Source organism: Haematobia irritans, chromosome 5, assembly GCF_050003625.1.
Source record: "Haematobia irritans isolate KBUSLIRL chromosome 5, ASM5000362v1, whole genome shotgun sequence".
Lineage (NCBI taxonomy): Eukaryota > Metazoa > Arthropoda > Insecta > Diptera > Muscidae > Haematobia > Haematobia irritans.
The window spans coordinates 132,617,481-133,770,913 of record NC_134401.1 but is presented as its reverse complement, the minus strand read 5'-3'; the positions used below and the strand labels follow the sequence as shown (position 1 = coordinate 133,770,913).

The following is a 1,153,433-nucleotide window of genomic DNA, read 5'->3' as shown; positions in this document are numbered from 1 at the left end:
CTTTTTCCGTTCAATCGCCCAGAGGTCTACTGGGATCATTCCTGCTATTATTAATGCGGTCTCCTTTGTTACTGTGAGGTATGCTGAGGTGATACTAAGGACTGTCGTTTTCTGTACTGAAAGCAGTATTTTCGCTCCAGTTCATCATACCGCCCTACAGTCCTGATAGCTTCTTCAAGTCTTGGTTTGATGACCCACTCGATTAGTTTTCCAGCTGTGTCCAACATGCACAATGGTCTGTAAGATGATGACGACGCCGAGTCGCCAGTGCCCTTGCCGATTAGAACTAAGCTTTATTCTTTCTTAAGGGCTCCTAATGTCGATTTTCCATGGTTGAATCACGAACAGAACCTTAAGAGCGGAGTTTGACCCATCAAGTCTTGGCTTGATGAGCCGTTCATATAGTTTTCCTAGTGTGTTCTGCAGGCACGATGGTCTATACGACGATAGTGACGCTTGGTCGCCCTTGCCCTTGCTGAACAGACCTAATCTTTGTTCTTTCCACACATTAGGGAAGTTGAACATAGCATAATACATCCCGTTCGAACTTATTGACGTTCCATCTCCAAGAAGTCTCACGAATTTCTCTCGGTCGTGTAACAAAGTTCGCCTTGTATTCGGAAAGAGATGTATCGATAGTTGCTTCCTGTGTATGTCTTTAGTACATTATTGTGAGGACACCATCTCGGATGTTGCTTTTGTATCAGAGGACATTATTAAGAAGATAAGATATGTTGCTTTTGTATCTGAGGATAAGAGAATGGGTCGCTGATATGTTTTTGTTTTTTAATATTTTCCGGGTTAGGATGGGAAAATGCTTTATGCACCTGACAGTGAGCCCGACTACATCACAATCGTTTATATCGGCGACAAACCCATCCCTTTTCCCAAGGTACGTGACCGCTTACTTTTAGTCCGCATCCAGAGTAAAGCTTAATTGGTGGATTGGTAGAATGCTTGATGTATTGGTTGATTTTGCAAAATCTCTCCAACTAAGAGGTACATTAATTTTCAATAGAAATAAAATTTTCACAAAATTTTCTATAGAAATAAAATTGTGACAAAATTTTCTATAGAAATAAAATTTTGACAAAATTGTCTATAGAAAAAAAATTTTGACAAGTTTTTCTATAACAATAAAATTTTCACAAAATTTTCTATAGAAATAAAATTGTGACAAAATTTTCTATAGAAACAAAATTTTGACAAAATTGTCTATAGAAAAAAAAATTTGACAAGTTTTTCTATAAAAATAAAATTTTCACAAAATTTTCTATAGAAATAAAATTTGCACAAAATTTTCTATAGAAATAAAATTTTGACAAAATTTTCTATAGAAATAAAGTTTTGACAAAATTTTCTATAGAAATAAAATTTTGACAAAATTTTCTATAGAAATAAAATTTTGACAAAATTTTCTATGAAAATAAAATTTCGACAAAATTTTCTATAGAAATAAAATTTTGACAAAATTTTCTATAGAAATAAAATTTTGACAAAATTTTCTATAGAAATAAAATTTTAACAAAATTTTCTATAGAAATAAAATTTTGACAAAATTTTCTATAGAAATAAAATTTTGACAAAATTTTCTATAGAAATAAAATCTTGACAAAATTTTATATAGAAATAAAATTTTGACAAAATTTTCTACAGAAATAAAATTTTGACAAAATTTTCTATAGAAATAACATTTTGACAAAATTTTCTATAGAAATAACATTTTGACAAAATTTTCTATGGAAATAAAATTTCGACAAAATTTTCTATGGAAATAAAATTTCGACAAAATTTTCTATAGAAATAAAATGTTGACAAAATTTTCTATAGAAATAACATTTTGACAAAATTTTCTGTAGAAATAAAATTTTGACAAAATTTTCTATAGAAATAAAATTTTGACAAAATTTTCTATAGAAATAAAATCTTGACAAAATTTTCTATAGAAATAAAATTTTGACAAAATTTTCTATAGAAATAAAATTTTGACAAAATTTTCTATAGAAATAAAATTTTGACAAAATTTTTTATAGAAATAAAATTTTGACAAAAGTTTCTATAGAATAAAATTTTTACAAAATTTTCTATAGAAATAAAATGTTGACAAAATTTTCTACAGAAAAAAAAATTTTGACAAAATTTTCTATAAAAAAAAATTGACAAAACTTTCTATGGAAATAAAATTTTGACAAAATATTCTATAGAAGTAAAATTTTGACAAAATTTTCGATAGAAATAAAATTCATCCAGAGTAAAGCGTATTTGGTGGATTGATAGAATGCTTGATATATTGGTTGATTTTGCAAAATCTCTCCAACTAAGAGGTAAATTAATTTTCTATAGAAATACAATTTTGGCAAAATTTTCTATAGGAATAAAATTTTGTCAAAATTTTCTATAGAAATAAAATTTTCTATAGAAATAAAATTTACACAAAATTTTCTATAGAAATAAAATTTTGACAAAATTTTCTATAGAAATAAACTTTTGACAAAATTTTCTATGGAAATAAAATGTTGACAAAGTTTTCTATAGAAATAAAATTTTGACAAAATTTTCTATAGAAATAAAATTTCGACAAAATTTTCTATAGAAATAAAATTTTGACAAAAGTTTCTATAGAAATAAAATGTTGACAAAATTTTCTATAGAAAAAAAAATTGACAAAATTTTCTATAGAAATAAAATTTTGACAAAATTTTCTATAGAAATAAAATTTTGACAAAATTTTCTATAGAAATAAAATCTTGACAAAATTTTCTATAGAAATAAAATTTTGACAAAATTTTCTATAGAAATAAAATTTTGACAAAATTTTCTATAGAAATAAAATTTTGACAAAATTTTTTATAGAAATAAAATTTTGACAAAAGTTTCTATAGAATAAAATTTTTACAAAATTTTCTATAGAAATAAAATGTTGACAAAATTTTCTACAGAAAAAAAAATTTTGACAAAATTTTCTATAAAAAAAAATTGACACAACTTTCTATGGAAATAAAATTTTGACAAAATATTCTATAGAAGTAAAATTTTGACAAAATTTTCGATAGAAATAAAATTCATCCAGAGTAAAGCGTATTTGGTGGATTGATAGAATGCTTGATATATTGGTTGATTTTGCAAAATCTCTCCAACTAAGAGGTAAATTAATTTTCTATAGAAATAAAATTTCGACAAAATTTTCTATAGAAATAAAATTTTGACAAAAGTTTCTATAGAAATAAAATGTTGACAAAATTTTCTATAGAAAAAAAAAATTGACAAAATTTTCTATAGAAATAAAATTTTGACAAAATTTTCTATAGAAATAAAATTTTGACAACATTTTCTATACGAATAAAATTTTGTCAAAATTTTCTATAGAAATAAAATTTTTACAAATCGTGCTATAAAAAAAAATTCACAAAATTTTCTATAGAAATAAAATTTTCACAAAGTTTTCTATAGAAATAAAATTTTCACAAAATTTTCTATAGAAAAAAAATTGACAAAATTTTCTATAGAAAAAAAAATTTGACAAAACTTTATATGGAAATAAAATTTGGACAAATTTTTCTATAGAAATAATATTTTTACAAAATTTTCTATAAAAGTAAATTTTTGACAAAATTTTCTATAGAAATAAAATTTTGACAAAAAATTCTATAGAAATAAAATTTTGACAAAAAATTCTATAGAAATAAAATTTTGACAAAATTTTCTATAGAAATAAAATTTTGACAAAATTTTCTATAGAAATAAAATTTCGACAACATTTTCTATGGAAATAAAATTTTGACAAAATGTTCTATAGAAATAAAATTTTGACAAGTTTTTCTATAGAAATAATATTTTTACAAAATTTTCTATAAAAATAAATTTTTGACAAAATTTTCTATAAAAGTAAAATTTTGACAAATTTTTCTATAGAAATAATATTTTTACAAAATTTTCTATAAAAGTAAATTTTTGACAAAATTTTCTATAGAAATAAAATTTTGACAAAAATTTCTATAGAAATAAAATTTTTACAAAACTTTCTATAGGAATAACATTTTGACAAAATTTTCTATAAAAATAAAATTTTGACAAAATTTTCTATAAAAATAAAATTTTGACAAAATTTTCTACAGAAATAAAATCTTGACAAAATTTTCTGTAGAGGATTTTTTGGTAGATTTTTCTCCAAATTTTAGTAGATTATTTTTGGTTCGAGTGGCAACCGTGGTAGAATTCCTTCAATATAGTGCATTACCAACTCGCCTACACCATTTCTTTGTAGTGCAAGTAGTATCATCTCTACTCTTGTGTTATTGACGAAGCGCCTTCAATATCCAGGAATGCCACTAGTGTTTTTTCTCCGCAAACTGTGAATTTCTCAATGTAGTGCACTACAAAGTGTAGCGCAGAATCCATAGATTTGTCCTTTAAATAGACACGTTGACAGTTTTATAGCTTTTATAGATTTTTTATCCAGCCGGAATGTAGCTGCCAATATTTGCAACACTCATGGTTATCCTTGCGAGCATATCTAGATTTCTTCTTTTTCTTAGGTCCGTAGTTCCCATTCCCCACTTAGTAGAACATGTGTCCTTCCTTTCAAATTATTGGAATTTTTGAATCTTCAGACATATTCGATATACCCCAAATTTTTCTTTTTAGTTTTTCCGAGTTACTCCAGTTAACTTTAGTTTATAGGTTCATGAAGAAAATCTGTGGTTTCTTTCCCTTTTCATATGAAGTTTATTTCTGCATTGCACATTTGTAAAATATGTTACCAAATAGTAACGAATTTATAATGCGTCCAAATGAGCAAAGAATGCAACCAGACCAGTTTAAGTTTTTTTGTTTTTATTTCGTTTGCACCACCGCCTGCCATTGAGACGAATGAACCACAACAAATAGCACACGTTTGTTGTAATCCTACATACTATGGACGGACGTACCAGAAATAACCGTCATACAAAAAACCCCATTGTGGGGACATGTACATACATGGATGGATAGATGGTTTGGACGGGCTCCCAATCGTATAGATGTATGTGCATGTTTGTGGTACTTGTGGGCATATGATTCCAATGCAATGTGAGACCACGAGTCGAAGACATCGAGAGACTTGTTGATCCATTTGATCTGAAATGCAGAAGTAAGCAGTTAATAGAAGAACTTACACAGCAAAAAAATGTATCACCAAGATATTACCAATTAATAGCTTAATTGTATATGTTAAAATAAAACAAAAAATAAAAATGTTTGTATATTTTTTTCCACAGCATTATCAACTCATTCCACTCCATTTCATAGGCTTGAATAGATAATCCAAAAGTCAAGAAATCTTAAGATTTTAGTTTCCGTTGTTTTTTTCAAACACTCTAAACGAAATTTACCAAGGAAGATTATATGAAAATAAAGGAGAAAAGAAGAGGAAACTACTTCAAAATGATCATTAAATCATCAAAATTGATTATGCCCCATTTGCCTAGCTAACTAAACCACTAAAGAAGGTTGATAGTGCAACCAGTAGCATTTCTATTGAAGAGTTTTATTGTATTATTATCTCATTTACAGGAAATATCCATCCTTGTAAGATTAGAGCCTGGAAAGAAGTAGAATAATTGGAGTAATTCATATGTGGTGGTTGGAATTTATCGCTAAAGATAATTCTAATGGATTAGCAAATTTATAATGACGTGAGACTTCATATTTTCGAAAGACTTTATCTTAAAGCCTTTAATACTGTGAAGTTTATTACGCAATTGATGCTTGTAAAAAGATACAAAGATTTTTGTGTAGCTATTGCATTTCAAGGAAATATCGGAAGTAACCAACCATTATCTAGAAAATCAAAATGGCAAAATTTTCTATATAACTAAAATTTTGGCAAAATTTTCTATAGAAATAAAATTTTGGCAAAATTTTCAATAGAAATAAAATTTTGACAAAATTTTCTATTAAAAATAAAATTTTGACAAAATTTTCTATATAAAAGAAAATTTGACAAAATTTTCTATATAAATAAAATTTGGGCAAAATTTTTTATAGAAATAATATTTTGAAAACATTTCTATAGAAATAAAATTTTGACAAAATTTTCTATAGAAAAGAAAATTTGACAAAAATTTCTACACAAATAAAAATTTGGCAGAATTTTTTATAGAAATAATATTTTGAAAACATTTTCTATAGAAACAAAATTTTGACAAAATTTTCTATAGGAAAGAAAATTTGACAACATTTTCTATAGGAAAGAAAATTTGACAAAATTTTTTATAGAAATAATATTTTGAAAACATTTTCTATAGAAATAAAATTTTGACAAAATTTTCTACAGAAATAAAATTTTGACAAAATTTTCTACAGAAAAAAATTTTTGACAAAATTTTCTATAGAAACAATATTTTGACAAAATTTTCTATAGAAATAATGTTTTAACAAAATTTTCTAAAGAAATAAAATTTTGACAAAATTTTCTATAGAAACGAACATTTGACAAAATTTTGTATTGAAATAAAATTTTAGCAGAATTTTTTATAGAAATAATATTTTGAAAACATTTTCTATGGAAATAAAATTTTGACAAAATTTTCTATAGAAACGAAAATTTGACAAAATTTTCTACAGAAATAAATTTTTGACAAAATTTTCTATAGAAACAATATTTTGACAAAATTTTCTATAGAAATAATATTTTAACAAAATTTTCTATAGAAACGAAATTTTGACAAAATTTTCTACAGAAATAAATTTTTGACAAAATTTTCTACAGAAATATAAATCAAAAATAAAATTTTGACAAAATTTTCTGTAGAAAAGAAAATTTGACAAAATTTTCTATAGAAAAGAAAATTTAACAAAATTTTCTATAGAAATATAATTTTGAAAATTTTTTCTGTAGGAATAAAATTTTGTCAAAATTTTCTATAGAAATAAAATGTTGACAAAATTTTTTATAGAAATAATATTTTGAAAACATTTTCTATAGAAATAAAATTTTGACAAAATTTTCTATAGAAATAAAATTTTGACAAAATTTTCTACAGAAATAAATTTTTGACAAAATTTTCTATAGAAACAATATTTTGACAAAATTTTCTATAGAAATAATATTTTAACAAAATTTTCTATAGAAACGAAATTTTGACAAAATTTTCTACAGAAATAAATTTTTGACAAAATTTTCTACAGAAATATAAATCAAAAATAAAATTTTGACAAAATTTTCTGTAGAAAAGAAAATTTGACCAAATTTTCTATAGAAAAGAAAATTTAACAAAATTTTCTATAGAAATATAATTTTGAAAATTTTTTCTGTAGGAATAAAATTTTGTCAAAATTTTCTATAGAAATAAAATTTTAATAAAATTTTCTATAGAAATAAAATTTTGACAACATTTTCTATAGACATAAAATTTTGACAAAATTTTCTACATAAATAACATTTTGACAAAATTTTCTATAGAAACAATATTTTGACAAAATTTTCTATAGAAATAATATTTTAACAAAATTTTCTATAGAAATAAAATTTTGACAAAATTCTCTTAGAAACAAAATTTTGAAAATTTTTTTATAGAAATAAAAGATTGACTAAATTTTCTATAGAAATAAAAATAAATAAAAAATAAAATTTTGACAAAATTTTCTATAGAAAAGAAAATTGGACAAAATTTTCTATAGAAAAGAAAATTTAACAAAATTTTCTATAGAAATATAATTTTGAGAAATTTTTCTGTAGAAATAAAATTTTGTCAAAATTTTCTATAGAAGTAAAATTTTGACAAAACTAAAATTTTGACAAAATTTTCGATAGAAATAAAATTTTGACAAAATTTTCTGTAGAAATAAAATTTTGACAAAATTTTCTACAGAAATAACATTTTGACAAAATTTTCTATAGTAACAATATTTTGACAAAATTTTCTTTAGAAATAATATTTTAACAAAATTTTCTATAGAAATAATATTTTGACAAAATTCTCTTAGAAACAAAATTTTCTATAGAAATAAAATTTTGAAAATTTTTTTATAGAAATAAAAGATTGACTAAATTTTCTATAGAAATAAAAATAAATAAAAAATAAAATTATAACAAAATTTTCTATAGAAATATAATTTTGAGAAATTTTTCTGTAGACATAAAATTTTGACAAAATTTTCTACAGAAATAAAATTTTGACAAAATTTTCTACAGAAATAAAATTTTGACAAAATTTTCTACAGAAATAAAATTTTGACAAAATTTTCTATAAAAACAATATTTTGACAAAATTTTCTATAGAAATAATATTTTAACAAAATTTTCTATAGAAATAAAATTTTGACAAAATTTTCTATAGAAATAAAATTTTGACAAATTTTTTATAGAAATAAAACATTGATTAAATTTTCTATAGAAATATAATTTTGACAAAATTCTCTATAGAAATAAAATTTTTACAAAATTTTCTACAGAAATATAAATCAAAAATAAAATTTTGACAAAATTTTCTATAGAAAAGAAAATTTGACAAAATTTTCTATAGAAAAGAAAATTTGACAAAATTTTCTATAGAAAAGAAAATTTAACAAAATTTTCTATAGAAATATAATTTTGAGAAATTTTTCTGTAGGAATAAAATTTTGTCAAAATTTTCTATAGAAATTAAATTTTAATAAAATTTTCTATAGAAATAAAATTTTGACAACATTTTCTATAGAAATAAAATTTTCACAAAATTTTCTATAGAAATAAAATTTTGACAAAATTTTTTATAGAAATAAAATGTTGACAACATTTTCTATAGAAATAAAATTTCGACAAAATTTTCTATAGAAATAAAATTTTGACAAAATTTTCTATAGAAATAAAATTTTGACAAAATTTCTATAGAAATAAAATTTTGGTAGATTAATTTTGGCTCGAGTGGCAACCATGATTATGAACCGATATGGACCAATTTTTGTGTGATTGGAGATCGGCTATATATAACTATAGCCCTATATGGACCAATTTTGGTATGGTTGTTAGCGGCCATATACTAACACCATGTACCAAATTTCAGGCGAATCGGATGAAATTTGCTTCGCTTAGAGTTTCCGCAAGCCAAATCTGGGATCGGTTTATATGGGGGCTATATATAATTATGGACCGTTATGGACCAATTCTTGCATGGTTGTTAGAGACCATATACTAACGCCACGTATCAAATTTCAACCGGATCGGATGAATTTTGCTCCTCTAAGAGGCTCCGGAGGTCAAATCTGGGGATCGGTTTATATGGGGGCTATATACAATTATGGGTCGATGTAGACCAATTTTTGCATGGTTGTTAGAACCCATATACTAACACCATGTACCAAATTTCAACCGGATCGGATGAAATTTGCTTCTCTTAGAGCAATCGCAAGCCAAATTTGGGGGTCCGTTTATATGGGGCCTATACGTAAAAGTGGACCGATATGGCGCATTTGCAATACCATCCGACCTACATCAATAACAACTACTTGTGCCAAGTTTCAAGTCGATAGCTTGTTTCGTTCGGAAGTTAGCGTGATTTCAACAGACGGACGGACGGACGGACATGCTTAGATCGACTCAGAATTTCACCACGACCCAGAATAAATGGGGTCTTAGAGCAATATTTCGAGGTGTTACAAACGGAATGACAAAATTAATATATCCTATGGTGGAGGGTATACAAATTTACTGATCTAATTAAAAAATAAATTGATGCAATTAATTTTTATAGTTGATATTTGTTCTAATTACAAAACTTTGTTGAATCAATTAAATGTTTAACTAGTTCATTTTTTTTTTAATTAAATTAAAATTTTAATTGGGGTTTTTTACTAAAGCTTAAAAAAAAATAATTTTGAATTGAAATTTCTTCAGTCACTGAATTGACACCAACAATAATTAATAAATTAATTGAAACCATTAATAATATAATTGCTTCTAGTAAGTTTTGGGATAATTTTTTTTTTCGATTAAAAAATCAATGGAATGAATTAAATTTTAATTGGCAATTTTTCAAATTCAAACAAAATTTTAATTGAGGACATATTTTATTTTCAATGTTTTATTTATTTTTAATGTTATTTTATCATAATGAAATTTATTTTAATTTTGTTTATCATATTTATTTATCCATATATTATGTAAAACCCTTTTTTCATTGACCATCTCTTACAGATTTTGACGAGGAGGAAAAAAACATCCATTTCCAATTTAATCAAATTTTATAATCAAATATTAACCTTTGACTTTTAATGGTGTGTTAATGATTTAACACAAAAATACCTTTGACATAGCTTGACTTGAGTAACATTAACATCTGATGATAGATAAAGTAGATCTCGATTAGAATTTCAAATTGATAACTGCTATATATGGAAATTCATTTAGGTTATTTACACCAAAAAATCTATGATGGTCCATAATTTTATTTATGGTTTACAATATTCTGCCCGTCTGTTTCTCTCACTCACTCAACTACTCTCTTTTATCTTACACTTTTTCCTAAAGACTCTCTTTTTCCGTTTTTTTTAATTTAATTTTGTTTTTCAGCATTTGTGGATTTAGTGGCAGTGATTTTTTATGGTTAATTATGCAAATTTGTTTTATTTAAATAAATTTTGATTTTTATATAGATTTTATAGCTTTTTTATCTGAGCTTTAATCTTGATTAGGCCTTTGTCTTAGTGGATGCTTCATATCTGTCTGTTTAGCTCCATCCCTGTCTGGCTGGTAATATAAAGTCATCTATGGAGGATTATCGTCATCATAAGTCGAGCCATCGTTGATGGCTTCAATCATCAACCACATTTCGTTAATATCTTAATAGACGCTTCAGTTTTATTATTATTATTTTTTTTTTTTTTTGGTCGAAATAAATGTGTGCGCTTGGTCATAAAATCGACTATGACTAAATGATTGAAATTTTTGATTTTTTTTTTTGTACTTTTTATACTCTTAATTTTTATGGGACACGGATTGACTAAAAAGTCATAAAATTGAACTAGTTTTCTATGGAAATATTTGAAATTAGAGAATTTCTATAATTTGTTGTTATTGGTTTTGAATATTTTCGATTTAAAAATTTTAAGGTCAATTGAAAGGTGGCCGCCCTGACTCATGCAGGGCGTTACTAGATACCAACCAATATTATTTTAAGTAAGCAAATTAACTTTTGTTAAAGTTAAAACTTGGAGTGATAACAAGTTTCCCGATACAAGCAAACGATCAAGAGTTGGGCCCCTAGGTAGACGAAAATCAACTAACCGTCTTTTTGTAAAAACAAATTCAAAATCGATTTTTTGTAAACTTTAAATTCGACGAACCGAAATTTGAATTCTTAGAAAATCAATTCATGCTAGCAAAATTGACTTTTACTAAAAAATCGAAAATTCTAATTTCAATTAATAATTAATTAAAAAGTTGAGATGCGTCAAGAGTCAATTTTTCGATCATCAAAAATTGAGAATTGATTTTTTCTAAACGAAAATCGAGTTGTCGACTAACCGTCTTTTTGTAAAAACAAATTCAAAATCGACTTCTTGTAAACTTTAAATTCGACGAACCGAAATTTGAATTCTTAGCAAATCAATTCATGCTAGCAAAAATTACTGTTGATAAAAAAAAATGGAAAAATCTAATTTGCCTCAATAATTACTCAAAAAGTCGAGATGCGTCAAGAGTCAATTTTTCGATCATCAAAAATTGAGTATCGATTTTTCTAAAAGGTAAAAATCGAATTTTCCAATTTCGGAAGATTGTTTTCCCAAATTTGAAATAGTCGAAAATTTTTAAAATTGAAATTAGTTTTTAATTAACTCTTTTTATTTTTTTTTTTAGTTTTTAAATTAATATTATTTTTTATTAATTAATTCTTTATTATATTATTTATTTGTTATGTATATTATTTTGTCGAAAAATCAACTTTTCCAATTTTGGCAAATGTGAAAAAGTCCACTTTTGAAAGACTCGTTTAGTTGAAAATTGACTTTTTCAAATTTTGAAAGATTCTAAAATGTTTAAAATTCAAATTCAAATTTTCCAATTTCGAAAGATGTGGAAAAGTCGTCTTGAATAGTTGATTGTTATTTGTTGATTTTGGAAAATGTGAAAAAGTCCACTTTTGAAAGACTCGTTTAGTTGAAAATTTACTTTTTCAAATTTTGAAAGATTCTAAAATGTTTAAAATTAAAATTCAAAATTAAAATTCAACTTTTCCAATTTCGGAAGATGTGGAAAAATCGTCTTGAATAGTTGATTCCCAGCAAAAAAGAGCTTCCAAAAAAGTAGTTTGGATCCCCAATCTGTGATCCGGAAGTAGTGCAAACTTGGATCATCTCCAATGAATTTTACATGGGCTTGTCATAGGATGGAAGTACTCCCTTTTTGGATCCTTTGCATTGCTTTAGAAGTTGTGCCCTGGAAGTTAATTTGAATGAAGAAATTTAAAAAGCAAAAAAAAATTTTTTTTTCAACCAATTTCACTTTTTTTCATTCATATGTTTTATTACACAATTATTTTCCTATTATCTAATTTTTACAATTTGAAAAACTTTTTCGCTCCGACAGGGGTTGAACCTGGGTTTGCTGGCACTATAACAGAACGCCTTAGCACACTCAGCCACACTCTTAGAAAAATATGTTTTTCATATGTTCCGATATAAACAAAATGTGTTTCGGGCACAATTTTAAAACACAATATATTTAAGTGCAAACATGTAATGTTCCTAAACTAACACTAAATGTTTGGGACATCTATGTTAATATGTTAGAATATATTATGTTTGGGACATGAATGTTTCATAAAAATCATATGTGTGAATGCAAACATATATAAATTTACAAATTTCGACTAAACATACATATGTTGTGATATTTTATTCAAAGCGACAGAGAGTATACAGAAAGAAATAGAGATGGAAACCGGGAGAGTTGACGAAAGATATCAACATAACACAGTGAAAGAATCAAAAGAGAACAATTTCTGTGAAACCGCTTGTATGTTGTTTCGGAAAACTGTTTTATGATAAGGCCAAAAATTTGATATGCTTAAGTCTTAATATTATTTAATTTGAATAAAAAGAATAGACATTCGGAACCAGGAGAATAGAAATCAGGGGTCTTCATAAAAATAACGAAAGGGCACTATACTCTTTTTAGAGTTGGGACAGTAAAATGAAATAAGGAGGAAATAGTGAAAAATTACACAGTAAAATGTATAAAAACAAAGTTTAGTTCCTCTTTATTAATAAGTAGTCCACGAGGAGTTGACGGACACATTCAAATATAAAAGCGGGCATTAAGTTCGAGTTTTGCAGCTAAAACAATTTAAAAAGTTTATTTTTATGAATTTTTTATTTATGAATTTTTAAAGAAAAATAAAAGGTATTTTAGAGCGATGGTGTTAAATGCTAGTAAAAAACTGTTCACGCCTAAATAAATGTATGTTTATATTATAAAATTATATATGTATATTTATACTCGACTCCACGTTCTTCTTTGAATTCCTTACAAATTTTAAAGTTTTGTACCAAAAACAGTGTTTTGTTACAAAATTGTTATTTTTGCAATAAAAACATAATATTTTATCAATTTCGTTTATATCAAGCACTGTTACTGACTATAAATCTTTAATAACCCACATTTCGAAGTTTCATTATAAAAATTTAATATAGTATAAATATAAATGTGTAAATTAAAAAAAAAGAAAAGTGTTCGGTCGGAGCAGGGATTGAACCCACGACCCTTTGCATGCAAGGCAGACATGCTAACCACTGCTCCACGTGGCAAACAAATGTATGTTTCTGTTAAACAATGTTATGTTTGCATAGGCTCGTGGGCGCTGCAAACTATGCTATATAAATGTAACTTATAACGATAATTATCTGCTGGTGACCATAACAGCTACGTAGCCCAGTGGATAGTGGGTTGGCTTACAAACTGTATGGTTCTCGGTTCGATTCTCCGTGCAGGCGAAAGGTAAAATTTAAAAAATATATAAAAGTGAATAATTTCTTCAACATTATTTGTATTACAGAAAAAGGTGCCAAGAACTAAAATATTTCGTGGAAGCGAAAATTACAAGTATGTTAGGCAATGAGCACAATCGTCTTTGGGAAAAATTCTTCCAAGCATATAATATTTTTTGGGCTCAAAATGCTTCCAAACATATAATATGTTCACATAAAACAAACATATTAATGTTTCGCCAGTATCCAAATATATATGTACTTCCTGCAAAATATGTTTGGAACATATGTTAAAGAAGCGATTTTTTTTGAGGGTGCACAAACGCCATTGAACATAAAGCGTCGAAAGGTCAATTCAAATGTTTGTGATATGATCGTAATACGACACCAAGGAATAACATTTTAATTGCTTCTCGAGATGTTCTTTATTTGTATGAACGAAAAAATAAGAAACGCAGGTTCAAATCGCACCAGCGGCAATTTTTTATCAAATATTTTTCTAAAAAATTATTTTTTTTATGTCATGTCGTTTTTATTTTTTATTTTCGGCATATATTTTCGTATAAATATATTTTTTCCATTAAAAATCAACAAAAAATTAAAAATTCTCGTAATTTGCAAAACCTTCTCAAAAGAACTTCCATGGAGCGAAAAAGTCAAACGGCACAGGTTCAAATCCCAGCTGGGATTAAATTTATTTTTATTTTTTTTTATTATTTTTTTACTTTTTTTATTAATTTCTATTTTTTTTTTTTAGTTTTTTTTATTAGTTTTCTATTTTTTTGTAAAATTTAATTGTACAAAATTTGCACTTAAAATAGCCTAATTGCGTTCTTTCTAATACTTGTCCACAAGGACTGCATCGGAAGTAGAAAAAAATCATTGGGGGATCCCAAGACTCGCTTTAGAAGAATTGTTTGTGCACTTGTCCAAAAGGACAGCATCGGAAGTGGAAAAAAATTGTTGGAGGATCCCACGATGCGCTTTAGAAGAAATGTTTGTGGACTTGTCCAAAAGGACTACATCGGAAGTTGAAAAAACTCGATGAGGGATTCTGGGATGGGCTTTAACAGAAATGTTTGTGGAACAACTTCCAATTTTTTTTGCTGGGTTGTTATTTGTTGATTTTAATTTTTTTTAATTTAACAACTTTTTTAATTTATTTTTTTTTATTACTTAAATAAATTATATATTATGTCGAAAAATCGACTTTTCTAATTTTGTAAGATTTGAATAAATCGACTTTTGAAAAACTTTTATTTTATGAAATTAGTTTGTCAATTAAAAAAAATAAAATAAAGTTTTAATTTTTTTATTTTTATTTATTTATCATTTGTTGGCCGATATTTGTTAGTTGCTTTTTTTTATACATTTATTATAATTTGTAATTATAATAAAAATTTTAATAAATAAATAAATTTATCATTTATTTTATTTTGCCGAATATTTAATAAATCAACATAATTTGTTTTAACATATTATTTATGCTTTAATTAATTTATCATTTATATGATTTTGTCTATAAAATCACGTTTTTTCAATTTCGGAAAGAGTGGAACAGTCGCTTTTGAAATTTTTTGAAAGAGTCCAACAATTTTTTTTTATATTAAAAAAAATTTTAATTATCTTTAATTTATTTATTTAGTAATTATTGTTGTTGTAACAGTTTTTAATGTAGTTTCATCAATTTTGTTCCATGCTAATGTAGTTCAATTAGTAGCCAGATCAAGGAACTCTACGATAGGGATGGGGTATGTCCAGAGTGATCTGGTAGTGAGACGGGTAGGCTTAGCTGGGCCAGCAAAAAGGTGACGGGTGTCATGTGGCCCTTGATTACAGAGGGGACACACGTCAGCTACGCTGCTATCAATCACTGATAAGTAGGAATTGAGACGGCTGCACTTGCCTGATCTTAGTTGTGCCAAAACTACCCTGGTCTGCCTAGGGAGGTCTCTCCCCTCCTGTGCTATGGGCGGTGGTCGGACTCCGAGAACAGGATTAACCTTGTAGCTTCTCACCGCTTCAGCAACAGTATCCTCATGAATCCTGTTCAGACCTGTCTAGTGTGCTGCCTGATATAGAGGCTCTCTTTTATAACGCTAGAAGGTGAAGATCAACCCTTACATTCCTGGGTGGAGGTTGTCTATCCACAAGATGGTGATTTGGATGACTGCTTCGATAGCAACCCAAAAGGTACTGCTTTGACAACATGTCATTGTGTCGACGCACTGGGATGATATTGGTCTCCGCATAAAGGTGATCCAGGGGTGTATTGCGGATACATCCTGTTGCAGTTCTAAGGACAGCGTTCTGACAGGTCTGTATGTTATTCCACTGCGTGTCGCTCGTTTGAGGTGTCCACACTGGCGCAGCATAGTTTACCACTGATCGGCCAATTGCCTTATATGTAGTCAACAAGGTTTCTTTGTCCGCACCCCAAGTGCTGCCGGCAAGCGACTCGAGGACCTTGTTTCTACCGCGGAGCTTATCACAAATTACAGTGGCATGGGCGGACGACTTAAAGAGGCTGTCGAATGTGACCCCGAGAATCTTGGGGTAACTTGTGGTCGGAATTATTTCGCCGTCGACTCTGACATTCAACTGCCTGCGTACTTCCGCCGTCCATGTGGTGAATAGTCTGGCTGAGGATTTGGTGGGAGATATCCTCAAATTTCTTGCAGTGAAATAACTGGTAAAATCAGTGAGGTAGACGTTTAATCGATCGCATATGTCATCAACAATGGGCCCGGATGCCATAATTGTATAGTCGTCCGCATATGATACAATCTCGATGCCGTCAGGAGGGGGTGGAATGGAGGACAGGTAGAAATTAAACAGTGCCGGATATATCACCCTACTCTGGGGAACTCCCTGTTTAACTCTACGGGGTTTTTGACTTCTTGTCCCTGAATTCCACGTACGACTGGCGTCCGCACAGATAATTCAGAACCCAACGTTTGGTTCCTGTCGGTAGGGACGTATTCTCGATGTCCTCGAATAGTGTGGCATGGTTGACCGTATCGAATACCTTCGATTGGTCACGAGGACCGTCCTGTGACACGGCTTGGGCTGATTGAGTCCCATATTAATTTGTGCTGAAATGGCGTGCAAAGCTGTCGTCGTATTATGTACCACGGAATCCATGTTGATGGTGGGCACCTGGAAAATTCTCCACAAGGCCGGGGAGGAGTAGTGTCTCAAGTGTCTTGGCTACTGGCGAGAGAAGGGATATCGGTCTGTACGATTCACCTTTACTCGAATCTTTGCCTGGCTTCAGTAGTGGAATCACCCTACCCATCTTCCAGACATCGGGTATAATAAGTGATTCCAAGGACAAATTGAGGAGTCTGGTCAGGTACTCAACTCCCAGTATTCCCAGATGCTTCAGCATTAGCATTGAAATTCCGTCGGGGCCCAGCGCCTTGGATGGTTTCGTGCTGTTAATGACATTAGTAACTTCGGCTGTGGTAAATTGTGGTGTGTCATCAGCTCGGAGACCACGTATGCGACGAGTGGCTCTCCTTTTCGCTCTATTACACTCGGAATGCTCGACAAACTGTCGGTTGAAAAATCTGGCGTATCTCTTTGGATCAGACACTGTCACGTCAGCAAAGATGACTGCGATCCCATCATCCCTTGTGGTGGGGTTCGAGAGGGCTCTCTCTCTTGACCACCATTTACCAGTTCCTGTGCCTAAGTTACATTGATTCAGGTGCTCTAACCAAGTGTTCCACTTGTTCTCGTCGACTATCTTACTAATCTCTAGATTTTGTTTCCTGATTCTAGGATCAGCAGGGTTAGCACGACGGCATTCATCACGCTCGTCTGCGAGTCCTGCCGCTTCGGCTAGGAAGTTGGGTCTCACTTGGGCAATTCGACCAGCGGGTATGAAGCGAGCGGCTGCTGCGTTGATGATGTCCAGGAACACCCTCTGGGCAACATAAACATGAGAGGGGGACGGGAGCTCACTGAAGCGGCGATCTGTGTATTCTCTGAAGCCTTCCTACTACAATACCACGGCGGCAGGTTCTTTGTACCGGATTGACCCTATGGATTCCACCCATTGGCCAGCGACTGCCACATCAGTGTACGTGTTGTGTCGTCCGCATTTTTGTTTTGAAGAAGGTGCATCCCGGGAAGCCTTCTCCGTTTACTGTTGGTCCGAGCCGGGATAGAGGAAAACCCCCGACCATGGGACTGTTCAGTCTGCCGAAACCCCATCCACTACCATTCGGTTTCGGTGAGGTGTAACCGGTGCTTGGAGTGGGTACACTTCCGGAACTTCTCCGGCCTAATATCGCTGCGGGAGTATAGTCATACTGACTACGTGGCAGGATGCTGTGCCAACGACAGCAGCAGTGGGTCGTCAGACTATGAAGCGGCTCACTGAAGCGGCGATCTGTGTATTCTCTGAAGCCCTCCTACTACAATCCCACGGCGGCGGGTTCTTCGTACCGGATTGACCCGATTGATCCCACCCATTGGCCAGCGGCTGGCACATCAGTGTACGTGTTGTTTCGTCCGTATTTTTGTGTTGAAGAAGGTGCATCCCGGGAAGCCTCCTCCGTTTGCTTTTGGTCCGAGTCGGGATAGTGTAAAACCCCGGACCATGGTACTGTTCAGTCTGCCGAAACCCGATCCACAACCGTTCGGTTTCGGTGAGGTTGCTCCGGCATAACATCTTATGTTACACCCAATATTGTTGTACCAATTCCGGATAGTGCATGGTTTTTGTCATTTAATTGCAACGGGCTCCGAGGTTAGATTAGTGAAATCGTGGACTTTATGAATCGGAAAAAAGGGTTGCGGCAATCCAGGAAACTAAGCTGAATTCCACTTGCAGTCTACGATTGTGGTGCGAAAGGATCGCACAAGAAATGGAGGTGGTGGCTTGGCCTTCATATTACACCGTTCCTTGCATTATATAGAATGTATGGGGGTAGCAGTCAAGTCTGGGACGGCCTAGATAGAACTATACAATGTGTATATACCGCCGGGTGGTAGCTGTGCTCCAGGTTATAGCCCAAACATTGAGTGGCTGTTGTGTGGACATAGCCGATTGGTGCAAGGAGACCTTAATGTCCACCATGAACTTTGGCATTCTCTCCTAGGTAATGACCAGAGAGGCATAGCTTTGGCAGAGCAGATAGATGACCCCACATTTTGCACGATGGACGAAGAGGCCCCCACGAGAACCGGGACACCCCACCTTTCGATTTCGGTGAAGTGTAACCGGTGCTTGGAGTGGGTGCACTTCCGGAACTGCTCCGGCCTAACATCGCTGCGGGAGTATGGTCATACTGACTACGTTGCAGGATGCTGTGCCAACGACAGCAGCAGTGGGTCGTCAGACTATGTGACCCCCCGACATCTCCCGTACGGCTAGGCTTAGCTGGGCAAGCGAAAAGGCATAACCGATTGGTTCTAGGAGACTTTAATGTCCACCATGAACTTTGGCATTCTCTCCTAGGTAATGACCAGAGAGGCATAGCTTTGGCGATGAACGAAGAGGCCCCCACGAGAATTATGGGTGACTGCAGCACTTCGCCAGATTTATCTTTAGCGTCGCCTCGTCTGATAAATGAAGTTTCCTGGCAACTCATCATTTCATTGGGATCAGACCACCTCCCCATAATTCTCACCATTAACCGACCCTCCGATTTCTTAACCTCTGAACGCCGGACGTTTATCAATTATTTTATTTTATGTTGTCGAAAAATCGATTTTTCCAATTTTGAAAATTGACTTTTTCAAATTTTGTTAGATTCAAAAAATTTTTAAATTAAAATTAATTTTAAATTAATCATTAATTATTCGGTTTATTCAGTTTTTCTTTAATTTTATTATTTTATCATTTCTTGATTATTATTTTTTTATTTATTTTTCAATATTATTTATTTATATTTATTTTTTTCAAAAGTATAATAATTTTTTATTATTTCATTTTATTTAAACGAAAAAAACACAATTTTTTCAACTCCGGAAGATATATATCATATATATATATCATACATATTTCATATATATATAGCAACGTCCCAGATTCATTTTGTAGAAATTTTTATTTTTTTTTTTTGCAAAAATGTTTACATAGAAAAACAAAATTTCTTTGAAATATATATTATCATATAAATGCACATTCCTTTCCATTATTATCATAAATTTAATAAATATAATAAAGATTTCACAAAAGAATTTTAAAAATATTAAAATTTTGCATTGGCTTTGTTTTCAAATTCCCAAACAGATTTGAAGATATTCTAGAATCCAATAACGAGGCCATGAAGTCTATAAATAAATTAGAAATTTATTTTTATTTGTTAATAATGTCTAACAATTTTGTTAATGTCAATCATAACAATGTTGTGATTATAAAAATGTTAAAATCCAAACCCAAAAAAAAAAAAATTGAAGATTTGCAAATCAACATAAACAAAAATGAAGAGAAGCACTGCAACAGCTTTAGATGAAGCAATTCAATCCAGTTTAAATTAGTTTTAACACGTTCCAATATATAGTTACCGGCAAAAGAAACTTTGTGGCAAATAAAATTATTAAAAAAAATGAAAAACAATAAACAAAAAAATACATAACATTTGAATTTTTATTGATCTCAGCTGTGCACAATCCTCAAATAAAATATAATAAAAATTTTAAACTTAAGGTTTTTGTGTGTGTGTTGTTTTTTTGGATAACAGCTACCAGTTTTTTCGTGGCTTAAATTCTCCCACAATTTAAGCCACAAATTTTCGAAAAACATAATTAAATTCAGGAAAAAAGAAATCGTTTTTTTTTTTGCTTATATTGTTCATTTTTTAAAATGTTAAAAATTATAACAGAAAATTTTATAATTTTACTGCCATTCAACTAATTTTAATTGCTACTGAGAATATATAACAAAGTCGTAAAAAGTTAAATCAGAAAATTAAGTTTGAATAAGCGTATTAATATTCCCAATTATAGAATCTATGTTATATTGGTGATGGGCTAATTAAAATGAGCTTAATATATTAAAGCAGTTAGACAAAGAATTGAAACAAGGCAGAACAAGTATATATGGCCGAAACTTCGGTCAAGTTAAATCTTATGTGCCCTTCACCATGGATTACGTACAAAGATCTACTAAAGACTATCATCCACTATCGAATTACTTTGATTTGGACATAAATTGCGATAGAAATACAATTTTCGATAGAAATAAAATTTTGGCAAAATTTACGATAGAAATAGAATTTTGACAAAAGTTTTTATAGAAATAAAATTATGACAAAGTTTTCTATAGAAATCAAATTATGACAAAATTTTCGATAGAAATAAAATTTTGACCAAATTTTCTATAGAAACAAAATTGTGACAAAATTTTCTATAGAAATAAAATTTTGACAAAATTTTCTATAGAAATAAAATTTTGACAAAACTTTCTATAGAAATAAAATTATGACAAAATTTTCTATAGAATAAAAATTGTGACAAAATTTTCTATAGTAATAAAATTTTGACAAGTAATAATATATAGTAAAAATTTGCCAAAATTTTCTATAGAAATAGAATTGTATCTAAGATTGTTGTTTGACCTTTTTGTTTATTACCTTCTGTTTTTTTTTTGTAAATTCAAGCTCGAGGTCAAAGTTTTATTTTTATTTTCTGTTTTATTTTTTTATAATTCGATATTTCGATCTCCTTCGGAAATCATCGACGGGAATAAACTAAATAAATAAAATTATAACCTATGTCACTGGTGTTGTCCTCTCATTTCTGTTGCTATTGGTAGCAGCTGTTTTCTATAAAAATAAAATTTTGACAAAATTTTCTATAGAAATAAAATTTTGACAAAATTTTCTATAGAAATAAAATTTTGACAAAATTTTCTATAGAAATAAAATTCCCCATAGTAATAAAATTTTGACAAGTACTAATATATAGAACAATTTTGACAAAATTTTCTGTAGAAATAAAATTTTGACAAAATTTTCTATAGGAAATAAAATTTTAACAAAATTGTCTATACAAACAAAATTTTGACACAATTTTCTATAGAAATAAAATTTTGGCAAAATTATCTGTACAAACAAAATTTTAACAAAAATTTCTATAGAAATGAAATTTTAACAAAAAATTCTATAGAAATAAAATTTTGACTAAATTTTCTCTAGAAATAAAATTTTGACAAAATTTTATTTAGAAATAAAAATTTGACTAAATTTTCTATAGAAATAAAATTTTGAAAAAAATTTCTATAGAAGTAAAATTTTGACAACATTTTTTATAGAAATAAAATTTTGACAAACTTTTGTATAGAAATAAAGTTTTGTCAAAATTTTCTATAGAAATAGAATTTTGAGAAAATTTTCTAGAGAAATAAAATTTTGACACAACTTTATCTAGAAATAAAATTTTGACAAAATTTTCAATAGGAAATACAATTTTAACAAAAATTTCTATAGAAATAAAATTTTGACCAAATTTTTTATAGAAATAAAATTTTGACAAAATTTTCTATAGAAATAAAATTTTGACAAAATTTTCTACAGAAATAAAATTTTGACAAAATTTTCTAAAGAAATAAAATTTTCTATAGAAATAAAATTTTCCATAGTAATAAAATTTTGACAAGTAATAATATATAGAACAATTTTGACAAAATTTTCTATAGAAATAAAATTTTAACAAAAATTTCTATAGAAATGAAATTTTAACACAAATTTCTATAGAAATAAAATTTTGGCAAAATTTACTATACAAATAGAATTTTAACAAAAATTTCTATAGAAATGAAATTTTAACACAAATTTCTATAAAAATAAAATTTTGACAAAATTTTCTCTAGAAATAAAATTTTGACAAAATTTTCTTTAGAAATAAAATTTTAACAAAATGTTTCAAAGAAATAAAATTTTGACTAAATTTTCTATAGAAATAAAATTTTGACAAAATTTTCTCTAGAAATATAATGTTGACCAAATTTTCTATAGAAATAAAATTTTGGCAAAATTTTCTATAGAAATAAAATTCTGACAAAATTTTCTATAGAAATAAAATTTTGAGAAAATTTTCTATAGGAATAAAATTTTGAGAAAATTTTCTTTAGGAATAAAATTTTGAGAAAATTTTCTATAGAAATAAATTTTCCATAGTAATAACATTTTGACAAGTAAAATTATATAGAGAAAATTTTGACAAAATTTTCTATAGAAATAAAATTTTGGCAAAATTTTCTATACAAATAAAATTTTAACAAAAATTTCTATAGAAATGAAATTTTAACACAAATTTCTATAGAAATAAAATTTTGTTTTTTGTTTAGTTTTCTTAGTTGACCTTTGGAATTTTATAATTATTGGGATTCTTTTTGGCTTGAGGTCATGATAAATGAAAAATGCTGGTGTAGTTGCTTTTTTCAATGTTTTATTATTGAAATATTGCTATTTGAAATAGCAATATTTCAATAATAAAACATTGAAAAAAGCTATTTGAAATAGCAATATTTCAATAATAAAACATTGAAAAAAGCAACTACACCAGCATTTTTCATTTATCATGACCTCAAGCCAAAAAGAATCCCAATAATTAATAAAATTTTGACAAAATTTTCTCTAGAAATAAAATTTTGACAAAATTTTCTATAGAAATAAAATTTTAACAAAATGTGCTAAAGAAATAAAATTTTGACAAGATTTTCAATAGGAAATAAAATTTTAACAAAATTTTCTATACAAATAAAATTTTGACCAAATTTTCTATAGAAATAAAATTTTTACAAAATTTTCTATAGAAATAAAATTTTGACAATATTATCTATAGTGAAAAAAAATTTTGACACAGTTTAGCTAGAAATAAAATTTTGACAAAATTTTCAATAGAAATAACATTTCTACAAAATTTTCTAAACAAATAAAATTTTGACAAAATTCTCTATAGGAAATAAAATTTTAACAAAATTTTTTACAGAAATAATGCAATGGTTAGCATACGCGCCTGGCATACACAAGGTCGTGGGTTCGATTCCAGCTTCGACCCAACACCAAAAAGTTTTTCAGCGGTGGATTATCCCACCTCAGTAATGCTGGTGACATTTCTGAGGGTTTCAAAGCTTCTCTAAAGTGGTTTCACTGCAATGTGGAACGCCGTTCGGCCTCGGCTATAAAAAGGAGGCCCCTTGTCATTGAGCTTAGCATGGACACCACATTGGTGATACCACCAATGTGGTATCACAATGGACTGAATAGTCTAAGTGGGCCTTATACATCGGGCTGCCACCTAACCTTCTATAGAAATAAAATTTTGACATAATATTTCGTGAGAAATAAAATTTGGCCAAAATTTTCTAAAGAGATAAAATTTCGTTTTGTTTGTTATTGTTGGTTTCAACCATTATTGTCTCTTCAATCATTATTGTTGTTTTTGATCTCAGCTTAAAACCATGCATTGACTAAACTACAAGTGTAGCTTAACCAACAGAGGAAAAGTATGCTTGTAAAATTTATTTGGGCAATGCCCTATAGACTGCAAGATGGTTGGATGCACAGCTGTTTCGGAATTACCACATTCCTCATCAGCATCCTCTACTTGCAGCAAAACTATCAACCAATTATGAGAAAAAATTCGGGTAATTCACTCAACCCAAAGTGAACTACACTTGAACCTTCCGAAAAAAGGTTTGATAGTCGGCTACTGCCTAAACAAATTTACAAGCATATATCTTTGCCTTTGCCAAACTCAAATCATCGATATGAATGTAGTTGGCTGGGTTTGTTTTTGAGCGTGCTTCCTCTATCTTCATTAGTACCTTTTGCAAAATATACCTATTATAAATTTTCTATAGAAATAGAATTTTGACAAAATTTTCTATAGAAATAAAATTTTGATAAAATTGTTTTTGAAATAAAATTTTGACAAAATTTTCTATAGAAATAAAATTTTGACAAAATTTTCTATAGAAATAAAAATTTCACAAAATTTTTTATAAAAATAAAATTTTAACAAAAATTTCTATAGAAATAAAATTTAGACAATATTTTCTACAGCAACAACATTTTCTATAGAGATAAAATGTTGACATATTTTTCTATAGAAATACAATGTTGAAAAAATTATAGAAATAAAATTTTGACAAAATTTTCTATAGAAATAAAAATTTAACAACATTTTCTATAGAAATAAAATTTTGACAAAATTTTCTATAGAAATTTTTTATTGAAGTAGAGTTGAAATAAAATTTTTACAAAATTTTCTATAAAAATAAAATTTTGACAAAATTTTTTATAAAAATAAAATTTTGACAAAATTTTCTATAGAAATAAAAATTTCATAAAATTTTCTATACAAATAAAAATTTCACAAAATTTTCTATACAAATAAAATTTTGACAATATTTTCTACAGCAAGAAAATTTTTACAAAACTTTCTATAGAAATAAAATTTTTTCTATAAAAATAAAATTTTGACAAAATTTTTTATAGAAATAAAATTTTGACAAAATTTTCTATAGAAATAAAATTTTTACAAAATTTTCTATAAAAATAAAATATTGACAAAATTTTTTATAGAAAAAAAAATTTTGACAAAATTTTCTATAGAAATAAAAATTTCACAAAATTTTCTAAACAAAGAAAATTTTGACAATATTTTCTACAACAACAAAATTTTTACAAAACTTTCTATAGAAATAAAATTTTTTCTATAGAAATACAATTTTGACAAAAATTTCTCTAGAAATAAAATTTTGACAAAATTTTCGATAGAAATAAAATTTTGACAAAATTTTCTATAGGAATAAAATTTTAACTAAATTTTTTTATAGAAATAAAATTTTGAAAAATTTTTCTATAGAAATAAAATTTTGGAAAAAAAAATATAAATAAAATTTTGACAAAATTTTCTATAGAAATAAAATTTTGACAACATTTTGTTTTCGTTATTAAAAAAAAATATAAAAAAGCTGAAGATAGACCACATTTATCCTTTGTTTGATATGTATTTCTTAACATACGCTCTTCATTTTTCTACATCATATTTTAGAGTAATATAAAAATTCCCAGCATCCCGGCAATTATTTTTTCGGCAGATTTTTTTTTTTTGGTATGATCATAAGTAATTGTAATAATTTTATTTTGTAAATATATTTTTTGATTACTTTACATTTTTGTTTGGCGATATGAAAAGGGTTAAATGATGGAAACAACAAACGAATTGTATATCTTCATTATTAGTTTATTTTCTATAAATCGCATTTCTTTGAATATAAAACTCATTAAATTCCTCATGGATATTATTCTGGAATTTGATACTGAGGTTAGGGTTGACACAGTTTATTTGAGCTGACATATATATCTCCTATTTATATGCTAAGTGAAATATTTTCTGCTGATTTTTGTAAAATTTGAATTAAAAAGAAAAGAAAGAAAATAGATGGAAGACATTCATATCATTCATTTTTTTTATTATTTTTTTGTTTTAATCGCATGATGTACTTGATGTAACTCTTTCTCTTAATATAGAAATTTATCAAATCTTTCGGGGGAACGAAAATATTTGCTAGTCAGACATTTGGGCGGCTATGATTCAATAAAGAAGGAAGCTAACTACTGAGCACTGGAAGTAAATAAGTACTACCTAAATTATTACACTGAGAAATGGCTTACTCACTGTCAGAGATATTGAAAGATTTTTGCATGCACAGAAAAAAACTAAATATCACCAAAATTTTCGGTAAAACTGGTTAATATAGAATTAATATAAAATTATCATCCGGACAGACAGAAAAACGGTTAGGCTCCACTCTACCATATACCTCATGAAACGAATTTTATTCATACTTCATATATTATTTAGCGAGATTATTAAAATTAAATAAATAATTTAACTTTGAATTTCTGTTGGCATCAACTTCAATTGCATATGAAAAATGTAACTGCCCAAAAAAAAAAAAAGAATTAAAAAGTAGGATTCCTGCAGTGTCATTGGTTTGCATGGTCACTGTTCCATATCGAGCATATGAATAAAACTGTCATTGAAATTGAAATGACAAATCAAAGGAAGGAAGATCTACATAAAATATAGAAATAGAGGACAAGAACAGAAAAAAAAAACAATAAAAAATCCACAAAAAAAAACCCAAATGCTTCACTTAAATATGTAGAACAAATTACATTGGAGTACAACAAATAAATAAACAAATGGCAAATAGTAATAACATACTTTTCACAGTATTTACGACCATGGCCGAATCGAGTATCGCGTACGAATGAGATATTCACATAGATACACACTCACACACAAACGCACTAAGTAGAAACTGTGTTTTATTTACTTAAGTACACAAACAGGGTGATCACAAAATAAAAATTCGATATATGTAATCTCACTCAACATTAAATGGCGACTTAATGTTAATAATTTTTTTTTTTGAAAATTTTCCAATCAATTCTAGTATGGAAAAATTTTTGTTTTAATTTTTTATTTATTTTTTGTAACTTTTGTATGTGTATTTTTTGTATTTTTTGTAACTTTTGTATCACCCTGTATCATGTATGTACATTGTTATACATATGTAACTATTTGTATACAAGCCAAAGTGGAATTTATGTCGTAATTTTGAGCCAAATAAATATAAACTTGGTTAAATGTTACAAGAACGCGGACCAAAAGTGCAGCAACCTCTCGCTTCCATAAGGCACAATGCATTAAGCCATTACAGCTGTGGTCTAAAAAGGCCAGTAAGAAGGAAACTTAACAAAAAAAATTTATATAGCGATTTTTATTTTAAAAAAATTCAGAACAATTTTTGTTAAGATTTTATTTCTATGGAAAATTTTGTCAAAATTTTATTTCTATATAAAATTTTTTCTAAATTGTACTTCAATAGAAAAATTTGTCAAAATTTAATTTTTATAGGAATTTTTATCAAAACGGTAGTGTTATAGAAAATTTTGTCCAATTTTTTTTTTCTACAGAAAATTTGTCAAAATTTTATTTCTATTGAAAATTTTGTCAAAATTTTATTTCTATAGAAAATTTTATAAAAAATTTATTTCTGTAGAAAATTTTGTCAACATTTTATTTCTATAGAAAATTTTGTCAATATTTTATTTCTATAGAAAATTTTGTCAACATTTTATTTCTATAGAAAATTTTGTCAAAATTTTATTTCTATAGAAAATTTTGTCTAAATTTTATTTCTACAGAAAATTTGTCAAAATTTTATTTCTACAGAAAATTTGTCAAGATTTTACTTCTATTGGAAATTTTGTCAACATTTTATTTCTATAGAAAATTTTGTCAAAATTTTATTTCTATGGAAAATTTTGTTAATTTTTTTTCTATATAAAATTTTGTTAAAATTTTATTTCCATAGAAAATTTTTTCAAAATATTATTTCTTTAGAAAATTTTCCAAAAATTTTATTTTTATTGGAAATTTTGTCAAAATTTTATTTCTATAGAAAATTTTGTCTAAATTTTATTTCTATAGAAAATTTTGTCAAAATTTTATTTCTATAGAAAATTTTTCCCAAATTTTATTTCTATAGAAAATTTTTTCACAATTTTATTTGTATAGAAAATTTTCTCATAATTTTATTTCTACAGAAATTTTTATCCTTTTGACTGTCGTTCTACTCACCTTGAGTAGTTCTTGCGTTTTCTTATCTGGGTAACACTTTTTGTGCCTTTGCCTCTATTATTTTTATAGAAATTTTTGTCATAATTTTATTTCTATAGAAAATTTTGTAAAAATTTTATTTCTTTAGAAAATTTTGTCAAAATTTTATTTCTATAGAAAATTTTGTCCAAATTTTATTTCTACAGAAAATTTGTCAAAGTTTTATTTCTATAGAAAATTTTGTCAAAATTTTATTTCTGTAGAAAATTTTGTCAAAATTTTTTTTTATAGAAAATTTTGACAAAATTTTATTTCTATAGAAAATTTTGTCAAAATTTTATTTCTATAGAAAATTTTGTCAACATTTTATTTCTATAGAACATTTTGTCAAAATTTTATTTCTATAGAAAATTTTGTCAAGATTTTATATCTATAGAAAATTTTGTCAACATTTTATTCCTAACGAAAATTTTGTCAAAATTTTATTTCTATAGAACATTTTGGTAAAATTTTGTTTCTATAGAAAATGTTTTCAAAATATTATTACTATAGAAAATGTCGTCTAAATTTTATTTCTGTAGAAAATTTTGTCACGATTTTATATCTATAGAAAATTTTGTCAAAATTTCATTTCTATAGAAAATTTTGTCAAAATTTTATTTCTATCGAAAATTTTGTTAAAATTTTATTTCTATCAAAAATTTTGTTAAAACTTTATTTCCTTAGAGAATATTGTCAAAATTTTATTTCTATTGAAAATTTTGTCAAAATTTTATTTCTGTGGAAAATTTTGTCAAAATTTTATTTCTATAGAAAATTTTGTCAAAATTTCATTTCTATTCGAAATTTTGTCAAAATTTTATATTTATAGAAAATTTTATCCAAATTTTTTTTCTGTAGAAAATTTTGTCCAAATTTTATTTCTACAGAAAATTTGTCAACATTTTATTTCTATAGAAAATTTTGTCAAAATTTTATTTCTTTAGAAAATTTTGTCAAAATTTTATGTCTATAGAAAATTTTGTCACAATTGTATTTCTATAGAAAATTTTGTCAAAATTTTATTTCTACAGATAATTTGTCAAGATTTTATATCTATAGAATTTTTTGTTAACATTTTATTTCTAACGAAAATTTTGTCAAAATTTTATTTCTATAGAAAATTTTGTCAAAATTTTATTTCTATAGAAAATTTTGTCAAAATGTTATTTCTATAGAAAATTTTGTCAAAATTTTATTTCTATCGAAAATTTTGTCAAAATATAATTACTATAGAAAATTTTGTCAAGATTTTATATCTACAGAAATATTTGTCAACATTTTATTTCTAACGAAAATTTTGTCAAAATGTTATTTCTATAGAATATTTTGTCAAAATTTTAATTTTATAGACAATTTTGTCAAGATTTTATTTCTATCGAAAATTTTGTCAAAATTTTATTTCTATAGGAAATTTTGTCAAAATTTTATTTCTATTGAATTTTTGTCAAATTTCCATACCAAATTTTGACAAAATTTTATTTCATTGGGATTTGTTTTTTTTTTTATTTATTTACTCAAAATTTTATTTCTATAGAACATTTTCTCAAAATTTTATTTCTAAAAAACATATTAATTTATAATTAAGTATTATTCGAGCTGTATTCCTTAAAATATTAATTATTAATTCAATTAAGATATCATGCATTTGGACGTCAGTATCAGGCTAACATGAAAAAAGAAAATTATTTTATTTGTATAAAAAAGGCGGGGAATTAGATTAATTACATTTTATTTCTATAAAATTTATGTCAAAAGTTTATTTCTATAAAAAAAAATTTGTCAAAATTGTTTTTCTGTAGAAAATTTTGTCAAGATTTTATTTCTATGGACAATTTTGTCAAAATTGTATTTCTGTAGAAAATTTTGTCTAGATTTTATTTCTGTGGAAAATTTTGTCAAAATTTTATTTCTATAGAAAATTTTGACAAAATTTTTATTTCTATATAATAATTTGTCAAAATTTTATTTCTATCGAAAGTTTTCTTAAAAGTGTTTTTTTCTATAGAAAATTTTGCCAAATTTTATTTCTAAGAAAATTTTGTCAAAATTTCATTTCTATAGAAAATTTTGACAAAATTTTTATTTCTATATAATAATTTGTCAAAATTTTATTTCTATCGAAAGTTTTCTTAAAAGTTTTTTTTCTATAGAAAATTTTGCCAAATTTTATTTCTAAGAAAATTTTGTCAAAATTTTATTTCTATAGAAAATTTTGGAAAAAATTAAATGTAATTCAATATTTTCAGCTTTGCCGTCTCCTTTACATTCAATCACTTTACCATAATTATCCAGATTCCCTCTTAAACGCTGACATTCTTTGATTTCATGCTCCATTTTAGGGTTTTTTATTTTGCCCATTGATATCACGAGCATGTTGGTTCTTTTTGTTTTTGCTCTTACTACACAAGCAGACTTTGTGTCACCACCGACAACTAAATTCGAAATATAGACCCCACATAGCATAAAAAGCAACAAAAAAAACATTTAAATAACATCAGAGGGCAAGAGGATATCAACATAATCGGAGGCAAAATCTTAATGTGAAATAAAAATAGTGGAGCACATTTTTTGTGTACATTTCTTTTAAATTTTCGGAATAGTTTGTGGTATTCAGTTACAACATATAATTGGAAGTAATGAAGTTTAGACATGTCCTATATGGGAAATACTTTATGGACCTAAAATACCCGATGTCAGGAAAATCCTATTATAATTGCAAATCAAGAGAGACAAATCGGGAGATCGATTTAAATCGGGGCTATACGTGGAACATGGATACTTATTTTTGGACATAAAATATCCCAGATTTCTACATCCTCCAAAACACACCCTTAATGCACCATCCTCTGATGTTCCAATTCGGCACATATAACTCTCAATTTTAGGATAGTGGGTAATTCATTCCCACTATCCTTCTGACTGTCGTTCTACTCTCGTTGAGAAGTTATTCAGTTCTCCGTTTTCTTATCTAGGTAACCCCATATTAGTCTCGTCATCTTTCTGCATTGATGCACATCGCTTCTTGCGCCTTTGCCTCTATTATATTTATAGAAAAATTTGTCAAAATTTTTTTTATAGAAAATTTTGTCAACATTTTATTTCTATAGAAAATTTTGTCAACATTTTATTTCTATAGAACATTTTGTCATAATTTTATTTCTATAGAAAATTTTGTCAAAATTGTATTTCTATAGAAAATTTTGTCAACATTTTATTTCTATAGAAAATTTTGTCATAATTTTATTTCTATAGAAAATTTTGTCATAATATTATTTATTTATTAAATTTTGTCAAAATTGTATTTCTATAGAAAATTTTGTAAAAATTTTATAGAAAATTTTATCAACAATTTATTTCTATAGAAAATTTTGCCAAATTTTGACTTCTATAGAAATTTTAGTCATAATTTTATTTCTATAGAAAATTTTGTCATAATTTTATTTCTGTAGAAAATTTTGTCATAATTTTATTTCTATAGAAAATTTTGCCAAAATTTGATTTCTATCGAAAATTTTGCCATAATTTTATTTCTATAGAAAATTTTGTCATAATTTTATTTCTATAGAAAACTTTGTCATAATTTTATTTCTATAGAAAATTTTGTCAAAGTTGTATTTCTATAGAAAATTTTGTCAAAATTTGATTTCTATGGAAAATTGTGACAAAAATTTTATTTCTATAGAAAATTTTGCCAAAATTTGATTTCTATCGAAAATTTTGTCACAATGTTATTTCTACAGAAAGATTTGTCATAATTTTATTTCTATAGAAAATTTTGTCATAATTTTATAGAACATTTTGTCAACAATTTATTTCTATAGAAAATATTGCCAAAAATTGATTTCTATCGAAAATTTTGTCACAATTTTATTTCTATAGAAAATTTTGTCATAATTTTTTTTCTATAGAAAATTTTGTCATAAGTTTATTTCTATAGAAAATTTTGTCACAATTTTATTTCTATAGAAAATTTTGTCATAATTTTTTTTCTATAGAAAATTTTGTCATAAGTTTATTTCTATAGAAAATTATGCCATAATTTTATTTCTATAGAAAATTTTGTCATAATTTTATTTATACAGAAAATTTTGCCATAATTTTATTTCTATAGAAAATTTTGTCAAAAATGTATTGCTATAGAAAATTTTGTCAAAATTTGATTTCTATCGAAAATTTTGTCACAATTTTATTTCTATAGAAAACGTTGTCAAAATTTTTTTTCCTAAAAAAAATTTATCAACATTTTATTTCTATAGAAAATTTTGTCAAAATTGTATTTCCATAGAAAACTTGGTCAAAATTGTATTTCTATAGAAAATTTTGTCAAATTTGTATTTCTATAGAAAATTTTGTCATAATTTTATTTCTATAGAAAACGTTGTCAAAATTTTATTTCTTAAAAAAAAAATTTATCAAGTTTTTATTTCTATAGAAAATATTGTCAAACATTTTATTTTTATAGAAAATATTGTCAAAAATTTTATTTCTGTAGAAAATTTTGTTAAAATTTTATTTTTATAGAAAATTTTGTTAAAATTTTATTTTTATAGAAAATTTTGTCATAATTTTATTTCTATAGAAAATTTTGTCAAAATTTTATCTCTATAGAAAATTTTGTCAAAATTGTATTTCTATAGAAAATTTTGTCAAAATTGTATTTCCATAGAAAATTTGGTCAAAATTGTATTTCTATAGAAAATTTTGTCAACATTTTATTTCTATATAAAATTTTGTCATAATTTTATTTCTATAGAAAATTTTGTCATAATCTTATTTCTATAGAAAATTTTGTCATAATTTTATTTCTATAGAAAATTTTGTCAAAATTTTATTTTTACAAAAAAAAAAATTGGTCAATATTTTATTTTTCAAACATTTATTTCTATAGAAAATTTTGTTAAAATTTTATTTCTATTGAAAATTTTATCAATATTTTATTTCTATAGAAAATTTTCTCAAAATTTTATTTCTATAGAAAATTTTGTCAAAATTTTATTTCTATAGAAAATTTTGTCAAAATTTTATTTCTATAGAAAATTTTGTCAAAATTTTATTTCTATAGAAAATTTTGTCATAATTTTATAGAACATTTTGTCAACAATTTATTTCTATAAAAAATATTGCCAAAAATTAATTTCTATAGAAATTTTGTCACAATTTTATTTCTATAGAAAATTTTGTCATAATTTTTTTTTTTCTATAGAAAATTTTGTCATAAGTTTATTTCTATAGAAAATTTTGCCATAATTTTATTTCTATTGAAAATTTTGTCATAATTTTATTTCTATACAAAATTTTGTTAGCAATTTATTTCTATAGAAAATTTTGCCAAAATTTGATTTCTATCGAATATTTTTTAAAAATTTAATATCTATAGAAAATTTTGTCATAATTTTATTTATATAGAAAATTTTGCCATAATTTAATTTCTACAGAAAATTTTGTCAAAAGTGAATTGCTATAGAAAATTTTGTCAAAAGTGTATTGCTATAGAAAATTTTGTCAAAATTTGATTTCTATCGAAAATTTTGTCACAATTTTATTTCTATAGAAAACGTTGTCAAAATTTTATTTCTTAAAAAAATTTTATCAAAATTTTATTTATATAGAAAATTTTGCCATAATATAATTTCTACAGAAAATTTTGTCAAAAGTGTATTGCTATAGAAAATTTTGTCAAAAGTGTATTGCTATAGAAAATTTTGTCAAAATTTGATTTCTATCGAAAATTTTGTCACAATTTTATTTCTATAGAAAACGTTGTCAAAATTTTATTTCTTAAAAAAATTTTATCAAAATTTTATTTCTATAGAAAATTTTGTCAAAATTGTATTTCTATTGAAAATTTTGTCAAATTTGTATTTCTATAGAAAATTTGGTCAAAATTGTATTTCTATAGAAAATTTTGTCAAAATTTGATTTCTATCGAAAATTTTGTCACAATTTTATTTCTATAGAAAACGTTGTCAAAATTTTATTTCTTAAAAAAATTTTATCAAAATTTTATTTTTATAGAAAATTTTGTCATAATTTTATTTCTATAGAAAATTTTGTCAAAATTGTATTTTTACAAAAAAAAATAAATGGTCAATATTTTATTTCTATAGAAAATTTGGTAAACATTTTATTTCTATAGCAAATTTTATCCAAATTTTATTTCTATAGAAATTTTTATCAAAATTTTACTTCTATAGAATATTTTTTCAAACATTTATACAAACTTTTGTTAAAATTTTATTTCTATAGAAAATTTTCTCAAAATTTTATTTCTATAGAAAATTTTCTCAAAATTTTATTTCTGTAGAAAATTTTGTCAAAATTTTATATATATAGATAATTGCAATGGCTCTTAGTTGAATAGAAATGTTTTACAAGATCTATCTAACAGTAAAATATATACCATTTTGGTAGAATTTTACCAACTGTGGCAACCGTGATCACAACAGACAGGCATACGGATTTCACTAAACCATCTTAGAATTTCTCCTTGATATGTTAGTTAGTTGCAAATTGATATTTCGATATGTTACAAACGAAAAAGCAAATCTTCATCCTATATGTTATATATCCCTTAGCATCCTATAGTTGTGGATACGAAAATGAACTGATTATGTTCTTAGGTTTCCTCTTTGTATATTTTTTTGTGCTTTACCCCATCTGATTATAGGTTCAATGTAAATGGATGTTTAAAGAAAATCCGCCACTCCATCACAATGGCCCCACAAACACATCTGCTGGTAGTTCCAATCATTGTCGTCATCAGTAGCACTTGAAACTATTTTCCATAAACGAACACAAATACCCCGCTCTCTATTACGAAAGTAACGTAGTAAAATTTCTGTTTTCGATTAACCCCGCCAAATTCATTTGCTTTCATTCTAATTTGTGATAATGAATTGAAATCGAAGAAAAAAATTAAAAAAAAAACTAAAATATATACGTAGAGCAATAACAACAACAACAACAAATATTGAAATATTATCGTATTAGCGTAGTTTAGTAAAACTAAAAAATTAAACAATTCACAGTTTCTCAGTTCCAATATCAGTGAACAAAAACACAAGAAAAGCTGGATGCTAGAATCGCCACAATAGTTAGTTGTCGACAACAAACACCTACTATGCCGATGGCGATGACAGCCAACAACATTTTGTTGGTGGGCCTCAAGTAGTTGTTGGTGGTGGTGTTGTTGTTGTAGTTGATGTTGGTGTTTCATTCATTATTTGTTTAGAAATTGAAATGTTTGCAAAATAAATATTTCAATGTTTCAATGTTTTTATACCTACCACCATAGGATGGATGGTGATGGGAGTATGATATGTTTGTCATTCCGTTTGTAACACTGTCTTCTAAATTGTAGGTTAGTCAAGTCAAATACCTAAATAAGTCAATTCAGTTAATTATGAAGATATGAACCAATTTTTGAATGGTAGTTAGAGAGCCAAATTTCAACCGCATCGGATGAAATTTATTTCTATATGAGGCTCCAGAAGTCAAATTTGGTGGTCGATTTATATGGGGGCTATATATAATAATGGACCGATTTGGACCAATGTTTGCATGGTTATCAGAGAGCATATACTAACATCACGTACTGAATTTCAACAGGATCGGACGAAAAATTTTAGCAAATTTTTTTTTTATAGCAAGAAATAGAAAAAAAATTTCTAAAAAAAAATTCTATAGAAATAAAATTTCAACAACATTTTCTTTAGAAATAAAATTTTCACAAAATGTTTTATACAAAAAAATTTCGACAAATTTTTTTATAGCAATAACATTTCCACAAAATATCTTAAAACTGAAATTTTGACCAAAATTTCTATAGAAATAAACTTTTTACAACATTTTTTATAGAAAAAAATCGGCAAAATTTTTTATAGGAATACAATTTTGACAATATTTTCTAAAGAACTAAAATTTTGACCAAAATTTCTATAGGAATAAAACTTCGACAAAAGTTTCTATAGAAATAAAATTTTGGCAACATTTTTTTATGGAAATAAAATGTTGACAATATTTTCTAAAGAACTAAAATTTTGACCAAAATTTCTATAGAAATAAAATTTCGAAAAAATGGTTTATACAAATAAAATTTCGTCAACATTTTTTATAGAAATAAAATTTTGGCAATAATTTAAAATGAACGAAAATTGTGACCAAAAATCGGCAACATTTTTTATAGGAATACAATTTTGACAATATTTTCTAAAGAACAAAAATGTTGACCACAATTTCTATAGAAATAAAATTTCGACAAAATTGTTCATAGAAATAAAATTTCGGCAACATTTTTTTATAGAAATAAAATGTTGACAATATTTTCTAAAGAACTTAAATTTTGACCAAAATTTCTATAGAAATAAAATTTCGAAAAAATGGTTTATACAAATAAAATTTCGTCAACATTTTTTATAGAAATAAAATTTTGGCAATAACTTAAAAAAGAACGAAAATTGTGACCAAAAATCGGCAACATATTTTATAGGAATACAATTTTGACAATATTTTCTAAAGAACAAAAATGTTGACCAAAATTTCTATAGAAATAAAACTTCGATAGAATTTTCTATAGAAATAAAACTTCGACAAAATTTTTTATAGAAATAAAATTTTGGCAACATTTTTTTATAGAAATAAAATGTTGACAATATTTTCTAAAGAACTAAAGTTTTGACCAAAATTTCTATAGAAATAAAATTTCGAAAAAATGGTTTATACAAATCAAATTTAGTCACCATTTTTTATAGAAATAAAATTTTGGCAATAATTTAAAAAAGCACGAAAATTGTGACAAAAATTCCTATAGAAATAAAAATTCCACACAATTTTCTATAGAAATAAAGTTTCGACAAAATTTTTTATAGTAATAAAATTTTGGCAACATTTTTTTTAAAGAAATAAAATTTTGACAATATTTTCTATAGAAACAAAATTTTCTAAAGAAATAAAATTTTCACAAAATGTCTTACAGAAATAAAATTTCGACAAAAATTTTTCTTTAGAAATTAACTTTCGACAACATTTTCTACAGATATAAATTTTTGACACAAATTTCTATAGAAATAAAATTTAAACAAAATTTTCTTTAGACATAAAATTTCTACAAAATTTTCTATAGAAATAAAATTTTGACAACATTTTGTATAGAAACAAAAATTCCACAAAATTTGTTATTGAAATAAAATTTTGACAATGTTTTAAAAAAGAACTAAACTGTTGACCAAAAGTTCTATAGAAATAAAAATTCGACAGAATTTTCTATAGAAATAAAATGGTTTCTACAAATAAAATGTCGGTAAAATTTTTTATAGAAATAAAATTTTGACAATAATTTAAAAAAGAACGAAAATTGTGTCCACAGTTTCTATAGAAATAAAAATTCGACAGAATTTTCTATAGAAATAAAATGTCGACAAAATTTTCTTTAGAAATAAAATGTCGACAAAATTTTCTTTAGAAATAAAATTTTAACAAAATTTGATATAGAAATAAAATTTCGACAATAGTTTCTAAAAACTAAAATTTTGACCAAAATTTCTATAGAAATAAAATTTTGACAATATTTTCTAAAGAACGAACGTTTTGATCAAAATGTCTATAGGAATAAAATTTGGACAAAATTTTCGATAGAAATAAAAATTTAGGCAAAATTAGGCAAAGTTTAGGCAAAATGTTTTTAACAAAATTTTCTATAGAAATTAAATTTCGAAAAAAATTTTATTTAGCAATAAAATGTCGACAAAATTTTTTATAGAAATAAAATTTCGGCATAGAAGTAAGAAATAAAATGTCGACAAAATTTTCTTTAGAAATAAAATTTTGACAAAATTTTCTAAGGAAATAAAATTTTGATAAAAATATGTACAGAAATAAAATTTGGACAAAATTTTCTATAGAAATAAAATTTTAACAAAATTTTCTATAGAAATAAAATTTTAACAAATTTTGATATAGAAATAAAATTTCCACAACATATTTTATACAAATAAAATTTTGACAATAGTTTCTAAAAGCTAAAATTTTTACCAAAAATTCTATAGAAATAAAATTTTGACAATATTTTCTAAAGAACTAACATTTTGATCAAAATGTCTATAGAAATAAAATTTCGACAAAATTTTCTATGGAAATAAAAATTTAGACAAAATTTTCTATAGCAATAAAGTTTAGGCAAAATGTTTTTAACAAAATTTTCTATAGAAATTAAATTTCGACAACATTTTATTTAGCAATAAAATGTCGACAAAATTTTTTATAGCAATAAAATTTCGGCAACATTTTTTATAGAAATAAATTGTTGACAATATATTCTAAAGAACTAAAATTTTGACAAAAATTTCTAATTTTCTGTAGAAATAAAGTTTAGGCAAAATTTTTTTAACAAAATTTTCTATAGAAATTAAATTTCGACAACATTTTATTTAGCAATAAAATGTCGACAAAATTTTTTATAGAAATAAAATTTCGGCAACATTTTTTATAGAAATAAATGTTTGACAATATATTCGAAAGAACTAACATTTTGACAAAAATTTCTACAAATTTTTCTAAAGAAATAAAATTTCGACACAATTTTCTATAAAAATAAATTTTAGGCAAAATTTTTTTTATAAATAAAATTTCGACAACATTTTCTATAGAAATAAATTTTAGGCAAAATTTTCTATAGAAAAGAAAATTTAAAAAATTTTTCTATAGAAATTAAATTTCGATAAAATTTTCTTTAGCAATAAAATGTCGACAAAAATTTTTATAAAAATAAAATTTCGGCAACATTTTTTATAGAAATAAATTTTCGACAAGAACTAAAATTTTGTCAAAAATTTCTATAGAACTAAAATTTTGACAAAAATTTCTATAGAACTAAAATTTTGACAAAAATTTCTATAGAAATAAAATTTGACAAATTCTTCTAAAGAAATAAAATTTTTTTTACAAAATTTTCTTTTGAAATAAAATTTCGACAAAATTTTCTATAGAAATAAAATGTTCATAAAATTTTTTATGGAAATTAAATTTTTACAAAATTTTTTATAGAAATAACATGTTCACAAAATTTCTTAAGAACTAAAATTTAGACCAAAATGTTCTTAAAATTTTCTGTAGTTTATTTTTGGCACGAGTGGGTCTCCAAACTGTCACACAATTTATTTACATTTGCAAAATGGGGAACCGATTATTTTATTCTTTTAATAAATATGACCTTAATAAATAGTTTCTACAGCAGAGTATAAAGATTTAAACAAACTCAGGCTATTATAAAAAAAAATTAAATAATTGATATTAAAAATCCATTTTGTATTTAATTTGTATTTTTTTTTAACACCAGAGAATTGAACGAAGTGGTGACCTTGACCTAAGACTAATAATAATAAATTTGAATCAAAATTTGTTATAATTTGTCATGATTTATGAATTTGCATACATTTCTCATGCTCTCTCTCATAGTATATGCTTCGGCATATAAAATTAAAAAAGATTTCCATTTTAATGGAAAGCAACTTTTTTTTGTTATTTTACCATTTTATAGCCAAAATGTCTACTCTACTGCACTCATGCAATAGGAAATATTGCACTATAAAAAACCACTCAACCCTGACGTTGAAAAAAGGAATCGAAAAACCAAAAAAAAAAATTATACGAAATTGAAAATTCTAATAAAATGTCTCTCTATCTGTCTACCTACTATCATTCCATTGCAAAGATTCCAATAACTAAGGTGGCTATATACATAAGTATAGTAAAAGAAAATGCTTGGTATTTTTGTGTCTACACGAAGAAGCAAAAGAAGAACAAGAATTCTGGCAACATAATCGCGACAAAAAAAAAAACATCCTCAATGGCATGTTTGTCACTGTAAATGCAAAAATTAAAAATCCATTCAAAGAATACTTCGCCACCGTTTTATTCTTCTTTGCTATGTGCGGAGCTTGATAGCTATCTGCTATACTCCATAGTGAATCTTGGTTGGTATCTGCATTATAAGCCGGCATTTATGATGCTGTGAGTGCATATGTGTGTGTGTGTGTGTGTTTTGTCTCTTTTTATCAATGCCCAAGCGCCTGGCTTTGTTTGTGTAGAATTTATGGTTAGTACACAACAGCAAACCCATTAAAAAACTATAACAAATTTTGAAACGACCCCATCAGCATTATTATGTTTGTACATTTACGACTATGTACATACATATTATGTAGGAATGTGTGTTTGCGTTTGTTTGAATGCTGTGTTTAAGAGAACCACTCACTAAGCACACCAACAATGAGAGTGGAGAGCAGCCAAAATGTTAACATCATAGACCACAGTGTTGCAACAAGATGTAGTTATTGTGGTATAAAAACACGGTTACCACAGTTGGTAGAATTCTACCAAAAAGGTAGATTTATTTAATTTTTGGTAAATTGTGAGAATTCATGATGTTGTTTTTTGGTAGATTTTGCAAAATATTCCTCTCCACCTAAAATGTACTTCACAAATTTTCTACATGAATAAAATTTGGACAAAAATTTCCTCTATGAATATAATTTTGACAATATTTTCTATAGAAATAAATTCTTGACAGACTTTCTCTAGGAATACAATTTTGACAAACATTTTCTATAGAAATAAAATTTTGACATTTTTTACAGAAATAGAATTTTGAACGTTTTGTCAAAATTTGACAAATTTGATTTGTTTTGATAAAATTTTTATAGAAATAAAATTTTGGCAAAATATTCTATGGAAATAAATTTTTGACAAAATTTTCTATAGAAATCAAATTATGAGAAAATTTTCTATAGAAATAAAATTATGACAAAATTTTCTATAGAAATAAATTTTTTACAAAATTTTCTATAGAAATAAAATTTTGGCAAAATTTTCTATAAAAATAAAATTTTGACAAAATTTTCTATAGAATTAAAATTTTGACAAAATTTTCTATAGAATTAAAATTTTGACAAAATTTTCTATAGAATTAAAATTTTGACAAAATTTTCTATAGAATTAAAATTTTGACAAAATTTTCTATAGAATTAAAATTTTGAAAAAATTTTCTATAAAATAAAATTTTAACAAAATTTTCTATACAAATAAAATTTAAACATTTTTTTCTATAGAAATAAAATTTTGATAAAATTTTCTATAGAAATAAAATTTTGACAAAATTTTCTATAGAAATAAAATTTTGACAAAATTTTCTATAGAAATAAAATTTTAACAAAATTTTCTCTAGTAATAAAATTTTGACAAAATTTTCTCTAGGAATAAAATTTTGACAAAAATTTCTTTAGAAATAATATTTTGACAAAATTTCCTACAGAAATAAAATTTTAACAAAATTTTCTCTAGGAATAAAATTTTAACAAAATTTTCTCTAAGAATAATATTTTCATAAAAATTTTCTATAGAAATAAAATTTTTACCATATTTGCTTTAGAAATAAAATTTTGACAAAATTTTCTATACAAAAAAATGTTGACAATTTTTTCTATAGAAATAAAATTTTGACAAAATTTTCTCTAAGAATAATATTTTGATAAAAATTTGCTTTAGAAATAAAATTTTGACAAAATATTCTATAGAAATAAAATTTTAACAAAATTTTCTCTAGGAAAAAAATTTTGGCAAAATTTTCTTTAGGAATAAAATTTTGGCAAAATTTTCTCTAAGAGTAATATTTTGTTAAAAATTTTCTATAGAAATAAAATTTTCACAAAATTTTCTCTGGGAATAAAATTTTGACAAAATTTTCTTTAGAAATAAAATTTTGAGAAAAATTTTCACTAGGAACAAAAATTTGACAAGATTTTCTCTAGGAATAAATATTTGAAAAAAATTTCTATAGAAATAAAATTTTGACAAAATTTTCTATAGGAATACAATTTTGATAAAATTTTCTTCCAAAGATGTTATTTATTTTAACTACACAAGAAGTTCAAAAATTTTTTTCAGCTTGCTTTTTTCATATAATTGGGTAATTTTAACTTTTTTTGTTTCAAATTAGTTAAAACCGAGTAAGAATTTATAAAATGGTACAAATTATTAAAATTTTGTCAAAACAATGCTAAATCCAATTTAGAAAAATTGGGAATTTGTGAACATATTGGACGTTAAACGTTTCAGACAAGCGTTAGAATGCATTAAAAATAATAAAATATTATAAAAAGTATTTATTTAGCAAAATAGTACAAAAGCTTCACATCCAAAACATTGAATTCGAATTCGAAATTCAGTGTAACGGCTGATGAAATGGTGGACATCCGTCCTATGACAAAAGCATGTTAAATTCATCGCTTCTGCGCTAATTTTGCACCACTTCCGGATCCAAAAATAACATTTTCACTACTTTTTTAGCGACGCTTTGTTTGCTGGGATGTTTCATCTTCAAAATTAAATTGTGTATTTTATTTTGTATTTAATTAAACTTTAATTTAATTTATGTGATCACCTCGCCCCATGGTTATTATAAGTCAAAAACTCTTCAAAATCTTATGAAGTAAACTCCAAGGGCTATGTTGTTATCATTGAACTGCAATCTAAACACACAGAACTACATACACATGTACTAACAAGAAAGTTGGTTGTAATTATATTATCACGAGCCACAGGAGACATTCATCACAAGTAAACAAAAACAAAATCAAAGATATACTTATTCCAAAGAGAATGAATAGGAAAATCACACAAATCCACATATTCAATTATACGGATCTCTCCAACATTCATTGAAAGCAGCATGCGTCACAAACATACATACTCTCATACACACACACACACCCATGTTGTTATGTCCAAGTTATGTGTACTGTTAATGCACAGGTATCTCTAGCCATGTTGTGAGAGGTTAGCATAAAGCAACAGGTGTTTGTTTGTTGTATGGTTCAGAATAAATCAACGATGACTAGAGAGCGTAAGTGTGTGAGAGTAAATGAAAAAAAAAAAATCATTGATACGTAGCCCATTAGTGGACAAACAAAAAAAGAAAGGCATAAGAAATGCAGCAGCCATATTTCTATCAAAGAGACGATGTTGACTACAAACCTGCCTAAGAGTTAACAACATCATGAATTATGCGGCTGCTGCTGCTGCTGCCGCTGCCGCTACTACCATTGCTGTTGTTAACCATGCTCTCGTGTCTTCAAAGAGGAAGAAAACTAAATGAACGTCATAGACTCGTTTATGGCCGATTAATAAAATGCAAACAAATAAAAATAAAAAACAAGACAACACCGTAGACAATTTGGTAGTGAAGCGTGCCCCATAGCATAGAGGACATTTAAAATGACAACAACAACAATAGCAAATTTACGATGAAGATGCGGATGACGACGAAGAAGATGTTTGATTGTTTTTCTCTGGTAAAATTATGTTTGAGATCATAACAAATACTTGTATACGCACTGAGAGAAGAGTATCACACAATACCAATAACAACAACAACAATGATAACAACAAGAAATACCAAACACGATTAACATCAACGACGACGCTGATGACAACGTCAACTGCGAAGACTACAAAGAATTTAACGTCGGCGTTGTTGTTTAAACGCCATCCCAAAAAGAAATCAATACAAAATTCACTTGCGACAGCGTAACACAAGAGTTCGCATCGTGTGGTCGTGGTCGTCATAGTCGTTGTTGATATTGTCGGTTTCTTAGAGCCTGGCGGTTTCTACTCGTATTGTAAATGTAAAACGAAGCGGAGTCCGTTGTTATTGGCAGGCAAAATAACGGTCGAATCGGGCAATTAAAAAAACTATCTTGATAATTTCAAGATTTACGATATCCACGGTTTGTGTACGGGGAGTGAAAATGAAGATTTGTATATCTAAAATTTTAAAATAAATTAGAAAAATATATATATTAAATTGTAGAAAAAAAAAATAGCCATAATTAGGATAAGATCCACTTCAATTTTTTAATGACGAGAAAGGAAAATAAACTTCTCAATAAATATCCAAGTGAAAATTCTTAAAGATGTTTTTATGAAAAACAAAACAACACACACACACACACATACACCATCAGAAAATAAATGAAAGAAAGATCAGTGACATCCGGCAATGCATTGCAAATGCCATCTTCTCCTCCTCCCTATCATTTGTTGGAATATTAGCAACGATTATAGCGATAACACCATGAAATATCTACACCTGATCTACCATCTCTAAAATGTCAATTCGAAAAATCATCTCCCCAAAAACCACACACACACACACACACATACACATACAAACCGCAACGATAACAATAAGAATACCTACATTGCTACATTTACCAGCAGCTATCGCATTCCACCAATAAATTGAAACAAATCATTTTAAAACGAAAAAATATCGTCTTATCGTTTGACCGAGAGCATCACAACAACAATAAAAACAACAACAGCCAAAAAAGCCAAAACAACATTTTCGGTGCAAATCGAGAATGTAAAGAATTGCCGCTATTCGTTTGCTTAGATTTGTTTGTTTTACACGAAAAAAAAACCCAACAAAAATGTCTCATCATCATCACCGTCAAGATGATCAAAGACGGATCAATCAATAATCTTGCCAGCCGTGTTCGGTAATCTCAAATGGTCTAGCCGCCGGTATATAGAATAAAGTAAAAAATAAGAATTCATTTGGTAAAGTGTAACAATTCTTTAAAATTATCTTAAAATAAAACATAAAATTACAAAAAAAAAAAAAATAAAATAATTGCAACTAAGCAATTTTCGTAAAAGTGAATCATCAGTAATTAAACAAAGTCATCATAGTCTATTCTAAGAAAAAAAAAAAATAATAAAATAAAACATTTTTGTCAATTAGACAACAAATTTGAAGGTATTTTCTTAAAAAAAATGATTAGGGGGTTTCTTTCTACTGGATAAATATGTAATAATGTAAGTGAAGAATTATACAAAATATAAGAAAGAGAGTAACAAATTCCAAACAAGTAAATAAGTAGAAAAAAATTGGTGAAATATAAAGTGTAGAGACCTTTGTCCAATGGTAGAAATAATTCAAATTTTGTCGACAAAAATGATGAATCGCTTCTAGAAAAATTGCAAATTTTTGAAAATATTTGAGGACAAACGTTTCACACAAGCTTTAAAATGCATTAAAAATCATAAAAAAATATAATAATAATTTATTTGGCAAAATATCACAATATTTTTTTATTTACATACAAAACACTGAATTCTAATCACACCTTAAGAAGTGATGAGAATTCAATGCAACGGCTGTTGAAATGGTGGACATCCATCCTATGACAAGCCCATGTTAAATTCATTGCTTCTGCGCCAATTTTGCATCACTTCCGGATCCAAAAAGAACATTTTCAGTACTTTTTTGGCGACTCTTTTTTTTTGCTGGGATGTTAACGTAGGCAATTTGAAAATATTTGAAACCATTTATAAAATTCTTGCATGCCATCAAATATTTGATGGGCACGATATAAGCTTGCTTTTGAGTTTTGAATTCATCCATATAAACTCTTTTGCAGTTAAGAAACAAAATTTTAACAATTTTTAATTTTTCCTCTCATTCCAGATTAAATACTAAATTAAAAAAAAAAAAATATATATATATAGTAACATCTACAGAATTCCATAAACTAATAATTCCACATGATCGGTATAATATTGGGACATAGTCCTTAGTGTAATACAAAACAAAAAAAAAACAATAATTTGATAGTGTATGTGTAAACAGTGTTATTTTAACTCCAACCTAAATAAAATAAAATAAATGCAAATAGCTCAACACAATATTTTAATACCACATATTGAATCTTTTAACTAAATAACACCTGCATATTCCAACCTTCTAAAAGTGAATAAAGAAATGAAAGGAAATTCATTACATTCAAATAAATGACCAATTGTATTTGTAAACCAGTAACGAATAAGTGAAATTTCGAATTTTCGAAATAATGGCGACCTATAAAAAGCTTTAAAAGAACCAATAAAATAAAAGTTCAATATTTTTAACTTAAGCGTCATAAGGAAATGATTAATCTCAAAGGATATCTCACAGAGGAATTCACTACAATGATCCATCAAATAATCATACATTGGGGAAGGATTTTTTAATCCTTGAGAAATAAATAGGTAAGTGAATTACAAATCAATTTCTAATTAAAAATATAAACAACCAATATATACGGCCGTCAGTTCGGCCAGGCCTCCACCACAAATTACTTGGGTTGCGGTAACACTTGCCGTAAAACTTCCTAACACCGTCTTCTAAATTGCAAGGTAGTCCATACGTGGTATATATTAAACAAAACAAGGCCGATTAAATACGTATATAATTTAGTTTGACAAAATTTTCTATAGAAATAAAATTTTGACAAAATTTTCTATAGAAATAGAATTTTAAAAAAATTTTCTATAGAAATAGAATTTTCAAAAAATTTTCTATAGAAATATAATTTTGACAAAATTTTTTATAGAAATAAAATTTTAACAAAATTTTCTATAGAAATAAAATTTTGACAACATTTTCTATAGAAGTAAAATTTTAACACAATTTTCTATAGAAATAAGATTTTGACATAATTTTCTATAGAAATATAATTTTGACAAAATTTTCTATAGAAATAAAATTTTGACAAAATTTTTTATAGACATTTAATTTTGACATAATTTTCTATAGATATAAAATGTTGACAAAATTTGCTATAGAAATAAAATTTTGACCAAATTTTCTATAGAAATAAAATTTTGACAACATTTGCTATAAATGTAAAATTTTAACAACATTTTCCATAGAAATAAAATTTTGACAAAATTTTATTCCTATTGACAAAATTTTCTATAGAAATAAAATCCCGACAAAATTTTCTATAGAAATAAAATTTTGACAAAATTTTCTGTAGAAATAAAATTGTGACAAAATTTTCTATAGAAATAAAGTTTATAAAAAAATAAAATGTTATTTTGTCAACAATAAAATCCCGACAAAATCTTCTATAAAAATAAAACAATTGACAAAATTTTGTATAGAAATAAACTTTTGGCAAAATTTCCTAAAGAAATAAAGTTTTGACAAAAATTCCTATAGAAATAAAATTTTGACAAATTTTTCTATAGAAATAAAATGTTGATATAATTGTCTATAGAAAAAAAATCTCGACAAATTGTTTTACAGAAATAAAATTTTGACAAATTTTTCTATAGAAATAAAATTTTGACAAAATTTTCTATAGAAATAAAATTTAGACAAAATTTTCTATAGAAATAGAATTTTGAAAAAATTTCTATAGAAATAAAATTTTAACAAAATTTTCTATAGAAAAAAATTTTGACAAAATTTTGTATAGAAATACAATTTTGACAAGATTTTCTATAGATATAACATTTTGATAAGATTTTCCACAGAAACAAAATTTTGACAAAATTTTCTATAGAAATAAAATTTTGACAAAATTTTCTATAGAAATAAAATTTTGACAAAATTTTCTATAGAAGTAAAATTTTGACAAAATTTTCTATAGAAATAAAATTTTGACAACATTTGCTATAAATGTAAAATTTTAACAACATTTTCCATAGAAATAAAATTTTGACAAAATTTTCTATAGAAATAAAATTTTGACAAAATTTTCTATAGAAATAAAATTTTGACAAATTTTTGTATAGAAATAAAACTTTGACGAAATTGTATAAAGAAAAAAAATTTTGACAAAATCTTCTGTAGAAATAAAATCCCGACAAAATTTTCTATAGAAATAAAATTTTGGCAAAATTTTCTATGGAAATAAAAATTTTGACAAAATTTTCTATAGAACTAAAATTTTGACAAAATTTTCTATAGAACTAAAATTTTGACAAAATTTTCTATAGAACTAAAATTTTGGCAGAATTTTCTATAGAAATAAAATTTTGATATAATTGTCTATAGAAATAAAATTTTGACAAAATTTTCTATAGAAATAAAATTTTGACAACATTTGCTATAAATGTAAAATTTTAACAACATTTTCCATAGAAATAAAATTTTGACAAAATTTTCTATAGAAATAAAATTTTGACAAAATTTTCTATAGAAATAAAATTTTGACAAATTTTTGTATAGAAATAAAACTTTGACGAAATTGTATAAAGAAAAAAAATTTTGACAAAATTTTCTGTAGAAATAAAATCCCGACAAAATTTTCTATAGAAATAAAATTTTGGCAAAATTTTCTATGGAAATAAAAATTTTGACAAAATTTTCTATAGAACTAAAATTTTGACAAAATTTTCTATAGAACTAAAATTTTGACAAAATTTTCTATAGAAATAAAATTTTGATATAATTGTCTATAGAAATAAAATTTTGACAAACATTTCTATAGAAATAAAATTTTGACAAGATTTTCTATAGAAATAAATTTTTTGCCAAATTTTCTATTTAAATAAAATTTTGACAAAATTTTCTGTAGAAATAAAAATTTTACATAATTGTCTATAGAAGTAAAATTTTAAAACAATTTTCTATAGAAATAAAATTTTTACATAATTTTCTATAGAAATAAAATTTTGACAAAATTTTCTATAGAAATATAGGTTTGACAAATTTTCCTATAGAAATAAAATGTTGACTAAATTTTCTCTAGAAATAATATGTTGACATAATTTTCTATAGATATAACATTTTAACAAAATTTTCTTTAGAAATAAAATTTTGACAAAATTTTCTATAGAAACAAAATTTTGACAACATTTTCTATAGAAATAAAATTTTGACAAAATTTGCTATAGAAAAAAAATTTTGCCAAAATTTGCTATAGAAAAAAAATTGACAAAATTTTCGATAGAAATAAAATTTTGACAAAATTTTCTATAGATATAAAATTTTGACAACATTTTCTATAGAAATAAAATTTGACAAAATTTTCTATAGAAATAACATTTTGACAAAATTTTCTATAGAAATAAAATCCCGACAAAATTTTCTATAGAAATAAAATTTTGACAAAATTTTCTATAGATATAAAATTTTGACAACACTTTCTATAGAAATAAAATTTGACAAAATTTTCTATAGAAATAACATTTTGACAAAATTTTCTATAGAAATAAAATCCCGACAAAATTTTCTATAGAAATAAAATTTTGACAAAATTTTCTGTAGAAATAAAATTTTGACAAAATTTTCTATAGAAATAAAATTTTGACAACATTTTCTATAGATATAAAATTTTAATAACATTTTCTATAGATATAAAATTTTGACAAAATTTTCCATAGAAATAAAATTTTGACAAAATTTTCTATAGAAATAAAATTTTGACAAATTTTTCAATAGAAATAAAATTTTAACAAAATTTTTTATAGATATAAAATTTTGATATAATTTTCTATAGAAATATAATTTTGACACAATTTTCTATAGAAATATAATTTTTGACAAAATTTTCTATAGAAATAAAATTTTGGTAGATTATTTTTGGCTCGAGTGGCAACCATGGTTATGAACCGATATGGACCAATTTTTGCGTGATTGGGGATCAGCTATATATAACTATAGACCGATATGGACCAATTTTGGCATGGTTGTTAGCGGCCATATACTAACACCGCGTACAAAATTTCAACCGGATCGGATGAAATGTGCTCCAATTATTTTTTTAATTGAAATGTCTTCAATCACAGAAATGATAGTATCACTTAAAAAATTAATTGAAGGTCAATTAAAAAATTAGTTGATCCAACCAAAAAAAAATAATTGATACTATTAATTTTTGTTTTAATTAATAAACAAGACAATCAATTAAAATTCAATTACATTTTTAATTGAATATTTTTTAAAACTAAATTCAGACTTTAATGGGAAAATTTTTCGAAAATTTTTTCTGTATAAAATCAAATTCAAAATCAAGTTTAATTTTATAATTAAAAAATAAATATCTAAATTAAAAAATTTAAGTAATTCAACTTAAATTACAATCAAAATAACAATTAACATTCGATTATATGACATTAAATTTTATATCCGTTAGATTAGCAAATAATGTCAAATTCAAAATTAAATTTAAATTTAAAATCACATCAAAGAAACTAGAAATACAAATAATATTCTAATTAAAATTGAAAGTTATTTATTTTAAATTAAAATATAATCAAAATAAAGACTAACATTCAATTAAATGACATTAATTTTATATAGCTATGTCTATGAAATACAAAATTATCTACTAATTTGCGTTAGATTTAAAATAAAAATTTAATTTAAAATCAAGAATAATTTTTCTTAATAAAATATACAAAAAATCAAAATAAAATTGTAATTGTAAGTTTAAATTAAAGTTGAAATTTTAAATTAAAACATAATAAAAAAAAAATAAAATTACTTTAAATAATATTAAATTTAATATAGCTATATGTATAAAATATTATGTACATATTTCTATAATATTTAAGATAAAAATTTAATTTAACAATAAGAATATTTTTTGAATACAATTATAAAATAAAGTTTAATTAAATTTTAACATAATCAAGTTTAATTTTATAACTAAAAAATAAATAAATATAAATAAGAATAAGTATCCAAATTAAAAAATTTAAATTTTAAATAAAATTCTAATTAAAATTGAAAGTTATTTATCAACGAAATCGGAATCCATCTATAATTGATTTAGTAATTACCAATTCGAACCTTAAACTCTCTGTTGATGTGTTGGAGTTTGGAATTCCGCTGACCATCGTCCAGTTATTTGCTCTATTGATCGTTCTGTTGCGAATACTATCGAATCGTGCTTCTATAACTACAAACGTACAAACTGGAATAAATTCAGAACTCTTATTAATAACAGTATCTCGATACGCAGCGAGCTTTTCAGCAGTAAGGCATCAGTTTCTAAAGAAATCGAAAACTTTACTTCCTCAGTTTTGCACGCAAGGGACTCTTCTACTCCCAAAGTTAACAGTTGCTTCAACTACAATTAGCCAGCTGAAATAATAAAATTCATAAAGGCCAGAAGGTCATACAAAAGAAAGAAACAACGTGCAGGAAATGCTACGGAGCAAATTCACTATGAACAATGTGTTAAATTGTTAAGCAAAATTATTGACCAGAAGATAAAACTTCATCGTAATAAAGAGTGGTCGAGCTTTCTAACAAAAATGAAACCTGGAGACAAATTTTTTTGGAGAGTTAGTAGAAGTCTTCGAGGTAAAGGTAAAAACAAAGTCCCTCCATTAAACCACTGCAATAATAAAATAGTAACTGATATGGAAAAGGCGGAGTTACTTGCAGAAACCTTTGCTAAATCCAAAGGTATCACTTCACATTTCAAACATTCAATAGATAAAAAGGTATATTCATTGGTTAAAAAGGTCAAAAATGAAAACCCGGATATAGATTCCATCATACCAACTTCCTTAGCTGAAATTCGCGGAATTATTTCTACACTAAAGTCCTCAAAATCCCCCGGATTCGATGGTATTTCCAATGTGTTGATTAAAAATTTACCTGAAAAGGCTCTTAAAGTTATTGTAAATATAATAAACAGTTGTCTTCGGCTGAATTATTTCCCTGAAAGCTTTAAGGTTGCTAAGGTAATCGCCATTCACAAACCCAATAAACCCAAAACGTACCCCTCAAGTTATAGACCTATTAGCCTTTTAAGCAACTTGTCTAAAATCTACGAGAAAGTGATTCATACTAGACTTTATGATTTTTCTGCCGAAAATGCTTTGATTTCTGACGTTCAGTTTGGTTTCAGAAAAGAGCACAGCGCTGTCAACCAAGTTCACCGAATAATTAATTTAATTAAACGCAATAAAAGTGCCAAACGATCTACAGGTCTTGTGCTTTTGGACATTGAGAAAGCGTTTGACACTATTTGGCATAATGGACTAGTATATAAATTGCTAGTTAACAATGTTCCCAAATATCTATGCAAAGTTGTTTTAAACTTTCTGGAGGCACGATCATTCATTGTGTCAGTCAATTCAGCCAATTCGTCTCCAAAACTACTTAACACTGGACTTCCCCAAGGATCTGTACTGTCTCCATTATTATTTTCCATTTTCACATCTGATTTTAAAACACCATCTTATATTAAAACGGCTTACTATGCGGACGATACGGCTTTAATCACCTCCAGCAAGCTTACGAAAGCCTTACTAACAAAGATGGAAAAAGGATTAACAGCTTGCAGCAAATACCTTACTAAATGGAAAATAAAAATCAATCCAGCCAAAACCCAGGCAATTAAATTCCCTTTTAATAAATCTCCCAAACGTCTGCCCAGACGTTGTCTAAACTTTGGTAATGAGAGAATTACTATATCTGGTAGTGTAAAATACCTAGGCGTCACACTTGATAAAAAACTCACATTTGGTAAACACATTGATGATATCCGCCAAAAGGTGCTCAAAACTATCACTGCTTTATGGTCACTACTTCACAGAAACTCGTATCTCAATCACGAAAATAAAAATCTGCTATTCAAAAGTGTAATTAGACCTTCTATTACATACGCGTGTCCAATTTGGTGCATAGCAGCAAAATCGCACTTGAAAAAGTTGCAAGTTCTTCAAAACAAATGCCTAAAGATGATAAATAATAAGCATTGGAGATACTCTACATCTATACTCCACAACGAAACAGGATACATGAAATTGGAAGAATTTCTTGCCATGCTTAATTCTAATTGCATGAACAAAGCAAAATATTCTCCTTATCCGCTGATAAGGTCTTGCAGCGAATAAGACTTTTATTAATACTTCGATCATTAGAATTATCAAATTGGAAGTCGTATGTTTATCGTGGCTATTCCCGCAATATCCCTGTATAGTCATACATATTCCAAAATATTTGAACTGATTATGATAATGTATATAAAGGTTTTATCCTAATTTTCCCTTTAAAAATATATAGATAAATATAGATTGAAACATATTGTTAATATCTCTAATGAATAATCTTATTTGTAGCAATATCTAAAAGATAAAATCTCATCCAAACATTGTAATTATAATGAGAAATGAAGACTAATAAAGACGAATTCAAAAATTGAAAATTGAATTGAAATTTAAAATAAAAATTTAATTTATAAAATTTAATTAAACTATAAAATAATTAAATTTTTAAATAAAAAATTTAAATGAAAATTGCATGTGCATGTAATTTAATTTAAATTAAACTATCATCAAAATAAAAATTAAAATTCAACTAAATGACATTAAATCTAGATACAGCAGATTTAATGTCATTTAATTGAATTTTAATTTTTATTTTGATTGTAGTTTAATTAAAATTAAATTACATTCAAATTCAATTTTGTATTCAATTTTTGTATAAAATATTATCTACCAATTTCTATTAGATTGAAAATTAAAATCAAGATTATGTTTTTAATTAAAAATAAAAAATAAAAAAATGAAAATAAAAATAAAAATTCAAATTAAAATTGAAAGTAATTTAAAATAAATAAAAATTAATTAATAAATTATAATAAAATGATGTTAAATTTTATATAACAATTTCTATAAAACATTATCCACCAATTTTTTCTAGATTTTTTTTTTACTATTATCATGTCTGTCATGTTGCGGTTCTCTATAAAAACTGGCCCATATAAAATGTTGACCGTCATATATATTCAAAAATAAAAATTCGTTGACTTAAACGTGATTTTAGATGTCTGGATATGTCACACTATGTGATAATAGTTTCTTGTTTTTTTTTGTTCAGCATTTCTATGAGGAATTTAGTTAAATCATTATAAAATTTGGTGTTTTTGTTTTCACGTTTTAGTGTGTCAATATTATATTTAACTTTTTCTTTATATTATCGGTATTTCTATACAAACAGCCAAATAAATACAAAAGCTTAGGTAAAATGATAAAAGGGGTAACAAATATTTTTTCAGGAAACTACGAAAATTAAAAAAAAAAAAATTAAAATTAAATAAAATTCTTAATTCTGACAATCTTAAATTTCTACAATAAAAACAAACAAATATATTTTTTTAAACTAGGCAATATATTTGTTCTAATTATTATATGTACTTGTGCAAGTTAAATTTTAATATCTTTATAAGTTTTAAATTAACAAAAAAAAAATAATTATTAAAGCTAGACGATAAATTTTTTTTTCTTTGAATTATTATATTTTTAAATTCTTGTTCTAAATTTTGCTAAATTTTTCAATTAAAAAAAATTAAATAATTATTAAAACTAGGCAATAATATTTTTTTGTTTTTTTGAATATTTATATATTTTTAAATTCTTGTGCATGTCAAAAATAGATAAAGTTCTACATTCGGATATTCTTATGTATTTTTTGCCATTAAAACAAACTTAATAAATTATAATTAAAACTAGGCAATATATTTTTTAATTATTTTAAGTTCTTGTGCATTTTATTTAATTCAAAAGCCTAGACTTTAAGATTTACTATGATTTTTTTTGTTTTTTTTGCTTCATCATTCAAATATTAAAATAAATTATTTGCTGTGAATAGTTCTTATCCGATTTTTTATTTATTTAAAACAAACAAGTCGTATTTTATAGCTTAGAAGAAAGAAGAGGTTTTGGTTTTTTGTGATGCAAAAAAAAAGGAGACTGACACCAACATCCATCGTTACCAAGTTTCTGGCGTCATTTTTGCGGAATTCCCATTTCAAATAAAAAAAAAATAAATTGCTAAATATTTAACAATTTTTTTTCTAAGTTATTTTTTCTAGATCTAAGGTCTTGCGTGAGATATGTTTTTTTTTGCCGAAGCCGGGTATGGATTCTGTAAAAAAAAAAAAAAACTGCACCCCTTCTCAGATCCATCGTTCATCTTTGACAACCAGTTTAGATTTCTTGATTATTTTTACTGTTCGATTTTTTTTCTTCTTCGTTTTGTTTTTTTTTTATACCCTGGTTGTTTGCAGACTATTTTACTTTCATTTTAATTAATCCACACAAAAAATACAAAGACAAAGCTTTAGCTGCTGACGTTATAAAATGACTGGGTTTTTAATTTCATTTCACATCATTTTAGATTCCGTTGTATATGGCTTAAATTGGATTTTTTGGCACTTATTTTTAATTGCGGAAATTATAATCAAATAAAATTTTGTATTTTTTAGATTATTAGGCTAATGAAAGGCATTAAAAAGTGGATAATTTATAGAGATTGATTCGAAGAATATGTGAAAAAATTATGGTCTTGTTTTTTTGATTTCTTAAAATTAAAAAAACAAGTATAAACGGCCGTTAGTTCGGCCAGGCCGAATCTTATGTACCCTCCACCATGGATTGCGTAGAAACTTCTACGAAAGACTGTCATCCACAATCGAATTATTTGGGTTGTGGTATCTTAAATCGTTTTCTAAATTGTGAGTTAGTCCATACGTGATACAAAATAATACAAATAATTACGAATCGATATGGACTTTTTCACGGTACGTAGGGATCCAGAATTGAAATATGGGGGTCGCTTATATGGGGGCTATATACAATTATTGATATGGACCAATTTATGTGTGATTGGGGATCGATTTATCTGAGGGCTATATATAACTATAAACCGATATGGACCTAGTTAGGCATGGTTGTTAACGGCCATATACTAGCACAATGTACCAAATTTCAACTGACTCGGATGAAATTTGCTCCTCCAAGAGGCTCCAAAACCAAGTCTCGGGATCGGTTTATATGGGGGCTATATATAATTATGGACCGATGTGGACCAATTTTTGCATGTATGTTAAAGACCATATACTAACACCACGTACCAAATTTCAACCAGATCGGATGAATTTTGCTTCTCCGGAGATCAAATCTGGGGATCGGTTTATATGGGGACTATATATAATCATGGACTGATATGAACCAATTCCTGCATGGTCGTTGGATACCATATACTAAAATCACGTACCAAATTTCAACCGAATCGGATGAATTTTGCTCTTCCAAGGGGCTCCGGAGGTCAAATCTGGGGATCGGTTTATATGGGGGCTATATATCATTATGAACCGATTTCGACCAATTTTTGCATGGGAGTTTGAGGCCATATATTAACACCATGTACCAAATTTCAACTGAATCAGATGAATTTTGGTCTTCCAAGAGGCTCCGGAGGTCAAATCTGGCGATCGGTTTATATGGGGGCTATATATAATTATGGACCGATGTGGACCAATTTTTGCATGGTTGTTAGAGACCATATACTAACACTATGTACCAAATTTCAGCCTGATCGGATGAAATTTGCTTCTCTTAGAGGCCTCGCAAGCCAAATCGGGGGATTGGTTTATATGGGGGCTATATATAATTATTGACCGATGTGGACCAATTTTTGCATGGTTGTTAGAGACCATATACTAATACCATGAACCAAATTTCAGCCGGATCGGACGAAATTTGATTCTCTTAGAGGCCTCGCAAGCCAAATTTGGGGGTCCGTTTATATGGGGGCTATATGTAAAAGTGGACCGATATGGCCCATTTGCAATACCATCCGACCTACATCAATAACAACTACTTGTGCCAAGTTTCAAGTCGATAGCTTGTTTCGTTCGGAAGTTAGCGTGATTTCAACAGACGGACGGACGGACGGACGGAGGGACATGCTCAGATCGACTCAGAATTTCACCACGACCCAGCCCAGGGTCTTAGAGCAATATTTCGATGTGTTACAAACGGAATGACAAAGTTAATATACCCCCATCCTATGGTGGAGGGTATAAAAAATATGGATGTCAATCTTGTTTTATTGGTCCAAAGAGGGATAACATTTTTTATACCCTCCATCATAGGATGGGGGTATATTAACTTTGTCATTCCGTTTGTAACACATCGAAATATTGCTCTAAGACCCCATAAAGTATATATATTCTGGGTCGTGGTGAAATTCTGAGTCGATCTAAGCATGTCCGTCCGTCCGTCCGTCTGTTGAAATCACGCTAACTTCCGAACGAAACAAGCTATCGACTTGAAACTTGGCACAAGTAGTTGTTATCGATGTAGGTCGGATGGTATTGAAAGGGCCAGATCGGTCCACTTTTTCGTATAGCCCCCATATAAAGGGACCCTCAGATTTGGCTTGTGGAGCCTCTAACAGAAGCATATTTCATCCGATCCGGCTGAAATTTGGTATATAGTGTTGGTATATGGTCTCTAACAACCATGCAAAAATTGGTCCACATCGGTCCATAATTATATATAGCCCCCATATAAACCGATCTCCAGATTTGGCTTGCGGAGCCTAAAATAGAAGCAAATTTCATCCGATCCGGCTGAAATTTGGTACATGATGTTGGTATATGGTCTCTAATAACCATGCAAAAATTGGTCCATATCGGTCCTTAATTGTATATAGCCCCCATATTAACCGATCCCCAGATTTGGCTTGTGGAGCCTCTAAGAAAAGCATATTTCATCCGATCCGGCTGAAATTTGGTATATGGTGTTGGTATATTGTCTCTAACAATCATGCAAAAATTGGTCCACATCGGTCCAATTTTATATATAGCCCCTATATAAACCGATCCCCAGATTTGGCGTGCAGAGCCTCAAAGAGAAGCAAATTTCATCCGATCCGGCTGAAATTTGGTACATGATGTTGGTATATGGTCTCTAACAACCATGCAAAAATTGGTCTACATCGGTCCATAATTATATATAGGCCCCATATAAACCGATCTCCAGATTTGACTTGCGAAGCCTCAAAGAGGAGCAAATTGCATCCGATCCGGCTGAAATTTTGTACATGGTATTGGTATATGGTCTCTAACAACCGTGCAAAAATGGGTCCACATCGGTCCTTAATTATATATGGCGTCCATATAAACCGATCCCCAGATTTGGGTTGCGGAGCCTCAAAGAGAAGCAAATTTCATCCAATCCGGTTGTAATTTGGAACATGGTGTTAGTATATGATCTTTAACAACCGTGCCAGAATTGGTCCATATCGGTCCATAATTATATATAGCCCCCATATAAAATATTCTCCAGATTTGATCTCCGGAGCCTTTTGGAGGAGCACAATTCATCCAATCCGGTTCAAATTAGGAACGTGGTGTTAGTATATGGTCGCTAACAACCACACCAAAATTGGTCCAATCACACAAAAATTGGTCCATATCGGTTCATTTCTATAGAAAATTTTGTAAAAATGTTATTTCTGTAGAAAATTTTGTCAAAATTTAATGTCTACTTTGTCAAACTGAATTATATACGTATTTAATCGATCTTTTTTGATGTAATATATACCACGTATGGACTTACATACAATTTAGAAGATGGTGCTAGGAGGTTTTAAGATACATTGCCCTGCCTAATTCGATTGTGGATGGCAGTGTTTAGATGAAGTTTCTACGCAATCCATGATGGAGGGTACATAAGCTTCGGCCTGGCCGAACTTACGGCCGTATATACTTGTTTTTTAAATTAAATACCCCCATAACTTCTCATTACACAAATATCTTATGGGAGTTAACATACTTCTACCTCAATGAGTCTAGACATGGACTGGACGTTGAGGTTTGGTAAGGTTAGGTGGAAAAGAGGCCAGTATTCGGCTTTTTGTGTGCTCTAACTAGTTTTTTCCCATTGTATCCTTCTTTTGTTCCAGGAACTGTGTGTCCTTAACGAATTTCGTAATTTATTTCTAGTCTCAATTTCTAAGCTGGGCTGGGTTCCTAGTAGTGGTGTGCACGTGACACAAAATTGTCGTGACTCACGAAAATTTTTGTGACTCACGCGTGAGTCACGCTCATGGCAACGTCGTGAGTGTGCGTGAGCGTGATTAACAAACTAAAATGTCGTGCGTGAGCGTGAGTCACGAACATAATATCTTCGTGAATGTGCGTGAGTAACGAACTACGATCACGAAAATAATCCCGCTCACCAACATAAAACGCTTAAGAGTTAAATTAAGTTACAATTTTAGTGACACCTACGATGTCAAGAGTTTATTAACGCTCTTGATCTTAATCGTGCTAATGATTTCAGACACGTCCCTCAGGAAAATTACACATAAAATTATTCGTGAGTCACGACATTTTTCGTGAGTCATGATATTTTTCGTGAGTCACGGTATTTTTCGTGAGTCACGGCATTTTCGTGAGTGAGTGTGCGTAAGAATTTTCTTTTCGTGAGTGTGCGTGAGTAAAATATTACTCACGTGCACACCTCTAGTTCCGAGTCACCTCTTTACCGAAATGTTAACTTTTTGCCTCGTATAGGTAGGGCAGTGCCTAAGGTACTGGTCCATGGTCTCATTATCTTTAAAACATGCTCTACATAAACCATCATCTACTGCTCCCATTCGACATAGATGTGCTCTCAATTCTTGGTGCCCGCTGATTATTCCCACAACCCTCCTGAAACGTTGAGTTTGGACGACAAGAATTCGTTGGACTTTTGCGCCAGATGAATATTGGAGAGTAAGGTTGGCACTAAGGAATAAAGAGTCCATCATTTCAAGTCTATGCTTCGCTGGGAATGGGTCCAAAGTACCTCAGAGCCTCTTGTAGCGCGTGATAGCTTTGTCGGCCGCTTGAAGGTCATAATTCTTGCCACAGGCAGCCAATTCGAACAAACAAAAACTGATTCTAAAATTTTATGTTATTTCCGACATACTGACCTTTGAAGAATAAAACAAACAAAAAATTAAAAAAATTATAACGATTCACTTTATTGCATTACATGTCAACCACCCTGTATTGACTAAGACCAATTTAAATGTTTTTGCATCATTGGTTTAAAGTTTGGTTTTATATAGAACGTTGATGGGGTTTAATAACATAACTTGTCTTTTCGTTTGATCATGGATAAATTCTTAGACGATAGTGCCATGTCCGTCTGCATATCTGTCTTTTGTAATCCCGCTACAGCCTTCAATAATGGCGGTATAGTGCTGTAATTTGGCACAGATTCGTTGTTTGCTTGCAGGCAGATCAAATTCTATGATGGACTACATGGGTGCAGGTTTGGTCGTGGGTCTATATTGGACTATAGAAATATAATTTTGACAAAAGTAACATTTTTGACAAAAGTTACCTTAGAAGTAAAAATTTTGATAAAATTTTCTACAGAAATAAAATTTTGACAACATTTTTTATAGAAATAAAATTTTGACAAAATTTTCTATAGAAATAAAATTTTGACAAAATTTTCTATAGAAATAAAATAGTGATATATTTTCTATAGAAATAAAATTTTGACAAAATTTTCTATAGAAATAAAATTTTGACAAAAATTTCTATAGAAATAAAATTTTGACAAAATTTTCTATAGAAATAAAATTTTGACAAAATTTTTTATAGAAATAAAATTTTGACAAAATTTTGTATAGAAAAGAAATTTTGACAAAATTTTCTATAGAAATAAAATTTTGACAAAATTTTGTATAGAAAAGAAATTTTGACAAAATTTTCTATAGAAATAAAATGTTGACAAAAGGTAATGTAGGTAAAAAATTTTGACGAAATTTTCTATAGAAATGAAATTTTTACAAAATTGTATTTCTATAGAAAATTTTGTCAAAATTTTATTTCTATAGAAAATTTTGTCAACATTTTATTTCTATAGAAAATTTTGTCAAAATTTTATTTCTATCGAAATTTTTGTCAAAATTTTATTTCTATCGAAAATGTTGTCAAAATTTTATTTCATTGTTGTTGTTTTTGATTTCAGCTTAAGCTACAAGTGCAGCTTAACCAACAGAGGAAAAGTATGCTTGTCAAATTTATTTGGGCAAAGCCCTATAGACTGCAAGATGGTTGGATGGACAACAGTTTCGGAATTACCACATTCCTCATCAGCATCCGATACGGCTGTCCAACCATCTTGCAGTTTGTAGGGCTTTGCCCAAATAAATTTGATAAGAATACTTTTCCTCTGTTGGTTACGCTACACTTGTAGTTTAGTCAATGCATGGTTTTAAGATGGAATCAAAAACAACAATAATGAAATACAATTTTGACAAAATTTTCTATAGAAATAAAATGTGGACAAAATTTTCTATAGAAATAAAACTTTGACAAAATTTTTATAGAAATAAAATTTTAGCAAAATTTTCCATAGAAGTAAAAATTTTAGCAAAATTTTCTATAGAAATAAAAATTTTGACAAAATTTTCTATAGAAATAAAAATTTTGACAAAATTTTCTATAGAAATAAAATTTTGACAAAATTTTCTATAGAAATAAAATTTTGACGAAATTTTCTATAAAAATAAAATGGTTACAAAATTTTCTATAGAACTAAAATTTTGAAAAAATTTCTATAGAAGTAAAAATTTTAGCAAGATTTTCTATAGAAGTAAAAATTTTGACAAAATTTTCTATAGAAATAAAATTTGGACAAAATTTTCTATAGAAATAAAATTTTGACAAACTTTTCTATAGAAATAAAATTTTGACAAAATTTTCTATAGAAATAAAATTTTGACAAAATTTTCTATAGAAATAAAATTTTGACAAAATTTTCTATAGAAATAAAATTTTAACAAAATTCTCTATAGAAGTAAAAATTTTTAGCAAAACATTCTATAGAAGTAAAAATTTTGACAAAATTTTCTATAGAAGTAAAATTTGGACAAATTTTTCTATAGAAATAAAATTTTTACAAAATTGTCTATAGAAAAAAAAAATTTGACAAAATTATGTATGGAAATAAAATTTTCGCAAAATTTTCAATAGAAAATAAAATTTTCACAAAGTTTTCTATAGAAATACAATTTTGACTAGATTTTCTTTAGTAATAAAAATTTGAGAAAATTTTCTATAGAATAAAAATATTGAGAAAAGTTTCTATAAATAATAAATTTTTGACAAAAATTTTGTATAGAAATAAATTTGACAAGCATACTTTTCCTCTGTTGGTTAAGCTGCACTTGTAGCTTAAGCTGAAATCAAAAACAACAACAATGAAATAAAATTTTGACAAAATTTTCTATAGAACTAAAATTTTGAAAAAATTTCTATAGAAGTAAAAATTTTAGCAAAATTTTCTATAGAAGTAAAAATTTTAACAAAATTTTCTATAGAAATAACATTTGGACAAAATTTTCTATAGAAATAAAATTTTGACAAACTTTTCTATAGAAATAATATTTTGACAAAATTTTCTATAGAAATAAAATTTTGACAAAATTTTCTATAGAAATAAAATTTTGACAAAATTTTCTATAGAAATAAAATTTGAACAAAATTTTCTATAGAAATAAAATTTTGACAAACTTTTCTATAGAAATAAAATTTTGACAAAATTTTCTATAGAAATAAAATTTGGACAAAATTTTCTATAGAAATAAAATTTTGACAAAATTTTCTATAGAAATAAAATTTTTACAAAATTGTCTATAGAAAAAAAAAATTTGACAAAATTATGTATAGAAATAAAATTTTCGCAAAATTTTCAATAGAAAATAAAATTTTGACAAAATTTTCTATAGAAATACAATTTTGACTAGATTTTCTTTAGTAATAAAAATTTGAGAAAATTTTCTATAGAATAAAAATATTGAGAAAAGTTTCTATAAATAATAAATTTTTGACAAAAATTTTGTATAGAAATAAAATTTTTACAAAATTTTCGATAAAATATTCTATAGAAATAAAATATTGTCAATATTTTCTATAAATTCAATATGTTTAAGTTGCGTGTTGTATCATACTATCGAAATCCACTGTAAGTTTTGCAATTTTGCAGAAGTAGTAAATTTCCCTTGTTGGTACAAGCTAAAATTGTTATAACATTTAAAATTCGACATATATGCAATTCAAGGGATATTGAGAATTTTCGCTAATATGATAAATCAAAATATATGATAGTAAAACCTTTCTTTCGAAGAAAAAACATATCATACTAACAATAAAAATTGGATCAAAAGCTTCTGATTTTTAGTAAGATATTCTTCAAATTTTGGTTGATTATTTTAGGGACGAGTGGCAACCCTGTAGTCTGGTTAACATTTTCGAATGTTAAATTTCGAATTTAAAAAAAGGTCCATCGATGCTTTCCTTTGTTTTCATTCATATATGTATGTATGTGATGTACACCAAATTAATACCATACACCTCCTCCCCTTTTTTGCCACTCTTCGCATCCACGAATACAAGGAGATTGCAATTACAATCTACAAAAATCAACATCTGGTCATTCACTGATGGCCTGTTGCCGGCATCACAACAGCTGGTGTATGCAGATTCTGTTAATGACCAAACTGGTGGCAAATGGATTGATTAACATTGAAAAGTGCACAAATATTTGTTTACCTCTCTAATGAACAACAGCAGCCAGTGTAGTGTAGTCGACATCAAACAACAACAACAACACACACACACAACGAATATCATCAACCTAATGCTCTCTATACAGTCATTTTGGGGTCAATGGGCCAACAGAACAAATGATTGACATTCGTATTGCACTTCACGATGTATGTAGAAGCTCTCTGTTACAGGCATTCACATTCCCATTCACACACACACACTTCTGAGTGACTACCTCCTGACACATTACCAAAGCCAAAAAATCCCCAAACGTCAATTCAAATAAAAAATTACCACATGAAGATATCACTCAATTCAATTCGATTTGAAAACAAAATTTCAATATGTATTCCTTTTGTTTAAATTTTGTTCTCTTTTAGTTTTGTTTGATATTTCTCTATGGCTTTTTGTGTGAAAAAGCAAAAACAGCACAATTGAAAGGAGAGAGACGACGAGAAGAGACAAAGGAATAACAATCACCTGCAATGAATTCTAATTTTGATTGACTGGCATAGGGTCTTACAAAATATTTCAATTAAATCAAACTCGGACAAAAACAAAAATCGCTAAATTGCAATACCCCCAGATTGTGTCTACACGCTTCTATCAAATCTATTTGATTGAAATGCAAAATCTCTTAAGAAGATAATGCCTATTCAAATGACTGAAACATGTCATCTTTCACATGATTATAGGGAAAAAAATCATCAGATCTAAGCGACTAAGACTTGATCGTTTATAAATTAAATTTTTTATAGAATTTACAGAAATTTTAAAAACAAATAAAATATTAAATACAAATATTAAATTTAACTGAAATTAATTTTTTATACAAAAAAATCCATTTGCATGAAACTTCCATGGACAAATTTAATTTGAAAATATACAAATTAATAGGAAGTTTCATTAAATGAAATTTCCTTAAAATTAAATTTGTAGAAAAATATTTGAATCAAATTTTTATAGAGAATGTCATTCAAATAAAATTTATATATAAAACAAGTATATACGGCCGTAAGTTCGGCCAGGCCGAAGCTTATGTACCCTCCACCATGGATTGCGTAGAAACTTCTTCTAAACACTGTCATCCACAATCGAATTACTTAAGTTGCGGTTACGCTTGCCGATGGCAAGATATATTAAAACCTCCTAACACCGTCTTCTAAATTGTATGTAAGTTTGTAAATTCAGTTTGACAAAATTTTCTATAGACATAAAATTTTGACATAATTTTCTATAGACATAAAATTTTGACATAATTTTCTATAGACATAAAATTTTGACATAATTTTCTATAGAAATAAAATTTTAACCGAATTTACTATAGAAATAAAATTTTGACAAAATTTTCTATAGAAATAAAATTTTTAACATAATTTTCTATGGAAATAAAATTTTGACGAAATTTTCTATAGAAATAAAATTTTGACAAAATTTTCTATAGAAATAAAATTTTGACAAAATTTTCTATAGAAATAAAATTTTAACAAAATTTTCTATAGAAATAAAATTTTGAAAAAATTTTCTATAGAAATAAAATTTTGACAAATTTTTCTATAGAAATAAATTTTTCACAAAATTTTCTATAGAAATAAAATTTTGACAAAATTTTCTATAGACATAAAATTTTGACAAAATTTTCTATAGAAATAAAATTTTAACAGAATTTACTATAGAAATAAAATTTTGACAAAATTTTCTATAGAAATAAAATTTTTAACATAATTTTCTATAGAAATAAAATCTTCACAAAATGTTCTATAGAAATAAAATTTTGACGAAATTTTCTATAAAAATAAAATTTTGACAAAATTTTCTATAGAAATAAAATTTTGACAACATTTTCTATAGAAATAACATTTTAACAAAATTTTCTATAGAAATAAAATTTTGAAAAAATTTTCTATAGAAATAAAATTTTGACAAAATTTTCTATAGAAATAAATTTTTCACAAAATTTTCTATAGAAATAAAATGTTCACAAAATTTTCTATAGAAATAAAATCTTCACAAAATGTTCTATAGAAATAAAATTTTCACAAAATTTTCTATAGAAATAAAATTTTCACAAATTTTTCTATAGAAATAAAATTTTAACAAAATTTTCTATAGAAATAAAATTTTAACAAAATTTTCTATAGAAATAAAATGTTGGTAGATTATTTTTGGCTCGAGTGGCAACCATGATTATGAACCGATATGGACCAATTTTTGTGTGATTGGAGATCGACTATATATAACTATAGACCGATATGGACCAATTTTGGTATGTTTGTTAGCGGCCATATACTAACACCACGTTCCAAATTTGAACCGGATCGGATGAAATTTGCTTCTCTTAGAGGCTCCGCAAGCCAAATCTGGGGATCGGTTTATATGGGGGCTATATATAATTATGGACCGATGTGAACCAATTTTTGCATGGTTGTTAGAGACCATATCCATGTACCAAATTTCAGGCGGATCGGATGAAATTAGCTTCCTTGTGAGGCTCCGCAAGCCAAATCGTGGGGTCGGTTTATATGTGGGCTATATATAACTATGGACCGATGTGGACCAATTTTTGCAGGGTTGTTAGAGACCATATACCAACATCATGTACCAAATTTCAGGGGGATCGAATGGAATTTGCTTCTCTTTTAAAAACATTTTTTTTTAAATTTTTATTGCAAAGAACTTTTTACAGAAAATTTCAAAAAAGCTTTTTTTTTATGAAAATATTATATCAATTAAATATCATTAAAGGAAAAAATCAGGAAATTTAATTTTGAAGAAATCTTTTGTAAATATTTCATTGCGAAGAAATTTTTATAGAAAATTGTATTGCAAAACAAATTTCGTGCAAAATGTCACTAAAAAAATAAGAGGCAATATTTTTTTAAATAAAATAAATTTTGCTAGTATACGAGATGCTGATGAGGAATATGATAATCCCGAATTTATCGTCCTTCCAATTTTAGTTTAATGAAAAACACAAATCATTGCAAAGGAATTTTTATAGGCAATTTCAGAAAATAAAATGTTATAGAATATTTCATATAATTTAAATATTTATAGAAAAATTAAATAAATTGTAGAAAATTTCATTTCAGGGAAACTTTTGCCAACGAATTTAAGTTCAAGGAATATATTGCAGAAATTTTAAATTAAATGAAATTTTTATAAAAAAAAAAAAAAAAAAAAAAAAAAAAAAAAAAACACATTCTATTGAACTATATACAAAAACTATATATTTTTTAAAGAATATTTTTTTTTTATCGAAAATCACATTTTATAGAAAATTTCAAGGAAAATTGTAATGCAAATTTTATTTCAATTACATTTGTATGGGATTTTTTTTTTTTGCAAAATGTCATTAAAAAAAATATGGGCAATATTTTTTTAAATAAAATAAATTTTGCTAGTATAGGATGCTGATGAGGAATATGGTAATTTCGAACTGATCGTCCATTCAATTTTAGTTTAATGAAAACATGTAAGGAAAGTCTAAAGTCGGGCGGTGCCGACTATATTATACCCTGCACCACTTTGTAGATCTAAATTTTCGATACCATATCACATCCGTCAAATGTGTTGGGGGCTATATATAAAGGTTTGTCCCAAATACATACATTTAAATATCACTCGATCTGGACAGAATTTGATAGACTTCTACAAAATCTATAGACTCAAAATTTAAGTCGGCTAATGCACTAGGGTGGAACACAATGTTCCACGTTTAAATCTGAAGCAATTTTAAGGAAACTTCGAAAAAGTTTATTTATGATTTATCACTCGATATATATGTATTAGAAGTTTAGGAAAATTAGAGTCATTTGTACAACTTTTCGACTAAGCAGTGGCGATTTTACAAGGAAAATGTTGGTATTTTGACCATATTTGTCGAAATTAGAAAAACATATATATGGGAGCTATATCTAAATCTGAACCGATTTCAACCAAATTTTGCACGCATAGCTACAATGCTAATTCTACTCCCTGTGTAAAATTTCAACTAAATCGGAGTTAAAAATTGGCCTCTACGGTCATATGAGTGTAAATCGGGCGAAAGCTATATATGGGGGAGCTATATCTAAATCTGAACCGATTTCAATCAAATTTTGCACACTTGACTATACTACCAATTGTACTCCTTGTGCAAAATTTCAAGCTAATCGGGATAAAACTCTGGCTTCTGGGGCCATATAAGTGCATATCGGGCGAAAGATATATCTGGGAGCTATATCTAAATCTGAATCGATTTCAACCAAATTTGGCACACATAGCTATAATGCTAAATCTACTCCCTGTGCAAAATTTCAACCAAATAGGGCCAAAACTCTGGCTTTTAGGACGATATTAGTCCATATCGGGCGAAAGATATATATGGGAGCTATATATAAATCTGAACCGATTTCAATCAAATGTTGCACACTTGACTACACGACTAAGTGTTATGTTTGTACAAAATTTCAAGCAAATCAGTATAAAACTCTGGCTGCTGGGTCCATATTAGTGCATATCGGGCGAAAGATATATATGGAAGCTATATCTAAATCTGAACCGATTTCATCCAAAATCAATGGGGTTCTATTCTGACCCAAATTAGGATCATTTGAAGGCGATTGGACTTAAATTGCGACCTAGACTTTGATCACAAAAATGTGTTCACAGACAGACGGACGGACAGACGGATATGGTTATATCGACTCAGGGACCCACCCTAAGCATTATTGCCAAAGACACCATGTGTCTATCTCGTCTCCTTCTGGGTGTTACAAACATATGCACTAACTTATAATACCCTGTTCCACAGTGTGGCGCAGGGTATAAATATGGGAAACATTTAAATCTGAAGCAATTTTAAGGAAACTTCGATATATATAGGTTAGGTTAGGTTAAAGTGGCAGCCCGATTAAGATTCAGGCTCACTTAGACTATTCAGTCATTAGTGTCATACCACACTAACTAAAAGTACCTATTACATATGGTCACTTCTAGTCTTAACCACTGAATCTTCTCTATTATTTACTTTTGTGGAACCAACCAGATTGCTCCAAAAATATTAACAAACTCCTTAAGTTAACGTTTTCCAGGTCCGCCAGTAATCTAAAGCTATATGCTCCTAAAATTCGCTTACGCCTTACACAAAAAGCAGGACACTCACACAAGAGGTGTTTTATTGATTCCTTTTCCTCCGCATCATGACAGCTCATACAATAGTCATTATACTTCGCACCTATAGTTTTTGCAAATTCGCCTATCAGACTGCGACCCGTTGGAGCAGATATCAGGAGTGCTATCTGACGCCTTGAGAACACTAGCATATCTAATGTGCGGTTTAAGTTTAAATGGGGCCATATTTGCTTGGTGTCGTTACAAGCCTTGCAATTCTCCCATCGAATATTGGCCATCATAACAACCTTCTCACGCAGTAAGAGCTTGCAGGTGGCCAGAGGCATACCAACAGATTCTAGTTCCCCTGGAATATGTAAGGTAGTTCCTAGCCTTGCTAACACATCTGCTGCGCAGTTCCCCGGTATGTTCCTATGGACAGGCACTCAAATTAGGTGAATATTGTACTGCTCAGCCATCTCGTTGAGAGATTTGCGGCAGTCTATGGCCGTTTTCGAGTTAAGGAACACAGAGTCCAAGGATTTTATTGCAGGTTGACTGTCTGAGTATATATTAATGCCAATATTTGTTGGAACATTACTTCTCAGCCAATTCACCACCTCTCTTATTGCCAAATTTTTCAGCCTGAAAAACACTACAGTGATTAGGTAATCTTTTCGCTATTCGAATTTCCAGATCTTTAGAATATACTCCGATCCCCACTTGTCAATTCAGTTTGGAGCCATCAGTATAGAAATCTATATATCTTTTATTCCCCAGGGTCTGTGTACACCACGCCTTACTGTTGGGAATTAGAGTTTCAAACTTTATCTGAACTTTATCTAAACAAGTCGGTTTCTGAAGTGCCGGCCACCAGACTCTACAACACCATATAGCATTATAGGTCTAACTACTGCCGTGTATAGCCAATGCACTATTTTTGGTTTTAGTCCCCACTTTTTCCCTATTGCCTTTTTGCACGAGTACAAAGCTATCGTGGCTTTTCTCGCCTTCTCTTCAATATTAAGCCTAAAATTCAGCTTCCTGTCCAAAATAACGTCAAGGTATTTTGCACACTCACCAAAGGGAATTTCAGTACCCCCTAAGGAAATCGGCCTAACCGTGGGAGTTTTGCGATCTTTGCAGTACATGACTATTTCTGTCTTTGCTGGATTTACACCAAGACCATTATCTTTCGCCCATTTCTCAGTCATCCGGAGAGCTCTCTGTATAATATCTCTGATTGTGGATGGGAATTTTCCCCTGACTGCTAGCGCCACATCATCTGCGTATGCCACCACTTTTATCCTTTCTTTTTTCTAGGGAAACCAGAAGGTTGTTTATAGCAACATTCCAAAGTAGAGGTGATAGAACTCCTCCTTGGGGAGCGCCTCTGTTCACATACATTTGTATGTTTGCTTGCCCTAGTGTGGCTGAAATGCGTCTCTTTATTAGAAGTTCGTCTACCAGCCTAAGTATACCTGGATCAACATTCAGAGTTGTCAGTCCATTTAATATCGAGCTCGGATGGACATTATTGAACGCCCCATTCGATGTGTAGAAACGCCACGATTGTGTATTCTTTGATAGATAGTGAGCTTTCAATAAAGCTGACTAGTTGATGCAATGCGGTCTCAGTAGACCTGCCCTTCGAGTATGCATGCTGTCGTTTCGAGAGCAAACTTGAATCCACGCTAGTTCTAAGATACATGTCTATCATCCTCTCCAGGGTCGGAAATCTTTCGCACTCGAGTGAGAGACTTTTCCTGCTTTAGGTATGAAAACGACTTTTGTTTCCCTCCACTTTTCTGGAATATATGCTAAGTTTACACATTGTCTATATATCACCGTCAACCAGGGGATAATTCTATCAGCCACTGCTTGTAATTCCGCCGGAGTAATTCCATCAGATCCGGGGGATTTGAATGGTCCAAAGCTATTTAAAGCCCATTTTATTCTAGATTGTGGCCATGCAAAGTAATTTTTAATGAGATTTTTGTTTTTTCAATATAGGAAATTAATTTCATTGGAAAGAAATTGATACAGAAAAGTTTTGTGTTCATTTGTGTCACTGTATAGACGGCTTTAATGAAATGTTTGTTAATTTATTTTTGTTTTTATTCGCACAAAAAGCAAGAATAGACTCTACGGCTTGGTTAATATGGCCCCATAGTTTGGCGCCAATAATGTCTTGCTTTTAGCTCATTTTTGCCTTTATGTGTGAAGGACAAATTTCGTAAAGGGTAGTTACATAAATATGTAAAAATAAATTTTAGTTGAATGTTCGCACCAAATGGTTAATTTAAAATTATAAAAAAAAATAATAATTTTTTTTCTATATTTAAATATTTAATTTATTTTCAACGAAATCCAAAATTTAGCTGGCAAAGTCAATAAACCTTAGAATTGATATGCGAAGACAATGTTTTTTTCTGATATTTTTTATTGATTGTTTTTTTACCCTCAGTCTCTAAGAAATCTCACTCTCATTCCCCATATGTCACTTGATCGGTCTTTATCAACAAAATTTATAGGGACGTGCATTGCAAATTTGATGTGAAACAAAGAAAGCAAACATGCAAAATACAACCAAAATTAATGTTAAAAGAAATGTGATTGTATTTGTAGCATGGCAAATTATTTCATTGAAAAAATATGTGGCAAGTTCGATTTGACAAGAACAAATTAATTTCATTTATTGTCGATAAATGAAACAAATCTTCCCCCTTAAGAGATTTTTTCCATTAATTTCCAATGGCTTCATGGTCTGGCTTTGCCTCGGCAAAATGATTTATATTCATTCACACTCCAATTTTCAGACAATTTAAATCCAAACACACCAGCAAAGCCTTTTGTGTCACATAGACGTCATCTCCTTCTGCGATCATATCTGTCAGTGGGTCGTTTGCTTTGCTGCTTTGTATTTTACCCTCCAATCAATGGCCAAATTTGGGCATTAGTCATATTAGGAACAAAACACGATGACACATGCTTAAATAGGGATCACGACATTTAAATTTCTGATTTCGAACAAACGATCGAACGATTAACAACTGGCGACTGCTCAGCAATCTTAGGCTTAAGCTTTAGAACACTAACATTGGCAGATGACATGATTAAAAAATGTTTGCAAACACTACATTCACATTATGGTCATTGTCCAGACAAGCAGCCAGCCAGTCAGCCAGATAGCCAAGCAGTTATGGTGCGCCTCACGCTACGACATAGGCTGACAGGCAAAAATTGAATTGCAAGTGTTTTTGTTTTGTTATAAATGAAATAAATTCGTTATCCATTCATGATATCATGAAATATTCATAATCATAAATTTATTCGTACACCGAGAGAAAGCCATTGTTAATTTGATACTAAATTTAACGGGAAGGTCTTTGTACTGTAGAAGGGTTCAATATTACAACCGATATCGGTAGGGAGTTGTAAACAGATAGTACTCTCCTGTTAAGCAAAGGTTTAAGAACGGACTCATCGTCCGAAAAGGTTGCTGCCCTCTTGTGTGGAGACACCGATACAGGTATGGGAAACTTCTCACGATTGCAGAAACTTCTCACGATTTCGTGCTCAGAGTACAGATTTCACGAAATTCTACTCGGGATGTACTTTTTACTGTAAAAGGGTTCAATATTACGACCGATATCGGTAGGGAGTTGTAAAAAGGTAGTACTCTCCTGTTACGCAAAGGTTTAAGAACGGACTCATCGTCCGAAGAGGTTGCTGCCCTCTTGTGTGGAGACACCGATACAGGTATGGAAAACTTCTCACGATTGCAGAGATTCTCTCTCGCGATTAAAAAGGTCTCACATCTTTCGTGCTCAGAGTACAGATTTCACGAAATTGTACTCGGAAAAAAGGACTCACACTACTGGCCATACTACAAAGATCGCACATTTCTTCAAGACTACGGAGGAAAGTAAAAATTCGTGAGAATGGAAATTACATTACTCTAATTTTGCCATTAAAAAACAAGTATATACGGCCGTAATTTCGGCCAAGCCGAATATTATGTACCCTCCACCATGGATTGCGTAGAAACTTCTACGAAAGACTGTCATCCACAATCGAATTACTTGGGTTGTGGTATCTTTAAACTTCTTAACGTCGTTTTCTAAATTGTGAGCTAGTCCATACGTGATATATATTAGACAAAAAAGTTAGGTATAGTTAAGTCTACAAATAATTACGAATCGATATGGACTTTTTGCACGGTACGTAGAGAGCCAGAATTAAAATATGGGGGTCGCTTATATGGGGGCTACATACAATTATGAACTTGATATGGACCAATTTTTGTGTGATTGGAAATCGATTTATCTGAGGGACATATATAACTATAGACCGATATGGACCTAGTTAGGCATGATTGTTAACGCCCATAGAGCCACCGTGGTGCAATGGTTAGCATGCCCGCCTTGCATACACAAGGTCGTGGGTTCGATTCCTGCTACGACCGAACACCAAAAAGTTTTTCAGCGGTGGATTATCCCACCTCAGTAATGCTGGTGACATTTCTGAGGTTTTCAAAGCTTCTCTAAGTGGTTTCACTGGAATGTGGAAGGCCGTTCGGACTCGGCTATAAAAAGGAGGTCCCTTGTCATTGAGCTTAACATGGAATCGGGCAGCACTCAGTGATAAGAGAGAAGTTCACCAATGTGGTATTACAATGGACTGAATAGTCTAAGTGAGCCTGATACATCGGGCTGCCACATAACCTAACCTAACCTAACGCCCATATACTAGCACAATGTACCAAATTTCAACTCACTCGGATTAAATTTGCTCCTCCAAGAGGCTGCAAAACCAAATCTCGGGATCGGTTTATATGGGGCTATATATGATTATGGACTGATATGGACCACTTTTGACATGGTTGTTAAATATCATATACGATTACCACGTACCAAATTTCAAGCAGATCGGATGAATTTTGCTTCTCCAAAAGGCACCGGATGTCAAATCAGGGGATCGGTTTATATGGAAGCTATATACAATTATGGGCTGATAGGAACCAATCCCTGCATGGTTGTTGGATACCATATACTAACATCACGTACCAAGGGGCTCTGGAGGTCAAATCTGGGGATCGGTTTATATGGGGCCTATATATAATTATGGACCGATACCGACCAATTTTTGCATGGGAGTTTGAAGCCATATATTAACACCACGTACCAAATTTCAACTGAATCAGATGAATTTTGGTCTTCCAAGAGGCTCCGGAGTTCAAATCTGGTAATCGGTTTATATGGGGGTTATATATAATTATGGACCGATGTGGACCAATTTTTGCATGGTTGTTAGAGACTATATATTCATCCGGATCGGATGAAATTTGCTTCTCTGAGAGGCCTCGCAAGCCAAATCGGGGGATCGGTTTATATGGGGGCTATATATAATTATGGACCGATGTTGACCAATTTTTGCATGGTTGTTAGAGACCATATATTAACACCATGTACCAAATTTCAGCCGGATCGGATGAAATTTGCTTCTCTTAGAGGCCTCGCAAGCCAAATCGGGGGATCGGTTTATATGGGGGCTATATATAATTATGGACCGATGTGGACCAATTTTTGCATGGTTGTTAGAGACCATATACTAATACCATGTACCAAATTTCAGCCGGATCGGATGAAATTTGCTTCTCTTAGAGGCCTCCCTAGCCAAATTTGTGGGTCCGTTTATATGGGGGCTATACGTAAAAGTGGACCGATATGGCCCATTTGCAATACCATCCGACCTACATCAATAACAACTTCTTGTGCCAAGTTTCAAGTCGATAGCTTGTTTCGTTCGGAAGTTAGCGTGATTTCAACAGACGGACGGACGGACGGACATGATCAGATCGACTCAGAATTTCACCACGACCCAGAATATATATACTTTATGGGGTCTTAGAGCAATATTTCGATGTGTTACAAAACGGAATGACAAAGTTAATATACCCCCCATCCTATGGTGGAGGGTATAAAAAAAGACTAGGAACTGCGTCAATATTACGGCCGATTTCGGTTGGATGAGGTGGAGTAGCTGAAAAATGTGTACTCTCCTATGTTACGAAAAGAATTACGAACGAACACAATGCCTGGGAAGGTTGCTGCTCTTTAGTGTAAATACACCTATACGGGTATGGGAAACTTCTCAAGATATCATAAATCCTAGAGAATACGGAAGCGAGTAAAGAGGTCTCACATGTGCCATGCTTAGATGTGTATTCCCGTAAATTGTACTCTGAAGTGAAGGACTCACATCGAGCAACTCCTCAAGGTTACGGTTCCTTTGGAAACAGAAGACAATAGACTACTTCTATATTACGACCGATATCGGTTGGGTGTGGTGGAATAGCTGGAAAAAATGGTACTCCCCTATGTTACGCAAAGAATTGCGAACGAACACATGTTTGGGAAGGTTGCTGCTCTTGAATGTAAATACACTGATACGGGTATGGGAAACTTCTCAAGGTTTCAGAGATCCTAGAGAATATAGAAGGAAACAAAGGACTTGCGAGTAAAGAGGTCCCACATGTGCCGTGCTCAGATGTGTATTCCCTTAAATTGTTCTCTAAAGCAAAGGACTCACATCTCGCAACTCTTCAAGGTTCCGGATGGAAGCAAAAACTCTTGAGAATGGAGGTCACATTACTCCAATTGAGAATTTAAAACAAATGACTAGTGACTGTTTCAATATTACGCTCGATTTCGGTAGGGCTAGATGCAGAAGCATAAAAAGATTACGAAATGAATTACGAATGGACACATCGTGTGGGAAGAATGCAGGGATACTTGAAATACTTTCAGAGATCCTAGAGTACACGGAGGAAAGCAAAGGACTAGCGAGTAAAGAGGTCGCAAATCTCCGGTACACAGATGATAAATCACCAAAATTGTACTCTGAAGCAAAACGGGAGTCAACTTATTCTTCTAGTTTACTGACGGAATTGTGGATTGCATCCTGAAGAATGAGATACTCAAGTAGAGAGAATTAATTTCCCTTGATTACTGACGAAATTGGGGACAGACGCAAAAAAATCGCATTCATCCCTAGACAGATAGTTCGTTCCAAGGTTACGGCCGGAAAGAAAGACCTGTGACAATTAAGGTCGCCCTACTCTTATTTAGGAATTCAAGAAAAAGATTAGGGACTACTTTATTACGACCGATATCAGTAGGTTAAAATAGAGAAGCTGAAAAGATTGTAGTCCCCTCTTACGACCAGATTTACGAACGGACTCATCGTCTGGAGAGGTTGCTGCCATCTTGTGTAAAGTCACCGATATGGGACTACCGAGTAAAGATCTTCCGAGCATAGATACAGATTCTCCTATATTGTACTCTGAAGCAAAGGATTGACTATAAGAAATCTTTTATCATTTAGGTTATTGACGATCCTATGGATAGGCGTAAAGACTCGCGACGGTCGCACCCACGCCCAAAGAGAAAGAAAGGAAACGCATGGAAAGAAGCGTGACAATATAGCTCGCTCTACCCCAGTTTCGGAATTAACGCAATATTGATTACAGATGGGATTATGGACAGAAGCAAAGTCTCCGACTTATAGAGTCCGCAAGTCTCTAATCCGCTCAGGGAAAGCGAACACCTCAGAGTAACTGACGGAGAAACAGAGTAACGGCTTCATTGGTCACATTATCTCAGTGTTGATGAGCGGATTCAAGTCTAACAAAGCTCTTCGACATTCCGTCCTTATTCTCTAGGCATCCGATGGGCGCAGTAACTCGCGGCCAAAGAGGTCAGAAAAAAGGTGTCACACTTTGACAGATTGCAATACAAAGATTTTGGTCGAAGGCAAACGCGATTAAAAACCAAATTATTCGTCTCAATCAAGGCCCTCGCGACTAAAGAAATTCTACTCTTCTAGACTAAGGACATAAGTAAAGGCTCGTAACTAATGATGTGAACTATGAACAGACCAAAAGACTCGAAACTAGAGCCTCCGCACTCCCTTATTGTAAGGTCGTGGATACCAGTCAAAAAAAAAAAAGCTCTCGCACATAAGTTGGCCGAGCTCTCCTAACCTGCCAACAGAATTAGAAACGGACGCGACACTGCATTAGGTTAGTGACATAATTACTCAGTCAGAAGCACAGTTCTCTTACCCAGAGAGATGGTAACCTCGAAAGGCTCTAGATAGGAGCAGTACCAACTACTAGAAAGATCGCACACCTCTTGGTTACTGGCGACACTATACACAGATGCAAAAACTCGCGAATAGAGATATAGGTAATACATCTCTAATGTAAAGACGGAGACAAAGTTTTCTTGCTTAAAAAATTCGCACTTGCTAAGTAAGGACAGCAGCATCAAGTCACAAGCAAAGAAGTCAGAAGCAAAGACTCGCGGTTAGAGAGTTTGCTCTCCTCTAGCGATATTGAACGTCTCATTGTTACCACCTAAATCGTGGATGGACTTGACGCACTTATCTGGCATACCCATGTATACTTTGGTCAAACAAACCTGTCAGGCTTAGAGAGAGCGAACTCCTCAAGCTTACGAACGGAGGCAAAGACTTACATCATGACATATTAATCCCAACAAAGCAGTCAATCAAGTGCTTGGGATTAAAACTGGACTCAAAACTAATATACTCCAAGCAGAAAATGTACGCAACGGAAAAAGCTACTATGATAACGCCGCGACTGAGCAGCCTGATGGCAAACATAGGAGGCCCTCTTCCAAGCAGAAGCAGGATACACATGGAGATGATTAACAGGCGTCGACCCACAGAGACGAACTAGAACAAAAACAGTTTTTTTCCAGCATGTGGAATTGAATCAAATTAAGCTCTCTCGCATAGATAATATACGCTACCCCACCTAAGAGATAAAGGTAGGGGCTGTAGCATTAAGGCGTATCTAAAGACGTCTCAAGAAAAGGACTCGCGACTAGAATGAATGATTTCCTATAGGCTCTGAACGCAAACAAAGGGCTCCCGACTTGAGGGGAATACATGGGAGGCCCTCTTCGAAGCAGAAGCTGGATACTCATGGAGAGACTAAGAGTATACTCCTCTATGAATATGAGATCTGGGCGTCGACCCCACAGAGACGAACTAGAGCGAAGCATTGGTTTTTAGCACGTGGAATTGAATCAAATAAAGCTCTCTTGGATAGATAATTACGCTACCCCACCTTATAGATAGGAGTAGGGACTGTAGCATTAAGGCACAACTAAAGAGGTCACAAGCAAAAATAACTCGCGACTAGAATGGTTGATTTCCTGTAGGATCTGAACAGAAGAAAAGGACGGACTCTCGACTTAATTTGCACTACCCCACCTCACAGAGGAGAGTAGGGACGGTAGCATTAAGGCGCAACTAAAGATGTCACAAGCAAAAATAACTCGAGACTAGAATGGTTGATTTCCTTTAGGCTCTGAACAGAAATAAAGGACTTGAAAGGTAAACTGTTTACCTTTCAAGTCCTTTATTTCTGTTCAGAAGAAGCTTGATACTCGTGGACATGACTAATAGTATACTCATCTATGGATGTGAGCAAAAGGTTGACATGGTAACGATAACATAAATAATGTGAGCTTTAGTCTGGGTGCACATTAAAAGAAGACAGTAGCGAACCATGTGGGGTCCACCTCCAAGTAATGCAAAAGCGGTTCCGATGGGGTAATCATTCCCCGAGCGAACTTATCTGGCATAATGACGCATACTTATGTCAAACAAACCTGTCACGCTTTGACGGACAGCGTTTCGCTGGGTTGCTGATGGAAGTAGGATCGAGGAGGTAAGAGTCCACCAAGTAAAAGTCGAAAGCAAAGGACTCACGACTAGAGATACCTTATCTCTCTAGGATACAATTGGAATTGTGAACAAACGCAAAAACTCGCTACAGTAAAGGTCACACTCGTTTTATTTCAAAGTCGTTGGTTCGAACGGCTAGAGAGATCGCACACCTTAAAGCTACGTGTGGAAGCAAAAACTCCTGAGAATAGAGGTCGCATTCTGCTCTAATATAAACAGCTGAAATTGAATCAAATAAAGCTCTCTCGCATGGATAATTCACTTCACTCGACCCTACCTTACAGATGAAAGTAGGGACTGTAGCAATAAAGGGTGATACGGTCAAAATTTGGTCAAGGGAAAACGCGTGTAAATCGGTGAAATCGTTTATTTAAAAAATCAAATTAAATTTCTTTTTCAAGTTCAATTAGTATAAAATTCAGGAAAAATATTCAGTTAGGCTTTCGCTTTTCCAAATCCGAATTGCCGGGCCTCACGCTTGACACCTGCCATCAGATTTTGTACAGCCACCTTCTTCGCCGCAGAAAGCCAGTTTGCCTTGAACTGCTGCTCGTCCTTAGCAGTTTTTTTGGTCTTCTTCAGGTTTCGCTCGACAATAGCCCAGTATTTCTCAATTGGGCGGAGCTCTGGCGTGTTGGGAGGGTTCTTGTCCTTGGGAACCACCTGCACGTTGTTGGCGGCGTACCACTCCATGGCCTTTTTACCGTAATGGCAAGATGCCAAATCCGGCCAAAACAGTACGGAACAACCGTGTTTCTTCAGGAAAGGCAGCAGACGTTTATTCAAACACTCTTTCACGTAAATTTCTTGGTTGACAGTTCCGGAAGCTATGAAAATGCTGCTTTTCAAGCCACAGGTACAGATGGCTTGCCAAACCAGATATTTCTTTGCGAACTTTGACAGTTTTATGTGCTTGAAAATATCTGCTACCTTTCCCCTTCCTTTTGCCGTATAAAACTCCTGTCCCGGAAGCTGCTTGTAGTCGGCTTTGACGTAGGTTTCGTCGTCCATTACCACGCAGTCAAACTTCGTCAGCATCGTCGTCTACAGCCTCCGGGATCGCGCTTTAGCCGTCGTATTTTGTTTATCATCGCGATTTGGATCACTACCTTCTTGTAAGTCGATAGTCCGGCTCGTTTTTTGGCTCGATGCACGGTTGTAGACGATACACCCAGCTTATTTGCGGCATCTCGGAGAGAGAGGTTAGGGTTTCGCTTGAAACTACCGGCAACTCTCTTTGTCGTCTCAGCGGATTCCGGTTTTCGATTTCCCCCCGATCCAGACTTCCTGGCTGTCGACAAACGTTCCCCAAACACTTTAATTACATTTGTAAAGGTTGATTTGGCAACTTTTAGCGATTTTGCCAGCATTGCGTGCGAGTAGCTCGGATTTTCGCGAGCAAAATTTTGATACGCTGCTCTTCTTGCTTGGACGGCATTTTGACAACTGAAGAGTGAATTCCAAAATCAAAATAGGAGCAACATTCTACACACACACACCTTCAAAATGAGGGGTGTTCAGGTTTTTTAAATGCAAAATTGAAAGAAATACGTCAAGTTTATATTGACCAAATTTTGACCGTATCACCCTTTAGCACAGGATCCACTACTACATTGGTTCCTTTCCTATAGGCTATGAATTGAAGCAACGGACTCGCAACTAGAGAGATTAAAATCCTCATTGCTACCAGTTAAATTGTGGATACGGATGGAATTTGTATCGGACGTAAAGACTTGTGACAATAAAAGTCGAATATCTTTAGGATATGGATGGAAGCAATGAGTTAGCGAATAGAGATATCGCATCGATTTAGATCGGGGACAACCTAACAATTGTCCTGATTTTGGGCAAACCAGGCTACCACGCCTGGAGATTTCGCATTTCCCAGATTATGGACGTAGGTTAGGTTAGGTTAGGTGGCAGCCCGATGTATCAGGCTTACTTAGACTATTCAGTCCATTGTGGTACCACATTGGTGAACTTCTCTCTTACCACTGAGTGCTGCCCGATTCCATGTTAAGCTCAACGACAAGGGACCCCCTTTTTATAGCCGATTCCAAACGGCGTTCCAAATTGCAATGAAACCACTTAGAGAAGCTTTGAAACCATCAGTAATGTCACCAGTATTACTGAGGTGGGATAATCCACCGCTCAAAAACTTTTTTGGTGTTCGGTCGAAGCAGGAATCGAACCCAATACCTTGTGTATGCAAGGCGGGCATGCTAACCATTGCACCACTGTAGCGTAGTAAAGGACAAAATTCGCGACTAGAGATATTGTTTTTCTCCATTTCATATATATGGTTTTGAATCAATCAAGGTTGCAATGATCGGGGCTGCAAAGGTAGACGTCTCTAGATTACATACGGGGGTAGAGAGATGAAAAGTAAAAATAGATTGAAAATTAAATTCGCTCTCTTCAATGCTTCCTTATTAAGAACTGTTGACCAGCTGACATTGGTCTTAGATTTCAAATTTTGTTCTCCAATCTTTATACTTTTAAGTATTTTGTAGACAAGTGCCTTGGGAATGTATGGTATAAAGTTTCGCTCTGGCGATATTAAACGGTGTTTACTTGTTTGTGTTTTTGTCTCCTAAGCTGTTTACAAAAAAAGAAAATAATATATAAATTGGATTTTTTTCAAATATTTCTTTCATAACACCCATCAATCTACGGTATCAATACAAAAGTGTTATATTATGTGAGAGTTCAATAGTCCAATGTCTTTTGATGAGTAAAATTTATTTAGACCACACTCACTATATAGATGAAGTTTGAGATCACGTTTCTATTTACATTCGATTTTGTCAGGCAATAAATTGGAATTCCCCATTAATTTGTTCATCTGTGACATTCCAATCTCACACCACCAGCAACACCACCAAATATCAGCATCATCATCCATTGTCTTGGGTTTTTAAATGATTTTATTGATGCGTAAATAAATCCACAAAAAATTAACATATGGCCTAAACCGTCTATTAACTTTTGTCACCGCTATCCCGGCAGTATTGTGACTTGTGCTTTGATTGTCATAAAAGAAAAATCTATGAAATGTGAATGAGAAGAAGTGTTTCGTCGACAAAAATAAAATATTGAACTTGCATGATTCCACTAATTGAGGTCTAACCCAGTAAGACCATACAGAAAAACACTTAATTTAATTTGTTTTTGCGGATGAGGATGGGAAAATGCTATATGTACCACCTGACACTGCGCCCATATGTCGAGTGCCGGACTCTGGCACAGTTGACGACACCAGCCAAAAATCCATCCCGCTTCACCTTGGGGTATACTTTCCACCTCGGAACCGCTTTCGTTTTGACAAATTTTTCTATAGAAATACAATTTTGACAAACTTTTCTATAGAAATAAAATTTTGACACAATTTTCTATGGAAATAAAATTTTGAAAAAATGTTTCTATAGAAATACAATTTTGACAAAATTTTCTATATAAATAAAATTTTCTATAGAAATAAAATTTTGATCAAATTTTCTTTAAAAATAAAATTTTGATAAAATTTTCTATAGAAATAAAATTTTGACAAAATTTTCTATAGAAACAAAACAAACACAATTTTAACAAAATGTTCTATAGAAAAAAAAAATTAACAACATTTTCTATAGAAAAAAAAATTAACAAAATTTTCTATAGAAACAAAATTTTGACACAATTTTCTATAGAAATAAAATTTTGAAAAAAAATTTCTATAGAAATAAAATTTTGACAAAATTTTCTATAGAAATAAAGTTTTAACAAAATGATCTACAGGAAAAAAATGTTAACAAAATTTTCTATAGAAATAGAACTTTAACAAAATTTTCTATAGAAATAAAATTTTGACAACATTTTCTATAGAAATAAAATTTTGGCAAAATTTTCTATAGAAATAAAGTTTTAACAAAATGTTCTACAGGAAAAAAAAATTTGAAAAAAATTTCTATAGAAATAAAATTTGGACAAAATTTTCTATTGAAATAAAATTTAAACAAAATTATCTATAGAAATAAAATTTTGATTAAATTTTCTTTAAAAATAAAATTTTGGTAAAATTTTCTATAGAAATAAAATTTTGACAAAATTTTCTATAGAAACAAAACAAACACAATTTTAACAAAATGTTCTATAGAAAAAAAAATTAACAAAATTTTCTATAGAAACAAAATTTTGACACAATTTTCTATAGAAATAAAATTTTGACAAAATTTTCTATAGAAATAAAATATTGCCAAAATTTTCTATAGAAATAAAGTTTTAACAAAATGATCTACAGGAAAAAAATTTTAACAAAATTTTCTATAGAAATAGAACTTTAACAAAATTTTCTATAGAAATAAAATTTTGACAACATTTTCTATAGAAATAAAATTTTGGCAAAATTTTCTACAGAAATAAAGTTTTAACAAAATGTTCTACAGGAAAAAACTTTCTATAGAAATAAAATTTGGACAAAATTTTCTATTGAAATAAAATTTAAACAAAATTATCTATAGAAATAAAATTTTGACAAAATTTTCTATAAAAAAAAAAATTGACAAAATTTTCTATAGAAATAAAATGTTGACAAAATTTTGTATAGAAATAAAATTTTGGCTAAATTTTCTATAAAAACAAAAATTTGATAAAATTTTCTATATAAATAAATTTTTTGACAAAAGTTTTCTATGGAAAAAATTTTGACACAATTTTCTATAGAAATAAAATTTTGACAAAATTTTCTATAGAAATAACATTTTGACAAAATTTCTTATATACATAAAATTTGGACAAAATTATCTATAGAAATAAAATGTTATCAAATTTTCTGTAGAAATAAAATTTTGAAAAAACTTTCTATAGAAATAAAATTTTGACAAGATTTTCTATATAAATAACATTTTAACAAAATTTTCTATAGAAATAAAATTTGACACAATTATCTATAGAAATAAAATTTTGACAAAATTTTCTATAAAAATGAAATTTTTCCTCGTATATTCACGTATTCGAATTGCATTTCCACATAGGGTTCAAATATTTACGATAATAGCCGTGACCAGTAGGTAGGATCTGGGTTATGTAATTTTAAATTTTATTTTTAATTTTAATGTAAAATAAAATTTTAGATTTAATTTTAAATTTATTTTTTTAATTATATTTAAATTAAAATTTAATTTTGAATTTTTGATTTAAATTTATTTTAATTTTTTTTTATTTTTATTTTTATTTTTATTTTAATTTTAATTTAATTTTTTTTTTTTTTTTTATTTTTTTATTTTAATTTTAAATTAATTTCAATTAAATCGACCCAATTGAAATTCCATCTTTATTATTAAAGGTACATCACTGTATGCCCTAATATTATCGTTTTGCCTTTTCAGCATTGTACGGATGTGTTAAATGTGTCCCCATATACATAAAATGACCACAAACAAAACAAAACAAAAAAATAATAAACAAATCGAAGAAGTTAGCACAAACCCAATACGAAGAGCCTTTGTTTCCTGAACAATGATTCAGAAGCACTGTGGTTATTTTTCATTTTTTTTTTGTTTTTTTTTTGGTGGGGTCCGACAGACGGTTTATTTCGTTTTTTTGTGTTTGTATTCTTTTTTGCTGTTCAAATAGCTCTTGCTGTGATTTTGGACTTTGTCCGGTATGGTGTTTTTTGGGTGTTCTTCGGTTTGTTGGCATAAGGAAGCAATTAAGGTCGAGTGCCACAAAGCGATTATAGGTGCTGACCAGACAAACGAATAAGCCAAGAGACCATAAGATTCGATAGAGTCACATCGAGAAGGAACCCAATGGACTTTTGTGACAAAATTTTGTTGTTTTATTATTTTCCCATTGTGTGGTGTCACCAAGGGGTGATTTTTGTTTCCACTTCATCAGTGGTAGCAAAATGTGTCTCAAAATTGGCATTTTAGTAGAAACCACATTTGGGCATAAAAATGATCGAAAAATCAATACGAAAATCTATGTGCAAGTAGAATACATTTTTTATTGACCCTAGTTACAAATCTCAATCGGAAAAGGTGAACAATTCATATATAATTATTATTTTGATTCGTTCTTTGCATTGTCCATCAACCATTTAGCCCATCCGTTTATATTCTTATGTCCGTCCAACATCTGTCTGTCTATCATAATTTTTGTGAAGCACTCTAGACCAGTCCTATTGCTGTAGTTGGTTGTATCTTTCTTGTCCATCTGGTAAATGTCTGCAGTAGAAATATGTAAATGTCTATGGTTATTAATTATTTATAAATTTTAAAGTTTCATGCTGTCCTTGTTGTTTTGAAGATATTGTTATTGTTTTATTTATTTGTGAGTTTTTAGTTTCTATCATAGAAATGAAGGGTATACCACGGCAGTTGGGTAGTTTGTAACATTTTCTATAATTTTTGGGAGAGTAATTAATTTCCCATTATAATTTTTAGTTTAGTTTTAATTCTGATTTAATTTTTTTAAAATTAATTTTAATCTTTCAAATTAATATTTTTTTACGTAAATTTAATTTTAGTTTTGTTTTTTTGTTTTTCAATTTTAATTTGAATTAAAGTGTTTTATGTTAATTTTAATATTATTCATTTTAAATTCAAATATTAGAAATTTGGTCCTGTGTGCTAATTTGTGGTGTAGAGAACACTTGAAAATTTTCTTCCCAAACTGAATAAAAGTTAAGGGTATACCGACACAGTTGTGTAGTTCATAACATGTTCAATAATTTTAAGGCAATTTACTTATTTTAATTTTTTATTCTATTTTGAATTTTAATCATTAAAGTTAATACTGTTTTTTTAATTGTAATTTTAATTCTGAACCATCATCAATCCCATGTTACCATATTAATTAAAATCAAAATTTTTAGTTTTCATTTTAATTTTAATCAAAACTTAAATTTCGATATTTATTTTTTTAGTATTAATTTTAATTTTAATTGTAATTTGAAGGCTTTTATATTTTTAATTTTTTATTTGAAATATACTTTTAATAAATTTAATTTTACATTTAATTTAAATTAAATTCTAAGATTTTTTTAAATATTTGAAATTCAGATTTATGTACTGACTTGTTGTACAGAAAGCATATGCATTAATGCTAATATTGTTTTTTATTAATGTCAATGTTTAGTTTTATTTTTTATAAATATAAATAAAAAATTAAATTAATTTTAATTTTAATTCTGAACCATCTTCAATCCCATGTTACCATATTAATTAAAATCAATTTTTTTTTTGTTTTTCATTTTAATTTTAATCTAAACTTAAATTTCTATATTAATTTTAATTTTATTTATTAATAATTTTAATTTTAATCGCAATTTCAATTGAAGGTTTTTATATTTTTAATTTTTTATTTCTAATATACTTTAAATTAAAGTAATTTTTTTTTTTTAATATTTGAAATTCAGATTTATGTACTGACTTGTTGTAGAGAAAGCATATGGAAAATTTTCCTCATAAACTGAATAAAAGTAAGGAATATACCAAGCAATTAACTTATTTTAATTTTTTATTCTATTTTGAATTTTATTCATTAAAGCTAATATATTTTTTTTTAAATTTTAATGTTTATTTTTATTTTTTATGAATATAAATAAAAAATTAAAATAATTTTAATTTTAATTCTGAACCATTTTATATCCCATGTTACCATATTAATTAAATTTTTCATTTTTCATTTTAATTTTAATCAAAACTTAAATTTCGATATATATTTTAATTTAATTTTGTTTAATATTAATTTTATGTTTAATCATAATTTGAAGGTTTTTATATTTTTAATTTTTTATTTCAAATATACTTTTAAAAAATTAAATTTTACACTTAATTTAAATTAAATTCTATGGGTTTTTAAATATGTTAAATTCAGATTTATCTACTGACTTGTAGAGAAAGCATACGAAATTTTTTTTCACAAACTGTATAAAAGTAAAGAGTATACCAAGGCAGTTTGTAGGTTGTAACATAGTCAAAAATTTTAGGGAAATAATTCAATTTAGTTTCATATTTTAATTTGAATTAATTTTTTTAGAATTAATTTGGTTTTTTAATTCGGCTTTTTAATTTTAATTTTATTTTTATATTTCTTTAAATTCATTTACACCAAATAATAAATATAAATAAAAAATTATTATTAATTTTTATTTTATACTTAATCTTCCTTAACCGCATTTTCCATATTAATTTAACCCATGTACAAATTGGCGGATCTAATCAGATATGAGTAGATTTCAAAATTGACCCCTTTAGATATATGATGAGATAAAACTAGATATAAAATTATATAATTCCATATGGATCTGATATATGACCACATCTAATATCAGATCCAATTATATATAGAGATAGATATAATTATATCTACAACATTAGATCTAGGCCAATATTGAGATCTTGTAAGATCTATTTCCATAGTAATTAGATGTGATTAGATCTTAACATTTTTCGGATCTAATCATATCTAATTGTATCAAATTAGATCTCAAAATTGTTACTAGGGAAATTAAAAATCTTAATTTGCATTTTAATTTTAATTATATTCTAAATTTAGATATTAATTTTAATTAAATAAATTAATTATTTAATTTTTAAAATTAAATTAATAAATTAATTTTTATTTTAATTTTAATCATAATTTAATTCATTTCTTTAAAATGAACCATTTATTACGCTAGTTTTAAAATTTATTTTAAGTTCTCAGTAATTTTTTTATATCTTAAAACTAAATTTGATTTTTTGTTTTCAGTTTAAATTTTAACCATATTTTTTTAATTTTATTTTTTGCCTTTAATTTTTTTTTTCAATTTTAATTCTATTTTTTAATTTTTTTGTAATTTAATTTAAAGTCTAAGGAATGTTTTGCAGTAGATGAAATTCAGACCTATTGCTAATTTTTTCCCCCAAAAATGGTAGTTCTTACTCTCTTTCTTAAATTTAATTTAATTTCTAAGATAAGTCTTTGAAAAGTGGTCCTATGTACTGTCTTTTAAAGGTCCTAAGTGCCAATTTCTAATGGAGAATCTCTAGCCCAATTTTCCATTATAATTTAAATTATTATTTTTTTTATTTTTTTGTATTAAATTTCTTTTACTTTTAAATTTTTTTACATTATTTTAAAATTTTATTTCAATTTAAATTGTATTTTTAATTTTTTTGTAATTTAACTTAATTTTTTAACGATTTTGTATTTGAAGACGGTCTTATGTGTTAATTTCTAATGGAGAAAACTCAAGACAATTTTTCTTTCCAAACCAAAAATTCAAAATTTTTTTTTACATTATTTTAAAATTTTATTTCAATTTAAATTGTATTTTTAATTTTTTTGTAATTTAACTTAATTTTTTAACGATATTGTATTTGAAGACGGTCTTATGTGTTAATTTCTAATGGAGAAAACTCAAGACAATTTTTTATTCCAAACCAAAAATTCCAAATTTTTTTTTACAATATTTTAAAATTTTATTTCAATTTAAATTGTATTTTTATTTTTTTTTTTTTTTTGTAATATAACGTAATGTTTAACGATTTTGTATTTTAAGTCGGTCTTATGTGTTAATTTCTAATGGAGAAAACTCACTACAATTTTTCTTTCCAAACGAAACCTAATTTTTTTCATATTAATTTAAATTTAAATTTTTGATTTTTTTAATTGTATTCAAACTTAAATTTTGATTTTTAAGATTAATTTTGTAATTTTTTTTATTTCAAAATTTTAATTTTAATTTTAATCATTGTTAAAATGTTACTTTCGATTTTAGTATTAATTTTAATTTTAAATTTAAATTAAATTTTTTGGTTTGGTATTTTTTATACCCTCCACCATAGGATGGGGGGTATATTAACTTTGTCATTCCGTTTGTAACACATCGAAATATTGATCTAAGACCCCATAAAGTATATATATTCTGGGTCGTGGTGAAATTCTGAGTCGATCTGAGCATGTCCGTCCGTCCGTCCGTCCGTCTGTTGAAATCACGCTAACTTTCGAACGAAACAAGCTATCGACTTGAAACTTGGCACAAGTAGTTGTTATTGATGTAGGTCGGATGGTATTGAAAATGGGCAATATCGGTCCACTTTTACGTATAGCCCCAATATAAACGGACCCCCAAATTTGGCTTGCGAGGCCTCTAAGAGAAGCAAATTTCATCCGATCCGGCTGAAATTTGGTACATGGTGTTAGTATATGGTCTCTAACAACCGTGCAAAAATTGGTCCATATCGGTCCATAATTATATATAGCCCCCATATAAACCGATCCCCCCATTTGACTTGCAGACCCTCTAAGAGCAACAATTTTCATCCGATGCGGCTGAAATTTGGTACATGGCGTTAGTATACGGTCTCTAACAAACATGCACAAATTGGTCCATATCGGTCCATAATTATATATAGCCCCCATATAAACCGATCCCCCGATTTGGCTTGCGGAGCCTCTAAGAGAAGCAAATTTCATCCGATCCGGCTGAAATTTGGAACATGGTGTTAGTATATGGTCTCTAACAACCATGCAAAAATTGGTTCATATCGGTCCATAATTATATATAGCCCCCATATAAACCGATCCCCCGATTTGGCTTTCAGACCCTCTAAGAGCAACAATTTTCATCCGATCCGGCTGAAATTTGGTACATGGCGTAAGTATATGGTCTCTAACAACCATGCAAAAATTGGTCCATATCGGTCCATAATTATATATAGCCCCCATATAAACCAATCCCCCGATTTGGCTTGCAGACCCTCTAAGAGCAACAATTTTCATCCGATCCGGCTGAACTTTGGTACATGGCGTTAGTATATGGTCTCTAATAATCATGCAAAAATTGGTCCATATCGGTCCATAATTATATATAGCCCCCATATAAACCGATCCCCCGAATTGGCTTGCGGAGCCTCTAAGAGAAGCAAATTTCATCCGATCCGGCTGAAATGTGGTACATGGGGTTAGTATATGGTCTCGAACAATCATGCAAAAATTGGTCCATATCGGTCCATAATAATATATGGCCTCCATATAAACCGATCACCAGATTTGACCTCCGGACCCTCTTGGAAGACCAAAATTCATCTGATTCAGTTGAAATTTGGTACGTGATGTTAATATATGGCCTCAAACACTCATTCAAAAATTGGTCGATATCGGTCCATAATTGTATATAGGCCCCATATAAACCGATCCCCAGAGTTGACCTCCGGAGCACCTTCGTAGAGCAAAATTCTTCCCATTCGGTTGAAATTTGGTACGTAATGTTAGTATAGGGTATCCAACAACCTTGCAGGAATTGGTTCCTCTCAGTCCATAATAATATATAGCTCCCATATAAACCGATCCCCAGATTTGACCTCCGGTGCCTTTTGGAGAAGCAAAACTCATCCGATCTGGTTGAAATTTGGTACGTGGTGGTAGTATATGATATTTAACAACCATGTGAGTTGAAATTTGTGGATGACAGTCTTTCGTAGAAGTTTCTACGCAATACATGGTGGGGGGTACATAAGATTCGGCCTGGCCGAACTTACGGCCGTATATACTTGTTTTTTTATTAATTTTGTTTAGCTATTAAAATTATAATTTAAAATTTTTAATGTTTCAATTAATTAGATTTCAAAGAGGGGTTTTTTAAGTATTTGAATGTCGATTCTATGTGGGAAAAGAATGCAAGAATTTGTTTCATCATAATTTATCATCTCTTTTTCTCGGTTTTTATTTTAGTTTCACTGATCCTATGTGCTCATTTCTAATACAGAAAGCACACTAGATTTTTTCTTTCCAAAAACAATATCCAAATTTATCCATATTAATTTAAATTTAAATTTAATTTTTTTTTTAAATTTAAATTTAATTATAATAAGATATATATTTTTTAATTTTAAATTATATTTAATTTTTTTTATTTTAATTAAAAACAATTGCATTTATAATTTTTTTATTTTATTTCATTCATTTTCGTTCTTCTTTATTAGTTTAATTTATAATTACCATTCATTTATTTATTTAATTTCTTTAATTTTAATAAAAATATTCCGTTTTTTTAATGTTATTTAATTTTAATTTATTTTTTATTTAATTTAATATTTATTTATTTTATTATTTAATTTAAAATCCCAAATTATCCATATTAATTTAAATTTAATTTTTTTAATTTAATTTTAATAATATATTTTTTTCAATTTTAAATTATATTAAATTTTTTTATTTTAATTAAAAACAATTGCATTTATTATTTATTTATTTCATTCATTTTCATTATTCTTTATTAGTTTAATTTATAATTACAATTCATTTATTTATTTAATTTCTTTAATTTTAATCAAAATATTCCGTTATTTTTAATTTTATTTAATTTTTATTTTTTTTTTCATTTAATTTAAATTCAAAAAAATTTTCTCAAATATTTGAAAATCGACTTAAGTGAGTTTGGTCAAACGGGCAATTGTTTTTACATCAACTCCAACGATTTACTGTGGTCCATTGATTATGATTTGCTTGATGTAGCTAACAACTGGCGCTCCAAGACTACCTCCAAGTCTTATTGCCTTCGTATAACTGCTTGTATGATTGGAATAGCGTTAGTAGGGGGGTGAGTTTGTGGCTATAATGGTACACTGACAACTATTTGTTTTTGTAAATTATTTATACTTAATATTATAGATTTTGACATATATGCGAAGTTTATGATAAAATTTTGACTGACTTTAAGCGTTTGATTGTCATTCAATTTTAGCCACCTTAAACAAAAAATTGTTTATCGTTCCTCATACATGCTTTGGATTATGGTGAAGATTGGGTTTGAGAAGCTTATTTCGTTTCTGGAAATTAAAAATTTCACAATTTTTTATTTATATTTATTGGAGACACTACAGCAGCCTTGCTTTGCTTTTGATGGTTGAAATGTCATGAATGTGCTACTCTTATAGGCCCCCAACAAAAAGGCAAGAAAAACACAGTCAACATTAATTTGGAAGCATCGGAAGACAAACGGAATTATGGGGATAGCTATTCGTAGAAATAAAAACATAAATTTTGTGTTAAATTACATGAAACACGTGGCCACAATAGGCCAAAGCTTGATTAGATTGGATAGATAGATAGCATATAAGGGCATAAATTAAAGATTCATTTGCATAAATACGACAGCCTACCATAAACGAGCATAAGACGACACTAAATATCCAATTTCATCCAGATTCCAGCTTCAAACGAGATTTGGTTTTTCTATGAGTACGCTATTTTTTATAGGTTTCCCCCCAGTGGGAAGTCACAAAATCACATGTCTATGTAAAACTTATTTGACTTTTATTCAGTGTAATTTTAGCCATAATGAAACTGGATTTTTTTTACAAACAAAACAACCTAGAAACCATATGTTAGAGATGATAAGTTAAATGTTATTCAGCCAAGCTGAACTGAAGTTTTCCTATAGAAAACTTTATTCAGCCTAGCTGAATTGAAGTTTTCCTATAGAAAACTTTATTCAGCCAAGCTGAATTGAAGTTTTCCTATAGAAAACTTTATTCAGCTAGGCTAAAGGGAAGTTTTGTCTATAGAAAACTTTATTCAGCCAGGCTGAATTGAAGTTTTCCTATAGAAATCTTTATTTCGGCAGAACAAATTCTAGTTTTGTTTGTAGAAAACTTTATTCAGCCATGCTGAATTGAAGTTTTCCTATCGAAACTTCAAAAATCGACCTACATAAAACATTTTACAGTCTAGCTGAATATACGTTTTCCTATAAAAAACTTTAGTTAGGCAGACTAAATTCGAAGTTTTTCTACAGAAAACTTTGTTCAGCCAGACTGAATTGAAGATTTCCTATAGAAAATATTATTCAGCAAGGCTGAATTGAAATTTTTCTATAGAAAACTTTACTCAGCCGGGCTGAAGTGACAGTTTCCTATAGAAAATTTTATTCATCTCAGCTGAAGTGAGGTTTCCTATAGAAAAATTTGTTCGGCCCTGCTGAATTGATGTTTTTCTAGAGAAAAGTTTATTCAGCAAGACTGAATTGAAGTTTTCCTATAGAAAATTGTATCTAGGCAGGTTTGTTTTCTACAAAAAACATTATTTCGCCTGGCTGCATTGCAGATTTTCTATGGAAAATTTATTTCAACAGAGTTTTCCTGCAGAAAACTGTATTCTGGCTAAATTGAAGTTTTCCTATAGAAAACTTTACTGAGCCAGGCTAAATTGAAATTTTCTTATAGAAAACTTTACTCAGCCGGGTTAACGCGATAGTTTCCTATAGAAAATTTTATTCAGCTCAGCTGAAGTGAGTTATTCCTATAGAAAACTTTATTCAGCCAGGCTGAATTGAAATTTTCCTATAGAAAAAATTATTCAGCCAGGATGAATTTATGTTTTTCTAGAGAAAAGTTTATTCAGCAAGAATGAATTGAAGTTTTCCTATAGGAAATTGTATCTAGGCAGAAAACATTATTCCGCCTGGCTGAATTGCAGATTTCCTATGGAAGATTTATTTCGGCAGAGTTTTTCCTGCAGAAAACTGTATTCAGCCTGGCTAAATTGAAGTTTTCCTATAGAAAACTTTACTGAGACACGCTGAATTGAAATTTTCCTATACTCAGCCGGGATGAAGTGATAGTTTCCTATAGAAAATTTTATTCAGCTTAGCTGAAGTGAGGTTTTCCTATAGAAAACTTTATTCAGCCAGGCTGAATTGAAATTTTCCTATAGAAAACTTTATTCAGCCAGGCTGAATTGATGTTTTCTTATAGAAAACTTTATTCAGCAAGGCTGAATGGAAGTTTTTCTATAGAAAATTGTATTTAGGCTACAGAAAACATTATTCCGCTTGGCTGATTTGCAGATTTCCTATGGAAAATTTATTTCGGCAGAGTTTTTCCTGCAGAAAACTGTATTCAGCCTGGCTAAATTGAAGTTTTCTTATAGAAAACTTTATTCAGCCCAGCTGAATTGAAGTTTTCCTATAGAAAACTTTACTCAGACACGCTGAATTGAAATTTTCCAATAGAAAACTTTACTCAGCCGGGCTGAAGTGATAGTTTCCTATAGAAAATTTTATTCAGCTTAGCTGAAGTGAGGTTTTCCTATAGAAAACTTTATTCAGCCTGGCTGAATTGATGTTTTCCTAGAGAAAACTTTATTCAGCAAGGCTGAATGGAAGTTTTTCTATAGAAAATTGTATTTAGGCTGTTTTTTCTACAGAAAACATTATTCCGCCTGGCTGCATTGCAGATTTCCTATGAAAAATTTATTTAGGCAGAGTTTTGCCTGCAGAAAAATGTATTCAGCCTCGCTAAATTTAAGTTTTCCTATAGAAAACTTTATTCAGCCAGGATGATTTACGTATTCCTATAAAAATCTTTGTTCAGTCACGCTGAATTGAAGTTTTTCTTTAGAAAGTTTTATTCAGCCAGGCTTAATTGAAGTCTTCCTTAAGAAATCGTTATTCAGCCCAGCTGAATTAAAGTTTTTCTTTATAAAACTTTATTCAACTTAGCTGAATTGAAGTTTTCCTACAGAAAAAGTTTACCTTTAGGCTTGATTGGAGTTTTCCTTTATAAAACTTTATTCAGCCCAGCTGAATTGCAGTTTTCCTACAGAAAACTTTATTCAGCCCAGCTGAATTGCAGTTTTCCTAAAGAAAACTTTATTCAGTTGTCATGAAGTTACGTTTTCCTTAGAAAAGGGTCGCTGCCAGGGCCTTTTTGTAATCAAAATATCTAACACCACTGTTTTAAATCATATTCGAATTGCCATTAAAATCCAATAATGATTGAAATATCCCTTGGCCATAGAATATAAAATAAAATTCTAATCAATCCATACTATGTTGTATAATTTCTCTTCGATTATTTCATTTCCATTTTGATTATTTCCTTTATGGGAATCGACCATTAATAGGCGATTTGGAATTGGACGCTTATTTGAATGTACATTTTAATTAACACTTTGGACGTTTATCACCAACAATCTCGTCGTTGTCCAGCGAAGAGCCATCCAAAGTCATAACGTGAAATATCGAATGGTTTGTGTTTTTCCTATGTCGACGTTGTTTTTTTTTTTGGTTTTTTCAGTTTTGAAGCCTCATTTATTTTTAGTTACAATTCATTGATAGACACTTGCCTATGTTTGTTGTTGTTCTTGTTGTTGCTGCTGTGGTTATTAATAAAATTTTACTCACGTTACTTTGCCATACCCGTGGTAGATCGAGTGAGCGGATCAATCGATGCAGTCAGCCGCATTTAAAACGACAACGAAATGTGAAAATGATAGGCCCTCGGCTGCATGGCTGGCTAGAAGGTGGCTTACTTGGCTCTTGGGTGAGGGGAGGTGGGTTGTCTATAGAATTTTTGTGGCGTTTCGTTGTTGTTATTTTTCCGTTTTCACAAAAGGAATTTGGTTGTATAATTTAGAATTAAATATGAATTGCGTATTTTTGCTTTTCGAAAAGTGGATGTCATTGTAATAAAAGTGTGTACATGTTATGACCAATAATTACAAATTGTCCATGGGTGGCCTTCACATTAGGGGGTAAAAAAAAACCAAACACGGATATAGAAGGTGTGGTTTAGGAAATATTAATTGTTTTTCTATTTTATAATGGATTTTAAATATTTTTCCTAGGCTTTATAAATAATTAATAAACAATTAAAAATTTCAAAATAACTGAATTTTGCCCAGGCTATTCTTATTGTCTTTTGATTGTAAATGGCATACAAGAAATTCTTCTTACTTATAGGACTACAACATTGTTGCACGAGATGAGGTTAGGTCTTCGGGAAATAAACCCCCAAGTAATAAGGCTACGAAATGGAAATGAAATTTTTATTTTTGTTATTTTTGCTGGGGGCTTTAGTTTATTTCCCTATTGGGGTTCTTTTTCTAGTTTGACCTAATAGGATATTTTGTATTTCTATAGAAAATATTGTCAAAATTTTATTTCTATAGAAAAGTTTGTCAAAATGATATATCTATAGACAATTTTTTAAAAATTGTATTTCTATAGAAAATTTTGTCAAAATTTTATTTCTATAGAGAATTTTGTCAAAATTTTATTTCTATAGAAAGTTTTGTCAAAATTATATTTCTATAGGAAACTTTGTCAAAATTTTATTTCTATAAAAAGTTTTGTCAAAATTGTATTCCTATAGAACATTTTTGTCAAATTTTTAATTCTATAGAAAATTTTGACAAAATTTTATTTCTATACAAATTTTGTCAAAATTTTATTTCTATAGAACATTTTGTCAAAATTTTATTTCTATAGAAATTTTTGTCAACATTTTATTTTTAGAGAAAATTTTGACAAATTTTCATTTCTAAGAAAATTTTGTCAAAATTTTATTTCTATATAAAATGTTGTAACAATTTTATTTCTATAGAAAATTTTGTAAATTTTTTTTTTTTTGAAAAGTATGTCAAAATTTTATTTCTATAGAAAATTTTGTAAAAACTAGTCCTATAGAAAGTTTTGTTTAAATTTTACTCCTATAGAAAATTTTGTCAAAATTATATCTCTACAGAAATTTTTGTCGAAATTGTATTCCTGTAGAAAATTTTTGCAAAATTATAGTCCTATAGAACATTTTGTCAAAATGTTATTCCTATTTTGTCAAAATTTTATTCCTATAGAAAATTTCGCTAAAATTTAATTTCTATAGAAAATTTTGTCAAAATTTTACTGTTGTAGAAATTTTTGTCAAAATTTAATTTCTATAGGAAATTTTGTCAAAATTTTATTGTTGTAGAAAATTTTTTCAAAATTTTATTTCAATAGAAAATTTTGTCAAAATTTTATTTCTAAGAAAATTTTGTCAAATTTTTTTTCTATAGAAATTTTTGTCAAAATTTTATTTCTATAGAAAATTTTTGTCAAAATTGTATTTCTATAGAAATTTTTGTCAAAATTTTATATATTATATTTCTATAGAAAATGTTGCCAAAATTTCATTCCTATAGAAAATTTTTAAAAAATTTATTTCTATAGAAAATTTTGATAAAATTTTATTCCTATAGAAAATTTTCTTTGTCCTTGTTTATAGAAAATTATATCAAAATTCTGTTCCTATATAAGAAATTTTGTCAACATTGTATATCTATAGAAATTTTTGTCTACATTTTATTTCTATTGAAAAATTTGTCAACATTTTATTGCTATAGAAAATTTTGTCCAAATTTTATTCCCATAGAAAAGTTCGTCAAAATATTCTATAAAAATTTTGTTAATATTATATATGTATAGAAAATTTTGTCAACATTTTATTTCTATAGAAAATATTGTCAAAATTTTATTGCTATAGAAAACTTTGTCAAAATATTGTCAAAAACTTTTTCAAAATTTTATTCTATAGAAAATTTTGCCAAAATTTCATTCCTGTAGAAAATTCTGTAAAAATTTCTATAGAAAATTTCGTTAAAATTTTATTCCTATAGAAAATTTTCTCAAATTCTTTGCTAATAGAAAATTATGTCAAAATTCTGTTCCTATATAAGATTTTTTTTCAAAATTTTATTTCTATAGAAAATTTTGTCAAAATTTTATTTCTATAGAAAGTTTTGTCAAAATTGTATTCCGTCGTTGTTTTTTATTGCAGCTTAAAACCATACATTGACTACTCTACAAGTGTAGCTTAACCAACAGAGGAAAAGAATGTTTGTCAAATTTATTTGGGCAAAGCCTTATAGACTGCAAGATGGTTGGATGCACGCTATCAATGTAAAACCTTTTTTCGGAAGGTTCATGTGTGGTTCATTGTTGGGTTTAATGAACTGCCTGAATTTATTCTGATAATTGGTTGATAGTTTTGCTGCAAGTGAGGAATGTGGTAATTCCGAAACGTGCGTCCATCCAACCATCTTGCAGTCTATAAGGCTTTGCCCAAATAAATTTGACAAACATTCTTTTCCTCTGTTGGTTAAGCTACACTTGTAGCTTAGTCAATGTATGGTTTTAAGCTGCAATAAAAAACAACAACAATGTTTAAAGAACAAAACCAACAATAACAAAAATTGTATTCCTTTTAAAAACTTTGTCAAAAATTTTCCTTATAGAAAATTTTGTCAAAATTTTAATCCTATAGAAAATTTTATCAAAATTTATTTCTGTAGAAAATTTTGTTAAAATTTTATTTCTATAGAAAATTTCGTCAAACTTTTATTTCTATAGAAAATTTTGTCAAAAATTTATTTCTATAGAAATTGTTTTCAAAATTTTATATTTATAGAAAATTTTGTCAAAATTTTATTTCTATAAGAAATTTTGACGAAATTTTATTCTATAGAAAATTTTGTCAAAATGTTGTTAAAAAAATATTTCTACAGAAAATTTTGTCAACATTTTATTCGTAGAATATTTATTAGAGAATATTGTACACATTTTATTCCTATAGAAAATTTTGTTAAAATGTTATTTCTATAGAAATTTTTGTCAAAATTGTATTTCTAAGAAAATTGTCAAAATTTTATTTCTATAGAAAATTTTGTGAAAATTGTATTTTTATAGAAAATTTTGTCAAAATTTTATTTCTATAGAAAATTTTGTCAAAATTGTATTTCTAAGAAAATTGTCGAAATTTTATTTCTATAGAAAATCTTGTCAAAACTAGTCCTATAGAGAGTTTTGTTTAAATTTTACTCCTATAGAAACTTTGCCAAAATATTATTTCTATAGAAAATTTTGTCAAAATTTTATTTCTATAGAAATTTTTGTCAACATTTTATTCCTATAGAAAATTTTGTCACAATAATAGTCCTATAGAACATTTTGTCAAAATGTTATTCATATAGAAAATTTTGTCAAATTTTTATTCCTATAGAAATTTCTTTAAAATTTTATTCCTATAGAAATTTCTTTAAAATTTTATTCCTATAGAAATTTCTTTAAAATTTTATTTCTAAAGAAAATTTTGCCAAAATTTTATTTCTATAGTAAATTTTGTTATAATTTTATTTCTAAAGAAAATTTTGTCAAAATGTTATTCCTATAGAAAATTCTGTCAAAATTATAGTCCTATAGAACATTTTGTCAAAATTTTATTTCTATAGAAAATTTTGTCAAATTTTTATTCCTATAGAAAATTTTGTCAAAATTTTATTTCTATAGAAAATATTGTCAAAATTTTAATTCTATAGAAAATTTTGTCAAAATTTTAATTCTATAGAAAATGTTGTCAAAATTTTATTTCTATAGAAAATTTTGTCAAAGTTTTATTCCTATACAAAATTTTATCTAAATTTTTTTCTTATAGAAAATTTTGTCCAAATTATAGTCCTATAGAACATTTTGTCAAAATGTTATTCCTATAGAAAATTTCGTCAAAATTTTATTTCTATAGAAAATTTTGTCAAAATTTTATTTCTATAGAAAATGTTGTCAAAATTTTATTTCTATAGAAAATTTTGTCAGATTTTTATTCCTATAGAAAATTTCGTTAAAATTTTATTCCTATAGAAAATTTCGTTAAAATTTTATTTCTAAAGAAAATTTTGCCAAAATTTTATTTCTATAGAAAATTTCGTTATAATTTTGTTTCTAAAGAAAATTTTGTCAAAATTTTATTTCTATAGAAAATTTTAGTCCTATAGAATATTTTGTCAAAATTTTATTTCTATAGAAAATATTGTCAAAATTTTATTTCTATAGAAAATTTTGTCAAAATTTTATTTCTATAGAAAATGTTGTCAAAATTTTATTTCTATAGAAAATTTCGTTAAAATTTTATTTCTAAAGAAAATTTTGCCAAAATTTTATTTCTATAGAAAATTTCGTTATAATTTTGTTTCTAAGGAAAATTTCGTCAAAATTTTATTTCTATAGAAAATTTTAGTCCTATAGAATATTTTGTCAAAATTTTATTTCTATAGAAAATTTTGTCAAAATTTTATTTCTATAGAAAATTTTATCAAAAGTTTATTTCTTAGAAAATTTTGTTAAAATTTTATTTCTATAGAAAATTTTGTTAAAATTTTATTTCTATAGAAAATTACGTTAAAATTATATTTCTATAGAAAATTACGTTAAAATTATATTTCTATAGAAAATTTTGTGAGAAAATTATTGCTATAGAAACATTTGTCAAAATGTTGTGTCTATAGAAAGTTTTGTTAAAATTTTATTTCCATAGCAAATTTTGTCAAAATTTAATTTCTATGGAAATTTTTATTTCTATAGAAAATTTGGTCAAAATTTTATTTGTTTAGAAAATTTGGTCAAAAATTTTATTTCTATAGAAAATTTGTGTCAAAATTTTATTTCTATTGAAAGTTTTGTCAAAATTTTATTTCTATCCAAAATTTTCTCAAAATTTTATTTCTATAGAAAATTTCGTTAAAATTTTATTCCCATAGAAAAATTTGTGAAAATATTTTATATTTTATAATTTTGTCAATATTTTATTTCTATAGAAAATTTTGCCAAATTTTATTCCTAGTAGAGTTGTGCGCGTAAGTGTTATTCCACTTTCACTCACGCACGACCTATTTTGAAAGACTCACGCTCACGCACGATTCACGACAATTCACGTGACTCACGACAAATTTACGATACTTACAACATTTTCTAACCGGGAATGGGCAAACGTAACAAAATTCATGAATAGAATATAGTTCGACAGATAAATTAATTTCAATTAACATACGAGTTAGAATTAAATCTTGATTTTTTTTCGTGAGCGTGAGTTTACAGACATTTGATTCACGCACATTCACGATCCGATTTTATTTCTCACGCACGACATATGTGCTTTAGTCCCATTCACGCACATTCACGACTCACGTTTTTCACGCGTGAATCGCGCGTGTCACGTGCACACCTCTAATTCCTAGACAAAATTTTGTCAAAATTTTATACCTAGAGAAAATTATATCACGATAAAAAATTTGTCAAGTACCTCTTAGGTGGTGAGGAATATTTTGCAAAATCTACCAAAACATCAAGAATTTTACCAAACTGAAAAAAAAATCTACCATTTTTGGCAGAATTCTACCAACTGTGGCAACCGTGCTTGTTTTTCACTTTAACTTCTTATTTCCTCGTATCTTTCTTTTATTCCATGAAATCTGTGTCCGTAACGAATTCGCTTAGTTGTTTACAGTCCCTGTTGCCAAGCTGAGCTAGGTCCCAAATAACCAATTTGCCGAGATTATTCGTGACCAGCTGCTATTTCCCTCTGATATCAGTTCTGGGATCCCATTCGTCCATGGCCTTCTTATTTACACACTCGGTAGCTATGGCCACCTCAGGTATACGATCATGGATTGGCGTAGCTTCGGTCATTACACCCTCTGTCTTCCCTATTATCCTTTAATCTCATCGCAGTCATGGCGGCTTCGCTTTTGATCTGAACTTTTATAGGTCTGAAGTCCAGTATCGTTTCCAAGGCTCTTGTTGACGTGGTCTTCATTACATCAGTTATGCCAATACAACACGTTCATTGGACTCGTTGTCAAAATTTCTATTTCCTCTCCATCGATGTCTGTATATCGTTGCTAATTTCAGGATTGGGCTAATTACCTGTCGAGTGCGTCACCTTTGGATTCAGGCCCTATTTGAATCACCCCATTACCTCAGTGCTCTCTTTGATGTGGGTCTTCCAATTAAGTTTTCTCTCTAAAGTTACTCTTTTTATCAGACACTGGTATCATGTTTCCCCAAAAAAAATCATTTCGGTGGCTCCCTTATATGGCCTAGATTTTTAGCATCCTAGTCTTTGGCTCGAATTCAATATCAAAAATCTTAAAGGGAAGGTACAAATCTTTGAATTTAAGTAACTTGATTTTTGGGTGTTGTTAACGTTGTTATGCTTATGTTGAAGAAGCCAAAATGTGTTATGACTAACATCTGTTGGTCACACCAGATGTGTGATTAAATTAAGAAATTTAGTTCAATTGAACTGATCCCAAAAAGAAAAAAAAAATGAATACGATTTTTTTGTCTATCAACATCAACCACTTTGTTTTTTGGCAATGATTTTTAAATGCTCTCGCTTGCATTTGTTCATTCGGCCAACAAAAAGTTTGCTTCTATTGCCATTCGATTGCAATTTCGATCAATCAAGACATAAAAAAAAAAATCCAACAAAATTCAATGAAAGGCTTAATTAGAAATTTGAGGATTAATTTAAAGATTAATTGGAGATTTTCGCTGATGGTGTTGTAATTTTCATACCATCCATACGAGTAATAGGTAAGGCGATTATAAAAAAATTGTCATTTCGTTTGTTAAGCTTCAAGTTTTCAACCATTAAAAAGATAAGTTTATGATACGTGCTAATTCCGTATGACCTCTATGTGGACCGCATGTAAAAATAAATACAGTGAAAATCCATGAATACAAGATCAAAATAAAAAATGCAGGTGTCATTTCTGAGTAATCAGCGTTACAGCAATGTGGAACACCATTCGGTCAACAGTGAGGGCTCTCTCGAACCCCGCTACAAGAGATGATGGAATTTGAGTCACCTTTAGCAGCGTGACAGTGACTGATCCGAAGAGCAGCGAAATTTACCATAGCCAATGTTACCAATGTCATCAGCATTGCAAAACCATCCAAGATCCTGGGCCCCAACGGAATTTCCATGTTAATGCTGAAACATCTGGGAATGCTGAGAGTTGAATACCTGACCAGATTCTTCAATTTGTCCTTGGAATCCCACATAATGCCCGAATTCAGTATACATAAAAAAGGGGACTCAATCAGCCCAAACCGTGTCACAAGACGTCCCTCGTGGAGCTAGACCTATCGAAGGCATTTGATACGGTCAGCCTGTCAGACTTTCCGAGGACAGAGAAATCTCGTCCCTACTCGCAGCACCCAGACGATGGTTTCTTCCTCTATCTGTGCGAGCGCCAGTCGTTTTTAATGTTAGGTGGATTGGTAATATTCTCAATGTTTTGGTAGATTTTGCAAAACATTCCTCTCCAACTAAATAAAATCTTGAAAAAAAAATTTCTATAGAAATAAAATTTTGGCAAAATTTCTATAGAAATAAAATTTTGGCAAAATTTCCTGTAGAAATAAAATGTTGGCAAAATTTTCTAGAGAAATAAAATTTTGCAAAATTTTCTATAGAAATCAAATTTTGGCAAAATTTTCTATAGAAAAAAATTGTGGGAAAATTTTTTATAGAAATAAAATTTTAGCAAAAGTTTCTATGAAAATAAAATTGTGACAAAATTTTCTATGGAAATAAAATTTTGGCAAAATTTTCTATAGAAACAAAATATTGGCAAAATTTTCTACAGATAAAAATTTTGGCAAAATTTTCTATAGAAATACAATTTTTCAACAATAACAAACAAACCGAATGAATATAGAGGAAACACGCTCAAAAGCAAACCCACCCAACTACATTCAAATCGATGATTTGAGTTTGCCAAAGGAAAAAAGATATGCTTGTAAATTTGTTTAGGCAGTAGCCGACTATCAAACCTTTTTTCGGAAGGTTCAAGTGTAGTTCACTTTGGGCTGAGTGAATTGCCCGAATTTATTCTGATAATTGGTTAATAATTTTGCTGCAGTAAAGGATGCTGATGAGGAATGTGGTAATTCCGAAACTGCTGTACATGCAACCATCTTGCAGTCTATAGGGCTTTGCCCAAATAAATTTGACAAGCATAAAATTTTCTATAGAAAAAAAATTGTGACAAAATTTTCTATAGAAATAAAATGTTGACAACATTTTCTATAGAAATAAAATTTTAGCAATATCTTCTATAGAAATAAAATTTTCTGTGGAAATAAAATTTTGGCAAAATTGTCTATAGAAATTTTGGCAAATGTTTTCTATAGAAGTAAAATTTAGCAAAATTTTCTATAGAAATACAATTTTAGCAAAATTTCCTATAGAAGTAAAATATTGCAAAATTTTCTAGAAAAATAAAATTTTCTATGGAAATAAAATTTTGGCAAAATTTGTTATAGAAATAAAATTTTTGCAAAATTTTCTATGGAAATAAAATTGTGACAAGATCTTCTATAGAAATAAAATTTTGGCAAATATTTTCAATAGAAATCAAATGTTTGCTATTGATATAAAATTTTCTATGGATATAAAATTTTGCCAAAATTTTCTTTAGAAATACAATTTTGGCAAAATTTGTTATAGAAATAATATTTTTGAAAATATTTTATATAGAAATACAATTTTAACAAAATTTTTTTATAGAAATAAATTTTTGGCAAAATTTCCTATAGAAATAAAATTTTGGCAAAATTTTCTTTAGAAATAAAATTTTGGCAAAATTTTCTATAGAAATAAAATTTTCTATAGAAATAAAATTTTGTGAAAATTTTTTATTGAAATAAAATTTTGGCAAAATTTTCTATAGAAATAAAATTTTGGCAACATTTTCTGTAGAAGTAAAATTATGGCAAAATTTCCTATAGAAATAAAATTTTGGCAAAATTTTCTATAGAAATAAAATTTTGGCAAAAATTTTTATTGAAATAAAATTTTGGCAAAATTTTCTATAGAAATAAAATTTTGGCAACATTTTCTGTAGAAGTAAAATTATGGCAAAATTTCCTATAGAAATAAAATTTTGGCAAAATTTTCTATAGAAATAAAATTTTGGCAAAATTTTTTATTGAAATAAAATTTTGGCAAAATTTTCTATAGAAATAAAATTTTGGCAACATTTTCTGTAGAAGTAAAATTATGGCAAAATTTCCTATAGAAATAAAATTTGGCGAAATTTTCTGTAGAAATAAAATTTTGGCAAAATTTTCTATAGAAATAAAATTTTGGCAACATTTTCTATAGAAATAAAACTATGGCAAAATTTTCTATAGAAATCAAATTTTAGCAAATGTTTTCTATAGAAATAAATGTTTGGCAAAATTTTCTATAGAAATACAATTTTAGCAAAATCTTCTATAGAAATAAAATCTTGTAAAAATTTTCTACAGAAATAAAATTTTGGCAAAATTTTCTATAGAAATAAAATTTTTGCAAAATTTTGTACTGAAATAAAATTTTGGAAAAATTTTCTATAAAAATAAAATTTTGGCAAAATTTTCTATAGAAATACAAATTTCGCAAAATTTTCTATAGAAATAAAATTTTGAAAAAAATTTCCATAGAAATAATATTTTGACAAAATTTTCTATAGAAATAAAATTTTGGAAAAATTTTCTATAGAAATAAAATTTTGGCAAAATTTTTTATAGAAATAACATTTTGGCAAAATTTTCTATAGAAATAAAATTTTGTGAAAATTTTCTATAGAAATCAAATTTTGGCAAATATTTTCTATAGAAATCAAATTTTAGCAAATATTTTCTATAGAAATAAATGTTTGGCAAAATTTTCTATAGAAATAAAATTTTGGCAAAATTTTCTATAGAAATACAATTTTGACAAAATTTTCTATAGAAATAAAATGTTTGAAAATGTTTCTATAGAAATAAAATTTTGGCAAAATTTTCTATAGAAATAACATTTTGGCAAAATTTTCTATAGAAATAAAATTTCGTGAAAATTTTCTATAGAAATAAAATTTTGTGAAAATTTTCTATAGAAATAAAATTTTGTGAAAATTTTCTATAGAAATAAAATTTTGGCAAAATTTTCTATAGAAATAAAATTTTGGCAACATTTTCTATAGAAATAAAATTATGGCAACATTTTCTATAGAAATAAAATTTTGGCAAAATTTTCTATACAAATAAAATTTTGGCAACATTTTCTATAGAAATAAAATTATGGCAAAATTTTCTATAGAAATCAAATTTTGGCAAATATTTTCTATAGAAATCACATTTTAGCAAATGTTTTCTACACGCAGAGAAGGAATATGATCACCTCAACCATGTTTCAAGAGCAAAATGTTATTTTTGGATGGTGACCATGTAACATGTTTAAGGCAAAAATGTTCTTTTCTCGCCAAAAATAATATGCTTGCCGAAATCAGACACATAATCTCCGAGAAAATAACATGGTTGCGACAAACATTTTACATGGTCACCATTCAAAAATAACATTTTGCTCTTGAAACATGGTTGAGGTGATCATATTCCTTCTCTGCGTGTATAGAAATAAATGTTTGGCAAAATTTTCTGTAGAAAAAAAATTTTGGCGAAATTTTCTATAGAAAAAAATTTTTACGAAATATTTTAGAGAAATAAGATTTTGGCAAATTTTTCTATAGAAATAAAATTTTGGTAAATGTTTTCTACAGAAGTAAAATTTTGGCAAAATTGTCTATAGAAATAAAATATAATTTTAGCAAATGTTCTAAATATAATTTTAGCAAATCTTCTAAAGAAATTCAATGTTGGCAAAAATTTCTCTAGAAATAAAATTTTGACAAAATTTTCTATAGAAATTAAATTTTGGCAAAATTTTCTATAGAAATAAAATTTTGAAAGTAGTGAATCGGATGGCGATTTCGATTGGGAAAAAAGGTATCACGTTCTCGATATTGATTGCAAAATATGAAGGACACTGTCATAGATTTTGTATCCGGTATTCCTCACAATATTATGAATTAACAATAACTTTGGAGTGACACTATCATTTGGGCGAAAATACAATGAGGGCAAAATTTTATTTCATTTACCCTTAGAGTAAATGGCGAAACAATTCCAACACCAAAACTCGAACGATTATTGTGGTCAAATTTGGAAGCTTTTTGAAGTCGTCTGCCCATGCCACTGATATGCTCCGCGGTAGAAACAAAGTCTACAATTCGTTTGTCGGGTTTTTGATTTCTAGAGCCTTACTATTGGTGTCGATCTTTTTAAAGATGAGCACCAAGTCTATTTGAAAATCAAAGAAGTCGTATTGGGAACAGCATGAACTTTAAGCCCAAGTAGTCATCTTTCTCTTCTCTTAATAAAAAAAAAATAATCATCAGGAAAAACTATAACACGAACCACTGTAATACATATATCGCTAAGTTCCTCATAAAGCTTAAAACGTCACATAAAATAAAAACCAAAAACAAAAAAAAAACGTGTTTTGACACTTATGACAAATCGCCTGTTAATAATCTCACCCAGAAGAGAAAACACTTCCCATACCATTCCATGTAAGCTCTATTTGGAGAATGGATATTATTCGACCTCCCCCCTGTCTTACACATAAAGAGGGGTTCGTCTTACATAGAGAAAAGGTGTCATTCTATATTAAAAATCCATATATCATAATTTTATGAATTTTACGTGAGCTTACATATAAAAATGTGGCCATCAAAGAATACAAGTAAGTAAGTGAGTAGTGAGAAGGAATTTTCAAATAAAATAGCCTAAGTCAACAATTTTAATTTCCCGGAAAATTAAAACGTATTTATAATTTTCATAAACTTGAAAAATCGTTTTTTAAGTTGTGATTTTAAAATTTCAAAAAAATCATTTTTCTCCCAACAACTCATTTATGTCATTTTGCTTTTAATCATAAGCTATCTTCATCTTTAGAGTATAGTATAGAAAAGTTTCCACATACATATTTGTATGTATATATTAACTTATGCGAATATTTTTAGTTCAACAATAAATATCTGTTAATTATTTATATTCGTAACTAAAATCAAAAAAAAAAAACTTACTAAAAAAATAGCAATATATTTAATGATTTTCGACTGGCGCCAGTTACTATTTTTTTCTTATTTCTTTTTGTTGAAGATTTTGTGAAAACAAACAAACCATACCCATATTTCAATAGGATTTTTTGTTTCGTTTCTCTCTACCATTTCATTAGTTATTTATTAATTTCTATTGATTTTTTGATTTTTGCAACTAATGAAGTGATTTGAACTAGTTAATGTTTCTTTTAGGCATATTCTCTCTGCCACTGTCCGTCCTCTGTGTCCAATCGCATAATTTAACTAAAACTGCCAATAGTTGGAAAGCCAATCAATTGCCAAAGTTTTGATTATATGACAATTTTTCTAATGTACTCTCTTCATGAGTTTTTTGTTGGGAAATTGAGTGTGAAACTAATTTTGGACAAATAGAATAAATAAATAATAATAGAATAAATAATAATTAATATTAGATATATTTATAAGTTCACAAATCTATTTCAACAGGGTGTATGCCATGTAATGCAATAAAATAAAGGTCTATATTTTTTTATTTTTTAATTTTATTGTACAAAAGCACAACTTGTTGGAAATAATATAAAATTTTAGAATCAGTTTAGATTCGTACGAATTGGCTACCTTTGGCCCAAATTATTTCTATAGAAACTTTTGTCAAAATGTTATTTCTATAGATTTTTTTTTTCAAAATTTTATTTCTATAGAAAATTTTGTCAAAATTTTATTTCTATAGAAAATTTTGTCAAAATTTTATTTCTATAGAAAATTTTGTGAACATATTATTTCTATAGAAAATTATGTTAAAATTTTATTTCTATAGAACATTTTGTCAAAATTTTGTTTGCATAGAAAATTTTGTCAACAGTTTATTTCCATAGAACATTTCAAAATTTTATATCCATAGAAAATTTTTTCAAAATTTTATTTCCATAGAAAATTTTGTCAACATTTTATTTTCTATAGAAAAATTTTTATAAATTTTATTTTCTATAGAAAATTTTGTCAAAATTTTATTTCTATAGAAAATTTTGTCAACATTTTATTTATATAGAAAACTTTTTCTAAATTTTACTTCTATAGAAATTTTTTCAAAAATTTATTTCTATAGAAAATTTTCTCAAAATTTTATTTCTATAAAAAATTTTGTCAAAATTTTATTTCTGTAGAAAATTTTGTCAAAATTTTATTTCTATAGAAAATTTTGTCAACATTTTATTTCTATAGAAAATTTTGTCAACATTTTATTTCTATAATTTTTTTTCTAAATTTTGCTTCTATAGAAATTTTTTCAAAACTTTATTTCTATAGAAAATTTTGTCAAAATTTTATTTCCATAGAAAATTTTGTCAATATTTTATTTCTAAAGAAAAATGTTGGCAAAATTTTATTTCTATAGAAAATTTTGTCACAATTTTATTTCTATAGAAAATTTTTGTAACATTTTATTTCTATAGGAAACTTTTTCTAAATTTTACTTCTATAGAAATTTTTTGTCGAAATTGTATTTCTATGGAAAATTTTGTTAAAATCTTATTTCAATCGAAAATTTCGTCAAAATTTTACTTCCTTTTGTCAAATTTTATTTCCATAAAAAATGTTGGCAAAATTTTATTTTCTATAGAAAATTTTGTATACATTTTATTTTCTATAGAAAATTTTGTCAAAATTTTATTTCTATAGAAAATTTTGTCAAAATTTTATTTCTATAGAAAATGTTTTCAAAATTTGATTTCAACAGAAAATTTTGTCAAAATTTTATTTCTATAGACAATTTTGTTATAATTTTATTTCTATAGAAAATTTCGTCAAACTTTTATTTCTATAGAAAATTTAATCAAAATTTTATTTCTATAGAAAATTTTCAAAATTTTATGTCTATAGAAATTTTTGTCAAAATTTTATTTCTATAGAAAATTTTGTCAAAATTTTATTTCTATAGAAAATTTTGTCAAACTTTTATTTCTATAGAAAATTTAATCAAAATTTTATTTCTAAATTTTGTCAAAATTTTATTTCTATCGAAAATTTTGTAAAACTTTTATTTCTATAGAAAATTTAATCAAAATTTTATTTCTATAGAAAATTTTCTCAAAATTTTATGTCTATAGAAATTTTTGTCAAAATTTTATTTCTATAGAAAATTTTGTCAAAATTTTATTTCTATAGAAAATTTTGTCAAAATTTTATTTCTATAGAAAATTTTGTCAAAATTTTATTTCTATAGAAAATTTTGTCAAAATTTTATTTCTATAGAAAATTTTGTCAAAATTTTATTTCTATAGAAAATTTTGTCAAAAATTTATTTTCTATAGAAAATTTTGTATAAATTTTATTTTCTATAGAAAATTTTGTATACATTTTATTTTCTATAGAAAATTTTGTCAAAATTTTATTTCTATAGAAAATGTTTTCAAAATTTTATTTCTACAGAAAATTTTGTCAAAATTTTATTTCTAAAGACAATTTTGTTATAATTTGATTTCTATAGAAAATTTTGTCAAAATTTTTATGTTTGTACGAATTTATTTCGGCATAAGCCGGCTATCATGTAAAACCTTTTTTTCGGAAGGTTCAAGTGTGGTTCATTGTTGGGGTTAATGAACTTCCTGAATTTATTCTGATAATTGGATGATAGTTTTGCTGCAAGTAGATGATGCTGATGAGGAATGCGGTAATTCCGAAACGTGCGTCCATCCAACCATCTTGCAGTCTATAGGGCTTTGCCCAAATAAATTTGACGAGCATTCTTTTCCTCTCTTGGTTAAGGCACACTTGCAGTTTAGTCAATGCATGGTTTTAAGCTGAAATCAAAAAAACAACAATAATGATTAAAGAACAAAACCAACAATAACCAAACAAAATTTTATTTCTATAGAATATTTTATCGAAATTTTACTTCTATAGAAAATGTTGTCATAATTTCATTTCTATAGAAAATTTTGTCAAAACTTTATTTCTGTAGAAAGTTTTGTCAATATTTTATTTCTATAGAAAATTTTGTCAAAATTTTATTTTTATAGAAAATTTGGTCAAAATTTTATTTCTATAGAAAAATTTTGATAAAATTTTATTTCTGTAGAAAAATTTGACAACATTTTCTTTATAAAGAACATTTTGTCAAATTTTTCTTTCTAAAGAAAATTTTGTCAGAATTTTATTTCTATAGAAAATTTTGTCAAAATTCTAGTTCTATAGAAAATTTTGTCAATATTTAATTTCTGTAGAAAATTTTGTCAATATTTAATTTCTGTAGAAAATTTTTTAGAAATTCTATTTCTGTAGAAAATTTTGTCAAAATTTTATTTCTATAGAAAATTTTGTCAAAATTTTATTTCTAAAGAAAATTTTTCAAAATTTTATTTCTATAGAAAATTTTGTCAAAAATTTATTTCTATAGAAAATTTTGTCAAAATTTTATTTCTATAGAAAAAATTTCTATAGAAAATTTTGTCAAAATTTTAGTTTTATAGAAAAGGTTTTCAAAATTCTATTTCCGTAGAAATTTTTGTCAAAATTTTATTTCCATAGAAAAGTTTGTAAAATTTTTTTTTCCATAGAAAATTTTGTCAATATTTTATTTCTAAAGAAAAATTTTGTCAATATTTTATTTCTATAGAAAATTTTATCAAAATTTTATTTCTTTAGAAAATTTTGTGAAAATTTTAATTCTATAGAAAATTTTGTCAAAATTTTATTTCTATAGAAAATTTGGCCAAAATTTTATTTCTATAGAAAAGTTTGTCAAAATTTTATTTCTATAGAACATTGTGTCAAAATTTTATTTCTATAGAAAACTTTTTCTAAATTTTACTTCTATAGAAAATTTTATCAAAATTTTATTTCTATCAAAAATTTTGTCAAAACTTTATTTCCATAGAAAATTTTGTCAATGTTTTATTTCAAAAAAAAAATGTCAAAATTTTATTTCTATATAACATTTTGTCAACATTTTATTTCTATAAACAATTTTGTCAAAAAATTATTTCTAAAAAAAAATTGTCAAAATTTTATTACTATAGAAAATTTTGTCAAAATTTTATTTCTATAGACAATTTTGTTGTAATTTTCTTTCTATAGAAAATTTTGTCAAAATTTCATTTCTAAAGACAATTTTGTGAACATTTTATTTGCTATAGAAAATTTTCTCAAAATTTTATTTCTATAAAAAATTTTGTCAAAAATTTATTTCTATAGAAAATTTTGTCAAAATTTTATTTCTATAGAAAATTTTGTCAAAATTTTATTTCTATAGAAATTTTTTTTCAAAAATTTATTTCTATAGACGATTTTGTTATGATTTTATTTCTATAGAAAATTTTGTCAAAATTTTATTTCTATAGAAAATTTTTTCAAAATTTTATTTCTATAGAAAATTTTTTCAAAAATTTATTTCTATAGACAATTTTGTTTTAATTTTATTTCTATTGAAAATTTTGTTAAAATTTTATTTTTAAAGAAAATTTTGTGAAAATTTTATTTCTATAGAAAATTTTGTCAAAATTTTATTTCAATAGAAAATTTTGTCAAGATTTTATTTCTATAGAAAATTTTGTCAAATTTTTATTTCTATAGAAAATTTTGTGAAAATTTTATTTCTATAGAAAATTTTGTCAAAATTTCATTTCTATAGAAAATTTTATCAAAGTTTTATTTCTATAGAAAATTTATGAAGTATCTCTTAGTTGGTGAGGAATGCAAAATCTAAAACACAATTTTTGGTAGAATTTTACTAGATATGGCAATCGTGGTTCAATCCCCTTAAGAAGTAAAATAGGGATATCGCTCTATATGGCCACTTTACTAAACAAAAATGGACTGTGGGTCCGAAATTTCTAGATTTATAATTTCAAGAAAATCGGATAAAAAATAGAAGCCCAAGTGCCATAAATCGTGAGCCGGTATAAGTGGGGCATATACCATAACATTGACCGATACACATCATATTGGACACACCCTTTTTTGGTCCAAACATACCTCAAATATTTGCAGTTTTAGTTAAATCGGATAAAAACTACGATTTCTAGAAGCCCAATAATTCAAATCAGGAGATCGGGATTATACTAAAACATGGACCGATAGGCACCATGTATCGCCTACCCTGTACAATGCATAATCTTATGGGAAATCACCCACGTTTTAGAATAATTACCCAAAGCTTATAAAGAAATTGTTTTTTTTTTTTTCAGCTCAAAAAAAAAAAAAAACAACACAACAAGTCCATTGCACTGCATTCAATTGATAACACCACCAGCAATTATAGTTCAATCTAAAATTCTGTTGATTTTTGTATTGAGTATAAATCGTGATTTTTATGAGTTTTAAATAATTTATTGATTGGATTATAGCATGCATTTATTGAGGTGTTAAATACCAATAAATACTTGTTTCTTGTCAATACTTTTGGTGTTAACAGCAATGACCACAAAAACAAAAACGGCCACCAACCATAGTCACCTACCTTACGCCCCTACAACATGGTAAATGGCAATAGAATGTGTCATTAGTTTGCTTGACATTTTTTTTTTTGTTTCTGTCTTTCTTCAAATTTGGTCTAAGAACCAGACGCCAATCAAACGACCATAGACGAGAAAATCACATCACAGAGACCCCAACTACTCAAAGCCCCCTATTATAGAATAAAGAAAAACACAAAAAAAAAACACCAAACTCCAAATTAGCAAAATACGTGTATGCACGACAAGCATTCTAATGAAAAAACCCCCTCTGTCCCACTCCACTCATAAAAAGTGCACAATATTTGCCGCCCTCTCTGACTCTTTTATATACGAATAATATATTGATTGGTTTATCTGGTTCCATGCTACAATTTCAATTAAAATAAATTTGTCTATTTTATGTTCAACACTGTGATTGACCAGCCACTCGATGTCATTGCTACAATGTAGTGGGACCCCATATGACCATGTGCTCAAGACAGAAAAAGGAAATTCATATATTTTATGAATAGAGTTTGAATTTTTTTTCTACAATAGAGGGGAAGGAATTGATAAAATTAGACACAAATGGGAAAAAATCATATTAGAAAAAAATTTATTGTAGAAATATGAATTTGTTCATAAATATTATGAATAAGATATTCGAAATTTTTAATAAGAGAAAAGATATAAATGAAGTTATAAAACACCTGGGAAGTAATCAAAAGAAAACCAAAGGCAATATTAATTATGTTTTTTAATAATTGAAGTTATAAGAATTTATTCATAAATATTATGAATATATTTTAAATTTAATCTGAGAAACAACATTAACACCCAATAACAATGCCCACAAATATTTGATATTACTTTTTGTGGCTTGATTTGATATTTTGTATAAATATTTTTTTTTATTATTAAAGATATATGGATTTGTTCATAAATATTATGAACAAGAAATAATATTTTAATTTTAATCATAAAAAAGACAATAAAACATATGGCAAGCAATCAAAAGAAAAACAATAGCTAAAATACATAAGTTTTTATGATTGAAGAATGTTCATAAATATTATGAACAATATAATATATTTAAAATTTTATCTATGAAAAAATATTAACACACAATAATAATGTCCAAAGTATATTAGATATTGTTTGTCTCTTGACTTGATTTAATATTTTGTATAAATAAATAAGTTTTTATGGTTGAAGATAAATGAATTTTTTCATAAATATTATGAATAGCCAATAATATTTGAAACTTAATCTTAAAAAAATATATATAAAACGGAATAATAAAAGATATACATAAGTTTCTATGATTACATAAGTTTTTATGTTTGAAGAAATGTGAATTTGTTCATAAATATTATGAACATGATGTTGTAGTCCAATTTTAATCTTAGCAAAAATATGAACATCCACTAACAATGTCCAAAAATTAGTTGATATTATCTTTTTGTAGCTTGATTTAATATTTTGTATAACTATCTACTTTTTTTTATGATTGGAGATATATTTTCAAATTGTTCATAAATATTATGAACAAGAATTATGTATTTTATTTTATTAATCTCCGAATAGATATGAACCGAGTTTTAAAACATATGCGAATAACTGAAAATCTAATAGTGAGATTAAATAAATTTTTATGGTTGTAGTAATAATAATTTGTTCATAAATATTATGAACAAGATATTATAATTTAATTTTAATCTTAGAAAAAAAAATTTCAACATTAAGGGAAAAAATCAATAGAAATATCAACAACCAAAATCAGAGAAAATTTGATAATGTCCTTTTGTGGTTTAATTTATAAATAAATAATACATAAATAAATAAGTTTTTTTTATGATTTAAAATATATTTTGAATTTGTTCATAAATATTATGAACAAGAAGTAATATTTTAACTTTAATTTTAGAAAAGATATGAACCCATTTACACAACATATGAGAAGAAGTTTTTTTATGATTGGAGATATATTTTGAATTTGTTCATAAATATTATGAACAAGAAATATTATTTATTTTATTATTCTTCGAATATATATGAACCGAGTTTTAAAACATATGCGAAGAAATGAAAAGAAATCTAATAGTGAGATTAAATAAATTTTTATGGTTGTAGTAATATTAACTTGTTCATAAATATTATGAACAAGATTTTATATTTTAATTTTAATCTTAGAAAAAAAATTCAACGAAGTTACAACATTAAGGGGAAAAAATCAATAGAAATATCAAAAAACAATATCCAAAGAAAATTTGATATTGTCGTTTTGTGGTTTGATTTATAAAAAAATAAGTTTGTTTTTACGAATGAAGATATATTTTGATTTGTTCATAAATATTATGAACAAGAAATAATATTTTCACTTTATTTTTAGAAAAGAAATTAACCAATTTACACAACATATGAGAAGAAATCAAAAGAAAGCCAATAGCAGTATGGATAAATTTTTTATGATTGAAGAAATATGAATTTGTTCGTAAATATTACGAACCAGTCATTATATTGTACAAGTACTACAATGAATTAATTCAAAAATATTATGAACAAGATAAGCAAAACACATTAACACACAACAAAAATTTCCAAAAAATATTTGATATTGTCTTTTTATGGCTTGATTTAATATTTCGTATAAATTAATAAGGTTTTTTTTCAATGATTTTTTTTTGTATTTTTTGATGTATTTTAATTTTTTTTCATAAATATTATGAATAAGAAAGAGTATCTTATGTTTTAATCTTAGAAAACATATAAACCAATTTATACCAAATAGAAAAACATAAAAAAAATAAAAGCAATATTATATAAATTTTTTGATTGAAGAAATATGAATTTGTTTGCAAATATTACGAACCATACTGTAATTTTTTATCTAGCAAAATACTTTAATGAAGTTAAAAAAGAAATGGGGAAAAATTAATAGCAATATCAAAAAATGTTATATTATTGAAGATATATGAATTGATTCATAACTACTATGATGAAGAAAATATATTTTAAATTTCGTTCTAAGAAACAAATATTTACATACAAATAAAATTTTTCCAAAAATATTTTATGTTGTCTATTTGTGTCTTGATTTAATATTTGGTATTTTCTTATCTTTTCAGGTACGTCAATAAGATAATTTTCAACAGATATGATTTTGGGAATGATGGTAAGATATAAATTTGCAATTCGAATATGTCAAATATATTCTTGTCCTTATGATAAATATATCTCGGTTCACTTAGCCCTTAGCTTTTCCTTAATTCATTAGGAATGTCTCCATACAGACCAAACAAATATTTTTTGTCTTCTATCATGAAATTAATTGATTCAATTCTTTTTTTAATTGTAATTTCAATTAAAAATTAATCAATCACATAAATGATAGTATCAATCACCAAAGTCATTTAAAATGTTAACCCTTCGTTACATGACATTGCATATATGATATGTTACTTTTTTGCCTATATGAAAACAAATTTGGGCACTGAAGCAAAGAATCTCTATTCGAAGTCATTCTTGATCTTGTTGGTTTGTGGCCGAAATGTTTATCTGCTCAGAGCTTCAATATAGTCTTAGGTTAGTAACTGGTATCACTCCAAAGAAATCCAAAATCCATACAAATCATAAAAAAAACTCGACTTAGTATATACGGCCGTAAGTTCGGCCAGGCCGAATTTTATGTACCCTCCACCATGGATTGCGTAGAAACTTCTACGAAAGACTGTCATCCCCAATCGAATTACTTGGCTATCTTAAATCGTTTTCTAAATTGTCCATACGTGGTCAATTGACCCCGAATTAACGTCCTTTTTGCTCTAAGATGAATAATTTAGCAGATATGCGCAAGAGACGTTTTACGATTTTTATACCCTCCACTATAAGATAAGAGGTATATCAACTTTGTCATTCCGTTTGTAACACATCAAAATATTGGTCTAAGACCCCATAAAGTATATATATATTCTGGGTCGTGGTGAAATTCTGAGTCGATCTGAGCATGTCCGTCCGTCCGTCTGTTGAAATCACGCTAACTTCCGAACGAAACAAGCTATCGACTTGAAACTTGGCATAAGTAGTTGTTATTGATGGGCCATATCGGACCACTTTTACGTTTAGCCCCCATATAAGCGGACCCCAAATTTAGCTTGCGGGGACTCTAAGAGAAGCAAATTTCATCCGATCCGACTGAAATTCGGTACATGGTGTCAGCATATGATCTCTAACAACCATGCAAAAATTGGTCCACATCGGTTCATAATTATATATAGCCCCCATATAAACCGAACCCCCGATTTAGCTTGCGGAGCCTCTAAGAGGAGCAAATTTCATCCTATCCGGCTGAAATTTGGTACATGGTGTAAGTATATGGTCTCTAACAACTATGCAAAAATTGGTCCACATCGGTCAATAATTATATGTAGCCCCCATATAAACCCATCCCCCGATTTGGCTTGCGGAGCCTCTAAGAGATGCAAATTTCATCCGATCCGGCTGAAATTTGGTACATGGTGTTAGTATATGGTCTATAATGACCATGCAAAAATTGGTCCCTATCGGTCCATAAATATATATAGCCCCCATATAAACCGATCACCAGATTTGACCTCAGCCGCCCCTTGGAAGAACAAAATGCATCCGATTCGGATGAAATTTGGTACGTGATGTTAGTATATGTTATCCAACAACCATGCAGGAATTGGTTCATATCAGTCTATAATTTTATATAGCCCCCATATAAACCGATCCCCAGATTTGACCTCCGGTGCCTTTTGGAAAAGCAAATTCATCCGATCTGGTTAAAATTTGGTACGTGGTGGTAGTATATGATATTTAACAGCCATGCCAAAAGTGGTCCATATTAGAGGTGTGCTCGTGACACGAAATTGTCGTGACTCACGAAAATTTTCGTGATTCGTGCGTGAATCGTGATTCACGCTCATGACAACAGCGTGAGTGTGCGTGAGCGTGATTAACAACCCAAAATGTCGTGCGTGAGCGTGAGTCACGAAAATAATATCTTCGTGAGTGTGCGTGAGTAACGAATTACACTCACGAAAATATTCCTGCTCACCAACATAAAACGCTTAAGAGTTAAATTTATTTACAATTTTAGTGACACCTGGGATGTTAAGAGTTTAATAACACTCTCGATTTTAATAATGCTCATGTTTTCAGACACTTCGGTAATGTAAATTAATCATAAAATTATTCGTGAGTCACGATATTTTTCGTGAGTCACGGTATTTTTCGTGAGTCACGACTTTTCGTGCGTGAGTGTGCATGAGTACAAATTTTCTGTTCGTGAGTGTGCGTGAGCGTGAGTCCTACCAAAAAATATCGTGCGTGAGTGTGCGTGAGTATGATTTTTCAGTCGTGAGTGTGCGTGAGCGTGAGTAAAATATTACTCACGTGCACACCTCTAGTCCATATCAGTCCATAATCATATATAGCCCCCATATAAACCGATCCCGAGATTTGGTTTTGGAGCCTCTTGGAGGAGCAAATTTCATCAGAGTCAGTTGAAATTTGGTACATTGTGCTAGTATATGGCCGTTAACAACCATGCCTAACTAGGTCCATATCGATCTATAGTTGTATATAGCCCTCAGATAAATCGATCCCCAATCATATCAAGTTCATAATTGTATATAGCCCCCATATAAGCGACCCCCATATTTCAATTCTGGCTCTCTACCATGTATGGACTAACTCACAATTTAAAAAACGATGTTAAGAAGTTTTAAGATACCACAACCCAAGTAATTTATTCTAACTTCCCTTTTTGAAGAGATTCAAACAATTCAGTACTCTGGGCCAAAAAATGTTTAATGCGCTGAAGTTACGAATCGAAGAGAGACGAGATAAAAAAACTATTCACATTGGTTAACTATTTGAAGTACTCAGATTATTTTGATGACGACGACGAAAATAATAAATTTTTACGCGCATCGAAAAATGCAGTGATAGCCTTTGCAGAAAATCTTTTTGAACGTCTGTTGTTTTCTGAACCGTCTTATGAAGAAAATCAGAATGATTCGAATAACGAAAATATTGAAAAACGAGCATTCGAAGACATCTTAAATGCTGCAATTAATAAAGCAAATACAACACCAGAAAATAAAGCTAATGCACCAAGGAAATGTTCAATAAAAAAGATTTGAAATTTTTAGAGGGTAGTGGAGAAAAGTCACAGAACATTTTGAATCTGTATAAGGCTCTTTTGACCATTCGTCCAACATCTGTGGAAAGTGAACGCGCTTTTTCTGTGTCAGGCCAACTTGTAAATAAAATCAGAAATAGACTTTCTGATGAAACTATAAATGCTATAACTGTGCTCAAATCACATTTTATGAATACAATTTAATATTTAATGAAATTTTTATAAATGTGTTCAATTGGATCTCTTAGCTCTTAAGAAATATTGAATTTTTAAGTTATTTTTTTAAATGTTGTTTTTACAAAGTAAGTAGAGTTTACTTTTTATGGTATCTGTTTCGTTTTTCCAATAAAATGTTATTTTAATTAAACGTTTACATATTTTATTATTTTCTTTGACCGGGATCCCGGGAAATACAAAAAAATTTCCAGCTTTCCCGGGAATGGAAAAAGTCCGGGGAGAAAACCCTAGTCATGAGAGATCCTCCTATTTTGTAAAGATTTTTGGCTTTACAAAACAGGAGGATCTCTCATGACTTTATTGCTCGAAAATTGGGAGCCATCGTGGTGCAATGGTTAGCATACCCGCCTTGCATACACAAGGTCGTGGGTTCGATTCCTGCTTCGACCGATCACCAAAAAGTTTTTCAGCGGTGGATTATCCCACCTCAGTAATGCCGGTGACATTTCTGAGGGTTTCAAAGCTTCTCTAAGTGGTTCCACTGCAATGTGGAACGCCGTTCGGACTCGGCTATAAAAAGGAGGTCCCTTGTCATTGAGCTTAACATGGAATCGGGCAGCACTCAGTGATAAGAGAGAAGTTCACCAATGTGGTATCACAATGGACTGAATAGTTTAAGTGAGCCTGATACATCGGGCTGCCACCTAACCTAACCTAACCTACTCGAAAATTGACATAATTTATAAATCGGCTATATTTGTATGGTTCCAATATAATTATAGCCGCTTTATAAATTATATAAATTTTCGAGTAATAAAGTCATGAGAGATCCTCCTATTTTGTAAAGATTTTTGGCTTTACAGTCAATTTAAGAAAAATCATCCAATTTGAAGTCGACTTCATTGATATTAAAGTTTTTTTTTGAGATTTTTTTAAAGTCAACTTCAGCTCAGTTCAAGGGAAAATGCCTTCAATAAAAAGTTAATTAACAAAATAAAAAGTTTTTTTTTTTTTATCAGAATAATGCATCCTATGCTACGCAAAAATGGTATTCGTATTTTAAGGACATTAAGTGCTTCGGAATATATTATTTTTGTTTTTCTTTAGTTCAGAAATAAAATAAAGATATAAAGGTTTATATCTTCATGTCTGAGTATAGCCCACCCACTAATCGCCTTCCCTGCATACAATATATTATAGTTTCAAAACTTGTATTCTCATGAGAATATTTTATTTCTTGTCTAGTGGGGTCCTTTGTCAACAAGTTTTGTGTGTGTGTGTGTGTTTTTTTTGTTATTAATTCTTTGACCAGATTGTTGATGTTTTAAGCAATGAGCTTTCATACACTTACATCAATAAATGTCGAAATAAAATATATTTATTTGTTATTTTGTTAAACTAGAACCATACAATGGACAGACAATGGGGGCGGTCTGGGTAACTACAACGATAAATCCACGAGAAACTGCATGACAGACAGCCAACAATTCATTGAGATTTTTCCCACCAACAGCAAGACAGGCTATAGCTCATATGTGCGTGTGTGTGTGTGTTGGGTGTCGGCATGTGCAGAATCATAGTAAAACGGGGTTTCTAAACAAATCTAGCTCTATTTGTTTTATTGATATCAATAAATTAGAATTTTTAATTAAATTATATTGTGGCGCATGGGGGTGTTAAGGCATGACGTTGTAATTTTTCTTCACCGATTTGTGAGTTGAAACTACCAATTTTACGGTAGAGTATGCGCATGTTACAGAATATGCCTTGAGGCTAGAGATCTCATAAAGAAAACGCTCATATTGTGAATATAAGATTGTTTAGTATTTCTCACTCTCCCCCATCTCTTTTCTCATCCGTGGTCTTTTAGGTATAGGAGACTTGGGTCACCTTATAGTTTGGTTTTTTTTTTCTCTCCTCCTCTCTCTTCTGCCATCAGTGTTCTTATAGGTATATGAGACTTGGGTCACCGTATAGTTTAGTTGTTTTTTACACTCCCCCTCTCTTTTCACATCAGTGGAGTCTTGGACAAAACCAAAGTCTTGTCATATCAAGTCAATTAAATATGAGACAATTCGTGTTACTCATAAGAGATCGAATAAACTGCAAGCCTTGTTAGTAGTCAAGTTTTTTTGTTTTGTATTAATATTTAGATTAACAGGCTATATGTTAATATCTCTCTCTCGTCCTCTCCCTCTCTAACCCTCTTTCATGCGAGAGTATTTACACTTGATTGATTTGCTAATTGCAGAAATTAATTCAAGTGCCATAAATAACTCAATAATCAGTTGCACGTATTCACTTCGAGTGAATGAATGAAGCACAAAAAAAAAACACAAAATGCCTTAGAGGGATTTTTCTTCATTATTGTTATTATTCTGAATATTAGTCGAACAACTTTGGGGGAGGATTTTGATTAATTATTCTATAGCAATTTCAATTGAAATGAATATTTAATTGTGTAATTTTAAGGGATTAAATTGTGAGTTTATGTCATTGAGATTGTATATGAGAAAAATTATACATTGTACCGGGTATAAAAAGAAAATAATATATCATTTAATTGTTAAGCGATATAAATAGGTAACAATTTTAATAAAATCAACGATATATTGATTAGTTGTTTGTTTATAGATTATATGGACACAAGGGCTGGCTATAGAGTATCCAGGTCCAGGCCCAAACAAATCTTCCACTAGAAAAAAAGAAAACATTGAACCCATCTTGAAGAAACATTTTATTATACCCACCACCATAGAATAGTGACGGTGGTATAATATGTTTGTCGTTTCGTGTGTAACACATCGAAATATCGATTTCCGACTATATAAGATGATATAATCATGTCCGCCTGTCTGTCTGTTTATCTGTTGTAATCACGCTACAGTCTTCAATAATGAAGGTTAGGTTAGGTTAGGTGGCAGCCCGATGTATCAGGCTCACTTGGACTATTCACTCCATTGTGATACCACATTGGTGAAGCAATCGTGATGAAATTTTGCACAAACTCGTATTTTGTCTGGTCAAGTTCGAAGAAGGGCTATATCGGTCCAGGTTTTGATATAGTCCCGATAAAGGGTGATACGGTCAAAATTTGGTCAATATAAACTTGACGTATTTCTTTCAATTTTGCATTTAAAAAACCTGAACACCCCTCATTTTGAAGGTGTGTGTGTGTAGAATGTTGCTCTTATTTTGATTTTGGAATTCACTCTTCAGTTGTCAAAATGCCGTCCAAGAAAGAAGAGCAGATTATCAAAATTTTGCTCGTGCATATCGAAATTCCGAGCTACTCGCACGCAAAGCTGGCAAAATCGCTAAAAGGTGCCAAATCAACCGTTACAAATGTAATTAAAGTGTTTGGAGAACGTTTGTCGACAGCCAGGAAGTCTGGATCGGGGGGAAATCGAAAACCGGAAGCCGCTGAGACGACAAAGAGAGTTGCCGGTAGTTTCAAGCGAAACCCTAACCTCTCTCTCCGAGATGCCGCAAATAAGCTGGGTGTATCGTCTACAACCGTGCATCGAGCCAAAAAACGAGCCGGACTATCGACTTACAAGAAGGTAGTGACTCCAAATCGCGATGATAAACAAAATACGACGGCCAAAGCGCGATCCCGGAGGCTGTATACGACGATGCTGACGAAATTTGACTGCGTGGTAATGGACGACGAAACCTACGTCAAAGCCGACTACAAGCAGCTTCCGGGACAGGAGTTTTATACGGCAAAAGGAAGGGGAAAGGTAGCAGATATTTTCAAGCTCATAAAACTGTCAAAGTTCGCAAAGAAATATCTGGTTTGGCAAGCCATCTGTACCTGTGGCTTGAAAAGCAGCATTTTCATAGCTTACGGGACTGTCAACCAAGAAATTTACGTGAAAGAGTGTTTGAATAAACGTCTGCTGCCTTTCCTGAAGAAACACGGTTGTTCCGCACTGTTTTGGCCGGATTTGGCATCTTGCCATTACGGTAAAAAGGCCATGGAATGGTACGCCGCCAACAACGTGCAGGTGGTTCCCAAGGACAAGAACCCTCCCAACACGCCACAGCTCCGCCCAATTGAGAAATACTGGGCTATTGTCAAGCGGAACCTAAAGAAGACCAAAAAAAACTGCTAAGGACGAGCAGCAGTTCAAGGCAAACTGGCTTTCTGCGGCGAAGAAGGTGGACAAGGTGGCTGTACAAAATCTGATGGCAGGTGTCAAGCGTGAGGCCCGGCAATTCGGATTTGGAAAAGCGAAAGCCTAACTGAATATTTTTCCTGAATTTTATACTAATTGAACTTGAAAAAGAAATTTAATTTGATTTTTTAAATAAACGATTTCACCGATTTACACGCGTTTTCCCTTGACCAAATTTTGACCGTATCACCCTTTATCAACCGACCTCCCGATTTGGGCTCTTGGTCTTATAGGAACCGTAGTTTTTATCCAATTTGCCAATTTTGGAAATCTAGAGGTATTTTAGAACCATAAAGAGGTGTGCCAAAAATGGTGAATATCGGTCCTTGTTTTGATATATACCCCATATTGACCGATCTCCAGATTTTACTTCTAGGGCTTATTGAAAACGTAGTTTTTACCCAACGTGGATGAAATTGAAAATCTTGAGGTATTTTAGAACAATATAGGGGTGTTTTGGTAAAATTTACATTTTGTTGGGAGTCACGAATTTAGTAAAAATTATTAAAGTTAAGAAAACTTTCTTAAAACATAATGATACCATGAACAAAAATAACATTAAATTGTTTTTAGTGCCATATAAGGTTCACTGAGTGCGTACGTGGATTGCGTACAAAATTCTACTAAACACTGTTACCAAAATTGAATTACTTGGTTTTTATTAAAATTAGCCAAAGGCAAAGTATAATTTCATTCCTTATGGAGTCTGTGTTGGATAAAAACAAGTATATTCGGCCAGGCCGAATCTTATCACCATGGATAGAAAGTTCTACTAAAGACTGTCATCCACAATCGAAATACTTGGGCTGTGGTAATACTTACCCCGCAAAAAAGCGTTGCCAAAAAAGTAGTGAAAATGTTCTTTTTGGATCCGGAAGTGGTGCAAAATTGGCGTAGAGGCGATGATTTTAACATGGGCTTGTCATAGGACGGATGTCCACTATTTCAACAGCCGTTGCACTGAATTTACATCACTTCTTAAGGTGTGACGCGAATCCAATGACTTGGATGTGAATAAAGAAATTTTGTGATATTTGGACGACTTAATAATTTTAAAATTTTTTTATTATTTTTAATGTATTATAACGTTTGACATCAAATATTTTTAAAAATTGGCAATTTTTCTATAAAGGATTTAGCATTTTTTTTCGGCAAAATTTAAATAATTTGCACTATTTTAATCTGTTTCTAACCCATTTTAAATAATAAAATTTTAAATTTCCCATTAAAAATATGAAAAAAGCGAGTAATAAAAAATTGACTTAAATGAACTTCCTGTGCAGTTAAAATAAAGAACATCTTTGGGAGGACATTTTTTGAAGTGATTTTAAAGTTGTGCCTTAAGAAGAACTTCCAAAAATTTTTTTGCTGGGTACCGAAGGTATCTTAAAACTTCTTAACGTCGTCTTCCAAATTGTAAGTTAATCCATACCGGGTATACATTAAACAAAAAAAGGCCGATTAAATACGTATATAATTCAGTTTGACAAAATTTTCTACAGAAATAAAATTTTGACAAAATTTTCTATAGAAATAAAATTTTGACAAAATTTTCTATAGAAATAAAATTTTGACAAAATTTTCTATAGAAATAAAATTTTGGCAAAATTTTCTATAGAAATAAAATTTTGAAAAAATTTTCTATAAAAATAAAATTTTGACAAAATTTCCTATAGAAATAAAATTTTGCTAGATTATTTTTGGGGATCGGCTATATATTTATAACTATAGACCGATATGGACATATGTTGGCATGGTTATTAGCGGCCATATACTAGTGCAATGTACGAAATTTCACCATGTACCAAATTTCAACCGGATTGAATGAATTTTGCTCCTCCAAGGGGCTCCGGAGATCAAATCTGGGGATCGGTTTATATGGGGGCTATATATAATTATGGACCGATGTGGATCAATTTTTGCATGGTTGTTAGAGATCATATACTAACACCACGTACCAAATTTCAACCGGATCGAATGAATTTTGTTCCTCCAAGGGGCTCCGGAGGTCAAATATGGGGATCGGTTTATATGGGGGCTACATATAATTATGGACCGATATGGACCGATATGGACCAATTCCTGCATGGTTGTTAGAGATCATATACTAACACCACGTACCAAATTTCAACCGAATCGGATGAATTTTGCTCATCCATGGGACTCCGGAGGTCAAATCTGGGGATCGGTTTATATGGGGGCTATATATAATTATGGACCGATGTGGACTAATTTTTGCATGGTTGTTAGAGCCCATATACTAACACCATGCACCAAATTTCAGCCGGATCGGACGAAATTTGCTTCTCTTAGAGGCTCCGCAAGCCAAATCTGGGGATCGTTTTATATGGAGGCTATATATAATTATGGACCGATGTGGACCAATTTTTGCATGGTTATTCGAGATCATATGCTGACACCATGTACCAAATATCAGCCGGATCGGACGAAATTTGCTTCTCTTAGAGGCTCCGCAAACCAAATCTGGGGATCGGTTTATATGGGGGCTATATATAATTATGGACCGATGTGGACCAATTTTTGCTTGTTTGTTAGATACCATATACTAACACCATGCACCAAATTTCAACCGGATCGGATGAATTTTGCTCCTCCAAGAGGCTCCGCAAGCCAAGCCTGAGCGTCGGTTTATATGGGGGCTATACGTAAAAGTGGTCCAATATGGCCCATTTGCAATACCATCCGACCTACATCAATAACAACTACTTGTGCCAAGTTTCAAGTCGATAGCTTGTTTCGTTCGGAAGTTAGCGTAATTTCAACAGACGGACGGACGGACATGCTTAAATCGACTCAGAATTTCACCACGACCCAGAATATATATACTTTATGGGGTCTTAGAGCAATACTTCGATGTGTTACAAACGGAATGGCAAAATTAATATACCCTCATCCTATGGTGGAGGATATAAAAAGGCAGATTAAATATCCATATAAGCCTCTTTAATTCTTGATCGGCTTATATGGAGGAGGAGTCTATATGTACCGTATTATGAACCGAAGGGGCCACATTTCGCATGGTAATTGTATAAAACGACCGATGTGGATCAATTTTTGCAAAATTTTCTATAGAAATACAATTTTGACAAAATTTTCTATAGAAATAAAATGTTGACACAGTTTTCTGTAGAAATAAAATTTTGACGAAGTTTTCTATAGAAATAAAATTTTGACAAAATTTTCTATAGAAATAAAATTTTGACAAAATTTTCTATAGAAATAAAATTTTCACAAAATTTTCTATAGAAATAAAATTTTGATAAAATATTCTATAGAAATAAAATTTTGACAACATTTCATATAGAAATAAAGTTTTGACAAAATTTTCTATAGAAATAAAATTTTGACAAAGCTTTCTATAGAAAAAAATTTGACAAAATTTTTTATAGAAATAAAATTTTGACAAAATTTTCTATAGAAATAAAATTTTGACAAAATTTTCCATAGAAATAAAATTTTGACAAAATTTTCTATAGAAATAAAATTTTGACAAAATTTTTTATAGAAATAAAATTTTGATAAAATTTTCTATAAAAAGAAAATTTTGACAACTTTTCGTATAGAAATAAAGTTGTGACAAAATTTTCTACAGAATAAAATTTTGATAAAATATTCGATAGAAAATTTTATTTTCCGATTTTCCATCGACTTTTTGCAAGTTTTACAATTTTTTTTTCTTCCATACAACATTAAGCTCTTAAAAATAAAAAATCCATGATTGCCCATATCATAGCATCCATTCACATACAAAGATTTTCTTTACCATTGTTTTACCTACCGCAAAGTTTTACGTTTTTTTTTTTTGACGATAACTGCTCTTGGAGTAACAATTTGATTTCATGAGGGACATTAATTTATTCTCCACATCCTTTAGTACCAAAACTCTTTAATGGTTGCGGTTGTCGGTTGGCATTGCGTATGGGTCTGTCTCAAGCTTTGACGGTGGTAGATGGTAGAATATCCTGTTAGACGATGTTATCGACAACAAAATTACAAAATGCAAGAACATTGTGATAAATAAAAGACTGGCATTGGCAAGTACTTACTTGAATCCAATTTGACATGGACTTTTTGTTTTGTTTTTGGTATGGGGTCTTATGTGGTGAGACTTTAAAAATCAATGACTCAACTGATGCAACAGTAAAACGATGCAGTTTCATGATCATGGTTGCCATTATTCAGTTGTGTGCGTGTTTTTTTTTTTTTTTTTGATTTTTTGTGATGTCTCTCCTTGTATGCAGGAGTTTTTTAATGGATTTTTATGTAATGTGGTAGTCTTCGTTGGACAACTTCCACTAGTACATCTTCCTTGGGACAAGTTTTTTTTTTGGTTTTGATGATACGCATAATACTTCTCTTCAAAAGACGTCAACCTTTTTCGAGGGCTCCATTTTATTGATTTCATTGTGAATTGCTGTATGTTTACGACCGAAAAGATGGAAAACATTGATTTTGGACAGAAAGATTTATAAAGCCCCAATTGCAGTTAGTGGTTTAGCATGGTGTGTGGTTTTTGTTTTGGAGGATGTTGTATATAGTTTAGGAAAATAAAGACAATTACTTACAATATAGAAATAAAATTTTGACGAAATTTGTATAGAAACAAAATTTTGATAAAATTTCCTATGGAAATAAAATTTTAACAAAATTTTCTATAGAAATAAAATTTTGATAAAATTTTCTATGGAAATGAAATTTTGACAAAACAAACTTTTCGATAGATAAAAAATTTTAAAAAAATGTTCTATAGAAATAAAATTTTATATTGAAATACAATTTTGACAAAATTTTTTATAGAAATAAAATTTTGACAAAGTATTGTATATAAATAAATTTTCTATAGAAATAAAATCTTGATATATTTTTTATAGGAATAAAATTGTGACAAAAATTTCTACAGAAATAAAATTTTGACAAAATTTACTGTAGAAATAAATTTTTTACAAAATTTTCGATAGATAAAAAATTTTGACACATTTTTCTATAGAAATAAAATTTTGATAACATTTTCTAGTGAAATAAAATTTAGACACAATTTTTTATAGAAATAAAATTTAGACAAAATTTTTTACAGAAATAAAATTTTGACAAAATTTTTATAGAAATAAAATTTTGACAAAATTTTTATAGAAATAAAATTTTGACAAAATTTTTATAGAAATAAAATTTTGACAAAAATTTCTATCGAAATAAAATTTTGTAAAAATTTTCTGTAGAAATAAATTTTTTACAAAATTTTCGATAGATAAAAAATTTTGACACATTTTTCTAAAGAAATAAAATTTTGACAAAATTTTCTATAGAAATAAAATTTTGACAAAATTTTCTATAGAAATAAAATTTTGACAAAATTTTCTATAGAAATAAAATTTTGTAAAAATTTTCTATAGAAATAAAATTTTGTAAAAATTTTCTGTAGAAATAATATTTTGTAAAAATTTTCTGTAGAAATAAATTTTTTACAAAATTTTCGATAGATAAAAAAATTTGACACATTTTTCTATAGAAATAAAATTTTGATAAAATTTCCAATTAAAAAAAAAATTTGACATTTTTTGTAGAAATAAATTTTTTACAAATTATTGTATAGAAATAAATTTTTGACAAAATTTTCTATAGGAATAAAATAGTGATATATTTTCTGTAGAAATAAAATTGTGACTAAAATTTCTTTAGAAATAAAATTTTGACACAATTTTCTATAGAAATAAAATTTTGACAAAATTTTCAATAGAATAAAAATTTTCTATAGAAATAAAATTTTGTACAAATTTTCTGTAGAAATAAAATTTTGTAAAAATTTTCTGTAGAAATAAATTTTTAAAAAAATTTTCGATAGATAAAAAATTTGAAACATTTTTCTATAGAAATAAAATGTTGATAAAATTTCCAATTAAAAAAAATTTTGACAAAATTTTTATAGAAATAAATTTTTGACAAAATTTTCTATAGAAATAAAATTTTGACAAAATTTTCCATAGAAATAAAATTTTGACAAAATTTTCTATAGAAATAAAATTGTGTAAAAATTGTCTATAGAAATAAAATTTTGACAAAATTTTCTATAGAAGTAAAATTATGACAAAATTTTCTATAGAAATAAAATTTTCACAAAATTTTCTATGGAAATAAAATTTTAACAAAATTTTGTATGGAAATAAAATTTTGATAAAATTTTGTAGTGAAATAAAATTTTGACAAAATTTTCTACAGAAGTAAAATTTTGAGAAAAGTTTCTATAGAAATAAAATTTTGACAAAATTTACTATAGAAATAAAATTTTGACAAAATTTTCTATAGAAATAAAATTTTGTAAAAATGTTCTATAGAAATAAAATTTTGTAAAAATTTTCTGTAGAAATAATATTTTGTAAAAATTTTCTGTAGAAATAAATTTTTTACAAAATTTTCGATAGATAAAAAAATTTGACACATTTTTCTATAGAAATAAAATTTTGATAAAATTTCCAATTAAAAAAAAATTTTGACAACATTTTTTGTAGAAATAAATTTTTTACAAAATATTGTATAGAAATAAATTTTTGACAAAATTTTTTATAGAAATAAAATAGTGATATATTTTCTGTAGAAATAAAATTGTGACTAAAATTTCTTTAGAAATAAAAATTTGACAAAATTTTCTATAGAAATAAAATTTTGACAAAATTTTCAATAGAATAAAAATTTTCTATAGAAATAAAATTTTGTACAAATTTTCTGTAGAAATAAAATTTTGTAAAAATTTTCTGTAGAAATAAATTTTTAAAAAAATTTTCGATAGATAAAAAATTTGAAACATTTTTCTATAGAAATAAAATTTTGATAAAATTTCCAATTAAAAAAAATTTTGACAAAATTTTTATAGAAATAAATTTTTGACAAAATTTTCTATAGAAATAAAATTTTGACAAAATTTTCTATAGAAATAAAATGTTGACGAAATTTTCTATAGAAATAAAATTGTGTAAAAATTGTCTATAGAAATAAAATTTTGACAAAATTTTCTATAGAAGTAAAATTGTGACAAAATTTTCTATGGAAATAAAATTTTAACAAAATTTTGTATAGAAATAAAATTTTGATAAAATTTTGTAGTGAAATAAAATTTTGACAAAATTTTTTATAGAAATAAAATTTTGACAAAATTTTTATAGAAATAAAATTTTGACAAAAATTTCTATCGAAATAAAATTTTGTAAAAATTTTCTGTAGAAATAAATTTTTTACAAAATTTTCGATAGATAAAAATTTTGACACATTTTTCTATAGAAAAAAATTTTGACAAAATTTTCTGTAGAAATAAAATTTTGACAAAAATTTCTATAGAAATAAAATTTTGACAAAATTTTCTATAGAAATAAAATTTTGACAAAATTTTCTATAGAAATGAAACTTTAACAAAATCTTCTAAAGAAATAAAATTTTGACAAAATTTTCTATAGAAATAAAATTTTGACAAAATTTTCTGTAGAAATAAAATTTTGTAACAATTTTCTGTAGAAATAAATTTCTAAAAAAATTTTCGATAGATAAAAAATTTGAAACATTTTTCTATAGAAATAAAATTTTGATAAAATTTCCAATTAAAAAAAATTTTGACAAAATTTTTATAGAAATAAATTTTTGACAAAATTTTCTATAGAAATAAAATTTTGACAAAATTTTCTATAGAAATAAAATGTTGACGAAATTTTCTATAGAAATAAAAATTTGTAAAAATTGTCTATAGAAATAAAATTTTGACAAAATTTTCTATAGAAGTAAAATTATGACAAAATTTTCTATAGAAATAAAATTTTTACAAAATTTTCTATGGAAATAAAATTTTAACAAAATTTTGTATAGAAATAAAATTTTGATAAAATTTTGTAGTGAAATAAAATTTTGACAAAATTTTCTACAGAAGTAAAATTTTGAGAAAATTTTCTATAGAAATAAAATTTTGACAAAATTTTCTATAGAAATAATATTTTGACAAATTTTGCTCTACCGTGGAGGAAAACGTTATGGTCGGTGGCCGATCTGCTATAATAGGATTAGCCCTTGTAGCTTCTCACCGCTTCAGCTACCGTATCCTTGTGAATCCTGTTCAGACATGCCTGGTATGCTATATTTCGATGGATGGATTTCGCTCTCTAGCAAACGAAGGTAAAGTCATACATTCCTGAGAGGAGGTTGTTTATCCCCACAGTCTATTCCTCTCGATCTCGATTTTAAATATTTTACCACTGTTTTATCCACCATCGAAGCGATTTCTTACTATTCTAGCACTAAATTTTAAAACAGTCGTATTAAATTATTTACCCCCATATAATAGCAAAACATCAATCGATGTTATATTATGGCTGGTTTGGAGGAACTGCTCACAAACAACACTTTTCGATAGATAAAAAATTTAAAAAAAAATTTCTATTGAAATAAAATTTTATATTGAAATACAATTTTGACAAAATTTTTTATAGAAATAAAATTTTGACAAAGTATTGTATAGAAATAAATTTTCTATAGAAATAAGATCTTGATATATTTTTTATAGGAATAAAATTGTGACAAAAATTTCTACAGAAATAAAATTTTGACAAAATTTACTGTAGAAATAAATTTTTTACAAAATTTTCGATAGATAAAAAATTTTGACACATTTTTTATAGAAATAAAATTTTGATAAAATTTTCTAGTGAAATAAAATTTAGACACAATTTTTTATAGAAATAGAATTTTGACAAAATTTTTATAGAAATACAATTTTGACAAAAATTTCTATCGAAATAAAATTTTGTAAAAATTTTCTGTAGAAATAAATTTTTTACAAAATTTTCGATAGATAAAAAATTTTGACACATTTTTCTATAGAAAAAAATTTTGACAAAATTTTCTGTAGAAATAAAATTTTGACAAAAATTTCTATAGAAATAAAATTTTGACAAAATTTTCTATAGAAATAAAATTTTGACAAAATTTTCTATAGAAATGAAACTTTAACAAAATCTTCTAAAGAAATAAAATTTTGACAAAATTTTCTATAGAAATAAAATTTTGACAAAATTTTCTATAGAAATAAAATTTTGTAAAAATTTTCTATAGAAATAAAATTTTGTAAAAATTTTCTGTAGAAATAATATTTTGTAAAAATTTTCTGTAGAAATAAATTTTTTACAAAATTTTCGATAGATAAAAAAAATTGACACATTTTTCTATAGAAATAAAATTTTGATAAAATTTCCAATTAAAAAAAAATTTGACAACATTTTTTGTAGAAATAAATTTTTTACAAAATATTGTATAGAAATAAATTTTTGACAAAATTTTCTATAGAAATAAAATAGTGATATATTTTCTGTAGAAATAAAATTGTGACTAAAATTTCTTTAGAAATAAAATTTTGACAAAATTTTCTATAGAAATAAAATTTTGACAAAATTTTCAATAGAATAAAAATTTTCTATAGAAATAAAATTTTGTACAAATTTTCTGTAGAAATAAAATTTTGTAACAATTTTCTGTAGAAATAAATTTCTAAAAAAATTTTCAATAGATAAAAAATTTGAAACATTTTTCTATAGAAATAAAATTTTGATAAAATTTCCAATTAAAAAAAATTTTGACAAAATTTTTATAGAAATAAATTTTTGACAAAATTTTCTATAGAAATAAAATTTTGACAAAATTTTCTATAGAAATAAAATGTTGACGAAATTTTCTATAGAAATAAAAATTTGTAAAAATTGTTATAGAAATAAAATTTTGACAAAATTTTCTATAGAAGTAAAATTATGACAAAATTTTCTATAGAAATAAAATTTTCACAAAATTTTCTATGGAAATAAAATTTTAACAAAATTTTGTATAGAAATAAAATTTTGATAAAATTTTGTAGTGAAATAAAATTTTGACAAAATTTTTGAGAAAATTTTCTATAGAAATAAAATTTTGACAAAATTTTCTATAGAAATAATATTTTGACAAATTTTGCTCTACCGTGGAGGAAAACGTTATGGTCGGTGGCCCATCTGCTATAATAGGATTAGCCCTTGTAGCTTCTCACCGCTTCAGCTACCGTATCCTTGTGAATCCTGTTCAGACATGCCTGGTATGCTATATTTCGATGGATGGATTTCGCTCTCTAGCAAACGAAGGTAAAGTCATACATTCCTGAGAGGAGGTTGTTTATCCCCACAGTCTATTCCTCTCGATCTCGATTTTAAATATTTTACCACTGTTTTATCCACCATCGAAGCGATTTCTTACTATTCTAGCACTAAATTTTAAAACAGTCGTTTTAAATTATTTACCCCCATATAATAGCAAAACATCAATCGATGTTATATTATGGCTGGCTGGTTTGGAGGAACTGCTCACAAACAACACAAAACTGTCGTATGTAAATCAAAGATCATTGATTTGCTTGCCTTCATCGTCAATGTCGGTATTTTTTGTTTGTTTGTTTCTTCATAGTTCAGCATAGCGAAACTCTCCTTTAACATGGAACAAGAAGATCGGTCTGGACTTGCCTTGATATGGTCATGTTGTAACAAAGATTATTCTTGAGAGCCATGTGTATCTGCCATTCCTAAAGAAATTGGTAAAACTTTTCCAATTGATAATTGTTGATAAAAACGAGCTCGAGGTCTGTATGTTTAAGTTTTATTTATTCAAAATAAAAATTATACATATAGATCTCGAGCTCGTTTTTATCAACAATTATCAATTCTTTATACAGGTCGAATATAATAAGAACATCCATAATATAAGAAATTGGTAAAACTTATAAAGGCATTGATTACTGATAAGGGTTTTCCATGGACGGGATCCCGAGAATTCCCGGAAAATTGCTATTTTTTCGCTCCCGCTTTCCCGGGAATGAAGTGCGGGAATTCCCGGGAAATTTTCTTTACAATATTTTATGTATAATAGAGGGTGTTATATGGCAAATGACAGTTGAAATCTAGTTAGTGTGGATTTTTGGAAGTGTAATGTGAATAACTATGGTACCATGTCGTAGTAGTTGCCTTGTGGAACATACATAGTCGTGGGTTCTAATCCAGAATTCAACGGGCTACCAATTGTTAAAAAGAAGTTTGCACTTCCTAATTTATGATTTGCCACATTTCTGTAAATCGACATTCCGATAGACTGGTAGCTGAGTAAACCTTTAAAAATAACGGGATATTTTACCTTATGTAACCCACGTTGGCAATTGCATAATTTCAAAATTTCATAATTATTGCAAGTATGGTTCTTATGAAATAAGAAAATTACGATCTTTTTTAAGATAGTTACTTTAATTTCATATATATACCTTATACATATTAGGGTTGAAATCTATTAAAATTGTGTGTTTAAAGCCCTTATTTATAGGGCATACGACAACTGATATCTAGTTAAAGTGGATTTTGGAAGTGTAATGTGAATGCCGTATTACATGGTAGTGTTTCCCTTTTGGGAATATTGACTGAACATGTGCATTTAGTGACCCCGTTTAACGATGTTGAAATCGAAATAAGTTTCTCTCATTTCCAAACAGTTTGTAGTGTTACAAAAAATCCCACTATATTAATAGAGTGTTCTTCTGAAAACTATACCGAAAGAGACTGCCTTAACCATTGTCAAAATGTTTTGTATTACAAAATATTTCGTATTTTAGTATGATTTATGGCTGATGTAAGAGAACAACATAATATATATTGTTAGTTGTCCAGAGAGCGCCTTATAACCGTAGCTTTAGGCGATTTCTAATTTATTCAAATGTCTAAATATATTCCACATCAAAGAAGGTTTCCCTTTGACCGGGATCCCGGGAAATCCGAAAAAAATTCCCGCTTTCCCGGGAATGCAAAAAGTCCGGGAAAAAGAAAACCCTAATTACTGAACGTCTTGACTTTTGAGTTTAGGATTTCCATTGTGCAATTTTCATAATACTCCCCTTGTATCGACTGTCAATACTTTATTTCTATATTTTAATTCTCTAGAAAATTTTGTCAAAATTTTATTTCTATCAAAAAAATTTCTCAAAATTCTATTTCTATAGACAATTTTGTCACAATTTTATCTCCATAGAAAATTTTCTCAAGACTTTGTTTCTATAGAAAATTTTGTCCAAATTGTATTTCTATAGAAAATTTGGTCAACATTTTGTTTCTATAGAAAATTTGCTCAACATTTATTTCTGTAGAAAATGTTGTCAAAATTTTATTTCTCTTTTTTTTATAGAAAATTTTTACAAAATGTTATTTCTAACGAAAATTTTTTCAAAATTTTATTCCCTTAAAAAATTTTGTCAAAATTTTATTTCTGTATGAAATTTTGTCAAAATTTTATTTCTTTTAGAAATTTTGTCAAAATTTTATTTCTATTAGAAATTTTGTAAAAATTTTATTTCTATTGACAATTTGGTCAAAATGTCATTTCATTTCATTTTTGACACATTTTGACAAAACATTCTTTAGAAATAAAACTTTCTTTATTTCTAAAGAATGTTTTGTCAAAATTTGTCAAAATTTTATTTCTAACGCAATTTTTTTTCGATTTTTATTTCTATAGAAAATTTTTTCAAAAAGTTATTTCTAACGAAAATTTTGTCAAAAAGTTATTTCTAACGAAAATTTTGTCAAAATGTTATTTCTAACAAAAATTTTGTCAGAATTGTATTTCTATAGAAATTTTGTCAAAAATTTATATCTATACAAAATTTTGTTAAAATTGTATTTCTATAATTTTTTTTTTCAAGATTATGTTTCTATTGAAAATTTTGTCAAAATTTTATTTATATAGAAAATTATGTCAAAATTTTATTTCTATGGAAATTTTTGTCAAAATTTTATTGCTATAGAAACTTTTTTCAAAATTTTTTTGCTATAGAAAATTTTGTCAAAATTTTATTTCTATAAGAAGTTTTGTCAAAATTTTATTTCTCTAACAAATTTTGACAAAATTTTAGTCCTATAAAAAAAATTTGTCAATTTTATTTCTGAAAAAATTTTGTCAAAATTTTATTTCTATAGAAAATTTTATCAAAATTTTATTTCTATAGAAAATTTTGTCAAAATTTTATTTCTATAGAAAATTTTGTCTAATTTTATTTATATAGAATATTTTCTCAAAAATTTATTTCTATAGAAAAATTTCTCAAAATTGTATTTCTATAAGAAGTTTTGTCAAAATTTTATTTCTCTAACAAATTTTGAAATTTTATTCCTATAAAAAAATTTGTCAATTTTATTTCTGAACAAATTTTGTCAAAATTTTATTTCTATGGAAAATTTTGTGAAAATTTTGTCTAAATTTTATTTATATAGAATATTTTGTCAAATTTTATTTCTATAGAAAATTTTGTCAAAATTTTATTTCTATAGAAAATTTTGTCAAAATTTTATTTCTATAGAAAATTTTGTCAAAATGTTATTTCTATACAAAAAAATTTGTCCAAGTTTTATTTCTATAGAAAATTTGCTCAACATTTATTTCAAAATTTTATTTCTTTAGGAAATTTAGTCAAAATTTTATTTCTTTTAGAAATTTTGTCAAAATTTTATTTCTATTAGAAATTTTGTAAATATTTTATTTCTATTGACAATTTGGTCAAAATGTCATTTCTATAGAATGTTTTATTTCCAAAGAAAGTTTTGCCAAAATTTTATTTCTAACGCAATTTTTTATAGAATTTTATTTCTATAGAAAATTTTTTCAAAATGTTATTTCTACCGTAAATTTTGTCAAAATTGTATTTCTGTTGTTTTTTATTTCAGCTTAAAACCATATATTGACTAAACTACAAGTGTAGCTTAACCAACAGAGGAAAAGAATGTTTGTAAAATTTATTTGGGCAAAGCCCTATAGACTGCAAGATGGGTGGTTAAGAAGTTCTGTCAAAATTTTATTTCTCTAACAAATTTTGTCAATTTTATTTCTGAAGAAAATTTTGTCTAAATTTTAATTCTATGGAAAATTTTTTCAAATTTTTTTTCTATAGAAAATGTTGTCAAAATTTTATTTCTATAGGAAATTTTGTACAAGTTTTATTTCTATAGAAAAATTTGGCAAAATTTTATTTCTATAGAAAATGCTGTCAAAATTCTATTTCGCTTGAAAATTTTGTCAAAACTTTATGTCTACCGAAATTTTTTTTCTATAGAAAATTTTTTCAAAATGTTATTTCTAACGAAAATTTTGCCAAAATATTTTTTCTAACAAAATTTTTGTCAAAATTGTATTTCTATAGAAAAGTTGGTCAATATTTTATTTCTATAGAAAATTTGCTCAACATCTTTTTCTATATAAAATTTTGTCAAAATTTTATTTATTAGAAAATTTTGTCAAAATTTTATTTCTATAGAAAATTTTGAAAAATGATATTTCTATAGAAAATTTTGCCCAAGTTTTATTTCTATAGAAAATTTTGTCAAAATTTTATTTCTATAGAAAATGTTGTCAAAATTTAATTTCTATAGAAAATTTTTTCAAAATTTTATTCCTATAGAAAATTTTGTCCAAGTTTTATTTCTATAGAAAATTTTGTCAAACTTTTATTTCTATAGAAAATTTTGTCAAAATTTTATTTCTCTAGAAAATTTTGTCAAAATTTTATTTCTCAAGGAAATTTGTCAAAATTCTATTTCGCTTGCAAATTTTGTCAAAATTTTATTCCAATAGAAATTTTGTCAAAATTTTATTCCAATAGAAATTTTGTCCAAGTTTTATTTCTATAGAAAATTTTGTCAAAATTTTATTTCTATAGAAAATTTTGTCAAATTTTTATTGCTATAGAAAATGTTGTCAAAATTCTATTTCTCAACGAAATTTGTCAAAATTTCGCTTGAAAATTTTGTCAAAATTCTATTTCGTTTGAAAATTTTGTCAATATTTTATTTCTACCGAATTTTCTTTTAGAATTTTATTTCTATAGAAATTTTTTTCAAAATTGTATTTCTATAGAAAATGTTGTCAAAATTCTATTTCGCTTGAAAAGTTTGTCAAAATTTTATTTCTATGGAAAATTTTGTTAAAATTTTATTTCTATAGAAAATTTTGTCAAAATTTTATTTCTATACAAAATTTTGTCCAAAATTTATTTCTATAGAAAATTTTGTCAAAATTTTATTTCTATAGAAAACTTTGTCAAAATTTTATTTCTATAGAAAGTTTTGTCAAAATTCTATTTCTATAGAAAGTTTTGTCAAAATTCTATTTCTCTAGTAAATTTGTCAAAATTCTATTTCGCGTGAAAATTTTGTCCAAATTTTATTTCTACAGAAAATTTTTTCCAATTATTATTTATATAGAAAATTTTGTCAAAATTTTATTTCTATAGAAAATATTGCAAAAATTTATTTTGACAATATTTTGTAGAAAATGTTGTCATAATTTTATTTCTATAGAAATTTTTGTCAAAACTTTATTTCTATAGAAAATGTTGTCAAAATTGTCAAAGGCAGATGAATAATTAGACCAATAGAGTTTTTCTAATAATTTCTAATTTTTCTAATAATTAAAATAAATGTACTCTAACCTCATTTGCTCTCCTAATATCGCTTTACAAAAATAGGTATTCTTCATAAGTTTTAGTTAATTTATGGTGAAATGATCCATCTGCCGCGGTTGTCTTCATCTCTCATGGCCATAGACCAAGACAATGTGGAAAAGATCGAACTTTTTGTTTTTTGTCTCAGATTCATTTACAAGTTGCCTTTATGAACTCTTGAGGAGCTGATGTTTGTCTTTCTTCTTCACAAAATGAAAAAAAAAAAAAAACAGAAAGCAAAAAATCATTCAGTCCAGAGATTGCCTTCCTTGTGCCTCATGTCATTCGGAGCATCTTCTACACAGATTCCCAATGCTTGTCAATGGCCATATATTTGATGTTTTGTTTACGGGCTCCTTGGGAGCCGTTTTGTTTGTTGCACTCCAGTGGAAAGTAAATATTTGTTGGCGCCATTTGTTTATTATCGCTACTCAAGGGATTACCACACTCTGATCTTGGTTTAATGACTTGTTCGTTTGCTTGTCCCTCCATCCAAAGGATCACAACATTCACATAACATTTAAAGGTGCAGTGTCGGAACAATATTTGTTGGCCTTTTTTGTTTGTTTGTTTTTTTTTTTTTTTTTGTATGGCAATGGCTAATAGCGTTTAGGCCACTTGGTATGGTTTTTGGTATAGAGTCTTGTTGTTGCTGGTTGTTGGTATCTTCTTTTGTAGTGGCTTCATTCCTTTAGCTGATCTATGCGAATACCTTTCAATAAAGAGCGACAAATCTTCATTTTATTGTTGCTGTAAATGTTGTTAATTGAATTAAGGAAAAGACGAAGAAAAAAAAACAAAAAAAAAACATACGTAATGAAAAACAATGGCAAACCTTTTCAGTAGATAGGGATTTCGGTTTGAGTAATAGATTTTTGAAAATAATCCCAGAGTTTACTCTCAAAAAAAGTGTACCCTAAATTTCACTAAAGCCAATTTAACTTTATTTTAGTCAGTGGAATTATTATGTTTGGAGAAAGAGTGCTTTACTCTAATAATTTTTTGCGAACGTTAGTTAAATGACCCTAAAAATGGAAAAAATTATACACAAATGAAGCATAAAGATTTACTAAATTCTTACTTCTCAGAAAACTGTTCATTATATCTTTAAATTTGTTAATTGTATTACAAATGCGCCCATCTTGAACTTCGTATGGCGCTAACGACATTCTTGTAATTTTAAACTCCAATTTTTTCCTTCAAACTACAAAATTTTCTTTAAGAAGTGAAAAAAAAATTAATTATGTCCAATAAATTTTCGTGAGTTTGTCCGAAAATATTTTCTTATTTTTGTGATATCGGTGTGGTGTCAGCGTTTGTAGTACTGTTTAGTTAAAATTTTAATCAAAATTTTTCTTCCTGGTGGGTAGGAGTGCCTTCATTGGTGTACTTCGTTTCACAACGACCTCAGACGATAGAAAAATATACTCAAGCAGAGAAGGAATATGACCACCTTCTAGAAAAAAGAAACGGTTGTCGAAATCAGATACATAATGTCCTGGAAAATAATATGGTTGCGACAAAAATGTTATATGTTCACCGTCTAAAAATAACATTTTGCTCTATGAGGGAAAAGCTACAGCTAGCTGATACCCCGCGTTTACACGTTTAGATTTCTAACCAGTTTTATTGCTAAGTTTATATTATTTTAATTGTATTTGTAATTTTATTCGTAATTTCAATTTAAATTTTTAATTTTTAATTTATAGTTTTAACTTTAATTTTATTTGTAATTTAATTTTAAATTTAATTTGAATTTTATATTTAATTGTATATTTAATTTTAAATTTTATTTAAAATTTAATATTAATTTTAATTAAATTTTAATTTCAAATATAACTTATAATTTTAATTTTATTCGATTTTAATTGTAATATTAATATAAATTTAATTTTAATTTTAGTTCTAATTTTAATTCTATTTATAATTATGTTTGTAATTTTGATTTTAAATCTATATATATATATATATATATATATATATATATATATATATATATATATATATATATATATATATATATATATATATATATATATATATATATATATATATATATATATATATATATATATATATATATATATATATATATATATATATATATATATATATATATAATTTGATTTTTTTTTATTTCAAACTTCAATGTAATAGTAATATTAATTTTAATTTAATTTAAATTTTAATTTTAAATTTAATTTCAAATATAACTTAAATTTTAATTCGATTAGATTTTAATTTTAATATTAATTTTAAGTTAATTTTAATTATATTTATGATTTTAATTTTAATATTATTTTGATTTAATTAAATATAATTTAATTATATTTTAGTTCTAATTTCAATTCTGTTTATAATTTTGTTTGTAATTTTGATTTTAATTATATATTTAATTTGAGTTTTTTATTTCAAACTTAGATTTAATAGTAATATTAATTTTAGTTTAATTTAATTTAAATTTTAATTTTAAATTTAATTTCAAATATAACTTAAATTTTAATTCGATTAAATTTTAATTTTAATATTAATTTAATTTTAGTTCTAATTTTAATAATATTTTATTTTTTTTTATTTAATATTTTAATTTTCATATTATTTTGATTTAATTAAATATAATTTAATTATATTCATTTTAATTTACAAACTTATTTTATTTTAATTTAATGTTATTTATTTTTTTTTTACCCACATACATTTACGAACACTCATCTTTTTATACCCTCCGCCATAGGATGGGGGTATATTAACTTTGTCATTCCATTTGTAACACATCGAAATATTGTTCTAGGATAAAGTATATATGTTCTGGTTCGTGGTGAAATTCTGAGTCGATCTGAGCATGTCCGTCCGTCCGTCTGTTGAAATCACGCTAACTTCCGAACGAAACAAGCTATCGACTTGAAACTTGGCACAAGTAGCTGTTCTTGATGTAGGTAGGATGGTACTGTAAATGGGCCATATCGGTCCACTTTTGCTTATAACCCCCATATAAACCGATCCCCCGATTTGGCTTGCCGAGCCTCTAAGAGAAGCAAATTTCATCCGATCCGGCTGAAATTTGGTACACAATGTTAGTATATGGTCTCTAAAAACCATGCAAAAATTGGTCCACATCGGTCCATAATTATATATAGCCCCCATATAAACCGATCCCCCGATTTGGGTTGCGGAGCCTCTAAGAGAAGCAAATTTCATCCGATCCGGCTGAAATTTGGTACACAGTGTTAGTATATGGTCTCTAACAACCATGCAAAAATTGGTCCACATCGGCCCATAATTATATATAGCGCCCATATAAACCGATCCCCAGATTTGGGTTGCGGAGCCTCTAAGAGAAGCAAATTTCATCCGATCCGGCTGATATTTGGTACATGGTGTTAGTATCTGGTCTCTAATAACCATGCAAAAATTGGTCCACATCGGTCCATAATTATATATATATCCCCCATATAAACCGATCCCCAGATTTGACCTCCGGAGCCTCTTGGAAGACCAAAATTCATCCGATTCGATTGAAATTTGGTACGTGATGTTAGTATATGGTATCCAACAACATGCAGGAATTGGTTCATATCAGTCCATAATTATATATAGCCCCCATATTTACCGATCCCCCGATATGGCTTGCGGAGCCTCTAAGAGAAGCAAATTCCATCCGATCCGGCTGAAATTTGGTACATGGTGTCAGCATATGATCTCTAACAACCATGCAAAAATTGGTCCACATCGGTTCATAATTATATATAGCCCCCATATAAACCGATCCCCCGATTTGGCTTGCCGAGCCTCTAAGAGAAGCAAGTTTCATCCGATCCGGCTGAAATTTGGTACATGGTGTTAGTATATGGTCTTTAACAAACATGCAAAAATTGGTCCACATCGGTCCATAATTATATATAGCCCCCATATAAACCGATCCCCAGATTTGACTTCCGGAGCCTCTTGAAGGAGCTAAATTTATCCGCTCCGGTTGCAATGTGGTACGTTGTAATAGTATATGGTCTCTCATAACCATGCAAAAATTGGTCCACATCGGCCAGTAATTATATATAGCCCCGATATAAACCGATCCCCCGATTTGGCTTGCGGAGCCTCTAAGAGAAGAAAATTTCATCCGATCCGGCTGAAATTTGGTACATGGTATTATTATATGGTCTCTAATAACTATGCAAAAATTGGCCCACATCGGTCAATAATTATATATAACCCCGATATAAACCGATCCCCCGATTTGGCTTGCTGAGCCTTTAATAGAAGCTAATTTCATCCGATCCGGCTGAAATTTGGTACGTGGTGTAAGTATATGGTCTCTAACAACTATGCAAAAATTGGTTCACATCGGTCAATAATTATATATAGCCCTGATATAAACCGATCACCAAATTTGACCTTCGGAGCCTCTTGGAAAACCAAAATTCATCCGATTCGGTTGAAATTTGGTACGTGATGTTAGTATATGGTATCCAACAACCGTGCAGGAATTGGTTCTTATCAGTCCATAATTATATATAGCCCCCTTATAAACCGATCCCCAGATTTGATCTCAGGTGCCTTTTGGAGAAGCAAAATTCATTCGATCTGGTTGAAATTTGGTACGTGGTGGTAGTATATGATATTTAACAACCATGCCAAAAGGGGTCCATATCAGTCCATAATCATATATAGCCCCCCACACCGAAAGAATTTTCTTCGTAAAAAGAACGAAAAATTTCGTTAAAAGTACGAAATTTGTCATTGTTTTACAACCAAAGAAACTTTTCATTAAAAGTACGAAATATTTCGTACTTTTTACGAAGAAAAGTTCTTCCAAAATTTTCGTAGTTTGTAAGAAAAAAATTCGTACTTTTTATGAAGAATCTTCGTACTTTTTATGAAAAATCTTCGTACTTTTTATGAAACAATTTCGTTCTTTTTATGAAAATGTTTTGTACTTTTTATGAAAAATTTTCGTAGTTTTTATGAAAAATTTTCGTACTTTTTATGAAAAAATTTCGTACTTTTTTCTGAAAAATATTCGAACTTTTAGAAAAAAAATTTATAGTCGAAAGTGCATTTGGTTGTAGTTGCAAGTGTGAAAAATGACATCACTACTTTACATCTTAAGTTTTTGAATAATTTTTAGTTTTATTGCTTCACTTTTATTCATAGCGCGCTATCACCAAAATGAGAAGTAGCATAGACTTGCATAAAAAAATAGAATAAAGGAATACACTCAAGCACATTATAAAAGACAATTTAATGCCGCGAACGTAAATTTTACAACTTCAATGAAACTTCTTCGTTATTTCAAAGAAAATGTTTCGTACTTTTTATGAAGAAATTTTAACGCAGAATGTTTCGTAAAATATTCGTAAAAACTTCTTCACAAAATTCATGAAATGTGAAGAAAGTTTCGTTAAAAGTACGAACTTTTTACGAAGAAAAGTTAATGTAGAATGTTTCGTAGAAGTTTCGTATATTCGTAAAATGTTCTTCGTAAAATTTACGAAAATGAATGAAAATTTCGTTATTTTAATGAAGAATTAAGGAAGAATAGTTAATGAAGAATTCTTCGTAAAATTATCGAAGAGAATTCTTTCGGTGCATATAAACCGATCTCGAGATTTGGTTTTGGAGCCTCTTGGAGGAGTAAATTTCATCCGATCCGGTTGAACTTTGGTACATGGTGTCAGCATATGATCTCTAACAACCATGCAAAAATTGGTCCACATCGGTCCATAATTACATATAGGCACCATATAAACCGATCCCACGATTTGGCTTGCAGAGCCTTTAAGAGAAGCTAATTTCATCCGATCCGGCTGAAATTTTGTACATTGTGTTAGTATATGGTCTCTAACAATCATGCAAAAATTGGTCCACATCGGTCCATAATTATATATAACCCCGATATAAACCGATCCCCCGATTTGGCTTGGGAAGCCTCTAAGAGAAGCAAAGTTCATCCGATCCGGCTGAAATTTGGTACATGGTGTAGGTATATGGTCTCTAACAACCATGCAAAAATTGGTCCACATCGATCCATAATTATACATAGCCCCCATATAAACCGATTCCCAGATTTGACCTCCGGTGCCTTTTGGAGAAGGAAAATTCATCCGATCTGGTTGAAATTTGGTACGTGGTGGTAGTATATGATATTTAACAATCATAAAGGGTGGTTAAAATTTCAAGGGCCGATGTTGATTTTGAATAAAACACAAACTATTTAGGAAATTATTGTAATTTTATTTTATTATGATATATTGGTATTATTCAATTATGTATGGAACAAAATATCGGCCAAATGGGCGACGCGACCTCGGTGGCTCACCTTCATCCGATAGTCCAAATTTTCGATGACGCTGATTCATAATGGAGGTTCTATGCCGTTAATGTGCCGAATTTATCTCATCCTTTAGCTCTTGAATTGTTGCTGGCTTATCGACGTACACCTTATCTTTCAAATAACCCCAAAGAAAAAAGTCCAACGGTGTCAAATCACATGATCTTTTCGGCCAATTGACATCGCCATTACGTGAGATAACACGGCCATTGAATTTGTTGCGCAAAAGAGCCATTGTTTCGTTAGCTGTGTGGCAAGTATCACCGTCCTGCTGAAACCACATATCGTCCCCATCCATATCTTCCAATTCGGACCATAAAAAGTTCGTTATTATCTCACGAAAGCGAACAACATTCACAGTAACTGCCTGACCGGCCTCATTTTGGAAAAAATACGGCCCGATGATGCCGCCAGCCCATAAACCGCACCAAACAGTCACTCTTTGTGGGTGCATTGGTTTTTCGACAATCACTCTTGGATTCTCATTCATCCAAATGCGGCAATTCTGTTTATTGACGAATCCACTGAGGTGAAAATGTGCCTCATCACTGAAGATGATTTTCTTCGAAAATTGATCATCCACTGTTGCCATTTCTTGGAACCATTGTTGGGCTGTGTATCTCTCCATGGTTCAAATTGAGTAAGTCTGAAATAGAGAAATGTCAAATAAAATTCAGAAAAAATCTTGGCGTTTAGGTGTGGTTCACATTCAACATCGGCCCTTACAATTTAACCACCCTTTATATAGCCCCACATATAAACCGATCCACGGATTTGGTTTTGGAGCCTTTGGAGGAGTAAATTTCATCCAAGTCAGTTGAAATTTCGTACATTGTGCTAGTATATGGTCGTTAACAACCATGCCTAACTAGGTCCATATCGGTCTATAGTTATATATATCCCTCAGAAAAATCGATCCCCAATCACACAAAAATTGGTCCATATCAAGTTCATAATTGTATATCGCCTCCATATAAGCGATCCTCATATTTCAATTCTGGCTCTCTAAGTACCGTGCAAAAGTTTATATCGATTAGTAATTATTTGTAGACTTATCTATACATACCTTTTTTGTCTAATATATACCACGTATGGACTAACTCACAATTTAGAAAACGATGCTAAGAAGTTTTAAGATACCACAACCCAAGTAATTCGATTGTGGATAACAGTCTTTCGTAGAAGTTTCTACGCAATCCATGGCGGAGGGTATATAATATTCGGCCTGGCCGAACTTACGGCCGTATATACTTGTTTAATTTTTTGATTTTTCTCTTTGATATATCAGACAGATATAAGTGATTACCTTTTTCGAAAATCTATAACTTAAGCTTGTCACAAAACATTATGATGTTCGTTCAAGTTTTCCCTCTAATCGCAAAAATGTGTTTTTTTTTTTTTTGCAAAATCATTTTTCTGCTTTTGCTCATTTGTAAATATGCATGTTGTTGGTTTATTACTGCCGCTGATGCCAATAATAAAATAAAATATAAAAATGTATTCCAATAATGTTCATGTACTCTCGGTCGTAAGTATCATGTTCCGTCTTAGTGGCGACAATTTTTGAAGTTTAACACGTACGTATGTTTTTGTTTTTGATGTTTTTGTGTTGACTTTTTTTTGCTAACTGCAATCACTTGTGCAAAAGTTTCCTAGTTATACATATGCAGCCCTCTAGCATATACAAATGTGTGAATATTAGATTGTATCCATTATAATGTGATAGGGCAACTGCACTGTTAGAAAAATATGTTTTTCATATGTTCCGATATAAACAAAATGTGTTTCGGGCACGATTTTAAACCACAATATATTTAAGTGCGAACATGTAATTTTCCTAAACTAACACTAAATGTTTGGGACATCTATGTTAATATGTTAGAATATATTATGTTTGGGGCATGAATGTTTCATAAAAATCATATGTGTGAATACAAACATATATAAATTTACAAATTTCAACTAAACATACATATGTTGTGATATTTTATTCAAAGCGACAGAGAGAGTATAGAGAGAAATAGAGATGGAAACCGGGAGAGTTGACGAAAGATATCAATATAACACAGCAAAAGAGTCAAAAGAGAACAATTTCTGTGAAACCGCTTGTATGTTGTTTCGGAAAACTGTTTTATGATAAGGCCAAAAATTTGATATGTTTAAGTCTAAATATTATTTAATTTGAATAAAGAGAATATACATTCTGAACCAAGAGAATAGACATTTGAAAAACAAACAGCTTATGTTTTCGCCTTGAGAGCAGCATTTTATGTATGTGTGGACATGTGTTTTGTTTATCATTTTGGCATTATTTTTTTCTTGGTTCGTTAAAAGAAATCAGGGGTCTTCATAAAAATAACGAAAGGGCACTATACTCTTTTTAGAGTTGGGACGGTAAAATGAAATAAGGAGGAACTAGTGAAAAATTACACAGTAAAATGTAAAAAAACAAAGTTTAGTTTCTCTTTATTAAAAAGTAGTCCACGAGGAGTTAACGGACACCATCAAATATAAAAGCGGGCATTAAGTTCGACTTTTACAGCTAAAACAATTTAAAAAGTTTATTTTCTTTAAAATGAATTATTAAAGAAAAATAAAAGGAATTTAAGAGCGATGGTGTTAAATGCTAGTAAAAAACTGTTCACTCCTAAATAAATTTATGTTTATATTATAAAATTATGTATGTATGTGTATACTCGACTCCACGTTCTTCTTTTGTTAGTTTTTGAATTCCTTCCCAATTTTAAAGTTTTGTACAAAAACAGTTTTTTATTACAAGATTGTTATTTTCGCAATAAAAAATAATATTTTATCCAAAAATCATTCAATTTCGTTTATATCAAGCACTGTTACTGACTATAAATCTTTAATAACGCACATTTCGATGTTTCATTTAAAAAAATTAATATAGTATAAATATAAATGTGTAAATTAAAAAAAAAAAAAAAAAAAAACAAAAAAAAAATGTTCGGTCGGAGCAGGGATTGAACCCACGACCCTTTGCATGCAAGGCAGACATGGTAACCACTGCTCCACGTGGCAAACAAATGTATGTTTCTGTTAAATAATGTTATGTTTGCATGGGCTCGTGGGCGCTGCAAACTATGCTATATAAATGTAACTTAAAACGATAACTATCTACTGGTGACTATAACAGCTACGTAGCCCAGTGGATAGTGTGTTGGCTTACAAACTGTATGGTCCTCGGTTCGATTCTCCGTGCAGGCGAAAGGTAAAATTTAAAAAATTTATAAAAGTGAATAATTTCTTCAACATTATTTGTATTACAGAGAAAGGTGCCCATAACTAAAAAATTTCGTGGAAGTGAAAATTACGAGTATGTTAGGGAATGAGCACAATCGTGTTTGGGAAAAATTCTTCCAAGCATATAATATTTTTGGCTCAAAATGCTTCCAAACATATAATATGTTCACATAAAACAAACATATTAATGTTTCGGCAGTATGCAATAATATATGTGCTTCCTGCAAAATATGTTTGGAACATATGTTAAAGAAGCGATTTTTTTTGAGGGTGTGATCAGATGAAATTTTCCCCTTTACCAGGCTTCGGAATTCAAAACTAGAGATCGGTGTATATAGAGGCTAGATATAATTACGGACCGATATGGACCAATTTTTGTATCCCGTACCAAATTTCATAAAAATCAGTTGATTTTTGGGACACCCTAATAACAAAAAAATATTACCTTACATACTCATACATGTATGCATGCTGCATGTCATGAACACCAGTAATTTTGTAAAGCTATAATCAAATCATGTCTTATGTTCGAATAGAGCGATCAAATTGATACGATTTTTTTTACCCCCTAACCGCCCCACCATCACCCTTTTAATGTTGGTTTTTGGTGTTAATGGTGGTGCTGCTTGGATGTGGTGAGCTCTAGGGGGGTGATGTCTGTGTTAATTGACCAAAAGAGACCGCCTGGATAAACAAACATTTGAGGTAATTTGCATTGATTTCTATATATTCCATGCCATACTCGTATATGTGGAGTAGGTGGCATTTGAATTGCCTGTAAAAAAACAAATGTTGACATGTTAATTTTTGGTTAATGCTTTAGTGGAGTTTTCAAGATAATGGGGGAGGGGTACTCTTAAAAACTAATGTAACAAGGCTTATGGTGGAAAAATTGTCATTTAAAAGGCTTGGAGTCAATTAAATCCAACTGCCATTTAAACGAAAATCTTTTCTAAAGTGTATTTATTGGATTAGATGATCTTAAATTGGCTTTATAATAATTCCGAAAAGGCTGACTTATTTCAATGTTTATGATATTTCCTCCACCATAATGTGGATGGTACACTTACCATGACCATTCATTTTGTTACATATGAAAATATTTGCTACTAACAACAGAGAGCAATGAAAGTGTAGTTCAATATCAATAACCATTTTTATACCCTCCACCATAGGATGGGGGTATATTAAGTTTGTCATTCCGTTTGTAAAACATCGAAATATTGCTTTAAGACCCCATAAACTATATATATTCTGGGTCGTGGTGAAATTCTGAGTCGATCTGAGCATGTCCGTCCGTCCGTCCGTCTGTTGAAATCACGCTAACTTCCGAACGAAACAAGCTATCGACTTGAAACTTGGCACAAGTAGTTGTTATTGATGTAGGACGGATGGCATTGCAAAAGGGGCATATCGGTCCACTTTTACGTATAGCCCCCATATAAACGGACCTCCAAATTTGGCTTGCGATTGCTCTAAGAGAAGCAAATTTCATCAAATCCGGCTGAAATTTGGTATATAGTGCTAGAATATGGTCTCTAACAACCATGCAAAAATTGGTCCACATCGGTCCATAATTATATATAGCCCCCATATAAACCGATCCCCCGATTTGGCTTGCGGAGCCTCTAAGAGAAGCAAATTTCATACGAACCGGCTGAAATTTGGTACATGGTGTTAGCATATGGTCTCTAACAACTATGAAAAAATTGGTCCACATCGGTCAATAATTATATATAGCCCCCATATAAACCGATCCCCAGAGTTGGATTGCGGAGCCTCTAAGAGAAAAAAGTTTCGTCCGATCCGGCTGAAATTTGGTACATGGTGTAAGTATATGGTTTCTAACAATTATGCAAAAATTGGTCCACATCGGTCAATAATTATATATAGCCCCCATATAAACCGATCCCCCGATTTGGCTTGCGGAGCCTCTAAGAGAAGCAATTTTCATCCGATCCGGCTGAAATTTGGTACATGGTGTAAGTATACGGTCTCTAATGGCCATGCAAAAATTCGAAATCGGTCCTTAATTATATATAGCCCCCATATATGCCGATCCCCAGATTTAACCTCCGGAGCCTCTTGGAGGAGCAAAATTCATCCGATCCGGTTGAAATTTGGTACGTGGAGTTAGAATGTGGTCTCTAAGAATCACACAAGAATTGGTCCATATCGGTCCATAATTATATATAGTCCCCATATAAATAGATCCCCAGAATTGTCCTCTGGAGCCTCTTGGAGGAGCAAAACTCATCCGATCCGGTTGAAATTTGGTACGTGGAGTTAGAATGTGGTCTCTAAGAAACACGCAAGAATTGGTCCATATCGGTCCATAATTATATATAGCCCCACATATATGCCGATCCCCAGATTTAACCTGCGGAGCCTCTTGGAGGAGCAAAATTCATCCGATCCGGTTGAATTTTGGTACGTGGAGTTAGAATGTGGTCTCTAAGAAACACGCAAGAATTGGTCCATATCGGTCCATAATTATATATAGCCCCCATATAAACCGTTCCCCAGATTTGATCTCCGGAGCCTCTTGGAGGAGCAAAATTCATCTGATCCGGTTAAATTTGCAACGTGGTGTTAGTATAAGGCCGCTAATAACCATGCCAAAATTGGTCCCTATCGGTCTATAGTTATATATAGCCGATCCCCAATCACATGGTTTCCACTCGAGCCAAAAATAATCTACCAAAATTTTATTTTTATAGAAAACATTGTAAAAATGTTATTTCTATAGAATATTTTGTCAAAATTTTATTTCTATAGAACATTTTTTCCAAATTTTATTTCTATAGAACATTTTTTCCAAATTTTATTTCTATGGAAAATTTTGTGAAAATTTTATTTCTATAGAAACTTTAAACTTAATTATATACGTATTTAATCGGCCTATTTAGTTTAATATATACCACGTATGAACTATGTGGTATATATTACGGTGTTAGGAAGTTTTAAGATACCTTGCCATCGGCAAGTGTTACCGCAACCCAAGTAATTCGATTGTGGATGACAGTCTTCAGTAGAAGTTTCTACGCAATCCATGGTGGAGGGTACATAAGCTTCGGCCTGGCCGAACTTACGGCCGTATGTACTTGTTTTTAATTTTTATACCCTTCACCACTACTGTGGTACAGGGTATAATAAGTTTGTGCATTTGTATGTAACGCCAAGAAGGAAAAGTCTGAGACCCATCGTTTAGTATACCGATCGTCTTAGAATTAAATTCTGAGTCGATTTAGCCATGTCCGTCTGTCCGTCTGTCTGTCTGTTGATGTATTTTTGTGTGCAAAGTACAGCTCGCAGTTTTAGTCCGATTGTTCTAAAATTTGGTATAGGGTCCTGTTTCGGCTCAAAGACGATCCCTATTGATTTTGGAAAAAATCGGTTCAGATTTAGATATAAAGGGTGATTCTTTTGAGGTTAGGATTTTCATGCATTAGTATTTGACAGATCACGTGGGATTTCAGACATGGTGTCAAAGAGAAAGATGCTCAGTATGCTTTGACATTTCATCGTGAATAGACTTACTAACGAGCAACGCTTGCAAATCATTGAATTTTAGTACCAAAATCAGTGGCAGAAAATCCGCTTTTTTATCGACAAATTTTGTTCAGCGATGAGGCTCATTTCTGGTTGAATGGCTACGTAAATAAGCAAAATTGCCGCATTTGGAGTGAAGAGCAACCAGAAGCCGTTCAAGAACTGCCCATGCATCCCGAAAAATGCACTGTTTGGTGTGGTTTGTACGCTGGTGGAATCATTGGACCGTATTTTTTCAAAGATGCTGTTGGACGCAACGTTACGGTGAATGGCGATCGCTATCGTTCGATGCTAACAAACTTTTTGTTGCCAAAAATGGAAGAACTGAACTTGGTTGACATGTGGTTTCAACAAGATGGCGCTACATGCCACACAGCTCGCGATTCTATGGCCATTTTGAGGGAAAACTTCGGAGAACAATTCATCTCAAGAAATGGACCGGTAAGTTGGCCACCAAGATCATGCGATTTGACGCCTTTAGACTATTTTTTGTGGGGCTACGTCAAGTCTAAAGTCTACAGAAATAAGCCAGCAACTATTCCAGCTTTGGAAGACAACATTTCCGAAGAAATTCGGGCTATTCCGGCCGAAATGCTCGAAAAAGTTGCCCAAAATTGGACTTTCCGAATGGACCACCTAAGACGCAGCCGCGGTCAACATTTAAATGAAATTATCTTCAAAAAGTAAATGTCATGGACCAATCTAACGTTTCAAATAAAGAACCGATGAGATTTTGCAAATTTTATGCGTTTTTTTTTTTTAAAGTTATCAAGCTCTTAACAAATCACCCTTTACATGGTGTAAGTATACGGTCTCTAATGGTCATGCAAAAAAAATAAGAGAAGTAAATTTCATCCGATCGGGCTAAAATTTGGTACGTGCTGTTAGTATGTGGTCTTTAACAACCATGGAAAAATTGGTCCGCATCGGTCCATAATTATATATAGCCCCCATATCAACCGATCCCTCGATTTGGCTTTCGGAGCCTCTAAGAGAAGCAAATTTCATCCGATGCGGATGAAATTTGGTACATGGTGTAAGTATATTGTCTCTAACAACCATGCCAAAATTGGTCCATATCGGTCCATAATTATATATAGCCCCCATATATGCCGATCCCCAGATTTGGCTTGCGGAGCCTCTAAGAGAAGCAATTTTCATCCGATCCGGCTGAAATTTGGTACATGGTGTAAGTATATTGTCTCTAACAACCATGCCAAAATTGGTCCATATCGGTCCATAATTATATATAGCCCCCATATATGCCGATCCCCAGATTTGGCTTGCGGAGCCTCTAAGAGAAGCAATTTTCATCCGATCCGGCTGAAATTTGGTACATGGTGTAAGTATATTGTCTCTAACAACCATGCCAAAATTGGTCCATATCGGTCCATAATTATATATAGCCCCCATATATGCCGATCCCCAGATTTGGCTTGCGGAGCCTCTAAGAGAAGCAATTTTCATCCGATCCGGCTGAAATTTGGTACATGGTGTAAGTATATTGTCTCTAACAACCATGCCAAAATTGGTCCATATCGGTCCATAATTATATATAGCCCCACATATATGCCGATCCCCAGATTTAACCTCCGGAGCCTCTTGGAGGAGCAAAATTCATCCGATCCGGTTGAATTTTGGTACGTGGAGTTAGAATGTGGTCTCTAAGAAACACGCAAGAATTGGTCCATATCGGTCCATAATTATATATAGCCCCCATATAAACCGTTCCCCAGATTTGATCTCCGGAGCCTCTTGGAGGAGCAAAATTCATCTGATCCGGTTAAATTTGCAACGTGGTGTTAGTATAAGGCCGCTAATAACCATGCCAAAATTGGTCCCTATCGGTCTATAGTTATATATAGCCGATCCCCAATCACATGGTTTCCACTCGAGCCAAAAATAATCTACTAAAATTTTATTTTTATAGAAAACATTGTAAAAATGTTATTTCTATAGAAAATGTTGTCAAAATTGTATTTCTATAGAAAATTTTGTCAAAATTTTATTTCTATAGAACATTTTTTCCAAATTTTATTTCTATAGAAAATTTTGTGAAAATTTTATTTCTATAGAAACTTTAAACTTAATTATATACGTATTTAATCGGCCTTTTTAGTTTAATATATACCACGTATGAACTATGTGGTATATATTACGGTGTTAGGAAGTTTTAAGATACCTTGCCATCGGCAAGTGTTACCGCAACCCAAGTAATTCGATTATGGATGACAGTCTTCAGTAGAAGTTTCTACGCAATCCATGGTGGAGGGTACATAAGCTTCGGCCTGGCCGAACTTACGGCCATATGTACTTGTTTTTAATTTTTATACCCTTCACCACTACTGTGGTACAGGGTATAATAAGTTTGTGCATTTGTATGTAACGCCAAGAAGGAAAAGTCTGAGACCCATCGTTTAGTATACCGATCGTCTTAGAATTAAATTCTGAGTCGATTTAGCGATGTCCGTCTGTCTGTCTGTCTGTCTGTCTGTCTGTCTGTCTGTCTGTCTGTCTGTCTGTCTGTCCGTCTGTCTGTCTGTCTGTTGATGTATTTTTGTGTGCAAAGTACAGCTCGCAGTTTTAGTCCGATTGTCCTAAAATTTGGTATAGGGTCCTGTTTCGGCTCAAAGACGATCCCTATTGATTTTGGAAAAAATCGGTTCAGATTTAGATATAGCTGCCATATATATTTTTCACCGATCTGGTCATAATTGGCGTGTATATCAACCGATCTTCCTCAAATTCCGCACATCCGAATATTTTATGAGTCTCGAAAAACTTGCAAAATATCAGCCACATCGGTTCAGATTTAGATATAGCTCCCATATATAGCTTTCGCCCGATTTACACTCAAATGACCACAGAGGCCAATTTTCTGCTCCGATTTAGTTGAAATTTTGCACAGGGAGTATAATTAGCATTGTAGCTATACGTGCCAAATTTGGTGGAAATCGATTCAGATTTAGATATAGCTCCCATATATAGCTTTCGCCCGATTTACACTCATATGACCACAGAGGCCAATTTTTAACTCCGATTTAGTTGAAATTTTGCACAGCGAGTAGAATTAGCATTGTAGCTATGCGTGCCAAATTTGGTTGACATCGGTTCAGATTTAGATATATCTCCCATATATAGCTTTCGCCCGATTTACACTCATATGACCACAGAGGCCAATTTTTAACTCCGCTTTAGTTGAAATTTTGCACTGGGAGTAGAGTTAGCATTGTAGCTATGCGTGCCAAATTTGGTTGAAATCGGTTCAGATTTAGATATATCTCCCATATATAGCTTTCGCCCGATTTACACTCATATGACCACGGAGGCCAATTTTTAACTCCGATTTAGTTGACATTTTGCACAGGGAGTAGAATTAGCATTGTAGTTATGCGTGCCAAATTTGGTTGACATCGGTTCAGTTTTAGATATAGCTCCCATATATATGTTTTTCTGATTTCGACAAAAATGGTCAAAATACCAACATTTTCCTTGTTAAATCGCCACTGCTTAGTCGAAAAGTTGTAAAAATGACTCTAATTTTCCTAAACTTCTAATACATATATATCGAGCGATAAATCATAAATAAACTTTTGCGAAGTTTCCTTAAAATTGCTTCAGATTTAAATGTTTCCCATATTTTTTTAATAACATTGTGTTCCACCCTAGTGCATTAGGCGACTTAAATGTTGAGTCTATAGATTTTGTAGAAGTCTACCAAATTCTGTCCAGATCGAGTGATATTTAAATGTATGTATTTGGGACAAATACACATTTGACGGATGTGATATGGTATCGGAAGTTTAGATCTACAAAGTGGTGCAGGGTATAATATAGTCGGCCCCGCCCGACTTTAGACTTTCCTTACTTGTTTTTTTTTATGATTTTTAGTGCATTATAACGCTTGTCTGGAACTTTCGACATCAAATATTTTCAAAAAATCGCAATTTTGCTAGAATAGATTGAGCGTTTTTTTTTTTTGCCAAAATTTGAATATTTTGTAGAATTTTATTAATTCTTATTCTGTTTTTAACAGGTTTCATACAAAAAAAGTTAAATCTACCCATTAAAAATATGAAAAAAATAACGAACATTTTTCTGGAAGTGTTTTTAAAGTCGTGCCTTTAGAAGAACTTCCAATTTTTTTTTGCTGGGCTATTGAAGTTCCAAAAAAGTGCAAGAGCTCACCGACACACAAAAAAAAATCAGACCGAAAGGAGCCAAGGTGTTGGTTTTCTACGATTAGAAGCCATTCCATATTGAGCAGACAAAATGATAGGGTTTATTTGCCAGCAGAAAATTTTCACCTTCGATTGGCCACCAGAACTTAAACGTCAACGATGGTAATGATGTGCGACCGATGATAGCTTCACGCTAGTATTTATCGACCATGGAATTGGGCTCAGATTTTTTTTGGGTGTTTGCAAGCTGGTCAAGTTCTAAGATGGGCTATATCGGTGATCTCCCCGATTTAGAAACTTTGGCTTCTAGTAACCGTAGTTTTTATGCGATTTTCCTGAAAATTTACGTTTAGAGATATTTTTTTGGGGCCTACAAATAGGTAAAATTTCCAGCTTTTACGTCTCGTGCTGAATTGAATTATGTAGGTAAAAATTTACAGAATTTAGATTTTAAATCGAGATGTTTACTATTCCAAAATGGTTCGAGAATCTGTTGTAGTCTGTACAAGTACACTGAAAAAATATATACGTGATATTAAAGATTACGCAAAATATTAAGAACAAATTTCTTTAAAATAATGAAATTTTTATTAGATTAAACTTTATAATCTTTGCTTCAAAAAAATTTTTTTTTCATTAAATTTAGGAGACAAATTTTATAAATTTGCGTCCCACCGTTAAAGTCGCATGTCTTTGAACTAAGACTAATTTTCCTTTTTGATTTAAAGAAATTGTCCTCATATTAACTGAAATATAACTGAAATTTTAGATTTAAGATAAAAATGCTTAAAATGAAGTTAAGGCTTATTTGGAGGATTTAGCGTCTTTAGTTTGAAGTTTTGTTTTTTTTTTGGAATTTTTTACTTTGAAGTATCCATTATAATTTAGATTTTTAAACTGGCATTTGTTTGTATGTGAGTACCTTTATTACTAAACCGCGAAAAGAGAATGAAAATTAGATAAATGAGATCTGTATCCTAATTTTGATTTTATTGGTCCTATATTTAAAGACAGGTAGGTCGCTAAAATTTTTATACCCTGTGCCACACTGTGGAACAGGCTATTATAAGTTAGTGCATATGTTTGTAACACCCAGAAGGAGACGAGATAGAAACATGGTGTCTATGGCAATAATGCTCAGGGTGGGTCCCTGAGTCGATATAACTATGTCCGTCTGTCCGCCCGTTCGTCTGTCTGTGAACACATTTTTGTGATCAAAGTCTAGGTCTCAATTTCAGTTCAATCGCCTTCAAATTTGGCACATGTTCCTAATTTGGGTCAGAATAGAACCCTATTGATTTTGGAAGAAATCGGTTGAGATTTAGATATAGCTCCCATATATATCTTTCGCCCGATATGCACTAATATGGACCCAGCAGCCAGAGTTTTATACCGATTTGCTTGAAATTTTGTACAAACATAACACTTAGTCGTATAGTCAAGTGTGTAAAATTTGATTGAAATCGGTTCAGAGTTAGATATAGTTCCCATATATATCTTTCGCCCGATATGGACTTATATGGCCCCAGAAGCCAGATTTTTGGCCGAATTTGGTTGAAATTTTGCACTAGGAGTACAATTAGTAGTATAGTCAAGTGTGCAAAATTTGATTGACATCGGTTCAGATTTAGATATAGCTCCCATGTATATCTTTCGCCCGATATGGACTAATATGGTCCTAAAAGCCAGAGTTTAGGCCCAATTTGATTGAAATTTTGCACAGGGAGTAGATTTAGCATTGGAGCTATGCGTGCCAAATTTGGTTGAAATCGATTAAGATTTAGATATAGCTCCCATGTATATATTTCGCCCGATATGGACTAATATGGTCCTAGAAGCCAGAGTTTTAGCCCAATTTGTTTGAAATTTTGCACTAGGAGTACAATTAGTAGTGCAGTTAAGTGTGCAAGATTTGATTGAAATCGGTTCAGATTTAGATATAGCTCCCATATATATCTTTCGCCCGATATGGACTTATATGGTTCCAAAAGCCAGAGTTTTTGCCCAATTTTGTTGAAATTTTGCACAGGGAGTAGATTTAGCATTGTAGCTATGCGGGCCAAATTTGATTGAAATCGGTTCAGATTTATATATAGCTCCCATATATACCTTTCGCCCGATTTACACTCATATGACCACAGAGGCCAATTTTTTACTCCGATTTAGTTGAAATTTTGCACAGGGAGTAGAATTAGCATTGTAGCTATGCGTGCCCAATTTGGTTGAAATCGGTTCAGATTTAGATATAGCTCCCATATATATGATTTTCTGATTTCGACAAAAATGGTAAAAATACCAATATTTTCCCTTTTAAAATCGCCTCTGCTTAGTCGAAAACTTGTAAAAAGGACTGTAATTTTCCTTATCATCAAATACATATATATCGAGCGATAATCATAAAAATTTTTTTGCGAAGTTTCCTTAAAATTGCTTCTGATTTAAATGTTTCCCATATGATTTACTAACATTGTGTTCCACCCTAGTGCATTAGCCGACTTAAATTTTAAGTCTATAGATTTTGTAGAAGTCTATCAAATTCTGTCCAGATCGAGTGATATTTAAATGTATGTATTGGGGACAAACCTTTATATATAGCCCTCAACACATTTGACGGTTGTGATATGGTATCGAAAATTTAGATCTATAAAGTGGTGCAGGGTATAATAATATAGTCGGCCCCGCCCGACTTTAGACTTTCCTTACTTGTTTTTATTTTAAAGAAGCCGCATCTTTGGCTCGGAATCAATACCAAAATCCTTATGGGAAAGTCAAAATCATTGAATCCAAGTAAACTTGTTTTGAGTGTAGAAACTATAAATTTAACTTCGAGAAGCTTATCACTTGTGCCGATATTCTTCGTCGAAGATAACTACTGCTTGCTCTGCCATTGCATTAATTATAAAAAATCGGATCGCCCGAGTTTAACCGACTATATAACAGACGATTTGTAGCCGGAATGGAGATGAACTCTGAATTTCAAAATCAAGGACCAAGAACCAACAAAAGGTCCAAGTTAGCCTACCATTTTTCTATTATAGCGGCTAAAAATATGATTCCATGTTGTATCCTGTTATGTATATATTTTATTTGCAGTAAATTCAAAACGAAAATCTATCTTGCTTCGAAAACGCATATAATTTACAGCCTACTAAAAAAAATATGAAATTAAAAGTGCATAGTTTTTTTTTAATAACGGCTATTTGCTGGAGACTATTCACATATTACGGTAGTAAAAATATTATTTATGTCATTAAAAATGTCTGGTACTAGGCGAACTGCATGACAAAACTCCTCAGTGCCAATGTGTACAACGTCACATGTTAAAATGCCATAAATGTTAAATGCAATAAGCAAAAAAACACACACACACACACACACAAAACACACTAAAAACGAAATAAGGCAGTTATATTTCCTATATATACCCCCTTCTCTTTAAGAGCGATTTTTTATATTTACGTTCTTTCCTTGATTTAAATATTGAAGTGGTTGATTATGGTTAATAACATTTAAAGTGTACAGAAATTAAATAAAATAATACAGCAACTTAATAGACTCGTTCAGACAAACGACATTTGAAGGATTGAAAACTGACATTAACGCCAACCACATCACCAACAACAACCCTTCTCTATGGCTACTAAATAATATCGTGCACCAATAGAGTAGTGCACAAATATTTATGACTGTTGTTACAGCTGCGAGATAGTAAAACAGTAGTTATGAGTGACCATTTAGTCACTGGTGATAATGACACCAACGCATAACAATTTTCAAATGACTACGAGTGACTACACCCAAGCGTACTGACTTTTAATTCGGGGGGATCAGTGAATTGAGCGATTGCAAAAAGTCTATTATGAGGGAATTATTAGAAGAAAGCAAATGTAATTCAAGAACCTCTTTAACAACACAATATTCACCAGAACTCCGGAGGTGTAGGACTAGTAGAACCTAGAAGGGAGAATGATTACTGTAATAACAATGAAAATTTTATTCCTGTAGAACATTTTGTTAAAACTTTATTCCTGTAGAAAATTTTGTCAAAATGTTATTTCTATAAAAAATTTTGTCAACATTTTATTTCTATAGAAAATTTTATCAAAATTTTATTTCTATAGAAAATTTTGTCAAAAAAAAAATTTTGTCAAAATTTTATTTCTATAGAAAATTTTGTCAAAAAAAAATTTTGTCAAAATTTTATTTCTATAGAAAATTTTTTCAACATTTTATTTCTATAGAAAATTTTGTCAAAATTTTATTTCTATAGAAAATTTTGTCAAAAATTTATTTCTATAGAAAATTTTGTCAAAATTTTATTTGTGTTGAAAATTTTGTCAACTTTTATTTCCATTGAAAATTTTGTCAAAATTTTATTTCTATAGAAAATTTAGTCAACTTTTATTTCTATAGAAAATTTTGTCAAAATTTTTATTTCTATAGAAAATTTTGTCAAAATTTTATTTCTATAGAAAATTTTGTCACAATTTTATTTCTATAGAAAATTTTGTCAAAATTTTATTTCTATAGAAAATTTTGTCAAAATTTTATTTCTATAGAAAATTTTGTCAAAATTTGATTTCCATAGAAAATTTTCTCAACTCTTATTTCTATAGAACATTTTGTCAAAATTTTATTTCTATAGAAAATTTTGTTAAAATTTTATTTCTATAGAAAATTTTGTCAAAATTTTATTTCTACAGAAAATTTTGTCAAAATTTTATTTCTATAGGAAATTTTGTCCAAATTTTATTTCTATTGAAAATTTTGTCAAAATGTTATTTCTATAGAAAATTTTGTCAAAATTTTATTTCTATAGAACATTTTGTCAACATTTTATTCCTATAGAAAATTTTGTCAAAATTTTATTCCTATAGAAAATTTTGTCAAAATTTTATTTCTACAGAAAATTTTGTCAAAATTCTATTTCTATAGAAAATTTTGTCAAAATTTTATTTCTATAGAAAATTTTGTCAAAATTTTATTTCTATAGAAAATTTTGTCACAATTTTATTCCTGTAGAACATTTTGTTAAAACTTTATTCCTGTAGAAAATTTTGTCAAAATTTTATTACTATAGAAAATTTTGTCAAAATTCTATTTCTATAGAAAATTTTGTCAAAATTTTATTTCTATAGAAAATTTTGTCAAAATTTTATTTCTATAGAAAATTTTGTCACAATTTTATTCCTGTAGAACATTTTGTTAAAACTTTATTCCTGTAGAAAATTTTGTCAAAATTTTATTACTATAGAAAATTTTGTCAAAATTTTATTTCTATAGAAAATTTTGTCAAAATTTTATTTCTATAGAAAATTTTGTCAAAATTTTATTCCTATAGAAAATTTTGTCAAAATTTTATTTCTATAGGAAATTTTGTCAACATTTTATTTTTATAGGAAATTTTGTCAAAATTTTATTTCTATAGAACATTTTGTCAAACATTTATTTCTGTAGAACATTTTGTCAAAATTTTATTTCTATAGACATTTTGTCAAAATTTTATTGCTGTAGAAAATTTTGTCAAAATTTTATTTTAATATAAATTTTTGTTAAACTTTTACTTCTATATAAATTTTTGTTAAACTTTTATTTCTATAGAAAATTTTGTCAAAATTTTATTTTTATATAATTTTTTGTTCAACTTTTATTTCTATAGAAAATTTTGTTAAAATTTTATTTCTATAGAAAATTTTGTCAAAATTTTATTTCTATAGAAAATTTTGTCAAAATTGTATTTTGATATAAATTTTTGTTAAAATTTTATTTCTATAGAAAATTTTTTAAAAATTTTATTTCTATAGAAATTTTTGTCAAAATTTTATTTTTATATAAATTTTTGTTAAACTTTTATTTCTATAGAAATTTTTCTTTAAACTTTTATATCTATAGAACATTTTGTCAACATTTTATTTGTATAGAAAATTTTGTCAAAATTTTATTTCTATAGAATATTTTGTCAAAATTTTATTTCTATAGAATATTTTGTCAAAATTTTATTTCTATAGAAAATTTTGTCAAAATTTTATTTCTATAGAAAATTTTGTTAAAATTTTATTTCTATAGAACATTTTGTCAAAATTTTATTTCTATAGAAAATTTTGTCAAAATTTTATTTCTACAGAACATTTTGTCAAAATTTTATTTCCATAGAAAATTTTGTCAAAATTTTATTTCCATAGAAAATTTTGTCAACTTTTATTTCTATAGAAAATTTTGTTAAAACTTTATTCCTGTAGAAAATTTTGTCAAAATTTTATTTCTATAGAAAATTTTGTCAAAATGTTATTTCTATAGAAAATTTTGTTAAAATTTTATTTCTATTGAAAATTTTGTCAAAATTTTATTCCTATAGAAAAATTTGTCAAAACTTTATTTCTATAAAAAATTTTGTCGAAATTTTATTTCTATAGAACATTTTGTCAAAATTTTTTTCTAAAGAACATTTTGTCAAAATTTTATTTCTATAGAAAATGTTGTCAAAATTTTATTTCTATAGAAAATTTTGTCAATATTCTATTTCTATAGAAAATTTTGTCAAATTTTGATATCTATAGAAAATTTGGTCAAAATTTTATTTCTATAGAAAATTTTGTCAAAATTTTATTTCTATGGAAAATTTTGTCGCAATTTGATTTCTATAGAAAATTTTGTCAAAATTTTAATCTATAGAAAATTATGTCAAAATTTTATTTCTTTAGAAAATCTTGTCAAAATTTTATTTCTATAGAAAATTTTGTCAAAATTTTGTTTTTATATAAAATTTTGTCAACATTTTGATTTCTATAGAAAATTTTGTCAAAATTATATTTTTATAGAAAATTTTGTCAACATTTATTTCTATAGAAAATTTTGTCAAAATTGTATTTCTATAGAAAATTTTTTTTGTCAAAATTTTATTTCTATAGAAAATTTTGTCAAAATTTTATTTCTGTAGAAAATTTTGTCAAAATTTTATTTGTATAGAAAATTTTGTCAAAATTTTATTTCTATTTCAAAAATTTTATTTTATAGAAAATGTTCCCAAAAATTTTATTTCTATAGAAATCTATGTCAAAACTTTTTTTCTATAGAAAATTTTGTCAAAATTTTATTTCTATGGAAAACTAAAATACCCAAAACTACTTAACATAAATTTTATTACGATAGCAAATTTTGTCAAAATTTTATTTCTATATAAATTTTTATATCTATAGAAAATTTGGTCATAATTTTATTTCTATAAAAAATGTAGTCAAATTTCTATAGAAGATTTTGTAACATTTTATTTCTAAAGTTCATTGTTGGGTTTAATGAACTGCCTGAATTTATTCTGATAGTTGTGATAGTTTTTCTGCAAGTAGAGGATGCTGATGAGGAATGTGGTAATTTCGAAACGTGCATCCATCCAGCCATCCTGCAGTCTATAGGGTTTTGCCCAAATAAATTTGACAAACATTCTTTTCTGTTTGTTAAACTATGCATGGTCAATGCATGGTTTTAAGCTGAAATCAAAAAACAACAACAAGATATAAATTTTTGACAAAATTTTCTATAGAAATAAAATTTTGACAAAATTTCCTATAGAAATAAAATTTTGACAAAATTTTCTATAGAAGTAAAATTTTCACAAAATTTTCGATAAAAACAAAAGTTTGACAAAATTTTCTTCAGAAATAAAATTTTGACAAAATTTTCTATAGAAATAAAATTTTGACAACATTTTCTAGAGAAATAAAATTTTAACAAAATTTTCTATAGAAATAAAATTTTGACAATATATTCTATTGAAATACAATTTTGACAACATTTTCTATAGAAATAAAATTTTCTTTAGACAAAATATGGAAATAAAGTTTTGACAAAATGCTGGCGATATTTTTAAGTGTTTCAAAGCTTCTCTAAGTGGTTTCACCGCAATGTGGAACGCCTTTCGGTTTCACTTAGACTGAATATTTTAGGTAGCCTGAAATATTGGGCTAACTAAACCTAAACAAACCTTTCGCTCCACCCTATTCCTCGACCGTGGAGTCTTGGAGTTCCTTCACTTGCGCCAAAGGGGCGATTTACCAAATTTGTTTTTCTCCTATGAGAATCCATTCCATATCGAACAGACAAAATGATCGGGTTTACTTGCCAAAGAGTTCAGCTGAAATTTTGCACCTTCGATTGGCCACCAGAACTCATTTGCCGTCGATGATAATGGTGTTGGCCACGGTAACGGCCGATGTTTTCTCCCTGCTCGTATACCTCGACCGTGGAGTCAGAGTAAATACCGAATAGGAATATATCCTAAAGGCAGCATTGAAGTCCTGAGCAGACAAGCATTTGGACCGCTGACCATGGACCGAAAAAAATACCGCAGAGCCACATTCGTTTTATGATTTTGTCCGGCAGTTAGAAGCCCATAAGTCCTTTCAAGGGTATTTAATTCGAAAAAATCTAAACGGATTCTAAAATTTGATGTTTTTTTGGATTTGAATAATAAAAAAAATTAAAACGGTATATAGCTTTTTTACTTTTTTGCTTTACACGTTATCCACCCTGTATACAAATATTTTATTTAAAAATAAAATCCAAAAGGAATTACCATTTCCTCTAACATTTATGAATTATTGTGTCCAATAAGAAATTCTCTGTACTAAGCCCTTAACCACTTGACACGCCCCCTTGCAGAAAAATTCTCTCACAGAACTCAGCGTTTATTTAGCGCAAAATTTTTATGACATTCTATGAATTAGAAAAAAATTACTAGGAATTTCTCAACTGTTTATAGAATAGCGCCGTCATAAAATCAACCAAAAATAGTGGCAAGCTACACAGCCATACAGGTGTAGGGACATACAACACGCTATAATGCAAAAACAAACATAAAAATTTACCTCAACTCAAATCAAATTTATAGCAAAATTCTTTAGAAAACAGAAAAACATAGGGGAAACAAATCTAATAATCAATATTTATTTTCTATTTTGAAAATTCCAGGTAGCTGAACAAATCCCAAATAGAACATTCGACAACTCCCCTAAATCACAGGTAATGACCATCGCATTCAATTGCAATTGAATTGTGGCAGTGGAAAGACCAGGAAATTTTTCGGAGACATTTGGAAAACGAAAGAAGATTGTTTCAATTTTTTTTGATTTTACGGAAAAATGTTTACTTTGGAAAATTATACAAATCTCAAATCAAGACGACGGAATAAAATCCATCATCAAGAACAACTCCAGTCAAAGTCCTCCTCTTTGGCCAATAGAGGAGAATTTCGAACGACAACAACATTGCCATTGCCACCAACCTGCTCAGCAGCATGTCAATTGACCACCACAAAAGCCATGTCTCCTCTAACAGACGATGCTGATGATGTGGCTGCTGCTGTTATTGATGACGAAGAACGCCTGCTGCATCAGCAATATCAAGGATGTCATCACAAATCTCATTTAATCGCTAGAAAATCAATGAAAAGTATTAAAAACTATTTTTTCCATTATATGCCATCGTGTACAAGAATATCGGGTAACCGGGACCACGAGGATGAAGACCAATGGAGGAGATGCACAAATCGTTCAGATACAGAAAGATCAGCATTAAAATTAACCTCTAGTAAATGTTTCACCACGTCATCGTCCTTTCCATCCATAAGATCCGCAACAGCATCCTCACCACCATCTTCGCCATCATCACAATCATCACCATTGTCGTCACGATCTTCAGTGAGAGCAAAGTCATCGTTAGCACCAACAACATTCCCTAGCACAACAACAACAACAACAACATCAGCAATCACCACAAGAACAACTCGTGCCACAATCCGGCGGCAAAAAGAAAATGAAACCAGAGGAATCATTCCAACATCTCCGGCCATCCGTATTCGTCGCCGTCATCGACGGCACATGTTGTTGACTTTGATGCTGTTGCTGTTTGTCTGCATTGTCAACACCTCATCGGCAAAGGCTGCTGACAGCTTACTTGGTAAGTGTTAAGAAAATCACACAAAATCTTAATCGCGCGCATTGGTCTTCGAAAACTAAAAGATGACAAAAAAAACTGAAACTCAAATCGATCTACTCCACTCACTTGGGGTATATCAAGCAATCGTCCATACTGACGACATGTACTACTACCACTCCATCAACCACAAAACATAGAAATCTTTCAAATACAATTACAAAAACAACAAAAAACTCTGCTAGGAAGCCAGATTTTAAATTTCGAAATGAAAAAAAAAAACCAAATGAAACTCCATAGTCGTAGGAATATGATGAGATGAGGGGAAGGGAAAACAAAAACTGGTCTGTGAAATCTAACACTTCATTATCGCCACCAATCGCAATCTAATCGTCTAAAGTGTCTTGGAAAATTGTCACTCCATCACAACGTGTCATTGCGTTAATATTCCATTGGAAATTTTCAATGCTTGACAGATTTGTGTATAAACTAAGCTAACCTATATGGATTAATTTAAAAATTATGAAATGGGAAATAAGAAGAAAAAATTAAATGAAAAATTTAAAAAAAGTTCATTTTCAATGCCCATAAATTTAGGTCGGAAATTGGGATTTTACCGGGAAGCGGGCTCCAGGCAATTCGCGGGATTCTACAATATTTTCGCTTCCGCTTCTCCGAAAACAATATGTGTGGTAGTATTGGTTTAATTTATTCTAAGTGGAGGGGAATATACTTTTTTTTTGGTATTTTGGTTTTGTTAAAAGTAACTATGAAATAAAATAATTTAAGTAAAATTTCGAAATTGTATTCTACAATTCTGGGCTATGGTGTCTCAATATATTGCTGGAGTCCGAGTCTTAATAATTTTCCTCGATTCCGACAAAATTTTATAACTACAGAAAATTTTATCAACAATTTATTTCTATAGAAAATTTTTGAAAATTTTATTTCTAAAGAAAATTAAAAAAAATATTTCTAAAGAAAATTTTCTAAAAAATATTATTTGTAAAGAAAATTTTCTCAAACGTTTACTTCTATAGAAAATTAGTTTATGTTTTTGATACTGTATAAAGTTTTCTCAATTTTGTCAAAATTTTATTTCTAAAAAAAAATTTAAAAATTTTGTTTAAAAAACTTTGTCAAAATATTATTTCTATTAAAAATTTTGTCAAACTTTTATTGCTATAGAATATTTTATTTCTATAGACAATTTTATCACAATTTTATTTCTATAGAAAATTTTGTTAACATTTCATCTCTAAAGAAAATTTTGTCAAAATTTTATTTCTATAGAAAATTTTGTCAAAATTTTATTTCTGTAGAAAATTTTGTCAACATTTTATTTCTATAGAAAATTTTGTCAAAGTTTTATTTCTATAGAAAATTTTGTCAAAGTTTTATTTCTATAGAAAATTTTGTGAAACATTTTTTTCTATAGAAAATTTTTTCAAAATTTTATTTTTATATAAATTTTTGTTAAACTTTTATTTCTATAGAAAATTTTGTCAAAATTTTATTTCTATAGAAAATTTTGTCAAAATTGTATTTTTATATAAATTTTTGTTAAACTTTTATTTCTATAGAAATTTTTATTAAACTTTTATTTCTATAGAAAATTTTGTCAAAATTTTATTTCTATAGAAAATTTTGTCAAAATTTTATTTTTATTTAAATTTTTGTTAAACTTTTATTTCTATAGAAGTTTTTGTCAAAGTTTTATTTCTATAGAAAATTTTGTCAAAATTTTATTTTTATATAAATTTTTGTTAAACTTTTATTTCTATAGAAATTTTTTCAACGTTTTATTTCTATAGAAAATTTTGTCAAAATTTTATTTCTATAGAAAATTTTGTCACAATTTTATTTCTATAGAAAATTTTGTCAAAATTGTATTTTTATATAAATTTTTGTTAAACTTTTATTTCTATAGAAATTTTTGTTAAACTTTTATTTCTGTAGAAAATTTTGTCAAAATTTTATTTCTATAGAAAATTTTGTCAAAATTTTATTTTTATTTAAATTTTTGTTAAACTTTTATTTCTATAGAAATTTTTGTCAAAGTTTTATTTCTATAGAAAATTTTGTCAAAATTGTATTTTTATATAAATTTTTGTTAAACTTTTAGTTCTATAGAAACTTTTTCAAAGTTTTATTTCTATAGAAAATTGTGTCCAAATTTTATTTTTATAAAAAATTTTTGTTAAACTTTTATTTCTATAGAAAATTTTGTCAAAATTTGATTTCTATAAAAATTTTTGTCAAAATTTCATCTCTATAGAATATTTTGTCAAAATTTTATTTCTAAAGAAAATTTTTTCAAAATTTTATTTCTATCGATAATGTTGTCAAAATTTTATTTCTATAGAAAATGTTGTCAAAGTTTTATTTTTATAGAAAATTTTGTCAAAATTTAATCTCTATAGAATATTTTGTCAAACTTTTGTTTCCAAAAAAAATTTTTCAAAATGTTATTTCAATAAAATAAATCAAGTTAAAATTTTATTTCTATAACAATTTTTGTCAAAATTTTACTTCTATAGAAAATTTTGTCAAAAGTTTATTTCTATAGAAAATTTTGTCAAAATTTTATTTCTATAGAAAATTTTGTCAAAATTTTATTTCAATAGAAAATTTTGTTAAAATTTTATTTCAATAGAAAATTTTGTCAAAATTTTCTTGTATAGAAAATTTTTTAAAAATTTTATTTCTATAGAAGAATTTGTCAAAATTTTATTTCTATAGAAGAATTTGTCAAAATTTTATTTCTACAGAAGATATTGTCAAAACTTTATTACTATAGAAAATGTTCACAAAATTGTATTTCTTAGAAAATTTTGTCAAAATTTTATCGCTATAGGAAATTTTCTCATAATTTGATTTCTATAGAAAATTTTGTCAATATTTGATTTCTATAAAAAAATTTTGTCATGATTTTATTTCTATAGAAAATTTTGTCATCATTTGATTTCTGTAGCTTATTAAATCAGATAGATTAGATAGATTAATGTTAGTCTGTAAGGTTTCAACCATATATGAAAATAAAAAAAAAAAAACGTTTAATTACTATAGAAAAATTTTCTTAAATTTTTTTTCTACAGTAAATTTAATTAAAATTTTATTTCAATTGGAAAATTTATCAAAATTTTATTTGTATAGAAAACGTTGTCAATATTTTATTTCTATAAAGAATTTAATCACAATTTTATTTCTGTAGAAAATTTTATCAAAACTTTATTTTTATAGAAAATTTTGTCAACATTTTTTTGTTTATATAGAAAATATTCTCAAAATTTTAGTGTAATGGAAAATTAGCAAAAATTTGTGCTTCTATAGACACTTTTCTCAAAATTTTATTTTTATAGAAAAAATTCTCAATGTTTGTGTTTTAAAGAAATTTGTTTGAAATTTTATTTTAAGTCATTTTTTAAACACTTCATATTTTTTATACCCTTCACCACTACTGTGGAACAGGGTATAATAAGTTTGTGCATTTGTATGTAACGCCAAGAAGGAGTAATCATAGACCAACATTTTAGTATATGGATCGGTTTAGAATTAAATTCTGAGTCGATTTAGCGATGTCCGTCTGTCTGTCTGTCTGTCTGTCCGTCTGTCTGTCTGTTGATGTATTTTTGTGTGCAAAGTACAGCTCGCAGTTTTAGTGCGATTGTCCTAAAATTTGGTATAGGGTCCTGTTTCGGCTCAAAGACGATCCCTATTGATTTTGGAAAAAATCGGTTCAGATTTAGATATAGCTGCCATATATATTTTTCACCGATCTGGTCATAATTGGCGTGTATATCAACCGATCTTCCTCAAATTCCGTACATCTGAATATTTTACGAGTCTCGAAAAACTTGCAAAATATCAACCAAATCGGTTCAGATTTAGATATAGCTCCCATATATAGCTTTCGCCCGATTTACACTCAATTGCCCACAGAGGTCAATTGTTTTGCTCTGATTTAGTTGAAATTTTGCATAGGGCGTACAATTAGCATTGTAGCTATGCGTGCCAAATTTGGTTGAAATCGGTTCAGATTTGGATATATCTCCCATATATAGCTTTCGCCCGATTTACACTCATATGACCACAGAGGCCAATTTTTAACTCCGATTTAGTTGAAATTTTGCACAGGGTGTAGAATTAGCATTGTAGCTATGCGTGCCAAATTTGGTTGAAATCGGTTCAGATTTAGATATAGCTCCCACATATATGTTTTTCTGATTTCGACAAAAATGGTCAAAATACCAACATTTTCCTTGTTAAATCGCCACTGCTTAGTCGAAAAGTTGTAAAAATGACTCTAATTTTCCTAAACTTCTAATACATATATATCGAGCGATAAATCATAAATAAACTTTTGCGAAGTTTCCTTAAACTTGCTTCAGATTTAAATATTCCCATATTTATACCCTTCACCACTACTGTGGTACAGGGTATAATAAGTTTGTGCATTTGTATGTAACGCCAAGAAGGAAAAGTCTGAGACCCATCGTTTAGTATACCGATCGTCTTAGAATTAAATTCTGAGTCGATTTAGCGATGTCCGTCTGTCTGTCTGTCTGTCTGTCTGTCTGTCTGTCTGTCTGTCTGTCTGTCTGTCTGTCTGTCTGTCTGTCCGTCTGTCTGTCTGTCTGTTGATGTATTTTTGTGTGCAAAGTACAGCTCGCAGTTTTAGTCCGATTGTCCTAAAATTTGGTATAGGGTCCTGTTTCGGCTCAAAGACGATCCCTATTGATTTTGGAAAAAATCGGTTCAGATTTAGATATAGCTGCCATATATATTTTTCACCGATCTGGTCATAATTGGCGTGTATATCAACCGATCTTCCTCAAATTCCGCACATCCGAATATTTTATGAGTCTCGAAAAACTTGCAAAATATCAGCCACATCGGTTCAGATTTAGATATAGCTCCCATATATAGCTTTCGCCCGATTTACACTCAAATGACCACAGAGGCCAATTTTCTGCTCCGATTTAGTTGAAATTTTGCACAGGGAGTATAATTAGCATTGTAGCTATACGTGCCAAATTTGGTGGAAATCGATTCAGATTTAGATATAGCTCCCATATATAGCTTTCGCCCGATTTACACTCATATGACCACAGAGGCCAATTTTTAACTCCGATTTAGTTGAAATTTTGCACAGCGAGTAGAATTAGCATTGTAGCTATGCGTGCCAAATTTGGTTGACATCGGTTCAGATTTAGATATATCTCCCATATATAGCTTTCGCCCGATTTACACTCATATGACCACAGAGGCCAATTTTTAACTCCGCTTTAGTTGAAATTTTGCACTGGGAGTAGAGTTAGCATTGTAGCTATGCGTGCCAAATTTGGTTGAAATCGGTTCAGATTTAGATATATCTCCCATATATAGCTTTCGCCCGATTTACACTCATATGACCACGGAGGCCAATTTTTAACTCCGATTTAGTTGACATTTTGCACAGGGAGTAGAATTAGCATTGTAGTTATGCGTGCCAAATTTGGTTGACATCGGTTCAGTTTTAGATATAGCTCCCATATATATGTTTTTCTGATTTCGACAAAAATGGTCAAAATACCAACATTTTCCTTGTTAAATCGCCACTGCTTAGTCGAAAAGTTGTAAAAATGACTCTAATTTTCCTAAACTTCTAATACATATATATCGAGCGATAAATCATAAATAAACTTTTGCGAAGTTTCCTTAAAATTGCTTCAGATTTAAATGTTTCCCATATTTTTTTAATAACATTGTGTTCCACCCTAGTGCATTAGGCGACTTAAATGTTGAGTCTATAGATTTTGTAGAAGTCTACCAAATTCTGTCCAGATCGAGTGATATTTAAATGTATGTATTTGGGACAAATACACATTTGACGGATGTGATATGGTATCGGAAGTTTAGATCTACAAAGTGGTGCAGGGTATAATATAGTCGGCCCCGCCCGACTTTAGACTTTCCTTACTTGTTTTTTACTAACATTGTGTTCCACCCTAGTGCATTAGCCGACATAAATTTTGAGTCTATAGATTTTGTAGAAGTCTATCAAATTCTGTCCAGATCGAGTGATATTTAAATGTATGTATTTGGGACAAACCTTTATATATAGCCCCCTAACACATTTGACGGATGTGATATGGTATCGAAAATTTAGATGTACAAAGTGGTGCAGGGTATAATATTGTCGGCCCCGCCCGACTTTAGACTTTCCTTACTTGTTTCAACTAAACAAATTTTTCCACAAGTTATATTCCATAGAGTTTTCGATGAAAATAGGATTCGAACAATACAAAATGTATTGGTAAGGGTTGATTTACACGGCGTGACGGGTTAAAAGTAATTGCGCTGCAACGTTCTAGATTTGCGCTGCAACGATGTAGATTTTTCACAGACAAATCGATTCAGTGTCTGGTCCTGAGCATTATTGCCAAAGACCCCATATGTCTATCTCCTCTCCTTCTGAATGTTGCAAAAATATACGCACTAAGTTATAATACCCTGTTACACAGTGTAGGGTATAAAAGAGAACATTTTTGTATTTTAAATGGAAAATTGACTCCTGACTCGTTATACCTCTAAAATTTTGACAAAATTTTCTATAGACATAAAATTTTGACAATATTTCCTATAGAAATAAAATTTTGACAAAATTTTCTATAGAAATAAAATTTTGCTAAATTTTCTATAGAAATAATTTTTGAAAAAAATTTCTACAGAAATAAAATTTCGAAAAATTTTAAGACGATTGGATTGGACGATTGGACCAAAAAATTGATCATTAAAATGTGTTCACAGACAAATCGATTCAGTGTCTGGTGCTGGTCTGGTCTGGCGTTATTGCCAAAGACCCCATATGTCTATCTCCTCTCCTTCTGAGTGTTGCAAAAATATACGCACTAATTTATAATACCCTGTAGGATATAAAAGAGAACATTTTTGTATTTTAAATGGAAAATTGACTCCTGACTCGTTATACCTCTTCCATTCCTCAGTTACGAGAAGACCACAGTTTAATATTAATAATTATGTCTCGGAATTCTCCCATGCAAAGTAGGAAGCAATTCTTCACTTTCTCAGTGGCTACAAATATATGATATTTTACACGGTTAGACCTAATGATCTCATCCCGGGTTATGTTGTCATACGATTACAACTGGATATAAATATTAGAATTTTTATGACATTCGTAAAACACATTATATTTAACTTTTATTGTTTAATATGAAATGACAGCGTTTGCAAACGATTTATTATTCATAAATAATACAATTTACAATGAACTCCACAACACATTGTAAGGGGCAACTAAGTGTTTTGGTGTGAATGCTAAGACACTCCTTTACCATTAATGATAGCTACCGAATGGATGGATATTCGTGGTACTTGGAATCCACTCCGTTATACATCTGTTAATGTTCAACCATCAGAAGATATCAAAATTAGCGTCATTATCCAGCATATCAATAGACATGGACATGGACAACGATTGTTTCGTTTTTTTTTTTCTTTTTATTCATTCGCATCTATTCAAAAGGTCTATAAATTCTATAAAGAAAATATCTGTAGCCATTGTTATTTACAAAATCTATAGGAAATCTTTTGATATTTATTTTAAGTGTTCCAATGTCTGTATATTTTTTTTCTAAAATGTAATGTGAGAATAATAGCTTAAGACTTTCCATAGACATTTGAAAAATTGCGTATTTGCATCAAGAAAAAAAAAAAAAAAATAATGGAATATGGCATGGTGGAATGTTTTCTTTCCAAGTCAAAATGAATTATGACAATTACCAATAGAGGAGCAGAGCAATCGCGAAGATATATGGAGTAAATTTACAATACGGAAATGATAGTGTTTTGAAAATAAAATGCAACCATAAAATCGTTTGATGTGGAGTTTGATTAATGTTTGTATCAAAGAATATTTTAATATAAATAGCAGTAGACATTCGATTTTAAAAATAACTTTTATTGTATGTGCTGAACAATGCTGCTTTAAATTTTCAACTAATATGTGTTTTTTTAGGATCTGTAGAAAAATTAAAAAAAGACAAATAAAATACCGATAAATTCGTAAAATTTGTATTCAAACTGGTAGTATGGTCCATAAAATGTAATGTTTGTTTATTATTTTGCTTAGTGACTTCTTCTCGTATTTTGATGACATGAAATCATTGACCTCACGACAATATTTTTTTCAGTGTGACGATTCGCATCACTATGAAGAAATACGATCTAATGAAGCCAACAGCCAATATACGGCACCAAAGTGTGACTTTATCTGGATACATATATAGAGTTGCAATGTTTCTAGATGCAATGTTGCCAGTATTAGGGATATTTCCCCAAATTGGGGATTTTCTTTCGCAAATGGGGATTACAATTTAGAGTTGAGAATTTCTAGAAATTTTAAGATTATTGTGGGAATTTTAAATAGATTCTCTGAAGCGTGTGGAATAGAAATGGATACAGGGGCCAAAACTATCACTCACCCTTTACTCTGCTTGGCCAAGACTTTTTCCTACTATTATGAAATCGTTTCGGGAGGGATTAAGCTTTGAATGTTGTCGGCTTCCCCTCATATATCCTGACTACATATATCCCTTAAAAACAGAGATGATGAAGGTGGTCCATCGACACGGTTGCCACAGTTGGTAGAATTCTAACAAAAATGGTAGATTTTTTATGGTAGACTTCTTGATATTTTGGTAGAGTTTGCAACATATACCTCTCCAAGTAAGGTGTACTTCAATTTCCTATAGCAAAAATAAATTTTTGCAAAAATTTTCTATAGAAATTAAATTTTGCAAAAATTTTCTATAGAAATAAAATTTTGCAAAAATTTTCTATAGAAATAGAATTTTGCAAAAATTTTCTATAGAAATAAAATTTTGCAAAAATTTTCTATAGAAATAAAATTTTGCAAAAATTTTCTATAGAATTAAAATTTTGACAAAATTTTCGTTAGAAATAAAATTTTGACAAAATTTTCTATAGAAATAAAATTTTGACAAAATTTTCTATAGAAATAAAATTTTGACAAAATTTTCTATAGAAATAAAATTTTAACCAAAATTTCCTATAGAAATTAAAATTTTTACAAAATTTTCTATAGAAATAAAATCTTGACAAAATTTTCTATAGAAATAAAATTTAAAAAAAAAAATTATGAAAATGTAATTTAACCAAAATTTTCTATAGAAATTAATTTTTCTATAGAATAAAATTCTGACAAAATTTTTTATAGAAATAAAATTTTGACAACATTTTTTATAGAGATACATTTTTTACAATATTTTCGATAGAAATACAATTTGGACAAAATTTTCTATACAACTAAAATTTTGACCAAAATTTTCTATAGAAATAAAATTTTAACCAAAATTTTCTATAGAAATAAAATTTTAACCAAAATTTTCTATATAAATAAAATTTTGACAAAAGTTTCTATAGAAATAGAATTTTGACAAAAATCTTCTATAGAAATAAATTGTTGACAAAATTTTCTATAGAAATAAAATTTCGATAAAAATTCTACAAAATTTTCTATAGAAATAAAATTTTGACAAAATTTTCTATACAAATAAAATTTTGACAAAATTTTCTATAGAAATGAAATTTTAACAAAATTTTCTATAGAAATAAAATTTTAACCAAAATTTCCTATAGAAATTAAAATTTTTACAAATTTTTCTATAGAAATAAAATTTTGACAAAATTTCTATAGAAATAAAATTTTGACAAAATTTACTATAGAAATAAAATTTAAAAAAAAAATTATGGAAAGATAATTTAACCAAAATTTTCTATAGAAATTAATTTTTGACAACATTTTCTATAGAATAAAATTCTGACAAAATTTTTCATAGAAATAAAATTTTAAGAAAATTTTCTATAGAAATAAAATTTTGATAAAAGTTTCTACAGAAATAAAATTGTGGTAAAATTTTGACAAAATTTTCTATAGAAGTAAAATTTTAACAAAATTTTCTATAGAAATAAAATTTTGACAAAATTTTCTATAGAAATAAAATTCTAATGTATAGAAATAGAATTTTGACAAAATTGAAAAAATTGTCTATAGAAATAAAATTTTGACAAAAAAAGTTAAAACGACAACATTTTCTATAGAAATAAAATTTTGAAAAAAAATGCTATAGAAATAAAATTTTGAAAAAAAAATTGCTATAGAAATAAAATTTTGACAAAATTTTCTATAGAAATAAAATTTTGACAAAATTTTCTTTAGAAATAAAATGTTGACAAAATTTTCGATAGAAATAAAATTTTGACAAAATTTTCTATAGAAATAAAATTTTGACAAAATTTTCTATAGAAATACAATTTTGACAAAATTTTCTATAGAAATTAAATTTTAACCAAAATATCTTAACCAAATAAAATTTTGACAAAATTTTCTATTGAAATACAATTTTGACAAAATTTTCTATAGTAATAAAATGTTGACAAAATTTTCTATAGAAATTAAATTTTGACAAAATTTTTTATAGAAATAAAATTTTGACAAAATTCTTATAGAAATAAAATTTTGACAAAATTTTCTATAGAAATAAAATTTTGACAAGAATTTCTATAGAAATAAAATTTTGACAAAATTTTCTATAGAAATAAAATTTTGATAAAATTTTAACAAATTTTTCTATAGAAATTAAATTTTGACAAAATTTTCTATAGAAATAAAATTTTGATAAAATTTTAACAAAATTTTTTATAGAAATAAAATTTTGACAAAATTTTCTATAGAAATAAAATTTTGACGAAATTTTCTATAGAAATAAAATTTTGACAAAACTTTCTATAGAAATAAAATTTTGACAAAATTTTCTATAGAAATAAAATTTTGACGAAATTTTCTATAGAAATAAAATTTTAACAAAATTTTCTATAGAAATAAAATTTTGACAAAATTTTCTATAGAAATAAAATTTTGACAAAATTTTTTATAGAAATAAAATTTTGACAAAATTTTCTATAGAAATACAATTTTGACAAAATTTTCTATAGAAATAAAATTTTAACCAAAATATCTTAACCAAATAAAATTTTGACAAAATTTTCTATTGAAATACAATTTTGACAAAATTTTCTATAGTAATAAAATGTTGACAAAATTTTCTATAGAAATTAAATTTTGACAAAATTTTCTATAGAAATAAAATTTTGACGAAATTTTCTATAGAAATAAAATTTTGACAAAACTTTCTATAGAAATAAAATTTTGACAAAATTTTCTATAGAAATAAAATTTTGACGAAATTTTCTATAGAAATAAAATTTTAACAAAATTTTCTATAGAAATAAAATTTTGACAAAATTTTCTATAGAAATAAAATTTTGACAAAATTTTTTATAGAAATAAAATTTTGACAAAATTTTCTATAGAAATACAATTTTGACAAAATTTTCTATAGAAATAAAATTTTAACCAAAATATCTTAACCAAATAAAATTTTGACAAAATTTTCTATTGAAATACAATTTTGACAAAATTTTCTATAGTAATAAAATGTTGACAAAATTTTCTATAGAAATTAAATTTTGACAAAATTTTTTATAGAAATAAAATTTTGACAAAATTTTTAAAAAAATAAAATTTTGACAAAATTTTCTATAGAAATAAAATTTTGACACGAATTTCTATAGAAATAAAATTTTGACAAAATTTTCTATAGAAATAAAATTTTGACGAAATTTTCTATAGAAATAAAATTTTGACAAAATTTTCTATAGAAATAAAATTTTGACAAAATTTTCTATAGAAATAAAATTTTGACGAAATTTTCTATAGAAATAAAATTTTAACAAAATTTTCTATAGAAATAAAATTTTGACAAAATTTTCTATAGAAATAAAATTTTGACACAATTTTCTATAGAAATTGAATTTTGACAAAATTTTCTATAGAAATAAAATTTTGATAAAATTTTAACAAAATTTTCTATAGAAATAAAATTTTGACAAAATATTCTATGGAAATAAAATTTTAACAAAATTTTCTATAGAAATAAAATTTTGATAAAATTTTGACAAAATTTTCTATAGAAATACAATTTTGAAAAAAAAAAATCTATAGAAATAAATTTTTGAAAAAAATTTCTATAGAAAACCAAATAAAATTTTGACAAAATTTTCTATTGAAATACAATTTTGACAAAATTTTCTATAGTAATAAAATGTTGACAAAATTTTCTATAGAAATTAAATTTTGACAAAATTTTTTATAGAAATAAAATTTTGACAAAATTTTTTATAGAAATAAAATTTTGACAAAATTTTCTATAGAAATAAAATTTTGACAAGAATTTCTATAGAAATAAAATTTTGACAAAATTTTCTATAGAAATATTTTGACAAAATTTTTTATAGAAATAAAATTTTGACAAAATTTTCTATAGAAATACAATTTTGACAAAATTTTCTATAGAAATAAAATTTTAACCAAAATATCTTAACCAAATAAAATTTTGACAAAATTTTCTATTGAAATACAATTTTGACAAAATTTTCTATAGTAATAAAATGTTGACAAAATTTTCTATAGAAATTAAATTTTGACGAAATTTTTTATAGAAATAAAATTTTGACAAAATTTTTAAAAAAATAAAATTTTGACAAAATTTTCTATAGAAATAAAATTTTGACAAGAATTTCTATAGAAATAAAGTTTTGACAAAATTTTCTATAGAAATAAAATTTTGACGAAATTTTCTATAGAAATAAAATTTTGACAAAATTTTCTATAGAAATAAAATTTTGACAAAATTTTCTATAGAAATAAAATTTTGACGAAATTTTCTATAGAAATAAAATTTTAACAAAATTTTCTATAGAAATAAAATTTTGACAAAATTTTCTATAGAAATAAAATTTTGACACAATTTTCTATAGAAATTGAATTTTGACAAAATTTTCTATAAAAATAAAATTTTGATAAAATTTTAACAAAATTTTCTATAGAAATAAAATTTTGACAAAATATTCTTTGGAAATAAAATTTTAACAAAATTTTCTATAGAAATAAAATTTTGATAAAATTTTGACAAAATTTTCTATAGAAATACAATTTTGAAAAAAAAATCTATAGAAATAAATTTTTGAAAAAAATTTCTATAGAAATAAAATTTTGACAAATTTTTCTATAGTAATAAAATTTTGACAAAATTTTCTATAGAAATAAAATTTTGACAAAATTTTCTATAAAAATAAAATTTTGACAACATTTTCTATGGAAATAAAATTTTGACACAATTCTCCATAGAAATAAAATTTTGACAAAATTGTCCATAGAAATAAAATTTTTGGCAAAAAAATTTTTAAAAAATCTAGAGAAATAAAATTTTGACAAAATTTTCTATAGAAATAAAAAAGAGAAAATTTTCTATAGAAATACAAATTAAAAAAAAATTATAGAAATAAAATTTTGACAGGTATCTCTGCCAGCGGAATTAGAATAGGTTTATAAACCTCTAGTTACCTTTAAGTTCTAACTGCATGAGAAGACAGCAGTACGTCTCTATGGTTCCAAAATAAAACAATAAAATCAGCCAATCTTGGCCCATCTTTAGTTTAATTTAATCAAATTAAAATAACAACTAAATTTTATTCTGTTTTATTAACCTAAGCTACATAAAATTATATTTATGAGATCAGTCCGTAAATGGTGATAATATGACATTGTGTTGGCAAAACGAGAGATTGATCTAAATCTGAATTTATATGACTGATATTTGTTTGCCTCTAGAGAAACTATTATAGAGGATTAATTTTTCTTAAAGTTGAATAAAATTGTTTAACCAATTTCGAACAGCTACATACCATCAGAAAAAAAAAACTATGAAGCTAAAAATAGATTATAAAAATATTTAAATAAAATTTAAAATTTATAATATCGACATATTTGTAAAATCTCCCACCCACATTTTCCAACTATTACTTGTCAATTTTAATCGAATTATTCATACTTTTCATGGTGGTCTTTATTTTGATTTATTTTGACATGATCTCAATTCATTCTCAATGTGTCTGCCAAAGTCCATACAGAGACGAAGAGTACAAGCTTAACGCCATCTACATACAGTATGTGCTTAAAGTTTAACGCCAATTTTCTTTTGTGTCAATATCCATTTTAGAGACATCGAATAGATGACGTTGACGATTTTGTGTTATGACACTTTAGGCCTCTTATAACAGTCGAAAGAAACCACTTTCATGTTTGACTGACATTTCTTGGCTAGGGCTAGGGAAATTACGTGAGCTAAAATTATAAGAGACCATATGTAGTTTTAGATTTTATGGGGAGAGGTAAAAAGAAACAGTGGGCTTAAAAATCGTAAAAATAGAAAATGTGTTTTAAAATTCAACTTGTATCAAACCAATACCACTTCATCATCATCATCATCTTCATTTATACATTCCTTTTTATGTTAACTTTGTACCAATTTATGTTAACTTTTTATCAATTTATGTTAAATTGCATTGGCAGAGATCATTCATGTTAAACATGCATTACGGTGCTAAGCAGTCATTGCTATGCTAGTGATCATCTACATGAACAAAAGCTTTAACTCTCTTGCTCTCCTTAGTTATGCTTATGGTAATCACTCAACATCTCTGTTGTACTTGAATTGTATATGATACTAGAGGTCTGCATCGAATAACTTTTCACTACATGTATGCAATTCGCTGTCGAATATAGTACATACACTGTCTTTCTCTCAGAGCGCAAGTAGTGAAGTGAAGAGAACACTTGCTTGTCAAATACCACCAAGTACTTATCCGAAACAATATGTGTTCCGAAAAAAAGGAACAATAAAAATGTAAGTACTTGAGAAAAAGTACAACATGGATTCTCTTCACTTCACGTGGTACCACAAGTATTGCTCAGTTATGTGCGAAGCAAAACTTTCCATTATTATTAATCATAGATATGTATGTATGTCACATATTTCATATATTTATGTATGTCATACGCTTACCTTAACGTTTGCCGTTCTTTATATCGATCCGAAAACATATATTATGGAGATTAACTGTTTTCTTGTATTTCTGAAACTGCACGTGGTACATGGAGTACTCTATGAAGTTTTGTTCTCGCAACATACTCGACGTGATCACTCTGAGTACACTTCAATAAGAGAGAAAGAGGAATATGTGTTTGTTGGTAGTGACGACGTCAGAGTAGCAACAAGAAGTTACTCGTGGCTTTTGGTGTTCATTAAAATGTGTACCAATTGTTTTGCGACTCTATCAAATAGATGTACTCATTTAGCAAGTACACGTGTACTCTGCATTTACAAATGCAATTGTGCAGACCTCTATATGATACCAATGATAACTGTTTTTCTCCTGCTCTCAATTGTATTTTTTTATGTCACTCTCAAATACTCACTCACAATCACAATGCAAAATGTATTGACTGATCTCATCATTAAATACTATAGATTACATATTGTCGTGAGTGCTGCTAGTATTTTCTTGCTCTTGTCCCCAAATTATTATGGTTTCGTCCCCAAAAATCCTCACTTTAAACTTAAATTCTTCACAAAAGTCCCCAATACATATTTGGCAAGTTTGTTTTGAAAAAAAAAATAAAAAAAAATAAAGCAAAAGGCACTGCTGTAGAAAATCAGTAAAAATTTAAAAATTAAAATTTTATCAAAACCAGCACGCTGCAATAAAATCAAGATTTCGAACCACAACACCAAGATTCTTCCAAACGGTGGAAATATGAAAATGGGTTGGTCACCTTGTATGATCGAAAATTTACTTATAATTATTCAAGTAGTAAAATTGGGTGGTAGATACGTTGATAAAGTTGGTAGAATTCTACCAGAAATGTTAGATTTTTTATTGTTTGGTAGATTGGTCGAATTTTTAATGCTTTTGTAGATTTTGCAAAGAGGTACTCGTAAATTTTGTACAGAAATAAACTTCTGACAAAAATTTTGAAAAAAATAAAATTTTGAGAAAATTTTCTATATAGAAATAAAATTTAGACAACATTTTTTATTATATAGAAAAAAAAAATTCTGTAGAAATTAAATTTTGAGAAAATTTTCTATAGAAAAAAAAAATTAGAGAAAATTTTCTATAGAAATAAAATTTTGACAAGATTTTCTATAGAAATAAATTTTTGACAACATTTTCTATAGAAATAAAATTTTGACAAAATTTTCTATGGAAATAAAATTTTGAGGAAATTTTCTATAGAAATAAAATGTTCCATTCGTTTTGTTTTGTTATTGTTGGTTTGTGTTCTTTAAGCATTGTTGTTGTTTTTTATTGCAGCTTAAAACCATACATTGACTAAACTACAAGTGTAGCTTAACCAACAGAGGAAAAGAATGTTTGTCAGATTTATTTGGGCGAAGCCCTATAGACTGCAAGATGGTTGGATAGACGCACGTTTGGGAATTACCACATTCATTACCACTCATCAGCATCCTCTACTTGCATTAAACCCAACAAAAACCACACTTGAACCCTCCGAAAAAAGGTTTTACATTGATAGCCGGTTTGACAAAATTTTTTATAGAAATAAAATTTTGAGAAAATTTTCTATAGAAATAAAATTTTGACAAAATTTTTTATAGAAATAAAATTTTGAAAAAATTTTTTATAGAAATAAAATTTTGACAAAATTGTTTATAGAAATAAAATTTTGTATACAAATAAAATTTTTGACAAACTTTTCTATAGAAATAAATTTTTCAAATGGTAGATTTTTTATTGTTTGGTAGATTGGTAGAATTTTTAATGCTTTTGTAGATTTTGCAAAGAGGTACTCATAAATTTTCTACAGAAATAAACTTCTGACAAAATTTTCGAAAAAAAAATAAAATTTTGAGAAAATTTTCTATATAGAAATAACATTTTGAGAAAATTTTCTATATAGAAATAAAATTTTTACAATTTTTTTTATTATATAAAAAAAAAATTCTGTAGAAATTAAATTTTGAGAACATTTTCTATAGAAAAAAAAATTTAGAGAACATTTTCTATAGAAAAAAAATTTTGAGAACATTTTCTATAGAAATAAAATTTTGACAAAATTTTCTATAGAAATAAAATTTTGACAAAATTTTCTATGGAAATAAAATTTTGACAAAATTTTCTATGGAAATAAAATTTTGAGAAAATTTTCTATAGAAATACAATTTTGACAAAATTTTCTATAGAAATAAAATTTTGAGAAAATTTTCTATAGAAATAAAATTTTGACAAAATTTTTTATAGAAATAAAATTTTGACAAAATTTTTTATAGAAATAAAATTTTGTATAGAAGTAAAATTTTGACAAGCTTTCCTATAGAAATGAAATTTTGTATAAAAATAAAATTTTGACAAACTTTTCTATAGAAAAAAATTTTTCATTTCTCGAAAAAATCCCCAAATTAATGGAAATTTCCTACTAAATCTCCAAGTCACCAACTCAGAAATATCGTCCCCATTCACAAAAAAAAATAAATATCCCCAATTTGGGAAAAATCACCAATACTGGCTACATTGATTGTAGTAAAACTTTCGGATTTTTTCAAAAATCCTCCTTTGGAAAGTATAAGGTACATAGAATAATTGAGGATTGTCCAAATATGAAAGTCCTAGAAAAATACGGGTTTTCTGCAAAAGCTCCTACCATAAATTGTCCATCATTTTTCATACACAGAAAAAAGTCCTTAGTTAAAGGAACACAAAATTTGACTTATTTTTATTGCAATAAAATTATTTGTTTGTAGTTAAATTTTATAATTTTTTTTCGAAATGTTCTATAGCTTAATGAAACCTCACTTTTCTTAAGTGTATATTTCTCAAACTTTTTATGAAATAAACGTGAGTATAGAGTTCAATGACCGTAGGCATAAGAGAAAGCAAACGATTCCCAAAAATAGTAAGAATGAATTACTGCATGATTATAATGGTAATGATTTGACGCCAATGATTTTCTTCTTTACTTTTCGTTAATTTTTTTCTTCTATGAGAGAATGTCATTTCTTGAACTGCAGTTAAAAAGTACAACAGGGCATTATATTGTCCTAATTTAAATAACGCTTTGTGGAAATATCAAAATGTGGAGTACAATTTAGATCAAATTTCTTTCAAGACAGTTTATTCTTCCTATAAAGCAGCTTACTTTTGTTTTGGTGTAGATTGCTGATTTTTTGAAAATTTTTATAATTTTCTAGAAATAAATTTTGGACTTTTGCAATAATTTTTTTCACAGTGCATATTTTCTGGCCACAAATGTGGATATAAAAGTTCATGTTCACCTTTTTATACCAAAATGTTTTCTGTTTTCTTTCAATCACGAAATTGATAGGTCCAATTAAGTTTTAATTTTTTATCAATCACTAACGTCAATTAAGAAATTAGTTGATTATTTTTCAAAAGTCATTTAAGATTTTATTATTGTTTTTTTTTTCTTGTATGTCTCCTTATGGTTAAAACATCTTTGTATTTTGGATCATATTTTTTGAGTGTATATTAAAATAATATAAAATCCTACCAACTGCAAAAACACACCGTCTCCTTCTAATTCCTCTCTCTCGCTTTCGCTGTCATGGCCTATGATATGCAATGGCTCTTTACCAGTCATCGGTTATATTTCTTATGATTTTGTTGTTATTTGAAAAAGATACAAATGTTTGAAAAATTTTCCCTATGATATGCCGACCACCCGCCATAAATGCACTGAGAGTCTTAGAGTGGTACAAACGCCGTCTTGTTTGTTTAGTGTTTTGTCAAAGAATCTTAAAATGTTGGGTTGTTGTTTTTCTTTTGTGAAGTGGCGCTTAATTTGTGTTGTTTATTTGCATAGAGTACCGTTATAATCATTGCTCTAGTCACAATGCTAACAAGCTGGCAGCCGGCAAATATTAAACGAATGAAATATCTTCGTTATCCCCCACAAATGAAGGCATCGTTAAATGCAACACTAATACCAGCATTGAAAATCAAACAAACAGAAAATAGATCATAAAACAAATTTACATACGTGGTACTCATGTAAAGCATGAACTCTTGGAGACATACTTAGTGCACTCATTTGTTAAGAGCAATGGTTTGTTTGTGTTGTCTTTCAAACTACAAACATTGTTGTACCATGGTATGATTAGTGTGGCTACATTATGATCTTATTATCTTCTCGGAGAGCCTATTTGAAATGCATATAGAACTCCTTCATAAATATTTTATGTATACGCTGAAGGTAGAGAGCATTTTTCAGATTATACTAAAATGACGATCAATTTGACAATTTTAAAGCTCAAACAGTGAAAATCATGGTGAGTTTAATTGGGAATTATGATGAATGACGTTTTTTTGAGATAAAACATCTATACAGAAAAAAGTAAATTGTTTCACACACTTAATGAACTACGTCGTGCGAAAATTGAACTAAATTATACTCCACATTTGGAGATTTCCACAAAGCGTTATTAAAACCAGGAAAATGTATTGCCCTGTTGTTTTTTGTAACTACAACTCACGTATCCACACCCTCTCATAGAAGAAAAAAAATGAACTAAAAGTAAATCAGAAAATCATTGGCTCCAAATTATGACCATTTTAATCATACAGTAGTTCATTCTTTCTATTTTTGGGACTGGTGCGAAAATTCTCTCCTGCTTTAGTTTACATTGAACTTATGGGTACGGTTATTGAACTTTATACCCACATTTAGTCTTATTCTTCTTGATCGTCTTTGGCTATCCGAAGTTCAAGACAGGTACAATTTTAGTAAAATTTACTAATTTGAGTGACTTATGAACTCAATTTAAGCAAATTTCCCCCATTTTAGGGAAATATTAGGTATTTTATGTTTTAGTAACATTGTTTACTATATTTATATGCACCTTTTTTACATTTTTAGTTCACGTCATTAAAGTAAGAAAGACATTATTCAAATAAGGAACATTTGATCACATTGGACAAAATTTAACTAAAATCAACTAATTACAAAGGCATTTCGTAAGAGTGTCAGAGAAAGAAGAATAGTACTCATGAGAGAGTATATCCCAACATTCACTCATATTCGGAGATGTAATCATATATTATAAATGAATTCAATCGAATATTATAAATTACATAGAACGAAACAAAAGCAAATTACTCTCTGGAACTGACGCTTTCAGAAAAAAAATCACTAGAAAATATCATGGAACTGACAAATCTATGTAATCACCTATGCTTTATGTGAGTAGCATGTACATCAGTACACATACTCGCTACGCCATGTGTATGTTGGGTAGATATTAATGTATACCGATTTGCGAACACAAAAATATCATTTGAAAAAGAGAGAGAGAGAGAGAGAGAAGGAGCTACCAAGACCCAAGACTCTATGTGGAAAACTAACAATGATTTTGATTTTTTGAACTTGAACATATTTTTTTAAACTAAAAAAAATGTATATACGACATGTATTTAGCTCGTAAAACAGAGCCAGTTATAGTTAATATATAAATGTACATTTAAAATTAAATTAAATTATAGCTGTCATCATAAAGGATGGCACTTTCATATTTCATAAAAACTACCTGGCAATAATTAGAAAAAATTTTAAAATTATGCATTTGCAAAAATTATTTATAAAAGTCTCTTTAATCTAATAGTTAATCGAAATATCACGATCTTACCATAGAGGGATAAACGTCTCTTTACATAAATTAAGAGTCATTGGAATCTGGGCTTGTTTGTAGTATTGCTACTAATATTTTATATGAAATATTTTACGCCTTCTGATATTAATCCCGCATCACTAAAATCTAATTAATAAAAAATTCCCACAATTTGCTGAAATTTGCTACCGATTGTTAGTGACTTCTAGCAGATGGTCGCTATTAATTTAACAAGATCACAAATGTGGTAAACATAGATTTCTTTATAATTTCAAATTTGGCAATTTTCAATATTTCTTTGTCGATTAGATGAAGTTTGTTTGTTAACGTTACCACAAAAAAAATGCAAGATAGACACAAGCCAACAGACTTGGCGCGTGTATTGGCCAACGCAGGTGGTCCATGTCGGTTAATCTAACAACCCACGCATATAACAAAATTCAATTGGAAATTCCCCATATGATGAGAAGTGACTCCTTCATCAAAAATGTTGCGGCAAGCCATAAAAAAGCACATATAATAAAAAAACAATAACAAAACAAAAATAATAATAACAAAAAAGTTTATGTACACACTTATTTTACGGATAATTTGTGAAGAAACAAAAAAATACAAAATTGAAAAGAAAAAAAAAAACACAAAGACGGAACGATGACGATTGACTTTGTTCAATGGCTGTTTGTTTGTCTGTTCTTTTTTATTCGTTTGTTTCTCAAGAGTATGGATATGTGAAAATTACAGTGAAACCTTTCAAAGGTAGACACCCACGATCGCCTAAATTTGGTCCACAATTGGGAGCTGCCCAGTTATAAGAGATAAATTTAAAATTTGTTAATACAACAAGCGTTTGATGAAAATTGCCTACTTTTGAGAGGTGTCCGGTTTTCAGAGTGTACAAGTTAGAAAGGTTTCACTGTATTTCATGAATACGATTATATTTATTTTTATTTTATCAAAGCTAACAGAAACGGAATAACATTAATCGTTTACTCTATGGGACTTTTGTTAAATAGTAATTGCTGACATAATTTAAATATACTTCCATTAATCCCTAAGTACCGTCAGTGGATTAAGATTTTGACAATATTCCCAAGAGATGCAATATGACATTAAGGGAATCTGTACCTGGAATACCAATAAAAAAAACAAATTCGAAAAAATTTTCTATAGAAATAAAATTTTGACAAAATTTTCTATAGAAATATTATTTTGACAAAATTTTCGATAGAAATAAAATTTTGACAAAATTTTCTATAGAAATATAATTTTGACTAAATTTTCTATAGAAATAAAATTTTGCCAAAATTTTCTATAGAACTAAAATTTTTACAAAATTTTCTATAGAAATAAAATTTTGACAAATAAATTTTGCCAAAATTTTCTATAGAACTAAAATTTTTAAAAAAATTTCTATAGAAATAAAATTTTGACAAAATTTTCTATAGAAATAATATTTTGACAAAATTTTCTATAGAAATAAAATTTTGACAAAATTTTAGATAGAAATAAAATTTTGACAAAATTTTCTATAGAAATAAATTTTGACAAATTTGATCTTAGAAATAAGATATTGACAAAGTTTTCTATAGAAATATAATTTTTTCAAAATTTTTGTAGAAAAAAAATTTTGGTAAAATTTTCTATAGAAATACAATTTTGACGAAATTTTTTATAGAAATAAAATTTTGACAAAATTTTCTATAGAAATAAAATTTTGACAAAATTTTCTTTAGAAATAAAATTTTGACGAAATTTTCTATAGAAATAAAATTTTCACATAATTTTCTATAGAAATAAAATTGTGACAAAATTTTTTTTATAAAAATAAAATTTTGACATAATTTTCGATAGAAATAAAATTTTGACAAAATTTTCTATAGAAATAAAATATTGACAAAACTCTCGATAGAAATAAAATTTTGACAAAATTTTCTATAGAAATAAAATTTAAAAAAATATTGTGTAGAAATAAAATTTTGACAAAATTTCCTATAGAGATATTATTTTGACAAAATTTTTTATAGAAATAAAATTTTGACAAAATTTTCTATAGAAATAAAATTTTGACAAAATTTTCTATAGAAATAAAATGTTGAAAAAATTTTACATAGAAATAAAATTTTCTATAGAAATAAAATTTTGACAAAATTTTTTATAGAAATAAAATTTTCTATAGAGATAATACTTCGACAAATTTTGTCTATAGAAATACAGTTTTGACAAAATTTTCTATAGAAATAAAATTTTGACAAATTTTGTCTATAGAAATACAATTTTGACAAAAACTTCGATAGAAATAATATTTTGACAAAATTTTCTATAGAACTAAAATTTTGACAACATTTTCTATAGAAATTAAATTTTGACAAATTTTTCTATAGAAAATTCTATAGAAAATTTTGCAAGATTTTGTTTATTACACAAAATTTTTTTCAAAATTTTATTTCTATTGATAATTTTATTTCTATCAAAATGTAAGTCAAAATTTTATTTCTATAGAAAATTTTGCCAAAATTTTATAGTAATAGATTTTTTTATTAGAAAATTTGGTCAACATTTTATTTCTAAAGAAAATTTTTTTCCAAAATTTTATAGTAATAGATTTTTTTTATTAGAAAATTTGGTCAAAATTTTATTTCTATAGAAAATTTAGTCAAAAGTTTGTTTCTGTAGAGTATTTTGCAGAATTTTATTTACTACACAAAAATTTTCTAAAATTGTAATTTTTATTGATGATTTTTTCAAAATTTTATTTCTATAAGAAAAAATTGTCAAATTTTATTTCTATAGCATATTTTCTCAATTTTTTTTTCTTACTGATACTCACTGTATATAAACAAGTAAGGAAAGTCTAAAGACGGGCGGCGCCGACTATACTATACCCTGCACCACTTTATAGATCTAAATTTTCGATACCATATCACACCTGTCAAATGTGTTGGGTGCTATATATAAAGGTTTGTCCCAAATACATACATTTAAATATCACTCGATTTGGACAGAATTTGATAGACTTTTACAAAATCTATAGACTCAAAATTTAAGTCGGCTAATGGGCTAGGGTGGAACACAATGTTATTAAAAAAATATGGGAAACATTTAAATCTGAAGCAATCTTAAGGAAACTTCGCAAAAGTTTATTTATGATGTATCGCTCGATATATATGTATTAGAAGTTTAAGAAAATTAGAGTCATTTTTTCAACTATTCGACTAAGCAGTGGCGATTTTACAAGGAAAATGTTGCTATTTTGACCATTTTTGTCGAAATCAGAAAAACATATATATGGGAGCTATATCTAAATCTGAACCGATTTCAACCAAATTTGGCACGCATAGCAACAATGATAATTCTACTCCCTGTGCAAAAATTTCAACTAAATCGGAGCAAAAAATTAGCCTCTGTGGTCATATGAGTGTAAATCGGGCGAAAGCTATATATGGGAGCTATATCTAAATCTGAACCGATTTCAACCAAATTTGGCACGCATAGCTACAATGCTCATTCTACTCCCTGTGCAAAATTTCAATTAAATCGGGGTAAAAGATTGGCCTCTGTGGTCATATGAGTGTAAATCGGACGAAAGCTATATATGGGAGCTATATCTAAATCTGAACCGATTTCCACCAAATTTGACACGCATAGCTATAATGCTAATTCTACTCCCTGTGCAAAATTTTAAACTAAATCGGAGCAAAAAATTGGCCTCTGTGGACAAAGGAGTGTAAATCGGGCGAAAGCTATATATGGGAGCTATATCTAAATCTGAACCGATTTGGATGATATTTGGCAAGTTTTTCGAGACTCATAAAATATTGGGATGTACGGAATTTGAGGAAGATCGGTTGATATACACGCCAATTATGACCAGATCGGTGAAAAATATATATGACAGCTATATCTAAATCCGAACCGATTTTTTCCAAAATCAATAGGGATCGTCTTTGAGCCGAAACAGGAACCCATACCAAACTGCGAGCTGTACTTTGCACACAAAAATACATCAACAGACAGACAGACAGACAGACAGACGGACAGACAGACAGACGGACATCGCTAAATCGACTCAGAATTTAATTCTAAGACGATCGGTATACTAAACGATGGGTCTCAGACTTTTCCTTCTTGGCGTTACATACAAATGCACAAACTTATTATACCCTGTACCACAGTAGTGGTGAAGGGTACAAAAATGTATTCAAAATTTTATTACTATAGAAATATTTTTTCTATATAAAATTTAGACAAAATTTTATTTCTATAGAAAATTTAGTCAAAATTTTGTTTCTATAGAATATTTTGCAAAATTTTTTTTCTATAGAAAATTTTGCAAAATTTTGTTTGCAACACAATTTTTTTAATTGTATTTCTATTGATAATTTTTTCAAACTTTTATTTCTAAGAAAAAAATTGCCAACTTTTATTTCTATAAAAATTTTATTTAAAATTTTATTTCTATATATTTGGTCAAAATTTTGTTTTCTATAAAAAATTTTGCCAAAATTTTATTTGTATAGAAAATTTAGTCAAAATTTTGTTTCTGTAGAATATTTTGCAAAATTTTATTTCTATATAAAATTTTGCAAAATTTTATCATTGGACAATAATTTTCCAAAATTGTATGCTCACTCATAATCACGGCTAAGTCGAAAACTTGTAGAAATGACTCAAATTTTCAAATTTGAAATTTTCAATGAATGAATCATAAATGCATTTTTGCGAAATTATAAATTATAAAAATTTCCCAAATATTGCCCGAGATTTTGTAGCAGTCTGATTTGAGATTTTATCAAAATGTAGATCTAAATACAAAGTTGTGCAGAGTATATTATAATCGGCTCGCCCGACTTTAGACTTTCCTTGCATTTTTATTTTTTGTTAAAATTGTGTTACGTCCCATAACGTTAGATTTAATTTAAGTATATAGATTTTGTAGAAGTATATACAATTTTGTCTAACTCGATTTAGGTTTATATTCGATGGGAGTATAAACCTTTATATAGCTCGCAACAAATTTAAAGGATTTGAGATAGTATCAATAATTTTGGTCCACAAATACATATACTGTTGTTATCTTTTTCATATTATGATGGGTATTTATACCACTATTTTATTTATTAAACATTGCCCTAAATTTGAAATATAGAGTTCAATTGGCATCTAATGTGAAATTAAGACCTTTTTTGTGCACACATATAAATACGATACTTTATATCGATCCACTTACGGTACCCCCACAATAGAACTACAAATTAGTGGTATTAAAATGAGATTTAGTTATATTACCCGGAGTCGAGCTGATGAAAAATGCTGGAGTCGGATTCGAACAAAATTGGCACGACTCCACAGCCCTGGTTCTGACTCGATATAGCCTTGACCATTTGTCTGTGCACATTTTTTCAAAGCCCAGGTCGCAGTTTAAGTCCAGTCGACTTCAAATTTGGCTCAAGGGTCAGAATAGAACCCTATTAATTTTGGATGAAATCTGTTCAGATTTAGATATAGCTCACATATATATCTTTCGCCCGATGTGCACTTATAGGGTGTGACGAACGATCTATTCGGTCCTATTTCCTTCGGCATTGGCTATCTCCTGGCCCCAGCCGTGCTCAGTCATGGGGATGATTCTTTGCCGTTAGAAATAGGATTGAGCCCGTTCACATAAATGAGAGTACTTGACATAGCTCGTGTGTGGGTATTAAAAGGATAGAGAGAGAGAGAGAGAGAAAAAAATAAAAATTGGCGAAGTTAACTGAGAGTGCCAACTTAAGGTGTTTATCAGCCCTACCTTGTTGAATTCGAGGAATATTCAGCCCATCGCAGTGTTTCTCTACTTTGGCCCCCCCACCTTTCGTGATATATTGGAAAACTTAAATTTTATAAAAATTCATTATAATATATTTAATTATTAATTGGATATATAATACATTAACAAATGGTGTTGTGAGTAATACACTTAAATGAATAAATGAACTGGACTAATATGAGTGAACATAAAGGATAGGATGTAAGTATAATAATGATTGGTTCTTATGAGCAAAAAAAATGTTTAAAATGCACTCACCGATATTCTCCTCCTTTTTCCGATTTGGACAAAAGTGGCCAAAATACCCACATTTTTCCTGTAAAATCGTCACTGCTAAGTCGAAAAATGTATTGTGCGTTAGTTTATTTTTAAAATATTTGGTACAAAAAAAAATTTCCACAGACCAACGAATTTTTCTTTATTCCAAGTATGTCACAAAATTTTTTATAAACTTTATGTCAGTAAAATTTCAATGTCATACAAAATGGTTCACTGCTAACTAAAGCAAGATAAGTTTTTCGTAGACTTCTCAAAGAAAAAGTAAAAATTAACTACAGAGTGGTTAAAATGCCAATGATCTGGCGCCTAAGAATGTTTTTGTTTTCAGTTAATTTTTACTATTCGAAAAGGATGCATTTCATAAATGATAATTAAAAAATCCAAAAATGTCAGAAATTTTTTCTTAATTTAATTAATCTAAAAATTCAGTTTAGTTCACTTTTCGCACGAGATAGTTCATTTTTTTTTTTTTTTGCCATAACATAGTTTACATTTTTTCTGTGTATACTTCGTCCTTTTTGCAGATATAATAGTTGCCCAATATCAGTCCATATCATTGGTACATTTTTCGGGTATCAAGTGAAAGGGTATTTTCAAACTACAGTGAGGTTATACATATGCCCTCAAATTCTTGTTTAGTCCCAAAGTTCTTAGTTATGCAGTGTTTTATAGTATGAACACATCGATAATTGTTTTAATTTACCGGTTTTCCTTCGTGCATATGTTATCACATTGGTCCCATTAGTATTAATTGCACCACCCATGGTTTAAATATTTCTCCAGCTGTTTCAATTCAATTATCATCAAGTTGGTGTAACCTCACACAATGGATATGGGCATAAGAAAAAAATAAAATCATCGCTAATAAAATCAGCACTCTAGGTCAATCTGTAATGGGTCTCATGTACAAACAACTCAATAATAATTGAAATTTTGTTGTTCAATACATTAACATTAATTAGCTCCAAGGGATTGTTGTTCAAATCTTTTTTTCACAGCAGGCAGTCCTTTGATGAGAATTCCATAGACATATTAATATGCTAAAAAGCGATGTCTTACTGTGCCACGTTGCGAGTGCTAGCAATGGATCGTGTTTTAGAAATAGAATATTATACCCTCCACCATAGGATGGGGGTATATTAACTTTGTCATTCCGTTTGTAACACATCGAAATATTGATCTAAGACCCCATAAAGTATATATATTCTGGGTCGTGGTGAAATTCTGAGTCGATCTGAGCATGTCCGTCCGTCCGTCTGATGAAATCACGCTAACTTTCGAACGAAACAAGCTATCGACTTGAAACTTGGCACTTGGCACAAGTAGTTGTTATTGCAAATGGTCCATATCGGTCCACTTTTACGTATAGCCCCCATATAAACGGTCCCCAAATTTGTCTTCCGATTGCTCTAAAGAAGCAAATTTCATCCGGTCCGGCTGAAATTTGGTACATGGTGTCAGTATATGGTATCTAATAACCATGAAATAATGGGTCCATATCGGTCCACTTTTACGTATAGCCCCCACATAAACAGACCCCCAAATTTGGCTTGCGATTGCTCTAAGCGAAGCAAATTTCATCCGATCCGGTTGAAATTTGGTACATGGTGTTAGTATATTGTCTTTAACAACCATGCCAAAATTGGTCCATATCGGTCCATAATTATATAAAGCCCCCATATAAGTCGATCCCCAGATTTGATCTCCGGAGCCTCTTAGAGTAGCAAAATTCATCCGATCCGGCTGAAATTTGGTACATGGTGTTAGTATATGTTCTCTAATGACCATGCAAAAATTGGTCCATATCGGTCCATAACTATATATATCCCCCATATAAACCGATCCCCCGATTTGGCTTGCGGAGCCTCTAAGAGAACCAAATTTTATCCGATCCTGCTGAAATTTGGTACATGGTGTTGGTATATGTTCTCTAATGACCATGCAAAAATTGGTCCACATCTGTCCATAATTATATATATCTCCCATATAAACCGTTCCCCAGATTTGATCTCAGGAGCCTCTTGGAGGAGCAAAATTCATCTGATCCGGTTGAAATTTGCAACGTGGTATTAGTATATTGTCTCTAACAACCATGCCAAAATTTGTCCATATCGGTCCATAATTATATATAGCCCCCATATAAGCCGATCCCCAGATTTGACCTCCGGAGCCTCTTAGAGGAGCAAAATTCATCCGATCCGGTTGAAATTTGGTACGTGGTGTTAGTATATGGTATCTAACAACCATGCAAGAATTGGTCCATATCGGTCCATAAATATTTATAGCCCCCATATAAACCGATCCCCGATTTGGCTTGCGGAGCCTCTAAGAGAAACAAATTTCATCCGATCCGGCTGATACATGGTGTTGGTATATGTTCTCTAATGACCATGCAAAAATTGGTCCACATCGGCCCATAATTATATATAGCCCCCATATAAACCGATCCCCAGATTTGACTCAGGAGCCTCTTAGAGGAGCACAAGTCATCCGATCCGGTTGAAATTTGGAACATGGTGTTAGAATGTGGTCTCTAACAAACACGCAAGAATTGGTCCATATCGGTCCATAATTATATATAGCCCCCATATAAGCCGATCCCCAGATTTGTCCTCCGGAGCCTCTTGGAGGAGCAAAATTCATCCGATCCGGTTGAAATTTGGAACATGGTGTTAGTATAAGGCCGCTAATAACCATGCCAAAATTGGTCCGTATCGGTCTATAGTTGTATATAGCCGATCCCCAATCACACAAAAATTGGTCCATATCGGTTCATAATCATGGTTGCCACTCGAGCCAAAAATAATCTACCAAAATTTTATTTTTACAGAAAACATTGTCAAAATGTTATTTCTATAGAAAATTTTGTCAAAATTTTATTTCTATAGAAAATTTTGTCAAAATTTTATTTCTATAGAAAATTTTGTCAAAATTTTATTTCTATAGAAATTTTTGTCAAAATTTTATTTCGCTAGAAAATTTTGTCAAAATGTTATTTCTATAGAAAATTTTTTCCAAATTTTATTTCTATAGAAAATTTTTTCCAAATTTTATTTCTATAGAAAATTTTGTCAAAATTTTATTTCTGTAGAAAGTTTTGTCGAAATTTTATTTCTATAGAAAATTTTGTCAAAATTTTATTTCTATAGAAAATTTTGTCAATATTTTATTTCTATAGAAAATTTGGTCAAAATTAAATTTCTATAGAAAATTTGTCAAAATTTTATTTCTGTAGAAAATTTTGTCAAAATTTTGTTTCTGTAGAAAATTTTGTCAAAATTTTATTTCTATAGAAATTTTTTTCCAAATTTTATTTCTATAGAAATTTTTTTTCCAAATTTTACTTCTATTTCAAATTTTATTTCTATAGAAACTCTAAACTTAATATATTTAATCGACCTTTTTTAGTTTAATATATAACACGTATGGACTATGTGGTATATATTACGGTGTTAGGAAGTTTTAAGATACCTTGTCATCGGCAAGTGTTACCGCAACCCAAGTAATTCGATGACAGTCTTCAGTAGAAGTTTCTACGCAATCCATGGTGGAGGGTACATAAGCTTCGGCCTGGCCGAACTTACGGCCGTATATACTTGTTAGAACTATTAATCAAATTAATTTGAAATAACTCGCTATATTTATTCTTTATAAGAAATAATAACGAAGATTCCAGCGACACGTGCCTTTGCATATAAATAAAAAAATATTTAAAAGAAATTTTATAAATTTGCTTAAAAAAAAGTAAATAATAATTACCCAGCAAAACAAGAGCTTCCAAAAAAGTAGTTTGGATCCCCAATTTGTGATCCAGAAGTAGTGCAAACTTGTATTTTATATGAGCTCCGATGAATTTTATATGGGCTTGTCGTGGGAAAGAAGTACTACATTTTTGGATCCTTTGCATGGCTTTAGAAGCTGTACCTTGGAAGTTCATTTGGATAAAGAAATTAAAAGAAAAAAAAACTAAAATAACAAAATTTTTTTCCAATTTCACTTTTTATTTTTATTAGTATTTTTTGCTACACTTTTATTTTCTTATCATGTAATTTTTACAAATTGAAAAACTTCTTCGCTTCCACCGTGGGTTGAACCCGGGTCTGTTGGCACCATAACAGAAGGCCTTAGCACACTCAGCCACAAACGCTATTGAACACAATGCGACAAAACATCTATTCAAATGTTTGTGATATGAAACTAATATGACACCACGGCATGACATGTTGACTACTTCCTGAGATGTTCTTCTTTATTATGAATGAACAAAATAAAGAATGCTGGTTCAAATCTCACCAGCGGCAATTTTTTTATTAAATATTTTTCTAAAAAAAATAATTACGTTATACATCGTTTTTATTTTTATTTTTTGGCATATAAAATATAACCCATTATAAAATTTTCCAATTAAAATTTTAATTGAATTTAAAAAAAAATTCAATTAAAGTTTAATTGGAACATTAATTTCGTGATTGAAGACAAATTTTTTTTTTTTTGTGGTATGTAAGAGCATACGGAAGTCACATCTGAGGATTTATATGGGGGCTATATGTAATTAAGGACCTGCTTTACATGGCTTTAAAAGGGTATTTGCTAACATTACAAAACAAATTTAAACCGGATCAGATGAAATTTGCTCCTCCAAGAGGCTGAAAAAGTCAAACCTCGAAATTATCCGATATAAGTATCATCCTACCTACAGCTACTTGTGCCAAGTTTCTTGCCAATAGTTTGTTTCGTTCTGAACTAAGCGTCTGGAAAAATTAATGATTTTAATTCTTATTTTTATATATTAATACGCTACACTTTTTTTTGGGTACATATTGTGGGCGTGTGAGAGGGTATTGTGTGCTAAATTTGGTATCAAATGAAAGGTAATTTTCTGTAAATATGTAGAATCGTTTTAATTTTTTAAATTAATGCATTTTTAGTGCATTTTTAGTTGCATTTTTATTATTTTTATTATTGACGTTGTTGTCGTTGTTGTGTTGTAGTTTGAGAGTGAGAGCGAGAGTTCTTATTTGGTTTGTTGTAGCGTGTGGGTGTGGGTGTAGTTTTTTTATGCTGGCATAGGGAATTATGCTTGAGAGTCATTTGGAGAGCAGTGACAGTGAGAAGAAAGTGAGTTAAAGCTATGGGAGTAATATAATTGTATTTTGTATACGTAAACGATGGAAATAGTTAGAGTGGGTGGGGGAGTGTGGTGGGTGGTTGCATTTTTTACGTGTTAATATGATCAGTAGTAAATTTTCAAAGTAATATTTTGTTTAAGAAAATATAAAACAATAAATTACACTGCTTCGATTAAATTTGTATGTGATTGCTACTATAAAAATGCAATATATGGATATGCGGCTGATATAATAATAACATATTTTGGATAACTGGAAAGTCATTACATTACTGTTTTTCCTTAATATTCAAAATTATCTTTTTACCAAAACTTTTGAAGTTTTCTTTTGTTATGAAGCCATATCTTTGACTTTGAATCAATAGCAAAATCCTTACAGAAATAAATTTCAAATTCTCTGGATATCAATATATTTTTTTAAAGTATGATTTTTGGACACTAAAGTATTTATTTTGCATAATTTTAAAGATATTCAAAATTAATACATTAGTGTCAAAAGAAAGTTTGAATTCCAATTTTTTTTATTAGTTTCGTATAACATTTACCATCTTTGTATTTTCTTTTCCAGGTGTTCTCCAATCATGTTCCAATGAAAATGAGGAAATTAATGTTACTGTGCGAAATTCCAAATGCTTTAAATGTTCCTGCCAGGTGAGTTAGTTTATTCTTTTTGTTGTTATTCATAAAAAATAAATACTTGAAGATTTATAAAATCCTAAATATCTCAATAAGTCTCTTTGCCAAAGCCACATTTATACTAGGATATCAATTTCTAATATAAAATATAGTAAGAAAAAAAAACAACAAAATCTATAATGGAATTTTGAAAGGAAAATCTATAAAGAAACTAGAGACATGGCCAAAATGTCCATACATTTAGTAGAACATGAATGCTTGAATATGAAACAGTAGAAAATGAGATAAAGACCTCATAACTTATGCAGTAAGGCCTTTTCATAGATTAAAGATCAATGATAGATGAATATGACATAATGTTGTCGGAAGTGACATAATATATTTTATTGACATTTTGGCGAATTTTTGGGCAACATATTTAGAATGACGACTTAACATATTTTGTCCTGAAATTTTTAATTTTCCTTTTTGGAAATGAAAATGCTTTATGCCTCTTATATTTAGTGTGTCCATCCGTGTGCCGAACTCGATCAAAATCGACGATATTGACTCGACGATATTGGTCCATATCGGTCCATAACTATATATAGCCCCCATATTAACCGTTTTCCAGATTTGTCCTCCGGAGCCTCTTGGAGGAACAAAATTCACCCGATCCGGTTCAAATGTGGAACTTGGTGTTGGTATATGGCCGCTAATAACCTACCAAATTGAACCATATCGGTCTATCACCGATCTCCAATCACACAAAAATTGGTTCATATCGGTCCTTAACCATGGTTGCCACTCGAGCCAAAAATAATCTACCAAAATTTTATTTCTATAGAAAATTTGTCAAAATTGTATTTCTATAGAAAATTTTTTCCAATTTTATTTCTATAGAAAATTTTGTTGGAACAATTTTGGAGGAACAAAATTCATCCGATCCGGTTCAAATGTGGAACATGGTGTTGGTATATGGCCGCTAACAACCATACCAAATTGGTCCATATCGGTCTATCTCCGATCTCCAATCACACAAAAATTGGTCCATATCGGTTCATAATCATGGTAGCCACTCGAGCCAAAAATAATCTACCAAAATTTTATTTCTATAGAAAATTTTGTTAAAATTTTATTTCTATAGAGAATTTTGTTAAAATTTTATTTCTATAGAAAATTTTGTTAAAATTTCATTTCTATAGAAAATTTTGTTATAATTTCATTTCTATAGAAAATTTTGTCAATATTTTATTTCTATAGAAAATTTTGTGAAAATATTATTTTTATAGAAAATTTTGTTAAAATTTTATTTCTATAGAAAATTTTGTCATAATTTTTTTTTTTTAGAAAATTTAGTCAAACTGAATTATATACGTATTTAATCGGTCTTTTTTGATTTAATATATACCACGTATGGACTGACTTACAATTTAGAAGACGGTGTTAGGAGATTTTGAGATACATTGCCATCGGCAAGCGTTACCGCAACTCAAGTAATTCGATTGTGGATGGCAGTGTTTAGAAGAAGTTTTTACGCAATCCATGGTGGAGGGTACATAAGTTTCGGCCTGGCTTACTTACGGCCGTATATACTTGTTTCTGTAGAAAATTTTGTCAAAATTTTATTTCTAGGCAAAATTTTATCAAAATTTTATTTCTATAGAAAATTTTGTTAAAATTTTATATCTATAGAAAATTTGTCAAAATTTTATTTCTAGGCAAAATTTTATTTCTATAGAAAATTTTGTCAAAATGTTATTTTTATAGAAAATTTTGTCCTAATTTTATTTTCATATAAATTTTTTTCTAAATTTTATTTCTGTAGAAAGTGTTGTCAATATTTTATTTCATTATAAAATTTGTCAAAATTTTATTTCTGTAGAATTTTTGTCAAAATTTTATTTCTATAGAAAATTTTTCTAAATTTTATTTCCACAGAAAATTCTCAAAAATTTTATTTATAAAGAAAATTTTCTCAAAGTTTTATTTCTAAAAAAAATTATCAAAATTTTGTTTCTATAGAAATTCTGCCTAAATATTATTTCTATAACAAACTTTTTCACTTTGTCAGAATTTCATTTATATAGAAAATTGTGTCTAAAATTTATTTACATAGAAGAGTTCCATAAAAATTTTTCTTGAAATTTTTTGTTGAAATTTTTTTCTTAATTTTATTTCTACAAAAGATTTTGTCAAAATTTTATTTCGTTATTGTTGTTTTTGATCTCAGCTTAAAGCCATGCATTGATTAAACTACAAGTGTAGCTTAACCAACAGAGGAAAAGTATGCTTGTCAAATTTATTTGGACAAAGCCCTATAGACTGCAAGATGGTTGGATGTACAGCTGTTTCGGAATTACCACCTTCCTCATCAGCATCCTCTACTTGCAGCAAAACTATCAACCAATTATCAGAATTATCATAAATTTTTTTTCTATAGAATATTTTGTCTTTATTTTATTTCTATATAAAATTTTATTTCTATTGAAAATTTTCTCAAAATTTTATTTCTGTATAAAATTTTGTAAAAATTTATTCTAAGTTTTGTAAAAATTTTATATATATAGAAAATTTGGTCAAAATCTTAGTTCTATGGGTAATTTTTCATTTTATAGAAAATTTTGTCAAAACTTAGTTGGATAGAAATAAATTACAAAAACTAACAAAAATATCAAAAATTATACCAAACAGTAAAAAATCTACCATTTGTGGTAGAATTGTCTCTAATATTCTACCGAATATTAACATATTAAAGGCGCCACTTATTACATGGCCTATGGATGCCTGCAATTGTACTTCTTTTTGTCCTGGCCGCTAAAAATACTTTTTTTTTTTGGAAAAGCCGTAGGCTTTTTCTATTTCTCTCCATATTTCTTGGCATTATTTGGAAATAAAATTATGGCTACAATATCACTTGACCTGGCCTCTTGCCATCGAACTATGGCCTTAGGGTAAAAACCAATACAGACAGTAATATCTGTCTCTCAGAAAGGATATTTTCTTTTTATTTATGTTTTTCTTTTCTATATTATTTACAATTATAAATATGTACAGAAAGTTTTCATTTGTTTTACATTTTATTTGTACTAATAAACATTTTTCCCTGTCTACTTTATTTGGATAATATTTCCAAAAATAATTTTGATTAAGAAACTTTTTGTGTTGCAATATTTATGAAATTACATTTAAGCAATTTAAGTAGATTACTAATTAAAACTTTGATCTAAAGTTTTGTTTCCGCTTTAATTGTAAAAATTTTGTTTGACATTTTTCTTATTATCTTTTTCTTTTGGTAATTTTCATCTTTGGTAATTGAAAAGTTATACCAATGAATGTATAACGTTGCTTTATTTATTCTGTACAAAAAAAATCGTAGATTTGTTGCATTGACTTGATTTGCTGCAGCTTCTTTTTTTATGTTGTCATGTTAGCCCTTACGAGAAGAGACATTTGATATTTTATGTATTAATATTGCCAATTTAATCCTTTGGGGGATTTATGGTATACGAGTTAAGCTATGTTTGGTTAGTATATACTTGTTTTCATATATGTGGCCCATAGAGCGTATGAGCGTTGGAAATTCGATTGAAGCTAATATAATTACTCATACCTCCAGAGGGACAACATAACGCCAATTCTACCAAAAATAGTACTGTTTGGTAGATTGTACTGGATTCTTGATATTTTGGTAGGTTTTGCACAATCTTTCTCTTCATCTATTTAAATTGTCGTTAGGCATAAAATTTTGACATAAAATAGAAAAAGTACGCAACTTTCTATAGAAATAAAATTTTGATAAAATTGTCTATAGAAATACGTTTTGAAAAAATTTACGAAAATTTTCTGTAGAAATTTAATTTTTACAAAATTTTCTATAGAAATAAACTTTTGACAAAATTTTCTATAGAAGTAAAATTTTGACAAAATTTTCTATAGAACTAAAATTTTGACAAAATTTTCTATACAAATAAAATTTTGACAAAATTTTCTATAGAAATAAAATTTTGACAAACTTTTCTATAGAAATAAAATTTTGACAAAATTTTCTATAGAAATAAAATTTTGACAAAATTTTCTATAGAAATAAAATTTTGACAAAATTTTCTATAGAAATAAAATTTTGACAAAATTTTCTATAGAAATAAAATTTTGACAAAATTTTCTATAGAAATAAAATTTTGACAAAATTGTTTATAGAAAACAAAAAAAAATTTGACAAAATTTTCTATAAAAATAAAATTTTTGACAAAACGTTCTATAGAAGTAAAATTTTGACAAAATTTTCTATAGAAGTAAAATTTTGGCAAAATTTTCTATAAAAATAAAATTTTGACAAAATTTTCTATAGAAGTAAAATTTTGACAAAATTTTTTATACAAATAAAGTTTGGAAAATTATCTATAGAAATAAAATTTTCTATAGATTTTGCAAACATTTTTTATAGAAATACAATTTTGGCAAAATTTTCTATGGAAATAAAATTTTGGCAAAATTTTCTATGAAAATAACATTTTGACAATACTTTTTTAAAGGAATAATATTTTGACAAAATTGTCCATATAAATAAAATTTAGACAAAATTTTTTAAAGAAAAAAATTTAGAAAATTTTCTATAGAAATATAATTCACACGAAATTTTCTATAGAAATATAATTCACACGAAATTTTCTATAGAAGTAAAATTATGACAAAATTTTCTATAGAAATAAAATTTTGACAAAATTTTCTATAGAAATAAAATTTTGACAAAATTTTATATAGAAATAAAATATTGACAAAATTTTCTATAAAAAAATTGACAAAATTTTCTATAGAAATACAATTTTGACAAGATTTTCTATAGGATTAAACTGTGAGAAATTATTCTATAGAAATAAAAATTTGACAAAAATTTTTGTAGAAATCAAAATTTTGGCAAAATTTGACAAAATTTTCCATAAAAATAAGATTTTGAGAAAATTTTCTATACAAATAAAATTTTGACAAAAATTTCCTGTTGATATAAAATTCTGCCAAAAATTTTCTATAGAAATAAAATTTTGACAACATTTACTATAGAAATAAATTTTTGACAAAATTTTCTATAGAAATAAAATTTTGATAAGATTTTCTATAGAAATAAAATTTTGACAAAATTTTATATAGAAATAAAATATTGACAAAATTTTCCATAGAAATAAAATTTTGAGAAAAATTTCCATAGAAATAAAATTTTGAGAAAATTTCAATAGAAGTACAATTTTGACAAAATTTTTTATAGAAGTAAAATTTTGACGCAATTTTCTATAGAAGTAAAATTTTGACAAAATTTGTCATAATTAAGATTATGACAAATTTTTCTATAGAAATAAAATTTTGCACACATTTTCTGTAGAATTTTGACAAAATTTTCTATAGAAAGCAAATTTTGCAGAATTTTCTTAAAAAAAAATGTACACAATTTTCTTTAGAAATAACATTTTTTACAAAATTTTCTATGGAAATAAAATATAAACAAAATTTTCTATAGAAATAAAATTTTGAGAAAATTTTCTATAGAAATCCAATTTTGACAAAATTTTTTATAGAAGGAAAATTTTGACACCATTTTCTATAGAAATAAAATTTTGACAAAATTTTCTATAGAATTAAGATTATGACAAATTAATAGAAATAAAATTTTGCACACATTTTCTGTAGAATTTTGACAAAATTTTCTATAGAAATAAAATTTTGACAAAATTTTCTATAGAAGTAAAATTTTGACAAAATTTACTATAGAAATAAAATTTTGACAAAATTTTCTGTTGAAATAAAATGTTGACAAAAAATTTTCTGTAGAAACAAAATTTTGACAAAAGTTTCCATAAAAATACAATTTTGACCAAATATGTTATTCCATAGAAATAAAATTTTGCAAAAACTTTCTATAGAAATAAAATATTGACATAATATTGATAGAAGTAAAATTTTGAGAAAATTTTCTATAGAAATACAATTTTGACAAAATTTTCAATAGAAGTAAAATTTTGACACAATTTTCTATATAAGTAAAATTTTGCAAAAATTTTATATAGAAATAAAATTTTGTCAATTTTTCTAAAGAAATATAATTTAAAAAAATTAGAGAAATAAAATTTTGACAAAATTTTCTTTAGAAATAAAATTTTGACAAAATTTTCTATAGGAATAAAATATTGCCAAAATTTCCTTTTCCATTATGACCCCATCACCGTTCGGTAGTGGTGGGAAAAAAATAATTTGCTTTATATTAGAATACCAGGGAGCGTATAAGTGATTTACTTTGTTCTTGCTAAATAAAATTACTCATACTTCCGGTGGACCACAACAGAGCCAAAGTAAAACAATGCTGCCCAATTTCTCTCTCATTCGCTTTTCATTCGTTACCACCATAAATTTTACAACCATTGTTGGCCTAATTTTTATCTGAGAATTTTCTCTAAGGTCATTTCTAAATTTATATTAACCCCCAACCATGGGTTAATGTAAAATCCTATTTTTGGCCATCATATTGTAAGCCAAATATTCGTAATGGTCAGTTGATTTTGGAACAACAGAAAGAGCTGTAAAAACAGTGGCCAAAAGTTATTGACCTGTTTTAAGTAGTTCACAGCTCAAAACTTAGCCTCGAATCCAAATGGTGGAGGGGGGATGCCAACGGAATGTCGTAAAAATAAAATAACAAATGACAATTTTTTTCTTTATGTCCAATACCAACAACTATTATGGCAAGTAGAAGGAAATATTGCCAAAAAAAATTAAGAATCATGTCCATGTCCCTTGTATAAAAGAAAAATAATCGAATGATCGCAACAATATTTCAGTTTAATCTAAAACTTTACACCACTTATCATCATCTTCATAAAACATACGCATTTCCCTTTTGTGAAAATGTCTCAGTATATTCCCGTCGCAACCCTTGGGCTATGAATTAAAAGACATGCAATGACATCTAAAAAAGGAAAGAGTATAAAGAGGAAGAAAACTTTAAAAAGCTTTTTCTCGAAAAAAAAAATGCAATGTTCTCATGCTGTTTTTTTGTAATGAAAAAAAGTTAGGCGCCATATCTACCAACATTCAATGATGGAATTGAAATTTTCAATTCTCTTACTCAGTAATTGAAATGAAGAGCAATGGTCTCAATAATGGATGGAAGAAAAAGTTTTGTATTTATTATAGTAAACTGTCAAAACTCATAAATACCATGTCAAGAGATACAATTAATTTGCTGAAAGTTTTTTTGAACACAATTGCTAGGGAACAAATATTCACGACTGCTTATAAGGGTATGGTCACAAATATGAGACCACAATGAGTATCTCCTTTTTTTAATAACGTATCAATTAGAAAAGTCTGAAAATTTAATTCCATTGAGGAAACCTCTTGAAGTTGCTACCTTTAAAAAAAAATTAACAAAAAAATCTAAAATTGTTCATCACTAATTTACAATTTTCCTTAAATCTCACTTTGCCTTTGACATAGTTTCTTTTCGTGCAAATAATCTATGAACCATTCTAACTTTATGGCATCATAAATAATGTCTACATCCCATTTTACGAATAAGTTATTCAATCTTTCCGCATATAATACCAAACAATAATTTCACATTTTATTTGACTTTACCCGTTTTGTGGTAGAACTAACTATTGTTGGCTAAGTACTCTAACTCTGTATGAGTGGCTAGTACTTGAATAACAATTTCACTAAAATGTATCTCCATCAGTTCCATGTAATTCCCCAGTGTCATTTGCATTTTTAAGACATAATTTTTATAGTTAAAAGTATCATAAATATGTTAGCAAATGTTTCGTTTATACTTTTCTCATTTTTTTGTTTCGTAAAAAATTATTTCCAAAACGAAAAAAAAACTTTATAAATTAGAAAACTCATTTGTGTTATTTCAAAAACTGCTAGAAGGTCACATTTATTAGATTGAATAGAAAAAGAAAATAGTATTTCATCTGTAAATAAATTAAATATTCTATTGCTTCTAATAAAAAGGAAATTTCGAAACTTCTATAGAAATATTTGAAAATTTTTATTTTTATAGGAAATTATTGCAAAATTTTATCTTTATAGAAAATTTTTTTATTTCTATAGATATTTTTTTTGCAAACTTGTATTTCTATAGAAACATTTTTGCAAAATTTTATTCCTATAAGAAATTTTTGCAAATTTTTATTTCTATAGAAAATTTGTTGCAAAATTTTATTTTCATAGAAAATTTTGTCAACATTTTATTTCTATAGAAAATTTTGTCAACATTTTATTTCTATAGAAAATTTTGTCAAAATTTTATTTCTATAGAAAATTTCTTGCAAAATTTTATTTCTATAGAAAAATTTTTGCAAAATGTTATTCCTATAAGAAATTTTTGCAAATTTTAATTTCTATAGAAAATTTGTTGCAAAATTTTATTTCTATAGAAAATTTTTGCAAATTTTTAATTCTATAGTAAATATATTAAAATCATAAATCAAAATTGTATTTCTATAGAAAATTTTGTCAAAATTGTATCTCTATCGAAAATTTTTTCTATGGAAATAAAAAAATTTTATTCCTATAGAAAATTTTTGCAAATTTTTATTTCAATAGTAAATTTGTTGCAAAATTTTATTTCTATAGAAAATTTTGCAACAAATTTTATGTCTATAGACAATTTCGTAAAAATTTTATTTATATAAAAATCTTATTCAAAATTTTATTTCTACTGAAAATTTGGTCCAAATTTTATCTCTTTAGAAAATTTTGTCAAAATTTTATTTCTATAGAAACTTTTGTCACAATTTTACCTCTATAGAAATTTTTTGTCGAAATTTTATTTTTACAGAACATTTTTTCAAAATGTTTATCTATGTAGAAGATTTTGTCAAAATTTTATCTCTACAGATAATTTTGTCGAAATTTTATCTCTATAGAAAATTGTGTCAAAATTTTATCTCTATAGAATATTTTGTCAAAAATTTGTCTTTATAGAAAATTTTCTCTAAAGTTTATCTCTATAAACAATTTTGTCAAAATTGTATCTCTATAGAAAATTTTGTCCAAATTTTATATCTATAGAAAATTGTGTAAAAATTTTATCTCTATAGAAAATGTTGTCAAAATTTTGTCTCTATAGAAAATTTTGTCAAAATTTTATCTCTATAGAAAATTTGTTGCAAAATTTTATTTCTATAGAAAATTTTGTCAAAATGGTATCTCTATAGAAAATTGTGGAAATTTTTTTGTCTCTACAGAAAATTTTGTCCAAATTTTATCTCTATAAAAAATTGTGTAAAAATTTATTTTTTTAGAAAATTTTGTCAAGATTTTATTTCCATAAAAGTTTTATCTCTATAGAAATTTTGCTCAACATTACCTCTATAGAAATTTTTGCCAAAATGTTATCTCTATACAACATTTTGTTAAATGTTTATCTTTATAGAAAATTTTTTCAAAATTTTGTCTCTATAGAAAATTTTGTCAAAATTTTACCTTTATAGAAAATTGTGTAAAAGTTTATTTTTTTTGGAAATTTGGGCAAAATTTTATCTCTATAGAAAATTGTGTCAAATTTTTAGCTCTATAAAAATTTTTGTAAAAATTTCATCTTTATAGAAAATTTTGTCAAAATTTGATCTCTACAGAAAATTTTGTCAAAATTTTACCTCTATAGAAAATTGTGTCAAAATTTTATTTCTATTGAAATTTTTGTCAAAATTTTATTTTTATTGAAAATTTTGCCAAACTTTTATCTCTATAGAAATTGTGTCAAAATTTTATCTCTATAGAAAGTTTTGTGAAAATGTTATCTCTGTAGACAATTATGTCAAAATTTTATCTCTATAGATAATTTTGTCGAAATTGTATCTCTATAGAAAATTGTATCAAAATTTTATCTCTATAGAAAATTTTGTCAAAAATTTATCTTTATAGAAAGTTTTCTCAAAATGTTATCTCTATAGACAATTTTGTCAAAATTGTATCGCTATAGAAAATTTTGTCAAAATTTTATCTCTATAGAAAATTTTTGCATAATTTTATTTCTATAGAAAATTTTGTCAAAATTTTATTTCTATAGAAAATTTTGTCAAAATTTTATTTCTATAGAAAATTTTGTCAAAATTGTATCTCTACCGAAAATTTTGTCACAACTTTATTTAGAAAATTGTGGAAATTTTTTTGTCTATATAGAAAATTGTGTAAAAATTTTATCTCTATAGAAAATTTTGTCAAAATTTTGTCTCTATAGAAAATTTTGTCAAAATTTTGTCTCTATAGAAAATTTTGTCAAAATTTTTTTTTAGAAAATTTTGTCAAGATTTTATTTCCATAACAATTTTACACCAGTAGAAAATTTTTAAAAATGTTATCTCTATAGAAAATTTTTCTCAACATTTTATTTGTTATCTCTATAGAACGTTTTCTCAAATGTTTATCTCTATAGAAAATTTTCTCAAAATTGTGTCTCTATAGCTAATTTTTTCAACATTTTATTTCTACAGAAAATTTTGTCAAAATTGTATCGCTATAGAAAATTTTGTCAAAATTTGGTCTCTATCGAAAATTTTGTCAAAATTTTACCTCTATGGAAAATTTTGTCAAAATTTTACCTCTATAGAAAATTGTGTAAAATTTTATTTTTTTTTTTTTAGAAAATGTCAAAATTTTATCTCTATAGAAAATTGTGTCAAAATTTTATGTCTATAGAAAATTTTGTCAAAATGTAATCTCTATAGAATATTTTGCCAATATTTTATCTCTATAGAAAATTTTATCTCTATAGAAAATTGTGTCAAAATTTCTATAGAAAATTTTGTCAGAATTGTATCTCTATAGAAAATTTTGTCACAACTTTATTTCTATAGAAAATTGTGGATAATTTTTTGTCTCTATAGAAAATTTTGTCAAAATTTTATCTGTGTAGAAAATTGTGTAAAAATTTTACCTCTATAGAAAATTTTGTCTCTATAGAAAATTTTGTCAAAATGTTATCTCCTTAGAAAATTGTGTAAAAATTATTTTTTTTTTTAGAAAATTTGTCAAGATTTTATTTCCATAAAAATTTTACACCAGCAGAAAATTTTGAAAAATTTTTATCTCTATAGACATTTTTCTCAACATTTTACCTCTATAGAAAATTTTGCCAAAATGTTATCTCTATAGAACATTTTCTCAAAATTTTATTTATACAGAAAATTTTGTCAAAATTTTATCTTTATAGAAAATTTTGTCAAAATTGAATCTCTATTGAAAATTGTGTAAAAATTTTATCTCTATAGAAAATTTTGTCAAAATTTTGTCTCTATAGAAAATTTTGTCAAAATTTTGTCTCTATAGAAAATTTTGTCAAAATTTTATCTTTATAGAAAATTTTATCTTTGTAGAAAACTTTGCCAAAACTTTGTCTCGATAGAAAATTTTGTCAAAATTTTATTTTTACTTTTTGTAAATATTCAATACGTAATCTTCATTCTAATGTATACAACTCACAAGAAAACTTTCTCATCCATTTCTTTAAATAGCACAGAAAATGTAAGCTTCTCATGCAAATTGCTTCGAACACCCAAATCCAGAGATCAGAAAAGTTTTTTAATGAATCTCTCATAAAGTGTGGTGAAAGTATTGACTTTTTCAATTACAATTTTCTTTTTGCATGGAGGACATTTGAAGACTATGTTAGCAAGAATATCAATGTTTCCATATTCAGATATTTTCTGTTTTTTTTTTACGATACAAGAAGTTGGGGGTGAAGCACTTCAATTAGTTAAAAGCAATCAAGGATATAAGAAAAGAAACTTTTGAGTACTCTTCAAAGTTTCTTCGATTGAAAATATAATCAACTCTTGTCAATTGTTCCTTTATACAAAGATTCATTTTTGACCATGGGTAGATGATGTTTTATGTAAATTATAACAAAAAATTTTGTTGTTGTTTAACCTTTGAGCGATAGACAACTTAGTCAATCGCTAGTTTGATTACCATAAATATTTAATAAAGAAATAGGATTTAAAAAAAATCTATGGAAATGAAATTTTGAAAATTTTTCTACGAAAATTAAATATTGACAAGCCATTCTAACAAAACACAATTTTAGAAAATATATTCTAAAAATTCTACGGAATTTTTTAAAATTTTTTTTATGGAAATAAAATGTTACAAAAGTTGTCTACAAAATTTAAAAAAAAAAAATTCTAAAAAAAAAAATTTTGACGAAATATTCTATAGAAATGAGATTTGTACCAAATTATCAATAGAAATACAATTTTGCAAATATTTTGGTTGTGGATATAATATTTTGCCCAAATTTTTTATGAAATTAAAATTGTTCAAAAATTTTCTACAGAAATAAAATTTTAACAAAATTTCTATAGAAGTAAAATTTTAACAAAATTTTCGTAGGAACAAAATTTTCTATAGTAATAAACTTTTGCAAAAATCTTTTCTAGAAAAAAAATTACAAAAATTTTGAAAAAATTTTTAGAACATTTTTTAAGGAAATTAAAATTTGCAAAAATTTTCTATAGAAATTAAATTTTGACAATATTTTCGATAGAAATAAAATTTTGACAAGATTTTCTATAAAAACAAAATTTTCTATAGATATAAAATTATGCAAAAATTTTGTTTAGAAATGAAATATTGTCAGGAGTAAATTTATTTTTTACTTTTTTCGTTGATTTATCGCTACACCAGATATACTTCTAAAGATAATATTATAAAAATCATATTTCTCTTCATTTCTTTTCCTACTGTCTTAATGGTCCATCTAACGGCATTTTGTTGCCAAATTTATTTAAATATTATTTTTTTCAGTGTTTTAAAAAGTGTGATATCTGAGAATCTAAAGATATTCCAAATATTCACAATTAGAATATCGCATAGTAATAAAAATTATAAAAGTCTTAACATAAAATTATTTATTTAAAATTAGCAGCGGTGCTAAGGCAAAGCTAACAGCGACGTTGGTTGTAGCTGGAGCTGCTACTGACGCCGCTGCAGCAAACCAATCGATATCGAACATTCAAAACTTTTGAAATTGATTTTTACGACTCAAGGTCGTCAAACGAGTTAGACACAAATACCCTCTAAGCTCTCATCAAATGGTGATCAACGTTCTGCTATTCTCTCATGAAGGTTGGCTGTGGCGAGAGGGGGTAGGGTGGGAGAAAGAGATCTTATTATCATCATGCGAATTCATCTATCCAAGAGATAGAAGGAGATACCACAGAGCTAAGTTGTACCGTAATCAACGTCACATCTGTACTAGATTCAGGGGTTGTCTACTAAGCGGCTTTCATTATTCACGTATATTGAATTGGTTAATGTGTGTGTGTGTGTGTGTGCGAGTTACTAACTGAATTGGCCATCTGACTGGGTGGCTGACAACTGTCAGTCGTTTGTTATCATCTCCTCTGGCAGTTGTCAAATGTAAACGTAAGCTTAACTGAACCTACCTTCGGCTACCCCGGGGCAGCAGACGTAGCACAATTAAACCGCAAATGCACAAAATGAGGAGGAATAATAGCAGCAAACTATCCCAACCGCGACGACGATCATTTGGTACACTTGGCGCCGTATTAGAAAAAATCGAACAGAATCAAACGACATGTACAACATCAGCTATACCAGCAGAAAATGTTGCCCCTAACCAAATACAATCAATTGACGCCATGCTATAGGATTACGAATTAGTTTGGGATTTACATTAAGGGAGGTTCGAATGGCAACGAAGTTGGATGTACCCTATATAGAAAATTTCAAATGATCATCATATCAGAAAGGCTATGAAATAATCAGGAATGACACCAGTGTTACGCTGAAAAAGAATTGCTGAGCTGTAGAGACTGGGATTGAACCCTTCACTTTTTGTATCCCAAGCGGGCAAGGTGGCTTGCACAGTCAACTTCTTCAAAAAAAAATTCGAAAAGTCTAAGTCTTTTTTATGTTGGTCAAAATCGACTAATAGGCTTCTTATAGAAATCAAAATCTAATGAATTGATGCAGGATTTTATTTCATCTTTGATGAAACTTCATCAAAAAATACAAAGTTCCAACATCAATATTCGACTTTTCAATAATGGCAAAATCTGAAAATCGACTTTTTCAAATTTTAGTCGAACAGTCCATTCTTCCCCTCATTTTAATACATAGCCTTGACGAAATTCACTTTGAAACACTTAGTAATGTCACCAGCAGTAGGCTGAAAAAAATGTTTGGTCGAAACTAAAATTTAATTGGTCATACAAGCAAGGTTGCCACTAGTGCCAAAAATAATTTACCAACATTTGAAGAAAAATTTACCAAAAATTTACCAAATTTAAAAATATTATTTTGATCAAATTTTTTCTTCGAAAACAAAAAATTTTATTATTTTATTTTAGAAGTTTATTTATTATATATTTTGTTTCTCTCCTACTAGCGATAATTACTTTTATGTTATAAGGATTTTTGCTTTCCCCATCAAGGGAAAGTTACTACTTCTACAAAAAAAGAAGGTCTTACAGTGGATTATGACAACGCAAATTAAAAATTTAACTTCCATAGCAAAATTTGTCAACATTTTTATTTTCTCAATATTTTTACTTCTACAGAGAACTTTGTCAACATTTTATTTCTATAGAAAATTTTGTGAAAATTTTTACTTCTACAGAACATTTGGTCAACATTTTATTTCTATAAAAATATTTCTCAAAATTTTACGTCTATAAAAAGATTTCTCAAAATTTTACGTCTATAAAAAAATTTTGTCAAAATTTTATTTCATCTTTTTGTTGTTTTTTTTCGATCTTTATTTTTCAAATAAAAGTTTTTCTGTTTTTTTTCGAGCTTGAGATATATATATGTATTTTTATTTTCCTTCAATATTTCGCAATTTTCTTTGAATTGCTTCTTCAGGAAGTAATGATCTATAATAAGTATATTATAATAAATTAAATTAATAGCATAAACTATATGATAACAATCTATTTTTTAATATTAAATACATTTACAACATAATAATATTCCTGAAGAAGCAATTCAAGGAAATTGCGAAATATTGAAGGATAATAAAGATACATATAGATCTCAAACTCGAAAAAAAAACAGAAAAAGTTTTTAAAATTTTGTTTCTATAGAAACTCTTCTTAAAATTTTATTTCTATAGAAAATTTTGTCAACATTTTTACTTCTACAGAATATTTGGTCAACATTTTATTTTTTTTAAAAAGATTTCTCAAAATTTTACGTCTATAAAAAAATTTTGTCAAAATTTTATTTCTACAGAAATGTTGTCAAAATTTTATTTCTATAGAAAAATTTTGTTACATTTTCTTTCTACAGAAAATTTTGTCAAAATTTTTGCTTCTACAGAACATTTGGTCAACATTTTATTTCTATAGAACATTTCGTCACAAATTTAATTTATACAGAAAATTTTGTCAAAATTTAGTTCTAAGAAAGATTTTCTTAAAATTCTATTTAGACAAAATGTTATTTCTATAAAAAAAAATGTTGTCAAAATTTTATTTCTATAAAAGATTTTGTCAACATTTTATTTCTATGGAAAATTTTGTCAACACTTTATTTCTACGAAAAATTTTCTCAAAATTTTATGTCTATAGAAATTTTTCTCAAATCTTTATGTCTATAGAAAATTTTTGCCTATTTTTATATAGAAAATTTGTAGAAAAATTTCACAAAATTTTATTTCTTAAAAAAATTTGTCAAAAGTTTTTTCTAAAGAAAATTTTGTCAAAATTTTATTTCTAAAGAAAACTTTGTCACAATTGTATTTCTATAGAAAATTTTGTCAACATTTTATTTCTAAAGAAAACTTTGTCACAATTGTATTTCTATAGAAAATTTTGTCAAAATTTTATTTCTATACAATTTTTTCTCAAAATTTTATTTCTATAGAAAATTTTTATCAAACTTTTACTTCTATAGAAAATTTTGTCACAGCTTTTATCTATAGAAAATTTTCTCACAATTTTATTTCTGTAAAAAAATTTATAAGAATTTAATATCTATATTCGACCAATTTTAATTTCTATAGAAAATTTTATTAATTTTTTTCTATAAAAAATTTTCTCAAAATTTTATTTCTATAGAAAATTTTCTCAAAATTTCATTTCTATACAAAATTTTGTCAAAATTTTATTTCTATAGAAAATTTCTTTATACTTTATTTCTATAGAAAATTTTGTCAAAATTTTATTCCTATAGAAAATTTTGTCGAAATTTTATTTCTGTGGAAATTTTTGTCAAAATTTTATTTCTACGGAAAATTTTCTCAAAATTTTATGTCTACGGAAAATGTTTGCATACTTTTAATTCTATAGAAAATCTTCTCAAAATTTTATTTCTTTAAAAAAATTTCTCAAAATTTTATTCCTATAGAAAATTTTTATCAAACTTTTACTTCTATAGAAATTTTCTCAAAATTTTATTTCTATAGATATTGCGTCAAAATTTTAGTTTTACAAACAATTTTGTAAAAATTTTAGTTCTATAGAAAATTTTGTCCACATTTTATTTCCATAGAAAATTTTGTCAAAATTTTATTTCTATAGACAAATTTTGCAAAATTTTATTTCTATAGAAAATTTTATCAACATTTTATTTCCATAGAAAATTTTTGTCAAAATTTTATTTCTATAGAAAATTTTCTCATAATTTTATGTCTATAGAAAATTTTCTCAAAACTTTATGTCTATAGAAAATTTTTGCATACCTTTATTTAGAAAATTTATATAAAATTTTATTTCTAAAAAAATTTTGTAAAAATTTTATTTTTAAAGAAAATTTTATCACAATGTATTTCTGAAGAAAACTTTGTCACAATTGTATTTCTATAGAAAATTTTGTCAAAATTTTATTTCTATAAAAATTTTTCTCAAAATTTTATTTCTATAGAAAATTTTTACCAACTTTTACTTCTATAGAAAATTTTGTCAGAGCTTTTATCTATAGAAAATATTCTCACAATTTTATTTCTGTAAAAAAATTTATCAGAATTTAATTTCTATAGAAAATTTTCGACTAATTTTATTTCTATAAAAAAATTTTCTTAAATTTTTTTTCTATAAAACATTTTTTCACAATTTTATTTCTATAGAAAATTTTCGACCAGTTTTATTTCTATAAAAAATTTTCAAAAAATTTTTTTCTATAAAACCTTTTTTCACAATTTTATTTCTATAGAAAATTTTGTCAAAATTTTATTTCTATAGACAATTTTGTCAGAATTTGATTTCTATAGAAAATTTTGTCAAAACTTTATTTCTATAGAAAATTTTGTCAAAATTTTATTACTATAGAAAATTTTGTCAAAATTTTATTTCTATAAAAAAATTTGTCAAAATTTTATTACTATAGAAAATTTTGTCAAAATTTTATTTCTATAGAAAATTATGTCAAAATTTTATTCCTATAGAAAATTTTTTTCGAAATTTTATTTCTATAGAAAATTTTGTCAAAATTTTATTTCTGTGGAAAATTTTGTCCAAATTGTATTTCTGTGGAAAATTTTGTCAAAATTGTATTTCTGTGGAAAATTTTGTCAAAATTTTAGAAATAAAAAACAAACAAAAAAATTCTCAAAATTTTATGCCTATTGAAAATTTTTATAAAATTTTATGTCTATGGAAAATTTTTGCATACTTTTATTTCTATAGAATATTTCCTCAAAATTTAATTTCTTTAAAAAAATTTACTCCTATAGAAAATTCTAAAAAAATTTCTCAAAATTTTATGTCTACTGAAAATTTTCATAAAATTTTATGTCTATGGAAAATTTTTGCATACTTTTTTTTCTATAGAATATTTCCTCAAAATTTAATTTCTTTAAAAAATTTTACTCCTATAGAAAATTCTATAGAAAATTTTTTATCAAACTTGTACTTCTATAGAAAATTTTCTCAAAATTTTATTTCTGTAGATATTGCGTCAAAATTTTATTTTTACAGAAAATTTTGTAAAAATTTTATTTCTATAGAAAATTTTGTCAACATTTTATTTCCATAGAAAATTTTGTCAAAATGTTATTTCTATAGAAAATTTTTTCAAAATTTTATTTCTATAGAAAATTTTATCAAAATTTTATTTCCATAGAAAATTTTTATCAAACTTTTAGTTCTATAGAAAATTTTCTCAAAATTTTATTTCTATAGATTTTGCGTCAAAATTTTATTTCCATAGAAGATTTTGTCAACATTTTATTTCTACTAAAAATTTTGTCAAAATTTTATTTCTACGAAAAATTTTCTCAAAATTGTATGTCTATAGAAAATTTTCTCAAATATTTATGTCTATAGAAAATTTTTGCATACTTTTATATAGAAAATTTATAGAAAAATTTCACAAAATTTTATTTCTAAAAAAATTTTGTCAACATTTTATTTCTAACAAAATTTTGTCAAAATTTTATATCTACAGAAAATTTTGCCAAAATTTTATTTCTAATTATTTCTAATAATTAGAATAAAGAAAATTTTGTCAAAATTTTATTTCTAAAGAAAACTTTGTCACAGTTGTATTTCTATAGAAAATTTTGTTATTCCTATAAAAATTTTTCTCAAAATGTTATTTCTATAGAATTTTTTTCAAAATTTTATTTCTATAGAAAATTTTATCAAAATTTTATTTCGATAGAAAATTGAAGAGAAAAAATATATGCAAAATCTGCTAAAACTTCAAAAAATCCACCAATGTGTAAAAAATATACCATTTTTGATAGAATTTTACCAACTGTGGCAACCGTGCATGCAAGCCTCACAATCGTCTCTTTGGTGTACGGTCGATACTGGTATTAAACCCATGACTCTTTGTATGCTAAACGGACATGCTAGCCATTGTACCAGGTGGCTGGCATGGTCGACTTTTTGTAAAAACAAAGTCAAAATGTGTAAGTCGATTTTTTTAAATCTTCAAAAATCAAACCGTTAATCGACTTTTAATGTTGGTCAGAATCGGCTCCTTATATTAAACAAAATCTGCTAAGAGAACTTTAATAAAACAATTGCATTGAAGCAGGATTTTTATTCAATGGTTTTATGTGATAAAAATTTGTCAAAAAAAATCGAAAGTTGTCTTCCCAATAATCTTAAAATTTTAAACTCAATTTTTCATATTTCCAAAAAGTCGACTTTTTTCAATTTTTTAAAAAGTATCAAAGTCAAACATTCGTCTCTTATCTCTTATTTTCATTTGTATCCTTAATCTTGGTGGCATTCGTTTGAATCGGTTGACTTAAGCGTGCCGACCACATTATTTGCAAGTTCCCGCCATTCGAATTCCAGTATATGGCGAATAGCTTGGAATATTGGCTTCTGGGTAACACACATATATGCTATGACATAGATAATGACGCCGTCTAAACAATCTCTACTATGAAAGTTAATTTTTTTATCAGCTATACAACAACAGCAATAATAATAACAAGCATCCCGCTAACGCCAGATTTAAGTGAGGCTTAAAAGAGCGTTAACTTTCGAAGCCGTTAAAAAGCAAGGAATTCAATGATAGGAAAAAATATCGACGTTGTTGTTTTGTTTTTGTTGAATCAAAACCAAATGAAACAAAATCTCCTCAATACCAGTCACTGACGGCATTGCAACGTCACAGATGTCTGCCGCCGGTAGTTAGCCAAGAACAAGAAAAACAAAAAACACAAACATACACAAGCTCTGAGAATACCCTAAGCAGGCAGAAGCACAAAAACAGTGGCAGCTTAAGCAAATAGCCGAGACAATCAATGCAGCTAAAGAATTTTTTACGCTCTTCTTTAATAACAAAGCAAAACAAACAAAAAACACAAACATACTCCCCATCTGAGATCAGAGAGAATTGAGTCTCCATGGGCTAGAGATGGCAAAGCAGCATTTTGATTATTCTCTCGTGCAGAGCTGTGACTGATCGCTGACGTTGCAGATATGCTAGGAAACTATTGGCGCCCGACGTTGGCAACTCAATGACTACTCTATAGTCATTGTACCTGTTGTTGTTATTATTGCCTGGTGATGGTGATCATAGCCCGGGGCTTTGATGGCCACAAATAACAAGCGTTTGTCTATTTAACTGTCGCCAGCCAGTCAGTCAGCCCTTAGGCCATATCGTTGTGTGTGTGTGTTTTGTTGTTTTCTTCACATAGTCCCATCATAGATATCTTCAAACAAACCCCCCCATCCCCCACCAAAATCCCATAGAAAGGGGTGAGCTGAAATATTGGCAAACACACGCTTCAAATGAAGCAATGAATATAGCCATAATAACAGCGACAACAACAAACGTGACAGCAAACAAACAATAATTAGAAACTATTAACTTTAGGACGTTGGATGTGATGGTGATGTTTGGATGTCGATTCATCTATAGATCGATATGTAGTGGGCCGGGAGGGTGGGAGGGTTTAGGTTTGCCTCAAACGGGTTAGAAAAATTCATGCAAACCACACAAAACACAGAAATAGCAAAAAAAAAAAACTTCCTAATATCCATCAAACATTGATTTTTGGCTTGTGGGTTGTATTTTTCCAAAACGATTAAGGCTTCCCCGAGGAAATAAAAATCTGGATAAGATTGTCGTTACTTCAAAGAAAGTCAAATATTTAGAGAGCGTTTAATTAATGATCGTCTGCTAACATTAGAGCACAAACATAAATCAAATTCGACATTAGTTTGACATCAGTCAGTTAATGTTAACCAACAATATTTCCGTAAAAAAATGAAGGCAAATTTTGCATATGTTTTCTTTTTTTTGCTTTATAAAGGGCTAGGCCTAGTGACAAAGAAAAGGATTATATGGCCAGTTGAAATAGGGATTTTATGCGAATAAAAAAATTCTTAGCCAAAAAATTTAAAAATATTAATTTTTAAAAATCATTCATTTCTCATACACCAAAAAAAGAATTAAACGCAACTTGAAACAAAATGCAGACCTATTCTAAAAACTAACAAGCCACAATTATAATAAAATAATATTTTTTTTCAGTAAGAAAATTTTATATTTTGAAGAAAATAATTTGGAGAACAAATTGCTTAAATATCAGTAGAGCTATATGAAGTTACTTTTTAGTCAAATTGTGAACTTCGTTTGTTGAAAATTTATTTTTTTTTTATCATTTTTAGTTTTCGCCATTAAGCAATATATTATTAAAAAATTTATATATTTAGAAAAAATAAATCGGTTCGCTTTTCTCTGAGGGTAGAAAAAAAGTTTAAGAATATTTTCTATAGAAATAAAATGATGAGAAAATCTTCTATAGAAATACAATTTTGACAAAATTTTCTATTGGAATACAATTTTGACAAAAATTTCTATCGAAATAAATTTTTGATAAAATTTTCTATAGAAATAAAATTTTGACAAAGTTTTCTATAGAAATAAAATTTTGACAAAATTTTCTATAGAAATGAAATTTTGTCAAAATTGTCTATAGAAATAAAATTTTGACAAAGTTTTCTATAGAAATAAAATTTTGACAAAATTTGCTATAGAACTAAAATGTTGACAAAAATTTCTATAGCAATACATATTTGATAAAACTTTCTGTAGAAATAAAATTTTGAGAAAATTTTCTATAGAAATAAAATTTTGACAAAATTTTCTATAGAAATAAAATATTGACAAAATTTTCTATAGAAATAAAATGTTGACAAAATGTTATATAAAAATAAAATTTTGACAAACCTTTCTATAAAAATACAATTTTGACAAAATTTTCTATAGAAATAAAATTTTGACAAAATTTTCTATAGAAATAACATTTTGACAAAATTTTCTATAGAAATAAAATGTTCACAAAATTTTCTATACAAACAATATTTTAAGAAAATCTTCTATAGAAATAAAATTTTGACAAAATTGACTATAGAAATAACATTTTGACAAAATTTTCTATAGAAATAAAATTTTGACAAAATTTTCTATAGAAATAAAATTTTGACAAAATTGTCTATAGAATTAAAATGTTGACAAAATTTTCTATAGAAATAAAAATTTGACAAAATTTTCTATAGGAAAAAAAATTGAGAAAATTTTATCTATATATAAAATTCAATCTATGTTTGTTTATTTGTTTGTTTGTTTGTTTGTATGAACCGAGTTGGCTCCGAAACGGCTGAACCGATTTACTTGAAACTTTCAGAGATCATAGGGGACGTTCATGTGGTGAAAATAGGGTACCTCATTTTTTGACACCTGCTCGCGGAGGGGGACCTCTCCTTTGTCGGACTTTTTGAAAATTGGACCAAAGTTGACCGATTTGCTTGAAATTTTCATTGAAGGTTGGGATTGGCAACTAGACAAAGATCCGCTACTTTATATTTCGATATTTGGTGGCGGAGGGGGACCTCCCCTTTGTTCGACTTTTTTTAAAGTACAGTGAAAAAACTAAAATTCTCTAAATTATCTGAGATTTAAAGAGAACATGCGGTGAGGTTATGGAATTATTATGAGGTACCTGATGATTTCATATGCGGACGGGGAGGGGACATCCCCCTTGCCTTACTTTTTGAAACTTGGAACAAAATTATGCGATTTGCATGAAATTTTCATTGAATGTTGGGGTTGGCATCTAGACCCGCTACATTATTTTTCGATATTTGGTCGGGGAGGGGGCCACCCGTTTGCCCGACTTTTTTTAAAGTACAGTGAAAACAAAACTAAACTCCCCCGACTGAAATTTTACGGAAAAATGGGTGAGGTTATGAAATTTATATCAGGTTCCTGATTTTTTAATAAAAATAAAAGGGCATAGGGAGACATCCGCTTCTCTTAAGTACATACAGAGAAACAATTAAACTTTACCGAGTTACTTGAAATTTACAGAGGACTGGGGAGAGATCCGTAATAGTTGATACCTGATTTTGTGATTTTTGGACGGAAGAGAGGCCGCCCCTTTAGGCTTATAATTTGCTTGACATTTTCTGGGACGTTTACAAAAGATACGCTTTTCGACATTTGGTCGGGGAGGAGGTCCTCCTCTAAAACTGCAAAAAAAAATGGCTCTATTAACCATGTTCCTTAATCTATATCTGTCCATAAAGCTCGAAAAATAATTGTATAATTAGATATAATGCATTTGGACGTCAATTGCCTGTTTCGGTATCAGGCTAACATGAAATATAAAAAAATTTAAGTTTTCTTGAAATTCACAAAGGAAGCGGGGGAAAAGGTTATAAATGAAGAGGCAACCTTCATTGCCCCACACTTGAAGGAAAGTTTCAAGAATTTTCAGGGAAGGTTAGGGTGCTCGATATTGTATCGGGGAAAGTGACGTCCCTTTAAAACAATAGAGCAAAAATTAAACATCTCCGATCTACTTGAAATTTACAGGGAACGTGGGAGGAGGTGATGAAATTTATACATGATTTTTAAATTAATATATGATTTTTCGATATCTGGTTGGGGAAGGGGAAAATTGAAATAAACTTTGTCGATTTACTTGGATAGAATTTATAGGGAGTAGTTGCGAAATTAATATAGGGTACCTGATAGTCCGATATCAGGTCAGAGTGGAGCGAAGGTGGGGAGAGAGTTCCCTTTTGTCGGTTTTTTCTTTTAAATTAAAAGTGGAGGGTTGTCCGTAAATGGGAACTCGATATATAATTTTATGATTTTTGCACAGGCTTCTTTCTTCCAGACTTCTTAGTAGTAAAGAGAGAGTTCCCTTTTGTCCGTTTTTTTTTTTTTTTCTTAAGTTGAAAGTAGAGGGTTGTCCGTAAATGGGAACTCGGTACATAATTTTATGATTTTTGCACAGGCTTCTGCCAGACTTCTTTTTAGTAAAGAACTTAAATTTACATGAAATTGGCAGCCAACGTAGAGGGTGCATTATTTTCCAATATTTTAGCAAATGTTAATGTGGTAAATTTTTTTACTACTTTTGCCTTTTCCGATTTATTGGATGGGAAACAGTAATTCTTTGTATGTTATTATAATATAATGCTTAATTTTCAGATATGTTGAGGAGAAGGATACCTTTCCTTGACAAACCACACCACACCGTATTTGTACCTATAAACGAAAAATCAAATAGTCCGATTTGTTTAAAAGAATTCAAATCTTTTCGAATTTGTTTTCAGCACGAAGGATATAGTTGACTAAGTTAACGCAAAATGTTCTTCCAAATACGCTTCGGAAGGCGCAGCGAAGCGGGCCGGGTTACGCTAGTATATAAATAAAATTTAGACAAAATTTTCTACAGAAATAAAAATTGACAACATTTTCTATAGGCTCTTTGTACAGGATGCTGATGAGGAATGTGGTAATTCCGAAACGTGTGTCCATCCAACCATCTTGCAGTCTATAGGCCTTTGCCGAAATAAATTTGACAAAATTTGGACAAAATTTTCAATAGAAATAAAATTTTGACAAAAATTTTCTATCGAAATAAAAATTTCACAAAAATTTCTATAGAAATAAAAATTTCACAAAATTTTCTATAGGAATAAAATTTGGACAAATTTTTCAATAGAAATAAAATTTTGACAATATTTTCTATCGACATAAAATTTGGATAAAATTTTCTATAGAAAAAAAAGTTCACAAAATTTCCTATAAAATTAGTATCTATAAAAATTGGACAATAGGAATAAATTTTAGACAAAATTTTCTATACAAATAAAATTTTGACAAATCTTTCTATAAATTAAAATAAAATTTTGACAAATCTTTCTATAGAAATAAAATTTTGACAAAATTTTCTATAGAAATAAAATTTTGACAACATATTCTACAGAAATAAAATGCTGACAAAATTGTCTATAGAATTAAAATTTTGACAAAATTTTCTATAGAAATAAAAATTTGACAAAATTTTCTATAGAAATAAAAATTTGACAAAATTTTATATATAAATAAAATCTTGACAAAATTTTCTACAGAAATAACTTTTAACAACATTTTCTATAGGCTCTTAGTACAGGATGCTGATGAGGAATGTGCTAATTCCGAAACGTGCATCCATCCAACCATCTTGCAGTCTATAGGTCTTTGCCCAAATAAATTTGACAAAATTTGGACAAATTTTTCAATAGAAATAAAATTGTGACAAAAATTTTCTATCGAAATAAAAATTTGACAAAATTTTCTATAGAAATAAAAATTCAACAAAATTTCCTATAGGAATAAAATTTGGACCAATTTTTCAATAGAAACAAAATTTTGACAACATTTTCTATCGAAATAAAATTTGTACAAAATTTTCTATAGAAAAAAAAGTTCACAAAATTTTCTATAAAATTATTTTATATAAAATTTTGACAATAGAAATAAGTTTTAGACAAAATTTTCGATAGACGTAAAATTTTCAACTTAAAACTGAAAATTTTATTTCTATACAAAATTTTGTCTAAATTGTACCTCTATAGAAAATTTCGTCAAAATTGTATTCTTGTAGAAAATTATTATTTTTTTTCTATGTAAAATTTCGTAAACATTTCATTTCAATAGAGAATTTTGTCAAAATTTTATTTCTATAGAAAATTTTGTCAAAAGTTTATTTCTATAGAAAATTTTGTCAAAATGTGATTTCTATAGAAAATTTTGTCAGAAGTTTATTTCTATAGAAAATTTTGTCAAAATTTTATTTCAATAGAAAATTTTGTCAAAATTTTATTTCTATAGAAAATTTTGTCAAAATTTTATTTCTATAGAAAATTTTGTCAAAATTTTATTTCTATAGAAAATTTTGTCAAAATTTTATTTCTATAGAAAATTTTGTCAAAATTTTATATCAATAGAAATTTTTGTCAAAATTTTATTTCTATAGAAAATTTTGTCAAAAGTTTTTTGCTATAGAAAATTTTGTCAAAATTTTATATCAATAGAAATTTTTGTCAAAATTTTATTTCTATAGAAAATTTTGTCAAAATTGTATTTCAACAGAAAAATTTTTCAAAATTTTATTTCTATAGAAAATTTTTCAAAATTTTTTTTCTATAGAAAAATTTGTCAAAATTTTATTTCTATAGAAAAATTTGTCAAAATTTTATTTCTATAGAAAATTTTGTCAAAATTTTATTTCTATAGAAAATTTTGTCAAAATTTTATTTCAATAGAAAATTTTGTCAAAATTTTATTTCTATAGAAAATTTTGTCAAAATTTTATTTCTATAGAAAATGTTGTCAAAATTTTATTTCTATAGAAAATTTTTTCAAAATTTTATTTCTATAGAAAATTTTGTCAAAATTTTATATCAATAGAAATTTTTGTCAAAATTTTATTTCTATAGAAAATTTTGTCAAAAGTTTTTTGCTATAGAAAATTTTGTCAAAATTTTATATCAATATAAATTTTTGTCAAAATTGTATTTCTACAGAAAATGTTGTCAAAATTTTATTTCAACAGAAAAATTTTTCAAAATTTTATTTCTATATAAAATTTTTTCAAAATTTTTTTTCTATAGAAAAATTTGTCAAAATTTTATTTCTATAGAAAAATTTGTCAAAATTTTATTTCTATAGAAAATTTTGTCAAAATTTTATTTCTATAGAAAATTTTGTCAAAATTTTATTTCTATAGAAATTTTTGTTAAAATTTTATTTCTATATGCGGTTTTATTTCTGCAAGGCGGTTATATCAACGATCGTTTCGGAACTGCCACTTACACAGTCTCACATAAGTTTACATACCCTTGAGGTTTTTACCTTATAACTAAACATGTTTCTTGTTGTTGTTTATAATCCAGACTAAAAACATCTTCTTGAAAATGGACAAATACTTTGTTTTTCAAATTAATTTACAAAATCTAAAGCATATATATGCATATTTTATTATATTTTAATAATTAAAGAAAATACAATTTCTTAAACCGTATGTAAACTTGTGTAAGACTGTGTACCTCATGAGCATACTCTACTGGTAGTGAAACCATCAATCAATTATCAGAATAAATTCAGATAAATCACTAAATAAAATTTACACTTGAATCTCCCGGAATTTTTTTTTTTTTTCGATAGTCGACTTTGTCTTCATCAATTTATACGAATATTTCAATTTTCCTTTGATAAAATTCTATATAGAAATAAATTTCTATAGAAATAAAAAAGGAAAAATGTTTAATAGAAATATAATTTTCATATATTTTTTATAAAACTAAAACGTTGAGATAATTTTTCGTAATAACAATAAATGAGCTCAAAACCATTTCTTAAATAAACTACAAGAGTATTCTATACAACAAAGGAATAAAATGTTCGTCAAATTGTTCATCTTGCAGTCTAAAGGGTTGTTTGCAAATCAAATATTGTTAAATTTTTATTTCGGTAAAAATTTTCGTACACATTTTTTGCAAAATTTATAAATGAAATTTTTTTATGAAAAATATTGTGTTTTCATACAAACATAATAATCTTACTGTAATTGAAAAACCCTAATTGATTCGAATCACGATGAATGGGTTTTCGTACGATTTTCAGGTATTGTGGGACTCACCCTATAATTCGTGCCAAAAGTAGTTAATTCGACCAAATCTAATTCTAAAATTTGACATTATTTCCGATAATTTTGCTTTTAAAAAATAAAATTTATCAAAATTTAGAGTTTTACTTTGTTGCATTGCAGATCAGCACCCTGTTAGTAACTTTATTAAGTTGTTGTTTAACCGCTTTCTAACGTCTTATTCCAAGATCAACTATTTCTAAAATTTAAAACTTTTTTTAAGTAAGAAGCCGTTTGTGATGAATATTTAATTTTAGCCACATTTAATTCAATAAGAAAAATTCATATGTATATTTTTTTTTTCTCAAAATATTTTTTTAATTCAACCAAGCCCCCAAATATAAAACACATTAGGAAAATTGATTAAGTGATTTTCTAAGTGGATATCTACTTTGTACATTACTGTATTTGTGTGTGTGTTACTACTGCATTCAATTCTCTTCATCTGTCTATTTAATGATTGATGAGGATTTAATTCTCTTTTGAGATGACTTAAAGGTTCTTGCTCTCTATTCGAGCATACAAGTATGCAAGTAAAGATCTTTTTTAACTGAACATCGTATTCATGGACACTTCACTGTAGAAATCTGGCAAGTTTGAGTGACTTACATATATAGCTGTATTGTTGATATTCGTCTTGATGTCGTTGTTGTTGTTGTTGTTGCTGCTGTTGTTAGTGTTTCGTTTTCTTTTCAAGTGGGCGTAACCGAAAAAATTGTTGGCGCCACCTTACTTTTAGGTAACGTCAAAGTCATTGTTGTTTCTTTGGTTGTTTTTATTGTTGCGACGAATGTTTATTGCCATCAAAGTCTGGCTTCAATGTTTCTCGCTATTGATGTTGTTGTTGTTATTATTTGTGTTTCTTTGGGATGTTTTTGTGTTTTTTTTTTTGTGGTTATTCACTTCCCAGCTCTTGCAGTTTTTTTGGTGGTTTTTTTTTTTTTGCTGGTCTTGTCTTGTTATTGGAGGGTATTTGAATGATGTTTTGATTTTAGGTTTGTGTTTGCGTAGCTCACACAACTCGTGTTGTTTTTTTTTTTCTTTAATTTCTCAAATCAAAATTGTCAAAACGTCATCATGAACTCTTCGCTTTGCCATAAGGGTAAATATTTATGGGTTTGCATTAATGAAACCCCGCGAGAGATACTCACACGTATTCGAAAGCATTCATAGCCATTCGTGTAAATCGGGAGTTTTAAGGCCTTTTATGAGAGATTGGTTTTTGCATCTTCACGGTAGCTAAATTTTTTAACATAAGCCAGTTGTTAAATTGTTTAAACCATTCAGGATTGATTGGGAGGATTTAATGGAAAAGACTGGAACGCCCTAATGAAATAGGCATTTTTAGTTACCAGTTCGGTTCAATTATTACTACAAATAATAACTAACATTGTGGAAAATTTAAATCGCTAGGGATCATTTAAAAAGATTGAAAGTCGTAGCCGAATTTGAATCTGACGAGACGGTGAAATTGTGAAAGGTATACGAATCACGGTTGCCACTCGAACAAAACATAATATAAAGGGTGGTTAAAATTTCAAGGGCCGATGTTGATTTTGAATAAAACACAAACTATTTAGAAAATTATTGTAATTTAATTTTATTATGATATATTGGTATTACTCAATTATGTATGTAACAAAATATCGGCCAAATGGGCGCCCCGACCTCGGTGGCACACCTTCATCCGATGGTCCAAATTTTCGATGACGCTAAGGCATATTGGAGGTTCTATGCCGTTAATGTGCCGAATTATCTCATCCTTTAGCTCTTGAATTGTTGCTGGAGTATCGACGTACACCTTTTCTTTCAAATAACCCCATAGAAAAAACGTCCAACGGTGTCAAATCACATGATCTTGGCGGCCAATTGACATCGCCATTACGTGAGATAACACGGCCATTGAATGTGTTGGGCAAAAGAGCCATTGTTTCGATAGCTGTGTGGCAAGTGGCACCGTCCTGCTGAAACCACATATCGTCCACATCCATATCTTCCAATTCGGGCCATAAAAAGTTCGTTATGATCTCACGATAGCGAACACCATTCACAGTAACTGCCTGACCGGCCTCCTTTTGGAAAAAATACGGCACGATGATGCCGCCAGCCCATAAACCGCACCAAACAGTCACTCTTTGTGGGTGCATTGGTTTTTCGACAATCACTCTTGGATTCTCATTCGCCCAAATGCGGCAATTCTGTTTATTGACGAATCCACTGAGGTGAAAATGTGCCTCATCACTGAAGATGATTTTCTTCGAAAACTGATCATCCACTGTTGCCATTTCTTGGAACCATTTAACACGTTGTTGTAAGTCTGAAATAGAGAAATGTCAAATAAAATGCGAAAAAAAACTTGGCGTTTAGGTGTGGTTCACATTCAATATCGGCCCTTACAATTTAACCGTTTACAAAAATGTAGAGAAAATTCTATAAAAAATAAATTTTTTTTAAAAAATGTTGTCAACATTTTATTTCTATAGAAAATTTGGCAAAAATTTTATTTCTATGTAAAAAATTTTGGCAAAAATTTTATTTTTATAGAAAATTTTGCCAAAATTTTATTTCTATAGAAAATTTTTGCAAAAATTTTACTTCTAAAAAAAATTATTTCTTTAGAAACTTTTTTCAAAATTTTATTTCTTTAGAAAAATTTTATTTCTATAGAAAATTTTGGCAATATTTTATTTCTTGTTTCAAATGTTGATTTGGCAAACATTTTATTTCTAAAAAAAATTTATTTCTTTAGAAACTTTTGTCAAAATTTTATTTCTTTAGAAAATTTTGTCAAAATTTTATTTCTATAGAAAATTTTGGCAAAATTTTATTTCTATAGAAAATTTTATTTCTTTAGAAAATTTTGTCAAAATTTTATTTCTAAAGAAAATTTCGGCAAAATTTTATTTCTATAGAAAATTTTGGCAAAATTGTATTTCTGCAGAAAATGTTGGCAAAATTTGTTTTCTATAGAACATTTTGCCATAATTTTATTTTTATAGAAAATTTATGCAAAATTTTATTTCTAGATGTTCAGGTTCTTGTGTTATTTCTATAGAAAATTTTGGTAAAATTTTATTTCTATAGAAATTTTTCCCAAATTTTATTTCTATAGAAAACTTTATTTCTTTAGAAAATTTTGTCAAAATTTTATTTCTAAAGAAAATTTCGGCAAAATTTTATTTCTAGACGATGAAAAATAGTTTCACAAAACCAGCTACCGTATGTTCAGGTTCTTGTTTCAAATGTTGATTTGGCAAAAATTTTTCTAAAAAAAATTATTTCTGTAGAAACTTGTGTCAAAATTTTATTTCTTTAGAAAATTTTGTCAAAATTTTAGTTCTATAGAAAATTTTGGCAAAATTTTATTTCTATAGAAAATTTTATTTCTTTAGAAAATTTTGTCAAAATGTTATTTCTAAAGAAAATTTCGGCAAAATTTTATTTCTATAGAAAATTTTGCCAAAATTGTATTTCTGTAGAAAATGTTGGCAAAATTGTTTTTCTATAGAACATTTTGCCATAATTTTATTTTTATAGAAAATTTTGTCAAAATTTTATTTCTAGACGATGAAACATAGTTTCACAAAACCAGCTACCGCATGTTCAGGTTCTTGTTTCAAATGTTGATTTGGCAAAAATTTTATTTCTAAAAAAAATTTATTTCTTTAGAAACTTTTGTCAAAATTTTATTTCTTTAGAAATTTTTGTTAAAATTTTATTTCTATAGAAAATTTTGGCAAAATTTGATTTCTATAGAAAATTTTGGAAAAATTTTATTTCCAAAAAAAATATTTAGAAACTTTTGTCAAAATTTTGTTTCTTTAGAAAATTTTGTCAAAATTTTATTTCTAAAGAAAATTTCGGCAAAATTTTACTTCTAGACGATGAAAAATAGTTTCACAAAACCATCTACCGCATGTTCAGGTTCTTGTTTCAAATGTTGATTTTTTTATTTCTAAAAAAAAATTATTTCTTTAGAAACTTTTGTCAAAATTTTATTTCTATAGAAACTTTTGTCAAAATTTTATTTCTATAGAAAATTTCGAAAAAATTTTATTTCTATAGAAAATTTTGGCAAAATTATATTTCTGTAGAAAATGTTGGCAAAATTCTTTTTTCTATAGAACATTTTGCCATAATTTTATTTTTATAGAAAATTTTGTCAAAATTTTATTTCTGTCGAAAATTTTGTCAAAATTTTATTTCTATAGAAAATTTTATTTCTTTAGAAAATGTTGTCAAAATTTTATTTCTATAGAAATTTTTATCGAAATTTTATTTCTTTAAAAAATTTTGTCAAAATTTTATTTTTATAGAAAATTTCATCAAAATTGTATTTCTATAGAAAATTTCATCGAAGTTTTATTTCTGTAGGAAATTATTAGAGAGGAATATTTTGCAAAATCTACTAAAACATCAAGAATTCTACCAATCTACCAAATAGAACAAAATCTACCATTTTTTGTAGAATTCTACCAACTGTGGTAACCGTGATAAGGATGCGTCCTACACAGGAAGCAAAAAACTTTCCCTCAGGAACGAAATTTTAGACTCTCCAGTGCCTTCTACACAAAAAGAAAAAATACTTTCCTCAGGATTATCTCAGAACTTGTTTATGTGCTCTTAAAAAAATTTTTCTACACAGAAAAAAATTTCTGTAGTTAAACTAACGCTAAATTTAACTTATTGTTATTGGGAAAAATTTATTTGCTTGTAGTTAAATTTTATTATTTTTATCAATATTTTCCACAGCTTAATGAAATCTAACTTTTTTTAAGTCTGTCTCAAAAATTTTATGAACTAAACGTGAGTATAAGGTTCAATGACCGTACACATAAGTTCAATATGAACTAAAGCATACGAAGATTTTCGTACGATTCCCAAAGATAGTAAGAATGAACTACTGTATGGTTAAAATGGTCATGATTTGGCGCCAATGATTTTCTTCTTTACTTTAAGTTAATTTTTTCTTCTATGAAGTGATGTAATTTCGTGAACTGCAGTTAAAAAGTACAACAGAGCATTAAAATTTCCTAGTTTTAACAACTCTTTGTGGAAATCTCAAAATGTGGAGAAAAAATTTAGTTCAATTTTCGTGCGAGGTAGTTCATTCTTCCTATAAAACAGTTCACTTTTTTTCGGTGTATTTAGGGTCAAAAGAAAATTTTGTTTCCCTAAAATATTGTTCGTCAGATAGAAAACTCTTCTTTCAATATAGGAAAGGTTAGGTTAGGTGAGGTGGCAGCCCGAGGTAGCAGGCTCACTTAGACTATTCAGTCCATTGTGATACCACATTGTTGAACTTCTCTCTCTTATAACTGAGTGCTGCCCAATTCCATGTTAAGCTCAATGACAAGGGACCTCCTTTTTATAGCCGAGTCCGAACGGCGTTCCACATTGCAGTGAAACCACTTAGAGAAGCTTTGAAACCTTCAGAAATATCACCAGCATTACTGAGGTGGGATAATCCACCGCTGAAAAACTTTTTGGTGTTCGGTCGAAACAGGAATCGAACCCACGACCTTGTGTATGCAAGGCGGGCATGCTAACCATTGCACCACGGTTGCTTCCTAACATAGGAAAGAAAACAAATTCACACGGGATCAATTAAGAAAAATGAGACAGTAATTTATAGCCCAATTTATGGCGCGACGATGAAATCGAAGGCCTCCCTATGTCTTTTAGAAGACCACAAAATTATCTCAATTTATCCTACTGGTATTAGATATACATACATATGTGTATATTTGTATATTGGTCCATAAGTAAATTCGATCTGATCTCATATTTAATATATCTAAATGGATTTAGTGTCAACTGTAATTAAAATTAATTTAAAACAACCATTTTTGATCAGTGGATAATTGAATTCAATTAAATACTTCAAGGTTACCACATTCTTCAATACAACAACAAAAACACATTGACATATAAATAATCCGACTTCATGGCTTTTATGGATTTGAAGTAGTTATTTATATTTCTTAGATTGCTAGAGAGATTGCATATATTACATATAGATTATAAAAAAAAAAAAAAAAAAATAATACTACAAATTTAATTAAATGTCATATCATTTAAGGAATTCATTGGGAAATTATCTTGTCAATAAGACAGAAATATATGTATGTGATTACAATGAAGGAGTTGGAAGAATAAAGGACTAAAGATATTAATCTAATACGATTATAAATAAAATGGAATGGAAGCAAAAAGTTTAGTTTGAACTACTATAATAGAATAAAATTGAAACTTACGGTTAATGAATACTTATTAAAATGGAAGTTCTTAGAAACTTCTTAAGAAATTAAATGTGTGGTGGTCTTACTCCATGACTCCACAATTAGATTTTAAAAAATATCAAAGGTCGATAAGTTGAATTTGAAGATCACAAAAAGTCTCAAAAAAAAAGTAAAGTCTAAGTTTACTTTTTTTTTGAGAAAAAATCTAATAGCCTATCTTTGTATCCTAGACTGAGTGTAATCCCAATAGTCCACAAAGATCCACAAAGATGAAATCACATTAAGAATTCCATCCCATCAAGAACGTTGGTTATCTTTTTTATGAGCAATTTATTCGCGAGAGCTATATGTCCAAAAAATCATATTTTTATATGCTCCAGCTCTTCTCTACCTCTCTCACTTTCCCATATTTGTTACGATAGTCCATTGACTGAATGGATTACATGTGATTTGGTTTGATGTTAGTTTTATGCAAAACGGCCTTTAACGACCTTGCGTGTCTAAAGTATGGGGCTATATAAGATTTCTTTGGCACAGTATCCAAAGAAGACTATAACGATATGGAGATGACGACCATACCAAAAACAAACAAAAAAGAATAAGACGATGAAAAATAGTTTCACAAAACCAGCTACCGCATGTTCAGGTTCTTGTTTCAAATATTGATGTTAGTCTCATGTTGTTGTTGTTGTTGTTTTTTTACCACACAAACAACAGACCATCTTCTTCTTCATTTCTCACCACACTCTACTCTAAGTATTGTCATAAGAACTCTCTCATTCTTTCTCTTTGTCTCTTTGGTGTTTACTCATATTACCTAGACATAAAATGAACATGAAAATTGTACTCTTTGTATGTACGATAAATTATGTAAATTGTATGTGGTTTCTCTGCATATAAACCACAAAGTGATCTTCATTCAGGATTATTTCTATGATAGAGGGGTGTCTTAATTTAAATCCACGAGACTTTATTAGACAGCATGTTGCCATTTTAGACTTTATGATCTAGTTTATGGAATTTATGTAGTTCTTCTTTATCTAACAAGTCAACTAAATGAAACTAGATAATGACAAAGCATATGGATGAGCTAGATGATATGAGGAATATATTTAGCAAAGCCGGTAGGCTTAACTACAATCCAACATTATCTTTTTTAGAGCTACAGAGTAAGTTCATTCGTTCAATTATGGGAAAAACAACAGGGCTACTGGGCAATCTTCAGATTATTGTTAGAAACGGCAGGCACAATAGAATACTTACTATCTAGACCCTTTTTTCATATTCCTAACACTGCCACTTGTGCCACAAATAATCTAAAATTGTACCAAAAATATATCAAATTAAAAAAAATATTTTAAAGAAAATTTTGACAAAATTTTATTTCTATAGAAAATTTTGTCAACATTTTATTTCTATAGAAAATGTTGACCAAATTTTATTTCTATAAAAAATTTTGTCAAAATTTTATTTCTATAGAAATATTTTTCAAAATTTTATTTCTATAGAACATTTTTGAAAAATTTCTCTACGAATTTTTTTTCAAATATTTATTTCTATAGAAAATTGTGTCAAAACTTTATGTCCGTAGAAAATTTTATTTCTATCTTCTATAGAAATAAAATTTTGAGAAAATTTTGTCTAAATTTTATTCCTATAGAAAATTTTGTCAAAATTCTTTTTCTATAGAAAATTTTATTTCTATAGCAAATGTTGACAAAATTTTATTTCTATACAAAATTTTGTCAAAATTTATTTCTATAGAAGATTTTGTCAAAATATTATTTCTTAGAAAATTTTATTTCTATCGAAAATTTTGTTAAAATTTTATTTCTATAGAAAATTTTGTTAACATTTTATTTCTATAGAAAATATTGTCAACATTTTCTATAGAAAATTGTGTTAAAATTTTATTTCTATAGAAAATTTTGTCAACATTTTATTTCTATAGAAAATTTTGTCAAAATTTTATTTCTATAGAAAATAGTGTCAAAATTTTATTTCTAAAAAAATTGTCAAAATTTTATTCTTATAGAAAATTTTGTCAAAATTTTACTTCTATAGAAAAATTTGTCAAAATTTTATTTCTATAAAAAATAGTGTCAAAATTTTATTTCTATAGAAAATTTTGTTAAAATTTTATTTCTATAGAAAATTTTGTCAAAATTTTATTTCTATAGAAAATAGTGTCAACATTTTATTTCTATAGAAAATTGTGTTAAAATGTTATTTCTATAGAAAATTTTGTTAAAATTTTATTTCTATAGAAAATTTTGTCAAAATTTTATTTCTATAGAAAATTTTGTCAAAATTTTATATCTAAAAAATTGTCAAAATTTTATTCTTATAGAAAATTTTGTCAAAATTGTATTTCTATTGAAAATGTTGTCAAATTTTTATTTCTATAGAAAATTTTGTCAAAATTTGATTTCTATAGAAAATTTTGTCAAAATTTTATTTCTATAGAAAATAGTGTCAAAATTTTATTTCTAAAAAAAAAAATGTCAAAATTTTATTCTTATAGAACATTTTGTCAAAATTTTACTTCTTTAGAAAATTGTGTCAAAATTTTATTTCTATAGAAAATTGTGTTAAAATTTTATTTCTATAGAAAATTTTGTCACAATTTTATTTCTAAAGAAAATTTTTATCAAAATTTTATTTCTATAGAAAATTTTGTCACAATCTTATCTCTATAGAACATTTTGTCAAAATTTTTTTTTCTATAGAACATTTTGTCAAAATTTTATTTCTATAGAAAATTTTGTCAAAATTTTATTTCTATAGAAAATTTTATTTCTATAGAAAATTTTGTCAAAATTTTATTTCTATAGAAAATTTTGTCAAAATTTTATTTCTATAGAAAATTTTATTTCTATAGAAAATTTTGTAAAAATTTTATTTCTATAGAAAATTTTGTCAAAATTTGATTTCTTTAGAAAATTTTGTTAAAAAGCACGCCCAAAAATAAACCCAGCCAACTGCACTTAAATCAATGATTTGACGGTGGCAAGGGAAAAGAGTTATGTTTGAACGAATTTATTTCGGCATAAGCCGGCTATCATGTAAAACCTTTTTTCGGAAGGTTCAAGTGTGGTTCATTGTTGGGTTCAATGAACTGCCTGTATTTATTCTGATAATTGGTTGATAGTTTTGCTGCAAGTAGTGGATGCTGATGAAGAATGTGGTAATTCCGAAACGTGCGTCCATCCAACCATCGTGCAGTCTATATGGCTTTGCCCAAATAAATTAGACAAACATTTTTTTCCTCTGTTGGTTAAGCTACACTTGTAGTTTAGTCAATGCATGGTTTTAAGCTGAAATAAAAAAACAAACTACAACAATGATTAAAGAAAAAAAAACAACAATAACAAATTTTATTTCTTTAGAAAAATTTATCAAAATTTTATTTCCATAGAAAATTTTGTCAAAATTTTATTTCTATTCTGAGACCCCAGCACAGCAGTAAGTACACGTCCGTTCGCCATTCTAATAAAACTGCTCCAGCTTTTTATTACGACATACAATTTTGTCAAAATTTTATTTCTATAGAAAATGTTGTCAAAATTTTATTTCTATAAAATATTTTATTAGTTTTATATTTGATTTTTGGACGACCTTTTGTTAGAATAATAAATTCATGTTTTTTTTTAAGCTCGAGGTCTTTTTTAAATATTTTATTTATTTTGTCCAAAATTTCGCGATTACGACATTGAATCGCTTCCTTAGAAATTACTTTTCAAAAATATCACAGTGTTAACCATTTTATAATTTGTATAATTAATATTTAGACTTATTTAAATTATAAAATGTTTAATACTGTGATATTTATGAAATGTAATTTCTATAAATCTATTGTAGACCCCTGAGGAAGCGATGCAATAACGTGATCGCGAAATATTGGGAAACATAAATAAAATCTTTTAAAAAGCCCTCGAGCTTGAAAAAACGTGAATTTATTATTCTAACAAAAGATTCGACCTAAAATCAAATAAAAAACAAATAAAATATTTTATAGAAATTAAATTTTGACAAAATTTTCTATTGAAATAAAATTTTTAGTAAATTGTATGTCGTAATAAGAAACTGGAGTAGTTTTATTAGACTGCTGTGCTGGGGTCTCAGAACAATACTTGATGTGGAATGGACGAACGGACATATAGCGATTGCTATATTTTAGGGTCATATTCCTCTCTAACTAAGATATACTTCTATTTTCTATAGAAATAAAATGTTTACAAAATTTTCCATAGAAGTACAATTTTGACAACATTTTCTGTGGAAATAAAATTTGGACAAAATTGTAGTACATTTTAGTTAGAGAGGAATATGACAACCATGACTCCGAACCTAAAATATAATGGTTGGGATACGTCCGTCCGTCCATTACACATCAAATATTGTTCTGAGACCCCAACACAGCGGTGATTATACGTCCGTCCATCTGTCAATCTGATGAAACTACTCCAGCTGCGAAATGAAACTAAATTTGCATATTCATTTCTCATAAACATTGGTAGGATTTTGAGAAAACTAAAATTTGGCCTAAGACTACAAGTCTATAAAATTTAAACTAAGCTGAAATCTTAAGTCTATGATTCATTTGAAAATGCCAAGTTCATTTAAGCCTTTTTTATCTTATTATTTGTTTGCAAGACAGCTACATAAAATTTAATTAAATTCCACTTGAAGTTTGAGATTGATGTAAACTATGCCATTTGTTACATTATGATTTATGCAACTCATAAGCAATTTGTTCTATAGCCTGTGATCAAAATGTGATCATGGTTTATGATTTGAAAATATTTTTAGTTTTTTCGTTTTTGTCTCAATATTGCATTGCATTATTCTATCATTAGCTAACGCCCCAAGGTGAGCTACACTGCAAATAACAATGAAAATTGAAATAATGGCACATGCACAAAAACAACAAAAAAACAACGACCTAAAATTAGAGCAAAACCTCAAAATATGTTTTCCATCAACAAAAAAAATCAAAATTCATAATAACAATAATGAATAGAAAAAATATCATAACATAAAATCTTTCCATGATTTGGGGAAGAAAAAACAAAAAACAAGCGCTTGGAAAACATTTATATGTTAAATTATGCATATTTATGCAACTAAATCACAAAAGAAAATTGCCGTTCTAAGATATATCTGTTTTTAACAATAGATTTTGACAGTAAGTCATACTGAAGTCAAGTATTGGATTATTATGACTCAATATGTTATGGATACATTACTGGTAATATTTTCATATAAGAATTGAAAAAGTCTAATGATTAGAAAACAACTAAACAAAGGAAACCGACTTAAATATACCCTCAGTCAGAAATCTTCTAATTCTAACAAGCTGATTTAATTTAAAACTTATTTGACAAAATTTTCTATAGAAATAAAATTGTGACAAAATTTTCTATAGAAATAAAATTGTGACAAATTTTTCTACATAAATAAAATTTTGACAAAATTTTCTATAAAATAAAATTTTGACACAATTTTCTATAGAGATAAAATTTTGACAAAATTTTCTATAGAAATAAAATTTTGACAAAATTTTCTATAGAAATAAAATTTTGACAAAATTTTCTATAGAAATAAAATTTTGACAAAATCTTCTAAATAAATAAAATTATGACAAAATTTTCTATAGAAATTAAATTTTCACAATTTTTTTCTACAGAAATAAAATTTTGACAAAATTTTCTATAAAAATAAAATTTTGACAAAATTTTCTATAGAACTAAAATTTTGACAAAATTTTCTATAGAAATAAAATTTTGACAAAATTTTCTATAGAAATTAAATTTTGCCAAAATTTCCTATAGAAATTGAATTTTGCCAAAATTTTCTATAGAAATAAAATTTTGACAAAATTTTCTATAGAAATAAAATTTTGACAAAATTTTCTATAGAAATAAAATTTTGACAAAATCTTCCAAATAAATCAAATTATGACAAAATTTTCTATAGAAATTAAATTTTCACAATTTTTTTATAGCAATAAATTTTGACAAAATTTTCTATAGAAATAAAATTTTGACAAAATTATCTATAGAAATAAAATTTTGACAAAATTTTCTATAGAAATAAAATTTTGACAAAATTTTCTATAGAAATAAAATTTTGACAAAATTTTCTATAGAAATAAAATTTTGACAAAATTTTCTATAGAAATAAAATTTTGACAAAATTTTCTATAGAAATAAAATTTTGACAAAATTTTCTATAGAAATAAAATTTTGACAAAATTTTCTATAGAAATAAAATTTTGACAAAATCTTTTAAATAAAAAAAAATTTGACAAAATTTTCTATAGAAATTAAATTCTGACAATTTTTTTGTTTATAGAAATAAATTCTGACAAAATTTTCTATAGAAATAAAATTTTGACAAAATTTTCTATAGAAATAAAATTTTGACAAAATTTTCTATAGAAATAAAATGCTGACACAATTTTCTATAGAAATAAAATTTTGACAAAATCTTTTAAATAAAAAAAAATTTGACAAAATTTTCTATAGAAATTAAATTTTGACCATTTTTTTTATAGAAATAAATTCTGACAAAATTTTCTATAGAAATAAAATTTTGCCAAAATTTTGTATAGAAATAAAATTTTGACAAAATTTTCTATAGACATAAAATTTTGACAAAATTTTCTATAGAAATAAAATTTTGACAAAATTTACTATAGAAATAAAATTTCGACAAAATTTTTTATAGAAATAAAATTTTGACACAATTTTCTATAGAAATAAATAATATAAATAAAATCTTTTAAAAAGCCCTCGAGCTTGAAAGATATATCTAAGATATATCTGTTTTTAACAACAGATTTTGACAGTAAGTCATACTGATGTCAAGTATTGGATTATTATGACTCAATATGTTATGGATACATTACTGGTAATATTTTCATATAAGAAGTGAAAAAGTCTAATGATTAGAAAACAACTAAACAAAGGAAACCGACATAAATATACCCTCACTCAGAAATCTTCTAATTCTAACAAGCTGATTTAATTTAATTTAATTTAGATGAACTTATTTGACAAAATTTTCTATAGAAATAAAATTTTGACAAAATTTTCTATAAAAATAAAATTTCGACAAAATTTTCTATAGAAATAAAATTTCGACAAAATTTTCTATAGAAATAAAATTTCGACAAAATTTTCTATAGAAATAAAATTTTGACAAAATTTTCTATAGAAATAAAATTTTGACAAAATTTACTATAGAAATAAAATTTCGACAAAATTTTCTATAGAAATAAAATTTTGACAAAATTTGCTATAGAAATAAAATTTTGACAAAATTTTCTATAGAAATAAAATTTTGACAAAATTTTCTATAGAAATAAAATTTTGACAAAATTTTCTATAGAAATAAAATTTTAACACAATTTTTTATATAAATAAAATTTTGCAAAATTTTATTTATATAAAAACAATTTTGACAAAATTTTCTATAGAAATAAAATTTTGACAAATTTTCTATAGAAATAAAATGTTGACAAATTTTCTATAGAAATAAAATTTTGACAAAAATTTCTCTAGAAATGAAATTTTAAGAAAATTTTCTATTGAAATAAAATTTTGACAAAATTTTCTTTCAAAAAAAAAAAATTTACAAAATTTTCTATAGAAATAAATTTTGACAAAATTTTCTATAAAAATAAAATTTTGTTAAAATGTTCTATAGAAATAAAATTTTGACAAAATCTTCTAAATAAATAAAATTATGGCAAAATTTTGACAAAATTTTCTATAGAAATTAAATTTTCACAATTTTTTTATAGAAATAAGTTTTGACAAAATTTTCTATAGAAATAAAATTTCGACAAAATTTTCTATATAAATAAAATTTTGACAAAATTTTCTATAGAAATAAAATTTTGACAAAATTTTCTATAGAAACTAAAATTTCACAATTTTTTTTTATTAGAAATAAATTTTGACAAAATTTTCTATAGAAATAAAATTTTGACAAAATTTTCTATAGAAATAAAAGCTTGACAAAATTTTCTATAGAAATTAAATTTTGACAAAATTTTCTATAGAAATAAAATTTTGACAAAATTTTCTATAGAAATAAAATTTTGACAAAATTTTCTATAAAAATAAAATTTTGACAAAATTTTCTATAGAAATAAAATTTAGACAAAATTTTCTCTAGAAATAACATTTTGACAAAATTTTCTATAGAAATAAAATTTTGACACAATTTTCTATATAAATAAAATTTTGACAAAATTTTCTATAGAAATAAAATTTTGACACAATTTTCTATATAAATAAAATTTTGACACAATTTTCTATATAAATAAAATTTTGACAAAATTTTCTATAGAAATAAAATTCTGACAAAATTTTTTATAGAAATAAAATTTTGGCAAAATTTTCTATAGAAATAAAATTTTGACAAAATTTTCTATAGAAATAAAATTTTGACACAATTTTCTATCGAAATAATATTTTGACAAAATTTTCTATCGAAAAAAAAAATTGACAATAAAATTTTTACAAAATTTTCTATTTAAAACAATGTTTTGAAAAATTTATGTACAAAGATATAATTATGACACAATTTTCTATAGAAATAAAATGTTGACAAAATTTTCTATAGAAATAAAATTTCGGCAAAATTTATAGAAAATATTCGCTCCAAGTTTTAATTTTCTCAAAATTCTATCTACGTTTATAAAAAATGTATATGCAAATTTAGGTTTGTTCCGAAGCTGGAGTAGTTTAATCAGATTGATGGACGGACGGACGTGTACTCACCGGTGTGTTGGGGTCTCAGAACAATACTTGATGTGGAATTGACGGATGGACCTATACCGACCATTATATTTTAGGGTCTGAGTCACGGTTACCACATTCAGTAGAATTCTACCATAAATGGTAGATTGGTAGAATTTTTAACGTTTTGGTAGAGGTTGCCAAATATTCCTCTCCAACTAAGAGTTCTTCAATTAAAATTTTGGCAAAAAATTCTTTAAATTAAAATTTTGACAAGAATTCTATAGAAATTACATTTTGACAAAAAATTCTTTAGAATTAAAAATTTGACGAAAATTTCTTTAGAATTGAAATTTTGACAAAAATTTCTTTAGAAATAAAATTTCGACAAATTTTTCTATAGAATTAAATTTTTGACAAATTTTTCTATAGAATTAAAATTTTAACAAATTTTTCTATAGAATTAAAATTTGACAAAATTTTCTATAGAATTAAATTTTTGAGAAAAATTTTCTATAGAAATAAAATTTTTACAAAATTTTCTATAGAAATAAAAATTTTGACAAAAATTTTCTATAGAAATAAAATTTTGAGACAATTTTTTATAGAAATAAAATTTTGACAAAATTTTCTAAATAATTAAAATTTTGACAAAATTTTCTATGGAATTAAAATTTTGACAAAATTTTATATAGAAATAACATTTTGACAAAAAATTCTATAGAAATAAAATGTTGACAAAATTTTCTATAGAAGTAAAATTTTGACAAAATTTTATACAGAAATAAAATTTTGACAAAATTTTCTATACAAATAAAATTTTGACAAAATATTCTAAAGAATTAAAATTTTTACAAAATTTTCTATAGAATTTAAATTTTGAGAAAATTTTATATAGAAATAACATTTTGACAAAAAATTCTATAGAAATAAAATGTTGACAGAATTTTCTATAGAATTAAAATTTTGACAAAATTTTCTAAAGAAATAAAATTTTGACAAAATATTCTATAGACAAAAAATGTTGACAAAATTTTCTATAGAAAAATTTTTTGGCAAAATGTTCTATAGAAATAAAATTTCCACTAAATTTTCTATAGAAATAAAATTTTGACAAAATTTTCTATAGAATTAAATTTTTGAGAAAAATTTTCTATAGAAATAAAATTTTGAGAAAAATTTTCTATTGAAATAAAATTTTGACAAAATTTTCTATTGAAATAAAATTTTGACAAAATTTTATATTGGAATAAAATTTTGACAAAATTTTCTAAAGAATTAAAATTTTGACAAAATTTTCTATAGAATTAAAATTTTGACAAAATTTTCTATAGAAATAAAATTTTGAGAAAATTTTCTATAGAAATAAAATTTTGAGAAAATTTTTTATAGAATTAAAATGTTGACAAAATTTTCTATAGAAATAAAATTTTGACAAAATTTTCTATAGAAATAAAGTTTTTGACAAAATTTTCTATAGAATTAAAATGTTGACAAAATTTTCTATAGAATTAAAATTTTGAGAAAATTTTATATAGAAATAACGTTTTGACAAAAAATTCTATAGAAATAAAATGTTGTCAAAATTTTCTATAGAATAAAAATTGTGACAAAAAATTCTATAGAAATAACATTTTGACAAAATTTTCTATAGAAATAAAATGTTGACAAAATTTTCTATAGAAATAAAATTTTGACAAAATTTCCGATAGAATTAAAATTTTGACAAAATTTTCTATGGAATTAAATTTTTGAGAAAAATTTTCTATAGAAATAAAATTTTGAGAAAAATTTGCTATAGAAATAAAATTTTGAAAAATTTTATATAGAAATAAAATTTTGACAAAATTTTCTAAAGAATTAAAATTTTGACAAAATTTTCGATAGAAAAAAAAATACATATTTTTCTATAAAAATATAATTTTGCAAAATAAGATTTTTTGTTTGATAGTTTTTTGGTAAAATTTTCTGCAAATGTCAGATGGGCAAACCCCCATAAATACGTGTCGGAGAGCAGTTCTGATTATTCCGTATATGATTCTGATTGTTCGTAATGATCCACCAGAGTGGGCATTCATATGTAGCTACTGGTTTAGAGTCAAAGACAAATCCCAAGTACCAAACTGGCTCACATTTGTCTCTTGAAATTCGGAGTCTTACTTGAACTTTAGCAGACTTTTTTAAATTTTTTTTAATTAAATTTTTAATAAAATATCTGTTTCTGTCTCAAATCAAATGGCGAATTTACTACGTCTATTCTATAGGGTACAAAAACCTATTTAAATGTTGTACGAATTATAAGGAATTTTAGTTTATTGCTTCTACCTGTAGTGCTGCTCACGGAGTATAATGCCATAGATTTGAAATAAAAAATAATTTTGTGTTACTTCAATAAATCTTTTTGTAGCTGGCAAAGTATTCGCTATTTTTTGTTTTTAGTTTCTTCTCTCAAAGTTTGTGGTGTTATGGACGTGGAACGAATGGTATTTTCGCTTTTAGAGTTGATCGATTACCACAAACAAGTCAATAGAACAACTGCATGCATAAACCAAAAACAAAAAAAAAATAAAATAAAACAGCTAACACTTGGTTAATGTGGCCTAAACTCAATCGTATAGATCATGGAAGTGCAGCAAGTACCAGTCAACAGCTACCCAGCACCCATACGTGCTCTAGAGCATTCATTTGCCCCTGTATTTATGTGGCAATTTCGCATTGCATTGAATTTAAACTTGAGAATTTGGAATTCATTTTTGCACCTGACTGACTGCTCCAAATATGACGAAAAAAAAAACGACAACCTCCAAGGCCCCTCCCCACCAATCCTCGTAGCGAATAGACATTGCCACCTAGGCAGGCTCCTCTTAACTATGCTTCCAAAACACTTGATCTCGGGCTTGGACTATTGCTTTATTTTATTATGTAGGTTTTTTTTTTCGATTTGGTTGTGCCTTTATGCTTTGGGAGACTAAGTGACTGACTTTGTTGCCATATTTAACAGTGAAACCATAATTAAGCGTTGAAATCCATAGTAGAGTCATAATAAATCTGAAACGACAGTTGTTTAAGATTACCAGAGAAATCGTGGTAATAGCAAAAATAAAATAAAACAAATAAGTACAGCAACAAATAGATATTGCAATTTTTTTTAAATATTTAATAAAATGTCCATTAATATTTTAATCCATTAATAAATTGCTAAGTATTTTTATTGTCGTTATTTTTTTTTTAATTTAAAGTGGAGAAATCTATAGGGGAGCCAGGGGACCTCAACAAAATAGCAGGGATTTGTTTGATTATTTTTATCACGGAAAGACTATGAATTGAGGTTACATGAAAAGTTTCCGCGCTAGGCCTAAATGTATTAAGTGGAAGAATTGTTAGCCAAAAGGTCTCAGTAGTCAAACTGTAGGTCCAAAGGTCTAAGTGGTTGGAACTGTATGTTTGTAGAAAATATTTTTATATTTTGAATTTCAGAACTTGGGGTGTCTAGACCCCCAAGAATTTAAATCGGGAAATCGGATCTATACCAAACCATGTACCGATACACACCATATACGGTACACCTATTTGTGGACCTGCAGTCACGCTAGCTACAGTTGGTAGAATTCTACCAAAAATGGTAGATTTTTTATTGTTTGGCAGATTGATAGGATTTTTGATGTTTTGGTAGATTTTGCAAAATATTTCTCTAAGAGGAACTTCCCACATTTTCTATAGGAATACAATTTTGACAAAATTCTCTATCGAAATAAAATTTTGACAAAATTAGCCATAAGAATACATTTTGACAAAATTGTGTATATGAATAAAATTTTGCGAACATTTTCTATAGAAATAAAATTTTGACAAAATTATCTAAGGAGTAAAATTTTGACAAAATTTTCTATCGAAATAAAATTTTGACAAAATTTTCTATCGAAGTAAAATTTTGACAAAATTTTCTATCGAAATAAAATTTTTATAAAATTTTCTATAAGAATCAAATTTTTCAAATTTTCTATAAGAAATAAATGTTGACAAAATTTTCTGTAGGAATAAAATTTGGCAAAATTTTGTATATGAATAAAATTTTGACAAAATTTTCTATAGAAATAAAATTTTGACAAAATTTTCTATATGAATAAAATGTTGACAAAATTTTCTATAGAAATAAAATTTTGACAACATTTTCTATAAAAATAAAATTTTGACAGAATTTTCATGGGAATAAAATTTTGACAAAATTTTCTATAGAAATAAAATTTTGCCAAAATTTTCTATGAGAATCAAATTTTGTCAAATTTTCTATAAGAAATAAATTTTCACAAAATTTTCTATAGAAATAAAATTTTGACAAAATTTTCTATAGAAATAAAATTTTGGCAAAATTTTCTATACAAATAAAATTTTTAAATAAAATTTTGAAAAAAATTTCTATAGGAATAAAATTTTGACAAAATTTTCTATCGAAATTTTGACAAAATGTTCTATCGAAATTTTTACAAAATTTTCTATAGGAATAAAATTTTGACAAAATTTTCTATCGAAATAAAATTTTGACAAAATTTTCTATCGAAAATTTAGACGAAATTTTTTATGGGGCATAAAATTGTAAAAAATAACAGAAACAATGGAATAAAATTTTGAAAAAATTTACTATAGCAATAAAATTTTGACAAAATTGTCTATAGAAATAACATTCTGATAAAATTTTCTATCGAAATAAAATTTTGACAAAATTTTTTATAGAAATAAAATTTTGACAAAATTTTCTATAGAAATAAAATTTTGACAAAATTTTCTATAGAAATAAAATTTTGACAAAATAAAATTTTCTGTAGGAATAAAATTTTGACGAAATTTTCTATGGGAATAAAATTATAAGAAATAACAGAAATAATGGAATAACATTTTGACAAATTTTTCTATCGAAATAAATAAATAAAATATAAAGACAAATAAAAATAAAATTTTTACAAAATTTTCTATAGAAATAAAAATTTGATAAAATTTTCTCTAGGAATAAAATTTTGACAAACATTTCTATAATAATAAAATGTTGACAAAATTTCTATAGAAATAAAATTTTGACAAAATTTATTCTCGAAATAAGAATTCTTAAAAATTTTCTATAGAAATAAAATTTTGACAAAATTTTCTATCGAAATAAGATTTTTATAAAATTTTCTATAAGAATCATATTTTTTCAAATTTTCTATAAGAAATACATTTTGACAAAATCTTCTATAGAAATAAAATTTTGACAAAATTTTCTATTGAAATAAAATTTTGACAAAATTTTCTCTAGGAAAAAATTTTGACAAAATTTTTTATAGGAATAAAATTTTGACAAAATTTTGTATATGAATAAAATTTTGACAAAATTTTCTATAGAACTAAAATTTTGACAAAATTTTCTATAAGAATCAAAATTTGACAAAATTTTGTATAGAAATAAAATTTTGACAAAATTTTCTAACGAAATAAAATTTTGACATAATTTTCTATAGAAATAACATTTTTACAAAATTTTCTATAAGAATAAAATTTCGACAAAATTTTCTATCGAAATAAAATTTTGACAAAATTTTCTATAAAAATAAAATTTTTTATAGAAATAAAATTTTTACAAGATTTTCTATAAGAATAAAATTTTTACAAAATTCTCTCTAGGAATAAAATTTAAACAAAATTTTTAAATGAAATAAAATTTTGACAAAATTTTCTATAGGAATAAAATTTTGACAAAATTTTCAATAGAAATAAAATTTTGACAAGATTTTCTATCGAAATAAAATTTTTATAAAATTTTCTATAAGAATCAAATTTTGAAAAAATTTTCTATCGAAATAAAATTTTGACAACATTTTCTATCGAAATAAAATTTTGAGAAAATTTTCTATAGGAATAAAATTTTGACAAAATTTTCTATCGAAATAAATTTTTCTGTAGAAATAAAATTTTGACGAAATTTTTTATGTGAATAAAATTGTAAAAAATAACAGAAACAATGGAATAAAATTTTGACAAAATTTACTATAGGAATAAAATTTTGACAAAATTTTCTATAGAAATAACATTCTGACAAAATTTTCTATAGAAATAAAATTTTGACAAAATTTTTTATAGAAATACAATTTTGACAAAATTTTCTATAGAAATAAAATTTTGACAAAATTTTCTATAGGAATAAAATTTTGACAAAATTTTCTATAGAAATAAAATTTTGACAAAATTTTCTATCGAAATAAAATTTTTCCAAAATATTCTATCGAAATAAAATTTTCTGTAGGAATAAAATTTTGACGAAATTTTTTATCGAAATAAAGAAATAAAATATAAAGACAAATAAAAATAAAATTTTTACAAAATTTCCTATAGAAACAAAAATTTGATAAAATTTTCTCTAGGAATAAAATTTTGACAAACATTTCTATAGTAATAAAATGTTGACAAAATTTCTATAGAAATAAAATTTTGGCAAAATTTACTCTAGACATAAAAATTCTTTAAAATTTTCTATAGAAATAAAATTTTGACAAATTGTTTTATAGGAATAAAATTTTGACAAAATTTACTCTGCGGATAAAATTTTGACAAAATTTCTATAGAAATAAAATTTTGATACAAATTTTTATAGAAATGAAAAACTAGAAATATAATTTTTTATTTGGTAGTTTTTGGTAAAATTTTCTTCAAATTTTTGTAAATTAAGTTTGGATTGAGTGGCGACCGTGCCTTGAGTACCTCTACATTTGAAATATCTAGCAAATCGCATAAACATTTCGGTGTCTAGAAGGCCAAGAAGTCAAATCGGACGATCGGGGGCTATACCAAAAAAAGGACCGATATATACCATATTCGGTACATCTCTATGTGGACCTAAACTAGTTCTAACAGCCAAAACGAAGAAATATTGAGGTGTCTCCATGAAGTCAAATCGAGAAACCGCTCTATGTGAGGGCGATTGCACAACATGGACCGATTCACACTATATTTGGCACATCTCTTTGTGGATCTCAAATAGCTCCAGATTTCCAATTTTCGTGATAGGATAGCAAAGTTTCTTCACTTCAGACCATAATGTTTGGTCGTTTCGTGACAGTCGACGAAATATGGAACCCCCGGTATATACCAGAGATCAAGGAGCAGTCCAAACCTTCTCGACTGATTTCTAAGAATTTACTCAGCGGAAGACTTTACCGGATGATGACCATAATTTTTTCGGGATAACATATTTTAATCCCGATCACAGATTTTCTATTCAAATATTTAAAGTTGTTATTATTGGTGCAATTGCTAGTATGCCTGCCATGTATGGGTTCAATCCCAATTTCGCTCGAAATTGGGATTGAAAAAGAAGTAGCCAAACTCTGTGCGCACTCGGGTATAAAACGGAGGGCCCTTGTCATTGAGCCAAGAGAGAAGTTCACCACTGTGGTATCACAATGGATTGAATGCAGGCCTGAAAAGGGCAGCCAATATAATTAACCTAACTTAACTTCAGTGTATTTTATGAAGAAAATCTCTAGTCAACTACATAGCAGACACCTCGCCATAGTGATAAGGACATCTGACTCTGAATAAATATTCCATTCTTATGTTTCATTTCGTCTTATTAAATATATACGCATATATTTTTTCATTCGCTAGTTTTTTTTTTTCATAACAGCGTCCCAGTTTCCATAACAATTTCCATATCACCTATGTCGTTAGCTTATTTCGACCATTTACAAAAATGATTTATAGTTTCGTTGAATTTTTCCTAAGCATATTTGAATAAATTCATTTAATTATGAAATCAAACATTAACCAAATTCATATCTCAACATACACGCACGAACTAATCTCTGCTAGTGGAGTTGTTTTCCAGATCATTTGAAGTGGTTTCGATTTTTTTTCGTTGTGTTTTTTTCTGCTAGACGGCTTGTATTTCTTATCATATTTTTGTGAATATTATTTAAGACATAAACTCTAGGCATCTATCAAAATTTATTTATGTGGATTTTGTTCAGCAGAAAAATCATTTGCAATTTGCATAAATCTTATTAAACGAGCTCTGGTTGAAATTGAACTTAGATCTCTTTTTTTTTGGTACGTCTTTCGTCTTCTAAGCGTCTTTATCTCACCATATTTCTCAAGTGGCCGTCTGGCGATCGTATATCATACAAAATAGTTATCGTTAGAGTTTTCAGATTTTGTTTCTAGCTTTTTGTTTTTTGGTAATAATTTCTTATTAAAGTGTAAAACGGGCACAGTGGAATTATTTACATGTTTTTTGGGAGGGATTTCTATGTTCTTTATAAAACCAAAAAAGAAATGAGTTTTCTCTGAATTGAGGGAAATTATCTTCGAAAATTCAGAAAGTGATGAATTCGTCCATCATTGTGTATCATCAATTGGTGTATACGCTGATTTGTGGATGAGGGCATTGTAAACAATACACTACTCTAAATTTAAGACAACAATTTTAAACATAAGAATCCAACATTTTATGAAAATATTTTTTAAAGCAAATACCATTAACATCTTTTAATAAAAAATTCTTTATTGTAAAGAAGTCCTTTAGATTCCAAAATCTTTAATTTTATTTCTATAGAAAATTTTGCCAAAATTTTCCATAGAATAGATATTGTATATCTATAGCCAATTTTACCAAAGTTTTATTTCTATAGACAATTGTGCTAAAATTTTATTTCAATTGAAATTTTGCCAAATTTTTTTTATAGAAAATTTTGCCAAAATTTTATTTCTATATAAAATTTTGCCAAAATTTTATTTCTATGGAAAATTTTGGCAAAATTGTATATCTATAGAAAATTTTGCCAAAATTTTATTTCTATGGAAAACTTGCCAAAATTTTATTTTAATAGACAATTTTGCCAAAATTTTATTTCTATAGACAATTTTGCCAAAATTTTATTTCTATAGAAAATTTTGCCAACATTTTATATCTATAGAAAATTTTGCAAAAATTTTATTTCTATAGAAAATTTTGCTAAAATTTTATTTCTATGGAAATTTCGCCAAAATTTTATTACTATAGAAAATTTTTGCCAAATTTTTATTTCTATAGAAAATTTTGCCAAAATGTTATTTCTATGGAAAATTTTGGCAAAATTGTATATCTATAGAAAATTTTGCCAAAATTTTATTTCTATGGAAAACTTGCCAAAATTTTATTTCTAAAGACAATTTTGCCAAAATTTTATTTCTATAGAAAATTTCGCCAAAATTTTATATCTATAGAAAATTTTGCAACAATTTTATTATTATTATTTTTATTATTATTTTTATAGAAAACTTTGCCAAAATTTTTTTTCTATTGAAAATTTTGCCCAAATTTTATTTCTATTGAAAATTTTGCCAAAATTTTATTTCTACAGAAAATTTTGCCAACGTTTTATTTCTATAGAAAATTTTGCCAAAATTTTATTTCTATAGAAAAGTTTGCCAAAATTTTATTTCTACAGAAAATTTTGCCAACGTTTTATTTCTATAGAAAATTTTGCCAAAATTTTATTAGTATAGAATTTTTATATTATTTTTATAGAAAATGTTGGCAAAATTGTATATTTATACCAAATTTTGCCAAAATTTTGTATCTATAGAAAATTTTGCTAAAATTTTATTTCTATGGAAATTTTGCCAAAATTTTATTACTATAGACAATGTTGCCAAAATTTTATTTTTATAGAAAATTTTGCCAAAATTGTATTTCTTTAGAAAATTTTTTCTACAGAAATATTTTGCCAAAATTTTATTTCAATAGAAAATTTTGCCAAAATTTTATGTCTTAGAAATTCAAAATTTTACTTCTTAGCAAAATTTTTTCAAAATTTTACTTCTTTGGAAAATTTGTTCAAAATTTTACTTCTATGGAAAATTTTTCCAAAATGTTATTTCTATAAAAAATCTTGCCAATATTTTATTTCTTTAGAAAATTTTGCTAATATTAGATTTCTATGGAAATTTTGCCAAAATTTTATTACTATCGAAAATTTTGCCAAATTTTTTTTATAGAAAATTTTGCCAAAATTTTATTTCTATAGAAAATTTTGCCAAAATTTTATTTCTATAGAAAATTTTGCAAAAATTTTATTTCTATAGAAAATTTTGCTAAAATTTTATTTCTATGAAAATTTTACCAAAATTTTATTTCTATGGACATTTTGCCAAAATTTTATTTCTATAGAAAATTTTGCCAAAATTTTATTTCTATAGAAAATTTTACCAAAATTTTATTTCTATAGAAAATTTTGCCAACGTTTTGTTTCTATAGAAAATTTTTCCAACATTTTATTTCTATAGAAAATTTTGCCAAAATTTTATTTCTATGGAATTTTTTTCAACAGAAATATGTTGCCAAAATTTTATTTCTATGGAAAATTTTTGGCAAATTTTATTTCTTTAGAAAATTTTGCCAAAATTTTATTTCAATAGAAAATTTTTCCAAAATTTTATCTTTATGGGATTTTTTCTTCCAAAGTTTTACTTCTATGGAAAATTTTTCCAAAATGTTATTTCTTTAGAAATTTTTTGAAGTACCTCTTAGTTGGAGAAGAATACCAAAACTTCATGAAGTCTACCAATTTAACAACCAGAAAAAAAAACTAAAATTTTTGGTAGAATTTTCCAATTGTGGCAACCGTGGTCCGCACCCAATTGTCTAAGCCTAACAATTATTAATTAATTATCAATAGTGAAAAGTATTGTTCGTAAGAAATAATATTTTAACAAAATTTTCTATAGAAATAATATTTTGGCAAAATTTTGTATAGAAATAAAATTTTTGGCAAAATTTTCTATAGAAATAAAATTTTGGCAAAAATTTCTATAGAAATAAAATTTTGACAAAATTTGCAATAGAAATAAAGTTTTTACAAAATTTTCTATAGAAATAGAATTTTAACAAAATTTTCTATATAATTAAAAGTTTGACGAAATTTCCTATAGAAATAAAATTTTAACAAAATTTTTTGTAAAAATTTTATTTCTATAAAAAATTTTGCCAATATTTTATTTCTATAGAAATATTTGGAAGTACTTCTTAGTTAGAGAGGAATGCTTTGCAAATACAAAAACATCATGAATTCTACCAATTTACTAAACAGTAAAAAAAAACTACAATTTTTAGTAGAACTTTCCAACTGTGGCAACCGTGGTCCACACCCAATTGTCTAATCCTAACAATTATTAACATATCGGAACAGAATTTCAGCAAATCGGGAAATAATTATTTAATTTACAATAGTGAAAAGTATTGTTTGTAAGTAATAATATTTTCGCAAAATTTTCTATAGAAATAAGATTTTGGCAAAATTTTTAATAGAAATAAAATTTTAGCAAAATTTTCTATAGAAATAAAATTTTGGCAAAATTTTTAATAGAATTAAAATTTTAGCAAAATTTTCTTTAGAAATGAAATTTTAGCAAAATTTTCTATAGAAATATAATTTTGACTAAATGTCCCATAAAAATAAGATTTTGACAAAATGTTCTATAGAAATAAAATTTTGGCAAAATTTTCTATAGAAGTAAAATTTTGGCAAAATTTTTAATAGAAATAAAATTTTATCAAAATTTTCTTTGCAAATGAAATTTTCGCAAAATTGTCTATAGAAATAAAATTTTGGCAAAATTTTCTATAGAAATGAAATTTTAGCAAAATTTTCTATAGAAATAAAATTTTGGCAAAATTTTCTATAGAAACACAATTTTGGCAAAATGTCCCATAAAAATAAGATTTTGGCAAAATTTTTTATAGCAATTAAATTTTGATAAAACTATGAAGAAGTTAATTTTTGCAAAACAATATTTTTGTTTGGTCGTTTTTGGTAAAATTTTCTCCAAATTTTGGTAGATTTTTTTTTTGGCTCAAGTGGCAACCGTGGTGTGGACTTCAAAATTATAGATTGTTTTTTTTTTGTTCGAAATTTTTAGTACACTAAAAAAGAATCCAAATATGTTGACCTAACGATAAGTATTTGGTTTTGGATTTTGAGTCAAAAATGTTTTTAAAAAAGGACCGTTTTTTAGGTTCATGCTCTATAATATAAAATATTAGGATTCCGATCTAACAATGAGGCTTTCGATTTCTAAAAGCTGTTACACTAAGAGAAATAATTTTGGACTTTAATGTTATTGGCTTTAAATTTTTGTTTTTGTTTTTTTATTTTCTTCATTTCATACCACTGTGCCCTTGAGCTATAATCACCGAATATATGACGGCTTGTTAGGAAAAACGAAATAACGGCTTAAAATTTAAATTAAATGAAGTGCGTCATGCCAGCTGCATTTGGCCTTTTTGTTAGTCCAACAAAAAGAGATACCCCTCCCTCTATCATCCATATATATGAACATATAAGTAATACTCTTTTTTTTATAAAAAAGTCTAAGGAACGCAATAGAGGAATCTTTCCAAGAGTTTTACATTTTTGTATGTTGGTCTAATGCTTGCAGCAATTGCAAAACAAATTTGCTAGTTGGTGTAATAGTAGACAAAAATATAAAGTTTTCTACACTCAAAAAAATAATTTACTTGGATCCAAAAATTGCGACTTTCCATTAAGGATTCTAGTATTGTTTTGGAAACAAGTATTCGTTTTAAAAATAAAGACGTTTTTTGGGAAGCTATCTAGCTCTAAAAAATTAATACCCGTTATACTTAAAAAACATAAGACTTTAACTAGGGTACCTAAATTTAATACAAAAAAAAAATAATTTTAAATCAAAGATTATTAACTTTATTGTAATTAAAATTTCTTTATTTTAAACAAATTTATTCTTAATATTCTGTAAATTGTTCTAAAATTTAGATTACATACTCCTTCATATTTCCTCAACATTTTTTCCAATGTAGCAACAAAACCAAGCATATGTATGAGTTTTATGCTTATTTGTGTGTGTGCATTTTTTTGTTGTTTCCTAAGTTTCAGTAGTTTTATGTGTACTCTAGGTTGATCGGTACCTACCAATTGGTATGGAGTACCATTTGCGTACGTTGAATTTTGAATATTGTTTACATCGAAACAAATTATTTAAATTATGATGATTTTAAAAGAAATCTTTTGGCTATAACATTTAAACACTTTGTTTCGTTGTTTTGTATTTTATGATATAATAAAATATGATTTCACTTGGTTATATCTTTCTTGGCAATTATCTTTAAGTCTATAAACCTAACACGAAATGTGTGGTTAGTTGAAGTGAATTTATGATCATTTGATTTGCGGGCAAAATTTATTTTATATTGAATTGGTTTGGGGTGATAGACCTAAAGGCAATTTTTTTTTTTGGTTAAGGATTATAAATGAAATTGGATTACTTTTTCTTGCAAGTTGAATCGTTGTAATCATAAACAAGAATATGCAAACTGGCAGCATTTTTTGAATCAGATTCACTTTGTCGCGATCATATTCGAAGTTTTTAATGGCGACCATGCAAAAAAAATTATTTCTATAAAAAGTTTTGCAAAAATTTTATTTCTATAGAAAGTTTTGCAAAATTTTATTTCTTAAAATTAAAATTTAATTAAATTAAAATTGTATTTCTATAGAAAAATTTGTCAAAATTTTATTTCTATAGAAAAATTTGTCAAAATTGTATTTTTATAGGAAATTTTTTTTTAAATTTTATTTCTATAGAAAATTGTATTTGATGTTTTGATCTCAAGAGTATGAGTAGCTTAACCAACAGAGGACAATAGACTGCAAAATGGTTGGATGGACGCACGTTTCGGAATTACCACATTCCTCATCAGCATCCTCTACTTGAAGCAAAACTATCAACCAATTATCAGAACAAATTCAGGTAGTTCACCAAACCCAAAGTGAACCTTCCGAAAAAAGGTTTATGATAGTCGGCTTTTGCCGAAATAAATCTTTGTGCAAACATTTCTTCTTTCAGTTGTCAATTTAAAATAATCGATTTGAGTGCAGTTGGCAGGGATTATTTATTGTTAAAATTTAGTTTCTATAGAAAATTTTGTCAAAATTTTATTTCTATAGAAAATTTTGTCAAAATTTTATTTCTATAGAAAGTTTTGCAAAAATTTTATTTCTTTACAATTTTTGCAAAATTTTATTTCTATATTAAATGTTGTCAACATTTTATTTCTATAGAAAATTTTGTCAAAATTTTATTTCGATAGAAAATTATGTCAAAATTTTATTTCTATAGAAAATTTTGTCAAAATTTTATTTCTTTACAATTTTAGTCAAAATTTTATTTCGATAGAAAATTATGTCAAAATTTTATTTCAATAGAAAATTTTGTCAAAATTTTATTTCTTTACAATTTTAGTCAAAATTTTAGTTCTATTGAAAATGTTGTCTAAATTTTATTTCTTTAGAAAATTTTGTTAAAATTTTAATTCTTTACAATTTTTGTCAAGATTTAATATCTATAGAACATTTTATCAAAATTTTATTTCTATAGAAACTTTAGATGGTTAAAAAAATTATGAACAAATTTTGTCAAAATTTTAGTTCTTTACAATTTAATCAACATTTTATTTCTATAGAAAATGTTTGTTAAAATTTTAGTTCTTTAAAATTTTTGACAAGATTTTATTTCTGTAGGAAAATTTGTCAAAATTTTATTTCTATAGAAACTTTAGCAGGTTAAAAAAATTGTCAACAAATTTTGTCAAAATTTTAGTTTAACTTTGTCAACATTTTATTTCTATAGAAACTTTAGCAGGTTAAAAAATTGTCAACAAATTTTGTCAAAATTTTAGTTTAACTTTGTCAACATTTTATTTCTATAGAATGTTGTGTCAAAATTTTATGTCTATAGAAAATTTTGTCAAAATTTTGTTTCTATAGAAAATTTTGTGAATTTTTTATTTCTATAGGAAATTTTTTCAAAATTTCCCATCTATAGAAAATTTTGTCAAATTTTCCTTCTGTAGAAAATTTTGTCAAATTTTCCTTCTATAAAACATTTTGTCAAATTTTCCTTCTATAGAAAATTTTGTCATTTCTGTAGAAAGTAGAGGTGTGCGCGTGACACGAAATTGCCATGACAAGCGTGATTCACGCATGACTTACGTGAGTCGTGAATAAAATTTGAAGCAAGTCTCGTGAAAGGGATTAAAACAAATATGTGAAATATGTGAAATTTCACTCACGCGCACACATCTAGTAGAAAGTTTTGTCAAAATTTATATAGAAAATTTTTCAAAATTTTATTTATATAAAAAATTTTGTCAAAATTTTATTCATATAGAAAATGTTGTCAAAATTTTTCTTCATTAGAATATTTTGTCAAAATTTTATGTTAAAATTTTATTTCTTTACAATTTTGTCAAAATTTTATTTCTTTACAATTTTGGTCAAAATTTTATTTATTTATAACTTTGGCCATAATTTTATGTCTGTACAAAATTTTGTCAAAATTTTGCTTGTATATGTAAAATGTTATTTCTATAGAAAATTTTTGTTCAAAATTTTATTTGTCGAAATTTTATTTCTTTACAATCGTCTAAGCCTAACAATTATTAACATATCGGAACAGACTTTCAGCAAATCGGGAAATAATTATTTAGTTATCAATAGTGAAAAGTATTGTTCGTAAGAAATAATATTTTGGCAAAATTTTCTATAGAAATAAAATTTTGGCAAAATTTTCTATGGAAGTAAAATTTTGGCAAAATTTTCTATAGAAATAAAATTTTGGCAAAATTTTTAATAGAAATAAAATTTTAGCAAAATTTTCTTTAGAAATGAAATTTTAGCAAAATTTTCTATAGAAATATAATTTTGACTAAATGTCTCATAAAAATAAGATTTTGACAACATGTTCTATAGAAATAAAATTTTGGCAAAATTTTCTATAGAAGTAAAATTTTGGCAAAATTTTTAATAGAAATAAAATTTTATCAAAATTTTCTTTACAAATGAAATTATAGCAAAATTTTGTCAAAATTTTATTTCTATAGAGACTTTGTCAAAATTTTATTTCTATAGAGACTTTGTCGAAATTTTATTTCTTTACAATTTGTGGTCAAAATTTCATTTCTATAGAAAAATATGTGAAAAATTTATTTCTATCGAAAATTTTGTCAAAATTTTATTTCTACAGAGACTTTGTCAAAATTTTATTTATGTAGAAAATTTTATCAACACTTTATTTCTATAGAAAATTTGTCAAAATTAAATTTTTATAGAAAATGTTATTCTATAGGAATTTTTGCCAAAATTTTTACTTCGAAAGAAAATTTTGTCAAAATTTTATATCTATTGAATATTTTGTCAAAATTTTATTTCTACAGAAAATTTTGTTAAAGTTTTATTTCTATAGTAAATTTTGTCAAAATTTTATTTATATATAAAATTTTGTCAAATTTTTATTTCTATAGAAAATTTTGTCAAAATTGTGCTTCCAAGGACTGGTGTTAAATTAAGGGTGGTTAAAATTTCAAGGGCCGATGTTGATTTTGAATAAAACACAAACTATTTAGGAAATTATTTTAATTTTATTTTATTATGATATATTGGTATTATTCAATTATGTATGGAACAAAATATCGGCCAAATGGGCGCCGCGACCTCGGTGGCACACCTTCATCCGATGGTCCAAATTTTCGATGACGCTGAGGCATAATGGAGGTTCTATGCCGTTAATGTGCCGAATTATCTCATCCTTTAGCTCTTGAATTGTTGCTGGCTTATCGACGTACACCTTTTCTTTCAAATAACCCCAAAGAAAAAAGTCCAACGGTGTCAAATCACATGATCTTGGCGGCCAATTGACATCGCCATTACATGAGATAATACGGCCATTGAATTTTTTGCGCAAAAGAGCCACCTTTTCTTTCAAATAACCCCAAAGAAAAAAGTCCAACGGTGTCAAATCATATGATCTTGGCGGCCAATTGACATCGCCATTACGTGAGATAACACGGCCATTGAATTTGTTGCGCAAAACAGCCAATGTTTCGTTAGCTGTGTGGCAAGTGGCACCGTCTTGCTGAAACCACTTATCGTCCACATCCATATCTTCCAATTCGGGCCATAAAAAGTTCGTTATCATCTCACGATAGCGAACACCACGCACGTAACTGCCTGACAGGCCTCATTTTGGAAAAAATACGGCCCGATGATGCCGCCAGCTCATAAACCGCACCAAACAGTCACTCTTTGTGGGTGCATTGGTTTTTCGACAATCACTCTTGGATTCTCATTCGCCCAAATGCGGCAATTCTGTTTATTGACGAATCCACTGAGGTGAAAATGTGTCTCATCACTGAAGATGATTTTCTTCGAAAATTGATCATCCACTGTTGCCATTTCTTGGAACCATTCTGTCCATTCACGACGTCCATGGTTCAAATTGAGTAAGTCTGAAATAGAGAAATGTCAAATAAAATTCGGAAAAAAACTTGACGTTTAGGTTTGGTTCACATTCAACATCGGCCCTTACAATTTAACCACCCTTTATAACACCAGACTGGAAATACTTCGTTAATGTTTGTCAAATGTGTTTTAGTCTTCCATAGTTTATATCTGCTCACGACAATATTTTTTCAGTGTATGCATAGCATCACCATAATTTATGGCTCTATTTTATGTTTTCTTTCCTTTTTTATTTTGAATATTTTTTATTAACAATATATCGCATTTTCTTTTTTCTTGCAGAATGGTTTTGTCAAATGTGAAGGCAGTTGTCCGCCCATGGATGAATGTTATTTACTGGAAAAGAAAACTTCCGATTCGTGTTGTAATAAATGTAAAGGTTCGTCACAAATATTGTACTATTATATGGCCATTTTTAATTATTAATATGTTCCATTTCTTTTATTCTAGGATGTATGTTCCATGGCCAAATGTATCCCAGTGGTTCTGAATGGACCGATCCAAAAGATCCTTGCAAATCATACAAATGTGTAGGCAGTGTTGTGACTGCAACCGAAATGAAATGCTATACACAGTGTGATAATAATCAATGGACGAAACCCAGACCTGGAGAATGTTGTCCGTCATGTCAAGGTAAGAAAGAAGAGATGAACAAGAGACGATAAAAAAATTAAAAATTAAATAAATTCAATTAATCAAATATCAATCATATAAATTAATTGAATCGCTAAAAAGCACTAATTGGATTAGCCATATAAGAAAATAAACAAACTTACCTAGGAATTTCTCTATTATCACATTGAGTGCCATGACCTTATTCTCTTAACTTTTCGACAAACCTCAGCTTATAATTGTTTTTTGACCCCTCTTTGATTTGTCAATAATGTATTACTCCATAATTGATTTTTTGATGTAGTCCTTGACAGTTTTGCAACCTTCCTTAAAATAGTCCATTTAAATTCCTAAAAGGGGTATCTTAAAGTTAGTCTCTTGTCTTGTAATAACACCCCAAAAAACTGTAACCACAAGTGGCTGGAAGTTCCGTATAGTCTTGTAGTCTTTTGTCACACATTCATGAGGAGTAACAACAACCGAAAAATACTTTTGAACATTCTTGACAAAAAAAACAACAACAACACCAAAACTCTTAAATAAACCAGCTCCCTTGGCCACGATGTCGTTTTCATTCATGTCCATGTTTCTTCCAGCAAATATTTGTGTGGTCTTTAATGCCCATTGTTAGTTTGTTTGTTGCTTGGTTGCTTGTTTTTTTTTTTTTTTTGTGAAATTTTTTTGCTGATGTTGATTGTTCTGTGCAACTGCTGGAAAACAAGGGAACATTAAAATCGTGATTTCATCATGGTATGAAAAAAATGTGGCAAATGGTACTCTACACTCTACGTAGAAATATTTCATTTCTTTAAACGATTTGGTAAAAATATAAGGGATTTGAATTTTTAGACTTTCATATACAAAAAATATTGACACATAAATACAAAAAAAAAAGAATACAAAATTTTCGAAAACTGTACAAGGTGGCTGAAATGTTATGTCTCACATTAAGGTGCTATATTTTTTTAATTTTATTCTTTAAAAGCAAAAAATGTCATAAGTAACATCAAAATTTATAATCAGCTTAGATTACTTCGTATTGGCTACCTTTGGCACGAATTATGGCCTTCAAATGGCCCACAAATACAGTTGCCACAGTCAGTAGAATTCTACTAAAAATGGTAGATTTTTTACTGTTTGGTAGATTGGTAGAATTCTTCATGTTTTAGAAGATTTTGCAAAATATTCCTTTTCAACATAGAGGTACAAAATTTTCTATAGAAATATAAATTTTGACAAAATTTTCTATAGAAATAATATGTTGACATCTATATATATAAAATTCAATCTATGTTTGTTTGTTTGTTTGTATGTACCGAGTTGGCTCCGAAACGACTGAACCGATTTACTTGAAACTTTCAGAGATCGTAGGGGGCGTTCATGCGGTGAAAATAGGGTACCTCATTTTTTGACTCCTGGTCGCGGAGGGGTACCTCCCCTTTGTCGGACTTTTTGAAAATTAGACCAAAGTTGACCGATTTGGTTGAAATTTTCGTTGAAGATTGGGGTTGGCATCTAGACAAAGATCCGCTACTTTTTATTTCGATATTTGTGGCGGAGGGGGGCCTCTCCTTTGTTCGACTTTTTTTAAAGTACAGTGAAAAAACTAAAATTCTCTAAATTATCTGAGATTTACAGAGAACATGTGGTGAGGTTATGGAATTAATATGGGGTACCCGATGATTTCATATGTGGATGGGGAGGGGGGCCTCCCCCTTGCCCTACTTTTTGAAACTTGGAACAAAATTATGCGATTTGCTTGAAATTTTCATTGAATGTTGGGGTTGGCATGTAGACAAAAATCTGCTACATTATTTTTCGATATTTGGTCGGGGAGGGGGACCACCCCTTTGCCCAATTTTGGTTTTTTTTTTTTTGAAAGTTCAAACAAAACTAAACTCCCCCGACTGAAATTTTACAGAAAACATGGGTTACGAAATTTATATCAGGTTCCTGATTTTTTAATAAAAATAAAAGAGCATAGGGAGACATCCGCTTCTCTTAAGTACATACAGAGAAACAATTAAACTTTACCGACTTACTTGAAATTTACAGAGGACTGGGGAGAGATCGTAACCTCCGTCAACCGTAATAGTTGATACCTGATTTTGTGATATTTGGACGGAAGAGAGGCCGCCCCTTTAGGCTTATAATTTGATTGACATTTTCTGGGACGTTTACAAAAGATACGCTTTTCGACATTTGGTCGGGGAGGAGGTCCTCCTCTAAAACTACAAAAAAAATTAAGTTTTCTTGAAATTTACAAAAGCAGTGGGGGAAGGTTATGAACGAAGAGGCAACCTTCCTTGCCCCACACTTGAAGGAAAGTTTCAAGAGTTTTCAGGGAAGGTTAGGGGTGTCGATATTGTATCGGGGAAAGTGACGTCCCTTTAAAACAATAGAGCACAATTTAAACATCTCCGATCTACTTGAAATTTACAGGGAAGTGGCAGGAGGTGATTTATACATAATTTTTAAATTAGTATATGATTTTTCGATATCTGGTTGGGGAAGGGGAAAATTGAAATAAACTTTATCGATTTACTTCGATAGAATTTATAGGGACCATTGAGTAGTTGCGAAATTAATATAGGGTACGTGATAGTCCGATATCAGGTCGGAGTGGAGCGAAGGTGGGGAGACGGTTCCCTTTTGTCCGTTTTTTTTTTCTTAAATTGAAAGTAGAGGGTTGTCCGTAAGTGGGAACTCGGTACATAATTTTATGATTTTTGCACAGACTTCTGCCAGACTTCTTTTTAGTAAAGAACTTAAATTTGCATGAAATTGGCAGCCAACGTAGAGGGTGCACAATTTCCAACATTTTAGCAAATGTTAATGTGGTAAAATTTTTTACTACTTTTGCTTTTACCGATTTATTGGATGGGAAACAGTAATTCTTTGTATGCTATTATAATATAGTGCTTAATTTTCAGATATGTTGAGGAGAAGGATACCTTTCCTTGACAAACCCCACTTAAAATTCACAAGAAATATAGAAGATTGTCCAACTACTTGAATACAGAACATTATTAAAAAAGTTTGGAGGAAAGGGTACACCCTCTCCCGCCGTATTTGTACCTATAAACGAAAAATCAAGTAGTCCGATTTGTTTAAAAGAATTGAAATCTTTTCGAATGTGTTTTCAGCACGAAGGATATAGTTGACTAAGTTAATGCAAAATGTTCCTCCAAATACGCTTCGGAAGGCGCAGCGAAGCGGGCCGGGTTACGCTATTTTCTATAGAAATAGAAATTTACCATAGAAATACACTTTTGAGAAAATTTTCTATAGAAATAAAATTGTGAGAAAACCAAAATTCTTCCATTTCCATGAAATTTACAGAGAACATGCCGGGATGTTATAAAATTAATGGGGGTTACACATTTTAATAATTGGCGGGGGGGTGGTGTTGGTCAGAAGATGACCTCCCGGAAACATGCCGGGATGTTATGAAATTAATGGGGGTTACATATTGTAATAATTGGCAGGGGGTGGTGTTAGTCAGAAGAGGACCTCCCCTTGCCCGACTTTTTGCAAATTTGACCAAATTTCTCCGGTTTGTTTGAAATTTTCAGAGAAAGTTGAAGAGCGTGCCTTTATTTTTCGATAAATGGTCGTTGAGGGAACCTCTCCTTTGCGCGACTTTTTTTGAAAGTACACTGAAAACTAAAAATTTCCGATGTACTGGAAAATTACAGAGAAAAAACAGTATATACGGCCGTAAGTTCGGCCAGGCCGAAGCTTATGTACCCTCCACCATGGATTGCGTAGAAACTTCTACTGAAGACTGTCATCCACAATCGAATTACTTGGGTTGCGGTAACACTTGCCGTTGGCAAGGTATCTTAAAACTTCCTAACACCGTAAAAAGGACGATTAAATACGTATATAATTAAGTTTAAAGTTTCTATAGAAATAAAATTTTGACAACATTTTCTATAGAAGTAAAATTTGGAAAAATTTTCTATAGAAATAAAATTTGGAAAAAATTTTCTATAGAAATAAAATTTGAAAAAAAAAAATTCTATAGAAATAAAATTTTGACAAAATATTCTATAGAAATAAAATGTTGACAAAATTTTCTATAAAAATAAAATTTTGGCAAAATTTTCTATAGAAATAAAATTTTGACAAAATTTTCTATAGAAATAACATTTTGACAATGTGTTCTATAAAAATAAAATTTTGGTAGATTATTTTTGGCTCGAGTGGCAACCATGATTATGAACCGATATGTACCAATTTTTGTGTGATTGGGGATCGGCTATATATAACTATAGACCGATATGGACCAATTTTGGCATGGTTAATAGCGGCCTTATACTAACACCACGTACCAAATTTCAACAGGATCGGATGAATTTTGCTCCTCTAAGAGGCTCCGGAGGTCAAATCTGGGGATCGGCTTATATGGGGGCTATATATAATTATGGACCGATATGGACCAGTTTTGGCATGGTTGTTAGAGACAATATACTAACACTACGTACCACATTTCAATCGGATCGGATGACTTTTGCTCCTCTAAGAGGCTCCGGAGGTCAAATCTGGGGATCGGTTTATATGGGGGCTATATATATTTATGGACCGATATGGACCAATTTTTGCATGGTTGTTAGAGACCATATACTAGATTAGGTTAGGTTATGTGGCAGCCCGATGTATCAGGCTCACTTAGACTATTCAGTCCATTGTGATACCACAGTGGTGAACTTCTCTCTTATCACTGAGTGCTGCCCGATTCCATGTTAAGCTCAATGACAAGGGACCTCCTTTTTATAGCCGAGTCCGAACGGCGTTCCACCTTGCAGTGAAACCACTTAGAGAAGTTTTGAAACCCTCAGAAATGTCACCAGCATTACTGAGGTGGGATAATCCACTGCTGAAAAACTTTTTGGTGTTCGGTCGTAGCAGGAATCGAGCCCACGACCTTGTGTATGCAAGGCGGGCATGCTAACCATTGCACCACGGTGGCTCCATATACTAGCACCATGTACCAAATTTCAGCCGGATCAATTGAAATTTGGTTCTCTTAGAGGCTCCGCAAGCCAAACCGAGGGATCGGTTTATATGTGGGCTATATGTAATTATGGACCGATATGGACCAATTTTTGCAATGTTGTTAGAGACCATATGCTATCACCATGTACCATATTTCAGCCGGATCTGATGAAATTTGCTTCTCTTAGAGCAATCGCAAGCCAAATTTGGGGGTCCGTTTATATGGGGGCTATACGTAAAAGTGGACCGATATGGACCAATTTTTGCATGGTTGTTGGAGACCCTATACTAAAACCATGTACCAAATTTCAGGCGGATCGGATGAAATTTGCTTCTCTTAGAGCAATCGCAAGCCAAATTTGAGGGTCCGTTTATATGGGGGCTATACGTAAAAGTGGACCGATATGGCCCATTTGCAATACCATCCGACCTACATCAATAACAACTACTTGTGCCAAGTTTCAAGTAGAGGTGTGCACGTGACACGAAATTGTCGTGACTCACGAAAATTTTCGTGATTCGTGCGTGAGTCGTGAGTCACGCTCATGACAACAGCGTGAGTGTGCGTGAGCGTGATTAACAAACCAAAATGTCGTGCGTGAGCGTGAGTCACGAAAATAATATCTTAGTGAGTGTGCGTGAGTAACGAATTACACTCACGAAAATATTCCTACTCACCAACATAAAACGCTTAACAGTTAAATTAAATTACAATTTTAGTGACACCTGGGATGTTAAGAGTTTAATAACACCCTCGATTTTAATAATGCCCATGTTTTCAAACACTTCGGTAAGGTAAATTAATCATAAAATTATTCGTGAGTCACGTTATTTTTCGTGAGTCACGGTATTTTTCGTGAGTCACGACGTTTTCGTACGTGAGTGTGCGTGAGTACAAATTTTCTTCTCGTGAGTGTGCGTGAGCGTGAGTCCTACCAAAAAATATCGTGCGTGAGTGTGCGTGAGTATGATTTTTCAGTCGTGAGTGTGCGTGAGTAAAGTATTGCTCACGTGCACACCTCTAGTTTCAAGTCGATAGCTTGTTTCGTTCGGAAGTTAGCGTGATTTCAACAGACGGACGGAGGAACATGCCCAGGTCGACTCAGAATTTCACCACGACCCAGAATATATATACTTTATGGGGTCTTAGAGCAATATTTCGATATGTTACAAACGGAATGACAAAGTTAATATACCCCCATCCTATGGTGGAGGGTATAAAAACACTTCTACGATTTACATTAAATTTACAGAGGACATTGGGCGAAGTTATCATCAGGTATTAGCATCCCAACAAAAACATTTTAAAAAATTTAAAAGCACTTCCAAAATGTTCTCCCTAAGATGTTCTTTATTTTAACTGCACAGGAAGTTCATTTGAGTCAATTTTTTTATAATTCATTTTTTTAAAGGGAAATTTAAAATTTTATTGTTTCAAAGGAAAAAAACGGATTAAGAATTAATAAAATAGTGCAAATTATTTCAAATTTGCGGGAAAAAATGCTAAATCCTTTTTAGAAAAATTGCGATTTTTTTGAAAATATTTAATGTCAAACGTTCCAGACAAGCGTTATAATGCATTAAAAATCATAAAAAAATTTTAAATTTATTTATTCGTCAAAATATTACAAAATTTCTTAATTCACATCCAAAACATTGGATTCATTTCACACCTTAAGAAGTGATGGAAATTCAGTGCAACGGCTGTTGAAATGGTAAACATCCGTCCTATGACAAGCCCATGTTAAATTCATCGCTTCTGCGTCAATGTTGCACCACTTCCGGATGGAAAAAGTACATTTTCACTCCTTTTTGGCGACGCTTTTTTTGCTTGGATGGGATATCTGATTTTATGTATTTTGTCGGAAGGGAGACCTCCCCCTTGCCTTGCTTTTTGAAATTTTCGCTTATGTTCTCTGATTTGCTTGATGTTTTCCGGGAAGGTGGCATTTAGTAAAAGATACGCTACATCATTTTTCGATAGTTCGTCAAGGGAGACCTCTTCTTTCCCCGACGTGTTTAATATATTGAAAGAACTAAAAATCTCATATTTACTAGAAATCTACAAAGGGCGTACAAAGAGGTTATGAAATCAATATGGTGTTCTGATTTTTGAATATTTGGAAGGAGACCTTCTTTTTGCCCCACATTTTGAAACTTGAAAAAAATTCCTAGGTATTCTTGAAATGTTCAAGAAAATTTGAGGGTTAAATCCTTCATCGATTTACTTGGAAATTATAGAAAACGTTGAAAGGCCTATGAAATGAATACAAGGTGCTTAGTTTTCCGGTATGTTGAGGAGAAGGATGGCTGCCCTTAACAAATAACGCATGAAATTCACAGGAAATGTGGGGAATGGTCTTAACAAACAAATTGAGAAGGTCTTAACAAATCACGCCTGAAATTCACAGGAAATGTGAAGAATGGTCCAATGACTTGAATACAGAAAATAATTAAAAAATTGTGGAAAGGGACCATTTTACTCCTGCATATTCACCGTCTTTCTGTATATAAACAAAATGCAAATTGTCCGATTGGTTTGAAATATAAAGGACACGTGTGTGAAAAGGAATTCTTCAGTTTTTATGTCAGACTCGCCTGACGCTTCTCATTAAGAGAATTCATATCGTTTTTGTTTTTTTTTTTTTTTTCAAATAAATTATCTCTATATCTCGCCGCCCTTAGGATATGGTTGACTTAGTTAACGCAAAATGTTTTGTTCGGAAGGCGCAGCGAAGCCGGCTGGGTTTGGCTAGTGTTCTATAAAAAACAAAAATTTTCCATAAAAATAAAATTTTGACAAAATTTTCTATAAAAATAAAATTTTGACAAAATTTTCTATAAAAATAAAATTTTGACAAAATTTTCTATAAAAATAAAATTTTGACAAAATTTTCTATAAAAATACAATTTTGACAAAATTTTCTATAAAAATAAAATTTTGACAAAATTTTCTATAAAAATAAAATTTTGACAAAATTTTCTATAAAATAAAATTTTACAAAATTTTTCTATAAAAATAAAATGTTGACAAAATTTTTATAGAAATAACATTTTGGCAAAATTTTCTATAAAAATAAAATTTTGACAAAATTTTCTATAAAAATAAAACTTTGACAAAATTTTCTATAAAACTAAAATTTTGACAAAATTTTCTATAAAACTAAAATTTTTAACAAAATTTTCTATAAAACTAAAATTTTGACAAAATTTTCTATAAAAATAAAATGTTGACAAAATTTTCTATAAAAATAAAATTTTGGCAAAATTTTCTATGAAAATAAAATTTTGACGAAATTTTCTATAAAAATAATATTTTGACAAAATTTTCTATAAAAATAAAATTTTGACAAAATTTTCTATAAAAATAAAATTTTGACAAAATTTTTATACAAACACAATTTTACAAAATAAAATTTTGTTTGGTAGTTTTTTTTGGTAAAATTTGCTCCAATTTTTGGTAGATTATTTTTGGCTCGAGTAGCAACAGTGCCCACAAAGCTATCACAAGTTGCACGAAAGTGGCTCTGCAGTAGTCGGAGCTCGTTCACTGCAGATCCAGTATCTTGAGATGATGGTCTCTTTAGTATGTTTTAGTGCCCACCCTAGTGCCCACACTCAAAAATACGGCAGGCCCCAAAAGTCCAACGGATTGATATACGGAAATTTTGCTGACCATTTACGGTAGAAATTAAGCGAGGAACCTCGTTAGTTTAGGGAGTTACAGTGGTGCAATGGTTAGCATGCCCGCCTTGCGTACACAGGGTCGTGAGTTCAATCCCTGCTTCGACCAAACACCAAAAAGTTTTTCAGCGGTGGATTATCCCACCTCAGTAATGCTGGCGACATTTCTTAGTGTTTCAAAGCTTCTATAAGTGGTTTCACTGCCATGTGGAACGCCGTTCGGACTCGGCTATAAAAAGGAAGTCCCTTGTCATTGAGCTTAACATCCCAGCAAAAAAAATTGGAAGTTGTTCCACAAACATTTCTTTTAAAGCCCATCCCAGAATCCCCCATCGAGTTTTTTCAACTTCCGATGCAGTCCTTTTGGACAACTTCACAAACATTTCTGCTAAAGCGCATCGTGGGATCTCCCAATAATTTTTTCCACTTCCGATGCAGTCCTTTTGGACAAGTGCATAAACACTTCTTCTAAAGCACATCTTCGGATCCCCCAATGATTTTTTTCTACTTCCGATGCAGTCCTTGTGGACAAGTATTAGAAAGAAAGCAATCAGGTTATTTTAAGTGCAAATTTTGTACAATTAAATTTTACAAACAAATAGAAAACTAATAAAAAAACTAAAAAAATAGAAATTAATAAAAAAGTAAAAAAAAAATAATAAAAAAAAAATTCATCCCTTCTGGGATTTGAACCTGTGCCGTTTGACTTTTTCGCTTCCATGGAAGTTCTTTTGAGAAGGTTTTGCAAATTACGAGAATTTTTAATTTTTTTTTTGTTGATTTTTAATGGAAAAAATATATTTATACGAAAATATATGCCGAAAATAAAAAATAAAAACGATGCATGTCATAAAAAAATATTTTTTTAGAAAAATATTTATTAAAAAAAAAATTGCCGCTGATGAGATTTGAACCTGCGTTTCTTATTTTTTCGTTCATACTAATAAAGAACATCTCGAAAAGCAATTATAATGTTATTCCTTGGTGTCGTATTGCGATCATATCACAAACATTTGAATTGACCTTTCGACGCTTTATGTTCAATGGCGTTGGTGGCTGAGTGTGCTAAGGCGTTCTGTTATGGTGCCAGCAAACCCAGGTTCAACCCCTGGTCGGGAGCGAACAAATTTTTCAAATTGTAAAAATTAGATAATAGGAAAATAATTGTGTAATAAAACATATGGATGAAAAAAATGAAATTGGTTGAAAAAAATTTTTTTTCGCTTTTTAAATTTCTTCATTCAAATTAACTTCCAGGGCACCACTTCTAAAGCAATGTAAAGGATCCAAAAAGGGAGTACTTCCGTCCTATGACAAGCCCATGTAAAATTCATTGGAGATGATCCAAGTTTGCACTACTTCCGGATCACAGATTGGGGATCCAAACTTCTTTTTTGGAAGCTCTTTTTTTGCTGGGATGGAATCGGGGGTAGCACTCAGTGATAAGAGAGAAGATCGCCACTGTGGTATCAGAAAGAACTGAATTGTCTATGAAAGGCTGAAATATCGGTCTGTCCTATGCCTAACCTAAGGCCCTTAGAAACCACACAGGCACGTTTATATGAACGGGCAAGGAGATCTTGGTAATTCAGAAATCGGACTAGAAATAGGAGCTAAAGACAAAGTGAAGAATTCCTTAAGTTTCTAATAAAAAGAGAAGGACACGATGAAAAGAACAATTCTGGGACAACATGAAACCAAAACGTGATTTAGATGTATATCAACCGACTTGAGACAGTGAATCCAGGATTCTCTTTCCAATCTAACCAAATCATTGCTTATAGCTCACCATAATTTCGTCCTTACTGTATATTTCCTTCAACAAATGGTCCTCCAATGTAGCACTTGCTCTCGCTCATTATCCCCCATAATTAACTTTGAAACAGAAATCAAGTAATTTCAACATGTTCACCAACATGTTGATGTTGTTCGTTTATTTTTGCTTTTTTTTATCCAATTGCCATTGTTTATTTATTCTTCGTTACTTTACATTTTAAGCATGTCATTTGTTAATTGTTTTCTTTTCTGTTTCATTCAACATTTCTTACTTGATATTTTTTTTATTCTATTTTTTTTTTCTTTTGCAGGTTGCAAAATCAATGGACAAATCGTTTTGGAAGGCCAAGAGGTTGTCGGCTCAATCGATGATCGTTGCATGGTATGCCAATGTAAGGATAATCAACTCACCTGTGCCAAGAAAACATGTCCAGTTATACAATGTCCGGTATCAAAACAGAAGCTCTTACCCAACGAATGTTGTCCACGGTGTACCGAACAAAGGGAATTTGTGCCACTGCCGGGTAAGTTGAAAGATGAATTTTGGCCAGTAAAGAAATACTGAGTAGCTGAAAATAAATGGATGGAAGGAAAACGAAATTTATAACATATGTTCTCGAATTGGTATCGAAATTTGGATTGTGAATATTTATGTAAAATCCCATATGTAGAACTTGTTGAGAAGAAGCAAATCTTATGTTGTGACTAAAACCATTTTTATACCCAAAATCGCATGCAGGCTGATATGTAATGCAACAAAGTAAAGCGCAATATTTGTTTCTCATTTTTTTAATTTTCATTGTTCAAAAGTACACAAATATCGGAAAAACATCAGAATCAGTTTTATGTTATTTGTTCGAATTTGCTACCTTTGGCACGAATTATGGCCTTCACACATCCAACAAAGCCATTATATGGCGCACCAAAGTGTCTCTGAGGTATTTTGATCCATTCCCGACAAAGCGCCGTTTTAAGATGATCGACACTTTTGTTATTGACATTTGGTTATGGCCGCCTTGCATACACAGGGCCCAGGGTTCAATCCTAGTTTCTACCGGATCGTGGATTATATCTTCTCAGTAATGTCGACATCGACACGACCCCGTATATACAAGGCTGGAATGCACAGACAGAGTCAAACATTTTTTCAGCGGTGGTAATGCTAGCGACATTTACGAGTGTTTCAAAAGCTTCTCTAAGTGGTTTCACCGTAATGTGGAACGTACTCGGCTATGAAAAGGAAGTCCCTTGCCATTGAGCTAAAAAAAGAATTGAGCAGTGATAAGGAAGAAGTTCACCACTGTGGTATCATAATGAACTGAATAGTCAGGCTCACTTAGACTATTCCTAAACCTAAACTAACCCAGACGAGCAGGCTAGAAATTATAGCAACCTGAAATTGCACGCAGTGTCATGGTTTTGGTGTGGGTGATATGTATCGCAACCACACCCAGAGAAGGAATATGATCACCTCAAACATGTTTCAAGAGCAAAATGTTATTTTTGTATGCTGACCATGTAACATGTTTGTCACTAAAATGTTATTTTCTCGTCAAATATAACCTGCTTGCCGAAATCAGATACATGATTTCCGAGAAAATAACATGGTTGCGAAAATCATGTTACATGGTCACCACCCAAAAATAACATTTTGCTCTTAAAACATGTTTGAGGTGATCATATTCCTTCTCTGGGTGTGGTTGCAATAGATATCACCGACACCATAACGATGACACTGCTTTGAAATCAATAACCGTGTTTCAGAGTTCTTATTCCTATCACTTTTCTAATATCGCCTTACTTACAATGGTCTCACCTCCCCATTTGAGCCCCCATTTAAAATCTTTGAATTAAAACCCTGGTTGGCATTCGAGCCAAAAATAATTTACTAAAATTTATAAAAAAAATTTAACAAAAAACTAAAAAAAATCTTACTTTGGAAAATATTATTTTTATAGAAAAATTTTTTGTTTCTATAGAAATTTTTCTCAACATTTTTTTCTATAGAAATCAAAAATTTAAAAAGAAAATATGGAAAAATTTTAGAAAACTTTATTTCTATGGAAAATTTTGTAAAAAATTTTATTTTTTTTTTTTTCAAAATATTTTTTTCAAAATTTTATTTCTATAGATTTTTGTTCTTCAAAATTTAATTTTTATTGGAAATTTTTTTCAAAGTTGTATTTCTATAGAAAATTTTGTCAAAATTTTATTTCTATAGAAATTTTTCTCAACATTTTATTTCTATAGGAAATTTTGTCAAAACTTTATTTCTATAGGAAATTTTGTCAAAACTTTATTTCTATAGAAAATTGTATTTCCATAAAAAATTTTCTCAAAATTTTATTTCCATAGAAAATTTTCTCAAAATTTTATTTCTATAGAACATTTTGTCACAATTTTATTTCTATAGAAAATTTTCGCAAAATTTTATTTCTATAGAACATTTGTGCAAAATTTTATTTCTATAGAAAATTTTCTCAACACTTTATTTCCATAGAAAATTTTGTCACAATTTTATTTCTATAGAAAATTTTCGCAAAATTTTATTTCTATAGAACATTTGTGCAAAATTTTATTTCTATAGAAAATTTTCTCAAAATTTTATTTCCATAAAAAATTTTCTCAAAATTTTATTTCTATAGAAAATTTTGTCACAATTTTATTTCTATAGAAAATTTTCGCGAAATTTTATTTCTATAGAACATTTGTGCAAAATTTTATTTCCATAGAAAATTTTCGCAAAATTTTATTTCTATAGAAAATTGTATTTCCATAAAAAATTTTCTCAAAATTTTATTTCCATAGAAAATTTTCTCAAAATTTTATTTCTATAGAAAATTTTGTCTCAATTTTATTTCTATAGAAAATTTTCACAAAATTTTATTTCTATAGAACATTTGTGCAAAATTTTATTTCTATAGAACATTTTCTCAAAATTTTATTTCTATAGAAAATTTTCTCAACATTTTATTTCCATAGAAAATTTTGTCACAATTTTATTTCTATAGAAAATTTTCGCAAAATTTTATTTCTATAGAACATTTGTGCAAAATTTTATTTCTATAGAAAATTTTCTCAAAATTTTATTTCTATAGAACATTTTCTCAACATTTTATTTCCATAGTAAATTTTGTCACAATTTTATTTCTATAGAAAATTTTCGCAAAATTTTATTTCTATAGAAAATTGTATTTCCATAAAAAATTTTCTCAAAATTTTATTTCCATAGAAAATGTTCTCAAAATTTTATTTCCATAAAAAATTTTCTCAAAATTTTATTTCCATAGAAAATTTTCTCAAAATTTTATTTCTATAGAAAATTTTGTCTCAATTTTATTTCTATAGAAAATTTTCACAAAATTTTATTTCTATAGAACATTTGTGCAAAATTTTATTTCTATAGAAAATTTTGTCAAAATTTTATTTCTATAGAAAATTTTGTCAAAATTTTATTTCTATAGAAAATTTTGTCACAATTTTATTTCTATAGAAAATTTTCACAAAATTTTATTTCTATAGAACATTTGTGCAAAATTTTATTTTTATAGAAAATTTTCTCAAAATTTTATTTCTATAGAACATTTTCTCAACATTTTATTTCCATAGAAAATTTTTTCACAATTTTATTTCTATAGAAAATTGTATTTCCATAAAAAATTTTCTCAAAATTTTATTTCCATAGAAAATTTTCTCAAAATTTTATTTCTATAGAAAATTTTGTCAAAATTTTATTTCTATAGAAAATTTTGTCAAAATTTTATTTCTATAGAAAATTTTGTCACAATTTTATTTCTATAGAAAATTTTCTCAAAATTTTATTTCTATAGAAAATTTTCTCAACATTTTATTTCCATAGAAAATGTTCTCAAAACTTTATTTCCATAGAAAATTTTCTCAAAATTTTATTTCTATAGAAAATTTTGTCACAATTTTATTTCTATAGAAGATTTTCGCAAAATTTTATTTCTATAGAAAATTTTCTCAACATTTTTTTTTCTATAGAAAATTTTAATAATATAGAACACTTTTAGAAAACTTTATTTCTATGGAAAATTTTGTAAAAAATTTTATTTTTTTTTTCAATTTTTTTTAAATATTTTTTTAAATTTTATTTTTATAGATTTTTTTTCTTTAAAATTTAATTTTTATTGGACATTTTTTTCAAAGTTTTAATAATATAGAACACTTTTAGAAAACTTTATGTCTATGGAAAATTTCGTAAAAAATTTTATTTTTTTCAATTTTTTTTTTTTAAATATTTTTTTCAAAATTTTATTTCTATAGATTTTTTTTTCTTTAAAATTTAATTTTTATTGGACATTTTTTTCAAACTTGTATTTCTATAGAAAATTTTATCAAAATTGTATTTCTATAGAAAATTTTCTCAACATTTTATTTCTATAGGAAATTTTTGTCAAAATTTTATTTCTATAGAAAAATATAAAATTTTATCAACATTTTTTTCTATAGAAAAGTTATTTCAAAATTTTATTTCTATAGAAAATTTATGAAGTACCTCTTATTTGGAGAGGAATATTTTACAAAATCTACCAAAACAAACAAGAGTTCTACCAATCTACCAACAGTAAAAATTGCAACATTTTTGGTAGATTAGGATTAGATTAGGTTAGGTGGCTGCCCGATGTATCAGGCTCACTTAGACTATTCAGTCCATTGTGATACTTCTCTCTTATCACTGAGTGCTGCCCGATTAAGCTCAATGACAAGAGTCCGAACGGCGTTCCACATTGCAGTGAAACCACTTAGAGAAGCTTTGAAACACTCAGTAACCAGCATTACTGAGGTGGGATAATCCACCGCTGAAAAACTTTTTGGTGTTCGGTCGAAGCAGGAATCGAACCCACGACCTTGTGTATGCAAGGCGGGCATGCTAACCATTGCACCACGGTGGCTCCCGTGAATTCAATCATGATTAAAACCCTGCTAGTCTTTATCCTTAAATATCGCATTAAATTACTGAGTTGTAACTTTCTCTTTCTCTCTTTTGCTCCTTTTTCCAGGAAAATGCTTTTTCACCAATAAAGTTTTCCACGATAAAATCCAATTTATGCCCGATCGTTGTACCAATTGCACCTGCAGTAACGGCACGAGTATTTGTGATCGTAAGACCTGCCCCATACTCGAATGTTCACCCGAATATCAGGAAATGGATGGCTGTTGTCCGCGCTGTATAACATCTGAGGTACGATCTGAATGCATCTACAATGGTGTAACGTATCAGACAAACGACACATGGAATGTAAGTCCGTGTCGCTCGTGTCGTTGTACGGGAGGTTCTATACGATGTTCCGAAAGACGATGTACAGCTGTGAAATGTCGCTCAAATGAAGAGAAGAAGGTATTGCCGGGTGAATGTTGTCCCAAGTGCATAGAAACTGCGGGGACATGTACCGTTTTTGGGGATCCCCATTTTAAGACATTCGATGGAAAATTCTTTAGTTTCCAGGGGTCATGCAAATACCTTCTGGCCGCCGATTGCCACGATAGGACATTCGCCATACGTCTAACCAATGATGGACGCGGCACAAAACGATCATCATGGGCCAAAACTGTTACGCTAAAAATGAAAGGTATCCGTGTGAATTTGGGTCAAATGCAACGTGTTAAGGTCAATGGAAGTCGTGTCAGTTTACCCTATTCCTCTGGGCCGATAACCAGCATAGAAAAACTCAAAGAGACCATTATGCTGAAAACGGAGTTGGGTTTGGCCATAGAATGGGATGGCAACAATTACCTACAGGTCACTGTACCCTCAAGCTACAAGAATCATATGTGTGGCCTTTGTGGCAATTACAATGGATGGATTCGTGATGATCTCACCAGTCGTGATGGTGTCAATCATACAGAGGCTTGGCGTTTTGCCAATTCCTGGAAAGTTGGTGGACCCAAGGCCTGTTCAAGACGCAAAGAAAACATTGCCGTTCAACCCACCTGTAAGCAGCGTAAATCGAATGCCCTGTGTCGTCCATTGCGTGAGTCTGAAGTATTCGGTTACTGTGATAGTAGAGTTAATCCCAAAAATTATCATGATTCGTGTAAAATGGATGTGTGTGATTGTCCCACCGGTATGTGTCATTGTGACAGTTTTGCTGCCTATGCTCGTGAATGTCAGCGTTTGGGCGTTAAGTTGCCCGATTGGCGCACCTCGACATTCTGTCCCCATGGTCAATGGAAGCGTGACTTTAATGTCACTCTCAAAATGCTAGCGAATAATTACTACTATGGTGATTTACGCTTTCTACAGACTCAAAATAAAATGCGTCCCAGAGATCGACGTCGTAAATTGGAGGAGCAACAGCATCAGCATAATCAATTGCTGCAAAGGGATCTACTAACGAAGCATGTCCCCAAAAATCTTTTGATTTCGAAATCACCAGATCGAACACCACCGCCATTACATTAGGCAGTTAAAATTTTGAGAATATGAAATTGAAGATGGTGAAGAAATAATGGCTGCAGCCAATGTTATTAACCGCGATGGAGGAAGGGAGGATGTAAAAGCTTGAAAAAAGCTTTACGGTTTTGTAAACTATTTCAGTAGCTATAGATGAATATGTTTGAATTATTCCATAATTTCTAGGGAGGGAGTAAACGATGAAACATATATGTATTCATATTCTTCTTAAAAGCTTATTGAGAAGCTTTTATAGTTAAGAGTGTTTTGTTTTGTTATGAAATTGAGTTTTAGAAAAATCGAAATCTAAATTCACGGTTGGTTTCCCAAGCTTTTATTATCAAAAGCTCCGGAGAATGGTGTTATAAGGAATTATTTAAAGATCTTACGAAAAAAAACAAAATCCTTAGGATGGAGGGTCGCTGATATGCAATTTAACAAATTTAAAAAATATATTTTGTAAATTTTATTCTTCAAAAGCAAAGAATCTCAGAAATAACATCAAATTTTAGAAGCAGTTTACCAAAAGTGTTCACTAATAAATTACGTTCCAAAATCGTGAACGGACGGTAACAAAATGAAACGGAAACGGAAAAGTTCACGAAAAATCAAAACGGAATGTTCACGATTTCGTCCACGGACGTTAACGATTTCATGAACGTCTTTCGTATTTTTTTGGTCATGGAAAGTATTAAAATATTCGCTAAATGTTAACGCGTATGGGGCAGACATTCCACATTCGAGTCACGGAAGCGGCATTTTTTATAAATTCGTAACCATTTCAGATCATGAACGCTGGTTGTTGTTTTGACAACGCATGGTGTCATATCGTTGTCAGAATGACACCTTCTCCGTTTGACACCACATGTGTGATGATTCACTTTCATGGGCGGATCGTTTTGAAACATGCACGCCGTTTATGATTTTTTCTATGTTGGTACCCGACTCTATCGTCGACATACATAACCCTGGCTGTTCGTCAGTCCGTCCGTCTTTTCATCTATTTCAAAATATACAAGTCGGCTGATATGCAATGCAAAAAAGTAAAGTGCTAGTTTTTTTTAATTTTTTCTTTCAACATCAAAAATAAAATTTTAGAATCAGTTCAGATTTGTTAGAATTGGCTACCTTCGGCACGAATTATGGCCTTCTTTGATGGTCGACAAAGCCATCACACGCTGCACGAAATTGGCTCTGCGGTGAAGAACCGCCATTCCCGGTGATGAGCCATATTGAGTTGATCGACACATTGGTATCTTTTAGAGCTGACCTTACTCGACAAAATGTCTCAGGCGCGAAAATCCAACGGATTGAAATACGGAGATTTTGGTGACCATTATTCATTAGGAATGAAGCAAGGAAACTCCTATCTAAGCCATTCATAGTTGACGGATGCTGAGAACGATGGTGCTGAGTCCTGTTGGAATGACCATGGGCTGAGGCCGAAATGTTTGTCTGCCCAGGTCTTCAATACTGCCTTTGCAACACTTTTTCCGATATTATTCGGCATCCCTATCCCAGATGTCCCAGAAGCAAAAGTCCAACAGATTGAGATCCGGCGATTTTGGTAGTCATTATGCGCTAGAAACAAAGTGAGGAACCTCCTTTTTAAACCTTGGGTGGAAACACAAAACATGACGACCCATCAAAGGACAATAAAGGAGATGGTCGTTGAACAGGCGAATCCATGATCGTATACCTGAGTTGGCCATAGCTAGCAAGTGTAACATTCTGTCGCCTGTAAAATAGTCCTGGAAGAATGGGTTCCTAGAATAGATACCAGAGGGAATTAAATGCTACACCAATGAGTGGGAAGACGGTACAATGAGTGGGAAGACGGTACAGTTATTCTATTCCAATTACCGAACTACAGCACAATCCTGCAGGTAGACACGCTGCACGAAATTGGCTCTCCGGTGAAGAACCGTCATTCTCGGTGATGCGCCATATTGAGGTGATCGACACATTGGTATCTTTTAGTGCTGACCTTACTCGACAAAATGCCCCAGGCGCGAAAATCCAATGGATTGAAAAAAACGGAGATTTTGGTAACCATTATTCATTAGAAACGAAGCAAGGAACCTGCTATCTGAGCCATTCTCAGTTGACGAGTGCTGAGAACGATGGTGCTGAGTCCTGTTGGAATGGCCATGGGCTGAGGCTGCCCAGGTCTTCAATACTGCCTTTGGAAAACTTTTTCCGATATTATTCGGCATTAATTTCGACCTATCCCAGATGTCCCAGAAGCAAAAGTTCAACGAATTGAGATCCGGCGATTTTGGTGGTCATTGTGCGCTAGAGACAAAGTGAGGATCCTCCTTTTTAAACCTTGGATGGAAACACAAAACATGACGACCCATCAAAGGATAATAAAGGAGATGGTCGTTGAACAGGCAAGTACCGGTAAAATCCATGATCGTATACCTGCGTTGGCCATAGTTGACAAGTGTAACATTCTGTCGCTTGTAAAATGGGCCTGGGAGAATGGGATCCCAGAACTGATACCAGAGGAAAATAACTGCTACACCAATGGATCGAAGATGATTGAGAAGACGGGATTGGGGTATATGTGGAGGGCTTGGATACCGTTATACTATTCCATTTACCGAACTACAGCACAATCCTGCAGGTAGACGTGCGTACCATAAAGTTATGTGTTATACCACAAAACGTTAACATTTTCACCAGAGGCCAATGAAGGCAATGTCAGACATTACGCTTCGATAGCGATCCGTATTGGAATACAAAAGTATGATCGAGGAATACTCCAAATGCAGTAGGATCCTCAGTAGGGTGCCGGGACATGTCGGAATAAGAGGAAACGTAAAGACTAATGAACTGATGATAAGAGCTGGGTCACGTAGGGGAGTGAAGTGAAGAGAACGCAAAACCGAAAGAGGCCACAGAGACAGAATTGGAGGAATGGGTACGAGAAACACATAAATCGATGTGGACCAATGCAACGATCGGAAGGACGTCGAAAACACTGTGGGGTGTCTCGATAAGAAAAAGACTTGGAGAACTTCTTAAGGAAAGTAGGACGACAATCAGGACGACCGTGGGAATAATGACCGGGCACCTAGAATTGGGAGCACATCTGTGCCCAGCGGAGGATGTACACGCAGCATCCGCCGTGTCGTGTTTTGATGATGATGATGAGACCTTGGAGCACTACCATTGTCACTAACCTGTCTATACTCTACAGCTTGGAAACAGGGACTGACAAAAAAATTAGGAAATTCATTGGGGACACTGAGTTTCTGGAATAAAAGGAAGGGACAGCGAAAAGAAGAATTTAGATTGCACAAAAAAAAACTATGTCAGCCAACATTTTTTCACCGGGAGCCAGCGTGGTGTAATGGTTAGCATGCCCGCCTTGCACACACAAGGTCGTGGGTTCGTTTCCTGCTTCGACCGAACACCTCATTTCTGAGGGTTTCAAAGCTTCTGTAAGTGGTTTCACTGCAATGTGGAACGCCGTTCGGACTCGGCTATAAAAAGGAGGTCCCTTGTCATTGAGCTTAACATGGAATCGGGCAGCACTCAGTGATAAGAGAGAAGTTCACCAATGTGGTATCACGATAGACTGAATAGTCTAAGTGAGCCTGATACATCGGGCTGCCATCTAACCTAACCTAACATTTTTTCAACCTAAAGACTGTTGAGTGCAATGGCGATGGAGTTCAACAGAAATCTTTTTTTTTTCTGTCCAGGACTTTAATACTGTCTTTAAGACATTTTGGCGTTACGACGGCTCACATCATTACCACGGGTGGCACTTGAACTCTTGGGGCCAATCGAATGTGTAAATTTTCAGCCGACCCGATCATTTTGCTTGTTCACAAACTTCTCAATTTGGTATCATTTCACCTCAGAGAAAACTAAATTCGTTAACAAGCCACTTTTGGGCAAGCGAAGCCAACATTTTTTGTGCATCGTTGAACTCTTGAGATTTTTGGAACTTCAATGGCTTTGATCCAAGCTTTGATTCCAATATGTGTTGCATTCGTTCTCGCAATGTGTTCAGCTCACGAACAAGTTTTCTAGCACTGCTGCATGGATTTCGATCAAATCTGGCCTTCACTTTTCGGATCATTTCTAGTGTTATTACCGTTTTTTGTTGACTTTTTGGACGCGATGTAAAATTCACGAAAATTGTTCCAATTAAAATTTTAATTGAGTTTTAAAAAAATATTCAATTTAATTGATTCAACAAATTTTTTTAACTGAAACAAAAATCAATCAAAAAAATTAATAGTATCAATTAATTTTTTTATTGGATCAATTAATTTTTTAATTGATACTATCATTTCTATGATTGAAGACATTTCAATTAAAAAATTAATTGGATCACTTAATTTCGTGATTGAATTAAAATTTTTTTTTTGTGTGCACTATCACGGTAAACAAAAAATTTATTGACATTTAAATGCGGAAGAGTTCCAACGATAGTTACTTGTGATTTTCGAGCCAATAAATAAGAAGCAATCAAACTATCACGCTTGAATTCCATTAATAATAAATTTTCTGAATGCAAAATGCTTTTATAACATTGTAAACAATAAAATTAATTTTCGCTACAATAAATCTGTGAACTGTCAGACGTGCAGCTTATAAGCTAAAGTTGGTTACAATACATATCAGCTACCCTGTATAGTAAAGGTGCAAGAGGTGTAAAATTGGGAAGCTTCTGATGTTGAATAATTTAAAAACAAAGCGTTATGTGAGAGCAAAATCAATTTTACAAAAACGTACACAGAAAAAAATAAATTTTGTCTTTCAATAACGAAACTATTCAATCCAATTAATATTTAATAGAAATTTCTGCAATCACAGAAATATCAGGATCAATCGCGATGGCCAATTAATAAATTAATTGATCCAATTAAAAAATTAATTAATTAATTCTGTTCACAGAAAAAAATTGACAATAAAATTTTTTCAATTAAAATTTTAATTGAGTTTTAAAAAAATATTCAATTACAAATGATTCAACAAATTTTTTAATTGAAACAAAAATCAACCACAAAAATTAGTTGTTTCAATTAATTTTTTAATTGGATCAACTAATTTTTAATTGACTCTGATGATTGATACTATCATTTCTGTGATTGAAGTGATTTCAATTAAAAATTAATTGGATAAATAAATTTCGTGCTTGAATACAAGAAATAATATTTTTTTGAAATTCAATTAAAATTTTCAGTGAAACAATTTTGGCAATATTATTTTCTTTGTAGACTGAAGGCATAGTTTTCTATTTGGCGGAACAAAATTTTAGACAAACGAAAGATTTTATTTTAGACTAAAAAATTTATTGCAAATATTGTCAAAAACAGATTTATTTTTTCTTAAAGAAAATATTTTTATTTATTTTTTTTTTTTTGGTTTAAAGAATTTCGGTTGTTTAAAATTTTGTTCCGGAGGAGATTATTGTTATATAAACAATGATTTTTGAATTTATACCCACAGCACCATCTACAATAAACCTTCAAACTATTTTATCATCAAATCAAATTTCAAAGAAATTACAAAAGATCTTTGACAAAAATCCTAATAAACCATATTTCCATTAAAGTGTGAACAAAACTAGAATCCCTTCTGATACAGGGAATAATTCAAACATTTCAAACTTGAAAAAAAGAGCATATTGCTTTTTTGTATAGTTTTTTTTATTTATATATAAATATAAGCTGTTTTCATATAATTTTATACATTTTTTTTTTGTAATAGCTAAAGTTTTTGTTTTTATTTTTTTAAGCTATAGATGTATATGAATGTTTCGCATTGACTCTCTTATAAATCGAATTGGATATTTTTTTCCGCATAAAATTACTGGCTGGTCTAGTGGGAAAGTGAAATGAAAAAAAGAGTTTTCTTTTTGTAAGAAATAAAAAAAAAAATAATTAAGACAAACGAAATTTCCTTTTTTCGTAAAAAAAAAATATTTTCTTTTAAAATAAATAAAAAAAAAAATTGGAGACAATCGTATGATTGTTTCATGATTTTGAATATTTGCTACTGAAAATAATACTTTCTAATATGGGAGAATTTCGTCTATAATTTCAATGAAGAATTTTATTTTCTAAGGAACAAAAACAATTTTGACAAACAAAGTTTCCTTTTTTTTGTTAAAATAATTTCTTTAAAAATGTTTTCTTTAAAAATAAATAAAACAAATTAGAGATTGTATTATCGCTTGTCATGAATTCCAGTTTAAGATAATATTTAGTAAAAAAGGAGAATTTCGTTTATCTAAAATTTCGTTTCGGAGGAAAGTATTTTTTCGTTTGGCTGTATTCAAACTATTACAAAAAGTCATCGCACACAAAAAATACTTTTCTGATTCAATCAAGAAATTAATTGATCCAATTAATTATAATGTCTTCAATCACAGAAATGATAGTATCAATTAAAAATTAATTGAAAGTCAATTAAAAAATTAATTGATGCAATTAAAAAAAAAATTGATAATATTATTTTTTTTTGATTGAGTTTTGTTGCAATCAAAAAACTTATTGAATCAATTAAACTTTTAATTTAATATTTTTTGAAATTCAATTAAGGGTTTAATTGGAAAAATTTCGGTGAAATTTTTTTTATGGAAAAGGAAAAATTTAAAATTGTAAAATTCGTTTATAGAGTACACTGAAAAAGAAAATTTCTTTTCTGAGAAACGAAATTTTAGACAAACAAAGTTTTCTTTTGACACTAATAAATTACGTTTAAAAGCTAATTAGAAATGATTGGAGGCCGTTGATGCAACGAATGTCATAAATTCGAATTTAAGAAATTTTTTTTTTACAACAAAAAGGAATTGTTTTTTTTTTGTATAAAATTTCGCATTGAAGAGAAAAATTTTCTTGTTTAGAATTTCGTTTGTCTGAAATTTAATAATTATGTGGAAAATAATTGTGGAATTTCGTCTGTCCGTTGCAGAAGATCACCAAGAAAAAATTATAAAAATTGGCTCGTTACACAGAAAACAATTTTTTGAAAAATGATTGGAGACCGTTGATGCAACGAATGTCATAAATTCGAATTTAAGAATTTTTTTTACAACAAAAAGGAATTGTTTTTTTTTTTTTTTTGTATAAAATTTCGCATTGAAGAAAAAAGTTTTCTTTTTTAGAATTTCGTTTGTCTGAAACTTAATTTGGAGGAAAATAATTGTGGAATTTCGTCTGTCCGTTGCAGAAGATCACCAAGAAAAAATTATAAAAATTGGCTCGTTACAAAGAAAAAATTTTTTTTTAAATTTTTCCAATTAAAATCTTGAGTTTTAAAAAATATTCAATTAAAAATTTAATTGATTCCACAAATTTTTTTTTATTGAAATAAAATATTTCTTTTCATTGAAGACATTTCAATTAAAAAATTAATTGGATCTATTAATTTCGTGATTGAATCAGAAAAATATTTTTTTTGTGTGTACAATTTCTGTTTTCTTTATGAGTAAATATATCTGAATTTATGACATTCGTTGCAACGAAAATAAATCTTTTAGCTTTAAAGAAATTTCCCCCAAAATGAAATTTTAAACAAACGAAATTCCTCCCAAATGATATTTTAGAAATATCATTTGGGAGGAATTTGGTTTGTTTAAAATTTCATTTTGGGGGAAATTTCTTTAAAGCTAAAAGATTTATTTTCGTTGCAACGAATGTCATAAAATCAGATATATTTACTCATAAAGAAAACGCTTTGTAACAAAGGGTATTTCGTTTGTCTAAAATTTCCTTTCGGAGGACAATATATTTTCTTTGAATGCAGATCGTGGTTACGATCTCCTAAATTATCCTGACTTTCTAAAATTATATCAAAAATTTTTATTTTTTTTGTTTTCATTTAAACTACAAACAGCCAAATATTTAAAATCGAAAAAGAAATTAATAAAATATATATATTTTTATTTAAAACAAAAAAAAACTAAGTGTTCTTAAATATTACAAGAAGCCTACAATATATACTTATTAACTTTAAGCGAAACATATAATAGATCTCAATTAATATTTAATTAATTATTATTTTCGAAATATACTATAAAAAATTTAATATTTAAAACATTAATACAATATATATAATTTAAATAATTTAGGCTTAATTCATCAAATAATTTGTACTTATTCTATACACACACACACACACATACACAATTATTTTCATAAGAAAAACAAACAAATTATATTTGTGGTTAATATACAATAAAATAAATATACATATATTTTCTTTTTAAATAAAATATTATGAAAAAAACTTTAAAATATTTTAGAAAGACTTAATAGTACAATGGGGACAAAAACTAAATAATCATTCATATGTTATTATTTTGCAGGAAATTAAAATTTGTTTGCAGATTATCACAAGCCAAGAAGGAATATGATCACTTCAAAGATTTTTCAATAGCATATTTCTTTTTTGTTGAAAAATTATTTTTTTTAATGTGCTTGGCGAAATCATATAGTTTAATCTGCGAGCAAATAATATTGTTGCGACAAACATATTACATGGTCAAATTTGACAAATCAACTTTAATTTACTAATCGATTTTTGACATTGGCCTAAGTCGACTGATTGACTACTAAATAAAGAAAAAGTAAAAAAATCGAATTGGAATGCATACAAAGGGAATAAGATGCAAATATTTCTGGTAACTCTGTTAACTGAGAATATATATTGACGACATTTAAACAAAACAAATTGCTTGAAAAAACATATGTAGTTTAACCTAAAAAAAAAAACAATCTTTTAAAAATCTGAATGTCAAATCGACGTTTCCAAAAAATCGAAATCTCGAATTTTTTTTCAAATTCAATATATGAAAAAATTTGAATAATCGAAATTTTAATACCGCGCAGAAAAAATTTCACGAAAATTTTTCCAATTAAAATTTTAGTTGAGTTTTAAAAAATATTCAATTAAAAATTTAATTGATTCAACAAATTTTTTAATTGAAACAAAAATCAATCACAAGAATTAATAGTATCAAATAATTTTTTAATTGGAGCAATTAATTTTTTAATTGACCTTCAATTAATTTTTTAATTGACCTTCAATTAATTTTTTAATTGATACTATCATTTCTGTGATTGAAGACATTTCAATTAAAAAATTAATTGGATCAATTAATGTCGTGATTGAATCAGAAAAAAAAAATTTGTGTGCGATTACAATCCCAAGTAGAAAGGAATCTATGTGCATTGTTACAAACAACGAAAAATTCATTAAAGCTGAGCCAATCATCATCAATTAAATTTTTAATTGAAGCAATGAAAAAAATAATTGAAATTTGCAAATCAAATCAATTAATTTTTTAATCAAGTACGTTTTTAATGTCCAATTAAATCTGTAATTGATACTAACATTTTCGTGATTGAAGACATATTAATTAAAAAATTAATTGGATCAATTAATTTCGTGATTGAATCCGAAAAAAAAATTTTTTGGTGTGTAGTTCCGTTTTTTATACTCTCATTATACACAGAAAAAAAATTCACGAAAATTTTTCCAATTAAAGTCTTAACTGAGTTTTTAAAAAAAAATATTCAATTGAAAATTTGTTTGATTCAGTAAATTTTTTAATTGGTACTATCATTTCTGTACTTGAAGACATTTCAATTAATTAATATAATAATTTTGTGATTGAATCAGAAAAAAATTGTTGTGTGTAGTTATTACAATTAACTACAAAATACAAAAAAAGTCAACTACACACAAAAAAATTTCACGAAAATTTTTCCAATTAAAATTTTAATTGAGTTTTAAAAAATATTCAATTAAAAATTTAATTGATTCAACAAATTGTTTTAATTGAAACAAAAATCAATCACAAAAATAATAGTATCAATTAATTTTTTAATTGGATCAATTAACTTTTTAATTGACCTTCAATTAATTTTTTTATTGATACTATCATTTCTGTGATTGAAGACATTTCAATTAAAAATTAATTGGATCAATTAATTTCGTGATTGAATCAGATTTTTTTTTGTGTGTACACAGAAAAAATATCACCAAAATATTTCCAATTAAAAAGTTAATTGAAGTTGAAAATATTTTCAATTAATAAATTAATTGATACAATTAACTTTTTAATCAAGATAGAAACATTAAGTTAATTAACTAAATGATTGGAAATTTTAAAATTTTTAATTAAAAAATTAATTGATACAATTAACTTTTTAATCAAATTCGGAAGACTAAGTCAGTTAAAAAAAGTGATGGACATTTTTTTATTTTATAATTAAAAATGTATTTCAAACAATCAATTTTTATTCCAAACAAAAACTCTAAGCCAATTCAGAAAGTAATTGAAAATATTTACCTTTTTTAATTAAAAAAATTAATTGAGTTTTGCAAACAACATCAATTAAATTTTTAATTGAATCAATTAAAAAATTAATTGAAATTGAAAAAATCACTTAATTTGTTAATCAAGAATTTTTTCTATGCCCAATTAAAACTGTGATTAATACTATCATTTTCGTGAGTGAAGACATTTCAATTAAAAAATTAATTGGATAAATTAATTTGGTGATTGTGTGTAAACACCAAAAATTTTTTTTCTGATTCAATCACGAAATTAATTGATCCAATTAATTTCTTCAATAACAGAATTGATAGTATCAATTAAAAAATTATTTGATACTATTAATTTTTGTCATTGATTTTTGTTTCAATTAAAAAATTTGTTGAATCAATTAAATTTTTAATTGAATATGTTTTAAAACTCAACTAAAAATTTAATTGGAAAAATGTTCGTGAAATTTTTTTCTGTATATCGATTTATCTAAAATATGAAAAGTACTATTTTCATTTTTTTTAATGTTTTTAAAATCAACATTGGACATAATGGCAAATATGCCCTTTTTCAAAAATTTGGAAATTCAATTTTTTCAACATTTTAAAATGTCCATATTTTGAATATTTCTTGAATTTCTTGAATTTAAAAATTTTAGGAATATAAATATTCGACTTTTGTAATTTTTTACATGTTTACCTTGATCTTATCCAATTTCTTAATGAAAAAGACTATTAGATAAACTCAAAAATAATGCTATGAAATTTTCATATAACAATTTGTCTTCATGTATATTTTTAAAGTTTTAATTTCTTCATGTATATTTTTAAAGTTTTAATTTTAATTTTAATTACCAGTCAATCCAAATTCAATTTTTTTTAATTTAAAAGTCGATTTAATAAACATTACAATTCGATTTGAGTGTATTTCTAAAAAATATAAAAGTCAACCTTCTTTGCAAAACGTCAACTTGAGGCAGTGTTACCGGTGGCAAACTTGTCACTTTTTTTTTTTTTTTTTTTGAAGCGTTCACACTTTTGTGCAATTTCGTTTTCTTGGGCCAAAACGTCGATATTTTCAATTTCTTTAATTTAATTCGACTTCTGTGGTTTTAATATAAAGTCAAAAACATTTATCACAAATTTTCACATACACGGACGAAACAGACTGTTTTCCATATGTTTGGGTGTAAAAAATTATATGTTCGGAACTAAAATTTTTTAACACAATATTTTTAAGTGCAAGCATATAATGTTCATAAACTAGCATAACATGTTTGGGACATATATGTTAATATGTTAGAACATATTATGTTTGGGACATAAAATGTTTGTAAATATAATATGTTTAGATGCAAACATATATTAATTTGGAAATAGGCTATAAACATATATGTATTTAGAAAGAGAGACCTTGGACGACTACACACAAAAACAATTTTTTCTGATTCAATTACGAAATTAATTGATTCAATTAATTTTTTAATTGAAATGTCCTTCAATCACAGAAATGATAGTATCAATTAAAAAATAAATTGAATTGAAAGTCATTTAAATTATTTGATCAAAATTAACAAATTAATTAATACTATTAATTTTTTATGATTATTTTTTGTTTCAATTTTAAAAATTTTTTTGAATCAATTAAAATTTTAAATGAATATTTTTTAAAACTCAATTATAGTGTATATAGTGTGGCTAATTTTTTAATTTTTTCAAGCGATAATACTTTTGGGAATTTTTTTCTTTTGCCAATTAGTGCTAAGCTTTTCTCATTTTTATGCAATTTTTACGAAATCCTTGTATAATCCCGATATTGGAAATTGCAAAATATTCGTTTTGCTATATTCTTATAATCCTAAATTATACAAATTTAAAATTTGGCATGATAAGTCAAGTTCCAGTTTATATCGATTTTTTTTATAAGAAAAATAAATTCTTGCCATTTACGATTTCGAATATCGGACCATAGGGCAATATATTTTGTACATCTTGACTGATCCCCGGATATTGTTAAAATCACGGATGTGATCAGTGCTTTAGAATATAATCGAAATTATGAGTTCAATACAACATTTTTCAAAACCTTTTGTTTTCATACCAGAAATTTGTACCGCCTGAATGTATGCAACGAAATATTTACAAAGTAGATAAACCGAGTTGCTATTCTGCACTGTTAATTATAACGATTATTTTCGATTAAATTGTGATAAAATGATGGTTTTGGTTAATTTAAATCTAAATAAAAAGAAATTTAAATAAGCAAAGTTAAACCGGTTTCAATTCCTATTTGTTGTTCTTTATAAAAACAAAGTGAGCCACTTTTTGTGCCACCTTTTTTCAACTTTATAAATATTCTCCCCGGTAATTATTGACAAAAATCGACTCTTGATAGTGATTAGTGACTAAGCGATCGTTAACATAAATTGTCGTTCTTGGTCGAGGTTGTAAAAGCTCACTTTCTTAGGATGGTATGCAGTGAAAACATGCTCATATACCACCAACATCAATAACATTCTGATTCTCGAATATAGAGATATAAGGTTTAACAAGATATTCTATACAAATAAAATTTTAACAAAATTTTTTTTAGAAATAAAATTTTAACAAAATTTTCTATAGAAATAAAATTTTAACAAAATTTTCTATAGAAATAAAATTTTAACAAAATTTTCTATAGAAATAAAATTTTGACAAAATTTTCCATAGAAATAAAATTTTGACAAAATTTTTTAGAGATATCAAGTTTGTCAAAATTTTCTATAGAAATACAATTTTGACAAATTTTTCTATAGAAATACAATTTTGACAAAATTTTCTATAGAAATACAATTTGGACAACATTTTCTAGAGATATAAAGTTTGTCAAAATTTTCTATAGAAATACAATTTTGACAAAATTTTCTATAGAAATAAAATTTTGACAAAATTTTCCATAGAACTAAAATTTTGACAAAATTTTTTAGAGATATCAAGTTTGTCAAAATTTTCTATAGAAATACAATTTTGAAAAATTTTTCTATAGAAATACAATTTTGACAAAATTTTCTATAGAAATACAATTTTGACAACATTTTCTAGAGATATAAAGTTTGTCAAAATTTTCTATAGAAATACAATTTTGACAAAATTTTCTATAGAAATACAATTTTGACAAAATTTTCTATAGAAATAAAATTTTGTTGTTGTGTTTTATTGCAGCTTAAAACCATACATTGACTAAACTACAAGTGTAGCTTAACCAACAGAGGAACAACAATGCTTAAAGAACAAAACCAACAATAACGAAACTAAAAGAATGGAAATAAAATTTTGACAAAATTTTCTATAAAAATAAAACTTTGACAAAATATTCTATAGAAATAAAATGTTTACAAAACTTTCTATAAAAATAAAATTTTGACTAAATTTTCTTTAGAAATAAAATTTTGACAAAATTTTCTATAGAAATAAAATTTGGACAAAATTTTCTATAGAAATAAAATTTTGTCAAATTTTCTATAAAAATAAAATTGTGACAAAATTTTCTATAGAAATAAAATTTTGACAAAACTTTCTATAGAAATAAAATTTTGAAAAAAAAATTCTATAGAAATAACATTTTTAACAAAATTCTCTATAGAAATAAAATGTTGACAAAATTTTCTATACAAATAAAATTGTGACAAAATTTTCTTTAGAAATAAAATTTTGCCAAATTTTCTTTAGAAATAAAATTTTGCCAAATTTTCTATAGAAATAAAATTTTGACTAAACTTTCTATAAAAATACAATTTTGCCAAATTTTCTATAGATATAAAATTTTAACAAAATATTCTATGGAAATAAAATTTTGCCACATTTTCTATAGAAATAAAATTTTGACAAAATTTTCTATACAAATAAAATTGTGACAAAACTTTCTATAAAAATAAAATTTTGACAAAATTTTATAGAAATCAAATTTGGAATAAAAAAAAAATTAGAAATAAAATTTTGTCAAATTTTCTATAGCAATAAAATTGTGACAACATTTTCTATAGAAATAAAATGTTTACAAAACTTTCTATAGAAATAAAATTTTGACAAAATTTTCCATAGAAATAAACTTTTGACAAAATTTTCTATAGAAATAAAATTTTGACAAAACTTTCTATAAAAATAAAATGTTGAAAAAATTTTCTATAGAAATAAAATTTTAACAAAATTTTCTATAGAAGTAAAATATAGAAAAAATTTTCCATAGAAATAAAATTTTGACAAAATTTTCCAAATATGCTATGGAATTTTTTAAAATTTCATCAAGAGAATCCTATTTGAATGATATTGGAATTAAAAATGAAATTTTAGATAAAAATAAAAATGATTGCTGCAAAAATATAAAAAAAAAAAATTACTTATTAATGTTATATTATTCGATAAATACATTAGCTGCGATAGAGTTATTGCAAAGCTCTTGTTAAAAAATATTGGCATTAACTAAATAAATGAATAAAACAAAATAGACATGATAACTTTGGAATAATACACAAAAACAAAATTCACCTCATAAGCCTTATTTATTTTCATATAGTTTATAAGACTACATACATACATAAAATATAAAAAAATAAACTCGAAATTTTTATTTACATTTAGCCTAAGACTTCAAAAGTAATTTTACACAAATTATAAAATATAAAGTAAAACTAAAATTGACACTAAAACAAAAAAAAAAACATTCTTTTTATTGTGGTATATGTGTTAAAAATTAGTAATATAAATATACATAAATAAAAAAAAAATAATATGTAGCTAGAAAGGAAATAATTTAGAGTATCATAATTTTATTTATAATTTGCACAAAACAGTATTTTTTGCTTAATTGTAAAAATAAATTTAATTTTGTTGTATTTTTGTCATAATCTTTTTAAGATTTAAATAATACTTAACTATAAATATATTGAAAACAAAAAAAAAACATTTCAATTTATTCTATCCACTTACACATAACAAAAAAAAAAAACAAATATATAAAACAAATATTTATATAGTTAAATATAAATTATCTCCAAGAAAACGTATGCCATGTTACTTAAATATAATAATTCAAATAAAAACTAAAGTTAAAATTCCATTAAAAATTTTATAAATTTTATGAAAAATTTATATTTACAATATTTTTCCTTTTGAATTTTATTAAAAGGCTTATTAAATTAATACATCCATGCCTGCATCCACATTTTTGTAATAATTGTATACTTAAAATATTCCATTTAATTAAAAAAATAAAACACAAAAAAACATTCAAAAATTTCGTAAAACATACTAAGACCATATAATGAAAATTACAAGTAAATCTAGATTTCTCTGCAACATGGAGAAAATAAAAATGATTAAAATATTTCCAAATAAACAAAATATGAAAAAACTTTTAAATTTATTTAAAATCGTATTTTATTTCATTGGAATAAACGTGAGAACGGTAAGTGATTTTAGGAAATTTGTATCTAATTGCTAAATTACGCTGTGTGGAACCTTTGAGAATTTTTAAAATAACAAACGTATTAAACATGTTTGAGACTTTTTGATAAAAAAAAAAACAAATTAAATGCTTTTATACTAATTATTTTTCATATAGTTTACCAACATATTTCAATTTTTTTTTATAAGTTTTAAATTAATTTACTATAGAAAATTTTCAAAAATGTTTGCATATCTTAAAGCGTTTCACAAATCTACTCCATACAACAGGGATGTTAAAAAAGGAGACAAAATTGTTGACAAATATTTTATTGAAGACGAGACCTCCTAATTATTCAGGCACAGATCACACGGTGGATGTCCTCCAACACGTATTGGAGTTGGTACCACGGTAGTCACATTTGGTAGAATTGACAAAATTTTCTATAGAAATAAAATTTTGAAACAATTTTCTATAGAAATAAAATGTTGACAAAATTTTCTACAGAAATGAAATTTTGACAAAATTTTCAATAGTAAAAAATATTTTCAATAGAAATACAATTTTGACAAATTTTTCTATAGAAAAAAAATTTTGAAAAAAATTTTCTATAGAAAAAAAAAATTGAAAAAAATTTTCTATAGAAATAAAATTTTGACAAAATGTTCTATAGAAATAAAATGTTGACAAAATTTTCTATAGAAATAAAATTTAAAAAACAAATTTTCTATAAAAAAAATTGACAAAATTTTCTATAAAAATAAAATTTTGACAAAATTTTCTATAGAAATAAAATTTTGATAAAATTTTCTATAGAAATAAAATTTTGACAAAATTTTCTAAATAATTTTTTTCTATAGAAATAAAGTTTTGACAAAATTTTCTAAATAATTTTTTTCTATAGAAATAAAATCTTGACAAAATTCTTTATAGAAATAAGATTTTGACAAAACTTTTCTATATAAATAACATTTTCACAAAACTTTTCTATAGAAATAAAATTTTGACAAAATTTTCTATAGAAATAAAATGTTGACAACATTTTCTACAGAAATAAAATTTTGACAAAATTTTCTATAGAAATAAAATTTTCTATAGAAATAAAATTTTGACAAAATTTTCTAAATAATTTTTTTCTATAGAAATAAAGTTTTGACAAAATTTTCTATTGAAATAAAATTTTGACAAAATTTTCTAAATAAATTTTTTCTATAGAAATAAAATCTTGACAAAATTCTTTACAGAAATTAGATTTTGACAAAACTTTTCTATAGAAATAAGATTTTGACAAAACTTTTCTATAGAAATAAAATTTTGACAAAATTTTCCATAGAAATTTGTACCGCCTGTACAAATCTATAGAAATAAAATTTTTACAAAATTTTCTAAATAAATTTTTTCTATAGAAATAAAATCTTGACAAAATTCTTTATTAAAATAAGATTTTGACAAAACTTTTCTATAGAAATAAGATTTTGACAAAACTTTTCTATAGAAATAAAATTTTGACAAAATTTTCTATAGAAATAAAATGTTGACAAAATTTTCTACAGAAATAAAATTTTGACAAAATTTTCTATAGAAATAAAATTTTGACAAAATGTTTTAAATAATTTTTTTCTATAGAAATAAAGTTTTGACAAAATTTTCTATTGAAATAAAATTTTTACAAAATTTTCTAAATAAATTTTTTCTATAGAAATAAAATCTTGACAAAATTCTTTATAGAAATAAGATTTTGATAAAACTGTTCTATAGAAATAAGATTTTGACAAAACTTTTCTATAGAAATAAAATTTTGACAAAATTTTCTATAGAAATAAAATGTTGACAAAATTTTCTACAGAAATAAAATTTTGACTCAATTTTCTATAGTAATAACATTTTGACAAAATTTTCAATAGTAATAAAGTTTTGACAAGTTTTTCTATAGAAATAAAATTTTGACAAAATTTTCTATAGAAATACAATTTTTACAAAAGTCTCTATAGAAATAAAATTTTTACAAAATTATAGAAAAAAAATTGACAAAATTTTCTATAGAAAAAAATTGACAAAATTGTTTATAGTAAAAAAATATGACAAAAAATAGAAAAAATATTTTCTATAGAAATAAACTATAAACAAAACTTTCTATAGAAAAAATTGACAAAATTTTCTATAGAAATAAATTAACAATACTTTTTATAGAAATATTTTTTTTCTTCTATAGATAAAAAATTTTGAAAAAAAATTCTATAGAAATATAGAAACTTTTACTATGGAAATACTATTTGGACAAAATTTTGTATAAAAAAAAATTGTAAAAAATTTCTACACCCTCAAAAAAAATCGCTTCTTTAACATATGTTCCAAACATATTTTGCAGGAAGCACATATATTATTGCATACTGCCGAAACATTAATATGTTTGTTTTATGTGAACATATTATATGTTTGGAAGCATTTTGAGCCAAAAATATTATATGCTTGGAAGAATTTTTCCCAAACACGATTGTGCTCATTCCCTAACATACTCGTAATTTTCACTTCCACGAAATTTTTTAGTTGTTGGCACCTTTTTCTGTAATACAAATAATGTTGAAGAAATTATTCACTTTTATAAATTTTTTAAATTTTACCTTTCGCCTGCACGGAGAATCGAACCGAGGACCATACAGTTTGTAAGCCAACACACTATCCACTGGGCTACGTAGCTGTTATAGTCACCAGTAGATAATTATCGTTTTAAGTTACATTTATATAGCATAGTTTGCAGCGCCCACGAGCCCATGCAAACATAACATTATTTAACAGAAACATACATTTGTTTGCCACGTGGAGCAGTGGTTAGCATGTCTGCCTTGCATACAAAGGGTCGTGGGTTCAATCCCTGCTCCGACCGAACATTTTTTTTGTTTTTTTTTTTTAATTTACACATTTATATTTATACTATATTAATTTTTTTTAAATGAAACTTCGAAATGTGTGTTATTTAAGATTTATAGTCAGTAACAGTGCTTGATATAAACGAAATTGACTGATTTTTTGATAAAATATTATTTTTTATTGCAAAAATAACAATTTTTTAATAAAAAACTGTTTTTGTACAAAACTTTAAAATTTGGAAGGAATTCAAAAACTAACAAAAGAACGTGGAGTCGAGTATAAACATACATACATAATTTTATAATATAAACATAAATTTATTTAGGAGTGAACAGTTTTTTACTTGCATTTAACACCATCGCTCTAAAATTCCTTTTATTTTTCTTTAGTAATTCATTTTAAAGAAAATAAACTTTTTAAATTGTTTTAGCTGTAAAACTCGAACTTAATGCCCGCTTTTATATTTGATGGTGTCCGTCAACTCCTCGTGGACTACTTTTTAATAAAGAGGAACTAAAGTTTGTATTTTTACATTTTAGTGTGTAATTTTTCACTATTTCCTCCTTATTTCATTTTACTGTCCCAACTCTAAAAAGAGTATAGTGCCCTTTCGTTATTTTTATGAAGACCCCTGATTTCTTTTAACGAACCAAGGAAAAAATTGTGCCCATAATGCCAAAATGATAAACAACACATGTCCACACATACATAAAATGCTGCTCTCAAGGTGAAAACATATGCTGTTTGTTTTTCACATGTCTATTCTCTTGGTTCCGAATGTCTATTCTTTTTATTCAAATTAAATAATATTTAGACTTAAGCATATCAAATTTTTGGCCTTATCATAAAACAGTTTTCCGAAACAACATACAAGCGGTTTTACAGAAATTGTTCTCTTTTGATTCTTTCGCTGTGTTATGTTGATATCTTTCGTCAACTCTCCCGGTTTCCATCTCTATTTCTTTCTCTATACTCTCTCTGTCGCTTTGAATAAAATATCACAACATATGTATGTTTAGTCGAAATTTGTAAATTTATATATGTTTGCATTCACACATATGATTTTTATGAAACATTCATGTCCCAAACATAATATATTCTAACATATTAACATAGATGTCCCAAACATTTAGTGTTAGTTTAGGAACATTACATGTTCGCACTTAAATATATTGTGGTTTAAAATGGTGCCCGAAACACATTTTGTTTATATCGGAACATATGAAAAACATATTTTTCTAACAGTGTAGAGAAATAAAATTTTGACAAAATTTTCTATATATATATAACATTTTGACAAAATTTTCTATAGAAATAAAATTTTGACAAAATTTCCAATAGACATAAAATTTTGACAAAATTTTCTATAAAATAAAATGTTGACAAAATTTTAAATAGAAATAAAATTTTATCAAAATTTCCTATAGAAATAAAATTTCTTAAAATATTTTTGCTATTAAAAAAAACTCGTCTTTAATTTGCAAGTTATAGTATTTACAACTATACTGATAAAAGCTATGGATCCATTTGTTAGGAGCATTTAGGAAACCTTAAAAACTCTATCTCTGGCAAAACGCCCTTCGATACCGTCAATGACCCAAACTATATACACACTCTCCTGCTAAAATAAACATTGAAATATATCTTTATGCACAACAGTGAATAAATCATCTCATTCACTTTTGTTTTCCTTCACTTTTCTTTGTCGCAATATAATTATGATCCAATTTAGTTTTGTTACTTAAGCCAGTTGCTCTTGAAATCGAGACAAGATTGCTCTCAGAAAACCCACACAGTATCTGTTTTCAGGGATAGACAAACCAGACAAAACCTCACCACTTTGTTTCAGCGAAATAGAATGCAAATTTTATGTTTCTTAGAATTCAGCAGTGTTGCTGGGGCTCGTTAAAATTTCAAATGTCACCATTTAAAAACAAATCTATCAACTTTTTTTTATTGTAAATTATTCATATTTTACACGGTTTATTTGTTTTTGTTCTTCTGGGTTTCATTAGTTGGAAGTTGGGAAAGTTTGTTGGTTGTATTAATGGGATTGACATTAAATTGCAATGTTGTTAAAATTATTTATGACTCTTACAATGACCAACCAAATTGTAGTTGTATTTAGCACACGGTAGTGATCTAATGTCTGTTAGTTCATTTTTTGTGTTTTTTTGTAGTGGAATAAAATATTTGCAATATTTTTATTGCAACTTTTTATTTGTTTGTTTTTATGGAGACAATGATCTACGATGTATTGGTTGTAGCATGTACATACTATATAACTTTTTAATTACCTTGAAGATTATTTTTTGGTATGCACCAGGGCTGTGGAGCACGGTTGTCACTTCAGCAAAAAAAAATCTACCAAAATTTTTGAGAAAATTGCACAAAAAATGATGCCAAAATTTTATTTCTATTGGATTTTTTTTTTAATTTTATTTCTTATAAAATTTTGTCAAATTTAATTTCTACAGAAAATTTTGTTAAAATTTTATTTTTATAGAAATTTTTGTCAAAATTTTATTTCTATAGAAACTTTTTTCAAAATTTTATTTCTATAGAATATTTTGTCAACACTTTATTTCTATAGAAAATTTTGTCAACACATTATTTCAAAGAAAATTTTGTCAAAATTTTATTTTGTATAGAAAATTTGGTACAAATTTTATTTCTATAGAAAATTTTGTAATAATTTATTTCTGTAAAATATGTTGTAAAAATTTTATTTCTATAGAAAATTTTGTAAAAATTTTATTTCTATAGAAAATTTTGTAAAAATTTTATTTCTATAGAAAGTTTTGTAAAAATTTTATTTCTATAGAAAATTTTGTCCAAATTTTATTTCTATAGAAAATGTTGTCAACACTTTATTTCTATATAAAAGTTTCTCAAAATTATATCTCTATTGAACATTTTGTCGAAAATTTTATTTCCATTGAAAATTGCGTCAAAATTTTATTTCTATAGAAAATTTTGCCAAAATTTTATTTCTATTGAAAATTTTATTTATATAGAAAATGTTATCAAAATTTTATTTATATAAAAAATGTTATCAAAATTTTATTTCTATAAAAAATTTTGTCAAAATTTTATTCTTATAGAAAATTTTTTCAAAATTTTATTTCTATAGAAAATTTTGTCAACACATTATTTCTATAGAAAATTCTGTCAAAATTTTATTTCTATAGAAAATTTTGTCAAAATTTTATTTCTATAGAAAATTTTGTCAAAATTTTATTTCCATTGAAAATTGCGTCAAAATTTTATTTCTATAGAAAATTTTGCCAAAATTTTATTTCTATAGAAAATTTTGCCAAAATTTTATTTCTATAGAAAATGTAGTCAACACTTTATTTCTATATAAAATTTTCTCAAAATTTTATCTCTATTGAACATTTTGTCGAAAATTTTGTGAAAATTTTATTTTTGTAGAAAATTCTCTCAAAATGTTATTTCTATAGAAAATTTTGTCAAAATTTTATTTCTATAGAAAATTTTGTAAAAATTTATTTCTGTAGAATATTTTGTACAAATTTATTTCTATAGAAAATGTCGTACATGTTTTATTTCTGTGGAGAATTTTGTTAAAATTTTATTTCCATAGAAAATTTTGTCAAAATTTTATTTCTATAGAAAATTTTGTCAAAATTTTATTTCTATAGAAATTGTTTTCAAAATTTTATTTCTATAGTATATTTTGTCAACACTTTATTTCTATAGAAAATTTTGTCAAAATTTTATTTTGTATAGAAAATTTGGTACAAATTTTATTTCTATAGAAAATTTTGTAAAAATTTATTTCTGTAGAATATTTTGTAAAAATTTTATTTCTACAGAAAATTTTGTAAAAATTTTATTTCTATAGAAAGTTTTGTAAAAATTTTATTTCTATAGAAAGTTTTGTAAAAATTTTATTTCTATAGAAAGTTTTGTAAAAATTTTATTTCTATAGAAAGTTTTGTAAAAATTTTATTTCTAGAGCAAAGTTGTCAAAATTTTATTTCTATAGAAAATTTTGTCAAAATTTTATTTCTATGGAAAATTTTGTCAAAATTTTATTTCTATAGAAAATTTTGTCAAAATTTTATTTCTATAGAAAATTTTGTCAACATTTTATTTATATAGAAAATGTTATCAAAATTTTATTTCTGTAGAAAATTTTGTCAAAATTTTATTTCTATAAAAAATTGTGTCAAAATTTTATTCCTATAGAGAATTTTTTTCAAAATTTTATTTCTATAGAAAATTTTGTCAACACATTATTTCTATAGAAAATCTTGTCAAAATTTTATTTCTATAGAAAATTTTGTCAAAATTTTATTTCCATTGAAAATTGCGTCAAAATTTTATTTCTACAAAAAATGTTGCCAAAATTTTATTTCTATAGAAAATTTTGCCAAAATTTTATTTCTATAGAAAATGTTGCCAAAATTTTATTTTTTATAGAAAATGTTGTCAACACTTTATTTTTATAAAAAATTTTCTCACAATTGTATTTCTATTGAACATTTTGTCAAAAATTTTGTGAAAATTTTATTTTTGTAGAAAATTTTCTCAAAATGTTATATCTATCGAAAACTTTGTCAAAATTTTATTTCTATAGAAAATTTTGAAAAATTTATTTCTGTAGAATATTTTGTACAAATTTTATTTCTATAGAAAAATTTGTCAAAATTTTATTTCTATAGAAAATGTCGTACATGTTTTCTTTCCGTGGAGAATTTTGTCAAAATTTTATTTCCATAGAAAATTTTGTAAAAATTTATTTCTGTACAATATTTTGTACAAATTTTATTTCTATAGAAAATGTTGTACATGTTTTATTTCTGTGGAGAATTTTGTACAAATTTTATTTCCATAGAAAATTTTGTCAAAATCTATAGAAAATTTTGTTAAAATGTTATTTCTATAGAAAATTTTGTCAACATTTTTTTCTATAGAAAATTTTGTCAAAATTGTATTTGTATAGAAATTTTTTTTACAGTTTTATTTCTATAGAAATTTTTTTTTTTAAATTTTAGTTCAAAAATTTTATCAAAATTTTATTTTATTTAGTAGATAAAAATTATCTTACTTATTTATGTGTACAAAAGAGAGAACTTTGCCATTTGACGTCAATTGTATAGCGCCAAACCTTTTCATTTTGATAGATATGAACAAAAAATGTATATATCAAATTTAAGGCCAATTGGCTCTGCAAAATTTCACGTAAATTGGAGTAAAGCTTTGGCCTCCGTGGTCATACGAGTGTAAATATGGGATCTGTATTTATACTTCAACCGATTTTAACAAAATTTGGCATACTTGAACGACACCCTTGTGCAAAATCAAGAGGAAATTCATATGAATGCATTATAGGGCTTCCAAAACATTCAGATGTATCAAATTTGAATTTGTATTTAGTTCTAAATCGATCGGTATACTAAACGATGGGTCTCAGGTTGCTCCTTCTTGGTGTTACTACAAATGCACAAACTTATTATACCCTGTACCACAGTAGTGGTGAAGGGTATAAATAGGCAGAATAATTACCTACATAAGCCTCTTTAGTTTTGGATCATTTTTTTTCTTAGAATCTATAAATAATTATGAACCGATCTGAACCAATTTTCGCGTGGTAATTGGAGGACCAAATTTCAACAGCATTAGATTGAAAATGTTGCTCTATGAGGCTTCCGCAGCTAAATCTTGAGGGTCGGTTTATATGGGAGTTATAATTATGGACAAATTTTTGCATGGTTTTTAAGAGGGCATTCAAGTCGATAGCTTGTTTCGTTCGAAAGTTGGCGTGATTTGTACAGACCGACGGACGGACATTGCTAGATCGACTCAGTATTTTACCACGACCCAGAATATATATACTTTTTGGGATCTAAAACCAATATTTCGATGGGTTATAAACAGAATGACAAAGTTGGTATACCCCCCAATTCTATGGTGGAGGGTAGTAATAAAACTCTAATTTATACCACTGACTGATTACACTGTAGTCTACTAATCACCTTCCATTTGCTCTGAATCTGATAATCCTACACACAACCATACATACATTCCTTATAGAGTCTGACCATAACCGATATTATTCGTTTATGAGAAATTGTAATTGTTTTTTAAATAAATTTCCCGTATGAGTGAATACGTGATTTAAATTATAAAACCGAATTGCAAAATACATAAATAAAAACAAATTGTAATGATCTTTTGTCTATTTATGAGAATTTTTATGGGAGAAATATGCGAATGCGTTTTTTATAAACTAAACAAAAAACACTATGTTTATATGCAATCATGTTTACTGAGGACATCACATAGTCGTATTGCATTCCTATATATTGGCCATCATCATAAGTGCTGTCATTCATATAAGTTGACACATAAATGTCTCTACACAGAGTTGTTAATAACTACAAAAACAACAAACAACAACATCAACAGAACAACAACGCAATTGCAACGGTTGCAATATTTCCTACAATCCACAAGAAGTTAGCACGTGTTTTTTCATACTCTCCTCTATACGATGGGGAGTATAATAAGTTTGGCATTATTGATTTCCGGTTCAATGAGATATTATTTTCACTAACAATGGGTCGCCAAAGCTAATTTAACTTCATTTAATTTATAGAAATTATGATGCTTTAAAATGCCCTCAATAAGAAAATTGAATTAATTTTTAAAATTTTAAATTTTTGTTTTTTATTTTCATGACCCAATAGTAAATTCTAATTTGAAACTAAATAGTTCAGAATTTTGACAAAACTTTGTATAGAAATAAAATTTTTACAAAATTTTCTATAAAAATAAAATGTTAACAAATTTTCTATAGAAATAAAATGTTCACAAAATTTAATACAAAAATAAAATTTTAGCAAAATTTTCTATCAAAACAAAATTTTGGCATAATTTTCTATAGACGTAAAATTTTGACAAAATTTTTTATAGAAATACAATTTTCTAAAAACTACATTTATGAAAAAAAAATCTGTAGAAATAAAATTTTGAAAAAAAAACAAGTTTATACGGCTGTAAGTTCGGCCCGGCCGAATCTTATGTACCCTCCACCATGGATTGCGTAGAAAGTTTTACTAAAGACTGTCATCTACAACCGAATTACTTGGGTTGTGGTCATAAGAACCGATGGTAAGATATCTTAAAACTTCTTAACATCGTCTTCTAAATGTAACTTGGTCCATACGGGTTATATATTAGACAAAAAAATGCAGATTAAATACGTATATAATTCAGTTCTTGATCGGTATATATAGGGGAGTCTATAAATAATTACGAACCGACATAATATATTTATATATCGTATATAGCCCCCATATTTTATATGGGGGCTATATACGATTATGAACCAATTTGGACCAATTTTTGCATGGGTGTTAGAGGCCATATGCTAACATAACATACAAAATTTCAAGCGCACAGAAAAAAAATCCACAAAAATTTTTCCAATTAAATTCTTAATTGAGTTTTAACCCTTTCACTACCGATGTCCACCTAGAAGGACATTCGAAAACGATACCAAACTCTATTTCCCCACTTAGTTTCGATTTATTTCTCGATGCTATTTTAAAGTAAAGACTTTAATCTACTTAAGCTATAAATATTTTCCATATTGGTGAGCACTAAAATGCATTTTTATAAACTTCTTTAACAATCAACAAAAAATATGGAATTTTAAGTCCCTTTTTCTACTGTATGTCTCTAGTAAATGGACATTCATTTTCAAACTATAGTTGATACTTTCTCGGGCTCTTTTTTGTATTTTTTCTAACACTTCAAAAGATATTATAGATCAAATAGCGCTTATTTTCGTCAGGCCATTAAGATACAATTCAAGAATCAAATTTTCAGAACAAACTCATATAGCTCTTGAAGTAATTGAGGTAGGTCCTCAAAATTACAATTTTTGTTCTACATTATGCTAGTACAAATAAACCCAGAAGAAAAATTAAAGCTTTTAACTATAGGTTTATTTCGGCAGTGAAAGGGTTAAAAATAATTCAATTAAAAATTTAATTGATTCAAGAAATTTTTTAATTGAAACAAAATCAATCACAAAAATTAATAGTATCAATTAAGTTTTAATTGGAACAATTATTTTTTTAACTGACCTTCAATTAATGGTTTAATTGATACTACTATTTCTGTGATTGAAGACATTTCAATTGAAAAATTAATTGAATCAATTAATTTCGTGATGGAATCAGAAGAAATTTTTTTTATGTGCGGATCGGATGAAATTTGCTCCACCAAGAGGCTTCGGAGGTCAAATCTGGGGATCGGTTTATATGGGGGCTACGTATAGATATGGACCGATTTGGACCCATGGTTGCGTGAATATTAGAGGCCATATATAAACACCACGTACCGAATTTCAACCGGATCGGATGAAGTTTGTTCTTCCAAGAGACTTCGGAGTTCAAATCTGGGGATCGGTTTATATGGGGGCTATATATAATTATGGACCAACTTTAGCGTGCATGTTAGAGACCGTATACTAACATCACGTACTAAATTTCATCCGGATCGGATGAAATTTGCTTTTCTAATAGGCTCCGCAAACCAAATCTCGGGGTCCGTTTATATGAGGACTATACGTAAAAGTGGTCCGATATAGCCCACTTGCAATACCATCCGACCTACAGCAATAACAACTACTTAAGCCAAGTTTCAAGTCGATTGCTTGTTTCGTTCGGAAGTTAGCGTGATTTCCACAGACGGGCGGACAGCCGGACAGACGGACGGACATAGTGAGATCAACTCAGAATTTCATCACGACCCAGAATACTTTATGGGGTCTTAGATCACCATCCTATGGTGAAATAAAATTTCTATAGAAAAAAAAATTTGACAGATTTGAACCTTTTTACGGAAGGTTCAAGTGTGGTTCATTGTTGGGTTTAATGAACTGCCTGAATTTATTCTGATAATTGGTTGATAGTTTTGCTGCAAGTATAGGATGCTGATGAGGAATGTGGTAATTCTGAAACGTGCGTCCATCCAACCATCTTGCAGTCTATAGGGCTTTGCCCAAATAAATTTGACAAACATTCTTTTCCTCTGTTGGTTAAGCTACACTTGTAGTTTAGTCACTGTATGGTTTTAAGCTGAAATAAAAAAAAAAAAACAACAACAAACAATGCTTAAAGAACAAAACCAACAATAACAAAACAAGACGAATGGAAATACAATTTTGGGAAAACTTTTCTACAGAAGTACAATTTTGATAGAATTTCTTATAGAAATAACATGTTTACAAAATTTTATATATAAATAAAAATTTGACAAAATTTTCTATAGAAATAAAATTTTGACAAAGAATGCTGTAGAAATAAAACCAGTTTTGTTTTTTAAATTTGGTAGATTTGTGGTAAATGTTTTTTAAAATTTTGGTAGATTATATTTGGAACGAGTGGCAATCGTGGTGCTGAGTCCGCTTGGAGAGTTCATGGTCTGCGGCCGAAATGTTTTCGGCATGGTAGATGAATAAGGGCGGGGAGCGGCGGTGACGAACTGGTGACGCCCGAGTTCTGGTGGCTATTCGAAGGTTTAAATTTCCAGTTGACCTCTTTGGCAAGTAAACCTCATCATTTCGTTTATTCACACCCTCAAAAAAAATCGCTTCTTTAACATATGTTCCAAACATATTTTGCAGGAAGCACATATATTATTGCATACTGCCGAAACATTAATATGTTTGTTTTATGTGAACATATTATATGTTTGGAAGCATTTTGAGCCAAAAATATTATATGCTTGGAAGAATTTTTCCCAAACACGATTGTGCTCATTCCCTAACATACTCGTAATTTTCACTTCCACGATTTTTTTTAGTTATTGGCACCTTTCTCTGTAATACAAATAATGTTGAAGAAATTATTCACTTTTATAAATTTTTAAAATTTTACCTTTCGCCTGCACGGAGAATCGAACCGAGGACCATACAGTTTGTAAGCCAACACACTATCCACTGGGCTACGTAGCTGTTATAGTCACCAGTAGATAATTATCGTTTTAAGTTACATTTATATAGCATAGTTTGCAGCGCCCACGAGCCCATGCAAACATAACATTATTTAACAGAAACATACATTTGTTTGGCACGTGGAGCAGTGGTTAGCATGTCTGCCTTGCATGCAAAGGGTCGTGGGTTCAATCCCTGCTCCGACCGAACATTTTTTTTTTTTTTTTTAATTTACACATTTATATTTATACTATATTAATTTTTTTTAAATGAAACTTCGATATGTGCGTTATTATAGATTTATAGTCAGTAACAGTGCTTGATATAAACGAAATTGACTGATTTTTGGATAAAATATTATTTTTTATTGCAAAAATAACAATCTTGTAATAAAAAACTGTTTTTGTACAAAACTTTGAAATTTGGAAGGAATTCAAAAACTAACAAAAGAAGAACGTGGAGTCGAGTATAAACATACATACATAATTTTATAATATAAACATAAATTTATTTAGGAGTGAACAGTTTTTTACTAGCATTTAACACCATCGCTCTAAAATTCCTTTTATTTTTCTTTAATAATTCATTTTAAAGAAAATAAACTTTTTAAATTGTTTTAGCTGTAAAACTCGAACTTAATGCCCGCTTTTATATTTGATGGTGTCCGTCAACTCCTCGTGGACTACTTTTTAATAAAGAGGACTAAAGTTTGTTTTTTTTTACATTTCACTGTGTAATTTTTCACTATTTCCTCCTTATTTCATTTTACTGTCCCAACTCTAAAAAGAGTATAGTGCCCTTTCGTTATTTTTAACGCACCAAGAAAAAAATTGTGCCCATAATGCCAAAATGATAAACAAAACACATGTCCACACATACATAAAATGCTGCTCTCAAGGCGAAAACATAAGCTGTTTGTTTTTCAAATGTCTATTCTCTTGGTTCAGAATGTATATTCTCTTTATTCAAATTAAATAATATTTAGACTTAAACATATCAAATTTTTGGCCTTATCATAAAACAGTTTTCCGAAACAACATACAAGCGGTTTCACAGAAATTGTTCTCTTTTGACTCTTTTGCTGTGTTATATTGATATCTTTCGTCAACTCTCCCGGTTTCCATCTCTATTTCTCTCTATACTCTCTCTGTCGCTATCACAACATATGTATGTTTAGTCGAAATTTGTAAATTTATATATGTTTGTATTCACACATATGATTTTTATGAAACATTGATGCCCCAAACATAATATATTCTAACATATTAACATAGATGTCCCAAACATTTAGTGTTAGTTTAGGAACATTACATGTTCGCACTTAAATATATTGTGGTTTAAAATCGTGCCCGAAACACATTTTGTTTATATCGGAACATATGAAAAACATATTTTTCTAACAGTGCACAAACTGCTCAATTTGGAACGGCTTCTCATCGGAGAAAACCAAAATCGGCAACTGGTCACTTTCGTGCAAGCCAAGTAAAATTTTCCAAAGTTCAAGAAGTTATCCGTTTTGGGTCGTGATGATGCATTTTTTATTTGATTTACCTGTAATTTCAGATCTGTTATTTTTACAAGTCAAACTTAATTATGTTGTCATTCTTCGGAACTTCGCAAACATCCTTGATTCTTCATGATGTTATTGCGTTTTTCACGGCCTAGGTTAGGTGGTAGCCCGATGTATCAGGCTCACAGACTATTCAGTCCTTTGCGATACCACATTGGTGAACTTCTCTCTTATCATTGAGTGCTGCCCGACTCCATGTTAAGCTCAATGACAAGGGACCTCCTCTTTATAGCCGAGTCCGAACGACGTTCCACACTGCAGTGAAACCACTCAGAGAAGTTTTGAAACCCTCAGAAATGTCACCAGCATTACTGAGGTGGGATAATCCACCGCTGAAAAACTTTTTGGTGTTCGGTCGAAGCAGGAATCGAACCCACGACCTTGTGTATATTCACGGCCTAGTAAAAGTATTAACCATATCGACCTGATATTGCTCTTCACTTTTAACGGCATAACTTCATATTTATTATAAAAAAAAAATCGATTATTTAATTAAACATTTTATTTGTATACCAAAATAACATCCACTTATTGGAAAACCTTTAATAATGCAGAAATAAAAAAAAAATCATGTAAACCATTATTTTCAATCTGATTTATTATATTGAACCGATTTCGAAAAAATTCCAACAAAAATACCCATAATTTTGGAAATTACCCACCAAATCCTCAATTTTGTCTCCATCCTGAAAAAAATTCCTCAATTTGGGGTAAATAAATCCCTAATACTGGTAACACTATAAGGGGGTATTAACATGAGTACATGCCGTTAATGCTTACACATATTACACATCTCTACACTTCCTTGTAAGCATTTCCTTATTATTCTTCAAAAGATCACCAACATCACCACCTTCGTATTAGTCCAACTCAACAACAACATTGTGAACTAAGTTCAAATAAAACAAAATTCTTCGACGTTAGAGTCAAGTTAAGAATTAAATACAAAAAGCAAAAAAAGGAAAATTATACGCCCAAATTTGGCAAACAATGGCGCCAGTGAACACTTGTACGTCTCTATGTTGGGGCATAGAAAACGCCAATAAATCGATTTCTTAACATATTTTCTTTTTATTTCTTGTTTAGACACGCGTACGTTTAACCCTATCCAGCCAGGCATTTGCAACGATCTGTGCTATGATGATATACACAAGAGATCCACAGGAGCGTATGATACCACCAATTAAGTTTTAAACACCCATTACAAAATAAACAAAACCCAATGGATAGTGGTGTCAAAATTTATTTATTTTATTCACCACATTAAAGAAAATTTTCGTGTAAAAAATAATAGGAATTAATTGATCGAATTAAAGTTTCAATTGAATCACAAAAATGAAATTATCAATCACATAATTAATTATAAATAAAAATATTCTTGATTATTTTTTTTTAATTTCCTCGGCACTTTCAATTAATTTTATTATTGGTTCAACTAAACATTTAATTAATATTGGTCGGAAAATCACGTTTTTTCGCATAAATAAAAGATTTGTTCACAGTTTTTTTTTAGATCAAATTGATCTCAACTCAATAGAAATCCTAGGGCTGGTAGAGAGAAGTTCACCAATGTGGTACCACAATGGACTGAATAGTCTAAGTGAGCCTGATACATCGGACTGCCACCTAACCTAACCTAGGGCTGGTATAGGACTGGACCCATGAACTGGTTGGCATGAACTAGTCTTTCTAGTCACTTTAACATGGTTTTTTTCCTTACAACGCGTTTTGGCTACTCATGGTTTCAATAATATGTCCAATGACAATACAGGGTGGCTCACATACAATGCAACAAAGTGAAACGCTATATTTTAAATTTTTATTTTTCAAAAGCAAAGTTGTCAGAAATGACATCAATTTTTGGAATCTATATAGATTTGTTTGATCCATTCCCAACGAAACGCAATCTTGAGATGATCGACACTATGCTATTTTTTAGTGCAAACCATGTTTTCTATCAATAGAAAATTATGTCAAAATTTTATTTATATAGAAAATTTTGTCAACATTTTATTTCTTTAGAAAATTTTGTCAAAATTGTATTTCTATAAAAAATGTTGTCACAATTTTATTTCTGTGGAAAATTTTATCAACATTTTATTTCTATCGAAAACTTTTATTTGTCAAAATTTCATTTCGTTTTTCACTTGAACTTTCCGAAAAAAGATTTATGAGAGTCGGCTTTTGCCAAAATAAATCTTGGTACAAACATTTCTTTTTTGAAGGTTCAAGTGTGGTTTACTTTGGGTTAATTGAACTGCCCGAATTTATTCTGATAATTGGTTGATAGTTTTGCTGGAAGTAGAGGATACTGATGAGGAATGTGGTAATTCCGAAACCTGCGACCATCCAACAATCTTGCAGTCTATAGGGCTTTGCCCAAATAAATTTGGCAAACATTCTTTTCCTCTGTTGGTTAAGCTACTCTTGTAGTTTAGTCAACGCAATGGTTTTTAAGCTGAGATCAAAACAACAAATAAAATTTCATTTCTATAGAAAATTTTATCAAAATTTTATTTCTATAAAAAAATTTTATCAAATTTTATTTCCATAAAAATTTTCATCAAAATTTTACTTCTTTCGAAAATTTTGACAAAATTTTATTTCTATAAAAAAAATTTTTTAAGCATTTATTTCTATAGAAAATTTTTTCAAAATTTTATTTCGTTAAAAACTTTTGTCAACTATTTAGTTCTATAGAAATTTTGTAAATTTTTTTTTTCTATAAATAGTATTACTATAGAAAATTTTCTAACAATTTTGTTTCTATAGAAAATGTTGTCAAAATTTTATTTCTGTAGAAACTTTTGTCAAGTTTTTTTTTTTTTGTCAAAATTTTCTTTCTATAGAAAACTTTGTAAAAATTTTATTTGGTCACAATTTCATTTCTATAGAAAATTTTATCAAAATTTTATTTCTATAAAAAAATTTATCAAATTTTATTTCCATAAAAAAATTATCAAAATTTTACTTCTTTAGAAAATTTTTTCAACATTTTATTTCTATAGAAAATGACACAATTTTATTTCTGTGTAAAAATTCTATTTTCTATAGAAATAAAATGTTGGCAAAATTTTCTAAAGAAGTAAAAAATAAAATTTTTTATAGAAATAAATAAAACTTTGTAAAAATTTTATTTGCCAAAATTATATTTTTTGCCAACATTTCATTTCTATTGAACATTTTGTCAAAATTTTATTTCTATAAAAATTTTTGTCTAAACGATACCTCTTTAGATAATGTTGTCAAAATTTTATTTTGTTAGAAAATTTTAACTAAATTTTATTTCTATAGAAAATTTTGTCAATTTTTTATTTCTATAGAAAATTTTGTCAAATTGTTTTTCTACAGAAAATTTTTCACAATTTTATTTTTGTCAAAATTTTATTTCTATAGAAAATTTTTTTAAAATTGTATTTCTATGAAATGTTTGTCAAAATGTTATTTCTATAGAAAATTTTGTAAATTTTATTTCTATGGAAAATTTTATCAAGCATTTATTTCTATAAAAAAAAATTTTTAAATTTTATTTCGTAAAAAAAATTTTGTCAAATATTTATTTCTATAGAACATTTTGTCAAATTGTTTTTCTACAGAAAATTTTTTCACAATTTTAATTTTGTCAAAATTTTATTTCTATAGAAAATTTTGATAAAATTGTATTTCTATGAAATGTTTGTCAAAATGATATTTGTATAGAAAATTTTGTCAAAATTGTATTTCTATGGAAAATTTTATCAAGCATTTATTTCTATAAAAGAATTTTTTAAAATTTTATTTTGTAAAAAAAAATTTGTCAAATTTCTATAGAACATTTTGTCAAATTTTATTTTTGTCAAAATTTTATTTCTATAGAAAATTTTGTTAAAATTTTATTTCTATGAAATTTTTGTCAAAATTTTATTTCTATGAAACTTTTGTCAAAATGTTATTTCTATAGAAAATTTTGTTAAAATTTTATTTCTATCGAAAATTTTGTTAAAATTTTATTTCTATGAAATTTTTGTCAAAATGTTATTTCTATAGAAAATTTTGTTAAAATTTTATTTCTGTAGAAAATTGTGTCAAAATTTTAATGCTATAGAAAATTTTGGTAATTTTTTTTAAAGAAAATTTTCTCAAAATTTTATTTCTATATAAAATGTTGTAAAAATTTTATTTCTGTAGAAATTTTTGTCCAAATTTTATTTCTATAGAAAATTTTGTCAAAATTTTATTTCTATAAAAAATTCGGTGAAAAATTTTTATTTCTATATAAAATCTTGTTAAAATTTTATTTCTATAGAAAGTCTTTTCAAAATTTCATTTCTGTAGAAAATTTTGTCAAAATTTTATTTCTATAGATATTTTTGTCAAAATTTTATTTCTATAGAAAATTTTGTCAAAATTTTATTTCTATAGAAAATCTTGTCAAAATTTTATTTCTATAGAAAATTTTTTCAAAATTTCATTTCTGGAGAAATAAAATTTAGATTATTTCTATAGAAATTTTTGTCAAAATTTTATCTCTATAGAAATTTTTGTCAACATTTTATTTCTATAGAAAATTTTGTCAAAATTTTATGTCTATAGAAAAATTTTTTCAAAGTTTTATGTCGTTAGAAAATTTTGTCAAAATTTTATATCTATATAAAATGTTGTCAAAATTTTATATCTATACAAAATGGTGTCACAATTTTATGGAAAATTTTTTCAAAATTTTATTTCTATAGAAAATTTTATTTTGATGGGATATTTTGTTAAACTTTTATTTCTATGGAAAATGTTGTCAAAATATATGGGATATTCCAATAGAAAAAACCTGATTATTCGTTTTCACCTATTGGCAACCCTAAATATCCTAGTATTAAAAAAATCCTATTCCATAGAAATAAAATAAAAAACTAAAAGAAATGCCCCTACCTAATAAAGATGATAATCATCACCATCGTCGTCGTCGTCATCATCATCATCATAATCTTTCAAATGTTCACAATGGTCTTCATATTTCACCGAACAAAATGTAATGAATGCGTATCAAAATCACATTGGAATTAAATCCAAAGAAATTTATTATTTGGAATTGGCACGAGTCAATCTTATGGCGCTTGCAATGTACGGTGATTGTGGTGTGGCGTCTATTCCATATAGGGATAAAGTGTGCGTCTGCCAGCCAAATGACTCGAATGGTATTTGATTTTGTTTGAACTTCATAAAAGGAGCGAGAGACATAATGCCGCTACAGGCCACAAGCCTCGGTAAAACATTTGCCATTGTATACGGATGAATTAAATCCGATGCAAGAGTTTCAATGTGTGTGCGTGCTGGTGCATCAATGCTGGAATAAATTAATTCAGTTTTCACTCACGTTCCATGACCATGATATTCTTGAAATATTTTCTGTTACAAAAATGGCAATGGGGAAGTATGTTAACATCTGATCTTATGAAGGCATTGACGAGAAAGGCTATCGAATGAAGCAACATAAAAACGATATAAACTATTTTCCTTAATGTATATTTTATTCCAACAACGTCCTCTTTGGGGGATAGCATAAATATATGTCTTGGGTCATTCCATTGGCATCGGAGGTGACACATTTCATGTCAAGAGAAGGCAAATAATGAGCTCTTTAGTGCGTATTTATTTTTTAAAATTGGTACTGGGTTAGCTAAGGGTCCCATATAAATGTGTCGCCTGATTTGGGCCAAGAAAGTTAAATCCCATCGAAAATTTAATATATTAAGACAATGGGAGAGACTATTTGAAAATCTTTTTTAAGTAGGTGCAAATTTTTGAATCCTCTCAGAAGTTGACACGATGCCTAAATTTTTCCACATTTGGGAGGTGTCCACCTAGGCATACAAACGGGCGAAAAGCCAGGGCTATATCGCCTTCAAAAGTGATTTTGAATCAAACATACACTATCGCAGTAACCACGAGAGCCCTAAGCCAACCCCCGAAAGTAGTATGATAGTAATCAGTATCTAAATTTCGACTTTTCGATATTTTGAATATTTGAAAAAGTGGAGTATTCGGTTTTTTGAAAATTTGGCAAAGTCGACATTTGGAATTTGAACACACCGGTCGATGTATAGCCATGAGATAGTCGAATCGGGGAGTTGTTATCCGCCGACCGTTCAGTTATATTAAGATGGTTCCTCAATATAAAGTTGGCAATCATAAATGGCGATCTGAAGTGGCCACGACCACCGAATGTAACATTCCGACCCCAAAAAGACTATTATGGGAGAAAAGACGATGAGGTGAGTTAAAACAGAAAAAAGACTGGAAATCATCTTCAGGAGAAAAGGAATGCGGTAGTAATCAGTGCTCGCATTTTGCTTCAAATTAGCTCAAAATGGATATACAGTGAAACCTCTCAAACTTTGACACTCTGAAAACTGGACACCTGCCAAAAATCGACAGTTGTTAGTTGGGGACGTTTGTTATATTAACACATTAACCTCACGTACCAGGACACCTGTCAAATGTGGACAAAATTTAGGCAACCTTGGGTGTCCACCTTTCAGAGGTTTGACTGTATATACAGTGTCCAAGTTTGATAGGTTTCACTGTATATTCAAGGGCTACACATATTTTATTTCTTGTTGCCCTGCGATCAAGGGATGATAAACAGAACAACGCATTTTCAGAAAGGACTGAGCCGATTCATGATCGGGCACCTAAAGTAGAGGACACATTTGTACTGATATACTTTAACGAAGGACATATTTTGAAGAGGAGATTAACTTTGAACACTATCTATGTCAAGGTCCTGCTTTTGTGAGATGTAACGCGAAGTAATTTTCCAACTTAAGTGATGATATGGTCATCAAGTTAAAGCGACTACTATCAAAAATAGTAGATTTTGATGTTTTGGTAGATTTTGAAAATTATTCCTCTCTAACTAAGGGTACTTCAATTCTCTATAGAAATTAAATTTGGGAAAAATTTTATATAGAAATAAAATTTTAATAAATGTCAATTTTGGAAATTTTTACTATAGAAATAAAATGTTGACAACATTTCCTATGGAACCAAAATTTTCATTAAATTTTATAAGAATTAAAATTTTGACAATATGTTCTATATAAAATTTTTGATAAAATTTTCTACGGAACTAAAATTTTGACAAAATTTTCTATAGAAATAAAATTTTGACAAAATTTTCGATATAAATAAAATTTTGACAAAATTTTCCATAGAAATAAAATTATTACAAAATTTTCTATAGAAATAAAAACTAATTTCTATGGAAATAAAATTTAGGCAAACTTTTCTATAGAAATACAATTTTGACAAAATTTCTCTCTGTTGGTAAAGCTACTCTTGTAGTTTAGTGTAATCATGATTCTAAGCTGAAATCAAAGCACTAAGAAATAAAATGTTGACAAAATTTTCTATAGAAATAAAATTTTGACAAAATTTTTTATAGAAATAAAATTTTGACAATATGTTCTATGGAATCAAAATTTTGATAAAATTTTTTATGGAACTAAAATTTTGACAAAATTTTCTATAGAAATAAAATTTTGACAAAATTTTCTATATAAATAAAATTTTTACAAAATTTTCCATAGAAAAAAAATTATGACAAAATTTTGTATAGAAATAAATTTTCGGAAAAAATTTCTATGGAAATAAAATTTAGGCAACATTTTCTAAAGAAATGAAATTTTGACAAAATTTTCTATAGAAATAAAATTTTGACAAAATTTTCTATAGAATTAAAATCTTGACAAAATTTTCTATAGAAATAAAATATTGACAAAATTTTCTAAAGAAATAAAATTTTGACAAATTTTCTATAGAGAACAAAATTTGACAAAATTTTCTATAGAAATAAAATTTTGACAATATGTTCTATGGAATCAAAATTGTGACAAAATTTTCTACGGAACTAACATTTTGACAAAATGTTCTATAGAAATAAAATTTTGACAAAATTGTCTATAGAAATAAAATTTTGACAAAATTTTCTATATAAATAAAATTTTGACAAAATTTTCCATAGAAACAAAATTGACAAAATTTTCTATAGAAATAAAAAAAATTCTATGGATATAAAATTTAGGCAACATTTTCTAAAGAAATACAATTTTGACAAAATTTCTCTCTGTTGGTAAAGTTACTCTTGTAGTTTAGTCAAATCATGATTATAAGCTGAAATCAAAGCACTAAGAAATAAAATTTTCTATAGAAATAAAATTTTGACAAAATTTTCTATAGAAATAAAATTTTGACAACATTTTCTATAGAAATAAAAATTTGACAATATGTTCTATGGAATCAAAATGTTGATAAAATTTTTTACGGAACTAAAATTTTGGCAAAATTTTCTAAAGAAATACAATTTTGACAAAATTTTCCATAGAAATAAAATTATGACAAAATTTTCCATAGAAATAAATTTTCGAAAAAAATTTTCAATGGAAATAAAATTTAGGCAACATTTTCTAGAGAAATAAAAGTTTGACAAAATTTCTCTCTTTTGGTAAATTTACTCTTGTAGTTTAGTCAAATCATGATTCTAAGCTGAAATCAAAGCACTAAGAAATAAAATAAATAGAATAAAAATTTGACAACATTTTCTATAGAAATAAAATTTTTAGTGTTTGCTTAGCTTAACCATTAGAGGAAAAGAATGTTTGTCAAATTTATTTGCAGTTTTTTAATTTGGTAGATTTGTGGTAAAATTTCCGTCAAACTTTAGTAGATTATTCTTGGCGCTAGTGGCAACCGTGCTTACTGTACGGAAAATATTTTGGAATCTTCTTTGAAGTCAAATAAGACTTGTTAAAAACATCTAACAAAAATCATTGTCCATCCCACATTTTTTCCATACATTAACTTCCAATTCACCAAATACCATTGAGATGGCCATTATTTTAGTACAATGTAAGGATTGAAAATATTTCCATATAAAGTTATGCGAAAAACGTTTTTCATAAAAATATTATGCGTATAGTTTTTAATAAAATAAAAACATTGTGACATTATCCATTCTTCATTTAATAACTAATGTACTAAATTATCCTTGATTACAGTCGTTGTTCACAATTTGTTATTGGCAATAGGTCATGGCATGTAATTGTAAAAGCCAGAATCTAAAACTGAAGCAATATATTAAAAAAAAAACAATTTCCTTCAGTAAACACTTAATTGCCACTTATCGTAGAGGAAAATTCCAAAAGAAACAAAAATAGTTATCTACTTACTCTTGCCTTTTGACCCTGAGCAACAATCAAATGATGGAACAACTTTCAAACTACATCCATTAAATATTACACAAAATTTTGACATGGCTCAAGTTCGCAAATAAAAAATAAACGAAAAACAAAGTTTGCAAATAGTTTTCGTTACGCTCAATTTAACAATTAATAAGTCCTTGAACTTTAAAGTCGACATTACATTAGAGGCCAACAAATCATTTAGCATGTGGTCGCACCAGTGACCAATATATGAGGATTTCCATAGTTAATAAAAAAATACTTTTCAACAAAGAAAAAAATTAAAAAAAATCAAACAAAATCTCAATAGATGTGAGCCATTCCCTTATTAATAAACAATCTTTAGTTAACAAATTCAGGGTACTCAGTTTTCTTCGCTGCCATTAAAATTGTATGTCTTTGAAATAAGGCAAATTTTATTTACTCTACAGAAGAACATTTATTACTTAAAAAAAAACCATCGTACAATATATTTCATTCGGTATGAAATGTACTATAAAAAAAGCTTCAAATATAGACAAAGATTTATTGATCTAACCAAATTATGAAATTAAGAAAATGAATTGAATATGAATAATTTTAATATAATTCATTGCAAAAATAAAATGAAAAAATCCATTAAATGTGAATTAATTCTTCACACAAAAAAAAAATATTTTTTGTCTTCTATCACGAAATTAATTGATCCAATTAATTTTTAATTGAAATGTCTTCAATCACAGAAATGATAGTATCAATTAAAAAATTAATTGATCCAATTAAAAAATAAATTATCCAATTAAAAAATTAATTGATATTATTAATGTTTGTGATTGATTTTTGTTTCAATTAAAAAATTTGTTGAATCAAGTAAATTTTTATTTGAATATTTTCATACCCTCCACCATAGGATGGGGGTATATTAACATTGTCATTCCGTTTGTAACACATCAAAATATTGGTCAAAGACCCCATAAAGTATATATCTATTCTGGGTCGTGGTGAAATTCTGAGTCGATCTGGATATGTTCGTCCGTCCGGCTGTGTGTCCGTCTGTCCGGCTGTCCGTCCACCTGTGAAAATCACGCTAACTTCCGAACGAAACAAGCTTAAAAATTGGCACAAATAGTAGTTATTGATGTAGGTCAGATGGTATTGCAAATGGACCCTATCGGACCACGTTTCCGTATAGCCCCCATATAAACCGACCCCCAGATTTGACCTCCGGAGGCTCTTGAAGGAGCAAAATTCATCCGATCCGGTACATTGCGCTAGTATATCCGATTGGTACATTGCGCTAGTATATGGCCGACAACAACCATGCCAAAATTGGTCCGTATCGATCTATAGTTATATATAGCCCCCATATAAACCGATCCCAGATTTGATCTCCGGAGCCTCTTGGAGGACCAAAATTCATCCGATCCGGTTGAAATTTGGTACGGAGTGTTGGAATATGGTCTTTAACAACCACGCCAGAATTGGTCCACATCGGTCCATAATTATATATAGGCCCCATATAAACCGATCCCCAGATTTGACCCCCGGAGCCTCATGGATGAGCAAAATTCATACGATTCCGTTGAAATTTGGTACTTGGTGTTAGTATATGGTCTCTAACAACCATGCAAGAATTGGTCCATATCGGTCCATCATTATATATAGCCCCCATATAAACCGATCCTTGATTTGACCTCCGGAGCCTCTTGGAGGAGCAAAATTCATCCGAACCGGTTGAAATTTGGTAAGGAGTGTTGGAATATGGTCTCTAACAACCATGCAGGAATTGGTCCATATCGGTCCATCATTATAAATAGCCCTCATATAAACCGATCCCAGATTTGACCTCCGGAGCCTCTTGGAGGAGCAAAATTCATCCTATCTGGTTGAAATTTGGTACGGAGTGTTGGAATATGGTCTCTAACAACCATGCCAGAATTCAACCTATCCGGTTGAAATTTGGAACGGAGTGTTGGAATATGGTCTCTAACAACCATGCCAGAATTGGTCCATAATTATATATAGCCCCATATAAACCGATTCCCAGAAAAAATTAATTGAAGGTCAATTAAAAATTAATTGGTCCAATTAAACAATTAATTGATACTATTCATTTTTGTGATTGATTTTTGTTTCAATTAAAAAAATGGTTAAATCAATTAAATTTTCAATTGAATATTTTTAAAACTCAATTAAAATTTTAATTGGAAAAATTTTCGTGAGATTTTTTTCTGTGTACTTGTTTAAAACTTACTCAAGATTTTAATTGGAAAAATTTTTGTGAAATTTTTTCTGTATTGGTTGCGTCCTTTGGTGGTGATAAAAATATTTAAATCCCAGTAAACTTATATTTGAGTATTCATAGCGTATAATTAACAAATTCATCTTAATGCAGCTCTTTTGTAAAGACCCATATATCCATCCAACCTTCATCAGATGGCTTAACAAAAGAAACTATAATTTTACAACATTTATATGTATATTATTTGAAAAGTTACACACAAAAATATTTTATGTGTTTTTGGAAAACTTTTTGCCGGACAATTTTCATATTTAGCCAAAAGTTGCAAAAAGCCATAAGAATAGCAGCTCATTATTTCTATTACTTTTGCAAAGTTTCATAAATCAAATTTACTACTTGAACAAAAGAGGGAGTCGACTTGGAAATGTTAATATTATATATTTGTTTAAGTTTATATACCCTCATTAAAAATATATATTTATATATAATTATATACAAAAAAAATGTTTTGCCATAAGGAGTTTACAAAAAATAGAATACTGTAAATTTTTTTACTAGAAAGTAGTAGATTGACGGACGGACAGACAAACCTGGTCGATCTCCTTTATCCCGATATTATCCGGATATTATTTCTGATCTAGGAATAATATTTATGATAGAAACATTTATGTTGTAGACACAAAATATTTTTTTTTGTCTTCAATCACGAAATTAATTGATTCAATTAATTTTTAATTGAAATGTCTTCAATCACAGAAATGATAGTATCAATTAAAAAATTAATTGAAAGACAATTAAAAAATTAATTGATACTATTAAGTTCTATTATTGTAATTGGATCAATTAATTTCGTGATTGAAGACAAAAAAATGTTTTTGTATGTACAACATAAATGCTTCTATGTTATCATAAATATTATTCGTAGGTAAGGAATAATTTGTTGAATCAATTAAATTTTTAATTGAATATTTTTGTAGTTGTTGTATGGTTGGCCTTTTAGTATAATTAACAGATTGGCAGATAAGTCCCCGGTCTGACACATAGACGGCGTCGCTAGTATTAAATTCATATTATTATACCCTCCACCATAGGATGGGGGTATATTAACTTTGTCATTCCGTTTGTAACACATCGAAACATTGCTCTAAGACCCCATAAAGTATATATATTCTGGGTCGTGGTGAAATTCTGAGTCGATCTGAGCATGTCCGTCCGTCCGTCCGTCCGTCTGTTGAAATCACGCTAACTTCCGAACGAAACAAGCTATCGACTTGAAACTTGGCAGAAATAGTTGTTATTGATGTAGGTCGGATGGCATTGCAAATGGGCCATATCGGTCCACTTTTACGTATAGCCCCCATATAAACGTACCCCCAAATTTGGCTTGCGATTGCTCTAAGAGAAGCAAATTTCATCCGATCAGGCTGAAATTTGGTACATGGTGTTAGTATATAGCCATGCACAAATTGGTCCACATCGGTCCACTTTTACGTATAGCCCCCATATAAACGGACCCTCAAATTTGGCTTGCGATTGCTCTAAGAGAAGAAAATTTCATCCGATCCGGATGAAATTTGGTACATGGTGTAAGAATATGGTCTCTAACAACCATGCGAAAATTGGTCAACATCGGTCCATAATTATATATAGCCCCCATATAAACCGATCCCCCAAATTGTCTTGCGGAGCCTCTAAGAGAAGCAAATTTCATCCGATCCGGCTGAAATTTGGTACATGGTGTTGGTATATGTTCTCTAATGACCATGCAAAAATTGGTCTACATCGGCCCATAATTATATATAGCCCCCATATAAGCCGATCCCCAGAATTGAACTCCGGAGCCTCTTAGAGGAGCAAAATTCGTCCGATCCGGTTGAAATTTGGTACGTGGTGTTATTATATGGTCTCTAACAGCCATGCAAGAATTGGTCCATATCGGTCCATAATTATATATAGCCCCCATATAAATCGATTCCCAGAATTGTCCTCCGGAGCCTCTTGGAGGCGCAAAATTCATCCGATCCGGTTGAAATTTGGAACATGGTGTTAGAATGTGAGCCACCGTGGTGCAATGGTTAGCATGCCCGCCTTGCATACACAAGGTCGTGGGTTCGATTCCTGCTACGACCGAACACCAAAAAGTTTTTCAGCGGTGGATTATCCCACCTCAGTAATGCTGGTGACATTTCTGAGGGTTTCAAAGCTTCTCTAAGTGGTTTCACTGGAATGTGGAACGCCGTTCGGACTCGGTTATAAAAAGGAGGTCCCTTGTCATTGAGTTTAACATGGAATCGGGCAGCACTCAGTGATAAGAGAGAAGTTCACCACTGTGGTATCACAATGCAATGAATAGTCTAAGTGAGCCTGATACATCGGGCTGCCACATAACCTAACCTAACCTAGAATGTGGTCTCTAACAAACACGCAAGAATTGGTTTATATCGGTCTATAATTATATATAGCCCCCATATAAACTGTTCCCCAGATTTGATCGCCGGAACCTCTTGGAGGAGCAAAATTCATCCGATCCGGTTGAAATTTGCAACGTGGTGTTAGTATAAGGCCGCTAATAACCATGCCAAAATTGGTCCATATCGGTCTGTAGTTATATGTAGCCGATCCCCAATCACACTAAAATTGGTCCATATCGGTTCATAATCATGGTTGCCACCCGAGCCAAAAATAATCAACCAAAATTTTGTTTTTATAGAAAACATTGTCAAAATGTTATTTCTATAGAAAATTTTGTCAAAATTTTAATTCTATAGAAAGTTTTATTTCTATAGAAAATTTTGTCAAAATGTTATTTCTATAGAAAATTTTGTCAAAAATTTATTTCTAACGAAAATTTTGTCAAAATTTTATTTCTATAGAAATTTTTTTCCAAATTTTATTTCTATAGAAAATGTTGTCAAAATTTTATTTTTTCAAAATTTTATTTCTATAGAAACTTTAAACTTAATTATATACGTATTTAATCGGCCTTATTTAGTTTAATATATACCATGTATGGACTCTGTGGTATATATTACGGTGTTAGGAACTTTTAAGATACCTTGCCATCGGCTTCACTAGAAGTTTCTACGCAATCCATGGTGGAGGGTACATAAGCTTCGGTCTGGCATAACTTACGGCCGTATATACTTGTTTAAAACTCAATTAAGACATTAATTGCAAAAATATTCGTGATTTTTTTTCTGTGTATATCAATGTAATAGTACCCTAACCAAACTGTGGCGAAGATGATAATATTCAATTGAACAAAATTCTACCCACTCCAATGTCTACGCAAATACTATAATTGTCTATGCATACTTAAGAAAGTAAATGATTGACTTTTTGCCAAAATAAAAAAATACGAAAATTACTTGGCAACAAAACATTTACTTGGACTGAATATTTTGACCATTTTATTCTAAATATGAATATCACATATGACACGATACTCGTATGTGTACATATTACGCAGGATATGCCAACCACAGGATACTAACATTCAATGCCAAATACTAGACAAAATGCTAATAATTTAATTTTATTATTTGCAGTAACTTTTTACTGCAGTTAAAAAAATTTTATTTATTTATTTTTATTTACTAATGACGATGTCAAAAGAAGAAGTCGTGAGAAATATTTTACCCTCCTTGCTTGCAAATAGCCAAAATTCGATTCATTCAATTCTGGCAAACCAATTGAAATTCATAAGCTTTATTACTATGCGTTGTATTAGGCAGACGGACGGAGTAACTAATAATACCTGTATGTCAAAAGTAGTTTCCGCCAACGCCATAACACAAAAATTAACCAGCAACAACAGCTTGATCCCATATCAATCGAGATCTTATGCGTCGTTCAGACTCTAAGTTTATCCGAACAATAATGCCCGTGTCCAAAATGTCGAGACAGATCCCATATTTTGGCCACAATATAAGTTATACGAACGATGGCATAATCGATATTGCTGCTTGTTAATGGGATCGACAACACATTTATCGATCATTAAGTCATCGCCGACAATTCCCAGCGATTGGCCAAACTGTAATGCGCCGTCCAGATTATAAGTTTATGTGGACGGAATGTCTATGTTTGTTACGATCCTACAGTGTGCCGAACGCTAAGAATTGTAGGAGCGATTGTAATAAGCTGCAGTATCGATTATATCTTCGAACATAACTTATAGTGTGGCCAATAACTGGGTTATGTTTGACATGAGCACTGTCGTCCGGTTGTTACAGAAATTTATTGGGGAAGTGACAGTGCAAGAAATCGTCAATGTTTTGAATTTGTTCTCTATTAGTTTCGATAACACAGGAATGGATCTAATGATGCTGAGAGCTTGTCCTGCTTGATTGATTGCTGGATAATGCAGGTCAGGATGCGGGAATATGGAAACGTTTTGGCTGACAGTACGATGCCTTTGGGAGGCGTGAACAGTAGAGTGGTTGGCATAGAAGGTACTGTAAAGATTGACGGGACGTTGACCTAGATCGGAGCACTGATGGAATTTGAAAACTGTGGTGGTGGGATCCTGTCAGTGACCGTGGTCGGAATATGGACAATGTGAAGGCGAGAAAGAACACGAGGCATGTTCCAAGCTATAACGCAAGACGAACGGAGTTGACCTTGGCTGATGACGAGGTACCTAGTAGGAGGACGTAATTGTGACCGAGGTCGGAACACAGTTGAAACGGATAGAAAAAAGGATGGGGACTTGGCCCAAGTCGGAATACGTGTTGGCCATGAAGACAGTGGTGATGGCATCCTATCCGTGATCGGGCTCGGAACACAAACTTGCGTAGACATGAAGGCGGGACGGATAACCTCGTGATGGTGACCGTGTTCGGAGCTCAGGGTAACGCAGCCTTGGGTGATGCTCGGGCTAGAAATCGCTTAATGGTAAAAAACCTAATCGCAGTGTAACCATGGAAAAAACGTGTATTATCGCTGGATGATCTTGGCAGTGACCTCGACGGGCAACACAACAATTAGGACAGAACCGTGGACTGTAACCACGTTCGGAAAGCAGTGAGACAAAGGGTAAGCAAGTTGGCTGTGACTGAGTTCGGATTGACGGGACGTTGACCTAGATCGGAGCACTGATGGAATTTGAAAACTGGTGGTGGGATCCTGTCAGTGACCGTGGCCGGAATATGGACAATGTGAAGGCGAGAAAGAACACGAGGCACGTTCCAATCTATAACGCAAGACGAACGGAGTTGACATTGGCTGATGACGAGGTACCTAGTAGGAGGACGTAATTGTGACCGAGGTCTGAACACAGTTGAAACGGAGAAAAAAAGGATGGGGACCTGGCCCTAGTCGGAACACGTGTTGGCCATGAAGACAGTGGTGATGGCATCCTATCCGTGACCGGGCTCGGAACACAAACTTGCGTAGACATGAAGGCGGGACGGATAACCTCGTGATGGTGACCGTGTTCGGAGCTCAGGGTAACGCAGCCTTGGGTGATGCTCGGGCTAGAAATCGCTTAATGGTAAAAAACCTAATCGCAGTGTAACCATGGAAAAAACGTGTATTATCGCTGGATGATCTTGGCAGTGACCTCGACGGGCAACACAACAATTAGGACGGAACCGTGACTGTAACCACGTTCGGAAAGCAGTGAAACAAAGGTTAAGCAACTTGGCTGTGACTGCGTTCGGAACATAAGTCGAAGCAAATATGTTACTGTGGCAAAGAAAGGTTAAACACATAAGTGGGACCGCGATCGGAACATGAGTCGAGGTAAATTCAATAGCTAGAAACGGGTAAACATGTAACTGTCACCGTGATCGGATCGTGAGCAAATGCGATGGCGAGGAATGGGTAAACATGTGGCAATAACCGCGATAGGAACACGAGTCGAGGCAAATGCGATAGCTAGAAAAGGTGACGGGACTGTAATCGCTTTCGGAACATAGAACATCGCAGCCGTGAGTAGTGACAATGAACGCAGGGGCAAAACAAATGTTGCTCTGCGGATGATTGGCGGGGAAAACAGACCGTTACCGCATTCGGAACTCTAGTCAAAGCAAAGGTGAACACGAGAAACAACTAACACGTGACTGTGACCACGATCAGAACAAATTTGGGCGCAAGGATTAGGTTAGGTTAGGTTAGGTTAAAGTGGCAGCCCGATTAAGATTCAGGCTCACTTAGACTATTCAGTCCATTGTGATACCACATTAACTAAAAGTACCTATTACATATGGGCACTTCTAGTTTTAACCGCTGAACCTTCTTGATTATTTTTCTTTGTTGAACCAACCAGATTGTTCCAAAAACATTAGCAGACTGCTTAAGTTAACGTTTTCCAGATCCGCCTGTAATCTGAAGCTATATGCTCCTAAAAGTTGCTTGCGCTTTACACAAAATGCAGGACACTCACACAAGAGGTGTTTAATTGATTCTTTTTCCTCCGCATCATGACAGCTCATACAATAGTCATTATACTTCGCGCCAATAGTTTTTGCAAAATCGCTTATCAGGCAGCGACCCGTTATAGCAGATATCAACTCATCCGCTTCGCAGTTCCCCGGTATGTTCCTATGGCCAGGCACCCATATTAGGTGAATATTGTACTGCTCAGCCATCTCATTGAGAGATTTGCGGCAGTAGATGGCCGATGGGCGCAAGGATTACCGGTGCCTTTGAGGAGTCACGAATTGTTGTCGTTTGGAAACACGGCATAAGCCTTCACTTAACATGTTGGCTGATAAGTCCCCGGTATGACACATAGATGGCGTCGCTAGTATAAAATGCATATTATTTTCAAATGATTCGTGTCAAAATTTGACGTCTGTAAGTCAATTAGTTTGTGAGATAGAGCGTCTTTTGTGAAGCATCTTTTGTTATTGTGAAAAAAATGGAACAAAAGGAATTTCGTGTTTTGATAAAATACAGTTTTCTGAAGGGAAAAATACGGTGGAAGCAAAAACTTGGCTTGATAATGAGTTTCCGGACTCTGATCCAGGGAAATCAACAATAATTGATTGGTATGCAAAATTCAAGCGTGGTGAAATGAGCACGGAGGACGGTGAACGCAGTGGACGCCCGAAAGAGGTGATTACCGACGAAAACATCAAAAAAATCCACAAAATAATTTTGAATGACCGTAAAATGAAGTTGATCGAGATAGCAGAGGTCTTAAAGATATCAAAGGATTGTGTTGATCATACCATTCATCAATATTTGGATATGCGGAAGCTCTGTGCAAAATGAGTGCCGCGCGAGCTCACAGTTGACCAAAAACAACAACGTGTTGATGATTCTGAGCGGTGTTTGCAGCTGTTAACTCGTAATAAACCCGAATTTTTCCGTCGATATGTGAGAATGGATGAAACATGGCTCCATCACTACACTCCTGAGTCCAATCGACAGTCGGCTAAGTAGACAGCGACAGGTGATTCGTCTCCGAAGGGTGGAAAGACTCAAAAATCCGCTGGCAAAGTAATGGCCTCTGTTTTTTGGGATGCGCATGGAATAATTTTTATCGATTATCTTGAGAAGGGAAAAACCATCAACAATGACTATTATATGGCGTTATTGGAGCGTTTGAAGGTCGAAATCGTGGCAAAACGGCCCCATATGAAGAAGAACAAGTATATACAGCACTAAGTTCGGCCGGGCCGAATCTTAAATACCCACCACCATGAACCAAATATTAGGGTTTCCTTTGAAATTTCAGGAGGGCTAGAGGACTTGAGGACACTTCCCGAAGATAAATTTAACGATTTCACCTATGAAGACTATATCAGATTCTGGATTTATAAGAACCATTTTTGTTTGAGTTTTAGAGGAATCATTAACATCTCTTGTAAGTGTGCAAGAAAATTATAAAATAACGTCTTGATTTGAAATCTTAAATCTGTAGAAGAAAAATCTGGAAGTTTTACATTGAGTTTCAAGCAATTTTCATGATCAGTGCGCCTTCTACACCCTCAAAAAGTGAAGTCGGTCTATATGGAGGCATTGCCAAATGGACCGATAAAAACTTAATCCGATACACGTTTTTGTGAGCCTAAAATACCAGAATATTTACAATTTCAGGCAAATCAGATAAAAACTACGGTTTCTAGAAACCCAAGGAGTTAAATCGGGAAATCGTTCTTATGGGGGCTATACTAAAACACGAAAATACCTCTAGATTTCCAATTTCAGGCAAATAGGATAAAAACTTCGGATTCTATAAGCCCAAGAAGTAAAATCGGGAGATCGGTCTATATGGGGGCCATACCAAAACATGGACCGATACTCACCATTTGTGGCACACCTCTTTATGGTCATAAAATACCTCTAGATTTCAAATTTCAGACAAATTGGATAAAAAATTCGGATTCTAGCAGTCCAAGAAGTAAAATCGGGAGATCGGTCTATATGGGGGCTATACCAAAATATGGACCGATACTCACCATTTTCGGCACACCTCTTTGTGGTCCTAAAATACCTCTAGATTTCCAATTTCAGACAAATTGGGTAAAAACCTACGGTTCCTATAAGCCCAAGACCCCAAATCGGGAGGTCGTTTTATATGGGGACCATACCAAAACATGGACCTATACTCACAATTTTTGGCACACGTATTTGTGGTCGTACAATACCTCTAGATTTCCAATTTCAAGTAAATTGAATAAAAACTGCGGTTTCTATAAGCCCAAGAAGTAAAATCGGGAGATCGGTCTATATGGGGGCTATACCAAAATATGGACCGATACTCACAATTTTCGGCACACGTATTTGTGGTCCTACAATACCTCTAGATTTCCAATTTCAGGTAAATTGAATAAAAATTGCGGTTTCTATAAGCGCAAGAAATAAAATCGGGAGATCGGTCTATATGGGGGCTATACCAAAACATGAACCGATACTCACTATTTTTGGCACACCTCTTAATGGTCATAAAATACCTCTAGATTTCAAATTTCAGGCAAATCGGATAAAAACTACGATTTCTATAAGCCCAAGACCCCAAATCGGGAGGTCGGTTTATATGGGGACTATATCAAAACCTGGACCGATATAGCCCATCTTCGAACTTGACCTGCCTGCAGACAAAAGACGAGTTTGTGCAAAATTTCAGCACGATTGCTTCATTATTGAAGACTGTAGAGTGATTACAACAGACAGACAGACAGACAGACAGACAGACAGACAGACGGACAGACGGACATCGTTATATCGTCTTAGAATTTCTCCCTGATCAAGAATATATATACTTTATATAGTCGGAAATCGATATTTCGATGTGTTACAAACGGAATGACAAACTTATTATACCCCCGTCACCATTCTATGGTGGTGGGTATAAAAAAGTATTGCTCCACCAAGACAACGCACCGTGCCACAAGTCATTGAGAACGATGGCAAAAATTCATGAATTGGGCTTCGAATTGCTTCCCCACCCACCGTATTCTCCAGATCTGACCCCCAGCGACTTCTCAGACCTCAAAAGGATGTTCGCAGGGAAAAAATTTGGCTGCAATGAAGAGGTGATCGCCGAAACTGAGGCCTGTTTTGAGGCAAAACCGAAGGAGTACTACCAAAATGGTATCAAAAAATTGGAAGGTCGTTATAATCGTTGTATCGCTCTTGAAGGGAACTATGTTGAATAATAAAAACGAATTTTGACAAAAAAATGTGTTTTTCTTTGTTAGACCAGGGACTTATCAGCCAACCTGTTATTGTGTGGTAACTATGTGGTAATGCTCGGAATCAATAACAAATTCCTTAAGGGAATCTTTGGATACAAATAAACTTTATTTAAGTGAGATGGAAAGGTAATTTAAAATAATGTACAGATCAGATTCGTAAACTTTTTCAAATTCTGGAACAGCATTAATATTTGCTGAGATTTCATCCTAAAGAACCCTTCATAAAATGTTGTTGTTTCAATTTTCAATGATTCATTTACCTCCGTTTCATCGCAAATCATATTCTCTATATTTTGACATTGAATCTAAGCAATTTGATTCAAAAGTAAGTGCTTTTTAAGGATGACAAAAGGCGTGTTGGACAAAAGGGAAAAAGAAGTCAATCACAGACACACACACACATACTCATTGGTTACTATGAAGAAATAATAAATTTTGTTGACTTGATTTCGTGGTTGTTTTCCAACCAAAAAAAAAAAAAAGCAACAAAATCATATGTCATCATCCCACGGCCAAATGCATTACTTTTTCCTTCAGTAACCAAAACAAAAGCTATTTACATCATTGGCCAGGCCTGGACACACAGACAGACCCATAGCATCGTAGCCCGGCAACAGTTAACTCTCCACTAAAGTAAACCCAACTCAGCTAACAGCCATTCATCCATGGTTTCATATCCGTCCGTCCATCCGTCCGAAAGGTCTGTTCAAGCATATGTCTGCACTGAGTCCGCTGAATTTGAAGCACTCAAGGGCCATTTAGCCAAAAGTAATCCAATACTCGCATTTTATGGACTAAAACTAAACAAATTGCATACATGTGTTGTACGAGTATTATATGTATGTGCCATGTTTGGTATGGGTACAACTGTCATTTTGGTATACCGCGATTGTGAGAACAGTGGTTTTTACAAAATCTTTGGATTAGGAACGCGTTTTGACAGATTAAATATTTGACTAAGCAAAGATATTTTATTTAATTATAAGTTCCTTCGGTAAGATGAACACATTCATAAATAATATGAAATTGTTCGTACAGAGAAAACTATTTTTTTGTTTTCAATTCAAAAAATTTGGAAAATCATGAGAATTTCTGCGGTGTTTTGTGATCCTAAATGCCTACCGTAAATGTCTGGTGCAAATATTTTCCATTGTGAACGTGAGTAATCAGTAGACTTTACATCTACAGAGATATCAATCAAATGTGATACCACTATTATGGTGATGCGATTGAAGATGTTGGGATAGAAAATCAAAAATAAAATAAATCCATCAAAGGGAGTCGTAAAACCTAAATGACCACAAACTCTGATTGTGAATTATGCCAGAAAATGGTCTTGTGGCATTAGATCCCCAGACCAGATAACTGAAGAGAGTAGGTTAGGTTAGGTGGCAGCCCGATGTAGCAGGCTCACTTCGACTACTCAGTCCATTGTGATACCACATTGGTGAACTTCTCTCTTATCACTGAGTGCTACCCGATTCCATATTAAGCTAGATGACAAGGGACCTCCTTTTTATAGCCGAGTCAGAACGACGTTCCACATTGCAGTGAAACCACTTAGAGAAGCTTTGAAACCCTCAGAAATGTTACCAGCATTACTGAGGTGGGATAATCCACCGCTGAAAATTTTTTTGGTATTCGGTCGAAGCAGGAATCGAACCCACGACCTTGTGTATGCAAGGCGGGCATGCTAACCATTGCACCACGGTGGCTCCCTGAAGAGAGTAACCGTTGCACAGATGAGTCCAATTATGTATAAGATGACGGGACTGCACTCATAGACCAAAAGACCGTGATTTATTCCGATTTCCAGAACATAGCACTATTCTAAAGGCAGCAGCAATAAGGAAATCCAGGAAATTGCTTAGTAATAACACGAGGCCATCGACTTAGTTTTGTTAAGTTAGGTATTGCCCAATATTATTAAACGAGTAAAGATTGTCCAATATATCGAACCGAGATTTTTGTGCAAGACCAGTGTCTGATAAAATAGAGTACTTAGCAGTAACCTAAACTAGGAAACTGAATTGGAATAGCCACATCAAAGAGAGGACTGAGAAAAACTACAGATGTTGGACTACAGCAGACCCTGTGAGCGGTGAGCTCTAAATGGTGTCTGAATCCAAAAGAGACACACTGGACATATGTGGGCGTAATTAGGTCAATCCTGACATACGCGTCGATAGGCTGGTGGACATTTATTGAGAAAAAGTGCAACATAAAAACTTTACAACGGCCCCAACGGTCTTGGCACAACTGGGGCTCTAAAGACCCCGTCAACCAGATCTTTGAATACGATAGTGGACTGAAGACATATAGAGGTTCCGATGAAAAGCGTACCCGAAATTGCTGCGATGAGATTACAAATGTTAGGATAATGGACGGAAACACAAAAAATAACGAACCATCGAAGGATAATAGGAGATACATAAGTTGAAATGGCGGATGCAGCAACAATTCATGATCGTATACCTGAGACCATACAATAAGCCCGGGGGACACATAAAACGATGTGACCAATCCCATGTCGGAACGGCGATGAAAATACTACAGGGTGACCTAAATAAGAAAAAGACTGGAGAACTACTCAAGGAGAGTCAACAGAATTGAGAGCACATCTCCGCCGAATAGAAGCAGCAGAGAATGGCGCATTTAGGGCGTGTTTTTTGGGGACAATGAGACCTTGGAACGCTACCTTTGTCACTGTCCTGCCTTTACGAGACAAAGAGTGAGCTTTAGGGATATATCGGTGGTTTATTCGATTCTGGTGTTTGGAATGTAAATCACAAAATGAAATCAGAGATTGATATAGGTTGACTCTTTTCCTTCCAAACATGGTTTTGAGAGTTAGTTTAGGTTAGGTATAGTGGCAGCCCGATATTTCAGGCTCACTTAGACTATTCAGTCCATTGTGATGCCACAGTGGTAAACTTCTCTCTTATCACTGAGTGCTGTCCGATACTATGTTAAGGAGAAGAGAAGCTTTGAAACACTTAGAAATGTCACCAGTATTACTGAGGTGGGATAATCCACCGCTGAAAAACTTTTTGGTGTTTGGTCGAAACAGAATTTGAATCCACGACCCTGTATATGCAAGGCGGGCATGCTAACCATTGCACCACGGTTGCTCCCTGATTTTTAGAGTTGCAAGAGCTTTGAAAATATCTACCAGGGAAGATACAGTGATAAAAATCCACTATCTCATATTGTTAGACAAAGATTTTAGGGGCCCGGGATAGCAGGCATTTCAAAAATTCGCGATGGCCATATATTGCATCAAATATTTAGGGAGAGTGTGTAACACATTCAACTGCTCGCGCCTAACGTTCTCCCAAGAATGCGAAGACAATTTCATCGGCCGAAGCTGCTCGAAATAGTGGATATTTCACAAAATCGCGTTTGGGGTGGAGAAGCTAACGGTCTGCTATATTCTGCCTTTGCTAGGTTAGGTTAGGTGGCAGCCCGATGTATCAGGCTCACTTAGACTATTCAGTCCATTGTGATACCACATTGGTGAACTTCCCTCTTATCACTGGTTGCTGCCCGATTCCATGTTAAGCTGGTCGAAACAGGGTTTGATCCCTCGACCCTGTGTATGCAAGGCGGCATGCTAACCTTTGCACCACGATTGCTCCCTGGTTTTTAGAGTTGCAAGAGCCTTGAAAATGTCTACCAAGGACGATACAGTGACAAAAATCCACTATCTCATATTGTTAGACAAAAATTTAGGGGCCCGGGATAGCAGGCATTTCAAAAATTCACGATGGCCATATATTGCATCAAATGTTTAGGGACAGTGTGTAACACATTCCACTGCTTGCGCCTAACGTTCTCCCAAGAATGCGAAGACAATTACATCGGCCGAAGCTGCTCGAAATAGCGGATATTTCACAAAATCGTGTGGATATTATGCCGCATGAAGGTTTGGAGTGGAGAAACTAACGGTCCGATATATGCTGCCTTTGATAGGTTAAGTTAGGTCGCAGCCTGAGTGCTGCCCGATTCCATATTAAGCTCAATGACAAGGGACTTCCGTTTTATAGCCGTGAAACCACTTAGAGAAGCTTTGAAACCCACAGAAATGTCACCAGCATTACTGAGGTGGGATAATCCAACGTTGAAAAATTTTTGGTATTCGGTCGAAGGAGGAATCGAACTCACGACCTTGTGTATGCAAGGCGGGCATGCACCACGGTGGCTGCGTTTGTTAACTGTATGCCAAACAAGCGCAATTGAAAGACCATTTCGGGCCGATCAAATACTTTTCCAAGAAAACGAAAACTGTTCCTTCAGCCGAAGAATATTTGGGGAAGGGTACAATGAAGGCTAAGCTGATCCATTTTATTTGGTCATTTCAATGTAAAAATGGAGCAACGGCGGACCTACTAGGTCAAAAATCACTACGGTCAAACTGGGCTTTGAACTGATGATCCAACCACTCAAAGAAATCACTCACTGAGTACCAATTCCAGTCAAATTAAGAGATCACGGAGCACCTAGTCAACAGCAGCAGGCTCACTAGAGTGACCGCAACTTATATGGGGCAAAAAAAAAATGTCGGAATCTTGTTCGCCTTAACCCCACAAAACGAATCCCCTTTCCAGATATTGGGATAGCCAATATTTGAGCCCGATTAAACGACGTTAACACGTGCTCAAATTTTGGCTATCCCAATATCTGGAAAAGGGATTCGTTTTGTGGGGTTAAGGCGAATGCTGCTAGTGGCACCAGGTCGCGTTTTTGAAGCTAAAGGCTGGCGTAACTCGGTTTGACTCAGCGACGAGCGGAACGTGTTAACGTCGTTTAATCGGGCTCAAATTTTGGTTATCCCAATATCTGGAAAGGGGATTCGTTTTGTGGGGTTAAGGCGAACAAAATTACCACATTTTTTTTTTTGCCCCATATAAGTTGCGGTCACTCTAAGGCTCACACGGTCTCGATCTAAGCTCAAGTCCCAGCCGAATGAAGAGGACATTGTCGTCTTGGAAACCTAGTTTACAGACTTTGAGAAAGATCTATTTTCTATGCAGTAAAAAAAAATTGTTTGTCCCTTTTTAAGCCCGGCAGTAAAAAGGTTGAAGTATAGCCAAGTGTATCGAGAAACAGAACGCCTCCTTAGACTAAGTATTTCTCATACCGACCTCGTACTAAATATGGTTAAATTGGTTGGAAGTTTTGGTATAGTCCTTACATATGGCAAACGATATTTGACGTTTTTAAGACTCTCAAAATGCCATAACAAAATGGTTCCTACTTGACGAAGAAAAATTCTATCATTGATATGGTGGATTCTCTGTAAATGGAGTCCCATACAGTCGAATTTCGCCGTTTGATATCTACATTAAAAAGGCATTGCATTGCACCAGAGAGGAAAATAGAATAATAACGTAACCATCAATAAGACAGAAATTTCCCTGGTATCTTCTGGGACGTTTGCATTAAATATTTAATTCTGAACGCTTCCCATCTTCTATAGCGATGGAATCCTTCGTCATTGAGCTAACAATGAAATTAAAAACTTCCTGTGATAGTTAAAAAAATATTTGCAGTTCAGAAGATCATTAGATAAGATCTAAGGCGAGCCAACGTAGTGCAATGGTCAGCATACCCGCCTTTCATACACAAGGTCGTGGGTTCGAGTCTTGCTTCGACCAAACACCAAAAAGTTTTTCAGCGGTGGATTATCCCACCTCAGTAATGCTGGTGACATTTCTGAGGGTTTCAAAGCTTCTCTAAGTGGTTTCACTGCAATGTGGAACGCCGTTCGAACTCGGCTATAAAAAGAAGGTCCCTTGTCATTGAGCTTAACATGGAATCGGGCAGCACTCAGTGATAAGAGAGAAGTTCACCAATGTGGTATCACAATGGGCTGAATAGTCTAAGTGAGTCTGATACATCGGGCTGCCACCCATAAGCGTAGGAAGGCCTCTGGGGAGGGGGCTTAGACCCCCCCAGAAAAAATTTAGCCCCCCCCCCAGAATTTGAAAACCTATTTACGATTTTACATTTTTATAAAAATTAAACAAGTATATACAACCGCACAAAGTTCCGCTAAAGACTTTCATGCACAATCGAATTACTTGGGTTGTGGTAGCAGTTGCCGATGGCAATGTTTGAAGTCTGATATTTGTGAAATAGAGCTGTGATTGAACTTATGGTTTAGTTGACTAACTAACAGCATGTTTCTGTATGTCGAACGAGTTCAATCGATCGACTGAAATGCATAGAAACAGCTGTTTTTGGTTATAAATTCTGCTGTTTGTTTCCATTTTAGTCGACATACAAAAACAGGTTGTAAAGCTCCTTTATTATATTGTTTAGTCTGCTTTAGTCATCTTAATTAAAAAATAGTAATTAGTATTAAAACTATTCTTCCATAAATTAATATCTTAATAATGCTGCAAAAAAGCGTCGCCAAAAAAGAAGTGAAAATGTTCTTTTTGGGTCCGGAAGTGGTGCAAAATAGGCGGAGATGCGATGCATGTAATATGAACTCGTCATAGAACGAATGTCCACCGTTTCAACAGCCGTTGCAATAAATTTTCATCACTTCTTACGGTGTGATTCGAATTCCGAGTTTTGAATGTGAATTAAAAAATTGTGTGATATTTTCCCAAATAAATAATTTTTATTTATTCGTTTTTTATTAATTTTTGGTCGACCTTTTGTTAGAATTATATAAATATTTATAAAGACCTCGAGCTTCAAGAAACATTAGTTTATAATAATTTTTATATTTTTTTATGATTTTTAATGTTTTAATGTAATTATTGATTTTTCTATAATGGATTTAGCATTTTTGTGGCAAAATTTGAATAATTTTTACCATTTTATTTATTCTTACTCTTTTTTTAAACTATTTGAAAAAAGAAAACAAAAATTACGCATTAAAATATGAAAAAACTGAAGTAAAAAACTTCATGTGTAGTTAATATAATTAACTTCTTTGTGAGGACATTTTTGGAAGTGCTTTTAAAGTTGTGCCTTTAAAACAAATCCCAATTTTTTTTTGCTGGGAAAAGTGTGGAACTACTTCTAGTTGCTTTATTATATATTATTTTGATGTCTATTTTTGTATTCTTTTTTATGAAATAAAACAATAATTGAACCTATAAGTTCAGTCTATAAATTTTTAGCTAGGGGGGCTATAGCCCCCCTAGGAAACTGGTCTAGCTACGCTAATGCTGCCACCTGACCTAACCTAAGATCTAAGGCGATCACATTATCGCCACAAAGACTCGAAATGAATTTTCTCCACAATTATTGGACCTTACTATGGATGGGTAGATAAAAGCAGATAATGACTATCTCAAACCTATAATGGAGGACACATAGAAAAAATTACTTTTGATTTCAATTTCAATTAATTAATTTTTTTTGTTTATTTTCAAATTAAATTTAATTGAATTACGAAACGAAATAAATCACTGTATTTCCAGAGGATGTACTCATAAATTCTACTTCTTCTGCCTTTACATTCTTGGTGGTCAAGCAATGATGGAAGAACCAAAAAGCGATCATACACCGCCTCAACCTCCAACAGTAAGTCGTCGTGGTCATCCATTATTCCGATTCTTTTCATTTTACTAGAATTGGAGATTCCTATTTAATAATGATGTTCATGTTCCACACGTGTTGTTGTTGTTGTTTGTGTTTGTTGTTACTGTTGTAGGTACTTTGATACTTTAATAATTCAGGCAACCAAAAGCAAAAAAAACTTTTTTGGGGAAGGAGTTGCAAATTATGACTTCTTATAGTTGGGTTTTTTTTATTTCTTGGACCTCTTTTGTGTCGCTGATGTAGTTCTCGCCAGTCTGTTGACGGTAGCATAATTCGTTTTGTTCGGAAATTGTTTTCCGTTTCTTCTTTTTTCTTTTTCATTCATCCATTTGACATGAAAAGGCATCAAAATACGATACTCCAGCTTCCAACAAAGTAATTGACTCTCCCTTCGTGTTGTTTAGATGATGAGTCGTCTCAACAAAAGAACCCATTGGACCACCACATTATTGGACGACAAAGGATGGCTGGCATGTACACATGTTAATGCGACTCATTGTCATATGAAATTCTATATATGTTAGCTCTGAAAAAAAAAACGGAAAACATGGTCAATGTCTGTTAAAAGGCGATCAAAGATCCATTTTCAGAGAAAATATGCCGGTAGTTGTAGGTGGATGTGGAGAAGGAATATTAGGGAACCTTATCATATCCTCAGTGGAGAGTAAAATAAGGTCGAGTAAGGTTAAGAAGGAATATTATGGAATAGGTTGTTCCATAATAGTCCTTCCTAACCAGGTCAACATTTTAGGGATACTCTTAGTTTGTGAAACGATCGCTGAGGAAAATGAATTAATGTCGTCATCTCCGTACATTAACTCAGGGTGTCAGGTGGCTCCATGAAATTAAGCCCCAAAGAGTAACCGAAAAAAGACCCCAAGTGTTTATACAAATAGCAAAAACAACAGTTTTTAAGAATTTATTTCATTTTATGGGGGTTTGTTTCATTATTTATTTTTTTTATTTTCATTATTTCACAATGAAACAAATAAATAAAAAAAAATAAATAATGTTCCAAAAAATATTTTAGGGTGTTATTTCATTTTAAAAAAACATTTGCAATTGAAAGTTATTGATATTTATTTGCGGTATGAAATTGGGCCCCAAAACCCAACTGTAAGAGGTCAACAAATGGGGCGATGTTGAACAGGAGTACCATGAAAATGAACCCCAACAAAATGTAACTGAAGCATGAAAATCTACCCCAAAATAAAATTAGTGCTCATTTCCTATTCGAATTAAAGGGCCGTGTGAAAATGAACCCTAACTTATGGAAAAAATTTAATATGAGGAACTCAGTACGAATGTTTTTGGGATTTCGTTTTTTATTTCTATACAAAATTTTCTCAAAATTTTATTTCTATAAAAAAATTGTCAAAATTTTATTACCATAGGAATTTTTTTTAAAATTTCATTTCCATAAAAATTTTGTCAAGATTTTATTTCTATCGAAAATTTTGTGTAAAGTTTATTTTTATTAAAAATGTAGTCAAAAATGTATTTCTATAGAAAATTTGTCCAAGTTTTATTTCTCTAGAAAATTTTGTCAACATTTTATTTCTATAAAAAATTTAGTCCAAATTTTATTTCTATAGAAAATTTTGTCGAAATTTTATTTTTATAGAAAATTTTGTCAAAATGTTTTATTTCTATAGATTTTTTTTTCAAAATTTTATTTCTATAGAAAATGTTGTCAAAATGTTATTTCCATAGACAATTTTGTCAAAATTTTGTGTCTATAGAAAATTTTTATTTAATTTGGTTTCCATAGAAAATTTTGCCAAGAATTTTAGTTCTATAAAAAATTTTGTCAAAATTTTATTCTTATAGAAAATTTTGTCAAAATTTTCTTTCTATAGAAAATGTTGTCAAAATTTTATTTCTATAGAAAATTTTGTCAAAATTTTATTTCTATCGAAAATTTTGTCAAAATTTTATTTCTATAGAAAGTTTTGTCAAAATTTTATTTCTATAGAAAATTTTGTCAAAATTTTAGTTCTATAGAAAATTTTGTCAAAATTTTATTTCCATAGAAAATTTTGTCAACATTTTATTTCTATAGAAAATTTTGTCAAAATTTTATTTCTATAGAAAATTTTGTCAAAATTTTATTTCTATAGAAAATTTTGTCAAAATTTTATTTCTATAGAAAATTTTGTCAAAATTTTATTTCTATAGAAAATTTTGTCAAAAGTTGATTTCATAGAAAATTTTGTCAAAATTTTATTTCTATAGAAAATTTTGTCAAAAGTTGATTTCATAGAAAATTTTGTCAAAAGTTGATTTCATAGAAAATTTTGTCAAATTTTTTTTATTTCTATAAATTTTTATCTCACAATTTTATTTCTATAGAAAATGTTGTCAAAATGTTATTTCCATAGATAGTTTTGTCAAAATTTTGTGTCTATAGAACATTTTTACCTAATTTGGTTTCCATGGAAAATTTTGCCAAGAATTTTAGTTCTATAAAAAATTTTGTCAAAATTCTATTACTATAGAAAATTTTGTCAAAATTTTATTTCTATAGAAAATTTTGTAAAAATTTTATTTCTATAGAAAATTTTGTCAAAATTTTATTTCTATAGAAAATTTTGTGAAAATTGTAGTTCTATAGAAAATTTTGTCAAAAGTGTTTTTCATATAAAATTTTGTCAACAGTTTATTTCATAAAAAATTTTATCAAAATTTTATTTCTATAGAAAATTTTGTCAAAATTTTATTCCCATAGAAATTTTGTCAAAATTTTATTTCTGTAGAAAGTTTTGTCAAAATTTTATTTCTATAGATTTTTATTTTATTTTGTCCAAATTGTGTCCAAATTTTATTTCTATAGAAAATTTTGTCGAAATTTTATTTCTATAGAAAATTTTGTCAAAATTTTATTTCTATAAACAATTTTGTCAAAAGTTTATTTCATAGAAAATTTTTATTGATTTCCATAGAAAATTTTGTCAAAATTTTTTATTTCTATAGATTTTTTTTCAAATATTTATTTCTACAGAATATGTTGTCCAAATGTTATTTGCATAGAAAATTTTGTCAAAATTTTATTTCCATAGAAAATTTTGTCAACATTTTATTTCTATAGAAAATTTTGTCAAAATTTTATTTCTATAGAAAATTTTGTCAAAATTTTATTTCTATAGAAAATTTTGTCAAAATTTTATTTCTATAAAAAATTTTGTCAAAATTTTATTTCTGTAGAAAATTTTGTCAAAATTTTATTTCTATAGAATAGAATTTTGTGAAAATTTTATTTCTATAGAAAATTTTGTGAAAATTTTATTTCTATAGAAAATTTTGTCAAAATTTTATTTCTATAGAAAATTTTGTCAAAATTTTATTTCTATAAACAGTTTTGTCAAAAGTTTATTTCATAGAAAATTTTTATTGATTTCCATAGAAAATTTTGACAAATTTATTTTTATTTCTATAGATTTTTTTTCACAATTTCATTTCTATAGAAAATGTTGTCAAAATGTTATTTCCATAGATAATTTTGTCAAAATTTTGTGTCTATAGAAAATTTTTACCTAATTTGGTTTCCATAGAAAATTTTGCCAAGAATTTTAGTTCTATAAAAAATTTTGTCAAAATTTTATTCCTATAGAAAATTTTGTCAAAATTTTATTTCTATAGAAAATTTTGTAAAAATTGTATTTCTATAGAAAATTTTGTCAAAATTTTATTTCTGTAGAAAATTTTGTCAAAAATTTATTTCTATAGAATAGAATTTTGTGAAAATTTTATTTCTATAGAAAATTTTGTGAAAATTTTATTTCTATAGAAAATTTTGTCAAAATTTTATTTCTATAGAAAATTTTGTCAAAATTTTATTTCTATAAACAATTTTGTCAAAAGTTTATTTCATAGAAAATTTTTATTGATTTCCATAGAAAATTTTTTCAACATTTTTTATTTCTATAGATTTTTTTTCAAATATTTATTTCTACAGAATATGTTGTCAAAATGTTATTTGCATAGACAATTTTGTCAAAATTTTGTGTCTATAGAAAATTTTTATTTAATTTGGTTTCCATAGAAAATTTTGCCAAGAATTTTAGTTCTATAAAAAATTTTGTCAAAATTTTATTCCTATAGAAAATTTTGTCAAAATTTTATTTCTATAGAAAATTTTGTCAAAATTTTGTCAAAATTTTATTTCTATAGAAAATTTTGTCAAAATTTTATTTCTATAGAAAATTTTGTCAAAATTTTATTTCCATAGAAAATTTTGTCAAAATTTTATTTCGAAAGAAAATTTTGTCAAAATTTTATTTCTATAGAAAATTTTGTCAAAATTTTATTTCTATAGAAAATTTTGTCAAAATTTTATTTCTATCGAAAATTTTGTCAAAATTTTATTTCTATCAGAAATTTTGTCAAAATTTTATTTCTATAGAAAATTTTGTTAAAATTTTATTTCTATAGAAAATTTTGTCAAAATTTTATTTCTATAGAAATGGGTGTCAAAATGTTATTTCTATAAACAATTTTGTCAAAAGTTTATTTCATAGAAAATTTTGTCAAAATTTATTTCATAGAAAATTTTGTCAAAAGTTTATTTCATAGAAAATTTTATCAAAATGTTATTTCTATAGAAAATTTTGTCAAAATTTTATTTCCATCGACAATTTTGTCAAAATTTTATTCCTACAGGAAATTTATGAAGTACCTCTTATTTGGAGAGTAACATTTTGCAAAATCTAACAAACCATAAAGAAGTCTAGCAATCTAAAAATCTACCATTTTTGATAGAATCTACCATTTTTGATAGAATTCTACTAGCTGTGTTAACTGTTAGTAGAATTCTGGACCCGGAAGTTATGGGTCCAGTGTTTAGCATTATCCTTGAGAAGAAACAAAATATTGGGATCCTTTTTCTTTCACGCTCTCACCAATCTGCGGGATTGTAGCCTAAAAACTATACTCGTCTTCACCAGGGCCTCTGGTTTGATGGTTTAAACAACTTTAAAGCAGACCGAAAAATGGAAGTTCTTGATCACCATTAAAGGAAACCACCTCACGAAGAAAAAGTTGAGAAAATTGCTTGGAGGAATCACACTGGACCTATAGTGGTTTAAGTGGACATCAATTCGATTGAAGAACTGTTGTCATCCCCTACAGCCCAACATGACCTAACAAAGCTTATCAACCTCGTCTGCAAGTTCCCCTTCTTTTTGCTGGCTAGTGCGGAGCTCTGATGCTTTTAATATTGCGGAACTTCCCCTCGGCAGTGCTAGCATGGCCGGAGCGATATCTTCCAGGATGAGTGTAGTTCTAAGACCGTTCGAATTGTGGGAATTTTGGAAAAGTGGACTTCACTGAAATGTTTATGGACCTGTTGTCCATTTAACAATTTTGTGTATCCTAGTAATGTGTCTTCTCTTCTAAGCAAATGACTCATTCGTATTTTAAGGATAAGAAATCTTTGTGCTTACGATAATATTTCTTTCAGGGTGATCCCCCTCTAATTAATAGAATAACTGTTGTATATTAACAGAATAACAACACACTCCCTATGGCTTTTGTAAACATCTCGGCGATAAAGATCCCTAGCAATTCCCTTCTCTAACGAAGACATCACTTATTTGTGTTTACAATTTGCCTTGGTGCGGAATATTTTATATCCAATCTGGAGGAAGAAAAAAAAGCTACGCCATCATTATTCGTTCGTCTGCGACAAAAGAAGACATGTTTATGTACGTGCCAAAGAAATCAATGCCATTCATGAAATTCAATATTCATACCGCCGCGTCCCAAAGACCGATTATGACTCCGTGGTTATACTCCATGTATAGGAGAACCTCCAAAGAACTCACACAAATCATATTTTGCAAATTTTCCGACAGACAGACCGATTTTGCTTGGTCATTTTAAGTCAATGTGAAAAAAGAAACCAAACTCCACTACAAAAAGTCACTACTAAATAAAATGAAAAAGAAGGATGAATTGCATGCGGATGGTGGTAGAAAAAGGGCAATTAAATTAATTTATTGAAATCGAAAGATTATTTTAAGCATCATGGCTAGAATCTGTGGGTTGATCATAGCCATTTGAATGTCCGACGAATATTTTATTTTCATTTTTAGTCCTTCTATTATCCTTTAATTTATAACGCCCCACCCTCCGCCCTCCCTTCAAAGGACATAAATGGTTATTATTGTCTTTAGTATATTTGGATAAAAAAAAATGTGAAAGTGTATGAGTGTCTGCTTTCTTCCATTGAATGTTCATTCGAATATATTCCATATTTCCATAAATTATGATGAAATTATTTATACACCCACATTGCTTGGACCAGCAGCTAAGGGTCATTGACTTTTTTCCTATTACAATTTGGGAAGACCACAAATCAACAAATGTAATGGCCATCATATATAATTTTTTTTTATAAAACTTAATAAATGTCCAAGGAGAAAAGAGAGGAGGGGGGTTTAATTTTGCCAATTTGTAGTTTTTCGTTTGTTAAATAAGACTCTAATAATCAAATTTAAGGAAAAGTGTTACAGCCTTATGCAAAAACAAAAAAGTGTTTAATAGCTAAAATAGTTATTTTTTTAATGAATAATTATTTTTTTTTTTCGTTTTGTTTGTTATTGTTGGTTTCTCTTCAATCATTATTGTTGTTTGCGATATCAGCTTAAAACCATGCATTGACTAAATTACAAGTGTAGCTTAACCAACAGAGGAAAAGTATGCTTGTCAAATTTATTTGGGCAAAGCCCTATAGACTGCAAAATGGTTGGATGTACAGCTGTTTCGGAATTACTACATTCCTCATCAGCATCCTCTAGTTACAGCAAAACTATCAACCAATTATCAGAATAAATTCGGATAATTCACTCAACCCAAAGTGAACTACACTTGAACCTTCCGAAAAAAGTTTAGTTTAGTCAATGCATGGTTGGGAGCAATATCTAAATCTGAACCAATATCAACCAAATTTGCCATGCGTACACGCAAAAAAATAATTCTTTCCTCCCAAACGAAATTTTAGACAAACAAAGTTCGTTTCTCATTTGCTTTTCGTTGAAAGGAAGTACATTTGGAAGAAAAGTATATACTTTTTGTGATAAACGTTTATTCTTTTCCAGGATGTAAAACAATTTCATAAAGACTAACTCAAAAAAATTTTTTTCTGGCTAATTGCATTTTCCCTCACATCTTTCTCACTTCCACGAAGTTTTTTTGTTCTTAGCACCTTTTTCTGTAATACCAACAATGTAGAAGAAATTATACGATTTTATAAATTTTTTAAATTTTTTTACCTTTCGCCTGGACGGAGGATCGAACCGCGGACCATGCACTTTGTAAGCCAACACACTAACCACTGAGCTATGTACCTGTTATGGTCATCAATAGATAAATATCCATATAAGTTATATTTATATAGCATAGCTTGCGGCGCCCACGAACCGAATAAACAAAGTTTATTTAACAGAAACAAACATTTAGTTTGGCACCGTGGAGCAGTGGTTGCTACGTCCGACTTGCATGCCAAGGGTCGTGGGTTCGATCCCCGCTTCGACCAAAGTTTTTTTTTTTTTGTTTTTTTACATATATTCCAGATATGTTCGGAAGATTCCGAAAAAATGTTCAACATTACATTGTAGTATATTAAATTTTGAACTGTAAACTGTGTCTTATTAAAGACCTAAAGTCGGAAAAGAACAGTGTTTGATATAAACGAAATGGACTGTGTTGTTGTTTCAAAAATAACTTTTTTTATTGAAAAAATAAAAATTTTGTAACAAACGAATTTTTTTGGTGATAAAAGTTTAAAATTTTCGAAGCAATTCAAAAAACTCTAACAAAAGAAAAACGTTTTCGGTACACGTTTTCCAAACGTTTTTTTCTTTGCGTGTAGTTACAAAGGTTAGGTGTGATGTTTAGACAAAGACCTGATACTTTATTTTTCGATATTTGGTCGGGGAGGTTGACCTCCCCGTAGCCCCTCGTTTTTTTAATACGATACAGTGAAAACCAGGACTGTGGAGTCGGAGCCGGAGTCGGAGTCTGAAGATTTTGCTGGAGTCGGAGCCGGAGTCGTAGAAATTTTGCTCGACTCCGACTCCGGCGAAACAAACTGAAAACACTTCCTATCTTAGTAACTAAAGAAATATTTCGACAAATTAGATTCCATTAGGGATTTTAATCGAACAACGAAAACGAAGTAATGGATTTCAGGCCATTCAACGTGTATTTGTATGAGTGAAATTTCACGGTGATATAAAAAGTAGGTTTTACTAGAATATGGGCCGAATAGATCAATTGTATTGTTCATTTTTTAAATTGTCCATTTTAAAATATCGATTTTTGACCATATATGTACTCTTGATAAAGGTACAATTTTAAGACAATATAGCAGTAGAACCTAAGGTTCTAAATTTTTTGGTAGGCATGTCGAGTTCGAAGATGGGTCATACAGGACAATTTTGTGATGTAGCACCTACATATAAACCCATCTTCCGATTTGTTTTAAGAAGTTTTTCCCAGTCTAAAATTTTCTTAAGATTTGTCAGAAATTTTGAATTTAGAGTTATTATCCATAAATAAATGCGGAAATTTCCAGTCTGGAGTCTCCATATACTGGAGATACCATATACAAAATCTGCATTTACAACCGATGTCCTTGAAAGCTGTAATTTTAAATTAAACCTCTGCCAACGTGCCATCTGAGCCGGTCTTTTGGGATAATGTTTATTTCATCAAAGCCACTCGAAATTCTTTACATTAAATTAATGGCCTCTAACAGGAATGATAAATTATGTTGACGAAAAAGTACTAAAAATGTATTAAAAATTTACTTTTCGAAGCCAAAATGTGTTAAAATTACATAATATTAAATTTAAAGACTATTGTAAAAGTTTATGTATATTAAAATCTAGTCCGATTTGGACAATTTTTTTTAATTTTTCTAAAAAAAATCTTATTTTGCAAAATTTTATTTCTGCAGAAAATTTTATTTCAGCGAAAATTTTGTCAAAATTTTATTTCTGTAGAAAATTATGTCAAAATTTTATTTCTATAGAAAATTTTGTAAAAATTTACTTTCTATAGAAAATTTTATCAACACTTTATTTCTAAGAAAATTTTGTCAAAATATTTCTATTGAAAATGTCAAAAATTTCTATAGATTTTTTTTTTTTTTCAAAATTTTATTTCTGTAGAAAATTTTGTCACAAAGAAGTACCTCTTTGCAAAATCTACCAAACGAATGTGGTATAGACAATATTCTTCTAAAAAATGTTGAGATCCTGTAATAAAAACTAAAATATCCTAATTTGAGAATATGTATATTTTTTCAATGTCCCCTTTTTATAATTTTTAGAGTTAAGTTGATATGTGAGAAACGTTCGCATTTAGGGCAGAATAACTTTATATAGAGTAATTGTGATGAAAAAGTACCAAATGACTCGCGGTCGTGCCACGGTGCTTTTGGCAGTCGAAATGAATAAAAAAAGCACAAAGTGTCAACTTTATCAACCCTGGCCTCTAATGTCCATAACTGATAGACCATTTATAAATCGATGTTTCACAATTTTATTTCTATAGAAACAATATTCGTAACTGTCCAGCTATTCCTGTCATCTGTTGTATGGTAGTAGTTATTTAAAATTCCGCCCGTCCTAATTTTTGGCAGTCTATATTTGTTTTCCATATCCGACACATTACATTTTTTAACATCTAAACTTTCTTTCTGATTAGCCCGACATTTTGATTTTTGTGTATTTTTCTTTTTTATATAGATTTATTTTTTATAAAATGCCTATATAGATTAATTCCAGGATTTTACTTCTCAAACTTATGGAAGCCTAATTATTTTTTTTTTTTTTTTTTTTATAAATACATATTCTGTAAATACATATTCTGTAACATCATATATTTTGATGTGGTCTCTATATTCTTTACATCCCTATAATGTGGAGTTTTGTCGTCGATTCGTATAGAAATTTAATTTTAGGGTTCATTAGTACATATAAACACATATGGCAAAATAGAATACTTCTATCGGTCTATTTTTGGAACACTACACCTTAAAATTATAAATGGAATACTGCTAAAATGAGATTTAGGTACACCACCTGGAGTCGACTCTGGAGTCGGAGTCGAGGCTAATTAGAAATGCTGGAGTCGGAGCCGGAGTCGAGCAAAATTGACTCGACTCCACAGCCCTGGTGAAAACACTAAAATTCATCGACTTACTGGAATTTACATAGTGCAAGGGGCGGGGTTACGAAATTAATATGGAGTACCTGATTTTTTAACAGTTGGTTGCGGAGGGGTCCTCCCCATTGTCCTACTTTTTTTTTAAAGTACAGTAAGAAAAAACTAAAATTATCTGATTTACACCCCGTTGTCCGACACCCCGTTGTCCGACTTTTTTTTTAAAGTACAGTGCAAAAATAAAATTCTCCGACTTTCTGAAATTTTACAGAGGACCTGAGTCGGGAAAAAATAAAATGGCACAGGGAGACATCCGCTTCTCCTTAAGTACATACAAAGAAACAATTAAACTTTTCCAAGTTACTTAAAAAATTAGTAAGGATGTGGGGGGAGGTTATGAAATTAATGTGGGACAGCTGATTTTGTGATATTTGGACGGGAAGAGGGGTCTTCCCTTGACCGGCATTTTGTAAAGTGGATTTATAATTTGCTTGACAATTTCTGGGACGCCTATACAAGAGGGTGAGGGGTCCTCTTCTAAAACTGAAAAAATTAAAATTCTCAAGCTTACTTGAAATTTACAAAGACCGTAGGAGAAGGTTATGAAATCAATATGGCGTGCTAATTTTTTGATATTTGGAGGGGACGAAACCTTCTCCTTGTCCCACACTTTGAAACTTGAAGGAAAGTTTCTAGATTTTCTTGGAAAATTCAGGGAAGGTTAAGGGTGCTATCCACTTCTGTATTTCTCGATATTTGATCGGGAAAAGTGACGCCCTTATAAAAATAGAGCAAAAAATCTAACCTTCGCCGATTTATTTGAAATTAATCTGGCTGGGGAAGGGGAATAGTGAAATAAACTTCGTCGGTTTACTTGGAATTTATAGGGATCGTTGGGTAGTTGTTTCATTAAATTATTTTATAACTGAGCTTCGCTTTTGTTGGACTTGCTCTATGAAGACGCCTTTACTATAGACACGTGGGAGTCAATTAACAATTACAATTTTTCTCTTCGAACTTGCTCTATGAAGACGCCTTTACTATAGACATGTGGGAGTCAATTAACAATTACAATTTTTCTCTTCGAAAAAATAACTACTTTATACTCGTAATACTCGAATTGATAATAAACATGCATCTTCCAATTTCATGAATGAAGAGCTGCATTTTATTTACAAACTATTGATTTTGTTGCCAAGAAAATTAAGTTCGATGTGTGGGACTTTAGAAGAATATTTTCGTTTTTTTCTCGCCCATGCAGTTTTCGTTGAAATATTAATGCCTTTATGTAAAGACAGGACTATTTATAAGGGTTAGACAACAGAGAGCGAGAGAGAGAGAGAGAGTTGTTCTATTTTGATTGTTATCATTTGATGCCTACACATGGTAATTTGGCAAGGATAGTAACACTCACGCTCAAGATATTAAATGATGTTGCGGGTAGAAAGCAAAATGATACAACAACACTGGAGTTAGTGGAGAAGGAAGACTTGCCGGCTAAACCATACCAGGGATGGAAAATACAATAAAGTACAAAAAAGGTATTTTTTTGAGCAAAAAAAGTACATTTCACTAAATTTTAACAAAAAATCCATTGGAAGATTATTGCCAAGAATACCTTTAGACTGAATTTTGTTTGTCAACTCCTCAATTTTAATTATTTTTTGGTTTTGGCAGATTGGTAGAATTCATGGTATTTCATAAATTTTCTATAGACAAATAAAAATAAATTTTTGACGAAATTTTCTCCAGGAATAAAATTTTTGACAAAATTTTCGAGCGAAATAAAGTTTTGACAAAATTTTCTATAGAAATAAAATTTTGACAAAATATCCTATAAAAATAAAATTTAACACAATTTTCAACAAAAAAAAGTTTGACTAAATATTCTATAGAAATAAAATTTAAACAACAATTCTAAAAAAATAAAATTTTGACAAATTTTTCTATAGAAATAAAATTTGACAAAATATTTTATAGAAATAAAATTTTGACAAAATTTTTTAAAACAATAAAATTTTGCTATAGAAAAAAATTTTGACAGAATTTTCTATAGAAATAAGATTTTGACAAAATTTTCTATAGAAATAAAATTTTGACAAAATTTTCTATAAAAATAAAATTTAACAACATTTTCAACAGAAATAAAAGTTTGACTAAATATTCTATAGAAATAAAATTTTGACAAAATTTTCTATGGAAATAAAATGTTGACAAAATTTTCTAGAGAAATAAAATTTTGACAAAATGTTGTATAGATATAAAATTTTGACAAAATTTTTCAAAAGAAAAAAGTTGACAAAATTTTCTGTAGAAAAAAAAATTTGACATTTTTTTCTATAGAACTAAAATTTTGACAAAATGTTTTATAGAAAAAAATTTTGACAAAATTTTCTAGAGAAATAAAACTTTGACAAAATTTTCTATACAAATAAAATTTTGACAAAATTTTCTATAGAAATAAAATTTTGACAAAATTTTCTATGGAAATAAAATTTTGACAAAATTTTTTATAGAAATAACATTTTGACAAAATTTTCTACAGAAATAATATTTTGACAAAATTTTCTATAGAAATAAAATTTTGACAAAATTTTCTATGGAAATAAAATTTTGAAAAAAAAAATTTTGACAAAATTTTCCAAAAGAAAAAAAGTCGACAAAATTTTCTGTAGAAATAAGATTTTGACAAAATATTCTATAGAAATAAAATTTTGACAAAATTTTCTATGGAAATAAAATTTTGACAAAATTTTCTAGAGAAATAAAATTTTGACAACATGTTCTATAGATATAAAATTTTGACAAAATTTTTCAAAAGAAAAAAAGTTGACAAAATTTTCTGTAGAAAAAAAATTTTGACAATTTTTTCTATAGAACTAAAATTTTGACAAAATGTTTTATAGAAAAAAAAATTGACAAAATTTTCTAGAGAAATAAAACTTTGACAAAATTTTCTATACAAATAAAATTTTGACAAAATTTTCTATAGAAATAAAATTTTGACAAAATTTTCTATGGAAATAAAATTTTGACAAAATTTTTTATAGAAATAAAATTTTGACAAAATTTTCTACAGAAATAATATTTTGACAAAATTTTCTATAGAAATAAAATTTTGACAAAATTTTCTATGGAAATAAAATTTTGAAAAAAAAAAATTGACAAAATTTTCCAAAAGAAAAAAAGTCGACAAAATTTTCTATGGAAATAAAATTTTGACAAAATTTTCTATGGAAATAAAATTTTGACAAAATGTTTTATAGAAATAAAATTTTGACAAAATGTTCTAGAGAAATAAAATTTTGACAAAATTTTCTAGAGAAATAAAATTTTGACAAAATTTTCTAGAGAAATAAAATTTTGGACAAAATTTTCTATAGAAATAAAATTTTGACAAAATTTTCTATAGATATAAAATTTTGACAAAATTTTCTAAAAAAAAAGTTGACAACATTTTCTGTAGAAATAAAATTTTGACAACATTTTTGCTAAATAATATCTGTTAAAGACTTTTTTCATAATATTTAAATATTTTGTCAAAACTAGTGTACAATAAATCTGATATCGGCACAAAAATGTATACACAAAAGGTACTAAATCATTTGCAGGGGTACTACGGTACCGACCAGGGTGTAAAAGTATTGAAAAAAGTACTATAGTACTGCATTTTCCATCCCTGAACCATACACTATCGAAACAAATATATACAGCAGTAAGTTCGGCCAGGCCGAATCTTAAATACCCCTTCGTTGTAGCCTGTTACTTGATAATATATAATGGGTTACTTGATAATGTATAGAATGATAATATATAGAACTGATTAAATAACGCCTAAAAATCTATAGATTTAGAAATTTTACTTTTAGTTTCAAGCAATCATCATGATCAGTGCGCCTTTTATACCCTCAAGAAGTGAAATCGTTCTATATGGAGGCCTTACCAAATAGAGCGATAAAAACTAAATCCGTTACAATTTCAAGCAAAATTTGATAAAAAAAATACGGTTTATATAAGTCCAAGGAGTTAAATCGGGAAATCAGTCTATATGGGTGCTATGCCAAAAATATGCATCGATACACTCCATTTTCAACACACCTATTGGTGGTTCTAAAATGCCTCTAGATTTCGAATTTCAGGCAAATCGGATAGAAAACAAGTATATACGGCCGTAAGTTCGACCAGCCCGAGTCTTATGTACCCTCCGCCATGGATTGTATAGAAACTTGTACTAAAGACTGTCATCCACAATCGAATTACTTGGGTTGTGGTATCTTAAAACTTCCTAACATCGTTTTTTAAATTGTGAGTTAGTCCATACGTGGTAGTGAGCTAGAATTTAAATATGGGGGTCGCTTATATGGGGGCTATATACAATTATGAACTCGAATGGACCAATTTTTGTGTGATTGGGAATCGATTTATCTGAGGGCTACATATAACTACAGACCGATATGGACCTAGTTAGGCATGGTTCTTAACGGCCATATACTAGCACAATGTACCAAATTTCAACTGACTCGTATGAAATTTGTTCCTCCAAGACGCTCCAAAACCAAATCTCGGGATCGGTTTATATGGAGGCTATATATGATTATGGACTGATATGGACCACTTTTGGCATGGCTGTTAAATACCATATACTACCATCACGTACCAAATTTCAACCAGAACGGATGAATTTTGCTTCTTCAAAAGGCACCGGAGGTCAAATTTGGGGATGGGTTTATATGGGGGCTATATATAATAATGGACCGATTTCGACCAATTTTTGCATGGGTGTTTGATGCCATATATTTATACCACGTACCAAATTTCAACTGAATCAAATGAATTTTGGTCTTCCAAGAGGCTCCGGAGGTCAAATCTGGTGATCGGTTTATATGGGGGCTATATATAATTATGGACCGATGTGGACAATTTTTTGCATGGTCATTAGAGACCATATACTAATACCACGTACCAAATTTCAGTCGGATCGGATGAAATTTGCTTCTCTTAGAGGCTCCGCAAGCCAAATCGGGGGATCGGTGTATATGGGGGCTATATATAATTATTAACCGATGTGGACCAATTTTTGCATGGTTGTTAAAGATCATATGCTGACAACATGTACCAAATTTCAGCTGGATCGGATGAAATTTGCTTCTCTTAGAGTTTCCGCAAGCCGAATATGGGGGGTCCGTTTATATGGGGGCTATACGTAAAAGTGGACCGATATGGCCCATTTGCAATACCATCCGACCTAGATCAATAACAACTACTTGTGCGAAGTTTCAAGTCGATAGCTTGTTTCGTTTAGAAGTTAGCGTGATTTCAACATGCGGACGGACGGACATGCTCAGATCGACTCAGAATTTCACCACGACCCAGAATATATATACTTTATGGGGTCTTAGAGCAATATTTCGATGTGTTAGATTTAGATATAGCTCCCAGATTTAGATATAGCTCCCATACATATGTTTTTCTGATTTCGGCAAAAATGGTCAAAATACCAACATTTTCCTTTTTAAATCGCCACTGCTTAGTCGGAAAGTTGTAAAAATGACTCTAATTTTCCTAAACTTCTAATACATATATATCGAGCGATAAATCATAAATAAACTTTTGCGAAGTTTCCTTAAAATTGCTTCAAATTTAAATGTTTCCCATATTTTTTTACTAAAATTGTGTTCCACCAACTTAAATATTGAGTCTATAAATTTTGTAAAAGTCTATCAAATTCGGTCCAAATCGAGTGATATTTAAATGTATGTATTTGGACAAACCGTTATATATAGCCCCCAACACACAGAAAAAAATTTCACGAAAAAATTTCCAATTAAAATTTTAATTGAGTTTTAAAAAATATTCAATTAAAAATTTAATTGAATCAACAAATTTTTTAATTGAAAAAAAAAATCAATCACAAAAATTATTAGTATCAATTAATTTTTTAATTGGATCAATTAATTTTTTAATTGACCTTCAATTAATTTTTTAATTGATACTATCATTTCTGTGATTGAAGACATTTCAATTAAAAAATTAATTGGATCAATTAATTTCGTGATTGAATCAGAAAATTTTTTTTTGTGTGCACATTTGACGGATGTGATATGGTATCGAACATTTAGTGGTGCAGGGTATAATATAGTCGGCCCCGCCCGACTTTAGACTTTCCTTACTTGTTTTTATTATGTATTTACTTTTTTATTGATTTTCTATTCTTTTTTGCGAATTTGAATTGTCCAAAACATAAATTTTCATTTAAAACGGTCTAATCCCATACTTTCCAAGACTAGTCCAAAAGGACTGCCAAGGAAATGGAAAAAATCGATGGGGGACCCCGGGAAACTCTTTAAAAAATGTTTGTGGAAAAACTTCCAATTTTGTTTTTGCTGGGATATAGTACAGTTTTTCCAACGAAAATTATTTCCAATCAGCATTACACCCCCATATAAAATTAATACGGTCACAAAAGTTTACATAGCTCAAAGGAGAAATCCTTGTCAGTCTATCTTGTAAAGAGTCAGTTTGTTCACAAAATATAACAAATCCCTTCGAGCTAAAACTATAAAATACAACTTACAACACTTTGCCATTTACCATAGCCAATGATTCATTTGAGAGAGAACACCAACACACACGTCCCATAATATTCTCAACTACGCGAATACGAAACATTAAATCCAATTTTTTAAAGCATACTTTTAGTTGCTGAATAGTAAACGGAATCATTACATTTAAAATTCAAAACAAATATGAAGGTTGTGATCATGGCTAAAAACAAAAATTATTTAAAGTTTTATCGTAAAAATAAACCATATAAAATTAAGAAAACAAAAATTCTAATATATATATATATATTTTTTATTTTGAAAATCAATCTTAACAAAATCGAACTTTTAGATATAAATAATGCGAACGGGTACATAATGACCTAGTTTATGAATAAATTTTGGAGAAAAACAAAATAATAAAATTTCAATTTTCAAAAAGGAAGGGGTTTTGGGAAAATCACAAAAAGGATTCATCAATTGGTCATTTGTTTCTTGTTTTTCACGGTATTTTTATGGTCACAAATGAATGAATATTCCGCAAGACACAAAAAAATAACATCACAAATTTCTCTGATTGATTTCTGGTCATAAAATTCATCTAAACTCGTAGCAGAAAGTCATAAAGACATACGTCAATAATTCCACCACCATACTAATGGCCAATATGACCAACAAGCTGGGGCGACTCGATAGCAATAGAATTCTCTCATCTTTGCATTTCTTTTGCTGTTGAAATTGTGTGGGTTGGTGAATGATGCCAAAGTGTCTAGAAGTTATTTTTTGTGATTTCCGCTCGCTCTTGATTCTATTTGATGGTAAAAAAAAAAAGAATGACTATAAAATGATTCTCGACCGGTTTCCAGTGGGCGATGAATAGATAAATGAATGGCTATAAAGATGGATAATATTGGCTTAAAGTGTGAGAAACCAAACACAAATGAAAAAGTGTCTCATAAAATTATCTAACACCTATATGCAAACTAAGTTCGTCCCATCCTTGCGTTCCCAAAAAAAAAAAAAATCTCCTTAGTACTGAATATTGTTGTAAAGTATTCTTGGTGAGGGATTATGGAATAAATACAAATATTAATCATCGAAAATTGCTTTATGGTTTTTCAAAATATTCCTCATTTTGCAAGCATTGGAACCAATTGTCGAAGCCCTTTTGCCACTCTCCAAAACAAAGCATTCTGAACGCATCAACCGCTTCTTTTGCTATCGAAAATCTTTGACCTCTCATTTTATTTTTTAGGGGAATAAAATGAAGTCATACGCTGTCAGGACTATGCGGCGAATGACCCATCAAATCAATGTTTTGTGTGCTCAAAGTTGGTTGAGTCGATGTGTTAGAAATCGCATTATCGTGGTGAAAAGTGATCCGTCTTCAGCGGTTTGGTTTCCAAATTTCTTGGAAAACAACTGGCAATAAATTGTTGTGTACTACCCAGATTGGACTGTTTTACATTTTGCTAGTGGCATGATTGCGACATGTCCAGTTTTTTTTTTTTTTTTTTTTGAAAAAAATAGGCGAATGGAAAATGCTTCATGTGCGAAAAACTTTTGTTGAATTTCGCTTATCTTGAAATACCCAGAGAGTCGGCTGTGGTTTATTTTCGGACTCAAACGCATAAATCCACGATTCATCACTTGTCACGTCATAAACGTGTTTCGAACCACTGCGATCGTACTTATGGAGCATATCTTTCAACAAATTGACACAAGCCTTTTTTTGAACGATTGACACATGTTGTGGGATCAAACCCCGGTTGCAACAGTTGGTGGAATTCTATAAAAAAAATGGTACATTTTTTTCTGTTTGGTAGATTGGTAGAATTCTTGATGCTTTGGTAGATTTTGCAAAATATTCCTATCCAACTAAGAGATTGACAAAATTTTCTATAGAAATAAAATTTTGACAAAATTTTCTATAGAAATAAAATGTTTCCAAATTTTCTATAAACATAAAATTTTGACAAAATTTTCTATAGAAAAACAATTTTGACAAAATTTTCTATAGAAATAAAACTTTGGCAACATTTTCTATAATAATTAAATTTTAATACAATTTTCTATAGAAATAAAATTTTAACAAAATTGTCTATAGAAATAAAATCTTGGCAAAATTTTCTAAAGAACTAAAATTTTAACAAAGTGTTCTCTAGAAATAAAATTTTGCCAAAACTTTCTTCAGAAATAAAATTTTGACAACAAATTCTATAGAAATAATATTTTAACAAAATGTTCTATAGAAATAAAATTGTGAATAAAATTTTGACAAGATTTTCTACAGAAATAAAATTTTGGCAAAATTTTCTATAGAAATAAAATTTTGGTAAAAATTTTCTTCAGAAATAAAATTTTGACAACAAATTCTATAGAAATAATATTTTAACAAAATGTTCTATAGAAATAAAATTGTGAATAAAATTTTGACAAGATTTTCTACAGAAATAAAATTTTGGCAAAATTTTCTATAGAAATAAAATTTTGGTAAAATTTTCTATAGAAATAAAATTTTGGTAAAATTTTTTATAGAAATAAAATTTTGGTAAAATTTTCTATAAAAATAAAATTTTGGTAAATTTTTTTCTAGAAATAAAAGTTTGACAAAATTTTCTATAGAAAAACAATTTTGACAAAATTTTCTATAGAAATAAAACATTTGGCAACATTTTCTTTAATAATTAAATTTTAATACAATTTTCTATAGAAATAAAATTTTAACAAAATTCTCTATAGAAATAAAATCTTGGCAAAATTTTCTAAAGAAATAAAATTTTAACAAAGTGTTCTCTAGAAATGAAATTCTGACAAAACTTTGTATAAAAATAAAATTTTGACAACAAATTCTATAGAAATAATATTTTGACAAAATGTTCTATAGAAATAAAATTGTGAATAAAGTTTTGACAAGATTTTCTACAGAAATAAAATTTTGGTTAACTTTTCCATACAAATAAAATTTTGGTAAAATTTTCTATAGAAATAAAATTTTGGTAAAATTTTCTATAGAAATAAAATTTTGACAAAATTTCCCAAAAAAATAAAATTTTGAAAAAATTTTCTATAGAAATAATACTGTGACAAAAATTTCAATAGAAATAAAATTTTGACAAAATTTTTTACAGAAATGAAATTTTGACAAAATTTTCTGTAGAAATAAAATGGTGAATAAAATTTTGATAAGATTTACGACAGAAATAAAATTTTGGTAAAATTGTCTATAGAAATAAAATGTTCATTAGTTTTGTTTTGTTATGTTGGTTTTTTTCTTTAATCATTGTTGTTGTTGTTTTTTTTTTTTTTTTTTTTATTTCAGGTTAAGCTACACTTGTAGGTTTTAAGCTGAAATCAAAAAAACAACAAAAGTGAAATAAAATTTTGGTAAAATTTTCTATAGAAATAAAATTGTGACAAAATTTTCTATAAAAATAAAATTTTGACAAAATGTTCTATAGAAATTAAATTAAGAATAAAATGTTGACAAGATTTTCTATAGAAATAAAATTTTGGTAAAATTTTCTATAGAAATTAAATTTTGGTAAAATTTTCTATAGAAATAAAATGTTGGCAAAATTTTCTATAGAAATAACATTTTGACAAAATTTTCTATAGAAATAAAATTGTGAATAAAATTTTGACAAGATTTTCTATAGAAATAAAATTTTTATTCGTTTTGTTTTGTTATTGTTGGTTTTTTTCCTTTAATCATTGTTGTTGTTTTTGATTTCAGCTTAAAACCATGCATTGACTAAACTACAAGCGTAGCTTAACCAACAGAGGAAAAGAATGTTTGTCAAATTTATTTGGGCAAAGCCGTATAGACTGCAAGATGGTTGGATGGACGCACGTTTCGGAATTACCACATTACTCATCAGCATCCTCTACTTGCAGCAAAACTATCAACCAATTATCAGAATAAATTCAGGCCGTTCACTAAACCCAAAACCTTCCGAAAAAAGGTTTTAGTAATAGCCGGCTTTGCCCAAATAAATTTGACACATTTTGACAAAATTTTCTATAGAAATAATATTTTGACAAAATTGTCTATAGAAATAAAATTTTGATAAGATTTTCTATAGAAATAAAATTTTGGTAAAATTTTTTATAGAAATAAAATTTTGGTAAAAATTTTTATAGAAATAAAATTTTAACAAAATTTTCTTTAAAAAAAATTTTGATAAGAAATAAAATTTTGACAAAATTTTCTATAGAAATAATTTTGACTAAATTTTCTATAGAAATAAAGTTTTTTTTATTTCAGCTTAAAACCATACATTGACTAAACTACAAGTGTAGCTTAACCAACAGAGGAAAAGAATGTTTGTCAAATTTATTTGGGCAAAGCCCTATAGACTGCAAGATGGTTGGATGGACGCCCGTTTCGCAATTACCACATTCCTCATCAGCATCCACTACTTGCAGCAAAACTATCAACCAATTATCAGAATAAATTCTGGCAGTTAATTAAACCCAACAATAAACCACACTTGAACCCTCCGAAAAAAGGAGGGTTCATTGATAGCCGGCATAAGCCGGTAGAAATAACACTTTGACGAAATTTTCTATAGAAATAACATTTTAACAAAATTTTCTATAGAAATAAAATTGTGAATAAAATTTTGAAAAGATTTTCTATAGAAATAAAATATTGGTAAAACTTTCTATACAATTTTGACAAAACTTTCTACACGCAAAAAAATAATTCTTTCCTCCCAAATGAAATTTTAGACAAACAAAGTTCGTTTCTCATTTGCTTTTCGCTGTAAGGAAGTGTATTTGGAAGAAAGGTATATACTGTTTGTGATAAACGTTTATTCTTTTCCAGGATGTAAAAACAATTTCATAAAGACAAACTCAAAAAAAACACATTTTTTCTTGGTAATTGCATTTGCCCTCACATCCTTCTAACATCCACGAGGTTTTTTAGTTCTTAACACCTTTTCCTGTAATACCAACAATGTAGAAGAAATTATACGACCGAATAAACAAAGTTTATTTGACAGAAACAAACATTTAGTTTGGCACCGTGGAGCAGTGGTTGCTACGCCCGACATGCATGCCAAGGGTCGTGGGTTCGATCCCTGCTTCGACCAAAGTTTTTTTTTAAATATATTGTTTTTTTTTACATATATGTTCGGAAGATTCCGAAAAAAAATGTTCAACATTACATTGTAGTATATTAAATTTTGACCTGTAAAATGTGTCTTATTAAAGACCTAAAGTCAGAAAAGAACAGTGTTTGATATAAACGAAATGGACTATGTTGTTGTTTCAAAAATAACTTTTTTTATTGAAAACATAAAAATTTTGTAACAAACGAATTTTTTTGGTGATAAAAGTTTAAAATTTTCGAAGCAATTCAAAAAACTCTAACAAAAGAAAAACGTTTTCGGTACACGTTTTCCAAACTTTTTTTTTTCTTTGCGTGTATAGAAATAAAATGTTAACAAAAAATTTGTATAAAAATAAAAATGTTAAAAATAAAAAACATTCTACAGAAATAAAATTTTTGCATTTTCTATAAAAATAAAATTTTTACGAAATTTTTCTATATCTATAACATTTTGACAAAATTTTCTATTAAAATAAAATTTGGATAAAAATTTCTACTAAATAAAATTTTAACAAAATGTTCTATATAAATAAAATTTTGACAAAATTTTGTACAGTTTTCTTGTTTGGTAGTGTTTTTTTTTTTTTGTTTTGTAAAATTGTCTCCAAATTTTGGTAGAATATTTATGGCTCGAGTGGCAACCGTGGATCCAACGGCAAAAACATTTTTTGGCTGTCAAATATTTATGCAATATTGAATGTATGCTGGTCCGACTAATACCTAAGGTTGTATAAATCTCACGATAGGTCACATGACTATCTTGCCATATATGTTATGTTAGCGCAGGAACAACTACAGATTTCGGACCACCTTCACTAAATTCGTCTTGGAGTGAACTACGAGCTCGGTTAAATTCACCACACCATCGATAAATACTGGTCTTTGACGGAGGTTCATCACCAAAATTAAATTAAAGTCATAGATGCAAAAGTTGTTGAGTCAATCCACGTAGAAAGTTCTAAAGAATAATCGCACGAAAATTTTCACAATTTAATTCCATATTTTGGGCGAGATGAATCTTTTAAATTGCTGTAAACAACACAAAAACCACTCGTGTGTTCAAACATTCTGAGTACACACAAAAAATTTTCACGAAAAATTTTCCAATTAAAATTTTAATTGAGTTTTAAAAAATATTCAATTAAAAAATTAATTGATTCAACAATTTTTTTTAATTGAAACAAAAATCAATAACAAAAATAATGGTATCAATTAATTTTTTAATTGGATCAATTAACTTTTCAATTGACCTTCAATTAATTTTTTAATTGATACTATCATTTCTGTGATTGAAGACATTTCAGTTAAAAATTAATTGGATCAATTAATTTCGTGATTGAATCAGAAAAATTTTTTTTGTGTGTACGCATAACTTCAAAGATGTCAAGCTTTACGCTATACCCTCAAAAAAATCGCTTCTGTAACATATACCACAAACTAATTTTGCTTCAATCATATATATTTTCAGGATTGGTTCAAACAAAATATTGTTTGTATTGTTCAAACATATTATGTTTCACCTTAGGGCATACACTGGTAGTAACAAATATTAATGAAATTTTATTTGTGTGGATATATTTTTAAGTCGCCAATGGGTTACTTCCATTATTTTACATGCAGCATAATCTCTAGGACTCTCTTTCTAAACACATATATGTTTTAATGCTATTTCCAAATTAATATATGTTTGCATCTAAGCATATTATATTTACAAACATTTTATATCCCAATCATAATATGTTCTAGCATATTAACATATATGTCCCAAACATGTTATGCTAGTTTATGAACATTATATGCTTGCACTTAAAAATATTGTGTTAAAAAATTTGAGTTCCAAACATATAATTTTTACACCCAAACATATGAAAAACAGTTTTTTTTCGCCCGTGTATATCTGTTAGCAGATTGCAATACTAGGATTGCCCAATCCCTTCAAATTGTATAGGTCCAATTTTTAAATATATTTTATATTAAACATGTTCCAAAAATAAGATACGATAGATTATTTGTATTTGGTTTTATTTTTATTTGGGTGTTTTAACGGGGACAAATACAATAGAGGACAATTCGATATGAAATAAATTATTAAAAAAAGCTTTGGCTTCGGTTAATCGACCTCTTGACGCTGAAGACCGATTATCAATTTTTGACCGAATGCCGAAGCTAATTCTTCGGCCCAGCTCTAATATCAACATTTGATGGAAATCGGCCCTATACCGAATCCCATGGTGATAGGAGTAGTATTGCGACCTTTATCTTTCGAACAACAAGTATATGGATATATTGACGTATGGACAGACAGCCATGATCAGGTAGAGGCAGGAGATGATTTTATCTCACATGTTATGTGGTGTCAAGGGTTAATATTATTGACACTTTTGAAGCATATCAATACAATCCAACCACAACAACATGGACGTTTAGAATATAATGCAAATATCTCATCATAAATCTCACAGTGTGGGGTGTTATCTTCCTGTCAAGATTATATATTGAGAATGTGATGAGTTGTGGTTCATCATCATATTACACATTAATACACAATCATGTATAGTAAGTGCTGTATGTTCATTTTACCAACATTTCATGAACATGACAAGCTATCGGATTTACTTGTAGTATATCACACAGTACAAATTAATGCCGGTGTTAGATGGATAACAACAGGAATTACAGCTTAGCATGTTATTTCAAAAATGACAATAGAAACTTTGATAAAACAAAGGAATTACTTATTGGTGATATTTAACTTAAAAGAATAACTGTTTAAATATAGAGGGTACCGACTATATTATACACTACACCGATCTGAACAAACAAAATGGTTGAAATATGTAGAATTGAATTTTATAAATCCAGATTTATTTTATAAATACAGATTGGAATAATCTAAATTTGCCTGAAAATAGGCCTACCAGATATATGTTACTGAGACCAAACTTCATTCCTTATATATTGATCGACCTGAGTTGTCTGTCAAATAGACTTCAAACATCATGGAGGCTTTAAAATCCAAATGAAGATTTTCTAAATTGGTTTAGTCAAATTTGCCATTATCATTTCTTTACTATGAATTCTTGCATTTGTAATTTGAATTAATTTTGCCGTTAAACTATTGTAAATTAAATAAAACAAGTATATACAGCAGTAAGTTCGGCCGGGACGAATCTTAAATACTCACCACTATGAATCAAATATATTAGTTTAACTCTTCGTCGTAGCGGGTTACTTGATAATATATAGCATTTTGGGGGGCTTTGATGACAAATCTTCTCCCAAGGAAATCAGTTAAACCAGTAAGCTTCCCGAAGAAAAAATTTAAAGATTCTACCTATTTTTTTTTATTTCTTAAACTTACCACAACTGCTTAAGTATAATACTACGACTAGTCCTTAGTATATAAGACTAACTAGTAGTTTTTATACCCTTCACCACTACTGTGGTACAGGGTATAATAAGTTTGTGCATTTGTATGTAACGCCAAGAAGGAGTAATCATAGACCAACCTTTTAGTATACGGATCGGCTTAGAATTAAATTCTGAGTCGATTTAGCGATGTCCGTCTGTCTGTCTGTCCGTCTGTCTGTCCGTCTGTCTGTCTGTCTGTCTGTATGTTGATGTATTTTTGTGTGCAAAGTACAGCTCGCAGTTTTAGTCCGATTGTCCTAAAATTTGGTACAGGGTCCTGTTTCGGCTCAAAGACGATCCCTATCGGTTCAGATTTAGATATAGCTGCCATATATATTTTTCACCGATCTGGTCATAATTGGCGTGTATATCAACCGATCTTCCTCAAATTCCGTACATCCGAATATTTTATGAGTCTCGAAAAACTTGCAAAATATCAGCAAAATCGGTTCAGATTTAGATATAGCTCCCATATATAGCAAAAATGCTCAGGGTGGGCTCTTGAGTCTATATAGCGATGTCCGTCTGTCCGTGAACACATTTTTGTAATCAAAGTCTAGGTCGCAGTTTTAGTCCAAACGACTTCAAATTTGGCACAAGTATGTGTTTTGGCTCAGAATAGATCCTTATTGATTTTGGAAGAAATCGGTTCAGATTTGGATATAGCTCCCATATATATTTCGTCCGATATGGACTTATATGGCCCCAGAAGCCAGAGTTTTACCCTAATTTTCTTAAAATTTTGCACAAGAAGAACAATTAGTACTATAGTCAAGTGTGCCAAATTTTATTGAAATCGGTTCAGATTTAGATATAGCTCCCATATATATCTTTCGCCCGATATGGACTAATACGATCCCAGAAGCCAGAGTTTTATCCCAATTTGGTTGAAATTTTGCACAGGGAGTAGAATTAGCATTGTAGCTATGCGTGCCAAATTTGGTTGAAATCGGTTCAGATTTAGATATATCTCCCATATATAGCTTTCGCCCCATTTACACTCATATGACCACAGTGACCAATCTTTTGCTCCGATTTAGATGAAATTTTGCACAGGGAGTAGAATTTGTACAAGAAGAACAATTAGTACTATAGTCAAGTGTGCCAAATTTTATTGAAATCGGTTCAGATTTAGATATAGCTCCCATATATATCGTTCGCCCGATTTACACTCATATGACCACAGAGGCCAATTTTTAGCTCCGATTTAGTTGAAATTTTGCACAGGGAGTAGAATTAGCATTGTAGCTATGCGTGCCAAATTTGGTTGAAATCGGTTCAGATTTAGATATAGCTCCCATATATATATGTTTTTCTGATTTCGACAAAAAATGGTCAAAATACCAGCATATTCCTTGTAAATCGCCACTGCTTAGTCGAAAAGTTGTAAAAATGACTCTAATTTTCCTAAACTTCTAATACATATATATCGAGCGATAAATCATAAATAAACTTTTGCGAAATTTCCTTAAAATTGCTTCAGATTTAAATGTTTCCCATATTTTTTACTAACATTGTGTTCCACCCTAGTACATTAGCCGACTTAAATTTTGAGTCTATAGATTTTGTAGAAGTCTATGAAATTCTGTCCAGATCGAGTGATATTCAAATGTATGTATTTGGGACAAACCTTTATATATAGCCGCCAACACATTTGACGTATGTGATATGGTATCGAAAATTTAGATCTACTAAGTGGTGCAGGGTATAATATAGTCGGCCCCGCCCGACTTTAGACTTTCCTTACTTGTTTTTTCTCTAAAATTTGCTTAGACGATTGTGGCCAATATAAAAACTCGTTTCAAGGACGACTTACGACTTTTACAATTATTGACGTTTGACATCGAGGCTTTGAACTTTTTGATGAATTGTCAGCATAAAAAGGTCTACATAATGCCCCATCTTCGGAGTCGACTTTTCGATTTTTTCATTAAAATTCAATTGATTGATTTTGGTTACTACCAAGAATCGATAAGAACAATTTGAATATTACAAAAAGTAGACATCGACAATTTGTTGAAAAAAGTGACTTTTGTATACCTATACGCGAATATGTAGATTTCCATTACATCGGCATGGACTAAAATAGAAAGATGATTAGTCGACAATTTGGTCTCGTCTTTTGTGACCTTATTTTTCTTAACCAAACGCATGTGCGAGAGCCTTCGCAAAGCCACCGGAGGTAATTTCTGATCTATAGTGAAGGTATGTGGTACTGTGACTACCGATGGTAATTATCAGTATACGAAGATCTAAATAACGTTCCCTTTTCAATGCAAATACAACTTTTTCAAAGTTATAAATGTCGATCGATACAAATTGACTACTACCAATTCGGGTGGATTGGTTTAGGGTATTATATTGTTTACTCAGATCAGGGTAGGGTATTATATTGTTTACTCATTTGTTGAGTGTTGATTTTAATGTAACCCCTCATCATTCGGAATTAATTTCACCCTAGATGCTCATTTTTTGGAATTAATTTTTATAATTTTCTCATCAGATTACATCAAATGATAACTTCAGCTAAATAATTTTTCGCATGGATAGTAATCTAACAAATAGAATTAAAGTTTTATATAAAGATTAATTTTATATGTATACAATTAAGGCGATACATTTCACTTTCCGGCATAACAATAACTTTCAATTATAATTGATTTACATTTTAAATTACTATTGATGCAATGAGTGATCTCTCCAGAGATTCTGGACATAGTTTTGGATTAGTTTTAATATTTTCAGTTAACATAGCATCCAAGATCATAATTTAATTTATTTAATACAAATATAAATATATATTAGAAGTTAGTTCTAGTACCTTAACCCTCCAATGCCCAAATCCTTCATTTAAACGGGAAGCTTTTAGTAAAAAACACCTACAGACAATAAAAATGGCTAAAATAAAAACAAAACTTTGTTAAAACTCTACAAAAGACTTTGCAGCATATACTGGATTTTACCGTTTTTTGTTGTTTGATTTTCTTGCTTTTGTATCATAAACTGTAGACATATTTCCAGCTCCTAAAAAAATGGAGCATTAGAGGGTTAAATTTGATCAAAGAAAGGGTAAATTTTTATTTGAGTAATGATCAGTAAAAAGTATAAATAAAACTTGATTATTATGCCATATATACCATAATTTAACAAAAGACTTAAGAACCAAACGTAATTAAATCGTATATCAAACCAAAGACTTAAGACACAAACACCTTCGATCAAAGAAAGGGTAAATCTATATTTGAGTAAAGATCAGTAAAAACTAAAAACCAACAATTTCTGATTATGGTAAATATACCATATTTTAACAAAAGAATTAAGAACCAAACCTACGATTTTGTTCTAAAACCAAAGACTTAAGCACCAAACCTACGATCTTGTTCTATAACCGAAGATTTAAGACACAAACACCTCATGCCTACCACACTAATTTATGTAGGTTAATCATCCATATCAAATATATAGCGCTAATAAACAGATCATTAAAGTATTTCCAAACACACGCGAAAGCTATCAAAGTGTTTATATTAATATCAAAGTATTTATATAAAAAAATCGTTTATTTTGCTATTTAAAAGTCCTCACACTTAATCAATTATTTCTTTCTAGCAGGTTAAAGCTATCTATAATAACATTGGAATATCTAAAAATAATCACAGTCGACCTAATTAATCAACTTAACTAACGTAATTTAGTATGGGAGAAAAAATTTATTACAATCTTTAAAATTGAAATATACATATTTTTCGTTTTTTTCTATACAAAGTAACTAAACTTTATTCCCATAAAAAATGCCCAAAAAAGGTTCAAGATTTTATTTCTATAAATAAAAGATTAAATTTAAATAAATTTAAAATTATATATCTATGGAAATTGTTTAACATTTTATTAATTTTTTAATATTATTTTTAATATCATTAATTAGACAATTTTCTAAGCGTTTGAGATGAAATAATTTTGTATATAAAAGTGCACAATAATTTGGTTCTATTTTATTCAATAGAAAATTCGGTAGAAAAAATATATAATAAAATAATATCATGTCACTCCAACTAAACTATCAGAATATTAGTTATTCAAATTAAGATGTTAAGAGATTGTGTCTTTAGTTTTAATAGCATTGAAATATTTAATTCATTGACTATGAAAAAAAAAACTATGCCAACTTCTTTCGGAACAAGCTTTGAGATGAGACTGTGAGAATATCACTTAGTCACCTAAAGTTATCTGGGCCACTAGGGTAGCCCATATCAACCAATTCACAAACAAAAATAACTTTTTGTCTATTAAAAATTCTAAACATAATTGAAATGCTGAAATCGTTTATTAATTTAAGTTACAAAAGAAATTTCGCCCAAAAACCTATTGATCTTTGCGACAGTATTTCATTCTCTGAACAAGAGAAAGAAACCAAATGAGCCATCTATTGCCTCCAATAAAATTAAATAAAAACCTTTGTTTATTCAATATAAAAAAGCCGAACAGAAACAAAAACGCTTACTAGAAACTTGTTCTAAAAAACATTGTTTTTTTTTATTGTTTTTGAAACAACAAACAGAAGCCAAAACGTACGCAGAAATGCAAATTAAAACAAAAACCCACTGTGGAAAAAGCTTGAGTGTTCATCTTTCATCGCAACTCGAATCATTTCAGATTCACGGCTCGTTGATATCTAACAAACTCTTAGCGAGTAAACGATCGCGCGCGTGCATCTCACCTCCTGAATAGATAGATAAGAGCCAGCCAAAGGCTCATCATTTGATTTGGGTGAAGTGAAATACACGAAGTGATTGAAAACAGAAAGGCTTTGAATATTACAAAGCAATTTTAACAAATAAATAAATAATAAAATCAAAGAAAAAAAAACAAAAATATTTGCAATCAGTATTCAATTAATTTTATAATATATAATAAATTAAAAATATTTAAAATAAATATATTTAAATTAAATTTTGTCGTGATTTGTATAAAAAAAATGTTGGTTGTTGTGATTTTATTGAACATACTCTCATTTGCCTGGAGCCAGCTTTCATGGTGTGATCCGGAAATTTGTGGGGGAGCAACAGATGTTCGTCATATAGCCTGCGAGAATTATGGTGTATGTGTTACCCAATTATTATCTATTAAAATTATGGACAGTTTTTATTAAGGCACTCGCTATAAAAAAAAAATAAAACATTTACTTACATTGAATTAATAGTCAGTGATAGCATTATATGTTATAAAACAAAAGACTTAAGGAACAACCACAACATTGGTGTAACTTTAATATATGGGCTGATTTACAACTACAACCCCGGTAATCATTTGAACAAATCAATGTAAAGCTTTGACTATTCATTGAAGGAGTCCAGGTGTTTATGGTACAGGATTTGAGTTATCTAAAACAAAAGACTTAAGAAACAAACTCACTATTGTAATATACAAAGAATAATGAACTAAGGCCTAAGTTTAATTAATATGTATTATCCCAAAGATGTTTTTTCTTGAAGTGTGCTGAGTATTTTGAAACACTTAAAACGTTGATTATCCAAAAAGCGTAGAGTATTCTAAAACAAAAGACTTAAGAAACGAACTCACCATTGCTTATATGCAATTATAAAACAAAAGACTTAAGAAGCAAACGCAACATTGGCATGATTCTAATATATGGGTTGATTACCAACTATAACTCCGATAATCAATTTTACTAATCAATCTAAAGCTTCGACTATTCATTTATGTGGCCCACATGCTTGCGCCACAGGAATTGAGTTATCTAAACAAAAGACTTAGGACACAAACTCATCATTGCAATATACAAATAAATTATGAACTAAATACATATCCAAGATGGATATGTATTTATTATTTCAGTGTGTTGAGTATTTTGAAGGAATAAAAACATTGATTGTCTTACAAGTGATGAGTATTCTAAAACAAAAGACTTAAGCAACAAACTCACTACTGCGTTGATCCTAATGCACAGAGAAGATATGAAGTAAGAAACGAGAGGACTAATATGTATTATCCCAGCGTAATTATGAAAAATAAAAGACTTTAAATACAAACTCAGTAATTGGCATTGGTGTGGAGGTTCTTAAAACAAAAGACTTATGAAACATACGTAACATATTGGTATGAACAAATACAAAAAAACAAATTAAAAACCGTAAACTAAACCAGTTAGGAGGACTCTGGGATCGGTTGGTCCAAACCTGATATAACGGTGGATTTCTATCACCAGACCATTCTATAAAAAAATTTAAATCTTTAAGTCTTAAAGTCCATCACTAGACCATTCTATAGAAAATTTTTAAAACTTAAAGTCTTAAATGATCAACGAATTAAATATGAGCATCGATCTTTACTGCGGATCTCGCACAATTTTAATACATTATCAGAAAGGGAATAATCAAATCCTCAAAGTCTCTATTTAAATTTCCTTCATTTGCAGTGATTAGACATCACTTCTCAAGGTGTAATGCGAATTAAGTGGTTTTTACGTGAATTAAAAAATTCTGCGATATTTTACCGAAAAATAATATTTTTACGAATTTTAATGATTTTGAATACATTCTAACACTTGTCTGAAACGTTTAAAAATATTCGCGATATTTTTGAATATAAAATTTGCTATTTTTTCGACAAAATATTAATATTTGTATTTTAATTTTTACTTTCTTTTTAAGGTATTTGCAAAAAAAAACACAATTAATCCTTAAATCATTAAACCACGTTTGCACCACATCCAATTTATATTGTTAAAAATTTATAATTAGGAAAAAGATAGTCTATGTTTTTACTTCTGTTTGAAATTTATCGAAATATATATCTGCCACCATGAATTACTACTCATCCTCATAATTTTTTTATAATTGTATTATTTTAACACTTTATTGCAATCAATATCAATTTGCTTATTTACAGACTATAGTGCGTATGAGTATTAATTAGTTTTTCTTCAATAATTTTTCCACCTTAGGCATTCGCTCCACGCTGTCAACCAGATGCCAAAGTCATCAATATAGATGCTTTCAGTGAACTTTTTGTTGATGAGCACAACAAACGACGCAATTTGATAGCATCAGGTCAATTACCTGGCTACTATCCAGCCACACGAATGGCCACAATGGTAAGTGTGATTATACAAACATTTTGCGTTTTTTTCTTTTTTCCTGTGTCGTGATTGAGTAATCATGCAAAAACCATATAAAGCAAAGAACAAGATAAATATAAAAAATATTTATTTATTTATTAAATTTAACTTAGCTTATATAAATATAAGGCAAGTATAAAGAAGAGAAGAAATAGCATTAGCTACAAAGGCTATCAGCTAAAAAAAATATTTAATAGATATAAAATGATTATAAACATGCTGCATAAAATCAAAATATGGGCCATCATTTAAAACATAATAAAAAATACAAAAAAAAAATAAAAAAATTATGCAAAAAACCTAAAAGACTCAAAATATTTGGTTCTTAGCCATTCAACAAACTCTATGTTTATAGTGAATTCTTATATCAGACTGACATCTATTAACAGCATATAAATATTTATAGAAATGTTAAATTAAAACAGCAGCAAAATTTATCTACTATAAAACAAAACTTCAGCAAGTCAAAATCATTTCTTTCCGCCAAAACAAAAATCATAAAAAATCTGAGTATATTATCCACTGAAAGGTGATAGCGATTAAAAATAATCAGAGAATGAGTTTTTGTATATTCCCAAAAATTAGAAAAAATATGTATATGAGGAAAGGAACTATCATTAAGAACAATACAGTGGGGCAATGTGAGATAAAAATGGCAGGCAGATAAAAATGGTATTACAGCATACTTTCATAAAAGCCAAGAAACTGTATCAATGTAATCGTTGTCATTAGCGTTCTGACCACGGTTTCCACTCGAGCCATAAATAATCTACCAACATTTGGAGAAATGTTTACCAAAAAAAAAACTACAAAACAAACAATCTTATTTTTTCAGAATATTTATGTCTATAAAAATTTTTTGTCAAAATTTCATTTCTATAGGAAACATTTAATGTCTTTACACAATTTTGGAGATTAGAGAGTCAAGAAACTGTATCGGTAAATGTTATCATTGTCATAAAACCACGGGTTCCACTCGAGCCATAAATAATCTACCAACCTTTGGAGAAATTTTTTACCAAAAAAAAAAAAAAAAACTACAAAACAAACAATCTTATTTCTTGGAAATTTTATTTCTATAGAAAATTCTGTAAAATCTTTTTTTCTATAAAAAATTTTGTCAAAATTTAATTTCTATAGGAAACATTTAATTTCTTTAGAAAATTTTGGAGATTAGAGAGTCAAGAAACTGTATCGGTAAATGTTATCGTTGTCATAAGCCTTCTGACCACGGGTTCCACTCGAGCCATAAATAATCTACCAACATTTGGAGAATTTTTTGCCAACAAAACTACAAAACAAACAATCTTATTTTTTTTTTGTATTTCTATAGAAAATTATGTAAAATTTTTTTCTATAAAAAATTTTGTCAAAGTGTCATTTCTATAGTAAACATTTAATTCCTTTAGAAAATGTTTTCAAAATTTTATTTCTATAGAAAATGTTGGTAAAATTTTATTGACATAGAAAATTTTGTCAAAATTTTATTTAAAAAAAAATTGTCAAAGTTTATATCTTGGAAAATTTTGTCAAAATTTAATTTCTATAGGAAATTTTGTTAACATTTTATTTCTATAGGAAATTTATTTAAAATTGTATTTCTAGAGAAAATTTTGTCAAAACTTTATTTTTTAATTTTGTCAAAATTTTACTTCTATAGAATATTTTTTCAAAATTTTATTTCTATAGAAAAAATTGTTGACAACAATTTTGTCAAAATTTTACTTCTATAGAAAATTTTCTCAAAAATTTTGTTAAAATTTTATTTATATAGAAAATTTTGTCAACATTTTATTTCTTGGAAAATTTTTTATTTCTAGAGAAAATTTTGTCAAAACTTTATTTTTTAATTTTGTCAAAATTTTATTTCTATAGAAAACTTTCTCAAAAATTTTATTTCTATAGAAAATTTTGTTAAAATTGTATTTCTATAGAAAATTTTGTCAAAATTTTATTCCTTGGAAATTTTTTTATTTCTAAAGAAAAGTTTGTCAAAACTTTATTTTTTTAATTTTGTCAAAATTTTACTTCTATAGAATATTTTTTCAAATTTTTTTCTATAGAAATTTTTTTTTTAAATTTTATTTCTATAGAAAATTTTCTAAAAAATTTTATTTCTATAGAAAATTTTGTCAAAATTTTATTTCTTCGCAAATTTTGTCAAAACTTAATTTCTATAGAAAATTTTGTTTAAAATTTTTTCCTATAGAAAAATTTGTCAAAATTTTATTTCTATAGAAAAATTCTTCAAAATATTATTTCCATAAACAATTTTGTCAAAATTTTGTTTCTATAGACAATTTTGTCAAAATTTTGTTTCTATAGACAATTTAGTCAACATTTTGTTTCTATAAAAAATTTTATCAACATTTTATTTCTATAGAAAATTTTATCAAAATATTTTTATAGAAAATTTTATCAAAATTTTATTTTTATAGAATTTTTTTCAAAATTTGCATTCTATGGAAAATTTTCTCAACATTTTATTTCTATAGAAAATTTTCACAATATTTTATTTCTATAGAAAATTTTGTCAAAATTTTATTTCTTGAAAAATTTTTTATTTCTAGAGAAACTTTTGTCAAAACTTTATTTTTTAATTTTGTCAAAATTTTACTTTCATAGAATATTTTTTCAAAATTTTATTTCTTTAGGAAAAATTGTTGACAAAAATTTTGTCAAAATTTTATTTCTATAGAATTTTTTTTTTTCAAAATTTTATTTCTATAGAAATTTTTCTTAAAAATTTTATTTCTATAGAAAATTTTGTTAAAGTTTTATTTCTATAGAAAATTTTGTCAAAATTTTATTTCTTGGAAAATTTTGTCAAAACTTAATTTCTATAGAAAATTTTGTTTAAAATTTATTCCTATAGAAAATTTTGTCAAAATTTTATTTCTATAGAAAAATTTTTCAAAATTTTATTTCTATAAACAATTTTGTCAAAATTTTGTTTCTATAGACAATTTTGTCAAAATTTTGTTTCTATAGACAATTTAGTCAAAATTGTATTTCTATAGACAATTTAGTCAACATTTTAATTTTTATAAAAAAAATTTTATTTTATTTCTATAGAAAATTTTATCAAAATATTTTTATAGAAAATGTTGTCAAAATTTTATTTTTATAGACATTTTTTTTCAAAATTTGATTTCTATGGAAAATGTTCTCAACATTTTATTTCTATAGAAAATTTTCACAATATTTTATTTCTATAAAAATTTTTGTCAAAATTTTATTTCTATAGAAAATTTTGTCTAAATTTTATTTCTATAGAAAATTTTGTCAAAATTTTATTTCTATAGAAAATTTTGTCAAAATTTTATTTTTATAGAAATTTTTGTCAAACTTTTATTTTTATGGAAAACTTTGTCAAAATTTTATTTCTTTGGAAAAATTTGTCAATATTCTATTTCTATAGAAAAGTTTGTCAAAATTTATTACTATAAAAAATTTTGTCAACATTATATTACTATAAAATATTTTGTCAAATTGTTGACAAAGCTTTATTTCATAAAAAATTTAGTCACAGCTTTATTTCAGAACCAAAACTCAAAAAAAAATTTTTTCACACGAGTCTTTGACGCAGTATGGAAGATAGGGAGAATTTGGACAAAAGGGAAATGTAAGCTACAAATTTCCGCTTTCGTCCCTGAAAATTCAATATTTAAAAGTGTTAGTAATCAAATTTTTATACCATGGATTACTTCACGATCCACTGTCTATAGCCGTAGAAGACAGTTATCTTAAGAAATTTAAATTTCTTGTATAAAGTATAACATAACAAACGAAAATTATATACAAGGTGGTGATAGTATCGGGTTTATCTATCATTAGACAAGAGATTATTATGGGTCATTATTGCAAAAATGATTGCTAGAATTTCTCACCGATGGTTTCGGCACAATATTTGCGTGTCTATTGTTTCTACCAAAGATTCATAAGGGATTAATAACAAGTTGGTTTTTATTCAATCATTTGATTGTTCAATATTAATAATATAATGAGAATTATTGGATTTTTATACAAATTTGTAAAACTGGTTTTTATGGACATCATAATTTCATAATTTGAAACAGGTATCAGAATCTGAAATTGAAATTGATTTCAAAGGGAATATTAATTTATTTATAGTTGTGGAATAGCAGAGGATCTTGCAATTAATGGAGTAAAAACAAACAAAATTTGAGTAAATGGCAATTATTTAAACAATAATTCCCAATACGAAAGTTGGCAAGAACAGGGAAAATTATTGAAGTACTAAAGTGATTACAAGACTCGTATGTATAAATAATCTGGGTTCCCGGTCCCAACAATTTTGTCTTTACACTAATGATTTTGGTATTGATTCCGAGAAAAAGAAGCGGAGAATTGGAGCAGAGATACATTTTTACAGTTTGGAGTACTCGATACTAGGTGATAAATTTTAATAAATTAATTTTTTCTGTCCTTTAAAAACAAATTAACGAAACCTTCAATTTCGAAATTCAAACTATGTCATATTTTTGAACACTTTTTTGCAAAAAGACAACCACTTTGAAGACGAATTCATGAATTTTTAAGAACTTTTCTCACTTAATTATAAGGACAAAAGCCGCATTATGTATCTGATATTATAACATATTTTTGTAATTCATGGTTTAGTCTTGGAAAAATGTTTAGCTTTTAAAATGTTCGCCAAAGGATTTTCAGGAAACAAAATAAGACTTTTGTATATTCTATCCCTCTAATATCACCAACTATTTTGTTTGATGTTATGCCTTTGAGAAGAAATACAATTTTGGACCAAATGAAAGAAATATTTCTAATATATTGTGTAACGATAGACCCAAAACAATCTACCAAAATTTGGAGAAAATTTTACCAAAGCGCTACCAAACAAAAAATATTTTTAAAAACATTATTAATATAGAAAATTTTGCCAAAATTTTATTTCCATAGAAAATTTTGTCAAAATTTTATTTCCATAAAAAATTTTGTCAAAATTTTATTTCCATAGAAAATTTTGTCAAAATTTTATTTCTAAAGACAAATTTGTCAACTTTTTATTTCTATAGAAAATTTTGTTAAAATTTTATTTCTATAGAAAATTTTGTAAAAATTTTATTTCTATAGAAAATTTTGTCAAAATTTTATTTCTATAGAAAATTTTGTCAAAATTTTATTTCCATAGAAAATTTTTTCAAAATTTTATTTCTATAGAAAATTTTTCAAAATTTTATTTCAATAGAAAATTTTGTCAACATTTAATTTCTATAGAAAATTTTGTCAACATTTTATTTCTATAGAAAATTTTATCGAAACTTTATTTCTATGGGAAATTTTGTCAAAATTTTATTTCTATAGAAAATTTTGTCAAAATTTTATTTCTATAGCAAATGTTGTCAATTTTTTTTTATAGAAAATTTTGCCAAAATATAATTCCTATAGAAAATATTGTCAAAATTTTATTGCTATTAAAAATTTTGTCAAAATTTTATTTCTATGGAAAATTTCGAGAAAAATTTTATTTCCAGAAAATTTTGTCACTATATTATTTCTACAGAAAATTTTGTCAAAATATTATTTCTATAGAAAATTTTGTGAATATTTTACTTCTATAGAAAATTTAGTCAATTTTGTATAGAAAATTTTGTGAATATTTTATTTCTATAGAAAATTTAGTCCACATTTGATTTCTATAGAATTTTTTGTCAAAATTTTATTTCTATAGAACATTTTGTCAAAATTTTCTTTCTAAAGACAATTTTGTCAAAAGTTTATTTCTATATAAAAAACAATTCTTGGAAAATTTTGTCAAAACTTAATTTCTATAGAAAATTTTGTTAAAATTTTATTTCTAAGGAGAATTTTGTCCAAATTGTATTTCTATAGAAAATGTTGCCAAAATTGTATTTCTGTAGAAATTAATGTCAAAATCTTCTTTCTGGAGAAAATTATGTCAAAATTTCATTTATATAGTACATTTTGTCAAAAATTTTATTTCCATCGAAAATTTTGTGAAAATTTTATTTCTAAAGACAATTCTTTTATTTCTACAGAACATTTTGTCAATTTTTTTATGTCTATACAAAATGTTGACAAAATTTTATTTGGAGAAAATTTTACCAAAGCACTACCAAACAAAAAATCTTTTTAAACACATTATTAATATAGAAAATTTTGTCTAAATTTTATTTCTATAGAAAATTTTGTCAAAATTTTATTTCTATAGAAAATTTTGTCTAAATTTTATTTCTATAGAAAATTTTGTTAAAATTTTATTTCTATAGAAAATTTTGTCAAAATTTTATTTCTATAGAAAATTTTGTCAAAATTTTATTTCTATAGAAAATTTTGTCAAAATTTTATTTCTATAGAAAATTTTGTCAAAATTTTATTTCTATAGAAAATTTTGTCAAAATTTTATTTCTGGAGAAAATTATGTCAAAATTTTATTTCTATAGCAAATGTTGTCAATTTTTTTTTATAGAAAATTTTGCCAAAATATAATTCCTATAGAAAATATTGTCAAAATTTTATTGCTATTAAAAATTTTGTCAAAATTTTATTTCTATGGAAAATTTCGAGAAAAATTTTATTTCCATAGAAAATTTTGTCACTATATTATTTCTACAGAAAATTTTGTCAAAATATTATTTCTATAGAAAATTTTGTGAATATTTTACTTCTATAGAAAATTTAGTCAATTTATATAGAAAATTTTGTGAATATTTTATTTCTATAGAAAATTTAGTCCACATTTGATTTCTATAGAATTTTTTGTCAAAATTTTATTTCTATAGAACATTTTGTCAAAATTTTCTTTCTAAAGACAATTTTGTCAAAAGTTTATTTCTATATAAAAAACAATTCTTGGAAAATTTTGTCAAAACTTAATTTCTATAGAAAATTTTGTTAAAATTTTATTTCTAAGGAGAATTTTGTCCAAATTGTATTTCTATAGAAAATGTTGCCAAAATTGTATTTCTGTAGAAATTAATGTCAAAATCTTCTTTCTGGAGAAAATTATGTCAAAATTTCATTTATATAGTACATTTTGTCAAAAATTTTATTTCCATCGAAAATTTTGTCAACATTTTATTTCTAAAGACAATTCTTTTATGTCTACAGAACATTTTGTCAATTTTTTTATGTCTATACAAAATGTTGACAAAATTTTATTTGGAGAAAATTTTACCAAAGCACTACCAAACAAAAATCTTTTTAAACACATTATTAATATAGAAAATTTTGTAAAAATTTTATTTCTATAGAAAATTTTGTCAAAATTTTATTTCTATAGAAAATTTTGTCTAAATTTTATTTTTATAGAAAATTTTGTTAAAATTTTATTTCTATAGAAAATTTTGTCAAAATTTTATTTCTATAGAAAATTTTGTCAAAATTTTATTTCTGTAGAAAGTTTTGTAAAAAAAAATAAAATTAAGACAATTTAGTAAAAATTTTATTTCTATAGACAATTTAGTCAAAATTTTATTTGTATAAACAAATTTTGTCAAAATTTTATTTCTATAAAAAAATGTTGTCAAAATTATATTTCTATAAACAATTTAGTCAAAATTGTATTTCTATTGACAACTTAGTTTAAATTTTATTTCTGGTAGAATTCTTGATGTTTTGACAGATTTCACAAATTTGTAATAGGAATAAAATTTTGACAAGCTTTCCAATAGAAATAAAATTTTGACAAATTTAGAAGTAAAATTTTTACAAAATTTTCAAAATTTTATTTCTATTGGAAAGCTTGTCAAAATGTTATTTCTATTAAAAATTTGTGAAATCATCAAGAATTCTACCAGAAATAAAATTTTAACTAAGTTGTCAATAGAAATACAATTTTGACAAAATTGTTTATAGAAATATAATTTTGACAACATTTTTTTATAGAAATAAAATTTTGACAAAATTTGTTTATACAAATAAAATTTTGACAAAATTTTTTAAATATAATGAATTTTTTTTCTGTTGTTTAAGAAAATTTCGTATGTTGAGAGAAAAAATTGGATTTAAAAATTATTAAAATGTCTTTGGCACTGTACGAAGTTCAAGACAGGTACAATTTTAGTAAAATTTACTCATTTGAGGGACTTATGAACTCAATTTAAGCGAGCTTCTGCCATTTTAGAAAAAATTTGAACTATTATATTTTTTAGTAAAATTGTTTATTTCACGTCATTAAAGTTAGCAAAAAATTATTCATATAAGGAACATTTATTCATATTGTGAAAATTTTAACTAAAATTAACTAATCTTGATGAACTAAAATAAAGTTCAGTTGGCATTAGAGCCCCTTTTTTCTAGGTGAATATGATCACTTCAAACATGTTTCAAGAACAAAATGTTATTTTTGGACTGGGAACGCAAAAACGGTATCTGAGCACTTTTTAACGAATATGTTCCCATTTCAACATAGTGTTGCAGAAATAATGGTATTTAAAACTTTTAGCTAAAGTGAGAGTGTAAGAGATTGAATTAAACTAAAATTGCTGAAATCATATACACTCAGCATCAGTTCTAATCTAGATTTTCAGTTTCCAATGTTACTACATATTGAAGTATTTGATTTGGTGTATGATAAAAGGGGTTGAGATACATCCTCCATTAGAAAGTGGGCGTGGCAGTGGCCGGTTCGGTCCGAAATGTTGATCATACTTTATTCTCATCCCCAGTGGTACATGTACAAAATTTTAGAGCTCTAAGCGCTTCCTTTGGGTTAAAATAGGCCTTCATATTAAAGTGGGCGTGACAGTAAGCGGAACGGTCCAAATCAGACTTTATTCTAATCCCCAGTGGTATATGTACAAAATTTCAGAGCTCTGGGTGTTTCCGTTGATTTAATGCGTCAATAACCTGTCATTTGACCCACTGTGCAATCTACCAAACAATAGACCATTTTTGGTAAAATTTTACCAATTGTGGCAAGCGTGGATGTTAGAGAAACAAACGATTTATGGTATTCACATTGTGGTTTTCTAGCCACATATAATGCAATCACGCTACCACGCTTGAATTCTTGTTCACGAATAAATTTATTTCTGAATGCAATAGCTGAAAATAGGTTTGTAAACTTGTAACAAATAAAATGGACTGTCACTGGCATAAATATGTCAGCTATCAGACGAGCGGTTTAGAAATTTAAAAAAATTATTAACACAAATTTTATTAAAACTAAAAAAACTAATGAAACAAGTTTTATCAAAATTATTGGCTTTTTTGGTATTAATTATTTTACATTTTTCCCTAGCGATTTTTTAATATATTAAGTAAAAAACAAGTATATACGGCCGTAAGTTCGGCCAGGCCGAATCTTATGTACCCTCCACCATGGATTGCGTAGGAACTTCTACTAAAGGATGTCATCCACAATCCAATTACTTGGGTTGCGATAACACTTGCCGATGGCAAGGTATCGTAAAACTTTTTAACACTGTCTTCTAAATTGTAAGTTAGTCCATAAGGGGTATATATTAAACAAAAAAAAGGCCGATTAAATACGTATATAATTCAGTTTGACAAAATTTTCTATAGAAATAAAATTTTGACAAAATTTTCTATAGAAATAAAAACTTGACAAAATTTTCTATAGAAATAAAATGTTGACAAAATTTTCTATGGAAGTAAAATGTTCTAGTATGTGTTGTAAAAGCAACAACAGTACTTTCGATCAATTTCATCCCGTATTACTACAAAGATGTTTGTAATGAACGTCAAATAAATGCAATTAAACGATCTTATTTATATTTAATTTTTTAGTTTTCTACACTGAAAAAAATATTGTCGTGAAGTCAAAGATTCCATGTCCTTAGAATAAGAATGCAAATTTGCTTAACATGGAAGACGCATTTCTCTAAAATAAAGTTTTTTTCTTGTCCAAAAGGCAATAAACTTTTGAATGAAGTTGTAATGTCCTTATAATTAAGTGATTTTACTTAAATATGTGTATCATAACATGAAAGATAAAATTTTTGAGGTAAGGTCAACGTGACTTTAATAATTAAGAAAAATTCTTTAAAATTAATAAAATTGTCTTTCAATTTGTTTCCTTTTTGCATCTTGCCTACAAAGCAAAAAATCGTTAAAAAATAAGACATGTTTTTCAACACTTTATTTTATACTTGAAACATAGCATAATTTCTACTGGAAGTCGAGTCTTAATATGGAAAAAAAATAACTCATTAACTCGTTTTTAAAGGATTTTCATAACAACTGACGAAAAAAAATCTAAAAAATGAAAAATTAACATTTGCTTCCTAGAAGCAAGTACATAACCCCCAAATTTAGAAGAGAATTACGTCTGTAAAGTATCCTTACTTGCTTCTTTGGCTCGGAATTAATACCCAAACTGTTAAAGTAAAGACAAGATCTTTGGAACCGGGCATGCTTTTTTTCATTCACATTTGCTTTACTATTGTACTATATCCTAGCATTCTCTGATATTAGTTCTCGAAAATTTAATTAAAATTATGGATAGTTTCAATTTTGGTTGAAAAATGTGCGCATATACATTTATTATACAATAAAGGGGAAAAAGCGAAATTAGGTAACACTAGATCTGAGTAAAAATATTCGTAGGTATACCACGGACTGATGTCGATGGAGGTTGTTGCAAACATAAACATACACACACACATTACAAATATAACAAAACCTCTTCTCTACGTCTGTTGCAAAACAAAAAAAAAACTTTCGGAGAGTAGTTACTTCTACTCTGTGTATAGACTTTCAATTCCAATCAGCGTTGCCGTTTTGGTCCGATCGGACCAAAATTGGTCCAAAAGATTTCTAATTTTTAAATTTGGTCCGATGGTCAGACCAATCAGAATTTGGTCCATTTTGGTCCATTTTCATAAATTTGGTTTCTATCACATATTAAATAGTAGATGGTGCACCGCAAAGAATATTGTCGGGAGGCCAAATATTTCACATGCTTAAAACACGAATATGAATTTTGCTTAGAATAGAAGACGTATTTCTCTGAAAAAAAAGTTTTTCCTTGTCTAAAAGTCTCTAAACTTTTCAATGAAGTCTGTTTGTCCTTATAGCTAAATGGTTCGACATAAAAATGTGTATCCTAACATGAATGCAAATTTCGTTTTAATGAAGTCAAAATGGATTTAATATTTCTGAAAAAATCTTCAAAATTAATAAAATATTTCAGCACATTGTTTTAAAGTCATTATACCCTAAACCACATAGTGGTTAGGGTATAATAAGTTTGATCTGCCAAAAAATGTGCCTACAAGAAATATTGATTTTAGACCCCATAAAATATATACCGATCGACTCAGAATCACCTCCTGAGTCGATCTAGCTCTTCGCGTCCGTCCGTCCATCCGTCCGTCTGTCCATGTATTTGTTGTTCACAGGATTTCGGTCGCAATTATTAACCGATTTTGATGAAATTTGGTACAGGGAGTTTTTTTGGGCACAAGGACGAACGTTATTGAATTTGGAAGAAATCGGATCAAATTTAGATATAGCTCCCATATATATGTATTGCCCGATTTCGACGAATGGGGTCACGTTGCACTTTTTTACTAACCGATCGTCGTCAAATTTAGCACAAAATAATCTTCTGTATCACCCTTTAAGTCTGAAAATTTCATCGAAATCGGTTCAGATTTAGATATAGGTCCCATATATATGTATAGCCCGATTTTGTCAAATTAGGTCATAAAACCCTTATTTATCAACCGATCTTACTCAAAGTTGGCGAAATGTAATCTTCTATAGCACTAACTATATGTGCAAAAAATCATCGAAATCGGTTCAGATTTAGCTATAGCTCCCATATATGTACCGCCCGATTTTTCTAAATAAAATAAAACTCAATTGAACAAATAATACAATGTTTGTACTATAATTTTCTCGAAGAGGAGCGGAGCGGAGCGATTTTTTTTTCTCGGAGCGGAGCGGTTTTTTTTTTCTCCGGAGCGGGAGCGGAGCGGAGCGAAAAAAATGGACCGCTCCGGATCCCTGGACAAAATGTTCTATAGAAATAAAATGTTGACAAAATTGTCTATAGAAATAAAATGTTGACAAAATTTTCTACAGAAATAAATTTTTTACAAAATTTTCTATAGAAATAAAATTTTGACAAAATTTTCTATGGAAATAAAATGTTGACAAACATTGCTATAGAAATAAACTTTTTACAAAACTTTGAAATGAAATTTTGACAAAACTTTCTATAGTAATAAAATTTGACAATTTTTACATGGCTGTTAGAGGCCATATACTAACGAAATGTACCAAATTTCAACCGCATCGGATGACTTTTGCTCCTCCAAGAGGCTCCGGAGGTCAAATCTGGGGATCGGTTTATATGGGAGCTATATATAATTATGGACCGATATGGACCAATTTTTGCATGGTTGTTAGAGACCATATATCGGTTTATATGGGAGCTATATATTATTATGGACCGATATGGACCAGTTTTTGCATGGTTGATAGAGACCATATACTAACACCACGTACCAAATTTCAATCGGGTATGATGAAGTTTGCTCCTCCAAGATGCTCCGGAGGTCAAATCTGGGGATCGGTTTATATGGGAGCTATATATATTTATGGACCGATATGGACCAATTTTTGCATGGTTGTTAGAGACCGTATACTAACATCAGGTACCAAATTTCAACCGGATCGGATGAATTTTGCCCCTCCAAGAGGCTCCGGAGGTCAAATCTGGGGATCGGTTTATATGGGGGCTATATATAATTATGGACCGATATGGACCAATTTTGGCATGGTTGTTAGAGACCGTATACTTAGACCACGTACCAAATTTCAACCGGATCGGATGAATTTTGCTGCTCCGGAAGGCTCCGCAAGCCAAATTTGGGGATCGGTTTATATGGGGGCTATACGTAAACGTGGGCCGATATGGCCCATTTTCAATACCATCCGACCTACATCAATAACAACTACTTGTGCCAAGTTTCAAGTCGATAGCTAGTTTCGTTCGGAAGTTAGCGTGATTTCCACAGACGGACGGACAGCCGGACAGACGGACAGACGGACGGACGGACATGCTTAGATCGACTCAGAATTTCACCACGACCCAGAATATATATACTTTATGGGGTCTTAGAGCAATATTTCGATGTGTTACAAACGGAATGACAAAGTTAATATACCCCCATCCTATGGTGGAGGGTATAAAAACACAGAAATGAATGGCAAAAAAATATTTTAATCGCCACATCAATTAAATTTAATTTCAATATAATTAATAATATTCATTAATTTAGTTTATGTACACAAGGGAGCTTAGGGAGCTTAGGGAGGTTACCTGGTTTAAACCAAAATAATTATTTAATTATGCATGACAATTATTATATAATTTTTTATTACATATTAATTTTTCATTAAACTTGTTTGTTTTTTATATAAGCAAAGCAAACATGATCAATCAGTTACGAATATCAAATTCTTATATAAGAAACAACCATGTGATTCAAATATTTAATGGGGTTAAAGAAAGTAATTATGGCAGTTATATTGAACCAAAAAAATAATTTAGGCTTGTATAATTAATTGTCATAAAAATAAATAAAAAAAGTGTGGTTATTTATAGATTTTTTTTTTTGCTAACTAAATAATGGAGAATTCATTTCTGTATATATATATATTTTGTTTTGAATTTCATAACATTAACAAAAACCCTCAATACAATATTCAAATGCAAATTTTTTGGTCACTCGATGATGATACAATAACATTATCGGGTGGTATCGATTAAAATAAGAACACAATAACATAATTACTTTAACAACTGCAGGCGTATATATTTACCTGTTTTATATAAAAACGTCCAACCAATTGCGGTTTTCATTCACAAAAAATCCGGAATTTCCGTTACTGCGTCTCAATGAGTTACAAAATAAATTTCATTTGCTTTATTCATTTGTTTAGGCTTTAGCGCTACTATTGATTATATTTTAGGGTATATGTTTGTAACTAGCAAGGAGCAAATGATAATCGAACTACTCAGAAATCTTTAAAAATCTGTGGCTCGAAATAAGATCAACCAATATGAGACTGGAAGATCTGTGCATGTAGGATATTCCTCAAAAATAACTCGGAAAAAGGCTTGATCAAAATATTCATTTCGAGTTCTGAAATAAATTGATGAGACAAGCTCAAGAAGTCAAATCGGTAGATGGGTCTTTACGTAGATTATACCAAAACTTGCACAGAAGCATACCATATTCGGTACACCAATTTGTGGAATTAAAATTCCTTTAAATTTCAGTCCCAGTTAAATCGGATAAAAATTACTGTGTACAGCCAAGAATTCTAATCGGTATATCGATCTACATTGGTGCTATAACAAACCAAAAAGCGATATAAACTCTACCTCTAGGATAAATGCGTACGGAAAATTTTTTGTTGTGCCAAAAAAAATCCTGTGTTAAAATATCGGGCAAAAATTTACTCTCAGCTTTGGGGTTCAAGTCCATTTGACTGACTTATAAAAATATATTTTAAGTTTTTGGTTTAAGTGAAGTTTTTATTGGATATAGGAAAGTAGTAAAGAGCACTAAAACTCTACAATGATCTGTAGAAAATTTTGTCAACATTTTATTTTTATAGAAAATTTTGCAAAAGTTTTATTTCCATAGAAAATTTTGTCAACATTAATTTAATTAATTTTGTTAACATTATTAAAAAAACTTTGTAAAATTTTTTTTCGACAGAAATGTTTGTCAAAATTTTATTGCTAAGAAAATATTGTCAAAATTCTATCCGTATAGAAAATTTTGTCAAAATTTTATTGCTAAGAAAATTGTGTCCAAAAATTTTTTCTAAAGAAAATTTTATCAACATTTTATTTCTATAAAAAATGTTGTCAAAATTTTACTTCTGTAGAAAATTTTGTCGAAATTCTATTTCTATAGAAAATTTTTTCAAAATTTTGTTTCTAAAGAAAATTTTGTCAAAATTTTATTTTTATAGAAAATTTTGTCAAAATTTTATTTCTATACAAAATTTTATCACAATTTTATTTTTATAGAAAATTTTCTCAAAATTTTATTTTTAAAAAAGTTTTGTCAAAATGTTATTTCTATAGAAAATTTTCTCAAATTTTATATCTATAGAAAATTTTCTCAAAATTTTATTGCTTATAAAATTTTGTAAAATTTTTATTTATAAGACAATTTTTTCAAAGTTTTATTTCTCTAGAAAATGTTGTCAAAATTTTATTTCTCTAGAAAATTTTGTCAAAATTTTATTTCTATAGAAAATTTTGTCAAAATTTTATTTCTATAGAAAATTTTGTCAAAATTTTATTTCTATAGAAAATTTTTCAAAATTTTATTTCTATAGAAAATTTTTCAAAATTTTATTTCTGTAGAAAATTTTGTCAAAATTTTATTTCTATAGAAAAATTTGTCAAAATTTTATTTCTATAAGAAATTTTTTCAAAATTTCATTTCTATCGGAAATTTTGTCAAAATTTCATTTCTATAGGAAAATTCTCTCAAAATTTTATTTTTATAGAAAATTTTGTCAAAATTCTATTGCTAAGGAAATTTTGTCAAAATTTTAATTCTATAGAAAAATTTCTCAAAACTTTATTTCTAAAGAAAATTTTGACAAAATTTTATTTTATGTAGAAAATTTTGTCAACATTTTATTTCTATAGAAAATTTTGTCAAAATTATATTTACGAGGGCGGTTCGGAAACTTCTTAGCCTATCAATGAAAGAGAATAGTTAGTTTTTCAAAAATATTTTTGTTTTTCAATATAATCTCCTGAAACTTCAATACACTTAGTCCAACGATTTTCTATCAATTATATCCCTTGATTAAAATAGTTTACCTCAAGGTCTTCAAAATAGTGGTTTACAACTGCAATTGCATTTCTATTTGAGGTAAAACGCTTGCCAGCAAGGATTTTTTTTAGATGTGGGAACAAGTAAAAGTCACTGGGAGCTAAATCAGGAGAATAAGGTGGGTGGTCAAGCAACTCGTACTTTAATTCGTCAAAATTTTATTTTTATAGAAAATTTTGTCAAAATTTTATTTCTATACAAAATTTTGTCACAATTTTATTTTTATAGAAAATTTTTTCAAAATTTTATTTTTAAAAAAGTTTTGTCAAAATGTTGTTTCTATAGTAAATTTCATCAAATTTTATATCTATACAAAATTTTCTCAAAATTTTATTGCTTATAAAATTTTGTCAACTTTTTATTTCTAAGACAATTTTTTCATAGTTTTATTTCTCTAGAAAATGTTGTCAACATTTTATTTCTATAGAAAATTTTGTCAAAATGTTATTTCTAGAAAATTTTATTTCTATAGAAAAATTTGTCAAAATTTTATTTCTATAAGAAATTTTGTCAAAATGTCATTTCTATAGGAAATTTTGTCAAAATTTTCTTTCTATGGAAAATTTTGTCAACATTTTAATTCTATAGAAAATTTTGTCAAAATGTTATTTCTAGAAAATTTTGTCAAAATTTTATTTCTATAGAAAAATTTGTCAAAATTTAATTTCTATAAGAAATTTTGTCAAAATGTCATTTCTATAGGAACTTTTGTCAAAATTTCATTTTTATAGGAAATTTTGTCCAAATTTCATTTCTATAGGAAATGTTTTCAAAATTGCATTTCTATAATTTTGTCAATTTTTTTTTATAGAAAATTTTCACAAAATTTAATTTTACAGAAAATTTTCTCTCTTTTATTTTTAATAAAGTTTTGTCAAAATGTTGTTTCTATAGGAAATTTTCTCAAAATTATATTGCTAATAAAATTTTGTCAAATGTTTATTTCTAAAGACAATTTTTCAAAGTTTTATTTCTCTAGAAAATGTTGTCAAAATTTTATTTCTATAGAAAATTTTGTCAAAATTTTCTTTCTATGGAAAATTTTGTCAACATTTTATTTCTATAGAAAATTTTGTCAAAATGTTATTTCTAGAAAATTTTGTCAAAATTTTATTTCTATAGAAAAATTTCTCAAAATTTTATTTCTAAAGAAAATTTAGTCCAAATTTTATTTCTATAGAAAATTTTGTCAAAATTTTCTTTCTAAAGACAATTTTGTCAAAATTTTATTTCTATAGAAAATTTTGTCAAAATTTTATTTCTATAGAAAATTTTGTCAAGATTTTATTTCTATAGAAAATCTTGTCAAGATTTTATTTCTATAGGAAATTTTGTCAAAATTTCATTTCTATGGGAAATTTTGTCAAAATTTCATTTCTATGGGAAATTTTGTCAAAATTTCATTTCTATGGGAGATTTTGTCAAAGTTCTATTGCTAAGGAAATTTTGTCAAAATTTTAATTTTTTAAAAAAAATTCTCAAAATTTTATTTCTAAAGAAACGTTTGACAAAATTTTATTTTTATAGAAAATTTTGTCAACATTTTATTTCAATAGAAAATTTTGTCAAAATTACATGTATATAGAAAAATTTTTTAAGAAAATTTTGTCATAATTCTATTGCTATAGAAAATTTTGTCAAAATTTTATGTTTTTTTTAATGTCAACATTTCGAATATTTTAAAAAATCGAAAATTCAAATTTTTAACTTCCTCTAAGTTTAAATTTTTCTAAAAAGTTGATTTGTTCGCTGTTTTGTCTCATAAAAAATAGAAAAAGACGGAACGCCCTAAAATTCCGTCACTTTCCAAATTTCTGAAAGGTGTTTTTTTCTATTATTTAATTTTTTTTTATATTTGTAAATTTGATTGATTTTGATTTTTAAGTTGCGAATTTCATTTTTGGTAAGTTCTCAATACAAATTCGAATTTTCACTGGAGTTTGATTTGTCGACTTATGTCATTATGAAAATTCGATTATTCAATTTTGAAGATAACAAAAATTTGACTTATCTTCCGTATAGGATTCTATTTATATGTATAATAATATAGGTCCTCAAAGAATAAACTTTTTGCCCTTAAAGCACTACAAGTACTTAACTCCCAGTAAATACGGATTTAAAATTCATTATAAATTAATACGAAAGAAAGTTGTCTAATATTTTATCTTACATAACTGAAGCTGTGCAAATTAAGCAGTTGCCATCCATCCAAGGTTAACTTCAACAAATCTCAAAATATCCATAATTTACATTGTTCCACCCAGTTTTGTCGTAGATGGTGTGGTTACATTAATCAATACTAGAACAAAGCATCGAAGTCTGTAACGATATGCGGGTAATGTTACTCATGCGCGCAAATCTCACAATTTATCAAATTGCAAGAGCTGCAAGTGTAGAAGAATGGAATAAAGTAATAACAAAACTTATTGGACAAAATATAAGGAGAATCTTCATCTGTTGAATCTTCACAACGGATATTTTAATACAGGTATGCTAATTAACTGCTAAACGACTAATCACTGTCACCATATGGGATATGGGTATCTTTGACAACGACGAGTATATTATTTCCGATGATAGATTTAACACGATGCTTCGACAGCAGTTCGTATATCTTTCCGCCATCACAAATGGTTTGTGAATGTGAACTATGATGTGAATTTTTTGCCCGCTTTGGCGATATAAACAATTAGCCATTACCTGGCTGGTGGACAGAGTTTTTAGCAAACATACATAAATTGCGCAATTAAGTTGTAATAAACAATAATCAATGCGATGATTTCTACGATGGGAGGCATTCTTAATTTATGTTCGCAGTAAATTCTATTATTGCACAATGGGATGGGAGGAGTTGATTTAAATACCAGCACATAGTAAGATTGATGTAAACCTTTGATTTTCATTAAAAATGAAAAATTGGGATAACAAGTTTAAAATCCACTACCTGTATATTAGGAGGTCTAAATAAAAGCCACAGTTAAATTTAAAATGCATTGTCTTCACAGCTATATATTATATTTGATATTAGTAAAAATTTAAATCTAAATTTGTAATAATTCGATGGGTTGGTAATACGGTTGCCACTCGAGCCAAAAGTAATCTACCACCGTTTGGAGAAAATCTCACCAAAAAAAGTACCAAACAAAAAAACTATTTTGTCAAAATTTTATTTCTTTAGAAAATTTTGTCGATATTTTATTTCTATAGAAAATTTTGTCAACATTTTATTTCTATACAAAATTTTGCCAACATTTTATGTCTATACAAATTTTTATCAAAAATTTATTTCTATAGAAAATCTTGTCAAAACTTTATTTCTATAGAAAATTTTGTCAAAATTTTATTTCCATTTTTTTCGAAATTTTATTTCCATTTTTTTGAAATTTTATTTCTATAGAAAATTTCGTCAAAATTTTATTTCTATAGAAAATTTTGCCAACATTTCGTTTCTAAGAAAATTTTGTCAAAATTTTTTTTCTATAGAAAATTTTGTCAAAATTTTATTTCTATAGAAAATTTTGTCAAAATTTTATTTCTATAGAAAATTTCGTCAAAATTTTATTTCTATAGAAATTTTTTTCAAAACTTTATTTCTATAGAAAATTTAGTCAAAATTTTATTTCTATAGAAAATTTTGTCAAAATTTTATTTCTATAGAAAATTTTGTCCAAATTTTATTTCTATAGAAAATTTTGTCAAAATTTTATTTCTATAGAAGTTTTTTTAAATTTTATTTCTATAGAAAATTTTGTCAATATTTAATATCTATAGAGAATATTGTCAAAATTTTATTTCTATTAAAAATTTTGTCAAAATTTTATTTCTATAGAAAATTTTGTCAAAATATTATTCCTATGGAAAATGTTGTCAAAATTTTATTTCTATAGAAAATTTTGTAAAAATTTTATTCATATAGAAAATTTTGTCCAAATTTTATTTCTATGGAAAACTTTGTCAAAATTTTATTTCTATAGAAAATGTTGACAAAATTTTATTTCTATAGAAAATTTTTTCAAAATTTTATTTCTATAGAAAATTTTGTCCAAAGTTTATTTCTATCGAAAATTTTGTCAAAATTTTATTTCTATAGAAAATTTTGCCAACATTTTGTTTCTAAGAAAATTTTGTCAAAATTTTATTTCTATAGAAAATTTTTGCAAAATTTTATTTCTATAGAAAATTTTGTAAAAATGTTATTTCTATAGAAAATCATGTCAAAATTTTATTTCTATAGGAAATTTTTTCAAAATTTTATTTCAATAGAAAATTTTGTCAAAAATTTATTTCTATAGAAAATTTTGTCAAAATTTTATTTCTAAAGAAAATTTTGTCAAAATTTTATTCCTTTAGAAAATTTTGTCAACATTTTATTTCTATACAAAATTTTGCCAACATTTTATGTCTATACAAATTTTTATCAAAAATTTATTTCTATAGAAAATCTTGTCAAAACTTTATTTCTATAGAAAATTTTGTCAAAATTTTATTTCCATTTTTTTCGAAATTTTATTTCCATTTTTTTCGAAATTTTATTTCTATAGAAAATTTCGTCAAAATTTTATTTCTATAGAAAATTTTGCCAACATTTAATATCTATAGAGAATATTGTCAAAATTTTATTTCTATTAAAAATTTTGTCAAAATTTTATTTCTATAGAAAATTTTGTCAAAATATTATTCCTATGGAAAATGTTGTCAAAATTTTATTTCTATATAAAATTTTTTCAAAATTTTATTTCTATAGAAAATTTTGTAAAAATTTTATTCATATAGAAAATTTTGTCCAAATTTTATTTCTATGGAAAACTTTGTCAAAATTTTATTTCTATAGAAAATGTTGACAAAATTTTATTTCTATAGAAAATTTTTTCAAAATTTTATTTCTATAGAAAATTTTGTCCAAAGTTTATTTCTATCGAAAATTTGTCAAAATTTTATTTCTATAGAAAATTTTGCCAACATTTTGTTTCTAAGAAAATTTTGTCAAAATTTTATTTCTATAGAAAATTTTTGCAAAATTTTATTTCTATAGAAAATTTTGTAAAAATGTTATTTCTATAGAAAATCTTGTCAAAATTTTATTTCTATAGGAAATTTTTTCAAAATTTTATTTCAATAGAAAATTTTGTCAAAAATTTATTTCTATAGAAAATTTTGTCAAAATTTTATTTCTAAAGAAAATTTTGTCAAAATTTTATTCCTTTAGAAAATGTTGTAAAAATTTTATTTCTATAGAAAATTTTGTCCAAATTTTATTTCTATAGAAAATTTTGACAAAATATTATCTCTATAGAACATTTTGTCAAAATTTTATTTCTATAGAAAATTTTGTCAATATTTTATATCTATAGAGAATATTGTCAAAATTTTATTTCTATTAAAAATTTTGTCAAAATTTTATATTTATGGAAAATTTCGTCAAAAATTTTATTTCTAACAAGATTTTGTTAAAATTTTATTCCTATAGCAAATGTTGTCAAAATTTTATATCTATAGAAATTTTTGTCCAAATTTTATTTCTATAGAAAATTTTGTCAAAATTTTATTTCTATAGAAAATGTTATCAGAATTTTATTTCTATTGAAAATTTTGTCAAAAGTTTATTTCTATAGAAAATTTTGTCAAAATTTTATTTCTATAGAAAATGTTGTCAAAATTGTATTTATATAGAAAATTTTGTCCAAATTTTATTTCTATAGAAAATTTTGTCAAAATATTATCTCTATCGAACATTTGGCAAAATTTTATTTCTATAGAAAATTTTGTCAATATTTTATATCTATAGAAAATATTGTCAAAATTGTATTTCTATTAAAAATTTTCTCAAAATTTTATTTCTATGGAAAATTTCGTCAAAAATTTTATTTCTAACAAGATTTTGTCAAAATTTTATTTCTATAGAAAATTTTAACAATTTGACAAAATATGAAAATTTTGACAAATTTTTCTTTCTATAGAAATTTTTTATTTCTATAGAAAATTTTGTCAAAATATTATCTCTATTGAACATTTGGCAAAATTTTATTTCTATAGAAAATTTTGTCAATATTTTATATCTATAGAGAATATTGTCAAAATTTTATTTCTATTAAAAATTTTGTCAAAATTTTATATTTATGGAAAATTTCGTCAAAAATTTTATTTCTAACAAGATTTTGTTAAAATTTTATTCCTATAGAAAATGTTGTCAAAATTTAATATCTATAGAAATTTTTGTCCAAATTTTATTTCTATAGAAAATTTTGTCAAAATTTTATTTCTATATAAAATGTTATCAGAATTTTATTTCTATTGAAAATTTTGTCAAAAGTTTATTTCTATAGAAAATTTTGTCAAAATTTTATTTCTATAGAAAATGTTGTCAAAATTGTATTTATATAGAAAATTTTGTCCAAATTTTATTTCTATAGAAAATTTTGTCAAAATATTATCTCTATTGAACATTTGGCAAAATTTTATTTCTATAGAAAATTTTGTCAATATTTTATATCTATAGAGAATATTGTCAAAATTTTATTTCTATTAAAAGTTTTGTCAAAATTTTATTTCTATGGAAAATTTCGTCAAAAATTTTATTTCTAACAAGATTTTGTCAAAATTTTATTTCTATAGAAAATTTTAACAATTTGACAAAATTTGAAAATTTTGACAAATTTTTCTTTCTATAGAAATTTTTTATTTCTATAGAAAATTTTGTCGAAATATTATCTCTATTGAACATTTGGCAAAATTTTATTTCTATAGAAAATTTTGTCAATATTTTATATCTATAGAGAATATTGTCAAAATTTTATTTCTATTAAAAATTTTGTCAAAATTTTATATTTATGGAAAATTTCGTCAAAAATTTTATTTCTAACAAGATTTTGTTAAAATTTTATTCCTATAGAAAATGTTGTCAAAATTTAATATCTATAGAAATTTTTGTCCAAATTTTATTTCTATAGAAAATTTTGTCAAAATTTTATTTCTATATAAAATGTTATCAGAATTTTATTTCTATTGAAAATTTTGTCAAAAGTTTATTTCTATAGAAAATTTTGTCAAAATTTTATTTCTATAGAAAATGTTGTCAAAATTGTATTTATATAGAAAATTTTGTCCAAATTTTATTTCTATAGAAAATTTTGTCAAAATATTATCTCTATTGAACATTTGGCAAAATTTTATTTCTATAGAAAATTTTGTCAATATTTTATATCTATAGAGAATATTGTCAAAATTTTATTTCTATTAAAAGTTTTGTCAAAATTTTATTTCTATGGAAAATTTCGTCAAAAATTTTATTTCTAACAAGATTTTGTCAAAATTTTATTTCTATAGAAAATTTTAACAATTTGACAAAATTTGAAAATTTTGACAAATTTTTCTTTCTATAGAAATTTTTTATTTCTATAGAAAATTTTGTCGAAATATTATCTCTATTGAACATTTGGCAAAATTTTATTTCTATAGAAAATTTTGTCAATATTTTATATCTATAGAGAATATTGTCAAAATTTTATTTCTATTAAAAATTTTGTCAAAATTTTATTTCTAACAAGATTTTGTCAAAAATTTTATTTCTATAAAAATTTTAACAATTTGACAAAATTTGAAATTTTTGACAAATTTTTCTATACAAATAAAATGTAGATGGTCCAAATAAAACGCGCTATTTATCAAAATGTAAAATTATTTATTTTAAAAAATTAATTTAAAATAATTTGAATAAGTAAAACAGAAGTGAAGAAATAATTTTATATAAAATATAAAACAAATTATAAAATGAAATTTAAAATCGAGTGTCGCCACAAAAAATAAAATAAAATTTTCTATAGAAATCTTGTCAAAATTTTATTTCTTTAGAATTTTTTTTTTTTTTGTGGAAAATTTTAGCAACATTTTATTTTTATAGAAAATTTTGACAAATTTTTCTATACAAATAAAAATAAGACAAACGTTTCTGATGAAATTTTGTCAAAATTTTGGAACTGGGCATGTTTTTTTACCTGGATGTTAGAGGATATATAGGGAAAGAGGGTTTATTTAATACCAAAATTAATTTCCATTATTCGATTTATACGAAATATTCCTTTTTTTTTAGCCACCACCATAGAGTGGTGTGTATAAAAAATCTAAGACGATCTAAGGATGTCAATCTGTCTGTCTGTTGTAATCACGCTGTATCCTTCAAAATTAGGATATCAATTTGAAATTTGGCACATATTCCTCTTTTTGTCTGCAAGTTTATTAAATTGGATGGTAGGCTATATTGGTCTAGGTTTTAAACCCCTATATGGACCGATCTCTCGATTTGACTTTTTTTTGGTGTCTGGATAACTTACTTTTTATCCAATTTGCATGAGAAATCCACAAATATATTGCCGAATATGCTATGTATCGAGCCACGTTTTTGTGTAAACTGGTCTTCTGATTTGATATCTAGGTACCTTAATTTTATCCAAATCATTTTAAATATATTAATTCTGACTAATTTTAAAAATTTTCTTTAATTTTTCCAATTTCAGGTGTGGGATGATGAACTGCAATATTTGGCCAATTTAAATGTACGGACATGTGTATTGGAACACGACGATTGCTATCATACATATCGATTTAAAAATTGTGGACAAAATTTATGTGCCGTCTCGCGTCTAAAAACTACACCACTAAATGTAACAAGTTTGATTAAACAGACGCTACATTTGTGGTTTGATAAAGAGCATCAATTGGTAGATAGGTCATATGTGGAAGCATTTCGGGTGGCCCCACATTTGTAAGTACACGCAGCCCAAATTCCTATATAAATCCGAAAATTCTTATGTATTTCCCTTTTTTTCATATTCCAGTGAACATTATGGTCATTTTACCGAAATCATTGTGGATCGTAATATTCGTGTCGGATGTGCTATCTTACAATACACTCGTCCCGATTTCCTACATGTCAATGTCTATCATGTTGTTTGCAATTATGCTTCGGTATATGCCTTGGGTGCCCCTCTATATAATGTGGGGGCGCCTGGTAGTGGTTGCATTACCGGTGTCAATCCCCAATATCCTGCCTTGTGTTCAGTCAATGAAGTGTTCGATCCAAATTATTGATATTTGGACAATATGTTTAATGATTTCTAATGTTAATATTATGTTATGTAAATATTGTAATGTTAATTTAATTAGTTAAATTCTTTTTTGTAGATAAGATCAATAAAATATAATAATTTAAATTTATAGGAAAAATTGAGATATGACAGCAAAATATTTATCTATAGAAAATTGCTTAAAAAGGTAGGTAACTACCAAAAAGTAGTTAAGTTTTTGTAAATCCTGAGTATCGCAAACAAATTTCATAAGGGGATTTTCAATAAGAGCTATCATTTTGAATCACCACTATTTCCAATGAAAAAGTTGGATGATATAATTAAATTTTTATTCACAATAAAAAAAATATTTCTATAGAAAACTTTGGTAAAATTTTATTTCTATGGAAAATTTTCTCAAAATTTTATTTCTACAGAAAATGTTGTCAAAATTTTATTTCTATAGAAAAAGTTGTCAAAATTATTTCTATACAAAATTTCAACAAAATTGTATTTTTATAGAAAATTTTGTCAACATTTTCTTTCTATTGAAAATGTTCTCAAAAAAAATTTTTTTTCATAGAAAACATTTTATTTCTATAGAAAATTTTGTCAAAATTTTATTTATAGAACATTTTGTCAAAATTTTATTTCTATAGAAAAATTTGTCAACATTTTACTTCTATAGAAAATGTTGTCAACATTTTGTTTCTAAGAAAATTTTGTCAAAATTTTATTTCCATAGAAAATTTTGTCAACATTTTATTTCTATAGAAAATTTTGTAAAAATTGTAGTTCTATAGCAAATTTTGCCAAAATTTTATTTCTATAGAAAATTTTGTCAAAATTTTGTATCTATAGAAACTTTTGTCAAAATTTTATTTCTATAAAAAATTTTGTCAAAATTTTCTATAAAAAATTTTGTCAACATTTTATTTCTATAGAAAATTTTTGCAATATTTTATTTCTATAGAACATTTTTGGAAAAATTTATTTCTATAGAGCATTTTTGCAAAATTTCATTTCTATAGAAAATTTTGTCAAAAATTTATTTCTATAGAAAATTTTGTCAAAATTTTATTTCCGTAGACAATTTTGTCAAAATGTTGTTTATATGGAAAATTTTGTCAAAATTTTATTTCTATAGAAAATTTTGTCAAAATTTTATTTCTATAGAAAATTTTGTCCAAATTTTATTTCTATAGAAAATTTTGTCCTAATTTTATTTCTATAGAAAATTTTGTCCAAATTTTATTTCTATAGAAAATTTTGTCCAAATTTTATTTCTATAGAAAAATTTGTCCAAATTTTATTTCTATAGAAAATTGTCAAATTTTTGTTCTATAGAAAATTTTGTCAAAATTTTATTTCTATAGAAAATTTTGTCGAAATTTTATTTGTATAGAAAATTTTGTCAAAATTTTATTTCTATAGGAAATTTTGTCAAAATTTTATTTCTATAGAAAATTTTGTCAAAATTTTATTTCTATAGAAAATTTTGTCAAAATTTTATTTCTATAGAAAATTTTGTCAACATTTTATTTCTATAGAAATTTTTGTCAACATTTTGTTTCTAGGAAAATTTTGTCAAAATTTTATTTCTATAGAAAATTTTGTCAAAATTTTATTTCTATAGAACATTTTTGCAAAAATTTATTTCTTTAGAACATTTTTGCAAAATTTCATTTCTATAGAAAATTTTGTCAAAATTTTATTTCCGTAGACAATTTTGTCAAAATGTTATTTATATGGAAAACTTTGTCAAAAATTTATTTCTATAGAAAATTTTGTCAAAATTTTACTTCTATAGAAACTTTTGTCAACATTTTGTTTCTAGGGAAATTTTGTCAAAATTTTGTTTCTATAGAAAATTTTGTCAAAATTTTATTTCTATAGAAAATTTTGTCAAAATTTTATTTCTATAGAAAATTTTGTCAACATTTTATTTCTATAGAAAAATTTTGCAAAATTTTATTTCTATAGAAAATTTTGTCAACATTTTATTTCTATAGAAAATTTTTGCAAAATTTTATTTCTATAAAAAATTTTGTCAAAATTTTATTTCTATAGAAAATTTTTTTACAATTTTATTGGAAAATTTTGTCCAAATTTTATTTCTATAGAAAATTTTGTCAAAATGTTACTTCTATAGCAAATTTTATCAAAATTTTATCTCAATAGACACTTTGTAAAAATTTTATTTCTATAGAAAATTTTGTCAAAATTTTATTTCTATAGAAAATAGAAATTTTTTCAAAATTTTATTTCTATACAAAATTGAACAAAATTGTGTTTTTTTATAGAATATTTTGTCAACATTTTATTTCAATAGATAACGTTCTCAAAATTTTATTTCCATAGAAAATTTTGTCAACGTTTTATTTCTATAGAAAATGTTGTCAAAATTTTATTTCTATAGAAAATTTTGTCAAAATTTTATTTCTATAGAAAATTTTGTCAAAATGTTCCTTCCTTAGAAAATTTTATCAAAATTTTATTTCAATAGAAATTTTCTCAAAATTTTATTTCTATAGAAAATTTTGTCAAAATTTTATTTCAAAAAAATGTTCTCAAAATTTTATTTCTATAGAAAATTTTATCAAAATTTTATTTCTATGGAAAATTTTGTCAAAATTTTATTTCTATAGAAAATTTTAACAAAATTATATTTTTATAGAAAATATTGTCAACAGTTTATTACTATAGAAAATTTTGTCAAAATTTTATTTCTATAGAAAATTTTGTTTTCTTTAAACTCAGGACACGAATGACATATGTCGTAAAGCAAAGTTCCTTTAAAAAACGAAAGACATTGCTATAAAGAATTAATGTCGAATTTAACTGAGATATTGAATATTAGGATTAAAGATACAAAATAATACTTATTTCGTGGACTTTGCATATGCAATTTAAAGTTTTTTTGAAATTAAGAAAATATTTACTGAAAAAAAAACATGAACCCACTAGGAGGGAAAATTTGGTTTATTTTGGAAAAGTTTGTTTAAGTTTTTGAAATTATAACTAAGCTGTATAATAAATGCCGAAGTCACGCCGATTTCACAAAAATAAGTAAATATTTTTTTACAAATTCAAGAAAATTTATTAAACATAATTAAATGTTTTCACTTGTTAAAGAAAATTTCTTAGTTTGAAGGAAAAAATTGGTGTTAAAAATTGCAAAAATGTTTTTAGTGCCATACGAAGTTCAAGATGGGTGCACTATTAGTAACATTTACAAAATTTAAGAAATTCTGAAATATTTTGTTGGAGACACGAATTTAGTAAATCTTTATGCTTCATTTGTATATAATTTTCCCTTGGTCTTGATCATTTAAGCAACTTACGCAAAAAATTATTGAAGTCAAGGAAACGTTCTCAAAACATAATAATTCCATAAATAAAAATAGAGTTAAATTGGCTTTAGTGAAGTATAGGGTTCACTTTTTTTGAAGTATCTGTTATAATCTGGATTAGCAAACTAACATTTATTTCTTCATGAATACCTTTGTTTATATACAGCAAAACGAGAAGGAAAAATAGAATTCACGAGGCTATAGAGAAAATTAGACAGCCACTTTGCGATTTATTTTTGGCATTTATTGATTTTCATTATAAAATAAACTCTGTGAATACCAAAGTAGCATTTCTTATTAGAAAGCCCATTATCACTGGCCATTCTCTATGAAATTTTCAATGAGAGATTACTAAATCTCTCACTTTGGATATTCCTACCTCTCTCTCTCTCTAACCTGGTTATGAAATACACCAATACACACAGTTTCACCTAGTAGCATAGTCTGGTTTCAATTTCCGGTTTCCGGTTTGATCCATCAAACTTTCTATAGCAACATTTGTGGTGAGATTAGCCAATAAATTTATGTCTTTTCTTTACGCTTATAATAATCATTAACAATTGATTTGTTTCAATTATCAAATTGTCAAGCTCCAGTTTTGTTCTTGTTATCAAAAGCCTGTCTTTTGTTTCAATGGTGGCAGTTGTGGGTTTGTCATTTATTTTCAATTTTTTGTTTTTTTGCTATTATAAAGCCACGTTCATCTCTTACTCACGTTTCTTCAGTATGGTTGCTGACTATTGTTCCATTGATTTGAATAAATTTATGAATTGAAATTTGCCATTAAAAAAATGTTAAAGAATATGAAAGACATGAAAACAAGTTTAATTAAAATCTTTATAGGGATTAAAATGAACACAATTTTTGGCATATTGTGATTGTGAAAATCGATTAAAATGTTGTTACAATCGATTTAATATTTTACAAACAAATCATTTCAAATTGAGTTTTTGTGAAATAAACTGTAGGATTAGCTTTTATATGAAAGTTTAAATTGTGAATTTAATTGTCAATAAATGATGAAAAGTTATTAAAATCAAAATTAATACTGTAAAATTTTAATAATGAATATCACGTTTCAGCCCATCATTGGTGCTAAGTACAAATTTGTTCAGAATTACCAGCCTGACTCAGACTAAAAACAAATCGGGAAAACTTCATGTTGAAAAGGGAGTTTCTTAGGATTCTTCAGAAAAAAAGCAATACTCTATCACTTATTCCATTCTTGTTTTTTACAGTATATCGAGCAGCAAAATCGTTTGGATGCTGTTCACAATTACTCAGCAATTAGGATCGGTGTTGCCAGTATTATTAAGATGTTTTCATACCCAAAAATCCCCAATTTAAACTTTAATTCCTCACAAAGAACCCCAATACATTTTTGACAAGTTTTTATGAAAAAAATAGTAATAATTTAAAAATTAAAATTTTATCAAATCGAGCAAACTGCAATCAGATCAAGATTTCGAACCACAACACCAATGGACTTGTGATCGCCTTCCAAATGCTGGAGATATGCAAATGGCAGTTCGGTCACCTTGTATTTATAAACGAAATTTTACTTCTAAATATTCAAATAGTCAATTTGGGTGGTAGATATGTTGCCAAAGTTAGTAGAATACTACCAGAAATGATAGATTTTTTATTGTTTGGTAGATCGGTAGAATTGTTGATGTTTTGGTAGATTTCCAAAGAGGTACTTCATAAATTTTCTATAGAAATAAACTTCTAACAAAATGTTCTATATACCAACAAAAATTGAGAAAATGGTCTATATAGAAATAAAATTTTGACAAAATTTTCTATAGACATAAAATTTTGAAAAAAAAAGTTTCTATATAGAAATAAATTTTTGAAAAAAGTTTCTATATAGAAATAATTTTTTGAAAAAAAGTTTCTATATATAAATAAAATTTTGACAAAATTTTCTATAGAAGTAAAATTTTGACCAAATTTTTTATATAGAAATAAAATTTTGACAAAATTTTCTATAGAAATAAAATTTTGGCAAAATTTTCTACATATTAATAAAATTTAGACAAAATTTTCCATACAGAAATAGAATTTAGACAAAATTTTCTATATAGAAATAAAATTTTGACAAAATTTTCTATAGAAATAAAATGTTGACAAAATTTTCATATAGAAATAAAATTTGACAAAATTTTCGATATAGAAATAAAATGTTGACAAAATTTTCTATAGAAATAAAATTTAGACAAAATTTTCTCTCGAAATAAAATTTTGACAAAATATTCTACAGAACTAAAATTTTGACAAAATTTTCCATAGAAATAAAATTTTGACAAAATTTTCCCTTGAAATAAAGTTTTGGAAAAATTTTATATAGAAATAAAATTTTAACAAATTTTTCTATAGAAATAAAATTTTGACAAAATTTTCAATAGAAATAAAACTTTGACAAAATTTTCCACATAGAAATACAATTTTAACAAATTTTCTGTTGAAATAAAATTTTAACAAAATTTTCTATAGAAATAAAATTTTGACAAAATTTTCCATAGAAATAAAATTTTGACAAAATTTTCCATTGAAATAAAGTTTTGGAAAAATTTTATATAGAAATAAAATTTTAACAAATTTTTCTATAGAAATAAAATTTTGACAAAATTTTCAATAGAAATAAAACTTTGACAAAATTTTCCACATAGAAATACAATTTTAACAAATTTTCTGTTGAAATAAAATTTTAACAAAATTTTCTATAGAAATAAAATTTTGACAAAATTTTCTATAGCAATAAAATTTTGACAAAATTTTCTGTTGAAATAAAATTTTAACAAATTTTCTGTTGAAATAAAATTTTAACAAAATTTTCTATAGAAATAAAATTTTGACAAATTTTTCAATAGAAATAAAATAAAATTATCTATAGGAATAAAATTTTGACAAAATTCGCCATAGGAACAAAATTTTCTATAGAAATAACATTTTGACAAAATTTTCTATATTTTGACAAAATTTTCAATATAGAAATAAAATGTTGACAAAATTTTCTATAGAAATAAAATTTAGACAAAATTTTCTCTTGAAATAAAATTTTGACAAAATATTCTATAGAACTAAAATTTTGACAAAATTTTCCATAGAAATAAAATTTTGACAAAATTTTCCATTGAAATAAAGTTTTATAAAAATTTTATATAGAAATAAAATTTTAACAAATTTTTCTATAGAAATAAAATTTTGACAAAATTTTCAATAGAAATAAAATTTTGACAAAATTTTCCACATAGAAATACAATTTTAACAAATTTTCTGTTGAAATAAAATTTTAACAAAATTTTCTATAGAAATAAAATTTTGACAAAATTTTCCATAGAAATAAAATTTTGACAAAATTTTCCATTGAAATAAAGTTTTGGAAAAATTTTATATAGAAATAAAATTTTAACAAATTTTTCTATAGAAATAAAATTTTGACAAAATTTTCAATAGAAGTAAAACTTTGACAAAATTTTCCACATAGAAATACAATTTTAACAAATTTTCTGTTGAAATAAAATTTTAACAAAATTTTCTATAGAAATAAAATTTTGACAAAATTTTCTATAGCAAATTTTTCAAAAAAAAATAAAATAAAGTCTTCTATAGAAATAAAATTTTGACAAAATTTTCTATAGGAACAAAATTTTCTATAGAAATACAATTTTGACAAAATTCTCTATATAGAAATAAAATTTTGACAAAATATTCTACAGAAATAAAATTTTGGCAAAATATTCTATAGAACTAAAATTTTGACAAAATTTTCCATAGAAATAAAGTTTTGGAAAAATTTTATAAAAAATAAAATTTTAACAAAATTTTCTATAGAAATAAAATTTTGACAAAATTTCCAATAGAAATAAAATTTTCTATATGGACATAAAATTTTGACAAAATTTTCCTTATAGAAATAAAATTTTAACAAATTTTCTGTTGAAATAAAATTTTAACAAAATTTTCTACAGAAATAAAATTTTGACAAAATTTTCTATAGAAATAAAATTTTGACCAAATATTCTACAGAAATAAAATTTTGAGAAATTTTTCAATAGAAATAAAATAAAATTTTCTATAGAAACAAAATTTTGACAAAATTTACTATAGGAACAAAATTTTCTATAGAAATAAAATTTTGACAAAATTTTCTGTAGAAGTAACATTTTGACAAAATTTTCTATAGAAGTAAAATTTTTAAAAAATTTTCTATAGGAATAAAATTTTGAAAAATATTCTATAGAAATAAAATTTTGACAAAATTTTCTATAGAAATAAAATTTTGTTGAAAAAGATTTAATCCATTTCTCGAAAAAATCTCCATAAAAATCCCCAAATTTATGGAAATTCCCCACCAAATCCCCAAACTTCCAAATCAGAACTTTCGTCCCCATTCCCCACAAAATATCCTCAATGTGGGGAAAAATACCCAACACTGACCTAAGATGGGGGATGGGCATTTCAAAATATGACATTAATTTCCCCATACAAAAATTGTACTTTTTACTATATGCAACTTAAAGTAGACTATATGAAATCAAAAACGACAAAATTCATAACTTCCAATTAATAGCAGATATTAATTTAAACGCAAATCTGCAATTGACATCATCAAAAAACGATTTATGTAATCCAAAATTTTTTGGGATCCTCATATGTTCACTTAAAAAAAAAAATAAAATCATTTAAAATCGATTAATTTCTGCTAAAACACACAAAACAAACAAATATATTTTATTTTCACACTTGGAACTGGTTTGAGGTGTTGAGTTGCACAATTCAGAGCGATTAAAGGAAGTCGACTGTGATTTCACGGAAGATTAATTCGAAATAAATCATCGAATCATTCACCTGAAAACTTGGAGTGCATCACCATAATAAAATTAATTAATTCTTGGTTGCTATACGAAAATTTAGAATTTCTTTAAGACAACGACAGTAGGTTAGGTTTAGGTTAGGTGGCAGCCCGATGTATCAGGCTCACTTAGACTATTCAGTCCATTGTGATACCACATTGGTGAACTTCTCTCTTATCACTGAATGCTGCCCGATTCCATGTTAAGCTCAATGACAAGGGACCTCCTTTTTATAGCCGAGTCCGAACGGCGTTCCACATTACAGTGAAACCACTTAGAGAAGCTTTGAAACCCTCAGAAATGTCACCAGCATTACTGAGAAACCTTTTGGTGTTCGGTCGAAGCAGGAATCGAACCCACGACCTTGTGTTTGCAAGGCGGACATGCTAACCATTGCACCACGGTGGCTCCTGTGCACCTAAAAAAAGAACTTCTTTGGGAGGACATTTTTGGAAGTGCTTTTGAAGTTGTGCCTTTTTACTGGGGTATTAATAAACCGCGATAAGAAAATAAAAATACGATAAATGACATCTGTATCCTAATTTTAATTTTGTTGGTTCTAGATTTAAAGACAGATAGGTCGCTAAAAAATTTCTTTATTTTAAAGAAGCCGCACCTTTGGCTCGGAATCAATACCAAAATTCTTAAAGGATGGTCAAAATTTTTGGATCAAAGTAAACTTTTTTTGTGTGTACATTGCCAACTTAATGGACACAGAGTGAGGTACCAATCAATATCAAAATCCTTAAGAGAAGGCGGTGGATGTTAAGACATTAGCTTGAAACAATTTCCTTGAGATTCCACGCCCAGACACTCAGGTAACAGAATGCAATAACTGTCGGTTCGCAACTTCTACTCTCATTATTCACGTTTCCAGATCAACACAATTATTGCTTTTTCTTTGATTGATCGTACACTGAAAAAAATATTGTCATGAGGCCAAAGATTTCATGTCCTTAAAATACGAATGCAAATTTTGCTTAGCGTTGAAGACGCATTTCTCCAATATAAAGTTTTATTCCTTGTCCAAAAGTCGATACACTTTTCAAATAAGCAGTGTTGACCTTATAATTAAGCGGTTTGACTTAAAAATGGATATCATAACATGAAAGAAAAATTTTTTGAGCTATGGTCAACTTGACTTTATTAATTCAGAAAAAATGCTTCTTGACACCAACGCAAAAAATCGTTCAAAAATAGGACATGTCTTTCAACACTTTACTTTAAAGACGTTTTTTACTTGACATATAGCATTATTTTTACGGGAAGTCGAGTCTGAATTTGGAAAATAAAGTTGTCGTTAACTTGTTTTTAAAGGACTTTGAAGAAAAAAAAGCTGGAAAAGCGAAAGATTTAAATTTGCTTCCTAGAATCAAGTATATAAAGGGTGATACGGACAAAATTTCAAGGGAAAACGCGTGTAAATCGGTGACATCGTTAATTTAAAAAATCAAATTAAATTTCTTTTCCAAGTTCAATTAGTATAAAATTCAGGGAAAATATTCAGTTACAATTTCGCTTTTCCAAATCCCAATTGCCGGGCCTCACGCTTGACACCTGCCATCAGATTTTGTACAGCCACCTTGTCCACCTTCTTCGCCGCAGAAAGCCAGTTTGCCTTGAACTGCTGCTCGTCCTTAGCAGTTTTTTGGCCTTCTATATGTTCCGCTTGACAATAGCCCAGTATTTCTCAACTGGGCGGAGCTCTGGCATGTTGGGAGGGTTCTTGCCCTTGGGAACCACCTGCACGTTGCCAAATCCGGCCAAAACAGTACGGAACAACCGTGTTTCTTCAGGAAAGGCAGCAGACGTTTATTCAAACACTCTTTCACGTAAATTTCTTGGTTGACAGTCCCGGAAGCCATGAAAATGCTGCTTTTCAAGCCACAGGTACAGATGGCTTGCCAAACCAGATATTTCTTTGCGAACTTTGACAGTTTTATGTGCTTGAAAATATCTGCTACCTTTCCCCTTCTTTTAGCCGTATAAAACTGTCCCGGAAGCTGCTTGTAGTCGGCTTTGACGTAGGTTTCGTCGTCCATTACCACGCAGTCAAACTTCGTCAGCATCGTCGTGTACAGCCTCCGGGATCGGGCTTTGGCCGTCGTATTTTGTTTATCATCGCGATTTTGGAGTCACTACCTTCTCGTTTTTTGGCTCGATGCACGGTTGTAGACGATACACCCAGCCTATTTGCGGCATCTCGGAGAGAGAGGTTAGGGTTTCGCTTGAAACTACCGGCAACTCTCTTTGTCGTCTCAGCGGCTTCCGGTTTTCGATTTCCCCCCGATCCAGACTTCCTGGCTGTCGACAAACGTTCTCCAAACACTTTAATTACATTTGTAACGGTTGATTTGGCAACTTTTAGCGATTTTGCCAGCTTTGCGTGCGAGTAGCTCGGATTTTCGCGATGCGCGAGCAAAATTTTGATACGCTGCTCTTCTTGCTTGGACGGCATTGTGACAACTGAAGAGTGAATTCCAAAATCAAAATAGGCGCAACATTCTACACACACATACCTTCAAAATTAGGGGTGTTCAGGTTTTTTAAATGCAAAATTGAAAGAAATACGTCAAGTTTATATTGACCAAATTTTGACCGTATCACCCTTTACAGCACTAAGTTCGGCCGGGTCGAATCTTAAATACCCACCACCATGAACCAAATATTAGGGTTTCCTTTGAAATTTCAGGAGGGCTTGAGGACTTGAGGAAACTTCCCGAAGATAAATTTAAAGATTTCACCTATGAGGACTATATCAGATTCTGGATTTATAAGAACCATTTTTGTTTGAGTTTTAGAGGAATCATTAACATCTCTTGTAAGTGTGCAAGAAAATTATAAAAAAACGGCTTGATTTGAAATCTTAAATATGTAGAAGTAAAATCTGGAAATTTTACATTGAGTTTCAAGCAATTTTCATGATCAGTGCGCCTTCTACACCCTCAAGAAGTCGGTCTATATGGAGGCATTACCAAATGGACCGATAAAAACTTAATCCGATACACGTTTTTGTGAGCCTAAAATACCAGAATATTTACAATTTCAGGCAAATCAGATAAAAACTACGGTTTCTAGAAACCCAAAGAGTTAAATCGGGAGATCGTTCTTATGGGGGCTATACTAAAATATGGACCGATACTCACCGTTTTCGGCACACCTCTTTATGACCCGAAAATACCTGTAGATTTCCAATTTCAGGCAAATAGGATAAAAACTTTGGATTCTAGAAGCCCAAGAAGTAAAATCGGGAAATCGGTCTATATGGAGGCTATACGAAAATATGGACCGATACTCACCATTTCCGGCACACCTCTTTATGGTCCTAAAATACCTCTAGATTTCCAATTTCAGACAAATTGGATAAAAACTACGGTTTCTATAAACCCAAGACCCCAAATCAGGAGGTCGTTTTATATGGGGACCATACCAAAACATGGACCGATACTCACAATTTTTGGCGCACGTATTTGTGGTCCTACAATACCTCTAAATTTCCAATTTCAGACAAATTGGATAAAAACTACGGTTTCTATAAGCCCAAGAGTAAAATCGGGAGATCGGTCTATATGGGGGCTATACCAAAATATGGACCGATACTCCCAATTTTTGGCGCACGTATTTGTGGTCCTACAATACCTCTAGATTTCCAATTTCAGGTAAATTGAATAAAAACTGCGGTTTCTATAAGCCCAAGAGTAAAATCGGGAGATCGGTCTATATGGGGGCTATACCAAAATATGGACCGATACTCACAATTTTTGGCACACATAATTGTTGTCCTACAATACCTCTAGATTTCCAATTTCAGGTGCATTGAATAAAAACTGTGGTTTCTATAAGCCCAAGAAATAAAATCGGGAGATCGGTCTATATGGGGGCTATACCAAAATATGGACTGATACCCACAATTTTTGGCACACGTATTTGTGGTCCTACAATACCTCTAGATTTCCAATTTCAGGTAAATTGAATAAAAACTGCGGTTTCTATAAGCCCAAGAAGTAAAATCGGGAGATCGGTCTATATGGGGCTATACCAAAACATGGACCGATACTCACCATTTTTGGCACACGTATTTGGGGTCCTACAATACCTTTAGATTTCCAATTTCAGGTAAATTGAATAAAAACTGGGGTTTCTATAAGCCCAAGAAGTAAAATCGGGAGATCGGTCTATATGGGGGCTATACCAAAACATGTACCGATACTCACCATTTTTGGCACACCTCTTTATCGTCATAAAATACCTCTAGATTTCAAATTTCACGCAAATTGGATAAAAACTACGACTTCTATAAGCCCAAGACCCCAAATCGGGAGGTCGGTTTATATGGTGACTATATCAAAACCTGGGCCGATATAGCCCATCTTCGAACTTGACTTGCCTGCAGACAAAAGACGAGTTTGTGCAAAATTTCAGCACGATTGCTTCATTATTGAAGACTGTAGCGTGATTACAACAGACAGACAGACAGAAGGACAGACGGACATCGTTATATCGTCTTAGAATTTCTCCCTGATCAAGAATATATATACTTTATATAGTCGGAAATCGATATTTCAATGTGTTACTAACGGAATGACAAACTTATTATACTCCCGTCACCATTCTATGGTGGTGGGTATAAAAAAAGAATTGTGTCTTAAAAGTATCCTTACTTGAATTCTATGCTTCCTTGGCTCGGAATCAATACCAAAATTGTTAAAGTAAAGACAAAATCTTTGGAACCGGGCAAGCTTTTTTTCAGTGTATATTGTTGCCTTTTTGTAGCACGACCACAAACTTCGCCTATCTTGGTTTAAAAACTGATTTCATTAATTTACTTGTATAACGAATCTGACAATACGACCACGTTTATACTCATTTTCATCACTGGCACTTTTCAAAAATCACAAATTTCTTTAACCCAAATAATTTGCAGAACATCATCTAAAAATATTGCCAAGGTCAATATCATTTCTTTTATCGACTCTAAAGAAATTTCGAATTACCGATCTGCAAGTAAATAAACCATTATTGACACATATTCGTTGAATATATTATTAAAAAATAAATTTAATGCTACTGTTTTAAAAATCGTTCATTGATAATTGAAATGAAATTCACATTAAAATAAAAGCAAACCCACACGCCTGTCACACTTTAGCGAGGAAGTCCCATGTTTCATTATTTCGATTAACTCTTGTTTGTGTGTTTGTGTGTTTTTTTTTTAAGATTAAATTGGGTTTCGAATTACATAATGCTCTGGTTGTTTACTCACTTTTAAAAGAAAATGCAATTATTTCCTAAAAATACCAAATAACATACGGATGCGTTATATAAAAATCAGGGTTAAGGTGAGAGAAAATTGTATTGCGAAAAGAACTGTTGAAGCCATAACAAGGCCACATTTAAAGCTTGAATTTCGGAAAAATCGCACCTGCAATCTTTCCGTTTTTTTTTTAATTGTGAAAATAAGCCATTATTTTTGAAAACTTCCAATTAGATGTATAAACAAGGCTTAATTCTGTTCATTTGTTTGATAGGCATCAATTGCTCTAAACTTGACTGGTGTGATCCTGAACTATGTCCAAACGGAGATGAACACATAGCTTGTGGGAATAATGGGGTAAGTATTACATCCCAGCAAAAAAATTTGGAAGTTCTTCCAAAGGCACAACTTTAAAAGCACTTCCATAAGATGTGCTCCCAATGATGTTGTTTATTTTAACAACACAGGAAGTTCTTTTAATTCAATTTTTTATAATTTGCTTTTTTCATATTTTTAATGGGTAATTTTTAATTTTTTTTTTTTATGTTTCAAATTGGGTAAAATCAGTTTAAGAATTCATAAAATGATACAAATTATTTAAATTTTATCGAAAAAATGCTAAATCCAATCTGAAAAATGTTTGAACATATTTGAGGTCAAACGTTTCAGACAAGCGTTAGAATCCATTAAAAAATATAAAAAAATATTTATTTGACAAAATATCACCGAATTTTTTTAAATTACATCCAAAAAATTAAATTCGGATCACACCTAATAAAGTGATGCAAATTCAGTGCACGGGCTGTTGAAATGGAGGACTTCCGTCCTATGACAAGTCCATGTTAAATTCTTCGCTTCTGCTTCAATTTTTCACCACATCCGGATCCGAAAAAAACATCTTCATTGCTTTTTGGCGACGCTTTTTTTGCTGGAATAGAGAAGGGAGAACTATGTCTGAAATCTTCATAAGAGTAGGAAGAATCCAAAAGATTGAATTAAAGAAACGTTTTTTTTTTTAATTTTTTAAAGCTAAACTCATTTTTTTACAATTTTAATACGAGTTTATTGGACATGAAAGATGGAGAAATTGATTGATTATGAAGCTATTGAAAGAATTTTTTTTTTTGAATTTTTTTATTTATTTGTTTTTTTTTTCAGGAATTCCATGAAAACTGTGAACCTGATGTACAAATGATTGATTTGAAACCATATCGAAAATTACTTTTGCATGAGCACAACAATCGTCGAAATTTCATTGCTGCTGGACATTTGCCTGGCTATTATCCCGCTGCTCGTATGGCCACTCTCCAATGGGATGATGAATTAGCCTATTTGGCTGAATTGAATGCTCGCACCTGTGTTGTGGATCATGATCATTGTCGTAATAGCTATCGTTTCCGTAATATCGGACAAAATTTAGTTGGCATTGCATATCCCAAACATGAATTTCAAAATATCACAGAAATCCTTTTGAAGGATATATGGTTGTGGTATCGTGAGCATTCATTGATCGACAGCAGTTATATAACAAGCTTTAAAGTTGTTGGAGACTTGTAAGTATATTTAGTGGTGAAAAGATGATATTCATAGTTATAGCGTTGGATTCAAGATATGGTGAAAAATGGATCCATGTGCATATATCAAATTGCTAAATACATTGAAAAAAAATATTGTCTTGCTTCGGCAGAACATATACTAAAATTGGAACGATACAGAGAAGAGTAGCATGGCCCTGCGCAAGGATGACACGCAAAATCGTGAAGCGTTCCACATTTTTTTTATCACGATGGACTGAATAGTCTAAGTGAGCCTGAATCTTAATCGGGCTGCCACTTTAACCTAAGGTTAAAGATTTGATATCCTTGGAATACGAATGCGAATTTTGTTTCGCATAGAAGACACACAAAAAACTATTTTTTGTTTTCAATCACGAAATTAGTTGATCCAATTAATGTTTAATTGAAATGTCTTCAATCACAGAAATTATAGTATCAATTAAAAAAAAATAATTGATAGTCAATTAAAAAATTAATTGATACCATTAATTTTATGTGATTGATTTTTGTTTCAATTAAAAAGTTTGTTGAATCAATTAAATTTTTAATTGAATATTTTTATACCCACCACCATAGAATGGTGATGGGGGTATAATAAGTTTGTCATTCCGTTTGTAACACATCGAAATATCGATTTCCGACTATATAAAGTATATATATTCTTGATCAGGGAGAAATTCTAAGACGATATAACCCTGTCCGTCGGTCTGTCTCTCTGTCTGTTGTAATCACGCTATAGTCTTCAATAATGAAGCTATCGTCCTGAAATTTGGCACAGATTCGTCTTTTGTTTGCAGACAGGTCAAGTTCGAAGATGATCTATATCGGTCCAGGTTTTGATATAACCCCCATATAAACCGACTACCCGATTTGGGGTCTTGGATTTTTAAAAACCGTATTTTCTATCCGATTTGAGTGAGATTGGAAATCTAGAGGTACTTCAGTAAAACAAATGAGTGTGCCGAAAATGGTGCCTATCGGTTCATGTTTCGTCCTGAAATTTGGCACAGATTCGTCTTTTGTTTGCAGGCAGATCAAGTTCGAAGATGGGCTATATCGGTCCATGTTTTGATATAGCCCCCATATATACCGACATATAAAGCCACTACACGCCACAAAAGTGACTCTGCGGTCCATTGTTCGCGGCCGAAATATTAGCTTCGTAGATCACTGCAAGACGAATTTCGTGAAGGTCGTCTTGTTGTTGCGGAAACCAGTGATGCTGTGTGCCAACTGCAAGATTGTAAACTGACTTATCGTAATATTGAGACAATTCTAGGCATTACTAGGACCAGCATAATTCAATATTGCAGGAACATTTGACCATCAAAAAAATTGTTCGCGTTGGATCCCACACAATTTGTCAATCGTTCAAGAAAAACCACGTGTCGATTGGTCGAAAGAAATGTTCCAAAAATACAATCATGGTGCTTGGAAACACGTATATGACATAGTCATAGGTTGTGAATCGTGTATCAGTCACGGTTGACACTCGAGCCAAAATTAATCTACCCAAATTTGGAGAAAATTTTATCAACAAAACTACCAAACAAAAAATCTTATTTTGCAAAATTTTATTTCCTTAGAAAATTTTTTCAAAATTTTATTTCTATAGAAAATTTTGTCAAAATTTTATTTCTATAGAAAATTTTTTCAAAATTTTATTTCTATAGAAATTTTTATCAAAATTTTATTTCTATAAAAAATTTTGTCAAAATTTTATTTCTATAGAAAATTTTGTCAAAATTTTATTTCTATAGAAAATTTTGTCAACATTTTATTTCTATAGAAAATTTTGTCAAAATTTTATTTCTATAGAAAATTTTTTCAAAATTTAATTTCTATAGAAAATTTTGTCTAATTTTGTTCAGAAACTTTTGTCAAAATTTTATTTCTATAGAAAATTTTGTCAAAATTTTAGTTCTATAGAAAATTTTGTCAAAATTTTATTTCTATAGAAAATTTTGTCAAAATTTTATTTCTATAGAAATGTTGTCAAAATTTAATTTCTGTAGAAAATTTTGTCTATTTTTTTTCAGAAAATTTTGTCAAGATATTATTTCTATAGAAAATTTTGTTAAAATGATAGTTCTACAATTTTTTTTTTCAAAATTTTATTTCTATAGAAATTTTTCTCACAATTTTATTTCAATAGAAACTTTTGTCAACATTTTATTTCTATAGAAAATTTTCGCAAAAATTTTATTTCTATAAAATTTATAAAATACTTCTTATTTGGAGGCAATAAAAAATCTACCATTTTTGGTAGACTTATACCAATTGTGGCAACCGTGGTATCAGCCAACTGTTCTGAAGAAGCGGTTGATGCATTTAGAACAGGGTTGATAAAATTTTTGTACCGTTTTTGATACTGTGTGAGCATAAAAAGTACGTGGTACCTCCGCGACATATTTGGTACCTTTTTCGACCTTCATTAAGTTCATAAATTAAAATATGAACACCAATCCAAATCAGTTTATACTCACAGACAATTATAACATCTCTCGCAAATCAATTAGAAAATTTTATGTTTGGACGACTAAAGCCTTTGAAGGATGATTGTCTACACAGAAAAAAATTTCAGGAAAAATTTTCCAATTAAAATCTTAATTGAGTTTTAAAATATATTCAATTAAAAATTTAATTGAATCAACAAATTTTCTAATTGAAATAAAAATCAATCACACAAATTTATAGTATCAATTAATATCATAATTGAATCAATTAATTTTTTAATTGACTATAAATTATTTTATTAATTGATATTATCATTTCTGTGATTGAAGCCATTTCAATTAAAAAATTAATTTCGTGATTGAATCAGAAAAAATTTTTTTTGTGTGTATGCAGAGAATTTAAAATATAACGGTAAGAAATACGTCTAAATTCGAATGAGGCCGATCCTATTGCTGGATGTGAGAATCACCAACCGAGTCACTCATGTCTTGACGTGTACAAGATAGCGATAAGATTTTTGTTCCAACCTTCATGAAATTTGATATTGCCAAGTTTTTGGTACAATGTACTATGGGTAATTTGACACATTTTTGTGACAAAAATTCATAACAGTTAATAAAAATTAATAAAAGTAATTTAAAGGATTTTGAAATTTATAAATTTTTAACCCTCTTTTGCAATTTTTTTACCCTAAGCCACATAGTGGTAAGGGTATAATAACTTTGATCTGCCAAAAAGGTGCTTACCAGAAATATTGATTTTAGACTCCATAAAATATATACCAATCGACGCAGAATTACCTCCTGAGTCGATCTAGCCCTTGGTGTCCGTCCGTCCATGTATTTGGTGTTCGCAGGATTCCGGTCGCATTTATTTACCGATTTTGATGAAATTTGGTCCAAAGTGTTGTTTTGACACATTGCAATGGAAAAACTCAAACAACAACTCATTCCAATTTTAGGTTGTTTTCACACGTTATATTCGAGATCGCATTGTCTGTTTTGAGCAATTTATGAATTACAGTATTATTTCAGGAAGAACCACATTAAAATCATGACAATCTATATGGCATGTAGGCCTGTTTATCATTTTATCCTGGCAGATCACTTTTGATAAACAAAAAGGAAAAGACATTCACCAAAATGAAAATAGAACCTTTTGGTTTAAAAAAAGTATTTTTTCGAATCGAAGTTGATTCCGTACAATTTCAATAATGCTATAGTATTTATCATTCCTGGTTCAGAACCTCTTTTAATTCTGTGAAACAAATAAATAAAACTTTTCTCGATACTCTAATTCATATTTTTAATTACAAATAATTGGATTTTTTAAATATAAATTATATTCACCTTTTTATACCCTCCACCATAGGATGGGGGTATATTAACTTTGTCATTCCGTTTGTAACACATCGAAATATTGCTCTAAGACCCCATAAAGTATATATATTCTGGGTCGTGGTGAACTTCTGAGTCGATCCGAGCATGTCCTCCGTCCGTCCGTCTGTTGAAATAACGCTAACTTCCGAACGAAACAAGCTATCGACTTGAAATTTGGCACAAGTAGTTGTTATTGATGTAGGTCGGATGGTATTGCAAATGGGCCATAAGAGAAGCAAATTTCATCCGATCCGGCTGAAATTTGGTACATGGTGTTAGTATATGGTCTCTAACAAACATGCACAAATTGGTTCACATCGGTCCATAATTATATATAGCCCCCATATAAACCGATCCCCCGATTTGGCTTGCGTAGCCTCTAAGAGAAGCAAATTTCGTCCGATCCGGCTGAAATTTGGTACATGGTGTCAGCATATGATCTCTAACAACCATGCGAAAATTGGTCCACATCGATCCATAATTATATATAGCCCCCATATAAACCGATCCCCCGATTTGGCTTGCGGAGCCTCTAAGAGAAGCAAATTTCATCCGATCCTGCTGAAATTTGGTACATGGTGTCAGCATATGATCTCTAACAACCATGCGAAAATTAGTCCACATCGGTCCATAATTATATATAGCCTCCATATAAACCGATCCCCAGATTTGACCACTGGAGCCTCATGGATGAGCAAAATTCATCCGATTTGGTTGACATTTGGTACGTGGTGTTAGTATATGGTCTCTAGCAACCATGCAGTAATTGGTCCATATCGGTCGATAATTATATGTAGCCCCATATAAACCGATCCCCAGATTTGACCTCCGGTGTCTTTTGGAGAAGCAAAATTCATCCGATCTGGTTGAAATTTGGTACGTGGTGGTAGTATATGATATTTAACAATCATGCCATATCAGTATATAATCATATATAGCCCCCATATAAACCGATTCCGAGATTTGGTTTTGAAGCCTCTTGGAGGAGCAAATTTCATCCGAGTCAGTTGAAATATGGTACATTGTGCTAGTATATGGCCGTTAACAACCATGCCTAACTAGGTCGATTTATATAGCCCTCAGATAAATCGTTCCCCAATCACACAAAACTTGGTCCATATCAAGTTCATAATTGTATATAGCCCCCATATAAGCGACCCCCATATTTCAATTCTGGCTCTTTACGTACCGTGCAAAAGTCCATATCGATTCGTAATGATTTGTATACTTAACTATACATAACTTTTTTGTCTAATATATACCACGTATGGACTAACTCACAATTTAGAAAACGATGTTAAGAAGTTTTAAGATACCACAACCCAAGTAATTCGATTGTGTATGACAGTCTTTCGTAGAAGTTTCTACGCAATCCATGGTGGAGGGTACATAAGATTCGGCCTGGCCGAACTTACGGCCGTATATACTTGTTAAGCTAATAAATCAATCGTTTCTCATTTTTGTATCACTTTCTCATTGCAGTGAAAAATATGGTCATTTTGCTGAATTCGTTTTGGATCGCAATACCCATGTGGGCTGTTCCATGATACGCTATACCCATCGTGAATACTCGCATCTATATATTTACAATTTGGCCTGTGATTATGCCAGTATTTATGCCTACGATATTGCTGTTTATGAATCCGGAAAACCAGGTTCCGGTTGTCAAACTGGAACAAATCGCAAATACCCTGCTTTGTGTTCAACGCGAGAATCTTATAATCCAAATTATTGAGAACTGAATGCTGACTTGGTCACTGGTGTAACCGATAACAGGTGGCTTTGTTTTTCATGTTAAACATGAATGTTGTTGTTACTGTATTGTTGTATTAATTAATATTTATTAAACAAAAAAAAAACAAATCAATTGATCACACCTCCAATTTTATAAACAAAAATATAATTAAAATAAAATATACTCATATAAATATGGGGAAAGAAATTATTTAAAATGTATCTCCTTTGTTTGATTTTGAAATTTGGGTTAAATGATGTAAGTAAATAACCGGAGTGGTGAAATATACATTAAATATATATTGTTGTCAAGTGCTTTGATGTAAACCTTATTTCATCTTGCAATGAGAATTGATTTACTTCCGTTGTTGTTTCTGTTTGCTTTTTTTTAACCAAATTAAAGAGAAATTTATGTTCAGTGTTTCGAATTTGACAGAGATGATATTTTTGTAAAAAAAGGTTTCCCTTTTATTTGGAATGACTACGGCATAAGGTCAATGTTTCTCAATAAATCGGTATTGAAAATCTATTTTTAAATTAAATAGAAATTGAGAAAATCAAAAATTAAGACCTAATAGAATTTAAACAAGTATATACCGTAAGTTCGGCCGGGCCGAATCTTATGTACCCTCCACCATGGATTGCATAGAAACTTTTAGTAAAGACTGTCATCCACAATCGAATTACTTGGGTTGCGGTAACACTTGCCGATGGCAAGGTATCGTAAAACTTCTTAACACCGTGTTCTCAATTGTAAGTTAGTCCATACGGGGTATATATTAAACAAAAAAAGGCCGGTTAAATACGTAAATAATTCAGTGTGACAAAATTTTCTATAGAAATAAAATTTGATTAAATTTTCTATAGAAATAAAATTTGATAAAATTTTCTATAGAAATAAAATTTTTACAAAATTTTCTATAGTAATAAAATTTGATTGTTGTTTTTGATTTCAGCTTAAAATCATGCATTGACTAAACTACAAGCGTAGCTTAACCAACAGAGGAAAAGAATGTTTGTCAAATTTATTTGGGCAAAGCCCCATAGACTGCAAGATGGTTGGATGGACGCACGTTTCGGAATTACCACATTCCACATCCTCTACTTGCAGCAAATAAATAAAATTTTGACAAAATTTTGTATAGAAATAAAATTTTGGTAGATTATTTTTGGGGATCGGCTGTATGTAACTATAGACAGATATGGACCAATTTTGGCATGGTTTTTAGCGGCCACATACTAGCGCAATGTACCAAATTTTAACCGGATCGGATGAATTTTGCTCTTCCAAGGGGCTCCGGAGGTTAAATCTGGGGATCGGTTTATATGGGGGCTACATATAATTATGGACCGATATGGACCAATTCCTGCATGGTTGTCAGAGACCATAATATACTAACACCACGTACCAAATTTCAACCGCATCGGATGAATTTTGCTCATCCATGAGGCTCCGGAGGTCAAATCTGGGGATCGGTTTATTTGAGGGCTATATATAATTATATACCGATGTGAACCAATTTTTGCATGGTTGTTAGAGACCATATACTAACACCATGTACCAAATTGCAGCCGGATCGCATGAAATTTTGTTCTCTTAGAGGCTCCGCAAGCCAAATCGGGGGATCGGTTTATATGACAGCTCTATATAATTATGGACCGATGTGGACCAATTTTTGCATAGTTGTTAGGGACCATATACTTACACCATGTACCAAATTTCAGCAGGATCGGATGAAACTTGCTTCTCTTAGAGGCTCCGCAAGCCAAATCTGGGGATCGGTTTATATGATCATGGACCGATATGGATCAATTTTTGCAAGTTTGTTAAAGACTATATACTAACACCATGTACCAAATTTCAACCGGATCGGATGAATTTTGCTCCTCCAAGAGGCTCCGCAAGCCAAATCTGAGCGTCGGTTTATATGGGGGCTATACGTAAAAGTTGTCCGATTAGGCCCATTTACAATACCATCCGATCTACATCAATAACAACTACTTGGGCCAAGTTTCAAGTCGATAGCTTGTTTCGTTCGGAAGTTAGCGTGATTTCAACATACGGACGGACATGCTTAGATCGACTCAGAGTTGCACCACGACCCAGAATATATATACTTTATGGGGTCTTAGAGCAATAATTCGATGTGTTACAAACGGAATGACAAAGTTAATATACCCCCCATCCTATGGTGGAGGGTATAAAAAATGTATTAACTCCGAATTATGATAAATTTATAATATAACAATATTCATCGAATACAACAATACATAGAACAAGTATAGGCAGCAGTAAGTTCGGCCGGGCCGAATCTTAAATACCCACCACCACCATGAACCAAATATTAGGGTTTCCTTTGAAATTTAAGGAGGGCTTGAGGACTTGAGGACACTTCCCGAAGATAAATTTAAAGATTTCACCTATGAGGACTATATCAGATTCTGGATTTATAAGAACCATTTTTGTTTGAGTTTTAGAGGAATCATTAACCAAGAAAATTATAAAATAACGTCTTGATTTGAAATCTTAAATCTGTAGATTTTCACCCGAGAATGAAAATCTGGAAATTTTACATTGAGTTTCAAGCAATTTTCATGATCAATGCGCCTTCTATACCCTCAAGAAGTGAAGTCGGTCTATATGGAGGCATTACCAAATGGACCGATAAAAACTTAATCCGATACACGTTTTTGTAAGCCTAAAATACCAGAATATTTACAATTTCAGGCAAATCAGATAAAAACTACGGTTTCTAGAAACCCAAAGAGTTAAATCGGGAGATCGTTCTTATGGGGGCTATACTAAAATATGAACCGATACTCACCGTTTTCGGCGCACCTCTTTATGGCCCGAAAATACTTCTAGATTTCCAATTTCAGGCAATTTGTATATAAACTACGGATTCTATATACTCAAGATGTAAAATCGGGAGATCGGTCTATATGGGGGCTATACCAAAACATGGAGCGATACGGACCATTTTCAGCACACCTCTTTATGGTCCTAAAATACCTCTAGATTTCCAATTTCAGACAAATTGGATAAAAACTACTGTTTCTATAAGCCCAAGACCCCAAATCGGGAGGTCCATACCAAAACATGGGCCGATACTCACAATTTTTGGCACACGTATTTGTGGTCCTACAACACCTCTAGATTTCCAATTTCAGGTAAATTGAATAAAAACTGCGGTTTCTATAAGCCCAAGACCCCGAACCGGGAGGTCTGGGCTATACCAAAATATGCACAGATACTCACAATTTTTGGCATACGTATTTGTGGTCCTACAATACCTCTAGATTTCCTATTTCAGGTACATTGAATAAAAACTGTGGTTTCTATAAGCCCAAGAAGTAAAATCGGGAGATCGGTCTATATGGGGGCTATACCAAAACATGGACCGATACTCACCATTTTTGGCACACCACTTTATGGTCATAAAATACCTCTAGATTTCAAATTTCAGGCAAATTGGTTAAAAACTACGATTTCTATAAGCCCAAGACCCCAAATCGGGAGGTCGGTTTATATGGGGACTATATCAAAACCTAGACCGAGATAGCCCATCTTCGAACTTGACCTGCCTGCTGACAAGAGACGAGTTTGTGCAAAATTTCAGCACGATTGCTTCATTACTGAAGACTATTGCGTGATTACAACAGACAGACAGACATTATTATATCGCCTTAGAATTTCTTCCTGATCAAGAATATATATACTTTATATAGTCGGAAATCGATATTTCGATGTGTTACAAACGGAATGACAAACTTATTATACCCCCGTCACCATTCTATGGTGGTGGGTATAAAAAAGCTGAAAAAACGATAAAATAAAATTTGCTTCCTAGAAGCAAGTACACAAAACCCAAATTTAAAAGAGAATTGTGTCTTTAAAGTATCCTTACTGGTATTCTCCGCTTCTTTGGCTCGGAATCAATACCCCAACATTTTTAAAGTAGAGATAAAATCTTTGGAACTGAGCATACTTTTCTTTCAGTGTAATCAGTTTCAACATCTTTGAATAAATCATTATGAAGATGTATGTGATATCAATTAGTCCTATATTCAGTATTAAATTTAGAACGATATTATATGAGGTAAAAAAGTCAATGCCTTAAATTAATTCTTGTAAAGATATTCCTGACCTACATCGACGATTTATTTAAAACAAACTGCAATGAATTTCAATACGCACATGCGCAACGTCTCATTACAACAAGAGTATTATTACTTAAATGCATATTAAAATTTTTAAGTGTTTTTAATCGTTTGTTATGTGACGTTTGACGAATTGCATTTCTTATTGAATAATAATTTATAATTAATGAAATATTTATTTATTTATTTATTTATTTACAAAATTAGACTCATAGTATAATATAAGAATAATATTACAATAGTAGCATGAAATATTAAACTGAGTTATTTTTTTTATATTGACAAAAAAATAAGGAAAATTTCCTTTATTGCGGTGGCGACAAATTATTTTAAAATACTGCAAACGTACACCCTCAGGGAGCCACCGTGGTGCAATGGTTAGCATGCCCGCCTTGCATACACAAGGTCGTGGGTTCGATTCCTGCTTCGACCGAACACCAAAAAGTTTTTCAGCGGTGGATTATCCCACCTCAGTAATGCTGGTGATATTTCTGAGGGTTTCAAAGCTTCTCTAAATGGTTTCACTGCAATATGGAACGCCGTTCGGACTCGGCTATAAAAAGGAGGTCCGTTGTCATTGAGCTTGACATGTAATCACCAATGTGGTATCACAATGGACTGAATAGTCTAAGTGAGCCTGATACATCGGGCTGCCACCTAAACTAACCTAACCTACACCTCAAGAAATCGCTTCTGTAACATTCTGCTTCAAGCATATACCATATATTTTCAGGATTGGTCCAAACAAAATATTATGATTTATCGCTCCATATATATGTATTAGAAGTTTAGGAAAATTAGAGTTATTTTTACAACTTTTCTACTAAGCAGTGGCGATTTTACAAGGAAAATGTTGTCCAAGGTGGGCTAACGCGTTTCCGAAGAGATTCGTACTATGTTTATTATACCCTCCACCATAGGATGGGGGTATATTAACTTTGTCATTCCGTTTGTAACACATCGAAATATAGCTCTAAGACCCCATAAAGTATATATATTCTGGGTCGTGGTGAAATTCTGAGTCGATCTGAGCATGTCCGTCCGTCTGTTGAAATAACGTGAACTTCCGAACGAAACAAGCTATCGACTTGAAACTTGGCACAAGTAGTTGTTATTGATGCAAGTCGGATGGTATTGCAAATGGGCCATATCGGGGGTCCATATAAACCGATCCCCCGATTTGGCTTCTGGAGCCTCTAAGAGAAGCAAATTTCATCCGATCCGGCTGAAATTTGGTATATGGTGTTAGTATATGGTATCTAATGACCATGCAAAAATTGGTCCACATCGGTCTATAATTATATATAGCCCCCACATAAACCGATCAGCAGATTTGACCTCCGGAGCCTCTTGGAAGACCAAAATTCATCAGATTCAGTTGATATTTGGTACGTGGTGTTAATATATGGCCTCAAACACACATGCAAAAATTGGTTTAAATCGGTCAATAATTATATATAGGCCCCATATAAACCTATCCCCAGATTTGTCCTCCGGAGCCTCTTGGAAGCACAAAATTCATCCGATACGCTCAAAATTCATTGGGACATGATGTTAGTATATGGTATCCACCAACCATGCAGGAATTGGTTCATATCAGTCCATAATTATATATAGCCCCCATATAAACCGATCCCCAGATTTGACCTCCTGTGCCTTTTGGAGAAGCAAAATTCAAATATGATTTCTAATAACCATGCAAAAATTGGTCAACATCGCTCCATAATTATATATAGCCCCCATATAAATCGTTCTCCAGATTTCACTTCCGGAGCCTCTTGGCGGAGCAAAATTCATCCGATCCGGTTCACATTTGGAACGTGGTGTTAGTATATGGCCACTAACAACCATACCAAAATTGGTCCATATCGGTCTATAGTTATATATGTTATAGCCGATCTCCAATCACACAAAAATTGGTCCATATGGGTTCATAATAATGGTTGCCACTCGAGCCAAACATAATCTACCAAAATTTTATTTCTGTAGAAAATTTTGTCAAAATTTTATTTCTATGGAAATTTTTGTCAAAATTTTATTTCTATAGAAAATTTTGTTAAAATTTTATTTCTATAGAAAATTTTTGTTAAAGTTTTATTTCTATAGAAAATTTTGTCAAAATTTTATTTCTATAGAAAATTTTGTCAAAATTTTATTTCTATAGAAAATTTTGTTAAAATTTTATTTCTATAGAAAAATTTGTTAAAATTTTATTTCTGTTGAAAATTTTGTCAAACTTTTATTTCAATAAACAATTTTTTTTTAATTTTATTTCTATATAAAATTTTGTTAAAATATTATTTCTATAGAAAATTTTGTCAAACTGAATTATATACGTATTTGATCGATCTTTTTTGATTTAATATATACCACGTATCGACTTACATACAATTTAAAAGATGGTGTTAGGAGGTTTTAAGATACCTTGCCATCGGCAAGCGTTACCGCAACTTAAGTAATTCGATTGTGGATGGCAGTGTTTAGAAGAAATTTCTACGCAATCCATAGTGGAGGGTACATAAGCTTCGGCCTGGCCAAACTTACGGCCGTATATACTTGTTTTTTCTTAAAACTTCATATTTTTTCTATCATTTTCATACGGTCTTTTAAATCAGCAGATAAAATTAGCCCTAAGTTCATTTTGTGTCGATATTCATTATATCGCCCCATATTTGTGGCCTGTTCATTTAGGTTTTGGGGCTCATTTCCCTAGGGACCATGTTCAAAAAGTCGAGAAAATCGTTTGTCTAAATTTCTTTCTAGAGAAAAATTTTTCTGTTTGGTTGTGCGTACATTAAATCGAACTAAACCAATTCGACTTAAAACTAATATCATATAATTCTATCCCACTGCATCTGCGAGTTAAGACCATAAAGAATGTGGGATCACTTTTATAATTTCAAGTAAATTTGTTAGGTGAAATTCCACTGCTTTGGGTAGTCATTTCCTGAGAATTAAAATTCTCTGATTTAATAAATTCTTTAGAAGTCCTATAACAGCCATATGTTTCAATCTGTGAAATGAAATTCCACAGGAATGTTAACAAAAAGAAATCGATCATTTGTTGAAAAGATCATTAATTGAAATGAAATAAAGTTACGGAAGCCTCAAATCTTTCTTTTTTAGCTTTTTGTATTCATTTCTTAATCTTTTTTTATTATGGAGTTAATTTACAATTGAAAACAACGTAAACAGCATAAAACCACCATTAACAAATAATTTCAGCAACATACAATAAAACCAAGAACGTGGAGGTTTAAGCGCCACATTATCCAAAGGCTAATCACATCACAAGCATCACAATATTTTTTGAGCGCAATATTTTAGCACCTGCTTGCTAATATTTTTCTTCGGCGAAAAAGAAAATTTTTAAAATATTAATAAACTAAAAAATATAAATTTATAAAAACATGTTTTCGAAAATAATATGGTTTTTAAGTGCATTCGTTATAAGCTGCACAAATGGAGCATTGGACTGGTGTGATCCCAAACTATGTCCGAAGGATGTAAAACATACAGCTTGCGAAAATACTGGGGTAAGTTACAACGGTAGCCACTCGAGCCAAAAATAACCTACTAAAACTTGGAGAAAATTTTACCAAATTTTATTTCTATAGAAAATTTTGTTAAAATTTGTTCTATATAAACTCTTATCAAAGTTTTATTTCTGTAGAAAATTTTGTTAAAATTTGTTCTATATAAAATTTTATCAAAATTTTATTTCTATAGAACATTTTATCAAAAATTTATTCCTATAGAAAATGTTACCAATAATTTATTCCTATAGAAAATTTTATCAATTTTTTTTTTATAGAAAATTTTGTCAAAAATTTATTTCTATAGAAAATTTTATCACAAATTTATTTCTATAGAAAATTTTGTAAAAATTTCATTTCTATAGAAAATTTTGTCAAATTTTAGTGATATAGGAATTTTAAAGATTTTATTACTATAGGAAATTTTGTCAAAATTTTATCGCTATAAGAAATTTTGTCAAAATTTTATCACAATTTTATTTCTATCGAAAATTTTGTCAAATTTTATTTATATAGGAAATTTTTTAAAAATTTTATTACTACAGGAAATTTTGCCAAATTTTATCGCTATAAGAAATTTTGTCAAAATTTTATTTCTTTAAAAAAATTTGTCAAAATATTCTTTCTTTAAGAAATTTTGTCAAAATTTTATTGTTGTAGGAAATTTTGTAAAACTTTATTTCTAGAGAAAATTTATTTCTATAGGAAATTATGTCAACATTTTGTTTCAATAGAAAATTTTTATTGTTTTAGCAAATTTTGTCAAACTTTTATTGCTATAGAAAATTTTATCAAAAATTTATTTCTAGAGAAAATTTTGTAAAAAATGTATTTCTATAGAAAATTGTATCACAATTTTATTTCTATAGAACATTTTGTCTAAATTTTATTTCTATATAAATTTTTCCCAAAATTTTTTTTTCTGTAGAATATTTTGTCAAAACTTTATTTCTATTTAAAATTTTGTGAAAAATTTATTTTATATAGAAAATTTTGTCAAAATTCCACTGCTATAGGAAATTTTGTCAAAATTTTATTTCTATAGAAAATGTTGCCAAATTCTAGTGATATAGGATTTTTTTTTTTTTCAATTTTATTATTATAGGAAATTTTGTCAAAATTTTATTTCTATGGAAAATTTTGTCAAAATTTTATTTCTATAGAAAATTTTGTCAAAATTTTATTTCTATAGAAAATGTTGTCGACATTTGGTTTAAATAGAAACTTTTATCAAAATTTTACTTCTGTATAAAATTTTGTCAAAATTTTATTGCTTTAGCAAATTTGGTCAAAATTTTATTGCTATAGGAAATTTTGTCAAAATTTTATTTATATAGAAAATTTTGTCAAAATTGTATTGTTATAAAAAATTTTGTCAAAATTTTATTGCTGTAAAAAATTTTGTCAAAATTTTATTTCTAGAGAAAATTTTGTCAACATTTTATTTCTATAGAATATTTTTTCAAAACTTTATTTCTATTTAAAATTTTGTGAAAACTTTATTTTTTATAGAAAATTTTGTCAAAATTTATTTCTATAAAAAAATTTGTCAAAATTTTATTGCTGAAGGAAATGTTGTCAAATTTTATTGATATACGAATTTTTTAAAAATTTTAATACTATAGGAAATTTTCTCAAAATTTTATTTCTATAGAAAAATTTGTCAAAAGTTTATTGTTGTAGGAAATTTTGTGAAAATTTTAGTTCTATAGAAAATTTTGTCAAAATTTTATTAATTTAGCAAATTTTGTCAAAATGTTATTGCTATAGAAATGTTTATCAAAAATTTATTTCTATAGAAAATTTTGTCAAAAATTTTTTTCTATAGAAAGTTTTATCACAATTTTATTTCTATAGAAAATTTTGTCTAAATTTTATTTCTATATACATTTTTGTCAAAATTTTTTTTCTGTAGAACATTTTGTCAAAACTTTATTTCTATTTAAAATTTTGTGAAAAATTTATTTTATATAGAAAATTTTGTCAAAATTTCACTACTATAGGAAATGTTGTCAACATTTTATTTCTATAGAAAATTTTGTCAAAATTTTATTTCTATAGAAAAAATTTTCAACATATTCTTTCTATAAGAAATTTTGTCGACATTTTATTTCTTTAGAAAATTTTGTCAACATTTGGTTTCAGTAGAAAAATTTATCAAAATTTTATTTCTATAGGAAATTTTGTCAAAATTTTATTGCTATAAGAAATTTTGTCAAAAAAATGTATTTATACAGAAAATTTTGTCAAAATTGAATTTCTATAGAAAATTTTGTCAAACTGTAAAAAATCTACAATTTTTGATAGAATTCTACAAACTGTCGAAACCATGTGAATTATTCTTTCTATTTTAGAGCAAATTAATCTAACTTGCCCCCATCAACGAAGTGAGATGGTTTCGTGCATTCGAGTTTTGCACGCTTAGGGTCCTAACCTCAATCCTATACTCGGTCGACAATCCAAAAATATTTCTAAAGATTCGTTATTTTAACAACGATGGAAAAGTCGACTTTCTGCTATTGTATCCCAATGGCCCCCAATGAGTTTCTCAAGTTTCCTTTTTTTCTTCTTAAAATTGAAAAAAGTTTTAATATTTTATTGTTACTGTTCTTCCAGGAATTCCATGAAAGATGTCCATCCGACGCAATTATGATCGATTTGGAGCCATATCGCGATTTCATACTACACGAACACAATAAACGACGCAATTTCATAGCCAGTGGTCTTTTACCTGGCTATTATCCCGCATCACGTATGGCTGCCCTTGTCTGGGATGAGGAGCTGGAATTTCTGGCAGAATTGAATGTCCGAACATGTGTTGTGGATCATGATGAATGTAAAAATACCTATCGTTTTCGCAATGTGGGACAAAATCTAGTTGCCATAGCTCGCCTAAAGCAGGAACGTCAAAATATAACCGAAATTCTATTGACAGACCTATGGCTATGGTATACGGAACATAAATTAATTAACAGCGATTTCATGACGGAATTTAAAGTTAATATGAATTTGTAAGTATTTCATTCATCAAATGGAGCATACTAAAAATGAATATTTTCTTAAATTGTTAGGACATGGTCACACTAGGCAAATATTTGACATAAAATGAGTGTCAAACTTTTTTCTAGAAGCAAACATTGGAAATCGCTCCTATCCTCATGTTATGTATCCAATACGAGCTAAAAATGTTTGCAGGTTTTGCTATGGTGACGTTTTTTTACCTACACTGAAAAAAATAGTGTCGTGCAATTTTGCTTAGCATAGAAGACGCATTTCATTAATATAAAGTTTTTTTCCTTGTCCATAAGTCGATAAACTTTTCAATAAGGCGTATTGTCCTTATAATTAAATGATTTCACTTAAAAATGGGTATCAAAACATGAAAGAAAAAATGTTTGGGCTAAGGTCAACTTGACTTTAATAATTCAGAAAAAAAATTAAATCTAATGAAGTTGTCTTTAAATTTGTTGTCTTTTTGCATCTTGACTACAAAGCAAAAAATCGTTCAAATATAGGACATGATTTTCAACAATTTATTTTAAAGACGTTTTCTACTTGAAACAAAGCATGATTTTTAATGGATGTCGAGTCTTGTAAAATAAAGTTGTTGTTAACTCGTTTTTAAAGGACTTTCATATTAGATGAAGAAAAAAAGCTGAAAAGTGAAAAATTAAAATTTGCTTCCTAGAAGCAAGTACACAAAACCCAAATTTAAAAGAGAATTGTGTCTTAAAACTATCCTTACTTGTATTCTCCGCTTCTTTGGCTCGGAATCAATACCAAAATTTTTAAAGTAAGGACAAAATCTGTGGAAACGGGCATGCTTTTTTTCAGTGGAGTGTGACCGCACCTTTAAAGATATTTTGATATGAATTTTTAAATATTTACTGTAACCTACACCACTGTACTGGAAATGTTGGTCCTAATATGAAAGAATAGGCAATTTGAATTTTAGCACAAGCAATTTACACTATATTAACGACACATTTCTTTAAAATAAAGATATTGTATTTAAAAGAATGCTCGTAATCTTTGATTAATTTTTTCTTTTAATTTAGGACACAAATCTTAGGAATTTTACTTCAAAGACATATGGCTTAAGGGAGCCATATGTCCTTAAAGTACGGCAATATTTCCTTAAAGTAAACAAAAAACATTTTAATTTAAAGAAATAATTCTTAAAATAATAAAATAATAAATTATAAAATATATAATTATTAGATTACAGTGTGGTATATTAATATACCATCCTGTAAATATTTTATATATTTTTTTATTTTATTGTTTAAAACCACAAAACGTCGGAAATAACATCAACTTATAGAGGGGTGTGCTCTGTTATTTAAAATCGCAAAACCCAAAATAAAGATAAATAAATAAATTTACATTTAAAAATTATTGATATAAACGTCAAAATTTAAATAGAAAATTTTGTCAAAATTTGGTTTCCATAGAAAATTTCGTCAAAATTTGGTTTCAATAGAAAATTTCGTCAAAATTTTATTTTCATAGAAAATTTTGTCAAAAATTTATTTCTATAGAAAATTTTGTCAACATTTTATTTTTATAAAAAATTTCGTCAATATTTTATTTCTATAGACAATTTTGTCAAAATTTTATTTTTATAGAAAATTTCGTAAAAATTTTAATTCTATAGAAAATTTTGTTAAAATTTTATTTCTATAGAAATTTTTGTCAAAATTTCATTTCTATAGAAAATTGTATCAAAATTTTATTTCTATAGAAAATTTTTTCAAAATTTTATTTCTATAGAAAATTTTGTCTAAATTTGGTTTCTATAGAAAATTTCGTAAAATTTTATTATTTCTATAGAAAATTTTGTCGCAATTTTGTTTTTTAGAAAACTTTGTTAAAACTTTATTTTTATAGAAAACTTTGTCAAAACTTTATTTTTATAGAAAATTTAGTCAAAATTTAATTTCTACAGAAAATTTTGTCAAAATGTTATTTTTATAGAAAATTTCGTCAAAATTTTATTTCTATAGAAAATTTTGTCAAAATTTTATTTCTGTACAAAATTTTGTCAAAATTTTATTTCTATAGAAAATTTTGTCAAAAATTTCTTTCATTTTCTATAGAAAAATTTTATTTCTATAGAAATTTTTGTAAAGCTTTTATTACTATATAAAATTTTGTCAAAATTTTATTTCTATAGAAAATTTTGTGAAAATTTTATTTCTATATAAAATTATGTCAAAATTTTATTTCTATAGAAAATTTTGTCAAAATTTTACTTCCATAGCAAATTTTCTTAAAAAAAAAATTTGGTCGAAATTTTCTCAAATTTTGATTTCTATACAAAATATTGTCAAAAATTTTATTTCTATACAAAATTTTATTTTTGTGAAAATTTTATTTCTATAGAAAATTTTATCAAAATTTTATTTCTATGGAATTTTTTTTTCAAAATTTTATTTCTATAGAAATTTTTATCAAAATTTTATTTCTATAGAAAATTTTGTCAAAATTTTAATGCTATAGAAAATTTTATCAAAATTTTATTTCCGTAGAAAATTGTATAAAAATTTTATTTCTATAAAAAATTTTGTCAAATGTTTATTTCTATAGAAAATATTGTCAAAATTTTATTTCTATACAAAATTTTGTTAAAATTTTACTTCTATAGAAAATTTTCTCAAAATTTTATTTCTATAGAAAATTTAGTCAAAATTTTAATTCTATAGAAAATTTTATCAAAATTTTATTTCCATAGCAAATTTTCTTTATAAAAAAAAATTTTTCGAAATTTTCTCAAAATTTTATTTCTATAGAAAATTTTGTCAAAATTTTATTTCTATACAAAATTTTGTTAAAACTTTATTTCTATAGAAAATTTTGTCAACATTTTATTTCTATAGAAATTGTGTCAAAATTTTAATTCTATAGAAAATTTTGTTAAAATTTTATTTCTAAAGAAAATTTTGTCAAAATTTTATTTCTATCGAAAATTTTGTCAAAATTTTATTTCTATAGAAAATGTTGTCAAAATTTTATTTCTATATAAAATTATATCAAAATTTTATTTCTATAGGAAATTTATTCAAAATTTTAATTCTATAGAAAATTTTATCAAAATTTTATTTCCATAGCAAATTTTCTTTATAGAAAAAGAATATATAAATAAAATTTTATCAAAATTTTATTTCTATAGACAAGTTGTCAACATTTTATTTCTATAGAATTTTTGTTAAAATTTTATTTCTATAGAAAAAAATAATCTTATTTTAAATTTTCTGGATTAAAGAGTAAAAAAATTTCCTGTTTTTTTTTAATTTTTCATTTGATCAGAAATAACCTTCTTTTTTTGTTTTTCTCTTCCTTTGCAGTGAAAAATATGGTCATTTTGCCGAATTTGTTTTGGATCGTAATACTCATGTGGGTTGCTCCATGATACGTTATACTCGTCCAGATTTTCCACATGCGTATATTTATAATCTGGCCTGTAATTATGCCAGCATTTTTGCTTTGGATGTACCTGTCTATTTGGCCGGTAAACCCGGTTCGGCGTGTAAGACGGGCCGGCACAATCAATACCCGGCTTTATGTTCTACACAGGAAGTTTATAACCCAAATTATTGAAAAACTTGGTCAGTGTGTAACTGGTGAAGAGGCGGAAATGTGGAATTACACTTTGCGAGTACTTTGCTTTAATCCGACAATTGTTATCCATTTATTTATGAGATTTCCCACGGCAAAATAAAAAGACTGTTTTAATTTTATTTGACCCATTGATTGAGTATTGTTTAAATTTTTTTTTTTGTTTTTGTTAATGATTTTGCTGTCGTTTGTAATGAATGGGAAGTTTTTGAACTTTATCTGGTAACAAAATAAGGAGAGAGTTTAGTAATATTTTTTGTTAATTATCATATTACTATGTGGGTTGTTAAGCAGCTGCGCATTGTGCTTTTTTGTGAAACGCTATAATAGCTGGAAATCAGAAATACGACAAACACTAAAAATCATTTCTAAAATGTATAGGATGTATAATATAATGTTGCCAGTTCGCCACTTCGCCCTATTTTTGACCCCCCTTAAAAACAAACTAGATTTGGCACAAAATCGACTTAGCATACTTTGCAATTAACGTATCAACATTAAGATGTCGAAATCCAAAATATTTCTTCAGTTAGATAGCAACAAAAAAAATAAATGCTACAAATTTTTTTGATATTCAGAACATAAAAATATTTTTTTTTTTTTTGCTATAACATTAAAAACCAGTTCAATAATTTAATGACCTCTTATTAAAGATGCAAGCATAATGACATATGGAAGATGTCAAACTTAATTATGATATTTTTTATAGAAAAAGACACAAAACCGCTCATCTTCACATTTTTACTGTCATTGTGAAAACGGAAAATCCAATATTCGATTACTACAACCAGGTGAAGTGTAACAAAGTTAAATGAGCCCTTGCCTTGCGATTGACAAATGTCAAAGCAAATTCATAATAAACTTGTGCTCAGAAGCTCTTCAACAAAATATCCACAATAGGTTTCAATTACAAATAGCTATGTCAAGATCTCATACATTGTATTTTTGAGATGTAATGGCAGAAGCTTGAGAAATAATGTATAGTCCTACACGCAAAAAAATGTTTACTCCATAATACATAAAAAATATTTACTCCAAATAAAATCCAGTTAACTCACTTGTGCCCCAAGTATATTATTCGCACGACCATTTACGAATGGCCGAAACTCATATGCCATCGTGGTTTTGAAATATCAATCGGATGTATGGTGTGTACGATGACTATTTTTATTGATAATCCCCCTATCAAGATGGGCGAAAATAGATTGACAAAAATTGATGAGAATTTCTAAAAAGTTGCACGAAAAATGTCATTCCCAATAAACGGTGGCACACTATCTCTATAAAATGGCACACAAAATGGCCTACATTTTTATAATAAAAAACCCGAATTCTACGAATTTATTTAGGTTTTTTTCTACGAAATTGTAAAACCACCTCAAATTGGATATAATTTAACCTAACAATCGCACCCTTAAAAAAATCGCTTCTGTAACATATACCCCAAACTCAGTTTGCTTCAAGCATATATATTTTCAGGATTGGTGCAAACAAAATAATTTTGTATTGATCGAACATATTATGTTTCACCTTAGGGCATACACTGGTAGTAAACAATTTTAATGAAATTTCCTTTGTGTGGATATAGTTTTAAGGCACCAATTGGTTACTTCCATTATTTTACTTTCAGCATACTCTCTAGGTCTCTCTTTCTAAAAACATATATGTTTTTAGGCTATTTCCAAATAAATATATGTTTGCATCTAAGCATATTATATTTACAAACATTTTATGTCCCAAATATAATATGTTCTAACATATTAACATATATGTCCCAAACATGTTATGCTAGTTTATGAACATTATATGCTTGCACTTAAAAATATTGTGTTAAAAAATTTGAGTTCCACACATATAATGTTTACACCCAAACATATGAAAAACAGTCTTTTTCGTCCGTGCGGTTTATCACAATTTCATCGAAAATTAATCCTGTAAATTTTCAACCAGTAACTTGGATTAACTTTGTTTTTATTTTTACAATATTTTCTATAGAAAAAAAATTGACAAAATTCTGTATAGAACGAAAATTTTGACAAAATATATAGAATAGAAAATTTTGTCACAATGTTGTTTTATAGATAATTTTGTCAAAATGTGGTTTCTATAGCAAATTTTGTCAAAATTTTATTTCTATAACAATTTTTGTCAAAATTTCATTTCTATAGAAACTTTTGTCATTTTCTTTCTATGGAAAATTTCGTCACAATTTTCGTTTTATAGAAAATTTTGTCAAATTTTGTTTCTATAGAAATTTTAGTCAAAAATTTCTTTCTATAGAAAATTTTGTCAAAATTTTATTTCTATAGAAAATATTGTAAAAATTTTATTTGTATTGAAAATTTTAAATAAATATAAAATAAACTAAAAATTTATTTTTATTTTCTTTTTTTGTCAAAACATAATTTCTATAAGAAATTTCAAAATTTTCTTTACAGAGAAAATTTTGACAACATTATCTATAGAGAGAAACAATTTTGACAAAATCTTCTATAAAAAGAAAATTTTGACAACATTTTCTATAGAAAGAAAATTTTGAAAACATTTCTATAGAATTAAAATTTTGACAAAATTTTCTGTAGAAAAAAAATGTTGACAAAATTTTCTATAGAACGAAAATATTGAGAAAATTTTGTATAGAACGAAAATGTTGAGAAAATTTTGACGACAATTTCTATAGAAGGGAAATTTTTAACAAAATTTTCTATTGAACAAAAATTTTGACAAAGTTTTCTATAGGAATAAAATTTTGACAAAATTCTATACAAAAATAAAAAGATTGGTTCAAAAATAAAAAGTTCACACAATTTTCTATAGAAAGAATAGTTTGTCAAAATGTTCTCTCTATATAGAAAATGTTGTCAAAATGTTCTATAGAAAGAAAATGTTGACAAAATTTTCTATAGAAATAAAATTTTGATAAAATTTGCTATAGAAATAAAATTTTGACAACATTTTCAATCGAAATAAAATTTTCTATAGAAATAATATTTTGACAAAATTTTTTATAGAAAAAAAATTTGACAATTTTTTCTATAGAAACTAAATTTTGACAAAATTTTTTAGAGAAATTTTTTCTATAGAAATAAAATTTTGATAAAATTTGCTATAGAAATAATATTTTGACAACATTTTCAATCGAAATAAAATTTTGATAAAATTTTCTATAGAAATAAAATTTTGACAAAATTTTCTATAGAAATAATATTTTGACAAAATTTTCTATAGAAATAAAATTTTGACAAAATTTTCTACAGAACGAAAATGTTGACAAAATTTTGTATTGAATAAAAATTTTGAAAAAATTTTGTGTCGGAATAAAATTTTGATAAAATTTTCTATAGAAATAAAATTTTGGCAAAATTTTCTATAGAAATAAAATTTTGGCAAAATTTTCTATAGAAATAAAATTTTGACAAAATTTTCTATAGAAATAAAATTTTAACAAAATTTGCTATCGAAATAAAATTTTGATAAAATTTTCTATCGAAATACAATTTTGATAAAATTTTCTATAGAAATAAAATTTTGACAAAATTTTCTATAGAAAAAAATGTTGACCAAATTTTCCAAAGAAATAAAATTTTGACAAAATTTTCCATCAAAATAAAATTTTGATAAAATTTTCTATAGAAATAAAATTTTGATAAAATTTTCTATAGAAATAAAATTTTGATAAAATTTTCTATAGAAACAAAAATTTGACAAAATTTTCTATAGAAAATTTCAACGAAAGTGTTGACAAAATTTTGTATAGAATAAAAATTTTGACGAAAATTTCTATAGAAGGGAAATTTTGAACAAAATTTTCTATTGAAGAAGAATTTTGACAAAATTTTCTATAGGAATAAAATTTTGACAAAATTCTATACAAAAATAAAAAGTTCAAACAATTTTCTATAGAAAGAATAGTTTGTCAAAATTTTCTCTCTATATAGAAAATGTCAAAAATTTCTATAGAAAGAAAATGTTGACAAAATTGTCCACAGAAATAAAATATTGATAAAATTTGCTATAGAAATAAAATTTTGACAAAATTTTCTACAGAAATAATATTTTGACAAAATCTTTTATAGAAATAAAATTTTGACAAATTTTTCTATAGAAATAAAATTTTGACAAAATTTTCTATAGAACGAAAGTGTTGACGAAAGTTTGTATAGAATAAAAATTTTGACAATTTTCTATAGAAAGAATAGTTTGTCAAAATTTTCTCTCTATATAGAAAATGTGGTCAAAATTTTCTATAGAAAAAAATTTTGATAAAATTTTCTATAGAAAAAAAATTTGATAAAAATTTCTATAGAAATAAAATTTTGACAAAATTTTTTATCGAAATAAAATTTTGATAACATTTTCTATAGAAAAAAAAATTTTGAAAAAATTTTCTATCGAAATAAAATTTTGATAAAATTTTCTACAGAAATAAAATTTTTATAAAAGTTTCTACAGAAATAATATTTTGACAAAATTTTCTATAGAAATTAACATTTTGACAAAATTTTCTATAGAAATAACATTTTGACGAAATTTTCTAAAGAAACAAATAAAATAAAGAATAAATAAAATTTGACAAATTTTTCTATAGAAATAAAATTTTGACAAAATTTTCTATAGAAATTAAAATTTTGACAACATTTTCGATAGAAATAAAATTTTGACAAAATTTTCAATAGAAATAAAATTTTTACAAAATTTCCTAGAGTAATAAAATTTTGTCAAACTTCAAAATAAGTGGTTTGATTAATTTGTTAGATTTTTAGTAATAGTTTTTTTTTGTAATTTTGGTAGAATATTTTTGGCACGAGTGGAAACCGTGTCAAATTTCAACCAAATCGGATGAGTTTTGTTTCTCCAGTTTCAAGCCAAATATCTGGTTTGTTCTGAAGTTAGCGTGCTTATAAAGTGCTTTGATGGGACTTTTTCTGAGTGAACCCTTATAAAGTTTTTGCTCCGTCGCCTTATGATATATTAACCACTGATGACAATCAAATAAGAAAACTAATTCCTGCAGACATTATTGGGATCACATTCGCTACGAGCATTCGTACTATGCGAAAGCCAATCATTGATAGTGTACCAAACCTGAAGCATTATAATAATATTATTATAAGAAAAAATTAACACATAGACATGATCATAGCAAACGTTTTAAATATAATTGGCGTAGAAAATAGTTTCATAGATTGTTGCATTAGTCAGCCTTATAGTTTAAAAGTCGAAAGTAAATCTAAAGAAAAGTTATATTCCCAAAAGGAGAAAATGTCTCTCCTTGCAATCTAATGTCTTTTAATCGACTTTTGATGTTGATCAAAATCAAAAATTCGAAAATCTATTTTTTCCAAATTGTGAAAAAGTTGAATATTCCAAAAATACGTGTTATTAAAGTTTTTAATTCTCGAAAAGTTGAATTTTCATAAATTTAAGAAATTTAAAATTGGACTTTTTCAAATTAAAAAAAATGGCTGCTTGATTTTTAAAAAAAAATTGAATGGTCAAAAAGTAAACTTTTCCCAAGTTTAAAAAGTCGTAAAGCGGACTTTTCGAAATTTAAAAAACAAGTCGAAAGCTCAAAAGACGACTTTTCCTAAATATTATGAAAACGAAAATCCAAAAAGTCGACTTTACCAAATTTTGAAAAACGCGAAAGGTTGAATTTTAAATAAATTTGAAAGGTTAAAAAGTCAACTTTTCCTAAGTTTAAAAAGTTGAAAACTCGAAAAGTCAGCCTTTTAAAATTATGAAAAAGTCGAAAGATGGAAAAGGCGACTTCTCCTAAATTTTTTGAAATTGAAAATTCAAAATGCCAACAACATTTCCAAATTTTGAAATAAAAATCGACAGAGGGAAGATTTTTCCTTGTATCAATCCATACATCCATCCAGATCCATGTTTCAATTTTGACTCTCCGCTTAGGTATATATCTAAACATGAACATCCCTAATCTTCAATATTCGCCAGAAATTCTCGCCGTTGCAGCTGTATATAAATGCAACAGAAAACAAAGCGATAACCGCAATTCAAGAAATCAGTATTTCTTTCAAAGCGATCATATTACATTACCATCTTACAGACTAAATGTCTTAGAAATTATCGTTTGGTCTTCTCGGTGTCGAAAGACAAACAGATGACAACGTCAAACTGTCTATGAAGACTTAAAGAAAATTTGCCGATGTCACACCAGGAGTTTGTGGTCAATTTGTTGTATAAACACTAGCACCATACAGCTGGTTCATAGAGTCATGAAGTCACAATGCACAGTGATTGCAGAAGGCGAAAAGGTGTCAATATATTTTTTCAATCATAAAATTAATGTTGATGTTGTTGGAACCCCTGGGGACACGTGCAAGTCTAGTAGAAGGACGAAAAAAGAAAAGAATTTTAAATGACGTGAAGAGGGTGTACATCCAGTTCAGGGAACCGAGCAGCATCGACTGGTTTATTCGAAAGGATCTATCCTAGTTAAGACATGGACTCGTTATGGAGAACAAGGGTAATCGAATGCCACTCCAAGAATTTTTCTTGATTCTTCACAGTGTATTTCCTCTGTAGGGATATCAAGGTACCAAAATCGAAATTTCGACTAATCAGCCTTTAAAACGAAGAAAATTGAAAACGAGTTCTTGTCACGGTTGTCACTGTTGGTAGAATTCTACCAAAAATGGTAGAATTTTTGTTTGTTTGGTAGATTTTGCAACTTTCTCCTCTCCCACTAAAAGGTATGTCACAAATTTTCTATAGAAATAAAATTTTGAAAAAAATTTCTTTAGAAATAAAATTTTGACAAAAACTTCTATAGAAATAAAATTTTGACAAAAATTTCTACAGAAATAAAATTTTGACACAATTTTCTATAGAAATAAAATTTTGAAAAAAAATCTAAAGAAATAAAATTTGGACAAAATTTTCTATAGAAATAAAATTTTGTATAGAAATAAAATTTTGACAAAATTTTCTATAGAAATAAAATGTTGACAAAATTTTCTATAGAAATAAAATTTTGACAAAATTCTCTATAGAAATAAAATTTTCACAAAATTTTCTATAGAAATAAAATTTTGACAAAATTTTCTATAGAAATAAAATATTGACAAAATTTTCTATAGAAATAAAATTTTGGCAAAATTTCCTATAGAAATAAAATATTGAAAAAAAAAATTTATAGAAATAAAATTTGGACAAAATGCTATAGAAATAAAATGTTGACAAAATTCTATAGAAATAAAATGTTGACCAAATTTTCTTAGAAAAAAAATTTTGGCAGAATTTTCTATAGAAATATAATTTTAACAAAGTTTTCTATAGAAATAAAATTTTGACAATATTTTATATAGAAATCAAATTTTGACAAAATTTTCTATAGTAATCAAATTTTGACAAAATTTTCTATAGAAATCAAATTTTGACATAATTTCCTATAGAAATAAAATGTTGTCATAATTTTCCATAGAAATAAAATGTTGACAAAATTTTCTGTAGAAATAAAATTTTCTATAGAAATAAAATTTTGATAACATTTTCTATAGAATTAAATTTTTAACATAATTTTTTAAAGAAATAAAATTTTGACAAATTTCAGAAAAATAAAATTTCGACAAAATTTTCTGTAGAAATAAAATTTTGACAAAATTTTCTGTAGAAATAAAATTTTGACAAAATTTTCTGTAGAAATAAAATTTTGACAAAATTTTCTGGAGAAATAAAATTTTGACAAAATTTTCTGGAGAAATAAAATTTTGACAAAATTTTCTATAGAAATAAAATTTTGACAAAATTTTCTATAGAAATAAAATTTTGACAAAATGTTCTATAGAAATAAAATTTTGACAAAATTTTCTATAGAAATAAAATTTTGACATAATTTTCTATAGAAATAAAATTTTGAACAAATTTTCTATAGCAATAAAATTTTGACATAATTTTCTAAAAAAAAAATTGACAAAATTTTCTATAGAAATAAAATTTTGACAAAATTTTCTATAGAAATAAAATTTTGACAAAAATTTTCAATAGAAATAAAATTTTGACAAAATTTTCTATAGAAAAAAATGTTGGCAAAATTTTCTATAGAAATAAAATTTTTACAAAATTTTCTATAGAAATAAAATTTTGACAACATTTTCTATAGAAACAAAATTTTGACAAACTTTTCTATAGAAATAAAATTTTTACAAAATTTTCTATAGAAATAAAATTTTGACAAAATTTTCTATAGAAATAAAATTTTGACAAAATTTTCTATAGAAATAAAATTTTGACAAAATTTTCTATAGAAATAAAATGTTGACAAAATTTTCTATAGAAATAAAATTTTTACAACATTTTCTATAGAAATAAAACTTTGACAAAATTTTCTATATAAATAAAATTTTTACAACATTTTCTATAGAAATAAAATGTTGACAAAATTTTCTATAGAAATAAAATTTTGACAAAATTTTCTATAGAAATAAAATTTTGACAAAATTTTCTATAGAAATAAAATTTTGACAAAATTTTCTATAGAAATAAAATTTTGACAAAATTTTCTATAGAAATACAATTTTGAACAAATTTTCTAAGAAATAAAAATTTGACATAATTTTCTAGAGAAATAAAATTTTGACAAAATGAAAGAGGAATGTTATGTATCTCTTTTTATGCTAAAAAATGTCCAAAAAGTCGCAAGTCGCAACGTTAAAAGCCGAAATTTCAACAACCATAATTTTTTTTTTTTGAAATTTATACATGTCGAACTCGGAATGATCTAGAATTTTATAAAAAATCTAGAATTTTAAATGTTGAAAGTTGACTTCTTGTTTCTTATTAGAAACCCAAACTGATGGGTGCTTCCAGAGTGAAGTCGGAACAAGCAAGAAAGTCAACAAAGTCGACTTCTTGAAAATATCTAGATTTTTAAGAGCCGAAAGATAAATTCCTGATTCTCATAAGAACTCTTAATCCTCTGGTCAACATCTAGCTGGCCAGAGGATGGAAGCATCCATCGAGCTGCCACTGATCGTTGCTTTCAGTGTGAAATTGGTGTCAGGCCTGACGAGTTCACGACATAAGCACATCACCAATGGCTTAACTGAATTTTAACAAAGCAAAGGAAAAATAGATTTTCGAATTTTGCGATTATTACACTCTTCAATAATCAAAAAAATCGAAATCCATTTTTTTCAAAATTTTACTCCGTTCAGGAAAAGTCCAACCAGACATCTTTTTGGGTGATGGCTTATTATGAGTAGCGAAGCCACTGTAAATTCCAATTCCAAACAAATTGATTACAGTACACACGTCTTCAAAACCACAACTTCTATTAGTCAAACTAGAACTATTTGGAAGAAGACGGGCACGAATGGAGTCAATGATCACAATTCATTATGCCTATTTTCTGGATTTCTTTAAAGAAAAGTATATATGGAGTAAAAATCACCTCTGCCCACCATAAAATATTTGCATAACTATGTGAGATATGGTCTATGGACATTAGCATTTAACATAATCCAGAATTGAACCCCCTTTGTGTGAGAACATAGTCTCTTGCATAGCAAAAATCTGAAATGATTTAAGGTGATGCTGGACACTATAGAGTTACAATTTATTAGTGTAGCTAAGTAATATTGACAAAAATCTTAGGAATTTTAAAAGCTTTACTATAAAATGAAGGAAAACCATATTTGGCGTGTAGTAACTCTACTGAAATTGGCTTTAGTTTGCAATTTTCTCTCTGGACAAAATAAAACTTAAACATATCCTTTAATCCACCCTATTCAATACACCCTTTTATACATTCATCCATAGAAACACCCTACAAAATATGCGCGTGCGATTAAAATTTATTACCATCCATTGTTGAATAAGAAATTTCTTTCAGTTGGCCATAGCTGGACTTCTGATAATGGTGTTAATATGCAAATTTTCAACAGGACTCGTATTGTCGTATTGTCGTCTAGATAGGGAGATTTTGAAGATTAGCAAATATTTAATTTAATTTATGATGACCATACTATAGGAAATATGTTGTCACATTTATGCAAAACTGCCATCAAAGAACATGAAAATCACAAAAACTGACCATAATTCATGGTTTATGTTGGTCATAAGGCAAAAAAATGCTTAAAAACTTAAATCCCCCATATTATGCATGCATCCTCCGCATAAATTCTTCTTGAATGTCCTAGATCTAAATAGATGATTGTTTCTAAACATAATGGATCAATATATTTATATTTTTATTTAGAGCATAGTATGCATTTTTTCTCTTTTAACTGAAACAAGAACATATATATTATCACTGCCACACACCATTCATATCACAAGAAAATGAAACAATAAATAATTAGTTACAATAAGGAAAATGAAAAGTGTTAATGTAAACCAAGGGGAATAGACTATAATAGATTGGGAGGAGTCATCAAAAAAACAAGTAAGTAAAGTAGAAAGTCGGGCGGGGCCGACTATATCATACCCTAAACCACCATTACAGAATTAGTAATCACAAGCATTTGTGGGGTAACATATAGGTCTGGGAGATAAACCGTAGTTGCATATTTAAGAAAATTAAGGGGTACATGTCTATGGGTGCTTTGTGTCAATCTGACTATAGCTCATAGTCAATGTTGCCACGGAAAATGTTCGGTTTACCCTACAAGGACAAAAAAAGTTCCCTACTTTCCCATACATTACCAAACAATTTTCCCTACTATATTTGTCGTTAAATTTAAAAAATTTTATATAACAAAAATGATTCTAAGTACTTTATTATCTTAAAACATGAATATGCAACGTATATAACTTAGAACATAAATTTGTATTACTACCACGGTTGCTACAGTTGGTAGAATTCTACCCAAATTAGTAATCTTTTTTGTTAAATCTCTATAAAAATAAAATTGTGGAAAAAGTTTCTATAAACAAATTTTTGTAATTAATTTTTCTATAGAAATAAAATTTTGACAATAAATTTTATAAAAATAAAATCTTGAGAAAAAAATACCACAGAAAAAAAAAATTTTGAAAAAATTTTTTATAGAAATAATATTTTGAGAAAAATGTCTATAGAAAAGTTTACCACACATTGTTAAAGATTAAACCTTGCCGGCTTCTAATTTCCTCCTCTAGAGCCACCAAAATGTAAAAATTATTACAAATTGTGTTGAGTGAAAATGTCCTACATTGTGGCCCTACGTCCCTACAAGACGCTAAATATTAGAAAAACCCTACATATAGGGAATTTCCCCTACTTCTAGCAACACTGGTTGTGTTGATATTGCACCTACGGAGTTAGTTTGCCACTAATATTGAGCCCATTATTAAAAAAGAGAAAATCGTTAAATTAGTGTGGGTAATAAATACAAATTTGTAAAAATCGAGCAATATTCTTATGTAAGAGCTACAAGTACGTATAAGTACGATCGGCTAGTACATCATAATTTGAAATTTGGGTAACATTGGTTAATAAATAAGAGTACTATGGCCAAATTTGGGAAAATCGAGCGATGCCTATATATGGAAGCTATATCTAAATCTGAACCAATTTGCATAATATTTTGCGGTTTTGATTAATACTACAAAAGGCTACCTTGTGCAAGATTTCAGTAAGATCAGTTAAGAAATGAGGCCTGTATGGTCAAATATAAGGTTATTAGGGGCGAATTTTTCAAAATCGGGTGATACATATATGGGAGCTATATCTACATCTGAACCGATTTCGATGAAATTTTGCACATATAGTTAGTACTATAGAGGTCTGGATCTAGCCAACTTTTAGTAAGATCGGTTAATAAATAAGGGTTCTATGGCCAAATTTGGGAAAATTGGGCTATACATATATATGGGAGCTATATCTAAATCTGAACCGATTTCGATGATTTTTTGCACATATAGTTAGTGCTATAGAAGATTATATTTAGGCAACTTTGAGTAAGATCGGTTGATAAATAAAGGTTTTGTGGCCAAATTTGGGAAAATCGGGCGATACATATATATGAGAGCTATATCTAAATCTGAACCGATTTGGATGAAATTTTGCAGACTTGAAGAGCGATGGAATAGATTAGCTTTTGCCAAATTTGGTGACGATCCGTTTGAAAAAAAGCGCAACGTGACCCCATTTGTCGAAATCGGGCGATACATATATATGGGAGCTATATCTAAATTTGATCCGATTTCTTCCAAATTCAATAGCGTTCGTCCTTGTACCCAAACAACTCGCTGTACCAAATTTCAATCAATATTTCTGATTGACCACTATGTGGTTTAGGGTATAATAATAACCACTTATTAATTGGCATCGCTTCGGATTACATTTACATACGCATGTCCTAGGAGGAAAGTACTTCTCCCCAGGCATACTTTCGGCCATAAAATAAGTAGTGCATTTAAAGCATATAATCACCTAATATGTAATGACTTATTCGTATATACACCAAAGCTTGCAAAATAACCACTTATTGTCTCAGGCAACCAAATCTCGAAAATATTGATTTCTATCGCCGATTACAATGGATCAAAATATGGCAAGTGGTGCTGTAATAGGAGAACTACTTGAATAGAAACGAATATTGTATAAATAAACAAAAAATCTAATAAATAATCTAAATAAGATTACACTCAAATTAATTTCACACTTAAAATAGAAATAAATGTAGGTTGTTTAAGGGAGTTGGATTCGTGAATTACGTTATAATATATCCAATTCACATAAGGTTCGAAATCTACTAAAAGTGGATTTTAAGTCTCTTTTTTATAAGGCAAATGGCATTTGAAATTTAGTTTAAGCGCATTTTGGAAGTGTAATGTGAATGAGGTATAAAAAAGCATTTATTTAAAACATAATATGATAATGTAATTAAACACAATTATTATGAAATATTTGTGATAAAAAATTCTTAACGGAAAAATCTTCAGAATTACCGTTACATTACATATTCTCGATTATGTGAATAATTATATTAACTACAACTGCCTAAAAATTTGAGAACAACTACCGAGAAGTATTTATTTTTGTCATTACAAGTTAGTCATTATAACTCGCCGCAATGTAATGCAACGTGTAATGACAGCTTTACTAATGAAATGTGATTACCTAGTTTTTGCTGGGGGGTGCCGCGCGAGCTCACATTTGACCAAAAACAATAACTTGTTGAGCGGTGTTTGCAGCTGTTAACTCGTAATACACCCGAGTTTTTCCTTGACATATGTGACAATGGAGGAAACATGGCTCCATCACTACACTCCTGAGTCCAATCGACAGTCGGCTGAGTGGACAGCGACCGGTGAACCGTCTCCGAAGCGTGGAAAGACTCAAAAGTCCGCTGGCAAAGTAATGACCTCTGTTTTTTGGGATGCGCATGGAATAATTTTTATCGATTATCTTGAGAAGGGAAAAACCATCAACAGTGACTATTATATGGCGTTGTTGGAGTGTTTGAAGGTCGAAATCGCGGCAAAACGGCCCCATATGAAGAAGAAAAAAGGGCTGTTCCACCAAGACAACGCACCGTGCCACAAGTCATTGAGAACGATGGCAAAAATTCATGAAATGGGCTTCGAATTGTTTCCTCACCCACCGTATTCTCCAAATCTGACCCACAGCGACTTTTTCTTGTTCTCAGACCTCAAAAGGATGCTCGCAGGGAAAAAAAATTGGCTGCAATGAAGAGGTGATCGCCGAAACTGAGGCCTATTTTGAGGCAAAACCGTAGGAGTACTACCAAAATGGTATCAAAAATTGGAAGGTTGTTATAATCGTTGTATCGCTCTTTAAGGGAACTATGTTGAATAATAAAAGCGAATTTTGACAAAAAAATGTGTTTTTCTGGGGACCGGGGACTTATCAGCCAACCTGTTATAAGAAATTTTGGCAAAATTTTATTTCTAAAAATTTAATTTCCATAAAAAATTTTGTCAAAATTTTCTTTCTATAGAAAATTTTGTCAAAAATTTATTTCTATAGAAAATTTTCTCAATTTTTTCTGTAGGTTAGGTTAGGTGGCAGCCCGAAGTATCAGGCTCACTTAGACTATTCAGTCCTTTGTGATACCACATTGGTGAACTTCTCTCTTATCAATGAGTGCTGCCGGATTCGATGTTAAGCTCAATGACAAGGGACCTCCTTTTTATAGCCGAGTCCGAATGGCGTTCCACATTGCAGTGAAACCACTTAGAGAAGCTTTGAAACCCTCAGAAATGTCACCAGCATTACTGAGGTGGGATAATCCACCGCTAACCATTGCACCACGGTGGCTCCCAATTTTTTTTGTAGAAAATGTTGTAAAAATTGTATTTCTATAAAAAATTTTGTCAAAATTGTACTTCTATAGAAATTTTTTCAATATTTTATTTCTATAGAAATTTTGTCAAAACTTTATTTCTATAGAAAATGTTCTCAATTTTTTCTGTAGAAAATGTTGTCAAAATTCTATTTCTATAGAAAATGTTATCAAAATTTTATTTCTTTAGGAAATTTTGTCAAAATTTTATTTCTATAGAAAATGTTGTCAAAACTTTATTTCTATAAAAAAAAGTTGTCAAAAATTAATTTCTATAAAAAATGTTGTCAAAAATTTATTTCTATAGAAAATATTCTCAAAATTTTATTTCTACAGAAAATTTTGTCAAAATTTTATTTCTATAGAAATTTTTCTCAAAATTGTATTTCTATAAAAATTTTTTTTCTATAGTAAATTTTCTCAATTTTTTTCTGTAGAAAAAAATTTATTTCTTTAGAAGATTTTGTCAAAATTTTATTTCTTTAGAAATTTTTTTCAAAATTTTATTTCTATAGAAAATTTTGTCAAAATTTTATTTCTATAAAAAATGTTGTCAAAATTTTATTTCTATAGAAAATGTTGTCAACATTTTATTTCTAGAGAAAATTCTGTCAAAATTTTATTTCTATTTTTTCAAAATTTTATTTCTACAGAAAATTTTGTCAAAATTTTATTTCTATAGAAATTTTCCCTTAAAATTGTATTTCTTTAGAAAATTTTCTCAAAATTGTATTTCCATAAAAATTTTATTTCTATAGAAAATTTTCTCAATTTTTTTCTGTAGAAAAAAATTTATTTCTGTAGAAAATTTTGTCCAAATTTTATTTCTATAGAAAATTTTCTCAAAATTTAATTTCCATAGAAAATTTAGTCACAATTTTATTTCTATAGAAAATTTGGTCAAAATTTTATTTCTATAGAAAATTTGGTCAAAATTTTATTTCTATAGAAAATTTGGTCAAAATTTTATTTCTATAGAAAATTTTCTGAAATTTTAATTTCCATAGAAAATTTGGTCAAAATTTTATTTCTATAGAAATAAAAATTTTATTTCTTTAGAATTTTTTTTTCAAAATTTTATATCTTTAGAATTTTTTTTTCAAAATTTTATTTCTTTAGAAAATTTTTTTCAAAATTTTATTTCTATAGAAATTTTTTTCAAAATGTTATTTCTATAGAAAGTTTTGTCAAAATTTTATTTTTATAGAAAATTTTATTTCTATAGAAAATTTTGTCAAAATTTTATTTCTAAAAAAATGTTTGGTCAAAAAAAAATTTGGTCAAAATTTTTTTCTATAGAAATAAAATTACCAATTCTCAATGAAACGTTAAACAATCTTTTGTAGAAGTCGAAAAGTCACAATTTTATCTGAAATAGTTTAACGTGATAACTGTGACAATGTATATGTAAATTCTCACTGAATATTAATCATTTTAATTTTCGAATATACTTTTAAAAATCAACCAGACCATATTTGCCTTTAAATATGGGAATCGACGTTACAGTCATAGCTTAAAATCCCCAGGGCGCATGAACCCTTCTGCCACAACTGCCACAATCTCCATGGGAGTTGCTTAGCAACGATCACTAGGCACACATAGCCAGTTCAACTTCAAGGGTTTTAGTATGAAAATAAAAACAAATCTGTAGTAAAGTGAATTTTGTGGAATCTTAAAAAGAAAACTAAGACACTACGATGTCCCTATTCAATGTTTGCAGTTGGTGGGAGTCACAATGTCCAGACTTGAATGAAAACTATGATGTGGCCAGTTTACTATGTGCTCGTTTTGGTTTGGAGGAACAAGAAAAGGACTATGTCATAGTGGGTTCACACACAGGCCAATTGAGTATTTATTATCCCAGTTATGAGCAAGATGCCAATGGTAATACCGTGGGTTATAAACCCACTGATTTACTCTTGGAAATTCAAACTGAAAATCCTATTCTGGGTGTATATGCAGGACGTTTTAGTTCGTAAGTATGCGGTGACACTTTCCAGAGTATATAAATCTGCTACTACAACTGCAACATTGATTACAGTAACAATCGCAAAGAGAATACCAATCAATTGGCCCTGCTACATCCCAATTCGTTGGTCATCTATAACATCGTCCATGTTAGTGGGGTAGCCGAACATGGGGCCCAGCTGAATTTACAACAACTCACCGAATATCGTTTTGCCCGTACAGCCTTTTCATTTTGCAAAGGTCACTTTGGCAAAGTTAAGGGTAGGGAATTCTTTTGTGTTGTCCATTTGGATGGTTCGTTGACTTTCTTCGAACAGGATGGTATATCGTATGAATGTAAATTTCCCGGTCATCGTGCATTGCCAACGCCAGTGGCTTATTGTGAGAGGACTGATTGTTTCTTTCGTCTGGCATCGGCTTGGAATTTGGAATGTTATACGTAAGTACAGAGTTTATGGACATTTTGTAATAATTGGGAAAAATTGAACTGGACACCAAAAAATTGAGGTAACAAAATCTTACAAACAATAAATGAACTGATGGACGTATATAAAGGTAGGCACATGTTCACGCTGATACACCCAGAGAAGGAATATGATCGCCTCAAAAATGTTATTTTTGGATGGTGACCATGTAACAGTCTCTCATATTGATACTGGTTTGTAGTCCCTCATTTGCAAATTTGCGGTAGTGAGTGTTGGATGTGCTCTTCATCCCTCAGAGACTTTGGTTTTTAATTTCCCCAATGACTGAAAAAATACGACTTGAAGTTCTTCCACTTAAAATTCGGTTTAATGAAACATCGGTTTGCAATTCCATCGACTAAGAATTCGGCCTGATTTGCTGTTTCTCCCCTGCAATTTGGTTCTGTAGTTTCTTCACTGAGAATTGGTAACACTGCAGTATGCAGTTTGCAGTCCCTTTTACTTGAGCTTTTGTAGCTGCTTCAATTCCTCCCAAACAGAAAATTCACAAAATTTTTAAGGCTAACATTTCCCTTACTGACAATTTGGTCTACATGTCTCCCACGAAATATTCGGTCTACTGACATTGTTTGTTTGCTACTTCTCCATTGCAACGTCAATGCCAAGTTTCCGTACTGAGTTGTCGGCCTACAGTTCCCTCACTAGGGCTTCGTTTTGCAGTTTCTGCATAAATACTTCGATCTTCAATTCTTCGATATGTAGTTCTTCGCATTCGGCCTGTAGTTCGTTTCGGCCTGTAGTTCGTTTCGTTTTCGTTTTGCAGTTCCTACATAGATACTTTGGTCTGCAGTTTCATCCCTAATACTCCGATATGTAGTTACAATAACAAAATTACTTCGTTCTATAGCACAGTTCTACAAAATTTCTACACAAACAACATTTTCAGAAATTTTCTAATAGAAATAAATTTTTGCAAAATTCCGACAAAATATTCTATAGAAATAAAATTTGGACAAAATTTTCTATAGAAATAAAATTTGGATAAAATTTTCTATAGAAATAAAACCTTGACAAAATTATCTATAGAAATAAAATATTGACAAATTTTTCTACAGAAATAAAATTTTACCAAATTTTCTATAGAAATAAAATTTTTACAAAATTTTCTATAGAAATAAAATTTTGACAAAATTTTCTATAGAAATAAAATTTTTACGAAATTTTCTATAGAAATAAAATTTTGACAAAATTATCTCTAGAAATAAAATCATGACAAATGTTATGATTTTGACTAAACTTTGTGTAGAAATAAAATTTTGAGAAAATTTTCTAAGAAATAAAATTTTGACTAAACTTTGTATAGAAGTCAAATTTTGACAGAAAATTTTCAATAGAAATAAATTTTTGACAAAATATTCTATAGAAATAAAATTTGGACAAAATTTTCTAGAGAAACAAAATTTGGACAAAATTTTTTATAGAAATAAAATTTGGACAAAATTTTCTATAGAAATAAAATCTTGACAAAATTATCTATAGAAATAAAATGTTGGCAAAATTTTCTATAGAAATAAAATTTTGACAAAATTTTGTATAGAAATAAAATTTTTACAAAATTATCTCTAGCAATAAAATTTGACAAATTTTTCTATAGAAATAAAATTTTGACAAAATAATTTCTAGAAATAAAATTTTGACAAAAATTTCTATAGAAATAAAATTTTGACTAAACTTTGTATAGAAGTAAAATTTTGACAGAAAATTTTTAATAGAAATAAATTTTTGACAAAATATTCTATAGAAATAAAATTTGAACAAAATTTTCTATAGAAATAAAATTTGGACAAAATTGTCTACAGAAATAAAATCTTGACAAAATGATCTATAGAAATAAAATTTTGACAAGATAGGAATAAAATTTTGACAAAATTTTCTATAGAAATAAAATTTTGATAAAAATTTTCATAAATATAAAATTTTGATAAAATTTTTTATAAATATAAAATTTTGAGAAAAATTTGTATAGAAATAAAATTTTGAGAAAATTTTCTATAGAAATAAAATTTTGAGAAAATTTCTATAGGAATAAAATTTTGACAAACTTTCCTATAGGAATAAAATTATGACAAAGTTTTCTATAGAAATAAAATTTGGACAAAATTTTCTATAGAAATAAAATTTTGACAAAATTTTCTATAGAAATAAAATTTTGACAAAATTTTCTATAGAAATAAAATTTTGACAAAATTTTCTATAGAAATAAAATTTTTAAAAAATTTTCTATAGAAATAACATTTTTACAAAATTTTCTATAGAAATAAAATTTTGACAAAATTTTCTATAGAAATAAAATTTGTACAAAATTTTCTATAGAAATAAAATAATGACAAAATTTTCTATAGAAATAAAATAATGACAAAATTTTCTAAAGAAATAAAATTTTGATAAAATTTTCTATAGAAATAACATTTTTACAAAATTTTCTATAGAAATAAAATTTTTACAAAATTATCTCTAGAAATAAAATTTTGACAAATTTTTCTATAGAAATAAAATTGTGCGAAAATTTTCTCAGAAATAAAATTTTGACAAAATTTTCTATAGAAATAAAGTTTTGACTAAACTTTGCATAGAAGTAAAATTTTGCAAAATTTTCTATAGGAATAAAATTTTAACAAAATTTTCTATAGAAATAAAATTTTAACTAAATTTGTATAGAAGTAAAATTTTGACAGCAAATTTGTAATAGAAATAAATTGTTGACAAAATATACTATAGAAATAAAATTTGTACAAAATTTTCTATAGAAATAAAATTTGGACAAAATTTTCTATAGAAATAAAATTTTGACCAAATTTTCTATAGAAATAAAATTTTGACAAAATTTTGGATAGAAATAAAATTTTGACAAAATTTTCTAAAAGAATAAAATTTTAACAAAATTTTCTATAGGAATAAAATTTTGACAAAATTTTCTATAGAAATAAAATTTTCACAAAATTTTCTACAAAATAAAATTTTGACAAAATGTTCTATAGAAATAAAATTTTAACAAAATTTCCTATATAAATAAAATTTTGATAAAAATTTTCATAAATATAAAATTTTGATAACATTTTTTAAAATTTTGAGAAAAATTTGTATAGAAATAAAATCTTGACAAAATTATCTATAGAAATAAAATGTTGACAAATTTTTCTATAGAAATAAAATTTTTACAAAATTTTCTATAAAAATAAAATTTTGACAAAATTTTCTATAGAAATAAAATTTTGACTAAACATTGCATAGAAGTAAAATTTTGGCAAAATTTTCTATAGGAATAAAATTTTGACCAAATTTTCTATAGAAATAAAATTTTGACTAAATTTTCTATAAGAATAAAATTTTGACAAAATTTCCGGTAGTAATAACATTTTGACAAAATTATTTCTAGAAATAAAATTTTGACAAATGTTTCTATAGAAATAAAGTTTTGACTAAACTTTGTATAGAAATAAAATTTTGAGAAAATTTTCTACAAAACAAAATTTTAACAAAATTTTCGATAGAAATAAAATTTTGACAAAATTTTCTATAGAAATAAAATTTTCACAAAATTTTCCACAAAATAAAATTTTGACAAAATGTTGTATAGAAATAAAATTTTAAAAAAATTTCCTATATAAATAAAATTTTGATAAAAATTTTCATAAATATAAAATTTTGATTAAATTTTTTATAAATATAAAATTTTGACAACATTTTCTATAGAAATCAAATTTTTAAGAAATTTTCTATGGAAATAAAATTTTGCCAACATTTTCTATAGAAATAAAATGTTGACAAAATATTCTATAGAAATAAAATTTTAAAAAAATTTCCTATAGAAATAAAATTTTGATAAAAATTTTCAAAAATATAAAATTTTGATAAAATTTTTTATAGATATAAAATTTTGAGAAAATTTTCTATAGGAATAAAATTTTGACAAAATTTTCTATAGAAATAAAATGTTAACAAAATTTTCAATAAAAATTTAATTATGACAAAGTTTTCTACAGAGCAACAGTGCTGACTATTAAATTGTTGGGAAGGTTGATATTTCGATTTTTTTTTTCAGATTTGGAAAAGTCGGGGTTTCGACTTTTTAAATGATTGAAAAAGTCGGTAGGTCTCAATTCCGTTCCGTGGTTAAGTATTGTGGCTGCCCGATATTTCAGGGTCACTTAGATTATTCAGTTCATTGTTATACCATGATGGACTTGTCTCTCATCAATGAGTGCTGGCCGATTATATGCTTACATCAATGACAAGGAACTTCCTTAGGAGAGGATATTTCTGAAAAAGTTTTTGATGTTTGGTCGAAATTGCTAACCATTGCATCACGGTAGCATCCTGTGAATAGTCTAAGTGTCCTAAACGATCGATTTCCCATTATACCTAACCAAATTATCGATTTCCCCACTAAAACTTCGGTCAGTAATGTCTTCACTGCGATTTCAGGTGACAGCTCATCACTGAGATTTCAATGCATTAATATTTTGTCCGCACTGATCCTTTCCTTTTTGCAGGTTTTCAGTTTTCCACAGAAATGTCGCCTTAATCCCCCATAGACTTCGGTTTACAATACCTCCACTGACTTTGGTGAATAGCTGAGACTTTGAACTGTAATTCTTCTAATCTGTAACTCCAACACTGCTACTTCGTTTCCCAAAGTCCGACTTTTTCAAATGTGACTCTTTCGATATATTCACATCTTCACATTATCTTAAATCATATTCAAATTGTTTGTTTTGCAGCTATCAGGACCTCTCTCATTCCTCAATTAATAAATCCCATTATCAACCTATATGGTCGGTGTGTTTGGGGGAAGGTATACTGGATATGAGTGTAGTACAAGTAAAGGCGTAAGTCCATCAAAGAATCATAATCTAACCATAGAAATTAAATATCTTTCACATTCAGAGATTACGCTTCCATAATGATATTGGGAGAACGGAATTTTATATGCATCTCGGATACTGGAAAAGTCGAATTTATACTCAAATTGGATTATGCCCCAAAATGTTTTCATTCCTTTGTGGTTGGCTATTACTGGGGTAGGTAATGTCACAAACAATAATTAACCCTTTTCTAATAGAATCCCCTCCCTATTCGTTCTAGAGCCCACAGCCCGTTTGGTCACCATCATTGTTTCGGAATCATCAAAAGTGTTCATCTATGAGAATGCCAATATAATGTGGGCTGCCCAATTCAAACATGAATCCCCAGTAGCCATACAAAGATCAAATCTTATGGGTTTGCCGGGAGGAATTGTTACCTTGGGCCCGAAGGGTAAATTACGCATAGGTTATCTTGGTTCAGATCCCTATATATTTCAAGTCCCCCCTTTGAATATGGAGGAGCTTACATTTAAACAAGCCCATGATGAATTTATGCAATTGGAGCAAGAAATTAAGGAAGCCACTGACATTCAAGATATGAAGGCAATCAATGATAAGGCCTATAATGATGTCCAAATCATGTTCTCCATCGAACAGACCACCAATGATGATGCTGATACCATGTTAATGGATATTCCTGCCCATGTTACTCTCAAAGATCTTCCCGTGTGTTCTGGCCAACTAAAGTGGCAGACAAAATGTGATTTAGCAGAACTTCAAGTGGTCCTAAATCTACCCGATGGCATTAAATGTTCCCAGGATTCGCTAACATATACAAATATTCAGGCAGGCTTTAAGGAAACAATGGAATTGGATTTCTACACATGTGATTTGTTACATATTCCTACAGCTCGTGTAGATGCTATAATCTCGTTTATCTCCACCAAGGGAATTCCCAGAGTAATACAAAAATCGGCCTTCTTACCTTTGAATATGTTTTTCAAGACACGACAACCTCAAAAAGCTGCTGCCATTAAGTTGACATTCAATATAAGTGGAAATGAGAATGCGGTGAAGTTGACGAATTTCTTTGCGGAATTTCTAAGTTGGGAGTCAGATGTTCAAGCCTTGGGATTGGTTCTTCTAACTACAGCCGATGAAAGTCAAGAGGAAATCATAACGATAGTAGCAGCAAAAAATTCCAATCGCATAAGGTAAGGCACTAAAGACAGAGAATAATCTTTTATGGGAAACTTTATTGGTTTAGTGATACCGTTCCAAGAGAAAAGTGTTTGTGGAGACGATGATGACCTTATAAAACAACCTTTACGAATGTGCCATTCTTTCCTTTTTCTTTTAAGATCCCTTTCTCCTACAAATATAATTTCCTCCCAAACGAAATTTTTATCAACATTTATTTTCGCGGTAGGTTAGGTCTAGTGGCTCACTCATACGTGGCTCACTCTCAATGATTGCCACCAGCATTACAGAGAGAGTGATTGGCCAGTATAATATATTCGACAATTTCGAAGGAATTGTAGATGCCTGAATGGCGCAGCCCTTCCGTCCGTCCGTTTCTATGTAGTTGGCCGTCCAGTGTACACATGTGTGTGATGAAAATTTCAAATCCTGGTAGCGTGAAGACCACTTTTTGTTCGAATGAAAATTCTACTTTTCGTTTTTTTCATAATTTGAAAAACTCATATTCAAAGTCAATTCTTCGACTTTTTCGAAATTGGGAAATTTTCACTTTTCGACTTTTGCAATAATTAGGTCGACTTTTTGACCAGTTACCTTCACGGAAGAATTCTACCATAACTGGTAGATTTTCTACTGTTTGATAGGTTGGTAGAATTCTTGGCAGATTTCGCAAAATATTCCTCTCCACCTAAGAGGTACTTCACAAATTTTCTATAGGAAAAAAATTTTGACAAAATTTTCTATAGGAATAAAATTTTGACAAAATTTTCTATAGGGATACAATTTTGACAAAATTTTATAGGAATAACATTTTGACAAAATTTTCTATAAGAATAAAATTTTGACAAAATTTTCTACATGAATTAAAATTTGACAAAATTTTCTATAGGAATAAAATTTTTACAAAATTTTCTATAGGAATAAAATTTTTACAAAATTTTCTATAGGAATAAAATTTTGACAAAATATTCTATAGAAATAAAATTTTGAAAAAATTTTCTATAGAAATAAAATTTTGACAAAATTTTCTATAGAAAAACTTTTGGCAAAATTTTCAATAGAAACCAAAAACTGCGAAATAAAATGTTTTATTTAATCGTTTTTTGGTAAAATTTTCTTCAAAATTTTGGTAGATTATTTTTGGATCGAGTGGCAACCGTGGTTGCATTTCGAGTTTTGTTTTCTTAAAATCCGATAAATTGATTTTAGTCACTACCAAAATTCAATTGCTTTGACCAAATTTCCAAAGTCATCTTTATTTTACGAATAGATTTACGAAAATTCTATTTCGGACTTTTATGTCCTTAGTTTTAGCTAAGAGACTCATATAAAAGACCCATTTTGGGATATTTTCCCTCTAGCAATGTATCCGTGAATATAATTTGCAATAGAAATATCCTTGAGGAGATATAAATAGCATTAAATAGCAAAAGCGAAACTAACCAAGTGGCAACATTGTTTTATATAACCAGCCTAAAAGTATGCACTAGATTATATGACAAGCTTTAGAGATTTTTTATAACACACAGTAAAAATCATAGATAGTCAATAATAAAATAAAATTTGTTCCAAAATCTACTTTGTTACAATAATGGAAGTATATACGGCGTGAGTTCGGCAAGCCAGACCGAATTTTATGTTCCCTCCACCATGGGTTGTGCAGAAAGAAAGACTACCATAATCGAATTATTTGGGTAGCGATATCAGATGCCAATGGCAACGTATTTGAAAACTTCTTAAGATTGTTTTCTAACCTATACGTTACTCCATATACAGTGTATGTTAGACGAAAAAGGCAGATTAAACATCTATCTAAGCCAATTCGATTAATTTATAATGAACCGGATCGGATGAAATTTGTTCCTCCATGAGACTTCAAAAGTCAAATTTGAGGATCGGTTTATATGGGAGCTATATATAATTATGAAGCGATATGGACCAAATTTACATGATTAAACTGACATCATGTAACAAATTTTAACTGAATCGGTTAAAATTTCTCTGATTCGGAAAAATTTTATTTCTCTAGAAAGTTTTATCAAAATTATATTTCTATAGAAAATTTTATTTCTATAGAAGGTTTTGTCAAAATTTTATTTCGATAGAAAAATTTGTCAAAATTTTTTTTCTATAGAAAAATTTGTCAAAATTTTATTTCTATAGAAAACTTTGTCAAAATTTTATTTCTATAGAAAATTTTGTCGAAATTTTATTTCTATAGAAAATATTGTCAACATTTTATTTCTATAGAAAAATTTTTCAAAATTTTATTTCTATAGAAAATTTTGTCAAAATTTTATTTCTATAGAAAATCTTATCACAATTTCATATCTGTAGAAAATTTTGTCAAAATTTTAATTCTATAGACAATTTTGTCAATATTTTATTTCTATAGAAAAAATTTTCAAAATTTTATAGAAAATTTTGTCAACGTTTGGTTTCCTTAAAAAATTTTATCACAATTTTATCTCTATAGAAAATTTTGTCAAAATTGTATTTTTATAGTAATTTTATTTATATATAAATCATAAATTCAAAATTTGATTTCTATAGAAAATTTTGTCAAAATTTGATCTCTATAGAATATATTGTCAACATTTTATTTCTATAGAAAAATTTGTCAAAATTTTATTTCTATAGAAAATTTTGTCAAAATTTTATTTCTATAGAAAATCTTATAACAATTTCATATCTGTAGAAAATTTTGTCAAAATTTTAATTCTATAGACAATTTTGTCAATATTTTATTTCTATAGAAAAAATTTTCAAAATTTTATAGAAAATTTTGTCAACGTTTGGTTTCCTTAAAAAATTTTATCACAATTTTATCTCTATAGAAAATTTTGTCAAAATTGTGTTTTTATAGTAATTTTATTTATATATAAATCATAAATTCAAAATTTGATTTCTATAGAAAATTTTGTCAAAATTTGATTTCTATAGAAAATTTTGTCAACATTTTATTTCTATAGAAAAATTTGTCAAAATTTTATTTCTATAGAAAAATTTGTCAAAATTTTATTTCTATAGAAAAATTTGTCCAAATTTTATTTCTATAGAAATTTTGTCAATATTTTATTTCTATAGAATATTTTGTCAAAATTTTATTTCTATAGAATATTTTTGTCAAAATTTCATTTCTATTTAAATTTTGTCAAAATTTTATTTTTTTAGAAAGTTTTGCCATAATTTTTATTTCTATAGAAAATTTTGTCAACATTTTATTTCTATAGAAAACTTTGTGAACATTTTATTTCTATAGAAAATTTCGACAAAATTTTATTTCTATAGACAAATTTGTCAACATTTTATTTATATAGAAAAATTTATCAAAATTTTACTTCTATAGAAAAATTTGTCGAAATTTTATTTCTATAGAAAATATTCTATAGAAAAATTTGTCAAAATTTTATTTCTATAGAAAATTTTGTAAAATTTTTATTTCTAAAGAAAAATTTGTCAAAATTTGATTTCTATAGAAAATTTTGTCAACATTTTATTTCTATAGAAAAATTTGTCAACATTTTATTTCTATAGAAAAATTTGTCAAAATTTTACTTCTATAGAAAAATTTGTCGAAATTTTATTTCTATAGAAAATTTTGTCGAAATTTTATTTCTATAGAAAATATTCTATAGAAAACTTTGTCAAAATTTTATTTCTATAGAAAATTTTGTCAACATTTTATTTCTATAGAAAATATTGTCAACACTTTATTTCTATAGAAAAATTTGTCAAAATTTTATTTTTATAGTGAATTTTGTCAACATTTTATTCGTACAAAAAATTTTGTCAAAATATTATTCGTATAGAAAATTTTGTCAAATATTTATTTCTATAGAAAATTTTGTCCAAATTTTATTTCTATAGAAAATTTTGTCAAAATTTGATTTCTATAGAAAATTTTGTTAAAACTTTATTTCTATAGAAAATTTCGACAAAATTTTATTTCTATAGAAAAAATTGTCAAAATTTTATTTCTATAGAAAATTTTGTCGAAATTTTATTTTTATAGAAAATATTGTCAAAATTTTATTTCTATAGAAAATTTTGTTAAATATTTATTTCTACAGAAAATTTTGTCCAAATTTTGTTTCTTAGAAAATGTAGTCAAAATTTTATTTCTATAGAAAATTTTGTCAAAATTTTATTTCTATAGAAAATTTTGTCAAATATTTATTTCTACAGAAAATTTTGTCCAAATTTTATTTCTATAGAAAATTTAGTCAACATTTGATTTCTATCGAAAATTTTGTCAAAATTTTATTTCTACAGAAAATTTTGTCAAAATTTTATTTCTATAGAAAATTTTGTCAAAATTTTATTTCTATAGAAAATTTTGTCAAAATTTTATTTCCATAGAAAATTTCCTATTACAGTCTATCTTCTTGTTTAAGGTATTAGCCCGTTATTCAGGCTAACTCCATTGTGACACCAAAGGTGGCAACCTACTACGTTGCCACTCGTGCCAAAAAGAATGTACCAAACTTTCAGGAAAATTTTACCACAAATCTACCAAATTTAAAAATATCATTTTTTTTAGTTTTCGACCATATTTTTGTAGTTATTTTAAAAATTATTGGAACAATTTTGTTTCAAAATTTGATTTGTATAGAAAATTTTGTTAAAATTTTATTTCTATAGAAAATTTCGACAAAATTTTATTCCTATAGAAGAATTTGTCCAAATTTTATTTCTATAGAAAATTTTGTTAAAATTTTATTTCTATAAAAAATTTCGACAAAATTTTATTTCTATAGAAAAATTTCTCAAAATTTTATTTCTATAGAAAAATTTTTCAAAATTTTATTTCTATAGAAAATATTGTCGAAATTTTATTTTTATAGAAAATATTGTCAACATTTTATTTCTATAGAAAATTTTGTCAAATATTTATTTCTACAGAAAATTTTGTCCAAATTTTATTTCTATAGAAAATTTAGTCAAAATTTGATTTCTATCGAAAATTTTGTCAAAATTTTATTTATACAGAAAATTTTTCCAAATTTTTTTTCTATAGAAAATTTTGTCAAAATTTTTTTCTATAGAAAATTTCCTATTACATCAAGTCTATCTTCTTATTTGTAGTATTAGCCCGTTATTCAGGCTAACTCAAAAGCTCAGTCCATTGTGATACCAAAGGTGGCAACCTACCACGGTTGCCACTCGTGCCAAAAATAATCTACCAAAATTTTAACAAAATTTTACCACAAATCTACCAAATTTAAAAATATCATTTTTTTTAGTTTTCGACCATATTTTGGTAGTTATTTTAAAAATTATTGGAAAAATTTTGTTTTAAAATTTGATTTCTATTGAAAATTTTGTTAAAATTTTATTTCTATAGAAAATTTCGACAAAATTTTATTCCTATAGAAAAATTTGTCCAAATTTTATTTCTATAGAAAATTTAGTCAAAATTTGATTTCTATAGAAAATTTTGTTAAAATTTTATTTCTATAGAAAAATTTTACTTCTAAGAAAAATTTGCCAAAATTGTATTTCTATAGAAAATTTTGTTATTTTATTTCGATAGAAAATTTAGTCAAAATTTGATGTCTATCGAAAATTTTGTCAAAATTTTATTTCTATAGAAAATTTTGTTAAAATTTTATTTCTATAGAAAATTTTGTCAAAATTTGATTTCTATAGAAAATTTTGTAAACATTTTATTTTTATAGAAAATTTTGTCAAAATTTTATTTCTATAGAAAATTTTGTCAAAATTTTATTTCTATAGAAAATATTGTCGAAATTTTATTTTTATAGAAAATATTGTCAACATTTTATATCTATAGAAAATTTTGTCAAATATTTATTTCTACAGAAAATTTTGTCCAAATTTTATTTCTATAGAAAATTTAGTCAAAATTTGATTTCTATCGAAAATTTTGTCAAAATTTTATTTATACAGAAAATTTTGTCAAAATTTTATTTCTATAGAAAATTTTGCCAAAATTTTTTTCTATAGAAAATTTTGTCAAAATTTTATTTCCATAGAAAATTTCCTATTACATCAAGTCTATCTTCTTATTTGTAGTATTAGCCCGTTATTCAGGCTAACTCAAAAACTCAGTCCATTGTGATACCAAAGGTGGCAACCTACCACGGTTGCCACTCGTGCCAAAAATAATCTACCAAAATTTTAACAAAATTTTACCACAAATCTACCAAATTTAAAAATATCATTTTTTTTTAGTTTTCGACCATATTTTGGTAGTTATTTTAAAAATTATTGGAAAAATTTTGTTTTAAAATTTGATTTCTATTGAAAATTTTGTTAAAATTTTATTTCTATAGAAAATTTCGACAAAATTTTATTCCTATAGAAAAATTTGTCCAAATTTTATTTCTATAGAAAATTTAGTCAATATTTTATTTCTATAGAAAATTTTGTCAAAATTTTATTTCTATAGAAAAATTTTACTTCTATAGAAAAATTTGTCAAAATTTTATTTCTATGGAAAATTTTGTCAAAATTTGATTTCTATCGAAAATTTTGTCAAAATTTGATTTCTATAGAAAATTTTGTCAAAATTTTATTTCTATAGAAAATTTTTGTCAAAATTTTATTTCTATAGAAAATTTTTGTCAAAATTTTATTTCCATAGAAAATTTTGTCAAAATTTTATTTCTATAGAAAATTTTGTCAAAATTTGATTTCTATAGAAAATTTTTGTCAAAATTTTATTTCCATAGAAAATTTTGTCAAAATTTTATTTCTATAGAAAATTTTGTCTAAATTTTATTTCTATAGAAAATTTTGTCTAAATTTTATTCGTATAGAAAATTTTGTTTTTCATCTTACTCTCGAAAACATTACATTCAATTTCAGAATCCAATCTGACTATCTGGAAACATTTCCCTTAATTTTGGAACGTTTAGTTGAAAAATCCTCAGAACTTCAAAACTCTGAGCCACCATTGCAAAAACCACCAAAAAACCAACAAATAAAGAATGTCCTCAAATCAACACCATTTCTACCAGCTCAGCCAATACTGCATAGGATTGATGTTCATCATGAGACTCAAGAGAATATAAGGAAACAAGCGGTAAACAAAGATAAATATCTTATTTTTCCAAGTTTTTGTAACATCTGCCAATTAATCTCTACAGTTGGAATTGGATGAATTGTGGCAAAAATTTAAGGATCTTCAAAGAAAATTGCAAGAAAAATCCGAAGATGAACCCAAAGAGTCATTGGTAATGCAAATCGAAGAGAATTATGATCATCTCATAGCCGAGGGTGATAAACTTGTGGAAATGCGCAAGGATGAGTTAAGGTATTTATGCAAGTTGCCTTGAAGTATAAAATCTGAATTATGATGGAATATTTTAGGCAAAGATGTGATTTATCCTGTGCCCTGGTGGTGGCTAAAATTATTATATCCTCTCTGAATCTAGAGGAGAAAATTGTCAAGGTAGCAAATTCTGTTTTAGCTACACCCGCTGAAGATTGGACTGAATTGGTAAGCCGGTAGAATTTTATAAACCCTGGTAAAATTTTTGATTTGATATGTGCCCTTTCAGAGTTGGGAAGAATCCATGTCGGCAGGCATTGATATGCTGCATCACTATGGTCCTTTGAATCGTTCGAAAAATGCCTCCACCATGGAAAATAATATGATCGATGCCCCATCCAATCAGAATTCCTTCGATTATTCGCGTTTTCGCAAACATTTTGCCACATTTTTTGATCGTATCATCCGTTTGGCTTTCAATGATGCCAAAGTTGCAAATATGACCGAGATACAAATAGAACCCCAACCCGTTGCTCAAAAAGCTGAAGTGGAAGCAGCTCCAGATGTTAGCACTGAAACATGGCATGACATTTTAAATGTCAAACCAATGCAAACCGCCACGGGAGCTGTTAAACGTTTAAAACCCTATCAGAAATCATGTACTCTGGAAGCAGTAGAAGATGACGATGAGGAAGAGGCCGATGATGAAGATGCTGAAGATTTACGTAAAATGGGCTATAAAAAGGAATACGGTTGCAAGGAAACCAACAACAACAACAATAATAGCAATGATCCCGAATGGCTTAATGAGGATTTCAAACTGCCGTCATCGGATGAATTATTCAATGATTTGGGTATATGGTGGTAGAGAGATGGAGAAACTTGAATGATTCGATAGATATAGCTTTTTAAAATTAAAAAAACATATTGTCATTAAAATAAAGTACATGTGATGTCCAAAATATTGATTTCCTATTATACCAAGTCTATCTTCTTGTTTATAGTATTAGCCCGTTATTCAGGCTAACTCAAAAACTCAGTCCATTGTGATACCAAAGGTGGCAACCTACCACGGTTGCCACTCGTGCCAAAAAGAATCAACCAAAATTTTAAGAAAATTTTACCACAAATCTACCAAATTTAAAAATATCATTTTTTTTTAGTTTTCTATCATATTTTTGTAGTTATTTTAAAAATCGTTGGAAAAAGTTTGTTTCAAAATTTTATTTCTATAGAAAATTTTTTCAACATTTTGTTTCTATAGAAAAAATTGTCAAAATTTTATTTCTATAGAAAAATTTGTCAAAATGTTATTTCTATAGAACATTTTTGCAAAATTGTATTTCTATAGAAAATTTTTGCAAAATTTTATTTCTATAGAAAATTTTGTCAACATTTTATTTCTATAGAAAAATTTTTCAAAATTTTATTTCTATAGAAAATTTTTGCAAAATTGTATTTCTGTAGAAAATTTTTGCAAAATTTTATTTCTTAAAAATTTTTTGACAAAATTTATTTTCTATAGAAAATTTCTTCAAAATTTTATTTCTTTAGAAAATTTTGTCAAAATTTTATTTGTATAGAAATCAGAATTTCAAAATTTTAATTCTATAAAAATGTTGCCAAAATTTTATTTCTTAGAAAATTTGGTCAACATTTTACTTCTATAGAAAATTTTGTCAAAATTTTATTTCTGTAGAAAGATTTTATTAAAATTTTATTTCTATAGAAAGGTTTTGTCAAATTTTTATTTCTACAGAAAGATTTAGTCAAAATTTTATTTTTTAAAAATTGAAGAACCTGTTAGTTGGAGAGGAATATAAATTATATGAAATTTGAAGAAAATTTTACCACAAATCTACCAAATTAAAATAAAAAAAATCTGTTTTTTAAGTTTTCGATCATATTTTTGTAGTTATTTTAAAAATTTTTTGAAAATGTTTGTTTCAAAATTTTATTTATATAGAAAATTTTTTCAAAATGTTATTTCTATAAAAAATTTTGTCAACATTTTATTTCTATAGAAAAATGTGTCAAAATTTTATTTCTATAGAAAATTTTGTCAACATTTTATTTCTATAGAAAAATTTGTCAAAATTTTATTTTTATAGAAAATTTTATTTCTATAGAAAATTTTGTCAAAATTTTATTTCTATATAAAATTTTGTAAAAATTTTATTTCTATAGAAAATGTTGTCAAAATGTTATTTCTATAGAAAATTTTGTCAAAATTTTATTTTTATAAAAAATTGAAGAACCTGTTAGTTGGAGAGGAATATAAATTATATGAAATTTGAAGAAAATTTTACCACAAATCTACCAAATTTAAAAATATCATTTTCTTTAGTTTTCGAACATATTTTTGTAGTTATTTTAAAAATTGTTGGAAAAAGTTTGTTTCAAAATGTTATTTATATAGAAAAATGTGTCAAAATTTTATTTCTATAGAAAATTTTGTCAACATTTTATTTCTATAGAAAAATTTTTCAAAATTTTATTTCTATAGAAAAATTTGTCAAAATTTTATTTCTATAGAAAATTTTTGCAAAATTGTATTTCTGTAGAAAATTTTTGCAAAATTTTATTTCTATAGAATTTTTTGACAAAATTTAATTTTTATAGAAAATTTCTTCAAAATTTTATTTCTATAGAAAATTTTGTCAAAATTTTATTTGTATAGAAATCAAAATTTCAAAGTTTTATTTCTATAGAAATTTTGCCAAAATATTATTTCTTAGAAAATTTGGTCAACATTTTATTTCTATAAAAATTTTATTTCTATAGAAAGTTTTTGTCAAAATTTTATTTCAGTAGAAAGATTTTATTAAAATTTTATTTCTATAGAAAGGTTTTGTCAAAATTTTATTTCTGTAGAAAGATTTTGTCAAAATTTTATTTCTATAGCAAATTTTGTCAAAAATTTATTTCTACAGAAAATTTTGTTAAAATTTTATTTTTATAAAAAATTGAAGAACCTGTTAGTTGGATATGAAATTTGAAGAAAATTTTGCCACAAATCTGCCAAATTTAAAAAAACAAAAAAAAACTTTTTTTAAGTTTTCGATTATATTTTTGTAGTTATTTTAAAAATTGTTTGAAAACGTTTGTTGTCAAAATTTTATTTATATAGAAAAATTTTGTCAAAATTTTATTTCTGTAGAAAGGTTTTGTCAAGCTTTTATTTCTATAGATCATTTTAGCAAAATTGTATTTCTATAGAAAATTTTTGCAAAATTTTATTTCTACAAAATTTTTTTTAGGATCCCTTCGAATCGACAATTGCTTATTAAATACTTGCTTACTTTACACTTGTCATCAAAAGAAAAAAATTGAACCCAGCAACCAATTTAAAAAATTCAAAATTTTTTTTTGCTTTTCAATTTCAATATAAGTATCATTCGAATTTAAATTTTTTATCGGTTACAACATATTTGTGATAATTTTTATTTTTTTCCTAATAAATTTAAAATCTATTTAACGCGATGGAAAAATCTTCAAATCCATTTTTCCTATATATAAACGATTGTCGTCAAGAGGAGGAAAATCGTAATTTGGATGCAATAACCTTGGCAAAAATAGCTGGAGAAAATTGGCGGAAAATGACGTTAAAGGAACAGAAAATCTATCAGGATATGGCGATGCAAAATAAAATGGAAAAGAATGAAATGGTTGATGCTTCCGGAAGACGAAGAAGAAGGCGTTCACAACAATCTGCAAGTAAGTCGGCAGAAATGGGAAAACCTAGACGTCGCCGACGTAGCAGCCGGAAATCTGCAAGTTCCAGATCCCGAAGCCGATCCCGTCGAAGTTAAAGAGTTGGGAAATTTTGGTAATAAAAATTAATGGATCATAAAAATTGTATAAATGATTTTTTTTGCATGTATACTAAAGAACACGTCTTAAACAAATTGTCAATTTTTTCGAATTTTTTTTTTTTCGAAATTTTTTTATCCAAATTTTTTATATAAATTTAAAAAAATAATTTTTTATAAACAATTATTAATTTTTTAATGGGCGTTTCGTGAAAAAGTTTTTTAAAAAACCTACAAATTTTATTTCTAGAAAATTTATCCAATTGTTATCATAGGGCGATAAAAAGTGGACAGAAAATAGCTGGGGTCTATCGATATAAAATTTTGGCAAAATTTTCTATCGAAATAAAATTTTTAAAAAATTTTCTATAGAAATAAAATTTTGACCAAATTTTCTATAGAAATAAAATTTTGACACAATTTTCTAAAGAAATGAAATTTTGACAAAATTTGCTATAGAAATAAAATTTCGACAAAATTTTCTATAGAAATAAAATTTTGACACAATTTTCTAACGAAATAAAATTTTGACAAAATTTTCTAACGAAATAAAATTTTGACAAAATTTTCTATAGAAATAAAATTTTGACAAAATTTTTTATAGAAATAAAATTTTGACAAAATTTTCTAACGAAATAAAATTTTGACAAAATTTTCTATAGAAATAAAATTTTGACAAAATTTTTTATAGAAATAAAATTTTGACAAAATTTTCTATAGAAATAAAATTTTCGCAAAACTTTCTATAGAAATAAAATTTTCTATAGAAATAAAATAGAATATAGAAATAAAAATTTCACAAAATTTTCTATAGAAATAAAATTTTGGCAAAATTTTCTATAGAAATAAAATTTTGACAAAATTTTCTATAGAAATAAATTTTTGACAACATTTTCTATAGAAATAAAATATTGACAACATTTTCTATAGAAATAAAATTTTGACAAAATTTTCTAACGAAATAAAATTTTGACAAAATTTTCTATAGAAATAAAATTTTTTATAGAAATAAAATTTTGACAAAATTTTCTATAGAAATAAAATGTTGACAACATTTTCCATAGAAATAAAATTTTGACAAAATTTTCTATCGAAATAAAACTTTGACAAAACTTTCTATCGAGATAAAATTTTGATAATTTTCTACAGAAATAAAATTTTGACAATTTTCTATAGAAATAAAATTTTGGCAAAATTTTCGATAGAAATAAAAGATTCACAAAATTTTCTATAGAAATAAAATTCTCACAAAATTTTCTATAGAAATAAAATTTTGACAAAATTTTCTATAGAAATAAAATTTTGACAAAATTTTCTATAGAAATAAAATTTTGACAAAATTTTCTATAGAAATAAAATTTTGACAAAATTTTCTATAGAAATAAAATTTTGACAAAATTTTCTATAGAAATAAAATTTTGACAAAATTGTCTATCGAAATAAAATTTTGATAAAATTTTCTATCGAAATGATATTTTGACAAAATTTCCTATAGAAATAAAATGTTGGCAAAATTTTCTATAGAAACAATATTTTGACAAAATTTTCCATAGAAATAGAATTTTGACAAAATTTTCTATAGAAATAAAATTTTGACAAAATTTTCTATAGAAATAAAATGTTGACAAAATTTTCTATAGAAATAAAATTTTGGCAAAATTTTCTATAAAAATAAAATTTGGCACAATTTTCTATAGAAATAAAATTTTGACAAAATTTTCTATAGAAATAAAATTTTGGCAAAATTTTCTATAGAAATAAAATTTTGGCAAAATTTTCTATAAAAATAAAATTTTGGCAAAATTTTCTATAGAAATAAAATTTTGACAAAATTTTCTATAGAAATAAAATTTTGGCAAAATTTTCTAAAGAAATAACATTTTGACAAAATTTTCAATAGAAAAATTTTGACAAAATTTTCTATCGAAATAAAATTTTGACAAAATTTTCTAACGAAATAAAATTTTGACAAAATTTTCTATCCAAATAAAATTTTGACAACATTTTCTATCGAAGTAAATTTTTGACAAAATTTTCTAACGAAATAAAATTTCACAAAATTTTCTATACCAATAAAAATTTCACAAAATTTTCTATAGAACCAAAATTTTGACAAAATTTTCTATAGAAATAAAATTTTGACAAAATTTTCTATCGAAATCAAATTTTCACAAAATTTCCTTAGAAATAAAATTTTGACAAAATTTTCTATAGAAATAACATTTTCAAAAAATTTTATGTATAAATAAAATGTTGACAAAATTTTCTATAGAAATAAAATTTTCGCAAAACTTTCTATAGAATTAAAATTTTGACAAAATTATCTATAGAAATGAAATGTTCGCATTTTCTATAGAATAAATTTTTACAATTTTTTATAGAAATAAAATTTTGACAATTTTTTATAGAAATAACACTAACAGAATTTTCTATAAAAATAAAATTTTGAAAAAATTTTCTATTTTTTCGCAAAACTTTCTATAGGAATAAAATGTTGAAAAAAATTTCTATAGAAATAAAATGTTGACATTTTCTGTAGAAATAACATTTTGACAAAATTTTACGATATAAACATTTGACAAAATTTTCTATAGATATAAAATTTTGACAAAATTTTCTATAGAAATAAAATTTTGCAGAAATTTTTTTATAGAAATAAAAATTTGCGATAGAAATAGAATTTAGCGAACATTTTCTTTAGAAATAAAATTTTGCAGACATTTTCTATAGAAATAAAATTTTGCAAAAATCTTTTATAGAAATAAAAAATTTCACAAAATTTTCTATACAAATAAAATTGTGAAAAACTTTTAAACGTTTTTTTTTAATTTGGTATACTTTTAGTAAAATTTTCTTCAAATTTTGGCAACCGTGATACCAATTGAGCAAAATTTCTACGAAAAATATTGTACGTTTTTCAAGGAAAAGATTTTCACGAAATACTTATCAAAAAATTTATAAAAATTGTTTTTAAAAATATTTATTGCATTTTTTCGGATAAAAAATTTCGACAAAAAAAAGATTTTGGAATAGAAAAATTTTTTGATTAGGAATGACAAATTCAATCGAATAATTTTTATGATCCTTTTATTGTACAAAAATGTCTCCGCTCTTTAGCTTCGACGGGATCGGCTTCGGGATCTTGAAGTTCTTGATTTCTTGCTGCTGGTAGACCTACGGCGGCGACGTCCTGGTTTGTTCATTTCTGCCGACTTACTTTCGGATTGTTGTGAACGCCTTCTCCTTCGTCTTCCGGAGGCTTCAACCATTTCATTATTTTCCATTTTATTTCTCTTTGCCATATCCTTATAGATGTTCTTGTCCTTCAACGTCATTTGTCGCCAATTTTCTCCAGCCAATTTTGCCAATGTAATTGGGTCCAAATTAAGATTTTCCTCATCTTGACGACAATCGTTTAGATATAGGAAGAAGGGATTTGCAGATTTTTCCATTGTAAATTTATTAAAAAAAAATATATATGTTTAAAAATATATCACGAATATGTTGGTTGTAGTCGATAAAAATTTATATTTGAATGATATTGATTTTTTTTTTCAAAGGCAACCTGATTTTTGTTTTTGAATTTTTTAAATTGGTTGCTGGGTCAAATTTTTTTCTCTTGATGACAAGTGGAATGTAAGCAGGTATTTAATAAGTAAAAGATCTTTATCCATTTACATTACAAGACATTGTCTTTAAGAAATTGCAATGAGAATTAAAACGACGACTTTTCGAGGTTTCAAATTTGAGAAAGATCGACTTTTGGACACCTAGAAATCGATAACTAACCCCATCTATTGGGAAAATTCGCCACAAGATATTATAAGTTAGTGCATATGTTTGTAACACCTAGAAGGAGACGGGATACACATGGTGTCTTTGGCAATAATGCTCAGAGCTGGACCCTGTGTCGATCTAGACATGTGCGTCCCTCTGTTTGTCTGTGAACACATTTTTGTGAAAATTTGGCACAAGTATATTTTTTGGGTCAGAATAGAATCTTATTGATTTTGGAATTAATGGGTTCAGAATTATATATAGCTCCCACATATATCGTTTTCCCGAAATATACTTATATGACACCATAAGCCAGAGTTTTACCCTGATTTTATTTAAATTTTGCACGAGGAGTACAATTGATAGTGTCTGTGTAGTGGGCATAATTTGTGAAATCGGTTCAGATTTATATATAGCGCCCATATATATTTTTAGCTCGATTTATACTCATATGACGGCAGAGGCCAAAGTTTTACTCCGTTTCGCGTGAAATTTTGCTTTGGGAGCACGGTTGCCACTCGAGTCAAAAATAATCTACCAAAATTTGTTGAAAATTTTACCAAAAACCTACCAAACGAAAAAATCATTTTTTTTGTCAAAATAGGAACTATTGTCAAAATTTTAATTATATAGGAAATATTGTAAAAATTACATTTCTATAGAAAAAAATTTTATTCCTATCGAAAATTTTGTCAGTATATTTCCATAGAAAATTTCGTGAACATTTTATTCTATAGAAAAATTTCTCAATATTTTATTTCTATAGAAAATTTTGTCAAAATTTTATTTCTATAAAAAATTTTGTCAAAAAATTTATTTCTATAGAAAATTTTGTCAAAAATTTAATTATATAGAATATATTGTCAAAATTCTATTTCTATAGAAAATTTTTTTCAAAATTTTATTTTTATAGAAAATTTTGTCAACATTTTATTTCTATAGAAAATTATGTCAAATTTTTATTTCTGTAGAAAATTTTGTCAAAATTTTATTTCTATAGAAAATTTTATCAAAATTTTATTTCTATAGAATACTTTGTCAAAATTTTATTTCTATAGAAAATATTGTAAAAATTCTATTTCTATAGAATATTTTGTTAAAATTTTATTTCTACAGAATATTTTGTCAAAATTTTATTTATATAGAAAATTTTGTCAAAATTTTATTTCTATAGGAAATTTTGTCAAAACTTTATTTCTATAGAAAATTTTGTCAAAATTTAATTTCTATAGGAAATTTTGTCAAAATTTTATTTCTATAGAAAATTTTGTCAAAATGTTATTTCTATAGAAAATTTTGTCAAAATTTTATTTCTATAGATAATTTTGTCAAAATTTTATTTTTATGGAAAATTTTCAAGATTGCCAGAAGACATAATTCCATAATTGCAGAGACAGTATAGTCCTGTTCCCATATATACGGATTTATATACACAAATTTCTTTATTTTTCTTTTTGAATATAATTTTATTTTATTTAGTTTTATGTTTTTTTTTTTTAAGTTATTTAATTTAAGTAATTTACATTGTACAATGTAGAATACCCATGTTTTGTTGTTTCCTACATTATAAGTGGGACACATTATTGTTAGTTTAAGTAAATGTTTCTTTTGCTTTCTTTTGTTTAATACTAAATACTAAAATTCATAGATTAAAAAAAAATAATAATAAAATAACTGTTTCCTTTTGTTCTTTTGGTTAATAATTTAAAACAGTACTGTATGTCTTTAGAAAATTAAATTGGATAAATATAATTGTAAAGAATTAACACAAAAAATAATAGACAAAATTTTGTTTTATAAATTACACAAGAGTTCAATTATATGAAGAAGAAAAAAAAATAAAAACAAAAGTTTTCATCCTAATTATTCTTTTTTTTTTTGGGATTTGTTCTCTTCGTTAAAAGAAAAATTTATCAATTAAAATTAACCAATAAAAAAGACCTATAATTTATACCATAATCTGATGAATGGAAAGAAGTATACATAAAATCTAAGCTACTTATAACGTAACGATGTGGCTATAGATACATGGATCATTAAATGGATAAACTAATTTATTACATCATACTTAAAACTAGATTCAGTTGTTAGTAAATTATTTTTTTTTTTTTGTATGTTATAGCAAAAATTCTTTATACACAGAGCTCAAACTCGTAACTTCACAACTAACAATAGATCGCTTAGGGGGGAGAAAACGAATGGTAGAGGGAGGCGGAGGAGAAGGAGATTATTATTACATGTGTGTGTGTGTTAAAACCTATTTAATTCTTTTTGTTTTTCTTTGTTTTTTATTTAAAACGAATAATACTTGAAATTACGTTTTTTGTGTTGTTTTCAATAATCCCTTTGTGGACAATGTCAACAACTTTTATCTTAGAGACAATCTCCTTAAGATTTTTTTTAATTCATTTTACTTGAAAAGGGAGATTTTTTTGTTTTTTTGGAGAGATCGAATTTTTAATTTTTTTTTTAATTTTCTTTGTCTGTGTTCTGTATTTTGCTTCATTTTTATTTCTAATGAGAAATTTATTCCTTTTCACTACGTATTTGCATGATCTTCTTTTTGACCAATGTCCGCACTTGTTGCGGTGTTGTTTGTTGGCTTGTATTCATTTGTTGTTGCTGGCTGGCCGTTGTTAAGGTTGTACCCGCTGATGTTTGTGTTATGGTCATTATTTCCGCTTGTGTAGCATTGGATACATTTACACCTCCCGTTGTTGAACTGACCACAACATTTTGTGTTTGTTGTTGCTGCTGCTGCTGCTGTTGCAATGATTGTTGTTGTTGCACTACAGCCACCAAATTTCCACCAGCTGTTTGTAATCTTACAGGACTAGCATTTTGTCGTTGATTTTGTTGTTGCTGCTGTATGGCTGTTATTATGGCCTGTTGCGTTTGCGATTGTGATCCACCGGATGTGGCTACTTTAATAGTACCGGCTATATTTTGTCCACTTGCAACATGTGCCCTTAGATTACCAGCGGTAAGAGCTTGTGCTGAGGCAGCAGAAACCACCTGAGGAAAAACAGAAAAAACAGCAATTGTCATTGGAGTGAATATAATAGAAAATGTTGTCAAAATGTTATTTCTTAGGAAATTTTGCCAATATTTTATTTCTATAGAAAATTATATTTCTGTAAAAAATGTTCACAAAATTTTATTTCTATAGAAATTTTCACAAAATTTTATTTCTATAGAAAATTTTGTCAAAATTTTATTTCTATAGAAAATTTTGTCAAAATTTTATTTCTATAGAAAATTTTGTCAAAATTTTATTTCTATAGAAAATTTTCCCAAAATTTTATTTCTATAAAAAATTTTTTCAAAATTTTATTTCTATAGAAAATTTTGTCAAAATTTTATTTCTATAGAAAATATTGTCAGAATTTTATTTCTATAGAAAATTTTGTCAAAATTTTATTTCTATAGAAAATATTGTCAGAATTTTATTTCTATTTTGTCAACATTTTATTTCTATAGAGAATTTTTGCAAAATTTTATTTCTATAGAAAAAATTTTCCAGAATTTTATTTCTATACAAAAATTTTTCCAGAATTTTATTTCTATAGAAAAATTTTTCCAGAATTTTATTTCTATAGAAAATATTGTCAAAATTTTATTTGTATAGAAAATTTTGTCAAAATTTTATTTCTATAGAAAATTTTGTCAAAATTTTATTTCTATAGAAAATTTTGTCAACATTTTATTTCTATAGAAAATTTTTGCAAAATTTTATTTCTATAGAAAAAATTTTCCAGAATTTTATTTCTATAGAAAATTTTCCCAAAATTTTATTTCTATAAAAATTTTTGTCGAAATTTTATTTCTATAGAAAATTTTGTCAACATTTTATTTCTATAGAAAATTTTGTCAAAATGTTATTTCTATAGAAAATTTTGTCAAAATATTATTTTTTTAGAAAATTTTTGGAAAATTGTATTTCTATAGAAAATTTTGCAAAATTTTATTTCTATAGGAAATTTATGCAAAATTTTATTTCTATAGAAAATTTTCCCAAACTTTTATTTTTATAGAAAATTTTCCCAAACTTTTATTTCTATAGAAAATTTTGTCAACATTTTATTTCTATAGAAAATTTTTGCAAAATTTTATTTCTATAGAAAAAATTTTCCAGAATTTTATTTCTATAGAAAATTTTCCCAAAATTTTATTTCTATAAAAATTTTTGTCGAAATTTTATTTCTATAGAAAATTTTGTCAACATTTTATTTCTATAGAAAATTTTGTCAAAATGTTATTTCTATAGAAAATTTTGTCAAAATATTATTTTTTTAGAAAATTTTTGGAAAATTGTATTTCTATAGAAAATTTTGCAAAATTTTATTTCTATAGGAAATTTATGCAAAATTTTATTTCTATAGAAAATTTTCCCAAACTTTTATTTTTATAGAAAATTTTCCCAAACTTTTATTTCTATAGAAAATTTTGTCAACATTTTATTTCTATAGAAAATTTTCCCAAAATTTTATTTCTATAGAAAATTTCTATTGAAAAAAAATTTTGTCAAAATTGTATTTCTATAGAAAAATTTTGGAAAATTTTATTTCTATAGAAAATTTTGTCAAAATTTTATTTCTATAGAAAATTTTGTCGAAATTTTATTTCTATAGAAAATTTTGTCAAATTTTTTATTTCTATAGAAAATTTTGTCAAAATTTTATTTCCATAGAAAATTTTTGCAAAATTTTATTTCTATAGAAAATTTTTGCAAAATTTTATTCCTATAGGAAATTTTTGCAAAATTTTATTTCTATAGAAAATTTTCTCAAAATTTTCTTTCTATAGAAAATTTATACAAAAGTTTATCTCTATAGAAAATTTTTGCAAAATTTTATTTCTATAAAAAAATTTTGTCAAATATATAGAAAATGTTGCCTAATTTTGTAGATAATGAAATGCTCAAAAGCAAAACAAAAATGCAAAGGTGAGGCTTGCTAGGACATGGATAAGAAAGCTCCATTCTCAGAAATCATTTGAATAGGAACCCCTCTGGATTTATCCTGAAAGGCAGATCAAGACTAATAGGCAAGACCGAGCTTGAAATCATGTGGAGAACAAAGCTCAAAATATGAAAAGCGCTTAGAAATCTAATTTGAAAAATTTGTCAAAATTTTATATCTATAGAAAATTTTGTCAATTTTTTTTTCTATACAAAATTTTGTCATTTTTTATTTCTATAGAAAATTTTTGCAAAATTTTATTTCTATAGAAAAAATTGTAAAAATTTTATTTCTATAGAAAAAATTTTAAAAATTTTATTCCTATAGAAAATTTTGCCAAAATTTTAGCTCTATAGAAAATTTTGTCAAAATGTTAGTTCTATATAAAATTTTTACAAAATTTCATTTCTAAAGAAAATTTTTGCAAAATTTTATTTCTATAGAAAATGTTGCCCAATTTTGTAGATAATGCTGTGCTCAAAAGCAAAACTGAAATGCAAATGAAATGGATAAGAGAGTTCCATTTAAGAAATCATTTGAATAGGAACCCATCTGGATTTATTCTGAAAGGCAGACCAAGACTCAGGCAAGACTGAGCTTAAAATCATCTGGAGAGCAAAGCTCAAAATATGAAAAGCGCTTAGAAACCTAATTTGGGCTCTGGGATTCCTCAGCTCATTGAAATACTGTAGTGAAACCTCTCAGAAGAAGATTTTCATGGTCGCCTAAATTGTGTCCACATTTGGGAGGTGTACGCTATGAGAGGTTAATTTTGATGTGATAACATAGCAAACGTCTCACGGTTTTCCCCAATATCCCATTTTGACAGATTTCATTGTGTGTGTGTGTGTGTGTAATTGAATGTTTATCATCTTACCTGTATGGTTTGACGTTGATTCGGTTGTGAGGCCACCGAAACTGGTATGACACGGCCCACGCTGGTTTTACCCAAAACAAATCCCGTCGTGGCTAATGTACCCTGTTGACCTTGACGCATGACCTGCTGAATTTGTTGAACAGTAACCGAACTGGATAGCGACTTGGTATTTTGTATATGGACCAATTGAGTTTGTACACCACCACCACCCGATCCGGAAGATGTTGCGGCACCAGATGATACCTGACCCTGTTTTTGTCCACCCTGTTGCTGCTGTTGTTGTTGCTGTTGCAATTGACCCCCAGATTGGGTGATGGTAGTATTCTGCTGTTGCTGATTGGCAGCGGCTGCTGCCTGGGCAGCTTGTATTTGAGTCATACGGGAAATTTTTCGTGGCATTGCCAATTGTTGTTGTTGCATGTGCAATTGCCGCATTTGCGATTGATTGGCCATGGTTACTTTGATTTGACCACCCGGCTTGAGTTGAGACAAAGCCATATTGACAGTGTTTTGTGTTTGCTGTTGTTGCTGGCCACCTCCAGTATTCACGGTTACGCCACTTTGTCCTCCACTTCCAGAGGATACTGTCGATCCGGATGTCTTTACCAATGTGGCGATTTGTTGTGGCGTCACCTGTTGCACTACTTGTGTGGTTTGTTGTTGTCCTTGCTGACCCTGTTGCTGTTGTTGCTGTGCCGTATTGGATGGGGAAGCTTGCTGCAGTGTTATACCCTGCGCAGAGGTGGTGTAAATTTGTCCACCTTGTTGTATGACTTGTGCTGCCTTTTGTTGAGCCGCTGCCGAAATCATTTGCCGCTTAACCAACAACATATCGCTCTCACCCACCTGACGGGCAATAGTCTGTTTGCCGGATGCCGATACTTGTTTGATAAATTGGGTCCGGGTCTGTTGAACTTGCTGGGGGTGCATTTGATTGGCCACTGTAGTCACAACCCCTGTGGCACTTGGTGTTGTTACAGCCACATTTGATGTAGCCACTGTTACTTTTTGACCTTGGACCACCTGTACAGGGCCCGATGTGGTTTGCATGAGACTTCCCTGAATTATTGTACCTTGGGCATTGACCAGAGCAGTTTGACCCGAAGCCGTTTGCACCACTGTTTGTTGTCCTTGCTGTCCGCTTGCGGCCGCTTGCAATACCTTCAATTGTTGCCTTTGTCGGTATAATTGTATGTGGGCGGCCTGACCTTGCCCTTGTGTATTGCTACCGGAAACATTTCCTGCTGCAATTTTCTGACCTTGCTGCAAGGAACTTACCCTTATACCTTTAGTTACCACTTGTTGAGTTCCCGAGGGCATAGAAGCCAATTGGAATTGAGTTGCTTGTATGGGAGATTGTGCCACATTCGTCCCCAAACTCGACATGGATACTATGGTAGGGCTTGGATTGCCAGCAGATCTCTGTTGCAGGACAACATCTTGAAGTGTGGCTCCACCAGAGGCAGCCACAATTCTTTGGGCTCTTAGGGCGGATGTGTTGAGAGCAGCCACCGTGGCAGGTTGTTGCATACCACTCGATGTCGTCAATACCGTTCCCACTGTGGCCAATTGGGACACCGAAACCACTTGAGGCAAAGACTGGGTTTGAACAATGCTTCCCACCTGAGCTGAACTCGAAACTATTGTCTGAGGCGAAAGAGAAACTATCTGGGCCGATGAGGAAGCTACCTGGGAATTGTGCGTCGTTTGATTTTGCACTGTGGACGATATGGTTTGGACGGGCTGGGTTAAGACCACGGACACAGATAAAGGAGGTGCAACCATATTACCACCACCGCCACTGTTCTGTTGTTGTAGCTGGACATGTTGGCTCTGTCCTGTGGAACTCTGTGCACCTTGAGATTGTTGATGCAGTTGTTGAACCTGACCCGTTGTCAGCAATCCTGTCTGACCTGAGCCAACAATCGCCTTAACAATTTGAGTAGCTGTTGTGCTTCCATGTTGTCGAATTAAATGTTGTTGTGTTGCCTGATTTACAGAACCACTGACCACAGTCTGCTGTTGCAATTGTTGTCCAGGTTGCAGAACGATGGCCGTAGTGGTTTGCTGTTGACCTGACGTTGATTGGCCAGAGGACAACTGATGAATTTGTAACTGTTGTGTATGTAAGCCAGGAGGATTGGGTGTGGCCACCTGTACTTGCTGCTGTTGCTGAGTTTGTTGATGTTGTACCAACTCCTGCAAATGAGTGCTACCCTGACCACTTTGTTGTTGGACAACATTAACTCCCGATTGGGTAGTGACGCAGCATGTCCCTCCCTGTGTCTGTGTCTGTACTTGGCCACTAGCCTGGGCAGATGATGCCGTTGCAGTTGCTGCCGGCGGCGGAGGTGGTGGACACTGTGACCTTTGCTTCTCTCGTATTTTATTCGCTCTCATAATGGCTATATTCTGTGGTGACATGGGTTGATCATAATTTACTATGCCAAATTCCTGTAATACTTCCATATGTTTGGGATTCATTAAACTGGGCGTATTGAAATGACGCTTGGGTGCAGGGGCCTTCTTCAAATAGGCCGTCTTAATGCAATCGAAACGTGTTCGCATTATCTTCGTAAACGAAGCATTATTGTCATTTGCATACAGCTGTGTTGTTCTTAGACAACGCAATGGACTCTTGAGATATTCCGTTTTCAAATTGGCCTTTAGTTTCTTTTGTTTCTTGGGACTGTCCACCAGTTTGCCCTCCTCACGCGGTTGTATAATGGCCTCATAGCGCCATCTACATTGTTTTGGCGATCTATATGTCTTAGAGAAAGTGTTTACTATCTCCGCCACTAAATCCCAGTTGGGTGTGTGACCAGGAGACAATAGCATGAGATTGCAGGGTAAACCCTGTAGATTCACCAGAACATGTAGTATGGCAATATCTTCGTATATACACCATTCGGCCACGCCTTCGGGTTCGGTAAGGGGTTTTTGGGGCATTTGTGGCTTCAAGCCTGGTATTTGTACATTTGGCTTAAAATTACCACGATAACGTTGATTCTTTAGATCACGTCTTATTCTGGCTATAGCTGCCGATGGACGATCAAAGAGAGAGCGTGGAGCACAGAACATTTCTTCGCGACGCATTTTCGCTGGTCTCTTATTACCATCCATTAGAAAACCAGCATCCGAACGGGAACGTTTATATTCTTTTTTAACATAGACCGGTGGTAGTTCTGTCTCTGGCATTGGTTCAATATCGTACATAAAAGTGAGCGAATAATCAATGTAGATATCATCATTATCCTGGGGAGGTGTGGGTGGACACCACATCTAGAGTAGGAGGGGAAAATAGATATCGATTAAATTAGAAATGGAATTGTGGTAAATATACAAAATGTCTATATCCCCGCCCGATATAATTTTTTTACAAAATTAAGTAAATTATTCCAGAGATTCTACATAGCTGTAGAGTAAATATATCGATAATCTGTATAGATCCAGTATGAACCTCCATTCAGATTTGACTTATTGCGCTTCTAGTGGTGCGAGTAGGGATTTTTTGTGAATGTGCGTAAGCGAATTTGTGTAAAAAACCTTCATAAACCCTTTTCCGAGTTCTTCAGCGACTAAAAGGCACGCATCAAGTCAAGTCACGATAAATTTAAAGATGATAAAAACGTCGACTTTTTTGACAAAAAAAAAAGTCAAATCGAATAGGCGAAAAGTCGATTTTCGACTTTTTTGAAAATTAATATTTGTGCCAGCTTTGAGCAAAATCGGTTAATAAATAAGTTTATTATGACCAAATTTGGGAAAATCGGGCAATACGTATATATGTGACTTATATATAAATCTGAAACGATTTCTATGATTTTTTGCAAACTTAGTTTATACTAAGAAGATATTACACTGTGGCAACTTTGTGTAAGATCGGTTAGCAAATAAGGATATTTTAGCTAAATTTGAATAAAATCGGGCGAGGGAGCTATATCTATATATCTATATCTATATCTACCTATTCCGATGAAATTTTGCACACATGAAATTTGGTGAATTAGATTACTTTGTGTCACATTTGACTATGATCGGTTAGTAAAAACGGTAATGTGAACACATTTGTCGAAATCGGACGGTACATACCATACATCTAAATGTTATCCGATTTTATTAAAATTCAATATCCTTCGTCCTTGTGCCATAAAAAAGCACCGTGTACGAAATTTCATCAAAATTGGTTAGTAAGTAGTGCGACCGCAATCCTACGAACCAACACATTGACTGACGGACACCAAGAGCTAGACGACTCAGGTGATTCCGAGTCGAAATCTACCGAAAAATATTTCTCCCTTACTAAGGAGAGAAATACAATTTTGACAAAATTTTCTATAGAAATATAATTTTGAGAAAATTTTCAATAGAAATAAAATTTTAAGTAAATTTTCTATGGAAATTAAATTTTGAGAACAATTTTGACAAAATTTTCTATAGAAATAAAATTTTGACAAAATTTTCCATAGAAAATTTTGACATTTTCTATAGAAATAAAATTTTGACCAAATTTTCTATAGATATAAAATTTTGACAAAATTTTCAATAGAAATAAAATTTTAAGTAAATTTTCTATGGAAATTAAATTTTGAGAACATTTTCTATAGAAATAAAATTTTGACAAAGAAATAAAATTTTGACAAAATTTTCTATAGAAATAAAATGTTGACATAATTTTCTATAGAAATAAAATTTTGACATTTTTATAGAAATAAAATTTTAACAAAATTTTTTATAGAAATAAAATTTTGAAAAAACTTTGTATAGAAATAAAATTTTGACAAAATTTTCTATGGAAATTAAATTTTGAGAAAATTTTCTATAGAAATAAAATTACAATTTTGATAAAATTTTCTATAGAAATTAAATGTTGACAAAATTTTCTTCAGGAATAAAATTTTGACAAATTTTTTTATAGAAATAAAATTTTAACAAAATTTCCTATGGAAATAAAATTTAGACAAAATTTTCAATAGAAATAAAATTTTAAGTAAATTTTCAATAGAAATAAAATTTTAAGTAAATTTTCAATAGAAATAAAATTTTAAGTAAATTTTCTATGGAAATTAAATTTTGAGAAAATTTTCTATAGAAATAAAATTTTGACAAATTTTTCTATGGAAATAAAATTTTAACAAAATTTTCTATAAAAAATAAAATTTTGACAAAATTTTCTATAGAAATAAAATTTTGACAAAATTTTCTATAGAAATAAAATTTTGACAAAATATCCTATAGAAATAAAATTTTGACAAAATTTTCTATAGAAATAAAATTAAAATTTTGAGAAAATTTCCAATAGAAATAAAATTAAAATGTTGACAAAATTTTCTATAGAAATAAAATTTTGACAAAATTTTCTACAGAAATAAAATTTTCGACAAAATTTTCTATAGAAATAAAATTTTGACAAAATTTTCTATAGGAATAAAAGTTAACCAATTTTTCTATGGAAATTTAATTTTTTCAAAATTTTCTATAGAAATAAAAATTTGACAAAATTTTCTATGGAAATAAAATTTTGACAACATTTTCTATGGAAACAAAATGTTGACCAAATTTTCTATAGAAATAAAATTTGACAAAATTTGCTATAGAAATAAAATTTTGACAAAATTTTACGATATAAACATTTGACAAAATTTTCTATAGAAAAAAAATTTTGACAAAATTTCTATAGAAATAAAATTTTGCGAAAATTTTTTATAGAAATAAAAATGTGTGAAAATTTTCTATAGAAATAAAATTTTGCGAACATTTTCTTTAGAAATAAAATTTTGCAGAAATTTTCTATAGAAATAAAATTTTGCAAAAATCTTTTATAGAAATAAAATTTTGCAAAAATCTTTTATAGAAATAAAATTTTGCAAAAATCTTTTATAGAAATAAAATTTTGACAAACTTTTCTATAGAAATAAAATTTTGACAAAATTTTCTATAGAAATAAAATTTTTACAAAACTTTCTATAGAAATAAAATTTTGACAAAATTTTCTATAGAAATAAAATTTTGACAAAATTTTCTATAAAAATAAAATTTTGACAAAATGTTCTATAGAAATAAAATTTTGACAAAATTTTCTATAGAAATAAAATGTTGGCAAAATTTTCTATAGAAATAAAATTAAAATTTTGAGAAAATTTCCAATAGAAATAAACTTAAAATGTTGACAAAATTTTCTATAGAAATAAAATTTTGACAAAATTTTCTACAGAAATAAAATTTTCGACAAAAATTTCTATAGAAATAAAATTTTGACAAAATTTTCTATAGGAATAAAAGTTAACCAATTTTTCTATGGAAATTAAATTTTGTCAAAATTTTCTATAGAAATAAAAATTTGACAAAATTTTCTATGGAAATAAAATTTTGACAAAATTTTCTATGGAAATAAAATGTTGACCAAATTTTCTATAGAAATAAAATTTGACAAAATTTGCTATAGAAATAAAATTTTGACAAAATTTTACGATATAAAAATTTGACAAAATTTTCTATAGAAAAAAAATTTTGACAAAATTTCTATAGAAATAAAATTTTGCGAAAATTTTTTATAGAAATAAAAATGTGTGAAAATTTTCTATAGAAATAAAATTTTGCAAAAATCTTTTATAGAAATAAAATTTTGCAAAAATCTTTTATAGAAATAAAATTTTTCAAAAATCTTTTATAGAAATAAAATTTTGACAAAATTTTCTATAGAAATAAAATTTTGACAAAATTTTCTATAGAAATAAAATTTTGACAAAATGTTCTATAGAAATAAAATTTTGACAAAATTTTCTATAGAAATAAAATGTTGGCAAAATTTTCTATAGAAATAAAATTTTCACAACATTTTCTATAGATATAAAATTTTGACATTTTCTATAGATATAAAATTTTGACATTTTCTATAGAAATAAAATTTTGACAACATTTTCTATAGAAATAAAAATTTGACAAAAATTTCTATAGAAATAAAATATTGAAAAAACTTTCTGTAGAAATAAAATTTTGACAAAATTTTCTATAGAAATAAAATTTTGACAAAATTTTCTATAGAAATACCATTTTGACAAAATTTTCTATAGAAATAAAATTTTGACAAAATTATCTATAGAAATAAAATGTTGGCAACATTTTCTATAGAAATAACATTTTGACAAATTTTTCTATAGAAATAAAATTTTGACAAAATTTTCTATAGAAATAAAATGTTGACAAAGTTTTCTATAGAAATAAAATTTTGACAAAAATTTGATTAAAAACTTCAAGATATATATTTTTTAATTTGGTAGATTTTTTGGGAAAATTTTTGTAGATTATTTTTGGCACGAGTCGCAACCGTAATCTGAGACCAATATTTCGATGTGTTACAAAAGTAATGACAAACTTTTTTATACCCTCACTCATCCTCTTCTTGGATATATCGACTTATTTTATCGATCAAAGACTTTTTCTTGCCAAAGTGCTGGATGTGGTCTTGAAATTTGACTAACCTATTTAAAACTTATTTGGTATGGGGTTGCATCTTACCATATCCAAAATTTTATTTTAATAATTTTTTTTAATATATTTTAAATATCGCTAATTTTTTTATTTTGTTTATTATTTTATACCAATTCTTTTATTTATTTGTTTTTTCTTTTTTTCGATATATTTAAAATGATAGATTCGCCCGTAAACCTAATAATTTAACATTCACCAAAAGGAAAGGATGATTAAAACAAAAATACCCAGTATCCTTATCCAGATTATAAAAATAAATAATTTCAAAAAGTCTACTTACCGGCATTTGCTCCATTGTATTTGCCGAAATCCATATCTACAATTAGTTTTTGTTTTTTTGCATTAAGTGAAGACAATGTTGATGTGGGTAGTAGTTAAGAAATTTATACAGTGGTAGGTAGTAGTGGGAATTTGTTGTTGTTGGTTTTGCCATACATATACAAAATAAATGGAAAAGAAAAGAAAACGATGCATTATTATACAAAAAAATATTATTTTCTTTTTCGAGAAGAAATATTATAAAAAAAACTGTTTTGGTTGGTGGTCTTTGAAAGGTTGTTTCCATAGAAATTTTATTTATTCATCTTCACATCATCAGCACAGTAAACACAATCTTTTGAAAAAAGAAAATATCAAATCTAAGGCCGTTTGGAAATGGCAAGAAAATTTCGATAAACAAATATATTCATGATTTTTTTTTTTTCGTTTTAATCTCAAAATGTTTAAGGCTTCCTAATAACTGTTTTGGTGCCCTCTTAAATGTTTTGGGGGTTATTTTTTACAATTTCTCATTTTTTTTATAAATTGCCATTACCAAACTTTCCAGAGATGGGGGCGGGAATGATTTTCAGGATGAATAGAGAATTTACAATCAGTTTTCTAAACCTTCAAAATAAAATCAAGACACCAAAACAGATTTACATTTTTGATCTTTTATTTTTTCTTGTTTATAAAAGAAAATAATATTTTTGTTTTTAAATAATTCTTTTCTTCTTTTCTAAACAAATGTGTATTTATAAAATTTAGATTTTGATTTGAAATCAATTTGATTTTATTGTTTTAAAAGGGCCAAAGATTTTTCTTTTCAAAATTTTCTTTTCTTCACAAAATTGTCTTCACTTTGTTGAGGAGGCAACATGAAATATAAATAAAACTTCAATAAAACACTTTATGTAAGAGATTTAATTTTTTTTATATTGTTATTTTCTTAAAAGCTTTTTTATTTTGTTTTCCTTTTTTTCTTTGTTTTTTTTACGATAATTTCATTGTTGTTTTTTTCTTTAATTATACGTTTTACTACTACTATAAGGAGTCAATTGTTGTTTGTTGGGGTGGCTTTGTTTTTTTTTTAATACATATAAATTAATAAATATTAGTTGTTTCATATTTCTTCCAGAAACTTTGTTTTTTTGGGATGTTACTTCCTTCAATTTTTCGTTTATAAATTAACAAAAAAAAAATAAAATACACAAGTCCTTTGTAATCTATTTATACGTATTTATATATATATAGTTATAACTATAGTGTATATGTTCATTTAAAATTAGAAAAATCTTATTATACTAACTTAACAACAAAAACGAAAATAATCAATAGTGAAAAAAAACAACTCTGATATTTTTTGTATGTTTGAGGAAACGAGATCAGTGAGAACTTTTTGATTGCCAATCTCACGATTGGCAAGGTTATGATTTTGGGTTCGATGGAAAAGATAAAACTGATATTGGCTTGAGAGCCAATAGGGTGTAATGATTAGCATACCCACCTTACATACGAATGATCAGGGTCAGAGAATGAAACTGACCTATTTTTTTTTTTTTTCAAAAATTGGCCACTTTAATTTAAGGTCACGGATGTTATTTCAGTTTCTCCGAACATCAAAAAATTTGCTTTGCGGACTACCTTGTAAAATTGGAGACTTTGCTGAATGTTTTATAGCCGCCAATTAATCAAAACTGGAATCTCCCACTCAAAATAGTTTAATACAACGTTTCTATCAAATTTATACAAAAGCCATATACAACAGAGATAAATTAAATGTAAGTTTGATTTTAAGATTGGTGGTACAATTAATCTTATAGCGGTTGGAATACTTTTAGATGAATTTATTGCGTCAGCTTAGTCGCCGTTGGTGGAAAAAACTGATTATTAGCGTACGCTGACAAAAATTGGTCGGCTTCATTCTCTCTGGTCTCGCCTATAGAAACAATCCTAACCTAACATACCTGTCTTTGAAAGTAAATAAATCACGAACAAGCGACAAAGTTTAGTCTGATTCTATTTTACATCAATAATATAAGACCCTATTCTTATTGCCCTAGCGCATATTAGGGATTGTAATCAGAATCAGAAACGTCGACTGACTATTCGATCTCTCGATTTTTTCAAATTTTTTTGCGAATTTTCTATCCCTTACGATTTCAAAGAAAAACGACTATGCGACTGTTTCAAATATTGCAAGAGGCAAAGGTCCAAAAGTCGCATTTGGACCTTTCGACTAAACGACTTTTTGTGAAAAGTAAATTTTTTTTACCTCTTGCATTCTTTAAGTTGAACTGATGGATCATAGAATGGGGCTTTGCTGATGGTCAGCAGACAGACTAAATCAACCAACACTATATCGAATCACAATCTAAAAGTCGACTTTTTGAAAAATGTTGTCAATGACTTTTGTATCCCTAACGATTCTAAACAGAAACAAATGTGCATCTGTTTCAAATATTACAACAGGAAAGGGTCCAAAAGTCGAATATTGAACTTTCGACTAAAAGACTTTTTGTAAAAAATTCGGAATTTTTATTTTATTTTATTTTTTTTTTTTTAAGTTTGACTAATGGATGAACGACTTTTGTAACCCTAAAAATTCTAAAAAAAAAAAAAACGAATGTGCAACTCCTTCATTTATTACAATTGGCAAAGGGGACCAAAAATCGAATTTAGACCTTTCGACCAAACGAATTTTTGTGAAAAAGTGGAAAATTTTTACTTTTTGAATTCTTCAAGTTGACTAATGTATCAGAGAATCGGCTTTTGTTGAGTGTCAACAGACAGACAAAATCCACCAACACCATATCGAATCACAATCAAAAAGTCAACTTTTTGTGCTTTCGATTTTTTTCTTTTTTAATTTTTGAAGACGACTTTTGTATCCCTAAAGATTCCAAAGAGAAACTGTGCGACTGTTTAAAATATATAAAATATTTAAGATATTTAAAAAAAGTCAAATTTGGTCCTTTCATCTAAACGACTTTGAAGTGTGAAAACTCTAAATTTTTACCTTTTGCAGTCTTCAGTTGACTAATGGATCATAGAATCGGCTTTTGTTGATGGTCAACTCAAAACAGACAGACTCAAAAAATATAGATGACGACGACGATATTTTTATCGAATAGTGTTAAAATTAGGATGGAAAAGTTTTAAAGCATTAATTGTGTACAATTTCATATCTTACAATTAATTGCTCAAAAAAAGTAATTGCTAGTTTTCATCCCGAAAACCGAAGATAGTACCCATCGTTAGTTGTTCGAAAAATAAATAAAAGAGTCGACATTTCCAAAAAACCGGGAATTTATATCTTTTTTAATTTCAAAATGTCGATTTTTCAAAGAGATTATTTTTTATAAAAGCCCCATTTTAGCTTTTGACTTTTTTTCCAATTTTGGAAAAAAAAATCTATAAATTGAAAAAAAAAAAAACATTTCGATAAAGAAAGTCATATATTTCAATTTTCGAAAATTCCGCTGTTTTTTTTTTTAATATTTAAAACTTTGATTTTGAAAAAAATGGAATCACAGCGACCTTTTCTTTTTTTAATTCTTAAAACTTTAATTTAAAAAAAAAATGGAATCACAGTGAGCATTTCATATTTTTTAAGCCGACTTTAAAATTTTTTTAATCAGTTTTGTTATATACACACAAAAAAAAATGTTCTGATTCAATCACGAAATTAATTGATCCAATTAATTTTTTAATTGAAATGTCTTCAATCACGAAAATGATAGTATCAATTAAAAAATTAATTGACAGTCAATTAAAAAATAATTGATCCAATTAAAAAATTAATTGATACTATTAATTTGTGTGATTGATTTTTGTTTCAATTAAAAAATTTGTTGAATCAATTAAATTTTTAATTTAATATTTTTTTAAAAATCAATTAAAATTTTAATTGGAAAAATTTTCGTGAAATTTTTTTCTGTGTAGATAATATTTTTCAGTGTTTTTTAGAAATTCGAAAATTTTCTCATTCAGTCAACTTTTGCCATAGCCAAAATTTGGAAGATAAGTAGAAATTTAACTTTTTCAATAACCATTGGCAATTCTCTTTTTGGGCTATAGAAAGTCAATACACACAAAAAAAAATTTTTCTGGTTCAATCACGAAATTAATTGATCCAATTAATTTTTTAATTGAAATGTCTTCAATCACCGAAATGATACTATCAATTAAAAAATTAATTGAAGGCCAATTAAAAAATTAATTGATCCAATTAAAAAATTAATTGATACTATTAATTTTTGTGATTGATTTTTGTTTCAATTAAAAAATTTGTTGAATCATTTAAATTTTTAATTGATTGAATTTTTTAAAACTCAATTAAAATTTTAATTGGAAAAATTTTCGTGAAATTTTTTTCTGTGTAAGGAAATTGGAAATCGATAGAAACTAGGTCAACTTTCTCTTGCCCACATTTAGGAAAAAGTAGATTCGATGCCATGATATAAGGCAGTCAATATGCCTATAGAAATCTCTCAAAAGCTGATATATACAGAATTTACCAAATTTTAAGCAATTTTAAAACTATTCAGGCATTTATTTTTCAGTTTGGAATTTAGTCCATAATTTTTAAAGAATGTAAGGCGAGCATGCTACCCTTATTCTACAATTGCTCATACGAATAATACACCCAAAATATACTTTTAACAACAAGTTCTCCACCCCCTCGCTTTTCCTCTTTGAATGATATTAAAAACAAATGAACTTGTCTCTTCCATAGGGATTTTTTTCCTTGTTTTTTAAAAACAGATAGTTAATTAATGAGATGATATATTCTTATGTATTATATGTGTAGTAGGTATCTTATGAGAATTATATGAATGTGTACGTAGTTACATTCGTAGTTAGTGGTGATCGGTATTCCGGTTTATGTTTTGCTTTTTTTTCCTCTATCTTTCTAAACTTAATTGTCAATTTAATTCTAACTAAAAATGTATGTATGTTGTAATTCTAAATATTAAGGATAAATTTGCTGGTATTCTAAATTTTTATTTCAATTTAATTTTACTATTTACAAGATATATAAAAAAAAGGCTGACCACCACAAGCCAATGAAAAAGTGATTTTCATTAAATGGGATCACTCTGCCTTCAATTACGTCAAATTTTAAATTAAAAGAAAGAGAACAAATCTGATGGGGAAAAATGTGATGATAACAACGAGGAGATAAAAAAAAAACTTGGAATTTTAAACTGATCTTAAAATTTAATTAGTATGGATGGTGTATCCTTAATTTCTTTGTTTTTGGATAAAATGTAAATGGCTTGCATTTTAATGTAAATTATTCCAATGAGAAACTTGATGCAAGTTTCTTTCTATATATAGTTTATAAGGAAACAAAACAAAGCAGGCATATCCCCTATATATGTATGTGTTAGCAATATAAATATTACACGTTTTAAACAAAAATGGTCAAGAAATTATACCATAGGAATATGGCTAAGAATTGAACATAGGGGGGGATATCCAACTTAAAATTAAAGAAAAAAAAACTAAAAAAAAGATAAAAAGTTACTCGGTAAATTTAGTTTTGATCATCGAGCTGTCTTCAAAAATGTTTATAAAATCCCATTGAAAATCAAAATATATAATTTCTATAAAACTTAAATCATTTCATATTCTTTCATAAAGTAGCAATTTATGAAAATGAGAGGCCTACAAGAAAAAAAACCACATGGCAGGCAGCTCTAATCAATTTGTCCTAGACAAATGTTTAAGCATCTGAATCAGCCAATAAAAAGTTCTTGAACCAAAAACCGCACATCAATTTACAGCAGCAGCAGCAGCAGTAGCATCAGTCCATTAACAATTGGCCTGGAAAATTCCATTTAACTTCTCTCAATCAATAATCAAGTTAATACTGTCTTAATACCTTCCTCCGCCCATTTCTTCACCACCGTCTTCCAAAAGACTATGCTCAATTTAAGTCCTTTTGGACCAACCATTTTCATCATGAACTTTCATTAACAGTCGGTTTAGTCGTTGGGCCACCATTTGTTGGTTGTGAAGTGCTGGCAGAGTTCGAACGCGACCTGGGTGTCTTCAATAGCCAGCGATGTAATGTGGTTATATTGCCTGAAGATTTTGTTGGTGTTTCATTTGATTTGGAGGCTTGGGACGTAAGCCTTTTACTTGCTACTGAGCTAGGCGTTCTCAGAGGGTTACTAGTAGATGCTATACTTTTATCGCTTTGTTCACTATCTTTGTGGGATTCGCTTTCCGTTCTATTATGCCTTCCATGACTCTCTCTACTATGGGCTGGGGTGGAATGCAGTAATGGACTATCATCTAATTTCCAAAGATTAATTTTAACTGATCCCCTTGACCGAGTCCTGGGTGTGTGATTATCATTTCGTTGTGGGGTAGTAAAATTAACTGAATCAGCGGCAAGACCTGAACTACCAGTTATACTAGATCTTAGACTTCTGGCATTGGAAAGTGGAGTTTTCTTTAGGGTTGAATTTAAACTTGAGCCCAGAGTATCATTCTCATCGCTATCCGATTCATCGGAAACATTATAGTAGGTCGAATTTGTGGTGGTGTCTTGAGCTTGATTATGCACATTCCAAGTATCCATGCTGCTGGAGTTACCCCCATCAGCATGAGCTTGATCATTATCATAGGCAATATTTTCCCCAGCGGTGGCATAAGAAGATTTATCTTCTTCTTCTTCATCATCATCGTTTGGTTCCCCTTCGTCACCATTGTCATTCTTAGTGTTTGTCTCTTCGTCTGTTTCATCATCGTCGTCATCTTGGGGTTTCATTGTTTTACCCCCTCTGGAGCGTAGGGGTATAGGACGAGCCCGATAAGTTCTTACGCTTGTGGGCGGCTGCTCAACATCCTCTTCATTCTCTTCTTCTTCTTCCTCCTCATTTTCGTTGTCGTTATCGTCGTCCTCCCCCTCCTCAACATCTTCATTTTCTTCCACAGTGTCATCTAAGCAATCTTCCTCCGCAGTGGCTTCATCGTTTAAGGGATCTTTTTCATTAAGCTCATCACCATCATCATCGTTGTTCTCCTCTTCAGCTTCTTCGACCTCTTCACCATTATCATCACCTCTGTTTGCCAACTTTCTAGGACTATGCCTCAATGGCTTTCTTTCACCTTTAATCGCTATAGCTCTGCGCTTAGCGGGTTGTGCCTTGCCAGGACTTAAACTTGACTTTCTTTTTAATTGGTTTTGTGACTTTTTCCTGGCCATTTCTTTGCGTCGATTTTTAGCAAAACTCAATATTTTCTGATTTTTAACACCCGTCTTAACTTTAGTACTGGACTCTGGATCCTCTTCATCCTTACTTCGTCTGTTCTTATCATTCAAAGAACTTAGTTTTCTTGTTCGAGGCTGTAAGGTGCGATTGCCAGCTCTGGCTGCTGCTATGGATGTGCGTGTGGTCTTTCTATTGGTTGTTTGGGAATCCAAAGATAGTCGTTGAGATGTTTTGCGCACCCATGCAACTATCTTCTGGGACTTTTTATTAGAGCTGCCACTTGTAGAACCTCGTAGAGATCTTAACCTACTTCGAGTTAATTGGTCACTATTCTCGGCCTCATCATCGTCGTTATCATCATCATCATCAGTGTGGTGTTCATCTTCAGATTTATTCTCATGGTCCTCTTCATCACTGCTAGCCTTATTTTCTGACTCTTCCCTTTCACTATCTAATTCTTCATTAGCCTCAGAATCTTCGTTTTCATCCTCATTATCTTCCACATCACTGACTTCCTCCTCATCACTTTCACTATCTTTCTCATTCTCATCTTCCTGATTGATATCCTGATTGTCTCCATCATTGTTTTCACTATCTTCGATACTATCCTCATTGTTCCTATTGCTACCCTTACTTTTATTTGCCCTACCACGTGGCTGTAATCTACTTTGCTTCGGACGTTGCTGTGGCATTTTTCTACCAACATCAAGATTCCTTCTACCCCCCTTTGGTACACTTAACTCTTGTTGTCTTTTACTTATACGTCTATTGCCACCAATTCGTCGACGCGCGGTACACAGTTTTCTGGTATCCGCAGCTGCTGCAATACCAGCAGACGATCTTGGTTTACGATTTTGCATTTGTTGTAAACGCTGGCGTTTGCTAGCAGCTGTCGACTTCCTATTTCTAGTTAAGTTTGTTCTTTTTCTATTCGTTTTAAGATTAGATTTTTGTCTATTAACCTGATTTGTGGCATCCTTCCTAGAATATGTCAGCATTTCATCTGCTTCCGATTCTTGTTTAAGCATTTCTTCTTCTTTTTGTAGAGCTGCCAAACGATTGGCTTCCCATTCACGTTTTTGTGCTTCAAGTTCTTCTTCGGCAGCACGCAACTGCTCTGCTGTCCATGCTGCGCCAGTTTCTTCGACAAACTTCATGGCATAACGTTCGATAGGCGAGAGCTGAAATGTAAACAACAACAAAATATTAATTAGTACCCAAAACAAAACAAAAACACATTTTGAGTAATAGAAACTAAATAACAAAAAAATAAAATTTAATTTTATAGATAAAATTTTGCAAAAATGTTCTATAGAAAAAAGAAATTGCAAAAATGTTCTATAGAAATAAAATTTTGCAAAAATTGTCTATAGGAATAAAATTTTGCAAAAAATTTTCTATAGAAATAAAATTTTACAAAAAAAAAATCTATAGAAATAAAATTTTGACAAAATTTTCTATAGAAAAAGAATTTTGCAAAAATTTTCTATAGAAATAAAATTTTGCAAAAATTGTCTACAGAAATAAAATTTTGCAAAAATTTTCTATAGAAATAAAATTTTGCAAAAATTTTCTATAGAAATAAAATTTTGCAAAAATTTTCTATAGAAATAAAATTTTGACAAAACTTTTCGCAGAAACTAAATTTTGACAAAACTTTTCGCAGAAACTAAATTTTGACAAAATTTTGCAAAAAAAATTCTATAGAAATAAAATTTTGACAAAATTTTCTATAGAAATAAAATTTCTATAGATAATCAAATTAGTGGCAGAAGACAAAATGCCACCATGATTGCCACAGTTGGTAGAATTCTACCAAAAATTTTAGATTTGTTAGATTGGTAGAATTGTTGATTTTTGGTAGATTTTGCAAAATATTCCTCTCCAATAAGGAGGTACTTTACAAATTTTCTATAGGAATAAAATTTTGACAAAATTTTCCATACAAATAAGATTTTGATAAAATTTTCCATTGAAATAAAATGACAAATTTTTCTGCAGAAATAAAATCTTGACAAAATAAGATCTTTTTGTTTGGTGTTTTTTTGGTAAAATTTTCTCCAAATTTTGGTACATTATTTTTGGCACCGTGAATGTCATTAAATTTTGTTTCGATCTCGTGATTTTTTATTTTTTATTTTTTTTCCACGACTTTAGCTCCTTCTTCGCTCTAGGACGCATAGTTTAAGACCAAATGAGCAAAATAAGTTTTTTCATATACAAATTTCGATTTTTTCAGGATTTTAATAGTAGTTTGGATTTTTTCGCGTGATCACGAATATAGCCCTTTTTGCTCTAAAGCACATAGTTAAGGAGATAGGGCCAAAATAAGAGTTTCGTCTAAAAATTTCGATTCGTTCAGGATTTTGAATTTTTTTGGCGTGATCGCGAATTTAGCTCCTTTCCGTGTAGGACAAATAGTTCAGGAGATACAAGCAAAATAAGTTTTTTATTTAAGAATTATGACTTTCTTGAGGTAACCCGAATTAGGAGATACTAACTAGCAATTAAGTTATCGACATGAAAATTTAGATTTTTTATCCACGAATTTAGCTATTTTTCGCTCGAGGACGTATAGTTGAAGAGATTCGAGAAAGTTACATATAAAAATTTCGATCTTTTCAGGATTTTGGTAGAATTTTGATTTTTTTTTTTGAGTGATCACGAATTTAGCTCCTTTTCGGTCTAGAGCACATAGTTCAGCAGATCAAGCAAAATAAGTTTTTCATAAAAAAACCAAATTTCCTATAGAAATAAAAATTATAGAAATTAAATTTTGCAAAAATTTTCTATAGAAGTAAAATTTTGCAAAAATTTTCTATAGAAATAAAATTTTGCAAAAATTTTCATAGAAATTAAATTTTGCAAAAATTTTCTATAGAAATAAAATTTTGAAAAAATTTTCTATAGAAATAAAATTTTGCAAAAATTTTCTATAGAAATAAAATTTTGCAAACATTTTCTATAGAAATAAAATTTTGCAAAAATTTTCTATAGAAATAAAATTTTGACAACATTTTCTATAGAAATAAAATTTTGAAAAAATTTTCTATAGAAAAAAAAATTTGCAACAATTTTCTATAGAAATAAAATTTTTCAAAAATTTTCTATAGAAATAAAATTTTGCAAAAATTTTCTATAGAAATAAAATTTTGAAAAAAATTTCTACAAAATTTTCTATAGAAATAAAATTTTGCAAAAATTTTCTACAGAAATAAAATTTTGCAAAAATTTTCTACAGAAATAAAAATTTGCAAAAATAAAATTTTGATAGAATTTTCTATAGAAATATAGAAAATAAATTTTCTATAAAAAATAAAATTTTGCTAAAATTTTCTATAGAAATAAAATTTTGCTAAAATGTTCTATAGAAATAAAATTTTGCAAAAATTTTCTATAGAAATAAAATTTTGACAAAATTTTCTATAGAAATAAAATTTTGACAAAATTTTCTTTAAAAAGAAAATTTTGCAAAAATTTTCTATAGAAATAAAATTTTGACAAAATTTTCTATAGAAATAAAATATTGACAAAACTTTTCACAGAAATTAAATTTTGACAAAATTTTCTATAGAAATAAAATTTTGACCAAATTTTCTATAGAAATAAAATTTTGATAAAATTTTCTATAGAAATAAAATTTTGACCAAATTTTCTATAGAAATAAAATTTTGACAAAATTTTCTATAGAAATAAAAATTTTGCAAAAATTTTCTACAGAAATAAAATTTTGCAAAATATTTCTACAGAAATAAAATCTTGCAAAATTTTTCTACAGAAATAAAATTTTGCAAAAATTTTCTATAGAAATAAAATTTTGACAAAATTTTCTATAGAAATAAAAAAAAATTCTATTGAAATAAAATTTTGCAAAAAAAAAAATCTATAGAAATAAAATTTTCTATAGGAATATTCAATTATTCTTTGGGTCATTCTCTTCAGTAAAACAATTGCCACCTAATATATTCAGTAGCAATTTGAGAAGACCCAAGTCTGGACTAAATAAACAAAAATAAAACGTACTCGTAAATAAACTTTTATAAAAAAAATAAATTCTGTTTTACGTTGAGTGATATAATCAAGCGTAATTAAAATCGCTTTGACTATGTCTGAACGCAAAATGCTTTTATCTAGGCATTTCATATTAGCATTCAAATCTAAGAGGATAAGATTTCAATATTAAATATTCAATGCCAAACGTATTATTTTAATTGAATTTAAATAAAAACTTTAGGTTTGTAAGGGGAACAGGAACAGGATATAGTTCATGTTTAATATAAACTAAGCAACTGCACTTTGAATAATCTTGATTTATTTATCTTCAAATACGATTTGTAGAACAGTAGTCATATAATTAGGCGAGAAAATTGTCGCGTTAACTAAGTAGGAATATTCAATTACTCTTTGGGTAATTCTTCTCAGTAAAATAATTGCCACCTGATAAATTTAATAGCAATTTGACAAGTCCCAAAATTATAATTAAAAAAATTTTAAAATATATTTTTACTTTTATACTTTTGTACATTTATAAATAAAACGAGTAAATAAATTCTGTTTTACGTTGAGTGATATAATCAGGCGTAATTGAAATCGCTTTGACTATGTCTGAACGCAAAATGTTTTTCTCTAGGCATTTCATATTTGCATCCAAATCTAAGAGGTAAGGATTTCAATTTCAAAAATATTCAATGCCAAACGTATTATTTCAATTGAATTTAAAGCAAAATTTTAGATACATGGTAATGCCTTTATATAGAATTTATGTGGTATCACAATAAGCCAGTGTAATATAACTAAAGCTATTTCTTCATGGAAACAAATGTTCAACGTTGAGTGATATAATCAGGTGTTGCAAAATCACTTTGACTATGTCTGAACGCTAAATTGATTTAATCTGAGCATTAGATATTCGTGTTTAAAATTATTTCATGAAATGAAAATTGAAAACTTTAAATATTCGATGCTCTCCAATTTACTAAAATTATTTTTTTTTATATTTTTATCTGATGAGTTATATACAAAGGGTTTGATGTGTATCACCAACATCTCGAGACTAAAATAATTATTTTTATAAAATAAAATTTTGAAAAAATTTTCTACAGAAATAAAATTTTGAAAAAAATTTCTATAGAAACAAAATTTTCCAAAAATTTTCTATAAAAATAAAATTTTGCAAAAATTTTCTATAAAAATAAAATTTTGCAAAAATATTCTATAGAAATTAAATTTTGCAAAAATTTTCTATAGAAATACAATTTTGACAAAATTTTCTATAGAAATAAAATTTTGACAAAATTTTCTGTAGAAATAAAATTTTGCACAAATTTTCTATAGAAATAAAATTTTCCAAAAAATTTCTATAGAACTAAAATTTTCCAAAAATTTTCTATGGAAATAAAATTTTCCAAAAATTTTCTATAAAAATAAAATTTTGCAAAAATTTCCTATAGAAATAAAATTTTGCAAAAATTTTGTATAGAAATAAATAAATTTTCTATAAAAAATAAAATTTTGCAAAAATGTTCTATAGAAATAAAATTTTGACAAAATTTTTTATAGAAATAAAATTTTGCAAAAAATTTCTATAGAAATAAAATTTGGCAAAAATTTTCTATAGAAATAAAATTTTGCAAAAAATTTTCTATAGAAATAAAATGTGGACAAAATTTTCTATAGAAATAAATTTTGCAAAAATGTTCCATAGAAATAAAATTTTGCAAAAAGTTTCTATAGAAATAAAATTTTGACAAAATTTTCTATAGAAATAAAATTTTGACAAAATTTTCTATAGAAATAAAATTTTGACAAAATTTTCTATAGAAATAAAATTTTGCAAAAATTTTCTATAGAAATAAATTTTGCAAAAATTTTCTATAGAAATAAATAAATTTTCTATAAAAAATAAAATTTTGCAAAAATGTTCTATAGAAATTTGGCAAAAATTTTCCATAGAAATAAAATTTTGCAAAAATTTTCTATAGAAATAAAATTTTGCAAAAATGTCCTATAGAAATAAAATTTTGCAAAAATGTTCTATAGAAATAAAATATTGCAAAAAGTTTCTATAGAAATAAAATTTTGCAAAAATTTTCTATAGAAATAAAAAAATTTTCTATAAAAAATAAAATTTTGCAAAAATGTTCTATAGAAATAAAATTTTGACAAAATTTTTTATAGAAATAAAATTAGGCAAAAATTTTCTATAGAAATAAATTTTTGAAAAAAAATTTCTATAGAAATAAAATTTTCAACAAATTTTCTAAAAAAATTTCTATAGAAATAAAATTTTGACAAAATTTCCTATAGAACAAAAATTGTGCAAAAATTTTCTATAGAAATAAAATTTTGAAAAAATTTTCTACAAATTTTTTTATAGAAATAAAATTTTGACAAATTTTTCTAAAGAAATAAAATTTTGCAAAAATTTTCTATAGAAATAAAATTTTGACAAAATTTTTTATAGAAATAAAATTAGGCAAAAATTTTCTATAGAAATAAATTTTTGAAAAAAAATTTCTATAGAAATAAAATTTCTATAGAAATAAAATTTTCAACAAATTTTCTAAAAAAATTTCTATAGAAATAAAATTTTGCAAAAATTTTCTATAGAAATAAAATTTTGCAAAAATTTTCTATAGAAATAAAATTTTGAAAAAATTTTCGATAGAAATAAAATTTTACAAACATTTTATATAGAAATAAAATTTTGACAAAAAGTTTCTAAAGAAAAAATGTTATCATTTATTTTGGAAAATTTTTGGTAAAATTTTCTTTAAATGCTGATAGATTTTGTCACGAGTGGCTACCGTGTCTACCGTTTTTAAAATATATTTTTTCTTCGAAATATCTTAAAGATGCAATTGTCTGTCTGCACTTACCTGTTTAACCAAATTCTGCATTTCCAAATCGGCCTTGCTGAGTTCTACATTTCCATCACCATTTGTGGCAACTTCTTCCAGCGGAATGTTTTCATCGAATTCAGCTAAATCTGCGGCAGCCTCAGCCCTAGCTGTTTTTGTAGCTTGAACATCTTGTTCGTCTTCAGCAGCTGCTAAAGCACTCTCAAATACCTTCAAAGATTGTTTTTCCAAATCCACCTCGGTTGGCTCAACAATCGTCGATGATGCCGATGATGATGGAGCCGATGAAGATGTTGCCGTCTTATCATACATCTCACTACTTTGGGATGAAGTTATTGCCAACGGTGCATCACCAGATGTTTGAGTTTGACTTTCAATATTGAAAAGATCCTTAATTGTGGAACTCTTAAAGTACGATGTGGTAAAGTTGCCACCTTCAATTGCCATATCACTAAGCATTCGTTTCTGATTGGCTTTCTTCAGAATATTCACTTCGATAGTTTTTTCCGAAACTAAACGATATATGTGTACATCCCGCGTTTGTCCAATGCGATGACAGCGATCCTGCGCCTGAGCATCCATGGTGGGATTCCAGTCTGAATCGTAAAATATCACAGTATCGGCTCCTGTTAAATTTATACCCACGCCACCAGATCGTGTGGACAAAATAAAACAGAATATACGTTTGTCCGTATTGAAACGTTCCATTAGAAGTTGACGTTGCTCCACTTTGGTGGCACCATCCAAACGCAAATATATGTGCCCGTGGTAATTGAGGAAGGCCTCCAAAACATCTAGCATTTTAGTCATTTGTGTAAAGATCAAAACCCGATGATGGCCATATTTTAGCTGTTTCAAAAGTCCATCCAAAGTTTGCAATTTACCACAGTCATACTGAATGAGTCGAGGATCGGGAAATTGTGTTGTCATGGACGAGATTATGGGATGCAGCAAGGCCAGCTTTGGTGACATTTCCTTCTGTATGGTATTATCGATACAACGTTCACGTGACAAACGCGTCGATGCCAAATTATTGACATAGAAACGTATTCGGGGAGCACAAACGGACGGCACATATATAACATAATTCTGAAAGATATGCTTCAGGTCTTGACACCGCCTTTCGTAGCTCTTGAGAATTTTGTTCAGAGTCCAGTTATCATTGGAACGATGCATGGCAGTGTTACAGTTGGTATAACCTCTGGTTTGCCAAGTGGAATATTGCAAAAGACGACTGCCCTCAGAGCAATGCTCTATGGATTCACGACAATCTGACCCATAGATGGGTGTTGCCTCGCTTCGTCTCTTATTGATGTTGGCCATTAGTTTCAAACGAGCCAATCTTTGTTCTTTGCGCTGTTGCAAAATCTCAGTCATATTAAAGATGGGATCGGTTTCAGACGAATTGTCATCCACCACAGTCGCATCATCGGATTCAGTCTTTACAGTGGCATCATTACTGCGGGTAGTAGTAGTAGTATTCGATGTTGTCTTCACATGCTGGGCTAACACTTTCACCAGAGCCTTATCATCCCCGACTTTTTCAATTTTATGCGGTTCCGGCTCCTCCATTCCTTCTAAACTCAAAGGATCCTGTAAACGCATTTGTTTGGCCGGTGTAGGTCCCATGTGCGCAGACGTTGACGATGACGTTGATGCAGCCGAAGCGTTATCTCTTGCTCTCGTTATAGCAGCTGGTGTTATGGGTCCCAATTTGGGAGAACCTATAGGATTTATAATGCTATTCATACGTTTACTAATGCGATTGTTAGCCAATTCACCACCAGACGAAGTAACTATTGGTAGACCAAAGGGTACAAATTTATTACCCTCCATTCGCATGGCTGGACTAGCTCCAACTTTCACCGTTTGTTTGGTATGTGTATTGATACTCTGTTGTATCTTTGTATCACGAACACGTATGTGGAATTTATATTTCCCCGTTGGACATTTAGGTGGTGGATCTGGTATATTATCAATTTCCTCGATTAGTTTTCGTGGCGCTGCCAATAAACGAGATTTATGAGAGACATATGCTGTTAGCGTGAGTTCTAACTCCACCAGTAGTAGATTAAGCGAGTGTATATCGATTTGCTGGAAAACAAAATTTAATAAAAAAAATTGAAATTAATCAAAAAATTACAGTAGATGGGATTTTTGCTAAGAACGAGAATATTTAATTTCAATATGAGAAAATTTATTCTAAAAAATTATATATGTTAATTGTCGTCTAATCTATTAATACAGATTTGTGGAAAGATCGAAATCTATATTAGCGAGATTATTCTAATGTTTTTTTGTATGCACCTTAGCGTAGTTCATTAACTACTAAATAAAGTTAATTCACTGATTGAAGTGCAATAAAAAATTTTTACTTATATTTTTAAATCGTTTTACAATTGTAGTCCAAAATATCTATCATGGCTGTTGACACAAATCCACAATAGCGAAAATTAGACTAGTTTTAATATAAGCATCAATAAATTATAAATTCCTTCTTAACTAAAATTGTTATAATTAAAAAAGTTTGTTGATGCTGGTATAAAAATTTAGAGCCTTCTCGTATAGTTTAAGTGTTAGAAAAATTAGGTTTTTATATAAAAATTTATTTTTTTTTTTAGAATTTTTACGAGATTTTCAATATTTTCGAGAGTGATTACGAATTTAGGGGTTACAGAATTAGGTTATTAGGATGTAGTTTAAGAGATACGAGAAAACTAAGGTTTTCATAGTTTAAGAGATATGCTCAAAAGAAGTTTTTCATATAAAAATTTCGATTTTTTTTCATAATTTGAATGGAATTTCGATTTTTTGGGGGTAGTCACATTTTCTCTCTAGGACGCATAGTTTAGAATATAAGAGCAAAATTAGTTTTTCACATAAAACAAGGAAGGACGGAAGACAAAACAAGTATATACAGCAGTAAGTTCGGCCGGGCCGAATCTTAAATACCCACCACCATGAACCAGATATTAGGGTTTCCTTTGAAATTTCAGGAGGGCTAGAGGACTTGAGGACACTTCCCGAAGATAAATTTAAAGATTTCACCTATGAGGACTATATCAGATTCTGGATTTATAAGAACCATGTTTGCTTGAGTTTTAGAGGAATCATTAACATCTCTTGTAAGTGTGCAAGAAAAATATAAAATAAAGTCTTGATTTGAAATCTTAAATCTGTAGAAGTAAAATCTGAAAATTTTACATTGAGTTTCAAACAATTTTCATGATTAGTATTTACAATTTCTGGCAAATCAGATAAAAACTACGGTTTCTAGAAACCCAAGGAGTTTAATCGGGAGATCGTTCTGATGGGGGCTATACTAAAATATGGACCGATACTCATCGCTTTCGGCACACCTCTTTATGACCCGAAAATACCTATAGATTTCCAATTTCAGGCAAATAGGATAAAAACTTCGGATTCTAGAAGCCCAAGAAGTAAAATCGGGAAATCGGTCTATATGGGGGCTATACAAAAATATGGACCGATACTCACCATTTTCGGCACACCTCTTTATGGTCCCAAAATACCTCTAGATTTCCAATTTCAGACAAATTGGATAAAAACTACGGTTTCTATAAACTCAAGACCCCAAATCGGGAGGTCGTTTTATATGGGGACAATAAGCGTAGGAAGGCCTCTGGGGAGGGGGCTTAGACCCCCCAGAAAAATTTTAGCCCCCCCCAGAATTTGAAAACCTATTTACGATTTTACATTTTTCTAAAAATTAAACAAGTATATACACAGCAGAAAGTTCCGCTAAAGATTTTCATGCACAATCGAATTACTTTGGTTGTGGTAGCAGTTGCCGAAGGCAATGTTTTTAATCTGGTATTTATAAAATAAATCTGTGGTTGAACTTTTGATTTAGTTGAATAACTAAAGCTCCTTTATTATATTGTTTAGTCTGGTTTAGTCAATTTAATTTAAAAAATAGTAATTGATACTATTTGGGGGCTACACCAAAATATGGACCGATACTCACCATTCTCGGCACACCTCTTTATGGTCCTAAAATACCTCTAGATTTCCAATTTCAGACAAATTGGATAAAAACTACGGTTTCTATAAGCCCAAGACCCCAAATCGGGAGATCGCTCTATATGGGGGCTATACCAAAATATGGACGGATACTCACAATTTTTGGCACACGTATTTGTGGTCCTACAATACCTCTAGATTTCCAATTTCAGGTAAATTGAATAAAAACTGCGGTTTCTATAAGCCCAAGAAGTAAAATCGGGAGATCGGTCTATATGGGGGCTATACCAAAACATGGACCGACACTCACCATTTTTGGCACACCTCTTTATGGTCATAAAATACCTCTAGATTTTCAATTTCGCGCAAATTGGATGAAAACTACGGTTTCTATAAGCGAAAGACCCCAAATCGGGAGGTCGGTTTATATGGGGGCTATACCAAACCATGGACCGACACTCACCATTTTTGGCACACCTCTTCAAGGTCCCAAAATACCTCTAGATTTTCAATTTCGCGCAAATTGGATGAAAACTACGGTTTCTATAAGCGAAAGACCCCAAATCGGGAGGTCGGTTTATATGGGGGCTATACCAAAACATGGACCCACACTCACCATTTTTGGCACACCTCTTCAAGGTCCCAAAATATCTCTAGATTTTCAATTTTGCGCAAATTGGATGAAAACTATGGTTTCTATAAGCGAAAGACCCCAAATCGGGAGGTCGGTTTATATGGGGGCTATACCAAAACATGGCCCGATATAGCCCATCTTCGAACTTGACCTGCGCGCAGACAAAAGACGATTCTGTGCCAAATTTCAGGACGATAGCTCCATTATTGAATGCTGTAGCGTGATTACAACAGACAGCCAGACAGACAGACAGACGGACAGACGGACATGCTTATATCGTCTTAGAATTTCTCCCTGATCAAGAATATATATACTTTATATAGTCGGAAATCGATATTTCGATGCGTTACAAACGGAATGACAAACTTATTATACCCCGTCACCATTCTATGGTGGTGGGTATAAAAATACAAATTAAATGGATCAATTAAATGATAAATATAATTTTTTTTGTGTTGTTTCAAGTACATTTTAAAATTGTCTGAGTGTAAAAACCATTTATAACGATTTAGATGCTAACTAATATTGCTTGCAAATTAAAAACGACTAAGTTATAGCTTTTAACTTAGGAATCAGTAGTCACTTCAGAATATTGTTTGGACTTTTTCACAAAAATGAAAGTCAAGATATATCATGACGGTGGGCCATTAGGCAAAGAACAGAGATACTCCATTTATCATGCATTTGTGAGATCCCACCTTCTTACCCCAAGAAGACCATCCAATAAATGAAAATGTTTGTAATTATTTTTTTTGTCGTTTAATCTATTAATACAGATTTGTAGAATATTTCAAATTTATATTAGCGAGATTAATCTAATATTGCTGTATGCACCTTAGCGTAGTTCATTAACTACTATATCAAGTTAATTCACTGATTGAAGTGCAATAAAAATCATTCCATAGAATTAGTTTCTTATTTAACTTACTCTATAATTGTAGTCCAAAATATCTATCATGGCTGTTGACAGATCCACAATAGCGAAAATTAGACTTTATTTTTTAATATAAGCACCAATAATTCATAAATAATTTATTAAACAAAATTATTCATTAAGAAAATTATTTGATGCCGATGTAATTACAAATCTATTAGAGCCAGATTAAACACATTTTTGCCTTAAACAAATATTCGCATCTGCGTTACCATTAAAATTTTTAAAAAGTGGCAGAAAAGTGTTATACAAATTATGATTCGTAATGGCTGGAAAATTAAAAACAAGTCAAATGAGTGAACATTATAATAATATCAAAGTCACAAAAAAAAATCCAAGTTACTACGTTCTTAATTACGGATATAACGGTCCATGAGAGTTCATTAGAAACAAGTTCGACTGTATCAGGTTTTTTTCTTTTTATTTTATTTTTTTTATATATAAGGAAAGCAAATTAGAACTTAAATAATCCAAAAATCTTCATTCAAAAATCAAAATTAATAGTTTAAATAGACCAGTTTCCTTACTATAGAAAATTCATAGGGTTACTTTCATACTTTCTGTATTGGACTGGTAAATTCAATTATTTATTGACACCAATTATATTATCGGCTCAAGATATAATTAATTTAAAATTGATTAGACTATTAAGCTTATTTTTTATGTTTGTATATCAATAATAAATCTGTGGTTAATTATAGCCTAACCATTAACACAGACATAAATAACAAAATGACTGTATATGCTTGTTAGTCTGATTTTTTTTAATGTAAGCACCTTAGCGTAGTTCCACAACTATAATGAGTCGTTTCACTGATTGAAGTGCTAAATTGACAATAGAAGAAATATGTTACAAAAAAATATTCCAATTTGGTACCAGATATTTCTCATCACATCATGAATATTTTTAATATAAGTAAAAGTTGCCTTGCTACTTTCAAATTTGGAAAATGGAGAATATATACAAAAAGACTATTCAATACTATAAGGAGGTCCCTTTTCGTTCGATGAGAATAGAACCAAACATTCCCCTTTCATCGAATTCCTTTGAATTTATCATTAAGATGGAAAATAAATTATGCATCACGCCTCTTTTCATTAAAGTGAATTTTTTCATCGAACAACAAGAATTGCTTCTGCACAAATTCTATACTGTCATGTAAATTTCATACTGAGGATCCCATACGATAAAGCCATACTCCAGGATGAGTCCTAACAAGGGCAGTAAAAAGTCTCCTGGTAACATAAGGGTCCGAAAAGTCCTTCGGCCAATGTCTGAATGAATCCTAGAACCCCTTGTACACCATCGACTAATATGATATTTAAATTTAGCCTACGAAACAAGCCACATATACTATACCGAACATCAATGAGCTATACCTGGAGAATAGTAGAATAGAATTAGTCCTTCCTTAAGTTCTAATCACGTTTGCCACTCGGAGCCAAAAATAATTTACCAAAATTTGCAGAAAATTTTACCAAACAAACTACCAAATAAAAAAATCTTATTTTGCAAAATTTTAATTCTATACAAAACTTTGTTTTATAGAACATTTTTTTTTAATTTTATTTCTATAGAAAATTTTGTAAAAATGTTATTTCTATAGACAATTTTTGCAAAATGTTATGTCTATAGAAAATTTTTTATAGAAATAAAATTTTGACAAAATTTTCTATAGAAATAAAATTTTGAGAAAATTTTCTATAGAAATAAAATGTTGAGAAAATTTTTTACAGAAATAAAATTTTGAGAAAATTTTCTATAGAAATAAAATTTTGGCAAAATTGTCTATAGAAATAAAATTTTGACAAAATTTTCTATAGAAATAAAATTTTGACAAAATTTTCTATAAAAATAAAATGTTGAGAAAATTTTTTACAGAAATAAAATTTTGAGAAAATTTTCTATAGAAATAAAATTTTGGCAAAATTGTCTATAGAAATAAAATTTTGACAAAATTTTCTATAGAAATAAAATTTTGACAAAATTTTCTATAAAAATAAAATTTTGACAAAATTTTCTAAAGAAATAAAATTTTGACAAAATTTTCTATAGAAATAAAATTTTGACAAAATTTTCTATAGAAATAAAATTTTGACAAAATTTTCTATAGAAATAAAATTTTGACAAAATTTTCTATAGAAATAAAATTTTGACAAAATTTTCTATAGAAATAAAATTTTGACAAAATTTTCTAAAGAAATAAAATTTTGACAAAATTTTCTATAGAAATAAAATGTTGACAAAATTTTCTATAGAAATAAAATTTTGACAAAATTTTCTATAGAAATAAAATTTTGACAAAATTTTCTAAAGAAATAAAATTTTGACAAAATTTTCTAGAGAAATAAAATTTTGACAAAATTTTCTATAGATATAAAATTTTGACAAAATTTTCTAGAGAAATACAATTTTAACAAAATTTTCTATAGAAATAAAACTTTGACAAAATTTTCTATAGAAATAAAATTTTGACAAAATTTTCTATAGAAATAAAATTTTGACAAAATTTTCTATAGAAATAAAATTTTGACAAAATTTTCTATAGAAATAAAATTTTGACAAAATTTTCTATAGAAATAAAATTTTTACAAAATTTTCTATAGAAATAAAATTTTTACAAAATTTTCTATAAAAATAAAATTTTGACAAAAGTTTCTATAAAAATAAAATTTTGACAAAATTTTCTATAGAAATAAAATTTTCACAAAATTTTCTATAGAAATAAAATTTTGACAAAATTTTCTATAGAAATAAAATTTTGACAAAATTTTCTATAGAAATAAAATTTTGACAAAATTTTCTATAGAAATAAAATTTTGACAAAATTTTCTATAGAAATACAATTTTATATAGAAATTTGTTAAAGCTTTATTTCTATAGAAAATGTTTTCAACATTTTATTTCTATCGAAAATTTTGTCAAAATTTTATTCTATAGAAAATTTTGTCAAAATTTTATTTCTATAGAAAATTTTGTCAAAATTTTATTTCTATAGAAAATTTTGTCAAAATTTTATTTCTATAGAAAATTTTGTAAAAATTTTATTTCTATAGAAAATTCTGTCAACATTTTATTTCTATAGAAAATTCTGTCAAAATTTTATTTCTATAGAAAATTTTATCAAAATTTTGTTTCTATAGAAAGTTTTATCAAAATTTTATTTTTATAGAAAATTTTGTCAAAATATATAGAAATTCTACCAAACTACCAAACAGTAATAAATCATTCCACATAATTTTTTTAGCACAATTATAAAGAAATTATTTGTAACAATAATATATAAAAATATTAATAAGATAATTCAAATAAAACATTGTCTATAGCTGTTAAGACTTACCGTAAATGGATCATATTCCATTAGATCACATATTAAGCGTGAAGTTTCATATGTTATACCGTCCATTTGAAATGGCGATATAGTTGGACGTACTTCAAACATATTTGGATGATTACATACTTTACGCAATTGCATTAGAATATTTATAACACTCAGCAAATTGCCAGTCTGTAATGTTTCCTTTGTTCTGTAAAACAAAAAGGGTAAATTTATTACAAATCAATTATCCATAGAAAGAAAATTAGCACAATATGGCAAACCACATAGTATATGACATAGGCAGGCATACGAACTTACTTCGCTCGACTCATAAAATCATCATATAAATAACGTTGCCTATTCGACAAACGGCACATGACAACATGTTCATATTTTTTGGGCATTTGTTTTTCAACTTCCTTCTTTAAACGTCTCAATAAGAACGGCCGTATTACTTTATGTAATCGCTGTATTAGCGTCTCATTATATTCCAGGTTACCTTCAATCATGCCTGTCATTGGATTGGAAAACCATTCCTTAAATTCTCGATGTGATGAGAAAACGTAGGGCATTAAGAAATGCATAAGAGACCATAGTTCCATAAGATCATTTTGTAGAGGTGTACCAGTAAGTAGAAGACGTCTAAAAGAAAAAATATATAAAAAAAGCGTTTTTATATGGAATTTATAGTAATTTATAGTAAAAATATAAATAAACTGCAATTTTTGCTTTTACAAATGTAAATTCCCACAAAAAAATTAATAAAAATCAGAAATGAAAATCGGTTTGCCAATTGTAGTCTAAAATATCTATTGTGATTGGTAACAAATTCACAATAGCGAAAATTAGTCTTAATTTTTTATATAAGCATCATTCTGTAACTTGGCCTTGACACATTAAAGCTAAGTCAAAAGTATTGATGCTATGCTACTGTACTCGTATAACCTCAAAAATGTCGAGCTTTACGATAGAAAGCTCGTATACATTCCCATTTTCTGTGGATACGATGCTACCAAAATATTTGAGATCGACCGAATACACGGCTTAGGCTTTTGGTAAAAAAATCGGATAGGCCTTGATGAGATTAGGCGTGATGAGGTTGATTATCCTAAGCTGAAATTTTTTCATAATTTTCTTAGTAGCTTAACTTTGATTTCGAGAATGGTTCAGCCAAATTTAAATCTTGATTTATTAAAAAAAAAATATTAAGCATTGCTAGTAACAATTAGTCAAAATTTTATTTTTATAAAAAATTTTGTCAAAATTTTATTTCTATAAAAAATTTTGTCAATATTTTATTTCTATGGCAAAATTTTTCAAAATTTTATTTCAATAGCAAAATTTTGTCAAAATCTTATTTCTATAAAAAAATTTTGCAAAAATTTATTTCTATAGAAAATTTTTCCAAATTTTTATTTCTATCGAAAATTTTGCCAAATTTTTACTTCTATAGAAAATTTTGTCACAATTTTATTTCTATAGGAAATTTTTGCCAAATTTTATTTTATAGAAAATGTATTCAAAATTTTTATAGAAAAATTTTGCAAATTTTGTTTCTATAGAAAATTTTTGCAAAATTTTATTTCTATAGAAAATTTTTGCAAATTTTTATTTCTATAGAAAATGTTTGCAAAATTTTATTTCTACAGAAAATTTTTGCAAATTTTTATTTCTATAGAAAATTTTGTCAAAATTTTATTTCTATAGAAAATTTAGTAAAAATTTTATTTCTATAGAAACTTTTTGCAAAATTTTATATCTATAGAAAATTTTGTCAAAATTTTGTTTCTATAGAAAATTTTTGCAAAATTTTATTTCTATTGAAAATTTTGCCAACTTTTTATTTCTATCGAAAATTTTGCCAAATTTTTATTTCTATAGAAAATTTTATTTCTACAGAAAATTTTTGCAAAATTTTATTTTATAGAAAATTTTGTCAAAATTTTATTTCTATAGAAGATTTTGTCAAAATTTTATATCTATAGAAAATTTTGTCAAAATTTTATTTCTATAGCAAAATTTTGTCAAAATTTTATTTCTATAGAAAATTTTGTCAAAATTTTTGCAAAATTTTGTTTCTATAGAAAATTTTTGCAAAATTTTATTTCTATAGAAAAATTTTGCAAATTTTATTTCTATAGAAAATGTTTGCGAAATTTTGTTTCTATAGAAAATTTTTGCAAAATTTTATTTCTATCGAAAATTTTGCCAAATTTTTATTTCTGTCGAAAATTTCGCCAAATTTTAATTTCTATAGAAAATTTTATTTCTACAGAAAATTTTTGCAAAATTTTATTTTATAGAAAATTTTGTCAAATTTTTTTTTTCTATAGAAAATTTTGTCAAAATTTTATATCTATAGAAAATTTTGTCAAAATTTTATTTGTATAGAAAATTTTTGCAAAATTTTGTTTCTATAGAAAATTTTTGCAAAATTTTACTTCTATAGAAAAATTTTGCAAATTTAATTTCTATAGAAAATGTTTGCGAAATTTTATTTCTATAGAAAATTTTTGCAAAATTTTATTTCTATAGAAAATTTTTGCAAAAATTTATGTGTATAGAAAATGTTTGCAAAATTTTATTTCTATATAAAACTTTTGCAAAACTAACTTTATTTCTATAGAATATTTTGTCAACATTTTATTTCTTTAGAAAATGTAGTCAAAATTTTATTTTTTATATAAAATATCAAAATTTTATTTCTATAGAAAATTTTGTCAAAATTTTATTTCTAGAAGAAATTTTGTCAACTTTTTATTTCTAGAGAAAAATTTTCAACCAAAAAATAAACACTTCGGTCGGTGCCCAACAAAATATATATATTGTAGTTTAATCGTATAATACAGTACCTTAGGCAAACAATACTATATTAGCGTGATTATTCATAAGAATGTTATAAGCACCTTAGCGTAGTTCGATAACTATTGCAAAAAGTTATGGCACTGATTGAAGTGCTACGAAATTTTTCCGACGCCATTCAATTTAAAATGAAGTAACATTTTGATCAATCTGTTATATTTTAATAACCATAAAAAAAATAAAACATTATTGTAGCCTAATCTATTAATACCGACTTTTTTCATTTAACAAGCCTGTATTAGCGAGATTATACAATTTTTCATATAAGCAACTTTGCGTAGTTCCCATAACTATTGCAAAAAAGTTATGTCACTGATTGAAGTGCTACAAATTAAAACCCATATAATTGTAGTAGTTTTAATTGTTATAGTAGTCCGTCCATGTAGGGATTTTTCCTACAATTTTTAATTCCTTGAAATATTTTGTAGTTTAATCAAAACAATATACTATCATTGAAAATGATATGATTTTCCTGTCACTAGGACTTCACTAGAAAAAAATCTATTTTTATAATAAAATTTATTTTTTGTTATAATAATTAAGTAACTTATTCCAGAGTGGAAATTTGACATCATCGTATTTTGTAAACGAAATAGTTATTTCCACTTTATACCAGTGAAAACATTGCATCCGTTTCCAATAGTTTCTATAGCACACATTTACGATTTTCAGGCCATGGCAGATAAAGGACATGAAAGTGCTTTTTAGGTGCATATTTGATATTATACTTTATCAATAAAATATACTTAAATAAAGTTCGATTGTTTAATATATCATTCTCTCTCTCAATCAGACAAATGCCTCGCAAAATGCGAACATCCTGTTTTTAGTTTTGGCATAACAAGACTCTTCCAAAAATAGGTTGAATCTAACCAAAGTCAGTGGACAGATTATCATCATATTAAGTTTCGAATGACCATAATAAAGCAACCGATGTCGATTTACCAAATAACTCATAACGTTGGGAGTTTCAGTTAAAGAGTATAATGTTTGGAATAAACTGGTTTTTTATAGCAAGGTTACAAATTGTTCTACTTGTGATAAATTCAATGTGACACAGAGTGCCCTTGCAAAGTAAATAAATATCGAGAAATATAATAAAAAGAATAATTGCTTATAAGACACACACACAATGTCCCACGAATATGGTCTGATAAAGGGATAATTATTATGATGATCCCATAGTACAGCCACGGTTGCCTCTCGTGCCATAATCTATCAAAATTTGAAGAACATTTTATCAAAAATCTACCAAATTTAAAAATATCTTATTTCGCAAAATTTAATTCCTATAGAAAATTTTTTTAAAAATGTTATTTCTATAGACATTTTTTGCAAAATTTTATTTCTATTGAAAATTTTGTCAAATTTTATTTCTATTGAAAATGTTGTCACAATTTTATTTCTATAGAAAATTTTGTCAAAATTTTTTTTTCTATAGAAAATTTTGCAAAGATTTTATTTCTATAGAAAATTTTGTAAAAATTTTATTTCTATAGAAAATTTTGTCACAATTTTATTTCTATAGAAAAAATTTTGTCAAAATTTTATTTCTATAGAAAATTTTGTCAAATTTTTATTTCTATAGAAAATTTTGTCAAAATTTTATTTCTATAGAAAATTTTGTCAAAATGTTTCTATAGAAAATTTTGTCAAAATTTTATTTTTATAGAAAATTTTGTCAACATTTTATTTCTATAGAAAATTTTGTCAAAATTTTATTTCTATAGAAAATTTTGTCAAAATTTTATTTCTATAGAAAATTTTGTCAAAATTTTATTTCTATAGAAAATTTTGTCAAAATGTTATTTCTATAGAAAATTTTGTCAAAATTTTGTTTCTATAGAAAATTTTGTCAAAATTTTATTTCTATAGAAAATTTTGTCAAAGTTTTATTTCTATAGAAAATTTTGTCAAAATTTTATTTCTATAGAAAATTTTGTCAAAATTTTATTTCTATAGAAAATTTTGTCAAAATGTTATTTCTATAGAAAATTTTGTCAAAATTTTGTTTCTATAGAAAATTTTGTCAAAATTTTATTTCTATAGAAAATTTTGTCAAAATTTTATTTCTATAGAAAATTTTGTCAAAATTTTATTTCTATAGAAAATTTTGTCAAAATTTTATTTCTATAGAAAATTTTATTTCTATAGAAAAATTTGTCAAAATTCCATCGAAAATGTGCCAAATTTTTATTTGTAAGTTTTATTTATTTTAAAATTTTATTTCTATAAAAAATTTTGTCAAAATTTTATTTCTATAGAAATTTTTTGCAAAATTTTATTTCTATAGAAAATTTTGTCAAAATTTTATTTCTATAGAAAATTTTGTCAAAATTTTATTTCTATAGAAAATTTTGTCAAACTTGTATTTCTATAGAAAATTTTGTCAAAATTTTATTTCTATAGAAAATTTTGTCAAAATTTTATTTCTATCGAAAATTTTGTCAAAATTTTATTTCTATAGAAAATTTTGTCAAAATTTTATTTCTATAGAAAATTTTGTCAACATTTTATTTCTACAGAAAATTTTGTCAAAATTTTATTTCTTCAGAAATTTTTGTCAAAATTTTATTTCTATAGGAAATTTTTGTCAAAATTCTATAGAAAAATTTGATACATTTTTATTTGAAAATTTTATTTATTTTAAAATTTTATTTCTACTGAAAATTTTTTCAAAATTTTATTTCTACAGAAAATTTTGTCAAAATTTTATTTCTATAGGAAATTTTGTCAAAATTCTATAGAAAAATTTGTCAAATTTTTATTTGTAAATTTTATTTATTTTAAAATTTTATTTCTATTGAAAATTTTTTCAAATATTTATTTCTATAGAAAATTTTGTCAATTTTTTTTTATAGGAAATTTTGTCAAAATTTTATTTCTATAGAAAATTTTGTTCAAGTTTTACTTTAACAGAAAATTTTGTCAAAATTTCATTTCTACAGAAAATGTTGTCCAAGTTTTACTTTAATAGAAAATGTTATCAAAATTCTATTTCTATAGAACAATTTTTTTATAGGAAAATTTGTCAAAATTCTATAGAAAATTTGTCAAATTTTTATTTGTAAATTTTATTTATTTTAAAACTTTATTTGTATAGAAGATTTTGTCAAAATTTTATTTCTATAGAAAATTTTGTTCAAGTTTTACTTTAATAGAAAATTTTGTAAAAATTTCATTTCTACAGAAAATGTTGTCCAAGTTTTACTTTAATAGAAAATTTTCTCAAAATTCTATTTCTATAGAACAATTTTTTTCTATAGGAAAATTTGTTAAAATTCTATAGAAAGTTTGTCAAATTTTTATTTGTAAATTTTATTTATTTTAAAACTTTATTTGTATAGAAAATTTTGTCAAAAGTTTATTTCTATAGAAAATTTTGTCCAAGTTTTACTTCAATAGAAAATTTTGTCAAAATTTTATTTCTATCGAAAATTTTCTCAAAATTTTATTTCTATTGAAAATTTTGTCAAAATTTTGTTTTTATAGAAAATATGCGAAGTGCCTCTTTATTGGAGAGGAATATTTAGCAAATCTACCAAAACCAAGAATTCTACCAAAAAAAGTCAAAAAACTACCATTTTTTGGTAGAATTCTACCAACTGTGGCAAGCGTGTGCACAACACCAATTATGTAGACGTTTTACAAAGCTGAAATACTCAAATATTTCCCTAAGCGAGGAAAATTCCAAACATTTGCTCCAAAAGCTACTACGATGATTTCAAACGGGCATTGATTCTATCCCATTTTCACTAAATACACATTAGGCCATCAATATCAAGGTCAATGATGTCATAATTCCAACCACAAACTGCACCAAAATTCTGGGCCAAACCAGATCATAAACATATAATCGGGTAGGAGTCATTGATAAGAGCGAAGTTCAACAAAAGTAGTATCACCATATCTGACTTGACCCCAACAAATATTCCACGGAGCCTCCAACGGAATGAAGTATATTTTCTTGTAATTTTTGTAAACAGAGTAATCGTCTTCACATGTTCCAATGAAAACTTTGCATCCGTTTTGATATTGTTATTGCACACATGTACGATTTTCATGTCATGGGGAATGAAGACAAGAAAGTGCTTTTTAGGTGCATTCAAAAATTAAGAATTTTGTTTTATTGTCAGAAGAATCTGGTTAAAATGTGTAGTCTTTGTTTTTTATATATCCATAAATACTTTTCTTTTTTATCCATTCAATTTCCTCCATTTCAATCATTCTAACTATAGAATTTTCTGGCTCTATTTTCCTTTTCTCTCTCTCCCCTCTCTATTTATATTTCTAGTTTTTTTCTCTCCAACACTATTTCATTTTCCGTTCTTTATCTCTGTCTATCTCTTTCAAATATTTTTTTTCAATCATCATGACTCCTTCTTTCCGTCTTACTTACCTCTCTGTGGAGAAATTTAAAAGCAATTGCCATCGTTGCGATTTGAAATTCTTGATGTTTTGAGCTTCGTCCAATATCAAATATTTCCATTTCTTGCGGCGAAAACTTTGTTGATCTTGAACCACCAATTTATAGGAGGTTATGCAAACATGAAAAGCATTTGGTTTGGTCCAACCAACTCTTTTCAGTTTACGCTCCTTTTGTGTTCCATAATAGGTGAGTATTTTAAAGCCGGGACACCATTTTTTAAATTCCATTTCCCAATTTAACATAACCGATGAGGGTACTACAATAAGATGGGGACCCCAATTGCCTTTGACACAGGCAAGATGGGCCAACAGAGCAATGGTCTGTATTGTCTTTCCCAGACCCATTTCATCGGCTAGAATGCCATTGAGTTTACGCTCGTTCATGGTTACCAACCAATCGAGACCGATGTGTTGATATTCACGCAATGAATGTTTCAGTAGGAATGGTACGGGGGTGACAACATTTGTAGATGAAAGGGTATTGCCTTTGGGTTGTAAAGATTCGGCCAATGCTGCAGCATCTTTGATCATATCATCTTTACTATTGGCATTGGAGGAATCCTCAAGCAAATCTTTAAGGCCAGCATCTTGTTCATTTTCTTCGGTACCATCGAGATCTTCTGTCTCATCGGCACTCTCTTCCTCATCTTCTTCGTCCTCTTCATCGTCTTCTTCCTCGTCATCATCTTCTGACTCTTCATCTGTAGAATCATCATCGGAATCTCGCATAGCTTTTGATATTGCTTCTTCATCCATATCTTCATTATCCACTTCCATTTTTGAAGTGCTGGCTTTGGATTTTCCCTTAACTGGTGTCTCATTTATTTTGCCCGATTTATATTTGGCTATCAACTCCTCAACCGTTAAATCATTATCCGCTTCCAGCTCATCCAGCTCTTGTTTATGGTCTACTTCCATTTCTTCTTCCTCTTGCTTCATAATGGTATTTTCGTCATCTTCACTGGTCTCGTTGGCTTCAAATTCACCATCATCACTATCCTGGCTTTGCTTTCGACTACTTCCCCTTTTGCCTTTGGATGAGGAAGAGGATGTCGTTGCTGTGGTATCCTCTTCCAAGACGATTTTATCACGATTCTCTAAATATCCCTTGGGCAAATCTTTTAGAAAATCATCCAAATCCATTTGAGATTCTTTGGCCAATGCTGCAACTTCAGCATCAACATCGGCATTTTCTTCTTCTTCGGCTTTGGCAATTGTCTCTTCATCATCTTCAGAAGCTGAATCAGGACGAAATTCATCTAATGCGAATACAAAGAAAATATTTGTTTGTTAATCTTAATCTCCTTGTCTAACGAAGTAGGTAATTGAGGGGAAATTTTTTGAAAAGCTCATCAGACAAATGCCTCGCAAAAGCGAACATCCCTTGAAATTTCCATAAACTTTCCCAAAAATAGGGCACAAGTTTTAGAATCAGTGACAAATTAGCATCATTTGAGGCGTTCAAAAAATTGTACTCATACTGGTTGTTATAGGCAACTACCGAAAATCACACAAAATCTCAAAAATATACAAAAATGGTCTTGTAAATTATCTTAAATTTTGCTAACAACCGAAATGAGCATAAAGGCTCTTTCTTTTTATGAACAACTTACCATCTGTGCCACCACCATCCCTCTTGGGCGAAGATATTCGACTGGAATTTATACTGGGATTTGCTGAAGCATCTTTCAGAGTCTTATTCATGCCCTCGGCCAATTGCTGAGAGAATTTCTCAGTTTGATCTACAATAAATGATAGATGTTGATCCAATGCCTTTTTACGTTTCTCCTCGATTTTCGTATGATGTTTATATTCCACCAATTTCTCCACATTGCCCCAAAACATTTTCACTTCTTTTGCAATGAATGCAGCCACTCTTCTCAAATGAGCCTCTTGAGCCTTTTCGGCCTTCTGAGCTGCATTCGCTTTATCCTGGAAATATTTCTGTACCATTTTGGCACATTTTTTCGCTGCAGCTTTCTTCCATTTACGTTCTTGGGCAAAATCGGCAGCCAACCAAACCATTTCCTCAAGCAAATAGTCCCAATGGGCCTTTGGTCTTGGGGGTTCCAATTGCTTGGGCAAACGTTTTTCAGTCCATAATCCCTCTCGTTGTAGTTCCTTAATGCGGCGCATAACATCAACCTCTTGTTTAGCCTTAAAGGAAAACTCTTGATTGCTATTGGGCGTTGTGGCGGCGGAATTTGCAGCTGCAGCAGCGGCCGCTGCAGCTGCTGACGCAGCACTTGTCGTGCCCGTCGCTGTCGTCAATCCGGGTAATGACAAATTACTTGACGAGGGTGAATAAAGTGGCGGAGGAGTATTTGAAGTAGAGGCAACACCATTGCCATTTCGTCGCAATGCCGTAGTACCTTGGGCTGTGCTGCAGGGAATTAACGGAGTGCCACCTTTGAATGAAGAAAAAGAGATTACGATTAAACGTTTTGTTGCAGCGGCAAGAGGAATACTATATATTTTTGAAAAGAAAAAAGAGTACACACTTATCATGCCATAAGAAAATTAAAATATTTCAAGGAATCATTCATAATCCGTTGATTAAAGTCATGCCGTATTCCATAAAAAAATAAAATATAATAAAGATCTATAAATTTTGAGAAATTACCAATGCAAAATTATTTCAAATAAATAGAAAAGAAGACACCCATCAAAATAATCCACAGCTTTTTCACACAAAATGTGAACAGAGTAACCTGCTATAGAAATTCGAATGAAAACTAGTCCTTCTAGACGTCTAAAAATACAGAGATTGGGCCCCTCGAATTCGGGTATTAAAAGGAGGGACCCTGACTTCATCCTTAAAATTTTGCAAAAAAATTCTATAGAAATACAATTATGCAAACAAATTTCTATGGAAATAAAATTCTGCAAAAATTTTCTATAAAAAATATATATATAAATAAAATTTTGAGAAAATTTTCTATATAAATAAAATTTTGAGAAAATTTTCTATAGAAACAAAATTTTGACAACATTTTCTATAGAAATAAAATTTTGACAAAATTTTCTATAGAAATAAAATTTTGCAAAAATTTTCTATAGAAATAAAATTTTGCAAACATTTTCTACAGAAATAAAATTTTGACAAAATTTTCTATAGAAATAAAATTTTGACAAAATTTTCTATAGAAATAAAATTTTGACAAAATTTTCTATAGAAATAAAATTTTGCAAAAATTTTCTATAGAAATAAAATTTTGCAAAAATTTTCTATAGAAATAAAATTTTGCAAAAATTTTCTATAGAAATAAAATTTTGCAAAAATTTTTTATTTATAGAAATAAAATTTTGCAAAAATGATTGTTTTCTTTGATTTTCTTCGACCTTTTTTATGTTATAATAATAAATTAATGATTTTTCAAGCTCGAGGTCTTTTTTTGAATATTTTATTTATTTTCCCAATATTTCGCGATTATCATATTGAATCGCTTCTTTTTTTTGCAAAAAATTTTATCGAAATAGAATTTTGACAAAATTTTCTATAGAAATAAAATTTTGACAAAATTTTTTATAGAAATAAAATTTTGACAAAATTTTCCATAGAAATAAAATTGTGACAAAATTTTCTACAGTAATAAAATTTTGACAAAAATTTTTATTGAAATAAAATTTTGACAAAAATTTCTAAAGAAATAAAATTTTTCAAAACTTTCCTATAGAAATAAATTTTTGCAAAAATTTTCTATAGAAATAAAATTTTGCAAAAATATTCTATAGAAATAAAGTTTTGCAAACATTTTTATAGAAATACAATTTTGAAAAAAAAAAATCTAAAAAAATAGACATTTTTCTATAGAAATAAAAATTTCACCTAAGGATACTGTGAACGGAAGACAATCGTGCGAGGATTATGTGGGATTCTTGACACATGTAAAGTCAAGTGTCCTTGGTAGCTAATTCAAAACGAAGTCTCAGTAAGGAAACTACAATTCGAAATCTTATTACGGCATTACAAGCCAAAGTCTCTGAAGTCTCATCATATAGACCAAAATGTAAGCCAATATATGTTTAAATTTTATATTATCTTAAATTATCTCTTGAAAAAATTACGAAAAAAGTTGAGCATTTGTGAACACAGAGAAAGTATGTTGTTTATAACATTTTTTTTATATACGTAATTAAACGTAGCTTGGGCTTTTTTGTAAACAGAGTAATCGTTTTCAAATTTTCCAATGAAAACTTTGCATCCGTTCCTTTAGGGTTGCTATAGCACACATGTACGATTTTCAAGCCATGATTAGTAAAGGACAAGAAAGTGCTTTTTAGGTGCCAGTCATTGAAATTTACACATTAGAAATATTTCACAATATTTTCTCAATCAGACAAATGCCTCGCAAAATGCGAACATCCTGTTTTAAGTTTTGGTAAAGAAAGATTCTTCCAAAAATAGGTTGAATCTAACCAAAGTCAGTGGACAATATATCATCATATTGAGAACATTGTAAGCCTTAATACATTACGGTATTTTGTAAACAGAGTAATCGTTTCCCCATTATTGCAGTGGAAACTTTGCATCCGTTTTGTTATTATAGCACACATGTACGATTTTCAAGCCATGATTAGTAAAAGGACAAGAAAGTGCTTTTTAGGTGCAATTTAGAATTTTATTTAATACAAAAAGAAAATGGTTTTGCTATTGTTCTCAATCAGACAAATGCCTCGCTAAATGCGAACATCCTAGTTTTAGTTTTGGTATAGCAAGATTCTTCCAAAAATAGGTTGAATCTAACCAAAGTCAGTGGACAGTTTATCATCATATTGAGAATAATAGAAACCTCTAAATGTTAAGATATTCTGTAAACAGAGTAATCGTTTTCAAATTTTCCAAAGAAAACTTTGCATCCGTTCCTTTAGAGTTACTATAGCACACATGTACGATTTTCAAGCCGTAGTGGATAAAGGACAAGAAAGTGCTTTTTAGGTGCATAGAAAATTTATTAAAATTTTAATTATTTCCTTATTTTATGAATCTTTTTGTTGATATTTCAAAATTTTCTATAGGAAAAAAATTTTGAAAAAATTTTCTATAGAAATAAAAATTTTGACAAAATTTTCTATAAAAATAAAATTTTGATAAAATTTTCTATAGAAATAAAATTTTGACAAAATTTTCTATAGAAATAAAATTTTGATAAAATTTTCTATAGAAATAAAATTTTGATAAAAATTTCTATAGAAATAAAATTTTGACAAAATTTTCTATAGAAATAAAATTTTGATAAAATTTTCTATAGAAATAAAATTTTGACAAAATTGTCTATAGAAATAAAATTTTGACAAAATTTTCTATAGAAATAAAATTTTGACAAAATTGTCTATAGAAATAAAATTTTGACAAAATTTTCTATAGAAAGAAAATTTTGACAAAATTTTCTATAGAAATAAAATATTGACAAAATTTTCTATAGAAATAAAATTTTGACAAAATTTTCTATAGAAATAAAATTTTGACAAAATTTTCTATAGAAATAAAATTTTGACAAAATTTTCTATAGAAATAAAATTTTGACAAAATTTTCTATAGAAATAAAATTTTGACAAAATTTTCTATAGAAATAAACTTTTGACAAAATTTTCTATAGAAATAAAATGTTGACAAAATTTTCTATAGAAATAAAATTTTGACAAAATTTTCTCTAGAAATAAAATTTTGACAAAATTTTCTATAGAAATAAAATTTTGACAAAATTTTCTATAGAAATAAAATTTCGACAAAATTTTCCATAGAAATAAAATTTTGACAAAATTTTCTATAGAAATAAAATTTTGACTAAATTTTCTATAGAAATAAAATTTTGACAAAATTTTCTATAGAAATAAAATTTTGATAAAATTTTCTATAGAAATAAAATTTTGACAAAATTGTCTATAGAAATAAAATTTTGACAAAATTTTCTATAGAAATAAAATTTTGACAAAATTGTCTATAGAAATAAAATTTTGACAAAATTTTCTATAGAAATAAAATTTTGACAAAATTTTCTATAGAAATAAAATTTTGACAAAATTGTCTATAGAAATAAAATTTTGACAAAATTTTCTATAGAAATTAAATTTTGACAAAATTTTCTACAGAAATAAAATTTTGACAAAATTTTCTATAGAAATAAAATTTTGACAAAATTTTCTATAGAAATAAAATTTTGAAAAAATTTTCTATAGAAATAAAATTTTGACAAAATTTTCTATAGAAATAAAATTTTGACAAAATTTTCTATAGAAATAAAATTTTGAAAAAAATTTTCTATAGAAATAAAATTTTGAAAAAAATTTTCTATAGAAATAAAATTTTGACAAAATTTTCTATAGAAATAAAATTTTGACAAAATTTTCTATAGAAATTAAATTTTAACAAAATTTTCTATAGAAATAAAATTTTCGTGAAATTTCTGAGCGTTTAAAAGCTAATCACAGTTTGGACTCGGCTATGAAATGGGAGATCCCTTGCCATTGAGCTAAACATAGAATCGGAGAGATCTCGTTGATCAGAAAGAAGTTCACCACCTTGTGGCATCACAATGTTCTGATTGGTCTAAGTGAGCCGTACTTAACCTAAACTGTCTTAATTATTCATTTTTCTTGGAAAAACTCCAACATTATTATATTGTAATCAATTTAACAGTTTTTACATTGAGGATAAAATGGTAAAACTTTTGCCATTGATCTGGTTTCTATGAAAAATATAACCGATTACTCTAGCACACATTTACGATTTCCAAGCCAAGGATTTAATGAAGGCAAAGGAAGTGCTTTTTAGGTGCTACCTATTATAAAATTATAAAAAAATTTACAAATTTAAATACATATAATACTATAATTTATTTAAAAAAATATAAATATAAAATTAAGAACTCTATAAGAACATACAAATTAATGAAAAAAGCCAAATATTCTACAATAAACGAAGCCAATTCTTTTCAGAATGTGGGACAAACAAATAAATCAAATAATATGTAGAGCTTTTGGAAAATTAAAAATTCGATAATACTAATTCGTAGGATGCTTCATATGAGAAAACTTAAGAAAGGAAAATCAAAATGACTTGTGACTGAAGACAGCTAAGAAAGAAATTAAAAAAATGAAATAATGAGACCGACCATATCAATTACAAATCAAATGAAAAACTAAAACCAACGAAGAAAAAAAAAGAGACAAAAATTTCATTTGTAAGGAATTTCATTAATAAGAAGAGGAATAAACGATAAGCACCTGGCACCAAAGGTACAGTAGAATTTCCTACAGCAGGTGGAGCGGGTATTTGACCAAATACCATCCCGTGACGACCACCTAAAGGTCTACCCGGAATGTGACCTAAATATTTTTTGTTGTTGTTGTGATGGTTCATATGTAAACAATGAATGTGAAGATTACAATTAACAGATTAGGAATTTACACAATTTAATTAAAACAAAAACAATAGAATATAAAATAATGAAAATTCAACCAAACCAAAACATAGTTAGGAATGCAATGAAAATATAAATTTTTAAATAAATTTTGAATCGCAAAATGTGATGTGGTGTAAAATGGTGAAATGTGCGGTGAATGAGGTGAAATAGTGTTTTCTTTTTTTTTTTGAGGGGATTTGGGGAAGGGGGTTTGATTATTTTTCATGTGGGTTAATTTAAAGATTTTTGTTAGGTAATTTTTTAAATGTAAATTTTGTTAAAATCAAACTAAATGTAAGACGAAAAAAACTAAAATTGTTTTTTTTTTTTAAGAACAAAAACCTGTATCGATTTTTATTTGGTACATACCTTGTTGTGTCAACTGTTGAACGGCGGCTGGCAATTTTGTGGATACCGCCACCGGTGTTGCACCGACAGCTGGTATTTTTATTTCTGCCCCTTGAGGTGGCAGAGGATTACCACTGGCATCAGTGGCTGTTGAGGGCAAAAGCGAACTTTGTACATTGCCTGATGTCAACGTTGATGATGCCGACGGAGAGGAGGAGGAGGATGCCGATGATGATATTGATGGAGATATGGTTGTACTGCTTGGCAGACGACCCTGATTTGAGACCAAAGATGATGCGGGAGAGGATGATGATACAATTAATGATGTTTGATGAGATTGTTGCGTATTCTGAAATATAATAAAAAGAACATTTTTTTTAAATTTAGATTATATTTTTATTTTAGAAGAAATATAAATATTTAAGAAAAATTTACCCGAAATTGATTATCGTTACAATTTATTATAGTTTTTTTTTTTAATTGGCTTTAGTTAAAACTTTTATTTTAAAGAAAAATAAATATTTAAGTAAAAATTCACTGAACCCGAAGTTGGTTATAGTTACAATTGAGTTTATGATTAAAAATTGATCCATCGACTATATTCTGCAATTCAACCCATATGTTGGCCATTTTTTTCTGGCTCTTGTCCCCAAATTAAAACGCTTTCGAGTCCAAAACCCCAATTTAAATTAAATTTCCTCACAAAAAAATAAATTTCCTCACAAATTATGTAAAAAATATATAGAAAAAGGCTCTGCGGTAAGTAATAAGTAATAATTTAGCTACTGGAAATAAATACAAAAATTTATGCGAGCAGCAAGAAGATCAAGATTTCGAAACACAACACGAAAACGAAAATTTACTTCGAAATACTCAAGTAATAAATGAGAGGGCAACATTTAGGCCCGAGTCCCCACTAAATGGTTTCACTATTGTAGAAAATGTCTGAACCAACCTGAGTATAATTATAAATTAGCGCTTGGGCCCCCAAAATAAAAACTATATTGTAAACCTGATTTATTACATTGAACCGATTTCAAAAAAATCCCCACAAAAATCCTCAAATTTATGGAAATTTTCCATCAACTCCCCAGCTCCAAAGGGAAAGTCTTCAATGCTGGTAAGACTGCATGGTGCAAAAAAAAAAAATAGTATCGATACTCAAAATTGTCCTCTTCATCAACGAACAAATATCCCCAATTCTGGCCAATACGACTGTATTGGCAACCTATGGGGAGCAACATTGTATGTAGCCAAAAAAACGGCTCGATTTCGGGTTATCAGGGTGAAATTCCAAACCAATGATTGTCCGCTATAACCAAACCACAGCTACCAAAATGCTTACGGAAATTGGGCATGCAAAAATTTAAATAGGATCGATCTATTTCTAGGCCTCGTATAAATCAATAGCACGATTTAAGCTCCTAATGGCCTACAAAGCATATACATTTTTCTCCAATAAAATTAAAATTTTTTGGAACATCAATTTATTCTCATAATACAAAGGAAACGAACACAAAAATTTTATTTTTCTGATTTATTCACCAAATTAAATGATCCAATTAATTTTTTAATTGAAATGTCTTCAATCACGAAAATATGCTCTCAATCACAGTTTTAATTGGGCATAAAAACAAACTTGATTAAAAAATTAATTGATTTCAGTAGCAAATTTCAATTAATTTTTTAATTGATTCAATCAATAATTTAATTGATGTTGATTGCAAAACTCAATTTTTTAATTGATTTTTAAAAACGTGACTATTTCAAATTACGTTCTTAACTGACTTGGTTTTTGATTAAAAATTGTTTGAAATCGGGGATGATAAAGGATGTTGACGAAAAAGTACTAAAAATGTATTAAAAATGTACTTTCCGAAGCCAAAAGGTGCTAAAATTACATAATATCAAATTTAAAGACTATTGTAAAAATATACGTATATTTAAATCTAGACCGATTTGGTTTTTTTAGATTTTCTTAGAAAAAATTTATTTTGCAAAATTTTATTTCTATAGAAAATTTTGTCAAAGTTTTATTTCTGCAGAAAATTTTGTAAAAATTTTATTTCTATAGAAAATTTTGTCAAAATTTTATTTCTATATGAAATTTTGTAATTTTTTTCTATAGAAAACTTTGTCAAATTATTATTTGTATAGGAAATTTTGTCAATATTTTATTTCTATATAAAAAATTTTGTCAACATTTTTTTCTATAGAAAATTTTGTCAAAATTTTATTTCCAAAGAAAATTTTGTCAAAATTTTATTTCTATAGAAAATTGTATCAAAGTTTTATTTATATAGACAATTTTGTCAAAATTTTATTTCTATAAAAAATTTATTGAAAATTTTATTTCTATAGAAAATATATTGAAAAATTTATCTCTATAGAAAGTTTTGTCAACACTTTATTTCTATAGCAAATTTTTTGTCTATAGAAAATTTTGTCAAAATTTTATTTCCATAGAAAATTTTGATAAAAAAATTTTTTGTCTATAGAAAATATTGTCAAGATTTTATTTATGTAGACAATTTTGTCAAAATTTTATTTCTATAGAAAATTTTGTCAAAATTTTATTTTGACAAAATTTTACTATTTATAATCATCCAGAAAAAAAAATTATTTCTATACAAAATTTTGTCAAAATTTTATTTCCATAGAAAATTTCATCCAATTTTTATTCTATAAAAAATTTTGTCAAAATTTTATTTCTATAGAAAAATTTATCAAAGTTTTATTTGTATAGAAAATTTTGTCAAATTTTTATTTCTACAGAAAATATTGTCTGAATTTTATTTCTATAGAAAATTTTGTCAAAGTTTTATTTATATAGAAAATTTTGTCAAATTTTTATTTCTACAGAAAATTTTGTCAAATTTTTATTTCTACAGAAAATTTTGTCAACATTTTATTTCTATAGAATATTTTGTCAAAATTTTATTTCTATAGAAAATTTTGATAAAAATTTTATTTCTATAAAAAATGTTGACAAAATTCTATAGAAAATTTTGAAAATTTTCGGTTCTAAGCATTAATGCGAAAGACACCATGTGTATATTTCGTCTCCCTCTGGGCGTTTCAAATATATACACTATCTTATAATATTGTTTCTCAGTGTGACGTTTCACATTTGCGGGCGAATGTGGTATAGACAATATTCCTTTCAAAAATGTTGAAATCCTGTAATAAAAAACTAAAATATCCTCATTTTTGAATATGTTTATTTCTTCATTGTTCGCTACTTATAATTTTGAGAAACGTTCACTTTTAGGACAGAATAACTCTATATAGAGTAATTGGGATGAAAAAGTACCAAGCGGTTGTGCCACGGTGCTTTTGGCAGTCGAAATGTATCAAAAAAGCACAAAAGTGTCAACTTTAGCAACCCTGTTTGAAATAAATTTTTAATTAAAAATGCAAAAATTTCCCATTGCTTTTTAACAGACTTAGTCTTCCGAGTTCATTAAAAAATTAATTGTATGAATTATTTTTTTAATTAAATATTTAAAAATGTTCAATCATTCAATTAGTTAACTTTTTGTTTCTATCTTGATAAAAAGTTAATTTTCCATTTATAAATTAATTGATAATAAATTAAAAATTTTTTCAACTTCAATCAACTGGAAATATTTTGCTTAAATTTTGTCTGTGTAACTTTAAAAAATTGAAAAGCCAAAATTAATTCAAGTTCGACTGCCAGTTTCTCTTTCGAATGCATTTTCCTAGGTTTTACAGGAAAAGGACACAGAAATGATCTTTATAAAAAAATCTTATCAACGGCCAATACAAACGAAAAACTCCCGTTTTCCTATTACCTCGACGTTTTAAATAACTTTCACTTATTCCAAAATTCAAAAGTGGCATTTTGAAAATTATTATTTTGTACCAGTACCAATTCAATTTTCTACTTACCGTTTGTGGATTTACAACATTTGTATGACTACCAGCAGTCACACCAATAATTGTTGCTATATTATCAGCAACCTGTGTCTGTTGTTGTTGTTGAACGATGGAAGAAACACTGCCAGCAGCGGCTTGGGCCGTTGATGACATCGACGTTGATGCTGTGGTAGACGCCGCACTTGTTCTTTCATCGTTAACCAATTGATCCAAACGATAGGCATTGCTATAGGCGATGAACTGTGGGGTAGGTCCTTTTTTACGCCACGTAGGATAGTCCATCATATTGCCACCAATTTGCAAATAAAACAATTCGGCGACATTTTCAGAGTGTCTATAGATAAACAAAAAAAAAGTTAAATAAAATTAAAAAAAAAAAAAATAAAATTCAATCGGTGAACTTACTTTTCCTTTAATCTACGCAAACGTGAATATTTTTGTTCTAAAATACGCTTCTTTAAACCTTGTATATCTTGTGCTAATGAGGAATTACTATTATTATTAATTGATGTCTTGGGACTGTTTGTTGTTGTTGTATTTATTGTCGAGGGCAAAAGAGATCCTACTATGGAATTGTTATTGCCAACACCAGCGCCAGCACCACCACCACTTATTGAAGTTGTCAAAAGAATGCCAGAATTACCACTACTAAAGTTGCTATTGCTACTATTCGAACCACTTAAGATTGCTCCCGATGTGATTGTTGATGTCGTCGAACCTGTATTTGTTGTAGTTGCGGCTGTTGTGATATTTTCCAATTTTTTACGTTTATTTAGAGGTGAGTGTGTTTCGGGAGACAATGATGTCGAAGAACTAATGGTATTGCTGCCCTGAAATGTGGTTGTCGTTGCCGTCGTTGAAGAAGAAGATGCTGTCGCTATTAAATCTGTGGTAGATGTGGGTGTTTCTGTTGCTTCTCCTGCTGGTTGTTGCTGCTGCTGCTGATAGCGTGTTGGAGTTTGAGGCATAAGACTCTTACACGGTGAGTTTGCAGTCGATGTTGCTCTAGTGTTGGTTGACAACGACGATGACGACAATGAGGAGAATGACGATTGTGGAGTTGTTGCAATGGAAATGGTACTATCGCCGTCTGTTGCTGTGGCTGCGGCAATTTCTTGTTGTCGTGATTGTTGTTGGGCAAAGGCTTGTTGAAAACTTCGCGGCAAGGGACTGTTGTTGGCTGTTCCGGCAATCGGTTGAACTAGAGATGTGATGGTTTTTTCGTTACTAGCAGCTGTTTTTGACAATCTAAAGGGGGATGTGGGTGTCGATGTTGTTGTTGTTGTTGTAGATGTAACAAGATTGTTCTTTGTTGTTGTTGTATTTGTTGTTGCAAGGTTTGTTGCAAGAGTTGTTGAAGTTGATGATATGCGGTCTGGCACAGCAGGAGGGGCCGGGTTGGACCCTTGATGCCCCCCTCCTGCTGACTCACCTTCATTCATGTTTGATGCATCTGTAAGAGATAAGAAATAATTTAGACGATTTTTTTCAAAGTGATATTTAGCTAATATTTAACACTTAGGGAATGAATAACCTAAATATTTAAAAAAAATGTAAAACAAAAATTATGGAGATAAATTTGAACACAGACGGAAAATAAAATAAATTGCAAAAATGTACGGACTGGGATGATCATCAAAGGGTTATAAGCACGGTTGCCACAGTTGGTAGAATTCTACCAATAATGGTAGATTATTTACTACTTGGTAGATTGGTAGAATTGAATATGTTTTAATGGATTTTGCAAAATATCTTCACAAAATTTCTATAGAAATAAAATGTTGACAAAATTTTCTATAGAAATAAAATGTTGACAAAATTTTCTATAGAAATAAAATGTTGACAAAATTTTCTATAGAAATAAAATTTTGACAAAATTTTCTATAGAAATAAAATTTTGACAAAATTTTCTATAGAAATAAAATTTTGACAAAATTTTCTATAGAAATAAAATTTTCTATAGAAATAAAATTTTGACAAAATTTTCTATAGAAATAAAATTTTGACAAAATTTTCTATAGAAATAAAATTTTGACAAAATTTTCTATACAAATAAAATTTTGACAAAATTTTCTATAGAAATAAAATGTTGACAAAATTGAAATAAAATTTTGACAAAATTTTGAAATAAAATTTTGACATTTTCTATAGAAATAAAATTTTGACAAAATTTTCTATAGAAATAAAATGTTGACAAAATTTTCTATAGAAATAAAATGTTGACAAAATTTTCTATAGAAATAACATTTTGACAAAATTGTCTATAGAAATAGAATAATGAAAATTTATTTTATATAGAAATAAAATTTTGGCAAAATCTTCTATAGAAATAAAATTTTGGGAAAATTTTCTATAGAAATAAAATTTTGGGAAAATTTTCTATAGAAATAAAATTTGGCAAAATTTTCTATAGAAATAAAATTTTAAACAAAATTGATTGAAGTTGAAAAATTTTTCAATGAATAATATAATTAACACAATTATCCTTTTAATCGATATAGAAACAATAAGTTAATTAAGTCAATGATTGACAATTTTTAAAATTTGAACTAAATAATTAATTAATTAATACAATTGTCGTTTTAATCAAACTCGAAAGACTAAGTTAAAAAAGCGATAAAAATTGTTTTGACTTTGTTTAAATAATCAATTGTTTTAATCAAACCAAAAAAAAACACTAAGTCAGTTTAGAAAGTAATTGAAACTAGTTACGGTTTTAAATACAAAATTAATTGATCAATCAATATCAATTAATTTTTAATTTGAATCAATTTAAGAATTAATTGACATTTGTTAATGAAATCAACAATTTTTTTAATCATTTAATCGTAAACCAGAACACGGGGAAAACGTTTAGAACGAAATTGAAATAATTTTCTAAAAACTTTACTCGTTATTGCTTTCCAATTTAATGAAAATTGGGCCTTTTTTCGAATTTGTTTCTAAAATATGATGACATTTCTACGACAATTTTAGTAAAATGTGATAGGAGATGGAAATACCCCCAGAAAAAATCACCAAACCCCTATTTTATACCCAGCCGAATTCCCTGATAAAAAATATATCCCCAACCACGAAAAAAATTTGGGGAAAATCCCCTAATCCTACTACAATGTGTAGGCGTATTTTTGTTCTCATGCCGAAGCCAAAAATTGGGTCGATTCGAGGATTGAGTCAAAAGATGAGTCGTATCGTATGTTGCAGTAATATATAATTTATTGAATTTGAATAAAAAAAAATAAAATGTAAGTAGAGGCTTTACGGTCACAGTTCTGTCCTCAAAGTAATGCCAGATGTGCCTAACGTAGTGGATTACACTTTGGCGAGATCACTTTTCGACAAAAAGTTTGAGACTCTAATTCCCAATAGTGAGGAATGGTGTACACGGACCCCGGGGAATAAAAGATATATAGATTTCTACACTAATGGCTCCAAATTGGATGGACAAGTGGGTTTCGGAGTATATTCTAAAGATCTTGAACTTCAAATAGCGAAAAGATTACCTGATCACTGTTGTGTTTTTCAGGCTGAAATATTAGCAATAAGAGAAGTGGTGAATTGGCTGAGAAGTAATGCTCCAAGCAATATTGGCATTAATATATACTCAGACAGTCAACCTGCAATAAAATCCTTGGACTCTGTGTTCCTCAACTCGAAAACGGCCATCGACTGCCGCAAATCTCTCAATGAGATGGTTGAACAGCACAATATTCACCTAATATGGGTGCCTGGCCATAGGAACATACCTTACATATTCCAGGGGAACTAGAATCTGTTAGTATGCCTCTGGCTACCTGCAAGCCCTTACTGCGTGAGAAGGCTGTCATGATCGCAAATTGCAAAGGTTGTAACGACACCAAGCAAATATGGCCCCATTTAAACTTAAACCGCAAACCAGATATGCTAGTGTTCTCGAGACGCCAGATATCACTCCTGATATCTGCTATAACGGGTCGCTGCCTGATAGGCGATTTTGCAAAAAAAAAACTATTGGTGCGAAGTATAATGACTATTGTATGAGCTGTTATGATGCGGAGGAAAAGGAATCAATAAAACACCTCTTGTGTGAGTGTCCTGCATTTTGTGTAAGGCGTAAGCAAATTTTAGGGGCATATAGCTTCAGATTACTGGCGGACCTGGAAAACGTTAACCTAAGCAGTCTGCTAATGTTTTTGGAACAATCTGGTTGGTTCAACAGAAGAAAATAATCGAGAAGGTTCAGCGGTTAAAACTAGAAGTGCCCATATGTAATATGTACTTTTAGTTTTTTTTTGAATAAAATGTAAGTAGTGGTTTCAATTCATCGGTCTGTTGAATTGTTTGGATTTTTTTTGCACAGAAACGAAATCGTTTCTTTTAAAGATCCTTTGGTTTCTTCATTTCTATTAAAATTGTATAGATAAATTATAGAATTTTCTTTCCATTTGAAATAATACTTCAAAAGAAAAAGTTCAACAGGTTTGCTTCACGCTATGCTTGTATATTGATCATGTAGTTTAATCTATTAATACCGACTTTTTAATTAACAAGACTGTATTAGCGAGATTATTCCAGTGTTTTTTTAATATAAGCACCTTAGCGTAGTTCGATAGCTATCAAATAAAGCTATGTCACTGATTGAAGTGCTAAATCGAAAATAATCCATATATGATTAACATTTTTCGCATAATATCCCCCCACAAGCTCCAAAATATTATTTGACTCGGTAAGTATTATTATTTTATAAATCCAAAATGTATTAGCTTATTACTTGATCAATTGCTTTCAATCAGACAAATGCCTCGCAAATAGCGAACATCCTGTTTTTAGTATTGGCATAATAAGATTCTTCCAAAAATAGGTTGAATCTAACCAAAGTCAGTGGACAGTGTGTCATCATATTGAAATTCTAAAGAGACCATTGTAAAAAAAAGCAAAAACATATTTAAATTTCAAAATTACTTATTTAGCCCAATAAAATTAGCTAAAAAGTTTAAAGTTTTGAAAAATTTAATTATTTTCTAGCAAGGTTACAAATTGTTTCACTTGTGGTATAAAATCAATGCGACACAGAGTGCCCTTGCGGGTAATACTGGAGATTGAATGACAGTAAAATTTTATATTTTATTTTGTAAACAGAGTAATCGTTTCCCTTTTATTACAAGGGAAACTTTGCATCCGTTTTATGAAGTTTAATATAGCACACATGTACGATTTTCTAGCCATGATAGATAAAGGACAAGAAAGTGCTTTTTAGGTGCACGATTATCTAAATTAATTCAATTTATCCGGCAGCTACCATGTCTACCACCGCCTTGCCCGCCAGGGATGCAAGTTCAAAATCTGATTCTAAGAGAGACCAAACCCTATTTCAATGGTTCTATAGTACTTCCTTGTCGTCCAAAATAGTATGTTAAAGACCCAAATAATTGCTTATTTTTTCGATCCAAACGCCTTCAATCAGACAAATGCCTCGCAAATAGCGAACATCCTGTTTTTAGTTTTGGCATAACAAGATTCTTCCAAAAATAGGTTGAATCTAACCAAAGTCAGTGGACAGTGTGTCATCATATTGAAATTCGAAAGAGACCATTGTAAAATAAGCAAAAATATATTTAAATTTCAAAATTACTCATTTAGCCCAATAAAATTAGCTAAAAAGTTTAAAGTTTTGAAAAATTTAATTTTTTTCTAGCAAGGTTACAAATTGTTTCACTTGTGGTATAAAATCAATGCGACACAGAGTGCCCTTGCGGGTAATACTGGAGAGTAAATTTTTCTTTCTTACAACAAAAAGTGTTTCTTTCTTAAAAAATAAATTTTTCTTACAACAACAACTTGTATTTTATTTTGTAAACAGAGTAATCGTTTCCCTTTTTATACCAAAGGAAACTTTGCATCCGTTTTGTGAAGTTATTATAGCACGCATGTACGATTTTCAAGTCATGGTAATAAAAGAACAAGAAAGTGCTTTTTAGGTGCACGATTATCTAAATTAATTCAATTTATCCGGCAGCCACTTTGGAAGCTACCATGCCTATCACCTCCTTGCCCGCCAGGGATGCAAGTTCAAAATCTGATTCTCAGAGAGACCAAACCCTTTTTCAATGGTTCTATAGTACTTCCTTGTCCTAGTATTCCTAGTATTTCATAGACCCAATATTTGCTTTTTTTCGATCCAAACGCCTTCAATCAGACAAATGCCTCGCAAATAGCGAACATCCTGTTTTTAGTATTGGCATAATAAGATTCTTCCAAAAATAGGTTGAATCTAACCAAAGTCAGTGGACAGTGTGTCATCATATTGATATTCGAAAGAGACCATTGTAAAATAAGCAAAAACATATTTAAATTTCAAAATTACTTATTAGCCAAATAAAATTAGCTAAATAGCTTAAAGTTATAAAAATTTAATTTTTTCTAGCAAGGTTACAAATTGTTTCACTTGTGGTATAAAATCAATGCGACACAGAGTGCCCTTGCTGGTAATACTGGAGAGTGACTTTTTCTTACAACAAAAATCTGTATTTTATTTTGTAAACAGAGTAATCGTTTCCCTTTGTATACCAAAGGAAACTTTGCATCCGTTTCATGAAATTATTATAGCACACATGTACGATTTTCAAGTCATGGTAATAAAAGAACAAGAAAGTGCTTTTTAGGTGCAATATTATTTAAATTAAGTCAATTTATCCGGTAGCCACTTTAAAAGTTACCATGCCTACAAGTTCAAAATCTGATTCTCAGAGAGACCAAACCCTTTTTCAATGGTTCTATAGTACTTCCTTGTCGTCCAAGATAGTATGTTAAAGACCTAAATAATTGCTTATTTTTTCGATCCAAACGCCTTCAATCAGACAAATGCCTCGCAAATAGCGAACATCCTGTTTTTAATATTGGCATAATAAGATTCTTCCAAAAAAAGGTTGAATCTAACCAAAGTCAGTGGACAGTGTGTCATCATATTGAAATTCGAAAGAGACCATTGTAAAATAAGCAAAAATATATTTAAATTTCAAAATTACTTATTAGCCTAATAAAATTAGCTAAATAGCATAAAGTTTTTAAAATTTAATTTTTTTCTAGCAAGGTTACAAATTGTTTCACTTGTAGTTTAAAATCAATGCGACACAGAGTGCCCTTGCTGGTAATATTGGAGAGTAACTTTTTCTTACAACAAAAATTTGTATTTTATTTTGTAAACAGAGTAATCGTTTCCCTTTTATACCAAAGGAAACTTTGCATCCGTTTTATGAAGTTTAATATAGCACACATGTACGATTTTCAAGTCATGGTAATAAAAGAACAAGAAAGTGCTTTTTAGGTGCACGATTATCTAAATTAATTCAATTTATCCGGCAGTCACTTTGGAAGCTACCATGTCTACCACCGCCTTGTCCGCCAGAGATGCGAATTCAAAATCTGATTCTCAGAGAAAACAAACCCCTTTTCAATGGTTCCATAGTACTTCCTTGCGACCAAGTACTTCCTTTCCGACTAGACTCAGTATTTGCTTATTTTTGATCCAAACGCCTTCAATCAGACAAATGCCTCGCAAATAGCGAACATCCTGTTTTTAGTATTGGTATAATAAGATTCTTCCAAAAATAGGTTGAACCTAACCAAAGTCAGTGGACAGTGTGTCATCATATTGAAATTCGAAAGAGACCATTGTAAATAAAATAAGCAAAAACATATTTAAATTTCAAAATTACTTATTAGTCAAATAAAATTCGCTAAATATCTTAAAGTTTTGATGAATTTAATTTTTTTCTAGCAAGGTTACAAATTGTTTCACTTGTGGTACAAAATCAATGCGACACAGAGTGCCCTTGTTGGTAATACTCGAGAGTAACTTTTTCTTACAACAAAAATTTGTATTTTATTTTGTAAACAGAGTAATCGTTTCCCTTTTATTACAAAGGAAACTTTGCATCCGTTTTATAAAATTGTTTTAGCACACATGTACGATTTTCAAGCCATGATAGATAAAGGACAAGAAAGTGCTTTTTAGGTGCAATATTATTTAACTTAGAAAAGGCTATTATTAGAGCTTCCTAAATACCTTCCAATCAGACAAATGCCTCGCGAAATGCGAACATCCTGTTTTTAGTATTGGCAAAACAAGATTCTTCCAAAAATAGGTTGAATCTAACCAAAGTCAGTTGACAGTTTATCATCATATGGATAGAACATTAGAAACCTTTATTTTATTGTCTTATTTTGTAAACAGAGTAATCGTTTCTATTGTAATAGCAATGGAAACTTTGCATCCGTTTCCCTAAAAAAAGAGTTTTTCTAGCACACATGTACGATTTTCAAGCCATAGAAAACATAGGACAAGAAAGTGCTTTTTAGGTGCTTATTAAAATTAATTTAATATAGAAATTCGTAAAGCTTTTCTTTTCTTGATCATTCTATCTTTCTCTCTCTCAATCAGACAAATGCCTCGCAAATTGCGAACATCCTGTTTTTAGTTTTGGCATAACAAGATTCTTCCAAAAATAGGTTGAATCTAACCAAAGTCAGTGGACAGTTTATCATCATATTAAGTTTCAAATGACCAAATAAAAAGCAAGCAATATATTGTTCATTATCCAGATAACTCATTTTGCTTGATAAAATAGTTAAAGAGTATATAATTTTGGACTAAAAAATATTTTTTATAGCAAGGTTACAAATTGTTCCACTTGTAGTAAAATCAATGTGACACAGAGTGCCCTTGCATATTCTGGAAAAAATTAAATATATCCTATATATTTTATATTAGAGAGAATCGAGTCGGCGTGTAATAAAGACTTTTCGAGATAGAAGTAAAATATTTAAAAAATAGGGTAAACTAATTCTTTCGCTATATATTCTAAATTTTATAAAATATTTATGAAAAGTTTTAAAATGACACGAAGATCGTTCCAATTGAACAATAAACAAAGGAGATATATCAAGTTTTTATTGACCCTTTGGATGGCTATATTCGGGACAAAAATTGCACACGTCTAAGCGGACGCGTGCAACTTCAAATTAAAATTTATGATATATATGTGAAATATAGATATTATCGAGCAAGTTTGGCACAAAATTGGACGAAAAATTTATCAAAGGGACATTCCAATGTCCAGGAGTTCAAGTCATCTATTTGTGTCTTCAATACCAAAGAGGCTAGAAGCTGTAGGTTAGGTTAGATGGCAGCCCGATGTATCAGACTCACTTAGACTATTCAGTCCTAAGTGAGTCTGTTAAGCTCAATGACAAGGGACCTCATTTTTATAGCTTAGTCCGAAGCTGTAAATCTGCTAAAGGATATGCGACAAAATATTAATAATAATACGGTTTTTGAATAATCCGGTTAGATTTCATTTTGTTACATTTTTTAAATTTATATATAAAGAGTGGCCGTTTTATGCCTTTTTGCTTTATAATAGAATAATAATAATAACTAAGCGGCTTTGCTACAAATGCCATCTTATGTTAGACTTTCGCGTTGAAAATCAATTAAAAATCGTTCTCTTTTTTAATAAAATTAAAACTATAAATGAAATCAAATATATTCCTGATAAATCTAAGACAAAACTTGATGAATGGGTCACCCGCATTAAAAGCATATTTCTTGAGTGATCAAAAAACTGGGTTTTTAAGTGCAGCTTTTCTTGATTTAAAAAGAATAGACTATTTTCCAAAACCGGTTGATATTTTTTGTTAAGAAAAACCCGCTAGAATGGATCAATCAGTTTTATCCGAAAAATCAAAAAAAAAAATGATAGTTTATTAAATGGTCGACAGATTTTGGTTTGATTCATATCTACATTGCACCTATATGGAAATGTTCCCATTAACGTTTATTAACATTTCCTGATTGCATTAAATTGAAAATATTACATTAAAAATACAAAAACCGAAACCGAAAGCTGTTTGCTGAGGTCTTGAAAACGCGGGTTCTACTGATCCACCAAAAATGGGATTTTCATCAAACCACACAGTCGATGTAGGAAGATAAACCAGTCCACCTGTTTTCATGCAACGGCTTTGATCAATGTGCATGAGAGTAATTATAAAAATTAATTTTGAAAAATATACATTATAAAAAAAAAATATTTATAAAAAAATGCGGCGAAAATAAACAAAATTTCTGCCTTCTTTAAAATCCAAAACATTTTAGTGGTTTTTTCCGAGTCACCAAAATATTTCCTATTAAAAAGTTGGTTGAAGTTGAAAATTTTTCCAATTTAAAAATTAATTGATACAATTAATTTTTTAATCAAGACAGAAGCATTAACTTAATTAGGCCAATAATTGAATATTTTAAAATTTTGAATGAAGAAATTAAATTGATACAATAAACTTTGTAATCAAACTCGGAAGACTAAGTCACTTAAAAAAAGTGATGGAAAATTTCCTAACTTTTTAATAAAAATTTATTTCAAACAATCATTTTTTTTAATAAAACTAAAAGCACTAACTGTCATTTTCAGGTACTTCCGTTAGGCTTTAACTCACAGAAATTAAATTCAAATATCTTCTTTCCAATTAACTTTAACTGAAAAATTGTCAACAGTTAAGTTCCTAAGTGGCATATGGAATATATAGGGAAGATGACATAAATATTCATAGAACGGTTTAAAAGTTCTTTAGCTAACGTAGCACTAAGGGAGCTTCATGAAAATGGGGGTAAGTCGGTTAAGGAAGTAATTGAAATTAAAATTTAAAAGTTAAATTTTTAATGAAAAAATTAATTGAGTTTTGCAATCAACATCAATTAAATTTTTAATTGAGTCTATTAAAAAATTTATTGAAATTTGCTAATGAAATCAAAACAATTTTTTAATCACGTATTTACTATCATTTCCGTGATTGAAGATATTTCAATTAAAAAATTAATCAATTAATCCTCGTGATTGAATCAGAAAAAAAATGTTTATGTTTACACAGAAAAAATTTGCACGAAAATTTTTACAATTAAAGTCTTATTTGAGTTAAAAAAAAAAACAATTAAAAATTTAATTGATTCAACAATTGTTAATTGAAACAAAAATCTATCAAAAAATTAAGAGTATCAATTAATTTTTTAATTGGATTAATTAATTTCGTGATTAAATCAGAAAAATGTTTGTATGTAGGTATTGTTATTAGAGTCAAAAAGTCGACCTTTAGGTCTACGTTAAGATCACATTCCTCTTTCAATTCCAAATCGGCCCTCTTGGATATGCAATATCTATTTTATAATATTTTGTAAACAGAGTAATCGTCTCCACATGTTACCGTGGAGACTTTGCATCCGTTCTGAAGTTTTTATTGCACACATGTACGATTTTCAAGTCATGAGAATGTAGACAAGAAAGTGCTTTTTAGGTGCATTCAAAAATAGAAATCCTACATTTGTAAAATTAAAATTAAAAAATTATTTTTTTTAATTTCGTATATAAGATAAGGATATTACAATAGATTATATACCATACTATAGTTCTTTGGAAATAAGTTCAAATATAGACAACAATAGACGAAAATAGACGAAAATTCCCGTTTTGGTGTGAGGTATATAAGGTGAAGTAGGGCATATATAGGGAGATGTTGTCGTCTGTTCGACTTAAAACTGCAAAGTTTATCTTTACCATTCCATGATCTCAATTGTGGACAAAGGCCTCCCCGTTGTTTATTCTGGAGAGCGAAAAAGAGTATATTGATTATATAGCAAACATTAATGTCTAGAAATACCATAATTGACCGATCTGACTATGTAGTAAAATGAGTTTAATAGTAATAAAACAAATTGGCTACTGTATTCAGTGGCTTACGTATTCTTGAGCTTGAAATGGAAAATGATGGGCCAAGCAACCCCGCATATAAACCAAGATCCACTAGTAATCATTATGCATTTTTTTCTACACCCATTGGAGAGCCAAGCTATAATACATTTTGCCAAATCTCTTTTGAAGGAATTTCATTCTTCAATCTGGATAACCCAATTATAACCGATCTTACTATAGAAGGAGACCTGAATTATTAGAATCCGAGCAAAATATAAACCTATTTAAAAACAACATAGCCCCTGCATTCAAGACCTATTGGGGGGTCTACTTTAGGCTAAGGGCCCTTAATCCTGAAGAGAAACCCCCACATTACTTCCAAATGGAAATTTTAGATTTGCCCAATCCAGCGTGGCATTGAAATTTAAACATAGATCTACTCAAAAAAAAATCCATTGGTTGTGATCTGAGAACTGTGGCCGGGATTATATTCATACTTATTTTCTACTCCAAAATTTGTTTCTGTGATACCAGAGATAGCCTTAAATGCTGAGGTCATACATGAATACATATTAACAACCCAAATCGATTAATTGCAATCGATCGATTGCGATCGATTAAATGTCTACCTCGCTGATCTTACCACTGCAAGAAATTTGAGGATATCTCCCACCAAATCCTCAGCCACACTATTCACTACATGGACGGCGGAAGTACGCAGGCAGTTGAATGTCAGAGTCGATAGCGAAACAATTCCGACAACAAATTACCCCAAGATTCTCGGGGTCACATTCGACAGCCTTTATAAGTCGTCCGCCCATGCCACTGCAATTTGTGATAAGCTCCGCGGTAGAAACAAGGTCCTCAAGTCGTTTGCCGGCAGCACTTGGGGTGCGGACAAAGAAACCTTGTTAACTACATACAAGGCAATTGGCCGGTCAGTGGTAAACTATGCAGCGCCAGTGTAGACACCTCAAACGAGCGATACGCTGTGGAATAACATACAGACCTGTCAGAACGCTGCCCTTAGAACCGCAACAGGATGTCTCCGCAGTACACCCCTGGATCACCTTTATGCGGAGACCAAGATCATCCCAGTGCGTCGACACAACTACATGTTGTCAAAGCAGTACCTCTTGGGTTGCTATCGAAGTTGTCATCCGAATCACCATCTTGTGGATAGACAACCTCCACCCAGGAATGTAAGGGTTGATCTTCACATTCTAGAGCCAGAGATCCAGCGTTACAAAAGAGAGCCTCTAGATCAAGCAGCATACCAGACAGGTCTGAACAGGATTCATGAGGATACTGTAGCTGATGCAGTGAGAAGCTACAAGTTTAATCTTGTTCTCGGAGTCCGACCGCCGCCCATTCCACCGGAGGAGAGAGACCTCCCACGGCAGACAAGGGTAGTTTTGGCCCAACTAAGATCAGGCAATTGCAGCCGCCTCAATTCATACCTATCAGTGATTGATAGCAGCGTAGCTGACGTGTGTCCCATATGTAATCAAGGGCCACATGATACTCGTCACCTTTTTGCTTGCCCAGCTAAGCCTACCCGTCTCACTACCAGATCACTCTGGACACACCCCATCCTTGTCGCAGAGTTCCTTGATCTGGCTACCAGCTGAACTACACAAACATAGAACAAAATGGATGAAACTACATTAAAAACTGTTACAACAACAACAACAAAGATTGCTTTATCGCAAACGAAGAATATTGAAGAACTACGAATGATGAAATTTTATTCGCTTCGAGACGAACGGAAAAGCTCTCATTTATACCTCGACGGTAAGAGTCTCTCGTATCACTATTGTTTTGGCGTTCGAGAATAAGTCATAAAGCATGAATGAGTAGATTCAATTCTTTTAGTTGTCACGATAACAACAACGTTTATAGTGAAACTATCGGCTTGATTCCATTGACAATAGCGCGGCGTACCATTAAGCAGACTTGGGCATAAAAATACATTTTAATCAAAATAGCTTCAGTATATATGGGGTTTTCAAACTTGAGGTACCCCGAAAAATGGAAGAGTAGGGTGTAGATGATGAAAGGAAGGTCCCCAAAAGATTTGCGAATATGATAGAACTACACCGGATACAGAATGAATAATGAGCTCAACTTCATTTTTTTTTCTGAGGCCATTGAAAGAATCCGTAGTGCGAGCGAGTACCACGTTTTTCTTGACTGCAATGCCACTATTATAAGGTGGCATACCTTAAGGAAAAGTGGTGATAAAAATATATTATTATCCAAATAGACTCTGTCCATTGAGACGTATTATATGGAGGTCTAAAACATAGGGCTTTTGGATATCAAACTCCCTGAAAAATGAATATGCAAAAATCCTGAATGATAATGGCGAATATGATAGAACTACCGGGTAGAGCACGAATAATGGACTCCTCTTCAATTCTTCCGATACCATTGAAAAAGTTGGTGCTAAAAACGCGATGTCGTAGTGACTACCACGTCTGTCGCGACACTATAGTATTGACTCCAATGCCGATATATGACAAATATGAAAGAAGTACTCCCGATACAGAATGATTAATGAGCTGAACGTCATTTTTTCTGTGGACATTGAAAGAGTTCGTAGTTTGTAGCGACTACCACACGTTTGTCTTGACTCCAATGCCACAATTATAAGGTGGTATACCTTAAGGAAAAGTGGTGATAAAAATATATTTTTATCCAAATACACTCTGTCCAGTGAGATGTAGTATATGGAGTTTGGATTCGGACACCAAACTCCCTGAAAAATGAATATCCGAACATCCTGAATGATAACGTTGTCGTTAATGCCGAATATGATAGAACTACACCGAGAAGAGCACGAATAATGGACTCCTCTTCTACCACGTCTGTCGCGAAACTATAGTATTGACTCCAATGCCACTATTATAAGGTGGCATACCTTAAGGAAAATTGGTGATAAAAATATATTTTTATCCAAATAGACTCTTTGCATTGAGACGTAGTAAAGGGTGGTTAAATTGTAAAGGCCGATGTTGAATGTGAACCACACCTAAACGCCAAGTTTTTTTTCCGAATTTTATTTGTCATTTCTCTATTTCAGACTTACTCAATTTGAACCATGGAGAGATACACAATCCAACAACGTGTTAAATGGTTACAAGAAATTGCAACAGTGGAGGATCAATTTTCGAAGAAAATCATCTTCAGTGAGGAGGCACCTCAGTGGATTCGTCAATAAACAGAATTGCCGCATTTGGGCGAATGAGAATCCAAGAGTGATTGTCGAAAAACAAATGCACCCACAAAGAGTGACTGTTTGGTGCGGTTTATGGGCTGGCGGCATCATCGGGCCGTATTTTTTTCCAAAATGAGGCCGGTCAGGCAGTTACTGTGAATGGTGTTCGCTATCGTGAGATGATAACGAACTTTTTATGGCCCGAATTGGAAGATATGGATGTGGACGATATGTGGTTTCAGCAGGACGGTGCCACTTGCCACACAGCTAACGAAAACAATGGCTCTTTTGCGCAACAAATTCAATGGCCGTGTTATCTCACTTAATGGCGATGTCAATTGGCCGCCAAGATCATGTGATTTGACACCGTTGGATTTTTTTCTTTGGGGTTATTTGAAAGAAAAGGTGTACGTCGATAAGCCAGCAACAATTCAAGAGCTAAAGGATGAGATAATTCGGCACATTAACGGCATAGAACCTCCGTTATGCCTCAGCGTCATCGAAAATTTGGACCATCGGATGAAGGTGTGTCACCAATATATCATAATAAAATAAAATTACAATAATTTCCTAAATAGTTTGTGTTTTATTCAAAATCAACATCGGCCCTTGAAATTTTAACCACCCTATATACACCACTTTAGAGGTGTATCTTAAGAAGTGGCCATGAAAATATCCACATTATCCTCCGTCTATTGCGACGTAATATATGGAGGCTTCAAGCTTAGGGCTTTGGATACCGAATTGATAAAACTACACCGATAAAGCACGAATAATGGACTCCAATTCTTCTGAGGCCATTCAAAAGGGTAATGCAAAAAAAGGGCGATTTCGCAGCACTACCACGTAGCCACATAATATCGTCGCCAGTCGCAAGACTCTATCGTCTCAACTCCCTTGCTGTTGCCACCACTATAAGGCAATACCGATAAGAGATGATGACAAGAAATTTTAGCCTCGATCACCAACGTTGAAGTTGTATTTTTCTATAACGTCATATTATTCGGCATATTTCTGATCGCGCTAGCATTTGGTAAAATTCGTCCATTAAAATAAATATATGTGAAGAATAATGCTGCTGCGCGCTATCAAAACAATCCGAAAAGAAATTGACGCGCGCATATATACAACCACCAGTGGTGGAGTGAGCAGCAAACGCCCTTGAAAGCCGGCAAAATGTATATGGGAATGGCAATAAAAAAAGCCGGGTTTACAAATTTATGTTGCATACACCATAGCAACAACAAAGTCAGATCCCAAAAAAATCCATTGAAAAGGCAGGTATTTAGAAAATTGTCTATACCACAAAAATAAATTTCACAAATTTCCCGTCCATTTTCCTCATCAGCACAAAACAACTCTGCATTAGATCCTCTTCTTCTTCTTCTTAATATCGCGACATAACCAAGCCATTGAACACTTCGGCCAAACACACCACTCACACACACATACATGTACACACATATGCAATTATTTTTTTTTTCATTCCTGTTCTGTGTTCTTCGGGTTTTTGCGTTTCTTTTTTCTTACCTCAGATTCTTTAATTTTAATCATGAATTTTCGGCCATTACTAGAGGCATCCGATCGTAAAACAATGATAAAACGTTTGTAAAGAAATTAAATAATATTTTTCGCACAAAATTTTCAATTATTTTCACTGTATACCCCGAATAAAATCACAATGAAAATTCTTCTTTTTTCTTGACACGGGATTGTGGAAAATTTTACTTCGCTTTATACTATGTACAATAGTTATGTACTCTTCACTCTTATGGGTTTCCGTATATTAAATTGCACGTTAAATAGAGACAGCAATATATCAGAAAAATCAAAATAAATAGCGAGCGATACCCAAGCAGTTATGTGTTTTCTAGTCGATGTTGTGACGGAAACTAAATGAAATCAAAAACCCTAGGTAAAGTATTCGATTACTCGATAACATGAAAAAATTGATAAACCGTAATCGTTAGTAGTTATCGCTACAGTTTGTATATCGATTTTACAGCTGTAAACCGGAAAAGGCATCAGTTTTAAAGGCAAATGAAAATACGTTAAAAGGCCGGTATGCACCTCTAGCGAAAAATTTCATTCCCATAAAAAATGCATTGCTATTTATGCTAACGAAATTTTCGGTAGCGTTCAATTTCGTAAGCTGGTACGCACCTCTAAGAAAATAACAGGGTTGTCAAAAGCATATTTTGGCAGCAAACATTTAATTTATTACAATCATTGTGTGCGTATAAGTTTTAAAAGGTCTGTAAATAATAAACAATTTATTTGAGGAATATTTGGAACATATATTAACAATTTTTAAAAGCGATTAGCTGGTTTAAAATTTGTGTACACAACCCTGTTTTTTTGTTGTAGACTTAAATAAATTTTTGCTACCGAAAATTTCGCTAGAGGTGCATACCGGCCTAAAGCCCTGTCTATGCAAGGACTACAATAGATGCACAAATCCATCAATCTACATTAAAAAAGGTTTGTATGTGAAGATTTTCATATTCATTTACAAAATTTCGTGTTTTTATCGTGAAATCAAATTAAATTCAAATTAAAAAGCATTCCAATAAAATACATGCAGATGAACTGCAGCTCTGTGAATGGACTTGAGATATCTTAGATAGGTATGTACCTCTAACGAAATTTCCGCTACCCATAAGGAATGTATTGGTGAAAATTTCGCGAGATGTTATTATCGATTGTTTACATTTTGTTCCGAAAAGAAATACATGGCAAAACTATATTGTTAGCATGCAACAACATTTTCAGAATGGCTGTTGCAAAACAAAATTGAACTTTGAAATGCTTGCAGGGTAATGATTATGCCTTCAGACATAACTTATAATGTGACCAATATATGGGATATGTCCCACACGACCACTGTCGTCCGGATAAACTTATAATCTGCAAGGCGCATAAAACGCATTATGTGCAATATTTTCTTAGATATCTTTGGAGATAAATCCATTGGATACAAATTTCCCACTGGGCTTATTCATGCACACTCACGCACGATATTATTTGTAGGACTCACGCTCGAAAATTATACTCACGATTAGAAATGTTGTGACTCACGAAAAATGTCGTGAGTCACGAATAATTTGTACTGAGTATGTAACAGGTTGGCTGATACGTCCCCGGTCTAACAAAGAAAAACACATTTTTTTTGTCAAAATTCGTTTTTATTATTCAACATAGTTCCCGTCAAGAGCGATACAACGATTATAACGACCTTCCAATTTTTTGTATATCATGTTGGTAGTACTCCTTCGGTTTTGCCTCAATATAGGCCTCAGTTTCGGCGATCACCTCTTCATTGCAGCCAAATTTTTTCCCTGCGAGCATCCTTTTGAGGTCTGAGAACAAGAAAAAGTCGCTGGGGGCCAAATCTGGATCCGGGTGGGGAAGCAATTCGATGCCCAATTCATGACTTTTTGCCATCTTTCTCAATGACTTGTGGCACGATGCGTTGTCTTGGTATCAAAATCCTTAAAATGTTTTGTTGAGTAATGCGCTTTACAGATTATCAGTTATTCCGGACGGAATGTCGGTGTTTGTAAAGAATCTTACAATGTGTCGGATCGATACGACTTGTCGGCGATGACTAAATAATCGGTAAATGTGTTATCGATCCCATAAACATGCAGCAGTATCGATTATGCCTTCGGGCTTAACTGATAATGTGCACAATATATGGGATATGTTCGACACGAGCACTGTCGTCCGGAATAACTGATAATCTGTAAAGGGCATAAGATAGCGATATGAAATTTTGCTTTTCGATTTTTTTTCATAAATTTTTCTTTTTCTTTTTTTCATATTGTTTTGTTTGACTTGTTTGGTTAAGTATGATACAAATGTGAAATTGTTTTTTAATTTACTCTTATGTTCTTTTTTGTTAAAAAAGTGAATTAAACTAAATTGGTTTAATGTATTTACAAATCCCGGGATTTATAAAAATCGAAAAATCGATCCCGAATGACAGCCCTAATTCATACTGTTCTGGTACCATCTTATGACTTTCAACATTACGTGTATACGGCCCATAAAAACATATGTCGATAAACAAAGCCGTTTCTGACGCGCAATAAGATACTTTGTCGGCTTTGTTTTTTTTTGTTTCACTCTGTTCGGTTTTCGCGTTGAAACTCCATACAAAACCAAAAAATGCGAAAAATTTGCGAAATTTTTTCCATTTGTGATACTTTGTTTTTTCGTGTTGAAAAACTGACGTTTATAGCACGGCGCCATTTGCAATGTGAATTAAGAAATAATTTATTTATTAAAAACTATTTGTGCTGGTTTATAAATCAAACACGGACCATATTTTTGTTCCGAAACTATACAAAGGATCAAAGGAATAGCAGATCAATTGCCCAAGGAAAAATAAATTGTTATTTTGTAAAAACAAGCAACAACCACCAACTTAATCCAATATCGCTCCCTGTAAAATAGCGCTCCAAGCTACCTAAAAAACGCCGCTTTCTATGTGCGAAATAATGGTTTCCATAAAAATTTTTCGCAAGAATGAACATAGTACCGGGCTTAACATGGTACAAAAATTCCCAGGATTTTAATGTTAGTAAACAGAAGATATTAAAAATGTTCAATTTGTTTTGTTTACATTCTAATGTCAGTTACCAATAGTAATGCGTTTTACAGACTATCAGTTATTCCGGACGACAGTACTCGTGTCGAACATATCCCATATATAGTGCACATTATCAGTTAGGTCCGAAGGCATAATCGATACTGCTGCATGTTTATGGGATCGATAACCCATTTACCGATTATTTAGTCATCGCCGACATGTCGTACCGATCCGACACATTGTAAGATTCTTTACAAACACCGACATTCCGTCCGGAATAACTGATAGTCTGTAAAGCGCATAACCCATGTAACCAATAGTAACGAGACATTTTTTTTTTGACATTTGGATGTACTCGGCTGTGCACAGCTGACTGTGATGTTATACCTTTAGTAGTTCTATCATGTTTCATAAGATTTGCCAAAAATTAAAAAGCATTCCAGTAAAATACATGCAGATGAACTGCAGCTCTGTGAATGGACTTGAGATATCTTAGATAGGTATGTACCTCTAACGAAATTTCCGCTACCCATAAGGAATGTATTGGTGAAAATTTCGCGAGATGTTATTATCGATTGTTTACATTTTGTTCCGAAAAGAAATACATGGCAAAACTGTATTGTTAGCATGCAACAACATTTTCAGAATGGCTGTTGCAAAACAAAATTGAACTTTGAAATGCTTGCAGGGCAATGATTATGCCTTCAGACTTAACTTATAATGTGACCAATATATGGGATATGTCCGACACGACCACTATCGTCCGGATAAACTTATAATAGGGCTGTTTTCTTTTTGCACTGGATGTAACATTTGTATGAGCTATCCAGAACATCGTTGCACTGGTGTTCTATCCAGAACATCTCATCAGTGCAAGTCGCGCCGACGTTGCCAGATTGTATTTTGATAAAGTGATGCTTCTTTGTTTCACAATAGCAATTTATTGTGACTAATTTTTCGAAAAACATGAAATTCAAAGTGGTACAGTGTCATAAATAATCGCAGCAGTAAATATTTATTACTAATTGGAGCATTTCATACAATAAAAATGCAAGATTTCACTTCTTTTCTGTGATTGTTTTTAAACAGCTGATGACAGTGTTGCATATTTTTTTAGATGTCCTGGATAAACGAGTACTCTGTTTTTTTTAGTCCTTCACGGCTTAGCATATCCAGTGCAAAAATAAAACAGCCCTAATATGCAAGGCGTATAAAACGCATTATGTGCAATATTTTCTTCAGGATACCTTTGAAGATAAATCCATTGGATTCAAATTTCCCACTGGGCTTATTCATGCACACTCACGCACGATATTATTTGTAGGACTCACGCTCGAAAATTACACTCACGATTAGAAATGTTGTGACTCACGAAAAATGTCGTGAGTCACGAATAATTTGTACTGAGTATGTAACAGGTTGGCTGATAAGTCCCCGGTCTAACAAAGCAAAACACATTTTTTTGTCAAAATTCGTTTTTATTATTCAGCATAGTTCCCGTCAAGAGCGATACAACGATTATAACGACCTTCCAATTTTTTGTATATCATGTTGGTATTACTCCTTCGGTTTGCCTCAAAATAGGCCTCAGTTTCGGCGATCACCTCTTCATTGCAGCAAAATCTTTTCCCTGCGAGCAATTCATTCATGACTTTTTGCCATCTTTCTCAATGACTTGTGGCACGGTGCGTTGTCTTGGTGGAACAACACTTTTTTCTTCTTCATATGGGGCCGTTTTGCCGCGATTTCGACCTTCAAACGCTCCAATAACGCCATATAATTGTCACTGTTGATGGTTTTTCCCTTCTCAAGATAATCGATAAAAATTATTCCATGCGCATCCCAAAAAACAGAGGCCATTACTTTGCCAGCGGACTTTTGAGTCTTTCCACGCTTCGGAGACGGTTCACCGGTCGCTGTCCACTCAGCCGACTGTCGATTGCACTCAGGAGTGTAGTGATGGAGCCATGTTTCATCCATTGTCACATATCGACGGAAAACTCGGATGTATTACGAGTTAACAGCTGCAAACACCGCTCAGAATCATCAACACGTTGTTGTTTTTGGTCAAATGTGAGCTGGCGTGGCACCCATTTTGCACAGAGCTTCCGCATATCCAAATATTGAGGAATGATATGACCAACACGTTCCCTTGATATCTTTAAGGCCTCTGCTATGTCGATCAACTTCATTTTACGGTCAAAATCATTTTGTGCATTTTTTTTATGTTTTCGTCGGTAACCACATCTTTCGAGCGTCAACTGCGTTCACCGTCCTCCGTGCTTATTTCACCACGCTTGAATTTTGCATACCAATCAATTATTAGGGCTGTTTTCTTTTTGCACTGGATACAACATTTGTATGGGCTATCCAGAACATCGTTGCACTGGTGTTCTATCCAGAACATCTCATCAGTGCAAGTCGCGCCGATCTTGCCAGATTGTGTTTTGATAAAGTGACGCTTCATCGATTCACAATAGCTCTTTATTGTGACGAATTTATCGAAAAACATGAAATTCAAAGTGGTATAGTGTCATAAATAATCGCAGCAGTAAATATTTATAACTAATAGGAGCATTTCATACATTAAAAATGCAAGATTTCAATTCTTTTCTGTGATTGTTTTTGAACAGCTGATGACAGTGTTGCATATTTTTGGAGATGTCCTGGATAAACGAGTACTCTGTTTTCTTTTAAACCTTCACGGCTTAGGGTATCCAGTGCTAAAAGAAAACAGCCCTATTGTTGATTTCCCTGGGGCAGAGTCCGGAAACTCATTATCAAGCCAAGTTTTTGCTTCCACCGTATTTTTTCCCTTCAGAAAACAGTATTTTATCAAAACACGAAATTCCTTTTTTTCCATTTTTTTCACAATAACAAAAGTTGCATAACAAAAGACGCTCTATCTCACAAACAAATTGACTTACAGACGTCAAATTTTGACACGAATCATTTGAAGGTTGGGACTATATAAAAAATGCATTTAATACTAGCGACGCCATCTATGTGTCAGACCGGGGACTTATCAGCCAACCTTTTATAAAAGGATTAACACAAGTGTACGAAAGTATACCTAATCTTATCAAAATCCTTAAAATGTTTTGTTGAGTAATGCGCTTTAAGGCCGGTACTCTGTTCATTCTTGCGAAAAATTTTTATGGAAACCATTACTTCGCACATAGAAAGCGGCGTTTTTTTTAGGTAGCTTGGAGCGCTATTTTACGGGGAGCGATATTGGATTAAGTTGGTGGTTGTTGCTTGTTTTTACAAAATAACATTTTATTTTTCCTTGGGCAATTGATCTGCTATTCCTTTGATCCTTTGTATAGTTTCGGAACAAAAATATGGTCCGTGTTTGATTTATAAACCAGCACAAATAGTTTTTAATAAATAAATTATTTCTTAATTCACATTGCAAATGGCGCCGTGCTATAAACGTCAGTTTTTCAACACGAAAAAACAAAGTATCACAAATGGAAAAAATTTCGCAAATTTTTCGCATTTTTTGGTTTTGTATGGAGTTTCAACGCGAAAACCGAACAGAGTACCGGCCTTTACATGGTACAAAAATTCCCAGGATTTTAATGTTAGTAAACAGAAGATATTAAAAATGTTCAATTTGTTTTGTTTACATTCTAATGTCAGTTACCAATAGTAATGCGCTTTACAGACTATCAGTTATTCCGGACGACAGTACTCGTGTCGAACATATCCCATATATTGTGCACATTATCAGTTAAGTCCGAAGGCATAATCGATACTGCTTCATGTTTATGGGATCGATAACACATTTACCGATTATTTAGTCATCGCCGATATGTTGTACCGATCCGACACACTGTAAGATTCTTTACAAACACCGATATTCCGTCCGGAATAACTGATTGTCTGTAAAGCGCATAACCCATGTAACCAATAGTAACGAGACATGTTTTTTGACATTTGGATGTATTCGGCTGTGCACAGCTGACTGTGATGTTATACCTTTAGTAGTTCTATCATGTTATCATAAGATTTGCCAAAAATGTAAACAAACTGGAACTCATTTGAATTGTTGGCGCAAAATGAGTAGGCTACAAATAATAAAAAATACGGAATTATCCGAATATTGTCTCAGTATCTTGGCCAGACACGATATCAATTTCGTTGGGGAATTCCTTAAAGAAAAACCTGAGAAATTAATGAAAATACTCAATTTAAATGCTGCACAAATACAAAAAATTAGGAATGAACTAAAAAAGACATACGGACCAATTCCTATAACTCTAGCAGAACAGAGGAGTAAATATGAAAAACTAAACCATAGGGGATCCACACTAAGTTTTACTTTCTTCGATGGAACCAAATCACTTGAAATTGAAACCAATGGCCCCTGTTATTCCACTCTTATTGGACCACTTGATGACATGTTGGCGCCAAATTTAAAAGTTCATGACAGAAAATCTCAGAACGATGAGCTCATTTGTACCCATGGCCCTAGTCACCTAACAAGTAAAATCAATTGGGAAATATGTGGCCCAACGGGTGTGGGAAAGACACAATTAGCCATGACATTACTATGTAATTTTGTACATTTGTATCAGACGGAGGCGTTATACATAGACACAAAACTTGACTTTTCGGCAAGCCGGATTAAGCAAATCTTAACTAAACGGCAATTGAAGCCAGATATAGTAGCTGGAATTTTGCAAGCAATTAAAGTCGAAAGAGTTTTATCAGCCCAAGGTGTAGTGGAAATGTTGGAGACATTTTATGGTGAATTGAGAAAAGGCAGTGACCATGTAATTGGTATTAAAATGATAATCATAGATTCATTGCCAGCCGTATGGTTTCTTCTGAAAGCCGATTCTAATCGTTTGGCTGGTAAATATTTGTTATCTCGACTATCCCAGATTGTCCACAGACTTTGTGATGAATATGACATTGCTGTGATATACATTAATCTCTCGATTATACCAACTCCCTCATCAGAAGAGAATCAAAAGAAATTGAGCATGGGTAAAACTTATAACATTTAAGGTTTATTTCATTTTGTTAAATCTAAATTAAAATATTTGATTATATACAGCTGGTTCTGTTTTGGCCAAAGATGACCACGATATATCGGATATACTCGAAGATGATGATATGGGTGTTGATGTAAAAAATCATCTCAGCTATCGGCAAGTTATGGGTCACTTTTGGCTATCAAAACCTCGTTTGCGTTTATCCATGGAATACTTGTCGTCGGATGAAGATCAAGAAATTAAGAGGTCAAGTAGACGACTTCTCAAAGTATTGCAAAGTTCTTGTATGCGGCAAGGGAAATGTTGTACAGTTCGGATTTGCGATCAAGGTGTAGTTTAGAAATGATGATGAGTTGAATATTTGTGATCTTATGAATTCGTCACTTTTGTTTTTGAAGATTGATATTGTTTTAGAACTTTTTTACCAGGAACAATAGAATCCCCCAATCCTGGACGTTTTCGTGTCTTTAGTTTTGAATCGGTGGTTTCTGGCGCTTGGTAGGCACTTGCATTATTATGGCTTAATTGAGCTGATTTAACTATTGTTGCATTTCCGGATGGAGGGGTTTTTGATGATATCTGCAAATAAAAAAGAGGATTCAATGAATGCATTTATGCATGCATTGAAAAAAAAAAATATTCCACAAAGTAGCTTCTATTGTTTCCAATACAATACTGTTTTCGAGGTCAAAATATTGGCGTACTCATTAATAGGGAAGAAATTCAAGGATGGTATAACAACGAGTTTGACAATTTATGTGCTGATCAGGCTGACTCCGACTATTCGGTCCATTATATTGTGAACTTCTCTCTTATCACTGAGTACTGCCCTATTCTATGTTAAGCTCAATGACGAGCGACCTCCTTTTTATATCCGATCGACGTCCCACATAGTAGTGAAACCACTTAGAGAGGCTTTGGAACACTCGGAAATTTCACCAACATTACAGATAATCCACCGCTGAAAAACTTTTTGGTGTTTGGTCGAAACTGGGTTTGAACCAGGGATGGAAAAATACAATTTTTAAGAAAGTACAAGAAGGTATTTTTTGGGAGAAAAAGTACTTTTTACTACATTTCCACAAAAGATTACTGTCCAGGACTCCCTTAGAAAGAATTTTAAAGAAAATAAAATATTGTTTGCCATCTCCTCCATTTTAAGTATTTTTTTAGTTTTATATCCGCTTACCACAGTTGGAAGAATTCTACCAAAAATTGTATTTTTTTTTACTTTTTTGTAGAAAAAATGTTCTATAGAAATAAAATGTTGACAACATTTTTTATAGAAATACAATTTTTTGTTGTATAGTTGACCTTTTAGTATAATTATTTGTGGAGTTTGTAAGGTTGGAGGTAATGTTGTAATAAAAAAATAAAATCTTATTTTTTATTTGTATTTTCTTTCAACTTACGAGTGTAAACTCAAACGTAGCGGCGAGCAAGTTTAATTTCCCTGAAGACGGACAACGATGGTGTTCGAAATATTGGAAAGAAAATAAATATAAAACACTATAAAAATTAAGATTTTATTTTGTGTTATTACAAAATGACCTCAAGCCTCACAAACTCCACAAATAGAAATAAAATTTTGTCAAAATTTTCTATAGAAATAAAATTTTGACAAAATTTTCCATAGAAATAAAATTTTGACAAAAATCAACAATAAAATTTTGAATAAAATCAATAATGTTCTATAGAAATAAAATGTTGACAAAATTTTTTATAGAAATAATATTTTGACAAAATTTTCTATAGAAATAAAATTTTGACAAATAGAATAGAAATTTTCTAAAAATATGAAATTTTGGTAAAACTTTTTATAGAAATAAAATTTTGATAAAATTTTCTATAGAAATAAAATTTTGGTAAAAATTTTCTATAGTATAAAATTTTGGTAAAAATTTTCTATAGGTATAAAATTTTGGTAAAATTTTCTATAGAAATAAAATTTTGGTAAAATTTTTTTGATAGGAATAAAATTTTCACAAAATTTTCTTTAGATATAAAATTTTGACAAAATTTTCTACAAAAAAAAAAACCTTGACAAATTTTTCTATAGATTTGAAATTTTGTTAAAACTTTTTATAGAAATAAAATTTTTGTAATAATTTTCTATAGAAATAAAATTTTGACAAAATTTTCTATAAAAAAAAACTTGACAAATTTTTCTATAGATTTGAAATTTTGTTAAAACTTTTTATAGAAATAAAATTTTTGCAATAATTTTCTATAGAAATAAAATTTTGACAAAATTTTCTATAGAAATAAAATTTTGGTAAAATTTTTTTATAGGAATAAAATGTTCAAAAAATTTTCTATAGATATAAAATTTTGACAAAATGTTTTATGGAAATAAAATTTTGACAAAATTTTCTATAGAAATAAAATGTTGACAAAATTTTCTATAGAAATAAAATTTTGGCAAAATTTTATATAAAAATTAAATCTTGACAAAATTTTATACAGATATGAAATTTTTGTAAAATTTTCTATAGATATAAAATTGTTGAACTCTGTTCAACAGTAATTTTTATCGTGTAACAATTATTGAATTGATTAATTGAATCTATGAATTGCTAAAATGAATTACACCTAGATAGTTAAGTTCATATCTGCTTATTTATTGACATAGTGGTAACACTAGCAGCTTTCTCTTTCACACAGGGAAAGTTTTCACTCAAATTATTTTCAAATATTTGTCCTTTTCTAAATTAACTTGTACTAATTAATTATGTCTGCCTAATGAATTTTCAATACTTCACTTGTGTTTTGTCAGTCAAACTGGTAAGCAGCCGCCATCCACAATAAACCTAAATTTTATAACGTTTATACTGAAACTGCCTCTTTTTATTTACTTTCTGTTTTTCATACTGACTTACGATTCTGGGAGATTATTAAACTATACAGTCCATTCCAGTGTAAGCCGTCTCGGAATTGTACAAAAATATTGACAAAATTTTCTATAGAAATAAAATTTTGACAAATAGAATAAAAATTGTTTATAGATATGAAATTTTGGTAAAACTTTTTATAGAAATAAAATTTTGGTAAAATTTTCTATAGAAATAAAATTTTGGTAAAAATTTTCTATAGGTATAAAATTTTGGTAAAATTTTCTATAGGTATAACATTTTGATAAAATTTTCTATAGAAATAAAATTTTGGTAAAAATTTTTTGATGGGAATAAAATTTTCACAAAATTTTCTTTAGATATAAAATTTTGACAAAATTTTCTACAAACAAAAAAAAAAAACTTGACAAATTTTTCTATAGATTTGAAATTTTGTTAAAACTTTTTATAGAAATAAAATTTTTGTAATAATTTTCTATAGAAATAAAATTTTGACAAAATTTTCTATAAAAAAAAACTTGACAAATTTTTCTATAGATTTGAAATTTTGTTAAAACTTTTTATAGAAATAAAATTTTTGCAATAATTTTCTATAGAAATAAAATTTTGACAAAATTTTCTATAGAAATAAAATTTTGACAAAATTTCCTATAGAAATAAAATTTTGGTAAAATTTTTTTATAGGAATAAAATGTTCAAAAAATTGTCTATAGATATAAAATTTTGACAAAATTTTTTATGGAAATAAAATTTTGACAAAATTTTCTATAGAAATAAAATGTTGACAAAATTTTCTATAGAAAAAAAATTTTAGCAAAATTTTATATAAAAATTAAATCTTGACAAAATTTTATAAAGATATGAAATTTTTGTAAAATTTTCTATAGATATAAAATATTGACAAAATTTTCTATAGAAATAAAATTTTGACAAATAGAATAAAAATTGTTTATAGATATGAAATTTTGGTAAAACTTTTTATAGAAATAAAATTTTGGTAAAAATTTTCTATAGGTATAAAAATTTGGTAAAATTTTGTATAGAAATAAATTTTTGGTAAAATTTTTTTGATAGGAATAAAATTTTCACAAAATTTTCTTTAGATAAAATTTTTTTTTTAATCTTGACAAATTTTTCTATAGATATGAAATTTTGTCAAAACTTTTTATAGAAATAAAATTTTTGTAATAATTTTCTATAGAAATAAAATTTTGACAAAATTTTCTATAGAAATAAAATTTTGACAAATTTTTCTATAGAAATAAAATTTTGACAAAACTTTCTATAGAAATAAAAGTTTGACAATATTTTCTATAGAAGTAAAATTTTGACAACAAATAAAATGAAATTTTGACAAAATTTTCTATAGAAAAAAATTTGAAAACTTTTTTTGTGATACTGGCTTTTACAAAATCGAGATTTTCTTCCCGCATGAACTTGTGTGTTTTGCTAAATTTGTATAAGACCATTATCAAATAAGTTTGTTAAAGACTTTCAAATATTAATATATTTTGTCAAAACTATTGTTCCATAAATCTGATTTCGGCTCAAAAAGTATACAGAAAAGGTACCAAATCATTCGGGGGTGTACTACGGTACGGACCAGAATAAAAAGTATTATAATACTGCATTTTCAATCCCTGGTTTGAACCCACAATCCTGTGTAGGCAAGGCGGGCATACTCACTACTAAATTGACACAAATATAGAGGACCCGCGTCCTACTATCTCACTTTGATCCAACGCATTCCTACCTCTTCCTTGGGATGTTCCTCTCCCTCGTTATTATCGTCATCGCCAGCAACCAAGTCCGAATCATGGGCATATTTACATTTGTTACCAAATCGACAACGTCCTTTGCGATTGTTCCAACATATCTTTCGACCATTTTTCTGTGTTAGATGTTCCTCGGATTCCACCATTTGCACATGTTTCTGAAGCTTATTAATTTCTGCTCGTTCAGCTTCCAAAAATGGATTATTGAATACAATTCCTGTAGAGGGTTTACTGGTAGAGCTAAGCAATGCACTGGCACTGGGCAATAATGGTTTGGGCTAAAAGTGAAATAATTACATAGATTAGTGAGTGAATGTATGTTTGTCGTAATTATTACAGGTTGTTTTATTGGCAGTTTGGTTTGTAACTTTTCATCTTCATCAGAGACATCCACTTCACTGTCGGAAGATGACGGAGAAGAATCACTATAATCAGCAACTAGCGATAACATTATAATAATTATCCAAATTTTTATGATCTATCAATATTTTTTTTTTGTTTACAGCTGTTTGTTTTTGTTTATCACTTATCAAGTTGAAGGTTGTTATCGTGTTATCGATAACTGCTTTGTGCAGCTCCTGCAGGGTACATTTTTAAGGTAGAAGCATAGACCAAGGAAGGTATAGACATTAGAGGTGTGCGCGTGACACGAAATTTTCGTGACACGCGTGATTCACGCGTGAGTCACGTGGTTCGTGAATGAAATTTTGACCAAATCACGTGAATGTGCGTGAATGGGACTGAACAAAAATGTGTCGTGCGTGATCGTGCGTGAACATCAAATTCTGTTCGTGAATGTGCGTGAGTAAATTTCTGTCAAAATCACGCTCACGACAAAATTCACGCTCACGAAGAAATTCACGTTCACGAAGAAATTCCCATTCACGAAAACTTCACACTCACGATGACATTCACGTTCACGAAAAAATTCACGTTCACGAAAAATTCACGCTCACGAGAAAATTCACGCTCACGAAGAGACTCACATTCACGAAAAATTCACGTTCACGATGAAATGCACGTTCTTCTTGTGCAAAATGTTAAGCAAAGTGGGGTAAAACTCTGGCTTCTGGGGCCATATAAGTTCATATCGGGCGAAAGCTATATATGGGAGCTATATCTAAATCTGAACCGATTTCAACCAAATTTGGCACGCATAGTTACAATGCTAATTCTACTCCCTATGCAAAATTTCAACTAAATCGGAGCAAAAAATTGGCCTCTGTGGGAAAATAAGTGTAAATCGGGCGAAAGCTATATATGGGAGCTATATCTAAATCTGAACCGATTTGGCTGATATTTGGCAAGTTTTTCGAGACTCATAAAATATTCGGATGTACGGAATTTGAGGAAGATCGGTTGATATACACGCCAATTATGACCAGATCGGTGAAAAATACATATGGCAGCTATATCTAAATCTGAACCGATTTTTTCCAAAATCAATAGGGATCGTCTTTGAGCCGAAACAGGACCCTATACCAAATTTTAGGACAATCGGACTAAAACTGCGAGCTGTACTTTGCACACAAAAATACACCAACAGACAGACAGACGGACAGACAGACAGACGGACATCGCTAAATCGACTCAGAATTTAATTCTAAGACGATCGGTATACTAAACGATGGGTCTCAGACTTTTCCTTCTTGGCGTTACATACAAATGCACAAACTTATTATACCCTGTACCACAGTAGTGGTGAAGGATATAATAATGATTGAACATTTTTACATTTTTAAATTGAAAACATACTTCCAAATAAAAAATTAATAATTTTCGGAAATAATTGGTTTCATTGGTTCATTAAAGTTTGGCTTAGATGTAAAAAAAATAATTCTATATAGTATAATTATAATATATGTAATTGTAATATAATAAAAAATAAAATAAGTAAACAATAACACTATAAATCATTGATTGCCTCAATTAAAAATTAATTAAGTTTTTCGGCCAAAATCAATCCAAATTTTAATTGAATTTATATTTTGATTTGATTAAAATGTTAATTGTATCTGTTAATTTTTTAATTGAGTACGTTTTTAATTAGAAATATTTTGGCGAATTTGTGTGGGTAGCTCATTTGTATCACGAGCGAGAGTGAGTAAGTTTTTAAGTTCGTACTCATTCGTGAATTACATTTTTTCGTTTGTTTCGTAAGTATAATAGTCGTGAACGGGCGTGAGTTGCATTTTACATCGTGAGCGTGCGTGAATAGTTTTTTTATGAATCGTGAGTGTGTGGAAGTACGTTTCATTGTTCGTGAACGTGCGTGAGTAGTTTTTTTCGAATCGTGAGTGTGCGTGAATAAGTTTGTTGTTCGTGAACGTGCGTGAGTTGATATATCCCGTCGTGAGCGTGCGGTAGTCACTATTCTGCAATCGTGAGTGTTTATCTTTGCAGGATTTTGGTTCGTGAACGTAAGTGAGCGTGAATCAATAAAAACCTTCGTGCGTGAATGTTACGAATTCATTCGTGAGCGTGCGTGAGTGTGAGCAATTCCAAAACGGGCGTGCGTGATCGTGCGTGAATGTTACGAATTCATTCGTGAGCGTGCGTGAGTGTGAGCAATTCAAAAACGGGCGTGCGTGATCGTGCGTGAATGTTACGAATTCATTCGTGAGCGTGCGTGAGTGTGAGCAATTCTAAAACAGGCGTGCGTGATCGTGCGTGAATGACATTTTGAATTTGTGAGCGTGCGTGAGCGTGCGTGAAAACTCCCTCACGCGCACACCTCTAATAGACATCTCAAGTGAATTCATAGCGCTGTAGTTTCATAGACCAAGGAAGGTATAGACAACGAAAGTGAATTCACAGCGCTGTAGTTTGTCTGCACAACGTAGATGGCTCTTTTTCGTCTGCAATTGAGTGATTTTTAAATTTGGCTTTAATTTGTTTTCTTTCGTTTGTTCTTTTGCTGAAACACCAAATATTGGAAAAACATGTAAAATTCTATACATCCACACCTTTTTTGTAATGCAAATTGACTGATTTGAACGGTAATTCTCGTTTTCCAAAAAGAAATTGAGTCACTTGACTGCGCAATTGAGTGGAATGACTGCGCACTGCAAATGAACAAAACCATGGTGAATTATCGAGGTATGTTTCTATATATTCTTGGTCTATGAATTGAGTGGAATGACTGCGCACTGCAAATAAACAACACCATGGTGAATTATCAAGGTATGTCTCTATTTTAATTGGTCTATGAATTGAGTGGAATGACTACGCACTGCAAATAAACAAAACCATGGGAATTCACTTGAGATGTCCATACCTTAATTGGTCTATGGTAGAAGCACAAACCAGATGTGCAATTTTTTGAATGGCATTTTTTTATATCCCGGGATTCGGTATTTCAAAATATAGAATCCCAGGATCCGCGGATTTTTTTGGGATCCCGAAATTTTCGGGATTTTTTAAATATTTTAAGTAAAATCAATCTACAGCGCCAAAAATGTTTGTACATAAAACCAATTTAGTTTAATAGTATACCTCATGTATAATAAATTCTTACTCAAGGTGTAGGGTATGAAATCTAAGGCCAGTTATACTGAATGAAGACCCCAATTTATTAATAAATAATATTAAAAACCCACATATTTAACAAACTGGAATTAGTTTTTCGGGATGCCGAAAAAATCCGGGATTCAAAATAAAAAATCCCGGGATTCCGTATTAATCCCGTCCCGAAATCCCGGGGTTTTTCCCAGGTGATAACCCTAATTTACAACCAACCAAAGTCTAATGCGCCTTGCAGACTATAAGTGGTCGACAGTGGTCATGTCGAACATATCCCATATATTGGCCACATTATAAGTCCGAGGCATAATCGATACTGCTGCATATTTATTGGTTCGGTAACGCATTTACCGCTTATTTAGTCATCAACGAATTGTCGTATCAATTGGACATACTGTAAGATTCTTTACAAACACAGGCATTCCGTCCGGAAAAACGTATAGTCTGTAAGATGCATAACGCGGACAACATTCGAATTAATCTCCTTTTCGTCCGACGACGTCTTTTATATGAAAATCTTCTTTTCCTCATATAAAACAAATTGTTGTACATATCTCCTAAACTAAGAGTGGTAGACCGAAAAGGATGTTAATTCGCGACCACTTCAAAAAATCGCAAACTATCCTAAACTACCTTCGTAGAGCGAAAAGGAGGTTAAATTGTGGCCACCCCAAAAACATCGAAAATTCCGTCCAAATCCTGAAATATCGAATTTTTATATGAAAAATTTCTTTTGCTGATATCTCCTAAACTGAACGTCGTAGATGGAGAAGGAAGTTAATTCGTGACCACCTTTAAAAAATCGACAATTCCATCCAAATTTGAAATTTTTATGTGAAAAACTTCTATTGCTCCTATCTTCTACACTAAGCGTCGTAGAGCGAAAAGGAGGTTCATTCGAGACTACGTCCAAAAAATCGAGAAATCTTGAAAAAATTTAAATTTTTTATAAGAAAAATTTCTATTGCTAATATCTCCTAAACTAAGCGTCGTAAAGCGAAAAAGAGGCTGACTCTTGACTATCACCAAATTTAAAATTCCATCCAAATCCTGAAAAAATGAAATTTTTATATGAAAAATTCCTTTTTCTCATATCTCCTAAACTGAGCGTTGTAGATCGAGAAGGAGGTTAATTCGTGACCACCACCAAAAATCAAAAATTCCATCTAAATTGAAATTTTTTTGTGAAAAACTTATTTTTCTCATATCTCCTAAACTGAACATCGTAGATTGGAGGTTAATTCAAGACCACCACCAAGAAATCGAAAATCCATCCATCCCCAAAAAATAGAAAAATTCCATCCAAATCCCTACAAATTTAAAGTTCCAACAAAAAAAAAAAAAAAATAAAATTTGTATATAAAAACTACTTTTGCTCATATCTTTTAAACTGAGCGCCTTAGAGCAAAAAGGAAATTAATTCGTGTCCACCCCAAAAAAATAGAAAATACCATGCAAATCCTGAAAAATCCGACATTTTTATATGAAAAAAAAAAAAATCAAATTTTATATGAAAAACTTCTTTTGGCCATATCTCCAAAACTAGGAAAGCCAAAAGGGCGTTAATTTGTGACGTTAATTTGACAACTCCATACAAATCCCAAAGAAAATCAAATTTTAATATGAAAAACTTCTTTTGGCCATATCTCCTTAAATATGCGTCCTAGAGCGAAATGGAAAATGCATCCAAATCCTGAAAAAAAATGTTAATTTTTATATGAAAAATATTTTTAGCTCATATCTCCCAAACTAAGCGTTGTAGAACGAAAAGGATGTTAATTCATGACCACCCCGAAAATTTCATCCAAATCCTAAAAAAAATCCAAATTTTTGATTGATACTAGAATTTGGGGTAATTGAAGAAAATTTAGTTTAAAAATCTATGAATTTTGTGATTGACAAAGAATGCTATGTGATATAAAAATCATCTCATAATTATTAATAGTAATTAATTGTAACATATATTTAAAAAAAATTTTAAATTTTGTATACAATTTCCAATACCTTTGTTTTATGAAATAATTATTCTTTGTATGAATATTATCAATTGCAAAGCATTGTTCATTTGTGGTATTTTAGAAATGTTATATGCCCTTGTTAATGAAACGGTCTACAGAAAATGATTCAATAGCAATTGTTTACTGATGCTCGGTTAGCGGCCTATTGGCGACAAATTGTAATCTGTAAAAATCGATTTTACATAAAATTTTATATTCATGATAGATTTATTTATTGCACCGACACAAATTAAATCTACATAATTTTCAGTCATATTGACTGTGATTAGCATTTTGGATTTGTTAACCTGTTCTTCGACTTATTACTATGGCTTCAACTAGGTTTCCTGAGGTCGCATTCGTACACATTCAGATGGCACTATCACGTTGTAAATTTTGTAATAATTCTGCAACTTTTGAAGCTGAAGTGTTTTCCTCTAAGTTTGCAAGTTTCTTTTCGAAGCCAAAAGATACTAAAATTACATAATATCAAATTTACAAACTATTGTAAAAGAATACGTATATTTAAATTTAGACCGATTTGGACAATTTGTTTTTTGTAGTTTCTAAAAAATCTTATTTTGCAAAATTTTATTTCTATAGAAAATTTTGTTAAAAATTTATTTAATCGAAAATTTTGTCAAAATTGTATTACTATAGAAAATTTTATTTCTATAGAAAATTTTAGCAAAATTTTATTACTATAGAAAATTTTTGCAAAATTTTATTTCTATGGAAAATTTTCTCAAAATTTTATTTCTATAGAACATTTTGTTAAAATTTTATTTCTATAGAAAATTTTGTCAAAATCTTATTTCTATAGAAAATTTTGTCAAATTTTATTTCTATAAATAATTATTCAAAATTTTATTTCTATAGAAAATTTTGTTACAATTTTATTTCTATACAAAGATTTGTCAAAAATTTATTTTTTTAGAAAATTTTGTCAAAATTTTGTTTTTTCTTTTATAGAAAATTGTGTCAACATTTAATTTTTATAGAACATTTTGTCAAGATTTTATTTTTATAAAAAATTTTGTTAAAATTTTATTTCTATAGAAAATTTTGTCAAAATTTTATTTCTATAGAAAATTTTGTCAAAATTTTATTTCTATAGAAAATTTTGTCAAAATTTTATTTCTATAGAAAATTTTGTCAACATTTTATTTCTATAGAAAATTTTGTCAAATTTTATTTCTATAAAGAATTATTCAAAATTTTACTTCTATAGAAAATCTTGCTAAAATTTAATTTCAATAGAAAATTTTCTGAAATTTTTATTTCTATAGAAAATTTTGTAAATTTTTTTTGTTTCTATAGAAAGTTTAGTCAAAATTTTATTTCTATAAAAAATTTTTGTCAAAATTTTATTTCTATAGAAAATTTTCTCAAAATTTTATTTCTATAGAAAATTTTCTCAAAATTTTATTTCTATAGAAAATTTTTGCAAAATTTTATTTCTATAGAAAATTTTCCCAAAATTTTATTACAATAGAAAATTTTTGCAAAAATTTATTTCTATAGAAAATTTTTGCAAAATTTTTATTTCTATAGAAAATTTTGTCAAAATTTTAGTTTTATGGAAAATTTTGTCAAAATTTTAGTTTTGTGGAAAATTTTGTCAAAATTTTATTTCTATAGAAAATTATGTAAAAAAATTATTCTATAGAAAATTATGTCAAAATTTTATTTTTATAGAAAATTTTTTCAAAATTTTATTTCTATATAAAATGTTGTGAAAATTTTATTTCTATAGAAAATGTTGTGAAAATTTTATTTCTATAGAAAATTTTGTCAAAATTTTAGTTTTATGGAAAATTTTGTCAAAATTTTATTTCTATAGAAAATTATGTAAACAATTTATTTATATGGAAAATTATGTCAAAATTTTATTTTTATAGAACATTTTTTCAAAATTTTATTTCTATACAAAATTTTGTCAAAAATTTATTTTTTTTTTTAGAAAATGTCAAAATGTTGTTTTTTATAGAAAATTGTATCAAAATTTATTTTTATAGAACATTTTGTCAAGATTTGATTTTTATAAAAAGTTTTGTTAAAATTTTATTTCTATAGAAAATTTTGTCAAAATTTTATTTCTATAGAAAATTTTGTCAAAATTTTATTTCTATAGAAAATTTTGTCAAAAGTTTATTTCTATAGAAATTTTTTGCAAAACTTTATTTCTATAGAAAATTTTTGCAAAATTTTATTTCTATAGAAAATTTTTCCAAAATTTTATTACTATAGAAAATGTTTGCAAAAATTTATTACTATAGAAAATTTTTTCAAAAATTTATTTCTATAGAAAATTTTTGCAAAATTTTTATTTCTATAGAAAATTTTGTCAAAATTTTAGTTTTATGGAAAATTTTGTCAAAATCTTATTTCTATAGAAAATTATGTAAACAATTTATTTATATGGAAATTTATGTCAAAATTTTATTTTTATAGAAAATTTTTTCAAAATTTTATTTCTATAGAAAATTTTGTTAAAATTTTATTTCTATACAAAATTTTGTCAAAAATTTAATTTTTTTAGAAAATGTTGTCAAACTGTTGTTTTTTTATAGAAAATTGTGTCAACATTTTATTTTTATAGAACATTTTGTCAAGATTTTGTTTTTATAAAAAATTTTGTTAATATTTTATTTCTATAGAAAATTTTGTCAAAATTTTATTTCTATAGAAAATTTTGTCAAAATTTTATTTCTATAGAAAATTTTGTCAAAATTTTATTTCTATAGAATATTTTGTCAAAATTTTATTTCTATAGAATATTTTGTCAAAATTTTATTTCTAGAGAATATTTTGTCAAAATTTTATTTCTATAGAATATTTTGTCAAAATTTTATTTTAGTAAAAATTTTATATTTGTTTCTTGTTTCTATAGAAAATTGTGTCAATATTTTATTGCTGTAAAAATTTTTGTCAAACTTTTAATTTTATACAAAAATTTTGGGAAATTTTTTTACTGTAGAAAATGTTGTCAAAATTTTATTTTTGTAGAAAATATTTTCAAAATTTTGGTTTTTATAGAAAATTTTGTCAAAATTTTATTTTTATAGAACATTTTGTCAAAATTTTATTTTTATAGAAATTTTTGTCAAAATGTTACTTTTTTAGAAATTTTTCTTAAAATTTTGTTTCTATAAAGAATTATATTAAAATTTTATCTCTATAGAAATTTTTGTCAAAATTTTATTTCTATAGAAAATTTTGGCAAAATTTTATTTCTATAGAAAATTTTGTCATAATTTTATTTCTATAGAAAATTTTGTCAAAATTTTATTTCTATAGAAAATTTTGTCATAATTTTATTACTATAGAAAATGTTGTCAAAATTTTATTTCTATAGAATATTGTGTCAACATTTTATTTTTATAGAACATTTTGTCAAGATTTTATTTTTATAAAAAATTTTGTTAAAATTTTATTTCTATAGAAAATTTTGCCATCAATATGAAAAATCATTTCTATAGTTATGGCATATATTGTCCAAATTAGTGAGAAACACTAAAATTATTTCACAATCGTAGAAAAATATCTTGCTTCGGGCCACCCGCAGAGAAGGAATATGATCACCATGAGCAAACGGGGAGAAAACAATATAGAATCGTTGTCGAAATCAGATACATAATATCCGTCCGAGAAAATAACATGACTGTGACAAACATGTTACATGTTCACCGTCCAAAAATAACATTTAGAGTGAAATTATTAATTAGCACTTGGGCCGCCAAAATTAAGTCCTGTGTCCACTTCTATCATAAATGTCCCTTTTCACCCTATTCTATGCAACAAAGAGGAGCAAAGTTTTCTTTTTTAAGTTTTGTCAACGATTTTTAACTCCACCTCCTACTTCCAAGATTTGAAATCGTTCAAATTTTTAAAACTGTTGCATTTTTTTATCCGTATGTAATAAAATCCCATTTGACCACCCATCATATCATTGCCTAATCCATGGCATATCATTTGATGCTGCATCACAATTATTTATCTTTATCTTTGTTTAGGTATTTTGTCGAGTTAGAAAATAAATGTTGAACATAGAGATATTTCAAGTTGAGGGGCTATGAACGCTTATATTATTTATATTGTCTTCTACGTTTAGTCAAGATATGGATATTTAAACGTAGTAGTTTCATTCCGAGATATAGAGTAATTACCCGAGAATTTTTTCTCTAGGGATATAATATGGAATTTTCTGCAATCGTGGGAATTGCCATAATACTGTTAGTATTACAATGCTTGGTGATTCTTTTTGTAAGAATTTTATTTCTATAGAAAATGTTGTCAAAATTTTATTTCTATAGAAAATTTTGTCAAAATTTTATTTCTATAGAAAAATTTGTCAACATTTTATTTCTATAGAAAATTTTGTCAACATTTTATTTCTATAGAAAATTTTGTCAAAATTTTATTTCTATAGAAAATTTTGTAAAAATTTTATTTCTATAGAAAATTTTGTAAAAATTTTATTTCTATAGAAAATTTTGTCAAAATTAAATTTCAATAGAAGATTTTGCCAACATTTTATTTCTAAATAAAAATTGTCAGAATTTTGTTTCTATAGAAAGTTTGGTCAATTTTTTTATAGGATGATTTTATCAAAATTTTGTATCTATAGAAAATTTGGTCAAAATTTTATTTTTTATAGAAAATTTTATTAAAATTTTATTTCTAAACAAATTAAAATTTTTTTTGAAGAAAATTTAGTCACAATTTTATTTTTATAGATTTTTTTTTAAATTTTTCTATACTAAATTTTTGCAAGATTTTATTTCTATAGAAAATTTTATTTCTATTGAAGATTTTCTCAAAATTGTATTTCTATAGAAAATGTTCTCAAAATTTTATTTCTATGGAAAATTTTTTCAAAATTTTATTTCTATAGAAAATTTTGTAAAAATTTTATTTCTATAGAAAATTGTATCAAAATTTTATTTCTATAGAAAAGTTTGTAAAAATTTTATTTTTTTTTTTTGTTTCTATAGAAAGTTTAGTCAAAATCTTATTTGTGTAGAATATTTTATCAAAATTTCGTATCTACAAAAAATTTGGTCAATATTTTATTTTTTACAGAAAATTTTATAAAAAATTTATTTGCATACAAATTATATTTTTTTTAAGGAAATTTTGTCAAAGTTTAAATTCTATAAATTTCTTTTAATATTTTTTCTAAAGGAAATTTTCTCAAAATTTTATTTCTATGAAAAATTTTCTTAAAATTTTAGTTCTATAGAAATTCTCTTAAAATTTTATTTCTATAGAAAATGTTGTCAAAATTTTATATCTATACCAAATTTCTTTACAAAATTTTGTCAATATTTTATTTCGGTAGAAAATATTGTCAAAATTGTATTTCTATAGCAAATTTTTGCAACATTTTATTTCTATAGACAATTTTTGCAAAATGTTATTTCTATTGAAGATTTTCTCAAAATTTCTATAGAAAATTTTCTCAAAATTTTATTTCTAGAAAATTATGTCTACTATGTGTATAGAAAGTTTGGTCAAAATCTTATTTGTATAGAATTTTTATCAATATTTCGTATCTACAGAAAATTTGATCAACATTTTATTTTTTACAGAAAATTTTATAAAAATTTTATTTGCATACAAATTATTAAAGGAAATTTAGTCAAAATTTAACTTCTATAGATTTAAAAAAAAAATCTATAGAAATTAAATTTTTCTAAAAGAAAAAAAAATCTATAGAAATTAAATTTTTCTAAAAGAAATTATTTTATCATTTTGTTTCTATAGAAAATTTTCCCAAAATTTTACTTCTATAGAAAATTTTGCCAAAATTTTATTTCTATAGAAAATTTTATTTCTATAGAAACTTTTGTACAAATTTTATCTCTGTAGAAAATGTTGTCAAAATTTTATTTCTATAGAAAATTTTGTCAAAATTTTATTTTGTCAAAATTTTATTTCTATAGAAAATTTTGTCAAAATTTTATTTCTACAGAAAATTATTGCAAAACTTTATTTCTATAGAAATTTTCACAAAATTTTATTTCTATAGAAATTTTTTTTTAAATTTTATTTCTATAGAAAATTTTGTCAAAGTTTTATTTCTATACAAAACTTTGTTTTTGCAAAAAAAAATTGCAAAATTTTATTTCTATAGAAAATTTTGTCAAAATTAAATTTTTATAGAAGATATCGTAAAAATTTTATTTTTTTGTTCCTATAGAAAGTTTGGTCAAACTATAATTTTAGTAGAATATTTTATCAAAATTTCGTATCTATTGAAAATTTGGTAAAAATTTTATTTTTTACAGAAAATTTTATAAAAATTTTATTTCTATGCAAATTAATTTTTTTTCTAAGGGAAATTTTGTCAAAATTTATTTTCAATAGATATTTTTTTAATTTTTTTAAAAGGAAATCTTCTCAAACTTTTATTTCTAAGAAAATTTTGATAAAATTTTACTTTTATAGAAAATTTTGACAAAATTTTATTTCTTTAGAAAATTTTATTTCTATAGAAAATTTTGTCAAAATTAAATTTCTAGAAGAATTTGTAAAAATGTTATTTTTTTGGTTCCTATAGAAAGTTTGGTCAAAATATAATTTTAGTAGAATATTTTATCAAAATTTCGTATGTATAGAAAATTTTATAAAAATTTTATTTCTATGCAAATTTATTTTTTTTTCTGAGGGAAATTTTGTCAAAATTTAATTTCTATAGATTTTTTTTTTTAATTTTTTTAAAGGAAATCTTCTCAAAATTTTATTTCTATGAAAATTTGTCTTAAAATTTTATTTCTATAGAAAATTTTGACAAAATTTTACTTTTATAGAAAATTTTGCCAACATTTTATTTCTATAGAAAATTTTGACAAAATTTTATTTCCATAAAAAGTTTTGTCAACACTTTCACTTTTATAAAAGATTTGGTAAAAATTTTATTTTTTTACAGAATCTTTTACAAAAATTTTATTTTAATGCAAATTATTTTTTTCTAAAGATTTTTTTTTTTAATTTTTCTATTGATTTTTTTTTTTAATTTTTCTAAAAGAAATCTTCTCAAAATTTTATTTCTATGATTTTTTTTTAATTCCATAGAAAATTTTCCCACAATTTTATTTCTATAGAAATTTTTTTATTTCTGTAGAAAATTTTGCAAAATTTTATTTCTATAGAAAATTTTTGCACAATTTTATTTCTTTAGAAAATTTTGCCAAAATTTTATTTCTTTAGAAAATTTTGCCAAAATTTTATTTCTATAAAAATTTTTGTCAACACTTTTACTTTTATAAAAGATTTGGTCAAAATTATATTTTAATAAAAAAAATTGTCAGAATTTTATTTCTATAGACAATTTTGTCAAAATTTTATTTCTATAGACTATTTTGTCAAAATTTAATTTCTTTACAAAATTTTGTCAATATTTTATTTAGGTAGAAAATTTGTTCAAAATTTATTTCTATAGACAATTTTGTCAAAATTTCATTTCCTTACAAAATTTTGTCAATATTTTATTTAGGTAGACAATTTGGTCAAAATTTTATTTCTATAGAAAATTTTTTGCAAAATTTTATTTCTTTAGACAATTGTTGCAAAATTTTATTTCTATTGAAAATTTGGTCAAAATTTTATTTCTATAGACAATTTTTTTTTATTTCTAGAGGCTATTTCTGAAATTCCTCTTAGTTGAAGAGGAATATGTTGCAAAATCTAAAACTGTAAACTGTAAAAAATCTATTAATTTTGGTAGAATTCTGCTAACTGTGGCAACCATGACCACAATCCCAATAATGAAATTGGGGTTCATTTTATTTAAAATATTGGGCTTTATTTTCATAATAAAAAATAAAATAAAATAAAGTTACTCACAAAAAAAATAATAAAAATTTAGTGTTGTTGTTTTGCGTAAAATCATTGGGGTCCTACTTCATTTAGGTTTTGGGGCTCATATTCAAAGCGCCACTCGAATAAATTTGTCAACTGTTAGATAAGCGGTTTACAAATGATATCAACCTGAAATTGGTTCCAATACTATCAGCCACATTGTAATCACCTGTTTCAGAGATGCCACCTAAACAAAATAAAAACTTTCCACATTCCCTGGATATTCCGGTTTGAGTTCTCTATAGTAGAGAGCTCAAATAGACAATTCATCTCATGAAGGAGATAACCAACCAACCATCTTCGTTTCGTTATAAGGTATTGGGCTTTTTGTTTGTTTGTCTAGAATGAAATTCATTTAACTTTTGAGGAAAACCTACAAACGTTGCATTCGAACTATGTATTTAGTATTCATTTCATTTCACAGGGGCATTCATTACGTTTTTAACATCGGCCCAGTTAAGATTAACGTTGAGTTGAGTTAAAAAACGAAAAATTATATAAATGCATAAGAGGAGAAATTAAGAAAATCGACAAAACCATTTTTTGCATTTAAAATAAATTTTGCCTTATTTCAAGAAAATATTAAAAAAAAAATTTAAGAAATGTCGGAGTGTATAAAAATTTTGAATAATGCCAATGGTACAAATTTAAGCGTTCCACCATTGAAAGTGGCCATAATTGGCGGAGGATTAGTAAGTGAATAGTGTCGAGTGCTATAACTGTTTTCAGTTTTAAGTATCGAAATGGCATTTTAGTCATAAATTTAAGTGTGAAAGACGAAAATTTGTAATTGTGAAAAAATTATAAAAAGTGTTTAAATCAACGAAAATTCGGGGCATGTTCTAACCCCCATATGCAAAAAAGCTAAAGAAAACTTCAAGCCTACTTTTACCATATAAATTCATTCGATAAACTGTCAATAAATTGTTTTGCATATAAGAATAAGACTTTAAAGGAAACCTACGAAATTTTTTCTAATGATAAATATATTTAAAATATAATTTCAAACAAGCCACCTCTCTCCTCTCAAATGTGGAAAATTTTTGGGAAATGTTTGATATATTATTACATTAAAATTAATCCTTATAAGCAGTGTGACCAGATCTCAAAAAATGTTGCTTCTAAATCAGCATTGAAATAATGCTAAAATCAATATTAAATTGGCAAAAAATAATGCTAAACTTAAAAACTTTTTTATTAGGGAAATTAGCACTAAAAAAATCAAGATTTAATTCATACTCGTAGTTTAACTGAAATTAATTTAGCTCTCGAACTATATTCTATTTTTGAAGTTTGTTACCTTTGCTGATTTCCGTTTGGAAAATGTCGTGAGGCTCGTGAATCACGAGAATTGTCGTGAATCTTGCGTGAACGTGAGTCTTTAAAAGTAGTTCGTGCGTGAGCGTGCGTGATTACTGGTTTTCATTTCGTGAATGGGCGTGATGAGATTGGCTACAACACGTATCGTGCGCGAGCGTGTGTGAATAAACATTTTGCTTCGTGAATGTGCGTGAGTGGGAGTAAAATTTCAGTCACGCGCACACCTCTAATATAGACACCATATAAATCGATCCTCCGGGACCTCTTGGAGGAGCACAATTCATCCGATTCGGTTGAAATTTGTTTGTCGACTTGAAACTTGGTACAAGTAGTTGTTATTGATGTAGGTCGGATGGTATTGCAAATGGACCATATCGGTCCACTTTTACGTATAGCCCCCATATAAACGGACCCCCAAATTTGGCTTGCGATTGCTCTAAGAGAAGCAAATTTCATCCGATCCGGCTGAAATTTGGTACATGGTGTTAGTATATGGTCTCTAATAGCCATGCAAAAATTGGTCCATATCGGTCCACTTTTACGTATAGCCCCCATATCGTGAATGGGCGTGACCTCTTGGAGGAGCACAATTCATCCGATTCGGTTGAAATTTGTTTGTTTGAATTTGACAAAATTTTCTATAGAAATGAAATGTTAAAAAAATTTTCTATAGAAATGAAATTTTGACAAAATTTTCTATAGAAATGAAAAAAATTTTCTATAGAAATGTAATTTTGACAAAATTTTCTATAGAAATGAGAATGAAAATTTTGACAAAATTTTCTATAGAAATGAAATGTAGAAAAACATTTTTTTACAAATAAAATTTTGACAAATTTTGAGAAAAATGTCTACACAAATAAAATTTTGAGATAATTTTCTATAGAAATAAAATTTTGATAAAATTTTCTATGGAAATAAAATTTTGACAAATTTTTCTATAGAAATAAAATTTTCAGGAATGCTTCTATACAAATAAAATTTTGAAATAATTTTTTATAAAAAAAATTTTGCCAAAATTCTCTATAGAAATGAAATTTTGACAAAATGTTCTATAGAAATGAAATTTTAACAAAATTTTCTATAGAAATGAAATTTTGACAACATTTTCTATAGAAATAAAATTTTGACAAAATTTTCTATAGGGAAAAAATGCTGACAAAAATAGAAATAAAATTTTGACAAATTATTCGTTAGAAATAAAATTTTGACAAAATCTTCTATGGAAATAAAAATTTGACAAAATTTTCTATAGAAAAAAACTTTTTATAAAACTCTCTATAGGAATAAAATTTATAAAAAATTTTCTTCGCACAAAATAAAATTTTAGCAAAATTTTCTATAGAAATGAAAATGAAAATTTTGACAAAATTTTCTATAGAAATAAAAATAAAATTTTGACAAAATTTTATATAGAAATAAAATTTTGACAAAATTTTCTATAGAAATGATATGTTGAAAAAAATTTTCTATAGAAATTAAATTTAAAAAAAATCTATAAAAATAAAATTTTGACAAAATTTTCTATAGAAATAAAATTTTGGCAAATTTTTCTATAGAAATAAAATTTTGATAAAATTTTCAATAGAAATAAAATTTTGATAAAATTTTCAATAGAAATAAAATTTTGATAAAATTTTCAATAGAAGTAAAATTTTGACGAAATTTTATAGAGAAATAAAATTTTGAAAAAATTTTCTATAGAAATAAAATTTTGATAAAATTTTTATTAGAAATAAAATTTCGACAATTTTTTTTACACAAATAAAATTTTGACTAAATTTTCTATAGAAATAAAATTTTGTCAAAATTTTCTATAGAAATAAAACTTTGATCAAATTTTCTATGGAAATAAAATTTTGACAAATTTTTCTATAGAAATAAAATTTTCAGAAATGTTTCTATACAAATAAAAAAAAAATTGAAAAAATTTTCTATGGAAAAAAAAATCTCTATAGAAATTAAATTTTGACAAAATGTTCTATAGAAATGAAATTTTGACAAAATTTTCTATAGAAATGGAATTTTGACAACATTTTCTATAGAAATAAACTTTTGACAAAATTTTCTATATAAATAAAATTTTGACAAAATTTTCTATATAAAAAAAATCTGACAAAATTTTCTGTTGGGAAAAAATGCTGACAAAAATAGAAATAAAATTTTGACAAATTTTTCGTAAGAAATAAAATTTTTACAAAATTTTCTAAAGAAATAAAACTTTGACAAAATTTTCTATAGAAATAAAAATAAAATGTTGCCAAATTTTCTATAGACATAAACTTTTGATAAAACTTTCTATAGGAATAACATTTTAAAAAAATTTTCTATGCACAAAATAAAATTTTGGCAAAATTTTCTATAGAAATAAAAATTAAAATTTGTGACAAAATTTTCTATAGAAATAAAAATAAAATTTTGACAAATTTTGAGAAAAATTTCTACACAAATAAAATTTTGAGATAATTTTCTATAGAAATAAAATTTTGATAAAATTTTCTATGGAAATAAAATTTTGACAAATTTTTCTATAGAAATAAAATTTTCAGGAATGCTTCTATACAAATAAAATTTTGAAATAATTTTTTATAAAAAAAAAATTGCCAAAATTCTCTATAGAAATGAAATTTTGACAAAATGTTCTATAGAAATGAAATTTTAACAAAATTTTCTATAGAAATGAAATTTTGACAACATTTTCTATAGAAATAAAATTTTGACAAAATTTTCTATAGGGAAAAAATGCTGACAAAAATAGAAATAAAATTTTGACAAAATCTTCTATGGAAATAAAAATTTGACAAAATTTTCTATAGAAAAAAACTTTTGATAAAACTCTCTATAGGAATAAAATTTATAAAAAATTTTCTACGCACAAAATAAAATTTTAGCAAAATTTTCTATAGAAATGAAAATTTCGACAAAATTTTCTATAGAAATAAAAATAAAATTTTGACAAAATTTTATATAGAAATAAAATTTTGACAAAATTTTCTATAGAAATGATATGTTGAAAAAAATTTTCTATAGAAATTAAATTTAAAAAAAAAAATCTATAAAAATGAAATTTTGACAAAATTTTCTATAGAAATAAAATTTTGGCAAATTTTTCTATAGAAATAAAATTTTGATAAAATTTTCAATAGAAATAAAATTTTGATAAAATTTTCAATAGAAATAAAATTTTGATAAAATTTTCAATAGAAATAAAATTTTGATAAAATTTTCAATAGAAATAAAATTTTGACGAAATTTTATAGAGAAATAAAATTTTGAAAAAATTTTCTATAGAAATAAAATTTTGATAAAATTTTTATTAGAAATAAAATTTCGACAATTTTTTTTACACAAATAAAATTTTGACTAAATTTTCTATAGAAATAAAATTTTGTCAAAATTTTCTATAGAAATAAAACTTTGATAAAATTTTCTATGGAAATAAAATTTTGACAAATTTTTCTATAGAAATAAAATTTTCAGAAATGTTTCTATACAAATAAAAAAAAAATTGAAAAAATTTTCTATAGAAAAAAAAAATCTCTATAGAAATTAAATTTTGACAAAATGTTCTAAAGAAATGAAATTTTGACAAAATTTTCTATAGAAATGGAATTTTGACAACATTTTCTATAGAAATAAACTTTTGACAAAATTTTCTATATAAATAAAATTTTGACAAAATTTTCTATATAAAAAAATCTGACAAAATTTTCTGTTGGGAAAAAATGCTGACAAAAATAGAAATAAAATTTTGACAAATTTTTCGTAAGAAATAAAATTTTTACAAAATTTTCTAAAGAAATAAAACTTTGACAAAATTTTCTATAGAAATAAAAATAAAATTTTGCCAAATTTTCTATAGACATAAACTTTTGATAAAACTTTCTATAGGAATAACATTTTAAAAAAATTTTCTATGCACAAAATAAAATTTTGGCAAAATTTTCTATAGAAATAAAAATTAAAATTTGTGACAAAATTTTCTATAGAAATAAAAATAAAATTTTGACAAAATTTTATATAGAAATAAAATTTTGACAAAATTTTCTATAGAAATAAAATTTTGGCAAAATTTTCTATAGAAATAAAATTTTGACAAAATTTTCTAGAGAAATAAAATTTTGAAAAAATGTTCTATAGAAATAAAATTTTGACAAAATTTTCTAGAGAAATAAAATTTTGAAAAAATTTTCTATAGAAATAAAATTTTGATAAAATTTTTTATAGAAATAAAATTTCGAAAATTTTTTTTATACAAATAAAATTTTAACAAAATTTTCGATAGAAATAAAATGTTGACAAAATTTACTATACGAATAAGATTTTGACAAAATTTTCTATAGAAGTAGGAATTTGACAAAACTAATAAAAACGTTCGCTATTATTATAGTATTAAAATTGTAATATTAATATGTAAATTAATTGTTTTATTTATTTTTAAATTTATTAAAAAATAGAACATTTTGTCATTGGTGTTCCAACAAAAGTTATTGGTTCTCAAAATTATTTTTATGTCCACGACATGAATTGGTTGTTTGCATTTCTTGCATCATTGGCTCTATTAATGTGAGGGCATTATCTCACAAAATGGTCTTAAATTATATGTCTACGAATGGTTAATGGCCTCGAAATAAAATTGTTTTTCTCTTTTGTTTTATATAAAACAAAAATAAAAAAATGCCTATTTAAATTATCAGGATTTTTGTTTTCAAATGAATCAATGACTTCCGCATATTATATATTAAATATAATTATTATTAGTTGGGTTTTTTGTACCTTTATGAAGACATTAGGTTATATAAAATTCGATTTTGAAGTTTTATTAGCATTAACATATTTTTTTTGTTTCCAATATCTCCTAAAGGTGGGTTCATTGGCCGCTTTAAATTTTGCCCGAAATGGACATAATGTCCATCTCTACGAATATCGAGAAGATATACGAACAGCGGAACTGGTACAAGGTCGAAGTATAAATTTAGCCTTATCACAACGTGGAAGAAAAGCCCTGGCAGCAGTGGGTTTGGAAGAACAAGTCTTGGCCACAGCTATACCGATGAGAGGACGCATGTTGCATGATATTAAGGGGAATACATCGATTGTTTTATATGATCCATGTACCAATGAGTGTCTATATTCTGTTGGAAGGAAACATTTAAATGAGATTCTTTTAAATGGTAAGCAAAACATTGGAATAGATATATAGATTGTAAGGTTGACGAGCCACTGTGGGGCAATGGTTATTTGCACCACGGTGAAGATAGAATTTTTTTCACCTTCCACAATGGCCAAACTAAATACCACCAAATTTTAATTTTTTTCAGCTGGCGAAAAATTACCCAATATCCACTATCATTTTCAATATAAACTAAAGAAGGCCAATCTACGTGAGGGTTCCATGAGTTTCCAATGGTTAGTAATTATTAGAAATTTTTAAATTTTTTAAAAATTAATTTTTTTTTAATCAGCCCCTATGAAGAGAAAGATGCCGCAGCTCATGCAGATCTCATAGTGGGATGTGATGGAGCTTTCAGTGCTGTACGTCAACAAATGTGCAAAACATTGGGATTCAATTTCTCTCAGGAATATATTGAACATGGCTATTTGGAATTGTGTATACCAGCTAAGAATAATGAATTCCAAATGCCACCAAATTATCTGCATATATGGCCAAGAAATGAATTTATGATGATTGCCTTGCCGAATCAGGATAAATCGTTTACCGTAACCCTATCGATGCCTTTCAAAGTTTTTGAAGGTATACAGACGCCAGAAGATTTATTGGCATTTTTCCATAAATACTATGCGGATGCCTTGCCTCTAATTGGTGAAGAAATGTTGATCAAGGATTTCTTTAAATCCAAGCCACAGTTTTTGGTTTCCATTAAGGTAGGTCGATTTGTACAAATAAGGGAATTAGTCGAGGTGAAGAAGAAGGGTTGCCTTGTAAGCACGGTTGCTAAAATTCTACCAAAAATGGTTGATTTTTTACTGTTTAATAGATTTTGCAAAATGTTCCTCTTCAATTAAGAGGAACAATTTTCCATAGAAATAAAATTTTAACAAGATTTTCTATAGATATAAAATTTTGACAACATTTTTATAGAAATAAAATTTTTATAAAAATAAAATTTTGACAAAATTTTCTATAGAAATAAATTCTTGACAAAATTTTCTATAGAAATAAAATTTTGACAAAATTTTCTATAGAAATACAATTTTGACAACATTTTCTGTAGAAATAAAATTTTGACAAAATTCACTATAAAAATAAAATTTTTAAAAAATTTCCACAGAAATAAAAATTTCTATAGAAATAAAATTTTTTCTAAATTGTATATAGAAATAAAATTTTGACAAAATTTTCTATAGAAATAAAATTTTGACAAAATTTTTGACAAAATTTTCTATAGAAATAATTTTTTTCAAAATTTTCTATAGCTATAAAATTTTGACAAAATTTTTTATGGAAATACAATTTTGACAAGATTTTCTATAAAACAAATTGACAAAATTTACCATAAAATTAATTTTTTTTTATTCTTTTTCTATATAAGTAAAATTTTGGAAACATTTTCTATAGATATAAAATTTTAACAAAATTTTCTATAGAAATAAATTCTTGACAAAATTTTCTACATAAATAAAATTTTGACAAAATTTTCTACAGAAAAAAAAAATTGACAAATTTTCTATAGAAATAAAATTTTGACAAAGTTTTCTATAGATATAAAATGTTGACAACATTTTCTGAAGAAATAAAATTTTGACAAAATTTTGACAAAATTCACTATAAAAAAAAAAATTTTGAGAAGATTGTTTATAGAAATAAAATTTTGACAAAATTTTCTATAGAAATACAATTTTGACAAAATTTTCTATTGAAATAAAATTTTGACAAAATTTTCGATAGAAATACAATTTTTGACAAAATTTTCTATAGAAATACAATTTTGACAAGATTTTCTATAGAAAAAAAATTTTGACAAAATTTTCTATATAAATAAAATTTTGACAAAATTTTCTATATTAATAAAATTTTGACAAAATTTTTGACAAAATTTTCTATAGAAATAATTTTTTTCAAAATTTTCTATAGCTATAAAATTTTGACAAAATTTTTTATGGAAATACAATTTTGACAAGATTTTCTATAAAAAAAATTGACAAAATTTACCATAAAAATATTTTTTTTTATTCTTTTTCTATATAAGTAAAATTTTGGAAACATTTTCTATAGATATAAAATTTTAACAAAATTTTCTATAGAAATAAATTCTTGACAAAATTTTCTACATAAATAAAATTTTGACAAAATTTTCTAAAGAAAAAAAATTGACAAATTTTCTATAGAAATAAAATTTTGACAAAGTTTTCTATAGATATAAAATTTTGACAACATTTTCTGAAGAAATAAAATTTTGACAAAATTTTGACAAAATTCACTATAAAAAAAAATTTTGAGAAGATTGTTTATAGAAATAAAATTTTTAAAAAATTTCCACAGAAATAAAAATTTCTATAGAAATAAATTTTTTTCTGAATTTTATATAGAAATAAAATGTTGACAAAATTTTCTATAGAAATACAATTTTGACAAAATTTTCTATTGAAATAAAATTTTGACAAAATTTTCGATAGAAATACAATTTTTGACAAAATTTTCTATAGAAATACAATTTTGACAAGATTTTCTATAGAAAAAAAATTTTGACAAAATTTTCTATATAAATAAAATTTTGACAAAATTTTCTATATTAATAAAAAATTTTCTATATAAATAAAATTTTGACAAAATTTTCTATATTAATAAAATTTTGACAAAATTTTCTATATAAATAAAATTTTGACAAAATTTTCTGTAGAAATAAAATTTTGACAAAATTCACTATAAAAATAAAATTTTGAGAAAATTGTTTATAGAAATAAAATTTTGAAAAAATCCCATAGAAATAAAATTCTATAGAAAAAACAATTTGACAAAATTTTCTATAGAAATACAATTTTGACAGAATTTTCTATAAAAATAACATTTTGAAAAAAAACTATTGAACTAAGTTTTTGACAAAATTTTCTATTCAAATAATTTTTTTTCAAAATTTTCTATAGCTATAAAATTTTGACAAAATTTTCGATAGAAAAACAATTTTGACAAAATTTTCTATAGGAATACAATTGTGACAAGATTTTCTATAGAAAAAATTTTTGACAAAATTTTTCCATAGAAATAATTTTTTTTTTCAAAATTTTCTATATCAATAAAATTTTGGCAAAATTTTGTATAGAAATAAAATTTTGGAAACATTTTCTATAGATATAAAATTTTGGCAAAATTTTTATAGAAATACATTTTTTTATAGAAATATAATTTTGAACAAATTTTTTACAAAATTTTCTATAGAAATAAAATTTTGACAAAATTTTCCATAGAAATAATTTTTTTTTTCAAAATTTTCTATACAAATAAAATTTTGACAAAATTTTGTATAGAAGTTAAATTTTGACAAAATTTTCTATAGAAGTAAAATTTTGACAAAATTTTCTATAGAAATAAAATTTTGGAAAAATTTTCTATTGATATAAAATTTTGACAAAATTTTTATAGAAATAAAATTTTCTATAGAAATAAAATTTTGAACAAATATTTTACAAAATTTTCTATTGAAATAAAATTTTTACGGAATTTTCTATAGAAATAAATATTTTTATCTATTAAAATAAAATTTTGACAAAAATTTCTATGGAAATAATTCTTTTTTCAAAATTTTCTATAGCTATAAAATTTTGACAAAATTGTCTATAGAAATACAATTTTGACAAGATTTTCTATAGAAAAAATTTTGACAAAAGTTCCATAGAAATAATTTTTTCAAAATTTTCTATAGAAATAAAATTTTGACAAAATTTTTGACAAAATTTTCTATAGAAATAATTTTTTTCAAAATTTTCTATAGCTATAAAATTTTGACAAAATTTTTTATGGAAATACAATTTTGACAAGATTTTCTATAAAACAAATTGACAAAATTTACCATAAAATTAATTTTTTTTTATTCTTTTTCTATATAAGTAAAATTTTGGAAACATTTTCTATAGATATAAAATTTTAACAAAATTTTCTATAGAAATAAATTCTTGACAAAAATTTCTACATAAATAAAATTTTGACAAAATTTTCTAAAGAAAAAAAAATTGACAAATTTTCTATAGAAATAAAATTTTGACAAAGTTTTCTATAGATATAAAATGTTGACAACATTTTCTGAAGAAATAAAATTTTGACAAAATTTTGACAAAATTCACTATAAAAAAAAAATTTTGAGAAGATTGTTTATAGAAATAAAATTTTGACAAAATTTTCTATAGAAATACAATTTTGACAAAATTTTCTATTGAAATAAAATTTTGACAAAATTTTCGATAGAAATACAATTTTTGACAAAATTTTCTATAGAAATACAATTTTGACAAGATTTTCTATAGAAAAAAAATTTTGACAAAATTTTCTATATAAATAAAATTTTGACAAAATTTTCTATATTAATAAAATTTTGACAAAATTTTTGACAAAATTTTCTATAGAAATAATTTTTTTCAAAATTTTCTATAGCTATAAAATGTTGACAAAATTTTTTATGGAAATACAATTTTGACAAGATTTTCTATAAAAAAAATTGACAAAATTTACCATAAAAATATTTTTTTTTATTCTTTTTCTATATAAGTAAAATTTTGGAAACATTTTCTATAGATATAAAATTTTAACAAAATTTTCTATAGAAATAAATTCTTGACAAAATTTTCTACATAAATAAAATTTTGACAAAATTTTCTAAAGAAAAAAAATTGACAAATTTTCTATAGAAATAAAATTTTGACAAAGTTTTCTATAGATATAAAATTTTGACAACATTTTCTGAAGAAATAAAATTTTGACAAAATTTTGACAAAATTCACTATAAAAAAAAATTTTGAGAAGATTGTTTATAGAAATAAAATTTTTAAAAAATTTCCACAGAAATAAAAATTTCTATAGAAATAAATTTTTTTCTGAATTTTATATAGAAATAAAATGTTGACAAAATTTTCTATAGAAATACAATTTTGACAAAATTTTCTATTGAAATAAAATTTTGACAAAATTTTCGATAGAAATACAATTTTTGACAAAATTTTCTATAGAAATACAATTTTGACAAGATTTTCTATAGAAAAAAAATTTTGACAAAATTTTCTATATAAATAAAATTTTGACAAAATTTTCTATATTAATAAAAAATTTTCTATATAAATAAAATTTTGACAAAATTTTCTATATTAATAAAATTTTGACAAAATTTTCTATATAAATAAAATTTTGACAAAATTTTCTGTAGAAATAAAATTTTGACAAAATTCACTATAAAAATAAAATTTTGAGAAAATTGTTTATAGAAATAAAATTTTGAAAAAATCCCATAGAAATAAAATTCTATAGAAAAAACAATTTGACAAAATTTTCTATAGAAATACAATTTTGACAGAATTTTCTATAAAAATAACATTTTGAAAAAAAACTATTGAACTAAGTTTTTGACAAAATTTTCTATTCAAATAATTTTTTTTCAAAATTTTCTATAGCTATAAAATTTTGACAAAATTTTCGATAGAAAAACAATTTTGACAAAATTTTCTATAGGAATACAATTGTGACAAGATTTTCTATAGAAAAAATTTTTGACAAAATTTTTCCATAGAAATAATTTTTTTTTTCAAAATTTTCTATATCAATAAAATTTTGGCAAAATTTTGTATAGAAATAAAATTTTGGAAACATTTTCTATAGATATAAAATTTTGGCAAAATTTTTATAGAAATACATTTTTTTATAGAAATATAATTTTGAACAAATTTTTTACAAAATTTTCTATAGAAATAAAATTTTGACAAAATTTTCCATAGAAATAATTTTTTTTTTCAAAATTTTCTATACAAATAAAATTTTGACAAAATTTTGTATAGAAGTTAAATTTTGACAAAATTTTCTATAGAAGTAAAATTTTGACAAAATTTTCTATAGAAATAAAATTTTGGAAAAATTTTCTATAGATATAAAATTTTGACAAAATTTTTATAGAAATAAAATTTTCTATAGAAATAAAATTTTGAACAAATATTTTACAAAATTTTCTATTGAAATAAAATTTTTACGGAATTTTCTATAGAAATAGATATTTTTATCTATTAAAATAAAATTTTGACAAAAATTTCTATGGAAATAATTCTTTTTTCAAAATTTTCTATAGCTATAAAATTTTGACAAAATTGTCTATAGAAATACAATTTTGACAAGATTTTCTATAGAAAAAATTTTGACAAAAGTTTCCATAGAAATAATTTTTTCAAAATTTTCTATATAAATAAAATTTTGACAAAATTTTGTATAGAAATAAAATTTTGGAAACATTTTCTATGATATAAAATTTTGGCAAAATTTTTATAGAAATAAATTTTTTTATAGAAATATAATTTTGAACAATTTTTTTACAAAATTTTCTATAGAAATAAAATTTTGACAACATTTTCCATAGAAATAATTTTTGTTTTTTTCAAAATTTTCTATAGAAGTTAAATTTTGACAAAATTTTCTATAGAAGTAAAATTTTGACAAAATTTTCTATAGAAATAAAATTTTGGAAAAATTTTCTATAGATATAAAATTTTGACAAAATTTTTATAGAAATAAAATGTTCTATAGAAATAAAATTTTGAACAAATTTTTTACAAAATTTTCTATAGAAATAAAATTTTGACGGAATTTTCTAACGAAATAAAATTTTGACAAAAATTTTTCTATAGAAATAAAATTTTGCAAAATTTTTTATAGAAATAAAATTTTGAAAATTTTTCTATAGAAATAAAATTTTGACGAAATTTTCTATAGGAATAAAATTTTGACAAAATTTTCTATAGAAATGAAATTTTTTGAAAATTTTCTATAGAAATAAATTTTTTTTGAAAATTTTCTATAAAAAAAAAATGTTGACAAAATTTTCTACGCAAGATTTTTTTGTTTGTTAGTTTTTGTAGAACTATTTCTAAGTTTTGGTAGGTTAGTTGTGGCTCGATTGCCAACCATAATGCGACACTATGCGACAGTTGCAATTTAAATTGATTCTGTACTAAATTCCTAAGAACTGAATTTATGAAATAATTTCTCCCCACCAGCTGAATATCTGCCATAGTAAATTTTATCTTAATTTCTTCTATTTCCAGTGTAATCCCTTCCATTATGGGGATAAAGCTTTGCTCTTAGGTGATGCAGCCCATGCCATGGTCCCATATTATGGTCAAGGTATGAATGCTGGCATGGAAGATTGTTCAATTTTCTTTTCGATTCTCTCTCAACCGCAAATAACATTGGCCAAAGCTTTGGAAGAATTTACCCGGACAAGGGTTCAAGATGCCCATGCCATTTGTGATCTGGCCATGTACAATTACGTAGAGATGCGAGATCTTACCAAACGTTTCTCATTTAAATGTAGGAAATTTTTGGATACTAACCTATTTCGAATTATGCCAAGTGTATGGGTACCTTTGTACAATAGTGTTTCATTTACTAGTATGCCCTATAGTAAATGTATAGCCAATCGAAAATGGCAGGATGAGGTGAGATTTACGTTGCAGTTTTAAAAAATTTAATATTGACCATTTTTTTTTTCCAGGTTCTGAAGATATTTTTGTATACAATATTATCCTTTACAGCGATATTAGGCGGAGCCATTTTTTATGTTAATTCTAAGTGAGCAGATTATATATTCATAAGTAAATATGTAGTATTATTGTATTTTTTGCTCTAAAGATTTTTTTGATCTAGGGAAGAGCAGTTTTTAAATAAATCATATACACATTGGGAAATTTAACTTTGATTGGATTTTATTCTTGGGTAAATTTTTATAAATTATTAAAATAAATTATTATACACCTACTAAATTTAAAAAAAATCTTATTTTTAAGTTTTTAATTTTTTCTATTTTCATTTCTATTTATTTTTCTATAGGGAATTTTATTTGTATAGAAATTTTATTTCTATAGAGAATTTTGTCAAAATTTAATTTCCATAGAAAAATTGGTTAACATTTTATTCCTATAGAAAATTTTGTCAAACTTTTATTCCTATATGAATTTTGTCAAAATTTTATTTCTATAGAAAATTTTGTCAAAATTTCATTTCTATAGAAAATTTTGTCAAAATTTCATTTCTATAAACAATTTTGGCAAAATTTCATTTATGTAGAAAATTTTGCCAACATTTTATTTCTATAGAAAATTTTGTCAAAATTTTATGTCTATAAAAAAATTTTGTCCAAATTTTATTTCGATCGAAAATTTTGTCAAAATTTTATTTCTGTAGAAAATTTTGCCAATATTTTATTTCTGTAGAAAATTTTGTCAAAATTTTAATACTATGGAAAATTTTATCAAAATTTGATTTCTGTAAAAAATTTTGTAAAAATTTTAAATTTATAGAATTTTTTTTTTTCAAAAATTTTCTTGTATAGAAAATTTTGTTAAAATTTTATTTCTGTAGGAAATTTTGCCAAAATTTCATTTCTATTGAAAATTTTTTCATAAATTTTCTTCTATAGATTTTTTTTTTAAATTTCTTCTATAGAAAATTTTGTTAAAATTTTATTTCTATAGAAAATTTTGTTCGTATATGTTCGTGGGTCCCATTCTGCCAGGAATATCCTACTGACAGATATGACACCTCAGGTATAAGATCATGGATCTTTGCGTCATCCGCCATACGCGACAGATATAAAAAAATCGAATTTTAATATTGTCCGGCATGCCCCGGCATCCGGTATATGATGCGGATCCGCTGTATTTCGAGTATTCGATGATCGTGTTTTTCCATTCCAATAAAAATGTGATTGCTATAGAAAATTTTGTAAAAATTTTATTTTTATACAAAATTTTGTCAAAGTTTTATTTCGATAGAAAATTTTGCCAAAATATTATTTATAGAAAATTTTGTCAAAATTTTATGTATATAGAAAATTTTGTCAAGATTTTGATTCTATAGAAAATTTTGTCAAAATTTCATTTTTATAGAAAATTTTGTCAAAACTTTATTTCTATAGGAAATTTTTTTAAAATTTTATTTCTATGGAAAATTTTGTCAAAATTTTATAGTAGACATTACGGTTCGCGATCGAACCGTAATGTCTACTATTGCCCTCTGGCAAATCTGTTAAAATGTTGACGTTTTGTGGGCACTCCAGGCATGCCGTTATGGCACGCACTTCTGCCTGCAGTGGCCTGGTAATCGGAATATGATATCGGTGTCTGGATCCTCCACATATTCGCTTTTTATTTCCCTCTCATACACATGTTCTTGAGCCCCATACTCCCAGGACCATCCTACAGACGTCAGAATGTCAGGTATACGGTCATGGATTTTTGCAGCATCCGCCACCATCTCCCCTAACATATTATATTTTGATGAGTTGTTATGTTTTGTATTTCCGATCATGGCTTAAAAAGGAGGTTCCTCGCTTCATTTCTACCCCACAATGGTCACTAAAATCTCCGGACCTCAAGCCGTTGAACTTTTGCACCAGCGGCATTTTGGAGAGTAAGGTTGGAACTGAAAAATACCAATGTGTTGCCGTGAATGGGTCGAAATACCGCTGTGCCTATTTCGTGCAACGTGGATGGCTTTGACGGCCTTTAAAGGCCATACACATTTTCTTCTATAGTTTTTTATTTTTTTAATTTTACTTGTATAGAAAATTTTATTAAAATTTTATTTCTATAGACAATTTTGTCAAAATTTTATTTCTATAGACAATTTTGTTATTTATTTATTTATTTATTAGTAATCCTAGCACTACAAGAAATACTTCTTATAATTGAAAGCGCTAGTTATGTATTTGTGATAAAAATGTTTGGTGGTTACTTTACAGATTTTATAGTTTACAAGAAATGTGGTAATAAATTTATGAATACAATTTTTTTTTAAATTTTATTTCGTCGGGTTACTACAAATATATAGAATATCTTGTGGATTTGATAATAGATACTGTGCCAGGCAAGCATATATACCAACACATGGAAATGGGAAGACTTAACACATTGGGGGCTATACCAAAGCATCGACCGATCCACATAGTATTTGCTACACCTGTTTACGGACCTAAAATACCTCTATATTGAATTTCGGATAAATCGGATGAAAGTTGTGGCATTTAGAAATCCAAGAATTCAAATCGGTCTATATAGAGGGTATATCAAAATATGGATCGATATACCCCATATTCAGCATACTTATGTATGGACTCAAAATAGCTCTAGAATCACACCATATTCGCCACACCTATTTATGAACCGAAAATACCTCAAAATATTGAATTTCAGTCAAACTGGTAAAAATTGTGTTGTCTAGAAGCCTAAGAAGTCAAATCGGAAGATCGGTCTATATGGGCACTTATGTGTAGACCCAAAATACCTCTAGAGTTTGAATTTCAAGCAAATCGGATAAATCAGTTCGACAGCTTCATTTCGATAGTTCGACTGTAGTGTGATTACAACAGACAGAAAGACGGACATGATTATATCGTCTTTATCCCTGATCAGGAATATATATATATAATTTATGTAGTCGGAAATCGATATTACGATATGTTACAAATTGAATGACAAACTTATTATACCACCATAACCATTCTATGGTTGAGGGTATGAAAATCATTGGATCAATTAATAATAATAATTCGTGATTGAAGTAGTATCAATTAAAAATTTAATTAAATCAATTAATTTGGGGTTTGTAACTAAAATAATTTTTTTCTCTGTGTCAAAGGCATTTTTTCTATAATTAAAAAAAAGAATGATGACCGATAAACACACACATTTTTTGAATGTTTTAATATTTCAATCTTAAGATTAGTCTCAAATCTGCTGCATGCATATTTGACATCAAAAAAGGCTATTGCTCTAAATGTTGTTATTCAAAGTTCATTTGACAAAATATATGCATGTTTTCGCACTCTTATTTTATATGATATTATTTTATATTTTCTAAAGAATTAGATTTATTTTCCTTTGGTTGGTTGAATGTCAAATACCATTACGTTGGCCTTGATATTGACCTTGAGTATGTGTGGAGACAAATCTTGAATTCATATCGTCCAATCTTTATCTTTTGTATGCAGAAAAAACATATTTTGAATAATTAAAAATATAGAATTTTAGATATGAACATAAAAAAGAAGTTTTTTTACGCGAACTTATCTAAGCGAATCCATAAGTTTCGAAATTCTCTTATCGTTTTGAATGAAATTTCTATCACGCACACACCTATAATATGTTGCATTCGTTCTCGCGATATGTTCACGAACAAAGTGGTCTATCTCGTTTTTGACCATTTTTATGTCCATTTTTGGACGCGATGCAACCACGGTTGCCACAGTTGGTAGAATTCTACCAAACAAGGTAGATTTATTACTGTTTGGTAGAATTCTTGATGCTTTGGTTGATTTTGCAAAAATTATCTATAAAAATAAAATTTCGAAAAAATTTTCTATAGAAATAAAATTTTTATAAAGTTTTCTATAGAAATAAAATTTTGAAAAAATTTTCTATAGAAATAAAATTTTGAGAAAATTTTTTTATAGAAATAAAATTTTGAGAACATTTTTTTATAGAAATAAAATTTTAGAAAATTTTTCTATATAAATAAAATTTTGACAAAATTTTCCATTGAAATAAAATTTTGACAAAATTTTCTATAGAAACAAAATTTGTGGAAAATTTTTCTATAGAAATGAAATTTTGAAAAAAATTTTCTATACAAATAAAATATGACATGCAATATTGAAAATAATAATTTCAGTTAAAGGTCGGTACTATGTTTGGTTTTCGAAAGGAAGACTTTGACAAAGTTTTCTATAGAAATAAAATTTCGACAAAATTTTATAAAGAAATAATATTTCGAAAAAAATTTCTATAGAAAAAAATTTCGACAAAATTTTCTATAAAATAAAATTTTGAGAAAATTATTTGCAAAAATTTTCTATAGAAATAAAATTTTAACGAAATTTTCTATAGGAATAAAATTTTGACAAAATAGGAATATCATTTTGACAAAATGTTCTATAGGACTATCATTTTGACGAAATTTTCTATAGGAATAAAATTTTGACAAAAATTTCTATAGAAATACAATTTTGACAAATTGTATTTCTATAGAAATCAAATATGATTTATTTATAGAAATAAAAATTTGACAAAATTTTCTATAGAAATAAAATTTTGACAAAATTTTCTGTAGAAATAAAATTTTGACAAAATTTTCTATAGAAATAAAATTTTGACAAAATTTTCTATAGAAATAAAAATTTGACAAAATTTTCTATAGAAATAAAGTTTTGATAAAATTTTCTATAGGAATAAAATTTTGACAAAAATTTCTATAGAAATAAAATTTTAACGAAATTTCTATAGAAATAAAAATTTGACAAAATTTTCTATAGATATAAAATTTTGAAAAAATTTTCTATAGAAATAAAATTTTGACAAAATTTTCTATACAAATAAAATTTTGACAAAAATTTCTATAGGAATAAAATTTTGCAAAAATTTTCTATAGGAATAAAATTTTGACAAAATAGGAATTTAATTTTGACAAAATGTTCCATAGGACTATCATTTTGACAAAATTTTCTAAAGGAATAAAATTTTGACAAAAATTTCTATAGAAATACAATTTTGACAAAATTTTCTATAGAAATAATATTTTGGCAAAATTTTCTATAGGAATAAAATTTTGACAAAAATTTCTATAGAAATAAAATTTTAACGAAATTTCTATAGGAATAAAAATTTGACAAAATTTTCTATAGATATAAAATTTTGAAAAAATTTTCTATAGAAATAAAATGTTGACAAAATTTTCTATATAAATAAAATTTTGACAAAAATTTCTATAGGAATAAAATTTTGCAAAAATTTTCTATAGAAATAAAATTTTAACGAAATTTTCTATAGGAATAAAATTTTGAACAAACAGGAATTTAATTTTGACAAAATATTCTATAGAAATAAAATTTTGACAAAATTTTCTATAGGAATAAAATTTTGACAAAATTTTCTGTAGAAATAAAATTTTGACAAAATTTTCTATAGAAATAAAATTTTGACAAAATTTTCTATAGAAATAAAAATTTGACAAAATTTTCTATAGAAATAAAGTTTTGATAAAATTTTCTATAGGAATAAAATTTTGGCAAAAATTTCTATAGAAATAAAATTTTAACAAAATTTTCTATAGGAATAAAATTTTGACAAAAATTTCTATAGAAATAAAATTTAGACAAAATTTTTTCTATAGGAATAAAATTTTGCAAAAATTTTCTATAGAAATAAAATTTTAACGAAATTTTCTATAGGAATAAAATTTTGACAAGATAGGAATTTAATTTTGACAAAATGTTCTATAGGACTATCATTTTGACAAAATTTTCTATAGGATTAAAATTTTGACAAAAATTTCTATAGAAATACAATTTTGACAAAATTTTCTATAGGAGTAAAATTTAAACAAAACTTTCTATACACCTAGTTTTGACAAAAATTTTCTATAGAAATAAAAATTTGACAAAATTTTCTATAGAAATAAAATTTTGACAAAATTTTCTGTAGAAATAAAATTTTACCAAATTTTCTATAGAAATAAAATTTTGACAAAATTTTCTATAGAAATAAAAATTTGACAAAATTTTCTATACAAATAAAGTTTTGATAAAATTTTCTATAGGAATAAAATTTTGACAAAAATTTCTATAGAAATAAAATTTTAACGAAATTTCTATAGGAATAAAAATTTGACAAAATTTTCTATAGATATAAAATTTTGAAAAAATTTTCTATAGAAATAAAATGTTGACAAAATTTTCTATATAAATAAAATTTTGACAAAAATTTCTATAGGAATAAAATTTTGCAAAAATTTTCTATAGAAATAAAATTTTAACGAAATTTTCTATAGGAATAAAATTTTGACAAAACAGGAATTTAATTTTGACAAAATATTCTATAGAAATAAAATTTTGACAAAATTTTCTATAGGAATAAAATTTTGACAAAATTTTCTGTAGAAATAAAATTTTGACAAAATTTTCTATAGAAATAAAATTTTGACAAAATTTTCTATAGAAATAAAAATTTGACAAAATTTTCTATAGAAATAAAGTTTTGATAAAATTTTCTATAGGAATAAAATTTTGGCAAAAATTTCTATAGAAATAAAATTTTAACGAAATTTCTATAGGAATAAAAATTTGACAAAATTTTCTATAGATATAAAATTTTGAAAAAATTTTCTATAGAAATAAAATGTTGACAAAATTTTCTATAGGAATAAAATTTTGCAAAAATTTTCTATAGAAATAAAATGTTGACAAAATTTTCTATATAAATAAAATTTTGACAAAAATTTCTATAGGAATAAAATTTTGACAAAACAGGAATTTAATTTTGACAAAATATTCTATAGAAATAAAATTTTGACAAAATTTTCTATAGGAATAAAATTTTGACAAAATTTTCTGTAGAAATAAAATTTTGACAAAATTTTCTATAGAAATAAAATTTTGACAAAATTTTCTATAGAAATAATATTTTGGCAAAATTTTCTATAGGAATAAAATTTTGACAAAAATTTCTATAGAAATAAAATTTTAACGAAATTTCTATAGGAATAAAAATTTGACAAAATTTTCTATAGATATAAAATTTTGAAAAAATTTTCTATAGAAATAAAATGTTGACAAAATTTTCTATATAAATAAAATTTTGACAAAAATTTCTATAGGAATAAAATTTTGCAAAAATTTTCTATAGAAATAAAATTTTAACGAAATTTTCTATAGGAATAAAATTTTGACAAAACAGGAATTTAATTTTGACAAAATATTCTATAGAAATAAAATTTTGACAAAATTTTCTAAAGGAATAAAATTTTGACAAAATTTTCTGTAGAAATAAAATTTTGACAAAATTTTCTATAGAAATAAAATTTTGACAAAATTTTCTATAGAAATAAAAATTTGACAAAATTTTCTATAGAAATAAAGTTTTGATAAAATTTTCTATAGGAATAAAATTTTGGCAAAAATTTCTATAGAAATAAAATTTTAACAAAATTTTCTATAGGAATAAAATTTTGACAAAAATTTCTATAGAAATAAAATTTAGACAAAATTTTCTATAGGAATAAAATTTTGCAAAAATTTTCTATAGAAATAAAATTTTAACGAAATTTTCTATAGGAATAAAATTTTGACAAAATAGGAATTTAATTTTGACAAAATGTTCTATAGGACTATCATTTTGACAAAATTTTCTATAGGATTAAAATTTTGACAAAAATTTCTATAGAAATACAATTTTGACAAAATTTTCTATAGGAGTAAAATTTAAACAAAACTTTCTATACACCTAGTTTTGACAAAAATTTTCTATAGAAATAAAATTTTGACAAAATTTTCTGTAGAAATAAAATTTTACCAAATTTTCTATAGAAATAAAATTTTGACAAAATTTTCTATAGAAATAAAAATTTGACAAAATTTTCTATACAAATAAAGTTTTGATAAAATTTTCTATAGGAATAAAATTTTGACAAAAATTTCTATAGAAATAAAATTTTAACGAAATTTCTATAGGAATAAAAATTTGACAAAATTTTCTATAGATATAACATTTTGAAAAAATTTTCTATAGAAATAGAATGTTGACAAAATTTTCTATATAAATAGGTTTTGACAAAAAATTCTATAGAAATACAATTTTGACAAAATTTTCTATAGGAATAAAATTTTCTATGGAAATAGAATATTCTATAGAGATAAAGTTTTGTCAAAATTTTTTATAAAATGAAATAAAATTTTAGAAAAATGTTCTATAGAAATAAAATTTTAGGGAAAATTTTCTATAGGAATAAAATTTTGACAAAATTTTCTATAGAAATAAAATTTTGACAAAATTTTCTATAGAAATAAAATGTTAACAAAATTTTCCATAGAAATGAAATTTTGACAAAATAAAATTTCGAGAAAATTTAAAAAAATGTTAAGAAATTTTCTAAAATTTTCAAAGTAAGTTTGGTAGTTTTTGGTAAAATTTTCTATAGGAATAAAATTTTGACAAAATTTTCTGTAGAATTAAAATTTTGACAAAATTTTCTATAGGAATAAAATTTTGACAAAATTTTCTATAGAAATAAAATTTTGACAAAATTTTCTATAGAAATAAAATTTTGACAAAATTTTCTGTAGAAATAAAATTTTGACAAAAATTTCTATAGAAATAAAATTTTGACAAATTTTTTTATAGTAAAAAAATTTGACAAAATTTTCTATACAAATAAAATTTCGAGAAAATTTAAAAAAATCTTAAGAAATTTTCTAAAATTTTCAAAATAAGATTATTTGTTTTGTATTTTTTGGTAAAATTTTCTCGAAATTTTTGGTAGATTATTTTTGGCTCGAGTGGCAACCGTGGAGGCAACACAGTCAGTATCACGGTAATGAACTATAGTACGACAAACAAAAGGTTCACATTCACTTATAAATGAATTACATCACGAAAAAGTTTACTTTTAAGAATTAATTTTCATAGTATAGGCTGTAGGTCGATTTAAAAAACATTAGATTAATGTTTTTCCTTTTATAAAAAGGTCAACGATAATCAACGAGAAAAAGTTTATTTTCAATAGATCAAAATGCTTTTGTAGACTTGTAAACAATAAAATGAGCTGTCACCTGAAATAAACCAATCAGCTGTCAGATGAGCGGTTTAGAAATGAAAGCAACCTGATATTGGTTGCAATACATATCAGCCACCTGTATATATCATCTCAGTGCTTTACATAGTAAAGTACTAAAAGAAAACAGATACTACCAGCTTTACAATATCATGCAATATTGAATTAAATTGAAAAGAATAATATCATTTAAATGCCGGTACTATGTTTGGTTTTCGAGTGGAAGATCATTTTATGAAAATAACCGCGAAGCTTTTGACGGTATGAAAATGGGCCCAAGGAGAATGAGCCCCAAAATCCCAACTAAACTTTAACTAATGCATGAAAATCGACCCCTAAATAAAATTAGGGCTCATTTTTTCTTTTGATTTAAAAGACCGTGTGAAAATGGACATTGACTGATGGTGAAATACGAAATCGCGTTAGCCCTCTTTGGACACTGTCCATAGGAGAAAGTCAAGCCAAATACTGTGCGATACAACAAACGTGTGTATAGTTCCCACCATTGTCAAAACTCAGAATGTGAAAATAGGTCCCACTTTTGATTTCAAGTGGGACCTATTTTCACATTCTGAGTTCCCTAAAAAAATTTGGGGCTTATTTTCATTGGGTTTATTGAGGTTTATTTTCATACTGCAAACGCGCCCAAAAATAAAATGAAGACTCCCCAAGAAGACTCCATATATTTTTTTAGGGTCCTCCTTAGAGTCCTATTGTATATTTATAGCGTGGACATTTTTAATATGAAAACCGAACATAGTACCGGCCTTAATATCTAGAATTAGTCGAAGCGGGTGGGAGAAGGAATGACTTTTACCATATTTATCTTGCTAAAATTAATTAGAACTCTCGATCTAATTGAAGACCAAGCTCCCACAGCAGCCCACAACAACATACAGAAATTGTAAATTCAGGTGTGAAATTAAAAATATTGTAAACATTTCGTTTCAGTTTTTCATCAAACATTGTGGATTAAAGATCAGTCTGTTTTAATTCATAATTAAAGTAGAAAAATTATGAAAATTATTGTTTTAGCATTAGTTTTAGTGATATTTACAACGATTCTCTGTGATGTAGTTGAATCAAGAGGTGGGGGTGGCGGTGGCCATGGAGGAGGTTTTGGTGGTGGTGGCAGAGGTGGTGGTTTTGGAGGTGGTAGAGGAGGCTTTGGAGGCGGCAGGGGTGGAGGTTTTGCTGGTGGTAGAGGAGGCTTTGGTGGTGGCAGAGGAGGTGGCTTTGGTTATGGAGGAGGATATGGTCGAGGTGGAGGCTTCGGTGGAAGCTATGGCCGAGGTGGATTCTTTGGTATAGGTGGTGGTGGTTTTATACCCTATCGACCTCGACGTCCCTATTATGGTGGTGGCTTTGGATTTTAAAATAGAATAGGGCAATGAAAGGTAAGTATTGTTTTTTTATCGCCAATTGATTTATAAATGATTCTTTTGTATTTCACAGAAACGCAATAACGGGACATTGGATATCATCAGAGCATAATGGATATTTGTAATGTGTCTTTTATTAATATCTTGGTGTCTAGTTATAACCTATAATGGGGACCTGGATTTTTTGTTGCTAAAAATTGTATTAATATTTTGTTGAAAAACTGATTTTATCATTAAAAATAAAAATTGGTTTGTTCAACTGTAAATGTTATTGTTTTCAATTTCGTCCTTCTTCCAAAACAACAACTAATGCTTTGTTAACAGTGTTGCCAGTATGGAACAGTGTTGCCAGTATGCCTACTACTTGATAATTGCAGAGTTGTGTTGTATCCACGGTTACCACTCGAGAGAAAATTTTTTCAAAATTTTATTTCTATAGAAAATTTTGTCAAAATTTTATTTCTACAGAAGGTTTTATCAAAACTTTATTTCTATAGAAAATTTTGTAAAAATTTTATTTATATAGAAAATGTTGTAAAAATTTTATTTCTATAGACAATTTTGTCAAAATTTTATTTCTACAGAAAATTTTGCTAAAATTTTATTGTTACAGAAAATTTTGTCAAAATTTTATTTCTATAGAAAATTTTGTCAAAATTTTATTTCTATAGAAAACTTTATCAAAATTTTATTTCTATAGAAAATTTTGTCAACATGTTATTTCTATAGAAAATTTTGTCAAATTTTATTTCTATAGATAGTTTTGTCTAAATTTTAATTCTATAGCAAATTTTGTCAAAATTTCATTTGTCCAAATTTTATTTCTATAGAAAATTTTGTCAAAATTTTATTTCTATAGAAAATTTTGTCAAAATTTTATTTCTATAGAAAATGTTGTCAAAATTTTATTTCTATAGAAAATGTTGTCAAAATTTTATTTCTATAGAACATTTTGTCAAAATTTTATTTCTATAGACAATTTTGTCAAAATTTTGTTTCTATAGAACATTTTGTCAAAATTTTATTGTTACAGAAAATTTTGTCAAAATTTTATTTCTATAGAAAATTTTGTCAAAATTTTATTTCTATAGAAAACTTTGTCAAAATTTTATTTCTATAGAAAATTTTGTCAAATTTTATTTCTATAGAAAATTTTGTCTAAATTTTAATTCTATAGAAAATTTTGTCAAAATTTTATTTCCATAGAAAATTTTGTCCAAATCTTAATTCTATAGAGAATTTTGACAAAATTTTATTTCTATAGAAAGTTTTGTCCCATTTTTTTACTATAGAAAATTGTGTCCAAATTTTATTTCCATGGAAAATTTTGTCAAAATTTTATTTCTATAGACAACTTTACCAACATTTGTTTGTATACAAAATTTTATTTTTATAGACAATTTTTTCAAAATTTTATTTTTTTAGAAAATTTTATTTCCATAGAAAATTTTGCCAAAATTTTATTTCTATACAGAATTTTGCCAAATTTTATTTCTGTAGAAAATGTTGTCAAAATTTTATTTCTATAGAAAATTTTGTCAAAATTTAATTTCTATAGAAAATTTTATCAAAATTTGTTTGTATACAAAATCTTATTTTTATAGACAATTTTTTCAAATTTTTATTTCTAAAGAAAATTTTATTTCCATAGAAAATTTTGCCAAAATTTTATTTCTGTACAGAATTTTGCCAAATTTTATTTCTGTAGAAAATGTTGTCAAAATTTTAATTCTGTGGAAAATTTTGTCAAAATTTAATTTCTATAGAAAATTTTATCAAAATGTTGTTTCTATAGAAAATTTTATCAAAATTTTATTTTTGTAGACAATTTTGTCAAAATTTTATTTTTATAGAAAATTTTGTCAAAATTTTATTTCTATAGAAAGTTTTGTCAAAATTTTATTTCCATAGAAAATTTTGTCCAAATTTTATTTCCACAGAAAATTTTGTCCAAATTTTATTCCTATAGAAAACTTTGACAAAATTTTATTTCTATAGAAAATTTTGTCAAAATTTTATTTCTAAAGAAAGTTTTGTCCCATTTTTTTACTATAGAAAAGTTTGTCCAAATTTTATTTCCATAGAAAATTTTGTCAAAATTTTATTTCTAAAGAAAATTTTACCAAAATTTTGTTTCTATAGAAAATTTTATCAAAATTTTATTTTTATAGACAATTTTTTCAAAATTATATTATATTTTTTTTTTGTAGCTGAAAGTTGTATGTTTTTGGACATTATTTTTGGTATTGGGAGAGCAAATTAATAATGCGGGATTTTTTTTTGAAATGTTTCAGAATTGATTTTGGAAAAAATTGTAATAGACCAATCAATCGAAGTATTGTCCCTCATTATCCACTAATTTTTCCCATATTTCATGCGAATCCGCGACGAAAAACTGAATCGTCTTTATCAAAATTTCATTTCTGTAGAAAATTTTTTCAAAATTTTATTTCTATAAAAAATTTTGTCAAAATTTAATTCTATAAAACATTTTATTTTTATAGAAAATTTTGTCCACATTTTATTTGTAAAGAAAATTTTAGCAAAATAATTTCTATATAAAATTTTGTCGAAATTTTATTTCTATAGAAAATTTGTATAGAACATTTTTTCAAAATTTTATTTCAAAAAATAAATTGTCAAAATTTTATTTCTATAGAAAATTTTGTCAAAATTTCTATAGAAAATTCTATCAATATTTCTATAGAAAATTCTGTCAAAATTTTATTTGTATAGAAAATTGTTATCAAAATTTTATTTCTATACAAAATTTTTATTCAAAATTTTATTTTGAGAAAATTTGAAAATTTTATTAAAAGTTTATTTCTATAGGAAATTGTTGCAAAATTTTGTTTCTATAGAAAATTTTTCAAAATTTTATTTCTATAGAAAATTTTAGCAAATTTTTATTTTTATAGAAAATTTTGCCAACCTTTTATTTCTATAGAATTTTTTTTTCAAAATTTTATATCTATAAAAAATTTTGTCCAAATTTTATTTTTATAGAAAACTTTTGCAACACTTTATTTCTATGGGAAATTTTAGATCTGTGCAAACTTTTTTACATTTATTTCTGCAAAATTTTTTGTCAACATTTTATTTCTATTGCAATTTTTATCAAAATATCATTTCTATCGAAAATTTTGTTAAATTTTTTATTTCTTTAGAAAATTTTGCAAAATTTTATTTCAATAGAAAATTTTTTCAAAATTTTATTTCTATAGAATTTTGTCAAAGATTAATTCTATAGAAAATTTTACTTTTATAGAAAATTTTGTCAACATTTTATTTCTATAGAAGATGTTGTCAAAATTTTATTTCTATAGATAATTTTGTTAAAAATTTATTTCTATAGAAAATTTTTTCAAAATTTTATTTCTGAAAAAAATTTTGTCAAAATTTTCTATGGAAACATTTCGTCAAAATTTTATTTCTATAGAAAATTTTGTCATTTGCCAATATTTTATTTCTACAGAAAATTTTGTCCAAATTTTATTTTTATAGAAAACTTTTGCAAAACTTTATTTCTATAGGAAATTTTAGTTCTGTGCAAACTTTTTTACATTTATTTCTGCAAAATTTTTTGTCAACATTTTATTTCTATTGCAATTTGTGTCAAAATTTTATTTCTATAGAAAATATTTGCAAAATTTTATTTTTATAGAAATTTTTTGTACAAATTTTATTTCTATAAAAAATTTACTCAAAATTTTATTTCTATGGAAAATTTTGTCAAAATATCATTTCTATCGAAAATTTTATTAAATTTTTATTTCTTTAGAAAATTTTGCAAAATTTTATTTCCATAGAAAATTTTATCAAAATTTTATTTCTACAGAATTTTGTCAAAATTTAATTGTATAGAAAATTTTATTTTTATAGAAAATTTTGTCAAAATTTTATTTCTATAGAAAATGTTGTCAAAATTTTATTTCTATAGAAAATTTTGTCAAAATTTAATTCTATAGAAAATTTTATTTTTATAGAAAATTTTAGCAAAATTTTATTTCTATAGAAAATGTTAGGAAAATTTTATTTCTTGGAAAATTTTTGCAAAATTTTATTTTTATAGAAAATGTTTTTAAAATTTTATGCAAATTTTTGCAAATTATTTCTATAGAAAATTTTGTCGAAATATTATTTATATAGACAAATTTCTCAAAATTTTATTTCTATAGAAATTTTTTTCAAAATTTTGTTTCTGAGAAAATTTTTGACAAAATTTTCTGTGAAAAAAATTCGTCAAAATTTTATTTCTATAGAAAATGTTGTCATTTGCCAATATTTTATTTCCACAGAAAATTTTGTCCAAATTTTACTTTTATAGAAAACTTGTGCAAAATGTTATTTCTATAGAAAATTTTATCAAAATTTTAGTTCTTTACAAACTTTGTTAAATTTTTTTCTGCAAAAATGTTTTTCTAAATTTTATTTCTATACAAAATTTTATTTTTATAGAATTTTTTTGTAAAAATTTTATTTCTATAGAAAATTTTCTCGAAATTTTATTTCTATGGCAAATTTTGTCTAAATTTTATTTCTATGGAAAATTTTGTCAAAATTTTATTTCTATGGATAATTTTGTCAAAATATCATTTCTATCAAAAATTTTGCAAAATTTTATTTACTTCAATAGTAAATTGTGCAAAATTTTATTTCTATGGAAAATGTTGTCAATATTTCATTTCTATAAAAAATTTTGTCAAAATTTAATTCGATAAATTTTGTCGAAATTTTATTTCTATAGAATAAATTTTGTAGAAAAATTTTGTTGAAATTTTATTTCTATAAAAAATTTTTAAAAATTTTATTTTTATAGACAATTTTTTCAAAATTTTATTTCAAAAAATAAATTGTCAACATTTTATTTCCATAGAAAATTTTGTCAAAATTTCTATAGAAAATTCTGTCAAAATTTTATTTGTATAGAAATGTTTTATCAAAATTTTATTTCTATACAAAATTTTACTTCTATAGAAATTTTTTTTTCAAAATTTCATTTCTGTAGAAAATTTTTTCAAATTTTTATTTCTATTGAAAATTTTATTAAAAGTTTATTTCTATAGGAAATTTTTGCAAAATTTTATTACTATAGAAAATTTTCCAAAATTGAATTTCTATAGAAAATTTTGCCAAAATTTTATTTCTATCGATCTTTTTTTCAAAACTTTATATCTATAAAAAATTGTGTCCAACTTATAGTTTTATAGAAAACTTTTGCAAAACAAAAAAATTTTATGCAAATTATTTCTATATAAAATTTTTTCGAAATTGTATTTCTATAGAAAATTTTTTAAAAATATTATTTCAAAAAATAAATTGTTAAAATTTTATTTCCATAGAAATTTTTGTCAAAATTTCTATAGAAAATTCTGTCAAAATTTTATTTGTATAGAAAATTTTTATAAAAGTTTTATTTCTATACAAAATTTTACTTCTATAGAAATTTTTTGTCAAAATTTTATTTCTGTAGAAAATTTTCTCTAAATTTGATGTCTATAAAAAATTTTTGCAAAATTTTAGTTCTATAGAAAATTTTAGCAAATTTTTATTTCTATAGAAAATTTTGTCAAAATTTTATTTCTATAGAAAAATATTTTTCAAAATTTTATGTCTATAACAAATTTTGTCAAAATTTCCTTTCTATAGAAAGTTTGGAAGCACCTCATAGTTGCAGAGGAATATTTTGCAAAATCTACCAAAACATCAAGAATTCTACAAATCTACTAAAAAGTAAAAAATCTATCATTTGTGGTAGAATTCTACCGACCGTGGCTACCGTGCTCCCATTCCCTTTTCAATTCAATTTTAACAATTTCATTAAAATTCGATTAATCGATTTTGGTCACTATAAAAATCGATTAGTCGATTTAACGCGATTTTCAAAAATTCCAAAATCGATTAGCCGATTTTGAAGATTACAAAAAGTCGATTTCGACATTTTTAACAAAAATGCGATTAGCGTGTCCCTACTATTTTGGGTATATCGTGATTTTGATGAATGTAGTCAGCATAGAAAGAGCTACAACACATTTCCCTTTCAATTTAATTTCTAAAATATTTTTTATCAAAATTTTATTTCTATTGAAAATTTTATCAAAAGTTTATGTCTATAGAAAATTTGTGCAAAATTTTATTTCTATAGAAAATTTTTCAAAATTTTATTGCTATAGCAAATTTTAGCAAATTTTTATTTCTATAGATAATTTTGTCAAAATTTTATTTCTATAGAGAAATATTTTTCAAAATTTTATATCTATAAAAAATTTTGTCAAAATTGCCTTTCTATAGAAAGTTTGGAAGCACCTCATAGTTGCAGAGGAATATTTTGCAAAATCTACGAAAACATCAAGAATTCTACAAATCTACTAAACAGTAAAAAAATCTATGATTTTTGGTAGAATTCTACCAACCGTGGCTACCGTGCTTCCATGCCCTTTTCAATTCAATTTTAAAAATTTGATTAAAATTCGATTAGCCGATTTTGGTCACTATAAAAATTGATTAGTCGATTTAACCCGATTTTCAAAAATTCCAAAATTTTTAACAAAAATGCGATTAGCGTGCCCCTGCTATTTTGGGTATATCGTGATTTTGATTAATGTAGTCACACAACACATTTCCCTTTCAATTTAATTTCTAAAATATTTTGCTAAAGTTCCTTCACTATAAAGAGAATTAAATCGATTTTGAATAACATCAAAAGTCGATATATGTTATTGACTGGCAAGACTACTCTTTTTCTAGGGTGTGTATTAAATTTCTTTCTATCCACTGTGCTTGCATATGATGGTTTCTTGAATCGAAAGAAATTTACATATACACACAAAAAGTAAAGCATATTTTAGGGATCACTACAAAATTAACAGCAATATAACTTTTTGCTGTATACTTGAGACTGTTAACAGGCCGATCTTCATTCTCAATTACATGAAAATTCGGTGTGGTGTTTAACAATACATTTTCATAAACTGAAAAAATATAATATTTACTACAAAATAATGTAATGCAATTATATTATAAGTTATGTTTTTTGTTTTATTTTATTTTATTATACAACTAAGCTATTAATTGAATTGAATTTAATTTGTAGTATATTAGCTTTTACTTTTATTAATTTTGACGGTAATATCATTTTTTTTAATATTTGCTTCCCAGAATTTGGAAACACATTGGGAATCAATTTTTATTCTTTGTCTCACATATAGAATTTTTAAAATATAAAGAATATAGAAAAATATAGAATTTTTAAAATTTATTCGTCTTAAACATTTGTTTGAATTGAAAACGCAATCAAATAAAAAAAATTAACTGCTACAATTAAATTTTAATAAAAATAAGAAAATTATTGATTTTATACGTTTTTAATTAAAATATTAATTGTCCCATATATCATTTTAATTAAATAAAAAAATATTTCATATTTAAAAAATAATTGATAATTTAGATCAGAATAATTGGTTTTTATATAGACATAATATTCATTGGTTTATTAAATTTTACTCAAATCCAAAGAAAATTTTAATTGGAAAATTTATAATATATTGCAAAATCATATGATCTCTTATAAAATTACAAACAAATTATTGCATCAAAAGGTGATATAACTAAAAAATAAATAAATATAAATCCAATCAATAATTTACTGTTTCAGTTTAAAAAAGTTAATTGTGTTTTGCTATCAAATTAAATATCTCAAAAATTTTTTAATAAAGTAATTTTTTTTATTTCTAATCAATTCTGTGATTGATGCTATTGTGATTGAAATAATTATAAATAAATAATTCAATAATTAATTTAAAAAATAATTATGTTTTACAATGTAATAATCCAAAAAATAATAGAAAGTGCCGACGAAATCAATTAATTTTTTATTCAAGTAATTTTTTATTTCTAATAAATTTTTATTTCTATTTCGTGACTAAAGCCACTTTCAATTAAAAAATTAATTGGAACAATTAATTATATGATTGAATTTTTAAATTAAATTAGAAACTTTAAATTTAGTATAACCAATTTGTTTCTCTCGTCTTTGTCTTTTCAAAAATACTAGTTTGATTTGCTCTATAGTCATAAGAAATTTAGATTTCCATAACTAAAAACCTGAATCTTCCAACTTCATAGACAAGGCCCATGGATACATTACGAGTAGTACACAATGGCTATTAAAGTGGAAGTGACATGAATTTGGATTGACAACTCTGTTCGGTCTCTATGACGCTCATATCGCATAAATTTGACAGGCTGAAAAAAAGTCAGTCCTTTACTTTGGATCCTAAGACATTGGGGTGAATGCATTGAAATATTTATATACTTCTTTTTTTTTTAATTTTATAATTAAAAAAAAACTTCTATAGAAAATTTTGTCCAAATTTTATTTCTATAGAAAATTTTGTCAAAATTTTATTTCTATAGAAATTTTTGTCCAATTTTATTTCTATAGAAAATTTTGTCAAAATTTTTTTCTATAGAAAATTTTGTTCAAATTTTATTTCTATAGAAAATTTTGTCAAAATTTTATTTCTATAGAAAATTTTGTCCAAACTTTATTTCTATGGAAAATTTTGTCAAAATTTTATTTCTATAGGGAATTTTGTCAACATTTTATTTCTATAGAGAATTTGGCAACATTTTATTTCTACAGAAAATTTTCTCAAAATTGTATTTCTATAGAGAATTTTGTCAAAATTTTATTTCTATAGAAAATGTTGTCCACATTTTATTTCTATAGAAAATTTTGTCCAAATTTTATTTCTATAGAAAATTTTGTCCAAATTTTATTTCTATAGAAATTTTTTCAAAAAAATCTATAAAGAATTTTGTCAAATTTTTTTTTCTAGAGAAAATGTTGTCCAAAAATAATTTCTATAAAAAATTTTGTCAAATTTTTAGTTGAATGTAAAATTTTGTAAAAATTTTAATTTTATAGAAATTTTTTCAAAATTTTAATTCTATAGAGAATTTTCAATGTTAAAATTTTCTTTCCATAGAAAATTTTGTCAAAATTTTATTTCTATAGAAAATTTTGTCCAAACTTTATTTCTATGTAAAATTTTGTCAAAATTTTATTTCTATGGAGAATTTTGTCAACATTTTATTTGTATAGAAAATTTTGTCAAAATTTTAATTTTATAGAATTTTTTTCAAAATTTTATAGAAATTTTTGTTCAAATTTTATTTCTATAGAAATTTTTGTTCAATTTCATTTCTATAGAAAATGTTGTCAAAATTTTAATTTTATAGAATTTTTTTCAAAATTTTAATTCTATAGAGAATTTTGTTAAAATTTTCTTTCCATAGGAAATTTTGTCAAAATTTTATTTCTATAGAAAATTTTGTCAAAATTTTATTTCTATAGAAAATTTTGTCAAAATTTTATTTGTATAGAAAATTTTGTCAAAATTTTATTTCTATAAGAAACTTTGTCAAAATTTTCTTTCCATAGAAAATTTTGTCAAAATTTGATTTCTGTAGAAAATTTTGTCAAAATTTTATTGCTATAGAAAATTTTGTTCAAATTTTATTTCTATAGAAATTTGTGTCCAATTTTCTTTCCATAGAAAATTTTGTCAAAATTTTATTTCTATAGAAAAATTTTATTTCTATACAAAATTTTGTCAAAATTTTATTTCTATAGAAAATTTTGTCAAAATTTTATTTCTATAAGAAACTTTGTCAAAATTTTCTTTCCATAGAAAATTTTGTCAAAATTTGATTTCTGTAGAAAATTTTGTCAAAATTTGATTTCTATAGAAAATTTTGTTCAAATTTTATTTCTATAGAAATTTGTGCCAAAATTTTATTTCTATAGAAAATTTTGTCAAAAATTTATCTCTATAGAAAATTTTGTCAAAAATTTATTTCTATAGAAAATTTTGTCAACATTTTATTTTTATAGGAAATAGCGTAACCCGGCCCGCTTCGCTGCGCCTTCCGAAGCGTATTTGTAGGAACATTTTGCGTTAACTTAGTCAACCATATCCTTCGCGCTGAAAACAAATTCGAAAAGATTTGAATTCTTTGAAACCAATCGGACTACTCGCTTCTTCGTTTATAGGTACAAATACGGCGAATTTGCATATGTAAAACGGTTCGTCTTAAAAAATGTCGGGTAGAGGGTGTACTCTTTCCTCCAAAATTTTTAAATAATGTTCTGTATTCAAGCAGTTGGACAATCTTCTATATTTCTTGTGAATTTTAAGTGTGGTTTGTCAAGGAAAGGTATCCTTCTCCTCAACATATTTGAAAATTAAGCACTATACTCGTATTATAATAATATACAAAGAATTACTGTTTCCCATCCAATAAATCGGAAAAAGCAAAAGTAGTAAAAAATTTTACCACATTAACATTTGCTAAAATGTTGGAAAATAATGCACCCTCTACGTTGGCTGCCAATTTCATGTAAATTTAAGTTCTTTACTAAAAAGAAGTCTGGCAGAAGCCTGTGCAAAAATCATAAAATTATGTACCCATTTACGGACAAACCTCAACTTTCAATTTAAGAAAAAAAAAACAAAAACGGACAAAAGAGAACCCTCTCCCCACCTTCACTCCACCCCGACCTGATATCGAACTATCACGTACCCTATATTAATTTCACAAATACTCAATGGTCCCTATAAATTCTATCGAAGTAAATCGACAAAGTTTATTTCAATTTTCCCCTTCCCCAACCAGATATCGAAAAATCATATACTAATTTAAAAATCATGTATAAATTTAATCACCTCCTCCCACTTTCCCTGTAAATATCAAGTAGATCGGAGATGTTTACATTTTGCTCTATTGTTTTAAAGGGACGTCACATTCCCCGATACAATATCGACAAACACCGTAGTGAATAGCACCCCTAACCTTCCCTGAAAATTCTTGAAACTTTCCTTCAAGTGTGGGGCAAGGAAGGTTGCCTCTTCGTTCATAACCTTCCCCCACTGCCTTTGTAAATTTCAAGAAAACTTAAGAATTCTTGTTTTTTTTTGCAGTTTTAGAGGAGGACCTCCTCCCCGACCAAATATCGAAAAGTGATGTAGCGTATCTTAGGTAAAAGTCCCAGAAAATGTCAAGCAAATTATAAGCCTAAAGAGGCGGCCAATCTTCCGTCCAAATATCACAAAATCAGGTATCAACTATGAATATCGTAACCTCTCCCCAGTCCTCCGTAAATTTCAAGTAACTCGGTAAAGTTTAATTGTTTCTCTGTATGCACTTAAGAGAAGCGGTTGTCCCTATGTCCTTTTATTTTTATTAAAAAATCAGGAACCTTATATAAATGTTATAATCTCACCTATTTTTTCCGTAAACTTTCAGTCGGGGGAGTTTAGTTTTGTTTTCAGTGTACTTTGAAAAAAATTCGGGCAAAGGGGTGGTCCCCCTCCCCGACCAAATATCGAAAAATAATGTAGCGGATTTTTGTCTAGATGCCAACCCCAACATTCAATGAAAATTTTAAGCAAATCGGATAATTTTGTTCCAAGTTTCAAAAAGTATGGCAAGGGGGAGGTCCCCCTCCCCATCCACATATGAAATCATCGGGTACCCCATATTAATTCCATAACCTCACCACATGTTCTCTGTAAATCTCAGATAATTTAGAGAATTTTAGTTTTTTCACTGTACTTAAAAAAAAAGTCGAACAAAGGGGAGGCCCCCCTCCGACACCAAATATCGAAATAAAAAGTAGCGGATCTCTGTCTAGATGCCAACCCCAATCTTCAACGAAAATTTCAAGCAAATCGGTCAACTTTGGTCCAATGTCAAAAAATGAGGTACTCTATTTTCACCACATGAACGCCCCCTACGATCTCTGAAAGTTTCAAGTAAATCGGTTAAGCCGTTTCGGAGCCAACTCGGAACATACAAACAAACAAACAAATAAACAAACATAGATTGAATTTTATATATAGATTTTGTCAAAATTTTATTTCTATAAGAAACTTTGTCAAAATTTTCTTTCCATAGAAAATTTTGTCAAAATTTTATTTCTATACAAAATTTTATTTCTTTAGAAAATTTTGTCAAATTTTTAGTTGAATGGGAAATTTTGCCAAAATTTTAATTGTAAAGAAAATTTTTACAAAATTTTATTTCTGTAGAAAATTTTGTCAAAATTGTATTTCTATAGAAAATTTTTGCAAAATTTTATTTCCATAGAAAATTTTGTCAAAATTTTATTTCTAAAGAAAATTTTGTCAAAATTTTATTTCTATAGGAAATTTTGTCAAAATTTTATTTCTATAAGAAACTTTGTCAAAATTTTCTTTCCATAGAAAATTTTTTCCAAATTTTATTTCTATAGAAAATTTTGTCAAAATTTTATTTGTATAGAAAATTTTGTCCAAATTTTATTTCTATAGAGAATTTTGTCAAATTTTTTTTCTAGAGAAAATGTTGTCCAAATTTTATTTCTGTAGAAAATTTTGTCAAATTTTTAGTTGAATGGAAAATTTTGCAAAAATTTTAATTTTATAGAAATTTTAATTCTATAGAGAATTATGTTAAAATTTTCCTTCCATCGAAAATTTTGTATAAATTTTATTTCTATAGAAAGTTTTGTCCAAATTTTATTTCTATTGAAATTTTTGTCCAATTTTATTTCTATCGAAAATTTTGTCAACATTTTATTTCTATAGAAAATTTTGTTCAAATTTTATTTCTATAGAAAATTTTGTTCAAATTTTATTTCTATAGAAAATTTTGTCCAAACTTTATTTCTATGGAAAATATTGTCAAAATTTTATTTCCATAGAAAATTTTGTCAAAATTTTATTTCTATAGAAAATTTTGTCCAAATTTTATTTCTATAGAAAATTTTGTCAACATTTTCTTTCTATAGAAATTTTTCTCAAAATTGTATTTCTATAGAGAATTTTGTCCAAATTTTATTTCTATAGAAAATTTTGTCAAAATATTATTTCTATTTCTATAGAAAATTTTGTCACAATAGAAATAATTTCTATTTCTATAGAAAATTTTGTCAAAATATTATTTCTATAAAAAATTTTCACAAAATTTTAATTCTATAGAGAAATGTCAACATTTTATTTCTATAGAAAATTTTCTCAAAATTGTGTTTTGACCAAATTTTATTTCTATGGAAAATTTTGTCAAAAGTTTTTTTCTATAGAAAATTTTGTCAAAATTTTTTTTCCATAGAAAAATTTGTCAAAATTTAATTTTTATAGATAATTTTGTCAAAATTTTATTTCTATAAGAAACTTTGTCAAAATTTTCTTTCCATAGAGGATTTTGTAAAAATTTTATTTCTATAGAAATTTTGTCAACATTTTATTTCTTTGAAAAAATAAAGATATTTAAAATTTGTGAATTACCTTTTAGTTGGAAAGGGATATTTTGCAAAATCTACCAAATCATCAGGAATTCTACCAATCTATCAAACAATAAAAAAATACCATTTTTGATAGAATTCTACCAACTGTGGCCGTACTTCATAATTGCAATTTCGTTTTATCTTACGAACTAGATAGTAGAGTCTACCTAGTAGACTCAAAATTATTGTTTCTATTTGCCACAATTCATTTAGTGCTATACTAGTGTGAGTACTCTTTAGTCAATACAGTGCTTCATAACAATATAACCCACAACACCCCGGTCGCACAAAAAAATCATTTTAATAAGGCCATTCTCTCTACATCTCTTCGGGCACTTTTTCAGCCGGCCGGTTTTAGTCGTAATTTGATTTGTGTTTTTGTTGTTCGTAATTGATGTGCAAACAAACACTGTACATGGATGCGCACATTTCTATGGATGAGCAAATGTAAATTAATACAACGTACTAAGGCACAAGCCTTCACATTCACATTGAATTTTCTTGAACTGGTTATGTTTTTGTATCAAAAGCAATGTAGAAGACATACACAAGTACATACTTATTTATAACCCACGTGATAATTAGGAAATATTTTTCGTTACACAAAATGGGTAGATCGCCACAGACTTAGATTTGTATAAATATAAATGTAATCGTAAGTTTATTTTGGAAATGTATGATGATACAATAAATAAATAAAACATTTTGCATTACTTACTCCCCCTGTAAAGACCCGGAAATACCTGACCTACTGTGAAAACATCAAAGCTCCAGAAGAAAAGCATGTATTCCAATTACGTCTTTGGAATCAAAACAACGATGCGAAAAACTTTGATTTCATAATTTTTGATTTGGAGAAAATGTTAAACCATTTCTTTGACCGCAAGTGTAGTATATTTTAATATTTTCTCTATGGTTTTATTAACTTTTTACAAACTTACCCTATATTTTCGAGAATTTTCTTGTTGTTTACACTCTCTCTTTACAAGCAAGCACATATCGATTGTCATTCGTATCAATGGATGTGTTAGTGAGGGAGAGAGAGCCGGAGAGAGCGAGAGTAAAAGTACAATATTTTCGGCTCCAATTATGAAGTTTCAAGATCGAATGCTTTGGAATGGTGTTGCTAACAGCATTTTTTTGAACTGAAGATGACCTATGCTTTTGCAAGTTAAATTAAATTATTTATTGATTTAAATAATTTGTTTCACAATATTTACTTGTAATCACTTTAAGCTGTAGAAACGAATGGTAAATTAATATTGCAGAAGTCGATTATAGCGCAAACAGTTGTTGGTATTTCGAATGTTTTCTTGTAAGTGATGCCAACTTTTCTATGTGTGAATCTAATAAAGGCCGGAACTTCTTCGTATTTCACTAGTGGAAACAAATATTACTAGTGCACAATAACAATAAAAATAATTATTTTCTTTGCAAAACCTAACATGACTTGAAAGGAATGGATCAATTTATCACATCAATATTTTGTTTAACTAAAGAAATTTAACAGAGAAAATTTTTACCAGTGAAACACGAACTTACTACCGGCTTTAAGCAAAAGTTTTCGTCAAAATACAACTGCAAAGAAGTATATAATTATAATTTTTTGGTAAATTATATTTCCTTCAAAATTAATTATAAAAGAAGAATTTATTAGTTGAGTGAGTAATAGCCAAACATCGCCCTAGTACACACTAGCCCTGGTTTATAATCCGTTTAAACTCAGCACTAGGTATTGTTATTATTTTGTTGGCAAATTACAGAGATTCTTCAAATAATGTCCGATTAGCTCTTAAAAGAAGGATAAATCAACGATTAGTAAAATTTTTATTCGCTATAAACTGTTTTATCGACATGCCAAATAATATTAACAATAAAATCAGCATTTTTTATATTCCCGAATTCAGAAATAAAAACGCTAAAATGACAGCACTTCATGTGTTTTAATCGTAAACGATTTCGGTTGAGAGAAAGTAAACAGCGCAAAAAAATGTGATTTGCAATGAGAGAGCAACCACTTTTGGGGAGAATACGAGACGTAAGAGATCATATAATTTTTATATTCTTCCGTTTTTCTATTGTATTCTACTTCTACACAAAATCTTCCGCTTACCGCGCACTCACTGGGTAACAACTACGAGCAAACATCTGTTACTCATAAGCAACTTTGTATGCAGACACAACAACAAGTCTTCTCACTGAAGATCTCCGTCTTTTCATCGTACATTCGTATGATTTGTTAAGCAGTGAGGCGAGATTCGTTCTCATACACAAATAAATTACAGTTGCATGATCAGTGTTGCCAACTTAATTTTTCGAAATCAATAAAAATAGTGGAACATTTATGGCGTTTTCTTTTCTGAAAAAAAGTGTTTTGCCTTCATTTTGTCTGTACAGAATGCGCATTTTAAAAATGTTGCCAACAACCTAAAAAGTGGACAGAAAAGAATTCAAAGGAGCAAACAGGGCGTACGCAGCACTCTCGTTTGTCGGCAGTTAGAGTTATTATCAAGGTTTATATTCCCATATGCAAATATTTATATCTGAAACGATTTGGAGACAATTTTTTGTACTTCTACAAAATCGCTAGAATTAAAAATTAAATCGGACATGGGATGAAACAAAATGTTAGTAAAAAAAATATTGGATATATAAAGCTAGAACAATTTTGATGCAAAAGAGCATTTATGATTTATCGGGCGATACATATGTATTCGAGATATAGGACAATTTTTGCTACTCATCAGTGGCGATTTTACAAGGATATTGGTTAAATCTCGCCTAGATATGTGGTCAATTGTGGGTTGTGTTATATTACGAGTATTTGGCCATTTCGGGCGATATTTCCACAAGTCGGAGCTTTATTTAAAATTCGACCATTCTGTGGAAAGTTTGGCATTACAGTGTGTAGGATATGACTACGATATGGGGAAATCATCACAAAATTTTGTGTAAAATGTCGGTAGCATATTAAATGTATTCTCTGTGGAAACTATCGAGTCAATGGGAGGAAACTCCCATTGAAAACGGGTCTAAAATATGAAACATTCAACCATATTTCTCCTACGCTGGCGTACATATATATGGGAGCTATATTTAATTATGAACCGATTTTGACCAAATTTGACATGCATAGTTAGAATAATAATACTGCTATCTCAGCAAAAAAACTTAAATGGGAGAATAATTTTTGCCTCCGTGGTCATAAGGGTGTAAATGGGGCGAAAGACATATATGAGAGCTATATCAAAATCTGAACCGATTTCAACCAAATTTGGCACGATACTATTAAACGTACTCCTTATGCAAAATTTGAAGCAACTCAGCGCAAAACTCTGGCTTTTTTGGCCATATAAGTGAAAATCAAATAAAAAAAAATATATATATGGGAGCTATATCCAAATGTGAACCGATTTCAACCAAATTTAGCACAATTAACAATACTATTAAACGTACTCCATGTGCAAAATTTGAAGCAAATCAGGGCAAAACTTTGGCTTTTGAGGCCATATAAGTTCAAATCGGACGAAAGATATATACGGGAGCTATATCTAAATCTGAACCGATTTGGCTGATATTTTGCATATCTTACGAAAGCCCCAAAATATTTGGCTGCCCGAAATGTTGAGAAAATACGTTGATAAAAACGCCAATTATGACCAGATCGGTGATAGATATATATGGCAGCTATATCTAAATCTGAACCGATTTTTTCAAAACAAAAATATGTTTTCAAAAACAGATTGGCTGATAAGTCCCCGGTCTAAAGGTGAGTAGTATGTTCGGGTTTTTCACCAAAACACTAAACTAAAAGTACAAAAATATGTATGAAGACGATTATATTTTGTTCAAGTCTTACCAAATAATGGAAGGAAAAGATCCAAGGAATTGATTGCAAATAATTTTATATTTCTATATTAATTAATTAAAAAAAGTAACCGTGAAAACAAGCTGGTTTTCAGCTTGAAAACTGAACATAGTACTCAGCTTAACAAAGAAAAACACATTTCTTTGTCAAAATTCTTTTTTATTATTCAACATAGTTCCCTTCAAGAGCGATACAACGATTATAACGACCTTCCAATTTTTTGATACCATTTTGGTAGTACTCCTTCGGTTTTGCCTCAAAATAGGCATCAGTTTCGGCGATCACCTCTTTATTGCAGCCAAATTTTTCCCTGCGAGCATCCTTTTGAGGTCTGAGAACAAGAAAAAGTCACTGGGGGCCAAATCTGGAGAATACGGTGGGTAGGGAAGCAATTCGAAGCCCAATTCATGAATTTTTGCCATCGTTCTCAATGACTTGTGACACGGTGCGTTGTCTTGGTGGAACAACACTTTTATCTTCTTCATATGGGGCCGTTTTGCCGCGATTTCGACCTTCAAACGTGCCAATAACGCCATATAATAGTCACTGTTGACGGCTTTTCCCTTCTCAAGATAATCGATTAAAATTATTCCATGCGCATCCCAAAAAACAGAGGCCGTTACTTTGCCAGCGGAGTTTTGAGTCTTTCCACGCTTCGGAGACGGTTCACCGGTCGCTGTCCACTCAGCCGACTGTCGATTGGACTCAGGAGTGTAGTGATGGAGCCATGTTTCATCCATTGTCACATATCGACGGAAAAACTCGGGTGTATTACGAGTTAACAGCTGCAAACACCGCTCAGAATCATCAACACGTTGTTGTTTTTGGTCAAATGTGAGCTCGCGCGGCACCCATTTTGCACAGAGCTTCCGCATATCCAAATATTGATGAATGATATGACCAGCACGTTCCTTTGATATCTTTAAGGCCTCTGCTATCTCGATCAACTTCATTTTACGGTCATTCAAAATCATTTTGTGGATTTTTTTGATGTTTTTGTCGGTAACCACCTCTTTCGGGCATCCACTGCGTTCACCATCCTCCGTGCTCATTTCACCACGCTTGAATTTTGCATACCAATCAATTATTGTTGATTTCCCTGGGGCAGAGTCCGGAAACTCATTATCAAGTCAAGTTTTTGCTTCCACCGTATTTTTTCCCCTTCAGAAAACAGTAGTTTATCAAAACAGGAAATTCATTTTTTTCCATTTTTTCCACAATAACAAAAGTTGCTTCACAAAAGACGCTCTATCTCACAAACTAATTGACTTACAGCCGTCAAATTATGACACGAATCATTGGAAGGTTGGTACTATATAAAAATAATATGTATTTAATACTAGCGACGACATCTATGTGTCAGATGATGTGTCAGCCAACCTGTTATACTAAACGATGGGTCTCAGACTTTTCCTTCTTGGCGTTACATACAAATGCACAAACTTATTATACCCTGTACCACAGTAGTGGTGAAGGGTATAAAAAATGTTTGCCAATATTTTCCAAAAATTAAAGGGTTTAATTTATTACCTACCACCACAGTGTGTATTTCACTTCAGTAGTTATTTTAAATGTTAATGTTAGAAGAATTTAATAAAAATCCACAATGTCTGTAAATGATCGTTATTTTAACAAAGCAAAAAATGGAATACAATTTAGTTCCAATTTCGCACGAGGTAGTTTTTTTGTTCAAAAACAGTTTACATTATTCTGTGTATAAGAAGGGTTCCTTTTATCACGCCGGCAGCCACTATACCTTGAATTACCGAACAATATCGTATCGGAAGTGGCAACACTGATCATGATGTGCGATGCTATTTAGCTTGCTTTTTTACTTTTGATTGCCCAAAAGAGAGTGAATTTGGTTTTTCTGCTTTCTTAAAGTTTGTTATTGTTTTTCTGCTTTTATTTTCTCTGGCCATTTGTGGGGTTAAATGAGTAACTGTGAGTATAGCTGGGTGTGTGTGTGTGTTTGTATGTGGGTTTATGTGTGCCTATGCCTCCCAACCTATACTTTGTTAAGTTTTGCCATTTCTTACCGTAGCCAAATCGTTGTTAGTCAGTTGTTCGTCACATGTTCGACTCGTAAGACTAAACTCAAACGCCGCAATACGCTTTTACTTCTGTATTTTTGTATTTCATTATTCCGTTCGAGAAATAGCAACAAATCGTATCACAAAATAAAATCCAAATAAAAGAAAAAGAAACACACACAAAATCAAATCGAAAAATACCAAAAACAACGAAGAAAAAACAAACGTCTGTCGTTCGTGAGTGAGTGCGTGTGTGTATATGTTGTGTGCGCTTATTCTGCCGCTCATTTCTCTTCTTCATTTTGATTACGGAAAGTAAAAGACTTAAGAATTGTTATTCAATTTGGTTTCATAAAACCTATGCTTGGTTCAATAGGTTTGTGTGCTAAAATAAAATAAAAAACAAAAACAAATAAAAGCAATAACAATACAATACAATTATTGTCGGGAGACAAACGAACGAAGTAAAATAATAAAACATTTCGTTTTCTTTGCACTTATGTGTCTGTCCGGTCTTCTTGTTGTACAGCGCGACAACAATAATAATAACGGTTATACAAATTTTGACAGCAAAAAGTTTTCAGAAATTAGCAATTTTCTTTTAGTTGAATAAAGGAAAAAACGTTGCTATTTTGTTTTGTTGAAACGAAAGTGTTGTATTCTTTAAACGAATTTTGTTTATAAAATTTTTGCAAAAGAAAAATTCGAAAAGTTTGTGTTTTTGTCAATGTTAATAAAGAACTAGTGAAAATTATTAAATATAAAAAAACCCATAAAAACAACTATCTACAACAAAACTTTTTTTCAAAGTGATAAGAAAGTGAACTTCATCTAGCCATAATACTAAGAAATAAATAGCGATAATATTATGTATTTATTATTATTAAAGTGATAATAATAAAAAAGATTTTGAAAAAAATAAAAATTAAATCGTTAATTAAAATTATGTGAAATATTAGTAAATACGCCATTTTGTATTAAAAAAAAATTAATAATTTATTATTTCATCTCCACTTTACAGAATTTTGAATAATTTCATAATTTCCGTAGAGAGAAAAAGTTTTGTAAAAAATCTGTTTAAAAATATATCTTGGAAAAAAATAGAAGAGAAAAATCTAAAAATACAATACTACAAGTGTTTTGGGTGTTTATTTATTTTTTTGCAAATAATAATTCAACAACACAAATCACATTATTGTGTTTTTTTTTTGTGACGTCTCCAATACAAACAAATCACAAACGGCAACTGTAAATTTCGATTTTCTTTTTCGAAAAAGGTAATTTTTAGCGCCCCCACACACAAAATGTTTACTAGAAAATATAAACATGCAATAATTATCTAAATTAAATAGTATTTGAACACATGATTATTATAGTATATACATAACATATATAATGGGTATTTTATTTTTTTTAAATATTGTTCTATTCTGTTTACATTTTTTTATTTAATTGGTCATCATTGACAATTTGCGTTGTCATCGTGAGCATCATTGAGTGAGGTAGTGACACCACTAAGGGGTGGTTTTTTAAGAGCTATAGGGAAAAAGACACATAAATCGCAACTCAAATAATGAGCTTTCTCGAACACAATTTTTCACCAGAAGCGCGTGATGAACGTCCTTAACAGATCACATATTTTGATAATAAAATCCAATAATGTTCCAGCCAGTGTTGCCAGTATTTTTCGTTCCCAACAATCCACAATTTAAATCAAAATTCCTCACAAAAATCTCCAGTACATTTTTGGCAAGTTTTTATGAAAAAAAAAACTGACCAAGTTAGAGAGGGCTTTCTTTCAAATCGAGAGCACAGTTGGCATTGAACTCCCTGTGAGTAATAGTTGGCTATATGACAAGTTAGTACATCATATTATTCCTCTAAGTTGAATTAATTTAGAGAGAACCCCAAACACATAATACAAAAAAAACAAATATGAGTGTAAGAAGTGATGTACAAATTCAGTTTTATTGAGAAGAGACCAATGATTTGATGCTCACCTTAATGGAGGTAAAAAAAAGTTTGGGCAAAATGCATGTAGGGAAAAGTTACCACACTGGACATACAAAATGAGTACTTTTCTATTCAATTCATGGATAAAAAAATGTTGATGTACATTTAATAAAATAGAAATTTTAAAAATAAAGAAATTTAAATTTAAAAAAGTATATACGGCCGTAAGTTCGGCCAGGTCGAATCTTATGTACCCTCCACCATGGATTGCATAGAAACTTCTACTAAAGACTGTCATCCACAATCGAATTACTTGGGTTGCGGTAACACTTGCCGATGGCAAGGTTTCTTAAAACTTTTTAACACCGTCTTCTCAATTGTAAGTTGGTCCATACGGTGTAAATATTAAACAAAAAAAAACCGATTAAATACGTATATAATTCAGTTTGACAAAATTTTCCATAGAAATAAAATTTTGACAAAATTTTATTTCTAAAGAAAACTTTGACAAAAATTTTCTATAGAAATCAAATTTGGACAAAATTTTCTATAGAAATCAAATTTGGACAAAATTTTCTATAGAAATAAAATTTTGACAAAATTTTCTATAGAAATAAAATTTTGACAAAATTTTCTATAGAAATTAAATTTTGTCAAAATTTTCTATAGAAATAAAATTTTGACAAAATTTTCTATAGAAATAAAATTTTGTCAAAATTTTCTATAGAAATAATATTTTGACAAAATTTTCTATAGAAATTAAATTTTGTCAAAATTTTCTATAGAAATAAAATTTTGACAAAATTTTCTATAGAAATAAAATTTTGACAAAATTTTCTATAGAAATAAAATTTTGACAAAATTTTCTATGGAAATAAAATTTTGACAAAATTTTCTATAGAATTAAAATTCTGACAAAATTTTCTATAGAAATAAAATTTTGACAAAATTTTCTGTAGAAATAAAATTTTGACAAAATTTTCTATAGAAATAAAATTTTGACAAAATTTTCTATAGAAATAAAATTTTGACAAAATTTTCTATAGAAATAAAATTTTGACAAAATTTTCTATAGAAATCAAATTTTGACAAAATTTTTTATAGAAATAAAATTTTGATAAAATTTTCTACAGAAATAAAATTTTGACAAAAATTTCTATAGAAATAAAATTTTGACAAAATTTTCTATAGAAATAAAATTTTGACAAAATTTTCTATAGAAATAAAATTTTGACAAAATTTTCTATAGAAATAAAATTTTGACAAAATTTTCTATAGAAATAAAATTTTGACAAAATTTTCTATAGAAATACAATTTTGACAAAATTTTCTATAGAAATAAAATTTTGACAAAATGTTCTATAGAATTAAAATTCTGACAAAATTGTCTATAGAAATAAAATTTTGACAAAATTTTCTGTAGAAATAAAATTTTGACAAAATTTTCTATAGAAATAAAATTTTGACAAAATTTTCTATAGAAATAAAATTTTGACAAAATTTTTTATAGAAATAAAATTTTGACAAAATTTTCTATAGAAATAAAATTTTGACAAAATTTTCTATAGAAATAAATTTTTGACAAAATTTTCTATAGAAATAAATTTGTGACAAAATTTTCTATAGAAATAAAATTTTGACAAAATTTTCTATAGAAATAAAATTTCACAAAATTTTCTATAAAAATAAAATTTTGACAAAATTTTCTATAGAAATAAAATCTTGACAAAATTTTCTATAGAAATAAAATTTTGACAAAATTTTCTATAGAAATAAAATTTTGACAAAATTTTCTATAGAAATAAAATTTTGACAAAATTTTCTATAGAAATAAAATTTTGGTAGATTATTTTTGGGGATCGACTATATATAACTATAGACCGATATGGACAAATTTTGGAATGGTTGTTAGCGGCCATATACTAGCGCAATGTACCAAAATTCAACAGGATCGGATGAATTTTGCTCCTCAAAAAAAAAAAATATGGGGATCGTTTTAAATGGGGGTTATATAAAATTAAGACCGGTATGGTCCAATTTTTGCATGGTTGTTAGATACCATATACTAACACCACATACACAATTTCAACCGGATCGGGTGAACTTTGCTCTTGCAAGGGGCTCCGGTGGTCAAATCTGGGGATCGGTTTATATGGGGGTTACATATAATTATGGACCGATATGGACCAATTCCTGCATGGTTGTTAGAGACCATATACTAACACCACGTACCAAATTTAACCGAATCGGATGAATTTTGCTCATCCATGAGGCTTCGTAGGTCAAATCTGGGGATCGGTTTATATGGGGGATATATATAATTATTTACCGATGTGGACCAATTTTTGCATGGTTGTTAGAGACCATATACTAACACCTTGTACCAAATTTCAACAGGATCGGATGAAATTTGCTCCTCCAAGAGGCTTCGCAAGTCAAATCTGAGCGTCGGTTTATTTGAGGGCTATACGTAAAAGTGGTCCGATATAGCCCACTTGCAATACCATCCAACCTACATCAATAACAACTACTTGTGCCAAGTTTCAATTCGATTGCTTGTTTCGTTCGGAAGTTAGCGTGATTTCAATAGACGGACGGACGGACATTGCTAGATCGACACAGAATTTCACCACGACCCAGAATATATACTTTATGGGGTCTTAGAGCAATATTTCGATGTGTTACAAACGGAGTGACAAAGTTTAGGCTTCATAAAATTTAATAAAAATAAAATTTTATGAAGCCTAATGTAATTGAGAGTTGATGGCCCCACATTGGGCGCCATTTAATTTATATAACAATCCACAGAATATACCCATACTTTCGCTAAGAACGGCTACGGAAGCAGGCTAGGATATGTTGTCATAAAACTAAACAGGAAAAGGTAGCTCTTCTTAACCTTATGATATAAAGGGTGATTCTTTTGAGGTTAGGATTTTCATGCATTAGTATTTGACAGATCACATGCTTTGACATTTCATCATGAATAGACTTACGATCTGCCACAACGTCGAATTTTCAGTGAATGGGCCCTAGAAAAGTTGGCAGAAAATCCGCTTTTTTATCGACAAATTTTGTTCAGCGATGAGGCTCATTTCTGGTTGAATGGCTACGTAAATAAGCAAAATTGCCGCATTTGGAGTGAAGAGCAACCAGAAGCCGTTCAAGAACTGCCCATGCATCCCGAAAAATGCACTGTTTGGTGTGGTTTGTACGCTGGTGGAATCATTGGACCGTATTTTTTCAAAGATGCTGTTGGACGCAACGTTACGGTGAATGGCGATCGCTATCGTTCGATGCTAACAAACTTTTTGTTGCCAAAAATGGAAGAACTGAACTTGGTTGACATGTGGTTTCAACAAGATGGCGCTACATGCCACACAGCTCGCGATTCTATGGCCATTTTGAGGGAAAACTTCGGAGAACAATTCATCTCAAGAAATGGACCGGTAAGTTGGCCACCAAGATCATGCGATTTGACGCCTTTAGACTATTTTTTGTGGGGCTACGTCAAGTCTAAAGTCTACAGAAATAAGCCAGCAACTATTCCAGCTTTGGAAGACAACATTTCCGAAGAAATTCGGGCTATTCCGGCCGAAATGCTCGAAAAAGTTGCCCAAAATTGGACTTTCCGAATGGACCACCTAAGACGCAGCCGCGGTCAACATTTAAATGAAATTATCTTCAAAAAGTAAATGTCATGGACCAATCTAACGTTTCAAATAAAGAACCGATGAGATTTTGCAAATTTTATGCGTTTTTTTTTTAAAAAAAAAGTTATCAAGCTCTTAACAAATCACCCTTTATGATATTCGCTCTTTTAATTACATTTCAAATTATTACAATTTCTCCGAAATTATTTTATAGAAATTGAATATTCTCGTTTCCAATGAAAATAAAACAAACAGGCCTAATAACAAAAATTGTTATATGATGATAATTTTATCTACATACGGTCGATAAAATCGAAAATATAATTTAATTTAGTTGTAATTAATATCACATGTATACATTAGTTCAATTCCTACTTCTTATCGCATTTCGTTTGAAGTGCTAGCACCCACAAGTTATTGATTATTTCTTTAATTTTAAACGCTTTAAAACTCTTCACGTGTTGATCTTTGTTAGCTTAATGTATCGGCCTAATGAGTTTCGCTTTATATGGCTAATGATGATGGAATTCTATATGGAAATTTTACACTGAAATTGAGAAATTACTTGGAACTTGAGTATTGTTCGTCGTTTCTTAATGTTAAAATACAGTCCTTAATGAATCTAAAAATGTGTATTTTTCTCGTATGTTTAAACTAAATCATGTAGTACCCTTAATTAGTAGAAATAGTCAAGGTACATGATGCCGTGTAGTATTCGATAAAGAAAATCTAATAAAGACCATGCCCCATATATTGTGAAAGTTATTACAATAGAGCAAGGTATATAATATATAAATCCAAACGAAATTTTCTTATCTACATTGAATTGTTATAGAAATTTTTTAAACCTTTTCCCAATGTTTACCTTTAGAGACACTCATAAAATATTTACTCAATAGCAAAGGTTATGTTATCTACATTTGAAGACAATCCAGTTAAACAAAATATTTCTTTGTAAAGATACATAAGCAATAAACGTTTAATATAAATATCGAGTAAACAAGTATATCTTTTGAACCGTTATTATATTACTATTCGAACGAAACGTATAACACCAAAATCAAAACCGTGGTTCAACAATGAAATTAGGCGTACTTTAGAGAGAAATTAGGCGTACCACTCGAGTCAAAAATAATCTACCAAAATTTGGAGAAAATTTTACCAAAAAACTATCAAACAAAACAATTTTAATTGTCAAAACTATATTACTATAGACAATTTTGTCAAAATTTTATTTCTCTAGAAAATTTTGTCAACATTTAATTTCTATAGAAAATTTTGTCAAAATTTTATTTCTATAGAAAATTTTGTCACAATTTTATTTCTATAGAAATTTTTGTCAAAATTTTATTTCTATACAACTGTTTTAAAAATTTTATTTCTCTAGAAAATTTTGTCAAAATTGTATTTCTATAGAAAATTTTGTCAAAATTTTATTTCTCTAGAAAATTTTCTCAAAATTTTATTTCTATAGAAAAGTTTGTCAAAATTTTATTTCTATCCTGTGAACAACAAATACATGGACAGACGGACGGACACCAAGCGCTAGATCGACTCAGGAGGTGATTCTGAGTCGATCGGTATATATTTTATGGGGTCTAAAATCAATATTTCTGGTAGGCACATTTTTTGGCCGATCAAACTTATTCTACCCTGACCACTATGTGGTTTAGGGTATAAAAAATAAATCTGTTTTAAAAATTTTATTTCTCTAGAAAATTTTGTCAAAATTTTATTTCTATAGAAAATTTTGTCAAAATTTCTCTAGAAAATTTTCTCAAATTTTTATTTCTATAGAAAAGTTTGTCAAAATTGTATTTCTATAGAAAATTTTGTCAAAATTGTATTTCTCTAGAAAATTTTGTCAAAATTTTATTTCTATAGAACTTTTTTGAAAATTTTATTTCTATAGAAAATTTTGTCAAAATTATCTTTCTGTAAAAAATTTCTATAAAAAATTGTGTCAAAATTTTATTTCTATAGAAAATTTTATCAACGTTTTATTTCTATAGAAAAAATTGTCAAGATTTTATTTCTATAGAACAACTTGTCAACATTTTATTTCTATAGAAAAATTTGCCAAAATTTTATTTCTATAGAAACTTTTGTCAAAATTTTATTTCTTTAGAAAATTTTGTCAAAATTTTATTTCTATAAAAAATTTTGTCAAAATTTTATTTCTATAGAAAATTTTGTCAAAATTTTATTTCCATAGAAAGTTTTGACAAACTTTTATTTCTATAGAACTGTTTTGAAAATTTTATTTCTATAGAAAATTTTGTCAACATTTTATTTCTATAGAAAATTTTGTGAACATTTTATTTCTTTAGAAAATTTTGTCAAAATTTTATTTCTATAACCATTTTTTGTCAAAATTTTATTCCTATAGAAAATTTTGTCCAAATTTAATTTCTATAGAAAATTTTGTCCAAATTTTATGTCTATAAAAAATTTTATTTCTATAGAAAACTTTGGTAAAATATTATTTCTATAGAACACTTTGCCAAGATTGTATTTCTATAGAAAATGTTGTCAAAATTGTATTTCTCTAGAAAATTTTGTAAAAATTTTATTTCTATAGAAAATTTTGCCAAAATTTTACTTCTATAGAAATTTTGTCAAAATTTTATTTCTATAGAAATTTTGTCAAAATTTTATTTCCATAAAAATTTTGTCAAAATTTTATTTCTATTTTATTTCTATAGACAATTTTGTCAATATTTTATTTTTATAGAAAATTTTGTCAAAATTTTATTTCTATAGAAAATATTGTCAAAATTGTATTTCTATAGAAAATTTTGTCAAAATTTTACTTCTATGGAAAATTTTGTCAAAATTTTATTTCTATAGAAAATTTTGTCAAATTATATTTCTGTAGAAAATTCTGTCAAAATTTTATTTCTATAAAAAATTGTGTCAAAATTTTATTTCTGTAGAAAATTTTATCAACTTTTTATTTCTATAGAAAAAATTGTCAAGATTTTATTTCTTCTCAAAATTTTATTTTTTAAGAAAATTTTGCCAAAATTTTATTTCTATAAGTGTTTGTCATTTTGTAGAAAACTTTGGTAAAATTTTGTTTCTATAGAACACTTTGTCAAGATTGTATTTCTATAGAAAACTTTGTCAACATTTTATTTCTATAGAACATTTTGTCAAGATTGTATTTCTACAGAGAATTTTGACAAAATTGTATTTCTATATAAAATTTTGTCAAAATTTTATTTCTATAGGACTTTTTTGAAAATTTTATTTCTATATAGTTCTATATTCTATAAATTTTATCAACGTTTTATTTCTATAGAAAAAAATTGTCGAAATTTTATTTCTATAGAACAACTTGCCAAAATTTTATTTCTATAGAACAACTTGCCAACAGTTTATTTGTATAGAAAATTTTGTCTAAATTTTATTTCTATAGATAATTTTGTCTAAATTTTATTTCTATAGAAAATTTTGTCAAAATTTTATTTCTATACATAATTGTGTCAAAATTTTATTTCTATAGAAAATTTTATCAAAATTTTATTTCTATAGACAATTTTGTCAAAATTTTATTTCTGTGAAAATTTTTGTCAAAATTTTATTTCTGTGTAAAATTTTGTCAATTTTTTTTTCTATAGAAAGTTTTGTTAAAATTTTATTTCTGTAGAAAAGTTTTCAGGATGTTTTCTTTAGTTCATTTAGTAAGCTGAGCTCAAGCCCTTTCGAATGAATCTGTTATTTTTGGGTGTGATCGGAGCCTCTCCAATGTACACCCAGTTAAGGAATATGGTCAACCTAAGCTTGGTTTTAGAGCAAAATATTATTTTTGAGCAAGGAACATGTACCATGTTTGTCGCAACCATGTTATTTTTCAAAAACTAGGTACCTGATATTTTTAGCTAGAAAAAAGCATTTTTGGCGGTGATCATATTACTTCTCTGCGTGAGCTTTGAAAGGGATATTTTTAAAATTTGTTTTTTATTATTGTTTTGATTTCAGCTTAAACCATGCGTTAACTAAACTGATTATTTGTTTTTTGAGTATAAACTGTAACCATTTTGTGTCGAAACAAGGAAATGAACAAAAATTCTAATGTCTTCACATAGATCAGAATGACGGATATATTAGTATTCCCCTTCACTAAAATTGCTATCCAGTTTGATTCTGAAAATCCATAATAAATTTGAGTGAAAATGAAATTCATTCTTTAAAATAGAGTGTCTCACATAAAAGAGTTTTGACAAAGCCTGATAACGCCAAGATTTAGTTTTGGTCGTTTGTTTTTGTGAATATCCAACATTGCATATAAAACAAAAATTAATTAAAAATTTGTTTGTGGTTTATTTTGATGTGGCGATTTTCATTTTGCGGCTTTTGTTTATATATGGGCGATTGTAGATATTCTTGGTGGGATGTACATATTTGTTTGTTCTCTTTCTATGAAAAACTTGTCCAACAAGATTTGTATTTGCAATTTAAATATCCCATTCAGGTGCGGATTTCTGTTTATTTCTTTGTTTTTTTTTTATATCGAAATTTAAACCCATCTCGTATATGTCATCCATAAGGTGTTTTATAATGGATCAATAACTTTTGTTAGCATTCAAATGGATTTCCATAAATCATAACTGTGTGAAAAACACACACAAGTAATTAATTTTGTTAACATTTTCTATGATATTTGACAATTTATTAAATTTAGAGATGAGTAAATAAAAATAAAAACAAGTTATAGAAAATGTCAACACGGGGACTTTTGCCGTAAAATTAATGACATAGTTTTTCGATAGGAATATATGTCCTTTATTTTTGTAAAAAGTCTTTCCTAGATGGAAAAACACTAGCTTTTCAGAACATTAACTATCTCTCCGAAATTCCCGTACTATATATGCTAGTGGCAAAACGTGTTTGCGATTAATGAATTAGATAATGAAAGTTGAAGAAATTGCCTGCGTGTCAACCATTCATCATTAGGAATTATAATAGAAATGCAATTCATGCCAAGAAAAAAGCGTGTACATTTTATTTTATTTTTGGATTTCTTCATTGTAGCGATTGTCACAAATAAACAAAAAAGTAGATATTTGGCTTATTTCAAGAACATTTGGTTAATTTATTTTCTTTCGCTACTTAACAATGATAAGATATCGAATTGATTTCAAAGTATTGCGATTTAATTTTTTTGCCATCACTTTGTCGGTAGCGCCCCACTATTAAGAGCTACGTGACACTGAAAGTGGTCTACAAAATTCAAAGATTTGAAAGACTTGTTCCACAAAAACCAGCGTTGCCAGAATTGTTTCACAAAAAACATCTAGATTTCCGGTCGATTGCTGTTTACTTTCGGGCTCATATGCTTAAATCCACGATTCATCACCTATCACGATGTCATGGAAGTTTCTCCAAGCACCGCAATTGTATTTTTGGAGCATTTCTTTAGACCAATCGACACGAAAAAAACAAGTAAGTAAAGTAGAAAGTCGGGCGGGGCCGACTATATCATACCCTAAACCACCCTACTGAATTAGTAAACATAAGCATTTGTGGGATTTCATTGGTATAGGTTTTGGAGAACATGTACCCCCCCATGTTTATGGGTGTCTTGTCACAATCTGAGCAGAAATGTCTAAAATTAGGAGTGTATTTTGCACCAAAAGAGTTAGTATGCCGCTAATATTGAGTCCATTATTAAAAAAAGAGGAAATCGGTCAATTAGTTGTGGGTAATAAATCCAAATTTCTGCAAATAGCGCAATAGATTTATGTAAGAGCTACATTTAAGTCTTAGTATGATCAGCTAGTACATCAAAATTTGAAATTTGAATAACATAGGTTAATAAATAAGAGTATTAAGGCCAAATATGACAAAATCGAGCGATGCATATATATGGGACCTATATCTAAATCTGAACCAATTTGTATAATATTTTGCAGGTATGAATGATACCACAGAAGGTCACTTTGTGTAAAATTTGAGTACGATCAGTTAGGAAATGAGGTCTCTATGGTCAAAAATAAGGTTATTAAGGGCAAATTTTTCAAAATCGGGCGATACATATATATGGGAGCTATATCTACATTTGAACCGATTTCGATGAAATTTTGCACATACAGTTAGTGCTATAGAAGATTACATTTAGCCAACCTTGGTTACGATCGGTTGACAAATAAGGGTTTTACGGCCAAATTTGGCAAATCGGCGATACATATATATGGGAGCTATATCTAAATCTGAACCGATTTCGATGAAATTTCGCACATACAGTTAGAGCTATAGAAGATTACATTTAGCCAACTTTGAGTACGATCGGTTGATAAATAAGGGTTTTACGGCCAAATTTTACCAAATCGTGCGATACATATATATGGGAGCTATATCTAAATCTGAACCGATTTCAATGAAATTGCGCACATATAGTTAGAGGTATAGAAGATTATATTTAGACAACTTTGAGCACTATCGGTTGAGAAATAAAGGTTTTACGGCCAAATTTGGCAAAATCGGACGATACATATATATGGGAGCTATATCTAAATCTGAACCGATTTCGATTATTTTTGGCATATATTGTCAGTACCATAAAAGATTAGAGTAAGCCAAGTTTGAGTAAGATCGCTTAATAAATAAGGTTTTTATGGCCAAATTTGGAAAAATCGGGCGATACATATATATGGGAGCTATATCTAAATCTGAACCGATTTCGATGAAATTTTGCAGACTTAAAGGGTGACGAAAAAGTTTACTATGTGCAAAATTTGATGACGATCGGTGTGTAAAAAAGCGCTACGTGACTCCATTTGTCGAAATCGGGCGATACATATATATGGGAGCTATATCTAAATTTGATCCGATTTCCTCCAAATTCAATAGCGTTCGTCCTTGTGCCCAAAAAACACCTTGTACCAAATTTCATCCAAATCGGTTAATAATTGCGACCGGAATCCTGTGAACAACAAATACATGGACAGACGGACGGACGGACGGACACCAAGCGCTAGATCGACTCAGGAGGTGATTCTGAGTCGATCGGTATACATTTTATGGGGTCTAAAATCAATATTTCTGGTAGGCACATTTTTTGGCCGATCAAACTTATTATACCCTGACCACTATGTGGTTTAGGGTATAAAAAATAAATCGAAATAACATTTTGAGAAATATTTCTATAGAAATAAAATTTTGCGAAAATTTTCTATAGAGATAAAATTTTGAGAAAATTTTCTATAGAAATATAATTTTGACACAATTTTCTATAGGAAGAAAATCTTGGTAAAATTGCCTATAGAAATGAAATTTTGACAAAATTTCCTATAGAAATGAAATTTTGACAAAATTTCCTATAGAAAATAAGTTTTGAAAAAATTTCCTATAGAAATGAAATTTTGATAAAATTTTCTATAGAAATGAAATTTTGACAAAATTTCCTATAGAAATGACATTTTGACAAAATTTCCTATAGAAATGAAATTTTGACAAAATTTCCTATAGAAATGAAATTTTGACAAAATTTCCTATAGAAATGACATTTTGACAAAATTTCCTATAGAAATGAAATTTTGACAAAATTTCCTATAGAAATGAAATTTTGACAAAATTTCCTATAGAAATGAAATTTTGACAAAATTTCCTATGGAAATGAAATTTTGATAAAATTTTCTATAGAAATGAAATTTTGACAAAATTTCGTATAGAAATGACATTTTGACAAAATTTCCTATAGAAATGAAATTTTGACAAAATTTCCTATAGAAATGAAATTTTGACAAAATTTCCTATAGAAATGAAATTTTGACAAAATTTCCTATAGAAATGAAATTTTGACAAAATTTCCTATAGCAATGAAATGTTGACAAAATTTCCTATAGAAAGGAAATTTTAACAAAATTTCCTATAAAAATAAAATTTTGACAAAATTTCCTATAGAAATGAAATTTTGACTAAATTTCCTATAGAAAATAAGTTTTGAAAAAATTTCCCATAGAAATGAAATTTTGATAAAATTTTCTATATAAATGAAATTTTGACAACATTTCCTATAGAAATGACATTTTGACAAAATTTCCTATAGAAATGAAATTTTGACAAAATTTCCTATAGAAATGAAATTTTGAGAACATTTTCTATAGATATAAAATTATGACAAAATTTCCTGTAGAAATGAAATTTTTACAAAATTTCCTATAAAAATAAAATTTTGACATAATTTCCTATAGAAATGAAATTTTGACAAAATTTCCTATAGTAAAGAAATTTTGACGAAATTTCCTATAGAAATGAAGTTTTGAAAAAACTTCCTATAGAAATGAAATTTTGACAAAATTTCCTATAGAAATTAAATTTTGGCAAAATTTCCCATAAACATAAAATTTTGACAAAATTTCCTATAGAAATGAAATTTGGACAAAATTTCCTATAGAAATAAAATTTTGACAAGATTTCCTAGAGAAATGAAATTTTGAGAAAATTTTCTATAGAAATGAAATTTTGACAAAATTTCTGATAGAAATGAAATTTTGACAAAATTCCCTATAGAAATAAAATTTTGAAAAAAAAAATCCTGTAGGAATAAAATTTTGAGAAATTTTTCTATAGATATGAAATTATGACAAAATTTCCTATAGAAATGAAATTATGACAAAATTTCCTATAAACATAAAATTTTGATAAAATTTCCTATAGAAATAAAATTTTGACAAATTTTCCTATAGAAATAAAATTTTGACAAAATTTCCTATAGAAATAAAATTTTGACAAAATTTCTTATAGAAATGAAATTTTGACAAAATTTTCTATAGAAATGAAATTTTAATTATTTTTGTTTAGTTCGGCTCGAGGTCTATTTTTACATTAATCAGAAGAAAATTTCTTGTAGTCTTGTGTAGATTTTCTTTTGCATTAATTAATATTAATAATTAGTTTTAAAATATACATATTTTAATTAACCTTGACTAACTGATGAGCTCTTTGTACTCATCTAAGATCAACTTACATCAAAAGTTTCTATACGACATTCATTACCATTGAAAGAGCAACTTTTAAACATATCTCATACAATGTGTATACAATGTGCCATATTAAATGATTTGGAGAGGGGGGCTAGTGTAAAAACGCCCAGATTCTTGAATGCTCTCAAAATCATTCGTTCACTTGCCGTTGCTAGTGATCTTGTATATTCCGTTGACATCTGGCAATAGATAGCGTACTCAACATTTCATTTCCTTGTACTTAATATCCGCGTTATATTCTTTTCTCCCTTTTCGTTTTATTTGTAATATCTTGAAAAGTAATTCACTTCTCTTTATTTTCTAATGTCTTTTCTTTTGCATGTGTGGCTTACTTCTAATATTCGCCATGATGGCAATGTTGTGATAGTGGGATGATAAAGTGTTTTTGGGTGAGGTGTAGGTCTGGCATCATAGAAGCGATTCGCCGTTCTTTTTGTTGACTTTCTATTTTCTTACCTCGAGTTTTTTTGCCAGTTTTTTCTTCGTAGCAACAAAAACAATGACCACATGGTAAGCAAAAAAAATGGTGATGAGTGGTCCGCGAATATTAGACAATAAACGATGAACACCCCCACAATCTTTTGCTTGAATATGGAGCATTTATGTCTGAGGGGGTTTTGAACAGTGTAGTTATGTGTGAATGCTTAGATGATAATCGAGTGGAATATTTTTTTTTCTCCTACTGTTTGGTTTGCGAAAGTAAACAAAACACACACACACATTTATATACCCAATTGCCGTTGAACGTTTATGCATTCAATTTGGCTACCAAAACAACAACAGGGTGTAGTTGAACATATGGACACAGGTGTATGACACCCTGTTGTTAGAATGAACAGGCATTGAACGAGATGACATTGCTGTTTTTTTATCAACAAAACAAACTTGTTTTGGGTGAGAGCAAATGACATTTTGATCTATCTCGCCATTATCACTCACTCAAATAGTGTTGCCATTGTAAATGAAACGCAAAAAACGCTTCATTCTTTGGAAAAGAAAGTAGCTAATCACAACTGTGGCACTAAAAAAGCTCGAGCAATAAAGATTAATGATTTGTAGTTAGTTTTGTATGAAATGCTAATTGTTTTGGAAAAAATTAAGTGTTATAGGTCTGTCTGACAGTAGTAATTTGTGTTTGAATAAAACATTCTTTCAGGTTTATTGCTGTACTAAAATGATTTAAAATGCGTATTTAGGAAGTGTAACGAGGAGATTTATATTTACTGTTTAGTATTGTAACCGTCATTCCAATTGAGTTCTATATAATTGGGTAACATTTTATGACTGGGTCTTGGCAAATAATCAAAGCTAATCACTTGGAGGAAACACGGTACATTAGTTAGCCTACTAAAGATCACGGTGACTATTTATTTTAGGAATTCACACCAAATAAGGTTTCATGTAAATTGTGCCTCGTCATTCAGGTTCGGCTATAAGGAGTTCACCTGTGAAGGTGGTACTTTAAACTAAGTTGTCTTCGCTATATTTTGTTAAAAATATTCCTTTTTAACAATGAAAAAATTTCTTCTGCTAATCGCCATCTAACGTTAGGAAGATATGGTGGCAGGTTTTTATTTTAGTTTCATTTACGTCCATTTTCATGTAGCTCCGTTAGTCTATAACTTCCAGTTAACAGAAAGTAAGTGCAAATATCTTCTCTTAGGTTAACTTTAACTGAATCCCAGTTCGAGCGCACAATAAGCTGATTAATTGCTTGGACGTATGCCAGCTGACATGGATTCTATGGATTATATTTTTCGACCTAACCTAATAAACTCGCACAACCGTACAGAAGACGCAGTTGACTGGCCAATGTGTCTACACTCATAGAAAAAATCATGCACGGCGTACTCATTACAAAACGATTCGTTCATGAGAGTGAATCAACACACATGTGGTGTCAAACTGAGAACAGGCGGTGTCAATCTGACAACGATAAAATGACACCATGCATTGTCAAAACAACAACCAGCGTGAATGACCTGAAAACGTTGTGGTTAAGACTTTACGAGTATAAACAAAATTAAAAAACAGAGTTCCGCTAGCGTAACTCGAACCTGTGTTTTCTGCACCATACACTGTTAGAAAAATATGTTTTTCATATGTTCCGATATAAACAAAATGTGTTTCGTGCACGATTTTAAACCACAATATATTTAAGTGCGAACATGTAATGTTCCTGAACTAACACTAAATGTTTGGGACATCTATGTTAATATGTTAGAATATATTATGTTTGGGGCATGAATGTTTCATAAAAATCATATGTGTGAATACAAACATATAAAGGGTGATTCTTTTGAGGTTAGGATTTTCATGCATTAGTATTTGACAGATCACGTGGGATTTCAGACATGGTGTCAAAGAGAAAGATGCTCAGTATGCTTTGACATTTCATCATGAATAGACTTACTAACGAGCCACAACGTCGAATTTTCAGTGAATGGGCCCTAGAAAAGTTGGCAGAAAATCCGCTTTTTTTATCGACAAATTTTGTTCAGCGATGAGGCTCATTTCTGGTTGAATGGCTACGTAAATAAGCAAAATTGCCGCATTTGGAGTGAAGAGCAACCAGAAGCCGTTCAAGAACTGCCCATGCATCCCGAAAAATGCACTGTTTGGTGTGGTTTGTACGCTGGTGGAATCATTGGACCGTATTTTTTCAAAGATGCTGTTGGACGCAACGTTACGGTGAATGGCGATCGCTATCGTTCGATGCTAACAAACTTTTTGTTGCCAAAAATGGAAGAACTGAACTTGGTTGACATGTGGTTTCAACAAGATGGCGCTACATGCCACACAGCTCGCGATTCTATGGCCATTTTGAGGGAAAACTTCGGAGAATAATTCATCTCAAGAAATGGACCGGTAAGTTGGCCACCAAGATCATGCGATTTGACGCCTTTAGACTATTTTTTGTGGGGCTACGTCAAGTCTAAAGTCTACAGAAATAAGCCAGCAACTATTCCAGCTTTGGAAGACAACATTTCCGAAGAAATTCGGGCTATTCCGGCCGAAATGCTCGAAAAAGTTGCCCAAAATTGGACTTTCCGAATGGACCACCTAAGACGCAGCCGCGGTCAACATTTAAATGAAATTATCTTCAAAAAGTAAATGTCATGGACCAATCTAACGTTTCAAATAAAGAACCGATGAGATTTTGCAAATTTTATGCGTTTTTTTTTTTTTAAAAAGTTATCAAGCTCTTAACAAATCACCCTTTATAAATTTACAAATTTCGACTAAACATACATATGTTGTGATATTTTATTCAAAGCGACAGAGAGAGTAAGAGTGAAATAGAGATGGAAACCGGGAGAGTTGACGAAAGATATCAATATAACACAGCAAAAGAGTCAAAAGAGAACAATTTCTGTGAAACCGCTTGTATGTTGTTTCGGAAAACTGTTTTATGATAAGGCCAAAAATTTGATATGTTTAAGTCTAAATATTATTTAATTTGAATAAAGAGAATATACATTCTGAACCAAGAGAATAGACATTTGAAAAACAAACAGCTTATGTTTTCGCCTTGAGAGCATCATTTTATGTATGTGTGGACATGTGTTTTGTTTATCATTTTGGCATTATGGGCACAATTTTTTTCTTGGTTCGTTAAAAGAAATCAGGGGTCTTCATAAAAATAACGAAAGGGAACTATACTCTTTTTAGAGTTGGGACAGTAAAATGAAATAAGGAGGAAATAGTGAAAAATTACACAGTAAAATGTAAAAAAACAAACTTTAGTTCCTCTTTATTAAAAAGTAGTCCACGATGAGTTGACGGACACCATCAAATATAAAAGCGGGCATTAAGTTCGAGTTTTACAGCTAAAACCATTTAAAAAGTTTATTTTCTTTAAAATGAATTATTAAAGAAAAATAAAAGGAATTTTAGAGCGATAGTGTTAAATGCTAGTAAAAAACTGTTCACTCCTAAATAAATTTATGTTTATATTATAAAATTATGTATGTATGTTTATACTCGACTCCACGTTCTTCTTTTGTTAGTTTTTGAATTCCTTCCAAATTTTAAAGTTTTGTACAAAAACAGTTTTTTATTACAAGATTGTTATTTTTGCAATAAAAAATAATATTTTATCCAAAAATCTTTCAATTTCGTTTATATCAAGCACTGTTACTGACTATAAATCTTTAATAACGCACATTTCGAAGTTTCATTTAAAAAAAATTAATATAGTATAAATATAAATGTGTAAATTAAAAAAAAAAAACAAAAAACAAAAAAAAATGTTCGGTCGGAGCAGGGATTGAACCCACGACCCTTTCCATGCAAGGCAGACATGCTAACCACTGCTCCACGTGGCAAACAAATGTATGTTTCTGTTAAATAATGTTATGTTTGCATAGGCTCGTGGGCGCTGCAAACTATGCTATATAAATGTAACTTAAAACGATAATTATCTACTGGTGACTATAACAGCTACGTAGCCCAGTGGATAGTGTGTTGGCTTACAAACTGTATGGTCCTCGGTTCGATTCTCCGTGCAGGCGAAAGGTAAAATTTAAAAAATTTATAAAAGTTAATAATTTCTTCAACATTATTTGTATTACAGAGAAAGGTGCAAATAACTAAAAAAAATCGTGGAAGTGAAAATTACGAGTATGTTAGGGAATGAGCACAATCGTGTTTGGGAAAAATTCTTCCAAGCATATAATATTTTTGGCTCAAAATGCTTCCAAACACATAATATGTTCACATAAAACAAACATATTAATGTTTCGGCAGTATGCAATAATATATGTGCTTCCTGCAAAATATGTTTGGAACATATGTTAAAGAAGCGATTTTTTTTGAGGGTGTACGCGTTAACAGTCGCCTTAGCACATTGCACCACCTAGGGAGGTGCCATAATAACGTCTAACGATTATTTTAAGACTTCTCATGGCCAAAGAAAAATGGATGCCGTTCATGAAATCGTAAACGCCCGTGGACGAAATTGGGAACATTCCGTTTTGTTTTTTTGTGAACGTTTCCGTTTCATTTTGTCACCGCCCGTTCACGACTATGGAACGTAATTTTTTCTATTAGTGTACAGTCATTCAATGTAGCATAACATTAAGGGAATTTGTTCCTGTCTTACTGAATGCGCCTGAGATACACAAGGACGCGATTCGCTGAACTTTATCTAAACTTGTCGGCTGCTGAAGTGTCGGCCACCAGACCAGAACATCATATATCATTATAGCTTTAACCACTGCCGTGTATAGCTAATGCACAATTTTCGGTTTTAGTCCCCACTTTATATCTATTGCCGTGTACAAGGCTACCAAAGCTTTTCAAACCCGTTTCTTTAATATTAAGCTTAAACTTCTTTCTCCTGTCCAATATAACCCTAATGTAACAGGTTTGCTGATAAGTCCCCGGTCTGACACATAGATGGCGTCGCTAGTATTAAATGCATATTCTTTTTATATAGTACCAACCTTCAAATAATTCGTGTCAAAATTTGACGTCTGTAAGTCAATTAGTTTGTGAGATAGAGCGTCTTTTGTGAAGCAACTTTTGTTATTGTGGAAAAAATGGAAAAAAAGGAATTTCGTGTTTTGATAAAATACTGTTTTCGGAAGGGAAAAAATACGGTGGAAGCAAAAAACTTGGCTTGATAATGAGTTTCCGGACTCTGCCCCAGGGAAATCAACAATAACTGATTGGTATGCAAAATTCAAGCGTGGTGAAATGAGCACGGAGGATGGTGAACGCAGTGGGCGCCCGAAAGAGGTGGTTACCGACGAAAACATCAAAATAATCCACAAAATGATTTTGAATGAACGTAAAACGAAGTTGATCGAGATAGCAGAGGCCTTAAAGATATCAAAGGAACGTGTTGGTCATATCATTCATCAATATTTGGATATGCGGAAGCTCTGTGCAAAATGGGTGCCGCGCGAGCTCACATTTGACCAAAAACAAAAACGTATTGATGATTCTGAGCGGTGTTTGCAGCTGTTAACTCGTAATACACTCGAGTTTTTCCGTCGATATGTGACAAGATGGCTCCATCACTACACTCCTGAGTCCAATCGACAGTCGGCTGAGTGGACAGCGACCGGTGAACCGTCTCCGAAGCGTGGAAAGACTTAAAAGTCCGCTGGCAAAGTAATGGCCTCTGTTTTTTGGGATGCGGATGGAATAATTTTTTATCGATTATCTTGAGAAGAGAAAAACCATCAACAGTGACTATTATATGGGGTTATTAGAGCGTTTGAAGATCGAAATCGCGGCAAAACGGCCCCATATGAAGAAGAAAAAAGTGTAGTTCCACCAAGACAACGCACCGTGTCACAAGTCATTGAGAACGATGGCAAAAATTCATGAATTGGGCTTCGAATTGCTTCCCCACCCACCGTATTTTCCAGATTTGGCCCCCAGCGACTTTTTCTTGTTCTCAGACCTCAAAAGGATCGCTGAAACTGAGGCCTATTTTGAGGCAAAACCGAAGGAGTACTACCAAAATGGTATCAAAAAATTGGAAGGTCGTTATAATCGTTGTATCGCTCTTGAAGGGAACTATGTTGAATAAAAAAAAAATGAATTTTGACAAAAAATATGTTTTTCTTTATTAGACCGGGGACTTAGAAAGGAACGATAATCGCATCTTGGACTAGTCCTCAGAAATGTTATGCTGATGACATTTCTGAGTTTTTCAAAGCTCCTCCAAGTGGTTTCACCCTAATGTGGAACGCCGTTCGGACTCGCCTATAAAAAGGAGGTCCCTTGTCATTGAGCTGTACATAGAATCGGGCAGCACTCAGTGATAAGAGAGATGTTCACCACTGTGGTATCACAATGGACTGAATAGTCTAAGTGAGCCTGAAATATCGGGCTGTCACTATAAGCTATCCTAACCAAAGCGCTCGATATCCCCATCTCTGGATGGAGAAGATCCCCAAGTCTCCTAATAAAACTGATGAGTAAATGAACGGAGGTCGACAGATGTATATCGTGGATACAGGAAGTCTTGAAACGAATTATCTTCAACAGTATATTAGGTTTCTGGTCACACATTATAACTTTTGCACTTTTTTAGCCGTATCAAATATTTTCTAATCTCTAACTACAGCGAGCATACAAAAATGCATTTTGTTTATTCGTTAGCATTCATTTATAGCCTACCGCAACAATGATACAGATCATATGAATAATTTTATTGTTGATTATTCAATAGTCTATTCGCGATTGTTCTAAAGTCATCAACAAGCTTTTTAACCTGATGTAAGTGTGGGGTTGACGAGTTATGATAAAATTATCTCGATATTATTGTCTACCATTTTCGAACTAAGAAAATGAATCATTGAGGCGATTTGTATTTGTGTCTTTCGAAGATCTCCACAAATGTCAAATAACATATGATGACGTCCGATGGGTGATGCTTGAGGATGGGCAAATCTGCAAGAGAGAATGTTTATGCATCAAGAATACTCTCATTTCTATTTGGCCTTAGGAATATTCTCATATAGCCTCTCTCTCTCTCTCTCTCTCTCTCTCTCTATCGCATTCTTCTTGAATATTAATTGTGAATGAATAAATTTCCATTCAATTACAGTATGATCACATAATCGCACATACTACAAATACACACGGCTACATCAACAGAAGCGTCATCATTGTTATTAAATAATTCTTTTGGGTTGGCGGACTGACGCCGATATGGACGATCGGCAGGCGGGTATTTCAAAAAAAAAAAAAATAATAACAACGATCAGATCGGTAGCACATCACATCAGCCAACCGACTAACCCATCTACAAGTATACACATCAACCCAATATTCATATGCCACGAGTAGAGAGCAAAATAACCACCGGTGGACGTAGTGATTCATGAGGCATATTTAATAACAATTGATTGGTCGCATTATTTTGTTTATTAAACAACGCAAATTATTAATTATTAAACAAGTATATACGGTCATAAGTTCGGCCACACCGAATCTTAAATACCCAACAAAATGTATTAATTCCCTTTGCAAAATCTCGTTCTAGAGGGCTACTTTGTGATATATTGAATTTGAGGTGAAACATACTCTCTTAAGGAGATCAGTCCTTAACTTACAGTTAGCATGCCCGCCTCGCATACACAGGGTCGTGGGTTCGATTCCTGCTACGACCGAACACCAAAAAGTTTTTCAGCGGTGGATTATCCCACCTCAGTAATGCTGGTGACATTTCTGAGGGTTTCAAAGCTTCTCTAAGTGGTTTCACTGGAATGTGGAACGCCGTTCGGACTCGGCTATAAAAAGGAGGTCCCTTGTCATTGAGCTTAACATGGAATCGGGCAGCACCCAGTGATAAGAGAGAAGTTCACCACTGTGGTATCACAATGGACTGAATAGTCTAAGTGAGCCTGATACATCGGGCTGCCACATAACCTAACCTAGCCTAACCATCCCACCTCAGTAATGCTGGTGACATTTCTGAGTGGTTTCACAGCAATGTTGAACGCCGTTCGGACTCGGCTATAAAAAGGAGGTCCCTTGTCATTGAATCGGGCAACACTCAGTGATAATAGAGAAGTTCACTACCTATACCACTATTCTGGATTTACACCCACAGATTTCCAATCTTAGCCTAATCGGATAAATATTGAGGTACCTAGACGGTCAAAAAACCAAATCGAAGGGTCGGTTTACCATAGATTTTGACTGATATGTATTGCAATCAACTTCAGGTTGCGGTCATTTCTAATTCATTCGTCTGACTGCTTACAGATTTATTCCAGTGGCAATTCATTTTATTGTTTATAACCTTACAAAAGGATTTTGTTCTATTGCTTTCCGAATTAAAGTTATTCGTAATGGAATTCGTGACAAGTGAATGCTTTATATTTCGCTGGAAAACCAAGAGTGGATATCGTTAGAGTTCATCAGCATTTATATGTGAATAAATTTTTTGTTTCCCGGACCATTGCTAATTGTCGTGATACTGGCAGTGTTGCATCTTCTTGGACAAAGTGAACGAAAAGACGGTAAAAACACCAGAAATGATCCATAAAATGAAGCCGAGATTGGATCGAAATCCATGCTACATTATAGAAAACTTGCTCGTGAGCTGAACACGAGAACGGATGCAACAGATATGGAAAAATAAGCTTGGATTAAAGCCGTTGAAGTTCCAAAAAGTGCAAGAGCTTACCGATGCACAAAAAAATTTAGACTGGAATGTGGCAAGGATGCATGAAAATTTTTTACTGCGTTCTTTCTCTCCGTGCAGTTTCCGAATTTTGTTTTCTCCGATAAGAGGTCGGAGGAAAATTTGATAATAGTGTGCGAGCCGGTAACGGTCAATAGTCTCTTGGCGCTTGTTTTCATCGATTTTGCACTGAAAAAAAGCATGCCCGGTTCCAAAGATTTTGTCTTTACTTTAAAAATTTTGGTATTGATTCCGAGCCAAAGAAGCGGAGAATTCAAGTAAGGATACATTTAAGACACAATTCTCTTTTAAATTTGGGTTTTGCGTACTTGCTTCTAGGAAGAAAATTTTAATTTTTCGCTTTTTTTAGCTTTTTTTCTTCATATGCTATCAAAGTCCTTTAAAAGCGAGTTAACAACAACTTTATTTTCCAAATTAAGACTCGACTTCGAGTAGAAATTATACTATGTTTCAAGTAAAAAACGTCTTTAAAATAAAGTGTTGAAAAACATGTCATATATTTGAACGATTTTTTGCTTTGTAGCCAAGATGCAAAAAGACACCAAATTTAAAGACAATTTCATTAAATTTAAAGAACTTTTCTGAATTATTAAAGTCAAGTTGACCTTAGCCCAAACATTTTTTCTTTCATGTTATGATACCCATTTTTAAGTCAAATCGCTTAATTATAAGGACAATACGACTTCATTGAAAAGTTTATCGACTTTTGGACAAGGAAAAAAACTTTATATTAGAGAAATGCGTCTTCTATGGTAAGCAAAACTTGCATTTGTATTTTAAAGACATGAAATCTTTGACCTCACGATATCAATCAGATATTGTCGGGAAAATGTCTCAAAGACAGTATTTCCGCCCTGGGCATACAAACATTTCGGTCTAAGACCATGGACATTCAATCAATTGTCAGAACCAGTTCTGACTCCAGCATTTCTTATTAGCCTCGACTCCGACTCCGGAGTCGACTCCAGGTAGTGGACCTAATTGTAATTTTAAGGTTTAGTGTTTATAAAAATACACAATTTCAAAAAATAATTAGGCTTCGAGAATTTTGAGAAGTAAAATCCTGGTATTTTATAAAATCAACCAAACTGTCAACATGCAGAGAAGGAATATGATCACCCCAACCATGTTTCAAGAGCATAATGTTGCTTTGAAATATGTAAAATGTTTGTAGAATCCATGTTATATTCTCGGAAATTATCTATCCGATTTCGGAGACCATGTTATGTTTGACGAGAAAAGAATATATTTGCGACAAATATGTTACATGGTCGCCGTGCTCTTGAAACAGGTTTGAGGTCATCATATTCCTTCTCTGGGTAAAGACTTCTACCATCCTACCGAAATCTTTAGACCTTCTTAGATTTTCTCTCCGATCCAGAATATATATATATATATATATATATATATATATATATATATATATATATATATATATATATATATATATATATATATATATATATATATATATATATATATATATATATATACATACTTTATATAGTTGGAAATTGATATTTCAATGTGTTACAAACGGAATGACAAATTTATTGTGCCGCCATCCACATCCTATATGGTGGTGGGTATAAAAAGGCTGCAAATATTCATACACATGGTATATTTTATGCAAAATACATACATACATATATACATGAAAATGCTAGAATGTGTTTATAAGAGCGAATTATCAATGTGTGAGTGTGCGAATTATCAATGTGTGAGCTTATGAAGTGAATATATTCCATGACGCAGGGATGAAATTGAGAAAAATATCACTGGATGAGATAATGAGAGAGGAAGATATAGAGACAGAGTAAACACAAACAATTACCAGAGAGATTGAGAGTTGTATTGATATTTCATAATATTGGCAATAAATCACATTTGCGATACCCTGTAAAAACAAATCAAAGATTAGCTGACTAACTAAGTGTACAAATAATAATACAAAGGTGTTTATTGGTTCATAAATAAAAACAAAAAAAAAAACATTTATCTGGAATAATCTTAGAAAATGTACTTTCCATATATACCTATATTTCTTTCATTGTATTCCTAGTGTTGATCATATTTAGTTTGTTTTTGTACATAGTTTGTTTTTTGTTTATTCTAGTTTTTTTTTTTAGGATAAAACATTTTCAGATGTTTTTGCTTTTTTTTTTATTTTCTGAGTATGTGTGCCGTGTTTTTTTTTGTAGTACAAACATTTGTATAAACAATTGTCACTGGTTGTGGTATAGAAAAGCTAGACAATATTTAAAATAGTATATAACATATAATTTTACCATATGATTGTGTTTAGACAACACTGAACGTCTTTTTCTGAAATACAATTCAGATTAAGACACAGTTTTGTCAGTGCAAAACTAAGGCCCTAGTTGTCTCTGCCAACATAATCTCATGGAATTTGAGTCGATGTGTTTTTCAAATGCCTTGCCCTTAAAGTGCCCTTACCACAGGGTAAATAATGCAAAAAGAAAAAAATAATAAAGCGCTATATTTTTTATTTCTTTTTTAATTTTATTGTTCAAAAGGAAAGAATTTCGGAGATAACCTCAAAATTTAGATTAAGTTTAAATTTTTTCGTTTTGGCTAACTTTTGTCCAAATTATGGCCTTCAAACGGCCGACAAAGCCATTACACACAACACGAAGTGTCTCTGCGGCATTCCGCCGGTACTTCCGGCGAAGTACCATCTTGAGATGATCGACTCTTTTGTATGTTTTAGTGCCAAGCTAAATGTCCCAGGCGCAAAAGTCCTATGGATTGAGATCACAGTTGGTAGAATTCTACAATATATGGCAGACTCTTTACTGTTTGCTAGATTGATAGAATTCTTGATGTTTTGGTAGATTTAGCAAAATATTTCTCTCCAACTAAAAAATACTTCACATACTTTCTACAGAAATAAAATTTTGACAAAATTTTCTATAGAAATATAATTTTGACAAAATTTTCTATAGAAATAAAATTGTGACAAAATTTTCTATAGAACTAAAAATTTCCAAAAATTTTCTATAGGAATAGAATTTGGACAAAATATTCTTTAGAAATAATATTTTGACAAAATTTTCAATAGAAATGAAATATTTATAAAAATTTTCTATAGAAATAAAATTTTGACAAGATTTTTCATAGAAATACAATTTTGACAAAATTTTCTATAGAAATACAATTTTGACAAAATATTCTATAGAATTAAAATTTGGACAAAATTTTCTATAGAAAGAAACTTTTGAAAAAAAAAACTTCTATGGAAATAAAATTTTGAAAATTTGAAAATTTTTCTATGGAAAAGAAATACAATTTTGACAAAATTTTCTATAGAAATAAATTTTTAACAAAATTTTCTATAGAAATGAAATTTTGATAAAATTTTCTATAGAAATACAATTTTGACACAATATTCTATAGAATTAAAATCTTGACAAAATTTTCTATAGAAATAAAATTTTGAAAAAAACTTTCTATGGAAAAAAAAATTTTGAAAAAATATTCTATAGAATTAAAATTTGGACAAAATCTTCTATAGAAATAAATTTTTGAAAAAAAACTTTCAATGGAAATAAAATTTTGAAAAAATTTTGTATGGAATTAAAATTTTGAAAAAATTTTCTATAGAAATAAAATTTTAAAAAGCTCTCTATGGAAATAAAATTTCTACAAAATTTTCTATAGAAAAATAATTGACAAAATTTTCTAACGAAATAAAATTTTGTCAAAATTTTCTATAGAAATAAAATTTTGACAAAATTTTCGATAGAAATAAATTTTTGACATAATTTTTTATAGAAATAAAATGTTGACAACATTTTCTATAGAAATAAAATTTTGACAAAATTTTCTAACGAAATAAAATTCTGACAAAATTTTCTAACGAAATAAAATTCTGACAAAATTTTCTATCGAAATAAATTTTGACAAAATTTTCTATAGAAATAAAATTTTGACAAAATTTTCTATAGAAATAAAATTTTGACAAAATTTTATTTCTAAATTTTCCAAAAATTTTGTACAGAAGTAGAATTTGGACAAAATCTTCTTTAGACATAAAATGTTGACAACAGTTTCTATAGAAATAAAATTTAAAAAAAATGCTCTATAGAAATAAAATGTTAACAAAATTTTCTGTAGAAATAAAATTTCTAACGAAATAAAATTCTGACAAAATTTTCTAACGAAATAAAATTCTGACAAAATTTTCAATCGAAATAAATTTTGACAAAATTTTCTATAGAAATAAAATTTTGACAAAATTTTCTATAGAAATACATTTTTTACATAATTTTCTATAGAAATAAAATGTTGACAACATTTTCTATAGAAATACAATTTTGACAAAATTTTATTTCTAAATTTTCCAAAAATTTTGTACAGAAGTAGAATTTGGACAAAATCTTCTTTAGACATAAAATGTTGACAAGAGTTTCTATAGAAATAAAATTAAAAAAAAATGCTCTATAGAAATAAAATGTTAACAAAATTTTCTGTAGAAATAAAATTTTGCAAAGATTTTCTATAGATATAAAAGTTTGCAAAAATGGTTGTATAGAATTAAAATTTTGACAAAATTTTTTAAAGGAATAAAATTTGGACAAAATGTTCTATATAAATAAAATTTGGACAAAATTTTCTATAGAACTAAAATTTTGACAACATTTTCTATAAAAATAAAATTTTAAAAATATTTTTGAGTGTTGTTGACCTATTTTATGTTTATTCTGATTATTAATTTTGTTCGGCTTGAGGTCATAGAAACAATCGATTATTGATTTGTATTAATATTTAGTTATTTCAATATATTATATCTAAAATAATATTGAGATTTGTGAACATTAAAAGTAATTTAATTTTTGTATTTTATGTAGATACAAAATCCCAGAAGATGGTTAGCGGCACTAACCGAAATATTGGAAATAAATATTAAAACAAATCAATAATGGATTGTTTCTATGACCTCAAGCCGAACAAAATTAATAATCAAAATAAAAAAAAAATTGACAAAATTTTCTATATAAAAAGAATTGACAAAAATAAAATTTTGACAACATTTCCTATAGAAATAAATTTTTAACTAAATTTTCTATAGAAATAAAATTTTGAAAAAACCTTCTATGGGAATAAAATTTTGACAAGATTTTCCATAGAAATACAATTATGACAAAATTTTCTATAGAAATAAATTTTTAACAAAATTTTCTATAGAAATAAAATCTTGACAAAATTTTCTATAGAAATAAAATTTTGGCAAAATTTTCTATAGAAATGAAATTTTGATAAAATTTTCTATAGAAATACAATTTTGACAAAATTTTCTATAGAAATAAAATCTTGACAAAATTTTCTATAGAAATAAAATTTTGACAACATTTTCCATAGAAATACAATTTTGACAAAATTTTCTATAGAAATAAATTTTTAACAAAATTTTATATAGAAATGAAATTTTGATAAAATTTTCTAGAGAAATACAATTTTGACAAAATTTTCTATAGAAATAAAATCTTGACAAAATTTTCTATAGAAATAAAATTTTGACAAATTTTTTTGTAGGAATAAAATTTTGACAACATTTTCTATAGAAATAAAATTTCAACAAAATGTTCTATAGAAATAACATTTTGACAAAATTTTTTATAGGAATAAAAATTTGGACAAAATTTTCTATAGAAAAAAATTGACAAAAATAAAATTTTGACAAAATATTCTATAGAAATAAAATTTTGACAAGATTTTCTATAGAAATAAAATTTTGGCAAAGTTTTCTTAGAAATAAATTTTTTACATTTTCTATAGAAATATAATTTTGACAAAATTTTCTAAAGAAATAACATTTTGCCAAAATTTTCTATAGAAATAAAATTTTGAAAAAATTTTCTATAGAAATAAAATTTTGACAAAGTTTTCTTAGAAATAAAATTTGGACAAAATTTTCTATAGAACTAAAATTTTGACAACATATTCTATAAAAATAAAGTTTTGACAAAATTTTCTATAGACAAAAAATTTGACAAAAATAAAATTTTGACAACATTTTCTATAGAAATAAAATTTTGAAAAAAACCTTCTATGGAAATAAAATTTTGACAAATTTTTGTATTGAAATAAAATTTTGACAAACTTTTCTATAGAAATACAATTTTGACAAAATTTTCTATAGAAATAAAATTTTGACAAAATTTTCTATAGAAATAAAATTTTGACAAAGTTTTCTTAGAAATAAAATTTTGACAAAATTTTCTATAGAAATATAATTTTGACAAAGTTTTCGTAGAAATAAAATTTTGACAAAATTTTCTATAGAAATAAAATTTTAACAAAATATTCTATACAACTAAAATGTTTCATAGAGCCAAATTTTTGCAAAGATTATGTTTTGGCTCGAGTGGCAACCGTGATTAAGATCCACAGATATTGGTGCCCATTGTGCGGTAGTAATGAAGCGAGGAACATCCTTTTTAAGCCATTCATTTTAAATTGTAAGAAAATCAATTCCGATTTGTATGGGGGCTATAACAAAACATGGGCTGATATAGACCACATTTTGTACAGCTCGTTGTTTATTTAAAATTCCCACAGATTTCGTATTTCAAAAAATTCTAGTGGACCTAAAATACCTCCGGATTTTATATTTCAAGCAAATCTGATGAAAATGGCGATATCCATGTTGTCAAGAAATCACAATGGGATATTGGTCTATATGCGGAATATATCCAAACATGGACCGTTATATACAAAATTTAGATCAGCTTATAGTGAACCTACACATCTTGTGTCAGTTTCTCAATGGTAACTCTGGTTGTATAGGCCCTACTTTTAGATATCTTTCATCCAATACAAGTCTTGAACGACGCTCTTTATCCGAATTATCTTGATTATAGGCTCTGATTTTCTTAATCTCAGATATTATTTCTCATCTAAAAGGAAATCAACCAATTTTTTTTTGTTTTTTTTTTTTTTTTTTTTTTTGGTAAACATTATTGAGTTTTAATTTTAAGGCCTTAAGAGCTCAAAAGTTCGGATACAATTAGCTCTATTATAGAAGCATCGCCTCACTGGTTTCAACCGATTTTTAATGTTGTTCATACTTTGTTTTATCTTTTAGGTTTATTAAACGAACGAAAAGAAAGACACCAAAGCAAAACTTCAGCCGGACGTAATACTCAAGACGAAATCCTCCAATATACTCCAAAACGTATCGAAGTATATCGAAGCTTTACAAAATTTCAATAACACATTTGAAATTACAGAAAACGGAGTAATTATGGTGAATAGTAGTAATAAACCGTCAAAGATGACGGTCAAGCAACAGGGAGAACAAACTGCCACTGCTGCACAGTCATCCAAAACCACACAAAATGAAAACGGCAACTCGACAGCAAACTCCACATTGAACGACACCCCCCAATCACAAAAGTCACACAATGATACTCAATCACAATCACAGCAGATCCAAAAACCGAATAAAACCAATTCACAATCACAACAGAAGGCTCAAAGCAATAACAAAAACGGCGGAAATAATCAAAAAGGTCGTAACAGTGCCACCAATGGCAACTCCAATAAAAATCAAAATAAATCCACACAATCGGCACAGAAAACACAGGCAGGGCAAAAGTCACAAAAATCGAAAAAAGAGCAGCAACAGAATAGTAATGCTGAAAATGATGCCCCCAATAAATCGGGGAAATTTGTCAAATCCACATCGTATCGTAACTCTTCGCATAGTTACTCACAGACTGTGGGCAGTTCGAAAAAGACCTACAATAAACCCCAACCTTTGGCTGCATTTAATGAGAATTTACCATTGCCTCGTCACAAGAGCAAACCGTCCAGACAGTCATCGTCTAATAAAGGGGGTCAAAATCAGGAAATCAATCACAATAATACTGGCAAACAGGTCAATCACAATAAAGACAAAACCACGACCATCAATCCGGCTGATCTGTTGACTGCAGCTCTCACAAAATCCTGTGCCAAATGCCAAAAGCCCACATCAGCGTCAGCGTTAAATGAGCTTATGGAACAATCCATGTCCTCTACAACCTCGACGTCATCGATGATGGGTGCTGGTGGTGGTGGATATAACCAAAATCCCAAACAATATCGTAAATCCAAATCGTATGTCAACTCATCACGATATTCCTCAAATGGCGATTTAACCCAAAAATCATATGGCTCATCATCGTCCTCTGGAAATCGCCATCATTATCATCGCTCACAAAGTGATCGACGTAGTTCATTTGATCGTCACTTTGCCGAGCGTAATAAGAATTTTGTACCTATCGAAGCGCCAGCTAAACCAATTTTGGCCTCATCCAATATAGCAGCTGTTATAGCCGATGCCGAGAAAATGGTGATAATTGAACGTCTAGGGAAAGGACGCATCACGTATCCCATAATGCAGGTAAGTTGGTTACATATTTTTTTAAATTATAAAAAAAAAAATATTAAAAATAAACCCAATATTATGAAAGTCACAGTATGACTTCGAATTATTTTTTTGTTGATTACAAGGAAATTCTGACAAATTTTCTAAAGAAATACAATTTTGAAAACATTTTCTATAGAGATTAAATTTTGCCAAAAATTGGGTATTGAGATAAAATTTTGCAAAAAATTCCTATATAAATAAAATTTTGCAAAAATTTTCTATAGAAATAAAATTTTGCAACAATTTCCTATTAAAATAAAATTTTGCAAAAATTTTCTATAGAAATAAAATTTTGAGAAAAATTTCCATTGAAATAAAATTTTAACAAAATTTTCTATAGAGATAAAATTTTGCAACAATTTTCTATACAAATAAAATTTTGACAAAATTTTCTAGAGATATAAAATTTTGACAACATTTTTTAGAGATAAATAAAATTTTACAATTATTTTCCATAGAACAAAAAATTTTGACAATATTTTCTATAGACTGAACATTTCGCAAAATTTTTCTATAGAAATAAAATTTTGCAAAAATTTTCTACAGAAATAAAATTTTGCAACAATTTTCTATTGAACTAAAATTTTGCAAAAATTTTCTATAGAAATAACATTTTGAGAAAAATTTCCATTGAAATTAAAATTTTAACAAAATTTTCTATAGAGATACAATTTAGCAACAATTTTCTATAGAGATAAAATGTTGACAAAATTTTCTTTAGAGATAAAATTTTTTATAGCACTAAAATTTTGCAAAAATTTTCTGTAGAAATAAAATTTTGACAAAATTTTCCATGGAAATAAAATTTTGACAAAGTTTTCTATAGAAATAACATTTTGACAAAATTTTCTAGAGATATAAAATTTTCTAGAGATAAATAAAATTTTACAATTATTTTCCATAGAACTAAAATTTTGACAATATTTTCTATAGACTATAACTATAGGCTATAACTTCTATAGAAATAACTTTTTGAGAAACACTTCCATTGAAATAAAATTTTAACAAAATTTTCTATAGAGATAAAAATGTTGACAAAATTTTCTTTAGAGATAAAATTTTTTATAGCACTAAAATTTTGCAAAAATTTTCTGTAGAAATAAAGTTTTGACAATATTTTCCATAGAAATAAAATTTTGACAAAATTTTCTATAGAAATGAAATTTTGACAAAATTTTCCATGGAAATAAAATTTTGAAAAAATTTTCTATAGAAATAAAATTTTGACAAAATTTTCTAGAGATATAAAATTTTGACAAAATTTTCTATAGAAATAAAATTTTGACAAAATTTTCTAGAGATATAAAATTTTGACAAAATTTTCTAGAGTTATAAAATTTTGACAAAATTTTCCATGGAAATAAAATTTTGACAAAATTTTCTATAGAAATAAAATTTTGCAGAAATTTTCTATAGAAATAAAATTTTGCAACAATTTTCTATTAAAATAAAATTTTGCAAAAATTTTCTATAGAAATAACATTTTGAGAAAATTTTTCCATTGAAATAAAATTTTAACAAAATTTTCTATAGAGATAAAATTTTGCAACAATTTTCTATAGAGATAAAATGTTACAAAATTTTCTTTAGAGATAAGATGTTTTATAGCTCTAAAATTTTGCAAAAATTTTCTGTAGAAATAAAATTTTGACAAAATTTTCCATGGAAATAAAATTTTGACAAAATTTTCTATAGAAATAAAATTTTGACAATATTTTCTATAGACTAAAAATTTCCCAAAAATTTTCTATAGAAATAAAATTTTGCAGAAATTTTCTATAGAAATAAAATTTTGCAACAATTTTCTATTAAAATGAAATAAAATAAAATAAAATAAAATTTTAGCAAAATTTTCTATAGAGATAAAATTGTGCAACAATTTTCTATAGAGATAAAATGTTGACAAAATTTTCTTTAGAGATAAAATTTTCTATAGAACTAAAATTTTGCAAAAATTTTCTGTAGCAATAAAATTTTGACAAAATTTTCTATAGAAATAAAATTTTGACAAAATTTTCTATAGAAATAAAATTTTGACAAAAATTTCTAGAGATATAAAATTTTGACAAAATTTTCTACAGATATAAAATTTTCTATAGAGCTAAAATTTTGACAACATTTGCTCTAGATATAAAATTTTTATAAAAATTTCTTTGCAATTAACATTTTGATAAACTTTTGCAAAAATTGTCTGTAGAGATAAAAATTTGCAAAAATTTTCTATCGAAATAAATTTTTGCGAAAATTTTCTATAGAACTAAAATTTTGCCAATATTTTCTATAGACTGAAAATTTTGCAAAAATTTTCGAAAGAGATAAAAATTTGCAAAAATTTTGTATAAAAATAAAATTTTGCAAAAATTGTCTATAGGAATAAAATTTTGAGAAAAATTTCCAAGGAAACAAAAATTTTAACAAAATTTTCTATAGAGATAAACTTTTGCAAACATTTTCTATAGAGATAAAATTTTGAGAAAAATTTTCTATAGAGATAAAATTTTGCAAAATTTTTCTATTGATATAAAATTGTGCAATAATTTTTTACAGAGATAAAATTTGCAAACATTTTCCACACAGAAAAAAATGTTCACATATTCAATATTCAATTAAAAATTTAATTGATTCAACAAATTTTTTAATTGAAAGAAAAATCAATCACAAAAATTAACAGTATCAATTAATTTTTTAATTGGATCATATAATTTTTTAAATGACTTCCAATTAATTCTTTGATTGATACTATCATTTCTGTGATTGAAGACATTTCAATTAAAAAATTAATTGAATCAATTAATTTCGTGATTGAATCAGAAAAAAATTTTTGTGTGTATTTAGAGATGAAATTTTGCAAACATTTTCTATAGAGCTACAATTTCGACAAAAATTTCTTAGAGATAAAATTTTGACAACATTTTCTATAAAGATAAAATTTCCACAAAATGCTCTATTGACAAAAAATTTTAGAAAATTTTCTATAGAAATAAAATTTTCACAAAATTTTCGATTGAAATAAAATTTTCACAAAATTTTCTATAGAGATGAAATTTTGACAAAATTTTCTATAGAAATAGAATTTTGACAAAATTTTCTATAGAGATAAAATTTTAACAAAATTTTCTATAGATATAAAATTTTGACAAAATTTTCTATAGAGACAAAATGTTGGCAAATATTTCTATAGAGATAAAATTTTTGCAAATTTTTCGATAGAGTTAGAACTGTGCATAAATTTCCTATAAAAGCAAAATGTTCATTCTTTCCCTATTTAATACCATTTCATGATAACAAATCTTAAAAAATATCATCATATTTATTTAGACAAAAATGTACACATCTAAGTTGAACAATAATAAATTTACAAATTATAGCTTTTTCATTTGAATCTTGGGTCTTTTCCTAGAAAAAATGATAAGGCAAAATAAAAAAAAATCCCCTTCATACTATGTACCAGTAATTGATCTAACACTATTTCGAAATTATGGGTATTTTTCAGTAATTACTGATCGTATGGAAGGGCCCATTCATAATGTGTGTGAAGATAAATTCGAATTTGAAATTTGCAGCAAAAACTTAGCCGAGACACAAACCAGCACCAAAAATATTTTTCAAATTCGAATTTGGGATTTCAAATTCGAATTTGGATTTTTGGTATTTGGCTTATTATTTAAAAACTAAGCCGCGTGCTAGGCTCATTGGAAAGGGCTTGAGCTCAGCTTTCATAATCACAAAAGACTTCATTAGAAAAGTATTTGTGAAAAGCGAAAATTTGAAAACAAAACTTTCATCAAATTTTTATAACGGGCCCACTGTGCCAAAACTAAGCCGCGTGCGATATAGAGACTAGGCTCATTGGAAAGGGCTTGAGCTCAGCTTTCATAATCACATAAGTCTTCATTAGAAAAGTATTTGTGGAAAGCGGAAATTTGAAAACAAAATTTTCATCAAATTTTTACAACGGGCCCACTGTGCCAAAACTAAGCCGCGTGCGATATAGAGACTAGGCTCATTGGAAAGGGCTTGAGCTCAGCTTTCATAATCACAAAAGTCTTCATTAGAAAAGTATTTGTGAAAAGCGAAAATTTGAAAACAAAATTTTCATCAAATTTTTACAACGGGCCCACTGTGCCAAAACTAAGCCGCGTGCGATATAGAGACTAGGCTCATTGGAAAGGGCTTGAGCTCAGCTTTCAGACCCACAATAGTCTTCACCATATAGATGTAATTAAATTTTAAAGTTTTATTTAAAGGATAAACAATTTCTCAATATTGTCAATATTCTTTTTGTATACACACAAAAATGTTTTTTTTCTAATTCAATCACGAAATTAATTGATACATTTAATTATTTAATTGAAATTTCTTAAATCAATCGAAAATGGCATTAAAAAAATTAATTGATGTTAAGAGCAAATTTGAATTGATTTTTTAAATGAGTAAATTAAAAATTTAATTGATCAATTAATTTTTTCATTAAAAAGTTAATTGTATCAATTAGTTTTTTACTTAAAAATTTTAAGATTATTAATTAATTTAATGTTTCCATCTTGATTAAAAAGTTAATTGCATCAATTAATTTATTAATTGGAAAATTTTTCAACTTCTATCAACTTTTTCAAAGGAAATGTGTTGAAGATATTTTTTCTGCGTAGGACTCACACTTTGGGAACAGCTGATATTTATCAATAAACTTTTATGTTCACTGCGTTTGCATGCGAAAAATAAAATTTTGATATATCGCAAAATTAATTGCTCCAATCAATTTTTAATTAAATTTTTTTCTATCACGAAAATGATAATATCAATCATCTATAACAACTAAAAATTAGTTGTTCCAATTCGATTATGCAATTGATTTTTGTTTTAACTAAATAAATAATGAAATCAATTAAATTGTGATTAAATAGGTTTTAAATTAAATTATTAATTAAAACTTTAACTTAAAATATATTGGTGGTATTTTTGCTGCGTAATGAAGATTTTGTTGATTCGCGGTTCCGAATCATTTTGTCCGCAAATGTAATTAATTCAATTAAATCCAATTGATTCCATTAAAAGTGTAATTGATTACGATAGCAAAACACTATTTTTTCACCGAAGCAATTTTATTTTTATTGAAATTGCTTACATAAAGAAGTAGATAGCATCAATCACAAATTACAAAAATACTTAATTAATTCGGAATTTACAATCAATTGTAGTGTTGATTCAATTAATTTTTAAATTATGCCAATAAACTGTTTATTGTATCATTACTCATTTATAATTAATTAAACTACAAATAAATAATAGTGTCGATTAATTTTTTAATTAGTTCAATTAATTTCGTGATAAAAAAGTAAACAAAGTTTTTTGTGCAAAAACCTAAAAATTAATAAAAAAACTCATAGTAGACCATGCACAGAAAAAAATACTACCAACGTATTTCCAATTAAACTTTTAACTGATCAATCACGATAGTATTAATCGTAGAAGTAATTAGAAATAAAAAATATTCTTGGTTAAAAAAGCAATTGTTTTCTTCGCCACTTTCACTTAATTTTTAATTGCTTCAATTAAAAATTTGATTGATTTTGGTAGAAAACTAAATTTTTTATTAGAGACAATCAATTGTATAATTTTCTATTATTTATTTATTTATAATTATTTTACCAGCATAAGAAATATTTTTTTGCAATAGTTTAAGAGTTAATTTTTTATATTTATTATTATATAATAGGTTTAAATTATTTAATGAACTGCCAATTGAATTAAAAAATGAAAATAACATACATTTCTTAAAAAAGGGCTCATTTTGTATGTAAAAGAAAATGTTGAAACTGCTTCGTAATGCCAAAAATAATCTACTAAAATTTGAACATAAATTTACGACAAATTAAAAATTAAAAAAAAACTCCCAAATAAATTTGACAAACACGCTTTTCCTCTGCTGCTTAAGCTACTCTTGTAGTTCATTCAAAACATGGTTCATTCAAAACATGGTTTTTCTATAGAAAATTTTGTCCAAATTATATTTATTTCTTATTGCTTTGATTTCAGTTGAATTATAGAAAATTTTGTCAACATTTATATATGTTAGAACGTTTTGTCAAAATTTCATTTCTATCGAAAAGTTTGTCAAAATTTTAATTCTATAGAAAATTTTGTCAATTTTTTTTTCTATAGAGAATTTTGTCAAAATTTTATTTCTATAGAAAATTCTGTCAAAATTGTATTTCTATAAAAAATTTTGTCAAAATTTTATTTCTATAGAAAATTTTGTCAAAATCTTATTTCTATAGAAAATTTTGTCAAAATTTTATTTCTGTAGAAATTTTTTCAAAATTTTATTTATATGGAAAATTTTTTCAAAATTTTATTTCTATGGACAATTTTGTCAAAATTTTATTTCTATAGAAAATTTTGTCAAAATTTTATTTCTATAGAAATTTTTTTCAAAATTTTATTTCTATAGACGATTTTGTCAAAATTTTATTTCTATACAAAATTTTGTCAAAATTTTATTTCTATATAAAGTTTTGTCAAAATTTTATTTCTATAGAAAGTTTTGTCAAAATTTTATTTCTATAGAAATTTTTTTCAAAATTTTATTTTCATAGAAAATTTTGTCAAAATTTTATTTCTATAGAAAAGTTTGTCAAAATTTTATTTCTATAGAAAAGTTTGTCAAAATTTTATTTCTATAGAAATTTTTGTCATAATTTTATTTCTATAGAAAATTTTGTCAAATTTTATTTCTATGGAAAATTTTGTCAAAATTTTATTTTCATAGAAAATTTTGTCAAAATTTTATTTCTATAGAAAAGTTTGTCAAAATTTTATTTCTATAGAAAAGTTCGTCAAAATTTTATTTCTATAGAAAATTTTGTTAAAATTTTATTTCTGTAGAAAATTTTTTCAAAATTTTATTTTTATAGAAAATGTTTATTTCTATAGAAATAAAATTTCACAAATCTTTCTATAGAAATAAAATGTTGACAAAATTTTATTTCTATACTTTTTTCTATGGAAAATTTTGTCAACATTAGATTTTTTACAAAAGCCACCGTGGTGCAATGGTTAGCATGCCCGTCCTGAATACTGGGGATGACGGGTTCAATCCCACCTACCAAACACTAAAAAGTTGACATTTCTGAGTATTGCAAAGCTTCTCTAAATGGTTTCATCGAAATATGAAACTCCGTTCGGATTCGACTATGAAAATGAAGTTCCTTGTCATTCGGGAGCCACCGTGGTGATATGGTTAGCATGCCTTGCATACACAAGGTCGTGGTCAATGAACCTAGTCTCTATATCGCACGCGGCTTAGTTTTGGCACAGTGGGCCCGTTGTAAAAATTTTGTTGAAAAAGCATTTTCAAATTTCCGCTTTTCACAAATACTTTTCTAATGAAGACTTATGTGATTATGAAAGCTGAGCTCAAGCCCTTTCCAATGAGCCTAGCCTCTATATCGCACGCGGCTTAGTTTTGGCACAGTGGGCCCGTTGTAAAAATTTGATGAAAATTTTGTTTTAAAATTTTCGCTTTTCACAAATACTTTTCTAATGAAGACTTATGTGATTATGAAAGCTGAGCTCAAGCCCTTTCCAATGAGCCTAGTCTCTATGTCGCACGCGGCTTAGTTTTGGCACAGTGGGCCCGTTGTAAAAATTTTGTTGAAAAAGCATTTTCAAATTTCCGCTTTTCACAAATACTTTTCTAATGAAGACTTATGTGATTATGAAAGCTGAGCTCAAGCCCTTTCCAATGAGCCTAGCCTCTATATCGCACGCGGCTTAGTTTTGGCACAGTGGGCTCGTTGTAAAAATTTGATGAAAATTTTGTTTTCAAATTTCCGCTTTTCACAAATACTTTTCTAATGAAGACTTTTGTGATTATGAAAGCTGAGCTCAAGCCCTTTCCAATGAGCCTAGTCTCTATATCGCACGCGGCTTAGTTTTGGCACAGTGGACCCGTTGTAAAAATTTGATGAAAATTTTGTTTTAAAATTTTCGCTTTTCACAAATACTTTTCTAATGAAGACTTTTGTGATTATGAAAGCTGAGCTCAAGCCCTTTCCAATGAGCCTAGTCTCTATATCGCACGCGGCTTAGTTTTGGCACAGTGGGCCCGTTGTAAAAATTTGATGAAAATTTTGTTTTCAAATTTTCGCTTTTCACAAATACTTTTCTAATGAAGACTTTTGTGATTATGAAAGCTGAGCTCAAGCCCTTTCCAATGAGCCTAGTCTCTATATCGCACGCGGCTTAGTTTTGGCACAGTGGGCCCGTTGTAAAAATTTGATGAAAATTTTGTTTTCAAATTTTCGCTTTTCACAAATACTTTTCTAATGAAGACTTTTGTGATTATGAAAGCTGAGCTCAAGCCCTTTCCAATGAGCCTAGTCTCTATATCGCACGCGGCTTAGTTTTGGCACAGTGGGCCCGTTGTAAAAATTTGATGAAAATTTTGTTTTAAAATTTTCGCTTTTCACAAATACTTTTCTAATGAAGACTTTTGTGATTATGAAAGCTGAGCTCAAGCCCTTTCCAATGAGCCTAGTCTCTATATCGCACGCGGCTTAGTTTTGGCACAGTGGGCCCGTTGTAAAAATTTGATGAAAATTTTGTTTTCAAATTTTCGCTTTTCACAAATACTTTTCTAATGAAGACTTTTGTGATTATGAAAGCTGAGCTCAAGCCCTTTCCAATGAGCCTAGTCTCTATATCGCACGCGGCTTAGTTTTGGCACAGTGGGCCCGTTGTAAAAATTTGATGAAAATTTTGTTTTCAAATTTTCGCTTTTCACAAATACTTTTCTAATGAAGACTTTTGTGATTATGAAAGCTGAGCTCAAGCCCTTTCCAATGAGCCTAGTCTCTATATCGCACGCGGCTTAGTTTTGGCACAGTGGGCCCGTTGTAAAAATTTGATGAAAATTTTGTTTTCAAATTTTCGCTTTTCACAAATACTTTTCTAATGAAGACTTTTGTGATTATGAAAGCTGAGCTCAAGCCCTTTCCAATGAGCCTAGTCTCTATATCGCACGCGGCTTAGTTTTGGCACAGTGGGCCCGTTGTAAAAATTTGATGAAAATTTTGTTTTCAAATTTTCGCTTTTCACAAATACTTTTCTAATGAAGACTTTGTGATTATGAAAGCTGAGCTCAAGCCCTTTCCAATGAGCCTAGTCTCTATATCGCACGCGGCTTAGTTTTGGCACAGTGGGCCCGTTGTAAAAATTTGATGAAAATTTTGTTTTCAAATTTTCGCTTTTCACAAATACTTTTCTAATGAAGACTTTTGTGATTATGAAAGCTGAGCTCAAGCCCTTTCCAATGAGCCTAGTCTCTATATCGCACGCGGCTTAGTTTTGGCACAGTGGGCCCGTTGTAAAAATTTGATGAAAATTTTGTTTTCAAATTTTCGCTTTTCACAAATACTTTTCTAATGAAGACTTTTGTGATTATGAAAGCTGAGCTCAAGCCCTTTCCAATGAGCCTAGTCTCTATATCGCACGCGGCTTAGTTTTGGCACAGTGGGCCCGTTGTAAAAATTTGATGAAAATTTTGTTTTCAAAATTTCGCTTTTCACAAATACTTTTCTAATGAAGACTTTTGTGATTATGAAAGCTGAGCTCAAGCCCTTTCCAATGAGCCTAGTCTCTATATGGCACGCGGCTTAGTTGTGGCACAGTGGGCCCGTTGTAAAAATTTGATGAAAATTTTGTTTTCAAATTTTCGCTTTTCACAAATACTTTTCTAATGAAGACTTTTGTGATTATGAAAGCTGAGCTCAAGCCCTTTCCAATGAACCTAGTCTCTATACCGCACGCGGCTTAGTTTTGGCACAGTGGGCCCGTTGTAAAAATTTGATGAAAATTTTGTTTTCAAATTTTCGCTTTTCACAAATACTTTTCTAATGAAGACTTTTGTGATTATGAAAGCTGAGCTCAAGCCCTTTCCAATGAGCCTATATCGCACGCGGCTTAGTTTTTAAATAATAAGCCAAATACTAAAAATCCAAATTCGAATTTGAAATCCTAAATTCGAATTTGAAAAATATTTTTAGTGTTGGTTTGTGTCTCGGCTAAGTTTTTGCTGCAAATTTCAAATTCGAATTTATCTTCACACACATCCATTCATATATATGCGAAAATACTAAGCTTTTTCATAGACAATCTCGAATGGAAATTGATAGTCATGTGTATTTCATGGTGTAGGCCAATGTCAACTAACTAAAAAGTGACATGGCCTATATTAATATAGACAAACTTAATTTTAGGCAGTGACTGCCTTCGTCGCCATCATTTTCAGTTTCAGACTCTTTTAGTTCTTCTACGTTATTGCTTACGGAAATTACGACGAAATCTAAAATTCGTTTAACCTTGAAGAAGCTTAGCACCAGCTTGATTTCATTTAGCGGCTTTTTAAGCTAAAACCACAACACAAACGTGCTGATCGGCAGTTATCGTTATTTACTATTCAGGTTTTTTTCAACTTCTTTATGGTGCATCAATTTTTTACGTTTAACCAAATTATTAAAATTAAACCAAACTAGCCAGCCCATCGCATATTCATATTCACTTAGAGCTTCTCTTCTTTCGCATTTTAATTACACTAAAATTCAGCTACTATTTTTAGGGATTTTTTTTCGTAAACTGGTTTTTAAAATATAATTTTAAATTTATGTCAAAACAAAACGCATAATCTTTGATTCGATTCATAAATGTCTAAATAAAGTTTTTTGAAAGAAATGAAAAGTGTTAACAAAAGCTGAATTCTCTTCAAGAATTAAAAATGGAAATGGAATTTTCGATTTATAATGAAGATGAAGATTTTAATAAATGAAAATGGAAATGAACTATAAATATCGTCATTTTATATTTATAGAAAAATTCATTGAAATTTGTTTACATAAAATTTTGATTAAATTTTATTATGTAAGAAAATTTCAGCAACATTTTCTTTCTATAGAAAAATTTTGCCAACATTTTATTTATATAGAAAATTTTGTCAAAATTTTATTTTGTTTAGAAAATTTTGTCAAAATGTTATTTCTATAGTAAATTAAAATTTCGACATTATTTCTATAAAATATTTTGTCAAAATTTTATTTCTATAAAAAAATTTGTCAAAATTTTATCTCCATAGAAAATTTTGTCAAAATTTTATTTTTTATAGAAAATTTTGTCAAAATTTTATTTTAAAAAAAATTTTACTTTTATAGAAAATTTTGTTAAAATTTTGTCAAAATTTTATCTCTAGAAAATTTTTGTCAAAACTTTATCCCTATAGAAAATTTTGTCAAAATTTTATCTCTATAGAATATTTTGTCAACATTTTATCTCTATAGAAAATTTTGTCAAAATTTTATCCCTATAGAAAATTTTGTCAAAATTTTATTTTAATAGAAAATTCGGTCAAAATTATATTTATATAGAAAATTTTGTCAAAATTTTATTTCTATAGAAAATTTTTGCAAAATTTTATTTCTATAGAAAATTTTATTTCTGTAGAAAATTTTTGCAAAATTTTACTTCAATAGAAAATTTTTGCAAAATTTTGTCAAAATTTTATCTCTATAGAATATTTTGTCAACATTTTATCTCTATAGAAAATTTTGTCAAAATTTTATCCCTATAGAAAATTTTGTCAAAATTTTATTTTAATAGAAAATTCGGTCAAAATTATATTTATATAGAAAATTTTGTCAAAATTTTATTTCTATAGAAAATTTTTGCAAAATTTTATTTCTATAGAAAATTTTTGCAAAATTTTATTTCTATAGAACATTTTTGCAAAATTTTATTTCTATAGAAAATTTTTGCAAAATTTTATTTCTGTAGAAAATTTTTGCAAAATTTTGCTTCAATAGAAAATTTTTGCAAAATTTTATTTCTATAGAAAACTTTGTCAAAATTTTATTTTTATAAAAATATATGTCAAAATTTTATTTTTAAAGAATATTTAGTCAAACTTTTATTTCTATAGGCAATCAAAATTTAATTTTTATAGAAAATTTGGTCAAAATTTTATTTCTATAGTACATTTTGCCAAGATATTATTTTTACAGAAAATTTTGTCAAAATTTTATTTTTATAGAAAATTTTGTCAAGATTTTATTTTTATAGAAAATTTTGTCAAAATTTTATTTTTATAGAAAATTTTTGCAAAATTTTATTTCTATAGAACATTTTTGCAAAATTTTATTTCTATAGAAAATTTTTGCACAATTTTATTTCTATAGAAATTTTATTTCTATAGAAAACTTTGTCAAAATTTTATTTTTATAGAAATATATGTCAAAATTTTATTTTTAAAGAAAATTTAGTCAAAGTTTTATTTCTATAGGCAATCAACATTTAATTTTTATAGAAAATTTGGTCAAAATTTTATTTCTATAGAGCATTTTGCCAAAATATTATTTTTACAGAAAATTTTGTGAAAATTTTATTTTTATAGAAAATTTGTCAAAATTTTATTTTTATAGAAAATTTTGTCAAAATTTTATTTTTATACAAAATTTTGTCAAAATTGTATCTCTATAGAAAATTTTGTCAACATTTTATCTTTATAGAAAATTTTGTCAAAATTTTATTTTTATAGAAAATTTGTCAAAATTTTATTTTTATAGAAAATTTTTTCAATAAGAAAACATATTAAATATTGTATGCAAACAGTAACTTCGTGATTATTTTGTGTTTTTGGATATTTTTACGTCCGGACTTTTACCGGAATTTACCGGACGGCAACAATTGTTCGTATCCTGAAAAAACAGGATACAGGGTCAAACTGAACAAACTTATTAATTTAAAATGTTCTATGTACACATAAATAACAGAATTCAAAAATTTAGGAAAATCTATCACGTGGATCGGCTATAGGTCGGAAAGGGTTATAGAAATTTTTTTGAAAATTGTATCTCTATAGAAAATTTTGCTAAAAATTTGTCAAAATTATATCTCTATAAAAATTTTATAGAAAATTTTGTCAAAATTTTATCTTTATGGAAAATTTTTTTTAAAATTTTATTTCTATAGAAAGTTTTGTCATAATTTTATCTCTATAAAAAATTTTGTCAAAACTTTATAGAAAATTTTGTCAAAATTTTATCTCTATAGAAAATTTTGTCAAATTTTATTTTTGTAGAAAATTTTGTCAAAATTTGTCAAAATTTTATCTCTATACAAATTTTTGTCAAAACTTTATCTCTATAGAAAATTTTGCAAAATTTTATCTCTATCAAAAATTTTGTAAAAATTTTATCTCTATCGAAAATTTAGTCAAAAATTTATCCCTATGGAAAACTTTGTCAAAAGTGTATCCCTATAGAAAATTTTGTCAAAATTTTATTTTAATAGAAAAGTCTGTCAAAATTTTATTTCTATAGAAAATTTTGTCAAAATTTTAATTCTACAAAAAATTTTTGCAAAATTTTATTTCTATAAAAAATTTTTGCAAAATTTTATCTATAAAAAATTTTTGCAAAATTTTATTTCTATAGAAATTTTGACAAAATTTTATTTCTTAGAAAGTTTGTCAAAATTTTATAGAAAATTTAGTCATAATTTTATTTCTATAGAAATTTTTGTCAACATTTTTTTTCTATAGAAAATTTTGTCAAAATTTTATTTCTTTAGAAATTTTTGTCAAGATTTTATTTCTATAGAAAATTTTTGGAAAATATTATTTCTATAGAAAATTTTGTCAAAATTTTATTTCTATAGAAAATTTTTGGAAATTTTTATTTTTATAGACAATTTTGTCAAAATTTTATTTTTTAGAAAATTTTGCCAAAATTTTATTTCTATCGAACATTTTGCCGAATTTGTTTTTTACAGAAAATTTTATCAAAATTTTATTTCTATAAAAAAATTGTGTCATAATTTTATCTCTATAGAAAATTTTGTCAAAATTTTATTTCTATAGAATACTTTGTCAACATTTACAGCCTATTTCTGATATCCGAACGAAAGCAATTGCGAACGAACGGCAGTCACTCACTTTCGTCTAGATTTGGGTGTCTCTAACTTCCTTTCGTTCGTTCGCATGACTTACGTTACTGTCAAATGCTAGCATTACCAGATCTCAATTATTTCAATTTCCTGAAAAAAGCCCATACATTTTAAAAATGATTTTCCATAAAATTCAATCTGGCATCGCCGTTCATTTGGCAAACATTTCCCGCTTTTGATATTTGGTTTAGCTCAATAATTTTTTTAACAAATTAGCCCGCGTAGAGAGATAAGGATTTGTATTTCCATATTTCTACAATAATTACAGTTAAGTTGTCCTTTTAATGAGTGTTTCATTCGAAATGTGTGTGTTTGCTCGTGTTAGACTTTCCCTTAAACGGTCTCTATGGCGGTTATAAAGAAAAAATAGATCGATATAATTAACTTTTATCACATATTTACAATAAAAGCTTTAATCAATTTATCAATTATTAAGTTTTTCCTATTTATAAATGCCTTTTTCCACAAAACGAAAGGTCTTTACCAAGTGAGTGGTTTTGACATTTCAGTTCGTCAAAATGCGAACGAATCGAGTTAGAGAAACCCAATTTTAGAGCTTACGTTACGTCTTCGTTCGCATTGACTTTCGTTTAGATACCCCTTAGAGAAACCAAAATCAGCTTTTTTTCGTTTTGAATGCGAACGAAGACTAGAATTCGGATAGCAGAAATAGGCTGTTAATCTCTATAGAAAATTTTGTCAACATATTATCTCTATAGAAAATTTTGTCAAAATTTTATTTTCATAAAGCATTTTGTCAAAAAGATTTATATATTTAGAATATTTTTGCAAAATTTTATCTCTATAGAAAATTTTTGCTAAATTTTATTTTTATAGAATATTTTTGCAAAATAATATCTCTATAGAAATTTTTTGCAAAATATTATATCTGTAGAAAATTTGGTGAAAATGTTATACCTATAGAAAATTTTGTCAAGATTTTGTCCCTAAAGACAATTTTGTCAAAATTTTATATTATGGATGTTTTTATTATATTCGACCTGTATATAGATTTTCTTATTGATAATTGTAGATAAAAACGAGCTCGAGGTCTGTATGATTAATTTTTATTTATTCATACAGATCTCGAGCTCGTTTTTATCTACAATTATCAATTGGAAAATTTTATATCTATAGAAAATTTGGTGAAAATTTTATGTCTATAGAAAATTTGGTGAAAATTTTATTTCTATAGAAAATTTTGTAAAAATTTTGTTTTTATGTAGTTAATCAAAATTGTATTTCTATCTTTTTACGTTTTAGTTTTTAGTTAAATTAATTTAGTTTAGAATGACATAAAAATGAAAAAGTATAATAATTGACATTGAATTGGTGTTGCTTTTAATATTGTGTCTGTTCTATTTATTTTAATTAAATAAATAGAACAAGGTGTATAGTCTAGTCACAATAATAATAGTACTACCAAACATGTATAAGATAGCCAAAAAAATATTAGAATAGATTTTTGCGCATCAACGCTGGGAACAGGTGTTAATTATTTTTAAAAATATACATCCAGCTTTTACTTTCATTTGAATATCTTTGTATTCTTTTTATTTCATTTGAATTCAGTCACAAATTTCTGATATCAAAGTGGTATAACTGGTAACGGATTTCGGTTTTTTTGTTTGACAATGATATTGAATGAAATGTTAACTTTTTTAAATGTTATGACATTTGGATTTAATTATCGTTAAAGCCAATTTTAAAAAGTGGTCTTGGCCATTTAATATAAAATAAAATATTTTGCTAAATTTTTAAATATTTCAAGGAACGCAAAAAATTCCCTAATACCTAATGGTGTATATATTTTTTTTGGATCAAGCAAAAGTATGGTAAACCGAAATAAGGTGGTTTAACTAAAAAATCTCTTTTTTTAATCAAGAAATGCAAAGTTATAAATTATCAGCTATAAAATAATGCGCAATAATAACTCCATTTCTGATTGTCTGATTTTTGCTAAATAAATTGCTGATCTCAATATGACCTCATTTATAGGGTTTTCACAGGTGTTTTTATTTTGGTAGGGCACAGTGGCCCATGTTGGCACATCTACGGGAGAAAAGATAAATTTTTTGAGAAACTGTGAAGGAATATGATCAACTCAAACATGTTTTCAGAGCATTCGAAACTTTTTTATTTTTCTTAGTGTCATAGGAAATATGCTATATTATGTCTAAATAAATATCCCACTGTGTGTAACGCCACTGTCTAGCTAGTTAGTTTTCTTTTATCTTATCATTAATTTTTTTACCATTTCCCCTCCCGGTTTTTTGTTAAACTTTTCGCCTCGTTGTCACAAAATTTTTTTGTCGCAAATTTATCGCGCATTTAATAACAAACGAACCAAAAACAAAACAACTTTGTCTGTAGTTGTGGTGGCAGCAGCAACCGCAACAACAAAATCGGCATAAAAATATGCGCTCGATTAGTAGCTGAACACGTTTTTGATTTAATTCTGACCATAACCGCCACTATGGTAACATTTTTGCCGTAGCTCTTTTTTATGTATTTCTGTTGACGTTTGGTTTTCAACATTCAATTCGTACGCCCAAATTTTTAAAATTTGCGTATTATTTCCTAATTGCTTTGAGTGTTATCTGTCTGTACTATCTGCTTGGCGATATTGTAGTGAATCGGATGGGTTGAGCGATGTGGGGGGGAGGAGGCTTTGTTTATGGTTCGGTGTTTTGGTGTAACACCATTAACGGTGTCACCAAAATCGAAGCCGCTTCAATGCCATCGTACGCCGTAGAAGAAGTAATACTAAAAGGTCTTTAAAGAAGCATAGATGAAGGGGTGCGTTTTTCGGGAGTGCGAACACAGGGCAAAATACGTGCGTCTTTGTTCAAAGATATCACTAGCAAAAGGAATAAAATAGCGCCAAATCACATTTGCTGACCTCTAAATTTTTTTCTTGTATAATCAACACAGCATACACTCGCAAACTATGAGAGTAAGCATATACATACATATAGACACTCACCAAACTCAGAGTAGCTCGCTCGCATTTTTTTCATTGTTGGTAGCATTTTCGTTTTCTCCGATGATTTGTTGTCGGTGTTTGTGGACTTGTAATATCTAAGCACGCAATTTCGTTTCTTTACAGTTTTTCTCTAACTTGACTTTTCTCTCTCCCTCTCTTTATGGCTACTCAAACATCATTTCTTAATCTCTTATATTAATATTGTACCGACAATATTTGGTGATTTCAATGTAAAACATTGTTTTAATAGTTGTGCGGTTTATGGTTGTTGTTTTTGTTTATGTTTTGATAACAAAGCAAAAAGAAAAAAATTTGCTCCACGTGGTGTTTTTGATTATGCCAGGGTTACCATGTGCATTTTATATAATGGAATAAGAGGTGTATCTATTTTATTTTTGATTTTATTGTTCCTTGTGTAGAGAAGATACAAATTGTAGTAAAATGTGTTAAAATTGTTATAAACAAGTGGATGATATCTAATGCTATAAAGTAAAGTGATATACTTTATTATTATTTTTTTTTTTCAACAAACAACAAATGTCGGAAATAATATCAAATTTTAAAATCAATTAAGATTTGTCCGATTTTGGGTACCTTTGTTACGAATCTTGGCCTTCAAATAACCGACAAAGCCACACTCAAAAGAAAGTTTACTTGGATCCAAAGATTTTTACCTTCTGTTGAGGATTTTGGTATTGATTTCGAGCCAAAGATGCGGCTTCTTTAAAATAAAGACATTTTTTCGCGACCTATCTGGCCTTAAATCTAGGATCAATAAAATTAAAATTAGGATTCAGATTCATTTATCGAATTTTCATTTTCTTTTAGCGGTATATTAATAAAGCTATTCACGTACAAACCAATGCCAGTTTAAAAATCTAAATTATAGGGGATACCTCAAAGTAAAAATGTTTTCTTAATTAAAAAAAAAAAAAAAAAAAAAACATTAAACCAAAAATGCTAAATCCTCAAAATAAGTCTTAGCCTATATTTGAAGCTTTTTTATCTTTAACCTAAAGATTCAATATTTCTCTTAATTTAAAGACGATTTCTTTAAATCAAAAATGTGTTTCTTTATTTTAAGGAAATTTTTCAGAGACATGCGACTTCAACGGAGGGAAATAAAATGTTCACAAAATTTTCTGTAGAAATAAAATTTCGAGAAAATTTTCTATAGAGATAAAATTTTGACAAAATATTGTGGTGGTCATTGTGTGGTAGAAATGAAACGAGTAATCTCCTTTTTAGCCTTACTTGATTTAAGTTGTGCTGAGTCCTGTTGAAATGGCCATGGTCTGCTGGCGAAATTTTTGTCTGCCAAGGGCTTCAATTCAGTATTTGGGTCGTATGCCATAAATCCAAAAATTGTGCTGGTCATTGTGTGGTAGAAGTGAAGCGAGGAATCTCCTTTTTTAGCCTTACTTGATATAAGTGGGCCGAGTGCGATGGTGCTGAGTCCTCTTGTAATGGCCATGGTCTGCTGGCGAAATGTTTGTCTGCCAAGGGCTTCAATTCAGTATTTGGGACGTATCCCATAATATTCGGCTTTTTTTTTTTGGTTCCCAGGTCACGGTTGCCGCAGTTGGTAGAATTCTATAAAAAATTGTAGATTTTTTACTCTTTGGTAGATAAATAGAATTCTTAATATTTTGGTCGATTTTGAAAAAAATTCCTCTCCCTTCAAATTTTATATAAATAAAATGTTGAGAAAATTTTCTAAAGAAATAAAATTTTGAGAAAATTTTCTATAGAAATAAAATTTTGACAATGAAATACAATTTTGAGAAAATTTTCTATAGAATTAAAATCTTGAGAAAATTTTCTATAGAAATAAAATTTTGAAAAAATTTTCCATAGAAATAAAATTTTGAGAACATTTTCTATGAAATACAATTGTGAGAAAATTTTCTATAGAATTAAAATTTTGAGAAAATTTCTATAGATATAAAATTTTGACAAAATTTTCGACAGATATAAAATTTTAACCAAATTTTCTATAGAGATAAAATTTTATAAAATATTTTTGCAAAACATTCCTCTCCCCTCAATTTTCTATAGAAATAAAATTTTGAGAACATTTTCTATAGAAATAAAATTTTTAGAAAATTTTCTATAGAGATAATATTTTGAAAAAAATCTATAGAAATAAAATTTTGACAAAATTTTCTGTAAAAATAAAATTTTGACAAAATTTTCTGTAGAAATGAAATTTTGGGAAAATTTTCTATAGAAATGAAATTTTGACAAAATTTAATATAGAAATAAAGTGTTGACAACATTTCTTATTGAAATAAAATTTTGACAAAATTTTCTATTGAAATAAAATTTTGAGATTATTTTCTATAGATATAAAAATTTTCTGACATTTGTTTGACATTTTCTATAAAAAGATAATTTTGCCAAAATATTTTATAGATCCAAAATTTTGCAAAAATTTCTATAAAAATGACATTTTCTATAGAAATAAAATTTTGACAACATTTTCTATAGAAATAAAATTGTGACAAAATTTTCTAATAAAATAAAATTTTGACAAAATTTTCTATAGAAATAAAATTGTGACAAAATTTTCTATAGAAATAAAATTTTGACAAAATTTTCTATAGAAATAAACTTTTGACAAAATTTTCTATAGAAATAAAATTTTGACAAAATTTTCTATAGAAATAAAATTTTGACAAAATATTCTATACATATAAAATTTTGACAAAATTTTCCACAGATATTAAATTTTAACAAAATTTTCGATAGAAATAAAATTTTGAAAAATCTATAGAAATAAAATTTTGACAAATTTTTCTGTAGAAATACAATTTTGACAAAATTTTCTGTAGAAATAAAATTTGACAAAATTTTCTTTAGAGATAAAATTTTCAGAAAATTTTCTATAGACATAAAATTTTTCATAGAAATGAAATTTGACAAACTTTTGAGAAAATTTTCTATATAAATAAAATTTTGAGAAAATGTTCTATAGAAATAAAATTTTGACAAAATTTTCTATAGAAATAAAATTTTGACAAAATTTATTATACATATAACATATTGAGAAAATTTTCTATAGAGATAACATTTTTACAACATTTTCGATACAGATAAAATTTTAAAAAATTTTCTATAGAAATAAAATTGTGACAAAATTTTCTATAGAAATAAAATTTTGACAAAATTTTCTATAGAAATAAAATTTTGACAAAATTTTCTATAGAAATAAAATTTTGACAAATTTTTCTATAGAAATAAAATTTTGACAAAATATTCTATACATATAAAATTTTGACAAAATTTTCCACAGATATTAAATTTTAACAAAATTTTCGATAGAAATAAAATTTTGAAAAATCTATAGAAATAAAATTTTGACAAATACAATACAATTTTGACAAAATTTTCTGTAGAAATAAAATTTGACAAAATTTTCTTTAGAGATAAAATTTTCAGAAAATTTTCTATAGACATAAAATTTTGTGAAAATTTTTCATAGACATGAAATTTGACAAACTTTTGAGAAAATTTTCTATATAAATAAAATTTTGAGAAAATGTTCTATAGAAATAAAATTTTGACAAAATTTTCTATAGAAATAAAATTTTGACAAAATTTATTATACATATAACATATTGACAAAATTTTCTATAGAGATAAAATTTTTACAACATTTTCGATACAGATAAAATTTTAAAAAATTTTCTATAGAAACAAAATTTTAAAAAATTTTCTATAGAAATAAAATTTTGACAAAATTTTCTATTAAAATAAAATTTTGACAAAATTTTCTATAGAAATAAAATTTTGAGAAAATTTTCTGTAGAAATGACATGTTGAGAAAATGTTCTATAGAAATGAAATTTTGACAAAATTTTCTTAGATATAACATAAAATTTTGACAAAATTTTCTTAGATACAAAATTTTGACAAAATTTTCTATAGAAATGAAATTTGACAAAATTTTCTATAGAAATAAAATTTTCTATATAAATAAAATTTTGAGAAAATTTTCTTAGAAATAAAATTTTGACAAACTTTTCTATAGAAATAAAATGTTGACAAAGTTTTCTATAGAAATGAAATTTGACAAAATTTTGAGAAAATTTTCGATATAAATAAAATTTTGAGAAAAGGTTCTATAGAAATAAAATTTCGACAAAATTTTTTATAGAAATAAAATTTTGACAAAATTTATTATACATATAACGTTTTGACAAAATTTTCTATAGAGATAAAATTTTGACAAAATTTTCGATAGAGATAACATTTTAAAAAATTTTCTGTAGAAATAAAATTTTAACAAAATTTTCTATAGAAATAAAAATTTGAGAAAATTATACTGGTGGCCAATCGAAAGTGTAAATTTTCAGCTGGCCTCTTTGGCAAGTAACCCCCATTATTTGGTTTCTTCACACATTGCTCAATTTGGAGTGTATTCTTTTCGGAGAAACCAAATTCGATAAATGGCCACTTTGGTACAAGTGATGCATCTCCTTGGCTACGGCTAGTCTACCTTTTTTGTGCATCGGTGAGATCGTGAACTTTTTGGAACTTCAGTGGCTCATTTTTCAATATGTGTGGCATTCGTACACAGAAAAAAATATCACTAAAATATTTCCAATTAAAAAGTTAATTGAAGTTGAAAATTTTTTCAATTAATAAATTAATTGATACAATTAACTTTTTAATCATGATAGAAAAATTAAGTTAATTAAGTCAATGATTGAAATTTTTAAAATGTTTAATTAAAAAATTAATTGATACAGTTAACTTTTTAATCAAATTCGGAAGACTAATTCAGTTAAAAAAGTGCTGATTTTTTTTTTACTTTTTTAATTAAAAATGTATTTCAAACAATCATTTGTTAATCCAAATAAAAACTCTAAGCCAATCTAACTAAGTAATTAAAAATAGTCACCTTTTTTAAAAATAGTTACCTTAATAAATTAATTGCGTTTTGCAATCAACATCAATTAAATTTTTAATTGAATCAATTAAAAAATTAATTGAATTTTGCAAAAAAATCAATTAATTTTTTAATCAAGAATTTTTTCTATGCCCAATTAAAACTGTGATTGATACTATCATTTTCGTGATTGAAGACATTTCAATTAAAAAATTAATTGGATCAATTAATTTGGTGATTGAATCAGAGAAAAAAATTTTTGTGTGTACTTGTGATATAAAGATGCAGCGTAGATTTCGATAAAATCTGGTCTTCACTTTTTAGATCATATCTGGTGTTTTTGTTGTCGTTTTGCTTTCAATTTATGGTCGCTATGCGATGGACGCCGAAAAGTTTATTCACATTATTCTCGTATATTTACCATTTTAAAATATTTTTAACTTCATGTTCTTAATCTCTTGCAATGTGCTGAATCCGAAATAGCCCTGGCATCTCTGTTCTCACACATGAACCCTCAGTTTTTGTGAATTTATAAATATTGAAATAGCAACGTCAACAGCAGCACCAACACCTTTGCAAAAGCTTTCGATTGTTTGTACCATTTACCATTAAATTGATTTGTTTATAAATAAAAGCCTACGCAAAATCTATGCCAATATTTACCTATTCAACAATCAGCACGTATTCATCGATGTTATAGCTATGCTCGATGGGCCAACAAAATTAAAAATAAAACATTAGACAAATAAAAAACGTGTTTTTACTTTTTGGGGGAAAATTTTAAAATAGGGTTCCATTGTTCACTGTAGTTTTGATTTCTGTAGAAAACATATTAATGGAGATGTATGACTTAAATGAAAAGAACTCATATTTATGGATTACTTCGTTTTTTTTCTCCTTCGCTTGTGGTCAAATAAAATTTGCAAAATAGACTATAGAATAAATTATTGCCATATATTTAGTTTCTAATTTTTGTAAAAAAAAGCAACAGTAGAGAAAGTATTTTTTATATAGGCTGTATTTGGTTTCGTTTTTTTTTTTTTTTTTGTATATAGGCTGTATTTGTTTGGCTTTCGTAAAGCCCATTACTTATCTGACTATATAAATCACTGAAAGCTAGTTGGTTGATTACTATAGGATTTGGTTAATAAACAAATACGGGAAACAGTACACAATAGTTTTTAGAAGCTACACACAAAAAATTTTCACGCAAATTTTTCCAATTAAAATTTTAATTGAGTTTTAAAAAATATTCAATTAAAAATTTAATTGATTCAACAAATTTTTTAATTGAAACAAAAATCAATCACAAAAATAATAGTATCAATTAATTTTTTAATTGGATCAATTAACTTTTTAATTTACCTTCAATTAATTTTTTAATTGATACTATCATTTCTGTGATTGAAGACATTTCAATTAAAAAAAAAATTTTCTGATTCAATCACGAAATTAATTGATCCAAATTTCGTGATTGAATCAGAAAAAAATTTTTTTGTGTGTAGTATGCTTCATATAATTCCAAAGCGGAAAGGAAGACATTAAGACCCCTGGTTTTTGATATTAAATGACTACTATTTTTTTGGAAGTGTAGAAGCTACAAGCACAGAAGGAATATGATCACCGCAACAATGTTCCAAGAGCAAAATGTTACTTTTTCACGGAAAACATGTAGGATGTTTGTCGAAACCATGTTATTTTCTCGGAAATTATGTATCTGATTTCGGAAAGCATGTTATGTTTGACGAGAAAAGAATATTTTTTCGACAAAAATGCTACATGGTCGCTGTGAAAGAGTAACATGATGCTCTTGAAACATATTTGAGGTGATCATATTCCTTCACTGGGTGTACCTTATTGAAATATATGTTTACGCCTGAAAGCATGCAATTATTTCAGTTGAAATTTGTTTTTGATGATGGCCAAAAGGTATGCCATTACGTCCATCAATAAAAAATTAACTTTTGGCAAAATGAAGGAAATATTCTCATATCCCGATGTAAATGTTTGCATTTCGTTCACTTTGATTTTTAAATGCCAACTTTTCAAAATATTTGTGAAATTTTTTTTCTTTTTTAACACATAAAAAGGTAAATGGTGAAAAATGTTCATTTGTCTTAGTTAAAAAATTGTTACGATAAAAAAAATTTCACATTTCTATATCAAACACTGTCATAAATATCTACAATTGTAACTTTTTCTTTATAAAAAATTGTGCTACTTCTTTGGCCACATTTTTTTTATTGTGAATGACACTTTTTGTGATACTATAAAAACTATTTCTCATTAATAAAAACATACGATAAAAAGGTAAATGGTAAACATTTTTAATTTTTCTCAAACAAAAATTAGTTTTTAAATTTTGTAAACCTGTGTAGTAGCTAAAAAATTGTTACGATAACAAAGAAACTATAAAAAATTGTGCTACTTCTTTGGCCACATTTTGTTTTATTGTGAATGACACTTTTTGTGATACTATAAAAACTATTTCTCATTAGTAAAAACATACGATAAAAAGGTAAATGGTAAAAATTTTTAATTTTTCTTAAAAAAATAGTTTTTAAATTTTGTAAACCTGTGTAGTAACTAAAAAGTTGTTACGATAACAAAGAAACTAAAGGGTGATACGGTCAAAATTTGGTCAAGGGAAAACGCGTGTAAATCGGTGAAATCGTTTATTTAAAAAATCAAATTAAATTTCTTTTTCAAGTTCAATTAGTATAAAATTCAGGAAAAATATTCAGTTAGGCTTTCGCTTTTCCAAATCCGAATTGCCGGGCCTCACGCTTGACACCTGCCATCAGATTTTGTACAGCCACCTTGTCCACTTTTTTCGCCGCAGAAAGCCAGTTTGCCTTGAACTGCTGCTCGTCATTAGCAGTTTTTTTGGTCTTCTTTAGGTTCCGCTTGACAATAGCCCAGTATTTCTCAATTGGGCGGAGCTCTGACGTGTTGGGAGGGTTCTTGTCCTTGGGAACCACCTGCACGTTGTTGGCGGCGTACCACTCCATGGCCTTTTTACCGTAATGGCAAAATGCCAAATCCGGCCACGGAACAACCGTGTTTATTCAAACACTCTTTCACGTAAATTTCTTGGTTGACAGTCCCGGAAGCTATGAAAATGCTGCTTTTCAAGCCACAGGTACAGATGGCTTGCCAAATCAGATATTTCTTTGCGAACTTTGACAGTTTTATGTGCTTGAAAATATCTGCTACCTTTCCCCTTCCTTTTGCCGTATAAAACTCCTGCTATGAAAATGCTGCTTTTCAAGCCACAGGTACAGATGGCTTGCCAAACCAGATATTTCTTTGCGAACTTTGACAGTTTTATGTGCTTGAAAATATCTGCTACCTTTCTCCTTCCTTTTGCCGTATAAAACTCCTGTCCCGGAAGCTGCTTGTAGTCGGCTTTGACGTAGGTTTCTTCGTCCATTACCACGCAGTCAAACTTCGTCAGCATCGTCGTGCACAGCCTCCGGGATCGCGCTTTGGCCGTCGTATTTTGTTTATCATCACGATTTGGAGTCACTACCTTCTTGTAAGTCGATAGTCCGGCTCGTTTTTTTGGCTCGATGCACGGTTGTAGATGATACACCCAGCTTATTTGCGGCATCTCGGAGAGAGAGGTTAGGGTTTCGCTTGAAACTACCGGCAACTCTCTTTGTCGTCTCAGCGGCTTCCGGTTTTCGATTTCCCCCCGATCCAGACTTCCTGGCTGTCGACAAACGTTCCCCAAACACTTTAATTACATTTGTAACGGTTGATTTGGCAACTTTTAGCGATTTTGCCAGCTTTGCGTGCGAGTAGCTCGGATTTTCGCGATGCGCCAGCAAAATTTTGATACGCTGCTCTTCTTGATCGGACGGCATTTTGACAACTGAAGAGTGAATTCTAAAATCAAAATAGGAGCAACATTCTACACACACACACCTTCAAAATGAGGGGTGTTCAGGTTTTTTTTAAATGCAAAATTGAAAGAAATACGTCAAGTTTATATTGACCAAATTTTGACCGTATCACCCTTTATGATCTCTAACAACCATGCAAAAATTGGTCCACATCGGTCCATAATTATATATAGCCCCCTTATAAACGGACCCCCAAATTTGGCTTGCGATTGCATCCGATCCGACTGAAATTTGGTACATGATGTAAGAATGTGGTCTCTAACAACCATGCAAAAATTGGTCCACATCGGTCCATAATTACATATAGCCCCCATATAAACCGTTCGCCCGATTTGGCTCGCGGAGCCTCTAAGAGAAGCAAATTTCATCCGATCCGGTTGAAATTTGGTACATGGTGTTAGTATATGGTCTCTAACAACCATGCAAAAATTGGTCTACATCGGTCCATAATTACATATAGCCCCCATATAAACCGATCCCCAGATTTGGCTTGCGGAGCCTCTAAGAGAAGCAAATTTCATCTGATCCCGCTGAAATTTGGTACATGGTGTTAGCATATGATCTCTTACAACCATGCAAAAATTGGTCCACATCGGTCCATAATTATATATAGCCCCCATATAAATCAACCCCCCGATTTGGCTTGCGGAGCCTCTAAGAGAAGCAAATTTCATCCGATCCGTCTGAAACTTAGTACATGGTGTAAGTATATGGTCTCTAACAACCACGCAAAAATTGGTCCACATCGGTCCATAATTATATATAGCCCCCATATAAACCGATCCCCAGATTTGGCTTGCGATTGCTCTAAGAGAAGCAAATTTCATCCGATCCGGCTGAAATTTGGTACATGGTGTTAGTATATGATCTCTAACAACCATGCAAAAATTGGTCAACATCGGTTCATAATTATATATAGCCCCCATATAAACCGATCCCCCGATTTGGCTTGCGGAGCCTCTAAGAGAAGCAAATTTCATCCGATCCGGTTGAAATTTGGTACATGGTGTTAGTATATGGTCCCTAACAACCATGCAAAAATTGGTCCACATCGGTCCATAATTATATATAGGCCCCATATAAACCTATGCCCCGATTTGGCTTGCGGAGCCTCTAAGAGAAGCAAATTTCATCCCATCCGGCTGAAATTTGGTACATGGTGTCAGTATATGATCTCTAACAACCATGCAAAAATTGGTCTACATCGGTCCATAATTACATATAGCCCCCATATAAGCCGATCCCCAGATTTGACCTCCGGAGCCTCTTGGAAGACCAAAATTCATCTGCTTAAGTTGAAATTTGGTACGTGGTGTTAATATATGGCCTCAAACACCCATGCAAAAATTGGTCGAAATCGGTTCATAATTATATATAGCCCCCATATAAACCGATCCCCTGATTTGGCTTGCGGAGCCTCTAAGAGAAGCAAATTTCATCCGATCCGGCTGAAACTTAGTACATGGTGTAAGTATATGGTCTCTAACAACTATGCAAAAATTGGTCGAAATCGGTCCATAATTATATATAGGCCCCATATAAACCGATCCCCAGATGTGACCTCCGGAGCCCCTTGGAAGAGCAAAATTCGTCCGATTCGGTTGAAATTTGGTACGTAATGTTAGTATATGCTATCCAACAACCATGCAGGAATTGATTAATATCAGTCCATTATTATATATAGCCCCCATATAAACCGATCCCCAGATTTGACCTCCGGTGCCTTTTGGAGAGACAAAATTAATCCGATCCGGCTGAAATTTGGTACGTAGTGTTAGTACACAAAAACAAATTTCTGACTCAATCACGAAATTAATTGATCCAATTAATTTTTAATTGAAATGTCTTCAATCACAGAAATGATAGTATCAATTAAAAAATTAATTGAAGATCAATTAAAGAGTTAATTGATCCAATTAAAAAATTAATTGATACTATTATTTTTGTGATTTATTTTTGTTTCAATTAAAAAATTTGTTGAATCAATTACATTTTTAATTGAATATTTTTTAAAACTCAATTAAAATTTTAATTGGAAAAATGTTCGTGAAATTTTTTTGTGTATATATGATATTTAACAACCATGCCAAAAGTTGTCCATATCAGTTTGGTTTTGGAGCCTCTTGGAGGAGCCAATTTCATCCGAGTCAGTTGAAATTTGGTACATTGTGCTAGTATATGGCCGTTAACAACCATGCCTAACTAGGTCCATATCGGTCTATAGTTATATATAGCCCTCAGATAAATCGATCCCCAATCACACAAAAATTGGTGCATATCAAGTTCATAATTGTATATAGCCACCATATAAGCGACCCCCATATTTCAATTATGGCTCTCTACGTACCGTGCAAAAGTCCGTATCGATTCGTAATTATTTGTAGACTTACCTATACATACCTTTTTTGTCTAATATATACCTTGACATCGGTAAGTATTACCACAACCCAAGCAATGCGACTGTGGATGACAGTATTTCGTAGAAGTTTCTACGTAATCCATGGTGGAGGGTACATAAGATTCGGGCTGGCCGAACTTACGCCGTATATATTTGTTTTTAATAGAGTATGCCATCTTTTATTGAGAATAACATTTTTGTGTGTCACTATAAAAAAATGTTTCCCATTACAAAAAACCTATGAAAGTGTTTCTGTAATGAACACAAATGTAGAAAGTTTTTCATTTTTTCCCAAGAAATGTTGCTGTTTCAAATTTTGTATACCTTAGTTTTTACATATCATTATTATTTTTCTGATATAGTAAACTCTATTATTTCAAATCAATAAAGATTGCAAATTCCATTCAAGTCCTAGAAAGACGTCATCATTTACGTTATTCTAAAGTAAATATTTTGAAGTTTTAGCACACGTGTGTAAATATCTGCATTTATAGTAGAATAATCGACATCAGTATAATATATAATAATTTTGTTGTTTGTTTCATTAAAAATATATATTTTGCTATCATTTTTTTAGTGGAGTGGTAAATTTTTAACAAAAGAATTTCTCTGTGAGTGTTTTTTTATTTTGTTTCAAAGACAAACAATCGTTTCTTAGATCAAGTTTTTTTATTTGTTTTGTGCAATTCAAAGAAAAACCGGGAACCATTACGCCTTCCTAATAGATATAAATTTTTTTAATTATGTTAGATAAAATTTCCTGTTGCAGGTGTGACTTCTACCCTCCATCAACAAGTAATAATAAAAACAATATTATATAATAGTTATCATTTTGGTAACAAAAAAAAATTGTATAGGAAATGGTTATGATCTTAACCATTCATTTATTTTTCATGTTTGATCTTAGACCGTGATAAGCGATTCTATTTTTTACAAAAATTTTTTTAGTGCGAAAAAAATCACACGGTGCCAAATTGAGGGAATACGTTAAATGGGGGTATTCTATTTATATAAATTGTTAAATTTTTTGTTTTGTATCACTTTGAGTCACTGTAGAAGTTTTTATTAAATACACACCGCATTCAAATCAAAGCTTTACATGGAAAGCTTTACTTTAGTAAATATGCCTAAAAATATGCTTCATAATTTTGTTTGTAACACAATCTTGAAATTTTTATTTAACTACGACTTTATTCACATCCAATGCACCCATATTATTGGCATAAACATCAAGTGTTTTATTGTCTAGCTTTGTCTTATCATAGAAAAATATTTAAGTTTTTTTTTTTATTTATTTATTAACAATTTTGCATTTCTTTTGTTTTGTGGAGAATACCAAATTTGTTAGCAACAGCATAGATTGCAACGCAAAAACAAAAACAAAAATGGAATATTTGAAGGTCATGGTTGTCGCGATTACTTGTACGCTTGCACGTTTGCATTGGCAATGCAACAACGCCCAAAGAAATCACAATTCGCAAATTTAATGCACTCGAAACAGCTCATGTCATCTTAAATTCTTGATAGCTGTTGCTGGTGGATTTTGAATTTTCGACAGATCATAAAAGCTGTAATCACATTTGAATCCGGTTGTACGTTAATGTATGTTCGTTCGTTCGTTCATGCGATTGTGTACTTGAATTTTGATACAAAACAAAAGCTTAGAAACGTTTATGTTCTCTTGGACGTTAATTCAAAGTATATATATTTTTTTTATTGTTTTCTATGTTTGTTTTTGTGTTTTAAATAAAGATCAAGGTTTCGGTTATGACTCTATGAAGGACAAAGTTTCATATACTATATGCAGTTTTTTTTTTTGAAAATAAAATAAAATTCATAATAATAAGAAAATTGAATGACATTTTTTTATAAACTTTAATTAACCCATAAAAATTTTATATCCAAATTTTCTATAAAAAATAAAATTTTGACAAAATTTTCTATAGAAATAAAATTTTGACAAAATTTTCTATGGAAATAAAATTTTTGACAAATTTTTCTATGGAAATAAAATTTTGACAAATTTTTCTATAGAAATAAAATTTTGACAAAATTTCCTATAGAAATAAAGTTTTGACGAAATTTTCTATAGAAATAAAATTTTGACAAAGTTTTCTATAGAAATAAAATTTTGACAAAATTTACTATAGAAATAAATTTTTGAAAAAACTTTCTATAGAAAGAAAATTTTGGCAAATATTGTTTTTAAGATTTTATCTCTGTAGAAACTTCTGCTAAATTTTATCTCCATAGAAAATTTTTATAGAAATTTTTGCAAAATGTTATTTCTATAAAATATTGTATTTCTATTTAAAAATTTTATCTCCACAGAAAATGTTTGCAAAATTTATGCTCTAGAAAAGTTTTGCAAAATTTTATTTTATTTCAATACAAAATTTTGTCAATATTATATTTTTATAATTTTGTCAAAATTTCATTTCTATAGAAAATTTTCTTCAACCCTGGTTTAATAAAATTTTTGCAAGTTTTCATATAAAGGGTGGTTAAATTGTAAGGGCCGATGTTGAATGTGAACCACACCTAAACGCCAAGTTTTTTCCGAATTTTATTTGACATTTCTCTATTTCACACTTACTCAATTTGAACCATGGAGAGATACACAATCCAACAACGTGTAAAATGGTTCCAAGAAATGGCAACAATGGATGATCGATTTTCGAAGAAAATCATCTTCAGTGATGAGGCACATTTTCACCTCGGTGGATTCGCCAATAAACAGAATTGGCGCATTTGGGCGAATGAGAATCCAAGAGTGATTGTCGAAAAACCAATGCACCCACAAAGAGTGACTGTTTGGTGCGGTTTATGGGCTGGCCGCATCATCGGGCCGTATTTTTTCCAAAATGAGGCCGGTCAGGCAGTTACTGTGAATGGTGTTCGCTATCGTGAGATGATAACGAACTTTTTATGGTCCGAATTGGAAGATATGGATGTGGACGATATGTGGTTTCAGCAGGACGGTGCCAGTTGCCACACAGCTAACGAAACAATGGCTCTTTTGCGCAACAAATTCAATGGCCGTGTTATCTCACGTAATGGCGATGTCAATTGGCCGCCAAGATCATGTGATTTGACACCGTTGGACTTATTTCTTTGGGGTTATTTGAAAGAAAGGGTGTACGTCGATAAGCCAGCAACAATTCAAGAGCTAAAGGATGAGATAATTCGGCACATTAACGGCATAGAACCTCCATTATGCCTCAGCGTCATCGAAAATTTGGATGAAGGTGTGCCACCGAGGTCACGGCGTCCATTTGGCCGATATTTTGTTCCATACATAATTGAGTAATACCAATATATCATAATAAAATAAAATTACAATAATTTCCTAAATAGTTTGTGTTTTATTCAAAATCAACATCGGCCCTTGAAATTTAACCACCCTTTATATGGAAAAATTTTCCAAAGTTTTATCTATAACGAAAATTTTAGCAACATTTCATCTCCATAGAAAATTTTTGCAAAAGTTCATCTCTATTATAATTTATGCAAAATTTAAACTCTATAGAAAATTTTTGCAAAATGTTAACTCATTCAAAAGTTTTGAATAATTGTTTCTGAACAGAAAATTTTTCCAAAATTTGTTTTCTATAGAACATTTTTGGAAAAGCTGTAATCACAAATAAAATGTTGTGAAATTTTTTATTTCAATAAAAAATTTAGTCAAAAGAAATAAAATTGTGACAAAATTTTCAACATAAATAAAAATTTTGATAACATTTTCAATATAAATATAATTTTCACAAACATTTTTTTTTGTAGAATATCTTGTCAAATTTTTGCCAATTTTTTTTTTCTATAGAAAATTTTTGTCAAATTTTATTTCTATAGAAAATTTTTGCCAAATTTTATTTCTATAGAAAATTTTTGCCAAAATGTTATTTCTATAGAAAACTTTTGCAAAATTTTATTCTATAGAAAATTTTTGCAAAATTTTATATCTATAGAAAATTTTTTCAAAATTTTATATCTATAGAAAATTTTTGCAAAATTTTATTTCTATGGAAAATTTTGTCAACATTTTATTCTATAGAAAATTTTGTCAACATTTTATTTCTAAAGAAAATTTTGTCAAAATTGTTTATCTATAGAAAATTGTGTCAAATTTTTTTTCTATAGTAAATTACGTCCAAAATGAAAATGTCGCCAAATTTTATTTCTACAGAAAATTTCTTCAAAATTTTATTTTGACAAAACTTTCTTTTCTATAGAAAATGTTGTCAAAGTTTTATTTTTATAGAAAATTTTGTCAAAATTTTATTTCTACAGAAAATGTTGTCAAAATTTTATTTCTACAGAAAATGTCGCCAAAATTTTATTTCTAAAGAAAATTTTGTCAAAATTTTATTTCTATAGAAAATGTTGTCAACATTTTATTTTGTCAAAATTTTATTTCTATAGAACATTTTGTCAAAATTTTATTCTATTGAAAATGTTGTCAAAATTTTATTTCTATTAAATTTCATCAAAATTTTATTTCTATAGAAAATTTTGTCAAAATTTTATTTCTATAGAAAAATTTGTCAAAATTTTATTGCTATAGAAAATTTCGTCAAAATTTTATTTCTATAGAAAATTTTGTCAAAATTTTATTTCTACAGAAAATGTCGCCAAAATTTTATTTCTATAGAAAATGTTGTCAAAATTTAATTTATATAGAAAATTGTATCAACATTTTATTGTCATAGAAAATTTTGTCAAAATTTTATTTCTGAAAAAAATTTTTTCAAAATTTTATTTCGATAGAAAATGTTGTCAAAATTTTATTTTCATAGAAAATTTCTGCAAAACTTTATTTCTATAGATAATTTTGTCAAAATTTTATTTCTATAGAAAATTGTATCAATATTTTATTGTCATAGAAAATTTTGTCAAAATTTTATTTCTGAAAAAAATTTTGTCAAAATTGTATTGTCATAGAATATTTATGCAAAACTTTATTTCTATAGAAAATTTTGCAAAATTTTATTTTAAAAGAAAATTTTGTCAAAATTCTATTTTCATAGAAAATTTCTGCAAAACATTATTTCTATAGAAAATTTTCTCATTCTCTAGAAAATTTTAATTTTATTAACAAAACAAATTCTATAGCAAATTTTATTATGGTAGAAAATATTGTTAAAAAATTATTTAATATGGAAATTGTTGCCAAATTTTATTTCTATAGAAAATCTTGTCAAAATTTTATTTTTATAAAAAGTTTTGTCAAAATTTTATTTCTCTAAGAAATTTTAATTTTAATTTTATAAACAAAACAAATTCAATCGCAAATTTTATATAGAAAATATTGTCAAAAAAAATATTTAATGTAGAAAATGTTTGCAAAATTTTATTTTTATAGAATATCTTTCCAAAATTTTATTTCTATAATTTTTTTTTATTTCTTGTCAAAATTTTATTTATATAGAAAATTGTGTCAAATGTTTACTCTATAGAAAATTTTGTCAAAATTTTATTCTATAGAAAACTTTGTCAAAATTTTATTTCTATAGAAAATTGTGTCAAAATTGTTTATCTATAGAAAATTTTGTCAAAATTTTATTTCTATAGAATTTTTTTTCAAAATTTTATTTCTACAGAAAATGTCGCCAAAATTTTATTTATATAGAAAAGTTTTGTCAGAATTTTATTTCTATAGAAAATTTTGTCACAATTTTATTTCTATAGAAAATTGTGTCAAAATTTTATGTCAATAGAAAATTTTTGCAAAATGTTATTTCTATAGAAAATTTTGTCAAAATTTTATTTCTATAGAAAATTTTGTCAAAATTTTATTTCTATAGAAAATTTTGTCAGAATTTTATTTCTATAGAAAATTTTGTCACAATTTTATTTCTATAAAAAATTGTACCCAAATTGTTTATCTATAGAAAATTGTCTCAAAATTGTTAATCTATAGAAAATTACGTCAACATTTTATTTCTACAGAAAATGTCGCCAAAATTTTATTTCTATAGAAAATTTCTTCAAAATTTCATTTCTAAAGAAAATTTTGTCAAAATTTTATTTCGAAAGAAAATGTTGTCAAAATTTTATTTCTAGAGAAAATTTTGTCAAAATTTTATTTCTATAGAAAATTTTGTCAAAATTTTATTTCTATAGAAAATTTTGTCAAAATTTTATTTCTATAGAAAATTTTGTCAAAATTTTATTTCTATAGAAAATTTTGTCAACATTTTATTTCTATAGAAAATTTTGTAAAAAATTTATTTCTATAGAAAATTTTGTCAAAATTGTTTATCTATAGAAAATTGTGTCAAAATTTTATTTCAACAGAAAATTTCGCCAAAATTTTATTTCTAAAGAGAATTGTGTCAAAATGTTATTTCTGTGGGAAATTTTTGCCAAATTTTATTGTTATAGAAATTTTTTGCAAGATGTTATTTCTATAGAAAATTTTTGCAAAATGTTATTTCTATAGAAAAATTTGTCAAAATTTTATTTCTATAGAAAATTTTGTCAAAATTTATTTCTGTACAAAATTTTGGCAAAATTTTATTTCTATAGAAAACTTTTGCAAAATTTTATTCTATAGAAAATTTTTGCAAAATTTTATTTCTATAGAAAATTGTGTAAGAATTTTTATTTGTATAGAAAATTTTGTCAAAATTTTATTTGCATAGAAAATTTTTGCAAAATGTTATTTCTATAAAAATTTTTTGTAAAAATTTTATTTCTATAGAAAATTTTGTCGAAGTTTTATTTCTATAGAAAATTTTTGCAAAATGTTATTTCTATAGAAAATTTTTGCAAAATGTTATTTCTATAGAAAATTTTGCCAAAATTTGATTTCTATTGCCAAAATTTTCTATTAAAATAAAAATTTTCACAAAATTTTATTTGTGATTGCAGCTTTCCCAAAAATTTTCTATAGAAAACAAATTTTGCAAAAATTTTCTATTGAGAAACAATTATGCAAAACTTTTGAATGAGATAACATTTTGCAAAAATTTTCTATAGAGTTACAATTTTGCAAATTGTATAGAGATGAATTTTATTTTATAGAAAATTTTTGCAAAATTTTTATCCCATTGAAATTTGTTGTATAATTGTTTTTCTATAATTTTTTTTTTGCAAAACATTGCCTCTTTAGAAAAATTTTTCAAAATTTCCATAGTAACATTTTCAAAATTTGTTTGTCTATAGAAAATTTTTGCAAAATTTGTTTTCTATAGAAAATAATTGCAAAATTCTTTCTATATACAGAAAATTTCTTGCAAAATGTTATCTCTATAGACAATATGTGCAAAATTTTATATCTATCGAGGATTTTTGACAAAATTTTATCCCATTGAAAATTTTTGTAGAATTTTTGTATAGAAAATTTTTGCAAATTTTTTTTTCTATTGCAAATTTTTGCAAAATTGTGACAAAATCTTATTAATTTTTCAACATTTAACATAGTTTCACCATGTGTCGCTTAGATTTATAATCCATCGATTACATTGTAATTTCTATTTGGCTACATTGTCTTGAATATGGATATGGAAATATTTTATTTCTATTAATACAAAAAGAGAGATTAATGCAAATGCTAAGATACCATTCTTGTTTTAAAGGCGTTGTATCTAAATTCCATTCACCTAAAAGGCCACTTGATTTTTTTTAGCAGCAACAATTGGTGATACAAGTGTTTAGTTTTTGTTTTTGTTTTTTTTTTTCATTTGCTTATAGTTCTGAAGGTTCTCTTCAATAAATTACCACAAAGCCAATAGCTGTAAAATTTTTACTAGTGATTAAATTCAATTGAACTAAGAATATTGAAATAGCAAAATGAATCGATTCCAAGCCCAATAAATGAGCTACTAAACAACTTCTGGCCATAAAATTAAACAAGCCAAGCTACCAAACTTACCTTATTGGTAACTAAGTAAAATGATTTGTTTTTATTAATTATTGTTAGTTGTTATTTATGACAGAAATCAAATTTACACTTGAAAAATTTTATCGAAGATATTTTGAAAAAAAAAATAAATAAATAAATAAAAAAAATTATATAAAATTAAATATAATTTTTTTTTATTTTTGGCTCTCTCCTAAGTTTGGCAAAATCGTTTAAAATTTCTATAGTCCTCATTGTTTAATTTATGAAATTTTATTAATTATAAATTTGTGTTCCGTGTATCCATACTATTGTATGGAATTAATAGTCAGTCAGGCGAAGGTGGTATGACTTAGGTAGCATAATGCTATTATATTAGGAATTCTTGTAAATCGAAAGAAACAACAAAAACAAGCCAAAGCGATAAAAATATAAACATTATTCTCATGTCATGACAAATAACCTTGAAGAAACTATTTATAAGGCAATGCTAAAGAAACGCGAACATAGACATACATCCCCTCTATATAAGTATATAGAATATTAGCTATAAAAACATGATGTTTTAATCGTAAAATTAATCTTTCAAATGGTGATGATTTTATTTAATTGAGCTGGAAATAAGAGATTAAAAAATTAAGGTAAATTAAGTAAATTTTATTTTGCTGTTTTTATATTATTTTAAGTTAGTTTCGAATTAAATTTATTATAATTTGATTTAATTTGAGTTAATTGAAGTCAATTGGTTTCTACCGATACCAAAAATGTTCCCTTATATTGCCAATCTTTGTTTTTGTATTTGATCTTTACACTTGATTAAAAATAATTCCGTAAAATCCGCTTATGAGGAATCAGTATTGTAAACTTGTAATGATGTTTTTGCTGCTTTTTTGTTTTATATTTGACTTCTGTTGTGAATGCACAGTTTGAGAGTTACTGGAAGACCATTACTACCAACAGAGAGAGAGAGAGAGAGGTAAAGTAATAAAAATAATAGGATTGGGTATGTCGAAGTGAACGACGACAATAAATAGATGTGTGATAGTTGTGGGCGTTAAACTCAATACATAGACGAATATTTTTCTAAATTGTTCATTTGGTGCCGAGTGACTTCTTCTTCTTCCCGTACATAAAAAATAATATAAGAGATCAAAGTTTTTCGACACCTGAATGCGTTCAGAATGCATGTTTTTTGCTTCGACAATTCGTATAAACGTAGGCAAAGGTGTATAGATCTTTAACGACATGTTTACAACACCAGTAGCCAGGATAAACAGTCAATTGAAGGGATGAGTCTCACGGTTTTATTTCTATAGAAAATTTTCTCAAAAATTAATTTCTATAAAAACTTTGGTCAAGATTTTATTTCTATAGAAAATTTTCTCAAAAATTAATTTCTTAAAAACTTTGGTTAAAATTTTATTTCTATAGAAAATTTTGTCAACATTTTATTTCTATAGAAAATTTTGTCAAAATTTTATTTCTATAGAAAATTTTGTCAAAATTTTATTTCTATAGAAAATTTTGTCAAAATTTTATTTCTGTAGAAAAATTTGTCAAAATTTTATTTCTATAGAAAATTTTGTCAAAATTTTATTTCTATAGAAAAAATTTTGTCAAAATTTTAATTCTTTAGAAAATTTTGTCAAAATTTTATTTCTGTAGAAAATTTTGTCAAAATTTTATTTCTGTAGAAAATTTTGTCAAAATTTTATTTTTATAGAAAATGTTGTCAAAATTTTATTTCTGTAGAAAATTTTTTCAAAAATGTTATTTCTATAGAAAATTTTGTCAAAATTTTATTTCTATAGAAAAATTTGTCAAAATTTTATTTCTATAGAAAATTTTGTCAAAATGTCATTTCTATAGAAAATTTTGTTAAAATTTTATTTCTATAGAAAATTTTATCAAAATTTTATTTCTATAGAAAATTTTATCAAAATTTTATTTCTATACAAAATTTTGTTAACATTTTTTTTCTATAGAAAATTTTGTCCAAATTTTATTTCTATAGAAAATTTTTTCAAAATTTTATTTCTATAGAAAATTTTGTCAAAATGTTATTTCTATAGAAAATTTTTTTCAAAATTTTATTTCTATAGAAAAACTTTGGTCAAAATTTTATTCATATAGAAAATTTTTTCAAAATTTTATTTCTATAGAAAATTTTGTCCAAATTTTATTTCTATAGAAAATTTTTTCAAAATTTTATTTCTATAGAAAATTTCGTCAAAATTTTATTTCTATAGAAAAATTTGTCAAAATTTTATTTCTATAGAATATTTTGTCAAAATGTCATTTCTATAGAAAATTTTGGTAAAAGTTTATTTCTATAGAAAATTTTGTCAAAATTTTATTTCTATAGAAAATTGTGTCACAATTTTATTTCTATAGAAAATTGTGCCAAAATTTTATTTCTATAGAAAATTTTGTCAAAATTTTATTTCTATAGAAAATTTTGTCAAAATTTTTATTTCTATAGAAAATTTTGTCAAAAATTTATTTCTATAAAAACTTTGGTCAAAATTTTATTTCTATAGAAAATTTTCTCAAAAATTAATTTCTTAAAAAAATTTGGGTCAAAATTTTATTTCTATAGAAAATTTTGTCAAAACTTTATTTCTATAGAAAATTTTGTCAACATTTTATTTCTATAGAAAATTGTGTCAAAATTTTCTTTTTATAGAAAATTTTGTCAAAATTTTATTTCTGTAGAAAATTTTATCAAAAATGTTATTTCTATAGAAAATTTTGTCAAAATTTTATTTCTATAGAGAATTTTTTCAAAATTTTATTTCTATAGAAAAATTTTGTCAAAATTTTATTTCTATAGAAAATTTTGTCAAAATTTTATTTTTATAGAATTTTTTGTCAAAATTTTATTTCTATAGAAAATTTTTTCAAAATTTTATTTCTATAGAAAATTTTGTCAAAATTTTATTTTTATATAGAATTTTTTCAAATTTTTATTTCTATAGAAAATTTTGTCAAAATTTTATTTCTATAGAAAATTTTGTCAAAATTTTATTTCTATAGAAAATTTTGTCAAAATTTTATTTCTATAGAATTTTTTGTCAAAATTTTATTTCTATAGAAAATTTTGTCAAAATTTTATTTCTATAGAAAATTTTGCCAAAATTTCATTTCTTTAGAAAATGTTGTCAAAATTTTATTTCTATAGAAAATTTTGTCAAAATTTTATTTCTATAGAAAATTTTGTCAAAATTTTACTTCTATAGAAAATGTTATCAAAAATGTTATTTCTATAAAAAATGTCCTCAAAAATTTATATACAATTTTATTTCTATGGAAAGTTTTCTCAAAAATTTATTTTTGTAGAAAATTTTGTCAAAATGTTATTTCTATAGAAACGGCCGATGTACAGTGATTCCAAATCGTGTTTTAGAAATTATTCAGCAAATGTTTGAATGGACATCGAAATCGGTACATAATTTCGTATTTGACAGCTAAACCAAAATTACATACCCCCGAAGTGACAAATTTCCAACGCCTACAGGCCAGCCGGTGGACCCCACTAGGAACTTAGAGGACAACGGGAGCCACTGTTGTGCAATGGTTAGCATGCCCGCCTTGCACACACAAGGTCGTGGGTTCGATTCCTGCTTCGACCGAACACCAAAAAGTTTTTCAGCGGTGAATTATCCCACCTCAGTAATACTGGTGACATTTCTGAGGGTTTCAAAACTTCTCTAAGTGGTTTCACTGCAATGTGGAACGCCGTTCGGATTCGGCTATAAAAAGGAGGTCCCTTGTCATTGAGCTTAACATCGAATCGGGCAGCACTCAGTGATAAGAGAAAAGTTCACCAATGTGGTATCACAATGGACTGAATAGTCTTAAGTGATCCTCATACATCGGGCTACCAACTAACCTAACCTAGAGGAAAACACCTCAGCTTTCACACCAGCTGAACAATTGGGAACCACTGCAATGCGATGTGGCCGTCAATGTAGATGTCGAATATTATCAGGAAAAAACAGTATTGACAGACAAACATTTCGGTCGCAGTCCATGAACATTCCAACAGGACTCATCGGACAATCGAGCTGCCACCTTAACCTTTAATTTTTTTTTATAGAAAAAATGATCAAAATTTCATTTCTATAGAAAATTTTGCCAAAATCTTATTTCTATACAACAATTTTTGCCAAAATTTTATTTCTATAAAAAATGTTGTCAAAATTTTATTTTTATAGAAAATTTTGTCAAAATTTGATCTCTATAGAAAATTTAGTCAAAAATTTATTTCTATAGAAAATTTCCTTTAGAAATTTTTTGCAAAATTGCATTTATATAGAACATTTTGGTAAAATTTTATTTCTATAGAAAATTTTGTCAAAATTTGATCTCTACAGAAAATTTTGTCAAAATTTGATCTCTATAGAAAATTTTATCAAAATTTTACTTCTATAGATTTTGTCAAATATTTCTATGGAAAATTTTGCATCTATAAAAAGTTTGGTCAAAATTTTATTTCTATCGAATTTTACTTCTATAGAAAATTTTGTCAAAATTTTACTTCTATAGAAAATTTTGTCAATTTTACTGCTTTCGAAAAATTTGTCAAAATTTTAATTCTATAGAAAATTTTGTCAAAATTTTACTGCTTTAGAAAATTTTGTCAAAATTTTAATTCTATAGAAAATTTTGTCAAAATTTTACTTCTATAAATAATTTTGTCAAATTTTTACTTCTATAAAAAATTTTGTCAAAATTTTATTTTTATACCCTCCATCATAGGATGGGGGTATATTAACTTTGTCATTCCGTTTATAACACATCGAAATATTGCTCTAAGATCCCATAAAGTATATATATTCTGGGTCGTGGTGACATTCTGAGTCGATCTGAGCATGTCGGTCCGTCCGTCTGTTGAAATCACGCTAACTTCCGAACGAAACAAGCTATCGACTTTAAACTTGGCACAAGTAGTTGCTATTGATGTAGGTCGGATGATATTGCAAATGGGCCATATCGGTCCATTTTTACATATAGCCCCCATATAAACGAACCCCCAAATTTGGCTTGCAGACCCTCTAAGAGAAGCAAATTTCATCCGATCCGGCTGAAATTTGGTACATGGTGTTAGTATATGGTCTCTACCACCATGCAAAAATCTACCAACCATGCAAAAATTGGTCCACATCGGTCCATAATTATATATAGCCCCCATATAAAGCGATCCCCAGATTTGGTTTGCGGAGCCTCTAAGAGAAGCAAATTTCATCCAATCCGGCTGAAATTTGGTACATTGTGTTAGTATATGGTCTCTAATGACTATACAAAAATTGGTCCACATTGGCGCATAATTATATATAGCCCCCATATAAACCGATCACCAGATTTGACCTCCGGAGCCTCTTGGAAGACCAAAATTCATCTGATTCAGTTGATATTTGGTACGTGGTGTTAATATATGGCCTCAAACACACATGTAAAAATTGGTCGAAATCGATCCATAATTATATATAGCCCCCATATAAGCCGATCCCCAGATTTGATCTCCGGAGCCTCTAAGAGAAGCAAATTTCATCCGATCCGTCTGAAACTTAGTACATGGTGTTAGCATATGATCTCTAACAACCATGCAAAAATTGGTTCACATCGGTCCATAATTATATATAGCCCCCATATAAACCGATCCTCAGATTTGGCTTGCGGAGCCTCTTGGAAGACAAAAATTCATCTGATTCAGTTGAAATTTGGTACGTGGTGTTAATATATGGCCTCAAACACCCATGCAAAAATTTGTCGAAATCGGTCCATAATTACATATAGCCCCCATATAAACCGATCCCCAGATTTGACCTCCGGAGCCCCTTGGAAGAGCAAAATTCATCCGATTCGGTTGAAATTTGGTACGTGATGTTAGTATATGGTATCCAACAACCATGCAGGAGTTGGTTCATATCAGTCTATAATTATATATAACCCCCATATAAACCGATCCCCAGATTTGACCTCCGGAGCCTTTTGGAGAAGCAAAATTCATCCGATCTGGTTGAAATTTGGTACGTGGTAGTAATATATGATATTAAACAATCATGCCAAAAGTGGTCCATATCAGTCCATAATCATATATAGCCCCCATATAAACCGATTCCGAGATTTGGTTTTGGAGCCTCTTGAAGGAGAAAATTTCATCCGAGTCAGTTGAAATTTGGTACATTGTGCTAGTATATGGCCGTTAACAACCATGCCTAACTAGGTCCATATCGATCTATAGTTATATATATATATCCCTCAGATAAATCGATCCCCAATCACACAAAAATTGGTCCATATCAAGTTCATAATTGTGCCCCCATATAAGCGACCCCCATATTTCAATTCTGGCTCCCTACGTACCGTGCAAAAGTCCATATCGATTCATAATTATTTGTAGACTTACCTACACAAACCTTTTTTGTCTAATATATAGCACATATGGACTAACTCACAATTTAGAAGACGATGTTAAGAATTTTTAAGTATTACCACAACCCAAGTAATTCGATTGTGGATGACAGTCTTTCGTAGAAGTTTCTACGCAATCCATGGTGGAGGGTACATAAGATTCGGCCTGGCCGAACTTTCGGTCATATATACTTGTTTATTTTATTTACTTCCATAGAAAATTTTGTTAAATTTTTACTTCTATAAATAATTTTGTCAAAATGTTGCTTCTATAGAAAATTTTGTTAAAATTTTACTACTATAAATAATTTTGTTAAAATTTTAACTTCTATAGAAAATTTTGTCAACATTTTATTTTTTATTTTATTTACTTCTATAGAAAATTTTGTTAAAATTTTGCTTCTATAAAATTTTGTCAAAATTTTACTTCTGTAGATTTTGTCAAAATTTTATTTCTAAAGAAAAATTTGTCAAAATTGTATTCCTATAGAAAATTTTGTCAAAAATTTATTTCAATAGAAAATTTTGTCAAAATTTTATTTCTATAGAAAATTTTGTAAAAAATTTCTATATAAAAATAAAACTATTCACGTACAAACAAATGTCAGTTTAAAAATCGCAATTATAATGGATACTTCACACTAAAAAATGTTTTTTTTTTTTTTTTTAATTCCAAAAAAATTAAACCAAAGATGCTAAATCCTCAAAATAAGACTTAGTCCATATTTTAAGCGTTTTTTTTTTAATCTCTACAGAAAAAAAAATCCGTAGTTAAACTAATGCTAAATTTAACTTATTTTTATTGGAAAAAAATTATTTGTTTGTTGTTAAATTTTATTATTTTTTGTGAAAATTTCCACAGCCGAATGAAATTTTCGTCCGATTTCTTTAAATCAAAAATGAATTTCTTTACTTTAAGGAAAAAATGCCTTAGTTCAAAGACGTACAACTTTATCACATGGACGCAAATTTCCAAAATTGGTGTCTTAAATTTATGATTTTTTTTTGAAGCAAAGATTATAAACTTTCTTTTAATTAAAATTTCATTAGTTTAAAGAAATTTGTTCTTAGTATTTTGTAAATAACATATCCTAAAATTTAGTTTGCGCAATCTTTATTATCATGTAAATATTTTTTTTCAGTGCACCTAACTGTTTTCTTATTTATTTTATATAAAATCTATTAGCATTTTTTCTTTTGCAGAATTATATATTTAATGAAATATTTTAATTAAATATTATTATTTTTTGTTTTAACGATATTGGCCTTTTCAGAAATCGGTAATAATAAGGGGAGCTACCTATGAATTAAATCGCACGATAATGCATTTGATTAAGATGCCTCGTTTTTGATTGGATTTGTATTGTAATATTTTGTTTTCTTGTTTTATAGTCAAGGCTATTGTTTGACATTCTGTGGAAGTTTACATGAAAAACGCACCCATTTTCCATAAGAGATATGAGATATCTCCAATGAATATCGCTGAAAAACAGGCTATTATTGGTTCTGATGAGGAGGAGAAAAAAAACTAAAAATATTTATTAAAAATTTATAAATATTGTATTTAATTTTATTTATTTAGTACAGTGAAAAGAAGAATGCTAAAAATATAAAATATTAAAAAAAATATTAATTTTGAAAAATTCCTTTGAATTAGAATGGGAGATAATTTCTTAGTGTTGCCACATTTTGTTTTTGTTGTTTTCTATTAATATTGAATCATTTTCCCCACTCTAAATTTCATCAAAACTTTATATGAATTCCAAAGAATAGCTTACGAAAAATTAAGAAATAAAATCCGTTTGTGTGCATTTTTCTTCTTGAAAAATCAAGTCATTGAACTTTTCCTGTGCTCACCAATAGAGGAGGCGGCAGCATTTGGGGCATAATAACTGCTGAGATTTTTTACGTAATTTTATTTTTTTTTATGATTTGATTGTTGGTTTGCTGGCTTACTGACTGTCGATGGTTTGTGCTGCTTATTTGTTGTTGTTGTTTTTTTTTTTTTACTGATAAATTGAATGTAACGAATAAGAAACTGCAGTGTTTTTTTGTCTTGAGGCTTTTTGCCTCATTGTCGTTGCTTTTGTGGTCTACAAACAAACATAAGAAACCATGAAAAAAAAAAACAAAAAAAAAAAAAACAACAGACAACAACACCATCAACAAATTGTAATTGAACAATAAAAAATGCATTCGAGTGCACCTTTCAAAAATTTTGTGTTGCGTTTTTTTTATTTGGGGTTTTTGTTCATCGCCTTGCCTCGTTTCATTTTGGTTTAGTTGCATTGTTAGCTATTTTTAGTAACGTATTTTTTTCCTAGCTTAAATATTTGTTGTTTTTTTTTTAGAATTATTGGCCTTTTTATTTATTGGATTATTTCGTAGTTGCAGTTTTATAATGAGAGAGGAGAAAAAAATTAAAAAACAAAAGTCTAAATACGTTAAGATATTGTGGAACTCAATTGCGTTTTAGTTTTGATATAAAGCAAAAATTTTTTTTGGGGTTTGTTGGGAATTTTAATTACAAATTGAAAAAAATCAAAAAAATCGACTTTTCTAAGTCTTGAAATTAAACATTTTTTTATATATGGAAATCTCTAATTAGTATGGATTTTGTTAATAGAAAAACTCTTTTTACAAACTCGAAATAAAATGGAACAAATTAATTGTCAAATAAATTTCCTCTTGTATTTTGACACACACAGAACGAAAAAAATAATTATTTGATTAAAAAATGCGAAGATCCAAATAAAATATTGTTCAATTTTCCTGCGATAAACTTTTTTAAAGGTGCACCTTCAAAATATGATCCTGGTGTTTGTTTTCAACTTGAAGATCTACAAAATATCCATTTGACATGGCAACTCTGATGATATAAATTCTACACCAGAGTTGTATATTTCACTGAGTTGTGTGTTTGTCTTTTATTATGCTGGCATGGAGAAACAGTTTGAGAGTAATTGGTTTGGACATTTATAGCAAGAGAGTGAAAGATGAAATATTTCGTGGTTAAATATTGCTTGTCTGCTGTAGTTTGTTACTCTGGCATGGAGGGAACAGTTTGAGAGAAATTGGAATAACATTGAAAGAAATAATAAAACAGAACTGTATTTTGTATAACTGGATATGATGACGAGAAAAAGAAGGCTTAATGTATATATAAACTGATTCCCTGATTTCCGGAGCTTCCTGGAGGTTGAAATTCCATACGATCGCTTTGAAATTTGATACGTGACCTATAATCAACTAAAGAAAATCGATATCGGTCCATAATTATATATGTATAGCTCCCATTGATTTTACTTCTTGAGCCTTTTGGAAAAGGAAATGTCATCAGATCCGGTAGAAATTTTGCTCTCTAATTACCGTACGAGAATGGATGGTGAATGGCAGTCGTTAGTAGAGCGTTCTACGTAATCCATGGTGCAGGGTACACAGAATGGTTCAGCGTTAAAAAAAAGTGAAAAAGGCCCACTTGCCGAATTTGGAAAAATTTTAAATTTGCAAAACTCGAACAATTCAAGTGTCGAAAGTTTTTGTGTACATGTAATAGGGCTGTTATTCGGGATCGATTTGTATAAATCTCAGGATTCGGGATTTCAAAATATTGAATCCCCGGATTTCTATCGAAAATTTTGTCAATAGTTTATATCTATAAAAAATTTTATTCTTATAGAACATTTTGTCAAAATTTTATTTTCATAGAAAACATCTGCCAAACTTTCAATTTTGTCAAAATTTTATTTCTATAGAAAATGTTGTGAAAATTTTATTTTCATAGAAAATTTCTGTAAAACTTTATTTCTATAGCAAATTTTGTTCAAATTTTATTTCTATAGAAAATTTTATCAAAATTTTATTGTCAACATTTTATCGTCATAGAATATTTCTGCAAAACTTTATTTCTATAGAAAATTTTGCCAAATTTTATTTGAAAATAAAATTTTGTCAAAATTTTATTTTCATAGAAAATTTCAGCAAAACTTTTCTCTAGAAAATTTTATAAAATAAAAATAACGAAACAAATTCTATAGCAAATTTTATTTTCATAGAAAATGTTGTGAAAAAATTATTTAATATAGAAATTTTTGCCAAATTCTATTTCTATACAAAATATAGAAAATTTTGTCAAAATTTTATTTTCAAAGAAAATTTATTTTTCTAGAAAATTTTAATTTTATTAACAAAACCAATTCTATAGCAAATTTTATTTTGATACAAAATATTGTCAAAAAAAAATATTTAATGTAAAAAATGTTTGCAAAATTTTATTTCTATAGAAAATCTTGTAAAATTTTTTTTTCTATAGAAAATTTTGTCAAATTTTTACTCTATAGAAAATGTTGTCAAAATTTTATTTCTATAGAAAATTTTGTCAAAATTTTATTTCTATAAAAAATTTTATCAAAATTTTAATTCTATAGAAAATTTTGTCAAAATTTTATTTTTACAGAAAATTTTGTCAAAATTTTATTTTTACAGAAAATTTTGTCAAAATTTTATTTCTATAGAAAATTTTGTTATAAAACCATTGTGTTGACTAAACTACAAGAGTAGCTTAACCAACAGAGGAAAAGAATGTTTGTCAAATTTATTTGGGCAAAGCCTTATAGACTGCAAGATGGTTGGATGGACGCACGTTTCGGAATTACCACATTCCTCATCAGCATCCTCTACTTGCAGCAAAACTATCAACCAATTATAAGAATAAATTCAGGCAGTTCCCTAAACCCAAAGTGAACCACACTTGAACCTTCCGAAAAAAGGTTTATGATAGCCAGCTTATGCCGGAATAAATTCATAGAAACATCTCTCTTTTCTCTTTTTTATAGAATATCTTGTTAATATTTTATTTCTATAGAAAATCTTCTCAACATTTTATTTCTATAGAAAATTTTGTCAAATTTTTACTCTATAGAAAATGTTGTCAAATTTTTTCTATAGAAAATTTTGTCAACATTTCCTTTCTATAGAAAATTTTGTCGAAATTTTATTTCTAAAGAAAATTTTGTAAAAATTTTACTGTATAGAAAATTTTGTCAAAATTTTATTTCTATAGAAAATTTTATTAACATTTTATTTCTCTGGAAAATTTTAATTTTATTAACGAAACAAATTCTATAGCAAGTTTTATTTTCATAGAAAATGTTGTGAAAAAATTATTTAATACAGACATTTTTGCCAAATTCTATTTCTATACAAAATCTTGTCAACATTTTATTTCTATAGAATATTTTGTCAAAATTTTATTTTCAAAGAAAATTTCTGCAAAACTTTATTTTTCTAAAAAATTTTAATTTTATTAGCAAAACAAGTTCTATAGCAAATTTTATTTTGATACAAAATATTGTCAAAAAAATTATTTAATATAGAAAATGTTTGCAAAATTTTATTTCTATAGAATATCTTGTCAAAATTTTATTTCTATAGAAAATCTTGTCAAAATGTTATTTCCATAAAAATTTTGTCAAAATTTTATTTTTATAGAAAATTTTGTCAAAATTTTATTTCTATAGAAAATTTTGCCAATTTTTTTTTTCTTATAGAAAATGTTGTCAATTTTTTTTCTATAGAAAATTTTGTCAATATTTTATTTCCATAGAATTTTGTCAATATTTCGTATGGATAATAGGGCTGTCATTCGGGATCGATTTGTATAAAGTTCAGGATTCGGCATTTCAAAATATTGAATCCCGGGATTTCTATCGAACATTTTGTCAAAAGTTTATATCTATAGCAAATGTTATTCTCATAGAAAATTTTGTCAAAATTTTATTTTCACAGAAAATTTTTACCAAACTTTAGAAAATTTTGTCAAAATTTTATTTCTATAGAAAATTTTGTCAAAAATTTATTTCTATTCTTTTTGTTTTGTTATTGTTGGTTTTGTTCATTAAGCATTGTTGTTGTATTTTATTGCAGCTTAAAACCATACATTGAGTAAACTACAAGTGTAGCGTAACCAACAGAGGAAAAGAATATTTGTCAAATTTATTTCGGCAAAGCCCTCTAGACTGCAAGATAGTTGGATGGACGCACGTTTCGGAATTACCACATTCCTCATCAGCATCCTCTACATAGGAAAAGAGATATGTTTGTTTTGAATTTATTTAGGCATAAGCCGGCTATCAATGTAAAACCTTTTTTGTTGATAGAAAATATTGTCAAAAAATTATTTAATATTGAACATTTTTACGAAATTTTATTTCTATAGAAAATTTTGTGAACATTTTATTTCTAAAGAAAATTTTGTCAAAATTTTATTTCTATAGAAAATTTCTGCAAAAGTTTATTTCTATAGAAAATTTCTGCAAAATTTTGTTTCTATAAAAATTTTTGTTTAAATTGTATTTTTATAGAAAATATTGTCAAAATTTTATTTCTATAAAAAATTTTGTAAAAATTTTAATTCTACAGAAAATTTTGTAAAAATTTTATTTCTATAGAAAATTTTGTCAATATTTTATTTTCATAGAATTTGGTCAATATTTTGTATGGGTAATAGGGCTGTCATTCGGGATCGATTTGTATAAAGTTCAGGATTCGGGATTTCAAAATATTGAATCCATGGATTTCTATCGAAAATTTTATATCTATAGAAAATTTTATTCTTATAGAAAATTTTGTCAAAATTTTATTTTCATAGAAAATTTCTGCCAAACTTTATTTCTTTAGAAAATTTTGTCAAAATTTTATTACTATAGAAAATTTGTCAAAATTTTATTTCTATAGAAAATTTTGTGAAAATTTTATTTTCATAAAAAATTTCTGCAAAACTTCATTTCTATAGAAAATTTTGTCAAAATTTTATTTCGATAGAAAATTTTATCAAAATTTTATTGTCATGGAAAATTTTGTCAAAATTTTATTTCTAAAGAAAATTTTGTCAAAATTTTATTTCTGTAGAAAATTTTGTCAAAATTTTAATGTCATAGAATATTTCTACAAAACTTTATTTCTATAGAAAATTTTGTCAAATTTTATTTCAAAAGAAAATTTTGTAAAAATTTTATTTTCATAGAAAATTTCTGCAAAACTTTATTTCTTTAGAAAATTTTGTCAAAATTTTATTTCTATAGAAAATTTGTCAAAATTTTATTTCTATAGAAAATTTTGTGAAAATTTTATTTTCATAGAAAATTTCTGCAAAACTTCATAGAAAATTTTGTCAAAATTTTATTTCTATAGAAAATTTTGTCAAAATTTTATTTCTATAGAAAATTTTGTCAAAATTTTATTGTCATAGAAAATTTTGTCAAAATTTTATTGTCATAGAAAATTTTGTCAAAAGTTTATTGTCATAGAATATTTCTACAAAATTTTATTTCTATTGAAAATTTTGTCAAAATTTTATTTCTATAGAAAATTTTATCAACATTTTATTGTCATAGAAAATGTTGTCAAAATTTTATTGTCATAGAATATTTCTACAAAATTTTATTTCTATAGAAAATTTTTTCAAAATTTTATTTTCATAGAGAATTTCTGCAAAACTTTATTTCTATAGAAAATTTTGTCAAATTTTATTTCTATAGAAAATTTTAATTTTATTAACAAAACAAATTCTATAGCAAAATTTGTTTTGATAGAAAATATTGTCAACAAATTATTTAATATAGAATTTTTTGCCAAATTATATTTCTATTGAAAATCTTGACAACATTTTATTTCTATAGAAAATTTTGTCAAAATTTTATTTATGATCACCTCAAACATATTTGAAGAACAGAATGGTAGTTTTAAAAGGGGAACATATAACATGTTTCTTTCAACCATGTTATCATTCTGGCTGTGGTTGACATATTCCTTTGCGTATGGTTCCAACTCCTAAAGACGGTCACCTCGGTTTTGGGAAAGTTTGTTCGAATTGTCTTTGTTTTTTGAAGGGAAAGTCCAAGTTTCAAAGGCCCTTTACGAATCGCCATAAAATGTTTATAACAAAATCGCATAAAATGTAAATTCTTCTTGGAGTTTCATATACTAATAAATTATTATTTCTTATTTTCATTTCAGGTAAGATAAAAAATCGAATCTTATAACGGTGGTCTCCTATGTGAGTATTTAGATATTTGCACCTAGACTATACAAAACTACCTAAAGAAAATTAAAAGCTTAAATGACAAGACATTTTATAAATATCTTACATATATTATTTTATATTAATTAATATAATCTAAGTTGAATATTATTTTTTTGTTTATTTATTTGTGTTTTTTTTCTTTTCTTGAAATTATTCCATTTCTAATCTCATTGGAGTGTTTTTGTTCATATGACATGGGGAGGACATTGGCGTCACAAAAAAATAAATACTTAATTTAAAGCAGACATATGGTTTTAATAGCCTCTTACCGCTACCACACCAATTTAAATGAAAACCTAGTCCTAAACCTCATATGCCATGCAAGGTGTGGAGAATGAGGTCAATCGCTAAAATATTCCATTTCTAATTTGGTTTTGCAATTTTAGTGAATGATATTTGATTTGCGTTGTACCTTCTTTGTTCTGAAAGTACTTTTTTGCAATGGCTCCCTCCATTGCAAAAAAAGAAAAAAACACCACCAAAACCACCACTACCACTGATAAGTGTGGTAATTTTTTGTTTTTATTTTGTTACCGTTCCCAATGATAAAGGCAACAAATTTTAAATAATTGTGATTTTTTTTAGTGTTGTTTTTCATTTTTTTATTTTGGAACAAATGCAAAAAATATAAACGAAGTGATAATTTATTGAATGCAAATACCTAGAAGAAATATCTAACAACTGTCATTTCTAAGAATAGGTTAGACCAAAAAGCAAATTAACATTGATAAGTGTTTGTTCTAGTGATCTTCCACTTGAATAGAATGTTTCTACAAATTTTCTCCTCTTAGAGATCACATACAACCATGAAGCAAGCACAATTGACGTAAAAGTTTAATAAAAACTATTTATGGGGTTGGAAATTGGAACCATACACACAAAAAAATTTTTTTCTGATTCAATCACGAAATTAATTGATCCAATTAATTTTTTAATTGAAATGTCTTCAATCACGAAAATGATAGTATCAATCACAGTTTTAATTGGGCATAGATAAAATTCTTGATTAAAAAATTAATTGATTTCATTACCAAATATCAATTAATTTTTTAATTGATTCAATTAAAAATTTAATTGATGTTGATTGCAAAACTCAATTAATTTATTAATTAAAAAAAGGTAACTATTTTCAATTACATTCTGAATTAGCTTAGAATTTTTATTTGGATTAACAATTGATTGTTTGAAAAAAAAAATTAATTAAAAATTTAAAAAAAAATGTTCATCGTTTTTTTTAACTGACTTAGTCTTCCGAATTTGATTAAAAGTTAATTGTATCAATTAACTTTTTAATTAAAAATTTTAAAATTTTCAATCATTGACTTAATTATCTTAATGTTTCTATCTTGATTAAAAAGTTAATTGTACCAATTAATTTATTAATTGAAAAAAATTTCAACTTCAATTAACTTTTTAATTGGAAATATTTTGGTGATATTTTTTTCTGTGTAGGTTTGAAAACCTATGGACATTTTTTCCAACCGAATAAAAGCCGTTTTATTTTTATAGAAAATTTCTGAAATACTTTATATGTATAGAAAATATTGTCAAAATTTCATTCCGATAGAAAATTTTGTCAACATTTTATATCTATAGAAAATTTTGTCAAAATTTTATTTCTATAGAAAATTTTGTTAGAATTTTATTTCTATAGACAATTTTGTCAAAATTTTATTTCTGTAGAAACTTTTGTCAAAATTGTATTCCTATAGAAAATTTTGTCAAAATTTTATTTCTATAGAAAATTTTGTAAAAATTTTATGTCTATAGAAAATTTTGTCAAAATTTTATCTCTATAGAAAATTTTGTCAACAGTTTATGTCTATTGAATATTTTGTCAACAGTTTATGTCTATCGAATATTTTATCAGCAGTTTATGTCTATAGAATATTTTGTCAAAATTTTATATCTACAGAAAATTTTGTTAAAATTTTATATCTACAGAAAATTTTGTCAAAATTTTATTTTTATAGAAAATTTTGTTAAAATTTTATTAATATATAGAATTATTTGTCAAAATTTTATGTCCATAGAAATTTTGTCACAATTTTATGTCTATAGAAAATTTTTACAAAATTTAATTCTATAAAAAATTTTGTTAAAATATTAGTTCTATGGAAAATTTTGTCAAAATTTTATTTCCATAGAAAATTTCAACAAAATGTTAGTTGTATAGAAAATTTTGTAAATATTTTATTTCTTTAGAAAATTTTTCAAATTTTTATTTCTATAGAAAAATGCTGTAAAATTTTATTTCTATAGAAAAATTTTGTAAAATTTTGACAAATAAATTAGACAAACATTCGTTTCCTCTGTTGGTTAAGCTGCACTTGTAGTTTAGTCAATGCATGCTTTTAAGCTGAAATCAAAAACAACAACAATGATTGAAACTAAACAAAAAAAAAACAACAATAACAAAATAAAACGAATGAAAACAAGTATATACAGCAGTAAGTTCGGCCGGGCCGAATCTTAAGTACCCACCACCATGAACCAAATATTAGGGTTTCCTGTGAAATTTCAGGAGGACTTGAGGACACTTCCCGAAGATAAATTTAAAGATTTCACCTATGAGGACTATATCAGATTCTGGATTTATAAGAACCATTTTTGTTTGAGTTTTAGAGGAATCATTAACATCTCTTGTAAGTGTGCAAGAAAATTATAAAATAACGTCTTGATTTGAAATCTTAAATTTGTAGAAGTATAATCTGGAAATTTTACATTGAGTTTCAAGCAATTTTCATGATCAGTGCGCCTTCTACACCCTCAAGAAGTGAAGTCGGTCTATATGGAGACATTACCAAATGGACCGATAAAAACTTAATCCGATACACGTTTTTGTGAGCCTAAAATACCAGAATATTTACAATTTCAGGCAAATCAGATAAAAACTACGGTTTCTAGAAACCCAAGGAGTTAAATCGGGAGATCGTTCTTATGGGGTCTATGCGAAAATATGGACCGATACTCACCGTTTTCGGCCCACCTCTTTATGACCCGAAAATACCTCTAGATTTCTAATTTCAGGCAAATAGGAAGAAAAACTTCGGATTCTAGAAGCGCAAGAAGTAAAATAGGGAAATCGGTCTATATGGGGCTATACCAAAATATGGACCGATACTCACCATTTTCGGCACACCTCTTTATGGTGCTAAAATACCTCTAGATTTCCAATTTCAGACAAATTCGATAAAAACTACGGTTTCTATAAGCCCAAGACCCCCAATCGGGAGGTCGTTTTATACTAAAACATGGACCGATACTCACAATTTTTGGCACACGTATTTGTGGTCCTACAATACCTCTAGATTTCCAATTTCAAGTAAATTGAATAAAAACTGCGGTTTCTATAAGCCCAAGAAGTAAAATCAGGAGATCGGTCTATATGGGGGCTATACCAAAATATGTACCGATACTCACAATTTTTGGCACACCTCTTTATAGTCATAAAATACCTCTGGATTTCAAATATTAAGCAAATTGGATAAAAACTTCGATTTCTATAAGCCCAAGACCCCAAATCGGGAGGTCGGTTTATATGCACACAAAAAATTTTTTTTCTGATTCAATCACGAAATTAATTGATCCAATTAATTTTTTAATTGAAATGTCTTCAATCACGAAAATGATAGTATCAATCACAGTTTTAAATGGGCATAGAAAAATTCTTGATTAAAAAATTAATTGATTTCATTACCAAATATCAATTAATTTTTTAATTGATTCAATTAAAAATTTAATTGATGTTGATTGCAAAACTCAATTAATTTATTAATTAAAAAAGGTAACTATTTTCAATTACATTCTGAATTGGCTTAGAATTTTTATTTTGACTAACAATTGATTGTTTGAAAAAAAAAATTTAATTAACAATTTAAAAAAATGTTCATCGCTTTTTTAACTGACTTAGTCTTCCGAATTTGATTAAAATTTAATTGTATCAATTAACTTTTTAATTAAAAATTTTAAAATTTTCAATCATTGACTTAATTAACTTAATGTTTCTATCTTGATTAAAAAGTTAATTGTACCAATTAATTTATTAATTGAAAAAAATTTCAACTTCAATTAACTTTTTAATTGGAAATATTTTGGTGATATTTTTTTCTGTGTGGGGACTATATCAAAACCTGGACCGATATAGCCCATCTTCGAACTTGACCTGCCTGCAGACAAAAGACTAGTTTGTGCAAAATTTCAGCACGATTGCTTCATTATTGAAGACTGTAGCGTGATTACAACAGACAGACGGACAGACGGACATCGTTATATCGTCTTAGAATTTCTCCCTGATCAAGAATATATACTTTATTTAGTCGGAAATCGATATTTCGATGTGTTACAAACAGAATGACAAACTTATTATACCCCCGTCACCATTCTATGGTGGTGGGTATAAAAAGAGGAAGCACGCTCAAAATAAACCCAGCCAACTGCACTCAAATCGATGATTTGACGGTGGCAAAGGAAGAGAGATATGTTTGTACGAATTTACTTCGGCATAAGCCATCTATCATGTAAAACCTTTTTTCGGGAGGTTCAAGTGTTGTTCACTTTTTGGTTTAGTGAACTACCTCAATTTATTCTGATAATTGGTTGATAGTAGAGGATGCTGATGAGGAATGTGGTAATTCCGAAACGTGCGTCCATACAACCATCTTGCAGTCTATAGGGCTTTGCCCAAATAAATTTGACAAACATTATTTTCCTCTGTTGGCAAAGCTACTCTTGTAATTTAGTCAATGCATGGTTTTAAGCTGAAATCAAAAACAACAACAATGATTAAAAAAAATTATTTCTGTAAAAAATTTCTTCAAATTTTTATTTCGATAGAAACTTTCTGCAAAATTTTATTTCTATAGAAAATTTGGTTAAAATTTTACTTCTATAGAAAATTTGACCAAAAGTTTATTTCTATAAAAATTTTGTCAAAATTTTATTTCTTTAGAAACGTTTTGTCAAAGTTTTATTTCTATAGAAAAATTTGACCAAGGGTTTTTTCTATAGAAAATTTTGTTAAAATGTTATTTCTATAGAAAATTATTGTCAAAATTTTATTTCCATAGAAAATTATTGTCAAAATTTTATTTCTATATAAAATTTTGTCAAAATTTTATTTCTATAGAAAATATGGTCAAAATTTTATTTCTATAGAAAATTTTGTCAACAGTTTATGTCTATAGAATATTTTGTCAACAGTTTATTGCTATAGAATCTTTTGTCAAAATTTTATTTCTATAGAAAATTTTGTCAAAATTTTATTTCTTTAGAAAATTTTGTCAACATTTTATTTCTTTAGAAAATGTTGTCAACAGTTTATGTCTATAGAATATTTTGTCAAAATTTTATTTCTATAGAAAATGTTGTCAAAATTTTTGTTCTATGGAATATTTTGTCAAAATTTTATTTCTCTAGATAATTTCAACAAAATTTTAGTTGTATAGAAAATTTTCAAATTTTTATTTCTATAGAAAAATTCTGTAAAATTTTATTTCTATGGAAAAATTTTGTAAAATTTTATTTCTGTCGAAAATTTCTGCAAAATTTTATTTCTATAGAAAATTTGGTCAATATTTTACTTCTAAGAAAATTTGACCAAAAGTTTATTTCTATTGAACATTTTGTCAAAATTTTTTTCTTCAGAAAAATTTTGTCAAAATTTTTTTCTTCAGAAAAATTTTGTCAAAATTTTACTTGTATAGAAAAATTTTGTTAAAATTTTAATTCTGTAGAAAATTTGTCTAAAAGTTTATTTCTATAGACAATTTTGTCAAAAATCAAGAATTTGTCGAAATGTTATTTCTATAGATAATTTTAATTTACATTTAAAATTTAAAACTTTATATCTATTGAAAATTTTGTCAAAATTTTATTTCTATAGAAAGTTTTGTAAACTCTTCTTTCCATTGAAAATTTTGTCAAAATTTTACTATTATAGCAAAAATTTACCAAAAGTTTGTTTCTATAGAAAATTTTGTCAAAGTGTTATTTCTTCAGAAAAGTTTTGTCAAAATTTTATTTCTTTAGAAAAATTTGGCCAAAAGTTTATTTCCGCAGAAAATTTTGTCAAAAGTTTATTTCTATAGAAAATTTTGTCAAAATTTTACTTCTGTAGAAAATTTGATCAAAAGTTTGCTTCTATAGAAAATTTTGTCAAAATTTTATTTCTTTAGAAAGGTTTTGTCAACATTTAGTTCTATAGAAAATTTTGTCAAACTTTTATTTGTATAGGAAATTTTGTCAAAATTTTACTTCTATAGATAATTTGATCAAAAGTTTGCTTCTATAGAAAAATTTGGCCAACAGTTTATTTCTATAGAAAATATAGAAATGTCATTTCTATAGAAGATTTTGCCAACATTTTATTTCTGTAGAAAACTTTTTAAAAGTTTAATTTCTGTAGAAAATTTGGTCAAAATTGTATTTCTACAGAAAATTTTGTTAAAATTTTAGTGCTATAGAAAAGTTTGTCAATTTTTTAATTTTTGCAAATTCTGTGATCATCGGTAAATAAGGAACCGTAAATGAAGCAGAATAGTTCATGCAATGTAGTCTTCAAAACCCTGAATAAACTTTTTTTAATAAAAAGTCGATTACTAGGATTTTCAAATAAAAAAATCTCCTCTAAGTTTTTTTTTTTTATTTCAAAATACTCAGTGTCAAGTTCATATGTAAAAACATTTAGCACATATAAATATGACATATTGTGCCCCCTTTCCCCCTCTTCACTAAATGCATTGCCTTTCCCACATATTATCCCTAATGATGGATTTTGCAAAGTGTGTGTAATTAATTTTTTTTGTATGTTCGGTATCCACAATAGCCTTGGCGTGTCTTCAAAGATCCCCGGAGGCAAACGCAGCATCATTCATCCAAATCGAATCAGAAACTGAAATCACTGAAAATAGCCAAGCTAGTAAGCAAGCCAACATGTCAAAACAATCATCCATAACCATCATCACCATCATCATCATTTGAGAGATGTAATTCAAAACTATTGGCAGATCTTTATGTGTTTCAAGCGCTCACTTTTTAGTGTTGTTGTTGTTTTTACATTTGATTTAATTTCATGTTGGTATATGTCAACAGAGAGAGACCTGTGGGAGAGTGGGGTGGTAGAGTGGGGAGGAATCACAAAGACGACCGATCATATGAAAAGAGCCGCCACCGTTTGAAATTTAAACTTTTCAAAATGTGGCAACATTTGGGATTTGACTATTGCGATTTAAGAGCAACAATGCAAAAACGAAGCAAAACATTTCAAACCACACCGCTTAGAAGTCTATTTTGATTTTGATAGTTTTTGAGATGTTTTTTGTTGTTTTATGGTTTTTCTATGATTTTTTGAGAAGCTCCAAACAACGACTTGTCATTGTCTTTAAAAGCCGCCAAAGCAGAAAGAAGCACCAGCCTTCAAAACAAAAACAATTTGAAATTATTTGCCAATGATGATGATGATGATGATTTGAAGAAGTAGTTTTAGTTCGATTTTCTATTTTGGAGGGTTTTTTTATTTGTGGTTATATTCGAACTTATCATACAAAAAAGTAGATAAATATTAACATCACAGGGACGTCGATGGGCGGCCGTGGGATCCCCCAAAAAATCAAAATTTCGTTTATTGTTAAGCAATCCTCTGTTGGTTAAGCTACTCTTGTAGTTTAGTCAATGTATGGTTTTAAGCTGAAATAAAAAACAACAACAATGCTTAAAGAACAAAACCAACAATAACAAAACAAAACAAATGGAAAAAGAAGAGGAGGCACGCTCAAAATAAACCCAGCCATGTGAATTCAAATCGATGATTTGACAGTGGCATAGGAAAAGAGATATGTTTGTTTCGAATTTATTTCGGCATAAGCCGGCTATCAATGTAAAACCTTTTTTCGGAGGGTTCAAGTGTGGTTTTTGTTGGGTTTAATAAACTGCCTGAATTTATTCTGATAATTGGTTGATAGTTTTGCTGCAAGTAGAGGATGCTGATGAGGAATGTGGTAATTCCGAAACGTGCGTCCATCCAACCATATTGCAGTCTATAGGGCTTTGCCCAAATAAATTTGACAAACATTCTTTTCCTCTGTTGGTTAAGCTACTCTTGTAGTTTAGTCAATGTATGGTTTTAAGCTGAAATAAAAAACAACAACAATGGTTAAGCAATAATTTAAGAGTTTTAAAGAGAATGGGTTTTGGAAAAAAGTTTTGGTAGAATTTTTTTTTTGGAAAATAAAAGATTTTACTAGGGATTTATTTTGGTATTTTGGAGGATGACATATGAGTGGGCAAGACCCAAGGTCCTTAATGTTAACTCGAAGAAGACAGAATTATGCCTATTCACTACAAGGACCAAAATTGCTCAATATATGCGAGTTTTGTTTTGGGCAAGACCATACCAGTGTCTGATAAAATAATGTACTTAGGAGAAACCCTATAGAGCAAACTGAATTGGAAGCCTACAGATGTTGTGCTGAAGAGCTATGGGCTCTATACTGGGCTAGAATCCAAAGGTGACGCCAATGGAGACATCAATGGAGAAGAAGTATGGTTACCACTCGCGCCAACAATAATCTACCAAAATTTGAAGAAAATTTTACAACAAATCTACCAAATTAAAAAAAATAACATTTTTTGAAGTTTTCGATAATATTTTTTTTTTGGTTATTTTGAATTTTTTTTGTCAAGATTTTATTTTTATTGATAATTTCTGCAAAATTTTATTTCTATTAAACATTTTATTTCTATAAAAAAAACTTGTCAAAATTTTATTTCTATAGAAATTTTGGTAAAATTTTATTTCTATAGAAAATTTTATTGTTTTTTAATTTTTTTGTCATAATTTTAATGATATAGAAAATGTTTGTCAAAATTTTATTTTATAGAAAAATTTGGCCAAAAGGTTTTCCTGAGAAAATATAGAAATATTATTTCTATAGAACTATATTTTGTCAATTTTATTTCTATAGAAAATTTTGTTAAAATTTTAATTCTATAGAAAATTTTGTCAAAATTTTATTTCTATAAAAAATTTGGCCAAAAGTTTATTTAGACAATTTTGTCAAAATTTTATTTCTATAAAAAATTAGACGTAAAGTTTATTTAGACAATTTTGTCAAAATTTTTTCTTTATTGTCAAGATTTTATTTTTATTGATAATTTCAGCAAAATTTTATTTCTATTAAATATTTTGTAAACATTTTATTTCTATAAAAAAATTTGTCTAAATTTTATTTCCATAAAAAAATTTGTCAAAATTTTATTTCTATAGAAAATTTTATATTTTCTTAATTTAAAAAAAAAATTGTCATAATTTTAATGATATAGAACATCTTTGCCAAAATTTTATTTTATAGAAAAACTTGGCTGTAGAAAATATAGAAATGTTATTTCTATAAAAAATTTGGCCAAAAGTTTATTTAGACAATTTTGTCAACATTTTATTTCTATAAAATATTTGGCCAAAAGTTTATTTAGACAATTTTGTCAAAATTTTATTTCTATAAAAAATTAGACGTAAAGTTTATTTAGACAATTTTGTCAAAATTTTATCTTTATTGCCAAGATTTTATTTTTATTGATAATTTCTGCAAAATTTTATTTCTATTAAAAGTTTTGTAAACATTTTATTTCTATAAAAAAATTTGTCAAAATTTTGTTTCTATAGAAATTTTGGTAATATTTTATGTCTATAGAAAATTTTATTGTTTTTAAATTTTTTTTGTCATATTTTACTGATATAGAAAATGTTTGTCAATATTTTATTTGTATAGAATTTATTTTTATATAGAAAATTTTATATAGAAAATTTTTATATAGAAAATTTTGTCAAACTTTTATTTCTATAAAAAATTTTGTCAATATTTTATTTTCTTTATCTTCTTTCTTTATTCTCTATTTAATAGTAAGATTTTTTCCATTTTCTTTGTTATCTTTCTAAAGGTATTGCACAGAAGTGGCTTAGCCTTATATCTAGAATATTAGAATTGTGGTATAATACATAATATTTTTTGTTTGTTTGTTTTTTTTTTTTTTAAGATAATGTGTTTGAAGGAAAACTATTAGCAAAAACCTTCTATATATTATTTCTATAGAAAATTTTGTCAAAATTTTATTTATACAGAAAATTTTGTCAAAATTTTATTTTTATAGAAAATTTTGTCAATTTATTTTTATATAGAAAATTTTGTCAAACTTTTATTTCTATAGAAAATTTTGTCAAATTTTATTTATATAGAAAATTTTAATTTTTTTTCTATAGAAAATTTTGTTAAAATTTTATTTCTCTATAAAAATTTTTTTATTTCTATAGAAAATTTTGCCAAATTTTATTTCTAAAGAAAATCTTTTTGAAACTGTTATTTCTATAGAACATTTTGTCAAAACTTTATTTCTCTATAGAAAATTTTGTCAACATTTTATTTCGTTAGAAAATATTGTCAAAAATTTAGTTGTATAGTAAATTTTGTCAAAATTTTATTTCTATAGAAAATTTTGTTAAAGTTTATTTCCATAGACAATTTTGTCAGAATTTGATTTCTATAGAAAATTTTGTCAAAATTTTATTTCTATCGAAAATTTTGTCAAAATTTTATTTCTATAGAAAATTTTGTTAAAATTTTATTTCTATAGAAAATTTTGTCAAAATTTTATTTCTATAGAAAATTTTGTCAAAATTTTATTTCTATAGAAAATCTTTGTTAAAATTGTATTTCTATGGAAAATTTTGTCAAAATTTTATTTCTCTATAGAAAATTTTGTCAGAATTTCATTTCTATCGAATTTTCCTGTAAATAATTTTGTCAAAATTTTATTTCTATAGAAAATTTTGTCACAATTTTATTTCTACAAAAAATCTTTGTTAAACTGTTATTTCTATAGAACATTTTGTCAAAATTTTATTTCTCTATTGAAAATTTTGTCAAGTTTTTATTTCTATAGAAAATTTTGTCAAAATTTTATTTATATAAAAATTTTTGTCACAATGTTATTTCTATAGAAATTTTTGTCAAAATTTTATTTCTATATCTATCGGGCAGCACTCATTGATAATAGAGAAGTTTATCACATATGCAGGGCAGCATGGTGAACTAAAGGACGAAAATTCAGTGCTTGAGCTGTTGAACTCTATAGAGTTCAACAAAATTTTATTTCTCTATAGAAAATTTTGTCAAACTGTTATTTTTATGGAAAATTTTGCCAACATTTTATTTCTATATAATTTTTTGTCTAAATTTTATTTTTATAGAAAATTTAGTCAAAATTTTATTTCCATAGAAAATTTTGTCAAAATTTATTATTTTATTTCCACAGAGAATTTTTTCAAAATTTTAATGATAAAGAAAATTTTTAAAAATTTTATTTCTATAGAAAATGTTGTCAATTTTATTTATATAGAAAATTTTTGTCAAAATTTTATTTCCATAGAAAATTTTGTCAAAATTTTATTTCCATAGAAAATTTTGTCAAAATTTATTTTCATAGAAAATTTTGTCAAAATTTTTTTTCCATAAAAAAATTTTGTCAAAATTTTATTTCCATAGAAAACTTTGTCAAAATGTTATTTCCATAGAAAAATGTGTCAAAAGTTCATTTCCAAAAAATTTTTGTCAAAATTTTATTTCCACAGAAAATTTTGTCAAAATGTTAATGATATAGAAAATTTTGTCAAAATTTTATTTATACAGAAAGTTTTGTCGAAATTTTATTTATACAGAAAATTTTGTCGAATTTTTTTTTCTATGGAAAATATAGAAATTTTATAGAATATTTTTATTCAAAATTTTATTTCTATAGAAAATTTGCAAAATTTTGTTTCTACACAAATTTTATTTCTAAAGAAATAGAATTTTATTTATACATATTATTTTGTCAACATTTTATTTTCATAGAAAATTTTGTCAAAATTTTATTTCCATAGAAAATTTTGTCAAAATTTTATTTCCGTAGAAAATTTTGTCAAAATTTTATTTCCATAAAAAATTTTGTCAAAATTTTATTTCGTTTTGTTTGTTATTGTTGGCTTCTCTTCAATCGTTATTGTTGTTTTTGATCTCAGCTTAAAGCCATGCATTGACTAAACTACAAGTGTAGCTTAACCAACAGAGGAAAAGTATGCTTGTCAAATTTATTTGGGCAAAGCCCTATAGACTGCAAGATGGTTGGATGTACAGCTGTTTCGGAATTACCACATTCCTCATCAGCATCCTCTACTTGCAGCAAGACTATCAACCAATTATCAGAATAAATTCGGGTAATTCACTCAACCCAAAGGGAATTACACTTGAACCTTCCGAAAAAGGGTTTGATAGTCGGCTACTACCTAGTTGATAGTTTTGCTGCAAGTAGAGGATGCTGTTGAGGAATGTGGTAATTCCGAAACAGCTGGACATCCAACCATCTTGCAGTCTATAGGGCTTTGCCCAAATAAATTTGACAAGCATACTTTTCCTCTGTTGGTTAAGCTACACTTGTAGTTGAGTCAATGCATGGCTTTAAGCTGAGATTAAAAACAACAAAATGTTATTTCCATAGAAAACTTTGTCAAAATTTTATTTCCACAGAAAATTTTGTCAAAATTTTATTTCCATAGAAAATTTTGTCAACATTTTATGTGCACAGAAAATTTTGTCAAAATTTTATGTGTACAGAAAATTTTGTCAACATTTTATGTGTACAGAAAATTTTATTTCTATGGAAAATATTGTCAAGAATTAACGTTTTGTCAAAATTTTATTTCTAAAGAAAATTTTGTCAAAATTGTATTTCTATAGAAAATTTTTTTAAAATTTTATTTCTATAGAAAATTTCTTCTAAATTTTATTTATACAGAAAATTTTGTCAAATTTTTTTTCTATGGATAATTTGTCAAGAACTAAAATTTTGTTAAAATTTTATTTCTAAAGAAAATTTTGTCAACATTTTATTTCTATAGAAAATTTGCAAAATTTTATTTTTATAGAAATTGTATTTCTATTGCAAAATTTTATTTTTAAGAGGAAACATAAAGGCAAATTAACTGCTGTTTAGTGCTAGGAAACATATGGAAGTGAACTTAGAAAACGTCCATTTTATATTACTTGATTAATACTTCCCTTGAGTGCTACTCGTTTTTATGGTTATAATAATGAATGATATATTTCGTCTTCTATCTTCTTTGATTGAACATAATATATATATAGCTACTACGCCCCTGTAACACCCCTAATAGTTCTTAACAATTTCAGAAATTCAAGTATGCTTAAATGGAGTGCACAACACAATGTTACAAAAAATCAAAAATACATAATCAAAATTGAACCCCCTAAGGCTATATTCCTAAATTGAAGACGCAAAATCGAATTCACATAGACTCCAGTAAGCAAAAACTCTAGAACAACTTTAATATTTATGGGTTTGCATAGAAATATTTATTTGACATTTTCAAGTTTCAAATATCAAAACAATGTAATACAATGTTTGCTATTAAATAACGAAATTCAAGAGCTCATTCTGTCTAAATGTCTAAGAACTATTTTTATGTTTATCGTTTAAGAACTAAAGAATAGAATTTTGCCCAAAGGGTTTGTCTAGTTGTCGGGTAATTATATGTTAAGGTGGATCGATTTGAGCATGGGCAATATATAAGGAACAGTATTGCCAATATACACGTGGAAAATCTAGTACTTTTGCACTTTTGTCCAGCGATTCAACTACAGACCGAGAACCAACATGGTGAAATGGTAAGCCGTGTATACAAAGGGTTATTATTATATCAATCCCAATTTCGACCAAACACCAAAGAGTTTTTCAGTGGCGAAATATCCCCTCTGTAACCCCAATGGAATTTCTGAGTGTTTCAAAGCTTTTGTAAGTGATTTCTAAGCGATTCGGTCTGGGAGGTCCCTTGTCATTGAATCGTTCAGCACTGATGAAGGGCAGGGCACCCTGATGAAACTTGGTCAAAATCTTCTATAAAATTAAATTTTGACAAAATTTCCTGTAGAAATAAAATTTAGGCAAAATTTTCTATAGAAATAAAATTTTGAAAAAATTTTCTATAAATAAATATTTTTGCATAAACATTTAAATAATATGGTGTACCATGTAAAACAACTACACGCTCACAAAAAATCGCTTCTGTAACATATACTCCCAAACATATTTTGCTTCAAGCATATACATTTTTGGCAATTGCCCAAACATTTATATGTTTGATCTCTTCCAATATATAATATGTTTGAAAGCATATTGGTCTAAACAATATATGTTTGGGTAGTCAATTTCCAAACATTTTGTATTTTTGCATCCAAATTCAATAATGTTGTCTTCTAAAAAACAATATGTTATTATGTGAACATATAATATGTTTGGAAGCATTTTGCACCCAAAAATATTATATGCTTAAAAAAATTCTCCCAAACAATATTGTGCTCAAAATTTTATTTATTTATTTATATATTTACAATCATAATGAATTATGAAAATAAACAGGTAATATAGGTGCTAACAACATAGGTTTTCGACCTGAATGCTCAAAATTCTGTTTCTGCCCAAATGTATATTCCCCCACATCTTTCTCACTTCCACGAGATTTTTTAGTTCTTAGCACCTTTTTCTGTAATACAAACATTGTAGAAGAAATTATTCAATTGTATGATTTTTTTTTATTTTAATTTTTCCTTTTGCCGGACGGGGATTCGAACAGCGGACCACACAGTTTGTAAGGATCAAAGAAGTAGCTGATCAATTGCCCAAGGAAAAATAAAATGTTAATTTTGTAATAACAAGCAACAACCACCAACTTAATTCATTATCGCTCCCTGTTAAATAGCGCTCCAAACTACTAAACACATATATGTTTATAGGCTATTTCTAAATTAATATATGTTTGCATTCAAGCATATTATATTTACAAACATTTTATGTCCCAAACATAATATGTTCTAACATATTAACATATATGTCCCAAACATGTTATGCTAGTTTATGAACATTATATGTTTGCACTCAAAAATATTGTGTTTAAAAATTTGTGTTCCAAACATACAATATTTATAGCCAAACATATGAAAAACAGTCTTTTTCAACCGTGTAGCCAAGACATATCCCATCGATTGAAACTATTGGGAATGATTGAAAAGCAAAGGAAATTGGGTATCGCATGACTTGAAGGCGAGAGACGTCGAAAGGGCATTTTGCGAACAGTTGCTCCAAAGGCAAAAAAGGAAAGGTTCCAAGCGAAAATAACCATGTGGTTACCCCGGTCATGCCTCAACCTCGACGGCAAAGCCAAATATCCATGGTAAGAAGCTTATACTGTATAATGGAAGCCGCCGTGTATAATGGGAGCTGTTTTGTTACAAAAGGGTTGTAGGTTTAACCCCAGATTCGTCCAAATACCAAAAAGTTTTTCAGTGTTGGCTTATCCCCTCTCAGTAATGCTAGTAAAATTTCTGAGTGCTTCAAACTTCTCTAAGTGATTTCACAGTAATGTAAAACGCCATTCGGACTCGGCTGTAAGAAGCAGGTGCCTTGTCCGTGAGCTTGAAATAGAATCGGGTAGCACTCATTGATAAGAGAGAAGTTCACCACTGTGAGATCATAATAGACTGAATATACTAAGTAAGCTTGAAATGTCGGGCTGTTACTATACCTCACCTAATCTATGCTGTGTATTTGGTAGGACCTCAAAATTTGGAAAAACACAACAAGTAATTTTGCAGCAAGATAACGCTGAGCAAAACCCGTAAAAACTTATTTGGAAACTCTCAAATGCGAAGACCTACCCCACCCGCCATATATTGACCACTTGTTCCGATTGATGAAGAACGACCTGGCTGCTTAGCATTTTCGTTCAAATCGACCCAAGCCAAAAATTGGGTCGATTTGATTCAAAAGACGAGTCGTCTTTTCATCTCGGAATCCATATGTTGCCAGAAACATGGGAAAAATAGTGGCGAGCGATGGACATTACTTCGATTGATCAGTCTGTTACAACTGTTTAATTTACACTTCCTTATAGATCAAACATAAATCGATTTAAAAAAAAGAAAAAAAACGTAGGAACTTATGGACTTTTTCTAAATTTCAAAAAGTCCCCCTTTTTGAATTTTTCAGTTTTCAACTTTTGCTATAATCGACATTTCGACTTTTCCAGATTTTGCAAAATTTAATCTTTCGACTATTCGAAGGACCACTTTTGTCGTTCGTTGTCATTGAAACTTCGGCTTTTTATATAGCGACTTTCAACGTCGCTCCAATTTGTTGGCTTAAAAAGATCCTCATCACATTTACGAGTCCGTTCCAAAAAAATCAATTTTGGTTATTTCGAAAAGTCAATCAATCAATTTTGGCCAACATCGAATTTGGTATGGCTTAACATGGGAATGGATAAGCTTCTTATCTGAGAAAACCAAATTCGATAACTGGCCGATATCGTGTCCAGTCCTTTCCAGTCTAACTTGTGCATCGGCAAAATCTTGCACTTTTTGGAACTTCAATGATATTAGTCCAAGCTCATTTTTTGGGGTTGGGCAATCCTAGTGTGAAAATCTATCATCTGACAACTCTATCGAAAAGCTTGACATGTTTCTTTCGCCGTGAATTAACTCAACAACAGTGCATCAATTAACTTAATTGAACTTTTGGCTATGAGGCTCTGTCAATAACTAGCGTTTATGGATGGTACGGTGTATCCAACCGAGGTTGTAATTCACTTCAAGACGAATTTTCTATAATAAAATTTTGAAACAATTTTCTATAGAAATAATTTTTTTTTCTATAGAAATACAATTTTGACAAAATTTTCTATAGAAATAAAATTTTGACAAAATTTCTTATAGAAATAAAATTTTGACAAAATTTTCTATAGATATAATTTTTTTTAAATCTTTTTTATTATCGTCCCTTTTCGGTGTTATAAATGCATAGATGATCATTGAATGAATACACTTGTCATTGCGGAGCAAAGGGAAAATGTTAATGAACTTTACATCTGATGATGAACCTATTGCATAGCTCTCCCATATGTTATGTCTGGGTAATAGTTTCCCCATATATAGCTATGCTATATCAATTATAAATCATATCTCTAAACCTTTGATCTTCAAAACCCAAAAAAAAAAAATTCCAACCATTATTCCATCATTGTCATCATAAGCATATCATAGTTATGGTAATGTGTGATTGGGATGGTGGTAATTGTTATACCGATTTAACGACAACTTATGGATCGCCATAAACACCTTCATTTGGGTTTTTGGATACACCATTGGGGAAAAAGGTAGTTAGAGTATATTGAGCTGTCTGTAAAATTATCATCATGACGACGATGGCTATTATCATGATGATGGTGTTCATGACTATTAAACATTTTATGGTCGGTCTTTCGGATATGATTGACATTTAAGCTGAGTGGGCGTTTTGTAACCTACTGAAGAGGTAGAGGTGGTGGTAACCACCACAAAAAATCTCTTGCATGCAATCTATGCACATTTTTCTTTGGTTATTCTTAATAAATTTGAACTTTTTCTTTTTGTAATATTTAACATATTAATTTTAACAACACAGAGGTTATTGTACGATTTATTCATTTTTAGGTGAATGATCATTTAAATTTGTTGCTTAATTGGCTAGAATGTGATGATTTTTTTTAACCCAATTTCAATCTTTTTGAGAACATCCGGGTAATTAATGTGGATAAATAAAAATTCTGAAACGTTGTAAAATCTTTGGCATTGTAACCTAAATCGTGATATCCGTTTTACTTAGTGGTGGTAAAATGTGTGGTAGTAGAAGTTTGGTCTAATTTTTAATGATCTTAATTTTATAAAAACAATTTAAACGCATAAATTCTAAAATTTTCTGTAGAAATAAACAAGAAATAAAATCGATATTAATAAATTTTTTGATAGAAATATTGAAATTTTGACAAAACTGTCTTTAGAAATAAAATTTTCCCAAAATTTTCGATTGAAATAAAATTTTGACAAATTTTTCGATAGAAATAAAATTTTGGCAAAACAGTATTTAGAAATAAAATTTTGCCAAAATTTCCTATAGCAACAAAAATTTCAACAAAATTTTCTATAGATTAAAAAATTTCAACAAAATTTTCTATAGAAATACAATTTTGACAAAACTTTTGATAGCAATAAACTTATGACAAAACTGTCTTTAGAAATAAAATTTTGCCAAAGTTTTCTATAGAAATAAAATTTTGAAAAGATTTTCTATAGAAACAAAAATTTTGACAAAATTTTCTATAGAAATAAAATTTTGACAAAACTGCCTTTAGAAATAAAATGTTGCCAAAATTTTCTATAGCAGTAAAATTTTGACAAGATTTTCTATAGCAACAAAAATTTTGACAAAATTTTCTATATAAATAAAATTTTGACAAAATTTTCGATAGAAACAATTTTTGACAAAACAGTATTTAGAAATAAAATTTTTCCAAAATTTTCTATAGCAATAAAAATTTTGACAAAATTTTCTATAGATTCAAAAATTTCAACAAAATTTTCTATAGAAATAAAATTTTGACAAAATTTTTGATAGAAACAATTTTTGACAAAACGGTATTTAGAATTAAAATTTTGACAAAATTTCTATAGCAACAAAAATTTTGACAAAATTTTCTATAGAAATAAAATTTCGACAAAATTTTCTATAGAAATAAAAATTTGACAAAATTTTCTATAGAAACAAAAATTTTGACAAAATTTTCTATAGAAATAAAATTTTGACAAAATTTTCGATAGAAGCAATTTTTGACAAAGCAGTATTTAGAAATAAAATTTTGCCAACATTTTCTATAGAAATAAAATTTTGACAAAATTTTCTATAGCAACAAACATTTTGACAAAATTTTCTATAGATTCAAAAATTTTGACAAAATTTTCTTTAGAAATAAAATTGTGACTAAATTATCTATAGAAATAAAATGTTGACGAAATTGTCGATAGATATAAAATTTTGACAAAATTTCCTATTGAAATAAAATTTTGACAAAATTTCCTATTGAAATAAAATTTTGACAAAATTTTCTATAGGAATAACATTTTGAAAAAAATTTTGCCAATTTTTACTATAGACATAAAATTTTGACAAAACTGTCTTTAGAAATAAAATTTTGTCAAAATTTTCTATAGAAATAAAATTTTGACAAGATTTTCTATAGAAACAAACATTTTGACAAAATTTTCTACAGACTCAAAAATTTCAACAAAATTTTCTATAAAAAAATTTTTTTTGACAAAATTTTTGATAGCAATAAAATTTTGCCAAAATTTTCTATAGAAATAAAATTTTGACATAACTGTCTTTAGAAGTAAAATTTTGCTAAAATTTTCTATAGAAATAAAATTTTGACAAGATTTTCTATAGAAACAAAAATTTTGACAAAATTTTCTATAGCAACAAAAATTTTGACAACATTTTCTATAGATTCAACATTTTCTATAGAAATAAAATTTTGACAAAATTTTTGATAGCAATAAAATTTTGAAAAATTTTTTGATAGCAATACAATTTTGACAAAATTTTTGATAGCAATAAAACTTTGCCAAAATTTTCTATAGAAATAAAATTTTGACAAGATTTTCTATAGAAACAAAAATTTTGACAAAATTTTCGATAGCAACAAAAATTTTGACAAAATTTTCTATAGACTCAAAAATTTCAAGAAAATTTTCTATAGAAATAAAATTTTGACAAAATTTTTGATAGCAATAAAATTTTGACAAAATTTTTGATAGCAATAAAATTTTGTCAAAATTTTCTATAGAAATAAAATTTTGACATAACTGTCTGTAGAAGTAAAATTTTACCAAAATTTTCTATAGAAATAAAATTTTGACAAGATTTTCTATAGGAACAAAAATTTTGACAAAATTTTCTATAGAAATAAATTTTTGACAAAATTTTCGATAGAAACAATTTTTGACAAAACAGTATTTAGAAATAAAATTTTGCCAAAATTTCCTATAGAAATAAAATTTTGACAAACTTTTCTATAGCTACAAAAATTTTGACAAAATTTTCTATAGATTCACAAATTTTGAGGAAATTGTCGTAGAAATAAAATTTTGACAAATTTTCCTATCGATATAAAATTTTGACAAAATTTTCTATTGGAATAAAATTTTTCACAATTTTTTTCTATAGACATAAAATTTTGAAAAAATTTTTTATAGAAATAAAATTTTGACAAAATTTTCTATAGAAATAAAATTTTGACAAAATTTTCTATAGATTCAAAAATTTTGACAAAATTTTCTATAGATTCAAAAATTTTGATAAAAATTTTCTATAGAAATATAATTTTGACAAATTTTCCGGTAGAAATAAAATGTTGACAAAAATTTTCTTTAGAAATAACATTTTGACAAAATTTTCTATAGAAATAAAATTTTCACAAAATTTTCCATAGTATCAAGAATTTTGACAAAATGTTCTATAGATTCAAAAATTTTGACAAAATTTTCTATGGAAATAGAATTTTGTCAAAATTTTCTTTACAAATTTTGATTTTGAAAAATTTTTTCTATAAAAATAAAATTTTGACAAAATTTTCGATAGAAAAACATTTTAACAAAACAGTATTTGCCAAAATTTTCTATACAAATAAAATTTTGACAAAATTTCCTATAGAAATAAAATTTGACAGAATTTCCCATAGAAATAAAATTTTGACCAAATTTTCTATAGAAATAGTGTTGACAAAATTTTCTATAGAAATAAAATTTTGACAAAATTTTCGATAGAAAAACATTTTAACAAAATAGTATTTAGAAATAAAATTTTGCCAAAATTTTCTATAGAAATAAAATTTGTTAACTACAGTCGTTCGTCTATGGAGGTATTCTTGCAAGAGAAAATGTTTTTCTTCTAAATTCATATCACTTATTGAGCCTAATGACGTGCTCTTCAATTATAGAGTATAATTTCATAATTATACTAATTGCATAATTTTTATTAAACGCCAAAAAAAAAAAAAAAAAAAAAAAAACAATAAATTGTCTCCATTTCTAAACAACTTCTCAGCTGGTTGAGTGACTCTACCTTGAGGCAAAACAAATTGTTGTTAATTTTTACAACATTTTTTTACGAATTTTCACTTCTAGTTATTATACGAATTCCTTAAGTTTACGGTAATTATAGTACATAGTAATATTCTTCAAACTCTTGGTTTTAAACTTGGACAGACTTTAGCTTAAATTGCTTAGGCTTTGACTTGCTTTAATTACGCTATGTATGAGAGTTTTTTTTTTTTTGTGAAGGAACCCTGCATATGAAATTCCAACTTCAATTCACATATATTTGAACTTAATTGAATGGTTGACTTGCTCGTTGGTTGGGTTGATTTGTTAGTTGGTTGCGCATGGGCCTACATTCTTAAGAGTCATAACCAAAAGGTTTCAAAAAGTTTCACTACATGTGAAACACTAAAATTACTCGTACTCACAAGAAACTATACACACAAAATTGTGTACTATTGAAAATGAAAATGTTTGCAATACAAAAATAAAAAATAAATGATTGAGTACACTGAAAAATAAAGTGAGATGGATTAATCGGGTCAAAAATTTCTCGTAAAGCTAACAGCTAGTAAAAATTATTCCTTATAGGTTAGGAAATGAACTGATATAACCAACTGTGAATACGTATATATAGGGTGGTTGATAAGTAATGTAATTTTAATTCTATTGTTTAAACGAATTTCTAGATTCTCACAAAAAGTGTCATAAACCATAAAAAGTGGCACATTTATTTAAAAAAGGTGGTTTCCTTTTTGAAAAAGCAAATTTATGTCAGTGTTTTATATAGCGTAGTGAAATATTTTTTTTTTCAATTTAGACCTTAACTAGTTCAACATTCATTTTATCTCCATTTAGCTGAAAATATTTGAAATTTATATTCAGAAGATTATTTCTATAGGAATTTTATTTCTATAGAAAATTTGGTCAAAATTTTATTTCTATAGAAAATTTGGTCAAAATTTTATTTCTATAGAAAATTTGGTAAAAATTTTATTTCTATAGGAAATTTTTTCAAAAACTGTTTTATATAGAAATCTTTGGCAAACAACTTTTTATATAGAAATTTTTGTCAATTTTTTTCTATAGAAAATTTTGTCAAGGTTTTTTTCCATAGAAAAGTTTGTCAAAATTTTATTTCCATAGAAAATTTTGTCCAAATTTTATTTCTTTATATTTTTTTTTTCAAAATTTTATTTCTGTAGAAAATTTTCACAAAATTCTATTTCTATAGAAAATTTTGTTAAAAATTTTATTTCTATAGAAAATTTTGTTAAAAATTTTATTTCTATAGAAAATTTTGTCGAAATTTTATTTGCATTGAAAATTTTGTCAAAATTTTATTTCTATAGAAAATTTTGTCATAATTTTATTTCTATAGAAAATTTTGTCAAAATATTAGTTCTATAGAAAATTTTATCAACATTTTATTTCTATAGAACATTTTGTTAAAATTGTATTTCTATAGAAAATTTTGTAAAAATTTTTTTTCTATAGAAATTTTTGTCAATTTTTTTTCTATAGAAAATTTTGTCAAATTTTTTTCTATAAAAAATTTTGTCAACATTTTATTTCTATAGAAAATTTTTGCAAAATTTTATTTCTATAGGAAATTTTTGCTAAATTTTATTTCTATAGAAAATTTTTGCTAAATTTTATTTCTATAGAAAATTTTGTCATTTTATTTCTTTAAAACAATTTTGTCAACATTCTTGATTGTATAAAAATTTTTGTCAAAATTTTTTTTTTTTGGGAAATTTTGTTAAAATTTTTTTCTATAGGAAATTTTGTCAAAATTTTATTTCTGTAGGAAATTTTGTCAAAATGTTAATTTCAATATAATATTTTGTCAACATTTTTTTTTCATAGGAAATTTTGTCAAAATTTTGTTTTATAGAAAATTTTGTCACAATTTTGTTTCTATAGAAAATTGTTGCAAAATTTTCTATAGAAAATGTTAGCAAAATTTTATTTCTATAGGAAATTTTTGCAAAATTTTATTTCTATAGAAAATTTTTGCAAAATTTTATTTCTTGTAGTTGTTGTATGGTTGACCTTTTTGTATAATTATTTGTAGAGTTTGTAAGGCTTGAGGTCATGTTGTCATAAACTCAAACGCAGTGGCGAGCAAGTCACTTTGTCTTATTAAAAATATTAAAAAGGTAATTTCCCTGAGGACGGACAACGATGGTGTTCGAAATATTGGAAAGAATTAAAAATAAAACACTATAAAAAACTAATATAAAAACTATAAGCCTTACAAACTCTACAAAAAATTTTATTTCTATAGAAAATTTTATCAATATTTTATTTCTTTAAAACAATTTTGTCAAAATTTTTGTTTGTAGAGAAAATTTTGTCAAAAAATTTTTTATAGGAAATTTTGTTAAAATTTTTTTTCTGTAGGAAATTTTGTCAAAATTTTATTTCTGTAGGAAATTTTGTCAAAATGTTAATTTCAATAAAATATTTTGTCAAAATTTTATTTTCATAGAAAATTTTGTCAATTTTTTTTTCTAAAGGAAATTTTGTTAAAATTGTATTTCTATAGAAAATTTTGTCAAAATTTTATTTTTTGTAGAAAATTTTGTCAATTTTTTTTTCTATAGAAAACTTTATAAAATTTTTATTTCCATAGAAAACTTCATAAAATTTTTATTTCTATAGAAAATTTTGTCAAAATTGTATTTCTATAGAAAATTTTGTCAAAATTATATTTCTATAGAAAATTTTGGCAACATTTTATTTCTATAGAAAATGTTGTCAACATTTTTATTTCTATTAAAAACGTTATAAAATTTTTATTTCCGTAGAAAACTTCATAAAATTTCTATAGAAAATTTTGTCAAAATTGTATTTCTATAAAAAATGTTGTCAAAATTTTTATTTCTTTAGATTTTTCTTTTCAAAATTATATTTCTATAGAAAATTTTTTCAATTTTTTTTTTTATAAAATTTTGTCAAAATTTTATTTTTATAGAAAATTGTGTCAAACTTTTATTTCTATATCAAATTTAGTTAAAATTTTATTTCTATAGAAAATTTTGTCAACATTTTATTTCTGTAGCAAATTTTGTCAAAATTTTTTATTTTTCAAAATGTACCAAAATATCAATATTTCGACCAATATATCAAATAGTAAAAAAACCTACAATGTTTGGTAGAATTCTACCACTTGTAGCAACCTTGCAGTTACCCATGTTTAACAGTTACAGCAAATTGTGTTTGCATACTTTCAAGGAATACATATGTTTGCTTGGCAAGGCTATGATATGAAATGGAAAACAACATTAGTATTGGACGCATAACATTTATCCATCCTTAATCTTAACGTGATTCGGAATTTAAAAGTAATTAATTAAAAAGTGTCGGACCCTGACAAAAAGGGACCAAAAATTTGCAAACAATATTTCAGAAAAAAAGGTGACAGAAATATTCAAAAAAATATGGCGTTTAGTAACACAAAAGTATCTCCTCTGGAAAAGATGAAAAATGTTGCACTAAAGTGTAACAATGATGACACTGGAGGGGATTAAACCTATTTAACTACTATAGCAAATTTCATTTGCATAATTTCAGGCTGTACAAATATATGATTGCCAATACTAAGGTATAAAATGCAAAAATTGTTTGTATCGCACGCGTCAACACGATGCTGTGATAAGGCACCGATCCCATACGTGAACTTAGCGGTATTCGCATATAAAAACACCTACTTAAAAAGTGCTATACCCTGATAAAAAGATGGCATAAATGTGTAAAAATGATGGCAATTAGTGACACAAAAGTATATCCGCTGGATAATAGCAGCAAATGTGTCACTAAAGTGGACTTCAACTTCAAAATGATTTGAGCCACTTTTCTAGAAATTCTAAATTAATGATCTCGCGGTAAACCTGTTTGAATGTGTCTTAAAATTAGTAATCAAATATTAGCATACTTTCAGGCGCCAAAAATATAGTCTATCCGTAAGGGCCAGATTTGCAAATTGTTAAAAACATTAGGTGGCACGTCAAAAAGTAGCACAAAATTAACATCGCTAAAAGAGTTTTAAATTTCAAATATATAGATATAGTCGGATTAATATAATATCTGTAATAATAAGAGTAATAGTTTGTGGAGAATTCGTACTTTAAGTTTTAACTGAAAATTATATAAAAATTTTTCTCTGTTTATTCGTACCACCCAATTTACTACCGCAGACCATCAGACCAATAATGGTAATTCAACCTATACCTCTTTTAAAATCATTGGGCAGTCAGCTAGTCTGTTAGTGTAACCATCCATGAGAAGAGAGACCACCACCACCATCATTCATTGCAATGGGGCAAGTCATTCAGCCACGCATGCGTAGTGTTTTTGGTTGCCTTTTGTTTTCTTAATACCCCACAAAAACGAAAAACATACAATACGCAATACACAAACCCTCCCCACCCGTTTTTAAACCGCAAAAACAAAAAACTAAAATGAATTTCGACGAAACGCAATAAACTCTCAATGTGCTGTTAGATTAAAGAAACTTTTGAAAAATTCCATATTCTACATTAAGGTATTAAAACTTCACTGAACTCTTCCACCTCCATGGAATGGTGGGGGGCTATGGACAGAGTCAGAGTAACATATCCACCATCATACTCTGTGTGAAATGAGGTTGAGAGACTGCCTTCAGCAAGGTCGTTTCGATGTTTTTGTTTTCTCGTTTGGTATTTCTGTTTTACTTGCAATTGTTTTGATGAGGAGTTTAACATAGTTGAGACTATCAGTATTTCAATTTAAAATATTGTGGTGGGGAAGTTAATTGAAGTAATTGTGGGTTTCTTCTTGCTTTGCCCAAAAGCCTATTAAATTATTTCCCTAAAGGGGTGGGACCCTACAGGCTTTAAAGTTTATTAATTAGAGTAGCTGAGGTCTAAAGTATGAATCAGTTTCAATTTTTTCGGTGATACTTTTGTGCCTATATTTTTTGTTATGCAGCTAAATGCCATAGATTTTCATTTTTGATTAACCTTTTTGTCATAATGTGCCACTTTTTATTTGCATTCATTTATTCTATAATAGTTTTTGTATGTTTTGAACCCAAATTCCTCTTTCAGATGGCGCAAATGATCGGTGTCTTAACAATTAATGGAATTTGTGAGAAATTTTCTCCTTATGAACTTGAAGTGTCAGTGAACATGTGTACCGGCTAAAAGTATGCAATGCAAATTTATTATTAAATCATTAAATCAAACTACTATTCTATATTAACTTTTAAGAAGTGACTTTCAATGAACTGTGGATAGAATGATTGTTATTTCAGAACTCAATATTAAACACTGACCCTCTGCGAAATTCCATTGGTGATGATGAATCGCTTAGTTTGATCATCATATGGCTGGAAAATTGATAAAATTATTTCCTTATTGGAATCAGGTAAATATTGGACTAAGGGTGAATGGAATAGAATCGAAAAGCGTTACAATAACTGCAGATATAAATACAGGTCGTAATCAGCCAAAATGAGCATTTGATACACAAAATCGATTGAAACCAGATTCTATTCGAGTTTTTGTGTTGACTCAAATCGATTAACTGACTTTCAGTGAAAAAATCGCAAATGTGAATTTCAATTAGAAGAGGAATGTTATTTAAAATTTTTTTTGAAAGTCGCCGCGTCAAATCCAATAATCGAATTGTGATAATGTCGAAGAGTATTTTTTTTTGATTCTCATTATTCTCAAAAATTTTCTCAAAACTTCCTTTAATTTCTACAGAAAATTTTCTCAAAATTTTATTTTTATAGAAAATTTTGTCAAAATTTTATTTCTATAGAAAATTTTGTCAACATTTTATTTCTATAGAAAATGTTCTCAAAATTTTATTTCTATAGAAAATTTTCACCAAATTTTATTTGTATAGAAAATTTTCTCAATATTTTATTTCTACCGAAAATTTTCTCAATATTTTATTTCTACCGAAAATTTTGTCAAAACTTGTTTTCTATAGAGGTTTTTGTCAAAATTTTATTTCTATAGAAATTTTTCTCAATATTGTATTTCCATAGAAAATGTCAAAATTTTATTTCTATAGAAAATTTTGTCAATTTTTCTTCTATAGAAAATTTTGTCAACATTTTTTTCTATAAAATTTTTTTCAAATTTTTTTCTATAATTTTTTTTTTCAAAATTTTATTTCTATAGAAAATTTTCTAATTTTTTTTCTAAAGAAAATTTTCTCAATATTTTATTTTCATCGAAAATGTCAAAATTTTATTTCTATAGAAAATTTTGTCAAAATTTTATTTCTATAGAAAATTTTGTCAAAATTTTATTTCTATACAAAATTTTATTTGTACAGAAATTTTTGTCAAAATATTTTTTCTATAGAAAACTTTGTCAAAATTTTATTTCTATAGCAAAGTTTCTCAATTTTTTTTCTATTTAAAATTTTGTCAAAATTTTATTTCTATAGAAAATGTTGTCAAAGTATTATTTCTATAGAAACTTTTATCAAGATTTTATTTCTATAGAAAATTTTGTCAAAATTGTTTTTTCTATAGAAAATATTGTCAAAATTTTATATCTATAGAAAATTTTATCAACATTTTATTTCTATAGAAAATTTTGTCAAAATTTTATTTCAATAGAAAATTTTGTCAAAATTTTATTTCTATAGAAAATTTTGTCAAAAATTTATTTCTATAGAAAATTTTGTCAAAATTTTATTTCTATAGAAAATTTTGTCAAAATTTTATTTCTATAGAAAATGTTGTCAAAATATTATTTCTATAGAAACTTTTATCAAGATTTTATTTCTATAGAAAATTTTGTCAATTTTTTTTCTATAGCAAATATTGTCAAAATTTTATATCTATAGAAAATTTTATCAACATTTTATTTCTATAGAAAATTTTGTCAATTTTTTATTTCTATAGAAAATTTTCTCAATATTTTATTTCTATAGAAAATTTTCTCAATATTTTATTTCCATAGAAAATGTCAAAATTTTATTTCTATAGAAAATTTTGTCAAAATTTTATTTCTATAGAAAATTTTATTTCTACAGAAATGTTTGTCAAAATTTTTTTAGAAAATTTTCTCAAAATTTTATTTTTATAGAAAATTTTATTTTTATTGAAAATTTTGTCAAAATTTTATTTCTATATAAAATTTTGTCAAAATTTTATTCCTATAGAAAATTTTATTTCTACAGAAATTGTTTGTCAATTTTTTTTCTATAGAAAATTTTGTCAAAATTTTATTTCTATAACAAATTTTCTCAATTTTTTTTTTTTATAGAATATTTTGTCAAAACTTTTTTTCTATAGAGGTTTGGCAAAATTTTATTTCTATAGAAAATGTTGTCAAAATTGTATTTCTATTGAAAATGTTGTCAAAATATTATTTCTATAGAAACTTTAATCAAAATTTTATTTCTATAGAAAATTTTGTCAACGGCTTATTTCTATTGAAAATTTGGCCAACTTTTATTTCTATAAAAAATTTTTCTCACAATTTTATTTCTATAGCAAATTTTTCAAAATTTCATTTCATATTTGTTGTTTTGATCTCAGCTTAAAAACTATTGCGTTGACTAAACTACAAGTGTAGATTAACCAACAGAGGAAAAAGCCGCAGTTGGGTGCGGAAGGTTCAAGTGTGGTTCACTTTGGGTTTGGTGAACTACCAGAATTTGTTGTGATAATTGGTTGATAGTTTTGCTGCAAGTAGAGGATGCTGATGAGGAATGTGGTAATTCGGAAACGTGCGTCCATCCAACCATCTTGCAGTCTATAGGGCTTTGCCCAACTAAATTTGACAAACATTATTTTCCTCTGTTGGTAGTTTAGTCAACGCAAGCTGAGATCAAAACATCAAAACAAATATGATTTAAGACAAACCAACAAAAACAAAACAAAAATTTTATTTCTATAGAAAATTTTGTCAAAATTTTATTTCTATAGAAAATTTTATTTCTACAGAAATTTTTGTCAAAAATTTTTTTAGAAAATTTTCTCAAAATTTTATTTCTATAGAAAATTTTATTTCCATAGAAAATGTCAAAATTTTATTTCTATAGAAATAAAATGTACACCACCATGGTGCAATGGATAGCATGCCCGCCTTGCATACACAAGGTTCGATTCCTGCTTCGACCGAACACCAAAAAGTTTTTCAGCGGTGGATTATCCCACCTCAGTAATGCTGGTGACATTTCTGAGGGTTTCAAAGCTTCTCTAAGTGGTTTCACTGCAATGTGGAAGGCCGTTCGGACTCGGCTATAAAAAGGAAGTCCCTTGTCATTGAGCTTAACATGGAATCGGGCAGCACTCAGTGATAAGAGAGAAGTTCGCCAATGTGGTATCACAATGGACTGAATAGTCTAAGTGAGCCTGATACATCGGGCTGCCACCTAACCTAACCTATTTCTATAGAAAATTTTGTCAATATTTTATTTATATAGAAAATTTTATTTCTACAGAAATTTTTGTCAAAAATTTTTTTTAGAAAATTTTCTTAACATTTTATTTTTATAGAAAATTTTGTCAATTTTTTTGTCTACAGAAAATTTTGTCAAAATTTTATTTCTATAGAAAATTTTGTCAACATTTTATTTATATAGAAAATTTTATTTCTACAGAAATTTTTGTCAAAAATTTTTTTTAGAAAATTTTCTCAAAATTTTATTTTTATAGAAAATTTTCTTAACATTTTATTTTTATAGAAAATTTTGTCAATTTTTTTGTCTACAGAAAATTTTGTCAAAATTTTATTTCTATAGAAAATTTTGTCAAAATTCTATTTCTATAGCAAATTTTCTCAATTTTTTTATAGAAAATTTGGCAAAATATTATTTCTATAGAAAATTTTGTCAAAACTTGTTTCTATAGAGGTTTTGTCAAACTTTTATTTTTATAGAAAATGTTGTCAAAATATTATTTCTATAGTAACTTTAATCAAAATGTTATTTCTATAGAAAACTTTTTTTTCAAAATTTTATTTCTATAGAAAAATTTGTCAACAGCTTATTTCTATAGAAAATTTTGTCAAAATTTTATTTCTATAAAATAATTTTCTCACAATTTTATTTCTATAGCAAATTTTTCAAAATTTGATTTCATATTTGTTGTTTTGATCTCAACTTAAAAACCATTGCGTTGACTAAACTACAAGAGTAGATTAACCAACAGAGGAGAAAGCCGCAGTTGGGTGCAAAAGGTTCAAGGTTGCTGCAAGTAGAGGATGCTGACGAGGAATGTGGTAATTCCGAAACGTGCTTCCATCCAACCATCTTGCAGTCTATAGGGCTTTGCCCAAATAAATTTGACAAACATTTCTTTCCTCTGTTTGTTAAGCTACTCTTGTAGTTTAATCAACACAATGGTTTTTAAGCTGAGATCAAAACAACAAATATGATTGATGTAAAATGAAGTAAAATTAAATCTATATTAAAAGTAAATCTATAGAAAATGTCTATAGAAAATTTTGTCAATATTTTATTTCATAGAACATTTTGTCAAAAGTTTATTTGTATAGAAAATTTTGTCAAAATTTTATTTCTATAGAAAATTTTGTCAAAATTTTATTTCTGTGGAAATTTTTGCCAAAATTTTATTTCTATAGATAATTTTGCAAAAATTTTATTCTATAAAAAATTTCGTCAAAATTTTATTTCTATAGAAAATGTTGTCAAAATTTTATTTCTATAGAAAATTTTGTCAAAATTTTATTTCTATTGAAAATGTTGGAAAAATTTTATTTTTATAGAAAATTTTGTTAAAATTTTAGTCTATAAAAAATTTCGTCAAAATTTTATTTAAATAGAAAATTCTTTCAAAATTTTATTTCTATAGCAAATGTTGTCAAAATTTTATTTATATAGAAAATTTTGTCAAAATTGTATTTCTATAGAAAATTCTGTCAAAATTTTATTTCTATAGAAAATTTTGTCAAAATTTTATTTCTATAGGATACACTATTAATTTTTTGTCTATAGAATATTTTTGCAAAATTTTATTTCTACAGAAAATTGTCAAAATTTTTAAAATTTTATTACATTTTTTTAGAAATTTTATATCTATAGCAAATTTCTATAGAAAATTTTCTCAATATTTTATTTCATAGAGCATTTTCTCAAAATTTTATTTCTGTAGAAAATTTTGTCAAAATTTTATTTCTATAGAAAATTTTGTCAAAATTTTATTTCTATAGAAAATTTTGTCAAAATTTTATTTCTGTGGAAAATTTTGTCAAAATTTTATTTCTATAGATAATTTTGCAAAAAATTTATTCTATAAAAAATTTCGTCAAAATTTTATTTATATAGAAAATTCTGTCATGTGTTCTATAGAGGTTTTTTATCAAAATTTTATTTCTATAGAAAATGTTGTCAAAATTTTATTTCTATAGAAAATTTTGTCAAAATTTTATTTCTATAGGATACACTATTAAATTTTTGTCTATAGAATGTTTTTGCAAAATTTTATTTCTACAGAAAATTGTCAACATTTTTAAAATTTTATTAAATTTTTTTAGAAATTTTATGTCTATAGAAAATGTCTTTAGAAAATTTTCTCAATATTTTATTTCATAGAACATTTTGTCAAAAGTTTATTTCTATAGATAATTTTGCAAAAATTTTATTCTATAAAAAATTTCGTCAAAATTTTATTTTTATAGAAAATTTTGTCAAAATTTTATTTCTATAGAAAATTTCGTCAAAATTTTATTTCTATAGAAAATGTTGTCAAAATTTTTTTTTCTATAAAAAATTTCGTCAAAATTTTATTTCTATAGAAAATGTTGTCAAAATTTTATTTCTATAGAAAATTTTGTCAAAATTTTATTTCTGTGAAAATTTTGTCAAAATTTTATTTCTATAGATAATTTTGCAAAAATTTTATTCTATAAAAAATTTCGTCAAAATTTTATTTCTATAGAAAATGTTGTCAAAATTTTGTTTCTATAGAAAATTTTGTCAAAATTTTATTTCTATTGAAAATGTTGGAAAAATTTTATTTTTATAGAAAATTTTGTTAAAATTTTAGTCTATAAAAAATTTCGTCAAAATTTTATTTAAATAGAAAATTCTTTCACAATTTTTTTTCTATAGAAAATGTTGTCAAAATTTTATTTATATAGAAAATTTTGTCAAAATTTTATTTCTATAGAAAATTCTGTCAAAATTTTATTTCTATAGAAAATTTTGTCAAAATTTTATTTCTATAGGATACACTATTAAATTTTTGTCTATAGAATATTTTTGCAAAATTTTATTTCTACAGAAAATTGTCAAAATTTTTAAAATTTTATTACATTTTTTTTAGAAATTTTATGTCTATAGAAAATTTCTATAGAAAATTTTCTCAATATTTTATTTCATAGAGCATTTTCTCAAAATTTTATTCTGTAGAAAATTTTGTCAAAATTTTATTTCTATAGAAAATATTGTCAAAATTTTATTTCTATAGAAAATTTTGTCAAAATTTTATTTCTATAGAAAATTTTGTCAAAATTTTATTTCTGTGGAAAATGTTGTCAAAATTTTATTTCTATAGATAATTTTGCAAAAAATTTATTCTATAAAAAATTTCGTCAAAATTTTATTTATATAGAAAATTCTGTCATGTTTTCTATAGAGGTTTTTTATCAAAATTTTATTTCTATAGAAAATGTTGTCAAAATTTTATTTCTATAGAAAATGTTGTCAAAATTTTATTTAAATAGAAAATTCTGTCAAAATTTTGTTTCTATAGAAAATTTTGTCAAAATTTTATTTATATAGAAAATTCTGTCATGTTTCTGTCATGAAAATTTTCTCAAAATTTTATTTCTATAGAAAATTTTGTCAAAATTTTATTTCTATAGAAATTTCTGTCAAAATTTTATTTCTATAGAAAATTTTCTCAAAATTTTGAATATGTTGGAAAAATTTTATTTTTATAGAAAATTTTGTTAAAATTTTCTTCTATAAAAAATTTCGTCAAAATTTTATTTATATAGAAAAATCTGTCAAAATTTTATTTCTATAGAAAATTTTGTCAAAATTTTATTTCTATAGAAAATTTTGTCAAAATTTTATTTCTATAGAAACATTTCTTAAAATTTAATTTCTATAGAATATTTTGTCGACATTTTATTTTTTATAGAAAGAAAGGAAACCTACCAAAACGTCCAGAATTGTTACAACCGTAACCGTTTTACCTGCAAATTTGCAAAAAAGTGTCAAACTTTTTCATAAAGAAAACGTAACAATTAAATATATTTGTATCAGGATTTCATATAAATTTCTATAATATAGTTTTTCAAATCAGATCTAAACTAACCTGACAATCATTTTGTCGGAATCACATTGGAGACCATTCGATGAAATTTAATATTCAGGAACATTTTTAGATAATTTGGGTTATCTAAAAAAACAATACGTTGCATATTTTCAGGCGGTTCACACGTTGATAATATAAATATAACAAAAAATATAACCAAAATCTATCTATATATATAAAATTCAAATTATGTTTGTTTATTTGTTTGTTTATTTGTATGTTCCGGGTTGGCGCGAAAACGGCTGAACCGATTTACTTGGAACTTTCAGAGATCGTGGGGGGCACTCATGTGCTGAAAATAGGGTACCTCATTTTTTGACATATGGTCGCGGAGAGGAATCTCCCCTTTGTCCGACTTTTTGAAAATTAGACCAAAGTTGACCGATTTGCTTGAAATTTTCATTGAAGATTGGGGTTGGCATCTAGACAAAGATCCGCTACTTTTTTTCGATATTTGGAGACGGAGGGGGGCCTCCCCTTTGTTCGACTTTTTTAAAGTACAGTGAAAAAACTAAAATTCTCTAAATTATCTGAGATTTACAGAAAACATGTGGTGAGGTTATGGAATTAATATGGGGTACCTGATGATTTCATATGTGGATGGGGAGGGGGACCTCCCCCTTGCCCTACTTTTTGAAACTTGGAACAAAATTATGCGATTTGCTTGAAATTTTCATTGAATGTTGGGGTTGGCATCTAGACAAAAATCCGCTACATTATTTTTCGGTATTTGGTCGGGGAGGGGGACCTCCCCTTTGCCGATTTTTTTTTCTTTTTTTGAAAGTACAAACAAAACTAAACTCCCCCGACTGAAATTTTACGGAAAAAACGGGTTATGAAATTTATATCAGGTTCCTGATTTTTTAATAAAAATAAAAGGTCATAGGGAGACATCCGCTTCTCTTAAGTACATACAGAGAAACAATTAAACTTTACCGAGTTACTTGAGGACTGGGGAGAGGTTACGATATTAATAGTTGATACCTGATTTTGTGATATTTTGACGGAAGAGAGGCCGCCCCTTTAGGCTTATAATTTGTTTGACATTTTCTGGGACGTTTACAAAAGATACGCTACATCACTTTTCGATATTTGGTTGGGGAGGAGGTCCTCCTCCAAAACTGCAAAAAAAATTAAGTTTTCTTGAAATTTACAAAAGCAGTGGGGGAAGGTTATGAACGAAGAGGCAACCTTCCTTGCCCCACACTTGAAGGAAAGTTTTAAGAATTTTCAGGGAAGGTTAGGGGTGCTATTCACTACGGTGTTTGTCGATATTGTATCGGGGAAAGTGACGTCCCTTTAAAACAATAGAGCAAAATTTAAACATCGCCGATCTACTTGAAATTTACAGGGAACGTGGGAGGAGGTGATTAAATTTATACATGATTTTTAAATTGGTATATGATTTTTCGATATCTGGTTGGGGAAGGGGAAAATTGAAATAAACTTTATCGATTTACTTCGATAGAATTTATAGGGACCATTGAGTAGTTGCGAAATTAATATAGGGTACGTGATAGTCCGATATCAGGTCGGAGTGGTGCGAAGGTGGGGAGGGGTGCCCTTTTGTCCGTTTTTTTTTTTCTTAAATTGAAAGTAGAGGGTTGTCCATAAATGGGAACTCGGTACATAAATTTATGATTTTTGCACAGGCTTCTGCCACACTTCTTTTTAGTAAAGAACTTAAATTTACATGAAATTGGTAGCCAACGTATAGGGTACATCATTTTCCAACATTTTAGCAAATGTTAATAAGATAAAATTTTTTACTACGTTTGCTTTTTCCGATTTATTGGATAATATAGTGCTTAATTTTCAGATTTGTTGAGGAAAAGGATATCTTTCCTTGACAAACCACACTTAAAATTCACAAGAAATATAGAAGATTGTCCAACTACTTGAATAAAGGGTGATACGGTCAAAATTTGGTCAATATAAACTTGACGTATTTTTTTTTTCAATTTTGCATTTAAAAAACCTGAACACCCCTCATTTTGAAGGTGTGTGTGTAGAATGTTGCTCCTATTTTGATTTTGGAATTCACTCTTCAGTTGTCAAAATGCCGTCCAAGCAAGAAGAGCAGCGTATCAAAATTTTACTCGCGCATCGCGAAAATACGAGCTACTCGCACGCAAAGCTGACAAAATCGCTAAAAGTTGCCAAATCAACCGTTACAAATGTAATTGAAGTGTTTAGGGAACGTTTGTCGACAGCCAGGAAGTCTGGATCGGAAGGGAATCGAAAACCGGAAGCCGTTGAGACGACAAAGTTAGTTGCCGGTAGTTTCAAGCGAAACCCTAACCTCTCTCTCCGAGATGCCGCAAATAAGCTGGGTGTATCGTCTACAACCATGCATCGAGCCAAAAAACGAGCCGGACTATCGACTTACAAGAAGGTAGTGACTCCAAATCGCGATGATAAACAAAATACGACAGTCAAAGCGCGATCCCGGAGGCTGTACACGGCGATGCTGACGAAGTTTGACTGCGTGGTAATGGACGACGAAACCTACGTCAAAGCCGACTACAAGCAGCTTCCGGGACAGGAGTTTTATACGGCAAAAGGAAGGGGAAAGGTAGCAGATATTTTCAAGCACATAAAACTGTCAAAGTTCGCAAAGAAATATCTGGTTTGACAAGCCATCTGTACCTGTGGCTTGAAAAGCAGCATTTTTATAGCTTCCGGGACTGTCAACTAAGAAATTTACGTGAAAGAGTGTTTGAATAAACGTCTGCTGCCTTTCCTGAAGAAACACGGTTGTTCCGTACTGTTTTGGCCGGATTTGGCATCTTGCCATTACGGTAAAAAGGCCATGGAGTGGTACGCCGCCAACAACGTGCAGGTGGTTCCCAAAGACAAGAACCCTCCCAACACGCCAGAGCTCCGCCCAATTGAGAAATAGTGGGCTATTGTCAAGCGGAACCTAAAGAAGACCAAAAAAACTGCCAAGGACGAGCAGCAGTTCAAAACAAACTGGCTTTCTGCGGCGAAGAAGGTGGACAAGGTGGCTGTACAAAATCTGATGGCAGGTGTCAAGCGTGAGGCCCGGCAATTCGGATTTGGAAAAGCGAAAGCCTAACTGAATATTTTTCCTGAATTTTATACTAATTGAACTTGAAAAAGAAATTTAATTTGATTTTTTAAATAAACGATTTCACCGATTTACACGCGTTTTCCCTTGACCAAATTTTGACCGTATCACCCTTTACAGAACATTATTAAAAAAATTTGGAGGAAAGGGTACACCCTCTCCCGCCGTATTTATACCTATAAACGAAAAATCAAGTAGTCCGATTTGTTTAAAAGAATTCAAATCTTTTCGAATTTGTTTTCAGCACGAAGGATATAGTTGACTAAGTAACGCAAAATGTTCCTCCAAATACGCTTCGGAAGGCGCAGCGAAGCGGGCCGGGTTACGCTAGTTGTTTATAAATATAAAATTCGTCTCGTAAATTCAGTATATTTGTTAAGACCCCTTACTTAAAATATTGAAAAAACATGACAGCACAAAAGGATGTAATTAAAAAGTGGTAGAAACACCAACAAAAGTCCTGGGCAGTGTTACCCTTGTGCCACTTTAGTTGCAAATTGCCACTTTTTTCAGGCGGTGATTCTTTTCTGCCACTTTTTTATTTTGACACTAAATGCGACACTTCTTACTATTTTACGGCACTTTTTTGTCATACTATGCCACTTTTAATTGCATTCATTTATACATATTTTTTACACCTTTCGATGGCTAATAGTTTTAGTATTATAGATATGATTGTATTCTTAACAAATAATTGAGTTCATGAGTCAAATATTATATTTTTGAGCAATTTTTGTTACAAAAATATCATCAATGTATAATTTTACGGCCTAAAATTATGCATGAAAAATTTTCTGTAGTTGATAAACCGTTAATATGATGAATATTTCAACTAAATTTGAGATAAAATTAATGTTAGACTTAGGTTAGGATAAAATGGCAGCCCGATTTAGTTTCAGGCCTACTTAGACTATTCAGTCTAAGTTGTGATATGTTAGACTTGGTGAGATGCAAATTGTTAAAAGTGATTTCATTACGCTATATATAATAAATCGATATAAATGCATTTACGAAAAAGTGTGCCACTTTTTTAATATGAGTGTGCTACCTTTTATGGCTTGTGGCACTTTTTGTGCCACTTCCTACAAATGGTATTGTTGGTTCTGGACTGCTTCTATAACCTAACATAACTGATGGCCTCATGTCGACATCCCAATGTGATTAATAATTCTAGTACACCTTCCTCTATCGTAAGGTGGAAGACATAAAAATAAAATACAAGATCCGGATTTGTAGAAAAAAAAACAGCCATTACAAACTCAAGCAAAATATTTGCACTAGTTTTAGTTAACCTCCTGTGTGTTTTTGTTATTTCATAAACTCTATATTTCTATAAATAAAATATTCTATACCACAAACATCCATGGTTTGAGGCAATTTGTTATCGGTTCCAGTTAATATGATTTGGTAGACCATAAAAAAAAATAAAAATTAAAGACAAAAACAAAAACAAAAAAACTATAAACAATTGCTTAATTCTACCATTAGTTTTATTCACACTGGTAATTTGCACATCGTTTATCAATGGCGTGCAAAATGGATTTTTTTTGTTTTGCTTTAGAATCTAAGAAATCTGAATTACTTAAGAGAATTAATAAAAAATAAATAAAAAAACAGCAAATACACCAATGTCTTATAGTGGGGTGCCATAGAGGAATTCCATTTTCATGGTGAATCTAAATCTAAAAAAAAAAAATAATATAATTACTCTACTTAATTTTGCTACGTAGCCATTTGATTGGCTTATATATGAGATTCAATTGTGGTATTTGTGGTGTCTGTGTTTTTCTATTCCTGAATAGGAATTACAAAATGCTAAAGAATTTCAAGAACACTTGTGTGAAGGGTATTTTTTTTTCATAACCAATGGTGAAGGGAGTTACTAAGATGATGATATGGTTGACTTAGTGTAAAGGTGCTACGTGCCAAGTTTCAGACAATAAGTGTTAGTTTATGGAAATGACGCAATATTGACATTTTAGAACTTATCTAAAGGTGATGATTTATTTTTTTTTTCCTTGGCCCAACGTTAAGTTAAAGTTAAAGTTAATTTAACTTAAAATATTTTAAATTAATTTTAATGTAACTAATATTAATTTGATTGTAATATATTATTTTAGATTATTTTTTTATACCCTAAACCACATAGTGGTCAGGGTATAATAACTTTGATCTGCCCAAAAATGTGCCTACCAGAAATATTGATTTTAGACCCCACAAAAATATATACCGATCGACTCAGAATCACCTCCTCAGTCGATCTAGCCCTTGATGTCCGTCCATCTGTCCATGTATATGTTGTTCGATTTTGATGAAATTTGGTATATGGCGTTCTCTTTGCACAATAACGAACGCTATTGAATCAGATCAAATTTAGATGTAGCTCCCATATAACAGGTTGGCTGATAAGTCCCCGGTCTAACAAATAAAAACACATTTTTTTTGTCAAAATTCGTTTTTATTATTCAACATAGTTCCCTTCAAGAGCGATACAACGATTATAACGACCTTCCAATTACCCACCATCATAGAATGGTGACGGGGGTATAATAAGTTTGTCATTCCGTTTGTAACACATCGAAATATCGATTTCCGACTATGTATATTCTTGATCAGGGAGAAATTCTAAGACAATATAACGATGTCCGTCTGTCCGTCTGTCTGTCTGTCTGTCTGTTGTAATCACGCTACAGTCTTCAATAATGAAGCAATCGTGCTGAAATTTTGCACAAACTCGTCTTTTGTCTACAGGCAGGTCAAGTTCGAAGATGGGCTATATCGGTCCAGGTTTTGATATAGTCCCCATATAAACCGACCTCCCGATTTGGGGTCTTGGGCTTTAGAAATCGTATTTTTTATCCAATTTGCCTGCAATTTGAAATCTAGAGGTATTTTATGACCATAAAGAGGTGTGCCAAAAATGGTGAGTATCGGTCCATGTTTTGGTATAGCCCCCATATAGACCGATCTCCCGATTTTATTTCTTGGGCTTATAGAAACCGCAGTTTTTATTCAATTTACCTGAAATTGGAAATCTAGAGGTTTTGTAGGACCACAAATACGTGTGCCAAAAATTGTGAGTATCGGTCCATGTTTTGGTATGGTCCCCATATAAAACGACCTCCCGATTTGGGGTCCTGGGCTTATAGAAACCGTAGTTTTTATCCAATTTACCTGAAATTGGAAATCTAGAGGTATTGTAGGACCACAAATACGTGTGCCAAAAATTGAGAGTATCGGTCCATGTTTTGGTATGGTCCCCATATAAAACGAAATCCCGATTTTACTTCTTGGGCTTATGGAAACCACAGTTTTTATTCAATGTACCTGAACTTGGAAATCTAGAGGTATTGTAGGACCACAAATACGTGTGCCAAAAATTGTGAGTATCGGTCCATATTTTGGTATAGACCCCATATAGACAGATTTTCCGATTTTACTTCTTGGGCTTCTAGAATCCGAAGTTTTTATCCTATTTGCCTGAAATTGGAAATCTAGAGGTATTTTCGGGTCATAAAGAGGTGTGCCGAAAACGGTGAGTATCGGTCCATATTTTAGTATAACTCCCATAGGAACGATCTCCCGATTTAACTCCTTGGGTTTCTAGCAACCGTAGTTTTTATCTGATTTGCCTGAAATTGTAAATATTCTGGTATTTTAGGCTCAGAAAAACGTTCATTTGGTAATGCCTCCATATAGACCGACTTCACTTCTTGAGGGTGTAGAAGGCGAACTCATTATGAAAATTGCTTGAAACTCAATGCAAAATTTCCAGATTTTACTTCTACACATTTAAGATTTCAAATCAAGACGTTATTTTTTAATTTTTTTGCACACTTACAAGAGATGTTAATGATTCCTCTAAAACTCAAACAAAAATGGTTCTTATAAATCCAGAATCTGATATAGTCCTCATAGGTGAAATCTTTAAAGTGTCCTCAAGTCCTCAAGCCCTCCTGAAATTTCACAGGAAACCCTAATATTTGGTTCATGGTGGTGGGTATTTAAGATTCGGCCCGGCCGAACTTAGTGCTGTATATACTTGTTTTTAATAATGGAAGCAATATTAGTGGCATACAAACTCTGTAGGTTCAGAATCAACTATAGCACCTAATATCAGACATTTCTGTTCAGATTGTGATAAAACTCTCATAACCATGTACCCCTTATTGTTCTTACATGTGGATATGCGGGTTATCTCCCAATCATATACAATTCATACCCCACAAACAATGTTTACTAATTCAGTAGGGGTGGTTTAGGGTATGATATAGTCGGCCCGCCCGACTTTCTACATTACTCACTTGTTTAATAATGGGCTCAAAATGAGTGGCATACTAACTCTGTAGGTGCAAAATCCTAATATCAGATATTTCTGCTCAGATTGTGACAATCTGAAAATGCGGTTTATCTCCCAAATCTATACCAGTGATACCCCACAAATGCTTATGTGTACTAATTCAATAGTGGTGGTTTAGGGTATGATATAGTCGGCCCCGCCCGACTTTCTACTTTACTTACTTGTTTTAATTTAAATTTTTTATTAAAAACAAAAACTTCTATAGAAATAAAATTTTGTTTTTATAAATAATAAATAAAATCAAATTTTGACAAAATTTTCTATAGAAATAAAACTTTCACAAAATTTTCTATAAAAATAACATTTTGGAAAATTTTCTATAGAAATAAAATTTAGCAAACATTGTCTCTAGAAAAAAAATCTTGATAAAATTTTTTAAAGAAATAAAATTTTGGCAAAATTTTCTATAGAAATAACATTTGGAGAAAATTTTTTATAGAAATAACATTTGGAGAAAATATTCTATAGAAATAAATTTTTAACAAAATTTTCTATAATAATAGGAATAAAAATGTGAAACAAATTTCTGTATCAATTGAAGAAAATTTTCAATAGAAATAACATGTGGAGAAAATATTCTATAGAAATAAATTTTTAACTAAATTTTCTATAAAATAAAATTTTGACAAAATTTTCTACAGAAATAACATTTGGAGAAGATTTTTTATAGAAATAAAATTGGAGAAAATATTCTATTGAAATAAATTTTTAACAAAATTTTCTATAAAATAAAATTTTGACAAAAATTTTCTATAGCGATAAAATTTTGACAAAATTTTCTATAGCGATAAAATTTTGCAAACATTTTCCTAGAAATAAAATTTTGACAAAATTTTCTATAGAAATAAAATTTTAACAACAATTTCTATAGAAATAAAATTTTAACAAAATTTTCTTTAGGAATAAAAATTTGCAAAAATTTTCTATAGAAATAATATTTTGACAAAATTTTCTATAAACATAAAAATTTTACAAAATTTTCTATAGAAATAAAAATTTGCAAAAATTTCCTATAGAGATAAAATTTTGACAAAATTTTCTATAGAAATAAAATATTGACAAAATTTTACATAGAAATAAAATTTTGACAAAATATTCTTTAGGAATAAAAATGTGAAAAAATGTCTGTATAATTTGAAGAAAATTTTCAATAGAAATAACATTTGGAGAACATATTTTATAGAAATAAATTTTTAACTAAATTTTCTATAAAATTAAATTTTGACAAAATTTTCTATAGAAAAAAATGCCAAAATTTTCCATAGAAATAAAATTTGGCAAACATTTTCTATAGAAATAAAATTTTGACAAAATTTCCTATAGACATAAAAATTTGACAAGATTTTCTATAGAAATAAAGTTTTGCAAAAATTTTCTATAGAAATAAAATTTTGACAAAATTTTCTATAAACATAAAAATTTGACAAAATTTTCTATAGAAATAAATTTTTGAAAAAATTTTCTATAGAAATAAAATTTTGCAAAAATTTTCTATAGAAATAAAATTTTGACAACATTTTATATAGAAATAAAATTTTGACAAAATTGTATATAGAAATAACATTTTGACAAAATTGTATATAGAAATAGAATTTTGACAAAATATTCTATAGGAATAAAAATGTGAAAAAATGTCTGTATCATTTGAAGAAAATTGTCAATAGAAATAACATTTGGAGAACATATTCTATAGAAATAAATTTTTAACTAAATTTTCTATAAAATAAAATTTTGACAAAATTTTCTATGGAAAAAATTGCAAAAATTTTCCATAGAAATAAAATTTTGCAAAAATTTTCTATAGAAATAAAATTTTGACAAGATTTTCTATAGAAATAAAGTTTTGCAAAAATTTTTTATTGAAATAAAATTTTGACAAAATTTTCTATAAACATAAAAATTTGACAAAATTTTCTATAGAAATAAAATTTTGCAAAAATTTTCTATAGAAATAAAATTTTGCAAAATTTTTCTATAGAAATAAAATTTTGACAAAATTTTATATAAAAATAAAATTTTGACAAAATTGTATATAGAAATAAAATTTTGACAAAATTGTATATAGAAATAAAATTTTGACAAAATATTCTATAGGAATAAAAATGTGAAAAAATGTCTGTATCATTTGAAGAAAATTGTCAATAGAAATAACATTTGGAGAACATATTCTATAGAAATAAATTTTTAACTAAATTTTCTATAAAATAAAATTTTGATAAAATTTTTAAAAGAAAAAATGCAAAAATTTTCTATAGAAATAAAATTTTGACAATATTTCCTATAGACATAAAAAATTGACAAAATTTTCTATAAAAATAAAATTTTGCAAAGATATCCTATAGAGATAAAATTTTGACAAAATTTTCTATAAAAATAAAATTTTGCAAAAATTTCCTACAGAGATAAAATTTTGACAAAATTTTCTAGAAGAATAAAAATTTGCTAAATTCCCTATAGAAATAAAATTCAAAAATTTTCTATAGAGATAAAATTTTGACAAAATTTTATATAGAAATAAAATTTTGACAAACTTTTCTATAGAAATAAAATATTGAGATAATTTTCTATAGAAATAAAATTTTGACAAAACTTTCTATAGAAATAAAATTTTGCAAAAATTTCCTATGGAAATAAACTTTTAACGAAATTTTCTATAGAAATAAAATATTGAGATAATTTTCTATAGAAATAAAATTTTGCAAAAAATTTCTATAGAAATAAAATTTTGCAAAAAATTCCTATAGAAATAAGATTTTGCAAAAGTTTCTTAAAGAAATAAACTTTTGACGAAATTTTATATAGAAATAAAATTTTGCAAAACTTTTCTATAGAAATAAAATTTTGACAAAATTTTCTATAGAAATAAAATTTTGGAAAAAAATCCTTTAGAAATAAAATGTTGACAAAATTTTCTATAGAAATAAAATTTTGCAAAAAATTCCTATAGAAATACAATTCTGCATATATTTTCTATAGATATAAAATTTTGACAAAATTTTCTATAAAAAAAAATTTTTGAAAAAAAATTTTATAGAAATAAAATTTTGAAAAAATTTTCTATATAAATAAAATTTTGAAGAAAATTGTGTCTAAATTTTTTATAGAAATAAAAATTTTTATAGAAATTTTGTAAAAAGTTCCTATAGAAATTAAATTGGGAGAAAATTTTCTATAGAAATAAAATTTTGTAAACAATTTAATTTTTGCGAAAATATAGATCTATAAAGTGTAGCAGGATATAATATAGTCTGTCCCGTTCGCCTTCAGACTTTGCTTATTTGTTTTTATTTAATTTGCTCTAAATGATTTTATATATTTGTCTTCTTTTCAGGTAAGATCATATAAAAATTTTTTTCTAATGTAAGTACATCCTCTCAATCACCATTTGAAAAATTCTGTATATCATAAATTTATCAAGCATATTAAGCTTTAAGTTATATACCATACTAGGTTACATTATCTGCTGTTTCTTCATTACTTCATATTATCAGATATATGACCTTAAGGTAACATGAAATGGTCATTAATATAAATTTCAATTAATATTTGTTCGCGTATAATCCTTCAATACTCCCATATTATGTTGTTCTAAATCCGCAAAGCTCGGGTTGTTAACGCCTTGCTTTAAATCCGTTCCAGTTTGGTTTTTTTTCTTCTGAATTCTATCAAAAGTTTCATAGTGTTTTTCATTTAATTGATCAATTAATAATTTAGAACTAAAGATACAACAATATATTTATATAAATTGTTATTTCCATTTATTCGATATTAAACAAAAAAAAAAAAAAAAAAAAAACAGCAAATGTTTAGAATTTGTTTTTTCGTCGTATCTCTGGCTAATGGATAGTAGTGTTTTACTGTGTATATTATCGTTGATTGGCATCACAACATGACATACCAGCACCACACCCAAATGCTGTCAATTGGCTTCTAGTACAAGCAACATGCTTAATTATAATTATTTTAAGTTTTTTTTTTCTTAAGATATTTCCCTTGGTATGAGAGTATATGAGTGTGTTTGTATGTATTTGTAAGTTGTTGATCTACTTTTACGAATCCGTAGCAACAGCAGCCATAGTTTTCAGTGACTTCCAAAAGGCGCGCATGCGCATAGTCATGGATTCGTTTAAGCCCTGCTTAGAGAAGGCTTAAAATTTATTCTAATGCCAGCCGGATGTATTTAAGAATCAAAGTTGTAGAAAGGGTATGATTATTTATTTCTGTCCAAATTTTATGTATACGAATTTCCGAAGTTCCAAGTACCATCTTAAGTCTTGCTTTCAAGCATCTTAAACTTAAACTCCCCTCAATGTTGCTGTTGTGCTACCTTAGTGGTAAATTTGCCACTTTTTTCAAGCGTTGATACTTTTGTGCCACATTTGTATCATGTTAGGTTAGGATAGGTGACAGCCCGATGTTTCAGGCTCACTTAGACTATTCAGTCCATTGTGATACCACATTGGTGAACTTCTCTCTTATCACTGAGTGCTGCCCGATTCCATGTTAAGCTCAATGACAAGGTACCTCCTTTTTATAGCCGAGTCCCAACGGCGTTCCACATTGCAGTGAAACCACTTAGAGAAGCTTTGAAACCCTCAGAAATGTCACCAGCATTACTGAGGTGGGATAATCCACCGCTGAAAAACTTTTTTTGGTGTTCGGTCGTAGCAGCAATCGAACCCACGACCTTGTGTAAGCAAGGCGGGCATGCTAACCATTGCACCACGGTGGCTCCCATTTTTATCATAATGTTCGACCTATCATTTACATTAATTTATACATTTGCAAATAGCCCGTCGAATATTATATATGTGAAAAAATCAAATTTAAATAAAATTCCTCACTAAAATCCCCCAACAAATTATTAATTGATACAATTAACTTTTAAATCAAAATAGAAACATTAAATTAATTAAGTCAATGATTGAAAATCTGTACATTTTTAATTCAAAAATTAATTGATACAATTAACTTTTTAATCAAACTCGGAAGATCAAGACAATTAAAAAAAGTGATTGATTTTTTTTTAATTTTTAAATAAAAACTTCTTTCAAACAAAAAATTTTTTAATCAAACAAAACCACAAAGTCAGATAAGAAAGTAATTGAAACTAGACACGTTTTTAATTCAAAAAATTAATTGAATTTTGCAATCAACATCAATTAAATTTTTCAAATCAAACCAATTAATTTTTTAATCGAATATTTTTGTATGCCCAATTAAAACTGTGATAGATACTATAATTTTCGCGATTTCAAGACATTTCAATTAATAACTTAATTGGATCAACAAATTTGATCATTTGGATAAATAATTGAGTTTTGCAATCAACATCAATTAAAATTTTCAAATCAAATCAATTAATTTTTTAATCGAATATTTTTGTATGCCCAATTAAAACTGTGATTGATACTATAATTTTCGCGATTGAAGACATTTCAATTAAAAACTTAATTGGAAATAAATTTCACACAATTTTTCCAATTAAATTCTTAATTGAGTTTTAAAAAATATTCAATAAAAAATTTCATTGATTCAACAAAATTTTTAATTGAAACAAAAATCAATCAAAACAAGTAAGGAAAGTCTAAAGTCGGGCGGGGCCGACTATATTATACCCTGCACCACTTTGTAGATCTAAATTTTCGATACCATATCATATCCGTCAAATGTGTTGGGGCTATATATAAAGGTTTGTCCCAAATACATACATATAAATATCACTCGATCTGGACAGAATTTGATAGACTTCTACAAAATCTATAGACTCAAAATTTAAGTCGGCTAATGCACTAGGGTGGAACACAATGTTAGTAAAAAAAAAATATGGAAAACATTTAAATCTGGAGCAATTTTAAGAAAACTTCGCAAAAGTTTATTTATGATTTATCGCTCGATATATATGCATTAGAAGTTTAGGAAAATTAGAGTCATTTTTACAACTTTTCGACTAAGCAGTGGCGATTTTACAAGGAAAATGTTGGTATTTTGACCATTTTTGTCGAAATCAGAAAAACATATATATGGGAGCTATATCTAAATCTGAACTGATTTCAACCAAATTTGGCACGCATAGCTACCATGCTAATTCTATTCCCTGTGTAAAATTTCAACTAAATCGGAGTTAAAAATTGGCCTCTACGGTCATATGAGTGTAAATCGGGCGAAAGCTATATATGGGAGATATATCTACATCTGAACCGATTTAAACCAAATTTGGCACGCATAGCTCCAATGCTAATTCTACTCCCTGTGCAAAATTTCAACTAAATCGGAGCAAAAAATTGGCCTCTGTGGTCATTTGAGTGTAAATCGGGAGAAAGCTATATATGGGAGCTATATCTAAATCTGAACCGATTTCAACCAAATTTGACACGCATAGCTACAATGCTAATTCTACTCCCTGTGCAAAATTTCAATTAAATCGGAGCAAAAAATTGGCCTCTGTGGGCAAATGAGTGTAAATCGGGCGAAAGCTATATATGGGAGATATATCTAAATCTGAACCGATTTCAACCAAATTTGGCACGCATAGCTACAATGCTAATTCTACTCCCTGTGCAAAATTTCAACTAAATCGGAGCAAAAAATTGGCCTCTGTGGGCAAATGAGTGTAAATCGGGCGAAAGCTATATATGGGAGGTATATCTAAATCTGAACCGATTTGGCTGATATTTTGCAAGTTTTTCGAGAGTCATAAAATATTCGGATGTACGGAATTTGAGGAAGATCGGTTGATATACACGCCAATTATGACCAGATCGGTGAAAAATATATATGGCAGCTATATCTAAATCTGAACCGATAGGGATCGTCTTTGAGCCGAAATAGGACCCTATACCAAATTTTAGGACAATCGGACTAAAACTGCGAGCTGTACTTTGCACACCAAAATAAAGGGTGATTCTTTTGAGGTTAGGATTTTCATGCATTAGTATTTGACAGATCACGTGGGATTTCAGACATGGTGTCAAAGAGAAAGATGCTCAGTATGCTTTGACATTTCATCATGAATAGACTTACTAACGAGCAACGCTTGCAAATCATTGAATTTTATTACCAAAATCAGTGGCAGAAAATCCGCTTTTTTATCGACAAATTTTGTTCAGCGATGAGGCTCATTTCTGGTTGAATGGCTACGTAAATAAGCAAAATTACCGCATTTGGAGTGAAGAGCAACCAGAAGCCGTTCAAGAACTGTCCATGCATCCCGAAAAATGCACTGTTTGGTGTGGTTTGTACGCTGGTGGAATCATTGGACCGTATTTTTTCAAAGATGCTGTTGGACGCAACGTTACGGTGAATGGCGATCGCTATCGTTCGATGCTAACAAACTTTTTGTTGCCAAAAATGGAAGAACTGAACTTGGTTGACATGTGGTTTCAACAAGATGGCGCTACATGCCACACAGCTCGCGATTCTATGGCCATTTTGAGGGAAAACTTCGGAGAACAATTCATCTCAAGAAATGGACCGGTAAGTTGGCCACCAAGATCATGCGATTTGACGCCTTTAGACTATTTTTTGTGGGGCTACGTCAAGTCTAAAGTCTACAGAAATAAGCCAGCAACTATTCCAGCTTTGGAAGACAACATTTCCGAAGAAATTCGGGCTATTCCGGCCGAAATGCTCGAAAAAGTTGCCCAAAATTGGACTTTCCGAATGGACCACCTAAGACGCAGCCGCGGTCAACATTTAAATGAAATTATCTTCAAAAAGTAAATGTCATGGACCAATCTAACGTTTCAAATAAAGAACCGATGAGATTTTGCAAATTTTATGCTTTTTTTTTAAAAAAAAGTTATCAAGCTCTTAACAAATCACCCTTTACATCAACAGACAAACAGACGGACAGACAGACAGACAGACGGACATCGCTAAATCGACTCAGAATTTAATTCTAAGACGATCGGTATACTAAACGATGGGTCTCAGACTTTTCCTTCTTGGCGTTACATACAAATGCACAAACTTATTATACCCTGTACCACAGTAGTGGTGAAGGGTATAAAAATTAACATTAATAACATTAATTGGATCAATTAATTTTTAAAAATTAATTTTCAATTAATTTTTTAAAATTAATTTTCAATTAATTTTTTAAAATTAATTTTCAATTAATTTTTTAAAATTAATTTTCAAGTAATTTTTTAAAATTAATTTTTTAAAATTAATTTTCAATTAATTTTTTAAAAATAATTTTCAATTAATTTTTTAAAATTAAATTTCAATTAATTTTTTAAAATTAAAATTAATTTTTCAATTAATTTTTTAAAATTAATTTTCAATTAATTTTTTTAAAATTAATTTTCAATTAATTTTTTAATGATAATAAAAACTTAATTGGATCAATTAATTTTTTGATTGACGACAAAAATATTTTTTTGTGTGTAGGGAGCACCCTTGGTGGAATGCCACTTATTTTTTTATTAAAAATCTTATTTTTTGTGATACTCTTAAAAATTCTTTAAGGTACTGCTGCTCTTATTAACAGTTCTCTGAAGTGAGTGCCTTACACAGAAAAAAAAATCACGAACATTTTTCCAATTAAAATTTTAATTGAGTTTTAAAGAATATTCAATTAAAAAATTTAATTGATTCAACAAATTTTTTAATTGAAACAAAACTCTATCACAAAAATTAATAGTATAAATTAATTTTTTAAATTTACCTTCAAGACATTTTTTGATTGAAGACATTTCAATTAAAAAATTAATAGGATCAATTAATTTCGTGATTGAATCAGAATTTTCTCGTATGTACATTAGATTATAAATCATAACATTTATTGTATATAAGAAAAAACAGGAAGAGGATTTATTAAAAATTTGTGTAATATTCCCTATATATTTCTTGGCTCTAGTGTATCCCAACGGTTCTTGCCTTATTTGCAGTTTTAATTAATTTATGCACCTTAATTAACATTTTTGTTATAAATGTGGGTGGAATTGTTTACTTTCGAAATCAAAACTAAAACAAAAAAAATTGTGTAACTTTATTAAGAAATCGATACATTTGTGTAACCCAAAACTACCTACACAGTAGCTTGTCACCAGTCAAGTTTTGATCTGATCTCAGAGAAAAAAAAATTAAAACCTTCAAAAACTGTAAATTAAATAAGATGATTCTATTTTGAAAGGTAGTTGGACTTTTTCATTTTTTTTTGTGTTCCTATTTCTACATAAATTTGACAAAACCATCGTCATTGATCATAGAAATCGTTTCGTTTCGTTTCTTTTTTTTTTGTTGTAGATATTGATGAAATATAAACGAGATGGTAACTGGTTATCTTGTAAAATTGGCTGACAGGCGTCTGTGCGCAGGCGCATAACATGAATAGGAAAATAACACGACAATCACACAATTAAAACAAAAGATGCACTTTCAAAAAAATTTTATAGATATAACGTGAATTAATGTCATCTCTTAAGCAGGATTGAAATAAGAATGCCATGAAATTCATACGATTAACCATTAAACAATGGGTTGGGGTTTTGCAAAAACAATTTTTTTTACAATTTTTAATATATACATTTTCCTAGAATTTTTCTAAATGAAGTTGTTTTCAATTTTTTTTTTGTTATAAAACTAAAATTGTTTAGATCTCTCAACTACACTGAAAAAAATAACCCAGCAAATTGTGGTTAAAAATATTTAGGAAAATTGTATATACATAGAAAAAAAATATCACCAAAATATTTCCAATTATAAAGTTGATTGAAGTTGAAAATTTTTTCAATTAATAAATTAATTGATATAAATAGCTGTTCTAATCAAGATAGAAACATTAAGTTAATCAACTCAATGATTGAAAATTTAAAAAAAAAAATTTAATTAAAAAATCAATTGATACAATTAACTATTTAACCGATATGAACTTTTTTGCGGTAATTATAGAGCCAGAGTTGAACTATGGGTGTCGCTTTATATGGGGGCTATATACAATTATGAACACGAGTCTACCAAAAATGACAGATTTTTTACTAATTGGTAGATTGGTAGAATTCTTGATGTTTTCAATTCAATGAATTTATTTTATAGTTAAGAAATTCGATTTAAAAATTTGAAAACATAAAGCCTATCGTGTTGCCATATTATGGTTTACAATGTAATAATCCATCCCATTGTGCATCCTCGAAATTTTCAACTGTGGCAATCACCAGTCATCATCATTTAAATGGTTTGTCACGATTATAAGACTTGATATGAATGCCTCTTTTTGCCAGACTCTTAATCTGTCTGGTGCATACCATGGTGTGATTTCATTAATTTGCCTTAATTTGTTGTTGCTGTTTACTAGAGCCCTCTTACAAAAGAACACCATCTCAAAATTAACATTTTCGTTTGTCATAAAAAGAAGACAAATATTTCAAAAAAAAAAAATTGAAAATCCTAAATTTGTCATATATATCTAAAATGCTATGCAATGTATATCCCCAACACACATCCTAACGGCTTCTTTACTAATCTTATTTCAAATGATTATGGCTTTAAAATAGCATTAACTAATTTTGGATGTGATTTGACTTGAATTTCAAACCAAACACCAGTAGTTATTTCATGCAGCCAAATATGCAAAAGCGAAATTAAAACCCAGACATATCCAATTATAATAGCTATTGTCTTTGGCGCAATAGATGATGACACAAGATAAAGTCTTCTTATTCTATAGCATTTTAAAGAGGCTAAGACATATTTTATTACATAACTTAATGCCGTATATATAACAACGAATTAAGATGAAGAAAAATACATATTTTTAAATTTTGAATTTAGAATTTAAATTTAAATTAAACGTTTTATATATTAAAAAAAAAAATATTTTTTTTAATTTAAAATTTAAAGTAAATTTCAAAAATTTTGACAAAATTTGCTATAGAAATAAAATTTTGACAAAATTTTCTGTAGAAATAAAATTTTGACAAATTTTTTTATAGAAATAAAATTGTGACACAATTTTCCATAGAAATAAAATTTTGACAAAATTTGTCATAGAACTAACATTTTGACAAAATTTTTTATAGAAATAAAATTCTGACAAAATTTTCCATAGAAATAACATTTTCACAAAATGTTCCATAGAATTGAAATTCTGACCACATTTTCTATAGAAATAAAATTTTGACAAAATTTTCTATAGAAATAAAATTTTGACAAAATTTTCCATAGAAATAAAATTTTTGACAAAATTTTCTATAGAAATAAAATTTTAGCAAAATATTCTATAGAAATAAAATTTTTTATAGAATAAAACTTTGACAAAAATTGTCTATAGAAATAAAATTTTGACAACATTTTCTACAGAAATACAATTTTGACAAAAATTTTCCATAGAAATAAAATTTTGACAAAATTTTCCATAGAAATAAAATGTTGACAAAATAGAAAATTGAAATAAAATTTTTGAGAAAATTTTGTAGGATTTTTTAGAATAATAACCAGTAAGGAAAGTCTAAAGTCGGGCGGGGCCGACTATATTATACCCTGCACCACTTTGTAGATCTAAATTTTCGATACCATATCAAATCCGTCAAATGTGTTGGGGGCTATATAAAGGTTGATTTGTTAAGAGCTTGATAACTTTAAAAAAAAAAAAAAACGCATAAAATTTGCAAAATCTCATCGGTTCTTTATTTGAAACGTTAGATTGGTCCATGACATTTACTTTTTGAAGATAATTTCATTTAAATGTTGACCGCGGCTGCGTCTTAGGTGGTCCATTCGGAAAGTCCAATTTTGGGCAACTTTTTCGAGCATTTCGGCCGGAATAGCCCGAATTTCTTCGGAAATGTTGTCTTCCAAAGCTGGAATAGTTGCTGGCTTATTTCTGTAGACTTTAGACTTGACGTAGCCCCACAAAAAATAGTCTAAAGGCGTCAAATCGCATGATCTTGGTGGCCAACTTACCGGTCCATTTCTTGAGATGAATTGTTCTCCGAAGTTTTCCCTCAAAATGGCCATAGAATCGCGAGCTGTGTGGCATGTAGCGCCATCTTGTTGAAACCACATGTCAACCAAGTTCAGTTCTTCCATTTTTGGCAACAAAAAGTTTGTTAGCATCGAACGATAGCGATCGCCATTCACCGTAACGTTGCGTCCAACAGCATCTTTGAAAAAATACGGTCCAATGATTCCACCAGCGTACAAACCACACCAAACAGTGCATTTTTCGGGATGCATGGGCAGTTCTTGAACGGCTTCTGGTTGCTCTTCACTCCAAATGCGGCAATTTTGCTTATTTACGTAGCCATTCAACCAGAAATGAGCCTCATCGCTGAACAAAATTTGTCGATAAAAAAGCGGATTTTCTGCCAACTTTTCTAGGGCCCATTCACTGAAAATTCGACGTTGTGGCAGATCGTTCGGCTATTCATGATGAAATGTCAAAGCATACTGAGCATCTTTCTCTTTGACACCATGTCTGAAATCCCACTAATGCATGAAAATCCTAACCTTAAAAGAATCACCCTTTATAAAGGTTTGTCCCAAATACATACAATTAAATATCACTCGATCTGGACAGAATTTGATAGAATTTTACAAAATCTTTAGACTCAAAATTTAAGTCGGCTAATGCACTAGGGTGGAACACAATTTTAGTAAAAAAATATGGGAAACATTTAAATCTGAAGCAATTTTAAGGAAACTTCGCAAAAGTTTATTTATGATTTATCGCTCGATATATATGTATTAGAAGTTTAGGAAAATTAGAGTAATTTGTACAACTTTTCGACTAAGCAGTGGCGATTTTACAAGGAAAATGTTGGTCGAAATCAGAAAAACATATATATGGGAGATATATCTAAATCTGAACCGATTTCAACCAAATGTGGCACGCATAGCTCCAATGCTAATTCTACTCCCTGTGCAAAATTTCAACTAAATCGGAGTTAAAAATTGGCCTCTGTGGTCATATGAGTGTAAATCGGGCGAAAGCTATATATGGGAGCTATATCTAAAACTGAACCGATGTCAACCAAATTTGGCACGCATAGCTCCAATGCTAATTCTACTCCCTGTGCAAAATTTCAACTAAATCGGAGTTAAAAATTGGCCTCTGTGGTCATATGAGTGTAAATCGGGCGAAAGCTATATATGGGAGCTATATCTAAATCTGAACTGATTTCAACCAAATTTGGCACGTATAGCAACAATGCTAATTCTACACCCTGTGCAAAATTTCAACTAAATCGGAGTTAAAAATTGGCCTCTGTGGTCATATGAGTGTAAATCGGGCGAAAGCTATATATGGGAGCTATATCTAAATCCGAACCGATTTCAACCAAATTTGGCACGCATAGCTATAATGCTAATTATACTCCCTGTGCAAAATTTCAACTAAATCGGAGCAAAAAATTGGCTCTGTGGTCATATGAGTGTAAATCGGGCGAAAGCTATATATGGGAGCTATATCTAAATCTGAACCGATTTCAACCAAATTTGGCACGCATAGCTATAATGCTAATTATACTCCCTGTGCAAAATTTCAACTAAATCGGAGCAAAAAATTGGCCTCTGTGGTCATTTGAGTGTAAATCGGGCGAAAGCTATATATGGGAGCTATATCTAAATCTGAACCGATTTTTTAAAAATCAATAGGGATCGTCTTTGAGCCGAAACAGGATCCTATACCAAATTTTAGAACAATCGGACTAAAACTGCGCGCTGTACTTTGCACAAAAAAATACATCAACAGACAGACGGACAGACAGACAGACAGACAGACGGACATCGCTAAATCGACTCAGAATTTAATTCTAAGACGATCGGTATACTAAACGATGGGTCTCAGACTTGTCCTTCTTGGCGTTACATACAAATGCACAAACTTATTATACCCTGTACCACAGTAGTGGTGAAGGGTATAAAAATATTGACCAAATTCTCACGAGTAATAAAATTCAAAAAAAAATTCTATACAAATAAAATGTTGACAAAATTTTCTATAGAAATAAAATTTTGACAACATTTTGTATACAAAAAAAAAAAAAAAATTTACAAAATTTTCTATAAAAACTAAATTTTGACAAAATGTTCTATAGTACTAAAATTTTGACAAAACTTTTTATAGAATTAAAATTTTGACAAAATTTTCCATTGAAATAAAATTCTAACCAAAAAAAAATTCTAAACAAAATTTTGACAACATTTTCTATAGAAATAAAATTTTGACAAAATTTTCTATAGAGATACAATTTTGACAAAATTTTCTATAGAAATAAAATGTTAACAAAATATTCCATAGAAATAAAATTTTTGAAAAAAATTTCTATAGAAATAAAATTTTTGAGAAAAGTTTATAGCATTTTTTTGAGTAATAAAATATTGACCAAATTCTCAAGAGTAAAAAAATTAAAAAAAAAATCTATAAAAATAAAATGTTGACAAAATATTCTATAGAAATAAAATGTTGACAACATTTTGTATAGAAAAAAAATTTGAAAAAATTTTCTATAAAAAAATTAATGTTGACAAAATTTTCCATAGAAATAAAATGTTGACAAAATTTTCGATAGAAATAAAATTTTGACGAAATATTCTATAGAAATAAAATTTTGACAAAATTTTCTATAGAAATAAAATTTTGACAAAATTTTCCATATAAATAAAATGTTGACAAAATTTTCTATAGAAAAAAAATTTTAACAAAATATTCTATAGAAATAAAATTTTGACAAAATTTTCTATAGAATAAAATTTTAACAAAATAGAAATAAATTTTTTTATAGAATAAAATGTTGACAAAAATTTTCTATAGAATTAAAATTTTGACACCATTTTCTATAGAAATAGAATTTTGAAAAAAATTTTCCATAGAAATAAAATTTTGACAAAATTTTCCATAGAAATAAAATGTTGACAAAATTTTCTATAGAAATAAAATTTTAACAAAACATTCTATAGAAATAAAATTTTGACAACATTTTCTATAAAATAAACAAAATATTTTATAGAAATAAAATTGTGACAACATTTTCTATAGAAATAAAATTTTGACAAAAATTTTCCATAGAAATAAAATTTTGACAAAAATTTTCCATAGAAATAAAATGTTGACACAATTTTCTATAGAAATAAAATTTTAGCAAAATATTCTATAGAAATAAAATTTTTTATAGAATAAAACTTTGACAAAAATTTTGTATAGAAATAAAATTTTGACAACATTTTCTACAGAAATAAAATGTTGACAAAAATTTTCCATAGAAATAAAATTTTGACAAAATTTTCCATAGAAATAAAATGTTGACAAAAATTTTCTATAGAAATAAAATTTGACAACATTTTCTATAGAAATAAAATTTTGACAAAAATTTTCCATAGAAGTAAAATTTTGACAAAATTTTCTAAGAAATAAAATTTTGACAAAATTTTCTATAGAAATGAAAATTTTGACAAAATTTTCTATAGAAATAAATTTTTTGAGAAAAGCTTGTACCATTTTTTAGAGTAATAAAATATTGACCTAATTCTCAAGAGTAATAAAATTAAAAAAATCTATACAAATAAAATGTTGACAAAATTTTCTATAGAAATAAAATGTTGACAAAATTTTGTATAGAAAACTTTTTGAAAAAGTTTCTATAAAAAATAAATTTTGACAAAACTTTCTATGGAACAAAAATTGACAAAACTTTCTATATAAAAAAAAACTGACATTTTCTATAGAAATAAATTTTTTCAATAGAAACAACATTTTGTCAAAAATTTCTAGATAAATAAAATTTGGCAAAATTGTTATAGAAATAAAATTTTGACAAAATTTTCTATAGAAATAAAATTTAAACAAAATACAAAAAAAAATTGACAAAATTTTCTATAGAAATAAAATTTTAGCAAAAATTTCCATAGAAATAAAATTTTGACAAAATTTTCTATAGAAATAAAATTTGGAAAAAATTTTTTAGCATTTCAAAGGGGATAACACACATTTCATTACACACCTTAAGGCCAAGGAATTAAGATGAAGAACAAAGCATATCTTTAAATTTAAAATGTTGAATTTTGATTTTAAATTTAAAAGTTACATTTTTTTGTAAATTTAAATTTAAATTTATTCCTTTTAATTTAAAATTTAAATTAAAAATGTAAATTTTTAATTTAAATTTATTCTATAGCATTTTGAAGACGCTAACACACATTTTATTACATAACGCACAGCCATATATACCAAGGAATTAAGATGAAAGAAAAATGAAAATGCTTATTTTAAATTTTTAAACTCTAAGTTTAAATTTTAAATTTATTCAAATTTAAATTTTAAATTTAATCAAATTTAATTTTTAAATTTTACAATTAAACTTTTAAATAAAATAAAATAAAATTAATTTAAATTAAACAACTTTCGAAAACTAAAAAAAAAAAATAATGTTATATTACTGTTATAAATGTAAATAAATTAATTTATATAAATTATATCATATTAATTTAATGGCTTTTTGGCACTATTAGCTCTTTAATAATTCTTTTTCTATGTATTGTTAACGACATTTACCGACGACTAGTAATATTTAACAACATTCTGCTGCCGCAAACTTACAATTTTTGAAGTCATAAAGTATCCAGCAAACAAAAGTGATATTTACGTGTACAGTGCAACAACAACCATTTGTTGTTATTTCTTATACAGTTAGTTCGAAATTTGTACAAAAACATTTTACATATGATTCCAGTTTAAACACTTTATGTTTGTATATTTTCATGAAATCGACAATAACTCAAACTTTTAAAATTAAAATCAAAGTTGTATAATTAGCAGAATTCTTCATGGTTTGGTAGATTTTGCAATATATTCTTCTCCAACTAAGAGGTACTTTCTGAAGGAAAATTTTTCTATAGAAATAAAATTTTGACAACATTTTCTATAGAAATAAAATGTTGGCACAATTTTCTATAGAAATAAAATTTTGACAAAATTTTCTATAGAAATAAAATGTTGACAAAATTTTCTATAGAAATAAAATTTTGACAAAATTTTCTATAGAAATAAAATTTTGACAAAATTTTCTATAGAAATAAAATTTTGACAAAATTTTCTATAAAAATAATATTTTGGCAAAATTTTCTATAGAAATAAAATTTTGATAAAATTTTCTATAGAAATAAAATTTTCTATAGAAATAAAATTTTGATAAAATTTCTATAGAAATAAAATTTTGACAAAATTTTCTATAGAAATAAAATATTGACAAAATTTTCTATAGAAAAAAATTTGGACAAATTGTCTCTAGAAACAAAATTTTGGCAACATTATCTATAGAAATAAAAGTTTGACAAAATTTGCTATACAAATAAAATTTTGACAAAATTTTCTATAGAAATAAAATTTTGACAACATTTTTTATAGAAAAAAAAATGTTGACAAAATTTTCTATAGAAATAAAATTTTAACAAAATTTTCTATAGAAATAAAATTTTGACAAAAGTTTCTATAGAAATAAAATTTTGACAAAATTTTCTATAGAAATAAAATTTTGACAAAATTTTCTATAGAAATAAAATGTTGACAAAATTTTCTATAGAAAAAAAATGTTGACAAAATTTTCTATAGAAATAAAATGTTGACAAAATTTTTTATAGAAATAAAATGTTGACAAAATTTTCTATAGAAAAAATTTTGGACAAATTGTCTCTAGAAATAAAATTTTGACAACATTTTCTATAGAAATAAAATTTTGACAAAATTTTCTATAGAAATAATATTTTGGCAAAATTTTCTATAGAAATAAAATTTTGATAAAATTTTCTATAGAAATAAAATTTCTATAGAAATAAAATTTTGACAAAATTTTCTATAGAAATAAAATATTGACAAAATTTTCTATAGAAAAAAATTTGGACAAATTGTCTCTAGAAACAAAATTTTGACAACATTATCTATAGAAATAAAAGTTTGACAAAATTTGCTATACAAATAAAATTTTGACAAAATTTTCTATAGAAATAAAATTTTGACAACATTTTCTATAGAGAAAAAATGTTGACAAAATTTTCTATAGAAATAAAATTTTAACAAAATTTTCTATAGAAATAAAATTTTGACAAAAGTTTCTATAGAAATAAAATTTTGACAAAATTTTCTATAGAAATAAAATTTTGACAAAATTTTCTATAGAAATAAAATGTTGACAAAAGTTTCTATAGAAATAAAATTTTGACAAAATTTTCTATAGAAATAAAATTTTAACAAAAATTTTCTATAGAAAAAAAATGTTGACAAAATTTTCTATAGAAATAAAATTTTAACAAAATTTTCTATAGAAATAAAATTTTGACAAAATTTTCTATAGAAAAAAAAATGTTGACAAAATTTTCTATAGAAATAAAATTTTAACAAAATTTTCTATAGAAATAAAATTTTGACAAAATTTTCTATAGAAAAAAAATGTTGACAAAATTTTCTATAGAAAAAATTTTGGACAAATTGTCTCTAGAAATAAAATTTTGACAACATTTTCTATAGAAATAAAAGTTTGACAAAATTTGCTAGACAAATAAAATTTTGACAAAATTTTCTATAGAAATAAAATGTTGACAAAATTTTCTATAGAAATAAAATTTTGACAAAATTTTCTATAGAAATAAAATTTGGCCAAATTTTCTATAGAAATAAACTTTTGACAAAATTTTTTATAGAAATAAAATTTTGACAAAATTTTTGTATAGAAATAAAATTTTGCAACATTTTCTATAAAAATAAAATTTTGACAACATTTTCTATAGAAATACAATTTTGACAAAATTTTCTATAGAAATAAAATTTTAAAAAAATTTTCTACAGAAATAAAAGTTTGACAAAATTTGCTATGGAAATAAAATTTTGACAAAATTTTCTATAGAAATAAATTTTTGACAAAATTTTCTATAGAAATAAATTTTTGACAAAATTTTCTATAGAAAAAAAATTTAACAAAATTTTCAATCGAAATAAAATTTTGACAAATTTTCTATAGAAATAAAATTTTGATACAATTTTCTATAGAAAAAAGTTTGAACAAAATTTTCTATAGAAATAAAATTTTGACAAAATTTTCTATAGAAATAAAATGTTGATACAATTTTCTATAGAAATAATTAATTTAATTAAAATTTCTTAAATTAAATAATTTTCATATTTTTACTAATTTTAATTTAGCTCTCAGTTTATCGAATTAAGCTTCTTAATATTGTGAACCTTTGGAAGCTGCGCTCAAACACTTTCACTTTATTCCAATAAGCTTTCTGAAAAGCTCTTTGTTTCACCCAACAATAATTTTTGTTGCTAATCTGTAATGTAATTGGCAATTGTTGTGTGAGATACAATTGAGGCATCTTGTTTAGTAGGTTTCGTTCTTAAGCCACAAGTTTTTGTTGTTTTTGCTGCTGCTGCTGTTGTTTAATGTCTGTCCATTATATCTCATTGGGACTGCTTAAGAGGCGCTCAACTCAGCTCTGTGCAGTAAGTAAATGTGCGCATGCTCAGAGTGCATTGGCTTGGTGGCATGGTTTAAAAGTTAGCTATTTGTTTGTTGTTATTAACAACTTGTTGTTGTTGTTGGTATTGTAGTTTAGTAAACTAAATCATTCACTGATGCAGTGCACATTTGCACATGCAATATTCGAGATAGATGTTGGTTGTTTCGATTGCGATTAGTATTAATGTGTGTGTGTGTGTGTGTGAGTATGCATTTGTTGATCGCCCGATTGCTTGCCTATGTATGTATGTGTGTTTTGGACTTTTTTGAAAAGTGAATGTCCACCGAAAGTCCTTGAAACTTAAAACCAAACTTACCTGTTTAGTTTGGCTTTGTGTGTATGTGAGAGAGCGTTGTTGTGTGGTGTGTGTTGGTGTGTGCATGCAACCAGAGAGTGCATAGGCTGTTGATGTTATTAAATTTTGCTGGGGCAGTAGTATCATAATCCACAAAAGTGTTTCCACTTGTTGTTGTTGTTATTGTTGGTGTAGTCGTTGTTGTTTGTGGTTGCAATTACAGTTGAATGCACTCCAAATAGCCTGGCCGCCACACAGAGACCACCATAGAAAAAATAACACCAAACAAAATATCACCAACCAGCTATCCATTCATACACTCTGACCGACCACCTAACGTCTTACCGGACAAGAGCTTGAATGGAATCGATAGTTGGTGCTATGTATACACTGTCTTTCAGGTTGAGCTGGCGATTTCGTTTAATCAAGAGATTTTTTTTATTTTATTTTATTTTATTTTATTTTAAAATTAAATTAATTTAAATTAAATTCCATGGTCAAAGGTATAAAAATAGTCCCTTTACACCTATTATTAGTAAAGATTAGCTCATTTCACTTGACTTTTTAGACGCCACAAATATCAAACCGCCAGTTAATGGGTTTATCTAAGCCATATGTCTACGATACTTTTTTGTGGTTTACTCTTTCAGCCTCGAATCGAAACGACTTTAATTCAGTGAACTGAAAAGTAAAAGGAAAAATTAAAAAAAAAATCCTTGAAATTCTTACATTTCCGGAGTCAGGTTATCATCAACATTAATTCTCCCTCATCTTTGATGAATCTTGACACATGACTGATTTTTACAAATTTATACTACACAAACAGAAAGAAAAACGAAAAGAAACAAATTTTGTATCATTTTAATGGACGTAAAGGTCAACATCTGTGTGGTTTTAGACGGTGCTGCATGAAATCCTTTCTAAAAGGTTTGATGTGTGAAATTACTTTATGGCATCAGATAATACAATGATCTTAAGTTCTGAATTTTTATAAGAAGAGGGATGATAAAAAATTGGAGATTGTCTCAAGTGTAGAAGTTTTAAAGATACAGGTGAATGGATTTTAAAACAAAATTATTTTGTAAAAATTTTATTTCTAACATATAGAAAATTTTGTCAAAATTTTATTCTATAGAAAATTAAAAAAAAAAATATTTCTATAGAAAATTTTTGCAAAATTTTATTTCTATGGAAAATTTTGTCAAAATTTTATTTCTATAGAAAATTTTGTCAAAATTTTATTTTTATAGAAAATTTTGTCAAAATTTTATTTTTATAGAAAATTTTGTCAAAATTTTATTTCTATAGAAAATGTTGTCAAAATTTTATTTCTATAGAAAATGTTGTCAAAACTTTATTTTTATAGAAACTTTTGTCAAAATTTTATTTCTATAGAAAATTTTGTCAAAATTTTATTTCTATAGAAAAAATTTGTCAAAATTCTATTTCTATAGAAAATTTTGTCAAAATTCTATTTCTATAGAAAATTTTGTCAAAACTTTATTTCTATAGAAAATTTTGTCAAAATTTTATTTCTATAGAAAATTTTGCCAAAATTTTATTTCTATAGAAAATTTTGCCAAGATTTTATTTCTATAGAAAATTTTTCAAAATCTTATTTCTATAGAAAATTTTGTCAATATTTTATTTGTATAGAAAATTTTGTCAAATTTTTGTTTCTATAGAAAATTTTGCCAAAATTTTATTTCTATAGAAAATTTTGCCAAAATCTTATTTCCTTAGAAAATTTTGTCCAAATTTTATTTCTCTAGAAAATTTTGTCAGAATTTTATTTCCATAGAAAATGTTATCAAAATTTTATTTCTATAGAAAATTTTGTCAAAATTTTATTTGTAAAGCAAATTTTGTCAAACATTTATTTCTATAGAAAATTTTGCCAAAATTTTATTTCTATGGAAAATTTTGTCAGAATTTTATTTCCATACAAAATGTCAAAATTTTATTTCTATAGAAAATTTTTCAAAATCCTTTTTCTATAGAAAATTTTGTCAATATTTTATTTGTATAGAAAATTTTGTCAAAATTCTATTTCTATAAAAAATTTTGTCAAAATTTTATTTCTATAGAAAATTTTTCCAAAATTTTATTTCCTTAGAAAATTTTGTCAAAATTTTATTTCTCTAGAAAATTTTGTAAGAATTTTATTTCCATAGAAAATGTTGTCAAAATTTTATTTCTATAGAAAATTTTTCACAATCTTATTTCTATAGAAAATTTTGTCAATATTTTATTTGCATAGAAAATTTTGTCAAAATTCTATTTCTATAAAAAATTTTGTCATAATTTTATTTCTATAGAAAATTTTGTCAGAATTTTATTTCTTTAGAAAATTTTGTCAAAATTTTATTTCTATAGAAAATTTTTCAAAATCTTATTTCTATAGAAAATTTTGTTAATATTTTATTTGTATGGAAACTTTTGTTAAAATTTTGTTTCTATAGAAAATGTTGTAAGAATTTTGATTCTATGGAAAATTTTGTCAAAATTTTATTTTTATAAAAAATTTTGTCTGATTTTATTTCCACATTTTTTCAAGATTTAATTTCTACAGAAAATTTTTTCAAAATTTTATTTTTATAGAAAATTTTGCCAAAATTTTATTTTTATAGAATATTTTCCAAAGTTTTATTTCTATAGAATATTTTGTCAAAATTTATTTCTATAGAAAAATTTTGTTAAAAATTTATTTCTATAGAAAAATTTGTCTATAGAAATGTTTGTCAAAATTTTATTTCTATAGCAAAATTTTATTTCTATAGAAAATTTGGTCGAAATTTTATATCTATAGACATAAAATTTTGTCAAATTTTTTTTTCTATAAAAAATTTTGTTAAAATTTTATCTCTATTGAAAATTTTGTCAGTATTTTATTTGTATAGAAAAAATTGTCTAAAGTTTATTTCTGTAGAAAATTTTGTCAAAATTTTATTTCTATAGAAAATGTTGTCAAAATTTTATTTCTATAAAAAATTGTGTTAAAATTTTATCTCTATTGACAATTTTTTCAAAATTTTATTTTATAGAAAAAATTTGTCTAAAGTTTATTTCTATAGAAATTTTTGTCAAAATTTTATTTCTATAGAAAATTTTGTCAAAATATTATTTCTATAGAAAATTTTGTCAAAATTTTATTTCTATAGAAAATTTTGCCCAAATTTTATTTCTGTTGAAAATTTTGTCAGAATTTTATTTTCATAGAAAATTTTGTCCACCTTTTATATCTCTAGAAATTTTTGTTCAACTTTTATTTCTCTAGAAAAGATTTGTCAAAATTTTTAGTTCTGTAGAAAATTTTTTCAAAATTCTATTTCTATAGAAAATTTTGTCAGAATTTTATTTCTATAGAAAATTTTTCCAAAATCTTATTTCTATAGAAAATTTAGTCAAAATTTTATTTCTATAGAATTTTTTTTCAAAATCTTATTTCTATAGAAAATTTTGTCAATATTTTATTTGTATAGGAACTTTTGTCAAAATTTTGTTTCTATAGAAAATGTTGTCAGAATTTTAGTTCTATGAAAAATTTAGTCAAAATTTTATTTGTATAGAAAATTTTGTCAACATTTTATTTCTATAGAAAATTTTGTCAAAATTTTATTTCTATAGATAATTTTGTCAAAATTTTATTTCTATATATACTTATATAGAATTTTTTTCAAAATTGTATTTTTATTGAAATTTTTGTCAAAATTTTATTTCTATAGAAAATTTTGTCAGAATTTTATTTCTATGGAAAATTTTGTCAAAATTTTATTTCTATGGAAAATTTTGTCAAAATTTTATTTCTATAAAACATTTTGTCAAAATTTTATTTCTATAGAACATTTTGTCAAAATTTTATTTCTATAGAAAATTTTGTCAAAATTTTATTTCTATAGAACATTTTGTCAAAATTTTATTTCTATAGAACATTTTGTCAAAATTTTATTTCTATAAAAAATTTTGTCAGAATTTTATTTCCATAGAAAATTTTGTCAAAATTTTATTTCTATAGAAAATTTTGCAAAAAAAAATATTTTTATAGAAAATTTTGTAAAATTTTATTTACGCCTTTTTGTTTTGGGTTCACGTTACTGTAGTGATGAAACTTTTCCCTAGAGTGGCTAATATATACCTTTTTATCCTCGCGTTAATGCACTGGCGAGGTGCATGTCCATCAAAAGTTTTATCCTATCCATATTGAACTCCCATATCATCCACCATGTGTATGGTTTTAGAGAGAAATTTCTAATTCCTTCACGTTTAGGTAAAAGCTTTTAGCCTTCCGAATTGCATCCGCTGTTTTGACAAACCACTTCCACTACATCCGCCATTAGCGTTTCTTTCATAGATTTTTTGCGAATACGGGAAAAGTTTTTTCTCAAATTTTTTGCAAAAATAATTTTGACTATGCTGCTTTCAGAATGGTCCAAGAAAAGGGTGAAACTCAATCGTTTGCACTTGCCAGTTTTGCTAGTGATTGTTTGGGGTTCTTTGCAACAACCTTGAAAAAAGGCGTTTTCCAAACAAAGTTTCATTTTGCAAGCAGCCCAATAAACAAAATATTCTTTTGTACAGAGAATGGCATTATTGTTGTTAGGTGGTGTCTCTTTGGTTGATCTTAAATCATTACAAGGTGTTTTATTAAACTGTCAGTCCAGTCAGTCTACACTGGCCGGCAAACAACTCCACCAACCGGACAATAAATACCATTTACCTCTACCGCCATCATTCACCCATTCACTATGGCTGAGTGACTCTGACCAGGGCACTAACCAAGATATACCCGGCTACAAAGTTTTGGGCCACCAATAGCATTGCCTTTATGCCACATTGTCCGTCAGTCAGCTGTGGTGGTCACTTGTTGTAATCTGGTTTGTGTTTTAATCTGTCTCCTTTTGTGTCAACTTTGTTGTTGTTTTTTTGAAGCCAATTTATTGGACATGCTGTAGCCAAAACCAACGCCCTACTTTCAAAATGCCGTTCTTGTATTTTGCGTTAAGTTTTGCTTTAATTTTTACCTTTTCTAGGTATTACTATTTACATTCTATATGAATTGTGTTTTTGTTTTGTGTCGATTTATTGCAGAGAGTTATCAAAAGTTCTGTACATTGTAAAAAAAAATTGGAGAAATATATACCAACAAGTACATAGTGATTTGAATAAAGCGTATATCATTTAAATTTGGAGAGTTTCTAGTTTACTTTAAATAATCGAAATTTAATAAAATTTTGATTTACTTCGTGGTAGACCACACGTTTTCCGTGACCGTCTTCTTTTAGTCAGCATCCAGAGTAAAGCTTACGTAACTCATGCCGTCGTGTTCATAGGTTAGGTTAGGTTATAGAGGATGACATCAATTTTGTGTCCCCTGATGATTGATGTCCACTTAGACCAATATAGGTCCATTGTGATTCGTCGATGTGATCTTTCCGTATTCTTCCTTCCGATGCGGTCTCCTTTGGAATAGTCCCCGAACTTCCATCTGTCCGTTATCTTTAAAAGAAATCTTAGAACAACCAACCAAAGGCCCTGATGAAGGTAAGAATGTTCCTTGAGCTGCACTCCTTCAGATCAGTGAGAAACTGAAAGAAAAAGAAGCCCAGTATCTTGCTTCTTCTAAAGGATAATGCTAGGTACAGACACAGGGAGTTGTACGAGTCTTCCATAACTTCCGGGTCCAGACACCATCTACAGATATCATCATCTTTAAGGCCTAGTCTTACCATGTGTTTCCCTGTTATGATGCCAATCAAAGGTCGCAATTCCTCTCTTTTCATCGACATTAAAATTTCGCAGATTCTTCGGTTCTTTTCATCCCATATCAACTTGGTTTGCTAGTTCATCATATTTGACCTCCGATCTGTAATGATAAGAAGATAGTGGAGGAAAGACGTCCGCTAAGACATTATTTGTTTCACGAGCGCTCTCCTTAGCCAGCTCATTTCCTATGAACCCACAGTGCCCAGGTACCCAGCATAGAGTTATATTATGATGTTCAGTGTGAACCTTGAGTTCTCTACGACAGCGGCAGCGACTACCTTATGTCAGCACCAGCGTTGCCAGTGTTGGGGATTTTCCCCCAAATCGGGGATATTTTTTCGTGGATGGGGACAAAATTTTTGAGTTGGGGACTTGGGGATTTGGTGGGGAATTTTCACAAATTTGGGGATTTTTGTGGGGAATTTTCGAAATCTGTTCAGTATAATTATCAGTGTAAGAACTATGGTTTATATGAAATTCTTTACTTCTACATGCTTAAAAAAAGGCTTAAAGAAGTTCAGAGATTCCCAAAAATATAAAAAACTTTCGTCCTCTTTATTCCACGGAATTTATTTGGATGGCCCAAGAGCTTCTTTACAATTTACTCTTTTTCCTAAGAAAATTTTTTACTATTTTGAAATTATCTCGTAAGGACTCATCTGCGTACATCGCTGATTTTGAAAATATATGCCACATCCCGTACAAAAATAGAGTAGAGTTCATATCGGGATAGCAACGCATTTTGATCGATAAGCCAATTTTATTTCTTGACTATATGTTGACCGAACTCCCATTTTTTTCTCGAGCATTTAGAAGAGCGTTTGCACAAGATGACTCGATGATGACTCTTTATATCAATAATTAACTCTGATGGGGGCTGGTATCGGATGATATTTTGATCACCCGTCTCCTGGTTTTGTGTTTTGAAATCTTCCATCTGTTTGTAACTCGCAAACTGGTATAACAAAAATTGCACATTTTTATTTAATTTAATTTTTTTATTTCTTTTTACGGATTATCGACAGCAGAGTCGTTTACTTTTTTTTTCAAAAAACTTGGCAAACATTTCTTGCGGATTTTTATGGGAATTTTAAATTAAATTGGGGATTTTTTGGGATAAAAGCGATCCATTTTGGGGACAAGAGCCCGGAAAATACTGGCAACACTGGTCAGCACTGCACAATGCATTTATAGCTGCTTGACTGTCGATGAAGAAGCTGATATCGCTTCTGAATAACGGCCTCATCAACAGCGACTCAGCAGCCTTTGTGATCGAAGAAATCTCAGCCTGAAAAACACTACAATCACTATCCAGCGTGTAAGACTCTCTTCATTGCCATAAATACCGCTGCCATGCCAACTTGTCCATGCCAACTTTCTCCTGCGGAGAACATGTTCTACAAAACGCCTTATATCCTCTCAGTTCCTCCCGCTTTGTACCATCTTCTGGATTATATTTCTCGGAACGACATGTCCAATTTCAGAGAGAGCATCTGAGTTATACAATATGTCAATTCCCTATATCTTTTCTCATGAAAAAAAGTACCTTATGTCAGCACTGCAAAATGTATTTATAGCTGCTTGACTGTCGATGAAAAAGCTGATATCGCTTCTGAATAACGGCCTCATCAACAGCGACTCAGCAGCCTTTGTGGTCGAAGAAATCTCAGCCTGAAAAACACTGCAATCACTATCCAGCGTGTAAAACTCCCTTCATTGCCATAAATACCGCTGCCCGTTCCTTCGTCGTGTCCATGCCAACTTTCTCCTGCGGAGAACGTGTTCTACAAAACGCCTTATATCCTCTCAGTTCTTCTCACTTTGTACCATCTTCTGGAATATATTTCTCGGAACGACATGTTCAATTTCAGAGAGAGCATCTGAGTTATACAATATGTCAATTCCCCATATGTTTTCTCTCGAAATAAAAGTTCCCTCCGATTGGAGGTATTCTCGGTTTCCCTTGGAATGCGCGTAGTTTCGCATTCCTTGGGGTTGGGATCTACTATAATACCGCGTTGTGGATCTATACCAGCCTTTCCTTCATTGGCAGATACCGTGCCGGTGGGACAGGTCGTTTTTCACCGGCAACCACATTATTTTAGGGCTGCTTACAAAGATTTATGGCATCTCGCTATCGCTTACTCTCCAATCAGTTGAATTGTTTGTTGGAATATTCATTCGGTATGACTCCGAACATGGAGCCGTTATGTGCATCTGCATTTCTGAGGACAAATGTCTTCATCTTGCGTATTATCAACTGACACGTAGCTAGCGCTTCCTCTTCTGATTTGCTCATTATCATAATGAACTCGTGTTTTGGCGAGCTGTAATTTGAAAATGTTTCCTCCGTGTATTCTAGGATTGCTCGAAGTTTCCTTGGGATTGTAATCTTGTATAATCCCGCTTGGTGGATCTATATCAGCTTCTCCCTCATTGATAGGTACCATGCCAATAGAACGCATCGTTTTATCGGCGACCGCATTATCTTAAAGCTGCTTCTGAAGATTGAAGCTAGCTTCCTATCTCCTACTCTCCTATCAGATGAATTGTTTGTTGGAATATTCATTCGGTATGACTCCCAACATGGAGCCCTTATCTGTGTCGGATAATGTAGTTGCTCTTTGAAGGGTCCCTATGGAAGCAGTAGGGTCCTCGCGAGGGTTGACATAAGACATTTTGGCAGCTTGCGTTCAGAGCCAGGTCGGGCACTAATATGGATGTCGTATCAACAGAACCTACATTGTCAACATAATTCGTACGTAACAAGGAGCGATCTCCAAGCACTGCCGGCTATTTGACGCTACGGGCGCAGTTGCGACATTAGCCTGAAAGTCATTTCCCTGAGATTTCACTACCAGGTACTCAGATAACAGAATGCCACCACTGTCAGGTCCGTGCTTCTATTGCCATCCATAGTTCAAATCATAGTCCATATTCGTAATTCCGTGTCAATATCGTTTTTTTAATATCCGTGTTTGATTAGGCAGTCCATGGGGACATCACCACCCTTAATGCGCCTATCTATAGGGCACCTTTGTGGGAGAATGCCAACTTAACTGGTGTCATCCGATCGCCGTGACGTCCTCAGACAGAAAATCCTCATACTTCCCCGCTCTTGGTTGTGGCTTCTTATTTTTCACAGCTGACCTTAGAGGTTATCCAGCGATCCACCACCTGCTGTCCCTGATGGTAGCCTGAGCTACCAGAATTTCACACCTGTCGGCTCTTTGCTTCTATTCCGAGCCAAAGTTCAATTGATAAACCATATTCGTAATTCCGTGTCAATATCATTCTTATATTCTCCGTGTTTGATTAGGGAGTCCATGGGGACATCACTCCCTTTACTGCGCCAATCTATGGGTTACCCTTGTGGGTGGATGCCTACTTAACTGGCGGCATCCGATCGCCATAACGTCCGCGACTAGGAAGTCAACTGACACTTAGCTAGGGCTTCCCCTTCTGATTTGCTCATTATCATAATGAACTCGTGTTTTTGCGAGCTGTAATTTGAAAATGTTTTTTCTGTGTATCCTTGGATTGCTCAAAGTTTCGCGTTCTTTGGGGTTGTAATCTTGTATAATCCCGCTTGGTGGATCTATATCCCTCATTAACAGGACCATGCCGATAGAACGCATTGTTTTATCGGCGGCCCATTATTTTAAAGCTGCTTCTGAAGATTGAAGCTAGCTCCCATCAGATGAATTGTTTGTTTGAGTATTCGTTCGGTATGACTCCCAACATGGAGCCCTTATCTGTGTCGGATAATGTAGTTGCTCTTTGAAGTGACCCCTAGAGTTCCTATGGAAGCAGTAGGGTCCTCGCGAGGATTGACAAAAGACATTTTGGCAGCTTGCGGTCAGAGCCAGGTCGGGCACAAATATGGATGTCGTATCAACAGAACCTACATTGCCAACATAATTCATACGTAACACGGAGCGATAACCAAGCCCTGCCGGCGATTTGACGCTACGGGCGCAATTGTGACATTAGCCTGAAAGTCATTTCCCTGAGATTTCACTACCAGGTACTCAGATAACAGAATGCCACCGCTGTCAGTTCCGTGCTTCTATTCCGATCCATAGCTCAATTCATAGTCCATATTCGTAATTCCGTGTCAATATCGTTTTTTTATTAATATCCATGTTTGATTAGGCAGTCCCCGGGGCATCTATAGGGCACCTTTGTGTGAGGATGCTAACTTAACTGGTGTCATCCGATCGCCTTGACGTCCTCGGACAGAAAATCCTCATACTTCCCCGCTCTTGGTTGTTGCTTCTTATTTTTCACAGCTGACCTTAGAGGTCATCCAACGATCCACCACCTGCTGTCCCCGATGGTAGCCTGGGCTACCAGAATATTACACTTGATTCTATTCCGAGCCAAAGTTCAATTGATAAACTATATTCGTAATTCCGTGTCAATATCATTCTTATATTCTCTGTGTTTGATTAGGGAGTCCATGGGGGCATCACTCCCTTTACTGCGCCAATCTATGGGTTACCCTTGTGGGTGGATGCCTACTTAACTGGCAGGTTTCGATGGCCATGGCGTCCTCGGATAGAACGTCCGCCGCTTTTGGTTGGGGTCTGCTTATTTTTCACAGCTGACCTATGAGATCGTTCAGCGATCCACCACTTGCTGTCCCCGATGGTAGCCTGAGCCCCATCGTTTTAATTTTTTTATTTTTAAATTTAATTATCATTATTTACTTATTTATATTTTTTAAATAATTTTTTTTAACTGCATTATTTTTTCATTGTACGTTTAAAATTAATAATAATTGTTGGTTTCAACATACACATATTTACGATTTATATGGTGAGATATAAGTTTTTTTTTGTATACATTTTAATGCATGTACACTTATGTAAGTACCAATAAAAACGATTGTTTTTTTTTTTTTTTTTTGGCTAAACACATAGATCAATAGTAATATACTTTATTTAGACAAGGTCGTTTAAGCCAAAAACTGATTTGTAAGAGGCGATATGAAATTCTGCAGAAACCATTCGCTGGGTCTTAGTCAATTGGTCGTGGTGGTGGTAGTGGTGCTGGTGCTGGTTACACAATCCCATAATAGGAGTCAAATGTTGAATGCTTAAAACTCCACACCCAAAATTAAGCTTTTCAAATATGGACAAATCAACTTTCACTTTATTTAGAATTTATTTAGTGTGTTGCAAGAAATCCGTTTTATGTGATTGTTAAGAAGGGATTAATTAACAAAGCGTTTCTTTGTTTATGACATAAGGAAAAACGTTTGAATACTTATTTGGTAATAGTTTTTTTTGTTTATTAAAGAATATCACATAGCGTAAATTAATTTATATTATACTGTAAATAGACTTTGTTGATTAAATTAGTTCTCAAAAAAAGATATCTTAATGGACTTTTTTGAAAGTAAATTAAATCGGTCTTAATTTTTTTAAGTCTACAAACTAATAAAAAATATTCAAAATCAAAATTAAAAAATATTAAAGATCAAAATTAAAAAATTAAATTAAAAAATATAAATTAAATTAAAAAGAGATAAATGGGAAGATATAAGGTTAGATATAAACAATGATCCTTGGGGACTAGAATACCAAATAGTTATGCAAAAACTCAGCACAAGAAGTCCGGAGGAAAGTATGAACGAGAATGAAATGCGAAACATCGTAGAAACTTTATTCCCAAATCATGACATCGGAGAAGTCGAGAACGAGACAGAAGCGCTCTCAAACATGCCTCTCTTTACAACAGAGAAACTGCAAAATGCCACCAAAAGTCTCAAGGTCAAGAAGGCACCGGGTCCTGACGGCATGGAAGTCAGGTGGAAAGAGCAAAGATTAGTTATTATCAGCCACCGTGGTGCAATGGTTAGCATGCCCGCCTTGCATACACAAGGTCGTGGGTTCGATTCCTGCTTCGACGAACACCAAAAAGTTTTTCAGCGGTCGATTACCCCACCTCAATAATGCTGGTGACATTTCTGAGGGTCTCAAAACTTCTCTAATTGGTTTCACTGCAATGTGGAACGCCGTTCGGACTCGGCTATAAAAAGGAGGTCCCTTGTCATTGAGCTTAACATGGAATCGGGCAGCACTCAGTGATAAGAGAGAAGTTCACCAATGTGGTATCACAATGGACTGAATAGTCTAAGTGAGCCTGATACATCGGGCTGCCACCTAACCTAGTTCTTATCAGCAAGGCCAAGGACAAGAGCGACCAAGCGTCGCCATCGTCGTACAGACCATTATGCATGCTAGACACAGTTGGAAATCTATTCGAACGGGTGATCAAACCAAGACTTGACGAGGAAATTAGAACTGTTGTGGGTCTGTCCGGGAGACAATACGGATTTAGACCTGGAAAATCGACACTACGAAAATAGACTAAGGAAGTATCAGATGCCATCCATTCGACGCAACTGGGCAGACATGCTTCGAGATCTATAATTCTACTGGATACGCTTTCAATAACCCAAGGTGGGCAGACGTAATATACACCCTATTTCACATACTGATATACTTAACGAGAACATTGAAAGACTATCTTAAGGAACGGACTTTGATATATGACACCATGTAACGGCCAAGAAGAATGAATGTAACCTCAGGCGCCGAACAAGGCTGAATCCTAGGAGTAGATCCATGGAATGCATCATACGACGAGATACTGAAGATACTCATGCCAGACGATGCATTCCTTGTTGACTACGCTGATGATAAAAGCGAGAGAGTGGCTGACGTCAAACCATGATACGCGCGACACACTGGCGAGACACTCAATGGATTACAATTAGCCATGTAAAAGACCAAACGGCTACTACGAGACGAGACAGCATCTGCCCCAAAAAAAAGAGACACACATAGACGACATGGTACACCCAACAAAGTAGTCAATCAAGTACTTGGGACTAAGACTTGATTGAAACTAACGTACTCCAAGCAGATAGAGTACGCAATAGAAAAAGCTGCTATGATAACATCGCGACTGAGCAGACTGATGGCAAACATAGGAGGCCCTTTTCCAAGCAGAAAAAGGGTGCTCATGGAGATGGCCAACAGTATACTCCTCTATGGATGTGAAATCTGAAGTGGAACCTACAGAGATAAACTAGAACGAAAAAGGTGCTTTCGGTACTGAAAACGCCAACACTGAAAATCACTTCAGCATATCGCACAGTATTAAAGGAAGCCGCGTTATTAATAGCAGGAACGATCCCAATAGATCTCCAGGCGATAGAGCGGCACAATGTATTCGAGGTCAAAAAGGCACGGCAAGCTTGATACCGAACAACCGACAAGAGACCAGAGATAAAGCAGGAACGATCCCAATCGACCTCCAGGCGATAGAGCGGCAAAATGTATTCGAGGTCAAACAAAAAGGTTAATGCTGAACAACCAACAAGAGACTGACATAAATGACAGGAACGATAGAGAAACGAGACAAATGTCAGATGGATACACCGATTTATAAGCGACATACAATTACGGAGAGTGAGAGAGAAGATATGGGAAAGTGTCTTATTACATGACTCTGATGCTCTCTGGTCACAGATACTTTCGAAAGTATCTGCATCATATGGGGAAATGCAGGTCAGAAAACTGTATTTACGAAGAGGTCACGGATGTACATTCTTTATGTGTAGGCGGTGGGCAGAACAGCGGACAGCGCTCAAAGATGAAATTGGACGTGTCTCTCCGAGAAATATAGTTTGTATGGTACAAAGTGAGAGGAACTTGGAGACTATATATGTAGAAACCGTTCTCCACGAGAAAAACGTTGATATGGACACGACGCCATGGGTAATGTAAACTTTAGTCCGGATGCGGACTAAAAGAAGATGGTCATGGTATGGCCAACTTGTTGGTGCTTGACCATTTCATGTGCTGTGTCTGCATCCCGACTATAGCATTTCGGCGGGCGCACCTCTTTCTCTCACTATATAGTGTGTGCAACCCGTGTGTTATCAAGATCGATCTTCTTCATCCTTAATATGACTTCGCAATACTTCGTGTGGGGTTACATTTGTTCGCCCACTTTTCTATATCGGAAATAAGTCTTGCTGTCCACCTGCTGTATACAGTGCAGTTCCAAAGTGTCTAGTTTTATTTTATGTTGTGTCCATTTGTAGATAAAAAAAATCTTCCTCCTTTCTTCAGCTGGATGGTCTATTGAGGTCATGACGTAAAGCGGCTGTACACTGCACTGGCCTAAGCGTTCGTGCCTTATTTACATGTTTCCGCGCTTGCCAATAGCTCGCTTCCGTAAAGTAGAACACTATTACAGGCTTCCATCAGGAGCTTTCGCTTATGTTCTTGAGAGCGTGCCGTTTAAGTTCTCCATTAGTCTGCTGAGTTGTTGCATTATCTTCGTTGCTTTCTTAGCAGCATAGTATATTTGCGTTGAGAACTTCAGCTTTGTATTCTATCTACTGACATCTCAAGTTTTAAAATTTCGCTGTAGCTAATATGCCACAGATTAGGATCCAAGATCCTTGCCGGGCACTTAGGTTAGGTGTCAGCCCGATGTATCAGGTTCACTTAGAGTATTCAGTCCATTGTGATACCACATTGGTGAACTTCTCTCTTATCACTGAGTGCTGCCCGATTCCATGTTAAGCTCAATGAGAAGGGACCTCCTTTTTATAGCCGAGCCCGATCGGCGTTCCACATTGCAGTGAAACCACTTAGAGAAGCTTTGAAAACCTCAGAAATGTAACCAGCATTACTGAGGTGGGATAATCCACCGCTGAAAAACTTTTTTGGTGTTCGGTCGAAGTAGGAATCGAACCCACGACCTTGTGTATGCAAGGCGGGCATGCTAACCATTGCACCACTGTGGAATTAATATGATTACAACGAGGAAAGAAGGATGAATTTTTAACCGGTATCTTCGATTGGGATGGAGTCCGTCGCACGAATGGATACACTGCAAGGGACATAAAGTTTTTGCCTACCCTTACACGCAAAACTAACACATCTGACAAAAGAAAAGCATACTGTGTCTGCATCCCGACTACAGCATTTCGGCGGGCGCACCTCTTTCTCTCACTATATAGTGTGTGCAACCGTGTGTTATCAAGATCGATCTTCTTCATCCTCAATATGACTTCGCAATACTTCGACTGGGTTACATTTGTTCCCCCACTTTTCTATATCGGAGATGAGTCTTGCTGTCTACCTGCTGTATACAGTGCAGTTCCAAAGTCTCTAGTTTTATTTTATGTTGTGTCCATTTGTAGATAAAAAAAATCTTCCTCCTTTCTTCAGCTGGATGGTCCAATGAGGTCATGACGTAAAGCGGCTGTACACTGCACTGGCCTAAGCGTTCGTGCCTTATTTACATGTTTCCGCGCTTGCCAATAGCTCGCTTCCGTAAAGTAGAACACTATTACAGGCTTCCATCAGGAGCTTTCGCTTATGTTTTTGGTAGCGTGTCGTTTAAGTTCTCCATTAGTATGCTGAGTTGTTGCATTATCTTCGTTGCTTTCTTAGCAGCATAGTATATTTGTGCTGAGAACTTCAGCTTTGTATTCTGTCTACTGACATCTCAAGTTTTAAAATTTCGCTGTAGCTAATATGCCACAGATTAGGATCCGAGATCCTTGCCGGACACTTAGGTTAGGTTAGGTGGCAACCCGATGTATCAGGCTCACTTAGACTATTCAGTCCATGGTGATACCACATTGGTGAACTTCTCTCTTATCACTGAGTGCTGCCCGATTCCATATTAATGACAAGGGACCTCCTTTTTATAGCAGAGTCCGAACGGCGTTCCAAATTGCACTGAAACCACTTAGAGAAGCTTTGAAACCCTCAGAAATGTCACCAGCATTACTGAGGTGTGATAATCCACCAATGAAAAACTTTTTGGTGTTCGGTCGAAGCAGGAATCGAACCCACGACCTTGTGTATGCTAGGCGGGCATGCTAACCATTCCACCACGGTGGCTCCTTGCCGGACACTTAAGTTCTCCATTAGTCTGCTGAATTTTTGCATTATCTACGTTGCTTTCTTAGCATCATATTATATTTGTGATGAGAACTTCAGCTTTGTAGTCTATGTTATATAGCGTTCCTAGTTTGAATAACGTCGATGTCTACTTGCACATCGATCAGCGTTGGTACTTATCACCGGGTGATTGACAATAGTTCTGTTTTGTGTGTTGCAAGTTCTAGACCATCTGCCCCCGAAACAGGACTTTGTCCGTATTGTAACTTGTATAAGTTTTCGCTGGGTATTACAGCTGCGATATCGTCAGTGATTCGCACCTCAAATGCCATCTCAATTTTTAAAATAACTCAGTAGCTAAAATTCCACAGATCGCTTCTTCGCTATTATAGATTGATATTCTATCATTTAGATAACTTCGTATTATTCGCATGAGGTACCCTGGGATGCTTTTAAAACGTCAGCCAATCTGAGACTATTGCACACATGTTTTACATCTTGGGTTACAAGTAGTGCGTCAAGTCAGCTGTCATGATTATCGCCAAGAGTCGCTCGAGCTACAGCGTTATGTCGAACAAAATCCTTAAGTGCTCCCTTCGTGAATTCATCTGGTGGGAACCCGTATTGTCTCTAAGAGAGTCCTCCTGTTGTCTGAATTGCTTTTTCTAGCCTTGGCTTTACAAACCTCTACATCAATTTACGAGCAGTGTTAACCCTGTACAGGGCCCTGTATGAGGAGGGTTCTCATGGGGCTCCTTGTCCTTTACTTATATGTACTAATTTCTGCTCTTTCCAAGCCTCGGGGGGAAATCCCCCCTTTACATGCGAAGAAGAACTTCGGTCGTATATTCTTTAGTATTCTACCAGTATCCCGTCAGGTCCAGGAGCTTATTTTTTGCTTCATAGCGGCATTATCAACGCTATCGAGCACCTATATTTGGTAACAATGTCGACCTGTCTCCAGAGCATAATGAATTGAAAGAACAACTGCCGGAAACCATGGCTAAAATAGCATAACTTGTGGTTTAAACTCACTTGGCTTATAAAAACCCCAGATACCCAAGATTTCGCAGATTACTTCTCTATAGATTTCTTTCCTTAAAAATATTGTTTCTTAGTAATTTCTTAATCCACGAGTTCTTGTTTAGCAATTCTTAAGACCGACAACTAACATAAATGTGAGCTAACCGATTCGTTATTTTCAAATCTCCCAATTTGTCATTAAAATGTCATTACATTTGACGTTGTATTGCAGGCTTTACCATTGTACAAATTATTTGTGTATGAAATGTATGGATTAACTTGTTTGCAACAATGTTGCAAACTGAATTTAAATTAAAAAAAAATAATAATAAAATAATAATAATGAATGTAAAAATCAACACAATCCTACAGAGTAATGTATATATGTAGAGTGGGTATTAGTTACAGTATTTGAGAGAGAGAGAAGAGGTTATCCATACAAATCAAAATTTGTGATTCAAAGAATGTCTATCAATATTTTCAATTAAAAAAAAAATACTTGCTACAATCAAATATTAATAGATGCAATTAATTTAGTAAAATTCAGGTGAATTCAGCAAAGTCTTTAAAAATTTCGATTTGTTGTCGAAATTAATTTAGTAACAAACCGAGATCGAAAAATAAGATTAAGGGATTGTAGCTATATGAGAATATGATGCACAGTGATGATGAAAAAATGGTTCAATTTGGGAGTAATAATTCTCGTACGTAATTTTCATAGGAAATTAACATATAAGACCCAAATTGAGGCATCTCACCCGACTAGATCTATGGAAATGTGTATTAGCCAACACTAAAATATATGTATAGTCTGGCTTGTGAGATTGGTATCTCACATTTTCGTTTCCATAACTTAATAATACCAATTCCTTAATCGTCATGTCCAATAAACTCGTATTACAATGATATGTAAATTAAATTTTAGTTTTTTTTTAGTAAATTAAATAAAAAGCCTACATTTGAAAAAGGTATGCCCAGCATCATCAACGATTTCTTCTTTCTCGTATATGCTACATTTTACCCTATGGTACAAGAATTTCCGGAAATTGCCGTGACCGGATAGCATCTGGGTTATGAAGTACATAGTTTACTACGCTATGAATTCTGCTTCAGCATATTTGAATATTCGCGATAAGCCGATGTGTCAACACCAGCCTCTTTCCTCGATTCTTCAGTCGTCCTGCCATTTCTCTATTGTCTCTTAGTGGATGTCTTCTGTCGGAGAACATCCAGCCAACCCTGCTGGTTGGCAAGAAAAGCCTTTCACCGCTCAGTAAGGTTGTAGAGGATGACATCAATTTTGTGTTGAATTGATGTCCACTTCGACCAATATAGGTCCATTGAGATTCCTCGATTTGATCATTTCAACTTCTTACTTCCAATGTGGTCCCCTTTGGAATAGTCCCAGAACTTCCACCTGCTTGTTTTCTTTAAAAGAAATCTAAAAACAACCAACCAAAGGCCCTGATGAATGTAAGTATGTTCCTTAAGCTGCACTCCCGCAGATCAGTGAGAGCCGGAAAGAAAAAGGACCCCCGTATCTTGCTTCTTCTAAAGGATAAAGCTGGACACTGGCACAGGAAGTGGTACGAGTCCTCCGTAACTTCCGGGTCCAGGCACCATCTATTGATATCATCATCTTTAAGGTCTATTCTTACCATGTGTTTTCTAAGTGTGTTATGTCTTGTTATGATGCCAATCAATGGCCGAAATTCCTCTCTGTTCATCGACATCAAAATTTCGCAGTTCCTACTTTTCTTTTCGTCCCATATCAACTTGGTTTGATTGCAACCATCCGAAGAAACCCAGCGTCTTCGCCATAGTTCGTCACATTTGACCTCTATCCTGTTAATGATAAGAAGATAGTGGAGGAAAAACGTCCGCTAGAACATTATTCGTTCCACGAGCGCCCTCCTTAGCCAGCTTCTTCATTTCCTATTATCCCTTAGCGCCCAGCACAGAGTTATTTTATGCTGTTCCGTGAGAACCTTGAGTTCTCTACGACAGCGGCTAACTACCTTAGGTTAGGTTGTAGTGGATGACATCAATTTTTGTGTTGAAATTGATGTCCACTTAGACCAGTATAAGTCCATTGTGATTCCTCGATGTGATCTTTCCATCTTCTTCCTTCCGATGCGGTCCGCTTTGTCTCAGAGCTTCCTTCTGCTCGTTCTCTTTGAAAGAAATCTCAGAACAACTAACCAAAGGCCCTGATGAATGTAAGTATGTTCCTTAAGCTGCACTCCTGCAGATCAGTGAGAGCCTGAAAGAAAAAGGAGCCCAGTATCTTGTTTCTTCTAAAGGATAAAGCTGGACACTGGCACAGGAAGTGGTACGAGTCCTCCGTAACTTCCGGGTCCAGGCACCATCTATAGATATCATCATCTTTAAGGTCTATTCTTACCATGTATTCCTACGGTTCTTTTTGTTCCTACGTTTCTTCCTACGGTTCCTTTTGTCCCATATCAACTTCGTTTGTTCGCAACCATCCAAAGAGCCCCCATCATATTTGACCTCTATCCTGTAATGATAAAAAGATAGTGGAGGAAACCCCTCCGCTAGGTCCATATTCGTTCCACGAGCGCCCTCCTTAGCCAGCACATCGCCTTCCTCTGTCCTATTATCGCATAGTGCCCAGGTACCCATCACAGAGTTATATTATGCTGTTCAGTGAGAACCTTGAGTTCTTTACGACAGCGGCTAACTACCTTAGGTTAGGTTATGTTGTAGTGGATGACATCAATCTTTGTGTTGAAATTGATGTCCACTTAGACCAGTATAGGTCCATTATGATTCCTCGATGTGATCTTTCCATCATCTGCCTTCCGATCCGGTGCGCTTTGTCTCAGAGCTTCCTTCTGCTCGTTCTCTTTGAAAGAAATCTCAGAACAACTAACCAAAGGCCCTGATGAATGTAAGTATGTTCCTTAAACTGCACTCCCGCAGATCAGTGAGAGCCTGAAAGAAAAAGGAGCCCAGTATCTTGTTTCTTCTAAAGGATAAAGCTGGACACTGGCACAGGAAGTGGTACGAGTCCTCCGTAACTTCCGGGTCCAGGCACCATCTATAGATGTCATCGTCTTTAAGTCGTATCTTTACCATGTGTTTCCCAAGTTTGTTATGTCCTGTTATGATGCCAATCAATGGCCGCAATTCTTCTCTTTTCATAGACATCAAAATTTCGCAGTTCCTACGGTTCTTTTTGTCCCATATCAACTTGGTTTGTTCGCAACCGTCCAAAGAGCCTCAGCGTCTTCGCCATAGTTCGTCATATTTGTAATGATAAGAAGATAGTGGAGGAAAAACGTCCGCTAGTACATTATTCGTTCCACGACAGCGGCTGACTACCTTAGACCTTATGTCAGCACTGCACAATGCCTTTATAGCTGCCTGAAGAAGCTGATGAAGAAGCTGATAGCGCTTCTGAATAACGGCCTCATCAACAGCGACTCAGCAGCCTTTGTGATCGCAGAAATCTCAGCCTGAAAAATACTGCAATCACTCTCCAGCGTGTAAGACTCCCTTATTTCTAGTTCACTGACCGTTCCTTCCTCCATCTTCGACCCGCCCATATACATGTTCAGGGTTCCGAAGGGTATCCTCCTGTCTTCCCACTACTCTATACCTCGTATAATGTATGTCGGTTTGTTATGATAAGCATGTTCCGTGGTCATATGGTCCGTCTCTCCATACTGCCCGGCCAGAATCTCAGTATGCCTGCAGGCTGTCCTCTCCAGCGTGTTCAAGCTCTTAAGTCTCAGAAGTGTCAGTTCCGCCGTCTTCTTACGTGTAAATCGAGTGGGATAACTGCCATCAGTAACTCCAAAGGGGCAGTGGCTGTGGTCCTCATAGCTCCTGTCATATAAATAAGAGCAGTCCTATTTATTCTCGACATATGATTTTGGTGGTTCACGATTGTCCACCAAACATGAAAACCATATGTGGCCACAGGTCTTACAACCGAGGTATAAAGCCAGCCAAAAAGAGAAGGCCTCATTCACCATCTCTGCCCGACCAATTTCTGGCACCAGTATAATGCCGCATAGGCCCTCTTTATGCGAACCGCAGTATTCTCCATCCAGTTTGGTTTGGAATCCAAAAGAACAACCAGGTACCTTGCTGATATCGAGAGGGTCAGCTTCGTGCCCTGGAATTCAGGCGACTTGTAACCGACAACCTTTCTCCTCCTGGTGAACAGTACCAGCTCCGTCTTTACAGGGTTCACCCCTAATCCGCATTCTAGTGTCCACTCCGAAAGATACTGCAAAGACCCGCTCAGCACATCCGAAACAGAGTCCAGGAATACAACGTGAGTGTAAGACTCCCTTATTCCCAGTTCACTGCAATAGATTCCTCTGCCCGTTCCCTCCTCCATCTTTGATCCGTCCGTATACATGTTCAGGGTTCCGAAGGGTATACTCCTGTCTTCCCACTCCTCTATACATGGTATAATGCTCCGTGGCCATATGGTCTGTCTATCTATAAGATAGAAGAATTTCAGTATGCCTGCAGGTAGTCCTCTCCAGCATGTCCAAGCTCTTAAGTTCCATAAGTGTCAGCTCTGCTGTCTTCCTTACGTGTAAATCGAGTGCGATAACTCCCATCAGTACCTCCAAAGAGGCAGTGGCTGTGGTCCTTATATGCACGTGCCTCTTCTTTCGATTCCCTAGCTTTGTTGTCATTTCTTATTATTATCTCTTGCTGGATGCTCTCAGTCGAATATCGCAACCTGCTGATTGGCAAGAAAAATATTTCATCGCTCAGTGGCCTGAAGGTCTTTTGGCACCATTGCCGCTATCACTAATACGGCTTCTACCGACGGGCCTGTCGATGTAATGTCTGACCCAATCACATCACACCGCCAATATTTCAGTGGCAGTCCGATATTTCAGGCTCTATTCGACTATTCAGTCCATTGTAATACCACAGTGGTGAACTTCTCCCTTATCACTAAGTGCTGCCCGATTCCATGTTAAGCTCAATGACAAGGGACCTATTTTTTTATAGCCGAGGCCGAACACCGTTCCACATTACGGTGAAAACATTTAGAGAAGTTTCGAAACAATCAGTAATGTTACCAGCATTACTGACTATCGATGTAAAGGATCCTCATTAGGTATTCCGGTTCACAGAATATACCCTCAAGAGAGTGTATAACATCCGTTCATTTCAGGCTCTGGATGAAAAGTCTTACGATATCATTTGGTATCTATTACTTCCTTTAGAGCTCTTGGTGTCAGTCTTCCGGGTCTGAATCCATATTGTCTGTTAAACCATTTTATATAACATTTTACATCATTTCAAACAATATAATATTGAAATGAATTAAAATATTAAAATATCTGTATATATACTAAAATATTGTTGCAGAGTGTTGATTGGCAAGTCTACACAAGACTATGAAACCCCACATTAGATTTGATTTATTTTATTGATATAACTTAACAAAAAAAAACTAAATACACGTTTAGTGAGAGGATACCAAAGACGGACCACGATTTCCAACTTGATAAGGGGGTAAAATGTAACCTTTAATTTTTAAATTATAAAGAAAAGAGCGTGAGAAGATAATATCATTTATTTGATAGAAATCAAATCAATTCCAATTATATAGAATTGCTATCTAATTTAAGTGACATTAAGTAAAATTTTAAATTATAAGACTAAGTTAAATCACAGTTAAATAAATTACGTTGAAACTGTTCCTCTCCAACTAAGATTTACTTCAATTTTGTACAGAAATAAAATTTTACCAACATTTTTTTTTTGTAGAAATCAAATTTTGATAAAACTTTCCATAGAAAAATGTCTATATAAATAAAATTTTGACAAAATTTTTATAGAAATAAATTTTTGACAAAATTTTATAAGGAAATAAAATTTTGACAAAATTTTCTATACAAATAAAATTTTGACAAAAATTTTTATTGAAATAAAATTTTGACAAAATTTTCTATAAAAATAAAAATTTTACAAACATTTCTATTAAAATAAAATTTTGACAAATTCTTTTATTAAAATAAAATTTTGACAACTTTTTCTATTAAAATAAAATTATAACAAAATTTTCTATATAAATAAAATTTTGACAAAATTTTCTATAGAAATACAATTTTGACAAAATTTTCTATTAAAAAAATTTTTGACAAAATTTTCCATAGAAATAAAATTTTTATAAAATTTTGACAAAATTTTCTATAACAATAAAAATTTTACAAACATTTCTATTGAAATAAAATTTTGACAAATTCTTCTATTAAAATAAAATTTTGACAAATTTGTCTATTAAAATAAAATTTTGACAAAATTTTCTATATAAATAAAACTTTGACAAAATTTTCTATAGAAATAAAATCTTGAAAAATTTTTTTATAGAAATAAAATTTTGACGAAATTTTCTATATCATAAAATTTTGACGACATTTTCTATAGAAATAAAATTTTGACAAAATTTTCTAAAGAAATAAAATTTTTACAAAATTTTCCATAGAAATAAAATTTTTATAAAAATTTCTATATAAATAAAATTTTGACAAAATTTTCTATATAAATAAAATTTTGACAAAATTTTCTATATAGATAAAATTTTGACAAAATTGTATATAGAAATACAATTTTGACAAAATTTTCTATTAAAATAAAATTTTGACAAAATTTTGTATAGAAATAAAATTTTGACAAAATTTTCCATAGAAATAAAATTTTCTATAGAAATACAATTTTGACAAAATTTTCTATAAAAATAAAAATTTTACAAACATTTCTATTGAAATAAAATTTTGACAAATTCTTTTATTAAAATAAAATTTTGACAAATTTTTTCTATTACAATAAAATTTTGACAAAATTTTCTATAGAAATACAATTTTGACAAAATTGTCTATAGAAATAAAATCTTGAAAAATTTTTCTATAGAAATAAAATTTTGACAACATTTTTCTATATAAATAAAATTTTGACAAAATTTTCTATAGACATACAATTTTGACAAAATTTTCTATAGACATACAATTTTGATAAAATTTTCTATTAAAATAAAATTTTGACAAAAGTTTCTATTAAAATAAAATTTTGTCGAAAGTTTCGATATAAATAAAATTTTGACGAAATTTTCTATAGAATAAAATTTTAACAAAATTTTCTATAGAAATAAAATTTTGACAAAATTTTCTAAAGAAATAAAATTTTGACAAAATTTTCCATAGCAATAAAATTTTTATAAAATTTTCTATAGAAATAAAATTTTGACAAAATTTTCTATTAAAATTAAAATTTTACAAACATTTCTATTGAAATAAAATTTTGACAAATTCTTTTATTAAAATAAAATTTTGACAAATTTTTTCTATTAAAATAAAATTTTGAAAAAAAATTTCTATAGAAATACAGTTTTGACAAAATTTTCTATAGAAATAAAATTTTGACAAGATTTTCTATAGAAATAAAATTTTGAAAAATTTTACTATAGAAATAAAATCTTGAATTTTCTAAAGAAATAAAATTTCGACTAAAGTTTCTATAGAAATAAAATTTTCACAATCGTTTCTATTGAAATAAACTTTCGCCAACATTTTCTATTGAAATCAAATTTTGACAAAATTTTCTACAGAAATGAAATTTTGACAAAATTTTCTATAGAAATAAAATTTTGACAAAATTTTCTATTAAAATAAAATTTTGACAAATTTTTCTATTAAAATAATATTTTGACAAAATTTCCTATTAAAATAAAATTTTGACACAATTTTCTATAGGAATAAAATTTTCACAAAATTTTCGATTGAAATAAAAGTTTGACAAAATTTTGTTTTTATAAAAATTAAATTTTGACAAAATCTTCTATAGAAATAACATGTTGACAAAATTTCCTATTAAAATACTATTTTGACAAATTTTTCTTTTGCAATAAAATGTTGACAGAATTTTCTATAGAAATAAAATTTTGACGAAATTTGCTACAGAATAACATTTTAACAAAATTTTCTATAGAAATAAAATTTTGACAAATTTTTCTATTAAAATAAAGTTTTGACAAAATTTCCTATAGAAATCAAATATTCACAAAATTTTATATAGAAATAAGATTTTGAAAAAATTTTCTATAGAAATAAAATTTTCACAAAATTTTCGATAGAAATACAGTTTTGACAAAATTTTCTATAGAAATAAAATTTTGACAAAATTTTCGATAAAAATAAAATTTTGACAAAATTTTCGATAAAAATATAGCTGTGGCAAAATTTTCTATAGACATAAAATTTTGACAAAATTTTCTATAGAAGTAAAATTTTTACAAAATTTTCTATAGAAATGAAATTTTGACAAAATATTCTATAGAAATAAAATTTTGACAAAATTTTCTATAGAAATAAAATTTTGACAAAATTTTCTATAGAAATAAAATTTTGACAAAATTTTCTATAGAAATAAAATTTTCCATAGAAATAAAATTTTGACAAAATTTTCAATAGAAATAAAATTTTAACATAATTTTCTATAGAAATAAAATTTTGACAAAATTTTCTATAGAAATAAAATTTTGACAAAATTTTCTATAGAAATAAAATTTTGACAAAATTTTCTATAGAAATAAAATTTTTATAAAATTTTCTATTGAAATAAAATTTAGACAAAATCTTCTATAGAAATAAAATTTTTACAAAATTTTCTATAGAAATAAAATTTTGACAAAATATTCTATAGAAATAAAATTTTGACAAAATTTTCTATAGAAATAAAATTTTGACAAAATTTTCTATAGAAATAAAATTTTGACAAAATTTTCTATAGAAATAAAATTTTTATAAAATTTTCTATTGAAATAAAATTTTGACAAAATCTACTATAGGAATAAAATTTTGACAAAATTTTCTATAGAAATAAAATGTAGACAAAATTGTCTACAGAAATAAAATTTTGACATAATGTGCTATAGAAATAAAATGTTGACTAAATTTTCTATAGAAATAAAACTGTAAGAAAATTTATTTAAATAAAATTTTGGGAAATTTTTTGAAGAAATAAAATTTTGGCCAAATTTTCATAAGAAATAAAATTTGGATGAAATTTTTTTAGAGTAATTTAAAATGAAATAACAAAAACATTTCATTCAAAAATAAAATATTTTTTCGCTAACAACTACAAATTTGATCCAAAAAAATTTTTCTTAACCTTTTTGTGCACGAGTGGACATCTCCTAGTCTGTGTCCTTAATTTTGTTTTTTATTTTTTTTTTTTATTTTCGTCATTCCATCTTAAATTTCATTTAAAATGACCTCAATTCAATTGTAACTATTCGATTGAATTAAAAATTCCAATGACCTTCAGGCGAAAATAACTAAACACTATCACAGCCAAAAGCCAATAAACTGCTTAAGGGTAGTAACATTTGATAAAACTTGCGGCATTTTTGAGGTAGGTCTGAACAAAAACCTTATAAAAAAATATGCCACCATATGGTGGCATGTAATGTTACAGAAAATTTTCACGTCTACACACACTCACGCACACCAATGAAATTCAATTTTTGGGAGAGGGTAAAAGTGTTTTACTATATGTCATTATGGAAATGGAAATTATGTATGAATCATTTGTACGAAAACAAAGAAAGAGAGGGAACTAAAGAATTACTCAAAGGAGATATAGGCAAGGAGTGAAAGAGAATTTGAAGTTTACAATGGATGGATAATAAAGATGAACAGTTATCTGTCGGTTCTTATGAGTTACTATTTTACAGTAAAAGAGAATCGCAAACGACGAATGATTATAAGAGAAGATAAGAGAAATTTTGTCAATTTACAGGGTCTTACAAAAATTTGACGTCCAATGACAACGGTCCAGAAGAAGACGTTGACAACCGGCTCAGCATTTTACTGACTGAAGAAAATATGTAGAGCACCACAAATAACGCAGAATAAGATATTAAGCTCGTGTGTGAAGTCAATTCTTCTTTCTATATGGAATCGAAACTTGGCTAATTTCTATAAAAGCACATTCAATAAACTTCAAACTTTTGTCAATAATTGCGCCTTCGGACAATATGTGGTATATTCTGGCCCAATACAATAACAAATGTTGATCTCAATACAAAAGTAAATGAAGAACCACTAACAAGACAAAACGCTAAACGGAAATGGATTGGCCATAAATTACGGAAACCGGCAAACATCATCACTATATTAGTTATGCAACCACGATTGCCACTTGAGTCATATATAATATACCAAAATTTGGAAAACATTGTACCAGAAAAACTACCAAACAAAAACTCTTATTTTTCGAAATTTTATTTCTGTAGAAAATTTTGTCAAAATTTTATTTCTATAGAAAATTTTGTCAAAATTTTATTTCTGTAGAAAATTTTGTCAAAATTTTATTTCTATAGAAAATTTTGTCAAAATTTTATTTCTATAGAAAATTTTGTCAAAATTTTATTTCTATAGAAAATTTTGTCAAAATTTTATATCTAAAGAAAATTTTGACAAAATTTTATATCTATAGAAAATTTTGACAAAATTTTATATCTATAGAAAATTTTGTCAATATTTTACTTCGATAGAAAATTTTGTAAAAATTTTATTTTGTAGAAAATTTTGTGAAATTTTTCTTTTTGTAGAAAATTTTGTGAAATTTTTCTTTTTGTAGAAAATTTTCTCAATATTTTATTTTTGTGAAAAATTTTGTCAAAATCGTATTTCTATAGAAAATATTGTCAAAATTTTATGTCTATAGAAAGTATTGTTAAAATTTTAGTTCTATAGAAAATATTGCACAAAATTTTATTTCTAAAGAAAAATTTGTCAAGATTTTATTTCTATAGGAAATTTTCTAAAATTTTTATTTCTATAGAATATATTGTTAAAATTTTATTTTTTTAGAAAATGTTTTTATTGAAAATATTTCTAAAATTTTATTTCTAAAGAAAAATTTGACAACATTTTATATCTATAGAAAATTTTGTCAAAATTTTATTTCTATAGAAAATTATGTCAAAATTTTATTTCTATAGAAAATTTTGTCAAAATTTTATTTCTATAGAAAATTTTGTCAAAATTTTATATCTATAGAAAATTTTGTCAAAATTTTATTTCTAAAAAAATTTTATCTTTATAGAAAATTTTGCCAAAATTTTATTTCTAAAGAAAAATTTGTCAACATTTTATTTCTATAGAAAATTTTCTCAAAATACTATTTCTATAGAATATTTTGTTAAAATTTTATTTTTATAAAAAACTTTTTCAAAATTTTATTAAAAAAATGGTCAACATTTCATATCTATTGAAAAGTTCCTCTAAATGTTATTTCTATAACAAAATATTTGTTAAAATTTTATTTTTATAGAAAATTTTGTCAAAATTTTATTTCTGTAGAAAATTTTGTAAAAATTTTCTTTTTGTAGAAAATTTTATCAATATTTTATTTTATAGAAAATATTGTCAAAATTTTATTTTTATAGAAAGTATTGTTAAAATTTTATGTCTATAGAATATATTGTTAAAATTTTATTTTTATAGAAAATGTATAAAAAAAATATTTTTATTGAAAGTATTGCTAAAATTTTATTTCTAAAGAAAAATTTTTCAACATTTTATATTTATAGAAAAATTTTCTCAAAAGATTATTTCTCTAGAATATTTTGTTAAATATTTATTTTTATAGAAAATGTTGTCAAAATTTTATTTCATAGAAAATATTGTCAACATTTTATTTCTTAAGAAAATTTTGTCAAAATTTTATTTCTTAGAAAATTTTGTCAAAATTTTATGTCTGTAGAAAATTATGTGACAATTTTCTGTTTGTAGAAAATTTTTTCAACATTTTATTTTTGTGGAAAATTTTGTCAAAATCCTATTTCGATAGAAAATATTGTCAAAATTTTATTTCTATAGAATACTTTGTCAAAGTTTTATTTCAATAGAATTTTTTTTTTCAAAATTTTATTTCTGTAGAATATTTTGTCAAAATTTTATTTTATTGTCATTTGCGTGCAAGCAATTCCGTCTAACTTCTGCGATGCAACGGTGAGCTCTTGTACTTTTTGGAACTTTTATGGCTTCCAAGTTCCAGCTTATTTTTCAGTACAGTGTTGCATCCATTCTGGCGATATGTTCAGCTCAAAACCTCCACCATGCAAAATAAAATAAATCGAGAATTGATTGAAATCTGAATTTTGAATCAATCAAAATCTGGATTTTCCGTTATTCAAAACCCGAATCTCCGGAATTTCCTAATCGACCTGTTTTTAAACAATTTTTTCAGTGGTATGTGATCTATTGCTTTATTTCACATCGATTTTTTTTTTTTGTTACATAGTCTATGATATAAAAAGCTCTCAGAGAACTTATGAAGGTCTCGTGACTCAGAACTCCAATAGATTACGAGTTAGATATAGAGTAAATAATGAAAATCACTCAGAGCAACATAAATTTGTTTTAATCTCTGAGAGATAGTGAAAACTCTCCGTGAGCATATTTGTTTGAGTATATCATTTGAATGTCTTTACAAATGTCAAGTGGTTTTACACTACTATTACGTTGCACGTTATTCCAGAAACTTCCATATGTTTGAAAAAATTATAAACAAATTTTCCAACTCTATCCTTTTTTCAGTAAGAAATAAATATAGATATTAAAAATAATTATGAATTTATATAAAAATATGTACATATATTTAGAAATTGCTATAAAAATATGAAAATACAAACATTTTGTTGACCTAGGTTTTAAAGGTCATTAAAGGACTTTTATTGTTACACACCACACATCATGCTCCTAAGAGGTGTTCTCTTTTCTCTAGATTTCATCTTGAGAATATTTTATTTTGATATACTATGACCAATTAGAGAAATTGTTTTGTCCTTCTCTCGCTCTCACATTTTAATCTCTCATTTTCTTTTATTCTCTTCATTGTTTTTGTTCTTTTTCTCATACTCTTGCTCTATCCTTCGTTAACCCACAAGGTTTCTCTCACTATTCTCTATATGTATTGTTTCTGTTTCACCTCAAGGCACAGCAACACCCATATTGTATTGTAAATATGCCGCATAGCTTTTACCAAAAACAATGGAAGATGAAGATGGGAAAATGGCAGCAGAGGGTATCAAACCATTGACGGCGTTCGATGCAAACGTGTCGTTTATGATTTTTTGTTCCACAAATTAAACTAAGAATAAAAAGAAATTTATATCAGGGAATGACGTAGAACAATCGGTCAAAAGTTTCTCATTATTATTTACACAAAATTTAACATCATTTGTGAGTTTTTAACAAAAAATATTGCAAATTAAAAATGAACGAACGTGTATGTATCGAACACCGTAAATGCAACTTTTGGTATGACGTCGCCCATTTTCCCGTCTTCATCTTCCATTGTTTTTGGCTTTTACTATAGACAGGAGTAATGTGTAAACGAGTATAAAATTCCGGTGAATGAGAAGAGCAAAATATAACGGTGTATTTGTTTGAGTTTATTTTCCATACCATACTCACATTACACTCTTGGCAATTTTTTTATCACAATACAAAAGCAACAGCTTAAACACATATGTATATTTACACATATTTGGGATCTACCATGCGCTAGCTATATATGAAAATTCCATGAATGAATGACAAAATTACACCCCTAATATAAGAGCAGAGACGGAAGCGCGAAGGCGACTGCCTTCCAATCAGCCAAAAGTAACAACCCCCTATGACCATTACCCTCATGCAAATATTCTTGTGAATGAATGACGTAGATGGTTTCATTTCAAGCTAACAAAATTCCATAACAAATTTGGTGCTGTAGTTATTGTCGTAGTGCAAATAATACCACCCACACCTACCAGCCGTCCGTTATACAAACATGCTTGTATTTTATCTAGAGACTCTCATTCATCCATCCATCTGTTCCATATGGTCGAGAAGTCTGTTTTCTTTTGATAACACCGAAATACATGTATATGAGTTAGTTGTTGGTGCTGTATCCGTATTATCATTTACGTCGAATGACGTCAGAAACAGTTTGTTTGTTTTGTTGTTATTTTTCTTTAACTAGCTTACGCATCATATCGGTTTGTAAGGACTTCAGCAAAATTTTAAAGTCCTGAATAATTTAATGTCCTCAACTACTAGTTCCTTCAATTTTATATAGACAAAATTTTCTATAGAAATAAAAATTTGAAAAAATTTTCTATTGAAATAAAATTTTGCAAAAATTTTCTATAGAAATAAAATTTTGCAAACATTTTCTATAGAAATAAAATTTTGAAAAAATTTTGTATAGAAATAAAATTTTGACAAAATTTTCTATGGAAACAAAATTTTGGCAAATTCTTCTATAGAAATACAATTTTGACAAAATTTTCTATAGAAATAAAATTTTTGACAGAATTTTCTATAGAAATAAAATTTTGACAAACGTTTTCTATAAAACTAAAATTTTGGCAAAATTATCTATGAAAATAAAGTTTTGACAAAATTTTCTATAGAAATAAAATTTTTGACAGAATTTTCTATAGAAATAAAACTTTGACAAAATTTTATATAGAACGAAAATTTTGACAAAATTTTCTATTGAAATTGAATTGTGACAAAATTTTCTCTAGAAATAAAATTTTGACAAACATTTTCTATAAAAATAAAATTTTTGCAAAATTTTCTTTAGAAATAAAATTTTGACCAAATTTTTTATAGAAATAAAATTTCGACAATAATTTTTTATATAAATAAAATTTTGACAATAATTTTTATAGAAATAAAATTAAAAAAAAAATCTAGTGAAATAAAACTTTGCAAAATTTTTCTATAGAAATAAACAATTTCTATAAAAATAAAATTTTGACAAAGTTTTCTATAGAAATAAAATTTTTATAAAATTGTCTATAAAAATAAAATTATTAACAAAATTTTCTATAGAAATAAAATTTTGACAAAATTTTCTATGGAAATAAAATGTTGAAAAATTCTTCTATAGAAATACAAGTTTGACAAAATTGTCTATAGAAATAAAACTTTGACAAAATTTTCTATAGAAATTAATTTTTTTTTTAATTTTCTATAGAAATAAACTTTGACAAAATTTTCTATAGAAATAAAATTTTGACAAATTCTTCTATAGAAATACAATTTTGACAAAATTGTCCATAGGAATAAAACTTTTGACAGAATTTTCTATAGAAATAAAATTTTGATAAAATTTTATGTAGAAATAAAATTTTGATAAAATTTTATGTAGAAATAAAATTTTTAAAAAAATTTCTATGGAAATAGAATTGTGACAAAATTTTCTGTAGAAATAAAATTTTGACACAATTTTCTATAAAAAAAAAATTGGCAAAATTTTCTATGAAAATAAAGTTTTGAAAAAATTTTCTGTAGAAATAAAATTTTGAAAAATTATTCTATGGAAATAAAATTTTGAAAAAATCTTCTATAGAAATGCAATTGTGACAAAATTGTCTTTGGAATTAAAACGTCAACAGAATCTTTTATAGAAATAAAATTTTGATAAAATTTTATATAGAAATAACATTTTGAAAAAAAAAATTCTATGGAAATAGAATTGTGACAAAATTTTGTACTAAAATAAAATTTTGACAACATTTTTTATAGAAAAAAATTTTCTATTAAAATAAAGTTTTATAAAAATTTCTAACAAAATATTCTACTGAGATAAATTTTGACAAAATTTTCTATAGAAATAAAATTTTGACAAAATTTTCTATAGAAATAAAATTTTGACAAAATTTTCTATAGAAATAAAATTTTGACAAAATTTTCTATAGAAAGAAAATTTTGACAAAATTTTCTATAGAAAGAAAATTTTGAAAAATTCTTCTATATAAATACAATTGTGACCAAATTGTATATAGAAATAAAACTTTCACAGAATTTTCTATAGAAATAAATTTTGATAAAATTTTATATAGAAATAAAATTTTGAAAAAATTTTCTATGGAAATAGAATTGTGACAACATTTTGTACTGAAATAAAATTTTGACCACATTTTCTATGAAAATAAAGTTTTTACAAAATTTTATATGAAAATAAAGTTTTGACAAAATTTTCTGTAGAAATAAAATATTACCGACACTTTTTATAAAAATAAAATTTTGACAAATTTTTTTTATAGAAATAAATATTCTATTTTGGCAATAGTCGCTCGTACTTCTTTCCCATTATGGATTTGACATATATTTAATTTCAATCTGTTTTTTCTCCACATTAAATTCTAAGAAAATTTAATTAACATAAATAAGGTAATGCTAAATTTAATTTAATTTAATTTACACATAACTGAACTAATTCAACTAAAATTAATTTACAAAAAAAAAATTTAATTAAATTTTACATGCCTTTACATTTAAACTTTAACCAATTACTATGGAGATAACTAAAATGTAATTATTTCTTTTTCAGGTAAACATATTGACAATAACAAAATTGATATCAGACACACTATTAAGTAAGTCCAGCTAAATCTACCATTACCAAAAAATCTTTGAAGTGATTTAGTTAACAAATGGTAAGCAATTACCTTTAAATGGAAGTCTTTGTTTTCTTGCGCAGCATTACCAAGAGCTAATGTGTAAGCATGGACGAGATATAAGTAAGCAAAGATAGACATTTTTTCAAAATTTCTATAGAATTTCCACAGAAAATTTTGTCAACATTTTTTTCCTATAGAAAAATTTTGTCAAAGTTTTAATATCTATAGAAAATTTTGTCAACATTTTATTTCTGTATACATTTTTTTCAAAATTTTATTTCTGTAGAAAATGTTGTCAAAATTATATTGCTATAGAAAATTTTGACAAAATTTTATTTCAATAGAAAATTTTGTTAATATTTTATTTCTATAGAAAAATTTTGTCAAAATTTTATTTCTACAGAAAATTGTGTCAACATTTTAATTCTGTAGAAAATTTTGTCAAAATTGTATTTCTTCTATAGAAAATTGTGTCAACATTTTAATTCTGTAGAAAATTTTGTCAAAATTTTATTTCTATAGAAAATTTCGTCGAAATTTTAATTCTTTAGAAAATTTTGTCAACATTTTATTGCTATAGAAAATTTTGTCTAAATTTTATTTCTATAGAAAATTGTGTCAACATTTTAATTCTGTAGAAAAGTTTGTGAAAATTTTATTTCTATAGAAAATTTTGTCAAAATTTTATTTCTTTAGAAAATTTTGTCAACATTTTATTTATGTAGAAAATTGTGTCAACTTTTTAATTCTGTAGAAAATTGTGTCAACTTTTTAATTCTGTAGAAATTTGTGTCAACATTTTAATTCTGTAGAAAATTTTGTCAAAATTTTATTTCTATAGAAAATTTTGTCAAAATTTTATTTCTTTAGAAAATTTTGTCAACATATTATTTCTATAGAAAATTTTGTCAAAATTTTATTTCTATAGAAAAATTTTGTCAAAATTTTATTTCTATAGAAAAATTTTGTCAAAATTTTATTTCTATAGAAAAATTCTGTTAAAATTTTATTTTTATAGAAAAATTTTGTCAAAATTTTATTTCTATAGAAAAATTTTGTCAAAATTTTATTTCTATAGAAAATTTTGTCAAAATTTTATTTCCATAGAAAATGTTCTCAAAATTTTATTTCCATAGAAAGTTTTGTCAAAATTTTAATTTCTGTAGAACATTTTGTCAAAATTTTATTTCTATAGAAAATTTTGTCAAAATTTTATTTATATAGAAAATTTTGTCAAAATTTTATTTATATAAGAAATTTTGGCAAAATTTTATTTCTTTAGAAAATTTTGTCAATATTTTATTTCTATAGAAAATTTCGTCAAAATTTTATTTCTATAGAAAATTTTGTCAAAATATTATTGCTAAAGAAAGTTTTGTCAAAATTTTAATTTCTGTAGAACATTTTGTCAAAATTTTATTTCTGTAGAAAATTTTGTCAAAATTTTATTTCTATAGATAATTTTGACAAAATTTTATTTCAATAGAAAATTTTGTCTACATTTCATTTCGTTCGAAACTTTTGTCAACATTTTATTTCTATAGAAAATTTTGTAAAAATTTTATTTATATACAAATATTTTATTCTCAAAATTTTATTTCTTAAGAACATTTTGTCACAATTTTATTTCTATAGAAAATTTTGTCAAAATTTTATTTCTATAGAAATTTTTGTAAAACTTAGGATTTTTAACGAATTTTCAATAGCGGTAAGCTTACATCTTTTGTATTTTTGAAATAATTTTCTGAGCATATGTTGTGAAAAACCCTCACATATATAGAAACGCCTCAATCGAAAATTGAAAACGCACACACATACGGCCATAGACTGTCATGTAATTTCTATTCTACCACCATCTTGGCTAACTCACACCCACATAAACCACAATCATGCTGTGCGTGTATTGGGTGTTAAAATAGCAAAGAGTTTTGACGCCTTCGTAAAATGTAACAGGGATTCGCATCATCAAGAGTCTGCCCACATGCCACATTATGATGTAAAGTAATTTAAACAAGCGGGATATCTTTTCAATTTCATGCATCGATATCGTTTTGTTGTTGGAGCTGAAATTGTGAGGAAAACAAATTTTGATATTTGGTCACTACGACATAAAGCCCACGCATACAATTGACGTTGACATATGTTATGGGGATAATTTTCATTTATGCATTTGTGGCAAATAAATTCGGACACACGTGTACAGAGAAAGGATTATAGGCAAAATTAATTGTATATGCCAATATAGGGTGGTACGGAACAAATATAAATTGCCATCATAAAGAGGCATTAATTAGGCATTTTTTTCTTATATTTTTTTTTTGTAAATTTTACATTAATTTTTTTTTAATTTAATTAAATTTTTTTAATTAAAATTTCTTTTATTTAAATTTCTTTAATTTAATTTAATTTAATTTTATTTAGTTTTATCTTATTTCATTTTTTAATTTATTTTAATTAATTAGTTAGGTGTTTTTTCTTATTTTTGTTCGATTTAATTTAATTTAATTTAATTTTTTTTTAATTTAATTTAATTTTTTCTTAAATGTAATTTAATTTTATTTTTTTAATTTAATTTTATTTTATTTTTTAATTTAACTTAATTTTCTTGTATTTAATTTCATTTTATTTTATTTATTTTATTTTATTTTATTTTATTTTATTTTATTTTATTTTATTTGATTTAATTTTATTTTATTTTATTTTATTTTATTTTATTTTATTTTATTTTATTTTATTTTATTTTATTTTATTTTTAGTTAGAGTCCTTTCATTATACCTCCTCCTTCTGCCCATAAAATGTAGTCTCACTTTGACATCTATAATCTTGCTTGGGAATACATGTAAAAGCTATAAATAGAAGTTCCTTCAATATTGCTGGAATGACATGAAAACAGAAAAACAATGGGCATAATTTTTCTGCAAAAAAGACCATACACTTAGTGGTAGGGGGATATGACAGACAAACAAATTATTTCCTACCATTCAAAGCTAAGATAAACCCAAAAGCGTCATGGAATACCTAAAACGGCCCACGCAAAAGAATGTAGTTGAAATTTCCACTCACATTCTTTGTCATAAGTTTCTACTTGCATTCGATATTGTATTGCAGAAGTGTCAAGGGGAAAAAAAATTGGGGGACACACCAAAAATTATGGCTGATGATACCCAAACCCAGACAGTACAAAAAACGCAATGCCGTCTTTGTAAGGTCAAATACTTCTCCACCTTCCTACCACCATTTTTTCACAGCACAGCTGTAACTACATCTGCGTATAGGCAGTGAGAATTTTTTGGCACTTGTTGGTATCATTCCACCACAGGAATAGGCAACATGTGGTTGTTGCTGACTACACTGCTTTTGCCGCTGAAGTGGTTGCCAAGCCATTCAACAACAGTTACGACGCGAAGGACTATCCTGGAGTAGGTTGTGTTTTTTTTTGTTGTTATGTGGTTTCTTTGCCAAGGAAACAGGATGCTTAGATGACAAATATTTCGTTGGTTTCATCCATACTCATAATCCTTGGCTTACTGTCGTCTATTTTTCATTTCCCGTTGAAGTGTTTTGGGGCTAAAGCTATTGAACACCAAGGATGTGTGGTAGACACTTTAGTGGCGCCTTTCTATCTTGTTTGTGTTCACAAATTTGTGTTAAACAAAAAAAAAAGTCCAGTGGGTCGTATCACTTGGAATCCAATAAAATTATTACGCGCCGCCATAGATACCATACGATGGCTTCCGCTAAGACATCCTGCTCCCACACCTATTTTCGATAAATACCTCTATCTCCTAATATAAGGACTAGCCAAGAATATTTGTAATAAAATTTTATTTTTATAGATTTTTTTTGTTGACAATTTATGTTTCATTAAAAATTTTATTTTAATTTGCTATAGGAAATTTTGTCAAAATTTCTTTGTTATATAAAATTTTGTCAAGATTTCGTTGCTATAGTTTCACAATTTCTTTGCTATAGGAAATGTAGTCCAAATTTCTTTGCTATAGAAATTTTTGTAAAAAATTCCCTGCTATAGAAAATCTTGTCAAAATTTCGTTACTATAGAAAATTTTTGTCAAAATTTATTTTCTATAGGAAATTTTGTCCAAATTTCTTTGCAAAACGAATTTTTATAAAAATTTCTCAGCTATAGGAAATTTTGTAAGAACTTTTATTATAGGGAATTTTGTAAAAAATTCTTTGCTATAGGAAATTTTTTTTTAAATTTCGTTGCTATTAGAAATTTTTGAAAAATTTTTTGCTGTAGAAAAATTCTTGCCAGAATTTCTTTGCTATAGGAAATTTAGTCAAAATTTCTTTGCTATAGGAAATTTTGTCAAAATTTCTTTTTTCAAAATTTCTTTACTATAGGAAATTTTGTCGAAATTTTTTATTTCAAAATTTCTTTAATATACGAAATAGGAAATTTTGTCAAACATGCATTTCTATAAGAAATTTTGTCAAAATTTCGTTGCCATACAACATTTTGTAAACATTTTTAGCTATAGGAAATTTTGTCAAAATTTCTTTGTTATAGGATATTTTTATCAAAATTTCTTTGCTTAGTGAAACTTTTATCAAAATTTTGCTATAGTGAGTTTTTTTTCTGCTATAGGAAATTTTGTTAAAATGTCTTTGCTATACGAAATTTTGTCAAAATTTCTTTTTTATAATAAAATATGTCAAAATTTCTAAGCTACAGGAAGGAAATTTTTTTAAAAATTTCATTCCTATAGGAAATACCAAATACCAAATTTTATCAAAATAAGAAATTTTATTGCAATTTTTTTGCTAAAGGAAATTTTTATCAAAATTTCTTTGCTTTGGGAAATTTTGTCAAAATTTCGCTATAGTGAATTGTCAAAACTTTCTTCCTATATAAAATTTTCTCAAAATTTCTTTGCTATAGAAATTTTGTAAAAAATTCTTTGCTACAGAAATTATTCTGAAAATTTTCTTTGCTATAGAAAATTTTTGTCAAATTTTTTGCTGTAGGAAATTTTGTCAAAATTTCTTTACTATAGGAAATTTTATAAAAAATTATTTACTATAGGAAATTTTTGCCAAATTTTTTTCTGTAGCAAATTTTGTCCAAAACTCTTTAGTATAGGAAATTTTATAAAATTTTCTCGAACTTTCTTTTGTATAAGAATTTTTTGTCAAATTTTTTGCCGCAGAAAATTTTGTCAAAATGTCTTTGCTATAGGAAATTTTCTCAAAATTTCTTAGCTATTCGATGTTTTGTCAAAATTTCTTAGCTATAGGAAATTTGGTCAAAATTTCTTTGCTATTAGAAATTTTTGAAAAATTTTTGCTGTAGAAAAATTCTTCCCAGAATTTCTTTGCTATAGGAAATTTAGTCTAATATTCTTTGCTATAGGAAATATCGTCAAAATTTATTTTTTACAAAATTTCTCTACTATAGGAAATTTTGTCGAAATTTCTTACTTCAAAATTTCTTTACTATAGGAAATTTTGTCAAAATTCTACTATAGGAAATTTTGTCGAAATTTCTTATTTCAAAATATCTTTACTATAGGAAATTTTGTTAAAATTTCGTTGCTATAGGAAATTTTGTCAAACATGCATTTCTATAAAAAAATTTTGTCAAATTTTCATTTATATAGGAAATTTTCTCCAAAATTTCCTTGTCATACAAAATGTTGTTAAAATTTTTGTAGCTATAGCAAATTTTATCAAAATTTCTTTGCTGTGGGAAACTTTGTCAAAATTTTGCTATAGTGAATTTTTCAAAATTTTTTGCTATGAAAATTTTGTCAAAATTTCTTGGCTGTATAAAACTTTGTCAAAGTTTCTTTTCTATAATAAAATATGTCGAAATTTCATTGGGAAATTGCATTTCTATAAGAAATTTTGCCCAAGATTTCCTTGCTATACCAAATTTTGTCAAAATAAGAAAGTTTTTTTTTTTTTTTAATTTCTTTGCTATTTTATCAAAAGTTCTTTGCTGTGGGAAACTTTGTCAAAATTTTTCTATAGTGACTTTTTCAAAATTTGTTGCTATAAGAAATTTTGTCAAAATTTCTTGACTATAGAAAATGTTGTCAAAGTTTCTTTTCTATAATAGAGTATGTCAAAATTTCGTTGCTATAGGAAAGAAGTTTACTCAAAATTTCATTTCTATAGAAAAATTTTCCCAAAATTTCCGTGCTATACCAAATTTTGTCAAAATAAGAAATTTTATTAAAATTTCTTTGTTATAGGAAGATTTTTATCAAAATTTCTTTACTTTGGGAAATTTTGTCAAAATTTTGCTATAGTTTCTCAACATTTCTTTACTGTAGAAAATTTTTACTATAGGACATTTAGTAACAAAATCATTTTGTCTATAGTATTTTTGTTTTTCCAAAAGTTCGTTTCTATACGAAATTTTTTCACAATTTCTTTGCTTTTGTAGAAAATTTTTACTTTGGGAAATGTTCTCAAAATTTCCTAGTAATAGAAATTTTTTTCAAAATTTCTTTGCTATAGGAATTTTTATCAATTTTTTTTGCTATACGAAATTATGCCAATATTTCCTAGCTATACGATTTTTTTTTACAATTTCTTTGCTATAATAATTTTTATCACAATATCTTTGCTTTGGGAAATTTTGTCAAAATTTTGCTATAGTGAAGTTGCTATAAGAAATTTTCTCCCAATTTCTTTGCTATAGGAAATTTTGTCAAAATTTCTTTGCTATAAGAATGTTCTCCAAATTTCTTTGCTATATGAAATTTTGTCAAAATTTCTTTACTATACAAACTTTTGTCAACATTTCTCTGCCATAGGATTTTTTTTTTCCAAATTTCGTTGCTATAGTTTTTTTTTCCTCAAAATTTCTTTGCTATAGGAAATTTTGTCAACATTTCTTAGCTATAGGTAATTTTCTCAACATTTCTTAACTACACGAAATTTTGTCAAAATAGAATTCTGTTAATTCTTTACTTTCAATTCTTAATTTTTCTCAAAATTTCGTTCCTATTGGAAATTTTGTCAAAATTTCATTTCCTAGAAAATTTTGTCAAAATTTCTTTGCTATAGAAAATTTTGTTAAAATTTAATTTCTTCAGGAAATTCTGTCATAATCTCATTACTATAAGAAATTTTGTCAAATTTTCTTTGCTTTTTGAAATTGTTGCCCACATTTTTTTGCTGTAGGAAATTTTCTAAAAATTTCATTGCTATAGGAAATTTTGTGAAAATTTCTTTGCTATTAGAAAATGGTGTGAAAATTTCTTTGCTGTACGAGATTTTTGTCAAAATTTCGTACTTTGGAAAATTTTGTCAAAATTTCATTGCTATGGGAAATGTTGGCCAAATTTTCTTTGCTATTGGAAACTTCTTTGCAATAGAAAACTTTTTAAAATGTCATTGCTCTAGGAAATTTGGTCTAAATTTCTTAAGTACAGAAAATTTTTTTTAACATTTTTTTGCTACAGGAAAATTTCGTTGATATAGGAATTTTTTTTCATAATTTCTTTGCTTTTGTCAAAATTTATTTTCAATAGGAAATTTTTGCCACATTTCATTGCTAATGGAAATTATCTCAAAATTTCTTTTCTATAAGAAAATTTGTCAAAATTTATTTGCTGTAGAAAAATTTTATTAAAATTTTCTTAAAACAAAATTTATTAAAAATTTTCTGCTTTAAGAAAAATTTTCAAAATTTCATTGCTGTAGGATATTGCTAAACTTTCTTTGCTATAGGATATTGTTAAAATTTCTTTGCTATGGAATTTTATGGAATTTTGGTGTAAAAATTTCTTTGCTATACGAGATTTTTGTCAAAATTTCGTACTTTGGAAAATTTTGTCAAAATTTCATTGCTATGGGAAATGTTGGCCAAATTTTCTTTGCTGTTGGAAATTTTGCAAAACTTCTTTGCAATAGAAAACTTTTTTAAAATGTCATTGCTCTAGGAAATTTGGTCTAAATTTCTTAAGTACAGAAATTTTTTTTTAACATTTTTTTGCTACAGGAAAATTTCGTTGATATAGGATTTTTTTTATAAAAAAATTTTGTCAAATTTTCATTTATATAGGAAATTTTCTCCAAAATTTCCTTGTCATACAAAATGTTGTTAAAATTTTTGTAGCTATAGCAAATTTTATCGAAATTTCTTTGCTGTGGGAAACTTTGTCAAAATTTTGCTATAGTGAATTTTTCAAAATTTTTTGCTATGAAAATTTTGTCAAAATTTCTTGGCTGTATAAAACTTTGTCAAAGTTTCTTTTCTATAATAAAATATGTCGAAATTTCATTGGGAAATTGCATTTCTATAAGAAATTTTGCCCAAGATTTCCTTGCTATACCAAATTTTGTCAAAATAAGAAAGTTTTTTTTTTTTTTTTTTTTAATTTCTTTGCTATTTTATCAAAAGTTCTTTGCTGTGGGAAACTTTGTCAAAATTTTTACTTTGGGAAATGTTCTCAAAATTTCCTAGTAATAGAAATTTTTTTCAAAATTTCTTTGCTATAGGAATTTTTATCAATTTTTTTTGCTATACGAAATTATGCCAATATTTCCTAGCTATACGATTTTTTTTTACAATTTCTTTGCTATAATAATTTTTATCACAATTTCTTTGCTTTGGGAAATTTTGTCAAAATTTTGCTATAGTGAAGTTGCTATAAGAAATTTTCTCCCAATTTCTTTGCTATAGGAAATTTTGTCAAAATTTCTTTGCTATAAGAATGTTCTCCAAATTTCTTTGCTATATGAAATTTTGTCAAAATTTCTTTACTATACAAACTTTTGTCAACATTTCTCTGCCATAGGATTTTTTTTTCCAAATTTCGTTGCTATAGTTTTTTTTTCCTCAAAATTTCTTTGCTATAGGAAATTTTGTCAACATTTCTTAGCTATAGGTAATTTTCTCAACATTTCTTAACTACACGAAATTTTGTCAAAATAGAATTCTGTTAATTCTTTACTTTCAATTCTTAATTTTTCTCAAAATTTCGTTCCTATTGGAAATTTTCTCAAAATTTCATTTCCTAGAAAATTTTGTCAAAATTTCTTTGCTATAGAAAATTTTGTTAAAATTTAATTTCTTCAGGAAATTCTGTCATAATCTCATTACTATAAGAAATTTTGTCAAAATTTCTTTGCTTTTTGAAATTGTTGCCCACATTTTTTTGCTGTAGGAAATTTTCTAAAAATTTCATTGCTATAGGAAATTTTGTGAAAATTTCTTTGCTATTAGAAAATGGTGTGAAAATTTCTTTGCTGTACGAGATTTTTGTCAAAATTTCGTACTTTGGAAAATTTTGTCAAAATTTCATTGCTATGGGAAATGTTGGCCAAATTTTCTTTGCTATTGGAAACTTCTTTGCAATAGAAAACTTTTTAAAATGTCATTGCTCTAGGAAATTTGGTCTAAATTTCTTAAGTACAGAAAATTTTTTTTAACATTTTTTTGTTACAGGAAAATTTCGTTGATATAGGATTTTTTTTTTCATAATTTCTTTGCTTTTGTCAAAATTTATTTTCAATAGGAAATTTTTGCCACATTTCATTGCTAATGGAAATTATCTCAAAATTTCTTTTCTATAAGAAAATTTGTCAAAATTTATTTGCTGTAGAAAAATTTTATTAAAATTTTCTTAAAACAAAATTTATTAAAAATTTTCTGCTTTAAGAAAAATTTTCAAAATTTCATTGCTGTAGGATATTGCTAAACTTTCTTTGCTATAGGATATTGTTAAAATTTCTTTGCTATGGAATTTTTTGTCAAAAATTCTTAGCAACGGAAATTTTTCTCAAAATACCTTTGCGAAAGAAAATTGTTCATAATTCCATTCCATAGGAAAGTTTCATTTTTCATTTTCAAATTTTGCTAAATATTCTTTGTTATTACAAATTTTCTAAAAATTTCATTGCTATAGGAAATTTTGTGAAAATTTCTTTGCTATTAGAAAATGGTGTAAAAATTTCTTTGCTATACGAGATTTTTGTCAAAATTTCGTACTTTGGAAAATTTTGTCAAAATTTCATTGCTATGGGAAATGTTGGCCAAATTTTCTTTGCTGTTGGAAATTTTGCAAAACTTCTTTGCAATAGAAAACTTTTTTAAAATGTCATTGCTCTAGGAAATTTGGTCTAAATTTCTTAAGTACAGAATTTTTTTTTTAACATTTTTTTGCTACAGGAAAATTTCGTTGATATAGGATTTTTTTTTTTTCATAATTTCTTTGCTTTTGTCAAAATTTATTTTCAACAGGAAATTTTTGCCACATTTCATTGCTAATGGAAATTATCTCGATATTTCTTTTCTATAAGAAAATTTGTCAAAATTTATTTGCTGTAGAAAAATTTTATTAAAATTTTCTCAAAAGAAAATTTATTAAAAATTTTCTGCTTTAAAAAAATTCAAAATTTCATTGCTGTAGTATATTGCTAAACTTTCTTTACTATAGGATATTGTTAAAATTTCTTTGCTATGGAATTTTTTGTCAAAATTTCTTAGCAACGGAAATTTTTCTCAAAATATCTTTGCGAAAGAAAATTGTTCATAATGTCATTCCATAGGAAAGTTTAATTTCTTTAGAAAATTTTGTCAAAAAAATGGGAAATTTTTGCCCAAATGTCATAGCTATTTCTTTGCTTTGGTAAATTTTCTCAAAATTTCTTTGTAATAAGAGTTTGTCCAAAATTTCTTTGCTATAGAAAATTTTGTCAAAATTTCTTTGCTGTAGAATCTTTGCTCAAAATTTCTTTCCAGTAAGATTTTTTTTCTCAAAATTTCTTTGCTATAGGAAATCTTCTGGACAGTCCTAGAAAAACTTGTTACTCTGGATAGACTATGTCCATATTGTGGTTTTCCATTTTCCCCTTGAGGCATTATCAACAAATGTTGTTATTCTCTTTAGTATGCGTATTCTTCCATATGTTGTATTAATTTCTTTGGCGTCATTAGGATTTGTAGCCCACTCTTACTCTCTCTCTCTCTCTGTTCTGAGAGAGTAGAACAACGCTGTCTTTTTTCTATGACATTGTGATTACTGTGAGTGAATATAAGTCTCCTTAACGTAGATAAATGAAAGGCAACAATGCACGATGCGTAGTAAATGGTTAAGGACATTATCATAGTGGTGCATACAAATACATACATATAGAAGTAGTGTATGTGTGTGTGTGTGTGGGTATGGTAAAGGATATTTGTTTAAGCATAAATGCTGCAGGAAATATTGAATAAACTTTGAAAAGGACTACTGTGCAAAGTGAAGGACGGTAGGAGTAAGGCTTTAAGGCTTTCTTTGGAAAAACTTGGGCAAACTTAATTCCATTAATCACATAGAAAAATAAATGCAGAAATATTTTGTGTTCGTTTAAAGAAGAAGGTCAGACGGTACATTTTATGTTTTTTTTTTTCAGTTTTACAAAAGTCCTTGGTGGTTTTTCCATAATCTCATTTGATCACAATCACCTTATTTACTGGTCCTAATCAAGTTTTCATTTCAACAAAAAAAAAAAAAAATATCGAATGCAAGGCAATTCACTTCAATTCAAATTATCTTGGTAATCCATTAAAGACTTAAGTTGTAGTTTGTAATTGAATATGACATTGTTTATGCCTTTGACTGAAGGCTCGTTATCACAATCATATCTGTCCAATGTTGTGGTCACTGGTAAGGTTAAACTTATTTAAAGGCTGATTATTATTTTTTTCTTCTCAGATTTTTTTTTAAATTTTTCAAGCCTAATAATTTGTTTATTTGCTGTTGTTCAATTGATCGTAATTTTTTATCTTCATTTTGTAGCATAAAACAAAAATCTGGACCTGTCATGGAAATTTTTGCCAGATAATTAATCGATTATAGAATAGCATTGCCATGATTGCGATGTAAATTTTTGGTGGCGGGTATAAGGGTATATGGTGGTCCCTGCTCGCTAGGCTTTTATTGCTGATGTAATGATTTCAGTGATGTTTTTTGTGTTTGTTTTTTTTTTTATATCTACCGTATTGCTTCTGGCCAACATTCGATCAATCATTTGCATTGTGTTTTGGCCATAAACAAATAACTGCCATAAGAATTTGGAAGAGTTGCAATACCAGAGATTTCTATTGAAATTGACGGTAACCACAAAATAATGATTTATTATTATTTTTTTTTTAAAGGAATAAATCAACAACAATTTATTAAAGCTAATTCTAAATGCATATTTCTTTAATTAGAAAAAAATTAAAATTTGGACATAATGTCTCATGGAAATGAAATTTTCACAAAATTTACTATAGAAAAAAATTTTGACAAAATATCCTATGGAAAATAAAAACTGACAAAATTTCTATAGCAAATAATTTTTGAGAAAGTTACCTGCACACAAAAAATTTTTTCTCTGATTCAATCACCAAATTAATTGATCCAATTAATTTTTTAATTGAAATGTCTTCAATCACGAAAATGATAGTATCAATCACAGTTTTAATTGGGCATAGAAAAAATTCTTAATTAAAAAATTAATTGATTTTTTCAGCAAAATTCAATTAATTTTTTAATTGATTCAATTAAAAATTTAATTGATGTTGATTGCAAAACGCAATTAATTTATTAATTAAAAAAGGTAACTATTTTTAATTACTTTGTTAGATTGGCTTAGAGTTTTTATTTGGATCAACAAATGATTGTTTGAAATACATTTTTAATTAAAAAAGTAAAAAAAAAATCAGCACTTTTTTTAACTGAATTAGTCTTCCGAATTTGATTAAAAAGTTAATTGTATCAATTAATTTTTTAATTAAACATTTTAAAAATTTCATTCATTGACTTAATTAACTTAATGTTTCTATCATGATTAAAAAGTTAATTGTATCAATTAATTTATTAATTGAAAAAATTTTCAACTTCAATTAACTTTTTAATTGGAAATATTTTGGTGATACTTTTTTCTGTGTGTAACAAAGAAGTTTTGACCAAACTTACTACAGCAATTAAATTTTGAAAATATTTCCTAAAAAATTGATAAAATTTTCGATAGAAATGAAATTTTAACAATAATGAAATTTTAACAACATTTTCAATAAAAATGAAATTGTAACAAAATTTCCTATCAAAATGAAATTTTGACAAAATTTCATATCAAAATTAAATTTTCACAAAATTTTCAATAAAAATGAAATTTTGACAATATTTCCTATAAAAATGAAATTTTGACAAAATTTCTTATAGAAACGAAATATTGACAAAATTTCCTATAAAAATTAAATTTTGACAAAATTTCCTATAAAATTGAAATTTTGACAAAATTTCCTATAAAAATGCAATTTTGACAAAATTTCCTATAAAAATGCAATTTTGACAAAATTTCCTATAAAAATGAAATTTTGATAAAATTTCCCATAGAGATGTAGTTTTTGAGAAAAATTCCCATAGAAATGAAATTTTAAGAAAATTTGCTACAGAAATGAATTTTGACAAAATTTCCTTCAGAAATGAAATTTTGACAAAATTTTCTATAGAAGTGAAATTTTGACAAACTTTTCCAAAGAAGAGGGATTTTGACAAAATTTCCTATAAAATGAAATTTTGAGAAAATTTCCTTTAGAAATGAAAGGTTGAGAAAATTTCATTTCCTATAGAAATGAAATTTCTATAGGAAATTTTAACAAAATTTCCCAAAAATGGAATTTTGACAAAATTTCCTATAGAATGAAATTTTGAGAAAATTTCATTTAGAAATTAAAGTTTGAGAAAATTTGCTATTGAGATGATATTTTGAGAAAATTTCCTTTAGCAGAGAAATTTTCAGGAAAATTTCTTATAGCAGAGAAATTTTGCTATATAAATGGTATATTGAGAAAATTTCCTAAATCAATGGAATTGTGACATAATTTCCTAAAGAAATAAAATTTTGACAAGCTTTCCTAAAGAAATGAAATGTTGCAAAAGAATTCCTACACAATTGAAATTTTTATAAAATTTGCTATAGAAATAAAATTTTGACAAAATTTCTTATAAAAATGAAATTTTTACAAAATTTTCTATTGAAATGAAATGTTGACAAAATTTTCTATAGAAGTGAAATTATGAAAATTTTTTATAAAACTGAAAATTCGAAAAATTTCCTATAGAAATGAAATTTTTACAAAATTTCCTTTAGCAGAGAAATTTTCAGGAAAATTTCTTATAGCAGAGAAATTTTGCTATATAAATGGTATATTGAGAAAATTTCCTAAATCAATGGAATTGTGACATAATTTCCTAAAGAAATAAAATTTTGACAAGCTTTCCTAAAGAAATGAAATGTTGCAAAAGAATTCCTACACAAACGAAATTTTTATAAAATTTGCTATAGAAATAAAATTTTGACAAAATTTCTTATAAAAATGAAATTTTTACAAAATTTTCTATTGAAATGAAATGTTGACAAAATTTTCTATAGAAGTGAAATTATGAAAATTTTTTATAAAACTGAAAATTCGAAAAATTTCCTATAGAAATGAAATTTTTACAAAATTTCCTATAGACATGAAATTTTTACAAAATTTTCTATAGAAATGAAATTTTGAGAAAATTTCTTATAGAAATGAAATTTTGAGAAAATTTGCTACGTAAATGAATTTTTACAAAATTTTCTATTGAAATTAAATTTTGACAAAATTTTCTACTGAAATTAAATTTTGACGAAATTTTCTGTAGAAATGGAATTTTGACAAAATGCCCTATAGAAATGAAATTTGGCAAAAATTTCAATAGAAATTAAATTTTGAAACATTTTGTTATAGAAATAAATTTTCGACAAAATTTTATAAAGAAATGGAATTTTGAAAAAATTTCCTATAAAAAAGTGAAATGTTGAAAAAGAATTCCTACACAAATGAAATTTTTGTAAAATTAGCTACAGAATTTTGACAAAATTTCTTATAAAAATGAAATTTTTACAAAATTTTCTATTGAAATGAAATTTTGACAAAATTTTCTATAGAAGTGAAATTATGACAATTTTTTTTTTTATAAAACTGAAAATTCGACAAATTTCCTATAGAAATTAAATTTTTACAAAATTTCCTATAGACATGAAATTTTTACAAAATTTTCTATAGAAATGAAATTTTGAGAAAATTTCTTATAGAAATGAAATTTTGAGAAAATTTGCTACATAAATGAATTTTGACAAAATTTTCTACTGAAATTAAATTTTGACAAAATTTTCTACTGAAATTAAATTTTGACAAAATTTTCTGTAGAAATGGAATTTTGACAAAATTTACTATAGAAATGAAATTTGGCAAAATTTTTAATAGAAATTAAATTTTGAAACATTTTGTTATAGAAATAAATTTTAAGCTGATGGCTCTAGCAGCCAATGCTACTTTTCCCTTTTTTGTCATACATTTACTGTATGATTAAAATAAACAATAAATAAATAATAATAAATTTCCGACAAAATTTGATAAAGAATTTTATTCCTATAGAATAAAATTTTGAGAAAGAAACGAAATTTTGACAAAATTTCCTTATGAAATAAAATTTGCTATAGAAATAAAATTTTAAAAAATTTCCTATAGAAATGAAATTTTGACAAAATTTCCTATAAAAATGAAATTTTGTGAAAATTTGCTACAGAATTAATTTTGACAAAATTTTCTACTGAAATGAAATTTTGACAAAATTTTCTATAGAAATGAAATTTGGCTAAATTTTCTATAGAAATGAAATTTTGACAAATTTTGTTATAGAAAAAAATTTCGACAAAATTTGCTATAGAAATGAAATTTTGACAAAATTTTCTATAGAAATGAAATTTTGACAAATTTTGTTATGGAAATAAAATTTCGACAAAATTTGCTATTGAAATGAAATTTTGACAAAATTTCCCAAAGAAGTGGATTTTTGAGAAAGTTTCCTGTAGAACTGAAAGTTTGAGAAAATTTGCTATTGAGATGGTATTTTGAGAAAATTTCTTATAGCAGAGAAATTTTGACAATATTTTGAGAAATTTTGCTGTATAAATGGTATTGTGAGAAAATATCCTAAATCAATGGAATTGTGACATAATTTCCTAAGGAAACGAAATTTTGACAATATTTCCTAAAGAAATGAAATTTTGAAAATTAATTCCTACACAAATTAAATTTTGACAAATTTTGCTATGGAAATGAAATTTTGACAACATTTTGTATAGAAATGAAATTATCACAAATTTTGTTATAAAAATGAGATTTCGACAAATTTCCTATAGAAATGAAATTTTGACAAAATTCTCTATAGAAATGAAAGTTTGACAGAATTTCCTATAGAAATAAAATTTTGACAAAATTTCTTATAGAAATGTAATCTTGACAAAATTTCCTACTGAAATGAAATTTTGACAAAATTTTCGTAGAGATGGAATTCTGACAAAATTTCCTATAGAAATGAAATTTGGCAAAATTTTCTATAGAAATGCAATTTTGACAAAATTTACTATAGAAATGAAATTTGGCAAAATTTTCTATAGAAATGAAATTTTGATAAAATTTTCTTAAAAATGAAATTTTGATAAAATTTCCTATAGAAATGCAATTTTTGAGAAAAATTCCCATAGAAATGAAATTTTCAGAAAATTTGCTACAGAAATGAATTTTGACAAAATTTCCTATAAAAATGAAATTCTGACATTTTCTATAGAAATGAAATTTTGACAAAATTTTCTATAGAAATTAAATTTTGAAAAATTTTGTTATAGAAATGAAGTTTCAACAAAATTTGATATAGAAATGAAATTTCGACAAAATTTCCTATAGAAGTGAAAATTTTCACAAAATTTCCTATAGAAGTGAAATTTTGATAAAATTGTCTATAGAATGAAATTTTGAGGAAATTTCTTATTGAGATGATATTTTGAGAAAATTTCCTTTAGCAGAGAAATTTTGAGAAAATTTCTTATCGCAGAGAAATTTTGACAAAATTTGACAAGATTTCCTTAAAAAATGAAATATCGAAAAAAAAATTCCTACACAAATGAAATTTTGATAAAATTTGCTATAGAAATGAAATTTTGACAAATTTCCTAGAGATATGAAATTTTGACAAATTTTTCTATGGAATTGAAATTTTGACAAAATTTCGTATAGAAATGAAATTATAACATATTTTGTTATAAAAATGAAATTTCGACAAATTTCCTATAGAAATAAAATTTTGACAAAATTTCCTAATGAAATGAAATTTTTAACAAAAATTCCTAAACAATGAAATTGTGAAAAAGAATTCCTATACAAATGAAATTTTGATAAAATTTTCCTATGGAAATAAAATTTGACTAGATTTTCTATAAAAATAGAATTTTGACTAGATTTTCTATAAAATTTAAATTTTGATAAAATTTCTTATAGAAATGAAATTTTGAGAACATTTTTTATATAATTAAAATTTTTGAGAAAATTTTTTATATAATTAAAATTTTATCAATTTTCCTATAAAGATAAGATTTTGAGAAATTTTTCTATAGAAAGGCAATTAGAAGAAAATTTCGTATTGAAATGAAATGTTGAATTGAAATTTTGCCAAAATTTTTTATAGAAATTAAATTTTGAGAAAATTTTATATATAATTAAAATGTTATCAATTTTCCTATAAAGATAAGATTTTGAGAAAATTTTCTATAGAATGGCAATAAGGAGAAAATTTCCTATTGAAATAAAATTTCCACAAATTTTTTTTAGAATTGAAATTTTGACAAAATTTTCTATAGAAATTTTAAGCAAAATGTTCAATGAAATAAAATTGGAGAATTGTGCTTATAATAATTTAGACAAATTTTCCTATAGTATGTTACAGAGATTGTGACAAAATTTTCAACAGAACTGAAGTTTTTAAAAACTTTCCTATAGCAACGAAATTTGAAAAAAAAAAATCCAATTGCAAAGAAATGATGACAAATTTTCCTATAGCAAAGAAATTTTGACAAAATTTTTTACAGAGATGAAAATTTTACAATATTTTCGATAGCAAACAATTTTTGGCAAAATTTTCAACAGAAATACAATTTTGCTTATAATAATTTAGACAAATTTTCCTATAGTATGTTACAGAGATTGTGACAAAATTTTCAACAGAACTGAAGTTTTTAAAAACTTTCCTATAGCAAATTGCAAAGAAATGATGACAAATTTTCCTATAGCAAAGAAATTTTGACAAAATTTTTTACAGAGATGAAAATTTTACAATATTTTCGATAGCAAACAATTTTTGGCAAAATTTTCAACAGAAATACAATTTTTTTCAAAATTCCTATTAAAAGTAAATTTTTACAAAATTTTCTACAGAAATAAAATTTTTTTAAAATTTCCTATTAAAAGTAAATTTTTAAAAAAATTTCTACAGAAATGAAATTTTGACAACATTTTCTAGAGACATTCGTGTAAAATTTCAAACTAATTAATTTAAATTTAAATATTATTTATTTATTTATTTATTATTATTTATTGCAATTGTGGAAACTGAATTCTATTTTATTTTTCGAAATAAACTTTTCTCTTAATTTTAACAATGGTCTTTATTAGTACTTCTTGCAAATATTTTGTAATATACGGTTTATACAGTTTTGAAACCTGCCTTATGGCATGTCAAGTAATTGAAGTTTGCTGTCAAAGAAATACCACAGCAGGTTTCACGATTTTCGTTTTGTATATTCGTGAGGTGTTGTTACCATCATTATTGCGACAAAAATGTATTGAAAATTCATAGAATTGAGAGTGTTAAAGAAGTTTGGTTTATGAAAAAGAGGTGAGAAATCTTTGAAGATAAATTTGGATAAAAAACTGGTTGATATTCTTTTTTATAGAAAATTTTGATTTATCTTGTAGTCACAGAAAATGTGTTTGATAGTTTTGAAATTATTTTCATAAAAGGGTATTATTTTAGTTTTTTGTTAAGTTAAAAAAGAAAAAAAAAATAAATAAAAAATTGATTTCCATTAATTTTTATTTTATTTATTTTTTTTTTTTTTGCTATAACCAATTATCTTTCCTTTTATAATAATTGGTGACTTTCAATTTGTAAATGTGAACCATTCAACATATTTGACCATATTCGGAATAACCCCATGTATGGTGACCATTCGCCACCTAAAAATGAAGAAAAAACTACAAATTATAATTTTGCCAAACACAAATTTACCATGGTATGCAGTTAAAAACTATTAAGCAAAACCATTATTAGTAAGAATTTTTGGTACAATAAATAAAAAAGCAAAAAAAAAAAAAAAATCGCAAAACTACTAAAATTAAAATACCAAAGAATTCATTATGAAATATGCTCATAAGTTTGTCGGTCCGTCCATCCGTTCATATGTCTCTGAGCCTATGGAGTTACATTTGCCTGATTGTTACATTGGTCTTTTGATTCGTTTTTGTTTTTGGTTTTTCTCTTGTAACCACTTTAGTAGCGGTTTCTAGGTTTGTTTGGAGTCAAAATATACAGGTTCGTTTACAGTTGTTTTGTTTGGTGCATGGTGTATTTGTTGTATCACATAAAATTGCCATGAACCAATTTGATAATGTAGTGGAAAAACTAAATTCCAAAACAAAAATCGAAATATTCAGTTTTTGTTTTTTTTTTTTTTTATTTTAAGCTTTTTTTGTTTGTTCTTCTATGCAGAACATGGGGTTTGGGTATGGCGGCTTTTGGTTGCCAACTCAAAATTTTGAAAGTTTAAATAATAAAATTCTGGTTGTATTTTTGTTTTCCTTTCGGTGGAGTTGCCGAGTTTCAATCAAATAAGTATTCAATCAAACCAAATGTAATATGTGCTCTTGATCGTTTACAAATATACCTATATGGGATTTTCCACGATTACTGGATCAACAATCAATATTTCATTTTTATACGTTTTTTTATACCCTTCACCACTACTGTGGTTCAGGGTATAATAAGTTTGTGCATTTGTATGTAACGCCAAGAAGGAAAAGTCGAAGACCCATCGTTTAGTATACCGATCGTCTTAGAATTAAATTCTGAGTCGATTTAGCGATGTCCGTCTGTCTGTCCGACCGTCTGTCTGTCTGTTCATGTATTTTTGTGCGCAAAGTACAGGTCGCAGTTTAAGTCTGATCGTCTTCAATTTTGGCATAGGGACGTTTTTTGGAACAAAGACGATCGCTCTTGATTTTGGAAAAAATCGGTTCAGATTTAGATATAGCTGTCATATTATATTACATGTTAGCCTGATACCGAAACAGGCAATTGACGTCCAAATGCATTATATCTAATTATACAATTATTATTCGAGCTTTATGGACAGATATAGATTAAGGAACATGGTTAATAGAGCCATTGAAAAGAAAACGCCAGATACAAATCTATACACGCCTGGACTGTACATGTTTCGGTTCGGGCGAATGAACCTTTCCACAGCCTTTAGTATAGATCTGGCTGGGAGAGATAACTCAATTTTGGGCCCTTTATGCTAACTCCTTATGGAGAAAACATTTGGGAAATTTCCTCTTACAAATTGAATCATCTTTTCTCCCATATCATATATATTTATCACCGATCTGGTCATAATTGGCGTGTTTATCAACCGATGTTCTTCAAATTCAGTACATCCGAATATTTTATAAGTCTCGAAAAACTTGCCAAATATCAGCCAAATCGGTTCAGAATTATATATATATCTTTCGTCCGATTTGCACTTATATGGCCTCAAAAGCTAGTGTTTTACCCTGACTTGCTTCAAATTTTGCACGAGAGGTACGTTTAACGTTGTCGTTATGTGTGCCAAATTTGGTTAAAATCGCTTCAGATTTAGATATAGCTCCCATATATATCTTTCGTCCGATTTGGGCTTATATGGCCTCAAAAGCCAGTGTTTTGCCCTACTTGCTTAAAATTTTGCACATGGAGTACGTTTAATAGTATCGGTATGTGTGCCAAATTTGGTTGAAATCGGTTCAGATTTAGATATAGCTCCCATATATATCGGCTCAGATTTAGATATGGCTGTAATATATATTTATAACCGATCTGGTCAGAAATGACGTATTTATCAACCGATCTTCTTCCAATTTCGTATAATCGAATATTTTGTGAGTTCAGATTCAGATATAGCTCGCATATATAGCTTTCGCCCGATTTACCCTCCTATGGCCTCAGAGGCCAATCTTTTGTTCCGATTTACGTGAAATTTTGCACAGGAAGTAGAATTAACATTATAAATGTCCACACCGAATTTGGTTGAAATCGGTTCAGATTTAGATCTAGCTCCCATATATAGTTTTCGCCCGATTTACACTCCTATGACGCCAGAGGCAAAATGTTTACTCCGAGTTACGTGAAATTTTTCACAGGGAGTAGAATTAACATTATAAATATGCGTACCGAAGTTAGTTAAAATTGGTTCGGATTTAGATATAGCTCCCATATATATCTGTCGTCCGATTTACAGATATGACCACCGTAGATCAAAATTTTCCTCCGATTTACTTAAAATTGTGCACAGAAAATGGAAATAACATTTTTACTATGCATGCCAAATTTAGTTGAAATTGGTTCAGATTTTAATATAGCTGTCATATATATCTTTCGTCCGATACGAACTTATATGGCCCCAGAGGTCAAAATTTCACGCCGATTTACTTGAAGTTTTGTACAGAGAGTAGGACTAACATTCTTGCAACACATGCTAAATTTGGTTGAAATCGGTTCAGATTTAGATATAACTCCCATATATATCTTTCGCCCGATTTAGATTCATATGACCACGGAGGCCAAAGTTTCATTTCAATAATATTGAAGTTTTGCACTGAGCGTTCAATTAAAATTTTAGCAATGTGTGCCAAATTTTATCAAAGTCGGCTCAGAATTAGACAAAGCCCCCATATATATGTTCTTCCGATTTTAGCAAATATGGCCAAAATACCCACATTTTCCTTGTAAAATCGTCACTGTTAAGTCGAATACTCGCAAAAATGATTCAAATTTGCCTATACTCTGATTAGTATATATCGACCTATAAATCATAAATGCAGATTCGCTAAATTTTATGCAATTTAAATATTTCCGATATTTTTTACTTACATTGTGGTCCGTCCCGGCCATCAACCAATTTAAATTTAAGTTCAGACATTTTGTGAAAATTTTGTCCAAATCGGTTCATATTTAAATATTTGTATATGAGAATATAAACCTTTATATAGTTCCTAACAAATTTGAAGGTGTTAAGATGGTAACAAAAATATTGATATACATAGTGGTGAAGGGTATAATATAGTCGGCCCCGCCCGACTTTAGACTTTCCTTACTTGTTTTTAATTTAATTTCTATTGAAATTTTGTCAAAAAAAAAAAGAAATTGCTCCCATAATAAAAAACGATTATTTTTTTTTTAATTTAATTTCTATAATAAATTTTGTCAAAATTTCTTTGCTATATGGAATCCCTACAAAATTTTTTTATTATGGGAAATTTTGACAAAATTTCTTTGTTATAGGGAATTTGGTTCTTTCATTTACTATAAGAAATTTTGTCAAGATTTCGTTGCTATAGGAAATTTTGTTAAAATTTCTTCGATATATGAAATTTTGTCAAAATTTTTTTGCTGTAGGAATCTTGTTGAAATTTGTTTTCTTTAAGAAATTTTGTCAAAATTTCTATTCTATAGGGAATATTTTCCAAATTTCTTTGCTATATGAAATGTTGTCGAAATTTCTGTGCTATAGGAAATTTTGTAAAAATTTCTGTGCTATAGGAAATTTGGTCAAAATTTCGTTGCTATAGGAAATTTGGTCAAAATTTCGTTGCTATAGAGAATTTGGTCAAAATTTCTTTCATTTACCATAAGAAATTTTGTTAAAAATTCTTTGCTAAGGAAATTTTGTCAAGTTTTCGTTACTATAGGAAATTTCGTTAAAATTTCTTCAATATATGAAATTTTGTCAATTTTTTTTTGCTGTTATCTTGTTGGAATTTGTTTTCGTTAAGAAATTTTGTCAAAATTTCTATGCTATAGGGAACTTGGTCAAAATTTCTTTCATTTACCATAAGAAATTTTGTCAAAAATTCTTTGTTAAGGAAATTTTGTCAAGATTTCGTTGCTATAGGAAATTTTGTCGAATTTTTTTTTTTGCTGTAGGGAATGTGGTAAAAATTTGGAAATTAGGAAATTCGTTTTTATAGGGAATCTTGTCAAATTTTTTTTGCTATAGGCAATTTTGTCAAAAATTTGTTGCTATAGGATATTGTGTCAATACTTCGTTGCTATGGGAAATTTTGGCAAAATTTTTCTCCTTTAAAATTTTTTGTTAAAATTTCTGTGATATTGGAAATTTTGTCAAAATAGGGAATTTTGACAATTTTTTCTATTTTGTGGAAATTTTGTTATAGTAACTTTTGTCAAATTTCTTTTCTTTAAGAAATTTTGTCAAAATTTCTTTGATATAGGTCATCTTGTTAAAATTTTTTTCCTTTAGAAAATTTTGTTAAAATTTCTTTGCTATAGGAAATTTTTTTAAAGATTGCATTGCTGTAGGGGATCTTGATAAAATTTTGTTATTATACAAGTTTTGACAAAGTTTGTATGCTATAGAAAATTTTGTTCAAATTTGTTTGATTAGAGAAATATGATAAAAATGTCTGTGCTATAGGAAATTAGGTCAAAATTTCTGTGCTATAGGAAATTTTGTAAATTTTTCGTTACTGTAAGAAATTTTATCAAAATTTATTTGCTGTAAAATTTAAATTTAAAAATTTTATAAATTTGTTATTATAGGAAAATTGGTAAAAAATTATTTCCTATAGAGAATTTGGTAATAATTTCATTGCTAAAATTTCTTTGCTATAGGAAATTTTATCAAAATTTCTTTGCTATAGGGAATTTTTCGAAATTTCTTTGCTATAGGGAATTTTTCAAATTTTCTATGATATAGGAAATTTTATAAAATTTCTTTGCTATAGGAAATTTTATAAAATTTCTTTGCTATAGGTCAACATTTTCTGCTATAGGAAATTTTCACAAAATTTTTCTGGTCTATAAGATTTTTTTTTAAACTTTTTTGCTATAGGAAATTTTGTCAAAATTTTTCTGTTCCATAGAAAATTTTGTCAAAATTTAGTGCTATAGGAAATTTTGTCAAAATTTTTGGCTAAAGGAAATTTTCTCAAAATTTTTCTGTTGTTTAGGAAATTTTGTCAAAATTTGTCTGTTCTTTAGGAAATTTTGTCAAAATTTCTTTGCTATAGAAATTTTTGTCAAAATTTAATTTTTATTTCGGTAGAAAACGGCCTAACTTATATTTGAAATAAAACTCTTTTATTTCATATTCTCTCGACGTTTTGTTTCTATAAGAACTTTTGTCGAAATTCTATATCTATATTTGCTATAGGAAATTTTATCAAAATTTCTTTGCTATAGGAAATTTTCTCAAAATTTTTTGCTATAGGAAATTTTATAAAATTTCTTTGCTATAGGTCAACATTTTTTGCTATAGGAAATTTTCTCAAAATTTTTATGTTCTATAAGATTTTTTTTCAAACTTTTTTGCTATAGGAAATTTTGTCAAAATTTTTCTGTTCCATAGAAAATTTTGTCACAATTCTTTGCTATAGGAAATTTTATCAAAATCTCTTTGCTATAGGAAATTTTATCAAAATTTCTTTGCTATAGGAAATTTTATCAAAATTTCTTTGCTATAGGAAATTTTATAAAATTTCTTTGCTATAGGTCAACATTTTTTGCTATAGGAAATTTTCTCAAAGTTTTTCTGGTCTATAAGATTTTTTTCAAAATTTTTTGCTATAGGAAATTTTCTCAAAATTTTCCTGTTCTATAGGAAATTTTGTCAAAATTTTTCTGTTCCATAGAAAAGTTTGTCAAAATTTTTTGCTATAGGAAATTTTGTCAAACATTTTTTGCTATAGGAAATTTTCTCAAAATTTTTCTGTTCTTTAGGAAATTTTGTCAAAATTTTTCTGTTCTTTAGGAACTTTTATCAAAATTTCTTTGCTATAGGAAATTTTCTCAAAATTTTTTGCTGTGGGAAATTTTATCAAAATTTCTTAGCTATAGGGAATTTAAAAAAATTTCTTTGCTATACGAATTTTTCTCAAAATTTTTCTGTTCTATAAGAATTTTTTTCAAAATTTTTTTGCTATAAGAAACTTTCTCAAAATTTTTCTGTTCCATGGAAAATTTTGTAAAAATTTTTTGCTAGGAAATTTTGTCAAAATTTTTTTTTGCTATAGGAAATTTTGTCAAAATTTTTCTGTTCTTTAGGAACTTTTATCAAAATTTCTTTGCTATAGGGAATTTTAAAAAATTTCTTTGCTAGGAAATTTTTTAAAAATTTCTTTGCTAAAGGGAATTTTTCAAAATTTCTTTGATATAGGAAATTTTCTCAAAATTTTTCTGTTCTATAAGATTTTTTTTTCAACATTTTTTGCTATAGGAAATGTTCTCAAAATTTTTCTGTTCTATAGGAAATTTTGTCAAAATTTTTCTGTTCCATAGAAAATTTTGTCACAATTTTTTGCTATAGGAAATTTTGTCAAAATTTTTCTGTTCTTTAGGAAATTTTGTCAAAAATTTTTTGCTATAGGAAATTTTCTCAAAATTTTTCTGTTCTTTAGGAAATTTTGTCAAAATTTCTTTGCTATAGAATTTTTTTTCAAAATTTCATTTTCATTTCGGTAGAAAACGGAAAATAAGGGGGAAAATTTCATATTCAAAGGAGTTTTTGTTAAAGCTCCCCATAATTTTCCAGAACTCACGTTTATAGCAATCGCCCACATCTACGTGGACCATCCGACTCCAAGTGGGTGTTTAAAATTTGGTACTGATGATGGGTGCAATGTAATGAAGCAAAAAACAATTGCATGATTTTTTTCAGCTTTTGTTTATGTCCGATGATGATGATGCCATTGCCAGTATCTGTCAATTATCTTCGATTAATATCCTGCAGGGTAAATTGCGTGTCTGTGTTATTATCATCAATACGTACAGAAAAATATCAGAAGCATTAAGGAATTGTGAGGAGTAAAACATGGGACAGAGAGTAGTTTATGTTACATAAGAAAAACGTAAAGGGAATTGCAATCACTCTGTGGGCAATTATGCGTATGTGAAAAAATTATCATGATATGAAAAGAAAAATATGAAAAATATATTTTTAATAACTGGGAGAATTTTTTGAAAACTTAAAAAAATTTTCTTCAGTTTTCTTGAAATTCTCAGGAAAATAGGTAGGTGGCGATCCTGCAAAGAATAATTTGTATTGTCGGTAAAAAAATGTAATCCCTGTTTCACTTTTTCAAAATGCTATTTATTGTAGCAATTTTTATAAAATTTTGATTTTAAGAAAAATTTGTATTGTCGGGAAAAAATTTTAATCCTTGTTTCACTTTTTCAAAATGCTATTTATTGTAGAAATTTTTATAAAATTTTGATTTTAAGACGTTTTATAAAAACTTTGATCTGTAATAAATTAAAAAAACTAACACCTAGCCTATTTAATCTTAGGTTAAAATAAATAGAAATACTTAACATTTATATATGCTACACCATTAGATTTGAATTGCAGAAATATTTTAGATAAAACTCCCCTGACAGCAATTAACGACATTTACATGTCCATTTTGGTGAACAAACAAAAACAAAACAACTACGCTCCAAAAATATTTCCAAAATATTTGCCATTTGTCCATATGCAGCAGAGCATTAACAGAGATTTTCCAATCAAGTTTGTTTTTTTCGCATAAAATAACAGCTAGGCAGTGCGTCGTTGTGTGTAGCTGTATTTGTTAATGAATTAATTTAATTTTTAATGACCATTTTCTGTTGTCGTTTTAAGCCAGTTTTTCGATTTGTGGCATTTGTGCTTTTTGTTGTTGTTGTTTGTTTTAGATTTAGTTAAATCTGAGCAACTACGCCTAATGTCAATACGTCAATGTTTACCACACAGCAGCCTGACGCCTTAACCGATATCGGCATCAACATCGTTAATACCACCGCCATAGCCATTATCATCCATGGTCGATGATGGTGATTTTGCTCTCCTTTTGGGTGATTTCTTCATCAGTATCTTGTATGGGTCAGGTTTTAGTTTGGTCTCTCTTGGCTAGCTGCTGTTGGGCTTGTTAGTGGTTGCTCGATTTACCAAAAAGACTTGTTTGATCGATTTGACCATAAACAGGCGATGAGTTTTTTGTTTTTGGCGCTGCCAGTTTTTTGTGACTCTGGCTTATTTGAGTCGAAAGCCAAATACTTTAGTGATTACAAAAAAAAGTCGTCCATTAGTTAAAGTTTGCCCATATACCCAGTTTGGCTCCTTCCTCACCTGTTTTTTCTAGAGGATAAATATAAATATACAGTAGGACTTTAATGTGTTTTAAATAGATTTTTTAAATATAATTAAAAATAATTTCATTTGAATTATTTTCTAAAAAAAAAATAAATAATTTATATATAGAAAACATATAAATTAATTATATTATAATTTAATTATATTATAATTAATTATATTATAATTAATTATATTATACTAAAATTAATAAAATCAAATAAAATTAAATTAACCCTTGTGCACTCCTTGGGTCAATATGACCCAACATTGATTTTAAAACGTAATTTTTATCCATTTAGTTATTGGATATTTTTTTGAAACTTTTATTTAGCCTTTACAGGGACGAAAATGTATGTTTCTAGAAGATAATAATAAAAAAAAATATTTCCATATTCCGCTATAATAATCCGCACACAAAAAAATTTTTTTCTGATTCAATCACGAAATTAATTGATCCAATTAATTTTTTAATTGAAATGTCTTCAATCACAGAAATGATAGTATCAATTAAAAAATTAATTGAGAGTCAAAAAATTAATTGATCCAATTAAAAAGTTAATTGATACTGTTATTTGGTGTGATTGATTTTTATTTCAATTAAAAAATTTGTTGATTCAATTAAATTTTTAATTGAATATTTTTTAAAACTCAATTAAGATTTTAATTGGAAAAATTTTCATGAAATTTTTTTCTGTGCGCACATGCAAAGGGCACATATCCAAGGAGTGCATAAGGGTAAACTTAGATTTTTATTGAAATAAATATTTTATATATTGTTATTATAATAAAATTGTATTCAAAAATATTTTAATTATAAATATATTTAATTAATTTAAATAAATCAAATTAATAGATTTTTACTAAACCATATTAAATATATTGTATACATAAAAATGCATTAAATACATTTCACATTAGATTAAAATTAATAATAATGAATATTGAACATATATTAATTAACTTAAATATTATATTCAACAAGTAAGGAAAGTCTAAAGTCGGGCGGGGCCGACTATATTATACCCTGCACCACTTTGTAGATCTACATTTTTGATACCAACACAATTTTCAATCCCCAACACATTTAACGGATGTGATGTCAAATGTGTTGGGGGCTATATATAAAGGTTTGTCCCAAATACATACATTTAAATATCACTCGATCTGGACAGAATTTGATAGACTTCTACAAAATCTATAGACTCAAAATTTAAGTCGGCTAATGGGGAGACACCGTGGTACAATGGTTCCTGCTTCAATTCCTGCTTCGATTCCTGCTTCGACCGAACACCAACAAGTTTTTCAGCGGTGGATTATCCCACTTCAGTAATGCTGGTGACATTTCTGACATTTCAAAGCTTCTCTAAGTGGTTTCACTGCAATGTGGAACGCCGTTCGGACTCGGCTATAAAAAGGAGGTCCTTTGTAATTGAGCTTAACATCGAATCGGGCATCACTCAGTGATAAGAGAGAAGTTCACCAATGTGGTATCACAATGGACTGAATAGTCTAAGTGAGCCTGATACTTCGGGCTGCCACCTAACCTAACCAAATGCACTAGGGTGGAACACAATGTTAGTAAAAAAATATGGGAAACATTTAAATCTGAAGCAATTTTAAGGAAACTTCGCAAAAGTTTATTTATGATTTATAGCTCGATATATATGTATTAGAAGTTTAGGAAAATTAGAGTCTTTTTACAACTTTTCGACTAAGCAGTGGCGATTTTACAAGGAAAATGTTGGTATTTTTACCATTTTTGTCGAAATCAGAAAAATATATATATGGGAGCTATATCTAAATCTGAACCGATTTCAACCAAATTTGGCACGCATAGCTACAATGCTAATTCTACTCCCTGTGCAAAATTTCAATTAAATCGGAGTAAAATACTGGCCACTGTGGTCATATGAGTGTAAATCGGGCGAACGATATATATGGGAGCTATATCTAAATCTGAACCGATTTCAATCAAATTTGGCACACATGACAATATTACTAATTGTACTCCTAGTGCAAAATTTCAACCAAATTGGACCAAAACTCTGGCTTCTGGGGCCATATAAGTCCATATCGGGCGAAAAATATATATGGAAGCTATATCTAAATCTGAACCGATTTCAATTAAATTTGGCACACATGACTATACTACCAATTGTACTCCTTGTGCAAAATTTCAAGCTAATCGGGATAAAATTCTGGCTTCTGGGTCCATATAAGTGCATATCGGGCGAAAGATATATATGGGAGCTATATCTAAATCTGAATCGATTTCAACCAAATTTGGCACGCATAGCTACAATGCTAATTCTACTCCCTGTTCAAAATTTCAACCGAATTGGGCCAAAACTCTGGCTTTTAGGACCATATTAGTCCATAACGGGCGAAAGATATATATGGGAGCTATATCTAAATCTGAACCGATCTCAATCAAATTTGGCACACATGACTATACTACTAATTGTACTCCTAGTGCAAAATTTCAACCAAATTCGGCCAAAAATCTGGCTTCTGGGGCCATATAAGTCCATATCGGGCGAAAGATCTATCTAGAGCTATATCTAAATCTGAATTGATTTCAACCAAATTCTGCACACTTGACTATACGACTAAATGTTATGTTTGTACAAAATTTCAAGCAAATCGGTATAAAACTCTGGCTGCTGGATCCATATTAATGCATATCGGGCGAAAGATATATATGGGAGCTATATCTAAATCTGAACCGATTTCTTCCAAACACAATAGGGTTCTATTCTGACCCAAATTAGGAACATGTGCCAAATTTGAAGGCGATTGGACTTAAATTGCGACCTAGACTTTGATCACAAAAATGTGTTCACACACGGACGGACATGGTTATATAGACTCAGGGACTCACCCTGAGCATTATTGCCAAAGACACCATGTGTCTATCTCGTCTCCTTCTGGATGTTACAAACATATGCATTAACTTATAATACCCTGTTCCACAGTGTGGCGCAGGGTATAACTAAATATATAAAATAAAATTAATTTAGATTTTGTTAAAATAAATTAAATATTTCATATATTTAAAATTGTATAACAAAAATATTTTTATTTAATTATAAATATATTTAATAAAATGTAATAAATCAAATTAATTTAGATTTTACTAAATTACATTAAATTTATTGCATACATAAAAATACATTAAAAACATTTCCCATTAAATTCAATTAAAATTAATAATAATCTAAATTCATCAAATATAAATTAACTTAAATATTATATTAAACTAAATAAAATCACATCAAATTAAAATAATTTAGATTTTGTTAAAATAAATGAAATATTTTATTTATTAAAAATTTTATTTAAAAAAATGTATTAAATTAAAATTATAATTAAACTTAGAATTACAATTAAAACTAAAATTAAAATTTCTTAGCTATAAATAATTTTGTCGAAAATTAATTTTTATAAGAAATTTTTTTAAATATTTGTTCTATAAGAAATTTTGTCAAAATTTTATTTCTATAGGAATTTTTATCAAAATATCTTTGCTAAAGGAAATTTTGTCACAATTGCTTTGCTAAAGAAAATTTTAAATTAAATACATTCCACATCAAATTAAATTCAAATTCAAATTTCTTAGCTATAGGTGATTTTTTCTATAAGATTTTTTTATTTTCAAAATATCTTTTCTATAAAAAAATTTGTCAAAATTTCATTTCTATAGAATTTTTGTCAAAATGTCTTTGCTATAGGAAACTTTGTCAAAACTTCTGTGCCATAGGAAATTTTGTCAAAATGTCTTTGCTACAGAAAATTTTGTCATAATTTCTTTGCTATCGGAAACTTTAAATTAAATACATTCCACATCAAATTAAATTAAAATTAATATTTCTTAGCTATAGGTAAATTTGTCAAAATTTAGGTTCTATAAGAAATTATGTCAATATTTCATTTCTATATTTTTGTTAAAATTTTTTTGCTATAGGAATTTTTGCTAAAATTTTTTTGCTATAGGAAATTTTGTCAAAATTTCTTTGCTTTAGGAAGATTTGTCAAAATTTCTGCACTATAAAAAATTGTGCCAAAAATTCTTTGCTACAGAAAATTTTGTCACAATTTCTTTGCTATAGGAAATTATAAATTAAATACATTCCACATTAAATAAAATTAAAATTAAAATTAAAATTAAAATTAGAATTAGAATTAGAATTAAAATTAAAATTAAAATTAAAATTAAAATTAAAATTAAAATTAAAATTAAAATTAAAATTAAAATTAAAATTAAAATTAGAATTAGAATTAGAATTAGAATTAGAATTAGAATTAGAAATAGAATTAGAATTAGAATTAGAATTAGAATTAGAATTAGAATTAGAATTAGAATTAGAAATAGAATTAGAATTAGAATTAGAATTAGAATTAGAATTAGAATTAAAATTAGAATTAAAATTAAAATTAAACTAAAATTAAAATCAAAATCAAAATGAAACTCAAAATTAAAACTAAAATCAAGTTAATGTTAAAATAAATTAAAAATAAAATTCAATTAAATTAAATTAAATAATTTAATGAATGAAAGCTATCATTGTTTGTTCACCCTTCCGTTCATTATTATCCCATAGTGCGATGGTATGTAAACTGTTTTTATTAGAATTTTGTTCTTTTTTTTCAACTTTGCTATGTAAGCTTTGGTTTATATGACGTTAGTTGCTATTTAGTTACCAATATAAGGATTTATGGCCAACAAGTAAATGCCAAGTTAAAGCCATGTTGTTTGGTTAGAGTGGCTTGATTTGATTTTCATTTTCTGTACTGGGTTGTTTTTTGTTTTTTTTTTTGGTTAGCCAAGCTAGTTGGTAGCTGGCTGCTGCTGCTAAAAATTTGCTTCGATTCAATTCAATTTTGATTCGATTCGATTCTTGTTTATGAATTCTTAACTTTGTTTGCCCGTTAAAACAAAAACAAAAATTAAAGTGAATTAAAAAGTTGTTGCTGGCTGTTTGGCTAGATGGATGGATGGCTGACTTACTGGATGTTTGGTTACTTGACTAGACCACTCTAAGAAACATGGTTAAAATGTTATTTGAGTCGAGCTTGTTGCCTAAAGTCTTTGATGTTGATGTTGTTGTTGTTGTTTTTGTTTTGTTTGGCATTTTACGTTTATTTGCCAGTGCTTACGTTTTATCCTCTCTGTCTTCTAAGTGCTATTAGATTTTTTTTTTAATTTTTATTTTACTGTTGGTTATTTTTTTGTGTATTTATTTTAATTTTTTTTCTATATTATTTTTGTTATGTAGCAAACTGAATGTAGATTTTTAAAATCGAAAGCAAGGTCTTTTTGTAGATGTCTTTTGTTATTTTTCTTTTTTTTTTTGTTTAGTTGTGTTGTCTAATATTTTTGCAAAAACAAAAAAAAAGCAAAGTCGAAGAAGAACAAGAAATATAATAACTGGAGAATGAAATTAAAACAAGTGGTGGTGTTTTTTTTTACATTTGAATGTTTTAAGACCTACGTAAATGTGAACAAACCTTAAACATTTAGCAACATTAAAATGCCTAAAAAATAATGCTTAGACTTGAAGATTTAAAATGATCGGATGGTTTGGTTATAAGAAAATTTATCTTGGTCTGTAATCGTTATATAGAAATTCCTTAAGGTATTGTTCGAGTTTAGCCGCTAAAATCGCCATTTTTTCACGATTACTTTTCTTAATTAATCCACTTTTAAAAATCCACTTTTTAAAATTTCTCAAAACCCGTATAAGATAAAAATTTCCTTATTTTCGGTCCCAAAATCATATATTTTATAAATTTTTTTAGTATGTACGAACTTATCACTATAATAGAACATGACTTAGACCACTTTAGACCGAACAACGCTTTTTGGACTGGACATTTTTTTAAAGCTTTAGACACAGGCTTAGTATAAATATTAACCATAACTTTTGATATAAATGTCCAATAAATTCCAACTTTTGACAGGATGCAATTCACATTAATCCGAATAAAAAACACCGAACTCCATCAAAACATGCTAAGTCGACTTAGCGTACTCTGGAATGAGGGCATCTATATGTTATTCTGATTTCGACAAAAATGGTCACAATACCAACATTTTCCTTGTCAAATCGCCACTGCTTAGTCAAAAAAATTGTAAAAATGAGTCCAATTTTCCTATACTTCTAATACATATCTATCGATCGAGAAATCATAAATACACTTTTGCGAAGTTGCCTCAAAATTGATTCAGATTTAAAAGTTTTCCATATTTTTGTGTTCCACCCCAGGGCATTAACCGACATAAATTTTAAGTCAATAGATTTTCTAAGAAGGCTCAATTATATTGTCCACTAAGAAGCCTTAAATATATTGTCGGTTCAGATTTAAATGTATATATATGGGAACATAAACCTTTATATATAGCACTCAAAAAATTTTAAGGATTTCAGATGGTATCGAAAATGTAGATCCACAAAGTGGTGCAGGGTATAATATAGTCGGCCCCGCCCAAATTTAGACTTTCCTTACTTGTTTTTTACAGATTTAGTTTTCACTTTAGCGATTTTAGCGGCTAAATTCGAACTTATTACCTACATATAGAAAATGTCAAAATTTTATTTCTGTAGAAAATTTTGTCCAAATTTTATTTCTGTAGAAAATTTTGCCACGATTTTATTTCTGTCGAAACTTTTGTCAAAATTTTATTTCTATAGAAAATTTTGTCCAAATTTTATTTCTATAGAAAATTTTGTCAAAATTTTATTTCTATAGAAAATTTTGTCAAAATTTTATTTGTATCGAAAATTTTGTCAAAATTTTATTTCTTTAGAAAATTTTGTCAAAATTTTATTTCTATAGAAAATTTTGTCAAAATTTTATTTCTATAGAAAATTTTGTCAAAATTTTATTTCTATAGAAAATTTTGTCAAAATTTTATTTCTATAGAAAATTTTGTCAAAATTTTATTTCTATAGAAAATTTTGTCAAAATTTTATTTCTATAGAAGAATTTTGTAAAAATTTTATTTTTATAGGAAATTTTATTTCTGTCAAATCTTTTGTAAAAATTTTTTTTATAGAAGATTTTGTCAAAATTTTATTTTTATAGAAAATTTTTTGAAAATTTTATTTCTATAGAAAATTTTGTCAAAATTTTATGTCTATGGAAAAATTTGCCAAAATTTTATTTCTATAGAAAATTTTTCAAAAATTTAATTTCTATAGAACAATTTCTAAAAATGTTAATTCTGTCAAAACTTTTATCAATTTTTTTTTGTATAGAAAATTTTGTCAAAATTTTATTTCTATAAAAAATTTTGTGTAATTTTTTCTGTAGAATCTTTTGTCAAAATATTAATTCTGTCAAAGCTTTTGTCAAAATTTTATTTCTATAGAAAATTTTGCAAAAATTTAATTTCTATAGAACAATTTATCAAAATGTTAATTCTGTCAAAACTTTTATCAATTTTTTTTTGTATAGAAAATTTTGTCAAAATTTTATTTCGATAGAAAATTTTGTCAAAATTTTATTTTAATAGCAAACTTTGTCAAAATTTTATTTCTATAGAATTTTTTTTTCAAACTTTTATTTCTATAGAAAATTTTGTCAAGATTTTATTTCTATAGAATATTTTGTCAACATTTTATTTCTATAGAGAATTTTGTCAACATTTTACTTCTATAGAAAATTTTATCAAAATTTTATTTCCATAGAAAATTTGGTCAAAATTTTATTTCTATAGAACATTTTGTACAATTTTTTTTTCTATAGAAAATTTTTTAAAAATTTTATTTCTACAGAACATTTTATCAAAATGTTATTTCCGTCGAAACTTTTGTCAAAATTTTATTTCGATAGAAAATTTAGTCAAAAGTTTATTTCTATAGAAAATTTTGTCAAAATTTTATTTCTATAGAAAATTTTGTCCAAAATATTATAAAGGGTGATTCTTTTGAAGTTAGGATTTTCATGCATTAGTATTTGACAGATCACGTGGGATTTCAGACATGGTGTCAAAGAGAAAGATGCTCAGTATGCTTTGACATTTCATCATGAATAGACTTACTAACGAGCCACAACGTCGAATTTTCAGTGAATGGGCCCTAGAAAAGTTGGCAGAAAATCCGCTTTTTTATCGACAAATTTTGTTCAGCGATGAGGCTCATTTCTGGTTGAATGGCTACGTAAATAAGCAAAATTGCCGCATTTGGAGTGAAGAGCAACCAGAAGCCGTTCAAGAACTGCCCATGCATCCCGAAAAATGCACTGTTTGGTGTGGTTTGTACGCTGGTGGAATCATTGGACCGTATTTTTTCAAAGATGCTGTTGGACGCAACGTTACGGTGAATGGCGATCGCTATCGTTCGATGCTAACAAACTTTTGTTGCCAAAAATGGAAGAACTGAACTTGGTTGACATGTGGTTTCAACAAGATGGCGCTACATGCCACACAGCTCGCGATTCTATGGCCATTTTGAGGGAAAACTTCGGAGAACAATTCATCTCAAGAAATGGACCGGTAAGTTGGCCACCAAGATCATGCGATTTGACGCCTTTAGACTATTTTTTGTGGGGCTACGTCAAGTCTAAAGTCTACAGAAATAAGCCAGCAACTATTCCAGCTTTGGAAGACAACATTTCCGAAGAAATTCGGGCTATTCCGGCCGAAATGCTCGAAAAAGTTGCCCAAAATTGGACTTTCCGAATGGACCACCTAAGACGCAGCCGCGGTCAACATTTAAATGAAATTATCTTCAAAAAGTAAATGTCATGGACCAATCTAACGTTTCAAATAAAGAACCGATGAGATTTTGCAAATTTTATGCGTTTTTTTAAAAAAAAAAGTTATCAAGCTCTTAACAAATCACCCTTTATTTCTATGGAAAATGTTCTCAATTGTTTTTTCTGTAGCAAATTTTGTCAATTTTATTTCTATCAAAGAATTTTGTCCACATTTTATTTCTACAGAAAATGTTTGTCGAAATTTTATTTCTATAGAAAATTTTGTCAAAATTTTATTTCTATGGAAAAATTTTATCAAAATTTTATTTCTATCGAAAATTTTCTCAAAATTTTTTTCTGTAGTAAATTTTGTCAAAATTTTATTTCTATAGAAGAATTTTGTCAAAATTTTATTTTTATAGAAAATTTTGTCAAAATTTTATTTCTGTCAATTCTTTTGTAAAATTTTTTTCTATAGAAAATTCAAAATTTTATTTCTATCGAAAATTTTGTCAACATTTTATTTCTATAGAAAATTTTGTCCAAAATGTTATATTTCTATGGAAAATGTTCTCAATTGTTTTTTCTGTAGCAAATTTTGTCAATTTTAATTATATCGGAGAATTTTGTTCACATTTTATTTCTATAGAAAATGTTTGTCGAAATTTTATTTCTATAGAATATTTTGTCAACATTTTGTTTTTATAGAGAATTTTGTCAAAATTTTATTTCTATGGAAAATTTTTTCAAAATTTTCTATTTATATAGGAAATTTTTTCAAAATTTTTTTCTGTAGTAAATTTTGCCAAAATTTTATTTCTATAGAAAAATTTTGTCAAAATTTTATTTTTATAGAAAATTTTGTCAAAATTTTATTTTTATAGAAAATTTTGTCAACATTTTATTTTTATAGAAAACTTTGTCAAAATCCTATTTCTATAGAAAATTTTTTTCAAACTTTTATTTCTATAGGAAATTTTGTCAAAATTTTATTTCTATAGCATATTTTGTCAACATTTTATTTCTATAGACAATTTTGTCAAAATTTTATTTCCATAGAAAACTTTGTCAACATTTTATTTTTATAGAAAACTTTGTCAAAATTTTATTTCTATAGAAAATTTTGTCAAAATTTTATTTCTATAAAAAATTTGTGTAATTTTTTCTATATAGAATCTTTTGTCAAAATATTAATTCTGTCAAAACTTTTCTCAAAATTTTATTTCTATAGAAATTTTTTTTCAAAATTTTATTTCTAGAGAAAATTTTGTCAAAATTTTATTTTCATAGAAAACTTTTGTCAAAATTTTATTTTTTTAGAAAATTTTGTCAAAGTGTTATTTCTATAGAAAATTTTGTAAAAATTTTATTTTTATAGAAAACTTTGTCAAAATTTTATTTTTGTAGAAAACTTTGTCAAATTTTTATTTCTATTGAACATTTTTTCAAAATTTTTTTTTCTATAGAAAATTTTGTCAAAATTTTATTTCTATAAAAAATTTGTGTAATTTTTCTATATAGAATCTTTTGTCAAAATATTAATTCTGTCAAAACTTTTGTCAAAATTTTATTTCTGTAGAAATTTTTTTTTCAAAATTTTATTTCTTTAGAAAATTTTGTCAAAATTTTATTTCTATAGAATATTTTGTCAACATTTTATTTCTATAGAGAATTTTGTCAAAATTTTATTTCTATAGAAAATTTTGTTAAAATTTTATTTTCATAGAAAACTTTGTCAAAATTTTATTTTTATAGAAAATTTTGTCAAAGTTTTATTTCTATAGAAAATTTTGCCAAAATTTTATTTCTATACAAAGATTTGGCAAAATTTTATTTTTATAGAAAACTGTCAAAATTTTATTTCTATAGAAAATTTTTTAAAAATTTTATTTCTATAGAAAATTTTGTCAAAATTTTAATTCTATAAAAAATTTTGTGTAATTTTTTCTATAGAATCTTTTGTCAAAATATTAATTCTGTCAAAACTTTTGTCACAATTTTATTTCTATAGAAAATTTTGCAAAAATTTAATTTCTATAGAACAATTTGTCAAAATGTTAATTCTGTCAAAACTTTTATAAATTTTTTTTTGTATAGAAAATTTTGTCAAAATTTTATGTCTATAGAAAATTTTGTCAACATTTTATTTCTATAGAAAATTTTGTCAACATTTTATTTCTATAGAAAATTTTGTCAAAATTGTATTTTTATAGAAATTTTTTCAAATGTTTATTTCTATAGAAAATGTTTCCAAAATTTTATTTCAATAGATGTTTTTGTTAATTTTATTTCTATAAAAATTGTTGTCAAAATTTTATTTCCATAAAAAATTTGGTCAAAATTTTATTTCTAAAGAAAATTTTGTCAAAACTTTATTTTCATAGAAAATGTTGCCAAAATTTTATTTTTATAGAAAATGTTTGTCAAAATTTTATTTCTAGAGAAAATTTTGTCACAATTCTATTTCAATAGAAAATTTTGTCAAAATTTTATTTCTATATAAAATTTCGTCAAAGTTTTATTTCTATAGAAAATTCTGTCAAAAATTTTATTTTTATAGAAGATTCTGTCAAAAATTGTATTTCTATAGAAAATTTCGTCAAAATGTTATTTCTATAGAAAATTTTGTCAAAATTGTATTTCTATAGAAGAATTTGCCAAAATTTTGTTTTCATAGAAAATTTTGTCAAAACTTTATTTTCATAGAAAATTATGCCAAAATTTTATTTTTATAGAAAATGTTTGTCAAAAGTTTATTTCTATGGAAAATTTTGTCACAGATCTATTTCAATGGAAAATTTTGTCAAAATTTTATTTCTATATAAAGTTGTCAAAGTTTTATTTCTATAGAAAATTTTGTCAAAAATTTATTTCTATAGAAAATTTTGTCAAAATTTTATTTTTATAGAAAACTTTGTCAACATTTTATTTCTATAGAAAATTTTGTCACAATTTTATGTCCATAGAAAATTTTGTCAAAATTTTATTTCTATAAAAATTTTTGTGTAATTTTTTCTATAGAATCTTTTGTCAAAATATTTTTTGTATAGAAAATTTTGTCAAAATTTTATTTCGATAGAAAATTTTGTCAAAATTTTATTTCGATAGAAAATTTTGTCAAAATTTTATTTCCATAGAAAATTTTGTCAAAATTTTATTTCCATAGAAAATTTTGTACAAATTTTATTTCTATAGAACATTTTTGTTTTTTATTTTTTTTTTCTGTAGAAAATTTTGGCAAGCTTTTCAGTTCTGTAGAAAGTTTTGTCAAAATGTTATATCTATAGAAAATTTTGTCAAATATGTTATATTTCTATAGAAAATTTTCTCAACATTTGTTTCTGTAGTAAATTTTTTTAACATTTTTTTTCTATAGAAGAACTTTGTCAAAATTTTTTTTCTATTGAAAATTTTGTCATAATGTTTTTCTATAGAAAATTTTGTTAAAATTTTATTTTTATAGAAAATTTTGCCAAAATTTTATTTCTATAGAAAATTTTGTCAAAATTTTATTTCTATAGAAAATTTTGTCAAAATTTTATTTCTATAGAAAATTTTGTCAAAATTTTATTTCTATCGAAAATTTTGTCGAAATTTTATTTCTATAGAAAATTTTGTCAAAAATGTTATATTTCTATGGAAAATTTTCTCAATTTTTTTTTTCTGTAGTAAATTTGTTAATTTTATTTCTATCGAAGAATTTTGTCAACATTTGATTTCTATAGAAAATGATTGTCGAAATTTTATTTCAATAGAAAATTTTGTCAAAATTTTATTTCTATAGAAGAATTTTGTCAAAATTTTATTTTTATAGAAAATTTTGTCAAAATTTTATTTCTGTCAAATCTTTTGTAAATTTTTTTTCTATAGAAAATTTGTTAAAAATTTTATTTCTATAGAAAATTTTGTCAAAATTTTATTTATATAGAACTTTTTTTATTTTTATTTCTATAGAAAATTATGTCAAAATTTTATTTGTATAGAAAATTCTCTCAAAATTTTATTTATATCGAAAATTTTGTCAAAATTTTATTTTTATAGAAAATTTTGTCAAAATTTTATGTCTTTGGAAAATTTTCTCAAAATTTTATTTCTATAGAAATTTTTGTCAAAATTGTATTTCTATAGAAAATTTTTTAAAAATTTTATTTCTATAGAAATTTTTCTCAAAATGTTATTTATATAGAAAATTTTTTAAAAATTTTATTTATATAGAAAATTTTTTAAAAATTTTATTTCTATAGAAAATTTTATCAAAATGTTATTTATATAGAAAATTTTTTAAAAATTTTATTTATATAGAAAATTTTTTAAAAATTTTATTTCTATATAAATTTTTGTCAAAATTTATTCATTTCAAAAAATTTTGGTAGAATTCTACTAACTTTGGCAACCGTGCTGGTGAAATGAAACTGATCTAAGGACTTTGCCTGACACCCAACCAACTTTTAGCTCTTATTTGGACTTTATCTGTCTCTACAAGACATATCTTCAATTTTCCATATTTTACATTGATATTCATAGGCTGAATGTCTCATTTAAAAGTTCTCATCGGAATTGTTTGCCATTCTGGTTTTGTGGTTTAAATATTCCATAATTCCACTTTTATAGTCATGATAATGATATAAGCGGTGGAGAATATGGCCTTATTGATGCTTTTTAAATGTACTCAAGCACTTAAAAAAAATTCCTTCAAAAGATAAAAAGATTTTCAGATTTATTTTTAGTGTTGTGACTTCAATGAAATTTTAAATTTATTTAAATTAAATTAATTGGTTTTTGACATATTAAGAATATCTATGGCCTGTGAAGAACAAAACAAAGAACAAGACATGGCTGATATGTGTGTTTTATTTTATTATTTTTTTTTTTTTTGTGAAATAACTGTGGGATATTAACATCAACGATGCTAATGCCATCAATCATGAATTTATAATGAAAATCACGACTAGGCGCTTGTTCGAAATGGGATATTTTTTTATTAATAAAAATTGAAATTAGTTTAATAAAGGTGATATTTTTATTTAAATGTTTTATTCATTATTCTTTGTTTTTGTTTTGTTTTTTCTTTTTAAATATTATTGATAAGCAAATATTTAATAAATGATGTTGTGATGATTTTGTGTTTTATCTCTGTAGATTTTAAAACAGATATTTCCACAAATGAGTTTTTATGGTATTATTATATATTTTTATTTTATTTCATTAAATTATATTAACTTTTGTTTATTTATTTTTTTCAATTTGTTTTTGTTTAGTTTCACTTAATATATTAATTTGGTTTATATTTCCAAAAATTAGTGCTCGTAGAACGAGATTTTTATTATTTTGTTATTATGTATTTTAATTTTATTTCATTTCATTTTATATAATTTTATTTTATTTTATTTTTATTTTATTTCATTTTATATAATTTTATTTTTATTTTATTTTATTTTATTTTATTTTATTAAATAATAGTATCTTTTCTTTATTTCAATATTTTCCAATTTGGTTGGTTTAGTTTAATTTATTGTAACATATGTTAATTTAATTTACTGTATATAATTTTATTCGTTTAACATAGTTTTATATTTAAAATTTTTTTAGTTTTATTATCAATACGATTTAATAAAATCAGTTTTTTTTTAAATATTATTTTATTTACAAAAGAGAGTTATATACATTATATACTAATGCCTCAGCGCCTCAGGTTTAGTGTTATATTATTTATATTTACGATTATTGAATAATGTTTCGCATTAAACACTTTATGTATTGTATGCATATTTATTAAATCGTCATTATTATTCCAATATTATATTATGACTTATATCTCGGTTTTTTCTTGTCATTGTAAATACATCATTGCTAATTTAATTTTCTTTATTCTTTTACACTTTCAGGTGAGTCTCACAATACGCAACTATGAATGAAAACTACACTAATGGGATATCATATATAAATATTAATTTTCACGTACGATCGATATAGAATGCATATTAACGGAAAGTTTGAACGTAAGTACTGATGTTGCCAGCGTACACTAATAGAAAAAGTATCGTTATATTAACGAAATGTGTCGTTAAAATTCAGCCAATGAAACAAATTCCTTAATAAAACGAAATTTTTCGTTATTATAACGAATTTTCTGTTAATCAACGTAACGTTTCGTATTATTAACGAATATTTTCATTGTATTAATGAACATGTTTCGTTATATCAATGAAAATTTTTTGTTGGCCGAATTTTAATGAAATTTTCTTTGTGTGTAGAATTCGAAACGCTTTAAATTTGGGTTATAATGATTGTGATACCAAGTGGTGAACTTCTCTCTCTCGCTCTTTTCTCTTAACAGTGTACAATTCAACACAGGCAACAGTGCTGCCGCTAGTGAAAAATTGAGTGAAGTAGATTTTGGAAAAAAGTGGAGTAGATTGAATAAAATTGAAGTAGCATACATTTTTGAAAACAAAACAATAGAATTCATTTTATTATACCCTCCACCATAGGATGGGGGTATATTAACTTTGTCATTTCGTTTGTAACACATCGAAATATTGCTCTAAGACCCCATAAAGTATATATATTCTGGGTCGTGGTGAAATTCTGAGTCGATCTGAGCATGTCCGTCCGTCCGTCCGTCTGTTGAAATCACGCTAACTTCCGAACGAAAGAAGCTATCGACATGAAACTTGGCACAAGTAGTTGTTATTGATGTAGGTCGGATGGTATTGCAAATGGGCCATATCGGTCCCCATATAAACGGACCCCCAAATTTGGCTTGCGGGGACTCCAAGAGAAGCAAATTTCATCCGATCCAGCTGAAATTTGGTACATGGTTCCAGCATATGATCTCTAACAACCATGCAAAACTTGGTCCACATCGGTCCATTATTAAATATAAACTGATCCCCCGATTTGGCTTGCCGAGCCTCTAAGAGAACCAAATTTCATCCGATCCGGCTGAAATTTGGTACATGGTGTAAGTATATGGTCTCTAACAACTATGCAAAAATTGGTCCACATCGGTTAATAATTTAATGATTAAAACCGCTATGTTCATCGTAATTAAAGGAATAGGAAAAACAATTAGGTAATATGGGGAAAATTTTAAAAAATTGAAGCAGAACAAAAAGTGAAGCAGATTTTTGGAAGAAGGAGTGACGAAGAAAATTTTGTGAAAATGAAGCAAAATACTTCGATTGAAGTAGTAGCGGCAGCACTGATAGGCAAGCAATAGTATACTCTCATACTCTCTGAAATTCTCCACAGTTTTCATTGTGATGGTGAATTTCGTTCTATCTCTCTCTCTCTCTCTCTCTTTCTCTCCATCTTCTTGTGGTTTTCGAAGATCGTAGTTTATTATCTACATCATTATTGAGAAGGCAAAATGTTACCATGTAATATATGTTAATATGTTAGTGTTAACAGCCGATATGCATAAGGCATTGTAGAGTACATTTTATCATCCTAAACAAAAATGTCACTACATCGAATTGCCAGAAAGTTTTATAAAAGTTCGTAACTCAAACACAAAAACTAAAAAGAGCACTGAGGCATGGACTTTTTGCCTTTCGAATAGAATAGAACTCTAACAGTGACCAAATCTAATTATAAACTCTACTAAATCTACATAGCCGGTTTCACAATGTCAACCCTTTGTGAATATCTATATCAGAGCACAAGTCCCTGTAAACCAACACGAGAGAATAACAGAGAGCAAGAGTCTCTGTACAGATTCGTTTCAACTGGATATGATGATATTTGCTCCTCTCATTGGCTCAGGAAGTCCAATCTGGGGATCGAATTATATGGCGGATGTATATAGTTATGGATCGATATGACCGAATGTAAATAATTTTATTTTTATACCCTCCACCATAGGATGGGGGGTATATTAACTTTGTCATTCCGTTTGTAACACATCGAAATATTGCTCTAAGACCCCATAAAGTATATATATTCTGGGTCGTGGTGAAATTCTGAGTCGATCTGAGCATGTCCGTCCGTCCGTCCGTCTGTTGAAATCACGCTAACTTCCGAACGAAACAAGCTATCGACTTGAAACTTGGCACAAGTAGTTGTTATTGATGTAGGTCGGATGGTATTGCAAATGGGCCATATCGGTCCACTTTTACGTATAGCCCCCATATAAACGGACCCCCAAATTTGGCTTGCGAGGCCTCTAAGAGAAGCAAATTTCATCCGATTCGGCTGAAATTTGGTACATGGTGTTAGTATATGGTCTCTAACAACCATGCTAAAATTGGTCCACATCGGTCCATAATTATATATAGCCCCCATATAAACCGATCCCCCGATTTGGCTTGCGAGGCCTCTAAGAGAAGCAAATTTCATCCGATCCGGCTGAAATTTGGTACATGGTGTTAGTATATGGTCTCTAATAACCATGCAAAAATTGGTCCACATCGGTCCATAATTATATATAGCCCCCATATAAACCGATACCCCGATTTGGCTTGCGAGGCCTCTAAGAGAAGCAAATTTCATCCGATTCGGCTGAAATTTGGTACATGGTGTTAGTATATAGCCTCAAACTCCCATTCAAAAATTGGTCGAAATCGGTCCATAATTATATATAGCCCCCATATAAACCGATCCCCCGATTTGACCTCCGGAGCCCCTTGGAAGAGCAAAATTCATCCGATTCGGTTGAAATTTGGTACGTGATGTTAGTATATGGTATCCAACAACCATGCAGGAATTGGTTCATGTCAGTCCATAATTATATATAGCACCCATATAAACCGATCCCCAGATTTGACCTCCGGTGCCTTTTGGAGAAGCAAAATTCATCCGATCTGGTTGAAATTTTGTACGTGGTGGTAGTATATGATATTTAACAACCATGCCAAAAGTGGTCCATATCAGTCCACAATTATATATAGCCCCCATATAAACCGATCCCGAGATTTGGTTTTGGAGCCTCTTGGAGGAGCAAATTTCATCCGAGTCAGTTGAAATTGTGCTAGTATATGGCCGTTAACAACCATGCCTAACTAGGTCCATATCGGTCTATAGTTATATATAGCCCTCAGATAAATCGATCCCCAATCACACAAAAATTGGTCCATATCAATAATTGTATATAGCCCCCATATAAGCGACCCCCATATTTCAATTCTGGCTCCCTACGTACCGTGCAAAAGTCCATATCGATTCGTAATTATTTGTAGACTTACTTACACATTTTTTTTTTGTCTAATGTATGGACTAACTCGCAATTTAGAAACCGATTTAAGATACCACAACCCAAGTAATTCGATTGTGGATGACAGTCTTTCGTAGAAGTTTCTACGCAATCCATGGTGGAGGGTACATAAGATTCAGCCTGGCCGAACTTACGGCCGTTTATACTTGTTTAACTTTAATATTTATTTATAGCATTTCGTTTCTTACTTTTATTCTTATATCTAAATAGCTCAACACAAAGTATTCTTCTGAGTTATCAAGGTGTGTCTCATCTTATTAATAATAGATATTTAAAAAAGCAATTATTATTATATATAAAAATATAATTAATTAAATTAATATTAATAAGGTTATAATAAATGTTTCTTCAATAAATCAAGAAAAGTGTAGTTATAAATACAAATATAATTAGTAAAATTCATCTCAATAAAAGTATAATGATTTTTCTTCAATAATATATATATATATATATATATATATATATATATATATATATATATATATATATATATATATATATATATATATATATATATATATATATATATATATATATATATATATATATATATATATATATATATATATATATATATATATATATATATATATATATATATATATATATATATATATATATATATATATATATATATATATATATATATATATATATATATATATATATATATATATATATATATATATATATATATATATAATATATATATATATATATATATATATATATATATATATATATATATATATATATATATATATATATATATATATTGTATTGTATGTTCCGGGTTGGCGCGAAAACGGCTGAACCGATTTACTTGAAACTTTCAGAGATCGTGGGGGGCACTCATGTGCTGAAAATAGGGTACCTCATTTTTTGACATATGGTCGCGGAGAGGAACCTCCCCGTTGTCCGACTTTTTGAAAATTAGACCAAAGTTGACCGATTTGCTTGAAATTTTCATTGAAGATTGGGGTTGGCATCTAGACAAAGATCCGCTACTTTTTATTTCGATATTTGGCGGCGGAGGGGGGCCTACCCTTTGTTCGACTTTTTTAAAGTACTGTGAAAAAACTAAAATTCTCTAAATTATCTGAGTTTTACAGAAAACATGTGGTGAGGTTATGGGTACCTGATGATTTCATATGTGGATGGGGGGGGGGGGGGGGACCTCCCCCTTGCCCTACTTTTTACTTTTTGAAACTTGGAACAAAATTATGCGATTTGCTTGAAATTTTCATTGAATGTTGGGGTTGGCATCTAGACAAAAATCCGCTACATTATTTTTCGGTATTTGGTCGGGGAGGGTGACCTCCCCTTTGCCGATTTTTTTTTTTTTTGAAAGTACAAACAAAACTAAACTCCCCCGACTGAAATTTTACGGAAAAAACGGGTTATGAAATTTATAACAGGTTCCTGATTTTTTAATAAAAATAAAAGGGCATAGGGAGACATCCGCTTCTCTTAAGTACATAAAGAGAAACAATTAAAATTACCGAGTTACTTGAGGACTGGGGAGAGGTTACGATATTAATAGTTGATACCTGATTTTGTGATATTTGGACGGAAGAGAGGCCGTCCCTTTAGGCTTATAATTTGTTTGACAATTTCTGGGACGTTTACAAAAGATACGCTACATCACTTTTCGATATTTGGTCGGGGAGGAGGTCCTCCTCCAAAACTGCAAAAAAAATTAAGTTTTCTTGAAATTTACAAAAGCAGTGGGGGAACGTTATGAACGAAGAGGCAACCTTCCTTGCCACACACTTGAAGGAAAGTTTTAAGAATTTTCTGGGAAGGTTAGGGGTGCTATTCACTACGGTGTTTGTCGATATTGTATCGGGGAAAGTGACGTCCCTTTAAAACAATAGAGCAAAATTTAAACATCGCCGATCTACTTGAAATTTACAGGGAACGTGGGAGGATGTGATTAAATTTATACATGATTTTTAAATTGGTATATGATTTTTCGATATCTGGTTGGGGAAGGGGAAAATTGAAATAAACTTTGTCGATTAACTTCGATAGAATTTATAGGGACCATTGAGTAGTTGCGAAATTAATATAGGGTACGTGATAGCCCGATATCAGGTCGGAGTGGTGCGAAGGTGGGGAGAGGGTGCCCTTTTGTCCGTTTTTTTTTTCTTAAATTGAAAGTAGAGGGTTGTCCATAAATGGGAACTCGGTACATAATTTTATGATTTTTGCACAGGCTTCTGCCAGACTTCTGTTTAGTAAAGAACTTAAATTTACATGAAATTGGTAGCCAACGTAGAGGGTACATCATTTTCCAACATTTTAGCAAATGTTAATGTGGTAAAATTTTTTACTACGTTTGCTTTTTCCGATTTATTGGATAATATAGTGCTTAATTTTCAGATTTGTTGAGGAAAAGGATACCTTTCCTTGACAAACCACACTTAAAATTCACAAGAAATATCGAAGATTGTCCAACTGCTTGAATACAGAACATTATTAAAAAAATTTGGAGGAAAGGGTACACCCTCTCCCGCCGTATTTGTACCTATAAACGAAAAATCAAGTAGTCCGATTTGTTTAAAAGAATTCAAATCTTTTCGAATTTGATTTCAGCACGAAGGATATAGTTGACTAAGTTAACGCAAAATGTTCCTCCAAATACGCTTCGGAAGGCGCAGCGAAGCGGGCCGGGTTACGCTAGTATATATATATATATATATATATATATATATATATATATATATATATATATATATATATATATATATATATATATATATATATATATATATATATATATATATATATATATATATATATATATATATATATATAATATATATATATATATATATATATATATATATATATATATATATATATGTATCAATTTTTATACCCACCACCATAGAATGGTGACGTGGATATAATAAGTTTGTCATTCCGTTTGTAACACATCGAAATATCGATTTCCGCCTATATAAAGTATATATATTCTTGATCAGGGAGAAATTCTAAGACCATATAGCCATGTCCGTCTGTCTGGGTGTCTGTCTGTCTGTTGTTATCACGCTACAGTCTTCAATAATAAAGCAATCGTGCTCAAATTTCGCACAAACTCGTCTTTTGTCTGCAGGCAGGTCAAATTCGGTCCAAGTTTTGATATAGTCCCCATATAAACCGACCTCCCGATTTGGGGTCTTGGGCTTATAAAAACCTTAGTATCTATCCAATTTGCCTGAAATTGGAAATCTAGAGGTATTTTATGACCACAAAGAGGTGTGCCAAAAATGGTGAGTATCGGTCCATGTTTTGTATAGCCCCCATATAGACCGATCTCCCGATTATATTTCTAGGGCTTCTAGAATCGATAGTTTCTATCCAATTCGCCTGAAATTGGAAATCTAGAGGTATTTTAGCACCATAAAGAGGTGTGCCAAAAACGGTGACTATCGGTTGATGTTTAGGTATAACCCTCATATAGACCGATTTCCCGATTTTACTTCTTGGGCTTCTAGAATCCGTAGTTATTATCCAATTTGGTTGAAATTTGAAATCTGGAGATATTGTACGACCATAAAGAGGTGTGCTAAAAATGGTGAGTATCGGTACAGGTTTTGTTATATTCCCCATATAGACCGATCTCCCGATTTGGGGTCTTGGGCTTATAGAATCCGTAGTTTTTATCCAATTTGCCTGAAATTGGAAATCTAGAGGTATTTTAGAACAATAAAGAGGTATGCCGAAAATGGTGAGTATCGGTCCATGTTTTGGTATAGCCCCCATATAGACCGATCGCCAGTTTTTACTTTTTGGGCGTCTAAAATCTGTAGTTTTTATCCAATTTGCCTGAAATTAGAAATCTAGAGGTATTTTAAAACCCTAAAGAGGTGTGCTGAAAATGATGAGTATTGGACCATGTTTTTATATAGCCCCCATATAGACCGATCTCCAGATTTTATTCTTGGGCTTATAGAAACCGTAGTTTTTATCCAACTTGCATCAAATTGGAAATCTTGAGGTATTTTAGGACCTTAAAAGGGTATGCCGAAAATGGTGAGTATAGGTTCATGTTTTGATATAGCCATCAGATAGACCGATCTCCCGATATTACTTTTTGGGCTTCCACTTTACCTGAAATCGAAAATCTGGAGGTTTTTAGGAATACAAATAGGTGTGCAAGAAATGATTTTATTTTTTAGGCTTCTAGAGTCCGTAGTTTTTATCCAATTTGCCTGAAATGATTTTAGGACCTTAAATATGAGAGCCGAAAATGGCGTGTATTGGTCCCTGGTTGGTTTTGGTTTATCTCCCAAATAGACCGATCTCCCGATTTTACTTCTTGCGCTTTTAGAAACCATAGTTTTTATCAAATTTGCATGAAATTTTAAATCTAGAAGTATTTTAGGAACATATGTTAAAGAGGTGTGCCGAAAATGGTGAATATCGGTCAATGTGCACTGATAATGAAAATTGCTTGAAACTGAATTATAGTTTCCAGATTTTACTTCTGGTAATCATTTAAATAATGGGGGTAAAAATCTACAGATGTTAGATTTTAGATCAAGGCGTTATTTCATCGTTTTCATGCACACGATGTTTATGATTCCTCTAAAACTCAAACAAATATGGTTCTTATAAATCCAGAATCTGATCTAGTCTTCATAGATAAAATCTATGAATTTATCTTCGGGAAGTGTACTGGTTGAAATGATCTGCTTGTCACCAAATCCCCCTGAAATTATCACAGGAAACTATAATATTTGATTCATGGTGGTGGGTATTTAAGATTCGGCCCGGCCGAACTTACTGTTTAATATACTTGTTTTAAATAAATTTTTGTATAATCCTATTGCAATTAATTTAATATAAAGTAATAAAATCCATTTTATATATATGAATTTAAATTAAATTAATTTCAAATAGATTATACTACATTATATTTTAATAAAGTAATAAATATTGACCCAAATATAATAAAATGATAATGAATGATTATCTATAAATGTTTTTCTTAATTTAAAATTTGAAAAATAATTATTATAGCTTCAATAAAAATAATTTAACTAATTATATTTTTATATATATAAATATATTTATTACTATCAATGAGATAGGACACCTTGATATGTTCAAATACTATTTAAAGACAATGGAATAATTTTCTTAAGTCATTTAGATAAGAAGTAAGTAACAAAAGCAGAAACGAAATGTTATAAATAAAATTATTTAAATTCATTTTCATTTAAATTAAATTATAAATAAAAACATAAAACTATTTTAATATACTTTTAATTCGATTTAAACTGAAATAATTTAAATAACATAGCATTTCAAACCAAAAACAATAGTGTAAAAGAACTCCTCAGCAAAGGTAAAAGTCGCTCTCGCCAACTGATGCAACAAATCGTCTGTACCTTTAGCAATTCCCCAAACTGATTCAACATTATCTCAACATTACCATAGAGGTAAAGAATATAACCTCTATTTCTCTTTATGCTTGACAAGGTGGCAATGCAAAACTTTCGTTTTCATTATTTCTTGTTTTTTTCTTCTTTGTAATTTGCACTGAATGAATACCGGCAAAATGTATGAGAGGGAGAGTGAGAACAAGAAAAACATGTTTAGTCGTAGAGAAAGCTACAAACAAAGTCAAATTGCTGTAAGGAAATGCAACATAATTGAAATGGAAACAAGAGCAAGTGAGTGCGAAATAGAGAGAAAGTAAACAAGAGAGAAAGAGTGTTACAATCGCTCAGAGATCTTCAAATAAATTACACCGGATTGTGTAGACAATTGAAATTGTGTTGATCTCTGATAGTGGAAATACAACAGAAGGGAGGCTACGGTGTAAGGAGATAACTTGAGAATAAAGAAAGTACATATGACAAAAAAATAGTACCTCAGACAATAAAAACAATTTAATTTCGATTTGCCGTTTTTTTTTGTATGGTCATCAAGAAAGCATTACTAAATTAATTAAAGAAATTAAACAGCCACGCACAAAAACTCGGCCAGACATAACTTTTAGATTAAAAACAACAACAACAAGCTACTAGAGCAATGCGCAATAACTGTAAATAAATTAAACTAAACAAAAAATTAAATAAACGGTCAGTCAACAAGAGAAAACAATGAGCAGATTGATGATGGTGTGCTGTGGTTAAGATAGAAGGAAAGTATGCTACTGATACTGCACTCAATCAGAACGACATAGCAACTAGTGACGATGGCGAAATTGCAACAACAACAACAACAACATCAACAGTTACAAAATAAAAGTCCGCATACCATATGAGCAACAGACAGACACATATACACGCACACATTTCCCAAGTGGTCGGTCACATGTAATGTAAACCTATAATTGCCAATGAAGGAGAAAAAGTATGTACAGTGGTTTTTGAGGAGTGATATAATGGAGTGAAGAATGGAAATTTCTAATGAAAAGAAATGCAACCAAAAGACCCAAAATCCTGCAAAATTAAGGTTCCAAAAAATTTCTGTACAATTTTGTAAATTTATTTCTATAGAGAATTTTCTCGTAATTTTGTTTCTATTTCCTCTCAATTTTGTTTATACTATGTAAAACTTTTCTTTAGAACTAACATATTGGAGAAATTATCTATAAGAATAAAATTTTGTAAAAAATTTCTATAGGAATAAAATTTTGTAAAAATTTTCGAATAAAATAAAATTTTGCAAAAAAAAAAAACTTCTAGAAAAAAAAAATTTTTTTGAAGAAATTTTCTATAGAAATAAATTTTTGCAAAAAAAATCTATAGAAATAATTTTTTGCAAACATTTTCTATAGAAATAAAATGTTTGAAAAAAATTTTCTATAGAAATTAAGTTTTGCAAAAATTTTCTATAGAAAAAAAATTAAAAGAAAAATTTTCGATAGGAATAAAATTTTGAGAAACAAAATTTTATAGAAATAAAATTTTGAAAAAAATGTCTATAGAAACAAAATTTTCCAAACAATTCTATAGAAACAAATTTTTGCAAAAAAATCTATAGAAATAATTTGTTGCAAAAATTTTCTGTAGAAATAAAATTTTGCGAAAAAATTTCTATAGAAATACATTTTTTGTAAAAAGTTTCTATAGAAATAAAGTTTTGCCAAAATTTTCTAATGAAATAAAATTTTGCAAACATTTTATATAAAAATAAAATTTTGCAAAAATTTCTTATAGAAATAAAATGTTTGAATATTTTTCTATAGAAATTAAGTTTTGCAAAAATGTTCTAACATATAGAAACAAAATTAAAAAGAAAATTTTGGATAGGAATAAAATTTTGAGAAACAAAATTTTCCAAAAATTCTATAGAAACAAAATTTTCTATAAAAAGGAGGTCCCTTGTCATTGAGCTTAACATGGAATCGGGCAGCACTCAGTGATAAGAGAGAAGTTCACCAATGTGGTATCACAATGGACTGAATAGTCTAAGTGAGCCTGATACATCGGGCTGCCACCTAACCTAACCTTCTATAGAAATAATATTTTGCCAAAATTTTGTAATAAAATAAAATTTTGCAAAAATTTTCTAATGAAATAAAATTTTGCAAAAAATTCTTATAGAAATAAAATGTTTAAAAATTTTTCTATAGAACTAAAATTTTGCAAAAAAAAAAACTTCTATAGAAATAACTTTTTGCAAATCTTCTCTATAGAAATAAAAAAAAATTCTATAGAAATTAATTATGAAAGGAAAATTTTCGATAGGAATAAAATTTTAAGAAACAAAATTTTCCAAAAATTTCCAAAAATTTCTATAGAAATAAAATTTTGCAAAAAATTTTTATGGAAATAAAATTTTGCAAAAATTTTTTATAGAAATAAAATTTTGCAAAAATTTTTTATAGAAATAAAATTTTGCAAAAATTTTTTATAAAAATAAAATTTTGCAAAAATTTTTTATAGAAATAAAATTTTGCAAAAAACTACTAAAGAAATAATTTTTTGCAGAAATTTTCTATAGAAATAAAGTTTTGCATATCTTGTCTATAGAAACAAAATGTTGCACAAATTTTCTATAGAAACAAAATGAATAGGAAATTTTCGATAGTAATAAAATTTTGAAAAAAAAAATGTCTACAGAAACATAATAAATAATAAAGAAATAAAATTTTGCAAAAACCTTCTATAGAAATAATTTTTTGCAGAAATTTTCTGTAGAAATAAAATTTTGCGAAAAATTCTATAGAAATAAATTTTTGTAAAAAAGTTTCTAGAAATAATCTTTTGCCAAAATTTTCTAATAAAATAAAATTTTGCAAAAATTTTCTAATGAAATAAAATTTTGCAAAAATTTCTTATAGAAATAAAATGTTTAAAAATTTTTCTATAGAACTAAAATTTTGCAAAAAAGACTTCTATAGAAATAACTTTTTGCAAATCTTTTCTATAGAAATAAAATTTTCTATAGAAATTAATTATGAAAGGAACATTTTCGATAGGAATAAAATTTTGAGAAACAAAATGTTCCAAAAAATTCTATAGAAATTTTTTTAAATTTTTTTATAGAAATAAAATTTTGCAAAAAATTTTATAGAAATAAAATTTTACAAAAATTTTTTTATAGAAATAAAATTTTGCAAAATAATCTATAGAAATATTTTTTGCTAAAATTTTCTACAGAAATAAAATGGTGCAAAACTTTTTTTATAGAAATAAAATTTTGCAAAAAACTTCTACAGAAATAATTTTTTGCAGAAATTTTCTATAGAAATAAAATTTTGCGAAAAAATTCTATAGAAATAAAGTTTTGCATATCTTGTCTATATAAACAAAATGTTGCACAAATTTTCTATACAAATTAAGTTTTGCAAAAATTTTCTTTAGAAACAAAATAAATAGGAAATTTTCAATAGTAATAAATTTTTGAAAAAAATGTCTACAGAAACATAATAAATAATATAGAAATAAAATTTTGCAAAAAAACTTCTATAGAAATAATTTTTTGCAGAAATTTTCTGTAGAAATAAAATTTTGCGAAAAAATTCTATAGAAATATGTTTGTGTAAAAAGTTTCTATAGAAATAATCTTCTGCCAAAATTTTCTAATAAAATAAAATTTTGCAGAAATTTTCTAATGAAATAAAATTTTGCAAAAATTTTCTAATGAAATAAAATTTTGCAAAAATTTTCTAATGAAATAAAATTTTGCAAAAAGTTCTTATAGAAATAAAATGTTTAAAAATTTGTCTATAGAACTAAAATTTTGCACAAAAAAACTTCTATAGAAATAATTTTTTTTGCAAAATTTTTTTATAGAAATAAAATTTTGCAAAAATTTTTTATTGAAATAAAATTTTGCAAAATAATTTTTTGCTAAAATTTTCTATAGAAAAAAAATGGTGCAAAAAATTTTGTATAGAAATAAAATTTTGCAAAAAACTTCTAAAGAAATAATTTTTTTGCAGAAATTTTCTATAGAAATAAAATATTGCGAAAAAATTCTATAGAAATAAAGTTTTGCATATCTTGTCTATAGAAATAAAATGTAGCAAAAATTTTCTATACAAATTAAGTTTTGCAAAAATTTTCTATAGAAACAAAATGAATAGGAAAATTTCGATAGTAATAAAATTTTGAAAAAAAAATGTCTACAGAAACAAAATTTTGCAAAAAAATTCTATAGAAATAAAACTTTGCAAAAAATCTATAGAAATAATTTTTGCAAAAAATTTTTATAGAAATAAAATGTTTCAAAAATTTTCTGTTGAAATAAATTTTTTCAAAAAATGTCTATAGAAATATATTTTTCAATTATTTTCTATAGAGATGATAAAGAAAAAAAAAACAATTTTCCCACTAATACCTAAGGTTGTCTCAATCTCACGATAGGTCACATGATAATCTTGCAATATCAGTTGGCGCACAGCATAAATGGTTTTCGGAACAATAATTGCAAAAATTCGTTTTGGAATGAACTAGGACCACGGTTGAATTTACTATATCATGAAAAGCAAAATTTGGTCCTTGACGGAGCTTCATCGCCAAAAATTTTATTAAGTTCATTGATATACTATTGCTGAGTTAATCTACGTCAAAAGTTTTATAAAAGACCTGTGAGTTGGCAGATTGCAATACCAGGGTTGCCCAATCCCGAAATATAAAAGGTAACCCTCGTGATCATAATATATTTCGGCTCTCTGGGGCTCAGTGAATCGTCTTGGTCCCCATTTTTCTAGATTTCACTCCTATCGCATTCATTTCTAGTCATGAATTGTTGAAAAAACCCATCGATCTAGTTACGATTGATTTAATCAATATTTTCGCTTTGGACCACTGTCGATACAAGCAACCAGAAGACCTCAACAACAGTTTTCAATCTAAGAAAAGACAAATGATGATTTTCGCAAAGAAAACAGAGAAAGAATATTTTGACAATATTTGCTATACTCTATGAAGTGTGTGGGTATAGGCGACTACAAAAGACGTCATAATAACATTAAGGCAGAACCGTAAAAGCTAATTTGCTTCGAAGAGTGTGAGAGAGAAATAGAGTGTAAGAATCATATGAGTTAAAGAGAATGAAAAACACAATTATGAAATTCTTATTTGCGTTTGATATGCAAGAGTAAAAAATTGAGTCAAAATGGAAATGTCTATCTTGTTACTCTTTCTCTCACTCTCTTTCTATTTAACTAAAAAATAAAAGAGAATTTTAGCTTTCGAGTGAAATATAATTGAAAAAGCTTTGTTGATTTCTTTAACCAACATTTTCATCCACACTGCCGACAATGAGTACTCTTGTATTGCGAGAGCTAAAGTCTAATAAGCACAGTAGCGCCAAACGACATCCACGAGAAAATGTGAAGGTATATCTCATGACGAACTATAGCGACAAACGAGCAAAATATGACGATTATACGATGCTGCTGTTGTTAGTAGTGATTGTCATTCTTGTGGCTGTTTTACAAAAAACAACAAGTACTACAATAAATAGTTGTTGTTGTTGCAACCATGTTAGCCACAAGTTGTATTAATCGAAATGTTTGTTGCCTATCGTGTTCACACACACACACATATATAAGGCTCCTACCAACTGGTCAAAGGGTTTGTAGTCAGTTGCATTGGGGGCATGGATGGTGGTGGGCAGGCAACCTGAGTAGTTGTAATAGTTGTTGCTATGGTGGGTATTGTTGTTTTTTTTTTTTTTTGGTGGGGAGAGTGAGGTGGCTACCAAAGACTCTCTATTTTGCCAAATTGTTGCTGCAATTGATGATGGATATATGGCTAGATATGTTTCTCTTAGCTTTAGGTGTTCTATAGTTGTTTGAGAGTGTGTGTGTGTGTGAGTGCATCTGATGCCATGCCATTTCAATGTGCATAGTGAATGTCGATAGTTTGACTACAACTATGCAGTAGTCAGGCTGACTGACTGACTAGTTAGCTAGTTAGTTGGCTACTATGGCCTGCTGCAATATGCAATGCACTCAATAATTAAGTGTACTACTCGTGCAATTTTGATTACTTTTTCACATTAGTCGTTCCACGAATGTGATCGCGTACAAACAATCACACACAGTCGGCCTCCTTCTTAGCGATATTCATTGTTGTTTTGAATTTTGCAAATTTCGTTTATATTCTTGTATTGTTCTTGTAGTTGTTGTTTTGGCAAAATAGCGTTTTTTTTGCACCCCCATCGTGAGTTGCCAGAAATCTACGCAAAAACAAATTGTAACGGTGACTATTATCATATGATTTTGGGGCCCTCTGTGTGCACATGTATGTGTGTGTGAGTGTGTTTAGAAAAAATCAAAGAAACCTTTGCCCCACTGGGCGTTAGTGTTGCCATATTGTATAGATTTTAAAGAAAAAAAATCTTCGTAATTCGAAACAAAAGAGAATAAAATATAAAATAACGTATTATAAGGCGTTTTTTTTGTAAAAAATTAAACAATAATAAAAAAAGCTAGACATATTCAAAGTGTAAGAAATTGCTGACAGTTTCATATTTTTCACTAAGTAACACAAAATTTCATATATATGTCTATGTGTTTGATCTCAACAATGACAATTTTTTTTATAAATATTTTATAAATTAACATGCTCGTTAGCGGGAGCACGAGGGTTGCCTTTTATATTTGGGGATTAGAGATTAAAAGCGAAAATCGTTTTATTTTACAAAATATTTCCCACTAAGATATATACACATTTGCATGCGTTTGAACCAATTGTCGAAGCACTTTTGTCACTCTGATTGGGGTATCTCCACAAATCAGGTCTCGAAAAACGTTGACTTCTCATTTTATTTTTTTTTTTCGCATGGGAATAAAAAGAAGCCGTTCGGTGCCAAGTCAGAACTATATGGCATATGACCCATTAAATGATAGTTTGAGTGCTGCAAAATTCAGCTGTTTGAGCTGATGTGTGAGAGCTCGCATTGTCGTGGTTATGATCCATTTTCGGCAGTTGATTTTCCTGATTTCTTGGAAGACAACTGACCAACAAATGATTGTGTACCATTTAGAATTGTCTATTCCTTTTGAAATAAAATTTGCAAAACATTTTCTATAGAAATAAAATTAAGAGGAAATTTTCTATAGAAATAAAGTTGTTCGAAAATTTTCTGTAAAGACAAAACTAATTAAGTTTTTTACATAAATATACTTAACTGAACATTCAATTTTGCAAAAATTTTCTATAAAAATAAAATTTTGCAAAACGTTTCTATAAAAATAAAATTTTCTATAGAAAACAAATTTTGCAAACATTTTCTATAGAAAAAAATTTTACAAAAAAAAAATTATAGAAATTAAAGACATTAGAATAAATTTTCTATAGAAATAAATTTTTGCAAGAATTTTCTATAAAAATAAAATTTTGCAAAAATTTGCTATAGAAATAAATTTTGCAAACATTTTCTATAGAAAAAAAATTTACAAAAAAAAAATTATAGAAATTAAAGACATTAGAATAAATTTTCTATAGAAATAAATTTTTGCAAGAATTTTCTATAAAAATAAAATTTTGCAAAAATTTGCTATAGAAATAACATTTTGCTAAAATTTTCTTAGAAAAAAAATTTTGCAAAAATTTTCTATATAAATAAAATTGGAAAAAAAATCAATAGAAATAAAACACATAAGAAGAAATTTTCTATAGAAATAAATTTTTGCAAAATTTTGCAAAAATTTTGTACAGAAATAAAATTTTTCAAGAATTTTCTATTGAAACAAAAATTTTGCAAAAATTTTCTATTTAAAAATATTTGCAAAAATTTTCTGTAAAAACAAAACTAAGAAGAAATTTTCTATACAACTAACAATAACAGAAAATTTTCTATGGAAATAAAATTGTGCCACAATTTCCTATAGAAAAAAAATTGTTCAAAAATTTTCTATAGAAATAAAATTTTGCAAAAATTTTCTATAGAAATACAATTTTGCAAAAATTTTCTATAGAAATAAAATTTTTCAAAAAAATGTCTATAGAAATAAAATTTTGCAAAAATTTTCTGTAGAATTAAAATTTTGCAAAAAAAAATCTATAAAAATAAGATTTAGAGGTAATTTTCTATAGAAAACAGTATTACAGAAATTTTCTATAGAAAAAAAATTTCACAAACATTTTCTATAGAAACAATATTAAGAGGACAAAAATTCGCTATAGAAATAAAAGTTTTCCAAAAATTTTCTATAGAAATAAAATTTTACAAAAAATTTTCTATAGAAATAAAATTTTGCAAAAATTTTCTTTGAAATAAAAATTTTCAAGGATTTTCTATTGACATAAAATTTTGCAAAAATTTGCTATATAAATAAAATTGGAAAAAAATCGATAGAAATAAAATACATAAGAAGAAATTTTCTATAGAAATAAATTTTTGCAAAAAAAAATATATAGAAATGAATTTTTGCAAAAAATTTTTGTATAGAAATAAAAGTTTTCAAGTATTTTCTATTGAAACAAAAAATATGCAAAAAAAAATCTATTTAAAAAAATTTGCAAAAATTTTCTGTAGAAACAAAATTAAGAAGAAATTTTCTATACAACTAAAATTAACAGAAAACTTTCTATGGAAATAAAATTTTGCCACAATTTCCTATAGAAAAAAAATTGTTAAAAAAATTTTCTATAGAAATAAAATTTAGCACAAATTTTCTATATATATATAAATTTTGCAAAAATTTTCTGTAGAATTACAATTTTGCAAAAATTTTCTGTAGAATTAAAATTTTGAGACAATTTTCTATAGAAATAAAGTATTACAAACATTTTCTATATCAATTTTCTATAGAAATAAAATTTTACAAAAATTTTCTATAGAAATAAAATTTTGCAAAAATTTTCTATGAAAATAAAATTTTTGGGAAAATAAAATTGTGTAAAAAAATTTTTATAGAAATAAAATTTTGTAAAAATGTCCTTACTAATGCCTAATAACAGAAAATTTGCTATAGAAATAAAAATGTGTAAAAATTTTCTATAGAAATAAAATTTTGCAAAAATTTCTATGGAAATAAAATCTTGCAAAAAATTTCTATAGATATAAAATTTTTTAACAATTTCCCCACTACTGCCTAAGGTTGTCAAAATCTTACGATTGGTTAAATGACGCTCTTGCAATATCAGTTGGCGAACAGATACACCTGTTTCCGGAACTACAACTGATTTTGGATGACATTCACGAAATTCATCTTGACGTGTACTACAACCTCGGTTGAATTCACATCCCATATGATAAACACTGGTCCTTGAAATAGCTTCACTAAAAATTTAGTTATATTTATCGATGCATTGGTGTTGAATTAACTCACATCGAAAGTTGTAGAAAATATTCGCACAAAAATTTTCACTATTTAATACCATTTGTTTGGGATGGATGAATCTTTTGCTGAAGTTGTTGTCAAAGCGTTCGGAGTAAGATAGAACTGTTAGTTTGTAGATTACACAATTATGGGTGCCCAATTCCGAAATATAAATAGCAACCCTCTTATGGTGGTAAAATGTAAAAATATATGACTTAGCCCATTATCATTGGTAAGAGGCAATAAGCCAAATTGTTAGCCACAAGTGAAAGAAATCAAGGGACCAAAAAACGACGCATTAACGCATTTCTCTCACACTTTCGTCTGCCAGATGTTGCTCTAGTTTTCTTTTTTATTTTTAATTCGCATTTATTTTAAAGACACGTGAAAAACAACCTAAATTAAAAATAAATAAAATTGAACCAAACAACAGATTTGTCAGCCAAATAAATTATCACAGTGCATCATTCATCTTCTATTTCAAAAAATAAAATAGAAAATATCAAAAAACGAAAATTTACGTATAACTACACGGCATTCGTATGAACTCGGAAAATAATTTAGAAACAAGTAATGAAAAGGTAAGAACATACTTTTTTAATTTTAAATATAATTACTGTTGAAATATTGTACAGAAAAAAAGCATCTAGATTTTGAATTCAAATCCTACTTAAATTTAGAAAACAAAAATAATGAGAAATAAAAAACACAAATTAATTGAATTATTTCAAATTTTAATTTTTTAATTAATTATTATTGTTTTCATGATTCAGATGATGATTCGATTTACAAGGGGATAAGTCATGTATGTTTTCTCCTTTAGAAGTTAGCCTATGAGACCCAGATTGAAAAATCTTCCCCCTTTCACTATAGTTTCTGTTAAATTATTTTTTTTTTAATGAACTGTTATATAGTATTATATTAAAATAATTTAATTTGAAGTCAATTATAATTTTTAATTACTTCAGTTTCAATATTAAAGGACTCGGTGACGTATAATAAACAATAAATAGTTAAGCATCACTCATACCACCCAGTGTACTATAACCAAGCGGGAGCCACCGTGGTGCAATGATTAGCATACCCACCTTGCATACACAAGGTCGTGGGTTCGATTCCTGCTTCGACCGAACACCAAAAAAGTTTTCCAGCGGTGGATTATCCCACCTCAGTAATGCTGGTGACATTTCTGAGGATTTCAAAGCTTCTCTAAGTGGTTTCACTGCAAGGTGGAACGCCGTTCGGACTCGGCTATAAAAATGAGGTCCCTTGTCATTGAGCTTAACATGGAATCGGGCAGCACTCAGTGATAAGAGAGAAGTTCACCACTGTGGTATCACAATGGACTGAATAGTCTAAGTGAGCCTGATACATCGGGCTGCCACCTAACCTAACCTAACCATAACCAAGCGAATTAAAAGAAGGGATTTCTTCACGATTGCCACTCGAAACAAAGCCAATCTAATAAAATTTTAAGAAAATTCTATTAAAAAATTTTTTCAATTTTTTTGATTTCATAAGTGCACATACCTTGAATTGTAAATATGTCGAAGTTGTACATATTTTAACGATTTTAGTTTGCTCCTACAAGGGAAAGTTGTTACTTCTAAAAACAAGGAGAACTTACAATAGACTTTGATAATCTCTAGCTATATAAAAACCATATAATATTAAGATTTTTAAAGATATTGATTCCAAATGTTATTTCTAGAGGCAATTTTGCTAAATTAAAAAAAAAAAAATAAAATTATAAAAACATTAAAAATCATAATTAAAAAATTTCTATAGAATATTTTATCAAAATTTTATTTCAACAAAAAAAAAAAAATTTTCGTTCTATGAAAATTTTATGTCTATAGAAAATTTTGTCACAATTATAGAAATAAAATTTATTTCTAACGAAAATTTTTTCAAAATTTTATTTCTATAGAAAATTTTACCAAAATTTTATTTCAACAGAATGAACCATTCCACAGCCTTTAGTATAGATCTGTCTGGGTACAGTCCAGGCGTGTATAGATTTGTATCTGGCGTTTCTTTTCAATGGCTCTATTAACCATGTTCCTTAATCTATATCTGTCCATAAAGCTCGAAAAATAATTGTATAATTAGATACAAATTTTATTTCTATAGAAAATTTTGTCAAAATTTTGTTTCTATAGAAATATTTTGCCAAAATTTTACTTCTATAGAAAATTTTGCTAAAATTTTATTTCTATAGAAAATTTTGCCAATTTTTTTTTATTTTAGAAAATTTTGTCATTTTTTTTTATTTTAGAAAATGTTGTCAAAATTTTATTTCTGTAGAAAATTTTATCAAAATTTTATTTTTTTAGAATACTTAAAAAAAAGAAAAAAAATTTTATATCTATAGAAAATTTTTGTCAAAACTTATTTCTATAGAAAATTTTATTAAAATTTTATTTTTGTAGAAAATTTTGTCAACATTTTATTTCTGCAGTAAATTTTTGTCAAATTTTTATTTCAATAGAAAATTTTGTCAAATTTTTATTTCAATAAAAAATTTTGTCAAAATTTTATTTCTAATTTATTTTTATAGAATTAAAATTTCGCCAATTTTTTCTATAGAAATAAACTTTTGGCAAAATTTTATATAGGAATAAAATTTTGAGAAAATAAAATTTTCTACAGAAATAAAATTTTGACAAAATAAAATTTTCTACAGAAATACAATTTTGACAAAATTAAATTTTATTTCTGTAGAGAAGTTTGCCAAAATTTTATTTCTATATAACATTTGGTCAAAATGTTATGTCTATAGAAAATTTTGTCAAAATTTTATTTCTATAGAAAATTTTGTCAAAATTTTATTTCTATAGAAAATTTTGTCAAAATGTTATTTCTATAGAAAATTTTGTCAAAATTTTATTTCAATAGAAAATTTTGTCAAAATTTTATTTCTATAGAACATTTTGTCAAAATGTTATGTCTATAGAAAATTTTGTCAAAATTTTATTTCTATAGAAAATTTTGTCAAAATTTTATTTCTATAGAAAATTTTGTCAAGATTTTATTTCTATAGAAAATTTTGTCCAAATTTTATTTCTATAGAAAATTTTGTCAAAATTTTATTTCTATAGAAAATTTTGTCAAAATTTTATTTCTATAGAAAATTTTGTCAAAATTTTATTTCTATAGAAAATTTTGTCAAAATTTTATTTCTATAGACATTTTTATCATAATTTTATTTGTAAAGAAAATTGTGTCACAATTTTATTTCTATAGGAAATTTTTTCAAAATTTTATTTCTATAGAAATTTTAATCAAAACTTTATTTGTATAGAAAATTGTGTCAAATTTTATTTCTATAGGAAATTTGACAAAATTTTATTTCTATAGGAAATTTGGTCAAAATTTTATTTCTATAGAAAATTTAGTCAAAATGTTATGTCTATAAAAAATGTTGTCGAAATTATATTTCTATAGAAAATTTTGTCAAAATTTTATTTCTATAGAAAATTTTATCAACAATTTAGATTTATAGAAAAATTTGTCAAAATTTAATTTTTATTGCAGAAAATTTTGTCAAAATTTTATTTCAACAGAAAAAAATCGATAGAAAATGTTGTCAACATTTTATTTCTATAGACAATTTTGTCAAAATATTATTTTTATTTTAGAAAATTTTGTCAAAACTGTATTTCTTTAGTAAATTTTATCAATATTTTATGTTTATAGAATATTTAAAAAAATCTAAAGAAAATTTTGTCAAAATTGTATTTCTATACAAAATTTTGTCAAAATTTTATTTCTATAAAATCAAAGTTTTATTGTATAGAAAATCGTGTCTAAATTTGGTTTCTATAGAAAATTTTGTCAAAATTTTATTTCTATAGAAAATTTTGTCAAAATTTTATTTCTATAGAAAATGTTTTCAAAATTCTATTTCTATAGAAAATTTTATCAAAATTTGATTTGAATAGGAAAATTAAAAAAGAAAAATCAAAATTTTCAGTCTACGAAAAGTTTTGTCATAGAAATACAATTCTATCGAAAATTTTAGTTTTATTTTAGAAAATTTGGCAAAATTTTATTTCTATAGAAAAATTTCTCAAAATTTTATTTTTATTTTAGTATATTTTGTCAAAATTTTATTTCAACAGAAAAATTTCGATAGAAAATGTTGTCAAAATTTTATTTCTATAGAAAATTTTGTCAAAATTTAATTTTTATTTTAGAAAATTTCGTCAAAATTGTATTTCTATAGTAAATTTTATCAATATTTTATTTTTCTCGTATAGATTAATCAAAAATATATATGTAGTCAAAATTTTATTTCTATAGAAAATTTTGTCATCATTTTATTTCTACAAAAAGTTCTGTCAAAATTTTATTCCTATAGAAAAATTTGTCAACATTTTATTTCTATAGAAAATGTTATCAAAATTTTATTTCCATAGAAAATTTTGTCAAAGTTTTATTTCTATAGAAAATTTTGTCAAAATTTTATTTTTATAGAACATTTTTTCAAAATTTTATTTCTATAGAAAATTTTGTCAAGATTTTATTTCTATAGAAAATTTTGTCAAAATTTTATTTCAATAGAAATTTTGGTCAACATTTAATTTCTATAGAAAAATTTGCCAAAAGTTTAATTTTATTTTAGAAAATGTTGTCAACATTTTATTTCTGCAGAAAATTTTGTCAAAATTTTATTTTTATAGAATATTAAAAAAAAAGAAACAAAATTTCTAAAGAAAATGTTGTAAAAATTTTATTTCTATAGAAAATATTATTTTTATAGAAAATTTTTCAAAATTTTATATCTATAGAAAATTTTATCAAAATTTTATTTCTATAGAAAATTTTATCAATATTTTATTTTTATAGAATATTACAAAAAAAGAAACAAAATTTCTAAAGAAAATGTTGTAAAAATTTTATTTCTATAGAAAACTTTGTCAAAATTTTATTTCTGTAGAAAATTTTATCAACAATTTATTTTTATTGAAAAATTTGTCTAAAATTTATTTGTATTTTAGAAAATCGTGTCAAAATTTTATTTCTATAAAAAATGTTGTCATCATTTTATTTCTACAAAAAGTTTTGTCTAAATTTTATTTGTATAGAAACTTTTGTAAAAATTTAATTTCTATAGAAAATTTTGTCAAAATTTTATTTCTATAGAAAAATTTGTCAAAATTTTATTTCTATAAAAAAAATGTGTTTAAATTCTATTTCTGTAGAAAATTTTGTCAAAATTTTGTTTCTATAGAAAGTTTTGTCTAAATTTTATTTCTATAGAAAATTTTGTCAAAATTTTGTTTCTATAGAAAATTTTGTCAAAATTTTATTTCTATAGAAAACTTTGTCAAAAAATTTTTATCTATGGAAAATTTTGTCAAAATTTTATTTCTATAGAAAATTTTGTCAAAATTTTATTTCTATAGAAAATTTTGCAAATTTTATTTCTATAGAAAAATTTGCCAAAAATTTAATTTTTATAGAAAATTTCGCCAAAATGTTATATCTATAGAAAATTTTATCAAAATTTTATTTTAACAGAAAAATTAAAAACAACATCAAAATTTTCATTCTAGTTAAAGTTTTGTCATAGAAATGCAATTCTATCGAAAATATAGAAATTTTTATCAACACTTTATTTTTATAGAACAGTTTTCTTTTCTTTTGTCAAAATTTTAGTTTCAAAAATTTTTTGGAAGTACCTCTTAGTCGGAGATTATTATTTTGCAATATCTACCAAAGATCGCTTGAGTACCAGAATCTATTTTCTATACCTCATAGTGATATAACAGATTTGTGAAAGAAATATAAAAATATTTTAATATCAACATAATTTTATTGTATACAATTTTATTAATTAAAATTATTTGTTATTGTTTCACATACTTTCGAGTTCATACGCATAAATCCACCGATTTTATGATGTCATAGATGTGTTTCGGGGCACCTCTATCGTATTTTTGGAGCATTTTTGCAACCAATCGACTCGAACATTTTTATGGGCAATTGACAAATTGTGTGGGGGTCCAACGCTAACAAAGTCTGTTTTTTTTTTAAGGCTAAATGATTGATTGATTGATTGATTTTTATTTCCCATTTCTTTCATATTACATTATAATTATCATTTAGATAATAGACATATTTACAGACTCTTAGCGAATTGATTCTTATCTAAGAATATTACATAAAATGTTTTCTCTTAAATGCTACCTGGTAGTCCAGCCCATTCAATATTTCTTCTTTTAGGAGCAATCCTTCATATTCAGATGACCCGAAAAAAGGGAATACAAAAACGAGTCGAGTACATAAAACTACTTATAACTATTATTTGAAGGTTAAGGCTAAATGTTCATGTTCAATAAATTATAGGGTGACCTCTTATAAAATTTCAGGTGAAAGTCTTATTTTCTAGACCTGACAATAATGTAAAATAAAATAGTAAGGGTTTCTTAAAATTGTTCGAAGGAAAATATATGTAATTTTTTCTCATCTCTTTTTCTTTCTACTCATCTTCTTAATATCAACATCATTGTTCCCCATTTCTTTTAATTAAAATTAATTTTTATTGTTTCACATGCTGCGAAAAAATGTATGCCTTTTAGCTTCCCCACCATTAATATAGGCTCAAAATATTTCTTGCATTGTCTGAATGTCATTCGAATGAAAAAAAAATATATATATATATATTAGTTTTTAATTGTATGGCTGAATTGAACATTAGGTGAGGAGAAGTGCGATAAGAGGCCTATACTACATCGATTTGCAACAATGTTTCGCTACTACATAGAATGTCTGCAATACGACATTGACGTTTCTGCATTGAAACATTCATTTCGATTAATAATTTATCATGAAGTGTCATTTACACTCATTGCTAGTTTTTCAAAAAATTAAATTGCAATTTCACATAGACACAAAACACACATACATATACAAGCACGCATGTTATATGTTGTTAGCTTTAGGAAAAAAGAACATAAAAAATGCTCAACAACTACAGTGTATATGACGATGAGAAATTGCTATTCAAGAGAATTGGATGATCTATTTCGAATGTTTTTAATTCAATTGAAGTTGAATTAATGTATTTTTAAATAAATTATTTTAGTTTGAATTAATTTAGTTTTAATTAAAATAAATTTAGTTTAAATTAATTTAAACTACTTTTAGTTTAGATACTTCAATCAGAGTGACAAAGGGCTTCAACAATTGTTTTAAACGCTTACAAAAGTGTATTAAGTTTCATGGGGCATCTTAAAAAAAAAAAAAAAAAAAACACACACACACACAATAAAGCGACTTATTTAATACTTGCTGTTGTGACCCAACCTAAAGAGAAAAATTTACCCTCATCTATATTTGGTTATTTAGTCAAATCCTATGTTCCTTATTACTGTCAATACAAATCCTTACAAAACCTCCTCACATATTAAATTCTCATTACCCTGTTTAGAATCCTAAAAATATTTTCGAAGTCATTGTCCCATAGTCAATGCAATGTTCCAGAGAAGACGAAACGTGATTTATTTCATAACAAACATATGTTAGTGTCTTTCCATTTGCCTTTCGATTAAAATTGTGCTCAACACACACCTATACAAATATACATCTCTCCACAAAACAATGGTAATACAATCACATACTTATACACTGCTGGAAGTAAAACAAAAAAAGTAGATGTGTTCTCACACATACTTGAAAGTATTGTTGAGTAGTTGCTAAAGATCTCCTTGATGGATACCATCATACACATATACACAGAGACATATAAATGGCCCCATTTACCGAAGAGCCACATGAGAGCGTGCGTAAGTCGGTATTTCGAGAAATGTCAACATTCCAATGTTTTGCATCATACGCATCTCTCGATAGATAGACATATACGAATACACCACAGTATGTGTTCTCACACATACTTGAAAGTATTGTTGAGTAGTTGCTAAAGATCTCCTTGATGGATACCATCATACACATATACACAGAGACATATAAATGGCCCCATTTACCGAAGAGCCACATGAGAGCGTGCGTAAGTCGGTATTTCGAGAAATGTCAACATTCCAATGTTTTGCATCATACGCATCTCTCGATAGATAGACATATACGAATACACCACAGCATGAGAACCTAGATTGGGTGTATGTGTGTGGACATTTGTTCATTTAGATTAAAGTTCGTATGTTAACATTAACTCTGAATGAATGTGAAAGAAAATTCCATGTAAGAGGTAGAAAGTTGAATGGTTTTAATGGTACACAGAGGTAACCTTGACCATTAGTTCAATTAACATTAACATATGTACTGAAGAGAGAACGCATATTGAAGAGTAAACTCTGTACTTACTATGAGCTTAATGACAGGGAAAGATATCCTCGAGTTATAATGCAAGTGGGAATGATGTGCCATAATATCTTACACCACGTGTAATGGATTTTTAATATCCAAAAATACCATACTCAGAGGGTCTTAGCGAAGTTTAAAACATGTCTTTGATATTCGTTAGGTGCACAGGGACTGAAATCATTGTCATATTTATACCAAAATAGAAGTCCAAAAAATTATTTTTAAACTTATCCACCATTGGCGTATGTATTATATTTATTATATAGTAAAACAAGTAAGGAAAGTCTAAAGTTGAGCGGGCCGACTATATTATACCCTGCACCACATTATAGATCTACATTTTCGATACCATCCAAAATTATTCAAATTTTATTTAAATCCGAACACAATTTTTTTTAGACTTCTTAGAAAATCTCTAGACTTCAAATTTAAATCGTCTAATACCATGGGACGGCTTTCTTGTTTACAGTGGAAAATGTGAGTATTTTAGCCATATTTGAAATTAGAGGAAATATAAATGACTGGAGGTACATATACTATATGAGGACTTTGCCTAAATCTGAGTTAATTTCGATCAAATTTGGTACACATTGTTCAAATGTTAACGTACGCTCTGTAATTCTACTCCCTGTACAAAATGTCACACAAATCAGTGAAAAACTTTTGCTTCTGTGATCACATAAGTGTATATCGGGCAACAGACATATGTGGGAGCTATATCTAAATCTAAACCGATTTCTTCCAAAATCTATAGGGTTCTATTCTAACCCAAAACAAATAATTGTGCCAAATTTGATTTCTATCGGGATAAAAGTGCGACCTAAACTTTGATTACAAAAATGTTTTCAATAGATAAACGGACATGTTTATATCAACTCAGTCCCGAAATATAAAAGGCAACCTTCGTACTAGAAAGAAAAAATTCCCAGTCAATAGTTTTCTTTATTTTCGAAAGTTGAACCTTTCGATGAAATTAACTCTCGAATACTTGTAGGGTCTATACCAGGGATGGGAAATATAATTTTTAAGAAAGTACAAAAAAGTTACTTATTTGAGCGAACAAGTACTTTTCACTAAATTATAACAAAAATGCCATTGGAAGATTATTGTCAAGAGCAACTTTAGACTGAATTTTGTTTTTCAATTCCTCAATTTTAAATATTTTTTTTTTCGTTTTTTATTCACTTACAAAGATTACAGTAGTATTGTAAAGACGGTTTGGTAGATTGGTAGAATTAATGGTATTTCATAAATTTTCTGTAGATAAATAAAAATAAATTTTTGACAAAATTTTCTATAGAAATAAAATTTTGACAAAATTTTCTACCAAAACAAAGTTTTGACAAAACTTTCTATAGAAATAAAATTTTGACAAAATTTTCTATAGAAATAAACTTTTGACAAAATGTTTTATAGAAATAAAATTTTGACAAATTTTTCTACAGAGCTAAAATTTTGACAAAATTTTCTACAGAAATAAAATGTTGACAAAATGTTCATCAGAAATAAAATTTAAACAAAAATTCTATAAAAATAAAATTTTGACAAAATTTTCTATAGAAATAAACTTTTGACAAAATGTTTTATAGAAATAAAATTTTGAAAATTTTTCTATAGAACTAAAATTTTAACAAAATTTTCTACAGAAATAAAATTTTGATAAAAATTTCTACAGAAATAAAATAGTGACAAAGTTTTCTATGGAAATAAAATTTTGACAAAATTTCCTATAGAAATAAAATTTTTAACAAAATTTGCTATAGAAATAAAATTTTGACAACATTTTCTACCGAAATAAAGTTTTGACAAAACTTTCTATAGAAATAAAATTTTGACAAAATGTTCATCAGAAATAAAATTTAAACAAAAATTCTATAAAAATAAAATTTTGACAAAATTTTCTATAGAAATAAAATTTTGACAAAATTTTCTATAGAAATAAAATTTTGACAAAATTTCCTATAGAAATAAAATTTTGACAAAATTTTCTATAGAAATAAATTTTTGACCAAATGTTCATCAGAAAAAAAATTTAAACAAAAATTCTATAAAAATAAAATTTCGACAAAATTTTCTATAGAAATAAAATTTTGACAAAATGCTTTATAAAACTAAAATGTTGACAAAATGTTTTAAAGGGTGATACGGTCATAATTTGGTCAAGGGAAAACGCGTGTAAATCGGTGAAATCGTTTATTTAAAAAATCAAATTAAATTTATTTTTCAAGTTCAATTAGTATAAAATTCAGGAAAAATATTCAGTTAGGCTTTCGCTTTTCCAAATCTGAATTGCCGGGCCTCACGCTTGACACCTGCCATCAGATTTTGTACAGCCACCTTGTTCACCTTCTTCGCCGCAGAAAGCCAGTTTGCCTTGAACTGCTGCTCGTCCTTAGCAGTTTTTTTTTTTGGTCTTCTTTAGGTTCCGCTTGACAATAGCCCAGTATTTCTCAATTGGGCGGAGCTCTGGCGTGTTGGGAGGGTTCTTGTCCTTGGGAACCACCTGCACGTTGTTGGCGGCGTACCACTCCATGGCCTTTTTGCCATAATGGCAAGATGCCAAATCCGGCCAAAACAGTACGGAACAACCGTGTTTCTTCAGGAAAGGCAGCAGACGTTTATTCAAACACTCTTTCACGTAAATTTCTTGGTTGACAGTCCCGGAAGCTATGAAAATGCTGCTTTTCAAGCCAAAGGTACAGATGGCTTGCCAAACCAGATATTTCTTTGCGAGCTTTGACAGTTTTACGTGCTTGAAAATATCTGCTATCTTTCCCCTTCCTTTTGCCGTATAAAACTCCATATAAAAACTACAGCGCTTTGGCCGTCGTATTTTGTTTATCATCGCGATTTGGAGTCACTACCTTCTTGTAAGTCGATAGTCCGGCTCGTTTTTTGGCTCGATGCACGGTTGTAGACGATACACCCAGCTTATTTGCGGCATCTCGGAGAGAGAGGTTAGGGTTTCGCTTGAAACTACCGGCAACTCTCTTTGTCGTCTCAGCGCCTTCCGGTTTTCGATTTCCCCCCGATCCAGACTTCCTGGCTGTCGACAAACGTTCCCCAAACACTTTAGTTACATTTGTAACGGTTGATTTGGCAACTTTTAGCGATTTTGCCAGCTTTGCGTGCGAGTAGCTCGGATTTTCGCGATGCGCGAGCAAAATTTTTATACGCAGCTCTTCTTGCTTGGACGGCATTTTGACAACTGAGGAGTAAATTCCAAAATCAAAATAGGAGCAAGATTCTACACACACACACACACACACCTTCAAAATGAGGGGTGTTCAGGTTTTTTAAATGCAAAATTGAAAGAAATACTCCAAGTTTATATTCACCAAATTTTGACCGTATCACCCTTTATAGAAATAAAATTTTGACAAAATTTTCTAGAAAAATAAAATATTGACAAAATTTTCTATAGAAATAAAAGTTTGACGAAATTTGCTATAGAAATAAAATTTTGACAAAATTTTTGGCAAAATCTTCTATAGATATAAAATATATACAAAAAAATAAAATTTTGACAAAATTTCCTATAGAAAAAAATTTTTGACAACATTTTCTATAGAAATAAAATTTTGACAAAATTTTCCATAGAAATAAAATTTTGAAAAAATTTTCTATAGATATAAAATTTTGACAAAAAAAATTAAATTTTGAAAAAAAAATTTTTTTGACAAAATTTTTTAAAAGAAAAAAATTGAAAAAATTTTCTGTAGAAATAAAATTTTGACAATATTTTTGCTAAGTAATATCTTTTGTAGTTTTAATAAGTCTGTTAAAGAGTTTTCTCAAAATATTGAAGTATTTTGTCAGAACTAGTGTACCAAAAATCTGATATCGGCACAAGTAGACATAAAAGGTACTAAATCATTTGCGGAGGTGCTACGGTACTGACCACGGTGTACAAGTATTCTAAAAAGTACTATAGTACTGTATTTTCCATCCCTGGTCTATACTGTAATCATGGTAATCATGTAATGACAAAATTTTCTAGAGAAATAAAATTTTGACAAAATTTCCTATAGAAATAAAATTTTGACAAAAGTTCCTATAGAAATAAAAGCTTGACGAAATTTTCTATAGATCTAAAATTTAGATAAAAAAATAAAATTTTGACAAAATTTTCTAAAAGAAAAAAATTTACAATATTTTCTAAAAGAAAAAAATTGACGAAATTTTCTATAGAAATAAAATGTTGACAAAATTTCCTATAGAAAAAAAATTTTGTCAAAATTTTCTTTAGAAATAAAATTTTGACAAAATTTTTCATAGAAATAAAATTTTGACAAAATTTTCTAAAAGAGAAAAAAATTGACAAAATTTTCTATAGAAATAAAATTTTGACAAAATTTTCTACCGAAATAAAGTTTTGACAAAACTTTCTTTAGATATAAAAAGAAATAAAATTTTGACAAAATTTTCCTCGGAAATAAAATTTAAACAAAAATTCCATAACAATAAAATTTTGACAAATTTTTCTATAGAACTAAAATTTTGACAAAATGTTTTATAGGAATAAAATTTTGACAAAATTTCCTATAGAAATAAAATTTTGACGAAATTTTCTATAGAACTAAAATTTTGAAATTTTTGGCAACATTTTCTATAGATATAAAATTTTGCCAAAAAAATAAAATTTTGACAAAATTTTCTAAAAGGAAAAAAATTGACAAAATGTTTTATAGAAATAAAATTTTGACAAAATTTTCTATAGCAATAAAATTTTGACAAAATTTTCTATAGAAAAAAAATTTTGACAAAATTTCCTATAGAAAAAAATTTTGACAAAATTTTCTATAGAAATAAAATTTTGACAACATTTTCTATACATATAAAATTTTGACAAAAAAAAATAAAATTTTTACAAAATTTTCTAAAAGAAAAAAATTGAAAAAATTTTCTGTAGAAATAAAATTTTGACAATATTTTTGTTAAATAATATTTTTTGTGGTTTTAATAAGTCTGTTAAAGACTTTTCTCAAAATATTGAAGTATTTTATCAAAACTAGTGTACCAAAAATCTGATATCGGCACAAATATGTCTACACAAAAGGTACTAAATTATTTGCGGGGGTACTACGGTACTGACCACGGTGTAAAAGTATTGGAAAAAGTACTATAGTACTGTATTTTCCATTCCTGGTCTATACTGTAAATATGCATTCATTTGAAATCTGACATTAACATAACATGATCCATGTTAAATGTTAACATCATTCTCATTCTCTATTCTCAATTGGTTATCTCACTAACTTTGTACATTTCAATCTTACTCTCTCACATTGAGAGATATGTCATTTTATTTACATGTCATATTATCATTGGAATAACTGCTCGCTGTGATTTTAAATCTTTATTGACTAACATATTTTTGAAATATTTTCTTAAATCCTGTTTAAAATAATATCCAGTATCCGGTTGAATCTACTTACATTGAGAGGGGAGCAAAATACCTGGGCCAAATCACTGCTAATGGGTGTGTATCAATAAAGCCTAACCTCCATTAATGTTGTTATTAAATGTCAATCTTAGAAGCTGGCAATAAAGTGCACAAAAACAGCATTTTGATTAGAGGTTAAGATAAACAGAAAAACCTGCTGATATCTTTTAACTGCCAGGTGCAGCAATAAATCCAGTAGTCAAATGTAGTCTATAGTAAATGGTGTGGGATTCAATGTATCTTTGTTCGTCTGTTCGAATGTGAGGCTACAGCTGACTTAGATATTCTGGACAAAGTAGGGTAGAGGGTGACATGATAAAGTGACAATTTAAAGTGCGTCATGCGATAAAGTTATTCCTAGAATATCAATGAGATTTATTTTTTATATAAACAAAATAACGGTTTAATTTTCAAATTTGAAATTTTAATTCAAATTTTAAATAATTTAATAATTGGTAATTTTAAATAACCATAACAAACAAAGAGTACAACATCTCTGAATTACATTTACTTTATGATATGAAAACAAATCGTATCGGTGGACAACAACAGGTTGCTTGACATCTGTAGCCCCTTGATCATTTCTTGTTAGGCGGTAATTTGTTTGTGGCCTCTCCTCCGTGGACAACTTTCCGTTGCCTGATACTCCACATCCGTTTACATTTTTTTTTGTATGTTTTTCTAAAAATAGAATTCATTGCTAAAAAATTCCTTTTCCAAGTCACCTTTATAATGGGAAACAAAAGAAAAAATAACAAAAAACAGACTTTGTCGTTCAAAGTTCCTTAACAGCCAAGACGCATTACAATTTTTTCTGTGTTTTAGTTTTTTTTCTTTTGCTTCTTGTTCGATATTGCAGTAGGTTCTAGTTGATGGTGTCTGTCTGTCTGTCTTGCTACTTTGCCTGTCTTATCCACCTTCATTTGAATTTCTATGAATATTTCATTTTTATTTCCCTCCTCCAGCCAGTTCACAATCATCACCTTTTTAATGTCCCATGGTAGTAAGTGGTTGTGGTTCATTTTTGTTGTTGTTGTTGTTATTAGACTATTTCTTGTGCTATGTCATCATGTCTTGTGCTATATTTTTGCTCTTTTTTCTTTCTTTATTTTTTTTCGTGCTTTTCGAGGAAGCAATTGATGAGGATTCTTTCTTTGGGAGGATTCAAACCATGGGTTGATGGATGAATTTATTACATATTTCATTTTTTTATTCTTACAAACTTCTAAGAAAAAGTTAACTTTAGTTGTTGCATTTCATTAAAATCTAAATTTATTTTAATTCTACACTATGAATTATGGGTTTGGGAACATGTGGATGTGAAATGTTTTGTTTTCTAAAAATAAAAGGGTGATTTTATAAAAATAAAATATAGGATAGGGTAACAAAATATCAGGAAAAACAGAAATTCTATGTATAGTAGATTAAGGGAGATATGAAGTGAGTTTTTATCAATTAAAAGTGATCTGACACTTCTCAGATTATTTGAAATTATTTTTAAAATATAGGATAGGGTTACAAAATATCAGAAAAAAAGAAATTCTATGTATAGTAGATTAAGGGAGATTTGAAGTGAGTTTTTATCAATTAAAAGTGATCTGACACTTCTCAGATTATTTGAAATTATTTTTAAAATTACAAATTTACAAAAAATTTGACAGAAAATATTTAAGATATACAATTTGAATAATACAATAATCTAACTGGTAAAAAATTGAATTTTTTCCTCAGCAACATGGGTTGCATGATGGTTGGCAATTATATTAATATGACTAATACGCCTCTATGGTACCTTTAGGTTAAAGTGGCAGCCCGATTTATTTTCAGGTTCACTTTAAGGGACACAATGAACTGAATAGTATAGTTCATTGTGCCACCGTGGTTCAATGGAAGCATGCCCGCCTTGCATACTGGTTCGATTACTGCTTCGACCGAACTCCAAAAAGTTTTTCAGCGGTGGAATCCACCTCAGTAATGCTGGTGACATTTCCAAGAGTTTCAAAGCTTCTCTAAGTGGTTTCACTGCAATGTGAAATGAAATATTTAATCTATCAAATGACAAAATTATATTGACAATAAATATATGTCATTGTAGTACTGGTGACTCTTAAAAATAATTCAGATTTCACTTTAGTACTATATGGCGTATGCTTGTTTTTAATTGTATTAATATCAGTTATACGCTCTAGGGTTCTGGTACCTATTGTAAAAATAAAACGGTTTTTATTAATTAAAAGCGATCTGGATTTACTAGGATTATTTTTGACATTAATTTTGGAATCACAAATTTGAGAAAAAATTGTCAGCAAAAAAATAAGAGACACAATTTGACTAATACAATAACCTACGGGAACCTCAAAAATCTCGACTTGAATGTTTTGAAATATTTTTTTTTTTAATTAAGGTATTTTTCAAATTATTTTTCTTTCACCCCAAAAAAGGAATTATACATCAAGGGAGCCACCGTGGTGCAATGGTTAGCATACCCGCCTTGCATTGACAAGATCGTGGATTCGATTCCTGCTTCGACCGAACACCAAAATTTTTTCAACGGTGGATTATCCCACCTCAGTAATGTTGGTGACATTTCTGAGGGTTTCAAAGCTTCTATAAGTGGTTTCACTGCAATGTGAAACGTCGTTCGGATTCGGCTATAAAAAGGAGGTCCTTTGGCATTGAGCTTAACATGGAATCGGGCAGCACTCAGTGCAAAAATTTATTTTTATAGAAAACTTTTGCAAAATTTTATTTTTATAGAAAACTTTGGCAAAATTTTATTTCTATAGAAAATTTGACATAATTTGATTTAATTTAGATTATTTGAATTTAATTAATTAAAATGTATATAAATTACATTTTATACAATTTCATTAAATAATATTGTTTTAAATTTTCTATTATATTTTGTTCAGTCAATATGTTATTCAATACGGTGTCAATAGAAATAAAATATATTCGAGAAATTTAGAAAGTGAAATTTATTTATGAAGATAATTTACAAAGCCTTACTGAATAGTTTTCCCAAGATTAAAATGTGTGTGAAGTTATCATTAAAATAAAAAAAAAATACATAAATAAATAAATAAATTTATTAATCAGAACTAGTAATGCATTTTCTTGAGCATAAGCAAACTGGCAAGGTTTTAAATTTTAAAATTATGCATAAAAGGAAAAAGTGTAAATTGACTAATCGCTCGTAATATTTTCTTTAAACAAATGAAGGATCATTCAGTTTAATATAATATAATTTAATTGTATTTACTTTATTTTAATTATTTAAAATTTATTTAATTTTATATAACTAAGTTATGTTGTATTATTTTCATATAATTTTACATATAGATTATTCTCTATTATTCTTACTTACTATACTATAAGTTTAATAAATAAATAAATTTTATTGAATTAAATATAGTTCAATTGAAATTATTTAAATCAATTTCTTGTATTGCTATTGAGTTCAATAGGTGACGATATACCAATACATACACCCTCAAAAAAAATCGCTTCTTTAACATATGTTCCAAACATATTTTGCAGGAAGCACATATATTATTGGATACTGCCGAAATATTAATATGTTTGTTTTATGTGGACATATTATATGTTTGGAAGCATTTTGAGCCCAAAAATATTATATGCTTGGAAGAATTTTCCCCAAAGAAGATTGTGATCATTCCCTCACATAATTTTCACTTCCACGAAATTTTTAGTTCTTGGCACCTTTTTCTGTAATACAAATAATGTTGAAGAAATTATTAAATTTTATAATTTTTTTTTTAATTTTACCTTTCGCCTGGGCGGAGAATCGAACCGAGGCCCATACAGTTTGTAAGCCAACACACTATCCACTGGGCTACGTAGTAGTTATAGTCACCAGTAGACAATTATCGTTACAAGTTACATTTATATAGCATACTTTGCAGCGCCCACGAGCCCATGCAAACATAACATTATTTAAAAGAAACATACATTTGTTGGCCACGTGGAGCAGTGGTTAGCATGCCTGCCTTGCATGCAAAGGGTCGTGGGTTCAATTCCTGCTCCGACCGAACCAATTTTTTTTTTTTTGCAATTTAGACATTTATACTATATTAAATTTTTATAATGAAACTTCGAAATGTGGGTTATTAAAAATTTACAGTCCCCACATACATAAAATTCTCCTCTCAAGGCGAAAACACATGCTGTTTTTTTTTTAAATCTCTATGCTCTTGGTTCCGAATGTCTATTCTCTTTACTCCGAATACTCATTCTAATATTCAAATTAAATAATAATTAGACTTAAGCATATAAAATTTTTGGCCTTATCATAAAGCAGTTTTCCGAAACAACATACAACCATTTCACAGAAATTGTAAACATATATATGTTTGCTCGAAATTTGTAAATTTATATATGTTTACATAATATATTTTAACATATTAACATATGTGTCCCAAACATTTAGTGTTAGTTTAGGAACATTACATGTTGGCACTTAAATATATAGTGTTTAAAAATTTTGCCCGAAACACATTTTGTTTATATCGGAACATATGAAAAACATATTTTTCTAACAGTGTATGCGTATGATTATTATTCATATAATTTTAAATAATTATACACCCCATATACGACATATGTATATACATACTTATTTCAGCAGTTTTCTTCTAAATAAAAAAAATGATAAATAAAGAGCATCTAACTATGTAAAAAAAAAAAACTTTTTTCTAATATAAACTGCAAACGATAAAATTCATATGACCCATTAAATATTCTAAAACTTTTACTGCACATAGATTTTACTTTAGAAACTTTTAGATAATTCATTCAACTAAACTTGAGATAGATCTATATATATAAAACAATGTTCCTAATAGGAATTCATATCATCTGTTTGCAAGCAATCTCTTCCACTATATGCAAATATCAGCCTTTCTTCCTTCACTCTACATAAATTTGCTGTCTTATACTTTTAATTCGCTATAAACTGTGTGGTATATCTACCAATGGGTATGTGTGTGTGTGTGAGGAGGCGAATGTTCGATGTCAACGATGTGTTAGTATTCGTGTCCTTTAGTAAGTCAAGACATATGCTTGGATATTTTATCTATTCTCCACTCTCTCTCTCTCTCTCTCTCTCTCTCTATCTAAGCCTTCTTGTAAAAAAAAAAACAAAAACGTGGGTAGCATTTAAAATGCGTGGGTGTTGGTCTTGTCTATTCAAGCATATCCACAGTTTGATGATTAAAATGGGGGACAGAAAGGAGGCCACATTTCATTTTAGAAATTTTAATGCATCTCATATTTTTCCCTTTTTAGTCTTGTTGTCATCATTGGTCTTGTTCTTCTTTTTTTATAGAATTTGTATCCATATTTTGCCTTAGCAGTTTTTCTTTTATTTATCTTGGCAGTTCTTGACTTCTTTGTTATTAACATTTATTAGTGCTTTTTTTTTCTTCTTTTGCTTGTTTCCTGGTGACGTATAACAACGTTTACATAATTTTATGGATAGCGAACTTTATGAATGAGTCAATGAAAAAAAGCTTCTAACGAAAATTTTCGCCAACATTGTTTCTATAGATTTTTTTTTGTCAAAATTTTATTTCCATACAAAATTTTGTCAATATAGACAGTTTTGTCAAAATTTTATTTCTATAGGAATTTTTGTCAAAAGTTTATTCCCATAGAACATTTTGTCAAAATCTTAATTCTATAGAAAATTTTGTCAACATTTTATTTCTATAGAAAATGTTGTCAACATTTTATTTCTATCGAAATTTTGGTCAAAATTTTATTTCTATAGAAAATTCCGTCAAAATTTTATTTCTATAGAAAATTTTGTCAAAATTTTATGTCTATAGAAATTTTTGTCAAAATTTTATTTCTATAGGAATTTTTGTCCAAATTTTATTTCTATAGAAAATTTTGTCAAATTTTTTTCCATAGAAAATTTTGTCCAAATCTTAATTCTTTAGAGAATTTTGTCAAAATTTTATTTCTGTAGAAAATTTTGTAAAAATTTTATTTCTATTGAAATAAAATATTTCCAAATTTTTATTTCTATTGAAATAAAAATGTTGCCAATTTTTTATTTCTATAGAAAATTTTGTCAACATTTTATATCCATAGAAAATTTTGCTAAAATTTTTATTTCTATAGAAAATTTTGCCAAAATCTTATTTCTATAGAAAATTTTGTCACAATTTTATTTCCATAGAAAATTTTGTCAAAAGTTTATTCCTATAGAGAATTTTTTCAAAATTTTATTTCTATAGAAAATTTTTTTTCAAAATTTTATTTCTATAGAAAGTTTTGTCAACATTGCATAGAAAATTTTGCCAACATTTTATTTCTATCGAAATTTTGTCAAAATTTTATTTCTATAGAAAATTTTGTCAAAATTTTATTTCTATAGACAATTTTGAAATGCCAATATTTTATATCTACAGAAAATTGAGGAAAAATTTAATGTCAGTGGAATATTTTGTCAAAATTTTATTTCTATAGAAAATTTTTGTCAAAATTTTATTTCTATAGAAAATTTTGTCAAATTTTTTTTTTTCCATAGAAAATTTTGTCAAAATCTTAATTCTATAGAAAATTTTGTAAAAATTTTATTTCTATAGAAAATTTTGTCAAATTTTATTTCTATAGAAAATTTTGTCAAAATTTTATGTGTATAGAAATTTTAGTCACAATTTTATTTCTATAGAAAATTTGGTCAACATTTTATTTCTATAGAAAATTTTGTCAAAATTTTATGTCTATAGAAATTTTTGTCAAAATTTTATTTCTATAGGAATTTTTGTCAACATTTTATTTCTATAGAAAATTTTGTCAAATTTTTTTTCCATAGAAAATTTTGTCCAAATCTTAATTCTTTAGAGAATGTTGTCAAAATTTTATTTCTGTAGAAAATTTTGTAAAAATTTTATTTCTATTGAAATAAAATATTTGCCAAATTTTTATTTCTATTGAAATAAAAACGTTGCCAATTTTTTATTTCTATAGAAAATTTTGTCAACATTTTATATCCATAGAAAATTTTGCTAAAATTTTTGTTTCTATAGAAAATTTTGCCAAAATCTTATTTCTATAGAAAATTTTGTCACAATTTTATTTCCATAGAAAATTTTTTCAAAAGTTTATTCCTATAGAGAATTTTTTCAAATTTTTTTTCAAAATTTTATTTCTATAGAAAGTTTTGTCAACATTGCATAGAAAATTTTGCCAACATTTTATTTCTATCGAAATTTTGTCAAAATTTTATTTCTATAGAAAATTTTGTCAAAATTTTTTTCTATAGAAAATTTTGTCAAAATTTTATTTCCATAGACAATTTTAAAATGCCGATATTTTATATCTACAGAAAATTGAGGAAAAATTTAATGTCAATGGAATATTTTGTCAAAATTTTATTTCTATAGAAAATTTTGTCAAATTTTATTTCTATAGAAAATTTTGTCAAAATTTTATGTGTATAGAAATTTTAGTCACAATTTTATTTCTATAGTAAATTTTGTCAAAATTTTATTTCTATAGAAAATTTCGTCAAAACGTTATTTCGATAGAAAATTTTGTCAACATTTTATTTTTATGGAAATTTTGGTAAAACTTTTATTTCAATAGAAATTTTGGTCAAAATTTTATTTCTACAGAAAATATCGTCAAAATTTTATTTCTATAGAAAATTTTGTCAAAATTTTATTTCTATAGAAAATTTTGTCAAAATTTTGTGTCTATAGGAATTTTGGTCCAAATTTTATTTCTATAGGAATTTTGTCAAAATTTTATTTCTATAGGAATTTTTGTCAAAATTTTATTTCTATAGAAAATTTTGTCAAAATTTTATTTCTATAGACATTTTTGCCAAAATTTTGCCAAATTTTTATTTCTATAGAAAATTTTGTCAAAATCTTAATTCTATAGAAAATTTTGGCAAATTTTTATTTCTATAGAAAATTTTGTAAAAATTTTATTTCTATAGAAAATTTTGTCAAATTTTATTTCTATAGAAAATTTTGTCAAAATTTTATGTGTATAGAAATTTTGGTCACAATTTTATTTCTATAGAGAATTTTGTCAAAATTTTATTTCTATAGAAAATTTTGTCAAAACGTTATTTTTATGGAAATTTTGGTAAAACTTTTATTTCTATAGAAATTTTGGTCAAAATTTTATTTCTATAGAAAATATCGTCAAAATTTTATTTCTATAGAAAAATTTGTCAAAATTTTATTTCTATAGAAAATATCGTCAAAATTTTATTTCTATAGACAATTTTGAAATACCAATATTTTATATCTACAGAAAATTGAGGAAAAATTTAATGTCAATGGAATATTTTGTCAAAATTTTATTTCTATAGAAAATTTTGTCAAATTTTATTTCTATAGAAAATTTTGTCAAAATTTTATGTGTATAGAAATTTTAGTCACAATTTTATTTCTATAGTAAATTTTGTCAAAATTTTATTTCTATAGAAAATTTCGTCAAAACGTTATTTCTATAGAAAATTTTGTCAACATTTTATTTTTATGGAAATTTTGGTAAAACTTTTATTTCAATAGAAATTTTGGTCAAAATTTTATTTCTATAGAAAATATCGTCAAAATTTTATTTCTATAGAAAACTTTGTCAAAATTTTATGTCTATAGAAATTTTTGTCAAAATTTTATTTCTATAGGAATTTTGTCAAAATTTTATTTCTATAGGAATTTTTGTCAAAATTTTATTTCTATAGAAAATTTTGTCAAAATTTTATTTCTATAGGAATTTTTGTCTAAATTTTATTTCTATAGAAAATTTTGTCAAAATTTTATTTCTATAGACACTTTTGCCAAAATTTGGCAAATTTTTATTTCTATAGAAAATTTTTCCAAATTTTTAATTCTATAGAAAATTTTTGTCAAAAAATTATTTCTGTAGAAATTTTTGTCAAAAATCTATTTCTATAGAAAATGTTGTCAAAATTTTATTTCTATCGAAATTTTGGTCAAAATTTTATTTTTACAGAAAATTTTGTCAAAATTTTATTTCTATAGAAATTTTTACCAAAATTTTATTTCTATAGAATATTTAGCCAAAATTTTATTTCTATAGATAAACTTAATATTTTATTTCTATAATAAAATTTTGTCAAAACTTTATTTCATTGAAAATTTGGCCAATATTTTACACCCACAGAAAATTTTCGCAAAATTTTATTTTCGTAGAAAATTTTGTCAAAACTTTAGTTTCATAGATAATTTTGTCAAAACTTTATTTCCATAGAAAATTTTGTCAATATTTTATATCTATAGAACATTTTAGCAAATTTTTATGTATATGGAAAAGTTTAGCAAAATTTTATTTCTATATAAAATTTTGTCACAATTTTATTTCTATAGAAAAAAAATTTAATATGTTACTTCTATATAAAATTTTCTAAAAATTTATTTTTTTATAGAAAATGTTGACAAATTTTTATTTCATACAAAAAATGTCAAAATTGTATATCAGTAGAATATTTTTTACAAATTTTATTTCAATAGCAAAATTTTTCCAAATTTTATTTCAATAGCAAAATTTTTCCAAATTTTATTTCAATAGCAAAGTTTTTCCAAATTTTATTTCTATCGAAAATTTTTGCGAAATTTTAGTTGTACCGAAAATTTTTTGAAAATTTTATTTTTATAGAAAATTTTTGTAAGATGTTACTTCTATAGAAAATGTTTGGCAAATTTTTATTTCTATAGAAAACGTTGTCAAAATTTTGTTTCTATAGAAAATTTTTGGTAAAATTTTATTTTTAATCTGTGGAACATTTTGTCCAAATTTTATTTTTATGGAAAATTTTATCAAAAAAATATTTTATATAGGAATTTTTCTCAAAAATGTATTTCTATAGGAAATCGTGTTAAAAATCTATTTCTATAAGAATTGTGTCAAAAATTTATTTCTGCAGAAAATGTTGTCAAAAGTTAATTTCTAAAGAAAATTTTTGCAAAATTTGCATACACAAGGTCGTGGGTTCGATTCCTGCTTCCACCGAACACCAAAAAGTTTTTCAGCGCTGGATTATCCCACCTCAGTAATGCTGGTGACATTTCTGAGGGTTTCCAAGCTTCTCTAAGTGGTTTCACTGCAATGTGGAACGCCGTTCGGACTCGGCTATAAAAAGGAGGTCCCTTGTCATTGAGCTTAACATGGAATCGGGCAGCTCTCAGTGATAAGAGAGAAGTTCACCAATGTGGTATCACAATGGACTGAATAGTCTAAGTGGACTGAATAGTCTAAGGTTAGGTGGCAGCCCGATGTATCAGGCTGCCACCTAACCTACTACAAAAAAAAAATCAAAAATACAAGTTTGCCAAATTAAACACAAAAAATTGTAAATTCTAAACAAATTAAAAGTAGTAATGTTATTCTTTAAACAAATTATAGAAATTTCCATAAAATTTCCTATTAGAGTATCGAGTTCATAGTGAGGAAGATGGGTCCATTTTATAACATTGCATCTAATTTAGATTAAAAATCTCCATATTAAAAATGCTGATATATACACATACTTTTATATTTATCCAGTCTTTGAAAGCAATCACAAAATCCATTCATAATAATCCCATTCCATAACCATATTATGGGATTAAAATTGCTTTGCTGTGCTCAAACGCAAAGCTTGGCTATTGCACCATCAAGAGCCAGCATCATCTATGTGTGGTTAGTTTTCATCAACCACCAACAACTGCTCCTTTTTTCTTCTTTTTCAGCAGTTACTTAAGCAAAAATGGTAATGCAATTAATTAAAGAAACTTATCAACTGAAGTTGCAGCCGCAACTGTAGCAGCAACATCTAAAAGAAAAATTTAATCACGTCTACGCTGAAGACCATAACGCATATCTCTTCATCAAATATTTGATGAGCTTATGAGGTGGCTACCACCCGCTGTGTGGCTAACCAGTAATATAATCCGGGCTACGTCAGCCATCATAATGTAAATGACCAACTAAATTGAATTGCTATGGCGTTGAAATAAATTATCTATGGAAAACTTTAAAAAAAATTTTACATAGAAAATTTTGTCAAAATTTTATTTCTATGAAAAGTTTTTTCTATAGAAAATTTTGTGAAAACTTTATTTCTATAGAAAATTTTGTCAAAATTTTATTTCTATAGAAAATTTTGTCAAATTTTTATTTATATAGAAAATTTTGTCAACATTTTATTTCTATAGGAAATTTCGTCAAAATTTTATTTCTATAGAAAATTTTGTCAAAATTTTATTTCTATAGAAAATTTTGTCAAAATTTTATTTCTATAGAAAATTTTGTCAAAATTTTATTCCTATAGAAAATTTTGTCAAATTTTTATTCCTATAGAAAAGTTTGTCAACATTTCATTTCTGTGAAAATTTTTCAAAAAATTTACTTTCTATAGGAAATTTTGACAAAATTTTAATTTCTATAGGAAAGTTTGTCAAAATTTAATTTCTATAGGAAATTTTGACAGATATCATTTCTTTTGGAAATTTTGTCGAAATTTCCATTTCTAGGCAATTTTGCCAAAATATCATTTCTAGAGGAAATTTTGTTTAATTCTCCATTTCGTTGCTATAGGAAATTTTATCAAAATTTCATTTCTATAGGACATTTTGCCATAATTTCATTTCTATACGAAATTTGGTCAAAATTTCATTTGTCAAACTTTTATTTCTATAGATAATTTTGTCAAAATTTTATTTATATAGAATATTTTGTCACAATTTTGTTTTTATAGAAAATTTTGTCAACATTTTATTTCTATAGGAAATTTTGTCCAAATTTTATTTCTATAGAAAATCTTGTAAAAATTTTATTTCTATAGAAAATTTGTCAAAATTTTATTCTATAGAAAATCTTGTAAAAATGTTATTTCTATAGAAAATTTGTCAAAATTTTATTCCTATATAAAAATTTTGTCAACATTTCTTCATTTTTTTCATTTTCATTTCTGTAAAAAATTTTCATTTCTGTAGAAAATTTTGACAAAATTTTCATTTCTATAGAAAATTTTGTCAAAATTTTATTTCTATAGAAAATTTTGTCAAAATTTTATTTCTATAGAAAATTTTGTCAAAATGTTATTTCTAAGAAAATTTTGTCAAAATTTTATTTCTTTAGAAATTTTTGTCAAAATTTTATTTCTATAGAAAATTTTGTCTAAATTTGAATATCTATTGGAAATATTGTTAAAATTTCAATCCGTTATCCAATTTTGTCGAAATTTTGTTTCTATAGGACATTTTGTCATTTTTTCCCCTATAGAAAATTTTGTCAGAATTTTATTTCTATAAAAAATTTTGTCAACATTTTATTCCTATAGGAATTTTTGTCCAAATTTTATTTCAATAGAAAATATTGTCGACATCTTGTTTTTATAGAAAATGTTGTCAAAATTTTATTTCTATAGAAAATTTTGTCAAAATTTTATTTCTACAGAAAATTTTGTCAAAATTTTATTTCTATAGAAAATTTTGTCAAAATTTTATTTCTATAGAAATTTTTTTTCAAAATTTTGTTTTTATTGAAAATTTCTTCAAAATTTTGTTTTTATTGAAAAATTTGTCAAAATTTTATTTCCATAGGACATTTTGTCATAATTTCATTTCTATAGGAAATTTTGTCAAAATTTTATTTCTATAGAAAATTTGTCAAAATTTTATTTCTATAGAAAATTTTGTCAAAATTGTATTTCTATAGAAAATTTTGTCAAAATTGTATTTCTATAGAAAATTTTGTCAACATTTTATTCCCATAGGAATTTTTGTCCAAATTTTATTTCTATAGAAAATTTTGTCAACATTTTTTTCTATAGAAAATTTTGTCAAAATTTTATTTCTATACAAAATTTTGTCAAAATGTTATTCCAATAGAAAATTTTGTCAACATTTTCATTTTTATCTGAAATTTCCTCAAAATGTAATTTCTATATGAAATTTTGCGAAAATTTAATTTCTGTGGGAAATTTTCTCAAAATTTCATTTCTATACGAAATTTTGCCAAATTTCATTTTTGTAGGAAATTGTGTTAAACTTTTATTTCTATAAGAAAATTTATCCAAATTTCCTTTCTATAGGAAGTTTTGACAAAGTTCCATTTCTGAAGGAAATTTTATCCAAATTTCATTTCTAAGGAAATTTGGTCCAAATTGCATGTCAATAAGATATTTGGTTAAAATATCATTTCTGTAGAAAATTTCGATAGAAAATCTTGTCAAAATTTTATTTCTATTAAAAATGTTTGCCAAAGTTTCATATCTATAGGAAATTTTATCAAAATTACATTTTTTAGGGAATTTTTTAGGAAATTTTCTCAAAATTTCATTTCTATACGAAATTTTGTCAACATTTAATTTTTGTAGGAAATTTTGTCAAAATTTCCATTGCTGTAGGAAATTTTATCCAAATTGCATTTCAAAAGGATATTTGGGTAAAATTTCATTTCTATAGGAAATTTTATCAAAATTTCATTTCTGTAGAAAATTTTGTCAAAATTTCATTTCTGTAGAAAATTTTGTAAAATTTTATTTCTGTAGAAAATTATGTCAAAATTTTATTTCTGTAGAAAGTTTTTTCAAAATTTTATTTCTATAGAAAATTTTGTCAAAATTTTATTTCTATAGAAAATTTTGTCAACATTTTATTTCTGTAGAAAATTTTGTCAAAATTTTATTTCTATAGAAAATTTTGTCCAAACTTTATTTCTATAGAAAATTTTGTCCAAATTTTATTTCTATAGAATATTTTGTCCAAATTTTATTTCTATAGAAAATTTTGTCCAAATTTTATTTCTATAGAAAATTTTGTTAAAATGTTATTTTTATAGAAAATTTTTGTCAACATGTTATTTCCCTCTAAAGAAAATTTTGTCAAAATTTTATTTCTATTTCGTCCATTTTTAGTATACATTTTATTTTAAAATTTCCATCTTTTTCTTCTCTTTCTAGGTATGATTTTGTTTTTCAAAAATATCTTAAATTAAATATGTAAGTACTTATAAACAAATTTTAAAATAACAAAAAATATGGTCTAAACTTTTATGGATCCATAACATAAATAATGCATTACCAATTTTATATAAATATCCTTACAATTTTAAATCGACATCATCTCAATAAGGTCCATTCCCTTGGCTATTGTAGTACACCATGATATAGATGTTGGTTTTTATAATGCATCTGGTGTTAACAATCTCTTGTCTTGAAGGAAGGATAATTTATTGATTTAATTTTTTCCATTGCCTGAAACATTGCAATAACGAAGAAGCCTAAGGGACTTTGTAATAAGACCAGCTAAAAGCAATTTGTGACGCTAACATGGTCAGGATGTCTAGTGTATTCTTTTTACTACGGCATCCTAATAAAACTGAATGGCTTGAGCTATCATAAATAAGGCGATGACACTTGCTAATGGCTTATACCAACCAGTGATCTGATTAAAAAACAATTATTTCTAAAATAAAGAAGAATTAAATAATGACACTACTAGTTTTTTTTTTATAACATCGTCAAAGGTAGAGAGTGCAGTGAAACCTCTAAGAAATGGACTCCTATGGTTGCATAAATAAGGTACTCACTTTTTTGGGAGATTCAATTTAATATGATAATATAGCAAACGTCTAAAGAAAATTGTAAACCAATTCTTTTATTTAAACCAATTTCTTTTCTACTTAAATGTTTATGAAAATTTTATATTGACTAGTTTCTTATATATTACTATCAGTGTCATTGTGCCATTGAACTTTTGAAATGCCTAAAGAAACATAAATGCGTAGTTAAATGTAAAACAAACAGAGCTAAACAAAAAAAAAAATCAATACTAATTTCCTTAGTCGTTTTTCCTCTTGCTGGATATTCTGTTAGTGAACTACACTAATTACATTATAGAGGCCACGTTTTGTTGGATTTAAACGTGTCTGGAGGACAACCAGATAAAAACTGTTACAAAAAATCAATAATTTTAAATGATTAGTTTACCCAATTTGTAATTAAAATGTTTACTACTATTTTTAGTTTCTTTTTTCCTAAGGAACAATTCTAAAGGGTGGTTAAAATTTCAAGGGCCGATGTTGATTTTGAATAAAACACAAACTATTTAGGAAAATATTGTAATTTTATTTTATTATGATTTATTGGTATTACTTAATTATGTATGTATTGAACAAAATATCGGCCAAATGGGCGCCGCGACCTCGGTGGCACACCTTCATCCGATGGTCCAAATTTTCGATGACGCTGAGGCATAATGGAGGTTCTATGCCGTTAATGTGCCGAATTATCTCATCCTTTAGCTCTTGAATTGTTGCTGGCTTTTCTTTCAAATAACCCCAAAGAAAAAAAGTCCAACGGTGTCAAATCACATGATCTTGGCGGCCAATTGACATCGCCATTACGTGAGATGACTCGGCCATTGAATTTGTTGTGCAAAAGAGCAATTGTTTCGTTAGCTGTGTGGCACTGTCCTGCTGAAACCACATATCGTCCACATCCATATCTTCGAATTCGGGCCATAAAAAGTTCGTTATCATCTCACGATAGCGAACACCATTCACAGTAACTGCCCGACCGGCCTCATTTTGGAAAAAATACGGCCCGATGATGCCGCCAGCCCATAAACCGCACCAAACAGACACTCTTTGTGGGTGCATTGGTTTTTCGACAATCACTCTTGGCTTCTTATTCGCCCAAATGCGGCAATTCTGTTCATTGACGAATCCACTGAGGCGAAAATGTGCCTCATCACCGAAGATGATTTTCTTCGAAAATTGATCATCCACTGTTGCCATTTCTTGGAACCATTTAATACGTTGTTGGATTGTGTATCTCTCCATGGTTCAAATTGAGCAAGTCTGAAATAGAGAAATGCCAAATAAAATTCGGAAAAAAACTTGGCGTGTAGGTGTGGTTCACATTCAACATCGGCCCTTACAATTTAACCACCCATTATGTTCCCTAGAGTAATAGCTGAAATCCAAATTTTTTTTTTTTACAAGAATAGGTTCCTACGCTTTTATGTTATTTGTCTTTTGTGTTATTTGTCTTTTCTGTAAAGAAACTCTGAGCCTTGGCTAACAGTTGTGTTTTAATTCTCTCTCTATCTCTCTGTCTCTCTTAAGTCAGAAATATTTTACAATTTCTGTTGTTCCTACAGTTATGCTTGCTGGCAAATTAAAGTATGTTATCTGGAGTATTTAATTGTGAAGTCTCGCAATTATTCTTATCTACTGATTGGTTAAAAATCCAATCCAATTTGATTGATATAAATACTACAAGAGTTGGAGAGAGAGAGAGAGAGACCAACAAACAAATAGTTATCATTTGTTTTATATAAATTATTATACGATCTATTATCATAAACGATTTAACATAACACTAATGAGAGCAAGAGAGTTAAAACTTCTGTATATGTAACCAAGATGACTACTTAACATTGTAATGAGTATTTAACATGAATGATCTCTGGTAAATGAAATTTAACATTAAAAACAAATTAACATAAATGGGTAAATGCAAAATAAATAAATATGCGTGGAAATGGTGAGTGGTCTGTTATAAAGTATTATTTGATTTAGCTGTAAACAAAATCTTAAAATCTTCACCTCAAAATCTATACTCATACCTAGCAGAACTGTTGCTCATTACCGATAGGTGAGAGTAAATCTTGTAATTACTCCACCTACATGTATTGTGGCATGCGTATGTGGGGGGAATTAAATTAGTCTGCGTCCAAATTACATTCGCACACGCATACATAAACAAGAAATAAATCTCCAATCATAGCTACTGCGAATTGTAATAGAAATAAGCCACACAATCAACAAGGTGCAAATTGATGACGCTGTTATTTGTGACGTGATCAAAATCAGTGACTGACTAATTGACTAAATGAGGGAATTTGTAAGCATATGTGAATACGCACAGAATAGATTTTCACTTATTCATGATTTGTTTATGCATTTTTTTATGTTCTTTTAAATGGCCTTGATTCATTTTCGATATTATTGTTGTTGTTTTTTGTTTCTTCTTATATTGTGAAGATGTGATTCAAAAGTATACTAACATTGAGAGCATTGGAAGAATATGTGAGTAGGCATAAAAAAAGACAGATTCTTAAATGCACCGAGCAAAAACTCCTATTACTGAGGATAATTATGGGCCAAAATACAGTAATCATTTGCTAGCTGGTTTATGGACAATTTCACTTTTACACGTGCAGGTCATTGGAAGAAAGTATTTCCAAGCAAGCATACCGAAAAATTTCTACTTCGTCGCAAGCATAAAAACTCTTCAAAAAAATAATAGCTTTGCCATAAATATACACAAAAAGTGCGATTGTGTTGCTCTCATTTCTATTTAGAGATTTTTTCCCTCTTATAGTTTTGTATTCTCGGTACTTTTCAACCTCTCTCAACCTTTTTATAAAAAAAACTTTAAAAATCATTTTAAAAAAGGGAGTCGCGGCAAGATTCGAACCCGGACCTCAAGATATGATGTGTTTCGAAATCGGCCACTGGTATTTATTGTGAGTGGTAACTCATTTTTATACCCTCCATCATAGGATGGGGGTATATTAACTTTGTCATTCCGTTTGTAACACATCGAAATATTACTCTAAGACCCCATAAAGTATATATATTCTGGGTCGTGGTGAAATTCTGAGTCGATCTAAGCATGTTCGTCCGTCCGTCCGTCTGTTGAAATCACGCTAACTTCCGAACGAAACAAGCTATCGACGTGAAACTTGGCCCAAGTAGTTGTTATCGATGTAGGTCGGATGGTATTGAAAATGGGCCATATCAGTCCACTTTTACGTATAGCCCCCATATAAAGGGACCCTCAGATTTGGCTTGTGGAGCCTCTAACAGAAGCATATTTTATCCGATCCGGCTGAAATTTGGTACATGGTGTTGGTATATGGTCTCTAACAATCGTGCAAAAATTGGTCCACATCGGTCCATAATTATATATAACCCCCATATAAACCGATCCCCAGATTTGGCTTGCGAAGCCTCAAAGAGAAGCAAATTTCATCCGATCCGGCTGAAATTTGGTACATGATGTTGGTATATGGTCTCTAACAACCGTGACAAAATTGGTCCATATCGGTCCATAATTATATATAGCCCCCATATAAAACGTTCTCCAGATTTAACCTCCGGAGCCTCTTGGAGGAGCAAAATTCATCCGATCCGGTTCAAATTAGGAACGTGGTGTTAGTATATGGTCGCTAACAACCATACCAAAATTGGTCTATATCGGTTCATAATCATGGTTACCACTCGAGCCAAAAATAATCTACCAAAATTTTATTTCTATAGAAAATTTTGTCAAAATTTTATTTCTAGAGAAAATTTTGTCAAAATTTTATTTCTAGAGAAAATTTTGTTAAAATTTTATTCGGTTCATAACAAAATTTCATCTTTGTCAAAATTTTATTTTTATAGAAAATTTTGTTCAAATTTTATTCGGTTCATAATCATGGTTGCCACTCGAGCCACAAATAATCTACCAAGATTTTATTTCTATAGAAAATTTTGTCAAATGTTTATTTCTATAAAAAATTTTGTTAAAATTTTATTTCTGTAGAAATTTTTGTCAAAATTTTCTTTCTATAGAATATTTTGTCAAAATTTTTATTTTTATAGAAAATTTTGTGAAAATTTTATTTCTATAGAAAATTTTGTTAAAATTTTATTTCTGTAGAAAATTTTGTCAAAATTTTATGTCTACTTTGTCAAACTTATTGGCTCGATCTTTTTTGATTTAATATATACCACGTATGGATTTACATACAATTTAGAAGATGGTGTTAGGAGGTTTTAAGATACCTTGCCATCGGCAAGCGTTACCGCAACTTAATTAATTCGATTGTGGATGGCAGTGTTTAGAAGAAGTTTTTACGCAATCCATGATGGAGGGTACATAAGCTTCGGCCTGGCCGAACTTACGGCCGTATTTACTTGTTTTTTTTTTTTTTAATTTTGGTAATGTTGAGAGTAGTACGATTTTGACTACTGATAATGCAAAAGGAAAGACTTTTGGTCTATGCAGGTAATTTATTATTATGTAAATCACCGGTAATGCTGAAAGAATTACTAGTGGTTACCCAGTTGTTGCTCATATTAAGTTCATCGCTTCTGCGCCAATTTTACACCACTTCCGGAACGAAAAAATAACATTTTTACTACTTTTTTACGACGTTTTTTTGCTGGGTAATGATCATGTTTTATGTTTTCAATTCAAATAATAATTATTCCAATTAAAAATTAATTGGATTAATTAATTTTGTAATTGAATTGGGACTTTTTTCTTTTTTTTATGACATAACAAATAAAACAAGTATATAAGGCCATAAGTTCGGCCAGGCTGAATCTTATGTACCCTCCACCATGGATTGCGTAGAAACTTCTACGAAAGACTGTCATCCACACTCGAATTACTTGGGTTGTGGTATCTTAAAACTTCTTAACATCGTTTTCTAAATTGTGAGTTAGTCCATACGTGGTATATATTAGACAAAAAAATTATTATAATAATTACGAATCGACATGGAAATTGACATTTGGGGGTCGCTTATATGGGGGCTATATTATAATTATGAACTTGATATGGACCAATTTTTGTGTGATTGGAGATCGATTTATCTGAAGGCTATATATAACTATAGACCGATATGGACCTAGTTAGGCATGGTTGTTAACGGCCATATACTAGCACAATGTACCAAATTTCAACTGACTCGGATGAAATTTGCTCCTCTAAGAGGCTCCAAAACCAAATCTCGGGATCGGTTTATATGGGGGCTATATATGATTATGGACTGATATGGACCACTTTTGGCATGGTTGTTAAATATCATATACTACCACCATGTACCAAATTTCAGCCGGATCGGATGAAATTTGCTTCTCTTAGAGGCTCAGCAAGCCAAATCTGGGGATCGGTTTATATGGGGGCTATATGTAATTATGAACCGATGTGGACCAATTTTTGCATGGTTGTTAGAGACCATATACTAACACCATGTATCAAATTTCTGCCGGATCGGATCAAATTTGCTTCTCTTAGAGGCTCAGCAAGCCAAATCTGGGGATCGGTTTATATGGGGGCTATATGTAATTATGAACCGATGTGGACCAATTTTTGCATGGTTGTTAGAGACCATATACTAACACCATGTATCAAATTTCTGCCGGATCGGATCAAATTTGCTTCTCTTAGAGCAATCGCAAGCCAAATTTGGGGGTCCGTTTATATGGGGGCTATACGTAAAAGTGAACCGATGTGGACCAATTTTTGCATGGTTGTTAGAGACCATATACTAACACCATGTACCAAATTTCAGCCGGATCGGATGAAATTTGCTTCTCTTAGAGCAATCGCAAGCCAAATCTGGTGATCGGTTTATATGGGGGCTATATATAATTATGGACCGATATGAACCAATTTTTGCATGGCCATTAGAGACCATATGCTAACACCATGTATCAAATTTCAGCCGGATAGGATCAAATTTGCTTCTCTTAGAGGCTCTGCAAGCCAAATCGGGGGATCGGTTTATATGGGGGCTATATATAATTATGGACCGATGTGGACCAATTTTTGCATGGTTGTTAGAGACCATATACAAACACCATGTACCAAATTTCAGCCGGATCGGATAAAATTGGCTTCTCTTAGAGGCTCCGGAAGCCAAATCGGGGGATCGGTTTATATGGGGGCTATATATAATTATGGACCGATGTGAACCAATTTTTGCATGGTTGTTAGAGACCATATGTTAACACCATGTATCAAATTTCAGCCGGATAGGATCAAATTTGCTGCTCTTAGAGCAATCGCAAGCCAAATTTGGGGGTACGTTTATATGGAGGCTATACGTAAAAGTGGACCGATATGGCCCATTTGCAATACCAACCGACCTACATCAATAACAACTACTTGTGCCAAGTTTCAAGTCGATAGCTGGTTTTGTTCGGAAGGTAGCGTGATTTCAAGATACGGACGGACGGATGGACATGCTCAGATCGACTCAGAATTTCACCACGACCCAGAATATATATACTTTATGGGGTCTTAGAGCAATATTTCGATGTGTTACAATCGGAATGACAACGGTAATATACCCCCATTCTATGATGGAGGGTATAAAAATTGGAATAAACAGCCACAAAATATTTCAGTTAGAATATGCCATGTAAACAACATGAGATATCTCTCAATGTAAGAGTGTCAGTGTTATAACCAATTGAGTATAGAGTGCAGTGATAGTAACATTTAAGATAGGTCATCTTAACGTATGTATGTTAACGATACAAATGCTAGCTAATGAAAAATTGTACATGATAAAGGTGAGTATTAAGTTCGAGTTTAGCCGCTAAAATCGCTAAATTGAAAACTAACTCAGTAAGAAAAATGCATAAAATTATACACATTTCTTGCAAATTTTATTATAACTTGATGGGGAAAAGCCCAAAGCAAATTTTCACAAAGTATGTATTCCTTAAAATGGATTATTAAAGAAAAGTAATCGTAAAAAAATTACGTTCTTAGCGGATAAACTCGAACTTAATACCCACCTTAACATAATAATATTAATGAGTGGAAATCCATAAAAATGTTGTATAGCAGACAACAATTATTTCAGTGAAAATATACCATGTAAATGAAAACAAATAATTGTAAAGAGAAGAGTAGGATTGGGATAAAAAAGTTGTCATTATGTTAGTGAGATAACCAAATAAATATCGAGAGCAGAGAAGTAGATCGTCTTAGCATTATGTTAATGCTGAAAACAACATAAATACATTATAAGAGTTGAAAGTAAGGCTTAACATGATAATGACTTTAACTAGCACTGCTACAAATCTATTTCGATTTGATTTAATTAAATTTCATACAAATTCAAAGGACTAAAAATTTTTCATAAATATATTGACATCTCATCCATTTATTTCTTTATAGTGTTATTGTGTCGGCTATGCGATGTTGTTGCTATTTTCGTATTTTTCTTCTCTAACAGCTTGTTTATGTTGTTGTTGCTTTTAGCTACAAATAAATAAAATACCACCATACAATTGCATTACATTGGAAATTGAATTGCAATGGATTTTGCCCAGATATGCAACTGTAGCAGCTACACCAACATCATCGTCAACATTGACGTTAATTGTAGATGGGCTTTTTAAGCTTTGCTTGTTTGCATTGTGCCTTACTAACTGAATTATCGAGTGTTCAGGTTTTGTGGCAGACACACAAACACACACACACACATTGACTGAATGACTCGTTGACATAATGACACAATAACAGAGTGAATGACTGTGTAACTAACTGACAAACTCTCGAACTGACCTTCACTATCGCCGTCAGAGTGTGTGTGTGTGTGTATAAATACCGTGACTATATATATACCGGCTTTAAACTTTAGGCCACCACTGCTAGCTATAGAACCTTTCATTTATTGTTGGTATTTTGTGGTTTCTTTTGTTATTGTTCTTAATGCTTGTGTTTGTGTTTATGATGTTCTTTTTGTTTTGGTTTGTTTTTGGCGTGTACTTGCATTGTGCGAAGGTCATTCAATAAAGTTCTTGGGTGGGGCAAAGGTAATATGGTTCTACTATTGATGCTTGCCAATGAATTGAGGCTGGCTGTCCAGGTAACTGGCCAGTTAGCTTGGCTAGTTAGTATTTTTGATATTTTATTTGATAACTTTACTAACTGGCTAGTGTTAATATATTCTGGCAGGCCTTACTAACCCCAATCAATATAGACATGTAACCAATGCCCTTGCCTTTGAGCTGTTGTTTTACCTACTCTAAAAATATGCTTTAGAAAATTGTTTTTAATACAATTTCTGTTTGCTTTGGTTTGTGTGTTATTTCGATTTAAAATAGCTTCTAACCCTAAATTGTTGGCACTTACAAAGACCAAATAAGTGAAAAATAGTCTCAAGGGAGTGATTACTTATAGTTTAAAAAATTTAATTTATATTAATTAAAATACTTTTTTAAAGAAAATTAATTTCAATTAAATTAATTTTAATTTAGTAAAATTAAAAATTATATATTTATTTTTATTAAAAATAAAAATTAAATTTATATTAATTAAAATAAATTTTTGAAAGAAAATTTCAATTAAATTAATTTTATTTTAGTAAAACTAAAAATTATATATTTATTTATATTAAAAATTATATTTAATTTAAAATTATTTTTTATAATATTTAAGAAATTATTGGACGCAAGTGTGATTTGAATTTGATTATGTTTTTCTTTATAATAATAACAAGAAATTGATTAGAGTGATTATTTGCAATTAATTTTAAAATTTTTATTGTCATTAAATATTATATAAAAAAAAACTTTATAAACAATTTGCCATAGGTGCAACTTGAATCTGAAATTATTTCATTATATAAAATAAAATAAATTACATTAAATTAAATTAGATAAAAAGGAAGTTAATTAAAATTAAATTAAATCACCATTGCTGATATCTGATAAGTTTTTACTACAATTAGAGTTATTACTTATCGTAGGTTTAAATAATAAAATTTATATTAATTAACTAAAATTATTAAAACAAGTTAAATTAAACACAAGAACGAAATTAAATTTCAATTAATTTAATTAATTTTATTTTAGTAAAATTCTATATTTAAAACCCCATATAAATATTTAACAAATAATACGCCAAAGTAGTGATTTGATCTATTATTTCTAAAGTTTGTAAAATTAATTTTATATTAATATAAATTTACATAAAATCGAAAAATAATTTCAATCAAACTAATTTTATTTTAATAAAATGAAAAATTAAATTTTGAGATATTCTATAAAATGAAAAATTACATTTGGAAAAAAAATATTTAACAAACAATTCCCCATAGATGCGTGTTGAATGTGATTATTTTATATTATAATAATTACAAAAATTTGAATATAGTGATTTCTAATATTAATTAAATTTTATTAATAACCTAAATTATTATATTTTAGGAAAAATTTAAAATTAAAATAATTCGACGTATTTGAATATAATTATGTTGTGTTTTAATAACTAAAAAATTACTTAGAGTGATTACTTATAATAAGTTTTAACAATTTAAGTTATATTAATTTAATTATAAAAAACAGTTAAATTAATGAAAAAAAATTATGAATTTTATTTTAGTAAATTTAAAAATTATTTTTTAAACCCATATAACTATTTAACAAAAATGAGATTGGAATCTGATTTTATTTTTAAATGAACAATAACAACAACCTTATCATAGTTATTGATTACAGTACACACAAAATTTTTTTTTCTGATTCAATCACCAAATTAATTGATCCAATTAATTTTTTAATTGAAATGTCTTCAATCACGATATTGATAGTATCAATCACAGTTTTAATTGGGCATAGAAAAAATTCTTGATTAAAAAATTAATTGATTTTTTCAGCAAATTTCAATTAATTTTTTAATTGTTTCAATTAGAAATTTTATTGATGTTGATTGCAAAACTCAATTAATTTATTAATTAACAAAAAGGTAACTATTTTTAATTACTTTCTGAATTGGCTTAGAGTTTTTATTTGGATTAACAAATGATTGCTTGAAATACATTTTTAAATAAAAGTTAAAAAAAAATCAGCACTTTTTTATTTGAATTAGTCTTCCGAATTTGATTAAAAAGTTAATTGTATCAATTAATTTATTAATTGAAAAAATTTTCAACTTCAATTAACTTTTTAATTGGAAATATTTTGGTGATATTTTTTTCTGTGTAATTTTTATACCCTGCGCCACACTGTGGAACAGGGTATTATATGTTAGTGCATATGTTTGCAACACCCAGAAGGAGACGAGATAGACACATGGTGTCTTTGGCAATAATGCTCAGGATGGGTCCCTGAGTCGATATAACCATGTCCGTCCGTCTGTCTGTGAACACATTTTTGTAATCAAAGTCTAGGTCGCAGTTTTAGTCCAATCGACTTCAATTTTGGCACATGTATGTGTTTTGGCTCAGAATAGATCCCTATTGATTTTGAAAGAAATCGGTTCAGATTTAGATATAGCTCCCATATATATATTTCGCCCGATATGGACTTATATGGCCCCAGAAGCCAGAGTTTTACCCTAATTTGCTTAAAATTTTGCACAAGAAGAACACTTAGTAGTAGAGTCAAGTTTGCCAAATTTTATTGAAATCGGTTCAGATTTAGATATAGCTCCCATATATATCTTTCGCCCGATATGGACTAATACGGTCCCAGAAGCTAGAGTTTTACCCCAATTTGGTTGAAATTTTGCACTAGGAGTACAACTAGTAGTGTAGTCAAGTATGCCAAATTTTATTCTAATCGGTTCAGATTTAGATATAGCTCCAATATATAGCTTTCGCCCGACTTACACTCATATGACACAGTGGCCAATCTTTTACTCCGTTTTTATTGAAATTTTGCACAGGGAGTAGAATTAGCATTGTAGCTATGCGTGCCAAATTTGGTTGAAATCGATTCAGATTTAGATATAGCTCCCATATATAGCTTTCGGCCGATTTACGCTCATATGACCACAGAGGCCAATGTTTTGCTCCGATTGAGTTGAAATTTTGCACAGGGAGTAGAATTAGCATTGTAGCTATGCGTGCCAAATTTGGTTGAAATCGATTCAGATTTAGATATAGCTCCCATATATAGCTTTCGACCGATTTACGCTCATATGACCACAGAGGCCAATTTTTTGCTCCGATTGAGTTGAAATTTTGCACAGGGAGTAGAATTAGCATTGTAGCTATGCGTGCCAAATTTGGTTGAAATCGGTTCAGATTTAGATATAGCTCCCATATATAGCTTTCGCCCGATTTACACTCATATGACCACAGAGGCAAATTTTTAACTCCGATTTAGTTGAAATTTTGCGCAGGGAGTAGAATTAGCATTGTTGCTATGCGTGCCAAATTTGGTTGAAATCGGTTCAGATTTAGATATAGCTCCCATATATAGCTTTCGCCCGATTTACACTCATACGACCACAGAGGCCAATTTTTTGCTCCGATTGAGTTGAAATTTTGCACAGGGAGTAGAATTAGCATTGTAGCTATGCGTGCCCAATTTGGTTGAAATCAGTTCAGATTTAGATATAGCTCCCATATATAGCTTTCGCCCGATTTACACTCATATGACCACAGAGGCAAATTTTTAACTCCGATTTAGTTGAAATTTTGCGCAGGGAGTAGAATTAGCATTGTTGCTATGCGTGCCAAATTTGGTTGAAATCGGTTCAGATTTAGATATAGCTCCCATATATAGCTTTCGCCCGATTTACACTCATACGACCACAGAGACCAATTTTTTGCTCCGATTTAGTTGAAATTTTGCACAGGGAGTAGAATTAGCACTGTAGCTATGCGTGCCAAATTTGGTTGAAATCGGTTCAGATTTAAATATAGCTCCCATATATATGGTTTTATGATTTCGACAAAAATGGTCCAAATACCAACATTTTCCTTGTAAAATCGCACCTGCTTAGTCGGAAAGTTGTAAAAATGACTCTAATTTTCCTAAACTTCTACATTTTTTTCCGAGCGATAAATCATAAATAAACTTTTGCGAAGTTTCCTTAAAATTGCTTCAGATTGAAGTGTTTCCCATATTTATAAATACTAACATTGTGTTCCACCCTAGTGCATTAGCCGACTTAAATTGAGCCTATAGATTTTGTAGAAGTCTGTCAAATTCTGTCCAGATCGAGTGGTATTTAAATGTATGTATTTGGGACAAACCTTTATATATAGCCCCCAACACATTTGACGGATGTGATATGGTATCGAAAATTTAAATCTACAAAGTGGTACAGGGTATAATATAGTCGGCCCCGCCCGACTTTACACTTTCCTTACATGTTTTATATTATAATAATTACAAAAAGTTGAATGTAGTGATTTCTAATATTAATTAAATTTTATTAGTAGGCTAAATTATTATATTTTAGGAAAATTTTAAAATTAAAATAATTCGACGTATTTGAATTTAATTATGTTGTGTTTTAATAACTAAAAAAATTAATTAGAGTGATTACTTATAATAAGTTTTAAAAACTTAAGTTATATTAAGTTAACAGTTAAATTAAATTATTACAATAAGTTAAATAAGAAAGAAAATTAATTTCAATTAAATTAATTTTATTTTAATAAAATTAAAAATTATATATTAAACAAAGAGAAAACAATCGCCAAACATTTGAATCTGAATATATTGTTATATAATAATGACAAACATTTGATTAGAGTGATTTTTTATAGTAAATTTCACAAATTTATATTAATCTAGTTCTTAAAATAGCTTAAATAAAATAAAAAATAAAATTAATTTCGGTAAAATTAATGTTATTTTAGTAATATTAAATAATAACAAAAATTTAATGAGAGTGTATACCTATAGCAACTTTTAAAAATTAAAATTATTTTAATTAAATTAAATTTTAAAAGTTATATTAACTCAACTAATTAAGGGAATTAGTTTCTCTTAATTAATTTTATTTTTATAAAATTAAAAAAAGTTTTTGAAGAAACCCGTATAAATATTGAGCAAATCTGTTTGTTTTTTTTTTTGCAAATAACAAAAATTTAATTAAGGATGTAGGCTTTAAAAATTATATGTATAGTAGATTTTAAAGATTACTAATTAAAAATATCCCAGCAAAAAAAGAGCTTCCAAAAAAGTAGTTTGGATCCCCAATCTGTGATCCGGAAGTAGTGCAAACTTGGATCATCTCCAATGAATTTTACATGGGCTTGTCATAGGACGGAAGTACTCCCTTTTTGGATCCTTTGCATTGCTTTAGAAGTTGTGCCCTGGAAGTTAATTTGAATGAAGAAATTTAAAACGCGAAAGAAATTTTTTTTTTTTTCAACCAATTTAATTTTTTTCAACCATATTTTTTTATTACACTATTATTTTCCTATTACCTAATTTTTTACAAATTGAAAAACTTTTTCGCTCCGACCAGGGGTTGATTCTGGGTTTGATGGCACCATAACAGAACGCCTTAGCACATTCAGCCACAAACGCCATTGAACATAAAGCGTCGAAAGGTCAATTCAAATGTTTGTGATATGATCGTAATACGACACCAAAGAATTACATTCTAATTGATTCTCGAGATGTTCTTTATTAGTATGAACGAAAAAATAGGAAACGCAGGTTCAAATCTCACCAGAGGTAATTTTTTTTATCAAATATTTTTCTAAAAAAAAATATTTTTTTTATGTTTTGCATCGTTTTTATTTCTTATTTTCGGCATATATTTTCGTATAAATATATTTAAAAATCAACAAAAAAATTAAAGATCCTCGTAATTTGCAAACCCCTTCTCAAAAGAACTTCCATGGAAGCGAAAAAGTCAAACGGCACAGGTTCAAACCCCAGCGGGGATGTAATTTATTTTTTTTTTTATTTATTTATTAATTTTCTATTTTTTTTTTTTGTGAAATTTAATTGTTCAAAATTTGCACTTAAAATAGCCTCATTGCGTACTTTCTAATACTTATCCACAAGGACTGCATCGGAAGTAGAAAAAAATCATTAGGGGATCCCAAGATGCGCTTTAGAAGAAATGATTGTGGACTTGTCCAAAAGGACTGCATCGGGAGTGGAAAAAAATCATTGGGGGATCCCATAGATGCGCTTTAGAAGAAATGTTTGTGAACTTGTCCAAAAGGACTGCATCGGAAGTTGAAAAAAAAAATCGATGGGGGATTCTGGGATGGGCTTTAAATGAAATGTTTGTGGAACAATTTCCAATTTTTTTGCTGGGATATTAAACTTAATTTATTATTTTTATTATAATAAATTAAGTTTAAACAATTTATATAAAATTATTTTCCATCCATTTTATTTTAGTAAAATTAAAACTATATTTAAAAAATCCATAAAAATATTTAATTTGTCATAAATACGATTTGAATGTCTGATTATAAGTATATATAAATTTGATTGAGAATGTAAACTTTAGAAATTAAATGTAAATGTATAGTAAATTTTAAATATTAAATATATATTAAGTTGCTTATAAATAAAAATAATAAACTAAATAAAAAAATAAATAAAATTAAATTAAATTAAAAAATTAAAAAAAAAAGTTATATAAAATTATTTTCTATTAAATTAATTTTATTTTAGTAAAATTAAAAACTATATTTAAAAAAATACATACAAATATTTAATTTGCCATAAATACGACTTGAATCTGATTATGATTGTTTTTTTTAAATAATAATAATAAATTCGAAAAATGTTATATATATGTTTTTCTCTTCCGGTTAAAGATTTATTTTGGGAAAACAAAAGTTTTCCCCCTTGCATGTCTTCAATTCAATTTTCCTAAAATTTTTATTGAAAACTTATTTAATATTAAATGACACTTTAAGAAAACCTTCAGTCTTTTCCGCAAATGGTCTCGTTTCCCCATACCCAAAACTATTCACGTCATAGTACAATTTTCTGTGTTTGTGTAAATGAAAAAAAAAAATTAAATAAATAAAATCGGCTAGACTTTTCCTTTTGCATTGCGTTTGGTAAGTGTGTCAAAATACACGGCATTCTGTGAAAAGACTCTATCGCCAAATCGACTGTATGTACAGAAATAAATTTTTATTCGTTTTTGTCAAGTAAAAAACAGTCCAAGGTTCTCATGAACTTTAAGTTAAATGCAAAAACCTACCATACACAGATACTGATAGACAAAGTAGCACGCATTAAAAAACAAAAAAAAAAAAAACACCAAAGATACATATTTAATTAAAATTTAATTTTAACTTTAATGTGTGTATTCTTTTGTTTTTTTCAATATATTATATATAGCGGAGTTTTAGTTTTATGTTCAAAATTTTTAAAAGTATTTTTATTTTATTTAGTTTTTAATTTAATTTAATTTAATTTAATTTAATTTAATTTAATTTAATTTAATTTAATTTAATTTAATTTAATTTAATTTAATTTAATTTAATTTAATTTAATTTAATTTAATTTAATTTAATTTAATTTAATTTAATTTAATTTAATTTAATTTAATTTAATTTAATTTAATTTAATTTAATTTAATTTAATTTAATTTAATTTAATTTAATTTAATTTAATTTAATTTAATTTAATTTAATTTAATTTAATTTAATTTAATTTAATTTAATTTAATTTAATTTAATTTAATTTAATTTAATTTAATTTAATTTAATTTAATTTAATTTAATTTAATTTAATTTAATTTAATTTAATTTAATTTAATTTAATTTAATTTAATTTAATTTAATTTAATTTAATTTAATTTAATTTAATTTAAAATAAATTTAAAATTAAATATTATTAAGCCCATATTTTTTTCAGCGTATTTAAAATAAAATATCTATTACTTTTCCCAGCAATAAACGAAAGCATTTGCCACTAAACAATCTACAATATCAACAGTAGCTAGGCAATAAATTAGGTGTTAATTTCCAAAAAAACAGTTAATCTAATACGAATCTTTAAATTTGGCGTCTGGTTTTCATGTATCATAGACGATGTAGATGTGGTCTACTGAAATCTTGCTAAAAAGAAAAATATATGCGCTCTCTATTGGGGCAATATTCATTTATGTATATGTGATGTTGTTTTTATGAAAAATAAACACAGGGTAAATTTGTTTTTATTTTTGGTTATATTTTCGATGTAATTAATCTAGTTTAATTAACTAGTCGAGTAAACAGGAAAATTATAAAAAAAAATACACACAATCCCAGCAAAAAAAATTAAAAGTTCTTCCAAAGGCACAACTTTCAAAGCACTTTCAGAAGATGTACTCCCAATGATGTTCTTTATTTTAACTACCTAGGAAGTTCTTTTAATTCAATTTTTTATAACTTGGTTTTTTTCATACTTTTAACGGATAATTTTAACTTTTTTTGTTTCAAATAGGTTAAAAACAGAGTAAAGATTCATAAAGTGGTACAAATCATTTAAATTTTGTCGACAAAAATGCTAAATCCAATCTAAAAAAAAATTGTGAATTTTTGAAACGTTTCCGACAAGCGTTAGAATCCATTAAAAATTATAAAAAAGTATACAAATTATTTATTTGACAAAATATCACGGAATTTTTTAATTTACACCCAAAACATTGAATTCGGCTCACACCTAAAGAAGTGAGGCAAATTCAGTGCAACGGCTGTTGAAATGGAGGACTGCCGTCCTATGACAAGCCCATGTTAAATTCATCGCTTCTGCGTCAATTTTGCACCACTTCCGGATCCAAAAGGAATATTTTCATTACTTTTTTGGCGACGCTTTTTTTTTTGCTGGGATACAAAATACAAGAATAGTTTTTGAACCATGAAATTAAAACAAATTGTAAAAAATATAACGCTTTACTTTGTTGCATTACATATTAGTTACCCTGTATATACCTACAAAATACAAACCTATTAATGTCAATACTTTAACTCATTCTCTTTGCCCTTTAAATACTCTCCTTGTGACTGTCAAACTGTTTTCTCCATACCAGTGATGCCAATTTAGGTATTTTTGATTTTGATTTACTAGAATCCGGAAGTTGTGCAAAATTGACGCAGAAGCGATGAATTTAACATGGGACGGAAGTCCTCCATTTCAACAACCGATGCACTGAATTTGCATCACTTCTTTAGGTGTGATCCGAATTCAATGTTTTGGATGTAAATTAAACAAATTCTGTGATATTTTGTCAAATAAATAATTTTTATAATTTTTAATGGATTCTAACGCTTATCGCAAACGTTTGACCTCAAATATTTTCAAAATTTCACCATTTTTTCAGATTGGATTTAGCATTTTTTTCGACAAACTTTAAATGTTTTGTACCATTTTATGAATTCTTACTCTGTTTTTAATCTATTTGAAATAAAAAAAGTTAAATTTACCCATTAAAAGTATGAAAAAACCAAGTTATAAAAAATTGTATTAAAAGAACTTCCTCGGTAGTTAAAATAAAGAACATCATTGGGAGTGCATCTTATGGAAGTGCTTTTAAAGTTGTGCCTTTAGAAGAACTTCGAAATTTTTTTGCTGGGCAGTTAAAATTTCGACGAAATCTAACTATACCCTCCACCATAAACGATTTGATAAAACGAAATATTGATCTCTGATCACGGAAAAATATTCCTAAGAGGTAGTTCAATTCTCTATTGAAAAAAAAATTAACAAAATTTTCTATAGAAATAAAATTTTGTCAAAATTTTCTATAGATAAAAAATTTGAGCAAATTTTCTTTAGAAATAAAATTTTGAGAAATTTTTCTTTAGAAATACAGCTTTGAGAAAAATTTCTTTAGAAATTAAATTCTAAAAAAAAAAAATTATATAGAAATAAAATTTTGTGAACATTTTCGTAAAAAAACATCTATAAAAATAATATTTTTTATAGAAATTAAATTTTGACAACATTTGCTAAAGAAATAAAATTTTGAGAATATTTTCTATAGAAATAAAATTTTGAGAAAATTTTCTTAAGAAATAAAATTTTCTTTAGTACTAAAATTGTGACAATATTTTCTTTATAAATAAAATTCTGATAAAATTTTCTATAGAAATATAATTTTTTGAATATTTTGTATAAAAAATTTTAACAAAATTTTCTATAAAAATTTTCTATAGAAATAAAATTTTATTTGTTGTTTTGACCTCAGCTTAAAAACTATAGCGTTGACTAACCTACAAGAGTTGCTTAACCAAGAGAGGTAGTACAAACCAATAATAACAAAACAAAACGAATGAAGTAAAATTTTGAGAAAAATTTCTTCAGAAATAAAATTTTAAGAATATTTTCTATAGAAATAAGATTTTGACAAAATTTTCTTTAAAAATAAATTTTGATAAAATTTCTATAGCAATACAATTTTGAGAATATTTTCTATAGAAATAAAATTTTAAAAAAATTGTCTATAGAAATAAAATTTTTAGAAAATTTTCTTTAAAAAAATTTTGTGAATATTTTCTATGGAAATAAAATTCTGACAAAATTTTGTGAAATTTTTCTTTAAAAATAAATTTTGAGACAATTTTCTATAAAAATAAAATTTTGAGAATATTTGCCATAAAAATAAAATTTTGAGAAAATTTTCTTTAGAAATAAAATTATGACAACATTTTCTTTAAAAATAAAATTGTGACAAAATTTTCTATAGCAATAAAAATTTGAGAAAATTTTCTTTAGAAGTAAAATTTTCTTTAGAAATAAAATTCTGACAAAAATTTCTATAAAAATAAAATTTTGAGATTATTTTATTTTGAAAAAATTTCTTTAGAAATAAAATTTTGACAAAATTTTCTATAGAAATAAATTTTTGACAAAACTTTCTATAGAAATAAAATTCCGACAAAATTTTCTATAGAAATAAAATTCTGACAAAATTTTATACAGAAATAAAATTGTGGCAAAATTCTACATAGAAATAAAATTTTGTGAAATTTTTCTTTAAAAATAAATTTTGAGACAATTTTCTATAAAAATAAAATTTTGAGAATATTTGCCATAGAAATAAAATTTTTCTTTAGAAATAAAATTTTGAGAAAATTTTATTTAGAAATAAAATTGTGACAAAATTTTCTTTAGAAATAAAATTCTGTCAAAATTTTCTATAAGAAAAAACTTTGAGAAAATTTTCTTTAGAAATAAAATTCTGACAAAATTTTCGATAGCAATAAAAATTTGAGAAATTTTTCTTTAGAAGTAAAATTTTCTTTAGAAATAAAATTCTGACAAAATTTTCTATAAAAATAAAATTTTGAGATTATTTTATTTTAAAAAAATTCTTTAGAAATAAAATTCTGGCAAAATTTTCTATAGAAATAAAATTCTGGCAAAATTATCTTTAAAAATAAATATTGAGAAAATTTTCTGTAAAAGTAAAATTTTGAGAATATTTTCTGTAGAAATAAAATTTTGACAAAATTTTCTTTAGAAATAAAATTTTGACAAAATTTTCTATAGAAATAAATTTTGACAAAATTTTCTATACATAGAAATAAAATTTTGAGAAAATTTTCTACAAAATAAAATTTATGACAATAATTTCTATAGAAATAAAATTTTGAAAACAAAAATCCTTAAAAATAAAAATGTGACAAAATGTTCTTTAGAAAAAATTTTAAAAATTTGTTTATAATATATGTAGCATCGATACAAATCGATACGCAAATTTGACTTCTGAATGAATCCTTCTGGGGTGACATAGTTTATCCGATCCGATTGAAACTAAGTGTGTTAACATGAACGACACTAAATTATTCTTAATTTTTCATAGGTTAAAGTGGCAGCCCGATTTGATTCAGGTTCACTCAGACTATTCAGGCCATATAGGCACTTCTAGTTTTTTTTTTACCATTGAACCCACCCGATTAATTTCTTCTGATTATTCCATCCTGATTGTTCCAAAAACATTAGCAGACTTCTTACGTTAACGTTTTCCAGGTCTGCCAGTAGTCTAAAGCTGTATGCCCGTAAAATTCACTTACGTCTTACACAAAAGGCAGGACATTCACACAAGAGGTGTTTAATTGATTGATCAATTTTTATCATAATTTAATCCAAAAGATCATATTATTTTTATAGATACGACCATTAAATAATTTCAAGTTGAAGATTAAACAAATTTCATTTAGCTACGAATTTCTTTACAATTGCAAATATTTGCGATAAATTGTGTTTGATCTAGCTAGATTTACCACCCATTAGCAGTTGGCAACACTGATGCCAGCATTAAAGAAATCCAAACATGCACCCAATTAAGCAAACAACAGCTATGCAATCTAACTAACTCATTCTCTTCTCCCTGTCAATGCTCCCATGTGGCTCTCAAACTGTTTTCTCCACGCCAGCATAACAAAAGCCAACACATACTCCATCAACCAAATAACAGCTATTCAAACTAAACCAAGAACCACATCGATGTCAATATTTTTAATAATGTAAATATCTTCACTAAAATTTAATCAATTTGAAAAATGATTATCATTCTCCATAAAAAACAAATATATATATAAAAATATATTTTCCTGTGCTGTTTTTTTTTTTTTAATTTTTGCCGATTATAACATCCGATGTTCCGATAATCGAAATTGCAAAACGCAAGAATTCATTGTTCTCATAACAAAAAATTCGAGATACTCTCGAACTTTAATCCAAATTTGAGTTCAATTTCTCCTTAAGAAAACTTTATTGCCAAGGTCTATGTTAATATGTTTAAGGTTAAATTTTTTGCGTTTTTTTAATTTCGAATATCAGAATCAGAGGTATAATAACTTCTTCCTCCCGATTGTCATTTCTATGCACAATTTTTGGTTTTAATTAATATAATATGATTATCATTTTATCTCAATAACGGTTTCATTTATTTAAAATTCCTATAACACTTAATTGAAAACAATATAAAATTTAAAATTAAAAAAAAAATTAACCCTGCCATTGCATGTCTGTACTCACGAAAACAAAAAAAAAATAAGAAAACGATAAAATCTAATTAAAAATATATAATTTAAACAGTTGATTTTGTTTTTTTTTTTTTTTTTTTGTTAAGTAAAACGCAACACAATTATTTTTGTGATGTTACCTTCTAAACACCAAACGGGTGGGATTTGTTGTTAGCTTGTCTGGTGATTTTTGTGTGTTTATTTCTGTACTGCGTGGAACAGTGGTTTCTAAACTTCGAAGCGGGTGGCGGGAGGGATACGTTAGACTCGATGATTATTTGCAAGTGAAGGTAATTATCTGGTGATGACGAGTCATTGCATGTAGCCAGGTTTATTGTGTGATGAAATAAAATACGAAAAAAAACCTTTCCTTTTGTTTATAACAGGATGTTGACAGATAGTTAATATCGTCATAATCAACCATAATGCACTTTTATACATTTTATTGCTTTTCATAAAAATGTCATGTCGCCGGTAAACAAAAAAAAAACAGATGCCTAACGTTTATTATCAAAAGTAATCAGAGGCGATGTGTTTGAAGTTAACTGTAGATACAGTTATTTTATTTTATTAATTTTTTTTTGCTTCGGCATAGAATATAGGACAATTTGAATTGTTTCCCATCGAGAATTTCTCATTAGTTAATTTTATAAATAATTTTAATACAAATAATCCATATGTAAAGCAAATTAGAAATAAACGAAAAATATATAAAAATTTGCTCCAACTATGAGGGAGAGAGCGAGAGATATTTTAACTATGCTGAAAGTTTAAATACCATCAACTAGCCAATATGTCCATATATTTTTCTAAATCATCCTCTCTTTTCAACATCTAACAGAACTGAGAGAGAGAAAGAGTTTGACTATGCTAAAGGATTAAATACCATCAACTAGCCAATATGTCCATATATTTTTCTAAATCATCCTCTCTTTTCAACATCTAACAGTACTGAGAGAGCGAGAGTTTAACTATGCTGAAAATTTAAATACCATCAACTAGCCAATATTTCCATATATTTTTCTTAAGCATCCTCTCTTCAACATCTAACAGTACTGAGAGAAAGATAGAGTTTGACTATGCTAAAAGTTTAAATACCACCAACTATCCAAGATGTCCATATATTTCTCTAAATCATCGTCTCTTTTCATTATCATACTCCACTGAGAGAGAGGGAGCGAGAGTTTAACTATGCCGAAAGTTTAAATACCATCAACTAGCCAAGATGCCCATATATTTCTCTAAATCATTCTCCCTCTTCAACAGCTAACCCCACTGAGTGTTTCCTCCGGGGGGAAGATCCACATTTGCTACCAGTATTACAAGCCTGAAGACAAGAATAACTATGTAAGAAACAAAAACAAACAATAGCAACAACTTGTATTGCAATCAAATAATTATTGCCAACTCTGGTTTGTCTCTGCGCATGCGCACAAATTTTTTTTAAGTATATGCAGACCTGAAACAAACCCGTTGATTGCCTATATGCAAAAGAAGACCGAACCCCATTCACCATAACCAGTCTTTGTGGATAATCTTGAGGTTCCATCTTTGCCATACTCATCAGATGTGCTTGACTAGTGTCCGTCCTGTCCGTCTGCTTGTCTGTTTGACGGCTTTTACATGATGCTTGTTTCTTGTCCGCTTTATGGAAAATGTCAACGTAATATTATTGAAAAATTTATGTCGGTAATAAGATTTTCAAAGGTAGTTTGTTTTTTCTTCTTTTTTTGTATCTCCACTCAAAGTTGTTACTCTGTGTGGCTGGGTTAATGTTTTCAGTTTTTTTTTTTATTAAAGTCGAGGGGGATTTCCAATGTTTAACTCCCCTTCTTTATATGGTTACAGGGTGTCATTCCATACAATTCTTTGTTATCATTGACCACCTTGTTTTGTTCTTCTCTTTAAGGGTCAAGGTGGTAGAATGCTGTTTTGTATCTGTTTTTTTTGTTTTTGTTATTGTTAATGTGTCATTGTTAAATGAAATGTTAAAGAGCCGATTTAATTTAGTGAAATTAATTCGTCATGAAGGTGAAGGCTTTTAAGACTTAATTAAAAACGACATTCCTAAAATAACTGCACTAAGATCCATGTATAAAGGGGTAAGTATAGACCCTTCATGCTGTTAGGTAAATTTACTTAAAGGTATGCAAGGTCATTGTCATTGGCTGTTGTAATCTGGCTTAAAAAAATCCAAAGAAAACGACGAATCCAAAAGTCTATAAAGTACACAAATATGAATGAATTTAAGATGAATAATTTTTTGTAAAATTTTATTTCTATAGAAAATGTTGTCCAACTGTTTTCTATAGAAAAGTTTTCCAAACATATTTTTCTATGGAAAATTTTTGAAAATTTTTATTTTTACCGAAAAAAATTGGAAAATTTAATTTTTTTTGGCAATATTTTATTTCTATAGAAAATTTTATAAAAATTTTATCTCTATAGAAAATTTTGTCAACATTTTTTAAAGAAATTTTTGTTAAATTTTATCTCTATAGAAAGTTTTTGCAAAATTTTATCCTTATAGAAAATTTTGTCAAAATTTTTTACAGAAATAGAATCTTGAAACAATTTTGTGAAAATTTTATTTCTACAGAAAGTTTTTGGCTAAAAATTTATTTCTATGAAAAATTTAGTTTTACAGAAAATTTTTAAAAAATTTTATTTTTTTTGCCAATTTTATGTCCATAGAAAATTGACGCAAAAATTTTATTTCTATAGAATTTTTTTTTTATTTTATCATAATTTTATTTCTGTAGAAAATTTTGTCAAAACCTTATTTCCATACACAAAAAAAAAATTAATTGATTAAAATTTATTTCCATGAAAAAATTTAGTTTTACAGAAAATTTTTGCAAAATTTTATTTTTTTGCCAATTTTATTTCCATAGAAAATTTACGCAAACATTTTATTTCTATAGATTTTTTTTTTTTAGAATTTTATTTAAATTTTATCATAATTTTATTTCTGTAGAAAATTTTGTCAAAATCGTATTTCCATACACACAAACAAATTTTCTGATTCAATCACGCAATCAATTAATTAAAATTTATTTCCATGAAAAAAATTTAGTTTTACAGAAAATTTTATTTTTTTGCCAATTTTTTTTCCATAGAAAATTTACGCAAATTTTTATTTCCATAGAAAAATTACGCAAAAATGTTATTTCTATTGATTTTTTTTTAGATTTTTTTTTTATATTATATTATAATTTTATTTCTGTAGAAAATTTTATCAAATACACACAAAAATTTTTTTTTCTGATTCAATCAAGAAATTAATTGATTAAAATTTATTTCCATGAAAAAAATTTAGTTTTACAGAAAATTTTTGGAAAATTTTATTTTTTTGTCAATTTTATTTCCATAGAAAGTTTATGCAAAAATTTTATTCCTATACATTTTTTTCAGAATTTTATTTATATTTTATCATAATTTTATTTCTGTAGAAAATTTTGTCAAAATCTTATTTCCATACACACAAAAAAAATTTCTGATTCAATCACGAAATTAATTGATTAAAATGTATGTCCATGAAAAAAATTTAGTTTTACAGAAAATTTTTGGAAAATTTTATTTTTTTGCCTGATTCAATCACGAAATTAATTGATTAAAATTTATGTCCATGAAAAAAATTAGTTTTACAGAAAATTTTTGGAAAATTTTATTTATTTTTTGCCAATTTTATTTCCATAGAAAATTTATGCAAATTTTTATTTCCATAGAAATTTTACGCAAAAATTTTATTTCTATAGATTTTTTTTAGAATTTTATTTATATTTTATCATAATTTTATTTCTGTAGAAAATTTTTGTCAAAATCTTATTTTCATAAACACAAAAAAATTTTCTGATTCAATCACGGAATTAATTGATTAAAATTTATTTCCATGAAAAAAATTTAGTTTTACAGAAAATTTTTGGACAATTTTATTTTTTGCCAATTTTATTTCCATAGAAAAATTACGCAAATTTTTATTTCCATAGAAAATTTACGCAAAAATTTTATTTCTATAGAAATTTTTTCAGAATTTTATTTATATTTTATCATAATATTATTTCTGTAGAAAATTTTGTCAAAATCTTATTTCCAAACACAAAAAAAAAATGTCTGATTCAATCACGAAATTAATTGATTAAAATTTATTTCCATGAAAAAAATTTAGTTTTACAGAAAATTTTTGGAAATTTTTATTTTTTTGCCAATTTTATTTCCATAGAAAATTTACTCAAATTTTATTTTCCATAGAAAATTTACGCAAAAATTTTATTTCTATAGATTTTTTTAGATTTTTATTTATATTTTATCATAATTTTATTTCTGTAGAAAATTTTGTCAAAATCATATTTCCATAAACACAAAAAAAAATTTTCTGATTCAATCACGAAATTAATTGATTAACATTTATTTCCATGAAAAAAATTTAGTTTTACAGAAAATTTTTGGAAAATTTTATTTTTTTCCAATTTTATTTCCATAGAAAATTTACGCAAAAATTTTATTTCTATAGAATTTTTTTTTTTCAGAATTTTATTTTTACTTTATCATAATTTTATTTCTGTAGAAAATTTTGCCAAAATACACACAAATTTTTTTTTTGTCGATTCAATCTCGAAATAAATTGATTAAAATTTAATTCCATGAAAAAATTTAGTTTTACAGAAAATTTTTGGAAAATTTTATTTCTTTTTTTTGCCAATTTTATTTCCATAGAAAATTTACGCAAACATTTTATTTCTATAGAATTTTTTTTTAGAATTTTATTTATATTTTATCATAATTTTATTTCTGTGGAAAATTTTGTCAAAATCTTATTTCCATACACACAAAAAATTTTCTGATTCAATCACGAAATTAATTGATCCAATTAATTTTTTAATTGAAATATCTTCAATCACAGAATATTTTTAAAACCCATGATTTTAATTGCAAAAAATTTCGTGAATTTTTTTTCTGTTTAGAAAATTTTGTCCAAATTTTATTTCGATAGGAAATTTTGACAAAAATTTATTCTCGTAGAAAATTTTGTCAAAACTCTAGTTCTCTAGAAATTTTTTGCAAAATTGTATTTCAATATAAAATTTAATTTTTTTTTTCAAATTTATATTTCTATAAATTTTTTTATTTTTTGCAAAATTTTAATTCTATTTTTTTTCTGTTAATATTTTATTTTTCTGAAAATTTTATTTCTATATAAAATATTCTAAAAATTTTATTTCTATAGAAAATTTTCTGCAAAAAAAATATTTCTATCGAAAAATGTGTATTTCTATAGAAAATTTTATGAAAATTTTATTTCTATGGAAAATTTTCCAAAAATTATATTTCTAAAGAAAATTTTCTGAAAATGTAGTTGTAGTTTTGATTTCAATTTAAAACCATACGTTGGCTAAACTACAAGCGTAGCTTAACCAACAGAGGAAAAGTATATTTGTCAAATTTATTTGGGCAAAGCCCTATGAGGGCTTTAGCCATGCCCGACTTTAGACTTTCCTTACTTGTTTCTATATTCATTTTTGTCAAAATTTTAGTTATTTTTAGTTTGATTAATTGTAACTGTAATTAATTGTATTTAGTTTCTCCAAATTATTTGTCATATTTACACTTGCAATGATAAATAAATGTCAATTTAGCATACAAACTAAAATGTTTCATATATATATTTGTTATAGAAAATAAAAGCAACTATATTGCTAGCAAAATATGGTTTATGAAACTAAAACAAAAAACAAAGCAGCAGAAATAGACAAATGGACGGACAAGCAGACATTAGTAGCTAGACAGACAGACAGACAGACATAAGCCAAAAACTCCTTTCACTTTTTGTTTTTCTAAATGCAATGCACTCAACAATCAGACACGCCGACACAAATAAAATACCAAAACACACACATACACACAGCCATTCATATACAAGACGTGCATCAAACAATACACATACAATACAGCTTTGTTTCTTTCGAGATGTTGATGGCTTACAAGTTTAAAAGGCACTGGTCTTTCGCATGCGCACCATTATTGTGCAGATTTTTTTGTTTGTTTGTTTTGTTTTAGAAGATAAAGCTAACCGAAGATAAAGCAACAACAACAACAAAAAGACAATTATTTTATGGCGTGTCTATGGGCAAAAATTAGAATTTATACTAAATTGCTTGCATTAGTGGTAATACGTAGTAGGAAACTGAACAACAGAAATATTGTAACAAAAGTAAGCCATTTGACTCATATTTCATAGCAATTTGGTGGAGATAAGAAAAATGAATTGGAAAGATTTTAGCCAAGTTAACTGATATACTACTGGTAAATAGTTGAAAATGAAGTGGGCGCTGGTTGTGGCCTCTCGTCGTGGTCATAATACAATTTAAGTTTTTGTGATAATTTATATGATAATTAAATCATTATGACTACGGAGAGGGTCATAAGGCACAAATTGCATTAGTCAACGAGGTGGAAAAAAATACGAGTTTTTCCAGTATGAAATAATATATACAAAATTAAGTTTTTAAAAAACTTTTCTATAGAAATTAAAACTTTACAAAAATTTCTATAGAAATAAAATTTTGTCAAAATTTTATCACAATTTTATTTTTACAGAAAATTTTGTAAAATTTTAATTTCTATAGAAAAATAAATTAAAAACTGAATTTTGTATATATTATTTCGTACTGGCAAAACTCATAATTATTCTACAGACAATGTTTACAAAATTCTATTTCTATAGAAAATTGTTGCAAACTTTTATTTCTAGAGATTTTTTTTTTTAATTTTATTTCTATAGAAAATCTTGTCAAAGTTTTATTTCTATAGAAAATTTTGTCAAAATTTTATTTCTATAGAAAATTTTGTCAAATTTTTATTTCTATAGAAATTTTTGTCAAAATTTTATTTCTATAGAACATTTTGTCAAAAATTAATTTCTATAGAAAATTTTGTCAAAATTTTATTTCTCAAGAAATTTTCTATAGAAATAAAATAAAAGGTCAACCATAATCAACCAAATATAAAATTTTGATAAAATTTTCTATAGAAATGAAATTTTGACAAAATTTTCTATATAAATAAAATTTTGACAAAATTTTCTGTATAAAAAAAAATTGACAAGATTTTCTATAGAAATAAAATTTTGACAAAATTTTCTGTAGAAATAAGAGTTTCACCAAATATCCTAAATATCTAAAATATTTATATGTTTTTCTATAGTATTAAACTATTTCAAAAATGTTCAATAGAAATAACATATTGTAAAATATTTCTATATAAATAAAATTTTGGCAAAATTTTCTATAGAAATAAAATTTTGACAAAATTTTCTATAGAAAAAAGAATTTTGACAAGATTTTCTATAGAAATAAAATTTTGACAAAATTTTCTATAGAAATACAAGTTTGACAAAATTTTCTATAGAAATAAAATTTTGACAAAATTTTCGATAGAAATAAAATTTTTACAAAATTTTCTATAGAAAAAAAATTTTTACCAAATTTTCTATGGAAATAAAATTTTGACAAAATTTTCCATAAAAATAAAATTTTGACAAAATTTTCCATAGAAATAAAATTTGACAAAATTTGTTATAGAAATAAAATTTTGACAAAATTTTCTATAAAAACAAAATTTTGACAAAATTTTCTATAGAAAAAAAATTTTGACAAGATTTTCTATAGAAATAAAATTTTGACAAAATTTTCCATAGGAATAAAAGTTTGATAAAATTTTCTATAGAAATAAAATTTTGACAAAATTTTCTATTGAAATAACATTTTGACAAAAAATTCTATAGAAATAAAATTTTGACAAAATTTCTTATACAAATAAAATTTTGACAAAATTTCCTATAGAAATAAAATGTTGACACAAATTTCTATAGAAATAAAATATTGACAAAATTTTCTATAGAAATAAAATTTTGACAAAATTTCTTAAAGAACTAAAATGTTGACAAAATTTCCTATAGAAATATAATTTTGACAAAAGTTTCTATAGAAATAAAATTTTAACAAAATTCTCTATAGAAATGAAATTTTTACAAAATATCCTAAAGATCTAAAATTTTTATATGATTTTCTATAGTAATAATCTTTAAAAAAAAAAATAAAATTGTGCAAAATTTTTCTATAAAATTAACAATTTAGGCAAAAATTTCTATCGAAATAAAATTTTCTATAGAATTAAAATTTTCTCAAAACTTTTTATAGGAATAAAATTTTGCCAAAATTTTCTATGAAATAAAATTTTGACAAAATTTTCTATAAAAATAAAATATTGACAAAATTTTCTATAAAAATAAAATATTGACAAAATTTTCTACAGAAATAACATTTTGACAACAATTTCTATAATTTTTTTTTTTTTGTTTTTGATTTCAGCTTAAAACCATGCATTGACTAAACTACAAGTGTAGCTTAACCAACAGAGGAAAAGAATGTTTGTCAAATTTATTTAGGCAAAGCCCTATAGACTGCAAGATGGTTGGATGGACGCACGTTTCGGAATTACCACATTCCTCATCAGCATTCTCTACTTGCAGCAAAACTATCAACCAATTATCAGAATAAATTCAGGCAGTTCACTAAACCCAAAAATGAACCACACTTGAACCTTCCGCAAAAAGGTTTATGATAGCCGGCTTATGACGAAATAAATTCAAACAAACATTTCTCTTTTCTTTTGCCACCATCAAATCATCGATTTGAGTGCAGTTGGCTGGGTTTATTTTGTGGTTCACCTTGGATTTATTGAACTTCCTGAATTTATTGTGATAATTGGTTGATAGTTTTGCTGCAAGTAGAGGATGCTGATGAGAAATGTGGTAATTCCGAAACGTGCGTCCATTCAACCATCTTGCAGTCTATAGGGCTTTGCCCAAATAAATTTGACAAACATTCTTTTCCTCTGTTGGTTAAGCTACACTTGTATTTTAGTCAACACAATGGTTTTAAAGCTGAAATCAAAAACACAACAACAATGATTAAGGAAAAAAACAACAATAACAAAACAAAACGAACAAAATGTTGACAAAATTTTGTAAAGAAATAAAATTTTGACAAAATTTTCTATAGAAATAAAATTTTGACAAAATTTTCTATAGAAATAAAATTTTGACAAAATTTTCTATAGAAATAAAATTTTGACAAAATTTTCTGTAGAAATAAAATTTTGACAAAATTTTCTGTAGAAATAAGATTTTCACAAAATATCCTAAAGATCTAAAATTTTTATATGATTTTCTATAGTAATAAACTCTTTCAAAAATTTTCAATAGAAATAAAATTTTGCAAAATTGGTTGATAGTTTTGCTGCAAGTAGAGGATGCTGATGAGAAATGTGGTAATTCCGAAACGTGCGTCCATCCAATCATCTTGCAGTCTATAGGGCTTTGCCCAAATAAATTTGACAAACATTCTTTTCCTCTGTTGGTTAAGCTACACTTGTAGTTTAGTCAATGCATGGTTTTAAGCTGAAATAAAAAAAAAAAACAACAACAATTATTAAGAAAAAAAACCAACAATAACAGAACAAAACGAACAAAATGTTGACAAAATTTTCTAAAGAAATAAAATTTGAACAAAATTTTCAATAGAAATAAAATTTTGCAAAATTTTTTTTATAAAAATAAAATTTTGACAAAATTTTCTATAGAAATAAAATTTTGACAACATTTTCTATAGAAATAAAATTTTGACAACTTCTTCTATAGAAATAAAATTTGAACAATATTTTCAATAGAAATAAAATTTGAACAAAATTTTCAAAAAAATAAAATTTTGCAAAATTTTTTTATAAAAATAAAATTTTGACAAAAATTTCCATAGAAATAAAATTTTGACAACATTTTCTATGGAAATAAAATTCTGACAACTTTTTCTATAGAAATAAAATTTTGACAAAATTTTCTATAGAAATAAAATTTTGACAAAATTTCTTATAGAAATAAAATTTTGACAAAATTTCCTATAGAAATAAAATTTTGACAAAATTTTCTATAGAAATACAATTTTGACAAAATTTTCTATAGAAATAAAATTTTGACAAAATTTTCTATAGAAATAAAATTTTTACAAAATTTCCTGTAGAAATAAAATTTTGACAACATTTTCTATAGAAATAAAATTTTGACAAAATTTTCTATAGAAATAAAATTTTGACAAAATTTTCTATAGAAATAAAATTTTGACAAAATTTCCTATAGAAATAAAATTTTGACAACATTTTCTATAGAAATAAAATTTTGACAAAATTTTCTATAGAAATAAAATTTTAACAAAATTCTCTGTAGAAATAAAATTTTGACAAAATTTCCTATAGAAATAAAATTTTGACAAAAATTTCTATAGAAATAAAATTTTGACCGAAGATAAAGCAACAACAACAACAAAAAGACAATTATTTTATGGCGTGTCTATGGGCAAAAATTAGAATTTATACTAAATTGCTTGCATTAGTGGTAATACGTAGTAGGAAACTGAACAACAGAAATATTGTAACAAAAGTAAGCCATTTGACTCATATTTCATAGCAATTTGGTGGAGATAAGAAAAATGAATTGGAAAGATTTTAGCCAAGTTAACTGATATACTACTGGTAAATAGTTGAAAATGAAGTGGGCGCTGGTTGTGGCCTCTCGTCGTGGTCATAATACAATTTAAGTTTTTGTGATAATTTATATGATAATTAAATCATTATGACTACGGAGAGGGTCATAAGGCACAAATTGCATTAGTCAACGAGGTGGAAAAAAATACGAGTTTTTCCAGTATGAAATAATATATACAAAATTAAGTTTTTAAAAAACTTTTCTATAGAAATTAAAACTTTACAAAAATTTCTATAGAAATAAAATTTTGTCAAAATTTTATCACAATTTTATTTTTACAGAAAATTTTGTAAAATTTTAATTTCTATAGAAAAATAAATTAAAAACTGAATTTTGTATATATTATTTCGTACTGGCAAAACTCATAATTATTCTACAGACAATGTTTACAAAATTCTATTTCTATAGAAAATTGTTGCAAACTTTTATTTCTAGAGATTTTTTTTTTTAATTTTATTTCTATAGAAAATCTTGTCAAAGTTTTATTTCTATAGAAAATTTTGTCAAAATTTTATTTCTATAGAAAATTTTGTCAAATTTTTATTTCTATAGAAATTTTTGTCAAAATTTTATTTCTATAGAACATTTTGTCAAAAATTAATTTCTATAGAAAATTTTGTCAAAATTTTATTTCTCAAGAAATTTTCTATAGAAATAAAATAAAAGGTCAACCATAATCAACCAAATATAAAATTTTGATAAAATTTTCTATAGAAATGAAATTTTGACAAAATTTTCTATATAAATAAAATTTTGACAAAATTTTCTGTATAAAAAAAAATTGACAAGATTTTCTATAGAAATAAAATTTTGACAAAATTTTCTGTAGAAATAAGAGTTTCACCAAATATCCTAAATATCTAAAATATTTATATGTTTTTCTATAGTATTAAACTATTTCAAAAATGTTCAATAGAAATAACATATTGTAAAATATTTCTATATAAATAAAATTTTGGCAAAATTTTCTATAGAAATAAAATTTTGACAAAATTTTCTATAGAAAAAAGAATTTTGACAAGATTTTCTATAGAAATAAAATTTTGACAAAATTTTCTATAGAAATACAAGTTTGACAAAATTTTCTATAGAAATAAAATTTTGACAAAATTTTCGATAGAAATAAAATTTTTACAAAATTTTCTATAGAAAAAAAATTTTTACCAAATTTTCTATGGAAATAAAATTTTGACAAAATTTTCCATAAAAATAAAATTTTGACAAAATTTTCCATAGAAATAAAATTTGACAAAATTTGTTATAGAAATAAAATTTTGACAAAATTTTCTATAAAAACAAAATTTTGACAAAATTTTCTATAGAAAAAAAATTTTGACAAGATTTTCTATAGAAATAAAATTTTGACAAAATTTTCCATAGGAATAAAAGTTTGATAAAATTTTCTATAGAAATAAAATTTTGACAAAATTTTCTATTGAAATAACATTTTGACAAAAAATTCTATAGAAATAAAATTTTGACAAAATTTCTTATACAAATAAAATTTTGACAAAATTTCCTATAGAAATAAAATGTTGACACAAATTTCTATAGAAATAAAATATTGACAAAATTTTCTATAGAAATAAAATTTTGACAAAATTTCTTAAAGAACTAAAATGTTGACAAAATTTCCTATAGAAATATAATTTTGACAAAAGTTTCTATAGAAATAAAATTTTAACAAAATTCTCTATAGAAATGAAATTTTTACAAAATATCCTAAAGATCTAAAATTTTTATATGATTTTCTATAGTAATAATCTTTAAAAAAAAAAATAAAATTGTGCAAAATTTTTCTATAAAATTAACAATTTAGGCAAAAATTTCTATCGAAATAAAATTTTCTATAGAATTAAAATTTTCTCAAAACTTTTTATAGGAATAAAATTTTGCCAAAATTTTCTATGAAATAAAATTTTGACAAAATTTTCTATAAAAATAAAATATTGACAAAATTTTCTATAAAAATAAAATATTGACAAAATTTTCTACAGAAATAACATTTTGACAACAATTTCTATAATTTTTTTTTTTTTGTTTTTGATTTCAGCTTAAAACCATGCATTGACTAAACTACAAGTGTAGCTTAACCAACAGAGGAAAAGAATGTTTGTCAAATTTATTTAGGCAAAGCCCTATAGACTGCAAGATGGTTGGATGGACGCACGTTTCGGAATTACCACATTCCTCATCAGCATTCTCTACTTGCAGCAAAACTATCAACCAATTATCAGAATAAATTCAGGCAGTTCACTAAACCCAAAAATGAACCACACTTGAACCTTCCGCAAAAAGGTTTATGATAGCCGGCTTATGACGAAATAAATTCAAACAAACATTTCTCTTTTCTTTTGCCACCATCAAATCATCGATTTGAGTGCAGTTGGCTGGGTTTATTTTGTGGTTCACCTTGGATTTATTGAACTTCCTGAATTTATTGTGATAATTGGTTGATAGTTTTGCTGCAAGTAGAGGATGCTGATGAGAAATGTGGTAATTCCGAAACGTGCGTCCATTCAACCATCTTGCAGTCTATAGGGCTTTGCCCAAATAAATTTGACAAACATTCTTTTCCTCTGTTGGTTAAGCTACACTTGTATTTTAGTCAACACAATGGTTTTAAAGCTGAAATCAAAAACACAACAACAATGATTAAGGAAAAAAACAACAATAACAAAACAAAACGAACAAAATGTTGACAAAATTTTGTAAAGAAATAAAATTTTGACAAAATTTTCTATAGAAATAAAATTTTGACAAAATTTTCTATAGAAATAAAATTTTGACAAAATTTTCTATAGAAATAAAATTTTGACAAAATTTTCTGTAGAAATAAAATTTTGACAAAATTTTCTGTAGAAATAAGATTTTCACAAAATATCCTAAAGATCTAAAATTTTTATATGATTTTCTATAGTAATAAACTCTTTCAAAAATTTTCAATAGAAATAAAATTTTGCAAAATTGGTTGATAGTTTTGCTGCAAGTAGAGGATGCTGATGAGAAATGTGGTAATTCCGAAACGTGCGTCCATCCAATCATCTTGCAGTCTATAGGGCTTTGCCCAAATAAATTTGACAAACATTCTTTTCCTCTGTTGGTTAAGCTACACTTGTAGTTTAGTCAATGCATGGTTTTAAGCTGAAATAAAAAAAAAAAACAACAACAATTATTAAGAAAAAAAACCAACAATAACAGAACAAAACGAACAAAATGTTGACAAAATTTTCTAAAGAAATAAAATTTGAACAAAATTTTCAATAGAAATAAAATTTTGCAAAATTTTTTTTATAAAAATAAAATTTTGACAAAATTTTCTATAGAAATAAAATTTTGACAACATTTTCTATAGAAATAAAATTTTGACAACTTCTTCTATAGAAATAAAATTTGAACAATATTTTCAATAGAAATAAAATTTGAACAAAATTTTCAAAAAAATAAAATTTTGCAAAATTTTTTTATAAAAATAAAATTTTGACAAAAATTTCCATAGAAATAAAATTTTGACAACATTTTCTATGGAAATAAAATTCTGACAACTTTTTCTATAGAAATAAAATTTTGACAAAATTTTCTATAGAAATAAAATTTTGACAAAATTTCTTATAGAAATAAAATTTTGACAAAATTTCCTATAGAAATAAAATTTTGACAAAATTTTCTATAGAAATACAATTTTGACAAAATTTTCTATAGAAATAAAATTTTGACAAAATTTTCTATAGAAATAAAATTTTTACAAAATTTCCTGTAGAAATAAAATTTTGACAACATTTTCTATAGAAATAAAATTTTGACAAAATTTTCTATAGAAATAAAATTTTGACAAAATTTTCTATAGAAATAAAATTTTGACAAAATTTCCTATAGAAATAAAATTTTGACAACATTTTCTATAGAAATAAAATTTTGACAAAATTTTCTATAGAAATAAAATTTTAACAAAATTCTCTGTAGAAATAAAATTTTGACAAAATTTCCTATAGAAATAAAATTTTGACAAAAATTTCTATAGAAATAAAATTTTGACAAAATTTTTTGTAAATTTTAAAAAGTGAGTTTTGAAGCCGGAGGGAAACTTATTTGAGCATACTTGTACATATGATCGGAGATATAGACAATGTCTTTCCGTCTTTGTTTTTTGTTTTGGTATAAAACACGAATATAGTGAATCTTGGTTTATTCATTCATCGAAATCATTTAACGGAATCAAAATTTCCTATCTTTATTTTTAGCTAAACGTTTTTTAAACCAGTAGAGCTAGTTTCTATTTGCTATGATGTATGCATACTCTCAAAAAAATGTTTACTTGGATTCAAAGATTTTGACCTTCTCTTAAGGATTTTGGTATTGATTCCGAGCCAAAGATGCGGCTTCTTTAAGAATTTTTTTAGCGACCTATCAGGCTTTAAATAAAATTAAAACTAGGATACAGATCTCATGTATACAATTTTCATTCTCCTATCGCGGTTTATTAATAATGGTACTCACGTACAAACAAATGCCAGTTTAAAAATTCCAAATTATAACGGATACTTCAAAGTAAAAAATGTTTTCTTAGTTCTTAAAAAAACTTTAAACGAAAGACGCTAAATCCTCAAAATAAGTCTTACCCTATATTTGAAGCGTTTTTATCTTAAATCTAAAGTTTCAAAATATCAGTCAATTTGAGGACAATTTCTTTTAGTTTAACAAAGATTTTAAACTTTATTTTAATTAAAATGTCATTATTAGAAAAAAAACAAAAAAAAAAATGTCCTTAATATTTTGTAAATTTCGCATCCTAAAATTAAGGTTGCGTAATCTTTAATATCATGTAAATATTATTTTCAGTGTATGACAATCAATGATTTCCATCAAACTGATTCAATGAGTATAGACTGTTTAAGATTCTTTGACATGGTATAAAAAAAAACAAAAACGTTGGTATTGTAACTTTAATTACAAAAAATGAAAATAAAAAAGACCAACACCATGGGATGACCAACAAAACAAAACCCCTCATCCAATTCCGATGCACAAAGTATGTCATTTTGTTTGAAATAAAAGAAACAAAAAAAATGCAAATTAACAGAAAAATATATTAATGTAGATTATGGATGATAAGGCATGATCGAATTTTAACTACACTACTATATAGGATAATTTTTATAAAATTTAAATTTCGTTCCCAGTATAGGGTATAACAACAACTACTCAAAACTACCAAAATATTGCCCGAAATCTTTAGATTTTCGTTTTTGGTTTGTAGCTTGTCTGAATCTCTTGTTTTTTTTTTCTTTTGTCTTACAAGATTTGCATATTTTTGTCAAAATCCTCCAAAAACAGTAATACATGGTCGTCAGCCAGATGAAGAATTTTTTTCCTAAAGCCAAGCTAACAGAAATGACGACATGTAGCAGTCTGACATACAAGTTGATGGACAACGGCATGCAGGTAGAGGGAATAATGTAGCTTCCATAATAGTTGGATACATTAACAAATTATTTTACATTACTGTGGAGTTTATGATGCGATATAGGCTTTTTGATCTGTATATTAGGGTGATTCGTCAGAGAAATTCGTGAGGGAAATTTGTTTGTTATGATGGAATAATAAAAAAATTATGTGAAATAGTAGAAAATAGTATTTACTAAAAAAAAAAACATTTAAAAATATGTAGTGTTTTTATACCCTCCATAGGATGGGGGGTATATTAACATTGTCATTTCATTTGTAACACATCGAAATATTGCTCTAAGACCCCGTGGGTCGTGGTGAAATTCTGAGTCGATCTAAGCATGTCCGTCCGTCCGTCTGTTGAAATCAATTGATGTTGGTCGGATGGTATTGCAAATGGGTCATATCGGACCACTTTTACGTGCAGTCCCCATATAAAGCGATCCGCAGATTTGGCTTGCGGAGCCTCTTGGAGGACCAAAATTCATCCGATACGGTTGAAATTTGGTACGTGGTGTTAGTATATGATCGCTAACAACCATGCAAAAATGGTCTCTAACACCCATGCAAAAATTGGTCCATATCGGTTCATAATTATATATAGCCCCCATATAAACCGATCCCCAGATTTGACCTCCGGAACCTCTTGGAGGAGCAAAATTCATCCCATTCGGTTGAAATTTGATACGTGGTGTTAGTATATGATCTCTACCAACCATGCAAAAATTGGTCCATATCGGTTCATAATAATATATAGCCCTCATATAAACCGATCCCCAGATTTGATCTCCGGAACCTCTTGGAGGGGCAAAAATCATCCGATCCGCTTGAAATTTGATACGTGGTGTTAGTATATGGTCTCTAACAACCATACAAAAATTGGTCCATATCGGTCAATTATTATATATTGCTCCCATATAAACCGATCCCCAGATTTGACCTCCGGAACCTCTTGGAGGAGCAAAATTCATTCGATCCGGTTGAAATTTTATACGTGGTGTTAGTATATGGTCTCTAACAACCATACAAAAATTGGTCCATATCGGTCCATAATTATATATTGCTCCCATATAAACCGATCCCCAGATTTGACCTCCGGAACCTCTTGGAGGAGCAAAATTCATTCGATCCGGTTGAAATTTGATACGTGGTGTTAGTATATGATCTCTAACAACCATGCAAAAATTGGTCCATATCGGTTCATAATTATATATAGCCCCCATATAAACCGATCCCCAGATTTGACCTCCGGAACCTCTTAGAGGAGCAAAATTCATTCGATCCGGTTGAAATTTGATACGTGGTGGTAGTATATGTTCTCTAACAACCATGCAAAAATGGGTCCATATCGGTTCATAATTATATATAGCCCTCATATAAACTGATCTCCGGAACCTATATATAGCCCTCATATAAATCGATCCCCAGATTCCACCTCCGGAACCTCTTGGAGGAGCAAAATTCATTTCATTCGGTTGAAATTTGATACGTAGTGTTAGTATATGATCTCTAACAACCATTCGAAAATTGGTCCATATCGGCCCATAATTATATACAGCCCCCATATAAGGCGATCCCCAGATTTAACTTTTGGAACCTCTTAGTGGAGCAAAATTCATCCCATTAGGTGAAATTTGGTACATAGCACTAGTATATGGCCTAACAGCCAAGCAAAAATTGGTCCATATCGGCCCATAATTATATATAGCCCTCATATAAATCGATCCCCAGATTTCACCTCCGAAACCTCTTGGAGGAGCAAAATTCATTTCATTCGGTTGAAATTTGATACGTAGTGTTAGTATATGATCTCTAACAACCATTCGAAAATTGGTCCATATCGGCCCATAATTATATACAGCCCCCATATAAGCCGATCCCCAGATTTAACTTTTGGAACCTCTTATTGGAGCAAAATTCATCCCATTAGGTGAAATTTGGTACATAGCACTAGTATATGGCCTAACAGCCAAGCAAAAATTGGTCCATATCGGCCCATAATTATATATAGCCCTCATATAAATCGATCCCCAGATTTCACCTCCGAAACCTCTTGGAGGAGCAAAATGCTTCCCATACGGTTGAAATTTGGTACATAGCACTAGTATAAGGCCGCTAACAGCCAAGCAAAAATTGGTCCATATCGGTTCATAATTATATATAGCCCTCATATAAATCGATCCCCAGATTTCACCTCCGGAACCTCTTGGAGGAGCAAAATTCATCCGATCCGGTTGAAATTTGGTACATAGCACTAGTATATGGCCGCTAACAGACATGCAACAATTTTTCCATATCGGTCTTTAGTTATATATAGCCGATCGCCAATCACAAAAAAATTGATCCATATCGCCAAAAATAATCTATCAACATTTTATTACTATAGAAAATTTTGTCAAAATTTTATTTCTATAGAAAATTTTGTCAAAATTTTATTTCTATAGAAAATTTTGTCAAAATTTTATTTCTATAGAAAATTTTGTCAAGATTTTATTTCTATAGAAAATTTTGTCAAAATTTTATTTCTATAGAAAATTTTGTCAAGATTTTATTTCTATAGAAAATTTTGTCAAAATTTTATTTCTATAGAAAATTTTGTCAAACTGAATTATATACGTATTTATTCGGCCTTTTTTGTGTAACATATACATATATTGTGTAACATATTACCGCAACCCAAGTAATTCGATTGTGGGCGACAGTCTTTAGTAGAAGTTTCTACGCAATCCATGGTGGAGAGTACATAAGATTCGGCCTGGCCGAACTTACGGCCGTATATATTAGTTATTATAAAAATTTAAAAAATATAAGTAAAAGTTGAAATATAGTAAAAGTTAAATTTTATTACTAAAACAAAATATTGAAAAATTTTTTTGAGTAACAAATTCATATTGCAAAAGATAGGTGTAGTAAACCAGAAATCCATTATATATCCAATCGGCGGTGTAATTTATCTATATCTGGTTGTATATGTCAAGTTTTGGTTTTAGTAAATGGCGTTGGAAAGATGACATTTCCTATTAAAAAACTTTTCTGACAGTTTTGTGGTTAATTTTCAGTTTTATTTGAGTGAACGTGTATAGTTGGCTTCAATAAAGGCCTGTGAAACAGTTTGGCGCCGAGAAACCACAAAAATTTCACACTGATGAAATAATGTTTGTAGACCAAAAGTGATCAAGCAAAATGATTCATTTTAGGTTCAATAAAATTTATTACAAATATAAAAAAATGTTAATTGAAGTTTTATTAGAAATACGAAAAGACATTTTCGACCACCCACTATATTTATTTGCTCCAAGAGCCATCCTATAACTTTTGCCATAAATGTCTAAATTTTGTATATTTATTATCGCATGAACATCATGTTAACATTGGCACAGGATCAGAGGTTAAAATGAAGTGAGACAACCAACACGTGATTGGAACTTGCTTGTCTCCGCATTGCTATAATCAGGAAAGGTTGACATCAGAAATGTTGGGTTAATGAGCATACATTTGCAAACATTTGTTTTTTTATAATGTGAGATTGTTTATTAAGTAATAAAATGTAGAGGATTTTCAAATTTATTTCAAGTTGTCTTTTTCAATAAAATTTCTAGTATATTTTAAAATTTTGAATTCTTAACATTTTGGAATATACAACAGATGTACAACATAACATTTAGGGCTGTTAACCCATTGCAATTTAGAGTTAACGGAAACAATTGTTGTAATGAGAAAATAACATGCAAATAAAATGAGATACTTCTCAATGTGAGAGTAAGAGAATGAGTTACATACAGTTAACATTGGATTTGTGAGATAACCAATGGAATATGGAGAATGAGATGTATAAGTAACATTTATGATGAATCATCTTACCATACATTAAAAATAACATAAGTATGTACATAACATATACGAGTAATGTAAAGCTTAATATGGAACATTGCTTCAATAAACCAAGAGGTAAGATTGCACAAGAAATTGCTTGGAACCATTTCAATAAGGATAGATAGTAAAAGAAGCTCAATAAAAATGAGGCCATATAAAAAAATTGCTCGATAATTAACAGGTTGGCTGATAAGTCCCCGGCAGGGATGGAAAATACAATTTTTAAGAAAGTACAAAAAAGGTATTTTTTGAGCGGAAAGGTACTTTTTACTAAATTTCAACAAAAATTTCACTGGAAGATTATTGTCAAGAGACTGAATTTTAAAGAAAATAAAATTTTGACAAAATTTTCTATATAAATAAAATTTTGCAAAAATGTTCTATAGAAATAAAATTTTGCAAAAAAATTGTATAGAAAAAAATTTTGCAAAATTTTTTCTATAGAAATAAAATTTTGCAAAAATTTCATACAGAAATAAAATTTTTACAAAATTTTCAATTAAAATAAAATTTTGACAAAATTTTCTATAAAAATAAAATTTTGCAAAAATTCTATATAGAAATAAAATTTTGACATTTTCTACCGAAATAAAAAATCGATAATATAGAATCGCATTCTTTTTTCGACTAAAACATTCTTGAAGTTCAATAAAATCCTGTTTTTGACTATGTCTTTAACAAAATCGGGATTTTCTTCCCACATGAACATGTCTGTTTTGCCATATTTGTAAAACACTATTAGCAAATAAGGTTGATAAAGACTTTCTCAAAATATTAAAATATTTTGTCAAAGCTATTGTACCATAAATCTGATATCGACTCAAAAATGTATACACAAATGGTACTAAATCATTCGCGGGGGTACAACGGTACTGACCGGGGTGAGAAAGTTTTGAAAAAAGTACTATAGTACTGCATTTTCCATCCCTGGTCACCGGTCTAGCAAAGAAAAACACATTTTTTTCTCAAAATTCCTTTTTATTATTCAACATAGTTCCCTTCAAGAGCGATACAATGATTATAACGACCTTCCAATTTTTTGATACCATTTTGGTAGTACTCCTTCGGTTTTGCCTCAAAATAGGCCACAGTTTTGGCGATCACTTCTTCATTGCAGCCAAATTTTTTCTCTGCGAGCATCCTTTTGAGTTCTGAGAACAAGAAAAAGTCGCTGGGGGCCAGATCTGGAGAATACGGTGGGTGGGGAAGTAATTCGAATCCCAATTCATGAATTTTTGCCATCGTTCTCAATGACTTGTGGCACGGTGCGTTGTCTTGGTGGAACAACACTTTTTTCTTCTTCATATGGGGCCGTTTTGCCGCGATTTCGACCTTCAAACGCTCCAATAACGCCATATAATAGTCACTGTTGATGGTTTTTCCCTTCTCAAGATAATCGATAAAAATTATTCCATGCGCATTCCAAAAAATAGAGGCCATTACTTTGCCAGCGGACTTTTGAGTCTTTCCACGCTTCGGAGATGGGTCACCGGTCGCTGTCCACTCAGCCGACTGTCGATTGGACTCAGGAGTGTAGTGATGGAGCCATGTTTCATCCATTGTCACATATCGACGGAAAAACTCGGGTGTATTGCGAGTTAACACCTGCAAACACCGCTCAGAATCATCAACACGTTGTTGTTTTTGGTCAAATGTGAGCTCGCGCGGCACCCATTTTGCACAGAGCTTCCGCATATCCAAATATTGATGAATTATATGACCAACACGTTCCTTTGATATCTTTAAGGCATCTGCTATCTCGATCAATTTCATTTTACGGTCATTCAAAATCACTTTGTGGATTTTTTTTGATGCTTTACCACTTCTTTCGGGCGTCCACTGCGTTCACCGTCCTCCGTGCTCATTTCACCACGCTTGAATTTTGCATACCAATCAATTATTGTTGATTTCCCTGGGGCAGAGTCCGGGAACTCATTATCAAGCCAAGTGGTTGCTTCCACCGTAGTTTTTTCCTTCAGAAAACAGAATTTTATCAAAACACGAAATTCCTTTTTTTCCATTTTTTTTCACAATAACAAAAGTTGCTTCACTAAAGACGCTCTATCTCACAATCTAATTGACTTACAGACGTCAAATTTTCATTTCATTTATTTATTTTCGCATAATCTGTAAGCCTATTGTGGCCAAATTTTGACACGAATCATTTGAAGGTTGGTACTATATAAAAATAATATGCATTTAACACTAGCGACGCCATCTATGTGTCAGGCCGGGGACTTATCAGCCAACCTTAAATAACTTAAAAAAAAAACATATACTTGCTCTCCAAATCCCCTGATTATTAAACGTTTATGAATCTCCTTAAGTTTTTATAGTTTTAAAAGGACTTTTATTTGTACCTCAAGTTGTTACTGAGAGATTCCTCTGTATGTGGAAGTAAGTTTGAAATGCCCTATGTTATCATTGGCTTTGTGAGATAAGCAACTAAGAATGGAAACAATGATGTAGAGAAAGATAGAGAGATAGAATGAGTTACATAAAGTTAACATTGGGCTGTGAGATAACCATTTGAATCTGAAGAATAAGGAGAGTATGTAATATTTAATAGGGTTCATCTTAACTTACATCAACATTTAATGTAAAGCTTAACATGGGCCATAAAATGTTATAATGGTGTTATCGATAATACCTTTAATTAGCATTGCTAATAAAATTGGATATTTCTCTTTTATTTAAATTTTTAGTTAAAAAATATTTTTCTCGTATTTAAAACTAATTTCACATAACAAATTGCTTATGCAAATTGATTTTTATGTTGTCTTGGAATGTCCATTATACAATTCTCGACAAAAAAAAAAAATAAAAAATAAAAATAAACTCCTAAAGCATTTTTTAAATTTTTAGTTAAAAATAAATTTTTATTGTATTTAAATTTAATTTCACAAAGTGCTTATGAAATTTGTTTTTATCTTGTCTCGGAATGTCCATCATACTTCTAAATTTGCAAAAAAATACAATTCTCTTAAAAATAAAAAAAAATAAAAATCCGAACTCCTAAAGCAAACCCAATTTATCAAATTTCGTGGAATAATTTCATTAACTGAATGTAAGTTAGATTTCAGCCAAATGATTGAGTGTGCCTTTGTGTGCATTAGTGTGTGTGTGTCGGACACATCACATGCAGCAATTGCATGTGTACGCTCGATTCAACTTCTTCAGCTCATGTTGTGTAACAAACAAAAAAAAACGCAACTATTGATAGCTTGCTTTATACTATTGGAGATGGTACTAAGCAGTTATACCGGCTTAGCTAAAATGCTGCAATGTACAAATAAAAATTCCTTAAAAAATGAGAAATCACAAATTATTTTTAATTTTCGATTAGCCACCGAAAAAAATTATACAAAAAATATAAATTTTGCTCAAATATGTACAATAGATAGTTTTTAACTCTTACTCCATGTCTAACAAACGAAATTCTGCAGCCTATAAAGTTTTCAAATTTATAAGCAAAAACTATATATTTCTCTGTGGCGTAGCATTCATTAAATTTTGTTTTGAAAAATAAAAACGAGAGGGGTGAGAAATATGTGAGGTGTTAAAATCGAAAACAGACATGTTTCATATTTACTATCGATTGATCTATCGATAGCAATACATTTGCTGCTCTAGCGATCATATCTTAAAAAATTGAAAAACACAAACATAATAAACAATTTATTACACGTACCAGGTAGAGTGAAGAGATTATGGCTAGTTTTGTTTGCCTACAATTATGTGATTTAAATGCTTTTGACAAGTAATGACTCTTTTTTCATAGGCGCCCTAAAGACTAAATGGTATTGATGGAATGTAAATAGGTTCAATTTACATAAACTGTACAGTGGCGTAGAAATAAATTTATTTTATATAATTTAAATAATTACATTTTGCTTGAAAAATAATTAAATATTAAATTTAAATTATATTAAATTAAATTAAATTAAATTAAATTAAATTAAATTAAATTAAATTAAATTAAATTAAATTAAATTTAAATTAAATTAAATTTAAATTAAATTAAATTAAATTAAATTAAATTAAATTAAATTAAATTAAATTAAATTAAATTAAATTAAATTAAATTAAATTAAATTAAATTAAATTAAATTAAATTAAATTAAATTAAATTAAATTAAATTAAATTAAATTAAATTAAATTAAATTAAATTAAATTAAATTAAATTAAATTAAATTAAATTAAATTAAATTAAATTAAATTAAATTAAATTAAATTAAATTAAATTAAATTAAATTAAATTAAATTAAATTAAATTAAATTAAATTAAATTAAATTAAATTAAATTAAATTAAATTAAATAAATTAAATTAAATTAAATTAAATTAAATTAAATTAAATTAAATTAAATTAAATTAAATTAAATTAAATTAAATTAAATTAAATTAAATTAAATTAAATTAAATTAAATTAAATTAAATTAAATTAAATTAAATTAAATTAAATTAAATTAAATTAAATTAAATTAAATTAAATTAAATTAAATTAAATTAAATTAAATTAAATTAAATTAAATTAAATTAAATTAAATTCAATTCAATTCAATTCAATTAAATTAAATTAAATTAAATTAAATTAAATTAAATTAAATTAAATTAAATTAAATTAAATTAAATTAAATTAAATTAAATTAAATTAAATTAAATTAAATTAAATTAAATTAAATTAAATTAAATTAAATTAAATTAAATTAAATTAAATTAAATTAAATTAAATTAAATTAAATTAAATTAAATTAAATTAAATTAAATTAAATTAAATTAAATTAAATTAAATTAAATTAAATTAAATTAAATTAAATTAAATTAAATTAAATTAAATTAAATTAAATTAAATTAAATTAAATTAAATTAAATTAAATTAAATTAAATTACATTAAATTAAATTAAATTAAATTAAATTAAATTAAATTAAATTAAATTAAATTAAATTAAATTAAATTAAATTAAATTAAATTAAATTAAATTAAATTAAATTAAATTAAATTAAATTAAATTAAATTAAATTAAATTAAATTAAATTAAATTAAATTAAATTAAATTAAATTAAATTAAATTAAATTAAATTAAATTAAATTAAATTAAATTAAATTAAATTAAATTAAATTAAATTAAATTAAATTAAATTAAATTAAATTAAATTAAATTAAATTAAATTAAATTAAATTAAATTAAATTAAATTAAATTAAATTAAATTAAATTAAATTAAATTAAATTAAATTAAATTAAATTAAATTAAATTAAATTAAATTAAATTAAATTAAATTAAATTAAATTAAATTAAATTAAATTAAATTAAATTAAATTAAATTAAATTAAATTAAATTAAATTAAATTAAATTAAATTAAATTAAATTAAATTAAATTAAATTAAATTAAATTAAATTAAATTAAATTAAATTAATAAAATAAAATAAAATAAAATAAAATAAAATAAAATAAAATAAAATAAAATAAAATAAAATAAAATAAAATAAAATAAAATAAAATAAAATAAAATAACATAAAATAAAATAAAATATAATAAAATAAAATAAAATAACATAAAATGAAATAAAATAAAATCAATTTCATTATTTAGTTTTATGGTATTTCGCACCACTGTAAGAGTTTTTGTATATTTGTATACCCTCCACCATAGGATGGATGTATATTAACTTTGTCATTCCTTTTGTAATACATCGAAATATTGCTCTAAGACACCACAAAGTATATATATTCTGGGTCGTGTTAAAATTCTGAGTCGATCTCAGCATGTCCGTCCGTCCGTCTGTTGAAATAACACTAACTTCCGAACGAAACAAGCTATCGACTTGCAACTTGGCACATGTAGTTGCTATTGATGTAGGTCGGATGGTATTGCAAATGGACCACTTTTACGTACAGCCCCCATGTAAAGCAATCCTCAGATTTGGTTTGCGGAGCCTCTTGGAAGAGCCACATTCATCCGATCCGGTTGTGGTGTTAGCAAAAATCGGTCCATATCGGTCCATAATTATATATAGCCCCCATATAAACCGATCCCCAGATTTGACCTCTGGAGCCTCTTGAAGGTGCAAAATTCATCCGATCCGGTTGACATTTGGTACGTGGTGTTAGTATATGGTCTCTAACTACGATGCAAAAATTGGTACATATCGGTATATAATTATATATAGCCCCCATATAAACCGATCCCCAGATTTGACCTCTGGAGCCTCTTGTCTCTAACTACCATGCAAAATTTGGTCTATATCGGTCCATAATTATATATAGCTCCCATATAAACCGATCCCCAGATTTGACCTCCGGATCCTCTTGAAGGTGCAAAATTCATCCGATCAGGTTGAAATTTGGGACGTGGTGTTAGTATATGGTCTCTAACACCCATGCAAAAATTGGTCCATACCGGTCCATAATTATATATAGCCCCCATATAAATCGATCTCCAGATTTGACCTCCAGAACCTCTTGGAGGAGCAAAATTCATCCGATTCGGTTGAAATTTGGTACGTGGTGGTAGTATATGGTCTCTAATTACGATGCAAAAATTGGTACATATCGGTCCATAATTATATATAGCTTCCATATAATTCGATCTCCAGATTTGACCCCCAGTACCTCTTGAAGGAGCAAGATTCATCCGATCCGGTTGAAATTTGATACGTGGTATTAGTATGTGGTCCCTAACAACCATGCAAAATTTGGTCTATATCGGCCCATAATTATATATAGCTCCCATATAAACCGATCCCCAGATTTGACTTTCGGAGCCTCTTGAAGGTGCAAAATTTTTCCGATCCGGTTGACATTTGGTACATGGTGTTAGTATATTGTCTCTAACACCCATGCAAAAATTGGTCCATGTCGGTCCATAATTATATATAGCCCCCATATAAACTGATCCTCAGATTTGACATCCAGAACCTCTTGGAGGAGCAAAATTCATCCGATCCGGTTGAAATTTGGTACGTGGTGTTAGTATATGGTCTCTAACTACGATGCAAAAATTGGTACATATCGGTATATAATTATATATAGCCCCCATATAAACCAATCCCCAGATTTGACCTCCGGAACCTCTTAGAGGAGCAAAATTCATCCGATCCGGTTGAAATTTGGTACGTGGTGGTAGAATATGATATTTAACAACTATGCCAAAAGTGGTCCATATCAGTCCATAATCATATATAGACTCCATATAAACCGATCCCGAGATTTGGTTTTGGAGCCTCTTGGAGGAGCAAATTTCATCCGAGTCAGTTGAAATTTGGTACATTGTGCTAGTATATGGCCGCTAACAACCATGCCTAACTAGGTCTATATCGGTCTATAGTTATGTATAGCCATCAGATAAATCGATCCCCAATCACACAAAAATTGGTCCATTTCAAGTTCATAATTGTATATAGCCCCCATATAAGCGACCCCCATATTTCAATTCTGGCTCTCTACGTATTGTCTAATATATACCTCGTATGGACTAACTCACAATTTAGAAAACGATGTTAAGAAGTTTTAAGATACCACAACTCTAGTAATTCGATTGTGGATGATAGTCTTTCGTAGAAGTTTCTACGCAAAATCCATGGTGGAGGGTACATAAGATTCGGCCTGGTCGAACTTACGGCCGTATATACTTGTTTTTAATGTGTTTCTTCGATCTACACATTTTACATATTCAAGCGGTTTAAAATGCAATTATACCATGAAAGTCAATGAATGCGAAATCAAAAATGAATTTATCCAATATTTGTGACGTCAATTTGTATTTTTTATATATATATTTTTTGTATTACGATGCCATGCGTGTGCATGATTACCCAAAAATACAGTGGCTAAATTAATAAGTGCCACAAAACTATTTCAACAATTGCAATTTTCTTCACAAGTATTTTTCAATGAAGCGCTTAAAATGAGAAAAAGTAAAAATAGATATTTGAGCCTTTTCAAATAGCTTTTTGTACATTTAACTTACATTCAACTGATGAATTAAATATCACAATATCATTTAAAAAAAAATATATACGTACAGCATTCTTTCATTGGCAATTTAAGACAGCTAATAAGAAATCACGTAAGGTTTAATAACCTTAGCGATATTTAATACTTTTTACGCATATTATATCCATTCAACTAAGTAATTAGTTACAGTGCCTTTGTTTGATTAATTAGCCAGCATGCAATGGCTAATGTGGTCAAGTGATAGAGAGAGTCCTCTTTGTGATTGCTTTCATTAAGCAAAATAGATGATATTGCAAATATATTTTACTGTGGCAGTAATTTGCCAACAACCTATATTTCTACATGGTAGAAGATATATAGTGCGATTCGAGTAACGTTCAGAAATAAAATATAAAAAACAATGGCAAGTAAAATAAATTTGACTATTATTTTCATTCTTTCAGTTACTCTCAAACTGTTTTGCCTATATTAGCTTAAGTAATATCTAAATTTTAGGAGCATCAAACAATCAACCGAGAAACCGTATCTAAAACTAACGCACAAAAACAGCTACTCAAACTAATTCAATAACAAAATAAAAAAAAAATTACATTGCTTTAATTCACTCTCTTAAAATTAAAATTCTATCAATGACTCTCAAACTATTTCCCTTAGGTTAGCTTGATTAAAACCTAAAAACCAACTAAAAGCAACTAACCATATTTCAAACTGACACACGCACTGCTACTCACACTAATGCAATAACAAAATAAAATAAATGAGATCGCTTTAATTTAAATAATTGATCTCTCAGTGACTCTCAAACTATATTAGATTAGCTTAAGCATATATTAGTTTAGCTTAAGTAAAACAGAAATTTAAGAACAATGCAATAAATCGTAATCAATGCAATAAAAAATAAAATATAACAATTTAAATAAATCTAAACTAAATTTAAGTAACATCTAATTTGTGAAAGATTTTAACTTCTCCTCATGACTATTCACTTGCCAAGAATCATATCCTATCTATTCATACAGATTGTTTTTATGTTAAAAATCCTTTTCGCAAACAAATCAATTCATTTATTATTCATGCCATGGCATTCGTCATCATCGTATAAGAACTATGTTTCTTCCTAGTTTTAGCAAAACACATTCCAACATGTCTTATTTCGTTTGTGAACCAAATGATCATCATTAATGATGTTACCATTCTTCAGATTAACACTTCAAGTTGTCAATCACAAAGAAAACAAAAACTTTTGGTTAATTACTAAAACTTTGTGTCATTCGCTGGCATTGTTATAATGATGTCTGTGGGCATTCTCATCCACCTCCAACAATAAAAGATAAGAGTTTTGGTTTTATTTTTGGGCTCACAACACGATCATATCAACTATTTTTAGATTAATGGATGATTTTCCTGTTGTATCGACTCATTTTGGCGATGCGTTGTTTGTGGTGTTAGTTGTATTATTTTTGTTTTCTTTGTATTTCCATCCATTTAAATCATGAACTTTTGAAGTACCTCCTGCTCAGAATAAAATTTAAATGGGTCCGTCTGGCACTTTAAAATTATAAAAAAAAAACTAAAAGTAAAAAAACGTACTTCGCTCTGTTCTGGGACTGATTGTTCTTTCATATGGAGCACGAAAGCCGCCATCACCTTACCTAAGTTGATATTGTATAACAGAGAGCTGTAGGTTCTTAATCATATTATTGGGTTCTTTCGAATGGATGGATAAAGTGTATGCTGATGCTATTACCCTACACCATAAAATGGAATACAAATTTCCCATAAAAATCAAATTTTGGCAAAATTTCCTGTAGAGATGAAATTTTGACAAAATTTCCTGTAAAGATGTAATTTTGGCAAATTGTCCTATAGAGAGAAAATTTTGCCAAAAATTTCCTATAGAAATGAAATTTTGACAAAATTTTCTTAAGAAATGAAATTTTGATAAAATTTCCTATTGAAATGAAATTTTGACAAAATTTCCCACGGAAATAAAAGCTTGACAAAATTTCCTATAGAAATGAAATTTTGACAAAATTTCCTATACAAATGAAATTTTGACAAAAATTTTTATACAAATGAAATTTTGACAAAATTTCCAATAGAAATGACATTTTGACAAAATTTCCTATAAATATGAAATTTATACAAAATTTCTTATACAAATTAAATTTTGACAAAATTTCCTATAGAAATGCAATTTTTACAAAACTTCCTATAGAAATAAAAGCTTGACAACATTTCCTATAGAAATAAAATTTGGACAAAATTTTCCATAGAAATAAAATTTTGACAACATTTTCTATAGAAATGAAATTTTGACAAAATTTTTATACAAATGAAATTTTGACAAAATTTCCTATAAATATGAAATTTATACAAAATTTCTTATACAAATTAAATTTTGACAAAATTTCCTATAGAAATGCAATTTTTACAAAACTTCCTATAGAAATAAAATTTTGACAAAATTTTCTATAGAAATGAAATTTTGACAAAATTTTCTATACAAATGAAATTTTGACAAAAATTTTTATACAAATGAAATTTTGACAAAATTTCCTATGGAAATGACATTTTGATAAAATTTCCTATAAATATGAAATTTATACAAAATTTCTTATACAAATTAAATTTTGACAAAATTTCCTATAGATATAAAATTTTTTTATTTCAATTTTGTATTGAAAAGAATTTTGACAATTTTTTGTATAGAATTAAAATTTTGACAAAATTTCCTATAGAAATGAAATTTTGACAAAATTTTCTATAGAAAAGAAATTTTAACAAAATTTCCTATAGAAATGAAATTTTGAAACAATTTCCTATAAAGAATAAATTTTGACATATTTTCCCAATGAGATGGAATTTTGGGAAATTTTCCTATAGAGAGAAAATCTTGCCAAAAATTTCCTATAGAAATGAAATTTTGACAAAATTTCCTATAGAAATGAAATTGTGCCACAATTTCCTATAGATATGAAATTTTGGCACAATTTCCTATAGATATGAAATTTTGGAAAACTTTCTTATTTCCTATGATAAGAAAAATTTCCTATAGATATGATATTTTGGAAAATTTTCTTATTTAAATTTTGTGTAGAAATAAAATTTTAAGAAATTTTGTATAGAAATAAAATTTTGACAAAATTTTCTATATAAATGAAATTTGGACAAAATTTTCAATATAAATGAAATTTTGACAAAATTTCGTATAGAAACGAAAACTTTAACAAAAGTTCCTGTAGAGATGAAATTTTAAAACAATTTCCTATAAAGATTAAATTTTGACATTTTTTCCCAATGAGATGGAATTTTGGCAAATTTTCCTATAGAGAGAAAATCATGCCAAAAATTTCCTATAGAAATGAAATTTTGACAAAACTTCCTATAGAAATAAAAGCTTGACAAAATTTCCTATAGAAATAAAATTTTAAAAAATTTTCCATAGAAATAAAATTTTGACAAAATTTTCTATAAAAATGAAATTTTGACAAAATTTTCTATGGAAATGAAATTTTGACAAAATTTTCTATACAAATGAAATTTTAACAACATTTTTTATACAGATGAAATTTTGACAAAAATTCCTATAGAAATGAAATTTTAACAAAATTTTTTATACCAATGAAATTTTGACAAAATTTCCTATGACATAAAATTTTGGCAAAATTTCTTATAAATATGGAAATTAGACAAAATGTCCTATAAATATGAAATTATACAAGATTTCCTATAGAAATTAAATTTTGACAAAATTTCCTATAGAAATTAAATTTTGATAAAATTTCCTAGAGAAATGAAATTTTGACAAAATTTCCTATAGAAATGAAATTTTGACAAAATTTCCTATAGAAATGAAATTTTGACAAAATTTCCTATAGAGATGAAATTATGAAACAATTTCCTATAAAGATTAAATTTTGACATATTTCCCCAATGAGATGGAATTTTGGCAAATTTTCCTATAGAGAGAAAATCTTGCCAAAAATTTCCTTAAGAAATGAAATTTTGACAAAATTTCCTTAAGAAATGACATTTTGACAAAATTTCCTATAGAAATGAAATTTTGACAAAACTTCCTATAGAAATAAAAGCTTGACAAAATTTCCTAAAGAAATAAAATTTTGACAAAATTTTCCATAGAAATAAAATTTTGACATAATTTTCTATACAAATTAAATGTTAACAAAATTTTTTATACAAATGAAATTTTAACAAAATTTTTTATACCAATGAAATTTTTGACAAAATTTCCTATAAATATGGAATTTAGACAAATTTTCCTATAAATATGAAATTTATACAAAATTTCCTATAGATATGAAATTTTGGCACAAATTCCTATAGATAAAAAATTTTGGAAAATTATCTTATTTAAATTTTGTTTAGAAATAAAATTTTGACAAAATTTCCTATAAAAATGTAATTTGGACACAATTTCCTATACAAATGAAATTTTGACAAAATTTCCTGTAGAAAAGAAATTTTGACAAAATTTCCTGTAGAGATGAAATTTTGAAACAATTTCCTATAAAGAATAAATTTTGACATATTTTCCCAATGAGATGGAATTTTGGGAAATTTTCCTATAGAGAGAAAATCTTGCCAAAAATTTCCTATAGAAATGAAATTTTGACAAAATTTCCTATAGAAATGAAATTGTGCCACAATTTCCTATAGATATGAAATTTTGGCACAATTTCCTATAGATATGAAATTTTGGAAAACTTTCTTATTTAAATTTTGTATAGAAAAAAAATTTTTTGACAAATTTTTGTATAGAAATGAAATTTTGCAAAATTTCCTATAGAAATGAAATCTTTACAAAATTTTTTATAGAAATGAAAGCTTGACAAAATTTCCTATAGAAATGAAAGCTTGACAAAATTTCCTATAGAAATGAAATTTTGACAAAATTACCTATAGAAATGAAATTTTGACAAAATTTCCTATAGGAATGAAATTTTGACAAAATTTCCTATAGAAATGAAATTTTGACAAAATTTCCTATAGAAATGAAATTTTGACAAAATCCTATAGAAATGAAATTTTGACAAAATTTCCTATAGAAATAAAATTTTGACAAAATTTCCTATAGAAATGAAATTTTGACAAAATTTCCTATAGAAATGAAATTTTGATAAAATTTTCTAAAGAAATGAAATTTTGACAAAATTTTCTATAGAAATGAAATTTTGACAAAATTTCCTATAGAAATGCAATTTTGACAAAATTTCCTATAGAAATGAAATTTTGACAAAATTTCCTATAGAAATGAAATTTTGACAAAATTTTCTATAGAAATGAAATTTTGACAAAATTTCCTATAGAAATGAAATTTTGACAAAATTTCCTATAGAAATGAAATTTTGACAAAATTTCCTATAGAAATGAAATTTTGACAAAATTTTCTATAGAAATGAAATTTTGTAGAAATTCTCTATAGAAATAAAATTTTGCATAAAATGGAAATGGAAATAAAATTTTGCAAAATATTTCTGTAGACATAAAAGTTTGACAAAATTATCTATTGAAACTGATTTGTGAGAAAATATTCTATATAAATAAAATTTTGATATAGGGTCTATCATAGTCTGCCCGTTTTCGTGAATATTTTTGCTTATTTATTCTTTTGGATATGGTATGTAAATAATTGTTTAGTTAGGTTTCCTCCAATTTTTTGTTCTTTGTCAATATTCTGTAGCTTAAATTGGAGTAGTTTTAATAGCGCGTATATACAAAAAGCAAACAAAACAAAAAAAAAAACAACTGACCAACCAACAACAGTAAATGACCAATCGCTACAGTAATTTTATACCGCAGCCCAAAACAATTTGCATAAATCCGGTTTGGAATATAACAATCAAAACGAAGTCGTAAAAAAATCAACCTAAACTGAATGATTTAACAATCGGAGATGGCGTTCTTGTTTTTAATTTTTGCGTTTGTTGGTTTTTTTTTCTCGTATCTTTTAAGTGGTTTTTTGATATGAATAAGAATGAGATTTAAACATTAAATGCTGTTATTCATTGACGGTTGGTGGGCAAAAAAAGATATTTAGACACTTGATCTATATGAAGTTGCCATAGACAAAAATAAAAAAAATAGCTGGAAATTTGATGGTTTTTGTTTTCAGTTTTGTCAAAAAATTACAGCAGGTTATCTAGTAGTGAATTTCTTTGCAAACCTTTTTTGGGAATTTTTAAAATTTTTAAGAGATGTTTATTTTTTTTTGGGATATTTTATAACTTGACAAGAGTTTTTGTTATAATTTTTTTCTTTATATTTCTATATACAGTTCACCTTACATTCCAATTTATTTATTGGTCTTGTTGGCATTGGTTTGTAATCGGAGAAGCATATAAATTTACAAAATTAGAAATTCTTGTAAATGAGTATTAGTAGTCTTGAGTCTTTTATGAAGAACAAATTAAAATAAATTTATAAAAATTTTTGTTTGGAATATTTAAGTTTTTTTGTTTGTTTTCAAATCAAATCTCCGTTACCGCAACTATCACTTTATATTCATTTTATATAAAACCATACTTTGAGTTTAACAATAGAGTGTAGAGTTGCCATAAAAGTGCAATTTTCTCCCAAACTTGGAATATTTGTTCATGGACACGGACGAAATTTTCGGGTAGTAGACTTTGGGATTTAGTGGAGAATTTTCATAAATTTGGGGACTTTTTGAAATCGGTTCATTTTAATAAATCAATTTTACAATAGGGCTGTTTTCTTTTAACACGGGATACCCTAAGTCCTGAAGGATTAAAGAAAACATAGTACTCGTTTATCCGGGACATCTCCAAAAATATGCAACACTGTCATCAGCTGTTTAAAATCAATCAAAGAAAAGAAGTGAAATCTTGCATTTTTAATGTATGAAATGCTCAAATAGTAATAAATATTTACTGCTACGATTATTTATGACGCTGTATCACTTTCAATTTCATATTTTTCGATAAATTAGTCACAATAAATTGATATTGTGAATCGAAAAGCGTCACTTTATCAAAATACAATCTGGCAACATCGGCGCGACTTGCACTGATGAGATGTTCTGGATAGAACACCAGTGCAACGAGGTTCTCGATAGCCCATACAAATGATGCATCCAGTGCTAAAATAAAACAGCCCTAATAATGCTTCACATTAAATTCTTTGGACTAGAGACAGACACAGGGCTTTATTTTGGGGGCCCCTATAGAAAATTTTTGCAAAATTTTATTTCTTTAGAAAATTTTTGCAACATTTTATTTCTATAGGATATTTTGTCAAAATTTTATATCTATAGAAAATGTTGTCAAAATTGTATTTCTATTGAAAATTTTTTCAAAAAGTTATTTCTTTAGAAAATTTTGGAAAAATGTTATTTCTATAGAATATTGTGTTAAAATTTTATTTCCATAGAATATATTTTATATCTATAGAAAATGTTTGCAAAATATTATTTAAATTGAATATTTTGTCAAAATTTTATTTCTAAAAAATTTTTGCAAAATTTAATTTCTATAGAAAACTTTTGCAACATTTTATTTCTATAAATTATTTTCCAAATTTAATTCCTATAGAAAATTTTTGCAAAAATGTATTTCTACAGGAAATGTTGTCAAAATTTTATTTCTATAAAAAATTTTTGCAAATTTTTTGAGAAATTTAATTTCTATAGAAAATTTTGTCAAAATTTCATTTCTTTAGGAAATTTTGTCAAAATTTCATTTCTATAGGAAATTTTGTCATAATTACCACATTCCTCATAAGCATCATCATTTGCAAAATTTTATCTCTATAGAAAAATTTTGTCAAAATTTTATCTCTATAGAAAAATTTTGTCAAAATTTTATTTCTATAGAAAATTTTTGCAAAATGTTATCTCTATAGAGAATTTTGTCAAAATTTTATTTCTATAGAAAATTTTGGCAGAATTTTATTTGTATAGAAAATTTTGTCAAAATTTTATTTCTATAGAAAATTTTGTCAAAATTTTATTTCTATAGAAAATTTTGTCAAAATTTTATTTCTATAGAAAATTTTGTCAAAATTTTATTTCTATAGAAAAATTTTGTCAAAATTTTATTTCTATAGAAAATTTTTGCAAAATTTTATCTCTATAGAGAATTTTGTCAAAATTTTTTTTCTATAGAAAATTTTGTCATAATTTTATTTCTATAGAAAGTTTTGTCAGAATTTTATTTCTACAGGAAATTTTGTCAAAATTTTATTTCTATAGAAAGTTTTGTCAGAATTTTATTTCTATATGAAATTTTGTCAAAATTTTATTTCTATAGAAAATTTTTGCAAAATTTTATCTCTATAGACAATTTTGTCAAAATTTAATTTCTATAGAGAATTTTGTCAAAATTTTATTTCTATAGAAAGTTTTGTCAGAATTTTATTTCTACAGGAAATTTTGTCAAAATTTTATTTCTATAGAAAATTTTGTCTAAATTTTATTTCTATAGAAAATTTTGTACAAATTTAATTTCTATAGAAAATTTTGTCAAAATTTTATTTCTATAGAAAATTTTGTCAAAATTTTATTTGTATAGAACATTTTGTCAAAGTATTATTTCTAAGAAAATTGTGTCAAAATTTTATTTCTATAGAAAATTTTGTTAAAATTTTATTTCTATAGAAAATTTTGTCAAAATTTTATTTCTATAGCAAATTTTGTCAAAATTTTATTTTTATAAAATATTTTTACAAATTTTATTTAAATTTTGTCAAAATTTATTTCTATAGAAAATTTTGTCAAAATTTTATTTGTATAGAAATTTTTGTCAAACTTTTATTTGTATAGAAATTTTTCTCAAAATTGTATGTGTATAGACATTTTTCTCAAAATTTTATGTGTATAGACATTTTTCTCAAAATTTTATTTCTATAGAAAATTTTGTCAAAATTTTATTTGTATAAAACATTTTGTCAAAATTGTATTTCTATAGAAAATTTTGTCAAAATCCTATTTCTATAGAAATTTTTTTACAAATTTTATTTAAATGTTGTCAAAATTTTATTTGTGTAGAAATTTTTGTCAAAATTTTATTTGTATAGAAATTTTTGTCAAACTTTTATTTGTATAGAATTTTTTTTTTCAAAATTGTATGTGTATTGAAATTTGGTCAAAATTTTATTTCAATAGAAATTTTTTGAGAAATTTCATTTCGATAGAAAATTTTTGTAAAATTTTATTTCTATGTAATTTTTGTCAAAATTTTATCTATGGAAAACTTTGTCAAAATTTTATCTATAGAACATTTTTGCAATATTTCATTTCTATAGAAATTTTTTGCAAAATTTTATTTCTATAGAAAGTTTTGTCAGAATTTTATTTCTACAGGAAATTTTGTCAAAATTTTATTTCTATAGAAATTTTGTGCAAAATTTTATTTCTATAGAGAATTTTGTCAAAATCCTATTTCTATAGAAAATTTTGTCAAAATTTTATTTCTATAGAAAATTTTGTCAAAATTTTATTTCTATAGAAAATTTTGTCATAATTTTTTTTTATAAACATTTTTTACAAATCATATTTAAATTTTATCAAAATTTTATTTGTATAGAAATTTTTGTAAAAATTTTATTTGTATCGAAATTTTTGTCAAACTTTTATTTGTATAGAAATTTTTCTCAAAATTTTATGTGTATAGAAAATTTTCTCAAAATTTTATTTCTATAAAAAATTTGTTCAAAATTTTATTTCAATAAAAAATTTTTGAGAAATTTCATTTCTATAGACAATTTTTGTAAAATTTTGTTTCTATATAATTTTTTGTCAAAATTTTATATACAGAAAATTTTTCAATATGTTATTTCCATAGAAAATTTTATCAACATTTTATTTCTATAGAATATTGTGCCAAAATTTTATTTCCATAGAATATTTATCAAAATTTTATTATATATCGAACATTTTTGGAAAATTGTTATATCTATAGAACATTTTTGCAAAATTTGATATCTATAGAAAATTTTATTTAATTTTTGTCAAAATTTTATTTGTATAGAACTTTTTGTCACAATTTTATTTGTATAGAAATTTTTGTCAAACTTTTATTTGTATAGAAATTTTTCTCAAAATTTTATGTGTATAGAAATTTTTCTCCAAATTTTATTTCTATAAAAAATTTGTTCAAAATTTTATTCAATAGAAAATTTTTGAGAAATTTCATTTCTATAGAAAATTTTTGTAAAATTTTATTTCTATATAATTTTTTGTCAAAATTTTATATATAGAAATTTCATTTCTATAGAAAATTTTTGTAAAATTTTATTTCTATATAATTTTTTGTCAAAATTTTATATGTAGAAAATTTTGTCAAAATGTTATTTCCATAGAAAATTTTATCGACATTTTATTTCTATAGAATATTGTACCAAAATTTTATTTCCATAGAATATTTATCAAAATTTTATCTATAGAACATTTTTGCAAAATTTGATATCTATAGAAAATTTTTGCAAAATTTTATATCTGTAGAAAATTTTTGCAAAATATTATTTCTATAGAATATTTTGTCAAAATTTTATTTCCATAGAAAAGTTTGTCAACATTTTATTTCTTAGAAAATTTTGCAAAATTTTATTTCTGCAAAAAAATTTTGCAATTTTTTTTCTATAGAAAATGTTGTTAAAATTTTATTTCTATAGAAAATTTTTGCATAAATGTTATTTATATAGAAAAATTGTTGCAAAATGTTATTTCTATAAAAATTTTATTCACCTTGTTTTTCTAGATAAAATTTTGTTAAAATTTTATCTTTATAGATAAAATTTAAATATATTGTAAATGTCTATTGAAAATTTTCTCAAAATGTTGTATCTCTAGAAAAAGAAATTTATCAAAATTTTGTTTCTATAGAATAGTTTTAGTTCTATAAAATATTTTGTTAAAATTTTATTTATAAAGAGAATTTTGTCAACATTTTATTTCTATATAAAATTTTAATATTTTGCAAATTTTTATATCTATAACATAGTATTATTCATTGTTGTTAAAATATGTAGTTCTTGCTACTAGCTTGAATTGACTATGCTACTGAAATACCAAATAAATATTTCTTGGGCGGGAGGATTAAATTAACATAATTTATTATTGAGACAATAAACAAAAAGATAAATTAGGCGAAAATATGACAAATTAGAATGTCGATTTGGAGTTATATTCTCATTAATTATCCAGCAATAAAAAAGAAACACACACACACACATATTACCAGTAGGCTTACGTAAGTTAATTTTTCATTTGGCCTTATTTATGCAGTTCGATAGTTTTTATAAATTTCTTACGAATAGCAGGGGGGCCAAAAATATTTGCATAATTTTTTTTCGAGGAATAAAAATAAAATGTAAATTAATATGAGACACAGAAACGTTAAACATGTCAAATTGAACTTGTACCATTAGTGTGCCAAATGTCATTGATGAACGAATGAATGGATGGACGGACGGACGTTGGAATCACAGGCGTACTCTATCATTCACATGTATTTTCTGTCCTTCCGTTCGGCTATCATTCTCCATGTCTGTGACATCGACACTGAATGAATGGCCGGCCTTAGTTTATGTCTAGGTGCGTGTACATTACGTTACGTTACATTATGTTACGACCGCATTTCATTGGACATGTTATTATGAAAATTTGCTACCGCTATTAACTCGCTGCTAATTTTATTTTTACGATTTTATGCTATTCGTAATTCACCACATTTTTTTTTCTAAGTAGTCTGCATTTGTTTTTGTTGGTGTGTGTTGTTTTTGTAAACAAATCCTCAGTCATCACCAAACTATGTAGAAACATCCCCACACACACACACATACTCCCTTACACCTTGCAAAAGTTACTCTTTTTGGCCATTGATTTCTTTTTGGAGGGGGTACCGTTAATTTACTTGATTTACTACCACTAGCATTATTACCTGTCTCGGTTACTGTTACGATGCCGAATGCCAGTTTTCAAAGACGTCTGTCGTTTACACGTATTTAAATAACCGCGTAATCGGAAGCGACGTGCTTAGATTTTTATTAAACGAAAGTACGCAGAAAGAAAGTGAAATCGTTAAATGTGGACATTTTTTGTACATTTGTCCGTCTGTCTGAGCATTTGTATTTGATGTACCTGTGTTCAATAAAGTTTTGTGAACGTTTTTGTGATTTGTGTTTGATGTTACAGTGGAAAGCATAAGTATACCTAACTCGAATCTTGATCTATTTAATTATTGAAATTTACCAAAAAAGAAACATAACGTGGAGAAGTAGACCATACCGAATATCCGAATTTTGGACGTGATATTGAACATGATGGGATTTGTAGTAAGATCCGGCAGAAATTATTAGAATGCGGAGTTAGGTGTATGTATGCCAACATGAAGTCCTGAAAACACGGTTGCCACTCGAGCCAAAAATAAACCACCAAAATTTGAAGAAAATTTTACCAAAGAAAAAAAATCTTATTTTGCAAAATGTTATTTCCTTAGAAAAATTTTGTCAAAATTTTATTTGCATAGAAAATTTGGCCAAAATTTTATTTCTATAGAAAATTTTGTCAAAATTGTATTTCTTTAGGAAATTTTGTTAAAATTTTATTTCTATAAAAAATTCTGTCAAAATTTTATTTCTTTAGGAAATTTTGTTAAAATTTTATTTCTATAAAAAATTCTGTCAAAAATTTATTTCTACAGAAAATTTTGTCAAAATTTTATTTCTTTAGGAAATTTTGTCAAAATTTTATTTTTATAAAAAATTCTGTCAAAATTTTATTTTTATAAAAAATTCTGTCAAAATTTTATTTCTATAAAAAATTCTGTCAACATTTTATTTCTACAGAAAATTTTGTCAAAATTTTATTTCCATAGAAAAATTTTGTCAAGATTTTATTTCTATAGAAAATTTTGTCAAAATTTTATTTCTACAGAAAATTTTGTCAAAATTTTATTTCTATAGAAAATTTTGTCAAAATTTTATTTCTATAGACAATTTTATTAAAATTTTATTTCTATAAAAAATATTGTCAAAAATTTATTTCTACAGAAAATTTTGTCAAAATTTTATTTCTTTAGGAAATTTTGTCAAAATTTTATTTTTATAAAAAATTCTGTCAAAATTTTATTTTTATAAAAAATTCTGTCAAAATTTTATTTCTATAAAAAATTCTGTCAAAATTTTATTTCTACAGAAAATTTTGTCAACATTTTATTTCTTTAGGAAATTTTGTCAAAATTTTATTTCTATAGAAAATTTTGCAAAATTGTATTTTATAGAAAAATTTTATAAAATTTTATTTGTATAGAAAATTTTGTCAACAATTTATTTGTATAAAAAATTTTGCCAAAATTTTATTTCTATAGAAAATTTGTCAAAATTTTATTTCTATAGAAAAGTTTTGACAAAATTTTATTTGCATAGAAAATTTTGTCAAAATTTTAATTCTATAAAAAATTTTGTACAAATTTTTTTCTATAGAAAATTTTGTCAAAATTTTATTTCTATAGAAAATTTTGTCAAAATTTTATTTCTATAGAAAAATTTTATCAAAATTTTATTTCTGTAGAACATCTTGTCAAAATTTTATTTCTATAGAAAATTTTGTCAAAATTTTATTTCTATAGAAAATTTTGTCAAAATTTTATTTCTATAGAAAATTTTGCAAAATTGTATTTTTATAGAAAAATTTTATAAAAATTTATTTGTATAGAAAATTTTGTCAACAATTTATTTGTATAAAAAATTTTGCCAAAATTTTATTTCTATAGAAAATTTGTCAAAATTTTATTTCTATAGCAAAGTTTTGTCAAAATTTTATTTGCATAGAAAATTTTGTCAACATTTTAATTCTATAAAAAATTTTGTACAAATTTTTTTCTATAGAAAATTTTGTCAAAATTTTATTTCTATAGAAAATTTTGTCAAAATTTTATTTCTATAGAAAAATTTTATCAAAATTTTATTTCTGTAGAACATCTTGTCAAAATTTTATTTCTATAGAAAATTTTGTCAAAATTTTATTTCTCTAGAAAATCTTGTTAATATTTTATTTTTATAGAAAATTTTGTCAAAATTTTATTTCTATAGAAAATTTTGCAAAATTGTATTTTTATAGAAAAATTTTATAAAATTTTATTTGTATAGAAAATTTTGTCAACAATTTATTTGTATAAAAAATTTTGCCAAAATTTTATTTCTATAGAAAATTTGTCAAAATTTTATTTCTATAGAAAAGTTTTGTCAAAATTTTATTTGCATAGAAAATTTTGTCAAAATTTTAATTCTATAAAAAATTTTGTACAAATTTTTTTCTATAGAAAATTTTGTCAAAATTTTATTTCTATAGAAAATTTTGTCAAAATTTTATTTCTATAGAAAAATTTTATCAAAATTTTATTTCTGTAGAACATCTTGTCAAAATTTTATTTCTATAGAAAATTTTGTCAAAATTTTATTTCTATAGAAAATTTTGTCAAAATTTTATTTCTATAGAAAATTTTGCAAAATTTTATCAAAATTTTATTTGCATAGAAAATTTTATTTGTATAGAAAATTTTGTCAAAATTTTATTTGTATAGAAAATTTTGTCAAAATTTTATTTTTATAGAAAATTTTGTCAAAATTTTATTTCTATAGAAAATTTTGTCAACATTTTATTTCTACAGAAAATTTTGTCAAAATTTTGCTTCCATAGAAAATTTTGTCAACATTTTATTTCCATAGACAACTTTGTCAAAATTTTATTTCTATAAAAAAAATTTTGTCAGAATTTTATTTCTATAGAAAAATTTTATCAAAATTTTATTTGCATAGAAAATTTTGTCAAAATTTTATTTCTATACAAAATTTTGTCAAAATTTTATTTCCAATTTGTCAAAATTTTATTTTTATAGAAAATTTTGTCAACATTTCGTTTCCATAGAAAACTTTGTCAAAATTTTATTTCTATAGAAAAACTTTGTCAACATTTTATTTCTATAGAAAAATTTTATCAATATTTTATTTGCGTAGAAAATTTTGTCAAAATTTTATTTGCATAGAAAATTTTGTAAAATTTTTTTTCTATCGAAAATTTTGTCAAAGTTTTATTTCTATAGAAAATTTTGTCAAACTTTTATTTCTATAGAAAAATTTTGTCAAAATTTTATTTCTATAAAAAATTTTGTACAAATTTTTTTCTATAGAAATTTTTGTCAAAATTTTATTTGCATAGAAAATTTTGTAAAATTTTGTTTCTTTAGGAAATTTTGTCAAAATTTTATTTCTCTAGAAAATTTTGTCAAAATTTTATTTCTATAGAAAATTTTGCAAAAATTTATGTTTTATAGAAAATTTTGCCAAAATTTTACTTCCATAGAAAATTTTGTCAAAATTTTATTTCCATAGAAAATTTTGTCAAAATTTTATTTCTATAGAAAATTTTGTCAAAGTTTTATTTCTATAGAAAAATTTTGTCAAAATTTTATTTGCATAGAAAATTTTGTCAAAATTTTATTTCTATAAAAAATTTTGTACAAATTTTTTTCTATAGAAAATTTTGTACATTTTTTTTTTTTTTGGAAAATTTTGTCAAAATTTTATTTCTATAGAAAAATTTTATCAAAATTTTATTTGCAAAGAAAATTGTGTCAAAATTTTATTTCTATAGAAAATTTTGCAAAAATTTATTTTTATAGAATATTTTGCCAAAATTTTACTTCCATAGAAAATTTTGTCAAAATTTTATTTCTATAGAAAATTTTGTCAAAATTTTATTTCTATAGAAAATTTTGCCAAAATTTTACTTCCATAGAAAATTTTGTCAAAATTTTATTTCTATAGAAAATTTTGTCAAAATTTTATTTCTATAGAAAATTTTGTCAAAGTTTTATTTCTATAGAAAAATTTTGTCAAAATTTTATTTGCATAGAAAATTTTGTCAAGATTTTATTTCTATAAAAAAATTTGTAAAAATGTTATTTCTGTAGAAAATTTTGTCAAAGTTTTATTTCTTTAGGAAATTTTATCAAAATTTTATTTCTCTAGGAAATCTTGTTAATATTTTATTTCTATAGAAAATTTTGTAAAAATTTTATTTCTATAGAAAATTTTGGAAAATTTTATTTTTATAGAAAAATTTTATCAAAATTTTATTTGCATAGAAAATTTTATTTGTATAGGAGATTTTGTCAAAATTTTATTTCTATCGACAATTTTGTCAACATTTTGTTTCCATAGAAAATTTTGTCAAAATTTTATTTCTATAGAAAAATTTTGTTAAAATTTTATTTCTATAGAAAAATTTTATCAAAATTTTATTTCTATAGAAAATTTTGTCAAAATTTTATTTCTATAGAAAATTTTTCTATATTTTTCTATAGAAATATTTTATCAATATTTTATTTGCATAGAAAATTTTGTCAAAATTTTATTTGCATAGAAAATTTTGTCAAAATTTTATTTCCATAGAAAACTTTGTCAAAATTTTATTTCCATAGAAAATTTTGTCAAAATTTTATTTCTATAGAAAATTTTGTCAAAATTTTATTTCTATAGAAAATTTTATCAAAATTTTATTTCTATAGAAAATTTTGTCAAAATTTTATTTCTATAGAAAATTTTGTCAAAATTTTATTTCTATAGAAAATTTTTTCAAAATTTTATTTGTGTAGAAAATTTTATTTCTATAGACAATTTTTTCAAAATTTTATTGCTATAGAAAATTTTGTCAATATATTTTTTTTATAGAAAATTTTGTCAAAATTTCATTTCTATAGAAAATGTTGTGAAAATTGGCGACCGTGCCTGAAACTCCAATTTCTCTTTTCAATCCATTGCTCAGGTACAAATAGGTCAAATTGTATTAATTTCGCTGCTATTAATGATCTCCCAATGACGCTCAAACTGTTTTTCCATCACCAGAATCGCTGCATGATTTCATAGCCTTTGGTGATAATTTCCCACTTTTGTTTTTTATGCTGGCAGTGCTACCCTATTGACGTCGAAAAACGTGACAATGACATTGTCCAAATTTTGGCGTTCTTGATCTGGAATTGATCTAGAAGTCGTATCAATAGAACCTACATTGCCAACTTACTGGTTATGAGTCACAGAGCATTCTCCAAGCCCTGCGAGGAGTGTAATGTGACATTGCATGGAACTAAAAGAGACTTCCGACTAAGAAAAAGATCCTATTTAGTATGTCAGTTATTTAAGGTCTAAGAAAAAAATGAGATTTTTTTGTAGTTTAAATTTTGTTCGACACTGTGTGTGTTCATAAACACCGCAAGTTTTTTTCTCTTCACTACTGGCAATGGGTCTTCACTTCACTTCATTGAATGAATGAATTGAAATGTTACAAAATCATTTAATAAAAAAGAAATATTTTTTTATTATATGCTTACGTATGTAGGCCTTAAATAATAAATGCCAATAGCATTTGAACATATCATTATATTTTATAGGTCAGTTTTTTTGTGCTGTAAATTAACGTTGAACTTTATGCAAGATTGTAAATTGATTTTTTTTTGTGCAAAAGCAAATTATATAAAACATGTAGAGAGAAAATAATTATAAATAAAAATTGACTTTCTATTAAAACAATGAGAAAATTATAATTTTCCCTAGTAAGAAAATGTAGAAGACATATGAAAATGTTATTATTATTAGTGGAAAATAGGTGCAATCGGAAATTTAAAAAAATCACTTAACAATGCTCTCCCAATGACTCTCAAACTGTTTTTCCACTGCTACAATAGTTTGATAGCCTCTGCTGATAATTTCCCATTCTTCCCACTAAAGAGAAGTTCACCAATGTGAGCCTGATACATCGGGCTGCCACCTAATTTCCCACTATCTTCTTTTTAATATTTTTATGCTAGCAATGCTATACTAATAAAAATCAAACTGAAAAACTTTTCAACTTAAATGGAAGTCTAGAAATCCTTTCTACCTAAGCTCTCCCAATGATTCTCAAACTGTCGTCACGACCTCAACAAAGGGTTTATAGTCTCTGCTGGCAATGCTATCCTAGTGACTATCAAACTTCTTATGGTATAATAACAAAAACCAAATAAGAACACCCGGCCAAAACAATGTTACTCAAACTAATGCAGCAACTATAAAAAAATTTATTATTTTAAGAAAATTCCTATTTTCCAGTCAAATATTAAATGCAATTTTATAAGAATGATCTGGGTCGTTTGAATTTTTGTTATATTTTACATTAAAAAAAATCGTAATTGATTATAATTCTAAATATTAAATTTTTAAGCCAGCTTTATTATTTCTCATACAGAACTTGATGACCCTCTGACAGATTTTGGTGAGCACACAAAGTTCAAAGCTATCAATGATGATATACCCGTGATAAACATTTCAATGGTCTTTATTTTGTTTCAGTACCAAAATGACATTTCGTCTCTTGAACCATATAAACTTTTTATTTTTAAAGACCTGGCCAAAGAAAATCCACAAAGCTTGTAAAATTTTATTTAACGTTAAACAAAAAAAATGCAATAATCGCTATTATGGCCCTGCACCCCTCTGCATCACGGTGTGGTTGCATAAAACTCACAATATGGTATTTTTGTCATAATTTGCACTTTTTATTTAAGTCGTATGTGTATAAAATCAATACTTGCCAGCCATCAATGAAGACAGATAAACAAAATATTTACAAGTTTTAAATTATTTAATTTTTTTTATTGGAAATTTTACATGTCTCCATCTCGACCGTATGACCGTTTAACGGCGGTCAATAAACTCCAGGTTGATGGTTTGAATTTGTTTTGCGTTTTTTTTTCGTTTTAATGGAAAATAAAAATTCATGACAAAAAAAAAAAAAACACACACACACACAAACTTGATGTTTCATTTACTTCATAAATTTTATTGCGGCCAACAAGCTTCAAATTAATATGTTCGCGGGTTTTAATTTTTTATTTCTGTTCTGATCAACTGATTAAAAATCCATCTATAGTTTATTGATTTAGTTAATACACGTGTGCCTAAAACATATACCAATAAAAAGATACAGAATCATTTATTTGGACATAAAACCACCTTGCATTAATATAAAGTTAACATAAAAAAAAAATAATTTTATTAGTTTGGTTTGATTTGGATTCCAATGTAGAAATAAAATTTTAAGAAAATTTTCTTTAGAAATAAAATTTTAAGAAAATTTTCTTTAGAAATAAAATTTTAAGAAAATTTTCTTTAGAAATAAAATTTTAAGAAAATTTTCTTTAGAAATAAAATTTTAAGAAAATTTTCTTTAGAAATAAAATTTTAAGAAAATTTTCTTTAGAAATAAAATTTTAAGAAAATTTTCTTTAAAAATAACATTTGACCATTTTTTCTCACAAATAAAATTTTGCAAAAATTATCTACAAATAAAATTTTGCAAAAATTTTCTAAAGAAATAAAATTTTGACAAAATTATCTACAAAAAATGTTGCAAAAATTTTCCAAAGAAATAAAATTTTGACAAAATTTTCTATGGAAATTAAATTTTGACAAAATTTTCTATAGAACTAAAAGTTTGACAACATTTTCTATAAGAATAAAATTTTGAAAAATTTTCAATAGAAATAAAATTTTGCAACAATTTTCAATAGAAATAAAATATTCCAAAAATTGTCTAGAGAAATGAAATGCTGCCAAAATTGCCTACTGATGGTAAACTTTCCACATTTCATTGGAAATAAAATTTTGACAAAATTTTCTTTAGACATAAAATTCGGACAAAATTTTCTAAAGAAATAAAATTATGACAAAATTTTCTAAAGAAATAAAATTTTGACAAAATTTTCTAAAGAAATAAAATTTTGACAAAATTTTCTAAAGAAATTAAATTTCGACAAAAATTTCTGTAGAAATAAAAGTTTGACAAAATCTTCCATAGAAATGAAATTTTGACAAAAATTTTTATAGAAATAAAATTTTGCAAAAATTGTCTATAGAAATAAAAGTTTGACAAAATTTTGTAAAGAAAAAAAATTATGACAAAATTTTCTAAAGAAATAAAATTTTGTCAAAATTTTCTAAAGAAATTAAATTTCGACAAAAATTTCTGTAGAAAAAAATTTTTGACAAAATTTTCTATAGAAATGAAATTTTGACAAAATATTGTAGAAATAAAATTTTGCTAAAATTTTGTATAGAAATAAAATTTTGCAAAACTTGTCTATACAAATAAAATTCTACAAAATTTTTCTATAGAAATAACATTTTGCCAAAATTTTCTATAGAAATAAAAGTTTGACAAAATTTTCTATAGAAACAACATTTTGACAAAATTTTCTATAGAAATAAAAGTTTGACAAAATTTTTTATAGAAATAAAAGTTTGACAAAATTTTCTATAGAAATAAAATTTTAACAAAAAAACAAAATAATTTGGCAACATTTTTTATTGAAATAGAATTTTGACAAAATTGTCTATAGAAATAAAAGATAGACATAATTTTCTATAGAAATTAAATGTTGACAAAATTGTCTATAGAAATAGAATTTTGACAACATTTTCTTTAGAAATACAATTTTTATAAAATTTTCTATATAAATAAAATTTTAACAAAATTTTCTATAGAAATAAGATGTTGACAAAATTTTCTGCAGAAATAAAATGTTGACAAAATTATCTATAGAAATACAATTTTAACAAAATTTGCTAAAGAAATAAAATTTTGACAAAATTTTCTAAAGAAATTAAATTGCGACAAAAATTACTGTAGAAATAAAAGTTTGACAAAATTTTCTGTAGAAAATTTTGACAAAATTTTTTATAGAAATAAAATATTGCAAAAATTGTCTATAGAAATAAAATTTTGCAAAGTTTTTCTATAGAAATAACATTTTGACAAAATTTTCTATAGAAACAAAATTTTGACAAAATTTTCTATAGAAATAAAAGTTTGACAAAATTTTTATAGAAATAAAAGTTTGACAAAATTTTCTATAGAAATAAAATTTTAACAAAAAAACAAAACAATTTGGCAACATTTTTTATAGAAATAGAGTTTTGACAAAATTTTCTATAGAAATAAAATTTAGACATAATTTTCTATAGAAATAAAATGTTTACAAAATTTTCTATAGAAATAAAAGTTTGCAAAATTTTCTATAGAAACAAAATTTTGACAAAATTGTCTATAGAAACAAAATTTTGACAAAATTTTCTATAGATATAAAATTTTGACAATATTTTCTATAGAAATCAAATTTAGACATAATTTTCTATAGAAATGAAATTTTGACAAAATTTTTTGTAGAAATAAAATTTTGCTAAAATTTTCTTTAGAAATAAAATTTTTATAAAATTTTCTATAGAAATATAATTTTAGCAAAATTTTCTATAGAAATAAAATTTTAACAAAATTTTCTATAGAAATAAAATTTTGCCAAAATTTTCTGTAAAAATAAAATGTTGACAAAATTATCTATAGAAATACAATTTTAAAAAAATGTTCTATAGAAATAGAATTTCGACAAAATTTTCTATATAATTAAAATTTTGAAAAAAAAATTATAGAAATAAAATAGTCGCAAAATTTTCTGTAGAAATAAAATTTTGACAAAATATTCTATAGAAATAAAATGTTGACAAAATTTTCTATAGAAATAAAACTTTAAGAAAATTTTCTTTAGATATACAATTTTTACAAAATTTTCTATAGAAATAAAATTTTAACAAAATTTTCTATAGAAATACAATTTTGACAAAATTTTCTATAGAAATAAAATTTTGACAACATTTCCTTTAGAAATACAATCTTGACAAAATTTTCTATAGAAATAAAATTTTGACAACATTTCCTTTAGAAATACAATTTTTACAATTTTTTTTAACAATATTTTCTATAGAAATAAAATTTTAACATAAACACAAAAAAATTTTAGACATAATTTTCTATAGAAATTAAAGTTTGACAAAATTATCTATAGAAATAGAATTTTGACAAAATTTTCTATAGAAATAAAATTTTAACAAAATTTTCTATAAAATGTTGACAAAATTTTCTGTAGAAATAAAATGTTGACAAAGTTATCTATAGAAATACAATTAAAAAAAATCTAGAGAAATAAAATTTTAACAAAATTTTCTATAGAAATAAAATTTTGACAAAATATTCTATAGAAATAGAATGTTGACAAAATTATCGATAGAAATAAATTTTTGACAAAATTTTCTACAGAAATACAATTTTTAAAATTTTTTTTTAACAATATTTTCTATAGAAATAAAATTTTAACATAAACACAAAAAAAAATTGGCAACATTTTTTATAGAAATAGAATTTTGACAAAATTTTCTATAGAAATAAAATTTAGACATAATTTTCTATAGAAATAAAAGTTTGACAAAATTTTCTATAGAAATAGAATTTTGACAACATTTTCTTTAGAAATAGAATTTTGACAAAATTTTCTTTAGAAATAAAATTTTAACAAAAAAAGAAACAAAAAATTTGGCAATGGTTTTTTTTCTTTAAATAGAATTTTGACAAAATTTTCTATAGAAATAAAATTTAAACATAATTTTCTATAAAAATAAAATGTTGACAAAATTTTCTTTAGAAAAAGAATTTTGACAACATTTTCTTTAGAAATACAATTTTTACAAAATTTTCTATAGAAATAAAATTTTAGCAAAATTTTCTATAGAAATAAAATGTTGACCAAATGTTCTGTAGAAATAAAATGTTGACAAAATTATGTATAGAAATACAATTTTAGCAAAATTTTCTATAGAAATAAAATTTTAACAAAATTTTCTATAGAAATAAAATGTTGACAAAATTTTCTGTAGAAATAGAATGTTGACAAAATTATCTATAGAAATAAAATGTTGACAAAATTTTCTATAGAAATAGAATTTTGACAAAATTGTCTAACGAAATAAAATTTTGACAAAATTTTCTATAGAAATAAAATGTTGACAAAATTTACTGTAGAAATAGAATTTTGACATTTTCTTTAGAAATACAATTTTTACAAAATTTTCTATAGAAATAAAATTTTAACAAAATTTTCTGTAGAAACAAAAGTTTGACAAAAATGTCTATACATATATATGTAACAGATAACTAATTTAGTGCAACAAAATTATAAGCAATATTCATTGAGCTACAGTTTCGTCTGGGAGGAAACCATTTTTGTTTTTGCTTGTATATAATATAGCAGTAAAAGAAATCTTTGAATTACAAGGGCTTCCTTGTAAGTCAACAATTGATGTCATTCAGTTAATTGAATTCTAATGTATAATTTTACAATTTTAGATGCAACTTGTTATATCTAACTTATTAATTTTTTTGCTCATAGATCATCACGTAATACCCGATTTCCCTTTGTGCTATTTGAAACCATTTCATTTTAATCTTTAGTGCAATTGAGTGATTGAAAATAGGTAAAAAAAAAAAAAACTAATATACATATGTATCTAGACACCATACACATAGTTTTCGATGCGAATTCATGTCAAATGCTTGATTAAATGCATATTCATTGTCAAGTTTTTACACCAATCAATTTATTTCAATAGTTTTCATTAAAGGTACCATAGCAAAAAGGGCTCATTGCAAAGGTATGACAAAAATTGGAGCAAAAAATTTAATAAAATTGTGATATTATTTTTATCATTTATTTCCATTACTAAAATATATTTTTCTTTCTTTTTTCTAGGTAAGTGACTTATTATGAAAATGATCACGTTAACTTTATATAAAAGTAAGTAAAAATGTAAAATTGAATTTCAATTAACTATACATGTTTACGTTAGAAATAAACTGCAGATAAATAAAATATTAACACGAGACATTTATGAACTATGCATGCCCGCCTTGCAGGAGTTCATTATATAAATTTTGTCAAAACTTTATTTCTATAGAAAATTTTGTCAACATTTTATCTCTATTGAAAATTTTGTCAAAATTTTTGTTTCTATAGAAAATTTTTTTAAAACTTTATTTCTTCAGAAAATTTTTGAAAAATTTTATTTCTTTCGAAGATTTTTGCAAAATTTTATTTCTATAGAAAATTTTTGAAAATTTTATGCCAATAGAAAAATTTTTGCAAATTTTATTTCCATAGGACATGTTGTCAACATTTTAACTCAATAGAAAATTTTTGCAAAATTGTATTTCTATAGAAAATTTTGTCACAATTTTGTTCTATAGAAAATATTGTCAATTTTTTTTTTGTAAAAAAATTTATCAAAATTTCATTTTTGTAGAGAAATTAAACAAAATTTTATTTCTATAGAAAATTTTATTTTTTGCAAAATTTTATTTCTAAGAAAATTTTGCCCAAATTTTATGATAATTTTTTTCTATAGAAAATATTGTCAAGTTTTTTTTTTGTAAAAAATGTTATCAACATTTTATTTCTGTAAAGAAATTTATCAAAATTTACTGCAGATAAATAAAATATTAACACGAGACATTTATGAACTATGCATGCCCGCCTTGCAGGAGTTCATTATATAAATTTTGTCAAAACTTTATTTCTATAGAAAATTTTGTCAACATTTTATCTCTATTGAAAATTTTGTTAAAATTTTTGTTTCTATAGAAAATTTTTTTAAAACTTTATTTCTTCAGAAAATTTTTGAAAAATTTTATTTCTTTCGAAGATTTTTGCAAAATTTTATTTCTATAGAAAATTTTTGAAAATTTTATGCCAATAGAAAAATTTTTGCAAATTTTATTTCCATAGGACATGTTGTCAACATTTTAACTCAATAGAAAATTTTTGCAAAATTGTATTTCTATAGAAAATTTTGTCACAATTTTGTTCTATAGAAAATATTGTCAATTTTTTTTTTGTAAAAAAATTTATCAAAATTTCATTTTTGTAGAGAAATTAAACAAAATTTTATTTCTATAGAAAATTTTATTTTTTGCAAAATTTTATTTCTAAGAAAATTTTGCCCAAATTTTATGATAATTTTTTTCTATAGAAAATATTGTCAAGTTTTTTTTTTGTAAAAAATGTTATCAACATTTTATTTCTGTAAAGAAATTTATCAAAATTTTATTTCTATAGAAAATGTTTGCAAAAATTAATTTTTATACAAAACTTTTGCAAAATTTTATTTCTATATCAAATTTTTGCAAAATTTTATTTCTATATCAAATTTTTGCAAAATTTTATTTCTATAGAAAATTTTTGCAAAATTTTATTTCTATAGAAAATTTTTGCAAAATTTTATTTCTATAGAAAATTTTTGCAAAATTTTATTTATATAGCAAATTTTTGCAAAATTTTATTTCTATAGAAAATTTTTGCAAAATTTTACTACCATAGAAAATGTTGTCATAATTTTCTTCTATATAAAATATTGTAATTTTTTTTTTTTTTTGTAAAAAATTTTATTAAAATTTCATTTTTGTATAGAAATTTAACAAAATTTTATTTCTGTGGAAAGTTTTTCAAAATTTTATTTCTATAGAAAATTTTTCATAATTTGTTTTCTATAGAAAATATTGTCAATTTTTTTTTTGCCAAATTTTTATCAAAATTTTATTTTTGTAGAGAAATTTTTCAAAATTTTATTTCTATTGCAAATTGTGTCCAAACGTTAGTTGTATAGAAAATTTTGGAAGATTTCTACCAACTGTGACAAGCCTGACAATTTGTTCGCGACGTTCTCTTCTATCTCTCATCTTCATTATACCCTTTCTAATAAATTTGAGAAAAACTACAGTTGCATGTCTACAAAAATATTTCATTTCACAGTTGAATAAATAATTTGAAATAGATATATTTTCTATACCCGCTGGTTTTTTTTTTTTTTGTTTGATAAACCTTATAACGATATCTGTTGTTTTTTTAATTTAAAGAAAAAATAATAGAAATGCTTACACACGCTAGTCAAAGGGTCAGATTCACAAAAAAAAAAAAACAAATCTAATTGAATAGTAAATGGAAATGAATGAAAATACACGAATTACTATGGCTATGGATATTTACTAGTTTGGTTGAATTTCATTTACGATTAAATTTCATTCAACAATTTTGATTTTTATTTTGTTGTCATTGTACACTTGTAGTGGAGGTAGAGCTAAATGTGTTAGTATAATTTTACATAACCTAGGATGCCAAGTCCAGAGTTAATTTTAAGTAGCTGATTTAAAAATGTATTTTTAAATCAATTGTTTTTTTTTCTTTTTGTTTTTGTCACTCTCTATCTTTTAATAGAAATCGCGTGACTTTTGGAAAACAAACAGAAAAATATATGAAAAGAGTTACTGAGTAATGAGAATAAATGATTACAACAACGTAATAGAGTTTTATAAAAATTATATATATTGAATGCTATAATTAAATTTAAAATTCTATAGACAATTGGATTTCACTGTAATGGTTTTCAAAAAATATCAGACACGTGGACACAGTCACCTACCAAAAATGGTAGGTGTTTTACTGTTTGGAAGATTGATAAAATTCTTGACGTTTTGGTAGATTTTGCAAAATATTCTTCTCCTACTAAGAGGTACTTACTAAATTTTCTATAAAAATAAAATTTTGACAAACTTTCCTATAGAAACAAAATTTTCTATAAAAAAAATGTTGACAAAATATTCCACAGAAATAAAATCTTGACAAAATTTTCTATAGAAATAAAATCTTGACATAATTTTCTATAGAAATAAAATTTTGACAAAATTTGCTAAAGAAAAAAATTTTTGAAAAAATTTTCAATAGAAATAAAATATTGGCAAAATTTTCTATAGAAATAAAATAATATAGAGACAAAAATCTGACAACATTTTCTATAGAAATAAAATTTTGAAAAAATTTTCTATAGAAATAAAATTTAGACCAAATTTTCTGTATTAATAAATTTTTTACAAATTTTTTTTAGAAATAAATTTTTGACAAAATTTTCTATAAAAATAAAATGTTTACAAAATTTTCTATTGCAATAAAATTTTGACAAAACTGTCTATAGATATAAGATTTTGACAAAATTTTCTATAGAAATAAAATTTTGAGAAAATTTCTATAGAAATAAAATTTAGACAAAACTTTCTATAAAAATAAAATTTTGACAAAGTTTTCCATGGAAATACAATTTTGACAAAACTGTCTATAGATATAAGATTTTGACAAAATTTTCTATAGAAATAAAATTTTGGCAAAATTGTCTATAGAAATAAAATCTTATTATATTTCATGTTAGCCTGATACCGAAACAGGCAATTGACGTCCAAATGCATTATATCTAATTATACAATTATTTTTCGAGCTTTATGGACAGATATAGATTAAGGAACATGGTTAATAGAGCCATTGAAAAGAAAATGCCAGATACAAATCTATACACGCCTAGACTGTACATGTTTGTCCATAAAGCTCGAAAAATAATTGTATAATTAGAAATAAAATCTTGACAAAATTTTCTGTAGAAATAAAATCTAGACAACATTTTCTATAGAAATAAAATCTTGACAAAATTTTCTATACAAACCAAATTTTGACAAAATTTTTTATAGAAATAAAATTTTGACAAAATTTTCTATAGAAATAAAGTTGGACAACATTTCCCATTAAAATAAAATTTTGGCAAAATTTTCTATTGAAATCAAATTTTGAAAAAATTGTCTAAAGGAATACAATTTTGGCAAAATTGTGTGTAGAAATAAAATTTGGACAAAATTTTCTATGGAAATAAAATTTTGACAAAATTTTTAATAAATATTAAATTTTGACAAAATTTTCTTTTTGACAAAATTTTTTATAGAAATAAAATTTTGACAAAATTTTCTATAGAAATAAAGTTGGACAACATTTCCCATTAAAATAAAATTTTGACACAATTTCCCATTAAAATAAAATTTTGACAAAATTTTCTATTGAATTAAAATTTTGAAAAACTCATCTAAAGGAATACAATTTTGGCAAAATTGTGTATAGAAATAAAATTTGGACAAAATTTTCTATAGTAATAAAATTTTGACAAAATTTTTTATAGATATTAAATTTTGACAAAATTTTCTATAGAAATAAAATTTAGACAAAAATAAAATTTTAACAAAATTTTCTATAGAAAAATAATTTTCTACAGAAATAGATAAAATTTTGACAAAATTTCTATAGAAATAAAATCTTGACCAAATTTTCTAAAGAAATAAAATTTTGACAAAATTTTCTATAGAAATAAAATTTTGACAAATTTTTCTATAGAAATAAAATTTTGACAAATTTTTCTATAGAAAACTAATTTTGACAACATTTTCTATAGAAATAAAATTTTGACAAAATTTTCTATAGAAATAAAATTTTGGCAAAATTTTCTATAGAAATAAAATTTTGACAAAATTTTCTATAGAAATAAAATTTTGACAAAATTTTCTATAGAAATAAAATTTAGACAAAATTTTCTGTATTAATAAAATTTTTACAAAATTTTTTTAGAGATAAATTTTTGACACAATTTTCTATAAAAATAAAATGTTGACAAAATTTTCTATAGAAATAAAATTTTGACAAAATTTTCTATAGATATTAAATTTTGACAAAATTTTCTATAGAAATAAAGTTGGACAACATTTCCCATTAAAATAAAATTTTGACAAAATTTTCTATTGAAATAAAATTTTGAAAAAATTGTCTAAATACAATTTTGGCAAAATTGTGTGTATAAATAAAATTTGGACAAAATTTTCTATGGAAATAAAATTTTGACAAAATTTTTTATAAATATTAAATTTTGACAAAATTTTCTTATTGACAAAATTTTTTATAGAAATAAAATCTTGACCAAATTTTCTAAAGAAATAAAATTTTGACAAAATTTTCTATAGAAATAAAATTTTGACAAAATTTTCTATAGAAATAAAGTTGGACAACATTTCCCATTAAAATAAAATTTTGGCAAAATTTTCTATTGAAATCAAATTTTGAAAAAATTGTCTAAAGGAATACAATTTTGGCAAAATTGTGTGTAGAAATAAAATTTGGACAAAATTTTCTATGGAAATAAAATTTTGACAAAATTTTTTATAAATATTAAATTTTGACAAAATTTTTTATAGAAATAAAATTTTGACAAAATTTTCTATAGAAATAAAGTTGGACAACATTTCCCATTAAAATAAAATTTTGACACAATTTCCCATTAAAATAAAATTTTGACAAAATTTTCTATTGAATTAAAATTTTGAAAAACTCATCTAAAGGAATACAATTTTGGCAAAATTGTGTATAGAAATAAAATTTGGACAAAATTTTCTATAGTAATAAAATTTTGACAAAATTTTTTATAGATATTAAATTTTGACAAAATTTTCTATAGAAATAAAATTTAGACAAAAATAAAATTTTAACAAAATTTTCTATAGAAAAATAATTTTCTACAGAAATAGATAAAATTTTGACAAAATTTTCTATAGAAATAAAATCTTGACCAAATTTTCTAAAGAAATAAAATTTTGACAAAATTTTCTATAGAAATAAAATTTTGACAAATTTTTCTATAGAAATAAAATTTTGACAAATTTTTCTATAGAAAACTAATTTTGACAACATTTTCTATAGAAATAAAATTTTGACAAAATTTTCTATAGAAATAAAATTTTGGCAAAATTTTCTATAGAAATAAAATTTTGACAAAATTTTCTATAGAAATAAAATTTTGACAAAATTTTCTATAGAAATAAAATTTAGACAAAATTTTCTGTATTAATAAAATTTTTACAAAATTTTTTTAGAGATAAATTTTTGACACAATTTTCTATAAAAATAAAATGTTGACAAAATTTTCTATAGAAATAAAATTTTGACAAAATTTTCTATAGATATTAAATTTTGACAAAATTTTCTATAGAAATAAAGTTGGACAACATTTCCCATTAAAATAAAATTTTGACAAAATTTTCTATTGAAAATTTTGTCAAAATTGTATTTAGACAATTTTTTCAAAATTGTGTGTAGAAATAAAATTTGGACAAAATTTTCTATGGAAATAAAATTTTGACAAAATTTTTTATAAATATTAAATTTTGACAAAATTTTCTATAGAAATAAAGTTGGACAACATTTCCCATTAAAATAAAATTTTGACACAATTTCCCATTAAAATAAAATTTTGACAAAATTTTCTATTGAATTAAAATTTTGAAAAACTCGTCTAAAGGAATACAATTTTGGCAAAATTGTGTATAGAAATAAAATTTGGACAAAATTTTCTATAGTAATGAAATTTTGACAAAATTTTTTATAGATACTAAATTTTGACAAAATTTTCTATAGAAATAAAATTTAGACAAAAATAAAATTTTAACAAAATTTTCTATAGAAAAATAATTTTCTACAGAAATAGATAAAATTTTGACAAAATTTTCTATAGAAATAAAGAAATAAAATGTTGACAAAATTTGCTATAGAAATAAAATTTTGACAAATTTTTCTATAGAAATAAAATTTTGACAAATTTTTCTATAGAAAACTAATTTTGACAACATTTTCTATAGAAAACTAATTTTGACAAAATTTTCTATAGAAATAAAATTTTGACAAAATTTTCTATAGAAATAAAATTTTGACAAAATTTTCTGTATTAATAAAATTTTTACAAAATTTTTTTTTAGAGATAAATTTTTGACACAATTTTCTATAAAAATAAAATGTTGACAAAATTTTCTATAGAAATAAAATTTTGACAAAATTTTCTATAGATATTAAATTTAGACAAAACTTTCGATAGAAATAAAATTTTGACAATATTTTCTGTAGAAATAAAATTTTAACAAATTTTCTGTAGAAATAAAATTTTAACAAAACTGTCTATAGATATAAGATTTTGAAAAAATTTTCTATAGAAATAAAGTTTTGGCAAAATTGTCTTTAGTAATAAAATCTCGACAAAATTTACTATAGAAATAAAATCTTGACAACATTTTCTATAGAAATAAAATCTTGGCAAAATTTTCTATTGAAATTAAATTTTGACAAAATTTTCTATAGAAATAAAATTTTGACAAAATTTTCTATTGAAATAAAATTTTGAAAAAAGTGTCTAAAGGAATGAAATTGTGGCAAAATGGTGTGTAGAAATAAAATTTGGACAAAATTTTCTATAAATTTTAAATTTTGACAAAATTTTCTATAGAGTAAAATTTTGACAAAATTTTCTATAGAAATAAAATTTTTGACAAAATTTGCTATAGAAATAAAATTTTGCAAACATTTTCTACAGAATTAAAATTTTCTATAGAATTAAAATTTTGACAAAATTTTCTATAGAAATAAAATTTTGACAAATTTCGCTTGTCCAGAAATGAAATATGGAATTGCGTGTATGCCATTTAAACATCACTTAAAATGCTTAGAGCCTAAATATTTTGTTTACAAAATCAAAAGGATAACATACAATTAAAATAACAGAAGTTAAAAAATAAACAGACAAAGAAAAAATATTAGTTTCCATGTAAACAATAATTAAATTAAGTTTTGAGTTTTGTTTTTTTTTTTGTATATATAAATAACAGTTGTTGAATTGATAAATCAATTTTTTGATTTATCTAAATCTTTCATGCAATTTGGTTTTGCTATGCATTTGGCTTCGTTCCTTTTACACAAAAAAAAATGTGAATTTTTCTACACAAAACCAATAAAAACTCATTAAATTGGAATGTTTTCGAAAACAAAAAGATCCGCTAAACATGCGACGACATAATCTCTTAATGCATAAGAGTCACAGACTTCTTCGTTTGTAATGGCATCTCACATTGATCACAACATGAAAGATGGTAGTGATCAATACACTGTGCTAAAAAAAATTGCAAATATGTGGATTTTTAAATTTTTTAGAATATTTATTAAATTTAAGTTATAATATTTTTTCATCTATCCGTCCATCTGTTTGCCTGCACACACAAAAAAATTCTACGGAAATTTTTCCAATTAAAGTTTTAATTGAGGTGTTAAAAATATCCAAATTAAAATGTAATTGATTCAACAAATGTTTTGATTGAAACAAAAATCAATCACAAAAATTAATTATATCATTTAATATTTAGTTGGATCAATTAATTTTTTAATTGACTTTCAATTAATATTTTAATTGATACTATCATTTCTGTGATTGAAGACATTTCAATTAAAAATTAATTGGATCAATTAATTTCGTGATTGAAGATAAAAAAAAAATATTTTTTTGGCTCCCAATTTAGCTTCTTGGGTGCCAATTAGCTACAGTTTTTATGTAATTTTCCTGACTTTTTCCAAGTATTTTTATTTTGGGCCATGTCATGGACCAAGTTCATTTCCACATTTCGCTATTTTTGATAATTTATAATTTTTCTCCTTGTATATTCCTAACGCAAAATATTTGGCATTCCGATATTTGAGTGAAACACACCCGAAAACCAAAACAAAAAACCACAGTTGTAATTTTCTTTTTTTGTTTATTTTTCATTTTCAACATTTGCAAAATAAAAACTGACGCCGCTGTGGCATCAACATTGCCGGTTGTGCAAATGAACAACAAAAATTCGATTGTTGGCTATTTTTGGCCATGTCCTTCTCAAAATAGCTCATCCACATAGAACCGAAATGATAGCACAAAAAAAAACACAACAGATTAAAAATGTTTTGCCTTTTATTTCGAGCATCATCATCACAAAACAACGCCAAATTTTATAGTCACATTATTTTCAATTCTTATTTGTTTTGTTTTTTTTTTCTGGAAAAATTTAAAAAATAGGTGCCATTAATAAGAGATATTTTTATACAAAAAAATAATAATAATAATAATAATAATAATAATAATAATAATAATAATAATAATAATGCCGAATACCTGCAATGGCCATATTCGAATTTACTGTATGTCATAACTTTCGATGTCAAGGACGAAGGGCCCAGCCCATATTTTGAGAAAATTTTCTACAGAACTAAAATTATTTATAAAAATTAATTTTTTTTGAAAATTTTCTATAGGAATAAAATTTTTAGAAAATTTTCTACAGGAGTAAAATTTTTAGAAAATTTTCTATAGGAATAAAATTTTTAGAAAATTTTCTTTAGGAATAAATTTTTTTATAGAAATAATTTTTTTTATAGAAAATTTTCTATAGAAATAAAATTTGTAGACAATTTTCAATAGAAATAAAATTTTTAAAAAATTTTCTATATCAAAATAAATTGTTTAGAATTTCTTCTACAAAATTTTTTTCTATTTCAAAAATTTTGCCAAAATTTTCTGAAGAAATAAAATTGTCTATAAAAATAAAATTTTCCATAGAAATAAACTGTTGACCAAATTTTCTAAAGAAATAAAATTTTGCAAAAATTGTCCATAGAAATAAAATTTTGTAAAAATTTAGTATAAAATTTTCTATAAAAGTAAAATTTGGTATAAAATTTTCTATAGAAATTAAATTGTGCAAAAATTTTCTATTTTCTGTAGAAAAAAAATGTCTACAAAAATAAAATTTTTAGAAAACTTTCAATATAAATTAAACTTTTCGAAAATGTTCTGCAGAAACTGAATTTTTAGAAACCTTTCTATAGAAATAAAATCTTTATTTTTTTTATCGAAATAAAATTTTGAGAATTTTGAGAAAATTTTCTACACAAGTAAAATTTTCTATAAAAATAAAATTTTTTTTTATAGAAATAACATTTTTAGAAAATTTTCTATAGAAATAAAATTTGTGGACAATTGTCAATAGAAATACAATTTTTAAAAAATTGTCTATATCAATATAAAATGTTAACATTACAAACATTTAAGCGTGAAACAAAATTTTCCAAAAATTTTCTAAAGAAATAAAATTTTGCAAAAATTTTCTAAAGAAATAAAATGTTGCTAAAATTTTCTACACAATAAAATTTTGCTAAAATTTTCTATATAATAAAATTTTGCTAAAATTTTCCATACAATAAAATTTTGCCAAAATTTTCTTTAGAAATACAATTTTGCCAAATTTTTTTATAAAATAAAATTTTTTATAAAATATTTTTTGGTAATTAAATTTTTAGAAAATTTCGTTAGAAAGAAAATTCTTATAGATTTTTCTATAGAAACAAAATTTTGCTAAAATTTTCTATAGAAGTAAAATGTTGACAAAATTGTCTATAGTAGTACAATTCTGCAAACATTTTGTATAGAAATACAATTTTTGCAAAAAATGTCTATATAAATAAATTTTTTTGGAGAATTTTCTATAGAAATAAAATTTTGCAAATATTTTTTTTTTTTTTTGAAATAAAATGTTGCACAAGTTTTTTTTTATAGAAATAAAAATTTGCAAACATCTTCTATATATTGAGCACACCAAACGAAACCCGGCCAATTCTACTCAAATCGATAATTTGACTTTGGCAAAGGTAAAGTGATATGTTTGTGCAAATTTCTAAAAGCAAAGTCGACTACCAAAATCCTCTTTCCAGGAGTTGCAAATGTGACATTTTTTGACAAATATACTTTTCCTCTGTTGGTTAAACTAGTCCTACTGTACAAAATTATTGAAGAACAAACCAACAATCAAAAACAAATAATTTTTTTTTTTAAATTATATTGTTTATATATGTGGCTACACTATTTCAAATCCTGCTTTAGAATTTTCTAAAATAATCTAGTTTAAGTTAGAAATAGTTAACAATTCATTACAATCTATTTATGATACATTTTATATCACAAAAAATAAAAAAATTGAATTAAAATTTGAAACATAAAATTAATCAGAAATCATACGAATTTCCTAATGAAAAATCATCATGATGACAATCATCCTTGGCCTATATTTAATCACATGCTAAAATTAAGAGACATATCCAAATCCTACAGTTAGGCGTCCCATTTCCCCATATCCCCCCATTAAATTCGCCCATACAGCCAAAATAGTTTTTTTTAAAGTGAAAACATGAACTGTTTTTATTGTCATCACACTCATGTTTTCAGAGAGCCTGTGTTTGTTGCTGATGACGCCTTTGTCGCCTATCGCTTGCTTTTGACCTTATTTTGAATCCAACTAAAAAACAAAAGAATATCTATGTCTTGTGGTGATGTGGTAGGAATTGAAAATTTTGGCGGAAAATTCACAAAACATTGTGATGGTCGGTTTTCTACTTGGTGTTCTTTCTTTTCTCAAAACCAAAATAAAATTAATGTAAACGTTTTCAGGGTGCTAAACTTAATTCAATGATCCACTTTTCAAAAATTTCCTTAACATAGCAACAAGATTTTATACCACACAAGATGTGAGTTTAGCAAAACCCAACACAAAAAAAAAAAATACACAAAAACATGCCATTAAATTTTTTTGAGTTTTTTTTTTTGTTTGTTTGATTTGTTTTTAGAAAAACCAAAAATATTGACGCCGTCTTCTTGCCGTTCTAGTGGCCAAATTAAGAAAATTATGACATAGAGCCATTTGTATTGGCAAAAATTCAACAAATTTTCAGGTGTAATGTATGTTTGTCCTATTTTTTGTTTTGTTTGATTTTATGTATTTCACGATAAAAATGTTTTTACTTTCGTTTAAAGAAGGGGCGGTATATTTGTTCACCATATTAGGTAATACATATGGGATGAAGAATTTATTATCACTTAATTATTGGTTACAAAGGCTTAGATATACCTAGCATGTGTAGTAAAAAGACGAGATATTAGGTGTAGTAAAAATAAATCCATTATTTTCTCATTGATTGCATTAATTGCTGCCTTTAATTATCATAATTAGAACGATCCAATTTATGTCAAATATACGCCGGTTTGTTCGATAACGTATTTCAGTTGTAAGGTAATTTCATTATGTCTCAAACCCTCGTTTCTATTGGCAAAAACGAAGAGACAGACAGACGATTTTGAAAGGCCATGTAATTTTGGCCGAAATTTAAAAACTTTAAATTTTTAAACACATTTAATTTTTAAAAAATTTTGTAAAAATTTTATTTCTATTGAAAATTTTTTCAAAGTCTTGTTTCTATAGACAGTTTTGTCAAAATTTTATTTCTATAGAAAATTTTGTCAAAATTTTATTTCTATAGAAAAATTTGTCAAAATTGTATTTCTATAGAAAATTTTGTCAAAATTTTATTTCTATAGAAAAATTTGTCAAAGTCTTTTTTCTATAGAAAATTTTGTCAAAATTTTATTTCTGTAGAAAATTTTGTTTCTTCCGAAGATTTTGTCAAAATTTTATTTCTGTAGAAAATTTTGTCCACATTTTATTTCTATAGAAAATTTTGTCAAAATTTTATTTCTATAGAAAAGTTTGTCAAAATTATATTTCTATAGAAAATTTTGTAAAAATTTCATTTCTATTTCTATAGAAAATTTTGTCCAAATTTTATTTCTATAAAAATTTTGTCAACATTTTATTTCTATAAAAAATTTTGTCAAAATCTTATTTCTATAGACAGTTTTGCCTAAATTTTATTTCTATAGAAAATTTTGTCAAAATTTTATTTCTATAGAAATTTTTATCGAAATTTTATTTCTATAGAAAATTTTGTCACAATTTTATTTCTATAGAAAATTTTGTCAATATTTTATTTCTATAGAAAAATATTGAACTGTAGACAGTTTTGTCAAAATTTTATTTCTATAGAAAATTTTGTCAAAATTTTATTTCTATAGAAAATTTTGTCAAAATCTTATTTCTATAGAAAAAATTTTCAAAATTTTATTTCTATAGACAGTTTTTTATTTCTATGAAAAATTTTGTCAAAATTTGTTTAGAAAATTTTGTCAAAATTTTATATCTATAGAAATTTTTATCAACATTTTATTTCTATAGAAAATTTTGTCAAAATTTTCTAAACAAATTTTGACAAAATTTTTCATAGAAATAAAAAAACTGTCTATAGAAATAAAATTTTGGGGCGGTATATTTGTTCACCATATTAGGTAATACATATGGGATGAAGAATTTATTATCACTTAATTATTGGTTACAAAGGCTTAGATATACCTAGCATGTGTAGTAAAAAGACGAGATATTAGGTGTAGTAAAAATAAATCCATTATTTTCACATTGATTGCATTAATTGCTGCCTTTAATTATCATAATTAGAACGATCCAATTTATGTCAAATATACGCCGGTTTGTTCGATAACGTATTTTCAGTTGTAAGGTAATTTCATTATGTCTCAAACCCTCGTTTCTATTGGCAAAAACGAAGAGACAGACAGACGATTTTGAAAGGCCATGTAATTTTGGCCGAAATTTAAAAACTTTAAATTTTTAAACACATTTAATTTTTAAAAAATTTTGTAAAAATTTTATTTCTATTGAAAATTTTTTCAAAGTCTTGTTTCTATAGACAGTTTTGTCAAAATTTTATTTCTATAGAAAATTTTGTCAAAATTTTATTTCTATAGAAAAATTTGTCAAAATTTTATTTCTATAGAAAATTTTGTCAAAATTTTATTTCTATAGAAAAATTTGTCAAAGTCTTTTTTCTATAGAAAATTTTGTCAAAATTTTATTTCTGTAGAAAATTTTGTCCAAATTTTGTTTCTTCCGAAGATTTTGTCAAAATTTTATTTCTGTAGAAAATTTTGTCCACATTTTATTTCTATAGAAAATTTTGTCAAAATTTTATTTCTATAGAAAAGTTTGTCAAAATTATATTTCTATAGAAAATTTTGTAAAAATTTCATTTCTATTTCTATAGAAAATTTTGTCCAAATTTTATTTCTATAAAAAATTTTGTCAACATTTTATTTCTATAAAAAATTTTGTCAAAATCTTATTTCTATAGACAGTTTTGCCTAAATTTTATTTCTATAGAAAATTTTGTCAAAATTTTATTTCTATAGAAATTTTTATCGAAATTTTTTTCTATAGAAAATTTTGTCACAATTTTATTTCTATAGAAAATTTTGTCAATATTTTATTTCTATTGAAAAATTTGTCAAAGTCTTATTTCTATAGAAAATTTTGTCAAAATTTTATTTCTATAGAAAAATTTGTCAAAGTCTTTTTTCTATAGAAAATTTTGTCAAAGTCTTTTTTCTATAGAAAATATTGTCAAAATTTTATTTCTGTAGAAAATTTTGTCCAAATTTTGTTTCTTCCGAAGATTTTGTCAAAATTTTATTTCTGTAGAAAATTTTGTCCACATTTTATTTCTATAGAAAATTTTGTCAAAATTTTATTTCTATAGAAAAGTTTGTCAAAATTGTATTTCTATAGAAAATTTTGTAAAAATTTCATTTCTATTTCTATAGAAAATTTTGTCCAAATTTTATTTCTATAAAAAATTTTGTCAAAATCTTATTTCTATAGACAGTTTTGCCTAAATTTTATTTCTATAGAAAATTTTGTCAAAATTTTATTTCTATAGAAAATTTTGTCAAAATTTTATTTCTATAGAAATTTTTATCGAAATTTTATTTCTATAGAAAATTTTGTCACAATTTTATTTCTATAGAAAATTTTGTCAATATTTTATTTCTATAGAAAATTTTTTCAACATTTTATTTCTGTAGACAGTTTTGTCAAAATTTTATTTCTATAGAAAATTTTGTCAAAATTTTATTTCTATAGAAAATTTTGTCAAAATCTTATTTCTATAGAAAAAATTTTCAAAATTTTATTTCTATAGACAGTTTTTTATTTCTATGAAAAATTTTGTCAAAATTTGTTTAGAAAATTTTGTCAAAATTTTATATCTATAGAAATTTTTATCAACATTTTATTTCTATAGAAAATTTTGTCAAAATTTTCTAAACAAATTTTGACAAAATTTTTCATAGAAATAAAAAAACTGTCTATAGAAATAAAATTTTGGGGCGGTATATTTGTTCACCATATTAGGTAATACATATGGGATGAAGAATTTATTATCACTTAATTATTGGTTACAAAGGCTTAGATATACCTAGCATGTGTAGTAAAAAGACGAGATATTAGGTGTAGTAAAAATAAATCCATTATTTTCACATTGATTGCATTAATTGCTGCCTTTAATTATCATAATTAGAACGATCCAATTTATGTCAAATATACGCCGGTTTGTTCGATAACGTATTTTCAGTTGTAAGGTAATTTCATTATGTCTCAAACCCTCGTTTCTATTGGCAAAAACGAAGAGACAGACAGACGATTTTGAAAGGCCATGTAATTTTGGCCGAAATTTAAAAACTTTAAATTTTTAAACACATTTAATTTTTAGAAAATTTTGTAAAAATTTTATTTCTATTGAAAATTTTTTTAAAGTCTTGTTTCTATAGACAGTTTTGTCAAAATTTTATTTCTATAGCAAATTTTGTCAAAATTTTATTTCTATAGAAAAATTTGTTAAAATTTTATTTCTATAGAAAATTTTGTCAAAATTTTATTTCTATAGAAAAATTTGTCAAAGTCTTTTTTCTATAGAAAATTTTGTCAAAATTTTATTTCTGTAGAAAATTTTGTCCAAATTTTGTTTCTTCCGAAGATTTTGTCAAAATTTTATTTCTGTAGAAAATTTTGTCCACATTTTATTTCTATAGAAAATTTTGTCAAAATTTTATTTCTATAGAAAAGTTTGTCAAAATTATATTTCTATAGAAAATTTTGTAAAAATTTCATTTCTATTTCTATAGAAAATTTTGTCCAAATTTTATTTCTATAAAAAATTTTGTCAACATTTTATTTCTATAAAAAATTTTGTCAAAATCTTATTTCTATAGACAGTTTTGCCTAAATTTTATTTCTATAGAAAATTTTGTCAAAATTTTATTTCTATAGAAATTTTTATCGAAATTTTTTTCTATAGAAAATTTTGTCACAATTTTATTTCTATAGAAAATTTTGTCAATATTTTATTTCTATTGAAAAATTTGTCAAAGTCTTATTTCTATAGAAAATTTTGTCAAAATTTTATTTCTATAGAAAAATTTGTCAAAGTCTTTTTTCTATAGAAAATTTTGTCAAAGTCTTTTTTCTATAGAAAATATTGTCAAAATTTTATTTCTGTAGAAAATTTTGTCCAAATTTTGTTTCTTCCGAAGATTTTGTCAAAATTTTATTTCTGTAGAAAATTTTGTCCACATTTTATTTCTATAGAAAATTTTGTCAAAATTTTATTTCTATAGAAAAGTTTGTCAAAATTGTATTTCTATAGAAAATTTTGTAAAAATTTCATTTCTATTTCTATAGAAAATTTTGTCCAAATTTTATTTCTATAAAAAATTTTGTCAAAATCTTATTTCTATAGACAGTTTTGCCTAAATTTTATTTCTATAGAAAATTTTGTCAAAATTTTATTTCTATAGAAAATTTTGTCAAAATTTTATTTCTATAGAAATTTTTATCGAAATTTTATTTCTATAGAAAATTTTGTCACAATTTTATTTCTATAGAAAATTTTGTCAATATTTTATTTCTATAGAAAATTTTTTCAACATTTTATTTCTGTAGACAGTTTTGTCAAAATTTTATTTCTATAGAAAATTTTGTCAAAATTTTATTTCTATAGAAAATTTTGTCAAAATCTTATTTCTATAGCAAAAAATTTCAAAATTTTATTTCTATAGACAGTTTTTTTATTTCTATGATAAATTTTGTCAAAATTTGTTTAGAAAATTTTGTCAAAATTTTATATCTATAGAAATTTTTATCAACATTTTATTTCTATAGAAAATTTTGTCAAAATTTTATTTCTATAGGAAATTTTCTCAAAATTTTATTTCTATATAAAACTTTGTCAAAATTTTATTTGTATAGAAAATTTTGTCAAAATTATATTTCTATAGAAAATTTTGTCAAAATTATATTTCTATAGAAAATTTTATCAGTAGCCGACTATCAAACCCTTTTTCGGGAGGTTCAAGTGTAGTTCACTTTGGGTTGAGTGAATTACCCGAATTTATTCTGATAATTGGTTGATAGTTTTGCTGCAAGTAGAGGATGCTGATGAGGAATGTGGTAATTCCGAAACAGCTATACATCCAACCATCTTGCAGTCTATAGGGCTTTGCCCAAATAAATTTGACAAGCATACTTTTCCTCTGTTGGTTAAGCTACACTTGTAGTTTAATCAATGCATGGCTTTAAGCTGAGATCAAAAACAACAAAAAAAATTTTATTTCTATAGAAAATTTTATCAAATTTTATTTCTATAGAAAAATTTTTCAAAATTTTATTTCTATAGACAGTTTTGTCAAAATTTTATTTCTATAGAAAATTTTATCAAACTTTTATTTCTATAGAAAAATTTTTCTAAATTTTATTTCTATAGACAGTTTTGTCAAAATGTTATTTCTATAATTTTGTCCAAATTTTATTTCTTCCGAAGAGTTTGTCAAAATTTTATTTCTGTAGAAAATTTTGTAAAAATTTTATTTCTCTAGGAAATTTTGTCCAAATTTTATTTCTATAAAAAATTTTGTCAAAATTTTATTTCTATAAAAAATTTTGTCCAAATTTTATTTCTTTAGAAAATTTTGTCAAAATTATATTTAGAAAATTTTGTAAAAATTTTATTTCTATAGAAAATTTGGCAAAGTTTTATTTCTATAGAAAAAATTGTCAAAATTTTATTTCTATAGAAAATTTTGTCAAAATTTTATTTCTATAGAAAATTTTGTCAAAATTTTATTTCTATAGAAAAATTTATCAAAATTTCACTACAAAATTTTATCAAAATTTTATTTCTATACAAAATTTTATTAAAATTTTATTTCCATTGAAAATTTTGTGAAAATTTTATTTCTATAGAAAATTTTGCCATAATTTTACTTCTATAGAAAATTTTGTCAAAATTTTATTTCTATAGACAATTTTTACACAATTTTATTTCTATAGAAAATTTCGTCAACATTTTATTTCTATAGAAAATATTGTCAAAATTTTATTTCTATAGAAAATTTTGTCAAAATGTTATTTCTATAGAAAATTTTGTCAAATTTTATTTCTATAGAAAATTTTGTCAAATTTTATTTCTATAGAAAATTTTATCAAAATTTTATTTCTATAGACAGTTTTGTCAACATTTTATTTCTATAGAAAATTTTATCAACATTTTATTTCTATAGAAAATTTTGTCAAAATTTTATTTCTATAGAAAAATTTTGTCAATATTTTATTTCTATAGAAAAATTTTTCAAAAATTTTATTTCTATAGACAGTTTTGTCAAAATTTTATTTCTTCCGAAGATTCTGTCAAAATTTTATTTCTGTGGAAAATTTTGTACAAATTTTATTTCTATAGAAAATTTTATAAAAAATTTTATTTCTGTAGAAAATTTTTTCCAAATTTTATTTCTATAGAAAAATTTGTCAACATTTTATTTCTATAGAAAAATTTGTCAACATTTTATTTCTATAGAAAATGTTATAAACATTTTATTTCTATAAAAATTTTGTCAAAATCTTATTTCTATAGAAAGTTTTGTAAAAATTTGATTTCTATAGAAAATTTTGTATAAATTTTATATGTATAGAAAATTTTGTCAAAATTATATTTCTTTAGAAAATTTTGTAAAAATTTTAGTTATGTAGACAATTTTGACAAAAATTTATTTCTATGGAAAATTTTGTCCAAATTTTATTTCTATGGAAAATTTTCGTCAAAATTTTGTTTCTATAAAATAGTTTTTGTTCTAGGAATTGAAATTGTAAACCACTAAAATTTTCTTTTTTTTCTTAATAGTTCTTTCTTTATTTTTTTGTGTACAGACATCGTTAATAAAATTTGCATAAAATGCGGTTTTTAATTGATGCTATTGCTTTTAATTTCTAATTCATATATCGATCAACGATTAAATTAAATTTTAATTGCATCATTTATGTTCGATGGTGTATGTGAATTGAGTTGGCCAGTAACAAAAAAAAAACTAAACATTTTTGTTTTCAGAGAACCACAAAACCGGTTTAAAATACATTTTGAAATTTTTCAAGACAAATTCAAATTAGAACAAAATTCTTAATTTATTTATCATGGCAATTTTTTTGTTTAGTTGCACCTGTTGTCTTGCATGAGATTGAAATGAACCTCATATACCACCATCTTGGATAGAAATAAACGTTGCAACTAATCTCCATATTACTTCTTTCGCTGTGAAAAGTAGACAAAAAATCTAGCTTTTGCAGTCTTACAACTTTCAAAAGACAGTAAATGATAGCGAGTTTATTTATTTTTTGTTGTTGTTTTTGTATAAATATCACAAGTATCCGGTTAATTAGCTATTATAATTTTGTATTTTTTTTTAGTCAATTTATGATGCAAAAGAAGTAAAAATGATGGACAAGTTGTATTTACCACATTCCAATATTTTTAGTTAACAAAGTGTTAAGAGGGGAAATTTTCCAGTTTTTGTTCTCACTGAAAGTGTTCAGTACGATTTATTTGATAGAAAATAAAAGTATACACTGATCAAATTTTCTTATCTGAGAATTGCTGGGTCCTTTTCTTAGATTTCCAAATAATGCTCGTAGAAAAGAAATTTACATCAAAATAAATGGTGATTGCCAAAACTGATGGGGTACAAAAGTTGTATTAGAAAAGCCAATTTTGCACCACTTCCGTATTCAAAAAGAACATTTCCATTGCCTTTTTGGCTACACTTGTTTCTGGAATGTTTTTTTTTTTCTTTTTTTTTTTTTTGTGAGGGAATCACACTTAAATATGTGCAATATTTTTCCCCCTCCTAAATTGTTATCAAATATACCGTAGACCTATTGCATTTTATTGCAAAATGGAAATTTCATTTAACTTCATTTTGTTATAACTATCAAATAGATAAGATAACAAAACCAAAAACAACAAAGCCATATTGCGCAAATAAGTAAAAGTTGAAAAAAAAACACATTGTTCCTAAATAAAAGGAAATATTAAAAGCAAGATTCTTTATTTTTTTCATGGTATTAACACAATAATTATTAAGTCACACAAAATGTAGCAAACCTCTTCCGCTAAAAAAATTAGATAATAAAGAAGGTAAAAATTAATTCAAGGACAATTGTAGGTTATTCTAAGAATAAATGATAAAAGATGGGTACTAAGTTTGTTATCTAAAGCTCTCTGTATTTTATTATTAGAGCCTAAAGCACTATAGTGGGAATTTCATCAGATGTGAACTATTGGTTCTAGACCATGAATTACACGCACTAATCAACACAGAATTAATTGTTAATTCATTGCGTGATCATTTGAATGTCAAAAATCTCACTACCCGCGATTTCATATGATGGATGGCTAAATTAACTCAGAAATTGGTTTTTAATCGATCAGTATACATTGTGGAAACTCGACAAAATTTTTACAATCAAACTCATTTTTTTACACCAAACATCTTTTTTCGCCCGAGACTTTCGATCAGTATAAAATGGTTGCAGTTTCTCGGTGAAAACTGCAACAAGTCAATTTCACTCCATTTAGAGAGTTCTGCATTGTCAGAAACAAATGGTAGGCCGATAGATCTAGGTCAAATCTATATAATGGGTGCATGAAATAGACCCAGTCAAATTCCAAAGCCAATTTTTGACGAGTCATCAATGATGGTTTTTGTATAGCATTGTCTAATGGAAGACTGTTGATCACTTCTGGCGATTTACCGATACAAGGCGGGAAGAGCTAATTTTTGGACATACTGATAGCGCACTATCTTCCACGACCCCGAAATTTTTGTCAACATTTTATTTCTATAGAAAATTTTGCCAAAATTTTATTTCTATAGAAAATTTTGTCAAAATTTTATTTCTTTAGAAAATTTTCTCAAAATTTTATTTCTATAGAAAATTTTGTCAAAATTTTATTTCTATAGAAAATTTTATCAAAATTTTATTTCTATAAAAAATTTTATCAAAATTTTATTTCTATAGAAAATTTTGTCAAGATTTTATTTCTATAGCAAATTTTGTCAAAATTTTATTTCTATAGAAAATTTGGCAAAATTTTATTTCTATAGAAAATTGTATCAACATTTTATTTCTATAGAAAATTTTGTCTAAATTTGTTTAGGCAGTGGCCGACTATCAAACCTTTTTTTCGGAAGGTTCAAGTGTAGTTCACTTTGGGTTGAGTGAATTACCCAAATTTATTCTTATAATTGGTTGATAGTTTTGCTGTACATCCAACTATCTTGCAGTCTATAGGGCTGTATATCCAACTATCTTGCAGTCTATAGGGCTGTACATCCAACTATCTTGCAGTCTATAGGGCTTTGCCCAAATAAATTTGACAAGCATAATTTTCCTCTGGTGGTTAAGCTGCACTTGTAGTTTAGTCAATGCATGATTTTAAGCTGGGATCGAAAACAGCAAATAAAATTTTATTTCTATAGAAAATGTTGTTAACATTTCATTTCTATAGAGAATTTTGTCAAAATTTTATTGCTATAGAAAATTGTGACAAAATTTTATTTCTATAGAAAATTTTTTCAACATTTTATTTCTATAGAAAATTTTGTCAAAATTTTATTTCTATAGAAAATTATGTCAAAATTTTAATTCTATAGACGATTTTGTCAAAATTTTATTTCAATAGAAAATATTTGTCAAAATTTTGTTTCTATAGAATTTTTTTTTCACAATTATATTTCTATGGAAAATTTTGTCAAATTTTATTTCTATAGATTTTTTTTTCAAAATTTTATTCGTATAGAAAATTTTTGTCAAATTTTTATTTCGATAGAAAATTTTGTCAAAATTTTATTTCAATAGAAATTTTTGTCAATATTTTATTTCTATAGAAAACTTTGTCAAAATTTTATTGCTATAGAAAATTTTAACAAAATTTTATTTCTATTTTATTTTGTGAAAATTTGTGAAAATTGTATTTCCATAGAACATTTGGTCAAAATTTTATTTCTATAGAAAATTTTGCCAAAAATTTATTTCTCTAGAAAATTTTGTTAAAATTGTATTTCTATAGAAAATTTTGTTAACATTTTATTTCTATAGAAAATTTTTTCAAAATTTTATTTCTATAGTAAGTTTTCATCAAAATTTTCATCAAAATTTTATTTCTATAGTAAGTTTTATCAAAATTTTATTTCTATAGAAAATTTTGTCAAAATTTTATTTTTATAGAAAATTTTGTCAAAATTTTATTTCTATAGAAAATTTTATCAAAATTTTATTTCTATAGTAAATTTTATCAAAATTTTATTTCTATAGAAAATTTTGTCAAAATTTTATTTCTATAGAAAATTTTATCAAAATTTTATTTCTATAAAAAATTTTGTCAAAATTTTATTTCTATAAAAATTTTTGTCAAAATTTTGTGAAAATTGTATTTCGAAGAACATTTGGTAAAAATTTTTTTCTATAGAAAATTTTGTCAAAATTTTATTTCTATAGAAAATTTTGTCAACATTTTATTTCTATAGAAAATTTTGTCAACATTTTATTTCTATAGAAAAATTTGTCAAAATTTTATTTCTATAAAAAATTTTGTCAAAATTTTATTTCTATAGAAGATTTGTCAAAATTTTATTTCTATAGAAAATTTTGTCAAAATTTTATTTCTATAGAAAATTTTGTCAAAATTTTATCTCTATAGAAAATGTTGTCAAAATTTTATCTCTATAGAAAATTTTGTCAATATTTTTTTTTTCTATCGTAAATTTTGTCAAAATTTTTTTCTGTCCAAAATTTTGTCAAAATTTTATTTCGATAGAAAATTTTGTCAAAATGTTATTTCTATAAAAAATTTTGTCAAAATTTTATTTCTATAAAAAATTTTGTTAAAATTTTATTTCTATAGAAAATTTTGTCAAAATTTTATTTCTATAAAAATTTTATTAAAATTTTATTTCTATAGAAATTTTTGTCTAAATATTATTTCTACAGAAAATTTTGTTAAAATGTTATATCTTTAGAAAAATTTGTCAACATTTTATTTCTATAGAAAATTTTGTCAAGATTTTATTTATATAGAAAATTTGGCAAAATTTTATTTACTGAAAATTTGGCAAAAATTTATTTCCATTCGTTTTGTTTGTTATTGCTGGTTTATTCTTCAATTTGTTGTTTTTGATTTCTGTTTAAAATTTATTCTGATAATTGGTTGAATGGTTTGCTACAACAAGAGGATGCTGATGAGGAATATGGTAATTTCAAAACAGCTGTACATCCAACCGTCTTGCAGTCTATAGGGCTATGTCAAATTTTTTTTTCTATCGAAAATTTTGTCAACATTTTATTTCTATAGAAAATTTTCTCAAAATGTTATTTCTACAGAAAATTATGCCAAATTTTTATTTCTATCGTAAATTTTGTCAAAATTTTATTTCTATAGAAAATTTTGTCAACATTTTATTTCTATAGAAAAATTTGTCAAAATTTTATTTCTATAGAAAATTTTGTCAAAATTTTATTTCTATAGAAGATTTTGTCAAAAATTTTTTTCCATAGAAAATTTTGTCCAAATTTTATTTCTATAGAAAATTTTGTCAAAATTTTATTTCTATAGAAAATTTTATTTCTATAGAAAATTTTGTCTAAATTTTATTTCTATAAAAAAATTTGTCAAAATTTTATATCTATAGAAAAATTTGTCAAAATTTTGTTTCTATAGAAAATTTTGTCAAGATTTTATTTCTATAGAAAATTTTGTCAACATTTTATTTCTATAGAAAATTTGGCAAAATTTTATTTACTGAAAATTTGGCAAAATTTTGTTTCCTTTCGTTTTGTTTGTTATTGTTGGTTTATTCTTCAATCATCATTATTGTTTTTGATTTCTGTTTAAAATTTATTCTGATAATTGGTTGATTGGTTTGCTACAACAAGAGGATGCTGATGAGGAATATGGTAATTCCAAAACAGCTGTACATCCAACCGTCTTGCAGTCCATAGGGCTTCGCCCAAATAAATTTGACAAACATACATTTCCTTTGTTGGTTAAGCTACACTTGTTGTTTAGTCAGGGCATGGTTTTAAGCTGAAATCAAACACAACAATAATTTTATTTCTGTAGAAAATTCTGTCAAAAGTTTATTTCTATAGAAAATTTTGTCAAAATTTTATTTCTGTAGAAAATTTTGCAAAAATTTTATTTTTATCGAAAATTTTGTCATAATTTTATTTCTATAAAAAATTTTGTCAAAATTTCTTTTTCTATCGAAAATTTTGTCAAAATATTATTTCTATAGAAAATTTTGACAAGATTTTATTTCAATAGAAAAATTTTGTCAAAATTTTATTTCTATAGAAAATTTTATACAAATTTTATTTTTGCTATAGAAAATGTTGTAATTTTTTGGTAGAATTCCACAAATTGTGGCAATCGTATCACTGAGTGCTGCCCGATTCCTGCTTTATCTATTTATTTAGTTATTCACCTCCTCCTACCTCCTTTTGATAGCGGAGTCCGACCAGCGTTCCACATTGCGGTGGAACCACTTAAAAAGCCTTGAAGTACTCAGAAATGTCACCAGCTGAAAAACATTTTGGTGTTTGGTCGAAACGGGTATTGAACCCATAAACCTTTGTATGCAAGGCGGGCATGCTAACCATTACATAAAGATGGCTACCATAATTAAACCATAATTTCTTCCATACATTATTGTTGTACAGTAATCCCTCGATTTACGTCGCGATTGGTTCCGGAATTTGACGATGTTAATCGAAACGACGTAAACCGAATTAGAAATTGCTCATATGTTACTTACTCCTAAGTCTATTTAGGTATGTATGTGAGTGTACATAATAAAAAACTTCAAAAATAAAAGTAATTCAATAATTTCGGTAAAAATTTCAGAACAAAATGTTTCGATGTCATCATCGTTGATACTTATTTTACTTATGGAAGACGTTTCTGATAAAGTAGTCAAAATCGACGACGTAAATCGAAGTTTGATGGAACAAAAAATTTGACGACGTAAATCGAAACAACGTAAACCAAGACAACATAAATCGAGGGATTACTGTATTGTATACACTTTTCGTCTCCTTTTGGAATGATTCGAAGTCCATTTTATTTCAGCAAAGAATGGGAGATATTAATGCGGTCCATCATCGAGGTTTTTGGTAGCTGGCCTATTTGAAATGGTTGCATATGTGAAGGTCTTGGCCAATCTTTTCCATATCTTCATCGACTTTTTTTCGGTACATTTTTCACATTTAAATTTCCAGCATGTCTCCGTAATCTTTAAACATTTTATTTTGTTGCTTGAGCGGCATTCTCTTCCCTTTTTTTATAAAAATAAAAATTTCAAACTATATCGGATTTATTTATTATTCATTTTCACTTCTATTTGAACAACTGTAACCTTTTTCAAGTTCTCAGCATTTCATCATGTTTTTTAATGAAACCTTTCCAATATCATATGGTACACACAATGTGATTGGTAACACTGGAGAAATACGACTCTAGCGACATCTATTGACAAAATATGAAATGATTTCTTCGCCTACTTAACATAGGGACGAATGAATGAAAACTCAGCCTTAGAAAATGATTTTTAATAGATCTGTCCAATTTTTATAATCGGAATCAGGGGATAGATAAACCTGCAGAAGTGTTAGCACATCGTCTGCATAACATCCCCCTTCATCTATGTAGTGTTTACTTACAATAGTGGTGATAGTATACTCTCTATATACTAGCATCACTACTATAGGTGCATTTTAGATAGTGAAGATAATCTACGTTAGTTAACAGCAGTAAAGTTTTTATTTCTCTCGCTCTGCCTCTCTTTTTCTCTTGGCTAGAGTGCATTTAGAATATACGATGGCTAACAAGACTAAATTTTTATTTCTCTCTTTCTCTTGGCTGACTTAAACCCACTAGAGCTGCATTTAAAATTTACTATGGCTAACAACAGTAAAATGTTTATTTCTCTCGCTCTCTCATTATCTTGGCTGTCTGCGACCCACTAGAAATGCATTAAAAATCTATGTAAATTGTTTTTAAATAAATTTTTGTAATTGTTATTCTATGAATAATGTAAAAAAAATTGGATATTTTTTCTTGCCTTTATTTTCATGGTGGGCTAAAAATAAACAAAAAATTCCCATATATCGCATTATTATTATTATTTTGGCCCACAATGACTATGGTTTCCAAATAGTCGAGACTTTGTCTGAGGTGACATCGACGACGACATCATTGTCTCGGATGACACCTTTGCACATTTTTCTAAATTCTTCCGCCTTGTAGATTTCTTTTCATGGCAATGTTTGTTTATTTTATTTTTCTCTTAGTTTTTCGTTTTTTTTTTTGCGTCAATCATTGTATCCAACACTTGCCTTCAAAAGTCATAATGCATCATATTCTCTATTGGGTTATCCCACATAGCAGTGGGGTACACATGTATACCGGATAAGATTGTGAAGACAACAAAATAAATACCTCAAACTCAATATTTTTAACAAACGAAATAGATTTCGTATTCATCATGTGTATGAATCATATTTTAAAACATTTTTTCAAAATTGTTTTTTTTTTTTTGTATGTGAAGATGTGGGTATTTATGTTGTACCGGTACATGTACCAGAATTTTTGCCAATTTTTTATTTGTATATTTTTATAATATTCTTTTTCTTTAAATACGAATATATGGCATTCCATAATACATTTTAAGGCCGAGGATTAAAACTTGTATTTGTTTAGATTAGGTTAGGTATAGTGAAAGTCCGTTTTATCAATGAGTGCTAATCGATTCTATGTTTAACTCAACGACAAGAAACCTTTTTATTAAAATCGAAATTTCCATAAGTGAAGTTAATATTTTGAATTTACTGAAATTTTTGTTTACTCTGTTGCTCTTTAAATTATTTCCTAGGAACATTTATATTAAATTAATATGAAATAACAAACTAGTATCACCTTTTTAGAGCTTATAATTTGTGTTAGTGTCATCTGATATGAAATTTTGGTGGAATCACCCATAGTCCCCATATGTACATACAATACTCTCAGTTATGATTCTCAATGATAATACGATAAGTATTAGATATAAAAAAGGATTAATTTTTATCCACGGTTGCCACAGTTGGTAGAATTCTACAAAAAAAAATTGTTGATTTTTACATTTGGTCGAATGGTAGAATTCTTGATGTTTTGGTAGATTTTTCAAAATATTCCTCTTCAACTAAAGGGTATTTCACAAATTTTCTATACAAATAACATTTTGACAAAATTTCCTATAGAAATAAAATTGAACAGAATTTCCCAAAGACATAAATTGAACAGAATTTCCCAAAGAAATAAAATTATGACAAAATTTCCTGTAAACAAAAAATTTGACATTTTCTATATAAATAAAATGTTAACAAAATTTCCTATACATATAAATAAAATTTTGACAGAATTTTCTATAAAAAACTATGTTTGACAACATTTTCTATAGGAATACAATTTTGCCAAAATTTTCTATATAGAAAAATTTTTAAAAAATTTTCAACTGAAAAAAATATTGACAATATTTTCTATAGAAAAAAAATATTGACAAATATTGACCAACATTTCCTATAGACATAAAATTTTGCAAAATAAGATTTTTTTGTTGGATAGTTTTTTGGTAACATTTTCTCCAAATTTTTTAAATTTTTTATAGAGAAACATTTTTGACTAAATTTTCTATAGAAATGAAGCTTTGACAAAATTTTCAACTGAAAAAAATATTGACAATATTTTCTATAGAAAAAAATATTGACAAGATTTTCTATAGAAAAAATATTGACAATATTTTCTATAGAAAAAAATATTGACAAGATTTTCTATAGAAAAAATATTGACAATATTTTCTATAGAAAAAAATATTGACAAGATTTTCTATAGAAAAAAAATATAGAGAAACATTTTTGAATTTTTTCTTTAGAAATAATATTTTCTATAGAAATAAAATTTTCTATAGAAATAAAATTTTCTATAGAAATAAAATTTTGGCAAAATTTCCTATAGAAAAAAAATTTGACCAACATTTCCTAAAGAAATGAAATTTTGCAGAATAAGTTTTTTTTTGTTTGGTAGTTTTTTGGTAGCATTTTCTCCAAATTTTTTAAATTTTTTTATAGAGAAACATTTTTGAAAAATTTTCTATATCCAGATCTGGTCAGATTTAAATATATGTATATGAGAACATAAACCTTTTTATTTATCGCACCCATTGGACGGATTTGATATGATATCAAAAATGTGGATCTACAAAGTGGTGCAGGGTATAATGTAGTCGGCCCCGCCCGACATTACACTTTCTTTACTTGTTTTCCTGTGAGATTGGTCCAGATTACTTATACTTGTCCTGCTCCTTCTTTTCCCAATTATTATACTTGGCATCATTGACTGCCTTCGAATTTACCAATTGTATATGGGTACCTGCGGAAGCATTCGTGTCTCGTAAACATCTGGGTCAGATAGTAGTCTACTGCGCCATGTCTTCGTCCATTCTTCCAGGCTAGGTCTAAGTTTGGTCATCCGTCTACCTATGGTTTCAGTTGACCATCTCGCTAGCAAACCATGCATAGTGGCATGATGTATTTCGTTTTCTTGGTCTTGCACTGCAGTAGGCTCCATTTAAGTATCCTCAGACGAGTGGGGTCTTTCAAGCTAAGCTTCTCCATGATGAGTTTATAACCCGTTCCCCAGGAGTTCGTGTTTATATCGTTTCGTAGGGTCTCCCATAATGTCTTCTTGTTTTGTCAGATTGCTATTTGAAATCTCAATAGCCATTTGACTTGCATTGATTATTTCCATAAGCGTAGGAAGGCCTCTGGGGAGGGGGCTTAGACCCCCCAGAACAATTTTAGCCCCCCCCAGAATTTGAAAACCTCTTTACGATTTTACATTTTTATAAAAATTAAACAAGTATATACAACCGCACAGTTTCGCTAAAGACTTTCATGCACAATCGAATTGTGGTAGCAGTTGCCGATGGCAATGTTTCAAGTCTGATATTTATGAAATAAAGCTGTGGTATAGTAATTGATATTAAAACTATTCTTTCATAAATTAATATCTTAATAATGCTGCAAAAAAGCGTTGCCAAAAAAGAAGTGAAAATGTTCTTTTTGGGTCCGGAAGTGGTGCAAAATTGGCGGAGAAGCGATGAATGTAATATGAACTTGTCATAGAACGAATGTCCACCGTTTCAACAGCCGTTGCAATGAATTTGCATCACTTCTTGCAGTGTGATCCGAATTCAGTGTTTGAATGTGAATTAAAAAATTTTGTGACATTTTCCCAAATAAGTAATTTTTATATTATTTATTATGTTTAATGCATTCTAACGCTTGTTTGAAACGTTTTCCCTCGAATATTTTCAAAAATTATCGATTTTTCTATGGATTTAGCATTTTTGTGGCAAAATGTGAATAATTTGTACCATTTTATTTATTCTTACAATTTTTTTTGAACTATTTGAAAAAAGAAACCAAAAATGTACGCATTAAAATATGAAAAAATTAAGTAAAAAAACTTCCTGTGTAGTTAAAATAATTAACTTCTTTGTGAGGACATTTTCGGAAGTTGTGCCTTTAGAAAAGTGTGGACCTACTTTTAGTTGCTTTATTATAAATTAATTGTCGAGTTATTTTGATGCCTATTTTTTATTTATTTTTATGAAATAAAACATTAATTGAACCTCACACATAAAAATTTCACGAAAATTTTTCCAATTAAAATGTTAATTGAGTTTTAAAAAATATTCAATTAAAAATTTAATTGATTCAACAAATTTTTTAATTTAAACAAAAATCAATCACAAAAATAATAGTATCAATTAATTTTTTAATTGGATCAATTAACTTTTTAATTGACCTTCAATTAATTTTTTAATTGATACTATCATTTCTGTGATTGAAGATAATTCAATTGAAAATTAATTGGATCAATTAATTTCGTGATTGAATCAGAAAAAAATTTTTGTGTGATATAAGTTCAGTCTATAAATTTTTAACTAGGGGGGCTATAGCCCCCCCTAGGAAAATTGTCTAGCTACGCTAATGATTATTTCATAGAATTTCAAAAAATCAAAATTGGAATTAGAGTTAAGGTTTTCAAACGGAATTTCTCAGTCCCCTAAGTAAATTTAATGTCTGTTGTGTATATACTATAAAAAATTTCGCTTGAATATTTTTTAAAAGTCTATTGGATTTTTTTATAGATAATATGGATTTGATGACGAAGATTTTATTCCAATTACTGCTATTGTTTTAATAAAGAAAAAATATTTTTTGTTAATAATTTTGACTTTCTAATAATTACCATCTGCGAAAAGACAACCCCGCTTCCCATAAGAAAATTTCTTTTTTTATCACCTGAGTTTTAAAACTCGTCATCGCAGTTTTTCAACCAAAACTTTATCTTAAAGTCCCACACACACATACATACGCGCTCTCATGTTAACTAACAAAAATATATATATATTGCATAAGTTTTTCCATTAAATCTTTTACTTAGCTTGGCTCTGTACTATATCACCAAGTTTACTTGCTAATGCACATTACTTAGCAACAATTTTATTGCTCTTATTGTTGTTGTTATTGTTGCTGTAGTATATGTGCAAATTAAAACAACAAAAATACTAATTAAAACAATTTAAATGCCAAGAAAGATATAGCACTTTGGGTGCACAATTTTAAAGTCGAATAGAAAAACAAAAAAAAAAAATTACATAAAAAAACTTAATTTTGTTTTAATGAAAACCAGTTTTGGAAAATGCCTTTTTTGATGGTTTATCATTGTAAAGAAAATCACATACAAACTATATACATTGATGTTAAGTTTAAAATTGTTTAATTAAATGAAGCCATATTACATATTGAATAAATAAAATAAATCGTAGATTAATTAATTTAATTTAGAATCTAGTTTTATGTTATTTTATTTTACTTAATTTTATTATATTTAATTTATTTTTGTTTTATTTTATGTAATTTAAAATATTATTTTATTAAATTTTATTTCATTTCATTTCATTTTGTTTATTTTATTTTTTATTTTTTTATTTGTTATTTTTTCATTTTATTTCATTTTATTTTATTTTATTTTATTTTATTTTATTTTATTTTACTTCATTTTATTTTATTTCATTTCATTTCATTTTATTTTATTTCATTTTATTTTATTTCATTTTGTTTTTTTTTTTTTATTTTTTTATTTTACTTCATTTTATTTCATTTTATTTTATTTTATTTTATTTTATTTTATTCTATTTTATTTTGTTTTATTTTATTTTATTTTATTTTATTTTATTTTATTTTATTTTATTTTATTTTAATAATTTATAACTAATTTTATTTTATTTAATTTAATTTAATTTATTTTTGTTTTAGTTTATGTAATTTAACATTTTATTTTATTTCATTTCATTTTGTTTATTTTTTTATTTTTTATTTTATTTTATTTTATTTTATTTCATTTTGTTTATTTTATTTTTTTATTTTACTTCATTTTATTTTACTTCATTTTATTTCATTTTATTTCATTCTATTTAATTTTTTTTTATTTTATTTTATTTCATTTTATTTTATTTTATTTTATTTCATTTTGTTTATTTTATTTTTTTTATTTTACTTCATTTTACTTCATATTATTTCATTTTATTTTATTTTATTTTATTTTATTTTATTTTATTTTATTTTATTTTATTTTATTTTATTAATTTATAATTAATTTTATTTTACTTAATTTTATTTTATTTGATTTATTTTTGTTTTATTTTATGTAATTTAAAATTTTATTTTATTAAATTTTATTTTATATCATTTCATTTTGTTTATTTTTTTATTTTATTTTACTTCATTTTATTTTATTTTATTTTATTTCATTTTATTTTATTTTTTTTTTTTATTTTATTTTATTTTATTTTATTTTATTTCATTTTGTTTATTTCATTTTATTTTATTTCATTTCATTTCATTCATTTTTTTTTTCATTTTTATTTTATTTCATTTTGTTTATTTTATTTTTTTTATTTTACTTCATTTTACTTCATATTATTTTATTTTATTAATTTATAATTAATTTTATTTTACTTAATTTTATTTTATTTAATTTATTTTTGTTTTATTTTATGTAATTTAAAATTTTATTTTATTAAATTTTATTCTATTTCATTTCATTTTGTTTATTTTTTGTATTTTATTTTACTTCATTTTATTTCATTTTATTTTATTTTATTTCCTTTTATTTTATTTTATTTTATTTTATTTCAATTTGTTTATTTCATTTTATTTCATTTCATTTTATTCTATTTTATTTTATTTTATTTTACTTTATTTTATTTTATTTTATTTTATTTTATTTTATTTTATTTTATTTTATTTTTTTATTTTCCATCATTTTATTTCATTTTATTTTATTTCATTTTATTTTATTTTATTTTATTTTATTAATTTATAATTAATTTTATTTTACTTAATTTTATTTTATTTAATTTATTTTTGTTTTATTTTATGTAATTTAAAATTTTATTTTATTAAATTTTATTTTATTTTATTTATTTTATTTTATTTTGTTTCATTTTATTTTATTTCATTTTGTTTCATTTTGTTTATTTTATTTTTTTTTTATTTTACTTCATTTTATTTTATTTTATTTTATTTTATTTTATTCTATTCTATTCTATTTTATTTTATTTTATTTTATTTTATTTTATTTTATTTTTATTTTTATTTATTTTATTCAATTTTATTTAATTTCATTTTAACTCCAATTTAATTTATAACATACATTTTAATAAATATATTTTAATTCACATATATGATTCACTTGGTGTTAGAACTAAATTAAAAGTTTGCAATTTTGTCTATAAAATACCAATAAACAATATCAAAAAAGTTACTAACAAAAAAAAGCTAAAACTATTTGCATTAAACAAACCATTATTTCACAAATTCCATTAGCATTCAATGAAAAAAAAGAGCAATAAAAGTGTTTTATTGTACACCCAAATAATCAATGGTTAATGGTTTACTGGATGCCGGACATTCATATAAATGCGTTCTCATTAATTGTAGAATACAAGAGGGTAACAAAAACACCTTAACAAATTTTTTTTAATACCAACAATAATGATATTCAAGGTTATTTCGTGTGGTTTGATTTCACTTTGTGGTAGAGAGAAGAAGAAAAAAAAATGCCACATAAACTAAACACAAAAGAATTTCTCAGATTGGTTCACATTAAAGTACGTACACAAAAATTTAGGAAAAATTCCAAAACCCATAAATCTACAAAAGAAAAAGAAATTGTTTACATAAAAATGTGATTCGTTTTAGATATTGCATACGTAAAATAAATAACTTTCACACAATGGATAGATTTGGAGCTAAATTTTAGAGACCGGAAACATGACCTTTTACGCACATTGGGTATTTTCCATGTGGATAATGCCCTACCGGGGTATTATTTTAATTTTCAATAGATATAAAAATTTTGACAAAATTTTCTATAGAAATAAAATTTTGACAAAAATTTTCAATAGAAATAAAATTTTGACAAATTTTTCTATAGAAATAAAATTTTCTATGGAAATAAAATTTTGATAAAATTTTCTATGGAAATAAAATTTTGACAAAATTTTCTATAGAAATAAAATTTTGTCAAAATTTCCAATACAAATATAATTTTGACAAAAGTTTCTATATAAATAAAATTTTGACAAAAGTTTCTATAGAAATAAGATTTTAACAAAATTTTCAATAGAAATAAAATTTTGAAAAATTTTTCTATAGAAATAAAATTTTGACAAAATTTTCTGTAGAAATAAAATTTTGACAAAATTTCGATAGAAATAAAATTTTGACAAAATTTTGTATAGAAATAAATTTTTGACAAATTCTCTATAGACATAAAATCTTGACAAAGTTTTATATAGAAATAAAATTTTGACAAAATTTTTTACAGAAATAAAATTTTGACAAATTTTTCGATAGAAATACAATTTTGACAAAATTTTGTATAGATATAAATTTTTGACAAAATATTCTATAGAAATAAAATTTTGTCAAAATTTCCAATACAAATAAAATTTTGATAACAGTTTCCATAGAAACAAGATTTTGACGGAAATTAACTAAATTTTGACAAAATTTTCTATAGAACTAAAATTATAACAAAATTTTCAATAGAAATAAGATTTTGCCAAAATTTTCTATAGAACTAAATTTTGACAAAATTTTCTATAGAACTAAAATTATAACAAAAGTTTCTATAGAAATAAAATTTTGACAAAATTTTGTATAGAAATAAAATTTTGACAAAATTTTGTATAGAAATAAAATTTTGACAAAATTTTCTATGAAAATAAAATTTTGACAAAATTTTCTATAGCAATAAAATTTTGACAAAAATTTTCTATCGAAATAAAATTTTAACAAAATATTCAATATGTTAGACATAATTTTTTTTTGTTTTGCTATTGTTGGTTTCTTTCTTTAATCATTGTTGTTGTCTTTGATTTCAGCTTAAAGCCATGATTTGACTAAACTACAAGTGTAGCTTAACCAATAGAGGAAAATAATGTTTGTCAAATTTATGTGGACAAAGCCCTATAAACTGCAAGATGGTTGGATGGACGCACGTTTCGGAATTACCACATTCCTCATCAGCATCCTCTACTTGCAGCAAAACTATGAACCAATTATCAGAATAAATTCAGGCAGTTCACTAAACCCAAAAGTGAACCACACATGAACCTTCCGAAAACAGGGTTTAAACGATAGCCGGCATATGCCGAAATAAATTCGTACAAACATATCTATCATCATCGATTTTAGTGAAGTTGACTGGGTTTATTTTGAGCGTGCTTCCTCTTTTTTTCAATCGTTTTGTTTTGTTATTGTTGGTTTCTTCGTTTTCTATAGAAATAAAATTTTCACAAATTTTCTATAGAAATAAACATTTTCAAAATTTCCAATACAAATAAAATTTTGTCAGAATTTCCAATACAAATAAAATTTTGACAAAATTTTCTATAGAAATAAAATTTTGACAAATTTTCTATAGAAATAAAATTTTGTATAGAAATAAAATTTTGAAAAAAAAAAATCTATACAAATAAATTATTGTCAAAATTTTCTATGGAAATAAATTTTCGACAACATTATCTATAGAAATAAAATTTTGACAAAATTTTCTATAAAAATAAAACTTTGTCAAAATTGTCTATAACAATTAAATTTTGACAAACTTTTCTATAGAAATAAAAATTTGACAAAATTTTCTATTGAAATAAAATTTTGAAAAAAATTTCTATAGAAAAAAATTTTCTATAGAAATGAAATTTTGATAAAATTTTTTATAGAAATAAAATTTTCACAAAAATTTTCCATACAGATAAAATTTTGACAGATTTTTCTATAGAAAAATTTTCTACAGAAGATTTGTTTGTAGTATTTTCTCCTGATTTTGGTAGATTATTAGTTGCTCAAGTGGCAACCGTGAGGGTAATGTGAGGAAAGTTTCCTCACTTTTTTCATTTGAAACATTATTTATTGACTGCCGTTTTTAAGGGTTTAATTAATAATTTAATTTTAAAAAATTTTATAATTTAATTTTAATTTAAATCAAAATTTTAATTATTGTTGTAATTTTAATATTATTTTGATATGCATTTTTTCTTATTTTTATTTTTTTATAATTTAATTTTTAATGATATTCTAATGTTGGATTAAATCCCAGTTTGAATTGTAGTTTTAATTTTAGTATTAGTTTAATTATAGTTTTAATTTGACTTTTAATTTAATTTTTATTTTTTTCATTTGAAAAATTAATTAACTTGACAGAATTTGTTATGGATTTTATTAATAATTTATTTAATTATATTATAATTTAAATTTAGGTTAGTTTAGGTTAGGTGGCAGCCCGATATATCAGGCTCATATAGACTATTCAGTCCATTGTGATAACACATTGGTGAACTTCTCTCTTATCACTGAGTGCTGCCCGATTCCATGTTAAGCTCAATGACAAGGGACCTCCTTTTTATAGCCGAGTCCGAACGGCGTTCCACATTGCAGTAAAACCACTTAGAGAAGCTTTGAAACCCTCGGAAATGTCACCAGCATTACTGAGGTGGGATAATCCACCGCTGAAAAACTTTTTGGTGTTCGGTCGAAGCAGGAATCGAACCCACGACCTTGTGTATGCAAGGCGGGCATGCTAACCATTGCACCACGGTGCACCATCTACATTTTAATTTTAATTCTAATTTGAATATTATTTTAATATGTATTTTATTTGTTTTTTACTTTAACTAATTTAAGAATATCACTAAAATTTAACAGAATTTTTCATTTTTAATTTTAAATAGGTTGCTTTTAAAAAAATTCTAATATCTTTCAATTCCCATTTGAGTTATATTTTTAAATTTAATTCTAATTAAGTTGTATTTATTTATTTTTTGTTTGTTTTTTTTTTTTAATTCGTTTTCTTCAATTTACATTTATTGAATAAATACTTTTATTTTTTTATACATTTACTATATATAAATATTTGTTTTGTTTTTCTTCTTTTCAGGTCTGTATTTCAATTTTCAATCGGGTCAATTAATAACTATTACAGGTAAACTTTAAGAAATTTAAACAAAATGCTTTTCTATAAAACAGATACATACAATTCAATAAAACCTACTCAAATATTTTCGGAACTTCAAGCCAATAATATCATGAGTATAAACAATCGCCACCACCCTAAAAATATTAATTCTGCATACCAACTGAATAAATAAAATTGGTTAAATGTTTAATTAACTTTTAAAATGAAAGTATAACGTAAGCATACAACGTCAAGTCAAGTTTTCTTTTGTAAATTCTAAATTCATTAAACATTAATGACGTTTCCGAATATTTCAAAATGAAACTTTTGTCATGTCATAAATGTTCGTAGTCATTATTTGCATAGTGTTACTTTCTTTTAACATACATTTTTTTTTTCATTACAAAATTAACCTATATAGAGAAATATGTCGAACTGTAGATAAAACATATTTTTATAGACGCTACGCGATAAGAGGGGATATAATAATTTTGTCAATGCATTTGAAGTGTGTAAAAATATAGGCGTGTCCGATATAGTCTTTTGACAAAATTTCCTACAGCAAAAAATTTTTACAAAATTTCCTATAAGAAAGAAATTTCCTATAGCAAAGGAATTTTAACAAAATTTTCTATAATACAAAAATGTTGACAAAATTTCCTAAAGTAAAGATATTTTTACAAAATTTCCTATAGCGAAGAAATTTTGACAAAAATTCCTATAGCATAATAATTTTGACAAAATTTTCTATAGCAAAGGAATTTTTACAAAATTTCCTCTAGTAAAGGAATTTTGATAAAATTTCCTCTAGCAAAGGAATTTTGATAACATTTCCTACAACCAAAAAAATTTTGACAAAATTTCCTACAGCAAGGACATTTGAACAAATTTCCTATAAGAAAGAAATTTCCTATAGCAAAGGAATTTTAACAAAATTTTCTATAATACAAAAATGTTGACAAAATTTCCTAAAGTAAGGATATCTTTACAAAATTTCCTATAGCGAAGAAATTTTGACAAAAATTCCTAAAGCATAATAATTTTGACAAAATTTTCTATAGCAAAGGAATTTTTACAAAATTTCCTCTAGTAAAGGAATTTTGATAAAATTTCCTCTAGCAAAGGAATTTTGATAACATTTCCTACAACCAAAAAATTTTGACAAAATTTCCTACAGCAAGGACATTTGAACAAAATTTTCTATAGCGAAAAAATTTCGACAAAATTTCTATCAAAAAAAAAATTTGACAAAATTTAGGACTGTTTAAATAAATTTCCTATAGCGAAAAAATTTCGACAAAATTCCTATAGAAACAAATTTTCTATGGAAAAAAATTGACAAAATTTCTTATAGCAAAGAAATTTTGACAAAATTTCCTAAAGCAAGGCCATTTTAACAAATTTTCCTATAGCGAAAAAATTTCGACAAATTTTCTATGGAACAAAAAAAAATTGACAAAATTTCTTATAGCAAAGAAATTTTGACAAAATTTCCTGGCAAAGACAAAATTTCTTACAGCAACAAAATTTTGACAAAATTTCGTATAGCAAAGAAATTTTGACAAAATTTCGTATAGCAAAGAAATTTTAATAAAATTTCTTTTACCAAAGAAGTTGTGACAAAATTTCCTATAACAACGATATTTTGATAAAAATATCTATAGCAAAGAACATTTTCGAGAGCAAAGAAATTTTGACAAAATTTCCTGGCAAAGACAAAATTTCTTACAGCAAGAAAATTTTGACAAAACTTCTACAGCAAGAAAATTTTTTAAAAATTGTAACAAAATTTCTTATAGCAAAGAAATTTTGACAAAATTTCCTATAGGAAAGAAATTTTGACAAAATTTCCAATAACAAAGAATTTTTGACAAAAATTCTTTTAGAATTGTAATGTCGACGAAATTTCTTATAGAAATAAAATTTTGACAACATTTCATATAGTAAAGAATGTTTGACCAAATGTTGTATAGCAAAGAAATTATGGCAAAATTTCCAATAGCAAAGAAATGTTGACAAAATTTTGAAAAAAAAATTGACAAAATTTCTTATAGCAAAGAAATGTTGACAACATTTCCTATAGAAAAGAAATATTAACACAATTTCCTATAGCTAAGAAATTTCGAAAAAAATCTTTAGCAACCTAATTTTGACTAAATTTCCTAGAGCAATTAAATTTTGAAAAAAATCCTATAGCAACGAAATTTAGACAACATTTTCTATAGAAAAGAAATTTTGACAGAATTTCTTATAGCAAAGAAATTTTTGCAAAATTTCTTATAGCATAGAAATTTTGGCAACATTTTCTATAGCAAAGAAATTTTGACAAAATTTCCTATAGCAAAGAAATTTTGACAAAATTTCCTATAACAACGATATTTTGATAAAAATATCTATAGCAAAGAAATTGTGATAAAATTTCCGAGAGCAAAGAACTTTTGACAAAAATTCTTATAGCAAAGAAATTGTGATAAAATTTCCGAGAGCAAAGCAATTTTGACAACATTTCTTATAGCAAAGCAATTTTGATAAAATTTCTTTAGCTTAGAAATTTTGACAAAATTTCCTATAGCAAAGAAATTGTGACAAACTTTTGTATAGCAAAGAGATTGTGACAAAATTTCCTATTCCTATATTTCGAAAAAAAATTACTTAGCATCCTAATTTTGTCTAAATTTCCTAGAGCAATGAAATTTTGACAAAATTTCCTATAAAAACGATATTTTGATAAAAATTTCTATGGCAAAGAAATTGTGATAAAATTTCCGAGAGCAAAGAACTTTTGACAAAATTTCCTATAGCAAAGAAGTTTTGAAACAATTTCTTATAGCAAAGAAATTTTGACAAAATTTTTTATAGCAAAGCAATTTTGACAAAATTTTCTATAGCAAAGAAATTTTGACAAAATTCCCTAAAGAAAAGAAATTTTGACAAAATTTTTTATAGCAAAGAAATTGTGACAAAATTTTGTATAGCCAAGATATTGTGACAAAATTTCCTATAGCTAAGAAATTTTGAAAAAAAAAAAATTATTTAGCATCCCAATTTTGACTAAATTTCCTAGAGCAATGAAATTTTGAGAAAAAAATCCTATAGCAACGAAATGGAGACAACATTTTCTATAGAAAAGAAATTTTGACAAAATTTCTTATAGCAAAGAAATTTTTGCAAAATTTCCTATAGCATAGAAATTTTGACAAAATTTAAAAAAAAATTGACAAAATGTCTTAGCAAAGAAATGTTGACATCTCCTAAAGAAACGAAATTTTGACAAAATTTCCTATAGCTAAGAAATTTTGAAAAAAAAATTATTAAGCATCCTAATTTTGACTAAATTTCCTAGAGCAATGAAATTTTGAAAAAAAATCCTATAGCAACGAAATGTAGACAGCATTTTCTATAGATTTTGGCAACATTTTCTGTAGCAAAGAAATTTTGACAAAATTTTCTATAGCAAAGAAATTTTGACAAAATTTCCTATAGCAAAGAAATTTTGACAAAATTTTCTATAACAAAGGAATTTTGACACAATTTTCTATAGCAAAGGAATTTTGACACAATTTTCTATAGCAAAGAAATTTTGTCAAAATTTCCTACAGCAACGGAATTTTGACAAAATTTCTTATAACAAAGATATTTGGACAAAATTTCCTCTAGTAAAGAAACTTTGACAAAATTTCTTGTAGCAAAAACAAATTTGAACAAATTTCCTGGCAAGGCCATTGTAACAAAATTTTCTATAGCATAAAAATTTGGACCAAATTACTTATAAACACACATTTTTGCCAAATTTCTTATAGCAAAGATATTTGGACAAAATTTTCTCTAAAAATTAAATCGTGACAAAATTTCCCGTCGCAAATAAATTGTGACAAAATTTCTCATAGCAGAGATATTATGACCCAAATTCCTATGGAAATGAAATGTTGGCAAATTTCCTATAGCAAAGAAGGTTTGACAAAATTTCCTATAGCAAAGAAATTTTGACAAAATTTCCTATAGCAAAGAAATTTTGACAAAATTTCTTATGGCAAAGAAATGTTGGCAAAGTTTCTTATAGCAAAGAGATTGTGACAAAATTTCCTATTCCTATATTTCGAAAAAAAATTACTTAGCATCCTAATTTTGTCTAAATTTTCTAGAGCAATGAAATTTTGACAAAATTTCCTATAAAAACGATATTTTGATAAAAATTTCTATGGCAAAGAAATTGTGATAAAATTTCCGAGAGCAAAGAACTTTTGACAAAATTTCCTATAGCAAAGAAGTTTTGAAAAAATTTCTTATAGCAAAGAAATTTTGACAAAATTTTTTATAGCAAAGCAATTTTGACAAAATTTTCTATAGCAAAGAAATTTTGACAAAATTCCCTAAAGAAAAGAAATTTTGACAAAATTTTTTATAGCAAAGAAATTGTGACAAAATTTTGTATAGCCAAGATATTGTGACAAAATTTCCTATAGCTAAGAAATTTTGAAAAAAAAAAAATATTTAGCATCCCAATTTTGACTAAATTTCCTAGAGCAATGAAATTTTGAGAAAAAAAATCCTATAGCAACGAAATGTAGACAACATTTTCTATAGAAAAGAAATTTTGACAAAATTTCTTATAGCAAAGAAATGTTTGCGAAATTTCCTATAGCATAGAAATTTTGACAAAATTTAAAAAAAAAATTGACAAAATGTCTTAGCAAAGAAATGTTGACATCTCCTAAAGAAACGAAATTTTGACAAAATTTCCTATAGCTAAGAAATATTGAAAAAAAATATTAAGCATCCTAATTTTGACTAAATTTCCTAGAGCAATGAAATTTTGAAAAAAATCCTATAGCAACGAAATGTAGACAACATTTTCTATAGATTTTGGCAACATTTTCTATAGCAAAGAAATTTTGACAAAATTTCCTATAGCAAAGAAATTTTGACAAAATTTCCTATAGCAAAGAAATTTTGACAAAATTTCCTATAGCAAAGAAATTTTGACAAAATTTCCTATAGCAAAGGAATTTTGACACAATTTTCTATAGCAAAGGAATTTTGACACAATTTTCTATAGCAAAGAAATTTTGCCAAAATTTCCTATAGCAAAGAAATTTTGACACAATTTCCTATAGTAAAGATATTTGGACAAAATTTCCTCTAGTGATGAAACTTTGACAAAATTTCTTATAGCAAAAACAAATTTGAACAAATTTCGTGGCAAGGCCATTGTAACAAAATTTTCTATAGCATAAAAATTTGGACCAAATTACTTATAAACACACATTTTTGCCAAATTTCTTATAGCAAAGATATTTGGACAAAATTTTCTCTAAAAATTAAATCGTGACAAAATTTCCCGTCGCAAATAAATTGTGACAAAATTTCTCATAGCAGAGATATTATGACCCAAATTCCTATGGAAATGAAAAGTTTTCAAATTTCCTATAGCAAAGAAATTTTGACAAAATTTCCTATAGCAAAGAAATTTTGACAAAATTTCTTATGGCAAAGAAATTTTGGCAAAGTTTCTTATAGCAAAGAAATTTCGACAAAATTTGTTATAGGAAAGAAATTTTGACGAAAATTTTACTATAGCAAAGAAATTTTGACAAAATTTGTTATAGGAAAGAAATTTTGACGAAAATTTTACTATAGCAAAGAAATTTTGACAAAATTTGTTATAGCAAAAAAAAAAATCACAAAATTTCTTATAGTAAAAAATTTTTTATGAAATTTCCTGGCAGGGACATTTTAACAAAATGTTGTATAGCATAAAAATTTGGACCAAATTACTACTAAACACGCATTTTGACAAAGTTTCCTATAGCAAAGGAATTATGACAAAATTTTGTCTGGAAATGAAAGTAAATTTTGACAAAATTTCCCGTCGCAAAGATATTGTGACAAAATTTCCCATAACAAAGAGATTATGACAAGATTGACAAAATTTCTTGTCAAAATTTTTTTGCTCTAAGAAGCAAAAAAATTGTACAAAATTCCTTTAGCAAAGAAATTTTGACAAAATTTCTTATGGCAAAGAAATTTTGAGAAAATTTTTACTATAGCAAAGGAATTTTGAGAAAATTTTACTACGAGTATAGCAAAGAAATTTTGACAAAATTTCTTATAGCAAAAAAGTTTTGACAAAATTTCTTATAGTAAAGAATTTTTGACGAAATTTCCTGGCAAGGACATTTTAACAAAATTTTCTATAGCATAAAAATTTGGACCTTATTACTAATAAACACGCATATTGACAAAGTTTCCTATAGCAAAGGAATTATGACAAAATTTCGTCTAGAAATGAAGGTAAATTTTGACAAAATTTCCCGTCGCAAAGATATTGTGACAAAATTTCCCATAGCAAAGAGATTATGACAAAAATTCATATAGCAAAGAAATTTTGACAAAATTTCCAACCGGAAAGAATTTTTTTTCCAAAATTTTCTACAGCAAAGAAATTCTGACAAAATTCCATATAGGAAAGAAATTTTTACTAAAATTCTTATAGCTACGAAATTTTGACAAAATTTCCTAAGCAAAGATATTTTGATAAATTCATCTACATCAAGTAATTGTGACAAAATTTTCTATAGTAAAGAATTCCTGTTACCATTTCTTATAGCGAATACATTTAAACAAAATTTCCTATAGCAGAGAAATTTTGACAAAAGTTCCTACAGGAAAGAAATTTTGACAAAATTTCCTACAGAAATGAAATTTTCACAAAATTCCTTATAGCAAATAAATTTTGAAAAAATTTCCAATAAAAAAGAAATATTTTATAAAATTTCCTATAGGAAATAAATTTTGACAAAATTTCCTATAACAAAGATAAGATTGGCTGATAAGTCCCCGGTCTAACAAAGAAAGACACATTTTTTTGTCAAAATTCGTTTTTATTATTCAACATAGTTCCCTTCAAGAGCGATACATTGCAGCTAAATTTTTGCCCTGCGAGCATCCTTTTGAGGTCTGAGAACAAGAAAACGTCGCTGGGGGCCAGATCTGGAGAATACGGTGGTTGGGGAAGCAATTCGAAGCCCAATTCATGAATTTTTGCCATCGTTCTCAATGACTTGTGGCACGGTGCGTTGTCTTGGTGGAACAACACTTTTTTCTTCTTCATATGGGACCGTTTTGCCGCGATTTCGACCTTCAAACGCTCCAATAACGTCATATAATAGTCACTGTTGATGGTTTTTCCCTTCTCAAGATAATCGATAAAAATTATTCCATGCGCATCCCAAAAAGCAGAGGCCATTACTTTGAGTCTTTCCACGCTTCGGAGACGGTTCACCGGTCGCTGTCCACTCAGCCGACTGTCGATTGGACTCAGGAGTGTAGTGATGGAGCCATGTTTCATCCATTGTCCTACAGAAATGAAATTTTAACAACATTTCATATAGCAGAGAAATTTTGACAAAATTATCTATAGCAGAGACATTTTGACAAAATTTCTAAGAAATTTCCCAGAAATTGTAACAAAATTTCTTATAGCAAAGAAATGCCTAGCAATTTAGTTAAAATTCCCTTAATCTCAGATATACAACAAAAATTTAATTTTCTTAGACTAAAAAATAATTTAACTAAATAAATAATATTTTATATTTGCATAAATTTTTACATGCTCCCCCAAGTGGGCATGTGTTTGCAATGTACCCATAATTAATGCGACTCTCCTATTGTCTTATATGGGCCTGCCTAACAAGCCCCCACACTAACAGAGTCATCATTTCGAAAAAAAAAACATTTTCGTACGACCCCTTACCAAAAATGTTCGATGCCTTTAAACGCAATTTACGTCATAAATTACCAAAGTATTTTACTTAGTTTTTTTTTGTGGATTCTTCAGTTGCTTCCGTTAAAATGGCCACGTTGTTGGATGCCATCGTGCATTGCTATATGATGGCATTGTTGTTTAATGTTATTAGTTTGGCAGTTTTATTTTTTTGTGGTGTTTGGTTTAAAAATAAACATTAAGTACCTGCTAATGGCCATAACAATCCCACCGAAAAAAAAATGAACATACAACTACAGTACAGACGACTGAATAAAAAAACTGTTTGTCAGCTATTTAGCAAATGTAACTGAAATTTGCAGAAAGCGTAAATAAGGAAAACAAGACGGTATATAATCTAAAACGAAACAAAAATATGAAATAGCTAAAATAAAATGAAATAGAAAAAAAAACAAAACAAATAAAACGTGAATTCAAAACAAATAAATAGAATAATTAAATTATTTGAAAATTTATTCTATTGACGGTAGTGGCATACGAGTGGAGGAATAATGTGAAGAGGAGGGGTCTAGGAAATATGCAAAACAAAAAAATATTTCTTAGCTTTATATTGTGTAAAATTGAATGTCTTTAAAATATATAAAATGAAAGTAAACATAAAATAAATTACATTGTATTTTATTAAATTAAACTAAAATAAATATAAATAATTTCAATTTCGTAAACCTTTAATAAAATCACAATTAATTGAAACGAACTTCGCTGTGTGAACTTCTATGAAATGAAGCACTTCCTGTTGTAAATAGACATGAAAAACAAATCATTTTCGTTCCTGAGTACCGAGAATGAAAACAAAAATGATAGGACGATTCCCAGTTGGGGAAATCAAAAGACGTAGCTAATGAGGTTTTTAATCTAATTTTTTTTTAATACAGTTTTGACAAAATTTCGTATAGAAAAGAAATTTTGATAAAAAATTCCTCTAGAAATTAAATTTTGACAAAATTCCCTATAGGAAAGAAATTTTAACAATATTCCTATAGCACAAAACTTTTAACAAAATTTCATATAGAAATGAAATTCCTTTAGAAATAAAATTTTGACAAAATTTCTATCGCAAAAAAATTTCGAAAAACAAAATCCTGTAGAAATGAAATTTTCACAAAATTTCCTATAGAAATGAAATTTTTACAAAATTTTCTATGGAAATGAAATTTTAACAAAACTAGAAAAGAAATTCTGACAAAATTTCCTAAAGCAAAGAAATTTTAACAAAATTTCCTACACTGAAAAAAGCATGCCCGCATGTTCCAAAGATTTTGTCTTTACTTTAACAATTTTGGTATTGATTCCAAGCCAAAGAAGCGGAGAATTCAAGTAAGGATACTTTCAAGACACAATTCTCTTTTAAATTTGGGTTTTGTGTACTTGACTCTAGGAAGCAAGTTTCAATTTTTCGCTTTTTCAGCTTTTTTCTTCATACGCTTTCAATTTTTTTTCGTATAGAAAAACAAGTTAACGACAACTTTATTTTCCAAATTCAGACACGACTTCAAGTAGAAATAATGCAATGTTTCAACTAAAAAAGTCATTAAAATTAAGTGTTGACCTATTTTTGAACGATTTTTTGCTTTGTAGTCAAGATGCAAAAAGACAACAAATTTAAATACAATTTTATTAATTTTAAGAATTTTTCTGAATTATTAAAGTCAAATTGACCTTAGCCCAAAAAAAAAATCTTTCATGTTATGATACCCATTTTTAAGTCAAATCACTTAATTATAAGAACAACACGACTTCATTGAAAAGTTTATCGACTTTTGGACAAGGAATAAAACTTTATATTAGAGAAATGCGTCTTCTACGCTAAGGATAATTTTGCATTCGTATTTTAAGGACATGAAATCTTGATCCTCACGACAATATTTTTTCAGTAGTAACGAAATTTTGACACAGTTTCCTATAGAAATGAAAGTTTGACGAAATTAAAAAATTTTTAAATTTTTACAAAAATTCCGAAAGAAATTTTGACAAATTTTCCTATAGCAAAGGAATATTGACAAAATTTCCTATAAGAAAAAAAAAATTGACAAACTTGCCTATAGCAAAGAAATTTTTGAAAATTTTCTATTGAAAAGAAATTCTGACATAATTTCCTAAAGGAAAGAAATTTGAACAACATTTGCTATGGAAACTAAATGTTGGAAAAAATTCCCATGGCTGCGAAATTTTACATAATTTTGATAAAATTTCTTGTAGAAATGAAATGTAGACGAAATTTCTTCTAGTTTGACAAAATTTCCTCGAGAAATGAAATGTTAACCAAAAGTTGACAAAATTTCATATAGCAAAGGAATTTTACCAAAATTTATTACATTAATGAAATTTTGGACAAAAATTTCCTAAATCAACAAAATTTTGACAAAATTACCTTAACGAAGATATTTTGATAAAATTACACAATTTCTTAGAGCAAAGAAATTTTGACACAATTTCTTAGAGCAATGAAATTGCTCCAAAATTTCGTAGAACCAAGAAATTGTGCCAAAATTTCCTATAGCAAACAAATTTTGTCTAATTTTCCCATAGCAATGGAATTTTGACAAAATTTCCCATAGCACCTAATTTTTTCAAAGTTGACAAAATTTCATATAGCAAAGGAATTTTACCAAAATTTATTACATTAATGAAATTTTGACAAAAATTTCCTAAAACAACAAAATTTTGACAAAATTACCTCAACGAAGATATTTTGATAAAATTACACAATTTCTTAGAGCAAAGAAATTTTGACACAATTTCTTAGAGCAATGAAATTGCTCCAAAATTTCGTAGAACCAAGAAATTGTGCCAAAATTTCCTATAGCAAACAAATTTTGTCTAATTTTCCCATAGCAAAGGAATTTTGACAAAATTTCCCATAGCACCTAATTTTGTCAAAGTTGAAAAAATTTCATATAGCAAAGGAATTTCACCAAAATTTATTACATTAATGAAATTTTGACAAAAATTCCCTAAATCAACAAAATTTTCACAAAATTACCTTAACGAAGATATTTTGATAAAATTACACAATTTCTTAGAGCAAAGAAATTTTGACACAATTTCTTAGAGCAATGAAATTGCTCCAAAATTTCGTAGAATCAAGAAATTGTGCCAAAATTTCCTATAGCAAACAAATTTTGTCAAATTTTCCCATAGCAAAGAAATTTTGACAAAATTTCCCATAACAACTAAATTTTGTCAAAATTTCCCATAGCAAAGAAATTGTGCCAAAATTTCCTATAGCAAACAACTTTTAGCAAATTTTTCTTAAATGGCTTAGCTTATATTGTCAGTCAGAGTGTCATGTGTTGTAATATCTACTGTGATAAAATCTCATTAAATGAATTGTATTGAAAAATTAAACTAATAAAGAAGAATTTGAAAATGAAAATGAATGAAAATTTTCCATAGCAAAGAAATTTTGGAAAAATTTGTCAAAATTTCCCATGGCAAAGAAATTTTGACAAAATTTCGTATAGCATACAATTTTGTCAAAATTTCCTATAGAAATGAAACGTTGAAAAAAAAAATTCTCCCAAAATGAAATGCAAAATTAGCCCCAAAATTTAAATTTAACAAAATTTCCTCTAGAAATGAGATGTTGACAAAATTTCCTCTAGCAAAGAAATTTAGTTAAATGCCCTCAGAAATGAAATTTTGACAAAATCTCCTATCGCAAAGAAATTTGTCAACATTTCCTATAAAACTCAAATGTTGAAAAATTTCTATAGAAATGAAATTTTGACAAAAGTTCCTCTAAAATGAACATTAGGCAAAATCTCATCTAAAAATTAAATGATTACAAAATTACCTTTAATACTTAAATTTAAACTAAATTTGCATCGAATATGACATAATTTTGATATAATTTATTATAGTAAAGAAATTTCCTATGGAAAGAAAAAAATTTACAAATTTTATTCAAAAAACGAAATGTTGAGAAAATGTCTTCTAGAAATGAACTCCAGGCAAAATTTCCTCTAGTTTGATAAAATTTACTCTAGAAACAAACATGATGACAAAATTTTATATAGCAAGGGAATTTTACCAAAATTTAGTACAGAAATAAAATTTTGACAAATTACCTTAGTGATAAAATTTTTTATAGCAAACAAAATTTTTGACACAATTTCTTACAGCAAAGAAATTGTGCCAAAAATTTCGTAGAACCAAATTTTTTCCCATAGCAAAAAAATTTTGACAAAAAATTCCCATAGCAACGAAAGTTTGTCAAAATTTCCTATAGCAAAGAAATGTTGAAAAATTTCCTATAGAAAACAAATTTGACAAAATTTCTCCTAAAAATGAACTTTTGACAAAATTTCCTCTCAAAATGTTTACAAAATTACCTCCAAAAATTAAATTAAAAAAAAATCCTCTATAAATAAAATTTTGACAAAATTTCCTCTAGCACAGAAATTTAAAAAAATGCCCTCAGAAATGAAATTTTGACAAAATTTCCTATAGCAAGGAAATGTTTACAAAATCACCTCTAAAAATTAAACTTTAACAAAATTTCCTCTAAAAATTAACTTTTGACAAAAATTGCTCTTGCAAAGAAATTGTAATAAAATGCCCTACAGAAATGAAATTTTGACAAAAAATTCCTATAGCAAAGAATTTTGGCAAAATTTACTCCAGATATTAAATGTAGACAAATTTCCTATAAAAATGAAAAGCTTACAGAACTACCTCCAAAAATTTAATTTTAACAATATTTCCTCTAGAAATTAAATTTTGACAAAATTTCCCCTAGCAAAGAAATTTTTGTAAAATGCCCTACAGATATGCAATTTTGACAAAATTTCCTTTAGAAATGAAATTTTGGCAAAATTTCCTATAGCAAAGAAATTTTAGTAAAATACCCTACAGAAATAAAATTTTAACAAAATTTCCTCTAGAAATTAATTTTGACAAAATTTCATCTAGTAAAATAATTTTAATAAATTGCCCTACAGAAATGAAATTTTGACAAAATTTCCTATAGCCAAGAATTTTGGCAAAATTTCTTCTAGACATTAAGTGCTGAAAAATTTTCTATAGAAATGAAATTCTGAAAAAATTTCCTCTAAAAATTAACTTTTGACAAAATGTCCCCTTAAAAATAAATGTTTACAAAATTACCTCCAAAAATTAAATTTTAACAAAATTTCCTCTAGAAATTAAATGTTGGCAAAAGTTACTTCAGAAATTAAATGTTGACAAATTTCCTATAAAAATGAAATGTTTACAGAACTACCTCCAAAAATTTAATTTTAACAATATTTCCTCTAGAAATTAAATTTTGACAAAATTTCCCCTAGCAAAGAAATTTTTGTAAAATGCCCTACAGATATGCAATTTTGACAAAATTTCCTATAAGAAAGAAATGTTGATAAAATTTCCTATAGTAAAGAAATTTCGGCAAAATTTCATATAGTAAAGAAATTTCGGCAAAATTTCATATAAAAATGAAATGTTGACAAATTTCCCACAGAAATGAAATTTTGACCAAATTTCCTATAGCAAAGATATGTTTACAAAATTACCTCAAAAATTAAACTTTAACAACATTTCCTCTAGAAATAAAATTAAAAAAAAAATTTCCTCCAGAAATTATATTTTGACAAAATTTCTTCTAGCAAAGGAATTTTAATAAAATGCCCTACAGAAATTAAATTTTGACAAAACTTCCTATAGCCAAGAATTTTGGCAAAATTTCTTCTAGAAATTAAGTGCTGAAAAATTTTCTATAGAAATGAAATTCTGACAAAATTTCCTCTAAAAATTAACTTTTGACAAAATGTCCCCTTAAAAATAAATGTTTACAAAATTACCTCCAAAAATTAAATTTTAACAAAATTTCCTCTAAAAATTAAATTTTGACAAAATTTCCTATAGCAAAGAAATTTTAGTCAAATGTCCTACAGAAATTAAATTTGGACCAAATTTCCTATAGCAAAGAAATTTTAGTAAAATGCCCTACAGAAATGAAATTTTAACAAAAATTCCTCTAGAAATTAGTTTTGACAAAATTTCATCTAACAAAATAATTTTAATAAAATGCCCTACAGAAATGAAATTTTGACAAAAGTTCCTCTGTAAATGAAATATTGACAAATTTCCTATAGAAAAGAAATTTTGACAAAAATTCCTCTAGAAATTAAATTTGACAAAATTTCCTATAGTAAAGAAATGTTGACAAAATTTCCTACAGCAAAGAAATGTTGACAAAATTTCCTACAGCAAATAAATTTTGACAAAATTTCCTATAGAAATGAAATATTGATAAATTTCCTATAGAAATGAAATTTTGACAAAATTTCCTCTAGAAATTAATTTTTGACAAAATTTTCTTATAAGAAAGAAATATTGACAAAATTTTCTATAACAAAGAAATATTAGCAGAAATTCCTATGGAATGAAAATTTAAAAAAATTCCTGCAGCAAAGAAATTTTGACAAAATTTCCTATAGCAAAGATATTTTGACAAAAGTTCGTATAGCAGAGAAAATGTGACAAAGTTTCCTACCGAAATAAAATGTTGACAATCTTTCACCCAGAAATGAAATTTAGACAAAATTTTCTCCAAAAATTAAAGTTTTGACAAAATTTCCTCTAAAAGTGAAAATTTGAAAAAAAAAATCCTTGAAAAAATATTAATTACAATGCCCTTGAAAATATATAAATAGAGTATTATAAACATAGTATTTAGTTATTCCATGTAGATAGATGTAAATATAACATAAACCTCCTTTACTTAGAGACTTGTGCACAAATGGATGAAGGAAACATGTCCAGTGGTCACGTTTTACCTCAGGTCAAGATTAATACAACACGCGTCAGTGACGGGGCATAGTATATTGATTTTACAGACCTGTGGTTCTAAATATATACATGTGCGTCAATTTTTGCTTTTTGCTGTTTCATTCATTTGGCCAAAGCTCAATTAACATTGTGTTAAGACATACCATAAAACAATAAGGGAAACAACAACCCACAATAATAAATATTCCAAAAAAATATTTATGTCTATAAACCAACAAAGCCATGATAGGCCAGTGGCGTCAAATGTTACGCTAGACAACTAAACAATTAAACCAAAAAAATATTCGAAAATTGATGCCAAAGTAATTTGAAAACATGACTAAAAACCATTTCCGCACATTGCAAATGCGCACGTGTGAAATCACTTTCGTTTTCAATATTATTTGTGGCCCAAATTGTAAAATTGGAATAATTGACACCTCTACTGGATGGCCGTAAAAATAAACCTTTTTTTGCTGATGAATTGTGAAATGGTGTTAAATGATTACAAAAAAAAACAAATTTTATAATTTTTTTAGAAGACAAATAATACAAATAAAAATAGAAAATTTATATTTTATGAAAGGAACATATAAAGTTGGTATTATGACTGCTATCCCTTCTTAGCAGTGCTGATGATAGAAAAATTCCCAACAAAAAAAATGACAAAATTCCCTCTGGCACTCTAATTTTGACAAAATTTGCTATCGTAGAGAACTTTTGACAAAATTTCCTATTGAAATTCGATTTTAATAAAATTTCCTATAGCAAAGAAATATTTGTCAAAATTTTATAAAACTTCCTAAAGCGACGAAATTTTGATACAATTTCCTATAGAAAGGGCATTTTTACAAAATTTCCTCAAGAAATGAAATTTTGATAAAAGAAATAAAATTTTGGCAAATTTCTCTATAGAAATAAAATTTTGGCAAATTTCTCTATAGAAATAAAATTTTGGCGAAATATTCTATAGAAATAAAATTTTAACAAAAATTTCGATAGAAATAAAATTTTGACAAAATTTTCTATAGAAATAAAAATTTGGCAAATTTCTCTATAGAAATAAAATTTTGCTAAAATTTTCTATAGAAATAAAATTTTGCTAAAATTTTCTATAGAAATAAAATTTTGACAAAATTTTCTATAGAATTAAAATTTTGACAAAATTTTCTATAGAACTAAAATTTTGACAAAATTTTCTATAGGAATAAAATTTTGACAAAATTTTCTATAGAAGTAAAATTTTGACAAAATCTTCTACAAAAATAAAATTTTGGCAAATTTCTCTATAGAACTAAAATTTTGGCGAAATTTTCTATAGAAATAACATTTTGCCAATTTTTTTATAGAACTACAATTTTAACAAAATTTTCTATAGAAATACAATTTTGCTTCAAATTTCTATAGAAATACAATTTTGCTTCAATTTTCTATAGAAATAAAATTTTGACAAAATTTTCTATAGAAATAAAATTTTGCTAAAATTTTCTATAGAAATAAAATTTTGACAAAATTTTCTATAGAATTAAAATTTTGACAAAATTTTCTATAGAACTAAAATTTTGACAAAATTTTCTATAGGAATAAAATTTTGACAAAATTTTCTATAGAAGTAAAATTTTGACAAAATCTTCTACAAAAATAAAATTTTGGCAAATTTCTCTATAGAACTAAAATTTTGGCGAAATTTTCTATAGAAATAACATTTTGACAAACTTTTCTATAGAACTACAATTTTAACAAAATTCTCTAAAGAAATACAATTTTGCTTCAAATTTCTATAGAAATACAATTTTGCTTCAATTTTCTATAGAAATAAAATTTTGACAAAATTTTCTATAGAAATAAAATTTTGGCAAATTTCTCTATAGAAATAAAATTTTGGCGAAATTTTCTACAGAAATAAAATTTTGACAAAATTCTCTATAGAAATTAAATTTTGACAAAATTTTCTATATAAATAAAATTTTGACAAAATTTTCGATACAAATAAAATTTTGACAAAATTTCCTATAGAAATAGAATTTTGACAAAATTTTTTATAGAAATAGAATTTTGACAAAATTTTCTATAGAAATAAAATTTTGCAAAAATTTTCTATAGAAATAAAATTTTGACAAAATTTTCGATACAAATAAAATTTTGACAAAATTTTCGATAGAAATAAAATTTTGATAAAATTTTCTATACAAATAAAATTTTGACAAAATTTTCGATAGAAATAAAATTTTGACATAATTTTGTATAGAATTAAATTTTTGACAAAATTTTCTATAGAAATAACATTTTGGCAAAATTTTCTATAGAAATAACATTTTGACAAAATTTTCTACAGAAATAAAATTTTGACAAAATATTCTACAGAAATAAAATTTTGACAAAATTTTCTATAGAAATAAAATTTTGGCAAACTTCTCTATAGAAATAAAGTTTTGGCGAAATATTCTATAGAAATAAAATTTTGACAAAATTTTCGATAGAAATAAAATTTTACAAAATTCTCTATGGAAATAAATGTTCACAAAATTTTCTATAGAAATAAAATTTTGACAAAATTTCCTGTAGAAATAAAAATCTGACAAAATTTTCTATAGAAATAAAATTTTGACAAAATTCTCTATAGAAATTAAATTTTGACAAAATTTTCTATAGAAATAAAATTTTTCAAAAATTTGACAAAATTTTCTATAGAAATAAATTTTTGCAAAAATTTTCTATAGAAATAAAATTTTGACAAAAATTTCTATAGAAATACAATTTCGACAACATTTTCTATAGAAATAGAGTTTTTTACATTTTCTATAAAAATACAATTTTGATTGAAATTAAATTTTGAAATAATAGAAATAAGATTTTGACAAAATTTCCGCTAGAAATAAAATTTTAATAACATTTTCTATAGAAATAAAATTTTAACAAAATTTTCTATAGAGATAAAATTTTGGCGAAATATTCTATAGAAATAAAATTTTGACAAAATTTTCTATAGAAACAAAATTTTGACAAAATTTTCTATAGAAACAAAATTTTGACAAAATTGTTTATAGATATAAAATTTTGACAAATTTCTCTATAGAAATAAAATTTTGCTAAAATTTTCTATTTCTATAGAAATTTTGGCGAAATATTCTATAAAAATAAAATTTTGCTAAAATTTTCTATAGAAATAAAATTTTGACAAAATTTTCTACAGAAATAAAATTTTGACAACATTTTCTGTAGAAATAAAATTTTGACAAAATTTTCTAGAGAAATAAAATTTTGACAAATAAAATTTTGTCGAAATATTCTATAGAAATAAAGTTTTAACAAAATTTTCGATAGAAATAAAATTTTGACAAAATTTTCTATAGAAATAAAATTTTGGCAAATTTCTCCATAAAAATAAAATTTTGACAAAATTTTCTATAGAAATACAATTTTGCTTAAATTTTCTCTAGGAATAAAATTTTGACAAAATTTTCTATAGAAATAAAATGTTGACAAAATTTTCTATAGAAATAAAATTTTGACAAAATTTTCTACAGAAATAAAATTTTGACAAAATTTTCTATAGAAATAAAATTTTGGCAAATTTCTCTACAGAAATAAAATTTTGGCGAAATATTCTACAGAAATAAAATTTTGACAAATAAAATTTTGGCGAAATTTTCTATAGAAATAAAATTTTGACAAATTTTTTTATAGAAATAAACTTTTGACAAAATTTTGGCAAAATTTCGCTATAGAAAAAAAATTGGCAAAATTTTTCTATAGAAATAAAAATTTGGCAAATTTCTTTATAGAAATAAAATTTTGGCAAAATTCTCTATAGAAATAGAAATGTTGACAAAAAATAAAATAAAACTTTGATAATTTTTCTGTTATAGAAACAAAAGTTTGACAAAAACTTTATGAAGAAATTAATAAAAGTATTCAACTAATATACATTTAAAACAATAAAAAGCAAAGAAACAAATAAAAATTGTGTAGTGCATGAATAGTTCACTATAATAATGAGAGACTTTCAAATTTTCCACGAATCTAGGAGTTGTGTGTATATCAGGCTGAGCCAGTACCAATTTATCCCAATTAATCATTAACTTAAGACGAGATACACTTGTGATTTCCTCTTAAAATATTTAGAAAGTTTAACCAAAAAGAAAAAAAAAAACATTTTAGTATTATCTATTTTATATAAATTTTACGAATGCATATCAATTTTCCTTAATACTCGTATACTTCTGTGTTGTATTATATTATTATTTATTTTATTTATCTCCCCCTAATGTGCTGGATATTGATGTTGTAGTTATTTTTTTGTTTAATATAATTGAGGTGTTAATTAAAATGCCAATCATGGTTAGGCCAACTAAGCTGCAAGCACAAGGAATGGTGGGAGATTTTGTTACTGGGATAGCAAAAAGAGGCGGCTAGTGGCGATTATATCTAGCGCCGACAATATACAATGTTGGTAGCCAAAGCCAATACTTCCATATGGAGAAAATAATAAAAAAAAAACAAAAAAAAACAAGCAAAGGGGGAGCACAAAAATGGATGACTTATATAAATTGCATATAATAGCAATTTGATGAAATAGCAGACGACAGCAAACAGAGTGTAGGCAAAAAAAAAAAAAAAATTATGAAGAGGTCGACAAGCAGAAAATAGACGCCCACATAAGGGAGTTGGAAAATGTCAGATAAATAGGATCACGTAAAAAGGTAGCGCATGGTAACAAAACGTTGGGGCGTTAGATGTCAATTAGAGCAAAAGGTTCACAGAAAAAGAAAATTAAATTGTTTTATGGGAAAATTAAATAAATAAATTAAAAATTAAAATAAAACAAAAATTAAATAAATATTTTAATATTTTTTTAATATTTTAAAAAATTAATTAAATTAAATAATAAAATTTTGGCGAAATATTCTATAGAAATAAAATTTTGCCAAAATTTTCTATAGAAACAAAATTTTGACAAAATTTTCTATAGAAATAAAGTTTTAACAAAATTTTCGATAGAAATAAAATTTTGACAAAATTTTCGATAGAAATAAAATATTGACAAAATTTTCTATAGAAATAAAATTTTGGCAAATTTCTCCATAGAAATAGAATTTTGACAAAATTTTCTATAGAAATACAATTTTGCTTAAATTTTCTCTAGGAATAAAATTTTGACATGGTAACAAAACGTTGGGGCGTTAGATGTCAATTAGAGCAAAAGGTTTACAGAAAAAGAAAATTAAATTGTTTTATGGGAAAATTAAAAAAATAAATTAAAAATTAAAATAAAACAAAAATTAAATAAAAAATATATAAATTAAAAATAAATTAAAGTTTTAATATTTTAAAAAATTAATTAAATTAAATAATAAATATAAACGTCAACTTTTCGAAAAGTGGATTTTTTTAAGATTTCTATTTTTTTGGAAAAATTGAGTTTTCAATTTTTTTAGCTACGCAAAACATACTTATTCACCTCTTGTCTAAATTAATTTAAATTGTTTTATAGAAAAATGAAATGAATTAATTACAAATTAAATTAAAATAAAAAAATTAATTAAATAAATATATGAATTAAATTTTAATATTTTATAAAATAAATTAAATAAACTTTTCGAAAAATTGAACTTTTGAGATTTCGATTTTTTTTTGAAAAAATTAATTTTCAATTTTTTAGCTACGGAAAACATTCTTATTCACCACTTGCCTCCTAACGTTCTACCGTTCAAAGTAGCCATAGAAATTCTTCAAAAATTTTAACCATTCATCCTCTTTTCGCTGTGCAACTAATTTTCCATACTTTTACATTTTTGTGCCACTTTATGTCACATTGTGCCACTTACGTATGAAGTATTTACGTTTAGAGCAAATTAATCCGAATTTTTGATAAGTGATTTAATGAATTTCTCTAAAATTTGTGTCAAAAGAAAAATTTGCTTGTCTAAAATTTCGTTCCTCAGAAAAGAAAACTCTTCTTTCAGTGCAACAGGTTGCCTGATAAGTCCCCGGTCTAACAAAGAAAAACACATTTTTTTTGTCAAAATTCCTTTTTATTATTCAACATAGTTCCCTTCAAGAGCGATACAACGATGATAACGACCTTCCAATTTTTTGATACCATTTTGGTAGTACTCCTTCGGTTTTGCCTCAAAATAGGCCTCAGTTTCGGCGATCACCTCTTCATTGCAGTCAAATTTTTTCCCTGCGAGCATCCTTTTGAGGTCTGAGAACAAGAAAAAGTCGCTGGGGGCCAGAACTGGAGAATATGGTGGGTGGGGAAGCAATTCGAAGCCCAATTCATGAATTTTTGCCATCGTTCTCAATGACTTGTGGCACGGTGCGTTGTCTTGGTGGAACAACACTTTTTTCTTCTTCATATGGGGCCGTTTTGCCGCGATTTCGACCTTCAAAAGCTCCAATAACGCCATATAATAGTCACTGTTGATGGTTTTTCCCTTCTCAAGATAATCGATAAAAATTATTCCATGCGCATCCCAAAAAAACAGAGGCCATTACTTTTTCCAGCGGACTTTTGAGTCTTTCAACGCTTCGGAGACGGTTCACCGGTCGCTGTCCACTCAGCCGACTGTCGGTTGGACTCAGGAGTGTAGTGATGGAGCCATGTTTCATCCATTGTCGCATATCGACGGAAAAACTCGGGTGTGTTACGAGTTAACAGCTGCAAACACCGCTCAGAATCATCAACACGTTGTTGTTTTTGGTCACATGTGAGCTCGTACCCATTTTGCACAGAGCTTCTGCAAATCCAAATATTGATGAATGCTATGACCAACACGTTCCTTTGATATCTTTAAGGCCTCTGCTATCTCGATCAACTTCATTTTACGGTCATTCAAAATAATTTTGTGGATTTTTTTTGATGTTTTCGTCGGTAACCACCTCTTTCGGGCGTCCACTGCGTTCACCGTCCTCCGTGCTCATTTCACCACGCTTGAATTTTGCATACCAATCAATTATTGTTGATTTCCCTGGGGCAGAGTCCGGAAACTCATTATCAAGCGAAGTTTTTGCTTCCACCGTATGTTTTCCCTTCAGAAAACAGTATTTTATCAAAACACGAAATTCCTTTTGTTCCATTTTTTTCACAATAACAAAAGTTGCTTCACAAAAGACGCTCTATCTCACAAACTAATTGACTTACAGACGTGAAATTTTGACACGAATCATTTGAAGGTTGGTACTATATAAAAATAATATGCATTTAATACTAGCGACGCCATCTATGTGATTTCTCTAAAATTCAAACAAAATTAGTTCTTATAAATCCAGAATCTGATCTAGCCTTCATAGGTAGAATCTTGAAATTTTTCTTCAAGAAGCGTACTGGTTGAACTGATCTGCTTGGGAGAATAGTTGTCATCAAACCGCCTGAAATTCTATATAATATCAAGTAGCCCGCTACGACGAAGACTTTTCAAAGTAAACTATTATATTTGATTCATGGTGGTGGGTATTTAAGATTCGGCCTGGCCGAACTTACTGATGTATATACTTGTTTTTTTTTTTTTTTTTTTTTTTTTTAATTTTAAAATATTACAACAGAGCCTATTTTGTTATTTTTTCATAAAATTTTATTGGGAATTTTTATGAGGAATTTAAATTCTCAGCAAAAAAATTTTGAAGTTCTTCTTAAGGCACAACTTTAAAAGCACTTCCAAAAATGTCCTTCCAAAGATGTTCTTTATTTTAACTGCACAGGAAGTTCATTTGAGTAAATTTTTTATAACTCATTTTTTTTCATATTTTTAATGGGAAATTTGAAGCTTTTTCTTGTTTCAAATGGGTTAAAAACGGATTAAAAATTAATAAAAAAAAAGTGAAAATTATTTAAATTTTGCCGAAAAAAAAAATTCTAAATTCTTTCTAGAAAAATTGCGAATTAATTAATACATTAACAACCCAGCAAAAAAGCGTCGCCAAAAAAGTAATGAAAATGTTCTTTTTGGATCTGGAAGTAGTGAAAAAATGACGCAGAAGCGATGAATTTAACATGGGCTTGACATAGGACAGAAGTCCTCCATTTCAACAGCCATTGCACTGAATCTGTATCACTTCTTTAGGTGTGATCCGGATTCAATGTTTTGGATGTAAATTAAAAAATTCTGTGATATTTTGGCAAATAAATAATTTTTATAATTGTTTATAATTATTAATGGATTCTAACGCTTGTCGGAAATGTTTGACCTCAAATATTTTCAAAAATTCACAATTTTTTAAGATTGGATTTAACATTTTTGTTGACAAGATTTAAATGATTTGTACCATTTTATGAATTCTTACTCGGTTTTTAACGTATTTGAAACAAAAAAGTTAAAATAATCCATTAAGAGTATGAAAAAACCATGTTATAAAAAATTGAATTAAAAGAACTTCCTGGGTAGTTAAAATAAAGAACATCATTGGGAGTGTATCTTCTGGAAGTGCTTTTAAAGTTGTGCCTTTTGGAAGAACTTCCAAATTTTTTTACTGGGAATTATAGAACTAAAATTTTGACAAAATGTTTTATAGAAATAAAATTTTGACAAAATTTTCTAGAAAAATAAAATTTTGACAAAATTTTCTAGAAAAATAAAATTTTGACAAAATTTTCTATAGAAATAAAAGTTTGACGAAATTTTCTATAGAAATAAAATTTTGACAAAATTTTTGGCAAAATTTTCTATAGATATAAAATATCAATAAAAAAAAAATTTTGACCAAATTTTCTAAAAGAAAAAAATTGACAACATTTTCTAAAAGAAAAAAATTGACGAAATTTTCTATAGAAATAAAATTTTGACAAAACTTCCTATAGAAAAAAAAAATTTTGACAAAATTTTCTATAGAAATAAAATTTTGACAAAATTTTGTATAGAAATAAAATTTTGACAAAATTTTCCATAGAAATAAAATGTTGACAAAATTTTCTATAGAAATAAAATTTTGACAAAATTTTCTATAGTAACAAAATTTTTGACAAAATTGTCTATAGATTCAAAAATTTTGACAAAATTTTCTATAGAAGTAAAATTTTGACAAAATTTCCTATTGAAATAAAATTTTGACAAAATTTGCTATAGAAATAAAATTGTGACTAAATTATAGAAATAAAATGTTGACGAAATTGTCGATAGAAATAAAATTTTGACAAAATTTCCTATTGAAATAAAATTTTGACAAAATTTTGTATAGAAATAAAATTTTGACAAAATTTCCTATAGAAAAAAAATTTTGACAAAATTTTGTATAGAAATAAAATTTTGACAAAATTTTCAATTTTTTTACTGGGAATTATAGAACTAAAATTTTGACAAAATGTTTTATAGAAATAAAATTTTGACACAATTTTCTAGAAAAATAAAATTTTGACAAAATTTTCTATAGAAATAAAAGTTTGAAAAAATTTTCTATAGATATAAAATATCGATAAAAAAATAAAATTTTGACAAAATTTTCTAAAAGAAAAAAATTGACGAAATTTTCTATAGAAATAAAATTTTGACAAAATTTCATATAGAAAAAAAATTTGACAAAATTTTCTATAGGAAAAAAAATTTTAACAAAATTTTGTATAGAAATAAAATTTTGACAAAATTTTCTATAGATATAAAATTTTGACAAAATTTTCTATAGATATAAAATTTTGACAAAATTTTCTATTGATATAAAATTTTGACAAAATTTTCTATAGATATAAAATTTTGGCAAAAAAAATAAAATTTTGACAATTTATTCATCAAAATATCACAAAATTTCTTTATTCACATCCATAGCACTGGATTCGCATCACACCTTAAGAAGTGACGCAAGTTCACTGCCACGGCTGTTGAAATGATGGACAAGCCCATGTTAAAATCATCGCTTCTGCGCCAATTTTGCACCACTTCCGGATCCAAAAAGAACATTTTCACTACTTTTTTTGCGACGCTTTTTGCTGGGTTTAAATAGGGGATGAAAGCGTCCCAATTTTTGGGAAAACCTTCAAATTTTCTTCGAATACCAAAACCTCTTATGGGAAGCCCCCATTCAATCAAAATTTAAATTAAATCGACAAATTTTTGAGCCTATTCATCGTTTTCCTAATTACTTTAGTTTACGGAACTTCAAACTACACCATTAACAATTTCTTGGAATTCAACTTGATAATGATAATTTTTTTTTGAACAATCATAGAATTAAATATTAAATGGAATTACTACATCACAATTTCATAGTATTGTGGCTTTAAATAATACCCAAGAGAATAAAAGCCTTTGGCAGAATCACAAACAGGCGGTGGAGAGCAGAAAAAGAAGAGGAACAAAGAGTTATGCGATTGCGCGCATTTATTAGGTCAGGGTCATCACACCATCATATGAACAAAACAAAACACCACAAAAAAAAATAGCAAAAATGATATCGAGCAGCAGATACGTAATGTTCAGCTGACATACAAAATCGTGTTATTCTCGTAGTTACTTCACCACCACCAGCACCAAACAATTCGCAGAAGATTGGAAAACAAAGACGAAGTAGTTACTATACAAATGATATTGTTTGGAGGGTACTTACCTACCCAGCTACCTACCAACCTACCTTCCTAACAACCCAGTTAGCTAGTGTGCCAGTCAACTATCTAACAACCTGCCTAGTTTCAGTCTTCAATTGCAAATTCAAACTCTAGACTTGATTTACTCTTGGATGTGAATGTTTGGACTGGCGTTGGTGGTGGCGTTGATGGAATTATATTTTGGTTTTTTTGCAAGACAGACGGACAAATATATGTTTGCCAGTGCCAGTTCATGCCCCAGAGCTGATATTTAATATTTCAAACAATATTACACCATTACCATCTCCTTCTTCAGCTCTTGGACTCTTCATGTTTCATTTCCATTATCTTTTAATGTGTGCGGTGTCTGGCTGAACGCATCACATGTATAATATTTTGATGATGGCTTTGCATTATTTCTTCTCTCCTTTGTCCACCACACATATCGTCGTTCATCACAACGATGGACTCTTTCATCATGGCTTTGGTAGCCTTAATTAAATTAGTTTTGCCAATTTTATGCTAGATAGTGTAGATGAAGTAACAAACATATCTTATAGCTCATGGAAGCAAAAAGCCTTCAGAATGACACATCACAAATGGGGCTAAAATTCAAGGAAATCCCGTATAGGCTTAAATAGTAAAGATGTTTTTAAAATTATTTATTTTTTTTTTTTGTAGTAGTTCTGTTAAAAAAAAAATCTTACAGAGGCTGTTCTAGGAAGTAAAGGTTTATCGAAACAATTATATAATTAATTGTAATACTATATCATTTGGATATCCGTAAGCTGACCTAGATAACATTGGACACTAAGAGTCTTCATTAATATTCCTCCAATGTTCTTTAGAACACTTTTTAATTTTTATTTTTATATAAAAAATTTTGTTAAAATTTTATTTCTATAGAAAATTTGTCAAAATTTGATTTCTATAAAAAAGATTTTGTCAAAATTTTATTTCTATAAAAAATTTTTCAAAATTTTATTTCTATAGAAAATTTTTGCAAAATTTTATTTCTATAGAAAATGTTTGCTACATTTTATTTCTGTAGAAGGTTAGGTTAGGTGGCAACCCGATGTATCAGGCTCACACACATTGGTGAACTTCTCTCTTATCACTGAGTGCTGCCCGATTCTATGTTAAGCTCAATGACAAGGGACCTCCTTTTTATAGCCGAGTCCGAACGGCGTTCCACATTGCAGTGAAACCACTTAGAGAAGCTTTGAAACCCTCAGAAATGTCACAGCATTTCTGAGGTGGGATAATCCACCGCTGAAAAACTTTTTCGTGACCGGTCGAAGGAGGAATCGAACCCACGACCTTATGTATGCAAGGCGGGCATGCTAATTTTCTACCCTATTTCGTTAGAAAATTTTGTCAAAATTTTATTTCTATAGAAAATTTTTTCAAAATTTTATTTCTATATAAAATTTTGTCAAAATTTTATTTCTATAGAAAATTTTTTCAAAATTTTATTTCTATAGAAAATTTTGTCAAAATTTTATTTCTATAGAAAATTTTGTCAAAATTTTATTTCTATAGAAAAATTTGTCACACTTTTATTTCTATAGCAAATTTTTTAAAAAAAATAATTTCAATAGAAAATTGTGGCAAAATATATATCTATAGAAAATTTTTGCAAAATTTTATTTGTAAAGAAAATTTTTGCAAAATTTTATTTCTTTAGAAAATTTTGTCAAAATTGTATTTTATTTCTATAGAAAATTTTGTAAAAAAATTATTTCTATAGAAAATTGTGGCAAAATATATTTCTATGGAAGATTTTGGTCAAAATTTTATTTCTATAGAAAATTTTGTCAAAAATTTTATTTCTATAGAAAATTTTGACAATTTTATTTCTATAGACAATTTTGTCCAAATATTATTTCTATAGAAAATGTTTGCAAAATTTTATTTTTATAGAAAATTTTTGAAAAATTTTATTTCTTTAGAAAACTTGTAAAAAGTTTATTTCTTTAGAAATTTTATTTCAATAGAAAATTTTTCAAAATTTAATTTCTATAGAAAATTTTATTTCTATAGAAAATTGTGGCAAAATATATTTCTATGGAAGATTTTGATCAAAAAAATTTTATTTATAAAGAAAATTTTTGCAAATTTTTTTTTCTTTAGAAAATTTTGTCAAAATTGTATTTTATTTCTATAGAAAATTTTGTAAAAAATTTATTTCTATAGAAAATTGTGGCAAAATATATTTCTATGGAAGATTTTGGTCAAAATTTTATTCCTATAGAAAATTGTGTTAAAAATTTTTATTTCTATCGAAAATTTTGACAATTTTATTTCTATAGACAATTTTGTCCAAATTTTATTTCTATAGAAAATGTTTGCAAAATTTTATTTTTATAGAAAATTTTTGAAAAATTTTATTTCTTTAGAAAACTTGTAAAAAGTTTATTTCTTTAGAAATTTTATTTCAATAAAAAATTTTTCAAAATTTTATTTCTATAGAAAATTTTATTTCTATAGAAAATTGTGGCAAAATATATTTCTATGGAAGATTTTGGTCAAAATTTTATTTCTATAGAAAATTGTGTCAAAAATTTTATTTCTATAGAAAATTGTGTCAAAAATTTTATTTCTATAGAAAATTTTATTTCTATATACAATTTTGTCCAAATTTTATTTCTATAGAAAATGTTTGCAAAATTTTATTTTTATACAAAATTTTTGAAAAATTTTCAAAATTTTATTTCTATAGAAAATTTTATTTCTATACAAAATTTTATTTCTATAGAAAATTTTGTCAAAATTTTATTTCTATAGAAAATTGTTGCAAAATTTTCTGTAGAAGATTTTTATCAAACTTTTACTTCTATAGAAAATTTTGTCAAAATTTTATTTCTAAAGAAGATTTTTATCAAAAATTTATTTCTATAGAAAATTTTTATCAAAATTTTATTTCTATAAAAGATTTTCATCAAAATTTTATTTCTATAAAAAAATTTGTCAATATTTTATTTCTATAGAAGATTTTGTCAAAATTTTATTTCTATAGAAAATTTTGTCAAAATTTTATTTCTATAGAAAATTTTGCCAAATTTTATTTCTATAGAAAATTTTGTCAAAATTTTATTTCTATAGAAAATTTTGTCAAAATTTTATTTTTTGCAAAATTGTATTTCTATAGAAAATTTTTGCAAAATTTTATTTATAAAGAAAATTTTGTCACACTTTTTAAAAATTTTATTTCTATAGAAGATTGTTATCAAAATGTTATTTCTATAGAAAATTTTTCAAAATTTTATTTCTATAGAATATTTTGTCAAAATTTTATTTCTATAGAACATTTTTGCAAAATTTTTTTTCTATATAAAATTTTTGCAAAATTTTATTTTTATAGAAAATTTTTGCAAACTTTTATTTCTATAGAAAAGTTTTCCAAAATTGTATTTCTATTGAAAATTTTGTCAAAATTTTATTCCTATAGAAAATTTTGTAAAAATTTTATTTCTATAGAAAATTTTGTGAAGATTTTATTTCTACAGGAAATTTTTGCAAAATTGTATTTCTATAGAAAATTTTTGCAAAATTTTATTTATAAAGAAAATTTTGCCACACTTTTATTTCTATAGAAAATTTTGTAAAAAATTTATTTCTATAGAACATTTTGTCAAAATTTTATTTCTGTAGAAAATTTTGTCAAAACTTTATTTCTATAGAAAATTTTATTTCTATAGAAACTTTTTATCAAAATTTTATTTCTATAGAAGATTGTTATCAAAATTTTATTTCTATAGAAAATTTTGTTCAATTGTTATTTCTATAGAAAATTTTGCCAAATTTTATTTCTATAGAAAATTTTGTCAAAATTTTATTTTTATAGAAAATTTTGTCAAAATTCTATTTTTGCAAAATTGTATTTCTATAGAAAATTTTTGCAAAATTTTATTTATAAAGAAAATTTTGTCACACTTTTTAAAAATTTTATTTCTATAGAAGATTGTTATCAAAATGTTATTTTTATAGAAAATTTTGTCAAAATTTTATTTCTTTAGAAAATTTTGTCAAAATTTTATTTCTATAGAAAATTTTGTCAAAATTTTATTTCTATAGAAAATTTTGTCAAAATTTTATTTCTATAGAAAATTTTGTCAAAATTTTATTTCTATAGAAAATTTTGTCAAAATTTTGTTTATTAGAAAATTTTTGAAAAATTTTATTTCTTTAGAAATTTTTATTTCAATAGAAAATTTTATTTCTATACAAAATTTTGTCAAAATTTTATTTCTATAGAAAATTGTTGCAAAATTTATTTCTATAGAAGATTTTTATCAACATTTTATTTCTGTAGAAAATTTTGTCAAAATTTTATTTCTATAGAAAATTTTTACAAAATTTTATTTTTACAGAAAATTTTTGCAAAATTTTATTTCGATAGAAAAGTTTTTCAAAATTGTATTTCTTTAGAAAATTTTGTCAAAATTTTATTTCTATAGAAAATTTTGTCAACATTTTATTTCTATAGAACATTTTTGCAAAATTTTGTTTCTATAGAAAATTTTTGCACAATTTTATTTTTATAGAAAATTTTTGCAAAATTTTATTTCTATAGAAAAGTTTACCAAAATTGTATTTCTATAGAAAATTTTGCAAAAATTTTATTTCTATAGAATATTTTGTCAAAATTTTATTTCTATAGAACATTTTGTCAAAATTTTATTTCTATAGAAAATTTTGTGAAGATTTTATTTCTACAGAAAATTTTGGCAGAAATTTATTTCTATAGACAATTTTGTCAAAATTTTATTTCTATAGAAAATTTTATCAAAATTTTATTTCTATAGAAAATTTTATCAAAATTTTATTTCAATAGAAATTTTTTATCAAAAATTTTATTTCTATAAAAGATTTTTATTAAAATTTTATTTCCATAGAAAATTTTGTCAAAATTTTATTTCTATAGAAAATTTTGTCAAAATTTTATTTCTAGAGGAAATTGTTGCAAAATTTATTTCTATAGAAGATTTTTATCAAAATTTTAATTCTATAGATAATTTTGTCAAAATTTTATTTCTAAAGAAGATTTTTATCAAAAATTTATTTCTATAGAAAATTGTGTCAACATTTTATTTTTATAGAAATGCTTGTCAACATTTATTTCTATAGAACACTTTGTCAAAATTTTATTTCTATAGAAAATTGTGTCAACATTTTATTTTTATAGAAAATTTTTATCAAAATATCATTTCTATAGAAAATTTTGGCAAAATTTTATTTCTATAGAAAATTTTGGAAGAAATTTATTTCTATAGACAATTTTGTCAAAATTTTATTTCTATAGAAAATTGTTGCAAAATATATTTCTATAGAAGATTTTTGTCAAAATTTTATTTCCATAGAAAATTTTTTAACAAAATTTTATTTCTATAAAAGATTTTTATCAAAATTTTATTTCTATAGAAAATTTTGTCAAAATTTTATTTCTATAGAAAATTTTATATCTATAGAAAATTTTGTCAAAATTTTATTTCTAAAGAAAATTTTGGCAAAATGTATCTCTATAGAAAATTTTGGCAAAATTTATTTCTATTGAAAATTTTTGCAAAATTTTATTTATAAAGAAATTTCTTGCAAAATTTTATTTCTAAAGAAAATTCTGTCAAAATTTTATTTCTAAAGAAAATTTTGTCAAAATTTTATTTATATAGAAAATTTTTGCAAATTTTATTTCTATAGAAAGTTTTGTCACAATTTTATTTCTATAGAAAATTTTGTCACAATTTTATTTCTATAGAAAATTTTGGCAAAATTTATTTTTATAGAAGATTTTTATCAAAATTTTATTTCTATAGAAAATTTTGTCACAATTTTATTTCTATAGAAAATTTGTGCAAAATCTACCAAAACCTCAAGAATTCTACCAATCTACCAAATAGTAAAAGAACTACCATTTGTGGTAGTATTCTACCAACTATGCAACCGTGGCCACCAGGCGAGAAACTGGTCTTATTACCACTATATAAAGCAATTTAAAAAGGGGCTGTTTCATTCTCCAACGTTCACCAACATACTTCTGGCATGCATACAATGCCGCATAGGCTTTGTTCATACGATCCGCTATATTCTCGACCCAATTCAGTCTGGAGTCTAGCCAAACATCCAAGGGTCGATTTAGGGGGAGTCAATTTAGTCCCTTGAAATCCTGGGTCTTTGTAGCCGCCAATTCTCCTTCTTCTGGTAAAAAGCACTAAATCCGTTTTCCTAGGATTAACCTCTAATCCACAACTGCTGGCCCAGTCCGAAAGAGATTGGTGTGACTCACTCATTACGTCCGAGATTGTGTCCAAGAATTTGGTGATACCATTAGCGATAATTTTTTAAAATTTGCAAAATATACATATATTGATTGATTCAGCTATACTATATATAACTTTACCAAGCTTTGAAAATCCCGTGAAGTTATATTATCTTATTTAAAGAAAAAAAAAATAGAAAGTTACTGAAAATTTACACAAAAACTTAATGACTCCAACTAATTCTATTCTAGACTTAATTTTGTTTGTTTTAATTGCAGTTTCGTGATTTCGTGGAATTGAAAGAGTTGTGTTGTTTTTTGTTTTATTGTTTTGCAAAATTTCCATTTGAAACAAAATAACAAATGTGCAAGATAAGATATTAATTGTTAATTTATTTTTCTGTTTTCTCCTGTTTTTTTGTACTTGTTGTTGTGTTTCTTTTTTCTTTAGTTATAGTTCCTGTCCCACACACTTTTAAACTCACACTTCAAATCACAAAGAAACAGAAAAAAAAAACGAAAGTACAACATAAAGTAAAAAAATCGTATTTGTTCTTGTTATCTTAGAAAGAAATTTAAGTTGTGTTTGTCCCACAATGGAAAAATCCCAATAATCTTATCAATAATAATTCACTTTCATGTGAGTGTTTGCACGAGCCCATAGAATGAATGTGATGTGATTTCACTGAAGACATGACAATAAAGAAATTCTTATAGAATCTCTTCGATCACTTCACAATATAGGAAATTGGCTGCAGTAAAAGTGTCTTCGGTTTTATTGTCATTAAATGGAGGAAGTCAAAGCTTTCAACAAATTACACAATGATCATCATTCTGTTATCTCTGCATTTGTTTGAAGTCATTGATTTGTAATCGAGAATTGAAAGAAAAAAATTTATTTCTATAGAAAATTTTGTAAACATTTTATTTCTAGAACAAATCTCTTAAAAATTTTAATTCTATAAAAGATTTAATACTATAGAAAATTTTGCCAAAATTTTATTTCTATAGAAAATTTGGAAAAAATTTATTTCAATAAAAATTTTTTTAAAAATATTTGTTTCTAAGAAAATTTTGTCAAAATTTTATTTCAATAGAAAATTTTATAAAAATTTTTGTTTCTATTGAAAATTTTGCAAAATTTTATTTCTATAGAAAATTTTGCAATTTTTTTTCTTCATTTGTTTGAAGTCATTGATTTGTAATCGAGAACTGAAAGAAATAAATTTTATTTCTATAGAAAATTTTGTAAACATTTTATTTCTCTGCAATTGTTTGAAGTCATTGATTTGTAATCGAGAATTGAAAGAAAAAAAATTTATTTCTATAGAAAATTTTGTAAAAATTTTATTTTTATAATAAATCTTTTAAAATTTTTATTTGTATAAAAAATTTTGTAAAAAAAAAAATTATTTCTATAGAAAATTTTGCCAATTTTTTTTATAGAAATTTTTTTTTTAAATTTTATTTCAATAGAAAATTTTGTAAAAATATTTGTTTCTTTAGAAAATTTTGTCAAAATTTTATTTCTATAAAAAATTGTGCAAAAATTTTATTTCTATAGAAAAATTTGTCAAAATTTTATTTCAATAGAAAATTTTATAAAAATTTTTGTTTCTATAGAAAATTTTGTCAAAATTTTGTTTCTATAGAAAATTTTCCAAAAATTTTATTTTTATATCTCTGCATTTGTTTGAAGTCATTGATTTGTAATCGAGAATTGAAAGAAAAAAATTTTATTTCTATAGAAAATTTTGTAAACATTATATTTCTAACATGTTATAACAAATCTCTTAAAAATTTTATTTCTATAAAGAATTTTGTAAAAAATTTATTTCTATAGAAATTTTTGACAAAATTTTATTTCTGTAGAACATTTTTTAAAAATTTTATTTCAATAGGAAATTTTGTAAAAATATTTGTTTCTATAGAAAACTTTGTCAAAATTTTATTTCTATAGAAAATGTTGTCAAAATTTTATTTCAATAGAAAATTTTATAAAAATTTTTGTTTCTATAGAAAATTTTGTCAAAATTTTGTTTCTATAGAAAATTTTCCAAAAATTTTATTTTTATATCTCTGCATTTGTTTGAAGTCATTGATTTGTAATCGAGAATTGAAAGAAGAAAATTGTATTTCTATAGAAAATTTTTAAACATTATATTTCTAACATGTTATAACAAGTCTCTTAAAAATTTTATTTCTGTAAAAAATTTTGCAAAAAATTTATTTCTATAAAAAAATTTTGTAAAAAAATTATTTCTATAGAAATTTTTGCCAAAATTTTATTTCTATAGAACATTTTTTAAAAATTTTATTTCAATAGAAAATTTTGTAAAAATATTTGTTTCTATAGAAAACTTTGTCAAAATTTTATTTCTATAGAAAATTTTGTCAAAATTTTATTTCTATAAAATTTTATGAAAATTTTTGTTTCTATAGAAAACTTTGTCAAAATTTTATTTCTATAGAAAATTTTGTCAAAATTTTATTTCAATAGAAAATTTTATAAAAATTTTTGTTTCTATAGAAAATTTTGTCAAAATTTTGTTTCTATAGAAAATTTTCCAAAAATTTTATTTTTATATCTCTGCATTTGTTTGAAGTCATTGATTTGTAATCGAGAATTGAAAGAAAAAAATTTTATTTCTATAGAAAATATTGTAAACATTATATTTCTAACATGTTATAACAAATCTCTTAAGAATTTTATTTCTATAAAAAAATTTGTAAAAAAAAACTATTTCTATAGAAAATTTTGCAAAAATTTTATTTCAATAAAAAATTTTGTAAAAATTTTTGTTTCTATAGAAAACTTTGTCAAAATTTTATTTTTTATTTTAAACAATTTTGTCAAAATTTTATTTCTATAGAAAATTTTCCCAAAATTTTATTACGATAGAAAATTTTCCCAAAATTTTATTTCGATAGAAAATTTTGTCAACATTTTATTTCTACAGAAAATTTTGTAAAAAATTTATTTCAATAACAAATTTTGTAAACATTTTTGTTTCTATAGTCAACATTTTTTTCAATAGAATATTTTGTAAAAATATTTGTTTTTATAGAAACCTTTGTCAAAATTTTATTTCTATAGAAAATTTTGTCAAAATTTTACAAAATTTTTTAAGTTTTGCTCCACCTTGGTTCCATTTCCACATTACTTCGACGTGGACCCCCATGTAGGCGCTTGTCTGCGTCCAGACCGTAGCTTTGCTATGTGACCATCTCTTTCCGTGGTCATTCCGTCTCACTCTATAGTGTGTGTAGCCCTTGTGTTGTCAAGGTCGATCATTTTCTGCCTCAATATAACTACGCGATTATGTTCCAATGCTTTTCGTCTGCCGTCATTTTTCATATCAGATTCCACTCATATTTTTCGCCTACTTGTATCTCTAATTCCGATCTTTCGTTGCACCATCGTATGCACCTAGAAAACGTGTGATGTGCACCATCGATGACATTCCCCTCCATGGGGGAAAGTATTGGGCTATCACATTTGCCCATCTTATGCAAATACTTCTGGAAGTATCCGTGTCCGGTGAGTATCTGTTTTATGTAATAATTCAAGTCCCCCGTGATGTCTGTTCGTCCAATTTTTTTATATCGGGGATAAGTCTTACTATCCACCTGCCGTATGTATCGAAGTTCCACCGATCCTGCCACTATTGCATAGTCTCTCGTTTTATCCCCTCTAAAGTGTCGATGTCAAGTCTGTTCTCCATCTTTAGGTCAAAAATCCTCTTGCTCCTGCTTTCCTCAGCTTGAAGGTCTATTGGGATTATGCCGGCTATGATCTGTATAATAATATAAGTACTAGCTTCTGGAAAGTCCACCTTCCGGGAAAAAATTCCATCTGCTATGCACGAATTGTACATGCGAAGAAGAACTTCAGGGCGATGATCTGCTATCTTATTCTGCCCGATCTAATTTTATTTAATTTATATTACCTTTTTAATTATTTTAATTTTAATAATAATAAATTATTTTAATTTAGTATATTTTAATTTATAATAAAGTAGCACACATATCATATTCTTATAGGTGTTGATATTAAATCAACCCTAATTCATTAATACATTATCCGAATGAACTCCAAAGCTCAAAAATATTTGTAATACCTCGAGCCTACTTACAACAAATACAGACATATAATTTTTTTTGTTTGGTTTTCTTAAATAAAAATATTTTGTAAGTTTAATCAGTTAATCGGTAAGTCTGTTTCACAGTTACTCAGTCATTTGGGATGTGTTGTTGTCGACGCTGGCGATGCATTAGGTGGTTTTATTTTATTAAACCATGTAAACTGACATAGACTCATTACTCGGTCATACTCAAAACACGCGCACTCACACATACTCACTTTACTCATCATAGCAGACATAGCCGAGAAGCATTCGCGCAAGTGTAACGTCGAATACCCGAAAAGGTTTTCGTACTGTAAACAGCATCATCGACTACAATAATAACAACAACAATCAAACAAATGTAATGTCGGTTATATTATTGGAAGAAATGATCGTGCACAGTGTTGCAATTCGGAAGAAATTTTATATATTAACAAATTCATACAAATATTAAAAAAAAAAAGATTTAATTACAAAAAATTATATGAGCTAATTTTGTTCTTCTTTACTTTATTTGCAGGTCAGTACCTAATTTTAGGCAATTGTTGAACACTAAACCAATACAACGTACTGTGTAACCGTAAGTAAAAAACAAAACATATCGACCCATATACACGGTTGCCACTCGAGCCAAAAATAATCTACCCAATTTTCAAGAAAATTTTACCAAAAACTACCAAACCAAAGTCTTGTTTTGGAAAATTTTATTTTTTAAAAAAAATTGTAAAATTTTATTTCTATAGCAAATTTTGTTACAATTTTATTTCTATAGCAAATTTTGTCACAATTTTATTTCTATAGAAAATTTTGTCAAAATTTTATTTCTATAGAAAATTTTGTCAAAATTTTATTTCTATAGAAAACTTTGTCAAAATTTTATTAATTTAGAAAATTTTGTCAAAATTTTATTTCTTTAGAAAATTTTGTCAAAATTTTATTTCTATAGAAAATTTTTACAAAATTTTATTTTTTTTTTTTTTATTATTATTTTATTCAACAATTCAACTTTAATACAATACAAGTCTGTCCCGCGCCATAAGGCATTAATGGGACTAGTTGGCCAATTATTTATACAATATTAAAAACAAAAATTATACGTATTTAAAAGGTTCATTCATATATGATTTAATATTTGTTTCAAATTACAATATTATAAATATTACAATTATAGCAGAAGCGATTCAAAGCTATTGCAAAGATAGTATTTGCTCATTTCCTTAAATCTCGATATACGTTGAATGGATTTCAATTCGAGTGGAATATTATTGTAAGTTAAACCACCTATATAATCAATCCGTTGCTTTGTTTTTTCGAATCTACACCTGGGCAAACGCAAATTCATTCTATTCCTTGTATTAAAATTTGTTTGTTTGTTTGTTTGTTTCTATAGAAAATTTTTGCAAAATTTTATTTCTGTAGAAAATTTTGTCAATATTTTATTTCTATAGAAAATCCTGTCAAAATTTTATTTCTATAGAAACTTTTGTTAAATTTTTATTTCTATAGAAAATCTTTGCAAAATTTTATTTCTATAGCAAATCTTGTCAAAATTATTTTCCTATAGAAATTTTTTGTCAAAATTTTATTTCTATAGAAAAATTTTTCAAAATTATATTCTATAGAAAATTTGTCAAATATTTTTTTCTTTAGAAAATTTTGTCAAAATATTTTTCCTATAGAAATTTTGTCAAAATTTTATTTTTATAGAAAATTTTGTCAAAATTTTATTTCGTTAGAAAATGTTGTCAAAATTTTATTGCTTTAGAAAATTTTGTCAAAATTTTATTTCTATAGAAAATTTTGTCAACATTTTATAGCTTTAGAAAATTTTGTCAAAATTTTATTTCTATAGAAAATTTTATCAAACTTTTATTTTCTATATTTCTATAGAAAATTTTGCAAATTTTTATTTCCATAGAAAATTTTGTCAAAATTTTATTTCTATAGAAAATGTTGTCAATTTTTTTTTATAGAAAATTTTGTCAAAATTTTATTTCTATAGGAAATTTTGTCAAAATTATATTTCTATAGAAAATTTTGTCAATATTTTATTTCTATAGAAAATTTTGTTAAAATTTTATTTTTATAGAAAATTTTTGCAAATTTTTATTTCTATAGAAAAATTCTTCAAAATTTTATTTCTATAAAAAATTTTGTCAACATTTTTTTTATAGAAAATTTTGTCAAAATTTTATTTCTATAGAAAATTTTGTCAAAATTTTATTTCTATAGGAAATTTTGTCAAAATTATATTTCTATAGAAAATTTTGTCAATATTTTATTTCTATAGAAAATTTTTGCAAAATATTATTTTTACAGAAAATTTTTGCAAAATTTTATTTCTATAGAAAAATTCTTCAAAATTTTATTTCTATAAAAAATTTTGTCAAAATTTTATTTCTATAGAACATTTTGTCACAATTTTATTTCTATAGAACATTTTGTCAAAATTTTATTTCGTTAGAAAATTTTGTCAAAATTTTATTGCTTAGAAAATGTTCTCCAAATTTTATTTCTATAGAAAATTTTGTCAACATTTTATAGCTTTAGAAAATTTTGTCAAAATTTTATTTCTATAGAAAATTTTATCAAAATTTTATTTTCTATATTTCTATAGAAAATTTTGCAAATTTTTATTTCCATAGAAAATTTTGTCAAAATTTTATTTCTATAAAAAATGTTGTCAAGTTTTTTATAGAAAATTTTGTCAAAATTTTATTTCTATAGAAAATTTTGTTAAAATGTTATTTCTATAGGAAATTTTGTCAAAATTATATTTCTTTAGAAAATTTTGTCAATATTTTATTTCTATAGAAAATTTTGTCAAAATTTTATATTTATAGAATATTTTGTCAACATTTTATTTCTTTAGAAAATTTTGTCAAAATTTTATTGCTTTAGAAAATTTTGTCAAAATTTTTTTCCTATAGAAATTTTGTCAAAATTTTATTTCTATAGAAAATTTTGTCAAAATTTTATTTCTATAGAAAATTTTTGCAAAATTTTATTTCTATAGAAAATTTTGTCAAAATTTTATTTCTATAGAAAATTTTGTAAAAATTTTTTTCCTATAGAAATTTTGTTAAAATTATATTTCTATAGAAAATGTTCAAATTTTCAAAATTTTATTTTTATAGAAAATTTTGTTAAATTTTTATTTCTATACAAAATCTTTGCAACATTTTATTTCTATAGAAAATCTTGTCAAAATTATTTTCCTATGGAAATTTTTTGTCAATTTTTTTTTTTTCTATAGAAAATTTGCACAAATTTATAGAAAATTTTGTCAAAATTTTATTTCTTAGCAAATTTTGTCAAAATTTTATTTCTATAGGAAATTTTGTAAAAATGTTATTTCTATAGAAAATTTTGTCAAAATTTTTTTTCTTTAGAAAATCTTATCAAAATTTTATTGCTTTAGAAAATTTTGTCCACATTTTATTTCTATAGAAAATTTTGTCCAAATTTTATTTCTATAGAAAATGTTTGCAATATTTTATTGCTATAGAAAATTTGTGCAAATTTTTATTTCTATGGACAATTTTGTAAAAATTTTATTTCTACAGAAAATTTTGACAAATTTTTATTTTAATAGAAAATTTTGTCAAAATTCTATTTCTATAGAAAATGTTGTAAAAATTTTATTACTTCTGTAGAAAATTTTTTCACAATTTTATTTCTATAGAAAATTTTGTCAACATTTTATTTATATAGAACATTTTTGCAACATTTTATTTATATAGAACATTTTTGCAAAATTGTATTTCTACAGAAAATGTTGTCAACATTTTATTGCTTTAGAACATTTTTCCAAATTTTATTTCTATAGAAAATTTGTGCAAAATTTTATTTCTATAGAAAATTGTGCAAATTTTTATTTCCATAGAAAATTTTGTCAAAATTTTATTTCTTTAGAAAATGTTGTCAAATTATTTTTCTATAGAAAATTTTGTCAAAATTTTATTTCTGTCGAAAATGCTGTCAAAATTTTATTGCTACAGAAAAGTTTGTAAATTTTTTTTTGAAAATTTTGTCAAATTTTTTTTCCTTTAGAAATTTTGTCAAAATTTTATTTCTATAAAAAATTTTGTCGAAATTTTTTCCTATAGAAAATTTTGTAAAATTTTTATTTCTATAGAAAATTTTGTCAATTTTTTTTCCTATAGAAATTTTGTCAAAATTTTATTTCTATAGAAAATTTTGGTCAAAATTGTTTTCCTATAGAAATTTTGTCAATATTTTATTTCTATAGAAAATCCTGCCAAAATTTTATTTCTATAGAAAATTTTTGCAAAAATTTATTTCTATAGAAAATTTTGTCAAAATCATTTTCCTATAAAAATTTTTTGTCAAAATTTTATTTCTATAGAATTTTTTTTTCAAAATTTTATTTCTATAAAAAATTTTGTCGAAATTTTATTTCTATATAACATTTTGTCAAATTTTTATTTCTATATGAAAATAAAGATATAAAAAATTTGTGAAGTTTCTTTTAGTTAGATAGGGATACTGTGGCAACCGAACCCATATGTTATGTCGTTTATAATTAGCGTTGCCAGAATTGTTTTACCAAAGAACTCAGTTTTTACCCTATTTCAATAGAAAATCAAAATGGTTAAAAACTGCTAAAAGGGTCATGGAAAAAACCAGAAAAAAAGCTTAAAGCTAAATGCATTTTTTCAGTTAAATAACTTCAAACAAGCCAGGTCTAGCGGGAAAAAGCCTAATTGGCAACGCTGTTAAGAGCCTGCACTCACTCGAGTGCGTTGATGAATATGTAAAGATCCTAGTAAATAGTAATTCATTAGTTTTACTCATAGTGTAAAAATTGTTAGCATACCCGAGTTTCAACATCATATCGGGCTATCAAACCTTAGGTTATCCCATAAATATTCTATCCTCCGCCACACCCCCAAAACCTCCTAATTTATTAAACATAACCGCAGAGAAGGAATATGATCACCCCAACCATGTTCCAAGAGCAAAATGTTACTTTTTCATGGAAAAAATGTAGCATGTTTGTCGAAACCATTTTCATTTCTCGGAAATTGTGTATCTGATTTCGGAAAGCATGTTATGTTTGACGAGAAAAGAATATTTTTGCTACAAAAATACTACATGGTCGCTGTGAAAAAGTAACATGGTACTCTTGAAACAGGTTTGATGTGATCATATTCTCTGCGTGTACAATGTATGTTACAATCCTATTACTGTTACTACTTGAACCGACTCTGTCATAGACCTTATAATACATAGATGAGCCATGGGTGTCAAACTATGTTTGACAGTTCCGAAGATTAAGAATAAACGAGAAAAATAAGAGCACGCTTACAATCTCTTTCGTTTTTCTTTTTGTAGTTTACACAAAATTAGAACGTTTATGATGCAACAGAGGATTTATAAATAAATTAATATATTAAAAGTTCATATTTGAACAAAAAATTGTGACCAAAACCGCAAAAATACGAAATTTAATTTTGAGCAGCATTGCATTTTACGAACAACACAAAAGCAAATGCGCGAAAATTAATGTTTGGGACTGACTCTTTACGAAAAAATCAAAACGAAATGTCAGAAAATTAATTTTTGGAACTGACACATTTTTTTAAAGAGAATAGTGGATCATCTATGTATTATAAGGTCTATGGACTCTGTAAGCAAGATTCAATGATATTCCAATGACTCTCAAACCTACTTCCCCCCCATTGCAGCATATCAAAAGCCAAAAACAACAATACTCATACACAACCAACCAAACAAACTAACTCAACGACGTCAATATTTTCAAAAAACAAAAAAAAAATAAATAATGCAATTTTCTCCATTGAAACTTAATCACTTCGAAAAATTATGGCGAATTACATAAACTACACAAAAATTACCTTATATTTGATACCAAATTTATCCAGAAAAACTCACGTGGCGCCTTAATATATAAAAATACTAAATTTAATTAATTAATTGTGTTTCTAAAATTGAAATTAATTTGGTTTTATGTTATTTTAACTTAAATTATAACAAAACCATGTAGCCGCAGTATATGTCATATATGTATATAAAAATTTTGTTTTTCTTTAATATTTTATTTTTTCTTTGCCACTGTGCACCCCAAAAATATGAACTCGGTTTGAAGTGTATAATAAAAAGTTACGCTTTTATTTTGTGCACTGACATAGTTATTGTTGTTGTTGATATTGCGGTTATTGTATCTTGCCATTATTTCTTCACAACTACAGGTGATCAAAGCATTAACAGCAGCAGCAACAACAACAACAACAAAATTCATTCACCACATAGCAATAACAAACATTGCAACCACAATTCAAAGTAGCAGACAAAAACAATGGAAGATGAAGACGGGAAAATGGGCGACGTCATACCAAAAGTTACATTTACGGTGTTCGATACATACACGTTCGTTCATTTTTAATTTGCAATATTTTTTGTTAAAAACTCACAAATGATGTTAAATTTTGTGTAAATAATAATGAGAAACTTTTGACCGATTGTTCTACGTCATTCCCTGATATAAATTTCTTTTTATTCTTAGTTTAATTTGTGGAACAAAAAATCATAAACGACACGTTTGCATCGAACGCCGTCAATGGTTTGATACCCTCTGCTGCCATTTTCCCATCTTCATCTTCCATTGTTTTTGGTAGCAGAGCAACATCATCATCAGACAGAGCTTCTACAGGCGAAATTATTGTAAACAACACGTACAAGCAAAACAACAAGGCAACCTGACAATAACAACAACAACAGCTAAACAAATACTAACACGAATGATTTCGAGCATAAAACGAACACAAACAAACAAACTTAAGACTATGACACGATAACCACATAAAAAACATGAGGTGTACGCAGTGCTGCCGCTACTACTTCAATCGAAGTATTTTGCTTCATTTTCAGAAATTTACTTCGTCACCCCCTCTTCCAAAAATCTGCTTCACTTTTTGTTCTGTTTCAAATTTTAAAATTTTTCCCCATATTACCTAATTGTTTTTCCTATTCTTTTAATTACGATGAAGATAGCGGTTTTAATCATTGAATTATTAACCGATGTGGACCAATTTTTGCATAGTTTTTAGAGACCATATACCTACACCATGTACCAAATTTCAGCCGGATCGGATGAAATTTGGATCTCTTAGAGGCTCCGCAAGCCAAATCGGGGTATCAGTTTATATGGGAGCTACATATAATTATGGACCGATGTGGACCAATTTTGCATGGTTGTTAGAGGTCATCCGACCTACATCAATAACAACTCCTTGTGCCAAGTTCAAGTCGATAGCTTGTTTCGTTCGGAAGTTATCGTGATTTCAACAGACGGACGGACGGACGGACATGCTGAGATCGACTCAGAATTTCACCACGACCCAGAATATATGTACTTTATGGGGTCTTAGAGGAATATTTCGATGTGTTACAAACGGAATGACAAAGTTAATATACCCCCATCCTATGGTGGAGGGTATAATAAAATGAATTCTATTGTTTTGTTTTCAAAAATGTATGCTACTTCAATTTTATTCAATCTACTCCACTTTTTTCCAAAATCTACTTCACTCAATTTTTCACTAGCGGCAGCACTGGGTGTACGTGGAAGAGTTGAAATACCCCAGCCCCTAACCCCACCAAAACAAACAAAACGAGCTCACTCATATGGGTGAGCTGAGAAAAAAAAAATAAACAAATCCCCACACACACACTCGCTCCTCATTCACCAACTCTGGTGGATCAACATACACTCAAATAAATAGGGAGTCCTTGGAATAGATTTTGGTGATTTTAGTAAGAAATATTCGTTAAATGTGGTTGGTGTTTTATTTCTTCCGTAAGGATTTTTAATTTTTAAACAATTGCATTATTCATTAATCTTGCAGCCTTTTCTAGATAAACCACAATTTAATGTTGATGATTTTTGTGTTTTCGTTTTCTCTGGGAGTATGTACTATCAATGTTTGTGACCGCTTCACCAATGCAACATTAAAACTCGGTGAGGTTGTGGTGCTCTCAACTAACCACAACAGCGTATGAACAACAACATTTCGTGAATATAACCGCCTGCATGTTTGACTGGCTGGCTGGTTGGTTGGTTGAATGAATAGGCCGCGAGTAAAGTGCAACAACTTGTGGTAAAATAACTGGTTGTAATTGTTGTTTTGTAGTTTTGCTCATGTTTGTTTGTTTTTTTTTTCTGCTGTTGCTGTTTTGGGGCATTACAAGTTTTTACTTTTGTTTTTTTCAAAATAACTACAAGTTGAATTTAACAGCAAATGAAAAAAAGGGAAAGGCATTAATGTTTTGCTTTGCTTACTCGAAAATATTTAAAGGTAACTATTAAAAATCTATTTTGAAGGATTTTAGACATTCCTAAGAATTAAAAAAAAAAAAATAATTTGGACAACTTGTAAAGTTTCATAAATGAACAAGTAATTATGGTTAAAAGATAAAGATTATATATTTAACTACCGAAAGTAATTTTAAAGTAACGAAGTTAGCTTCTTGTTTGTCATAAAAAAGTCACATAAAAGGAAATATAAACATTAATTTATGGAAACGTAGCAAATATTCTCCCTTATCTGTTTTATTCGTCCTATATTTTTATACCCTTCACCACTACTGTGGTACAGGGTATAATAAGTTTGTGCATTTGTATGTAACGCCAAGAAGGAGTAATCATAGACCAACCTTTTAGTATACGGATCGGCTTAGAATTAAATTCTGAGTCGATTTAGCGATGTCCGTCTGTCTGTCTGTCTGTTGACGTATTTTTGTGTGCAGTTTTAGACCGATTGTCCTAAAATTTGGTATAGGGTCCTGTTTCGGCTCAAAGACGATCCCTATTGATTTTGGAAAAAATCGGTTCAGATTTAGATATAGCTGCCATATATATTTTTCGCCGATCTGGTCATAATTGGCGTGCATATCAACCGATCTTCCTCAAATTCCGTACATCCGAATATTTTCTGGGTCTCGAAAAACTTGCAAAATACCAGCCAAATCGGTTCAGATTTAGATATAGCTCTCATATATGGCTTTCGTCCGATTTACACTCATTTGCCCAAAGAGGCCAATTTTTAACTCCAATTTGGTTGAAATTTTGCACAGGGAGTAGAATTAGCATTGTAACTATGCGTGCCAAATTTGGTTGAAATCGGTTCAGATTTGGATATATCTCCCATATATAGCTTTCGCCCGATTTACACTCATATGACCACAGAGGCCAATTTTTAACTCCGATTTAGTTGAAATTTTGCACAGGGAGTAGAATAAGCATTGAAACTATGCGTGCCAAATTTGGTTGAAATCGGTTCAGATTTGGATATATCTCCCATATATAGCTTTCGCCCGATTTACACTCATTTGCCCACAGAGGCCAATTTTTTGCTCCGATTTAGTTGAAATTTTGCATAGGGAGTAGAATTAGCGTTGTTACTATGCGTGCCAAATTTGCTTGAAATCGGTTCAGATTTGGATATATCTCCCATATAAAGCTTTCGCCCGATTTACATTCATATGACAACAGAGGCCAATTTTTAACTCCGATTTAGTTGAAATTTTGCACAGGGAGTAGAATTAGCATTGTAGCTATGCGTGCCAAATTTGGTTGAAATCGGTTCAGATTTAGATATAGCTCCCATATATATGTTTTTCTGATTTTGACAAAAATGGTCAAAATACATTTTCCTTGTAAAATCGCCACTGCTTAGTCGAAAAGTTGTAAAAATGACTCTAATTTTCCTAAACTTCTAATACATATATATCGAGCGATAAATCATAAATAAACTTTTTCGAAGTTTCCTTAAAATTGCTTCAGATTTAAACGTTTCCCATATTTTTTTACTAACATTGTGTTCCACCCTAGTGCATTAGCCGACTTAAATTTTGAGTCTATAGATTTTGTAGAAGTCTATCAAATTCTTCCAGATCGAGTGATATTTAAATGTATGTATTTGGGACAAACCTTTATATATAGCCCCAAACACATTTGACGGATGTGATATGGTGTCGAAAATTTAGATCTACAAAGTGGTGCAGGGTATAATATAGTCGGCCCCGCCCGACTTTAGACTTTCCTTACTGGTTGTTTATGGAAGAGATTCTACCAAAATATCCGTTCTACGGAAAGCACCCAGGAAATCCCAAGAAACCTTCCTGCTTATATGAGGATGGTCCGTTGAGTACTTCGCCTATGAACATTGTCGATACTTTTGGCACAGGTACGATCCAACTTTTTAACACCCCTAAAAAATAGCATTTTTTCTGTGTATGAAGACGTCAAAATTGGAGTGATATTTTTTTCCCAGCTAGTGATTTTTTAAATAAGTGCCAATGAACCATATCAGATGAATACTGTGGTTTGGGCCGCATTCACCTTTCTGGCTGCCCTGTTAGGCTTCGCCTTTTTCGGTTCACATTTGGGGTGCCCTGTTCACTGGCCTCCATTGTGTAGCAGTGGATCCATATTTCACACAGCGACCTGATCCATTGATTTGTAGTTGATCGGGAACAAGTGCTTCGCTAAGAATCTGATGAGGGGAATATTATGTGTTCAGCGGTTTACAGTTGATCGTTTGTAGGTTTGTTTCTATATGATCGGTAGTTGATGAGAACTTCGGATGGTCGATAATCAGAATTTCCTGAATTCGTCGATTTTTTTTTTTTGGTCGGGAAGTTGATAAACCCTTTGAATTGCAGTTCATTGGGGGTTAGTCGGTGTAACTGATGATCTGCAGTTGATTAAAAATTTGGTGATGTTGATCATATCAAGAACTGGTGTTTGCTGAGTTGTAGTGGCGAAGGTCTCAATATAGAAATTGCATGCCTGGAAATCTCAGTATGGGAATAGGAAAACTATAGACACTGAGATAACATGGGAACTGTAGGCTTGAAGGTCGCCGTATGGGATATGTAAGGTCGAAGGCATCAGCATGGGAACTATAATGGAAACTGTAGGTTCGAGGGTTTCAGTAGAGAAACTGGTGTAGGGTCTCAGTAGGGATAAACTCTTTGAGTTGCAGTTCATTGGGGGTTAGTCGGTGTAACTGATGATCTGCAGTTGATGAAAAGTTGGTGATGTTGATCATATTAAGAACTGGTGTTTGCTGAGTTTTAGGGGCGAAGGTCTCAATATAGAACCTGCATGCCCGGAAATCCCAGTATGGGAATAGGAAAACTGTAGACACGGAGGTAACATTCGAACTGTAGGCTCAAAGGTCGCAGTATGGGAAAGGTAAGGCCGAAGGCATCAATATGGGAACTATAATGGACTGTATGTTTGAGGGTCTCAGTAGAGAAACTGTCTCGGGTCTCAGTAGGGAAACTGTTGCCCAAAGGCCTTGGTATGGAAATGGTATTCCCGAAGGTCTCAGATTGGGAACTGTATGTTAGGAGCGGTAGGAAATTGTATTGGTATTTAAATTGTAAAGTTATCAAAACACGGACGAAGAAGACTGTTTTTCATATGCTTGGGTGTAAAAATTATATATTTGGAACCCAAAATTGTTAATATAATATTTTTAAGTACAAGCATATAATGTTCATAAACTAGCATAACATGTTTAGGACATACATGTTTGAACATATTATGTTTGGGACATAAAATTTTTATAAATATAATGCTTAAATGCAAACATATATTAATTTAAAAATAACCTATAAACATATATGTGTTTAGAAAGAGAGACCTACACACAAAAAAAAATTTCTGATTCAATTACCAAATTAATTGATCCAATTAATTTTTTTAATTGAAATGTCTTCAATCACGAAAATGATAATATCAATCACAGTTTTAATTGGGCATGGAAAAAATTCTTGATTAAAAAATTAATTGATTTTTACAGCAAATTTCAATTAATTTTTTAATTGATTCAATTAAAAATTTAATTGATGTTGATTGCAAAACTCAATTAATTTATTAATTAAAAAAGGTAACTATTTTTAATTACTTTCTGAATTGGCTTAGAGTTTTTATTTGGATTAACAAATGATTGTTTGAAATACATTTTTAATTAAAAATTAAAAAAAATCAGCACAACTGAATTAGTCTTCCGAATTTGATTAAAAAGTTAATTGTATCAATTAATTTTTTAATTAAAAATTTTAAAATTTTCAATCATTGACTTAATTAACTTAATGTTTCTATCATGATTAAAAAGTTAATTGTATCAATTAATTTATTCATTGAAAAAATTTTCAACTTCAATTAACTTTTTAATTGGAAATATTTTGGTGATATTTTTTTCTGTGTAGAGAGTATGCTGCAAGTAAAATAATGGAAGTAACCAATTGACGCCTTAAAAATATATCCACACAAAGAAAATATCATTAACATTTTTTTTCTACCAGTTTATGCCCTAAGGTGAAACATAATATGTTTGAACAATACAAACAATATTTTGTTTGGACCAATCTTGAAAATATATATGCTTGAAGCAAAATGTCTTTGGGGTATATGTTACAGAAGCGATTTTTTTTGAGCGTGTATGAGTACAGCTGAAAAAGACGCAGTATTAAACCTGGTACTCCGAAAGGAAGCTGTGGACCCAAACGCATCAGTACTGGAACCAAACGCTCGAAGGTCTCAGTATGGGAACTGTAGGGCCGTAGCTCTCAGAATAGGAGCTGTGGGTTCTGATGTCTCAGTGTGGAAACTGTAGGCTCGAAGGCCTTCTTAGAATTGCAAAAGTAGTCCCGTGGGTCTCAAAAGAGAAACTGTTGTCCAAAGGTCTGGTTTGGAAATTTTATCCCCAAAGGTCTCAAAATAGGAATTGTGGGGCAAAAGGTCCCAAAATGGAAACTCTAACGTAAAAGTCTCAGTACGGGAACTGTAGGCCTGAAGGTCTTTGTATGAGAACTTTAGTGCCGAAGATCTCAGTCTGGGAACTTTTGCCCAACAGTATTGATATGGAAATTACATTGCGGTAGGTCTCAGTATGGGAACTGTAGGTTAGGTTATTTGGCAGCCCGATGTATCAGGCTCACTTAGACTATTCAGTCCATTGTGATACCACAGTGGTGAACTTCTCTCTTATCACTGAGTGCTGCCCGATTCCATGTTAAGCTCAATGACAAGGGACCTCCTTTTTATAGCCGAGTCCGAACGGCGTTCCACATTCCAGTGAAACCACTTTGAAACCCTCAGAAATGTCACCAGCATTACTGAGGTGGGATAATCCACCGCTGAAAAACTTTTTCCGAACGGCGTTCCACATTCCAGTGAAACCACTTTGAAACCCTCAGAAATGTCACCAGCATTACTGAGGTGGGATAATCCACCGCTGAAAAACTTTTTGGTGTTCGGTCGTAGCAGGAATCGAACCCACGACCTTGTGTATGCAAGGCGGGCATGCTAACCATTGCACCACGGTGGCTGGGAACTGTAGCAAATAGGTCTCCATATGTTCACCAAAGGAGGTCTCCATATGGGAACTATAGGTCTGAAGGTCTCAGAATGGGAACCGTAGACTCGAAGGTCTCAGAATGGGAACCGTAGACTCGAAGGTCTCAGAATGGGAACCGTAGACTAGAAGGTCTCAGAATGGGAACTGTAGGAACTATAGTCTCGGAGGTCTCAGTAAGAGATCTTTTGGACAACGGAAATTGTCTTCCCTTAGGCCTCATTATGGGAACTGTAAGCACGAAGGTGTCATAATGTGAATTGTAGGCCCGAAGGTCTCAGAAAGAAAGCTGTACGCTCTAAATTTAGGCCCGCGGGTCTCAGTGGGGGAACTGGTTTCCAAAGTTCTTGGTATGGAAATTATATTCCCAAAGCCCAAACGCCCTAGTATGGGAATCGTAGACCCGAAATCTCAGAATGAGAAATATAGGCCGGTGGGTCTCAGTTGAGAAACTGTTTACCACAGATCTTGTCATGGAAGGTCTAAGAATGGGAACTGTAGCCTCGAGGGTCTCAAAATGGGAACTATAGGCCGGCGGATCTCAGTAGAGCAACTCTTGCCCAATGGTGTTGCTATAGAAACTGTATTCCATAGGGTCTCAGTATGGGAACAGTAGGCGCGAACTGTTCTCCCAAACGACCCTGTAGGCCTGAAATCGGAATTGGAACTGTAGGTTCTGACGTCTCAGAATGGCAACAATAGGACCAAAATTCTCAAAGGGTCTCATTAGGGGAACCTTTACCCAAAGTCTTGTTATGGAGAAGGTATTCCTGAAGGTATCAAAATGGAAACTGTACAACCGGAAGTCTCTGAATGGGAACCGTAGCCCAAAGGTCTCAGATTGTGTACTATAGGCCTGGAAGTCTCAGAATTGGAAGTATAGCAAAAATATCTCGCACGGGAGATATGACCCAAAAGTCTCAATATGGAAACTTTATGCCCAAAAGTGTTAGAATGCGAACAGTAGGCCCGAAAGTGTTAGAATGCGAACAGTAGGCCCGAAAATCTTCGAACCATAACGGCTTGAATATCTCAGCTTGGGTTCTTCTGTCCAAAACTCTCAGTACGGGAACTGAAAGCCCGGAAGTCTCAGAATGGGAACTGTAGATTCGGGAGTCTTATTAGAGAGACTTTCGTTCGAAGATCTTGATATGTAAATTGTATTCCCGAAGGTATCAGTACGACAACTGTAGGTTAGGTTAGGTTATGTGGTAGCCCGATGTATCAGGCTCACTTAGACTATTCAGTCCATTGTGATACCACAGTGGTGAACTTCTCTCTTATCACTGAGTGCTGCCCGATTCCATGTTAAGCTCAATGACGAGGGACCTCCTTTTTATAGTCGAGTCCGAACGGCGTTCCACATTCCAGTGAAACCACTTAGAGAAGCTTTGAAATGTCACCAGCATTACTGAGGTGGGATAATCCACCGCTGAAAAACTTTTTGGTGTTCGGTCGTAGCAGGAATCGAACCCACGACCTTGTGTATGCAAGGCGGGCATGCTAACCATTGCACCACGGTGGTGGAGAACTGTTGCGAAACGGCCTCAGTACGGGAACTGTAAGCCTAAAGTATGAGAGCTGTAGGCCCGAACGTCTCTGAATGGGAACTGTAGGCCTGGAAGTCTCATAATAGGAACTGTAAGCTCGAACTGCAGGCCCAAGGGTCTCAGTGAGAGAACTAATTTCCAAAAGTCTTGATATGGGTTTTGTATTCCCAAAGGTCCCAGTATGGGAATTGCAAGCCCAAAACGTCTCAGTATGGCAACTGTAAGCCCGGAAGACTCCAAATGGCAACTGTGGGCTTGAAGGTCTTAGTAACGAAGTTGTACACCCAGAAGTGTTAGTATGGGAAGTGTAGTTCCAAAGCTCTCAGTGTGGGGACTTTAGCTCCAAAGGTTATAGTATGGAAAGCGCCGAGACCCAAATATCTTAGCATAGAAAAGTAGGCCCCATGGTGTCAGTATAGGAACTATAGTATGAGAACAATAGTCGCAAAAGTCTTATTATGTAAAGTGCATGCCGGAAGAACTCGGTACTGAGTATCAGTATCGAAATTTTTGGCCCGGTTTCCTGAGTATAAAGTTTCCCTTTCTATGGCAACTCAAACTCAGAGATCTCAGAATGGGAACTAAAGTCTCAAATGTCTTGATATGGGAACGGCAGTCGCAAGAACACATTATTGAGTGTCAGTATCGAACTCAAAAGGCATCACCATCTTGACCAACTGATTACATGTATAAGGTTAATGCCACAAAAATTACAAAACCCCCACGATCTGTAAGACTTACTTTATTTAAATTTTAAAATACCCACTGTAAAGGGTGATACGGTCAAAATTTGGTCAATATAAACTTGACGTATTTCTTTCAATTTTGCATTTAAAAAACCTGAACACCCCTCATTTTGAAGGTGTGTGTGTGTGTAGAATGTTGCTCCCATTTTGATTTTGGAATTCACTCTTCAGTTGTCAAAATGCCGTCCAAGCAAGAAGAGCAGCGTATCAAAATTTTGCTCGCGCATCGCGAAAATCCGAGCTACTCGCACGCAAAGCTGGCAAAATCGCTAAAAGTTGCCAAATCAACCATTACAAATGTAATTAAAGTGTTTGGGGAACGTTTGTCGACAGCCAGGAAGTCTGGATCGGGGGGAAATCGAAAACTGAGACGACAAAGAGAGTTGGCGGTAGTTTCAAGCGAAACCCTAACCTCTCTCTCCGAGATGCCGCAAATAAGCTGGGTGTATCGTCTACAACCGTGCATCGAGCCAAAAAACGAGCCGGACTATCGACTTACAAGAAGGTAGTGACTCCAAATCGCGATGATAAACAAAATACGACGGCCAAAGCGCGATCCCGGAGGCTGTACACGACGATGCTGACGAAGTTTGACTGCGTGGTAATGGACGACGAAACCTACGTCAAAGCCGACTACAAGCAGCTTCCGGGACAGGAGTTTTATACGGCAAAAGGAAGGGGAAAGGTAGCAGATATTTTCAAGCACTTAAAACTGTCAAAGTTCGCAAAGAAATATCTGGTTTGGCAAGCCATCTGTACCTGTGGCTTGAAAAGCAACATTTTCATAGCTTCCGGGACTGTCAACCAGAAATTTACGTGAAAGAGTGTTTGAATAAACGTCTGCTGCCTTTCCTGAAGAAACACGGTTGTTCCATACTGTTTTGGCCGGATTTGGCATCTTGCCATTACGGTAAAAAGGCCATGGAGTGGTACGCCGCCAAAAACGTGCAGGTGGTTCCCAAGGACAAGAACCCTCCCAATACGCCAGAGCTCCGCCCAATTGAGAAATACTGGGCTATTGTCAAGCGGAACCTAAAGAAGACCAAAAAACTGCTAAGGACGAGCAGCAGTTCAAGGCAAACTGGCTTTCTGCGGCGCAGAAGGTGGACAAGGTGGCTGTACAAAATCTGATGGCAGGTGTCAAGCGTGATGCCCGGCAATTCGGATTTGGAAAAGCGAAAGCCTAACTGAATATTTTTCCTGAATTTTATACTAATTGAACTTGAAAAAGAAATTTAATTTGATTTTTTAAATAAACGATTTTACCGATTTACACGCGTTTTCCCTTGACCAAATTTTGACCGTATCACCCTTTACATGGAAATACATTTTCTCGCCTGTAAGACTTACTTTATTTAAATTTTAAAATACCCACTCTACATGGAAATACATTTTTTTTTTCGCCACACAGAGACTTTTATTTTTGCTATGGACTTTGACAAACTGCGTCGAAAGAATATTTCGATAGTGTATGTCAGTCAGTGTAAACAGTATACCACCCTTCTATTTGCAATGTGGTAGAAAATTTGCAACGGAATTAAAATTGGTCGCCAGGTTTTTGTTTCTTTTTGTCGCGCCTAAACGTGTAAAGTTGTTGCCATTATTCTTCGTGCGTTCGTTTACTTTCATTTTTGTTCTACATTCACAAAAATGGTTTAAACACCAACAATTTACCATATTTTATTTTGTTGTTATTGTTGTTTGTTATATTCGATTGTGGTTATTTGTATTGCAATGGTATTTCTTTTTTTTAATATATTGACTTTTTCTACATATGTTGCTTTGCAGAAATCAATAAATTCTGTAAACATCAGCACAAAAGATTATAACACACGAGTAGTCACTTGATTAAATATTGGATGGATGGTTCGTTTTTATTTATTTTAAAATTATTATTTAAAAAAAAAGAAAATATTTTTTATTAAACAAATAATTATTTTCAATGGCAATGACTCTTATGGGTAACTTCTATAAAAATGAGTTTCATTAAATTTTATTTTATTTTTGAGTTTAATTTTTAATTTAAATTCATTTATTTGAATAATTTAATGTAGTTTCATTATATTTATTAATTCTATTTTAATCCAAGATTTTTATCAATAAAAAAAAAGAAAATATTTTTTATTAAACAAATAATTATTTTCAATGGCAATGACTCTTATGGGTGACTTCTATAAAAATGAGTTTAATTAAATTTTTATTTAATTTTTAATTTAAATTCATTTATTTGAATAATTTAATGTAGTTTCATTATATTTATTAATTCTATTTGAATCCAAGATTTTTATCAATAAAAGAACCAAGACAAATGCTCAAAACCACTGAATTGTGATCACTTCAACAAATTATCAATACCAAACCGGAGATCTTCAATAAGTGCGATAAGAAACATTTATGGCACTCTTCCTCCGCCTCCTCCTCCTATTTAGTCCCCTAAGACATTACGCCATATCGGTCCATTAAACAGCAAAAGAAATTCAATATAGCTACAGAATGAAGAACCTGCTATGGCAGACCTAACAAGAGACAAACAACGGAAATAAAGAAATAATAGCGACATCGACCATATTTTATTGACAATTATTAAACGAATCCAGATGTTCTAAACGCTTATCGTTAGTATATATAGAATAATGGAATATCAGTGGGGACAAAGACAAAAATGAAATTATTTTATTTTATTAAAAAATGACTGACCAAAAAAAAATTTAGAAAAAAACAATAAACGAAAAACTTCGAGTAAAAAACTTTTTTTTGGTTACTAAGTAAATCCAAACGGTTTCAAACGTTGAATCCACTTCAATTGCAAATGGCAAATAATTATGCACACTAAGTGGTTAAAATATTCCATAGAATCTAACTGTAAAGCTTTAGAAAAGTAATCCTAAAATGTTATACGGAATACAAATAGTTATCTGCCGATTTTATTATTTAGTCTCTGGGGATTTTTATACCCACCACCATAGGATGGGGGGTATATTAACTTTGTCATTCCGTTTGTAACACATCGAAATATTGCTCTAAGACCCCATAAAGTATATATATTCTGGGTCGTGGTGAAATTCTGAGTCGATCTGAGCATGTCCGTCCGTCCGTCCGTCTGTTGAAATCACGCTAACTTCCGAACGAAACAAGCTATCGACTTGAAACTTGGCACAAGTAGTTGTTATTGATGTAGGTCGGATGGTATTGCAAATGGGCCATATCGGTCCACTTTTACGTATAGCCCCCATATAAACGGACCCCAAAATTTGGCTTGCGAGGCCCCTAAGAGAAGCAAATTTCATCCGATCCGGCTGAAATTTGGTACATGGTGTTAGTATATGGTCTCTAACAACCATGCAAAAATTGGTCCGCATCGGTGCATAATTATATATAGCCCCCATATAAACCGATCCCCCGATTTGGCTTGCGAGGCCTCTAAGAGAAGCAAATTTCATTTGATCCGGCTGAAATTTGGTACATGGTGTTAGTATATGGTCTCTAACAACCATGCAAAAATTGGTCCACATCGGTCCATAATTATATATAGCCCCCATATAAACCGATCCCCCGATTTGGCTTGCGAGGCCTCTAAGAGAACCAAATTTCATCCGATCCGGCTGAAATTTGGTACGTGATGTTAGTATATGGTCTCTAACAACCATGCAAAAATTGGTCTACATCGGTTCATAATTATATATAGCCCCATATAAACCGATCACCAGATTTGACCTCCGGAACCTCTTGGAAGACCAAAATTCATCTGATTCAGTTGAAATTTGGTACGTGGTGTTAATATATTGCCTCAAACTCCCAAGCAAAAATTGGTCGATATCGGTCCATAATTATATATAGGTACGTGATGTTAGTATATTGTCTCTAACAACCATGCAAAAATTGGTCTACATCGGTTCATAATTATATATAGCCCCCATATAAACCGATCACCAGATTTGACCTCCGGAACCTCTTGGAAGACCAAAATTCATCTGATTCAGTTGAAATTTGGTACGTGGTGTTAATATATTGCCTCAAACTCCCAAGCAAAAATTGGTCGATATCGGTCCATAATTATATATAGGTCCCATATAAACCGATCCCCAGATTTGACCTCCAGAGCCCCTTAGAAGAGTAAAATTCTTCCCATTCGCTTGGAATTTGGTACGTGATGTTAGTATATGGTATCCAACAACCATGCAGGAATTGGTTCCTATCAGTCCATAATTATATATAGCTCCCATATAAACCGATCCCCAGATTTGAACTCCGGTGCCTTTTGGAGAAGCAAAATTCATCCGATCTGCTTGAAATTTGGTACGTGGTGGTAGTATATGATATTTAACAACGATGCCAAAAGTGGTCCATATCAGTCCATAATCGTACATAGCCCCATATAAACCGATCCCGAGATTTGGTTTTGGAACCTCTTGGAGGAGCAAATTTCATCCGAGTGAGTTGAAATTTGGTACATTGTGCTAGTATATGGTCGTTAACAACCATGCCCATATCGATTCGTAATTATTTGTAGACTTAACTATACATAACTTTTTTGTCTAATAGATACCATGTATGGATTAATCACAATTTAGAAAACGATGTTAAGAAGTTTTAAGTTACCACAACCCAAGTAATTCGATTGTGGATGACAGTCTTTCGTAGAAGTTTCTACGCAATCCATGGTGGTGGGTACATAAGATTCGGCCTGGCCGAACTTACGGCCGTATATACTTGTTTTTAATTATTAATTAATTTAATTCAATTAAGATTATTTTTAGTTAATTTGTTTCGATTCAAACACGATAACAGGTTGGCTGATAAAGTCCCCGGTCTAACAAAGAAAAGCACATTTTTTTTGTCAAAATTCGTTTTTATTATTCAACATAGTTCCCTTCAAGATTATAACGACCTTCCAATTTGTTGATACCATTTTGGTAGTACTCCTTCGGTTTTGCCTCAAAATAGGCCTCAGTTTCGGCGATCACCTCTTCATTGCAGCCAATTTTTTTCCCTGCGAGCATCCTTTTGAGGTCTGAGAACAAGAAAAAGTCGCTGGGGGCCAGATCTGGAGAATACGGTGGGTGGGGAAGCAATTCGAAGCCCAATTCATGAATTTTTGCCGTCGTTTTCTATGACTTGTGGCACGGTGCGTTGTCTTGGTCGAACAACACTTTTTTCTTCTTCATATGAGGCCGTTTTGCCGCGATTTCGACCTTCAAATGCTCCAATAACGCCATATAATAGTCACTGTTGATGGTTTTTCCCTACTCAAGATAATCGATAAAAATTATTCCATGCGTATCCCAAAAAAAACAGAGGACATTACTTTGCCAGCGTACTTTTGAGTCTTTCCACGCTTTGGAGACGGTTCACCGGTCGTTGTCCACTCAGCCGACTGTCGATTGGACTCAGGAGTGTAGTGATGGAGCCATGTTTCGACGGAAAAACTCGGGTGTATTACGAGTTAACAGCTGCAAACACCGCTCAGAATCATCAACACGTTGTTGTTTTTGGTCAAATGTGAGCTCGCGTGGCACCCATTATGCACAGAGCTTCCGCATATCCAAATATTGATGAATAATATGACCAACACGTTCCTTTGATATCTTTAAGGCCTCTGCTATCTCGATCAACTTCATTTTACTGTCATTCAAAATCATTTTGTGAATTTTTTATGTTTTCGTCGGCAACCACCTCTTTCGGGCGTCCACTGCGTTCACCGTACCCCGTGCGCATTTCACCACGCTTGAATTTTGCATACCAATCAATTATTGTCGATTTTCCTGGGGCAGAGTCCGGAAACTCATTATCAAGCCAAGTTTTTGCTTCCACCGTATTTTTTCCCTTCAGAAAACAGTATTTTATCAAAACACGAAATTCCTTCTTTCCATTTTTTTCACAATAACAAAAGTTGCTTCACAAAAGACGCTCTATCTCACAAACTAATTGACTTACAGACGTTAAATTTTGACACGAATCATTTGAAGGTTGGCCCTATATGAAAACAAGTAAGGAAAGTCTAAAGTCGGGCGGTGCCGACTATATTATACCCTGCACCACTTTATAGATCTAAATTTTCGATACCATATCACATCCGTCAAATGTGTTGGTTGCTATATATAAAGGTTTGTCCCAAATACATACATTTAAATATCACTCGATCTGGACAGAATTTGATAGACTTCTACAAAATCTATAGACTTCAAATTTAAGTCGGCTAATGCACTAGGGTGGAACACAATGTTAGTAAAAAAATATGGGAAACGTTTAAATCTGAAGCAGTTTTAAGGAAACTTCGCAAAAGTTTACTTATGATTTATCGCTCGATATATATGTATTAGAAGTTTAGGAAAATTAGAGTCATTTTTACAACTTTTCGACTAAGCAGTGGCGATTTTACAAGGAAAATGTTGGTATTTTGACCATTTTTGTCGAAGTCAGAAAAACATATATATGGTAGCTATATCTAAATCTGAACCGATTTCAACCAAATTTGGCACGCATAGTAACAACGCAAATTCTACTCCCTGTGCAAAATTTCAACTAAATCGGAGTTAAAAATTGGCATCTATGGTCATATGAGTGTAAACCGGGCGAATGCTATATATGGGAGCTATATCTAAATCTGAACCGATTTCAATCAAATTTGGCACGCATAGCAACAATGCTAATTCTACTCCCTGTGCAAAATTTCAACTAAGTCGGACCAAAAAATTGGCCTCTGTGGTCATATGAGTGTAAATCGGCCGAAAGCTATATAATTGAGCTATATTTAAATCTGAACCGATTTCAACCAAATTTAGCACTCATAGCTACAATGCTAATTCTACTCCATGTGCAAAATTTCAACCAAATTGGGGTAAAACTCTGGCTTCTGGCACCGTATTAGTCCATATCGGGCGAAAGATATATATGGGAGCTATATCTAAATCTGAACCGATTTCAATAAAATTTGGCACACTTGACTATAGTACTAATTGTTCTTCTTGTGCAAAATTTTAAGTAAATTAGTGTAAAACTCTGGCTTCTGGGGCCATATAAGTCCATATCGGACGAAATATATATATGGGAGCTATATCTAAATCTGAACCGATCCAAAACACATACTTGTGCCAAATTTGAAGTCGATTGGACTAAAACTGCGACCTAGACTTTGATTACAAAAATGTGTTCACGGACAGACGGACATCGCTATATCGACTCAAGAGCCCACCCTAAGCATTTTTGCCAAAGACACCATGTGTCTATCTCGTCTCCTTCTGGGTGTTGCAAACATATGCACAAACTTATAATACCCTGTTCCACAGTGTGGAGCAGGGTATAATAATATGCATTTAATACTAGCGACACCATCTATGTGTCAGACCGGGGACTTATCAGCCAACCTGTTATCTGATCATTTTAACACCCAAAACTTCTAACACCTCAACCCCACACTTCTTCAATCATCCTCTGCAAAATTGACTACAATTTTACTAATTGTGGTACATTCCACATGGCAATAGTAGGATGGTACTACAATGACTGTTTTGGTACAATTTAAAATTTTCATTTTAACACCCACGACATCTCTTCCAACTATTCTCTGCTCTGATAATATTGTAGTAAATTTTATACATGTACTTGTGGAACATTGGTACGTTAATGAACTATTTGGTATAATTTAAATTATTCAGTACATCTTGGAAAATACTTAAGATGTCAGACCAACCGAATGGGTAATAGGACATATTTTACAGTAACAGGGATGAAAAATCATTTTTCTAAAATATACCAACGAGACTAAAACATTGTACTTTTTTGGTTCAAATTATGCCGAATTTCCAAAATAAGTGATTGGAATATATCGACCGAAAAAATAAAAATTATTTATCAACTTTTAAAATAACTAAGTGGCATTTTTAAAGGGTTTATGTCAAAAGGAAACTGACAGAAACCAAAAACCAGTCGTAGAATTACCCTTAGTAGTACTTAATGCAAATATCGCAAAAAGTACTCTTTTCTGTCCTTTTTGGTACAAGTGAGAAAATTGAGTTTTCATCTCTGCTCCGTGGAGCCACCGTGGTGCAATGGTTAGCATGCCCGCCTTGCATACACAAGGTCGTGGGTTCGATTCCTGCTACGACCGAACACCAAAAAGTTTTTCGGCGGTGGATTATCCCACCTCAGTAATGCTGGTGACATTTCTGAGGGTTTCAAAGCTTCTCTAAGTGGTTTCACTGGAATGTGGAACGCCGTTCGGACTCGGCTATAAAAAGGAGGTCCCTTGTCATTGAGCTTAACATGGAATCGGGCAGCACTCAGTGATAAGAGAGAAGTTCACCACTGTGGTATCACAATGGACTGAATAGTCTAAGTGAGCCTGATACATCGGGCTGCCACATAACCTAACCTAACCTATCTCTGCTCTGTATTTTGTATACAACCATATTATTTAAATTGCTGTAACTTACTCGCTTGCTATCAAGGCTCTCCTAATGACTCTCAAACTTAAAATATATTTTTTTCCACTGCTGGAATATTGTCATGCCAAAATATGAAGACAATGGAAGGAAACACATGGAAAGCGAACACTTTTAAAATTTCGAAAGATCCGTTAAGACCACAAAAACTATTCTACGCACATACATAAGACCTACGAATATTTTTGAGGGACAAGAGTACCTCATTTTTATTATTTCATTCATTATTTGTGTAGGTTGGTACAATTTAATCGCAAAAAGTACACTTTTCGATTGTTTTTAGTACAACAGAAAAAATTGGCTTTCATTACTGCTCTAAATTGTTCATTGAAATAACTGTAACTCACTCTTTTGCTATGAAGGCTCTCCCAATGACTCTCGAACTTCAAACAATTTTTGGAGTGCTGGAATACTCTCATGCTAAAATATGAAGACAATCGATGCAAACACATTGGAAGCGAAAACTTTTAAACTTCTCAGCAAAACAAAAAAAAAGCGTCGCCATAAAAGTAATGAAAATGTTCTTTTTGGATCCGGAAGTGGTGCAAAATAGACGCAGAAGCCATGAATTTAACATGGGGTTGTCATTGGACGGAAGTCCTCCATTTCAACAGCCGTTGCACTGAATTTTCATCATTTCTTTAGGTGTGATCCGAATCCAATATTTTGGATGTAAATTAAAAAATTCTGTGATATTTTATCAAATAAATAGTTTTTATAATTTTTTGACCTCAAATATTATCAAAAATTCACAATTTTTTTCAGATTGGATTTAGCATTTTTGTCGACAAAATTTAAATGATTTGTACCATTTTATGAATTCTTACCAATTTGAAACAAAAAAAGTTAAAATTATCCATTAAATGTATGAAAAAACCAAGCTATAAAAAATTGAATTAAAAGAACTTCCTGCGTGGTTAAAATAAAGAACATCATTGGTAGTATATCTTCTGGAAGTGCTTTTAAAGTTGTGCCTTTGGAAGAATTTCCAAAATATTTTGCTGGGTTTCGAAAGACCCGTTAAGGTTATTAGAGACAAGGGTACCTCCTTTCTATTATTTCAGTCATTATTTTTGTAGGATGTTACAATTTGATAGCAAAAAGTAGACTTTTCCGTTCTTTTCGCCACAATTAAAAAAAAAATGGTTTATGTCCCTGCTCTATATTGGTCATTCAAATAACTGCAACTCACTCTCCTACTATAAAGGCTTTCCTTTATAGTAGGAGCACTTCAAAAATTCTTCAAAAAATCTCCTACTATAAAGCACTTAAAAAATTTTTATTTGAAGTTTGAAAGGCAAACTTCAAATAAAAATTTTTGAAGTGCTACAATATTCTCATGCCATAATATAAAGGCAATGGAAGCAAGCATATTGGAAGGAAACATTTTGAAAATTTCGAAAGACCGGTTAAAATAAAAAAAAAAAAATATTTTATGTACAATTAATTGGTACAATTTGAGAGCAAAAAGTACACTTTTCGGTTCTTTTTGGAACAATTGAAAATTCGGTTTTCTTCCCTACTCTACATTTTCTGTACAACCCTGTATTGCTGTAACTCGCTCTCTAGCTATCACGGCTCTCTCAATGACTCTCAAACTGTTTCCTCATGTCAGTATAACCAAAACCAAACATAATTTCTCTCATCTTATATTTAGCCAAATTAATAAAAACATCCTTTCGATTGATACCAATTTTATCCAGCAAACGTTTTCCTCGTATTCACAAAAGTAGAAAAAAGTATTTTATACCCTGTTTCTGTATGTCGAACGAGAGTATTTCAAATGAAAAAAAAAATATTTGGGTTTCTCTATGTCGACAGGCAAGTCACTTCACATTTTGTTGTCGAGTAGCAAACGAACATATACAATAAGTGTCAAGAAAAAAGTAAAAACAGTTTTGGAATTTGAATTTGAATTCTCAGGCCAACAATTTGAAAATACTCATTTTTGATAATCAATGTACTCTTATACAAACGATATGAACTTTCAAAAATAGAGAAACCCAAATTGATTCGAATTCGAGTGACTGCTTTTCAGTCGACTGGGGTTTCGTTCGACATACAGAAACAGGGTATTAATTACAAGAATACATGGAAAGACAGACGAACTCTCATTAACAAAATCAGGAAATGGTACTGAGATGAAGTTTGCTCAAAATTATAATAGCCTGACCACAATGAGGTGTAGAGTATAATTAATTTTAAGCTTCTGTTCAAGCACCTGACTAGACCACATTGTCTACCACACTTTTTTCCGATGTCCGTCTGGACCAAAAATGAATATTTAACAGTCGCTGTGACCAATCAAGGTCTTATACAATTTCGATTGGGAGAAAAATGTGCAACATTCTCGAAATTTATTACAAAATATGAAGGACACCATCATACCTTTGGGGTCCTGTATCCCTCGCAATATTATGAATTAGCAATAACATTGGAATGACACTGACATTTGGGCAAAATTACAATGAGGAACAAGTGGTATAATACCAAGGCAACATACTGTTTGCGAAACGAAACGCCCTAAATTATACATTGTACTGGAATTTCAACACTGCAGCTAAGATACCTATCCAAAGTGTCAATAGATTTTAATAACAAAAGCCCATCCATTCTTGGCTCCGATAATGGTGTGGGGTTTATTATAATCGGTTCCTACCTACTTTCTTTGCCAAGTGTTATGAATAGAGTGGAGTATATAGAGCACAAAAAGTCCATAACTCCCACTAACAAATTGCCCTTTACACTACTTCAACTCATACACATTCAAGATTTTCTAGAAATTTTTTCATCTGCGCATATGTTTACCCATCACATGTTAAACTGCCTTTAACTTCAAATTTTTATTTACATTTATTTCTCGATTTGCCTCTTCCTTTATTTTCGATAACGTACTCGAATGTTCTGTAAAAACATTCAACAACCTGTGGACTATAATAGCAAAACACGCAACAAATTCAAACAAAGCATTGAATGTGTATCCAGCCATAGTAAATTGCTCTTGCAATTCAAACTCAGGAGCTCATGCTCCCATAGTTACCGTTACTCAGTTCACTCACTAAACTAAAAATGTTGTAAAACATCTGTGAATATCTTAGAATTTTTTTGGCAGATGGAATGACCAAACATGTCATACATATAAGCCCCCTTCCCCCATACAGAGAGTTTGACATTTTCTCTGGATAAAAAAAATAAACTCATTACATTCATATCCTCGGATGTAATGAGTTTATTTTTTTTTTATCCAGAGAAAATGTCAAACTCTCTGTATGGGGGGAAGGGGCTTATATGTAGAGACATGCTTGGTCATTCCAACCCCCCCACATATACAATCTCTTTGTGATATGTGACGTCATTGAAAGATATTGTGTAGGTAAAGATATCCCCATCCATCCAACCACTCACATATTGCACCTTGAAAATACAGTAATCAAAGCTAATAACAATTGACTATCGAAAGAGACAGACAGAGAGAGAGAGCGAGTAAGAGAGCCAGATTGGATACTCTAAAATCCATTTATAAGAGGGAAAAATAACTGTTAGTTTATGAATGCTTGTCCAAAAGGTCTTCATTTATTTCACTCATTATTAAAAAGCTTTTATTTCAATCGCTCATGCTCTTTGTCTCTCTCTCTCTCTTAAATGGGAACTCCCTATAATACCTAAGCTTCTTATATGAAGCAAATACATTAAAACTCTTGAGTATATTCTCGTTATTTCTAGTAAATCTATTGTCTGCTATCGATGGTGACAAGAGAAGGCAATTTTTGAGTACTTTTGCTTGGTGGAGGCTTGCAGCGAGAGAAGCTTCCCCAATTTACAAATGTATGTGTTTTTTGTTTGAGTGAAATAGTCGTTGGCTTGTACCAAAGAGGTCTGTTGTATTGGGATTGCATTGCAAACATTTTACTTGATGGCATTTTAGTGCTTTTTCATACTCAAATGTCAAAATGCTCAACAAATGAAAATCAGTACGATTTAATACTTACAACGTGACGGTTTACTATTTACTAACGATCATAATATCGTCTCAATATATACTTAATATAGAATATTGAAGAATTGATTGTCTTTTAAAGAAATCATTAAATCAAAAAAACAAATAAAATAAACAAAAGAGAAAAGAAAATAAATCTAAATATTTCACAACTATATTGTTAAATTGAAATATAGAAATACCCATATACCACTATTATAAATGATAATCAAAAGAAATTAAATAAGCATACGGTGAAATAAAAAAAAAAATATTGTGTGTGTCACATATCTCGCTGCAAGGAAAAAGTAAAGAAAATTATTTAAATAAAAAAAAAATACCAAAGATATAAAATATATGATTTTGACAAAATCCTTTTTAAACAAACAAAAAATATATATTAGAAAAAAAAAAACAAAAAGTTCTGGAATTTTTCAAGTAAAAAAAAAAAATCTCACAAAAAAACAAAGAATAAATGTAACAATATTTTTTTTACAAATTAAATCAAGTGTTAATGAAATTTTTCAATATCCCCATTTAACCTGACCTAAGGTCTTACTTAGACCAATAGTTTAAAATAAAAGCAACGACAGCAAGCAATTAAACAGCCTGTTTATTAGCCTAGCTAACCATCTCATTTTACGAACCTTCCCCCTCCCCCAGCACTAAGGCTATTGAATTTTCCTCCTATTTGTCTAAGAAAAGAAATCAAGGAAAGGAGACAAGAAAATTGTATACTTGTTGTTGAAATCCATTAGACGAAAGACATTGTCTATTCACGTCACTATTGTCGCCACCAAAGGGATTTACAGAACAGAAAAACACAACCAATTTCCCTACCCAAGAGGAAAGCAACACCCCAAAAGAAAAGAAAACAGAAAAAGAATTCTACTATATTTCTTTTTGGTGATCATATTACACATTGCCGCCCTTGGCTAACTTTGCTTTTTTGACAGTGGGGCTGGAATTTTGTCCTATGATTCGGCATCAAGCTAACTAAACTCCTTTATACTCTCACTCTCTCCCACACTCACTCACTCTGTGGGTTTGGCATAATTTCCTTGCATCACAGTTAAGATTGCGGATTTGTTGTAGTATTTTCGTGTGTAAATGTGTATAGAAAATTCTAAACGAGATTAGTAGTGGCAATATTTTTTTGGTCGCAAAATTCTTTTCGAATTTCTTTTTTTTTTTTATATTTGCACTGATGTTCACAAAGTCAACAACAACAACAATACTAATAAAATCGTAATCAATTCGATTTATCCCTCCCCCTACTCACCCTTAAGCAGATGAGTGTATGAATGTTTGTTGCCAAAGTATCTTAAAGAGAGTTTTGGTTTGTCTGCGTGCGTGTGTGTGTGTGTGTGTATGTGCATATAGATGAGAGATTGTGTGCACTTATATTTTTTGTGTGAAAGTGTAAATAGATTTTGACGACGTTGTTTTTTTTTTTCATTACCATTGTTTTTGTATCTTATTTTGGTTGCCGATAACATCGTTATAGTCGACATCGTTGTCGTTCTTGAAAATACACAACAACAATAAAAGAAGATAAATAAAAGAAGAAAAAAAAAAATAAAAAAAAAGACAATAGCAACTATCACTGGGCCACATTCTTTGGTATCATTGATTAGAGGGACCCTAGTGACGTCTATAACGACGAATAGCAAAAAAGAAACAACAATTGCACCACTCTGCCTGCACAACACCTTCACCACAACCAATATCACCACGAAAGGCGTAAACAGCGGCAACCTGTATATGTGCAACACAAGCAGCCGTGTGAGCCAACAACAACAACAACAACAGAAAATCATCTTTAAACTTAGCCCAACAGCAAATGTTTTAAAATAAGAAATCCACTGCAATTTTAACGGTATGTTTTTTTAGATGAATTTTTATTTAAGTGAAAAAAAGCTATATTTTATTAATTATAAAAATTGGTATATCAAAACTATTAATTTGAGTAACATATGTTAACCTAAATGTCTATAATATGAAACCTATATCCGAACTTATTTAAAATATAGCCGATTGTAGCAGGAAAGCCCTTACGGGTTTGAAAATTTATTATTATACTATATCCCCCATATTAAAAAAAAAAAAACAAGTATATACGGCCGTAAGTTCGGCCAGGCCGAATTTTCCATGTATTGCGTAGAAACTTCTACTGAAGACTGTCATCCACAGTCGAATTACTTGGCCTGCGGTAACTTTTGCCGATTTTCTATAGAAATAACATTTTGACAAAATTTTCTATAGAAATAAAATTTTTACAAAATTTTCAAAAGATTTAAAATTTTGACAACATTCTCTATAGAATTAAAATTTTGACAACATTTTCTACAGAAATCAAATTTTACCAAAATTTTCTATAGAAATAAAATTTGACAAAATTTTCTATAGGAATAAAATTTCGACAAAATTTTCTATAGAAATAAAATTTTGCTAGATTATTTTTGCTCGAGTGGCAAGCATGATTATGAATCGATATGGACCAATTTTTGTGTGATTGGGGATCGGCTATATATAACTATAGACCGATATGGACCAATTTTGGCATGGTTATTAGCGGCCATATATTAACACCACGTTGCAAATTTCAACCGGATCGGATGAATTTTGCTCGTCCAAGTGGCTCCGGAGTTCAAATCTGGGGATCGGTTTATATAGGGGCTATATATAATTATGGACTGATATGGACCAATTTTTGAATGGTTCTTAGAGACTATATACTAATACCATGTACCAAATTTCTGCCGGATCGGATGAAATTTGCTTCTCTTAGAGGCTCCACAAGCCAAATCTAGGGATCGATTTATATGGGGGGTATATATAATTATGGACCGATGTGGACCAATTTTTGCGTGGTTATTAGAGACCATATACCAACACCATGTACCAAATTTCAGCCGTATCGAATGAAATTTGCTTCTCTTTGAGGCTCCGCAAGCCAAATCTGGGGATCGGTTTATATGGGGGCTATACGTAAAAGTGGACCGATATGGCCCATTTGCAATACCATCCGACCTACATCAATAACAACTACTTGTGCCAAGTTTCAAGTCGATAGCTTGTTTCGTTCGGAAGTTAGCGTGATTTCAACAGACGGACGGACATGCTCAGATCGACTCAGAATTTCACCACGACCCAGAATATATGTACGTTATGGGGTCTTAGAGCAATATTTCGATGTGTTACAAACGGAATGACAAAGTTAATATACCCCCATCCTATGGTGGAGGGTATAATAATAAATTTAAAAAAAGTTAAAATAATAAATTAAACTACTTTTTCCATATACATTTTTCCATATAAATAAAATCGAAAGATTTATAAACATATTTAAAATATTGTGTTTAATTTTTTTCTATAAATTTAAAATTTTTAAATTATTGACCAATCTATTTGACGATTGAAAATATGAATTTGAAGTACCCAGCAAACAAATTTGGAAAGTCTTCTTAAGGCACAACATTAAAAGCAGTTCCAAAAATGTCCTCCCAAAGATGTTCTTTATTTTAACTGCTCAGGAAGTTAATTTGAGTCAATTTTTTATAACTCGCTTTTTTTCATATTTTTAATGGGAAATTTAAAATTTAATTTTTTCAAATAGGTTAAAAACAGATTAAAAATTAATAAAATAGAGCAAATTATTTAAATTTTGCCGAGAAAAAAATGTTAAATCCTTTCTAGAAAAATTTCGAATTTTTGAAAATATTTGATGTCAAACGTTCCAGACAAGCGTTATAATGCATTAAAAATCATAAAAAAAATTAAACTTGTTTATTCGTCAAAATATCACAAAATTTCTTTATTCACATCCAAATCATTGCATTCGCATCACACCTTAAGAAGTGATGCAAATTCAGTGCAACGGTTGTTGAAATGGTGGACATCCGTCCTATGACAAGCCCATGCGCCAAGTTTGTACCACTTCCGGATCCAAAAAGAACATTTTCACTACTTTTTTGGTGACGCTTTTTTTGCTGGGTAATTCATACTGATTTATTTAATTTTTGTTTAAATTATAATTGATATATTTTTTAATTGAATTTGAAGTAATTCATATTGATTTATTTATTTTTTTTTTAATTATAATTGAATGATATATTTTTTTTATATTAATTTTAGTTAAATTTTTCCAAAATGTGAGATTTTTTTTTTAATTTAATTATTTTTGCCTAATGACGTGAACTAAAAATGAGAAAGAAAGGTTTTATACAAATTCAATTATTTATTTATTACACGATTTACAATCGTAATAAATTATTCAGATAAATAAAACAAATTAGGTGTTAGCAACAAAGGTTTTTGTTGTATACAAATGACGAACGCAATTTTACTAAATTTGAAAATAGTTCATATTTTCCTTAAATAGGTGAAGCTTGCGTTCATAAGTTTCTGAAATGTGAAAAATCGTTAAAGTGTGTCCGCCGTGAACTGCAAATAGTGCTTTTAAGGGCCAGTTTCTCAATGTCTTGTTATTATTTGTCGTGACGATAAAACAGCTGATCCCATACAAAAATTTTACTAACCGGAGGTCTATCCACCGGTTAAAATTAATCGGAGGATGAGAAACTGGCCATAACAATTTTTAACTCCAATTTTTTTTTTGTCCTTCAAAATATGTCATTTTATTAAAGAACAGAAAAAAATTAATTTTTAATAAATTTCTTTAAAAAAATTATAAACTTATTTGTTTCATGTTGCAATTAATAAAATATTTTACTTACAATTTTCAAAGAAAAAAACCTACATTTTCTTTCATGGTGGATTCATTTTTTCTGGATGTAAGAAATCTTTCATAAATAAAAGTAAACTTAAATTGCTTTTGTTAAATATGTTAAAAATTGTATTTAAAATATAGATAAGAATTTTATTAACTCGGTGATATTTTTTTTTATAAAGACCCCCTTTTTCTTGTTTTTGATAAAATCTCATTCAAGCATTATAATTATATTGAGAGATGAAGACTAATAAAGACGAATTCAAAAAATTGAATAAAATTGATTGATTGAAAAAATTTTTTTTTTTTTAAATATTTCATATTTTCCTAAAATGCATTAAGTTTACTTAAATTGTGTTCATAAGTTTTTCAAATGAGTACTTTTTTTAATTCTTCCTAAAAAATATGAAATTTTATTAAACAACAGAAACAATTAATATTTCTAATAAGTTTTCTTACATTTCTTTTTTCAAAAATTATAAACTTATTTGTAACATGTTGAATTTAGTAAAATATTTTACTAAACTATTTTCTAAAATAAACCTAAAATTTTTTATGGTTGGTTCAATTTTTTCTGGGTGGACGAAATCTGTCATCAATAAAAGTGAACTCAAATTGCTTTTGTTAAATTGTTTAAATATTTTTTTCTATTTAAAAATAAATTCTATTGTCTTGTGAATCATATTGAGTTGGAGAAAAACGATGCAAGGGTGGAACATACTTTAATTAAAATGATTTTTTGGAAAAGTTTTCCTTTTCTCTTGAATAACAAATACCAAACGTTAGAGACAAACATATCCGGGATAGGCATTTTGTAAACTCAGTGATTAAAAACTTATTTTTTTTAAATTAAGACCTCCTACACGCACAGAAAAAAATTTCCATAGTTAAACTAACGCTAAATTTACCAAATTTTTATTTGAAAAAAAAATTTATTTGCTTGTAGTTAAATTTTATTATTTTTGACGAAATTTTCCACAACTTAATAAAATCTTACTTTTTTAAATTATATCTCAAAAAGTTTATGAACTAAACGTGAGTATAACGTTCAATGACCGTACACATAAGTTCAATATGAACTAAAACAAATGAAATTTTTCGTACGATTACCAAAAATAGTAAGAATGTATGGTTAAAATGGTCACGATTTGGTGCCAATGCTTTTCTTCTTTACTTTTAGTTAATTTTTTCTTCTATGAGATGATGTAATTTCGTGAACTGCAGTTAAAAAGTACAACAGGGCATTAAAATTTTCTGGTTTTTACAACGCTTTGTGGAAATCTCAAAATGTGGAGTCAAATTTAGTTCAATTTTGGTGCGTGGTAGTTCATTCTTCCTATAAAACAGAGCACTATTTTTTCGGTGCGGGGGGTTAATACTTGTTTTCGAAAATTCAATTTTGATCTAAACAAATTTTTTGTAATTACCTTATGAACTAATAAGGTAGTTAACGATTATTATATATGAAATTTTGATCAAAAAAAATTCTATTGTAGTTTAATCATTTCGAGTTGGAAAAAAAGGAACTTCAATTGATTTTAAAACAAATATTAAATCACTTTTGTCTAATTTTTTGTCGTGAAACTGATTATTTTAAGGGCATAACATTTTCTTCTGACTCCAAAAAAATATCCTTAAAAGCATTCAATAAAGATTAGAGACAATCGTTGAAACGCTGTTCATAAATTCGAAATTAGTTGCTCTAGAATATTTTTTTTTTTTATTTTAATTTTCCCGTTAAAATAATTTATTTTAATACAAATATATGTCATTGATAAAAAAATAGCAAAAATTGCTTTAAAATGAAATTCTTCATTACAAAAAGGGAAATTCGTTTATCTAAAATTTTGTTCAGCAGAAAAGTATTTTTTCTTTGAGTTAATAAATATTTTTTTTTTTTTCAAAAAATGGAACCTATTTTTATGGCATTATATTTTTGTTTCATACTGAAATGTCGGACAAACGAAATTATTTTAAAATAGTTTTAAAAAATATTAACTTTTAAAGTATATTTAATTTAAACATAAATTATTATAAAACGTCCAAAAAAATTGCGATTTATTTCAAACAAAAGTTTAAGCTATATTTTAAATCAAAAGAGTCAGAGCTACACGCAAAAACAAAAAACAAAAATCGTAGGTCTAAAATTTCGTTTCGGAGGAAAGAAATTAATAAATATCTAGTGGTTAATTCCGATAATGTCTGTTAATGCAATAGGGTACGTTCATGTCGACGAAACTTCCTAACAATAAACAGGTGGACTGACGAACTGCAAAATTAGATCGATTCTGTGAACTAAAATCTCATGCAAATTTTTCGCCAACAAACAATATATCATCTTTTCACATTTAAGTTAATTTTAATATTAATTTTTATTGTAATTTTAATTTTAATTTTTATTGTAATGTTAATTTTTATTTTTATTTTAATTTGAATTCTAACTTTAATTTAATGTTAATTTTAATTTTAATTTAAATTTTAGTGTTAATACTAATTTTATTGTAATATTAATTTTTATTTTAATTATACCCTGCGCCACACTGGGGAACAGGGTATTATAAGTTAGTGCATATGTTTGTAACACCCAGAAGGAGACGAGATAGACACATGGTGTCTTTGGCAATAATGCTCAGGATGGGTCCCTGAGTCGATATAACCATGCCCGTCTGTCCGTCTGTCCGTCCGTCCGTCCGTCTGTCTGTGAACACATTTTTGTGATCAAAGTCTAGGTCGCAATTTAAGTCCAATTGCCTTCAAATTTGGCACATGTTCCTAATTTGGGTCAGAATAGAACCCTGTTGATTTTGGAAGAAATCGGTTCAGATTTAGATATAGCTCTCATATATATCTTTCGCCCGATGTGCACTAATGTGTACCCAGCAGCAAGAGTTTTATACAAATTTGCTTGAAATTCTGTACAAACTTAGCACTTAGTCGTATAGTCAAGTGTGCAAAATTTGATTGAAATCGGTTCAGATTTAGATATAGCTCCCATATATATCTTTCGCCCGATATGAACTAATATGGTCCTAAAAGCCAGAGTTTTGGCCCAATTTGGTTGAAATTTTCCAAAGGGAGTAGATTTAGCATTGTAGCTATGCGTGGTTGAAATCGATTCAGATTTAGATATAGCTCCCATATATATCTTTCGCCCGATATGCACTTATATGAACCCAGAAGCCAGAGTTTTATACCGATTAGCTTGAAATTTTGCACAAGGAGTACAATTGGTAGTATAGTCATGTGTGCCAAATTTGATTGAAATCGGTTCAGATTTAGATATAGCTTCCATATATATTTTTCGCCCGATATGGACTTATATGGCCCCAGAAGCCAGAGTTTTGGCCCAATTTGGATGAAATTTTGCACTAGGAGTACAATTAGTAATATAGTCATGTGTGCCAAATTTGATTGAAATCGGTTCAGATTTAGATATAGCTCCCATATGTTTTTCTTATTTCGACAAAAATTATAAGAATAATAGAGAAAAATCTAGCATTAGCTACTTAGGCGCCACTGTTTAGTCGAAAAGTTGTAAAATGACTCTAATTTTCCTAAACTTCTAATACATATATATCGAACGATAAATCATAAATAAACTTTCGCGAAGTTTCCTTAAAATTGCTTCAGATTTAAATGTTTCCCATATTTTTTAATAAAATTGTGTTCCACCCTAGTGCATTAGCCAACTTAAATTTTGAGTCTATAGATTTTGTAAAAGTCTATCAAATTCTGTCCAAATAGAGTAATATTTAAATGTATGTATTTGGGACAAACCTTTATAGACTTTCCTTACTTGTTTTTATTGTAATTTTAATTCTAACTTTAATTCTAATTCTAATTAAAATTTTAATTTTAGCTTTAATTTAATTGGTATTGATTCTGAGTGATATTGAGCATTTCTTCTTCCCAGAGAAGTACATCGGCGTACCTTCATCTCAGTATTTTTACCTACAACTATTGCGTTTTACATAAATACGAAAAACACCCCGTTGCTTTTAATAGTGAATTCCGGCATTATAATTGCATCAGCAATTTGTCAACATATAAATACCTGAAAAAAGAAACTATTCGATATATTCGACATTGCCTCTTCAGACACGTACTTCCATATACTTGTCGAACAACTGTGAACTAAAATCTCATGCAAACTCATGATGATAAAAATAAGATATTTAAACTGTCTTTGTTTTTGTTTTCTTCTTATTTTATTCAAAGGTGTCACAAATTGTGATTAAATTTAAAAGATACGCCTTCTTGGCTGACAAAAAAAAAGAAAACAAAAACAATCCAATTTGATTGATAAGTGTCGCATGAAATCGATTTTCATGCCAAGAAATACTGAATTAGCAAATCCTATTTAAATATGAACTGTATGTATTTACATCCGTGTCTTTGCGTGTTGAAAATCATCCAAAAATTTAATCGGATTATGTTAATTAATTGATGAAAATAAATCAATCATTAAATTTAAGAAGTATGTATAATAGAAATGTATGTATGCAGATAGATGCCTTTGGCAAGGTGAGATTATAAAGTGGGTGCAATAATTGGACATTCTTGACGAAAAGATTAGTAAAATAGAATTAAGTAGGATGGAATAAAATTAAGTATCTGAATGAAATTTGAAATAAATAACAATTAAAGAACTAAAATAAGTTAAAAAACATTAAAATTTATTTGGTTTTAAACCTTTTTTAATTAAATTAAATTAAATTAAATTAAATTAAATTAAATTAAATTAAATTAAATTAAATTAAATTAAATTAAATTAAATTAAATTAAATTAAATTAAATTAAATTAAATTAAATTAAATTAAATTAAATTAAATTAAATTAAATTAAATTAAATTAAATTAAATTAAATTAAATTAAATTAAATTAAATTAAATTAAATTAAATTAAATTAAATTAAATTAAATTAAATTAAATTAAATTAAATTAAATTAAATTAAATTAAATTAAATTAAATTAAATTAAATTAAATTAAATTAAATTAAATTAAATTAAATTAAATTAAATTAAATTAAATTAAATTAAATTAAATTAAATTAAATTAAATTAAATTAAATTAAATTAAATTAAATTAAATTAAATTAAATTAAATTAAATTAAATTAAATTAAATTAAATTAAATTAAATTAAAATTTGTGTTTTATGTTATTAAAATGAATTTAATGTATCAGTTAGTTCTACAATCCACAATTTGCAATTATTCACTAAAAATTTAGCATGATTTTTAAATTATAATATTGGGAAATTTTGTGACATTGACGATTTGTCACAATTTTTTTTTAAATTTCTCAAATTATTTATGTAAATTAAATTTCAAATAAATAAATATGAAGTAAACTAAATCCAGTTAAAAAAAATTATGTTAATTTATTTTAGTATAATCTAATTTAATTTGAATTTGTCCAAATTAATTTTAAATATATTTAATTTAATAAATAAAATGAGCTAAACATAAGGTAAACTAAATTCATTTAAAAAATATTAATTAATTTTAGTTTAATCTAATTTAATTTTAGGATGGAATAAAATATTTTATTTAAAAAAATTAAGTATCTGAATGAAATTTGAAATAAATATAAATTAAAAGAACTAAAATCAGTCAACAAAAAACATCAAAACTTATTTGGTTTTAATTTAATCTATTTTGTTTTAATTAAATTAGATTTTAGCCACAATTTGCAGCTATTCACTAAAAATTTAGAATGATATCAAAATTATAATATTGTGAAATTTTGTTAAAAATCAATTTGACAATTTTTAACAAAATTTCGCAATATTCAAATTATTTAACTAAATTAAATTTCAAATAAATAACTATGAATTTATTTATTTTAGTAAAGTCTAATTTATTTTGAATTTGTCCAAATTTATTTTGTTTAAATTTAATAATAAATAAAATTACCTAAACATAAGGTAAACTAAATTCATTTAAAAAATATTAATTAATTTTAGTTTAATCTAATTTAATTTTAGGATGGAATAAAATATTTCTCTTAAAAAAAATTAAGTATCTCAATGAAATTTTAAATAAATAAAAATTAAAAGAACTAAAATAAGTTAAAAAAAACATGTAAATTTCTTTGGTTTTAATTTAATCTATTTTGTTTTAATTAAATTAGATTTTAGCCACAATTTGCAGCTATTCACTAAAAATTTAGCACGATATCAAAATTATAATATTGGGAAATTTTGTTAAAAATGGTCAAATTAATTTTCAAATTATTTATCTAAATTAAATTTCAAATAAATAGCTATGAATTTATTTATTTTAGTAAAATCTAATTTAATTTGAATTTGTCCAAATTTATTTTGATTAAATTTAATAATAAATAAAATGAGCTAAACATAAGGTAAACTAAATTCATTTAAAAAATATTAATTAATTTTAGTTTAATCTAATTTAATTTTAGGATGGAAGAAAATATTTTATTTAAAAAAAAATTGAGTATCTGAATGAAATTTGAAATAAATATAAATTAAAAGAACTAAAATCAGTCAAAAAAAAACATCAAAATTTATTTGGTTTTAATTTAATCTATTTTGTTTTAATTAAATTAGATTTTAGCCACAATTTGCAGCTATTCACTAAAAATTTAGCACCATATCAAAATTATAATATTGTGAAATTTTGTTAAAAATCGTCAAATTATTTATCTAAATTAAATTTCAAATAAATAAATATGAATTCATTTATTTTAGTAAAATCTAAATTAATTTGAATTTGTCCAAATTAATAAATTATTAAATTAATAAATAAAATGAGCTAAAAATAAGGTAAAATAAATTCATTTAAAAAATATTAATTAATTTTAATTTAATCTAATTTAATTTGAATTTTTTTTTCAATTTAATTTATTAAAATTTTAATACAAACTTATTGGACATGAATATCAAGGAATAAGTACTATTAAGTTATTGAAAAGAAAACGCCAGTTATCAATATCCACAAGCCTAACTAAACATATGTTTCTTTGTTGGCTAATGCAAGTTTCCATAGTCTTTAGTGTAGATCTGGCGGGTAGAGATGATCGAATTTGTGTTTTATACGTTAATTATACCCTCCACCATAGGATGGGGGTATATTAACTTTGTCATTCCGTTTGTAACACATCGAAATATTACTCTAAGACACCATAAAGTATATATATTCTGGGTCGTGGTGAAATTCTGAGTCGATCTGAGCATGTCCGTCCGCCCGTCCGTCCGTCAGTAGAAATCACGCTAACTTCCGAACGAAACAAGCTATCGACTTGAAACTTGGCACAAGTAGTTGTTATTGATGTAGGTCGGATGGTATTGCAAATGGGCCATATCGGTCCACTTTTACGTCTAGCCCCCATATAAACGGACCCCCAAATTTGGCTTGCAGACCTTTTAAGAGAAGAATATTTCATCCGATCCGGCTGAAATTTGGTACATGGTGTTAGTATATGGTCTTTGACAACCATGCAAAAATTGGTCCACATCGGTCCATAATTATATATAACACCCATATAAACCGATCCCCAGATTTGGCTTGTAGAGACTCTAAGAGAAGAAAATTTCATCCGATCCGGCTGAAATTTGGTACATGGTGTTAGTATATGGTCTTTGACAACCATGCAAAAATTGGTCCACATCGGTCCATAATTATATATAACACCCATATAAACCGATCCCCAGACTCTAAGAGAAGAACATTTCTTCCGATCCGGCTGAAATTTGGTACATGGTGTTAGTATATGGTATCTAACAACTATGCAAAAATTGGTCTACATCGGTCAATAATTATATATAGTCCCCATATAAACCGATCACCAGATTTGGCCTCCGGAACCTCTTGGAAGTCCAAAATTCGTCTGATTCAGTTGAAATTTGGTACGTGGTGTTAATGTATGGCCTCAAACACCCATGCAAAAAATTTTCGAAATCGGTCCATAAATATATATAGGCCCCATATAAACCGATCCCCAGATTTGACCTCCGGAGCCCCTTGGAAATCGGTCCATAATTATATATAGCCGATCACCAGATTTGACCTCCGGTGCCTTTTGGAGAAGCAAAATTCATCCGATCTGGTTGAAATTTGGTACGTGATGGTAGTATATGATATTTAACAGCCATGCCAAAAGTGGTCCATATCAGTCCATAATCATATATAGCCCCCATATAAACCGATCCCGCGAGTTGGTTTTGAAGCCTCTTGGAGGACCAAATTTCATCCGAGTCAGTTGAAATTTGGTGCATAGTATATGACCTATGGTCTATAGTTATATATAGCCCTCAGATAAATCGATAACCAATCACACAAAAATTCGTCCATATCAAGTTCATAATTCTATATAGCCCCGATATAAGCGACCCCCATCTTTCAATTCTGGCTCTCTACCACGTATGGACTAACTCACAATTTAGAAAACGATATTAAGAAGTTTTAAGATACCACAACCCAAGTAATTCGATTGTGGATTACAGTCTTTCATAGAAGTTTCTACGCAATCCATGGTGGAGGGTACATAAGATTCGGCCTGGCCGAACTTACGGCCGTATATACTTGTTTGCTATTGGAATTACATACGAACCATTTTTCATCAACAATGTGTATCAACTTTTCACATTTAAGTTAATTTTAACATTAATATTAATTTTAATTTTTATTATAATTTTAATTTTAACTTTAATTTTTATTGTGATTTAAATTTAAATTTGAATTTTACTTTAATTTTAATGTTAATTTGAATTTTAATTTTAATTTTAATTTTAATTTTAATTTTAATTTTAATTTTAATTTTAATTTTAATTTTCATTTTCATTTTAATCTTAATTTTAATTTTCATTGTAATTTGAATTTTAATTTTACTTTTAATTTTTATTTTAATTTTTTCTTTTAATTTTAATTTCTATTTTAATTTTAATTTTAATTTTAATTTTAATTTTAATTTTAATTTTAATTTTAATTTTAATTTTAATTTTAATTTTAATTTTAATTTTAATTTTAATTTTTATTTTCATTTTAATTTTAATTTTAATTTTAATTTTAATTTTAATTTTAATTTTCATTTTAATCTTAATTTTAATTTTCATTGTAATTTGAATTTTAATTTTACTTTTAATTTTTATTTTAATTTTTTCTTTTAATTTTAATTTCTATTTTAATTTTAATTTTAATTTTAATTTTAATTTTTATTTTCATTTTAATTTTAATTTTAATTTTTATTTTCATTTTCATTTTAATTTTAAATTAATTTAATATAATTTCGATCAATTTAATTTAATGAAATTTTATTCAGTTCAGAATATGAGGAAATCATCTTGAAAATTTCCAAATTTATTTGCAAATTCTCATCTGGAAGATGTAGCTTTGGTCATAGGCTTGGCTTAGGGTTTTATTACAATCGACTTGGTTCGACTTTACAGTTTTATAATTAAATTATTGCACAAGACATTTTTAACTAGTCACCTTCATTGAACTCTTAATACAAAAAAAATGTATTTTTTAATTGATTTTTCACGTTTTTCGCATTAAAATTGAAATCGAAACTCAATCGGACCGAAGCATTAAAAAAAATCACGAATATAATTCACTACCATATGTTTAAACAGTCATGCGAAAAACTACAAACACACATTGTGAGTAGTTATCTATTATGGTAATAAATATCTACACCATACAAACATATAGAGACGACTTACATACATATGTTTCAGCCAAAGAAACTCAGCAAACATCCAAAAGAAGTCAAAAAGTAAAACAACAAACAAATAAATAGCAAAAAATCTCGTCGTCAAGTTGCTTTGTCTAGCCACTGCTGGTGGACGTATTTGTTGTTATACTTACTGTTGCTATTATTTTGTGTGCGTTGATTTTAAGTTTTTCGTTTAATTTTTTTTTAGAGGCCATAAACGCTTTCATTTTTCATTTTGCTACAGCAAAATAGTAGAATCCAAAAAAATATAAACTCAAAAGCAAGAGAAAAAAGAAAACAAGATGCAAGCAACATAAAAGAAAAGTGAAAATTTTGAAGCTTTGATATATACAGCCATTAAATGTTGTTATTGAGTGAGGAGTAGTTTAATGGGGAATTTTATTTGCGAGTGTAGGTATGTGTGTCTTTGATGCCGAGAAAGAAGAGAGTATGCATCGAGAGTGTGAGTATGTTTAACAAACATATATAGCTGCTGTTGAATCATGAATGGATGGAGTGACTAAGACAACATTTATCTAATAAAGTGGATAAGTTGCCCGGTGGGTGAAGTGATAGTGAGCGAGAGAGAGCGAGAGTGGGAGAGGGTGGGGCCTTAAATTACGCATTTATTTATATATACTCATGAATACTCATAAACACGTGTTATGCTTTCTTTTGTAGTTTTAATTGTGTTTGTAGCAAAAGAAAAGAAATACTTCATCATAATTGATCTGGCATTATGAGTAGATGATATTGAGATTATTATAACATTATTAATTATAACACTTTGAGAAAATCTTTGTCTAAAGAACAAAAATATATATGGAATTTTTACCAAATAAATTGTCCAAAAGCTAAATTATTGTGGTATATAAAATTTAGGAAAGAAGTCGGAACTTATGACTGCAGTACATATTCTTCGCTAAATATTATTAATTAAATATTTTTATCTGCTATTTAATTTAACTAAGGTCAATTTCGTTTCTTTTCCCTCCGCTCATTGTCTTTCCAACCAAAGGATAGTACCACATTAAAATTAATGCAAATTCATAATATTGTAAGGTATCCTAAGTCCTAAAGCTTTAGCAACGTGATTTTTTAAATATCGTTATATTAACGAAATGTTTCATTAAAATTGAGCCAATGAAACAAATTCGTTGATATATTGAAATTTCCCATCAACGTTTCGTATCACTAACAAAAAATTTCATTGTCTTAATGAAAATGTTTCGTTATATCAATGAAAAAAAATGTTGGCTTAATTTTAATGAAATTTTCTTTGTGTTTAGGATCAAAATCGTCATACAGAAATTTCATAGGTGCCTTAAATTACATCACCATAAAAAATGTTCTTCCCAAAGTCATTACTTTTATTGTACAACCAAGAAAACTCTTCCATAGATGCGATTATTTTCTTTTAAGGTGATATATATAAACCATCCATTTTATGTTAAACTATTTAAACAAAAAATGTAAATTTTCTAAATTTTACTTGGTATAAAAAATAGGGACCAATAAAACACATGAATTTCCAAAAAATTGTTTGAAAAGCGGGCTGATACATTTTATGGAAGACTGACAATTTCGGATGAAATTACATACCTGCTTATTTCAGCACGTCTTTGCATAGCGACTAATAACTAAATTGTAAAAAAACTGTTTTTATTCAGCTTTTTTACTCATTTTTTATTTTTATATAATAGGTATAAGAACTTTGATCAGCCAAAAAAATGTGCTACCAGAAATATTGAATATATAAAATATATACCGATTGACTAAAATAACCTACAGAGTCGATCTAGCGCTTGATGTCCGACGAATGCTATTGAAATTGAACGAAATCAAATTTAGTTGGTAGAATTCTACAAATTCACTATAGAAATACAATTTTGACAAAATTTCCTACAGAAATAGAATTTTGACAAAATTTTTTATAGAAATAAAATGTTGACAAAATTTCCTACAGAAATAAAATTTTGACAAAATTTTCTATAGATATAAAACTTTGAAAAAATTTTCTACAGAAATAAAATTTAGACAAAATTTTCTATAGAAATAAAACTTTGACAAAAATTTCTATAGAAATACAATTTTGGCAAAATTTTCTTTGAAAATAAAATTTTGACAAAATTTTCTATAGAAATAAAACTTTGACAAAATTTTCTATAGAAAAAAAATTTTGACAAAATTTTCTATAGAAGTAAAATTTTCTATAGAAATAAAATGGTGACAAAATTTCCTACAGAAATAAAATTTTGACAAAATTTTCTATAGAAATAAAACATAGACAAAATTTTCTATAGAAATAACATTTTTACAAAATTTCCTACAGAAATAAAATTTTTACAAAATTTCCTACAGAAATAAAATTTTGACAAAATTTTCTATAGAAATAACATTTTTACAAAATTTTCTATAGAAATAAAACTTTGACAAAATTTTCTATTGAAATAAAATTTTGACAAAATTGTCTATAGAAATAAAACTTTGACAAAATTTTCTATAGAAATAAAATGTTGACAAAATTTCCTACAGAAATAAAATTTTGACAAAATTTTCTATAGAAATAAAATTTGGACAAAATTTCCTATTGAAATAAAATTTTGACAAAATTTTTTATAGAAATAAAATTTTGACAAAATTTTCTATAGAAATAAAACTTTGACAAAATTTTATATAGAAATAAAATTTTGCAAAATTTTCTATAGAAATAAAATTTTTACAAAATTTCTATAGAAATAAAATTTTGACAAAATTTTCTATAGAAGTAAAATTTTGATAAATTTTCTATAGAAATAAAATTTTGACAAAATTTTCTATAGAAATAAAATTTTGACAAAATTTTCTATAGAAATAAAATTTTGACAAAATTTTCTATAGAAATAAAATTTTGAGAAAAATTTTCTATAAACAAAAAATTTTGACAAAATTTTCTATAGAAATAAAATTTTGAAAAATATTTCTATATAAATACAGTTTTGGCAAAATTTTCTGTGAAAATAAAATTTTGACAAAATTTTCTATAGAAATAAAATTTTGACAAAATTTTCTACAGAAATAAAATTTTGACAAAATTTTCTATAGAAATAACATTTTTACAAAATTTTCTATAGAAATAAAACTTTGACAAAATTTTCTACAGAAATAAAATTTTGGCAAAATTTTCTATAGAAATAGAATTTTAGTAAATTTTCTATAGAAATAGAATATTGACAAAATTTTCTATAGAAATAAAATTTTGACAAAATTTTCTATAGAAATAAAATTTTGACAAAAATTTTCTATAAACAAAAAATTTTGACAAAATTTTCTATAGAAATAAAATTTTGAAAAATATTTCTATAGAAATAAAATTTTGAAAAATATTTCTATATAAATACAATTTTGGCAAAATTTTCTGTGAAAATAAAATTTTGACAAAATTTTCTATAGAAATAAAATTTTGACAACATTTTCTATAGAAATAAAATTTTCTATAGAAGTAAAATTTTGATCAATTTGCTATAGAAATAAAATTTTGATAAGATTTTCGATAAAAATAAAACTTTGACAAAATTTTCTATAGAAATAAAATTTTGACAAAATTTAATATAGAAATAAAATTTTGACAATCTTTTCTACAGAAATAAAATTTTGACAAAATTTTCTATAGAAATAAAATTCCGACAAAATTTTTTATAGAAATATAATTTTGACAAAATTTTCTATAGAAATAAAATTTTGACAAAATTTACTATAGAAATAAAATTTTGAAAAAAATTTACTATAGAAATAAAATTTTGACACAATTTTCTATAAAAATACAATTTTGGCAAAATTTTCTATAGAAATAAAATTTTGACAAAATTTTCTATAGAAATAAAATTTTGACAAAATTTACTATAGAAATAAAATTTTTACAAAATTTCCTACAGAAATAGAATTTTGACAAACTTTTCTACAGAAATAAAATATTGACAAACTTTTCTACAGAAACAAAATTTTGACAAAATTTTCTATAGAGACAATATTTTGACAAAAGTTTCTATAGAAATAAAATTTTGACAAAATTTTCTATAGAAATAAAATTTTGACAAAATTTTCTATAGAAATAAAATTATGACAAAATTTTCTATAGAAGTAAAATTTTGATAAATTTTCTATATAAATAAAATTTTGACAAAATTTACTATATAAATAAAATTTTGACAAAATTTACTATAGAAATAAAATGTTGACAAAATTGTCTATAGAAATAGAATTTTGACAAAAATGTTCTATAGAAATAAAATTTTGACAAAATTTTGTATAGAAGATTTTTTTGTTTGGTAGAGTTTGGCCGTGGTCAAATTGCGTTTTTACTAACCGGTCGTTGTCAAATTTGGCACAAAGTGATCTTTTTCATTACCCTGCAAAATTTCATTGAAATCGGTTCAGGTATGGATATATTTGTATCGCCCGATTTCCCCAAATTTGGACATAAAACCCTTATTTAACAACCGATCTTACTCAAACTTGGCTTACTCTTATTTTCCATAGTACTAACAATATGTGCAGAAAGTTATCGAAATCGGTTCAGATTTAGCTGTAAAACCCTTATTTATCTTAATCTTCTATAGTACTAACTATATGTGCGAAAAATCATCGAAATCGGTTCAGATTTAGATATAGCTCCCAAATATATGCATTCCCGATTTTCTAAAATTTGGTCATAATAGCCTTATTTATTAACCGATCATACTCAAATTTAGAACAAGGTAGCCTTCTGTGATATAAACCAAACCTGCAAAATATCATTCAAATCGTTTCAGATTTAGATATAGCTCCCATATATATGCATCGTTCGATTTTCCCAAAATTTTCCATAATCCTCTTATTTATTAATCAATGTCACTCAACTTTCAAATTTTGATGTATAAGCTGATCGTATTTAGACTTACATGTAGCTCTTACATACTAATATTGTCCGATTTTCACGAATTTGGATGTATTACCCAGACTAATTGCGCGATTTCCTCTGTTTTTGATAATGGATTCAATTTTGGTAAGATTCTTCCCTTTTTCATAAAAAAAAACAAATCCATATATATAGAATTACTTCATTATTAATTTTTACTTATTTTTGAAAATAATTGTATCCATTAATGCATACATTTGGCAATTGTTTGAATTTTTGACCATCCCACTTCATTTAGTGTTTGTTGACCCACATATGTGGCAGAATTTTTCAATGTCATCATTAATCTAAAATTGAATTTAAATTTTATCTCTCATTAGTCATTTATGACACGTGAGCAGAACTCAAACAAAACAAAATCTATATTACTAAAAATGATCGATCGATAGATGGTTGGATGGATCGCTGATCATTTAGTCTAAGATATACGTCATTATTTCAGAGATATTTGTTAATTTCATTTGCTTGGATTTCAATTTCTAGCGAAATTGTATAACCATTAATAGAAATGTGTAAAAACGAAATTTTTAAGCAAAAAAAAAAAACAAAACAAAAAATTGTTGAAAATGTGCTCTCTTTCATCTTTTTTGTGTGAGTTGGTAATAATATTAGTGATTTTTATTTTTACTTTCCATTTGATGTCTATGCAAATTTTCTATCGTGGGTGGATATTGATTTCAAATGTTAATAATTTGTTTTTTTTTTTTCAATTGCTATTAATGTTTAAAGTTTATGTTAATAATGTGTTAATAACAAAATAATTTATTTGTTATTTGCCATAACAGCAGGATTCTCTGTGGATGCAAAAACAAATGAATTTTTTTTAAAATTCAATGGTTCATTGATATTATTAATTGCATATATTTAACAAAACAAAAAACAAAAAAATTTGGGAATTTCATTCCATTGATGAGTAGTGGCATTTAAAATATTCCAAAATCAATTATTTCTTTTTGATTAATTTCCAAATGTCTACAATATTCCATGAAGGTGATATTTAGATTTATTTGTCTTTAAATGACGACTCACATGCAAATTATTCATCATTAAGTCATACAAAAAATCACAACTATATTTAAATTGCTTTAGCAAATATTTCAACTTGTTTGCAACTTTTAAGGTATGATTGGATAATATTTATATTTGTTTTGCTTTGGCATAGGTAGAAGAAGTAGATTTGTTTTTTTTTTTTAACCTAATATGAAAACAAAATGTTTAACTCTCATTAATTGCTTTAAGAGATATTTATGTCCCATTTAGTTAAAACTTGTTTAACGAATTTCAAAGTTATTTCATTTCATTTAATCTTGTTTTGCTGTTTTGCTATTAGATGCACAATAAAACATACTTTTGTATTATAAAAATTCAGTAGGTACAACTTAACAATCTTTCTAGAGGTTAAACAAATAATTTGTAACTCTTAATGTAGGTCAAATAACATAAAATCGGAGATAGTCAGCGACCTACCAAGCACCAAGCCTAAAATTTATTCATGTCATTTGACAAGAATCACATATTTAACTTTTCACAATTTCAAAAAAAAAAATGTTTTTATCCGTTCACAAATTATACACTTCCCGCCTTTTAGCTTGGATTCAACCCACTGTCCGCAGCTGTAAATGGCAGTTTCTTTATGTAAGGTTAGCAACATTGCATGTAAGTCGGATCTCATCGCACTGCAAATAACATTGAGAGGGATTCTTTCAAAGTAAATAAGTTCACCACTAACGGCTAAGTCTATTCACCAAGCACTATAGGTATTTGGTGAATTCTTAGTAAAAAGTACCTCATTGAACTGATAATATCACTGAGAGGGATTCTCCTAAAACGAAAAAATTCACCGCTTACGTTTGAGTCTATGGGAAGTATAGGTATGTGGTGAATTCATAGTTAGAGAGAATTCTCAAAAATCCCTCTCAAGTATCATTGAGAGGGAATCTTCTTAGGAAACAAAATTCATCAATTGACGTTGAGGCTATGCGAACTATAGTAGTATAAAAATTCTTATTAAGAAGAATCTCATTCAGAGCTGCCAATAAAATTTTAAGAAAAATCGTCACTTTTTTTCCGAAGAAATCGTCATAATCGTCACTTCCATTTTAAAAATCGTCAAAACATCTGCAATGTAAATAATATTAAAACCAAACTTTTAAATGTTGACAAAACTTCTACAGAAATAAAATTTTGACTAAATTTTCTATAGAAATAAAATTTTGACAAAATTTTCTATAGAAATAAAATTTTGACAAAATTTTCTATAAAAATAAAATTTTGACAAAATTTTCTATAGAAATAAAATGTTGACAAAATTTTCTATAGAAATAAAATTGTAGCAAAATTTTCTATAGAAATATAATTTTGGCAAAATTTTCTATAGAAATGAAACTTTGACAAAATTTTCTATGGAAATTAAATTTTGACAAAAATTTCTCTAGAAATAAAATTTTGACAAAATTTTCTATAGAAATAAAATTTTGACAAAAATTTCTATAGAAATAAAATTTTGACAAAATTTTCTATAGAAATAAAATGTTGACAAAATTTATTGTAGAAATAAAATTTTGACAAAATTTTCTATAGAAATAAAATTTTGACATAAATTTCTTCTTAGGAAACAAAATTCATCACTTGACGTTGAGGCTATGCGAACTATAGTAGTAGAAAAATTCTTTTTAAGAAGAATCTCATTCAGGGCTGCCAATAAAATTTCAAGAAACATCGTCACTTTTTTCCGAAGAAATCATCATAATCGTCACTTCCATTTTAAAAATCGTCAAAACATCTGCAATGTAAATAATATTAAAACCAAACTTTTAAATGTTGACAAAACTTCTACAGAAATAAAATTTTGACGAAATTTTCTAGAAATAAAAATTTTCTATAGAAATAAAATTTTTCTATAGAAATAAAATTTTGACAAGATATTCCATAACATTAAAATTTTGACGAACTTTTCTATAGAAATAAAATGTTGACAAAAATTTCTATAGAAATAAAATGTTGACAAAAATTTCTATAGAAATAAAATTTGGGCAAAATTTTCTATAGAAATAAAACTTTTTCTATAGAAATAGAACTCTGACAAAATTTTATATCTATAGAAAATTTTGGCAAAAATTTCTACAGAAATTAAATTTTTACAAAAATTTTCTATAGACAAAAAGTTTTGACAACATATTCTATAGAAATAAAATTTTGACAAAATTTTCTATAGAAATAAAATTTTGACAAAATTTTCTATAGAAATAAAATTTTGACAAAATTTTATATAGAAATAAAATTTTGGCAAAATTTTCTATAGAAATATAAGTTGATATAAAACTTTGAAAAAATTTTTTATACATATAAAATTTTGACAAAAATTTCTATAAAAATTAAATTTTGAAAAAATTGTCTGTAGAAATAAAATTATTACAAAATTTTCTATAGAAATAAAATTTTGACATAATTTTCTATAGAAATAAAATATTGACAAAATTTTCTATAGAAATAAAATTTTGACAAAATGTTCTTTAAGAATAAAATTTTGACAACATTTTCTATTGACATAAAATTCTGACAAAATTTTCTATAGAAATAAAATTTTGACAAAATTTTCTTAAAAAATAATTTGACAAAATTTCCATAGAAATAAAGTTTTGCACGAATTTACTATAGAAAAATTCTATAGAAATAAAAATGTGCGAAAATTTTCTATAGAAATCAAATTTTGACAAAATTTTCATAGAAATAAAATTTTGCACGAATTTACTATGGAAAAATTGTATAGAAATAAAAATGTGCGAACATTTTCTATAGAAATCAAATTTTGACAAAATTTTCTATTGTAATATAATTTTGACAAGATTTGCTATAACATTAGAATTTTGACGAACTTTTCTATAGAAATAAAATTTTTACAAAATTTTCTATAGAAATAAAATGTTGACAAAAATTTCTATAGAAATAAAATGTTGACAAAAATTTCTATAGAAATAAAATTTGGGCAAAATTTTCTATAGAAATAAAACTTTTTCTATAGAAATAGAACTCTGACAAAATTTTATATCTATAGAAAATTTTGGCAAAAATTTCTATAGAAATTAAATTTTTACAAAAATTTTCTATAGACAAAAAGTTTTGACAACATATTCTATAGAAATAAAATTTTGACAAAATTTTCTATAGAAATAAAATTTTGACAAAATTTACTATAGAAATAAAATTTTGACAAAATTTTCTATAAAAATAAAATTTTGGCAAAATTTTCTATAGAAATATAAGTTGATATAAAACTTTGAAAAAATTTTTTATACATATAAAATTTTGACAAAAATTTCTATAAAAATTAAATTTTGAAAAAATTGTCTGTAGAAATAAAATTATTACAAAATTTTCTATAGAAATAAAATTTTGACATAATTTTCTATAGAAATAAAATATTGACAAAATTTTCTATAGAAATAAAATTTTGACAAAATGTTCTTTAAGAATAAAATTTTGACAACATTTTCTATTGACATAAAATTCTGACAAAATTTTCTATAGAAATAAAATTTTGACAAAATTTTCTTAAAAAATAATTTGACAAAATTTCCACAGAAATAAAGTTTTGCACGAATTTACTATAGAAAAATTCTATAGAAATAAAAATGTGCGAAAATTTTCTATAGAAATCAAATTTTGACAAAATTTTCATAGAAATAAAATTTTGCACGAATTTACTATGGAAAAATTGTATTGAAATAAAAATGTGCGAACATTTTCTATAGAAATCAAATTTTGACAAAATTTTCTATTGTAATATAATTTTGACAAGATTTGCTATAACATTAGAATTTTGACGAACTTTTCTATAGAAATAAAATTTTTACAAAATTTTCTATAGAAATAAAATGTTGACAAAAATTTCTATAGAAATAAAATTTGGGCAAAATTTTCTATAGAAATAAAACTTTTTCTATAGGAATAGAACTTTGACAAAATTTTATATCTAAAAATTTTTACAATGTATTCTATAGAAATAAAATTTTTACAAAATTTTCTATAGCAATAAAATGTTGACAAAATTTTCTATAGAAATAAAATTTTGACAAAATTTTCTATTGACATAAAATTTTTACAAAATTTTCTATAGAAATAAAATCTTGACATAAATTTCTATAGAAATAAAATTTTGACAAAATGTTCTTTAAGAATAAAATTTTGACAAAATTGTCTATTGACATAAAATTGTGACAAAATTTTCTATAGAAATAAAAATTTTGCCAAAATGTTCTATACAAATAAAATTTTGACAAAATTTTCTATAGAAATGAAACTTTGACAAAATTTTCTATATACATAAAATTTTGACAAATTTTCTATATACATAAAATTTTGAAAAATTTGACAAAAATTATATTTCTATAGAAATAAAATTTTGACAAAATTTTCTATAGAAATAAAATGTTGACCAAATTTATTGTAGAAATAAAATTTTGACAAAATTTTCTATAGAAATAAAATGTTGACAAAATTTATTGTAGAAATAAAATTTTGACAAAATTTATTGTAGAAATAAAATTTTGACAAAATTTTCTATAGAAATAAAATTTTGAAATAAATTTCTATAGAAATAACATTTTGACAGCTTTTTCTATAGAAATAAAATTTTGTTTTGTTTTGTTATTGTTGGTTTTGTTCTTTAAGCATTGTTGTTGTTTTTTATTTCAGCTTAAAACCATACATTGACTAAACTACAAGAGTAGCTTAACCAAGAGAGGAAAAGAATGTTTGTCAAATTTATTTGGGCAAAGCCCTATAGACTGCAAGATGGTTGGATATAAAATTTTAACAAAATTTTCTATAAATTCTATATAAAAAATTTCTTTCGAATAAAACAAAATTTGATCAAGAACTTCAAAATATTTTTTTTTAATTTGGTAGATTTTTTGTGGATTATCTGACAATTGTCAAATGTAGTCTCTCTTTCGCTGGCTCTAAACGTGTGAATAAACGGCTTCTAGTCAAAAATTTTGAATGTAGCTAATATCGTCATTTTTGGAACAAAGATCGGCATAGGAAATCGTCAAAATGCCGATAAATCGGCAAAATTGGAAGACCTAATTTCATTGTACATTACCTATTGAGAGAGAGATTCATCTATATGAACAACATATAATTGGTGAGTTTATAGTAAGAGAGATAACAGTTACCTTACTCACTTATGTTAACATAAATTCTCTCAAACTTCGAAAGAGATAGAGATCAGCTGTTCCGACCATTTTTATGTCAACGAACGTTCTTTAGACAAAATATATACAGTTTAATACGCATAACAAAATAAATTAAATTAATTAGTTATTTAAACATTCATCGATTAATAATAATAACGATAATCGAATATTTAATTCTAGCAAACAATCAACATCACGATTAGTTTACCTAATGTCTCAGTGATAACATTTAAAAATAATCTCTAATGTGTTAGAACATACGTGTTTTGTATTGACCATTTTCATTGATCAATTATTTGATTGACATTGAAATGTATTCGAGAGATAATTTCTATCTTTCGTGCTAATATTAAGTTTATTATTCTATGATTGTTTTAAAATGAATGCTTTAAAGCGGAACAAGAATAATTCGAAGAACACAAATATGAAATTAATAAAATACTGTATATATAATTATAGCGTAATTTTAAATTATATTATTCAGAAATGAAAATTAATTTCGTAGATTGTATTTGATAAAAAATGAGTCACAATAATTTGAAAAATAAAATAAAATAATATTTAAATCTTACTAAATTAATAATAAATTAAATTAAATTATGTTTCAAAAAAATAAAATTAGAATTAATTAAAATAAAATTATATTTAAATTATAAAATTATATTATTCAGAAATGAAAATTAAATTCTTAGATTGTATTTGATAAAAAATGAGTCATAATAATTTGAGAAATAAAAAAAAAAAAAAATAATTAAATCTTACTAAATTAATAATAAATTAAATTAAATTAAATTATATTTCAAAAAAATAAAATTAGAATTAATATTAGAAATTAAAAATAAAATTAGTATTAAAATAAAACTCAAACAAGTACATTGGCCAAAATTTCGTTCAAATTAAAATTTAATAAGCTATTCTATTTATTTATTTATTATAATTACAAATTACAATAAACTTATTTATACGGGCACTAGCAACTAGAGGCTATCGGCCTAAAAATTTAATAAGTATTTGTTAGATTATTTTAATATAAATTTATCACAATTATATGAGATTCATACACACAATGTTTTTTTCTGATTCAATTACGAAATTAATTGATCCAAGTATTTTTTTAATTGCAATGTCTTCAATCACAGAAATGATAGTATCAATTGAAAAATTAGTTGATCCAATTAAAAAAATTAGTTGATACAATTTTAATTCTGTGATTGATTTTTGTTTCAATTAAAAAAAAAATTGTTGAATCAATTAAAATTTTATTTGAATGTTTTTTAAAACTTAATTAGGACTTTAATTCGAATTAATTTTCGTGAAAATATTTTCTGTGTACGAATTTTTAAATACATTAATTATATCACCATTAGATGGTATTTTCACATTTAACATCTGTTTAACCAAAATTGGTTTGCTATTATATAATTTTATATTGTTAATTTTTGCTATCTATTGTTTTTATCTACTTTCCTCACTTAAAATGCTCATGGGCCCAACCCACTCTAATAACAACCAAACCAAAAATGTTTGTGAAACAGAACAATTATATTTGTATGTACACAGACACATAAATATATCTGCGAATATGTGTAGTTATTTTCATTGCTTATTTGATATAAATGACTGATATCTAGGTAAGAGTTATTGTGGGTAAAATTAATTTAAATTCAAATGTGGCACCAATAGCTACTATCGCAATATAAGCAACTCTACTATACAGGCCCTCGACCTCTGTGAATATCAACAGTAGAAATTTATAATAAATTAAAAAAAAATAAAAACATGTTAAATGAAATTTAATTAAATAATGACAAAATAATAACTAAATTACGGTGTAAGGGAAAATAATAAAAAAAAAACTAAATTATTTATATACGTTTTAGCAAACTTTACGGAATATAGTAAATGTTTGTTTTCATTGTTTTAAATAAAACAATACAGCCTACAGATGTTTTGTTGAAACAGCAGTAAATTAAAACATATATGGTGAATAAAATAAATTAAATTCACTAGGCTTTTTAAGAGAATTTATTATTCAACTTGCCCTTGACCTTATGGTAAAAAAGGTGAACTATCTAAATGGTATATAATCATAACACAAAACAAGGAAACGGTACCGGAAATTTAACAAAATTATTTGACTGGTCTCTTGGAGTAGTGTAGAGTTGAAAAGTCGCAGTGATCTCATCTATCTGAAATTATTGTTTTAGACTTCAAGCGTTTCTTCATTTTTTTTTGTCAGTGTACAATAATTGAAATTTATGTGTCTTTTTTTTTTTTTTGTTTTTGTTGGTCATGTGCTCTTATGTCAAGCCTAAACGTATCATCTTTATTTAAAATTCGATTTAGTTTGAAATGCAAATTTCAAATGCGCAACATTGTGAAATTCATTAGAAGACACAATTGTTTTGTGACCAAAGATTGTCCAGCTACACGTTTTGCATATCAATTGCCTGCCAGCAAAGAGACTAATTTATTTATTGACGTGCGACTTTTGTTGGACAAAGGCAAAAGGTGTCGGTCTCTGGATTTTCACTCTTCATACCAAGTTTAAAGTTGGATATGGATATTATTTGATTGATTATTATTATTTATTTATTGATTTGTATAAGAACTATTTTTAAAGGGCCTATTTTAAATTAATTATTATATATAATTTTATGTACACAGAACAAAAAATCATAAAAATTTTTCCAATTAAAATTTTAATGAGTCATTCAATTAAAAATTTAATTGATTAAATAAATTTTTTTAATTGAAACAAAAATCAATCACAAAAATGAATAGCATCAATTAATTGTTTAATTGGATCAATTAATTTTTTAATTAACCTTCAATTAATTTTTTAATTGATACTATCATTTCTGTGATTGAAGACATTTCAATTAAAAAAATTAATTGGATAAATTAATGACTGAATCAGAAAAAAAATTTTTTGTGTGTATTATGATATATATTATATTATACTAGCGTAACCCGGCCCGCTTCGCTGCGCCTTCCGAAGCGTATTTGTAGGAACATTTTGCGTGAACTTAGTCAACCAAATCCTTCGTGCTGAAAACAAATTCGAAAAGATTTGAATTCTTTCAAACAAATCGGACTACTTGCTTTTTCGTAAAATCGGACTACTTGCATATGTAAACCGGTTCGTCTTAAAAAATGTCGGGGAGAAGGTGTACCCTTTCCTCCAAATTTTTTAATAATGTTCTGTATTCAAGTAGTTGGACAATCTTCTATATTTCTTGTGAATTTTTTAGTGGTTTGTCAAGGAAAGGTATCCTTCTCCTCAACATATCTGAAAATTAAATTATAATAACATACAAAGAATTACTGTTTCCCATCCAATAAATCGGAAAAGCAAAAGTAGTAAAAAATTTTACCACATTAACATTTGCTAAAATATTGGAAAATGATGCATCCTCTACGTTGGCTCCCAATTTCAAGTAAATTTAAGTTCTTTACTAAAAAGAAGTCTGGCAGAAGCTTGTGCAAAAATAATAAAATTGTGTACCGAGTTCCCATTTACGGACAATCCTCTACTTTCAATTTAAGAAAAAAAAAACGGACAAAAGGGAAACCACCTTCGCTCCACTCCCACCTGATATCGGACTATCACGTACACTATATTAATTTCACAACTACTCAATGGTCCCTATAAATTCTATCGAAGTAAATCGACAAAGTTTATTTCAATTTTCCCCTTCCCCAACCAGATATCGAAAAATCATATACTAATTTAAAAATCATGTATAAATTTAATCACCTCCTCCCACGTTCCCTGTAAATTTCAAGTAGATCGGAGATGTTCAAATTTTGCTCCATTGTTTTAAAGGGACGGCACTTTCCCCGATACAATATCGACAAACACCGTAGTGAATAGCACCCCTAACCTTCCCAGAAAATTCTTGAAACTTTCCTTCAAGTGTGGGGCAAGGAAGGTTGCCTCTTCGTTCATAACTTTCCCCCACTGCTTTTGTAAATTTCAAGAAAACTTAAGAATTTTTGTTTTTTTTTGCAGTTTTAGAGGAGGACCTCCTCCTCGACCAAATATCGAAAAGTGATGTAGCGTATCTTTTGTAAACGTCCCAGAAAATGTCAAGCAAATTTTAAGCCTAAAGGGGAGAGGCCGTCCAAATATCACAAAATCAGGTATCAACTATTAATATCGTAACCTCTCCCCAGTCCTCTGTAAATTTGGTAAAGTTTAATGGTTTCTCTGTATGTAACATACTTAAGAGAAGCGGATGTCTCCCTATGCCCTTTTATTTTTACCCGACCAAATATTAAAAAATCAGGAACCTGATATAAATTTCATAACCTCACCCATTTTTTCCGTAAAATTTCAGTCGGAGGAGTTTAGTTTTGTTTTCACTGTACTTTAAAAAAAAGTCGGGCAAATGGGTGGTCCTCCTCCCCGACCAAACATCGAAAAATAATGTAGCGGATTTTTGTCTAGATGCCAACCCCAACATTCAATGAAAAATTCAAGCAAATAATTTTATTCCAAGTTTCAAAAAGTAGGGCAAGGGGGAGGTCCCCCTCCCCGTCCACATATGAAATCATCAGGTACACCATATTAATTCCATAACCTCACCGCATGTTCTCTGTAAATCTCAGATAATTTAGAGAATTTTAGTTTTTTCACTGTACTTTAAAAAAGTCGAACAAAGGGGAGGTCCCCCTCCACCACCAAATATCGAAATATAAAGTAGCGGATCTTTGTCTAGATGCCAACCCCAACCTTCAATGAAAATTTCAAGCAAATCGGTCAACTTTGGTACAATTTTCAAAAAGTCCGACAAATGGAGGTCCCCCCGCGACCAGGTGTGAAAAAATGAGGTACCCTATTTTCACCACATGAACGCCCCCTACGATCTCTGAAAGTTTCAAGTAAATCGGTTCAGCCGTTTTGGAGCCAACTCGGAACATACAAATAAACAAACAAACAAACAAATAAACAAACATAGATTGAATTTTATATATATAGATGGGATTAAACTACAAATTAGTTTAATTGTACACGTAAGAACTGAACTTATTTACTGGAAAATTAAATTTTAGATCATTTTCTCGCTTTTTTGTCTAAACAAAGTCCTACAAACAACGGGTGCCATAAACAAAGATTTATTTGCCTTTGAAAAAATTTCCTGCATATAATCCACGTAGTGTAGTTAAAATTCCACCTGGCCGATACTTGTTTGAATTTATTTTTAATATTCATTTTATTTTTAATTTAAAATTTTGAGTTTATTTCAATTTAATTTATTCTGTTTTAATTTAATTTAATTTAATTTAATTTAATTTAATTTTAATTTAATTTAATTTAATTTAATTTAATTTAATTTAATTTAATTTAATTTAATTTAATTTAATTTAATTTAATTTAATTTAATTTAATTTAATTTAATTTAATTTAATTTAATTTAATTTAATTTAATTTAATTTAATTTAATTTAATTTAATTTAATTTAATTTAATTTAATTTAATTTAATTTAATTTAATTTAATTTAATTTAATTTAATTTAATTTAATTTAATTTAATTTAATTTAATTTAATTTAATTTAATTTAATTTAATTTAATTTAATTTAATTTAATTTAATTAAAATTAAAATTAAAATTAAAATTAAAATTAAATTTAAAATTAAAATTAAAATTAAAATTAAAATTAAAATTAAAATTAAAATTAAAATTAAAATTAAAATTAAAATTAAAATCAAAATTAAAATTAAAATTAAAATTAAAATTAAAATTAAAATTAAAATTAAAATTAAAATTAAAATTAAAATTAAAATTAAAATTAAAATTAAAATTAAAATTAAAATTAAAATTAAAATTAAAATTAAAATTAAAATTAAAATTAAAATTAAAATTAAAATTAAAATTAAAATTAAAATTAAAATTAAAATTAAAATTAAAATTAAAATTAAAATTAAAATTAAAATTGAAATTGAAAGTAAAACTAAAATTAAAATTACCTAATGTTTTAAATGCACTACCATTGAATTTATTTAATCTCAAAGATAAATTGGAATTAAAAAAGAATTTAAAAGAATATTAAATTGAAACCAATGTAAAACTAAATTAGCTTAGAATATTATAATTATTCACATGTATTTATGAATTTGTAAAATATTTGTTTTATAACATTAAGTCTCTTCAAGACACTTCAAGACTTCCCTGCAGATAAACCGCAATGATTTCGCGGGACTATATTATTGTGTAATAATAAATGAATTATTCAATAAAGAGAAAAAAAACTAAAATTAGAATAAGAATCAAAATTAAAATTATAAATAAAATTACAAATAATATTAAAATATACATTAATTCAATTTAAATTTCAGTTTTCGACTTATAGGCCACTGCATTATTTTATACAGTCTACCCTCCTTGATTTTCCTTATATATGTATTTTTCATTTTAGACTTTTCACATTATAAATACATATGAACCCCTACATGTGTTTTGTTTTCTCCCATTTTCTTCACGCATTTCAACCCGTTGCAGAGCCCCTATCTAATACCCTAAAAATATTCGGTTTTTTTTTATTTAGAAATGGATACAAAATTTAGATATGCGCATTTCTATGATAAGAGAATGTATATGGTTTTGGTTTGGGGGAGGCAAAGGGGAAAGCAGAGAAATGACATAGAACTTTGCGGTGGCATTATTTAGTTATTTTGTTATCAACATTTAGGTATATTTGGTATTTTTTGTTCATTGTTTTCTTCTACACGAGTTGCTGTGTGTGATATCAACTGACACATACTCAGACGCCACTGTGTTGTTGTTTTTTTTTTTTGTCATGGTTCCGGTAAACACCAATAGAAACCAAAAACAAACATATGAAATTATATTGCAAAAAAAAAAAACAACAAAAAAAAACTACAATTATGTTATAGTAGTGCTGCCTAAATTGTGATTTTTTCATATGTATATATTTATATTTTTGTAGAAATTATAACGATCATTTCCGGAGGAGGCAAAAAGGTTCATGTGCGTTAATTTTTTTTTTGCTAATTTTAGAATTTTTCTGTGACGAAATGAATAAATGATAATCTCAAAGAGTGAAATGCTTTCTGTTTAATAAAGTTTGCAATTATAAAATGGATGACTGAACTTTGAATGGATGAAATGAAATTCAAGTAAATTGCTTACGAGGAAATTAAATTTTTGTTCTAGTTTTTAGTTTACTTTATTCCAGGGTATTGCAACCAGAGAAAAGTGAACCCATCATTAAAGAAAATTTAGGTTTATTTTAGATAATTTTTAGGGAGCCACCGTGGTGCAATGGTTAGCATGCCCGCCTTGCATACACAAGGTCGTGGGTTCGATTCCTGCCTCGACCGAACACCAAAAAGTTTTTCAGCGGTGGATTATCCCACCTCAGTATAATGCTGGTGACATTTCTGAGGATTTCAAAGCTTCTCTAGCGGCAAATAATAAAAATATATATGCAACAAATGTGTATAATTTTATGCCTTTTTTTACTGATTTAGTTTTCACTTTAGTGAAAAAATGACAATTTTAGCGGCTAAACTCGAACTTAATACCCACCTTAATGGAGAATATACACATATTTACTAAAAGGTCTGACACCCAGAGAAGGAATATGATCACCTCAACCATGTTTCGAGAGCAATATGTTATTTTTGGACGGAGAACATGTAACATGTTTGCGGCAACCATGTTATTTTCTCAAAAAGCATATGTCTGACTTCGGCAACCATGTATATGTTAGCCGAGAAAACAACTTTTTTGCGATAAACATGTTCCATGGTCACCGTCCAAAAATAACATTTTGCTCTCGAAACATGGTTGAGGTGATCATATTCCTTCTCTGCGTGCAAGCAACCAATATTGATGCCTTAAAATATTTCAATGTTTTATATTCTCTTCACCACCCTATGTTTGAGGGTATAACACAAACAGCAAATATGTAGTTTACCAATATTTGTTGTGTTCTGGTAGTACAAAATAAATTACTTGTATTTCCCCGTACCCATCGAAAATAATTATAGTCCATCTATTGTCAATTATTTGTGTAAGCTCCTCTCAACAATTATTGACGTCAATATTGTCAAAGCTCTCAAAGGAATGATAAAATGTCCAATGAAATATTTCGCTCATTATATTAAATTCTGTAAAAGATTTACCGCGAAATTTCTCACACCAAAAAAAAAAAAACAAACTTGTCTGCCATAATAAAAAATACAAAAAAAAAAACAAGTATATACGGCCGCAAGTTCGGCCAGGCCGAATCTTATGTACCCACCACCATGGATTGCGTAGAAACTTCTACGAAAGACTATCATCCATAAGCGAATTACTTGGGTTGTGGAATCTTAAAACTTCTTAACATCGTTTTCTAAATTGTGATTTAGTCCATACATGGTATATATTAGACAAAAAAGTTATGTATAGTTAAGTCTACAAATAATTACGAATCGATATGGACTTTTTGTACGTAGAGAGCCAGAATTGAAATATGGGGGTCGCTTATATGGGGGCTATATACAATTATGAACTTGATATGGACCAATTTTTGTGTGATTGGGGATCGATTTATCTGAGGGCCATATATAACTATAGACCGATATGGACCTAGTTAGGCATGGTTGTTAACGACCATATACTAGCACAATGTACCAAATTTCAACTCACTCGGATGAAATTTGCTCCTCCAAGAGGTTCCAAAACCAAATCTCGGGATCGGTTTATATGGGGCTATGTACGATTATGGACTGATATGGACCACTTTTGGCATGGTTGTTAAATATCATATACTACCACCACGTACCAAATTTCAAGCAGATCGGATGAATTTTGCTTCTCCAAAAGGCACCGGAGGTCAAATCTGAGGATCGGTTTATATGGGAACTATATATAATTATGGACTGATAGGAACCAATTCCTGCATGGTTGGTGGATACCATATACTAACATCACGTACCAAATTCCAACCGAATGGGAAGAATTTTGCTCTTCCAAGGGGCTCTGGAGGTCAAATCTGGGGATCGGTTTATATGGGGCCTATATATAATTATGGACCGATATCGACCAATTTTTGCATGGGAGTTTGAGGCCATATATTAACACCACGTACCAAATTTCAACTGAATCAGATGAATTTTGGTCTTCCAAGAGGTTCCGGAGGTCAAATCTGGTGATCGGTTTATATGGGGGCTATATATAATTATGAACCGATGTGGACCAATTTTTGCATGGTTATTAGAGACCATATACTAACATCACGTACCAAATTTCAGCCGGATCGGATGAAATTTGCTTCTCTTAGAGGCCTCGCAAGCCAAATCGGGGGATCGGTTTATATGGGGGCTATATATAATTATGGACCGATGTGGACCAATTTTTGCATGGTTGTTAAAGACCATATACTAACACCATGTACCAAATTTCAGCCGGATCGGATGAAATTTGCTTCTCTTAGAGGCCTCGCAAGCCAAATCGGGGGATCGGTTTATGTGGGGGCTATATATAATTATGGACCGATGTCGACCAATTTTTGCATGGTTATTAAAGACCATATACTAACACCATGTACCAAATTTCAGCCGGATCGGATGAAATTTGCTTCTCTTAGAGGCCTCGCAAGCCAAATCGGGGGATCGGTTTATATGGGGGCTATATATAATTATGGACCGATGTGGACCAATTTTTGCATGGTTGTTAGAGACCATATACTGACACCATGTACCAAATTTCAGCCGGATCGGATGAAATTTGCTTCTCTTAGGGGCCACGCAAGCCAAATCGGGGGATCGGTTTATATGGGGGCTATATATAATTATGGACCGATGTGGACCAATTTTTGCATGGTTGTTACAGACCATATACCAACACCATGTACCAAATTTCAGCCAGATCGGATGAAATTTGGTTCTCTTAGAGGCCTCGCAAACCAAATTTTGGGGTCCGTTTATATGGGGGCTATACGTAAAAGTGGACCGATATGGCCCATTTGCAATACCATCCGACCTACATCAATAACAACTACTTGTGCCAAGTTTCAAGTCGATAGCTTGTTTCGTTCGGAAGTTAGCGTGATTTCAACAGACGGACGGACGGACATGCTCAGATCGACTCAGAATTTCACCACGACCCAGAATATATATACTTTATGGGGTCTTAGAGCAATATTTCGATGTGTTACAAACGGAATGACAAAGTTAATATACCCCCCATCCTATGGTGGTGGGTATAAAAAATCATTGCCTATCCCCCCACCATATGATTTTGGGAGAAAATGTGAGAGCTTATGATTTACAAAAACAAAACAACACCACGTAATTCCTGGGGATCATAACCATCAAGTGTGATAATCAAATAACAAAAGCCCATCTTTGTATGAAATATCTCTCTCTCTCTCTCACAATCACATACGCACATACATAAGGAGATTCATTTGGCATTCATTCATTAATTAAAATAGCCAACAATAATCACCATCTCGATCGCCAACATCATCACCACCACCACCACCACCAACACCACAACAACAACAAAAAACCAATGCAAAGCAAATGCCAGAGGCATTGCAGAATTCCAACAATAACAAAACGTAAAAAAAGAGACAGACATTGACGTTATGAATGAATCTGACAGGATGCTGTAAATCGCCATCCATGTATCTATTGTGGGTTTTCCCTCGCAGCAGACGGTTATGTGGAAACATAAAGTTGTTGTCAATTATTGACAAGTATTTTTTGTTTTTGGTTTTGTTATTTTGTCTTTTTTTTTTGTTATTTTTTTATATTTTGCGTTATTTTTGTTTTTGTTGTTTTTGCAAAAGCAACACTCAAATATTACATACTATCGTACATTTTTTTTTTGTATAATATAATGTACAGAGTAGTTTTTGAAATAATTTTCAATTTAAATTCCTCTACAAATAAAATGAAATGGGGGCTGGTGCTAGTAAAGACAGATGGCTTAACTATTACTAATCTCCAGTCAGGGGCATTAGTAATAGACAAACAACCTACATATACAAATATTATTTAAAAAATAAATGTTGAATATATAAAAAAAAAGTACAAACTAATTTCGATTTCTAAAACAGTACATCGCTAACAAACTTCATGAGAAATGGGTCAATAATAAAAACGAGGAAGTTTTAAGAAATCGTAATGGAAATCTTCATATACATATCAAACTATTCACGCAGTGAATGAGAAATAAGAAGAGAGCAAACATCCTATATAAAAAATATTTAAAAAAATGTTGAAATGTCTAAGTTACAAGAATTGTGATTTCGATATCTAAAAAAACTACATCGCTCAATAAACTTCATGAAAAATGTACCACTAATAAATCGAGGGCGTTTTAGAAAATCGTAATGAAAATCTTCATATACACGCTCGCAAAAAATCGCTTCTGTAACATATACTCCCAAACATATTTTGCTTCAAGCATATACATTGTTGGCTATTGCCCAAACATTTATATGTTTGATCTCTTCCAATATATAATATGTTTGAAAGCATATTGGTCTAAACAATATATGTTTGGGTAGTCTAAGTTCCAAACATTTTGTATTTTTGCATCCAAATTCAATAATGTTGACTTCCAAAAAACAATATGTTATTATGTGAACATATAATATGTTTGGAAGCATTTTGCACCCAAAAATATTATATGCTTAAAAAAATTCTCCCAAACAATATTGTGCTCAAAATTTTATTTATTTATTTATATATTTACAATCATAATGAATTATGAAAATAAACAGGTAATATAGGTGCTAACAACATAGGTTTTCGACCTGAATGCTCAAAATTTTGTTTCTGCCCAATTGTATATTCCCCCACATCTTTCTCACTTCCACGAGATTTTTTAGTTCTTAACACCTTTTTCTGTAATACAAACATTGTAGAAGAAATTATTCAATTGTATGATTTTTTTTATTTTAATTTTACCTTTTGCCGGACGGGGATTCGAACAGCGGACCACACAGTTTGTAAGGATCAAAGAAGTAGCTGATCAATTGCCCAAGGAAAAATAAAATGTTAATTTTGTAATAACAAGCAACAACCACCAACTTAATTCAATATCGCTCCCTGTTAAATAACGCTACAAGCTACTAAACACATATATGTTTATAGGCTATTTCTAAATTAATATATGTTTGCATCCAAGCATATTATATTTACAAACATTTTATGTCCCAAACATAATATGTTCTAACATATTAACATATATGTCCCAAACATGTTATGCTAGTTTATGAACATTATATGCTTGCACTCAAAAATATTGTGTTTAAAAATGTGTGTTCCAAACATATAATGTTTATAGCCAAACATATGAAAAACAGTCTTTTTCATCCGTGTACATATGACTCTATTCATATGTTAGATTGAATGAGAAAGAGAAATGTTGGACCTATTATATTTAAGGTTTTTATTTTCTTTAGATTTTGACCTTCCCTTAAGGATTTTGGTATTGAAACGGAAAATACGGCTTCTTCAAAATAAGAACTTTTAAGAGACCTGTCTAGTTTTAAATTCGGGACTAAATTGAATTAACTACAATTAGGATACAAAATTTATTATCAATTTAAAAATCCAAACAAGTGAGTAAAATAGAAAATCGAGCTAGGCCGACTATATCATACCCTAAAAAAACACCCCTACTGAATTAGTAAACATTGTTTGTGGGGTATCAATTAGAGGTGTGAACATGAGTAATAGTTTACTCACGCTCACGCAGACTCACGACTGAAAAATCGTACGCACACGCACGTTTTTTTTTTGGTAGGACTCACGCTCGCGCACACTCACGAAAAGAAAATTTGTACTCACGCACGAAAACGTCGTGACTCACGAAAAATACCGTGACTCACGAAAAATATCGTGACTCACGAATAATTTTATGATTAATTTACCTTACCAAAGTGTCTGAAAACATGAGCATTATTAAAATCGAGGGTGTTATTATACTCTTAACATCCCAGGTGTCACTAAAATTGTAATTGAATTTAACTCTTAAGAGTTTTATATTGGTGAGCAGGAATATTTTCGTGAGTGTAATTCGTTACTCACGCACACTCACGAAGATATTATTTTCGTGACTCACACACTACATTTTGGTTTGTTAATAACGCTCACGCACACTCACGCTGTTGTCATAAGCGTGACTCATGCACGTATCACGAAAATTTTCGTGAATCACGACAATTTCGTGTCACGTGCACACCTCTAGTATCAATGGTATAAGTTTGGGAGATAAACCGCATTTCCATATTTGAGAAGATTAAGGAGTACATGGTTATGGGAGTTTTATCACAATCTGAACAGAAATGTCAGATATTTGGGAGCTATAGTTGATTCTGAACCTACAGAATTAGTATGCCACAAATATTGAGTCCATTATTAAAAAAGAGGAAACCGCTAAATTAGTGTGGGTAATAAATCAAAATTTGTGAAACTTGTGGAATATATTTATGTAAGAGCTACATGTAAGTCTAACTACGATCGGCTAATACTCCAATATTAGAAATTTGAGTAACTTTACCCAGCAAAAAAAAGCGTCGCCAAAAAAAGGAATGAAAATGTTCTTTTTGGATCCGGAAGTAGTGCAAAATTGGTGCAGAAGCGATGAATTTAACATGGGCTTGTCATAGGACGGATGTCTACCATTTCAACAGCCCTTGAACTGAATTTGCATCACTTCTTAAGGTGTGATCGCAATTCAGTGTTTTGGGTGAGAATTAAGAAATGTTGTGATATTTTGACAAATAAATTTTTTTTTAAATTTTTTTTATGATTTTTAATGCATTACAACGCGTGTCTGGAATGTTTAACATCAAATGTTTTCAAAAAATCGCAATTTTTCTAGAAAGTACTTAGCATTTTTTTTCAGATAAATTTTAATAACTTGTACCATTTTATTAATTCTGAACTGTTATTAACCCATTTGAAATAAAAAAAATTTAATTTCCTATTAAAAATATGAAAAAAGCGAGGCACAGTTTCAAATCCTAATTTTTTTACTTTTTTATTAATTTTCTATTTTTTTTTTTTTTTGTAAAATTTAATTGTCCAAAATTTGCACTTAAAATAAGCTGATTGCGTACTTTCTAATACTTGTCCACAAGGACTGCATCGGAAGTAGAAAAAAATCATTGAGGGATCCCACGATGCGCTTTAGAAGAAATGTTTGTGGACTTCTCCAAAAGGACTGCATCGGAAGTTGAAAAAAAAACGATGGGGGATTCTGCGGTGGGCTTTAAGAGAAATGTTTGTCGACCAACTTCCAATTTTTTTTTGCTGGGTAAGGTTATAAGGACAAAATTGCGAAAATCGGGCGCTACGTATATATGGGAGCTATAGCTAAATCTGAACCGATTTCGACGATTTTTTGCTCATATAGTCAGTACTATAGAAGATTAGAGTAAGCCAAATTTGAGTAAGATCGGTTGATAAATAAGGGACTTATGGCCAAATTTAAGAAAAGCGGGCGATACATATATATGGGATCTATAGTTAAATCTGAACCGATTTCGATGATTTTTTGCTCATATACACACAAAAAAAAATTTTTTGATTTCAATCACGAAAATCGCGGATTCAATCATTTTTTTAATTGAAATGTCTTCAATCACGAAAATGATAGTATCAATCACCCATTTTGATTGAAAACCAACACGATTTTCAATTAAAAATTTAACTGACTTTTGTCACGGAATCAATTAATTGTGTGATTGAATCAATTAAAAACGTGATTGATTTTTAACATAAAATTCAATCACAGTTTTAATTGAATCAATTAAAACTTTAATTAATTTCGCGACAAAAATCAATCAACTATTTGATTCATTCAATTAAATAATTAATTGAAATTGGCTATAAATTTCGATCAAAAAATTTATATATTTCGACCCCAAAATCGTATTTAGTTTTATTTGAAATAAAAGAAAATATGTGTTTCTTATAAAACATATTCAATATTTTATTATTTTTTGAATTATGCAATAGACAAATAAATCAGGTTCTTGTCATTTATGTTTTGTTCTAACATAACTTACAAATACAATTACTATCAATAACAACTATAGGGTGAAAAAATAAATTATATAAATCATTATCTTCCTTATAATAATAACCATGTTAGCATGTTCCTTATAATATGTAGATGCGCCTAGATTTCCAATAATTCAGCAGTCTGTAAGCTAAATTAGAATAATTTGAATTTAATTTTAGAATATCAAGTTCAATTCTTAGTTCCAGGTTACAGATTTATAATCTTCTTTTGCAGTTATAGTCTTTTAGCATAAAAAGGTGTATTAAGGAGCTCGGTAATTTAATTTTAGTAACAATTCCTTTCAAAAATTTCCACACATTGAAATCGTCTATTAAAATTTGAACCAATGAAAGACAAAAATAATGGGAAAACAATGTAGTATTTGGTATTATATTGATGATACTTTGTAAATTCTGGAAATAGAAAAAAATATAAATGGAAAATACATATTTTTATTATTTTCGGATATTTTTCATATTTTTAAATCCAAAAGAAAGAACTTTTTTACCATTACATAATTCAGCTCATTAGTTTATATATCAGATATACTGCTCTCTACTTGGGTTCAAACTGAAAAAGGCAGGTAAAACAAAAATGCAATTTAATGCCAACGCCACTTCTCAACTTCAAGGTGAATCTCCCAACAAACCCATACCGCTCTTGGTTTTAAGAAAACTAGGAGTGAAAAAAATTTATAATTTTAAAAGATCAAGACGGTACCCACTTTTTTGTTGCAAACATATTCTTATATATTTGATAAAATGATGGAGTTGATGGGATTGATTGGTAAATTTCACAAAATAAAATTGGTCACTAAAAGAAATGAATAAAAAAATATATTATTTTAGTCCGTTTAATGTAAACAGGCTTCAATGGAAACCCGTATTCACATTTCACAATTTCTTACCTTCAATAAACGTAGATTGTTTTCCATTCTTACAATACCACAAAACACAAACACAGGTAATTTCAAATGCGTTCTCTCATATATTTTTTTCACACCTTTACCACGTGGTCGTTTGTTGTTGCACACTTTATTTATTTCAACCCTTTGCTATGATTTGTTGTTGCGTTAAAAATATTTATGCACACATTTTGAATGCAGCAGACAGAATGTCGCCAATCATGTTTTTCAATTTACGCGAAAAACAAAAAACCAACCGTTCGTTAAGAGTTACTTCCACAGACTGATCTCTCCATCATACATTGTTGAATAAATACCCATTCTCTTGTTCTCTTTTCGCTCTTTCCATTGTTCAAAATTATTCAATTTCAACCACAAAGGTGATTGGATCAATCACATGTGTAATTGGAAACGGAAAAAATTTCAATCACGTTTGTAATTGAAAATTATTTCCGAATTGATTAACAAATTGATTGAATCAATTAATATTTTAATTGGAAACCTAACAAATATCAATCATTTTTTTAATTGGTTTTTATTCGCATTTGATTAAATAATTAATTGAATCAATTAACATATTAATTGAATCCGTTTCCAAATTCAATTAAGTGTTTAATTGAAAAAATTTTGGTGATAATTTTTTGTGTGTAGTAAGTACTGTAGAAAATTAGATTTGGTCAACTTTCAGTAAGATCGGTTGATAAATAAGGGACTTATGGCCAAATTTGGGAAAATCGGCCGATACATATATTTGTTAGCTATATCTAAAACTGAATCGATTTCGATGAAAGTTAGCGCACTTAAAGAGTGGCCAATTAGATTTCTTTGTGGCAAATTTGACGCCGATCGGTTTGTAGATGAACGCAATCTGACCCCATTTATCGAAATCGAACGATTCATTTATATGGGAGCTATATCTAAATTTGATCCGATTTTCCAAATTCAATAGCGTTTGCTTTTGTACCAACAAAAAAACACCATATACCAAATTGCACCACAATCGGTTAATAATTGCGACCGGAATCCTGCGAACAACAAATACATTGTGGACGGACAGACGGGCACCAAGGTCTAGATCGACTCAGGAGGTGATTCTGAGTCGATCGCTATATATATTTATATATCAATCAATATTTCTAGTAGGCAGATCAAAGTTCATCATGGTTCATTAAAGTTCAGATCATGGTATAATGACCACTATGTGGTTTACGGTATAATTATAACAGATACTTCAATGTAACAATTTTTTCTTAATTTCAAAGAAAAAAAATTAAATCACAAATATAAAATCCTCAAAAAACCATAGACTATATTTGAAGCGTTTTTATTTTAAATTAACTAACTCAGTTAATTTAAAGATAATTGGTTTAAATAAAAAAATATTTTTCTTTACTTTAAAGAAATGTTGCCTCACTTCAAAGACATACGTATTTAATGGAGGGATGCAAATTTCAAAGATTTGTGTCTTAAATTAATATTTAATTTTGAAGGAAATATTCTAAACATTCTTAGAATTAATTTTTTTTTTTAATTATACTAACCTTATAGCACATATAAAATTAGTATGGTAATAAATGAAAGAAGCTTTAGCAACTGAGATCTTAAGAAAGTTCTTGTAATTGAATTTATAATTATTTCCAAAAAATAAATTGTCCTTAATATTGTGTGAATTGCGTGTCCTAAAATTTATTTTTTTTAGTGTAGTGGCATAAAAATTTAGACAGTCCATTTTCTAGTAGCAAAACAGTGAGACATCAAAATTGTTTGCTATGGACTAAGGCTTGTAATGAAGATTAAAAAGTCGGCTTTAGCTAATGGCCTCAGTTGCCAACTCTTTCGAACTTTTCCAAATTTCGATTTTTTTTAAACTAATTTAATTTTAATCGGTTCATTTTAATAATGCTTAGTTTAATTTAATTTGTTTCGATTTAATTTAGGAAAATATAATTGAAACTTAAGACATGTTTTATCAAAAATTATTAATGAAATTTTTTATAGCTTTAACCCAATCCACTTCATAGTCCAAAATATTTTACCTCATGAGAAATATTCACGAACATTCGTTCATGGGAATGTTGTTTTTTTTTTGTTCTTCTTAAATCGTTTGAGCGCTCTGTGACAGCGCACCCAAGGCAACTCATCTTAACAAATAAATACCATCATAAGCAATTAATTTTTATTGTTAATTGTTCAATACTATGGTTGGCATTTTCGTAAGAGCCACCCCCCTAATTTAAAATAAAAAAATGAGAAAAAAATAAAACCATAAAAAAAATAAAACCATAATGAAAAAATCAGTCCATCCAAAATTTAAGAAGATGTCAGCCGGCCACTAAATGTCAATTTTTAACGTTTACGTTTTAGAGAATTTTAATTGATCTCATTGTTGTTGTTGATGTTGGGCCAGTCGCCTGTTGTTTTATTTTCCCAATGGCCGACTGAACATATGAAATTCCCATAAGTAAAAGTGAATTTTTGTTTGTGTCTTGTCGCCTTTTCGTAGATAATCAAAATATTTTCACTACTTAAATGACATAAAGATATATATTTAATTTTAAATATTTATTAGTACTTTTAGACAATCACATAAAACACATATTTTTTTCGAAAGAGGGATAATTTGGTTTCCCGTTGAAAGTTTTCGTAGGGCATGACATGCGTGATTTTTTATAAGGAATTATTTTTGAGGAAATTTTTTTTAATTGTAATGAAATTAAATTAAATTATTCCTCCAAAAAAGTATATATAATATGCAGAATGGTAAAAAAAAGAAAATTTGCATAGCACATTTTTTCTAAATTTTGTGTTTTTTGAATTTTTGTTTTTGCAAACATATACCCAGCAAAAATTTGGAAGTACTTCTGAAGGCACAACTTTACAAGCACTTCCAAAAATGTCCTTCCAATTAAAATCAATTCAATTAAATACAATGCAATTCAATTCAATTAAATTCGTTTTAACTCAATTCACTTAAATTAAATTAAATTATGGTCTCCCATAATTTAATTTAAGTGAATTGAGTTGAAACGAATTGAATTGAAATTTAATAATATTTAATTTTACCTTACTTTACACAGAGAAAAATTTCACGAAAATTTTTCCAATTAAAATCTTAATTGAGTTTTAAAAAATATTCAATTTAAAGTTTAATTGATTCAAAAAATTTTTTATTTGAAACAAAAATCAATCACGCAAATTAGTAGTATCAATTAATTTTTTAATTGATACTATCATTTCTGGGATTGAAGACATTTCAATTAAAAAAAATTAATTGGATCAATTGATTGAATCATTAAAAAAAAAAAAAAAAAACTTTTGTGTGTAGTTTTTATTTTACTGATTTTATTTTATTTCTTTATTTTTTCAAGCAATGCACTTACAATTTACTTACTAAATAATTGTTATTTCTTTTCTTTCAGGTTGGTATTCAAATCCATAATCATAATGATTCATGTAAGATCCTAATATTATTACTCGTATTATAATATGAATTATTATTGTATTATAATAATAATTATTATTTTAGAGCTTAGTTTTTGCCTAAAATGTCCAACCCTATTTAATAATATCCCGGCGAAAAAGCGTCGCCAAAAGTAGTAGTGAAAATGTCCTTTTTGTGATGCGGAAGTGGTGCAAAATTGGCGCAGAAGCGAGGATTTTAACATGTTAAATCGGGAGTTCGGTGTACTGGGGGATATACCAACACATGGAAGGATACACACAGTATTCAGCACATTTAAATGTAGTTCTAGAATCTAGACCCCAAATCCGAGGGCCGGTTTATAAAGGGGCTATATCAAAAACTGTACCGATACTCAGTATATTCGACATACCTCTTTATGGTCCTAGAATACCTCTAGATTTCAAATTTCAGGCAAATTGGATAAAAACTACGGATTCTAGAAGCCCAAGAAGTAAAATCGGGAGATCGGTCTATATGGAGGCTATATCAAAACAAGGACCGGTACTCACCATTTTCGGCACACGTCTTTAGGGTCGTAGAGTACCTCTAGATTTCAAATTTCAGGCAAATTGGATAAAAACTACGGATTCTAGAAGCCCTAGAAATAAAATCGGGAGATCGGTCTATATGGGGGCTAAATCAAAACATGAACCGATACAAGAAGTAAAATCATGAGATCGGTCTATATGGGGGCTAAATCAAAACATGAACCGATACACCCCATTTTCGGCACACGTCTTTATGGTCCTAGAATACCTCCAGATTTCCAATTTCAGGCAAATCGGATAGAAAATAGAGTTTCTAGACGCCCAAGAAGCAAAATCGGGAAATCGGTCCATATGCAAGCTATACCAAAACATGGACCGACAGGCACCATTTTCGGCACACTTTTTGATTGTCCTAAAATACCTCTAGATTTCCAATTTCAGGCAAATTGGTTAAAACTACAATTTTTATAAGTCCAAGACCCCAAATCGGGAGGTCGGTTTATATGGGGACTATATCAAAACTAGGACCGATATAGCCCATCTTCGAACTTGACCTGCCTGCATTAAAAAGACGAATATGTGCCAAATTTCAGGACGATAGCGCCATTATTGAAGGCTGTAGCGTGATTATAACAGGCCGACAGACGGTCATGCTTATAAAGGGTGTTACGGTCAAAATTTGGTCAAGGGAATACGCGTGTAAATCGGTGAAATCGTTTATTAAAAAAATCAAATTAAATTTCTTTTTCAAGTTCAATTAGTATAAAATTCAGGAAAAATATTCAGTTAGGCTTTCGCTTTTCCAAATCCGAATTGCCGGGCCTCACGCTTGACACCTGCCATCAGATTTTGTATAGCCACCTTGTCCACCTTCTTCGCCACAGAAAGCCAGTTTGCCTTGAACTGCTGCTCGTCCTTAGCAGTTTTTTGGTCTTCTTTAGGTTCCGCTTGACAATAGCCCAGTATTTCTCAATTGGGCGGAGCTCTGGCGTCTTGGGAGGGTTCTTGTCCTTGGGAACCACCTGCACGTTGTTGGCGGCGTACCACTCCATGGCCTTTTTACCGTAATGGCAAGATGCCAAATCCGTCCAAAACAGTACGGAACAACCGTGTTTCTTCAGGAAAGGCAGCAGACGTTTATTCAAACACTCTTTCACGTAAATTTCTTGGTTGACAGTCCCGGAAGCTATGAAAATGCTGCTTTTCAAGCCACAGGTACAGATGGCTTGCCAAACCAGATATTTCTTTGCGAACTTTGACAGTTCGTCGTCCACACGTACCACGCAGTCAAACTTCGTCAGCATCGTCGTGTACAGCCTCCGGGATCGCGCTTTGGCCGTCGTATTTTGTTTATCATCACGATTTGGAGTCACTACCTTCTTGTAAGTCGATAGTCTGGCTCGTTTTTTGGCTCGATGCACGGTTATAGACGATACACACAGCTTATTTGCGGCATCTCGGAGAGAGAGGTTAGGGTTTCGCTTGAAACTACCGGCAACTCTCTTTGTCGTCTCAGCGGCTTCCGGTTTTCGATTTCCCCCCGATCCAGACTTCCTGGCTGTCGACAAACGTTCCCCAAACACTTTAATTACATTTGTAACGGTTGATTTGGCAACTTTTAGCGATTTTGCCAGCTTTGCGTGCGAGTAGCTCGGATTTTCGCGATGCGCGAGCAAAATTTTGATACGCTGCTCTTCTTGCTTGAACGGCATTTTGACAACTGAAGAGTGAATTCCAAAATCAAAATAGGAGCAACATTCTACACACACACCTTCAAAATGAGGGGTGTTCAGGTTTTTTTTAAATGCAAAATCGAAAGAAATACGTCAAGTTTATATTGACCAAATTTTCACCCTTTATTGTCTCAGAATTTCTCCCTGATCAAGAATATATATACTTTATATAGTCGGAAATTGATATTTCGATGTGGTACAAACGGAATGACAAACTTATCATACCCCTGTCAACATTCGATGGTCGTGGGTATAAAAAAAATTGAATTTCCCATTAAAAATATGAAAAAAGCGAGTTATAAAAAATTGACTCAAATGAACTTCCTGTGCAGTTAAAATAAAAAACATCTTTGGGAAAACATTTTGGGAAGTGCTTCTAAAGTTGTGCCTTTAGAAGAACTTCTTTTGTTGCTGGGTATATTTATATTTATATTTATATTTATATTTATATTTATATTTATATTTATATTTATATTTATATTTATATTTATATTTAGATTTATATTTATATTTAGATTTATATTTATATTTATATTTATATTTACATTTATATTTATATTTATATTTATATTTATATTTACATTTATATTTATATTTATATTTATATTTATATTTATATTTATATTTATATTTATATTTATATTTATATTTAGATTTATATTTAGATTTAGATTTATATTTATATTTACATTTATATTTATATTTATATTTATATTTATATTTATATTTATATTTATATTTATATTTATATTTATATTTATATTTATATTTATATTTATATTTATATTTATATTTATATTTAGATTTATATTTAGATTTATATTTATATTTATATTTATATTTATATTTACATTTATATTTATATTTACATTTATATTTATATTTACATTTATATTTATATTTATATTTATATTTATATTTATATTTATATTTATATTTATATTTATATTTATATTTATATTTATATTTATATTTATATTTATATTTATATTTATATTTATATTTATATTTATATTTATATTTATATTTATATTTATATTTATATTTATATTTATATTTATATTTATATTTATATTTATATTTATATTTATATTTATATTTATATTTATATTTATATTTATATTTATATTTATATTTATATTTATATTTATATTTATATTTATATTTATATTTATATTTATATTTATATTTATATTTATATTTATATTTATATTTATATTTATATTTATATTTATATTTATATTTATATTTATATTTATATTTATATTTATATTTATATTTATATTTATATTTATATTTATATTTATATTTATATTTATATTTATATTTATATTTATATTTATATTTATATTTATATTTATATTTATATTTATATTTATATTTATATTTATATTTATATTTATATTTATATTTATATTTATATTTATATTTATATTTATATTTATATTTATATTTATATTTATATTTATATTTATATTTATATTTATATTTATATTTATATTTATATTTATATTTATATTTATATTTATATTTATATTTAGATTTATATTTATATTTATATTTATATTTATATTTTTATTTATATTTATATTTATTTTTATTTTTATATTTATATTTATTTTATTTTTTTTTGTTCGGTTATTTTATGTATTAGTTAAATTGATTGCTATCCGGCTTATGAAATGTCCTCATGTTTTCTGATATTTCAAAAACTTTATTAACAATCAAAAAATGTATTTGTTTCTTGGGATGCTTAGGAGCAATGATTCGACCCTCATTATTTTTTTTTTTGTGGGGGGTGATATGATATGATCTTTGACTTCCTCTACGAATATTTTTTTCTATTCGATGTTATTTTCTGTATAATTCTTCGGAACATGCTATGGACACCTGTAGATATTGATATAGATTCTGTATATATTCGGTTGCTATGAACAAATAAATACATAAATATACTTGCTTATATTTTTATGACCATGATTCATCATTAATACGCAAGTAGAAGAAATTTATTTGTTGTTTCTTTTCAATCTGCCTAATTTGTTTTGCACATATATAATCTATATGTATGTAGTATTTTTCGGACAGGCCAGATAAAAGTTGTTTTCTTTTCATGATTTTGCATTGAATGATTCTTTGCGTGTGCACGCAAAAAAAAAAATGCTCAAAAATTTCATTATTAATAACTAATAAAGAATTTAAATAAAAAGAAACTAATAAATAAAACAATCCAATAGGAATTAAAGATTTTTTAATTTAGTTAAATAATTTTTAATAGCTAATAAAAATATTCTAATAAACAGAAATATAATTAAAACGATTTACCCCCATTTTCATAAAGCTCCGTTAGTGTTCCGTTAACTAACCAACTTTTAAACTGTATTATGGAAGAAGCTGTCATCTTGCATATATATTCCATATGCCAGTTAGGAACTTAACTGACGAAAATTTTCCAGATAAAGTTAACTGGAGAGAAGATATTTGCAATTTACTTTCTGTTAACTGGCAGTTAAAGCCTAACGGAGCTACATGAAAATGGCCGTTAATAGGATTTTACCATAATTTGCTTAAAATTTTGCACAAGAAGAACAATTAGTACTGTAGTCAGGTGTGCCAAATTTTATTGAAATCGGTTCAGATTTAGATATAGCTTCCATATATATCTTTCGCCCGATATGGACTAATACGGTCCCAGAAGCTAGAGTTTTACCCCAATTTGGTTGAAATTTTGCACAGGGAGTAGAATTAGCATTGTAACTATGAGTGCCAAATTTGTTTGAAATCGGTTCAGATTTAGATATAGCTCCCATATATAGCTTTCGCCCGATTTCCACTCATATGACCACAGAGGCCAAATTTTAACTCCGATTTAGTTGAAATTTTGCACAGAATTAGTAGAATTAGCATTGGTGCTATGCGTGCCAAATTTGGTTGAAATCGGTTCAGATTTAGATATAGCTCCCATATATATGTTTTTCTGATTTCGACAAAAATGGTCAAAATAGCAACATTTTCCTTGTAAAATCGCCACTGCTTTGTCGAAAAGTTGTAAAAATGACTCTAATTTTCCTAAACTTCTAATACATATATATCGATCGATAAATCATTAATAAACTTTTGCGAAGTTTCCAAAATTGCTTCAGATTTAAATGTTTCCCATAGTTTTTTTACTAACATTTTGTTCCACCCTAGTGCATTAGCCGACTTAAAGTTGGAGTCTATAGATTTTGCGGAAGTCTATCAAATTCTGTCCAGACCGAGTGATATTTAAAAGTATGTATTTGGGACAAACCTTTATATATAGCAACCAACACATTTGATGGTATAATATAGTCGCCCCCCCCCCCCCCCCCCCCCCCCGAGACTTTAGACTTTCCTTACTTGTTTTTTTTTTTTTAACTTTAAAGTGAGTAAATATACTCCCCAGAAAAAAAAAATGAATTTGAAAATTATTAACAAAATTTTACTATATTTTGTTCACACTGGTATAAAATATTAAACTAAATTATATTTTTGTAAATTTTACAAAATTACTTCAAGTGTAACTAAATATATAGTTCCGCTTTTCCAATGTATTTAACACTCTCAAATATGTATTCATCTAAGTAATACCATTAGAACTTCCAATTTTGAGGACATTATTAAAACTATATTTAGAGACTTCAACACATTAATTATCCTAAATACATGAAAGCTTATCAAGAATTAGATTTTCTAGTTTTTGGAAAATTAATAATATGCTAGGCATTTCATTAGCTATATTGTTTTCTCTTCTCTTTCCATCTTCTAAAAATGTCAGCATTGAAAATGATAAAAAGGCAATATGACAACACTTAATTATCTTTACCATGGATACAGAAAATACATTTTATTTCCGTTTACCTACTATTTAATATCAATAATTTACTATGAATTATTATTGTGGAGAATATTTTGATATCTGATTATAGAGAATGATTTTTGTCTTGTTGTCGATTGTGGCCATAATTTATGGTTGATTATTTGCCAGATTTGTGTGAATATTTTCTTGGATTTGGATATTTAATTTCTATTAATGATTAAGTTAAAAGGGAAAGGAAATGTATATGCCGATTTTATAAACGCTAGAAAAACAGACAAATTTTAAGTAGACTAGAATTACATCACTCGAAAATAATCAAGATTCGATACTCTACAAATGAAAACTTTTCAAAGAACATGCAATCTTTTTTGAAAGAAATGCAACCTTTTTCAAATCAAAAGACTCTTTTCAAATCAAAACAAAATTGAATCTCCCGAAAATGACCAAGATTCGACACACTTCAAGCGAAACTTTTTTTTTTAACCAAATGAAACATTTTTCAAAAAAAAAAAAACAGGTAAGAAAAGTCTAAAGTCGGGCGGGGCCGACTATATTATACCCTGCACCACTTTGTAGATCTAAATTTTCGATACCATATCACATCCGCAAATGTGTTGGGCGCTACATATAAAGGTTTGTTCCAAATACATACATTTAAATATCACTCGATCTGGACCGAATTAGATAGACTTCTACAAAATCTATAGACTCATAATTTAAGTCGGCTAATGCACTAGGGTGGAACACAATGTTAGTAAAAAACAAGTAAGAAAAGTCTAAAGTCGGGCGGGGCCGACTATATTATACCCTGCACCACTTTGTAGATCTAAATTTTCGATACCATATCACATCCGTCACATGTGTTGGGGGCTATATATAAAGGTTTGTCCCAAATACATACATTTAAATATCACTCGATCTGGACCGAATTAGATAGACTTCTGCAAAATCTATAGACTCAAAATTTAAGTCGGCTAATGCACTAGGGTCGGCTAATGCACTAGGAACACAATGTTAGTAAAAAATATGGGAAACATTTAAATCTGAAGCAATTTTGAGGAAACTTTGCAAAAGTTTATTTATGATTTATCGCTCGATATATATGTATTAGAAGTTTAGGAAAATCAGAGTCATTTTTACAACTTTTCGACTAAGCAGTGGCGATTTTACAAGGAAATTGTTGGTATTTTGACCATTTTTGTCGAAATCAGAAAAACATATATATGGGAGCTATATCTAAATCTGAACCGATTTCAACCAAATTGGGCACACATAGCTACAATGCTAATTCTACTCCCTGTGCAAAATTTCAACTAAATCGGAGTTAAAAATTGGCCTCTGTGGTCATATGAGTGTAAATCGGGCGAAAGCTATATATGGGAGATATATCTAAATCTGAACCGATTTCAACCAAATTTGGCATGCATAGCTATAATGCTAATTCTACTCCCTGTGCAAAATTTCAACTAAATCGGAGCAAAAAATTAGCCTCTGTGGTCATATGAGTGTAAATCGGGCGAAAGCTATATATGGGAGATATATCCAAATCTGAACCGATTTCACCCAAATTTGGCAAGCATTGTTACAATGCTAATTCTACTCTCTGTGAAAAATTTCAACTAAATGGGAGTTGAAAATTGGCCTCTGTGGTCATATGAGTGTAAATCGGGCGAAAGCTATATATGGGAGATATATCCAAATCTGAACCGATTTCACCCAAATTTGGCACGCATAGTTACAATGCTAATTCTACTCCCTGTGCAAAATTTCAACTCAATCGGAGTTAAAAATTGGCCTCTGTGGGCAAATGAGTGTAAATCGGGCGAAAGCTATATATGGGAGCTATATCTAAATCTGAACCGATTTCACCCAAATTTGGCACGCATTGTTACACTGCTAATTCTACTCCCTGTGAAAAATTTCAACTAAATGGGAGTTGAAAATTGGCCTCTGTGGTCATATGAGTGTAAATCGGGCGAAAGCTATATATGGGAGCTATATCTTAATCTGAACCGATTTGGCTGATATTTTGCAAGTTTTTCGAGACCCATAAAATATTCGGATGTACGGAATTTGAGGAAGATCGGTTGATATACACGCCAATTATGACCAGATCGGTGAAAAATATATATGGCAGCTATATCTAAATCGGAACCGATTTTTTCCAAAATCAATAGGGATCGTCTTTGAGCCGAAACAGGACCCTATACCAAATTTTAGGACAATCGGACTAAAACTGCGAGCTGTCCTTTGCACACAAAAATACATCAACTGACAGACGGACAGACAGACAGACGGACATCGCTAAATCGACTCAGATTTTAATTCTAAGCCGATCCGTATACTAAAAGGTTGGTCTATGATTACTCCTTCTTGGCGTTACATACAAATGCACAAACTTATTATACCCTGTACCACAGTAGTGGTGAAGGGTATAAATATGGGAAACATTTAAATCTGAAGCTAGTTTAAGGAAAAGTTTATTTATGATTTATCGCTCGATATATATGTATTTGAAGCTTAGGAAAATTGGAGTCATTTTTACAACTTTTCGACTAGTCAGAGGCGATTTTACAAGGAAAACAAGGAGAACCGATTTCAACCAAATGTGGCACGCATAGCTACAATGCTAATTCTACTCTCTGTGAAAAATTTCAACTAAATCGGAATTAAAAATTGGCCTCTGTGGTCATATGAGTTCAACATAAATCGGGCGAAAGCTATATATGGGAGATATATCTAAATCTGAACCGAAATTAATATAGGGGTATCCGCCGTATTTGTACCTATAAACGAAAAAGCAAGTAGTCCGATTTGTTTGAAAGAATTCAAATCTTTTCGAATTTGTTTTCAGCACGAAGGATTTGGTTGACTAAGTTAACGAAAAATGTTCCTACAAATACGCTTCGGAAGGCGCAGCGAAGCGGGCCAGGTTACGCTAGTTTCGTAATAAAAGAAAAGACTTTTTCATTAATTTCAAATAAAATATATTTTTACAATAATTATTAAGTTTTTGGAATTTCCATATTTTTTTATTCCATATTAAAATGTTTGCCATAAAAATGGTATCAATTAAAATTGGAGTTTTTTTAACGATAAATATTTTATTATTTATCGCAATAGCAATTCAATCACTTTAAGTTTTTTTAAACTAAAAGTAAAATCTTTTTCACTAATTTAAAATAAAAAAAATTAAAAAAAAAAATATTATTTTTTTTAGAATTTCCACAATTTTTTCTGTAAAATTTTTAGCCATAAAAAATTATTAATTAAAGTTAGGGCTTTTAACACAAAATTTTATGATATTTATTTTTGGAGTTTTTTTTTTTAACAATAAATATTTTATCATTTATCGTCATAGCAATTCAATCACTTTAAGTTTTTTTTTAACTAAAAGTAAAATCTTTTTCACTAATTTAAAATAAAAAAAATTAAAAAAAAATATTATTTTTTTTAGAATTTCCACAATTTTTTCTGTAAAATTTTTACCCATAAAAAATTATTAATTAAAGTTAGGGCTTTTAACACAAAATTTAATGATATTTATTGTGATTGATATTGAATTATTACCTATTTTTATTTTTTTTTTGTGTTAAATAAAAAAGGCTTTTGCACTAATTTCAAAGAAAATTTATTTGTTACAAAAATACTGAATTTATTGGAAATTACATTTTGTTTCAAAACTGTTTACCATAAAACAAATTTTATAATGTGTTTTTTTTTTTTCTATAAAATGTTTGTCATAATTTTGGTTTTGTTAATAATATTATGTTAATGGTAATGTTAATAATATAAATTGGTGTTTTTAAACGAATAAAGAAATATTTTAGCATTTATCTCAAAACCAATTCAATCATGTTCAGTTTGTTTTAATAAAAGTCAAGCCTTTTTCCCTAATTTAAAATAAAATACTTTTTTTTACAGATATTATTAATTTCTTGGAATTTACCTTAATTTTTTCTGTAATATATTTGCCATCAAAAATATTTCTTAAAAAAAATTGTTCTGTCTTTGCCACAAAAATTTTATTATTATTATTAGTTTATTTAAAATTGTAATAAATTATGAAAATAAATAAATTTATATTGGGTTTATTTAACAAAAAATATTTTAACATTTATCGCAATATCAATTCATTCATTTCCAGTTTTTTTTATAAAAGCCAAATCGTTTTTATAAAAAAAAAAAAGTTTTTAACAAAAGTTATGAATTTCTTGAAACTTTTTCAAAAATGTTTGGCTATAAAAAAAATGTAAAATATTTTTTTTTCATCTCTGTAAAATGATTGCCATAATTTTTGTTTTGTTTAATAATTTAAATGGGTGTTTTTAACAAAAAAAAAATTTCACATTTATCACAATATCAACTGAATCATTTTCAGTTTAGTAAAAGTCATGCCTTTTTCACTTATTTAAAATAAAATATGTGTTTTTTGTAAAACTTATTAATTTCTTGGAATTTTTTTCTGTAATATATTTGCCATCAAAACAATTATATTAATTGAAAAATGTGAGTTTTTTTAAGACAAAATATTATGACATTTATTCGGATTGCAATTCTGTATCAGTATTTATTATTATTATTTTTTTTTTGTTAATAAGAGTCAAGGCTTTTTAACTAATTTCAAATGAAATATTTTTTTTTATAAAAATTATTAATTTTTTGGAATTTCCATTTTTTTCTAAAATGTTTGCCATAAAACAAAAAATTTAAAAATCTAAATTGGGAGTTTTTTAACACAAGTTATTATGACATTTATTGTAATGGCAATTTAATCATTTTCTGTTTTTTTTTTTCTTAATAAAAATTATTATTTAATGTTTAACATTTGAAACGGAATATCAATTTACTGTTATAAGAGTCTCAAGAGATTGTATTGTATTTTTATTTTAATTTGCATTAATAATTACACGTGTTTGGAAATGCTTTGAGTTTGTTTTCGGTACCTTAAAAAGACCAATAAATAGAGAGAGAGTGAGAGAGGAAGAAGGAAAAAAACAAGTTTGATTCGTTTCAGGTAATTTGAGATTACATTCACACATCAAGGTTTAATTGATTTCTGTCAAGGTTTATCGTCTCTAACCAAAAAATAAAAATGTATAACATTTAACGTTGATATTGAATACAGAAAGGGTGATCCATATTGGATTTCCAAAATTGTGATTCTCAGAAATTATGTGTGCAATTTTCATTAAAATCTTTAGTAAAGTTTGGTTTTGTATATGATGATGAGGAAACAGTGGCAATTTTCACAAGAAAAATCAATTTGCTCACAATAACAATGTAAGGAACTGTGGCGAACGTTTATCATTACCCGAACCTATACCGAAAGCTGGCGGGTAATGACTTACTCTCCAGCAATCAGTATCATTCATCATCAATCAGTTATCATTTGCCTTGTAAAGTTTCTGAGATGATTTTGGAGCTATGGTCAACGCATGAGCTGAAAGCTTTATAGAGGGTATTAAGCACGAATTGTTACCAATTCAAATGACCATATTCTGTTTGGTTGACAATATTTATTATTTTTTCAAGTGATATTAATGCGTGAAAGTAATCGAAATTTTACAATCCATTGTAAAAATTTGGTATTAGAAATTTGGGAAGTGAAATAGATTTGAAATTTCTTGCAACACAAACATGACTATGTTATAGCCTTTGGAATTAGGATCCTTCGCAACATATAACATGTCTTTGAGTGCGAGGACAATAAGAGAAGACTTTTTCACGGAAACAAAATCACCCACAGCAAATGATTCTTTAGGACAAGTTGCTTCCTTTATATGAGAATCTAAGCAATATAAAAAAATCATCATATGAAAACAATTTAGATAGATGCCTAATTCTGGCAAACTCAAGCACAACCAAAACATAAAATTTTTTTCTCTAGAAAAAAAGGAGGAATTAATGGTTAAGGTTTTGCTTTTTTATCAATTATTATTTTTTATATTTATTTTTTAATATGTCATCATTATTGAAAATTCTATGTGAATGTCATGCAAATAATTTTTTTTATTTTTTGCTCCATAACAATAAGATTTACAATTGAAAGATGATAGGGCAACAATTTGTATATGTATCATATAAGCAAAAAAGCAAAAAACAAAAATCAAGTAAAAAGATTGATACACATATTTATTTCTCTTTGAATTTGAATTGAATTTTTTCTAAAGCTAAAACACGAAAACGTGAATATGATTCATTAGAAAAAAATATATATTGACAACGTGAAGAGAGCAGTCATTATTATTTAATACCCTACAAAATTACAGTGTATTATTAATTCAGGAAATGGATGTTCTTCTAACATCTCTAACGCCTCATTTTTTCGTTGTTAAGCTAATAAAATATTTCAAGATTTTTAACATAGGCCTCAAAACAGAAAAGACAAATCGTTATAGTAAAATAATGTAGACTCCGAAAAAAATTTACTTGGATTCAACAATTTTTACCTTCCCTTAAGGATTTTAGTATCGATTCCGAGTCGAGGATGCAGCTTCTTTAAAAAAACGAAAATTTGTAGGGACCTATCTCTGGCTTCGAATCTAGTCTCTACACGCTCACAAAAAATCGCTTCTGTAACATATACTCTCAAACATATTTTGCTTCAAGCATATACATTTTTGGGTATTGCCCAAACATTTATATGTTTGATCTCTTTCAATATATAATATGTTTGAAAGCATATTGGTCGAAACAATATATGTTTGGGTAGTCTAAGTTCCAAACATTTTGTATTTTTGCATCCAAATTCAATAATGTTGTCTTCCAAAAAACAATATGTTATTATGTGAACATATAATATGTTTGGAAGCATTTTGCACCCAAAAATATTATATGCTTAAAAAACATTCTCCCAAACAATATTGTGCTCAAAATTTTATTTATTTATTTATATATTTACAATCATAATGAATTATGAAAATAAACAGGTAATATAGGTGCTAACAACATAGGTTTTCGACCTGAATGCTCAAAATTTTGTTTCTGCCCAATTGTATATTCCCCCACATCTTTCTCACTTCCACGAGATTTTTTAGTTCTTAGCACCTTTTTCTGTAATACAAACATTGTAGAAGAAATTATTCAATTGTATGATTTTTTTTATTTTAATTTTACCTTTTGCCGGACGGGGATTCGAACAGCGGACCACACAGTTTGTAAGGATCAAAGAAGTAGCTGATCAATTGCCCAAGGGAAAATAAAATGTTAATTTTGTAATAACAAGCAACAACCACCAACTTAATTCAATATCGCTCCCTGTTAAATAGCGCTCCAAGCTACTAAACACATATATGTTTATAGGCTATTTCTAAATTAATATATGTTTGCATCCAAGCATATTATATTTACAAACATTTTATGTCCCAAACATAATATGTTCTAACATATTAACATATATGTCCCAAACATGTTATGCTAGTTTATGAACATTATATGCTTGCACTCAAAAATATTGTGTTTACAAATTTGTGTTCCAAACATATAATGTTTATAGCCAAACATATGAAAAACAGTCTTTTTCATCCGTGTAACGCCTCATTTTTTCGTTGTTAAGCTAATAAAACATTTCAAGATTTTTAACATAGGCCTCATAACAGAAAAGACAAATCGTTATAGTAAAATAATGTAGACTCCGAAAAAAAATTACTTGGATCCAAAAATGCTTAAGGATTTTAGTATTGATTCCGAGTTGAGGATGCAGCTTCTTTAAAAAACGACTTGAAACTTGGCATAACATAAATAGTTATTATTGATGTAGGTCGGATGGTATTGCAAATGGGCCATATTGGACCACTTTTACGTATAGCCCCCATATAAACCAACCCCCAGATTTGGCTTGCGGAGCCTCATAGAGAAGCAAATTTCATCCGATCCGGATGAAAGTTGGCACATGGTGTTAGTATATGGTCTCCAACAACCATGCAAAAATTGGTCCATATCGGTCCATAATTATATATAGCTCCCATATAAACCGATCCCCAGATTTGACCTCCGGAAGAACAAAATTCATCCGATCTGATTGAAATTTGGTACATCGTGTTAGTATATGGTCTTTAATAACCATGCAAAAATTGGTCCATATCGGTCCATAATTATATATAGCCCCCATATAAACCGATTCCCCGATTTGATCTCCGCAGCATCTTGGAGGGGAAAAATTCATCCGATTCGGTTGAAATTTGGTTCGTGTTGTTAATATATGGTCTCTAACAATCGTGCCAAAATTGGTCTAGATCGGTCCATAATTATATATAATCCCCATTTAAACCGATCCCCAGATTTGACCAACGGAGCCTCTAGGAATAGCAAAATTTATCCAATCCTGTTAAAATTTGGTACGTGGTGTTAGTATATGGTCTCTACCAACCATGCAAAAATTGGTTCACACGGCTCATAATTATATAAAGCCCCCATAGGAATCGATCCCCAAATTTGACCTCCGAAACCTCTTGGGGGAGCAAAATTCATCCGATTCAGTTGAAGTGTGGTACATTACGCTAGTGTCGAGCCGCTAACAACCATGCCAAAATTAGTCCATATCGTTCTATAGGTATATATAGCCGATCCCCAATCACACAAAAATTGGTTCATATCGCCAAAAATAATCTACCAACATTTTATTTCTATAGAAAATTTTGTCAAAATTTTATTTCTATAAAAAATGTTGTCAAAATTTTATTACTATAGAAAATTTTGTCAAAATTTTATTTCTATATAAAATTTTGTCAAAATTTTATTTTTATTGAATATTTTATCAAAATTTTTTTTCTGCAGAAAATTTTTTCAATATTTTATTTCTTTAGAAAATTTTGTCAAAATTTTATTTCTATAGAAAATTTTTTCAATATTTTGTTTGTACAGAAAATTTTGTCAAAATTTTATTTCTACAGAACATTTTGTCAAAATTTTATTTCTATAGAAAATTTTGTCAACATTTTATTTCTACAGGAAATTTTGTCAAAATTTTATTTCTATAGAAAAATTTTTTCAAAATTTTATTTTTATAGAAAATTTTGTCAAAATTTTATTTCTACGGAAAATTTTGTCAAAATTTTATTTCTATAGAAAGTTTTGTCAAAATTTTATTTCTAGAGAATATTTTGTCAAAATTTTATTTCTATACAAAATTTTGTCAAGATTTTATTTCTATAGAAAATTTTGTCAAAATTTTATTTCTATATAAAATTTTATTTTTATAGAAAATTTTGCCAAAATTTTATTTCTATAGAAAATTTTGCCAAAATTTTATTTCTATAGAAAATTTTATCAAAATTTTATTTCTATAGAAAATTTTGTCAAAATTTTATTTCTATAGAAAATTTTGTCAAAATTTTATTTCTATAGAAAATTTTGTCAAAATTTTATTTCTATAGAAAATTTTATCAAAATTTTATTTCTATAGAAAATTTTGTCAAAATTTTATTCCTTAGAAAATTTTGTCAAAATTTTATTTCTATAGAAAATTTGTCAATATTTTATTTCTATAGAAAATTTTGTCAATATTTTATTTCTATAGAAAATTTTGCCAAAATTTTATTTCTATAGAAAATTTTGCCAAAATTTTATTTCTATAGAAAATTTTGTCAAAATTTTATTTCTATAGAAAATTTTGTCAAAATTTTATTTCTACGGAAAATTTTGTCAAAATTTTATTTCTACGGAAAATTTTGTCAAAATTTTATTTCTATAGAAAATTTTGTCAAAATTTTATTTCTACGGAAAATTTTGTCAAGATTTTATTTCTACGGAAAATTTTGTCAAAATTTTATTTCTATGGAAAATTTTGTCAAAATTTTACTTCTATAGAAAATTTTATCAAAATTTTATTTCTATAGAAAATGTTGTCACAATTTTATTTCTATAGAAAATTTTGTCAAAATTTTATTTCTATAGAAAATTTTGTCAAAATTTTATTTCTATAGAAAATTTTGTCAAAATTTTATTTCTATAGAAAATTTTATCAAAATTTTATTTCTATAGAAAATGTTGTCACAATTTTATTTCTATAGAAAATTTTGTCAAAATTTTATTTCTATAGAAAATTTTGTCAAAATTTTATTTCTATAGAAAATTTTGTCAAAATTTTATTTCTATAGAAAATTTTGTCAAAATTTTATTTCTATAGAAAATTTAATCAAAATTTTATTTCTATAGAAAATTTTATCAAAATTTTATTTCTATAGAAAATTTTGTCAAAATTTTATTTCTATAGAAAATTTTGTTATAATTTTATTTGTAGAGAAAATTTGTTAAAATTTTATTTCTATAGAAAATTTTGTCAAAATTTTATTTCTATAGAAAATTTTGTCAAACTGAATTGTATATATATTTAATCGGTCTTTTTTTTTTTTGGTATAATATACACTATATATACTGTATATACAATATATACAGACGGTGTTAAGAAGTTTTAAGATACCTTACCATCGGCAAGTGTTACCGCAACCCAAGTAATTCGATTGTGGATGACAGTCTGCAATTGAAGTTTCCACGCAAGCCATGATGAAGGGCACATAAGATTCGGCCTGGCCAAACTTACGGCCGTATGTACTTGTTTTTACTTACTTACCTTCTTCTTATGACATATATTCGTTCATATATTTATGAATATTTTTTAATTATTAATTTATTGTTGTCGCCGGTCTCTGTTGGCGTTGATTATTATCTTTATTTTATTTTTATTTTTTTGTTTTGTTATATTTTTTGTGTATTTTGAGATTATTTAAATGACTTGTCGTTTTATTTACTCTCGAAGCTGTATATATGCCGGTTTGCCTATCCCCTTGGTAGCATTTAGAATTTATTTTATTTTTATCACTGTTGTTTTTGTTTTTTCTTATATTGTTTCGCGTTCAATAATCATTACACATCAATTGTTATTTATTAACTTTTGTGTTATACGCGACTATAATTAACATCAGCCTGAGTGTCTTTACATTGGCCGAGATAATGCTAATGGTGGTGTAGGTGTATTTGCATGGGTAAATTCGAAAAAGGCTTTTGTCTATATGTTTTGACATGACATTCTAATCCATGTTACTGGTGGTTGTTTTTTCAGCTTGCAAGGATTATCATGTAATCAATTGTTAGGATAAAGGCAAATAATTATAGCTAAGAAATAGTTAGAAAAGTAAAAAAATCCTGGCTGAATTAAAGTTTTCCTATAGAAACCCCTATTCAACCTGGCTGAATTAAAGTTTTCCTATAAAAACAAAGCTGAATAAAATTTGTTAAAAAAAAAACTCAGTCAACCTGAATGGTTGTTTTTAACACCACTATATTGACTGGGATAACTTCGAAAATTGAAGTTGTCAATAAATTTATTTTCTGTGTACTAATAGGGAAGTACATTTTAACAGCAAACCATTATCTCATATTTAGTGATTTTTGTTGTATTGTATCTTGGTGTAGTTTTTTTTTTTTTTGTTTCATTTTGTTTTATGATATGTACACAAATTTAATTTTCTCATATTATCGCAATATGTACAAATATAGTATTATTTTACTCCTGTTACGATTTTTTTTTTCAATTACCCACAATTTTATTACTAGTGCGCCAATTTTTGGTCTCAAAACTTTATGTAGCGTAAAATTGTTTATGTAGTTTTGTGTTTAAAATGGCATTTATTTCATGCGAATTTGTCATCATCCACTATCGAGTATTCACATTTCATAAACAATGTTGCTCGAACAATATGCCGATGATCAAATGACAAATATTTAGAAATATTTCAAAAATTTGTTATTTCGCAATCAAAGATACAAAAAAAAAAATGTGCGCAGCAAGTAATACGAGAAATGAAGGAATGCCAAAGAAATACATCATCATCAGTATCATATGCTACAAGGTCGCCGATATACCGGCGCAAAAAAAAAGAAAACAAAGATTAAAAATAAATTTTCGCATAATGCAGATAATTAAAATGTTGGCTGCGGAATGCGCTATTCCGTTTTAGAAAATGCTATTCTTTAATTTAGCCAGACTGAATCAGATTTTCTATAGGAAAATATCACTTAAGCTAGGCAGAATAAACTTTCCTATAGAACACATCAAATCAGTGGGGCTGAATTAGGTTTCCTATAGGAAAACTTTACTTCAGCTTGGCTGAATGAGGTTTTCTAAAGGAAAACAAAAATTCAGTCTGGCTGAATGAGGTTTTCTATAGGGAAACATAAATTCAGCCTGGCTGTATGACGATTTTCTATAGGAAAACATAAACTCAGCCTGGCTGAATGAGGTTTTCTATAGGAAAACATAAACTTAGCCAGGCTTAATAAGGTTTTCTGTAGAAAAACATAAATTCAGCCTGGCTGAATGAGGTTTTCTATAGGAAAACATAAACTCAGCCAGGCTGAATGAGGTTTTCTATAGGGAAACATAAATTCAGCCTGGCTGAATGAGGTTTTCTATAGGGAAACATAAATTCAGCCTGGCTGAATGAGGTTTTCGTTAGGAAAACATGAATCCAGTTTGGCTGAATACGATTTTCTATAGGAAAACATAAACTCAGCCAGGCTGAATGAGGTTTTCTATAGGAAAACATAAACTTAGCCAGACTTAATAAGGTTTTCTGTAGAAAAACATAAATTCAGCCTGGCTGAATGAGGTTTTCTACAGGGAAACATAAATTCAGCCTGGCTGAATGAGGGTTTCTATAGGGAAACATAAATTCAGCCCGGCTCAATGAGGTTTTCTACAGGAAAATATTAATTCAGCCTGGTTGAATAACGGTTTCTGTAGGAAAACATTAACTCAGCCTAGCTGAATAAGGTTTTCTATAGGAAAACATAAACTTAGCCAGGCTTAATAAGGTTATCTGTAGAAAAACATAAATTCAGCCTGGCTGAATAAGATGTTTTATAGACAAACATAAATTCAACCTGGCTGAATAAGGATTGCTATAGGAAAACATAAATTCAACATATCTGAAGAAAGTTTTCTATAGAAAAACATAAATTCATCTTTGCTGAATAGGGGTTTCATTAAAATAACTTTAATTCAGGCTGGCTGAAGAAAGTTTTCTATAGGAAAACATAAATTCAGCATAGCTGAATAAGGTTTTCTATGGGAAAACATAAATTCAGCTTGGCTTAATAGGGTCTTGTATGGGAAAACATAAACTCAACATGGCTGAATAAGGTTTTCTACAGAAAAACATACATTTTCTATAGGTAACTGTGTAACAACGAAATAAATTTTTATATCTAACATATTTTATAAATATCCAAAATTAATTATATTGTTATTAACTAAAGCGTGCTTCATCATCATTTTGGGTTTTTCCAATACACAATCTGTTGTTTACATTCTTACATAGGTCGGCTATATGCCGTATGAATATTTAATGAAAGATACCAAAACTTGTTTTTGTTTTTTGTTCTCTGCATTTCTCAGAAAACAAATCTATTTTTTTCTTCTTTGATTTCGATCAAAGAGGTTTTGTTGTTGTTCCCCCAAATACTTAAATTTATTTTGATATAAAAATAGCACTAATCTACTAAAATTACTACTTTGAGAAGGTCAATACAATTATTTTTGTTTTGCAGTTTTTATAATTAAATCTATAAGACTGTAAAATAACAGATTTAAAATTATAATTTATTAGACCTCTTTGGGTAAATCATAATTTATTAAGTTAATGTGAATAAAAAAAACTGTAATTTTGTGGCATAATTTTGTAAAGTAGTTATTAAATATAAAAAAAAACCCTTGGGTGTTTTTCAGCAAACAATTCATGGATTGTGAACCTGGCTTATATTTATTTACAATGAAGTTTTGCTAGAGAAATACTTGTTTACCCATCCCAGCAAAAAATGGAGCACTATTTCAGCAGGATTGTAAGGGAGAGAGGCAGTACCAACTGCTTACAAAACTACCGAAACACCGCTGATTTTTATGGGCGATGTCCCGATTTAGAGCAGCTTCTACATAGCGCTGATATAATTGCTTATTTTAATAGAAATATTGCTCATATACCAAATAGCGTAACTAAACTCTTACTGGTGAAGTATTTTTTGCTGGGATGTTAAATAAGGTTTCACAAGCAAAGCTTCAATTCAGCGTAGCTGAATAAGGTTTTTTTTTATAAGCCAGACTTGCTTAATGGCGGTTTCTCTTAGTAAACTTTGATTTAGCCTGACAAGCTAAGCTTTTCTCTTGGAAAAGTTAATTCAATCTAATTGAATAAAATTCTCTTAAAGAAAACTTTATTAATTGAATAAGCTTTTATATGATAATTTGACTTCAGCCTGGCTGAATAAAAAATCTTTGAGTAAACCTGGCTGAATCAGATTTTCTACAGGAAAACTGTAATTCAGCCTAGTAAGCTTCAATTTCGGCTTGCTTAGGTTTCACTTTTATTTATCCGGGTTTTCTCTTGGAAAATTTAATTTAAATTAATATAACAGAATACAATTTTCTTAAATAAACTTTATTTTTGCTATGCTGAATCCGTTTTTTTTTATAGGAAAATTTTAATTCAGTCGGACTAAATAAGTATTCTATAGGCAAATTTCAATTCAGCTTGGCTAAATAATAATTCACCCTAGCTGAATGAGGTTATCTATAGGAAAATTTTAAATTAGCCTGTGAATTCATAGGAACGTTTTTATTAAGCATGAATGAATAAAGTTTTCTATAGGAAAATTCTAATTAAGCCTGGCTGAATAACGTTTCCTAATTCTGCTTAGCTGAATAGGCTTTTCACTGGTTGTATAAGGATTTCTATGGGAAAACTTTATTTCAGCTGAATTTTCCATAGAAATAAAATTTTGACAAATATTCCCAATGAAATAAAATTTTGACATTTTTATAGAAATAAAATTTTGACAAAATTTTCTATAGAAATAAAATGTTCTATAAAAATTTTTTATTAATAATTCTATAGAAATAAAATTTTGACAAAATTTTCTATAAAAATAAAATTTTGACAAAATTTTCCATAGAAATAAAATTTTGACAAAATGTTCTATAGAAAAAAAATTTTGACAAAATTTTCTATAGAAATAAAATTTTGACAAAATTTTCTAGAGCAATAAAATTTTGACATAATTTTCTATAGAGATAAAATTTTGACAAAATTTGCTATAGAAATAAAATATTGATAAAATTGTCTATAGAAATAAAATTTTGACAAATTTTTCAATAGAAATGAAATTTTGACAAAATTTTCTATAGAAATAAAATTTTGACAAAATTTTCTATAGAAATAAAATTTTGATAAAATTGTCTATAGAAATGAAATTTTGACAAAAATTTCTATAGAAATAAAATTTTGACAAAATTTTCTATAGAAATAAAATTTTGACAAAATTTTATATAAAAATACAATTTTAACAAAATTTTATATAGAAATAAAATTTTGACAAAATTGTCTATAGAAATAAAATTTTGACAAAAATTTCTATAGAAATAAAATTTTGACAAATTTTTCCATAGAAATAAAAATTAGACAAAATTTTTTATAGAAATAAAATTTTGACAAAAAGTTCTATAGATATAAAATTTTGACAAAATTTTTTATAGAAATAAAATTTTGACAAAATTTTCTATAGAAATAAAATTTTCACAAATTTTTCCATAGAAATGAAATTTTGACAAAATTTTCTATAGAAATAAAATTTTGATAAAATTGTCTATAGAAATAAAATTTTGACAAAAATGTCTATAGAAAAAAATTTTGACAAAAATTTCTATAGAAATCAAATTTTGAAAAATGTTTCTATAAAAATAAAATTTGGACAATATTTTCTATATATATATAAAATTTTATAAACTTGTTTTTATTGTATTCGACCTGTATTTGATTTTTCCAATTAATGAATTGTTGATTGAATTTTCTATAGAAATAAAATTTTCACAAAATTTTCTATAAAAATAAAGTTTTAATAAAGTATTCAATAGAAGTAAAATTTTGACAAAATTTTTTATAGAAATAAAATTTTGACAAAATTTTTATAGAAATAAAATTTTAACAAAAAATTCTATTGAAATAAAATTTTGACAAAATTTTCTATAGAAATAAAATCTTGAAAAAATTTTATATAAAATTTTGAAAAATTTTTCTATAAAAATAAAATTTTGACAAAATTTTCTATAGAAATAAAATTTCGACAAAAATTTCTATAGAAATAAAATTTTGACAAAATTTTCCATAAAAATATAATTTTGACAAAATTTTCTATAAAATTTTGATGAAATTGGTAAAATTTTCTATGAAATAAAATTTTGACAAAATTTTCTATGAAATAAAATGTTGACAAAATTTTCTATAGAAATACAATTTTGACAAAATTTCCTATAGAAATAAAGTATTGACAAAATTTTCTATAGAAATAAAATTTTGTTAAATTGTCTATAAAATTTTGATAAAATTTTCTATAGAAATACAATTTTGAAAAAATGTTCTTTAAAATCAATATCGTTAAAAATTTTAGTTTTCTGATTTCTGTTTTTTTATAATTAACACAAAAATTTCATCAAACACAGCAAAATAATATTTTTTTTATTTGGTATTTTTTTGGTAAAATATTCTTCAAATCTTGTTAGATTAGTTTAATATTGGAAAACTTAAATTCTGAAAAAGTTTTTGAATATAATTTCCTTAAATGCTCTAATAAAATGAAAAGATATTTTATCAACCAAACGCATAAGCTTTGTTGTCTTTCAAAAAGATTTATGTATAAACATTAGCTAATATAAATCACAAACATTCTTTATCTTCAAACTAGCTACTAAGCTCAATGACCTCTTTAGAAGTAAAACGTGTTTGATTCACACTCAAACATTGCTTTTTTCGAAATTTTTTGCTTACTTGTCAATCTTAAGTTTTTTAGGGTTTCTTACCACCCCATAGTGAAGAGAAACAAGTAATGAAATGCTTATTTTCGTATTTTTTTTTTAATAGGAAAACAATTATGCGGAAATTTTAAATAGCAACCCAAACACAAATACATCTATACTAGGTCGCACTAAAGTACAGTATCAAACGAAAAAAAAAAAAAAAAACTAAATTAAAATCACAAAAAAACAACACAATCTAAAAATATTTTCAAACATAATTATCACTGAGAAACACCGTATATTTTCAATGTTCATTTTAAACAGAAACAGTGTGGAAAGACGAACAAAACAGAAAATTCCTCGAAAATTGACAGAGAAAAAAAATTGCGAATAAAAACAATGGCGAACAAAAAATTAATCAAATGTAAATACATACCATAAATTTTAAACTAAATTGCAAACAAACTTGTTGTATGAATAACAATTGAGGCAAGATGAAAGAAATCCTCGAATGGTGTTAGAAAACAATAAGAAGTCTAAAAACTACAAACAGACAAATAAGAGCTATTTAGTAATTTCTTATTTAAAATGAATTAAAATGAAGAGGTATTGTTACCTACCATTGTAACATTTTGCGATAATAATGTTTCATTGTTCCCGTCCAAAAATAAGATTTTGCTCATGAAATATGTTTAAGGTGATCATATTCCTTCCGTGCTTTCCGAACTTTCAAACTTTTTGTTTCGTTCGGTAGCTACAGACGGACGGACGGACATCGCTAGATCAAATTTCACCTCTACCAAGAATATACTTTATGGGGTCTTAGACCTATATTTCAATGAGTTACAAACGGAATGACGAACTTAGTAGACACTCCATCCTATGGTGGAGGGTGCAAAACATACATTCCTGAAATATTTTCAAGTCGGTATTAACATATTTCAGCTTGTGCCTACATCCTCTTCCTCTTCTCTTATCGCATTTTAAACAAATTTAAAAAAAGTGGATTATAAACTGCTGCTCATATAAATCAAATAGGTCTGGATCATATTGTGCACTAAATCTATGTACATAGGGGCTATAGAAAAATCGTGCCCTCTGACAATCACAACCATCTTGTCCACATATTTACGTTATCACGAGATTTATATTTAATCAATGGAATATATTATTTTATTAGGGTGGATCACGTGTTTGTTTATAATAAATAAATTGGTTAATTCAATAGAACAATGAAATAATAATTAACCAAGACATGAATAAATTAAAAAATTAATTAATTTACCATCATTCTAAATTAATGAAATTTAAAATTAAATTAAATCACATTAAATTAAATTAAATTCAAATGAAATGATATGATATGATATGATATGATATGATATGATATGATATGATATGATATGATATGATATGATATGATATGATATGATATGATATGATATGATATGATATGATATGATATGATATGATATGATATGATATGATATGATATGATATGATATGATATGATATGATATGATATGATATGATATGATATGATATGATATGATATGATATGATATGATATGATATGATATGATATGATATGATATGATATGATATGATATGATATGATATGATATGATATGATATGATATGATATATGATATGATATGATATGATATGATATGATATGATATGATATGATATGATATGATATGATATGATATGATATGATATGATATGATATGATATGATATGATATGATATGATATGATATGATATGATATGATATGATATGATATGATATGATATGATATGATATGATATGATATGATATGATATGATATGATATGATATGATATGATATGATATGATATGATATGATATGATATGATATGATATGATATGATATGATATGATATGATATGATATGATATGATATGATATGATATGATATGATATGATATGATATGATATGATATGATATGATATGATATGATATGATATGATATGATATGATATGATATGATATGATATGATATGATATGATATGATATGATATGATATGATATGATATGATATGATATGATATGATATGATATGATATGATATGATATGATATGAATAGTGTCAACTACAAGCATTCTTATATTTTATATATCCATTTTTACCAATTTTCCTATCCGATTTTTAAACCAATTTTGACTAAATTTTCTATAGACATAAACTTTTGACAAAAAATTTCTAAAGAAAGAAAACTTTAGAATTTTCCATACAAATGAAATTTTGACAAAAATTTCTATAGAAATAAAATTTTGACCAAAATTTCTACAGACATAAAATTTCTAAAGAAATAAAATTTTGACAAAAATTTCTATAGAAATAAAAGTTTGACATAATTTTCCATAGAAATAAAATGATGACAAAATGTTGACAAAATTTTCTATAGAAATAAAATTTTGACAAAATTTTCTATAAAAATAAAATTTTGGCAAAATTTTCTATAGAAATAAAATGTTGACAAAATTTTCTATCGAAAGAAAATCTTGACAAAATTTTCTATAGAAATAAAATTTTGACAAAATTTTCTATAGAAATAAAATTTTGACAAAATTTTCTATAGAAATAAAATTTTGAAAAAAATTTTCTGTAGAAAGAAAATATTGGCAAAATTTTCTATAGAAAGAAAATCTTGACAAAATTTTCTATAGAAATAAAATTTCGACAAAATTTTCTATAGAAATAAAATTTTGATAAAATTGTCTATAAAATTTTGTCAAAATTTTCTATAGAAATAAAATTTGGACAAAATTTTGTATAGAAATAACATTTTGGTAAAATTTTCTATAGAAAAAACGTTTTGATAAAATTGTCTATATAAATAAAATGTTAAAAAAAAAACTATAAAATCAATATCAATATCAAATTTTAGTTTTTGATTTCTTTTGAAGAAACATTCTTTTATAGAATAACCACAAAAATAATATTTTTTAGTTGGTAGCTTTTTGGTAAAATATTCTTCAAATTTTGGTAGATTATTTTTGGTTCTAGCGTACCCGTGGTTCAAATGATATATGAAATGAATTGTATAGATTTTTACAAATAGTGTCAACTAACATACAAGCATTCTTATACTTTGTTTTATAACCATTTTCACCAATTTTCCTATTCGATTTTTAAATCAATTTTTTGTTTTGCCTTTCTTCTCTTTACAGTGCGGGACACTAGACGTACCCGATTCGTCATATCACATACAAAGATCCAACAGAATGGACGTTTATCAAATTGACGATGGTTTTCATTCAGATGGTGGCACCGAAACCCCACCACCATCACCCAGTTCCGGTTCCTCGATAGCCTCAACATCAGATCATGGCTCTTTAGAGAGCGTCGATACGGGGGGTACACAACGTTTGGCTGTGCTGTCATTTGAACAGGTGCGCAAACTACACAATGTGATGGATGAAAAAGTGGCCATACATGGACGTGGAAATTTTCCCACACTCGAAGTAACCCTAAAAGACTTGGTGAATTTGGTGAGGCGTAAACTGGAGACCGATGTTGGCTCTGGTGGAGCTGGTGTGATAGTCAAAGATATACGTTTGAATGGTGGAGCAGCTAGTCATGTATTGGCTTCCGAGGATCAGCCTTATAATGATCTGGATTTAATTTATGCCATTGAGCTAAGCTCACCACGTCACTTTGATCGTGTCAAAACAGCGGTACTCAACACCCTACTCGATCTCTTGCCCGAGGGTGTTTCAAAACGTCGCATTATGCCCTGTGCCCTGAAAGAGGCCTATGTGGGTAAAATGGTTAAAGTGAATAATAATAATGATGGTGATCGCTGGTCTCTAATCTCCTTGGGCAATTCGCCCGGTCACAAAAATGTCGAACTGAAATTTGTCGATACAATGCGACGACAATTTGAATTCTCTGTGGACTCATTTCAAATTGTTTTAGATTCGCTATTGTTGTTCTATGACTGTGCCGCATTACCCATATCGGAGAATTTCTATCCCACTGTGGTGGGTGAATCAGTCTATGGTGATTTCCAGGAGGCCTTGTATCATTTGCAAAATAGATTGATCTCAACGCGGCAACCCGAAGAGATAAGAGGTGGCGGTTTGCTCAAGTATTGCAATTTGCTGGTGCGCAGCTATAGTCCAGTCGATAGTCAGCGCATTAAGACCCTGGAGCGTTATATGTGCTCACGTTTCTTCATTGACTTTCCCGATATCAATACGCAGACAGTGAAATTGGAGGCATATTTACGTAATCATTTCTGGGGTGTGGATGAGGAGCCTTTGCAATACCAGTACCTGATGCATTTACGTGAGGTGGTCGAAAATTCGACGGTGTGCCTGATGGGTCATGAGAGACGGCAGACTTTAATGCTGATACAGACATTGGCCGCTCAAGTTTTGTATAAGGAACAACAGAAACAGGTTCAAGAACAGCAACAGTATCAGCAGAAGCAGGCGAATCATCATCAACAGCAACAACAAGTAAGTATTGACAAAAATTTAATTTAATTTAATTTAATTTAATTTAATTTAATTTAATTTAATTTAATTTAATTTAATTTAATTTAATTTAATTTAATTTAATTTAATTTAATTTAATTTAATTTAATTTAATTTAATTTAATTTAATTTAATTTAATTTAATTTAATTTAATTTAATTTAATTTAATTTAATTTAATTTAATTTAATTTAATTTAATTTAATTTAATTTAATTTAATTTAATTTAATTTAATTTAATTTAATTTAATTTAATTTAATTTAATTTAATTTAATTTAATTTAATTTAATTTAATTTAATTTAATTTAATTTAATTTAATTTAATTTAATTTAATTTAATTTAATTTAATTTAATTTAATTTAATTTAATTTAATTTAATTTAATTTAATTTAATTTAATTTAATTTAATTTAATTTAATTTAATTTAATTTAATTTAATTTAATTTAATTTAAGTTAATTTAATTTAATTTAATTTAATTTAATTTAATTTAATTTAATTTAATTTAATTTAATTTAATTTAATTTAATTTAATTTAATTTAATTTAACTTAATTTAATTTAATTTAATTTAATTTAATTTAATTTAATTTAATTTAATTTAATTTAATTTAATTTAATTTAATTTTTAATTTTTAATTTTTAATTTTTAATTTTTAATTTTTAATTTTTAATTTTTAATTTTTAATTTTTAATTTTTAATTTTTAATTTTTAATTTTTAATTTTTAATTTTTAATTTTTAATTTTTAATTTTAATTTTTAATTTTTAATTTTTAATTTTTAGTTTTTAATTTTTAACTTTTAATTTTAAATTTTAATTTTTAATTTTTAAATTTTAATTTTTAAATTTTAATTTTTAATTTTAATTTAATTTATTTTTTTATTAAATATAAATATTATATTATTTACATTATTCTTCTATTTTTCAGAGTCAACAACAACAATCTCTGGAGCAAGTTACGCCGCCTCAAAATCAAAATCAACATTCACATCATCATCCACAGCAACAACAACAGCAGCTCTCATCACAACAACAGCAAACCTTAGTGCAGCCTCAAACCACAACAATTTATGTACAACAGGTTCCACAAACGACGCCACAAAATGTTGCCACAACAGCCACCATATGCTGTGCCATGCCAAATGCCGATGATCAGATGAATATTGTAAGAATTTTATATTTTTTATATTGTGTTCTCCAATATTATGTTTGCATGCAAAATGAGTTGATTATCGGCATTAAAATATCGGACCTAGTTTTATATATTCTGATGGCATCACTATCTGAGACCACCAGACCTGCCGGTTTCCGACTTTGTTTCCATTTAGTTCACTGTCTTTAATGTATATTTGAGATCCGTCCTGTGAAACCTGAAAACTGAGAAAACTGAATTCATAATTTTTATGTTTTGACAACTACTCGTTAACGATACAACTTTTACAGGCAGTGTATATCAGTTGATGTACATACCACCAGATGTCAACTACACAACAAAATGTTTACCCTGTTTTAAAAATTTCTAGTAAAACCAGCAATTGAAATCATATTTTTACCCTTATGGGGCAACTATAATCAGTTCAAAGTATTTGAAAATTATTTTTATCTTGCTGAGACTATCTGGGATTTTTTTTGTTATTTTGTGCTCATTTTTAGAATGGAATATGTCCCATTTTTATTTGTTTTTTTTAATCATTTAATGGACCTCAATATTTTTTTTTTTAATATTTCCCTATTCTATAATTCTATTTCCATTTTTTTTTTTGTAAATGACACAGGCACAGACGGTACAAGTCCAACAGCAGCCAACAACGACTACCGCTACAGCGGTGCCTCAAACAATACAGATACAGGCTGGACCGCCGGGTCTTATATATGCCAATGGCGTCTACTATGCACCTGTGATTCCCGCAACCATTTGCACTTGCAACTCTACATGGTTGAGCACGTGATTAAGTGTGATGCCAACACCTAATATAGCAGCAGCAACATTAGCAGATAGTAGAACCACAGTAAAATTAGCTGCAACAGCAAATGCTAGTACAGCTACTATACAATTAGCTCCGGCCAAGTTTATGACAGATTCCATTACAAATTCATACAATCCACCCAACAACATCAATAATTTTAGTAACAACAACAACCATAAAATCATTTATAATTCCTCTTCCTCCTCCAACAACAACACTGAATCTAATATGTGCATTGACTCCATCGGCACTACCACATCCTCCTGCCCCACAATTTCCCCCACCGTATACGAGGCATGCCCGCTCAAAACTACAACAACAACAACGTCCCTGGCAACGACCATCAACTCGGTAAAGAAATCAGCAACATCTAAAGAATGTTGCATGCATTATATCTACAAAGACAAAAACACAAACAACAGCAACTGCAACAATGGCCTCCTCGCCTCAGATGAAGCCAATGACAATGTTGTTCAAATCCCTAATAAGAATGATGATAATAATGATGAAGATAATCATGATCAACATAATGATCATAAAGAAGAAGACAACGACCACCAAGGGAATCGAAATGGAGATATTAACCTAGAAGACCACAAAGATGATGATGATGCTGATGATATCGAAGACAATGAAGCCGATAATAATGCAGATGACCAAGATATAGAAGCAGACCATCATAATGAAGATGCTACCGATCATGAAGAAGACTACAATTGCCATTCTCATCAACACCATGTTAGTGAAGAAGACGAAGTCCAACAAACATCTCTACCCAGCCTGGCCGGTGATTTGATTTTAACCCATGAACAACATGATTTCCATTTGGAAGGTGACATCAACGAACTCCCTGATATATTGCATGCAAATAATCAAAAGTTAACCGGTGAATTTGCTTATTTTTATCCCTATGATGGTTCCGAGCCTTCACTTCTATTGATAGGTAAAGATTTTTATATAAACGTAACACCTCAACAACAATCGCTACCACAACAGGATATATTACAAGAAAGTTGATTTTATTTACAATAAAAAATAAATAAATAAAATAAAAATCCAAAAAGTAGCAATAGCAACTCAATGACACTATCTTCATAGAGATGTTATTTTATTAATTGAATTTTTGAGAAAATGGTCCTTCGAGATCTTTTATTTTGAGATATTTGTCTTGGAATTAACACTTTCGTTTTCTTTTTAAATCAAATAAAATAAAAACCCCCAAAAAATATCAAAGGCAACTCAATGACAGATGTTTTTTTCATTAAAGGAATTTCAGAAAATGGTCCTTCGAGATCATTCATTTAGAGATATTTGCCTTGCAATTGCCACATCAGACAATATAAAAACCCCCAAAAAATAGTAATAGCAACAAAATGTCACTATTTGCATAGAGATGTTTTTGTTATTAAATGAATTTCAGAAAATGGTCCTTCGAGATCATTCATTTAGAGATATTTGTCTTGCAATTGCCACATCAAACAATATAAAAACCCCCAAAAAATAGTAATAGCAACAAAATGTCACTATTTGCATAGAGATGTTTTTGTTATTAAATGAATTTCAGAAAATGGTCCTTCGAGATCATTCATTTAGAGATATTTGCCTTGCAATTGCCACATCAGACAAAATAAAAACCCACCAAAAAATAGTAATAGCAACAAAATGTCAATATTTTCATAGAGATGTTATTTTATTAATAGAATTTCAGAAAATGGTCCTTCGAGATCATTCGTTTAGAGATATTTTCCTTGCAATAACCACATCAAAAAACATCAGACAAAATAAAAACCCCCCAAAAAATAGTAATAGCAACAAAATGTCAATATTTCCATAGAGATGTTATTTTATTAATAGAATTTCAGAAAATGGTCCTTCGAGATCATTCATTTAGAGCTATTTCTCTTGCTGTTAACACTTACTTTTTTTAATATAAAAATTTAGTTGTTTAATACAGCAAAATGAACAATATTTAATCGTTAATGTTTTGCTGGAATTGATTTGATGCATTGAAAAAATAAAATGGTCCTTCGGGGTCATTCTGCAGATTATAAAATTTTTAAATGTGGACTTTTTTACCTTCTTTACTAACTTTGTTTGCTATAAAAATACTATTAAATCTAATAATGAAAACAATATTATAAAGTACTTAGTATTATACAATTTTCGATTGGGTATAATTTATACAACTCTGAGGAGTTGTTTAAAGGTTTTTACTATTGGTTTGAATAAAATTGTTATAATTTATTGAAAGCGAACTAAATTTGGCACATTTCGTTTTAACGAAGGACCATTTTTATATGGCTTTGTATTTTGCATATTGTGACCAATACCACACCATAGTTAGTTTTGTATTTTTTTATTTTATTTTTCAATATTTTCCATTTCCACCTGAACCTCCTGTACTCTTAGTATGTTTTAGGTAAAAATATACAATCTCTTACAACATGTAGAAGTTTTTTGTTTGATGATTTATAGAGAGAGAAAAAATGGTTTTTCGATATGTAGAGAAAAAATGGTCCTTCGATATGTAGAAAAAATGGTCCTTTGAAAAACAAAAATTAGAATTTCGTTTTCTAACTGCTAGAAATTTACATCCTAATATATTTCATGCTCTAATATTTTTTAGGTAACGAAAAATATACATTCAATACAAAATTTCATTTTCTGGTCCTTCGATGTGTAGAAAAAAATTGTCCTTTGAAAAACAAAAATTAGAATTTCGTTTTCTAACTGCTAGAAATGTACTTCCTAATATATATCATGCTCTAATATTTTTAGGTAACGAAAAACATACATTCAATACAAAATTTCATTTTCTAACTGCTAGAAATTTAGATCGTAATATTTTTTGTGCTTTAACATTTTTGTAGGTAACGAAAAAGTATAACTTCACTTACATGACATCCCTCGTAGAAGTTTTTTGATAATTTGTCCTTTCAGATGAAAAAACAAAAATTAAATTTTCGTTTTCTAATTGCTAGAAATTTAGATTCAAAAAGTTCTCAACTTTGAAAAGTTTCTTACAGAAGTTTATTGAGTATATGCAGCAACACATTCGTAGTTCAAAAATGAATGAAATGGAAAGTTTACCTCGATGTTTGCTTTTCCACTAAACATACATTTAAAATTATCAAACAGAACAACTTTGCTTTCCAATTTATTGATTAAATTCCATATAAGAAACAATAGTCGAAGGACCATTTAAAACATGATTAAATATACAAAGATTTTTTTCCTTGCCAATAAAAATAATAATTATTACTCAAATCATCAACTAAATCTCAATAGGCCCAATTTTATTTTCTATTAATTATATAAATAGAGCCGATGGAAATTTTTTTGCTATTAAAAATGTACTGTACCTACATAAGAAAAAAAAGGGTCCTTCGAGCTGATTTAGAAAAAGGATTAATATACAATTTTTTTTTTGCTTGCCGAAAATAATAATTATTACTCAAATCATCAATTAAATCTCAATAGGCCCAATTTTATTTTCTATTAATTATATAAATAGAGCCCATGGAAATTTTTTTGCTATTAAAAAATGTACTGTAAGAAAAAAAATGGTCCTTCGAGCTGATTTAGAAAAAGGATTAATATACAATTTTTTTTGCTTGCCGAAAATAATAATTATTACTCAAATCATTACAAAAATCTCAATAGTAGCAATCTTTATTTTCTATGAATTATATAAATCGATCCGATGGAAATTTTTATTTTTTCTTATACAAAAATGTACTGTATCTACATAAGACAAAAGGGTCCTTCGAGCTTATTTAAAAAAGGTATAAATATACAAACAAAATTAATAATACAAAATTATTTTTTTGCTTGCCGAGAACATAAATTATTACTCAAATCATGAAAAATTATTACTATAAATTATTACTCAAATCATGAAAAATCTCAATAATTACAATTTTTCTAGATCCGATGGAAATTTGTATTTAATTTGGCATTTTATACAGGAAAAATTTACTTCTAATTCAACAACTCCCAGAAAATATAATGTAGTTATTTGATATACTACCTTCAATATCAATACGTCTCCTTAAATTCAACGTTTCATGATCTCGAAGGACAAAAATTTTATAAAGAAAAATACCAAGGAAGTACTTAAAAAAGATCAATAAATCTTCTTCATATTTTCATCATCTCGAAGGACCAAAATTTATAGAGAAAAGTAACACGGAAATATAAAAAATAATGTAACATTTATCTTTAGAAAGAAGTGGTATCTCTCATTTACTTGAAATACTAAAATAGTATTGACCTCGAAGGACCATTTTTGTCCTTCGAAAATAACAATTAATAAAACATCTGCAAAATTTTGGAATTTATTAAAAATCAACACAAATATATTTAGAAACTTCAATTTTGGAGAAATATTGAAATTTTGAATTCTTTCATTCCCTGGAATTTGAGAAATAATTTAATTGAAAATTCCTTTAAATTCAAAAAGATTTTCTCATGCACTAGAAAAATCCTTCGATTTTATAGATTTTTTAATATAAATTCAGTCAACTGCTTTTTATATTTTTTTTTTCATATTATTTCTCATTAAGTTTAAAAATAATGCCGGTTCAATATTCTATTACTATTTGTCCATAGGAAAGAATCCTTCGATATCAATCAAATAAAAATTGATAGTTAAAAATTAAAGAAAAAAAAATTTGGGAATTAAGTCAAAATGCAATCAATTTTTTTGTTTAATCCTTGGATTAATGCCATGAACCTAAATCCACCTAAAATTTTTTAAATTCTTTGCAAATAGTTTATGAGGGAAAACATTATAATAACAAATAATATAAAGTTAAATTTTTTTCATATTATATTATTAAAATTATTTTTTCCCACAAATTAAGTTTGAATTTTTATTACAATTATTATATTAAAAAAAATATATATTTTTTGCAAATGTTACAATTTCAAAAATATTCTTCACTATATTTTTATAAAGTTTTGGACACACAAAAAGTTTTTTTTTTTCTGATTCAATCACGAAATTAATTGAACCAAATTAATTTTTTAATTGAAATATCTTCAATCACAGAAATGGTGGTATCAATTAAAAAATTAATTAAAGGTCAATTAAACAATTAATTGATCCAATTAAAAAATTAATTGATACTATTATTTTTGATTTTTGTTTCAATTAAAAAATTTATTGAATCAATAAAATTTTTAATTGAATATTTTTTAAAACTCTATTAAAATTTTAATTGGAAAAATTTTCGTGAATTTTTTTCTGTGGATAATTGAAAAAAAAACAGCAAAACTATCAATTACTAAATTAAAATTTCGTTACTGATTATTGCGTATTTAATCATTTTTTTTCTCTTTAATTTGCCAAAAAAAAAAAATTATTTAATGCAATGAATTTCGACAATTAAAAAATTGTTAACGATATTTAAATAAAACAAAAACAATTCGGTTTGTGAAAGTTTTCATTGCTATAAAAACTAAGTATTAACAATAAAAAATTCGCTTAATTTAACATGAATTAAAATATTTATAAACATTTTGTAAAATAATAAAAAACAAAAGCTACCCTTTATTTCACTATACAAAATAATTTATTAGAATTTCGGGAAAACATTATATTAAATTAAAATATTTAAACTTTTAATTTCAAATATATTAAATTAAATTTTATAAAATAAAAAGAGATAAACTAAATTCACAAATAAATATTTTCAGTTCAATTTCAATTTCGGGGAAAAATTATATTAAATTAAAATATTTAAACTTTTAACTTCAATTATATTAAATTAAATTTTTATAAAACAAAAAGCGATAAATTAAATTCACAAATAAATATTTTCGGTTCAAAAACTTTCCGTTTGTGATTTAAAGCAATGAATGTTATTTATCAATGCAAAGTAATATAAAAAAAAAGAATATAAAAAAACATCAAATCAGCTAATTTAAAAAATCGTTATCGATATTTAAATTACAATAACAAAAACAAAAATTTAATCTAATTTAAATTGAGTTAATATATGAAATAATTTCCGGTCCTTTATATTAAATTTTATAAAATAAAAATAATTAAATTAAATTATTTTTTTGTTAATTATTTCGGTTTGTTAAAAAAAAGAAGCTATTCTGCAAACAAAATAATTGCTTAGAGTTCCGGGGAAAAAATCGGGTTGCTTATCAAATGTTTGGCAATGCCTAAAATCCCCGGTAAGGATTTAATTTAAATTAAAAAAATAGTTTTCATTGAAAAATTATTTCCTTCCTTCTTATTTTGTTAACAAAATATACAAACATTTCTGTAAACAAACTAATTGCTTAGAATTTCGGGAAAAAATTCTGTTTTTTTTTCACACGTTTTGCAATGCCCAAAAACTATAAGGATTTAATTTAAATTGGATTTAATTTAAATTAAAAAAAAAATAGTTTTCATTGAAAACATTTTTTTTGTTTAATTTCTTTTCTTTCTATTTTATTAACAAAATATACAAACATTTCTGTAAACAAACTAATTGCTTAGAATTTCGGGAAAAAAATTCTTTTTTTTTCACACGTTTTGCAATGCCCAAAAACTGTAAGGATTTAATTTAAATTGGATTTAATTTAAAGTTAAAGGATTTAATTTAAATTTAAAAAAAAATAGTTTTCATTGAAAACATTTTTTTTTTGTTTAATTTCTTTACTTCCTATTTTATTAACAAAATATACAAACATTTCTGTAAACAAAATAATTGCTTAGAATTTCGGGGAAAAAATTCAGCTTTTTTTTCACAGGTTTTGCAATGCCTAAAATCCCCTGTAAGGATTCCTTATTAAGTCTCTCTATAGATTGACATTAGAGATATAAAAATTTCTCAATTTAATATAAATTTCTTTATTATGATCGATTATATTGGAAGGATTCATTAAAATAAACAAAAAAAAATCTCATTTTATTTTTATTAATGTTTTTGAGGTGATTCTACGTTTATATAAAAATAGTACTGAGTTTACCCTTAATATTTTTATAATTTATATACATACATAATAAATCATGTTCACATTTATTTTTTAATTTTTTTTTTTCAATACTTTTTATTTCTAATTTGTCATTATAATGAAATGTAATATCTAATAAAGAAAATATGTGTAAAAAATAAAAACAAAAATACATACTTATAATAAAACTAAACTTGTGACCGAGAGCTTAAGAAGAAATAATAAAAAAAATATTTATATATATTTTTAAAAATATCCTTAATGCATCCATCATCAAATAATATTTCTTTCCATTATATCGCTGTTTTTAGAATTAAAAAAAAAAGATAAAGTGAAATCATTATAAAGAAAAACATTTTTCCTATTATAAGAAAAACTTATTTCTGGTTATATTCCACATTGGGAAATTGGCGAAAGAAATTAAGTTTTTTTTTTTGTTTATGAATTTAAAGCAGTAGACAAATATTTTAAGAAGTGAAAATAAAATAAATAAAATAATTCCATAAGAAAATATTTTGAAAAAAAAACTAATTTTTTTCAAAACCTTTTTCCGTGTAACAAAACAAAGCAAAATACTTAAATGATCAGAAATCTTGGCATAAGGTCTCAAACCAAAAACAAAACAAACCTTTTGCAAAAAGTTTTAGAAAACTCTAGAAAAAACAAACACTTGGTTATCGCAAGCCTAAATGAGGGAATCAAGGAAATCGTGGTCTAAATATATTCAGGATTAATTCAATATGTCCTATACAAAAATATTTATATATATACAAAAATCTTTAGAAAAGAGAGGAAAAAAATTGTATTTACAAAAATATATACATATACGAAAAGAAGAGAATTAAAAACAAACAAAAAAAAAATAAAATAAAATAAAAACTCCAAAATAATGGAAAATTTAAATAAAATACAGAATAAAGTCTTGATATATTAGTAAACGAAAGACATACATAAAGCAACATTTTTTATCTGATTATTATTATTAATATTATTATAATTATATTAATGTAATTTAATAAATCTACATATATATATATATATATATATATATTTAACAGAAAACAAAAAAAAAAAGAATTATGATTTTTTGTAAACCAACATGTGAGAAAGAATGAATAAATGAATGAAACCCATTTAAAAAAATAATTAAAATACCATATGAAAAAAAATACCATATTTTATAATATATACATACATTACATATATACATATATATAAATAAATTAAAGAAAATTCAATTTAAATCAAATGAAATAATTCCTGTAATGTTATAATCTTAAGCCCATACTAAGAAGCAAAAGAAAAAGATTGACATTGAAAATTTTCTTTTTGAAATGCAAGACGTAACACATCAGTTTGTTTCTTTAAATATTTGTTTTTTTTGGCAAAGTAAATTATTGAGAGAAGAAGAAGAAGAATCAGAATAAAAATAATATATAGAGAAAAAAAAAAGAAATTACAAAAAAATCTTAGCAAATCCATAGAGTTTGTAAAAATTTTATTCAAATTGCTGTTAAGTTTTAATTTAAATTATTTGAATCACAAAAACAAAATTAAAAAAAAATTAAAAGGGAATAACAAGAAAGCCTTTATGAAAGGTCTACTTACTACCCATAAAGTTCTAAAAACAAAACTGAGACTTTTCCCAAATTTATAATTTATTTATCGAAAAAAAAAAAAAAACAATTCTTTTGCCTTCCTTACAATGGGAAAATCCACAAGAAAAACCAGCAAGAATTTTATCTTGCATTTATAAAATTTCAAATTTCAAATCCTATATCTTTCCTAAGCAAGTCCTGTAAAACAAAACTCATCCCAATCATCCTCACCCTATATCTCTAGCTTGTTCTCTCTCTCTCTCATTCTCTCTTTCCTACTGTATGTGTAAATTTTCTATGTTTTACCTTTATAATTATTATTATTATTATCAATAATTTGTTTCTTATTATATATTATAATTAATTATGTTAGTAATAATAATAATAATAATAGTAGTTATTATTATTATTATTTAAACAAACAAAAAAAAACACGTTTAAAAACAAACAATTAAAGAAATTTCTTTTTGTTTTAAATTAAGTTTGAATTTTTGTGTTAAAACTGCGCGCGCATAAACTTTAGCACTAATTTGCCAAATGTTTTATGTCGTTTATGTTTTATTTTTTTTTTTATTTTTCATTATTATTATTATTAACTATTACGATTATTATTATTATTATGATTTTTTGTATTTTAATTCTTTTTTGAATAGTCCTTAATTTTAATTATATATAAAAAAAGTGTGAAAAGAAAACATCAATAATATGTAACTATTAAATTGACACTTTTTATTTGTTTACCATTTAAAGTGTACTACAAAAATATACAATAAAAATTGTAATTACATACAAAAATAAATACAAAATACCACAACAACAACAAAAAAACTATTAAAAAAATTGTCCCCCCAAAAAAATGTTAAAATGTTTCAATAAAAAATACAAATAAAAACTTAAAAACAAACAAAAATAAATCCTTACAAATGTGTTATAAATGTGGCAAAATAAAAGCAAACCAGTGTAAGTATCAAAAAAATTAAATTTTTACGCTTCGAAGAAAATCAAATGATTTGATGCTTTGAATATAAGTCAAAGCATAAAATATGATACCTATTATCTGTAATATCGGGTATCTGCCAGAGAGTTCCAAAAAAAAAATCAGTTTCGATTTATTCGAATTGACTACCTTTGGCACGAATAATGGCTTGCAAAGGCCGACAAAGCCATCACACCCACGAAAGTGGCTCGGCGGTATTTTGGCCCTTGGTGGGCAAAGCACCGTCTTGAGACGATCGATACTTTGATTAAGTAGGTACTATTACTCTCCAAAAAACCCCAGTCGCACCAGTGCCATTGCATTGAGATCCGGTGATTTTGATGGTCATTATGCGATTGAACTGAAGCCATGAAGCTCCTTTTTAATGCATTCTTGATTGACACGTGCGATTGTGCATAGTCCTTTTAGAATAGTAATGTTTGTCTGTCCTGGGGTTCAATGCTGTCCTTAACAGGTTGGCTGATAAGTCCCCGGTCTGACACATAGATGGCGTCGCTAGGTTAGGTTATGTGGCAGCCCGATGTATCAGGCTATTCAGTCCATTGTGATACCATAGTGGTGAACTTCTCTCTTATCACTGAGTGCTGCCCGATTCCATGTTAAGCTCAATGGCGTCGCTAGTATTAAATGCATATTATTTTTATATAGTACCAACCTTCAAATGATTCGTGTCAAAATTTGACGTCTGAAAGTCAATTAGTTTGTGAGATAGAGCGTCTTTTGTGAAGCAACTTTGGTTATTGTGAAAAAAATGGAAAAAAAGGAATTTCGTGTTTTGATAAAATACTGTTTTCTGAAGGGAAAAAATACGGTGGAAGCAAATACTTGGCTTGATAATGAGTTTCCGGACTCTGCCCCAGGGAAATCAACAATAATTGATTGGTATGCAAAATTCAAGCGTGATGAAATGAGCACGGAGGACGGTGAACGCAGTGGACGCCCAAAAGAGATGGTTACCGACGAAAACATCAAAAAAATCCACAAAATGATTTTGAATAACCGTAACATGAAGTTGATCGAGATAGCAGAAGCCTTAAAGATATCAAAAGGAATGTGTTGGTCATATCATTCATCAATATTTGGATATGCGGAAGCTCTGTGCAAAATGAGTGCCGCGCGAGCTCACATTTGACCAAAAACAACAATGTGTTGATGATTCTGAGCGGTGTTTGCAGCTGTTAACTCGTAATACACCCGAGTTTTTCCGTCGATATGTGACAATGGATGAATCATGGCTCCATCACTACACTCCTGAGTACAATCGACAGTCGGCTGAGTGGACAGCGACCGGTGAACCGTCTCCGAAGCGTGGAAAGACTCAAAAGTCCGCTGGCAAAGTAATGGCCTCTGTTTTTTTTTGGGATGAGCATGGAATAATTTTTATCGATTATCTTGAACCATCAACAGTGACTAGTATATGGCGTTATTGGAGCGTTTGAAGGCAAAACGGCCCCATATGAAGAAGAAAAAAGTGTTGTTCCACCAAGACAACGCACCGTGCCACAAGTCATTGAGAACGATGGCAAAAATTCATGAATTGGGCTTCGAATTGCTTCCCCACCCAACGTATTCTCCAGATCTGGCCCCAGCGACTTTTTCTTGTTCTCAGACCTCAAAAGGATGCTCGCAGGGAAAAAATTTGGCTGCAATAAAGAGGTGATCGCCGAAACTGAGGCCTATTTTGAGGCAAAACCGAAGGAGTCATATTTATGATAATATTTGGCACTTATATGGGCTCCACGGCACGATTGCCAAAAATAATCTACCAAAATTTTGAGAAAATTTTACCAAAAAACTACCAAACAAAGAAATCTTATTTTACAAAATGTTATTTCTATAGAAAATTTTGTCAAAATTTAATTTCTATAGAAAATTTTGTCAAAATTTAATTTCTATAGAAAATTTTGTCAAAATTTTATTTCTATAGAAAGTTTTGTCAAAATTTTATTTCTATAGAATATTTTGTCAAAATTTTATTTCTAAAGAAATTTTTTGCAAAATCTTTATTTCTATATAAAATTTCGTCAAAATTTTATTTCTATAGAAAATTTCGTCAAAATTTTATTTTTATAGACATTGTTTTCAAAATTTTATTTCTATAGAAAATTTTGTAAAAATTTTATTTCTATAAAAAATTTTGTCAAATTTTTTTTTTCTTTAGAAAATTTTGTCAAAATTTTATTTCTATAGAAAATTTTATTAAAATTTTATTTCTATAGAAAATTTTGTCAAAATTTTATTTCTATAGAAAATTTTGTCAAAATTTTTTTTTCTTTAGAAAATTTTGTCAAAATTTTATTTCTATAGAAAATTTTATTAAAATTTTATTTCTATAAAAAATTTTGTCAAAATTTTATTTCTATAGAAAATTTTGTCAAAATTTTATTTCTATAGAAAATTTTGTCAAAATTTTATTTCTATAGAAAATTTTGTCAAAATTTTATTTCTATAGAAAATTTCGTCAAAATTGTATCTCATAGAAAATTTTTTCAAAATTTTATTTCTATAGAAAATTTTGTCAAAATTGTATTTCTATAGAACATTTTGTCAAAATTGTATTTCTATATAAAATTTTTAAAAATTTTATTTGTATAGAAATTTTTGTCAAAATTTTATTTCTATAGAAAATTTTGTCAAAATTTTATTTCTATAGAAAATTTTGTCAAAATTTCTATAGAAAATTTTTGCAAAATTGTATTTCTATAGAAAATTTGTGCAAAATTTTATTTCTATAGAAAATTTTGTCAAAACTTTATTTCTATAGAAAATTGTGTCAAAATTTTATTTCTATAGAAAATTTTGTCTAAATTTTGTTTCTATAGAAAATTGTGTCAAAATTTTATTTCTATAGAAAATTTTGTCAAAATTTTATTTCTATAGAAAATTGTGTCAAAATTTTATTTCTATAGAAAATTTTGTCTAAATTTTGTTTCTATAGAAAATTGTGTCAAAATTTTATTTCTATAGAAAATTTTGTCAAAATTTTATTTCTATAGAAAATTATGTCAAAATTTTATTTCTATAGAAAATTTTGTCAAAACTTTATTTCTATAGAAAATTTTGTCAAAATTTTATTTCTATAGAAAATTTTGTCAAAATTTTATTTCTATAGAAAATTGTGTCAAAATTTTATTTCTATAGAAAATTTTGTCAAAATTTTATTTCTATAGAAAATTTTGTCAAAATTGTATTTCTATAGAAAATGTTGTCTACATTTTGTCAATTTTTTTTTTTCGTTTGTTTTGTTTGTTATTGTTGGTTTCTCTTCAATCGCTATTGTTGTTTTTGATTTCAGCTTAAAACCACGCATTGACTAAACTACAAGTGTAGCTTAACCAACAGAGGAAAAGTATGATTGTCAAATTTATTTGGGCAAAGCCCTATAGACTGCAAGATGGTTTGATGTACTGCTGTTTCGGAATTACCACATTCCTCATCAGCATCCTCTACTTGCAGCAAAACTATCAACCAATTATCAGAATAAATTCAGGCAGTTCATTAAACCATAAAGTGAACCACACTTGAACCTTCCGAAAAAAGGTTTACACGATAGCCCGCTTATGTCGAAATAAATTCTTACAAACAAAATTTTGTCAAAATCTTATTTCTATAGAAAATTTTGTCAAAATTTTATGTATACAGAAAATTTCTTCAAAATTTTATTTTTATAGAAAATTTTGTAAAAGTTTTATATTTATAGAAAACTTTGTCAACATTATATCTATAGAAAAATTTGTAAACATTCTATTTTTATAGAAAATTTTGTCAAAATGTTAATTCTATACAAAATTTTATTTCTATAGAAAATTTTGTCAACATTTTTTTCTATAGAAAATTTTGTCAAAATTTTATTTCTATAGAAAATTTTGTCGAAATTTTATTTCTATAGAAAATTTTGTCAAAATTTTATTTCTATAAAAAATTTTCTTAAAATTTTATTTCTATAGAAAATTTTGTCAAAATGTTATTTCTATTTTCCATTTTATTACAAAATTTTCTGTAAAAAAATTTCTGTAAAATTTTCAATAGAATATTTTGCAAAAATTTTATTTCTATAGACTATTTTGTCTAAATTTTAATTTATAGAAAATTTTGCCCAATTTTATTTCTATAGGAAATTTTTTCAAAATTTTATTTTTATAGAAAAATTTGTCAAAATTTTATTTCTATAGAAAATTTTGTTAAAATTTTGTTTCTACAGAAAATTTTGTCAACAATATATTTATAGAAAATGTTTGCAAAAACTTTATTTCTATAGAAAATTTTCTCAAAATTTTATTTCTATTGAATATTTTGTCAAAATTTTATTTCTCTAGAAAATTTTGTCAAAATTTTATTTCTATAGGAAATTTTGTCAAAATTTTATTTGTATAGAAAATTTTCGCAAAATTTTACTTCTATAGAAAATTTTGTCAAAATTTTATTACTATAGAAAATTTTCTCAAAATTTTATTTCTATAGAAAATTTTCTCAAAATTTTATTTCTATAGAAAATTTTGCCAAAATTTTGTTTATATAGAAAATTTTGTCAAATTTTTATTTCTATAGAAGTTTTTGTCAAAAAATTGTTGTTCTATAGAAAACTTTGTTTGCTGCCACATCAGTGGCAAATCTCCTCTAACCTAATCTATCACAATGCTTCCCAAAATGACTATCGACCCTAAGACACCTATGGGGATATGAACTTACACCCGAGTCATACACTAAAAGGCGCGTCATCTAGCACATACCCTTTTTATCAATCTCCATATCGTTATTTCCACTTTTTTGGGCAATTTTTGGCTTTCTTTCGATCACAATTTAAGAAGGATTTTCTCCAAATTTTGTAGCCATTCTTTGATATAAAAATTATCTTCTACCAGTGACTTTTGTCAACAAATCCATTGGTCCCATCAGATTTTGGCTAATTTCGTACTTATTTAGTTCTTGTTTTAATCCACAACTAGAGATTCAGAGAATAACTTTGTTGGACTTAAAATTCTATTATTTTCTTACACAGCAATTTTAAATATATATTTTTTTAATTTTCATATTTTCGATATTGCTAACTTTACTTAAAATATTTTCGTCGAAAAAAGTTTACATAGCATATTTAGTTCCTCGTTCGAAAAATGACCTCAAAATCTGATTCTGTGCAAACTCAATGGAATTGGGTTATTTATCAGTAGGGTAAATTAGTTTAATTTAATTCTTACTAAAACATATTGTTTATTATGTTATTACGATTGTAATAAATCTACCAGAAATTAAATCAAAAAAAAAAAAAACATTTAAACATTCATTTTATTACAATTAATTGTAATTCAAATGTAACAACAAAAAACTATATTTAATAAAACTTCCTCAATCAGTACTTGGAGTTTTCCTCATAGTTTAGTACAATTTAAATTTTTTGTTTATATTGCGTTCGAAAACCTACCTAAATGTATAGGATTTTGTTGTTGTTATTGCTTTATAATTGGCTTTAGGTCAGCTGTTTAAACCAAGATTTACAAGATTTAAGCCAAACACACAAAGAAGAAAAAATAAAGTGGGTAATAAATTTTCCAAGAAATACAATTAAAGTGTTTAACTTCAATTTGGCCCAGTAGCTAGCTGAATGGGCCACTTCCTCCTTTCTAAAAGGAAAAAAATTAATTTCATAGACAATCCCAAAATTATGAAAACAAAAAAACACAAAAGTAGGCAACAATAATCGAGGAGGACAAGATGGCAAATAAAATTATAATTTTATATTATGGTACTCTCAATCATAGAATGGGGAGGTATAATGACTATGTCATTACGTTTGTAACATATTGAAATACATAAAACAAACTGTCGATATTTTAGCAGAATTTTCTCAAAATTTTATTTCTACAGAAAATTTTGTCAAAATTTTTTTCTACAGAAAATTTTGTAAAAATTTTATTTCTTCAGAAAATTTTGTCGAAATTTTATTTCTATAGAAAATGTTGTCAAAATTTTATTTCTATAGAATATTTTGTCGAAATTTTTTCTATAGAAAATTTTGTCAAAATTTTATTTCTATAGAAAATTTTGTCGAAATTTTTTTTCTATACGAAATTTTGTCAAAATTTTATTTCTGTAGAAATTTTTGTCACAATTTTATTTCTATAGAAAATTTTGTCAAAATTTTTTTCTATAGAAAATTTTGTCAAAAATTTATTTCTATACGAAATTTTTGTAAAATTTTATTTCTATAGATAAGTTTTGAAAAATTTTAGTTCTATAGAAAATGTTGTCAAAATTTTTTTCTATAGAAAATTTTGTCAAAATTTTATTTCTATAGAAAATTTTGTCAAAATTTTATTTCTATAGAAACTTTGCAAAATTTTATTTCTATATACAATTTTTGCAAAATTTTATTTCTATATACAATTTTTGCAAAATTTTATTTCTACATACAATTTTTGCAAGATTTTATTTTTATAGAAAATTTTTGCAAAATTTTATTTTTATAGAAAATTTTTGCAAAATTTTATTTTTATAGACAATTTTTGCAAAATTTTATTTCTATAGAAAATTTTATCAAATTTTTTTTCTATATAAAATGTTGTCAAAATTTTATTTCTTTAGAAACCTTGTCAAAATTTTATTTCTATAGACAATTTTTGCAAAATTTTATTTTTATAGAAATTTTGTCAAAAATTTATTTCTATAGAAAATTTTCTAAAAAATTAAATTCTATCGAAAATTTTGTCGACGTTTTCTTTCTATGCGTAATTTTGTCACAATTTTATTTCTCTTGAAAATATTGTCAAAATTTTGTTTCTATAGAAAATTTTTGCAAAATTTTATTTCTGTAGAAAATTTGTGCAAAGTTTTATTTCTATACACAATTTTTGCAAGATTTTATTTCTATATACGATTTTATCAAAATTTTTTCTATAGAAAATTTTGTTTAAAATTTTATTTCTATAGAACATTTTTGCAAAATGTTATTTCTATAGAAAAATTTTGCAAAATTTTATTTCTATAGAAAATTTTATCAAAATTTTGTTTCTATAGAAAATGTTGTCTAAATTTTATTTCTATAGAAAATTTTGTCAAAAATTTATTTTTATAAATAAATGTGCCAAAATTTTTGTCAACATTTTACTCCTATACAAAAATGTTGACAAAAGTTTATTTCTATCGAAAATTTGGTCAACATTTTAATTCTATAGAAAATTCTGTTAAAATTTTATTTCTATAGAAAATTTTGTCAACATTTTATTTCTATAGAAAATTTTGCTACAATTTTATTTCTATGAAAATTTTGTCAAAATTTTATTTCTATAGAAAACTTAGTCAAAAAAATTTTCTAAAAAATTAAATTCTATCGAAAATTTTGTCAACGTTTTCTTTCTATACGAAATTTTATCACAATTTTATTTCTCTTGAAAATTTTGTCAAAATTTTATTTCTATAGAAAATTTTTGGAAAATTTTATTCCTATAGAAAAATTTTGTCAACATTTTATTTTCATAAAAAATTTTGTCAAACTTTTATTTCTTCAGAACATTTTGGTAAAATTTTCTTTCTATCGTGAAATTTTTGTCAAAGTGTTATTTCTATAGAAAATTTTGTCAAAATTTATTTCAATAGAAAATTTTGTCAAAATTTTATTTCTATAGAAAATTTTGTCAAAATTTTATTTCTATAGAAAATTTGTACAAAATTTTATTTCTATAGAAAATTTGTGGAGAGGAATATTTTGAAAAATCTACGAAAACATCAAGCAATCTACCAAGCAGTAAAGAACTCTACCATCTTTGGTAGAATTATACCAACTATGGCAACCGTGCTTCAAAACCGATCCCTAAATGATTGCGAATTTCTATAGTTGACTCTATATCCATGATGGAGAGTATAATAGCTTCGACCTTAGCCCCTATTTTATTATGTTTATTTTTATTTTTCCTTCTCATATTTTTCAAAAAATATTTTGCTCTTTATGATGTTGAAGCTGGCTGGTGTTGTCGTCATTGTAATTCTGGTCTTTTGGACGATAATAATAAGAAAACAACTTGTTTATGATACAACTGGCGCTTCTTTCTGTTCCAGTGAACCCTGTGTTGGTTGCACCATTACGCCACACAAAACATCTATCGGTTAAGTCACATAGCCATACATTTTCCATTTGTTCCATAGGCTGAGAAATGAAAGAAAACAAATCTGCCCCTTCACTAAGAAAACCACTTTGAAAAACTTTTCGTTTTTTTTTTGGGAAAATTATAGCCAAAAGTTATATAGCATCAATTTGTAGAGGCTTACCGTCCATCCCTGATATCCATTAACAGTTTACTGCGTTTTTCATTTAAGCCTTCTATGGAATGAAGATGTTGAATTGCCACCAGTTTGGATTCGTTGGCTTCTTTTTTCAAGTAGGCTCACACTATGTTTTTTTTCGGAAAATAATAAAAAAAAATCAAACAAAACGATATCCCCCACTGGATAATAATCGTTTGATGAAGTAAGTGATGATTTCTAAAAATCTTCAAACAAAAAAACACAACAAAAATATTACATCAAATAAAACTAATCTGCCACTTTGGAATGCAATTTTAACGGAGGGGACCAACGTTGCCATACACGATAAACTATTATTATATAACCAACGTATATTTGCTGTCTCGAATTATATTTGAGAAACGCCCATATTGATGCAATATGACATTAAGGACATATATAAATGGTACACTGAATGCACCTGAAAGGCATAGGGACATATTTTTTTTTTTCAATTTTTTGATACCGTAGTACCATATATGGGTGAGGCCAGGAGATGTGTGAGCAGGGATTTTGAATTTGAAAAGCAGAAATGTTGCCTTTTTCTCAATTACTCAAAATTTTATATATTTAAAGGTCATTTTCTTGTAGCTCCGTTAGGCTTTAACTGCCAGTTAACAGAAAGTAGATTGCAAATATCTTCACTTCGGTTAACTTTAACAGAAAATATTTAAGTAGTTAATTTCCTAACTGGCATATGGATGAGTGCTATGAATATGGGTCCCATGAAAATTAGTAACAAAACCTAATTGAAGTAGAATCCCCAAAAAAATATATTCAAAACAGCAACACAATTTTTTTTTTTTGTTTTTTGGAGAGCAACTTTCTTTATTGGGCCCGTTTACATTATGAAAATTAATCCCAATATTTCAAATGAATTTTTTTTTAGGGATTATGCTTCGTTTACAAGTGGGGTCTATTTTCGCATTCTGGGATTTGACAATGGTGGCAACTATGCATACTTTCGTTTAGGACTTTCTCCCTAAAATGGGGCCGTTTAATTTATTTTTCTTAAGACTTCATATTTTTTCCATCAGTTAGGGTTCATTTTCAAATGGTTTTCTAAATCAAAAGTGAAAATGAACCCTAATTTGATTTTGGGGTCGATTTTCATAATTCAGTTACAGTTTGTTGGGGCTCAAGCACGGTTGCCACAATTGGCAGAAATCTATTAAAATTGGTAGATTTTTTGGAATAAAATTTTGAAAAAAAAACTTTCTATCTAATTAATAATTTTGGCAAAATTTTCTATAGAAATGAAATTTTGACAAAATTTTCTATAGAAATGAAATTTTGACAAAATTTTCTATAGATATAAAATTTTGTCAAAATTTCTTATAGAAATAAAATTTTGACACAGTTTTCAATAGAAATAAAATTTTGAAAAAAATTCTTATAGAAATGACAATTTTATATTGGAATGACATTTTACAAAATTTTCTATAAAAAAATGTTGACAAAATTTTCTATAGAAATAAAATGTTGACAAAATTTTTACAGAAATAAAATATTGAAAACATTTTCTATAGGAGTAGAATGTTGCCAAAAAATAAATTATTGACAAAATTTTCTATAAAAATACAATATTGACAAACTTTTTTAAAGAAATAAAATTTTGAAAAAAATTTTCTAGAGAAATAAAGTTTTGACAAAATTTTCGACAGAAATAAAATTGTAACAAAGTTTCTATAGAAAAAAAAACTTGACAAAATTTAATATAGAAAGAAAATTTTGACAAATTTTTCTATAGAATTAAAATTTTGACCAAATTTTCGATAGAAATAAAATTTTGTAAAAAATTTTTTGTAGAAGTAAAATGTTGAAAAAAATTTTGGCAAATTTGTTCATAAAAATAAATTTTTCACACAATTTTCTATAGAAATAAAATGTTGACAAAATTTTCTATTGAAATAAAATTTTGACAAAATTTTCTATAGAAATAAAATTTTGACAAAATTTACTGTACAAATAAAATGTTCACAAAATTTCGTTAGAAATGACAATTTCATACAGAAATTAAATTTAGACAAAATTTCCCATGAAAATGAAATTTAGACAAAATTTCCGATAGAAATGAAATTTTGACAAAATGGTCTATATAAATAAAATTTTGACAAAATTTTCTATAGAAATAAATTTTGACAAAATTTTCTATAGAAATAAAATTTTGACAAAATTTTCAATAGAAATAAAATTTTGACAAAATTTTCTACAAAAATAAAATGTTGACAAAGTTTTTAATAGAAATAAAATTTTGACAAAATTTCTTATAGAAATGACAATTTCACTTAGAAATTAAATTTATACAAAATTTTCTATAAAAATGAAATTTGGACAAAGTTTTCTATAGAAATAAAATTTTTACAAAGTTTTCAATAGAAATACAATTTTCGCAAAATTTCTTATAGAAATAACAATTTTATATAGAAACGAAATTTGGACAAAATTTTCTAAAAAAAATAAAATTTTGACAAAATTTTCTAAATAAATTTTCTATAGAAATAAAATTTTAACAAAATTTTCAATAGAAATAAGATTTTTGCAAAGTTTTCAATAGAAATAAAATTTTGACAAAATTTCTTATACACACAAGAATTTTTTTTTTCAGATTCAATCATAAAATTAATAGATCCAATAAATTTTTTAATTGAAATGTCTTAAATCACGAATATGGTAGCAACAATCACAGTTTTAATTGAGCATCCAAAAAAAAAAATACTTGTTAAAAAAATTAATTGATTTCATTAGCAAATTTCAATTGATTTTTTTAATTGAGTCAATTTAATTTTTAATTTATGTTGATTGCAAAATTCAATTAATTTTTTACTATTTCATTCACTTTCTATAACTATTTTTAATCCTTTTTAGTTTGATTCAAAAATTTATAGTTTCAAAAAAAAAATTAATTAAGAATTTATTCTTCCGAGTTTGATTAAAAAGGTAATGGTATCAATTAATTTTTTAATTTAAAATTCTTAAGATTTCAATCACTGACTTAATTGACTTAATGTTTATAGTTTGATTAAAAGATTAATAGTATCAATGAATAGTTTCCTTGAAAAATTTTTCAACTTAAACTTTTTAATTTGGAATATTTTGGTGATATTTGTTCTGTGCAGAAATGATAATTTCAAATAGAAATGAAATTTTGTTAAAATTTCCGTACAATTACATATTTGGAATTGTTTCGTTGGCTCAATTTCAAAGACAAATTTCGCTATTATTACGACAATTTTTCGATCGGAGTAAATTTCTCCCGATATGTATCAATTGGAGGACACCCCTGTACATATGTGACTAATTTATGAACATCTCTTTTTGGTTTTATTTACAACATGTTGTCACATTTAATTAAAATTTCCAGTTTTCGGTAATATTTCTTGTATCAGTAGCATAATAATTTAAGGATTTATATATGCGAATTGATGGTTTTTCGCATAAATGCGTATGTGTCCGTAATATCAATGTTAAATAAATTTTATATTTATTGTAGTATAACTTTCAATTTACTATTTCGCATGTAGAGTTATAACTGGTATCAATGGTTATGTGATAATTACTAACAAATTGTAAAAAGTCTTCCTTTTGACTCAAATAAATGGGGAAATGGGTATTTTTATATGAATGAATAATGGGTTGTAAATTTTATATGGTTAGTTTTAAGGAATTTATAACAAGAGTAAAATTAATCATGGCAATATTAAATTTATTAACTTCAGTTAAGATTATGAAATAAACAAGACTGATAACATAATAAATCATTATGGCAATTATTTGGTGCATACGATTTTTTCACTAAAATATTCTCTTTGTATAAGTTCAAATTTAACGTATATTTTGCCTTTCACCTCATATTCTATCTTGAAAGGAAGTTTTTATTTAAAAATATAGAAATCATAAAAATATTTTTGATTTGTCCATTGTCTTTTTGCCACTTATAATATAATATTTTTTACTTTAATAAATCACAGCATACTTTTAGGAGCAAATATTTAATTATCCAAGCTTTTCAAACTGTTAAAACAGCTTAACATGCTTAGCAAAGTCATAAACCCTTAGACTAACGAATACCAGAGCTTTACTCGCTTGAAATCCATACAAAATAAAACCGTTAGAATTTCCAATATGTATTAAGCTTTACAGTCAATTTGAAATTTCCAATAGAGATGTATTTATTTAAGAGAACATCAAATAAAGAAAGAGAGAGAGGGTGGTGTTACACACCACATTCATAACCGTTATTTGTATACAGATTTAGATGTAGGCAAAATGGTGGGAGAGATATACATAAATAACCACCCAAAAACATATTTAAGAGAGTGTATCTCTCAAAAACCAACAAATATCTAATGAGTATCGGAACTTGTTACAACACCAATTGCAAAAAAAAAACTACAACATTCCATTAGAAATTCTGGTTACGTGAATGTAAATGGAATAAAAAACACACACAAAATAGTTCTCTACTATTTGAGAAAAAATCAAGAGCAATAAAAATAAGAGACAACTTGTCTTAGACAAAACAAAAAATAATACAACAAAATCAAATTCGTAATGCAAGCAAGAGATAACCACCAAGCAACCAACTCGTCAGCCATGTGAAAAGACAACAACGATAACTGATTAAAGAATACACGTTAACTAGAAGCCTTAGCAAGAAAGAGCGCCGGCAGAGTTGTGTTTAATACTAACAACGCGTTGTGGGGGCCGTCAGACTTAAGTCAGTAGTAGTAGCAGCAGCAGTTAGTCGTTTGGAAGCGCGCGTATGATAAAGTTGTGTTGTGTGTCAACGAGAAAATCCGAAAAAAAATTCCATCAAACTCAAGTGAAAAGAAAATTTTTCAATGTTTTAAAAAAAAGTTCTTAAAATTTTTTGTGAATAAAACCGCCGCCAGTGAGTTAGTGAATCTCGAGTACATAAAAAAAGTATATGTGAAAGAGTGATTCGAAATAAAACAAAACAAAAAAGAAGTCTATGTATGAATATAACAACAACAAATTAATAAAAATAATATAACGAAAAATTTATTTAAAAAAAGTGTTGAAGAAAATAATAACAAAAAAACGCAAGAAGTAATAACAACAACAAAAAATAAAATAAGTAAAACGAAAATTAATACTTCTGTGTATATAGAAAGAGAGCTATATCTATAACAACAACAACAACAACAAGATAATATCGTACGTATATACTTGTATATATAAATTTTAAGTATATACATAGGAAAATTAGTATCTACCAAGGAAATTAAAAAAACAAAGTAAGAATAAAAGAAATTTTGGATAAACCGAAGTTAAAAAGAAATGTTTTTAGACAATTTTCAAAATCATTTTGGCTTTTAGTGAAAAACAAAATTGAAACCCAACAAAAAGAGACAATGTTTAATATCCGGAATTATCATCTGTGTTATGTGACAATCCCCAAGTGTTTTTATTTTGGCTGTCTGTCTTTCTGTCTCTAACTCATTGCCCCATAGGTTTAATATGGCTTTGTAGGTGGTGCAAGTGTGTATGAATGTGTACGTGTATGTTGTTTATCTTAATCGACAAAGCGTTGTTGTCGCAAAAGTTTCAAAAGTGGAAAGAAAAGGTTAATGAATGTCTCTGTCTCTCTATAAACAGTTGATTTATTAAACACAAAGCTAGCTGCCTGCCTGCCTGCTTTTGTATTCTTTATCTTTGTTTCGTTTGTCATGTGGGGGATTTACTAAGAAAACCTTGCATGTTCATAACGATAACAACAACAACAACAATGTAGAATAAACCCAATAACCTATACCTATGGGTACAAAAATGAAAGCAGAGCTTTAGTTAAAGATGTTTACAACAATTTATGGCAATGCTAGCTGAGAAAGAGAGCCAAAAAAGAGAGATATTAGCAAAGCACTCCATTTTCTATACACAAAACAAAGAGATAACCGTTAGATAATTAATGAGTAGAGAGTAGTAGAGTATTATTACACTAACCATGTGTTGTGCATTGTGGGTGGGGTGGGGAGGTGTGAGAAGAAATGTGTTTAGTTAGATTAGTGCATTGAAGAATGTCGCTGATAGTGAAGCGTGCAATTCATTCATATGGATTTATAGAGTTAATCATACTCACGCAAATACATACAGAAGACATAATTGTACTCTTGTCTAAGGGTTTCATATTGTATGTACTGGATGCTGTGCTACGCTTGTTAATTCAAGTCAAATAACAGCTCAATGCTAACATATAATCTCTTTGTTGTTTATTCACCTTTATGCCCGACGGCTTGAATACATAGTTTGTGTTTTTTTCTTTTCTTTATTTCATCATAGACGGCGTTGGTCTTAGACTCATTGACTCAGATTCTCATTGTATTTATTTCTTATTCACTTTGCAAAAACAACATTCATTGTTGTAGTGATGCTACAATTTGCTAATTATAGCTAACGTACATACACTGTAAAGAAAAATATTTTCTGTCCATTGTGACCTACAAATTAAATTAAATTTTTTTCTAATTAAACTCAATGAAATTATTTTTCTTGTAAAAATAAAAGAATGAACTACTCGGTAAAAAATAAGCTTCCAAATCAAGTGGTTTGGATCCATAAGTTGGGATCGCATTTAAATAATCTCCAATGATATGTAAATTGGCTTTTAATAGATGGAAGTGATTCTTTTTCGCCTACTTTCTATTGCCTCTGTAACTATGCCTTGGAGTCAGATACTCGCAAGAAAATAAAGAGTTCGGCAAATGGGTGTACCAAACGTTGTTCTTTTGGTATGGGTATTTGTATCTCTCCGAAACGAATGGCTTTACACCGCAGTAAAAATTTAATATAGGACATTGTATAGTCCACAAATCCTAAATTGACATGTTCCTTGTTCCCCGTGAAAAATCAACATTATGTTCTCGAAACATCCCATGCTAACCATTGCAACACGGTGGCTCCCAATTTCTCGTAGGGTTTGTAAACAAACAAAATCTTTGGAACCAGACATGCTTTTTTCAGTGTGGGACAATTCTTAGGATCCCATCTCATAAACAAAAGATTATTCTGATAATAGTATTTCAGTAAATATATAAAAATCAAACAAATTTATGAAAATTTAGAAATAGCGACAAACTGGAGCACTGCACCACTCGCCAGATTTACACTTATATTACCACAGAGGCCAATCATTTACTCCGATTTACTTGAAATTTTCTACAGGAAGTAGAATTAACATTCCAACGGTCTGTACCAAATTTGGTTGAAATCGTTTCAGATTTAAATATAGCTCCCATATATATCTTTCGCCCGATTTACACTCATATGACCACAGATGCCAATTTTTTACTCCGATTTAGTTGAAATTTTGCACAGGGAGTAGAATTAGCATTGTAGCTATGCGTGCCAAATTTGGTTGAAATCAGTTCAGATTTAGATATAGGTCCCATATTTATGTTTTTCTGATTTCGACAATAATGGTCAAAATACCAACATTGTAAAAATGACTCTAATTTTCCTAAACTTCTAATACATATATATCGAGCGATAAATCATAAATAAACTTTTGCGAAGTTTCCTTAAAATTGCTTCTGAGTTAAATGTTTCCCATATTTATACCCTTCACCACTACTGTGGTACAGGGTATAATAAGTTTGTGCATTTGTATGTAACGCCAAGAAGGAAAAGTCTGAGACCCATCGTTTAGTATACCGATCGTCTTAGAATTAAATTCTGAGTCGATTTAGCGATGTCCGTCTGTCTGTCTGTCTGTCCGTCTGTCTGTTGATGTATTTTTGTGTGCAAAGTACAGCTCGCAGTTTTAGTCCGATTGTCCTAAAATTTGGTATAGGGTCCTGTTTCGGCTCAAAGACAATCCCTATTGATTTTGGAAAAAAATCGGTTCAGATTTAGATATGGCTGCCATATATATTTTTCACCGATCTGGTCATAATTGGCGTGTATATCAACCGATCTTCCTCAAATTCCGTACATCCGAATATTTTATGAGTCTCGAAAAACTTGCAAAATATCATCCAAATCGGTTCAGATTTAGATATAGCTCCCATATATAGCTTTCGCCCGCTTTACACTCAAATGACCACAGAGGCCAATTTTTTGCTCCGATTTAGTTGAAATTTTGCACAGGGAGTAGAATTAGCATTGTAGCTATGTGTGCTAAATTTGGTTGAAATCGGTTCAGATTTAGATATAGCTCCCATATATAGCTTTCGCCGATTTACACTCATATGACCACAGAGGCCAATCTTTTACTCCGATTTAATTGAAATTTTGCACAGGAAGTAGAATTAGCATTGTAGCTACACCCTCAAAAAAAATCGCTTCTTTAACATATGTTCCAAACATATTTTGCAGGAAGCACATATATTATTGCATACTGCCGAAACATTAATATGTTTGTTTTATGTGAACATATTATATGTTTGGAAGCATTTTGAGCCAAAAATATTATATGCTTGGAAGACTTTTTCCCAAACACGATTGTGCTCATTCCCTAACATACTCGTAATTTTCACTTCCACGAAATTTTTTAGTTATTGGCACCTTTCTCTGTAATACAAATAATGTTGAAGAAATTATTCACTTTTATAAATTTTTTAAATTTTACCTTTCGCCTGCACGGAGAATCGAACCGAGGACCATACAGTTTGTAAGCCAACACACTATCCACTGGGCTACGTAGCTGTTATAGTCACCAGTAGATAATTATCGTTTTAAGTTACATTTATATAGCATAGTTTGCAGCGCCCACGAGCCTATGCAAACATAACATTATTTAACAGAAACATACATTTGTTTGCCACGTGGAGCAGTGGTTAGCATGTCTGCCTTGCATGCAAAGGGTCGTGGGTTCAATCCCTGCTCCGACCGAACATTTTTTTTTGTTTTTTTTTTTTAATTTAACATTTATATTTATACTATATTATTTTTTTTTTTTTAATGAAACTTCGAAATGTTCGTTATTAAAGATTTATAGTCAGTAACAGTGCTTGATATAAACGAAATTGACTGATTTTTGGATAAAATATTATTTTTTTTTGCAAAAATAACAATCTTGTAATAAAAAACTGTTTTTGTACAAAACTTTAAAATTTGGAAGGAATTCAAAAACTAACAAAAGAAGAACGTGGAGTCGAGTATAAACATACATACATAATTTTATAATATAAACATAAATTTATTTAGGAGTGAACAGTTTTTTACTAGCATTTAACACCATCGCTCTAAAATTCCTTTTATTTTTCTTTAATAATTCATTTTAAAGAAAATAAACTTTTTAAATTGTTTTAGCTGTAAAACTCGAACTTAATGCCCGCTTTTATATTTGATGGTGTCCGTCAACTCCCCGTGGACTACTTTTTAATAAAGAGGAACTAAAGTTTGTTTTTTTACATTTTACTGTGTAATTTTTCACTATTTCCTCCTTATTTCATTTTACTGTCCCAACTCTAAAAAGAGTATAGTGCCCTTTCGTTATTTTTATGAAGACCCCTGATTTCTTTTAAAGAACCAAGAAAAAAATTGTGCCCATAATGCCAAAATGATAAACAAAACACATGTCCACACATACATAAAATGCTGCTCTCAAGGCGAAAACATAAGCTGTTTGTTTTTCAAATGTCTATTCTCTTGGTTCAGAATGTATATTCTCTTTATTCAAATTAAACAATATTTAGACTTAAACATATCAAATTTTTGGCCTTATCATAAAACAGTTTTCCGAAACAACATACAAGCGGTTTCACAGAAATTGTTCTTTCTTGACTCTTTTGCTGTGTTATATTGATATCTTTCGTCAACTCTCCCGGTTTCCATCTCTATTTCTCTCTATACTCTCTCTGTCGCTTTGAATAAAATATCACAACATATGTATGTTTAGTCGAAATTTGTAAATTTATATATGTTTGTATTCACACATATGATTTTTATGAAACATTCATGCCCCAAACATAATATTTTCTACCATATTAACATAGATGTCCCAAACATTTAGTGTTAGTTTAGGAACATTACATGTTCGCACTTAAATATATTGTGGTTTAAAATCGTGCCCGAAACACATTTTGTTTATATCGGAACATATGAAAAACATATTTTTCTAACAGTGTATGCGTGTTAAATTTGGTTGAAATCGGATCAGATTTAGATATAGCTCCCATATATAGCTTTCGCCCGATTTACACTCATATGAACACAGTGGCCAATCTTTTACTCCGATTTTATTGAAATTTTGCACAGGGAGTAGAATTGGCATTGTAGCTATGCGTGCCAAATTTGGTTGAAATCGGTTCCGATTTAAATATAGCTCCCATATATAGCTTTCGCCCGATTTACACTCATATGACCACAGAGGCCAATTTTTTACTCCGATTTAGTTGAAATTTTGCACAGGGAGTAGAATTAGCATTGTAGCTATGCCTGCCAAATTTGGTTGAAATCGGTTCAGATTTAGATATAGCTCCCATATATATGTTTTTCCGATTTCGACAATAATGGTCAAAATATCAACATTTTCCTTGTAAAATCGCCACTGCTTAGTAGAAAAGTTGTAAAAATGACTCTAATTTTCTTAAACTTCTAATACATATTTATCGAGCGATAAATCATAAATAAACTTTTGCGAAGTTTCCTTAAAATTGCTTCAGATTTAAGTGTTTCCCCTATTTTTTTACTAACATTGTCTGAAAGTGACACTGCGGTTTTTTGGATCATTCCCAGTGTAGCGCGGTAGATTTTCGACACTTTGGTACTTTTTACAGGAATAATGGCCTTCAAACGGCGACAAAGCTATCATACGCTGTCTGAAAGTGACACTGCGGTATTTTGGATCGTTCCCGGCGAAGCGCGGTAGAATATCGACATTTTGGTACTTTTTAGAGCCAATCTTACTCATAAGTCCAACGGATGGAAATTCGGAGATTTTGGTGGACATTGTGCAGTAAAAAGAAACGATGAACTTCCTCTTGAAGCTATTCTTGTTTGAAGCGTAATGAGTGTGATCGTGCGCAGTCCTGTTGGGATGTCCATGATCCGAAATGTTTGTCTGTTCATGGCTTAAATACTTTCGATGAATACGAGTGTGGAACGACCATCGGCGGCGCTTGAGTTTTAGTGGTCAATCGAAGGTGTAAAATTTCAGCTGACCTCTTGGAAAATTTAACCCAATAATTTTGTTAGCTTGCAATTTGCAATGACTTCTCAAGTCAAAATTCGATAACTGGCCACTTTTGCTCTAGTGAAGCAACAGCCTGACTGTTTCCAGTCTAACATTTTGGTGTGTATCGCTAAACCCTTGCACTTTTTGGAACTTATATGACTTTAGCCCAAGCTCATTTATCAATATGCGTTGCATCCTCTCAATATGTTCAGCTCACGACCAAGTTTTCTACCAATGCGACTTGGATTTTTATCAAAACTGAATTTCTGAAAGCCTCAATTCAAAATAAAAATTTTACAACTTTAATTTCTATAAGTCTATTGATTGTTAATAAATAAACTATTGGTTAGTCACTTCTTCATAATAGAGACTAGTTGTAGTATAAGTTAAGCATCATATATGTATTCGCTTAAATAAAAAACTTACACAAAAAAAAATTTTTCTGATTCAATCACCAAATTAATTGATCCAATTATTTTTTTAATTGAAATGTCTTCAATCACGAAAATGATAGTATCAATGACAGTTTTAATTGGGCATAGCAAAAATTCTTGATTAAAAAATTAATTGATTTTTTCAGCAAATTTCAATTAATTTTTTAATTGGTTCAATTAAAAATTTAATTGATGTTGATTGCAAAACTCAATTAATTCATTAATTAAATAAAAAAGGTAAATATTTGTAATTACTTTCTGAATTAGCTTAGAGTTTTTATTTGGATTAACAAATGATTGTTTGAAATACATTTTTAATTAAAAATTTAAAAAAAAATCAGCACTTTTTTAACTGAATTAGTCTTCCGAAATTTGATTAAAAAGTTAATTGTATCAATTAATTTTTAATTAAAAATTTAAAAATTTTCAATCATTGACTTAATTAACGTAAGATTTCTATCATTTTTAAAAAGTTAATTATATCAATTAATTTATTAATTGAAAAAATTTTCAACTTCAATTAACTTTTTAATTGGAAATATTTTGGTGATATTTTTTTCTGTGTACGGATTTCCAGCCAAATATAAAGCAATCACTCTATTACGCTTGAATTCCATAAGGAATAACTTTATTTCGGAATGCAATAGGTCAAAATGCTTTTATAGGCTTGTAAACAATAAAATTGATTTGTATCTGGAATCAATATGCCAAGTGTCAGATGAGCGGATTAGAAATGATAGCAAACTGAATTTAATTACAATACATATCAGCCACTCTGTGCATCCCCTGTTTGTAGCTTCATACAAGCCAAGATGATGGTATTCTTTCTCTCGTTAAAGATTGATTTCGAATCAGATTATCTACCTTTTTTTGGAGGGCTGGAAAGACATAGCCTCCTCTGAGTAACAGGTTGGCTGATAAGTCCCCGGTCTAACAAAGAAAAACACATTTTTTTTTGTCAAAACTCTTTTTTAATATTCATCATAGTTCCCTTCAAGAGCGATACAACGATTATAACGACCTTCCAATTTTTGGATACCATTTTGGTAGTACTCCTTCGGTTTTGCCTCAGTTTCGGCGATCACCTCTTCATTGCAGCCACATTTTTTTCCCTGCGAGCATCCTTTTGAGGTCTGAGAACAAGAAAAAGTCGCTTGGGGCGCTCCAATAACGCCATATAATAGTCACTGTTGGTGGTTTTTCCCTTCTCAAGACAATCGATAAAAATTATTCCATGCGCATCCCAAAAAACAGAGGCCATTTCTTTGCTAGCGGACTTTTGAGTCTTTCCACGCTTCGGAGATGGTTCACCGGTCGCTGTCCACTCAGCTGACTGTCGATTAGACTCAGGTGTGTAGTGATGGAGCAATGTTTCATCCATTGTCACATATCGACGGAAAAACTCGGGTGTATTAACAGCTGCAAACACCGCTCAGAATCATCAACACGTTGTTGTTTTTGGTCAAATGTGAGCTCGCGCGACACCCATTCCAAATATTGATGAATGATATGACCAACACGTTCCTTTGATATCTTTAAGGCCTCTGCTATCTCGATCGACTTCATTTTACGGTCATTCAAAATCATTTTGTGGATTTTTTTGATGTTTTCGTCGATAACCACCTCTTTCGGGCGTCCACTGCGTTCACCGTCCTCCTTCACCACGCTTGAATTTTGCATACCAATCAATTATTGTTGATTTCCCTGGGGCAAAGTCCGGAAACTCATTATCAAGCCAAGTTTTTGCTTCCACCGTATTTTTTCCCTTCAGAAAACAGTACTATATAAAAATAATATGTATTTAATACTAGCGACGCCATATATGTGTCAGACCGGGGACTTATCAGCCAACCTGTTATCTTCATTCTCTTCAAACATCGATGTCTAAAGTTTTGACATCTTCTTCAACTACATATGCCAAGTTACCTCCATTTATACGAACAGGTTTAAGTCTGTGCAGAAGTCCACAATACCATGATCTTGACATTTAGTGACTCGGGGATCTAGATCTGCCCCGCGGCACTTTAGGTCTTCCCTCTAATGCGGTAAGTGAGTGCAATCGTTTTAAGTGGCATTCATTTCGTTAATTTAGTATACCAAGGTCTTCACTGAGAATATGAACGTACTAAGCTTTTTTTTTTTGATATATGGTACATTTTTAAAACCTTAATCTAAGTTAAAATTTTGCCATAGTTGAATAATTGTGGTGCTTTTTATTTGCTCACTTCTGCATAAAATTGTATGGAATCTCAAATACCAGAAATTTATTTGTAAATTTGGTATGGAAGACAATGAACACAAAAATATAAACTAATAAAGAAATATAAAACTCAAGAAAACGAAGATATTATTATTATTATTAAAAAATCTTTGTATATTAAACCACTATCCATGAATGTGTATGCTACTCAGAGACTACGCAGATCAAAAGCTACGAAGTTCTACTTTATATTTTTTTCGAATAACCACAAATTATTAATAAGAATCGCGTTGTTACCAGAATAATCTCAACTTATTCTAAAAGAAACTCGAAACAATATGTGTTTTCATTCCATAAAGAAAATAAAAGCAACACAGTCATTGTCAATATAATAATATTATCATATCTATTAGTAATTGTTATAAACAAAATAGAATAAAGAAAACGAAACTTCGTAGTAAACGTGTTATTCCATGAGATACTTTGTATAAGATGTCGTCAAAGCAATATACAGTCTTAACTCATCAAACACGGATTGGAAGTAAATGATTGTGAAATATAAAAAAATACAGTTTTATAGGAGGAGGTAGCAACACGGACGAAAAATACTGTTTTTCATATGTTTGGATGTAAAAATTTGGAACTAAAATTTTTTAACACAATATTTTTAAGTGCAAACATATAATGTTCATAAACTAGCATAACATGTTTGGAACAGACATGTTAATATGTTAGAACATATTATGTTTGGGACATAAAATGTTTGTAAATATAATATGCTTAGATGCAAACATAAATTAATTTAGAAATAGCCTATAAACATATATGTGTTTAGAAAGAGAGACCTAGAGAGAATGCTGCAAGTAAAATAATGAAAGTAACCAATTGACGCCTTAAAAATATATCCACACAAAGGAAACATTAAAATTTTTTACTACCAGTGTATGCCTTAAGGTGAAACATAATATGTTTGAACAATACAAACAATATTTTATTTGGAAAAATTCTGAAAATATATATGCTTGAAGCAACACGTGCTTGGGGTATATGTTACAGAATCGTTTTTTTAGGGTGAATATCGGAGCGCGGCAAGGCATATATATAAGATACCTCCTTTAAGAGACGGCTTTCGCGAGAAAAGAAAGCAAGCGAACGTAGCCATAAAACGCGCCAAGAAAAGCTATTTCTATCGCAAATTTCCATCTGCTTTAGGATCTAAACAATCATAGAATATTATGCGGTCTATTGGTATTGGAAAAGCTTTTGGTTGTTACGATAAAGTTGATGTTGATGAATTAAACATGAAATTTGTTGATATTCCTGTCATTCCAAAAGTGGAAAATTTCTACGATCTTGACGTTAATATCACGAACTTGGGAAGTAATTTCGATGGATTTCAGCTCCTGTGTCCTGTGTCGATTTTGCAGATGTGATTTCTAGCATCTCATCTGTCAAATCGAATTCTGTTGAACTCGATGGTATCGATCCGCGCTTCTTGAAGATTTTGTTACAACTTTTACTGACCTATATAACCTGTCTTTTATATAACAAGTGACACTTTTCCTTCTACCTGGAAACATAGTAAGGTTATCCCTATGGTGGTGAATATCGCCCAACCCGCATTTTATGTTTTCTTTCCAAGGCATTTGACAAGATAATCCAGTTTTTCTGTGTCGATTTTGCAGATGTGATTTCTAGCATCTTATCTATTAAATCAAATTTTGTTGGACATCGATCCGCGCTTCTTGCAAATTTTGTTACCACTTTCACTGCCCTATATAACTCGACTTATAACGACTTACACTTTTCCTTCTCCCTGGAAACATAGTAAGGTTATCCCCATACCAAAAATTGGTGATGAATACCGTCCAATCCGCATTTTATGTTTTCTTTCCAAGGCATTTGAGAAGATAATCCATATGCAGTTATCTGACTGTTAATGGTTCGTAATGGTTCGATTTTGGTTGGGAGACAATGTGACTTCTGGCCTCAACATAGCTGCATCACTGTCTTAGCAGACGTATCTGAGGTTATAAGACTTAATTTGGAGAACAATGAAGTTAATTGTCTGATCCTTCTTGATCCCTCCAAATCCTTCGATTCCGTAGATCACCACATATTGTTAAATATATTAATGTAATCGTTCACAATCTGTTAGTATAAATGGTTTATTGTCAAGATCTTTGTCCGCCAACAGAGGGGTTCCAAAGGGTTCAATTTTGGGCCCACTGCTCTTCTCTTTTTTCTCTACCGACCTTCTCCGTCATATTTCGTGCCCCAAGGTGCATTTATATGCCGACAACGTACATGTGTATATAACAAATCCCTTATCCGAACTCGATAATTGTGTACGCAGATTGAACCGTGGCCTGGCGAGAATTCGTACCTTGACGAGTGCTAATGGTCTTTGCCTAAACCCCTTGAAATCGAAGTACCTTCTCATAGGTAAGAGGCAATGGAATCTCCCATATGATGTTAATGTAAGTATCAGTAACATCAATATATTGCTTGTAACCAGGGCTGTGGAGTCGAACCAATTTTGCTCGACTCCGACTCCAGCATTTTTCATCAACCTCGACTCCGACTAAACTAAATCTCATTTTGATACCACTAATTTGTAGTTCTATTGTGGGGGGTACCGTAGGTTAGGTTAGGTTAGGTGGCAGCCCGATGTATCAGGCTCACTTAGACTATTCAGTCCATTGTGATACCACATTGGTGAACTTCTCTCTTATCACTGAGTGCTGCCCGATTCCATGTTAAGCTCAATGACAAGGGACCTCCTTTTTATAGCCGAGTCCGACCGGCGTTCCACATTGCAGTGACACCACTTAGAGAAGCTTTGAAACCCTCAGAAATGTCACCAGCATTACTGAGGTGGGATAATCCACCGCTGAAAAATTTTTGGTGTTCGGTCGAAGCAGGAATCGAACCCACGACCTTGTGTATGCAAGGCGGGCATGCTAACCAGCACCTCGGTGGCTCCCGGGGGGTACCGTAAATGCGAGCTATATAAAGGTTTATATTCCCATATGCAAAATCTATGTACTTAAAATTTAAATCTACCTTTATGGGACGAAATACAATATTCTATATAGAAATAAAATTTTGCAAAATTTTCTATAGAAATAAAAGTTTGTAGGAATAAAATTTTAACTAAATTTTCTATAGAAATATTTTTTTTTAAATTATCAATAGAAATAAAATTTTGACTAAATATTTTATAGAAATAAAATTTTTACAAAATTTTCTATAGAAATAAAATTTTGACAAATTTTTCTATAGAAATAAAATTTTGACAAAATTTTCTATAGAAATAAAATTTTGACAACATTTTCTATAGAAATAATTTTTTGAAAAAATTATCAATAGAAATAAAATTTTGCAATATTCTATATAGAAATAAATTTTGCAAAATTTTCTTTAGAAATAAAATGTTGCAATATTCTATATAGAAATAAAAGTTTGCAAAATTTTATAAAATTTTAACTAAATTTTCTTTAAATTTTTTTTTTTGAAAATTTATCAATAGAAATAAAATTTTTACAAAATTTTCTATAGAAATAAAATTTTGACAAAATTTTCTATAGAAATAAAATTTTGACTTAATTTTCTAGAGAAGTAAAAATTTTCTATAGAAATAATTTTTTGAAAAAATTATCAATAGATAAAAAATTTTGCAAAATTTTCTATTGAAATAAAATTTTGCAATATTCTATATAGAAATAAAATAAAAGTTTGCAAAATTTTATAAAATTTTCTATAGAAATAATTTTTTGAAAAAATTATCAATAGAAATAAAATTTTGATTAAATTTTTTATAGAAATAAAATTGTGAAAAAATTTTTCTATAGAAATAATTTTTTTGAAAAAATTATCAGTAGAAATAAAATTTTGCAATATTTTCTACAGAAATAAAATTTTGCAATATTCTATATAGAAATAAAAGTTTGCAAAATTTTATAAAATTTTAACTAAATTTTCTTTAGAATTTTTTTTTGAAAAAATTATCAATAGAAATAAAATTTTTACAAAATAGAAAGAAAACTTTTTACAAAATTTTCAATAGATATAAAATTTTGAAAAAATTGTCTATAGAAATAATTTTTTTAAAAAATTATGAATAGAAGTAAAATTTTGCAAAATTTTCTATAGAAACAAAATTTTGCAAAATTTTCTATAGAAATAAAAGTTTGCAAAATTTTATAAA

General features: G+C 27.3%; 13 protein-coding genes, 1 long non-coding RNA gene, 9 other non-coding genes and 10 pseudogenes across 28 annotated transcripts; 12 read left to right on the top strand and 21 right to left on the bottom strand.

Moving 5' to 3' along the window:
* The first annotated feature begins 46,142 nt into the window (after positions 1-46,142).
* Positions 46,143-280,457, top strand: cv-2 (crosveinless 2-secreting protein). The gene is made up of 7 exons (XM_075311125.1): positions 46,143-46,668; positions 164,952-165,938; positions 198,329-198,411; positions 258,407-258,503; positions 258,575-258,757; positions 269,509-269,721; positions 274,222-280,457. Exons 2-7 carry the CDS (start codon positions 165,122-165,124, stop codon positions 275,622-275,624), a joined length of 2,796 nt encoding a protein of 931 aa, XP_075167240.1. The 5' UTR covers positions 46,143-46,668; positions 164,952-165,121; the 3' UTR covers positions 275,625-280,457.
* An 83,834-nt stretch (positions 280,458-364,291) lies between these two features.
* Positions 364,292-391,843, top strand: LOC142241171 (antigen 5 like allergen Cul n 1-like). Its single transcript, XM_075312921.1, has 4 exons — positions 364,292-364,736; positions 366,603-366,752; positions 391,135-391,382; positions 391,456-391,843. The coding sequence occupies exons 1-4, from the start codon at positions 364,614-364,616 to the stop codon at positions 391,706-391,708; spliced, it is 774 nt and encodes a 257-aa protein (XP_075169036.1). The 5' UTR covers positions 364,292-364,613; the 3' UTR covers positions 391,709-391,843.
* Positions 391,844-405,383: 13,540 nt separating this feature from the next.
* LOC142240059 (antigen 5 like allergen Cul n 1-like) lies at positions 405,384-412,297 on the top strand. The gene is made up of 3 exons (XM_075311779.1): positions 405,384-405,506; positions 406,308-406,702; positions 412,024-412,297. Exons 1-3 carry the CDS (start codon positions 405,384-405,386, stop codon positions 412,274-412,276), a joined length of 771 nt encoding a protein of 256 aa, XP_075167894.1. The 3' UTR covers positions 412,277-412,297.
* LOC142242173 (U6 spliceosomal RNA) lies at positions 406,822-406,926 on the top strand. Its single transcript, XR_012724026.1, has one exon. It is a non-coding gene; the product is annotated as a U6 spliceosomal RNA (small nuclear RNA).
* Positions 412,298-419,846: 7,549 nt separating the features above from the next.
* LOC142240058 (antigen 5 like allergen Cul n 1-like) lies at positions 419,847-426,717 on the top strand. The gene is made up of 3 exons (XM_075311778.1): positions 419,847-419,972; positions 422,589-422,983; positions 426,320-426,717. The coding sequence occupies exons 1-3, from the start codon at positions 419,847-419,849 to the stop codon at positions 426,570-426,572; spliced, it is 774 nt and encodes a 257-aa protein (XP_075167893.1). The 3' UTR covers positions 426,573-426,717.
* Positions 426,718-442,468: 15,751 nt separating this feature from the next.
* BBS9 (Bardet-Biedl syndrome 9) lies at positions 442,469-457,508 on the top strand. The gene is made up of 9 exons (XM_075309001.1): positions 442,469-442,823; positions 442,890-443,255; positions 448,023-448,130; positions 448,189-448,322; positions 448,387-449,320; positions 456,141-456,357; positions 456,422-456,588; positions 456,645-456,774; positions 456,836-457,508. The coding sequence occupies exons 1-9, from the start codon at positions 442,546-442,548 to the stop codon at positions 457,412-457,414; spliced, it is 2,913 nt and encodes a 970-aa protein (XP_075165116.1). The 5' UTR covers positions 442,469-442,545; the 3' UTR covers positions 457,415-457,508.
* Positions 457,509-459,933: 2,425 nt separating this feature from the next.
* Positions 459,934-460,542, top strand: LOC142237626 (uncharacterized). Its single transcript, XM_075309000.1, has one exon. It carries the CDS (start codon positions 460,029-460,031, stop codon positions 460,356-460,358), a length of 330 nt encoding a protein of 109 aa, XP_075165115.1. The 5' UTR covers positions 459,934-460,028; the 3' UTR covers positions 460,359-460,542.
* Positions 460,543-465,572: 5,030 nt separating this feature from the next.
* dom (domino helicase) lies at positions 465,573-536,448 on the bottom strand. Its single transcript, XM_075308998.1, has 13 exons — positions 536,098-536,448; positions 520,033-521,080; positions 519,640-519,961; positions 515,749-516,076; positions 509,587-510,381; positions 507,945-509,232; positions 501,002-501,325; positions 500,705-500,891; positions 491,830-493,905; positions 485,914-486,132; positions 477,745-477,780; positions 469,974-473,255; positions 465,573-467,150 (listed from the first exon to the last, which is right to left on the bottom strand). Exons 2-13 carry the CDS (start codon positions 521,067-521,069, stop codon positions 466,662-466,664), a joined length of 10,383 nt encoding a protein of 3,460 aa, XP_075165113.1. The 5' UTR covers positions 521,070-521,080; positions 536,098-536,448; the 3' UTR covers positions 465,573-466,661.
* LOC142237625 (uncharacterized) lies at positions 482,446-485,907 on the bottom strand. The gene has a single exon (XM_075308999.1). The coding sequence runs from the start codon at positions 485,809-485,811 to the stop codon at positions 483,691-483,693; it is 2,121 nt and encodes a 706-aa protein (XP_075165114.1). The 5' UTR covers positions 485,812-485,907; the 3' UTR covers positions 482,446-483,690.
* LOC142242198 (small nucleolar RNA Me28S-Am2589) lies at positions 504,328-504,451 on the bottom strand (annotated as a pseudogene).
* On the bottom strand, positions 504,510-504,617 carry LOC142242214 (small nucleolar RNA psi18S-841/snoR66). The gene has a single exon (XR_012724054.1). It is a non-coding gene; the product is annotated as a small nucleolar RNA psi18S-841/snoR66 (small nucleolar RNA).
* On the bottom strand, positions 509,319-509,431 carry LOC142242189 (small nucleolar RNA Me28S-Am2589). The gene has a single exon (XR_012724041.1). It is a non-coding gene; the product is annotated as a small nucleolar RNA Me28S-Am2589 (small nucleolar RNA).
* LOC142242190 (small nucleolar RNA Me28S-Am2589) lies at positions 512,303-512,426 on the bottom strand (annotated as a pseudogene).
* On the bottom strand, positions 512,631-512,754 carry LOC142242191 (small nucleolar RNA Me28S-Am2589; annotated as a pseudogene).
* LOC142242192 (small nucleolar RNA Me28S-Am2589) lies at positions 524,389-524,512 on the bottom strand (annotated as a pseudogene).
* On the bottom strand, positions 524,593-524,691 carry LOC142242208 (small nucleolar RNA psi18S-841/snoR66). The gene has a single exon (XR_012724049.1). It is a non-coding gene; the product is annotated as a small nucleolar RNA psi18S-841/snoR66 (small nucleolar RNA).
* LOC142242196 (small nucleolar RNA Me28S-Am2589) lies at positions 525,060-525,183 on the bottom strand (annotated as a pseudogene).
* LOC142242206 (small nucleolar RNA psi18S-841/snoR66) lies at positions 525,263-525,361 on the bottom strand. Its single transcript, XR_012724047.1, has one exon. It is a non-coding gene; the product is annotated as a small nucleolar RNA psi18S-841/snoR66 (small nucleolar RNA).
* On the bottom strand, positions 525,792-525,915 carry LOC142242193 (small nucleolar RNA Me28S-Am2589; annotated as a pseudogene).
* Positions 525,955-526,090, bottom strand: LOC142242209 (small nucleolar RNA psi18S-841/snoR66). The gene has a single exon (XR_012724050.1). It is a non-coding gene; the product is annotated as a small nucleolar RNA psi18S-841/snoR66 (small nucleolar RNA).
* LOC142242201 (small nucleolar RNA Me28S-Am2589) lies at positions 526,453-526,576 on the bottom strand (annotated as a pseudogene).
* On the bottom strand, positions 526,664-526,752 carry LOC142242207 (small nucleolar RNA psi18S-841/snoR66). Its single transcript, XR_012724048.1, has one exon. It is a non-coding gene; the product is annotated as a small nucleolar RNA psi18S-841/snoR66 (small nucleolar RNA).
* On the bottom strand, positions 527,139-527,262 carry LOC142242194 (small nucleolar RNA Me28S-Am2589; annotated as a pseudogene).
* LOC142242213 (small nucleolar RNA psi18S-841/snoR66) lies at positions 527,344-527,443 on the bottom strand. Its single transcript, XR_012724053.1, has one exon. It is a non-coding gene; the product is annotated as a small nucleolar RNA psi18S-841/snoR66 (small nucleolar RNA).
* Positions 527,672-527,795, bottom strand: LOC142242199 (small nucleolar RNA Me28S-Am2589; annotated as a pseudogene).
* Positions 528,036-528,159, bottom strand: LOC142242197 (small nucleolar RNA Me28S-Am2589; annotated as a pseudogene).
* LOC142242210 (small nucleolar RNA psi18S-841/snoR66) lies at positions 528,236-528,333 on the bottom strand. The gene has a single exon (XR_012724051.1). It is a non-coding gene; the product is annotated as a small nucleolar RNA psi18S-841/snoR66 (small nucleolar RNA).
* Positions 536,449-543,134: 6,686 nt separating the features above from the next.
* Rad51D (Rad51 recombinase D) lies at positions 543,135-544,621 on the top strand. Its single transcript, XM_075310783.1, has 2 exons — positions 543,135-544,159; positions 544,230-544,621. The coding sequence occupies exons 1-2, from the start codon at positions 543,226-543,228 to the stop codon at positions 544,505-544,507; spliced, it is 1,212 nt and encodes a 403-aa protein (XP_075166898.1). The 5' UTR covers positions 543,135-543,225; the 3' UTR covers positions 544,508-544,621.
* LOC142239019 (uncharacterized) lies at positions 544,161-601,364 on the bottom strand. 4 transcript variants are annotated; one of them, XM_075310786.1, is made up of 4 exons: positions 601,240-601,364; positions 600,961-601,180; positions 548,773-549,072; positions 544,161-544,746 (listed from the first exon to the last, which is right to left on the bottom strand). In XM_075310786.1, exons 2-4 carry the CDS (start codon positions 601,027-601,029, stop codon positions 544,537-544,539), a joined length of 579 nt encoding a protein of 192 aa, XP_075166901.1. In that variant the 5' UTR covers positions 601,030-601,180; positions 601,240-601,364; the 3' UTR covers positions 544,161-544,536. The 4 variants fall into 4 exon arrangements, with proteins under 4 accessions (XP_075166901.1, XP_075166900.1, XP_075166902.1 ...); XM_075310785.1 differs by having other exon boundaries at positions 600,961-601,175; positions 601,240-601,342; XM_075310787.1 differs by lacking the exon at positions 601,240-601,364 and having other exon boundaries at positions 600,961-601,199.
* cn (Kynurenine 3-monooxygenase cn) lies at positions 562,605-576,398 on the top strand. Its single transcript, XM_075312419.1, has 6 exons — positions 562,605-562,871; positions 568,364-568,673; positions 568,821-568,908; positions 568,965-569,385; positions 575,752-576,144; positions 576,201-576,398. Exons 1-6 carry the CDS (start codon positions 562,782-562,784, stop codon positions 576,279-576,281), a joined length of 1,383 nt encoding a protein of 460 aa, XP_075168534.1. The 5' UTR covers positions 562,605-562,781; the 3' UTR covers positions 576,282-576,398.
* On the top strand, positions 586,273-586,955 carry LOC142239113 (uncharacterized). Its single transcript, XM_075310892.1, has 2 exons — positions 586,273-586,704; positions 586,763-586,955. The coding sequence occupies exon 1, from the start codon at positions 586,324-586,326 to the stop codon at positions 586,681-586,683; it is 360 nt and encodes a 119-aa protein (XP_075167007.1). The 5' UTR covers positions 586,273-586,323; the 3' UTR covers positions 586,684-586,704; positions 586,763-586,955.
* Positions 601,365-606,941: 5,577 nt separating the features above from the next.
* On the top strand, positions 606,942-1,117,710 carry LOC142241331 (terminal nucleotidyltransferase 5C). 3 transcript variants are annotated; one of them, XM_075313094.1, is made up of 5 exons: positions 606,942-607,197; positions 636,797-638,098; positions 1,114,345-1,115,637; positions 1,116,585-1,116,821; positions 1,117,432-1,117,710. In XM_075313094.1, the coding sequence occupies exons 2-5, from the start codon at positions 636,956-636,958 to the stop codon at positions 1,117,603-1,117,605; spliced, it is 2,847 nt and encodes a 948-aa protein (XP_075169209.1). In that variant the 5' UTR covers positions 606,942-607,197; positions 636,797-636,955; the 3' UTR covers positions 1,117,606-1,117,710. The 3 variants fall into 3 exon arrangements, with proteins under 3 accessions (XP_075169209.1, XP_075169210.1, XP_075169211.1); XM_075313095.1 differs by lacking the exons at positions 606,942-607,197; positions 636,797-638,098 and adding exons at positions 1,043,335-1,043,647; positions 1,044,847-1,045,218; XM_075313096.1 differs by lacking the exons at positions 606,942-607,197; positions 636,797-638,098 and adding exons at positions 1,043,798-1,043,816; positions 1,044,847-1,045,218.
* LOC142241332 (uncharacterized) lies at positions 838,922-858,636 on the top strand. The gene is made up of 3 exons (XR_012723579.1): positions 838,922-839,269; positions 842,617-842,866; positions 858,501-858,636. It is a non-coding gene; the product is annotated as an uncharacterized LOC142241332 (long non-coding RNA).
* Positions 1,117,711-1,153,433: the final 35,723 nt, after the last annotated feature.

What these genes read in the sequence shown, in the direction of transcription:
- cv-2 (XM_075311125.1), top strand. Translation starts at nt 165,122, where the DNA reads ATGTTTACTTTGGAAAATTATACAAATCTCAAATCAAGACGACGGAAT. An exon ending in GGCTGCTGACAGCTTACTTG is followed by an intron (nt 165,939 to 198,328) that starts GTAAGTGTTAAG and finishes TTTCTTTTCCAG; the next exon opens with GTGTTCTCCAATCATGTTCC. An exon ending in ATGTTGTCCGTCATGTCAAG is followed by an intron (nt 258,758 to 269,508) that starts GTAAGAAAGAAG and finishes TTTCTTTTGCAG; the next exon opens with GTTGCAAAATCAATGGACAA.
- LOC142240058 (XM_075311778.1), top strand. Translation starts at nt 419,847, where the DNA reads ATGTTTTCGAAAATAATATGGTTTTTAAGTGCATTCGTTATAAGCTGC. An exon ending in CAGCTTGCGAAAATACTGGG is followed by an intron (nt 419,973 to 422,588) that starts GTAAGTTACAAC and finishes CTGTTCTTCCAG; the next exon opens with GAATTCCATGAAAGATGTCC. An exon ending in TTTAAAGTTAATATGAATTT is followed by an intron (nt 422,984 to 426,319) that starts GTAAGTATTTCA and finishes CTTCCTTTGCAG; the next exon opens with TGAAAAATATGGTCATTTTG.
- LOC142237626 (XM_075309000.1), top strand. Translation starts at nt 460,029, where the DNA reads ATGGAAAAATCTTCAAATCCATTTTTCCTATATATAAACGATTGTCGT.
- LOC142239019 (XM_075310784.1), bottom strand. Translation starts at nt 549,245, where the DNA reads ATGTTATCGCTAGTTGCTGATTATAGTGATTCTTCTCCGTCATCTTCC. An exon ending in AACTGCCAATAAAACAACCT is followed by an intron (nt 549,073 to 549,131) that starts GTAATAATTACG and finishes TTTCACTTTTAG; the next exon opens with CCCAAACCATTATTGCCCAG. An exon ending in AGGAACATCCCAAGGAAGAG is followed by an intron (nt 544,747 to 548,772) that starts GTAGGAATGCGT and finishes TTTTATTTGCAG; the next exon opens with ATATCATCAAAAACCCCTCC.
- LOC142239113 (XM_075310892.1), top strand. Translation starts at nt 586,324, where the DNA reads ATGAAAATTATTGTTTTAGCATTAGTTTTAGTGATATTTACAACGATT.
- LOC142237625 (XM_075308999.1), bottom strand. Translation starts at nt 485,811, where the DNA reads ATGCAAAATCGTAAACCAAGATCGTCTGCTGGTATTGCAGCAGCTGCG.
- LOC142240059 (XM_075311779.1), top strand. Translation starts at nt 405,384, where the DNA reads ATGTATAAACAAGGCTTAATTCTGTTCATTTGTTTGATAGGCATCAAT. An exon ending in TAGCTTGTGGGAATAATGGG is followed by an intron (nt 405,507 to 406,307) that starts GTAAGTATTACA and finishes TTTTTTTTTCAG; the next exon opens with GAATTCCATGAAAACTGTGA. An exon ending in TTTAAAGTTGTTGGAGACTT is followed by an intron (nt 406,703 to 412,023) that starts GTAAGTATATTT and finishes TTCTCATTGCAG; the next exon opens with TGAAAAATATGGTCATTTTG.
- Rad51D (XM_075310783.1), top strand. Translation starts at nt 543,226, where the DNA reads ATGAGTAGGCTACAAATAATAAAAAATACGGAATTATCCGAATATTGT. An exon ending in TCAAAAGAAATTGAGCATGG is followed by an intron (nt 544,160 to 544,229) that starts GTAAAACTTATA and finishes GATTATATACAG; the next exon opens with CTGGTTCTGTTTTGGCCAAA.
- LOC142241171 (XM_075312921.1), top strand. Translation starts at nt 364,614, where the DNA reads ATGTTGGTTGTTGTGATTTTATTGAACATACTCTCATTTGCCTGGAGC. An exon ending in CCACACGAATGGCCACAATG is followed by an intron (nt 366,753 to 391,134) that starts GTAAGTGTGATT and finishes TTCCAATTTCAG; the next exon opens with GTGTGGGATGATGAACTGCA. An exon ending in TTTCGGGTGGCCCCACATTT is followed by an intron (nt 391,383 to 391,455) that starts GTAAGTACACGC and finishes TTCATATTCCAG; the next exon opens with TGAACATTATGGTCATTTTA.
- cn (XM_075312419.1), top strand. Translation starts at nt 562,782, where the DNA reads ATGTCGGAGTGTATAAAAATTTTGAATAATGCCAATGGTACAAATTTA. An exon ending in AAATGAGATTCTTTTAAATG is followed by an intron (nt 568,674 to 568,820) that starts GTAAGCAAAACA and finishes AATTTTTTTCAG; the next exon opens with CTGGCGAAAAATTACCCAAT. An exon ending in ATCGAAAATGGCAGGATGAG is followed by an intron (nt 576,145 to 576,200) that starts GTGAGATTTACG and finishes TTTTTTTTCCAG; the next exon opens with GTTCTGAAGATATTTTTGTA.
- BBS9 (XM_075309001.1), top strand. Translation starts at nt 442,546, where the DNA reads ATGTCCCTATTCAATGTTTGCAGTTGGTGGGAGTCACAATGTCCAGAC. An exon ending in ATGCGCAAGGATGAGTTAAG is followed by an intron (nt 456,589 to 456,644) that starts GTATTTATGCAA and finishes GGAATATTTTAG; the next exon opens with GCAAAGATGTGATTTATCCT. An exon ending in CTGAAGATTGGACTGAATTG is followed by an intron (nt 456,775 to 456,835) that starts GTAAGCCGGTAG and finishes GTGCCCTTTCAG; the next exon opens with AGTTGGGAAGAATCCATGTC.
- LOC142241331 (XM_075313094.1), top strand. Translation starts at nt 636,956, where the DNA reads ATGGTGAATAGTAGTAATAAACCGTCAAAGATGACGGTCAAGCAACAG. An exon ending in TCACGTATCCCATAATGCAG is followed by an intron (nt 638,099 to 1,114,344) that starts GTAAGTTGGTTA and finishes TTCTCTTTACAG; the next exon opens with TGCGGGACACTAGACGTACC. An exon ending in CCGATGATCAGATGAATATT is followed by an intron (nt 1,116,822 to 1,117,431) that starts GTAAGAATTTTA and finishes TAAATGACACAG; the next exon opens with GCACAGACGGTACAAGTCCA.
- dom (XM_075308998.1), bottom strand. Translation starts at nt 521,069, where the DNA reads ATGAATGAAGGTGAGTCAGCAGGAGGGGGGCATCAAGGGTCCAACCCG. An exon ending in TTGCGTAGATTAAAGGAAAA is followed by an intron (nt 519,962 to 520,032) that starts GTAAGTTCACCG and finishes GTTTATCTATAG; the next exon opens with ACACTCTGAAAATGTCGCCG. An exon ending in TTAAATTTCTCCACAGAGAG is followed by an intron (nt 501,326 to 507,944) that starts GTAAGTAAGACG and finishes TTTTTCTTTTAG; the next exon opens with ACGTCTTCTACTTACTGGTA.